The 1,153,433-nt window shown below is 38.9% G+C and overlaps 9 protein-coding genes, 3 long non-coding RNA genes and 2 pseudogenes across 31 annotated transcripts; 7 read left to right on the forward strand and 7 right to left on the reverse strand.

The window, feature by feature from the left end:
- Positions 1-51,959: 51,959 nt before the first annotated feature.
- Positions 51,960-68,590, forward strand: DHRS7 (dehydrogenase/reductase 7). 2 transcript variants are annotated; one of them, XM_082386706.1, is made up of 7 exons: positions 51,960-52,238; positions 58,717-58,869; positions 60,631-60,737; positions 61,196-61,435; positions 63,793-63,915; positions 65,166-65,381; positions 68,073-68,590. In XM_082386706.1, exons 1-7 carry the CDS (start codon positions 52,106-52,108, stop codon positions 68,118-68,120), a joined length of 1,020 nt encoding a protein of 339 aa, XP_082242832.1. In that variant the 5' UTR covers positions 51,960-52,105; the 3' UTR covers positions 68,121-68,590. The 2 variants fall into 2 exon arrangements, with proteins under 2 accessions (XP_082242832.1, XP_082242833.1); XM_082386707.1 differs by lacking the exon at positions 51,960-52,238 and having other exon boundaries at positions 58,741-58,869; positions 60,618-60,737.
- Positions 68,591-70,069: 1,479 nt separating this feature from the next.
- On the reverse strand, positions 70,070-114,759 carry PCNX4 (pecanex 4). 8 transcript variants are annotated; one of them, XM_082386465.1, is made up of 12 exons: positions 114,484-114,759; positions 113,891-114,011; positions 103,994-104,738; positions 98,218-98,397; positions 97,620-98,134; positions 97,271-97,371; positions 97,023-97,145; positions 92,221-92,581; positions 89,519-89,622; positions 85,415-86,451; positions 84,863-85,049; positions 70,070-72,703 (listed from the first exon to the last, which is right to left on the reverse strand). In XM_082386465.1, the coding sequence occupies exons 3-12, from the start codon at positions 104,680-104,682 to the stop codon at positions 72,452-72,454; spliced, it is 3,549 nt and encodes a 1,182-aa protein (XP_082242591.1). In that variant the 5' UTR covers positions 104,683-104,738; positions 113,891-114,011; positions 114,484-114,759; the 3' UTR covers positions 70,070-72,451. The 8 variants fall into 8 exon arrangements, with proteins under 8 accessions (XP_082242591.1, XP_082242589.1, XP_082242590.1 ...); XM_082386463.1 differs by lacking the exon at positions 113,891-114,011 and adding an exon at positions 107,840-107,921 and having other exon boundaries at positions 114,334-114,759; XM_082386464.1 differs by having other exon boundaries at positions 113,891-113,944; positions 114,334-114,759.
- A 128-nt stretch (positions 114,760-114,887) lies between these two features.
- LOC309626210 lies at positions 114,888-203,267 on the forward strand. 2 transcript variants are annotated; one of them, XR_014243028.1, is made up of 4 exons: positions 114,888-115,028; positions 147,019-147,085; positions 193,635-193,685; positions 202,515-203,267. It is a non-coding gene; the product is annotated as an uncharacterized lncRNA (long non-coding RNA). The 2 variants fall into 2 exon arrangements; XR_014243029.1 differs by lacking the exon at positions 202,515-203,267 and adding an exon at positions 197,004-202,503.
- On the reverse strand, positions 141,746-243,365 carry LRRC9 (leucine rich repeat containing 9). Of its 2 annotated transcripts, XM_082386427.1 has the most exons (33): positions 239,184-243,365; positions 232,585-232,913; positions 232,103-232,321; positions 231,340-231,480; positions 230,744-230,807; positions 230,388-230,458; positions 225,628-225,810; positions 222,042-222,197; positions 218,797-218,993; positions 217,764-217,895; positions 210,411-210,587; positions 209,961-210,078; positions 206,250-206,382; positions 204,005-204,127; positions 203,274-203,389; positions 196,833-197,045; positions 191,687-191,806; positions 181,964-182,155; positions 180,585-180,710; positions 178,303-178,437; positions 177,098-177,275; positions 174,797-175,017; positions 173,746-173,868; positions 169,315-169,445; positions 165,672-165,780; positions 164,833-164,972; positions 161,298-161,434; positions 157,348-157,565; positions 155,386-155,454; positions 150,912-151,052; positions 146,655-146,799; positions 145,041-145,209; positions 141,746-144,290 (listed from the first exon to the last, which is right to left on the reverse strand). In XM_082386427.1, exons 2-33 carry the CDS (start codon positions 232,630-232,632, stop codon positions 144,251-144,253), a joined length of 4,485 nt encoding a protein of 1,494 aa, XP_082242553.1. In that variant the 5' UTR covers positions 232,633-232,913; positions 239,184-243,365; the 3' UTR covers positions 141,746-144,250. The 2 variants fall into 2 exon arrangements, with proteins under 2 accessions (XP_082242553.1, XP_082242552.1); XM_082386426.1 differs by lacking the exon at positions 239,184-243,365 and having other exon boundaries at positions 232,585-236,398.
- Positions 241,062-519,546, forward strand: RTN1 (reticulon 1). 3 transcript variants are annotated; one of them, XM_082386510.1, is made up of 9 exons: positions 241,062-241,125; positions 382,841-383,611; positions 393,049-393,798; positions 501,242-501,449; positions 504,010-504,148; positions 505,573-505,642; positions 506,157-506,203; positions 506,289-506,347; positions 518,748-519,546. In XM_082386510.1, exons 2-9 carry the CDS (start codon positions 382,864-382,866, stop codon positions 518,788-518,790), a joined length of 2,064 nt encoding a protein of 687 aa, XP_082242636.1. In that variant the 5' UTR covers positions 241,062-241,125; positions 382,841-382,863; the 3' UTR covers positions 518,791-519,546. The 3 variants fall into 3 exon arrangements, with proteins under 3 accessions (XP_082242636.1, XP_082242635.1, XP_082242637.1); XM_082386509.1 differs by lacking the exon at positions 241,062-241,125 and adding an exon at positions 271,725-272,158; XM_082386511.1 differs by lacking the exons at positions 241,062-241,125; positions 382,841-383,611; positions 393,049-393,798 and adding an exon at positions 487,000-487,185.
- On the reverse strand, positions 293,234-321,561 carry LOC309626197 (non-histone chromosomal protein HMG-17 pseudogene; annotated as a pseudogene). The gene is made up of 2 exons (XR_014249422.1): positions 317,164-321,561; positions 293,234-317,111 (listed from the first exon to the last, which is right to left on the reverse strand). The product of XR_014249422.1 is annotated as a non-histone chromosomal protein HMG-17 pseudogene (transcript).
- Positions 519,547-521,472: 1,926 nt separating the features above from the next.
- CCDC175 (coiled-coil domain containing 175) lies at positions 521,473-605,815 on the forward strand. Its single transcript, XM_082386764.1, has 21 exons — positions 521,473-528,371; positions 533,649-534,447; positions 536,188-536,273; positions 538,053-538,164; positions 541,653-541,788; positions 544,433-544,661; positions 551,482-551,604; positions 555,184-555,293; positions 558,798-558,879; positions 566,780-566,916; positions 569,106-569,216; positions 570,056-570,127; positions 578,075-578,210; positions 578,769-578,900; positions 584,811-584,949; positions 590,205-590,284; positions 591,773-591,925; positions 594,795-594,897; positions 598,329-598,372; positions 599,683-599,845; positions 605,147-605,815. The coding sequence occupies exons 2-21, from the start codon at positions 534,288-534,290 to the stop codon at positions 605,233-605,235; spliced, it is 2,397 nt and encodes a 798-aa protein (XP_082242890.1). The 5' UTR covers positions 521,473-528,371; positions 533,649-534,287; the 3' UTR covers positions 605,236-605,815.
- Positions 605,816-605,954: 139 nt separating this feature from the next.
- On the reverse strand, positions 605,955-624,959 carry JKAMP (JNK1/MAPK8 associated membrane protein). 2 transcript variants are annotated; one of them, XM_082386684.1, is made up of 8 exons: positions 624,826-624,959; positions 622,757-622,848; positions 622,031-622,185; positions 616,350-616,556; positions 612,444-612,625; positions 608,859-608,935; positions 606,651-607,002; positions 605,955-606,325 (listed from the first exon to the last, which is right to left on the reverse strand). In XM_082386684.1, exons 1-7 carry the CDS (start codon positions 624,827-624,829, stop codon positions 606,784-606,786), a joined length of 936 nt encoding a protein of 311 aa, XP_082242810.1. In that variant the 5' UTR covers positions 624,830-624,959; the 3' UTR covers positions 605,955-606,325; positions 606,651-606,783. The 2 variants fall into 2 exon arrangements, with proteins under 2 accessions (XP_082242810.1, XP_082242811.1); XM_082386685.1 differs by having other exon boundaries at positions 622,757-622,830; positions 624,826-624,922.
- A 29-nt stretch (positions 624,960-624,988) lies between these two features.
- L3HYPDH (trans-L-3-hydroxyproline dehydratase) lies at positions 624,989-642,647 on the forward strand. 3 transcript variants are annotated; one of them, XR_014242978.1, is made up of 6 exons: positions 624,989-625,616; positions 628,691-628,860; positions 631,354-631,476; positions 631,566-631,703; positions 633,996-634,140; positions 636,746-636,831. XR_014242978.1 is itself a non-coding variant. In XM_082386668.1 (5 exons), exons 1-5 carry the CDS (start codon positions 625,109-625,111, stop codon positions 636,869-636,871), a joined length of 1,065 nt encoding a protein of 354 aa, XP_082242794.1. In that variant the 5' UTR covers positions 624,989-625,108; the 3' UTR covers positions 636,872-642,647. The 3 variants fall into 3 exon arrangements, 2 of the variants coding, with proteins under 2 accessions (XP_082242794.1, XP_082242795.1); XM_082386668.1 differs by lacking the exon at positions 633,996-634,140 and having other exon boundaries at positions 636,746-642,647; XM_082386669.1 differs by lacking the exons at positions 633,996-634,140; positions 636,746-636,831 and adding an exon at positions 636,081-636,115.
- Positions 642,648-642,881: 234 nt separating this feature from the next.
- On the forward strand, positions 642,882-645,194 carry GPR135 (G protein-coupled receptor 135). The gene has a single exon (XM_082386605.1). The coding sequence runs from the start codon at positions 643,107-643,109 to the stop codon at positions 644,577-644,579; it is 1,473 nt and encodes a 490-aa protein (XP_082242731.1). The 5' UTR covers positions 642,882-643,106; the 3' UTR covers positions 644,580-645,194.
- A 67,901-nt stretch (positions 645,195-713,095) lies between these two features.
- Positions 713,096-853,697, reverse strand: DAAM1 (dishevelled associated activator of morphogenesis 1). 3 transcript variants are annotated; one of them, XM_082386469.1, is made up of 26 exons: positions 846,351-853,697; positions 827,079-827,297; positions 807,656-807,745; positions 782,172-782,243; positions 776,451-776,545; positions 774,143-774,476; positions 773,067-773,177; positions 772,842-772,945; positions 771,605-771,671; positions 771,263-771,380; positions 770,703-770,841; positions 770,356-770,414; positions 766,910-767,097; positions 766,100-766,399; positions 765,688-765,795; positions 757,635-757,741; positions 748,444-748,701; positions 744,766-744,850; positions 739,652-739,758; positions 737,756-737,844; positions 736,734-736,902; positions 732,895-733,002; positions 730,556-730,616; positions 719,660-719,791; positions 716,811-716,981; positions 713,096-715,815 (listed from the first exon to the last, which is right to left on the reverse strand). In XM_082386469.1, the coding sequence occupies exons 1-26, from the start codon at positions 846,369-846,371 to the stop codon at positions 715,606-715,608; spliced, it is 3,522 nt and encodes a 1,173-aa protein (XP_082242595.1). In that variant the 5' UTR covers positions 846,372-853,697; the 3' UTR covers positions 713,096-715,605. The 3 variants fall into 3 exon arrangements, with proteins under 3 accessions (XP_082242595.1, XP_082242596.1, XP_082242597.1); XM_082386470.1 differs by lacking the exons at positions 748,444-748,701; positions 846,351-853,697 and adding an exon at positions 759,197-759,226; XM_082386471.1 differs by lacking the exons at positions 748,444-748,701; positions 846,351-853,697.
- A 64,603-nt stretch (positions 853,698-918,300) lies between these two features.
- LOC309626319 lies at positions 918,301-941,081 on the forward strand. The gene is made up of 2 exons (XR_014243115.1): positions 918,301-923,204; positions 923,281-941,081. It is a non-coding gene; the product is annotated as an uncharacterized lncRNA (long non-coding RNA).
- Positions 941,082-949,970: 8,889 nt separating this feature from the next.
- Positions 949,971-953,351, reverse strand: LOC309626923 (metalloendopeptidase OMA1, mitochondrial pseudogene; annotated as a pseudogene). The gene is made up of 2 exons: positions 953,244-953,351; positions 949,971-952,003 (listed from the first exon to the last, which is right to left on the reverse strand). The product of its transcript is annotated as a metalloendopeptidase OMA1, mitochondrial pseudogene (transcript).
- A 22,444-nt stretch (positions 953,352-975,795) lies between these two features.
- On the reverse strand, positions 975,796-987,856 carry LOC309626238. Its single transcript, XR_014243060.1, has 2 exons — positions 987,783-987,856; positions 975,796-987,722 (listed from the first exon to the last, which is right to left on the reverse strand). It is a non-coding gene; the product is annotated as an uncharacterized lncRNA (long non-coding RNA).
- Positions 987,857-1,153,433: the final 165,577 nt, after the last annotated feature.

A 1,153,433-nucleotide genomic window follows, 5' to 3' on the forward strand; every position in this document is an offset into this window, starting at 1 on the left:
TGAGGATACGGGGAGGGGGAAGGGTAAGCTGGGACAAAGTGAGACAGTGGCATGGACATATATACACTACCAAACGTAAAATAGCTAGTGGGAAGCAGCTGCATAGCACAGGGAGATCAGCTCGGTGCTTTGTGACCACCTAGAGGGGTGGGATGGGGAGGGTGGGAGGGAGGGAGATGCAAGAGGGAGGAGATATGGGGACATATGTATATGTATAGCTGATTCACTTCGTTGTGGAGCAGAAACTAACACACCATTGTGAAGCAATTATACTCCAACAAAGATGTTAAAAAACATAACAAAACAAAAAAATAACACTGGCTTATAAAAAGTTTAATACTGATGTTTTTTACCGTTTTTTTTTTTTTTTTTTTGGTCGCCCAGAGCAGCATGTGGCATCTTAGTTCCCCAACCAGAGATTAAACCTGTGCCCACTGCATTGGGAGCGCAGAGTCTTAACCACTGGACTGCCAGGGAAGTCCCAATACTGGTGTTTTTTAATACTGATATTTTTAATATAAGTTTTAAAGAGGCTAGAAGGATATACTTTAGAGTCTTAATAGTGGTTTTTTTTTAAGTGATGAAACTGAGAATTATTTTATTTTTCTTCTTTTTCCTTTTTCTTTATTTTCTATATTTTCCATAGAGAGCACCTATTTTTATTTTAGCTGAAATGTTAGTTGAGATAAGTGTATTCTCACATGCAATTATCACAACCAGGATATTGACACTGATATAATCCATGGATCTTGTGCAGATTTCTTTCGTTTTTGTTTTTTTTTTAAGTATTTTTGGTTTTTTTGTTTGTTTGTTTGTTTTGTTTTTTGTTCGCACCATGCAGCTTGTGGGATCTTGGTGCCCTGGCAGTGAAAGGGCTGAGTCCTGGACCGCCAGGGAATTCCCTGAATTTCTTACTTTATTGTACTCATTTGTGTGTGTGTGTTTAGTTCTATATAATTTTTATCACACCTGTAGGTTCATGTATCCACCATCACAAGCAAAATACAGAACAGTAAGTAAGAAGCATCCCTCCTGTTTTCTTTTATACCCACAGCTACCTCCCTAGTCTCCCACCCACCCTCCTGATCCCTAACCCTGAAAACCACTATTATGTTCTCCATTTCTAAAATGTTATATTAAATAAGTTAAATAAATGTTTAAATTTGTTAAATAATTTAAAACATGGAATGTTAAATAAACGGAATGTTAAAAGTTCAAAATGTTAAAAATATGTATTAAGTATTGGAATGTCAAATGTTAACATTTAAATGTTAAATAAATAGAATCATACTGTATGTAAACTTTTAGGACTGGTTTTTTTTTTTTTTTTTTCACTCAGCATAACTCCCTAGAAATTACTCCAAGTTGTCACATGTATCGGTTGTTTTTCTCTTTTTTTTTGCTGAGTAGTATTTCATGGTATGGCTGTGTCACAGTTTGTCAAATCATCCAACCACTGAAGGACTTTTGGAGCTATTATGGATAATGCTCCTGTGAACATTTGTGTACAGGTTTTCATTTAGACATAAATTCTCATTTCTCTGGGGTAAATACCCAAGAATAGAATTGCTACATCTTAAGGTATTTGTGTGTTTACTTCTCTGAAAAACTACTAAACTGTTTTCCAGAGGGCTGTGACATTTTACATTCTTACCAGCAGTGTAAGAGTGATTCAGCTTCTCTGCATTCCTCACCAGCATTTAGTGTTGTCACAACCTTTTATTTTCACCATTCTGATAGGTGTATAGTAATATCTCATTGTGGTTTTATTTGGAATTTCCTTAATAGCTAATGATGGTGAACATCTTTTGATGTCCTTATTTACCATCTTCAGTGAAATATCTGTTCATGACTTTGACCCATTTTCTAATTGGATATTATCGGGGGATATTTTCAGTGTTGAGTTTTTATTTTTATATATTCTAGATACAAGTCTTTGCTGGATATGTGTTTTGCAAATATTCTCTCTCAGTCTGTAGTTTGTTTAACCTATTCACATGGTCTGTCACAGAGTGAAGTTTCCTTTTTTCTTTTCCTTATGAATTTCTAATTGATTTTAAAACCTGTCCAAAGAGCATTTGAGAAACTGGGTATTTTTGACAATGCTAGTATAAGATTGCTGGGTTATATATAAAACTAGTTAATGTCCAAAAGGCCATACTATAACCTTTGGGATTATCTGTTCCACCGGACAGATATTATTTGTATCTCTACCAGATATATAAATTCACCTCCACTTCAACAGAGCTGTAAATAGTCCAGACAATAGAAAGTTGAGCTCAGCACTGTATTGCAAGAGCACTGAGTAACCTCTTTTGTTTCTTTCCAAGTTGAACAATGTGCCAGGAACACAAAACTAAACTACAGCCAGTGAGAAATTTCAGGTCTTGCACTTTATTTTATTTTTTTAAACAACTTTATTGAAGTATAATTGCTTTACAATGGTGTGTTAGTTTCTGCTATATAACAAAGTGAATCAGTTATACATATACATATATCACCCTATCTCCTCCCTCTTGCGTCTCCCTCCCACCCTCTCTATCCCACCCCTCTAGGTGGTCACAAAGAACCAAGCTGATCTCCCTGTGCTATGTGGCTGCTTCCCACTAGCTATGTATTTTACATTTGGTAGTATATATAAGTCCATGCTACTTTCTCACTTTGTCCCAGCTTACCCTTCCCCCTCTGCGTGTCCTCAAGTATATTCTATACATCTGTGTCTTTATTCCTGTCCTGCCCCTAGGTTCTTCATAAACATTTTTTTTTTTTTTAGATTCCATATGTATGTGTTAGCATCTGGCATTTGTTTTTCTCTTTCTGACTTACTTCACTCTGTATGACAGACTCTAGGTCCATCCACCTTACTACAAATAACTCAATTTCGTTTCTTTTTATGGTTGAGTAATATTCCATTGTATATATGTGCCACATCTTCTTTATCCATTCATCTGTTGATGGACACTTAGGTTGCTTCCATGTCCTGGCTATTGTAAATAGAGCTGCAATGAACATTGTGGTACATGACTCTTTTTGAATTATGGTTTTCTCAGGGTATATGCCCAGTAGTGGGATTGCTGGGTCGTATGGTAGTTCTATTTTTAGCTTTTTAAGGAACCTCCATACTGTTCTCAATAGTGGCTCTATCAATTTACATTCCCACCAACAGTTCAAGAGGGTTCCCTTTCCTCCACACCCTCTCCAGCATTTATTGTTTGTAGATTTTTTGATGGTTTCTGCCCATTTTGGGATTGGGTTGTTTGTTTTTTTGATATGGAGCTGCATGAGCTGCTTGTGTATTTTGGAGATCAATCCTTTGTCAGTTGCTTCGTTTGCAAATATTTTCTCCCATTCCGAGGGCTGTCTTTTCGTCTTGTTTATGGTTTCCTTTACTGTGCAAACGTTTTTAAATTTCATTAGGTTTATTTTTGTCTTAATTTCCATTTCTCTAGGAGGTGGGTCAAAAAGGATCTTGCTGTGATTTATATCATAGAGAGTTCTGCCTATGTTTTCCTTTAAGAGTTTTATGGTGTCTGGCCTTACATTTAGTTCTTTAATCCATTTTGAGTTTATTTTTGTGTATGGTGTTAGGGAATGTTCTAATTTCATTCTTTTACATGTAGCTGTCCAGTTTTCCCAGCACCACTTATTGAAGAGGCTGTATTTTCTCCATTGTATATTCTTGACTCCTTTATCAAAGATAAGGTGACCATATGTGCATGGGTTTATCTCTGGGCTTTCTATCCTGTTCCATTGATCTATATTTCTGTTTTTGTGTGAGTACCATACTGTCTTGGTTACTGTAGCTTTGTAATATAGTCTGAAGTCAGAGAGCCTGATTCCTCCAGCTCCGTTTTTCTTTCTCAAGATTGTTGTGGATATTCGGGGTCTTTTGTGTGTCCATACAAATTGTGAAATTTCTTGTTCTAGTTCTGTGAAAAATGCCAGTGGGTTTGATAGGGATTGCATTGAACCTGTAGATTGCTTTGGGTAGTATAGTCATTTTCACAGTGTTGATTCTTCCAGTCCAAGAACATGGTATATCTCTCCATCTGTTTGTATCATCTTTAATTTCTTTCAACAGTGTTTTATGCTTTTCTAAATACAGGTCTTTTGTCTCCTTAGGTAAGTTTATTCCTAGGTTTTTTTTTCAATTCTTTCAGATTTTTTTCATTAGTGTATAGGAATGCAAGAGATTTCTGTACATTAATTTTGTATCCTGCTACTTTACCAAATTCATTGATTAGCTCTAATAGTTTTCTGGTAGCATCTTTAGGATCCTCTATGTATAGTATCATGTCACCTGCAACCGGTGACAGTTTTACTTCTTCTTTTCCAATTTGGATTCCTTTTATTTCTTTTTCTTCTCTGACTCTCATGGCTAAAACTTCCAGAACTATGTTGAATAATAGTGGTGAGACTGGGCAACCTTGTCCTGTTCCTGATCTTAGAGGAAATGGTTTCAATTTTTCACCATTGAGAATGATGTTGGCTGTGGGTTTGTCATATATGACCCTTATTATGTTGAGGTAAGTTCCCTCTATGCCCACTTTCTGGAGAGTTTTTATCATAAGTGGGTGTTGAATTTTATCTAAAGCTTTTTCTGCATCTATTGAGATGATCATATGGTTTTTATCCTTCAATTTGTTAATGTGGTGTATCACATTGATTGATTTGCGTATATTGAAGAATCCTTGCATTCCTGGGATAAACCCCACTTGATCATGGTGCATGGTCTTTTAATGTGCTGTTGGATTCTGTTTGCTAGTGTTTTGTTGAGGATTTTTGCATCTATGTTCATCAGTGATATTGGCTTGTAGTTTTCTTTTTGTGTGACATCTTTGGTTTTGGTATCAGGGTGATGGTGGCCTCATACAATGAGTTTGGGAGTGTTCCTCCCTCTGCTATATTTTGGAAGAGTTTGAGAAGGATAAGTGTTAGCTCTTCTCTAAATATTTGATAGAATTTGCCTGTGAAGCTGGTCCTGGGCTTTTGTTTGTTGGAAGATTTTTAATCACAGTTTCAATTTCAGTGCTTGTGGTTGGTCTGCTTATATTTTCTCTTTCTTCCTGGTTCAGTCTCAGAAGGTTGTGCTTTTCTAAGCATTTGTCCATTTCTTCCAGGTTGTCCATTTTATTGGCATACAGTTGCGTGTAGTAATCCCACATGATTCTTTGTATTTCTGCCGTATCAGTTGTTACCTCTCCTTTTTCATTTCTAATTCTGTTGATTTGAGTCTTCTCCCTTTTTTTCTTGATGAGTATTGCTAATGCTTTGTCAATTTTGTTTATCTTCTCAAAGAACCAGTTTTTAGTTTTATTGATCTATTTATTATCTATTTATTGATCTATTGTGTCCTTCACTTCTTTTTCATTTATATCTGATATGATCTTTATGATTTCTTTCCTTCTGCTAACTTTGAGGTTTTTTTATCTTCTTTCTCTAATTGCTTTAGGTGTAAGGTTAGGTTGTTTATTTGAGATGTTTCTTGTTTCTTGAGGTAGGATTGTATTGCTATAAACTTCCCTCTTAGAACTGCTTTTGCTGCATCCAATAGGTTTCGGGTCATTGTGTTTTCCACATTTGTTTCTAGGTATTTTTTGATTTCCTCTTTGATTTCTTCAGTGATCTCTTTGTTATTTAGTAGTGTATCATTTTGCCTCCATGTGTTTGTATTATTTACAGAAACTTTCCTGTAATTGATATCTAGTCTCATAGCATTGTGGTCGGAAAAGATACTTGATATTATTTCAATTTTCTTAAATTTACTAAGGCTTGATTTGTGATCCATGATATGATCTATCCTGGAGAATGTTCCATGAACACTTGAGAAGAAAGTGTATTCTGTTGTTTTTGGATGGAACATCCTATAAACATCAATTAAGTCCATCTTGTTTAATGTATCATTTAAAGCTTGTGTTTCCTTATTTATTTTCATTTTGGATGATCTGTCCACTGGTGAAAGTGGGGTGTTAAAGTCCCCTACTATGATTGTGTTACTGTCGATTTCCCCTTTTATGGCTGTTAGCATTTGCCTTATGTATTGAGGTGCTCCTATGCTGGGTGCATAAACATTTACAATTGTTATACCTTCTTCTTGGATTGATCCCTTGATCATTTTGTAGTGTCCTTCTTTGTCTCTTGTAATAGTCTTTATATTAAAGTCTATTTTGTCTGATATGAGAATTGCTACTCCAGCTTTCTTTTGATTTCCATTTGCATGGAATCTCTTTTTCCATCCCCTCACTTTCAGTCTGTATGTGTCCCTAGGTCTGAAGTGGTTCTCTTGTAGACAGCATATATATGGGTCTTGTTTTTGTATCCATTCAGCCAGTCTATGTCTTTTGGTTGGAGCATTTAATCCATTTACATTTAAGGTAACTATTGATATATATGTTCCTATTACCATTTTCTTAATTGTTTTGCATTTGTTACTGTAGGGCTTTTCCTTCACTTGTGCTTCCTGCCTAGAGAAGTTCCTTCAGCATTTTTTGTAGAGCTGGTTTGGTGGTGCTGAATTCTTATAACTTTTTCTTGTCTGTAAAGGTTTTAATTTCTCCATTGAACCTGAATGAGATCTTTGCTGGGTAGAGTAATCTTGGTTGTAGGTTTTTCCCTTTCATCACTTTAAATATGTCCTGCCACTCCCTTCTGGCTTGCAGAATTTCACTGAAAGATCAGCTGTTAACCTTATGGAGATTCCCTTGTGTGTTATCTGTTGCTTTTCCCTTGCTGCTTTTAATATTTTTTCTTTGTATTTAATTTTTGGTAGTTTGATTAATATGTGTCTTGGCGTGTTTCTCCTTGGATTTATCCTGTATGGGACTCTCTGTGCTTCCTGGACTTGCTTGACTATTTCCTTTCCCATGTTAGGGACGTTTTCAACTATAATCTCTTCAAATATTTTCTCAGTCCCTTTCTTTTCCTCTTCTTCTTCTGGGACCCCTATAATTCGAATGTTGGTGTGTTTAATGTTGTCCCAGAAGTCTCTGAGATTTTCCTCAATTCTTTTCATTTTTCTTCTTTATTCTGCTCTTGGTAGTTATTTCCACTCTTTTATCTTCCAGGTCACTTATCCGTTCTTCTGCCTCAGTTATTCTGCTATTGATTCCTTCTAGAGAATTTTTAATTTCATTTATTGTGTTGTTCATCATTGTTTGTTTGCTCTTTAGTTCTTCTAGTTCCTTGCTAATTGTTTCTTTTATTTTCTCCATTCTATTTTCAAGATTTTGGATCATCTTCACTATGATTACTCTGAATTCTTTTTCAGGTAGACTGCCTATTTCTTCTTCATTTGTTAGGTCTGGTGGGTTTTTGCCTTGCTCCTTCATCTGCTGTGTGTTTCTCTGTCTTCTCATTTTGCTTAACTTACTTTGTTTGGGGTCTTTTCACAGGCTGCATGTTCGTAGTTCTCGTTTTTTTTGGTGTCTGCCCCTAGTGTGTGAGGTTGGTTCAGTGGCTTGTGTAGGCTTCCTGGTGGAGGGGACTGGTGCCTATGTTCTGGTGGGTGGGGCTGGATCTTGCCTTTCTGGTGGGCAGGGCCGCATCAGGTTGTGTGTTTTGGGGTGTCTGTAAACTTAGTATGATTTTAGGCAGCCTCTCTGCTAATCGGTGGGGTTGTGTTCCTGTCTTGCTAGTTGTTTGGCATGGGGCATCCAGCAGTGGAGCTTGTTGGCCGTTGAGTAGCTGGGTCTTAGCATTGAGATGGAGATCTCTGGGAGAGCTCTCGCCAATTGATATTATGTGGGGCCAGGAGGTGTCTGTTGGTCCAATGTCCTGAACTTGGCTCTCCCACTTCAGAGGCTCAGGCCTGACACCAGGCCGGAGCACCAAGACCCTGTCAGCCACATGGCTCAGAAGAAGAGGGAGAAAAAAGAAAGAAAAACAAAAAAAATTTTAAATAAATAAAATTAAAGAGGAGTCAAGATAGCGGTGTGAGAGGATACGGAGTTAGCATCTCCCCACATCTAGGGCACCTTCTGGCTGCTGGTGGTCGACTCAGACGCCCAAGGAGAAGAGAGGAACTCCAAAGTGAACTGGTAGGATGTAGGGGGACTGAGGGAGGAGGAGAAGTGGAGGCCAGACAGGATTGGCACCCCTGAGGCCAGGGAGATCAGGAGCGGCAGTCGGGAGGGGCACTCGGGGAGGAGCGGAAGAGGAGTGGAGGGCAATTGCCCCACCCACTCAGGCACGGGGAGCCTGCTGAGCTCCCAGGCCAATACCCTGCCCTCCAAAGTCCCCTCCGCGTGGGTCCTTGGGGGCATAGGTGGGAGGCCGGGGAGATTAGGAGAGGCAGGCGAGAGGGGCCCTCCCAGACCAGAGGAGCAGGAGAAGAGAGGAGGGCGTTTGTCCCACCCACTCGAGTCCAGGAAGCCTGCTGGCCTCCCAGGTGAGGTCCCCTGCCCTCTGAGACTAGGGGTGGGGGGGCATGCCTGGGTCCCATCTTTTCCTTGAGCCTGAGCCCCACCCCCCACATCCCCCAGGGCCTTTTCCAGCCCTGTGGGTCCTGAGCATTGGCCCCGCCCACCACCCAAACTTTGCCCTTGCTTAGGCCCTGCCCTCCACAGCCAAGGCCTTTTGCCCCCACCTTTTTTTTTTTTCTTTTCCCTCCTCCTATTTTTTACTACTGTGATACTGACGTCCCTTCTGGTTGTTGATTCATCTATATTTTAATTTTTATATTCTTCCTAACAGATCTGTTAGTTTCCTAGTCTAATTTTATTTTTCACTTTGTTATTGTTCTCTCTCTCTTTTTTTTTTGCCACCTCATGCGGCTTGCCGGATCTTGGTTCACGAGCCTGGGGTCGGGCCAAAGCTCCTGTGGTGGGAGCTCTGAGTCTGGACCACTGGACTAACAGAGAACCTCAGACCCCAGGGAATATTCAGCAGAGTGAGGCCTCACGGAGTTCCTCATCTCAGCACTAAGACCCAGCTCTACCCAATAGCCTACAAACTCCACTGTTGGAAGCCTCAGGCCAAACAACCAGTAAGACAGGAACAGACTCCCACTCATAAAAAAAAAAAAAAAGAGATGGCAAAAAATATGTCACAGATGAAGGAGCAAGGTAAAAACCTACAAGACCAAATAAATGAAGTTGAAATAGGCAATCTACCTGAAAAAGCATTCAGAGTAATTATAGTAAAGATGATCCAGAATCTCAGATATAGAATGGAGGCACGGATTGAGAAAATACAAGAAATGTTTAACAAAGATCTAGAAGAACTAAAGAACAAACAAACAGAGATGAACAACACAATAACTGAAATGAAAAATACACAAGAAGGAATCAATAACAGAATAACTGAGGAAGAAGAACGAATAAGTTAAAATGGTGGAAATAACTGCCAAGGACCAGAATAAAGAAAAAAGAATGAAAAGAATTGAGGACAGTCTCAGAGACCTCTGGGACAACAATAAATTCACCAACATTCGAATTATAGGAGTCCCAGAAGAAGAAGAGAAAATATTTGAAGAGATTATAGTTGAAAACGTCCCTAACATGGGAATGAAAATAGTCAATCAAGTCCAGGAAGCACAGAGAATCCCATACAGGATAAACCCTAGGAAAAACACACCAAGACACATATTAATTAAACTAACAAAAATTAAATTCAAAGAAAAAATATTAAAAGCTGCAAGGGAAAAACAAAAAATAACATACAAAGGAATCCCCATAGGTTATCAGCTGATTTTTCAGCAGAAACTCTGCAGGCCAGAAGGGAGTGGAAGGATATACTTAAGGTGATGAAAGAGAAAATCCTACAACCAAGATTACTCTACCCAGCAAGGATCTCATTCAGATTCGATGGAGAAGTCAAAAGCTTTTCAGACAAGCAAAAGCTAAGAGAATTCAGCACCACCAAACCAGCTCTACAACAAATGGTAAAGAAACTTCTCTAAGCGGGAAACACAAGAGAAGAAAAAGACCCACAGAAACAAACCCAAAACAATTAAGAAAATGGTAATAGGAACATACATATCGTTAATAACCTTGAATGTAAATGGATTAAATGCCCCAACCAAAAGACACTGACTGGCTGAATGGATACAAAAACAAGACCCATATATAGGCTGTCTACAAGAGACCCACTTCAGACCTAGGGACACATACAGACTGAAAGTGAAGGGATGCAAAAAGATATTCCATGCAAATGGAAATCAAAAGAAAGCTGGAGTAGCAATACTCGTATCAGATAATATAGACTTTAAAATAAAAACTGTTAGAAGAGATAAGGAGGGACACTACATAATGATCAAAGGATCAATCCAAGAAGAAGATATAATAATTATAAATGTTTAAGCACCCAATATAGGGGCACCTCAATACATAAGGCAAATGCTAACAACCATGAAAGGAGAAATTGACAGTAACACAATAATAGTAGTGGACTTTAACACCCCATTTTCACCAATGGACAGATCATCCACAGAGAAAATAAACAAGGAAACACAAGCTTTAAATTACACAATAGACCAGAAATATCTAATTGATATTTATAGAACATTCCACCCAAAAGTGGCAGAATACACTTTCTTCTCAAGTGCACATGGAACATTCTCCAGGATAGATCACATCTTGGGTCACAAATGAAGCCCCAGAAAATATAAGAAAATTGAAATCGTATCAAGCATTTTTCCGACCACAGTGCTATGATATTGGAAACTAATTACAGGAAAAAAACTGTAAAACACACAAACACACGGAGGCTAAACAGTACGCTACTAAATAACAAAGAGATCACTGAAGAAATCAAAAAAGAAATTAAAAACTACATAGAAACAAATGACAATGAAAACACGACGACCCAAAACCTATGGGATGCAGTGAAAGCAATTCTAAGAGCGAAGTTTACAGCAATACAATCTCACCTTAAGAAACAAGAAAAATCTCAAATAAACAATCTAACCCTATGCCTAAAACAACTCAAGAAAGAAGAACAAAGGAAACCCAAAGTCAGTAGAAGGAAAGAAATCATAAAGATCAGAGCAGAAATAAATGAAATAGAAATGAAGAAAACAGTAGGAAAGATCAATAAAACTAAAGCTGGCTCTTTGAGAACATAAACAAAATTGATAAAGCCTTAGCCAGACTCATCAAGAAAAAAAGGGAGAGGATGCAAATCAATACAATTAGAAATGAAAAGGGAGAAATCCCAAATGACACTGAAGAAATAAAAAGGATTATAAGAGACTACTACAAACAACTATATGCCAATAAATTGTACAACCATGAAGAAATGGACAAATTCTTGGAAAGGTACAATTTTCCAAGACAGAACCAGGAAGAATTAGAAAATATAAACAGACCTATCACAAGTAATGAAATTGAAACCGTAATTAAAAATCTTTCAGCAACAAAAGTCCAGGACCAGGTGGCTTCACAGGCGAATTCTATCAAACACATAGAGAAGAGCTAACACCCATCCTTTTCAAACTCTTCCAAAAAATTGCAGAAGGAGAAACACTCCCAAATTCATTCTACAAAGCCACCATCACTCTGATACCAAAACCAGAAAAAGATCATAAAAAAAGAAAATTATAGACAAATATCACTGATGAACATAGATGCAAAAAATCCTCAACAAAATACTAGCAAACAGAATCCAACAGCACATTAAAAGGATCATACACTATGATCAGGTGGGGTTTATGCCAGGAATGCAAGGATTCTTTAATATGCACAAATCGATCAATGTGATATGCCATATTAACAAAATGAAGGATAAAAACCATATGATCATCTCAATAGATGCAGAAAAAGCTTTTGACAAAATTCAACACCCATTTATGATAAAAACTCTCCAGAAAGTGGGCATAGAGGGAACCTACCTCAACATAATAAAGGCCATATATGACAAACCTACAGCAAGCATCATACTCAATGGTGAAAAACTGAAAGCATTTCCACTAAGATCAGAATCAAGACAAGGAGGTCCAGTCTCGCCACTCTTATTCAACATAGTTTTGGAAGTCCTAGTCACAGCAATCAGAGAAGAAGAAGAAATAAAAGGAACCCAAATTGGAAAAGAAGAAGTAAAACTGTCACTGTTTGCTGATGACATGATATTGTACATAGAAAATCCTAAACATGCCACCAGAAAACTACTAGAGCTAATCAATGAATTTGGTAAGGTTGCAGGACACAAAATTAATGCACAGAAATCTCTGGCATTCTTATACACCAACAACGAAAAATCAGAAAGAGAATTTAAGGAAACACTCCCATTTACCATTGCAACAAAAAAAATAAAATACCTAGGAATAAACCTGACTCAGGAGGCAAAATACTTCTACTCAGAAAACTATAAAACACTGATGAAAGAAATCAAAGATGACATAAACAGATGAAGAAATATACCATGTTCTTGGATTGGAAGAATCAATATTGTGAAAATGACTATACTACCCAAAGCAATCTACAGATTCAATGCAATCCCTATCAAACTACCAATGGCATTCTTCACAGAATTAGAACAAAAAATCTTACAATTCGTATGGAAACACAAAAGACCCCGAATAGACAAAGCAATCTTGAGAAAGAAAAACAGAGTTGGAGGAATCAGGCTTCCCGAGTTCAAACCATAGCACAAAGCTACAGTAATCAAGACAGTATGGTACTCACACAAAAACAGAAATATAGATCAATGGAACAGGATAGAAAGCCCAGAGATAAACCCACACACATATGGGCACCTAATTTATGACAAAGGAGGCAAGAACATACAATGTAGAAAAGACAGCCTCTTCAATAAGTGGTGCTGGGAAAACTGAACAGCTACATGTAAAAGAATGAAATTAGAACACTCCCTAACACCATACACAAAAGTAAACTCCAAATGGATTAAAGACATAAATGAAAGACCAGACACTATAAAACCCTTAGAGGAAAACATAGGAAAAACACTCTTTGACATAAACCACAGTAAGATCTTTTTTGACCCACCTCCTAGAGTAACAGAAATAAAAACAAAAATAAACAAATGGGACCTAATGAAACTTAAAAGCTTTTGCACAGCAAAGGAAATCATAAGCAAGACAAAAAGACAACCCTCAGAATGGGTGAAAATATTTGTAAATGAAACAACAGGAAAGGATTAATCTCCAAAATATACAAACAGTTCATGGAGCTCAATATCCAAAAAACAAACAATCCAGTAAAAAATGGGCAGAAGACCTAAATAGACATTTCACCAAGGAAGACATACAGCTGGCCAAGAGGCACATGAAAATATGCTCAACATCACTAATTATTAGAGAAATGCAAATCAAAACTACAATGTGGTATCACCTCACACCAGTCAGAATGGCTGTTATCAAAAAATCTAGAAACAATAAATGCTGGAAAGGGTGTGGTGAACAGGGGACCCTCTTGCACTATTGGTGGGAATGTAAATTGATACAACCACTATGGAAAACAGTATGGAGGTTCCTTTAAAAACTGAAAATAGAACTACCATATGACCCAGCAATCCAACTACTGGGCATATACCCAGAGAAAACCATAATTCAAAACGAGACATGTACCACAATGTTCAATACAGCACTATCAACAATAGCCAGGACATGGAAGCAACCTAAGTGTCCATTGACAGATGAATGGATAAAGAAGATGTGGCACATATATACAATGGAATATTACTCAGCCATAAAAAGAAATGAAATTGAGTTATTTGTAGTGAGGTGGATGGAGCCAGAGTCTGTGATACAGAGTAAAGTAAGTCAGAGAAAAACAAATACCGTATGCTAACACATATATATGGAATCTAAAAAAAAAAAAAGGTTCTCATGAACCTAGTTGCAGGGCAGGAATAAAGAGGTAGACAAAGAAAATGGACTTGAGGACATGGGGTGGGAGGGTGAAGCTGGGGTGAAGTGAGAGTAGCATCAACATATATACACTACCAAATGTGAAATAGTTGGCTGGTGGGAAGCAGCAGCATAGCAGAGGAAGATCAGCTTGGTGCTTTGTGATGACCTAGAGGGGTGGGATAGGGAGGATGGGAGGGAGGCTCAAGAGGGAGGGGATACGGGGACATGTGTATGCATATGGCTGATTCGCTTTGTTGTGCAACAGAAACTAGCACAGTATTGTGAAGCTATTATACTCCAATAAAGATTGATTAAAATTTTTTTTTTTAATTTTAAAAAAGTATTAAAATTAAAAAAAAATTTTTTTAAAGGAAAAAAGAAGAGAACAACCAAACCAATAAACAAATCCACCAATGATAACAAGTGCTAAAAACTAAACTAAGATTAACATAAAAATCAGAAACTAATCAGTCACAGACAGCAAACCCCAAATCTACCATTGCTCCCAAAGTCCACCGCCTCAATTTTGGGACGATTCATTGTCTGTTCAGGTATTCCACAGATGCAGGGTACATCAAGTTGATTGTGGGGATTTAATCCGCTGCTCCTGAGGCTGCACAGAGAAATTTCCCTTTCTCTTCTTTCTTCGCACAGCTCCTAAGGTTCAGTTTTGGTTGGCCACACCTCTGTGTGTAGGTCACCCTCAGGCATCTCTTCCCCACCCAGACAGGAGGGGCGTAAAGCCACGGCTGATTAGGGCACTCTTGCTCACTCAGGCCGGGGTCAGGGAGGGGTATGGTAGTCATAACTGGAATGCGGGGCGAGCCTGCGGCGGCAGAGGCTAGTGTGACATTGCACCAGCCTGAGTCCACCGTGTGTTCTCCCAGGGAAGTTGTCTCTGGATCATGGGACCCTGGCAGTGGCGGGCTGCACGGGCTCCCGGCAGGGGGGGTGTGTGGAGAGTGACCTGCACTTGAACACAGGATTCTTGGTGGCAGCAGCAGCATTAGCGTTTCATGCCCGTCTCTGAGGCCCGAGCTGATAGCTGCAGCTTGCGCCCGTCTCTGGAGCTTCAGGTGTTGCTCTGCCTTCTGCGGGCACAAGGGGAAGCAATCCCCTCTCCTCGCACACCCTGAAACAATGGTCTCTTGCCTCTTAGGCAGGTCCAGACTTTTTCCCGGACTCCCTCCCGGCTAGCTGTGGTGCACTAGCTCCCTTCAGGCTGTGTTCATGCAGCCAACCCCAGTCCTCTCCCTGGAATCTGACCTCCGAAGCCCGAGCCTCAGCTCCCAGCCCCCACCTGCTCAGGGCTTCCTAGTGCGTGGAAACTTTTCCTCCTTCACAGCTCCCTCCCTGAGGTGCAGTTCTTTTGTCTCTGTTTTTTCTTTTTTCTTTTGCCCTACCCAGGTACGTGGGGGATTTTCTTGCCTTTTGGGAGGTCGGAGGTCTTTTGCCAGCTTTCAGTAGGTGGTCTGTAGGAGTTGTTCCACATGTATTTTTGATGTATTTGTGGGGAGGAAGGTGATCTCTGTCTTACACCTCTGCCATCTTGAAGATCCCTCACGTCTTGCACTTCAAATGATCGATTTCAAATGCACAGGTAATCGATACAAACTTGGGGTTCTTGGCAGATTGTTTAGCTTAGGGCAGACCATCCAGTTGATGCTGACCAATCAACGAATAAATTGCTAAGTATTTGCTTTCCAAGTCAGTTTGAGGAAGGCTTAATAAGCTTCCCTTAAATCTTCCAGGGCAACAGTTTATAATGAGGGCAGTGAGTCAGGTGTCCACACTGGTCATGGCAAAATGTAGTGACAACTCCCTACTGCTTACTACTCCATCATTCTAGGTTCCATTTAAAATTGTTGGAATCCTGTCTCCAGGCTAGCAGTCCCTGAGATGTTTTCCCCTTCATCTCAGAGCACTTTCATGGGCCAGAAAGCCCTATGGGGATTGGCCAGTTAGAACACATGCCTGGGTTCATGACTCTTCATGACAGCGATGGATAACCCTAATTCAGATCCAGAAGCTGCAACCTCAACTTCTCTGTTGTCCGGAGACGGCAGTGGCATGAACTAAAAGAGGACTCCTTCTCCTGGGGCACCAACCTTCAGGACCTGCAGAGGGCTCTCATTTCCACTGTTTGGAGCCTTTCAAATGCACAATTCCTGGTGGTCTATCTAATACCTTGTTTGCGGAATTCAAAAGCTTACATTTATTCATTAAGTAGTGTTCCTGAGCCATGCTCCTGGATAACCAGATGCTGGAGGTGGCTCCATTTCATTAATCAATGTCTCGACTAACTTCTCCACCCTTCAACCTCTACTTCAATGAAATGAAAGTGGTTTCTGTTTCTAGAAGAGGTGCCTTCTCAACCTCCTCAGCCCTGACAGACACCCCTGACACACTAGAGTCTGCTCTCTTTCTTTTTTCAAAACATGAACTACTGTGTACACACAGAAAGGAGTGTAAAACAAAACATACCACTGTTTAATGTGAAATTATGGAGTGAAAATCTGCAAAACACCATTAATCAAGGAAGAACATTGCCAGCCCAGAAGCCCCAGTGTGCCCCTTTCCAAACACAACTCCTTCTCCCTCCCCAGAGGTAACTACTATCTTGACATTTGAATTCATTATTTCCTTACTTTATTTTGTAGTTTTACCAATTTTGTATGCATCCCTAGATAGCATATTTTAATTTTGCCTACTTTTAAACTTTTTATGAATGCAGTCATACCATATATCTTGCTTCTTTCATTCATCGTTATGTTTATGAGCTTTATTCATTTTGTTGAGTCTAAATGTAGTTTGTATACATTCATTGTCCCATTTTTTATTCATTCTACTCTTGATGAACATTGACTTTTTTTTTCAGTTTTTAGTGACTAGGAACATAAACTATAAAGATTCTTGCACATATTTACTGGTGCAAATGTGCCAATAGTTTCTCCAGGGTAAATACCTAGGAGTGGAATTTCTGGGTCATAGTGTAAGGATATCTCTGACTTTAGTAGATAATGCCAAAGAGGTCTGCCAATTTACTCTCCCAGCAGTCCCCATAACTCCATGTGAGCAGTTATATTTTTAGAGTTCTGATGGAAAGGCCTATGTGGCTGGTGATTTCATAGAGTAATGCTCTTTTCCTTTGCTCCCATGGATCCATGGGATCCATCAAAAGTAGCCAGGTTACCCAGAGCTCAGATCGAGTCTAACTCCACCAAAAGACAATAGGTGTCAAAGTCAACCTCACTGAGCAGGTGGCCGTACTGCCACAATATCATGGACACACTGCCAAAGAAAAGATATAATTTTGAACACTTAAGATAATTTTGCAAAGCATAAAAATATTTGTTGCATTAAATGACATTTGCAGAAAACAAGAACAAAATATTTATTGACAATTCTGCCACTCAACGAATCATACTGTCTTTCTGTGTTTCCTTCCAGACCTGGCTCAATTTACTATTATCATTTTTTTACACTACTGTAGTCACAACATAGATATAATTTTGTGCTTTGCTCTATTCCCTTCACAAGATACCATGAGCATTTTTTTCCTACCTTGTTATGTAAACTTCCTAATAATTATTTTATTCACTGTGCAATATACTGCCAATAGTGGCAGCTCTGGAGCAGACAGTTGGGGCAGGTTTTAGTGCCCCCCAATTCCATTCTTCATTCCCCACAAGAAGCCTCAAATAAATATTTAGCCCAAGTAAAAAGAGCATGCGCTCTGTTGAAATGCAGCTTTAAGCTCCCAACCACCCTCCAACAAAATTGTGTATCCCAAACTCTTATCATGCAGAAATGCTGAGATTCTACTGACTATCAAGGGTATACCATAACTGATTTAATTGTTCCCCTGTTGGTGAGCCTTCAGGTTGTTCCTAATCCCTAGAAATTTTAAATCATGCCCATTCATAGGACCATTTTCCTTCCTTTGGGCTATTTCTCTAGCATAAATTCTTAGAAGAGGGTTAATGAGTCAGAGATGAATGTTTTTTCTGCATCTTGACATATAATACTACAGCACTTTACAGAAGTGGTGTTGCAATTTATATTTGCATGGAGGATGTATGAATGTGTGTACTATATTAATCAAAGTCTTTAGTTGCAAACTAAAGAATTATTGGCCCTTCCAGAGGTCCAGAGACTATGTCTTGGAGGCTCCACAGCCATTAAGAGTGCCTCCACCACACTATGGGACAGTTCCAGAGAAGATTCTGTTGTTGTCATCAGTAGACACCACTGCAGCTCACCTGCTGAGTCTGGGTACTGGTTGATGATAGAAAGTCTGCTCTCTCCAAAGCTGGATACCTCTGCTGTCGTCTCCATCAGAAAATGAATTCTGTGCATCATCTGCTTCCTCCTGTTTCCCTCTTCTATACCAAATTCTTAATTGGAAGTATTTGTAAGTTACAAGTCTATATCCCTGTTGCAAAGGAGCTTGGGATAATGAGTTCTGTATTTTCCCTTAAGAGGTAGGACTTATAACTTGACAACTTCCTCAAATATAAAAAGATTGTTCAAAAGATGCTGGTGGCCACAGACATAATATGTGTCCGCCTCACCTTCCACAACTGCCAGCACTAGATGATTAAGTTGCTTTTGCTAACCAGTTAAAAAATAGTTCTTTTTTCATTTATCTGATTACTAATTAAATTTTCTTTCAAGTTTCTGAATACTATTTTTATATCCACTCATATAAACTATCAGTCCACCTTCTTCATCTTTTAGAAACACCTGTGAATAGATTTATTAATATATTTCTCATGGATGTAGAGGAACTTTTATATGCGATAGAGATTAACCTTACATGTCAGTGTTTTCATCTTTCAGCATCTAAATGTCACACTCATTTCTATGCAGGGTAAAGGTTAGGTAGGCTCAGCTTATTTGGCCTTTGTGCCCTTCTATTGCCAAGATATTTATTCTAATAAGCAGCTAGTCTCTTGATAAATGTCCAGAGAATTCCAAGTAACTCTAAGAAGAGAAGAAAAAAAGAATCCAAAAATCACAAATATTTGTTTTAAGCCTTTGCACATTTCATGGATCTAGTTATTCTAGGAGGCATGAGAACACTGTGAGCTTAAGTGGCTGAGACGGATTCTCATCATGCCTCAGGTGGTATTTTTTGAACCAGACAGACAGACTTGACCTTGACATTTTTCTCCCGTTTTCATTATGGATTGATGAAACAAAGGAAATAATATTTGTTCTTTATGTCTAATCTTTCACCCAAAGGATCATTAGTTTACAAACATTGACCTCAAGATGAACCCAAGCTCTAATTCTACACTCTGTAAGCGGCCATTTTACATATGGGGGAAAACAGACAAGTTATTTTATTAAGGTTATAAATACTTTATCAACAGAGTCAGGAATTGTCTGTTTCTCAATTTTGGTCGCTTACTATTATTATCTCATATGCCCCTTACACAGAATTGTACAACCGCCAAATCACATTCTCAATGGCCAGGGCATTACGCAGCATTCTTTGGGTACTCTAGGACATGATTTTCTCCTCTACCATGAAAGTACAAAAGGTGCAGCTTACCTCACAGACCACTGGACAAATGCCTAAATCTTTCTGGATTAGATCTGCCCATGTTTTCTGACACATATGGATTTGCCCTTGCTAATGCTGCCCATGATTGGGAATGTCTGTGGAAGGACTCTGATGGATGAATGGCTCTTTCCACTACTTGGTGAATTGTGTGCTGCCATGGATAATAAAATAAATCCAACCGACAAGATTGCATTTCAGAGAAGCGGTGGCAGAGGAGTGAGCAACCAATCAAAAGTATCTAAAGCACCAAATTATGCCCCAGAGGAGTAATCCTGCATATCCTTGGTTCTGTTTCCATAGTAGTAAGGATTGCTTGGGATATTCAAAGGCAATTTAAATGCATTTAGGCCACAGCTTACAAGGGGATCATCTTTGGAAAATCAGAAGTGAGTAAACATTAACTGCTAGTAAAAATAAGCAGTATTAACAACCACACTCCATCTTGCTTGCTTTTTTATTTAGTGAAAAATAAACAATTTTTTGACATCTGGAAACTTATGTTTGCTTCTAACTTGGGCTTAGGATGACTCATTTCAAGAGAGTACCCCAATTGCCATATGCTAGAATACAGAAATTTGAGGCCGCTTATTTTTTAAATTTAATTTTTAAGCTCAAAACTATTAACTTACATTACCATTCTCCCCAGGGCCAGCATCAGGAGTGTGAGACCAGGTACAGGAAGTGTACCCCCACCTGAAAATACAACTGCTCAGTGATGTGTCAGTGTTGGAGATTCGTTGCTTTAAGCTCTGGTGACTTTCTCAGCCTTTCAGAGTCTCTGGGGAATTCAAAGTTCCCTCTGAGAAGAAGCTTATCCAGGCACCTTAAAACATTACCAGTTGTGTTCTGCTAACACCCTGGTAGGAACCTGGAAAGGGGGCTAAAGATGAACATAGAAAAAGGAAGAAGGGATTGAAAGAAGGAATTGTGGGTAGGAAAGACAAAAAGCTTACTTCTGAATTTTTCCCCTAGGGCGTTGTTTGATTGCAATAATGGGACCAAAGCCTCATGTTGTTTTATTTATTTTATAATTTTGTTTAACAAATAATTTCATAGCACTCGCTAGATGTTAGACACTATTCTATGCACTTTACAAATATTAGCTCATTTGTATCTCATAACCACCTTAAGAAGTAGGCATTGTTATTATCTCAACTGGATAGATAAGGAAACACAGAGGCTGAGGTGAGGGTACCAAGGGTCCTCACAAGCCAGTAAGTGGCAGATCTAGCTCCAAACTCCCCACTTTTAACCATTCCACTCTGCTCATATACAAACTATGCATGTTTTCAACTCTCTTTGAGAGCTTTGGTGGTAGGGGATGCAGATGAGGAGAGTTCAGGTTAATGGTAACAGCTAGCTCCCAGGATTCAGCTCCCAAGTGGAGAATATATAATAATGTCTACAGAGGACTCAGGAGACATGAATCCTGGAATTTGATTCTTTCCTCTGCTTTGTGTAACCTTCAGAGAGCTACAGCAACTCACTGCCTCTGTATTCATCTTTGAATGGAGATTTTTATGTTGATCAGATAAGAATTCTAATTTTCATATAAAAGAGAGGCGGAACTCCCCCAGGGGGCAGTTGGGCATTAGCATGATGGCCTGTGAAGGAAACTTTACTTTTTGCCCCTTTGAAAGCAGAGAATAGTCGGATGGTAGAAAAAAGTAGGGAACTCAAAGTATTTTGTGGAATCTGAAACTCTTCTCTGTGGCTGAGTATCATGGGAATTCTCTTGGCCTGTGCTGTGAAGGTAGCATGACCCTCTCTCTATGAGGGATGTGAGTTATTCACTATTTCCAACCATACAATTGCTTCATTATGTCCACACCCACATTTTTCTGTTTACAGCCAAAGAAAAGGCCCATTGTTGATGCCAAATCAGCACCTGAAAACAAATGTATCATAATTCACCTAAAATGTCTTAGACTGTTCTGAGGAACAGTATATTTTATTTGAAACTGGAAAGCAATTTTCAATCATCCCTTATTTAAGAAAATGGAGTTAAATCTTTCTAGGGTATTAAAATACCTAGATCTTTAAAGGTATTCAGTCTTTAAAGGTATTGCAAATAATCTTTCACTACCCTCAAAACTGTGTTTTCCTCTTAAAAATGTTATGTGTTTTTGTGTATTCATAGTTCATCCACAGAAGCCGGGGTTTCTGGCCTTTGAGAGCTGAAGAGGACTGAAGTGGCTGTAAGCCATTGTTCAGAGACCATTGCATTCCAAAGCCTCAGTGGAGAGTGATTGGTCCCTCAGGGGACATTTCCTTGGATATAAACAGAAAACTGGCGGTGGGATGTTGTTACTGGCATCTAGTGGGTTGAAGCCAGAGATGCTGTTAAATATCCTACAATGCCCTGGACAGTTCCCTACAACAAAGAATTATCTGGTCTAAAATGTTGATAGTGCTGGGATGGAGAAACCCTGCAATAGAGATGTTCAAAACATTATTTGTAGGACTTTTTACTTAGCCCCTTCATTTTATGCTGCTTGCCTTACAAACCTCCTTTATACATAACTAGTCAGTCCATCGTGGAGCTTACCAGCTCGCAAGGGTGCCCGGCAGGACTCCTTGTTCACAGAGGATCAGAGAAGCTCTATTTCAGGGCTTAAGGTTCCAAACCACACTAAAAGCAGTTCTGTAAGCTAGTCCAAGAACCTAACCCTCATTTATGATTTAGAACAAGTATTTGCTAAGTCCTAGTCTTAGAATGAACTTTTAAAATGTACCTGTTTGAAAACTGGGTGCTGCCTTGATGGTATTTCTTGGTTCAGGTCACTGGGAAAACAGTGGTGTTTGCATTGTTCAACTTCATGCTCTTTAGCTCCTGGAACTACTAAAGAATAAGTCACGACTAGTAAGATCTCTGTCTGAAGAGGACGAAGTATCACGGGGTGGGGTAAGATGATGGGCTTTGGAGCCAGTGTCGTTGCTTTCAGATGTGTGGTCTTTGCGGCTCTAATCCTCAGTATATTCATCTGAAGACACCAATTTTTACAGACTTGTTTGAATGATATGAAATGACTTAACCAAATCATGTGCTCCAGTACCTGGCACATAATAGATGTTCACTTAATGCTAATTTTCTTCTCCCCACCTATTTTTTCTTAAGGAGAACCCTTCCTTTCCTCTCCTAGCTCATAAAAAATGAAACATCCACCGTTATGGAAGCAAGGGGAAGGGAGTTTCCGTCCTTTCTTCCATCTGTTGAATTCTTCTCCAGGGAAGGGGGAAAGACTCATCTGATTGGCGAGATTTGAGGAAAGCATATGTAGTACAGCCCCGTGAGTTCACATGGAGCTTTTGTACAAATGAGACAAGGGTCCCTCCCTGGATGGACACAGCCCTCTAAACACAGGGCTTGACAAGCAAATGGTATTTTTATTCAACACAGACTCAAACCGGTGTGCCCTGCTTGGCTAGCAGAGTGTGAGCTGGATTTCAGCGCCCTCCTGCCCCTCAGCTGGCACCCCATGCAGAGAACAACTTGCACTAAAACATGCACTAAAAACTTGCACTAAAACATGCATTCTCGAGACTTCCCTGGTGGCGCAGTGGTTAAGAATCCACCTGCCAATGCAGAGGACATGGGTTCGAGCCCTGGTCCGGGAAGATCCCACAAGCCGCGAGCAACTAAGCCCGTGCGCCACAACTACTGAGCCTGCACTCTAGAGCCTGTGAGCCACAACTACTAAGCCCGTGCGCCTAGAGTCCGTGCTCAGCAACAGGAGAAGCCATCCCAACGAGAAGCCCACACACCACAAAGAAGAGTAGCCCCCACTCGCTGCAACTAGAGAAAGCCTGCGTGTAGCAACAAAGACCCAGCACAGCCAAAAATAAAAAATTTAAAAATTAAAAATAAAAGAGCATTCTCATTTTTATAACTGGCTTCCCTGCAAAAAGCACACATTTCCCTCTGCCCTTGATTCTGTGGGTAAGCACACCTGGGTCAAGGCCCATGGACGAGCTTCCAGAGGCAGGCCTCTCTCTACTCTACATGTGACAGGCATGAGGCAGGTGGCCACTTCCCCTGTGGGATGATGGCTGCTCAGCAGATCTTGTCTGACTTCCAGGGTCTAGAAATCTAAACTTCGGGGGAGGAATAGGAAGCCTGATCCTGGCTTGTGGGTTCCGATGTCATTCTCCATCTGACTCCTAACTCTGTTGCTCCATAAAGGAAAGAGGTGAGAGTACCATTTTGGAAAATCCAAGAACATATTCATTATTCCTTACCTCTATTCATTTATTCCACAAATGTTTTGCAGTATCCTCATGTGGCAAGTACGATGTTAGAACTTGCGGGTAAAATTTTGAACAAGACAATCTGTGCTCTAAAAGTACTCACAGCCCAGTGGGAAAGTGAAACAAGTCACAACATGGTATAACCAGTTCTCTAATAGACATATCTACAGGGTGCCTTGGGAACATGGGACCAGATTGAGAACTTAACTCAGCCTGAGAGGACCAGGGAAATCTAGGTTCTTCCCAGGAGAGGAACATCTACTGAGTCGTGAAGGCAGAGGAGTTTTTTAGACACATGGAGGTAAGCAAGAGGACGGTATCTAGGGTGATGTTGAGGTGTCTGACTTGGACAACTAGGTGAATAACGGTGGCAGTAATTAGGAAAGAGGATGTAAAGGGAGAAGAATCTTAGACATGTTGCTTAGAATTGATGACCTGTGTGTCACCTGGAGTTGTCTAGTAACCAGGTAGCTATAAGAATTTGGAGGAAAGGGAAAAGAGAACACCAGAGTTTTGTTGAAAACCTAATATATGCCAGATACTAAATGATTTACATGCCTTATTTCATTGAACTTTCCTCAGACTCTGTGATTTATGTCTTATTATCTCCACCTTGCAGATAAGGGAAACAAGGTCTTTCTCAAAGCCACACAATGGCAGAGCTGGAATTTGAATCCAGGTTGTTTATGCTAAAGCCCATGATCCTTCCAGGATCTGGGAGAGATGGAGATGATGGAGGTCAGGGTTGGAGAGTCTGGTTTGGGATTTTTAACCCAGAAATGATGGTTTATTCTGAATTTGCATTTGTCTTATTATGGCTGCATCCAGGTGTTCTTGTCGGGACAATTTATGGCACATAGTGTAATTTACATTAGGTTTTCCTTTTTTTTCCCTTGCAAGTACTATTCATGTAGTAGTATCTTTTAATTACTATTTTTTTTTCTTGTAAGTCTGAATTTGGGCTAGATATCAGTTGGCTTTCATGCTGTTACTATGTTGGATACAGCAGTTTGCTGGCTGACTCTCAACCAACAACAATTCTATCAAAGCATAACTTTTTTGCAGCAGGAGAACCGATCATTATAGTTGACCAAGCTTACAGCTTAAATTTTGTCTCAAGAAGATAAAAAGTTTATCTCATGAGCTAGAATTAGCATACACATTGTAAGAACTGCAGCTGGTGATGTCACGAAGAAAGCATTTACTTGAGTTTATTTTTGAGGTTGCCAAAGTAGGAAACCAGTACCCATTTACTCTGATGAGAACTGGCTCTCCTTCTCTGGCTATCTGTCTCTGTCTCCCTGTCTCTCCCTGTTTCTTTCCCTCATCTCTACCTCTGTCTTTCTGCCTCTCTGACTCTTTCTCTTTGTTGTTAATGCATTGGAATTCAATTTTTAAACTTTCAATTCTCAAAATTAGAAAAGGAAGCCTCCTCTATTTTTTTTTTAAACATCTTTATTGGAGTATAATTGCTTTACAATGGTGTGTTAGTTTCTGCTGTATAACAAAGTGAATCAGCTATACATATACATACATCCCCATATCTCCTCCCTCTTGCATCTCCCTCCCACCCTCCCTATCCCACCCCTCTAGGTGGACACAAAGCACCGAGCTGATCTCCCTGTGCTATACGGCTGCCACTAGCTATCTAGTTTACATTTGGTAGTGTAGATATGTCCATGTTACTCTCTTACTTTGTCCCAGGGAAGCCTCCTTTTTGAGGAACATATTATTTGACCATACTAATAGGCATGGAGGAATATCCAGACAGCTCGGATGTCTTAGTTTCCATGCAGCTTTCACTGAAATTCAGAAAAAAAAAAAAATCAAAGATTCTATTTAAATCACCTTGGACACAATTGAGTAGTAAACACAGATTATCCAGTAGAGGGCGGTGCTGACTTATTCATGGATGCCTTCCATAGAAGATGCAAAATTTAGTAATGAAAGCCCCCCCACCCCCTTTTGTTTACTTTAAAGGAACTCCCTGATAGACAATAGGTAGTTTTACCTGAGATCCTTTGAATTCAGCAAAAGTGCCTTTGTTGGAAAGAAGAAGCGTGGTCATCAGCTTTAGTCTCTGAACACCTAGGGTTTGGTGCTACCTCAGCCCAAGTACCGATGAAAAGGTACATTTCTGACTGCTAAGCCTAGACTAAGGTAATGTAGACTCCACGTTCCCCCATGACTCAAGTCCCAGCCCCCATCAGTGTCCCTTCATAGACTCTGGTTGGGGACTTGTGCTGGGGAAATGATTCAGGGTATCAATGGTGCCTGCTGTCCTTAACTGGTCCACAGGCTGGTTTGCAGCTCCCATGGAGAGAAGGGTTTTATGCTGATAGGATCTGGTAGACTTATACTAGCTTTGTGAGACTGAGCACAGAGAATAGTACATAAGGCATGGGGGAGGAAGGAGATGCTTTCCTTCCTTCTTCAGGAAACCGGGGACAGTCTTGCAACCTACAGATAGAAACCTTGGAAACAGAAGCCTGGACACCAAACTTGATGTTCTTGCAATGGTGGGTGGAAGCAGTGAGGCTTCCACAATTCATTCTGCAAAATCATTTAAGGACAAGTGGGAGCAGAGGCAAAAGATGAGGGCAGATGAGTTGTGGTTGTTGCTGACACTCTGCTTGGTAGGTCCATGTGAATCTCTTTTTTGGGGACACACAACTATGGGTGAGAGACATCTTTTTTTTTGAATTAGTACTTCATCATATTTTTACAAATTGAGATATAATTGATATATAACATTACATTAGTTTCAGGTGAATAACTTAATGATTTGATATTTGTATATATTGCAAAATGATCACCACAAAAGTCTAGTTAACATCCATCACTACAGTTACAATATTTCTTCTTGTGATAAGAGCCTTAAAGATCTACTCTATAGCAACTTACAGATATACAATACAGTATTACTAACTATAGTCACCATACTGTACATTGCATCTCCGTGACTTATTTATAAGTACTTTTGACTATCTTCACTCATTTCGCCCACCCCTACCCCCTGCCTCTGGCAACCTCCAATCTGTTCTCTGTACCTATGAGTTTGTTTTTTGTTTCTTTTTATTTTACATTGCACATGTAAGTGAGATCATGCACTATTTGTCTTTCTCTATCTGACTAATTTCACTTAGCATAATGTCCTTAATTTTCTTTCATCCATGTGGTTGCAAATGGCAGGATTTCCCGTTTTTCTATAGATGAATAATGATCCATTGTATTCCACTATATATATATTTCACATTTTCTTTACCTACTCATCCATTAATGGACACTTAGATTGCTTCCATGTCTTGGCAATGCTGCAATGAAAATGGTGGTGCCATTTTCACTAACTTATTTGAGTTAATGTGGTTATTTTTAACATCTTTATTGGAGTATAATTGCTTTACAATGTTGTGTTAGTTTCTGCTGTATAACAAAGTGAATCAGCTATATATATATATATATCCTCATATCGCCTCCCTCTTTTGTCTCCCTCCTACCCTCCCTATCCCACCCCTCTAGGTGGTCACAAAGCACCAAGCTATGTAGCTGCTTCCCACTAACTATCTATTTTACATTTGGTAGTGTATATATGTCAATGCTACTCTCTCACTTCGTCCCAGCTTATCCTTCCCACTCCCCATGTCCTCAAGTCCATTCTCTATGTCTGTGTCTTTATTCCTGTCCTGCCCCTAGGTTCATCAGAACCAATTATTTTTTTTAGATTTCATACACATGCGTTAGCATACTGTATTTGTTTTTCTCTTTCTGACTTACTTCACTCTGTATGACAGACTCTAGGTCCATCCACCTCACGGCAAATAACTCACTTTCATTTCTTTTTATGGCTGACTAATATTCCATTGTATATATGTGCCACATCTTCTTTATCCATTCATCTGTCAATGGACACCTAGGTTGCTTCCATGTCCTGGCTATTGTAAATAGTGTTGCAATGAACACTGTGGTACATGACTCTTTTTGAATTATGGTTTTCTCAGGGTATAGGCCCAGCAGTGGGATTGGCGGGTCATATGGTAGTTCTATTTTCAGTTTTTTAAGGAGCCTCCAGACTGTTCTCCATAGTGGCTGTATCAATTTACATTCCCACCAACAGTGGAAGAGGGTTCTCTATCTCCACACGCTCTCCAGCATTTATGGTTTGTAGAATTTTTAATGATGGCCATTCTGACTGGTGTGAGGTGATACCTCACTGTAGTTTTGATTTGCATTTCCCTAATGATTAGTGATGTTGAGTATCCTTTCATGTCTTTCTTGGCAACCTGTATATCTTCTTTGGAGAAATGTCTATTTAGGTCTTCCACCCATTTTTGGATTGGGTTGGTTTTTTTTTGATATTGAGCTGCATGAGCTGCTTGTATATTTTGGAGATTAATCCTTTGTCTCTTGCTTCATTTGCAAATATTTTCTCCCACTCTGAGGGTTGTCTTTTCGTCTTGTTTATGGTTTCCTTTGCTGTGCAAAAGCTTTTAAGTTTCATTAGGTCCCAGTTGTTTATTTTTGCTTTTATTTCCATTACTCTAGGAAGTGGGTCAAAAAGGATCTTGCTGTGATTTATGTCATAGAGTGTTCTGCCTATGTTTTCCTATAAGACTTTTACAGTGTCTGGCCTTACATTTAGGTCTTTAATCCATTTTGAGTTTATTTTTGTGTATGGTGTTAGGGAGTGTTCTAATTTCATTCTTTTACATGTAGCTGTCCAGTTTTCCCAGCACCACTTATTGAAGAGGCTGTCTTTTCTCCATTGAATATTCTTGCCTCCTTTATCAAAGATAAGGTGACCATATGTGCATGGGTTTATCTCTGGGCTTTCTATCCTGTACCATTGATCTATATTTCTGTTTTTGTGCCAGTACCATACTGTCTTGATTATTATAGCTTTGTACTATAGCCTGAAGTCAGGGAGCCTGATTCCTCCAGCTCTGTTTTTCTTTCTCAAGATTGCTTTGGCTATTTGGGGTCTTTTGTGTTTCCATGCAAATTGTGAAATTATTTGTTCTGGTTGTGAGAAAAATGCCATTGGTAGTTTGATAGGGATTGCATTGAATCTGTAGATTGTTTGGGTAGCATAGTCATTTTCACAATGTTGATTCTTCCAATCCAAGAACATGGTATATCTCTCCATCTGTTTGTATCGTCTTTAATTTCTTTCATCAGTGCTTTATAGTGTTCTGCATACAAGTCTTTTGTCTCCTTAGGTGGGTTTATTCCTAGCTATTTTATTCTTTTTGTTGCAGTGGTAAATGGGAGTGTTTCCTTAATTTCTCTTTCAGATTTTTCATTGTTATTGTATAAGAATTCAAGAGATTTCTGTGCATTAACTTTTTATCCTGCTACTTTACCAAATTCACTGGTTAGCTCTAGTAGTTTTCTGGTAGCATCTTTAGGATTCTCCATGTATAGGATCATGTCATCTGCAAACAGTGACAGCTCTACTTATTCTTTTCTGATTTGGATTACTTTTATTTCTTTTGCCTCTCTGATTGTTGTGGCTAAAACTTCCAAAACTATGTTGACTAATAGTGGTGAGAGTGGGATCCTTGTCTTGTTCCTGATTTTAGAGGAAATGGTTTCAGTTTTTCATCATTGAGAATGATGTTGGCTGTGGGTTTGTCATATATGGCCTTTATTATGTTGAGGTAAGTTCCCTCTCTGCCTTCTTTCTGGAGAGTTTTTATCATAAATGGGTGTTGAATTTTGTCAAAAGCTTTTTCTGCATCTATTGAGATGATCATATGGTTTTTCTCCTTCAATTTGTTAATATGGTTTATCATGTTGATTGATTTGTGTATACTGAAGAATCCTTGTATTCCTGGGATAAACCTCACTTGATCATGGTGTCTGATCCTTTTAATGTGCTGTTGGATTCTGTTTGCTAGTATTTTGTTGAGGATTTTTGCATCTGTGTTCATCAGTGATATTGGCTTGTAGTTTTCTTTTTTTGTGACATCTTTGTCTGGTTTTAGTATCAGGGTGATGGTGGCCTCGTACAATGAGTTTGGGAGTGTTTCTCCCTCTGCTATATTTTGGAAGAGTTTGAGAAGAACAGGTGTTGGCTCTTCTCTAAATGTTTGATAGAATTTGCCTGTAAAGCCATCTGGTCCTGGGCTTTTGTTTGTTGGAAGAGTTTAATCACAGTTTCAATTTCAGTGCTTGTGATTGGTCTGTTTATATTTTCTATTTCTTCTTGGTTCAGTCTCAGAAGGTTGTGCTTTTCTAAGAATTCGTCCATTTCTTCCAGGTTGTCTGTTTTATTGGCATATAGTTGCTTGTAGTAATCTCTGATGATCCTTTGTATTTCTGCAGTGTCAGTGTTACTTCTCCTTTTTCATTTCTAATTCTGTTGATTTGAGTCTTCTCCCTTTTTTTCTTGATGAGTATGGCTAGTGGTTTATCAATTTTGTTTATCTTCTCAAAGAACCAGATTTCAGTTTTATTGATCTTTGCTATTGTTTCCTTCATTTCTTTTTCATTTACTTCTGATCTGATCTTTATGATTTCTTTCCTTCTGTTAACTGGGGTTTTTTGTTCTGCTTCTCTAATTGCTTTAGGTGTAAGGTTAGGTTGTTTATTTGAGATGTTTCCTGTTTCTTGAGGTAGGATTTATTGTTATAAACTTCCCTCCTAGAACTGCTTTCACTGCATCCCATAGATTTTGGGTCGTCGTGTTTTCATTGTCATTTGTTTCTAGGTATTTTTTGATTTCCTCTTTGATTTCTTCAGTGATCTCTTTGTTATTTAGTAGTGTATTGTTTAGCCTCCATTTTTTGGTATTTTTTACAGTTTTTTTTCCCTGTAATTGATATCTAGTCTCATAGCGTTGTGGTCGGAAAAGATACTTGTTATATTTCAATTTTCTTAAATTTACCAAGGCTTGATTTGTGACCCAAGATATGATCTATCCTGGAGAATGTTCATGAGCACTTGAGAAGAGAGTGTATTCTGTCGTTTTTGGATGGAATGTCCTATAAATATCAATTAAGTCCATCTTGTCTAATGTGTCATTTAAAGCTTATGTTTCCTTATTTATTTTCATTTTGGGTGATCTGCCCAATGGTGAAAGTGGGGTGTTAAAGTCCCCTACTATGATTGTGTTACTGTCGATTTCCCCTTTTATGGCTGTTAGCATTTGCCTTATATATTGAGGTGCTCCTATGTTGGGTGCATAAATATTTAAAATTGTTACATCTTCTTCTTGGATTGATTCCCTTGATCATTATGTAGTGTTCTTCCTCGTCTCTTGTAATAGTCTTTATTTTAAAGTCTATTTTGTCTGATATGAGAATTGCTACTCCAGCTTTCTTCTGATTTACATTTGATTGGAAAATCTTTTTCCATCGCCTGACTTTCAGTCTGTGTGTGTCCCTAGGTCTGAAGTGGGTCTCTTGTAGACAGCATATATACAGGTCTTGTTTTTGTATCCATTCAGCCAGTCTATGTCTTTTGGTTGGAACATTTAATCCATTTACATTTAAGGTAACTATCGATATGTATGTTCCTATTACCATTTTCTTAATTGTTTTGCGTTTGTTACTGTAGGGCTTTTTCTTCACTTGCGTTTCCTGCCTAGAGAAATTCCTTTAGCATTTGCTGTAAAGCTGGTTTGGTGGTGTTGAATTCTCTTAACTTTTGCTTGTCTGTAAAGGTTTTAATTTCTCTGTTGGATCTGAATGAGATCCTTGCTGGGTAGAGTAATCTTGGTTGTAGGTTTTTCCCTTTCATCACTATAACTATGTCCTGCCACTCCCTTCTGGCTTGCAGTTTCTACTGAAAGATCAGCTGTTAACCTTATGGGGATTCCCTTGTATGTTATTTGTTGCTTTTCCCTTGTTGCTTTTAATATTTTTTCTTTGTATTTAATTTTTGATAGTTTGATTAATATGTGTCTTGGCGTGTTTCTCCTTGGATTTATCCTGTATGGGACTTGGCTGACTATTTCCTTTCTCATGTTAGGGAAGTTTTCAACTATAATCTCTTCAAATATTTTCTCAGACCCTTTCTTTTCTCTTCTTCTTCTGGGACTCCTATAATTCGAATGTTGGTGCATTTAATGTTGTCCCAGAGGTCTCTGAGACTGTCCTCAATTCTTTTCGTTCTTTTTTGTTTATTCTGCTCTGGAGTATTTATTTCCACTATTTTATCTTCCAGGTCACTTATCCATTCTTTTGCATCAGTTATTCTGCTATTGATTCCTTCTAGAGAATTTTTAATTTCATTTATTGTGTTGTTTATCATTGTTTGTTTGCTCTTTATTTCTTCTAGTTCCTTGTTAAACATTTCTTGTATTTTCTCCATGCTATTTCCAAGATTCTGGATCATCTTTACTATCATTACTCTGAACTCTTTTTCAGGTAGACTGCCTATTTCCTCTTCATTTGTTTGGTTTTGTGGGTTTTCACCTTGCTCCTCCATCTGCTGCATATTTCTCTGTCTTCTCCTTTTCTTTAACTTAGTTTGTTTGGGGTCTTCCTCTGCAGGCTGCAGATTCGTAGCTCCCATTGTTTTTGGTGTCTGCCCCGAGTGGGTAAGGTTGGTTCAGTGGCTTGTGTAGGCTTCCTGGTGGAGGGGACTGGTGCCTCTGTTCTAGTGGGTGGGGCTGGATCTTGTGTTTCTGGTGGGCAGTGTTGCACCGGTGCTGTGTTTTGGGGTGTCTGTGAACTTAGTATGATTTTAGGCAGCCTCTCTTGTAATGGGTGGGATTGTGTTCCTGTCTTGCTAGTTGTTTGGCATGGGGCGTCCAGCACTGGAGCTTGCTGGCCGTTGGATGGATCTGCGTCTTAGCACTGAGACGGAGATCTCTGGGAGAGCTCTTTCCTATTGATATTATGTGGGGCCAGGAGGTGTCTGGTGGTCCAATGTCCTGAACTCGGCTCTCCCACCTCAGAAGCTCAGGCCTGACACCAGGCCGGAGCGTCAAGACCCTGTCAGCCACACGGATACAGCATATTTCTGAAGCTGGAAAAATTCTGAGGAGCTGAGGTGGGTTCATTTTTCCTGGTTTGTCGTGGTGGTGGCGAGGAGATCTCTTACATACCAGGTGAGAAATTCTTTATTCAGGTGTTTGGCAGAATTTATGATTCAAATTTTCCACATGGCATGTTTCGTTATAAAATACCTAAGGCTTTCAAAATATGCAATCTGTCAACATGAGACCACTGTGGATATGGGTTTGTAGTTTCAATAAAGTATTAAAGCATGCAGTGTGATGCAGGCGAAGGCTGGGCACATCTCTGAAACCAGAGCAACTGCTTTTCTGGAGAGGAACTGGGACTAGCCAGCTATCAGGATCCTTTCCAATTCACATGCTCCACTCAGTCAGAAGGCCCTCACACAGCTCGCCTTCTCCAGTGGAGTGGAGCTTCAAGAACTCTGCTCATGGCACCTCGCCCTCCCTACTTCCACCCCCTTCCACACAGTCCATTCTAACTAGTGTCTTCGAGTTAATGTTTTCATTTCTTCAGATAAATACCTAGAAGTGGAACTGCTGGATCATATGGCAATTCGTTTTTGTTTTGTTTTTGTTTCTTTTTTTTAACTGAAGTATAGTTGATTTCAGGTGATTTCAATGTTTCAGGTGTACGGCAAATTGATTCAGTTATACATATACACACACATATATATATATTCTTTTTCAGATTCTTTTCCATTATAGGTTATTACAAGATATTGAATATAGTTCCCTGTGCTATACAGTAGGTCCTTGTTGTTTATCTATTTTATATATAGTAGTGTGTATCTGTTAATCTGAAATCCCTAACTTATGGCACCCCCTCTTTCCCCTTTGGTAACCATAAGTTTGTTTTCTACGTCTGTGAATCTATTTTTGTTTTATAAACAAGTTCATTTGTATTTTTTTTTTTTTTAGATTCCACATATAAGTGATATGATACTTGTCTTTCTCCTTCTGACTTACTTCACTTAGTATGATAATCTCTAGGTCCATCTATGTTGCTGTAAATGGCATCATGTCATTCTTTTTAATGGCTGAGTAATATTGCATTGTATATATATTGTATATACCACATCTTCTTTGTCCATTCGTCTGTCAATAGACATTTAGCTTGCTTCCATGTCTTGGCTATTGTAAATAGTGCTTCTATGATCATAGGAATGCATGTATCTTTTCAAATTATAGTTTTGTCTGGGTATATGCCCAGGAGTGGAATTGCTGGATCACATGGCAACTCTATTTTTAGTTTTTTGAGGAAACTCCAAACTGTTCTCCATAATGGCTGCACCAATTTACATTCCCACCAACAGTGTAGGAGGGTTCCCTTTTCTCCACGCTCTCTCTGGCATTTATTAGTTATAGACTTCTTAATGATGGCCATTTTGACTAGTGTAGAATTATTGTAGTTTTGATTTACATTTCTCTAATTAGCAATGATGAGCATCTTTTCATGTACCTATCAGCTATCTGTATGTCTTCTTTGGAGAAATATCTATTTAGGTCTCTGCCCATTTTTCAATTGTGTTTTTTTGTTTGTTTGTTATTGAATTGTATGAGCTGTTTTATATTTTGGAAATTAAGCCCTAATTGGTCAGTAATTTAAAAACTCCCTACAAACAAAAGTCCAGGACCAGATGGCTTCACAGGTCAATTCAGCCAAACATACAAAGAAGAACTTATACTGATCCTTTTCAACTCTTCCAAAAGATTGAAGAGGAAGGAACATTCCCAAAGAGATTCTATGAAGCCACCATCACCCTGATGCCAGAATCAGACAGAGACACTATCAAAAAACAAAATTATAGGCCAATATCTTCGACGAATATAGATGCAAAAATTCCCAGTAAAATATTAGCAAACCAAATCCAACAACACATAAAAAAGATCATACACCACGACCAAGTTGGATTCATTCCAGGGTCACAAGGATGGTTCAACATATGAAAATCAATGTGATACACCACATCAGCAAAAGAAAAGACAAAAACCACATGATCCTCTCAATAGATGCAGAAAAAACATTTGACAAAATTCAATATCCGTTTATGATAAAAACTTTTACCAAAGTGGTTATAGAGGGAACATATCTCAACATAATAAAAGCCATGGAGTCAGCTCTACCCACCACCAGAGCCTCCCATCAAGCCTCTTAGATAGCCTCAACCACCAGAGGGCAGACAGCAGAAGCAAGAAAAACTACAATCCTGCAGCCTGTGGACCAAAAACCACAGTTACAGAAAGATAGACAAGATGAAAAGGCAGAGGGCTATGTGCCAGATGAAGGAACAAGAAAAAACCCCAGAAAAACAACTAAATGAAGTGGAGATAGGCAACCTTCCAGAAAAAGAATTCAGAATAATGATAGTGAAGATGATCCAGGACCTCGGAATAAGAATGGAGGCAAAGATTGAGAAGATGCAAGAAATGATTAACAAAGACCTAGAAGAATTAAAGAACAAACAAACAGAGATGACCAATACAATAACTGAAATGAAAACTACACTAGAAGGAATCAATAGCAGAATAACTGAGGCAGAAGAACGGATAAGTGACCTGGAAGACAGAATGGTGGAATTCACTGCTGTGGAACAGAATAAAGAAATTAGAATGAAAAGAAATGAAGACAGCCTGAGAGACCTCTGGGACAACATTAAACGCAACAACATTCGCATTATAGGGGTCCCAGAAGGAGAAGAGAGAGAGAAAGGACCAGAGAAAATATTTGAAGAGATTATAGTCGAAAACTTCCCTAACATGGGAAAGGAAATAGCCACCCAAGTCCAGGAAGCGCAGAGAGTCCCATACAGGATAAACCCAAGGAGAAACACGCCGAGACACATAGTAATCAAAGTGGCAAAAATTAAAGACAAAGAAAAATTATTGAAAGCAGCAAGGGAAAAACGACAAATAGCATACAAGGGAACTCCCATAAGGTTAACAGCTGATTTCTCAGCAGAAACTCTACAAGCCAGAAGGGAGTGGCATGATATACTTAAAGTGATGAAAGGGAAGAACCTACAACCAAGATTACTCTACCCGGCAAGGATCTCATTTAGATTTGATGGAGAAATCAAAAGCTTTACAGACAAGCAAAAGCTACGAGAATTCAGCACCACCAAACCAGCTCTACAACAAATGCTAAAGGAACTTCTCTAAGTGGGAAACACAAGAGAAGAAAAGGACCTACAAAAACAAACCCAAAACAATTAAGAAAATGGTCATAGGAACATACATATCGATAATTACCTTAAACGTGAATGGATTAAATGCCCCAACCAAAAGACATAGACTGGCTGAATGGATACAAAAACAAGACCCATATATATGCTGTCTACAAGAGACCCACTTTAGACCTAGGGACACATACAGACTGAAAGTGAGGGGATGGAAAAAGATATTCCATGCAAATGGAAATCAAAAGAAAGCTGGAGTAGCTATACTCATATCAGATAAAATAGACTTTAAAATAAAGAATGTTACAAGAGACAAGGAAGGACACTACATAATGATCAAGGGATCAATCCAAGAAGAAGATATAACAATTATAAATATATATGCACCCAACATAGGAGCACCTCAATACATAAGGCAACGGCTAACAGCTATAAAAGAGGAGATCGACAGTAACACAATAATAGTGGGGGACTTTAACACTTCACTTACACCAATGGACAGATCATCCAAAATGAAAATGAATAAGGAAACAGAAGCTTTAAATGACACAATAGACCAGTTAGATTTAATTGATATATATAGGACATTCCATCCAAAAACAGCAGATTACACGTTCTTCTCAAGTGCGCACGGAACATTCTCCAGGACAGATCACATCTTGGGTCACAAATCAAGCCTCAGTAAATTTAAGAAAATTGAAATCATATCAAGCATCTTTTCGGACCACAACGCTATGAGATTAGAAGTGAATTACAGGGAAAAAAACGTAAAACAGACAAACACATGGAGGCTAAAAAATACGTTACTAAATAACCAAGAGATCACTGAAGAAATCAGAGAGGAAATCAAAAAATACCTAGAGACAAATGACAATGAAAACACGACGACCCAAAACCTATGGGATGCAGCAAAAGCAGTTCTAAGAGGCAAGTTTATAGCTATACAAGCCTATCTCAAGAAACAAGAAAAATCTCAAGTAAACAATCTAACCTTACACCTAAAGAAACTAGAGAAAGAAGAACAAACAAAACCCAAAGTTAGCAGAAGGAAGGAAATCATAAAGATCAGAGCAGAAATAAATGAAATAGAAACAAAGAAAACAATAGCAAAGATCAATAAAACTAAAAGTTGGTTCTTTGAGAAGATAAACAAAATTGATAAGCCATTAGCCAGACTCATCAAGAAAAAGAGGGAGAGGACTCAAATCAATAAAATCAGAAATGAAAAAGGAGAAGTTACAACAGACACCGCAGAAATACAAAGCATCCTAAGAGACTACTACAAGCAACTTTATGCCAATAAAATGGACAACCTGGAAGAAATGGACACATTTTTAGAAAGGTATAACCTTCCAAGACTGAACCAGGAAGAAACAGAAAATATGAACAGACCAATCACAAGTAATGAAATTGAAACTGTGATTAAAAATCTTCCAACAAACAAAAGTCCAGGACCAGATGGCTTCACAGGTGAATTCTATCAAACATTTAGAGAAGAGCTAACACCTATCCTTCTCAAACTCTTCCAAAAAATTGCAGAGGAAGGAACACTCCCAAACTCATTCTATGAGGCCACCATCACCCTGATACCAAAACCAGACAAAGACACTACAAAAAAAGAAAATTACAGACCAATATCACTGATGAATATAGATGCAAAAATCCTCAACAAAATACTAGCAAACAGAATCCAACAACACATTAAAAGGATCATACACCACAATCAAGTGGGATTTATCTCAGGGATGCAAGGATTCTTCAATATACGCAAATCAATCAATGTGATACACCATATTAACAAATTGAAGAATAAAAACCATATGATCATCTCAATAGATGCAGAAAAAGCTTTTGACAAAATTCAACACCCATTTCTGATAAAAACTCTCCAGAAAGTGGGCATAGAGGGAAACTACCTCAACATAATAAAGGCCATATATGACAAACCCACAGCAAACATCATTCTCAATGGTGAAAAACTGAAAGCATTTCCTCTAAGATCAGGAACGAGACAAGGATGTCCACTCTCACCACTATTATTCAACATAGTTCTGGAAGTCCTAGCCACAGCAATCAGAGAAGAAAAAGAAATAAAAGGAATACAAATTGGAAAAGAAGAAGTAAAACTGTCACTGTTTGCGGATGACATGATACTATACATAGAGAATCCTAAAACTGCCACCAGAAAACTGCTAGAGCTAATGAATGAATATGGTAAAGTTGCAGGATACAAAATTAATGCACAGAAATCTCTTGCATTCCTATACACTAATGATGAAAAATCTGAAAGAGAAATTATGGAAACACTCCCATTTACCATTGCAACAAAAAGAATAAAATACCTAGGAATAAACCTACCTAGGGAGACAAAAGACCTGTATGCAGAAAACTATAAGACACTGATGAAAGAAATTAAAGATGATACCAACAGATGGAGAGATATACCATGTTCTTGGATTGGAAGAATCAACATTGTGAAAATGAGTATACTACCCAAAGCAATATACAGATTCAATGCAATCCCTATCAAATTACCAATGGCATTTTTTACGGAGCTAGAACAAATCATCTTAAAATTTGTATGGAGTCACAAAAGACCCCGAATAGCCAAAGCAGTCTTGAGGGAAAAAAATGGAGCTGGAGGAATCAGACTCCCTGACTTCAGACTATACTACAAAGCTACAGTAATCAAGACAATATGGTACTGGCACAAAAACAGAAACATAGATCAATGGAACAAGATAGAAAGCCCAGAGATTAACCCACGCACCTATGGTCAACTAATCTATGACAAAGGAGGCAAAGATATACAATGGAGAAAAGACAGTCTCTTCAATAAGTGGTGCTGGGAAAACTGGACAGCTACATGTAAAAGAATGAAATTAGAATACTCCCTAACACCATACACAAAAATAAACTCAAAATGGATTAGAGACCTAAATATAAGACTGGACACTATAAAACTCTTAGAGGAAAACATAGGAAGAACACTCTTTGACATAAATCACAGCAAGATCTTTTTTGATCCACCTCCTAGAGTAATGGAAATAAAAACAAAAATAAACAAATGGGACCTAATGAAACTTCAAAGCTTTTGCACAGCAAAGGAAACCATAAACAAGACGAAAAGACAACCCTCGGAATGGGAGAAAATATTTGCAAACGAATCAACGGACAAAGGATTAATCTCCAAAATATATAAACAGCTCATTCAGCTCAATATTAAAGAAACAAACACCCCAATCCAAAAATGGGCAGAAGACCTAAATAGACATTTCTCCGAAGAAGACATACAGACGGCCACGAAGCACATGAAAAGATGCTCAACATCGCTAATTATTAGAGAAATGCAAATCAAAACTACAATGAGGTATCACCTCACACCAGTTAGAATGGGCATCATCAGAAAATCTACAAACAACAAATGCTGGAGAGGGTGTGGAGAAAAGGGAACCCTCCTGCACTGTTGGTGGGAATGTAAATTGATACAGCCACTATGGAGAACAATATGGAGGTTCCTTAAAAAACTAAAAATAGAATTACCATATGACCCAGCAATCCCACTACTGAGCATATACCCAGAGAAAACCGTAATTCAAAAAGACACATGCACCTGAATGTTCATTGCAGCACTATTTACAATAGCCAGGTCATGGAAGCAACCTAAATGCCCATCAACAGACGAATGGATAAAGAAGTGGTGGTACATATATACAATGGAATATTACTTAGCCATATAAAGGAACGAAATTGAGTCATTTGTTGAGAAGTGGATGGATCTAGAGACTGTCATACAGAGTGAAGTAAGTCAGAAAGAGAAAAACAAATATCGTATATTAATGCATGTACGTGGAACCTAGAAAAATGGTACAGATGAGCCGGTTTGCAGGGCAGAAGTTGAGACACAGATGTAGAGAATGGACATATGGACACCAAGGGGGGAAAACTGCGGTGGGGTGGGGATGGTGGTGTGCTGAATTGGGCGATTGGGATTGACATGTATACACTGATGTGTATAAAATTGATGCCTAATAAGAACCTGCAGTATAAACAAACAAACAAACAAAACAACTAATACTAAACTTTCATTGGGTTATTTGTATGGAAATATGTTAATATAAATGTTTCAGACATTACATGAAATTTCTAAAAATCTTATATTTGTATTTGTATGGAAATATGTATGGAAATATGTTAATATAAATGTTTCAGACACTACATGAAATTTCTAAAAATCTTATATGTTCTGGTATAATGTTATAAGTAATAATCCTAGTTATTACTTTAAAATGTATATCTCAGAAATAACTAATTTTCTTGTCAACTGCATTATTATGAACTTTCATCAAATCTTTAACTGTGGTCATTTTTAAGTCTTTTCTCATTTACAGACAGTTCTGGGTGTACTCTGATGCTTTTGCAAATATGTTCCTATTAAAGGGTTTCATCTTCAAGAAATTCATGGAAAAAAAAAAAATAAATAAAAGCCATGTATGACAAACCCATAGCCAATATAATACTCAATGGTGAAGAGCTGAAAGCCTTTCAGCTAAAATCTGGAACAAGACAAGGATGCAGACTCTCACCACTTCTCTTCAAGATAGTATTGAAAGTCGTAGCCACAGGAATCAGACAAGAAAAAGAAATAAAATGTATTCAAATTGGTAGGAAAGAGGTAAAATTGTCATTATATGCAGATGACATGATACTATATATAGAAAACCCTAAAGACTCCACACAAAAACTACTAGAACTGATAAATGAATTAGCAAGGTAGCAGGATACAAGATTAACATACAGAAATTGGTTGCATTGGTTGCATTTCTTTACGCTAACAATGAAATATCAGAAAGGCAATGTAAACAAAAAAATCCCTTTTAAAATCGCATCAAAAAAAATACTTAGGAATAAACCTCACCAATAAGGTGAAGACTTATATGCTGAGAACTACAAAACATTGATAAGCAAATTGAAGATGATTTAAAGAAATGGAAAGATATCCCATGTTCTTTGATTGGAGGAATTAATATTGTTTTTTTTTTTTTTAATTAATTTATTTATTTATGGCTGTGTTGGGTCTTTGTTTCTGTGCGAGGGCTTTCTCCAGTTGCGGCGAGCAGGGGCCACTCTTCATCGCGGTGCGCGGGCCTCTCACTATCGCGGCCTCTCTTGTTGCGGAGCACAGGCTCCAGACGCGCAGGCTCAGTAATTGTGGCTCACGGGCCCAGCTGCTCCGCGGCATGTGGGATCTTCCCAGACCAGGGCTCGAACCCGTGTCCCCTGCATTGGCAGGCAGATTCTCAACCACTGCGCCACCAGGGAAGCCCCTTAATATTGTTTAAATGGCCACACTACCCAAAGCAATCTACAGATTTAATGTGATCCCTATCAAATTACCCATGACATTTTTTACAGAACTTGAACAAATAATCTTAAAATTTATATGGAACCATAAAGGACCCAGAATTGCCAAAGCAATCCTGAGGAAAAAGAACAAAGTGGGAGGCATAACCCTCCCAGATCACAGAGAATACTACAAAGCTAAAGTAATTAAAACAGCATGATGTTGGCACAAAAACAGACATACAGATAAATGGAACAGAATAGAGAGTCCAGAAATAAACCCACACATCTATGGACAATTAATCTTAAAGGAGGCAAGAATATACAATGGGGAAAAGACAGTCTCTTCAGTAAGTGGCACTGGGAAAGCTGGACAGCTGCATGTAAATCAATGAAGTTAGAACACACCTTCACACCACACACAAAAATAAACTCAAAATGGCTTAAAGTCAGGCTTCCCTGGTGGTGCAGTGGTTAAGAATCCGCCTGCCAATGCAGGGGACATGGGTTCAATCCCTGGTCCAGGAAGATTCCACATGCCGTGGAGCAACTAAGCCCATGTGCCACAACTACTGAGCCCATGTGCTACAACTACTGAAGCCCGTGTGCCTAGAGCCCCTGCTCCGCAACAAGAGAAGCCACTGCAATGAGAAGCCTGCACACCATAACAAAGAGTAGCCCCTGCTTGCAGCAAATAGAGAAAGCCCGCGTGCAGCAATGAAGACCCAACGCAGCCAAAAAAAAAAAAAAATCCTTAAAAAAAAAGAAAACCACCTTCCAAAAAAAAATGGCTTAAAGTCTTAAATATAAGACAATACACTGTAAAACTCCTAGAAGGGAACATAGGCAAAACATTCTCTGACATAAATCACACAAACGCTTTCCTAGGTCAGTCTCCCAAGGCAATAGAAATAAGAACAAAAATAAACAAGTGGGAGACTTCCCTGGTGGCGCAGTGGTTAAGAATCTGCCTGCCGATGCAGGGGACGTGGGTTCGAGCCCTGGTCTGGGAAGATCCCACATGTCGCTGAACAATTAAGCCCGTGCGCCACAACTACTGAGCCTGTGTTCTAGAGCCCACAGGCCACAACTACTGAGCCCATGTGCCACAGCTACTGAAGCCTGCATGTCTAGAGCCTGTGCTCTGCAACAAGAGAAGCCACTGCAATGAGAAGCCCATGCACCACAAGGAAGAGTAGCCCCTGCTCGCCGCAACTAGAGAAAGCCCGTGCATAGCAATGAAGACCCAACCCAGCCAAAAATAAATAAATAAATAAATAAGTTTATTAAAAAAATAAAATAAAATAAACAAGTGGGACCTAATCAAGCTTATAAGCTTTTGCACAGTAAAGGAAACAGAAACAAAAGAAAAGACAACCTGCAGATTGGGATAAAATATTTCAAATGATGTATAAATCTTTTTGAATTAGAGTTTTCGTCTTTTCTGGATATATGCCCAGGAGTGGGATGGCTGGATTATACAGTAACTCTATTTCTAGTTTTTTAAGGAACCTCCATACTGTTCTCCATTTTGGCTGCACCAATTTACATTCCCATGAATAGTGTAGGAGGGCTCCCTTTGCTCCACACCCTCTCCAGCATTTACTGTTTGTAGATTTTTTGATGATGACCATGCTGACTGGTGTGACGTGATACCTCATTTTAGTTTTGATTTGCATTTCTCTAATAATTAGCATTGTTGAGCATCTTTTCATGTGTCTGTTGGCCATTTGTATGTCTTCTTTTGAGAACTGTCTATTCAGGTCCTTTGCCCATTTTCTAATTGAGTTATTTGTATTTTTGCTATTGAGATGTATGAGTTCCTTATATATTTTTTATATTAACCTCTTATTAGAGATAGGGTTTGTAAATATTTTCTCCCGTTCCATAGGTTACCTTTTCATTTTTTAATTTTTTTTGATGGTTTCGTTTGCTCTGCAGAAGCTTTTTAGTTTGATGCCATCTCATTTGTCTATTTTTGCTTTTGTTGCCTGTGCTTTTGGTGTCATATCCAAAAATCCATTGTCCAGTCCATCCTTTTACTTTTAATCTATTGTATCTTTAAATTTAAAGTGAGTTTCTTTTTTAAAAAAATTAATTAATTAATTATTTTAATTTTTGGCTGCTTTGGGTCTTCTTTGCTGTGTGCGGGCTTTCTCTAGCTGTGGCAAGTGGGGGTTACTCTTTGTTGCGGTGCGCGGGCTTCTCATTGTGGTGGCTTCTCTTGTTGTGGAGCACGGGCTCTAGACATGCGGGCTTCAGCAGTTGTGGCTCGCGGGCTCTAGAGCACAGGCTCAGTAGTTGTGGTGCACGGGCTTAGTTGTTCCACGGCATGTGGGATCTTCCCGGACCAGGGCTTGAACCCGTGTCTCCTGCATTGGCAGGCGGATTCTTAAACACTGTGCCACCAGGGAAGCCCTAAAGTGAGTTTCTCATAGATAACATTTAACTGGGTCTTGTTTTTTGATCTACTCTGACAATCTGTGACTTTTAATTTTTGTTTTTAGACCACTGACATTCAAAGTGCTTATTGATATAATTGGACTAATATCCACCGTATTTGTTATTGTTTATTGCTCTATTTGTTGCCTTTGTTCTTTGTTCCTAATTTGGTCTTCCACACTCTTTCTGCCTTTTGTGGTTTTTAACTGAGTATTTTATATGAGTCTATTTTCTCTCTGTGATGGTTAATTTTATGTGGTAATTTGACTGGGCTAAAGGGATGCCCAGATAGCTGATAAAACATTATTTCTGAGTGTGTCTGTAAGGGTGTTTCTGGGAGACTGCATTTGAATAAGTAGACTGAGTAAAGAAGATCACCCTCACCAATACAGGTGGGCATCATCCAATCTGTTGAAGGACTGAATGGAACAAAAAAGCAGAGGAAGGGTGTATTTGCTCTCTGCTTGAGCTGGAACATCCATCTTCTCCAGATCTCAGATATCAGCGCTTTTGGGCATTTGGACTTGGATGGGGACTTATACCACCGGCTCTTCTGGTTTTCAGGCCCCTGGCTAAGACTGAATTACACCACTGGCTTTCATGGTTCTCCACTTGGCAGATGGCAGATCATGGGGCTTCTCGGTCTCCATGATTGCATGAACAAATTCCCATAATAAATTTCCACACACACACACACACACACACACACACACACACACACACACACACAAACACACATCTTATTGGCTCTGTTTCTCTGAAGAACTGCCTAATACACTCTCCTGTATTAGCATATAAATTATATTTCTTTTTTGTTAACTTTTTAAAGTAGTTGCCCTAGAAGTTGCAATATACATTTATAATTAATCCAAGTCTACTTTCAAATAACACTACTTTAGAGCAAGCACGTTATAACAAAATATTCCTACTTTAAAATGATTATAGATTCATAGGAAGTTGAAAAAATGAAACAGAGGTTCTGTATACCCTTTACCCCGTTTTCCCCATTATGTAAAATGGTAACATTCTATATAATTTCAGAACAATGACAGAGCCAGCAAATTGATATTGGCACAATCCACAGAACTTATTCAGATTTTGCCAGCTTTACGTGGGTGCGTGCGTGCGCTCAGGCATGCATGTGTAATTCTACACAATTTTACCACAAGTGTAGATTTGAGTAACCAGCACCACTGACTAAATGATTTACTGAGATACGTAAAAGGAAGTTTGAAATGAGGCATTCAATGAGAGAGAGAGAGAGGGAAACAGAGAGAGGGAACCATATGGTGAACTTTTCATGTTTAAGAGACTCAAGATAATCTTGAAATCAGCTAATCTAAAGAAATGCAATGATATGCAGAACAACATGTGGCCAGCAGTGCAGTGAGATGTTCCTATTGAGGAATCCCATGAGATTATCAAAGAGAAGGAAGCAACTTCTATAAGAGATGCAAGACCCTTCAGGTAAGACGTTGTCTGCCTGCAGAATATCAGGATACTAAACAGTAACCCGAATGCTTGTACATGCAGTATGGCCCAGCAGATGCACAGGGTGTGGAGGAATCCTTCCCTTAAGCAGGGGATAGACCATGAAGCCTCTCTCCACCATGGCCAGGCTGCAGTATTTCTGGACAGGCACGGTGGGCATTTTGGGCCAGACAATTCTTTATTGGGTATGTCTTTACATGCTGCCCAGATATTTAGCACACCTGGCCCTTGGCCACCAGGCACTATGAAAACAAAGCACGTCCAACAGATTTCCAAAAGTATCCAGGGGTTGTAATCATGTCTGCAAGCAAAAGCCACAAACCCCTTCTTGTTCTTGAGGGAGAATATTCTCTCTCCAGACTTCCTCAGTCTCTGTTTCCACTCACAGGGTTTTTCTTTTTTCTTCCCCCAGGTACTGCCAATCTTGGAGGATCTGGATTTTCTAAGTTATTTTTAATATATGCTTTTATTATGGAAGGTGACAATTTTCTTATACACCACTGCTTACATCTTGGCTGATCTACTTTGATTGGTCCTGAGCCCATACATCAAAAGTGACCATTACTAAAAGGAGGGATGGTGGGGTATCATTCTATCACAGCTGGAATTAAAAACTAAGGTTACAGATTATACAAAAGGCCTTGCTTGGGACTTTATTCAAAGCATTTTGATGACACTAGGAGAAGTTTGAATTATTAAATTCTAGGAACTCTCATTCTAATTTCAACTTGAGCTGAGAACTTCATGGAGGTTTAACTTTCAAAGAAAGGAGAATTTAATTCAATTTGGGGCTTACCGTTGTTTTATTTACACTAAGCTAAATATTGTAGACCCTTCAAAAGAAACATTAGCTTTGCTACTTTATCTCAAGGAGCTTAAAGTTTCATTGAAGCAATAATATATTAACCCTAAACATAATTAGAGATATCAGACATAGTTCCAATCAGAAGTAATTGTAAAAAGAGGTAAGACTAGGGAGGAGGTGATATCGCTCCAGATAGCCAGAAAAAACTTTCTAGAGAAGGATGGGAGCGGGCAGGGGTTGGTGGAGGAGGTTTGCAATGGGATTGGAAAGAGACAAAGAAGAGCCGTTTTAAAGAAATTTAATTATTGCAAGCAACATTCTTCAAAAACTTTTGAAGACGAAAGAAAAGGAAGTTTCATAACTGGAAATTAAAACATTGAGGAAGGAAGCCGCTATCTCACTTTCATGACTGTTATAAAGTTATATTTGGCTTCTGCCAAAGAACAGCCTTCGATGTCAGAGCATACAAGGTATTGCAGGAGTTAGAATGGAAGTTCTGTTGCATCAATGCCTAGAACTTTCTCCATCTGACTATATATTGTCATCAACTATGACCTCGTTTCTCTGCATGCTACCTGGGCCCCCATGAGGCTTGTGGATTGAAACACTTTTGCTTTTAAATGTTTATGAATAAGAAAGTTGCTGCTGTTGATGCTTGTCTAACATATGTAGGTGTTTAGGAGGAAGCAATTAAATGCTTTGAAGCATATTTCTAGTGGAAATTAATCAAGAATAGTATCTTAATGTTTTGTAAATTAGAGTGGTGTTTTGATTACTTTCTGTTTTCACTGCATTGTGAAATTTAGGATGTGAATCATGGCTTAGGTAGGTGATGATTTAGCACCAAACTAGGATTTATTTGCCAAAATGGATACTTTTGCTGAGAGTAAGTTTGTGTGTTTGTAGAATCATGTTGTAAGGTGCTGAAATATATTGGGTTGGCCAAAAAGTTCCTTCAGTTTTTAAGTAAAAATAAAAGACACATTTTTGATTTTCACCAGAAACTTTATTGAACAACGTATTCACTCTTTTGTTCCACTACCTTCTGCCATTTTTCAGGCAACTTCATAATTCCATCTTCCCAAAACTTTTTATCTTTCTAAGCAAAGAACTGTTCTAGGTGCCTTTTACAGTATTCCAGGGAATTGACATTTTTTCCATTAGGAGAATTCCATAAAGACTGAAATAAATGGAAATCCGAAGGTGTAATGTCTGGTGAATACGTTGGATGAATCAGAACTTCCCAGCCAAGCTCTAACGGTTTTTGCCTGGTCATCAAAGAAACATGCGGTCTTGCGTTATCCTGATGGAAGATTATGCGTTTTCTGTTGACTAATTCTGGACGCTTTTCATTGAGTGCTGCTTTCAGTTGGTCTAATTGGGAGCAGTACTTGGTTGAATCAATCATTCGGTTTTCTGGAAGGCGCTCATAATAGTGGACTCCCTTCCAATCCCACCATATACACAACATCACTTTCTTTGGATAAAGACTGGCCTTTGGTGTGGTTGGTGGTGGTTAATTCAGCCTGCCCCATGATCTCTTCCATTCCACATTATTGTACAGTATCCACTTTTCATTGTCCATCACAATTTTTTTTTAAAAAAACAGAACGTTTTCATAACGTTTAAATAGAGAATTGCATGCAGAAATACGGACAAGAAGGTTTTTTTACTTAACTTATGTGGAACCCAAACATCAAAGCGATGAATATAACCAAGCTGGTGCAAATGGTTTTCAATGCTTGATTTGGATATTTTGAGTATGTCGGCTATCTCCCGCGTGCTATAATGTTGACTGTTCTCAATTAATGTCTTGATTTGATCGCTATCAACTTCAACTGCTCTACCCGACTGTGGAGCATCAACCAGCGAGAAATCTCCAGCATGAAACTTTGCAAACCACCTTTGACATGTTTGATCAGTCACAGCACCTTCTCCATACACTGCACAATTTTTTTTTTTTGCGTTTCAGTTGCGTTTTTACCTTTCTTGAAACAATAAAGCATAATATGCTGAAAATGTTGCTTTTTTTCTTCCATCTTCAATACTAAAATGGCTACACAAAAATTCACCAATTTTGATAAGTTTTTTAAAAAATGCACACTGATATGACAGCTGTCACAATACAATCTAACAAAATTGTTTCGAATGAAGTTAAAGACAACTAAGCGATGCTAGAGCCATCTTACGGAAAAAAACCAAACAAACCTTTTGGCCAACCCAATAGTATATGGTTTCAGTCTTTTTTCTCTAATTGTGAAAGGCCCCTGTCCTAACTGAGGGACCACTGCCTTGGCTCGTGGGGACTTAAGTGATGGCCACACTCATCAGTGCTGTCCTGACCTCATAAAAATATACTGAGACTTGAGGAAAGGAGAAGCCACTGCTCTTTCCAAATGGGAATGGCATAGGGTCTGAAGTGACAACGATTCTCTCCCTGTCTCTTGGCAATTGTTTAAGTTGCTCTGTTCACAGAGGAAATAATGTACCTTATGTTTGAATAAGTTTTTTAAAAAATTAGTGGAATGTTATATTTCAGTGGTTAAAATTTGGTCAGCTCATGAATGGACTGATTCAGGAGAGGTCAGATTTCCACTGCTCTGCCTCTTATGCCCCACTGGCCTCAGAAGAGTCCCTTCATTTGTTCATCTGTCTTTCATTTGCTTTGATCACTTTGGCTCCAAGTTTTAAGGTAAATTCTGTGCAAAATGGGAAGAGGCAACCCTAATGGACACTATTTATGAAAAGAATTTGCTGAGTATCTTCACCAGAGGCAGCAGATCTGAAGCTGGATTTTTCTCACTGGTAAATAGAACAAATGAGGACATTTTATATTGCAAAGATGTTAGTTATAATAGTTATTTTTTCTGATGATAGTAACTAAATCTTTACACATATACTTGAATTCCAAAATGAATTATGCCTCTATTCAGGTAAAATAAAATTTCTGATGTGGAAATTTACACATTAATTTGCTGTTTTCATTTTCCAATGCAAGAACTGCTGGTGAGGTGAAATGACTGTGGTTTTATTATAGCTTGTGTACTAGTTAGGGTTCTCCATAGAAACAGAACCAATAGGAGATACACACACACACACACATATACCTATACCTATACATATACAGAGAGAGAGAGAGAGAGATGTATTTTAAGGAGCTGACTCACACAACTGTGGGAGCCAGCAAGTCTGAAATGTTCAGGGCAGGCCTGCAGGCTGGAGACTCAGGGAAGAGCTGACATTGCAACCCAAGTTCTAAGGCAGTCTGGAGTCAGAATTCCCTCTTCTCGGGACCTCTGTCTTTTTTTTACCTAAGGCCTTTAACTGATTGGATGAGACCCACCCACATTATGGAGGCTAGTCTGCTTTACTCAAAGTCTACTAACTTAAATATTAATCACATCTAAAAAAAATACCTTCACAGCAACATCTAGACTAGTGTTTGACCAAAAACTGGGCACCATGGCCTAGCCAAGTCAACACATAAAATTAAGCATTATAGCTTGTTAATTAATAAATGTCCATAAGTTTACAACAAGTACATACCCTGGAATGAATGAGACATTCATACTGCACCAAATCATCAGATTAAAAGACAAAAACACAGGGATAGATTGGGAGTTTGGGACTGACATGTACACACCGTTATATTTAAAATAAAATGCTTTTCCATTAAAAAAAAAAAAAGACAAAGACATATTTTTGAGACTTAGATGTTCAGAGCTCACATAGACCTCTTACTCACCAGGGATGGACAGACCAAAGATCATATTCTTTGGGCCAGTTTTTCCCAGCCCTGGGCCTGCTGTCCCAGCTCCCACTCCCATAATTGCCATCTGCAGACCTGTCCCCTTTCACACACACCCCCCACCACCACCCCCAGCTGGAGTTTGTGATGGAGCATAGAGTGTATCCATCCATGGTATGGTCTGGCTTGGGACATTAAGTCTAACTCGACCCTTTCATTTTACAGAAGGAGAAAAAGGCTCAGAGGAAACTCTTGAAAAGAATTTGTTCACTGTAGTAGTATTGAAACCAAGCAGGACCCTGCGAGGCCCTCCCCGGTACAAAATGCTTCCATGTCCCCTGTTTCTTGTTTGTAGAAAAGCTGTAGTCTCTTAGGCCTCCCCTGAGTCGCAAAAGAGCAGGCTCAAGCAGTTCATGATTAGGACAACGGAGTCACAGAATCTTTAGTTCCTCCCTGAAGAACTTAGATAACAGTGTCTGATGCACATTCCTGAGTTGTTTTGCAAAATACTAAAACCACTACCATATGGAAAAAGCTAATTGCATGATTACTAGACTATAGCCATGACATAAGCTGCTCCATCTTACACAATTTCCAAGAACTGGCCTCAAGGAAATGGAGACAAATCGACCTGGAATTGAAGATTAACTGCACTTAAAACAATCAAGATGACACTGACCAGACCACCACATGACCAGTTTCAAGATGATTGTCGGAGCTGACTGTGCTGTTCTGCACACTCCTGAAACTTCCCCGTTTTCCCCTGTAAAACCCTTTCCCTCTAACTGACAAGCGGGAAATGGTTTTGGGGTTGCTAGTCCACCATCTCCCTAGGTTGCCGGCTTCCTGAATAAAGTATCTTTCTATTTCCAGCAACCCTTGTCTCTTGGAACACTGAGCAAGAGCAGCTGAACCTGAGATCGGTTCCAGCTCCAGCTGGTAACTATTTTTAAGCACCTTATTTGAAAAGTCATTTGTCATAAGGAAAATAAAACCCATATTGTAAAGGTGACAAGGCAATAAGGGTAACTCTTGAGCAATATTATTCCAAGTTGTGATCAGGATAAACTATCAGTCAGGGTCAGGGTTTAGCTAGGTAGGGCACATCTTCCTCCAGGAACCCAGAACAATATCACAACAATTTCTGATTCAACACAGTGTAAACATTCTTATGGCTTCCAGGTGTAACGGAACTCTCTAGGTGCAGAATATAGAGTTGATAAATAAAGCCCTCGCCTTTCAGGTTGGAGTCTAAGAAATGATAATTATAATAGAAACAATAAATAATAATAATTAATTCTAATAACTACAAAAGAAAGAATGAATATAATTACTGTGTATGAGCCACTGTGCTCCTCTCACAGGCATTTTTCTCATTTAAATTACATATTCTTGGGCTTCCCTGGTGGCACAGTGGTTAAGAATCCGCCTGCCAATGCAGGGGACACGGGTTCGAGCCCTGGTCCGGGAAGATCCCACATGCACGGAGCAACTAAGCCCGTGTGCCACAACTACTGAGCCTGCATGCTACAACTACTGAAGCCCGCGCGCCTAGAGACTGTGCTCCGCAATAAGAGAAACCACCACAATGAGAAGCCGGCGCACCACAACGAAGAGTAGCCCCCGCTCACCGCAACTAGAAAAAAGCCCGCGCGCAGCAAAGAAGGCCCAACGCAGCCAAAGATAAATAAATTTGTTTAAAAAAAATTACATATTCTTTGTGGGTACAGATAAGGAAAACATTTACTCAGGGTCACTGAGGAGGGCTCAGCTACCCGGACTCCAACTGAGTTGGCTCAAGTCCCCAGTCCGTGCTCCTAGCACTAGGAGGCCCAACCTGCACTTTCTCATTCAGCAATGGGGCCAGGGTCACTTTTCAAGGTGCTTTCCAAATTTAGGTGGACACGGGGCCAGTCCTACTCAGCCACTGGGTTAATTCGGGGAAGGGGTGGGGGTGGCGTGGGGTGGAAACAAATTGACGGTTTGTTGGGTTCATCTAGTTAAAGAAAGAAAGATAAGAAGGGGGAGGAGGAGGTCGAATTCATAGGTTGGAATATTTGTGCTCTTCCTGAGCTTCGAAAACTATTTGCCCGCAAAACAACTGTAAAAGAATCGTTCTTGAGATTATAAATGCTGTGACTACCGTACCAACAGGAGTATCGCCAAGTGCTTGAGTCATCCACGCCGTCTGTTCCTACTGCAACCCCTTATTAGGAGCACAAGCAGGCAAAGCCTGGGCAGCGATCGCCGGGCGGGGCGCTGGGCCGGCATCGCCCACGCCCAACGCGCGCAGCCGAGGGGCGGCTCCCGGCCGGCGGGGAGCTGGTCTGGGTGCACCTGGCCACTCCTCCCTTCTGCCGGCTCTCTGGGCGGGCCCGGGCCGGGGGCGGGCACGGCGGCGGCGGAGGCGGCGCTGAGGCACGAGCGTTGCCGCGCAGCTTAGACTCGGTCGGTGGCTTTGTTGGTCGGTCGGTTTTCGTCCTGCGTAGCAGGGCGCGCGCGGCCGCGATGAGCTGGAACCTGCTGCTCTGGCTGCTGGCGCTCTGCGCGCTGCTCGCGCTCGTGGTGCAGCTGGTATGCTTCCTGCGGGCCGACGGCGACCTGACCCTGCTGTGGGCCGAGTGGCAGGGGCGACGCCCAGGTGAGGACCCGCAGCCGCCTTTCCGGAGTGGGAGGCCAGGCTCCGTGCGGTCCGATTTCCGCTGCCTTCGCGTCCCTCGCTAAGGGTGGCGTTGAGCTTCCGGGAAGCGAGGCTGCGTCTTTCCCCGGGGCTACGGTTCGGGGAGGAAAGGGCCGGGGCCTTTTGTCTTCTGTCCTGGTCCATATGGACTTGCCTGGTTGCCAGCGTAAGAGAGCATTGTGGGGCGCCCACAGATCTCAGAATTCTCAAGCCCGCTCCCAGGGATTCCGATGCAGCGTGGGAGGACAATACTTTGAGAAACAGTGCGTTCTTAAAGGAGACTCCTTTTGAGGCTACTTTGTGCGGTTGTTTATCTGCCATTTCTCTCTCTACTCAGAGTAACGAAATAAAATTTGAGGTAATCCAGAGGCACCCACATACCTGCTTACTCACTGGGATAAAAGTATAACCATAGAAAGAACCGGATTGGCGTTTTGCCTGGAGGAAGATCATTACTGGCATACTAAAAGGCGTTCTGCCTGTCTCACTTTTATCTGTGCCCTGCTTAATATTTGATGATCGTTTACTAAACGCATTCTATGTGCTAAGCACTGGGCTTAGGCCCTTTTCACACATGACAGGTCACCTTTACAGTGACTCTTATAAAGTAGGCATTATTAAGCTTATTTTCCAGATAGGGAACCTAATGCTCAGAGAAATTCAATAGACTGCCCAGAGCTAGGCTTTGGATCTGTAAGGGCCAGGGGGGAAGTGGGATTTCCCTGGACCTAGTTTCCTGTATGAAACTATCCAAATTATGTGAGGAGGTTTGCTTGGAAGTGATAACTAGTATGCTTTAGAAGTGGAGCCAGGCATATGCCCTGAGAAAACCATAATTCAAAAAGAGACATGTACCACAATGTTCGTTGCAGCACTATTTACAATAGCCAGGAGGACATGGAAGCAACCTAAATGTCCACTGACAGATGAATGGATAAAGATGTGGCACATATATACAATGGAATGTTACTCAGCCATAAAAAGGAACGAAACTGAGTTATTTGTAATGAGGTGGATGGACCTAGAGTCTATCATACAGGGTGAAGTAAGTCAGAAAGAAAAACAAATACCGTATGCTAACACATATATATGGAATCTAAATAAAAGGTACTGATGAACCTAGTGGCAGGGCAGGAATAGAGACGCAGATGTGGAGAACGGACTGGAGGACAGCGGGGGATGAGGAAGCTGGGACGAAGTGAGAGAGTGGCATGGACGTATATACACTACCAAATGTAAAATAGATAGCTAGTGGGAAGCAGCCGCATAGCACAGGGAGATCAGCTCAGTGCTTTGTGACCACCTAGAGTGGTGGGATAGGGAGGGTGGGAGAGAGGCTCAAGAGGGAGAGGATATGGGGATATATGTATACATATAGCTGATTCACTTTGTTGTACAGCAGAAACTAACACAACATTGTAAAGCAATTATACTCCATTAAAACTGTTATAAACAAACAAACAAAAACTGGAGCCAGGGAGGGAAGAGGAGCCATATCACTTACACAGGGATGAGAATTGGTTCTTGGGGACAGGAAAAAATCTTAGATGGTACAATGTTTTATGCCCCTCCAAAGCTCATCTCTACCCAACAAAATATTATTCCTTAGTATTTCATTTTTCTTCTTGGGTTTTTGGGGGGTATAGCATGTGTAGTGCTGACATTGAGTTCATGGAAAATACATTAACACATGTGCACGATCAGGGCTACAGAACTATGGCAAATAGATGGCTGTGATTGGTACACTTTCTCTTAGTCATATGCTCCATCTCAGCAGATGGAATGCATGTGCCTGTTGGCTGCTTTGTGGATGTTTGTGTTTGATCCTCAGTGCTTTTGTGTTAAATTGGACTTTGAGAATTACATAAAAATACCTTATATTTTATTATTCTATAAAAGTTATTCAACTGATAATGTCAAGTGCTGAAAAGGAAATACGTTGACAATATCTAGCAGCTAGTTAAATGAAAAGTTATTTTTAACATATCAAGTAAAAGTTAAGGTGGCTAAAGGTAATTTTTAAGAAATTCATTTAGTTTTTTCAGTGTCTTACTTTTGCTGGAAAAGTATCAGTTTTGAAGGTTTTTTTAATACATTTAATTACTTTGCTATTATGTAGCTGTATAATTCGCCAATTTACATATGTAATATAATACATTACAATTTAAGTAAATACATTACAAGTTATTTAGCAAAATAACTTTTGTAAGTTTACAGTTGTAAAGTTAAATGTTAATAGCTTTTAAATTTTAACTTAACTTTTTTTTTTTAATGTGAATTTCCTGTATATTTTATTTATTTATTTTTTGGCTGTGTTGGGTCTTTGTTTCTGTGCGAGGGCTTTCTCTAGTTGCAGCAAGTGAGGGCCACTCTTCATCGCGGTGCGCGGGCCTCTCACTTTCGCGGCCTCTCTTGTTGCGGAGCACAGGCTCCAGACGTGCAGGCTCAGTAGTTGTGGCTCACGGGCCTAGTGGCTCTGCGGCATGTGGGATCCTCCCAGACCAGGGCTCGAACCCATGTCCCCTGCATTGGCAGGCAGATTCTCAACCACCGCGCCACCAGGGAAGCCCTTAACTTAACTTTTAACTTAATTTTTAAATTTCACCATTCTTAAACCTGCATTGACTGAAGAGTAAACTTTATAGAACTCCTTTTATGTATAAAGCACAGATAGATATATGTAAATACATAAACAGATATACAGTATATCTGTGAAATTTAAATGTCTTGGAGGAGTTAATTAGGAAAAAATGACTAAAAAGACATTTAGGGGCTGGGGGTGGGGGTGAGGTGATAATGAAAAAACGTAAAAGGAACATGAAGATAGACTCAAGTTCCCTAAACAGCTCAGCCTGCAAAGATGGGCAGACTCTTTTAAGATTAAAATAAAATTATCCTCTTTTTCTTCTCTATAGGTTTATTACTTTCTGTCACTTTAAAAAATAGACAATATACTCACATAAGGCAAATTTTAAAAATACAAAAGGATGTATGGTGACAAGTAAAGCTCTTTTCCACCCTTGTCTCCCAGCCACCCAGTATGCCTCTTTGGAGGCAACCACCATTTCCTGCCTTTTATGTATCCTTCTGGAGATAGTCTCTGCATTTCCAAGCCTGTGTCTCACATGGTGACATTTAAGAGTGACTAATTTTAGGTATTGCATGTAGATCCAGAAAAATCCATGGCATCAGTCCAGAGTAGGAAAAGTCTCAACAGCAGCACATATGAGGAAGACTCAGATTTTAGTTGGCAGTAACCTCGGTGTGAGTCAACTGTGAAGTGCCAGAAAAGATTAGGCAATCCTGGGAGATGTTTAGTGTCTGATGGAACAAACTGCAAACAACAACAGATGTCTTCTGAATACCTGCTTGTGTTGGCCTCTGTGCTGGGCACTGGGGACACAGCAGTGACTGAGCCAGCCACTGCCTGGGCCCTCACGGAGCCTCCCTTCTGAGGGACAAGGGAAGCGAGTTAGTCATGTCACTTTGCTCTGAACTGTCCAGACCCCATGGGAGTCCTGTGTCCTGCTCTGGTCAGCTCCTTTCAGTAGGAACATTGACCAGCTGGAGCTTGTGCAGAGGGTGTAAGCAGAAGAGTGAGGAAATCGGATGCCATGCCATCTGAGGGAAGGTAGCAGAAATTGGAGGTGTTTAGCCTTAGAGAAGCAAGAGATGAAAGGACGTAGGGAGGACATAACAGCTGTCTTCAAATAGATGAGACACTGTCATGTGCAAAACAGGCTTGATTTATTCTTCCTGACACCACAAGGCAGAACTGCTGCCAACGGCTGCCTGCCGATCCATAGGAGTTAAAGTTATCAGTGTAAGAAAGAATCCCTGAACCCCTTGAATGATTAGACTTGCCTTGAAAAGGAACCAGTGCCTCAGAGATAACTAGCTTACTCTTCCTGTGAGGAAATTAAGTAGAGACTAGTCAACAGCCTGAGGGGAGAATTCTGAAACTGGGTTGGGGGTTGAACTCTAAGTGTCCTTCCAACTCCAAGAATCTGCTTTCAGAGGCTCTTTAGGGGAGGCCATTATGTATGCCAGATTCTGTTGAATTGTTAAACAAAAGTTGGTGCTGAATAAAAAAGTTTTCTTCTCCAGAGTGGGAAGAAGGGTGCCAGAACTGCAGGTGTACTAAGGTAAATGTGAGCCTGCGGGTTTTCATTGTTGCATTTAAATAATGTTTGCATATTGGTATACAAATGAAGAAATCTTTGTTAGTTCTGTGCTAGTTAGTAAATAGTTACAAATTATATTCACCTTGTAGTCTTGTGTATTGCAGAACTTTGGAACAATGAGTAGTCATTGAATGACTATCTGAATATACGTTCTGCTATTCCTGATAAAGTCCTTCAGGAAGGTTGCTCAGTTGAGCCTTTCCACAAAAGTACATCAGATGTGGGAGTTCCCTGGTGGTCTAGTGGTTAGGACTTGGAGCTTTCACTGCCGTGGCCTGGGTTAGGGAACTGAGATCCTTCAAACTGCAGCCACAAAAAAGAGAAAAAAGTACATCAAATGATAGGAAAGCATTGTAGCCCAGACACAGTATTTGGGATGTTTCTGTCCTTAGTTCAGATATTTACATGACACCTCTTTCCTGAGGACATTTTCTTGAATGGCTAAGACAGTTGGGTTCTAAGATATTGATCTTATTAAAACGTGGTCAGTGTAGGCTAGTGATCGGAGTGTGGGCTTTGGAGCTAGATATACCTGGACTCCTATCCTAGCTCTGCCAGGGTTCTTGGGTGTTTATTCAACAGTGATTTATGGAGTGCTTTCTCTATGCGAGTCTCTGTGCGATGCACTGAGGACACAGCAATGAATAAGGGAGTCAGGGTCCTAGCCTTAAGGAAATGTACAGTCTAGTGCTGTAAATTAATCTCTGTAAACCTCAGTTTCCTTTTCTATAAAATTGAGATCATTCTTGTTTCATAAGGTCCTTGTGAGGGTTTTAATAAAGTAATATGTTTAAACACATAGGAAGCAATGAAAAAATGTTAAGCCATTAAAGTTAGTAACCCCATTGCCCGTGGCTGGAGAAATTACAACATACAATGTGTTTTGCTGCCAAAAAGTCCATTTGTTAAACAATTTTAGCTACAATTACAGTTGACATTTTATTAAGCACTAAGTATGTGTCACACACTGCTCTGAGTGCTTTACATGTTTTAACTCATTTCTCTCAACAGTCCTATGAAGGAGGTTTTATTATTAATTCAGTTTTCCAGGTTTGGAAAATTAAGGCACCGAGTTCTCACATGGGAGCATTTCATTGCTGTGTGTGACACAGCTGAAACTTGAGCCCTGATAGTCTCCAGAGCTCGTACTGATTACCCGCCAGTTAGGTTTTAGAATTGTTTGACTAAAACAGTAAACTAGTTTCCTGATTTTAACTTTTCTGATCTAAAATCAGCAATGTGTATCTTAAATAAAACCTTGTTTGCTATTTTTGATAAATAACACATTTTAATAAATAAGGAACACTGCACTACAGTGACTCTCTACGAATTCAGGTGGACGGTGGCTATCGTGTGCTTCAGTGCAAATAAGTTTTTCACTGGAGAATAAACCACTCGTCATTGCTTTATTTTACATTTTTACAATCTTTAACAAGATGATACTTGGGCAAGCAGAGTACATTTCATTGCTCATATGTATTTCTTCTTGGATGAACTACTAGATTCTTCTAAGATGAAAGCTCAGGCATTTGGGGGGCACTTTTACAAAATGACCTTTAGTTGATAGGCATCAGATATGATTGACAAATGGGGAAAACATGACTTTAAAAATCCAGGGTGATTCTACCATACCCTAGAGTAGAACTTGGTATATTCAGATTTGCAAGAAATTAGAATAATAGAATTGAAAACTGGATGGGACTTTTAATGATCATCTTATCTGAATCCCTCATTTATGAATAAGGAAAGTGAGAATGTGAGTCTAGATACTTTCTATTTACTTACCCTTCCTTTTCTAGATCAAAATATACAGATAAATAGAGCCTTAGAGTCAGACCATGGAGTTATACCTTGAAGTAAAGTCTGGAAAACTCACCAAGAGTCTAGAATACACAAAATAACATGTTGATAACTGTTACTAATATGATTTGTAGCACTAGTTAGGAAGTGTTTTCTTAGGATATTTAATTAAAAAAAATTTTAAACCACTTTATTGAGGTATGATTATCATATAAGAAACTGTCCATATTTAATGTATACAACTGGATGAGTTTGGGGATAAGTATACACCTGTGAGACCACCACCACAATCAAGGCTGTAAACATAGGATATTTAAATTTTTAAGCGCCACACATTATGTCTTCTTATTCAGTGATATTGTATAAAACTACTTTTTTCCTTTGGTTAATCTTTGATTTATGGATGTAACCTGTAGCTTATTTTCTCCCCTCAATCCCCACTCCTTTTTCAATAGAATGGGAGCTGACTGATATGGTGGTGTGGGTGACTGGAGCATCAAGTGGGATTGGTGAAGAGCTGGCTTACCAGCTGTCCAAACTAGGAGTTTCTCTTGTGCTGTCAGCCAGAAGAGTGCATGAGCTGGAAAGGGTGAAAAGAAGATGCCTTGGTAAGTAAATCTAAAATAGCAGCAGTGCTTCCTAGAAGTAAATCAGAACCCAAAGTCAAAACTTGGGAATTTTAGAGGGAAGAGGGGGATCCTCCTGGGCAGTAGACTCTGTTTCCAAATGCTCTGCGTGCTTTGATCCAAGTCCTCTTCCTTTTGTCATCTCTTAGTTAGCTGGCCTGGCTTTTTCTTCTCTTTTTCTGCCACATTTCTACTTTTTTTTGACACTGGTTCTTAGCAGTAGGGAGTGACCATCAATTCTCTCAAATGCTAGTGGATTTTTAGTGACCAAATAAATGTCTTACATTTTCGTCTTAGAGAAAGAACAGTTTGGTTCTTATGTATGATATACATGTATGTAACCAGAGAAATTGAATTGACATTTTGTTAAAACATCAGATATTACAATCATATGAAATGGTATAAGATTTTTGTTACCAGGATAAAACAGGAATAGAGTTTAATTTTTTTTTTTTTTTGGGCACGCCACACATGTGGGATCTTAGTTCCCGGACCAGGGATCGTACCCATGCCCCTTTGCAGTGGAAGCACGGAGTCTTAACCACTGGACACTAGGGAAGTCTCGGAATAGAATTAAGTTTGAAAAATGCAACTTGAGGTAATATTTTTCATATATATAGGACAACAATTTTTTTGTCTGTTTGGGTTTTGGTGTAGTTATGTTCACAGTGAAAGCAGCCTCAAGTAATAAAGTTATTATTTCTCATGGGACATTTAGTATCTACACTGAAATAATTTTGAATTTTCCAGTAGACCATTTTTTTGGTCATTTACCTGTCATTCTTTAAAAATCTTTCTTTCACTTTGCTGATGGAACTAACCACCCAGAAACAGAGTTAGTTGCCACGGCCACAAGCCCTCTTTCACGATATTGCTTTCAAAGGCTTCTTGTGTTTCTGAACTGGGCCACTTCTTAAGGCAGTTGCTCCTCCAATGTTGAGACTTGCACTGGCAGAAATGAACCATAACAGCATTTCTTAGCTCGAGTAAGGGTGTTTCCCTTTTATTTGTCAGATCATTAGTGCAAACTATTTCTTTTAAAAAACAGTTAATGTTTCACAATTTACTCCTTTGCCCATAAAGCCTTTACACCTCTTGTTTTCTCTACTTACTTGTTTTTCTTATTGAAACACAACCTTGTTGTATTTCAAGGTTAGAATTCAAGGAAATTAGTTTCAGTTGCTCTTTTGATGAACAGAAATAGAAAGGGCCATTACAGCACAACATGTTTCTTGGTTGTGAATTTGATTGTATCCTTTTCCTTGTTTGCCTCCTGGAATCCTTAGCCTCTGGAAGGAAGCTTCTATGTGTCATGTGACTGGAGGACTCAATTTCTTATTGATTTTCAGCATAAAATTTTAAAAAATGTGTTTAAAAATCAAGTAGTGAACCTATCATATAACAGTTGTACAGATGTACCTCTGTACTTCTAAAGAAATTGCTCTAAAATTTTTGCTTTTTTTAGCTTGTAGTATAATCTTGATTTCTTCTAGAGTCTGTTCCAATATTAGGCTGTATATATTCAAGCTGAAGAGAGGAATTCTACTTCCTGTGTACCCAGCTTTTTGTCTGATGATATGTTGCCATATCACTACCAGTCCTCTTCTTGGTCACTGAAGAGAACCTCAACCACAGGGCCACCCAGAAATGAGTTCATTGCCAAATGTGGTTGTAGGGTGGGTGTTAAATGTTAATGTAAATAGCACATGACTTCCACATTAATTTTTAAGTGTCTTTATTTAGAGAATGGCAATTTGAAAGGAAAAGATATACTCATTTTGCCCCTTGACCTGACTAACAGAAGTTCCCATGAAATGGCTACCAAAGCGGTTCTCCAGGAGTTTGGCAAAGTAAGTAGCATTTTGAGTGCATGAATCTTGCTTTGAAGTAGCTGCAAAAGAGATTCGCATCTATGGTGCTGTCATTCAAAGGGCTTTAGGCAAATGGGTTCATGCAGTGTGATGAAGGCCCATGAGTTGGGCCTCTTAATCTCTGAGACTGTGGCTTTATGTAATTAGAACTTTTCCTCCCTTAACAAATACTAACTCCTCCATGTAGAACAAAAGAAGCTAAAAATCCACTGTGCCTATTATTTTTGTGACACATTATTTTCCATAAAAAGTCACTTAAGTTGAGAATTTAGTTCCATAGGTGAATTCTGATTTTCATTTTATCTTTTTTATTGCTGACTTCTGGAAATATACCATTGATTCATCAAGTTAACAATATAACCAGCCATCCCTGGGAATTCCAACAATACATCTACAGGTCATCCTAAAGTGCCCCTTTTCTGATTTTCTTTAATTAGATTGACATTCTGGTCAACAATGGTGGAGTATCCCAGCGTTCTTTGTGTGTGGACACCAGCCTGGACGTCTACAAGGAGCTAATAGAGGTTAACTACTTAGGGACGGTGTCCTTGACAAAGTGTGTTCTGCCTCACATGATTGAGAGGAAGCAAGGAAAAATTGTTACTGTGACTAGCCTCCTGGGTGTTGTATGTGCACCCCTTTCTGCTGGCTATTGTGCCAGCAAACACGCTCTTCAGGTAAGGCTGCCAAAACTCAACTCGGATAGAACTGACCTGAATGTGTATATGGGGCATATGGCCTTCACTGCAAGAGATCATTGGAACTGGGTAGTGATGTATGGAGACAGAGAGAGACCCAAGGAGATCTCGGGTAGAAGACTTACCCAGAAGATGCTAAAAAAGACTTGAGCCTTACATGCCTCTTCCTAATTTAGCAAACATGTATTGAGCACCTACACTGTGTCGTGCACTGCAACAGGTCCTGGGAGTATAAAGATGATAAGATATGTATGATATGATCCCTGCCCTTGAAAACTGTATAGTCTAGTTGACATGTCACCCTTTACCTTTTCCTCATTTCTAACACATCTTCATGGCAAATTTGGGGTCTACCCCTTGTTTCTTCTACTCACATTTCAGGATGTACTTGTCCTCCTCATTTCTGTGACTTCTTTTTCCTTCCCCATTGTTGTTGGTGTTTATCTTACCTGAATTTCTAAATGTACATGCATGTCAGACATAGGAACTGCCCACTGAATGACTAGCCCTGCGTTTCATATCCCTACTGGGACTAGCCTTGACTCTGTTTACTCTGATTTCATTGGAAGAAGAAAATCTAGTTAAGGCAGAGTCTTGGAGAAAGCTTAATTTGGCTTGCATAATTTATGAGATGTGAATATTAGAAACGGATGAATTTTTAATGTTGGCTTAAGAGTGGATAAGAAATGTAACTAAACTATAACATGGAGCAAATTAAATCATAAGGCCAATAGGAGAATGATTAAGAAAGACAAATGATTTATAATTAATGCTGTTGAAGGTCAGTTTAAGTAGAATGTTTCACTGTTGGAATAATGAGATGCAATAGTTGAATGGGTCATCAGTCACATGAAAATTTGAAGCTTTGGTTCCTTAGGATCCTCTTTCTGCTGTGCAGAGCAGACAGTTGCAGAGTGATGAAATGAAATACGGGAGTGATGATTTCCTCATATTTGGTAATGGGGTATCATTTACTTCCTGCAGAGCAGTTGGGCAAGTCTCAGGCAGGCAGATGAGGGAAGTTGGCCACCCCATCTGTTTCGCACTTAGTATCTCATAAGACATGCAGGATGCTTTCAGTCAAACACAATATGAGTTGTCTGGCCTGCCCTCCGAGACTCACTGTTTTATTATTGGATTTGATCATCTGATACCATGTGGCAGGTTGAGACTCTGGTTATACCAGTAGCTGAACACTGAGACCAGGAGGCTCTTTTTGAAGAGCACATTTCCTTCCCTGATACCCAGCAAGCTAGAGAGTGAACTTATTTGTCATTCAGAAGTTCACACACTATACTAGATGTGATTTCAAACAAGGAGAGGTTTTCGTGTGTGGTGTATTGGCTTTCATGGTGTCCTCTCCCCTCTTTTGCTTAGAGTGGCAGAAGGTTAAGGGTGCAGGAGTTCATTCATGAAGCCTTCTTTCCTGTCCATCTGAGTCAGGCACCGTATTAGTCTCTGACAGCGTGAACCCTCAAAGACCCTGTGTTTGTTAGGCATCAGCATTAAAGGCTGGTAACTGTTTGATGTTATTGGATCATAAATGAATGCACCCTGGGTTAGCTGCTTAGGCTTTTCAATTAATTCAGTTTATCACAATGTAGTCTTGGAATATTTCCTGATTTAGAGAGGAGGTGAAGGGGTGTAGATGTTTACTCCCTATTTGGTTTAGAAATGGGCAGTATCTTTTAAGTCTAGAGGGTCCAGCTTGTTTTTACAAAAGCCATTGAGTAAGCAATCATATTACATTTTTAACTAGCCATGTACTCTCTTACTACCCCCAAAATATAAATCTTTGCTGAAACTAATTGTCTATTCAAATAGTAATTGAAAAGGTTGAACTGTTCCGCTATGATAGTTTCGGTTTAGTACTAATCCCCGCTTGCTCCCCCTTGCCCCAACATCTGCACTTTAGGCCACTTTGAGGGAGAAAAAGAAACCCAGCCTTAGTGACGCTCGGTGGAGAACACGCAACCCTTTTGGGGTGGGGAGCTGGCGGCGACTGGGTGGGAGGGTGTATCAGACTCTCCAGGGGTAATCTCTCACTAATCCAGTGCTAAATCACTGGTGGCACGAGCTGCCACTGCCAATGCGGGGATGAACCATTCATACCTGGAAAGAGCTGAGAATGCCTCTTCTAGATTGCCTTCAGTCTTACACTTAAAAATGCCTCTTCTTGTGTAATTACATTTCCTATCCTTTACTCAGGCATTTCAGGACATATTTTCTGCTGCTGTTGGCCTTCATAAAAAGTTGAAGAAAAGTAATTCAGTGCTATTAGTAAACATGAGATATGTGTCTGTATTTAATTTTACTTGCTTTTTTTTGCCTTTTAGGGATTTTTTAATACCCTCCGAATTGAACTTGCTACATACCCAGGTATAATAGTTTCTAACATTTGCCCAGGACCTGTGCAATCAAATATTGTGAAGAATGCCCTAACTGAAGAAGTCACAAAGGTAAAAATTTCTAGTTGGGGAATAATTTGAATGCGTTAGTAGTTATACACTGGCATTATATCACTATGCCTCAGGGTTTTCATGTTAGAATTGCTTATGAACTATTTACAGAACTGAACTCAGCATTAGGAAAATTGTTAAGGTTAGCTGATAGGGCTTTGGCATCCAGTTTTAATAAAAGCTAAAGAAATTACTAAGATAACTGCTTATAAGTAATCCACTATTATGTGCACTATCAGTATTTTAAAAACCCAGTTTTAATCAGTTCACAAATTATAGCAACATTGAAAGGTTCTGTGTGGCTGAATTTTAGTACATTAAATCTTACTGGGATTTTAAAAAAGGGATTATGGTGAAGGAGCTTAGAAAAAAGCTTGTTGAGTTGTACTAATTTTAGTTTAGCCTCACCCAGGCCTGTGCTTCCCTCAGCTCATAGATTACACATAAGTGATCTATCAAATTAATAGTGAATGTCTCATGAAGAATCCAGTATCACTCACTAATACAAAAATCCCTCTAAAGGCCATGAAATTTTCCTTCTTCTCCACTAATATTTCTACTGAGATATAAATCTATATATGCTTCTATGTAAATGTTTACGTATACAGTTTACATTTTCACATTTTCTGTGGAGGCACTATGGTAAAATAGAATAAGCACTCTATTATAGGAATCAAGGGACTTGGAATATAGAACTGGCTACTACTAAATGATCTGTGTGAGCACAGATAAGTTACTGCCTTTCTGGGCCTCAGTTTATTTGTAGAATGGTAGTGGGTTAACTAGAGTAGCAGTACCAGATTTGTTCAATACCAAGAAACCGCTTTTATCTTCTTCCTCCATTTCATCCCCATGGACTCCATATTTTATAGAATTTCACTTGCTAAATGTATGTATTAATAATTTGTTTAACATTTTTTACTATTAAAGTAAACATGGAATTTTTGGACATGGAATTATCATTAAGTACTTTAAGATGGTACAATTCTAATTGAAAGCAGAGAACCTTTATCTTTTAGTTAGCCTGCACAATCTTATCTGGTTAAGTGTATGAATTCCATTAGGCTTTTTGAAATATTACAAATAGCTTATAGGCACCCATTAGTACCTGTGGGGACTCCTAAGGGGCATGAGGCCACATTAAAGGAGTCACTCAACTAGATGTCTTCTGGGTCCTTTCTAGCCTAAAAGTTCTGTGATATACCTTGGATAAATACACATTCCTCACTAATTTTTCAAAATTTTCTTAGACTACAGGCAGCGATGCAGATCAGTCCCACAAGATGACAGTCAGTCGTTGTGTGCAGCTGATGTTAATCAGCATGGCCAATGATTTGAAGGAAGTTTGGATCGCGGATCAGCCTTTTTTGTTAATGGCATATTTGTGGCAATATATGCCAACCTGGGCCTGGTGGATAACCAACAAATTAGGGAAGAAAAGGATTGAGAACTTTAAGAATGGTGTGGTAAGACCAATTTATACATTTCTGAATACATATCAATCTTGTAGGAAAGTATGACATCTTCTAGTGCTTGAAAACTTTTCTTACTAACCTTCCACTAACCTCATGATATAAATACAAAAGGTATAAAAAGTTTTCCATTCCCCCATGCATATCTGTTGGTTTACTATAAATTACTACTGGTCTTGGAGAAAGTTTTCTACAAGGTAAAATCAAATCAAGGATTGCCATTTTTTCTTCTATACTTACTGTTTGGCTAGTGTATGGGCCAAAATGCTTTTTCTCTACCATGTCTCCCCACAAACTCCAACCCATCCTACAAGTCTACATCCTACAAGTGTCACCTCCTTGGGTTGATACCTGGCCTCCCCTCCCATTTCTCCCCAGGACTTGGTGCACCTCAGCCCTGTGCCTACCTCCGTCAAAGCACTTCCACACTATTAAAAGAGATGCACTCTTACATGTAGTGCTGGTTCCTTTGACTTTGTTCCAGAAGCACTTTGCACATCTGAGATGTGTCTAGGAAAATATGCTGATCGCTCATTCTTTCAGCACTCATTCTTCCAGAAAAGTAAGGAATGTTATAAACTATTTGAGAAAATTGTGACCATCAAAAGAGTTTAATGTATAAACAGCACAGGATATGTAATGAGTTAAGCTAAAAATTATAGATCATATAGATATGATTATGCAAAGAAGCATTATTTCTGTGGATGGTTTTTACTGTTAAAGTATTTCTTTCAGTGATTACTACCTTCTTTTAGAAATGTTAGCAGGGATTGTATATAAGGAGAATTATAAAATGGGATCATACCATTTGTATCATTATATAACCTACCACTATTTAAGCAATCACAAATTGTTAGACATTTGTTCCAGCTTTTTGCAGGACAGTGAAAATGAATTAGTGAAAAAAGCAAAAAACAAAAGAAAACAAAATACTTAAAGAGACTTAAAGGTTATAAAACTTTCAATATGCACTAACATGTCTAGAGCTTGAAAAATCATGAAGGGGGCTATTCATTAACTACTAACCAGTTTGCTTTGGGCCAAAACATTTGTAAGTGTTTTGGTAACATTAAGTCCCAACACTGGGACTTGGTAGTGTGGGATGGTTCCAAAGGTAGAGCTTCATCAAATATTACATCTGAGTTTGAAATTTAGAGGACAGCAGATACAGTGGCATTGTGCCCAGTGATGGATAAGAGTTGAGAGGGAAAGGCCACCTTACTAAAGAGGTGACACAGCATCCTGGTTAAGAGCATGGAGCCTGGTGCTGGTCTACCTAGGTTGAAATCCCAGCTCTACCCCATACTCGTCCCATGACCCCAGGCAAGTTACTTCTCTATCAGTCAGTCTCCCCATCTACAAAATGGAGATTACTGATGACAATAGCACCTAGTCATAGGATTGTTATGGGGAGTAAATGAGTTAGTATGTGGAAAGCTCTTAAAATATACCCTGGAGTGTTATGATTATTAAGTATTAGCTGTTAATGCTTTTGTTTTAATGGCAGGAGGATATTCAGCAAACAGATAGTAAAGATCAAAGAGTTAAATAATATGGCAGAGAATGCATTATAGAAATAATTGTTTCAGAGGGCAAAGAAGGACTAGGGGCTAGAGTATCAGTCCCACTGTAGCAGCTGTTCTTTCAGGAATGTCCATAGGAAGGATTTTTTTTTGTTTACAGAATACCTAACTGTAAGATATAAACATCACTCAGTAAATCTAGGCACTTCATTACATCTCACATTTGCTAAAAATGATGACCTCTCTCTTCCTACCGACATCTTTAAAATATTGCTTACTACGTGGTCTTACTGCTTTATCACTTTATGATAAACTGGGCATCCTTTCATTTCCCAAAACCATTTCTGAGATATACCTTATTCTTTACACAAAACCCTAGAAACTTTTAAAAGTTGTTCATTTTTTTTTTTACTTAATTCTCTCCTCCTTGCTTCTTTCCTCCCCACCGTTATTTTGTATTGTATATATCCATCTCCTTATTGAAATTTGTTTATAAGCATCTAAGTTAAGAGAATGCCAGTATTATCCCAAACTAAATGTACTTGTTGATAATACTTGAATTTGTTTCTGTCATTTAAGCTACGAACATTATATCTGGAACTTTGTTTTGATGAATCGTTATTAATTTTAGGCATAAAGAATTGCATTGAATTTTGTGTTATAATTTATTTTTGTCTTATTTAGTGCAAATTCTTGAAAGTGGTAAATGGATATCTTCCCAAATGAAATGTCACCTCTTAGACACTGAGTTGCCTTGTTTTACTCTTTAAGCAATGTACTCTAAAGTCCACAAAAGATTTTGAAGTTGTCTGTCAAATATTTTAATTCTAAAGACACTGTTCTTTGTATTTATTAAGGCAAGTCAGTGTAGGTATGACATGCTGATCCAGAAGAGTAATAATAGAAATTTCAGCATTTATGAAATGGCATAGTCAGATGCTAACAAATGACAGGGGAATAACTATGCTAAGCCCATTAGAGATATTTTTGTGTAGATCTAGAATTTTGGCTATGATTTTTATTCTGATTTAAGCATTTGCCCAGGTTTTATAAGGATTCTCAACAGTGAATCATAATGATATAGCTCCTCAAAACAGAAGGAATTAATTGTCAAAAACCGGGGTAGAAGAGACTGATTCATGTTTCTGTCATTCTGTTATAGGATGCAGATTCCTCTTATTTTAAAATCTGGAAGACAAAATATCAATGAAGGAGTACTTGCATTTTCCAAGCCAATGGAAAGAGAAACGGAAAACATGACAACAGCAATTTTCTTATGCACTGAAGACTTACTTATTTGTGATTTTACTTCTTAATAGATACAACTTTCCTTTCAACGTGTAATAAATAAGATTGCCAGGAGTCTTGCAATAAGGGTATTAATGCATACTACATTCCTGGATTAAAGAGCATTTTAACATACTCTACCATGTATGCTTAAAATCTAGGTTAGCAGAATGCCAACCAAAGAATTACAGTAATCCATTTAGCATAAATGCATGGAATATTACATGAAGCAGAGTGCTGGGTAATGGGCAGATATAAAGAAGTGTCTGAAATGGCATGCCTCCAAGGTGCTTACACTCTCTTGGAAGAGTTGACAGGTACAAATGACTGGAATTTGAAGCCGTAGGTAGGACTCATAGCAGCCATTATTTATTAAAAATCTATTATATGTCATTTGCTGTACTGAGGTGCTTTGTAATTAGTTAATTCATTTATTTCTCATAACAGCCCTCTAAGCCCTCTGTTATTTCTCATAACAGCCCTCTAATAGATGAAGAAAGAAATGCCCAAAGCAAGTAGGTGTTACTTTCCCAAGGTCACAGAGCTCGTAAGGGGTAAAGCCTGGGTTAAACTCAGCTCAGGAAGATTCCATTGGCAACTTCTTATTTTAGTTATCATTAATTTTACTTTAATCTTTAGCACCTTATAGTAGAAAACATGCATAGGCCACAATAGAAAATCAACAAATATTCCTTGACTATTTACTGTCAAGGGAGAAGAACAGGGGAAGAAAAACATGGTTCTTATGTATAAGCAGTTCACAGTTTACCTACAGACAAGGTAACACCCATAAAATAACTGGAATAGTTGGTGGAGAAGTTGGAGACCACCCTGGTGGCTATCTTTGGGAAATGGGGAAGGTGTAAATGGTGGAGTGACACCATGAGGTATAGCAAGTAAAAGCAATGGAATAAATGCACACATGGCAAGATGGATATATCCTAGAAGCACGGTGATGAGTGAAGAAAGTAAATGATGACTATAACAATTCTGTTTGCATATACTTAAATTTATGTGCACAGAAGATAGTGCTCATTTTGTCCACAGGGGATCCCAGATAATGGAATTATTAAACACAGGCTTGAAAATTATGTTTGGTATATTGAAAGATGTAAAACACAAGATTGAGTATTTCAGCAGCAACCTAAGTGTCCATTGATGAATAAAGATGTTGTGTATATATATACAATGTAATATTACTCAGCCATTAAAAAAAGAAATCTTGCCACTTGATACAACATGGATGGATCTAGAAGGCATTATGCTAAGTGAAATATGTCAAAGAAAAACACCACATGATCTCACTCATATGTATAATTTAAAAAAAGAAAACAAAAAACAGACATACAGCCACAGAGAAAACATGGGTGATTATTGTGGGGTAGGGGGCAAAATAGGTGAAGGGGATTAAGAGGAAAAAGCCTCCAGTTATAAACCCCTGTGGGTTTGTTCCTATTGTCTGTTGTTTCTCTTGGATTTTGCTCATGTTGTCTTATCTCCTCACGTGCTTTATTTTAGATTGTCCAACATAAATATGAAAAATTATAAAAATAACTTAAAAGGTCCAGAGAAGATGTACATTTGCTCTGGGTAGTAGCTAGGTACACTACACATCCAGGGTCACCTTAATCCAGTTTTAGGGATTGAAAAGATTGAAAATGCATCTTTTTTTTTGTTCACCCTCCTTCTTTGGAGAGCCCTGGACTCCATTTTTTAACCCTCTAACTTAGTAGCAAGTCTGCCAAAAGTGTCAGTTATCTTCTCAGCCACCTCTTCCTTAATTGGCAAATGTTCCTAGAAGAAAAGCAGCTCAAATGCTGAGCTCAGGTCTCTTAAGTTTCATTTTGCCTTGGATCTTGGTTAGTGATATAATTCTTCACTGTCTTCTTGGTTCTCTGATACCTTTAAACAGACTTAAAAATATTATTTTGCCCAGCTTTCCTAATTCTCTGTGAGATGTGTCATGTGAATTACCTAGGCACTACTAAGGTAGAAGTCAGAAAAGCTGGTTTTAGGGCAAGTTCAATCAGGTCAGATATTTTGAATATATGAGATGGAGATAGTTACATATACAGGTTCAATGCTAAGAAGAGAGGTTGAGTACATGTATTTGAACATCATCAACTTATTGATGATATTTTAGGTCTTGGGAGTAAATGAGATTGTCTATGGTGACACGTAGAATAAGAAGAGGGGGCCTGAACCAGTTGTTAAGAAATTCCAAAATTTAGACGTCAGGTAGAAAAGGAGAAGCAGCAAAGGTGATTGAGAAGGAGTAGTCAGGGAGACAGGAAGAAAATGAAGATAATGTAGTGTCAGGGAAGCCCAAAAGAAAAAAATTCAAGGAGTTGTCAAATGTGTCAAATGCTACTTAGAGGACAAATAAGACGAGAATATAAAAGTAACTATAGTTGACCCTCGAATAGTGCTGGGGTTTTAATCTGCATATAATTTATAGTGGGCCCTCTGTATCCATGGCTCCTCCTTATCTGTGGATTCAATCAACTTTGTATCTTAGTATTTACTACTGAAAAACTCCATGTACAAGTGGACCTGCACAGTTCAAACCCACGTTGTTCAAGGGCCAGCTGTAGTTGGTTTGACAATATGAAAGTAAATAAGGACTTTAATAAAAACTTTATTTGGGGGGATAGTAGAGATGGAATCCAGACTGGAATGTTTTGACAAGTGAATGAAGATGAGGAAACTTGGCCATGAAAAGAAATGGAGGGACATGGCGGCAGTTTGAGAAAAATTCATGGTAAAGGGAAAGCGTGGCTTGGCACTATTATAATACTGAAAATCTTTGAACAACTTAAAATGCCCATTATTTGGGGGACAGTCTAATAATTTGTCATATCTATCAATGTTGTACAGTCATTAAAACTGATAACTAGTGTTTTTAATGATATGAGAAAATTTCCCTAGGTGACAAAAAAGGTATATATATATAAGTTTCCAGCTAATAAATCTCAGTTACATAAATCATAAGCCTGAGATCTGAACTCAGATGTAACACCAAACCCTATCTTATTAACTATACTATATTGCTTCCCCCAAAATGACTTAACACATGAATCTCGTGAATTCATTAATTGAAATTAGTCCAAAAAGCTATCCTTTAACACTGCTGTATTGAACTGTTCCACTTAATAAAGGAATAATAGTAATAAAAACCTAATTGGTACATTTCAAATAATTTCAATCATTACTAAAGAGAATGTATTACTTTACTACCTACTCAGGAGGCTACTACAGATTAAATAACGGGTACTATAGACAGAAATAAATAAGGTGTAGAGGAAATTCATGTCCCAAATGATGCAGATTCATTGTTCATCCTCCTTATAAGTACCTGTAAAAAGTTCTAAGCAGCAAAAGAGTGAAAATAAAAGCCTGATCACATGAAAAATTTTCTCCCATCTCTTTCTGCCTTTAGTTCAAACACCTTAAGACACTAATAACTGGTAGTCCTACCGGATCAGTCATTCTTCAGAAGCAGTATATTCAGTTGAAAAGAAATGCATAAGGAGCCAGATCTACAGAATGGCCTCTAACAGTCATAATCAGATTACCTTAATGTTGCTAATTCTGTGAGTATTCACATGATGAATGGGATGATCTTTTCCTTTCAAACATATCAAAAGGATACTTGGAAAAAAAAAGAAAGATTTTTTTTGGAAGAGATTTTATTGAAAATTTTTAAGGTTTCTGAATTGAAGTATATGAAAAGAAAATGAATAGATTATATGGAAACAGACCATGTTAAATATTAAAATAAAATAGCACAAAGTTTGAAAATACTATAAAATTTAATATTTCAAATAAATATATATACATTATGTAACCTTCAGTAGGATCCATTATCTTGACTTAAAAACACTGATATGTGTATCTTTTAAGCATGTAAAAATTACATAGTTGTTGACTTCTCTAAGGCAAGTCACTTATCACACATTTAAGAAAGCATTAAAAAATTCATTATATAATCTTACACAAATGTTTTATATTTACCAAAGCCTACCACACTCAATAGGGCACAAATATTGGCCAACTAATTCTAACTTTTATGTTAGACATAAACTTGTTGTTTTAAACCATTAAGATACCTAAGAGAATCAACTTTATAGAGCTTAGCTTTTCTTAGGCATCTGACTTGTGGGAGGAGAGACAGAAGTCCAGTGAAGTTATGAGGAATCATATTGTTAATTTTCTAGACATCTCATTTGCTCACAATACAAGTTAAAATGGGCTCTAAAACAAATGTATATGGAGAGGTTTTGAAGAATAAATTGGATATCCCAGGGGAGGATCAGCCGCTTGTACTGTAAGGTTTCTTAAAAGTAGTGGATGAGCTTGTATACTATAACGTTCCTCATCATCATTGGTGGCATAAAGCAATTCCCATGAAAGATTGGCCCACTGACCTCTAACAGCTTCAGCATTTAACTTCCCAACTTGGATCAATAATTCTTGAAGGGTAAGTACTCTCCCAGTGTAAACTCCCTGTAAAGAATAAACAAGGTGGGAGGGAAAGAAAAAGAAAAGAGATTATATTCAGGCCTTTATTTATAAAATTAGAGAAAAATTCCATTGTAGTTAGGCAAACTTAAACAGAAAGTAGTGTATCAAAATGTACATGAGTTGCTTGTCTTCAAAATCAAGAATCACATCTAACTGATTGCTCTCCAAATAAGTGCAAGAGAAAAAAATTTTCTGATAGCCACTGCACTCACTTCTCTTTACTTTCCTCTCTATTCCCTCATCCCATCTGGCCTCAGCAATGCGTAAGTCATAAATACTAGTCAGTGAACAATCATCCAATAGGCTCTTTTCAAAAGCAGCTTTATTGAGATATAATTCACATTCCATATAATTTACTGATGTGAAATGTATAATTCAATGACTTTTTAGTATGTTCAGATACGTACAACTATCTCCACAATTGTAGAATATTTTCATGACCTAAAAAAGAAATCTTGTACTCTTTAGCTATTATCCTCCTATCCCTTAATTTCCCCAGTCATTAGCAACCACTAATGTATTTTCTAATCTAATGTATTGATTTGCCTCGTCTTGGAAATTTTACATGAATGGAATCGTGTGGTTTTTCGTGACTGGCTTCTTTAATTCAGCATGTTTTCAAGGTTGATTCATGTTGTAGCATGTATCAAGTAATTCACTCCTTTTTATGGCCAAATAATATTCCATTGAATGAATATACCACTATTTGTTTATTCATTCATCAGTTGATGGACAGTTGGGTGTGTCCATCTTTCAGCAATTATGAATAATGCTGCTATATTTGAATTTTCATGTGGATTTATGTTTTCATTTATCTTGGGTATATAGGAGTGGAATTACTGGATCATATGGTAACTCTATGTCTAGTTGAGAAAATGCGAGAATGTTTTCCGAAGTGGTAGTACCATTTTACATTTCTGCCAGCACTGTATCAGAGTTCCAATTTCTCCATATCCTCACCAACGCTTATTATCTAACTTTTTGATTTTAGACATCCTACTATGAAGTGATGTCATTGTGGTTTTGATTTGCATTTTGCTGATGATGAATGATGAGCATCTTTTCATGTGCTTATTGTTCCATTTGTATATTTCCTTTGAAGAAATGTCTATACAATCCTTTGTTATTTTTAAATTGGGTTAAGTTATGCTATTTATGGTCTAGCCCTCTAGTATATTTTTCACTTAGTTCTTTTTTATAATTTCTATCTCTATTGATATTCTTTCTCTATTTGATGTGAGATTGTCATCATACCTTCCTTTACCTCCCTTTTTAAATTGAGATATAATTGACATATTAGTTTCAGGTGTACAACATGATTCAGTATTCGGATATATTGTGAAATAATCACAATAAGTCTAATTAACATCCATCACTTCTTGACATGACAACTTTTATTACCTACTCTCTTAGCAATATAACAATATACAATCAGTATTATTAACCATACTGTGCATTGCATCCCCAGGTCTTATTTATTTTGTAACTGGAAGTTTGTACCTTTACCAATTGCACCCACTCCCACCCTCTGGCAACCACCAATCTGTTCTCTGTGTCTGTGAGTTTGGTTTTTTTCTTTTTAATTTTTTAGATTCCACATATAAGTGAGATCAAATGATATTTATCTTTGTCTGACTTATTTCACTTAGCATAATACCCTTAAGGTTTATCCACTTTGTCACAAATGGCAAGATTGCCTTTTTTATGGCTGAATAATATTGCAGTGTGTGTGTTTTCTTTATCCATACATACATCCGTAGGTATACAGGTTATTTCCATGACTTGGCTATTAAAAATAATGCTGCAATGAGCATGGGGGTGCAGGTATGGTTCTGAATTAGTGTTTTCATTTCCTTTGAATAAACATTCAAAATTGAAATTGCTGGATAATACGGTAGTTCTATTTTTAATTTTTTGAGGAACATCCATATTGTTTTCCATAGTGGCTGCATTAATTTACATTCCCACCAAAGAAGGATCCCCTTTTCTCCACATCTTAGCCAACACTTGTTATTTCCTGTCTTTTTGATAAGAGCCATTTTAACAGGTTATGAGGTGATAGTGGTTTTGATTTGCATTTCCCTGATGACTGGCGATGTTGACAACCTTTTCATGTCCCTGTTGGCAAACTGTATATCTTCTTTGCAAAAATTCATATTCAGTCTACTCAGATCCCCTGCCCATTTTAAAATCAGATTTTTTTGTTTTTGCTATTGAGTTATATGAGTTCTTTATATATTTTAAAACATAATAACCCCTTATTAGATATATGTTTTACAAATATTTCTCCCACACTTTGTAGACTGTCTTTTTGTTTTGTTGATGATTTCCTCTGCTGTGCTGAATGAAGCTTTTTATTTTTTAATTTAATTTAATTTTTTTTTTTTGCTGAGCCACACAGCATGTGAGATCTTAGTTCCCCAACCAGGGATCGAACCTGTGCCCCTGCAGTGGAAGTGCAGAGTCTTAACCACTGGACTGCCAGGGAAGTCCCTGAATGAAGCTTTTTAGTTTGAAGTAATCCCACTTGTTTATTTTTGCTTTTGTTTTCAAATCCAAAAAATCATTACCAAGACAGATGTCAAGCAGCTACCACCTATGTTTTCCTCTAGGAGTTTTATGGTTTCAGGTCTTACATTTAAGTCTTTAATCCATTTTGAGTTAACGTTTGTGTACAGTGTTAAGACAGTGGCCCAGTTTTCATAACACCATTTATTGAAGAGACCATCTTTCACCCATTGCATATTTTTGGTTCTTTTGTCATAAATTAATTAACCATATATATGTGGGTTTATTTCTCGGCTCTCTATTCTGTTCCATTGACCTATGTGTCTTTTTTTATGCCAATACCATACTGTTTTGATTACTATGGCTTTGTAATATAGTTTGAAATCAGGAAGCATGATTCCTCCAGTTTTGCTCTTTCTCAAGATTGCTTTGGCTATTTGGGATCTTCTGTGGATCCATACAAAGTTTAGGATTGTTTGTTCTATTTCTGTGAAAAATGCCACTGGGATTTTGACAGGGATTGCACTGCATCTGTAGACTGCTTTGGGTAGTATGGACATCTTAACAATGTTAATTCTTCCAACCCATGAGCCTGGAATATCTTTCCATTTATTTGTGTCTTCAGTTTGTTTCACCGATGCCTTATAGTTTTTAGTGTCTTTCACATTCTTTTAAAAATTTACTCCTAGGTCTTCCTAACTTGCCTTTCTGAAAGTTCATTATTAGTGTGTAGAAATGCAACATATTTCTGTATATTAAGTTTGTATACTGCAACTTTACCAAATTCATGGATGAGTTCTAGTAGTTTTTTGGTGGTGTCATTAGGATTTTCTATGTATACTATCACATCACCTGCAAACAGTGACAGTTTTACTTCTACCTTTCCAATTTCGATTCCTTTAATTTCTTTCTCTTCTCTGGTTGCTGTAGCTAGGACTTCCAATACTATGTTGAATAAAAATGGTGAGAGTGGAAATCCTTGTCATGTTCCTTATCTTATAGGAAATACTTTCAGCTCTTCACCACTGAGTATGATGTTAGCTGTAGGCTTCTCATATATGGCCTTTATTATGTTGAGGTATGTTCCCTTTATACCCACTCTGTTAAAGAGGTTTTTATCATAAATGGATGTTGAATTTTGTCAAAAGCTTTTTCTGCATCTATTGAGATGATCATATGATTTTTAAAAAAAATTGAAGTATAGTTGATTTACAATGTTGTGTAAGTTTCAGGTGTACAGAAAAGTGATTCAGTTATACATATTCATAAATACATATATACAATATATTCTTTTTCAGATTCTTTTCCATTATAGGTTATTACAAGATATTGAATATAGTTCCCTGTGTGATATAGTAGTTCCTTGTTGTTTATCTATTTTACATATAGTAGTGTGTATCTGTTAACCCCAAACTCCTAATTTATCCCTCCTCCCCTTTCCTCTTTGGTAAAAATAAGTTTGTTTTCTGTGTCTGTGAGTCTATTTCTGTTTTGTAAATAAGTTCATTTGTATTATTATTTTAGATTCCACATATAAGTGATATGATACTTGTCTTTCTCTGTCTGACTTACTTCACTTAGTATGATAATCTCTAGGTCCAAACATATTGCTGCAAATGGCATTATTTCATTCTTTTTATGGTTAAGTAATATTCCACTGTGTGTATATATGTATGTATGTATATGTATGTATGTGTGTATGTATATATATGTGTGTGTGTGTAAATTGGGTTGGCCAGAAAGTTCATTTGGGTTTTCCCATAACATCTTACAGAAAAACCTGAACAAACTTTTTGGCCAACCCAATATATACTACATCTTCTTTATCCATTCATCTGTCGATGGACATTTAGGTTGCTTCCATGTCTTGGCTATTATAACAGTGCTGTTATGAACACTGGGGGTGCATGCACCTTTTTGAATTAGAGTTTTTGTATTTTCCAGATATATGCCCAGGAGTGGGATTGCTGGATGATATGGTAACTCTAGTTTTAGTTTATTAAGGAATTTCTATATTGTTCTCCATAGTAGCTGTACCAGTTTACATTCCCACCAACAGTGTAGAAGGGTTCCGTTTTCTCCACACCCTGTCCAGCATTTATTCTTTGTAGACTTTTTGATGATGACCATTTTGACTGGTGTGAGGTGACATCTCACTGTAGTTTTGATTTGCATTTCTCTAAAAATTAGCAGTGTTGAGCATCTTTTCATGTGCCAGTTGGCCATCTGTATGTCTTCTTTGGAGAAATGTCTATTTAGGTCTTCTGCCCATTTTTTGATTGGGTTGTTTGGTTTTTTGATATTGAGCTGTATGAGTTTGCATATTTTGGAAATTAATCCCTTGTCAGTCTCATTGTTTTGCAAACATTTTCTCCCAAACCATAGGTTGCCTTTTAGTTTTGTTTATGGTTTTCTTTGCGTGAAAAAGCTTTTAAGTTTAATTAGGTCCCATTTGTTTATTTTCCTTTGTTCATTTCCATTGTTCTAGGAGACAGATCCAAAAAATTTGCTGCAATTTATCTCAAAGTGTTCTGCCTATGTTTTCCTCTAGGAGTTTTATAGTAACTGGTCTTAAATTTAGGTCTTTAATCCATTTTGAGTTTATTTTTGTATACAGTGTTAGAGAATTTCTAATTTCATTTTTTTATATGCAGTTGTCCAGCTTTCCCAGCACCACTTATTGAAGAGAATATCTTTTCTCCATTGTATATTCCGGCCTCCTTTGTCGAAGATTAATTGACCATAAGTGTGTGGACTTATTTCTGAGCTTTCTATCCTGTTCCATTGATCTGTGTGTCTGTTTTTGTGCCAGTACCATACTGTTTTGATTACTGAAGCTTTATAGTATAGTCTGAAGTCAGGGAGCATAATTCCTCCAGCTTGTCCTTCTTTCTCAAGATTGTTTTGGCTATTCAGGGTCTTCTGTGTTTCTCCATACAAATTTTAAAATTATTTGTTCTAGGTCTATGAAAAATGCCATTGTTAATTTGATAGGGATTACGCTGAATCTGTAGATTGCCTTGGTTAATACAGTTATTTTAACAATACCGATTCTTCCAATCCAAGAACACGGTATATCTTTCCATCTGTGTTGTCTTCAATTTCTTTCATCAGCATCTTACGGTTTTCAGAGTACAGGTCTTTTGCCTCCTTAGGTAGCTTTATTCCTAGGTATTTTATTCTTTTTGATGCAATGGTAAATGGGATTGTTCCCTAAATTTTTCTTTCTGATATTTCAGTTTTTTGTGTATAGAAATGCAACAGATTTCTGTATATTAATTTTATATCCTGCGACTTTACCAAATTCACTAATGAGCTCTAGTAGTTTTCTGGTGGCGTCTTTAGGGTTTTCTATGTAAAGTATCATGTTATCAGCAAACAGTGATAGATTTACTTCTTCCTTTCCAATGTGGATTCTTTTTCTTTCTTTTTCTTCTCTGATTGCTGTGGCTAGGACTTCCAAACTATGTTGAATGAAAGTGGAAAGAGTGGGCATTGTCTTGCCTGCAAGTCCTCGTCTTGTTCCTGATCTTAGAGAAAATGCTTTCAGCTTTTCACCACTAAGTATGATGTTAGCTGTGGGTCTGTCATATATGGCCTTTATTATGTTGAGGTATGTTCCCTCTATGTCCCTACTTTCTGAAGAATATATTTTTTTATCATAAATGGATGTTGAATTTTGTCAAAATCTTTTTCTGTATCTATTGAGATATGTTTTTTTTACTTAATTTGTTAATGTGGTGTATCACACTGATTGATTTGCAGATATTGAAAAATCCTTGCATCCCTGGGAAAAAATCCCACTTGATCCCGGTGTATAATCCTTTTAGTGTACTGTTGGGTTCAGTTTGCTAGTATTTTGTCGAGCATTTTTGCATTTATATTCATCAGTGATACTGCCTGTAGTTTTCTTTTTTTGTGATATCTTTGTTTTTAGAATAGTTTCAGAAGAATAGGTGTTAACTCTTCTCTAAATGTTTGGTAGAATTCACCTATGAAGCTATGGTCCTGGACTTTTATTTGTTGGGAGTTTTTAAATTACTGATTCAATTTCAGTACTGGTAATTGGTCAGTTCATATTTTCTATTTCTTCCTGGTTCAGTTGTGGGAGACTGCACCTTTCTTAGAATTTGTCCATTTCTTCTAGGTTGTCCATTTTACTGGTGTATAGTTGCTCACAGCACTATCTTATGATCCTTTTTGTTTCTGTAGTGTCAGTTGTAACTTCTCTTTTTTCATTTCTGATTTTACTGATTTGGGCCCTCTCCTTTTTTTTCTTGATGAGTCTGGCAAAAGGTGTTATCGATTTTACTTATTTTTTCAAAGAACCAGCTCTTAATTTCATTGATCTTTTCTATTTTTTTAGTCTCTATTTTATTTATTTCTGCTCTGCTCTTTGTTTCTCTCTCTCTCTCTCTGTTTCTTCTAACTTTGGGTTTTGTTTGCTCTTCTTTTCCTAGTTCCTTTAGGTGTAAGGTTAAGTTGTTTGAGATTTTTCTTGTTTCCTGAGGTAGGCTTGTATTACTATAAACTTCCCTCTTAGAACTGCTTTTGCTGCGTCCCACAGATTTTGGATCATTCTATTTTCATTTTCATCTGTCTCTAGGTATTTTTAAAATTTCTTCTTTGATTTATTCAGTGATCCATTAGTTTCTCAGCAGTATATTATTTAGCCTCCAGGTGTTTGTGGATTTTTGCAGGTTTTTTCTTGTATTGATTTCTAGTCTCATATTGTTGTGGTTGTAAAAGATGCCTGATATGATTTCAGTTTTCTTAAATTTACTGTGACTTGATTTGTGGTCTAGCATGTGATCTATCCTGGAAAATGTTCCATGTGCACTTGAAAAGAATGTGTATTCTGCTGCTTTCAGATGGAATGTTCTGTATACACCTATGAAGTCAATCTGGTTTAATGTGTCGTTTAACACCAGTGTTTCCCTATTGATTTTCTGTCTGGAGAATCTGTCCATTGATGCAAGTGGGGTAAAGTCCCCTACTATTATTGTGATACTGTTAATTTCTCCCTTTATGTCTGTTAATATTTGCTTTAAGTATTTAGGTGCTTCTATGTTGGGTGCATAACATTTACAATTGTTATATCGGTTTGTTGGATTGATCCCTTGATCATTATGTAATGTCCTTCTTTGTCTCGTTACAGTCCTTGTTTTAAAGTCTCTTTTGTCTGATATAAGCATTGCTAACCCAGCTTTCTTTTGGGAAAACAACCCCATTCACAATTGCATCAAAAAGAATAAAATACCTAGGAATAAATCTAACTAAGTAGGTAAAAGACCTGTACTCATAAAACTATAAGACATTGAAGAAAGAAATAGAAGATGACACAGACGGAAAGAGATACTGTGTTCATGGATTGGAATAAATAATATTGCTAAAATGACCATACTACCCAAGGTAATCTACAGACTCAATGCAATCCCTATAAAAATACCAATGGCATTCTCCACATAACTAGAACAAATAATCTAAAATTCGTATAGAAACACAAAAGACCCCAAATAGTCAAAACAATCTTGAGAAGAAACAAAGCTGCAGGTATCACATTCTCTGAATTCAAAATATATTACAAAGCTACAGTAATCAAAAGTATGGTACTGGCAAAAAAACAGTACATAGACCAATGGAACAGAACAGAGAGCCCAGAAATGAACCCACACATATGTGGGTGATTAATCTATGACAAAGGGGACAAAAACATACAGCGGGAAAAAGACAGCCTCTTCAATAAACGGTGTTGGGAAAACTGGACAGCTACATACAAATGAATGAAACTGGAGTACTCTCTCATATCATACACAAATTCAAAATAGATTAAAGACTTAAATGTAAGACCTGAAACTATAAAACCTCTAGAAGAAAACACAGGCAGTAAGTTATTTTACATGAGACTTAGCAATACATATTTTTGATATGTCTTCTCAGGCAAAGGAAACAAAAGCAAAAATAAACAAATGGGACTACCTCAAACTAAAAAGCTTTTGCACAGTGAAGGAAACTATAAACTAAACGAAAAGGCCACTTATTGAATGGCAGAAGATATTTGCAAATAATATACCTGATAAGGCATGAATGTCCAAAATATACAAAGAACTCATACAACTCAACATCAAAAAAAGAAACAACCCGATTTAAAAATGGGCAGAGGCCTTGAATAGACATTTTTCCAAAGAAGATGTATAGATGGCCTAAAGGCACATGAAAAGATGATCAACATCACTGATCATCAGGGCAAGGCAAATCAAAACCTCAATGAGATATCACCTCACACCTCTCAGAATGGCTATTATCAAAAAAACAACGAATAACAAGTGTTGGTGAGGATGTGGAGAAAAAGGAACCCTCATGCACTGTTGGTGGGAATGTAAATTGGTGCAGCCACCATGAAAAACAGTAAGGAGATTCCTCAAAAAATTAAAAATAGACCTACCATATGATCCAGCAATTCTGCTCCTGGGTATTTATCTAATTAAAAGAAATATAGGACTTCCTTGGTGGCACAGTGGTTAAGAATCCACCTGCCAATGCAGAGGACACGGGTTCGAGCCCTGGTCTGGGAAGATCACACATGCCACGGAGCAACTTAGCCCGTGCACCACAACTACTGAGCCTGTGCTCTAGAGCCTGCGAGCCACAACTACTGAGCCTGAGTGCCACAACTACTAAAGCCTGCGTGCCTAGAGCCCATACTCTGCAACAAAGAGAAACCCCCTCAATGAGAAGCCCGCGCACCACAACAAAGAGTATCCCTCGCCCCCTGCAACTAGAGAAAGCCTGTGCACAGCAACAAAGAACCAATGGAGCCAAAAATAAAAAATAAATAAATTTAAAAAAAAAAAGGATAAGAAATATATGCACCCCTATGTTCATTGCAGCATTACTTATAATAGCCAAGATATGGAAGCAACTTAAGTGCCCATCAATAGATGAATGAATAAAGAAGATGTGGCATATATACAATGGAATATTAATCAGCCATAAAAAAGAATGAAATCTTGCCATTTGTGACAACATGGATGGACCTAGAGGCTATTATGCTAAATGCAATAAGTCAGACAGAAAAAGATAAATATGATTTTGTTTATATTTGGAATCTAAAAAACAAAACAAATGAACAAACATTAAAAAAAAACAACAACCAGAAACAGAGTTATAGACACAGGAAACAAACAAGTGGTTGCCGGAGGGGAGGGAGAAGGGGAAGGGGATGGAGAGAGGAAAGAAATAGGTGTGGGAGATTAAGAGGTACAAACTTCCAGTTACAAAAAAAATTTATTCCTAGGTATTTTATTCTTTTGATGCAATTGTAAATGGACTGTTGTCTTAATTTCTCTTTCTGATAGTTTGTTATTACAGAGTATAGGGTTTTCTATATACAATATCACATCATCTGCAAATAGTACCAGTTTTACTTCTTCCTCTCCAATTTGGATGCCTTTTATTTCTTTTTCTTAACTAAAGTGCTCTGGCTAGGACTTCCAATACTATGTTGAATACAAGTGGTGAGAGTGGGCAACCTTGTCATGTTCCTGATCTTAGAGGAAATACCTTCAGCTCTTCACCACTGAGTATGATGTTAGCTGTGGGCTTCTCATATATGGCCCTTATTATGTTGAGGTAGGTTCCCTCTATAACCACTTTGTTTCCCACTTTGTTTAGTTCTTTAATCATAATTTCCTTCAGTCCTTTGAACATATATATAAAATGGTTACTTTGATATCTTTGTTAAACCTGACATGTCATTGATCTCACAGGCCATTTCTGTCATGTCCCCCCCCTCCCACCACCCTACACATGGGTCAGACTTTCTTGTGATTTTTTTGTTCTTTTTTTTTCATATCGCCTAATTTTTGTTGAAAACTGGACATTTTAGATAATACTGTAGCAATTCTGGGTACTGATCATCCCTCTCTACTCCACACCCCAGGGCTTGTTATTATTATTTGCATATTTGCTTAGTGAATGGCTGGATGACTTTAGTGAAGTTAATCCTACCTCCCGTTCAATTGTGAAGTCTTTGATATTGCTCCTCAGGGAGTACAGCCTTGTTGAGTGCCCACAGTTATGATGGGATGGCAGTGGTTTTGGCAAGGTTCTCTTTGTTAAATGCTCACACGCAGCTGGTTGCTCTACATTTTCAACAATGACCTGGGACCTAAATTGCTCCAGTGATCCAATTAAATTTGGGCTCCTTTGAAAGAACAGTTTTGGAGGTCAGTGTTTGAGATTTGTTTTGACCCCAGGAGGGCTCTCCTCTGCTGTTTCTTTCCCTGGTTCTCTCTGTTAATCTACCTAGCCTGCAGTTCAGCTGAGACCTCTAATGATTTTACCAATTGCCTCTAGTAACTTTCACTACCACCTCCACTGTTTTTTGAGGAACATCTTAAGCTTCAGTGTGTCCACACTATGTGCAAATGAAGTCACTTCCTTTGGTAAGAGATCTAGAGCTTTTTTTTTAATGGTCTGCTTCTCCCAGTGGGCAGAATCTCTGAGCCAGAGCACTGGAACTGGGGGGTAAGACAATGGCGCACTTCTGAGTAACACCTATGCTTCAGGACATGTGTTTGGTAGAGGGGGAGCAGTAAACTCAGGTCTTCTTGGCTTGCCTCTCCCACTGTGGAACCTCCACAGACAAGGGGGATCAGGCCCTGCTATTGTCAGTGGCACCAGGCCCAGGTAAAGCCTCCATCCAACAAGTTGGGGGTGGCCAGAAGGGAGTTCCAACCTCTTGATTACACATGCCCAGAACCAAGCCTCACAATAGGCAGGTGGGAGTAAGATGAGAAATGCTGAAGTCCTTCCTCTTCTGGGAAAACAGTCCTCCAACTGGGAGCTGAGGGGAGAGGGAGCCCTGTGTTCTTGGCCATACCAGTCTGAGTGGAGTTTCTGTCTTGCTGAGCTGGGAGGGAATGGGTCTTGGTTCAAATAATGTAGTCTCTAACTGTTCTTAGGTTTTAGAAGATTTTCTTTAATAAATGTTTATTTGCTGTATGCCCTTAGGACCATTTCTAAGACTTTAAATGGTTGTTTTTTAAAAATAACTTTCATCATTTTCATTGGGAAGCACATGTGCAGTAACACCACATGTGGAACCCACAATAAGCTCATAACACTGAATCTTTCATATTGTGCACACTCAATGACATTTTAAATGCAAGAGAACAAGTACTAAATCTTAAAAAAGGCATTCCTTATTTAGAGTCTCTCTGAATTTTCACAAGTCAGACTTGCTTACAAATTACAAATTAATTTTTCTTCTAGGATTCAAATCCAAAGTAATAATTCATACACTTGAATTTGCCATATAAATACAACCCATTTAGTCAAATATGCTATAGCAAATTACATTTACTTGACTATCTTATAGCTCAGTTACTGCATAATAGCTACACAACATTCTTTATTGGCTCCTATTAGCTTTGCAAAAGTAAATAATCAGTCATTCTAGGACTGGATTATGTTGGCCATAAAGTCATGATTACAAATACCTTAATACTATAATTAATATATTTATACCTAGAATGTTATCTCTATCACTTAGGTTAAATGCTTTATAACTGATTTCTATTCTTTAAGGTTAATATACGAAAATGTTTAAGAACACATTTTTAACCTTACCATATTAGGATCATACCCCAGAGAAAACAAGTATGGTTTTTCCTGTAAAATTGCTTCCTTCCACTTTTCATCAGATACCAAACCAATGTACCAGTCACTTTCATACTCTTCAAGGCAGTTAGTCAGCTCTTTAAAGTCTTCTATTGGACCTAAACTCACTTTATCAATCATTAGTTTCAGAGTATACCTAAAAAATGGAGAAACAAAGAATTTTAGAATTTTTAAAATCAACTTTATAGATGAAATAGATTTTTAAAGACACTGAACTGAAATCATACATATTTCAGAAAAAAAGATCTGGGAGAAATGATAAGAGTTAAAGCAAAACAATCCAGTAAGCCATACAAAAAATAGGTTCTCCACATAAACAAAAAGAAAGTACAAATTTAAGTGTGCTCCCGATATAATCAGAGTACATACCAAGCATTTTTCATTTTTTGGAAAGTGAATACTTTTTAAAATTAGAAATGAAAGAGCATCTCCTTCTAGGTTATAAAAAAATCAACATTTTTTGGCCAATGTTACAACTTGTATGTAATCAAAATGCATTACCTGAAAGCTTTTAGGGCTAGTTGGAACAGTTCTGGCTTTTCTGTGAGCCAATCCAAGGCAAGAGACCAAGGGAAAACACCACTGTAGACTCTCAATATATGACCAGGACTAGGAATCATATTGTCTACTCCAAACAAACTAAAATAACAAGTCATTACTGCATGAACATAAAAGTCTTTTAAAACTCTGTCCTTTGCAATTTCTTCCACTACATCTGAGGCATTTTCTTCTGAATGAAAACATTCCAACTGCCTTAAAACAAAGTGGTACCAGTCTTCTGGAAATAATGAGCTCATCTCCTTCACTTTGGAATTAAGCAAACAATTAGATATCCACTCTTCAGGTAAGCTTAACAAGTGAGAATGAGAACAACTGAACTCCATGAGAGGGATGTATGCCATGGCTTCTTGTTTTCCTTTGTCAGTAGCAGGGTATCCCAGTGCAACTGCTTGGTAAAGACTATTTTCAGTAACTGTGCCTGCAGAATGTTTACCAACCCTCTGTGATTCCACTGATCCTGGAATAGGCAAATTTATACCTGGCAAAACTTTCAACTGATCTCTTTCTTCTTTTCCTTTTTTGATAGTTGGCTCTTCACCAAAAACATCATCAGACCAGTCATCCAAATTTTCTGAATTTAAACTATCTGTGTCTTCTGGGGATTCAGTTTGTGGTGAAGTATTCAAAGCAGGCAGGATTATTAGAGATGCTTTCCCTTTATTTTCAGTTTTGTGAACATTTTCCTGCACGTTGGACCTTCTGGAACAGTACTGAAGAAGTATCCACACAAGTACTTTAACAAGGTCACCTTTAAATTCTTTTAAGTTGTCATGGGAATCAATTATGCCAGATAGGACATTCCTGGCATCAGAATAGAGTTTCACAGGCAAAACAGTACAGGGTGTCAAGACATTTCCAAAGTGTTCATTAATGGAACACACTCTTGCATATTCTTCTTGTTCAAAGGCACCTTCAAAAACTTCGTCAACTCTTCGAGCTTCAGCAGTATGACAGGAGGTCTCTTGCAATTCTAACCCCTAAAGAGGAAATAAGAAAATACTTGAGTTTATGATCACTCATTACACAGAGAAAAGTAACTAGTTTTGTAAATGCTCATGGATTGGATTCTCAAAATAAAAATATGTAAGATGCAAAAAAAGTCTTTAACCCAAGAGCTACACCTTAATTCAAACTTAATGACACTTAATACATTTGATGTTGGATACAGATATGAAAAATAATGCTATATTTTTAAAGAGATTTTAGAAATTCCACTGGAAATTGGCAAAACAATTTTAATGAGTATGACCATAATTTTAAGACTGTACGTCAAGGTTGAATCACACTTGTTAAAAACTTTTAAAAATTATACAAATTTGGGGGGGAGCAAAATTGGAACTACACAATATGCACATTAGCTTTGTATCCTTTCCATCCTACTTTATATGAGAGCAGTATTCTACTATATGGATATGCCATAATTTATCTAACCATTCCTTTGTTCCAGTTAAAAAAATTATAATAATGTAAAAATAATACAGATTTATATATTTGATTATTGTCTATCTCTTCCAATTACAATATAAACTCCACAGGGCAGCTCTCTTTTGGTTACTACTGTATCCTCAGTGCCTAAACTAGTACCTGGCACACAGTGAGGGAAGCAACAAATATATGCTGAAAGAATGAATATTATGAATACATCCTTATATAAATTTTAAACCCATTTTAATTACTTCGCTAGAAGGAATCACTTGAAGAGGATACATTAGGTCACTGTTTACTATTATTATTATTATAATTATTGCTTATTTATTTATACATCTTTACAAAACTACCAGTGATTTTAATAAAAGGCAATGCTGTTAGGTTGTATTATGATCCAGGGAAAGAACACGGAATGTGACATCAGAATCTGCTTTTACATCATGGCTCTGCCAGATGCTAGTACACAATCTTGAGTAGGTCACTTACCCCCTGAGATTCCTTTTGCTTCTCTTTCAAAGAAAAATAACCCTGGCACATAGGGTTGTGAAGAGTAAAGCAAGTAATGAAAGTGCCTTGTCAAATTTAAAGTGTTATATAAATGTTAGTAGATGGTATAGCTAAGCAAGCTTGTGTCCGGAAAAATGAAAAAGAAAGAAAAAAAGACTGCCACCAAAAAGTATACTTTTATATCATATATTTCATGGAGCACGAAAGATCAATAAAAGGACCCACATTATTAGGTATTATAAAACTGTACCATTAAAAAAATAGAACTAAATTAAGCAATGAAAATGTCCTCCATATTCTGCATGATTTTTTGCCTTCTCCTACTTGTACATGTTAGACTAGAGCAGTAGTTCTCAAACTTTAGGTGAGTCAGAATCACTGGAAGGCTTGTTAAAACACAGACTGCTGGGCACTCCCCCAGAGTTTCTGATTCAGTAGGTCTGGGGTGAGGCCTAAGAATTTCCATTTCTAAAAAGTTCCCAGGACATGTTAAAATTACTGATCTGGAGAACTGCATTTTGAGAACCACTGGACTAAAGGAACAGTTTTTTAGTCACCAGCAATTTTATCCAATCTGCACTAAGACAAAAAAATTCATTCATTCACTACTCATTCAACAAATATTTATTAAGGGCCTACTATGTGCCAGGCACTGTTCCAGGGGCTCAGGATATATTCTCCAAATAAAAACAGAGATCCTTGCTCTTGTAACATTTATATTAGAGAGTGGAGGAACACAGGTAATCAACAATAAAATTAATAAGTAAATTACATAGTTTGCTAGAAGGTATTAAGTGTTATGAAAATAGAGAACAAGTAAAGCAAGCAAGGAGGACTGGAAGTGCAGGCAGGAATGGGAGTGGGTATTCAGTTTTAAATAGGATGCCCACAGTAGACCTCATTGGGGAGGTGACATCTGAGCAAAGCCTTAAAGGTGGTGATGGAGTTAGCTGTGTGGCTGTCTGAAGGAAGAGTGTTCCAGGCAGAGGGAACAGCCAGTATGCTGGAGTAGGGTGAGACGGTTAAAGTAGCAGATGAGACCAAATAGGGAGCCTGACCATTTAGGGCCTTGGCTTTTACTCTGAATGAAAGAAGATATCCACTGTAGGATTTTGAGTAGGTAAGTGACATGATCTGACTTAGATTTTAAAGATCATTCTGGTTGATAATAGGCTGTAGGGGGCCAGAGGCAGAAGCGGAGAGACCAATTAGGAAGCGATTGCAGCTATCCAGCAAAGAAATGAAGGTGGCTGAAAGTAGGGTGGTGAGAAGTGGTGGGATACAGGATATGACTTAAAGGCAGAGCCAACAGGATTTCTTGTTGGATTGGATGTGGGGTATAGAAGTAAACAAGGAGTCAAATATCACTGGACTAAAGCCCAAATGTTTTTGATCTGAGCAACTAGAAGGATGGAGTTGTCAGCAAGGACTGGGGCAGTGTGATATTAACAGGTCAAGGAAAAGAGAAGGAACCATCAAAGGAGACTGTCAAGGATTAATCCGTGAAACAAGTGAAGAGATGAACTCTGTCAAATTCTGCTGACAGGTCAAGAACGGGTCTGAGAATCAATCCTTGGATTTAGCAATGCCACAGCCATTGGAGACCTTGACAACAGCGGTTTTTGCTAGAGTAATAGGTAATAGGGTCAAAAACCTACAGTAAGTTGAAGAGAAAAATGGAAGAAATGAAATTGGAGACATGATTATAAGTGACTCTAATAAGGCATTTTGCTCTGAAAGGAGAAAAACAGGGTATTAGCAGGTAAGGGCAGTGGGGTCAAAAGAAGGTTTTTATATTAAGTTGAGAATGCTTATATGATATAGGAGTGAAGAAAATATTACTGAGTCACCTTTTTGAGATGCTCAACTAGATAGGGATAAAAAGAATAAGACTGGATGAAAAAGGGGCAAGTGTATTTTGTTACTATGCTCTATCATACAGTCAACACTAGTCTGTCTATCAATATGTGCATATTGAAATATACTTTAACAATCCTAAGTGTTTTCACAAGTAAAAAAATACTCTTCCAAAGTGAGCTATTAATTCTTTGATGTGTGCATAACAAAATTTTTACACATGTACTAGAGAGGTTTCAAATGCACATTGACCTTAATGTTAATACAGCAATAAGTATAGCCACATTCTAGAATCATTATCCATATTAAACGATCCTGAAAACGGCCCAAGTAATGAGACCCAGGTAAGAGGAGACCTAAAACAAATTAGAAAAAAAAAGTAAGTAATTGTTCAAGCTTGTTTTATTTTGCCACGTGAATCTTTAAAATTAATAACACACTTGGAACTAATTAATAATTCTTTCTAACCTCTTTTTACGTCAAGAATACAAACAACTATCCATTGCGTATCAGGAGGCATTAAATTAAGCTCTCTACAGGAACAGTTGGAAGAGAAAATCTACAGGTGATAATTTATAAGAATTAAGAATATATTTTCCAGAAAAACAACAAATTAGAACCTGTTATGTAAAACCCTAAATACACGTTAAATATATTAGGAAAATATATTAAATATATAAAAGCCAACTTCACATTAATGATTTAAAACATTTTGGACATTTTTATATACATGCCTATAAAAGTGTTTTGTGGTGTTAAAAATTTACATAAAGTGCTATCTACCACACTGTACAAATACTCTTTTTTTTTTTTACAAATACTCTTAAAACTTAGTTTTTCTCTCAACATTGTCTCTGAGACATTATATATTGACTACAAAGCTCCTTCACTGTAACTATACTGAGAATTCATTGTATGAATATAGCTGAATTTAAATATTCATTTCCCTGATAACAAACATTTCAGATGCTTTCCAATTTTTCACTATTATAAATAATGCTGTATAAATTATCTTTGTACAAGTCTGCTTGTACAATGTATTACGTAGAGTTAACATAGCAGAAATAACTGCTGTCTGTTAAAAGGCCTGCTTACAAAGTTGGCCCTTGGATGGAAACTGGGAACTTGTATTTCCAAAGAGCTCTCACCACCCTAACTGATAAACAGTCTCGCGTTGTGCCTAAACTGTCTGTGCAAAGAATACAGTTTATACTGAGCACTTGCTTTCCTTCTGGGAGTCTGGAATTTTGGTATTTGGTAGGCAGCGGGTGCCTCCATGACCAGCCCTCAATATAAGCCTTAGGCATTGAGTCTCAAATAAGCTTCCCCAGTAGTCAACATATCACACATACTGTCACAACAAGGTGCTGGGGAATGTAGCACATTCTGTGTAACTCCACTGGGAGAGCACGCCTGGAAGCTTTCACCCAGTCTCTCACCCCATGTGACTTTTCCTTTGCTGTATTTGTTCTGCATCCTTTTGCTATACTAAATCTTAGCTATGAGCACAACTATATGCTGTCCTATGTGTCCTCCTAGAAAATCATCAAATTTGGGAATGGTCTTGGGGACCCTCAAGACACACGTGCAAGAGTTTCTCTAGAATTGTAATCACTGGATCATGGAATCTAAAACTGGAATCCCTAGGCCATGGGATATGTACATCTTTACTACAGACTATTAAGTTTACTCTTCAAGGTAGCTGTATGAATTTACACATTCCCTTTCAACAGGGTTTGAGAGTTCCTGTTCCCCACTCCCTAGCCAATATTTGTTAATGTCAGACTTTTTTAACATTTTTGTCAATCAGGTGTGTGTGAAATGTTACCTCACTGTTTTCTGTTTTTCCCCCAGGAAATACTTTACAACACACTTACTGGCTGAATATAATTGATTTGATAATAACGTATAATTTCTACCTTATTACTAAGGTATTTATTATTTCAGATGTGAGTTTAACCTTACAGGCATTTTAAAAAGTGGCATTTCACTATATAATAAAAATTAATTGGAACTGTATGAAAGTATTAAAAGTGTAGAATATTTCCTATAAGAAAGGAAAATGATTATTCACAAAAAATTTGTATTACAAAAATAAAATTTTTCCTAAATTATCTCACTTAATAGATAATTAGAAAAGTTCAACCCAAATAAACATTTCATTAAAATTCTAATTTTAAATTGCTACTCTCTGCCAGGGGAGTCAGTCTGCTAGGAAGTCACTGGACATACCTAAAACAAGTTCAGGGGCTAAAGCATACAGTAGGAGACAACACACTATTGTCATCGGCTTGTACTTTATCTAAAACCAACCTTGAGAAGTACAATATAGCTGAATTTACAGTTAGTGTATGATGAAATTATAAAATTATCACAAAATTATAATTATAATATTAGTTCATTCTCATCAAAATTCTTGCTAATATTCGTATAGCACTTCATTTTGGGAGGTTACCGATCACTGACCAAAGCTTTTATGGTACCTTACCCTCTAACCTTGTCAGACAAGTTGCTAGACATTAACTAATAAGATACAAGCAAACTCCTTTAAGCTCTTCAATCTTATATTTATATAATGCTAGTTTTCACTCTTTATGGGCCTAAGCTGTTACATCTACTTGACATGAACTCATTAAAATTCATGAAAATTTTGGGATAAGGTGTTTTCATGTTTCATGGAGGGACTATAACTTGATTTTAGTCAAGAAAATGTTTTTTAAAAATTGTCAAATCACCTAAATGAAATTTTCACTTGGTATTTTTATTTTATAACTTTATTTCCCTCAAAATAAGGAGTAGGAGATATACTTCTTCATATTTAGTCTTTCTGCCTGCACATCAAAGTATTAGAATCTGTATAACAGTTGGATCAAAAGACTGTTTTTCTGTGTGTTCATTTTTTTGTACTTTAAATACATTTGTGAGGATTTCTTAAGCACAACCCATTTACTTACCTAAACTTCCAGCTGCCATTGCAGACTGCAGGGCAGTGTTCAAACTCGGGACCATCTGGTAGTAGTACACTGTATCTGCACACACACAGGCTGTGGTGCCCACAACTCCTGGCCAACTCTGAATAGGTCGAGGAAACCCCACCAAGAACAAAGGAAGGGTGAAGAGGGGGAGTAAGGGAGAAGAGAGTAGTGTAGAAAAAACTATGAAGACCAACATGAATGGAGAGAAGACAATGTTGAGTACACATAAAGTGGTGGCTGATTTTCTACGTTTTTTCTCTGTCCATGATGCCAAGAGTACGGTCACAGCAAACTGCAATTTAGAGATGAACTGAATCAGACGATCACGCATGATACCAACCTGCAGAGACATAAAAATGAATTTTTTATTCTTAAATACCTTTCATAAATTTTCAAGATCATATAAGAAAAACAGTATAATTTTATTACTGCTCCAATATTTTTAAGGAAATAGCCCTTATGTGAGATCCTTTGTTATAATTTTCTCCAATCTCACAATTAATAAATGAGACTACATTTTTTTTTAAATTTTTTTTTTATTTATTTATGGCTGTGTTGGGTCTTCGTTTCTGTGCGAGGGCTTCCTCTAGCTGTGGCAAGTGGGGGTCACTCTTCATCACGGTGCGCGGGCCTCTTATTATCGCGGCCTCTCTTGTTGTGGAGCACAGGCTCCAGACGCGCAGGCTCAGTAATGAGACTACATATTTAAGTTTCAGCTCTCTTAAAAAAAAAAGTAGTACTAAAGAGAACAGAGTGCTGTCTATCTTAAGGTTGATTAAGCTTTGCATTACATGCTTGTTAAGTCATGAACTAGCAGTAGTAAACAGTTAAGCAACTATCCTTAATTTATCCTTATTTTAGAAAATATTTTACAGATTAAGAAACAGACATCATGCCATAAGACAAACCTCAATAGACTGAAATCATACTAAGTGCATTCATACAAATCATGAATAGTATGTTCTTCAGTCAAAACTGAAGTAAATCAACAATAGAAAGAAATCTGGAAATTAAAAGACAAATTCCTAAATAACCAACAGGTCAAAGAAGAAATCACAAGATAAACAAGAAAACATTTTCAGATGAATGAAACACACACCAAAACTTGTGATACAGCAAACCCAGTCCTCAGAGGGAAATTTATAGTTACAAATGCCTATATTGAAAAAGCAGAAAGATCTTAAACCAATAACCTAATCTTCCACCTTAGGAAACTAGAAAACAAAGAGCAATTAAATCTCAAGTAAGCAGAGGTAAGGAAATAATAAAGATTGGAGTGGAAATTAATAAAACAGAGAATAGAAAAATAATAGAGAAAAATCAATAAAACCAAAAGCTGTTTTTTGAGATCAGCAAAACTGACAAACCTTTAGCTAGACTGACCAAGAGAAATACATAGAAGACTCAAATTACTAAAATCAGGAAGGAAAGAGATAACATTGCCAGCAACCTTACAGAACAAAATAAAAAGAATAAGAGAATATTACGAACAACGGTATGCCAATAAATTAGATCACTTAGATGAAACTGACAACTTCCTAGAAAAAGACATAAATTACTGAAACCAACTCAAGAAGAAATAGAAAATCTGAATATACCTATAACAAGTAGAGAAATTGAATTAACAATTTAAAAGCTACCCAAAGAGAAAAGCTGAGGCCCAGATGGCTTCTATACTACAAAATATTACATAGTACAGAATATTTTAAGATACATACTGAATACTACAAACATTCAAGATTATTGATATGAAATTCCCAACTTATTCTATGAGGTCACTGCTATTCTGATACCTAAACCAAAGATAAGAAAGTCACAAATATATACATCAGACAAAAATTCTCAACAAAACACTAGCCAACTGAATCCTGCAACATAAAGACAAGACTATACACCAAGACTGAGTGAGATTTATTACATGAATGCAAGATTGGTTTAACAACTGAAAATCAATATATTACACCATGTTAGTAGATTAAAGGACCAAAACCACATGACTATTTCAACAGACACAGAAAAGGCAAAATCCAGCACCTTCCATGATAAAAAAATTTAACTAGGAATAGAAGGGAACTAAAAGCAGGAATGGTAAAAGACAGACATCAACTTAATGGAGAAAGACTGAATGCTTTCCTCATAAGATATCCACTCTTACCTCTTCTATTCAACATTATACTGGAGGTTCTAGCCAGGGCAATTAGGTAAGAAAAAGAAATGAAAGACATCCAGATTGGAAAGGAAGAAGTAAAACTATCTTTACTATATCTAATTTGCGGATGACATGATCTCATATACAGAATATCCTAAGAAATCCACTAAAAATCTATTAGAAACAATAAAATATTTCAGTGAGGTTTCAGGATATAAGATTAACATTAACTAATCAATTGCAGTTTATACTTGAGCAATAAACAACTCAAAAAATTAATTAAGAAAACAATCTACTTATAATATCATCAAAAAGAATAAAATACTTAGGAATAATATTTAATAAAAGTGTAAGACTTGTACACTGAAAACTACAAAACAATGTTGAAATAAAGAAGATATAAACATGAAGACATGTCAAGTAGATGAAGGGGAAGAATTAATATTTTTAAGACAGCAACGAAGCCAAATCTAGCCTCTGTATCCTGACACTGAATTGAGTCTCGGAAACAAGAGTTTTGGGTGAAGTAGAAAAGAATAGCTTTATTGCTTTGCCAGGCAAAGGGGGCCACAACGGGTTAATGTGCTCAAAACTGTGTGTCCCAAACCCGGGGGTGGGGGTGGTGGAGGTGGGGTGAGGAGTTTTATAGTCAAGGGGAGCAGGGTTGCTGGTAAGGATCAGGGTGCCTTGCTGCATTCCTTCAATCCAAAGATCATCTGGCATCAGGTGATGACAGGCAAACTGTGACCTTCTCTGGAATGAAGAGTGCTTCATCAAGTAGTTAACACCTTCCATTTGGTGGGGGTTTTAGTTCTGCAGAAGAGCTCAAAGATATTGTTATGTGTATCCCTTGAGCAGGAACCAGGACCCTGCTCCCAAGGCTGCACTATTGTTTCTTGACTGCTCCTCACTTGTCTCTCCATCCTCTCCCTTCCCCGATTAGCAACTGTTTGAACCTGCCCTTTGGAACTCAGGGAAGGGAACACAGAAAGACTTTTGTGCCCAGGAGCCCCACAGGGTCCTGCTCGGCTTCAGCAATATTCCCAATTTTATCTACAGATCCAAGGCAATCCCTATCAAAGTCTCAGATGCCTTTTTGAAAAACTTGAAAAGCCAAAACCAATATTTCTATGGTAACACAAAGGTACCAGAATAGTCTAAACAATCTTGAAAAAGCACAACAAAGTCATAACATTCACACTTCCCAATTTTAAAACCTACTACAAAGCTACTGTGATCAAGACAGTGTAGTACTGGCATAAGGATAGACATATAGATGAATGGAAAAAAGAATAAGAGCCCAGAAATAAACCCTTACATTTGTTTGATTTCTGGCAGGGTGCCAAGAAAAGTCATTGAGGGAAGAATAGCTTTTTCAATAAATGATGTTGAAACCATTGTACATCCATATACAAAAGAATGGATTTGGAACCCTATCTCATAACATATACAAAAATTAACTCCGAGTAGATCATAGACCCAAATGTTAAGAGCTAAAACTATAAAACTCTTAGAAGAAAACACAGCAAATCTTTACGATCTTGAATAGGCAGTGTTTATTAGATATGACACCAAAAATACAAGCAACAAAAGAAAAAAATAGATTGAATTTCATCAAAATTATAACTTTTTTGCTTCAAGGGACATTATCAAGAAAGCTAAAGACAACCTACAGAATGGGAGAAAATTTTTGCTTGTCATATATCTGTCAAGGAACTTGTATCCAGAATATATAAAGAACTCTTAAACTTAACAATAAGAAGTCAAATAGCCCAGGTAAAAATGGGCAAAGAATTTGAATAGACACTTCCCCAAAAACATACACATAGGGCCAATAAACATATGTAAAGATGAATCATTAGTATTCAGAGAAATGCAGTATCAAAATCATGAAAAGACCCATGAAAATGCTATAATGAAAAAGTTAGACAACAACTGTTGGTGAGAATGTAGAGAAATTAGAATCCTCATACACTGCTGGTGAGAATGTAAAATGGTGCAATCACTTTGGAAAAATGTTTGGCAATACCTTGAAGTGTTAAGACATAAAGTTTGTGCACAACTGAAATTCCAGTCCTAGGTAAACATACCTGACAGAAATGAACTCACATGTCCATATAAAAACTTGTGCTTGAATGTTCACAGCAGCATTATTCATAATAGTCAAAAAGTGGCGACAACCTAAATATCTATCATTTAATGAATGAATCAACTAAATGTGATATATCCATACAATGGAATATTTTTCAGCAATAAAAAAGAATAAAATACTGATACATGCTACAACATGGATGAATCTTGAAAACATGTAAGAGAAAGAAGCCAGATGCAAAAGACAACATATTGTATAATCATATTCGTGTGAAATGTCCAGAATTGGCAAATCCTTAGAGACAGAAAGTAGATTAATGGTTGCTGGGGCTGGAGTAGGGAGTAGATGAGATGGAGAGCAGAACGGAAATGACTATTAATGTGTATGAGGTTTCTTTTTGGGATGTTGAAAATATTCTAAAATTAGATTGTGGTGATGGTTGCAAAGTTCTGAATATACACCGCAGAACTTTACACTTTAAGTGAATGATTGTATGGTATATGAAATACATCTCATTAAAGCTGTTAAAAATATATTTACCAGTAAGAGTCTGATTCCTGTATCCAGGTTTCGGTTCCACCATATGTCTGTATTGGAGATCAACAAGTGCACTGCTGATACAATGACTGTCTCCAATAAAGCATTTTCTGTATTCTGCCATACCTGCAGTACACAAATGTACCAATTTATTAGGCAGAATTTGATAATCTAAGTAAACTGTTAGAGTAAACAAAATCATAATTAAATTTGGGAATAAGAAAATACTATTAAGTGCATATTAGCATTACCATTCTAAAAGCTCTTGTGAATCCAATGGAGACAGACACAGAGTGGAGTCCTTGTAAGGAACTGTCCAATGAAAGAAATGCTATCATAGCAAAAGGTGACACTAAGGCAAACAAAAAAAGAGACAAATTTAATGAAGGCAAAATAACCCCTTCTACCATATTTTATTTTGGCCTATGAGTATTTTTATGAGCACATTTAAGCAATGAGTTAAAAAAACCAATAAATAAACCAAAACATAAAAGAATAAACACTTGTATGCAGTATAACATTATACAAATACAGGAATTCCATAATATTTTTATACACTTCCTAGATAAAATACAAGTTTATTAATATTTGTCTTCCTACCTAGATTTATCAAAATCCGTCTGACAACACCAATCTTCATGAGCTTTGTTTGCTTCTCTAGGAATAAAGTCACAGTCTGCGCATGCTTTGGATAGATAGGGTTCCGGAAAATTCCAAAGATATAGACACTTTGAATTTCTTTAAGTATCCATAGTATTATAAATAATATCATCAAAATATAGCCAACAATAGCCTGGGGACTGTTTTTGGAAATCTGTGAGAAACCAGCAAAGTGATGCAACAAACCAGTTTCTAAGAGAGCCAAGACTAATACAATGCTGTAGAAAAGGTATTCCTTCCAAGTAAACTGTTTTTCTGAACTGTTGGGTAAAGCCTTAGATTTGGTTCCAACTCTGTGTCCGGTCACACTGTGTTTGAAGCCAAAAACCATCTCACTTAGGTTAAGACTCAGTAAGAATCCAAGTCCAGTCATGAAAAGAACCACACCAACAGTGCTGGGAATGAAATATGATGTTACAGCTGTTCCAGTAGAAATGATGAACATTATTAACAACCTGCAGAGGGAAAAAAAGATCTGCTTGAAAAGAAAAAATGTTGAGAATAAATTACATATCATTTTAATATTTAAAATAGTTACCGTAGGTGGGTTGACATAGATGAGCCTCCAAGGCCAAACTCTAAAACCTGCTCCATTGCCCATAAGAAAAGTGCATCAGGTGGGGGTAGGGTCCCGAGTGCCCACAGAAAGGGTAAAAATATAAACAAGATGTGCAAAATCTGATTCATTTGTTCTAGAACTGGTATATTTACCATAAACCTACGATAAAAAGAAAATATTTAAATCATACAAAACAATAAATAGAAGACCTTTAAAGGAAAAACAAAACACATACACCTCCCTCTACACCCCACCTCTGCCCTGAAACAAAAGAATATTTACAGGAAGGTCCTAATCCCAAATTGCAAAAGATCAAAAACATAAATTGTGACCACTGTCCTTCCCCTATACCAGCAAGTACTCAACTGTATACAAGTGTAGTACAGGGCGAAAATATTTCTCCCTTAAATCTTTAAACTACATTGGCTGCAATTCCACCAATGATTCTATAGAGTTTAAAAATTTTAAATTTAAAATTGCAAGCAACCCTGGGAAAGCCAAAGCCTTCCTGCTGTTCATATCTTAGTAGCTAGCAAAGAGAGTAAGCTCTTCTCTTTTTCCTACTCTCTCCTGTACTGTCTTGCTCCCAGGTCCTGGAATTTGAAGTCAGTATATTTAAAATCAGAGGTCAGCAACATTAGGTTATGAACATGTCTCTGTGGGTTAGCCTGGGAATTTAACAAACATATAATATTGTTTCTATTTTGTATAAACAGTGGTATGGATTTGAGAACACAAACTTGTACAACACAGTCTCATAAATTAGTGAAGGCTTCTATCTTAAGTGGAGAAACTGGTTTTTGGTACAGCACTTACCAGTTAAACGTAACATTATCAAATTGTTTCAAATAATTTAACAAAAACTTTAAAGCACAGAGGAATAAACATTATCAATATGTTACTAAGTTTTTGGAATAAGGTTAGCCAAACACCTTGCCTGGAAACCAACAACGCTGTAGTACTTACAGAGTTCCAAACACAACTTTCAAAAGAGAAAACTAAATCTCAAAACTTATAGCATAAGAATTGTACTTGAATATCTGAGCTGCTAGGAATCAAAGTCAAGGAGAAAGGCAACTAATATTTATCCACTTAAGTGTATGTTAATAGCCGAGAAGCAAATGCATAGCAACTATGATTATAATAATGGTATAATGTGCTTCCTTACACAGATATCAGGACGATGCCAGCTAATGCACTCTGCTTCATAATGTATGTCCTTCAAATTTTTATAAGCAGAGAGAATTAACGAACACAAGGTTAACAATGTGATTCTAAATTAGAGGATAATACTTTCTGTAGTGTAGTTTTAAAATAAAAATTCATTTCATTCTGAGAAGAAAACACTCCAGTAACAAAAAAGAAAATCAAACCACACACAATAAGCCATAGGAAGGTCAAGGAAAACATGTAGATTTGTACAGTTTTTGTTTTTGTTTTTTTAAAGACAACACTTCTCTTGCTAACATATTCAAGGAAAGGATAATTTGTGTAAAAATAATGTCTACTTAGGATATATGTTACCCAAGTTCTATTTTACCCCCCAATCTCTTTTTGTTCTTAAAGTAAACAAGCAATAGTACAGAAAAGTGTTTATACACAAGGATAGCACAATATAAGAATACATAATTGAAATAATCAAACATTGTGATTACTTTCCTGTGTGTATGACTCAGGATGATCAAATAGATGATTACTGTGGTTCTTTTATAACAGAAAAATGTTTAAATCCTAAAATTTCTGATAACGTAACAGTAGTTCTCTAGAGCAAAAAAATCTAAGCCCGCAAGAAAAAACTGTTTTTCTAACAACCATAAAAATATTTCAAATTCTGTACACTCACTAAGATAAGATCCACATGCCCAGAAAAAGATGTTCCTAATATGTAGTGGCTAAGATGATATAAACATGCATCATTCATTCAAACAGTTCCTGAGAGTCTATGAACTAAGCACTGAAGGTTTCACACTTGTCTTTGATAAAAATGCATAGAAAAAGTCATTTAAAATTATTAATATACAACTGTACTAGGTAGACTAAAGAATGCAGGAAGAGAAAAGATCACTACACTGTAGGGCTTGTCTCTTCAACTTTCACATTCTCTGAAAGAATATTAAGATACAACTTGACATATCTGACAACTCTCCAAATTCGAATAGAGTACACATTTCATACAGTATTTATATGCAGTATCACACCTACTACTGCATAAAGAACATCTTGATTATTATTTTGTTAATAAGAAGATAAAATTTTTCTAAAATTGAAATGGGAGGCAATTTTTCTATATAAACTTCATATTTTCTTTAAAAATAGATTCGAGGACTGCCTCTGTCTTTTAGTTATAGTTGAAAAAATCTTTTTATAATTATTAAACTGTAAACATTACAACTGTATATTAAATCCAACTTGAACATAGTAAAAACAAAAAATTTTATGCTCTTTTATCGAGAAATGAAAAATGAGTAATGAGTCAAGGTAACCAAATTATAAATTAACTGTCTGAGATTTTTAAAAAGATTAAAAGAACCTAGGGCATCATTTAAATGCAAAGATGTTTTATAGCAGGTAATTTCCTATATCAGAAATGGCACAGTGAGATAGTAACTCAATAATTTATATTCTGAAAATAAGAATCTTATAAATAAATCTTTCAAAAGGGGTCAAATGTATACATATACATTTAAATTCAATTTTATTGCTAATTTTTCAAAATCAAGTTTTTAATTGTAATATATTTTATAGTTAGTAAATGGTAGTGGTACTAAGAAATCAATTACAATAGAATTTCCATAAATTAATTCTCCTCTTACAATATTTGATTAGGTGAAGAACTACAAGGGTATTATAGTGTTCTTTGGTCCATAAATGTAGCACAATTAGAAGAGGTTAAGAGTTAAGGAATTGCAGATATCTAAGAATCAGTCAGTTTCAGTACACAAACTGGCTATATATTTTTAAATGCCTTGTCTTTTTTGGGCTACCGTAACAAAGTACCATAGACTAGGTGGCTCAAACAATAGAAATTTATTTCTCACAATCTGAGATCAGAGTGCCATTACGATTGGGTTCTGATGAGAACTCTCTTCCTGGCTTGCAGAGAGCCAACTTCTCACTGTATCCTTACATAGTGGAGAAAGGGAGAGAGATGGAACTCTCTGGTGTCTCTTCTAAGGGCACCAATTCCATCAGGAACTAGGGCCACCCTGATGACCTAATTACCTCCCAAAGACCCTCTCAAAATATCACTACATTGGGGGTTAGGGCTTCAACAGAAGAATTTTGAAGAGACACACACATTCAGTCCGTAACATTCCACCCTGATCTCCCAAATTCATGTTCTTCTTACATGCAAAATACATTCATTCCTTCCCAATAGCCACAAAATTCTCAACTCATTCCAGCATCAACTCTAAAGTCCATCCTCAGGCAAAATCCTCTCCAGCTGTGAACCTGTGAAACCAGAAATGTTATATGCTTCCAAAACACAGTAGTGGGACGGGTAAAGGATGGACATTCCCATTCCAAAAGGGAGAAACAGGAAAGAAGGGGTGATAGGTCCCCAAAAAAGTCCAACATCTGGCAAGGCAAATTCCATTAGATTTTAAGGTTGTAGAATAATCCTCTTTGGTTTCATACTCTGCCCTCCAGGCCCCCAGGGCAGCAACGTCACCCAAAAAGTTCTAGGTGAGGGTCCCACCCCAAGAGCTCTGCAGGGTAGTACCAGCCCCAAGGCTTCCAAAAGAGGCTTTCTAGCTTGTTGAAACCTGATAATCTCTGAATCACTTTTGGGATCATTTGGTGCTTAAGAAAAGCGCCATGTTCACCATCAAATAGCTCTAATATCCCTGTCCTGTCAAATTTAATAACTTTAATAGCCTTCATCCATTACATCTTTAGTTCAAACTGGAAGTGTTTCTGCTCTTATAATCCCAGAAACTCTTCACTGAGCGACAGTCCAGTCACACCCCTGGTGTTCCCTTCAGAACATGCTTTCTCATTTTTTGCAATATGGATAGACTGAAAATTTCCCAAACCTTCAAGTTCCAGTTCCATTTTGTTTAGCAATTGCTTCTTCAATTCATCTCTCTCCTTTTATATTTTACTATAAGCAGTCAGGAGAAATCAAGCTGTTCATTCAACACTTTGCTTAGAAATCTCCTCGGCTATATATCTAAATTTATCACTCTCAAGTTCTACCTTGCATAAAATATTAGAAAATGATTCAGCTAAGTTCTTTGCCACTTTATAACTAGGATCGCCCTCTCCTCCAGTTTCCAATAACATGCTCTCATTGCTGTCTTGAGACTTCACCAGAATTACCTTTAATGTCCACATTTCTAGCACACACTTCAAAACTCTTCCAGCCTCTACCCATTACCCAGTGCCAAAGCCGCTTCTACACTTTTAGGTATTTGTTATGGGAGCACCCCATCTTCTTGGTATCAAAATCTTAGCCAGCTCATAATAAAATACCATAGTCGGGTGACTTAAACAACAGAAATTTATTTCTCACAGACCTGGAGTCTGGAAGTCTGAGATTAGAGTGCCACCATGATCAGGGTATGGTGAAAACTCTCTTTCTGGCTTCAAGACAGCTGCCTTCTCATTTCATCTTCATATGTTGAAGGGAGAAATCAGGCTCTTTAGTGTGTCTTCCTATAAGGGTACTAATCCCATCATACCAGGGCCCCACCCTCATTATCCTAATTAGCTCCCAAAGACCCCATCTCCAAATATCACCACATTGGGGGTTAGGGATTTAATATATGAATGGGGGTGGTAGAAACACTCAGTCCATAAAGTGGTGCCTGTACATTTCTACCTGTGATAGAGAAAGCTGCAATCTATAGGAACAGAGAAAGAAATGTCAGATTTAGAAAAGGCAAGCAAAAGAAGTCATCAAATAATTTTGTTTAAAATTGTTATTTTCAGGGCTTCCCTGGTGGCGCAGTGGTTGAGAATCTGCCTGCCAATGCAGGGGACATGGGTTCGAGCCCTGGTCTGGGAAGATCCCACATGCCGCGGAGCAACTAGGCCCGTGAGCCACAACTACTGAGCCTGCGCGTCTGGAGCTTGTGCTCCGCAACAAGAGAGGCCGTGACAGTGAGAGGCCCACGCACCGCGATGAAGAGTGGCCCCCGCTTGCCACAACTAGCGAAAGCCCTCGCACAGAAACGAAGACCCAACACACCCAAAAATAAATAAATATAAATAAATAAATAAATAAATTGTAAAAAAAGGAATTCCTAAAACAAAATTGTTATTTTCTATTTTTCTTCCATAGCAAATTGATTTAAAAAAAATCAATATTCCATATAATTACTATAACAAAATTAAATAAGTTATTCTATTCATCTTAAATCCACTCAATCTGTGCATTAACATTTATGTGTATAAATTTTAAATTCTCTATTTTCCCTTCACAGGAAAGTTCCATCTCATTTCACAGGTTTCACCCAGGCTATCTTACAGATTCATAGCTCCTTATTTAAAGTAAAACACAGGATTGAAATTTTGCTTATTTATCTTATCTTATAAAGGGTTTTCTTTTTACTCTTCAACAAGATTTAATTACTGCTTTAGTATGAATGTTTAACAAAGATTAGTCCTATGAGATTATTCATCAAAACAACCTATCACCCAATGGTTTGGTGACTTTTAATTCATAGATTCTTTTCTTTTAATACTAAGAAGAGTGCTCTTACTATGTATGCTTAAAAATAAAGTTATAAAGTATTTGATAGCTTATTACCTGTGTGCAAGATCTATAGAAACAAAGAAAAAAATATAAAGAGGTCTCATAAGAGGAGTGATTTCATAAGTATCTTGGGTTTGGAAAGTTGCAGTCTCTGTAGCTGTGTTTACAATTAATGAATATTCTCCTATACACAATGTCATCCATCCAAAGATAAATAGTAAAACAGTGCCTCCTGCACTGCCATACAGCAGGGTTATTCTATTCGGGAGCAAATACCATGTTCCAAGACCACACACTAAGCCAGCAAGAACAGAATGAAAAACGATATTGGCTGTATGTTTTTTGCCAGGAATTAGAAATTTGATGGTCTCAGCACCAGCACAACTTGTAAATTCATGCTCATCTTCCTCTGCTAAGATATCTGTGGTCAGCATTCTTTCCACTGTCACCGATCTGCTTCTGGCATATAAACTTGTGAATTGGATGACAAATGCAGTGAAAAGCATTAGTCCACCTGAAAGTGCTGCTGTATAGTAGTCTTCCAGGATGCCTAACTGGTACAAAAGTGTTCCTATTCCACCCAAAACCCATGGCATCAAAAAAAGGATAATCTGATTAACATATATGTAAGGAGGGGCACAATAGCCTAACTTGAGTCGAGGGCCTCCAAGAACAGTCTGTGGAAAACGCTTCAGAAAGAAGTCCTGTTTGTAATCATTCAGCAGAGGCACATCTGGACTCATCCTTCTCACTCAGGATTATTCTGAAAGTCACATCCTTTTCTGTAACACAGCGGTCTCTAAGAAAAAGAAAAAAAATCACTATTTGAAAATATCATACTTAAAACATGAGGGAGAAAAATCCCATATTTCCATTAGTTAGTTCCTTAGTGCAGGATTTGTAACTTCACTTCTTTAGCTCCTTCCCATTGCCTGACACATACTTGGCACAAAACAAATAGTTGCTAAGTACTTTTTTTTTATTTGGAAAAAAGTCATATTCACTATTAATTTATCTGCAACTTAGATAAACTTGGAATTTCTTAAGTAGCCCACATTTTCAGATTTTGAGGTCAAAGGAAAGTTCAAAAAGCCAATACTCTCAACTCAAATCTGCTAGTGGTTTAACCAATCATTCCCCTGAGTGCTTCTGTTGTTTGTTTCTTAACTTTTCTATTACAAGGGTGAGCAAAATTTTTCTATAAAGGGTCAAATAGTAAATATTTTTCTCTTACAATGACTCAACCCAGCTGTTGTTGCAGAAAAGCAGCCATAGATAAGTGGATATTAGTGGCTGTCTTCTAATATAACTTTACAGTATTTACACAAACAGGCTATGGGCCAGATTAGCCTGTGGGCCATAGTCTGCCAACCCCTGCTCTATAAAATAAGGATATTCTCTATAATTCCTTTGAATTGAAATGGAAATAGAAGTGGAAAATAGAAATACTAAGTGTTAGTCACATCACTTAACAATTATAGTAAACTTAGGCTTTTCTGATATTTTAAAAAGTCAAACCCTGCTAAAATAGTAGCATTTCAATAAAAAGCCACTGGCAGCTCAACATGCAGTAGGAAGGACAATGAACTGGAAACCAAAAGACTCCAAGAGTCAGATTACATGCCTATTATTAAGCATATTATTACTATGTTACCACATGCAAACCATTTCATGACTCAATTTTTAGTCTCTCTTTCTCTTGTCAGTTTCCAAAAAATCTACCAGAACTAGCAAAACATGAAGTAATAATAGGACCCATATATGCTTTAGTCTAGATTATTTTCATTTAAGGGCCATAAAAAACTAAGGATCAAATAAGATGGATTCTGTTCTCTTCAACTTTCCCTTTTCCTGTTTCTGAAAAACAGTTGCCTGTTAACAAGATCAGCTAGTGAAGCATTACCTCAGGGGTCATATACTAAGTTAGAAATGAAAAATTAAGTTTAAAGCCATCTTTATAAAGACAGACATATAGACCAATAGAATAGAATAAAGAGTCCAGAAATAAACCCACATATACAGTCAAATATTTGACAAGGGTGCCAAGACCATTCAATGAGGAAAGAACAGTCTGCAAAAAATGGTGCTGGGAAAACTGGGTGCCCACATGCAAAAGGATGAAGTTAGCTCCTTACCTAACACCATATACAAAAGGTAACTCAAAATGGATCAAGAGCTTTAAAGTATAAGACCTAAAACAACAACACTCTTAAAAGAAAACATAGGACAAAGCTTCTGACATTGGATTTGGCAATGACTTCTTGGGTATGACACCAAAGGTACAGGTAACAAAAGAAAAAAATAGACAAAATGGACTTCACAAAAATTAAATCACGTGCATCAAAAGACACTATCAACAGAGTGAAAAGACAATTAACAGAATGGGAGAAAAAAATAAGTTATGAATATCCAGGATATATAAAGACCTCCTAAAACTCAACAACAGAAACACAAACAATCTAATTCAAAAACTGGCAAAGAACTTGAATAGACATTTCTCTAAAGAAGATATACAAATGGCAATAAGTACATGAAAAGATGCTCAACATCACTAATCATTAGGGAAATGCAAATCAAAGTATAATGAGATATCACTTCATGTTCATTAGGATAGCTACTATCAAAAAAAAAAAAAAAACCCCAGAAAATAAGTGTTGCCAAGGATGTGGAAAAATTGGAACCCTGTGCACTGTTGGTAGGAAGGTAAAACGGTACAGTTGCTATGGAAAACAGTATGGTAGTTCCTCAAAACATTAAAAATTGAATTACCATATGATCTAAGAATTCCACTTCTTGATATATACTACAAAGAATTGAAAGCAGGGTCTCAAAGAAATGATTTGTATACTCACGTTTACAGCAGCATTATTCACAATAATTAAATGGTGGAAGCAAACCAAGTGTTCATCAAAGGATGAATAAATAAGCAAAATTTAGTATATACATACAATGGAATATTATTCACCCTTAAAAAGGAAGGAAATCCTGCAATTTGCTATATCATGGGTGAAACTTTAGGACATTATGCGTAGTGAAATAAGCCAGTCACAATAAGACAAATACTATATAAATCTACAAGGTACTTAGAGTAGTCAAAATCACAGACAGAGAGCAGAATAGTGGTTGCCATGGGCTGAGGGGAGAGGAGAATGGATAGTTACTGTTTAAATGGTATAGAGTTTTACAAGATGAAAAGAATCACAGGGAGAGACAGTGATGATGCTTGTACAACAATGTGAATGCACTGAGTATCACTGAACTGTGCACTTAGAAATGGTCAAGATGGTAAATTTTACGCTCTGCGTATTTTACCACACACAAAGAATTTAAAGCCATCTTAAAGTAACCTTTCTTCCTGTCAGTTTAAAAGAGTCTTTCTGCAAGTCACTTCTACCCAACAACATCAGCCATGGTGGGAGCTTTTGGGTATCACAAAAGGCTTTTTGGTCATCACTAAGAATTACTACCTTAGAGCACCTCTTGCTATACTTTTGGGAAATTCTTTATACTTTAAACACTTATCACCTTATATCTTCCAGCTACTGGCCTTAGCTCTATATAGAAAGTCATAGCTTTTACTCACATGACAGACAGCCCTGCAAGTACTCACAAAATAACAGAACCGCAGGGCCAAATGGAACCTTAATGGTTGATGGTTTAATCTCAGAAAATGAAAAGATTGCCTCCCTCCCCTCTGAATGAGCATATCTCCTGTACCGATGTCAGTGACGTCAGTGTACTGTACTGATATGCTTGTTCAGTACAAGCCATAGGTAAGTGAGGATATGCTCCTATGGGTGTGGGTAAAGATTCTGATTTCAATTATCTATGGATGATGCTATCAGACAGGAAATCGAGCTTGGATGGCTGGCCTGAGCATTTTGAAGAATCTAGATGTACCTGAAATTTTCCCAGGGAGTTAGGTAAAAGCTGGCCACTCCTTCTCCACTGAGGCAAGTGAGGAACAAAGTGAGATGGCTCGCTGGGGAAGGAAGACAGAAATTGAAGATATCTTATAAACTAGATTATCTAGCTGCACATTACTACCCATATTCATTAACCTTTTAGTACTTCTGAGTCTTTTGTAAATTTAGTTTAAATGTTCTTACCCATTTGATGGAATACTCTGTGATTATATTCCAAACAGTGGAATACTCTCACGATCTACTGTTGATTTGGAAACATGGAAAGATGCCCACAATATATTGCAAAGTACAATAAACACACTGATGATCCCATTTGTATTAGAAAAAAGAAGTACACACACTTGTCTGTATACATGGTTATTCGGTGTGTATAAGTGTAAAAAATTTCAGAAGTCATACTCATTAGGCTGTGTTTGTGTGTATTTTACATATAACATTTTGACACTTCTTTAAAGTATCAAATATCCTCTAGAACTCTCAACCCATGCCCTGCAAACACATCCTGTGGCCTTCTGGGTGCCTATGCTCATACCGTTTCCTTTGCCCAGGATGTCTTCTTCTTCCTTCCATAATTACTAATCTTAGTCAACTTTCAAGATTCAGTCTAATCCTTTCTGAAAATTTTGCAGAGCACTTAGACCAAACTATGCCTCTCTCTTATCTGTGTGTCAAAAACATTGCTTGTTCATAGTACTCATCTTGTAACATGTATCAACGGAGGGCAGTTCTTGTATTGTTCATCTCTTTACATGTTATCTTTTCAAATGTTTTTCTTTTCTCTACTATTAAGTTATTTGTGGGTAAGGGCCAAATCTTGAGATACTTCTGATTCTCCATAATATTTAGTAAAATACTGTACCTTGGCACAGAAAGGCATGTATTTAGTACATTACTGGCATAGCTTAGGTAAGATGATTAAAGTTGGAGAACATTAAATAGTGTTGTTAAAAGGGAAGTTGGATGTTATTTACTGTTTTTGAAAACTTCTTCCAGCATATCCTGCCCCATTCAAAACAGTAAACCCATAAACTCTTTATTCCCAGTTTTTAAATGTTTGGAAAGTATCTTCATTTATTTTTCTTATGGACTAAATAATGGCGTCTAATGATAGTACTATTGGCTCAGAGAAGATTTTGCCTAGAGCAGTATAGTATCCCAGTAATACTGGAGCAGGATGGGCCTGAGGGAGAAACATGGCTGGGTTTCTCCCATGGAGAAGGAAATGGCTAGAGGATTTTAACATGTCAGAAGTCCAATTTTAATTTGCTCCTGTCTTATGCTACACTTTAATCTCCTTCATTACCAGGAAGGAGCAGCTAGTTCTTATTGGGAGAGAAAAACAGGAAGAACGGCAGACACAAGAGGCAAAATAAGGCAGGAGCGATAATAAAGTGAGGGCAGACAAAAAAGTATGAAGGGTATAAGTTCCCTCAAGAAGCCTTAGGAGAATGGGGGAGGACACTGGGATGGCGATTTATTTTAATGGAATATAAAAAGAAAGGCTGAAGGATACAGGATTGTTTGCCCTACAGAATGTTTTTTGAAAAGGTGTCTGTGGTCAAAGAAGTTTGAGAAACTATATACCAGACTGTAATCTTGAAGAGTCACAATGGATATCAGCAGACTAAAGACTCTGAGACATCTTCAGGTTAAAAAAAATACCACTGCAAATCTGCTTAAAATATGTCATTTGAGTTTTCCAAACTTATTTGTCCTTGGAACCCATTTTTCCCTTGATATCTAATAACAGATAATGTGTGCAGTGTTTTATGGAAACTGCTTTCAGAAATATTGGCCTGGGCTTCAATCACAACCTTAAAGATTTAGCTAGGTGAAGTAGAGTTAAAAAGATATACCAGTTAAGGAGGAATGTCATGAACAAAGGTACACAAGAAAAAAAATTATGGAAATTTGATAGGTAGCAAGTACATCAGGTTGTTTTTTCTAGTATTTTAAGGATAAAAGAGGATTACATGACAGATACTGTAAATTCATTTAGGCAAAAATTATGATAAATTGGTACTGTTTGACTTAAACTTTAATTACAGATCCTGGAATACTTCAAAAATATTTTCTTTGTATGAAATGACAGTTACATGTCTATAGAGAGATCTTCTAAGTTCTAATCTGGATTAGTAGCATGAAAAAATAAAATCAGAATAATTAAAACTAACTCCCTGAATGAGAATTTGGCATATGCTCTGAAAGACTGTTAAAGACAGATTGATGCATTTATATGGCTGCTACCTCCAACATGTTAAAATGAAAAATGGCTCAAGGCTTAGGGAAAGAAATTTTAAAGCTGTGAAAAGAGAAGTTAAGGGATAAAGGTGGCATCACAACAATCATTTAGGCCATATGCTTTCTTCATATGCTACTCTGAAAGCAGGCCAACAAAATAGCCACAGAAATGTTACTTTTTTTGGAATTTGAGCCACATTTCTTACCCATTATCCAAAAGGGTAGGAAACAGAGATCAATCTAGCAATGACCTAGAAAGGAGTACTTAGTTACCAAAACTTTAACTCAGTAATCATGCAAAATATCAGCCTGAAAATCCCTTAAAACAAAGAAAGAGATAACAAAAAGTGGCAGTTTTGGGGGATTACACTGAATTTATAGTTCTCTAAATTTGGCAAAAAGAATTCCTAGAAATAGAAGTTTTAGCAATTGCCTGATTTTGGTTAGCAAAGGTTACTTTTTTTTTTTTTTTTAATCTAGCACATTGTTTTTATTGTTGGTTGATTTCATTCATTGAATCCACACATTTATTTTCTGTTCTATTACGTTAGTTTTTTTTTTTTTATGGCAAGGACACTTAACATATGATCTATCCTCTTAAATTTTCAAATGTACAATACAGTATTGTTAACTAGCAACACAATGCTGTACAGTAGATCTCTAGAACTTATTTATCTTGTATAATTAAAACTTGTTAAACAGCAACTCTCCATTTATTCCTCCCCCAAGCGCCTGGCACATCATTCTACTCCCTGTTTCTAGGACTTGGATGATTTTAGATACCTCATGTAAGTGGAATCATGCAGTATTTGTCCTTCTATGATTGTCTTATTTCATTTACCATGTGTTCAAGGCTCATCCATGTTGTCACATATGGCAGGATTTCTTTCCTTTTTAGGCTTACTAATATTCCATTTTATGTATATACTACATTTTCTTTATCCATTCATCAGCTGATGGACACTTGGTTTGCTTCCACTTTTTGGCTATTATGAATAATGTTTCAGTAAACATGAAAGTGCAAATATGTTGAAAGATCCTGCTTTCAATTCTTTTGGATAAATACCCAGAAGCAGAATTGCTGGATCACATGGCAGTTCTATTTTTAATTTTTTGAGGATTCCCCATACTGTTTTCAGTAGCACTGTGCTACTTCTGTGTGATGTGCCATTTTGTATTCCCACCAACAGTGAGAAGCTTCCAATTTCTCCACATCCTCCCCAACACTTGTTATCTTTTGTTTTTTATAACAGCTATCCTAACAGGTGTGAGAGGATATTGAATCCACACATATTTACTGAGCACTTCTGCACTGTACTTCAACTATAGTTGTGTTGTACTTTCAGGAAACTTATTATGTTTTAATATACTTGTCAAATTTTACTAAATCTGGCAAGATATGAAACAACTTAATTCTCAGTTACTCTGGATAGAAATCATCTGTCATCACCAGAACACATATGTGTACTTTTTAGATAGCCAAGTACTAACTGTTGAGGGTACTAATAGGAATCTACAGATGCAAAGATAGTTATCCCTGTAATTATGAAAATACTCTATGGGATCTGAACCAAATGCTATGCCATGGATGAACAGCTAGATTCTTGAAGAGTCTTTTGAAAGACATTTGGTGCTTAAAGATGAAAAATACATTTCGTGTTTTAGTTTATCGATTATGTAGTAAGCACACTCCTCCCTTACCAGTAAAAGGAAAATCTACCCAAGCGCCTAAAAAGAACAAGGACGTTAACATCTCTTTGGCTATACAAAATGGTAATTTTTCAAATTCCAGATTTTGAAGGGTCTTTCAATTTAAGAGTTTTCTGTAAATTCACAGGAATTGGAATGTAGGGAAAACTCTGACTGGATGGGAGGGGTGATTAGATAACTCAAAGGATCTATTTACTGCAGATTATGTACTGGCAATGCTTCCCAGGTGGAACGATGAGTTGTTGGTTCTATGATTCACACTTCCCAAATGTACACCACAAGAACATGAACTGATAGCATTCCATTACTTACAGAAAACTAAGATGGTAGGCAATAGCCAAAGGTCACATCAGAGCATCATAAATGTGCAGCACTGCCAGTAATACTTCTGCTCCTATCCCAATCTACCCTTCTCACACCTCACACATCTTAGCCATTATAAATTCAAATGGATTAATAAGCTCTTCCTTCAAAATCAAGTATCAGGCGAATGAAGTCTACCACTCACATGAATTACCAGAAATAAATCAATATATTTTACAGAAAGTAAAATTGAGAACCAGTGATATTAAGTGACTGAACCAACACATAATGTCAGTTGGAGGAAGACAGAGTTTTTCAATCACACCAAGCTATTGACATATGAAAGGGAAGTTTATTTTGTGAATTAAGAAATAGAAGGACAAATTTGGAAAAAGGGTCTTCAGAGGAAGGTGGGCCTAAGAGAAATCTACAAATGTCAAAATAGGAAGTTTTTGTTAGCTAAGTCAGCATGGCCATGGCAGGTAGGACTGCTTGATAAGACATAAACAAACACAAGGGGGGAAACTGTCTAAAAGAAAAGGTTCTCACCATGAAGAAAGAGAAAACAACTCACAGAATGGGAGAAAATTATTGCAAAAAATGTATATGTTAAGGGACTCATATCTAGAATATAGAAAAATCTCTTACAACTTAATAATGAAAAAACAAATAATTTAAAAATGGGCAAAGGATCTGAATTTCTCCAAAGGTAATATACCAATGGCTAGTATAAGCACACAAAATGATGCTCAACAACATTACTCATTGGGGAAATGCAAACCAAAACCACAGTGACATATCCGTTCAAATCCACTTGACTGGCCATCAGAAAGACGGACAATAACAAGTACTGCCGAGGTTATGGAGAAATCAAAACCCTCAAGTGATAATGTAAAATAGTGCAGTTGCTTTGGAAACAGTCTGGCAGTTCCTCAAAAGGCTAAACATAGAGTTACCATATGACCTAACAATTTCATTCCTAGGTATTTACCCAAGAGAAATGAAAACATAAGTCTACACAAAAATTTGTACATAAACATTCATAGCAGAAATATTATTAACAGCCAAACAATGGAAGCAACATAAACGGCCATCAACAGATGAAATAAAATGTAATATATCCATACAATAGAATAGTAATAGACTATAAATGACAACGAAGTACTGATGCATGATACAACATGAATGAACCCTGAAAACAGAATGCTAAGTGAAAGAAGCCAATCACAAAAGGCCACATATTGTATAATTCCATTTATGTGAAATGTCCAGGACCAGCAAATCTATAAAGACTGAAAACAGATTAGGGTATGCCTGGGCTGGTGGATACAGTGAGGACTGGGGGCAGGGAGAGTGACTGCTAAAGGGTACAGTGCTTCTTTTGGGAGTGATGAAAATGTTTTAAAATTGAATTGTATGGAATGTGAATTTTTATCTCAATAAAGTTCTTACAAAAGAAAACGAAACAGAAAAGATCCCCAACGTGGTATTTTCTGTGGCAGTTAATAACTAGCAGGCGTCTCTTTAAGTAGGAAATTTTAAAGTAATGGTCAGGTACCCAAACAGTTAAATTACTAAAATGGCAACATCTGAACTGGCTTTGGATGCTATGATAACGGTTTGGAAATTTGGCATAGGTGGTAGTAGACACCCAATAATATAAAGGATGGTCTTTGCCCTAAATGCAGGAATGAGCTAACAAAGGAAAAATCCACCTAATACTATACAGCTAAATAAGAGAGAAAATCAATTCAGAGGCCTGGTAAGTCACTTCTGATGGAGTAGACTTCATTGAAGTAAATGTTGGTCCTTGATAAACAGCGGGCTGCGGAGAAAGGATACAGATCAGTGGGGAAAGAGTTGTTCCTGTTCAGGGGTCCATGATTTGACCACTATGGGGCAAAAGGGGAGACAGAGAGAGAATGAACACAGTAGTAAGGGGCATAGTGTATAAACTTTATTGGGATAACAAAGCCATCCCTAAACTAAGACTGAAAGGGCCATTTTCCATTTCGCAAGTGTCTCTTAGAAATAAAATGCTAAAACTCTACGGGCTAACGCAGCCTTACGAAAGAAAATTAAAATCACACCAGATTGATGCCTCTAGCGACTGAGTTCATCTCACGTCTTAAAAAGTGCAATAATCACTCTGCACCGGCTTGGAAATTAAGGCTACCAAGAAGTTCCCAGGTGGGTGTCGGGGATCTAACGTACCTCGAGTCACCTGAAGGAAGAGGCGATGCGAAGGCATCCCGGGGACTGCGTTTTTGCAGGTAAACCCATATAGGGCGCTCCCGCCGGGAGGCTGCCTGCGGTCCGAACGCGGAGGCAGAAGAGCTGTGGTGGCCGGGGCAACCAGCTTACCGCGGTGGCGTCGCGACCCGCTCCCCGTTTCCATGGCTAACGTCAACTCCAGCGGGCGCCACCCGGCGCGGAACGGAGCTCGCGTGCTCTGGGGAGGGCCGGGCGCTCGGCTCGCCCCGCCCCTCAGCCTGAGGTCGCGTCTGGGCGTCCAGCCTCCGGCCCGCCAGGCGAGGCCGAGCGCAGGGAGAGGCGCTCTTCGTTCGCTCCCAGGCCTGGGCCAACGCTCGCCTGGCCGGAAACCTTGGGAGTCGCTTGGGTTCCGGCCTCGCCTTGGGCTCAGACGCGGCACCGGAGTTCACAGCGTCAGCGCTGAACTTTCACCCGCGTCGCGCCCTTACGCAAGAGCGTCGTTGCCCTGGTGACGTGACGTTCCCCTGAGGTCGTGCTCTCTGGTGGCTAGAGACGCGGCCGCCATTTTTAGAGCGTGAGGTGCCCAGTGATCTGACTGACGAGTCCGGGACGTAGTGAGACTCCTACCGCTCAGGGTCCTGCGACGTACATTAACCACAGCCGCACTTTGGCCGTCACCACCCAACACACCGACGGTAATAAATGCTTTTAAGTGATACTTCATACATATACGTGTTCGCTGTCGCCCCTTTATTGCATTTTTCCCCCCCATGATTGGATTTGTGACTGTATTTTAAATACTAGGAACCAAAATACCCATAAGTGAAACATGCCACTAAGGTATCTGTTTATTAATAAAACAAGGCAAAGTTACCGTGTTCCATCACAAACAAAACAAAACAAAAAAACTGGCAGAGTATTATTAGTGGTATTAATTTCAGGGCCGGGAATCTTTACAGGGTGCCCGCGAAGTCCCCAGTTTTGCTAGTTTAAAAATTAAACACATGCCCATCACCCACTGCCTCCATTTTCCACCAAGTTTCATTGCTTCCCCAAGTTCTGGACATCTTCCAAGTTGCCAGTTGGGAGCCCAGGAGGCGGCCCCTGAGATCTTTAAATTGGCCTCTAACGATTTAGAGGTGTGTGTACCAGAACGTTGAAGCCAATTTGTCGGTATCAAGGTACCCGAGTTTTCCCACGTGATTGATAACCTAGCAGTTCTGCATACACGAGACTTCTGATTGGCTTGAGGACCGTCTTGTTTGGATCTCCCTATCTAAAAACTATGAATGCCCCCTTTTTTGTTTCTTTTGTGGCTTTACTGAAAATGACGGCTTAGGTCTTAAGCACTTAGGTTTTCAGGCCATAATGGGGAAAACCTTTTGGTATTAATTAAAAGAAAGCCAAGGCTTATAAAAAAAGAAGATATAAATCTATCCAGAGGAAAAATGTAGTTTGTTGAAAGCATATGGAAGAAAACCCTGGGCACCATCCATGACAATGAGGTACGTATATACTTGCTTTCGAGGATACAATTTGCAGATAGGACCTTTCCTAGTTTGGTGTGAAGAGGAAGTGTGCATTTGGTCCATCCCTAATGTTTTACAGTCTTTTGGGGAACCTCAGTCATCATGGTTCGCGGTACCACATTAAGCATCTTTGACGCATCAGCTACCGCTAGGAAGTCAGTATAGAGTGATTAAGAGTCGAAGCTCTGGGGTCTGGAAGCCTGAGTTAGAACTACTGGGGCCTGGGCAGGCCACCCCAAAATATTTCTCAGTGGCATATTGATTATTTTGAATTAAAGTTACTTAAGGAATGGAGGATGCAAGAGGGTCCATTGAACCTCCTCTCAGTCTCCCTGAAACCAGGGAGCTCCCATGTGAAAGTTACCCTCCCTGTACCCGCCCTGTATTCTACATTTTTAAAAAAGTTGAAATCACAAGATTGGAAGAGAATGCCAAGATTTGGATATTAGTGGCTGCAAAGAAAAGCATCAGGAGAGAAGACGAAAGGGACTATAAAATGATTGATTTTTTACATGGCTTGTTGAAATTCATCTCATTGCTTTTATATCACAGATCGTGATATGCATGTAAATGTATACAAAGACCAAGTGAATGGGCATGTGATGGGTAGAAATTTTAGTATGTTCCAGCATATTCACAGGCACGTGAGTTGGGTGACATTGGGTTATGAGGATATAAAGACAGGGAGTGACCACTTGTTAATTGCAAAGTTTCATACTGAAACTTCCTTTATTATAGAAAAAATCTCATACCACACAAACATTCATAAGTAGAACAAATAATGTATAATATAATCGTAGGTTTGCCATTAATTGGTTTTAAGCTTTGTTATAAAAGACAATATATTTTAAATTACAGTTCTGAAAATCTTCCAGTAATTCCTGTAGGGTGAAAGGATAGAGTTTCTCAGGTATTGATTTTGATGAAGAATTTTGAATTTTATTGTGTAGCTTTTAAATTTAATTATTTCACATCAGTAACTTCATAGATTAGATTTTTAATTCTAGAGGTGTTTCAATTAATATTATTTTAGAAAGTTATCACCACTGGAACTTACTTTACATAGTCATTTAAAAAGGGAACACAGAATTATTAGTAGCCTGAAAATCACTAAATTGCAGTATTTAAAATGCTGAAGTTTCATTTTTTAAAGTTATGTTACATTTTGTAAAAGTCTATGAATATAACTTCACTGAAAGATCAAATTTTAAGCGTAACCAAACTCTGTAAATATCCCCAGGCATATTTATAATTTCACTCTTTACTAAAATTAAGTTACATGCAGATCTGAATTAATAACAATGATTCCCCTTTATTTTGGCGTATATAAATAAGAGTTGACTCTGCAGATTTCATAGTCTTTATCCCCAGTGTCCTGTATTAAGTTTGGAACATCAATTAACCTCTTCTGTTGACAGCCTTACCAAGAATAAGATGTCTTATTATTAGTAACATTAATTTCTAAATCTAGAACTGAAGTTAGTAACCTCAGATAGGTGTCCTTTACCTGGCATTTGCCTGCTAACTTCTTTGTTTATAAGTGTACCGTTTGTTTAGAATTGTGTGAACATTATTTTCACTTTCCTATAGAATGAATGTATAAGGAAATGCAGTAAACAGTTTGCCTGATAAAATTTCTGTTTGAAGTTGTAATTAAATAAGAATGTGGCGGTGGGGGAGAGTTAGGTGTAATTTGCCTAAAGGTAGAAGAAAGCTTATATACCCTCTCATAATGTCTCCAGACTCATGATACTATTGCTGTTGAATGGAAAAGTCCACACTGGTTAGAATTACTTCCTAGAGCCTGCATTGTGATGCCCTCTTCAGGTTAATATATTTAAAAACATGAAAATTGGAGATTACTCACAGGTAAATAATTTAGGGGAAATGAAACCACATTTGGCAAATAAAATTATACAAAAAATATAAATAACAACAACAGTATCAACAATAACCAGCTTTGGTGGGATGGCAGTTTAGAGGTATGTTTTGAAACTTAGCTTGGCTCTTTCTAGCAAAATTTTAAATGCAGTTCTCTTTGACAGAGAAATTTTATCTCTAGAAACATACCTTACAGATATCTTCCTTTACAGATATCTCACCTAAGTAGGTAGCAATATTTGTACAAAGATGTACTTAAAACATTTGCAATAGCAAAATGCAAAACATTCTTAAATAGGGAACAGTTTTAAATAAATTAATTTAAAAAGGATGTACACCTACATGTACTGCTATGCAAGCATGTCCAACTTATATTAAGTATGAAATTTTAAAATTACACTACAGTTTGTATAGTATGATCTTATGTAAAAACTAGATGTATGCATGAGCATGGTTTGTATAAACTTATCTTTAATGGACACATAGGAAACTGATAGAATTCAACCTCTGAACAGGTTAACGGGTTTTATAGGAAGGGGACTTTTACTTTTTACCTTTACTCTTATGCTGGTAATATATTTTTAGCAATCAATATGTATTGCTTTTATAATCTTTAAATCGTAAAATAGCCAACAAACAAAAATAAATTGACAATCAAAAACACCCCCACTACCCTTCCCCAAACTCCACCAAGCTGCTGTATAACCAGAAAACTGGCACAGTGGAATTTTGTTTTTATAATAATACTTTTAATCCAGAAAATAATTTGAAAAATATAGTTGCTAGTTTCTATGAATAAATGATTACAGTATTGATGCTTTCATAGGGAGAAAAATGCTACTTTTAGTGTTATATTACAGTTAAAAGTTACAGTAAGTCATTTGGTATACTGGTAAATTTTGAGCTCTGATCATCAGAGACTGCTTAAAATCTTGACCACTTCAGAGTTACATCAATAGGAATCCTTAAATTTAGTTCATTTTATGCTAAATGAGAACATTTACTGAATTTATGTATACATTCTCAAAATTATTATTAGGGTTTCTTTCTAATGTTGGGTATAAAATCCTAATTTTAGTATATATGTAAAATATACATAGATTAGTGTATTCATACAGATATATATGTAAAATATACATATCAAAAGTATCTGTTATATATAACATGTAAAATAAAATACATGGTAATCCTGTTTTATTGAACCAGCAATGACTACGTATTAATGGAAAAAATTTTCATACGTGGTTTGTCTTTAGCAATATAATTTTAAAGCACAACAATTTTTAATAAAATTTATGCCAGTAATTTAAAAAAATTTGCCAGAGGTGCTTTTTAGGCTCTTGGTTTAAACGAAAACCAGTGTATAGAAATGAATATCAGAACACTCATTAATCCTACTGCATTAAAAAAATTCTGTCTATGAATTTCAAGCCAAATATCAGATTCATGTTTTTACATAGAAATTTTCCTCCTAAAAGATTTTGTAATTAGTGGAAAGTGTATGTACCAGTAAAGAGCAGCGTGCAAGAAAGAGATGCATTTACTTGTAGAAATAACCATATGTTAAGAAACAATGAATCATTTTTGTTTGTGGTTTTTATGTAAAACTTGTCTGTGGATTCTTTTTTCCCTGTGAATTTTTTCCCTTATAACTTTTTCTCCTGGCAACAATAATGAATAAAATTTTAGAGACAGGCTTTATTTTAAGGGCATAAGGGCATATATGCCCTTCCTAACACATGTAATACCAAACAAATACTCATGCTCTCTACGGAAAAAATCAAATGAAACTTCCCCCCCACCCCAAAATGGCCCAGTTAGAGTAGAGTCGTACACTCTGAATTCTACAATCCAGTATCCCTGGGCAACTTGTTCCTGTATCATTGACATGCCCAAATGTACACTGGGCTAGAACATTGGGCTATGAAAACCTAAAACTTACATTTACTCTATAAAAAGACTTCCTTTGTTCATTTATGTCTCATTTCCCCACTATACATTTTCTTTAAAATTATAATACATCATAAAAATACGAACTTGAATATGATGTGGATTCTTCCAGAAATAAAATTTATTCCTTTTTCTCCTGATTCTCCTGATGCACATAGTGAATAGTGTTTGCCTTATTAGACAATGAACAGTCTTTAAGAACAATGAGGGCGCTGAGCTGATTTTCCCCTCCTTTTGATTATAGCCCCAACATCCCATCCATTACTGCCTCCTCCCAAAGAGAATGACTCCTTCTATTCAGAAATAAAAGCAGCTCTACCTGACAACATTCTGAAATACTTTGCCCTCTTTTCTTTTCATAACCTCCATTTACTAGACCGGTATTTTCCTCTCTCCTTATCAAAGCATGAACTCAATAACTGCTTTCTTCTTCCATGTTGGATAAATGGATGTGGGAACTTTATTCCAGATTAAAATAGTGGAAAATTAAGAAAACAGTGCTCTTAGTGTGAAGGGCAAGGCCAATGATTTTCATAGAACTATAGAAAGCATATTTAATCAGAAATAATGAGATCTGAATTATAATTCACTCTCTGCAAGAAACTCAATAATTTGACATTGAACAAGTCAAACTCTCTGGACTTCACTTTCCTCCTTTTAAGAGATTGGGCTACATCTCTTAAATTTCCATTTAATTCTGTATTTCTGCTTTTGTATTATTTTTGTGTTAAATGTCTCATGGTATGGGTGGAAATAAAGACAGGCTATAACATTTTTGTGTGTGCAAATTTTTTAAGGTGTATGAGTTTTATAAATAACAATCCTTTAACAAAAGATTGAGCTTTATTTATTGTCAGGCAGACCTAAACAAACATGATTATCATTGGAAAGCTAAACTCTGCTAACTTCAGTATTGACCACTTTTTCCTGGGACAGTGATTTCTGTCAATGTTAACATCGGGTAATGTGTCACCTTAATCAGAATTCATTAAGTGCCAACAGTTTACTTTCTGAGGAATCTCTGTTTAAGGTCAATTAAATAAAAGTGTCAAAGCCAGTGTTGTTAAGATTTTTGCCACATAATAGTCAAATTATTTTATGTTTAGCCTCTTTGATTAAAAGTAGTGGTCAAAAGATGTTGAAACACTCAAAGGTGATTTTGAAGATAGAGAGGTGCTGGAGCTACCCAGGCAGCAACCAGAAACAGTTAGGAAAAATGTACTAAATGCTTCATTCTTTCTCTAGGCTGCATTGCAAATTACATTTAATATTTCAGTCTTGTTGCATTTTAAAATAAAGCCTCCAACTAAGCAATTTTCAAGACAGTCAAAAGACACTGCTTAAAATTTTCCTTTTGCTATAGAAATGAAAAGAGTGATGGTCTATGTTGATTAGCTTGAAGATTGCTTTGGGAAGAATTTGACAGTTCTAGTAACATTCCCATTATAATTTACAATCTATGAAGATGACTTGAATACTACATTAAACATCAGGATAGTTTAAAGCTTCGTTTTTATCTGATAATTTTATTCTACTACTTTAACATAAAGAGGGGATCTTTGTAATGTGTATTTTTAATGCATATATACTTTATTTGTATCATGATTCTTTAAAATTATTCTCAATTAGATCAAATAGAAAATAAATATATAGCATAATAAGTATACCAGAATATTTATTGTTACCTACTATGTACAGATCCTTTTTTTGTGCTAGTCAGTTTGGCAGATGCAAAGATGAAAAGAAACATTTAAAGTCAAAGGACTCAACAGTTTAATCAGTAGAAAATTCATAAGAAAAAAGAACAAAGAAAACATAGAGCCAGTTACACTTCGGTTATGATAAGTAGAGTATGGCTGATACTATTTCATTTGCTTATACATAAATGCTAAATAGGGGCTGTATCTACCTAATACCATAAACTATGCAAGTTGGGAAAGTGGTCCCACAGTAATATTTTATGTTTAGAAAGAAAGGTTATAATTGAGTGGAATTATATTACACTTGGAAATGTATAGGAAAATGTTTAAATACCAAGTAGACCTACATACTGTCATTTTTTTATGGACCTCCTGATTTGAAGGCCAAATTTTTAACTGTGTTAAAATAAATAGTTTAAACCAGTCCAAAATGCACTGGTTCTCTTAAATTAGCAAACGAAATAAGATTCAGTGATAGTTAGGATTCAGTTAAATGGCATTCTCATTTATTCATTCATGAATTCTATTCGTAAACGTGTGTTTGCTAGGTGATAAGCAATCTGTTAGAGAATTAGTGATACGAAGAAGGATAACGGTACCTCCCATCACAGCTCCTTCTGGTGAGAGTGCTGGGGTAATACAAATCTATATGATTCCTTTGTTAAAAAAAAATTAGTGATATTTACCAAAAACTCTGTAAAAAAGTGCACATCTTTTAGCTGATTAATACCTTCCTATGGAAAGTATTCAACAGAAGAAAAAGGATTTATACGTGTATGTGTTTATTGCATATTTTTAATGGTATAAAAGTGGAAGCAATTTGAATGTTCAAAGGTATGATTAAGAAAATATTTCCCTTTAGTTGAATATAATTCAAATATTAAAATGATAATTATGTTGGGTTTCTAATATCATGGAAAATGCTTAGATTTATAATGTGGAAAAAACCAAAAATTATATAAAGTATAATTCTGTAAAAATATACAAGTGAGAAAGCATTTGGATTTTAGAAAATGATAGTTGTATTAGCATGGTGGTTTAGACAATCATTTCAATGTTTGTTTTGGAAGCACTGTATGTTATTTAAAAATAATTAATTTTTTTATGTTTAAAAGTATTCCCAAGATGGAACCCTCGTGCACTGCTGATGGGAATATGAAATGGTGCAGCTGCTGTGGAAAATGATGTGGTGGTTCCTCAAAAAAATTAAAATTGGAATTTGATTCAGAAATTCTAGTTCTGGGTATATACAAAAAGAATTGAAAACAGGGACTTGAACAGATATTTTTACACCAGTGTTCATAGCAGCATTATTCACAATAGCCAAAAGGGGGAAACAAACCTTGTCTGTCGACAGGTGAATGGATAAGCAAAATATGGTATATACTTACAATGGAATATTATTACAATGGAATATCAGTTTTGCAAGGTGAAAAGAGGTCTAGAGATAGATGGCTGTGCAACAGTGTAAGTGTACTTAATGCCACTGGACTGTACAATTAAAGATGGTTCAGATGGTAAATTTTATGTATTTTTTACCACAATTAAAAAATAAAAAAGGTTAAAATGGTAAATTTTATGTCCTATATTTTACTACAATGGTCCCAAAGTTATGGATCGATTTCTAGATACGTATCAGAAGTTGTAAAAAGGGCTAGTTAATAGATTTAAGAGTACAAGACAATGAAAAAATGAAATGCATAAAGCAGTTGGAAAAAGAATTTTAAAAATGAACATCCCCAAATTCTGTTCTCTGTTATGCTCAAATTAATATTTTGAAATCTGTCCTACTAGCGCATGTATGTTGGTAGTTTAAAAAAATGTAATTGTGAGACCAAAATGAGCTTTTAATGCTCAGTCACAATTTTAGAGGTGAAAGAGATGCTTGGGTTAAGAGGTGAGAAACCAGGGGTCCAGAGAAGTTAAGATTATATTGATACGTAATGACAGAAATGACTAGAGTGGGTCCCTGCATGTTTTTTTTTTTCATTTTTATTTTTATTTATTTATTTTTTATTTTATTTTTTTAAACATCTTTATTGGAGTATAATTGCTTTACAATGGTGTGTTAGTTTCTGCTTTATAACAGTGAATCAGCTGTACATACACATATATCCCCATATGTCCTCCCTCTTTTTTTAAAAAATTTTTTAATATAATTTTATTTTTTTATACAGCAGGTCCTTATTAGTCATCAGTTTTACACACATCAGTGTATACATGTCAATCCCAATCGCCCATCGCCCAATTCATCACACCACCACCACCCCCGCCACTTTCCCCCCTTGGTGTCCATACGTTTTTTCTCTACATCTGTGTCTCAATTTCTGCCCTGCAAACCGGTTCATCTGTACCATTTTTCTAGGTTCCACATATATGCGTTAATATACGATATTTGTTTTTCTCTTTCTGACTTACTTCACTCTGTATGACAGTCTCTAGTTCCATCCACGTCTCAACAAATGACCCAATTTCGTTCCTATTTATGGCTGAGTAATATTCCATTGTATATATGTACTACATCTTCTTTATCCATTCATCTGTCGATGGGCATTTAGGTTGCTTCCATGACCTGCCTATTGTAAATAGTGCTGCAATGAAATTGGGGTGCATGTGTCTTTTTGAATTATGGTTTTCTCTGGGTATATGCCCAGTAGTGGGATTGCTGGATCATATGGTAAGTCTATTTTTAGTTTTTTAAGGAACCTTCATACTGTTCTCCATAGTGGCTATATCAATTTACATTCCCACCAACAGTACAAGAGGGTTCCCTTTCCTCCACACCCTTTCCAGCATTTGTTGTTTGTACATTTTCTGATGATGCCCATTCTAACTGGTGTGAGGTGATACCTCATTGTAGTTTTGATTTGCATTTCTCTAATAATTAGTGATGTTGAGCAGCTTTTCATGTGCTTCTTGGCCATCTGTATGTCTTCTTTGGAGAAATGTGTATTTAGGTCTTCTGCCCATTTTTGGATTGGGTTGTTTGTTTTATTAATATTGAGCTGCATGAGCTGTTTATATATACTTTGGAGATTAATCCTTTGTCCATTGATTCATTTGCAAATATTTTCTCCCATTCTGAGGGTTGTCTTTTCATGTTGTTTACGGTTTCCTTTGCTGTGCAAAAGCTTTGAAGTTTCATTAGGTCCCATTTGTTTATTTTTGTTTTTATTTCCATTACTCTAGGAGGTGGATCAAAAAAGATCTTGCTGTGATTTATGTCAAAGAGTGTTCTTCCTATGTTTTCCTCTAAGAGTTTTATAGTGTCTGGTCTTACATTTAGGTCTGTAATCCATTTTGAGTTTATTTTTGTGTATGGTGTTAGGGAGTATTCTAATTTCATTCTTTTACATGTAGCTGTCTAGTTTTCCCAGCATCACTTATTGAAGAGACTGTCTTTTCTCCATTGTATATCCTTGCCTCCTTTGTCATAGATTAGTTGAACATAGGTGCGTGGGTTTATCTCTGGGCTTTCTATCTTGATCCATTGATCTATGTTTCTGTTTTTGTGCGAGTACCGTATTGTCTTGATTACTGTAGCTTTGTAGTATAGTCTGAAGTCAGGGAGTCTGATTCCTCCAGCTCAGTTTTTTTCCCTCAAGACTGCTTTGGTTATTCGGGGTCTTTTGTGTCTCCATACAAATTTTAAAATTTTTTGTTCTAGTTCTGTAAAAAATGCCATTGGTAATTTGATAGGGATTGCATTGAATCCGTAGATTGCTTTGGGTAGTATAGTCATTTTCACAATATTGATTCTTCCAATCCAAGAACATGGTATCTCTCTCTATCTGTTGGTATCATCTTTAATTTCTTTCATCAGTGTCTTATAGTTTTCTGCATACAGGTCTTTTGTCTCCCTAGGTAGGCTTATTCCTAGGTATTTTATTCTTTTTGTTGCAGTGGTAAATGGGAGAGTTTCCTTAATTTCTCTTTCAGATTTTTCATCATTAGTGTATAGGAATGCAAGAGATTTTTGTGCATTAATTTTGTATCCTGCAACTTTACCAAATTCATTGATTAGGTCTAGTAGTTTCCTGGTGGCATCTTTAGGATTCTCTATGTATAGTATCATGTCATCTGCAGGCAGTGACAGTTTTACTCCTTCTTTTCTGATTTGAATTCCTATTATTGCTTTTTCTTCTCTGATTGCTGTGTCTAAAACTTCCAAAACTATGTTTAATAATAGTGGTGAGAGTGGACAACCTTGTCTTGTTTCTGATCTTAGTGGAAATGGTTTCCATTTTCACCACTGAGAACAATGTTGGCTGTGGGTTTGTCATATATGGCCTTTATTATGTTGAGGTAAGTTCCCTCTATGCCTACTTTCTGGAGGGTTTTTATCATAAATGGGTGTTGAATTTTGTCAAAAGCTTTTTCTGCATCTACTGAAATAATCATATGGTTTTTCTCCTTCAATTTGTTAATGTGGTGTATCACATTGATTGATTTGCGTATATTGAAGAATCCTTGCATCCTGGGATAAACCCCACTTGATCATGGTGCATGATCCTTTTAATGTGATGTTGGATTCTGTTTGCTAGTATTTTGTTGAGTATATTTGCATCTATATTCATCAGTGATATTGGTCTATAATTTTCTTTTTTTGTAGTATCTTTGCCTGGTTTTGGTATCAGGGTGATGGTGGCCTCATAGGATGAGTTTGGGAGTGTTCCTTCCTCTGCAATTTTTTGGAAGAGTTTGAGAAGGATGGGTGTTAGCTCTTCTCTAAAGGTTTGATAGAATTCACCTGTGAAGCCATCTGGTCCTGGACTTTTGTTTGTTGGAAGATTTTTAATCATAGTTTCAATTTTATTACTTGTGATTGGTCTGTTCATATTTTCTTTTTCTTTCTGGTTCAGTCTTGGAAGGTTATACCTTTAAGAATTTGTCCATTTCTTCCAGGTTGTCCATTTTATTGGCATAGAGTTGCTTGTAGTAGTCTCTTAGGATGCTTTGTATTTCTGCAGTGTCTGTTGTAACTTCTCCCTTTCCATTTCTAATTTTGTTGATTTAAGTCCTCTCCCTCTTTTTCTTGATGAGTCTGGCTAATGGTTTATCAATTTTGTTTATCTTCTCAAAGAACCAGCTTTTTCTTTTATTGATCTTTGCTGTTGTTCTCTTTGTTTCTATTTCATTTATTTCTGCTCTCATCTTTATGATTTCTTTCCTTCTGCTAACTTTGGGTTTTGTTTGTTCTTCTTTCTCTAGTTCCTTTAGGTGTAAGGTTAGATTGTCTATTTGATATTTTTCTTGTTTCTTGAGGTAGGCTTGTATAGCTATAAAATTCCCTCTTAGAACTTCTTTTGCTGCATCCCATAGGTTTTGGATCGTCGTGTTTTCATTGTCATTTGTCTCTAGGTATTTTTTGATTTCCTCTTTGATTTCTTCCGTGATCTCTTGGTTATTTAGTAATGTATTGTTTAGCCTTCATGTGTTTTTTACGTTTTCTTCCCTGTAATTCATTTCTAATCTCATAGTGTTGTGGTCAGAAAACATGCTTGATATGATTTCAATTTTCTTAAATTTAGTGAGGGTTGATTTGTGACCCAAGATGTGATCTATCCTGGAGAATGTTCCATGCGCACTTGAGAAGAAAGTGTAATCTGCTGGTTTTGGTTGGAATGTCCTGTAAATATCAGTTAAATCTATCTGGTCTATTGTATCATTTAAAGCTTCTGTTTCCTTATTTATTTTCATTTTGGATGATCTGTCCATTGGTGTAAGTGAGGTGTTAAAGTCCCCACTATTATTGTGTTACTGTCGATTTCCTCTTTTATAGCTGTTAGCAGTTGCCTTATGTATTGTGGTGCTCCTATGTTGGGTGCATATATATTTATAATTGTTATATCTTCTTCTTGGATTGATCCCTTGATCATTATGTAGTGTCCTTCCTTGTCTCTTGTAACATTCTTTATTTTACAGTCTATTTTATCTGATATGAGTATTGCTACTCCAGCTTTCTTTTGATTTCCATTTTAATGGAATATCTTTTTCCATCCCCTCACTTTCAGTCTGTATGTGTCCCTAGGTCTGAAGTGGGTCTCTTGTACACAGCATATATATGGGTCTTGTTTTTGTGTCCATTCACCAAGCCTGTGTCTTTTGGTTGGAGCATTTAATCCATTCACGTTTAAGGTAATTATCAATATGTATGTTCGTATGACCATTTTCTTAATTGTTTTGGGTTTGTTTTTGTAGGTCCTTTTCTTCTCCTGTGTTTCCCACTTAGAGAAGTTCCTTTAGCATTTGTTGTAGAGTTGGTTTGGTGGTGCTGAATTCTCTTAGCTTTTGCTTGTCTGTAAAGCTTTTGATTTCTCCGCCAAATCTGAATAAGATCCTTGCCGGGTAGGGTAATCTTGGTTGTAGGTTCTTCCCTCTCATCACTTTAAATGTATCATGCCACTCCCTTCTGGCTTGTAGAGTTTCTGCTGAGAAATCAGCTGTTAACATTGGAGTTCCCTTGTATGTTATTTGTCATTTTTCCCTTGCTGCTTTCAATAATTTTTCTTTGTCTTTAATTTTTGCCCATTTGATTACTGTGTGTCTTGGTGTGTTATTCCTTGGGTTTATCCTGTATGGGACTCTCTGCACTTCCTGGACTTGGGTGGCTATTTCCTTTCCCATGTTAGGGAAGTTTTCGACTGTAATCTCTTCAAATATTTTCTCGGGTCCTTTCTCTCTCTCTTCTCCTTCTGGGACCCCTATAATGTGAATGTTGTTACGTTTAATGTTGTCTCAGAGGTCTCTTAGGCTGTCTTCATTTCTTTTCATTCTTTTTTCTTTATTCTCTTCTGCAGCAGTGAATTCCACCATTGTGTCTTCCAGGTCACGTATCGGTTCTTCTACCTCAGTTATTCTGCTATTGATTCCTTCTAGTGTATTTTTCATTTCAGTTATTGTATTGTTCATCTCTGTTTGTTTGTTGTTTAATTCTTCTAGGTGTTTGTTAAACATTTCTTGCATCTTCTCGATCTTTGCCTCCATTCTTTTCCTGAGGTCCTGGATCATCTTCACTATCATTATTCTGATTTCTTTTTCTGGAAGGTTGCCTATCTCTAGTTCATTTAGTTGTTTTTCTGGGGTTTTATCTTGTTCCTTCATCTGGTACATAGCCCTCTGCCTTTTCATCTTGTCTATCTTTCTGTGAATGTGGTTTTTGTTCCACAGACTGCAGGATTGTAGTTCTTCTTGCTTCTGCTGTCTGCTCTCTGGTGGATGAGGCTATCTGAGAGGCTTGTGCAAGTTTCCTGATGGGAGGGACTGGTGGTTGGTAGAGCTGACTGTTGCTCTGGTGGGCAGAGCTTAGTAAAACTTTAATCTGCTTGACTGCTGATGGGTGGGGCTGGGTTCCCTCCCTGTTGGTTGTTTCGCCTGAGGCAAGCCAACACTGGAGCCTAACTGGGCTCTTTTGTGGGGCTAATGGCGGACTCTGGGAGGGCTCACGCCAAGGGGTACTTCCCAGAACTTCTGCTGCCAGTGTCATTGTCCCCTCGGTGAGCCACAGCCACCCCCCGCCTCTGCAGGAGACCTTCCAATACTAGCACGTAGGTCTGGTTCAGTCTCCCCTGGGGTCACTGCTCCTTCCCCTGGGTCCTGATGTGCACTCTAGTTTGTGTGTGCCCTCCAAGAGTGGAGTCTCTGTTTCCCCCAGTCCTGTCGAAGTCCTGCAATGAAATCCCACTAGACTTCAAAGTCTGATTCTCTGGGAATTCCTCCTCCCATTGCCAGACCCCCAGGTGGGGAAGCCTGACGTGGGGCTCAGAACCTTCACTCCAGTGGGTGGACTTCTGTGGTATAAGTGTTCTCCAGTCTGTGAGTCACCCACCCATTAGTTATGGGATTTGATTTTACTGTGATTGCGCCCCTCCTACCATCTCACTGTGGCTTCTCCTTTGTCTTTGGATGTGGGGTATCTTCTTTGGTGAGTTCCAGTGTCTTCCTGTCGATGATTGTCCAGCAGCTAGTTGTGATTCTGGTGTTCTCGCAAGAGGGAGTGAGAGCACGTCCTTCTACACCGCCATCTTGGTTCCTCTCCCTTCACTTTTATTACAATGTTATTTAAGCTTTATACCACATCAAGCAGGCCAGATTCTTATCTTTTTAAAAAATTAATCTTATGAAACATTCAATTATTTATTTTCTACTAGGAAATTCTTACATCAAACATGAATTTCCTATGGTATAGCTTAAATCTGTGCCTTTTATTTCTGCTTTTGACTTTTTCAAGCAATTGTTAACTTCACAACTTTTGTTTTCCCAAGCCATAGTCCCTCTGATGCTAAGAAAAGATACATTTTCATTACTTTTAAAACTATTTTATGAACTTTTTTTTTTACTGCTTCATATTTTATGAACTGATGGCCAAATATCCTTCCTACCCCCAGTGTAGGAAGTGAGGGAACTGTATTTTTTCAAATTACTCTTTAATTGTAGCACTCAAAATAGAGACAATATTATCTCCTAGATCTTATGTATTATACTAAGTCAGAACACTTTTGGTTGCAAATGACAGAAATTGAACCCCCCAGAAGGATTTATTGACTTATGTAATTGAGAAGTCCAAGTGTAGATCTTAAGGAAAGACTGCATCCAGAGATTCAAATACCACTGTCAGGACTCTCTGCATCTCTTGATTTGCATTATTTTATCTTTCAAATAGATTCTCTCGTAGTGGCAGGCAAATACCTCCAGAGGCTTCAGACTCACATCCTCCTGGTTAAGAATTGCAGTAGAGGAAATAAAGAACTCTCTCCCAATGTCCGTATCTCAATTTCAGGTCCTGTGTGCCTACCCGTATGATCAGCAGCCCCAACAGTAACTCATATATTCAAGGAGGAGTTTCCCAAAGGAATCTGAAGAGAGGGGTGGGTGGGAATTATCTGGGGTGACAAAAAGAGCAACTCTCGTAGTTTACTGTACCCACTTTATAGATGTGAAGCAACTTAAAACATTTTTTAGATAAACATCAATGTTCCTGTTCAACTCCATTAAAATATTTCAAATTATTGAATGTATTGCATATTTGTCTCTTTTTGGGTGCTCAATGTTTGAATCCCATTCCTTTGCCACTGTGGGAGCCACGGTGGGAGCCTTAGTGGAAAGGCAGGCCATATCTCCCACCATGGAAGTTCAAAAATACAGATGTTTTTTAAAAACTCTCAAAGTTTTGGGAAGCAACCTACGTTTGGCCATCTTCCTGGAGCTTTCAGTGTAAAACATGAGAAGTAAAGAAGCAGGAATAGTTAGAATTCATTCTGATGGCAGCAGGACCATTCAGGGCCCAGCAGCACCCATGTAGCAGTAAGGTATTGGCACCCTAATTGAGTTGATCTATGTCATAATCAGTGTTATGCTGTGTTCTGCTCACCCATCTTCCCTTGGTAATTACTCATTCTATGAGCCTGGTTTTCCAGCCTTCCTGGTGATTGTATAAGCTATTCAATAGCCTATGAATTCCTTTTCTATTTAAATTAACCAGAGTAATTTTCTTTTCCTTGCAACTAAAGCCAATGACTAGTACAATCTGCCAAATTTTAGCTAAATAATTTTGAAGTATAATTATTTTCTCTAAGGTTCTAATCATTAAAACCTTAAGAGAATTTAAGTATGATTTCTTTTTTCATTTTTATGTATTTAATAGCTCCAAATTCTAGAGTTTATTCTTCTGTGCCCCCCCCTTATACTGATATTAAAGGACTTTGCAGTGACCTTCTAATATAACTCATTCAGAACCAGTTGCTGCCTTCATTTTACATCTTCCATTTTACACTCTTTCTTAAGATCTACATTTCTTATTTGTTGTCTTTCTCACTTATCACTGAGTTGTATTTGTCTGCTAAAATTTTAATATAAAAGTCCTTCACATCTCTTTTCTGATAATGTTCCTGTATCGGTTAGGAATGGGTTGAGCTTCATGTAACAGAGAAATCATAGCAACAGTGGTTTAACAACATACAATTTATTTCTCTGCCATATAGAGTAAGTCTGGATTTAGGTGTTCCAGGGTCAGTATGGCAGTTCTGTGGGCTGGTGGGTCCATCCATTTTATTATGCCATCATCCTTAGGGTCTTTTCCCTCCTGATCCAACTAGAGCTCCTCCGTCATATTCTACACCACAGGACGAAGGAAAGGGACACTGTTTTCCTTTTCCTTTTTAAGGAGACTTCCAGGAAGTTTCCATACAGCACTAGCCCATGTATGTCATTGACCAAAATAAATGGCCACACTTAGCTTCAAGGGAAGCACTGTGCCTAGCTAATAATCAGAGTTCTTTTACTAAAGGAGAATGACGAACAGATGCTTGGAGGTGACTAGTTGTCTCCTCCACAATTTCCACTTCTTTTAGCTATGTCACTAAGTAACTTCTCATCTTTCTAGCTAGGACATAGTTTGCGTTTTGTTCTGGGACAACTTTGTACATTTTTAGTTCAATTAATTAGTAAAAACTTGGAACAAAAAGCCAAAATAGTGCTTCTTTTGTAATAAAAAAAATTTTTTTGGACATTATAAAGTTTTTATTATATAATTATACGTATTCCAATTGCCTGAATAGAGTGGTTAAATTTCTGTACCAAAAATTCCTATTAGTTCAAACTATTTTTTTCAAACTATGATGGCTTCATTATGAGTTAAGTTCTCATAAAAGGAAGGCATATTTTAAAATAAACTATATTACTTGTTGATTCTGATATGAAAATAAAATACAGAAGATCCCTAAGACCTTCCTGAATCCCCAGTTTCCTGAAGAATGTGTGAAATACAGTGGTAATAGGGCTTACTGATAGTTTTGCTCCTACACATACGCATCAGTAAAATGACAATTTGAGTCAGGAACATTGTCCAAAATTTACATTTCAAATTCCTAATTCTTTTTTTAAAGAAATAGTTTTGAACATATAGTAAAGCTGAAAAAATAGTGCACGTCCCTTCACCCAGCTTCCCCTAATGTTAGCATTTTACATAACATTTTACATAACAGAACGATGATTGAAACCAAGCAATCAACGATAATAAATAATCTTAACTAATCTGCAGACTTTATCAGCTTTCACCAGCTTTCCCCACTAACGTCCTTTTTCTCGTCCAAGACCCAATCCAGAACCCACATATTACACTTAGTCATGTCTCCTTAGTTTCCTCCAATCTGTGACTGTTCTCCAGTTTTCATCATTCAATACCCTTGACCTTTTTGAAGAGTTATTGACCACTTATATGTAGAATGTCAGTTAGTTTGGGTTTTTCTGATATTTTCTCATGATCAGGTTGTGTATTTTTGGCAAGAATATCACAGAAATGCTGTTGTACCCTTAGTGTATCATATCAGGATATTGACATTGGTGATGGTTATGGTGATGATATTATTATGAATTATTATTATAATTATTGGTGATGTTAGCTTTGATCACTTAAAGTGGTGTTTACCAGGTTTTTCCACTATAAAGGTACTATTTTTCTATTTGTAATTAAAAAGTATCATGTGGAGAAATTCTTAGACACTGCTCAAATATCTTCTTTATACTGCCATCTACTAATTTAGGAATCCATAGATGATTTTTACCTGCAATAATTATTACTGTGGTGTTTGCATAGTCATCAGTATTCTTTACTCATTTCAATGTGGTTTTTTTTTTTTTCCACACCACCAAGCAATTCTCTCAGGAGACACTGACTAGGTGTACTATCAATACAAATTTAACTCAATTCTGACACTATCTATCTGGAGATAGTATCAGATCCCACAGGGTAAGGACTCAGTCTCACAAGACTGGCCCCACTTTAGACACCAGTTGCAAGTTCAGGTTGTTACCTGTGCTTCTGACCAACTGGCTATAAATTGGAGGTTCCCACAACCCTCTCATCAGGTTTAATTAATTTGCTAGAGTGGCTAACAGAACTCAGAGAAACATTTATGTTTACCAGTTTATTATGAAAGATATTATAAAGGATACAGATGAAGAGGTACATGGAGTGGGGTCCAGAAGGGTCCCAAGCACAGGAACTTCTGTCCCCATGGAACTGGGTGGCATCACCCTCCCACCACATGGATGTGTTTACTAACCTGTAAGCTCATCAAACTCTCATTGTTCAAGAGTTCTTGTAGATCTTTAATCTCCAGCCCCCACCCACCTTCCTCTTCCCAGAGGTTGGGGGTGGGGTTGAAAATTCCAACTCTAATTACATTAAAGATGGTCTTTCTGGTGACCAGCTTCTAGGTTACCACCCTAAGTTATCCCATTAGCATAAACTATCTAGGACCCTACTCTTAAGTAATCTCATTAGTATACACTCAGGTGTGCTCTAAAGGGGCTCCTATGAATGACAAAGGACACTCCTACCACTCAGGAAATTCCAAGGGTTTTAGGAGCTTTATGCCAGGAACCAGAGAGAAAGACCAAATATATTTCTTATTAAACCACACAGTCTATTGAATGCAGGAGAAAATTACTCTGATGAGAAACAAAGATCTGAACCTGATTGGAAATTCTTCTCATCAGTAGGTTGAAGAAATGACTGAAAGATAAAGATATCTTTCACTTTGTGAAAGATATAGGAAAAAATGTGTGCAAATGTTAAATTGTGGCGTTTTCTACTTCAGCTGAGAAAAACAGATGATTCAGTTATCTCTGTTTGGGGGGTCAGTATGATTCTTGATGGGATCCAGGAACTTCTGTGTTGACTCTTGGTTCTAATCTCACCTTTCTCATTGTGCAGAATAAAACTTCTTGGCCCGTAGCTATGTAAGAAACAAGGAATAAGAACTCCCTCGATCTTCAGCCAGCCTATACATATATATTTATGTATGGTATATATATATGTATATATATGGCATATCTTCTTTATCCATTCATTTTTTGATGGGCATTTAGGTTGCTTCCACATATTACCTATTATAAATAATGCTGCTATGAACTTTGGGGTGCATATGTCTTTTCAAATTAGTATTTTCGTTTTCTTAGGATATATACCCAGCAGTGGAATTGCTGGATCATATGGTGATTCTACTTTTAGTTTTTTGAGGAACCTCCATACTGTTTTCCATAGTGGCTACACCAATTTGCAATCCCACCAACAGTGTACTAGGATTCCATTTTCTCCATGTCCTCACCAACATTTTTTATTTGTAGACTTTTTGATAGCCATTTTGACATGTGTGAGGTGATATCTTATTGTGGTTTTGATTTTCATTTCTCTGATGATTAGCAATGTTGAGCATTTTTTCATGTGTCTTTTGGCCATCTGTATGTCTTCTTTGGAAAAATGTCTATCCAGGTCTTTGGCCCATTTTTTAATTATGTTGTTCATTTTTTTATATTGAGTTTTATGAGCTGTTTGTATATTTTGGATATTCACCCCTTATCGGTCATATCACTTGCAAATACTTTCTCTCATTCCATAGGTTGTCTTTTTGTTTTGTTGATTGTTTCCTTTGCTGTGCAAAAGCTTTTAAGTTTAATTAGGTCCCATTTATTTTTACTTTTCTTTTGCCTTAGGAAACAGATTCAAAAACATATTGCTATGATTTATGTTAGAGTGTTCCATGTATGTTCTCTTCTAGGAGTTTTATGGTTTCATGTCTTTCATTTAGGTCTATAATCTATTTTGCATTTGTTTGTTATTTTTTATATGATATGAGGAAATGTCCTAATCTCATTGTTTTACATGTAGCTGTCCAGTTTTCCCAGCACCACTTATTGAAGAGACAGTCTTTTCTCCATTGTGTATTGTTACCTCCACTGTATAGTTGTTGTAGATTAATTGACCATAAGTGTGTGGGTTTATTTCTGGGCTCTCTATTCTGTTCCATTGATCTGTGTGTCTGTTTTTATGCCACTACTGTGCTGTTTTGCTTTGGTTTTTTTTTTTAGTGATCTCTGGACCCTCATTTTCTTTCTTTTTTTTTTTTTAATTAATTAATTTTTGGCTGTGTTGGGTCTTCATTGCTGTGTATGGGCTTTCTCTAGTTGCAGGAAGCGGGGGCTACTCCTCACTACAGTGCGCGGGCTTCTCATTGCTGTGGCTTCTCTTTGTTGCGGAGCATGGGCTCTAGGTGCGTGGGCTTCAGTAGTTGTGGCACACAGGCTCAGTCGTTGTGGCTTGCAGGCTCTAGAGTGCAGGCTCAATAGTTGTGGCACACGGGCTTAGTTTCCCCGCGGCATGTAGAATCTTCCTGGACCAGGGCTCGAACCCGTGTCCCCTGCATTGGCAGGCGGATTCTTAACCATTGCGCCACCAGAGAAGTTCCTACCATGCTGTTTTGATTACTGTAGCTTTGTAGTATAGTCTGATTATTTGAGGATTTGATAAGAGACTGTACGTAGCTGATTTTTTTTTTAAGTATTTATTTATTTATTTATGGTTGCGTTGGGTCTTCGTTTCTGTGCGAAGGCTTTCTCTAGTTGTGGCAAGCGGGGACCACTCTTCATCGCGGTGCGCAGGCCTCTCACTATCACGGCCTCTCTTGTTGCGGAGCACAGGCTCCAGACGCGCAGGCTCAGTAATTGTGGCTCACGGGCCCAGCGGCTTCACGGCATGTGGGATCTTCCCAGACCAGGACTCGAACCCGCGTCCCCTGCATTGGCAGGCAGACTCGCAACCACTGCGCCACCAGGGAAGCCCTGTAGCTGATTTTTTTAACATCTTTTATAAATGTGAAAGGATAATAAAAGTATGATGTCATGAAATAGAAGTGATCCAGTATGTAGTAGGACAACTTTTTGTTTTATATCATTCTTTTTGTTAGTTATGTATCCTCTATTTTCTGCTATAACATTATTCATGTGCTTACTTCTTTAATACATAGGCCATTCAGCTACAGTAAGCTCAATCATATATCCAAATGTATAAGTGGATTTATATCAGAGGAATAGCATCAATTTTTAAAAACTTATAAGCCCATAACTTTTAAATGTTTTTACATAATCTTATACCTTCATTTAAACTAGTGAGTAGATTGACTTTATTATTTTTTAAAAATCAATTTTGTTTCCCCCACAAACATCATGAAAAGACTCATAAACATAATGAATAAAATTACAAAATTCAGTGGAAATAAAACAGTATGTAAATGTCAATAATTGATCTCAAGACAAAATAACTTAAACAGTTATGACCCAGTAAGGGAATTCAAGCTTCTTTATAACCAAATATGAATAACATTACTCTGGTTACCAATATTCTGCTTTGTTTTCATTTGATTTTCCCCATCTAGGCTCACAATTGTATTCTTTATTGGTTTTTGAATATAATTGAAAATAATTGATCAAAAAATATGCAGGATTGAATAGTAGAAACAAATACCTCACTTTTTAAAGTTGTTTTTGAGTTTCAAGAGAAAAGTGTTTCCTAACCCAAAACTAATTTCTTTCATTTTTGTTTCCTCCATGGAAATAATACTCTTTAAAAGTAAGTTTAGCTTTTATTATCTTTAATAGCTGTTCATGATGATTTCTTTTCTAAATATTGAAGTGACTGAAATACTCATGTGGTAAGTACATACATTTCTACTCTTATCTTCTTACAATGTATTGGAAAAAAGTCTGGAAATAGCACTATATTAAAACAGTTCCATGGTAATAGGAAATCTTCACTCTTTCTGAAGTCTGTTGTAGCTGTTGTTTAAATTCTTGATAATGTCAATATTAGTTAAAAGTAAGTCTTAAAAAGAATAGGTATTTAAAACTTTCAATAACGAACTATTAAAGGATGACATTATATGGCTGACGTTTTCATATTCTTTTTGAGAGTTAACAATGGCCCAACTTGTTAACATTGACAGATATTTGGGCTTTAGTTTTACTTAGTTTCTATCTATAGAGGTTTTAGATCTATTTCCATAAATATAATTAATACCTTCATTCAAAACAATAATATAGTAATGCTTAAGTTTACTATACATGAAAACTACTAGAACTTTCACCTAACTTGAAAAATTATTTAAGCATCTTAGTCATTGAAGGAACACACACAAAATGCAAGCCAGAAGACAAAAGCAAAAATCACAAATCTTGGTCATAAGCAACTTCCAAGGTTATATCGTCAATTCAGGTCACATTCTACACAGTTTTCTTAGCTATATTTCTTTAAAATTGTAAATCATGCACAACTATCACCTGAGACACTATAAATCATTGAAAATAAAATTTTATTTCATTTATTCTGCTTACTAAAACAGGAAAGTATGTCAATACATTTAATAAAAGTTTTCCCAAAATGTAGAAAACAAATGTTCTGATTGACTTCCAGCTAATTAAAAAACTTAAGCCATCTGATTATTCCAAAGTATCCTATTCTGTGAGTTGCATGTGTTATTTAGATGAGCTTTCTTTTTCAAGTTTTTAATAGTACACTTGCACCTTTGACATTAACTCTAAATTAGCCTTTTTTTGTTTTTGATTTTGGAGGATAGGAAGTTTGATATAGTGTACTGATTGCTATAGACCATAATATTAAATTGTTACAATTATATGAGACCTATATGTTGTATTTTTACTTGTATGTATCTGTGTATGTTTATGTGGTGTTAGGGCCACCCCAAAATATGCTTCAATGGCATATTGATTATTTTGAATTAAAGTTACTTAAAACACGACTGATGCAAGAGGGACATATTGACCCCTCCTCTCTGTCTCTCTGAAGGTAGGAAATAAATCCCTCATATGAAATGTGCCCTCACTGTATCTGGAGGCAGAAGGACATAGGGAATTCTGCCTGGAAGCTTGTATTAACAAAGCTTGTTACTTCTTTACTAATTTACTACCCAAGCCTAAACTTTGCGTAAATTCCTTCCTAATTAAGAACCCAAACCTGAGTTTATTTATCCTGTCAAATCCTCACAAATTTATTTTTCTTCATGTAAAAAGATATAAAAGCTGCCTGCTTTTGGTCAGTCTCTGAGCATCATTTTATGATCTTCTGTGTGCACAAAATTCAGCTGGTTTTTCTACTGTTATCTGTTGTGTGTAAATTTTATTATTATTCCAGCTATAAGAACTCAGGAGGGGTAGAGGGGGAAATTTTGCCCCCTGTCCCCGACTGATAGTTGCATGTATTCATTAAATTCACGGATGTACACTATGTTGTTGCTTAAAAACTCCAATGGTGGCAATTTAAAGACTATTTTGTTGCTAATAATGGGTTAATACCTAAAACTGAACAGAGTTGGTCACAGGTAAATTAACCAGGGAAATATGCCAATTTTGACTTCATTTCCATCCTATTGAATGACTGCATTCATTCTCTTTAGATTTAAAGCTCTTCATTCTACTGTTCCTCAACACTCTTTATAGAATTCCATCTCGCTTTTCACCTATATTTTAACAGTTTAACATAGATGGCTGGATCAAGTCCATTGTTCCAATTGTATGTAGCTTAAAAAGCTCTGCAGTATTTTACTCTTTCTATTGTATCTGGCTTCTCTGAGTGCTCTGCTCACTGCATTTTACTCCTGTTCTCTCTGTTTTCTAAACCCATTTATGCCTATTCTTTCTGAAGACACTTGTTCATCTGAGCACTCAAATTGACTTCTCCTCATTCTATTTTCTTAACTAAAAATGCACCATTAAGGTTGATTGAAATCATTTAAAGAACTGCATAAAAAAATGAAAGGCTAGAAGAAAGTAGGCGACCAGTGTTTGTAAATACCTGTTTTCAGCCAAATTGATAGAATGAAATAAGAAATAATTGGAAACTTAAAAATGTTATTGATATATTTTTTACAGATTAGTCTTTTTTGGTTGTTCTTTGAGAAACATACGTGTAAAACATTTGGGGGCAGGGAGGGAAGGGAAGGCGTTATATTGTAATTAAAGATGAAACAAACAGTCAAAGAGAGCCAAACTACTAAAATTATTTAAAACATTTTAATGTTTTACAGTAAGCAATATGTAAAACATGCAGGTCCATGATTAAAATCTACAGCTTTTAAACCACATGATCTTAATTTTTTTCTGTTTAAAATACAGATATTGTTGTTTAAAAATAAATGTAATCATAATGGTTTACAAAACTATAAACTGTAAATGATTTATTTAATATCATAACTAACCTTTTTTCCTATTTGTAATGTTTAAAAATGGAGCTCTGTTGGTATGAAATACTTTTAAGCATTTGGAAGTTCATTACCATTATAAAATTAAAAACTGGGGCTTCCCTGGTGGTGCAGTGGTTGGGAATCTGCCTGCCAGTGCAGGGGACGCGGGTTCGAGCCCTGGTCTGGGAGGATCCCACATGCTGCGGAGCAACTAAGCCCGTGAGCCACAACTGCTGAGCCTGCGCGTCTGGAGCCTGTGCTCCGCAACGGGAGAGGCTGCGACGGTGAGAGGCTCGCGCACCGCGATGAAGAGTGGCCCCCACTCGCCACAACTGGAGGAAGCCCTCGCACAGAAACGAAGACCCAACACAGCCATAAATAAATAAATAAATAAATAAATAAATAAATGAATACTATTTGTGAAAAATACTTAACATCCATTTTCATTTTATTGTTTGATCAAAATGAAATGAATTTTTAAGAGGTACCAAAATATGTTATCCCAATGAATTTTTATTCAGAGCATATGGAAATAGATACTCTTATTTTTAATGATACAATATAAGGAAAAATATTCTAATTTTAAAATTAGCATTTCAGAATCACCAATATTTTATATGGAAAATGATGTCGACGAATTTGCTTTCTGATTTACCTAAAAGAGCATATAGTTAACGTAAGGCCTAATAGATTACACGTGAATGATAAATAATTTGATTTAAGGTAATTAACACTTTCAAAGCTCCTTCTAAGTTCCTTTGAATGTATTATTCTATTTTTAGGTCACAGAATTTCATGTTTTTGCTATAAAATCATTTTACTTTAATTATAAGGAAAAATCATCACCAAAACTAAATTTGAGATAAAAAAATACATAAATTGGGCCTGAGAAATGTCTTTTCTGTAGTTTACAAAGCAGTTTTATTCATAAATTGAAGAAAAAGAGTAATAATATAATTCATATTTTTATAAGATATAGACTTGTAGAAATAAAATATTAGTAATAAAATAACTGTGTACTTTTTGCTGACCTAGTTCTAAAAGGCAACTGCAAACTAAAATTGCAATTTGGTACAGGTTTTTCTTTAAAAATACTTCAATAATGTGGATGTATGTAGAGGGTATTATGCTAAGTGAAGTAAGTCTGACAAAAACAAATACCATATAATCTCACTTATATGTGGAATCTAAAAAACAAAACAAAAAGAAAATAGATTAATAGATACAAAGAATGGGTGGTTGCTAGAGGGGAGGCAGAGAGGTGTGGAGGGTGAAACAGGTGAAGCAGATTAAGAGGTACAAACCTCTAGTTATAAAATAAATAAGCCAAGGGATGTAATATACAGCATAAGGAATATGGTCAATAATATTGTTAATAACTTTGTATGGGGACAGATGCTTACAAGACTTAGAGTGGCGATCATGTCAAATCACTAGTACATCTAAAACTAACAATATTGTACGTCAACCATATTTCAATTTAAAAAAAGAAAGAAAAAAATTTCAGTAATAAAGTATAGAGAGATGAACAAGAGAAGTAGTTAAGCACTTGGAGGTTGTCCAAAAGTTCTAAGTTTTATAGCAGAGGAATTTTAAAAAACAGCCAGTTTCTATACCAAAACAAACTGATAATAGATTCATTGAATAACCAACAGAACTCAGACATAAGTGCTTGCTTCTACTCTTATAGAACTATAAATAATTTACTTCTTTTTATGTAACATTTAATTGAAGCTAAGTGCCTATAGCATGACTAACAGTAAGATCTAATGTTTTAAAACAAACACTTCTCATAATATAGGATAGCTTATGAATAAATAATGAAATGACACGTTACTTAAACATAAGGACTATTTTAAAACTAGTCATGAGTGCCTGCAAACACACACACAGAGCCACACTAAATATTCTATGCAAAAATATGTTCACAACCATAGTTAATTTTGTGTCAATAGTAGCGAAATCAAGTAAATAATAAAGTTCTAATAAACAGTTATAGTCAATCTTCATAAATAGAAATCAGAAGATCACTTTGACATCATCTATATGCAGTTCAGCAAGGTAGGCTCCTTGTCTATAGTTAAAGTGCCCTAAATTTTAGCTTTCCAGGTTGTTTGTGGAATTGTCCTTTAATTTAAAACAAGTCATACAATTATGCATATGACTGCATGCAAAATAAATTTATCATGACATTTGCTGGGGGGCAAAGAACTAATTTTACTGCAGAAATTATACATTTTCCCTAAGTTAAATACACTGAAAGAGAATGAATAAATAGTTTACAGTTTTTTTTTTTGTTTTTTTTGTTTTTTTTTAGTTTACAGTTTTTACACACATTAGGGCTCGACAACAGCTGATTAAACAGCACATTAGGAATAATTAAATGTCAGTTCATTTGTAGTAATCAAAAAAGCAATGAATTTAGAGTTGAAAAAATCTAGGATTTGGTGTGATATCTTTTCCTTTTAAGGCCAGTTTTTTTTAATCTATAAATGGAGACAGTACATGTCACATCTACTTTATAAGTTTGTTATTAGGATAAACCATGTAAAATATGGACTAGTGGTTTATAGTAATAAGCACTACCTGCTTGTTTTGTTACAATCGGTTGTGAAATGTATTATGAATAATTTAAAATTTCACAGTTGGTGAATGATTTACTTAAAAAAAAATTTAGAGCAGATCTAAAGCAGACCCGTAAAAGTTTATCTCTCATATTCAATTACATTTTCATTTGTTGAATAGGAAGGGGATGAAGTTATAGCTACTGCTTTAAGAACTGCAGATAATCAACAGCTTAACCTGTCCAGGAGAGTATGTATCATCATCTGCTTTCATGGCAGAAAAACTTCAGAACTACTGTGCCAAATTATCTTGGTAATCATCCCCCTCATTGCTTTTATATGGAATTATTGATTGTATATTTATATTCAAAATGTTCTTAAGGTTGAGTCAATGTCTGTTTCTGTACAGCACCTAGCAATGCCTAAATATGTTTATTATTATTCTTAGTGTTTGTTACTATTAAATTAAGTATTACAAATTTACTTTCTAGAACAAATTCGAATTAAAATTTTATAATAAAAATATCTCAAAATTGAACAATGTGTTCAAAAAAATCAAGTGATCTCAAATATATTAGAAATGCATAGAAGAAAATAGAATAGAAGAAAATGCATAGAAGAAATGGCTACAAGAAAAAAATGTCAAATGTTAAGTGGATGCTGGATAATAAGTTATGTTTTTCCTGCTTTATACTTTTCTGCTCTTGTAAATTTTTCTCCAGTGAAAACCTGTTACTTTACTTTTCCCATCCAGTTTATTATTTACAAAGACACTTTTTACTATAAAAGTAGCATATATTGAGCATTTCATTTATACATAATCATAAGAGAAAGAAAAAGCAAATGATGTCAAGTTAGTAACAAATAGTGAAGAGCAGATGCTTATCACAACACCGTAATGAAAGCAGTTGTCAGAACTAAAGGGCAACAAAGACATCTTCTGGACATCTTAAGAACTGCATGGTTCCTTTTCAAACAAAGGATCTTATTTCTACCTTAGAGTAATAGTTGTTTAAAAACCACACATTAAGAAGGTAAAATCAATCTGTATTAGGTTTGAAATTTTAAATATTACATAATTAAATTACAAACATACAGTATTTAAAGAAGACACAAAATTGTTGCATACATATTGGCACTAGTTTCCAAAATATCCTTAAAACTATTTCCAGATAGATTATAAAATACAAATATTTTAGTAAAAATAATTTATTTTCATGTAAGGAACACATAAAATAATATGAAAATTACATGCAGCGTTGAACCACTACTTGAAAAATTTAAACAGAATACTTCATGAATCTTGGAGCCCATTGATATCAAAATATGATTGGCAATTTAATCATTAATTTAAAGAACTGTGTTTAATAAATAAACAAATTCAAAACCACATTTGATTTGTGATTTGTCCTAGTACTATACAATGTAATTATCAATATTTTAGAAAACTTATTTCCAGTAAAATATAATTGAGTCCAAATTTCAAATGTGTCCACTTATTTTGAACATGTGTTTATTTAGCCTAAAACTTGTTTGTAAAATTATATCACTATGGGCACATTCAATGAATTATGTATATGAAATACTATTCTTTTGTTCTTAGAGCATGAATGGCTGGTTGCACTCATAGCCACCTTCAGGAAGTACTATTGATGCCTATGATTTCCATCTCTAAACAATTCTTAGGGCGGACTCAGTTTGAGGCTATTTTTTTCGAAATATAGTCCTAAAAAACTAATCTGTAGTTCAACTAGCAAAACTCAACTTGCTTTAGTAATAGTTGTGTTTGGTAAGAAATGTGTGCTTTAGCTTTAGGTAAGCCTAAATGAACAGATATTCTACAAATGAAAGTATGCTTATTTCCCAAAATTACCTTTTCTTAGTATCTTTATATGAGAAGCCAAAATGAGATTTTACAACTAAATGCTTCCAATACCCCAGGACTAAACATTTGATTCTTTGAACTTTGTTTTATGTCACTTGTATCTTTTCAAATTGTTGTATGATATATTTCATGATTTTTCTAATATAGAAGGTCAAATGAATAATTAAGATAACCATAAAGAAAGTTTAAGAAAGATGATATTAAATAAAATTCACTAAGGGTGATAGAGATTATCTTCATATGGAACTGAAGTGCTTCAGTAACATAAGTAATGTGATTATCTTATATTTTTTATCACCCACACTGTCTGCTAGTTTTTGCACAACTACTAAACAGAAATAGGTTTCTTGGTATATATTCATTTCTCTTTAGGCAGTTACATTCGATTTGATCTTGGAAAGTGTCTGCCAGGAATTCTGTCAGAAACAAAATATGAGTCAAATAATAGTGACAATTTCTTAATGGATCAGCTCACTTAAGGTAATTCTGCAGTAAATAATTTTTGTATTTTATACGTGTACAATTTCAAAAAGACAACACAAGAGAGAAAAATATCCTATTTTTGGCTATCTATAAATCAGGTTATCATGAGGATAAACCATTGATATCAAAATATGATATCAATATATTACACTCACTAAATATATTCTCAGTGGGACATGACTGATTATAGCAGGGAAGTCAGTACAGCAAGAACCAAGCTTAAGCTAGATCTGCTGCTAGGTCACTCTAATAGATGCTCCAGAGATTGGCTACAAAGAAGCTAGTGGACAGGTATTAACTGGAAATCTGGGTGGACAGGTGTTGAGCAGCAGAGTGAATTCTTAATGAGAAGTAGCATGTTCTTAGGCCTTCAGCTGGCCTCTAGGGCTAGGATCCAAATTGGAGGAAGGGCAACTGGGAATTATAAGAAGCTTGAAGAATTTACATAATTCTCAGCCTTTGTGATTTCAGAGTTGAATTTATCTGTTGTTCAAAATATAAGTGAACTGCTTTGCATATTCAGTGATTAGAAGTGACTTGGGAGAGAATACAATTCAAAGTAGTTCCCATAATAGTAGTTCCCAATTAATAGTAGTTTCCTATTTCTATAGATGACAAGCAAATTTGGGAAGTTTTTTTTTTTTAATGATGACAAGTGATATTAAAGCACAGAATAGCTTTACCTTCCCTCATCTTGGTTGCTCTGGTATATTTGTGCACTTGGAGATGCCATATTCTGATGTGATAAAAGAGATGGAGAGAGATTTATCCCTCTGAGTTGCCGAAAAGCTATTTCTGCATGGATGCTCCGAGGATTACTTGTTAGAATCCCTACATTCTTGTCTTTTTTGTCTGAAATTAGGAATTATGAAACAATGAAAAGCATTAATAAATTAATAAGGTTTGGTTGTTCTTCAGTTGACTGTGTGCTATACATATTTCATAACATGAATTAAAAATTTTAAATAAAAATTAAAATTGGACTATATTTCTAGCACTTAATGCTGCTTAGATTTTTCTGAGCTAGTGGATCAATTTGATACCTTCTTGGTGATTTTTAAAAATACAAATATCCAGAGCTGTGTGCTATAATAAATGTATCGATAAAATGACCATACTTTTCAAAACAAAAATTGGGGCAACACAGTCAGAAAATAAGAAAGAAATAGGACTTTCCCAGAAAATCCTAAAAAAGTAGTTGCATAATGAATCTTAAAGAAAGATATCTGAGAAGAAAGTTATGGAAATGAATCCAGGATTGAACTAATGCCCCCCCCCAAAGATATTGAAGACATTCCTGAAGATGACAGTGATGACACTGTACTATTAAGGAGGCTAATAACAATTTGGTATGTCTAGTTTTACTGATAGTTCTATCTACTGGACAAAAGCATTAAATTTCTCACTATGATTAAAATCTTGAAGCCATAAGTATGTAGAAGTATGAAAAATAAGTTAAACAAAAAATAACATCTTAGAGTAAATTATGTTGGATTTCTTTTAACTGAGTTTCCTTTAAAAATAATTGCATATTCTTAGTAGGCTTTTCGATCATTTTATTATTATTGTGATGTTCAGTTTTATTATCTAACAGTAGTCTGAGGCAAAGTGGGATGTTAAAAAGAATGGAAGAGGTGAGCCCTCAGGGAAAGAGTAGCTACCCCGAATTTCACCAAAATGGTAGCCAGTGAAGATCTGGAATTAGAGAAAAGGCATGATCTAAGTCTGAATGAAAATGTATATAATAGAATGAAACATTTCCATGCCTTGTCCTTTTAATATATTCCCTTCCTTTAGAGAGCTACCTCTTGAAACACTTCCCTACTAATAGCTTCATGAATATATAAAATAATATTGTGGTTTCATGGATGAAGTTTGATCTTCTCTTTGTAAGATACCCTTTGAACCCCAAGAGTCTGTTGTTACCAATATTTTTAAACCTCTGATTTCTACTTTTAGCAGGATGTACTACAGGTTTTAGTAGTCATTTGCTATGAAATACACAAAATGTAATAAAAGCTTTGAAAAGAAATGTCAAGAACAATTGTGCAAGTATCACAAAGTTCAAATTGCAAGCAAATGTTTAGTTACAACATATTAGTAGTTGAGTAGAACCAAACAATACTACAGATTCTTTGATATCAGAATGGTCACATGAAACTTGAACAAACATTCAATTTTAGGAAATGTAAATGTAAAATATGCAATTTTAAGTAGTATTAGAAATCAAAGTGAGATTTTTGTTTCAAATGAAGTGTTTTTGTTTTTTTACATTCACTCAGAAACTGTCAAAATACCTTCAATTTCAGGAGTTAAAGTGAAGTCAGATCCCAAGTAATGGCTAAATCCACCAGGCAGAATTACATTTGTTATCTTTATGGGAGGAGCTTTCACTTGGCCAAATGATCCACCATCCACAGGAGAGTTGGTAACAGGAATAAACTACATAATAAAAGAAAAGTTAAGAAGGCCTTATCTCTAAAACTCAGATCAATCATCTTAGCCTTACCACAAGCCCCACTTGATAATCACCTTAAAATTTTTTAGGTCAGAAATTATATGCTTCCCTAAACTCAGAGTTCGTATGAGGCAAAAACTGTGAAACAGACAGATTTTTGGGCCCTCAACCCCCCTCAGAACCTTATGTTCTTTTTTTTTCAGACTGCATTGTACTCATTACAACAGTCTAGGGTGATGGCACCTCCCCATTCCAAAGAGTCTTAACAAGGTAAGTGTAGAATTAAGAAAATGAGAATTAAGCCTTTACCCCTTTGTAATATCTTTTCTTTTTTTCTGAACAGGAATTTCTAGATGGTTAAGAGTTGTATCTTCTACATCTTTGTGTTCCTCACATTACCTCACCAGGTGTCTTGCAGTTAATTAGTTTCTCAAAAACAAACAAGTAAATAAAATGGGGACTAAGAAAAGCATCTTATAACAACCACTTTTAATGAGTGTGCTAACTCTCTAAACAGTGTTTACATTTTATGTTAGTTGAGAATTAAGAGGCTTTTAAAAGAGTTTCAGGGATCAGCAAATGGAGGAGAGAAGTATTTTAGGCTGGAGACTCTTGGTTTCCCTAGAAATTTATGCCTGCTCTGTCTTCAGTAAGACTGACCTTGTTTATACTTTAAAAAATATGAATTCTGAATATATGATTCAATTTATTTAGAGATACAGGCTTTTGCCATTTGTGTAAAATTACCCATTTCCCTCATATTTCAGTAAATGTAACCAAAATGCAGCTTCGTAATGAGCACTAAGGTATCAGGCCTTTTACTAAAGCTGATCCCAAATTCCCTAACTAATTCCTTCATGGGAGTTTCTTCCCATCATTAAACTAGAATATTGTCAAATCTTCTTCTGAAACCAGAGCACCAAAATGTTCTGGTTTAAAGGACAACTTTAGATTTCATTTATTTCCTCTTTATTTGCTGTTAAAAAGAAAGAACGGCAGCAACTAAAACAAAGAAAAATACATTAGACTGAACTGATAAAACTTGAAAAGTATTCTGTTCTTGTGTCTTCTGAACAGCTAAATGAATAGCTCAATTTTTTTCTAGCCAGGAAAATAAAAATTATTATTGCATCTTAAAATAGATTTCTCTGAAATAAAGACTTCAAATACTCCCTTTATTTTACTAACCATATATAGATGAATTCTTTAAAACCCAATTTTTAAATAAAATATTTACATATAGAGTAAATGGAAAGATAATTAAATTCTTATGTACGGCACCGATTCGAATGGCAAGAATAGGTATCTAGAATCACTGAAGACAACATGGTAGTATAGAATGGGAAAAATCTTACTTCACTATATGAGAAATAGAAAAGAATAGCCAACAAGCAAAACCTTTAGTGAAATAATCATCCATCATTGACTACAATTTGAGTTTACGTATTTTTTTTCTATATGAAACTAATTTAAAAATATATATGGAAATTGGGATCTTTAAAGTTGCTCTAAGTGATTTCTTTATATGGAATTTAGTGAGTATTTATGAAGTTATATGGAATTTTTTAAATGTAGCCAACATTACCTTAAAATAGAATTTATAAAATATAATGTTACAATTTGTATAGGTCTCTCACTGGAGGCCTCACGTATGTGGTATGATAGACAGAATAATGCCCCCCCCCACAAGATGTCCACATCCTAATCTCTAAAACCTGTGAATGCTTTACATGGCAAAAAGGACTTTACAGGCATAATTAAATTAAGGATTTTGAGATCCAGGAGATTATCCTGGATTATCTAGGTGGGCCCAATCCAATCACAAGGGTCCTTATAAGAGGGATGCAGGGAGGGTCAGTGTGAGAGAAGATGTGATGATGGAAGCAGAGGTCAAAGTGATGCCATTGCTGGAAGAGGGCCATGAGCCAAGGAATGCAGGTAGCCTCTAGAAGTTTGAAAGGCAAAGAACAAATTCTCTCCTAGAGCTTCCAGAAGCTATGCAGCCCTGTCGATACTTGTGATTTTAGCTCTGTAAGACTGATTTTTCGGACTTACAACCTCCAGAATTGTAAGATAATAAATTTGTGTTGTTTCAAGACACCAAATTTGAGGTAATTTGTTACAACAGCAATAAGAGACTAAAGTTTCCTTTAGTTTTCCACGTCTGGAAGCAAGAAGTGACTTGCCCATGGAATATAAGAGAGAAAGGGAAAGGAGGCTTAAATCATTGAACTAAATTTTGATTATTCTCTTTTTAAAGACTAGAGACTGTGACAGTAATTCGGTAGATGACATTAGATGGTGCTGTCTCTTAGTTATATCATACAGATTAGTAGCTAAGATTTTTTTCACAAAGCATAGTTTTTAGAAAAACATTTGTAAATATAACCCATAAATGAACCAATTTCCTCTGCCTAATCTAGATAATCTTTATTAACATTGTACAGCTCTAAGTTTCACAGGTCTCTATAGCTATTTTGACCCATAACAGAATCCCCTTGGTTAATTTTAAAAAGTCAGGGAATGATAAGAATTAGATCTATAATTCTTTTTATAATTCTTTAAAAAAATTTTACAACATAAAAGTACATGTGCCCACCCATCTTTTGATGAAGGGCCAAGGCCTTTTCTTTAAGAAAGAGTCCCTTGACTGGTATTTTATCTGATTGATAAATCCACCCTTAAGGGTTTTACCTACAGTTTCCAGTTTTGGTTTCGTTAAAGTAGCAAGAATTCAACAACATGTGGAGAAAATTTGAATACAAGAAACTGTCTAGATTTAAAGAAATTTTCCCACATATTTGTCTGAATTTTTATAATTTTCTTCCTTATTTTGCAGGGTTTTTCCCTCCCAACCTAATTTGATATTATTTGTGTATGTGTAATCAATTATTTGTGATTTGTGTAATTGATCTTTTTCCAGACTTTACAGAGAATCCCATTTGGCTTTCATAGAAACATAGAAATAATAATTTAAAATTTGTACTTGTGTATCTGTTTATTTAAAATAAAAGTTATAAGTTTTTGAAAAAACACAGCCGACTCTTAATAAATATGTGAATCTATTGCTGAAGGCAGAAGTGAGCGTAGAGAGTAGCCTACTAGTATCAAACGTTCAATGTGCTCTGGGAACTCGCTAGTTTGTTTTGCAAAGGGAGTGGAGAGTGTTGGGTAAGCCAGTGAGATAAATGAAAGCATCTACAGTAGTCTTATCTCTTTCCTCTTCAATTTAACTTTTAAAAGTAATCTTTGTTCACTGACTACTGCCCTTGCTCTCTGGCTTTCACTGACATTAAAGGTTCATTTACATTCTCACTGCCCCACCTTAGTCCAGGTCTTCATAATCTCTCTCTTGGATTATTCTAAAAGCCTCTTAGCTGGTTTCTCTGCCTCCAGCCCCTTCTTCCTTAAACCTTGCAAAGGCACAGCTCTAATAGTATTACTTCTTTGTTCAAAAACCATAGCTTTTCTGTGTTAAATTTAGTCTTTTAAGATAGCTATGAAAAATCCTGGTGGTCAATGCTAGAATTTCCAAATGATATGCTTTTGTGGCTTCTCTCTCTAACCTCTTCCCTGTCATGCTCAGATACCGTACTAGGGTTCATAGGCAAAAGGCCCAATTATTCTGCCAATATACAAGAAAAGAGGCACACACCTCCCTTGTTAGATGAACCACACAGTCCAGAGAGTTTGAGGTCATTATTCCTTCCTTCCCTTTCTATCTCCTAAGTGGAGAGGGTTTTATTGTTAGTCACTGTTTATAAGAGTGATATGTTACAGTTTCTTACCTTCTAGCATTATCTGACATATGGAGCAAGAGGCACACAGTTTAAAATAATTTGCTCTATGTCAAAGTATTTTTTTTTTTTTTCAAAGTATGTTTTTTGAATAAGGAGCTTTCCTAGCTTCTATGTGTATGTGCTCTATTCACCAGATCAAGCTGCTTTTGACAGTAATCACCAAATACATACTAAAATTATCTAGAAAAACATCATACATCAGGTTTAAACATTTAAGTAAAAACTCATGACAGAATGTTCATCTACTAATAATTTATGTATTTTAAAAGGAAAAGTGTAAATAATAGAAGTATTACCAAATTTTTCTTTGCTTGTGGTTCAGAGAAGTGAAATTCAGCTTTTGCCCTATCATCTGAATTCACAGGGATTCCATCTAACATCTGTAAGTTAGGCAGTCGAAATATAAGCACGTGGCGATGTAGCATTTTTCTACAAATCTGAATAAAGTTAAAAATAACAATTCATTCCTTAAAAAAACTTTTTATTTCAAAGATTAACCTTTATAGAGAAGCATAGACAGCAGAGATGACAGGTAACAGCTAATTTGTAGTATTAAGTGATATAAATACGAATTCCCTTTTTGAAAGATTTCTCAATTCCCTGTTATGCCAAATGAAGATGAGAAGTTTTTTGTTTTTTTTTTTAACCAAGGCTACCACTTGGAGATTTAGTCTCTTTTTAGAGTATATGATATTGTTCATTAACTACAGGCAATCCCAACTCATGAATAGGATTATATTATAAAAGTTCACTTATAAGTAATTAGTTTGAAACTTGTATGATAATTTCCCATAGGCACTATGCAGTTTAATTCAATACACATCTATTGAACTATATGATCCATCACTTCATAGTATTAACCTACTGTAAAAATACTTGCATATGTGCGTAAGAAAGTGTGTAGAAAGTGTTAACATAGTAGGCTTGAGGCTGTTATCTTTAGAAGGATCTGTTTGCAAGGAGCTCTTGACAAGTGTTTGGTACTTCGATTTTGGAAGCTCTCTTACCATTCCTTAACTGATAAGGGTAGTTCACTATGCCTAGACTGCTTATACAAACAATAGGATTCATGTTCAACCTGCTCTCCTTCTGGGAGTCTGGAATTTTGGTATGTGATTGCCACAGGGTACCTACATGACCAGCTTCCAAAAAAACCCTTGAATGCTATTAAGTCTAATGGGATTTCCTGGGCAGAAATATAACACATTTGTTGCTACATTTTTGTTGGTGTGTGAAGAGTGCACACTGTGTGATCCCCTCATGTGAGGGAAAGAGCATAAGGAAGCCTGCACATGGATTCTTCCAGACTCTGCCCATGTGTTTTTCCTTCATCACCTGGCTGTGTATCCTCATTATGTCACAGTAATAAATCTTAGCCATGAGTATAGCTATATGCTAAGTCCCTTGACTTTTAGCAAATCTTCTAGCAAATCTCTGAATATAGGGATTATCTGGGGTACTGACAACACAGAAGAAGTATGCAGCACTGTTTGTGATAACAAAAGAAAGAAAGAAAGATTATCATCAGAAGGGAATAAACTATTTTTTAAAACTGTAGTAGATACATATACATTAATGGAGAGAGATCTCTAAGCCATAAATTGAGTTGAAAAAATGAGCACATTCAAGGCCACAAAGCCAGTTTCATAGAACCAAAGAATGTATAAATAGACTCTCTTCTGATTAAAATGTAATAACACTAGAAATAAATAATAACGAGATAACTAAAAGTACCTAATAGGTTTGAAATTAACACACATACTCCTCAATAATCCACAGATTAAAGAAGAAATCTTTTGTAAAGTAGATTATAAGATTTTTTTTTTGATGTGGACCATTTTTTTAAAAGTCTATTGAATTTGTTATAATATTGCTTCTGTTTCATGTTTTGGTTTTTTGGCTGCAAGGCATGTGGGATCCTAGCTCCCCGACCAGGGATCAAATCCACACCCACTGCACTGGAGGGCAAAATCTTAACCACTGGACCACCAGGGAAGTCCCTGTAAAGTAGATTCTAAGAAATAACAGGAAAAACACGACATATCAAAACTTTTAGGCTGTTGCTAAAGCAGTATTTTGTAACCTAAAATTTATTCATTTAGAAGAAATATTCAAAATTAATGAGCTAGGCATTCTACTCCAGAATATTTTTAAAAAGTAAATTCCAAGAAACTAAAGATAAAGGGTAGAAATTAATGAACAAAAAAGAAAAATTACACTTGATAAAACCAAAATATGGTTTTTTGAAGAGATTAATATGATAGACAAACCTTTAGTAAGACTCATCAAGAATAAAAGAGAAAAAGCAAAAAAACTCCAACAAATTTAGATTTAAAAAAGGTGACAAAACACAGATATGTAGAGATTTTTAAAATTCATGAAAGTATTATGATGGAAGTACCTTTAAAATTTAGATAAAAGGACAATTTTATTGAAAAATATAACTTCTCAATATTGACTTTTGAATAGAAATTGCTTCTCGCCTTTTTGTTAAGAACAAGTGTAGTATCTGTTCTTATCAGTTTAATAGAAAATGGCTAGATAATATATATCCATTAAAGAGTTTGAATAAGTAGTTTAAAATCTAACTTCAAAAAATATTAAGTTCACATGGTTTTAGAGACAAGATTAATTATCCTTCAAGGAACACACGAGTCTTCTTTTATATAAATTAATTCACAGACTAGAAAAAGAGGGAGAACTCCCCAATTAATTTTATGAGTCAAGAACAGCCTTGATGAACTTGAAAAGAATAGTATAATAAAGTAAAATTACAGAATAATTTTACTTATTTCCATAGAGATATGCTACATGAAATTTTAGCAAATTGAATCCAATAAAGTATAAAAGATGACCAAGTAGTATTCATCCCAGGAATTTAAGGATGGTTTAGCACCAGAAACTATTAATGTAGTTTGCATATTAACAGATTAAAGAGAAATACTGTATTACCAATTAGTTAAAATCCAGTGTCCATTCCTGATAAAAACAAGTAGTAAACTGGAATTAGAAAGGAACTGCCTTAAAATGTTGAAGGTTATCTACCCATAACCTACAGCAAACATATTTAATAGTGACAATTTAGAAGCATTCTTTTCAGGTCAGTAACTATCAGGTGTGTCTATTCAACACTGTACAAGAAGTCCTAGTCAGCACACTGAGAGAAGTAAAGGAAATAAAACCATAAGGATTGGAAAGAAAGAGTCATTATTTGTAGATACTATGATTGTCTACAGAGAAAATCCAACAAAATTTACAATCCATTAGAATTTAAAAGAGAGTTCAGCAAGCTTCCTGGATAAAGAGTAATATGAAAATCAGAATTTCTATACTTTAGCAACAAACAACTAGAAAAATATAAAAAGATATTGTTTAAAACAGCTATTAAAACAACAGAATAAATCTAACCAAAGATGATTAAAACCTTTAGGAGAAAATCACAGACCTTTATTGAAGGACATAAAATAAACACAGGGATATTTGTGTTTGTGAAAGAGAAGGCTGAATGCTGTAAATATTTAGGGGAGACTGCTTATTGTATTTCTTTCTTGGTGGAAATAGCTCTATGATGTGGCACTACTGGCTCTCTCAGTCCCTTCACTCCTTCACTCGGGGAAGTAGAGTGACTTAACTGATAAATCTGGGAAGATTTTTTTTTTAATAAATTTATTTATTTTATTTATTTGTTTTTGGCTGTGTTGGGTCTTCACTACTGCACACGGGCTTTCTCTAGTTGTGGGGAGCGGGGGCTACCCTTCGTTGCGGTGCGCGGGCTTCTCATTGCAGTGGCTTCTCTTGTTGTGGAGCACAGGCTCTAGGTGCGTGGGCTTCAGTAGTTGTGGCGCACGGGCTTAGTTGCTCTGCGGCATGTGGGATCTTCCTGGACCAGGGCTCAAAACCGTGTCCCCTGCATTGGCAGGTGGATTCTTAACCACTGCGCCACCAGGGAAGTCCCAATCTGGGAAGATTAAACTGGGTATGTTTAGCTCCTGTCTTTCCTCTTGAGAAGGAGCTTATTGCTGGGAGAATGCCTTCTGCTCCTCCAGGAGAAGCTCTCCTCCCATGTGGAAAGGCCTCAGTCAAGTATTTCCTGCTACTGGGTCATCATGACTTACTTTTGGCATCTGTTAGCAGGCCCATTTGGCTTTCTTACTAAGCTAAGCAAAATATTCTCAGCTCTCTATCTGCCACTGTCATATTTCTCAGTTCGTTCAAATGTTAGGTGAGTAAGGGTGCTACTTATTTGATCCCTTCAAAGACTCCAATGGGAAAGGTGGCAAATTTTTCCCAAAATTAATGTATAAATTCAGTGCAATTCCAATTAAAATATCAACAAGATTCTCATATAACTTGAGAAGCTGTTTCCTGAAACTCATAGGAAGTGTAAAGGGCCAAGGATAGCCAAGACAGTGAAGAAAAAAAAAGAGAAGGTGGAAGACAAGGAAAATTAGAGGTGCTTACTCTCCTGGACATCAAGACTTAATGTAAAACTTTAGTAATTAACACAGTGTAATGTTATAGGGATTGACAAATAGGCCAATGAATACAAAGTAGAACCAAGACGTAGACCCCCTTGTATATGACAATGACAGTTTATATTGTAATCAGTTGGAAGAAGACACTAGTCAATAAATTGTGCTTGGATGACTGTTTATGCATATGGAAACAGATAAAATTAAATCTTTTCTCACATATAAAAATAAATTATATACAACTATAAATTATATTTAAAATAAATTAACTAATAAATTAGAAAAATAACACACTCACTGGATTGCCATAAACTGTAAGCTCTCTGAGGGAAGAGATACCATCAAGTTTTTCCAGTTCTGCCATATCCTATTAAAAATTTAAGCAGTAAGTTATTATTTGGTTAGACCCAACATCTTTAAATGTATGCTGATTTGAAGTAATTATATGTAAGTGTTGGATTGCAACGAGTTCATGATTGAATCTTCTGAAGTGAGCTTGATTGACAATATTCTGTATTGTTGATTAAAGACAGATCTGTGTACTATTGATTCCAAATACATGACTGGGTAAAGATGACATGTTAACATGGGAAATAGGCCATACAGCAGCCCTTGCTAGGAAAGACCATATTTTTTTCAGAAGACTTATGATCTATTCTAAAACTCAGATTATATTTGGTTAATTCCCAAGAGGATTGACCTAGATGTGTAGAAAAGGAGGTGAATCTGGTCTAAACAATTTCAGAGGTGCATATCAAACACAACCTTAACCATCAAGGAGCATGTCATATTGAATGGACTTAATACTGATATATTTGGTGGGAATATATATAGTTGAAAAACTATTTCTCTAGTTGAATGACTTGCCTTTGCTACTGGATGGGATTATTTATTATTATCTATTTAACATTGGTGAAAGTTTGCAAATACATTTTAGTTTCTGCAAAGTTATTTCTAAAATGCTATTGCTGACAAAATTTAGGCAACAAGATCAGCTTAAGGTTATTGCTAGTTCATAGTAATAAAACAAAGTTATTGATATGCTCCTCTTCTTATTTGGGATGACTAGTGGGTTTAGCCAATTCATCTAGTAACTATAAAAATTTTTAGGCCTATTTTAGATCACTTGGAAGTGGAATTTGAGAAGCCACAGAAATGCCCCAGACCCTGTGTATCCTTGAAATTATTAGTAAACCTTGATACTGGGTAAGGTCTCAGATTCATGTAAGTCTGATTTGACATATCCTTTGTGTTAGCTCAGTTGCTATCACTGGAAAGAGTTCCTATAGGATAACAATTTTCCTAATTTAGATTTCTTCTGGATAAAGCTTTGGAAGAACCATTGCCAGTTCTGGCAGGCTTTTTCTCAGATGAATGTTGTTTGACCCTTGATGTGTGAGTTGTATGTAATTTCCTCTGTATATATATTTCCTAGTTGCTGTGTAGAAAGGGACACTGCTCATGATTTCCTTGTAGCCTTGAACAGGCTTTTATATCACTCCAGAAAAGGCTTCCTGAACTCCAGCAAGTAGAGCCACTAACAAATATTGGTCGTGTATCTACTATGTACCAGACGCTTTGCTATATTACTAATACAAACGTGGGCAAGAAAGACATGGTCCCTGCCCTTGCGGGGCAGAACACAGTTCAGTTTGTCTTCAAGATTGTCTTAGAGGTATGGGCAGAAATAGCAAAGTTGGTAAAAGGAGAGCTAAGCGATCATCAGCAAAACACTGAGAGAAATGTTAGGGCTGTATGTGTATACCTTCAACCCTCTTATCTGCATACTATCTCAGAAGAGAGTGTGGGCAGGCTCAGTTGGGGCAGTGGCCTAATGGAAATAGGCTGAATTATGAGCAGGTGAAACAAATGCAGGATGCTAGCTTAGGAAGCCTTGAGTGGGGAAAGATGGATTATTAAAGCCAAGTCGAAGTCCATTATCAGGAGTTGATTCAAATGTCAGGTAGACCAAGTACATATGTTAAGGTTAAAGGGGCAGAGGGAGTCTGGGATTGAGATGCACAAATAGCTTGGACCAAGAGAAGTCAGGAACAAAAAATATCTCTTAGAGCATCTGCAGGTAGATGCATGTGGGTTGGTTGGGTTTATAAGTCTAGCAGCAGGGTGAGCATTTCTGCATCCCAGAGTATTTACATGTCATATAAATGATAAATAACACACTAGGAAAATTTTCATTGGTGTGCTTGGAAGCTTTATATTCAAAGGAGTTAAGTCTTGTAAATCTCATAAATAATGTTACCTGGATTTTATTATATCCTAGGAAGAGTTTCTCTAGTTTTACCAAAGGTTGTAATTTGCTCAGCTCTCGTAGTCTGTTTTCCTCTAGGTGAAGTGCCAGCAGAGAGCTTGGTTTGGCAAAGGCACTATCATTAAAGGCTCTGATGCGGTTATGGTCCACTACCAATTCCTGAAGGACTTCTAAGTTGTCAAGCCCTTCAACTTGACTGATTTCATTCCCTGAAAAAGATAACTCATGATATGTCAAGTGAGCCCAAACTGAATAAAAGTTATCTATCTTCATTTAAATATTTTTTTATCAAATGATTCTTTAAGAAGTGAAGTATTAAAAAGAACATATTTCCAAGGAGAAACAGAAATGTAATTTACAGGAAGGTAGCATCATCATCAAATAATATTTGGCAAAATTTCTTCTTTAAGATATGATGTACAAAATGTACTGAATTGACCCAATCTGTCTGTTCAACAGTTAAGTGCTAAAATAGTTGATACTGATAAAAGTAGATGTATAAAGGTGCTGCAGAAGATATGCTTCTTAGCTCATACAGCTCAACAACAAAAAAACAACCCAATCAAAACATGGGCAGAGGACCTAAATAGACATTTCTCCAAAGAAGACATACAGATGGCTGAAGCATATGAAAAGATGCTCAACATTGCTAATTATTAGAGAAATGCAAATCAAAACTACAATGAGGTACCACCTCACGCTGGTCAGAATGGCCGTCATTAAAAAGTCTTGTCTGTAAAGGTTTTAATTTCTCCATTGAATCTGAATGAGATCCTTGCTGGGTAGAGTAATCTTGGTTGTAGGTTTTTCCCTTTCATCACTTTAAACATGTCCCTTCTGGCTTGCAGAGTTTCTGCTGAAAGATCAGCTGTTAACCTTATGGGGATTCCCTTGTATGTTATTTGTTGCTTTTCCCTTGCTGCTTTTAATATTTTTTCTTTGTATTTAATTTTTGATAGTTTGATTAATATGTGCCTTGGTGTGTTTCTCCTTGGATTTATCCTGTATGGGACTCTCTGCACTTCCTGGACTTGATTGACTATTTCCTTTCCCATGTTAGGGAAGTTGTCAACTATAATCTCTTCAGATATTTTCTCAGACCCTTTCTTTTTCTCTTCTTCTTCTGGGACCCCTATAATTAGAATGTTGGTGCGTTTAATGTTGTCCCAGAGGTCTCTGAGACTGTTCTCAATTCTTCTCATTCTTTTTTGTTTATTCTGCTTTGTGATAGTTATTTCCACTATTTTATCTTCCAGGTCACTTATCCGTTCTTCTCCATCAGTTATTCTGCTACTGATTCCTTGTATAGAATTTTTAATTTCATTTATTGTGTTGTTCATCATTGTTTGTTTGCTCTTTAGTTCTTCTAGGTCCTTGTTTAACGTTTCTTGTATTTTCTCCATTCTGTTTCCAAGATTTTGGATCATCTTTACTGTCATTACTCTGAGTTCTTTTTTAGGTAGCTGCCTATTTCCCCTTCATTTGTTTGGTCTGGTGGGTTTTTACCATGCTCCTTCATCTGCTGCATATTTCTCTGTCTTCCCATTTAGCTTAACTTACTGTGTTTGGGGTCTCCTTTTCACAGGATGCAGGTTCGTAATTCCTGTTGTTTTTGGTGTCTGCCCCCCGTGGGTAAGGTTGGTTCATTGGCTTGTGTAGGCTTCCTGGTGGAGGGGACCGGTGCCTGTGTTCTGGTGGGTAGGGCTGGATCTTGTCTTTCTGGTGGGCAGGGCTGCGTCCAGTGGTTTGTTTTTGGGGTGTCTGTGCATTTAGTATGATTTTAGGTAGACTCTCTGCTAATCCATGGGATTGTGTTCCTGTCTTGCTAGTTGTTTGGCATGGGGTGTCCAGCACTGGAACTTGCTGGCCGTTGGGTAGAGATGGGTCTTAGTATTGAGACAGAGATCTCTGGGAGAGCTCTTGCTGATTGTTATTACTTGGGGCTGGGAGGTCTCGGGTGGTCCTGAACTTGGCTCTCCCACCCCAGACGCTCAGGCCTGATATCAGGCCAGAGCATCAAGACCCTGTCAGCCACATGGCTCAGAAGAAAAGGGAGAAAAAAAGAAAGATAAAAATAAATAAATAAGTTAAATTAAATTAAATTAAAATTTTAAAAAATTTTAAAAATTATTAAAATAAAAAAATTAAAAAGTAATTAAAAAAAGAAGAGAGCAACCAAACCAATAAACAAATCCACCAATGATAACAAGCGCTAAAAACTATACTAAGATAAACATAAAAATCAGAAACAAGTCAATCGCAGACAGCAAACCTGAAGTCTACAGTTTACAGTCTCCACCAGTGAAGGGGCTTCCTATTGTGTGGAAACTTTTCCTCCTTCACAGCTCCCTCCCAGAGGTGGAGGTCCTGTCCCTATTCTTTTGTCTGTTTTTTCTTTTTTCTTTTGTTCCACCCAGGTACGTAGGGATTTCTTGCCTTTTGGGAAGTCTGAGGTCTTCTGCCAATGTTCAGTAGGTGTTCTGTAGGAGTGTTCCACATGTAGATGTATTTTTGATGTATTTGTGAGGAGGAAGGTGATCTCCACATCCTACTCCTCCGCCATCTTGTTGGTCTCCCAACTCCCACTTATTTAACTAGATAGTTACATTTTAGATAAATTTGACCCTTAATCCTTAAGATTCTAACTTGCTTCCCTACAGCCCCACCCCGCCCTTTCCCTAAAGACTGTACCTTTCCCACCATCTTGCAAATTTAACACAACATGTGAAATGTAAGTTCATTAACTCTCTGGTAGAGCATGGCATGGCCTCATCTTATCACTGCCTACATTTGTGTACTCCTCTACAACTTTTACCCTCTTTCCTCTTTAGACTGACCTTAGAATTATCTCCTCCTGTTCAGTATCTTTAACCTAACTCACCTCTTTACAAACCTTTAAATATGCTTATAATTTCACTAGCTACCATCTGATCTCTTACCTTCTTTTCAGGGACAAGTTCCTTGAGCATGCAACCTCTGACCTCTGTTTGTTGCCTTTACTGCCTATCCAACCACTACCCTCTATATTGTTTTCACTTTGGTTTTTGCTCTTCCCACACTTCCAAATCTGATTCTCTGAAGGTTACTAATGGTCTCCTTTTTTGTTGAATCCAATTGTTTACATCCAGTATTTTTTTCATAGGCCTCATTCTTTTTGTCATTTGACTTTAGGTCAGTCACCCTCTTTTCTCCTGACATTTAGAATTTGTATTTCTTGGTTTTCTTTCAAAATTTTGTGAATGTCTCCTTTGCTGGTGCTTATTCCACCCTTCTTAATATTGGGTGTGGGGTGTGGAAGGGAATTGCTGAGAGGTAGTGGGTTTGTCTCCACATCTCTTTTTGGCTTTTCATTCTTTCTCTATACTTATTTCCTAAGTAAGCACATATGCTATGACTTTACCTGTTACCTCCACTGGGATAATTCTAAAATATACATCTCCAGTTCTGACCTGTGGTGCAGTACTACAACTTGAAAAAGTTTCCATTTTAATGTCTCAAAGTTGTCACAACACTAACTAATCTTTCCCTAGCTTTAGTACCTCATTTTGACCAATCTCTTAATGAAAGCATGCAAACATCTTGAACTATTTTTCTTTCCTTGTATATCTAGTCATTATGTACTAATATTTACTTCTTTTAAACTGCATTTTGGACTCACCCTTTCCACTGACACCACTCTAGCCCCATTATGTCATTCATGCTGCATAGAAAATGCCATGTGTTTTGGTGTCAGAGCTAGAATGCAATATTCTATAGCTCTAGAATATCACATTTACATTATTTTTATAAATAACCCAAGATAAACCTATTAGTGATTACTAAAATATTTTTGTCAATGAATCTGTTCTAATGTTGATGCTTATATTTGCTTTCAAAACAGGATGATAATCAAATCAGTTTTTAATAATAAAGACTTACACATGAACAGTGTTGCTACTCACCCTGAAGAAAGAGGAATTTTAAATTTCTTAGTCTGTTAAGTTGTAGCTGAATCAGATTACAAATTCCATTGTAGCCCAAATGAAGAACTTCTAAACTGTGCATTACTGGAGGCAAATTTTCACTGCTCATTGTATCTCTGAAACACACATGTAAGTTTGAGCCCATAAACTTAACTTCAAACCAGCTGTTTGTATAAACATGAAAAGACAGTTTAGTATGTACTTACTATAAATTGAAGTTAAAAAAGAAAAAGAATGAATTTACTAATAAATCAAACTATAATATTCTGTCTTCATAATTTATATAATAATCACGTTTTCTTCTTTAAAAACAGTTTTATATGCTAAAGAACAAAGAAATACAGAAAGAGTTACTTGAAATAAAAAGCAAGAGCCAGTGCAATCAGGCAAGAAAAAGAAAAAAAAAATGTATTCAGATTGGAAAGGAATTAGTAAAACTGTCTTTATTCTCAGATGACAGGATCTTGTATTTAGAAAATCCTTAGGAATCCACCAAAAAACTATTATTGCACCAATAAATGAGTTCAGCAAGATTACAGGGTAAAAGATTAATATACAAAAATCAATTGAATTTCTATACATCTTCAATAAACTGAGAATGAAATTAAGATTTCTATTCACAATAGTATAAAAAAGGATAAAATACTTCACAAAAAATTAACAAAAGGAGTACAAAATGTATACACAGAAGACTACAAAACATTGCTGAGATAAATTAAAGATCTAAATAAATGGAGAAATATTCCATGTTCACAGATTAGAAGACTCACTATTACTACTAAGATGGTAGTTGTCCCAAAATTGATCAATAGATTCAATGCAATCCCTATCAAAAGTCCAGCAGGTTTTCTTTCTTTTTTTCTCCAGAAAATAACCGTCTCATCGTAACAGTTATAAGGAAATGCAAATAACCCAGAATATCCAAAACAATCTTTAAAAAGAACAAAGTTGGAGGGCTTACATGTCCTGATTTCAAAACTTATAAAGCTGCAGTAATCAAACCAGTCTGGAACTGGCAAAAGGACAGACACCTAGATCAATGGAATAGAATTAAGAATCCAGAAATAAACTTTTATATTTATGGTCAATTGATTTTCAACAAAGGTACCAAGGCAACTCAATGGGGGAAAGGATAGTATATTAAACAAGTGGTGCTGGGACAAATGAATATACACATGCAAAAAGATGAATTTAGCCCTCACATTTTACCTCACAACATGTACAAAAATAAACTCAAAATGGATCATAGTCCTAAATGTAAGAGGAAAAAAAATTTTTTTGAAGAAAACATATGAGAAAATCTTTGTGAACTTAGGTTAGGCGAAGAGTTCTTAGGTACAACAACAAAATCATAATCTGTAAGAGTAAAAGTTGATAAATTGGACTTTATCAAAATTAAAATTCTTTTAATTAAAAGACACTTTAAGAAAATAAAAAGACAAGCCACACATTGAGAGAAAATACTTCTAAATCATTTATTTGATAAAGGGCTTGTATCCAGAATATTTAAAGAACTCAATAATAAAAAACCAAACAACATAATTGAAAAATAAGCAAAAGATTTAAACAGTCACCAAATAAGATATAATAATGGCTGATAAGCATATGAAAAGCTGCTCAACATTAGTCATGAGGGAAATGCAAATTAAAACCACAATAAGATACTTCTTTAACTCCACTAGAATGGCTGTAATCAAAAACACAGACAACAAGTGTTGGTGTGGATGTGGGGAAATTAGAACCTTCAAAAATTTTTGGTAATGTAAAGTGGTGCAACCACTTTGGAAAACAGTGTGGCAGTTTCTTAAAAAGTTAAACATTAAATTACCATACGACTCAGGAATTTCACTCTTAGGTGTCTACTCAAGAGAAATGTGAACATGAGCACATACAAATACTTCTACACAAATCTTTATAGCATCATCATTCATACCAACCCCAAAGTGGGAACAATCCAAATGTCTATCAACTGGTGAATAGATAAACATGATGTGGCATATATCCAGACAATGGAATGCCCAACATATTCAACAATAAAAAAAGAATGAACTGCTAATAGATGCTATAACATGGATGAATCTCAAAAACATTATGCTAAGTGTAAGAAGTCAAATGCAAAAGACCACATATTATATGATTCCATTTATATAAAATGTCTAGAAAACATAACTCTATAGAAAGTAGATTAGTGGTTTCTTGGAGCTAGAGGTGCAAAAGGGAATTGACTCCAAATAGACACAAGGCATCTCTCTGTTGTGTGATGGAAATGTTCTAAAACTGTACTGCGGTAGGTAGTAGTTGCACAACTCTATAAATTTAGTAAAAATTATACACTTAAAATGAGTGAATATGGTAAGTAAATTGTACTTCAGTAAAGCTGTTAAAAAACAAATATGAGTAGTCTCCAATATAAAGGATGTGTATAAATTTTCATAGCAACTTTAATCAAAACAGCTTCAAACTGGAAACAACCCAAATGTTCATCAATGGTAAATAGATAAACAACTTGTCATATAATGGAATACTACTCAGCAATAAAATGAAATGAATTATTGACACTTGCAACAACATAGATGAATCTGAAAAGAATTCTGCTAAGTGAAAGAAGCCAGATACAAAAGACTACTTACTATATGATTTTAATCATATGAAATTCTAGAAAAAGGCAAAATGATAGTGATAGAAAGCAGATCAGTAGTTGTCACCAGGATGTGGAGGGAGGGAATTGCGAAGAGTTATAAAGGGAAGTTTTGGGATGGGAATAGTTTGTGCCTTCATTGTGGTAATGGTTATATGACTAAATACATTTGTCAAAATTCATTAAACTGTACACTTAAATTGGTGAGTTTTTTATTATATGTAAATTATACTTCAGTAAATGTGATAAAAACTCAAGGAATGCCCTTCATTGGGAAAACTGGAATGAAAGTATTTTGACTTGGAGATATATTTATATTTTCCTACCAAAAAAGTGTAGGAAGGTGGGAGGTATGTCCTCATCTTCTTCATAAGGTATCTTTTCCATTGATGTTGGGGCATTAAGTAACCAGATAAGTAATTTAGAAACAACCAAAACAAAGGTTAAAAGAAACCTAAGTCCATACTACTGGGTAAGGGGCTCTTTTGTGGGTAATAACATTTTGAGGTTAGATGGTAGTAATGGTTGCACAACCTTTTGGATATACTAAAACAATCACTGAATTGTACATAAAGGGTAAATGTTATGGTATGTGAATTGTATCTCAATTTTAAAAAACCAAGGTATTAAAATATAAGGTTTTTTTCTTTTATTTCATTTTTTACAATATAAGTATGAAATGGAGAAGGCTGGGAAAAAAACAATAAAAAGGAGTATTTTGGTATCTTTTTATTTGTGAAGTTTATTTTTGGCATGTAGCTATTAAACTAAGTATTAAAATAAGCTAAATGTATGTATTGCTGTCATTAATGTGACTAACTGCTTTTTAAATTCCCAACCAAAATTATTTATAGTTGTAAAAAAAAAGAATAATACCTGTTTATTTTTGAAGTTCCTTGCTGCCCATAGCCACTTGAAGGCACTTTCTGGTAGAGTAGTTGTCTATTGGTCAAGTGAGTCTGAGGCTTTAGTCGGGGCATGATTGATTCAATATGATTATAGTTGAGGCATAAGACCTACAGAAGGAATCCATCATTAATCAGATATTAACATATGAATGATGCTGTAAATATATCTTTGGTTTGAGATTATCACCATCCTAAAAACTATTAAAACGGTATGTATAAAACTTGGACTATACAACATAATTTAACATATTAGTGTTAAAAATGACATAAATTTTTATGTCCCAAATTGTCTGGATTTGGCTTTGAATGTGTTTTTTGTTATCTGACATGCTGAAAAATACACCATTTCAAACAAAATAATGGAGACCCTAGAAAGCTGCTCAACTTTCTCAATCTGTACTCCTGACTTCTCCAAGCCTTATTTAGATGAAATAACTCTAGTTGGAGAGATCGTTATTTCCCTAACTTTAAAAGGCATTAGTAGATGGCTCAAAGCTATAGGACAGGAGGCAATGAGGCTGCTTTCAGAACCACAGTGTCCTCCAACTTCACTCACTACAGAGGCAGCCTTCCATCCCATCTCCTACAAGAGAGGAAGATTCACTGCTTATAAGACAATCACATAAAATTGAGATCAACCGAAATAACTTTGGGAAGTAATGCTTTTTTTTCTTGGTGAAAAAATACTTTTGGAAAATTAATTTCTCTTCTTTAATGACATGAATATACATTTTAGCCCAAAGTAAAGAAGATTACAACTTGCACTGAAAACTTGAAAGAAAAAAAGAAAATTTGTGAGTGACTCACCTTCACATTAGGCAGATAGATTAATCCACTGAATGAGGTAAGATTATTGTTCTGTAGATTCACATTACACACATTTCTAAACTGGTCAACTGGAATCAAATCCACAGTTCTGAATTTAGACAAAGTAAATACAGTTATAATTTTAACAGGCAAATTATATTGGTGAATCTCTCATGTGTAACCCCAAAGGTGTTTTTAAAAAATCTCATCTGACAAATTCTATGGAAAAGAATTGCCTTAATATAAAATATATGGGTCAGGGCTTCCCTGGTGGCACAGTGGTTGAGAATCCACCTGCCATTGCTGGGGACACGGGCTTGAGCCCTGGTCCGGGAAGATCCCACATGCTGCGGAGCAACTAAGCCTGTGCACTACAACTACTGAGCCTGTGCCCAGAGCCCGCGAGCCACAACTACTGAGCCCGCGTGCCTCAACTACTGAAGCCCACGCACCTAAAGCCCTTGCCCCGCAGCAAGAGAAGCCACCACAATGAGAAGCCCACGCACCGCAGCCAAGAGTAGCCCCCGCTCGCCGCAAATAGAGAGAGCCGCGCACAGCAACGAAGAACCAAAGCAGCCAAAAATAAATAAATAAATAAATTTATTTATTTTAAAAAATAAATAAAAAGTAAAGTTAGTTTAAAAAAATAAAATATATGGGCCAAATGATCAGATAAATACACATTTTTGTTGGGTACCTGTGTAAGAAAATGACATATAATTTCATTGACTTAAAAAAACATGTCTATTATCGGGGCTTCCCTGGTGGTGCAGTGGTTGAGAATCTGCCTGCCAATGCAGGGGACACGGGTTCGAGCCCTGGTCTGGGAAGATCCCACATGCCGTGGAGCAACTAGGCCAGTGAGCCACAACTACTGAGCCTGCGCGTCTGGAGCCTATGCTCCGCAATAAGAGAGGCCGCGATAGTGAGAGGCCCGCGCACCGCGATGAAGAGTGGCCCCCGCTTGCCGCAACTAGAGAAAGCCCTCGCACAGAAACGAAGACACAACACAGCCAAAAATAAATAAATAAATAAATATTTTTAAAAAAAACCAACATGTCTATTATCACATAAATATAGAACTATCATAAAAGAAACGTTAAAAATAAACATTTCCAGTTTCTTTATAATTCCATACATGTTCGTGAAGTTGATATGGTAAACCATAAGATTTTCAGGTTGTAAACTGCAGAGGATATATATGAAATAGGTTACTTCTGAAATGCCAAGAAGGGGTTTGGGATAGGCAAGAAAAGGAGAAAGTAGGTAATGTCTTTGAAAACAGAGTTTTCTGTGGAATCTCCTGAAAACTTTTATGGCATTCCACCTTGTAAGGATGTTTTGGTAATTGGTCAGAATGCTTGATTCCTAGTCCACAGCTTTAAAAGTGTTTTACCTTCCTTTGAGCTATGAGGGAGAAGAGCATAAAGCTAAATCACCTTGTTCTAAACACTTCTTTTTTTCATATATCCCCATTTATTCATTTATATATTCTTTTAATTGAGGTATAGTTGATATACAATATTATGTAAGTTTCAGGTGTACAACATACTGATTCACAATTTTTAAAGATTATATTCCATTTATATTTGTTATAAAATATTGGCTATATTCCCTGTGTTGTACAGTATATCCTTGTAGCTTATTTATTTTATACATAGTAGTTTGTACCTCTTAATCTCCTACCCTTATCTTGTCCCACCCCCTTCCTCCTCCCCACTGGTAACCACTAGTTTGTTCTCTATATCTGTGAGTCTTTTTTGTTATATTCATAGTTTATTTTTTACATATAAGTAATATCATACAGTATTTGTCTATCTCTGTCTGATGTATTTCACTTAGCATGATACCCTCCACGTCCATCCATGTTGTTGCAAATAGCAAAAACAAAATTCCATGCTTTTTTGTGGCTGAGTACTATTCCATTTTATATGTATATACCACATCTTCTTTATTCATCTGTTTATGGTCACTTAGGTTTCTTCCATATCTTGGCAATTGTAAATAATGTTGCTATGAACATTGGGGTGCATGTATCTTTTTTGAATTAGTGTTTTCATTTTTTCCCAGGAGAGGAATTGCTGGGTCACATGGTAGTTCTATTTTTAGTTTTTTTGAGAAACCATACTGTTTTTCATAGTGGCTGTACCAATTTACATTCCTACCAACAGTATATGAGGGTTCCTTTTTCTCCACATCCTCGCCAACATTTGTTATCTGTGGTCTTTTTGATGATAGCCATTCTGACAAGTGCGAGATGATATCTCATTGTGGTTTTAATTTGCATTTCTCTGATGATAAACGATGTTGAGCATCTTTTCATGTGCCTGTTGGCTATCTGTATGTCTTCTTTGGAAAATGTCAATTCAGAGCTCTTCTGCCCATTTTTAATCAGGTTGGTTTTTTTTTTTTGATGTTGAATTGTATGGGCTGTTTATATATTTTGGATATTAACCTCTTGTTGGTCATATATTTAGTTTGCAAATTCTTTTTCACATTCAGTAGGTTGTCTTTTCATTTTGTTGATGGTTTCCTTGGCTGTGCAAAAGCCTACCACACCTTGAAATAAATCCTCAACCCTGAAATTATAATTATGGCACACTTTATACATTAAAAGTCATTTATTCTTTTGACTTGTTTTCATTAGTTATTTCCTAAGTGCAGACAGTATGTTTGGAAAGGCTACAACAAATACGAAAGTCACTGTCTGTGTCCTCAAGAAATGGGATTCAGAAAATCTATAATAAAAAAGGAAGGGCCTTCCATGTTGTACAAAGAGATTTAAAATTTTATTCTGTAGACAGTGGAAAGACACTGAACAATGTTGAGAAGGGAAGTGATCTGATAAAATTTGCATCTTAGAAGGCGGTATGGATAATAGATGGATTTGCAGGTAAGGTTATATAAGACAAAAAAACAATAGTTTCTAAATTAGTTAATTCTCCAACCTAGGACAATGGCAATGACTATGGAAAGAAGGGGGGAACTATGACACATACTTAAGACACAGACTCTATAGAATGTAGTGACTAATTAAAAATGGAGGACAAAGGAGAGAGAGAGTGGACTCTAGATTTTTGGCTTGGGTGACAACAGGTGAATGTTGTTTCCTAGATGCTATCTAGAGAGCAATCGAATATTCAAATTAGGAGCCTAGGTTTGGGGTAAATTAGGGGGTCATCGTCATAAATTAAAACTATGGCTAAAGATGTCTGCCTGTGAAGAGTGCAGAATAGAAAAAGAAAGAAGAGAAATGGATTTATTAAACAGGAGGACAATGATAACATTCATGAGAACAGCATCAGGGGAATGGTGGCAGTGGTAGCCAGATAGCATTGGATTAGAGTGATACAATGTGAGGAGCAAACCTAGTATGTTCTAATTTTAAAGGCTTGGTTGTAAAAGAAAAGGGAAATATAAGGTCTTAGAAAGAGATTGCTGACATTTTTAATCATAGTGTGTGATAATAAAAGTTATTAATGCAATTCAAAGATGGTAAAGTTAGTATGAGATTGTGAAGTAGTGTAGATGATTTTCTGAATTACTGGTTATATCTGGATAAGATGTATAAATTATAAACCTTAGAAAAATAATAATAACTATATATTATAATATCAAATAACATAGAATAAAATGATTGTACCTGATGGATGATGAAGTCCAATTTAGTTCTTGCATTTGGGTGAAGTTTGAATGTCCTTGTCGTTCAGCAATCATGTCAGAAGTAAGTCTGCCACCAAACAAATCTTTTGCACACTCAGTCTCTGGTGGTTCCTGTATATAAGGATATTTAGAAAGTGATGTTCTCTCTTACAGATGACTAAATGACATTAATTCTTTGGTTCCAGGTCAAAATGGAATAGCCTCATTTCTCCCTATTTCCTACTAAGTACAGCTAAACTCCTGGATATTATATATAAAATAAACATAGGAGACTGAAAGGTGCAGAGAAGAAGGCAGACCACCTAGGGACCTTGCGACCTGAGGAATGACACTGTGGTGAGTCCTCTGGTGTGTTACTGTAATAATAATAAGAAATCTTCATCTACTGTTCCTGGCCTGGCCATATGGTCAGGCAGGAGGGCAATGGAAACCTGACCTATTAAAAAAGGATGCCCATATGGGGCACAGCCCTATGGAAATTTGAAGGGTACATTAAAGTAGGACACATTGATGCCCATCTGAACTCTCTTCCCATTTTGGAAGGTGATTGGAATCGACAAGCAGATATGCCCATATGCTCACTTAAGGTGGCCACCTGGGTCTATAAAATAGGTGGACATTGGGGGTCTAACAGCAGTGCAGAGATGGGCTGAATCTAGACATATTCCTCTTGCACCCTCTGCGGCACTAAATGCCAATAAGAACTGTTCTGTCTGCCAGCAAAAGAGACAGAGATGGCAGATGGCTATGTGGCATATTTCCCTGTGGGAAGGCCCTGAATATAGCTGGCAAGTCAGACTGAGGCTGGTAGCCCTGGGGGGCTACAAATGGGTCTTGACAGGAATAGATACTGACTCTGGACTGGAATTTGCTTACCCAGTGTAAATGCAAATGCACATAATGCTATAAAAGAACTGGAACAGAAGATATTGCACCAATCAGGACAGTTGACTTATTTCTTCAGACCAAGGAACACACTTAACAGCCCATAATGTCTAACAGTGGGCAGAAAGATATCCTCCTCAGAGTAGTAGTTCGATAGAGAACTGGAATGGGCAATTAAAACATTGGTTGTCTAAACTGGGGGGGGAGATAAAAGCATGATGGGCTGGCTTACATACCTTCCTAAGAGTGCTCATACTCAGTGTGAACATGAATGGGGCCAAAGGAGGGTCCCCGCTGGATAGACTTCTGTTTTTCTGGTGCATCTGGGGGATGGGGCAAGGATGCTGATATGACTATGCAATCCTTGCTAAAGAAGGGTGATGCTGGTGTAACCATTATATTTTTTCTTTCCTTCTTCCTCACATCACCTCACTTTTTTTTTCTACCTGATGCAGTGGCCACAGGACCACAGCTACAACTACAAATACTGGAAACAGGGATAATTCCTAAGCGAGAAACTATGTTTTTAAGCCTTTTGTCAGGATTCCTAAAGGCCTGATTGGGGGTAGGTTTTACCTTCACCCCATCCGGCAAAACTGGGGTTAACAGTGAATGTATCTGTATTTCCTGGTGGCAAAAAATGCCCACTAGTTTTGCTCCTATATAACCTTGTCCTATCTGAAGGGGGGTGGACTGAGGGGAGGTATATGCTAGACTAGACCAGCACAGTGGCCGAACCTAATATCACTTCCAAAGGTGGAAAAGTATGGGTGTAAATGGAGAGAACAGGGAAGGGCACTTATGGGTAAAGGAATTAATAAATAGGTTATGTAATGGGGAAATCCAATATTATACTACCTCAAAAGAGGTTCAGAGCAAGAGATGATATTGTCTCAGTTCAATTATATCAGATGCCTGAAGAAAGGGTTAAGCTATGTGTTTTGAGACCACTCCTGCTTTTGGAACCTGACAAAGTCTCCAATGGAAACCTGCAAATCTGAGTGGCCTTACTGTGAGAGACATTTCTATATGATTATGGGCTGGATAATTACTGAATGGGATTACAGTAATATTCCAGTATATTTTGAATTTTCTGATCATTTTGCTGTAAAGGATCTGTGTTCAAAGGCCAGAGCATGAGCTGTGATATTGTGATTTATAATAAGAAACTTATATTTGGTCTTTGTCTACTGTTCCTGGCACATAGCTCCTAAAACCCTCGTAATTTCCTATATAAGAGCCGTAGGGGCATCTTTTATTATAATATTTGGTTTTTTGTTTTCGGTTCCTGAAATAGCTCCAGAGCCATAAAGGTGAAAGGACTGTGTTGCTATTTATAACAAGCTCCTTTCAACCAACCTGAGTTTATCTTAACAAGATGACTTTTGGAAAGTCCTTAAGAATGGGGGCTGGTTGCCAGGGGAATCAACCATGATTAGAGGGTTGGAACTTCTAGTACCACTCCCTTACTTCCTGGTATGATTATATATCCCTGGAGCCTGGGGCACAGAGTGAGGCTCAGCTGTCCATGCTTTACCATTAAAAAGTCATGTCACTTGGAATGTCATTTAAATTCTCTGGAGTTCTTTGTGCTCATTCATAAAATAAAGGATTTGGACTATGTCATTTCTAAAGTCCATGTCCATTTACCTCTCAAACACTCTAGGATTATATTGCTCTTCTACTTCCCTCTGTGTCTACTTTTGGTGGCTTCTTTTCCTCTTTACATTTCCTAAATGGAAGTATTAAAGCCTCACTTGGATTTCTTTACTTTCTTTACTCTCTTTCCTTAGTCAATGTTATATGCTTTTGGTTTTAATCATCAGCTTCCTTCGTGTGTCTAACGCTAATCATCTTATTCCTGAAACTGCTTTTCTTCCTGTAATCATATTTCTGTTACGATATCTCTTAGTGGAATAGACTCAAGTCTTGTAGACATCTTTTATTCTTCCATTTCCTTGTCCTTCAAATTTAATTGGTTGCCAAGTTCTGTCAATTCTTCCCAATATTTCTCCTACCTTTCAGCTCTCCATTTTTAAAACCACTTCCCCTTGGTTTATTTCAGTTTCTCATTACCTCACATGTAGACTACGCTAATAGCCTCCTATTGGTTTTTCATCGATCACTCTAAACACTGCTGTTAAGTTTCCTAATATATAGTTTTCAATGTTATTCCTCAACTCAAAAATCTTCCATGCCTTCCCATTACCTCTCAATTAAAGTCTAAATTGTTCAATCTAGTCTTCATGTCCCATTATTAATTCATATATTTATATTCTACCTCATTCCACAAAGAATTTGTGGCAGCTTACAGGAGGAACATATAATCAAATAGTAAAATGCAAATAATAAATAGTGAAGATCAAGACTGAGAATGATGTAAGTTAGAATAGATCAAAACTGGGGATAGGGACAGATAGACCATAAGTCCTACAGGGTTTCTGTCACTGAACCATAAATGTGGCCCTGAGCTTTTAGGTAGTCAAAGTGAAAAGGAAAATAGTTAAAAAATACTCATTGTCAGTGAGGAGAGCATAACTTTTCCTCAGAGGGAAAAGTTGTTCCTACACTGACTTCTAAAAGCACTTTCTCAGGTGGCCCTTCAAATGAGGGCACAGAGAGATAGGAAGGATAAGATACTCAACACCACCATTGGAGCACATACAGTACTAGTTTCATGAGACTGTTTTTAAAACGTCCCTCAATGAAAGCCAACACCTAAATAAAACCCAGTATACAAGATTCTAGAGAATTGTTTGTTTTTGGGGGAGAATGTTTTTGATTCTTCATTCTGAGGAGGGCCCTGAAAAAATCAGGGTTAGAATTAGTAATCTTCTCAGAGCACCTCAAAGTCCCAAATAATCATGAACTATCTCTCAATTTCCTAGAAATTTGATGAGTTTTATTGTCTGACAGGGGCTAGGCAATGTTACACAGGGAACCTTTTTATTCTTCACCCATTTGTTGTGCACTTATCCTGTTACATGGAAATCAGGAGCCCTGTATGAACTTACTAGTTATAGAATCCAAGTTTCCAAATACTGCTTTCATATTCAGTCCTATGTTCTGTGTTATTTTTTACACAGTATAAAAAGTTATTTTTTACTAGTATAGTTTACTAGTAATGTTGACATACCATTTTTTGGTTCAAATATGTTTTTCTTAAATCTTAACAACTGTATGTTTCCAGGTAACAGGAAGCTGTTTTTAGGCCCAAGAGGACAGTAGGGGTCCAGGGCAGTTTCTCCTATCCTGTCTCATAAATTGTTAGGCACTGAATTCAGTGGGTGCAAATGTAAGCAGCATCTTCCCTCCCCTACTGTCTCAATTTAAACAATTAAAAACTGGCCAGAGGAGAAACATTTAAAACCCAGATCTAAAATGTGCTTTGGAGACCTAGATTTTAATAAGCATAATAAGTTTGGGTAACATACTAGTGATAAAGCAACATTCAAAATGATTATGGCCTATGGATATATTAATATGAAGCCTGGACCAAATGCTATGAGTCAATAAAACAACTTACAATTGAGATTCCATCCAGAGCTTTCAGTTCTGGAAGATGAAATATTACAAACAACCGGTAGTTTTCTTGATTCCATACAATAATGTTTCCATACATATCTAGAATGACCATGTTGCATAAACCCTGGTAATAAAAATACATACATTTAAAGTGATATACATATATATCTCACTCTAACAAGTTTTTTTCCCCTTAAGAGTTTAATCATCCTTGAATTTTACTATTAAATTACTCTATCATTTCATAGTGATTTGAGTGCTTTTAAGTATGCTGTTTAGTGCAAGTGTTATACTTTCATACTATTAAGGTCTAATTTTGTGTAGTATTTCAGTGGTCTGTATTATATGATCAGAATCCCTTTTTGGATGCTGGTGCTAAATGTATTACCCATGATAAAGACTTGTAAAGAAATTTAGCAAAGTTTAAAACATATACTTTGTTTATGGAATAATGATCTATTAAATAGTATGTGTGTATACAGATACAACAGTGAATTGAAACAATAAAAAACACAGCCTTCTGATGAGGGATAAAACTGAAGTGCTTCTGCCTTGTAAGAGAGTAGCAGAATTCATCTTAAGGGAAAGTGTGCTTCCTTATTAGGTAAGACGTTTGTTGTGAAGGAAGGGCCCTGAGTAGATATGGATGGGAGAGGTTAAGACAAGAGGGAGTAAAACTAATCTGCATCTATAATGTAAAATGGTTTGTTTTGTTGCTGTTGTTGATTAGGTTGACTCTGCAGCTCTAGAAGTAGTTGTATTGGGGGAATACAATGAGGATAAGGCTGCAAGTAAGGAAAGATGGGAAATGGACATAAGTTTTTGGTAGGAGATAAAGCCCTAGCAATATGGTATCAGCAAAAGGAAAGAGGCCACTGCAAGTCCCAATGGTAGGAAATGGCCATCAAATACATTTTTCTTGATTTTTATTTTCTTCCTTACATTTTTCTATATTTTCCAAATTCCGTACAGTGAACATGCATTACTTTCATAGTATAAAGAAATAAGAAAATATTTAGAAAACCAAAAACATTAGTACCCCAGATAGTCACCTTTAAATTGTAGATCTCCTGATTGAGAGCAATATAGTTATTGCCTATGTATAATTCAATTAGTGTAAAAGCTTTTTGTAAACCACTCAATGAAGTGATTCTGTTGTTCTCAAGAGAAAGGGAATGAAGATGAAGCATGTTATCAAAAGTATGCTTTTCCAAACCAGTGAGGAGATTATTATTTATGCTGAGGTGGGTTAATTTAGTTAGCTTGGAAATGCCTAGAAAAATAAGCAAATTCAAGAAAAGATTCAGACAGCACTGAAAGGTTAATTTAAAAAATAACTGGCTGGTTGTTTTACTGTTTCTCTTTTTCTAAGTTCAAATGGCTTTACAGATTTTATAGTATTAACCATCATTGTTTTTCCTTTTGTTAAAGAAGAATATAATGTGTATTAAGTCCTAGATAATATATTAAACTCCAATTTTGGATTTCCAAGTAGACTCATTTTTTTTAGGTGTTAAGGGAAGGTATTGTATAGGAAATACTGAATTAAGCTTTCAAATAACCTTTAAATTATGTAATTAATTAAGGTTTTCACCATCACAATAATATAAAGCTCTGCTTTACAAAGCTCAAAATAATCACCAACCCCCATTGTAAAACATTAAGGGTAAGGAACTAGAATACAACACTCTGGAAAGTACTCCTTACTGTGCCATCATTTGTATTAAAAAGAACCTAATTCTACCTTTGTATGCTTGAAAGTACTCTCAGAACTTTAGAAAATGCTTCCTCTCACCACAATCTAACCCCCTATGTACATTATGTGCTGTAGACACTTTATAACTGTAGGTAGGACGGTGCAGTTGACAGATAAGAACTCTGGAGTCAGAGCTGGTTTCAAATGTTGGTTTCACACTAGATTTGGGACCATAGGTAAATTATGTAAAGTTATGTAACCTCTTAGCCTAATTTTCTTCATCCATGAAATGGATATACTGAAATCTACTTCTAACAGTTATGGAATTAAATGGAATGGCATTTGAAAAGTATCAGTTATAGCTTTCGGCAAATAAATAATCAGTCCTCAATAAATTTTATTCATGCACCCCTTTCACACCAGCCTTTATCATGGGACTATGAAATGCTGAAAGCAAATCAATCTAGGGCAAGTTAGGATGTACTATCAAAGCAAAAAATCCTTAAATGCATATTAAGCCTATCTATGTTTGGTAAAAAGAAGATAAATATCTGTTAAAGTTTAGTGGGGTAGCTATGTTTGAAAAGTGGGTATAGGGAAAATACAGGTTGAAGGAGTCTTCCCTTCAATGGGCTTATGGAGGGGAATAAAAAGGAAATAGGGTTCTCAATTGTTATATACATAGCAAAATTAACACCCTATTGTATGGGAATGGAGACTAGTGATAGTTGTAAACACAGATGCCTGACCTACACCCCCCCCCCACTGTTTACTTAGCTGAAATCTACAGAGGAGAGGCCTGTGGATCTATATACTCAATAAGTATCCTAAGTGATTCTTATGATCAAGCCATTTGTAGAAACTATTGTTAACAGCCATTAAAATAAAGTATAACAAATGTTATACATGCTGTTTTTAATACTTTTGCATATGTAATTTTTTAAAGTAAAATTTTCTATTTTATGAAAAAGGTAGTACACACATGCTAAAAACAATTCAAAAGCTAATAAAGTATAAATTAAGTCTCTTTCCCAGGCATGATTTTCAATTCCTACCTTCTCTCCTTGACAAGGACAGCCTTGTTACCAAAATGCACATCCAGAAATGTATTCTACCTAGATAAGTACGCATGATATGTGTGTGTGTACACTTATGCAGGCATTAGTAAAGCTGCTTAATTTGTACTTGTATGTGGATCCCAGTAAAAGGTTATATAGTATATCTGATTTTCAACCTCTAGTGAATAAAATGTTCATTTTGTTGAAAGTCTTCAAATTTCCAAATGTAACCTTAATTCCATATTTTGAAAAATGAACTGAGCTGCTTTATCTTTTTCAAAAGCATACCTCATTCTTTCATTTATTTACTCAATGGTACAGATTTTGAATACTGACTAGTTTGTAATGTGCTAAGTTTGGTAATAGATGGTAAACACTGGTTAAGAGAGGGGAGGGAAGGCAGCTAGTTGGGCTCATTATATATAGCAGCCAGTCACAGATCCCACTAAAGAGGTGTTTGGAATACTCTACTCCAAACCTTCTTGGAAATTCTCTGGAGACCTTCCTCTTCAGAAATTCTATCCTCAGTGTTATTCACTTTTTGCTTTTGTTAATTAGACATTCATATTTTAAGACTTTAGAATTCTCTAATACCTTACCTTCTATCTTTGAGATGCAGTTTCCATCTAATGTGAGCTCTTCCAAGTTAACACAAGATTCCAAGCCTTCCATTTTAGTGAGATTATTGTTGCTGAATGATGCCCACTTCAAATTTTCCAATTTTTCTAAATTTGTGATTTCAAAAAGATGTTGCCCATCTAAATTTAAGGCAGTTATCTGTAGAATAATTCACATTATATGTTGCTTCTGGATCACATCAATAACTTCAATGTTATAAGATAAAAAGGCTAATGAAATAGTTCAAATGTGGTAAGTAACATAAAAAAGTCCTCTAGGAACTAAAGATATTGCAAAGCTCTTAGTTTACAGAAAAGTAAAATTTGACAAGATTATAACTCAGAGAGGGACTTATACGGTATTATAGACACTGAGCTGTGCCAGTCAGATTCCCAGCAGTGAAGGACTTGTCCCAGTTGCTGCAAGTGCTGTTGGCAGAAAGCCTTCAACTGTCAGTCCCTTCAGGGACAGCATCAGCAGCAGAGAGCTGCCTTGCCCAAGGTCATGCTCCTTCCCAGGTTGGCCCACATCCAATGATGAAGGGAAAGGCCTGGCCATCTCAGCCCAACTTGGGACAGATTTAAAGGGCCATTCTAATTTCACAACTCCCTGTGGGGTCAGCTAAGACTATCACGGAGCTGGCATCACAACTAAATATCTATGTATATTCTGTAATAAAAAGAATGCCACTAATATCTTCCATTTTCAAGGGTCAGATTCTCTTAGCCCAGTTTCTATCTTTGGCAAGAGGTAAAAGGGTACTTCTTGAGCAAGAAGCTGCTAGTGCTCCAGAACTTTTCCCTTAGCCTTGGCTGAATTCTGACCAGTTCCCCCATTCTCTTGCCAGGATTCTTGATCCCTTTTACCTTGCCATGCAAACTTTTGGCTTGGTCTCTGGCTCTGAGCTTTAAAGTTTTCTTGCTTATTTTGATATATTATCAGAATCTACCCTTTGGTTTTGTAGTGTACCTTTATCCTAAATTTCCTGTTCTGTAGTGACCACTGCTGAGTTCTAGCCCCTGTGACATAACTACTCATGACTTGACTTCTCTTTTACTTTTAATTTGGCTCTTCCAGTTTTCTGCCCATTACCTATCTATGCCCTCGTTATGATACAAAGGCCAAAGCTGACTAAAAAATCAATTGAAATTAAATTTTTATATTAGGTTTAATAGATTGTCTTTACCTTCAAGTACCAGTTTGCACTCAGATGTGAATGTGGTCCTAACTTTGAAGTCTGTGTCAGAATTTTGGCAGAAGGCCATATACTAAGAATCCGTGATCTCTCCTCTTTAGTACTAGAATGCCGTAAGAGAGATAACTAATAAAACAAAAAACACATAAAGGAAATAGCACAGGGAGGTCCATATATAGAGAGTTAAAAGAATTGTTTCCTAGATGAGCGGCCCAATGAATACTTTTAAAATATGACATTTTCTTTGCCTTAAAATGTTTTCAGTATCTGGATATACTTTATATATCTCACTCATTTTTTTGTTTTAGCAGACATTTAACCACAAAATAATATTTATAAAACTGTGAAAGGATTATTATAAAGCAAACACCATATAATCCATCATGAAACCAGTTTAAGAGCTAGAATATTCCTACTACCCTAGAAGCTCCCTGGGTGCCCCATCCTGATCTTTTTTCTCTCCTTCTCCTTGGAAGCCATCACTCATCTCAAGTGAATCAATCCCCTAAGAAGCAATCAAATGATCTCAAATTTTGTATATACCATACTTGCTTTCTTTATAGACTTATGTTTATATCCATAAATAAAATATTAGTCTTATACATATTCAAACTTTATGTAAATTGAATAATGTTTATATTCTTCTATGACTTGCTTTTTTGCTCAGCATTATATCCATGAGATTCATCTATGCTTCTTCCTGTAGCTGTAGTTCATTCATATGTCATTGCTATATAATATTTCCTTATCAATTCTCCCATCAATGAACATTGAGCTGATTTCAGTTTTTTGCTATTATAAGCATTGCTGTCATAAATATTCTTGTGCATGACTCTTGGTATATATATGCAAGAGTTTCTTTAGAGTATATAACTTGCTAGGTTTAGGGTATGTATATATTCAGCTTTACTAGATAGGGCCAATCTGTTATCCAAAATGGTTGTACCAATTGTAACCTTTACTTCAAATCTTTGCTAAAACTTGATATTGTAAAGGGTTTTTTTTCTCCCCAATAGTGGCCATAAATTGGTAGATCATTTAAGTTTTAATGTTTATTTTCTTGAGTATTAATGTGGTAGAGCATCTTTTCCTAAGTTGTTTGGCTGTTCTGATTTCCTCTCCAGTGAAGTGTCTGTTTAAATCTTTTGCTCAGTTTTCTGTTTGACTGGTTGTCTTTTTCCTGATATATTTTGGATATATAAAGAATATTTTTTGTCAGATGTGTTTCAAATTTCTTTTCCCAGTATATAGCTTGTCTTTTCACTTTCTGCCCTTTGAGGAACAGATGTATTAATTTTAACATAGACAAATCCAATCTTTAATAGTTTATGCTCTTTGTTTCTTGCATAATAAATTCTTCCCTAATTCAAGGTTACAATGATAATCTCTGATCTTTTCTTCTAAAACATTTTTGGTTTTGCTTTTTGTAGTGAAAGCCTTAATGCACTTGTTCCAGTGCCTTTTATTGACTAGCTCCCTGATCTGTACAGGCAGCTCTGTTATTTATCAAGTTTCCAGGTATGTGTGGGTCTACACTGGGTCTTTATACTCTGTTGTATTGGTCTATTTGTCTAACTCTGCCAATTCCACATTGTCTTACAGGATTTTAGTAAGTTTTGATTTCTGGTAGGATAAATCCCCAACACTTCTTCAGGAGTTAATTATATTTTTATCAACAAAAGAGTTTCTTTCCTTCACTTTGAACAGATCCAAAATTAAACATTACATTAAGGAATTAATATTCAAATATTCCACAAAAAGTAAATAGCTAGATAACTAGAGTGGAGATATTTAGGATGTTGAAGCTACTTTGGCCAAAGTAGCGTTCTTAATCTGGATAATATAGGTATTTCCCCTTCCCCAAGTTAATAGGTTTTGTTTTTTTTCAGCCAGACACATGTAATATCAATACTAGGTAAATAATTTACTAAATGCTTTCTCAAGGCCTCGAAGCTTACCTTATCCACAGAAAGTTGCTTATTTTCATGTAGGTTCTAAAGGACTCTGGTGAGTTCAGGTTGACTAGGGAAAAAACAGTTACCCTAGAGGTATTTTTGGGGTAGTGTGCAAGGATGAGAATCCATACAACCAGTTGGTATTTAAATGGAATACATTTAAACAGAAAAACATTCAAGTGATATGATTGTTATAGACTGATTTTTTTATTAGCATGCTAAGAGAGAATATAAAATCTCAATAACAAAATAAGAGTATGGGAAATATTATTTGTATATTCTAAATAGAACAAGAAATATTAAACAGTAAAATCGAACCTGAGTAATCTTTGTCCCAGAAATAAATTTCATAGCTGCTGTTGCTTCTTCTTCAGAAATAAGGACTCCATCTAACTGAGTAAGGGTCTTTAATCTGCCAATAACACTCAGCCTTAATGTGGCTGGCTTGGGAAAAATACCAAAAGTTAATTTTTACAAAATATTACATGTGCTATGACATGGAAAGGAGTTCTTTGTTCCTTCCCACATAATTCAAATTATGCATCTCCTACTTTATTATATTTGTCTAAAAATAAAGGCTTAACTTAATTCCTTAAATAATAGTTGAAATTAAATTATATTTAAGAATTAATCTCTTTTGTTTGAAGGTGGATAGTTCTACTCTTGTGAAGAGAGGAAATCCCACAAGCTGTTGAAAAGTGACTGTGGTGAAAAGTGTTCACAGAACAACTGCAGTGCCTCCTGTTTATCTAGATCAGCATTTAGCTAGTCAGCTCCATGGGAGATCCAATACAGATCTTTAGCTCTTGACATTTAATTTGGAAACAGGGCTATAGCTGTACTGTGATCATTCAGGAAGTCTGATTTGGCAAAAGAAAAATATCCTTCAATTTTACTGAGCTAAAAAGGAGAAATACAATAGTATAAACATAGTAATATGGCCAATTTAATAGAACCAATCATGCTTTAGTCCCTTTTAAAAATGTTGAACACAGTCTATAAACATTTTTGAAAAGCAAGGAAAGGAATAGTCTTGAAATTATAAACTTGGGGCTAATTTTAAATACTTGGAGATACTCTTCAATATAATCATTGAATACTGAAATTTCTTAGCATGAATCTACATATTTTTATGATGAGAAAGAATAGCGTTCAATCAAATTTCCTTTTATAACAGAACATAAATAAGACTTTATAATTCAGGTTTATCAGGGAATGTGAGGCATAGGAACCAATAATAATAGAATACAGTGAGAGAAACATACTATTGTTAATTTAAAAGTAAACATGCTTTTGTTTATTTTTCCCCCTTTAATAGTATGTTTCTCTCACTGTATTCTATTATTCTTGGTTCCTATGCATCATTACAGTAGGGTTCTGGCATGCTGAGCTATACTGTACTATGAAAATTCTCTGAAGGTATGCAAATGGCAGTGACATCTAACACTCTTAAAACCACAATACTCTTAAACTATTAGAGATTGCAAGAAAAGTCTGATGTGAAATTAAAGACTTTTCTTATAGTAACATTTTATTCACTTGATCACTACACTAAATTCAACTTATGAAATACTTAAGGGAATTCTAGCGAGACAAAGATAGTTTGCCTATTTCTGGCTATTCTTGAATAGTAGTGAGAAAACAGCTTTGAAATAAAAATGATTGTTTGCTTTTTTATAAACATTTCTGTTTCATACCTTTTGCCATGGATTTTGTCGAATATCAAGAGTGAGAAGGCTTGTGGTGTGTTTGCTTAACATATTTATTTCATCGCCAGATTTTTTCAGTTGATTCCAGCTCAAGTCTAAGTGCTTAAGTTTCATCAGACCTCTAAATCCCTCAAGAGTTATCACATGGTTATGGCTTGCATCCAAATATTCAAGGTTATACTGCAATACATACAAATAGAAGTGATGCTAGAAGGATCACGGTTTGTATTTACATAGTTCTTTTCTCTCTGATTCTCTTATTTTACGTGCTTTTTTGGTAATCCTCACAGAAAACCTAAACAGTAGTTATACTGCAGCAATGGTATCAATGTACATATTTTCCTAGTCATTTTCTCTTAATTCTCACTTCAGCCTTTTAACATAGAGTGGCAATGTTTGTTTTCATGGAGGAGAAGGCAAAGAGAAACTGGCAAGGTAATTGTCCCCAACAAACAAAGAAGTACATTTCTTATATCTAGGCTTCTAGTTTATATTATTGAACTCATGGCTTGGTTAAAAAAGTTCCATCTTGGGCTTCCCTGGTGGCGCAGTGGTTGAGAGTCTGCCTGCCGATGCAGGGGACACGGGTTCGAGCCCTGGTCCGGGAGGATCCCACATGCCGCGGAGCAACTAAGCCCATGCGCCACAACTAGTGAGCTTGCGCATCTGGAGCCGTGCTCCGCAACGAGAGGCCGCGACAGTGAGAGGCCCGCGCACCGCGATGAAGAGTGGCTCCCGCTCGCCGCAACTGGAGAAAGCCCTCGCACAGAAATGAAGAACCAACACAGTCAAAAATAAAGAAAGAAAGAAAGAAATTTATAAAAAAACTAAAAAATTTAAAAAAAAATAAAAAAAAAAAGTTCATCTTCAGAGGCAGAAACTAAACCTATTCCATTCTATAATTTCCTTTTTTAGAAGTACGTGATTTTTAATAATAATTTTTAAAAATTATTAAAGTAACACATGTTCTTGTTGGAGATCTGAGAAATACAGTAAATAAATAAAAAGAAAAATAGAAAGCATATATAATTCTATTGCTCAGAAAGAACCACTGAAAACATTTTTTATTATATACCAATATATTTTTTCTTATATAAAACATATTTATTATTCTGTTATATAGAATTTTGTACCCTTCTAACATGTTCACACACCATTAAATATTCTTCAAAATGATTTTTCATGGAGCTTCCCTGGTGGCACAGTGGTTTAGAGTCTACCTGCCAATGTGGGGGACATGGGTTTGAGCCCTGATCTGGGAAGATACCACATACCATGGAGCAACTAAGCCCACGTGTCACAACTACTGAGCCTTCACTCTAGAGCCCACGAGCCACAACTACTGAGCCCACGTGCCACAACTACGGAAGCCCATGCACCTAGAGCCCATGCTCCACGACAAGAGAGGCCACCGCAGTGAGAAGCCCACGCACTGCAATGAAGAGTAGGCCCTGCTCGCCACAACTAGAGAAAGCCCGTGTGCAGCAACGAAGGCCCGATGCCACCAAAACTAAATAAATAAATTTATTTTTTAAAACGATTTTTCATGATTGCATAGTATTCTAATATGTGAATTATTAGTATTGTTTTAAACATTTCATTATGGACATTTATGTGGCTTCTAATTGTTGTCAACACTGCAACAAATGTCCATGGTCATAATACTTTAACCGAGATGCCAGTATTTTTTCAGAAAAGGTTTTTAGAAATAAGATTACTGGTTTTAAGGATTTCTGTATTGTTAAGACTCTTGATAAATGTTGCCAAATAGTTTTAAGGCAGTTTGTATGAGTTTTTTCTTCCAGCAATGGAATTTGAGAATGCTCATTTCCTTAAATACCCACCAACCCACCTGCCTTATTTTAATTTACATTATTATCAGTGAAGTTGCACATCTTTTCCATGTGTTTATATTAGACATTAAAAAAATTTTTTTGTTTGTTTGTTGTGTTTCTCATCTTTGGCCATTTATATATTCAGATCTTTTTTTACATATTTGTAAGAAGTCTTTAAGACTTTAATTTGTTACTTCTATTTGTTGCAAACAAAATTTTCTTTTAAAGTATATACGAACTCAGACCCAGAACAAGAAAGAGATAAAGAGTACTTGAAGAAAATATTTTGCAACATATTTTTAAAAATAAAAATAATATTACTATAAATTAAAAATAAACTTGATTTCTTTACAGTTTAAAACAAACAATTGTTTGAATTCACCATAGAATTAGTCACTGCTATATAATGCATAGTTTGTATTGTTGGAATAGCATCTATTATAGTGACTCAGGTTTCAAGAGTTGAGTGTTCAGATCATTAAAATCTAAAAAATTTCTGGAAATCAAATAGTGTTACTGACATTTTAATCTCATAAGTAAGCATAGTAAAAAAAATCCTATAATTTACTGTGATTATAATTTCTTGAACAAAAGGATATTTGGCAGTAAAAAAGTATTAAGGATATAATCTTAGAACAGTCTTTTAAATTAAATTCATTTAGATTTATAAAAATTTACTATATGGCCCATCTTCTCCCATTTTTCATCAAAAAGTGATTAAAAACTTGTCCCAAATTCTGGCACTTGCATGCAGACTAGCATTTGTGAATCATGCATCATATAAAGATAACTGCCTTCTTTCCTTGAAAACAGGGGTGGGATCTTCACTTTTTTATATTCCTAGAATATAAAACAGACTCCATACACTCCATAAATATTCAAGGAATAATATTTTCAGTTTTGTAGCAGAGTTTTGTGTTTTAACATTTCTTGTGCTTCAGTTTAAATCTTTGGTAAGTTACAGTACAATGTAGCCCAACTTACAAATATTAAAACCCACAAGACCTCTTTAAAATATTTTAGGGGTAATAGTTCAATCTCTAAATGTAGATTAGCTGTCTCAAGGCATTAGAAACACTTTAACAATAAATTTCTCATTGGAAAAGATAAGACAGAAGTACTATTTCCATAAAAAATTAGGCCCATAATCTATTAAAGTTGCAAATAGCCATACATATTTGTCTTTTCTTGGCCAACTCTGACTGTGGTGTAGCTATTTTCAGAGAAAAAAAAAATCTGTTCCTATTCCTTTTGCTTGAATACTCTCCTTTTCTGATAGTTCAGGTGAGTGAATGACAGGCATACAGCTTATGCCATTTCAATTTACCTTATGTGGATGTCTTATTTAGATTTTTTAAAACTCTATAAAAACTATATAGTATATTTCCACCATTTATGAAGCCCAGGTCTTCCATTATATAAACAGTCACAGGTTGGGTATTTTGACTCACAAGGCAAGGCCAGGGTGATGAACACATAGTGACAATATGTTTACTTTCTGCAACCTAGTAGAACTAATGCCTAGCATGCAAGATGGGTATGGAAACTCTCCATGTTAGAGACACGCTTAAGGAAGATGATAGTAAAAATGAGGGGCAAATTAAAAAACTTAGAAGACAATAGGAATAACACGTGAGTGATTAAATTAGGTTATAACCTTTTATGATGCTGAGATAAATATAATTAATATTAAACACACATACAAAGTTGATTACTGTAGAATATAGAGGCTAGGCAGCATAGGTGTTCAATCTCTCTGAATCCCCACATAAAAAGAGAGTTAAAAATAAAACCAAAATTCTATGGACAACATAACAAAGCTACGTAACAAGGTAGCCCCATAAGTCTCAAAGAAGTTGGTGGGGATAAACCACCACCAACCACAAGACCTACGTGGTGTCCAGGTCTATGTGAGAGGAAGAGGGAAGCATCAGGGCAGCATCTGATGGACCTGAGAATAAGAGAGCCCCAAAATAGCCAACCAATATTCAGTGGAAGGTATGAGGGCCAACTGAATACAGCAGTTGAAAGTGGGAGGAGTTTTGCCCTCTTTGATACCAGGCGAGTGCATGGGACCTACAGTAAAAAGGTCTGAAGGGGGTGGAGCAGTCTAGCCCCTACGAATCTTCAAACTGCCCCACCAGGGCTCCCTTACAGAACTGAATCTTTCTTGGAGAAGAAACTGCTGGGCTAAATAAAAATTAAACAGGATAAGGACAAAAAAGTCAAATAAAAGAGAAAGTTCAAACTGAAGTGGAGGAAGGGGATAGAGCCAGGAAATTTCAGAAAGTAACTGCTACAGTTTTTAAACAGTACATATAAACAGCAGAAGAGGGTGATCTGTGAAATTAGAAAAGCTTTCCCAAATCCCACTTTTGTTTTAAAAGTTAAGAACTAATTTCACTGGAAAATGAGCAGCAAAAAAGTATTAAGGTCAAATCCCAGATAAAGCTGTGTGTGTGTGTGTGTGTGTGTGTGTGTGTGTGTGTGTGTGTGTAAGACATAGAAAAATATTGCTATATTGCTGCAGGCAATAAAAGTATACCAGAAATATATGCCCAAGAAACATATCATAACAATAAACCTATTATTTCAGAACAAGCAAAAAGATTTAAGAATGATACAAGATACAAAATAACAACATAAATCTGGATTAGAAAAACTCAGAAATGAGATGAAAGAACCCAGAAAAGAATTCGAAATAAAATAATAAAAGCATTTCAGAAATGAAGATTAAACTAGTCAAAGACAAAAGAAGTAAACACAACAAATAATGCCTTAAGATAAATAGAAGGTGAAAAAGATGAAAATTTAAAAAATCAAATCAATTTAAAATCTAAATGGAGAGATAAAAAGGACTCAAGAGGGGCTTCCCTGGTGGTGCAGTGGCTGGGAATCTGCCTGCTAATGCAGGGGACACGGGTTCGAGCCCTGATCCGGGAAGATCCCACATGCCATGGGGCAACTGGGCCCGTGAGCCCCAACTACTGAAGCCTGCGCACCTACAGCCCGTTCTCCAAAATGAGAGAGGCCACCACAGTGAGAAGCCCACGCACCACAACGAAGAGTAGCTCCCTCTCACCGCAGCTAGAGAAAGACCGCATGCAGCAACAAAGACCCAGTGCAGCCAAAAATAAATAAATTTAAAAAAAAAGTTATAAGGAGTTACTTCAGACATACAAAAAGGTATAATGAAGAATATGATTTCCCTTAAAAAAAAAAAAAAAGACTCGAGAAAGTGACAAATAGTGAAGATAGATAAAGATTCAACATATGGATAATGGGAGTTCCTAAAGAAGAGAACCAAAGAAAGGAAACAGAAAAATTGCTAAAAACCTCCAGTTCAAAAACATAAAAGAAAAAATGATTTTAATCTACATTTTGGAAAAGCATACTGTGAATCCGAAATATTGACCCAGAACAACCAAGCCTGTGACTTACAAGGGAAAAAATTATACATTCTCATCAGACTTTTCTACTGCAACATTTTATGCCAGAAGAAAATGAAATAACATTTATGATGCCCAAGAAAAGAAATTGTGAGCCAAGGATTTTATATCTAACAAAACTGCCTTTCAAGTATAAAGGACATAGATAAATTATTATCAACATTCAGTAACTGAAGGGATATTGTTTCCATAAGCCCTTCCTGAGGAATCTATAATAGAATATTTTTCAGACAATCAAAATGTTTGATACCACCCTAAGAACTGGTGATAAGAATTAAATACACAATTACCAATGAACTAAAAGGGAGAGTGTACAGAGTGTAAGGGCTACATGCTCTAACAAAGTAGATATAGTGTGATAATTTTAATTTTTTTTTAAATAGAGAAGAATGAAAAGAACATACACAAAATTTTAAAAAAATCTTTCCAGTAACATGTTGATAAGAGTACTAGCGCTATCATTCTGAGACTGTTGTGTGTGTAATAGGGGATAAAACAAATGAGTGATTATTAAATATCCTAATTCTATCACCTTGTATCCCTGAGAATCAGGATTATTGGTGTGGGAAAAAAAGATAAAGATGTTAAGTAACAGAGAAAGGTTAAGTTAAATGGTTTACAGTCTTAAATTTGAATTGGAAGTATCAATATAAATTCATGAGGTTAGTTTTAGTTGCACATATACCACACACACACACACACACACACACACACACACACCCCTCCCCCACAACAAATTCTGTCCAATGGAAAGACCTAGAAACAATCACCAACCCAGATTGTGGCCCTTAAATACCACTTCTCTAAAAGAAACCAGGGCTCCTTGAAGAAATAGTTGATCCCATGTCTGCAACAGAAAAATACATAAAATGTGTATGGAACATCTTTCATACCAGGCAGCAAAGAAGCTATCACAGACTACTAGGGTCATGGCAAAACGAACTAACCTTATGATGCTTCCGCTGGCTAAGGATGGAAAATCTGAGCTTCAATCATGATAGTAATTGCAGTAAATTGAATATCATCAAATATGTTTAAGTCCTTGCATTCCTAATGATATTAAAACTAAAAAAGCATTGCTCATCTTTGGGAATTCATAAGGAACTCATTCATTATCTTCAAAGTTGGTAAATAAAGGCAAATAATCAAACATCTATTCCGCATTTTCTATATGAATGGTCCTACTGGGTATCCAAATAATAGATAAGGGGAAACATCTCTATGTAAAAGTATTCCAATTAATAAACAAAAAAGAAATGCTAGAATAAGAATGTTGCTATTTTGTAATCTCCAATGAATTAATAGATACAGGCATTAATAATGGCTCCTAGAATCAGAAAAGTGAGACAACTAGACATTATGTGTCCCTTATAGTCTCGCCAGAGGAATGGAACCTGAGTCTGATCCAATCTCTGGATCCAGTTGCCAATTTGTAGAAAATCTGGAGGGTGGAGGGCATGTAGGGTGTATCATAGGTAAGCAAATTGGCAGGGTCTGGACTGTGGGAAACTCTTTGGTTTTGAAGGTCCAAGTATTTCTACAGATAAACAGTGGGGAGCAGAAGGGGATAGAAGGGAAACTTAAAAGAGACTTAAAAAATACAGTACATTAAAAAAAAAGGGAAAACCAAATTGCTGTGCTAGGGATACACGTTTGGGTGATGGAACTATAGGGGAAAAAGAGCAGGGAGAGGATAACTATTAGTCAGGATAATGATTTCTTGAAGGAATGGGGCATATAGAAGGGGTTTATACTGTAGGTGGCAAAGTTTTATTTCTTGACCTGGACGCTAGTTAACAAGCATGTTCACCTTATAAAAATTTACTAAACCACTTGTTTGTAGTATGTAGTTTTCAGTATCTGCGTTTTATTTTACATGTACAGTATCTTCTCTCTCTGAACATCCAGAGAGCCTTACAGTCATTTTTTAGAGACATGTTTATACATTGGATTCTTAATGTCTGAGGGGTCTCTATCTAGCTACCTTTACTAGCTCTAAAATTTGAAAATACCACTTGGGCATAAAATTTGTACAGTTCCCTTATCTGTAAAATGACTGTGGTAATAGTCATCCAATAAGCAGGCTGTGAGGCTATGATGATGAAAGAAATTTTTGTATTGAAGAACAACAAAGCTACATTGCAAATACATGCTGGGGAGCTGGCTAAGCTCACTCACCTTGCATGACTTAAGAGTTTAGTCTTTAAATCTGTGCCTAAGCAAAATTATAATGCCTGTTATAACCTTTGGAACTGCTAGCAAATCATTAGAAGAAAATTAAACAAAAATGCCCAAAATTTATATATAGTCCTGGGACCTCTATTAAACTACCTTCTTTCCTCAGTTGCATACCAAACCCAAGGGGAATTCTATTAAAAAGGACTTTGGCCTTACAGTTAAGTCTTTAATCCATTTTGCATGTGGCCATCCAACTTCCCAACACCATTAAAATTCCTAGGAGAAATATAGGCAGTATGCTCTTTTACGTCAGTCTTAGCAATGTCTTTCTAGATATGTCTCCTAAACAAAAGCAAAAATAAACAAATGGGACTACACCAAACTAAAAAGCTTCTGTACAGCAAAGGAAACCATCAACAAAATGAAAAGACAACCTACTGAATTGGAGAAGATATTTGCAAATCATATATCTGATAAGGGGCTGATATCCAAAATATATTAAAAAACTCATTCAACTCAACAACAAAAAAACCCAAACAACCCAATTTTAAAAATGGGCACAGGAGCTTTTTTCAAAGAAGACATACAGATGGCCAACAGGTGCATGAAAAGATGTTCATCACTAATTATTAGGGGAACACAAATCAAAACTACAATGAGATCTCACCTCATGCCTATTAGAATAGCTATTATCAAAAAGGTAAGAATTAAAAAGAGGATGTGGAGAAAAGTAAACCCTCATGCACTGTTGGTGAGAATGTAAATTGGTGCAGCCACTATGAAAAACAGTATGGAGATTCCTCAAAAATTAAGAATAGAACCACCATATGATCCAGCTTTTCTACTTCTGTGTATTTATCTGAAGAGTACAAAAACACTAATTCAAAATATGCACCCCTATGTTCATAGCATCATTATTTACAGTTGCCAAGATATGGAAGCAACCCAATTGTCCATCAACAGATGAATGGATAAAGAAGATGTGGTACATATATACAATGGAATATTACTCAGACATAAGAAAGATGAAATCTTGCCATTTGCAACAACATGGATGGACTTGGAGGGTATTATGCTAAGTGAAATAAGTCAGACAAAGACAAATACTGTATGATATCACTTGTATGTGGAGTAAAAAAAAACAAAATAAATGAACAAACCAAACCAAATAAAAACAAACATAGATAAAAGGAACACAGTAGTGATTACCAGAGGGGAAGTAGGGTGGAGGGAGGGCAAAATGGGTAAAGGTGGTCAACTGTATGGTGATAGATAGAAACTAAACTTTTGGTGGTGAGCACACTGTAGTGTATACAGAAGTTGAAATATAATATTGTACACACAAAACTTATATAATGTCATAAACCAATGTTACCTCAATTAAAAAAAAAGGACTTTGGCTTAGTAAAAGAAAAAAGGAAGAGGGTTTAATACTAAAATCTAAGGCCAATAAGCAAAGCAGCAACTCTCACCACAGTCGCAGAAGTAGCAGTACAAGGGCCTTGACATGGTTGCAAGGAGATATAGTAGAGAATGAGCAAGAGCTGAGAATGATGATATATTCTGAAAAGGTATGTCAGTGACTTGGGACCTATGGAAACAGGGGGTGCTGGGTTGGAGTTCTGGGACCCATATGTAATTATTTTTGTTATATGACATATAACAGGGAAAACAAAAGCCAGATAAGATCCATACCTGAGTGTGCATGTGTATTACTGTATTTGTCCTTGATTTATAAGAAGGCAAACACAAATCAAATGAGATCTATGTGTGTGATGCGGGTAGAAAGGACAAGGCAGAGAGAAAGAGAACTAACCATATGGATAATGAACAGATGGGAAGACTTGACAACATTAGCTGTGAAGTGGTAAACTAGAAAGTGAGGAAGAAATAAAGACTAACAACAAGGAGAAAAAAAAGAGTGAGAAAAAAAGAGCAGAAGAAATTGGAAATGACACTTTACAAATGACATTTTAAAAACAGGTCTGGAGTAGTTTTACATTTATTTTCAAGTAGCTAGAAATCAGATATGACCACAGGTGTATATTTGGTTTGTAAACAGAATCTAAATCTAAGGCCTATTTTAGAGAAAGTAACATACTATATATATAGTTTATGTATGTTTTGTTCCTGAATTGGGCTGTATAATCTTTAATATGGTATATGTGAGGTCTAAATTACAAAAATAATTTATTCATTAAATTAATAATTTTATTTTACTTAAATAATTTCAAAAAGACAGTTCTTACCAGGTGGTATACATCATCTAAACAAGTAAATTCATTAAAGCTGATATTAAGTTTTCGTAGTCCTGTTAACTTGGAGAGATCTCTCAATTTACTCAAGCTGTTTCCATGTAGATTCAGACTCTGAAGTAAAATAAAATGTAAATAAAAAATAAGACAGATTATATCCCAATTATAGCTATTTAAATAACATTAAGAGAGAGCCAATGAGAAAAAAATATAATTTTGAAAGTATAGTCTGATTTTATAATCTGATTTTAAAAGGTATAGTTTCTAATAGCAGCATTGCATCTGGTTCTTGATTAATTTGGTCTTCCACTTGCTCTAAGTTTATCAATAATCGGCATGAAATTCTTTTTAGAAAATGGTTAAATATTTTTGTTGTGATATTCATTAGGGCAGACCTATTTCTCAGGCTAGTGAACAGTGTAGGCCCTAAAGATTTTGGGTATTGGCTAGGTTGCCTCGCAAGAGAAAGGATGGCAAGGATACACCCTGATTACAGGAAACCATATGAGGGCACTGGACTAAGGAAGAAAGGCTGAGGGTGTTAAAGTGGGAGACACAACATCAAAGAAGGAATTGGGAGAGTGTCTAAGACAGTTTCTACATCAGAATTTGGCCCAGATTTTCCCTGCCCATTTGATCCTGGGCTGTATAAAAATGAATGTTATTATATTTTTATATTTAGGGGAGACCATGATGTCTACATAATTTTTCTCTTTATACCATTGTGAATGGTATCAAATGAAGATTTATGTATAGTCTACAAAATAAATAGTGGCACAAGAAAATGTCAATATAATTGACCACACTATTCACAACAAATGGGTATCATGATAAGATCAGGTTTCTACCTCCCAACCCTCTTCACTTACCACCACCATCTTATACCCTATTATACTGTGGACATAACTAAATTCCTGGCAGGGAGAAACAATTGAATGTCAAATAGTTATCAAAACTTTGCTAAAATTAAGAAGGGCCAATTTGTGCAGACTAGTTTACAGGTCACATATGACAGATTCTACAGATACCTTACACTTAACATGTTCACAATTGAATTCATCATCTTCTCTTATCTGCTTGGCAGTCCATATTTTCAATCCTGATTAAGAGTTTCACTATCTAACATATTGTTGATCATCCGTTTCCCCTCTTTTCTATATACATTTGATTCTAGAAATGTTTCTTAAACCAGCTGCTCCATACCATCACCACTACAGTGCCTTTGTTCGGACTATTATTTGTCCTTTGGACTACTACAATAGTTTCTACTGGATTTCTATACCACCAGTCTGACCACAGTTAAATCTAACCACAAGCTATCAATGTTAGGGTCTTTAAAAACAGAGAGCCTATTCCCTAAACAAAAGAATGTAAACTTATAAATTTGCCTTCTGAAATCCATCTTAATGTGGCTATAACCTCTTATTCTTCCAGCCACAGCCTCATGTATCTTCTTTGTATTCCAACCTACACCTATACTTCCACTGTCACACACCCTATGTTCTAGTCACACTGAATTCCTCAGTGTTCCCTGAAGACACCAGGATCTTTCAAAACCATGTGCTTATAGATAAAGTATTTCCTCTGCTTGGAAGACAAAAACAATGAAATCTCTCATATCCTTCAAAAATCCACAAAAAACCCACCTCTTTCTGTGGACCTCTCCCAGCAACTCCAAACTTCCTGTATTTGTTTCCATATCTGTCTCCTCCACTGAAATAATATCCTTGGGGCAGGGAAAATAACTTATTCATTGAACCCCCAATACTTACTTCATTGCTTAAAATACAGCAAATCTCAGTAAATGCTAAATGAATAAATCAGTGCAAAAGCCAGACATAACTGACAACTCTAATTTTCAGTATTTACTTGTGCTGTAAGAGAATATAAAATTATGTTACTCTGGGTTTTTTATTTCTACATATTTTATTTATTTTTATAGATGTCCTCATAAAACTCGACCTAGTGGGGATAACTGAAAAGAAAATAAGAGGTATGTACCCTCCCCTCAGTTTCTCTTACAGTAACGGCACAAAGAATGGAGAACAAAGGGTGTGATATCTAAATATCCTTCTTCTAATATTTAGTATTCTTACTAGAAACCCTAGAAAATTTGCTGGCTTTTAAGCAATACAGGCAAATTTAAGATGAAAAAGCCCCTCCATTCTTCTGTTATGCGTGTTGACCAAATTAATACAGTCAGGTGGAGGTCACAAGCTGGCCAAGATATTCTGAAGTCTTAACTCTCCTCTCTGTTTCTTATCACAAACCAAAGATAATAAAAAAGACCTACCTTCTGGTGCTGTTTTTTTTTTTTTTTTTTTTTTACTTTTATTTAATCCCTTTAAATCTATAGGAATACATGTTCTAGAAGCTCAGTCCAATCAGAGCACATTCATTTATTAAACCTTTCATTACTGAAGCTTTATTATCAAGAATTCATTACTCAAATATGAAATCTTGACAATATAGTTCAGAAACAATTTTTCCATGCTGTCAGCTGGAAGATTGCTCCTGTAATAAGTATACTGCACACTTATGATAAAGGTGGTGACATTGCCATTATGTTATGAAGTTTTCCTTCCTCTCTAATAATAATCCTCTAAGGTAACGACAATCTCCTAGACTTGAAGATTTGGTGGATAATGCTAACACAGTTTTACCAAAGCAATCCCATAAACTTTCCTAAAAAAGTGTTTCAAATATTTTTAGAAGCAGGCTGAAAACTGTTGACCTCACTTATTATTTTAAAAAATATTTTTTGCTTTCTCTTCCTGTTTCACACAATCACTTGAGAAAAAACTGTCATCATAAACAATGGATTTAGAAATGTAACGATGGAGCAAAGTAATTGACTTTCAAGATAAAAATCATTTCTGAATTTTTATCTGTACCTTAGCTTTCAGTGCATGCATAGAAAGATAGTGTCATGTAAGAATAATTTGTCTTCTTAAGTATTCTTATCAATTTATCAGTTAATATCAATTTGTTTACTACTTCTGCAGGTTCAAGCAAACAACCCACTTTCTTTGTTAAGAACCACTCAGACATTCTGTTTTAAAACAAGTAACTAATGAGTATCTCATGTGTGCTAGGTATTGTGCTAGATAATGGCAGAGTTGATGCCAGTCCACTCAGTGTTTATGAGTAAATTAGAAAAAGGCATCCTTACCTCAAGACACCTTTATTTTCCAGCTTTTAGAAAATTGTTGCAATAGGCTGATTTTGTTAGTAAAAGAAATTTTACCAACAGTCATCAAAAAATTGTTGTAGTAAATATACTACTCTTATTTGAAAGTTGCCCCTTAGGTGTGGCCCTTTTGTTCAGTGTACACTGCACAATCTTATATTGTTGCCCTCATGCTGGGAATATAAATGACTAAGAACAGCCATAATCTCTGCCCCTGTGGAATTTATAGTTTAGGAAGGATACAAAGCATATGACAAAGGAATCTTACTTAGATTCTTATCTAGACCTAGAGGTAAGAGAAGGATTTAATGCTTAAGTATAGATCAAAAATATGTGTGGGAGTTAACTAGGAGAAACAGGGTCAGGGGAGAACATTCCATGCAGGAGTACAGTGCAGGAGTACAGTACAAGTGCAGAGGCTCTGTGTGGCTGCAAACGGTACATTAAAGAAACAAAAAGGAGGCTGAGCATACGTTGCTAAAGGGAGGGTAATATGAGAAGAGTGTGGAAAGACAGGCCAGGGACCAGGTCATGCAAAACCTTATAGGCCATATTAAGGACTCTGGTTTTATTTTTAAAACAATGGAAAATCATTTGAGCATTTCAAATAGGAGTAGTGAGGGATGACAAATCAGACTTGCATTTTGAAAAGACTCCTCTCACTTCAACATGGAGAATGGGTTGTGGCCTTAAAGCGGAAGCAGGACAAGGCCTCTTTTGCATAGCTCTAGTAGGCATGTACCTCCCCCACCCCCCAACACACAGACACACACACCTTGTATTGAGTTATGGTCAAGTTATAGAGTGAATGGCATCCAAAGAGCACATTAACAGAATATAATGTGCATGGTGCCTCCTGGAGTTGTGTAGTAGCCCTATGGAAGTAGTCTAGGTCGGAGATAAAGGGAGTTTGGACAGAATGGTAGCAGATTTGAAATGGACAGATTGAGAGTCAAGATATAGAGGGAGGCTTAATATCTCAATAGAATTTCCTTAGTGTAAAGTAAGTTGCTTCGATAAGTTACTCAAATTCTGTTGATTAATTTTGTAAAGATAAAACTCCTGTATTCTATGTTGATTGGTCCTGGAAACTGTTTTGAAACTTACTATCTTAATCAGTTAAAGAGAGTTTATTTGTTATTCAGGAATGAAATTCCTTGCAAATTACAAGGCTACCTCTAGACCTCCACTGTCCTCTATGATAGCCACTAGCCACATGGGGCTATTGAGCACTTGAACTGTGTCTGAACTGAAATGTGCTGTGAGTGTAAAATATACTCCAGGTTTCAGAGACTTAGCATGAAACTATCTGTTAATGAATCTTCATATTGCCTGTATGTTGAAATGATAATATTTGGGATATATTGAGTTAATTATAATATATTATTAAAATTGATCTTACCTTTTAATTTTAAATCTTTAAAAATGTGGCTAGGGCTTCCCTGGTGGCGCAGTGGTTGAGAATCTGCCTGCCAATGCAGGGGACACGGGTTCGAGCCCTGGTCTGGGAAGATCCCACATGCCACGGAGCAACTGGGCCCGTGAGCCACAACTACTGAGCCTGCGTGTCTGGAGCCTGTGCTCCGCAACAAGAGAGGCCGCGATAGTGAGAGGCCTGCGCACCGCGATGAAGAGTGGCCCCCGCCTGCCACAACTAGTGAAAGCCCTCACACAGAAACGAAGACCCAACACAGCCATAAAAAAAAAAAAAAAAAAAAAAAATGTGGCTAATAGAAAATTCAAAATTACATATATGGTTCATATTATATTACTACTGGACAACACTGATCTGTAGAAGAAAAGGGCTGGGCACTTTTAAGCATGCCCGGCATGGACAGCATGCTGCCTGGCATCATCAGATAGGTGGTTTAATATCTTTAGATTTCATGCGATAGATTCTGACCAAATTCAAGGTTCGTGTCCCCAAATTTTATTCCTCATAATACTCACCACAATATGACTGTAAATGCTAGTGTTGGCAAGGGAAAGTATTGTTTTATCATCCAAGCTAATAAGTTTTGGTCTGGGCTTGATCCTGGGATCCATTTTTATAACTTCATCATCAAATTTCAAATCCTGGGACAATACTGATCCTTCTGAATTTTTTTTGCTTTCTTCTAGGATAACATTGTTGAATGCAGAAAATAAAGAGTGAGCCTTGACCTAAAAAATTTATTAAAAATGTTGAAAATTTGGTTGCTGTATCTATCATTTTGAAAAAGAAACAGGCTATGTAGGAAAGATGAATTAACTTTTTTTCCTGTTATATAGTAATATCTATGATGAGTATCACATTAGGAAATCTATGATAGTAGATTAAAATTGTGTCCTCCTGCTGAAAATTCCTTAAAACTAGCAAAAGACAATTTAAAAATATTTTATAACAGTGGAGAGGGTACCAACAAAAGACTAAAAATTGTGAGATATAAATCAGAAGGGACTGAACTGATAGACAAATAGGAGCAGAAATGTAACCTGCAGCCAAAATATGTGCAGGAGATAACCACTTCAAAGAGCAGATCCCAAGAAACTTGATGTTCAGAGTGAACAAATAAAATAGCAGGAGGATGCTCTAGGTAATTATCAGGCAACTAAGTAATTATCATAAGAACTGTGGATGAATGGGCAAAAACAACATGAACAAACAGAAATGGCTCTAGAAAAAACCAAAATGGTCCCTAAGAGAATTTTTTTTTTACTTTTTCATTTTATATTTATTTATTTATTTTGGCTGCACCAGGTCCTATTTGCAGCGCGCGTGATCTTCATTGCAGCATGCGGGATCTTTAGTTGCGGCACGTGAACCCTCAGTTGCAGCATGCATGTGGGATCTAGTTCCCCAACCAGGGATCGAACCCGGGCCTCCTGTGTTGGGAGCATGGAGTCTTACTCACTGGACCACCAGGGAAGTCCCCATAAGAGAATTTTTTAAAATCTGGGAGAACAAAGCATCTATAAAAGAATAGGCTGCTGTAGAAAAGAATAGGGTAAATGCTTTGAAGTCAAAATAAAAACAATTAGAAATAGAAAATATTCAATAAACGTTCTGAGAAACCAAATGGATACGACAGCAAATCAAATTAGCAAGTGGAAGCTAATATTGAGGACATCTTCCAGAACACAGAATTTAAAAACAGAAATGTAAATACAAGAGAAAAAAAATTAAAATACATGCAGGATCAGTTCAGAATGTCCAATGTTTAACAAACGGAGGTTCCAGAGGGCTTAACAGAGAATGGAAGAGAAGAAATGATCAAGGAATTAAGAGAAAGAAACTTCCCAGAGGTGACGAAAGAACTGAATATTCCGATTAAAAGAGCTCATGAAGTGGCAAGCAGAAGGATGATGGAGCTCTTTGCCAACATCACTGAAGTCAGTCACAACAGCCAGGGACTTGGCCTCACTACTTCTTGTTATTTCAGTTATTCTGTTTTCTGTTTGTTCGGATTTCTGTGTCTTTTACTGAAAGCATATTTGACTGATACAATCCGCTTCATAACAATATAAAATATAAATGCCCAGAACTATACTTAACAAGAAATGTTTAAGACGTATATAAAGGAAAATGTGGGAGAGGACTTGAGTAAATGGAATAACTTATCATGTTCCTGGATGAGAGGCCCAATACTACAAAGTAGTCAGTTTGCCCCAAATTAAATTTAAATTCAATACAATCACAATCAAATCCTAATAGGACTTTTAAATAGAACTTAACAAACTGTTTCTAAATTTTATTTGGAAAGGAAAATGTTCAAGAATAGCCAAGAATTAAAAAAAAATATAAGTGGGGACAGGGGAAGAGAATTTGCCCTATCACATATCAAAACATATCATCAGGTTGTAATAACCAAAATAATGTGGTAGGTGTCCAAGATTAGACAGAGAGATCAATGGAATAGAAATAGAAGGATCTATAAATAGACCCCTTATATATGAAAATAATTTTAATGATAGCTAATATTTCAAAATAGAGTAAAAAAGATGATGCTTGGTCCATTTTTAAGGATAAAATTATTTGACCCCCCCCCACCTCACACAGAATAAAACAATTTCTAGATAGAATTAAAAAGCTAAAAGTTTTAGGTACTTCCCTGGTGGTCCAGTGGTAAAGGATCCGCCTTCCAATGCAGGGGACGTGGGTTTGATCCCTGGTCGGGGAACTAAGATCCCACATGCAGTGGGGCCAGCTAAGCCCATGCGCCACAACTACTGAGCCCGGGCACCTCAACTAGAGAGCCACCTGCCACAACTACAGAGCCCATGCGCCCTGGAGCCCGTGTGCCACAACTAGAGAAGAGAAAACCCGCACGCCACAACTGGAGAAGAGAAAACCTGCACGCCACAACTAGAGAAGAGAAAACCCACACGCCACAACTAGTGAGAAGCCCGCACACCGCAACGAAAGAAGAGCCCGTGCGCCGCAACAAAAGATCCCACATGCCTCAACAAAGATCCCATGTACTGCAACTAAGGCCCAATGCAGCCAAAAAAAAAAAAGCTAAAATTTTTAGAACAACCTATATTAGTATTGGAAGAAAATAAAGGAGAATATTTATATAAGCCTTATGAAATGACACATAAAATTCAGAATCCATAATGTAAAAGATGGAGAGATCTGATCTCTTAAAAATTAACTTGTAAATTACAAATGAAAATGACAAATACTTTTTTTGCTACAAATAAAATGAAAATACAAGTGACAGAAAACATTTGCAATATATATAAAAGATAAAGGATTAATATCTAGAATGCATATAAAGATTTTTCCAATCAATATGAAAAAGATTGAGTCCAACAGAAAATGGTCAAAGGATATAACAGCTGATTCATAAAACTATAAATAATCTATAAGAACATGAAAGGATAAAATATCCTTTCTTTGGCCATCAGATATAAACAAAAAGATTGATAATACCTGTGTTGGTAAAGATGTAAAGAAACAAGCACTGTCACACACTGTTGGAAATTTATAAAATGGTTCAACTTCTGTAAAGAGTACTGGCAAAATCTATCAAAATTAAAACACATATATTCATATATCCTTTGACTAGCCAATTCTTCTACAAATATGTGCTGCAGAAAAACTTCCATATTTGTATGGAAGATGCATCTGCAATGATACTCACTGAAATATTGTTTTAAATAGTAATAAAATTGGAGACAACCTATGTTTCATCAACAGGGGAACAGTCAAATAAATCACAGTTTAACTGAATAGTATGAAGTCACCAAAAGACTGAAGTATAGACCTATATGTACTGAAGTGAAATTTGTCCAAAACATATTGTTAAAGGCAAAAATTTACAGAATACTTAGAACTTGACTCTACTACGTAAAATGGTATATGTTGTTATATGTGTAAATGCACAGAAAAAAAGATTGAAAGCAAACCCACAAAGCTATTAAAAGGGGATGCCTTCATGAAAGGGAGTGGTGCTGGGATTGAGGTGAAAGCAGATTTTCGTGTTTATTCTATATTCTTCAATACAGTTTGAATCTTTTCCAGTGAGACTACAGTTATATATTACTCATGTAATATATTTGCATGATAAAATATTTAGGTGTCATAATGATTTGTTTTGAAAATTAAGTCCTTTAAAGAATAATCATTTTATACTTATATATAGGCGTACCTTGTTTTATTGTGTTTTGGTTTATTGCCATTTTTTACAAATTGAAGACATCAAGCAAGTCTATCGGTGCTATTTTTCCAACAGCATTTGCTCACTTCATGTCTCTGTGTTACATTTGGTAATTCTCATAATATTTCAAACTTTTTCATTATTATTATATTTGTTATGGTGATCTGTGATCTGTGATGTTACTATTGTAATTGTTTTGGGGTGCCACAAATCATGCTCATATAAGATGGTGAACTTAATAAATGTTGTGTGTGTTCTGACTACTCCACTGACCAGCCATTTCCCTGTCTCTCTCCCTCTCTTTGGGCCTCTCTATTACCTGAGACAAGACAGTCTTAAAATAAGGCCAGTTAATAAGCTTACAATGGCCTCTAAGTGTTCAAGTGAAAGGACGAGTCACATACCTCTCATTTTAAATCAAAAGCTAGAAATGACTAAGTTTAGTGAAGAAGGCATGCTGAACGCTGAGATGAGCTGAAAACTAGGCCTCCTGCTCCAAACAGTTAGCCAAGTTGTGAATGCAAAGGAAAAGTTCTTGAAGAAAATTAAAAGTGCTACTCCAGTGAACACATGAATGATAAGAAAGTGAAACAGTCTTATTACTGATATGGAAAAAGATTTAGTGCTCTGGATAGAAGATCAAACCAGCCACAACATTCCCTTAAGTCAAAGCCTAATCCAGAGCAAGGCCCTAACTCTCTTCAATTCTATGAAGGCTGAGAGAGGTGAGGAAACTGCAGAAGAAAAGTTTGAAACTAGCAGAGGTTGGTTCAATGCAGTTCAAGGAAAGAAGCCTTCTCCATAACATAGAAGTGGCAAGGTGAAGCAGCAAGTACTGATGTAGAAGCTGCAGCAAGTTATCCAGAAGATACAGCTAAGATCATTAATGAAGGTCGCTACACTAAAAAATAGATTTTCAATGTAGATGAAACAGCTTTATATAGAAGATGCCATCTAGGGCTTTCATAGCCAAAAAGGAGAAGTCAGTGTCTGGCTTCAGAGCTTCAAAGGACAGGCTGAGTCTCTTGTTAGGGGCTCTTTTAGTTGAAGCCAATGCTCATTTACCATTTTGAAAATCTTGGGGCCCTTAAATGCTAAATCTACTCTGCCTGTGCTCTATAAATGGGACAACAAAACGTGGATGACAGCACATTTGTTTACAACATGGTTTGCTGAATATTTTAAGCCCACTGTCTAGACCTACTGCTCAGAAAAAAAAAGATTCCTTTTAAAATACTACTGCTCATTGACAATGCACCTGGTCACCCAAGAGCTCTGATGGAGATGTACAATGAGATTTATGTTGTTTTTGTGCTTGCTAACATAATATCCTTTCTGCAGCCCATGGATTAAGGACTAATTTCAAATTTCAAGTCTTATTATTTAAGAAATACATTTCATAAGGCTATAGCTGCCATAGACAGAGATTCTTCTGATGGATCTGGGAAAAGGAAATTGAAAACTGTTTGGAAAGGATTTACCATTCTAGATGTCATTAAGAACATTCATGATTCAGAAAGAGGTCAAAATATCAACGTTAACAGGAGTTTGGAAGAAGTTGATTCCAACCCTCATGGATGACTTTGAGGGGTTCAAGACTTCAGTGGAGGAAGTATTGGCAGATATGGTGGAAATAGCAAGAGAACTAGACGTAAAGCCTGAAGATATGACTGAATTACTGCAATCTCATGAGAAAACCTTACAGATGAGGAGTTGCTTCTTGTGGATGAGCAAAGAAAGTGGTTTCTTGAGATGGAATCCACTCCTTGTGAAGATGCTGTGAAGATTGTTGAAGTGACAGCAAAGGATTTAGAATATTACATAAACTTAGTTGATAAAGCAGTGGCAGGATTTGAGAGGACTGGCTCCAATTCTGAAAGAAGTTCTGTGGGTAAAATGCTATCAAACAGCACTGCAATGCTACAGAGAAATCAATCGTGAAAGAAAAAGTCAATTGATGCGGCAAACTTCATTGTTGTCTTATTTTAAGGAATTGTCATGGCCACCCGTTACCTTCAGCAACCACCACCCTGATCAGTCAGCAGCCATCACCGTGGAGGCAAGATCCTCCACCAGCAGAAATATTATGACTCACTGAAGGCTCAGATGACGAGTAACATTTTTTAGCAATGAAGTATACTTTTTTTTTATTAAGGTATGTATATATATATTTTAGACATAATGCTGTTTCACACTTAATAGACTACAGTATAGTGTAAAAATAACTTTTATATGCACTGGGAAACCAAAAAATTAGTGTGACTAACTTTACTGCAATAGTCACTTTATTGTAGTGGTCTGGAACTGAACCCACAATATTTCCGAGGTATGCCTGTATATATATTATAAACATAACATTAAGAGGCTTCAAATTACTGTTCCGTTCTCATTTAAGGAATTCCAGTTTTTAAAATGCATTCATGGGATTTCCCTGGTGGTCCAGTGGTAAAGAATCCGCCTTCCAATGCAGGGGACATGGGTTCGATCCCTGGTCAGGGAACTGAGATCCCACATGCCTGGTGCAACTAAGCCCACGCGCCACAACTACTGAGCTCGCATGCCTCAACTAGAGACCCTGCGTGCTGCAAACTACAGAGCCCTTGTGCCCTGAAGCCCATGTGCCACACAGAGAGAAGCCTGTGTGCCACAACAAAAGATCCTGCATGCCTCAACGATGATCCCGCGTGCCGCAACTAAGACCCACTGCAGCCAAAAAAATAAAGAAAAATTTTAAAAAATGCATTCATACCACTGTAATATACTCAAATTCTACGATGTATTCAGGCAAAACAAGGTCATGATCAAAGACAAACCACTTGTACTGCCGAATGCTGCAATCACAGTTTCTTTGTCCCATGATAGAATCTAGGGTAAAATAAAAAACAAAAACAAGCAAAACAAACATTCTTCAAAATGATATATAATATACTTTTTTCACCCTTACATTGATTAATAAACAACAAACTCAGTAAGTTCTAAATATTATGTCATTGAGGTTTTTTTCTCTTATATCTTCCCACCACTGTAGACAATTTCTTAATTCTATAAATACTAGTCACCCTTTCACTACAAAGACTAGTAGGGTTTAGTTTTATTCATCTCCTTTTCCTTTTCATACTTTTTCACTTTTCTATTCAATGTTTAGCCATATAGTTTTTGACAAATATATTACTTTTTTGTTGTTAAAAGTTGGGTGGGTTCTATTTTTTGAAATACATATATTATACATATATATATATATCTGTGTATATAAAACATAAAACAAACTTTTACAAAATAAAATATCTACACGCACACATATATAAATGTCACTGAAGTAGGAAATAGAAATATAGAAGTTCATTAGTAGCTAGGAACAGGTTTTTATAAAAAAGTTTATAAGTTTTGTTAGGTAGAGGTTAAACTGTAAGCATCTGTATTAAATGAAAATATTTTGTATTCAGAAAGATGAAAAAAGATTTATCTTCATGGCAGACATACTTAGTAAATATTTTTGAGGAATGAACACTGAATTAATCATTGGGTAGTTGGCTTGACTGATGGAGTCCTGATCACGAGCCTGAACACTCTGGCCAAGGAAAACCTTTGTAATCAGGAGGATGCCTAGTATGAAAAAACAAAATGTTTTAACACTAATTCATTTGAATAATTTTCCAATATCATCTTCCTTATTGGCCCCAGACTTGACTGTATATTTTGTAAAGGTAGAGATCCTGGCTATCTTGTCTGCCACCGTAAAGCACACAGCACACTGCTTGATCCAAAATAGGAGCTCAATAAATATTTGTTGCATAAATAAAATGGTTATAAAAGAGAATTCCTGTGATTATATCAAGCAAAGCTTTACAGAGAAGGAAGAAGGAAAGAAGACAATATTTATCAATATTTTTATGAATTAATTTAAGAAAAGAAATTTGTTGTTCTTGTTAACTAGGTAAAAATTCATCTCTGTATCATCAGCACATAGCTTAGATCATAAGAGGCACTCAATATATGTCTACTGAATGGATGAACATTTCTTTTCCCTTTAGGTATTAAGGAACCTTGAAATTCACTAAATCCTAAGGATCTCTAGGAGTCACTGAATCCTATGAAACAACTTCTAATTACTATGCATAAAGTATTCAGATGACTTTTAAAAACTATGTACAAGTTATGAAATGTAAATTTGGAGAACCTAATTGTTTTAGAAAGTATATTCCAGAAGGATCAAGAAAAACATCATGGATATTTTTTTTTTTTTTAAAGATTTTTCTTGATGTGGACTATTGTTAAAGTCTTTATTGAATTTGTTACAATATTGCTTCTGTTTTATGCTTTGGTTTTTTGGCCACAAGGCATGTGGGATCTCAGCTCCCCCACCAGGGATCAAATCAGCACCCCCTGCAATGGAAGGTGAAGTATTAACAACTGGACTGCCAGGGAAGTCCCTGTCATGGATATTTCTTACATGAGAATGGAGAGGATGAGAAAAAAAGAAGCAAATGGTTTTTTCAAATAGGAGTTCTTTCTAGATTCAGTAATCTGCTTAATTTTCTGATTATTATTAACTGAATGAAAGACTGCAAAACACACATAATTTAGTTCAGCATGAATCATCTTATAACAGAGCTAGAGTCTGGAACCTAGAATATTACTTTTATAGAATTCAGTTAACCAGATTTCTGACTACCCAGTCTTCCGAAGGTTGCATAGTTGAGACCAAAGAATAGATGTCCCTTACTCCCTGACCTGATCAATTCTCTTTATTTTACATTCTTTGGTACTATGCATTATTCATAGTACAAATTCATCTTTGTAGCTCTTATTATAATTGTAATTTTACATTTATTTGGATATTATTGTTTGTAAGCACCATAGAGGAGAAACTGTCTAGTCTGTATTGACTAAATCCCTATCACCAACCAAATGCCTAATACCCAGTAAGCATTCAATAAATACTGGTGGAACTGAAGAATGAAAAGTGGAAGAGGGTGGGGCAAGAGAGGACATGATGAGCTGGTCTTTGTCCCCAGTTTGTGGGTACCTGGGAACCTCTCCCAGAAGTGTCCTACAAACTGACTCATGTACTTTTATTTACATATATTCAAGGTGCAAATAAAGTACTAATAACTGTGACTAAATTAAGATACCAAACATTTATCTTCTATAAGGCAACTTTAAAGCAATCCATACACTTCACAATTTGTCTTTAGCCAATTTTAGATTTATAACCAGGGTTTCTTATCATCTTATATTTTGATAATTAAGGACAAATAAGTCCTGCCTTCCCGAGTGCTTTATATAATGATGATCATATAAATAGGCCAAGTTCTCTTTTCTCTTTCCTATGAATTTGGGGTTTGTATGGTGATTGTGTGTGTGTGTGTGTGTGTGTGTATAACATGTACATAAATATGTTAAGTTTATTTTTAGGACACAACTTAATGAACAAAAGCAGATTATGAAAAGTGTTTATTTCATATAAGATGGATTAAATATGATTAACGAATAAGTCTCACACTATTGATGTTGCTGATAATAATCACTCAGTAAATATTTGTTGACTACCTGACTAAAGTAATAGATCAGAAAGTCATGTATCACTACACTGGTAAATACTAAATAAAATGGGTTTCAGAAAACCTCCCAGGTTGATAAAACCAAGTATCAAAAATATGAAAATAATTAATGAATTTCAATACTTAGAACTTAAAAGTTCAGAAACACTGCATACTTGTATTACCATGTCTGAAGAGCTCATGCTCAAGAGAGTTTTTCTTCTCATCCTTGTACTTTTGCTGTAGAAATTCAATTCTGGGACACTCACATATACTTAGGCTGTTAGCAAGAATAACAGCTTCTTTTCTGAGAGGCAGCTGTAAAGAAAAACAAAGTATGAGTATTTTTACAAGACTGACAATACTTCAACTTTAGTAAGATGGTTTATCATTTTATGTTTATGTGTCTGTGCAAGGAAACTGCAGGTCAGACTCACTGAAAAGAAGTAGATAACCTTCAGGTGCAACTTTATTCTATAAAACCATTTATATATTTTAAATTTATATGCAAATAGATTTATGAAAAGTAATACAGAACAACATTTGTTCCTGTAAAACCAGCCAGAGTCAAAACTGACCACTCTGTGTGGTGCAGGAGCTATAGTTTTGCACATTTTCAAGGATACTCCACTAGCAACTGTGCAAATTCCAAAAAGAAAATTCTGTGGGAAATTACACTGAAGATTCTTATTTAAATAAATAAATAGTCTAATAATTGGTCTAATAATCTACATTATTTTCCAGATACATCTCATTGTGCTAATGCATGGAAATTTTAGTTTGCATTGTGATTAGAGTTATTTCTTTAAAAGTGTTTTATCAGAAATATTCATATTACTTGCTGTGAAAGCAGCTCTAAAAAACAAACAAAAATCTCTATTTTTAGCAGTAAAAAAAAAAAACTAGACCTAAGAGAGATTATATGATCTATCCAAGGACTGAAGCAGAAATTGTCAAGGTCATGATTTGGACTCAGGTCTACTCCTCCTTTGCACTATCTTGGAGTTTTGAAATTATTACTAGCTTAATATTAGTAGCCAAATTATCTAAAATATATCTTTTATATAAATGCTGAATTGCCTATTTTCTTATTGAAACCTGTTATTGAAAGAGATTTAGAAAAATAAATACTAAAATGTGGCTCATCTGATCACAAATTCCACATTCTAGTAATTATAATCTCAGATTTTCCATGAACATCACTAAATATCCATTAGATAGAGGCTATGTGCATGGCTCTCTGCCTGGACCAGACACTGCCAAACTAAGCCAAATCCTCCTTCTCAGCTGCTTACACAGCATATCTTTTTAAATCAGATCCCATCTCTTAAATGATGCAGAACATAAATGTCAATCTTTACTCATTGTGTGCACACCATAACATAGAAATTTAGCTTATCTGATCTTTGTGCTACCCAGTGATTTTTCTAGCCAATTATGTTCCCCCATTTCTAAGATCTTAACAATGAGAGTAATTGATGGTGTGTGGAGAAATAAGGGCAGAATAGTAAACTTTAACCTTCTGGTATTTTCTTGTTTAGAGGCAAGACGGGGAAGGAAAAGGAAACAAAGATGGGACAACCAGAAAAATGTGAGGATAACAATAGTGTATGGATGCTAAAGGAGAGTTTCAAAATGGAAAGAGCAATCAAAAGTATCAAATGTTTCAGCAATAACCTGCCTCCTTAGCACAGAAGGCTGCGTGTCAGTCTCATAATCAAATGTTTCAGCAATAATGGTGAATTTAATAAAAATTTTTCTATGTGCCAGGAACTGGTCTAAGAACTTTTTTGGTAAATTTTAATAATATATTTTATTTAATCTAATATTTCCCAAATATTATCATTTTAATATGTAATCAATATAAGAAATTATGGTCTTTTTTTCTGTACTAAGTCTTCAAAAACTGGTATTATATGTCTTAAACCTTTAGCACACCTTAATTCTGACCAGTCACATTTCAAATGCTCAGTAGTCACATGTGGGTGGTGGCTACCATATTGGACAGAGCAGTGTAGAGTGCTGCTGGAAGGATTAGAGATATTGTATCTCCTTTAGGAGATGCAGGGGATAAAGTGCTAGCACAGTGTCTGGCAGGCAGAAAACACACAGAAATAGCCCCATCCTTCCTCCACCCTCTGTGCCCATGATGGTTCAGAGTTCTCTGATATGACCCTGAGCACTTCACTCGCCTTCCTCAATTCCTCACCTCCTTCCTACTTCTCTTCCAGAAAGTACAGTGAGGGCACTCTCACTATACCACCCTGCTGAAGCCACCATCATCTCTGGTCTGAGCTGCTGTAGGACCTCCCCCATATAGTGCCCCTGTCATTGCTTCTACCCTCTCCAATTTATTCTCCACCGAGAGGCTGGAAAGCTTTCTTGGTGATTTTTTTTTTTTATTGTGGTAAAAAAACCACATAAGGTAAAAGCTACCATTTTAACCATTTTAAAGTGTACAATTCATTGGCATTAAGTACATTCACGATGTTGTACAACCATCACCACTATCCATTTCCAGAACGTCATCCCAAATTGAACCTGTATACTCATTAAACAATAACTCTCCGTCCCTCTATCCTCCCCATCCCCTGGTAACCTCTATTCTACTTTCTGTCTCTACCAATTTCCCTATTCTAGATACCTTATGTAAGTGGAATCATACAGTATTTGTCCCTTTGTGTCTGGCTTCTTTTACTTAACATAATGTTTTCAAGGTTCATCCATGTTGTAGCATGTATCAGAATTTGATTTCTTCTTATAACTGAATAATATTCTATTGTATGTATATACCACATTTTATTTATCCATTCATCTGTTAATGGACATTTGGGTTGCTTCTACTTTTTGGCTATTGTGAATAATGATGCTATGAACAAGTATCCAAGAACTTTTTTGCGCATATCTCACTAAATCCTAACCATTCTGTTAAGTAGATACTATTATTATCTTCACTTTACAGAATGGATGAAACAGGCACAGAGAGGTGAAGTCACCCAGCTGGTGAGTAGGAAAGCCAGGATTCAAATGCAGCAATACTTTGATTTTATGCGTGCCATGATGAGAAAAGGATTAGGAAACACTGATCTATACCAGTGTGCTACAGCTGCCTCGTCAAATGGGTGGAGGACCGAGAAAGGTTGATTGGATATTTTGGAGCTCAGGAGTGACCAAGGATAAAGCAATATCAGTATCAAGGTGGGGAAAATGAAGTAGAGAATAAAGAAATGGTGGCAGTAAAAGTAAAGAGAAAAATAGGATGATAGAAAGCACAGCAGTGTTAACTGAATGAATTTTTTCAAGATGGAGAAGACCTTGGAGAGTTTAAAACAGATTAAAGAAGTGGATTTCAAGATCATCCACAAAAGGATCACAATATAAAATATAAGATGCCTAGAAAGATTAAATAGATAATCATGAAGATAAAGTAATTCATGATTCAACCAACTGTAGATTGAAAATATTTTAAAAAAAGAATTCTGGAAAGTTCCAAAAAGCAAAACTTGAATTTGCCCTGCTTCCACAACTATTTACATAGAATTTACATTGTACTTACAACTATTTACATAGCATTTACATTGTATTAGGTATTATAAGTAATCTAGAGGTGATTTAAAGTATACAGAAGGATGTGCATAGGTTATATGCCAATAGTATGCCATTTCATATAAGGGACTTGAGCATCCTTGGATTTCGGTATTTGTGGGAGGTCCTGGAACCAATCCCCCTTGGATACTGAGGGATTGTACTTTCCATGATAGCACTAAGCTTTTTGTGAAACAGTATAAGTTTGCTATAACATGAATGAAAGCATTGAGAATCAAACCACGCTTAATCAGTGGCAGAGCTTTATTCATTAGGAAGAAAGCATTATTCTGAATGACATTTTATGCTACCTTGCTCGTTTCACTGTCTTTGAATCCTTTTTCAAGTATGTGTAGCAGATGCTTTTTCTTCACTGTAACTTCAGGATCAAAAACATAAAAAAGGCATTCCAGCATCTGTTGACAGCTCCTTAAGAATAATTAAGACAAAAAAAGTTTTAGAATTGATTTCAGAAAAGCCTAGCTGTAGATAAGTTGACCATATGCCTTGCCCAGGATATTTCCCATTTACGCTGGATGTTCCAGTGTCATTATTAAACTTCCACTCCTCCTCAGTCTCAAAAAGAGCTCCAATGTGGATAAACTATGAGGTCATCCTAGTCAAGGAAGATGCATGAAAAGGAACTATTTACTGACAAGGATATTTTTCAATATTGTAAACTTTTAAAACAGAAAGACTTTTTTTTACAAAATAAAATCAGACTGTTGTAAAAATGTTCCTTATGGAAGTTAACTTCTTACTCTGAATCATGCATATCTTCATTGTCCAAAAACTTTTGGAATTTCTCTTCAAATTTTAGTCTCAGTATACGGTTGTTAACCTTGATGACACGTTTTACTTTCACTCCTGTAATACCATATGTTCTGAAGTCCCATGTACAAAAACGTGATAGAATTAATTCATAGCAGGAATTAAACCTATATGGGATTACAAAATATATGCAAAGAAAAGAGATTTTCCTTAAAATGTTGAGAACACAAAGTTACATATGAAAAAAGTAATAGCTAATATTTTATGTTTTTTTGCTAAAGATAAATGGTCATATAGTATGGCTCTGATTTGGTTCTTATTCAATCAGTAAAAGAGGCGCTAAACTTTGAAACGTAAAATAATAGTTCTTTTATTAATTATTATGTATTTGTTCTGACTAAAAGATATGGAGCAATCCTCCTTTATTGAAACACTTCCTTTTTTGGCTTCAGTGAAACTACATGCTTCTGGCTTTCATCTTACTGGCTGCTCTTTCATGTTTTTCTTTGCTGCTTCTCTTTCCTCTGACAGACTTCTAAATGTTGGATTGCCCCAGGAATCAGTCTTTGGCTCTCCTCTTGTTTCCATAAACTCTATCCCTAGGTGATTTCACCTGGTCCTTTGGGGATACATATTTTAAATATATTATTTATATATATATGTAAGTACATATACATATATATTTATTATACTAGTAAATTCCAACATTTTATTTTCAGGCTTTACCCTTACCCCACTTAGCTGGATATACCCACACTTGAACATCCAACTACCTGCTTGCTATGTTCACTTGTATATGTAATAGGCCTCTCAAATTTAACTCACCTGCCTTTAAACCTGCTCCTCCTGAGTGTTTTCCATCTCAGGATATGGCAACATCACCTAACTGGTAGCTTAGGTTAAAATCCCAGGAATAAACATTGCCTCCTCTCTTCCTCACCAATATCCGAGTCTTCAGCAAGTCTGCTTGACTCTACATCTAAAATACATCCTGAATACGACCCTATTTAATCATTACCACTGCTATTTTCCTAGTTAAGATCACCATCATCTCTTAGTTGGGCTATTGCAATAACTTCATAACTAGGGATATAGAAGTGAAAGAGGCAGGGTCCCTGCTCTCATGGACCCTATCTTCCAAGGGAGTTGGACAAAAAAATAAACAAGACATAAAAAAAATCTAAACTGGTAAGTGCTCTGAAGAAAGAGAGGCTTGGGGGTAAGGAATGGAGCAGGGGATACTTAAGACAGGTCTTGGGTAAGACCGTTCAAAGAAGATATTTGAGCTAAGAATTGAAGGAGAAGTAGGGGCCTGCTGTGTGAAGATCTCAGGAAAATATACACAATGCTCATTTGCTCTCTGCTGCCCTTACCTGGCCATGATCAAAGTAATAATTCTGGCCCTGTCTTAAAGTAGCACAGAATTTAGGTTAATTTGAAATTCAAGGGGGGGTGGTCAACTGTATGGTGACAGATGGAAACTAAATATTTGGTGGTGAGCACGCTGTAATGTATACAAAAGTAGAAGTATAATGTTGTACACATGAAACATATAATGTTATAAACCAATGTTACCTTAATGAAAAAAAAGTAAAAATAAAAAATAAATTTGAAAAAAATGGATCAGTTTGAAAAGGAAGTTAAGTGCTCCTATATGGGGTACATCTGCCTTTTAATGAGATGACTGGTCCTCACTGGGATAATCAACCAGGGCCTGAGCATGGGTGTGGGCTAAGATCACAAAGGTAAGCTTCCTGATGGGTTGTCTCTTCCTAAGACTAACATCTGAGCTCCTAATTTAGAGCATTCCGCCTTTCTCACTAGCGAAGACTGAACCAGTACAGCTAGGAACTGCCCAGTTACTCTTCCCCCAGAGTTGAAAAGTGAGCTGCCCAAACCAAACTAATCCCAGAGGAGCTCGCAGTCTGGTACAGGAGACAGATAGAAATAGTGCTGCAATCCAGCAGAATGCTGCTAACTAGTTCAGAGGTCCGGCTAAACAACCAGATCATCATGTGCAGTGGGAAACCTACACTGTCATATACAGAGGGATTATTTCCTGGGTGCGCCTAAATTAGTCCAAGTCACCCCTAAACAACATGTCCTGGAACCACTGAAACTCATTATTACTTGCACTCTAATTATTATTATTATCATTATTATTGTGCTCTGATAGAAACTAGTGCTATAGGCATTTTATGTAGATAAGGTTTTTGTTATAAAGTAACAAAAGGGTAATCGAGAATTGCCCTTGAGAGTAATCAAGAATAGATGGAAGTGATGAATGGACAGTTCCCAGCTTCTAGCCTGGTCTCCCAGGAATGCAAGAACCAGGAATGGTACAGGAAACTCCAAGTAGTATGATCCTTTCATAGAGCTTTTCTTTGGGAATTAAGCAGCTGATCCTTTCCTTATATGGAATTCCTAGAGCCCTGGAGATACGGAACCCTGATGCTGAGAGGACAAGGGCTCTGTGCTATCTGGGGTCACAGTAGTAAAGCAATTCATTCAATCACCTGGCCACACCATGGATGAGAAAACATCATTCAGAGGCTGCAATACTGCTGGAGGAGGGAGAACAGACCTATGCTGATAGAGAAGTACTGAGACTTACAATATTATCAGTACGTCATGGAGGATGATAAGTTCTCACACCATTGTTGAATATGTGCTACATGCAACTGGGGAGCATGTCATTACTGGTCTTTATACATATAATGTATAATCTTTATACATATAATGTATAATGTATACGGATATAATGTATATCCGTATACATTACTGATGTATACACATTTTAGTCTGAACCTGAAATAATGACTCTCTAGGACTTTGTATAAAATAATATTGAAATCTGCTACACCTTTCTTTCAAAGAGTCTGATAGATTTAAGGGCAAAATTCAAACTACCCAGCCCAGCCTGCAAGACCCTTAATGATCAGGCCCTTGTCATGTGGAACTACTGAGTTCTCCGAACACATTATACTATTTCCACACCCTTTCACATGCTGTTTCCTCTGCCTGCAAAGTCCTTCCTCTAATTCTTCGTATAGTTAACTTCTATCGGTCCTTCAAAACTCAGATCAAAGCATCTGCCTCAAGTGTCCCCACTTCCAGAATACTTTCTCTAACTCGCCACTCTGCTTTGATCTTCACACAGCTGCCCCCTCCTACATTCTCCATGTGTACCATCATCCCAGAACTTATTACTGTTTCATTACCATAGTCTTCTACACCAGATTGTAGGCTTGATTAGAGAGGGAACTATATCTTATTTGACTTTTATCACTAGCACCTAGCATAGAATGTGACTTATGGTAGAAGCTCAGTGGATGAATGCTGAGCAAGTGAACAAAGTAGAAAAGACTCAAAGATTAAAAAGATGCAGTCTCTATCTTTACCGAGTTTATAAACCAATAAAGTGAAAAAGTAATAGGACAAGTACAAGCAAAATTATAATAGAGTATAAGATAGGAGAGATAAAACTCAGTGCTATGAAGATTCAAAAAGAAGAAGAAATGACTATAGCTGATGGAGATGACAAGAAAATTCCTCACAAAGGAATGGCTTTTGATGTCATCCTTGAAGATAAAGTAAGTTTTGACAGGCAATGATAGAGCCAGGGCCTGGGATGCGAGGCATTCTGGGTGAAGGAAGTAGAACAAAGAAAACCACTTATGTGATGGTGTACCAGGTATATTCCAAGAGCAGTGAGGCATGCACAGTTCAGCTGACTCTGAAAGGGTTTGAAAAGGGGTTAGGGTAGTTTGGAGACTATACAGTGAAGGACATTGAATGTCAGGGTGAAGAGTTAGAATGTAATTTGGAAGATAACAGGTTGCTACAGGAGGCTTTTGTTTTGTTTTTAACAGAGTGCTCTTGGCATAGGAAGGGACCGGCTATATGTAGCAATAGTCTAAGAGGAAGGTCATGACGGCCCGTGTGCAGGAGATTTTGGTTACAAAGAAGGAGAGAACGAATGCGAGAGACATTATGGAGAGAACCTGTGCGTCTTAGGCTGATTGGATATGGAGATTAAGAAAGAGAATGGAGTCAAGAATGGCTTCAGTGTTTGTTGTGCCTCTATGACTAAGAGGATGGTAGTGCTACAAACAGGAATGGAGGAGTCAGAAGGAAGGGGTGGTTTGTGGGCAGGAAGAGGAAAACAAAAGCAAAAAGATTAAGAACTAAATATTTTCACATCACCTTGTCTAATCCTAACAGTAACCTTTTGTGATAGTTTTTTATTTTCTCATTTTACAGATGACATTCAGATGAGTTAAATAACCATTTTAAGACTATGCAGATAGAGTTTGAACCTAGGCTTTCTGACTCTAACCCCACTGTCTATTTTTTACTTTACAGCTGAGTTCCGTTTTAAATGTATTGAGTTTGCCTTGCCAGTTGGAATGTCTAGAAATGTCTAATAGGTAGAAATTCAGGACTGGAGTAAAGGAGAGAGATTGTAACTTTAAGTAATTTTTGAAAGTGCAGGAGTAGAAGAGACTGTCAAGGGAGAGTGTAAAAAGAAAATAGGAAATGTCTAACTACAAAAAAAAAAAGAGAGAGAGAGAGGTGAAGTTACACGGAAGGAATGGCTAACAGCAACAAGATCTGCAGAGGTTAGGAGAGTGAGGGCCCTTCATGTCACTGGGTGCCCTCACTCATTCAGTAAGAGCTGAATGTGTGAGCATCCACAGTGGTGATATACATGTTGACTAAGATATTCAGTTATACAGAGAGATGCCTACAAACGTTCATTAATATACAAATGATGCACCCATTTAGCAAATGTAGAATGCACATGGTTTTAAATGGCTGGAGCTTAATAAAATCTATTAAAATCACTTCAAAATCCTAAACAAGCATTTAATAAATACTGTTAACTGACTTGCTGACTTAAACCATATCAAAAACAAATATAAAACAGTATAAAACAAAAAGTCTGAGTTTCTGTAGCTCCCTAAAACAGTACAGCATGAAATGTTTATATATAAAAAGTTAGATTAATTACTGAAAGTTATTTTATAGACAAGAGTGAACCTACTAAGTGAGTATGTATATATTGATATGGAGATTTCAATTAGTAGTTATCTATTGAGTTATGAATCCAGCCAGCCCTATGCTAGATGTAATGACTTATAAGGCACATCCTATCTGTCCCCAAGGAGCTCACAGAGTCACTTATATATTGTTTTGTGGTACTTTGAAGTTATTTTTTTAAATTGTAAATGCCATGTATCTATAACCAGGTTAAAAAAGCTTCTCAAGCACAAGGACAGCATCTTTGATACTTTGGAGTCCCCATCTGATAAATGTTAATAAATGTTGTCTGATATCAATAGATAACTCAGTTGGCAATACAGAGGTAAATAATATGATCTATAATGAAAACGCTGTAGTGGCAACAATCTACTCAACAGGCAAGTCTCTGTAAAATCAGGACTTTTTAAACTGAAAAATAAAGCTCTTCAATTTCATAAAAGAAATGAAGCTAAAAAATATTCAACGATATACAATTAGAAATCTGCAATGCTCTTTTACTATATACATAGGCTTTTCTGATAGAAAACCTTTATGTTTTAGTTCTAGCTCTACTCCAGTACTTTTTATTTAAATGCTAAATATTGGCCTTAAAAATATTAAAGAAAAGTCAGTGTTTAAATTATAAAATGACTAGATATGTACCACACAGAGCAATTTAAAGCACTTTGTTATTTCCCAATATACGTAAAAGATCAGAGCTAAGGTAGCCAAGCTTGTAGTATGCTAAAAGTAACAAACAGTCCTTGAAATTTTGCCAACATGTATTTGATTTTCTCCTTAAAATGGATCAAGGTTATTTTTATTAAAACCAAGTAAACAATTATTAATGCTTATTAAAATCCACCAAAGCTATCTAAATTACTATCAGGCTGACACGGTTACCTAAATGGCTTTTTAGTTATTTTGCTTTTACATATTTTTTTCACTAATGTACTTGTTTTATAAAGAGCCTACTTTGCGATAAGTTAAAAAGAAACAAATAATAAAAAACAATTCTGTTTAGGGTGAGTGAATACAAATGAAAGACTGAAGAATTACGCATACATCCTGCAGAGAGACACCATTCAATTCTTACACTTGAAAAATCAAGGCCTCTACTTGTTTACATGGGAACTGGGATGAATACCTTTTATATCTTTGTGTATAAAAATCAAATATTGTGGTTAAGCAACAGAGATAACTGTTGGGCAAATGGATCTACTGATACAAAAGAAAGTATTTTAAAAGATGCCTTTGTCCCTTGGGCAGAGCGTCTTAGACTTTTCCACCAAAGTACCCCCAAGGCCCTTCAGAAGATTTACTCACAGAGGTGAGTTAGAGCCACATCTAATAGAATCAGAGGACTTGGCTTAAAGTAATGGATAACAGTCACACATTTTTCTTTCTAAAAGGTTACTGTAAGTTTTGCATTTTACTTCACAAAAATCAGTGTTTGTTTCAACACTGACTGTGAGTAAAACCATCCTCTGGGGTGATATATCAAGTCCATTCTATAGCTTTACATGGTTCCTTGTTCACGGGCTTCTCAATTTTGAGAAAGTGACTGCAGAAATATGAAAGTTATGATATTTTTGTGCCAAGACTCTCTTTTTTTAGGATCATTTTTTTGGTTGTACCATCTAGTTGAAGCAACACAACCACTTCCTTGTGTCTACCAGTAGGCCTTGATTCTGAAGTGTGGATGCCTTTTTCCTGTTTCCATTTTGGGTGGCTTTCGCCATTTTTGTCCAAATGGGCTTTTCACCCGAATTCCTGGTTTTCAAGTGTCTGCCTTGTTTTAACTCATAAAGTCTATGTGCACCCTGACTCTAGCTCTAGACAACTGGTTTCACTTTGATCATTGACCCCCAGGAAATTTACTAGGCAGTCTCCTCCAGTGTTTGCAACTTGCTGTTGCCAATCCTGCTTTGCCACTCCTTCCCTATTCTAGCTTCTCACCCAGTATTCAGAATCCAGGGCTATATTCAGTCCATAAATAAACCGTATAAACATACATAAAATTAATTCTTGACCATAAGCTTTTCTAAATTATATTCTGCTCTTGGGCTAAGGGAAATTAAGTAAAGAGCAGAGAAATACTATTAGGATGTTTTCAGGTTAGCTCATGGCAATAGTATAAACAGAGAAATGTATATATGGTAAAGTAGGTAACTGCCAATTTTCAGTGGATGAATAGTCAATATGGAAAGTGTTTTGAAATGGGACATTTTAAGATTTTTATAAGTTGATATTTTGGTTGATGATCCTAAGCACTTAAAATTAGTTTTAAAGCTATAACTAAATATCAAAAGATTTACCAGTCATCAGATCGAGTGCCTTCTTCAAAGTGGATGTTTCCCACAGTCTCCAACTCAATTAACAAAAATGGGATTAATAAACTATGACTTTTCTTCTTTTGTTTGACTTCAATACGATAAATTCCTTCAATTCTATTTAAGAAAAAAATAAAGCTATTAAAATGATCTAAAAATCACAACATTAAAATTCATGATAGTTTCTTCTAAGCTGATGTTAAAATATAAGGCTTTCATCAATGGATAAAGAAAGCTTGGTGCTAACAGTTAAACCAAGTAAAAGACATTCTGTTTTTGGCAATTAAAATCACCTGAAATTTTGTTAACCTCAGAGTAAGTGAAGGTTAGAAGACTCTCCTGGCTCCATCATTTATGATTCTCAGATCTTAGACAAGTCACAACATTTTTCTGCTGCAATTTCTCAGAAAATGACAAGATTGATAGTACCTACACCTGAATAGGCTTTTTTGAGGATTATAGGCAAAATATATGTAAAGCTCTTAGCCAAGAGCTTGGCACAGAGTAAGAACTCAATAAATATTAGTTATTATTTTGTTAGTATTTATTATTACAGGGCAAACTAACTTATCCACTTAGTGCCTTAGTAAATTAAAAAAAACATTCACAGTACTTACTAAGTCTTCTTGCTTTATGTTTCTAGTTGATACTCAACCTGAGTTTCTTTCTACATGATTCCAGACAACTTTTGTATGTGCTTTCTGCACCAGTAGCAGCTAACGTTAAAAAAACTAATGTTTTTAATTTGCAGACACTAGAGTCATGATGTGACAAGAAGCCACTCAGGGGAAGTCCAGTGTTCCTAGTAAAGTATTGCTTCTGTAAAAAACTATATGCTAACTTTGAACCAATGATGCCTACCTCTACTAAGAACTGGACTGGAAAAACATGTCGTGTTTTACTTCATACTGTAATTCTTTCCATTCCTGAAGGAGAGAATTGAGCTCGACCAGTGGCCCAGAACATTCTTTTCCCTCATGTTTCAAATTTGAACAACTAGATAATTCATTAAACATACTCATCTAGTTTTTTGTTCCAGAATGTTACCCTTTCATTCAAGGCATTTAGTTTGGTCACTATCTTCTGTTGAAGACTTGGTTCTTCTGTGACAGTTTCACAGTTCTTTGATTTTTCAAGCTCAGTTACTTTATTGTTACTGGATCTATCATTGTGCCCTTTGCCAGATCCTCTGAGTTCAGTCAGTTCCCGTTCCAACTGTTGAAATCAATGTGCCAGAGAGCAAAATCGTTTAGTGGAATCTATTAAATATTTAGTTAACTTAAATTAACAAAGTAGCAATCTAGATAATAAATAAGCCAAACTTCATAAAAACATGGCAAGCATGTGATTATAACTTTAGTACAAGTTCGGTCAACCAATTTCTCTTGACCAAGTGAAAGCCAATATTAAATACTTCAAACATGGCAGTTCTCTCAATTGAAAATAAGAAAAGCAAAGAAATAAATTTTAAAATATTATTGATGAGTTAGCTTCTAATAAAGCCAAAGTAAAATGATAAGAAATGCTGGTTTTGGAACAAAGAGAATAAACTTGAAATAATGTGACTTTCATCACTCCTACTTTTCAATTTTTCAACTACTTAGGTATTCTGGGAAACAACATATAAATACACACAAGCATGGATATAGGGGTGCACATTTTTCTCTTTGCCTCAGTCTCCTATACGGCTCAGCACAGCAATGTCTTTATTTAAAATTTTGATATTTGGGATTTTTTCTTGCTGTTCGTAATGGACTTTTTTTGCATTCATTTGTATTTTTAAAAAATATTATAATAGGGACTTCCCTGGTGGTGCATTGGTTAAGACTCCACGCTCCCAATGCAGGGGGCCTGGGTTCGATCCCTGGTCAGGGAACTAGATCCCACATGCATGCCGCAACTAAGAGTTCACATGCCACAACTAAGGAGCCCACATGCCGCAACTAAGACCGGCGCAACCAAATAAATATAAATAAATATTTTAAAATATATATTATAATAAAGTATATGATTTATCTTAATTATGGAGGTTTTAGACCTTCCCTTAAACTTTGGGCCCAGGGTGAGTGCCTCATTTGCCTTACCCTAACCCCAGCATCGTAGAATGGATTTCAAGATAAATTGTACTGTACACAGAGAAGTGCATACAAATAGAAATTTGTTAAGTATCTATACTCCCTTCTCTATAATGGCTATATACAGCTGTTAAAAAAATGAAGTAAGCGTATTTTATAAAAATACCTATAGTTTATATAATCTATAGCTATTATTTTTCACATATTAATACATCCATCTGCACATGAAAATGGCAGATATAAAATGATTTCCATATACTGGTTCGCCTGTGATTTTTTATTCAAATAAATAAATTATGTTAATGTTTTAACTTTAAGAATACCTTTCTGATTATAATATGAATTTAAACCTGTTCATTTGAGAAAGAGTACTAAATATATTTTAAAAACTTGATTTTTAATGGCTACATACCATTCAATCTTAAGAATGAGTAATTCTGCCTCTCTTTTTAAACATTTAGGTAGTTTCCAATTTTTTGTTGTTATTAATAGTACAGTGATGAATATTCTCATATAAATATTTATCCAAATCTTTAAATAGAGTGCTAGAAGTAGATTTACTGGGTCAAAGGCTATGAGCATTTTTAGGCAGTTAATAATATATATGACTCAATTACACTCTCATCAGTGGTGTAATAGTGTCACACCCATCTTCACCAGGCAGGCTATGACAAATTTATAGGTGAAAATGGTTGCTTGTTGTCTTATTTCATATTTGGAAATTAATAATCAGGTTGAGGTCCTCTTTCAAATGTTTATTAGTCTTTATTTCTTCTTTTGTAAAATGATAGTTTATGGAATTTGCTTAATTTTTCTATTTGGATATATACTTTTTTGTCTTCTTTAAAATTTTTAAATTTATTTATTTTTGGTGGCATTGGGTCTTTGTTGGTGCGCGTGGGCTTTCTCTAGTTGCGGTGAGTGGGGGCTACTCTTTGTTGTGGTGCACAGGCTTCTCATTACAGTGGCTTCTCTTGTTGCAGAGCACAGGCTCTAGGCGTGTGGGCTTCAGAGTTGTGGCAGGCGGGCTCAGTAGTTGTGGCTCGCGGGTCCTAGAGCGCAGGCTCAGTAGTTGTGGCACGTGGGCTTAGTTGCTCTGTGGCATGTGGGATCTTCCCAGACCAGGGATTGAATCCGTGTCCCCTGCATTGGCAGGCGGATTCTTAACCACTGCGCCACCAGGGAAGTCCCTACCTTTTTGTCTTGTTTTATTTATGAGTACTTTTATACTAAGGATATTATGTTTGTCCTTCATGTTTGTTGAAAACAATTTTTCAGACTGTCGTTTATTGTTTATTTTCATTAATGATGCTTTTTAGTACAAAAGCATTTTACTTTTTTTTTTTCAATCAAATCTAAATTCTGTTCCCTGTGATATCTAGTATTTTTCTTATTTGGCAGGCTGAGATCAGTTAAATATATTAATCTGTATATTCTTCTGCTTTTTTATGTTTTCATTTTTACATTTTCTTTTTTCCCCACTGTATTTACTTTTAGTAAAGTATAAACTAAGGATCCAAGTCCCCTATTCCCAAGTAGTTTGACTATTTTTGTAACACCATTTTTTGAATAAACCATTATTTTCTTATACCTTTTTTTTTAATACAATAAGTTCTTATATATACAAAGTTCTGTTTTGAGGTAAGTAATCCTTCATTTTTCAGAGTCTACTTTTAGTAAAGGAAATCCAATTTATTCTAAATAAAAAAGCACATATAACTACTAAAGCACAATCTATTAAAATATACAACATGATGGGAACTTTATAACAAGCTATACTTTAATAGTATACAACATACAATAGTAAAGGAGTATTTTAGCATTTTAGACAAGAAAATGAATTTTGAGCACAGCCTGCTGGTATCTAATTAAAATGTAGTGAAATAAGTCTAACAGATCTCTATAACTCACTGAATCATACTGAATTACACAGCATTTTTAAAATTTTATAAATTAATATGCCTATACCTTTTTTAAATTGCAGATTTCTAAGCACAGAATGAAGCTTAGTTAAGTACCTAGAATCAAAACATTTTCAGGGCAAACTTACTTGAAACTTAGCATTAATTTAAAAAGGTATGTATATGTATAAATGTATACATACATATAAAATTTAAAAGCTAATAGTATCTTATCTGCCAGTTTTCTTAAGACAAGGCTATCGAAATTTTACAATATTAAATCTTACATTTTTTTTCAAAAAGCTGAATAATTTTATTCGTTCTTCTGGCAACTTCCGTAATTTACATTTTCGATCATTCAGTTTTTCAAGGTCTTCATTAAGATGCCTCTGAACAGTTTTTATACGCATATTGTAATACATTATTTTTTTCATTGCTGTGGTCTAAAAGTTAGAAAAAAGGTTAGCTGAAACAAAAAACATTATAGGTAATTATTAGTGGTATTATATGAGTGTGGTATGTTCTATATAATTATTTTTAAGTTTTACATGCTCAGTTACTAATAATGATATTAGTTGAAATGATAATGGCTACACAGAATTCTCTATTTAAATTTAATAAGCAAAACATAAAATTTCAAAGATGTTCTTTGTGTATAATATTTTAAGTGTGAGGCATATTTACATTTACTTTCAATGACAACATAAAGAGACTATAGAAAGAGCTCAATTTACAAAATAGTGTCATTTAGCTAATGCGGCAGTACTACTAAAGCTAACATATTATTCCTATTTGATTAATTTAGAGAAAAAATAAATTTAAAAGAATAAAAGCAAATGTAACATTATTCAATTCATTTTTTAAATGCATGGCTAAGAAATAGGATTTCATGGGGTTTTTTTCCCCAAATCTATAAAAGAATGCTCTAAATGAACTTGTTTTAGATTGAGCAGATTACTAAATTGTCAATCTAATCCAGTTACCTTGAATTCCTTAATATCAATGGATCATGCAGTTACTAATGTTTATCATGATAAATTGATTAAATCCACCATTAAGAAATATACCAGGTAAATGGTGCTCATGAGTTATATTAGTCAAAAAGAACTAGCTGAGAAGAAAATAAACAAATCAGGTGCATATTACAATGTGACCTAGTTTTAACTGTTTACCTGAAATAATGAAGGCATTTCTTTTTATCGGGAAATATGTACCTCAAGTAAGTTGGAAGGCTTGTACACTGTTGTGTGATTCATTTAGTAGAGAGTGGATAGTCAGGATCCCAACAGAACTATTTGGCATAACAGAGAGAATGGAAACAAATATATGGCTTGATGAACAGACAAAAGAATTCCCTCTCTATATATATTATGAAATTCTGAAACTGAAATCACTAAATTCTTCTGCAAAAAATCAGGCATTCATAACATAGAAGAGTTAAGGGAAAAAAGCCTGTTTTAGGGTGATGATTAGCAGATAAAAATTCCTGATCAAGAAGAGCTTGTTTCTCAGGTTCAACTGAGTAGAAAAAACTGTAACTAAGGAAATGGCAGATGGTGTTTCTTGATTTTTTTTTTTTTTTTTTTTTTTTTTTGCCTACAAGTGGCAAGTAAAGTCAGAACTTACCTACCCAAGTGACACACTTCCCCATCCACAACATTCCCTTGGTGATTCATCCAGTCCTCGGCTTGGTATCATCCTTCTGCTTTCAATTCCCATATCTTTATCTCCAATCCAGGCAACTCTCTTAAATAACAGACTCATATATCCATCTTGGATATTCAAAAGATTGTTCAAACTTTATATGCTTAACATTAAGCTGTGATTCTTCCTTCTAAATGTACTCCTCCCATACTCTTCCTCATCTCATCAAATAGCAACTCCTTCCCTCCTTCAGTTGCTTGGGTTAGTTGCTTGGAATTATTCTCTACTTTTTCCTCTACACTTCAAATTCAATCTATCAGCAAATCCAGATGGGTTCTACCTTCTAACTACTGCTACAATTACTTTTGATTACTTTTTACTACCCCCTCTACAGTGTCCTGTATCAAACCATCAGCATCTCTCATCCAAGTTTCTGGAATCTAACTGGTCTCTCTGCTTTCACCTTTTCCTTTCATCCTCTATTCTTAATTCATTAACCAAAAGGATCCCTTTAAAACATAAGTCATCTTGTTTCCTCCTCCTCTCAAAATTTTCCAGTGGCCTCATATCACTCAAAGGAAAAGCCAAAGTCCTTACAACATTCTTCAGTCTCACGTGATCTGCCCCCCACCACTCCTGTATTCATCTCTTACTTCTTTCTTTCCTCTTTGCTTACTCAGCTCCAGCCATACTAGCCTCCTTCTTGTGCTTAAAATATGAGGCATGCTCCTGCTCAAGGTCTTCGTACTTGCTGATCCCTGAAAAACTTGCTCCCTTATTTCCTTCAGGTCTCTGCTCAAATGTTGCCATAGTAAATCCTTTCCCAACAGTTCTATATAAAAGAGCCTACAGCCCTTCCTCTGCCCCTACCAACAATCTTGTTTCCTTCACCCTTATTTCATTTTTCTCCATAGCATTTATCACCATCTGACATACTAGTTTTTCACTCATTTAGCTGCTTACTGTCTGTCTTCTCTCACTAAATGTAAACTCCAAGGAAACAGGGTTTTTTTTTTCTGTTTTGGTCATTCTATTTCTAGTGCCTTGAATGTAATAGGCATTAAATATTTGTTAGATAAATTAATCAGCCAAGTAATTTAGTGAAGCACATTCACCCTGCTCACCTTTTCAGAAAGTGTGTGATGAAAAACTACAGAGATGATAATGGAAATTTCAAAAATATGGTTGTCACTGCAAAGTTTTGTCATTATTTTTGACTTAACATTGTTAGAGAAGACATTCCTCCCTGACCCTCCAATGACTCTGAACATCTGCTGGTAGACAATAACTCTAGCCTTTTGCTCAATATTACAAGACAGCTCACTTCTTAGATTGGGATGGGAGAGAGGATAATCTCAGTTTTGAAAAGAAGAGAGGAGACAATGGAACTTGAGAATAAATCCTCAGGCTACCAAGAGACGAGATACAAGATAAATGGATAAAGACATTCTTTATCTATGTTGAGATGATGGATGAGCCACAAGGAAAGGATGGGAGGGCTTCATGTGGGCACATTCTAGACACTCATAAACTATTTATTGAATGGTTAACTGAATAAACAAATGGGACTCAATGGACTAGAAGGAGAGGTAGAAATATAATGTGGGAAGAATATTAAAAAACATGGTAAATTCCTATGAACTCTACTCTCAAATTATAAAGCCTTTCATACCATGGCATAGTAATCCCTTTACTGGGAGATTCACCATCAGTGACAGCCCAGGAAAAGCCCTTTTCAAGATTTTGGCAGTGTGGGTAGATTCACTTATACTTACAGAGAACCCCAAACCATCTTTAATTAGATTAAAATCTACCTAATCCTGGCATACTACCATCAACCATGGGTATCTTCTAATTTTGATATATAATACTCCAAATGAGAGGAGGTTACTTGTTTCATTTCTACTTTATTTAGGCTTTATTAATTTTTGTATATATAGCATTCGTTTAATTATTCTTAACACTGATCATTTTTCAGATTTCCTTCAAGTTTGATGTAAGTTTAAATGTTTTTCTATTATTTTACCTTCCAATACTGTCATCAAAATTGAGATTCTAGTACTAATGTTATTATTTGTATGCATCTATGTGAAATATCCAGCTCACTGGGCAAAAGTAGAATTGGTGACAACACTGACAAGATAATACTACCTACCACATGTTGACACAGCCAGAAAGAAGCAGTTAATTAAACATAATACATAGACACCTGATTAGGTATGCACTTACATCTGCCAGTTCCTTGATTTGCTTTGCTGACACATCAAACGTGTCAAGTCTTTGAAGGCAAGGCAAATGATATAACACATGTGTGGAATAATTACACAGCAGACAAACTGGATTGGTTTTATACTGAGGATCATTGAGACATAAATCCTTTAAGCGGCACAGCCTGGTTAAGTTAGTGAGGTCCTAAAACAACAGCAACAATAATGGTCAATTGATTAATCGCAAATCTCCATTTCTAAAGGAGGCATTTGAGCTCTTAAGATCACCCATAATTTAATGTAATGCATTCCAATTATGTGCTTTAATATGTTAAAGTTATTTAGATGCATAAAGTGTTATTCTCTATTGAAAGAGATGCTAAATACATGAAAAATGGATCAACAATAATTAAACAGCAGACTCTATATAACTATACATTTTAAATATAAAATGACAGAGAGTATTTACTAAATCATGTATTCCACATGAAACCTTGAAGCCCATTTATTCCTTAAGACACCATTCCCTCTCTGCACAATCCCTTTGCTAACAAGTGCCCCAGGAGTAACAAGGATGTAGGTCTCCTACCTCCTTCACCATACTCGCCACACTGACCACCCAGGAACACAGCTCGCTATTTTCCTCAGCCTCCAGGTCTGCTCTTCTCACCAAAGTCTATGGCACCTATGTTTTAATATAATTAACACTGAACTCCTGATTTTTAGGGTTTTTTGGTTTGAGGTTTTTTTTTTTGGTGGTGGTGGTGGTGTTGTTTGTTTCTATAAATGCCCTTTCTGCCTATTAAGGGCAACTGAAAGCTAGCTTTCTCCTGAGGGCCTCATTTTCCTCACAGTCTCTGGAGGGGTAGGGGTTGACGATGCACTTCCAGACCAATGTGATTCCTTAACATCTTTTATCTTGAAGTTTAAGTCACTGTTTACACCTTCCTTTATTTGGCATCTGGCCCTTGCTTAACTCTTCAGTCTTGTTTCTTCTATTTAAACTCTGACATTTCATGTTTTAGCCATACTGAACAACTTGAAGTTTCAGAATGTCCCAGACCCTTTAGACATTCACTCATGCTTCTGCCTTTGAATGGACTGAACTTCACCCCAATTTTACCTTTTAATCTGTCAAGACTCAACCTAGGTATCATCTTCTTTGAGAGCCTTGTTTCATCCCCCAGGCTTGGGGTAGATGCTCCTCCTATGAACTCTCTTAGCCACTGGGCTTACCTTTGTTATAGAATTTATCACACCCTACTGTCAATTATCCACAAGTCTATAAGCCAAGGGTCTGTATGGGCTTTGGCCCTCAGTCCACAAGCTAAGAATGGTGATTGCATTCTTAACGTGTTGGGAAAAAATAAAGAAGAATGTGTGACAGAGGCCATATATGGTCCACAAAGCCTGAAATATTTTCTTTCCGGCCTTTTAGAGAAAAAGTTTGCCAATTCCTGAGATAAACTCTTTGAGAACAGGGTTTGTGTCCTGTTAACACTGCATTCCCAGCACTCAGCATTTAGAACACAGCAGGCACTAAATAAATAATGTGAATTGAATTGAATGCTTATTACTTTCTACCAACCTCTAAGACACCCTCCCATCTTTCTCAATAATAGTATTACTAGGGTGGTGCCTGGGGTAGGAAGGTACTATGGTAGAGTTGGACTTAAATGAATGCAATGCTAGTCAGGAGACTCAGAATCAGAATTAAAGGAAATCCAAAGCAAGGACCAGGAGGCACTAATTTAGAAGATAAAGTATCAATACAAACGGAATCGGGAAGCAAGTAGTGAAATCAGGCTGCTAGAATTAAGAGTAAGACAGGGTGACGTGGATAATGTGTGTCCAAATTCTCTCTGGACAAGTGAGAACTTGGCTTACTGGCTGGACCTAAGGCTATGGCTAGGCCCATGGCATGAGTGGGACTAACTAAGTAGGGTGACTCTAAAAAGGAGATTTCTGAATAGAGTTGTGCAGAGAATTATTTGGTCAAATTCTGCAGGGCAAGGAAGGTAAACCATTGACTATGCTGAAGAGTAAAGATACTGTTTGATTTCTGGGTGGCTGTGTTGCATTTGACCATCAGTCTGGGCTATGGCAGGTGTGAACTTTGAAGTCTTACGCAGGAATCCTCCACCTACACTCAGAAGTTAGATGACACTGGAGTCTATGAAAGCACATCTCACTTTCACCAGGATAGTATCTTTTTAGGGTGACTGGAAAGGTTAGACATAAAAATTCAGAATAATAATATTTCAGGAATATTCCTAATATGTGAATAATAAAAGTTGCTGTGAGTCATGTTCAATGTTTTTATGAGAAGCCATAATTATTATAGACAGCCTTTTTAATTTTATGCCATACAATGAATCTTCACAATAATCCTATTTTTATCCCCATTCTTTTGATGAGGAGATTGAAATAGGTTAATGTAATTAAAGTGATAGCAATAATAATAAAATAGCATATCTATTGAGTGCTTACTGTGTTTAGTCATTATTCTAGGAGCTTTATATTATTATTTCACTTCAACTTCATGTTACCATTGTATTATGCTGCCTTTAGTTTGTGGCAGGGCTAGAAGTGACAGATCTTTCTGCCTATGCAGCCTCTGCTCTGTACCACAAGGCTGCCATGGCTGGCCAGGGTGAGATAAACTTCCATATGGCTTCTTGGCAGGGTGATACCTTATTCTCCCAGCCTTCTGCACTTATCTTCTTCAGCCTCAACTCATGATTCTCTCCCTCATTCCGTTCCAGGCACAGAGGATTTCTAGTTTTCTATATTTGCCACACTCTTTCCACCACTTAGGTCCTTCACACCTTTGCTTGGAATGCTCTTTCCCTAGGTAACTCCTGCTTACGTCTCATTTGTTAGCTTAAACATTACCTCCCACAGCATTCTGAATTTATCTTTCATAGCTCCCTCTGATCTCTGCTGCTGCTGTTACTCAAATAACATTGATTTCTTACCTCCACACCTTTTTGCATATTGTTCTTCTCATCTTGGAATGCCTACTTCCCACTGCGTTGTAGAAAATCCTCCCTACAATGCCTGTTGAAATTCTGTCAACCCTTCAATGTTCGCATCAGATATTTCCTCTTGAATTTGACCAATAAAATTAAATTTTATTGAAATTTCTTTTTAAGGTGTTTATAACATTCTGCCTCATTCTATAGATTTTTGGTGTCATATTCTTCTCTGAGTAAAAGAATGCCTACTTTAATATTGATCAACTCAAAATTATTTCTATAGCTAATTTGCTCACCTATCATCTAGAGGAAGTGTTTGAAAATGTACCTTCAGTCTGACACTGTCAAAATCATGAATGCCATATGTTTTCACCCACATTATATACCGTAAACATTGTCTTCTTATTTGTTTTTTCTCTCTCATTTATGTGCTTGACAAATGGTTATTGAGATTCATTACAAGTCAAGTACTGCTTTAAGTATCGTGGATATAGCAGTGAACAAAACAAGCCAAATTCCTGTACTCATGGAGCTTGTAATCTAATAAGGGTTGTGGGTAAGTGCCAATAGGAAAAATAAAACAGGGAAAAAGTAATGGAATGCTTCCGGTTGAGGAGGGTAGTAGGGGTCATTGCTATTTTACTTAAATTAGGCAGGAAAGGTGTCACTAAGAACATAACATTTGAGTAACATCCAGAAAGAAATGAGATGAGCCACGAAGATATACAGGGGAAGAATACTCCAGCAAGTGCAAAGGCCCTAAGGTGAATGTGTCCTGGATATATTTAAGGAACAGTGAGGAGACCAGAGTGGCTAGAATGATGAAAACAAAGGGGAGAGTGGTAGAAGCTGTGGTCAGAGAGACAGTGGGGAGACTAGATTATATAGAGTCTGGTGGGCCATTGTAAGAACTGACTTTTACTCTGAAAGAGATGAGAAGCCAAGGGAGGATTTTGAGCAGAAGTGATTTGATCTGACATATTTTTAAAGGAGTGGGCTTCTATGTGGAGAACAGACTGAGTGTAGTGAAAGGGTAAACACAGGGAGAACTGTTAGAAGGCTTTTTTTTTTTTTTCCAATAATGCAGGAAAGAGATGATGGTGTCTTCAACCAGGCTGATAGTGATGCAGGTGGTAAAAAATGGTCAGACTTTGGATATATTCTGAAGGTAGAGCCAACAGAATTTGCTGATGGACTGGATATGGGGTATGAATGAATAAGAGGAGTAAAAAGTAACTCAAGGATTTTGGCTTAAGTTATTAGAAGCATTGAGATGACATTTAGAGAAATGGAGAAGGCTGCAGGAGACGAAGGTTCGGTAGAGGGGAAATCAGTTTGAGTTAGGATAGGAGATGTCTATCATTTTGGGTAGTTGTTAGGGAAAGTAGAGATACCAATTTAGGAGTGATAAGTGGATAAAGGTATTTAAAGTTATAAGATGATTAGATTAGAGAATGAATGCAGATAGAAATGAGAAAAGATCTTGGACTAACTTGGGGCAATCCATTTTTTAGATGCTAGGAGACGATGAAAAACCAGAAAACCAAAGAGGTGTAGCCAGAAAGATGGGAGAAAAACTAAGAGAAAGTGGTATCCTAAGAGCCAAGGAAATAGTTATTTGTTTGGTTTTAATAGTGTCAGATCGTTAGGGCCAATTTAATCAGGTGACTCTCAAATTTCTGGGAGTACTGAGTAGTCCAAAACAAATTACTCTTTAAGTGGGGACTATTTAGTCCATTTTCTGTAAAAAGGTGGTTCATGATCCAGGTTGATAAATAAAATAAATAATTCCACTTAAACATACCTTGAAAGAACATATTTGGTTACCAGAAAGGTTTAATCTTTCTAGTTGTTCATTGGGATCAAGACATCGACCTTTAATGAAAAAAAACAAGATGAGAAAAAAGTTAAATTTCTCATTTTACCTCCTGTTCATATCTTGTCATATTTCTGAGTTGTATATGACCATCTTTTCTTGCATATAAATGAGACTAACAGTAACGCTGTATAATTAGTAACCACTGATCAATGGGTAGTATTTTCACATCCTGTAATTATAGATTTAGAAATGCTTTTCAAAGATATTATAAGACTGTACTTTTCATATTGACAAAAAATTATTGTAACATTATCTCATATTCCAAATGAAACTGTACATACCAATGCTGCTTATTAGATTTCCAGCAAGGTTGAGATCACTTAAATTCTTCAAAGTTTGCAAGCCCTAAAATTTTAGACAATATATAATTTAGAAGAAATCATTAAAATCTATGTTTATAAATCATCTGAGCAATCTGGTTAGTTCTCCAGGCGTTCCAAGCACCAGGTGCTGTTTACTTTACAAGCTTAGAAGTAAGTGGGTGCCTCAGTGAAGTCTACTTTGTTCTCTGGAACCTGGAAAGAATTTTTGAAGGAGAAGGGAACAGGGAGGGAAGTAGAGAGGAAAAGAGGAGGAGGAGTAGCAAAAAGAACACATCACCCAGAGTGTGTTTAAAATCTTAGGCAAGTTATATACAAAACTTCTCTAAACCTCCTTTTTTTTTTTTTAACCTTCAGAGAAGAAATAACACCTTACCTCCCAGACATGGTGGGAGGAGTAAAGAAAATGATGCATACGAAGTTCTCTATATGTTACAATATGCTACATACACATTAGTTCTTCTTAACTAATTAAAATAGTCATGAATATTTCTTGAACATTGTGGTTAAACTCTACAGGAGTTGACTTTAAATATGAATCACTGAAATTATCTTACCTCAATATTTTTAATTGCATTGTGGTTCAGCCAAAGAACCTCCAATCTGGATAATTTCTCTAAATTTTCTATTTTAGAAATTTTATTAAAATATAAGTACAGTTTTTCTAAATTTCTACATTCTTGAATACCTTCAATTTTCTGTTAAAAAAAAAAAAAGAGGAGCCTGAATAGTGTTAACTTGTGTTTTTTTATTAATTCTTCAATAAAGTAGATTTTAAGTACCTTTTCCTTAAAAATCACATTTTCAGAATAGATTGCAAAATCAACACCCAGCAAAATGAACTAAAATATAAAAAAATCATACAATCCCTCCGCCTAAATACTATTTTCAATTTTCATATTCTTTTTTAATCAACTTGATACCTATTTTTATATGGTTATAATCATAACCATATACACTTTGCAATATTGCTTTTCAATATAGATGTTATAATTTTCACACAACCAATAGGGTCAAAGTAAACCAATTTCACTACAAAGCAGTACTGGGTATTATTTGATCTGATTTGATTACTAAAAAGTAGAATGTGTCTATGTTTTGGCTCTTTATTTCTATTTTCTCCTTTGTATAAATCTATTTTTATATTTTGCCCATTTATCTGTTTTTGTTTTGTTTTACTGGGCAAAGGGTTTAACTGCAATTCATCATGTATGAATCTATCTGTTTTGATCCATGCCTCAAGCATATACTTCAATGAATTATTTTTCCAAAGCCAAAGAACTTAGCATAACCTTCATGTAAGGTTACGTTTAGACTTACCTCTATGCAGCATTCGGCAATCCAAAGTTCTTCAAGCCGTAAACAAGTTTCTAGTCCTGAAATTTCTTTTATATCTTGAGCAACAATTGTGAGACTTGTTAAATTAGGAAATAATGATAATCCGACTATACGAGGATACCCTGAGAAAAACATTTCCAGTTTTGAAGTATCTGATCCTTCTTGTCCAATCATCTCATAAGATAAACCATTGCATAAACACTGTTTTCAAAAAAGAAATTGGATTATTACCTGTTTAAGATAATAAAAAATTATTTTTGCCATTAGAAATTATAAACTGTCAGTTTCACTGATGTCAGTTTTCACTCACAAGAAGAAAAGTTGTGTCATATATATGATTTTTCTCTACTTCCAAAGATCATGGTGTAGAAGAAATCTCTAGATAAGCTCCAGAAAGGAGTGTAGAAATGTTCCATTTAATATTCTTACAAATGTAGTTGAAAAGAAACCTGGCTTTGACTCACCAGTTCTTTAATTATGTCTTCTTGGTTTAGGTTTTCCCATTCAATCATCTTCCATTAAAAATAAAGGTTAAAATAATATATCTGTTAAGGAAAAGGAAAAGTTGAAATAAGTACTAGAGTCATGCCGTATCATTTAAAGGAACCTTAAAGTTACTTGGGTGGAATTACTCACCTGTGGCTTGACATTTTCCAACAGTACATTACCAAGTATGTCTGGACCCCAAGACAGTCCATTCCATCTCTGAAGTTTTCTCTTAGACAGTTATTTTTTATTCTGAATTTAATTCTGTCTCTCCATAACTCCTCCCCATTCACTGTCATTTTACCTCCTGGGTTCAAATAAAACAAGCATAATTTTTCTTTCACACTATGACCCTTTAATACTTGAAGAACATAGTCATCTCTCAGCTATACCTTCACCTTGCCCTCAGTTCATGTCTTTTAGTTCTCTCACTAGAAAAAGCCCTGGTTTTCTCCCTTGAACCAGTTCCAGTTCATTCATCCTATTATACTACGGTGTTTCAAACTGAATACAGTTCTCTAAGTATAGTTAGCAAAGAAAAGAATCTTCAGGGCTTAGTGACATACCATAGGCATGGTAATAAATGTTTATTAAAATGAATTAGTCAGCTTCCTCACTTTAGATGGTATGAACTACTAAATACCTAAGTAGCTTCAATGAAGTTTAACCTAATTTTTCATACTTTTTAATATATTCATTATATTATTCCAGACATATACTATTTAAAAAATATAGGAATCCTGGTTTTAATATGAGGACATGACAAAGCAAGATGTAGAAACTGTATTTATTTGTTTATTGTGATTCTACCTTTTACGATAATAACTCCTCCACAGATATGTGTGTACATACATGTGTGTATAGACATAGAATAGAGATATGTATGTGTGTTTATGATTATGTATGCATAAGGAGAAAATATGTAAAGATACATACTAAGTTGTTAACATGAGTTACCTTGGATATAGGTGAAAGCTGGTGTGGTTATAATAGGCATGAGAGGTTGGATGGAGATGGATCTAGGTAAAATTGGAAAAAAAAAAAACCCTACACTTTAAAAAAAACATGTTTAGTATTGTATAATATGAATATATAACCATTTACTTATTCATTCTACCATTAGTAGACGTTTGGACTGTCTCCAGTTTGCAGCTGAATAGTGTTTCCCTGGACATTTTTATTATGCAGGACATAGGTACAGTTTTCTTTGGGGTTTATACCTAGGAGTAGAATGAGAAAGAAACTATTGGTGTACATAACATGAATGATTCTCACAAACACAATATTGAACAAAGGAAGACACAAACACAATGAGTACATACTGCATGACTCCATTCATATGAAATCTGGAAACTAATCTATCGTATTAGAAGTCAAGATAGTTACGACCTTTCAGGGGTGATTGACTAGGAGGAGGCAAAAGATAGGTTCTGGAGTGCTGATGAAGATAAATTTTTTGATCTAGGTGCTAAAAGAATGCATTTACTTTGAGAGAATAAAATTAGATACCTAAGATTTGTGTGGTTTCTACATATATGTTATGAAATTTTACGTAAATGTTTATTTTTTAAAGTATTTATATGCTCACTTTTAATCATTTATGCAAAATTTTATACATGTGCAGGTGTACATGTAAATTAATATTTTAAGGAAAAAAAGATGGTGACTTGAGGCCATGTATTTACCTACCTTCTCTGCTCAAATCTCGCTGGAATGACTAGGGAACTAGGAAAATAAGAAAGGAATGTGTAGTAGTGCTAGCAAAAGAGCACTGATGGCCAGAGATGTTGAGAAAGGTCTTTTGAATGAAGATAAAGCAGATGGCATCAGACTGAGAGAAAAAGCCCATCAGTACAGGCCAGCCCAAAATTCAAGGTACCAGAGAAAGAAATTTTACAAAACTATCCTAAAAAATTCCCCAAACTCAGAGCAGCAGTGATTGGGAAGAAAGTGGCTGTGGGCCATCCAAAGAGACCAAATCAAAGGATTTTGAGATCTGTATCAGGGTAATGTGCACAGCCTATATTTGTACTCAGGCTTTGTAAACTGGGGACATTGCTCCACTATGCTGAAGAAGGGATCCCAGCTCGCACCACAAAGAAAAGTACACCCAGAAAGTTATCCTCATACACTGGAATCTCTGTTCATTCACTCATTCATTCACTTATGCATTGAGGACTAGTATCTACCAGTTAGAGAATAATAGATATGGGAGAAAAGAGAAGACCTCTTTGATAATGTGGAATCTGGGCAAAGAACTGTGGGAAATGAGGCAGTACGGGCTATGAGGAATCTTGGGGAAAAGCATCAAAGCATGGGGAAAAGAAAACGCAAAAAAATTGGGTGAGAGTATACTGGACATGTTTGTAGAATAGCAAGTGAGATGATGTAGCTGGAGCACAGTGAGGGAGATGGAGACTGGTAGGATGTGGGGTCAGAGAGGTTCTGTGGGGTCAGATCATGTGCTATCTTGTAGGCTTTTATGAGGATTTTGGATTTCATTATGAGTAAGGTGGAAAGCTGTGTGAGGATTTTGAATGAAAGAATAACACAAGCTGTCTTAGGTTTCAAAAAGGATTGCCCTAGCTATTTTGTTGAAAATGGACCTTAGGGGTTGAGGGGAGAAGCAAGGAGATCAGTCAAGGGGCAGTTGTAATAATGTGAGAGAGGATGGCAGCTGGAATAGGGTGGTAGTAGTGAGGATGGTGAGCAGTGATTAGATGATGGATCTATATTAAAAGTAATATTGATCATTCCTTCCCTGCTTCCAGTTGGCAACTGTCTCTTTACCCCATTCTTGGACAACCCCCAGATATTACAGCATAGGAGTGGCCAGGCAAGGGAGCACATAGCAAAGGAACAACCTGAAGGAATTTAGATACTCCATCAGAGGCCCATACAGAGATGCAGGCCACAGTCTTCCCTCCTTAGGTTTACTTGGATGGCACCCCAAGTAAAGCAGGGCTTTGTAGCACCTCTTCTTATCAGAAGAGAAGCCCCTACATTCTGGTTTAATGTCTGTGAGCACCAAAGGAAAAGTCTGTCTGCCCACCACCACACAAGGGATAAAACCTACCTTTAACACCCCCAAAGTCAACAAACAGCCATCCAAGTTTTCTAGCCCACGTCCAAGATATCTATTACAGAAGAAATTAACTCCTCCCTTCATTATTCACTAAATTATCATGTATACTTAAGCCTAATTTTGGACTTTCTAATCTGCTTTCCCTTACCTCTACCTATTCCTACAGTATTATCCTGTATTAATTACTGTGATTTATGTTGTAAATTTCTACCTCATTTTCTTTTTTGGAAATTTCCAGTTATTCTTTCATATTTATTTTTTCCAAATAAGATTTATGATTATTTTGCATTTAGTTTTTAAAAATTCACTTGAGATTTTGACTGAGATTCGACTGTAAAGATTAATTTAGGGAGAACTTCCATCTTTACAGTATTGAGTCTTCCTCTAGAACAACATATAACTCTCCATTTATTCAAGAAGACTACTATGCATATTTGGGGTACCAACCTTTTCTTTCACTTCACCTTCCCTTCCCTTCACCAATGCCCTCACTTAGGAAAAACCTTGTTGTAATTCAATAGTTAATTAGCAAAACAAAATTTAACTTAAAACCCCCAGATTCTATAACTTGCATAACTACATCTGAATTATGTGATTGTGCATAATTAATTATGCATAATTATGGACCTTCCTGGTATTTACAAGTCTTGTATGTTTTCTCCGGTCACAAGTGGTCCCAAGGCTTCCAGTTTCTGATTCCATCAAGAGGTGAGTGTCCTGATGCCCAGCTTGTAACCACTCTCCTGCGCCTTAGGAAAGCTCTTTTCAGGGCCTGCCCATCTAAGAAACTACAGATCTTCTCTAGTTTCTCCAGGGAGCCAGGAGCCACCAGGAGCTTCTATAGCTTTCACGCTTCCAATCTCAAGCCTTGGGTTGATCTAGTCACCTCTGCTCTCTGCTTTGGAGTGCTGCTGGAAGATTTCACATAGCCGGTTGGTTATGTGAGTTGAAATCACTGCAAATGTATGGTCTCTAACTTGAGTTGAATCCAACAACAGACATTTTATATTTTCCTCTTCAACTTCCTCTCCTAGGGAGTAGGACTAGAGATACAGATCTGGGATTCACAACGTCTGGACTATTCTAAACTTTCACCACTCTTCTCAAGTTCTCTCTCTCTCAGCAGATGATCTTGTCCCCATTTTCACAGAGAACAGTGACACCATCAGATATACACTCCTTAAATTCCCATACCTCTTAAAATATACAGTTGACTCTTGAACAACGCAGGTTTGAACTGCACAGACCCACTTACATGCAGATATTTTTCCACAGTAAATACTGCAGTACTACATGGTCCATGCCTTATTGAATCCGAGGATAAGGAGGAACGAAGGATAAGAGGGCCGACTATAAGTTATACATGGACTAACCCCCAGTTAATCAGTTCAAGGGTCAACTGTATTTCTTTCACTTTCTGATTCCTGTCTTAGTAAAAGTATTCTTTCTCTTGTCCAAAATGAATCCCTTTTCCTGTGTACTCATCCCATCCTCTTCAGTCTCTTTCAGAACTTTGGTCTGTCAAATTTTCCTTCTTTTCATTTATTCCCCTCTTTCTTTCTCTAGGGTCTCTTTTCTCTCCATATATGAATGTTAGGTCATTACTATCTTTAAAAAAAAGCTCTCCTATCCTGTATTCAATGAACAGCTGATCTTAGATCCCTTTACAGGAAAACTTTTAGATATGTCATTAGTACCATATTATAGCATTTGGAAACATTACAAAATATACGTAGTCATTAGCAATACTTTAGTACCTGTATTCAGTTCTCAGTTTACTGCAGTCTCAGTGAGGACACCTCAGGCCACTGCAGTTTCTTTTTCCAGGTCAACAATAATCTAATTGCCAAAGACACTAGACATGTTTCAGCTCTCAATTTGACCCTGTCATGGAATCTGATGATGCTGATGGCTCTTTTTCTTCTTTGGGGTGACTTTTTCTCCTTGGCTTCTATTTGTTATGTAAAACCTAATTTTCTGATTAATAGTTTCCTTCTTGGTGAAGAATTACTAATTTTTATCTTCCTCTTTTCTGTGCAACACCCAACTACACACGTGGAAAGCTCCACCTGAATGTGTCTCAAACTCAGTATGTTCAAAACTGAACTCTATATTTTCCAGCCAGCCTGCTTCTCCTAATGCATGTTTTCTCTTGGTAAGTGACACCATTCTTCTAATCATCCAAGTCAGAAGCCTGGAACTTATGCTCAACCACTCTTTTATTCTTTCCCCCACTTTTGCTCACTCATTAAATCTTTCTGCATATACCTCTTAAATGTCTATCACGTTGGTGTTTTTTTTTTCCTCCCCTCTATCCAATTGCCTCTGCTTTGATTCAGGCTCTCATCACTTCAACTTAACCGATGCTTTCCCTATAGTCCCACTTCCTGCCAATCGATCCTCTACTCTACCATGACAGCAACCTCCTGAAAGGGAAATCCACTCACGCTACTCCTCTTGGAAGGTATTCATGGTCTCCAAACTCTAACTCCTGTCTACCTCTCAAGCTCATCAACCACAAACTCCTGGGAACAACACAGGCTCTGGCCACAACTATAGTTCTCTGAATGGCATGGGGTATTTCTGTTCTTTGGCACATGCTGTTTCCCCTCCCTAACTGTCCCTTGACTTTACGGCATACTCCATATACCCTTAAAGATTTAAATCAAGGGTCTTCTCTGAAGACTTTAATTCTCTCTGATAGTATTATAATCATTCTTTTCCTCGTGACTCCAATTAAAGCCAGCATATGCCCTATATACAACACCTGTTCCACTGTATTGTGATGCTTCCAGGTCTTTCCTCCTTGCCAGGTTACATGTTCACTGAAGGCAGGGACAAAGAACCTACCACAGTGCCTGACACATGCTTGGTGTTTGATAAAAATTTGTTGAATGGTTTGAATTAATTGTCATGCCACAGGGTCCTATATGGTATAACTTAAATACTTTCTGTACATGACCAATCAGAGTAGAACAATAATTAGAGTACAAAGGGCAATGTTTCTGTCTGCCATGAGAGCTGGGGAGGGTGTCATTGTGAGAAAATCAAATTTCTTTTCTACAAGCTAGAAGCCCTGTATGGTCAAGTAGTTTCCTCCCTTGGGTACAAATGGATCAGAATCCATCCATAATTACTGATGGGCCAAAAAACGCCCTTCCAGCTCTAGGTGAGCAGTATCAAGTGTGTCCAAGGAGCACTTCGTTCCCTCAGTAAAGGCTGCACAGGTGGCTGTGGGCCACCCTCCCTCTCCTCCTCCTCCTCCTCTTCAGCTTTGCTCTGGCAACCATGACGGCCTCAGATAAAGTCATGTCACTGTCTCTCATTATCATCATCGCCACTGCACCGTTACAGGGGTCTTTTGACCTCAGCGTTGCTTCTCTCTTGTCTTCCTCCCAGTGTGGCCAGAGAGAGAGGAGAGGGGAGCAAAGACTCCTGGGGCCTGCCTACAGGTGAGGTACTCCCAAAGGCCACCGGGGGATAGTCACTCACCTTATCCCAGAGAGAGGATGGATTCCGGGGCAATCCGAGACAGAACAGAGTCCACTCCCACTTCTTAATCCCTGTCTTGCAGCAGCTGGCACGACACCCTGTCTACCGTGGGGCCTGGTGTGTACACACTACCCCGCTGCGGTTGCCTAGGAAACCCGCCCTCCGCCTCCCGCGACCTCTGGGTGGGGAGGGGGTGAAAGGGGCGGGGAAAGCGGTGGCCGACTCGTTTCTGGATCACGTGGCGGCAAGCTCCAACCAATCAGTAGAGGTCGGGGTCGACCCGGAAGACCCTGCTGGTGCTCCTGGGAAAGGGTGGGGAGCTTCCCGAGCTGCGGGTCACTTGGTCCCTGCAGGTAGCTTTTCACCCACCTTCGCCGGATCCGAGGCCCGGACAGGAAGCGACGACTTATGGCGGGGAACTAGTCGTTGCCTCTTCCAGTCCCGGCTCTTTCCTACTGAAAATCTTTGACCTTCATTGGAAGCCCGGAGCCTCGCTGGACTTGAACCCCAAAGACACGACGCTGTGATGTCAAGGCGGCCAGACGGCCGGAACAGGCCCTGATGCCCCCCGCGCGCCCTTGGTCCTGCGGCCCGCCACCGCCGCCCTCCAGGAGTGTAGCTGACTACAGCCCGAAGCCGCTGAGCGCAGAGCGAGCCGAATGGAAGGACAGCGCAGGCCAACGTAACGCCCTGGTGCCCTTCAGAGAAGACATAGGACCTCCAAGGGTCTTCTTGTCGTTCGTCGACAGGCTTTTGAGGGCCGTTTAAGTATTCCAAAGTGTACAGGAGGCCAAAAAATTTTACAAAATAAAATTTAAAGAGGGAAAGGAAAGAACTTTTGAAAGAGTGGGCAGAGGGGCTGAGAAATGAATGAACTTAGGCAAATCAAAGTAACTGCAGGTCTCGTTTCATTTTCTAGATCTGCGCTGTCCCACATGGCAACCACTAGCCACAGCCACGTGAAATGTGACTAGTCCGAATTGAGTTGTGCTGTGAAACACACATGGTATTTTGAAGACCTAGCATGAAAAAAATATGTATTGATTACATGTTGAAATGATGTTTTTTGATATATTGGTTTAAATTAAAATGCCTTATTAAAATTACTGTTTCTTTTTACTTTTTAAAAGCGGCGATTAGGAAATTTTAAATTACATATGATTTCTATTATATTTCTGTTGGAGAGCACTACTATATGTTTTGAGGTTAAGTTGATTTGTGTAGAATATTTGTGACGTTCAGTTCATGCAAGTGCCCTTTTCCGTCACCAGATGGCTGCCTCATTCAATAGACTATAGTTTAAAACAGCTGTCTCATGAAAAATATGAGTGCAGATTTTTAAATATATTTTCATTTCAAATATTTTATCTGTAATATTGACTGTTTATAAACATACATAAAGAAAAAATAATTTTATGTGTACTTTTTTTATTTCACAGGAATTTCAGTTTCTGTCATTAATTAGTTAAAAATTAATTAAAATATTTATGGTTTAAGGGTTTAAAAAAAGGACCAGAAAAATCTGATTCATATTTGTACTTTTAGTATTATCTTCTCTGAAAATCTAGTTGAACAAGATGACCTGTCTGGGTAAATTTTCATCTTAGACTGTAAAAACTAGATAACAATAGTTTAGAAATTTAAACTTTTAAATTAAATTAAGAAATTGGATCAGAAATCAATTAAGTGAATTATCTACATCAAGCTTCTCATTTTGGGAGATGCAACTCTTGCATAAAAGTATAGAGATTATCTACTTTGATATTGTTAGAAATTTTTATTATGACTTTCCTAACCAGTAAAGGACTAGGAGAAAGCTAACATAGTTTTCTTTATATTATATAAATGAGTAATTTTAAGAATGTTATTTCCAGGTAAAGCTCAAGGATTTGGTCAGCAACTGAGTCAGAGTTCCTGTATAGCTGTGGACTGATAACCATTGGTGAGTTGCCAAACTAAAGCCCTTGTCCTAGTAATTCTTAAAGGAAGAATTGCCTGTTAGCGTATTCTAGATGGTATTTGGAGCAAAAGGTGATTACAGTTAAAACCAGAGAGAGCATACAGAATCAGTGACCATTCTTGTTAATCTCCTTTTCTCATTTTAAAGCTTCTTTATGATATGGTTTTATGTGTCTGTACCAGAAACAATAGAAGTAGAAGCCACTAAAAGTCAAGCAAAGTAAAACATTCTAAGTGAAATAAGACTTCATTTCATTCATCAGTCTGTTCATACTCCTAGACAAAGGCCAAAACATATAAATTTAAATCTACTTTATTTATGGATAAAGGTATCTTGAACCTGAAAACAATTGGGAAGCTATCTTACCACTGATTATGGCACACTTACCGTGTCACCACCTGAATTAAAGAGGAATTACTTAATCAAAATAGAGGTGACTATAGACCTAAATAAGAAAATCTTTCTTTGTTAAAATCTTTTGAATAGATGGCTAAATTGCTTTCCCCCAAAGCCCTATTCTTATTGGTAGAGAACAGTGGAGACATCTAATTACAGTTTGGCTTTGTAATGTCTTCAAGTTTAATTCCAGAGAACCAAAAGTCTGGAGATTTCAAATACTAATTTAATTTTTATATTCTTGTTGACATTTGATCCTTATGCAAATGAGTACTTTCCAGTTAATGATTTTATTAGATTATCTGTGAAAATTTGCTGTCACATGTTTAAATTTGATATATCATGAAAACATGAAGGCAGCACAACTTAGGGTTTACTTTGGCAGTGGAAGAGATAATTTTGTGGTGCATATAAAGTCATCAGCAGGGGCCCTTTTATTACTCATGTCTGGCAGCGAATATATATTATTCAATTAAAAAGTAGGAATTATCCTGAAATAAAACTTTAATTAGACCAACAGAATGCTATTTCTAATGTCTATCTAAAAAAGTTAAATAATCTTTATCCATGATTTGTTGACATATAATTAATGCACAAGCTTTTCTTAAAAGACAACCAGAATGGAATTGTAAAAAGATACTCCACTTAAGACAACATAACCTCCTTATTTTACCTTCCTAATTCTATTTGTATTTAGCTTTATGGTAGCAAATTGAAGGATAGTGAATTTAAGAAGGGATGGTAGTCTTAATTCGCTAGAGAGCTGACCAGTTCTTTGTGTGGGAGAATTCTTTCCTCTACCTCCTTTCTTTTGTGTCTTTTATTTATTTATTATACCTGAGGCTCAGAAAGTTGATTGTATTCCTCAGATCACAGCACATTATCATCATTTGTCTATATAAGGCCCTTGTTTTATTTTATATCCAGTTCCACCCCCATCCCAATAATAGGCATACATTTGATGTTTCTTATAAACCTTGAGTTGTGCATCTATCTTTGAAAAACAGACAGTACTGTTTTGTGTGTCTGTATTTTTTATTTATAAAAAGTTACTGTGCTATAAATTGTATTTTGATTCTCTTTCATTCAGTGCTATTTTAGGATCTGTCCTTGTTTCTGTATGTTCATGTAGTTCATTGTTTCTGTATTATGCACATTATTCCATAATATATATCTACCATGTTTTATCTTTCATTTGTTGCCCTAGTAATGGGCACCTATTTTGACTACAATAAACAATAGGGTATTGAACAGCCTTGAAATTGTTTTCTTAAGGACATTTTCTCTGGGGTATATGCCAGGAATAGAATTATTGGGCAAAAGGCAAACATATACTTCACTAGATATCATCTGATAACTTTCCAGAATGGCTGTCCCAGATTTCCCTCCCACCAGTAGTGCTTGAGAATTCTCATTCCCCTTTTTGGGGAAATATAATTAAAACCAAAATCTCCTGGCCACCCAGAAAACCTCTCCACAAAGGTAGAAGGAAAAGAAAACAGTTTTATTACTGAATAAACATTAAACCAGAATATGATTCATATCACAGGCAATCCCCTGAAGAGATGGAAGACAGAAAGAAACCTAACCCTTTTATATAGCCAAGCAGATACAACCCATCCCATACATGTTCTCAAATGATAACTAGGCCTTAAACAAGAGGACGTGACATAGAGAATGGACTTGAGGACACGGGGAGGGGGAAGGGTAAGCTGGGACAAAGTGAGAGAGTAGCATGGACATATATACACTACCAACTGTAAAATAGATAGCTAGTGGGAAGCAGCTACATAGCACAGGGAGATCAGCTCTGTGCTTTATGACCACCTAGAGGGGTGGGATAGGGAGGGTGGGAGGGAGATGCAAGAGGGAGGGGATATGGGGATATATGTATATGTATAGCTGATTCACTTTGTTATGCAGCAGAAACGAACACAGCATTGTAAAGCAATTATACTCCAATAAAGATGTTAAAAAAATAATGATACACTGCAAAGGTGGGGGAGGAGCAAAAACACAGGCCGTATTAAATAGAAGGTCAGGGGGCAGCCAGCACATTCACTAACCCCAGTTCTCATTTGTAATAGGGGAAAAATCTCCCAACCATGATATCTGATCAAATTCCTCCCTCCACACTTCCCCTCCCCCCAATACCTTACCATCCTGCCTTCCTTAATAATTCTATCAAGTTCTTTTAGCCAGAAACCCCCTTATCCTTGATGTTTCCTCTTAGCAATTTTTTTTTAATCCACTGACCCCTCTTTACCTTGCTCCTTGGCTGTAAGTCCCCACTTGTCCTTGTTGTATTCAGAATGGAGCTCTATACTCATGTTGCTCTTCCCCTATTACAATAGTTCCTGCATAAAATTTACCTTCACCACTTTAATTTCTGTCTGGCTCTGGTTTTCTTTGACACTATCTTCCTTGATGATTCCATTTCAAAAAGATGGCTCCCAGGTCCTTGAGAAAGACATTCCTGGGTTATAAAGTTGGCAAGAGGCTTAGGTTTTTAAAAGGGACAAAGAAAGAATTCGCAATTACAAGTATTCTAAAGAAATGCTCTGAAAGAAAATGAGGAGAGAAGAGTCTCTTTACCATTTTTATACCAGGGAAAATTAAAATTTTTTTCTTTTTGGATTTGTATTTACCCTTACACCTATATCTTTGCTGAATGTTTAATGTCTGCCTCCACCACTACGCTTTGAGCTCTGTGAGGGCAGGAATCACGTCTCTCTCATTTCCCGTTGTGTTTCCAGCATCTACCTTAGTGGCTGTCACATAGCAAGTGCTCAAGAAAGATTTGTGGAATGTATGAATACCAAGTAATATGCCAAGGGCCTTATATGAACAATCTCTTATTTTGATCACTTTGGTGTATTAGGCCTCTAGAACACACCCATAGAATCCTATCCCTCCTTCACTTTTGTTGGGAAAGCAAGAGTTAGCAAATAATTTTTTTTGTCTGCAAATTTACAGGAAATCCAAGTTTCCTCCACTTTATGCAAACTAAATACTATATGAAGATTGTGATTTATAAAACCCCAATTGATAATGATAGTTTACCCGAAATGTCCAGCTCCTTTCTCTGGAAGATAGTAGTGTCTCTCCAAAATTCAAGTCCATGTGGAACCTCACAATATGACCTTATTTAGATTTAGGTTCTTCACAGACGTAATTAATTAAGATGCGGTCATACTGGATTAGAGTAGCCCCTAAATCCAATGACTGTGTCCTTATAAGGATGCCATGTGAAGACACAGACACAGAGAGAAAATCATGTGAAGACAGAAGCAGAGATTGCGGGCATGCACCTGCAAGCCAAGGAATGCCAAGGATAGCTGGCAAACACCAGAACCCAGGAAGAGGCAAAGAAGGACTCTTTCTGAGAACCTTCAGAGAGAGCATGACCTTGCCCACACCTTGATTTCAGACTTCTAGCCTTCAGAGCTGTGAGAGAATAAGTTTCTGCTTTAAACCACCCAGTTTGTGGTAATTTGTTATAGCAGCTCTAGGAAATAATTGTAGGTACTGTTAGGAAGGGGAAAGTATCTTGCCCAAAGTTATACATACAGGAAGGGATCCAAAGCCGAGCTTGATCAAAGAGCCAGAAATAAGATTAGAGTTGAGGGCAGAGCCGAGTTTGAGCCAGGCAGAGACAAGAAGAGTGTAGCCAGACTTTTCTGCCCCACCTCTGGTATGAGGCAGGTTAAATCATACTAACATCCCTATATACACTTTGACCATCCCGTTGTCTTTCCTAATTCCTGCCCCAGTTGGTCCAGCTCCTCTCCTTCTCTCTATTTCTAACACTAGTGCCTTAGTTCAGGGTGTGAAATTTTTTTTTACCAATAGCCTCTAAATTATTTTCCAGCCACTAATCTTTGTCCACTAGCCAATCTTCCTCATTACCTCCACGGTTATGGTCTTAAAAAACAGATCTGGTAAAGTCATGCTTTAACAGACCCCCCATGCATCATCCTTTACATGTGTGTTCATTTGTGCATTCATTAATTCAGCAAATACTTATTGAACTTCCACTGTGAGCCAAGCACTCTTCTAGACACTAGAGATACAGTTAGTGAACAAAATAGCTTAAAATATCTATCTTTATGTAGCTTGCATTCTAATGGAGAAAAGACAAATAAATAAAATGTATAGCAGGTTAGCTAGAGATAAGTGTTAAGAAGAAAAGTAAAGAAGAGAAAGGAGATAAGAAGTGTGTGTGTGTGTTTATGCAATTTCAAATTGGATGTCCAGGGAAGGCCACTGTCAGTAGATATCTGAGTAATGACTGGAAGGAGGCGAAGCATAAGTCATGATGATGTCTGGGGAAGACTATACAGGATTGGATGTGGGGTATGAAAAAACGAGAGGATGATTCCAAGGCTTTGACCTGAGCAGTTGTAGAAAAGACATGGCATTTTCTGAAAAGGGAAAGCTGCAAATGAAACAGGTTTTAGGGGTGGGAGGATATTAAAGCATAGACTTGGATATTTTAGGTTGAAGATTCCTATTAGAAATGCAAGTAGAGAAGCTAAGTAAGAAGTTGGACTTACGAGTCTGGAGTCCAGGAGAGAGATCCAGGCTGGAAATACAAATTTCATCAGCCTGAAGATGGTATTTAAAGTCATTAGACTGGATTAAACTTCCAAAAGAGTAGGTGTGGGTAGAAAAGAGAAGAGGTTGAAAGATTAAGCTGTGGGACACTTGAATACTTAAGTTAAGAGAGATGAGAAAGAACAACCAAAGACTAAGAATCTTAGCCAAAAAAATGGGAGGAAAACCGGGAAAGTATGGTGTTCTAGAGCCAAATGAAGAAAATTGAGTAATGATAGGTCAAGGAAGATGAAGCCTGAGAATTGAGGTCTTTGATGCTACCAAAAAGGACAGTTTCTAAGGAGTGGGTTCAAGAAGAATGGAAGGAGAGAAATTGGAGAACATGAGTATTACAGAAAACTCTTTTAAGGAGTTTTGCTATAAAAGGAAGAAGAGAAATGGGGGCATAAGCTAGAGGAGAAGTAGGGTCAATGAAGATATTTTTCAAGCTGGGAGAATAACAGCATGCTTTTAGGCTAATGAGAATGATCCAGTGGGGACCAAAAAGTATCCAGGAGATAGAGGGAGAATTGTTACAGCAACATCCTTGAGGAGTTGAGAGAAGGTGGGTGCACACAGGTCACAGGGTTAGCCCTAGCTAAGAGCTTGGACAGGAGATCAGGTACAGTGGATTTGTACAGAAGCAGGTGGGTAGGTATATGTGGTGGTAGAGGTGTGTAGAAGCCTTCTTTTCATGGTTTCAGTTTTCTCAGTGAAGTAGAAAGAAGGTCATCTGAGAGTAAGAATTTGGAAAGATGTTGAGGTTTGATGAGAGATGAAAAAGTATGATGTAATGATCCAGGTTAGTGAGTGGACTAGGGCAACAGCGTATGATTGCTTAACAGCGTTACTTTCTTATGAGTTTAGTGATCAGGAGTGTAAGTGATACTTGTCAGTATGGTTGTGATTTTCCTCCATCCACAGTCAGCTCTGTGGCTGCTAGCATGGAAGATAAGAAGAGTTGAATTTGGCCAGATATATGCAGCAAAGTGAAAGAGGGCGGATAGCTTGAGAGTGTATTCACAGGAAGGTTAATAGTGTTTGACCTTGGAATTTAAGCTGGGTGTGGAAGGAAGTGACTTCATGAGGAAGGTAAGGGGATAAGAGTGGTAGGATCTATGGATTATGAATACCAGTGGGGCCACACAAGAAAATGCCCAATTTTTAGCACTTCATAAAATACAAGCTCAAATTACCTCTTGCTTCCTCAATCCCACACCCCACTTGGCAGCAATTCCTCCATCCACACCAAACATATTTCCGGAGTATTGCAAGGCCTTGCACCACATTACCCTTTTTAACCTACTAGTTCCTAGGCCTCAAATGCTTTTTTCCCCTTCCTACCTACCTTATCCTACAAATCCCTTTCAACACCTTCACTCAATACCCCAGCAGAGTAAGCTGTTCTCTCTTCCCAACTTGCACCCAGGTCTTGGTTCATGCTTCCATTACAGATATAGCACATTTATCTACGGTGAGTCTCTTCAACCAGACTGTGATCTTTATGAGTCAGGGCTACATCTCATTCATCCTTGCATTTCTGTAGATAATAACAAAGTAGAAACCTAAAAATAATGCCTGAATGAATAAATGAATGAATGAATACCACCAGGCTAAAGAACCACCACCTTAGTCTAAACCAAAATAGACTGCAAACCTATTGTTTGCAAACCTATCCAATTATTAGAATCAGTTGTAGAATGTTTTTAAGATTCTAAGGACATATCCCAGGGAATACCATTCAGTAGGTTTAGAGTAAGGTTCACAAATTATGTTTTAAAAAGTTTTCCAGATGCTGTTAGTAATCAGTCATGTCGAGATACCTTAGCTAATCATCAAGCTCTAACTAGAAGCTGATTCGATGATGAAGAAATTAGCTTCTTTATCTCTTTATTTTCCTTAGAAAAAATACAAGCATCCTTGGTAAAAATGTCCATTATCCCACTGTCCTTTCTCCAAAAAACTGGTAAAAAAATTAACACTAAGATGATAGTTAACACTAAGAATTGATAGTATAATACTTCTCCCAGGAAAAGATTCCTCTTGTGGCACAATTTTAGGTTTCTGGAAAAAAAATTCTTTTGGCAAGGGAGTTTATTAACCTGGAATCTTTTTGATGTTAAGTGAAGAAAATACAATTCAAATGTTTAAGAAAACTGAAAAAAATTGACCTTCACAAGCAACAGGTCAAGTGTCCAGGGGTAGGAATAGGTTTAGGCAAAGCTACACATCCAGGATTCATTCAAATGAAAATATCTGGACTCAGTTTCTTCATGACTCTGATCTATTTTAATCAGCTTCATTTTCAGAGAGGAGCATCTCCACATAGTGCCATCTGCCAGCTTAAGGACCCTAATGGAAAGAGGGGGCCTTTTTCCTACCAGTTTCAACACAAGTTCTGGTATTCAAGCCTGATTGGCCTAACTTGGGTCATATGCTCAACTGGAATGCTCTGATTGGCCTGGGCTGAGGGGTGGGGTCAGGTCCACCAGAATCTCAGGTGTACTGTAAGAAGAGAGTTGATACCTTGAAGGAAAATTGAGGTGTTCTTACCAGAATGTTGAATGCTGGGAAGGCAAAACCAGCAGATGTGCACTGTAGAGAGAGTGGCTGTCCCCACAACCTTTATATCACAATGTGTAGGTAAGCATTACCCCCACATACACCAAACCAGGGCTGCTTTGACTTTGTATAGATTTATCCTCATTTCTTTTCCATCTGTAGTATTTTACAGTAAAATATTTGAGAAGTTAAGAGAGCAAATGTGAGAACCCACCCCCCTTCCCCACCCCCAATCTACTGCAGGAGATTTGCTCCTGATTTCATCTGTTGGTGCCCCCAGATTAGTGGGAGGCAGCAATTTTGCCTAAGTGAATCACCTGAATAGACCCAAATTTTCCATCGAGTGCGCTCTAGCAAGATCTAGTGGGAACAGGGGATGTTAGTGAGCCTTTCTCTACAGATACACAATGATTCTCCCAATGACTTTTCCAGTATTAAAGCTGATATTTTAATCTCCAGTTATCTGTCTCATGTCTATTTCCCAGTTGGTTCCAAGCTTGGGAAGGAAAGAAAGAGGTATTATTTATTTGCTTTTTAAAGCCTAATTCTATAGTTTGGGTTAAGTGTACTTTTGTATAATCCAAATGTTTGTAATTTAAAATGAATATTGACACTGGAAAAAAAAAGAGTATTCCATTAGTCAGAATGCGGAACTCTTTTTTCATTTTGGGAAAATGAAAGTTTGCTATACTGTTACTACAGGCCTACCTCTTAGCCACATGTACACAAAGATGACAGTATCTGTAGAAATTAGAGCCAGCCTACATAGACACACTTGATTTGCTTTACAAACCATGGCTAAAGTACACATCTGTTCACTTGACAAGAGATCTTGGAAAAAGATGTAACACTGTTATTAAATACAGAGAACTCTGAGACAGTTACTAGTTGTGGCCAGCACCATTTTGCTAGCTATGCCAGAATGATCATTATATGAGCCAACCTGCAAACACAACACCTGAATAGAAGCAGAATTTTAATTGTGCAAATACAAGATGAATACCAAGCTGAACATTAGATTATAATTAACTTTAAATGACCCTCTTAAATCAGATACAGGACCTCAAAAATAAGCCATTCATGCCCTTGAAAACATTAGTAACATACGGTAAAAGTAAATACATATATAATGTTAATGTCTCATATGTATTTTCATTTGTATATATGTATTTATACATATACTGAAGAATTTTACCTAAGATAGTGGATTTTGTATCAGAGTTATCAGAGTTTAAAAATTTTTGTGCTTATGAGACCTTGGCCATTTAATTCATCTTTTGTCTTAAAACAGAGTCACATTAAAAATCGTCCCAGATACTCTTTATTTAAAAGATATGTTAGCAATCTTTCAGTTTAATTTAAAAAATCCCTATTGACAGAATGTTTACCCCTAAGCCTGACCTAAATCTGAAATGCTATAGACTCTACCTTTTTTTGTCTGTTTTCATCTTCAGTGAAGACAGCTACTGACCCCCATATTAAAAAGTTTGTATTCTAGATCAACCCTGTTCAGTAGAAATAAAATGTGGGCCATATATGTAATTTTATTTTAAAAATATTTATTGATTGATTGATTTAATGATTTACTTATTTATTATTGAAGTATAGTTGATTTACAATATTATATTAGTTTTTGCACAACATAGTGATTCAATATTTTTATAGATTATACTCCATTTAAAGTTATTACAAAATAATGGTTATATTTCCCTGTGCTGTGCAATATATCCTTTTTGCTTATCTATTTCATACATAGTACTTTGTATCTCTTAATCTCATATGCATATATGTAATTTTAAATGTTCTATTAGCCATAGTAAAAAAGTAAAACAAACAGGTAAAATTAATGTTTTTACAGTATTTAAAAAATCACATTTATTATCATCAGAAAAGTCTTTTTTTTAAATTGAGGTATAATTGACATACAACATTATATTAGTCTCAGGTGTACAATGTAATGATTTGATATTTGTATATATTGTGAAATGATCACCTCAGTAAGTCTAGTTGATATCCATCACCATACTTAGTTACAGAATTTTTTTCTTTTGATGAGAACTTTTAAGATTTACTCTTTTAGCAACTTTCAAATATGCAATACAGCATTATTAACTATAGTTGCCATGCTGCACATTACTTCCTCATGACTTATTTACTTTATAACTGGAAGTTTGTATCTTTTGATTCCATTTACCCTTTCATCACTCCTCCCCCAACCTCCACCTCTGGCAACCACCAATCTGTTCCCTGTATCTGTGAGCTTGGTTTTCTTTTATTGTTTTTTGTTTTTGATTCCATATGTAAGTGAGATCATACAGTATTTGTCTCTCTCTGTCTGACTTATTTCGCTCAGCATAATGCCTCAAGGTCAATCCATGTTGTCACAAATGGTAAGATTTTATTCTTTTTCTTGGCTGAGTTTTACATATGTATATATATATCTCACATTTTTCTTTATCCATTCATCTATCAGTGGACACGTCGGTTGTTTCCATATCTTGGCTCTTGTAAATAATGCTGCAATGAATCTGGGGGTCCATATATCTTTTCAAGCTAGTGTTTTTGTTCTCTTCAGACGAATACCCAGAAGTGGAATTGCTGGATCAAATGGTAGTTCTAGTTTTAATTTTTTGAGGAACCTCTATACTGTTTTCCACAATGGCTGCATCAATTTACATTCCCATCAACAGTGCTCAAGACTTCCCTTTTTGCCATATCCTTGACAACACATATTTCTTGTCTTTTTGATGATAGCCATTCTGATAGGTGTGAGGTGGTATCTCATTGTGGTTTTGATTTGCATTTCCCTGATGGTTAGTGACGTTAAGCATCTTTTCATGTGTCTGTTGGCCATCTCTATGTCTTCTTTGGAAAAATGTCTATTCAGATCCTCTGCCCATATTTTAATTGAATTATTTGGTTTCTTTGCTATTCAGCTGTATGAGTCCTTTATGTATTTTGAATATTAACCCCTTATCATACATATGATTTACAAATATTTTCTCCCATTTACTATGTTGCCTTTTCATTTTGTTGATGGTTCCCTTTACTGTGCAGATGAAATTAATCTTAATCATATTTTTTAACCCAACATATCAAAATATTTTCATTTCAACATCTAATCAATATAAAACATCATTAATGAGTGATTTTACATTCTTTCTTTCATATGAAGTTTTCAAAATCCAGTGTATATTTTATCCTTGCAGTATATCTAAATTCAGACTAGCCACATTTCAAGTGCTCATAGACACACCTGTGAATAGTGGCTACCATATTCAAATGTGCAATTCTAAATGATTGTTTTTAATTTTTTAATTTAGAATTTAGGTAAATATTAAACTTAGGTTTGGCTGCAGTGAAAGAAGACACAAAATAATCATGGCTTTATAAATATAGAAGTTTATTTCTCTCTTATACAAAGTTGGGAAATAGTGGTCTGGGATTAGCAAGGTGTCAGGGACCCAGCTTTTTTATCTTGTTGCTTTGCTTTGTACGGCCTCTATTAATAAGATCACCTCATGGTCTAAGATGCTTGCAGCAGAGAGGAGGAAAGAGAAGGCGGAAATTTTATATGATAGTCATATACCATCAGCCAGAACTTAGTCACAAGTCCACAGATAGCTGCAATGGGATGGATGAAAATTTTAATGTTAATTTAAGGTAGCCCTATATCCATCTTAAAATTGGAGATTTTACTACTGTAGAAGAAAAGGAAATGGATAATGAGGGGAAACCAGTAGTCTTTATTTCAAGAGGGTCTTTGAAAACTCAATAGATTTTTGAGGAGATTGTCTTGAATATACTCATCACTGTTTGGAAGTGTAACAAGACATCTTTAGGGTTATATCTACTTCAATAGAATTTACCAACAAATTTGTTAATTTTCTGGCAAATCTACTGACATTTAACATTCCAGAAGATAGAGATGCAAATGGGTTGTGTGACCTTAGAACTATAACAGTACGGTGTGTAACATTCAGAGAGGCTTCTGCTACAGTAAAAAGGTCCCCTTGGTCTTGGCTTATAACCAGATCACTTGAGATGCCTTTTCTTATTCCAGCTTCCCAATCTTATATTCATACATGCACATATTTAAATGCCTAGTTATTAAATTTGAGTTGTTACGTGTTCAAGAAATGTATTAAATTGAGAAGTTCTCTAAATGTGGAATAGTTTCTGCAGAAAAAATGGGCTAAGTGGAGGATGGACTCCATTTCTCCTTTTTTGGCAGGTTTGCTTTTTTACCATTTAATCATTTTGTTAGGTGTTTTTTTTTTCTTACTAAATATCTCTAAATATCCAGAAGGCAGGGGCCTATATTTTATTGCTTTTGTGTTTCCCAGACACATAGTAGAGTATTTGAATAAGCAGATATTTGATATTTCTAATTAAAATGCACCAGTACTCTAAGGCTATGAAATCTAGGGCAAATATCCAAGGATCAAGGTTACAGATAGTACAAAAAACTCAAAGCCATACTTTTCCTGCTCTTCTTCAAAAACAGTTTGCCTACTTTCTCAAGATATATCCTAACGGTTGAAATAAAAATTCTCTCATTCTCCATCCCTCAATCAATACTCTTAACTTCTGGTCCAACAAAAAGCATCACTGTTTCTGGAAAATTATTTAAATTGTGTGGAGACTTGAAGCCTGGTGATAAATAAATGGGTTTCCAGATAAGTTTTTATGGCACCTTAGAGTGACTTCAATAATCTAAACAGGTACAGCAAAATTCTCAAAATGAATTCACTTTTAAGTTAGTAAATGAATGCATTAGTAGACAGTTTAGGTTTGTCTGAGAAAGGGAAGGAGAGAGGAACCAACCAGGGGAAGTAAAATGTCATACAATAAAATAAATGGGAAAGAAACATCAAGTCAGCTTGAGCCTCACTGTAATTTTCTCCACTAGACTGGGCAGCTCTCAGAGGACAGGGCCCCTCTCTCAGGCTTCTCCTGCCTTCAGGCCTCAGGAGCACACTTGCCACTGAGTGGTTACTCAACACATGTGTGTCGTGAAATGACAGAACAGTTAAGACTCCTTCTTACTACAGTGGCCCCAAGAAATAACCCCTGAAATGCTGCCAATATACTTTTACTAACCAAAGTTGGTGAGTTAAAAAGATATCTGAATAAAAATGATGACTTTAAAGAGATCACATTTGCCTTTCCCACATCAAACTCTTTTTAGTAAGTGTAATCATGGTTGCTATTCTCATTTAAAACTATTTCAGCAGCCGCTTGATCGGATTCAAAGGGAAAATTCTTCACTTTTACTTCTTCCTAGTTCAACTGAAGTGATTATTGAATTCATCTGCAAACCTTGTTTTGAATGCCTCAATTCTTTAAGTTGCCGTTAAGAATTTTCCTACTGGATATCCCATTTAAAGGAAAAAAAACCAAGGCTTATTTTCTCAAGGCTTTTAAAAATATTCTTAGATTTTGTCACTAATTTTCTTCCCTTAGGTTTTATTCCTTAGTTCAATTTAAATGAATTGCTAATCATTAGGAATATTATTAAAGCCATAAATACAATGACTCAAATGAGTGCTATGCCAGACATTGATGAACAGCTGTAATGAGTGACTGACAGGCATTTCAAATCACAAGTTTATTGTGTTTCTTTTATTTTTGTAATAATAATACACTTGACTAATTTGTAAACTATCCCTATCTTTCCCCATTTTCTAGAATATCAAAGCTTATTTATACTAGAGAGAGCTTTTAATTTAGAATTTCACCACAAAAAAATCTCTTAATTAGAACAGCAATACTCAACAGTTTGGTCTCCTTTATACTGTTAAAAATTATTGAGGACCGCAAAGAACTTTTGTTTATGTGAGTTATGCCAATTGATATTTACCATTTAATTCAAAATTACAACTCAGAAATTTAAAACATGTTTATTAATTTATTTTAAAAACATTTCATGCTAACATAAACAACATATGTTTGTGAAAGATAAGTGTACCTTCTGAAAGAAAAGCTTTGGTGAGAAACAAAGCAATGTTTTACATGTTTTAAAAATTCTTTAGTGTCTGATGTAAGGGAAGATATTTGGATTCTCATACCTGCTTTTGCAGTCAATCTGTTACAGAATCTCAGATCATGTAGCTTCATGCACCCATGAGAGAATGAGAGTGAGAGGCAAATAATAACTTAATATTGTTATGAAATCAGTTTTGACCTCACAAACCCCAAGAATCACTGGCCACACATTGAGAACCACTGGTTTAGAACAATATTTGACCCATGAAGAGAAAAGGTGCAATGTCCATAATTGAAAGTAAATAAATTTAGAATTCTAAGCCTAGATTAAAATTTAAATTCTGAAAAATTCCACGTGTTTGACACTGCTGAGTGCCAGTAATATAAGGATAGATACACACATGGAGCAGAACTTTAAAAAATAGTCTTCAGAAGTTGTCATTTGTGATCTTACTGTTTCAACTAGTTACCACTGTCATATTGCCTGATAGGGTCAGATCAAGGTTTTGAATTCTAACTTCAGAACTGACTTGCTTTGTGAATGTGGGCCAGTTACTTCACTCCTCTAAGCCTCTAAGCCTTAGTGTACTCATTTGTGAAATGGGAAAAAGTGCCTGCACTGCAGAATTGTAAGGATCAGAGGGTGTGTGTGTGTGTGTGTGTGTGTGTGTGTGTGTGTGAAGCCAGAGAGCTAATAGCTGTGACTATAAGGATTAAACTTAGAGTTTGGGACAGATTTTGATGGACAGCCATGTTGAATTCCACCTGAAAACAGGTGGGGGCAGTGGTGCACTGCATGAGTTGGGAGGCTTTGGCAAACCTTAGCTACAAATGGACTGCTAAGACCCTACTGAAAGAACGTCAAGCCAAATGCAAGCAAGATGCAGCGATGGCATCAGAGGAGTGTGCACATCAGTTACAACGAGTACAGGGACACAGAAACCAGGGTGAACCCAGAGATGAAAGCCGAAGAGCAAGGTGCCATGTAACTAGAGTGGAGAGTCAGATCAAGGCCAGGAACTAAGAACAAGTAAGGACCTAGAGAATGTGCAAAGAATCTTGAGAGATAGAAGTCAGGTCCTGGTTGAGCTTAGTGAGGGATGAAACCCTTTGAGGTGATGGCCTGGGCCAGTCACACAGCCCCGGCCTGATCTGAAAGACAACCTGCCCCAGTGTTGCCGTAGAGAAGGGGGGCGAATTGGGGGCTTTTACCATGCTTCCACCCAGGCACAAGATGGATCTGGCCTGGGGGAAGTGAATATTTTCCCCTGCTTCAGCCCCTCTTCCCCCTTCATTTTGTAACAGCAGTGCTTTTTCCTGTGGAGAACTCATTCCAAATAGAAAAATAGCTGACCCACCTAGGGTGATCAATCTTCCAGGTTTGCCTGGAACTGAGGGGATTCCCTAGTACATAGGCTCTCAGCTTTAAAACTGGAAGAATTCCAGGCAAACTGGGACAAGTTGGTCATCTTGCCCTACATTATAACCAACCCTCTTTCTAAAGGACCTCACATATCACCCCAAATCAAGGTGATGGAAGTCCTCCCCAGGGCATTCTCCTCAGAGCTATCAGCAAAGATGGTTCTATTGCTCCTGGCTGGACTAAGTTAGTGGGATGGATGTTATGATCTGCCAATGGTCATTTCACCCACTACAGGGAGAATTTCTGTCCGAGAGATAAAGATGAATCCTGATCCCTGATGATCATCTCAGTCCAGCTGAGCCTGAACTTATAAAATCTCTCTTCTGCACCAGGAGAGATTTACAACAAATGAATGGACCTTTGGCTTAATCTTTGGACAATTGGATGCTGTTCTCGGTTGTAACAACCTGTTTTTGTCCTTATTGGAAACATGGCCCTCTTCCAAATAATACTTTCAGGCTTTCTGTGCTTTGGTTCTTAAGGGCTTCTTCTCCCATATCATATAATTTTGGCTCATTAGATGGGCAAGGGATAGGGAGTGGAAAATTTGTGTAATAAGTTTGTGAAAATGCTGAGTCAGGGCTGAGTTAGGAAAGATGCTTCCACAGCTGTAATTTTCAAGTTTTAGTGGATATAAGAATAATTTGAGGTGCTTATTTCCAGTGAATCTAACTCAGTAGGTCTGGGGTAGGACCCAGGAATAAGCATCTTAAGCAAGAATGTCAAGTGATTCTGATGTAGTTGGTCTCTAGAACATACTTTGAGAAATATTCCTCCATGATATGTTCAGAACAATATGCTTGGGGGGAGGAAAGACCCTGATAGTCTGGGTGTACTAGAATAGATGCAAGGTGGACTATCTTTGTGGTTTTTAAATGTCTTTTGGGCCTTTAATGATGCTTGGCTTATTTTCCTTAGGCAGTTTGGTAAGCTTGGAAGTCAGGATGAAGAAATATGGAAGAAAGTATATTTATATATCCCTCCCACATCTCTCCTGTAATCTTTCACAAACCCCAAAAGTACTACCAACTGTTGGAGCTTGGTGGCCTGCCCCAATCATGCATGTCAGGGAATGTCTTGAGGGAAGATGATTCCAGAGAATTGACCTTTACAGTCTCATATTTGGGTTGATTCAGCTCATCAAAGAGCCAGTGTTGCCAGCAGCAATTCAGGGTCATATGAGAGAATGGGCCAGAACTCCCTGGAGTTGTGAAAACAGTCATCCAGAATATGATTGAACCCCAATCCAACATGTAAAGAATGGTGTTCCTCAGCTGCGGCATTGTCACAGACTGGTTGGAAGGAAGTCCCAGAATACTTGAATCTGTATTCTCAGAGGGATGAACATACCCCATCAGAAGTGGGACTCCCAGCACCAGGGTGGTAGCTTCCATGGTACTGTAAGTGTACTGGAAGTTTTGATATTCTCTGCATATCTCAGGGACACTTTGCTTGGCTGCTGGTTTTTGGACAGAGTCCAGGAAAACCATAGACCTTGTTAGGGGAGCAAAATGCCAGCTCTCAGGCAGACCACAAATTTTGAAACCTAGGAAAAAGTGGGATATATATTACACTCAGGATTACAGTCTGTTAGAAAAACAGAGTAATTATCATGAGTAGATAGTTCTCAAGGTTGGTCTCTCACCGTTTCAACTCCAGTGGGGCAATGAAGTCTGCTGAAGTGTTTGGCTCCTGGGAATGCCATTCACATAAATTGCGATGGGCATGGAGCTCCGTGGAATTTTTAAAGTATGGTAACATTTGGGGAAATATTGGGTAGAGGTAAATGTGGTCCTTAGTTATCAGTCAAAGTGTGTAGTTCCCAAAACTTCTTACGTTGGTAGAACTTGTTGAGGAACTGTAGAATGATCGATGAAGGTGCTAGGGTTGCTCCCTGATGAAATTCATCCTTTGGTAGGGGCCTCATTGCCCAGAGCTGGATTTTTCCACTCCCTCTCTCCAGTGGGGGCTTGTAAATGGCATAGTGGCTTGCCTGCCCAAATTCAAAGAGGAAGAGAAAGCTGGAGTCAGTGTAGCCTAAGTGTATCAGTTTAAGATGGTGCCTGAGAAGGCCACCAAATTTGAAAAAACTTACAGACACATCTGAGCTGGTATTTAAGGGGCATTGAATCAGCTTCAATCAGTAGGCACAGTAATCTGGACAGAATCACAACTATATCCACTTCGGTAGCCCAAATAGACTGACTATTCAGACCTTCCTTAAACTCATTATATAGAGTGGCTTTATTCCAATCCAAACAGAGTGAGCTAATTGAAATGAGCAATTTAGGACAAAACTAAGCTATGGCTCTGCTACTGCCACTGAAGCTTCCAGACTCAGCCATCATCTTTAGGCATCCTTCAAAATCCACCCCAATTAAGCTGTGTATTCTCCATAGCAGCAGAGAAGGAGACTGTAGTTATTATCACTGGAGATTTGAATCTCTATCCCTCCTGGTGATTTATGAGGAAGCCCAAATTTCAAGGTATCTGTGCTGAAGTCTACAGGTCAAAGATTTTAGCTAAACCTAGAGCCATGCCAAGAGGTTGGACAGAATCTTCTGTTTCTTTCAAATTTATTTGGAAGGCTGAGGGAGGAAATTATAGGAGAAACAAGGGAAAAGTGCAATGGACTTCAGTCTTTGAAATATTTAGGAATGCTGTGACCTTTTACATGGCTGTGGGGTGGGGGTAGTATTCCTCTATGTGTCTTAGGGGTTAATGGGCAGAATAGGCAAGGACTGACAGAACTCAAGAGGTTAATTTTAGAGCCTGCGGGGCCACAGCTGCACAAAAGCCTCTATCCCATGGGTGACAGACATAGAGAACAGAAAGCCAAGGAGTGGGAAGCTAGTGACTCTGCTTCATCTGGGAAATGAGTGGAGACTTGCAAGGTGAAAAGAGGCTGAAGTGAAACTAGGGAAGGCTGAGTTCTCAGAAGGGAAGCCATATGTGAGGGAAAGACCAGGACAAGCAGAGATAGAAAGCTGAAGTCTCAGCTGCTTCATCTCCAGAAGGAAAATGTGCATCAAAGCCAGGACCCAGGAAATCATAGCATCTGGAGGTATCTGGTGGAGACCCTGGGTAGATATCTCAGGACTCATATGGAGTAGTGTCCCTTGGAGGTGATGGCCCTGCTTAGTCTAAAGGATCCCCAATGTCTCTTCTTCTAGTGGTACTCTTCACACTTCATTCATTTATTTAGTCCAAATGTATTAAGTATCTACTGTATGCTAGTCACTTCTATAAAATGTGCATATAAATCAATGAGCAAAAAGACATCCCCAAAACTCAATGATTCCCTGTTTAACACAACATATAGGAAGAAGTTCATTTTTACAGGACTGAAATAACTTTTGGTCAACATATATCAGTCTTTTTTTTTTTTATTACCACTGATTTTATTTATTTATTTTTTAACATCTTTATTGGAGTATAATTGCTTTACAATGGTGTGTTAGTTTCTGCTTTATAACAAAGTGAGTCAGCTATACATATACATATATCCCCATATCTCTTCCCTCTTGCGTCTCTCTCCCTCCCACCCTCCATATCCCACCCCTCTAGGTGGTCTCAAAGCACCGAGCTGACCTCCCTGTGCTATGCGGCTGCTTCCCACTAGCTATCTATTGTATATTTGGTAGTGATGTATGTCCATGCCACTCTCTCACTTTGTTCCAGCTTACCCTTCTCCCTCCCCGTGTCCTCAAGTCCATTCTCTAGTAGGTCTGCGTCTTTATTCCCATCTTGCCCCTAGGTTCTTCATGACCATTTTCTTTTTTTTTTTTTTAGATTCCATATATATGTGTTAGCATACGGTATTTGTTTTTCTCTTTCTGACTTACTTCACTCTGTATGACAGACTCTAGGTCCATCCACCTCACTACAAATAACTCAATTTTGTTTCTTTTTATGGCTGAGTAATATTCCATTGTATATATGTGCCACATCTTCTTTATCCATTCATCTGTCGATGGACACTTAGGTTGCTTCCATGTCCTGACTATTGTAAATAGAGCTGCGGTACATGACTTTTTTAAATTATGGTTTTCTCAGGGTATATGCGCAGTAGTGGGATTGCTGGGTCATATGGTAGTTCTATTTTTAGTTTTTTAAGGAACCTCCATAGTGGCTGCACCAATTTACATTCCCACGAATAGTGCAAGAGGGTTCCCTTTTCTCCACACCCTCTCCAGCATTTATGGTTTGTAGATTTTTTGATGATGGCCATTCTGACTGGTGTGAGATGATATCATAATGTAGTTTTGATTTGCATTTCTCTAATGATTAATGATGTTGAGCATTCTTTCATGTGTTTGTTGGCAATCTGTATATCTTCTTTGGAGAAATGTCTATTTAGGTCTTCTGCCCATTTTTGAATTGTGTTGTTTGTTTTCTTGATATTGAGCTGCAGTCTTTTCAATGTACTTTCACAGCAGCACTCCTGGCAGTGGGTCCAGCTGGTCAGCTCAGCACTGCTGTTTCTTAGCATTTTGTAACAAAGCAGGGCATTGTTGCCTGTGGCTCTGCATCCATTGATTTTTATGATGTTTCTTCAGCTTGCAATTATTTTGCCTTTTTGTTCACGTCGGAGCACCTACTTAATATCTTGCAGCTGTTTGTGCTTTACATGTGTCCTGCTCAGGTGCAGTGTTTAATGTACCCTTATTTCTAGGGTAATTTAGTTTTCAGAAGCCCAGCTTCCTACATTTTGTGAAAATGTATCCCATTAATGGTAGTTGGAATGCTGGCATTGTCAATTAGGCTTTAGGTAAACCAGTATTTATTACGGGATCAAAGTGTCTTGAAGAGACACTAAGAGCTTTCCCTTTAGAATAATTTAGAACCATTTATTGAGTGCTGACTATATGTCAGGCATTGTGCTAAATACAAAATAACAGATACTGTTTATTAAGAACTCACTATAGGGGCTTCCCTGGTAGCACGGTGGTTAAGAATCTGCCTGCCAATGCAGGGGACACAGATTCGAGCCCTGGTCCCGGAAGATCCCACGTGCTGCAGAGCAACTAAGCCTGTGCGCCACAACTACTGAGCCTGTGATCTGGAGCCTGCGAGCCACAATTACTGAGCCCGTGTGCCACAACTACTAAAGCCTGCACGCCTAGAGCCCGTCCTCCGCAACAAGAGAAGCCACCACAATGAGAAGCTTGCACACCACAACGAAGAGCAGCCCCGGCTCGCCGCAACTAGAGAAAGCCCGTGTGCAGCCACAAAGACCCAATGCAGCAAAAACAAAACAAAAAAAAACTCACTATACATCAGACAGTATGCTAAGTCTTTTATATTATCATGTCATTCAGTCTTCACAATAGTCCTGTGGAGGACATACTATTATTCTGATTTTCCAGATGAGGAAGCTGGGGCACAGAGAGTAGCTTACCTGAGGTCTCACAGCTAGACCATGGCAGAGCTGGTATCCAAATTCAAGCCACATGACACAGAGCTCATGCTCTTAACTCTAAATATATGACCCACCTTATACAAACTTCACAGTAGTCTTATGAGGTCTACATTATGACTGTACTTTTATTATTATTACAGATATTAGAAGCTGAGGCTTTGGGGGAGTTAAGTTATTTCCCTGAGTTGAGTAGGCTGGATAGTCACAATTTGGACCCAGGAAGTCTGATACCACAATGCCCTTTTGTTCTTTCTTGCTATACTATACTGCTAGTAAGTGATGCAATAGATGTTCAAATCCTGCCTGACTTCAGAATCCCTAATCAGTCCAATACTGTCCATCTGGAAAGTCAGTCTCAGATGGTTTTCTTTGTTTGTTTTTCTGTTTGTTTTGGATAATGATTTGTACTAAGTGGGATAACTATTGTGGCCATTTAACATTCAACTCCACTGGAGTTATTGAAGAAATTTTAGAAATAAAATACTTTAAGCATACCTTAAAATGCTTTGATGAAAGTTCAAGTTGATTATTCATTTGACAATATTATGATCTTTCCAGAGAAAGATCATATTAGAAAGCCTTTGATAAAGAGCAGTCAGAAAGCTCTTTGATAATTTTGGTATTCTCCATTTGAAGAATTAGAGTCTAGCAGATCTGAGAAAAAATGTACTGTAAAATTATAATGGAAGTCAATTGGAAAAAGCAATACAAATTACAAATATTAGGCTTACATGCAATTTTTCTTCTGCTGAAACCCTGCTGTTGCCACCTTCATGCTTTGCAGATGACTCTGCCTTACATGTAACCATCTGATGTGAATCTCCCTCATCACCACCTTGAACTTTTTCTCAGTGTTCATCTGCCTTGTATTTTCTTTCTTCTATCTCTGAAAAAGAATAAGAATTAAGTTTCCTACATTCTAAATTTAATCCTTGCCCTCAAGGGCTTGTACCAGGTGTGGGGTCCTATGGAGAGACTAGATTGGGTAGGGTTTTTTTCTAGGCTAGATGGGAGCTGTCAAAAGTCTACAAGTGATTGTGAGCTGTGGACCGAGAGGGAGGTCAATGTATCAGAGGTAAGTATCAAGCATCTGCTGCAAGGAGAGCCTTCAAGGCTCCAGGGAAGTGGTCAGGATCCAAGGAAAGCAGGAGCAGACCAGAAAGCGACGTTGTGGTGGCTCCATATGAAATGGTTTAGTACGTAGGCAAAGACAAAAAGAGGGGATGGGTACTTGCTTCTTTTGGGGTGATAGGTATGGCAGGCGAGGAGAACCAGGTGCTGATTCCATCTTAATCCATTGACTTCATCAATTATTTCCTGTCCTTGAATCTACAGTTTTCCCCTCTCCATTGTATCCTCCCCCTTAGCTTATATGTTTTCCTGTCCTTTTCTAAAAGCCCACACTTTCCTTTAATCCCTTTACTTCTTTAAGCAAGTATCACCTTTCTTCCCTGTCCCTCCTAGTGGCCAAATTCAGTGGCCAAATTCAATGGCCAATTCAGTCATCATCATCATCAGGCTCTCTGTGGGATTAAACATTGTTGAAGGTGCTCACACTTGAAACTCCTCCCTGGGGTGTGCTCCCCCCATCTCTGTGGATATTCTTTCTTCTTCTTTGAATTCAAATAAATATGTATTTCTTAAGGATGTGCTCTTGGCTGGCTTCTTAGATCTTGATATACTGTCTCCCCTGGCAGACTCATCCAACCTTATGACTTGGATTATTCTCTCTACCTAGGTGACTCCTAATCTCAATCACCAGCTTTGACCTTGACCTCCTTTTCATATTCTAGGAGCCAGCTAGATACCTTCACCTAAGTGTCTCATCTGCACATTAAATTCTGCATGGCCAAACATTAATGAGTTATTCTACAACCAGCTTCTCTTCCTGTGTTTTTAAGTTTCCATTAATGACATTTATAAATTATCTGTCCCCCAAATTCTTTGGATCAATTTTTACTCTTCCTGCATTCAGTCAGGTACCAAATTCAGTTGATTGAAATATTTCTAATATTTGTCCCCCCATTTATATTATTATTTCCTCTTTCTTAGTGCCCTTCATCAAAACAACTTTAGTAGCCTGCTAGCCGGCCTCCTTATCATTAGTTTTCTTCCCCTAAAATCCATTTTAATTGCTGCTGTCTTTTCCTGAATGACATCTATTTATGTCTCTTTAAAACTCTTATTTTAAAAACAAATCCAAACACCCTAACCTGGCTTTCTAGGTCCTTCACAATCTGAACCCAACCAATTTGTCTATTTTTATTTCCCACTTTACCTACCTTTTGCTCTAGAAAAATATACTTAGTCACTCTTCTCTGTAAGTGCCCTATAATTGCTCTCTTCCATGTCCTTGCTGTTCCTTAGATCAGAATGATCTCTATTCATCAGCTCCTCATGTACAGATCCTACAACTTCCAAAGTCTCGCTCAAATAGCTCTCTTTCCATGAAGCTTTTCTTGATATCTCCAGATGGCAGTAATTTGCCATAACACTTTATTTGAGCCTTTTTCCTAGTGCTTATCACCTTCTACTTTGGATTTTGATTATTCACAGGCACATTTTATTATCTCCATGGTTTGATTATAAACATCTTGAAAAGCTGATTCATCTTTGTATTCCCAAAGTGTCTGGTACAAATGTTTGAACAAAGTTTGTAAGACTCACCAAATATTCGATGTACTTCCTTACGTTTCCCAGTATCCTTCGCATGAGACCTGGGGCTTATGACCCGTTCTGACCAATATTCTATAAGAAGTGATATGTGAAACTTTCAGTATGAGGTATTTTGGAACAGATGAGAATTCTACACTCTTTCTTCCCTTTTCCCCTTCTATGATGACCTACAAGGCTGTGTGTCCCAAATGGTCTAATGGCAAGTTGATGGACCATTATAAACATTTTCACAATTGTAGAGATAATTTCTGCTACACTATTACAATCTGCAAGGATTGTTGAACATGTCCATAATTTGTTGAAATATATTCACCCCTGGGGAAGTTAAGCATCTTCCTCTGACTCCTAAAGCCTGCAGTTGCAATCCCACATGCTGTCCTACTTGGGCAGTGTGAAGTGCTGGCTCTTCTCTTTTTCTTACCAAAATCTAAACTCAGCTTATTAAAGTTATCTGATAATCCACTATAAGATATTAATACTGTGAATACTGAGTTACCTTATGGGGGGATGCTACCATTTACAGCAGTACTGACCTTCCAAAATTATAAAGTCAAAATGTTGAATTTCCAACACCATTGACAAGCTAGAGTAGGAGCAACATTTGGTAGTAAGATCTTTCTAAAGTCTCCAAAGTAAAGTTGCACAGGAAGCCATGATTCTGTTGAAGAATAACATTATTCCAGAGTATCATCTAGATGTTTCTGCAGAACAATTGTTTCTCTACATAAGGTGGTTGACCTATTGCTTTTAAAACAGAAACTAACCCCTTGAGTGATGGTCTATGATGCTAAGCCTGTTTCAAAGAGACAGAGCCCAATGTTCTCTTTTTTGCTTATTTATTCAAGTGAAATAAGTATTTCTCTTTATTGACTATGTGTAGGTATCCTGCACCATCTTCATGTTAAGGACTTCTGTTTGGAACCTTCTACTATCATCAGGACCTTCACTTAGGTTATTTTCCCGGTTATGATAGGCTTATCTTGATTTATCACTGCTTTACAACTGTAACCAAATAGGGATCAGTGAGATAGATGACCAACGACGGGACAGTTCATAAGGCATACAAGCCACAGAGTTTGTGTGGTCCTATCTGCTCTGTGACACCAGTGGTCAAACTTATATTATGGTGTATATGGAATTATAAATACAGCCTGGCTCTGAGCCCTTTTACCTCAGTATTCCCATTAATTCCCTTGGCACTCTCATATAAACTTAAGCTTCTGCCAAGTTCTGTTTTAGGTCCCCACTTATAGTGGATTTCCTGCTTAGTCCCTAAATTGGATGAAAAGGCATCTTGATGGATAAATTGCTGCAAGAAAGAAAAGAAAGAAAACATTTTCTCCTCAGACCAGGCTAACCCCAAAGAAGCCCCTGGAACCTAGGATTTTCTAACATATTTTTCAGGCCCAAAGATGAAGGTATGTCATCTGACAAGACTACAGACTCTTGGAAGATGGTATGACCCTCTTCGCCAAGAGAGGTTGGGATCATATTAATAAGGCCAGAACCCCTTAAATTGGAACTAACCCCGTAAAGTATGAGTCAACCACTAATCTGAGGTTGCAGTGATTACAGTCTAAAGTTAGAAGAAAACTGGTTTTTGGCTAATGCTCATACTGAGCTGTCCAGGGTTCTGACTTTGGCATGGGACATTCCAACCCTTGGGCTTGATGCTGGTGATTTTGCTTTAAATTCTGAATACTTTGGATGTAGTTTGTGATCACTAATCTTGATTACCTCTGTAGTTTACCTTGAGCTCTATTGATCTAGGCTATTGTTAATGACATACTGTGTACAAACTGTAAAATTGATTATACTGTGTCAGGACTTTTAAGTTGGAGAGCATGAGGTATAGAATCAGAAGACTTAGACTTTAATAACAGCTGCATTAGCCATGTGATTTTGAAGAAGTCTCTGAAGATTTTTCAGAACCTTGGTTTTCTCATCATCCTTGAAAATAAAATGTGAAAAATATCTGTAACATAAATGACAAAAATATAATACAAAGAGCGTTTAAAAATATATGAGAAAAAAAAACTTGGAAAAGTAAACATGGGACACAAAAGGCAATTTACAAAATAAGAAAGACAAATTGCCCACAAGATATGTAAAAATTAACTCAAAATGGATCAAACACCAAATTATAAGACCTGGAACTATAAAACTCTTAGAAAAAAACATAGCTGTAAATCTTTTGGCCTTGGATTAGGCAATTGTTTCTTAGATATGACACCAAAATCACAAGTGACAAAAGATAAAATAGATGAATTGAACTTCATAAAAATTAAACAATTTTGTCCTGCAAAGGACACCATCAAGAAAGTAAAGAGACAATCCACAGAATGAAAGAAAAATATTTGCAAATCATATATCTGTTAAAGGACTTGTATCCAGAATATTTAAAGAAATTTTACAACTCAATATTAAAAGAAAAACAACCCAATTTAAAAATGGGCATAGGATCTGAATAGACATTCCTCCAAAGAAGATATACAAATGGCCAATAAGCACATGAAAAAGATGCTGAACACCATTAGCTATCAGGGAAATGCAAATCAAAACCACAATGTGATTCTACTTCACACCCTCTAGGATGACTGTAATGAAAAGACAAATAATAACAAGTATCGGCAAGGATGTGGAGAAGTTGAAGTCCTCATAAACTGCTGATGAGATTTTTAAATGGGCCAGTTGATTTGGAAAACAGTATGACAGTTCCTCAAGTAATTAAGCAGAGTTCCCATATGACCTAGCAGTTCTAATGCTAGGTATATACCCAAGATAAAAGAAAACCTACCCCCCAAAACTTATACACAAACATTTATAGCAGCATCATTTATAATAATCAAAAAGTGGAAACAACCTAAATGTCTATCAACTGATGAATGGATGAACAAATTGTGTTATATCTATGCAATGGAGTATTATTCATCAATAAAAAGAAATGGAGTACTGATACATGCTATAATGCAGATGGACATTGAAAATCTTATGCTAAGGGAAAGAAGCCAGTCACAAAAGGGCACATATGGTATGATTCCATTCATATGAAGTATCCACAACAGGCAAATTTATGGAGTCAGAAAGTAGATTAGTGATTGCCAAGGACTGGATATGAGGTGGTAGGGATGGAGAATGACTGCTATTGGGTATGAGGTTTCTTTTTGGAGTGATGAAAATATTTTAAAATTGAGTGTGGTGATGATTGCACAACCATGTGAAGATAGTTAAAATCATTGAATTATATACTTTAAATTGTACTGTATGCAAATTATATCTCAATAAAGCTGTTATTTTAAAAAAGAAATACAAATTATCAAGAAGCACATGAAAAAACTCCAGATTCATTGGTCATCAAATAAATAAAAAATTAATAATTATAGTGAGATACCACTTTTCTTATCAAATTTTGGAAATTAAAATCATGTATATGTGCATGTATTAAATGAGATCTGTTTGTAAACTTCAAAGAACCTATTCAAAGAAAATTTACCTTTATCATGTATATATTTCGGTTTTCTTGTCAAGCTCAGAATTTTTAAAAGAGGCTTTGTGAGTCCAAAGCATGGAGAATTCAAGTTTCAGATCTCCTAATTCATGTTTTTGCCCAAAGAAATTAAAAAGTCTTTGTAGTTTTACTCAGATGTGCAAATTAGATAAGAAAAACGAAACTGGGTTCAATGAAAAGTGATCAACTCTCTTCTTTCCACCCCTACTGGAGTGGGAAGCATCTATGTTTTATGCATTAGAAGCGTCTATGTTTTATCCCCTTGGATGGCAGATTAAGTAACAGCAGCCACTCCCTATGGACAGAAGGAGCCTGGTGTGTTCCAAATGTGCTGTGCGACATTTGTGAATGATGTAGTGGTCTCCTGGAGAAAACACAGCTGTCTCGGGCACCAGCCTGTAGCCTCTATAAATTAGTTTCAATCTAAACATTCTTTCACTGCAGTAGGAATTGGAGAACACTTCCTGATCAAATTCAAGAGCTTCTACATATTGTGGAAGGGTGAAAACCATGTTGCAAAATGAGCTGGGTGCTCCATAGACAAATTAAGTCCTGAACCAACCCCACACATAATGATTTCAGAGAAATCTGAGGCTCCAGTGTGAGTCTTATCTTGAGTCAAACACTTATCTTACTAAGTCGATGGGAGTGTTTCCACAGTTGCAGTCTCTCTTAAAAAGGTTCAAAAGTAGAGCCTTGGCTTGGATGCTAAAAGTTTTTAAATAAACCAGAGAAGGCAAATACTTGGCATGTGCTGCCACGCCCCCTTCACTTGCCTGAATGTAGCTATTGCTTACCTTTCTAGACGCTCTTTTTTACTGACTCTGAATGTGATCTAAGACTCTTTCTCAACACAGTGCCCCAAGCATACATTACTAATCTATCAATGAGCTCTATTTGCCATTCCTGATATAGGAATGGCAAGTTGAAATATGTATACACGCCTATGTGTGTTTTACACAACTACTTAGAAGAACCTTTGAAGTATATTTATCTTTATGTAAGGTTTGCCTTTCAGAATATAGAAACTACTAGTAGAAACAGATCAATAGCTACTCAATATCATTCCTTATCTAATTTGCTTTGAATGCCTGAAATGGTTACTGTTGACTCTCTGGTCTTTACAAATAGAAATACGCAGGCAGAGTGCTAACCATTATAAGCCATTTTCTGGAAATAATTTGGCATGTGCAATTAAATTTTAATAACATGCGTTACCTACGTCAGCTCATTTAGTGCTCCCCCAAATCCTTTGCAGAAGGTGCTATTAAAATATCCAGATTACAAATGAGGAAACTAGGCACAGAACGATTAAATAACTTTCATACTGAGGCTGGAAAGGACTTCATCTTGGTTATAAAGTGTTACTTGTGGTACTCTTTCTCCATGTCCCCACACTTCTTTCCCCATGATATAAGCTTTGATCTAAGTTAAGAAGCTAGTGTTAAATAAATGCTCCTCACCAATTCCTTCTTTTGAAAAAGTGAACAAAACTTCTCTTCTAAAACACAATAGCTTAAGACAAAACCTGACAGTTCTTTTGTCTCAACTATCCTTGCTATGACTCCTTTAAAAGTGCCAACTCCATTTTTCTTTGTCACAAAAGCATTTTAGAACAACTTATAACTTAGAGCAACTCTGCAAGCCCAGGAATCCCATTGTTAACCGTGTGTTATGCCCATACATCTTCATATTAGTCAAGCTTTGTCAGTTCACAGGGATGCAAATGTATGTAAAATAAATGATAGTGATAGACATTGGTAATTTCAAACCATAGCATAAAGTTGAAAATTCCTTCACCCAAATAGATAATTATTTGTCCACATCCAGTAGTAGAACCTAATGAATAAAGATAGTTGTGAAAATTGCTAAAACTAAACAGTGTGAACACCTCTTTTCAGCAGAGCAAAATAGAATAATTTATCAAAGTGGAATTTCAATTAAATGGGAAATGGAAATGAAAATTTTCAATCAAAATGGAAAATTTCAATTTTCTCTAACAAGTAAAATCTAAATATACTTTAACTGGCTATTTCTTCCACACATTCTCAATTAGAGTATCGATCAGTATCTGATGAACCATGAAAAAGAATTGGAACCATATCCCAAAACTCCTTATCATTTTAGGTGTAAGGAAGTCGTGAGGCTTGCATAGTTACTCCAGTTTTTTTAAATGATGACTTTCATTAGTGTTTCTCAGAGAAACACAATAACATTCTCCATATAATTCTGTATGTAATTCCCTTACCATAACAATTCTCAAATATTCAGTACCCATCGATAAGCACTTAGTGTTATATCATTAATTTTCTGTATTCTTGGCATGTTGTCAATAATGAAACTGTGAGAAATTTCCACCTGGTATTTCTGATATTCTAAACAATGGAGTTTAAAAAACTCAGAAATGCCCCTGATTATATGAAAGGATTAAGCTTAATGGAAAGAGAGCAATGTAATAGCTTTTCACCTTAAAGATTTCTTAAACAGGCTCATTTTTCCCATGGAAAGATTTTGAAAACCATGATGGTTCAGGGTAACCAATAATTGTTAATGTTGAAGGGGGTAACTTTAAAAAATAGCTTTATTCAGGTATAATTGACATACACTAAATTGCACATATTTACAGTAAGTGATCTGATGAATTTTGACATATGTATACCCCTGTGAAGCTATCACCACAATCAAGCCAATGAAAATGTCCATCATAATTTTTGAAGATATCAATAATGTAAAATTTTGGTGATCATCATATCCCCAGGGGTATCTGGCCCTAGTAGGCCATATTTCTTGTCTATTGAGTGAACACATTTTCTCTAATTTATTGTCACTGAACAGAACAAAAGGTTGGGCAGAATTCAGGCTTTTAACTTTCAGCATTTTGAGGAGCATCTGCATGGTGCTGAAGTTGGCCTTTGAATATATAAATTGACAGGTATGAAATCCTCAGCATGTCTATGGTGGCTTAGCAATCCCACAAAGCCTCACAGTAGCTTGCTAGATGCCCCACCTTCTCTAGAGAAGGAGCAGTGGATGGGCTTATTCCTCCACCTTGTGTGTTGGACTGTGTGTTATTTTTTTCCCCAACCACATCATTTCATAGACAATTTAGGAACCAATAAAGCACAAGTCTCGTTTGAAAAGACGTATCTAAATATAGGAATAATACATTATAAGCCAAGTCACTTCCCTCCTCTGAGTTTCTGTTTATCTGTCAAATATCTTCCATCTTATCAGAGAGAGCTGTAAAGGAAAATGGGTGGGTGGGGAAGCAGCAGCAAGCTTTCTGGAATGTCCAACTTCTCAAATAAAATAGACTGCACAGCTTATAATTTGTATGGCTTTGGCTCAGCGTTTCTGAAAGGAAACATAAGTTGTTTTTGTCCTGCCTATTGCTGTCTTATTCGCTCTCAGTGCTGGTAGGAATGAAGTCTGGTAAGCTTTTCTCGGAGGCTCTCCTGATAGCTCTTTCCTATACTCCACTATTTTAGGTTGTTTTGGAAACAGTTTATGGATGCAGCATTTAACCTCGGGGTTGCAGAGTCCCTCGTCTCCATCTGTCAACAACAATTTTCACCCCTCCCCGCGAAGACCAGTCCCCTCCACAGATGATACTGGTCACCCTCAGAACTGTGGCCTTGAGGGCTCCAGCTTCCTTTCTTTGCCTCGGGTCCCAGGACACCAGTCGAGGTCTAACTTTATGAGTTGGGAGGGCAGCTTGCCTAATCAGTCACTCTTCAGCTGGGGGCTGTTTCTACCTGCTCATCCTCTCTGATTCTCCCCCAAATGAGAGGAAGATTCAAGTGGATGTGGCACATCCCCTAATGTAGGCCTGCAGAGCGGTGGCTGACGTGTACAAAGGAAGACCCGGACCAAGCAGGCCTTTTTCACCTGCGTAATGACAGGCTTGGGAGTAGCGAAGCGGCAGCGGCGGCGGCGCCGGGAATAGGAGGAGGAGCGCAGGCAGCGGCCGGGGCGGGGCCGGGAGGAAGTGGAGGGGGAGGAGGAGGAGCTGAAACGCGGAAAGCGGCAGGCAGCAGCTCGGCCGGAGTTGCAGCAGCTGCGGCGGCGGCGGCGCTGACACCGCAACCTCCCCAAGCCCTGAGTCCCGGCGGGGGCAGCAGCAGGGAGCGCCTGCCCGCCCGCCCAGTCACTGCACCTCGGCCCCGCCAAGCAGCCGTCGCTGCGCCCGGGGTACTGCCAGCTATGGCCGCGCCGCCCGATCCCAAAGAAGAGCTGCTGCCGCTGGCCAGTCCCGGGTCCCAGTGGTTCGGGGACCGGGGCGAGGGGGAGGAAGAAGCGGTGACGCCGAAAGGGGCCAAGCCCGAGCCGCAGGCGGGAGAGCCCGGACCTGGGCTGGGCTCCGGGGCCCGAGAAGCTGCGCCGCGGGAACTGGGCTCAGGCCCCGCCCGGCCGCCGCCCGTTGCCATGGAAACTGCATCCACAGGTAAGGCGGGCTGGCGCCGCTGCCCCGCAAATGGCGTCGGGGACTCGGGTCCCCCAACCGGTCCCCTTCTCTGCAGCTCGCCTATGCACCTACCTCGCGCTCTCTATCTTGAGCACCAACCTTAACCCCCCTTCGCCACAGGCCACTGTAAATATTAGCGGACTGGTAGGGACAGAAATTTTATTTTTCCAAAGGCTCGGAAGAAAACAAAATACTATTCATCCTTTTATTTCATTATCATTATTTTTCCGGCTTTCAAAGTTGTTCTCAGAGGCAAACCGCAGCATCCTGGCTGCCGCCGCGCCTGTGTACAAGTTTTTTCCTTCTTGGAAGGGGCTGGGGGCCGTAAGGCCCGCTTGGCCAGTTGGGATGATATTCTGAGGCGTGTTTGTGCGCCCGGCGCGCGCCAGCGACAGGGGACGCTGACAACAAAGCGACGGGCGGGCCTGCTGCCCCTAGACCCTGCTCGATCCAGGGCAGAGACGTGACTTTAACTCTCCCTTCCCTCCAAGAATCGCCACACCCTACTCCTAGCCCCTTTCCCTTCACCTCCTCTATCTCCCCCTCCCCCCGCACACTAAACCGAAACGCCAAGGTGTGTCTAATTGCAGAGGGACAGCGTTGCCAGAAGGGTGGGAGTTGTGGCGGCTCCCGCCCAGAGCCCTTCTTTCCCAGCTCCCCGGATGCTCCCATCTCGAAGGGAGCTGTGAAACTTGCAGCCCTTTAGAGCGGGCGCTGGCTGAGGTGTTAGAGGGCTTGAGTGGCAGTGAGTGTTCAGGCACAGTTTACCATCAGTCTGAACCTGCCTGGTCCTTTGGAAATTGCCCTGGGTTCGCCCTCCTTTCGCCTGACTTCCCCTTCAGAACTGGAGCACGTGGGTGCTTAGCGGGGACCAGGGATCCTGAAGCATTCTGTCCGAAGAATGCCTGAGGCGAGCTTTGGGGAGGGGCTGCCGGCTTGGGTAGCTCTGTGTTTCCAGGGAGTGGGGTAGAGGGTGCTGTGTTGTGTTGTTCCCGGAGAAAGCTTTGCTGTGGTGGAATGAGAATTGTGTAGTTTTGGAAATGTAGCTCTTGAAGGCTGGGTGCTGGGTGATTCTGCAGGAGGGGAAGGGGGGCGGGACTGGCATGCTTGTTCATGGCAGCTGATTTAGGGGAACCCCTTTCTTAAGCCATTGCCTCTCTTAAGGGTCGTGTGGAGTGTCTTAGGTAGTCCTTAGGTAGTCTTAATTCTTCTCTAGTACAAACGATTTGAGCTGAGGAAAGGAGGTTTAGGGAATGTGTCGAATAAAACATTATGAAGGGAAGAAAAAAAGTAAAGAAAGAAAAACGAGAGAAAGGAAAAGGAAAGAAAGACTCAAAAGCAGAAAACCCCATTTGTCATATATTAGTTATTATGTGGAGGAGGGGAGGATTTAAGACTAAGAGAGATCTCAACTTCTTCATCTAAATGGAGAGAAAACAAAACTTTTTATAATTGCAAAAGTAGATGGCAGAAGCTAATAGACAAAGGAAGGTACACATTTCATTGGTTTACCATTACCATTCTTCTTTGAGAGTAGCTCATAGTACAGAACCTTTATCCACTGTCATCAAAGTAAATCATTTATAAACATTGCCCACCTCCCACTGGTGTCCCCAAGGTTAGGTGAACTAGGGAGAGGAAGCTAAGCGCCCCCTGTTCAGTAACATACTATCCACTAAAATGGTTGCTATATACAAAATACCTAGAACAACTGTGACAAAGGAGGCATTTGAAATTTTTAATATTATTATAGAAATATTTTACTTTGTTGAATATATTAGGGGTTTCCTATTCTAGGCAACAAATACACTAATAAAATCGAACATGATGCTAACTTTGAATGGGAGGAGAATGAAGGGAGGCAGAAGGAGCACATAGTTTGCATATTTATATAGAAATTTTAAAGTTTATTATTGCTGCTTGAAGGAATTTCTCATATAGTTGTTGGTTATTTAATGTTTTAAGTTTGTATGTGTCTTTTTTAGTAGACTGTATGGGCTGTTATAAGAGTCTCAGATGCCAGAAATGATATCTAAATAAATAACTAGATCTTGAAAAATTCAAATAAAATCTGGGCCAGCTTCCTTATCTGTTGTTTTGGCAGTTCTGTTGCAATAAGCAGAGTCAGCAGGTGCATCCTCAACTTAATCAGGGACAAAATCCAGAGGAAGCCTATTAAGCACATGGCTTTCCTTTTTTTAAAAGAACGGTGCTCTTTGGGACTCAAATCAAACTAAGAAGTAACTTAGACTTTGAGTGTGATACACTGTAAACAGCTTTTGTTTCTTTCTCAAATGAAATTCTAAAATGTAAGACAGATATTGATGTTTTAAAAACTTTTTTCTGAAAAACACCACTAATCATGCCATTTGGACAGAAATTCTGTTATTTATTTTTATACATTGATGGTAATTAAAGTTCCTAAAGAAATATTTCCAAAAATATTTTTCCGTGATGTCCTGGAATGAGTATATGTTTAAACATCATTAAAGTTGCACTATAAAACTCCGTCAGTAATGTATTCTCTACCTGTACTCCATCAGTACAGATATTCTCATTGCTTCTGTCCCTTTTGTGGGATGGAAATGTCCTTAACAAAAAGTAACACTTTTTTCTAAAGCTACAGTTTTTCATGTCTAAAATTGATAATGGGCATGTGATATGATGTCTGTTGCCAAGGAAACATTTAATGCACTATATGTAGGCTACAACATGTTAGATTGTTAATCATGAAACAGTGCCATCATCTAATAACTTTATACAAAGAATGTGAAGAGCAACATTTTCGTTTTTTCATGATCAGTTATTTTATTCCTGGAAACTATTCAAAAGGAGCATACAATAACACAAGGATAGAAGAATCGCCCTTTGTTTAAAGGAAGAATTTAAAATAGAATATTTGAACAAAATGCAATGGTAAGAATTAACTCATTGGCCACTTTGGAAATTAACTCATTGACTGATTCATGCATGGAAGGCAAAATGAATAAGAGAACGGAGAATGGTCTGGAGAAGGCAGCCCAGTGTGATGATTTGCTTTAGTGATATTGACTTATAGATAGTTTGACTTAAATTTCTGGATGATTGCCAAGGGGGAGGGAAGTGAGAGAGGGAGAGAGAGGTATTTTTCCAATTTACTTGGACTACAGTGCTCATAAATTTATATTTTTCAAATGCTGAATGTGATACTCTATTGGAAAAAACTATTCTTAATCTATCATGATTTAAATACCTTTCAGAAATGCTTATATGTCCTGCATTTATTCTGTTTAATATAATAAATTGTACCATGCACATTACCAATCATCTTCTAAAATCCATGTAGAGACTGGATTAGCTGTCTTTTCTTGTGGATGTGCTTGATAGATGTGTATATTTTAAAAAATTTTTGAGTCATTCCCAGCAATCCTCTTCAGAAGGTGTAAATTTCAGTCTTCTGTTTTCTTTCATCTTTTAAGAAAGCTACAGTTCTATTGAAATGGGAAGGAACACTACACTAGCTTTTACAATATTTTACAGAACCTATAAGAAAAATAAGAGTTTCTAATGCAATTTATTTCTCTGGACATAGGCTCTGAATATAATCAATGACATTTCTGGCAGTAACTACAGTACTTATCCTTTCATATTGGAAATTCAAATTAGGTTAAATTAAAATTTAGAAACACTTACATACCCTAAAAATACATTGATAAATAAATTTTATCAGCGCTTTCAGCATAACTTCCTTTTCATGAACTCACTGTTCCAGGAAACCCATCCTACTCATTGTCCCTCAGGTACACCATAGACCTTCCTGCTCCCATCTCTTCTCTAGGCTGTTCATCTACTTCTGACTCTGAGGGTTTGGAGAAGAGTTGTGGATTATTTTGTTCATTATACTGTCTGTCTTGCATAGCCTGGGAGATAGACAAAACTTCCAAAAATTTTATGGAAAGTTTTTATTATCTGTAAAGTGAGAGACCATTGAGATTCAATTCAATTTAGTAAACATTTATTGAATGCCTCCTTTGTGTAAGGATCTGTGCTAAACACGGGTTTTGGTTTCCTAGAACATGTGCACCTTTCTGTTTCACATTAGTATTTAGTTAAACAGTTCTTTTATGTCATTTTTAATTTTCCTCATTCCCAAGTCATTGCTGGAAGATTGTTTAGAAGGGTATTATAATAATCCAACCACATGGGCACACAGTCATGAATTAGTTTTCTGAGGTCGACATAGGATAAATAAATACTAGCATAGCTTGCTCAAAGGGCATAGCTGGGGGAAAACAAAATCTATCTATCTACCTATCTATCTAGCTAATTCTTTCTTCTTCATAGAAGTAACTGTGGCTGAATAGTACTCAAAGATCCTTGTATTAGTTAGTAGTGCTTTTATTTTAAAGTTAAAGGTAGTTATCTCAGTGGTGACTAAGGGAGATTTGAAAAAAGGCACTGTAAAATATAGACGGCAGTGAAAATAAAAGACATATTTCAAGAGACTAATACATCCACACAGGAATGCTTTCCATGAAAGAATATGGTCAAAAGATGAAAGACAACCAGTTTTATTTGTTTAAATAATATTTGAGGGCAAAAAGAGCAATGAGAAGAACATGAACTAGAGGGGCTCACTGCTTGTGGAAGATGCTCTAGTGAGAGTAATGAAAAAAAGGAGAGGGAAGAGTTTCTCAGTTCACATTTAACCCATATTATTTAAAATGGACAGTGATCATTTGGAAATGTACAGAAATATTGAACCACTATGTTGTGTGACAGGAGCTAACATAGTATTGTAGGTCAGTTATACTTCCAAAACAAACAAGCAAACAAACTCATGGAAGAAGAGATCAGATTTGTGGTTACCAGAGGTGGGTGGGTGGGTGGAGGGGGAATTGGATGAAGGCAGTCAAAAGGTACAAACTTCCAGATGAGATAAATAAGTACTCAGGATGTAATGTACAACATAATTAATATAATTAACAGTGCTGCATGTTAAATATGAAAGTTGTTAAGAGAGTCTGAGTTCTCATCACAAGGAAAACATTTTTTTTCTATTTTTTTAGTCTTATATCTATATGAGATAATGGAAGTTCACGAAAGTTGATCATTTAAAAATAAATAATTAAAATGGACAGTGATTCTTAAGCTGGGCAATCTAAAACATACGGAAGGAAAGACTGGAAGCCCAGGATAAGTAAACAGCAAGTAGACTACTGTGTCACTGCTCTGATAAGATTGGCTCTTCGGAGCCAACTACTTTGTATCTCATGGTATAGAATGAGTGTGGTGAGCAGTTTTGATGTCATTCCTAGTATTTCTTGAGAATAAGACTAATTTTAGAAAAGTTGAAATGGGGAATGATTTTCAGAAAAGGGAAAACAATGGATATATAAAACTTACAAGCCAATGTATTTGTTGCTGAGTGCTGGTAGAATCTAAGAATGCATTATTATGCTGAATATTTATAAACCCTTAGAAAATAATAAACATGTTGATCACCAGCAATTCCCATTGGTTCACTAAAAAAATAATGCCCATAAAACATAATTTTCTCTTTTTCATATTCTGAATCACCAACATATGCACAGCGCTCACTATGCACAGGAACTCTAGAAAGTACTCAACTTACATTAGAAAGCACGCTCTTTAATTTTGCAAATGGCACAAAGTTTCAAAAGATGATTGATATGGTAGAGGGTAGCACTGCTGTTTAAAATTTTTGATTTTAATGTTAACTCAAAAGCAAATTCTTTTAATAAAAATAATTTTTTACTCTAATTAAAAAAATTCCTTGTTGGGGTAAGAAGCACATGCACGTGATATTAAAATTTAAAAGCTACAGAAGGGTGTACAGAGAAAAGGAAGTATTCACACTCAGTCTTTCAACCAGCCAGCTGTTATCCCTCTTCAGCAGCAACCATTGTTATCAAATTCAGCAATAGAGCATTATTTAATTCATTCATGATTATGCTATTATTTATTGAACCCCTGCTCTCTGCCAGGCATTGTTCTAAGCACTAAGGGTATGGTACAGAAAAGGACAGATAAAAGTTTATCTCCTATAAATTATATATCCTACTGTGTGTGTGTGTGTGTGTGTGTGTGTGTGTGTGTGTGTGTGTGTGTCTAGGCAGGGAAGGAGAGAAGACAGAGGGGAGACAAAGAAGAAAAAATAAATGTCAAGGTATGATAAGTCCTAAGGAGAAAGTTAAAATAGAGCAGTAGAGTGTGAGAGATAGTCAAAAAAGTCCTCTTTGATAAGGTGGCATTAAAGCAAAGACTTGAAGAAAGTGACAGAGTAAGTCATGCAGATGCAGAAGATCATTTTAGGCAGAAGGAATAGTCTGTGCAAAGGCCCTGGGTGAAAATACCCCCTGGAATGGCAGGGAGGTCACTGAAGTGGGGTGAACAAGGTGAAAATGGTAGGAGATGGGCTCAGAGTGCAGGGTGAGGGGTGATGGGCAGATTAGGTCCTATAGGCCATTTTAAGAGTTTTGGATATTACTCTGAGTTTGATGGGAGCCACTGGAGGGTTTACAGTAGGGGAGGAACATGTTTGGAGTTAAGTTTTAAATTAGGTTTAATGGATCACTCTGTACTGTGTTGAGAATCTAAAATGGGGGAGGAGGGGAGGAATATGGAGCAAGAATGACCAACTAGGAAGCTATTGTAATAATGCAAACAAGAGATGATAGTGGCTTGCACTGGGGTGATACATTGGAGGAGGTGAAAAGTGCTTGGATTCTAGATATATTCTAAGTGTAAAGCTAACAGTGTATCCCTAATGGGTTTTGTACGGGTGTGAGAGAAAAGAGTTAAGGATGACACCATTTTATGGCCTTAGCAAATGCAAGAATGGAGTTGCTATTAGCTGGGATTGGGAAGACTTTGGGAGGGGCAGGTTTTGGGGAAAAGCCAGGAGTTTGGTTTTGCAAATGCTAACTCTGAAATGCTCATTAGATAGCCAAGCAGTGATGTCAAGCAGGTAGTGTAGAGGTCAGGGGTGGGGAATGGTCTGGTCTGGGCATGTAAATTTTGGAGTTGTTGGCATAGAGTTGAGATCACCAAGAGAGAGTGAGTTTTAACAGTGAAGAGGTCAAGGAGTCCTGGAATACCCAAATACTCAGTTTCAAGCAAAGGAAACTGAGTAAAAGTGGCTTAATGATGTAGAGGGAGAACTGAAAAAGTGGGATTCCAGAAGGCAGAGAAATGTATGTTAAGAGGGATGGAATGATTGACTCTGTCAAATGCTGCTTGTAGGTTGGGTAAGATGAGGACTGAGAATCAGCCATTGGATTTGACAATGAGGAGGCCATGAATTTGATGAAGCTGTTTTATTGTGAAGTGTTGGGGGAAAACTTTGGTTGGAATGGGTTTTAGGGAAAATGAGAAAGGAGAAAATGAGAGACAATATTATAGACATAACTCTTTTGAAGGAAGAAACTAGAAAAATAGGAACGTAACTACCTGGAGGGTTGGGATCAAGAGAAGGGAAAGTTTTATTTAATTATTTTTTACTATAGGGGATATTAAAGTGTATTTGTAAGATGATACAAATGATTTAATAGGGGTGGAAAGATGGATGGTACAGGAGAGGGAGGGGGCATTTCCTGTACTATGTCCCTGAGCAGGTGAGGGGAAATGGATCAGGGCACAGTGGAGGGATGATGTTAGATAGACGTAAGGACAGTTCATGGATATAACTGGAGGAAAGACAGAGAAGGGGGCACAGGTGCAGGGGTGGGGCTGAGGATAGGTGGAAGTTCAATGAAATAGGAAGAAAGGTCAACAGCAGAGTGAAGGCAAGAGTGGAGTTGGAAGTTTGAGAGGAGGGGAGAAGGTATACAAGTTTTGTGTAGGAGATTGGGAGAGTGAAACGTGTAGGAGATTGGGAGAGTGAAACGTCTAGGGGAAATGGTAGGAATTCTGAGCATCCCCAGTGCCCACTTGGAGTTGAAGGTCATGAGCTTAAAGCGAGACCAGTTATCGTACACGTTGTCTTTTTTTCTCATCAGTGTTGATTTCAAGTAGGTGGACAGTTGGATTGGTTTTTGTCTTTTTCTGGTAAGTATGACAAGATGAGATGGGCAGTGGAGTTAAGGATGTGTGCAAGGCAGTGAGAGTACTGGCGGGTTGTGTAATCTGGGGAGGAGGAAGGAGGACGGGGGGATGAAGCACAGTGAAAAGATGATGTGAACAGTGGGTTGTGCGTACTGGCAGGGTTGAAGAAGAGCAGGAGCCGGGGTACTAGAGTAAGTGGGCTGAAAGGATAAGATTCAAGATGGAGTGTTTGATATGGAGATTATGGAGGGGGTACAGTTATTGAGGGGATTGGGAGACAGATGTAGTGGAGGACAAGGTCATCAGAGGAGTGGCGTCCAGAAGAATGGCAAGGCTGGGAGTGAGATAATTACCTACATGATTTCTGAAATTGCAAAGATTGCAGCAATTGGAGAATACAGTGAACTGGTGCTGATATCTTTAGGAAAGGACACAGTGGCCTGGGCTTCAAAGCTAGGGGATTTTAGTGGGGAGGGAAGAATAGTAGCCTGTAAAATTATGAATTTCTGACTGTAGGTTCTGCAAATTCTATTTAATATGTTCAGAATGTAGGAGACACAAGTTAAAATAGTTCATTGTGGGGGATGGGAACTTTGAGGGTTGTAATTAACTAAATATGAGCTAGTGGTATGGTGAAATTACTAAAATATCTTATATAATTTTAGGTGGTATTAGTAGAAAGTCTTGGGTACACATTATATGAGGTAATAGTTCCCCTAGATTCTGTTCTAGGCAGACAAAATTTGGAATCTTATACTAAATGATGGGTGCCATGGTTTAGAGACATTGTAGTACAGTGAAAGGTGACTAGATTGGTGTGGCTTCTAGAAAAAAAAATGCTGTTTGAGAAATGGTTGGAAAAACTAAGACTTTTTAGCCAGAATAAGAGAATGAAAGGAGATCTGAAAGTAAAATTCAAATACTAGAAGAAATCTTATGAACCAAATGAAGACTTGACCGAGGTGATTTCACAAGGCAAAATTGGGACTGGTGGGTAAATCAGAGAAACACATTTCAACTTAATGAAGGAGAAAGTTCTAATAATTAGAATTGCCCAGAAAAGAGATAGATTGCCTCTCAGTTACTGATATTTAAGCACAAGTGAGGTTGCTGTTTATTGGGGGAAACAGAACGGAAAGTGTTAAGTTATACCAAGATCTTTATTCCTTCATAAGAGAAAACAATACACCTAACCTTACCTGTGGTTGTTAGAGAAGGCATATTTCTCAAGAGTGAACAGCTCACAAATGAAACCAGAAACAGTACTCATCACAAAAACCACAGTTAACTTCAAATTGGCTCTCTAAAAAATGCACTCTCCACAGAATTGTGGCCATCTTTAAATTCTTCTCTAGTTCTCCATTGTTGAGAAAAACTCTATAATGTAACATACTTGCCTCTTGAGAACCACACAGTTTTATACAATTTGGGGTTATTAACCTAAATGTGAAACATGCTATCTGCAAGCATCTCTTTTATTTATTCTTTTTTCCTGAACTATCTTTTTCATTTTTTTTACTACAGACTCTAATTCCATAAATATTTGATATATTCTAAAATGTTTGGGGAATTCATTAACTAATTCCATATTGCTAAAAGCATCATATGATTCTGTCCTTAGTCCTCTGCCTCACTATCTGCATGTTTATTTCAGATTATTTATTGTAAAATCATGTTTGCTTAGTTGCCTAATGATTTACATTCTTAGCTGGAACTGTTCTGCGTTCCATGTCCAATCCCCAAATGGATTTTTCAATTCATCTACTGCATGAGATTGTTAGAAAACCAGTTATAGACCAAATTCTTGCTTCCTGAATGTGGGGAATTTGTTGACTATCTCTCATCCTTAAAAGTATCTAGAATTTTGTTTTATGCATAGCAAGTCTTCATTTTTTAAAAACAAGTCTTGGACAACAGAAAATTGTGTGTATTCAAGTTACTGCTGATCCGGTTGGTGAGCATAAGAATAAAAAGCAGTGTCACATCTCCCTTTGGCATGAAGTTTTCAACGGATCCCGAAATATCAGGCCTCTTAAAATGTGGTCTGTAGATGACCTGCTTCAAGATCACGTGAAGCGATTCATGGACCTCAACTCAGGGAAACAAGCCTGCCAAATGCATGTTAAAACTTTAAGAAGCACTGATTTATTGACTCTCCTCCTTATGCTCAGCATTTTGCTAGGAGCTGTGGGGAATGATGGAACATGAGCCAGGTCCTCTTTCTCCATTCCTCCAAGCTTACTGTCTAGATGGGAGATGTGACTAAACCACACAAAACAAAGGTAGTTTGTCCAGCCTGGTGCTTGGATGGGTGCTACAAGCTATAAGCACTGTACAGATTTCATAATTTTATGGGTTCCAGGGTACCTGGTGTCTTGAAAGAGGTGGAGTGTGACTTACGCCTAAAGGATAGATAGATCAGAAATAAGCAGAAGTGGCAGAAAGGCAGTTTTAGGTGAGGGGAGAGACATGGGTGATGACATAGAGATGAGCAATGACCAGGGTGTTTTAACCTGCCCATTCAGGTTCAGGGAGACAGATTCTGGGGGGTTTGAAAGCTATTCATGGGACTCTAGACTCCTTTTATATGGATTCTGGGACCTTTGAAGGTTTATACGTGAGGGAAGTAATACAGTCAGCCCTCTGTATCCTTGGGTTCCACATCCACCTTCACTGATATGAAGGGCCCACTGTACTATACCATTTTATATAAGGGACTTGAGCATCCATGGATATTGGTATTTACACAGGGTCCTGGAACCAATTCCCAGTGAATACTGAGGAATGACTGTATAAAGCTGTGTTAAGGAAGATTAGTCCAACAGTGGCATAGATGATGAACTCAACGGGGATGATCCTGAAACCTGCACTTTTGCTGAAAGAAGGCTGACTCAATAACATCAGTTTCAGAGGCTTGATTAAATAAACATGGGACTGAAGAGGAAGGTACCTGGGAAGGAAGAGGAGGAAAAATGAGCACTTCATGGGAACATTCAATAGGACTTTGTGACTGACAGGACAAGGGGGATGAAGGGAGGAATGAATCAACTCTAAGGTTCTGTTCCTATGGCTTGGAGAATGATGGTGCTATAGAGAGGTGGGAGGGGGCACTGGTCAGAGAGATGAGGATAATGCATTCATTTTTGTCATATGGGGCTCAAAATGAAGAAAAGCATTTGAGTGGAAATCTCCACTTGGCTCTGTATATTAAGGAACGGGTTTTGGAGATGAAAACAGGATTGTAGATAAAGGTTTAGAAAATTAGAAAAGGGGACTTCCCTGGTGGTGCAGTGGTTAAGAATCCACCTGTCAATATAGGGGACATAGGTTCGAACCCTGGTCTGGGAAGATCACGCATGCCACGGAACAACTAATCCTGTGCACCACAACTACTGAGCCTGTGCTCTAGAGCCCGTGAACCACAACTACTGAGCCCACATGCCACAACTACTGAAGCCCGCATGCCTAGAGCCTGTGCTCCGCAACAAGAGAAGCCACTGCAATGAGAAGCCCGCGCACTGCAATGAAGAGTAGCCCCTGCTTGCTGCAACTAGAGAAAGCCCGTGAGCAGCAATGAAGACCCAATGCAGCCAAAAATAAATAAATAAAAATTTTTAAAAAAATTAAAAGAAAATTAGAAGAGAAGCCATAGAATAGTTTTTTTGGAAGAGATTATGTAGTATGGGAGGAACAGAGGGCCAAGAACAGCAAGTACTCCTTGTGTCTTACTAACTGAGTGGCATTAGGCCAGTTATTGAACCTCCCTCAGCCTCAGATTCTGTGTATGTGGCACTAGGTCTTATAGAGTGCCTGGCAATCAGGTGGTAACTCCCCTCATTATTATAGTATCATGGAAATCAAGATGGCATGGTATAGAATTAGTCTTGACCGAGAAGACAGATTTGTCTAGTCTTGGCTTTGGCACCTAGTATGTCAATGTGGGCGAACCTGCTTTATGTCTCAGTTTCTTCATATGTAAAATGGGCATGATACCATTGTCCTGGCTACCTTACAGGGCTGTTTTGAGGATAAAATGAGATAACAAGAGGAGGTACATGCAAATTACAAATTACTCTACATCTGTAAGGAACTACTAATAGGAAGCCTGGTAGCACTGTCAGATGCAGAAGAGAGGTCTAAGAGAATAAAGATTGAGAAAAAATCATGTCACCTCGGCCCTAGGTGTTTTAATAGAAAATGCTTGCTGTGCTTAGCTGAACCTCAGCCAAATGTTAGTGGGGAATGGCAGGAGAGCGAGGAAGAGTGGGGTTGGGGAGAAGTTGGTTCTGGCAATCCACATTGGGAGACATTCTGGCTACGAAGAGTGCAGTTGGAGTGGCGACCCACCCCATTCTTCATGTCCTAAAGAGTGAACTGTGGCTGGAGCAGGGCTGAGGCGTGCCCATGGGGGCCAGGTGAGGTCTAGTCTTAATCTCCCGCTCAGTGGAAGGGCAGTAACTGTAGAAAGCTGCCCCGTGTGTGCATGGTAGTCTGGAGAGGCTGTCTCCCAGAGGGGCTATCACAGTGAAAGCCAGCCCCTGCACCTCACCCCCACCTCACCCCCCAAGCTTAAATTAATTGGCCCTGTGGGCTTGTAGGTACTTGCATGCTAGTCTTACAGCTCTATAGATTTAAAAGTCTTCCATAAATAGATTAATACTTCTGGAAAGATGGAGTAGACAGCTTTTCCTTATCCCTCTTGCTAAGTACAGCTAAAAACTCTGAACATTATATACAAGATAAGCATAAAAGACTGTGCAGTGAAAGTAGCATACTTGTAAGGCATTAACCTAGATGAAAACCTATCTGGTGAGAGAGAAAAGCTGGGTGAGGGGAACGGTAGCTAAAACTTGGAATGACAGAACTTGAGAATCCAGAGATTTTTCTTGCAGTAGGATTCTCAAACTAACTCTATGAACAGAATAGGAGGGTCACAGTGAAACTGCAACACATATAAAGAAAAAAATAGAGGTGCTTTATTTAACCATAGTTAACTCTCAGTCAATGGGGCAAGCCAGCTTCCCCCCAGGTGAGGAACTCTTAGTCTTATTAACTCAAGGTGCCCAGAACCAGGAGCTGAGAGTTGTGCTTGGCTCCGGGAGGGTTGACCGCATGCAGGGCTGGGCCAAGTCCTGAGGGTACTGAGAGCGCCGGAGCAGAGATGGTAGCAGAAACCTGGACTCTGGTTGAAAGAACTGAAGATTTACAGCCTGCACAAGAGGAGATAGGATGGATTATGACAGCCACCTAAAAATACATAAAGAACTGCCAAGTGGCATAGGGACTGGATATGTTCTACGTGACTCTGGAGGATGGAACTGTGGTTGATCATGAGTTAAGCCGTGAAATATGAAAATAGCTTGGACTACCTCATATGGTGATGAGTTTCTTGTTACTGGAGGTATGTAAGCATAGCTGGGTTGGTCGCTTATATGACAGAGGAGATATAATAGAGAGGATACATTAGATTAGTAATTCTTTATCTTTTCAGGATCACAGATCCCCATTGGAGAATCTGATGAAAGCTTTGGAATCTCTGCTCAGGAAAGTGTACTTACAAACACCATTTTGGACACAAATTCTGGCATTTTTTCGGAGGCCTTTTATGGATGGAGGAATTAAATAACTTTCTAACTCCTAGAGATCAATAATTTCGGATACTCTGATATAAATCACTGTTTATACAGCAGCAATAGTTTCATGGTTTAATAAAATCTCATTGAATCTTCCATTTATTTATTCAGCAAGTATTTATTAAGCACATACTATGTGTGTGTGTGTTTGCATACACACACACACACACACACACACACACACACACAAGGTATGTAGTTGAGTAGGTGATACCTAAATATGTAACCAGAATATAAAAATAAATGTGGTAAAATAACAACATAGGCTATTATGAAGAGTCTAAATTAAGGAAAAGTCTGCATTCCATAAATTCTATTTTGTTAGTTTCAGGAATATGTGGTATCTGAGTTTGTGGCCCTCAAAGGATTACTGAGCCATCCTCTTTCCAAACTGACCCTGGTGAAGTGGAAGAAAGAGTGTGAACTTGGAGACGCCATGCTGGTTTCCCATCTCAGCTCTTCCAATGGCCAGTAGCTAGTCTCAGCCTCTCTGGGAAGGGCTAAGTGGTGGATCTATATGAATCTGTAGTGTCTAGATAATGATGTATCATTTGTCTATTCACTGTTTCTATGTACACTGTACACTTCTGTGTACACTTTAGTCATTACTAAAGTTTTTAGAACCAGTGGTTACTTTAGGCAACATTCCTTTACTGATTATCAGGAGATGCTTGGGGTTGGAGTAGGGGAAGATATTAATTCTCCCTCTAATAATATCCCCATCAGCCATCTAAAGTCACAAATAAATAAACAAACAAACAAATAAATAGATATCCTCTGATGTGAACAATTAATGTTTTCTCAATTTTATGTAAAATATACATGCGATATTTTAAAAAATCTGTACTACTTTTATTATTTACATATGAGCACATCATCAAAGTAAAAAGGTGCTCCCTGTGCAAATCCAGCTTTAAAATACTAAGTCAACTGGCTTCTACTCCAACCAGACTGTAGCCCCTAAGCACCATCATATATAGAAATTTTGGAGTTACTACTATTGATCATACTATTAATTTATTTAGCAAACCTTTTATTATAGATAATACAAGGTAAATTAAATTGTAACCCAGCATGTTTGCATTACCAGAATTGAACTTGTGTGAGTTTATTTTTTAAATTGAATCCATGGCATTAGAGAAGTGTTCCTGTTTTATTTTACCATAAGTATGAGAAAGAATAAACACCTAGAAATTGTATAACCTTTTAAAGGCCAAGCAGTTCCTGTTTATAATTTGCATGTTTGCATATCAGAAGTCTCAGAAGAATTGGTTTCATTTCTGTGAATAAAGTGGAACAATTAAAAAATATATTTTTAAAGAGAGGTAATATACTTTCTAGAGAAATGAGTCCCAGAAGTATCCTATCTTGAAGGTAAACATGTGTTAGGAGTAGGGACAATTTGCAGTGGCCTGTCAAGGCCGTCTGTGTTACTTGTTTTTTTTTTTTTTAAGTGTAGTAATCTTCTCTGTGCTCAGTAGTTATCTAACTATTATAATAACTCCCAGGAACATTGGTTCCTAAAAGGAATCTTTACCAATCTGTTAAAAGCAAAAAAAGCTCCGCCATTCTGCCAGACGGGGGACATCAAGGTCAACCTTTAACTGTATCAGTTAACACATAATGACTATATTTGCACTGTGGTGGCTCTTGTGAAGATGTCTTTTTGATATTGAATTGATGTTGACATGCTCCACTGTATAATCACATTATTATGAATCTTGTGAAACATAATTTTCAGTTCATAAAAGGAAGGGTCGGTACATCAGTTGATCACAAGAACCTAGAACTTCTTTTTTTTTCTGTGAAGGTCCCTGTCCTTCAAGGAAAAAAAAAAATCAGCAGATGACTGTATATAAGTAAAATGGGACTTAATTTAGTTGATTTTCTTAGTGAAATGGAAATGGTCAATTCTACAGCCTTGTTTTAAAATTGTAAGAACAATAGTAAAAGAAATGTTTGCAAGAGAAAACATTTATTCATGATCTCACTTTCTCTTTTTTTAAAATCTCACCCTCTCTGTACAACTCTTAGTGCCAACTTCATATGGTGGTTTGAGGATTCAGTGAGCTAATATTTGTAGTTCTTGACACATAGTAATGACTGTTTGCTATTCTTATTATCGTTATTAATTCCCTATCAATTTTATTTATTTGCATAATAATCACCAACCTCCCTTAAGGACTTTAGAATGGATGAAACACTGATGTCCTTTATGGAGTGATCCTCATTTTACAAATGTGAGCCACATCTCTGGCTCCCGAGTCTCATGCTCTCTCTATTGTACCACAGTGCCTTTCTGCCTTTGAAATATAGTATAAGGAAGAATAACACTGTCTTACAAGACAACAAAGCCAGGACATGGAATTCAGCTTTATCTTTCAGGGAGAGAAGACAATAATAGGAGTCTTAGCTGGAGAGACTGGAAAAGAGACAGGAGGAGAGATGAAGGTGGAGAAGAGAGGGGGCAGTGGGGTTGGAGAGGGTTGGTGATGGAGGGAGGAAGCTTGACCCCTGGAATGGACACAAATAAACAAAGGGGAGGGGAGTTAAGACACGGAAAGGGAGAGTGTTAGGGAACAGAGAAATACACAGAGGGAGGGAGGCCCTTTGAGGAAGCCAAAAATATGTCTGTATTTCTATCTTTATATAAAGGAATGGATTTGTAAAAAAAAGGAAAAGAGAAGTAGGTAAGAAAGCTTTCCTAAATTCTGGAATCTGGAGTGAGACCAGGTTCTTGGCTTTACTTCCCTTTGAAATGGTAATTTGCATCCTTACAGTTGCTTAGATCCTTAAACCTCCAGTGACTTTTCTAAATGGGGTGACCCCAGCAGGCCCCTGTGGCTCAAGGGTAGGAGTTGTTCTCAAGGTGCTCTGTACAGGGCTGCCCAGAGCTATCTCACCCCCAGGCTGGATGAAATCAGACAGTGGGCTGAGTCAGGCCTGTGGGCCAAATGTTCCTTCCTCTGTCTGGGGATTTTCCAAAGGACTCACATTAACTTTGTCTAAATGGAGAAGAATTTAGCTCAGGGTTTTCCCTTAGATGTAAGAGATTATTTGTAAACTCTTCCCCTATGTACAATGAGCACTGAGGTTTGCAAATGCAATGGTCTGGATATCGATATCAAGAAGTTAATTGGTTTTTCTTTTACCATGCTCAAGTTTAAAAATGTACTTATACCTTGACTGGGGAACAAGGCTAGTTAAGGAAAAGAGAAAACAGATAAAAGTGAAGGAAGTTAACATTTATTTAGCACCTAGTGCTAGGCAGACAGGCACTGTGACAAACACTTTATATACTTTTTTAGATTAGTTTAGGATCCAGTGGCCTACTAATAGGTAGCAGAGGACTGTATTGTCATTTAGCTAATCTGAGCAGTGATGACAGATAATTTGCATAATTCTCTTTATTTGCTTCCAGCCAAGACCAAAAACTAGACACAGATAAATCTTCTAGTGAGATCCCAGGATGGGGGACCAGATGTTGGGGTTCATGTCCTAGTTGGTAACACGTGTGCATTTTCAGGAATGTTTATTTAAACCACACTTTTCCTGGGGCCTGTTGAAATAGTAAGCTAAGCATTTGGGGTCCTTCCTATCCTTGCGTCAATGATGTTTTGCATACATGTACTTGTTTGTGTTCTATCAAGTGCATGAATGTTTTTTCTTGTCTAGTCTGCAAGTCCCTTGAGGCAGGTGTTATGTTTCCAATAGTCTCCATAATCCCTAGCAGAGGGTCAAGTATATCAGTGTCAGAATTTCATTGTTTGATGATTTATTTTATTTTTTCCTTTGATTACATAAAATGCTCTTAGTACTATATTGGGATCATAGCACATTTTCATAAGCTTTCAAAGTTCACAGAATCAATGACTATTCATAGACATTAGAAGTAGGATTTGTATCTTTTGTGTATGACTCATGTGACCAATATTAAATCAATTACAGTGTAAATTCTTGCTCCTATTTCTGTGTTATAAGAATAATCAGCAAAAAATTTTCATGTCATACCGCTTTGAATTTCTTTTAAAAACTCGAGAGTGCTAACTTAAAAAATAAAAACAATTATTGACCGTTATGATTAAAACTATCTGATGGTAAATGAATTCTGTTGACATTTAAAAAAATTAATTGGATGGATGTCCTTGATAAGGTGTTCAATTATCCTGAGAATTTACATAATAAAATGCAGTAGTTTGCCTTGAGATTAGTTTGACACAATTGCCATTAAGAGCTCCTCCTTCTTAGCACCTGGCAGCTCACCTGGCAGCTCTGCCCCCAAGAAGGGGATGCTGCACTGAGATGCAGACCATTACAAGTTAAATCTTCGTTTTCTATTAGGAATAAGAATAATAATGGCGCGTTCGGTTTTTCATTAGTTTGTGGAGAGCAAGGCATTACAGTCTTTCCAATTCAATTCTAGCCTCTTAAAGTGTGAGCAGTTACTTGAGGTGAAAGAGGTTCCAATGAAGTGGAACTTAAAAGCAGGTTTGGGCCTGGTGAAAATTTTATTTCAGGAGTTCCTGGGGTAGACGGCCTGGCTAAAAGTCTTCATGTGGGATTTGTAAGTGAATTCAGGCACTGAGCCCACTTCTGACTGGTGGGCTGGGTAATCTGTGCCAGCTTCCTTCATCTCTACTTGGCCCTGCCTATGTATGTTGCTGTCTCTTCATATGGCAGGAAAAGTCTATGGTTCAAGAGTTAGAGCTGCTCAAAAGCATGAAGTAGTGTGTTCCCCATCCCTGGAAGGGTTCAAGTACAGACTGCATGATCACTTATCAGGGATGTTTAAAATAGGCTTATTTTCAATTAAGTCAGAAGTGAGAAGTTGAACTACACTACTTCAAATATTTTTTATATTCCTTTTGTCTCAGGATTCTACGATTTTACAATAAAATCAGGGAATTGTTATATACTAAGTCCTGTGAATGACTTTGTAAGACACCTATATTTTGAATGTTGGGGATTTAGACCTTTAGCCAAAACTTGTATGAACCCATATGAGCAAACCAAAACACCAACAATCTAAATTTGCAAGTAATTTTAACAAAAAATACTTTCAGCTTATTATTTTTATGGCATGCTCAGGTAAAATGTCATTGATTAATAAAATGGAAACATTGATTAATCATTATGTTCTGTAAAATACTATTGGTAGACAAAAATATTTATAATGTAGTGTTCACCGGGGACAACAGTAAAGAGATGGGAACTAATTATTCATTATTATACACTTACATGCCAGGTATTATGCTAAGTGCTGTGGATAGAGCATTAAAAAACCTCTTTCCTCAAGAAACTTATAGTCTAATGAAAGAGCTAAATAGAGCATCAATTATATTTTATTGTGAAATATGATAGAATGATGTACATGATGCGATGTCAAGCATCTTAATAGAAGGGAGGGTTAGAAGAAGACTTTTACTGGAAGGGGTTCTGGAACTGAGATTTAAAGGATGAGAAATTAGCAAGATAAGGCCTGGAGAAGACTGTTCAGAGAGAACAACCCTGCTTAAAGCCACGTTTCTCCCTTCTTGCTTTTTCAAAGAGGAATCCTTTGTTCTGAGAGTGCATATGGCTTTCAGAATTGGACAGACTGTGCATCTCAAACAGGTATGCAGACACTTGGCTAAGGATCAAGGGCACTCAGAGCCAGACTGGACAAAGTCAATTTTTTCCAGTAGCAAGCCTTTTAAAACACTATTTTTTGTTACAAAATAGATGGATGCATTGAAGAGTAAATTCACATGCAGTTTTCAAAATTGAGACTTTAAATAAACTTCCTGCATCATATACCTAGACTTCACCCACAGGCCCTTGGGATACACACTTGATTTTCTTTTTCTATTGTGCTTACTTAGTTGGAAATCTTTGAGAACTACTAGGCAGAAGGTGTTTGGGTAGGTGCTCTGGGGTGAGTACTGAGAACCTCAGGATCAAGGTAGCAGATGAGTGTTATACGAGTGGGTGTGCATGCGTGTGTGTTGTACATGTGTATGTGCATGCACTGACTCATCGATATGGTTGCTGAGATGAGAAGAATGCTGTGAAAAAGACTGCTGGGATTGGTGAGTGTTGTCTGCTATGGGTGAAAAATGGGAAGGAAGAGAAGCAAAGCTGGGCCAGGATTTATGCTTTAGATCATTCTATTTCTCCTTCCTCACAAAAGCACTAGTGAACCAGGAAGGTTAGGGGAGACATCATCGTTCTGGTCCTGGTTCTTTCCTTCCATCATCCTTATTATGCAGTATCGCTGACCTTCTGTTATGTCCCAATCTGGTTCACGGCCCATAGTGACCCATCCCTGATTGGTTACTTACTGAAATCAGGGCTGTTACTACAGAGAGTTCTTGGGGTTATTTTTGCAATTGTTCCAAGTTCAGATTTTTAAATATATAACCTTCGTCAATGGTACGTTTATAGTTCCAACTGCTGTTCCTAATCTACTATAGTGGAGTTATATATGATGCTGGAACTTAGGAGATTTTTTTCTCCTCCCCCATGTCCTCTTTAGACTTGTCCATGGCAGCTGCCTGAACTAGCTTCTTTTTCTGGGTCTTGAAGGATGTCATATGCTGGAAAATTGTGCAGGGAAGACTTCCTAGGGAGAGGGTCCGGGGAGTACAAATGAATAGAGTTGTAAAGCTGGCATGATGGGATAATGATAGGCGGTTCCAGGTGTGCCTAGACCCTCCTGGGGAAGGGAACGGAGAATGGAATGGTGGATAGGACTAGACTGTGAGAAGCTTAAAGCTGTTGGATGGCATAGTAAGAACTGTAGATTTTATTTTCTTGACAATACAGAGTCATTTGAGGTTTTATCAATGAGATAGGAGCTCTCTCAGATTGGTGTTGAGAAAGCGCTTTGGCGACGTGGAAGGTTGGAGTGGGAGCAGGCAAGGGGTGGGAGGTGAGTTGAGAGGCTTCCACAGCAGTCTCATGAGACATGGTGGGGCAGAAGCTGTGGCAGTGGAGAGCAAGAGGCATTGGGATGGAGAGATTTTGTGTGAAGTACAGATAGAACTTGGAGAGTTATTTCCGTTTCTGGCTTGGACATGTGGGTGCATGGTGATGCTCTTAAGTGAAATATGGTTACAGGAAGAGAGAAGAGAGAATCAATGTAAAACGCTTTCAAAGATAATAGCACTCCATTGCAAATGTAATGTATTAATATTGAAATAATATATCACTGAACTTATGTTTAAGGTAATGGTCATCCACAGGATTGATTATACAGATGTAGAGAAACCATTAGGAGTCACAAAGCAAGTGCTTTTATAAACACTATAAAAATGCGAACTGAAGGCTTTGAATTTTTAATTTCTAATTGATGCAGGGAATCTGCAATGTCAAGTTCATGTATAAGGTGATTACATTTTACTTTGGTTATATAGATTTTACTTTATTAGTGCTTTTTGATATGGAGAAACATTGACTAGTTCTACTGATTGAATATAACTGGATTCGCAATTGCTTTCTTATAATCTCATTATCTAGCATCCATAAAAAGTAACTGAAGTTGTTAAATCTTAGACAACAAATTAAAGTTTGACAAGTTCTGATAAGATGCAAAAGAAAGATCCTTGATTATATCTTAACCCATTTGATAATTTATTAAATAAAACATCAGGAGAATTCATTATTTATTTAATTTCCTCCTGTGATTATCTTTTTTAAAAAAATATTATTTCTAATTGTGATAAAATGCACATAATGTTTACCAACTTAACCATTTTTAAGTACAGTTCTGTGGTATTAAGTACATTCACATTACTGTGTAACCAGTGCTCCATCTCTCTCCAGAACTCCCTCTGCCCATAAAACACTAACTCCCTATTCCCTCCTCCTCCAGTCCCTGGCAACCACCATTCTACTTTCTGTCTCTATAAATTTGACTATTCTAGGAGGACTTATTACTTTTTGAGCAAAAGAAAGTAATATAGTTTTTCTGTAACCTGTTATTGATTCTCTGGGATGGCTCACATGTGACTGACTCATGATCAGAATAACCTTCAAAAGGTTTTAAAGCATCACAGTGCTTTGGGCTTGGTAAGAAAGTAGCACATTGGTGATCTTTGGACAAGTCCTTCAGATGCTGCCCAGTCCCAGTCAGAACCAGCAGTCTCCTGACAGGCAGTAGTCTGAGAGCATAGTATCTGGAGTAGCTTTGCCTGGGTTTGAATCCTGGCCTACCATTTTCTAATCATGCGATGTTGGGCAAGTCGATTGAACTCTGAGAGTCTCAGTTTCCTCTTCTGGAAATCAGTAGAACATGCCTTACAGTGTTGTTGTGAGGCTTCAATGAGTTGTTATATATAAAAGCATTTAGAACAGAGCCTGGTGCATCATAAGCATTTAATCAATATTAACTACTATCATTTCTCAGGTGAGCTCTTAATCTAAGTACCTTGTATTGTCAGTCTGAGCTGACCAGGGACATGATTGAACCACGATCATGGAATATTTTAAGACCTTGCCACAGTGTTTTTAAAATCAGCCAGAACTGGGATGTCAAATGTAGTCATGGTTGGTAAAATTTCTGGGGTTCTACTTTGGTCCCAGTGTGTTTCTCCAGTTTTGATAATGGAAATATGAAGTGTGAACATTCTTGTGGCCTTAATATGGTGACTCACAACACTGAATATACTGTGCACTATTCAAAAAATTGTAAATCAAAGCATCACATACTAGAAGGATTGCTCAGGATCCTCCATATCATAACAGAAACTGGTCAGGAGATAGATTGTGGCCCCGTGTAAGGACTTTTCCCCTTTACATTAGCTGAAACTTCCTTCCTCTTCCCCCAGGGTTTAAGTGGAAGAAATTGATTGTTCTAGTTGAAAAATCAAGAGTTCCTCCTACCCCCACTGCACCCTGTTACAATTTCTTTCCCATTCCACATTCAGAGACTAAAATAGGGCTGTTCTTTCTCCAAGAACAAAGGTTTTGACCTCTACTTACTGCCAGTATTGTCTGACTGACATGGTGAGACAAGCAAGGGTTGTATCAGCAACTCTGTATTCAGAAACCTAGGAATAACAACTCACTTGTGAATACCTGGTTCATTTTTCATGTTTGGAAACTTTATGTTCCCTGAAGTCTCACTATTATATCTCCATGGCCTAGAACAATGCTTGGCATATAAGAGTGTTCAAAACATGTATATTGAATGAAAGAATGATTGAATGAATGAATGGCTAGATTTCTTTGGTGAAGTCCTGGGGAGATTACAGGGAGACGTCTAGAAGCAAAAAAGTCTAAGCCCTAAGATTTCCAGGTACTCTATTTAGTTCTTCCCTGTTCAGAAAGTTATCATGTGCTTCTTCACTGCACCTTGCCTATTTTACTTTTGTATTTTTCCATTTTAAAACATGTTTTCCACATAATAATCACAAACTCTTCATTTTCTTCTCATATGAATAGAAAGACCACTACTACAATCTCGTTTTTATTCCCTTTCCATCCCTGAAGTTGTGTTTATTAGATCTGCGTAATTGTGCCTGCGAGAACACCCACAAGCTTTTCTTGTTCTTTTGCCCAGACAGGACTCACTCCTCCCTTGCTGAACCAGCCTGTATTCTTACAGAGGCAGGGAGTAACGGTGTCCCAGGAGGATGCTGAGATTCTCAAAGCAGCTTTTTTCATGGAGCAAATTAAGGACAAACACAAATCATTTTGGGATTTCGACCTAAATCTTAACCCATTTATTTTCTTAAAATAAATCTTTTTTCCTAGTGTCTTTAAAATGTTTGTAAAAAAGCACTATTCTCTAATTGTTGCTTTCCAGATTGAAGACTTTGAGAATAAATGACACTAGTGGCAAAACTCCAATGGCTATGTAATTTATAAACATTTAATGAAGTTTCTCTAACCATTTATAGGACACTGCTTCTACAAGTTTTGTATTTCTTCCGATGTCTTACTTTAGTGAAGCTGCACTCAAAATTTCCCTCAAATCACGCATGCCTTCCCTTTTCAATTTGTTTTAGCTTATCCTTCGAAGAGTGTGCAGTTACACTTGCTTAACAGATATTATTAACAGGTATTTAAGTTAGAATAGCAATAATAGCTATAGTTTATAAAGCATCATCCATGAGTCAGGCTGATTCTGTGATTTAACTTAATTATACCATTTAATCTTTCAAAAATACTAGATGTAATTTATATACAGAAAAGTAAACAAATGTTATTTGTACAGTTTGGTGTATACACGTCCATGTAACCATCACCCAGATCAAGAAGGAATATTTCCATCATCCAGGAAGGCTCTTTCATGCCACTTCTCTCAGTCAATCCCCCATTCCCAGAGACAACCATTATTCTGGCTTCTATCACCACAGAATAGTTTTGCCTGTCTTTGAATATTTATGAAGGGAATAATTCAGTATCTGGCTTTTTTTGCTTAATAAGATGCTTTTGAGTTCATCCATGTTATTTTCTGTATGGAGAGTTATTTTACTGTATCACTGTGTAGTAGCGTACAATATGAATATATCACAATTTTTTCATTTGATTGTTGATGGACTTGTGGGTTCTCTCCTTATTTTTTGGCTGTTATGAATAAAGCTGCTATGAACATTCTTGAAACATACCATTTTGTGGATCTGTGGAAACATTTCTCTTGAGTATGTACTTAGGAGTACTTCCTTCCAGGCATAGAGTAGGCCTATATGCCTATATTTACTTTTATTAGAAACTCCTAAACAGTTTTCCAAGGTAGTTGTATCATTTTGTACTCCTATTAGCAATATATGAGTTGTTCCACATCCTCACCAGCACTTGTTATTGTCAGATTCTTTAATTGCAGGCATTCTAGTGAATGTGTAGTGGAATCTCATTGTGGGTTTTTTTCCAGCTGAAATGTATCAAGATATAATTTACATATAATAAAATGCACTCACTTTAAGTGTATAGTTTAATGAGTATTAAAAAAAGTTTAAAACCGGGTGACCACCATCTCAATCCGTTTTTAGGTATAAATGGTCTGTGATTGCCATTTAGGTCAAGTTAATAAATAATGTGTTTCAGAAATAAGAGTCACAGATATAGAAAATAAACTTATGGTTACCAGGGTGGAAGGAGGGCGAAGGATAAATTGGGAGATTGGGATTGACACATACCCACTACTGTATATAAAATAGATAACTAATAAGGACCTACTGTATAGCACAGGGAACTCTACTCAATACTCTGTAATGACCTATATGGGAAAAGAATCTAAAAAAGAGTGGATGTATATGTATATGTATAGCTGATTCACTTTGCTGCACAGCAGAAACTAACACAACACTGTAAATCAACTATACTTCAATAAAAATTAATTGTAAAAAAAGAAAATATAGTCAGAACAAGCAAAAAAATAAATAATGTGTTTCATATCATCTCTGTCAGCTCCCTTTGTAACTGGGATTCTGCAGATAACTAAGCCCTAATGCCTTAAGGTATTCATCGTTTGGATTTAGAATGGTGCTGGTTATATACCATCTTTGGGAAAATTGAAAAAAATATATTGTCATTCAAATCATTTTTAAGTGCTTAAATTTCTTACACAATTCTAGTTTATTAGAAACTCCTAAACAGGCTGTTCTATATCCTTATTGTTTTTTGTCTACTTATTTTAACCATTCCTGAAAGAGGGATTTTAAAGTCTCCAATTATGATTGTAGATTTTTCTATTTATCCCTTCAGTTTTATCAGATTTTGCTTCATATAATTGAAGCTCTGTTATTAGATGCATACACATATATGAATGTTATGTCTTTCTGATAAACTGACCCTTGCAGAATTATAAAACTATGCTGATACTCCTTATTTTGAAGGGTACCTCGTCTACTTGTTTTCTTATGCTTATTGTTTGCGTGTATATCTTTGCTGTTCAACTTTCAATCTATCTACATCTTTATAAAGCATGTGTCTTATATACAGCATACCGTTGAATCTTACTGTTTTATCCAGTCTGACAGTCTCTTATTTCTAACTGGAGTGTTTAGATACTTTTTACATTTATATTATTGATAATGTTGGACTTAAATTTACCATATTTTTTGTTTGTTTTTTATTGGCCTCATCTGGTTTTTGTTCCTTTGTTATTTTGTTTCTGCCCTTTTTCAAGTTAATAAAAATTTTATTACTATCAATTTTACTTCTTCTATTGTCTTTTTTCCCACCAGAGGAGTTATATGACTTTTTTAAAAATTGTTTTATTGGGGTATAATTGATTTACAATGTTGTGTTAGTTTCAGGTGTACAGGAAAGTGAGTCTGTTGTACAAATACATATATCCAGTCTTTTTGTAGATTCTTTTCCCATATAGGCCATTACAGAATATTGAGTAGAGTTCCTTCTGCTGTACAGTAGGTCCTTATTAGTTATCTATTTTATATATAGTAGTGTGTATGTGTCAATCCCAATCTTCCAGTTTATCCCTCCCCTCCCCTTACCCCCCAGTAACCATAAGTTTATTTTCTACTTCTGTAACTCTATTTTGTTTTGTAGATAAGTTCATTTGTAACCTTTTCTTGGATTGCACATATAGGTGGTGTCATATGATATTTGTCTTTCTCTGTCTGACTTTTTTCACTGGGTATGAGAATCTCTAGTTCCATCCATGTTGCTGCAAATGGCATTATTTTGTTCTTTTTTATGGCTGAGTAATTTTCCATTGTATATATGTACAATATCTTCTTCATCCATTCCTCTGTTGATGGACATTTAGATTGCTTCCATGTTCTGGCTATTGTGAATAGTGCTGCAATGAACATTGAGGTGCATGTATCTTTTCCAATTATGGTTTTCTCCGGATGTATGCCCAGGAGTGGGATTGCTGGATCATATGGTAGTTCTATTTTCAGTTTTTTAAGGAACCTCCATACTCTTTTCCATAGTGACTGTACCAGTTTGCATTCCCACCAACAGTGTAGGAGGGTTCCCTTTTCTCTATACCCTCTTCAGCATTTATTGTTTGTAGATTTTTTGATAATGCCTATTCTGACCAGTGTGAGGTGATACCTCATTGTAGTTTTAATTTGCTTTTCTCTAATAATTAGTGATGTTCATTGGGTTTTTTTTTTTTTTTTTTGATATTGAGCTGCATGAGCTGTTTGTATATTTTGGAGATTAATCCTTTGTCAGTTGCTTCGTTTGCAAATATTTTCTCCCATTCTGAGGGTTGTCTTTGTCTTGTTTATGGTTTCCTTTGCTGTGCAAAAGCTTTGAAATTTCATTAGGTCCCATTTATTTATTTTTGTTTTTATTTCAAAACAAAAAGGGTGGGTCAAAAAGGATCTTGCTGTGGTTTATGTCAAAGAATGTTCTTCCTATGTTTTCCTCTAAGAGTTTTATAGTGTCTAGCCTTACATTTAGGTCTCTAATCCATTTTGAGTTTATTTTTGTGTATGGTGTTAGGAAGTGTTCTAATTTCATTCTTTTACTTATAGCTGTCCAGTTTTCCCAGCACCACTTATTGAAGAGGCTGTCTTTTCTCCATTGTATATTCTTGCCTCCTTTATCAAAGATAAGGTGACCATATGTGCGAGGGTTTATCTCTGGGCTTTCTATCCGGTTCCTTTGATCTATATTTCTGTTTTTGTTCCAGTACCATACTTTTTTGATGACTGTAGCTTTGTAGTATAGTCTGAAGTGAAGGAGCCTGATTCCTCCAGCTCCATTTTTCTTTCTCAAGATTGCTTTGGCTATTCTTCTGTTGTCTTTTTAGCTATTATTTTTAATGATACAGCTCATATCCTTAACTTATCAAATTCTAGACAGAATTGAAATTTAGCATTTCAACCATTTAATCTTCTCATTTGCTGTATGAAGTATGTATTATTATCCAGACTTTTTTGATAGATGAGGAAAGCCCCCCAAAAGGGTAATTACTAACTTGCTTAAGGTCATATATAGGAAGAGGTGGATCAAAGACACCATCTAAAGAATGCTCAATATGGTACTTATATGGCCTCAATGATAGTTCAGTGGATCTCTCCATATAGTCATTGCTTGTGCAAATTATATTTATGAATGGCATGAAACAAATATTTGTGCTAAGGACTTAGTGAAAGTTCCATGTGTTATCATCAGATGCTTCTAATAAAAGAGGTTAGCATCCAGTGGCTGCAAGATTGGCTACTTACTCATTGAAAATTTTTTTTAATCATGAGGAAATATTAATTTTACCCTAGAGAACAAGTCCATGGAAGAGGACTTACAGAGGGAAAATGGTGAGTGTTTTGAAGGTTGGACATGAAGAATATTTCAGTTTTGGATTTATTATAAGAGTGAAAGACTGAAGTGATATAAATTTAACTGTACTAATATTACAAAAATTAATTGTACTAATATTTAATTATACAAATATTATCACATTTTTTCTTTTCTTTTTTCTTTTTTCTTACTTTGTACCCTTTACTTTGAACCTCTCCCTGTTTCCCACACCCCCTAGCCCCTGGTAACCACTTTTCTACTCTCTATTTCTGTGAGTTTGACTTTTTTAGATTCTACATATAAGCGAGATCATGCAGTATTTGTCTTTCTGTGTCTGGTTTATTTCACTTAGCATAATGTTCCCTGAGTTCATTCATGTTGTCACAAATGGCAGGATTTCCTTCTTTTTTTAAGGCTGAATGATATTCCATTGTATATATATGCCACATTTTCTATATCCATTTATCTCAGAGGACCCTTAGGTTGTTTCCATATCTTGGCTGCTGTGAATAATGCTGCAGTGAACATGGGAGCACAGATATTTCTTTGAGATAGTAATTTTATTTTCTTTGCATATGAACCCAGAAGTGGGATTGCTGGATCCAAGTATTATCACATTTAACCCTTACAACTATACATGATGCTTTTTGATCTTCAATTTGCAGATGAGGAAATTGAGGCACAGAGAGGATAAGGTATGCCCAAGATCACACAGCTGGAAAAAGAAAGAGCTAGTTAGGCTGAGGAAGTCTGTGTTCTTAACCACTAAGTAAAACTAGGTGGAGAGGAGAGAATGGTTTTCATTTTACAGATCTTCTGGACTCTATTTTATGTAAGTCTCACAACAGCTTTCTGAAGTCAATAAATGCAGTTATTATTTTAATGATGGGGAAGTGGAGACAGTGGTCAGGTGAGCTCAGCAGCATCCAAGATTTCTGTCAATAAAGGTCTGCCAAGTCCAAGTCTCCTCTCAGTGATGAGGATGGATCCATCCTGGAGTGGAGTAGAGTCCGAAGCAACAGAACCATATCAAATGAAGTACAAAGCAGGCAGTGGGTTCCAAACGCTAAAATTGGAAGAGTTTGGAAATGATTCTGGATAACTACTTTGAACAGTTTGAGAGGGTAAAAAAATAAGATGGAAAGAAAGATTAAGTATAGAATACTAAGAATTCAGATAATTTTAGAACAGAGAGGACAGGTTAAGCTTACAAGGCAGGAAAAAAAAAACAATTAAAAAATTTTTTTTGTATGTTTAACACCAAAAACAGATTCTCAATTATTCTTTGGATGAATGAGAATTCTACAAAGGAAATTCATTGCCTAAAATGAATTGTATGTATTAGAGAGAAAACAAAGCTGAGTTTTCCCTATGAGTCAAACTGAATTTGTTGAATTTTTAGCCTAAATTTATGGAAAAAATTTCCAGTGTCAGAATTGGAATTAGTAAAGGTTGAGTCACTTTGGATATATTTCCATTGATTTTCTTATAAGTGTGTAGATTGATACTTTGCAAAACCATAATACATTTTGCTAATGGTCTGAACTTGTGCTTTTTTTAAGCCTGTAAGACCAAAGTAAAACAAATGTTTTAGAAGGTGCCAAAGGATAATAGCCAGTTAATCTGTGTTCTTTAGGAGAGTTGGATTTGGGTGGAGGGAGGAAGATTATCAACTCTATAGTTCTCTGGGTTGTTTGACAGGTTACAAAAAGTAAGCAGGCATTACTTTGAAAGAGCAATAATTATAGTAAGAATAAAAGGAAATCATAATTTATTTTATGAGCTGGAGCTACAGACAAACTAATGTGTGTCTTAAACATTCTTAGAGGAAGAATATGGTTCCTGTAATGAAAGTATTTTTGTAGTAATAGATACATAGAATGTTGGTTTCTAGTGTAAAACTAGTTACATCTGCATATACTTGTTAGGAAAGTGAAAAAAATGGTAGAAAGCAAGAAAACAAAAACAAAAACAAAAGCAAAAACACCCCTGAATATTATCTATTCAAGTGAATTTCCTTGATAATCTAATTCTAATTGGTCATTCTCAGTCTTTCTTTTTGATTCATAATGAGGAATTTCGATGAGAAATCTGGAAGATTTTGCCAGTAAAAAAAAAAGAGAGAGGGAGAGAGAGAGCGCTTCTTTTTATTTTTGTTGGATGCTCTTTCCTTATTAAACTTTAGTAATATACACTACACTACAAAGTCGGTGGAAAGGGCTAAATAAACAAAACTGGACCATTGTAGAGGGAAATGGCAACATTTGAGACAAGCAGAGACAGATTAATAGAAGACTTTCTAGGTCAGAAGCACAGCTGTATTTCAGTGATCTCAAAATCCTCAATCATACATGTCTGTAATGGCCAAAATACTACATGTAATTTTTTCTGTGTATGGATTCAGAATGGTTGTAAGAGTATCACTTATTTCCTGTTGTGATCACCTTGCTCACTGGGAGCTGCGGCTCACTGCCCTGCCCAACATCACGAGAGAGGATTGAACTGCACATCACTAGCCAAGGGAAAAGATCAAAATTCAAAATTTGGAGTATGGTTTCTACTGAATGTGTATCGCTTTTGCATCATTGTAAGGTCGAAAAATCGTAAGTTGAACCGTCCTAAATCAGGGACCACCTATACAAAAAAAAAGTCAGTGAAAATTTTTGATTGAAATGGGTATGTCTTTATTTATTCAAGTATTTCTTATGGTTTTTCAGAAGAATTTGACAGCTTTCCTCCTTCTGTACATTCTGTACCTTTCTATACTTCTTCACTCTTTGCTTCCCTCTTTCCCATTTAGCACATTTTGGATTAATTTGCCTAAAGTTCTCCTATGATTGTGTCATCCCTGGTTTCTTGTCTCTGTGGCCCACCTTTACCTAAGTCCAAATCCTTTCCTCTTCCAATCCTGCTTCCACCCCCCTTTCCAATTTTATCACCCCTTTTGCTCTGGATATCCTGGACTCCTTGCCTTTCCTCAATGAGGAATTCAACTTTCCTACTTCCACCCCTTTATTCACACAATTTTCTCTGTCTGGGATGTCATTTCTTCTGTTTTCATCAGTTTTTCCTAATAGCAACAGATTGTAGCACATCCATAGATGAGAACAAGAGAGTAAAACCTCTAGAAACCATGGTTTATGAAGAAGCGTTCTAAGAACTGACAAACTTAGGTGTGTTTCTTCCTGGGAAGTTTCTTAATGTCTCTAAGCCTCAGAGTCCTCATCTATACAATGGGGACAACAAGAGGACTCACCTTATAGGATTGTTGGCATGATTAAATGGGATGATGCATGTAAGGTACTTGGCAGCATGCTTGGTGCATAGTGAATGCAGTGAATGCTAAAAAAAATGTTAACTGATGTGGTAGGCAGAATAATTCCACCCATCCCCCAAAGATGTCCATGTCCTAATCCAAGCAAACTGTGAATGTTACCTTACATGGCAAAAGGGATTTTGCAGATATCCTTAATAAGGACTTTGAGAGGGAGAGATTATCCTGTATTATTCAGGTGGCCTAGTATAATTAAAAGGGTCTTTATAAGAGGTAGGTGGAAGAGTCAGAGGCCAAGAAGATGTGATTACAGAAGCAGAGGTTAGAGTGATGGAATGAAGGAATTGAGGCGAGGAAATGATTCTCTCCTAGAGCCTCCAGAAGGAACACAACCTTGATGACATCTTGATTTTAGCCCAGTGAGACCCATGTCATAATAAATTTGTATTGTTTTAAGCATGTGCTAATTTGTGACTGCATTAATAGGAAACTAATACAGTTCTATAATTAATTTTATCATCATCATTATAACAATTATTAAGCCTGGAAGAAAGCATTAGGACATGATTCAGTCTTAACACAATTAAAGAATTTTCATATGGAAGAGTGATTCTAGGTGGCCCAGGGGGCAGAAGCAAGGTCAATGGTTGGAAGTTACAAGGACATTTTGAGCCAATTATAAAAAGAAAACTTCCTGAGATACAATAAAAGTAAATTACTGATATGTAGGAGTAGTTCAAGCAGCCACTGGAAGATGTCTATTGTTTAGTTGTATATGCATCCTGCAAAGGGTGGGGCTAAATTTCAGCCTTTGAACTTTCATGCCTTCCCTTTCAGTGTGTTTTCCATTATCATGCTAGCAAAAGTAATCTCTCATGCACCGTCTATCTGCTTTATCCCCATTACTCTTGGCTGTCCCACTTCTATGATATTTGTCACATGTGACCTTATATCTTGCTTCCTGGACTCTTGAGGACCAGGGCAGTGTCTTGCACACTTAGTAACTCACACAGAGCTTGTTTATGGTTTCTTGAACTCACCAAAAATATGTTGGAAGAAGGATTAAATTCATCACCGTTCAAGTGTAGAAAATATTCAAATTATCATTTGTCTTCCTTTGAGTTGGTTCATGGGATTAGAGACTATTTCTGCAATTATTTCAATGTTGATTCAGATTTTAATTTTGATGAAGTTATGAAATCCAGGATATGTGGGCAATACTTGTTTAAAGGAATGCCTATTTCTCTGCTTCACCTTGTACTTAGAAACTGTATAATCATTTGTATTGTTTTAAAACCCTAAGTTTTTGAGCTCCCTGTTACTGAATGCTTCCCATTTATCTTTTATATGACTTGCATACAGGACTTTTGAAATCCATGTGGTCTCCTGGAAACCTGGATTCTATTTCTCATCACTGCCACCCTTAAACCCAGGCCAGAGGGAACCCTTATCTGGATCTTTCTCTTTAGAGGGCTTTGTGTATTACAAATACTGAGACACAAAGATTTAAAATCTTAAAACATTCTTTTTTCCATTTTCTAACATTTTTTTTCCAAGTTCAGAAACCAACTGAGCGAATGAGATGACTGCTTGAGCCTTGTGCTCAGGCAAGGTTGCAGAGGTGAGAAAGCAGGAGTCCAAGAGGGGGAAGGAGAAAATCATAGCCTCTGTCCTGGACACCAGAGGGTGCCTAGGCCTGATCTCGGGGGGCCACAGTCTGCGGTGGCTGGAAGCAGGACCTGGGTCCTTGTCTTCTTTGGAGAAAGAATTCAGCAAAGAGACAGTTTGTGAAGCAGTAAAGCATGTATTAGAAGCAAAGTACATGTGGAAAAACACACGGACAGACTCAGAGTGAGTTGTGCCCCAAAGGGGTGGCTTAAATCACTTATATGGGGGCAGTTTTCTGGGTTCCCTCTGGCCAGTCATCTTGCCTGTGCCCATATTTGGTCTGACTCAGGGCCCTTCCCGATATGGGCGCACATCTTTTAGCCAAGATGGATTACAGTGCGAGCATTTCCGGGAGGTTGGCAGGACATATTACAGGATGGCACCCTCTCCCTTCTCTGACCCCTGAGGATCTTTTCTGTGCATGTGTGGTCTGGGAGGTCTCCTTGACCACAAGAATGAGAAAAATGTGGTTGTCTTATCTTTTGTTCAAGCAGAGCTCTGCTCCTGTCATTAACAGGAGACTGTTTGCAGCTGCTCAGCCTGGGGCCCAGCTATCTCCTTGCTCAGGCCCACCAGGTTTTCCAGGTAACTTCACTCCTGTGCTGTGCTTTGCTCAGACAGTTTAGCTTTGGGAGGCACCTGGAAATCCTGAGTCTGGAAAGTGAGGCCTCAGGGAGGAGCTTGATCCTGTGAGTCTGATCAGGTTGAGAGAGGCCTGGCTTCTACCTAGCTGCTGCATTTTCCTGGCCTCCTTCAGGCTTGCCTGGGGCCCAGGAAGGGTAGCTCCTTAGCCTCTAGCTCTTGGGGCTGAGAGAGAATGTGGGCTAGGAAGGAGCACAGCTTGATTTATTGTTTTTGTATGTTAAATCTGTACTGTGAGCCTCTATTTGCACCCTTGTCCCAGGCTCTGCAAATGTTAGGGGAGGACCTGCTCCTCACTCTACCAGTTTCTAAACTTTTTCCTGGCCTTAAACACATCTTTTTATTTATAAAAACAGAGATAATATTTTTAGAGGGGACCACAGAAGGGATTTTTGTCTACAGTTGACCATTGAACAACGTGGGGGGTTAGGGGAGCCAACCCTCTGGGCAGTCGAATAGCCATGTATAATTTATATGGGTTCCTCTGAATCCCAGATTACTCCATATCCATGGTTCCTTAGCAGTGGATTCAACCAATCTCAGATCCATGTAGTACTGTAGTATTTACTATTGAAAAAAATCCACCTAGAAGTCAACTCGGGCAGTTCAAACCTGTGTTGCTCAAGGGTCAACTGTGGTTTATTCACTGTTGTATCCTATACCTATAATGGTGCCTGGTACAGAGTAGATGCTCAACAAATGTTAAATAAAAGAATAACATTTTTTTTCTTTTTTAAAAAGTTTGGTTGAGGTGTAATTGAAATATAATAAACTCTACATATTTAAAGGTATAATGAGTTTGACATATGCATAAACCTGTGTAACCATCACCACAATCAAAGTAAGGAACATTCCCACACCCAAAAAGTTTCCCGGGGCCCCTTTGTAATCTATCCCTTCCACTCCCACACCTGCTTTTTCTGTTACTATACTATTTTGTATTTCCTAGAACTTTATTTAAATGCAATTTTACAGAATGTACTTTTTTTTGGTCTAGCTTCTTTCACTCAGGGTAATTATAAAATTCATTCATACTGTGTGTATAAATATTTCACTCCTTTCTATTGCTGAGTCCATGTGTGGATGCACAATTTGTTTATCCATTTACATTTTGATAGCCATTTGGATTGTTTCTAGTTTTTGGCTTCTACAAACAAAGCTGCTGTGAACATTATTAGTCTTTGTATGGATGTAAGCTTTCATTTCTCTTGGGTAACTACCTGAGAGTAGACTGGCTGAATCATAAGGTAGATACAGTTTTAAGTTTGTGATAAACTGGCGAACTGTTTTTCCAATGTGACTGTACTATTTTGCATTCCCACCACCCATATATACTAACAGGTATATAGTGGTATTTCATTGTGCTTTTAACTTGAATTTTCCAAATGACTCATGACGTTGAGCATCTTTTCTGTGCTGATTTGCCACCCTTACATGTTCTTTGGTGAAATATTCAAATCTTTGCTCAAGTTATTATTAGATTTTTTTCCTTATTATTGAGTTTTGAATGTACTTTATATATTCTGCACACAGTTCCTTTATCAGATATGATTTGGTTCTCTCAGCTGTGGCTTTCTTTTCATTCTCTTAACAGTCTTTTTGAAGAGCAGAAATATTTTTTTTATCAACTCTTATCAATTTGCTCTTTCATGGATTACTGTCTTTTATGGATTTTGATGTTGTATCTAGAAATCTCTGCTTAACCCCAGGTGCCAAAGTTTTCTCGGAACTACGTTTTCTCCTGGAGTTTTATAATTTCAGGTTTTACATACAGGCTTGTGATCGATTTTGAGTTAGTTTTTGTATATGGTGTAAAGTATGGATGGACGTCCTCTCCCTTTTTTGCATGTGGATATCCAACTTTTCTGGCACCATTTGTTGAAAGACTCTCCTTTTGCCACTGAACTGCCCTTATTGAAAATAAGCTGTTCATATGTGTGTGGAATCTACTTCTGGACTCTCTGTTCTATTCCACTGATCTATCTGTCTATCTTTAAGCCAATACTACACTCTCTTGATTATTGTAGTTTTATAATGTCTTGAAATTCGGTGGCGTTTGTCCTCCAATGTGGTTCTTCTTAATGAAATGATTTTTAAACCAAAGGAAAATTCTGAAACATTGTTTAGAAGAATCTTGCAATGTTTCAGAGCTAGCATTTGCTTTGGGGATAAACATGTCTACGTGACCTTTCTTTTTGCCTGTGCTCTGAATAAATGGAAGTTACCATATTATTTACCATTATGCGTGTTCTCTAAAACTAATGTATAAATCATATCATTAACCTTTTCACTATTATTTGATGCATTCCTATAAGTAAATTTTTTATATTACTAATTTGAATATATGTTAATCACCATGAGACAATCAATATTTATTATATTCTTTTTCATTCTTTCTGTCTCTCTTAGACTTACATCTCCCATATGAATCCATGTGGATATAAATGTCTCATTTTCAGATGAATCTCTGAGTTATGAGCCATTTCTCTAGGATTGTGGATTCTGCTACTTGGAAAATATTTGTTCAAGCTTCAGTTTGGCAGCTACCCAGATGCATCTTATCATTAATTCTTCTCCTGAGGCCCTTTGTCATATTCTCTTCCAGACATGCTCTGTGTACCTCAATTATAAAGACACTTCCTGGTGTGTAATCTTTTTAGAGTACAGTCCTCATTTGTTCTGCATAGTTCCTTTCTTGACTTCCTGTGCTCTAAGAGGAGTGAGGGGGAAAAGTGAGGAAGTGGATTCAGTGACCATTTATGGGCTCTGGGAATTCATGGATAAATAAGAAAAAGTAAGATAAGTAAATTGTCTATACTTTATTGCAGATAATTATAAATAATTATAAATTATTCATAAATAAATCAAAGAGCTAATATATCTTTATAAAAGCTATCAATCTTTTTATCTTTATAAAAATATAAATTTAATTATTTATATTTGTAGATAAATATAATGACCCTTTTCAGGTCCTTACAACCCTAATTTCAGATTATAATTTAACCATCTCTGCTCTTCAGGTACTGTGACTCTCAGAAACCTGTGGTCTTGAGTCTAAGTCAGATTTACCAGGGTGTACAGAGATCATCAGTGGCAATACTGGGGAAATGTTGCCTCAAAAGGCCTCGACTTAGGGAGGCATCTTCTGTGCCCCAGTGGGTCAGGGGTGAATAAGGCAGAGTGTTGGTTAGGTTGAGGTGGCGTGACCCTTCTTTCAAGTGTAGGGGAAGAGAATTGGATTTTTTCTAGTGTCAAGAGGCTAGCAAAGTAATAATTTGACATTTTTTCTTTTGATTTAAAACCCATACCTTTAGCTTTTATCTTTAAACCGAAACTCATGGGGAAATGGATCTAAAATGTACTTGTATCTTTTTTTGTGAATTGGTCCAGCACACAGAGCTGAGAGTTCTCAGGGTTGTTTCTGTGTCTTCCATTTTGATTAGTAATAGAAATAATAATAATAACAGATAATAATTATTTAGCCCTTACTACATAGCAGGCCCTGTTCTAAGGGCCTTACGTATGTTAATTCATTTATTCATTACAACCATGCTGTGAGCTAGGTCCATTACTATCCTCATTTTACAGAAAATTGAGGCACAGAGAGGTTAAGCACTTGCTGAGGATATACTGCTAGTTAGGGACAGAGCTACTGTTCAAACACAAGTGATCTGGCTCTGAACTAGGAAGGTGCTCAGAAATGATCTGGTGCAATCCTCTGATTTTAAAGACAAAGAAAAGGAGAACTGGAAGAGGGTAAATGATTTGCTCATAGGCACAGGATCTCTAGGAGGCAGAGATGAGGTTTGTCCTCCGGCACCTGTCACCCTGTCCTGGGTTCTTGCCCATGATGCTGCCCTTGCTACCCTCTGTCACCCGACTGCAGTCACTGTCCCCTGGGCTTCACAGTCCTCACTCAGCAGTTTGCCTTATTACTGCCTGGGCCAGAGAACTCCCTGAGTTCCCTTTGCTTTGTGAGCGGACTCCGTGGGTAAGGGAATTGGGTCGGTCTCGTTGCGGCTTGCTGTTTGATCCTTTGCTTACAGTGTGCGCCTGAAGAGTCAGCACAAATCATCTTTAATGTTGGCACTGAAGATGTTGGACCACTTTAAAATTCAGACTCAGATCCGGTGTAGCCAGAATTGCTTTCCAGCCAGCATTACCCACATCGATCCAGATTCTCTCTTATGCCTTCAGGAAGGCATTGTGACAGTAGTGTGCTGCTGGCAGGCACATGGCTGAAGCAGCAGAGAGGCCTCACACTTGCTCGTTCTGTGGCTGACCAGCTTGCGTGACTGTGTTCCAGTTAAATTCCTTTCAGAATTTACTCTGTTGTTATAAGAAAATCATACTTAAGACACATGCCCCAAATACCTGTGGTTATTGTACATAGAAAACTCTTCAAAAACCAATGCCTGATGACACAGTTTGTGTTCTTGGGGACAGTAGTCATTAGTGCTATTTGCCAAATAGTTTCAGTTTTCCGCTGGGGACATCCTTGTCCCCTGGAAGCTAGATATGGCTGTGTGATGTGCTTTGGCCAATGAAACAAAAGTGCCATGTGCCTCTTCAGGGTGGAAGTTTAAAGAGCCAGGGTGTGCTTCACCACCTGTTGTTTGTCCTCCTTTCTGGAGGCACAGAGGTAGAGCCTCCTTCAGCCTGTTGGTGGGTGAGGACTGCGGAGCAAGCCAACCTGCCTGAACAAGCAGCACGAGCAAGAAATGAAATGACGTTCTGTACCCCCTCACCCACCTGTCCGTTTATTTTTGTTCATATTGCAGTAGCTTTAGATTTATAGGAAGTTACAAAAATAGTACCAAGAGGTTCCTTGTACCATTCACCCAGTTTTCCCCAATGGTTCTATCTTACATAACTATAAATTGCTGCTTTAAGTCACTGAGATTTTTGGGTTACCTCAGCATTATCTAATCTCACTGATAGAGATTTTTCTTTTTTTAAAAAAAATGCATACCTTAATTGCAAAGACATAAAACTCTTCCAAACTCACATCACATTCTGATTGCCTCTCTTTTACCAAATGGAACGTTTTTCCTTGTATTATACTCACTCATGTATATTTTTACTCTCCTTCTGCCAGATCACAAGCTCCCTAAGAGAGCACATCTGATTTATTTTTGAATCCCTCCCAAACAGTTCTGTGTGTGTAGAAGGCACTCTAAAATGTTTATTAGTGAATGAATGATGGATTGCTGTGTAGTTGCTAGCCTCCTGAGTAGAAAGGATGGGAAATAAGAAGCTCATCTGGGGACCTAAAAAAGACCAAATATCCTAAAGTTCATCATTATCCAGCTGCTTCAGTATGGAGCTATGAGATCAAACAGAGACATGATGAAAGCCTGAGAGGCTGAAAAATATAATATTTGGGGACTTCCCTGGTGGCGCAGTGGTTAAGAATCTGCCTGCCAGTGCAGGGGACACGGGTTTGAGCCCTGGTCCAGGAAGATCCCACATGCCACGGAGCAGCTAAGCCTGTGCGCCATAGCTACTGAGCCTGTACTCTACAGCCCGCAAGCCGCAACTACTGAGCCCGCGTGCCGCAACTACTGAAGCCTGCGTGCCTAGAGCCCGTGCTCTGCAACAAGAGAAGCCCGTGCACCGCAACGAAGAGTAGCCCCCGCTCGCCACAACTAGAGAAAGCCCACGCACAGCAACAAAGACCCAACGCAGCCAAAAATAAATAAAATAAAATAAACAAATTAAAAAAATATATACATAATATTTGGCAGAAGTGGGGCAGGCAGAGATAAGGCATTTACTATCCAGCTTTACTTTATTAGGCATAAGATTCTGCCTTGTACCTTTTATAGGCCACCTTGCTTCCTTATTGCTTACAGATGTTCAGTGCTTCAGAAAATTTATTTGTGACTATATGTCTCTTTAAAGCCAAGAATTTCATACTGAAATCATAATACTTCACCCTCCCTCACAATTAGATTTTCATAACCATCTACCTTTGGGCCATGGGGGTGAAAAATCACCTGTTGGTTGCAGTCGGCAGTGCATTTACCCCTGTGGTGTAGCAGCAAGCAGCTGGCTAGGTGTTTTATTATGAGGCGCCTTCTGTAGCTGCATCTGTAGTAAGCCATTGCCTGAGACTAAAGCTGGGAGATAATTAGACCACTGGCATCTGGTTTTAAGGCAGTTTGCAGTTACTCTGCTGCTGGTATGTAAATGGATGTTCTGCGGCCTTCCCTCCAGGCCACGTAATACCTGCTCATCCTCACCAATCTCTTCTTTCAGGCCTCTGTCATCTTCCCTCTGTGCTCCTATCCAATGACCTCCACAGTCCTCTTAAGGTGAGCTTTGTCCAGCCTAGAAATCAGCACAGCACTCCCGGGAGAGTCAGACTAGTCAGAACACAGTCCTTGCCTTCTGTTTAGGTATTACAGGCAGGCTCTCTCTCTCTCTTCTAATGATATACCTAACCCAATACTTCAATATTGAGAGAATGATTAGTTCTTCAGATAGACTTGATCGTGTATGTTTAATTCTTTAGCTTTCCTTTTAGAATAAAAACCAAGGACAGATATTTGAAGATCTTCAGGAAATGGTGGCAAAAATGCACAGAATGAATGTCTGTGTCAGGAGAAATGATTCTGAACTGTGGTTAAAGATGTAAGATTGCATTTGCCAAGCTACATTCCATTGCGAGGCGAACAAAAGTAAACAAGCTTCCCCTGAACTCATTTCCTGGGAAAGAAATAGGGTGGTAACTTATTTTGGTCCTGCTTGACTCATTCAACATGGAAGTATCCTGTTCATTTGCTTGTATGGGAGAACTTAAATTAAATACCACAGATGAGTGGAAATAAACTGTAAATAGGCTGCAACTTCTGGGAGTATGTCATATTTGAAATCAAAGGACTTGTCTCAAATGCAAATATATGCAGAGGGAAAGTACAGGGAAGTTTGAATACAGAGGGGTAGAGAAGAACATCATGTGGCATCAGACAGGGCTATTATGGGTCACTTGGGTTGGCTGACTGCAGCCTTTTGTTGAAAGCAAGGTAGAAACTGGTTTGAGAAGCCCGTGAAGGAGAGGCAATGACTGAAGATTTCTCTTGGGACAAGGCTGCCTGATTTATTTTCAGTTACGGCTGAATAGTACTTGGAGCTGATGTAAAGAGTTATGGAGTCTATTGTTTTCTCAATAATGTTTCCATGACTAGTTGCTAGGATTGAGTGGGCGCTGAGTGTGGGCTGATGAGCGACTTGGTGGGCAAAATAAAATGGTCTGCCCAGGTTGCTATGGCAGCCAACAGGAGGGCAAGTCCAGTGAGAAAATGAACTCAAGTGAGGCAAAGAAGAAAAATGCAATAAGAGCCACATATGTGCATGTCCTCATTGGCAGTAGACCCATTTAGTGCCCCCCAAACCTTCACTTGGCTGGATACTTCTTATCCACCAGGTACCAGCTGCAACACTACTTCCTCAGAGGGGCCCTCCCTGACCACCCACTCTAAATACCACACCCCACCTCCCATTAATCCCTATCAGTCAAATCTGTTATATTTTCTTTTTTGCACTCATCACTAGCTGATTCTGTGTTTTTGCTTATTTGTTTATTGTCATTAGAATCTAATAACTGTGAAAGCAGGGGCCTTTCCTTCCTCCATGGTATCCTCAGAGCCTGACATAGACCCCAGCACAGAGTAGGAGCTCAATAAACATTTGCTACGTGAAGAACTGTGTGCTGCTTGTGGGGGAACCTTATATTTTATTCATCTCTGTATTTTGAATTTCTGGCTTAGAAACATTTATTGAGCAAGTGTGGGCCATGATAAAGCAGGGAGATTATCCCTGTGACCTTTGTCTTCCTTGTCACTTGTTCCCAGGAGCCATTAGCCAATGCAAAGTCTGGAAGGAACTCAGGGGCTTCCAATGAGCAGCTCAGAATTATGGTTATGTGGCCAGACTGGGACTGGAAACATGGCAGACTGAATATGGAGGTGAAAAAGACACAGCTTGCTAGAAAACAGGACAAGAATTACTAAGAGTTATGAAATGCTTACTATGTGCCAGCCACTGTGCTGAACATTTTATATACACTGTGTCTTTAATCCCACAACTATACAGAGAGGTAGGTTCTATTATTATACCCATTTTACAGGTGAGGAAACTGAGGCACAGAGAGTTTAAGTAACTTACCAAAGGTCACCTGATTGTTTAGTGGTGGAGCCAATATTCAAATGTACATCATAGGATCATGTTGAGAACCAACTGAGATAATTAGTTAAAAGTATTCAGTTTGTACTCACAAATGTGTGTTCTCTCCTCCCCTCTTCCCCTCTCTCCTCTCTTCTTGTTAGTACTTTTCTGATCTCCTGATATTGTATTTTAATGCTTTTTCATCAACTTCTCTTTTTCATCTGTCTGGTGGAGAAACGTAAGTATACTATGATATGTTTAGCAGCGCAAAACATGCAGGTACAAATAGAAAAGCCAGTGCTAAATAATGAAATGTATGAACTAGGACACTGGGGATGGGTACCACAAACTGTTGGGTGCTCAATTCCACCATGCCTGGAAAGAGTGGCATGTGATGATGTTATAGGCTTTTGGTCTGAATTCAGTTGCTAAATAGCTTTGTGACGTTGGGTTTGTCATTTAGCCTCTGCAGACCTGTTTTATCTTCTCTAGAACTGAGGGTAAGATGGGGCACTGAGGCAGGAATACTCTAAAATTCTTTGTAACTCTAAGAGCGCATGATAACTTTGTTCCATGGCCTTTTGTGCTTTGTGTGCTCTCGTGGTTTGATGAATGCTGCCCTGGCTGGCCTGAGAGCAGTGGTGCTACTGGAGACCAGAAGGCCCAGATGTGACACGTCTGTATTCTTCTCACACTGTGGGCTGTATAGGAGACAGCTCCCCCTCAGGCTGATAAAACTTTGAAAAATCAGAAAACACGTTTTAACTATTTTATTATTAGTTTACAGCAACTTTCTCTGAGTTAGAGCATCTTTCTGGATACTTCAGGCTTTTGATAGTAGAGAAAGCTAGGAGGAGAACAAGAACAGTGTTTGCCTAAAACGTATTAGGGCTGGAAAGCAAGGGTCGTAAATCAGGTAGCCAGAGGTCAAGTTTAAGAGGGTTAGCTAACATTCTCAACAGGAGATGGGGGAGCAGTTTTCTCCCCAGGGAACATTTGGCAGTGTCTGGAGACATTTTTGATTGACATGACTCGGGGGAACTTTGGCATCTAGTGGGTAGAGACCAGGAATGTTGCTAAACATTCTGTAATACACAGGATGGTCCTCCATAGCAGAGAATTATCCAGCCCAGAATGTCAATAATGCTGAGATGAAGAAATCCTAAACTAAGACGGGAGAGCAGAAAAAGTGTCACATCTACAAAATCTGAGATCAGAGATCAGGAACCAAGCAGGCAAACTGAGCAACAGCAGGGCAGGCAGCCCAGGGTAGGAGGTTTGAGCTGCAGAGCTTCGGGAACCCAGCTAAGGATTAGGATTTAGGCCAGACATCTGGAAATAGGCACAGGCCACCAGCAGAATGAAACTTCTAATGTGCCATCGGCTTTCTGAAACAGAAGCCTCTTTTAATTTTTTTAAGGGGCTTCCTGATGCTGGCTTGCTTGGAATCAAATCTGACATCAAGAAATAGGCATAATTCTAGCATCTGCTCCTAACTACACCTATTTGAGATAGGCATGGTCAGTATTATTATCATTATCTCCATTTTACTGCTGGGCCCTCTGAAGCTGAGACGGGTTAAGTGATTGCCACATATTACCAGTAAGTAAGTGACAGAGTCTTCAGACTTCAAGTCTGGCACTTGTTTGACTGAGGAGAGTGTGGGTCAAAGTCGAATCACGTGGCTGGAGCAGGGGAAACATAGAGTTAAGCTGTACGTAGTTCTCCAGAGCCCTTCCCTATCAAAGCTGGAAGACGGGAAGAAAGTGCTCATGGAAAGATTGTGTGGTTTATGCTCAGATTTTAGCACATAGGAATTTGGGAGAATTTTGTTACCTGTTATTGAACAAGTCTCATTAATGAAATCAGGAATTTTATACATTATGACAATTTTTTTTTCCATGCCAAACTGTGCCCAGCTTTATTAAAGATACTTTTCATAAACAATCATGGTATTTCAGGCAGGATATGGGCAGACAATCATTAACAGTATACAACAACTTTCAAATGCCCTTTTTCAATGGACAACCAAAATCAAAAAGCCACTATAAAACCCAATGAAGTCTTCATGTGATGCTCTGAACAGGGAAAGTTTAGAGTGAGGGTTGACATTTAACATTTAGCATGTTGTTTAACAACTTTTCACAAGCTGACCCTGACTTTCAGGAAATGGAAATGAAAATGGCAGAAGTGTCAATCTGAAGATCCACAATCTAACAAAGGAACCGCTGCTCTTTTGAGGGATGCCATCTCAAAGGTGACACTGGAAAGTCCAGATTGCCTGACATACTGGTAACCAATTTTTTGGGGTCAGTTTCCAACAGGTCTCAGGGTTTAAGGGAGTCAAGTCTATGCTGAAGGTAGAGAGGGAGAAGAGGACATAAAAACTAATTTTAGTTTTTCCACGTCGCAAGGTGTTTGTGCCATGGTGGCTAATGTGTGTCAACATCAAGGAATCCCTCCTTCCTGGGAACCAAGAGGAAGTCTCTCAGAACTTGACAGGAAAGGAGGGTTTTCCCCACATCAGTCCAGCTTCGCAGACATCCTATTAGTGACATGTGACCTTCCCCCAGAAAACAACAATGAGGTGTTCTGTGTGCTAACAACGTAGCTTAAAAAAAAAGTAAAACAAAGTTCTGCATTTTTATAAAACTTGGTAAAAATAGTATTTCAAACTGTACAGTCACCAGAAGTACACAGTTATCAAAAATGCACACACCTCACTCGGCATCTCCAGCACCTTCAGCTTTCTGTGCCTGCTCTGTTTTGGCATCTGCATGTTCTGCAGGGTTATTCCCATCCTTGCCAGCATCAGCTTTCCTCTTTTTCCCTTTGGGTACCTCCTCTCCCTTCTTTGCAGGGGCCTTTTTAGGCTTGGGCTCTGGAGCAGGTTTAGCAGAGAACCTTGCGGATCTTCTCTGTGGTTTGTCCTTCATCTTGGCTTTATCTTCTTTAGTATCCCCTTCAGCCTTTCTCTTGGGCATGGTGGTGACGGTGGCGGGATGTAGGCATTGGACACAGGGATGCAGTGACGCAGGCTTTTGTCGGTCCAGGGGTCGCTCTCACCTCGTCTTCCATTTTGACAATTCTAATAATGCCTTGAAGTTGGGGATCTAGCCTTCTCAGTTGGTGAATAAAAAATTAAAAGTTAAGATGCAGTACAGTGGTTTCTTCAGCTAGTTGCTTGCCAGAACTTTTTGTTGCTGTAGTTCCTAAAACTGTATTTTGAAAAAAAAAAAAAAAAATCAGCTACCTCAGGTTAAAGGGAAGGACTTCAGCAAGGGAGCTGTCACCACATCTTCCTTCAGGTATTGTCTGGCCAACGCAAGCAAAGGGAGTATTTCCCGAACAACAGATTTCAAGAGTCACCACAAATACAAACATATGCATGGTAAATATTGATACTACACAACATCTTACTTTTCTCAAAATCACGTTTTGGGCAGTTTTAGGAAATGCTTGTGAAGTAAGGGGTGAACTCTCCACCCCCTATAAACTTAAATAATCAAAATAGGTGTCACAGAATCCAGAAAATAAAGCTGAAATGTCAGTAGAAGTCCATGGGCTCTCCTTCAAGATGTATTTATTTTACAAAGGCTTCTATACAACAAGAACAAGCAAAATTAATATAATAAACATAATGGTAGAATAGGAGAAAATATTTTCAATCATTTTGCCAGGTTTATGTTTATTACCTAAAAATACAAGTGCTTATAAATCTAAAAGAACTAAATTGATAATGAATAAATAGACACAATAGTTATCATCTGTTGAATGTTTGCTATATCCCAGATATTGGGTTTAGCATTTTAAGAACATTATTTCATTTGATTCTTAAGCAACACTGCAGAGATGAATATTGTTATTATGCCTGTTCGGCATATGAGGTACATTAAGCTTAGAGAAGGTAAATAATTGTTCAAAATGACATAAAAGAAAAAAAAAACCCCAGTAAATCAGTTTTTGAAAACTGTTTAACATCATAGTAAAGAGAGGAGAATTAAGCACTGGTTTTTATCTATTCAACTAGCAAAATTAGAGAAGACACTGAAATGTGCTGCTGACAAAGCTGTGGGTAGTTAGGTACACACTCCAGCATCAGCATTGCGGGATCCCAGCCAGCTGGATGTTCCAGGAGGCGTGGAAATGCTTATACTATTAAACCAGTACTCCCACTCTTCAGAAATTTCCTTATAGAAAAATCAAAGGAAGAATAAATGTGTAGATAGGTAGACAGATGTTTTAGTGTATTAACAATTGTCCATTAATAAGGAAGTGGTTAAGGGCGTCATGGCATATTTATTAAGAGGGCAGCATGACTGTCTTTATAAACAAGAAACATGAAGATCATCTTCTTCAGGACATCCCCTTTGTCAGGACTATGGAATGCATGGTTATTTTGACAGACAGTTGGAGGAGAGTATAGGGCACCTTTATGATTTTTTAAGAAACTGATCCGAGTACGTCTTTTTTCCTGCCTTAAAAAAAAAAAAAATGGCACCTCTCCCCACCCTGAAGCATCATCTTGTTTCCGTCATCCTTCATATAGTCTCATGGTATCTTTTATTTTTTCCTCATAGTTCTTATCACCATTTGTAATTACTTTTTCATTTTCCTTGCTACTAGTTTGTTAATGTCTGTTTAACTAGACATTAGCTAGAGGTCCCGTGAGGACAGGGACGATCACTCTTGTAACCCCCAATCTTGGTTGAGTGCTTTTCACACACAGGCACTTAGTAACGATTTCCTGAATAAGTGGGTGCATATATATTAGGACTTGAACTCTATGTTTGACTATTGCCTTCAAAGCAGAAATATTTCTTATGATGCCCCCTCCTGTTTTCTAGTAAGTTCACCACATACTGTTCATCATGCTGAGATCTGCTTTTAAAACATACATAAAATAAGCCTTACTAGTACTGAGTATTTTATAATTTAATCCTTCACAGTATTATTATTGTACCACTTCCCTTCCCCCTCCTCCAGATCTTCTGGATATTGGTCACAACTTGGTTTGAGTATTCCATCTCAAAACTCATTTCTATGTGCAACAAATATTTATTAAGCCCCTACTTTGTCTCAGGCACTATGTGAGATGCTGGAGATACAGAGCTAAATCTGATTTCATTCTGATTTCTTAGATGTACCTTGGGAATTGGAGAAGGCAGACAATGAGCTACATTACCATGTGGTCAGCTCTGTAGCTATAGAGAAGTGGACAGGATGCTATTGGAGATGCGTGAGGATAGACAGCAGCTTCCCAGGGAATGGCTATTTTGTTCTTTACAAAAAGTCTGAATCAGCATTAATTAATCATTTGAGTACCTATAGTATTCGCATGCCTGTTTATGTGTGTGTGTATTTGCACCCCCCTTAGTCTCTCAGATTATACATGTAGCATTAAAGATAATCATAAAAGAAATTGGAAACAAGGATCCTACATCAAGCATCAGGGAGAAATTGTGCTTCTGTGTATTAGCGGAGGTTGGGTAAAATAAGTGAGGTGGGGATTAATCACGGAAGTACATGGAGGTACTTCATATTTCTGTCTAAGGAAGGACAGGTGGCACAAGTGACTGCACAGTGGCAGGGACAAGGGGCCCTGCTAGCAGAAGTAGTACCCTGAGGAGAGGCACGAAGGTGGGAGTTGGTAAACAACACAGAAAATGGAGAGCAGATTACCTGGGCAGCTGGAGAAGGATGCAGATAGACAAAGGGCCTGGGGTCCTCCCAGGCCTGGGAATCAGCATTAAAGAAATCAGGAAGAAAGGGAGACTCTAAGAAGGGAGGTAGGGTACTGAACAGGCTGACCGCAAGATCGGGGCTGGGAAGGGAGGAATGGGAAATCAGTATGAGATGGGAGAAAGGCTGAGCGGTGGAAAGCTTGACGTGGAAGGAGAGCTACCATGGGGCACCTTTGTGTTCCCAGGAGGGCACAGAGATTCTAGGTGTCCGTAGATACCTTCTGCAGAATTGCCGGCTCAGTAGGCATTGGTTGATGGACCAGGAGCTGGTGGAGAGAGTGGGAGTTGAGAGGTGAAGACAGTCTAGATTACCATCTAAGAATCTTGGTCTGAAGAGAATGAAGTAGAGAGACCCTGGCAACTGCAGCGGTATGTAGGGTTCAGGAGGGGAATTTTGAAGTCAGGAGAGAGATTTAAATTTGAGAGGGAGAGGGGATGAGCAATGCAGTGCCGTCTCCAAGGAAGCAGCAGGGAGGGCTCCTGTGGGCTGGAGGGAGATTTGCAGTCTGTATTGGGGGACCCCAAAGACTCTTCTTTAGTTATTCCAGAGCTATCACCCTCAGAAGGTAAAATCCACTAGAGAAAATTCTGTTTAAAATTGTAGAATGGAGCTTTACACAGTGCAGTGTGCAGCAGGGTAAAGAATAAACATTAGGAGGGGCGTCAGTGCCTGTGGCAGTGACCTTAAAGAAGAAAGCTCTCTGAGAAGAAATCATTTTTCAGAGTAAATATGAACTGTCTTGCTCTAAGTGGTTGCATCTCAGGAGTAATTTATTACATGCCCTGTTTGGAGTAAGTGAGTAATGCACAAGACTTCTGAGTCTTGAGCAATATAAAATAGCCCGGACACACTGTTGTGAGAGATATATAATCTTGGCTTTAAATGTTACTATTTCTGCTGTTTTAACAAAGTAGCTGATTCTAACTATTACAGAGCAAAAATTTCAAAAATACTGTATATGAGAAAATCATACAGAAGACAAATCAGGATAATTTGTTCCTTTTCAGGATAAAATTATCCCAGAGAGAACTTGGCTGCCATTCTAAACCATGGACTTTCTATATTTCTTTCTTTGTTTGGGTAGCCTGTCATTAGCCTAAAATCATTGAATTTGCTTTACATGGTAAATGAATGACACCATTCATAGCATAATTTTTAGCATTTCCAATCAGGGTTTTCCCAAAGACTACTTTGAAGTAGCCCCCAGTCTGGCTTGCTAAAGCCATAGATGCACTGATGTACTATTGTTTGCAAAAATGAGTTAATGGGTTAAAAAAAATGAGATGGAGTGGGCCTTGTGAGAAGTTCATTTAGCTAGTCCTTTCCGTAGTCTTTCTCTACATTGGGCTGATGACTCTTTCCAGAGAAGTGCTGACTTTACGTCTTCAGAGCTTGTGCTTTCAGATGTAGAGCAGGTACGGGGCTGTTGCTCAGCGAGGACCCCATGCACACCTGCCCTGGCCCCATTCTAGGACAAGTGGAGCCCCTCACTGCCAATCCAATATGCAGTCAGCTAGAAATCAGGCTTTCGGCTCACTTCTCTACAGTAGCTTTGTTGATACCCAACTTTTAGCCTCTGACTCTGTTGCCTGCCCTGATGTATATATAATACAGGAAAAGCCTTAGTTGACCTCCCTAGATTTTTTTCCCTTGGGTGCCTAGCCCTGGGTTATCTGTTGAGGCCTTCAGCTAATGTGCATGTTCTATCTTTTTCCCTTCACCTTTCCCTCATCTTCCTGCCTGAGATGTGGACATGATGTGTCCACATCCCAGGGTGCAGCATGCCCCCAGGGGCATGAAGGAGCGTTCATATTTTAAACAAGACTTTGTGGAAAGACAGAAGGAGTCTGGGCCTTTCATGAGTCCCAGCCTGGAACTGTTCTACACCTAGGCTTCTTTTACTTAAGGAAATTAAACCCAAAAGTAGGATTTCTGATAACTTGTAGTTAAATGCAGTCTCAACTGCTTAATCTCCCCATCAACTTTAGAAGTGGTTGTCAAACCTTTTTGATCATGATGTCTATCAATAAAAATTTTGAACATGTATTTATATATATTAATTTGTATTTTTCATTATTTATAAACTATCTACATGTACTGATATGTTAGACATAGAGAAAAAGGGATAAGTTAAAGACAAGAAACATATTTTAAAATAATATTGTATTTTATTCTTTTTATTAACAATACAAAAATTTTTTTTAAGTTTTGATACTGAGCAACATGATTGCAATTTAATATGCTTTCGAATTTTTTGAAAATCTGAGCCTAACACCTTTTGATTGAATGATCTCAAGGTCTGTCTTCAAGGTTAGTTTAGCTCTACGCTTGGTTTTATTGTCTGTCAAGTCTGAAAAAGATACCTGACAAAGACACGTATTTCCAAAAGGAATAAGTAAATCATTGGTTGAACTTATTATATCTAGGTACTCAGTTTTCAATCCCATCCCTCAACAATGCAAAGGTTCTTTTTTTTTTTATTGAATTTGGCCAGTAAACCTCCATCTTCCCTGATGACTTTCCCTGCAAACTAACTGGAAGTGATGCTCTTTATACATTTAACAATTGGTTTCAAAACCTACTGACAGAAACTCCTCATGTCGAAGATTTTTAGACGGACTGGAAAATTCAGTTTCCAATTTAATATGTGCAGGTTTGAGAGTTTTTATATATGACACATATCATTTTCAGCAAAAAATTACCCAATAATGGAATCATTTCCAATTATTCATTTTCAGAATGCTCCCTTCAGAGCTGTTCTCTTTTGAAAAGCCATTATTTCCTCCCTTGTGGTTAAAGGGAGAGTTTTTGTGTCTACTTAGTACCGTATTACAGAAAGCATTTGTCATATCAGGAGAGGTCCAAATTTAGCTTACTTGTCTTCTTTTGTGAAATAGAAATGGATAACTCAAAAAGTTCAATAAATCTTTTATTTTCTTTACAATGAGATAACCTGCAAACCTTGATTTGATGTAAAAGATTTTCTTGGTCACTTTCCATCTCATTGCAAATTACTGAAAGATTATGCTGTATTTCATTTTGTTGTTTTTGTAATTTTAAGTAGGCAGTTCTGCTATAAAGCTTATTTGAAAATGTGAGTTTGTTCCAATGCAATTGATATTTTAGGGAATACTTTGAGTATAACACAAATTTTGTGTTTGCTTATGCACGGTTTCATCCACGAGAAACACCTGGGTGAAACACCTATGTGAATCTGGGTGAATGCAGAAAATAGCTGAATCAGGACACATACACATACACACACACACCCTCAAACATTTATTAGCTGCCTCAGTTTACCACGTTGTGTGTTATGAGTCATACTTATTCACATCTGGTGTTATAACTTTCCATCCAGTTTCAGATAACCCTCCTTCACCACTGCACAATAATCCACAAGCTGCAACACAAGCCTTCAGGCCTTTTTCAAGGGACAGGGCCATATCTATTATATATTTATGTATGTCTTAGCCATTTAACACATGTAAAACTGTGCTTCTGGTTTTATTAAAATTTTATGTCTTTTTAAAACAATCTGACACTGACAGTTTTTGAGAGTTGTGCTCATTTTCTTCATAAGCCCTGTGATTTTTATTGCGATTTTGCGTAGTGTGGTGCTGTGATTTTTAAGAATGCATGTCATGTTATAGCAGAACTGACTATACACTGATGACCTCTAGTAGCAGTTTGTGCAATCCTGGCTTTAACTTCTTTGTAGCAATGGTTTGCTTGTGAATGATTCAGCAATGGGTTTCACATTGAGATGCTATCACTGCAACCTTCCTTCCTTTTCTCTTTCCTGACAAAAGAAGTATTTATAGTAATTCCGATTTAATTGGTCTGGGAAGGGACCTGGCCATGGACATTTTTTAAAAACACACCCAGTTAATTCTAATGAGAACTTTGGGTTGAGAATCACTGCTTCATATATCACCAGAAGTAACTCTTTGTGTATGTTTTACTTGAAACAGATACTAGCAAACACCATAAGCTGAGACATGTTGAAACCCCAGTATTTTCATCCAACTGTGTAGCAAACCTCCCATATTATATAATTTGTACTAATACACATCTCTTCAAATATGCAGCAATGTTTAAAAAATTTTGTTTTGGCTGCGCTGTACGGGTTGCAGGATCTTATCTCCCCAACCAAGGATAGAACCTGGGACACCAGCAATGAAAGCCTGGAATCCTAACCACTGGACTGCCAGGGAATTCCCACAGGAATATTTTTAATGCAACTTCCAACGGCATTTTCTGGGTTGAAGCACATATAATATTAAGTAGCACTGAAAAAACTGTAATGTTTACCTCCATGTTTAGGATGCTCAGTTTTTAAATGTCTGGCAAATTGTGGTGACTTGACACCAACATTAGCTAATATCTCAAGAATTAGCAGACACTTATAATGAGGTTCGTCTTTACCAATGGTGGATATAGATCCATATTTCAATTAACAAGGAAATGAATTCTTGTGGCTAGATCTGATTAAATTGTCATTGATTTTAGCTTATAATGTGGCTGATTGAAGAGATGGACTAAATATGTCAGCCCATTTTCAGGTCATTTGTTTGTATTTGCATCATTACTGCTATTGTCAGCCTGTGGTTTCTGGAATCTTTTTAAGCCAACTGTCCGTATTGTAAGAGTTAGCTTAATAAAACAAGGTAGTATAATCTGTGCATATTCTTAACTGAGTGCTCATAGATTGTAATGTTACAACATGCTGAAAGCCCCCCAGTGATTGAGGAGCTTAGCACTGTTCCCTGGGGAATGCCCGTATTCTGTGTGACGCAGGATCATTAAAATACAGATCAAGTGGGGGAGGCAGTGTCAATCCATATATTAGATGTTAATCAAGTTAAATTATGATTTTTTCCTGTCACAGAAGACCTTTAACGGTCTCCTATTTATGGTTCTTTTGTTCATTTGTCCTGTTAGAGTTGAATAGACCGTAATAACTTATCTGACATAACAAGGAATGCCACAGGTACAACAGATTAACCTGGCGGGTGGCCCAGGAATAAGGGTGTCACAAGAGAATCACTTAACAGAAGGGCCACAGACCTGGAGACCAGTCTCAGCCACCTGTCACTCCCCACACCCAGGATCCACTCACAGTGCCAGGCTAAGCGCCGGCTCCTATTGGAAAGGAAGACGCAGCCCCCTCCCCCGGCATCTGTGGCTAGACCCTAACACTGAGCAGAGGTGCTCCAGGAAGATGGTCCATTCTACACTCATCCCCTGAGTGCTGTCAGACCTGCAGGATTCCTCCAGAGACCCTTTAAGCAGTAAATTTCCCTCGAGCAATTCTAAACGGATTCCATTCCCACATTTGTGGTCAACTGATTGTGTGGGCAACAGGCAGGTCCCTGAAGAGAGGCTGGTCCCCCACCTGCAATCCCCCAAATTCTCTTCCTACCGGCCTGCCCCTCTGCCCAGGTCCCTCACCAGGGCTGACTAAGAGGTGGGCACTTTGGGAAGACTTGGACCAGCCCTTGGCACAGAATCCTGCCTGGCCCCCACCCAGGGTATTCCAGGTGAAAATGTGAGACTCAGGGCACAGCACGCCACGTGACGTGGGAGAAATGGTGCCAAGTGCTATTCTGTGTTCAGTCCAAGTGTGCCCTTGGGAACCTGACCTCAGTTTCTCCTTGTGTAAGGTGGAGATAGTGCCAGGCTCTGCCCACCTCAAGGGATTATTGCAAGGGTCATGGGAGAGGTGGGTATGAAGGGGGGCTCACAAATTCAGGGTGCGGTCATGGCCTGCAATAAAGCCTACATATTTGTTTGTATATTCCAATATATTTTTCTAGTGCCACAATGGATTGCCTTGTGTGCCTCTCTTTGGAGACCACTGAGTACAACCAAAATTTAGGCTCCTGTGGAGAGATCCAAGGGTCTCTATCTTTTGGCCTGTACCAACCATTCCAGCTATAGTCTGGGTCAATCCCAGGTTCACAGTTGATGCTTCAGCATCAGTGAATCATTTACTTCTCTGCACACACCATGTTTTGCTGCCACAGAAACCTTTCCTGACTGTCCCTTCCTGCTGATTTTGCAGTGTACCCATAGCCATATGTCTAACACTCCACGTACACGTTATTTGAGAATATTTTTGTTGTTTTTACTTCCCCCAGTGACCTAGAGCTCCTTGATAATGAGGAATTGAATGCCAAGAACTGTGAGGAGTTGGAGGTTCTATCCTGCTTGCAAGCTAACAAGCTAGCCTGCCATAGTTTCGTGGAAGCTGACAGAGGACTGGGGACTCCTGGGTCAGAGACAGAGGACATATTTACTCACAGCACAGCAGGCAGCATGTGCTTCATGTTTGCGTCAGTTCCCTGTCCCCAAATCCCAGACCCCATGGGGGCGGTGCAGAGCAGCCCGGGTGGATGCTGCACACAGGATGGGCTTGTGTCACAGCCCAGGAACTCTGAGCTTAGGAAATCCTCCAGTCTTCTAAGGGACCGCCAGCAAACCTGTCCCACTTTTGCCCCCCACGGGAGACTTCATGTTCTGGATGGGAAACAAATCTGCCCCTGCTTGGGAGGGAGACTCTTCCTATCTTCCAAGGCTGTTTGCTACACAAACATTCTTGAAAGGGTAGTCAACAAGCCGTCAATACCTCATCATAAGACATGCGGAATTACGAAGAGACCCATGGAGATTTATATCCCAATATTAATCTTCTTTTCTCTGGCAGCTAGCACAGGGTTGGGAACGTAGTGGGTACTCAGTAAATATTTGTTGAAGAATGAGTGAAAGCAGCTGGAAATTTTTTTAAAAATCTTTGGGAGGAAGTGAAAAAGTCCCTATTTGAGAAGGTTTCCTTTTAAAATCCTTGGACAGAGGCCAATTTCTTTTAGTTTTTTTTAAAAAATTAATTAATTTATTTATTTTTGGCTGCGTTGGGTCTTCGTTTCTGCACGCAGGCTTTCTTTCGTTGCGGCGAGCGGGGGCTACTCTTCGTTGCAGTGCGCGGGCTTCTCATTGCAGTGTCTTCTCTTGTTGCGGAGCACGGGCTCTAGGCGCGCGGGCTTCAGTAGTTGTGGCACATGGGCTCAGTAGTTGTGGCTCGTGAGCTCTAGAGCACAGGCTCAGTAGTTGTGGCGCACGGGCTTAGTTGCTCCGTGGTATGTGGGATCTTCCCGGACCAGGGCTTGAACCTGTGTCCCCTGTATTGGCAGGCGGACTCCCAACCACTGCGCCACCAGGCAAGCCCCTAGTATTTTTTTTTTTAAAACCATGAAAATCAACCTGAAACTCTCTTACTACTTTATCAGGAACAGCTGGGGCCTCTGCTGTGCACTCTTCACTGAGTCAGTCCTCAGCCTTAGTTTTAGCTGCTCTGTAGGGTGGGCCCAAAGTAGGGAGACCTTCATAGGAAAACCTCTGGCCAAACTGCCAGGCAGCCTGTGAAACTCTGTTCTTTCCTGTCCATTGGATAAGTTAAAGCTAAGTACCAAATACTGATGCTCATGATAAGGAAAGACAATTAGCAGATTTACTAATTAGGCTCCTGTTTACCCTTATATCCCACTAAGCCATTAATTTGTATAATTATGGCCTTTTGCTTTGGCTCAGTGATATCGGAATAAGAAAAGTATTTGCCAAACCTTATTCCCTGCTGTAAAATGTTGGGACATTCCAACATGCTTATAGATATGAAAACACACTTTTAGTCATTGTTAGTAAGAACAATTAATAATGTGCCTTAGGGTATATTGAAGGAGCAGGGTTCATAGGCTTCGAACAAAACCTTTATTCCCTCCTTACCCCTTTCCAACCTGCTTTGTGGGACTGGTTCTTCCTTGCTTTTTTGGATGCACGCTAGAGTGATTCCATAACTTTTCTGGTCACTCTGGGAAAACAAAAGGTCCTCAGCAACCTCAAGGGGCAAACACATAGTCACATATTGCAATCAAAACGTCACGTCCTTGTAAACTTCATCCCAGTTTCTTTTAAAGTTAAAGCTTTTCCCTATCACAAATCAGAGCTATTCCGTGTGGGAGGCTGCAGTGGAAAAGAGGGGACCAGTCAGTTTTTCTGTTAATTCGGCCAGGTCCTAGCACAGCTTGTGACTTTCCAGGGTAAAAGTGGGGCTGGAGAGAGGATGGGTCAGGAAAGATTTCACTTGAATGACAATGATGTAAAAGCCTGTTGACTTCCTCTGAGTGTGGCAAGTGTTTAAAGCTTTTATGGAGTATTGTGGGTTCTTTGTAGATCACCCCCATCCCTAAAGATCTCTCATCTGCAGTTGCTTTGGATCTCTAGTGGATTTTCACATCCTGAGGATCAACTCAGGCCTCATTTTCCCAAAGTCTCCTAGTAGTTCTAGGCTGACCTCTGGGGCTGGATCCAAGACAACCTCATGTCACCTTTCCTTTGGCCATGGAAGGAGAATGCATCTACTTCCCAAACTTAGGGCTGCACTCTGCAGCCACGTACCTCCTCACTGGCCACCAGCCCACAGTGCTTCGGGCACTAGAACATGTACCAAGCTTGGACACGTTCTCCAGAAAGACCCTCTCATTTGACTTGAAATCACACCTCATTGAAATATTCCTTTCAGTTGCTAACTGTCTCAGTCTCTCCAACGTTAACACTTTTATCATGTTGAATGAGTTACGGGCAAAGAGTTACAAAGCTGGTTTTCCCATTTCCTTTGGAATATGGGAGTACTCGCTACCTATTTCGTTCTCAGCCTTTTGGAGCCTCAGCCAAATCTGAGATAAAGAATCCCATTTAAAAAATTTAGCTTTGAAAGGTAAAATATAAAAATATACTGCAATTTATGTTAGTTCAATTTTAATCTACTGGATTATAGTCAGACTTTTCAAAAATAAAAATGGTATCTCCGCAGATCAACTCTGAGGAAAAAGATGTATGATAATGAGAGAAGAAAGAAATATACTTTTATGGGCTATGATTCATACTTTTATTAAATCAAATGTATATAATTGTTTATCATTCATATCATCCATAGCAGACATCCTCTGATGTCAGTTTTATGAAACCCTCTCATAGGATTGAATTCATCAACAAAATGAAATACATTATGCATTCTTTGTGTTTGTTTTGTGCTCATTCCTTTCAGGGTCTTTGATGTCATTTGGGAAGTACCTGATAAGGTAGAATTCATAATGTCCCCTTTCATTTTAAAATTTTGGGTGTATCATCTTGGGAACCTAACTGATGAAAAACAAAGGCTTTCACGGAAGAAACTTTTTGGACAGTTTTTTAGGTCAAACTTTTGTTTTATCATAATCAGGGTTTATGACACTGTGTAGGCCTTCTAGGAAAAGACTCATTTATGGATGTGATTAATCTGAGCATCAGTGTTTAGTTCTAAGCTGTTTTATGGTCCTAAGGTTTATCCTTTGCTATAAATCAGGGCCTTGTGGTGGGGCAGGTGGGCAGCCATGGTTCAATCCCAGTCAGAATGTCCAGGGAGAGACCTGGCCACACACAGGTAGGTTCTTAGGTGCTCCACGCTGGGGACCTCCCTCTCTTCCCCTACCTTGCTTAAGTCTGTGAGCCTGTGTGCCAGAAACTATTTTGGAATTTGGGGATAGAGCAGTGAAGAAAGAAAAGTCTTTGCTATTATGGAGTTTACGTTCTAGTGGGGATGGGATAGTACAGTAAACAAACAGTGTCAGAGTATGTAAGTATCAGAAAGAAAAATGACCAGAATAAGGAGATAGAGACTAGGACTTGGGGATGCTGTTTCAGATGCGGTGATTAAGGAAGGCATCCCTGTGGAAGGGATCTTTGAATAGATGACACTATACATGAAGAGATATAACATTATTTGAAGATAGATTGTGATATATATCTAAAATACAGATGTATACATATATCTAATATCTATACTTAGATATTAGAGAAAACCCCACTATTTTCAGTTCTTCCCATGCTGTTCCAAGTAACACTCATGAGTAACACATGAAAAAATGTATCCCATAATCGAATATGCTTGGAGTTAGACAGTGCTTAGCAAACTTCTGAGGCCCATTAACGTGCTCTTCCATCTTATGCAGCATTTCCCAGGTGTATTTGAGTATGGAAACATCTCATAACTCACTTGCGTTCTAAAGAAATCGATCTGGGAAATGGTGTCTGGATATAGCACGTCATGGACAACTGAAGTTTTTGAAGCAACTGGTAAAGTTACTAATGTTGAATGAAATCTGCAAAAAAAATGAGCTATTTTTTCTCTTTGGTTCCATTTATTTACTAGTAAAAATAAAGTCGTGAAAAATTAGAGGATTGATTAATTGAAACCTTTTAAAACAGAATTGTGACTTTTTTAGAGGGAGGGGCTAGAACATTCCTAGTCAAAATGTGGACCATGGTCTAGCAGCATCAGCGTCACTCGGGAGCTTGTTTGAAATACACAATTTTGGGCCAAGCCAAAGACCTCCTGAATCCTTATCTGTACGGTGCTAGAAAAAGGCGTGGCACTAGGCTACAGTAGAATGGAATATGACTTTCTGCATGTCATTTTACATCAGGGAATGCGATTTAAATCCATTTGAATTTAAATCTATCTGACTCTGAGCTGTAAGAGCATCTGAGTTTGCATTTGCTTCAATGACTGTTACAAAACTCAATCCAAATTCTCGTTGTTAATACATACTCTTTACATATAATGTTTATATGTAGTTTCAGATGAAATAAGCATTTAGAGCTCAGTGATACATTTAGAATTTATACATTTAGCATTTAAGTTTTCCTTTAGTTACCATTTCCAGTATCCAAGCAGCCACAGCAAAGAAAGAGGCTTCTAGATTTGTCCAAAAGTTTCATCACTGGGAAGCTTCACAGGTTTTGCCCTCCCAGCATCTGACCGTAAGTAACCTAAACCAAAATCTCACTTGCTAAAATGGCAACTAATTTCAGTTGTATTAACAAATCTTTTTTCTTTATCCAGAATGATTTCGCCATCTTGCTAAGATAGATCACTTTTACAAAGAGGAAAAATGGAGTTGGGAATTTACAGGTGACATTTAATTCTCTCAGCTTTCACTCTGAAAAAAAAGAATCTACACAGCAATCCACCATCCCCTTGGTGAAACTGATAAAGATAATATGTCATTTGCTCTGGGATAAACACCCAGGCCAAACAGAAAATAGCTGTCTATCTAAGTGAAATCACGAGGACAGGATGCCTCCTGTTCTCATTTGGCTAAAAACAGCTGGAGAGAGGACACCTGTAATCAGAGTCCCCTGGAGCTGTGATTCTGGCAGCTCGCCTGCTGCCCATTGAAGGGAGAGGGGGAGTCATTTCCGTACGAGTCCCTGTGCTGTGTATGACTTGCCTCTACCCTCAAGGACTGTACCATGGAATGAATCCCTTTACAAGCTCATAGTTCAATACAGATGGGAAGTTTCCAGACCTTTCCTTTCATCCTCCAGGAAGGGAATGTGTATCTCAGGGAATGAATGGCCTATTTCCCTCAAAGGCCAGGTCTCCACAGTCAAAGCAAAGAATTAGGGCAACTATCCAGATAATTCAGGCCACCCAAATCTACTCTGGCCTGAATCATTCAAGTTAAAAAGCAACCTTCTTTGCAGGATCTGGTCCCCCACATAATTCAGAGGGGTCGAGAGCCCATAGCGTTTTCTGCCCTGGGAAATCGGCGTCATTTACTGGCCCACACAAGCGAGAAGTAAGAGTATTAATGTGACCCACTTATTTCTGTCTCCTGGTTCTTTCTGCCTGGATACATTATACTTTGCTTTCCATTCTAAACAGCACTTTCCTTTCCTGAGCTGCACTACCTGTGACCTGAGAGAGAAACAATAGTAAATAGCACAAGAGGTAGTAAGCAGGTGGGTGGTTCTGAATCTCGACCTGGAGATTCAGAAATCTGAGACCCCAGTACTCTATGCTTTGTTGTCGGTATGGGATAGAGACTCCATTTTTACACTGAGGGTTTTGTGTATTTATTTATGTATGATGACTTATTTATTTAAACGTTATTTTAGGATAGTTTTGGGTTCACAGAAAACTTGTCTTACAGGCTTCAAATTCCTCTCACTGTGGGATGCTGTTACCTTGTGCTTACTTGTGGTCATATAGTGCCAAATGGTTTTCCTCCATTTTGCTGCTTCACGCTCAGCCTGCAGCAGGCCCCGCCCATCTACTCCATGGAGGGGGTCTCTCCGTCTCTCTCCTTGCTTTTGCTTCTCCCCCCCCACCAATAGACTTCATTTGCGTATTACTTGGAGCAAAGCTTTTGGTGGTGGAGGTAGGAATTCTCCTGGTGCAGCTCTAGTTTTAAGCAGGTCCTCTGTGCTTAGAGATAAAGTAAGGCTTCCTCAGTGTTCTTGTCTCTGTCCCCCTTAGGCCATCAAACTCTGCCTCATGTCTCTGGCAGTTCCTGGGAAGTACAGGATCCTCTCCCTCAGCCACCCCCAACCCCTGCCCATGACAGAAGACCTCTGCTGTGTCTTGGTGCAGGATCCTGGTCCCCAAAGGTTTTCCTGCCCTTCTCCCAGCAGCAGAGGGCTCTTATTTCTACCTTTCTCCCAATGGCAATAGAGTTTTGCTTGAATCCTGGCAGTGGGAAGGTTTCCTATCCTCTTCCCCAGTGGTGTAAGGCATTTGCTTTGTAGGAGAGAAGATTCTCTTGAAGTGGTTGGTATTTCATGTCTGCCCCACCCTGGCAGCCAGTCACCACCTGCAAATCTGTGCCATCAAGTGGGGCTTTCATGGTCTGCCCTTTTCAGGTCTTTCTTATGAGCACTCAGTGGGGACCCATGGAGAAGAATGTCAACTCCCTACGTGTCTGGGACTCCTAGTTACTGTAAACTTACGCACTAGCCTATATTCAGCCTCCACAAATTTGCTAAAACTCTAGCTTATTTATTCTTTTATAGCGTCCATCTCTTCTTCCCATGCTCTATCAAAGGTAAAAGAGTTTGTGTGTCCTATATTTCCTTGGGGAGGACTTGTCCCTGTTGAAATTCAGCTCAGTTCATTGACTTACAACCTATGTTCTTTGATGGCCTTGAGAAAATTGATGATTTTGTAGATTATCCAAATTTTTCTCAGTGTTAGAATGGGAGTGATGTTCTCTTGAAGTTTTCTTCTTAAGAAGAAGCAGAATTTTCTTCTTCGTGGTTATTATCATGAGTGAAATTTGATGAGTGTGGCTCACCAACTTATTCTCATTCCATAGGCATTTTGTTTTTGTTCAGACTGAGTGTCCTCCTTGGCCTCGTCTATGAGTGCCACTGGGAGAGAATTTTTAATTCTTCTGTATCATCTCAGATCACGAGGTAATACCTCAAGTTGTATAAAGCAGATTATATGTTTAGAACAATAGTACATTTGTTTATGCAGTCAAGTCATAATTCACTTGACCTCATTGGAAAGAATTATTACATTTTTAGAAAATTCAGACACACCAATTGCCTTAAAAGTCTGGGAATTGTTTTTCAAGTGACCTCGCAAATCACTGGCTGTCATTGGGGAGCTAAGAATCCTTTGCTGTTATCATTTTGCATCACTTTTTAAGTCCTCAGTATTTGAAATGCTTTTTCTGTAAGTTTATTAATTTCACCACCGTTGAAGACAGAATAATGCCCCCTTCCTTCAAAGATGTCCATGTAAATATGTTAAATTTTTAACAAAAATCTAGTTCATATTTACAGGTTTACTGAAACCTGTAAATATGTTACCTTATGTAGCAAAAGGGACTTTCAGGTGTGATTAAGTTTAGGGCATTAAAATGGAGAGATTATCTAGGTGGGCCCAGTGTAATCACAAAGGTCCTGATAAGAGAGAGGCAAGAGGATCAGAGTCAGGGAAGGAGATGTGATGATGGAAGCAGGGTCATAATGAGAGAGAGAGAGATTGGAAGATGCCACACTACCAACTATGAAGATGCAGTATGCGGCCATGAGCTAAGGAAAATAGGCAGCCACCTCCTGAAGGCAGAAAGGGCAAGGAGGCTGATTCTCTCCTAGGGCCTCCAGAAAGAACCTTTCCTGCCAATATCTTGATTTTGGGACTCTGACCTTCAACATTATAAGGTAATACATTCATGTTGTTTAAGCCACTAAGTGGTAATTTGTTATACCAGTAATAGGAAACTAATAATAAATTTTGAAAAGCTAACATCCAATTTGCCTTCATTGCATAAGAAAAGGAATTACCCAGCGGATGTGACCATTTTAAAGAACATTCAGTCAAGTGAGCATTTAGTTAGTAATCTTGAAATGGGTCCTTTATAATATCATATGAACTGTAATGAATTTTGTCCTATGATAAATTAATGATAAATGATCCATTTTAACAGAAGGAGAAGAGTCATTTTAAGAGTCATGCCTTTTAGTGGCCTCTCTTCCTGGGAAAGTGGATACTAAACGCTTTATTCCAGAGATTTACTGTGATGCCCTGTTTTATCATGGATAATAATAGATGACACCCTATCTTTATAACAGGGAATATATCTTGTTTTTTTCTGGCTTAATATTTAATACATTGTCTCTTCACTTTGGATGTGATGGCCATGATGGGTTAATGCCCCCTCAGAGCTGGGCCATTACCATTTGTAGTAGCAACAATAACAACAGCAGCAGCAACAACAATAATAATAAGTGTCCATTTATTATGAGCCATGTACTATGTTAGGCACTTACACTTATCTCATAAAATCTATATAACTTTAGAAGTAAGTTTTCTTATCCATATTTTACAGGTAACTGAAGCTCAGGAACCTGATGTAACTTGTCCAAGGTCATACAACTAATCAGTGGAAGAACTAGATTTGAATTAAGAGACGTGTGCTTCTAAGTCTCATGATCCTCATCGCTATAAAACACTGCTCCTCAATCGTGCTAACAGGGATGGCACTAGGCAAAAGTAATGCAAAGGCAGAATTTTACCTTTAATATGACTCCAGTGCCTCCGCTCCCATATAAGGAAGAGGCAGACCTAATGTCTTAAAGCAAAGAAATGGCTCTAATAATGGGCGGATAGTTGGCAGCATTCAGGCGTGTTGGTGCATCTCTATTTTCATGCCACGCAGGTAGTCACCATTTTGGCTATGCTGAGGAGCATCCCTGGGTTACTCTTCTTACTAAGTAGTAGGTTCTGGTTACTCGTTGCACAATGGACTTTTGAATAGCTGAAAAGAAAGGTCTCTCTACAGCTTCACAGGAGGGAAGACTGCTGGGCTGGATGTTGCACAAACTTTTCTGAATCAGAATCCACAGGTTCCCACTTTAATGTTTTCCAGTGTTGATATTTAAATGGCACAGCAGTTTGTGTTACCAGTACAAATAGTCCATTTCAATTAGGGAACCCAAGGTGGTTGTTAGGCAAGGGGATTTTCCCCATAGTAGTATATTACTGTCATATATTCTCTGTGCTTGTAGAAGTTGCTCAGAAAATGGTGCAGAGTAGTGGTGATGAAGATTTATTTCACGTTTAGCAATAGTTTGTTACATGGAGGAATTTCAAATTTCAAAGAGTTTGTTACATAAGAATTTCAGATTGTTTCATGCACAGTAAATCTTCCAAATAATCCTCTGTGGAAGCCAAAAGCTTGTGTTATTTCAAACAATCATGGGGGGAAATGTTCAGAGAATTCAGGTGACTCCCTTGTAATGTGAAGGAGTTACTCATGGATGACAATAATTTGCACTCAGTTCATTTACAACCTTAACACATCTGATCCTTTACTCATTCACTCAACAAATTTGTGTTGAATTTTTATCTTGGACAAGCCACTATTCTAGGCACAGAAGATATGAAGATGGACAGGATAAAATCACTGCCCCCCAGGAGCCCATATTTTAGTTAGTGAAAGAGGTCAGTAAATTAACAGTGAGAAATAATGTGATGGATACAACCAGAGAGGATGATTTCTTTGGAGGGAATTAGAAGGAGTAACTAATACTGTTTGAAGAGGTTGGGGAAAACTTTCTTTATAAGGGAGGTGAAGCCTGAGCTGAATCTTGAAGAATGAGCAGTTAAACAGTGAGACCAGGCTGAGGTGGGAGTTTAAGTAAAGGCACAGAGACGTGAAACAGCATAGAATGTTCCTGCAGCTACAAGAACTGCTGTAAGGTTAGGGTGTATTGTGTTACAGGGATGCGCCAAGTAAACAAAAGACAGGACATTATTAAAGCCCCGTGTATCTTACCAAGAAGGAGGGGTATTTTCCTGTAAGCACCGGGAACACTGAAGGTTTTAAAGAACAAAAAATGATATGATCAGTGCTTTATTGATCCACAGCATTGCCTATATTACCAGACTGAACACATCACAGGGGCGTGGATGTCTTGTCTCATTCTTCTTTATCTGCCCCAGTCCCTCACATAGTATTTGGGACATAGTTGGCAATTAATACATGATTTTTGGATTGATGTAGCTTACTTTAACAATTACATTTATTATAAAGCCCCTTTCTGGTCTTTTCTGCTTCCCAAGTACATATTACATTCCTGAGTAGAGCTCATACTGGGCCATTGGGATGGCCAAAACAAACACATCTTCTGTGACATTAATCAGCAACAATTACATGTATATACAACTAAATCGTTCAGTCCAGTGCTGCATATATACCAAGTATCAGTGTCATGGTTTGGCCCTTTATCTTTCAGGGAACACCCTAATGAGTTGTTTGTTTTAAAACTCTACAAGTGAATGCAGCTTCCTAGGCACTGGGAAGTTATTCACAGTAAACTATGTAGATGAACACTAACAGATAATACAAGCAGATGGATTTTATGTACTGGAACAAGTTCCGAATTCTGGCTAAGGTTACCATTGTCCATAAGACTTAACATGAATCTAGTTATTTCTAAATGGTTCAAAAAACAAACCATTCTCTAATTAACTGGCCTTAGAGAGTAAACCCCACATTTGTTATGCTACTACTTAAAAAAAAAAACACTTAAATGTCATCAAGCGGAAACAATTTAGTCTAATTCCAGTTTGTTCTATCAAAAATTAAAATTAGTCACAGAATATTGAAATTAGCCAGAGTTTGAACTTTAGTTGCTATGCACACAAACATACACACAATATGGAATTATTTTCTTGTAGAACTCAGCAGATGGAATTGAGACTGCTAGATTGGGGTAGATATTAAATAGGTTTAAAAGAACAAAATGGAAATGATTTTGTAGATCGTAGAAGACAGATTATTGTACCCATAAGGGACAAACTGTGGTAAAGGTCAGGGTGCAGAACTGCTGGTTTTCTTCCAGTATTCATCCTTTTCTTCCCCCATAGTGGAAGACATGTTAGCTGGACATATGGCTGTCCAGACAAAGACTACGTATCTCAATCTTTGTTATAGCTCAATGTGGCTATATGACCATCTTCTGGTCAGTAGAATATGACTGCGAGTAGTATTTGGTACTGTTACCGACCCTCCCCGAGTCAGTTCCCAGCAAGAGTCCTTCTGCCCATGTCACTCGCAACAATAAAAAAAGACCCAGGTGGGTTCGGAAGCAAAGGAAAGCTTCATTCTTTGATCAGAGAATGGAGAGGTAGAAGCTTCTGCTTCCAGAGTCCACGCTGTCCCAACAGGTCATGGGCGGGGCTGCAGGAGGGGAGGGGGCGGGGTTCTTACTGGGCTGGTGCAGCTGTGCAGCTCAGGCTCCAGATCCAGGTGCCGGGCGCAGCGTCTCTGCACACGGCCCGCCACCGCCGCCATCTTGAATTGAGTGTCCCGCGCCGCGCTTCTGCACGGAGCCCTGAAGCAGAGGTGCCGTCGCACCAGACACTCTGGTCTGAAGTGCCGAGAGCAGGGCCTCTTCCCATGGCCTCCTGTGCGCCAGGGAAACTAGATGAAGCACAAAGGAAAAGTAAATTAAAAAGGTCAGTCTTTATTTTATTACCCAGATTCTATTTTTATTTCCCAGGACTTGTTAATGGACTTTGCCGGTGACACTACCTCTGAATTGTGCCCTTAAAAAAAAAAAAAGGATGCCCTTTCCTTCCTCTTTTTTCCCCTTCTTCATCTTTCATCCAGGAACATAGGCTTGGTAGTGAGTCACCTTCACCACACAGATGACACCACATTCAAGGTATGACAGTGCAACAAGGTCAGAAGAACCTGGGTCCCAACACCATGGAGCTGCCATATTGGTCCTGGACTAAGTCATTTTTATTTTGAATCTTTGTTGTAACAACGAAAACTTTACTCTAATACAGTTGGGAAGCAGGGGAAATATGCATCAGCCAAGCACCTTTGTGTTGCAAATAACAAACTCGATTGAGACCGTCATAACAATAAAGAAGTCCATTGGCTGGTGAAACTGGAAACTTGAGGTAGACAGGCTTCAGGGGTGGTTTAATACAGTGGCTTACACCACCTTCAGGGCTGTGATGCTTTTTGTCCATAATTCTTTCCATCTGTCTTCCTCTGTAAGTCAACAAGATATTGCTAGCAGCTCCTGGGACTACATGCATTCGATGTTAACATCCAGGGGATGGGGGTGGGGTGCAGTGGGATGGGGAGAGCCCTTGTGCCTACACCATTGAACAAAGAAATTGAGTTTCGTTTTGACTGGAACAATTTTAGGTCACATGTCTACGCTTGAATAAGTCACTATGGCCAAGATAATGCTATATTCTTACTGACTTATCTTTGGGTTATCAATAACTGAGGTAAAGAGGATATACCATCCTGGATAGCTGCAGTCAGTGAGCATCCGTGGGACTGGAGGAAGGGTCAGTCTGACTCAAGATTCTGGTTGCTAGTCAGTGCCGCTCTGGGGAGGCACCTAGACAGCACCCACTGCTAAAGGTGGACACACCTAAGGAAAGAGTGCGAGGCTTATGTGGCTTGGAGTGGAGTACACACGCTGTGGTGTAGGGCACTGTGTATAGAGTTGGTTGGGGCTGCTACAGAAAGTGTTTGCAAGTTATGATCAGGATTTTGTATATACAATAACTTGGGCATTTGGGCTGAGTCTAAAGCAGGACTCAAAGAAGGTGATTTCTGACAGTAGCACAACAGCAAGTATAAATCAGTATAATGGCCCTTAAGAAAGTCTAAGGGAATGTATGTCTGGGTAGATTTTTGATCTTGTTACTCTACGTGTGTGTCTGTATAATCCTGAGAAGGTAATGATATTTTTTTGAATTCCCTGCTAAAAGGTCCTGGGCAAAGGGAATGAAACATATGTGATTGAAAACATACCCGATTACTTACGTATAGTAATCAGTTTCTTACTAGATTTTTAAGGTTAGGAATTGTTGTCTTTGTTGTTATTGCTCTTGATTTGATTTTGCCTAAATTATCCAGACAGCTGACATAATCATCTGCTTTGCCTTGGCTGAACAGACCTGGAATGGAGCCCGGTGCTTCTGTACTTAAGAAAAAAAGTGTTGCATTTATAGTTTAACTCCACCTTTGATTCTAAGGGCAGCTGAAAGTAAAGGTGGAGACATAGTTTACATGTCCTGAACCATCAGACTGTGCCCAGCATAGAGCTCTGCTGTCACTTGGCAGGATGAATAAAACTGAGAAATCAAGTTTCTGTAGGAAAAAAAAATCTTAGTTCTGTTTAGAACAAAGTAAAATACTACATATTTGTTTTAAAAATGTGTGTTCTATGTTAATTAGTACTTAATAGCTCTGCTAATGCTAAGTTTGTTTCTCAGTAGAATTACTATGATGTGTGTTCTTCAGATTTTGCCAGTTTCAGTAATTTCTCCCTAGCATTGTCATGGTCTGACCTTGGGGCCAGAGTGGATCAATTGCTTAAAACAGTATTTTTAGAACCTTTTAAAAAATATCAGGCTAAAAGTGTCACATGATTTCAGGGAGGTTTTCATTGCCTTATTACTTTGTTGTTGGCACATGAAGTAATATAGTTCATTTCAATCTAGCATGACACAGAATGAAAAAGAAACTTTATTGTTCATCCTGGAGGCCACAAAAGAATATCTTTTTTTTTTTTTTTTTTTTAAATAAATTTATTTATTTATTTATTTATTTTTGGTTGTGTTGGGTCTTCGTTTCTGTGCGAGGGCTTTCTCTAGTTGCGGCGAGCGGGGGCCACTCTTCATCGCAGTGCGCGGGCCTCTCACCATCGCGGCCTCTCCTGTTGCGGAGCACAGGCTCCAGACACGCAGGCTCAGTAGTTGTGGCTCACGGGCCCAGTTGCTCCGCGGCATGTGGGATCTTCCCAGACCAGGGCTTGAACCCATGTCCCCTGCATTGGCAGGCGGATTCTCAACCACTGCACCACCAGGGAAGCCCAAGAATATCTTTTTAACAGTTCTCTTTACTCATAGAAATACATTTACTGGAACTCTCAGGAAACCAAAGTATTATTGACCATTTCTTGCTTCCTGTTAGTACTTTCTGAAGGATTCTGCATTTAAATTCTATTTTTGAGGTCATAATATTCACCCTTAAGTGTGATTGTGTTAGAAATATGTTGAGAACACATTGGTATTTTTGATGAAATGGGAATGACAGTGAATACAGAGAAAGCATGAAATGGGGGATTTTGATTCCTGTTTTCAGAATTGAGCCATAAAGAGTGTTGTTGATCCTGGTTTAAATTTCTTGGTGATACTAAGGCAGTTGTTATCTTGTCTTCTTTTGTAAATCCCTGAAGCTTACCCAGTTAAATATGTCCAGTTCTCTGTTTGGCTTTCATGTTTACTTACACTTGCACACACATCCATGCATGTTTTCTCAATAGATCTGTTACCTCAGAGCCTTTTTTTCCCCTCAGGTTGAATTGATAGCCTTTTATGTTTTCACTGTTGAAGAGTAAAACTTACTTACAGTTACTTTGGGGAGGAAAGTCCCTGATATATATAGCCTTAACTCTACTTCCAGGGGAAGATGGTGGAGTGAAGCCAATCACAGAATCTCCCTCTCCCAAAAGCCAACAGCAGGCGCAAAGATTGAATACATTAAAAACCAGCAAAAAGTATGCTGGCTGCCATCAAATAAAGGCAGAGGTACAGCTTCCTGCAGTGTTAACAGCTGGGGAAAGAAAGAAGCACAAGACTCCAGGAAACTTCATGGCTCCTAATTTCATTCCTTTACTTCCTATTCCCTTTGAGGGAATAGAATGTGAATGGACAAAGTCCTAAGAAGTCTCTTCAATACTCCTAAGTTTAGTTAGAAGCCCTTGAGAGAATTTGAAAATCCCTTTGTATGCCCTCAGTGTCTCACCAAAGAGAGAAAAAACATCAAGACTAACCTTTATGAAAATGACCAGGTGGAAGGAAAGCTGAGAGAGAATGGAGAGTGACTGTAATTACCCTGAGCAAATTATCTACAGCCTTGATAGTGATTTAGCCAACTGGAGGATGAAGGGTAAAGTAAATGGGATAAGCAGGAGCCCAGAGGGTCCAATTGTTAGACCACAGGAGATGTTAATGTGGCCAAAATGCTTTTCTTTGGCCTCTGTTGGCTGGGAAGAGAGTGGGATCCACTGTTGGGAAGAGGAGAGTGACACAGAGAAAGTAGACACTGGGCCTGTCTAAATGAAGCTTCCGTGGCTCTGCCTTTTTGGGAAACTGGGAAAATGAGTGTAATGTCTCTTGATACAGGGTGAATTAGAAAGTGTGTGCCCAGATGCCAGCTCTTTATTTATCCAGAGCAGAAATATGAAAGCAGCAGGCAGGTCGACTAGCCCTAGCTTCTCACGGTCCCAGCTGAACTCACCCCCGGATAGAACCTGAACTTCCTAACTCTCAGACTGAAAATAAAAGGAGAAGATGAAGAGGGGTCCGATAATATGGAGGAGAGCTAAGAAGCAATTATATTGTCTTGACGGAGGACTGTTCAGGTTCAACATGAGCAAGGTGAAAGCAAACACAGGGAAACTAGGCAAGAGTAAAGGAGCAAAAAGGAAAACAAAGGAGAGGAGGATAGAATACCAATAAGAGGGAAAGAATTTGTTGGGAAAGAAAACTAGCTATGAAATGGAAACATATGATCTAAATGTTGCTTTTCTGTATAAAGAACTTTAGAGAGCATGAATTCAATGAAAAGGGAAACAAAGACAAGATGATACAGCTACAGAATGAGATAAAAAGGGAAATGCCAGAGTCAAGGAAATTGAGGGCGGAAACAATGTTGTTACCCCAGGGACAAATAACTTGGAAATAGGAGGAAGAGGATAGTAATGGATAAAACCTGCAATGACATAGAAGAAAGGCTTGAGATAATCAGTAGGTGTAAAAGGGAAAGGTAGAGATTTAAACATTAGACAATAATAGTTATGGAATTCAAAGATGATATAGCAAAAGGAAAATTGGTATATCTGAGTTAGAAATAGAACAAATGGGACAGAAAAAATACTAAAAGAAATTACCATCCCCCCCACTGCCCCAATTCTGAAATAACTGATTCTCTAGATCAAAAGAACGTACTATGTTCCAGGAAAAATTGTTACAGAAGCCTCAATGCCAAGACACACATTCTCTGATTAAACTTTGAAGCTAGAGAATGAATTCTGCAAGCATCTTCCTCACACATAAAAACAAATCACCTACAAGTAGGAAAAATCAGACTCATCTCAGAATTCTCCAAGGTAACAATCAAAGCCGAAGGACAGTGGAGCAAAGTGTGCAGAGTTCTGAAGAAAGAGTGATTTGAGAATTTAATATAATTATTAGTTTAAAATTTAATTATAAACAAGCAAAAAGGAACTCAATCCCCTATTGCTACCACTCAGAAATAACTACTATTAATGTTTTTTCACATTCTTATTACTTTTTCCTAAGTGTGTGTGTATATATGTATGTGTGTGTGTGTATCAGACATAATGAATGACTACATTGTTACCATTTAAAAAGTTACACGATTACAGATAAGTTAAATGTTCCAAGACACACATCTAGACTCTTTAGTATGTGTATCATTCCAATCTTCATTTTTACACTTTTATGTATGTACCTATAAAAACCATACAACATTTTTGTGTATTTTCTTTAATGTATACAAATAGTATCACTCTGTATGCATCATTTTTCAACTTGCTTTATTTTTTAACAAAAAATTTTAGATCCATCCTCATTAACACTATTAATGTTCCTTATTCCTTTTAACTTATATATTTTATTATATTGTAGATATTTAGATTGTTTTTAATTTTGTTAGTTTTACAGATAAAGTGGCATTAGACATCCTTAGGTGTCTCCTTGTGCACAAACGTGACCTTTTCTCTAGGGTAAATATTAGAATTTCTGAGTTGGCAGGGTTGGTATATTTTTTAGTTTGTCCCAAGAATGTTATACTCAGCCAAATTGTTGTTGAAGTCTAAGGCCAACAGAGTATTTTCAAACATGCAAGATCTCCAGCATATAATTCCTAGAGAAACATCCATTTCAACCAGGCTTTCAAACTTATGTGCATAAAAGTTTGCAAAGTATTCTTATAATTCATTTTGTTTTCTTTGTTAAATTTTTTTGAAGGATAAAAACCATATGATCATTTTAACAGATGCCAAAATGTACTTGATAAAATTCAATTCTTAAAAAAAGGAACAAGTGACTTTTAGCAAAATAGGAATGACTATTTTCTTAACATTAGCTTAAAAAAAAAGTAAATCGTACATTAAAAATTTTCCCATTAAAATCGTGAACAAATGCCATTTATCCTTAATTACTTAGCATTTTCCTGCTTTGGAAAATGCATTTAGACCAAGGAAAGAAATAGACAGTGCTAGAAAGGAGGAGGCAAAATACTGTATATCAAGAAAACCAGAGAAAATCAAACAAAAAACTGCACATATTACTAGAATATGGTAAGGTCACTTATTACATAACTGTTAAAGACATAAGTAATAGAAAATTTGAAGGAAAAAGAGATGCTATTTATAATAATAACCAAATGATAAAAATATATAGGAAAAAATTAACAATATTACATAATATGCAAAAGGCTGCTGTAAAATTAACATTAAAAACCTACCAAAGGACATACAAGAAGACTTATGTAAATTTGTACCTTATTCTTGAACAGGAAAACTCTAAAAGATGCTGTTTTTCCCCTAAGTTAATTTCTAAATAAATACCAACTAGAAATCAAGATATCCATTTTGGAATTTGACAAAATTGTAATCAAGTCCATCTGGAAAAATAAGTCTGTAAGAACAGCCAGAAGATTACAGGGAGAGGAGAATGATAACCAATCAAAATATGAAAATAAATGATGGAGCTCTAATAACCAAAACTGTTTAGAGCTGAAAAAGAAATAGATAAGTGGAAATGAATACAGGTTCTAGAAGTAAACTCAAATTCATATAAACATTTGGTATTAAAAAATGAAGCATTTGAAATTAATATAATAAAAGATATTATAAATGGCCAATTAGATGACAAAGAGAAAGAAGAAAATCTTTAAAAAACAGAGAACTGGACAAAGAATATAAACAGCAATTTCATAGAAAAATAAATACAATATGAGTGAACTTGACATCTTTAGTCAAAGTGAATATTTTCAAATTCCCATATGTTTAGTATTTTGGTAGACAAAAATGTGCCATTGATTGATTTTATATTTCTTACTGTCATTATTATGAATAATAATATTTATATAGAATATACACATACACTATATGTATCTAGTCCTCAAAGAAGTGGTTGAAAAAGGGAAAGTGTTTACTATATGTTTTGTCAAATACCAGTATGAGCTCTGCCAAAATTGATAAAAATGAATATTTTTACAGCATACAAACCCCCTGAATTGATTGAAATAGTAATAGCTGATACTTGTTTGAATGCTTATTGTGTGTTAGTGTTAACCAGTATTATAATATTTTACATATGTTAAATTTATTTAATCCTCATACTAACCCTTTAAAGTATGCATTACTATCCCCTATTATAGGTGGGATGCACCAAAAAGTTAAGTAATTTCCCCAAGTTCACACAGCTGATGACTAGAACCACAGGATTTCAGTACAGAACGTCTGACTCCATATACTTTACACTGTACTGTGTTTCAAATATAGAATATAAAGATTACTATCATACAGAAGCAGATAGTTTAAATTTTTTTATGACTCAGAGTTGAGGATCATACCATTTAAACATGTACACATCATGAGGCAGTCAATTTGTGCTTATGTATTTTGTTAAAGTAATTATTGGTGGTATGTAATTTTATTTAATTCAAGGGAGTTCTTATAATATAAGACCATAAGCCAACTCATTAAAATCCTCTGAATACTACTCAATCCAGAATCAAGGGTTTAAATAGTGACCTCTGAGACACAAACAGAATTGTTATAGACACTGAAGTGTTTGAATTACTTATCATGATTATCAAGACAAACGCACATTAGGGCTGAATGAAAATATAAATCTTGTAATCCTCAGCTTATTGTTTAGTGCTTTGCAGATTGAATATCTTCTCTTTCACAGATTACTATTCGACCTCGGGCATCAGATAACTATTCAAGGTTATTTAAATGATATCTGTGCCAGCAATTTTATTTCCAAATCAATATGTACTATATTTTTTCTTTTTTTGGTTGGGGTGTAGTTGTTCTGCAGTGTTGTGTTGGTTTCTGCTGTGCAGCGGGGTTGGGTGGAGTTCCCTGTGCTGTACAGCAGGTTCTCATTAGTTGTCTGTTTTGTATGTATTGGTGTGTGTATGTCGGTCCCGGTCTCCCAGTTCATCCCGCCCCCTGTCAGTTTCCCCCCTTGGTGTCCATGCGTTTGTTCTCTGCATCTGTGTCTCTATTTCTGCCTTGCGTGCCAGTCATCTGTGCCATTCTTCTAGATTCCACATCAATATGTACTATTAATGGTAAGATTATTATATAGAGTTAACACATGCTATAATTTGAGTGTTAGAAATGCACATTTTTAAAAAGCAAACTTTATTTGTAATATGTTCACTACCTAGAGAAAAAACGTCTAAATAAACATTTTCCTCATCCCCCCCTAAAAAAAGAAAAATAAATACAAATGGCAAAGAAACATGAAAAACAAACAAATGCTGTGATTATATCCTTCATAATCAAAGAAAAGTCAAATAAAATGAGATTTTACTTTTCATGTGTCTAATGGCATGCTTGTGGCATTTGCTAGCCCTCAGTGTTGGCCAGGGTGAGTGGAAGCAGGAACTCTCATGCTGTGGGTAGGTGTGCAGATTAGTGCATTATTTTTTAAGGAAATATTTGGCAGTATTTCCCAGCAGAAAAAAAAAATGCACATACCTATTACTTTAGCAGCCCCATTGCTGGAAATTTACCTTCTGGATAAATTTGCAAAAATATGTAAATTTATGTGTACAAGGATGTTTATTGAAGGATTATTATTACAAAGTGCTGAGAAAAAAAATTAAATATCCACTGATAGGGGTCAGGTTAAAAAAATTAGAGTGCGTTCATTCAATGGAATACCTCTACATCATTATAGAGAATGAGGCAGATCTATAATTGCACATATGGAAAGAGCTCTGAGATGAATTATTTAATGAAAAAAGAAAGCAGTGAGAAGGATCACATGTAACATAATACTTCTGTGTAAATAAAGAGTAAGAGGTTTTGACACAGGTATAGGGATAAGAAAAGGAGTAGAGATTGATTTAGGCTAATAGAGGTGTATAAGAATTTCCTGAGGCGCACACAAGAATATGCAATGATGGGGTATCAGAAGGGGAGGAAGCATTTTCTTTCCATCTTATTTACGCCTTTGTCCTGTTTGCATTTTTAACCATGGGCTGGGCTCACATAAGGCTTATACAAATTACTGAGCCCACATGCGACCCCAGCCACACCCGTCCTGCCACCAGCCCCTCTCCTTTTTCTCCCCATTAGGGGAATACGTGTCTACCACATTCATGGCTTTTTCTTTAGTTCTGACTTCAGTGGCAGGTGAGAGCTGCGTAGAAGGATAGAGAGATCAGGCTTCACTTCTGTTACTAATATTAATACTAGTGGTCACTGACGTTTACTGCGTGCTGATTGTGCTGAACACTTCCCAGACATAGTCTCAGTTCCTGCTCATATGGACCCATGAGACTGGTACTATTTCCCTGTCCATTTGACCAAAGAATTCTACCATTGGGGACCACGTGGATGGACCTGGAAGACATTATGCTAAGTGAAATAAGTCAGTCACAGAAGGACAAATATTGCATGATTCCTCTTATATGAGACATCTGAAATAGTCAAAGGTATAGAAGTAGACAATAGAATGATGGTTACCAGGGGATGGGGGAAGGGAGACACGGGGAGTTGTTGTTCAATGGGTATAAAGTTACAATTATATAAGAGGAGTAGGTTCCAGAGACTGCTGTATAAAATAGTTAATAATATGCTATTGTGGACTTAAAAATTTGTTAGACGGGTAGATTTCATATTAAGTGTTCTTACCACAGAAACAAAAGCAAACGAAAAAAGAGCACAGGAAACTTGTGGATGTGATGGATATATTTATTGCCTGGATTGTGGTGATGATAACACAAGTGTATACATATGTCCAAACTCACCAAATTGTATACATTAATTATGTGCAATTTTTCTTTACCAATTATATATCAATAAAGCTGGAAAAAAACCCCAGTACTCTGAAGATTATAGACGTGCAGTTACTTGCCCGGGCCTCCACCTACCTAATAAGAGGCAGGTCAAGGGTTCAAACCCTGATGTGCTTAACCCCAGCTAGAGCTTTCAACATTATTACACTACCTCTGTTGCACTCTTCAGAGGACGGCTCAGCTCCATGGTGAGTCAAACAGTTCCCTGAGCCCACCATTTATGGCTTTTTTTTCTTGATGGGGATGTTTTTCAGGTTCCAAATACTGACCCAGATGGACTTGGGGTAATGCAACTCCTTTATAAGCAGAGGACCATCTGCACTCAATGTTCTTTTTAATAATACATGTACAGTGGGAGTTCCTTAAGTACTTTTCTGCCCCTTGATTGCTTTCCCCAAATAATTTCTGATTGCTCAGTTTTATAGCTGTCAGGACTATTTTTGGCTCTTCAAAGGTATATTTTTGGAATTACTCATTTTGCTCCAGTTCAGTTACTAAGTTCTGACACGGTAACTCTTACAGCTAAACATTGTCCCATGCAAGTCTCTATTTTTCTCTCACAATGGCTATGTTGCTCTCAGACAGCAAAGGTGAAATAATTGGCCAGAAGTTTATGCTAATGATAAGAGTTTTAGCCTACATATTCATCAGACTCTTTGAACAGAAATTAAAGGGGAATTTTTCACAGGTTATAAATTTTTGTCATTTTGTGTTCTCTCTTCTTTATCTTATACTCTTACCCTTTCTCATAACTCTTTCTGCCGTTCCCTAAAATCTAGAAGCTGAAAGGGACCTTGACAAGGCCAGTTGTAATCTTCCCTATTAATAGGAATAGTGATGATGATGATGATGATGATACCTATTGGGTGCCCATTATAGACCATACATTGTTGCAAGTACTTTATATTCAGTATCATTTATTTCTGCATAGAAGAAAGATAGAGAAGCTCAGGCCTACACTTCTGCTACTATAATCCTAATTGTAACTGCTATTTACTGAGTGCTGTGAGGTGGGTCTATTCACTCCATTTTATAGATAAGTAAAGGCTCTAAAAAGTTGCACCCAAAGTCACAATAGTAAGTAGTGTCACTGGAATTCAAACGTAGACCTCCCTGACTGCAAATGCTTTGTTCCTTCCATGAACTTCTGTTCAGGATAGGGTTTCATCTTAGACACACGGGTAGTTTTAGTAATATCTAACAAGATGCTGGTCCCTTTGTTGCCTGTAGTCCTCCCCATTGGGCCATTGACTTCTGTGGATTATTGATGGGATCTTGCAGCTTCTTTCTCTACCCTCCTTTTTGCGGATTGGAGAGGAAATTTTGGCCTTTATGGCCAACAAGAGAAAGTACAGGGAAGACTCTTGGAAGAGAGAGGAAAGGACTACTTCCATGGGTGACCCAGTGTTGGTCCATAGCTGTTGGACCTTAAGAACTCTCTCTCATACATGCTTTCCTAAAAGATACCATTAACAGCTCCAACCCTGGAGTCCCAGTCAAACAACATCAGACTGACCTTCAAGGATGAATGGAAGGGTAGAAGTGTCATGTACTGGAAAATGTAGGGAGTGCAAAGACAAGACTAGTTCAAATTCCAGTTATACCACTTGAGAAATGTATGACTTTAAGCAAGTTAATTAACTTCTTCAGACTTAGTTTCTTTATCTGTATACTAGGAATAATAATAGTTATAGCATAGAGTGTATGATGGGGACTAAAAAAGTAGGCAAAGTTTCTTCAAATAAACGTACTTGTCATTTGATATGGAAGCCAGATTAATTCTGAGAGAAATGTTAATTTACTTAAATAAGTTTCCAAACAGATGGGAAAGAAACAAATGTACTTAGGTAGAGACAAAGCACCAGATGACAAAATTTATCTTGGCACTTAAATCTTATGTGTTTAACTTTTGTTATAATTTTTCATATGGGTTTTAGCAATGTACTTGTGTCATTAGGCACTAAAATTAACTCCTATAATGCAAGATTAAGAAGAAGAAAAATGAAATTAGTGTTGCAGGAAGAATTAAGTAAAACAGCTTGAGCACTGATCAGTTTTACTGATTAGGTTAACATAATGTTTGGAAAGCACATTATTTTGTAAATGGAAAAGGTGTCCAAGGCAATACCTGCTGCATTAAGGTTGGTAAAAACTCAGACATCTAGAACATGAGCCAACATATTTACCGTTGTAAGACACAGAAACCTCTCTGTTTGAAGGAGTTACTGCAGGATTCATCCAGTAAGGTAAACTCTGGATCAAGGTTTGCAGGGTTTGTTGGATCAATGGAAGTAAGTAAAATGGGAAACAAAAAGTGACAGTTGGAAATATATTTATCAGGAGATTCAGGAAGACCTTCTGTTATTAAAATGTATCAATTAAAAATGGAACTGTAAGTCCAAGAAGCTTACCAGTTCCCAGTCCAATTTCTGTCCCATTTTTCTTGCATTATATGCCCCAGCAGTTACAGGATTAAAAGTATCACTAATTACTTACTCTTCAGCCACTAAGAGTCACTTAAATATCCCAGAAATATGAATTTGCATTTTGTATACAGTTTCTTTCTAGCAAAATATTCAAATGAAGAAAGAGGGAATAACATGTTTCACAAAAAGGAATTTTCAGTATGAAAAAGAAACACTGCTAAATTTCCTTTCCAAAGGGCTCGAGCAAAGTGTACTCCCAAAGTATACCCCAGTAATATTTTTCCCACAATATACAAAACCCAAAAGACATAATGACAAATATTCACGGATTTAACCACATATAAGCTAAAACTGCTGTATAGCCAAAGATACCATAATTCAAGTTGAAAATAGTGAGAATGGAGATTTTTGTAACATATACAAAGATGAGATCAACAATCAAAACATATTAAGAGTTTCAACAAAGTAATATAAAAAAGACAAATGACCCAATAAATGTACAAAGGATATGAAGAGTCATTGCACAGAGAAAGAAATGACAAATAGCCAATAAGCATTTGTAAAGATTCATACCCTTTCTGGAAACGAGGAAAATGCAAATTCAAACTGTGAAATATCTTTTTTCTGCCCACCAGATTGGAAAATTTTAATATTATAAGATTTTATTACCTCCTTTTTTTTCATTTATTTGTCTATACCATGCTCTTTTTATTTTTATTTATTTATTTATTTTTTATTCAACACGCTAGTATTTATTCTTCTAGCGTATAGGGACCCTCTCTGTAGGAGTGGACTTCTTCCATCACATATTTATATGATACATTCTTTTTGTTTTTATTATTAGAGGTTTATAATGCATTTTGCTAGCTGGTGGGGAAGATGCCCCTTGATTATCTCTTCCCTTGTGTGTTCCTCAAAGGAAGGAACAACATCCTTGGTGATGGCCCTCAGTGATACCCCTGTGTTATCAGGTGTCACTGGCCTCACTCCCTTCCCCCTTTTGCTACAGGGAAAACAGAAGGTTTCATCTCACTGTTTATATTGCATCTGTGATTTTGATTCTGGTGACTGTTCCTTCACTGTTCTCAAGAAGAAATCTCAATACCCAAAGCATTTTCTCAGTTTAGTTTCTTTGCTGAAAATCAGAAGGCTGTGGGGGAAGAAGCATATTCCACATCACACAGCTTTGACCACCTCACCTACTGCTCCTCTCTCCTCCTTTTCACATCCCCAGTCATCCCACCCTCCACCCCTTCCAAATTTCAGGTGTTAACATTCATCAGTACACCCAGCCTCCTGGGGAATGTAATCCAGGCACCACTCTAACTGCTCCTTCCATGGGATGTGACCCCACAGGGTCAGTTTCTTGCCTGGTTCTCTCTCTGCACCCCACTTCATCCAGAATTTCAGTGAATATATTTGTCTCCATCTTATTGCACATAGAGTAGAAATTTGGACATATTTGTGATTGACCAAAAAACACATATACATAGGCATGTAGGGTGGTCACACAGCATAGGGATCAAGAGGTAGGTCTTGATTAGGAACTCAGGCACTGTGTGTTCTTGAACAATGTTCTTTACCTCTCTCTGTCTTGCTTTCTTCATCTGCACAATCAGATTGACAGAGCTTTCTTTACGAGGTTGTTGAGGAGCATAAATGCAATGATATATGCAAAGTTGCCAAGTGCCTAGCACAGCACAGGGGGTGATGGTAATCTGGGCCACTGCAGCCATCACTGAACCGTCGCTCAACATAGCCGACAGGGTAGACTTGACTCTAACCATTTCCACCTCCCCTTTGAGGATGATGATCAAACACTCATTCTCCTCAATAAAAAAGGGAAGCTCACAGCTGAGTCAGGAAAGAAAAATTGCACCGACAAATCACTGTTGCAGTTCGACAACATTACATAACAGCCATTTGAAAAAGGTGTTGGTGAAGTGCATGCCTCTTCTTGCAGTACAAGCGCAGCTGAAAATGAAGGTCTCAACCTGAAAAACAAACCGTTATAGCCTCTTAGGAAGTCAGGATCACATATTAGTCTACCTCATCATTTGGTTACATTTTGCCTCTTTATCGGCTCTTAATGATTAATTTAGGTGAGAGATTTGGGATAAAAGGCTGACTTAACTCCTTTGCATTTCTGCAACTGCGTGCAGTGAAGTTTTATTGGTGCTTTAAGATGGTCTAGCTCTGCTAACCCAGGGGAAAATTGTGCTGTCTAAACTGACAGAGTTATTTTATCTCTTCAGGTTTAATTCTTGCTCCTGGCTACTTTTCATTGTAAAAGAAGAGTCCAAAACCAGAGGATTATAATGCAAATATACTTTCTCCTTCCCCTACATGGATTTTATTGGATAGTGTTGCCAGGTAGCTATCTTCCAAAAACAGTATCTGCATGACCCACCTTTCTGTACTGCGAATCTATATACTCTTTTATCATATCTTCATGAAATGTCTATCTTTACAGAGATGTTTCAAAAACTATGTTATTTCATTTTTAAAGTAATTCTTATCTAACCTACTCACTTCAACATTTTTGCAGTTTTAATCAAGTCAAGTATCCAAAGAACTCATTGAAGAAAAGTAAATTTTAAATGATAGGCACGTTATAAATTCTTATACTTTGTAAACACCTAAATGTCAACTAATAATAATAGGAATAGGGGGGAAAGGGTACATGAAAAGTATCCATGGTTATTTGGAAGGAAACCAAATAGTGACCAGAATGGAATATTTTATTGCCATTAAAATGACAAATGGTGTGAACCATGTCAGAAGATGAGGCTGGATTTTGAGATAACATTGAATAGGAAAAGCAGAGACTCAAAATTATATCCTGATGACAACTAAGTAAAACCAGCATATATAGTAACAATAATTGGAGCAGAACAGTAACAAGAACATAAATAGTTGATAACTGAAATTCTGGAGATTTTTGTTTCTATAAAGATATTAAAGTGTACAACAGAGTTATTTTAAAAAGAAATAAAATAGTCCAAGTGGTCTATTCTGATTTTTGCTCTGATCTGCTCTGAAAAAGTAGAAAGGAGATGGCTAAGTGATGGAGAGCCTGGGCTCTGGTATCAGTGAGAACTGGATTCAGATCCCAGCCACCCCCGCCCAATACTGTCCATGTGACCTTGGTCCAAATATTTCCATTCTCTTATCTGCATAGGGAGGCTAAGACACCAATTCCACAGGGTTGTTGGGAGACTAAATGAGATGATAGAAGTAAAAGATGCTTTGCATGTTCTGCTCATTATGATGATGTACTTTGTACTTATTATATATTATTATATTAATTCTGCCTTCCATGCAGGTGCCATGCCCTGGAGTATCATCCAGTAATGGTGCTATAAGGAAAAGGGTATGTGAAATCAGAATTTGCAAGGCTTTCACTCTACTTCTAAGGCACATGCCTCCACCTCTAACATCATATCTATTGCTGTTACAAGTTGCAAGTAAAATGAATAAATATTTGTGGAACTAATATTTTTGCAGCACCTCCCTGTATTTACCTTGCTGTCTATGATGTAATTGGATTCACTGCTACCGAAATGAGTTTATGTTGTGGTAATTCACAGTCTCCTCCGTCCTTTAATTGTTAGAAAAACTGGTAAAGTGTATCTGCACTAGACCTTGGTTCTCTACTTTCCATAGCTTCTTCATTCAGTTAAAATGGTTCTGGTCCAAATTTTCTCTTGAGTTTGATAACCACCAGCTTTGATTACCTCCTGTGTGGTTGGCACCATTAGGTAACACTTGCTTCTGTTATGGTTTTTCTTCCCCCAAACTTCCTTTTGGTTTCATGACAATTGGATGTAAATCCAAGATGGCATTATGTTTCATTAGTAGACTCTCTAATTTATTGAATTTCTTTGCTTTTATGGTTATGTACATGCTAAGAAAGTTAGGTTTCAGTACAAGCATCGCATCTCCTCTCCAGACCCGAGGATAGAATTCGGCACACTCTCGCCACCACTGATGGCACCTACAAAGACCTCTTTCACAGCACAAATCACAGTGCTTCTAACTGTCAACCGGTTCAGCCTCCTGCAACCTGGAAGCTCTTTGAGAACAGAGATCATGTGTTTTTACCTTTTATCCCTAGTACCTAAGCAGTGCATGGCAAAAGAGTGGTGAATGAAGGAACAAGGCCAGAATGTACAAGAAGTACCAATAGTGCAGGGTTATCCACAAATTCTTCTTTCAAGTCCTGCCCTGCTCTTGACTAGTGATGTAATCCTTGCTGAATCATTTAACATCTTTGCCTTAATGTTCTTCTCTGAGATTGCAGGGTGGAGGTAGGGGGAAGAAGAAAAACAGTGAGGGTGTGAGCAATCATTAAAGAAGTTAGCAATATATGGACAACTTAAATGTGTATGCACGGAGCTAGACTGAGTTCTCTGAAAGAGGTCAGGCAAATTCTCAGAATCACTAAGCAGACTGGTAAGAATGTGCCAAAACACCATGAAAATGTTCCCCAAAGGAACATAATGTATCAGGAGGAGAGTATGATTTTCCTTATGTGGTTGGAACCTTTTCCATTCTCTATTGTTTAGAATAAAATTGTGGGGAATCATTGTCTCTTTTTTTGGCTCCTGTTTTTCAGTCTACACCAAAAATGTGGGTTTGGTTCCTTGAGATTCTGTCTTCCCTCTCTGCAGCCTTCCCCATGGCCTCATTCACAACCATGGCTCCACTTACCAACATTAAGATGAGATTTCCCATATTCATTTCTCTAGCCCAGTGGGCGGCTACACTCATATGTTTTTCAGGCAGTTTAAACTCAATGGGCCTCAAAGAGAATTTATTCTCTGTCTTCCCAAGCCTCTTTCTGCCCTTTGTATGTGGGAAAGTTGTATTACGGTCCACCCAATCAGCCACACCCAAAACCCAAGGGTCACCCCAGTCTCCTCTTAGCTTGCACACCCAATGGGTATCAGATCCTGTTGATTCCTCTTCCTTTAATATCTCTTATATCTACTACCCTCCATTCCCACTGCTACTGCCCTAATTCTGGTCTTTGTTACCATTGTCCTGGGCCACTGCTGTATCCTTTATTCTGTTCCTCCAGTTTCCAGACTCACCTGCTCCTGATCTGTCTACCTCTGTCCACTTCCAGAGTGACTTTTTTGAAATCTGGTCAGATCTCTCTTGCTTAAGACCCTTCAGTGACTCCCTATAGCTACAGCATAATCTCCAAGGTCCTTATAAGGTGTATGAGGCCCTACCTGACTTGCCCTTGCCCGTTCACTCCAGCCTCATAACCTGTGTTCCTGTATCTCCAGTCTGTTTGCTGTGTCTCAGGGGGCCTCGCTCTCATGGTCTTCTGTGCCTTTGCTTCCAGGGCTCCCTCCACCCTAATGCTCTTATTACTAGTCTTTTTGGTAAGCACTTGCTAATATTTCAAGATTCACTGCTCTTCTGGTAGACCTGACCACCCTCTCCTGTATATGCCTGCTGGATGCTAGACAAACATCCTAGCCTGTGTAATATTTTATTTGACTTATTTGTTTACAAACTTCTCTTGCTCAAATAGACTAAGAGCTCCTGAAAGAATTGTGACTTATTTGTTACTTTATCCACTGTCTGGCACAGGGCAAGGCATGCAGTGGGCACTCCATAAATACTGGATGAACGCATGAATAAGTATGGTCTCAGGCTCTCCTAACTTACTGTAACTTGGACAAATCATTTACTCCAGCAAACAGTGCTTCTTTACCTTTAAAAATTTGAGTTTAAAATATCTGTAGCACAGGATTTTCTGAGAATTAAAAAAGTCACTCATTCATTAATTCAAAACATGGCTTAAACTACCATGAGCAAAAACGTACATAATCCCTGCTGTCCTGGAGCATATGATCTAGTTAGAGAGAGAGAAAATAAAATAATCACAAAAATAAATATAAAATTACAACTGTGATCCGTACTTCAAAACAGAGCCACATGGGGCTGGAGAGTCTGTGATAGAAGGAATGACCTGGTCAGAGAAGTCAGGGAAACCTTCCTGGAGGAAGCGATGAGTGAGCAGAAATCTGAAGGCTGAGGAGGAGCTGTTAGGTGAAGAGGGAGGAAAATTTTCCAGGTAGAGGACATCAGAGTATAGCATGTCCAAGGAACTGAAAGGAAGTCAGTGTGCCTGGGATGCAGAGAGCATGGGTAAACGTGGAGCAGGGAACAGAGGCAAGTGGAGGCTGCATTGTGAAGCCCTGACTTGGCACAGGAAAAGACACAAAATAAATGTTAATTTTCCTAGTCTTGACTTTCCCTCATCTTTGATTTCTAAAGCCTTAGAAAAAAGCTGGAAGAAAAAGATCATTCTCTTTTGCTGAAAATGTAGTGTTAATCTCATTAGATACCCACGCGTTCCCCATGAAAGGGAGAACGTCCTTTTGGTCCTAAGAGTACTCCTGAAAAAGGGCAAAAGTTCTGGGATTCAGAGTCCAGAATTAAAACATCCTTCAGCTGAGCAAAAAGCACCATCAATGACTTTCATTTTATTTTGGAAAGTGATAGTTTGCAAGAAATGCCACCAAGTTAATGGCCAAAGGGAAGAAAGAGCCAGTGGTAGGTACCAATCGCAATAGAAGGACATTTAGATGACAAAGCCACTGGGTTGGCACAAACTTAAAAGGGACCGAGATGGGATGTGGTCTCATTCTTGCAGCTTTAACAAGTCTAATGTGCTCTATTTCCAGCTAACGAGTACTGTAGCTCCTATTGGGAGAAGGAGAAGCATTGAGGGGTAAAAAGTCTGTGGGCCATGATGAAAAACAAACAGAAAAAGCAAGCTGATTCCCCAGGATTTTAGGGTGTGCCTCTAAACCGAGAGAAGACGGATGACCCATCATGCTCATGATGATGATGTGTAGCATGTGCTCTCCTCCAATAACCTGGCACCAGACAAAGGAGGGCGTAAGTTGGAGAGCCCACATGCTTCTCTGTGACATGGTCAGAATTCCGATGCTGAGGATCCCTTGCCCAGGGACCATGTTTGCTGCCACCTTCAGTCTTCTTAGATGAGGGGCATGTTGCCCTGAGATGAACACTGTCAGCCATGGCAGGTGGATTATTTTTAGTTTGGAAGCTATAGCTCAAATAATTTAGGATATCTGTGGGAGTTTCAGAGTGCCGATTAGTCTCATTTCTTCCCCTGAGTTCTGAACCAATCCAGTCAGATTCGAGCCTACATAGTTGCCTTATTTCTGGAAAACCTGGGTTGGAGGGCACAGCCTGGACCTGTGATTATAAATTGGGCTTCTTATTCCTTCATCCTCCTGAAATGAATTTTCCATCCGGTCCCCAGCAGAGCCTCCTACTGGATGAAGGAGAGGAGCCATGTGCAGCTCCAAAGGAATATCAGAGAGGGTAAGAGGCAGGCCCAGGGTTGGCTCTAGATTGAAGATCCTTGGCTCAGCCTCTTGTCTTGGGCAGGGCAAATGAGGCAGAGAGAAGGGCTTAAAGGGTTGTGTCTCCCTCCCCCAAACCCCACACTTCCAAGATGAAGGAAGTTCCTATTGTATGGACATGTTCAGAAACGAAGAGAAAGAACAATGACTTAGCAATGTTTTTCTTATAAGTGTTGGTGCAAAGTATTTATTTTATTTATTTATTCTCCAAGATGCAATAGGCTTTTGACTGTAAAATAAAAAGGAAAGTGACAGAAATGAGCTCAAGTTGATTATAATATGGTATCTTATTGAAGGAAATTTTACTTAATTTTTAAATTATTGGATATTATTTATACTGATTGATCTCTGCAACCCTCAATTTAAAAGTTCTTGTCCCTGGTTGTGAGAAGAACAGTTCAGACTTCAAATAGCTTCTCTTCTTTATTTCAGTTATTAGAGACAACTTGCTGTTCCATGAATGAATGGTCTTGCCTATTTGTGGGATGTATTAAAATATACATTGAAGTAGAGGACCTTGATATTTGTCATGTAAATATAGAGCACAGAGTGTGTTATTATTGGTCTGGAGATGCATCATCTGGTATTTCAGTTCAGTTTCTGTTGCTGTGTGTTCATAAGCTCACTGTACTTCATTTTTCTCATCTGTAAAATAGGAATAATGAAAAATACCTACCTCGTGGGGCTATTACACGGATTGAGTGAGTTAATAGCTGCAGAGGATTTAGAACATGGTCCCACCACCCACACCAAAAAAAAAAAAAAAAAAAGTAGAACATGGTCCCACCTAGGAAGGGAGCTGGGAAATGTAGTCCCTGGCTGGGCAACTACATCCCAGCAACACCAGTACAATGTAGAAGGGTAGCATGAGTAGGTGGACTGACAGCCATTGTTGCCATAGCTTTGAAGGAGGCTTCTGTTTATTATTGCAACATTTCCACCTGAAATGTTCATTCAGTAAAGTAACATAGAAGTAGTTACTTGGCCATCATTGCCTCTTGGAGTAATGAGAAAAAGATAGTACTCTAATTATCAGGAATACTTTTTGGAGGAGTGACTTCCGATCATGCGGTCTCCCTGTAGGGATATTTGTGAATGCTTTGTGAGTTGGCTCTTGGCTGACTGCCGTATCACTCCCCAGACTCACCTATGGTGGTGGTATAAAGTATTGTGACCAGATTTATGCACATTGGTTGCAGTGTATTCAGAAGGGAGCATTAAGAATACATATATGAATATTAGATTCCAAATGAAAATTACTTGAATTTCATTGACTTCACGTGCCTTCATTTGAGATCTTCGGGGGGGGGGGGGGAACAAAGTAACGAATTGGACTATTAGGAACTGATATTCATCAATGTAGAGAGAGACTGCCAAATAGCTTTTTTCTCAGTCATTTTTTTGCCTTGAATTATAGGCCTAATTACTTCAGCTCTCAATTTTGCCCATGTTGACACAGCTAAAACAGTAGGTGACTTAACTAAAACTGCAGAGGTTGAAAGAAACCAACCCTTCAGAGCCAAATTATAATTATCTGTACAGTGTTTTGTAGATTATAAAGCACTTTCATACACTTTTTATTGAGTTGATTCCACATTCTACCAAGTGGGATGAAGAATGCTTTGGGGGGGAATTCAGCAATTTTTCAAGTCAATTTAGTACGAAACTCACATTGTTTGTCATAGAACAATAAAGAGCTGTGCTGTCATTAACTCAGCAGTTGCATTATGTTTTAATTCTGCTACTTAAGGCAGCGGTCCCCAACCCTTTTGGCACTGGGGACAGGTTTCATGGAAGACAATTTTTCCAGACTGTGGGTGGGGTGATGGTTCAGGCGGTAATGCAGGCGATGGGGAGCGGCAGATGAAGCTTTGCTCGCTCGCCTGCCGCTCACCTCCTGCTGTGCGGCCGAGTTCCTAACAGGGTGAGGACCAGTACCAGGGGTTGGGGACCCCTGACTTAAAGCATTTAAAGCTTCCCTTTCATTTAAGTTTAACTGGCAGTTCGCTACAGATAATCTTTTACCCCTAGTGTGGATACTAGTCCAAGATTTGTAAATCTGATATTCTAGTTAGCAAACATGTATGCAGGTTAATCCCAATTGTTTAATAACAGAGAAATAAGAGTAATTCTCCCTTATTAACACAAAAGAAAGAAAGGCATAGGTGGATAAAACCATCAGATCATCTAAAATCCTTTTCTCAGTCACCATATTCCGTCGTCCTATTATGTTTTTGTTTTTGTTTTTTTTTCTGAAAGTGCCAAAAAAGAAGTACCAAAGGATGGACTGAATATTCATTTCTTTTCCTGTCTCTTGTCCTTTTCTTTCATCTTCTCTTGGGTAAGATAATGAGATAGTCATAAGCAGGGCAGGAGGAAGAAGAAAGACATTTAATGAAAAGCCAAGACAAATCAGCCCCTGAATACCTGAGAAATAACAGTGCTCCCACCTACTTTTAACTTCATGGGCTTGTCCCGTTATATCTTAGACATAGCAATATGAGTTGGCAACTCAGGTGGGGACACTGCAGTATCTTCAGGAGACTCTTCTCTTGATGGAAAAACTGCTTCTGATACTCAATTATGGAAAAAATATCTTTCATGAGATATTTGAAGTCTTAATCCAAAATGGGAATATTTATATCTGTAAATGAATATTATTATTGGCTTAAAGTGAGTTCTCATATGCTGGTTTATTTGTCAGAAATTAGCTTTTAGCATCAGAAGATGCATAATAGATATATAATAATTCCTTATTTATTGGAACAACTACAGTAAATTACACGATATAGTACTGTATTTAGTTTTTTCTTAATTAGATTTAATAAGATTGTTTTTACTATAACAAGAAATCAATCATGAGAATACTTTTTCTAATATAACTAACTAGGTATTTTAACAGTTTATAACTAATGAGATAGAATACCCATATGTCTCATAGATTTACACTTTACTGTTTGGGGGGTTCTTATCTAAGAAGCAACTTAAAACACATAAGGAAAGGATAATGCAGTTAAAGACTAATTTATGAACTCCTTTAAGGCAAGGAATTATACTCTTAATTAACAAATCTACTGCTATATTAATTTATAGCAAACCATCTGAAATGCATTGCTTTGAAATTTTACTGTAACAGTGTTCATCATCCAAGGGAGTGCAATGACTTATTCACCAAAGAGCTCCATTTACCTGGAGTTCATTCACAGGGATCCCAGAGGCATAGCCACGGCGTTTCATAAATAATACATCTTTTCATTTTTTTCTAAGCCCTAAATTTTCCATCTCTAAAATGCCAAAAGACTCCCTTATGAACAAATAAGGATATTATTAGTAGGTTGTCCACATTCTTTGAGAACTTGAGATATTAAATAATGAAGGACAAAGGGCTGTGTCTCAGTCTCGTTCATCTTGGGGGATGAGTATTTTTCATAGTCTACGAGGTCCCTAGAGGAGAAAAACAGTAACCTAAAAGATGCACAGTCACAGTTGCATGATTTAGCATCATGATAGCTAAGGAATCAGCCAGCAGCAAAGATTTCCTGTTAGTGTACTTTTTTTTTCTTAATCTTGGAGAAGGAGAGGAAGGAATTAGACTGTCATGGAACTTAATTTGGAAGGGTGTAAATTGTTATGTTCACCTTCTTTTGCTTCTTTGGTAGCACTCAAATTACCTAATGAAGTGCTGAGCACATTGAAGGCAGTTAAATGTACTTGTTGGTAAGTTGAACAATGGAATTGGCATATAACAAGCACATTTGTAAATGAAAGTGACTAAGGAGTCAAAAATCTATGAGGGATAACAACTCATGCAGATTTAAAATCATCTCAGGATCATTCTAAAAGATGTGGAAACAGCAGGTTGATTCACACAGTTTGGTTTTTTAAAAGTCAATTACATGATATAAAAGCCAACAGATTTTTTAAATGTTCTGTAGACAAAACATTAGTTGATTGACTAAAAATTTTATTTTTCCAGAATTTGTGTGTCCTCAGCCTCCACATATAAAAAGTAATTTCGGTGCTGTTGTCTTCAAATGTTCTATTTGTTCAGATTTTATGAATTTTTTTTAGTCTATGTATTCTCAGAAGTAATTACAAAAGGCAATAGCAATAAATAATGAGTAGCATACTCCAGTCTAAAATAAAATGGTTCTTCAACAATTTAAATGTAGACATTTCTTCTTACTGTGTTTCTTATTGTCTCATGCTTTTTAAAAAAAAGCACAGGGCAGTGGTTAAGAAAAAGCACTGGTGGCGCAGTGCTTAAGAATCCGCCTGCCAATGCAGGAGAGACGGGTTTGAGCCCTGGTCCGGGAAGATCCCACATGCTGCGGAGCAACTAAGCCCATGTGCCACAACTACTGAACCTGCACCCTAGAGCCCGTGAGCCACAACTACTAAGCCTGTGTGCCACAACTACTGAAGCCCATGTGCCTAGAGCCCGTGCTCCGCAACAAGAGAAGCCACCACAATGAGAGGCCCGTGCACCGCAATGAAGAGTAACCCCCGCTCGCCGCAACTAGAGAAAGCCCGCAAGCAGCAATGAAGACCCAATGCAACCAAAAATAAATAAATAAATAAATAAATAAAAATAAAAAGCACAGTGCAAAATGACATGAATCTATACATGAGTAATTCTTCTGAGAATGTCTTGTCATATCTACAAGAAGCAGAATTGGAGTTGCATATAAGCCTTTCATTTACTGATAAGGATAATTGAACAAGCACTTCAGTGAAGATTTCACCAGATGGGAGAAGTTACCCCATTCCACTGTTTATTTGAAATTTACAGTGAGAATACTCAAAGTGAAAGAATAATCTTTATGACCTCCAGCAACAGTTTCACATTTTATTATGAAGTATTTTCATGGCTGAAGATACAGCATTCTGTTGCTAAAGTGCCTTGCACATTGCCACGTGTATGCAGCATGTGGGTGTTTAATAAATACTATAAGACAATTATAAGACTATAATTGTCTTGATGATAAGACAATTTAGGCATGGCACTTTATGAATGCTTATGATTCACATACCTCTGTGGCGCTCACAGATGCACTTGGGTTTTAATTTTATAAAAGTTAAGGTGCCACTAGGCACCTTAAAAAGCAATGCCTGCACTTCTTGCACAGACTCATGGGTTTACCAGCAACTCTTACTTATTATTAGTCCACCTGCTGAAGACCCCTGTAGAGGCCTGTGGTTTTTTTGGATTCCATGACTGCAGGTGGTTCCCTGCTCCAACCCAACCATTTTGCAAATAATGGACCAAAATATCAGTTGGAGAATGAGAATGTAAATGGGTTGTCTTGCATCAGGCTATTAGAGAAATAATTCAAAATACAGATTCTGTTGATGATGGAGGACTTAGATATAGGAAGGAATTCATGTCACCACACAATTCTTAAGTAAAATATTTAAGGCTGCAAGCCTTTCGGGAAGTAAATCTGATTTGAAATTTTAAAGTGTCTATTTTCATTTCTGAATACCTGTGGTTGAGCTAATCACTATTAATTTCCATGAATTTCTAGTTTATGAAAATAAAGATATGTTTATACATACATACATATATACATAAAGCTTGACCATAACATTAAGGTTTTAGATGATAAATTCTGGGAGAGAACCATAGAAATGAGTAGAGCTCTGAAACCAATGAACTGGCCTTAATGCAAACTTGATACATTTCCAGATCCCAACCATCTAAATGAAAGGAAATCATGCATTAATCGTTGAAATTCCAAGTCCTATGTTGTTTTTGGCTTTTGGTTTGTTTATTTGTTCTATTGTGTTCCCCATATGTGGCATGCAGTACACCAGACGATCTTTTTCTTAAGACTCAGACTTTCCCATGGCTTTGCTTATTCTGTGTTCTCTGCCTGGGGAGGGTGGGACTTCTGTCTCCTTCTGTTGCCATCCTATCCATCCACCTAAACATCAACTCCTCTGGGACACTCCTTGTTGTCCCACAAGTCAGAAAGGACTGCTTTGTTCTCTGCGTTCCCACACACATTGTCCTTCCTGTATCTTCAGGTCATTACCTTTCATCACAGCTGTAGCCAATGTACTGTAAAGTCCTGGAGGGCAGCAGACTATGTCTTACCTTGGTATCATGAGACCTGCTTATTGACTCTGTCCTTTGCAGATGGGATTCCAGTGACCACATGATGAGTCAAAGTGGATCTTTTTCCCCCTCAAACCAGCTAAGAGGTGCCTACACCTTTGATGTTAGCGGAGATTGTTTAGACTGTTGTGTGATAAAGCCAAAGAGAAATAATCCTTTTTATTTTAATTCTGTTTATGTTTAATCTTAATGCAAACAAAATCTTCATGGCCTATCTTATAAGACTGCATTTCAGCCTTCTACTTTCTCAGCTTCTTGCACAATGTGACAGGTTCTGCAAGGAGCAGGGCTTGCTCCTTCAGGGTTCCCAGCAGTTCTTATAAATTATTCTGGAATTCTAGCAGCAAAACACTCATTGCTGGGGAAAGTGTCCATGAAAATTTTTTTCATTTATCATGAGGTTTAGTGGTGAATCTTTTCATATTCATGTTCATATTGTAGAGCCTCAGAAATGCTATGTATTGATACTGACTTTATTCAGGTGCCAAATCAAAAAGCATCTTTCTTAAAGTGCATATGTTAATAGTGTCTTGAAAAACACCCTAATGGAGATTGCAATGCAGAATGACATGACTTCATGTAAAAGACCTTCCGGCTATTACTGTTTCCATTTAACATTTGCTAAATACCCTACAGAGAACTTCCATTCTTTTTAGTAATTGTCTGCATCAGCTCAGGCGGCTATAACAAAATACCATAAAATGGGAGGCTTATAAACAACAGAAATTTATTCCTCACAGTTCTGGAGCCTGGAAGTCTAAGACCAGGATGACAGGTCTGGTTAGGGCCCTCTTCTGGGTTGCAGGCTTCTTGCTGTGTCCTCACATGGTGGAGAGCAGAGAGCAGCAAACTCTCTCGTGACTCTTATAAGGGCACTGATACCATTACTGAGAGCTCCACTCTCATGACCTCATTTAATCCCAATTATCTCCCCAAAGCTCTACTTCCTCATACCATCACATTGAGGGGTAGGATTTTAACATATGAATTTGGGGGGGACACAGTCTATAACAGTAATGAATACTTAAAAAATAAGCAGGATAACATCATGATCAAGAGCAATGGCTTTAGAGTCCAACTACCTACGTTCAAATTCTTCTTCAGTTATTTATAGGGTAACCAATTTGTCTTGGTTTGTCCAAGACACTCCCAGTTTTAGCACTGAAAGTCCTACATCCTGGATAACGCCTTGGGCAAGCTAAGGTGATTATGACTGTAGAAATTTGATGCCTTGTTCACGTCATGTACTTTCTCTAATTCTCAGTTTTCCCATCTATAAAATGGGGATAACAATAGTGCCTTCCTCACAGGATTGTTAAAGAGCTTAAAAGAGTTAATGTATGTATAGCTATTAGCACAGTGCTTAGCACATAAGAAAGTTAAATAAATCCGGCTATTGTCATCCTTATTATTAGCTAGTATACTTTTTTTAAACAATGAGTCACACAGAATTAAATAAAAGGAGGGGAAGAGAACCATGTTAATATGTTAGTGACAAAGCTCAAGGCCCTGAAACAGTCATTTCATGGATAAGACTCCCCTGCCCTCATCTCTGAGCCATTGACAGAGTAGAAGCTGGGGCGGGGGATGGGGGTGAGGCGATGTGTAGCCCTCTAAACACAGTCCGGGGCCCTGTAGCCTATGGGCAAAGATGACGAAAATAGACCAGATCAATAGCCATGATGCATCCACCATTCTGAGGTAGAGCCATACTTCAGTTACCTCTAGTGGTCCAGCCCTTGTGAGGACAAGACAGATGATCTAAATCCTAAAACCATGACCACATTTTTGGAAGAGCTGTCTTAAAAGATACAGTTGCTTTGAGGTCCTATTTTTGTGTTGCCAAAGAAAAGGGAATTTTTCAAACATTTGGTGAGTCCTTTGTAAACTTAGTCATTCAGTAAGAGTCATCGAACTCTTATTAAGTGCTAAGTACTGTGCTAGAGATACAGAGACAGTAGGACCATTCTTGCCTTCAAGTATCTCCCAGTCTAGTGTGACCATAAGTTAAGGTAGACAGCCATTCAATAAGGTTTGTAACTGGCTGGTTAACTGATGTATGTGGCTTTTCACATAAAATTGACAACTGTGGCACATTCAGAGAGATCAGGTACCCCAGTAATGGACCTATCCCAGGGCTTTTATACCGGTGTATAATATTTGCACTCTGGCCCATGGGCAGGAGTAAGAAGAACAAAGCAGTTGAAACATAGAGAGGAAAAATTCAAGGATTCCATTATGTTTCACCAAAAGAAAACAAAAAATTGCATATTGCCTCTTCTCATTCTTTAGGTCTCAGCTTGAATGTCACCCCCTAAGAGTGGCCTGAGCATCTTTTCTAAAGTAACCCATCTCTCCCCACTGATAAGCTTTTATTTTTTTTCTTATCCAGTTGTTTGTTTCCTTCAGAGCACTTGTTATAACTGTTAGTTATTTTACTTGTTTGCTATATTAATTAAGGTGTAGGCTAAGCTTCTGTAACAAAAAGATACAAAAACAGAGTGGCTCAAACAAGTTAGAAGTTTATTTCTCTCTTATTTGACAGTCCAGAGGCAGGTGAACGGTCAGGTGAGGGTCTGCCCCAGGGCTCCCGATTCCTTCTGTCTTCTTGCCCATTTTCTCTGTGAGTACTGCCTTCATCTGCATTGTTAAAGCTGGCTCAAAGAGACCTTGTTCATAGACTTAAGTCATGGGAAGGGCAAAGAAAGTGGAGGGCAACCAGCTTCGTTTTGAAGGATGTGATCTAGAGGCACACACCTCACTTCTGTTCATATCCTGGTAATGTGTCCACACCTAGAGGGAAGTTGGGAAGTGTATAGTCTTTAGCTGGGTGGCCATATGCTAAAATTCCTTGAGGGGGGTCTATTGCTAAAGGGAAGGGGGACAAGATAAACATTGGGGGACAATGAGCAGTTCTTGCTATGCCTGCATAGTTGTGTTTTTATTTGTTTGTTGCTTGTTGTTTGTTGTTCTGTCCTCCATGGGGCCACGGACTATGTATCTGTCTTATGCACTGTTATTTCTTCAGAAACTGGAATAAGTGCCTAGCATATAGTAGGCACTCATTATATTTGGATGAATGAAGTTAAACAACTAAACACTGAAAAATATAATTTGCTATAACATAATTGGGTTTGGCTTGTATTCATAATTCTCACGGTACTACTAAACAGTTACTGTAGAACGTTCACGTGGTTATTGATTGGCATCATCTAACATTGTGACTGGCAGGCACATAACAAGTATTCAACAAATGCTGTTTCCTTCCATTTCTTTTAGTTAGGAAGAAAAGATTCATATATAGGATATAAATATATGTTAAGAAATAGTATTGAAACAATTAATCTTGACATTTAGAGAAGAAATACGAAACATTAAGGAATTAAAGAATTTACCTTAAAGGATAGCATTTTCAAAAATCAGTTCTCTCGGGGATCATCTGGCAAACAATGACCAACAGCCAACAAGCAATTGGATAGCTCTGTTTTAACTGTTGGTTTCTTCTCAAAATATAAGTGCATCTTATTGGCGTCTGACTTACCAACTTCCAGATAAATAAAAAATATGTTGAATAATGTACATGAGTTTGGAGCAAAAATAATAAAAACAAAGGTAGAAGAGAAGATATATATTGACTCTGGCCTGTTCCTCCACAGTTAGGAAAGGGAAAGCTTGATCCCGTATTTTCTTTCCAATTGCTTTTTTCAAGAAACATTTATTTTGAAAAACACTTTGTGTTAAGGGACAGATTAAAATTTCAGCTAATTGTTAACCAAATTTTCTAAAAAAATAATAATTAAATGTGATTGACTTTTGTTTGTGGCCCAATCTGTTAATTCAGTCCTTAAATAGAACAAGTACAGTTCTTAGGAGTCATGATTAGAGGGCTTCAAACAACAGATGTGGGAGATAATGTCCTGCAGATTATTTTTAGGAGTTTTTTAAAAAAACATGAAAATTTAATGCTTATATTGAATTATTTACATAGTAATTGGTTGCTGGTTCCTCTTCCAGGACACATTTGGTTTTGGCTTCTGCTCTCATTTTATGAATCTTATAGAATGAAGAAATGCAGTATCCTCTGCAAGCTTTTATTTATTTATGGTTTTATCCAGACTGTTTTAACTGTTCATATACTAGCTTGTTTAGGGAGTCTATTTTTTTGCCCTCAAACATGACAGATTCATTTCAGACTACTTAAAAAAATGCCTGTGAGATGGTGTCCAAAATTTAGATGGGATTTGTAGAAATTCAAATAACTCTCTGAATACATTTGACTGAACATCAGAGCATCAAAGCTTCTGTCCTTGGAAATTTATTACCTATACATTGGCCTATACAAATCCTCCACATCCTTCAAGATTGAGCTCCAAACCCTTCACTTCTGTGAAACTTCCTGAGCCAGGCACTTCTGTATTAAAGAACTTTCTTCTGAACCTACCTTCTCTGGTCTCTTTGAGAGCTGTGCTCTCTGGAGCCTAGAACTCCAGGATATATATATATATATATATATATATATTTTTTTTTTTTTTTTAATAAATTTATTTATTTATTTTTGTCTGCATTCGGTCTTCGTTGCTGCGTGCAGGCTTTCTCTAGTTGCAGCGAGCGGAGGCCACTCTTCGTTGTGGTGCACGGGCTTCTCATTGCTGTGGCTTTTCTTGTTGCAGAGCACGGGCTCTAGGCACGTGGGCTTCAGTAGTTGTGGCTCGCAGGCTCTAGAATGCAGGCTTAGTAGTTGTGGCACACAGGCTTAGTTGCTCCGCGGCATGTGGGATCTTCCCGGACCAGGGATTGAATCCATGTCCCCTTCATTGGCAGGTGGATTCTTAACCACTGAGCCACCAGTAAAGTCCGCAGGCTATATTTAAAAGCAAGTCCTGCTGAATGTTCACTATTTTTTCATGGCATCTGCTGAAACCACTCTTTTTCTTAGCCTCTGTGTACTTACGTATTAAAAAAAAAATGTTATAGTGATCATGTAATATTGCTTTTATAATTAAAAAAAAATCAATTAATTTGACATGACTCCCAAACCTGTATGCTGCCATTGTGGGAGCTATTATTGGACTAATTGCTCTAAAACAATCACTGGATCCTTGTTTCCCACCATCTCTATGAAACCCTCACACTGGCTTCATAATCCCAGCCACCCCTTCTGGCCTGACTTCCCACTGCTTCCCAAGCTCTCCTGTTGGAGTTGGGATTCTTTCCTACTCATTACTTCGTCTTTACCTTTGCTATTATTTTCTGCTCCCAAAATAACTTTGTACTGCTTCCCTCTGCCTCTCTAAAACATATGTATTTTCAGATCCCCAGTGCAAGTCTCATTTTCCTCACAATAGCAATCTTTCTCCAAATTCCCCAAAACACAGTGCATTTTTATTGATCATCATGCAGGTAGCTTATACTAGAACAGTGCGATATTTCAGTTATCCCCTTCAAATATGCAGTTGATTGAAATTTTGCATTGGTGGAAGAAATTATGTGTTTTGAATTTATTGCTTATTATTTATTGTTCTTTTTCTTCTTGGAGATAAAAGGAAAGAAAATGGGAAGAAAAGGAATCTTGATGTAGTTTCCTGACTGAGCACTCAAGCCACTTGGATCAATACTCCCAAACTCTGGCACATCAATGGCTGAGTTATTGTCTTGCTTTAAACACTACCTCGGCCCATAGATCAGATAGCTCAGAGAAGCAAAATGAATGCTGTTGTTGATAAAGGGCATTAATCTTTCTTTTCTTTCTCCTTGATTAGTATAGCTACCTCTGGGCTCCATTTTCTGTACACCTTAATAGAATAAATTTTCTACATATATTTTGATTGTGACTGCATGTGATTGTTTGTATGTGTGTGTTAAAGTCAAGTGGTTTGCCTTTGAGCCTACCAAGTGATGCGTCCTGAATTCCAGTTTTATGTTAATTTGTCCCCACATGTCATTCACCTGTTTCTACTCTTACAACCTGCATTCCACATGAGATTATGTTTAAAATTAGGAATGCTCAAAATCCCAAATTAAATTTCAAATATTCCAGAACATAGGAGTTAGATTTTGAAAACTTGAGGAAGAAGGTGTACTGTATAAATGCAGAATGGTAGCTAATGTTAATCATGCTATTGATCCTTTCAGGTCCGACCACAAAAAGGGTCCTCCTGCCCAGTGTGGCTCACGCCAATAGAACAAGACTGAGTTCTTCGTTTAGGAAGGAAAGGAAAGCTTTATTCTTTAATAAAGAATGGAGAGGTGGGAGCTCCCATTTCAGAGCACATGCTCTCCCCAGCAGCCTGTGGGCGGGGCTGCTTTATAGGGATCTCATCAGAGGGGAGGGGGAGTGGGCGGAGTTTTCCCCTGGGGCGGTCGCAGAGTCTCTGCTCACAGTCTGCTGCTGCGGCCATCTTTAATTGAGTGTCGTGGGCAGCACTTCTAAACGGGACCCACCTACCTGAGGTGTCGGCACAGCCCTGTCTTGCTAGGACCTCTGATCTGAAGGGCCAGGTGCTAGGCCTCTGCCTGAGGCAACCTATGAGCAAATGAAACTAGACTAAGCATGAAGGAGAAAAAAAAAAAGGTTAGACTTTATTACCCAGATTCTATTTTTATTTCCTGGGAATTGTTAATGGGCTTTGCTGGTGACAAAATCATTCAGTCTCCTTTAATCCTCACAGCAGTTCTGAGAATAGTGCTAATAGCATCTGCTTTGGAGTCAGATTGCCCTAAATCCAAGATCTGAGTCTGTCTTTTCTGGCTGTGTTCCTCACAGTCAGTTCCTTAACCTCTCTAAGCTTCCGTTTCTTTATCAATAGTATGGGTGTGGTTTAAAAAAAAAGCCCTCAGATTGTTTAAGCTTGAAATGAGATAATCCATTTTTAGCACCTGGTAAGCATGCAATTTAAATGTTAGTTGTTGTTATCTTCCTTTTGCAAGTGAGGAAACAGATTTCCTGAGAATTTAATGACTTATTAAAGGTCAGTAACTTGATGGAGAGATGGAAGGCCAAGTCCTCTAAAGCTTGGGACTTTTCTGTCACAGAATGCCACACTCAAAGCACCCTCACACAACAAACCACAGCATGTCCTAGCGCTCCATACTGCATGCTCTGTCATGTCAGGGCACAACACAGCACAGCACACACCATTCACACCACACCACAGCATGCTGTAACATACTTTATACCATGTCATGCCACGTGACATGTCATCTTTCTAACAGAATTATCCCTCAGTCATCCTCCTTTGTCCTTCCTTATGTGCCTCTCAAAGTGTATCACTTTACATAACATTGTTTTAGATTCTAGGGATCTGTGTTCAATTCCCAACGCAGGCACAAAATCCAAGATTTTCAGCAGAGGATGCATGCCTCAGGCACTGGTCTGTATCTGCCAGATGAAGGACATCTTTTTTTTTTTTTTTTTTTGGTCAAGACACAGTATGGGCTGATGGCAGCCCTGCAAGGGTCGCCTTATGCTGTGTGGACATAGATTTCCCTTTATAAAACACATTCTAATGAGACACCCTAACTCTAGCTTTATCTTGATCTTGTGGATTATTCCAGAGTGAGGTAAATTCCCTTTCTAGGGTCTTCTTCAATCTGTTCTAAATGATAGATGCAGGTCATAGGCAATTACAAAAAATCTTTGCATCTGACTTTAATGTCTTTCAAACTTATGAGATATACCCAGTGCTGTGGCTAAAAGTGCAATTTGAAATTATACAGTTTTAAAAAAAATTTATATACCCACATGTTTTAGTTGGACAGAAATGCAACATGAGCTAATAGTACAGGGCTGAAAATATAAAGGTTTGTGAATAAAAATAGGAAGTTTAAGTCAAGGGAATCAAAACTGGGAGGGGAAATTGTCTCACTGTCCGTCTCTGGCCTCATCAGGTTGTAGTCAGGTCCAGGTCAGATTTTAGAGGGATAATGACAAACTATAGTGTATCCCCTGGTTGTAACCAGTATGATGAGTATGGAAACATAGTCATTGATTTATCCCATAAATATTTACCAAATAAAACCTATATGCCAGCAAACATGCTTAGCATGAGGGAAACAGTGAGGTACAGGTACAGTTCATGTCTCTTAGGAGCTCCCAGTGTGAGGAAAACAAATCATGTGAAAGAGAGAATGAAGAAGGCTCTAGCCTGAGCCATGAGAACCTAAGAGAGGACACATCTGCTTCAAATCTTTGAACATCTGTCATGTGGAAGAAGGAAGCTGGGCTGGGGGTTCCCATGATAGTTTGTGCAACACTATTACTATCATCCCACATTGTTCTCTTTTTCTTTATTTTTAAATGAAATTAAAAATTTAAAGAGTAATACATTCATTTGGTTGAAAGAAGAAAATAAATTTTTAAAAGAAGTACATAATGAAAAGTCTCCCTTCCACTTCTGTTACTCTATGCTGTCCCACTCCCATGGCTAATAATTAGTTTCTTGTGTATTCTCCCAGTGATTCTTTATGAAGATACAAACAAATGCAAGCATATATTCTTATTTCCTCCTTTTCTTACATGAGAGTTAGCATTCTACATATCTGTGTCTATATATCTCTATCTATATAACACATACTCTGCATCTTGCTTTTTCTCTTAACAATATCTGAAAATCTTTCCATATCAGTACGTGGAGATTGTCTTCAGTCTTTTTGTACAACTACTTAGTATTCTATGTGTAGAAGTACAGAGTTCATTTAATCAGGTCCTGATAATGAGTATTTAAGCTGATTCCAATTTTTGTTATTTCAAACTATGCTGCAGTGAATAACTTTGTTCATATTCACTTTATACACATGCAGGTATGTCTGTAGACTAATTCCTATAAGTAAGATTGTTGGTTCAAAGAATAAATGCATTTGTTGTAAGGCCAGACACTATAAAACTCTTAGAGGAAAACATAGGCAGAACACTCTGTGGCATAAATCACAGCAAGATCCTCTTTGACCCACCTCCTAGAGAAATGGAAATAAAAACAAAAATAAACAAATGGGACCTAATGAAACTTAAAAGCTTTTGCACAGCAAAGGAAACCATAAACAAGACGAAAAGACAGCCCTCAGAGTGGGAGAAAATATTTGCAAATGAAACAACTGACAAAGGATTAATCTCCAAGATTTACAAGCAGCTCATGCAGCTCAATATCAAAAAAACAAACAACCCAATCCAAAAATGGGCAGAAGACCTAAGTAGACATTTCTCCAAAGAAGATGTACAGATTGCCAACAAACAAATGAAAGAATGCTCAACATCATTAATCATTAGAGAAATGCAAATCAAAACTACAATGAGATATCATCTCACACTGGTCAGAATGGCCATCATCAAAAAATCTAGAAACAATAAATGCTGGAGAGGGTGTGGAGAAAATGAAACCCTCTTGCACTGTTGGTGGGAATGTAAATTGATACAGCCACTATGGAGAACAGTATGCAGGTTCCTTAAAAAACTAAAAATAGAACTACCATACAACCCAGCAATCCCACTACTGGGCATATATCCTGAGAAAACCGTAATTCAAAAAGAGTCATGTACCACAATGTTCATTGCAGCTCTATTTACAATAGCCAGGACATGGAAGCAACCTAAGTGTCCATCTACAGATGAATGGATAAAGAAGATGTGGCACCTATATACAATGGAATATTACTCAGCCATAAAAAGAAACGAAATTGAGTTATTTGTAGTGAGGTGGATGGACCTAGAGTCTGTCATACAGAGTGAAGTAAGTCAGAAAGAGAAAAACAAATACCATATGCTAAGACATATATATGGAATCTAAAAAAAAAAAAAAAAATTGGTCTGAAGAACCTAGGGGCAGGAGGACAGGCATAAAGATGCAGATGTAGAGAATGGACTTGAGGACATGGGAAGGAGGAAGGGTAAGGTGGGGCGAAGTGAGAGAGTAGCATTGACATGTATACACTACCAAATGTAAAATAGGTAGCTAGTGGAAAGCAGCTGCATAGCACAGGAATATCAGCTCGGTGCTTTGTGTCCACCTAGAGGGGTGGGATAGGGATGGTGGGAGGGAGATGCAAGAGGGAGGAGATATGGGGATATATGTATATGTATAGCTGATTCACTTTATTATAAAGCAGAAACTAACACACCATTGTAAAGCAGTTATACTCCAATAAAGATGTTAAGAAAAAAAAAAGAATAAATGCATTTGTAATTTGGATAGGCACTGCCAAATTGCCCTCTGTAGGAATTATATCATATTCTACTCCTACCAGACTTGTCTCAGTACGTGAGTGCCTGTTTTCCTTCAGCCTCACCAAAGAGTGTATTGCTAAACTTTTTTGAATTTTTCCCAATCTGATAAGGGAGAAATGTCATTTTAAGGTTGTTTTAATTTACATTTTTATGCTCTAAGGTCATTTATATTGCTTTTTCCATGCAGTGTTTATTCTTACCCTTTTTTCATTATCCAAAAAAATGGATCCATAGGCTTTTTCTTCTTGAATTCTAGGAACTGTTTATATATTAGGGAGATTAGCCCTTTATGTGCTGTATTGTTTTGTGATTATTTAAGTTATCTGCTTCCACTAACAGACTCTGAAGACAAACCTGGGAATAAAGGCTAGAAGCAAAAGTGAGGTGTAAAGTTCAATTCTAAAAATAATAATGAGCCCTTAATGTGTATCAGGCGTGATTCTTAGTGCTTTGATCCCACCATCTCATTTAATCTTCACAACAATTCTATGAGGTGATAATTATTATTAACAGATGAGATAGAAGCAAAAGGCATTAGAAGATCTGCCACAGAGCTAGTAAATGTTGGAGTCTGTATTAAAAGTCATGCATTTGACCCCAGGACCTAACTACAAACACTTACTAATTATAATTAATTGGTTTTCATAGCAAACAGTGTGATACTATGAACGTGAATATCCAAACTAAGGTTCAGAGACGGCCAATCCTGAATATTGTGGATGAAATCCTGGAATTGAGGGAGGATTGAATTTGGTAACTTCAAAGAACCCTTCGAATTCATCTTTATTTTTTTTTTCTGATAATGCCATGCCTGACCTGAAAGATGAATCAGGATATATGACATGTCAGGGCTCCATATAGGACCTTCCTCCTCTTATTATGATCCTCCAACATCACTGCCACTCCCCAGCATTCACTGCCACAAGCAGCCAGGGACACCCAAACTTCCAGTTACAAACAATGGCTTCATAGTGGAGTTTTGTGACACCAGATTTCTAAGCCTACATATATATGGGAATGTCCTCCACTTTGCATATAGTAAGTGTTCAACAAATCTTTTTGATTGAATTAATACATGATTAATGGTAAAGCTTATAATAAAAGTTCTTGAATGTGACTCAGTCAGATGGTAATATGGAGGTAATCATCCATTCAGTGATTACTGAGTACATACTATGTGCAAAGCACAGTGCTAGGAACTCAAAGATATGAAGAAGTATAAGACATGGTTCTCAACCAGTATAGGAAAAAAGATAACTGGTGACAAAGGCAGAAAAGCTGGTGAACCCCAAACAAATGGTCATGCCTCAGAGTGGAGATGAGGGAGAAAGCAGTGAGGAGTGGGGTGGTAGGAGGAGGCTGCTTAGAGGAGGTGTGGCATCACCAGAGGCTTTATTTGGACTTAGGGAGGAGTGAAGGGGCCTTTCAGTTGAGGAAAAGGACTTGCACAGAGGCATAGAAGTTGAAAATCTCATGTTTGTGGGTGAACAGGTGTGTTTCTTGAGCAGGCTCAGAAATAAAACCATAAAGGCAGACTGGGGTCTCATTGATGATGATCCTGAATTCTAAGCCAAAGGATGGGCAAAGATGCTCACCAAAAGCTTTGGAACAGAGAAGTGAAACGGTGAAAGTGGTGTTTTAGGGAGATGAATGTGTCAGCTGTGTGCAAGGTGGCACAAAGAAGAGGCAAGGCTGGAACCCCTAGAACACTGAGGAAACTATCACATTAATTCAAGTAGAAGGTGATAAGGGTCCAGCTGGGGAAGTAGCCATGGATGGGAAGTAAGGGAGAAAGGTCATGTAAGAAGGTTTCTGAGGATTAGCTAGATGATTCTCTGTCAGGGGAGGGAGTGAAAGAACTATTAAAGTGTAAACAGAAACATAGTACGTATTTTTTTGCTACTATCAATATATACATAGCATTAAGGAAACGACCAAGAACAATTATTTTTCTCTTTGGAAATTAGAGAGCAAAATTCTTCAACAAATAATACAAAGATTGGGATAACTTTTTTTGTTGTTCCAAAGGTAATTCTTTGCATGGTGAAGGTAACTTAGAGCTTTTTCTGTATTGAAAACATTAAGAGTGGAATATATCTAAATTAAGTGGGTGGATTAGTTAATAGTGATGGTTGCATAATTCTGTGAATATACAAAAACTGCTGAGTTGCATGCTTTAGGAGTGAATTTTATGGTTTGTGAATTATAAATCAGTAAAGCTTGTATTTAAAAAAAAGCAATGGGAAGTCTAGGTAGGGTTTTAAGGAACTTTTCTTAAAATCTAAGTAAATTATAAATAAATATTTACCCCCTCCCCCCCCAAAATTTTCCCCACCCAAGAGGGCTGCAGAATCACATTTCCATCTTTGAACACAGGCAAAAGAAGTCCCCACACTTCGACGCTCATCAGAACTTGGGCTTACTTTGCATCTCGGCACTTGGCAGCTTTATGCTTTCCAAGACCCTGCTGAGAACCGTCAGAGAAACTTAGACAGTGGTTTGCTGCTGGGCCAGGTTTTTCCCTCTAACAGAATTTTCTGCTAAAGTGAAAACTCCACAGGCAATGCAAGCCCTGGCTCTTCATAGTGGGGGAAAAACCCAAAACTTGCTGAATCATTTTTTATTAAACATTAATTTTACAATCCCGACAGCTAAATCTGTTATTCTGTCAGGCGAGCTTTAAATAAGGCAGTGAGTTGGGGAAAGAAAGAGTACTTACTCATGTTCTTAAACCCCGAGCGTGTCATCAGCATTGGCTTCAAGTCTTTTGCTAGGGAATGCAGGCTGATCTTTTCCTTTTTACTCAATTAACTAATCACATAGATAAATTTTTAAAGAATGGATGTACCTGAATTTCTCAGTGCCCATTTGTCATGTTAAATAACAGGGTACTTAATTTTAGAAGAGAATGTTTTCTAAGTGACACAGAGGCTCCTGGAGCCTCCCTGGCATATCCATCCCTCATAGATGGCTCTGTTGTCAAATGTGTCACAGCCTCCATACCGTGGGCCTGCTGATTTCTTAGCATTTAGAAAAGATGAGTGGGAGTTTCAGGGGAAAAGCCTCACTGCCTAACCTCTGTGCAGGCTACTACCATCCATCACATAGGCAGTCTAAGGGCAAATGATTCTGGGAAAAGTGAATGCAGATTCACTTTGGGTCACTGTTTCTGGCCTTTAATTCTTTTTTTTAATTTTTTAAACATTAATTAATTAATTAATTAATTTTTGGCTGTGTTAGGTCTTCGTTTCTGTGTGAGGGCTTTCTCTAGTCGCGGCAAACGGGGGCCACTCTTCATCGCGGTGCGCGGGCCTCTCACTATCGTGGCCTCTCTTGTTGCGGAGCATAGGCTCCAGACGCGCAGGCTCAGTAGTTGTGGCTCACGGGCCCAGTTGCTCCGCGGCACGTGGGATCTTCCCAGACCAGGGCTCGAACCCGTGTCCCCTGCATTAGCAGGCAGGTTCTCAACCACTGCGCCACCAGGGAAGCCCCCTGGCCTTTAATTCTTGAATTTTAACATGCATCTCTCACCCTACTCCTACTGTCATTCCAGTTTTTTATATGCTCCCCCCTTTAAAGAATATTTCTCAATTAATGGAACTATTGTCCCCTATACGTGTTAGTGTTGACTCTATTCAAACAGTAATTGGTGTTTTGTTCTTATTTTTAATCCAGATGTTTATCTAATGGAGCACATCTACCTCTGTGCTCAGAAAACCTTTTCATATAATCATTCTTTCTTTCTGGCATTCTCAATGTTTCCATTTCAGTGCAATGAGAGGGTCTTTACTGAGTTACAGAAGTATCATCTTAAACTATAGACCCCTTATCTCCACCCTGAGGAGTCAGAATGAGCTCTGTCCACAAGGGAGAAACCTCATCTGTGGGTACCGAACACTCGCCTTCCTTTTCTGTTGTCTTGGTAAATTTCAACATATCATACCAAAGTCAGTCATCACCATGTTCATGACAGGATCCATCAGTTGTATCACTAGAAAGTACTTAACACCCAACCACCTGCTCATGGAGCTGTGCAGAGAACCCTGGCCTTGTACTCCTGGGACTTCAGCATCTACAGCAGACCCCAGAGGGCAACATGAGTGTGGACTGGCTATATTTAACTCCTCTGGCCCAAACGACCCTGATCACATGTCACTAGATAGGATAAAGTACCAAATGGACAGATGGTATATATTGCAAATGCTGGTGTCCTCCCTGCAAAATAGAGGTAATCATGAAATCCACAGCTCTCATTTACTGAGTGTGTGTACTATGTGCCAGGAGTAGAGCTAAGTGCATAATCTCATTTAATCCCTATAACAGCCCAATAAGATGGGAACTATTATTGCCCCCACTTTGAAACTGAATAAACGAATCTCAGAGAGGCTACCTTGCCCAGAGTCTCACAACTGATAGTAGTAGAGCCAGAATACAAACCTAAGCTGTAGGCTAGCAATTCAATGAGCTTGATTCGGTAAGGATAAGTCAGAGTCAAGAATGAGGATTGTAGGATTGAAACTTTCTTTGAGAAAAGACAAACTGTCTTCAGCTAGTCATCATTCCTTAGTATTATGGAAGAAATTAAAAAATAAAATAAAACACCCACCACTTAGGAGACTACTGAATTTGTCTAGCTCATGATTAGCATTTCTGATGTAGGACATTGGTGAATACAAAAGCCTGATTTTATCAGCACATATGATTTAATGGCAATAGTTTTAGCTTATTTTCATTCTTCTTCCGCTTAGCTTTTGACTGGAAATAGTGACCTATGGCTCCTTCAGCTTTTATTATAAGTACTTTCCTAAAAAGTTCCTTGTAAAATGAAAATTTGAAAATCAATCCCATTTTAAATTTGCTGTGCCCTCCTGTCCGGCCACCTCCCGAGAGGGCACGTGTGAGTCCACACATTGACTCTCCATGTACATCTGCCTCCACGTGAATCAGGTTTCTGGATGGCCAAGGCAGTAGCCAGAGAGAATGAGGAAATCAGATGTTCCCAGGAATCCTTGCTTATATAAAGAAAGTAGTAATTTCTAGTCTAGACAAGGAAAGCCCTTTTATTTAGTGGATTTGTATCTAACAATGTAACAATATTGGTTCCTGCCTGGGGCAACTGGCTTATGCTGTCTGCCTCAGTCCCCACAGCTGCCAGCTCTGCAGGAAGTGCTGACAAGGATTAATTGGCTTTCCTGAGCCTTGAGGCTCAGTTCTGCTTCCCATTTTCAGTGATCCCACAGGACTCTGCTCTCACATAATTTACTGTCTACAAGGACTTCCTATTTTCAAGAGTTCTATCTAACAGGCCCTATGTAATGTATACACATTTTTAAATTCAATAACTTTGCACCTTGAGAAACTTTCAGGATATTTAGCTCAATTTAAGAAATGGGACATGACCACATTTAGAGTATTTAGATTATTTGTTGCTATTTGAGGGTTCTTACATGGTCCCATTTAAAATGTGTGATTTACACAAATGGCTTTGTTCCTCTTCCTCTACTTGGTAGTATTTGTAGAGTGTGACAAAGGAGTCCTTCCAATTTTATGCTGGGTTTTCTGAACAAGATGAAGCTAGTAAGATGAGGATTTCAGGGGTGGGAGTTCTTCCCAATAACTGACTCTATTTATAGTCTCTCAAGTAATATAGATGTAATCTAGAGTCTATTCCCTCAATTATTACCATATATCTGGCAAGCTCTGTGGCATCACCTCAGGGAAAATTATGTTGATTCCATTGTACAGGCAAAGAAGAAGTAAAGGAAGCTGTGTCCCACTATGGTGGCAGCCAATTGGTGTAAAAATCATAGAGGGGGCTTCCCTGGTGACGCAGTGGTTGAGAATCTGCCTGCCAATGCAGGGGACACGGGTTCGAGCCCTGGTCTGGGAAGATCCCACATGCCGCGGAGCAGCTGGGCCCGTGAGCCACAACTACTGAGCCTGCGCGTCTGGAGCCTGTGCTCCGCAACAAGAGAGACCGCGATAGTGAGAGGCCCGTGCACCGTGATGAAGAGTGGCCCCCGCTTGCCACAACTAGAGAAAGCCCTCACACAGAAACGAAGACCCAACACAGCCATAAATAAATAAATAAAAATAAATAAATAATTAAAAAAAAATCATAGAGAGTTGGAAGAGACTTCTGCTGTTGTCCTATCCAACTTTCTACCAAATGCTGGTTCCTGCCTAGACAGACTCTGGGCCTCTCTCTATCTGCCTGCCCACTGGGATCATAACAGTCTTGTTCCTGAGATTCAGCTCCATCCCATTGTTGGATGACTTGAATTCTGGATAGTTCTTTCACATAATAGATTAAAAACATCCTCTTTGTAACTTGCATCAATTAGTTTGTTCTGCATAGAATGTCTACTCATTGATTGATTGGTCCATTCATTCATTTATTCATTTTGTATTGGGTGCCTACTATGTACAATGTAGTGTGCAAGACATGAGCCTCAGACTCCAGGAACTGACAGGTTGGCAGGAGATGACGTAGACATATAGAAGTCGTGTGTCATGCATGTGACACAAGCAATATAATTAAGTGCTACAGGATAGGGGAGGGAGAAAAATAGGAAGGGGTCAGGTCTTGACAGGTGTGGTCAGCAAATTCATCTTGGAGTGGGTAGCATTTAAAGCTGTTTTTCTTTAATGGCTTGAAGTTAAAGGTGGAGATTTGGATGTGGAGATTGTAAGGAATAAGTGTTGGAGAAGTGATGGGTAGTTTTTATTAACCAGAGCTGAGAGTTTGAATTGGAGAGTGAAAGGGCTAGAAAGGCTGGTAGAGTGAGTGTGACATTGTGAAGGGCTTTCTATGCCTGGAGTAGAGGGTAAGTGAGAGGAGTTGTGGAGACAGGGCTGTGGCCAGGTGGCATTCACATCATTCATGTCTCTCAAATGCTAGGCTGCAGAGTTTAAGGATTATCCAGTGAGGCAAGGCAGAGCCCTGGGACCAGTTGCTGAATAGGTGACAGTTGTGTTTAGTGTGATGACTGGTGGCAGGAGACAGTGGGCTGCAGGGCTATAAGGGTCAGGAGTCCTGTGGTGGCCCCTGCAATAGAAGCATTGACTGAAAGTTGAATGATAATGACTGTGACACAGCCCTGGAAACTATCTACTGTGTCTTCTGCAGGAGAGCATCCCCTCCCCCACTCCCCAGACTATTTATATCCAGTGGCAAACCCCTCCTCACTTTCTGGTGAACCATTACTTATTAACATGTGGAAGTGGTTCCAGGTAATCGTGGTAGAGAATTCCAGGATCCAAATGTCTGTAGTGAAATATCTCTCCATTGATATCCCTGCCTCCAGTGAGTTCTACATGTAGGCTAAGCCCATATAATGAAAGAAGCTTTAAATATCCTTTAGGATAATGGTGTGTGTGCACACATGGATTTAAATTTAATAGTTTTTCTTTGGTGGTCTATGTATGGTAGGCAATAAGACCCATCATTACTACTATTCCTTTTGTTATTGAGTTTGTTTTTGTTTTTGTCTAACTTGAAAAGCGGGGCTGCCATATACAAAGGAAGTATAACTAGAAGACTAGCTGAAATGTACAGATTTAAACTGGCCTGTTGCTCACAAAATTAGGCTACTTGCTGAATAAAGTGAATGTCATTAGCAATTTAGGGGTGTGTTCCAACATGTCTTCTCACACATTGTGTTATTTATGCTTTATTCTAAACTTCAAAATTACCTTCTTTAATTTTGCAAATATCTATTGAGTACCTACCATGTGCCTGGCCCTGTTCTAGGTTTTGGGCTACATTAATGAACAAAATAGTCAAAGATTCCTGCCCTCATGGAACATACCTAGCAAGCGGGGGGGGGAGGCAATCATTAAATAAGTAATGAACAAATAAGTTAATTATATGGTATATTAGAAGGAGACAAGTGCTACAGGAAAAAGGAAAAGTAGGAAGGGACAGGGTTGCTTGGGAGTGTAGGGTGAGTTGTAGTTTGAGATAGAGTGGTCAGGGTCACCTTCCTTAAGAAGGTGACATTTGAGCGAAGACTTGGCGGTGAGTGGATTAGGTATGCAGGTAAAATGCAGGTATCTGGATGAAGAGAATTCCTAGGAAAGAAAGCAGCTCCTGCAATGGTGCTGAGACAGAAGAGTGCTAGAAGTGAAGAGGCTCTGTGCTTTTCCCTTCCCCTTAGACTAACAGTGGCTCATGTAACCAAGGAGAAAGCTAGGAAAAGAAAATAGATAAGTTTATTTGTAATAAAACTGATTCAAAATTACTTAAAAAAAAAAACTTCACAAACTGATTTAAGGAGGTACAAAGGGCACTAGGTGAGGTTTTCTGACTTCTAGACTGCTTGGGTCTGAATCCTGACTCCGCCACTTCCTGCCTGTGCGATCTTTGGTGTGTCATTCACCCCTTCTGTTCCTCAGTTTCCTCATCTGTCGAATGAGGCTAATTATAGTACCTATCTTCTAGGATTGCTTTGATGATTAAATGAGTCAATATTAATAAAAAGCTTGGTACTCTGACACATAGCAAGATTCAAATATTAGCTATTAATATTATTATGTTACTGTTACTACCTTTGTTACTTTTATGAGTTGGTGCCCTAATCTGGAATATTCTTCGAGTGTGTCTTAAGGGCTGAATGTGTTTGTATGTGTGATCTCTTGAGAGTGTGGGGCTTAATTTAAATAATTAGTTTTAAAGAATTAGGTAAAATCCTGCTGCTTAGCACATGATACGGCCTCAATGAATGTTAGTTTTCTTCCCCTCTGGCAGTATTTTACAGCACAGAAAAATACTAAAGGGTTTCCTTCTTCTGCGTGCTATTAATGAATTTTTTGGCTCATTTATGAATAAAATGAAGGCCTGGTGAAAGCATTCTATAGACTCAAACTTGGAAACTTACTTTGCCCTTAGAAACCCACCAAGAAATTCCCAGTGGGTCATTTTGAATATCACTGGAAGGCAAAGGGTGGGTAGTGGTGGGGAATTGAAAAGAAAAACAAAATGAGGGGAAAACTGAAGAAAGAGGGAAGCACTCCATTAGGGTGATACCACTTTGGGATAAGGCCACCAGAAAACTGGGAGTTTCTTTCTCTGAGGACCTTTAGCAAGAGAAGGGATGGCATCAATCCAGGTTGAGCAGGAGTCCCTGAATGAAAGGGCTGGACCAGAGAGGGTTCTTGAGCCTTCTCCCAGCTTGTTGAGTCTCCAAGAGCAACCATTCTCCCTAGTGGACTATCCTATTGTTGTATTTACACACCTGAATTTGCCTATAATTCCACCTCTGTTTGAAGAGTCATTAATACTTTAGATACAAAGGAGGCTTCTGTTGAATAATACCAAGTAAGAATCAGTCACTGTATATTTGAAGTACCAGATGTTGAGAATCAACTTTCTAGTCCTCTGGGGTCTGTCCCCGACATGTCTGGATGTGGCAGCTTATGTGGTCTGCTGGGGCTATCAGGGAGACAAGGCAAAGCAACATGAGAGTGGTCCGAAGGAACTCTGAGGTCTTGAGGAGAAAGGATGCTGTGTCTGCACGGGCCAGGGTGGGTGGTGGGTTAGGCTGGAGAGAGAACTGGAGCCAGGCGCCCCCTCACTGTCTGCTGCCGTTTTGATTCACAGGTGCAGCAGATGTATCCAGGGCCATGGATCATACCTTTTCAGCAGCAGCAAAAGATGGGGAAGGAGTGTGTTACACATCTCTGGTTTCTGACATCTGTTACCCACCTCGGGAGGATTCTACGTACTTCACTGGAATTCTTCAGAAAGAAAACAGCCACATCACCGCTTCAGAGAGCCCTGCGGAGATGCGTACCCCCGGGCCCTCCTTACCAGATGTGCCTGGGACGGAGCCTCGTGGCCTATTTAGCTCTGATTCTGGAATAGAAATGACTCCTGCAGAGTCCACTGAAGTGAACACGATCTTAGCAGACCCCCTGGACCAGATGAAAGCAGAAGCCTATAAATACATTGACATAACGAGGCCAGAGGAGGTGAAATATCAGGAGCAGCGTCACCCCAAGTTGGAAGAGAAAGACTTGGACTTGAATAAGGACACTGACATCTCAGCAAAATCCGAAGAGGCCCGTGCACCAGAGAAACCATCTCCTGTGGAGGGAAAAATCCTCAAGGACCATTTATTTGAAGAATCAACGTCGGAACCGTATGTAGACGATATCTCTGAAGAGCTGCACAGTGCTCCTCTGATCACGGCCCCTGTCAGAATCACGCTGACTGAGGTCGAGCCTTCTGTTGAAACTGCTACCCCAGAGAAGGCCCCCGAGAAGCAAGATGTCTGCCTGAAACCGAGTCCTGACACAGTCCCCACAGTCACCGTCTCAGAGCCTGAAGATGACAGCCCAGAATCCGTCACTCCTCCGTCTTCTGGAACAGGTAAGGCAACGGGTGTTCCCTGCCTTGGGAAAACCCAGCATATGGAAATCTGAACATTAAGGAGTGAAGATTTGCATTCAAAATACTTCAATCTCAATTTAACTGATTTAATTAACATATAACTTTTTCAGTCTTGTGCCCATTAGCAAAGGTTGACATCTGGGATTTTTTAGAGCCCTATCAGATTTGCTTTGTAAAATATTTCTTTCTTCATTTGAGAGGAGAGGTAAAGATGACACACTGGGGACATTCAAATCCTCCTGTGGCTTTACTCTTCAGAGCAGAGAAGGAGATGCTGCCAGCTTCTAGGTTAGCTCTCCTCCCTGACATCTGGGCATCGTGGAGAGTACCTTCTTGACTGTTCTTCCCAGACCAGCTGGGCCACCTTGGACAGAGCATTTAACATTCCTGGCCCCAACTCCAAGTCTGAACAATGAAGGGGGGTAGGGTAGAGGTTAGAGTCTTATTTTTGTGGGGGGGAATGGGCAGTGACAGGAAACCTAAACAAAGGGTACTCCTCCCCTCCCCCTTCAATCTCAGCACATCATTTTCATCTTTTTAGTTTATTGAAGTTCTGCATACAATTTTATTTTTTAAACTAAAGATCCTATTTGGTTAGAATTGTAAAAGTTCAGAATTCACTAGCCTATGATGTTTTTCAACCTGAGCCTTCTACTCTGACTCAAGGCAGGGTGTTGTTAAACCACATCGAAACCCCTCTCAAACACAAAGGGGACCTCCCATACCCTAATGAAAGGCCAGAGTGGTAGCTAGAGCTTCCCCATCCCACCCTGTGCCACCATCCTGGGTAGTAGAAGTGGAGCCTTTGTATCTCCATCGCTCTCAAACGCTCATGAGGCATCAGGATGAAGAGGATAATGAGAGATCCTTGAATTGTCCCCTGCCTCCAGTGGCTGGAATTCTGACCCCACCCAAAAGAAATTTACAAACCTTTTTGATTTACAAAAAGCAATTTTCAAAAGAATAGATATAGGTATATGTATAACTGAATCACTTTGCTGTACACCTGAAACTAACACAACACTGTTAATCAACTACACTCCAATATAAAATAAAAAGTTAAAAAAAAAACAATTTTCAGCACCTCAGGTAAAAGAGCTTCTACTGAACTCTTAAAACAGATCTAAACCCTTACAATTAGGAGTGACTGCTCTAAATCCTGATGATGCAGTAAGTCCAAGTGTTAGAACAGAGAGGATTTAATGGAAGTCCCTCCTGTCTTATTTCCCTAAAGATTTTAGCATCAATTCCTCCCCTCCCCAGCCTTACCTCAGACTCATGCAGCTGTAAACTCACTGCACCAAGTTCCTGATTTTCAAATTCATTCATTCACTCAACACACACTTTCTTTTGGTCAGGCACTCGAATAGGCACTGGTGATGCTGGAGTTGAAAAGCAAACAAAAAGCAGTCCCTGCCTTCCAGTGGGACAGATGACCAGGGAAATAGTCACACTCCAGCATGACTTATCCCACCTGACAGCAGGCGGTAGGAACATATCTGGGTCTCAAAGCCTCCTTGTGGTTTTTCTGGCAATGCATGTAAAACCCTTCGATTATCCCATGACATAAAGATACTGACACTCTGAAGATATAAACTACATTATAAGCTGTGTTTACAGAGCTCCAGGGTTGTCTGGTGGTCAGTACAGAAGAACTTTGGCCAGTCTTCAGGAAGAGTGAAATGACCCTATAGGTTTTGGTCCATTTATATGACACATGCCTCATGAGAAAACTACAGTTTACAAAGCTGATGGTAAAGACTTGATATAGGATTCATTAATTAGGAGGGAATTCTTTTTTTCTTTGGTAGTCACGACTCATTGGGGTTCTGGAGCATCTTCAAGAGAAGACAAAGTCGGATTTGGCTCTCATGATCTTGGAGTTTTATGATCTGTTGGTGGCCATTTGACAGCAAGGGGTTAGGGCAGTGGTTTTCTCTGCAATTGTTTCAAATAAACATTCTAAGTAAGGTTTATTCCAGAAAGAGAAAGTCCCCTGTCCCAGTACACAATTATCTCCCATATTCAGCTCCTCTCTCCACACACATCCCACACCATAACACCTGAGTCATATGAGAACACGTAAGAATAAAATTAATAGGAGAGATAGGAGGACTCGGTTTGTCATTGAGGCTTTTCTCCTTGTCTTTTTTATCCCAAGAGGTTACCCTAACCCCTTCCCCATCTTGTGAGCCCCTGGTACCATGTGACACTGTGCCCATAGACACTGGAGGATTTGGGCTTTATTATATCTGTTGGGTCTTGATTCACTCTGCCATTTCCTGTGCTGACAGGTAAGACAAAGAATTACATATAATCCTACATAGAGACTGAGGAAAAGGAAAGCATCCTAAAGAAAAGGAATTCAGTTTATCATTGTTTAATAAATAAGGAATTATCAACTGACTCTGGGGAATAATCCTAATTATGTGAATTATGAATCAGAAGAAGATCTAATTTAGAACAGTTTTAGCCACAGACCCTAAAGCTTAAGCAAGGAGTCTAATATACTTTTTTCAATTCCAATAGATTATTACATTTTATAACTTTCTCCAACATACTTAATTATTTTCATGATATTAAATAATATACCATGAGGTACAGAGGTAAAAATTCTTACAGCTTACATATTGAAAGTTTCTTCTAAGCAAAGATCAGTCATGAATACAAGTGAAGTATTTTAGGAAAATATAGTAAGTGCCCTGATGCACCAGACCACTGGCCCATCGGCAGCATGTTGTTTCTGACACAAACACCTAGAAGTATATTACGGTGGTCATGGATGTTCTTTGAGGTGTTATCCTCAGAAAGGACAATAATCAAGAGGCCATCATAAAACCACCCCAGCGTCCCTTAAAAAGAAATAAGCAATAAAAAATAAATCAATTTAAACTCTGAAAACTACTGTTGCTATTTCCTTGCATTGATGAGGTCTGTGATTCTCCTACCCATTTTGAAAATTTATTCTTTTATTCAAAAATACTTATTGAGTGACTTCAATGTGTCAGACATGTGCTGGGCACCAGAGACATTGCAGTAAACAGGATGTGTAAAGTCCCTGCCCTCATGGAGCTTACTTGCTAGTGGGAGAAGTCAATAAAAGGAAGCTCATAAATAAGTAGTGTAATTTCATGGAGTGTACGCACTGTGAAGAGTGATAGAATGTTGGGTGTGAGAGGGTCAAGGATGGCCTCTCTGAGGTGACATGTAATCTGAGATTTGAATGAGAAGAAGCCCACAATTCAGAGAGGGGTTAAGAGGGGCCCCAAGGTACAGAGGACAACTAATACACAGGCCCCAAGGCTGTATTATTTGGGAACTGAAAGATGGTCAAAAGGAGCAAGGGAGGAGTATGGCATAGAACAGAATTGGAGAGGTCGACAGGGCCCCAATCACTCAGGGCTTCACATGCGAGGATAAAGAATTTGAATTTTGTTCCAAATGCAGTGGGAAAGCATTGGAGGGTTTTAATCTGGGAAGTGATGCCATTCATTCATTCATCCTTCCACTTAACAAATATGTATTGACCATTTACTCCATACCAGTTATTGCTCCATCACTGCTGGGGATACAGTGGTGAAACATAACAAGGTTCCTGAATGCATGGAGTTTGCGTTCTAATTGAGAAGACTTACATACAAGTAAATAATAATGTAATATCAGGTCGTTATAATGGTTACGAAGAAAAATAAAGCAAGACAGAATGTAAGAGGGTGATGGGGTGGCCATGAGAAAATGCGTTTCCCTGCTGATGGTTTTCAGCAGAGACCTGAATGGGGTGAGAGAGCAAGCCATATAGACAGGTGAGGAAGAGGTGCCAGGCTGAGGAGACAGCCAGTGCAGAGGCCTGGAGCTGGGAATGTCTTGTGTGTTCCAGGAGCAGCTAGAAGGTCAGTGTGGCTGCGTGGGGAGAAGGAAGGGAAGAGCTGCAGCATCAGATTTGTGTTTTCAAAAGATCCTTCTGGAAGATGAGTGGAGAATGAGCCGGGAGCAAAGGGGAGGCCGGAATGGCATCATTGTTCATGGTTGTTCACTGGCATCTGCGACTTGGTAGACTGGCCCATGTTCACCTTCCATTTTATCAATCTGAATTATATCATCATAGTTATCAGCAGCAGCAAACACAGCTCCCCATGTGGGGTGGTTCTAACCTTCTCAGTTTCTATATTCTATTTAATTATTTTCAATGACTGTTTCTAGCTTTGCTGTGTCAGTCCTGACACATAACTAGTGTCTTAGCTAGAGGCCCATAAGTTTTTAACAAGGGTAGGAAAACGTCTCTTTTGTTCTAAATTTTCTCCTGATTCCTCCTAGCACTTTGTTAAACTTTTACTTCACTTTAAGAATGGAGAGCAATGTCTACACTATATACTGAATCCCCTTTCACTCATAATAAAGATGATTTTTTTTTAAGGTAGTACTTTTACTTACCCAGGATGAAACTTATCAGGCCCTTTCCTCCCACCCCACAGCTGTCTGATACCATCCTTGCTCTTGAGTAAATAAAGCAACATCCTTGAGCCTTCTTTTCTGAATGCTCTAACACAGTGGTTTTCAGCTAGAGGTAGGGTTGCCCGATAAAAATACCAGTATTTCATGGGACATACTTATACTAAAAAAATTCATTGTTTATCAGAGATTCCTATTTAACTGGGTATCCTGTATTTTTATTTGCTAAATCTGCCATCCCTAACTGGAGGTGATCTTTAGAATCACCCTTAGAGTTACAAAATGCAGATGCCTGGGCCCCATTCAGACTTACTTCTACTAAGTCAAAATTTCTGAGGGCAGTTTTGAGCCATACACCTGATTAAGAACCACTGTTCTAAAGCTCTGAGGTAGTCCTCACACGAGCTCTGCTTGTTGCGTACCTCCTGTGTGCCAGGCATTGCACGAGGTGCTGGGGATACGATAGTGAACAAACACCTTGGCTACCCTTTGCCCTCATGATGCTTTCAGTCTGGGGTCAGGGAGAGTGGGGGAGGATGAAGAGACAGATGTTAATGAAATCATCACATAGACATACAGAGCCACCCAGGGGCACCCAGCTGTGCAGAATGAGTGGGCACCACCCTGTCTCCTGAATGATGCAGCATCAGGCCGGTTTGCACACGAGGCAGGCTACCCTGCAGGGTCGCCTGTGGTCCTCTTAGCCCAAGAGCCTGCCTGCCTGCTTCGTGGTCTCCTAGGAATGTTGTACAAGTAGGAGTTTGGTCAGTCCTAGCAGTTTGTATGGTTAGACAGAGGCTGCCAGCGTGAGAAATTGGAAGGATGTGTGCTATGGAAAGGGATGAAATATCCAGGATGAGAATTTTCTTCCCCTGGCCCATCAAAACAGCTCACTGTTCTGACTTCCATGTTTCTGGGTATGGAATTCCTATTCATTCTACTCACCCAGGCTCACTGTTTCTGAGTGATCTTTGACCCCCCCCCATTTCTTTCTCACTCACCACATGAAGCAGACCCCAAGTCTATGCTTTCTCTCTCTTCAGTGTCTCTTGAATTATCCTTTCTTTTCCATCCCTATGACCACTACAACTCATTAGGTTGTCATAATTCCTCCCCTTGACTATTTCAGTATCCTCTTAATGGGTCATGCACCTTTTATTCTTTCTTTCCTAAGTTCATCCTAACCCTTCTAGGACCCACCAGTGCCTTCCTGATAGAATATTGACTTTTAAACTAGCTTCCAGGCCTTTCTGTGATCAGGGGTCTGCTTAACTTTCCAGTCATACGTGGTCTTTTGTGACTGGCTTATTTCACTTAGCATACTGTTTTCAGGGTTTAGCCATGTTGTAGCATGTATCAGTATTTCATTCCTTTTTATGGCCAAATAATATTCCAGTGTATGGGTATACCCCATTTTACTTATCCATTCATTAATTAATGGACATTGGGTTGTTTCGCTTTTTTGACAGTTATGGATAATGCTGTTATGAACACTGTGTACAAGTTTTTGTATGGACATAGGTTTTCAATTCTCTACTTATGAGTGGAATTTCTGGATCATATGGTAACTCTAAATAGTTGAACTGCCAGACTGTTTTCCAAAGCAGCTATACCATTTTTTATTCCCACCAACAGTGGATGAGAGTTTCTATTTCTCCACATCCTTTCCACCACTTGTTACTCTCTGACTTTGTTATTCTAGCAATCCTAGTGAGTGTGAAGTAGTAACTCACTGTGGTTTTGATTTGCACTTCTCTGGTGAATTATGATGTTGAGCATATTTTCATATGCTTTTTTGTCACGTGTAAATATTCTTTGGAGAAATGTCTATTCAAGCCCTTTGCCTATTTTTTAACTGGATTATTTGTCTTTTTATAACTGAGTTGTAATAATTTTTAACATATTCTAGATACAAGTCTCTTATAAGATATATGATTTGTAAAATTTTCTCCCATTCTGTAGATCGTCCTTCTACGTTCTTGATGTTGTCCTCTAAAGCACAAAAGTGTTTAATATGGATGAATTCCAAGTTGTATATTTTTATTTTGTCGTTTATGTTTTTGGTGTCATGTCTAAGAAACCACTGTCTAATCCAGGGTCATGAAGATTCATTTCTGTGTTTTCTTCTGGAGTTTCTGGTTTTAGCTCATATATTTAGGTTGGATCCATGTGGAATTAATTCTTACATATGACCTGAGGTAGGGGTCCAGCTTCATTCTTTTATACGTGGTTATGCAGCTCACTTTTCCTCTTCGTCTCATTCTCCAAAATATAATTTGCCCTATCTGAGACCCCACCCCCTTTTTGAACAGATGTAGCATGATAGAGTGAGAAACACATGGAACATAAAGACTTGAGTTCAAATTTAAGCCAAGTCATTTCTAGCCACATGGCTATATCATTCAGGGTCCTGTGAGGAAACAAAGTGACACACTCAAAGGTTGTAACTGAAGCGGGTTTAAAGAGGTAGCTATTTACAAATGTGTAAAGACAGTTAAGAGAACAAACAAAAGATGGTAAAGCACTGAAGGACTGGCAATATTAGGGATCTATTAGCATCCCTGGACCCAAAGGAGGAAGGGGAGGGAACAGCGTTCCCAAAGCCTGCCAAGACCTGGAGCTTCAGAAGCAGCAAGAGGTATAAATACCCTAACATTTCTCTACACCCCCTCCTCCTATGATTCCTATTGGCTGAAAACAACCGGAAACTAGAGGGGAAGGAATTCCAGGTAATGCCTTCTATGTAGGTCAGCCTCTCAGAACAGAGAACAAGACAGAGAAAGATGGGAATAAATCCAAGGGGGCAAAGATAGAAAAACCAGTACAGTGACCTTGGACAAGTCACTTAACCTACTGCCACTAGACTCAAAGCCCCATATGTGAAGTGCCTCTATCCCAGCAGATGCTCAACAAGTGGAGCTGTGACGATGTAGCTACTGATAGTGCTCTGGAAGTACAGGCTGTTCCTCCATTCACACTAGCCTCTACTCCCTATCTTCTTCCTCCTCCGTCTGGCCTACCATTGAGAATTAATGTAGCTTTTATACTTTTATGCTGCTTGTAATCATATCAAAGAACTATGTGCATGACTTATTAAGGAACTAACTTCTATAAAAATAGAGTTTGGGATCATGCAGTAAATCTTTTTACACATAAATTGTGTGCAAGATAATGAGGTTGTTATTAGTTATTAAGAAAAACAGCAACATAGATCATGTCACTTCTCTGCTCAAAACCCTCCAATGGCTTCTCATTTCTCTCAAAATAAAAGCCTGATGAGATCCTACATGATGACCCCCCTTCCCTGAATGCATTTGACCTCTTTTCCTATTATTCTCCCCCTTATTCACTTTGCCCCAGACATAGCTGCCTCCTTGTGATATCTATAAATCATTGCAGCTCCCACCTCCAGGCCTTTGTACTGTCTGTTCCCTCTGCTTGGCATGCTTTTCCTCTGGATATCTTCATGCACTCGCTCACCTCCTCAAGTGTTGAATATCGGTTTCCTTCTCAATAAGGCCTATCTTGACTATCCTATTTAAAATTGCAAATTTATCCCCACCCTGTCACAGCCCTCCTGATCCCGTTACCCTACTCTACTTTTTTTTTCCATAGCACTTAACATCTTCTAACATACTATATACTTTAATTATTTATTACATGTATTGTTTGTGTATTGTGTTCTCCTCCCACTAGAATATAAGCAGAGATTTTGTTTCCTGTTTCATTCACTAATACATCCCAAGTGCCTATAAGAGTGACGACACATAGTAGGTTCTCAGTAAATAACAGATGAATGAATGATACATGGATAAAGGATAAAATCAATTCAGCTTTATAGAGAATTAGACAAATCTAAAATGTTTTATCCATTGGGGTTCTCCCACAGTCCTAAATTGACAGATTACTTAGCCATAGATAGTCTACCTCTTATCCTTCCTATATCCCTCCCAGTGACCTCAAAGCTTTGGAGAAATGACAAGTGGTTCTTGCTTACAAAAGGGCCAGAAATCACTGTCTAGAATATTCTGAAATAAGGCCCTGCTGCATGGGCAAGGGGAAAACCAAGCTCCTGAAAATTGTTGTCATGGCTATCCCAGGTAATTTCAACTAAGATAGAAATATCAGTAAGATTGCTGGTGAGGTTTGGGGGCCATCTGGATAAACATCAGACAGGAGGCAGGCATTCACCCAGCGGACAGGGGTTGACTCTTGGGTTTTGTTCTTCTCAAGAGGAGGTGAAGAGATGAAAAAGAACGACAGTGGGCTCCACCATTAGAAGCCCTGTGGGGTTGTGCAGTATGGTAATCTGCACAGCCTGCTTGGTGGAATTGGCAAAAACTATCTATTATATTGCTCCACTTTGTTACACTTTTCACTAAAAAAAGAGTAGAAGTATTGATTCTTATGGGAAGTGTAAAGCTTAGGAGTCAAGTTGTGTACAAGGATCCAAATTAGCTTTCTTTGTCTTATTGAAGTAGGGAATATGAACAGAAACAGACAAGGAATAATGGATGATTTCAGATTTGTTGACATTGGTGGGCCAAATTAGAGAGTTATATACATTGCATTATCTAATGAAATCTGTGAAACTGGAAAACTTCCCTCAGAGAATGGATTAGAAATCAAAACCATGACTTCTAGAATCTTTCCCACATTGGAACAGAAAAACCAACGAGGTGCTAACGCTAAGAAATTGCTGGGTCATTTTTAAAAATAGCTAGATTAAGATAGATAGGTATATCAAACACTGATTAATTGGGCCATAACAGTAATTAGCCTTTTAGTTCAGGTGGCCTGTCTTTCCAGCATAGCCCTGGAAACAGACTATTTTTGTGCTAATGAGATATGTATTTTTTAAGCAACGAGAAAATACCTCCCCTAATGGAATTTTGTTTGATTTCTTCTTTTTCTGTCCATCTGTCTGTCCTTGTGTGTGCCTCTTTCTTCGCTCTGTGGGACGACAGAACCATCTGCCGCAGAATCCCAGGGGAAATGCAGCATCTCCGAGGATGAGCTGATCACTGCCATTAAGGAAGCAAAGGGGTTGTCCTTCGAAACAACGGAGAGTCCACGGCCAGCGGGCCAGGTGGCCGACAGGCCGGAGGCCAAGGCCAGGTCCGGGCTGCCCACCATCCCTAGCCCCCTGGACCACGAGGCCAGCAGCGCGGAGTCGGGGGACTCGGAGATCGAGTTGGTGTCCGAGGACCCGCTGGCCGCCGAGGACGCTCTGCCCTCGGGCTACGTGACCTTCGGTCATGTGGGCGGCCCGCCGCCATCGCCGGCCTCTCCGTCCATCCAGTACAGCATCCTGAGGGAGGAGCGCGAGGCTGAGCTGGACAGCGAGCTCATCATCGAGTCGTGTGATGCCTCCTCCGCCTCGGAGGAGAGTCCCAAACGGGAGCAGGACTCGCCGCCGATGAAGCCGGGCGCCCTGGACGCCATCCGGGAGGAGCCGGGCGCCCGGGCCGAGGAGCGCGCCCACAGCCGGCGCGGCCTGGCGGAGCAGGGGCCCTTCCTCAAATTCCCTTCGGCCGTCCCCCAAGTCTGCTCCGAGCTGCCCTCTGGAGACGGAGCCCCTGCGCCCGAGGGGCCCGCAGTGCCGCGGACACCTGTGGAAGCAGCGAGTTACGACCAAAGCTCCCAGGCCACAAAGGGCCCTGGGCCTCGGGGTCCAGGCGTCGCGCCCCCTCTGCTGTTTCTCAATAAGCAACAAGGTAAAGTGACAGCTTTCTTGATTAAAGTAGGTTGTCTGCTTACTGTTCTCCCCTGGGTGCTCTGAGATATTGAGCAGAGGGAGGTGGTTCTGCCTTAGCCCAGTAGTCACGTCCTAGCTGGTCAAACAATTGACCGGAGAACAATTCCGAGGGGGGTGGGGAGGAGATGAGAGGATTCAGATTCGCAGCTGGGGCTTCCATGGAAGAAACACGTGCTCCGAGCTGCGCTGGGCTGGCTGAACCAGAGCATCTCCAATAATGAGCGGTTTTGTGTACATTCCAAGATCTCCTGAATGGAGTGAATGTGTCCCTCCTTTCGTTCCAGGGCTGGGTTTCCTCTCTTGGGAAGAGATGGGGTTTTGTTATTGTCCAGTCTCATTTCCAATTTCCCACCCTCTCAGTGATGGGGTGTGGCTACAGTCCCTCTAGGTGCTGGAACCCACCATTAGCACTTGCACTTGGCCAAACTTGTTTCTTAAATGGGCCAAGAGCATCTCAGCGCCATCCTTTCTCTTACCAAAAAACAAACAAAACAACAACAACAACGACCACAAAACCAGCAAGGAATTTGGGCCTTGATAAGGTTTTTGTGTCCCAGCTAGCCAGGAAAGACAGTGACTGAAGTTAGTCCCAGGATTTCTCCTGTGCCTGAGCAAGGCCTAAGGTGACTAATTAATTTTAAAGTCACTTTTAACTTAGAATGATTTTAATCTGGCCATTATATTTTTCCTATGAGAAATCTTGAGTTGAATGAAGTCTTCAAATGCAGAAAAAATGGAAGTCATTATTTTGTCTTCCAGACACTCTTCCCCCCAAGTCATCCCCCACACCAGATTGCAGTTGTATAATGGAATTCAGGAAAGGAATGAAAGAGTCAGGTGAATAAATTAGGCCCTGCACAGTCTAGTTAATGGGCTACACTGAAGATAGACAGTCTCTCCCCAGGTGCTGGGTAGAAGAACATCCAGGTGGAACTTGAAAACAAACCCTAAAAGCACAACTCTGTTCAAGGTCCCCTCTCACCCATCTCCTCTGCTTTCTGTTTTTTTAGAAGTATTTTGCCTTTTGGGGATAAATGATTCTGAGAGTACACCCTCCATCCTGTTTATATGCTAACTTCAATGATGTTAGTAGCAATTAAAGTGCCTCGTATAAAAATAGAGGACAAAAACTTTCTCATTATAGATTGGAAGCTGGCTTCTAAATTCTTTAAAATTAGCACATTGGAAAGGGGGAAACTGGAGGAATGTAATAAAAAGATAACCCTGCTGCATGGTTGCTGGAGGCCTAGACATGTGGCATCATGTTGGGGCTGATATAATTGACTCCTGATTTCCCAAATAACTTATCCCTGAGAGTTTAAAGTGTATTTAGTGTGTGCAATAGGGAGGCTATTCTATGACAAACTTAACAGTAGGAATGTGTATTTGTTGGGTGAATATTAGAACTAATTTGGATTCTTTGCTACCACTCTGACTGTGGTGGGAAGGGGCCCTGCAGCTTTCAGGGAGCTTTGGGAAACAGCATTAGCCTGAACAACCTGCAGTTCCCTGTGGTCCTGAAGCAGGAGAGCTTGAGTCATTCGGAGTATAGTTTCATATCACCGTACTGTAACACGCATGTGTTTCCATTTTATCCCCTAACTAGTGTCCCCATAGTGAAATAGTCACCATGTGCACAGTGCTGCTCAAATATATTTATCCTCAAAAGTAAGTAAATCTGAAGGCTAATAAAGAGAAAATGGTATTGTGTAGGCCTATTTCCCTCGTTAGTATACTTGAGAGACAAGTATGACAGCTGGAACTGACCGAGTGACCAGACATCCGATGAAGAGCTAAGGTGATGGAATACTACAGCTGTCAATGCAAAGGCTTCAGAGAGTATTTTATGGCTGATTCTGGTGTCATTCTAATCTCTGTGCAAGTTGCCTCATATGGTTTGGACCCTCTGCTGCCAAGTTAGACGTTCGAAAGGAGAAAGTGGCAGTCTTTTCAAACAATTAAGGCATGGCAGGGTGAATAGCCTCTGCTCTCCTCTGCACTGAGGGATCCTTTGAAATCCAGTCTCCCACTGAAACTCAGCACTCAGCCTCATTATCTATGAAGAGTCTAAAAGGCCCTGGGGCAGCCAAGCACTGAAGGTTCTGGGCAGATGACTCAGTGCTGCCAGCAGGTTATTGGAGCCCTGAGTTCTTCAGGTCTCCCTGCTCCATCTCAGCATGTGGGAGGATCAGTGCTGACCAGCCAGCGCCAGGCTATTCTTAATCACTGTCAGTGGACAGTAGGATTGTGCTCAAGTCAAGTGTGACTCCCCTCAGCAGTGAGGTCAGGTCAGCTTCTGTGGTTTCCTGAAGCCTCCGGCAGTATAAATGCATTCAGGTTCATGCATTCACAAGTATGCTCATCTCCTTGGCTTTGGAGTTATTCTGCTGATGCTGGGCCAAGTTTTAGAAAGGTCCAGAAATATTTAGAATAAGGTTTGGCAAATATCTGACGGCATCATAGCACATACTGTCAAGGAACATCAGGCTTTACTGGTGTGCACATGCCCTAACAAGGTCTATTTTTGGACCTTTCTTACCTTTTGGAGACCTCTGCTGCTGTTTCACTGAAGACAAGATGTGGTTCATCATATTCCAGTTTCCATTCTCTGTGCACCCCCTGAGCTCCTGCTACCCTGTCATTCTGCTTCCTCATAGCCTCTAGGATGGCCTATCATGAACATGATAGGATAGATAAGTTTTCATTGTTGCAAGGTTACCCTGTTAGGAACATCTAAGTGAAAGCCAATTAAAAATTCTAAATAAAACACTAATACCCAGTGTGACTCATCAGGATGGGTGTGTGGTATATCCAGACCTATTTTATCGCAGAATCTTTTATTAGAGTGTGCTGTAGAGTTCATCTTCTAGGGCGTATTCTTTGGGAAATAGTGGTTTCTGGGTACTCACCTCCATTCCCTGCATTCTGATTACTTTTCCTTGCAATTCAAAAGCATAGTGTCAGACCAGCCATGTGGATATCATATGGGAGCCTGTTAGAAATGTCAGGGTCCTTCCCCGACCTACCTACTGAATTGGAATCTGCATTTTACCAAGGTCCCCTAGTGATTGCTATTCACATTGAAGCTTGAGAAGCAATGTTTTAGACCATGGCAGTCAGCTTTCACATTCCAGCCTGAAACTGTTCTGATGAAGGTCACCAATGACAACCTTCTTACCCCCCAAAAGACCTCTTTTCGGTCTCATCTTTCTTGTTCTCCCTGGTACTTTAATGTCATACTGCTGAACAGTCCTTAAAACAGTGAGAAAATAATGTATGTTCAAAATAATAATTTAAATTGTAAGAAATGGTGCAAAATAAAACGTTAAAGTTCCCCTACTCCAACCTCACATTCCTAAGTCTCAGAGATAACCACAGGCTTCTGTTTTGTTGTTGTTGTTGTTGTTCCTTTCAGAAATTTTCTTTATGTATCACAATTTTTTATTGCACAAGTGACATCATGTTGGACAGACTTTTGCAACTTATTTCTTTTAGCAGTAAAATCAAGGATAATACCGGCTCACATGGAGACTCTTCTCTTCTTCTCAAAACTTTCCCCCCTTATCTCCGTGATGTTTCTCCTTCCTGGTTATCCCCTCAGTCTCTGACCTCTTTCCCAATCTCTTTTGCTACCTTCCTTCCAATTCCTCTGTCTGGCCCCGAGTTCTTTCCCTGTCTTCCTTTGTCCCTCGTTTCCTTGCTCTCATCCACACAGGTTTTCAGCCACTGCCTCATGTGTAGCACCTCCCAGATCTCTGGCTTTTACACTGCTGTAACACAGATAACATAAATTTCACCCAAGGTTATGCCAGCCCCACCCAAGCAAGACCTTACCCATTCATTCATTCATCCTTCCTTTGATTCAACCAATATGGCGTACTGCCTGCCTGACACTAGCAATATAGTAATGACCAAAGCAGACATGAATCCACCCCTTGCAGGGCTTACATTTGGGTGGGTGGGGGGCTGACATTAAATAGGAAATCAACAGAGTGACGTGTTCTCTTGAGCGAGTACCTGGTGATAGTGGAACTTAGATCAGAAGGTCAGAGAAGGAGGAAGCTGAGGAATCAGCTGTGGCAAGAGATAATTTTTAAAAGTTCTGGACAATAGAAAATGCAAAAGCCACAGGCAGGAAAGTTCTGGGAACATTCTAGAAACTAAAAAAAAAAGTCTTTATAGTTAGAGTATGGTAGGCAAAGGGAAAAATGGGGTTGGAAGGTTGGCAGTGCCCTTTCATGCCCAGACCATGGTGCAGAATTTGGTCTTTATCCTACTCATCATAAGATGCCATTATAGTAGTTAAGGCACGAGATGGCAGTGTCTGGGAGAGGGAGGTAGCCATGAAGATGGAGAGGAATGGATGGGTTTAAAGTATATTTTGGAGATTGACTTAATAGCATTTACTGATACATTGGATTGGTGGTGGGGGTGACTTTATTCCCAACATCTCTCAAATTATATTTCAGTTTTTGTCACCAGAATCATTATAAATAGATGCAAAAATACTTACAATAGGAAAAATACCCCAAACTTAGCTGCTGTTTCTTTAGTCATTGAGCCCAATTTTTTATGTCTGCTATTGGAAAATCATCCATTTGGGTTATGCTGGCACTGAAGTATTCTCTCACAGGTTGAGCTGTATATCTAGTATATTTTCATGGCCAAACATCTGGGGGTATAATGGTCATTAATGTGTTTTGGTGACAGTGATATTTGAGTGGCTGAGACTGGAGCTTGGATGAGGGTCAAATATGGTACTTGTGGAGGTTAAATAAGACATATAGTGAGGTAGGCAGGGATGGTGGACAGCAAGTTGGTTTTTTAAAAAGAATTAAGTGTCAGTTTGGCTAGGGCCAGGAACTCACAAAAGCTTCAGGAGTCTAAAGTGCAGTTCCAAATATGGATCAAAATTACACTAACAGACAAAAGAAAGACAGTAGCCTGCCAGAGAGCAGAGGTTAAAGTCAGAGAAAAGGCAGTTTAAGGCAAGCACTCAAACTAGGGTCTGAAGTGAGGACAAGCATACCACTGGGTCTAGTTAACTTCAGCTCAAGCCTACAGTTGACCATTGTCTTTATCTGTGATTACTCAGTGCTTCCTGAGTTAACCCTATCTCTATAATGGTCCTTCTGGGTTTTAAATGACCTAGGCCTGAGAAAGTGGTCCTCTTCTGCCTGGTAAAGCATTGATCCAGGACTCTTCTCTCTTCTTGTGGAAACTAGGGGCATGTGACAGGGAGAATGAATTGGGGGCTCAGTGGAACCATTTGTTTTTCTAGACAGTGTTTCTCAAAGTGTGGTTGGTGAACTATTTATATCATAAGCCATTTGTTAAAATACAGATTCCTAGGCTCACCCCAGGATCTCCTAGGAAGGGGCTAAGGAATCTGCTTCATTAAGTGGCTCCCCAGTGAATCCTCGGCACACCAGAATTTGAGAATTATTGTTCTAGGTACTGTGTTGAGGCTGATCTCTCAAAGCCCTCAGAGTTATCTTTGGCAGGTTTTTCCTCTAGTGTCCCATCTTTTTCCAGGGCCTGAGCCAGAATTCTGCAAGGTGGGTTTTCTGATTGAGTTTAAATGTTAGTTAAAATGGCTTATGTGTGGGGTTTAGAATGAAATTTATACTGTTAACTCTGAGACTTCCACCTCCTCATAGGAGAAGTAGAGGGAAGGTAACGTGAGCATACCCTTGGCCTTACCAGCTCACTCTGGAGGGCGCTCCTACTATCTCCCCACCCCACAAAGCCTCTGGAACAGAGAACTTAATAGGGCTGGCAAGGACGCAGATCGATAACCATTCACGTTCCCAGTAGTTTGGGGCCTCCTGGGTTAGAGGAGTCCTCCAGGTTGCCTCTGTCCATAGCTTGGAGAATCATGGGAGAGGGAGAAGTCCTGAGGGTGGGGTTGAGCTCTACACTTCCAGTCACAAATGGGGAATAGCAAGCTTAATCTTCTTACACAAGATCAAAAATTTCACTACCACTAATAAATAATTCAGTTCAAAGCTGCATATTCTGGTAAATAACAGAATTCTGGTTTAACTCTTCCCTTCTGGCTGGACCTCATTTTCTTACAACTCTTGGCTGAACACTGAAATCTTGGGGGATTTACCTACACACAGAGCACTTGCAAAAGCAGAGTATGTTTTCCAAAACTATTTTTTTTTTTTTTTTTTTACTTCCAAACTCACTTTTGTTTATCTCCCCTAGCAACTCTAGGAGATTTGATGCTATGTCTAAAAGCACAGAGGAAATCAAGTAAAGCAGAAGAATGGCTTTCATATTGATTTTCCCCTCTCACTGTTAATGTCTGTTGCCATCCAGTGGTTGTGATGAAAATATCCAACCTCTACTTTTTAACCTCATCTCAAACCACCAGGATTTGAAACTTACAGATCTCCTGGGTTATGTCCCGTAAGTCCCATAGTTGCATAATTTTATGTTTTGCCTCTCCTTCTCTATATCTTTCTCCTTTGTACTCTCCTTTGCTGATGCTAATTGGTCTTACTGTTAGAAATACTGGTGAGGTAATTCTGAGCAAATTAGAAAATGACAATCTTGTCCTCAAGATGTTCTATTGCTACTTAGCTAAATATTGTCATATCTTTGAATGATTTTACAGTGTCCACATGGCTGGACCATTTATATGGTGATTGATGATTTAAATTATCATCCATATTTTTCTTGGAATAAGCAAAAGGACAGAGGTCCAAATAACCTGTTAGTTTTTACCAGAGTTAATTTTAAGCTAGGCCATTTGGCCTGTGCCAAAAAATATAGTATATAGGATTCATGAGCCAAAGTTTCATACTAACTGGAGTTTTTGGATCAACATCCTCCTTTTAAATTGAACTCAGGGTTTGAGGTACAGTCAGTTGTTCTAGGTGATATTGCAGGGATAGAAGAACCAGGATTTGAGATAAGATCTCCTGACTCTCATCCAGTGCCCTTTTCCAACTAAATTGCTTTCCTGATAGACTTCTTTGTAAGCAAACCTAAATGCTTTTCTGTGTGGAGTTGCTTTAGAATTTGGCGATTTAAGATTTCATATCTTAAACATATATTGCTGTAAATAGTTTTATAATGGTGCAATAAGCGCAGCTAGTTTAAGTGAAAGTATGGTCAATCAGGTGGAAATTCAGTCCAGTCACCTGGAGAGGATTTCATTTTTTTTACATTTTAGGTTAGCCAAGTGATGGTTGAATCATTTTACACAGAGTCATAGTTTTCTCAGATGTTAGACATAAATAAAATCATAAATAACTTGGTTCTAGATACTTTTGATCTAAGTAAAATGGCCTCATTGCCAATTTGTCCCTTTTATTTTCTCTATCTTCCCTTTGTTGGGGTCCTCATTTTAAAGCCCCTTTCTTATTCCTCTGAAAACAGAATCTTGAAATTTTGGGTAGATTTTATATAATCCACAAATCTATGCTCTAATTACAAAGCCAAAGATCTTGACTTTGACTTTGATTTCTAAAGCACCTGGTTCCTGTTGACCACATCTTTCCCTCAGATCCTGTTAGTATGGCTAAAAACACCAGAGACCATGCTGATGGGGAAATTCCTAGGGACTGATGGCAAAGTCCTCTTTGAAGGAGACACCTTTCAGATTTCAGCCTTACTGTTCATCTGTCAAATCCGAACTGATTTGCCTCTAAGATGACACATAAGATCATTCACTTGAACTGTAAGTTTTCTCTCTCCCATTGTATATTATATTTGTTCTTGTGATTTATATAATGCCCATTTTGTAACAGGTAAAGATGGGTCACTTTCCACCAAATTGATACTTCCTCTTCCATAGTGTAGAGTCATTGCTGGGTGTGACTGCTCAGTCAGAGACTGCATTTTCTAGCCCCCCTTGCATGTAGATGAAGCTAAACCCTGATTGTTATCAATGGAATGTAAGTGGAAGTGATGGGAGTTACATCTGGGACAAGGTGGTTAAGATGCAGTTGTGCCTTTTCTTCCTTCTAGGCTGTAAGGGATGACAAAAGGGAAGGAACCTGGGCCCCTGAATGCCTGCTTGGAGGAAAGCTGCCTGCTAATGAACACTCACATTGATCTATTAAGTTAGCCCCAAAACAAATTTCTCCCATGTTAAGCCACCGAAATTTTGGGGTTATTTGTTACCATAGCCAGCCTCATCCTAATATGATAAGTCATGATGTAAGGGTGAGGTTGAGAAAGAAGACCTACAGTTAGAATGTATGTTGGACCATATGTCCCATAGTTGCACAGTTTTATGTTTTGCCTCTCCTTCTCTATATCTTTCTCCTTTGCTGATGCTAATTGGTCCTACTGTTAGAAATACTGGTAAGGTGATTCTGAGCAAATTAGAAAATGACAGTCTTGTCCTCAAGATGTTCTATTGCTATTTACCTAAATATTGTCATAAAAACTGAACAAATCTTTAATAACCACAAGGTGAGTAGTTGATGCCTTCTGGAGTTCTGCAAAGTAAGAAACAGCCCTGGTGGTGATAATCAGGTCCACCAGAACAGAAGCACAAGAAGTTTCTGTGACATAGACCACTGGGAGAACTGGAGAAGTCCCATTGATTGGGCTAACCCCAGGCGAAATTGGGAAATAAGTACAGTATCTTGGGGTCCTCTGCCTCCCACAACTGGTGTATTCCTGTCCCTCAGCTACTCAAGATCCCCACTTTGGAGCCCAGTGCTCCTGAGCTCCCCCTGCTTCCCTTTCAAAAATGCATTTCCTGTATCCTGTTTCGTTGGGGTTCTTCATGCTCTCCATTTCTTAGAGTGCGCTATAGAGGTTTAATTTAACAAAGCAATTCTTTTTCATGTGTTAGCGAGCTAGTGTGTGATCCCTTCTATGTAACAGAAGATCTCCAGAAGGCTCTGAAGGAATGAGCCACCCTAGGTTAGAGCTGGTCCACTCTAGGGAGTAGTTTCCTTAGTCCAAGACTCCGTTCTCAGTAGTAAGTGTACTGAAACACAAATGTATCTGAATCTGGTATAAACCAGAATGCCTCTTTACAATTTACCTGGAGATGTATCAGGAGAACTCCACCCCAGTGTGGAGATCAGCTCATTGTTGCCTGAACATAGAATTGGGGCAAGAAGAGTAGATTGTTTCATTGGAAATTTCCACCACACTTTGGCGGCATGTGAACTGTTCTGTTCTCTAAGGACTTGGGTCCTCAACTAGGATCAGAGCAGCTACTCCCTGAGCCTATGCCTAAGGTGCTTCCCCTCTCGTGGCCCCTTGTCTAGAGTAACTTTCTCCAAACTCTGTATTGTTTTGACTGCATATCCCCCTCTTCACTGGGACAAGGAATCATGAGCCAGCTGGGTTTGGATCCTAGTTCTACCATTTATTACTAGCTGTGTGATTTTGGGCAGTTACCCTGTCTGCTCTTCAATTTTTTCATTTGTTCAAAGGGGAGAATAGTACCTGTATCACAGGATTCTTGTGATGATTAATTTAGATGATTTAAGTAATTATCCTCTCATTTTATTACTATTTAAATATTTATGTTAATAATAATTTTACAGTGAGATGGAGCTTTGGAAGAATCTAGTCCAGTTACTCATTTAGTACAAGAATTCTTTCATAATATTTCAGTCATCTTACGGGTTGTCTTCATATGCTACAGTTTGATTGGCTGCTTTCCAAAGATTTATACAAAGTTGACTTGATCTCACTAATTTGCTCTTTCCCAAGCATATTGTTGGACAGGTTGCCTCTGGGGAGGTTTCTTAAAGCCAATGGACCCAATTTATCATCTTCTGTGAGTAGTTTTTTTTCTCAAAATATATATGCTTAGGCCCTACTCTAAATATCCCAGAGTATACTCTTTGGGTATAACGTCATCTGTAGATTAGTACTTTTAGCATCCCTTGGGGGTGATTTAAAATGTCTGTCCAGGGTTTACAGCCACTGAGTTAACCCCATCCATGGTGTATGGGCTCCCATTTGTCCTCTCCCCCCAGGCTCTAGCATTTCATACTTTTTTGACTTAGTTTGAATTACTCAGGCCATACTGCAGTGAGAAACCCCCAAATCTCAATGGCTTAGCTCAACAAATGTTTATTTCTAGCTCACACAAAATCAGATGCTAGTTGATGGGGGGCTCTTTTTTCATCCAGTTACAAGGGATCCAAGCTCCCTCCCTCCTTTGCCACCGAATATCAACATATGGCTTCCCAGGTTGCCACGCCAGGGGAAGAGAGAGCTGGAGGGGCACGTTAGCTCTTCAAAGCCTCCTCCTGGAAATGACACATGTCACTTTTGCTTATGGTCCATTGGCCAGAATGAGTAACATGACTCTCCCCTGATGCATGGGGCATAGGAGAAATTTGATGAGCATCAAGTCTTTATCACAGACCTCTTGCAAAATTATCTCTTACTGTAGATCTTCATAGCACTTATCATTACCCAGTGTATTAAATATGCATTTTTATTTGTTTATAGCTTGTCTTTACCACTTAGACTTTAAGCTCTTTGAGATCACACACTTGCTTTCAGTGCTGTGTCTCCAGTGCCTACAATGGTGCCTGGTAAGTTTGTAGAGACTCAATAAACATTTGGTGACTAAATGAATGGTGACTCCAGACACACAGATGAAGCCACAGAAGTATATTATGGGATTTTATTGTATGTCAGTGTGTTTTATAGATTGTGCTCTTTTCCAAGAGCTCATTTAAACGTTATTGAATCCAGTGAAAGGTTAAAGAATAATAGGCGAGTTAGGAAGAGAACATTGTGTGTGTATTCCCTACTGTTACTCACAAAGAGCATCGTCCTCTTGGCTGTGCTCTTCTAGAGTGATCATCAGCCCAGGAAAGGGCATATAGCGTCAGCAGAGAAAGATGCTTTCTGAGGTTCAGCTGACAAAGCCAATAATAGATGTGAGTTGACAAAGCAGAAGGTGACATCACTGTAGGCCAGTGTTCAGCTTTTCTTTGCTGAGCCTATGGAATGTGTACAAGACCAGTCTATTGAAACTTTATAACCCCTATAAAATGGGGACACTTTCTGCAGTAAATGCTTCTTGTTTTGAATACAGCAGAACCCAATTAAAAACAAGGTTTGTTATTAAGGTTGTATTACATAGTGATTAAGGCGTGAGCTCTGAAATCAGACAGATTTGGGTTTGAACCCTCGTCTACCACTTGCCGGCCTCAAACTTCCCAGGCTTCATCTGCAAAATATGGCTAGTAATTCCTACTCCCTTGAATTGTAATGAAATTTAAATTGAATACATTGAATACTGTTTTTAAGGAGCTTAGGTTAGTAGAAGACCTGGCACATTGTAAATGGCAGCAATTATTATCACATTCCATGACTGGATCATGTTTTCTGTACTAGATAAGGCTATACACGCAGGCTACTGTCAGTAATGGTGGTTACCAAGGATATAGGAGAATGTGAGGCAGCAGGGATGGGCTTTCCTTGGTGGATCAGCCCCTTGGCCTTCCAAGGCGGGCTGTATGGCAGGCCTACAGATCACAGCCACAGCAGCCTGGTCATGCACCTGAGCTCCATCGGCAGCTTGCCCTCCTTCTGTGCACTGAGGACTCCTGTTCTCCAAAATGGGGAGGATCTGAGTGGGCTGCTTCATCACCATCAGATGCTCTCCTGTCACACCTCACCTCATCAATATTTAGGTCAAGCCCCCAGCTCTGGTTTGATCAGATTTCTCTCAACGTAGAATGACCAGTGCAGTAGCAGCTTAAGCAGAAATAACCATCAGGGCTACTTTCCTTTAACAGGGACTGAATTCATGGCAAACTTGTAATGTTGCAGATGCCTCTTCCTCATTTCCCAAAGCATGACTCTACACAAAAAAGAAGATTCACCCCTCTGATTTATTTTTATGGAAAACTACCTTCTGAACAATCAGATTCTTCAGGACTATTTGAAATAACGTTTGGGGGCAAGGTTTAACCACATTCTTACAATGATAAACATGGAATTACCCCTTTAGAGTAGATAGACAAATCCTTGAGGGTTTATTTGTTTCTTATATGAAATGCTTCAGATGACTGCTGTTTCTCTCAAAAAGCTCTTCCATTTTTGTTACATGCTTTCAGTTATCTGAAGTGGGAAGGAATCTTTGGCATGCTTCCAATTCAGGGCAGTCTCTTGTCTGCCTGGTCTCCTGCGGGTGGGCAGACTGGCAGCAGGCAGGGAGCAGGATTTATGCAGTATTTCTGTCTCCATCTAGGGAGGTTTCTTGCAACATCCTGCTTATTTGGTGCATTTTGCTTCATCTTCTTTGTCCACCATTTTCATGCTTTCAAAAATAATTGCTCATCGGCTCACTCCAAAAATCCACACAAGGTATTTCACAAGCACTGACAAAGACTTGTCATCCTTAAAATAGTATATATTTTAATCATCCTTTAAGGAAGGCAAGATTAGGGTTGACCCTTCAAATATTTAACTGTTACCTGTGATTTGAATGAGTACTCATGCTTCTATTTTTTTCAGAATATTTAAAATAGATTATTATAGAAAGTTTCACACATACATTGGAGGGAATAGTATAATGAACTTCCAAATATAGATCTACAAAACTTAACAGTCATTACCATTTTTTCACATTTGTTTCATCTAATTTGGGGGGAGAACTTGAAAATTAAGTCATAGCCATCAATATATTTCCTCTCCTAAATGCTTCATTGTACATCTCTAAAAATAGGAACATCTCTTATGTAACCACAGGACCACTGTTACATCTAATGCCCAGTTCATATTCAAATTTCTTTAAGAATCCTCTAAATTTTTTCGGTTGGTCACTTTTAATTAGCCAACGAGCAAATATCTCTCCTATTTTTCAACTATATTAACTATATTATAGTAATAAGAACATGGAACAGTGGAAAGTTCCCTTGGTTTGTGTATTATATGATGATCAGATGTGTTTCCTTTTTTCCCAATATTTTATATGAAAATCTTCAAGCATACAGAATAGTTGAAAGAATTCTTCACTGCACACCTGTTTACATGGTTCTATTTTAAATTATTTCCCTTCCTTTTTTGGGGTGACTGGGACTTGATAGTTTTTATACCTCAGGCTCAGTGAGAAAGTGAGTATTTTATGGCTTCTTTTTAGGTGGAAGCCTTAAATATTTGCAAAGCAGATGGATAAGATACTGATTACTTTGCATGGTTTATAAATCTTGAAAGTGTCTTCTCCAACTGGGTAGCCCATGCCAGCCTATAAATACTATTAAGCCTGACTTTCAGTTGTCAGTATGTCTCTGGGGCATCCCCAGAGAGCCAGGTGCTGCACTGTTGACAGCGATATCACCATTGTGGGTTAAGCGAGAAAATGACAAGCCACCCCGTCTAATAATGAAGCAATTGGAACAGGCAGTGTGTTTACACCTTACGCAATGTCAGTTGTATTTCAACATTATCCAAAATATCATGCAAAGGTACTTAGAAAAGAGAAAAACAAATCTGGTTTTTAAAATGTCTGTCTGAGGGTTGCTGCTGTTGCTATGGAGATCAGAGAAGCAGATTTTCACGGCTTTACCACACGGAGCTTGTTTTTGAACAGATTCATGAGACTGAGCTTTTTTTTCTCCTATTCTAGGTGGTTTTGGTAGACATAACCTTGCCTGAATAATATTAACATATCGCTTGTGTGAAAGCACATTAGATGCTAATGCTTGGAGTTGTTTTTAGCAGAATGGTTTAACAATACCAGATTCATTTTTCATATGCATGTTTTTAAATAGACTGACTCCCCTAATCAGCGTTAACAGAGAGCTCAGCTTGGAGCATAAGGAAATGTTAGTTTAATATTTTAGTGCCATCTGCTGTAAGTTTCATGGCATTCTACCCCATCTGGTTTATTTGCAACTATTCCTCCCCCTTTTTTTTAGTCTTAATAGAATTCAGCAAATCTCTTTCCAAATCTTTTATAATGATTGGCCCTGTTTCTTCCTACTGATCACTGGCTGAGGCTTTTGTCAGAGGAATATGTTCCCTTGGCTCTAGCTATTCATTTCCTGAAGACTTCATTTCCGCTTAGTGCGATGTGTGCGTGTGTGTGTGCATGTGTGTGTGACAATCAAGCAGTTAACACATTCCTAGACCTCTTTGCTTTATCTCAAACGACAGCCTGACTCTTGGTGAGTGAACATTTGTAAATTCAGAAACATCACTAAATAAATAATTATTGAAAGCCTGTTAATATGCCAGGCTCTTTCCTAGGCACAGTGGGGGTCGGGGGGAGAGTGGAGAACAAAGCAGATGCCCTGCTCTCATGGAGTTCAGTTAGTAGAGGAGTCTAACAATATACAAGGAAACACATATTACAGTATCACGCAGTGGTCAGTGCTGTGAATTAAAAAAATAAGGCAGGCTAAGGGGAACTATTTTAAATAAGATGGTCAAAGATAGATGATAGAATTAAAATATTGCAGTGAACACCTCTAACATTAAGGTCACTAACAAGGACAACAAATGTGCCCTCCAACCCTGTGCCTTGAGGCTCTTGTTAAAGATAGAGTCATCTTGTTAATCAGTTATCTTTCAACTGAAGCAGAAACATTATACAAATGAAAAATCTGTCCTTTGAGAGCTGTCAGACGGTTTCTGCTATTGCTGTGGAACTGGGTGGACCTTGGATTTGATTTAGGTGAGCAGCACGTGATTAGAGCTCCTATATGTGTCCAGTTCTTTGCTAGGTTCCATGGGGACACCAGAGGATTTTAAGTCAGAGCCTGCTCTCCAGAAGTTGCTTTTAAGTGACTACTCCACCAGCCTTCAACCCATCCAGGGGATAGAATAAATACAAATGGAAATTTAAATAATAACAACAGGTACCATTATGATTAACGCTCACTACAAACGCTGTCAATCTTAAATGCAATCATATTGGGTGTCAGAGGAGGGAAAAGTGTTAAGATGCCCAGTGCATTTCTCTTTACCTACCCTCTTTAAAGATCAGTTTGAGCTGAACATTGAGCTTATGGAGATTACTAACATTCCTGTCATTAGAAACAAAGGATTTTCTGAATTGTGTAATTAGAACTATGAACAACCCATGTGGATTCCAGTGTGTTTGTGTGTGTGTGTTTGCTCACATGTGTTCACCCACTTACATGTGCAAGTGCTTATTCATTCATTCAAGAATCAAGTCTCTGGCACCTACTGCAGGTGTGTGATAGGGCTGTGTCTGAGGAAGCAAAGATAAGATATAGTCCTTGCCCACAAGGCATTTGTTAAGGACAGACTTAAAAACAAATTAATGCAATAAAGTGTTGTAGGAGCAGTAAAAGCCATACCTTTCCTAGGTCTGCCTACGTTAACTGATTTACATTGCAGTGATTAAGCCATTGTATGAGTATTCTGACCTTTCTGGCCTGATTTTCCCATATCTTAACAAATCTGGGGCAGGGAGAAGTATTTGACGAATAATGATTCCTATCCCTTGAGGAGAAAGATTGAATTGTCCTGAAGTGATGACAATATTTGTTTTGTATTACTGTGAAATGAGCCACATAAATAGAATCATTGCTTTAATAGCTTGAGTACCATCATCAGATGCTGTGGTGATAGTACACCAGTGGGAGATAAGCAAATGGTAAAAAATGTATGTTCTCCCTGTTTTCCTGTTTATACAATGTACTTGGAGTCACTGGATAACTTTAGAGACTCATTAGCCCCCTGTATAATTAGATATAAATGCTCACCTCAGTAGAGGCTGATCACAGCGTAGCTGCAAAGTGAGGTGGGTGGGTGCTGTATTCACTCCTGAGTATGCACAGCTCCTCTGCCCTGTGCCTGGGAGCTTGTGGTAGCTTGCATGGAAGCAAAAGTAAAACTGAGTTTGGGAATAGGGGGAGGCTGTTGAGTGTCTTATGTATCCTCTACTCTCTGGGTGCTTTTAATAAAGTTTTTCTAGGTATAAAGGAGGGATTTAGTCCATCATATTACCCTTACTGTATATAAAATTTCCATCCAGTTGAGTACCACTTTTCAAAGCCAGGAAAGTATTTGTTGGGCTGACTAAAAGCTATAAATGCTGCTTTTTGCTGAGTGTTTATATTGATGGTCCAGCTCTCTTGATTACCCACTTCTCCTCCCTTCCCGCAATCTAATATGCTCAGTTGATATCAAAATGATATTTTTATGGTCTCTGGTGCAGCCTTTGTGAGAGGTGGATTTTCCTCCTGATCATTGTTTCAGGGAAAATCAGTAGTAGTAGCAGCAACAGCAAGTCAAACTCCAGGACCAACACTGGCTCTTCTCAGATGCTTTCACTGTATTTCCATATCTTCTCTCCTCTCCTCTCTGTCACTAGCTGGCAGTTTGATTATTTCTACAATTTCCTTTACTTCTGTACTGTCTGCACAGGACAATGCTGAATTCAAAAAAGAAAAACGTGACCATCACTTCATTCTGTTGTAGGGACATCCTGTCAGTGGAAACAAGGACTAGTGTGTAGATTCTACTGACTCTAGACCTTTGGAGTTCTAAAAGCTGACTCTTAGGTGCCAGAAGGTTTTCAAAGCTCTAACTATTTCTGTTTCTCCTTCTCCTGATGGCAGACCATATTGTACCCACTGCTCTTTCATTCCATCTTCTCAAAGGCATAAGAAGTAGTTTCCCCTTATTCCCATTGTTAAATATTGGATGGGATTCCTGAGCAATGTTGCATAATCCTCTCAGTTGATCTTTGAATCTCGCAGAGATTTGACTATTTGAGTGTTGTTCATAAAAGGATTAGAATTAATGAATTTTTATGATGGGACCATGATATGGTCTGAATATTTGTTTTTGCCTCCCAGAAACATTCATATGTTGAAATACTAATTCCCAAAGATTATGGTATTAGGAGGTGAGGCCTTTGAGAAGTGCTTAAGAAACCATTGCCTATCCAAAGTCACAAAGATTTATTCCTTTGTTTTCTTCTAAGGGTTTTGTAGTTTTGGCTCTTACATTTAGGTCTTTGATTCATTTTCAGTTAATTTTTTTATTTAGTGTGAGGTAGGAGTCCAACTTCATTCTTTTGTATGTGGATATCCAGTTGTTCTGGAATCATTTGTTAAAAAGACTGTTTTCCATGGAAGTATCTTGTTATCCTTGTCAAAAAAGCAATTGACCATAAATGTGGGGGTTTTATTTCTAGATTATCAGTTCTATCCCATTGATCTACATTTCTAGCCTTATGCTAGTACCATACCGTTTTGATTAATGTAGCTCTGTAGTAAGTGAAATCTGGAAGTGTAAGTCCTCCAGCCTTTTTCTTCTTTTTCAATATTGTTTTATCTCTTCTGGGTCCTTTGCATTCCATATAAATTTTAGAATCAACTGAAAAACAGAAACTGATAAAGATTGCTTGGACCTTGATAGGGATCCCTTGATAGGGATTGTGTAGTTTGGGGAACATTGCCATGTTAGCAGTATTAAGACTTCTAATTCATGAACACGGGCTATCTTTCAATTTAATTATTTAATTTCACCACTGTTTTGTAATTATCTTTGCATAAGTCTTGCACTTATGTTATTAAATTTATCCCTAATTACTTTATTCTTTTTGATTCTTATCATACCACCACTGGTTTTCTTTTCTTTTTTTTTTTTAGGTTGTTGTATTCCCTTTATTTTGAAAAATAACATTTACAAAATGTTGAGAAAATCACATGTTGGTTGTTAGATTTAAAATATTTAAAAGGTTTGACAAGACATACTGTTCATTTAAGAGCTTGAAAGGGCATTGAAGAATCAGTTATTTAGTAAATAGTCATGGAGAACCTCTTTGGGGCACACATTTTTTTTTTTTGAATTTTATTTTATTTTTTTATACAGCAGATTCTTATTAGTCATCAATTTTATACACATCAGTGTATGCATGTCAAGCCAAATCGCCCAATTCATCACAACCCCCAACACCCACCCCCCCAAAGCTTTCCCCCCTTGGTGTCCATACGTTTGTTCTGTACATCTGTGTCTCAATTTCTGCCCTGCAAACCAGTTCATCTGTACCATGTTTCTAGGTTCCACATATATGTGTTAATATACGATATTTGTTTTTCTCTTTCTGACTTACTTCACTCTGTATGACTGTCTCTAGATCCATCCACGTCTCAACAAATGACCCAATTTCGTTCCTTTTTATGGCTGAGTAATATTCCATTGTATATATGTACCACTTCTTCTTTATCCATTCGTCTGTCGATGGGCATTTAGGTTGTTTCCATGACCTGGCTATTGTAAATAGTGCTGCAGTGAACATTGGGGTGCCTGTGTCTTTTTGAATTATGGTTTTCTCTGGGTATATGCCCAGTAGTGGGATTTCTGGGTCATATGGTAATTCTATTTTTAGTTTTTTAAGGAAACTCCATACTGTTCTCCATAGTGGCAGTATCAATTTACATTCCCACTAACAGTGCAAGAGGGTTCCCTTTTCTCCACACCCTCTCCAGCATGTGATGTTTGTAGATTTTCTGATGATGCCCATTCTAACTGGTGTGAGGTGATACCTTATTGTAGTTTTGTTTTGCATTTCTCTAATAATTAGTGATGTTGAGCATCTTTTCATGTGCTTCGTGGCCATCTGTATGTCTTCTTTGGAGAAATGTCTATTTAGGTCTTCTGCCCATTTTTGGACTCGGTTGTTTGTTTTTTTAATATTGAGCTGCGTGAGCTGCTTATATATTTTGGAGATTAATCCTTTGTCCGTTGATTCGTTTGCAAATATTTTCTCCCATTCTGAGGGTTGTCTTTTCATCTTGTTTATGGTTTCCTTTGCTGTGCAAAAGCTTTGAAGTTTCATTAGGTCCCAATTGTTTATTTTTGTTTTTATTTCGATTACTCTAGGAGGTGGATCAGAAAAGATCTTGCTGTGATTTATGTCAAAGAGTGTTCTTCCTATGTTTTCCTCTAAGAGTTTTATAGTGTCCAGTCTTACATTTAGGTCTCAAATCCATTTTGAGTTTATTTTTGTGTATGGTGTTAGGGAGTGTTCTAATTTCATTCTTTTACATGTAGCTGTCCAGTTTTCCCAGCACCACTTATTGAAGAGACTGTCTTTTCTCCATTGTATATCTTTGCTTCCTTTGTCATAGATTAGCTGACCATAGGTGCATGGGTTTATCTCTGGGCTTTCTATCTTGTTCCATTGATCTATGTTTCTGTTTTTGTGCCAGTACCATATTGTCTTGATTACTGTAGCTTTGCAGTATAGTCTGAAGTGAGGGAGTCTGATTCCTCCAGCTCCGTTTCTTTCCCTCAAGACTGCTTTGGCTATTTGGGGTCTTTTGTGTCTCCATACAAATTTTAAGATTTTTTGTTCTAGTTCTGTAAAAAATGCCATTAGTAATTTGATAGGGATTGCATTGAATCTGTAGATTGCTTTCGGTAGTATAGTCATTTTCACAATATTGATTCTTCCAATCCAAGAACATGGTATATCTCTCCATCTGTTGGTATCATCTTTAATTTCTTTCACCAGTGTCTTATAGTTTTCTGCATACAGGTCTTTTGTCTCCCTAGGTAGGTTTATTCCTAGGTATTTTATTCTTTTTGTTGCAGTGGTAAATGGGAGTGTTTCCTTAATATATCTTTCAGATTTTTCATCATTAGTGTATAGGAATGCAAGAGATTTCTGTGCAATAATTTTGTATCCTGCAACTTTACCAAATTCATTGATTAGCTCTAGCAGTTTTCTGGTGACATCTTTAGGATTCTCTATGTATAGTATCATATCATCTGCAAACAGTGACAGTTTTACTTCTTCCTTTCCAATTTGTATTCCTTTTATTTCTTTTTCTTCTCTGATTGCTGTGGCTAGGACTTCCAAAACTATGTTGAATAATGGTGGTGAGAGTAGACATCCTTGTCTTGTTCCTGATCTTAGAGGAAATGGTTTCAGTTTTTCACCATTGAGAATGATGTTTACTGTGGATTTGTCATATATGGCCTTTATTATGTTGAGGTAGCTTCCCTCTATGCCCACTTTCTGGAGAGTTTTTATCATAAATGGATGTTGATTTTTGTCAAAAGCTTATTCTGCATCTATTGAGATGATCATATGGTTTTTATTCTTCAATGTGTTAATATGCTGTATCACATTGATTGATTTGCGTATATTGAAGAATCTTTGCATCCCTGGGATAAATCCCACTTGATCGTGGTGTATGATCCTTTTAATGTGTTGTTGGATTCTGTTTGCTCGTATTTTGTTGAGGATTTTTGCATCTATGTTCATCAGTGATATTGGTCTGTAATTTTCTTTTTTTGTAGTATCTTTGTCTGGTTTTGGTATCAGGGTGATGGTGGCCTCATAGAATGAGTTTAGGAGTGTTCCTCCCTCTGCAATTTTTTGGAAGAGTTTGAGAAGGATGGGTGTTAGCTCGTCTCTAAATGTTTGATAGAATTCACCTGTGAAGCCATCTGGTCCTGGACTTTTGTTTGTTGGAAGATTTTTGATCACAGTTTCAAGTTCATTACTTGTGATTGGTCTGTTCATATTTTCTGTTTCTTCCTGGTTCAGTCTTGGAAGGTTATACCTTTCTAAGAATTTGTCCATTTCTTCCAGGTTGTCCATTTTATTGGCATAGAGTTGCTTGTAGTAGTCTCTTAGGATGCTTTGTATTTCTGCGGCGTCTGCTGTAACTTCTCCTTTTTCATTTCTGATTTTACTGATTTCAGTCCTCTCCCTCTTTTTCTTGATGAGTCTGGCTAATGGCTTATCAATTTTGTTTATCTTCTCAAAGAACCAGCTTTTAGTTTTATTGATCTTTGCTATTGTTTTCTTTGTTTCTATTTCAGTTATTTCCGCTCTGATCTTTATGATTTCTTTCCTTCTGCTAACTTTGGGTTTTGTTTGTTCTTCTTTCTCTAGTTCCTTTAGGTGTAAGTTTAGATTGTTTACTTGAGTTTTTTCTAGTTTCTTTAGTTGGGCTTGTATAGCTATAAACTTCCCCTTTAGAACTGCTTTTACTGCATCCCACAGGTTTTGGATCGTTGTGTTTTCATTGTCATTTGTCTCTAGGTATTTTTTTATTTCCTCTTTGTTTTCTTCAGTGATCTCTTGGTTATTTAGTAACGTATTGTTTAGCCTCCATGTGTTTGTGTTTTTTTCCCTGTAAATCATTTCTAATCTCATAGCGTTGTGGTCAGAAAAGATGCTTGGTATGATTTCAGTTTTCTTAAATTTACTGAGGCTTGATTTGTGACCCAAGATGTGATCTATCCTGGAGAATGTTCCATGCGCACTTGAGAAGAAAGTGTAATCTGCTGTTTTTGGATGGAATGTCCTGTAAATATCTATTAAATCTATCTGGTCTATTGTGTCATTTAAAGCTTCTGTTACCTTATTTATTTTCATTTTGGATGATCTGTCCATTGGTGTAAGTGAGGTGTTAAAGTCCCCACTATTATTGTGTTACTGTCGATTTCCCCTTTTATAGCTGTTAGCAGTTGCCTTATGTATTGTGGTGCTCCTATGTTGGGTGCATATATATTTTTAATTGTTATATCTTCTTCTTGGATTGATCCCTTGATCATTATGTAGTGTCCTTCCTTGTCTCTTGTAACATTCTTTATTTTAAAGTCGATTTTATCTGATATGAGTATTGCTACTCCAGCTTTCTTTTGATATCCATTTGCATGGAATATCTTTTTCCGTCTCCTCACTTTCAGTGTATGTGTCCCTAGGTCTGAAATGGGTCTCTTGTAGACAGTATATATATGGGTCTTGTTTTTGTATCCATTCAGCAAGCCTGTGTCTTTTGGTTGGAGCATTTAATCCATTCACGTTTAAGGTAATTATTGATATGTATGTTCCTATGACCATTTTCTTAATTGTTTTGGGTTTGTTTTTGTAGGTCCTTTTCTTCTCTTGTGTTTCCCACTTAGAGAAGTTCCTTTAGCATTTGTTGTAGAGTTGGTTTGGTGGTGCTGAATTCTCTTAGCTTTTGCTTGTCTGTAAAGCTTTTGATTTCTCCATCGAATCTGAATGAGATCCTTGCCGGGTAGAGTAATCTTGGTTGTAGGTTCTTCCCTTTCATCACTTTAAGTATATCATGCCACTCCCTTCTGGCTTGCAGAGTTTCTGCTGAGAAATCAGCTGTTAACCTTATGGGAGTTCCCTTGTATGTTGTCGTTTTTCCCTTGCTGCTTTCAATAATTTTTCTTTATCTTTAATTTTTGCCAATTTGATTACTATGTGTCTCAGTGTGTTTCTCCTTGGATTTATTCTGTATGGGACTCTCTGCGCTTCCTGGACTTGGGTGGCTATTTCCTTTCCCATGTTAGGGAAGTTTTTGACTATAATCTCTTCAAATATTTTCTCTGGTCCTTTCTCTCTCTCTTCTCCTTCTGGGACCCCTATAATGCGAATGTTGTTGCGTTTAATGTTGTCCCAGAGGTCTCTTAGGCTGTCTTCATTTCTTTTCATTCTTTTTTCTTTAGTCTGTTCTGCAGCAGTGAATTCCACCATTCTGTTTTCCAGGTCACTTATCCATTCTTCTGCCTCAGTTATTCTGCTATTGATTCCTTCTAGTGTAGTTTTCATTTCAGTTATTGTATTGTTCATCTCTATTTGTTTGTTCTTTAATTCTTCTAAATCTCTGTTAAACATTTCTTGCATCTTCTTGATCTTTGCCTCCATTCTTATTCCGAGGTCCTGGATCATCTTCACTATCATTATTCTGAATCTTTTTCTGGAAGGTTGCCTATCTCCACTTCGTTTAGTTGTTTTTCTGGGGTTTTATCTTGTTCCTTCATCTGGTACATAACCCTCTGCCTTTTCATCTTGTCTATCTTTCTGTGAATGTGGTTTTTGTTCCACAGGCTGCAGGATTGTAGTTCTTCTTGCTTCTGCTGTCTGCCCTCTGGTGGATGAGGCTATCTAAGAGGCTTGTGCAAGTTTCCTGATGGGAGGGACTGGTGGTGGGTAGAGCTGACTTTTGCTCTGGTGGGCAGAGCTCAGTAAAACTTTAATTTGTTTGACTGCTGATGGGTGGGACTGGGTTCCTTCCCTGTTGGTTGTTTGGCCTGAGGTGAGCCACAGCCACCCCCGCCTCTGCAGCAGACCCTCCAACACTAGCAGGTAGGTCTGGTTCAGTTTCGCCTTGGGTCACTGCTCCTTCCCCTGCGTCCTGATGCACACACTACTTTGTGTGTGCCCTCCAAGAGTAGAGTCTCTGTTTCCCACAGTCCTATTGAAGTCCTGCAATCAAATCCCACTAGCCTTCAAAGTCTGATTCTCTAGGAATTCCTCCTCCCGTTGCCAGATCCCCAGGTTGGGAAGCCTGATGTGGGGCTCAGAACCTTCACTCCAGTGGGTGGACTTCTGTGGTATAAGTGTTCTCCAGTCTGTGAGTCACCCACCCAGCAGTTATGGGATTTGATTTTACTGTGATTGCGCCCCTCGTACCGTCTCATTGTGGCTTCTCCTTTGTCTTTGGATATGGGTATCTTTTTTGGTGAGTTCCAGTGTCTTCCTGTTGATGATTGTCCAGCAGCTTGTTGTGATTCTGGTGTTCTCTCAAGAGGGAGTGAGAGCACGTCCTTCTACTCCACCATCTTGGTTCCCACCTGTTATTTTTTAAATATAATTTTATTGGAACAGAGCCATGCTGATTCACTTACATATTGTCTTTGGCTTTTTTGCTACAAGGGCAGAGTGGAGTAGTTGCCACTGAGACCATGTGGCCCACAAAGCCGAAAGTATTTACTCTCTGGTCCTTTACAGAAGAAGTTTGCTAATCTTTGTCTTCGAATATAATTTATTTTTGGAAAATGCAATTCTTTTCTTTTTCTCCCTCAGAGATGCTGTGTGGTAAGATGGAAGAAGAATCAGAATTATTTTATTTAATGTTGAGAAATACGAATTATATTAGATAGGATGAGTTGTGGAGTTCGTGAGATCTAGGTCCAATCCTGGGTCATCACTTCCGGTTTGATCTCTGTGAAATTGTCTCTTCTCGTTGAAATTTTCGTTTCCTTTTCTTAAGAGGGCAGAAAGTGACTTGCTAATGTCATATGTTATAGCATATGTCAAGCACTCCGAACTTCTACCTTTTTGTCCATTTTCATTTCCACTGCTTGGAAGTTAAATCCTGACCAGGAGATATAAGCTAAAAGTTGCTTTTTCCCTACCTCCCTCACTAAATTCTTAGTATCAGCTTGTTAGATGTGCCTTTATTACTTATTTATACCATTTTCTTCTTTTTCATAAAAAGTTAAGTGCAAAAAAATATGTTGGTTACTCAGTATTAGGTGATATTGGAACAAGTTTTGTTTTTCCCGTAAGAAAAAGATGTTACCTCCGTTTCTTAGTAATGGCATTCTAGCTTGGTTCATAAACATGTAGGGCACATTTATATTAGCCACAATGAGATGGAAAGCATAGCTGTTTCAGCCACCAAAAGCATATCTCCTGCATTATCTATTTTGTTGGTATAGATGACGACAGGCTTCAAGCTGGAACAGATTCAAATTGCTTTCCTCTTGCTCCATTATTTGAAGAATGTTGACTATACCAAAATGGATCAAAATATTACTCAGCAACTCTGGTTGTACAGGTAAAATACAGACTTCCACTCACAACTGAAATTTTCAAAGTGCTTCAAAAACGTGGTTATCTGGAAACAATGATTATCTGAGAAACAAACCTTAAATCTAGTGCTTACAGAAAGATAGAGGACTTTCTCAGTCACAATATTTTTTTTAGCTTGATTCGTAATGCTTTACAAAAAATTAGGTCTTGTAATCTGTTAATAAAATGACAGGCCATTATAACTACTCATTCTTTCAGTGGGACGTAATATTAGAAATGATCACTGTTGAGATGATATTATCTTTTTCTAGAAATCAGGGAACCTCCATTTTTTTTAACTTGACTAATCAAAGAGGTCAGGATCAGAGAGTTTCTGGGTTGGAAGGAACTAAAAACTTTATGCACACTTTGAGTGACAGGGAACTCACTGCTTCCAGGCTTACTTTCCATCCTTGGTCCATTCTTAAATTTATCTCATATGTTGATGATATTTATCATGGTTGGCACTTTGGGGGGAAATACTAGACCTTGCATTTTATTGCTACTAAACTTGATCTTGTTAGGTTAATCCCATTTTTCTAGTCTGTCAAGATTTGGGAGGATTCTTTCATTGAATGCATTTGCAGTCTCTGCCAACTTTTGCATTATCTGTTATGGTATAATCACTAGCTTCCTACCTAACATGGATGAAAAGTTTGAGAGCCCACATCCTGTGATGGGCTATTAGAATCTTTTATCCAGATTTAAATTCAATTCTGTAAGCATTTATTCAGCATGTACTTGGTAACGGACAGTACTAACAGTTGAGAATTCAATGATAAACAAGCTAGGATGGTAGTCTCAAGCAAATCATCATTCTATATAGAGGGAAAGACATCTAAACAAATAACCACAGTGTACAGTAATGAGCACAATAACAAAGATATGAACAATGAACACAGAGAAGAGGCCAGTAATTACCTGGGGAGGTTAATGATGCATATCAAGTGAGATGATATTTGAACCAATCTTGAAAGAGGATGAGGTGTTTGTGAGAGGAAGGGAGGAGAGTCTGATTGCCATTCATTAATCAGCATTTATTCACAGCAAAACTAAATGTTGTTTTCCTGAGAGTTCTTTCCCTGGGGAGCAAGTAGACCAAAAAAATGAGATTCTACCACAATAGTAATGTTAGCCAACCTAACCTAAACTCGAGAGTATCCAGTGGTTACTTCACAACATTACAGCAGTCATATTCTTTGAGAATGGGCAGTTCCATTTAAAAATTTTCTAGATCTTGTATTTTCCTGCTTTTTGCCCCTTGAGTTTGATTAAGAAGCTCTTACTAATGTAATGTTCCTTAGATTTAGGGTCTAGGGGCCAAGAATAGGAAATCCTGAAAAATTGTTTCTTGATGGACTATCCTTATTGACCTGAATCTCTGCTTTGTGACTGACTCATCCATCTTGGAGGAACAGCTCTTGTCTGGATTACATCCTTTGACAGCTAGGTTATAGTAGCTTCCAGCTTCTTCAGTGAGTATTTAGGACCCCTGAGAATCACAGTGGGCTCCATACCTTTGTAGAAATTCAGAAATTTGTTGCTGGCAACATATGGATTTGTTACCAGGCCTTCCAGCCCTGGCCTCAGGATCTGTTCATGTAGCTGTAGTCAATTGCATTTTCCATTTAGCATCTCTACAAGGACAATCAATTCAGCAAGAGATTTTCTCCTTTAAAAACTGAAACAAAATTATTGGGTTGGCCCAAAAGTTCGTTCGGGTTTTTCCGTAAGATGTTATGGAAAAACCCAAATGAACTTTTGGGCCAACCCAATACAATAGCCTCTCTTCTTTCACAATAAGGCCTAAGAATACAAAAGAACTTGTCCTTTTATTAAGTTATGCTACTGACCTTTTAAGTGGTGTCTTGGTCCTGGGAATGATGAGTGACTTGGGCAGAAAGCCATCTGAAGACACCAAGGTAATTCTGCTGTGGGCCAAGTCATTCATTTAGTTGGAAGTGACCATGCATTTAGCAATGATCCTGCAGCTTTAAAAGCAAAGTCATTCTACCTGTGGCCTCAGCATAAAGGCACATGACCTTGTCCTCTGCCAGGCAGGTAAATGCAGGTATTAAATTGCTGTTGACAGTGGAGAAGTCGAGAAGTTTAAAAGTTAGCAAAATTGTTGGAAACTTAGCTGACTAGTTGCTCTGACTTCAACTTCACAAGCTAAATCTGTCTAAATCTCCAGGGAAGCCAAGAATAAAATGAGAGCCCTAAGAAGTAAAATTTTTAAAACTACATTACATTTCTGGTAGCTTGCTATTCTTTGTAGCTTTTATCATGGTTTTAAATTACAGATTTATCCCTGTATTCATTCATTAATGAGTATATCCGTGATAGAGTATAAGCTCTAGGAGGGCATGGACCATGTTTTGTTTGTCATTGTTTATATGCTCACCACCTAGCACAGTGTCTTCCTTGACCTGAAGGAACTCAGGATCCAGTAGAAGAAAAGTGACAGTTACTAGTTACTCCTTCTACCTTTACCTCTTGAGCCCATAGTCTGGCATCCTTGTTGGTTTTGCACATATCAACCTAGAGCTGAATGTTCCTGGAGAGTAGTACCCCTAGTGAAGGTTCTTAAGACAAGGTGAGCGCCAGAGAAGAATCTTCCTTGGTGATACTTTTCCTTCTTGTCAACTCCTATTCAAAGGCAAAAGTGGAAGCAGCATTTACAGACAATGTGTCTGGGATGAGAAATAGTGGATGTAACTCACATATATTTTCTCTCAACCTCTCTTTGCCTGTCATTTAAACAATCAATAAAAAATTCCATTATGCATACATTTACTCTTTCACTCATTCAATAGACATTATTAAATGCCTATTATTTGCAAGCCCTGTACTAGGTACCACATGGAAATAACAAGTAAATAAAAATATGACAAACATAAGCATTTCCTTTCGGGGTGGTTCCCTCCAAGGCTGGGGGATGGTGTATTGGTGGATATCAAACTGGAAGGTTGACCAGGGTGACTGGGAGGATTTACCTGCTTGAAAGAGGTATACATGGTGGCAACTGAGAGTACCTCTGGGTTCTATTTCACCACTAGTCTGCCACCCTTTGGCTCTTCCACATAAAGACTGCTTAAAATTACCCCCCCCACCTCATCATCTAATGTGTGGTCAATATATATAAGATTTGGGGCCAAGTCAGCATATCATTTGAATATTTTTATGGACTCGATCTGTAAAGTGCTAGAATTTTTCTGATATTGATAGGTAAGTACACAGATGGATAGATAGATTCTATACAGTTAAATTGAAACTGTGCTTAAATAATCAAAGGTAGATTTAGGAATCAATAGTTAAAGTCAGAGAAAAGAAAAGAGTTATTCTTAGTTTATATGGATAAAACAGATGCTAAGTTCTTTTGTCACCCACTAAATCAGTGAATTCTCCAGCTTTTTCTAGTTTATAACAAGTAAATCCCAGATCTCAGTAGTTTACAACAAGAAATAGTTTTTCTTCTGCACATTACATCAAGATTTGGCTCTGCTATACTTTGTTAGGCTCGGGTCTATGTGTTTTTTTGTTTTGGAACCCAGGCTAAAGGAGCAGTCCCTTTCTAGGACATGCTGTTTTCCTGGTACAAGGATGAAGCAAGATAGCCCCAGCCAAGCCACACAGTCACATGAAGTTTCTGCTCAGATGTGGAAAATGAATGTTCCCTCATATACCATTAGCTGAAGTATGCCACACATAGCCAAGCCTGAAGTTAATGGATGGGTTAGCAGGATGAAAGAAAGGAGGAGCAAATAATGTAAACAAATAATTACACAGTCTACCAGTCAGCATTAAGATTGTAGTCATACTCCTTGGACTTTCTGGCATTCAGCTACATAGCTATAAAAAAATAATGTTCTGTTTTGAAAACAACTGCAAATAAAAACATTTTAGTTCAGTGTACACTGCGGAGATTTGTGAGGCTTTAACTTACATATAGTGCTATACATGAAACCTTAAAGAAACAACATTACTGTAATCAGATCTTTGATCCACATAACGAAACTTTTGGGTTGTTTAAGTTCTTCCACAATTACTGGGATTGATAATTTTGTAACAGAGCAGAACCCTTCTGATGGGCCTTTAGGGAAAAACTAGGATGACCACCCAAGAACCATCCCAAGATGCAATATGCAATTTAAGTAGGTACCTAAGCTGGATAATGTCAGTGTTGCCCAAAATGAGTAAAAATGGAAGTGATCTGAGAAACCATTTGTGTTCTGAGCATTATTTGAATAATGTTCACGTCAGTGACTATTGTTGACATTAGGTAAAATACTTTCTTGAAATGTATAATTAAGGAATTTAATAAGTTTGTCAGCATTAATCAAAGTATCTTTCTGACCATGATGAATATTACCTAGAAAATGCAGAAATGTCCCATTTCAAACTAAACATTGATTGCAGAGAAGTCAGCTGTAGGTCATTTCAACAAATGCATCAATAATATAGTCCTTCCAAATGCAGAATTTAGTTCAAGGTTTGAGAAAATATATTGCCAATCAGACTATTCCATATTATTTAGGACATTTTTAATATGCTGTTGCTATGTCAGGTTGACCAGATTAATCCAGTCATGTCTTGAGACATGAGACACTTTGCAGTCAACAGTGATAAATGTTGCCTGAGCCTAAGGGCTTACAAAGAGCATACAAATGGATTTAATTATGTCTGTGAGAGTGAATAAGCTAAATCTTCTTTTAATCTGAAAACCTCAGTTTCTGCAGGCACATAAATAAAATGATTGGCTGCTGGTATATGGCAGTAGTTTTTTACTCATGAAAAGTGGGGGGAAGCACACTCCTTAAATACAGAGATCAAATTAATCATGTTCTTTATTATGATATGTATACTCATCAATCAGTGAAAGGCCCCTCTCTTATTGTATGTTATTTGATTTTACCCCTTTTTTCTGCTTACTCAGTTCCATTCCCCTGTCCTTCTCATCACTCACTCTAACGGGAGTGATATACATCCTTGGGTTTATGTATATAAACTAGATGTTTGGTGTAAGTGTTTTTAATTTTAAAAAGTGATACTGTGCTACAATTCTCATTCTGTTTCTTACATTTTCTACTTCAACCGTGTTATTAAGACAGTGATAATGTGCAACTAGTTCATTGCTTCCAACTACTTCATAGTATTTCATTGTGTGCATCCATCAGATTTCACTTATGCGTTCCCTGATGATGGACTTCTAGGCGGCTTCCAATCTCGCACTGCCATTCATATACAACACTGTCATAAGCATCCCACATGTGTCTTGTTATAAACCTATGGCAGAATTTCTATAGTCTATACATCGTATGACAGGATTGCTACCTCATTAGTTATTTGCATACCTAATTTAACTAAATACTGCTAGGTTTTTCTCCAGATTGCTTGAATCAGTTTATGTTCCTACCAGCCAGGCATGGAAAGGTTTTATTTCCTCTTCCTTTCCCCTTCTGTGCTTGCTAACATTTGGTATTATCTGAATTTCTAATTCTGATCAATCTGACAGGAATAAAAAGCTCTCTGTCTCTCTTTTTCTTAATTACAAGTGTGGTTGAGCATCTCTGTATATACTTGTTAGCTGTTCAGGCTTGCTTGTATGTGAATTGGCTAGTTATATTTGGTTTTCCATCTTTTTCTTGTTTATTCTCTTATTGGTTTAGACCTTCCTCTAGTTTGTCACCCATTTGTTAACTCTGTTGTGCAGTTTGTTGAACAGAAATCCTTATTTTGATGTAGTCAACTATACAAATTTTTCACTTTGTGGTTTCTCCTTTTTGGTTAAACACATTTTCAAGACACAAAGTTATTTTCTTGCATTATCTTTTACTATCTAGATTTACCTTTACATTTAATTACTTAATCCATTTGTAGTTTACCTTTGAATATACTATGAGTTAAGAATCTAGCATTCTTCATATGTAATGAGTCGATTTTCTCAGCAGAATTTATTGGACAATTTATCCTTCCCCCACAGAACTGTGGTACCACCTTTATCATATATCAGGTTTCAATCTATGGTCCTGTTCATGAACTCTTGATTCTCTTCCATTGGTTTAATTTTCTGTTCTTGTGTCAAAACATTTATTTTTATTGCTATTATAGTTTAGTTGTTTGCCTTAATATTTGCTAGGGTGAGTCTACCCTCTTTTTTCCCCCCAAATTGACTCCGTTTTGCATGGTTCTTTATTCTTACATTTAAGTTTTATAATACATTTTTTAAGTTCTAAAAAAATCATACTGGAATTTTTATTTTTATATCGCCACTTACTGAGTCCTTTGTTTGTTTATTGGATTATTCAGTGGAGTTTAAAGTTTTTCTAAATAAAGATCTTGTACCCTTTTATGTTAATTCCAGTGGTTTCCATTGCTGTTATAAATGCAGCAGTGTATTTTTTGTTGGCTATTATTGGTATAGAGGAATGCTCTGTGTGTGTGTACACATATATACATATATATTTTATATCTGACATATTTGCCAAACTCATGTATTAGTTCCATATCATGTCTGTTGAATCTTTTGGGATTTCTGTATAGATGATCATACTTGTCTTATGCCTAATCATAAAGGGAATACATTTAAACTTTCTTCATTAAGTATGATTTCTATAATTTGATTTTTACATACAGCCATAAGCAAGGAAATTTCCTTGTATTCCTACTTCTCCAATATTTTTCAGTCATAAATAGGAATTTAGGGCTTCCCCGGTGGCACAGTGATTAAGAATCCGCCTGCGAGGAGGGATTACAACTCCCAGCGTGCCCCTGTGCAGTTGTCAGGAGCAACCACGGAATGCAGACTAACAGATCCGCTGGAGTCAGGACTATCCACCGACTGACAACCAACCAACCATGGGCCAGGATTATTACTCTGTGCTCCAGATCACTCACAATTCAGAAGATGCCCAGATCAAGAATGCATGAGTGGGGGCAGGAGCGAGGCTTTTGGATTGTGCTGGGACAGGGCCCACCCTCATCTCTTCCAAACTGAGCTCTCCTGCACGGCTTAGGACAGGCAAGGTAGACCTTGTTCCTTTTCTTGCTTCTTGCACACCTACTTCCTGGCTTTGGGCTGGGTCAGGGTTCCCAATCCATCATCCTTTACCCTCTATGCCCTGTCTGCTCTCCTGGGTACCCTGGTTTTCCTAGCAATTAAATGGGAACAAAGGAGAAAAAAAAAGAATCCGCCTGCCAGTGCAGGGGACACGGGTTCGAGCCCTGGTCCAGGAAGATCCCACATGCCACGGAGCAACTAAGCCTGTGTGCCACAACTATTGAGCCTGCGCTCTAGAGCCCGCGAGCCACAGCTGTTGAGCCCATGTGCCACAACTACTGAAGCCAGCGTGCCTAGAGCCCGTGCTCTGCAACAAGAGAGGCCACCGCAATGAGAAGCCCGCGCATCGCAACGAAGACCCAACACAACCAAAAATAAATAAATAAAATAAATAAATAATAAATAAATACATAGGAATTTAACTTTAAATGCTTTATCTGTGTCTAGTAAGATAATCATGTGATTTTTGTCTTTTGGCCAATTAATGTAGTAAATTAAACTGATAGGTTTTCAAAAGTTAAACAATCTTACATTCCTGAAATAAACTCTGGTTTGATTAACTACTGTTTTATATAACATTTTAATATATGTTGGTTAGCTACTATTTATTTATAACTTTGATATTCATGTCAATATTGACAATTACTGACACTTTCAGAACATTTACTCCATACCAGACACTGGCCAAGGACTTTACATATATTGACTCATTTAATCTTCACAACTTATGACATATATACTAATATTTGTCATTCTCATTTTACTGATGAAGAGACTAAGGCACAAGGAAGTTAAGTAACATTCCCAAGGTCACACGGCTAGTCAATGGTGAAGCTGCAGAAAGCCCAGCCCTGGAATCTGTGTTCCTACATACTGTACTTTACTGTCTCTCATAAATAACTGGAGCCTGTAATCATTTTGTCTTGTAATGCCCTCATCTCATTTTGGAATCAAGATTATACTTGCAGCATAAAATGATGTGGATAGTTTTCCCTCTTTGTCTGTTTCTGGAACAACTTGAATAAAATAGGCATCATCTAGTCTTTGAAAACAACCCAGTCAAAAAGTGGGCAGAAGACCTAAATAGACATTTCTTCAGAGAAGACATACAGATGGCCAACAAACACGTGAAAAAATGCTCAACATCTCTAATTATTAGAGAAATGCAAATCAAAACTGCAATGAGATATCACCTCACACCGGTCAGAATGGCCAGCATCACAAAATCTACAAACAGTAAATGCTGGAGAGAGTGTGGAGAAAAAGGAACCCTCTTGCACTGTTGGTAGGAATGTAAATTGATACAGCCACTATGGAGAACAGTATGGAGGTTCCTTAAAAAACTAAAAATAGAACTACCACGTGACCCAGCAATCCCACTACTGGGCATATACCCAGAGAAAACCATAATTCAGAAAGACACATGCACCCCAATGTTCAGTGCAGCACTATTTACAATAGCCAGGACATGGAAACAACCTAAATGTCCATCAACAGAGGAATGGATAAAGAAGATATGGTACATACATACAATGGAATATTACTCAGCCATAAAAAGGAACGAAATTGGGTCATTTGTAGAGATGTGGATGGACCTAGAGACTGTCATACAGAGTGAAGTCAGAAAGAGAAAAACAAACATCATATATTAACGCATATATGTGGAATCTGAAAAAAATGGTATAAATGATCTTATTTACAAAGCAGAAATAGAGACAGACGTAGAGAACAAACATATGGATACCAAGGGGGAGTGGGGGGGTGGGATGAATTGGGAGATTGGGATTGACATATAAACACTATTGATACTATGTATAAAATAGATAATGAATGAGAACCTACTGTACAGCACAGGGAACTCTACTCAGTGCTCTGTGTTGATCTAAATGGGAAGGAAATCCAAAAAAGAGGGGATATATGTATATGTATAGCTGATTCACTTTGCTGTACAGTAGAAACTAGCACAACATTGTAAAGCAACTATACTCCAATAAAAAAGAAAATTACTGAAAAAAAAAAGTATGGTAGAACTAAAATGTAAAACCACCTGGAATCTATGGGTTTCTTTTATAGAAGAAGTCTTTGATTACTATTTCAATTTCTTTGAAGACTACTGTTTAGCATTAAGATTTCAACTCTTTTTTTGGTACTAATTTGTACTATATTCCCCCCAAATGTATCCATTTTATTCTAGTTTTCATATAATTGATGTATAGTTGCCCATAATATTATTTTGTAATCTCTGTTGTGTTTGTAGCTATTTCTTGTCATGTTGCATTTTGTTTATTTGTTTCTTCTTTCTCCTTTTCTTGATTTTCTTGATCAGTCCAGTCTGTCTTATTTATCTTTTCAAAAAAGCAGCTTTTGGTTTTTCATTTTCCCCCTTTTTGTTATTTTCTTCTCTATTTTATTGATTTATTTTCATACTCATATTATTTCCTTCTCTCTTATTTCTTTGGATTATTTTCTGTTGCTCTTCTAACACTTGAGTTGAAAATATAGCTCATTTATTTTTACCTTCTTATATTCTGACTAATAATTTTAAAATTCTCACAAATTTTGACATGTGTTTTTCACTGTCATTCAGATGTAAGTTTTCCCATATGACTTTTAATTTTATTACATTTTGGTTAGTCTTGAATGTCTATAATGTTGATTCTCTGGGATTCATTAAGGTTTTCATTATGTCCTGGCAAGCAGTTTATTTTTGCGAATGTTTCACGTATTCTTAAAGAAAACAGTATATATATTCTCTGTTGGATGTAAAGTTCTGTATTAGTTTGAACTAAATTATGATATTTAAATCTTAAATAACTTTGTTAATTTTTGTGTGCTTGATCTATGAGCTGCTGTGCAGGGTTTATTAAACTTTCCAGTTTCAATTTTTGCTTAATCTATTTCACCCCATAGTTTGATCAATTATGTTTTATATATTTTGAGATTCTAGCTTGGGCCCCTCATAGTAAGCCTAAGGAGTGGCAAAGAGAATGTTCTTCAAAGTAGAAGGCCTCTGCTGTTATGGTCTGGACTTGATGGTCCCTCCTGCCCCACCACCTCACTACCAACCGCCTGTACCCTGTCACTCAACCATAGCACCACCAAGTGACTTTAGCTTTCTGGTAACCTCTCTGCTTCTTCACCCTAGAGGATGGGGGAATGCTCTGGTGCCACCCTGAGAGGTGGAATTGCTGTTTTTCTGCCTCTGGTGACCTACCCAGGGCAATAAGGGGAGAAGAAAACTGGGAAGCTCCATTCCAGTCTTTCACTTGTGGTTTCCTATCCTCTCGCTCTGGACTCCTGTCTGCTGTGCATACTGGAACCCAGACACTACTCTCCTTTGAAGGATTTCTCAGTCTGTGTATGAGTTTCCAAGGTCTGTCAACCTCCTTTTTTTTCTATGGCATCTCCAGGGTTGGGTTTGGAAGATGGAACAAGTAGCTAGTATAAGTTCAGAATCTCATTAGGCTACTTTGTGTTATGTAACCAGTAATTTGCATATCTAACTATAAATTGACTCTTAATGTTGGGAGCTTGGCTGTCAATATTGAATATTGTAGAGGATATAAGAATATAACAGAAATTTTCTTTTCAACCTGAAGCTTTGAGGTTCTAAGTCACCATATGGCATTTTCTCAGTTTTGTAATTGATGTACTGTAATGTTTTTGCACCATGCAAATCTTCAGAATTATTTTCAGAAGCTTGCAATTAATGCTTCTTGAAAAAGATATTTAATTATCCTTTGTCATATGAAATATCTTGTGATGCAATTCTGATTCTCAAGAGAAGTATATACTGTGTAGAAGTTTGTACACACACACTCACATATGTTATTTCTTCCCTCCATTCTTGTGGTGTTTGCCAATCTTTTATGCCCACTGAGAGTGATTTTCTTCTCCTTCCCACCTGTCCTGAGCTATGGCTCTCCTTGTTTCCAGATAGGTAATCTACTGCATTTAAATGTTATGCTAGTATTACCTTTGTTGAGAGTTGACTATGATCGATATTTTATTGAAGTAAAAAAAAAATTTCTGATTTAAAAAACCGGCCAACTGAGGAATAAGAGCTGAGTAACAAAACAGCTGACTGAAGAAGGCAAATGCAAGGAAGGCCCTATACTGAAAGATGGTGTTTAGAATTAAAGTAAGGTTTCAGCACCAAAGGGACCATTTACTTTGGGATGCATCTCTTTTAAACCAAATTGAGGTGTGTACAAAGCTGAAGGGAAATGAAAAGTCAGTCTGGTTCTGAGCATATCCTGCGTTCATCAGAAATCATCTTTGGATGTGTCAGCATGAAGCAGACTGACTTCCTTTTTTGACTGAACTCACTTACCTGTGGTAGTATTGACTAGCCTTTGTTTGGATTTATTGCATGCATTTTTCTGTAGTAGCATTGTCTGAATGCATTATAGGCAAAAGTAAGGCACAGGTAGAAGAACAATTTGGGGCAGCATCTGTATTGAATTGGGCTACTACAATTAAAGCATACTTTGTGCAAAAGAGTCAAAACAGGAGCCATATTCAATTAAATGGACATAGAAATGTGCATTAATAGTTGAGAAAATGCTGCAGAAGGTGAATTGTGCAAAAACTGATCAAGGTTGCTCATTGTTTCTTTCTGGTCCTTTGCTTGGCTCTTGCCCCCTACAGGCGGTTCTGGCAGCTACAGAAGCATGATTCAGAGGCTGCCATCATTCATTGTCTTCCCAGTGCTCTCAGTAAAATCTGAGCTCCTTGCTGTGACTTAAAAGATCCTAGAAGATCTGATTTCTGCCTTACTCTCTGACCTTACTTCATACCACTTTCCTTCTCATACACCATTTTCCAGCCACACTGACCTTCATGTTTCTCTAGCATACCAAGTTTGTTCCTGTCTCAAGGCATTGTACTAACTGTTCTCTTTGCCCAGAATTTTCTCTGTTCCTGATTTTTCTATGGCTGTTTCTATCTTTTTATTCTGTTCTCAGCCTACATGACACCTCAGAGAGGCCTTCTGTGACCACTAAATCTAAAGTAGCCATCGGGCTAGTTGCTTGTACATTATCCTATTTTAGTTCTTAATCTAAAATAGATTTACTAAACTCTGGGCGAGCCAGCAGGGTTCTAGTTATATAATACACGTAGGTCCTCCCTCTCTATGTTAAAAAGGTATTTTATGCAGGACACCCTGATTTTCAGATTTTCAGATAGTGGCAAAATCCTATGATACTAAAGATAATTTTAGAATACTTAAATATTAATGCTGGGAAGAAATTTAGAAAATCTCTATTAGCCCTCTTCACTTTAAAAATGAGGAAAACCAACACAAAGATGTTAAGTGAGTTTCCAAATAATTATAATTGAGTTATAGCAAAGCCAGGAACAGATATGTATTAATAAAACAATGGTTACATCTTCAGAGGAAAGTTTGACAACAGAGTTAAATTGTACCAGGCTTTAGAAGATATCCAGAACGGTTTGAGGGGCTATCAGTTTAAGATGACAAAGCAAGCAGTTGTGCCCACCTCTGCTCCCTCCCATTTTCCCACTGAGATGACAGAAAATATTTTTTAAATAATACATTTATATAATCACTGGAAAATATGAACTAGTGAAATCAGTGGACAAAGAAGTTTTGAAGAGTTTCTGAAAAACAGAAAGCAGATTGGATTGGATTGGATTGGCAAAGGAATTGCAGAGGAAATCCAGACACCAGCTCTTGGTGCAGTTCATCCCAAGAAAGCCTAGAAAGGCTCCCAGTTTAACAAATACCACAGGCAAGGTGGGCTGGGGGACCTCTCTATGTGCATCGGTGTGAGACAACAGGGCTCACTCCCATCCCTATGTAGAGCTGGTGATGGAACTTGAGACCTTTGACTAAAGCTAGAGAACATTTTCTAAGGAAAGCACTCCTTCTGCTGGGGAGGGCATCTTGAAAGAGAACTCTGGTTTCAGGGAGACATAGAAAAGCTAAAGAAACTCCAGACCTCCACAACAAATATAGAGGGAGAAGAAAAGAGAGGATAGGCATTTCCTTCCAGAAACGCTAAACACTTCCAATCCCAAACTATAGCCCTCTTGCTTTGGTAGTTGGGAGCCCTGGGTCTGTGAGCCTGTTGCCTGCACACATACCTAATAGCAGTGCTTCTTAGCTGAACTGTACATTAAAATACCTGAAGAGCTCAAAAAAATACTGATGCCTAAGCCCCACTCCTGATTTAACTGGCCTAGGTCAGGGCCTGGGCAACTGCATCGTTAAAAATATCCTGATGATGCTAAGATATACTTAAGTTTTTTTTTTTTTTAACATCTTTATTGGAGAATAATTCCTTTACAATGGTGTGTTAGTTTCTGCTTTATAACAAAGTGAATCAGCTATACATATACATATATCCCCATATCTCCTCCCTCTTGCGTCTCCCTCCCACCCTCCTTATCCCACCCCTCTAGGTGGTCACAGAGCACTGAGCTGATCTCCCTGTGCTATTTGCCTGCTTCCCACTAGCTATCTATTTTACATTTACTTATAGTGTATATAAGTCCATGCCACTCTCTCACTTCATCCCAGCTTACCCTTCCCCCTCTGCGTTTCCTCAAGTCTGCGTCTTTATTCCTGTTCTGCCCCTAGGTTCTTCAGAATGTGTTTTTGTTATTTTTTTTTAGATTCCATATATATGTCTTAGCATACAGTATTTATTTTTCTCTTTCTGACTTAGTTCACTCTGTATGACAGTCTCTAGGTCCATCCACCTCACTACAGATAAATCAATTTCATTTCTTTTTATGGCTGAGTAATATTCCATTGTATATAGGTGCCACATCTTCTTTATCCATTCATCTGTCGATGGACACTTAGGATGCTTCCATGTCCTGGCTATTGTAAATAGAGCTGTAATGAACATTGTAGTACATGACTCTTTTTGAATTATGGTTTTCTCAGGGTATATGCCCAGTAGTGGGATTGCTGGGTCGTATGGTAGTTCTATTTTTAGTTTTTTAAGGAACCTCCATACTGTTCTCCATAGTGGCTGTATCAATTTACATTTCCTCCAACAGTGCAAGAGGGTTCCCTTTTCTCCACGCCCTCTCCAGCGTTTATTGTTTGTAGATTTTTTGATGATGGCCATTCTGACCGGTGTGAGGTGATACCTCATTGTAGTTTTGATTTGCATTTCTCTAATGATTAGTGATGTTGAGCATCCTTTCATGTGTTTGTTGGCAATCTGTGTATCTTCTTTGGAGAAATGTCTATTTAGGTCTTCTGCCCATTTTTGAATTGGGTTTTTTGATATTGGGCTGCATGAGCTGCTTGTAAATTTTGGAGATTAATCCTTTGTCAGTTGCTTCACTTGAAAATATTTTCTCCCATTCTGAGGGTTGTCTTTTCATCTTGTTTATGGCTTACTTTGCTGTGCATAAGCTTATAAGTTTCATTAGGTCCCATTTGTTTATTTTTGTTTTTATATCCATTTCTCTAGGAGGTGGGTCAAAAAGGATCTTGCTGTGATTTATGTCATAGAGTGTTCTGCCTATGTTTTCCTCTAAGAGTTTTATAGTGTCTGGCCTTACATTTAGGTCTTTAATCCATTTTGAGTTTATTTTTGTGTATGGTGTTAGGGAGTGTTCTAATTTCATTATTTTACTTGTAGCTGTCCAGTTTTCCCAGCACCACTTATTGAAGAGGCTGTCTTTTCTCCATTGTATATTCTTGCCTCCTTTATCAAAAATAAGGTGACCATATGTGCGTGAGTTTATCTCTGGGCTTTCTATCCTGTTCCATTGATCTATATTTCTGTTTTTCTGCCAGAACCATACTGTCTTGATTACTGTAGCTTTGTAGTATAGTCTGAAGTCCAGGAGCCTGATTCCTCCAGCTCCGTTTTTCTCTCTCAAGATTGCTTTGGCACGGGCTTCCCTGGTGGCGCAGTGGTTGAGAATCTGCCTGCTAATGCAGGGGACACGGGTTCGAGCCCTGGTCTGGGAAGATCCCACATGCCGTGGAGCAACTAGGCCCGTGAGCCACAACTACTGAGCCTGCGCGTCTGGAGCCTGTGCTCCGCAACAAGAGAGGCCACGATAGTGAGAGGCCCGCGCACCGCGATGAAGAGTGGTCCCCGCTTGCCGCAACTAGAGAAACCCCTAGCACAGAAACGAAGACCCAACATAGTAATCAATCAATCAATCAATAAATAAATCTTTAAAAAAAAAAAAGATTGCTTTGGCTATTCAGGGTCTTTTGTGTTTCCATACAAATTGAGAAATTTTTTGTTCTACTTCTGTGAAAAATGCCGTTGGTAGTTTGATAGGGATTACACTGAATCTGTAGATTGCTTTGGGTAGTATAGTCATTTTCACAATACTGATTCTTCCAATCCAAGAACATGGTGTATCTCTCCATCTGTTTGTATCATCTTTAATTTCTTTCATCGGTGTCTTATAGTTTTCTGCATACAGGTCTTTTGTCTCCTTAGGTAGGTTTAATTCTAGGTGTTTTATTCTTTTTGTTGCAATGGTAAATGGGAGTGTTTCCTTAATTTCTCTTTCAGATTTTTCATCATTAGTGTATAGGAATGCATGAGATTTCTGTGCATTAATTTTGTATCCTGCTACTTTACCAAATTCATTGATTAGCTCTAGCAGTTTTCTGGTAGCATCTTTAGGATTCTCAATATATAGTATGTCATCTGCAAACAGTGGCAGCTTTACTTCTTTTCCGATTTGGATTCCTTTTATTTCTTTTTCTTCTCTGATTGCTGTGGCTAAAATTTCCAAAACTATGTTGAATAATAGTGGTGAGAGTGGACAACCTTGTCTTGTTCCTGATCTTAGAGGAAATGGTTTCATTTTTTCACCATTGAGAATGATGTTGCCTGTGGATTTGTCATATATGACCTTTATTATGTTGAGGTAAGTTTCCTCTATGCCTACTTCCTGGAGGGTTTTTATCATAAATGGGTGTTGAATTTTGTCAAAAGCTTTTTCTGCATCTATTGAGATGATCATATGGTTTTTCTCCTTCAATTTGTTAGTATGGTTTATCACATTGATTGATTTGCATATATTGAAGAATCCTTGCGTTCCTGGGATACACCCCACTTGATCATGGTGTGTGATCCTTTTAATGTGCTGTTGGATTCTGTTTGCTAGTGTTTTGTTGAGGATTTTTGCATCTGTGTTCATCAGTGACATTGGCCTGTAGTTTTCTTTCTTTGTGACATCTTTGTCTAGTTTTGGTATCAGGGTGATGGTGGCCTTGTAGAATGAGTTTGGGAGTGTTCCTCCCTCTGCTATATATTGGAAGAGTTTGAGAAGGATAGGTTTTAGCTCTTCTCTAAATGTTTGATAGATTTCGCATGTGAAGCCATCTGGTCCTGGGCTTTTGTTTGTTGGAAGATTTTTAATCACAGTCTCAATTTCAATGCTTGTGATTGGTCTCTTTATATTTTCTATTTCTTTCTGATTGAGTCTTGGAACATTGTGCTTTTCTAAGAATTTGTTTGTTTCTTCCAGGTTGTCCATTTTATTGGCATAGTGTTGCTTGTAGTAATCTCTCATGATCCTTTGTATTTCTGCAGTGTCAGTTGTTACTTCTCCTTTTTCATTTCTAATTCTGTTGATTTGAATTTTCTCCCATTTTTTCGTGATGAGTGGCTAATGGTTTCTCAATTTTGTTTATCTTCTCAAAGAACCAGCTTTTAGTTTTATTGATCTTTGCTATCATTTCCTTTATTTCTTTTTCATTTATTTCTGATCTGATCTTTATGATTTCTTTCCTTCTGCTAACATTGGGGGTTTTTTTGTTCTTCTTTCTCTATTGCTTTAGATGTAAGGTTAGGTTGGTTATTTGAGATTTTTCTGTTTCTTGAGGTAGGATTGTATTGCTATAAACTTCCCTCTTAGAACTTCTTTTGCTGCATCCCATAGGTTTTGGGTCATCGTGTTTTCATTGTCATTTGTTTCTAGGTATTTTTTGATTTCCTCTTCGATTTCTTCACTGATCTCTTGGTTATTAAGTCGTGTATTGTTTAGCCTCCATGTGTTTGTATTTTTTACAGATTTTTTCCTGTAATTGATATCTAGTCTCATAGTGTTGTGGTCGGAAAAGATACTTGATATGATTTCAGTTTTCTTAAATTTACCAAGGCTTGATTTGTGACCCAAGATATGATCTATCCTGGAGAATGTTCCATGAGCACTTGAGAAGAAAATGTATTCTGTTGTTTTTGGATGGAATATCCTGTAAATACCAATTAAGTCCATCTTTTTCAATGTGTCATTTAAAGCTGTGTTTCCTTATTTACTTTCATTTTGGATGATCTGTCCATTGGTGAAAGTGGGGTGTTGAAGTCCCCTACTATGATTGTGTTACTGTCACTTTCCCCTTTTATGGCTGTTAGCATTTGCCTTATGTATTGAGGTGCCCCTATGTTGAGTGCATAAATCTTTACAATTGTTATATCTTCTTCTTGGATTGATCCCTTGATCATTATGTAGTGTCCTTCTTTGTCTCTTATAATGGTCTTTATTTTAAAGTCTATTTTGTCTGATATGAGATTTGCTACTCCAGCTTTCTTTTGATTTCCATTTGCATGGAATATCTTTTTCCATCCCCTCACTTTCAGTCTGTATGTGTCCCTAGGTCTGAAGTGGGTCTCTTGTAGACAGCATATATATGGGTCTTGTTTTTGTATCCTTTCAGCCAGTCTATGTCTTTTGGTGGGAGCATTTAATCCATTTACATTTAAGGTAATTATCAAAATGTATGTTCCTATTACCATTTTCTTAATTGTTTTGGGTTTGTTGTTTTAGGTCTTTTCCTTCACTTGTGTTTCCTGCCTAGAGAAGTTCCTTTAGCGTTTATTGTACATCTGGTTTGGTGGTACTGAATTTTCTTAGCTTTTGATTGTCTGTAAAGGTTTTAATTTCTCTGTCGAATCTGAATGAGATCCTTGCTGGGTAGAGTAATCTTGGTTGTAGGTTTTTCCCTGTCTTCACTTTAAGTATGTCTTGCCACTACCTTCTGGCTTGAAGAGTTTCTGCTGAAAGATCAGCTCTTAACCTTATGGGGCTTCCCTTGTATGTTATTTGTTGCTTTTCCCTTGCTGCTTTTAGTATTTTTTCTTTGTATTTAATTTTTGATAGTTTGATTAATATGTGTCTTGGCATGTTTCTCCTTGGATTTATCCTGTATGGGACTCTCTGTGCTTCCTGGACTTGATTGACTATTCCCTTTCCCATATTAGGGAAGTTTTCAACTATAATCTCTTCAAATATTTTCTCAGTCCCTTTATTTTTCTCATCTTCTTCTGGGACCCCTATAATTCGAATGTTGGTGCATTTAATGTTATCCCCGAGATCTCTAAGACTGTCCTCATTCTTTTCATTCTTTTTTCTTTATTCTGCTCTGCAGTTGTTATTTCCACTATTTTGTCTTCCAGGTCACTCATCCATTCTTCTGCCTCAGTTATTCTGCTATTGATCCCTTCTAGAGAATTTTCAATTTCATTTATTGTGTTGTTCATCATTGTTTGTTTGCTCTTTAGTTCTTCTAGGTCCTTGTTAAATGTTTCTTGTATTTTCTCCATTCTAGTTCGAAGATTTTGGATCATTGTTACTATCATTACTCTGAATTCTCTTTCAGGTAGACTGCCTATTTCCTCTTCATTTGTTTGGTCTGGTGGGTTTTTATGTTGCTCCTTCATCTGCTGTGTGTTCCTCTGTCTTCTCATTTTGCTTAACTTACTGTGTTTGGGGTCTCCTTTTCACAGGCTGCAAGTTCGTAGTTCTCGTTGTTTTTGGTGTCTGCCCCCAGTGGCTGAGGTTCGTTCAGTGAGTTGTATAGGCTTCCTGGTGAAGGGGACTGGTGCCTGTGTTCTGGTGGATGCGGCTGGATCTTGTCTTTCTGGTGGGCAGGACTGCATCCAGTGGTGTGTTCTGAGGTGTCTGTGACCTTAGACAGCCTCTCTGCTAATGGGTGTGGTTGTGTTCCTGTCTTGCTAGTTGTTTGGCATAGGGTGTCCAGCACTTTAGCTTTCTGGTTGTTGAGTGGAGGTGGGTCTTAGCATTGAGATGGAGATCTCTGGGAGAGCTTTCACCATTTGATACTACATGGAGCCGGGAGGTCTCTGGTGGACCAATGTCCTGAACTCGGCTCTCCCACCTCAGAGGCACAGGCCTGACACCCGGCCAGAGCACCAACACCCTGTCAGCCACACAGCTTGGTGTGCCCAGTGGCAGAGAATTCAGTACCTGTGTGCTCCCTCAAAGTGAAGAAAAGCAAAAGCTGGTTTAGGTTCTGAACTGAAGCTTGTTTTCTGAGATTCTTTAGAAATGCAGCAAATCTCTCCACATACCGTGAGCTGGAGTGTCCCATGATAGGTCTAGTTAGACTCCTTCCCGTTTTCCGCCACTCCATGTGTACATGCGCTCCAGGCCCTCAGTAGGATGCCAGTTGCACAGGCGCAACAGACCCCTCCTCTCAGATGTACTTAAGTTTGAGAATCACTTCCTTTCTGGGGAGGCTTGCCTATTAGAAAAACATGCGTATCAATAGCATACAAACTGCCTTCTCAATTGTGTCCTTCATTCATAAGTAAGAATCACAGTCAAGATCACCACATTTTGGTAAATATAATTTCATGTAAGTTACACCTCAATAAAGCTGTTTTTTTGTTTTTTGTTTTTTTAATAAATAAATTTATTTATTTTTGGCTGTATTGGGTCTTCATTTCTGTGAGAGGGCTTTCTCTAGTTGCGGTGAGCGGGGGCCACTCTTCATCGCAGTGCGCAGGCCTCTCACTATCTTGGCCTCTCTTGTTGCGGAGCACAGGCTCCATACATGCAGGCTCAGTAGTTGTGGCTCATGGGCGTAGTTGCTCCACGGCATGTGGGATCTTCCCAGACCAGGGCTCGAACCTGTGTCCCCTGCATTGGCAGGCAGATTCTCAACCACTGTGCCACCAGGGAAGCCCTAAAGCTGTTTTTAAGAAGATAAAAAGGAAAAGAAATCACTAGTGACAGTGTTCAGGACACACTACCCTAAAATATGGCACCTTGGCATATTGAATATTTCAAGCTGAAAAGATTTGAGAAATGGCATGTGTAGGAAGGACTTTCTGACTTTTCCCTGAAGCAGGTCATAAGACCTTCAAGTGAGTGGTACCCTATCCATACCTGGAGGTAAGGAGCATCCTTATCTCCAAAGACAAAGGGACACAGAGAGGAGTCTGAACGAATAGGCCTTGCTAAGTTTCCCCCAGTTTACACTTACCTCATACTCTTTGCCCTATCATATCTTTCCATGACTTTCTAGTCTTCATCAAACCTAATAAAAATACTCAGTTTTAACCATTTCTTCGAGTCTTCATTTCCTAATGAAGGCTTCCTGTAACATAAAACTTATATTAAATAAGTTTGTATCCTTTTCTCCTGTCTTTGTCAGCTTAATTTTCAGACCCAGCCAGAGACTCAAAAAGGGTTAGGGAAATCTTTTACCTCCCCTACACCAGATTTTGAGGAAAACTAACAACATGAAAGGAAACTGAGATGAGAAACAAACTATTTTAAAAGGACAAATGGATAATTGTCCAAAAGGAAAGAGATAAATCAAAGAAAATGGGTGGAAGGGGTGGAAGAATCTTTTAAAAGCTATAATTAGTATCCTTACAGTGATTAGAGAAAGGTATTTCAACCACAAAATGAAAACAAGCTGCTGTGAATGAGGGACAAAGGAGAATGAGTTCCTCGAAATTATAAATATGATGTTTAAAAATCCAGTGGTAGCTTGAATTGTAGAATGATAGATGAGACTAAAGACCAAGCTGGTGATCTGAATTTGGTATCAAGGAACTCTCCTTGAAGGGTAAAACAAAAGACTTAAAAGGTGAAAATCACCAAAAATGTAAAAGGCCTGGAGGCTACAATAGGAGGCCCATCATCTAATCAGAGTTTCAGAACAATGGAAAGGAGGAAGTAATAATAACCAAAATACTAATAATAACAGAAAAAGAAAATTTCCTTGAGGTTTAGAAAGACATGAATCTTCAAGCTGAAAATAACTACCAAGTATGGAGTGAATGGAAGGAGATGCATAGCTAGACATGATCTGATGAAATTTTAGAACTGTAAGGATAAAGATACTTTTTAATATTCCAGAGTGGGGAGATTGAAGGAAGAATAGAGAATGAAGAATAAAGAATGAAGGAATGAAAATCTGTCCGATATTATATTTCTTTTTTTTGTCCTTTATTTTTTTTTTCACACAGACACACTGTATTTTATTTTTACAAGAGGTAAGTAGACTGACACCAAGCATTGTACATGGATGACCACAACAAAAGCAACAATGATTGCAATTACCAAACATGAAACACACTTATACTATGTCATAATATTGACATTCAGTCCAGTAATCCTCCACTGTAACAGCTCCTTTACTTTGCAGTGAAAATTGATTTGTATATTCTTTGCCTCTGAGTCCTTGTGGGATTTTTTTTTTTAAATTCAAACAGAAAGTCACAAAAATTATAATCATCCTCATCAGTTCACTCAGTTCCATGTAATTAATTTTTTTTTATCTTGATCTTTTGTTAGCACTTTTATGAGTTCATCAGTTTTTCATTAGAGTTCTGAAAATGCTTATTCATTCAGTTCAGCAGTACAGTCAGTTACCAGAAACCTGTACTTGTCAGAGTCTTTTCCATGAATTCCTTGAAGATGAAACCCATTTATAGGAACATATTTGCAAAAGCATCAGAGTACACCCAGAACTGTCTGTAAATGACAAAAGACTTAAAAATGACCACTGTTAAAGATTTGATGAAAGTTCATAATAATGCAATTGACAAGGAAATTTAGTTATTTCTGAGATATACATTTTAAAGTAATAACTAGAATTATGACTTATAACATTATACAAGAACATATAAGATTTTTAGAAATTTCATGTAATGTCTGAAACATTTATATTAACATATTTCCATACAAATAACCCAATGAAAGTTTAGTATTAGTTGTTTTGTTTGTTTCTTTATACTGCAGGTTCTTATTAGTCATCAATTTTATACACATCAGTGTATACATGTCAATCCCAATCACCCAATTCAGCACACCACCATCCCCACCCCACCGCAGTTTTCCCCCCTTGGTGTCCATATGTCTGTTCTCTACATCTGTGTCTCAACTTCTGCCCTGCAAACCGGCTCATCTGTACCATTTTTCTAGGTTCCACATACATGTGTTAATATATGATATTTGTTTTTCTTTTTCTGACTGACTTCACTCTGTATGACAGTCTCTAGATCCATCCACGTCTCAACAAATGACTCAATTTCGTTCCTCTTTATGGCTGAGTAATATTCCATTGTATATATGTACCACATCTTCTTTATCCATTCATCTGTCGATGGGCATTTAAGTTGCTTCCATGACCTGTCTATTGTAAATAGTGCTGCAGTGAACATTGGCTTACATGTGTCTTTTTGAATTATGGTTTTCTCTGGGTATACGCCCAGTAGTGGGATTGTTGGATCATATGGTAAATCTATTTTTAGTTTTTTAAGGAACCTCCATACTGTTCTCCATAGTGGCTGTATCAATTTACATTCCCACCAACAGTGCAAGAGTGTTCCCTTTTCTCCACACCCTCTCCAGCAGGTGTTGTTTGCAAATTTTCTGATGATGCCCATTCTAACTGGTGTGAGATGATACCTCATTGTAGTTTTGATTTGCATTTCTCTAATAATTAGTGATGTTGAGCATCTTTTCATGTGCTTCGTGGCCGTCTGTATGTCTTCTTTGGAGAAATGTCTATTTAGGTCTTCTGCCCATTTTTGGATTGGGTTGTTTGTTTCTTTAATATTGAGCTGCATGAGCTGCTTATATATTTTGGAGATTAATCCTTTGTCCATTGATTTGTTTGCAAATACTTTCTCCCATTCTGAGGGTTGTCTTTTCATCTTGTTTATGGTTTCCTTTGCTGTGCAAAAGCTTTGAAGTTTCATTAGGTTCCATTTGTTTATTTTTGTTTTTATTCCCATTACTCTAGGCGGTGGATCAAAAAAGATCTTGCTGTGATTTATGTCAAAGAGTGTTCTTCCTATGTTTTCCTCTAAGAGTTTTATAGTGTCCGGTCTTACATTTAGGTCTCAAATCCATTTTGAGTTTATTTTTGTGTATGGTGTTGGGGAGTGTTCTAATTTCATTCTTTTACATGTAGCTGTCCAGTTTTCCCAGCACCACTTATTGAAGAGACTGTCTTTTCTCCATTGTATATCTTTGCCTCCTTTGTCATAGATTAGTTGACCATAGGTGCGTGGGTTTATCTCTGGGCTTTCTATCTTGATCCATTGATCTGTGTTTCTGTTATGTTTCTGTACCATATTATCTTGATTACTGTAGCTTTGCAGTATAGTCTGAAGTCAGGGAGTCTGATTCCTCCAGCTCCGTTTTTTTCCCCTCAAGACTGCTTTGGCTATTCGGGGTCTTTTTTGTCTCCATACAAATTTTAAGATGATTTGTTCTAGTTCTGTAAAAAATGCCATTGGTAATTTGATAGAGATTGCATTGAATCTGTAGATTGCTTTGGGTAGTATAGTCATTTTCACAATACTGATTCTTCCAATCCAAGAACATGGTATATCTCTCCATCTCTTGGTATCATCTTTATTTTTTTCATCAGTATCTTATAGTTTTCTGCATACAGGTCTTTTGTCTTCCTAGGTAGGTTTATATTCCTAGGTATTTTATTCTTTTTGTTGCAATGGTAAATGGGAGTGTTTCCATAATTTCTCTTTCAGGTTTTTCATCATTAGTGTATAGGAATGCAAGAGATTTCTGTGCATTAATTTTGTATCCTGCAACTTTACCAAATTCATTGATTAGCTCTAGTAGTTTTCTGGTGGCATTTTTAGGATTCTCTATGTATAGTATCATGTCATCTGCAAACAGTGACAGTTTTACTTCTTCTTTTCCGATTTGGATTCCTTTTATTTCTTTTTCTTCTCTGATTGCCGTGACTAGGACTTCCAAAACTATGTTGAATAATAGTGGGGAGACTGGACATCCTTGTCTCGTTCCTGATCTTAGAGGAAATTCTTCCAGTTTTTCACCATTGAGAATGATGTTTGCTGTGGGTTTGTCGTATGTGGCCTTTATTATGTTGAGGTAGGTTCCCTCTATGCCCACTTTCTGGAGAGATTTTATCATAAATGGGTGTTGAATTTTGTCAAAAGCTTATTCTGCATCTATTGAGATGATCATATGGTTTTTATTCTTCAATGTGTTAATATGGTGTATCACATTGATTGATTTGCGTATATTGAAGAATCCTTGCATCCCTGGGATAAATCCCACTTGATCGTGGTGTATGATCCTTTTAATGTGTTGTTGGATTCTGTTTGCTCGTATTTTGTTGAGGATTTTTGCATCTATGTTCATCAGTGATATTGGTCTGTAATTTTCTTTTTTTGTAGTATTTTTGTCTGGTTTTGGTATCAGGGTGATGGTGGCCTCGTAGAATGAGTTTTGGAGTGTTCCTCCCTCTGCAATTTTTTGGAAGAGTTTGAGAAGGATGGGTGTTAGCTCGTCTCTAAATGTTTGATAGAATTCACCTGTGAAGCCATCTGGTCCTGGACTTTTGTTTGTTGGAAGATTTTTAATCACAGTTTCAAGTTCATTACTTGTGATTGGTCTGTTCATATTTTCTGTTTCTTCCTGGTTCAGTCTTGGAAGGTTATACCTTTCTAAGAATTTGTCCATTTCTTCCAGGTTGTCCATTTTATTGGCATAGAGTTGCTTGTAGTAGTCTCTTAGGATGCTTTGTATTTCTGCGGCGTCTGCTGTAACTTCTCCTTTTTCATTTCTGATTTTACTGATTTCAGTCCTCTCCCTCTTTTTCTTGATGAGTCTGGCTAATGGCTTATCAATTTTGTTTATCTTCTCGAAGAACCAGCTTTTAGTTTTATTGATCTTTGCTATTGTTTTCTTTGTTTCTATTTCAGTTATTTCCGCTCTGATCTTTATGATTTCTTTCCTTCTGCTAACTTTGGGTTTTGTTTGTTCTTCTTTCTCTAGTTCCTTTAGGTGTAAGTTTAGATTGTTTACTTGAGTTTTTTCTAGTTTCTTTAGTTGGGCTTGTATAGCTATAAACTTCCCCTTTAGAACTGCTTTTACTGCATCCCACAGGTTTTGGATCGTTGTGTTTTCATTGTCATTTGTCTCTAGGTATTTTTTTATTTCCTCTTTGATTTCTTCAGTGATCTCTTGGTTATTTAGTAACGTATTGTTTAGCCTCCATGTGTTTCTGTTTTCTACGTTTTTTTCCCTGTAATTCATTTCTAATCTCATAGCGTTGTGGTCAGAAAAGATGCTTGATATGATTTCAGTTTTCTTAAATTTACCGAGGCTTGATTTGTGACCCAAGATGTGATCTATCCTGGAGAATGTTCCGTGCGCACTTGAGAAGAAAGTGTAATCTGCTGTTTTTGGATGGAATGTCCTATAAATATCAATTAAATCTATCTGGTCTATTGTGTCATTTAAAGCTTCTGTTTCCTTATTTATTTTCATTTTGGATGATCTGTCCATTGGTGTAAGTGAAGTGTTAAAGTCCCTCACTATTATTGTGTTACTGTTGATTTCCTCTTTTATAGCTGTTAGCCATTGCCTTATGTATTGAGGTGCTCCTATGTTGGGTGCATATATATTTTTAATTGTTATATCTTCTTCTTGGATTGATCCCTTGATCATTATGTAGTGTCCTTCCTTGTCTCTTGTAACATTCTTTATTTTAAAGTCTATTTTATCTCATATGAGTATAGCTACTCCAGCTTTCTTTTGATTTCCATTTGCATGGAATATCTTTTTCCATCCCCTCACTTTCAGTCTGTATGTGTCCCTAGGTCTGAAGTGGGTCTCTTGTAGACAGCATATATATGGGTCTTATTTTTGTATCCATTCAGCAAGCCTGTGTCTTTTGGTTGGAGCATTTAATCCATTCACATTGAAGGTAATTATCGATATGTATGTTCCTATGACCATTTTCTTAATTGTTTTGGGTTTGTTTTTGTAGATCCTTTTCTTCTCTTGTGTTTCCCACTTAGAGAAGTTCTTGCAGCATTTGTTGTAGAGCTGGTTTGGTGGTGCTGAATTCTCTTAGCTTTTGCTTGTCTGTAAAGCTTTTGATTTCTCTGTCAAATCTGAATGAGATCCTTGCCGGGTAGAGTAATCTTGGTTGTAGGTTCTTCCCTTTCATCACTTTAAGTATATCATGCCACTCCCTTCTGGCTTGCAGAGTTTCTGCTGAGAAATCAGCTGTTAACCTTATGGGAGTTCCCTTGTATGTTATTTGTCGTTTTTCCCTTGCTGCTTTCAATAATTTTTCTTTGTCTTTAATTTTTGCCAATTTGATCACTATGTGTCTCGGCGTGTTTCTCCTTGGATTTATCCTGTATGGGACTCACTGCACTTCCTGGACTTGGGTGGCTATTTCCTTTCCCATGTTAGGGAAGTTTTCAACTATAATCTCTTCAAATATTTTCTCTGGTCCTTTCTCTCTCTCTTCTCCTTCTGGGACCCCTATAATGCGAATGTTGTTGCGTTTAATGTTGTCCCAGAGGTCTCTTAGGCTGTCTTCATTTCTTTTCATTCTTTTTTCTTTAGTCTGTTCCACGGCAGTGAATTCCACCATTCTCTCTTCCAGGTCACTTATCCATTCTTCTGCCTCAGTTATTCTGCTATTGATTCCTTCTAGTGTAGTTTTCATTTCAGTTATTGTATTGTTCATCTCTGTTTTTTTGTTCTTTAATTCTTCTAGGTCTTTATTAAACATTTCTTGCATCTTCTCGATCTTTGCCTCCATTCTTATTCCGAGGTCCTGGATCATCTTCACTATCATTATTCTGAATCTTTTTCTGGAAGGTTGCCTATCTCCACTTTGTTTAGTTGTTTTTCTGGGGTTTTATCTTGTTGCTTCATCTGATATATAGCCCTCTGCCTTTTCATCTTGTCTGTCTTTCTGTGAATGTGGTTTTTGTTCCACAGGCTGCAGGACTATAGTTTTTCTTGCTTCTGCTGTCTGCCCTCTGGTGGTTGAGGCTATCTGAGAGGCTTGATGGTGGGTAGAGCTGACTGTTGCTGTGGTGGTCAGAGTTCAGTAAAACTTTAATCCACTTGACTGTTGATGGGTGTGGCTGGGTTCCCTCCCTGTTGGTTGTTTTGCCTGAGGCAACCCAATACTGGAGCCTACCTGAGATCTTTTGTGGGGCTAATGGCAGACTCTGGGAGGCCTCACGCCAAGGAGTATTTCCCAGAACTTCTGCTGCCAGTGTCCTTGTCCCCACGGTGAAACAGAGCCACCTCTGCAGGAGACCTTCCAACACTGGCAGGTAGGTCTGGTTCAGTCTACCCTGGGGTCACTGCTCCTTCCCCTGGGTCCCGATGCACACACTATTTTGTGTGTGCCCTCCAAGAGTGGGGTCTCTGTTTCCCCCAGTCCTGTCAAAGTCCTGCAATCAATTCCCAGTAGGCTTCAAAGTCTGATTCTCTATGAATTCCTCCTCCCGTTGCCGGACCCCCAGGTTGGGAAGCGTGACGTGGGGCTCAGAACCTTCACTCCAGTGGGTGGACTTCTGTGGTATAAGTGTTCTCCAGTCTGTGAGTCACCCACCCAGCAGTTATGGGATTTGATTTTACTGTGATTGCGCCCCTCCTACCGTCTCATCGTGGCTTCTCCTTTGTCTTTGGATGTGGGGTATCTTTTTTGGTGAGTTCCAGTGTCTTCCTGTCAATGATTGTCCAGCAGCTAGTTGTGATTCTGGTTTTCCCGCAATAGGGAGTGAGAGCATGTCCTTCTACTCCGCCATCTTGGTTCCTCCTGACATTATATTTCTTATCGACAGCACTATACACGAGAAGACAGAGGAACAACGATTTCAGATTTGTGTGTAGAAATGATTTTAAGCCTAGATTTCTATACTCACCAAAACTATTATTCACATAAAAGAGCAAAATCAAGATATTTTCTGTCTTGCAGACTTTGAAAGTTTTTCCACTCAAGTACCCCATATGAAAAAAAAAATTCTCAAGGACAAAACCTTAACAAAATAAAAGTAAACTCAAGGAAGAGGATGGAGCAAAATATAGGAAAGAGTGGTAGCTGAATATGACCTATAAAAGCAAAGAAAGTTGAAGTTAGTAGAAAATGTATTCTTAATGACTGAGCCTTTTTCCTGTTGATCAGTGTGGCGTTTAGTGATATAGATCACATGCCCTTTCTTTTAATCTAAACACATCACTTTTTTCTATATAAATAATATTTAAATAGTTGTAAAACAATAGCTCTGTATATACACCATAAATTTTATCACCCCCATAGAAAAGGCAGAGAAGTCTTTAATTATAGCTGTTTAAAAGAATGTAAATTTTATAAACCTTGGCTCTGAAAATAAAGTGAAAAATATGTAACTGGAAAGGAAATGAATAGTAGTGAAAGTGCACTAAATTTAAAAATTTAATGTAACAGGTACTACCTGAAATTAATAAATCAAGAAATAGTTGCAAAAAGATAATTTAAATAAATCATAGTAACCACCATAAGTAAAAATATCAGAAACTAAGTAAGAAGAATGGGTTGGAGTGAGGAAGACTTTACATTTTTAGAAAAGCCTTGTTCTAAGTAAAACTCAAAGTCTTTCTCAGTTGTATGATTATATAATTGCAAACTAAATATACACTATATATATTTTACTTGACTCATTGCGGAACTCTAAATGCAGCTTTCTGAGCCTGTGAAAGTCAATCACTAAAATTATTACTTTTGAGAAACTAACTCAAAGCACAGTACTTGATAATAAGAATGACACAAAGACTATCAAAGCGCTAGGGTACTATTCATAGTAAAGGAGTTGGCTTTGACAAGAATGGAAAACCAAAGAAGAGCAAATTAGATGGGTCATCAGTTTTCTTTCATGGCTGACAAAAGTCCAGAACACTTCTCTGACTAATAAGGTCAACTACCTGAAACCAAAAAGATTAAGGAAATAAAGAGTAATTCTAAAGCAAGAGAAGGGAGCCCTTCAAGAAACCCACTATTGAGCTAGAGTATCTAATCTTTCAGGAAATAGAAATGAATAAACAGATTTGTAACTTGGCTCACCTTGTTTGAGGAACAAAGAAAGTTTTCAAATGTTGTGGTAAAACCCATCATTTGCAACATTCAATCCTACAGTGAATGGACCTTAGGAAAGTATATCAGTATATCATAAAGTGTTCTGGGACGGGCCAGAGAGATACTCTAACCAAGCTTCTTTCAATTTTCTAAAAGAAAGTTAAAAAAAGAAGGAAGAAAGAAAGAAAGAGAGGGAGGGAGGAAGGGAGAGGTCCTAGTCTTAAATGCTTAATAAATTGACAAAGATTCATATTGAATCTACATCATTTCAAATATGCAAGATATATTTTCTATCTCAACCATATTGTAAATGTGCAGTTTTCACTTCCCCTATCCAAGGATGATTTGGAAACATTTAGATTAAAAAAAGTCATAGTGTTAACTCATGAAAATCAATACCGTCTTTGTACATTTTTAAACTGATTCAGTGAAAAAAAGCAAAAGGTGATGCCAATTAGCAATTTAGAATAGAAACAGAGATTGAGTTTGGAATAAGCCTCAGTACAAAACCCAGAGAATGCCTTAATAAGAGAGAATGGGGTTGACAGATTCATACATCAACCACAGAGTGAATGTCAACAAATATTTTGTGTTTGATTTTTAAAATATTAATCAAGAACCAAAACATTACTTCTCTAGCTATAAGTGAAATTTCTACTCCTTTCTCTTGCCTGTATCCCTAAACGCTGAATAAAACAACAAGTAAGATTTCTATCAGGCAGATTAGTGCAGCATGGATTAGAAATCACAGTTTCTAGAAGTGGACTACAATGGGACTAAATATTCCCTACTATCAGTCACTTTAATTATGGATTATGAACTCAGAAATTATCCACTCGTATCTCAAAGCATCCTTAAAGACTCCGGAACCATGTGCTCTCTGAGTACAGTTGATCTTGCTCCATGGAAATATAAAATTGTGTTTTTCTCTTATGAAGTATCAAGCACTACTCATTGGAAATTATGCGTTACTTTTACAGTTACAAAATGTCATCATTCAAAACACTGTAGTCAAAACACTGCAGTTTCAGTTGGTTCAACACACACTTATTAAGTACCTCCTTTTGCCAAGTTCTGAGAATACAAAGATGATTATGATCCAGTCCATGCCCTCTAGCAGTTCAGGGGAGACAGAGGTGTAAATAAGCCAGGGCAGTAATAGTGATGGGAGTCCCACTGCAGGGGCAGAAATGTCTAGACACCCAGCAGCAAGCACAGTGAATGGCATAATGTTGGATGCTTAGTAGATTTTGGTTGAATAAATAAAATATCATGAGAATATATACAAGACATTGTGATGCCACAGAGGAAGGGAAACAAGAGGTGCTGAACCTTAAGCTAAGGTTTGGAAAATGTGTAGCTTGCAGAGAGATGGAATAGATGAAAGGATCCCAGTTGAAGAGAAGAGTATGTGGAAAGTCCCAAAGGGAGGAAATAACATGTGGGTTCAGAGAACCAGATTAGCTCTGTTTTCCTGGATTGCTGGATGTCAGTGGTGAAGCCATGGGAGATGAAGTCGGGCAGGTGGGAGGGAGCCTGATCAGGTAGGGCATGCTAAGCAGACTTCTAGCTTCTTAAAGGGGAGTGCCGTGATCCAATGTACATTTTAGAAAGATTTCTCCATGTGAAGGATAGATTGGCAACCAAGAGGGTAGTTAGAAGCTCATAACAAAAATCCACTGAGAGGTGATGAGGGTTTAAGATGAGCAGATGAACTTGAGAGATTTGGGAAGCAGAAATCAAGGTGTGAGGGTGAGTACACAGGGGACAGTGGAAGAGAACAAAGAATCTGAGGTGATCCTTGTGTTCTGATTTTATTGACTGTGTGAACAGAAGTGCTAGTTACCAGAACACAGTCTGAGGAGAAGGTGATGCAGGAAGGATGAGTTCATAGATGCCTATGAGACAGTCAGGAAGTTATATTTAGTAAGCAGTTAGTGACTGAGTCTGGAACTCGGAGCAAGATCCAGGCTAGAGACACAGAGTTGGTAGTGCACACGTCTAGTGGTAACCATGAACGTGGGTGATATAGTCCAGGGGGAGACTATAGAATGAATATCCCAGATTCATTATTTCCCAGTGCCTATTGCAGTATATGGTCAACATTTGGGGGTGTAAAAATTTAGTATTATCAAATTATCATTTTTTAGGTTTAAAGTTTTTTTCTACTGAGGGATAGTAACTCATAGAGGAAAACAATCTATCAAGAACCAAATAATTTAAAAGCAAAGTAACTAATTTTTTTGTTAGAGAAAATATCTGTTCATATGTACAAATTAAGAATTGTTCCTTGCACGTAAAGCTCAGTTAGTATTTGATGGGTGGGTGCACATAGAATTCTAAATTGTATTCAATAAATATGGAGTTAATAAAGTAAATTTTAGTTTTATTTTATGGACACTTAGAATGAAGGGAAAGAGAGGCAGAGAAAAGAAGAATGAGAAAGATAGTGATACACAATCTTTTATTATGTCTATTAAATACTGATACTATTAATTAAGAAATGTATAAAGGACAAAAATAACTATCATCCACAATGCAACCACCTAGGGTTAACCACTGCCAATTTCAACGTATTTTCCAATATTTTTATGTACATATTTTTACATACTTTATACATATTATGCTGTATATATAATTTGGTTTGTTGCTTTTTTACTTAACATCATATGATAAACATTTTCCTCAGTTATTAAAAACTCTTCATAAACATGATTTTTTTATCCTTTAAATCATGTATTTGCTGTGCTAAATAAAAAAAAGTATTAAACACATCACTCTAAAAAAATTTTTTTTGCAGCAAAGTGATTCAGTTTATATATATATATATATATTTTTAAAGAAATTCACGTTCTTTTATTTATTTATTTATTTATTTATTTATTTATTTATTTATTTATTTATGACTGTGTTGAGTCTTCGTTTCTGTGCGAGGGCTTTCTCTAGTTGCGGCAAGTGGGGACCACTCTTCATCGCAGTGCGCGGGCCTCTCACCATCGCGGCCTCTCTTGTTGCAGAGCACAGGCTCCAGACGCGCAGGCTCAGTAATCGTGGCTCACGGGCCCAGTTGCTCCGTGGCATGTGGGATCTTCCCAGACCAGGGCTCGAACCCGTGTCCCCTGCATTGGCAGGCAGATTCTCAACCACTGCGCCACCAGGGAAGCCCCGATATATATATATATTTTCAGATTATTTTCCATTATAGGTTATTACAAGATATTGAATATAGTTCCCTGTGTTATACAGTAAATTCTTATTGCTTATCTATTTTATGTATAGTAGTTTGTATCTGTTAATCTCATACTCCTAATTTATCCCTCCCCTCTTCCCTTTCCCCTTTGGTAACTGTAATTTTGTTTTCTGTGTCTATGAGACTGTTTCTGTTTTGTATATCGATTCATTTGTATTATTTTTTAGATTCCACATATACACGATATCATATAATATTTGTCTTTCTCTATCTGACTTCCTTCACTTAGTATGGTAATCTCTAGGTCCATCCATGTTGCTACAGATGGCAATATTTCATTCTTTATTATGGCTGAGTAATATTCCATTGTATATACCACATCTTCTTAAACCAGTTGTCTGTTCATGGGCACTTGGGTTGTTTCCATATCTTAGCTATTGTAAACAGTGCTGCTATGAACATTGGGTTGTATATATCTTGTTGAATTAGAGTTTTTATGTTTTCTGGATATATGCCCAGGAGTGGGATTGCTAGATGATACAGTAGCTCTATTTTTAGTTTTTAAGGAACCTCCATACTGTTCTCCATAGTGGCTGCACCAATTTACATTCCCACCAACAGTGTATGAGGGTTCCCATTTCTCCACTCCCTCTCTAGCATTTATTATTTGTAGACTTTTTGATGATGGCCATTCTGACCAGTATGAGGTGTTACCTCATTGTAGTTTTGATTTGCGTTTCTCTAATGATTAGCAATGTTGAGCATCTTTTCATGCACCTATTGCCCATCTGTATGTCTTCTTTGCAGAAATGTCTATGTAGGTCTTCTGCCCATTTTTTGATTAGGTTGTTTAGGTTTTTGATATTGAGTTGTATGAGCGCTTTGTATATTTTTTCTATTAACCTCTTGTCGGTCGCATTGTTTGCAAATATTTTCTCCCATTCCGTAGGTTGTCTTTTCGTTTTGTTGATGTTTGCTTTGCTGTGCAGAAGCCTTTAAGTTTGATTGGGTCCCATTTGTTTATTTTTGCTTTTATTTCTTTTGCCTTGGGAGACTGATCTAAGAAAATATTGCTACAATTTATGTCCAAGAATGTTTCGCCTATGTTGTCTTCTAGGAGTTTTATGTTGTCACATCTTATATTTAGGTTTTTAAGCCATTTTTGTACCTGGTGTGAGGGAGTTTTCTAATTTCATTGATTTATATGTAGCTGTCCAGCTTTCCCAACACCGCTTGCTGAAGAGACTGTCTTTTCTCCATTGTATATTCTTGCCTCCTTTGTCATAGATTAACTTACCACAGATGTGTGGGTTTATTTCTGGGCTCCTTATTCTGTTCCATTGATCTATATGTCTGTTTTTGTGCCAATACCATGCTGCATAAACATAATTTTTAATGTCAGCACAAAGATGCCTATCACCTTCCAATTATTTGCTTACATATTCTTTCTTGTTTAACATTTAGGTTTTTTTTTTTTCTATTTTAAATACCACTCCAGTGAGCATCTTTGTTATAAGGCTTTGTATCTGTTTAAAATAATTTTCTTGGGATAGATTCCTGGAAATGGAATTACCATATTAAAAGGTGCTATGGTCTGAATGTGTCCCCTCCAAATTCATATATTGAAATCTTAATGTCGGATGTGATGGTATTATGTGGTGGGGGGCACTTGGGAGGTGCTTAGGTCATGAGGGTGAGGCTTTCAGAAGTGGGATTAATGTTCTTATAAAAGAGACCCCACAGAGATCCATCACCCCTTTTACCATGTGAGGACACAGCAAAAATGCACTGGCTATGAACCAGGAAGAGGGCCCTCAGCAGAACATGACCATGCTGGCACCTTGATCTTGGACTTAGCCTCCAGACTGTGAGAAATAAATTTCTGTTGTTTATAAGCTACCCAATTTGTGGTATATTGTTAAAGCTGCCCAAATGGACTAAGATAAAAGGTATGAACGTTTTCAGGCTGCCATTGCCAAAGAGCTCTTGAGAAAAATAACATCAGTTTACACTTCTGTCAGCTTTATATGGCAGTGCCACGAAGCTTATTATAAAGCCTGTATTTGGGGTCATTGGGAATCGGCACTACCCTTGCACTTTATTGATTCAATAAATATTCTGATCGGTTCAAATTATTATAAAATTGACCTTATTGTAAACAATCACTACATCACTACTCTCTCTTTTTAAATTTTTTTTTAGTGAAGTATAGTTGATTTACAATGTTGTATTAGTTTCAGGTGTACAGCAAAGTGATTCATATATATATATAGGGGTGTGTGTGTGTGTGTCTGTGCGTGTGTATGTGTGTTCTTTTTCAGATTCTTTTCCATTATAGGTTATTACAAGATACTGAATACAGTTCCCTGTGCTATATAGTAGTTCCTTGCTGTTTTTCCATTTCATGTATAGTAGTGTGTATCTGTTAATCCCAAGCTCCTAATTTATCCTTTCCCTTTTCTTAACCTTTATGCAAAAGAATCTTAAAATGTAGTTCAAAGCACAATACAGTCTGTACATTTTGCATGGTCTTGAAGCTTGGAAATACTTCTCTAAAGAAAGAAATAAGAAAATGTTTCTCTAACTGGTATGGAGGGGAAGAAGGTTTATTATTTTTTAGTGAAATTAAGAAGTATTTAGCAACAGTTGTTTATTTTGGAGGGGTTTTATGGCTTCTTAAAAAAAAAAAAACAAAGTATCCCATTTATCTATTCAAGAGCAAAGCTTTTAGGAAGCAGTAGCCAAAGGCTATATTACTAACTTGATTGTTCCAAGAGGAGTGCTGCTCAGCTACCATGGTGATAGGTACCATGGAAATAGACACACTTTGTCACAGTATTGTAAATGCTTTGGGGTATGAGGGCAGCAGTTGCAGCGAACATTTTATTGTTACACTGTGGAGGTTGTACAACATACCGAGGCTTATTTAGATTCTGTTGATAGGTATGACCCAGATTAAAACAAAACGTTCTGATTTTTTAAAAAATGAACAAAAACATCACCAACCTATTAGACCTAAAATGAAATGAGAGCAATTTGCAAGGCTCACAGCCATCTTTTATGAGAATAAGCAGGTCTGTGTAGAAGCTCCAGAAAAGTATATGATATTCCAAGAGCTGTGAACTTTGAAATGTCTGTGGCAGTAGATGATGGGCAGCACGTGAATAATTTAAATCCATAAATAATCCTCAGACTTTAGCTAAGCGGTTCATCTTCTCCTCATTGGTCAGTGCAATGTTAATTTTTATAAGGACAATGTAAAATTATTAACAGTGATTACTAATATTAATGTCTATTTTGTGCCCTGCTTTTTTCACTGCTCAGCCCTCTTTAACAACCCACCCTAAAAGTACAAATGACTGGTACCATAAGCCCGTGCATTCCCTAATGGGGGACATTAAGGCATAGAGAAGAAATAAAGACCTCCTGGTCTCAACTGACAGGGGTGGAGTTTGAATTGAGAAAAGTTAGAGCCCCAGCCACCAACCTTATTTACAAACATCTCCACAATGGCAGACAAAACCTAAGTCAAATGGTGTATGGGTTATCATTGTGGCTGTTTAATAGATAACGTGGTTTAGCAGCAAGCACTGTACTGCTGTTTAATTTTGGAGCACCTACACAACCCTGACACTTAAGAGGGAAATCCAGGATACTTCCCAATTCATACCCATGCCACCCTTAAAATTACACTAGCACATGTTACTCGATACAGTCAAGTGAGGGATTCTGTTGACCTTTTTCTACTAGGTTCCTACCTGTTCCCAGTCCTTCCCAAATACGATTATCCCTCACAATCCAATCTCTCACCTTCCAAATCCTAGGAAACAACAAGATCCAGATGCTGTTCTTTGCTTTTTGAATTCACTATCAGACTCAAGAACAAAATTGATTTAGATATTAAAACTTAGCACCTATGGTTATGGTTGTTGAACCTATACATTCAGAAGAATAACCTGGGGAGCATGTTAAAAGTACAGATTCCCAGCGCCCCATTCTGACTCAGGAGGCCATATTTTAGCAAGCTCTTCTGATGCTTCTGAAGCAGGTGGTCTGCATATTGCACTTTGAGACACCAAGAAGTAGCTTGTCAGTTGGTTAGAGCCTCATCCATACCCATGGTTCTAAGCTAAATGGGAGCAATGGGGAGATTATGGAGGTGGCACTAGTGAAAAGGGAGGCCTGGGAGCCCAACGAGGAGCCTTCTGCCCTCGAGTTCTCAGCATATGCTGTGGCCCAGTCTGGATCCATCTACGTGTGAAAAGAGCAACAGACCTTGGGTCTTCACAGGGGAAAAAGCATGTGGAAGAAAAACGGACGCCACACGGCAATCTGCAGTCTGAGTAATTGGTCCCTGAGTCAGTAAGAGTCAACTATAATTACCTAAGTGTTGAAATCAATTTTCTTCTCCCAGATATTGGACACCAGAACATGCATTAAACAAAGACCAGGCCCCAGCCTTGTAGAGAAATGAAAAGTTTTGTAACTTATTGGTGGCTTCTTTCTTGTTGTTAGGAAGACCTGTTCAGAGTAGCTGAAATAATGGAGCTGGGCCACTTGAGCATTAACATGCAGTCCTTGGATAAAAATTTGGAGAAAAGACCCCTTCTCTCATCCCCCCCACACTCCCACCGCAGCCCCTAAGCTTTGGCAGCCTTTCAGATCCTCTCGGAGCCCACAGCAGGACTTGTCCCCTTGGCTTGTTTTCCAGGGCTTATATGATGCCCTTGTTTCCTTCTTGGCAATTCAAGCAAAGCTCTCAATCTCTGGCCACAGCAGTGGTAGTTGTTGTAAACAGCTTGGACCAGTTTATCTTTCTAAAACGCTTAGAATAGCATTTAGATGCCAAGATACTTGGAGTGGGAAAAGAATGTTATTTTTATAAGAAATACTATTTTAGAGGATTGTTCTAACATTAAAAGACAGAAATGGGCCATATGGTTTGTTAAGAAATGTCCTTGCAAAGCTAAAATCCATGTTACTGCCTATATGAGTGGGGTAGTTAGCCACTTTCCCACTTTCTCTTAAATCAGGTCATGATTCCTGAGTTATGGCCACCTCTCAAAGCTAGAGGATGCATGAGCCTGGCCAAGTGCTTTGAATTAACTCAAGAGAAAGCCAACACAGGCCTCATTTGTTTCCATATACCTGTGGAAGCCAGGTCCATAACTTCCTTTGGCTGAGTAATTATGACCATCTGCATTATCTCCATCCACAGGGCCAGATTGTTTGATAGTTTCATTTTAGTGATTAAAAACTCCAATATTAATGTCAGTCTTTTGTTTCATTTCCTTTTACATCATATTCTAGCCACTTACTGCAGTATTTGATCCCTTGAGCTACATTTCAAACTGTAAATCTCTCCTCATGCCTCCTTAAAAAAGGTGAACTTTTTTTGGTTTCTTTATTTCCTGCTTTTATCTCCAGACTATAATCACTGTTTCCTCATTGACCAGAGTGATGAGGTACCATCAACCCTGGAAAAAAGATGTCCTGAATAACCTTCGAGGAAAATCAAATGAAGAGAGCCTTTGCCTTTTTAGACGTTCAAAGTCTGAGAAAAATCAACCTGATATTGTTTTTTAAATTCAGAGATGTAACAACTATGAATACATCACATCAACATAACTTAAATATCGGCACCTATGGGTATGTTCTTTATAGAAGGACTCAAAAGACTGGGGCTCTGGGGAAAGGGGCTAGAAAGCACAAAAGAAGAAAGAAAGAGCAAGGCCTAAAGACAACTGGGAGGTGGCAGCCAGCCCCCCACCCTCAGGGAAACGTGGGTGAGAGCAGTGGAGTGGGGAACGTGTGTAGATGTGGTGAGATCTGCCTGCCTAAATAGGGTACGATGAATATGATGAATCTGCTCTTATCATCTAAATTCATATTGCCTTTCCAATGCTCATCTTACCTCTTAGAGAAGAAGCATGTCTGAACCTCATACTTTTCTCTGCTGCGGTGATCATGTTTCATGGATTTAAGGACTAGTGGTTCACTGTTCTTTCAGTGCTTAAAAATGACCTGAGAAACCTGTTAAAAATGCAGATTCTTGGGTTTCATCCCCACCAATTCTGATTTGGTTAATCAGGGATGGATCCAGAAATTTTCAATTTTAGTGAATACACCAATTGATTTTAAAGCTGATAGTTAAGTCAACAGAGCTACACTGTCCTACCATTTGCTTCTTTTTACCGTCATCTTTCATAGTCCTTCCTCCTTTTTGGCATTCTTCCAACACACACCATATTTGTGCATGTGTCCTTTGCCCTCAAATCTCTTTTCCAATCATCAAGTAGCTAGAATTTCATTATTGTTTCTTTGCCTCAAACTCTGACTTCTCTCTTAGGCCATAAAACTACTGGTAATTAATTGAACCTGTTCCCTAATTGCTGCCACTGCAATTATAAATGATGATGATATTCTCAAGGTCATTTATATACCACAGAAAATAAACAGCATTTGCTATATACACAGAACCTTCTGAGGACCTGGTATATACAGAAGACATTGACTCATTAATCTGTACAGTCCATGTGCAAAAACTAGATAGAATTACTCCTTCCACTTTTCAGTTAAAGGCAACTGGTCATAAGTGCACATTCCAATGTCAGTTTTTTTTTAGTGGATGTTTATAGACTACCATATATCAAGCACTATGCTAGGTGATCATGATACAGTGATGATCCTGCCCTCATGAATCTTACGATCTAATTGGGAAGCAGACAAGAAGACAAAGGGACTCATGAGCACACACATGGTGGCACCTAATCCAGTATTGAATGGGAGGGGCAGGGATATCAAGGAGGCATCTTGGAAGACTGAAAGTTAAGTTGGACTAAATATGTTGACCCTAGATCGTGTCCTTGATGGTTGGTTTCATTTAAAACAAAATTCCAGAATTTATTTTCTTTTGAATTTTTAGTCTTAATTATAAAATTGCAATAGAAAATAAGTAATAAAAATAACCCAGGGTGTTGGAATTGGACACGTCTGAGTTTAAATCTGAGCTCCACCACTTACACGTGGTGTGACTCTGGACAAGTTACTTAACCTCTCCAAATCTTAGGTCCTAATGTGTAAAGCAGAATTAATCATCCCTAAATCACAGGGTTATTGTGAAAATTAAATGAGATGACATGTGAAAAGCAGCTAGAGCAGTGTCTGGAACCCAGTAAATGCTCAATAAATTTTAGTGTTATCCTCTAATTGTTGAAGGTCTCAAATAATTAAATTTTTTACTTTAATTAGCCTCTTGACTCCCAAATTAGCATTCTGGCCTCCTGCTGAGCACTCTGACTTTTGCATCCAAACTCCCTGGCCTCTAGGACTTCGCATGTGGGATTCCCATTTTCCCTTTCCTTTCTTCCCTACCCTCCGTGCCCATATGCACACACCCTCTATGTGACTCAGTGTACTTATCCTTCAAGACTCAGCTTAGACACTACTTATTCCAAGAAACCTGCCCTGACCCTCTTGTCCATATCTCGTTTAGCTACCCCTCTCATGGACACTGTAACTCACTGTTTTTCCCCATAATGGTGCCTTTCACACCTTTTGATAATTGTGTATATACTCATCTGCATACCCTACCAGCCTACATGGCCTCATGTGTGACTTGTTTACCTTTTTATGTCCAGCGCCTAGAAGAAAGCCTGGCCCATGATAGGTTTTCAATATGCATTGTTGAATGAATGAATGAATGAATAGGTGGATAGATAGATAACTTCCCCCCAATTTTAGATGAAGAATATATTTAGTGCATATACTCTAGCCTTATTGAGCTCCACGTTATAACTTTTTACAGATCACTTATCTTTTTACTCTTTGCTATTTACAGTTTTTGAAGTATTTATTTACCTCTTTTGTCACTTTTCACCTTTTTTTGCCCAAGTATCCTCTGTTGTTTGTATCCTTCAATTTAGAATTATTCACATTTAATATGAAACTATAGGAATAAAGACGCAGACGTAGAGAATGGACTTGAGGACACGGGGAGTGGGAAGGGTAAGCTGGGACGAAGTGAAAGAGTGGCACGGACTTATATATACTACCAAATGTAAAATAGATAGCTAGTGGGAAGCAGTCGCATAGCACAGGGAGATCAGCTCAGTGCTTTGTGACCACCTAGAGGGGTGGGATAGGGACGGTGGGAGGGAGACTCAAGAGGGAGGAGATATGGGGATATATGTATATGTAAAGCTGATTCACTTTGTTATAAAGCAGAAACTAACACACCATTGTAAAGCAATTCTACGCCAATAAGGATGTTAAAAAAAAAATATGAAACTATAGACTCCCTTCAGCGTAAAAAGAACTTTTTTCAGTATGAAAGATGAAAATCTTTCACTATTTTGAATACTACACATACACACATACATACTCGTACCCTTTATGTTTGGGTTTTCTTTGAATGCTATTTGTTAAATCATTTGGTAGTAATCCCCCTGTTCAGAGCATTTTTAGGGATTGGCAATTTTTAACTGTCATTAAAGTATCTCTTCATCTCTCCAACTCTGTGCTCCTTAGTCTATAACTAGAAACCAAATATTTGAAAGAAATTGTGATTGGAAGTTCACTAAACTTATTGTGGTAATCATTTCATGATGTATGTAAGTCAAATCATTATGCTGTGCACCTTAAACCTATACAGTGCAGTATGTCAATTATATCTCAAGAAAACTGGAAGGGAAAAAAGCTAAAAGTAAAAAAATAAAATAAAATAAATTTAAAAATTTAAATGAAAGTTAAAAATAAGGAAATCAAAGCCATAAAGAAAATTAGGTGAAGTAAATGTGCCATGATAAATACTAGTATTTTTTTCTCTGATTTTATATTAAATTTGGCTTTGAACTTCCTGGTTGGGCACAAAAGTCAAGGCAAAAAAAGATATGCTTTGTATTTATTCATTCAACAAATAATTATCTGTTAAATAACTTTATTATGTAATAAAATATAATTTATTTGAGAAATGTAACACACACCTTGATATTAATTTGGAAAATAATTTGTCACAAAGTGTGTCCTTTATGTGGATTATATGAAGCTCAAAGCACCATAGCAGAAAGAAAATAATTCTCCTTGGAATATAGCAACGTTTTAAAGCAACATCCTTTAGGGACTGCCCTGGCAGTCCAGTGGTTAAGACTTTGCCTTCCAATACAGGGGATATGGGTTCCATCCCTGGTCAGGGAGCTAAGATCCCACATGCCTTGTGGCCAAAAAACATAAAACAGAAGAAATATTGTTACAAATTCAATAAAGACTTTAAAAATGGTCCACATCAAAAAAATCTAATAAATAAATAAGTAAATAAATAAAATAACATCCTTTAAGGTCCTGCACTGGCTTTGTTCAAGCCGAGGCAACTTGATAGTACTTTACTTTCAACTATGGAATGGCTTTTTATGTTGAAGTGGTCTGTCCAATTTCACCCTCTTCCAAATTGACCCCTGGCTGCTGGCTACTGACCACCATAAGTGCTGTCCTATTTACATATGTGTGGTGAGGAGTAGTATCCTTTTCCTGCTGATGAAGCTGAGCTCAGGGAAGTCAAAGAATCTGAAGTAGTAAGACCAGTAAGTGGCAGAGACAGAACTCTTTCCACTGCCATTGCTGCACTTTAAGCAGACTAGATTCATATCCCGAGGCCCAGAGAGAAAGTGAGGATGACTTTAGAGACTCCGAAAATTCATGCTTCCAACTAATCAGTTCTAATCCCTGCAGCATCAGGTTGTATGGTATCCACTTCAAGGAGAAAGGCAGGAGCTAGATGTCAGAAATATAGTATCTGAGCTTTCTTGTTTTCATTCTGGGGGCAGAATGAAACATTAAACACATATTATCTTCCCCCTTCATTGAATTCTTAGCCCAAGTCCAGCTCCATAGAGCAGACACACTGGAGAGACTCAGAACTGTTCCTTACCCTTGGGATTGGCCTTTCCAGGTTCAGATACTTTAGACCTTTTGTTTGCCCAGCACCTGGCTTCTCTGGTGCAGACTGTGGGTGGTTGTTAGGAAATGTCAGTAGGCAGTACAGTCTCCTGAATCACAGCTGGAGTTCTGAAGCCGGGCTAACCTGGATCTGAACCTGACTCTGCTGCTTATGGGTTCTGGGGCTGGAGTCAAGTTCCCTAATCTGAGCCTTACTTCCCCTCTGGGTAGAATGGATGTATTAGCAGCCCTCCTTTATAAGTCTGTGGTGAGGATGAAATGAGAGAATCCATGTGAAACACTTAGCCCCACATCTGCCACTTGGTATATGTTAATAAATGTGTGCTTTTATTGGTATTGCTCTTATTCTTTTAAGTGTGGAATGTTTTTCTCTGCTCTTTGATTTATGTATGAGTCATTCCATGTTATCTGACAATTGCAAAATGAGGAATAAGGAGGACTTCTTTCACAAACTCCTGATCTTTTATCTTTAACTAATGGAGATTAAAAATGGGAAGTAAGAAACATCCTCCACAAATCTGGTAAAACTATATAAAGAATGTTTAAATAGGGAAGACTTTGACACGACATTTTCTCCTTTCCTTTTCACAAGTTTGACTCTTTGAAATGTATCTTTGCAAGACAAACATCTCCTTAAAAACTTAAATAGCAACCTTCTCTCCTCCCCATGTACACTTCCATCAACACCCAAAAAAAGACTTAGCCAGTGTGTACCTCTGTAGAGTCCACCACTTAGAAAGTGATAAGATGGAGTGGTATGTGCTTATTGTCATTGCAGTGAAGGTGCTGCTATCTGCTCTGTATGGTGGCCTCGGTTAGAAAGTCCTCAAGGAATATTGTGCAAGCATAACTTGCCCAGTTTGCCTTAATTTTCATGGGAATTGCTTAAGAAGTCCTGGTTAATAATTACATTGATACTATAGGACATTCTAAGGAAACCACTACTTGATTATAGCAAACATATTCTGAAATGACTTAAAATACACATGCAAAAATATGCTAGACATTATTTATAATTGAATAATTGAATGTCATTTACCTTTTTTATGCATAATAGCTTAGTGTGTGAACACTTATTTAGCATATACCAGCACATTTTTTAATCTTCAAGAAAATGAATAGGCTGAAAGATGGCTGTACTCCTATGGAGGTATTGAAACACATAGCTGAAGGAGATTGGGCAAAACATGCCAGAGTTCTTTTCACTTCAAGTTTAACATCAGATGTCAGTTTTGCTGAGTTATCTTTAAGCAACTGTCTCTAATCTTCAGGAATTTTAAAAACCATCAACACCTGGAATATTAGATTAAAGGAAAAATAAGAGTATAATTTGAGTGCAGCTGTATCATTATTTTATACCCAAAGAGTAAGTCTATGCTAAGAACACTGAAGCTGAATCAAGAAGCGGTCCTAACTCTGTCGTTGAGACCAGCAGACCTGGGAGCACACACGTCTGTCTGGATCTCAAGTTAACCAACGTAAAACCATTCCTACAGGGTCACTCGACAACAACTGAGTCATTCCTAAGCATCTTTTAATACTCACCTCACATGAGTTTTTAGCCTGGGACTTGCTATAGCCATTATTACAAAAGAATGAATGCCTTTCTGGTCCCTGAGACTTCTAGACTCACTGTAATGCAGATAATATCTTACACATTTTTTAAAAAGAGGTTAAATTATTGGGTTGGCCAAAAGGTTCGTTTGTTTTTTTCCGTAAGATGGCTCTAGTAGCACTTAGTTGTCTTTAACTTCATTAGAAACAATTTTGTTAGATTGTAAGTGACAGCTGTCACATCAGCGTGCATTTAAAAAAAGACTTATCAAAATTGGTGAATTTTTGTGTAGCCATTTTAATATTGAAGATGGAAGAAAAAAGCAACATTTTTGACATATTATGCTTTATTATTTAAAGAAAGGTAAAAATGCAGCTGAAACACAAAAAAAAGATTTGTGCAGTGTATGGAGAAGGTGCTGTGACTGATCGAACATGTCAAAAGTGGTTTGCAAAGTTTCAGGCTGGAGATTTCTTGCTGGACGATGCTCCGCAGTTGGGTAGACCAGTTGAAGTTGATAGTGATCAAATTGAGACATTAGTTGAGAACAATCAACGTTGTGTCACTTGGGAGATAGCCGACATACTCAAAATATCCAAATCAAGCACTGAAAATCATTTGCACCAGCCTGGTTATGTTCATCGCTTTGATGTTTGGGTTCCACATAAGTTAAGCCAAAAAACCTTCTTGACCGTATTTCCACGTGTGATTCTCTACTTAAACGTAAGGAAAACATTCCGTTTTTAAAACAAATTGTGACGGGCGATGAAAAGTGGATACTGTACAATAATGTGGCATGGAAAAGACCATGGGGCAAGTGAAATGAACCGCTGCCAACCACACCAAAGGCCGGTCTTCATCCAAAGAAGGTGATGTTGTGTATATGATGGGATTGGAAGGGAGCCCTCTATTATGAGCTCCCTGTGGAAAACCAAACGATTAATTCCAACAAGTACTGCTCCCAATTAGACCAACTGAAAGCAGCACTCAACGAAAAGCATCCAGACTTAGTCAACAGAAAACGCATAATCTTCCATCAGGATAATGCAGGACTGCATGTTTGATGACCAGGCAAAAACTGTTATAACTTGGCTGGGAAGTTCTGATTCATCTGTCGTATTCACCAGACATTGCACCTTCGGATTTCCATTTACTTCAGTCTTTACAAAATTCTTTTAATAGAAAAAATTTAATTCTCTGGAAGACTGTAAAAGGCACCTGGAACAGTTCTTTGCTCAGAAAGATAAAAAGTTTTGGGAAGATGGAATTATGAAGTTGCCTGAAAAATGGCAGAAGGTAGTGGAACAAAATGGTTAATATGTTGTTCAATAAAGTTCTTGGTGAAAATGAAAAATGTGTCTTTTATTTTTACGTAAAAACTGAAGGCACTTTTTGGCCAACCCAATATTAGGTTAGCTAAGAGTGGAGAGGTGTTCATATTCTAGGAAGCATATTCTTTCAATCTTAGTGTTTTTATTCCTTTGAGCTCCTATGGTTGTGTGCTTTAGAATTTTGCTGTGGTTTGTCCTAACACATTTCTCCACAATAACAGACTATTCTTGTCCTTTGTCTGCATACTTTTTTCCTAACACAAGGCCTCCTCTGAAATTCCAGACCTAAATAGTGAGACTGATTTTGTGGATTCAGGTTGCCTCTTGCAGAGAAAAAAAATTCAGTGCTGCTTCAGCAGCTTCCTGGACTTTCAGATTAGTTTTGTTTTTGTTTTTGTTTTTCATTTCCTTCTAGGTATGTTAGGAGTGGTTTACAGAATTGGAACTGTTTGCAAAAATTTACTGCTGTGCTGTAAATGTTTAATGAGATCATTATTTTAAATCCAGTTTCTGGTCCTTGTTCACTAACGCATGTTCAGCAGAGGAAACTTTTTTGGGGGGGCGGGGACTTTATACTGATGAGGTACTACTGCAAAATCATCAATATGTCCCTTCTATGATGATTTATTGAGAAATGTTTCCTTAACCTTGAATGTATAAGGCAAATTTTTGCAATAGAAACCCATTGATTTAGTTATTCTATTTGCTGTGGCTATCTGTAAAAGTAGTCAATGATGACCTTCAAAGAAAATGTCTAACTCATTAATGGTGAGAGGAATAAGCAGAAAATGGAAACACAATGTGGTGTTGCTCTTCACTGGTAAAAGGAATTTGTAAAATGAAGAAGGGAACCAGGAAAAAGTACAACAGTGCTAACCCTGTCAGTGAGTTTATCCATAGGAACGCTTTTGGCTGCAATGACAGAAAATCCAACTAGCATCAGTGTGAACCATAAGGACATTGACTGTTTACTTAATAAAAAGTTTAGAGGTGGGAGATTCCAGAGACCCAGGTGGTTCAACAGACCTACAACGTCAGGGCACTAGACTCTTTACAGTTATCGTTGCCTTCTCCTCATGACCTCAAGATGACTGCAGTAGTTCTAAGCATCATGTCCTCATAGAAAACTGGGGCCAACCAGAGTGACAAAAGATTTCACCCGGCTTTTCATCAAGAAAAAAATCTTCCACAGTGGCTCTCCAGCAGACTTTTCTTTTTATCTCATTGGCTAAACCTGACTCCATTGCCACCCCTATGTACAAGGCATTCTGGAAAAATTACATGTGCATGCATATAGCTATATGTTACTATATGTTTTTTATAGGCTCCATAGTAGAAGGAGAACATGAGAGAAGAGGGTTTAAAATGACTGTGGCATCTACCACAGTGGGCCACATTTTATAGTGTTCGGTACATGCAGTCTTCTCTGTCACAACCTCATCTAGCATGCTCCAGATTTCCCTTTCAGGCCTTGTCAGTTTCCTTAGAGTACATTTCACCATCATTATTTTCCTGGAAATATCAGAACATTCCTTTACAAAAACAAAATAAAGCAAAGATGTTGTTATGTTGTTAGATCATTCACCCCAGCCCTTTCTTTCCCCCTGTATGCAAGATTACCAGTTCATGTCCCAGCATAGATTCAAATTCAGCATGCCAAAACTAAAATTCATCACCAGCCTGTATTGAATTAATCAGCAGAAACAAAGAGAATAAGTTAGAACATTCCTGATAATGATGGTAATGAGATGAAGGAGGTTGTGGAAGACCCTGATTTCAGTGATCAGCAGTTTTATTTAATTTAAAAAGCAATTAATGGAACTTCTGGCATAGACCTGTTTCTCTCCATTCACTTCCACTAAGCACAATTATAAACCCTGGAAATAATGCAAGAGACAACCAAAGGAGCATACAACCAAAGGAGAATTCTGAAGGGTGGTAGAAGGTAAACTAGTTTGAACCCCAGGACTGGAGGAACAATATAGAAGTAGGAGGTCTTACATACCCCTACTCAACAGAAGACCACCCATACCTGGTGTTGTCTGATATTCAACCTAGCAACAGAAGGAAGCCCAGGTAGGTTCATTTCTCCCTCAGATCCAATGGGAATCTTTCTGACAACACCAGGCTAGCCTGGCAAAGGTGGCAAAGTAAGGTCAATCAGGAACCCTGCCAATAATAAGCATCTAGGGAAAATACTCTCCTTCCCTTCCAGGCCTGAGATTCTCCCTTTCTGTGAAGAGATACTGAGGCAGGTAGGCAGAACCGGCAAGAGGAATCCAGCTGCAGCAAGTGGCCCAGTTTTGGAAGCCTCATTGCTCTGTGGGCTTGAGATTTTCCTCCCCTGCCAGCAGATACCAGGGCAGCTGGGAAGTACCAGTGGGGAGATCCCATCATACCACTGCCCTACTGAGAGACACTGGTTGGCCCAGTCTAGTGAAATCTCCTCTGCTGCCTCTGGCAGCACCAGCAGAGACCAGTGGGGGCCCCAGTGGCAGCAGTAGAACAAAGAAGACCAAACTATTTTTCAAAGGTTTTAAAAATTAAAGAACTGCCTTTAGAACTATAGTTAACAAAACTTGGTTAAGACTCACATGCTAAACCTAAACAAGAGTGCATGCCTACTAAAATAAAAGCCTTAAATAAGAAACAGAGTCTCCTGACATAATACAGCGAATGTTTAGGATACATCATACCATACATCATACCAAGAACCAAGAAAATCACAATTTGAAAGAAAAAACAAGCAACTGATGCCAACAACAATATGAATCATATGTTGGAACTGTCTGGAAAGGATTTTAAAGCAGCTATCATAAAAATGCTTCAACAATCAATTACAAATTCTCTTGAAACAAAGGAAAAAATAGAAAATCTTAGCAAAGAAATAGAATTCATAAAAAAATAACCAAATGGAAGTGATAGAACTAAAAATATAATAGCAAATTTTTCAAAATTGCTGGATAGCTCAATACTAGAGTGGAAATGACCTAGAATAGAATCAGTGAACGTGAAGACAGAACAATAGAGTTCACCTAGTCTGAAAACAAAAAATATACTGGAATAAACTATATGAACAGAGCCTCAGGGACCAGTTGAGAAATAATGAAAGATCTATGGTTTGAATTATCAGAGTCCCAAAAGGAGAAGCAAGGGAGTGGGGCTGAAAGGACATTTGAAGAAATAATGGCTGAAAACTAACCATACTTGACAAAAGACAAGCCTCGATATTCAAGAAGCTGAGCAAGCCCCAAAAAGGATAAATCCTCCAAATCTATGTCAACACACATCATAATTAAACTCTTGAAAACTGAAGACAAAATCTTAAAAACAATTAGAGAGAAATGACATATCTATATGGGAACAGGAATTCAAATGACAGCAAATTTCTCACCTAAAATCATGGAGACCATAAGGAAGTACCACAATATTTTAAAGTGCTGAAAGAAAGCTGTGGACTATAAATTCTGTATCTAGTGAAACTATCCTTCAAGAATAAAGGAGAAATAAAGACATTCCAGATGAAGGAGAAGACCCCCCAAATTCTCTGTGCTCTGCCTATTCATCTCCCGTACCCCACCCCTGGCAACCACTGCTTATTTTGTTGTCTCTACGGTTTTGCCTTTTCTAGAATGTCATATACTTGGACTCATACAGCATGTAGCCTTTTCAGATCACCTTCTTTCACTTAGTAGTGTGCATTTGTTTCCTCTTTGTCTTTTCATGGCTTGATAGCTTTTTAGCACTGAATAACATTTTGTTTTCTGAATGTACTACAGTTTATTTATCCATTCACCTACTGAAGTTACTTGGTTACTTTCAAGTTCTGGCAATTATGAGTAAAGCTGCTATAAACGTCTGTGTGCTGGTTTTTGTGTGGGGATAAGTTTTTAATTCCTTTGGGTAAATACCAAGAAGCACAATTGCTGGATCATATGATAAGAACATGTTTCATTTTGTAAGAAACTGCCAAACTGTCTTCCAAAGTAGCTGTAGCATTTTGCATTCCCACCAGCAGTGAACAAGAGTTCCATTGTTTCACATCCCTTCCCAGCATCTGGTGTTGTCAGTGTTCTGGATTTTGGCCATTCTATTAGGTATATGATGGCATAAAATTTTAATATTCTATATTACTGGTTTCTTAATCAGGTTATTATTTCTCAAGTTACAGTCAACATAAAAATTAATGTCAGCCTCCTCAGATGCATTTAACTTTATTTTTCTGTGGTTGATTTTGTGACTTTTCATGTGTTGTTTATTATTCACAAACTTCCCTCTTTCCAACTACATGTGGACTAAGTGTCCTTTTTTGCTGTAAGCATAAAATGTTTTATGTGTGCTTGAGAAAAAAATAGAAGTGAGGGTCATGCTAATTCTTGTAAGTCAGCTACTGACTGATGGGTAGCAAGACAAGAAACAGAAAATCTAGAGTCAGATTAGAAGATAGGAACATGTGGAAAGCAAGGCTGAGGAACTAATCCCTAGTAAAGAAGAAACCCTCAAATAGAATCATGCCTGGGTTTGGTGGAAATGTGTAGACTGCAGAAACCAATTCAAGTTACGTGCTTAAAAAGTCCAGCAGGGGAAATTCTGAGAGATGTGATGGGAAGGGAGGACCAGGAGAGGGACAGCAATAGACTCAGGTTGTCAAGGAGCTCCAGGGAGCAATTTTGGCCTGAGCCAAGGAATTATACTGTGAGTAGAGACTGAGACAGAGAAAAAGGCTGACCTGGAGGGTAGGCTAAAAATCAGTCCAAGCTACCATGTAAAGTTGTCAGGCTGTGCCCTTTGCCAGGAGTGCCTGGCCACAATGGCAAATGAGGCCTGACTCCAGCTTATGCTCTGTTCACTAAGCCCCATGCCAAGGTGCAACATTACAGTGACCTGGAAGAATAATCTTATTGTAATTCTGTTCCTCCGTATTTCTGTTTTTAAATCAAGGTATAATTTACATATAAAACACCCTTCTAAAATGTACAATTCATTAGTTTTCAGCATATTCACAAAGTTTTGCAACTATCACCACTATCTAATTTCAAAACATTTTCATCACCCCAAACAAAGCCCTGTACCCATTAGTAGTCACTTCCCATTCCCTCCTTCCTTCAGCTCCTAATTGACTTCCTATCTCTATAGACTTGCCTAATCTGGACATTTCGTATAAATGGAATCATAAAACATGGGCCTTTGTATCCATCTTCTTTCCCTTAGAATAAAGTTCTCAAGGTTCATCCATGTTGTAGTGGGTATCACACTTCATTCCTTTTTATAGCTGAATAATATTCCATAGAATGGATATGCAACATCTTGTTTTTCCATTCATTAGTTGATATGTAGTTTATGGTTTCCACTTTTGAGCTGTTATGAATGGTGCTGCTATGAATATTTATGTACAAGTTTTTGTGTGGACATATGTTTTCAGTTACCTCAGATATATATTTAAGGAGTGGGATTGCTGGGTCATATTATAACTCTATGTTTAACTTTTTGAGGAACTGCCAAAATGTTTTCCAAAGTGGCTCCACCACTTTACATTCCCAACAGCAATGTACAATGGTTCCAATTTCTCAGAATCCTCACCAACACTTGGTATTTTCCATCTTTTTGATTAAATACATTGTAGTGGGTATGAAGTGACATCTCATTTTAGTTTGATTTGCCTTGACCTAATGATGGTCACATCTTTTCATATGATGATTGGTCATTTTTTTCATATGATTTTTTTCATGTGATGGTTGGTCATACTTTCTTTGGAGAAATGTCTGTTCAAATCCATTGCCCATTTTTAAATTGAGTTGTCTTTTAGTTGTTGAGTTGTAAGAATCCTTTTTATATTTTGGATACACATCCTTTGTCAGATATAAGGTTTACAATTATTCTGTCCCATTCTGTGGATTGTCTTTTTTACTTTCTTGATAGTATCCTTTGATGCACAAACATATTTTTCTTTTTTTTTTCTTTTTTTAATAAATTTGGACTTTAAATTTATTTATTTATTTATTTATTTTTGGCTGTGTTGGGTCTTCGTTTCTGTGCAAGGGCTTTCTCCAGCTGTGGCAAGCGGGGGCCACTCTTCATTGCGGTGCGCGGGCCTCTCACCATCGCGGCCCCTCTTGTTGCGGAGCACAGGCTCCAGACGCGCAGGCTCAATAGTTGTGGCTCACGGGCCCAGTTGCTCCACGGCACGTGGGATCCTCCCAGACCAGGGCTCGAACCCGTGTCCCCTGCATTGGCAGGCAGACTCTCAACCACTGCGCCACCAGGGAAGCCCACATTTTTTTCTTTTTTGAAGTGAAAAAAAGCTTCATCAAACTTGATGAAGTCCAATTTTACCTATTTTATCTTTTGTTCCTTGTGCTTTTGGTGTCATATCTAAGAAACCTCTGCCTAATCCAAGGCCATGAAGATTTATGCCTGTGTTTTCTTCTAAAAGGTTTCTAGTTTTATCTCTTTGGTCTATTTTGAGTTAAATTTTGTATATGGAGTAACGCAGGGGTCTAACTTTATTATTTTGCATATCCAGTTGTCCCAGCACCATTGTTGAAAATACTACTCTTTTCCCCATTGAATAGTCTTGGTACCCTTGTCAAAGACTAGGTTGACCATATAGGTAAGGGTTTATTTCTGGACTCTTAATTCTGTTCTGTTGATCTATATGTCTAGTCTTACAGTACCACACTGTCTTGATTACTGTAGCTTTGTAGTAAGTTTTGAAATCATGAAGTGTGTTTTTTATCACCTTTTTCTTTTTCAAGGTTGTCTTATCTATTCTGGATCCCTTGCATTTCCATATGAATTTTAGGATCAAGTTGTCAATTTCTGGAAACACACACACACACACACACACACACACACACACACACACAACCTACCTGGGATTTTGACAGGAATTGTGTTGAATATGTAGATTAATTTAGGGAATATTGCCATATTAACAATATTAAGCCATCTAATTTATAAACAAGAATGTCTTTCCATTTAACCTTTTCCTATTTAATCCAACAATTAAATTGTTTAATTTCTTTTAACAATGTTTTGTTGTTTTTAGAGTATAAGTTTTGCACTCATTTGTCAAATTTCTTCCTAGGTATTTTATTCTTTTTATGTTACTGTAAATGGAATTGCTTTCTTGATTTCATTTTTGGATTGTTCACTGCTAGTGTGTAGAAATGCAGTTGATTTTTTATACTGATCTCATATCCTGCAAACTGCTAGACTTGTCTATTACCTCTAAATATTTTTTGATTCCTTAAAATTTTATATATTCAAGATCATTTTGTCTGCAAACAGAGATAGTTTTACTTCTTTATTTCCAGTCTATATTACTTTTACTTCTTTTTCTTGCTGCATTGTCCTGGCTAGAATCTTCAGTACAATATTGAATAGATGTTGCCAGAGCAAACATCCTTGTCTTGTTCCAGATCTTAAGGGGAAAGCTTTCAGTTTTTGCCACTATGTATCATATCAGCTGTGAGTTTTTTGGTGACTCCTTTTTATCAGGTTAAAGATGTTTCCTTCTATTTTTAGTTTGTTGCGTGTTTTTTATCATGAAAAGGTGTTGGATTTCTCAAATGCTTTTTTCTGCATTAATTGAGATGATAGTATGGTTTTTGGCCCTTATTCTGCTAATATGGTGTATTATGTTCATTGGTGTATTCTATTGCTTGTTTTAACCCTGGGATAAATCCTGTTTAATCATGATGTTTCTTTTTTATATATTGCTAATTCAGTTTGTCAGTATTTTTTTTAACAATTGTTTCTTTAAATTAATTTATATATTTATTTTTCGCTGTATTGGGTCTTCGTTGCTGCACGTGGGCTTTCTCTAGTTGCAGCAAATGGGGGCTACTCTTCCTTGCAGTGCGCTGGCTTCTCATTGCGGAGGCTTCTCTTGTTGCGGAGCACGGGCTCTAGGCACGCGGACTTCAGTAGTTGTGGCACGCAGACTCGGTGGTTGTGGCTTGCGGGCTCTAGAGCGCAGGCTCAGTAGTTGTGGCACACGGGCTTAGTTGCTCTGCAGCATGTGGGATCTTTCTGGACCAGGGCTGGAACCCGTGTCCCCTGCGTTGGCAAGCAGATTCTTAACCACTGCGCCACCCGGGAAGTCCAGTTTATCAGTATTTTGTTGAGGATTTTTGCATCTATAATCATGAGGGATATGTTCTGTAGTTCTCTTTCCTCATGATGCTTTGTCTGGTTTGGCATCAAGGTGATATTGACCTCATATAGTGAGATGGAAAGTTTTCCTATACCTTCTACTTTTTGGAAAAGTTATGAAGGATTGGTGATAAGTCTTCTTTAAACGTTTGGTAGATCAGCAGTGAAACCATCTGAACCTGGGCTTTTCTTAGTGAGAAGTTTTAAAATTACTAATTCAATGCATTTTCATCTCAATCTATTAACATTTTATATTTCTCTTAGAGTCAGTTTTGGTAGCTTGTGTCTTTCTAAAAATTTGTCCACGTTATCTAGGTTATCTAATTTCTTCATCTGCAGTTGTTCATAGTATTTCTGTATAACCTTTTTAATTCTGTAAGGTTGGTGGTAATGTCTCCTCTTTCATTCCTGATTTTAGTAATTTGAGACCTCTCTTTTTTTTTCCTTTTTCTAGCTAAAGGTTTGCTAACTTTGTTGATTCTTTCAGAGAACTAACTTTTAGTTTCATTGATTTTCTGTGTTGTTTTTCTCTATTTCATTAATTTTCGGTCCAATCTCTATTACTTCTTTCATCTGCTTGCTTTGGGTTTAGTTTGTTCTACTTTTCTAGTTTCTTAAGGCAGAAGATTAAGTTATTGATATGTTCTTTTTAAATATAAAAAGGCCTTTCCAAATAAATAAAAAGCCTTTCCCTCTAATTATCTTTAGCTATACCTCTAACTTTTGGTTTTATTTTCATTCATTTCAAATTATTTCCTAATTTCCCTTGTGATTTCTTCTTTGACCCATTGCTTATTTAGAAGTGCATTGATTAAATTCTACATATTTGTGAATTTTCAAGTTTCCTTATGTTATTGATTTCTAATTTCATTGCATCATCGTTGGACAACATATATTGTATGATTTTCATCCTCTTAAAATGTATTGAGTCTGTCTTATGGCCTAATGTATGTTCTATCTTGGGGAATGTTCCATGTGCACTTATCAAGAATATGTATTTTGCTGTTGTTGTATGGTATGTTCTACAGATGTCAGTTAGCTCTAGTTAGTTTATAGTTAGTAAACTATAGTTAGTTTGTTCAATTCTTCTTTCCTTGTTGATATTCTATCTAGTTCTATCCATTGTTAAAAGTAGGGTATTGAATAATAGTTGTCCAACAACTAATATTGTTTGTTTATTTCTCTCTTCAGTTCTTTTAGTTTTTGTTTTATTTATTTTGGAGTTCTGTTGTTAGGTGCATATATATTTATAATTTTTGTCTTCTTGATAGATTGCCATCCATATATGTTATAAACTCAACAATACACTTATGATTATTGCTTCACAATCTTATGTCTTTTAAATAAATGAATAGAAAAAGAAGAAAAGAAAAATTTATATAGTTTGTTTTGTTCACCCATATATTTACTCTTTCTAGAACTCTTTCTTTCTGTGGATTTTAGTTGCTGCCTGGAGTAATTTCCTTTCTACCTGAAAGACTTTCTTTAGTATTTTTTCTAAGGCAAATCTGCTACCAATGAATTCTCTCTTTCTTCATCTAGGACTATACGTCACCTTCATTTTCAAAGGGTAATTTTGCTGGATATAAAATCCTTGGATGACAGTATGTGTTTTAGCACTTGTATGTCATTCAACTTCTTTCTCATCTCCATTGTTTCTGATGAGAAGTCAGTTATTATTAGTATTGATACTCTCCTGTATGTGATGAGTCATTTTTCACTTGCTGTTTCAAGGTTTTCTCCTTCTGTCTTTAACTGTTTGATAAAGGTATGTCTAGGTATAGATCACTTTATATTTAAACTATTTGAAGTTTGTTGATCTTAAATCTGTTGATTAATCAGGTTTTAAAATCAAATTTGGGGATTTTTCAAGGATTACATCTTAAATATTTTTCTGTCTCTCTCTCCCCTCTCTCTCTCCAAACTCCTATTATAGATATGTTGGTACACTTGATGTTGTACCATAAGTCTCTGTGGCTTTGTTCATTTTCTTTTAGATTTTTCCTCCATTCTTCAGGTTAGATCACTTCTATTCATCTGTCTTCATGCTCAGTGCTCTCTTCTGCTATATTACATCTGCTGTTGAGTTCATCTAGTGAATTTTAATTTTTAGTTATTGTAGTTTTCATCTCTAGAATTTCCAATTGGTTCCTTTTTAGAGTTTCTGTGTCTTCATCAATTTTTCCTTTTTGTGAATCATTGTCATTCTATTTTTTGCAAATTCTTTAGAGTATAATTTATTTTATTCTTTAGTTATATTCATAGCAGCTGCTTTGAAATTTTTGTCTGCTAAATCAATATTTGTTCTCACTCAGAGTCAATTTTTATTGATTGCTTTTTTCTTGATTATTGATCACAGTTTCCTGTTTCTTACATGGCTAGTAATTTTTTTTTGAAAACTAGTCATTTTGAGTCTGACTTTTTAATTGAGAGTTTGTGCCATTGTTTGGATTTTTCTTTTGGTTTTGTTTTTAGTAATTTTCATGGACTTAATCTGAGTTTTCTCTCTCCCCCATTGTATGTGGCCACTGATGTTTCTGCTCAGTATTATTTTAAGTTTTAAAAAATCCTGCATTCCTAAGTATTCCCTTTGTGTCTGCAGAGTTCAGCAGACAGCTAATGATTGGTCAGAGTCTGTGCTCTCACATCTCAAGTCATCAGTAAAGCTTTGACCTGCAACCAATGGATCTATGTACGGGCTGAGAAATACATTTAAAGTTCAGACGGTTTTCACCTCTTTTACTGAGAACACCTCTGAGTGTGGATTTTTCACCCTCCAGTCTAAATCAAGTCAAAAGAAGCTGTTCATTTTCACAGAGTCCCACCTTGGTAACAATAGGGTGGGATGGGGATAGAAGAAGTCCCAGTCGAACACACAACAAATTCCCACTGTTCTTACCCAAATATTAACAGTTTTTCATGTATAAATGCTTCTCAATTTGTTTTTGTGTTTGGCTGATTTCCAGAGCTGTGAAATGGTTGTCTTTGGCAAGTTTGTCCAATTTCATAGTTGGTTTTGGGGAAGATAATTTGCCAGCTTCTTTACTCCACTATTGCCAGAAGTTATGTTGTATATATCCTTTTTCAAGTTGAATTTTTTTACTCAACATTCTGTTTTCAGAGTGAGGTATGCTAATTCATGAAATCCTAGTTCATTCCTTTTAACCACTATATAGGCTTCCATTGCATGAATAAAGCACAGTTTACCAATTTCCCTGCTGAAAGTATTATAGACATGGCTATAGTGAACACTATTTTTGTATTTTGAACTTGTGTCCAGCAATACACCATCATGACTTAGCTCAGTTCCTGGTTGAAATGATGTGATCAACCCAACTTCTTAGCAAAGGGAGGGTGAACCCTTTTTATGGGAAAATAAAATCAGCTGTCAGTCTTCATGGTTCTTGTGCACACAATATCCATTATACTATAAAAAAATTTGCTAGACATGTAAGAGGCAAGAATATGTAACTGATAATCAAACAAAAAAGGCAATAGAAGCAGACCCACAGATGATCTGGATATTGGCATTAGATAAAGTTTTTAAGTTACTATTATAAATATATGAAACAAGATGGAGAATTTAAACAGAGAAGTGGAATTTATAAAAACAAAATCAAGTGAATTTCCTAGAACTGAAAATTAAAATTCTGAAATTAAAACTTAATTGGCTACATTTAATAAGTCTTTGGACACAGAGGAAGACAATTAGTGAACTCAGAGAACTCAATAGGAAATATTCAAAATGGTGAATGAAGGGAATAAAATATGAAAATAACAGAACAGAGTATTGAAAAGTATGCTGTATAAGAACATATAAAGATACAATAGTTTGAAAGTAAAGGATGGAAAAAGCTATATTATGCAAACACTAATCAAAAGAAAGCTGTTAAAGATATCTTCCATATTAGCTAAACTAGACTTTAAGTCAAGGAGTATTATTAGAGATAAAGGGGGAATATTTCATAGTGATAAAAGAATCAATTCCACTGTAAGACATGATAATCTTAAATTTATAAGTACCCAATAACATAGCTTCAAAATATATAAAGTAAAAGCAGACAAAATTGAAGGGAAATACACAAATCAACTTCAAAGTTGGAAGTAGTATTTCTTTTCATATTTGACAGCCACATAGACAAAAAATTAGTGGGGAGCTAGATTATTTGAATAATACTATTAACTAATATGGTCTAATTGACACTTCCCCTTGAAACTTCAACATATACGTTCAAGTCCACTAGACATATATATCAAAATACATCATGTTCCAGGCTCTCAAGCAAGTCTCAACAAATTTAAATGGATTAAAGTAATACAGAATTTGTTCTCTGACTACACAATTATTAATCTGAAAATAAACAATAAGGATAGTTAGAACAATCCTCAAAATTTTACAATTCTATATAATCAATAGATCAAAGAAAAAACTCACTTTCCAATGCCTATTGGAAAACATTTTGAACAATAATATTGACATAATGTATCAAAATTTGTAGGATGTAGCCACAGTGTTTAGAGGGCATTTTATACTTTTATTTTTTATAATATTTATTTATTGCTGCATCAGGTCTTACTTGTGGCACGCTCTTCGTTGTGGCATGCAGGATCTTTTTAGTTGCAGCATGAGGAATCTTTAGTTGCAGCATGTGGGATCTAGTTCCTGGACCAGGGATCAAACCCAGAACCCCTGCATTGAGAGCACGGAGTCTTAGCCACTGGACCACCAGGGAAGTTCCCCAAGAGGGCATTTTATACTTTTAAATGAAATATTAGAAAAGAAAAAATGTTGAATATAATCTAAGTTTCCATTTTAAGGAGCTAGTAAAAGAATAGCAAACAAAAGTTAAAAATAAATAAATAAATAAATAGAGGGAAATAGCCTATATACAAAAGAGAAAAAACAACAAAGTAAAATTTAATTCTTTAATTCATTATATTGATAAACTTCCAACAAAATGATCAAGAAAGAGGAGAGAAAACAAAACTTAAAATATCATAAATGAGAAAGGAGACATGACTATGGCTCCTCCAGATTATTAAAAAATTAAAAGATGATATGAATAATTTATGCCAATAAATTTGGCAATATATTTTAAATGGACAAATTCATTTGAAAAAAACTGACCAAAATTATCATAAGCAGAAATTAAAACTCAGAATAATCCTACACTATTAAATAAATCTGTAATTAAATATCATCTCACAAATAAAACTCCAGATCCAAATGGGTTCCCTGGTGAATTCTTGCAAACATTCCAAAAAGAAATAATATCATCTTATATAAACTCCTTCAGAAAATATTGGTGGGATTAACACTTTTCAACTCATTTTGTGTGGCCAGTATAACCCTGATGCAGAAACTTAAGAAAAATATTATAAGAAAGGAAAGGAAGAGACCATATCTCTCATGAATATAGATATAAAAATTCTACACAAAACATTAACAAATTGAATCCAAATTGAACAGCAGTATATAAAAAGGATGTCACATCAGGGCCATATAAAGTTTATTCTAGGAATGCAAGTTTGGTTTAACATTCAGAATTCAATCCATGTAATTTATATATTAACAAAATTAAGGAGAAAACCTATGTGATCATCTCACTAGCTTCAGTAAAAGCATTTGATAGAATTTAGTACCTATTCATGACGAAAAATCTCAGAAAACTGGTGCCAGAGGGAATTTGCCTTATTCTAAAGGATAAAGGATAAAGGATAAAGGATAGCTAAAAAATTCACAGCTTGCATCATATTTAATGGTGAAATTTTGAACACACTTTCCCCTTTAATTCAAGAAAAAGACAAAGGATAGTCCCTGTTACCACCTCTACTGAACAGTATACTAGAAGTCCTAGCCAAAGCAGTAAGTCAAGGTAAAGAAATGCAAGTATAAAAATTGGAAGGGAAGAAATAAAACCATCTTTATTCAGAGAAGATATGCTTATGTACATATAAAATTCAAAAGAATCTACAAATAAAATTAATAAGTTAATCTAGCAAAGTCACTATTACAAAAATTTATTAACCTGGTATAACTTTTTCCATTTCTACTTAGAACATTTCTGTATCAGTATGTTTTAGGACTTTCTTTTGAAAACATCCTTTGATTACATCTTTTTCATCCAATATGAGAGCTTTCATCATTTTTAGTTGGCATTCTTTAGATATATTTAGAAGTATTTTTAATATTTTGTGCTTTCAATTTACTAGTTATTTTCTTTGCTTCTAATTTTTCCTTTTCCTGATTTCTATTTGATTGAATTAATTACCTTGCTTGTACATTTTATTCATTTGGAAGTTACACGTTCTAGTTATTTTCTTTTAGTGGTGACCATTAAATGTTTGACACATAAATCTGACTTTTTCATAGTCTAAATATCTCTATCTTCCTCCTGAACAAATACTAGGATCTTAGAATGCTTTTACTCTTGTCACTCCTTCCTACCTGTGTTCTATTTTGTCTACTGTTTTACTTTTACCTTTCTTTTATAACTCTCCCCTCAAATTAGCCATTACTGATGCTTATGCTCAGCATTCTTTCATGCATGTCACTTCTTCCTTTTAACTGAATTTAGGTTCAGTTTTCTTCTTTCTGGAGTACTGTCTTTGATAGATTTTTCTGCAGAGTCTGCCATTAGTAAATTCTCTCATTTCTTTCATATTTGAAAATCCCTGTATTAGTCTTTCTGGGTATAGAATTCTAGATGATGGTTATTCTCCCTCACTACTTTGAGGACATTATTTCATTGTCTTCTGGCTTCTATTAATGAAAAGATGGCTGTTCATCTTACAGTTTCTCTGAAGTAATCTTTTATTTATGTCTGCTTTGAAGATTTCTCCTTAATTTTTGATGCCCTGCAGTTTCACTATGATGTGGGTCAGGGTATTGATTTCTTACTTGTCTTGCTCAGGGCTAGAATTTATGTCTTTTATCAATTCTGGAAAAATTCTCAGCCAAATTTGGATAAATTATTCAACTTCCCATGTTACTCCTCTCCTTGAAACCCTGCAGTGTCTCCCTCATCTATTGACAGTATTACTACTCAGGCCTGTCACAGTTTGGCCTCTACACATTTCTGTAATTAAGTTTCCATGTCTGTCAGCCAGGAAAGCCCATCACTCAAACTGGTGATACATTTCTTGTTCATAACTCAGTTTAATTATCACCTATTCTCTGAAGCCTTTCCTGAAACCTCTGCCACTAAACACTCTCTGTTTTTGTGTATCCACTCTTTCCTGTTCATACAATCCACTGATTGCATTTATCTATTTATGTGTAAATCTTCCCCCCTGTAGACTCAAATTCCCAGTGGGCAGTTCCCTTTGTATTTACAGAGACAGGCACTTAGTATGGGCTCTATAAACCTTTGTAGATTGAATGAATGAATGAATCAAGAAGATGAAGGTAAACACTATCTACCTCATAGGGATCTTGTAACAACCAAATACACACCATGTGAAAATAAAAAGTGCTAATCTTTTATTTGAATTGAAGACAACTTATGCATTGTTTTGGTACAGTGGGTTATGTAACAAACTGGTTGTTCCTTTAAATTTCCTTATTCCATATGGCATAGAGCAGAGTTCTTAGTGTTCTTTGATCGTAATGAAGTATTTTTTTTTTTGGTTCTGTGCCTTTTCTGCCAATTGCTATACTTCTCAGAGCCTAAAAAAATCCAAGGAGTTCTATAAGATGCTTGATATAGTTTACTGGCTATTATGATACATTCTGTCCTGAAAACTCAGTGCATCTGTGAATGCGTTTCCTCCATAGATCTTAATGGCTTTCTCCTTTATTCCATTAGGTGTCTACTCTAATTTTACCTTACGAATTAGCCCTTCACTGACTCTCATTATAAAACAGCAAATTTCCACCCCAGCCCCTTCTCTGTCCTCTTTTACTTGCTTTATTTTCCCCAATACACTTCTCCACAAGTGAAATATATATTTACCTCTTTTATTATTATCTACTCCTCCCATACACACTAGCATGTAAACTTCTTAAAGGTAGGAACTTTGCTTTATGCTTAGAGCAGTGTCTAGAATACAGTAGGTGCTCCGTAAGTATTTCTTAAATAAATGTGTCAAAGTAGGTGCCATTGAGTCTCATCAGTAAAAATCCTGATGCTTAGTAGGCAAAAACAATACAGCCACTCTGGGCATAGCAGCCTTCAACATTCATCTTGATCTGGGATGAGATTATAAAACTTGGCTATTTTGCTTTTCCTTAGTACAGACTAATGCACGATTTCATCCTGAAAACTAAAGAAATCACTTCCTTTCCTGGCAGTACCTAAACCAAGTTCTAAGCTGGCTGCATACAAAGCCCGTCTGTTCTCTCCTGGTTTAAAGACAGCGGCAGTTCCTGCCTGCTTTTAGTAAGCTTTATTTTGCTTTCTGTTTTATTTCACTGCTTAAGGACAATTTACATATCTTTTCTACCCATTCTATCATTTTGATCTTGCCAAGAGCTTTCAATTAATATTTTGTGAGCACTTGTGCAAAGAAAGCACCCATTTACAATGTCTATGGGAAATAAATTCTCATTATTTCATAGAAACAAACATCTAAAGCTGTAACTCATTTCTATATTATGAGGGAGAGGTCCAGAGATACTTATTTGCTGAAAGCCATATGACTAAAGTTTGTAACACAAGTGGGTCTAACACCCACATTCCCAGTCATTCTTCATACTCTTTTGCCTGATTTTCCTTTAATAAGGTCATTTTTGTTTCTCTTAATTACCTGTGCATTAATCGAAAGCCCCCAATTCTTATTTTACTAGTGTGTGTCTTTGTGGCGTCAGACATCTTACCTCCTCAATCTTCAACTATCAAACTGCTATGTTGATTTTTCGGGTGCCATCAAGCTTCTCTTTCCAGATTTAGCATGACTGAAAAGAATGTGGTCTTTCAGCTAAGCTGACATTCCAAGGTCAACTTTGTGGCCAGTGAAAACTCATGGCCCAAGAATTCTGACACAGCTACCCTCCACCTGAGGGAGAGTTTGCCTCTCTGCCTACTCTTCCTTGCTAGGGACGTGCTGCTCCCAGCTTGCTGCCCAGTACTGACTGTCAGAGCCACACACTGGCTCCAGTAACACTGAATACTCAACCACTGAAAATACCTGGGTTTTCATCTTGTTTGTGGTTTCCTTTGCTGTGCAAAAGATTTTAAGTTTCACTAGGTCCCATTTGTTTATTTTTGGGTTTTTTGTTTTTTAGGCATTTGAAATATGTATTTTCCATCTTTCTGTAATTGGGGATTTTCAGGTTTGTTTGTTTTTTTTATACAGCAGGTTCTTATTAGTCATCCATTTTATACACATCAGTGTATACATGTCAATCCCAATCTCCCAATTCATCATACCACCCCCCGCCCCGCCACTTTCCCTCCTTGGTGTCCATACGTTTGTTCTCTACATCTGTGTCTCAATTTCTGCCCTGCAAACCGGTTCATCTGTACCATTTCTCTAGGTTCCACATATATGCGTTAATATATGATATTGGTTTTTCTCTTCCTGACTTACTTCACTCTGTATGACAGTCTCTAGATCCATCCACGTCTCTACAAATGACCCAATTTCGTTCCTTTTTATGGTTGAGTAATATTCCATTGTATATATGGACCACATCTTCTTTATCCATTTGTCTGTCAGTGGGCATTGAGGTTGCTTCCATGACCTGGCTATTGTAAATAGTGCTGCAATGAACATTGGGGTGCACGTGTCTTTTTGAATTATGGTTTTCTCAGGGTATATGCCCACTAGTGGGATTGCTGGGTCATATGGTAATTCTATTTTTAGTTTTTTAAGGAACCTCCATACTGTTCTCCATAGTGGCTGTATCAATTTACATTCCCACCAACAGTGCAAGAGGGTTCCCTTTTCTCCACACCCTCTCCAGCATGTGTTGTTTGTAGATTTTCTGATGATGCCCATTCTAACTGGTGTGAGGTGATACCTCATTGTAGTTTTGATTTGCATTTCTCCAATAATTAGTGATGTTGAGCAGCTTTTCATGTGCTTCTTGGCCATCTGTATGTCTTCTTTGGAGAAACATCTATTTAGGTCTTCTGCCCATTTTTGGATTCGATTGTTTGTTTTTTTAATATTGAGCTGCATGAGCTGTTTATATATTTTGGAGATTAATCCTTTGTCCATTGATTCATTTGCAAATATTTTCTCCCATTCTGAGAGTTGTCTTTTCATCTTGTTTGTAGTTTCCTTTGCTTTGCAAAAGCTTTGAAGTTTCATTAGGTCCCATTTGTTTATTTTTGTTTTTATTTCCATTACCCTAGGAGGTGGATCAAAAAAGATCTTGCTGTGATTTATGTCAAAGAGTGTTCTTCCTATGTTTTCCTCTGAGAGTTTTATAGTTGACATTTAAGTCTCGAATCCATTTTGAGTTTATTTTTGTGTATGGTGTTAGGGAGTGTTCTAATTTCATTCTTTTACATGTAGCTGTCCAGTTTTCCCAGCACCACTTTTTTTTTCTTTTTTAACATCTTTATTGGAGTATAATTGCTTTACAATGGTGTGTTAGTTTCTGCTTTATAACAAAGTGAATCAGTTATACATATACATATGTTCCCATATCTCTTCCCTCTTGTGTCTCCCCCACTCCCACCCTCCCTATCCCACCCCTCTAGGTGGTCACAAACCACCGAGCTGATCTCCCTGTGCTATGCGGCTGCTTCCCACTAGCTGTCTGTTTTACGTTTGGTAGTGTATATATGTCCATGCCACTCTCTCACTTTGTCACAGCTTACCCTTCCCTCTCCCCATATCCTCAAGTCCATTCTCTAGTAGGTCTGTGTCTTTATTCCCGTCTTACCCCTAGGTTCTTCATGACCTTTTTTTTTTCTTAGATTCCATATATATATGTTAGCATACGGTATTTGTTTTTCTCTTTCTGACTTACTTCATTGTGTATGACAGACTCTAGGTCCATCCACCTCACTACAAATAACTCAATTTCATTTCTTTTTATGGCTGAGTAATATTCCATTGTATATATGTGCCACATATTCTTTATCCATTCATCCGATGATGGACACTTAGGTTGCTTCCATGTCCTGGCTATTGTAAATAGAGCTGCAATGAACACTGTGGTACATGACTCTTTTTGAATTATGGTTTTCTCAGGATATATGCCCAGTAGTGGGATTGCTGGGTCATATGGTAGTTCTATTTTTAGTTTTTTAAGGAACCTGCATACTGTTCTCCATAGTGGCTGTATCAATTTACATTCCCACCAACAGTGCAAGAGGGTTCCCTTTTCTCCATACCCTCTCCAGCATTTATTGTTTCTAGATTTTTTGATGATGGCCATTCTGACCGGTGTGAGATGATATCTCATTGTAGTTTTGATTTGCATTTCTCTAATGATTAATGATGTTGAGCATTCTTTCATTTGTTTGTTGGCAATCTATATATCTTCTTTGGAGAAATGTCTATTTAGGTCTTCTGCCCATTTTTGGATTGGGTTGTTTGTTTTTTTGTTATTGAGCTGCATGAGCTGCTTGTAAATCTTGGAGATTAATCCTTTGTCAGTTGCTTCATTTGCAAATATTTTCTCCCATTCTGAGGGTTGTCTTTTGGTCTTGCTTATGGTTTCCTTTGCTGTGCAAAAGCTTTTAAGTTTCATTAGGTCCCATTTGTTTATTTTTGTTTTTATTTCCATTTCTCTAGGAGGTGGGTCAAAAAGGATCTTGCTGTGATTTATGTCATAGAGTGTTCTGCCTATGTTTTCCTCTAAGAGTTTGATAGTGTCTGACCTTACATTTAGGTCTTTAATCCATTTTGAGTTTATTTTTGTATATGGTTTTAGGGAGTGTTCTAATTTCATACTTTTACATGTACCTGTCCAGTTTTCCCAGCACCACTTATTGAAGAGGCTGTCTTTTCTCCATTCTATATTCTTGCCTCCTTTATCAAAAATAAGGTGACCATATGTGCGTGGGTTTATCTCTGGGCTTTCTATCCTGTTCCGTTGATCTATATTTCTGTTTTTGTGCCTTTACCATACTGTCTTGATTACTGTAGCTTTGTAGTATAGTCTGAAGTCCAGGAGCCTGATTCCTCCAGCTCCATTTTTCTTTCTCAAGATTGCTTTGGTCTTTTGCAAATGAAGCAACTGACAAAGGATTAACCTCCAAAATTTACAAGCAGCTCATGCAACTCAGTATATAAAAAACAAACAACCCAATCCAAAAATGGGCAGAAGACCTAAATAGACATTTCTCCAAAGAAGATATACAGATTGCCAACAAACACATGAAAGAATGCTTAACATGACTAATCATTAGAGAAATGCAAATCAAAAGTACAATGAGGTATCACCTCACACCAGTCAGAATGGCCATCATCAAAAAGTCTACAAACAATAAATGCTGGAGAGGGTGTGGAGAAAAGGGAACCCTCTTGCACTGTTGGTGGGAATGTAAATTGATACAGCCACTATGGAGAACAGTATGGAGGTTCCTTAAAAAACTAAAAATAGAACTACCATACGACCCAACAATCCCACTACTGGGCATATACCCTGAGAAAACCATAATTCAAAGAGTCATGTACCACAATGTTCATTGCAGCTCTATTTTACAATAGCCAGCACATGGAAGCAACTTAAGTGTCCATCGATAGATGAATGGATAAAGAATGTGTGGCATATATATACAATGGAATATTACTCAGCCATAAAAAGAAATGAAATTGAGTTATTTGTAGTGAGGTGGATGGACCTAGAGTCTGTCATACAGAGTGAAGTAAGTCAGAAAGAGAAAAAAAAAAATACCATATGCTAACACATATATATGGAATCTAAAAAAAAAAAAAGTGGTTCTGAAGAAACTAGGGGCAGGACAAGAATAAAGACGCAGATGTAGAGAATGGACTTGAGGACATGGGGAGGGGGAAGGGTAAGCTGGGACGAAATGAGAGAGTGGCATGGACATATATACACTACCAAATCTAAAATAGACAGCTAGTGGGAAGCAGCCTCATAGCACTGGTAGATCAGCACAGTGCTTTGTGACCACCTAGAGGGGTGGGATAGGGAGGGTGGGAGAGAGATGCAAGAGGGAGGATATATGGGGATATATGTATATGTATAGCTGATTCACTTTTTTACAAAGCAGAAACTAACACACCATTGTGAAGCAATTATACTCCAATAAAGATGTTAAAAAAAAAAAAAAGAAAATACCTGGGGCACCTTCTGTACTGAGGCTGATGTCTGCGGCTATCATTGGACTGTCAGTGCCTCCTAGGGGCCAAGGCTCCAAAGGATTCCAACTGAAAAGTGGCCAGGACAGGAACAACCCACCTGGCAGCCATTTCTCTCTCCTTCTGAGTCTTGTCCCCACCTATTTGCAGTTTGTCCCAGCCCCACATCATGCAGTGAGAATTCATCATCACGTACCAGTCATTTCATCATTTTGCTGACTGAATTCCCAAACATGACCATGATGATGAAAAAATTGGGAGGCGGGGGGAGGGAGAGGGAGGAGGGGGGAGGGAATATAAATATAACAAAAGTCACTAGCACCTCTAGAGCAGGTCAGTTTGAAAAGTGCTGTGTAATATTTTGGTCACTGTTCTTCCTTCCCATCAGCCCCTGGGAGCTCCAACAAGCCCACTCTTATAGGAGACTTCAGATGCCCAGAAGTGCCAAATCATCCTTCTGAAATCATTCTTTATTAAGCTTCCTTAAGAATAATTTCAGATGTGTTACAAAGATATGCAGAGGCTTAGCTGGTTTCTCTGGAGGCTTTTATTCTAGAAAGAACATGCATGATCATAAAAATCATATTTTAAAGTGTATATGGTTCATAAAATGAAAGATAAATCATGTCCACAAGCATAACCTTGAGATTACTGTCGTTAGGCTCTTGCTGGCACAGGATGTACAGATGTAGATTTGGGTATGGGAAGGAATGCCTCTGTAAACTGCAGAGGAATTGTGGAGGCTCCACTTGTCCATGAGGGAGAGAGAAATTCTGTGTAACAGATAAGGCCATGCTACAACAAATGAAGTGCGAACTCTTCCTTCTATATACCCCTTTGGTCCCCAAGGCATCCTTTGTCCTCATGCTATGTCTTATCTCCTCAAGGGTCCCCTCCACCAGGACTTTCTTTCCCTAGAAAATGCCTATATTCCAGTCCTTTCTCTGTGCTATTTCTACCTTTTCCTTATCAAAACATACCTATCCCGTCCATTCTCTCAACTCCCTTGGAATATAATCTGATAAAATATTTCATGCTAAGATTTGAATAGTAGCTTACTACCTATTTTTCTGGTCCTCCCATTAACATTTGCATTGTAACTGGGGACACCCGAAGCCCTTGACTCACAGGGCTTGGAAACCAACTTTATCTCCCAAATTATACACACCACCCATGCCCATCACCCCCCAGCACTCAATCTCAAATATGATGTTGTTGAGGAAGAATGCCCTTTGCTTCCCTGAGTTCTGTTTGGGTGTCCCCACAACTGACCACTCTTGGAGGGTCACTGCAGTGGCTAATAACACCGTGTGTCAGAGTCCAAAGGCTTTGATCTGGAGCCTACTGGCACCACATTCTGATATTATTTATTCATTCAACCCACAAACAGAGCTGGAGAAGAGGGGTTAACAGGAGAGGACACAAGCCCTCAGGGTTTCTTTGCAGTGATTGCGGCTTGCCAAGGAAGGTTGTGGATAGCCGTGGACTATTCCAAAAGAGGGAAAGAATCTGGCAGTTGTTTGGAAGATGTCAAGCAATTAAAGTGTGACCACAATGTAAAAAATTGGGGGCGGGTGGAGGGGGGAAGGTGAATGAGCGCTGCGGCAATTAGGGGACATGATGCTGAAAGCCTGAGATTTGTACTGCCATCAACTATGTCTTATCCAACAAGTTTCATGGGTTCCTAAGTCATTTCTAGAAAAAGCACCATGCCATGCCGGGCAGGAAGTCCCAGAAACAGCCCAAGTGTTGTACTCTCATCCCTACCCTTGGCCCTGTCTCCTCTTTCTCCCAGACTTCCCACCCCCGTCAGCTTTTGTGCCTTCCGGGTAAGAACCAGCTTCACCATCTCTCGGGCAGCGAGCTTACGCTCTCGCCTCTAGCGGCGCCCGCATCCCCGAGCGCGCAGGCCGACCCGGCACCGCGCCGCGCTGATTCGCTGCCTCGGAGACTGCGGTGCCCGCGACGCGCCCGCCCCTCGCGGCGCACGCCGGCTGGTTCAGCCTCAGTCTGTCTGCAGCCGCGGCCACTGCGAGCAGCGCTGCAGCCGGGGCACCGACGCCTCAGTGCTCGCTCGGCGCCCCCGAGGACAGCAACGGCGAGCCCCTAAAGCGCGCACGATGCAGGCCAGCGCCGATTCCACGAAGATGGACTGTGTTTGGAGCAACTGGAAAAGTCAGGGTATTCTCTTTATTTCAGTTGTGCATGCCTGCGGCGCACGGGAACGCCGGCACCCAGACTCGGCCATTGTGCATCATTTCACCTGTGGGACCTATGCATGCTTTATACCCAAGAGCTTTCTGATGGGGGGAGTAAACTTGTTCTGTCAAAAATCAAAGTGAATGGTGTTTGATTTTTGTGGGTTTTTTTCCCCTTGTCCTGTCTTTTAAAAAAAAATTCCCCCACCCCCACCCCTTTGTTTTCTTGTTGTCACGCTAGTATTTTAAATAATGCGTCTTTTGCCTCCTCCTGGAGCTCTTTTGGGATTCAGTACTTGTTTAATCTCTTCTCATTCCCGGAGTTAAAATGCTTTCTTATTGTTCCGTGCATCCCAGTGCATTTAATTTATGCCCAAAGGTTGAAATCTCCTGGTAGAACCATTAGCTGAGAAGGCTGTAGTGCATCCTTTTAAGAGGGACACACCCATTTCAGGCTTATTATTTGTGGTCACACAAAGGAAACTGGAAATGCAGAATAGCTCTCGAAATCCTGAAAATATGATGGCGTAGACACATATTAGGATGATTCACTTTGAAATATTTCAGGGTTTTTTTGTCTTTCATTGGGGTAACCTGTAACTACTGTTTATTAATAATGGGTATATGTGGAACAAATGGAAGGAAGTTAAAAAACAGTGCCATTTGCCCTCTGGTATAACAGATTTATTTTGAAACAGTCCATATTAGCACTGGGTGTGGCCACCCTCCAGCCTCGCTTGGATTGCTTTTCAGCCATTTTTATTCAGCCTCATACTTCACACATCTCCATCTCTCCTTTGTTACATTAAGATTCTGTCCTTCATCTTGCTCAGTGTGAGATTACTAGGAGAAAGAGAGACTTTGAAAGAAAGAATTACATGTTGTAAACGTGGATGTTTGTAATATGAAGTGTCTTCTAATATTTAACGAATATCGTTCTGAAGAAGGTGCGTTTGACTTAACCTGCAGGGTTGCAGCATCCCTCAGGGGGCCAAGAATACACTGGAGCAGAAGCTGATTTTTTTTTTTTAAAAACCTGGCATCTTCCTCTTGTAATGTTATATCATAGAAAGAATGGGATGTCTTTTCACCTTTAATGCCCCAAGGAGTTTTTCTTTGGTAAATCTTTTAAGCACAGAAAAAGTAAACATGAACCTCAGAATTAAGAACATATTTTCTCAGTCTCTTATTTGTTGGTTGGGTGGCTAAGACATAAAATACAATAGTCTAGTTCAAATTATGTGGGCCTATTGGAAATACAACTGTCAAAAGTAAATAAATGGACCTAATAAATTTAAATGCCAGGAAATAAGAAATGTACGGCCATTCAGGGGGCATAATTTTAGAGAATGATGTCAACTACATGAACTAGCATATGTTTTATACAGGAGGCAGCTGTGAAAATTCTTGGTAACATTTCATTCTTGTTATGTGTTTAGACTCAGCCAGTTTATTCCGTATACACACTCAACATACATCTATGGCTTGAAATAATACCAAGTTTAGTTGGACATAACAAAGTTGGTTTTTAGACTATGCTTATGGATTTCCTCTATTCTTAGCAAAAGTAAGTACCAAAAGTGGCAGATTTTCTGCCTTATTTGTATAAGATATAAGACACTATTTCATTACAATCCTATGTGTTTTGCCTCAGTTGACATTCTCACTGGGGGGGGGGGGTTAAAAAATGTGGACATTTATAATCAGAAAATAACACAGAATGCCATAATTTGTCCATTGAAGACAATCGTTTTCATTTCCACTGTACAGCTGCTTACGAAGATTAACGCAGGATCGTTGAGGGTCTTTCATACTCTGTGACCTTTGATAGTGTTCAGTACCATTGATTTCCTTTTGTCAGATAGAACACAGCCATTATCCTGAAAATTAACTAATAACTGGGTGGGTGGGTTTATAGGCATAAAAGAGAAATAATAAGTATTCCCGTTTCTCCCCACTAGGAGAACTTTCACCTAAACTAAAATCTACAGTAAGATTCTTGTTTAGCATTTTCAGTGTATGTTCTTCATTTTAGTTCCCTCATTATCAAAAACAGTTGTTCTTAACACTGGCTGCATATTAGTATCACCTGGGAAACTTTAAAAACCACGAGGGATGCCTAGGCCCCACCCCTAGAGGTTCTGATTCAGTTGAGCCAAGCATCAGTATGTTTCAGAAGCTCCTCAAGTGAATTTAATACATAATCAGGGTTGAAGCCACTCATGTGTAATAATTCTTAGGCCAATCCATAGACCAGCAGAGCAAAGTCTAGTGTACAAATGATGAAATGGGTGTGATCAAGGAACAGCTGTGAACGCAGTTAAAAGAAGTAAGTATTAACTTTGTTGATAATGTCCTCTGAAGGTATTAAGAAGTGAAAGTTTTGCTTGGAAAAGGGAATAAAAGTGAGTTTCTGTTTCCTCCATGTTAAACAATTCCATGGAGAAATTTGCAGCCCATTGGATATGTCATGAAGACTGTACCGAAACTAATACAATGCGTCCTAAAGACTGTAGTATACATGCAAAAGGAACCTTATATTTATTTTACTAATATATATGATTTTAGCTGTAGACAAGAATGTTTAAAGAGAGACTAAAGTCCACATTATACTACATTGCACACATTCTGTTTCCGGTTTAAAAAAATGATACTCATACCCAATTGGTTAATAAACCAAAGCTCAGTCTACTCAGTGAAGATGAAATAAGACAATAACCTAATAAAACATGGCAATCTTCAGATTACTAAGTATTATTATTATTAAATATTAACATTTATTGGGCACTTTTACTGAGTGCTTTACTCGCATCATTGCATTTAATCTTCATGAATCCTATGATGTGTGAGTTGTTTTATTATCCCGTTTTACAGGTGATGAACTGAGGCTTCTGCCAAGGCACACAGCTGGTGATGCCAGAGGCTGGATTCAAGCCTAGGGCTGTCTGACCCCAGAGCCCCTTGATTCTTGATGTTCTACCATCTGCCTCCGAAGTAGATGGCTTCTTCCTCAATGGTTTTTCTAAAAATGTGAATTATCTAGGTAATGGGGGGTGTTAATAACCCGTCACATTTACATAGTTTTCATTTTGCCAAACATCTTCTCATTTGAACTTTTCAGTTTACTCTTGAACAACATGAGGCTCAAAGAGGTTAAGTGACTTGCCCAAAGTTTTTCGATAAGTGGCAAGTTGAGTAATGAAAAGGTGACTCTGGCCGCGAATCCAGAACTCTTCCCATCAACGCTCACTGCTTCTTTCACTAATGCTGAGTTACAGAAAGTGAACTCTCCTTTACACCTTCAAAGATATTTTCACACAGGTTACCTCTTTAAAGACAAAGCAAAACTGAGCAGTTGAGGCAGTGATCTTGACCAGTTTATGCCATTGTTGTCATCACCCCCATCATCAACTCATCATTAAAAATTCTCCATCAATATTATCCATGTGTTGGTCATTGTCCTAAACTCTCGTTACATATCTTAATCTCATATCTTCCTGAGACTAGTGTGTTACTCTCATTTTATAGAGGACGAAACTGAGGATTTTAAGGCTGAGATGGCCAGTAATTTGCCCTAAGACTTAGGTGGGTCCCAAACGCAGAGCAGTCTGATCCCCAAACCTACACTTTTAACCACTCTACTATACTACCTGAATCCAAATGGTACTGAGGCGGGGGAACAAAGTTTGACCAGAACCACTTATCCATATCATTTCACTTGTGCTGCAAAGATTGCTGTTTTCCAGATATCACTGTACATGACAAGTTCATGGGCAGGACACTTGGCAATGTGGGGGGCTGAGGCTAGTGGTCAGCTCCCACTTTACTGCACATGGCAGCATTTTGTACTTACAGGTTCCCCTGCCTGTAAAATAGTGAAGGGTGAAACACTTTCCAGAGACTATAATCTTACATGTTTCTGATTTTGTTAGAAAATAAAATATTTTGAAATTTTTATGCTGGCCTACAGTTCTCTGTGGAAACACTCTTGAGGGTAGTCTGTTCTCAAAGGTGCTAGTTCAAAACGGCCAAGCCTCCCCAAATACACAGAAGAAATGTCTGTTGTAGCCACAGGAATTGAAAGAAATGCTTGTATTTTGAAAATGGCATTTAGTAAAGACAATTTTACACACAGACATAAAGGCAGACCAATCCCACCTTTTATCAAAAACAGCATTTTATTTGGATTCAGTATTATTAGAATACTTGTGCAAACATTACAGCATAAATAATTTCATTTACAAACTCCCTCTCTGCAGATTCTAATGCGGTCTAATGGGAAAACTGGCTTAGCTGAGGATCTAGGGATTTTTTTTTAATGAAAAAACTCTCATTGTACAGATAATATACCAAACGTAGGTAGTTATTACTCCGTTGAAAAATAAAATTCTCCTTTTTCACAATGTATTATCATTTTCAAGAGAATCTTTATAAGGGAATATTTCAAAATTTGGGGGTAGAATAATGGCCTTATTGGTTTTCTAAAAATAATACATGCACATTATGAAAATTTCCATTTCTACAAAGAGTTTCAAATGAAAGCCACAAATCATCCAGAGTCCTACCACCTAGAGTTAATTAATGTTAGTATTTGCTGAATATCTTCCAATATCTGTATACCATGTAAAATGAATCTATAGAACTAGGTAGGGAACAAAAACAGCTTTTATTAAACAAGATTGTACATATCTCAAAAAGTATTTAAAATAATTTAATGGGAGAAACTGGCATGAAAGAATTGCTGAACTTCAAATATATGTTTCTTTACATTATGAGCTATTCCTTACTAAAATTAAGAAGAAGACTATGATAAACATCAATAGGTTAGAATCATTTTTTATTACATGTTTTGGTTTTAGACTGTACAGATGGACTCTCTGCAGTGTCTTGTTTTTTTTTTTTTAAAGGAAGAGCCACCATGGATGAGAAAGATTGACAGAAATGCCATGCTAAATCCACATCTTCAAATCTATGGTTTTTCTCATATTTCCATGAATTAATATTTCTTTCATTAAAAACAATAATATTCCTGATATGCCATCACGAAAGCGTTAATTATGATTACCATACATCAATAGGGGTTGTGGATGAAATCTTCTGTCATATTCAGCAGGCCCTTCCTTCTTCATCATTTTTAAAATGATGCCTTACCTCCCTCCCACTTTCTTCTTATAGTATTTGAAATTATATTCTTTACTCAATTGTTTTTCCTCTTTAGAATAATTAATACATTCGGGAACAGAATCTGTGAATTGATCTATTTTAAGTTCACTTAAAATAGAATTCTAAAATCTAATGAAAGCTAATTAAATTTACATCACCACCAAATTTCCCATCCTTCTCAACCTGATGTCCTAAGTTGTGTGCATATTTGACCATGTATTAATATTTACATATTGTCACCTTTTCAGTTCTTATGAAAGTACACACAGCCATTAAAAGAAACATGACTACCTTATAATTAAGCTCACAATTTGAGTGCTAAGAATTTGACATTAATAATTCTTTAAAAACCATCTTCTGCCTATGTGATAGATAATAACTACATTAAAACCTTGATCATTATAATTGTATTCTAAATTTATAGCATATATTTCAAATAAGAAAATAAAATTGTTAGGAGTTTTAGAACTTAGAAGTATAGAGTTCTATTTCCCCCAAGTATGTTTGAGCTATAAACTTAAATCTGAGCAATTATCTTACTGTTTCACAAGATAAAATCCTTAAATTCTTCCTTATTTCTTGTGTTGCCAAAGGGGGAAAATAATTCAAGCATTACTTATAAGTTCTTTGCCCAAACTGGTGTTAATGTTGAACAAATGAAAAGTAGAGAATGGACTTGAGGACACGGGGAGGGGGAAGGGTAAGCTGGGACGAAGTGAGAGAGTAGCATTGATATATATACGCTACCAAATATAAAATAGACAGCTAGTGGGAAGCAGCTGCATAGCACAGGGAGATCAGCTCGGTGCTTTGTGACCACCTAGAGGGGTGGGATAGGGAGGGTGGGAGGGAGAGCAAGAAGGAGGGGATATGGGGATATATGTACACATACAGCTGATACATTCCCTTTGTTATACAGCAGAAACTAACACAACATTGTGAAGCAATTATACTCCAATAAAGAAGTTTTAAAAAAAACAGACAAAAATAAAGAAAAAAATCAAAAGAAAAAAAGAAAAAGTACAAATGTAATAGGTTTTAATGTTTAGAATTTATTGCAGTTATACCCATTTCACAATGGGCATACTTCACATGTAGTCATATTTTATCTCCTGCCTTCAGAATCATTTCACCAAACTGCAGATCAAATCTAGCGATAATAGGGGTCAGGAAGGACATAATATTTTATTGAACAGAACGAAGGTACAGTGAGAGATCATTCCTTTTCCTCGTCTTATATCTTTTTACTTCAAGAAATATTTTAGCCATTATGGTCTTTGTCAAAATTTTTAAATATATTCTTTAAAAAAGAGAGAACCAACAGCAGTCTACCCTCTATTCCAATACAGTGATGGATTTTAAGAAGGTATGGCCCAGACTTAAGATTTTGTGGCTAATTATGACTGATACAAACCAACCAATGAACAGTTTTGTATTTTGATCCAGTCAGAAAGCTTATTCAAGAAAGAAAAAGCACACAAAGACATTCATTATTCAATACCTTGAAAATCTTTCTGTGTGCCTCCCTCAACTACCATGTGCCCAAAGCCTGTCTTTCTCTCCATATGGCCGTGTCTTCCTTTAATCCTAAATGAGCCTATTTGCTGGAGGTTTAGCAGGAGAAGCTGACCACCCAGTCTTAAATACTGGGCCCTACTGGTTCATTTCCTGGCCAGGCCTACTCTACCAAGGTGACAATGGCTTAAGCATCATTGTGTTAATTTCACAGCATGGAATATGGTCCTAGTAGTTAGAACTAGCAAACAGGAATCACATTCAGCTGTTAAACCCAGGAAAATGGTAAATCCTTCATGAGTATAAAGGTAGTTTATGCCATCAGTCTAATCTGAAGGGTAGTCATTAGAAGAACGTGTTTGCTTTTGTCTCCCATGGAATAAAAGTCCCAGAGATTGTTGCTAGCCGTGGCTTTGGCAATAAAATCCTTCATTTCTCATTGTTCTGCCAAAGCTGATTAGAGTAGAAGATCATCTGTGTGGGTTAAATGCTGTGCTCTTTTACTATCTACACGGAGCACCAGGCTTAACATATATTCCCTTTCAAAACATCCACAGAATTACTTAACCATCTAGAAAATAATGTTGGCATTTTTCTCTTGACGGTCAGATTGGCTGCATTTAAAAGATGTGAAGGAAGGACCTAGAAAATGGAATCACTGCAAGAGTCTTATCTGCAAAAGTGTCTTCTAGCAATTTCCTCTCTGGGCTCAGGGCTCCTGGATTACCTTTTAACTTTTTACCTTATGTAGGAGACTGTTTCATGGCAAATGAAACTCATGGATTAGATGACCAGAAGATGTCATCTTTGAAGGTCTCTTTGTATGTTTAAAGTATTTTATTACATCTATTTCCATTATGTTTCTCTAGTTTGATGGCAAAATGAGGGAATAAAGTAGAAAAAGTTACTACTGTTATTGTTAACTTTTTGTGCTGATATTTTATTTGCCTAACAAAAATCAGAGTAATGGGCTTTTCTATCACTGCTTTAGACACTGAGTTGTAAAGAACTGAGGGTTTTCTAGCTTTGTAATCCTTTTCACAAGGTAGTAAATTATTGGAGACGCTGAAAAGTAAATATAAAAGTCAAAGCATATCATTTTCAACACTTCTTTTGATGAAATGCTGATATCATTTGCGAACAGGAATTTCACATATTCTCTGACCTGGCCTTTGAAAAAGTAGCATTAATTTGTCACATAGCAAGTGGTGCAATGCTCCCTGAAATCTTTTTTGGACCAAGATGAAATATAAATAAATACATTTAAGAAAATGGTGCAGTAATGTAGATAATTGTGCACAATTTATTGCCATTTTATATATTATCCACATTTTGCCTTATAAATAAAATATGAATAGCTGCACCACTGTCTTTTCAGTTCATACATTTTTGATATACTTTCTGAATGCTAGAGTCACTATTGGATCATTTAATTCAATACATTTAAAATAATGTCCCAATCCAAAAAACTTTAGACTGCAGCAAAGGGCTTTCTTTCTAGAAATTTGACATTGAATTTTATTTCCATTTAGGTATTAATTCAAACCTTGGATCACTTCTTCTATTTTATTGTTCTATTCTTGCCTGGATTGTGGAAATGAGAGTAGCACTGATTTCAGCATTTGAGATTAGGATTCTTCAAATCTGCCAAATCAGCGAGCCCACCCTTGTAAGTCAGCCCCAGGCAGGCTGCAGTGTATGCTCCCACGTGTGGTTTGGGGACAAGGATGAGCTCACCAAGCCCAGCCTATTTCTTAGATTGGTAGAACACACTGATCTCCCAGTTCATTGCATTGCTCCTTGGTTTTTAGCAAAGTAATTTAATTTTTATAATTGGCAACACAATACAGTAATTTACCTGTCCCAGTGAGTATGCTTAGTGAATGTGTACTCAGCTGTTTAAACTCTCACCTAGCCTTCCTGTATTAGGAGGATATTGAAAGAGACAAGCTATCTACTGCTGTATCCAAAGGCTACTAGTGATAATTTGCTGCAGTTAACAGAGATACTTATGTTTTTCTTACTTGGATTCTAAGGAAGCTTTATTCAAATACCCATTTTTCTGGACCAGAGACTATAAAGCTTCCTACACAAGTTTACATCACTCTAAGCAAAATTAAAATGTAAAAAATCAGCATTTATACAGCAGCTTGGGGGACACAGAAACTCTCTTCTGTGATCACACTTCATCACTTCCTACCCTTCCCACTGAATCATCAGGGCTTCAGGCTGTTTGCCGGCACTCTGGCCACACACAGCCCTTGCCATTCTCCCAGCGCATCAGTTCCCAAAGGTCTTCACTGCTTGTCATTCCCAGCCTGAGCCCAAGGTTGTTCATTTCAATTCTGTCCTTTTGGATCTTTGACTCCTCTAACTATGCCAGTTCACAAACCTGGACCAGCCCCACAATCCACAGATCAGAACACCCAACCTCTAGCCCTGTTGACTGGATCCACAGAGATCCTTGACTTTAACCAAACCCTCTTTACTTCCTGGAAGCCCTTTTATTAATTTCTTTTTGAGTCCTACTGTATTTTTCTAGATCAGCACTGTCCAATAGAAATATAATGTGAACCACATATATAATTAAAAATTTTCTAGTGGTCACATTAAAAAGTAAAAAGAGGGCTTCCCTGGTGGCACAGTGGTTAAGAATTCGCCTGCCAACGCAGGAGACATGGGTTCGAGCCCTGGTCCGGGAAGATCCCACATGCCGCGGAGCAACTAAGCCTGTGTGCCACAACTACTGAGCCTGTGCTCTAGAGCCCAAGAGCCACAACTACTGAGCCCACGTGCCACAACTACTGAAGCCCATGTAGAGCCCGTGCTCCGCAACAAGAGAAGCCAGCGCAACAAGCAGCCCAAGCACCGCAACAAAGAGTAGCCCCCACTCTCTGCAACTAGAGAAAAGCCCACGCACAGCAACAAAGACCCAATGCAGCCAAAAATAAATAAATTTATAAAAAAAAAAAAAAAGAAGTAAAAAGAAACAGGTAAAATTACTTTTGATAATATACTGTATTTAATCCAGCATATCTAGAGTATTAGCCTTTCAACAACAGAAAATCAATATAAAAAGCATTAATGAGATACTTTTTACATCCTTTTTGTAGTAAGTCTGAAATCTGACATGTACTTTACACTTGCAATATGTTTTAATTGAGACTAGCCACATTTCAAGTGCTCAGTAGCTACTGTGACTTATCACTACTATATTGAACAACGCAGGTCTGGACCTCTCCTAATCTCTTCAAGCCCTACCCCTATTCTCCTCAGTCTCAGGAGGACCTCATGACTCATTTTCCAGGGAAAACTTGAATAAATCTACCCCGAGCCACTTGATATTATTCCCTATCCACCTCAACATATATCTGTAGCCACACCAATACTTTGACAAAATGTTCTTCCATCCTTACCCACCCTGTCATTCTTCCTTCTTTGAAAAGAAAGAGCTGTGACTGATCACATCCATTCCCCGCCTTCTCTGAGACTTTGCTCAAACAAATATCTTCTCTTTCCGGGGATCTTCACGCCTCCCTTTTCACTAACATTCCCAGGTTTGCTCAACCTTAAGATTTGCTTGTTACTACTCCCAAAACTACCATTTTCTTTACCATCTTCTTTATTACTTTGAACTTCCCACCACTGACCCGACCCAAACCTTTACAATAGGGCTTCCATCCTCACTAGCACCTAACACCACTCTCCCCCCAGTTATGAGTGACTCCCCAGTCTTCAAAACCAGTGGTCCTTTCTCATTTCTCATTTCCCTCATTGCACCTACCGCATTCCACACTGTAGCCTACCCCTTCTGAAAGTTTCCTTCTTCTTTACTGCCAACCCCTTTCTTCTGGAAGTTTCCTTCTTTTTTTTTTTTAAAGCATTATTCATTTTAATTAATTTATTTATTTATTTATTTTTGGCTGTGTTGGGTCTTCATTTCTGTGCGAGGGCTTTCTCTAGTTGTGGCAAGCGGGGGCCACTCACTATCGCGGCCTCTCTTGTTGCGGAGCACAGGCTCCAGATGCACAGGCTCAGTAGTTGTGGCTCACGGGCCTAGTTGCTCCGCGGCATGTGGGATCCTCCCAGACCAGGGCTCGAACCCGTGTCCCCTGCATTGGCAGGCAGATTCTCAACCACTGTGCCACCAGGGAAGCCCAGTTTCCTTCTTCTTGACTGCCCTAACCCAACACTCTTGTGGGACCCTTTTCTAATACCCAAACAGGACTCCTTTTACAGCTTTACTCAATCCTTTGAATCCTTAACTATGGTTCATCCCTTATTACATCCATTAGTTTCTCCTCTCTTGGAGGTTTCCTCTACTTTCACGGCTTCAATCATCATTTCTACTCAGAATACACCCAAATGTGAATGTTCAACCCTCTTAGCTAAATGCCAGTCCTGCACTTCCAAACCTCTACTGTACATATCCATCTGAATATCACATGGATATTACTGTCCATTTTAACTCAGGGCTACTGTGACAAAGCCTATAAAAAGAAATCATTTTATTTCCAAGCCTCTAAAAAATTAATAAGTATTGTGTGTAATTGTCAGTTACATCTCATTTGTGATCCCTGTCCCATCTCTGCCCCAGGCTGTGTCAAAATGCCCTGCTTGATGTCATCACAGCAGAACCTGGAGGTATAAAAACAAGTGTTAGCTTTTTCCCAAACCAGTTCTCCCTCAGATTTCCTATTTTTGTCAGTGATACTAATCACTTTGTCACCCAGCTTTGAAATGTTGCTTTCGCCCTTAATTAGTTCTTCATCCTTTCTCCCACAGCTAATTGATCACCATTCTTGTCAACTAATCCTTCATAATATTTCCCTTTATCCACCCCATCTCCTTAACAAATTGTTCTCCACATTCTCAAACCATCCCACAACCTCTTTCATCAATTCCAGTACTGTCCCTTCCTTGAACTCAACTTTTGCCACCTCTGACAACACAAGGTATATTGGCATTGATGCAGCATTTAAAAAAAAAAAAATGAATGTTCCATCTTCCCATCTAGATCTTAAGTTACATAAAAGCAGGAACAAAATGTTATGATCTCTTCATTCCTGTGCTTACTAAATAAACAGATGACCAATAACTGTTTACTGTTATTTACATTTCAAGTGAGTGCCGCCACCAGACCAGATAATGACTTGATTGCCCTTACAAAAAAAAATTCACTATAAATGTCTAGCTCTGGAAGCAGATTGAAATATAATCAAGTTGCCCCAAATTAATTTTGCATACTTTGGGGGACAGTTAACATTCAACCACATAACATGAGAGAGGCAACTGTTTTTTGAAAAAAGCATCAAACTTAGGGTTTGATCTTGTTTCTCCTATTAAATAGTCAGTATGCGAGTTTCTTAACTTCTAGTTTCCTTGCCTGTTGTACACCTGTATAATGGAGTTTATTGTGAGGTTTAAATGAACTAATATCTGAAAGTGCTTTGAGCATTTCAGAATCTGTGTAAATAGAGAATCATGTCACAAAGTACCCAGAATCAACATCCATTGATGTTTTAAGAAAAAACTTTTGTTGACCTCCCAATTAGAAACCTCTGGCAATTTTATCAAGTTGATTGAAAGACCTGTTGTGTAATTACCCTACACCAAACTAACGTTACTTAGTGCACAGTTAATGTTCTCTGCCCACAGCTTCTTCTAGTGAAGCCCCTACCTGGTGCCTGCCATTCTTGGGCTGTTTGAACAGGGGTCCAGAGATTCAGAAGGTTTTTTCTAGAGGCCACATCATTTTTAACAGGTGTTATGCAATTTGTTAAGTGGGGATTCACTTGAAAATAGCAAATTCTGTCTCCTCTTTGCCTGAAAACTACTTGCAGTGTCTCCATGCCCCTTTACATCATCTCAGCGATGGGTAAGCCTACCATCCCTAGCACTGTGTACCCCCATAGCACAGATCATGCTGTCTTATAATGTGTTTATTTCTAAACGTGTCTGCCATGGGAATCTGTGGGCATCATAAAACAGAAGATTACAGTTTATTTACATATAAGTTTTCTTTTTTAAACAATTCATTTATTTTGATATACCTGGCACTTAGCGCAAAGCATGGCACTTAGTACTTGCTCAATAAATACTGAATAAATGAGCAAACGTGGAAGAGGTAACACTGCAGGTAATGGTGATGTTTTAGTCTCCTTTTTATTCTCCTTCCCCACTCCCCTACACTTAACAGAGTAAATACTAAGAGGCTCCTAGCCCCCAGGAGCCTTTAGGCCTACTGGTCTAGACTTAGGCCTAGGCTTACCTCAATTTGTTGTCTCCAGAGCCACTCACACCCAGGGAGGAGCCAGGCTTCTGTGGAGATCCCTTCTTCTCCCACTTCTGTCATCTACCCTCAGGGGCCCAGGGGTTTCTTGTGTCATGTCTTCCCAAAGATTCCTCTTCTCTGCCTGAAAAGAAAGAAACCATTTGTTACTTGCCTAATTGAAGAATAAATTTGCGTACATTCTCCAGCAAGTCTTCTATGCTTTTTTCATAATCCAGTGACTGGAATATTTAAAATATTTCCATTTTGTATCATATTTGAAGCACCATGGCTTTATTCTTTTGAATTTAATTTTTTGTTTCTGAGTTGAAAGAGGCAAATAACTGAATGATAGGTGTGATGTAGATTTTAAAGCTTGTATTTTTTAAGTCACAAGAATGTAAGTGAACAAATCATATGATTACAAAATGATTTAATCCAAATTCCAGGGATTCTTGAGACAGCTACTAACCCTTCAGTTTTGCTCATTTTGGAGGCAGACCATATCTCTATTCAGAAGCCTTTGGCATTAGCTGGGGTCTCCCAGACCTGCTGCCGTGCTTCTGAAGGTTCCACTTCTCCAGAACCTCTGTTTTCCTTGTTGCTGCCCCTTCTCAGCAGCAGGGCCATGTGTATGACTGATGTGCTCATCTACGGGCCACCATTGAGACACTGAATTGTAAGCAGGGCATCAAGATGCGTAAATCAATGCCATCCAAAAGAAGAGAACAGGAACTTCACAGAGTCCTCTGAATTTTCAATCTTGTTTCAAAGTCACATAATTTAGGCCACTGTACAGATGTAGCCCACTGAGATTCACTCACAGAGATATTGTCACTGGAGGTTCAACAGCCTATTCTTATCTGTGAATTTACTGATTGACCTCAGGGATAGAAAAGATTCTTCCAAAGCAAAATGGGATGACAGTAAGTGCCCTGGGAATAGCGCTGTGTCTATTCACCTGTGTTTAGGAATCCAAAAGCTGGTGAGAACCTGTAGCAACTGCGGCTTTGCGGAAGGGGCTGCAACAGCTCCCACGGTGGCACTGCCAGTGCTAACTGGTGTGTGTATGTGTGTCTCCTCCCGACAGCTATTGACCTGCTGTACTGGAGGGACATCAAGCAGACGGGGGTAGTGTTTGGGAGCTTCCTGCTGCTACTCTTCTCCCTGACCCAGTTCAGCGTTGTGAGTGTCGTGGCCTACCTGGCCCTTGCTGCGCTCTCAGCCACCATCAGTTTCCGCATCTACAAGTCTGTTTTACAAGCTGTGCAGAAAACCGACGAGGGTCACCCTTTCAAGTGAGTGCCGCCACCAGACCAGCCCTTGCCCCACCTCTCATGTGGCTCTTTCGTCTGCCTCTATTTCAGCTCCTGTGCACTATGGGTTGTGCTTCTCTGACACCTAACAGGCCTCGTAGAGTCTCCTTTAATGCTCTCTCTTTTAATACCTAATATTTCTGTTAAATTTCTAAAACAAACTCATTTATCTCTGTTCTAACCCTTACTGCTTTATTGAGCTTTTAAAACTTTATTACTACTAATTAAATATTAAATATGTATCTTTAATATTAATTTATATAATTTATATAATATAAATTCTTTTCTTGTGTGTGAATTTATGAAATGTGAAAACATTCAATTTATATTTAATATTAATTTTATATTTATTATTACTAATAGTAATCATAATTCATTATATGTATACAATGTTTTATAGTTTAAAGTGTTTCAACAATTATTCCTCCCAACTCTCTGAAGAAGGCAGAACATTATAATCCCTATTCACAGATGGAAAAACTGAGGTTCTAAGAAGTAAAATGACTTACCCAAAGTCACATGGCAGTAAATAGCACAGAGCCGGGACTAGAGTGTTTGGATTTTTATTTCTCTGCTCTTTCCAGAAGTTTAATATCAAAGGGCCAAACTTCTGAGGGATGCAAGGTTCATGAACAGTATTATACACCCTCTTCCGTATTTTTATACAGGGCAAATCTAACTAGAATGAACACTGAAGAGGAGGATTTTTTTACGGCAGTGTATTAAGAGGATATATGAAATGTGGCAGAGGGAGATATTAGCACTTCCAGATGCATGCTCCCCAACTCCACCCCAATTTAGTTGTGAGTCTAGCTTGTAAGCCCCAGGTATTTTAGCACTGACTGTCAGAGTCACCCCCTCACCTGGTGCTGGCCCCAGAGTGCAGGCCCCACTACAGGTGTCCTCACCTCCTGGAACTGAGGAATATTTCTGCATCCCGAATGAGACCTGTAGATACTGCTGCATGATGGCTTCTGAGCCAGCCCCAGTAGTTCACTGGAGATGCCTCTGAATCCTTCCTGGCTCACCCTCACCAGTCAGCTGAATCAAGGCCTCAGGGCACCAGGCTCTTAAAAGAGGGTAAAGACGCCTGTGTTATGGGGCCTTGTTGACGGAAGGGAAAATGCCATGTTTCAGACTTCTCTTCCCAGCCTCTGGTTCCTGGACTCAGTGTCAAACACAGTTACAGTCTGATCATTCTCGCCCTTGGGATGTATTTGGCCTTCTTCTAATGCAGAGTTAATGGGTTTTCTGGGCCATAACTTGGTTACACATGTTCCCATCCCAAAAGTGGGAAGAATGGAGAAGTGGAGTGTCATTTTACCAGGCTGAATACTATGCCTACTTCAGTGACCCTAGCCTGTGACCAGTATCCACACTGTCTAATTAGAGTCCTGCCCTGCCCCAGCCCCTGTCCTTAGCCATCTGAGAGAGGCTGGTTTCTGCCACGTTCTTGGTTCCAAGCCTGTCAAGTTACACTGAGGACTCATCTCTCACTTGGCTTATTTCTTCTGTAACTACCCAGTTGTAGGATCAAGAGTCTAACTGTAATTAGCTCAACTACTTTATCTTCCATTAGGAGACATTTAAAATGTAAAACACTCCTTTGGCTGAATTGTCTTTATCAGCAAAAGGAATATATAACTCAGAGTACATTTTGAATCAAAACATTTTATCTAGACAAATCAGTTTTTCTTTTTTTCTAAAAAGCCAAGCATATAAACATAAATTCTCTAAAACTCAAGCCAAATTCTGTTTTACTCTTTTCCTCTCAATCCTCAGAGTTAGGTGAGCACTTTAAAAACTCTGGAAATATCCTCAAAATAGACAACATCACAGAGTGGGGGAAGGAGAGAGAGAGGATGGGCCTGGGGAAGGGGGGAAACGGCCAAAACAGGAGGATGGATTGATCCTTATATACTTGAAGAGTTTATCTACCCAAGAGTTCAAATTAACCATTTGAACAAATGGAAAATGCAATTACTAAAATACCACTCTTACTAGAACCAGTGAGCATTTTAATATGGTGCAGTTCACTTGCATTTTCAGAGTTCTCTAGATAAAGCCTGAAAGTACTTTCCGGAATTTCAATATGAAGTCTTAGAGTTTTGATGACAAATAATAATTGGCAGCTAGAATTTTTGGATATCTCAGTTATTTAAAAAGACAATTCATCTTCATGCAGCCAAGAAGAAAGGAGGACTTTCACAATTGCCTGGTGGGCCAGAGATATACAGAGAATTCAGCAAATGAGCTGGTTTGGATTGACTTTTCTCTGTTCCCAGCCAGTTGCTCTGAATTATCAGCTCACACTGTAATGTTGCCTATGGGAGACAGAAGCAGTCCCAGTGCCCCACTAAGTGCCGTGATTCCCGTGTTCCCCAATGCACTGGCTGTGGGTGTGTGTGGTGCCCTGTCGCCTTCTGGCTGGCATGAATCCTTCAGGATGACCTGGCTGTTGTCCTCAGGGTTGGAAAAGGAAAACTTCGCTGTTTCAGGATTCCCTTTGATGGAGTTCTCTGTGGGGGTCCTTTGTTGACAGGGCCTACTTGGAGCTTGAGATCACGCTGTCTCAGGAGCAGATTCAGAAGTACACAGACTGCCTGCAATTCTATGTGAACAACACGCTTAAAGAACTGAGGAGGCTCTTCCTTGTCCAGGACCTGGTGGATTCCTTAAAAGTACGATTGCTTAAGGCGTTCCGTTTGACGGTCTTGAGTTTTATTTTCCCTAACGGTGTAACGTTATAAACTGCGACACGATGGAGAATAAAATAACAAGTGCTAATTATATTCTAGAGTCAGAAAATCTCCAACTGTCCAGTACCATGGAGCTCATCCAGTCTAATCCCCTCATTTTACAGATGCTGGAACTATGGTTCAGAGAGGTTAAGACACTTGCCTGAGGTTGCCAAGTGAGTCACTGATAGAGCTGGGATCAAACCCAGGTCACACAGCTTCTAGTTCTGTACTTTTTACAATATCCCAGGTTGCTTCTCCTTACCATTTTCAATTCCTCAATTTCCTAAAATTATTTTAAAAATAAAAATCTAGTTTAGGGAATATAAAAAATATATATGCTTTTTCTTTGAAATGCTCGACTCTGCTAATAAGACATGTGGGCTGTGAGACTGAACCCCTGAGGGGAGAGGACCTTGGGCACTTGGGTGTTATTCCTGGTGCCATCATTGAACTCACCAGGTTTCTTTGAACAAGCTGCTATGACCACCCCGTGGCTTACATGCAAAACCAAAGTCAATCAATCATGATTCAACAGGGCAAGGATGTTGTGAGTTCCCCGTTCCCCCAGAGCACTTTGTACACACCAGGGAGGGGTCTCCCATGGGCTGCTCCATAGCTGAGGAAGAAAGAGCAGAAGGAAAGTGAGTGATGAGGCCTTAACCCTCAAGGTGCTTTACTGGAATAATGTCTTGGCAGGTAACGACTAAAAAAAAGAGATAGCAGGGAGATTATAATTACTTACCGTAGGGCTTTTAAGGTGACATTTCTCTTGACATTTGTAATGTAAGAATTGTGGGCTAGAATGGGGATCAGCAAACCTGATCTATAAAGGACGATATAGTGAATATTTAAGGCTTTGCAGGCTACACAGTCTTTGTTGCAGCTACTCAACTTTGCCATTATAGCAGGAAAGCAGCCAAAGACAATATGTAAATGAATGACTGTGGCTGTGTGCTAATAAAACATTGTTTATGAATACTGAAAATTGAATTTCATATCATTTTCACATATCACAAAATGTTATTCCTGTTTTGATTTTCTTTGACTATTGCAAAATGTAAAATCCATTCTTAACTTGTGGGCCCATACAAAAACAGGCCAATGGCCAGTTTGCTGACCCCTGCCCTAGATTATTATTTTGTTGAGTCCTTCAAATCTTACAACAAAGAGATCCAAAGGGTTCGGAGAGAAGTAAAAACAGGATCCTCTTTCAGTAATTCTGTGATGAGCTTTAAATGCTCTTACATTTTCTATTGAAACCATGATGTAGTTTGCCTCAAGTTTTAATCTAAAGAAGTCAATGAAATGAGACTCTTATCTGTCACGATGGTTTTAGAAGCTCTGATCATCATTTCATTCTTCAGTTTGCAGTCCTGATGTGGCTCCTGACTTACGTTGGCGCTCTCTTCAATGGCCTGACCCTGCTGCTCATGGGTAAGGACAGACAAGCGTGTTATGTCTCCCCTCACACGTTCTGTGAGCATAAAGCTCCCTAGGCTGTTAGCTGTTAGCTTGCTTGGATGGATTCCTAGCAACAAATGCCAGATTCTCTGAGTCCAGAGCATTTCCCTGACCATCATAGTTCAATTAAAGAGTATAATATATATTACATAGTAATAATGAATTTCTTAATCTGAAGTTTTTTTTTCTTCAACCATAACTGGTTTTATTTGGCTTCAAATATATATCTGCTTCAATGGCATTTATGTGTAGAAGTTCATTTTCTTCTTAGGAGGTCATTCCCTCATTCCAGGAATAATGACTTAATATCCGTGAAGGCCTCAGCATATTTTTGTTTTCCTTATGAACTAGTCCTGCCATCTTTTAGCTAGAATGCTGGCTACTGCAAATAATGTCATAATATCATGTGACTATATAAAAATGTATCTATAAGCTTATTCTTACTGACAACTCTCAATTTTAATACTATATTTGTTTTTCATCCCAGCTGTGGTTTCAATGTTTACTCTACCTGTAGTGTATGTTAAGCACCAGGTAAGTTCTATGTAGTGTCAAACATTCATGTTAAGTTTTGACCTTGTGAACCTTGGATGTGCTCATGATTTCTTCCTCTTTGTAGGCACAGATTGACCAATACCTGGGACTTGTGAGGACTCACATAAATGCTGTTGTGGCAAAGTAAGTTACATAGTGCAATTCATAAAAAGGAGAGACCGCCTTAGGCAGGCGTTTGACTGGATTAGATAGGAGTAATAAAAGGATAAGAAAATAATAGGTTGATTTATGATCATTCACTTATTTGAGGCTTATATTCACACCCTTCCCAATTATATTATTTCATAAATTAAGTATGAATTTTAAAACTTCCAATTAAACAAAACTTTCAGTGGTTTATTGCAGGTATAATGAAGTGAATTTTTATGAATGAATGATATTAAGCTCTATCTGTGGACTGGCTCATGTCCAAGAATAAAATGGGTTGGAGGAAAGAAAGAAGCCTGAGTCAGGAAAGTGAAATTAATTTATAACAGTTTAATCGAAATAAAAACAATTAAGTTAAACATTTTCAATTTTTAAACAATAAATATCACTAACTTTTTAAACCATTGAAATTATTTTTAAAACTTAAAACTTTTTTTAATCTTTAGAACTTTTGTTACATTTTAAATTACACCATTTTAACTCAGCAAGTGTGTGTGTTTGCTTATTTTATTAACAGCATTGCTTTTCAAACCTGAGTCTTAAATAGACTGTACTTTATGGCTACTTTATATATTAGGAGATAAAGATTCCAGTTATAAGTACCTACAGTTAATATGGTCATTAACTTAGTAGTTTTCCTTAATTCTTAAATTAGTGTTTTTAGATATGTCTTCATCTAAAATGATAGTTTTTATGTTGTCCTTATTACTCAAGATTTTGTTTTAATCAAAAGCTGACCTAGGCTTCAACTACAAATACATGTCTCAAAAAACTGGACTTTCTCTCTAGTAATCTTAGAATCATGTGGCTAGACCTAGGTGATGGTCAGAATTCAAGGGAAGTATTTTACATAGTAAAAGATGTATAAAACAAAACAAACAAATAAGAAAAAAACAAGCACTTTAAAGTTCCTCTGCTATTTGATTTACATATCATCAGTTACAGTTCTCTTTTGAAGTATATAAAGATTTTTGTTTTTTACTGTATATTGTTTATATTCTTCCTCTTAAATTCATGGCGAATTTGAATCTGTATCAGATCTGTAGCACATTTCAAAATGCCTGAAATTATCAGCTTGGACACAAATGCAACTAATACCTAATGAAAATCAACAAATTGAGGATATTCGTTACTTTGTACTAAGAAATGGCAGCATGGTATAATATGAAACTTGGTGTTTACCAAACCTGGGGAAGCTGTTAAAAATATGACTTCCCAGACTGTACAACAGACTTATGGAAATAGAATTCCTAGAATAAGGGACCTGTAATCTATATTTTAATGAACTCCCTAGGTGCCTTTTTGGCAGTTAGAACTGTGTTTAGGAACTACAGCAAAGAACACCAGAATAGGAGCTTGGAAACTGGAAGATAGAAGTCTTAGTGCTCAGTCGTCCAATACTTAGTTTGAGGATCTTGAACAAATCACATCTCTTAATTTTTTATTTGACTGATTAGTTGCTTGCTTCCAAAAAAAGACATACTTATTATTTTACGGGAACTGCATGTAACAGGCACAGAGAGTATAAAGAGGAATGAGATGATCCTATCCTAGCAGAGCTCTCAGCCTATAGGTGCAGACAAAACTGTAAAGAAATAACTATAAGACAGTATAAGAATGACAATAGAGTTGCATAAAATATTAAAGTGAGAGAGATAAGGAAACTACTGGTCTTACCTGGAGGGGATTATGGAGAGCTACTAAAATGAGGGCCCTTGCCAGCATGGTCAGGTTCTGCTGCAGACTTCTCTCTGTGTCCTCACATGGCAGAAGTGGAAGGAAGCTCTCTGGGTTCTCTCTTATAGGGCACTAATTGCATCCATGAGGGCTCCGTTCTCATGAACTAATCACCTCCCAAAGGCCCCACCACCTAATACCAACACACTGGGGGTTAGGTTTCAACATGTGAATTTTGTGGGGGCAGGGTGAGGGGTGGAGCGAGGCATAAACATTCAGTCTATAGCAGCCTTGAAAGATGGGTAAACACTCATCAGGTGGATGATGAGGGGAAAGACATTGCAAGAAGAAATAATACAGGTAGAGGCAGAAACATGAAAATGTAGGCCAAGTTCAGGGAGCAGTGAGTCAACCAGTGTATCTGAAGTTTAAATGAATGGAAAGATGAACTGGAAAGGGTCTAGAAAGAGAGGCAGAGGACAAGTATTGAACACTCTAAGGAGTTATGACTCTGACTCAGCAAGAAATAGCCTGCCCTTGATGTTCCTATGCTGGAGATTGATGTAATCAGACTTGTATTTTGCACAGATTACTATGATAGTCTAGTGGGAGGAGAATTGGAGAGGAAAGTGGAGATGTGGTGATTAGCTGGGAGGCTATTAGAATTCAAACAAAAGTGATAAGGGTATAGGCCTGTTAAAATGGAGGGAAAGGAGAGATGGCAGAGAAGTAAAATGTATGAATGTAGGTATACAATATAGTTGGTTAAATTAAAATTGGAAATCAAGGATCTGAAAAGGAATAGAAAGGAAGCTAAGAACAAAAAGAGAAACTGGGGAAGTTACGTAGTTCTTGTTATCAGAAAGGAGGAAACAGCAGTTCTTCAAAAGAATCTGTTTTGCCTGACACTAAATTTTGAAGGAGATTTCTTGGTGGGATCTTACCTCTAAGGCTCCTTCAACCTCTGAAATTCTGATTCCATGCTAGAATAACTCCACCAGAAGAACTCACACCCTTTTAGTGAAACAGTTAAGAACATGATCTTTGGAATCAGACTAGTTTGAGTCCATTTCTGGCATTTTTTAGCTATATAAATTCATTATGCATGTTATTTGACTCCCTGAGCTTGTTTCCTTATCTATACATTGAAAAGATAACGTCTATAAACTACTCTTACTTGGACATAGGAAGCACTCAATAAATATTCAGTGATCATGATCATGATCATCCTTCTACTGCTTAGAGATCAGTTCACAAGGGGTGTGGAGGACAGTCCCAGACTGGGTCAGGAGACCTTGGTGCCCCTCCCTTCTCTATACTGAGTGGATGATGAACCTGTCCAGGTCAGTTAACCTTCCTGTGTCTCAGTTTTCCAGCTCTAAAGGCTGACAAATTTGAAAAGGTAAAATAAATATTTTAGAGGAAATTAAAGCTTTAAATAACTGAAAACCTAATAAGAAATCTGCCTCAAGTGAATACAACTCTCCATGTCCAGGTGAGTTATATTCTAGGATGGTAAAATAGTCTGAAATTGGGCAGGAACTGTCCTGATTTTCAAATGAGAAAAACAGATTCTAGAAATTACCTTTTGATGAATCGAATGCCTACTTTCAAGCAAAGTTCCAGAATGAATTAGTAAAAATGTAGGTAAATACTCAGATCATTCTGTGGTCGCTAAACTGAGGGATCATACAGCCTGCTCTAGCCAGCAAGAATTTGGATTTCAGTGGAGGTACTAGAAAAGTCTTCCTGGTGTCCTTGAGGAGAAAATGGAGATGTACGGTCCAGGTGATAACACAACTGGTAGAGTTCTAGAAGGTTGAAATAGTAGACCCTAGAGATGTTCATTAATCCATCAAATTTCCATCTGGGGCAAGGTGTAGTAATGTGACAGAGGGCTCTGCCCTTGACTCCGTGACTTTCCGTCTCAGTATTTCACATGACTATGTGAAGACAAATCAAATATACTCATCAGAGTTCTAGGTGACACATAGCTTAGAGCAAAAGCACATTCAGAAGACAGCAAAACTCAATATTCAAAATGAATCAAGTGATCTTGACTAGTGTAGAACTGTGAACTGAAATTAATAGAATGAAACTGACAGGGAAAGCAAAGTTCTATATTTAGGAAAGTCAACTTTGCAAATATAGAATGGGAAGACGGGCAGATGAGATAGGGTACAACAGTAGCTGTGTAAAAAATACCCGAGGGGGTTTAATTGATGAATTGACCACAGCCAAATATGAGTCAATAATGTACTGAGACATATTTTTTAAAATCTATGCAAGTTTAGATGTTATTAACAGAAGTATAAATCAAAATCAAAAGAGGCCATAGTTGCTTCATATTCCATATTGTCATTCCATATCTGTGTTAAATTTCAGAGTTGGACATATTAACAGCTGCAGTTATATACTGGAGTAATGTCAGAAAGATGACCGGGTATTGAAGTATTGGAAATCTGACAGTAATGGCGAGTGACAGCCCAGCTTCACTGGGGATGATTACTCTGGAAAAGAGATAACTTTAAAAGAACACAATAGCTATCCTCAAATATTTGGAGGTCTAACATTGTGAAAGAAGTAGTCTTCCTTATTTTCTCTAACAAGCTGTGAATGGAAAGTCCAGAAGTTCTGAGATTTGAATGAAACGTGAGGGAAAACAGTACCAATTAGAGTTGTTCAACAATGAAACCATTCGCCCCATGAAACAGTGAGCTCACTGACACTCATTCAAGTAGTCACATAAAAGTTAGTTGACCACTGTTACAAATGTAGTAAAAAGGACTTCCACGATGGGAGAAGAGTAGAATTAGTTAACACCTAGTCTACTGTGGTATTCTAAAGCATTTCAAAACTAAAACATATATCTTAAACTTTTTTTTTAATTTTTGAATTTTATTTATTTATTTTTTATACAGCAGGTTCTTATTAGTTATCTATTTTATAAATATTAGTGTATACATGTCAATCCCAATCTCCCAGTTCATACCACCACCACCACCCCCCCTGCCACTTTCCCCCCTTGGTGTCCATACGTTTGTTCTCTACATCTGTGTCTCTACTTCTGCCCTGCAAACCGGTTCATCTGTACCATTTTTCTAGGTTCCACATATATGCATTAATATGCGATATTTGTTTTTCTCTTTCTGACTTACTTCACTCTGTATGACAGTCTCTAGATCCATCCACATCTCTACAAATGACCCAATTTCGTTCCTTTTTATGGCTGAGTAATATTCCATTGTATATATGTACCACATCTTCTTTATCCATTCGTTTGTCGATGGGCATTTAGGTTGCTTCCATGACCTGGCTATTGTAAATAGTGCTGCAATGAACATTGGGGTGCATGTGTCTTTTTGAATTATAGTTTTCTCTGGGTATATGCCCAGTAGTGGGATTACTGGGTCATATGGTAATTCTATTTTTAGTTTTTTAAGGAACCTCCATACTGTTTTCCATACTGGCTGTATCAATTTACATTCCCAACAACAGAGCAAGAGGGTTCCCTTTTCTCCACACCCCTCTCCAGCGTTTGTTGCTTGTAGATTTTCCGACGATGCCCATTCTAACTGGTGTGAGGTGATACCTCATAGTAGTTTGATTTGCATTTCTCTAATAATTAGTGATGTTGAGCATCTTTTCGTGTGCTTCTTGGCCATCTGTATGTCTTCTTTGGAGAAATGTCTATTTAGGTCTTCTGCCCATTTTTGGATTCAGTGGTTTGTTTTTTTGACATTGAGTTGTTTATATATTTTGGAGATTAATCCTTTGTCCATTGATTCATTTGCAAATATTTTCTCCCATTCTGAGGGTTGTCTTTTCATCTTATTTATGGTTTCCTTTGCTGTGCAAAAGCTTTGAAGTTTCATTAGGTCCCATTTGTTTATTTTTGTTTTTATTTCCATTACTCTAGGAGGTGGATCAAAAAAGATCTTGCTGTGATTTATGTCAAAGAGTGTTCTACCTATGTTTTCCTCTAAGAGTTTTATAGTGTCCGGTCTTACATTTAGGTCTCGAATCCATTTTGAGTTTATTTTTGTGTATGGTGTTAGGGAGTGTTCTAATTTTATTCTTTTACATGTAGCTGTCCAGTTTTCCCAGCACCTCTTATTGAAGAGACTGTCTTTTCTCCATTGTATATCCTTGCCTCCTTTGTCGTAGATTAGTTGACCATAGGTGCGTGGGTTTCTCTCTGGGCTTTCTATCCTGTTCCATTGATCTATGTTTCTGTTTTTGTGCCAGTACCATATTGTCTTGATTACTGTAGCTTTGTAGTATAGTCTGAAGTCAGGGAGTCTGATTCCTCCAGCTCCATTTTTTTTCCTCACGACTGCTTTGGGTATTCAGGGTCTTTTGTGTCTCCATACAAATATTAAGATTTTTTGTTCTAGTTCTGTAAAAAATGCCACTGGTAATTTGATAGGGATTGCACTGAATCTGTAGATTGCTTTGGGTAGTATAGTCATTTTCACAATATTGATTCTTCCAATCCAAGAACGTGGTATATCTCTCCATCTGTTTCTGTCATCTTTGATTTCTTTCATCAGTGTCTTATAGTTTTCTGAGTACAGGTCTTTTACCTCCTTTGGTAAGTTTATTCCTAGGTATTTTATTCTTTTTGTTGCAATGGTGAATGGGATCATTTCCTTAATTTCTCTTTCTGATCTTTTGTTGTTAGTATATAGGGATGCAAGAGATTTCTGTGCATTAATTTTGTATCCTGCAGCTTTACCAAATTCATTGATTAGCTCTAGTAGTTTTCTCATGGCATCTTTAGGATTATCTATGTAGAGTATCATGTCATCTGCACACAGTGACAGTTTTACTTCTTCTTTCCAATTTGTATTCCTTTTATTTCTTTTTCCTCTCTGATTGCCGGGGCTAGGACTTCCAAAACCATGTTGAATAATAGTGGAGAGAATGGACATCCTTGTCTTGTTCCTGATCTTAGAGGAAATACTTTCAGTTTTTCACCATTGAGAATGATGTTTGCTGTGGGTTTGTCATAGATGACCTTTATTATGTTGAGGTAGGTTCCCTCTATGCCCACTTTCTGGAGAGTTTTTATCATAAATCAGTGTTGAATTTTGTCAAAAGCTTTTTCTGCATCTATTGAGATGATCATATGGTTTTTATTCTTCAATTTGCTAATATGGTTTATCACATTGATTGATTTACGTATATTGAAGAATCCTTGCATCCCTGGGATAATTCCCACTTGACCATGGTGTGTGATCCTTTTAATGTGTTGTTGGATTCTGTTTGAGAGTATTTTGTTGAGGATTTTTGCATTTATATACATCAGTGATATTGGTCTGTAATTTTCGGTTTTTGTAGTATCTTTGTCTGGTTTTGGTATCAGGGTGATGGTGGCCTTGTAGAATGAGTTTGGGAGTGTTCCTTCCTCTGCAGTTTTTTGGAAGAGTTTGAGAAGGATGGGTGTTAGCTCTTCTCTAAATGCTTTATAGAATTCACCTGTGAAGCCATCTGGTCCTAGATGGCTGTTTCTTGGAAGATTTTTAATCACAGTTTCAATTTCATTACTTGGTCTGTTCATATGTTCTATTTCTTCCTGGTTCAGTCTTGGAAGGTTATACCTTTCTAAGCATTTCTTCCAGGTTGTCCATTTTATTGGCATAGAGTTGCTTGTAGTAGTTTCTTAGGATGCTTTGTATTTCTGCGGTGTCCATTGTAACTTCTCCTTTTTCATTTCTAATTGTATTGACTTGAGTCCTCTCCCTACTTTTCTTGGTGAGTCTGGCTAAAGATTTATCAATTTTGTTTATCTTCTCAAAGAACCAGCTTTTAGTTTTATTGATTTTTGCTATTGTTTTCTTTGTTTCTATGTCATTTATTTCTGCTCTGATCTTTACGATTTCTTTCCTTCTACTAACTTTGGGTTTTGTTTGTTCTGCATTCTCTAGTTCCTTTAGGTGTACGGTTAGTTTGTTTATTTAAGATGTTTCTTGTTTCTTGAGGTAGGATTGTATTGCTATAAACTTCCCTCTTAGAACTGCTTTTGCTGCATCTCATAGGTTTTGGATCATCGTGTTTTCGTTGTCATTTGTCCCTAGGTATTTTTTGATTTCCTCTTTGATTTCTTCAGTGATCTCTTGGTTATTTAGTAATGTATTGTTTAGCCTCCATGTGTTTGTGTTTTTTACGTTTTTTCTCCTGTAATTGATTTTTAATCTCATAGCGCTGTGGTCAGAAAAGATGCTTGATATGATTTCAGTTTTCTTAAATATACTGAGGCTTGATTTGTGACCCAAGATGTGATCTATCCTGGAGAATGTTCTGTGTGCACTTGAGAAGAAAGTGTAATCTGCTGTTTTTGGGTGGAATGTCCTATAAATATCAATTAAATCTCTCTGGTCTATTGTGTCATTTAAAGCTTCTGTTACCTTATTTATTTTCATTTTGGATGATCTGTCCATTGGTGTAAGTGAGGTGTTAAAGTCCCCACTATTATTGTGTTACTGTCGATTTCCCCTTTTATAGCTGTTAGCAGTTGCCTTATGTATTGTGGTGCTCCTATGTTGGGTGCATATATATTTTTAATTGTTATATCTTCTTCTTGGATTGATCCCTTGATCATTATGTAGTGTCCTTCCTTGTCTCTTGTAACATTCTTTATTTTAAAGTCGATTTTATCTGATATGAGTATTGCTACTCCAGCTTTCTTTTGATTTCCATTTGCATGGAATATCTTTTTCCATCCCCTCACTTTCAGTCTGTATGTGTCCCTAGGTCTGAAGTGGGTCTCTTGTAGACAGCATATATATGGGTCTTATTTTTGTATCCATTCAGTGAGCCTGTGTCTTTTGGTTGGAACATTTAATCCATTCACGTTTAAGGTAATTATCGATATGTATTTTCCTATTACCATTTTCTTAATTGTTTTGAGTTTGTTTTTGTAGGTCCTTTTCTTCTCTTGTGTTTCCCACTTAGAGAAGTTCCTTTAGCATTTGTTGTAGAGCTGGTTTGGTGGTGCTGAATTCTCTTAGCTTTTGCTTGTCTGTAAAGCTTTCGATTTCTCTACTGAATGTGAATGTGATCCTTGCCGGGTAGAGTAATCTTGGTTGTACGTTCTTCCCTTTCATCACTTTAAATATATCATGCCACTCCCTTCTGGCTTGTAGAGTTTCTGCTGAGAAATCAGCTGTTAACCTTATGAGACTTCCCTTGTATGTTATTTGTCCTTTTTCCCTTGTTGCTTTCAATAATTTTTCTTTGTCTTTAATTTTTGTCAATTTGATTACTATGTGTCTTGGTGCATTTCTCCTTGGGTTTATCCTGTATGGGACTCTCTGCACTTCCTGGACTTGGGCGGCTATTTCCTTTCCCATGTTGGGAAAGTTTTCGACTATAATCTCTTCAAATATTTTCTCTGGTCCTTTCTCTCTCTCTTCTCCTTCTGGGACCCCTATAATGCGAATGTTGTTGCATTTAATTTTGTCCCAGAGGTCTCTTAGGCTGTCTTCATTTCCTTTCATTCTTTTTTCTTTATTCTGTTCTGCAGCAGTGAATTTCACCATTCTGTCTTCCAGGTCACTTATTCGTTCTTCTGCCCCAGTTATTCTGCTATTGATTCCTTCTAGTGTATTTTTCATTTCAGTTATTGTATTGTTCATCTCTGTTTGTTTGTTCTTTAATTCTTCTAGGTGTTTGTTCTTTAATTCTTCTAGGTCTTTATTAAGCATTTCTTGCATCCTCTCGATCTTTGCCTCCATTCTTTTTCTGAGATCCTATATCATCTTCACTATCATTATTCTGAATTCTTTTTCTGGAAGGTTGCCTATCTCCATTTCATTTAGTTGTTTTTCTGGGGTTTTATCTTGTTCCTTCATCTGGTAAAAACTCCTGCCTTTTCATTTTGTCTATCTTTCTGTGAATGTGGTTTTCTTTCCACAGGCTGCAGAATTGTAGTTCTTCTTGCTTCTGCTGTCTACCCTCTGGTGGATGAGGCTATCTAAGAAGCTTGTGCAAGCTTCCTGATGGGAGGGACTGGTGGTGGGTAGAGCTCTAGATCTTAAACTTTTGAGAAGACAGACCTAAGGTGTCTCTATTGGAATGTTTCGTACTCTAAGCTGCATTATCAGTTTCTGCCTCTACGTGCTTATATCCACAATCATAATTTCTCCAGTCTTATGTCCTTGCTATCTCTTTCATCTCTCCCCACCTCACTTCAATTAGGCCTTCACCCTGAGCACTGAAGTTGCTCTCTGTCAGAGACCCAGTGACTTCCATATTGCCATATCTTGCAGTCATCACTCCATCCTCATCCCTCTCAACCTCTCAGATACTCTTCATCACTACTGCTATCTTTGTTAAACACTCGTCTTGACTAGTGACACTGCTCAAGCCTCAGCTGCTTTCTCCCAGTGTCTTCTCTTGGCTCCTCCTTCTCTGGTTCACCTTTCATCCAGTCCTGTGGCCTCAAAGGTTATCTCTGTGTCAAGGGCTCCAAAACATGTATCTCTACAAGTTTAGGTTTTTAAAAAGTCAGCTTTACAAATATAGAATGGGAGGAGAGGGAGGTGAAGATGAGATAGGGTACAACAGTACTATGTATAAAAAAGATACCTGGAGGGTTTTAATTGGTTAACTGGTCATAGCTAAATATGAGTCAGTGATGTGCTTGAGGCATTTTTTTAAAAATCAGTGCAAGTCTAGATGTTATGAATAGATGTATAAAGTCTAAATCAAAAGGTTTACTGAGGGACTTCCCTGGGTGTCCAGTGGTAAAGAACCCCGCCTTACAATGCAGGGGTTACGGGTTTGATCCCTGGTCAGGGAACTAAGATCCTACATGCCACAAGGCAACTAAGCCCACGCGCCTCAACTGGAGAGCCTGCGTGCCACAAACTACAGAGCCCCATGTGCCCTGGAGCCTACATGCCACAACTAGAGAGAAGCGTGCGCGCTGCAAGAAAAGATCCTGCATGCCTTAACGAAGATCCCGCGTGCTGCAACTAAGACCTGATGCAGCCAAAAATAAATAAAAATAAATAAATAAATAATAAAAATAAATCTAAAAAGGAAAGGTTTACTGAGAGCCAGTTCTATTCATCTGCTTATCTGATGTTTTCTCTTGAATGTCCCAAAGATGTTTCAAATTCAAGTGGCCAAACAGATCTTGTAATTTCAGCCCAGAATTTATTTTTCCTTCAGTCGTCACTGTCTTGGTAAATGGCATTATCATTCACCTGGTTGCTCAGGCCAAAAATCAAAGAATCTTCCTTGATTACTCTCTTGTCTTTCCCTTGCCTGCACATTCAATCCATCAACATGACAGGTGGGTCCTGTCAGCTCCATCTCCACACTAGATCCCCAGAGTGTTCACTTCAATCCATTTCCAAGGCTCCAGTTTCATAACACCCAGGCCACTGCCATCTGGCACCTGGATTGCTATAGTTTTCCCCCATCCGTTATTGCTCTCACCTCTGTTTCCCCAGTTTTTTCACATAACCACCATTATGATCTTCTTTGATCACATCATTCCTCTGCCTAAAATTCATCAATGGCTTCCCATCCACAGAATAGAATCTAAATTCCTTACCACTGCCCACAAGTTCCAACACCGTCGGGTTACTACCTGCCTCTCAGACCTCCCCTCCTCGCTCCCCAAGCACACTGGTCTCTACTCTCCTTGCTTCCTAATCTTGTCCTCACTTTATGGCCTCTGCACTCCCTGCTTCCTCTTCCTGAATCACTTCAAACCCAGGTATTTGCCTGGTGGCCTCTTTGGGCATCTGTTTCTCACATCAGTGGATTTAAAGTAGGCATCTCCCACCTTATCACTGCTGCCCCCTCACTGCCTATCATTCCATCTTGTTTGGGCTTTTTTTTTTTTTATAGCATTTATCACCATATGTACTTCTCTTGTTTATCTACTTGTTTATTTATGGTTCCTCAACCCCTAGGAGAATGAAAGCTGCATGAAAGCAGGACCTTCTCCCTTCTGTTCACTGAATTCCAACATGTAGAAGGGTGCCTAGGACAGAGGAAGGTCTCAGTCAGACTCTGCATGGGGAGCTCATAAAGCTTTGATTTAATGAAACAAAATGCTTCCAGTATAAACCTACCCTAAAATAATACTGCCATACTGTGAGAATCACAGAATTTTAGGGGCATTGGAGATATCTAATTTGCACCCAATAAATGCTCTAGGACGAGGAAAGCTCATTAGCTGGCCTATGTCACACAGCTAATTAGTAGAGAGCTGAAACTAGGATTCAGGTTTCTTAATTCTAGCTCTGGGCAGTTTATGCTGAGGGTGACCATATGTTTCTTTACCTGGAACCATCCATGTTTATGCTTGTTGTCCTAGCATAGTTAGTAACAGCACCCTCTTTCTCTTTCAGAAGTGTCCCAGACTGAGTGATAAATGGTCATCTGACTATATCACAGTGTCTATAATTCTGAGATAAATTGACCTCTTTGTCTACCTAAAAAGTTATAATTTAAGGAATATGGCTTCCTTGGGTCATTCATTATCTAATTTATACTTTCTTCTTATTGCTGCATAGAAATGTGTTTATAGACACTCATACATAAAAATTATAATATCTTTTGAAATATTAAGCTATTTGGTCACTTAGCTAATTAAAGCAACAACACATAATGATGTCATAAAACGATTTCATTAATAACACTTGTGATTTACCATCTTCTGATATTGTTTTTTTAGGATTCAGGCTAAAATCCCAGGCGCTAAAAGGCACGCTGAGTAAATCAGTACCCCACCAGGGACTGGACACCAAGAGGAATGTCTGAAGTGGTAACAGCTCTGTCTTATATGTTACTATAAATTGATTGTTTCTCCCCCCCAGTATCATAATCTTAGAGACAAACTTTAAAACAGCTGTTTTTAGGCTGTTTCTGTACTGTTAGAATATTTGAGTCACTTGTGTCAAGCACTAAAGCATAGAGAAAAGTGTATTAGATGTGGTTTTTAATTTTGTGTTGCTAAAAAAAAGTGCATGATGGTGAGAACCCAAGTTATCTTTCCTTCGTCGGTGTTCTTCTCTCTGCAGTGCTTCTGTAGCTTCTCATGTTCCCTGTGGCTAGGCCTTTCCTGCCCAGTGCACTGATGCAATAGTGGAAATCGCTTATATGTCCTTGGGTTGTTGCTTGGATTAATCTTTAATAACAATATATATAGACTTGTAGATCGATGTTTAAGTGTTTTTCCAACACACACAACATAAAAATAAAAACAAGTCGACCGTACTTAGGGTAATCAGTTTTGTATAACTTAAAATAATTAAATAAACAAATAAACCCAAAACAAACATGCAGTACTTTTGTTGTGTGAGACTGACGGGCTGATTTACATGTATGGTAACTAAAAAGTACCAGCATGTTAACTTTATTACAATTTGTATTACTTTCTCTGTAGTTCCTAATGGACTTAATTATGGACTCTGGATATTTGCACTTATGTACTTGATACTGAATGCATAAATAAATGTTACTAAATGTAGAAACTTCTCCCTCTCTTCTCATGATCTCACCAGAAAATGCAAAAGCTCTAAGAAATAAAATCTCCTGTGAACGTGCTGGGAAGGCTGAGGCCAAGTGCTCACTTTACTCCTGTGTCCAGGACCACATAGTCCAACTCCAACATAGTATATGGCTCCTTTGGGTTATTAATAGAAATCACTGGAGACTGGTAAAACTGGAAAACACCCTTAATATTGTACTCTGTGAGGTTTATGCAGATAATTTAAATAGTTTTTTAAAAACTTGAAAGTTATATAAATCCTTTCATAAACTTCTTATAATAATATGCAACACAATACTGTCATAAAACAATTATAATTGCTATGAACTCACTGTTTTGGTAATTATTTGTGGAGCACCTACTGTGTGCCAAGCACTCAGAACAGGGCTGTGAATAAGAGAGATAGTCATTCCTGCCCTCACCAAGCTAAGTCTTCTAAGGATTGTTCACTACTTTTTGCAGAAGTCCAATTGCCTATGTTATTTCACTGTTAAAGTCAAATGTCAAAGATGATGAGGTAGAAGTGGATGAAAGTAATAGCAAAAGGAGAAATAAAAATTAGAGAAAAAAGGATAGTTACTTTAAAAAAGCTGCCTTTGACCAGTTTTGGACTTGGGTTCAATAAGTACTCATGGAGTTACCCTTCTGTGCAAAGTATTGTGATGACAACACAGCTAACTAGCTGGACACTGTGCCAACAGCCAAGACTGGGGGTGATGGGAGATGGCTATGTGGAAATGCTCACTAAGTAAAAGGCAGCATGAAATAAGAGCTGCAATGTAAGACTAGAGCAACAGAGAAGGATACTCAGAGGTGGACTTTGGGGCTGGGTTCTGATTTGGCTTTTTCCAGAGGGAGAAGGTTCATCCCAGTATGAAGAAAGAACATGGACTAAGGTGCTATGACATGGAGGCGCATGGCATATGCAGAGAACAGTGAGTAATATGCTGAATTGTGCTGTAAAGTGCTTGGGTGGGAATGTAGTGCCAGGCAAGGCTGAAAGGGTGGGTTGAACTACACTAAAAAGAAACTTGAATGTTAAGGATTTTGTGCTCTATTTTTTAGATCTCAGAGAGTCGCACAGACACAATGAGGATGTATGATACTGGAGATTAGAAGAATATAGGAGATAATTGTGACATAACTAACAGCAGACAGGTGACAAATGAATGACAAGGCTTCTACTAAGGTAGCTGAGAATACAAAGGATATATTCACCTGTCCCTGATCCTCTATATCAACCCAACATGCCTAGCACCCACTGTGCACAGAGGAGCCGCTAAGAGAGATGACATGGAGGGGGATGGGACTGGAGTTGGTGATTGACTACATGTGGGAGTTCCAAGACCAAGGCTGACCCTGAGAGTGAGTGCCTCCTTAAATTCTGCACCCGAGGCAGCTTGCTTACCTCACCCTAACCCCAGCTCTGTCAAAGACTAGCTGATCAGGAGAGTGCAGTACCATTTTTCAGGTTAGAAAGCCCAGAAGAGCTTGTCTGGGGAAGGAAGATAATAAGCTTGGTTTGGTGCTTGCTATTTTTTATGGTTACTAGATATAGAAGAGGAGTGTGTGTGTGTGTGTGTGTGTGTGTGTGTGTGTGTGTTTCAGTGTACAACCTTTGAGATAAAGTTTCTTCTAAATGGCTTTATTGTGTCAAATTAACCTCCTTCAAGGTCTGCATGTGCAGCATTTGCCTCCCTCCGGAGAGCCCAGAATTCCTTTCATAAGCAGCTGCTCATTCAGAGGATCTAATGAGGAATTCTGTTTGCTAGCAGTGGTGAAGAAAGTTTCCTGAGGAAACTCCAGCCTGACAAAATGATAGGTATGGATGCAGAATTTTAACAGATGGAACACGGGGCACATATGATCCTGCTTTTACAGGAAGCATCAGTCAGAATGATATTTGAGATGATGGAAATAATGTGAGGACCCAATGCCCAGGTAAGAAGCAGACCAAGGATAGAGCCCTCAGGGACACAGAGTGAGTGAGGTTATCCTGAAGGTAGTGAACAGTAGAAGATTCTTATAGCCTACACATGAGTTAAGCAAGCAGGGGGTGAGTAGGTGAAGAAGCTGTGGTATGTTTTATGGATCATTTCAGGAAAAAGGGAGTAGGATAGTTGTATATTCTCTGCTCTTTCCCCACCTATATCAGTTTCCTTGTATTGCCCTAACAAAGTACCAAACACTGGATGACTTAAAATGACAGATAATGAGGGTGGGAGAGAGACGCAAGAGGGAGGGGATATGGGGATATATGTATACGTATAGCTGATTCACTTTGTTAAACAACAGAAACTAACACAACATTGTAAAGCAATTATACTCCAATAAAGATGTTGAAAAATATATATTAAAAAAAAAAGTTTTAAAAAAAATGACAGAAATTTATTCTGGCACAGTTCTGGTGGTTAAAAGTCCAAAACCAAGGTGTTGGCAGGGCCGTGCTCTCTCTGATAGCTCTAGGGGAGGATTCTTCCTTGCCTCTTCTAGCTTCTGGTGGTTGCCAGCAGTCCATGGCATTCCTTGGCTTGTAGATGCATCACTCCAGCACAAGGCCATCTTCTCACTGTGTGTCTTCACATCATCTTCCCTCTGTGTACAAATTTTCCCTTTTCATAAGGACACCAGTCATATGGATTAGGGCCCCCAATGACCTCATTTTAACTTGATTGGTCTGTAAAGATCCTGTTTCCAAATAAGCTCACATTCTGGGGTTTGGGACTTCAACATATCTTTTACTGGGGACACAGTTCAACTCATAGAACCCCCTGAGCCTCATGCTGGCCCTTACACCACTGTGAAGATTTTTCCGTCTGTGCAGAGCCCAGCTCTGTTTCCCCAGTTGTTTCTCACTGTAAGGAATTACTGCTGAGAAGTAATGGGACAGCTCCTCCTTTACCAAAGTGTACTTGAGTGTAGCCGAGTGTTGGGCCTTGCTTCACTATTATGGGGTTCCAGCAACTGCCACTTTGTCATTGAATAGGGCAGCTTCAGGCGTCTGAACTTTAGCACTCTCTTCTGAGTGTAGGGAGTGGGTGGGACATACAGTAGACCCCACTGCGGTTTGGCATCAGCCAGTGTGGTTGTGGTTAAGGAGCAATAACCAAACTCTGTAGATCTGGGCAAAGGACTTTTTTCTCTTCACACTCCAACCTTCTTCTCTAGTGCTTTATATTGGCACCAATCTCAAGCTCCTCACTATGATTTTTTTCTTTAAGTTTTTTCTTTAGTTCAATACATTCAATATTACAGAATTAATTTGGCTGGCCACATTTTCTTTGATGAGTAAATTGAAATGAATTATTTTGTATCCTGTGTCCCAGTTGCCTTTTAAAAGAATCCTACTGGAATTAGTTCTCTCTGGTTGCTCCCCAATATGCTAAAGTGAGTTTTGCAAGTAGAAATGAAAGGACACTAAATGGCAACACGAGAATATAAAGTATGAAGTTTGTTGGTAAAGTAGACTTTAAGTCAAAACTGTGTTTGGGGGACTTCCCTGGTGTTGCAGTGGTTAAGAATCCACCTGCCAATGCAGGGGATACGGGTTTGATCCCTGGTCCAGGAAGATCCCACATGCTGCGGAGCAACTGAGCCCATGTGCCACAACTACTGAGCCTGCACTCTAGAGCCCATGAACTACAACTACTGAGCCTGCGTGCCACAACTACTGAAGCCCGCATGCCTAGAGCCTGCACTCCACAACAAGAGAAGCCCCTGCAATGAGAAGCCTGCACACCACAATGAAGAGTAGCCCCCGCTCGCCACAACTAGAGAAAGCCCGCGTGCAGCAACAAAGACCCAACGCAGCCAAAAATAAAAATTAAATAAATAAATAAATTGATTTTTTTTAAAAACTGTGTTTGGAGACAAAGAATGTATTACATAATGATAAAAGGGTCAATTCAACAGGAAGATATAACGATTGTAAATATATACGCATCCAACTTTAGAACACCTAAGTATATAAAACAAATATTGACAAATCTGAATGAAGAAATTTACAACAATACAATACAATAATAGGAGGAGACTTCAACACCTCACATTCAATAATGGATAGACATCCAGACAGAAAGACTGATAAAGAAACAGTGGACTTGAACAACACTAGAGGTCAACTGGACCTAACAGACATATACAACTTTTACCCAACAGCAGAGGAATACACATTCTTCTCAAGTGCACATGGAATATTCTCCATGATAGATCACATGTTAGGTCACAAAACAACTCTTAACAAATTTAATAAAATAGAAATTATATCATGTATCTTTTGGACCACAATGGAATGAAGCTAGAAATCAGTAACAGAAAGAAAATGTGGAAAATTCATAAACACATGGAAATTAAATAATACACTCTTGAACAACCACTGGATCAAAAGGGAATTTAAAAAATTTCTCATGAAAAATGAAAACAAAAACACAAATTACCAAAACTTATGGGATGCAGCAAAGGCAGTACTAAGGAAAGTTTATGGTGATAAACACCTACATTAAAAAAGAAGATGTCAAATAAACGATGTAACTTTACACCCCAAGGAACTAAAAAAGAACAAACTAAATCTAAAGTTAGAAGAAGGAAGGAAATAAAGATTGGAGCAGAAATAAGTCAAATAGAGAATAGAAAAACAATTTTTAAAAATCAACAAAACTAAGTTTGTTTTTCAAAAAATAAACAAAATTGACAAACAGCTACATAAAAAAGAGAAAAGACATGAAATCAGAAACAAAAGAGACATTACAATAGAAGCTTCAGAAATAAAAAGGATCATAAGAGACTATTATGAACAATTATATGCACACCAATTGGATAACAAAGGAGAAATGGATAAATTTCTAGAAACACACAACCTACCAAGACTTTATCAAGAAGAAATAGAATGCCTAAACAGACCAATAACAAATAAGGAGATTGATGTAGTAATCAAAAACCCCCTAATAAAGAAAAGCACAGGACCAGATGGCTTCATAGCTAAATTCTACTAAACACCCAAAGAAGAATGAATACCAATCCTTCTTAAACTCTTCCAAAAACTAGAAGTAGAGAGAATACTTTCAGACTCATTTTATGAGGCCAGCATTGCCCTGATACAAAAGCCAAATAAAGACACAAGAAAAGAAAACTACAAGCCAATATCTCTGATGAACATAGATGCAGAAATCCTCAATAAAATACTAGCAAACTGAATTCAACAGCATCATCAAAAAGATTATACACCATGGCCAAGTAGGATTTATCCCTGGGATACGAGTTTAGTTCAACATATGCAAATCAATCAATGTGATACCCCACATTAACAGAATAAAAGATAAAAATCACATGAGCTTCTCAGATGCAGAGAAAGCATTTGACAAAGATCAACATCCATTCATGATAAAAATTCTCAACAAAATAGGTATAAAAGGAAATTTCTTCAACATAATAAAGGCCATTTATGAAAAGCCCACAGCTAACATCATAATCAATGGCAAAAACTGAAACCTCTTCCTCTAAGATCTGATGCCCACTCTTACCACTTATATTTAACCTAGTACTGGAAGTACTAGCAAGAGCAATCACACAAGGAAAAGAAATAAAAGGCATCCAAAGCAGAATAGAAGAAGTAAAATTATCTCTATTTGCAGATGACATGATCCTGTATGTAGAAAACCCTAAAGATTACACACACACACACACACACACACACACACACACACATTGTTAGAACTAAAAAACAAATACAGTAAAGTTGCAGGATACAAAGTCAACATCCAAAAATTAATTGTATTTCTTTACATCAACATTGATCTATCCAAAAAGGAAATCAAGAAAACAATCCCATTTACAGTAGCATCAAAAAGAATAAAATACCTAGGAATAAATTTAACTAAGGAGGTGAAAGGTCTGTGCACGGAATACTATAAGACATTGATGAAAGAAATTGATGAAGACCCAAATAAATGGATACTCATGTTCATGGATTGGAAGAATTGATATTGTTAAAATGTACATAATACCCAAAGTGATATACAAATTTAGTGCAATCCCTATCAAAAGTCCAGTGGCATTTTTCACAGAAATAGAAAATGCAATGGAATCACAAACCCTGAATAGCTTAAGCAATCTTGAGAAGGAAGAACAGAGTTGGAGGTATCATGCTCCCTGATTTCAAACTATACTAGAAATCTGTGGTAATTAGAACAGTATGATACTGGCATAAAAATAGACATATAGGGCTTCCCTGGTGGCGCAGTGGTTAAGAATCCGCCTGCCAATGCAGGGGACACGGGTTCAAGCCCTGGTTCGGGAAGATCCCACATGCTGCAGAGCAATTAAGCCCGTGTGCCGCAACTACTGAAGCCCGCGCGCCTAGAACCCCTGTTCCACAACAAGAGAAGCCACTGCAATGAGGAGCCCGCGCACCGCAACGAAGAGTAGCCCCCGCTCACCGCAACTAGAGAAAGCCCATACACAGCAACAAAGACCCAACACAGCCAAACATAAATAAATAAATAAATAAATAAAATAAATTTAAAAAAAAATAGACATATAGACCAATGGAAGAGAATAGAGAGCCCAGAAATAAATCCATGCGTATATGGTCAACCAATTTGCAACAATAGAATCTAGCTCATGTCTTTGCTTCCTCTAAGTGGGAGACAACAGCCAGATGTTTGCTACAAAAAAATGTATTTCCAACAGAATAAGTGGAACTTTCTTCAGGGACTCTATTATATTCTTTTAGGTTACCCACATGAACTCATTTGGGTACCCAGTTCATGGTAGAATTTTTAATCTCCATTGGGAAGAATAGTGCTAAACCAAGAGCAATTCTTTCCTGGCCTTTATAGAGTTTCTTCTTAACAAGTAAAGTGCATTTATTTATTTTCTTTTTTATAAAAATTTACCCTATTTAAATTTTATTCTTTAATTCCTAAATTGGTTATTATATTAAATGTATTTAGCCAATTAACTAATTATTTTATAATTTAGCTGCATGATTTATTAGTCAATAAGGTTACTTTGAAGCTATTAAAATGAAACTTGTTAACAATAATATAGCACCATTGAACCAGACACTGTGCCTGGTGGGCTCTTTACAAACATGACTTCTAATCCTCCGAATTTCAAAATCCTGCATGATTAATATTTTTATTTTTATTGTCCAAATGAGGAAACTGAATGTCAAGATGTTTAAATAATTGGCACAAGTTTACATAACTAGTAAGTGATGAAACAAGGACTTGGATCACTATTTGTCTGATTTTGAGGCCTGGGCTCTTTCCACTGAGAAAGAACATCGCCTTTCCTGTGTTTCTCTGCCCCCTCACTACAATCTCTAACTCAGGAGCAATGCTGCCTCAGCAAGACTATTTGATTGCTAGTAATAAAAACTCAAGTGAAGTATATTAATTATAAACAGGCATAACACAATGGAGTCCAAGGACTTAACTACAGGAGGTTGAGTATTTTTCCAAACATACAATTTTGCTGCTTTGACCTTTGTAGTTAAAGACAAAAGTGCTTAAATCCAGGTATTACCTAACAACCCTGCCGTGAATAGAGGCAGTAAAGAAGAGTGCACAAATCTTCAAGATATCATGGCTTAATTTTATATACAAATTCATCCTGAACCAGAATGAATTCACAGTGGAACAGGAAAAAAAAAAAAAAAAAAACTGTTATGTTGGAGCCACGGTGACAATTCATTCTTCAACTCCAGAAGCTCACTGATCTTGCAGAGCTGGGAATCCAAAGTTCTCATTAACTGAAATCATGGTTAAATAAGAGTTATCATTTAAAACTAATTATTAAGGAATAATTCTGATGTAATAAAATTCACTTAGAAGCAAACGTTATGTGCAACTTAATCTGGTGGTTCACAATGTTCTTCAGGGTCTTGTAATGGTAATGATCAGTAAGACTTTTATGAATGTCAGTTCTTGCTATACCAGCCTACATATAAAAGGGGTGTGAGACCCTGAGGAAGTTGCCTTTTTCTCCAGTATTTTTCTTTTTTCTACTAAAACCTAAACTGCAGGAGATTTTGAGCTCTAGATTTAAAAAACTTCTGAGCACATGAATCTCTCCTGTTATCCATTTCAACAATATCTGAAGCATCTATTATGTGAAAATTGCTATGCTAAGTGCTACAGGAGATTAAAAAATGAGTAAAACACAGTTCCCACTTTTAAGGAGTTCATAGTATAACGATGACAACAATAAATATATGGAGTTGTTTGTTTTGTTCCAGGCATTGTTTTAAACACTTTGAAGTGTTTATTAATTTATTTAATTCTCAAGACTACCCTAAATTAAGGCCTCATTTACAGATGAGAAAACTGAGGTGTAAATGCTACACAGCTATTTAGTAATAAGACTATCACACAGAAAACTATTAGACCACTCAGCCTACAATTACTAACCATAAAAAAATTTGAATAAAGTGCTCTGGAAGCACTGAGATTATTGGGATCAAGAAAAAAATTTGTGGATGATACAGCGTTTCAGATGGGCTGACAATACAAGTATGTTTTCAATAGGCAGAAAAACCACCTGCAGTGCAGATTTTGATTCTGAACTGGTTGAATTTGACATGCTGGCAGCATAGGCTGATGAGAATGTTTAGTCTAGTCTACAAGATTAATTCTTAGAGGAGAGGTCGGGCAGGAGATACAACCTGAGAGTTATTTGTGTAGATTCAACTCTATTCAAGGGAAGGGTTAAGAGAGCCTGAAGAGAAGACCAAGGATGGAACCCAGGCAGCATGCCCAAGGAAGCCAGCAAAAGAATGAAGAAGAAAAAGCAAGAACCAATTAGGAGGTGAGTTTCTAAAGAAGGGTTGGTGAGAGCTGGGTAATTGTGTCAAATACTGCAGGAAAGGGGATGTGTGGGATTGGGGCTTGAGAAAAGGCCATTAGAAGATGAGGAGGAGGTAATTTAGAATTCAGGGTGAAGGAATGCATTATAGCCAAGATGTAGACCACACTTTCAAGAAGTTTGGTAATTGAGAGGTAGGGTGGCTGAAGGGTTGAGGAAAGGCATGAATTTAGGAAGAGATAACTGGGCATGAGGTCGGAGGAAGACACAGATGAGGGAGGAGCTAATTGAGGAAGGTCCTTGAGGAGGTGGGAAGGAATGGGATTCAGAATTGCCATGGCTTGTATTTTTACTTTCCCAAATAAGCCCTGGAAATTCTCCACTGCAACCATATATGCAGGAAATGGTCAGCCAGCATTAATCTGACATTTTCTAAATTTGTTAAAGGAAAAAAAAAAGAAAGATTTTTAAATCAAATGGAGAGTACTTACTCCAATTATCTTTACCAACTCGTCTTCATATGAATTACCTTATCTATTCTTCAAAAATGAGTTAACTAAAATGAGAAAAAATAAGGAAAATAAGAATACTGCTCCTGAAAGATCGTGAATGTTAGAAAAGTCTATAAAAATGCTAAGTAAGCATTAACAATCATCCCCTGCTACCTTTCTAAAAGAGGATACCATTCGAAACGTCAGTGACTTAAGTTAATAATAGTAAAATAATAAGACATTCTTGCTAAATATGGCATGGGTTGTTTCAGGCCCAATTTAGTTTCTGATTACTCTGCAGATGCTCACTTGAAAAAATCAGAATGCCGTTATTGATAATGATATTCTGTCCTGTGATAAAATGTTACCTTAGGCAAAAATAAACTGAATTACCGTGCAGCTGCCAGCAGGGAGCAGCTTCATCTCTGCTCTCAGCAGCATTGCCCGCAGCATAAAACCCAAACTCCTGAGCTTGGAATTCAAGGATCTTTGTAGTGAAATCACAACCTAAATTTCTGATTGGGCTCCTGCTTTTCCTCTCCATTCACCCCATGCCCATTGGCACACCTCCATGGCTCTGCTGACGTCCTGTGTAGTCCAGAGCACTCCTTACCCCAGCCCCAATCCCCTGCCCTGGTTACAAAGCCACAATGCAGCTCTAGCATAGCAGACAGTGCCCCAGTCCTGGAGTCAGAAGGACTGCTCTGCCATTGTCCAACTTTAAGGGCCTGACCCGAGGTTATCCCCAAGGTCATTGAAGTTCTCATCTTGGGGTGATTTTCTGAAAAATAGGGTAATCATAATAATTCACCCCAGAGAGTTATGATAAAGATTAAGTAAGGCATGGAAACAGTTACAAAATGTACATTTTCTAAAACCACAAACTGCTTTGCAGGTGTGCTTCAAAACCTACCCTTCTTTTTCACCTTCAAGGCCATTTTCTTGAAAACAGGGGTCAAATCTTGTCCATGTGTTTAGTCAAAGCACTGATAAGAGTGTCTGGGGCTTCCCTGGTGGCGCATTGGTTGAGAATCTGCCTGCCAATGCAGGGGACACGGGTTCGACCCCTGGTCCGGGAAGATCCCACATGCCGCGGAGCGGCTGGGCCCGTGAGCCGCAATTACTGAGCCTGCGCATCTGGAGCCTGTGCTCCGCAACAAGAGAGGCCGCAACAGTGAGAGGCCCGCGCACCGCGATGAAGAGTGGCCCCCGCTTGCCATGACTGGAAGAAGCCCTCCCACAGAAACGAAGACCCAACACAGCCTAAATAAAAATAAATAAATGAATAATTTAAAAAAAAAAAAAAAAAGAGTGTCTGGTATGTAATAAAGCTCAATACATGCTGAGTGGATTCATCAGAGAAAGTGAACTTTTAGGGGAAACAAGAGGAAAGGAGGCTCTCATGAGAGTAGACAGCTGACTTCTCCAGATTCTTACCCCTTCTTATCTCCCCTTCCTCCTCTTATTTCTCTTTCCTCTTTTTGCCTTGTCTCTCTGACCTCTTTCTCTCCTCCACTAAGAGAATAATAAAAGAAGGCTGACTCCTTCTCACCGCTATGTCTCCCTTCCTCAGAGAGGCCTTCTCTGGTGCCACCTATGGGTCTCTTTTTTATAAGCTCAGTGCCCAGCACAATACCCAGCACACAGAAGGCACAACCCAAACACGTAAACCAGTGAGCCCAATGCCAACACACGTGAGGCCGTGCCTTTCTCTGGTAACCTGGCGGGCATCTTTCTCTGCAGAGACTCGGCCTCGGAACCTCCCTAACTGAGCACTCCAAGCAGTCGCTGCTATCCAGCAGCAATAACATGGAAAGAAAACCAATTTCCCATCTCTGGGACAGCAACTGTTGATTTAATTGGAGTAATTGTCACTACGGGTTGAATGACCAAGAGGTTTAAGGAAGGCAAGGGATGCAGAAAGGACATTAACATCTGTATTTCAGAAGAAATGTTTCTTATTTTCCATTTAATAGAAATAAAAGATGGGAAATAGCACGTACTCTATGGTAAGCACATCATTATTCTACGTAAGCTTCATAATCCCAGGATGTAAAATCCAATTTTACGGATGAAGAATGGAGATTGAGGTTAACTACCTGAGCCAATCAAAAACCACCAGCAAATGATGCAATGGGCATTTGACTCAAATCTGTTTAGCCCCAAGCAATTGCTGATTACAGATAAAAACTAGTCAAGAGACAGAGTTGAAAAGGAGGCTCCTTATCAGGTGTTATTACAAACAGTGACATGGTCTGCCCGTTTTTGGAGACACCGCCCTATCCTTGTTTGGCATAACTCCATCAGGGACACTAATCCATCTGTTTGCTTCTCTAACCATCTGGCATTACCTAGAGGACATGCTGTTCCTGCCATTCTACCACAAATGACTGTGTGATGGAGTCGCAGGAACTAAGAATCTCAGCCTGATCACAAGACAGGTACTTCAGAAGCTGTGAGAAGCCCAAGGGGTATGGAATCTTTGTCTGATGTATAACCATCTTGCAGACATAGGCATAAAGCCAGTATGAAGGCTTAAAAGGTACCCAATGGGCAAGGATCAAGAATGCCTTTCTATTTAATGCTAAAAGCGTCACTGATTCCTTTACCACCCCTAGGAAAGGCCCAGCCAGCCAGCTGGTTTAGACCTAATGTTAGGGCTGACAAATATTAGTTCAGAGAATGAATGTGTGTCTGACATTCCATGGGTAACCGTCCAACTGTTCTGAAGCCTCTTCTCTCCTGCCACCCCCACAGAAGCTGGAAATGCGGATACCCCTTGGCCTAACCTCCCTTTCATGGGTGACCTTGTGATCTAGTCCTAGCCATTGAGACATAAAAGGAAGTGTGTAGGACTCTGGACAGATTTCCTTCCCTGATGAAAGGGAGGAGGGGCTTCTACAGGTGGACCCTTTCCACTCCTTTCCACTTTGTACAAGGGCATGAGGTCTGGGGCTACAGTAGCCATTTGTGACCATGAAGCAACAAGCCTGAAGGTGAAACACAATCTGCAAAAGATGGCAAGGCATTAAGATAAGAAAATCCTACTGACCAACCATGATGGGGAGGCAGGGTCGTGTGCCCATATTAGGCCCTTTACTTGGTACTGGTAGGGTCAGAGTGAGGAAGACAGAGACTCTATTTTCTTGAATTCTTACTTCTCAGGAGGATTTGAGCATGGTCCAATACTGAACCATCAGAGATGCCGAAATGCTGAGCACAAAGCACTGAAACATGCAACTACTTCCTATATGTGAGATGTTTAACACATCACAGAGACTGGGACCTTGGCTTGGTCTAACCCAGGGTCTAGAAATACAACCAAGAAGTTGAGGCTTTCTCTAGAGGTACTAGATTTATGCAGAGGCAGGAACAAGAGCAATGTCATCGTCAAATACCACATAAACCTCAAATACTGTAGAAACTGCAAATACGCCTGAATACAGTGTTGTATACGTTCCTTTGCAAGTAGGGGTCAAACTCATGCAGCAGTTGGGTTCTCCTGGCCCTGTCAGCAGCAGGGGAAACAGAAGCAAACTTGCTTACCGTAACTTAAAAATCAGTGTCAGCATGGGACTTGGGTATTCTAATATGCTGTTCTGCTACTGAGCAAAAGTCTGCCTGAAAAATATTGACTGGAAGAGAAAAGTATCTGTTCTGTTACCAGAGTAAAAAGGAAACATGAGAGAAGTAGGACATGACTTTTGGCCCAGTGAACACCATCTATGGCTACTGAAGGATCAGAAAGCTTTTTTTATACTCTCAACTATTTTGTTTGTCTATCTTCTGTATCTTTTTAAAGTTTTTTTTTTAATTAAAAAAAAAAAAGCTTTACTTTCTTTTCTGATTACAAAGGTATACATGCAATGTCCTCTCAGGGATTGGCCTCACTCAGACAGTGGAGAGCAACGTGATCCAGATGAGGTGATGAGTAGGAATAATATTCTGGTGGCAGCAGAAAGGTTGGCTTAGGGCAGTCCAGTCCAGGTAGTTCAAGAAGAGAGGAATTTATCACAGGAAATATGCTACAAGGGCTATAGAAACCAAAGGGAAGTTACATAAAGAAGATCCCAGACACCAGAAAGCTGCCACAAACCTGTACAGTGCCCACATGCCTGCACTCACTGATAAGCAGCTGGAGACAGCTGGAGGCACCAATTCCCACTCCTGCCACCCCTGGAGCCACCCAAACTGCTGGGATGCAGTCAACTGTGGTGGCCTGAAACTGCCATTCCAGGAGACGAACAGAATGGCTTCTTTGCCAGCTAATCTCCCACCAGTGTCTCCAACCAGCTGACAAGTGTGTTTGAGGAATGTGGTTTCTAGGTATCCTCCCCCTGCCTCACAGAGAAAAGCACGGAAGGGCAGGGATGGATCTGAATGCCAAATCTTGCAAAAGAGGGGACCCAGGAGAGTGTTAAAAGCCAGGATATGGTTCTCCCTGGAGGAAGGAGGCTGTTGATGTACTGTGTCCTCTCCAAGGCAGTATAGCATAGTGATTCAGGGCATAAACTCTGTGTCCTCATATGCAAAGTGGGAAATAACACCTACCTCAAAGGATTGTTATGAAGGTTAAATAGGTTACTGTAGGTAAAGTATTTAGGACAGTGCCTGGAGTATAGTTCCATTCAATAAAGGATAGCTATTGTCATGTTACTTTCACTCTGATTTCAATTTTGCCATCTGTAAAGAAAACTTAAGAAGGAGGGGGTTAAATCATCTTCGCTGCTCTCTAACCAACCAGAGGAACGGGGAAATAATAGTTACACTCAATCTGATCCTGATGCAGGGCTGGATTTTGGAGACGCAGAGAAAAATAATATCCCTGCCTTCAAAGAGCTCACTGTTTGATGAGAAGGCAGAAGAAAATCACTGATTCAAGGTAAAATGTGTACAGTGCTAGAATGTATATAGGGAAAGGTCTAGAAGAGTACAGAGATGGGTATTGTAGCATAATGGAAAGATTTATACAGACTCCACTTTAAACCCAAAATTATTCTCTTGTAACCCTGGGCAATTCACTTAGTCATCCCTGCCTCAGTTTCCCTGTCTGTAAAAGTGGAGATAATGAAAGAACTTCCCTCACTAAGCCATTATGAACATTAAGGGAGCTGTACAGACAGCTGTAGTACCCAGCACAGAAATGCGTTCAAAAGTGATCATTATTATGATTCCCACGGTCCACGAGAAGAGTACAAGTGTTCAGGCACAAGTCCTGAACTAAAGAAATGGAAATGGAAGGAGGAAAGGACGGCTAAAGAGGGACTCATCCTTATAGGATCGCTTAATTATTGTGTATAAAGTTAGCGAAACTGGCGAGGCACCCACCCCAGGTGGCGCGCTGGCGCTCTGCCTCGGCGTCCTCGTTGCCCGTGGCAACCGGCAGTCCCTAACTCTGGCCTGGTAGGCGCTGCGCAGGGGCAGCAAGATGGATGTGAGCTCCTGGTCCCCACAGCTGGGGTTCGGCAGCGAGAAGGCGCTGCAGGCGGCCGCTGTCTCCACTGGCCCCTCCCTGGAATTATGCACCTTCCCCTCCACCCTGGGCTCCTCGGTCGCGGCTGCCGCCCTGGAGCAGCTCTTTGTTGTCGGTGAGAGGCCCGTGGGCTCCCGGAGGGACGTCATCTCGGAGGTGGCGCCTAGGCGGCATTAAGCGGGAACCTTCGTGGGGAACCGCCTCCCAGAACTCAGGGCATCCCTGGTAGGGCAGAACCTTCTCTAGCTCCTTGGGGGAGAGGGGGGCGAAGGAGTGGGACCCAGGGCTCAGCTCTGTGACTTGGCCCAACTCACACTAGTAGCTGGTGACAAATCGCGGACAAATCCTTGGACTCCCAGGCCACTGACATTTGCCTGTGATTGGAGTGCCCACCTGCATTTAGATTATGTATTTAATTTCATCTTGTCCCTTCTTGCCTTTTCTTTGCAAGTTAATTTCCTCCAACACTTTGGCATGGCAAACTGGAGGATTTAACAGGTAAATAAGAAAGGAAGAAACTCCTGTTGCATTAGGCAAGCAATTGTGCATTAGGCACAAATACTTTTTCTGCTAATAATTTCTTGACGCTCAGAAAGTTTGTCATAGGAAAAAAATTCATTATACTTTCTTGCCCTGAGTGTGAGTTATAAAGTACGTAGCTCTCCAGCCGATTTGCAAGTGGGAGTACGCTTGTGCTTATTCATTCCATAGAAAAAAGGAAAAGAGACAGCAGGCAATACCTGTCCCTCCCTAACACACACTTGCTTGGAAACTCAGTAACTGATTTTTCACTTGGTTTGAGAGCTTAGTTCATTAAGAGAATCCAAGTTTTCAGGAACTGAGGGCAGAAATTGCTATTTACTCTTCTGAGAGTTGAGGATGGCCACTCAGGGCATGGACTCGAGTCACACCACTTGTGTTTGAATCCAGACTCTATAAGTGATGGGCTCTGTGACCTTGCGCACGTGACATGACCTCAAAAGTCTTAGATTTCTCACCTCTGAGATGGGAATCATCATGAAGTTATAAGAATCAACTTAGATTATACATACATGTGAAACATTAAACACATCAAACTCATCCCACACATGTGGATACAGGCCTGGAATCCATTTAGACAGAATCTGTATAATGGAATGGTGACAGGGCCAAGGTGAGTAGAGCTTCCTCTGTTCTCTCTCTTCTTCCTTTTATATTTTCTTTTTCCTTCCTTCTTCCCATTCTGCATGTATCTTGCTTCCTTTGCCAACATTTTCCAAGCCTCTCTTCCCATGTGATTTCAACTTACAGTGTGTGAGAGAAAAGGCGCTATCTTTCATATATCAATGAACGAAAAGGGTTAGAAACTCTATCTACCTCACACCTACCAGTTTTACAAATATTTACTCTCATCCCATGATTAAAATATTGGCATGGAAGTGAAAATGACATAATGGATTTTTAAAGAATTAAATAAGTGTTGTAAAATATTACGTTTAGGATATACATATACAAATTTATATATATATGAAGACATTCTTAAACCTACACTATGGGAGTGTTATATTTATCCCTTTTATAAATATATATGGAATTTTTTTGTCTTATCCTATACAGATTCCTTCTTTCTACCATGAGTGATACAAAAATAGAATCTTAAGAGGAGTTTGTCCTCAAGAAACAAAGTATATACCTAAATTAGTACACTGTAAAATAAGAAATAACAAGTACAAAAGAGATTCATATGATGTACTATAGAAATTCAAAGATAGAAGATATAGTTTTCAGCTGAGTAAGCATTTGAGCTAGATCTTAAAGGGTTAAACAGGATTTGGATAGATAAATAAGAGATCTTAATTTTCTAATTTTTTTTTAGAACAATCACTGCAAAGTGACTACTTTAAATGCAATGAAGAAGCTAAGACCTTTCTTAAGGACGTTGCAATCGCTGTTAAGAAATTGGTATTGTATTATCTATAAGAGCTACTTTTTCAATCTTTCACTTATTTCTTCATCAAACTTTAATTTAGCACCAGCTCTGTTCAACGTACTTCAGTAGATGAATAGGGAAAATATTTGCCCTGAATGAAAATTTCTCTCAGTTTCGTAAGCACTTGCACCAGTATGGATCCGTAGTGGATTGCTGCCTGATTTCCCATGCAGAGCACCTAATTAAGGACCTGTGCTATGGCTGAGGGCAAGACAGCTCGAGAGAAGAGTCCCTGCTGATAACAGAGCTCAGTTAAGGGGTGGGCCACATGGGCAAATGCTTGTGACATCAGTATGTGAGCATTGCTTAAAACCAGCAAACAACCTCTGGGATAAACTGCATGCATAGTGCCAATTTTCTCAGGTCTCTAAGCAATTCCTCACAAAACTGGTGAAAGATTATTTGGCACCTACTCCATTGACACAGTGCTTTTCAGTGAAAAGAAGCAGGTTCTCTTTCAGTTATACTAACTTGGCCCCATCAAAGAAATATTTAAAGAATTTCCTTTTGAAGTGTCACAAACGTGTCTGTTTGGCCCTGGTCCTGAGTGATGTTTCAGAACGGCAGTGTCTCCTCATTTGATTTAAAAATATTGAATAAGAATCTACTACCTATCAAATATCTAAAAATGTAGAAATATGGCTATAAAGTTAATGAGCTTGAGTCTACAGACTGCTGAGAAAAGTTAATCTTATTACTTTATAATTATATTTTTATGTAATTATATATAGTTCTGTAGGTATACTACAGAATTATAGTTTATAAGCCCAGTTAAGTACGTATATGTAAACACTGAGAGTTTGTGTGTGTTGTACTGCACTGTGGTCCTGTGGAAACCCTTTCCTCTATTTCGTTCTTTTAGTTATGTCTTTCTCCAGGATTTGAAGTGTTCAGAGTAATTATTGTGGCTTATTAAAGTATCTAGTATGTCTCCATTTAATATCTGAGCTGTGAAATCTCTTAAATAGAGATAAATCCTCCCATTTTTTAAAGTAACACATTTTCAGTGTTATAGAAGCATTGCGTGTTTATTCTGGAAAAATTAGAAAAAAATAGACAAGCAAAAGGAAGAATGTAAAAACCACCATGATCCCACCCTAAAACAATCATGATTAACTCTTTGTTGAATGTCTTGACTACTTTCAGGATATATATATACATATCCAAACAAATCCAAACAAATAGGTGGGGAGATATTTTTAGGTAGGTATAAGCAAACCACTGTTCTTTTTATACCTAAGCATACTTTTATAGGCATTTTCCATTTTTTAATTAAGTAGCTTCCTTTCCTTCTCTCTCTTTTTTTTTTTTTTGGCCTCTTGGCACGTGGGATCTTAGTTCCCTGACCGGGGATCAAACCCTCACCCCCTGCAGTGGATGCACAGTATCTTAACCACTGGATCACCAGGGAAGTCCCAAGAAGCTTCCTTTCTCAATGTCATCCTTTTGTTGGAGTCTTTCCTTTTAAATTTATTGAAACTGCATACAAGGAACACACATACATAGCAAAAGATAATTTCTGAGTAGAAGAAAATCAGCAGAAATTAAAAGATAAATTAACAATGACACATTAAAAACTCATTGAAGAACAGTTATTTTTCCCACTTTCTATTCCAAATAAAAATAATGGCAAAAGTTACTTACTGCAAAGCAAATTTTGATCTCTGAAAACATTTACAAGGCCTTGTTTAGGAAATCAATCTTATTATTTTAATGTCTTAACTTTTTAACTATGTAATTTACATTTTCAGGAAGAAATGAGAAAATCCACAATTGATCTTCTGGAAATTGAAAGCATGGAACTCAGCAGACTATATTTTCTACTGGAAACTCTTCCCACTAGTGTTAGCAGAGAATTGAAAGGTACTGTGAGGTTATCAACTGTAGAAATTTAGTTTATCTTATAAGAGAATAGAGCCTAGTACTTGTAACAAGATGAGTTTAATAGTTATTTCATATCAAAAAATAGCCAGAAAGAGTATACAACACAAATATAGTGAGATCCATAATAAGTTTCCCTTACTTTTTAAGTGGAAATAATATATATGACTTGAATTTATATAATTATTATAAATAGACTAAAGACAATATTTATCCTTTTGTGACTGGCTTATTTCACCTGGCATGTCTTTGGGGTTAATCCATGTTGCAGCATGTGCCAGAATTTCCTTTCCTTTTAAGGCTGAACAATATTCCATTGTATGTATATACCATGTTTTGTTTATCCATTCATCCATCAATGGACCCTTGCATTGTTTCCACCTTTTGGCTGTTGTAAATAATGCTGTTACAAAATAATAATAATAACAATGAAATAATAACTAATAATGCTATTACAAACATGGGTGTGGAAATATCTATTCAAGGCTCTGCTTCCAATTCTTTTGGGTATAAATGCAGAAGGGAATTGCTGGATTGTATGGTAATATAGTAATTTTATGTTTAAATTTTTGAGAAGCTCCCATACTGTTTTCCACAGTGGCTGCACCATTTTACCGTCCCTTGCACAATGCACAAGCATTCCAATTTCTCTACATTCTTGCCAGCACTTGCTATTTTCTGTTTTTGTTTTGTTTTAAATAACAGCCATCCTAATGGATAAGAATTGATATCTCATTGTTTGATTGAATTGAATTGATATCTCATTGTTTGCACTTCCCTAATAATTAGTGATGTTGAGCATTTTTCATGTGCTTATTGGCCATTGGTATATCTTCTCTGGAGAAATGTCTGTTCAGGCCCTTTGCCCATCTTTTAATCAGGTTGTTTGTTTCATTGTGGGAATTCTTTATATATTCTGGATGTTAACCCCTTATCAGATATATGATTTGCAAGCATTTTTTCCCATTCCATGGGTTACCTTATCACTCTTGTTAATAATGACTTTTGTTGCACAGAAGTTTTTAATTTTGACATAGTCCAGTTTATCTATATTTTCATTTGTTGTCTGTGCTTTTTGTGTCATATCCAAGAAATCATGGCTAAATCCAACATTATGAAGATGTCCCCTATGTTTTCTTCTAAGAGTTTTATAGTTTTAGCTCTGACATTTAGGTCTTTGATCCATTTTGAGTTAAATTTTGTATTTGGTGTAAGGTCAGGCTCCAACTTTATTTTTCCAGCTGCCAGGAGTGTTGGCTGAGGCTCACAGCTCAGTTCCTCTACAGGAATTGCCCTAGACAAAGAGAAAAGCTTCACTTCAGGTCAGACTCCCTCCCCAACTGCTGCCCACATTCAGTGATTGGTCACCAAGACAGTACAAGGTCTGCTTCCCTCGCTCCATGTGGAATAACTCTGAAGTGCCATCACAGCTCCAAAGCTCATCATCATTTAAACGCTCCACCCTTGCCCAACCCTTATGTCCTCAGAGGAGATGTTCCTCAGAGCTCTACACACAAATTTTAAGATTTGTTTCCCAGGGAGCCCAACCTAAAACAGTTGTCTAAATTAAAAAAAAAAAAAAAGATTTTTAAAGTAGATGTTCCCTTGCAGCTCCAAGTCTACGTTCATTGTCTGCTCTGTCATAAGGGAGCTGGGACGCTGTAAATTTCCGCTTTTGCCAGCTGGCGCAATGTTAAGCTTTGTCAGTACAGAGCACTGAAGGGTTACTGGAGGAAAAAGGGGTTGTCTTCCTGTTCCAGTGTGCTCAGCTTGGCCGACTCTTGCAGTGCAGGTGGCTTCTGCCAGCGGCGTGCAACAGTCCTTGGTGCCCAGAAGCCCCCTCCAGTATCCCCTGAGTGGCTTCATGGTAGATTGCTACCAGTGAGGCACCTCCCTGTGAACAGGTACCCTGGCACCGTTTAGGTGGTTTTGCAGTGAGTTCTGAAGTACAGCAATTCCCTGTGGACCAGTCCCCCCAGTGCCCCCAGAAGCCATATTTCTGGTAAGTTCTGCCAGCGGAACATTTCACGAACTTCTTTGCCATCCAGTGAGCCACAGACCTCTTCAGTGAGGTCTAGATCTCAGGTCTGGAGGTGCTGCTTCCTGCAGGGCTGTTCCTTGTGCCTAGTATTCCTAAAGTCTTTAGAGTTCTCTGTACTTTCTTAGTATTCGTTCCCTCATTACTCTAATTCTCTGCTACAGTTAATAATTCTTTATATTAAAATTTCCCTATTCAATATAAGATTTCTATCTCCCGATTAGACCCCGAGGGACATAGTTATAAAACAATTTGCACAGTGTTATTCTAGTTTGGCAGGGAAAATACAACAAACTCCTACATACAGATAAAAAATAAGACTTAATCTGTGCTCAAGGCAGAATTAAGAATGTTTTTGTTTTATTTTCTTTGGTTGCCTTTTTTTTTTTTTACTGTCCAGATTGGGTTACTTTTATAAGCAGGAAAAATATTTTAGAAGGAAAAAGAAATCCCATGCTAGCTTGTAAGGTCCTTGATACACATGGAATACTTAGCCAAGTGAATTTAATTGGCCTTGTGTTTTAAAGCTTTTCAACTTGAAGGATGGTCCTTGGGTCAGTAGCATCAGCATCACCTGCGAGCTTGTTACAAAATGCAGAATCTCTAGGTCCACCTCTGACCTACTACATCAAAATCTGTGTTTCAACAATATCCCCAGGTGATACATATGCATATTCGAGACATAAAGTTTGAAAAGCCCTGCTACAATGAGCAATTTAACTTGTAGCCTACAAAAAAATAATCTAACTCTCTCAGGGGAGCTACCAGCCAGTTTCTAGGGAATTTGTTGCATAGAAATGGATGGCCCAGTATCCATTTCTAAACAGCAGTGTTCAAAAATCCATGTATTTTAGCCATCTATCTATCAAGCGCTGAGGTAATCCTTTGAAGTTTCATGTGATTACACTGATTTGTTATTTATTAATGAGTAATTAGTTCTTTAACACACTGGGTTCCCTTGAAAGCACAGCCAGAAGCAATGGCTTTTGCAGTATTATTTTATTAGGACATACAATCCAAAGAGGAGGAGGGTGGGATAAGGAACCAAAGCAGGGAGAAGGGAGAGCTAATATGGCATGCAGTATGATTGATGTTGACTGCCACTGACAGCAACTAGTTGAGTATGAGAATACACCCTCCAGACACAGTGTTACCTCTTCTCAGGAACACCTAGGCAGTGGCTCCTGTCTGAAATTGTGCAGAGCTCATAGGAAGCTGGTCACCGACCATAGCAGCAGCTGAAATAAGGGAAATAATTGATAGGTAAGATTGAGAGGGTCCAAAGAGGTGATTAAGAGGTGTCTGATCTAGGAACATAATTAGAAGAATATTTCAAAGAAAGACATAATTTGTTTATTATTTGAAAAGTCAGTATCTACAGTTGTGCAGTTTCTCAAATAACTGAGTAACATTTCTTCCACTTACTTTTAAGAATGTGTAGGGGATGCCCGAAGATTAAATCTTGTTGAGATAAATCAATTACACATGAAAATTACGAGGATAAATGATGAAATAGAGTTTCTGAAGAAGAAAATACTTGATCTGAAAAAAATTAATAAAGCTCTGGGGTAGGTTTTTTTTAGTTTTTTTTGTTTTTTGTTTTTTTAGTATTTGAGGGAGTCAGGGGCTGGGGCTAAAGTGGGAAATCTTTCCTAAGGGATTTGTCCTCTGGTCTGAACTGGTGCAGGGCAAGTTAAGAGGTCAGATCACTTATAGAAGATGACTGGGCTGATGAGGGGTGTGTGATGGCTGCGGAGAGCTGGGAAGAGAGCAGAAACTCTTCTACCACCACAGCCAGGAGACCTGTAAAATTTCAGAGGGAATTCAGCTTCCCAGCAGCAACTACTGTGTGTCAATCACACACTGCCTCGCACCCCACCTCCAAAGGTAGAAACACACAGTGGTTTTCATTTCATTTTTAGTAAAATTAAGTTTACAAACCTCAACCACCGAAGCAAGAAATCTTGCTGGGTAATGTGTTGCAAATATAATATCAAACCAGATATATTGTAGCTAGCTTAGTTCCTTAAAGACATTCAGTTATATTCTACTGGAGGGTTGAAAATGGGATTGGCTCTAGATTTTATCTTCAATTAAATGCGAGCTGACACCTGTTAGTTTCTTTTCTTTATTCCTCAGCTGTGTTGTTAGCACTTCCCCCTCTGTGGGCCTCGTTTTCTCCATCTGTAAAATGGGGACTACAAATCTTGACTTACCCAGCCCACGGAGGAAGAGATATTCTGAAAGAAAAAAACAATAAAACCCTGAAGAATAACTCAGTTCTACAAGTAAATTCTCAAAAGTAATATATAAATGTCAGACTTTCAGTTTGTTGGAGTAAGAAATACTCAAAGAGCCCTCATTATAGTGAAAAAATCTTCTTGGGAAGCTAAAAGAATCAGAAGGTTGCTTGGTGCACAATGTATCAAAGCATCAGGAATTAGGTGGGGACCTCAAGGCCCAGGGACAGGTTCCCAAAAGTAGGCCCTCAGAACACCTATTCTGGGAGATGCTCCATGAAAAAGAAAGTTCGTGATCACGTAAGTTTGAGAAAGACTGCGTACTCTAACTCCTCTTAGGGATTCACAGTGCAGATTTGTGCATGGTGCATGCTAGCCACAATCACCAGAGACCACTATCAAAACCAGACTATCAATTTCTAAACTAATAACAAGGAAGATAATATCCAGGCTGGAATACTCATATCAACTGACCAGCACCATCACACCCCTATAGACCAGTGATTCTTAAACTTGAGTGTACATCAGAATCACCTGGAATGCTTGTTAAATTCCTGGGACCTCCACACCAGATTTCTGATTTAGTAGGTCTGGGGAATGGGGGTAAGAATTTGCATTTCTAACAAGTTCCTAGATGCTGCTGGTCCTGACCACACTTTGAGAATCACTGCTCTAGAGAAATCTTTATGGAAAGTCAAATTACAAATGAACATAACGTGGGTTGCCTGATGAGCTAGCATCATCAAGCTACAATCACTTATTGTATCCATTTTTCAAAGAAAGATGTATATCAAGGTGCCCACACTCTCTGACAAGTGATCCTCTCCTGGACACTCCTCAAAAACTGGACACAGTCCTCAGAAACTGGGGAGGGGGATTTCCTTGGGTCCTACATTCCGTTTCTGAGAGCTCTCCCAATCCAGCACAATACACCTAGTCAGGTGTATTGATTTGACTTGTTTTGTTTTGCTTTGCTTCCTTAAGTCTACTCAATCCTTAGTTTGCTTCATTCTTAGAAGGCTTCCTCCGCTAAACCTACAAAGCACCCATTATCTGGCCCCATCTAGCCTGAGCTTCTCTTAATTGCCTTTCTGTGGTAGAGCTGACTTATGGAAAATAAACTTACCAACAACCTGTTTCCATTTTCCTGAGCCTTTCACACAATCCGCCTGAACTAGGGTGTTTAGCCTTGGAGATTAGAAAAAGGAAAAAGGAATTACATTGCAGGAGCTTTGAAAAAAGGAAAATAGAGAAATGTCACCAATTGTCCTTCCTCCAAATCTTTTATTGTTAGCCTTGGGGTAGATGTTTCTCACAGTCTTAAGGTGGGTGTGGCCAGCAATGGATATGTGAGGTTAATGTCTCCTGTTGAACTTAGATTTGGCTACAGCTGTGAGAAGATAAGTGGGTTCAAATTAGATTTCAAGCACCCTCTGAGCAGTGAAGACAGACTCAGATCCCTCCTCCCCAACTCCTTTCCATCAGAGGAGGATTAGCTTTCTTCTCCTGGGCCTTCTCTGCAGGGCAATGGCATCAGAAGGTGGCTGGAAGAGTGGTGGGATGTTTATCTTTCCTTGGCTTAAACTACATATCTCAGGATAATACGGTAGCTATGGCAATGCTACATATCAAACCATTTGTCCGGCCAGATTCCATTCACCTGTTCAAAACTGTTTTTGAATCATTGTATGTTTTAAACCAAAATATCCCATAGTTACTACCTGGTGTGTGAGAATGGGTGGGGTGAGGCAGGACCACAAGACACTTTTGCAGTGATAAAGATTTGCGAGGTTGACACTTGTGTTTCCTTCTGTCCTTCATCTCAACCAACTTTAGACAATCACAAATTCAACTCTAAAATAAGTATTCGTTAAATTTCCCTCTATATGGTGGTTCATCTCATCAAACAGACTTTAAATTTCTTCCTGGAAAGCCATCCTTTTCATGCCAAGAACGATTCTTTTTCTCCTAGTGAACAGCAAGAGGAACTAGCGAGACATTATGAAAATGTTGTCCTGTCACTCAACCATGTGATGAAAGAAAAAGCCACTACCACTGTTTACATCAATGAGACTTATACCAAAATTAACTCAGAGAAGAAAGAACTAGAATTGCAAAAAAGATATATTCAAGAAGTAGAGGAGCAAATGGAAAGAGAAAAAGCAGAATATTTGGGAAAAAAACAAAGCTTGAGTCAAGAGGTAAGTGGCATGATTTATTTTTTTTAAAAATACAGAAATGTACAGAATTGAGGGCAGGAAATGAGAAATAACTTATTTGTCCTTGAAGCTAGCAAGCATTCCCATGGTATCTTCTGCAGGAACAGAGCAGAGGCTCAAGGACACTGGAGCCTGTGGGGAAGATGTTTGATTGTGTAGCAGCATCTGAGTTCATGGGAAAGAATACGAATGACAGGAGTGGTAACACTGGGGTGGCCCCTTGCTTATATGCAGCAATGCAGGGACTAGGAATTTGCTTCTGTGTCACTTGGTTGTCTCTGCAGACAGGATCAGCGAGTTCAGCTCTGCCGGAACTGATGCCCAAACCCGACCTCTGTGCACTGTCACCACGTTGAGTCTCAGAGACAGAGTTTTGGGTGAAGTAGAAAAGAATAGCTTTATTGCTTTGCCGAGAAAGGGGGGCCACAGCGGGTTAATGCCCTCAAAACTGTGTGTCCCCAGCCTGGGTGGGTGGGTGGGTTGTGAGGGGAAGGGTTGCTGATAAGGATCAGAGCGCGTGTGGGGCCTGCATCCCTTCAACCCAGAGATCATCTGCAGTCTGGTGGTCTGGTGATGGCTTCTGCGGTTCTCAAGGTTCTCGAACTGTGACCTTCTCTCCGGAATGAAGAATGCTTCAACAGGTAGTTAGCATCTTGCATTTGGTGCGGGTTTTAGTGCTATAGAAGAGCTTAGGATATTGTTGTGTGTATCCCTTGAGGAGGAACCGGGACCCTGCCCCAAGGCTGCACTATTGTTTCCTCACTGCTCCTCCCTTGTCTCTGGATCCCCTCCCTTCCCTGATTAGCAACTGTTTACACCTGCTCTTTGGAACGCAGGGAAGGTCATGGAGGCTGATTAAAGCATATTTCCTACAAACAAGAAACAGGGGACAAGGAAAGACTTTTGTGCCCAGGAGCCCCAGAGTGTACTGCTTGGTTTCAGAACTTGTGCCTCTTACTGAATGAATCCAAGAGGAGAGGCCTGCAGAGGGTCTAGGGAGAGCCAAGGGCCCTGTCGACTGGAAAAAGAAAAAAGCGCAACCTAGAAGTTGTGAATTATGTTGTCTTTGAGGACCTTACTGAGGACTGTAGCCTGGGAAGGCAGCCTCGCAGATAGTTTTGAGGAAGTGTTCCAAAGAGGTAATGGAGGAGCCAGGATATGTAGAAATTTTTGCTGGGAAAAACCAGATAGTCCAACATCAAAAGATTATTGCTAATCACAAAAAGACAGACATCTCAAGGTAATGATTTTAGTGCTTTTCTATGTATGGGAAGATGCAAGAGCCTGGGCTCATTGAAATCATTCCTTTGATATGCATCTTAACTACCTAGGGTCAGTATCCTGTTTTTCTCCATCCTGAAGCCCCTCAGGGCACACCATCAGGCTGAGGCTGCACAGTGGCTGATGGCTTGATGGCGAGCAGCATTCGTTGTTTACTGAAATGGCAGGCCACATTTTTTTGTCCACAGCCCCAACAGAGAAGGGTATTTTGAGACCAGCAATTTTGTGAGGGTCAGTGGAGATAGCTACTGCATCCTGAATTCTAAATAATTCACCCTCAGGATGGCTTCTGACTGATTCCTCTTTGCTCTGCTTCCGGTTGCCCCGGGGGAAGCAGGGCTGTCTCCGTGCTAGGTGTTCCTAGCGGCAGCTTTTCCTCCATGCAGTGAGGGCCTAGCCCAGGATGGAACTTGCTGTTGAGCTCCTGGTGCTGCCCTCTGCATCATGGCAACTGGCCTAACTATAATGCAGGAAATTGGACCTGGGCTTGCAACCCTGCTATATTAAATATGCATAAAGATATATATATATATGTATAAAGAAAGAAAGAAAGAAAAGAACATTTATTAAATTGCATTTCTTGAGTCTTAATTAAAATTTAGTAGAATACAATCAGGCAGTGATCAACATTTTGATGCAAGAGAGAGAAATATCACTCCCTGGGAAGTGCAAGCCCCTAGGACAGACTGCCAAGTGAGGGTGCTTGGCTTCGCAAAGGAAGGAATTCAAGAGTGAGACAAAGTAAAGAGAAAGCAAGTTTATTTAGCGAGATACACATTCCTTAGGCAGAATGCCGACCTGTCTCAGAAAGCAAGAGTGGCCTCAGGGTGTGCGAGTGGTTAGTCTTTACGGGCTGCGTAATTTTATACGATAACAAGTGGGAGGAATATTCTATTGCAGTATTTTGGGGAAGGGGGTGAGGATTTCCAGGAATTGGGTCACTGCCCTCTTTCTGGCCTTTTATGGTCAGCCTGGGAACTGTCACGGTGCCTGTGGGTATGTCATTTAGCATATGTTAATGTATTACAATGAGTGTATAATGAGGCTTAAGGTCTGCTGGAAGTCGAATCTTCCACCATCCTGGGCCTATTTGATTCTAACCAGTTTTTTTTTTAATGTTTGGCTTCATTGGGTCTTCGTTGCTATGCTCGGGCTTTCTCTAGTTGTGGCAAGCAGGGGCTACTCTTCGTTGCGGTGCGTGTGCTTCTCATTGTGGTAGCTTCTCTTGTTGTGGAGCACGGGCTCTAAGCGCTCGGGCTTCAGTAGTGATGGCACGTGGGCTCAGTAGTTGTGGTGCATGGGTTTAGTTGCTCCGTGGCATGTGGGATCTTCCCGGACCAAGGCTTGAACTGGTGTCCCCTGTATTGGCAGGCAGACTCTTAACCACTGTGCCACCAGGGAAGCCCCTAACCAGTTTTTAGAGTATCCTGTTTTTCTCCAAAGGCTTTGTCCCCTTCCTCATTCTTTTAATCGTTTTGCCCTGCCCTCTTCCTTCGTCTCAATTTGGCTCTTGGGATGATTGGTTTCATGATAAGACTATTCATAAGTTCCAGTCAGGTCTGAGAGTCTCTATCCTTTAAAGTCCCCTGTCTTCAGAAACAGTTTTACACTAAAACCATGGATTATTTTTCTTAAGTATAGACAGCTCAGCCCTAGTCATCCTCAGAACAGGCGCTTTGTGAAGTCGCTGGCAAAGAGTCCCTTGGGCAGTCTGCAGCCACTAAACAAAATTTGTAAAAGCCGAGTTCCCTGGACCTTTTCTGGGGATGAAGCCAGCTGTTAGCCTGCACTGCAGTAGTGGAGTCAACTGAAATTCCTGACTCCTATCATTGGACTAGACCTTGCCTGGATTTTTTGTTATTGCAATGAAATAGAGGCAGGACAACAAGGATCAAAAGGGGTTTTCCTGTTTTCATTCTCTACCCACAACAATGATGAGAGGACTTCATTTCACCCACTGTTTCCAGCCCTTTGCTGGACTTTCTCTCTGAGCAGTCTGGAAGCCCCACTCTGGAGGGGTTCACTGAAGTTATAGGAGCAAAAAGTGGGATGTGTCTGCATGGACACAGGGGAGGGACGATGTGCAGGGCAGTGTAGGTTAGGAGTGGGGAAAGCCTTGTCCCTTTTCTTTACTTCCCCAGGGGCTGAAACAATGGTCAGTAGTGGCATGGGATCTGAGCTTTGCCCACCAAAAGGAAGGCTCCACCAGGCAGGGATTTTGTCTGGTTTTTTTCATTGCTAAATTCTAGCATCAGGATCAGTGCCTCTCGCATGTTGTAGGCACTCTATAATATTACTGTATTGAATGATTGAGTTTCTAACTTCATTTTAAGCCCTAAAGGGAAGTTTCTACCCTCCCCGACCCCTTCCTATTCTTTAATATAAATGTTAAAAGGAAGGAAGCCCAGAGGGGCTTCAAATTGGGAATTTGAGAACATGATAGGTTCTCCTTCCTTTTGTGAATAGTGTTTCTCAGGGATCCACAAACTTTTTCTGAAAGGGGCCAGAGAGTAATAGGGCTTTGTGGACCATATACAGTCTCTGTCACAACTACCCAACTCTGCCATTTTAGCACAGAGAAGCCAAAATCACTAACTAAATAAATGAATGTGGCTTCACAAAAACAGGTAGAGGCTGGATTTGGCCCACAGGTAGTAGTTTGCCTACCCCTGGTCTATCTCCCTGGAAAAGGGTTAGGATACTTTCAGATGCAAATAGCAGAAGCCCTGACTCAAACTGACTTAAATATTAAGGACATTTATTATCTTACACAGTAGGAATTCCCAAGGTAGGGCAGACTGCAGGACTAGCTAATTCAGTGGCTCATCCCTCCTCCATCTTTCATCTTAAGGCTGGTTTCCCTCTTCATCACAAGATGGCTGCCAGTGACAACTGGACTATGTTTCCTTACTCAAGTAGAAAGAAGAAAACCTTTCCCAACCAAGGACATAAGTTTCTTGCTATGTCTGATCCGGCCAGGTTAAGACAGTGCCCACCCCAGAACAATAGTGGATCCTAAGGGAATATGTGTACTAGTGGGCTAGACCAACTGGGGGTGGATATTAAGGACTCAACCACCAATGCTCACTAAATGCACATCATATGCCATAGTAACAGCCTGTTAATTCCCTTTATTTCCATTGAGAAAGGAAAAGCTGTTTACAGCTGTCAGAGTCATCAAACCTGTAAGTTCTCTTCTAACACAAAAGAGTTTTTGCTAATATTATTTCTATAATTGCAAGACCCAAGACCTTGGGAGAAGGCTTAGGCCAAAGTATGAGCACAGAATTTCAATTTTCAACAAAATTTATTATCACCAAGTTTCATTTTAATGCACCTGTGCCCTAGTGCAGAGATAACTGATAATGATCACATTCATTCAGAGTAACCACTTTGGGTGAATTGGCTGGTGGCTTTGATGGAAAGCCACACAAACATATGTTTTCATAACTCTTTAATACAGAGTTAAATATACTTTCTCGGGCCTTACTATTCAGTTACCTTGTTCTTGATAATTCATTTTGCCAGACAAATCCATGATGTGTCTGATTTTGATAAGAAGGTGACTCATTTCAATAGGATCTGACAGGTAATCACAATATGTTTAGTCTTAGTAAAACTGTTATTTATCCTGTTAGTGAACAGAATCAATAAACAATCTGTAATAAGAATAGAAAAGAGTTTTTTATTTGAGCCAAACTAAGGACTAGCTCAGAAGCCATCTTCCCAGATTACTCTGAGAAGCTGCTCCGGAGAACAGGGTTTTCAGTATAGTTTTATATCTTGTCAGAACAAAGAACATTAAACAAGTCAGGGTTACATTTCTTCAATGTTTCGAAAAAAAAGAACAGACCAGCATGTACACATTGAGTCAGTATGGCCTTGGCACCTGGGAAGGGAGTCTTATCATCAAAGGAGTACCAGCATTAGCGTCCCAGGAAGAGGAACATTTAATCTTTATTTTTAACATGGACATTCTTTACTTCTGGTCAATGTGCCCTTTTCTTTTTTCTTTTTTTTTTTTTAAAGAAATTCACGTTCTTTTATTTATTTATTTATTTATTTATTTATGACCGTGTTGAGTCTTCGTTTCTGTGCGAGGGCTTTCTCTAGTTGCGGCAAGTGGGGACCACTCTTCATCGCGGTGCGCGGGCCTCTCACCATCGCGGCCTCTCTTGTTGTGGAGCACAGGCTCCAGACGCGCAGGCTCAGTAATTGTGGCTCACGGGCCCAGTTGCTCCGTGGCATGTGGGATCTTCCCAGACCAGGGCTCGAACCCGTGTCCCCTGCATTGGCAGGCAGATTCTCAACCACTGTGCCACCAGGGAAGCCCTGTGCCCTTTTCTTAAATAATTAAAGCCAACGTACAATGTATGCATGATAGGCCACGAACAGGCTATTTTAGTTAGCATAAAATTCAAGTTAACTCATGTATAAGCCAGAATAACTTCCCTATATCTCAATATGTGAAAATTTCTTTTATCAATCCCCAACAGGTCAGTGACCCCCTCAGTGGGTCCTTTGCCCAGTGTTGCAAATGCCAATCAAACGAAACCGGGTTCGAGATCAGAAACTCGAGTCATTGACAAGGGAGTGGAGAAGGGAGAGCTTGTGCTCTAAAAGCACCATCTCCCTGAAGGGAGGGGAACAAGGGAATTTTAAGGAGTAGGAGGCGGTGGTCATCAGGGCTCTAGGAAAGGGGCAGAGATTTACAGAGGCAGCCAGAGCAGCTGGGGCGTGCACAGTCTTCCATGCTTCCTTACACAGGGCATGAATTGTGCCTAGCAGAGTACAAATGCCCCCTTTGGGCAGAGGTCTTAACGTGGTAATGAAGCAAAGGTAACTTTCTGACACCTCTAGGCCTCATCTGCGCAGGCAGAGCACTCCTGTGGTCAAGTCACAGTCAGTTCAGGGCATTTGACCACTGAATATCTCTTAAGACACAGCTGCAAAACATTTCTACCGAATACTTGGTGCTTTTGAAACAAGCACAGATAAATGGAGATAAGGATCCTTTAGCTCTCAGGGGCTGGTATGGGTGACAAAATGGTAAGTTGTTTAGGATTGTGAGCTGCCCTATCTTCAATGATTTTGTTTTTGGTCTGTTTTACTTCTCATGAAATAATGTGAATTTAGATTTCCAAACAATTCTTAATTCCTTCCTTTGACTCTCCTGATGTGCTTAGCGCACAGTAAATTTGGTAACAATTGCTATGATGTTTTACTAGTAAATTTTACAATGGCAGTTGCTTTTATAATTTGCTGTTAATGATCGTTGTTTCATTGTTCCTCTAAATTTACTAGTTCAACATTTTATAATTACACTTTGGTCCTTGTGATTTATTATTTTTCCTCTGATGCTTCAAACTAAGCAAACCTGTTTTTTTTTTTAATTTGGTAATATACTTGATTGAATATGGTATACTTAAATATGAATTAGGTTGACAAAATTAAAAAAAAGATTTCCTAAACTGTGTTGTCCTCAAGCTTTCTGATTTGTTTGTTACGTTTGTCACTACAGATTGATGAATATAAAAAACTCTGTGAACTTAAGAGAAAGGAGACTTACAAAAAGAAGAAAGAATTGGATAGATTAAGGCTTAAAATGACAAAAATTAGAGAAACCGTTACTACCAGCAGAGTGGTAAGAAAGAATAAACTATGTTTCTTCAAGCCCGACCCCAAGCACCTCAATATACACTGCCTTGAGTACAACTAATAGCAGGTGGTTTAAAAAATGAGCTGATTTTAATTAATCTTCATGCCATTTGGGGGAGAATGTTTTTGGCATGTTAATGTTTTCTGACATTTAAAGTGTTATAGGGCAATTGTGTTTTCTTCTTTAGGAATATGACGGAAAGAAGGAAGTTTGGAATGCTTAGGTACACATTGCATTTGATGGGCCAAAATACTGTAAAAATGTTTTTAAAAAATTACATACAGAACCGACCAAATGGATATAGAATCATATGTAATGTTTGTGTGAGATTGCTTTATTTTACATAACAAAGTGAATAAACATGGGCAGATTCCTTAATTCTGAATGTGTGATAATAAAACAGAATTTAGGCTCTCCATTTATATTGAGTACACTAATATGGAAAGGAGACTATTTGTCTCTTCGAGTTAGAAAATACTTCAGAGCTCTGCACTTCTATTTTTTTTTTTTTAATTAATTAATTTATTTATTTTTGGCTGTGTTGGGTCTTCGTTTCTGTGCGAGGGCTTTCCCTAGTTGTGGCGAGCGGGGGCCACTCTTCATCACGGTGCGCAGGCCTCTCACTGTCGCGGCCTCTCTTGTTGCGGAGCACAGGCTCCAGAAACGCAGGCTCAGTAGTTGTGGCTCACGGGACCAGTTGCTCCGTGGCATGTGGGATCTTCCCAGACCAGAGCTCGAACCCGTGTCCCCTGCATTGGCAGGCAGATTCTCAACCACTGTGCCACCAGGGAAGACCTGCACTTCTATTTTTAAAAATTAATAACATCGATTGAAAGCCAGTATTGTGATAAATATTTTGTGAGGATTATCCTCATTTTAAAGATAAGAAAACTGAAGCTTATGCAGTGACTATATTTGAAGAGGTTAATGTTAATACTACTTCTGTTAATTAAAACAGAAACACCTGTTAATCTATCACAGTTGAATTAATGAATCTTTAGTGTATTTCTTCTATTTGTGTTGAGAATTACATGTAAAACTATATGGGGCAGGGCTTCCCTGGTGGCGCAGTGGTTGAGAGTCCGCCTGCCAATGCAGGGGACACGGGTTCGAGCCCTGGTCTGGGAAGATCCCACATGCCGCGCAGCAACTGGGCCCATGAGCCATAATTACTGAGCCTGAGCGTCTGGAGCCTGTGCTCCGCAGCAACAGAGGCCGCGATAGTGAGAGGCCCGCGCACCGCGATGAGGAGGGGCCCCCGCTTGCCACAACTAGAGAAAGCCCTCGCACAGAAACGAAGACCCAACACAGCCATAAATAAATAAATTAAAAAAAAAAAACTATATGGGGCAACAGTAATACTAAAACATCGCATTTCTTATCAGAGTCTTCAGTTAATTCCATTATATCAATACTATTTATAGTGTGATTCTGACCATTATAGTTACAATATATCTATTATGACATCCAATTACAAAACATTAGTAAAATCAAAAATTTCCCCAAAATATGTGTGTTTAAAAAGATGATTATCTGTTTTTGCATATATCAACATAGTAAGGAAGCATGAGTCAGGCTAGGCTCAAAGGAGAACACAGGGAGTGTATGAAACAGATCTTATCTGCACGCCTAAGCTCATATCCCCAGTTGGGGCCTCATAAATTATGTCAAGCGCACCACCTACTTTGGAAAAATGAAGTATATGTTCCTTAACCTGTTCTTCAAAGATCTCTAAAGACAAATAAGTCAAGGCTTGAGGTGGCAGGGGTAAACTCAGCTCCAGTGTCATTCTCTACCTCCCCCCAATCCAGCGCCCCACCCCACCTTACCAGTGGAGAATTGTGTTTAAAGCACAACCTTCAGTATCACAGAGACCTGGGTTCGAATCTTGGCTTTACCAACCCGAAGTTTCCTCACCTATAATATGGGGGTAATAATACTGCCTATTTCAAAGGGCTTTTGTGGAGATGGAATGAGGTCATGCCCATAAGGCTTTTAGCTGAGTGTTTTGTATTTGGTAAAGTTTGTTGTTGTCGTTATTGCCTGAGATTAGAAAACAACATTTTGGCTATGGACTTGAGACTACAGGGAATTTCAGGTTCATCTTCATGCGGTGCTTTTAGTTTAGAAAACTCTGCAGCCAGGTCAAGCTGGTGTGATGCTGGCAGAAAAGAATAACGATGTGTGATTCTCAAGGTGCCCTACATGTCCAGGGTGGGAAGGACCGAGGGCTAGAGGTTACGGATGTCAGGCAGGACGGGCCTTCAGCGTATCGTCACTAATCCTGATTATTGGTCAGAGTTCTTTGGACATTCTGCTAATTTTTGATGGCATATCTAGGATTTCAGACTCCTGTTAACTCTGGAACTACTTATAGCCCACAAGTTCAGTCATATGAATGCTTTGGAGGAAAAAAAATAGTTTGGGGAGCTTTCACCCACCTGTCTCACCTGGCATGACTGAGAGCACCTCTATACCCCCGACAGGTGTTTTTCTGACCCCACGCTGATGTGCAGGGTTAGGTGGCTCTAAATAATCTGTCCATGGTAGCTCTATGCCAGAGAGCAAAGGAATTTGTTTGATCAGCCTTTCTCTCAGCTCCACTTTCCCTCACCAGCTGAAATGCAGACCCAAGAACTGATAAGTTTGCTTTCCCTTTTCTTTATTCCAAAACTGTGTTGTAAAAATATGTTCACTATGAATTTTCTCCATCCATATTTCCTTTTTAATCATGCTAACATTTTTTCATAGTACCCAACTTTTCCATTTCCAAATTACTGATTAAGTATTAAGAAAAAAATCTTTGCAACATGGACATAGCTATCAACTAAGGCGAAAGACCCAATTTTTTTTTTTAACATCTTTATTGGAGTATAATTGCTTTACAATGCTGTGTTCGTTTCTGCTTTATAACAAAGTGAATCAGTTATACATATACATATGTTCCCATATCTCTTCCCTCTTGCATCTCCCTCCCTCCCACCCTCCCTATCCCACCCCTCTAGGTGGTCACAAAGCACAGAGCTGATCTCCCTGTGCTATGCGGTTGCCTCCCACTAGCTATCTATTTTACGTTTGGTAGTGTATATATGTCCATGCCACGCTCTCACTTTGTCACAGCTTACCCTTTCCCCTCCCCATATCCTCAAGTCCATTCTCCAGTAGGTCTGTGTCTTTACCCAATTTGTTTTGGCTTTTCTTTTTATAATACTCATTCTAGTATCCTGGAATAACATTTTGAAAATAATTATGAAAATGTATATTTAATTTTTTTAAATGGTAGTCAAGATGAATTCATGTCTTGAAAGCTGTTTTTATAGTTTTCACATTTCTATTGCTATAATTGGTTTCTCTCCCTCCCAAATTTTGTTTTCTTTCTGATGATTTCAGGATTATTTCTATCTCAGTTTGTTTTATAAAGAAACAAGCAGTATAATGATTGCTTAAAGGACACCCCCAGTTTAAAAGTTGAATGGATGATACATGAATATTTAGTAAATTGGACTTCTGTCATGAATCATTTGGTGATGATTGAATGCCCCAATTTTATTGAATTTTCAACAGGTTCTTAGTGATCACAATTTAGAGATATCACGACTACAAGAATCAGTAAGACATTGGGAACAACAGGTTGAAGACATGAAGAAATCCTGTAAGATCCTGGAGGATAAAATGTAAGTATAATACTTTATCTTTATGGAAGAATTTCTAGATGTTATGTTCCTTTCATCTAAAAAATTTTTTTATTTAATATTAGATGAAAATTATTCTCTTATTTTACTAAAATTTGTGTGATTGTCAGCTTTATAGAATCACCTCTTCATTTTGAAATTAACCAGTCTTTCAGATGATCAAGAGAAAAAATTGAGGATGATGTGGTTAGTTTAGGAAAAGGGAGGGAATTTTGGGTGTGTACTATCCTTATTTCAGTTCCTTACTCCCTACAAATACGCTCCTGGAGGAAGGCACTGCCATAGGGCTGCACCTCACCTAACCATGCTGCTACAGTTGTTGTTCTTAGTCAAGGGGGACTTGCAGAACTTATTGAGAAAATACAGGGATGCCTCAAGGCAAAAACTTTTACCATGGAACTGAAACCAGAAACATAAGGAAATATTCCATCTGTCTCAAGGCCCAGCGTTCGCTTCCTTCTGCGATTCTCTCTTTATCTACATGCTGTGTTCTCTTCCTGGTGAGTCCCTGGCTAAGCATGGCCATTCCAAACGCTCCGAGTTTACCTGTCACAGATCCATCTATCTTTAGAGATTGACCAACAGGTTCTCTCCCAGGAGAATTCCCAGATTTCCAATCAAAAGCTGTTTGGCTCAGCTCTGGACAGGAAGGTGGGGTCTTTTAATATAAATATGGCTTCTGGGCTTACCCGCAGGGTTTACTGACAGTTTAAAAGACAAATTGTGGTCTGAGCAGATTCCCCAAAAGACAAGTAATTTCACATGTGGGATCCTGTTACAATATGGCTCATTTCTACATAGATTTGAATGTATTGTGATTAAAATTATGTCTTCTAAAATAACAACTGCACAGCACAATTCTACTCTACCATCAACAGTCCATAAAATATGCAATAATCCTTATACTCAGTACCAGATTTAAAATTGGAAAGCTCAAGTAATACAACAATTAAAAATCAGAATAAAAAATCTTTTTCTTTGAAAGTGATTCGATAATTTTAGTTGATATCTATTTTTTAAAAACTAGGCAAAGAATCATAGTGGAAAATACAGATTAGCTCTTATCTCTAGGAATTATGATTAAAAGCCTTGCAACACTGATAAAGTTTTATTTATAAGCAGTCTTCATGTTAGCTAACTGGTTTTACATGTATGCTCAAGATAAAAATGGGGATTCACTGATCTTTCATTTTGAATGGCTCATCTTTTTTTTTTCAATCCCAGCTTTTCAAGAGTTTTCATGTGGAATCTCACTGAGGAAAAGTGCTTTTGATTAATTTGGTGATTGAGGATATAAGTTTCCCCCCCACTTTTTATTAATAAAAATTTACTTTTTCCTCTTTATAACTTGGCAAATTAAAAGAAAATTCTCTGCATTTTTATTTTCTCACTTAGTTCCTTTTCTCTATCTTTGGAGGTAGGGAGAGGCAGCTCAGTTCTTGTTTGGTGGATTTGAAGAATCAGTGTTGTTTTATAATATTCTATAAGATTCTTTAAGAATAAATTATACAAGAAACTAAAATAATTTATATAACTCATCTTCCTATTAATCTATTAGTCTTAATTTCCCCCTTCCCACCCACCATGAAATTGTTAACTTGCAAGCTCATTATCTATTTTGAGGTCAAAATATTGAGGGAAAACAAAAATTACTCAACTCCAAGTTTAAATTCTATATGTGGACAGTTAAGGGTACCTCAAATTCTTCATAGGTCCACAGGAGGCATTGCTAGTTTAATCCTTCTTCTTTGCTATTATTGATATCCAGCATGATGTATTTGCATAATAAAGGCAAATCAGTGCCTATCTTTCTAAATTGCTATGACATTTTTTGTCATTCAGCTGATTATCAACACATGGGAAGTGGGGAATTGGAAGCTAAATATTGTATATAAATGACATCCAATTTGTGACCCAAAGTATATACTTGCCATTATAGTGCAAGAGGCTATAAAAATTATAGATGCTTTTTTAAAAGGGCTGACATGGTTTCAAAATTGTCAAGGTTGCCAATGACTTTCATCCTGCCAAATTTTAGTGATCTGATCTATTCCTCAAAGTTTTTTTAATTCTTAATAGAATTTGACACAGATGCTCACTTCCATCTTCTTGATATACTTTCTTCACTTGGCTTCCCAAACATCACATTCTCTTCTTTCATTTACTTCTTCTAAGGATGCTTTACTTGTTCCAGTTCTTCTTTCTGTCTTTAAATTTTGGAGTTCTCAGCCCTTCACTGTTCTCTATTCTCTACTTGTACTCTCCATATGTGATTTCATTCAGTCTCATACTTTCTGTACCCCAGTGACTTCCATATTTATATATCCAGCCCTGACCTCTAACTGCATATAGTCTACAGCTTATTTGACCTTTCCACTTGGAGGATATCTCAAATATACATGTCCTAAACAGAATTCTTAATTTCCCATCTCCTTAAAATAGCTCTTTCTTTAGTCTTCCATATCACTATTTACCTAGTTACTCCAGCCAAAAAACTAGGAGTCATCCACCATTCCTGTTTTCCTCACTACCTAACCCTAACCCAGCTAACCAACTAACCTAACCCTAACCCAACTCTAACTCCAGCCAAAGCCAAAGCATGTCCTGTTGCCTTTATCTTTAAAATATATCCTGAGTCCAGCTATTTCTCACCAGCTCCACCACTACAACCTTAATGTGAGCCACCATTATCTCTTCTAGACCACTGCCATAGACTTCTACATAGTCTATCTTCCTATACTATTGTCTTTCTCCACTAAGTAGCCAGAGTCATTTTTACAAGATGTGAATCAGTTCATGTCACTCCTTTCCTTAAAAAATCCTCCCCTGGTTCCCTTCAAAATAAAATCTGAACTTCTACCTTGTCCTCAAGACCCTACATGATCTGGGCTGTGTCTAACTTTCCAGCCTTCTCACATTCCTGTCTTCATCAAATATTCAATACACCAAGCTTGTTCCTATCTCAGGATATTATCACCTGCTGTTCCTTCTATATGAAAAGCTGTTCCTTAAGATCTTCACATATCTGGCTCCTTCTCATCCTTCAGGTCTTTCACAAGTTATCCCAAGAGGTGTTCCCTAATCACCTGTCTACAGTACCATCCTCACTCTCAGGATTTCTCTGTCCTTTACCCTACTTTGTGATCTTTGGAGCATTTAACACTATCTGAAATATATGTATATTTTTTGATAACTTTCTTATTTTCTGTCTACTCCACTAGAGTGTAATTTCCATGAGGGTAGAGACTTTGTGCTGTATCTCCCAGAGTGTAGGTGTTCAAAAATTCCTTCTTAAATTAATATATAAATAAATGAAGTATTAATACATCAATTCAAAAGAGTAAAAATTTTGTTTATTTTAATGAATTGTAAATAAATATATTGCATAGGGAGATGGGGACTGGAAGTTTCTGATGTCATTAGTAAATGTGGCTTTGCTGGAAAACATGTCCTAATAGGAATTTATTTGGCTTCTTTTGTTCATAGGCTTTTCTTTAGGAATAACAAGGAAAAACTGGATGATGCATCTAATCTTGAAAAAAATGAATTATTGCTGAAGATAAAACAGGTAGGAAGACAGAAGTGATGGCTTTAAGATTATAATTAATTTTTAGTTAACATTTTAAGTATATGTGAAAAATGTGAAATTTTCCAAAAGTAGTATTTTCATTAACTGATAATAATCATGATCATTCACAGTAATTGATTTAAAGATTTGATCAGAAAACTGGAAGAGAATAGTGAAAATCACCTAAGCTGAGCAGAAAAAAGAAAAAAGAATTTTTAAAAAATGAGGATAGTTTAAGAGACCTCTGGGACAACATCAGTGTATTAATATTCACATTATAGGGGTCCCAGAAAGAAGAGAGAGAGAAAGGGGCAGAGAACATAATTGAAGAAATAGTAGCTGAAAACTTCCCTAACCTGAGAAAGAAAACAAGTATCTAAGTCCAAGAAGCATAGAGATTCCCAAACAAGATGAACCCAAAGAGGACCACACCAAGACACATTGTAATTAAAATGGCAAAAATTAAAGATAAAGAACCTTAAAAGCAGCAAAGGAAAGGTGACTGGCTGTGTACAAGGGAACTCCAATAAAACTATCAGCTGACTTTTTAGCAGAAACTTTTTGGGTCAGAAAAAAGTGGCGTGATATATTTAAAGTGATGAAAAGGAAAAAACCTACAACCAATACTCTACCTGGCAAGGCTATCATTCAGCTTTCAATGAGAGATAAAGAGTTTTACAGACAAGCAAAAGCTAAAAGAGTTCAGTAGCACTAAACCTACTTTACAAGAAACATGAAAGGGACTTCTCTAAATGGAAAAGAAAAGACCACAACTAGAAATATGAAAATTATGAAAGGACAAATCTCATTGGTAAAGGCAAACATAGAGTAAAGGTCAACCACTTATAAAAGCTAGTGGGAATGTCAAAAGACAAAAGTAGTAAAATCATCTATATTCACAATAAGTAGTTAAGGGATACAAAAAACAAAAAGATGGACAATATGATGTCAAAAACATTAAATGTGGTGGGGGCGCATAAAAATGCAGGGTTGTTAGAATGTGTTCAAACTTAAGATCATCACCTTAATCACATATATATAAAAGTTGTTATATATATACTTCATGGTAACCACAGACCAAAAATTTATAATAGATGCACACAAATAAGAGAGAAATGAATCCAAACATAACAGTAGTAAGATAGTAATCAAAGATAGTAATCAAATCACAGAGGAGGAGAACAAAAGAAGAAGAAATGAACAAAAAAGAACTACCAAAACAACCAGAAAACAGCCAACAAAATGTTAATAAGTACATATCTATTAATAATTGCTTTAAATGTAAATGGACTAAATACTCCAATCAAAAGACATAGAGTGGCTGACAGATTAAAAAAAAACAAAAAACTCTCTCTATATGCTGTCTATAAGAGACTAGCTTCAGATCTAAGACACACACAGACTGAAAGTGAGGGCATGAAACAGGTGTTCAGTGCAAATGGAAACAAAAAGAAAGCTGAGGTAGCAATACTTATATCAGACAAATAGACTTTAGAGCAAAGACTGTAACGAGAGACGAGGATATTATAGACTGATAAATGGATCAATCCAACAAGAAATAACAATTGTAAACATATATGCACCCAACATAGAAGCACCTAAATACATAAAGCAAATATTAACAAACATAAAGGGTGAAATTAACAGTAACATAATAATTGTAGGGGATTTTAACACCTCACTTACATCAATGGACATATCATCCAGACAGAATATCAATAAGGAAACAATGGCTTTAAGTGACACCAATGTCACTTAACAATGGCTTTAAGTGAGACCAATGGCTTTAAGTGACACCAATGTCACTTAACAATGGCTTTAAGTGAGACCAATGGAATCAACAGATATATATAGAGAGAGCATTCCTTCTGAAAGCAGCAGAATACACATTCTTTTCAAGTGCACATGGAGCATTCTCTAAGATAGATCATATACTAGGACACAAAAAAGAGTCTACAAGTTTAAGAAATTGAAATCATCTCAAACATCTTTTCTGACCACAGTGTATAAGACTAGAAATCAACTACCAAAACCAAAAGCAAAACAAAACCCTGCAAAAAACACAAACACGTGGAAGCTAAACAATATTCTACTAAACAACCAATGGGTCACTGAAGAAATCAGAGAGGAAATTAAAAAATACCTGGAGACAAATGAAAATGGAAACACAATGATTCAAAATCTATGGGACACAGCAAAAACAGTTCTAAGAGGGAAGTTTATAGTGATACAGGCCTACTTCAGAAAGAAGGAAGATCTCAAGCAAACAACCTAACCTTACATCTAAAGGAACTAGAAAAATAAGAACAAACAAAACAAAGTAAGAGGAAAAAAATAATAAGGACCAGAGCAGAAATAAATGAAATAGAGACTTAAAAATAAGACAATAGAAAAGATCAATGAAACCAAGAGATGGTTCTTTGAAAAGAGAAGCAAAATTGATAAACTTTTAGTTAGACTAATCAAGAAAGAAAGAGAGAGGGCCCAAATCAATAAAATCAGAAGTGAAGAGAAGTTCCAACCTACACCACAGGAATACAAAGGATCATAAGAGATTACTACAAACAATAATATGTCAATAAAATGGAAAACCTAGAAGAAGTGAATAAATTCCTAGAAATGTACAATTTCCCAAGACTGAATCAGGAAGAAATAGAAAATATGAACAGACCAATTACCAGTAATGAAAATCAGAAAAAAAAAAAAAAATTTCAATGAAAAAAGTCCAGGATTGGACAGGCTCACAGGTAAATTCTACCAAACATTTAAAGAAGAGTTAATGCCTATCCTTCTTAAACTCTCCCCTCAAAATTTAAGAACCCATTTTATGAGACCAGCATCACCCTGATACCAAAACCGGACAAAAACACCACAAAAAAGAGAATATTACAGGCCAAAATTACTGATGAGCATAGTTGCAAAAATCCTCAACAGATATTAGCACACTGAATTCAATAATACATTAACAGGATCATACACTATGCTCAAGCGAGATTTATCCCAGGGATGCAAGGATAGTTCAGTATCTGCAAATCAATCAATGTGATATACCACTTTAATAAATTGAAAATAAAAATCATATGATTGGGACTTCCCGGGTGGTGCAGTGGTTAAGAATCCGCCTGCCAGTGCAGGGGACATGGGTTCCAGGTCTGGTCTGGGAAAATCCCACATGCCACGGAGCAACTAAGCCCATGCTCCACAACTACTGAGCCTGCGCTCTAGAGCCCGCGAGCCACAACTACTAAGCCCATGTGCCACAACTACTGAAGCCTGAGTGCCTAGAGCCTGTGCTCCACAACAAGAGAAGCCAGTGCAATGAGAAGCCTGTGCACTGCAATGAAGAGTAGCCCCCGCTCGCCACAACTAGAGAAAGCCCACGCACAGCAACAAAGACCCAATGCAGCCAAAAATAAATAAATAAACAATAAATAAACAAAAAAAATTTTTTTAACCATATGATTATTTTGATAGATCAGAAAAAGCTTTTGACAAAATTCAGCACCCATTTATGAAAAAAAACTCAATAAAATGGGTGTAGAGGGACCATACCTCAACATAATAAAGGCCATATACAACAAGCTCATAGCTAAAATCATACTCAAAGGTCAAAAGTTGAAAGTATTTCTTCTACAATCAAGAACAGGATACGGCTGCCCACTGTCACCCCTTTTATTCAACATAGTATTAGAAATCTTAGCCACATTTTTTTTCAGACAAGAAAAAGTATCCAAGTGGAAAAGGAAGAAGTAAAACTGTCAATGTTTACAGATGACATGATACTATACATAGAAAATCCCAAAGCCACCACCAAAAAAAAAAACCACTAGAGCTCATCAGTGAATTCAGTAAAGTTGCAGGATACAAAATTAATATACAGAAATCTGTTGCATTTCTATACACTAATGGCAAACTATCTGAAAGAGAAATTAAGGAAACAATTCCATTTATAATTGATTCAAAAGAATAAAATATCTAAGAATAAATCTAACTAAGGAGGTAAAAGACCTGTACTTGGAAAACTATAAGACATTAATGAAAAAATTGAATATGACACAAACAAATGGAAAGATATATATTTTACCATTGGGAGAATTAAAATTGTTAAAATAACCATACTCCCCAAGACAATCTACAGATTCAATCCAATCCCTATTAAAATTCCAGTGATATTTTTCACAAAATTGGAACAAATAATTCTAAAATTTTTACGGAAACACAAAAGACCCTGAATAGCCAAAACAATCTTGAGGAAGAAGAACAAAGCTGGAGGTATTACACTTTCTGATTTCAAACTATACTACAAAGCTACAGTAATCAAAATGGTATGGTACTGGCACAGAAACAGACACATAGATCATGGAACAGAATAGAGAGCACAGAACTAAACCTGCATATATAGTTTATTAATCTATGACAAAGAAGGCAAGAATATACAATGGGGAAAAGATAGCCTTTCTAATAAATAATGTTGGGAAAACTGGATAGCTACATGCAAAAGAATCAAATTGGACTACTTCCTCACATCATATACAAAAATCAACTCAAAATGGGTTAAAGACTTAGGTGTAAAACCTGAAATCATAAAACTCCTAGAAGAAAACATAGGCAGTACACTCTTTGACAACAGTCTTAGTGATTTTTATTGGGTATGTCTCCTCAGGCAATGGAAACAAAAGCAAAAATAAACAAATGGGACTACATCAAACTAAAAGCCTTTTGCACAGCAAAGAAAACTATTAACAAAACGAAAAGACAGCCTACTGAATGGGAGAAGATATTGGCAAACAATATATCTGACATGGGGTTAATATTCAAAATATGCAAAGAACTCATGCAACTCAACATCTAAAAAACAACCTGATTAAACAATGGGCAGAGGATCTGAATACACATATTTCCAAAGACATACAGATGGCAAACAAACACATGAAAAGATGCTCAACATCAACAATCATCAAGGAAATGCAAATCAAAACCACAATGAGATATCACCTCACATCTGTCAGAATGGCTATCGTCGAAAAGACCACAAATAAGTGTTGGATAAAAACTGAACTCTTCCTGACATCCAGTCTTAATTCTCATGAGTTATAGGAGGCAAGTTCAACAATGACACAAAATTCTATTCTAACTTTAACTTTTATTATGAAATATTACACATATACAGAACAGAATATTTACTGTAAGTGTACAGTCTTCATGTATATATGTATCTTTTGATAAATGTAGTTTATTAATTTTAATGAAGTATAGTTTATCAATCTTTTCCTTTTTGACTTATGCTTTTCGTGTCCTATGTCTTGAGGATATTCTCCTACATGATCTTGTAGAAGCTTTAGTGTTTGCTTTTTCACGTTAAGGACTGCAAGCGTCTGGAATGTGTGTGTGTGTGTGTGTTCTGTGAAATGGTAGTCCAGATTCATACTTTGACATAAGATGTCCAATTAACTAGCACTGTTAAATGAAAAGATAGTACTTTCCTCCACTATATTTCAGTGGCATTTTTGTCATAAATCAACTGTGGATCATAAATATGTCATAAATATGTGTGTGAATCTGTAGCATCTATTTTATTCATTTGAACTTAATCTCTTCTCACATTAAAACCATACACTCTTAATTAGTAGCTTTAAAATAAGCCTTTATAGTTAGTAGTAAAAATCCTTCAACTTTGTTCTTCTACAAGATTGCTTCCATTATTCTTGGCCCTTTGAATTTCAGTCTGTTAAGTCCTGCCCAAAAGCCTGTTTGGATTTTGATTGGGGTTGAATTAAATCTATAGATCAATTTGGGGAGGATTCTGTGTTTTAACAATATTGAAGTTTCCAATCCATGAACACAGCATGTCTTTCATTTATCTTAGGTCTTTTTTGTTCCCTTTGACCTAGTTATTCAATTTCACTATGACATGTCCAAGTTTTTCTTTTTATTTATCCTGCTTGGGATTTATTGGGCATCTTAAATCTGTGAGTTGCTGTATTTTGTAAGTTCTGCAAAATTCTTAGCCATTATCTGTTCACATATTTCTTTTGTCCCATGCTTTTTCCTCTTTTTCTGAGACTCCAATTATATGAACACAATTATGTGTGCTAATAAAATATCCTGTCTGTATCTTACTCACTCTTCTCTATTTTCTACTTTTTGTCTATCCCTGCTGCATTCTGGGCAGAATGGTCTTATTTCAATTCTTAATTTTGGTTATTGTATTTTTCAACTGGTAATTTTCAAATCTGCTTTGTTGCTCTTTATTGTTTCCAATTCCTTGCCATATTTTTCAAGCATGACTAGTATTCTTTGATCATAATAAATACAGTATTTTTATATTTCAGTGTCTATTTCCAATACCAGGTTTTTGTTGTTGTTGTTGTTTTACCAGGTATTTTTGTAGGACTGGTTCTGTCATCTATTGTTTCTGCCAATTTTTGTTCATGCTGTCTTGTTACCTTCTGCTGGAAAACTGTACACTGGACATTGTACTTCAAAAAACGTGTTTGTAGAAACAATTTGGGGTCTAGGATGACAGTGTATTTCTCAGGAACAGATTTCATTCACTTCTGTCAGATACCTGGGATGTTAACAGTCCCAAACCTCCTTAATCCACCTTTAGGTTCCCTGGTGATCTAAGTCAGGCTGGACCATGGCTTGTTAGCTTCTAATTCACTCTTCTTCAGAGAGTGAAGCTTTTTGGAATCCCAGACTAATGTGGCAGGAGGTTTATCAGGCGTAACACCTGGATGAGCTCTAAGTGTTGACTTTTGTCCCCCTTGTCATGTAAAAGAACCAAATCTCAGATTCCAAGTGGCTTCTTCTATATCAGTAAATGTCCTCAGAGTAAAAGGAGTTTTCAGTGCTAGGTTTACCAGTCTGGATTCTTGCTTTCTTGTAGAATTAGGCTTACTAGTTCCTCATTATCTTGTTAGTTCTGCAACACTTTTTTTTTAAATAAATTTATTTATCTTATTTATTTATTTTTGGCTACATTGGGTCTTTGTTGCTATGCACGGACTTTCTCTAGTTGTGGTGAGCGGAGGCTACTCTTTGTTGTGGTGTGCGGGCTTCTCATTGCAGTGGCTTCTCTTGTTGCGGAGCACGGGCTCTAGGCACATGGGCTTCAGTAGTTGTGGCAGGTGGGCTCAGTAGTTGTGGCTCGCAGGCTCTAGAGTGCAGGCTCAGTAGTTGTGGCGCAAGGGCTTAGTTGTTCTGCGGCGTGTGGGATCTTCCCAGACCAGGGCTCAAACCCATGTCCCCTGCATTGGCAGGCGGATTGTTAACCACTGCGCCAGGGAAGCCCCTCTGCAACACTTTTAAGAACTCTTTTCATCCATCTATTTTAGTGATTCTTAGCCCACCATTCCTACCTAACCTAACTTTCTTACCTCATTTGAAGCAATTCAGTAGAGACATCCAAGCACAAAGTTCTTACCTCATTCCGAACACTAATGGGTACTATCTTTTGTCCTTGAATAGAAATATTTAACAAAAGTTAAGCATGATATCCAGTCAAAGAGGTTTTGATCAAGAGTTCCTATGGATGTTACATTTTCTTTTCCCTGGTGTAGTTTATCTTCTGGGAAAAGGACATACAGATCTTGTTGAATGATCCTAGTTTATTAATCCCAATTCTTATTTCAATATCAATTATTACTTTATGGTTTACTACTTTACTATGGTTTATTACTTTACTTTATGGCATCAGTGTTTACTAACTTTCTACACATTTGTCATAATTTATAGAAGAGGCCCCAGAATGTACAATTACATATTTGATATAGAATTAGATCACTCAACATTTAAGGCATAGTCATTGTATGTTAAGTAGTATACCCAGTGCTCTAGAGAGTTGCCCACCAAAAGAGCCGTGAAACAAATCCTCTACTTCAATTCCTTTTTTTTCTAGATGGCTGAAAAGCTACACAAATGTCATTTCAAGAACAAAGATCTACGAGAGAAACTGCATACTGTTACGAGACAATATAAGATTGTCTTAAATGAGGAGGATAAAGTTTTTATGCAGAAACAGAAAATTTATTCTGAGTATGTTTCTATCCATAATCCATACATGACTCAACATGCTTTAGTTATGGGTTGCTTCTCCACTTAAGCTTATCCTAGTTTAAAATCTATTGATAACAATGAAATGTTCTTTACCCAATTGTAAATACACTCCTAATGCGCCTCTATATATACTGAATAATGCTTTCCTCATATTGGTCAGATCAAATCCATAAACTCCAAATCTATTATTTTTACTTCTAAATCAGATTCTTGAAAGAATAATCATGCTTTTACCCCATGAGACTGCCTAGAGAAACTATGAGATCTACCTTCATCAGAAACTGGCTTTGTACCTACATTTCCTTTCTCAGAAAAAGGTTTTGTCATTGACACAATCCCCTAACCCAGAGACTGGGAAATTATTCAAGGAAACCCCTATCTTTTACTAGGACTCCATTCAAGCACCAAGGCTTATAAATTCCACCTCCCAACTATTTCTCAAATATATCCTATCCTCCTCTCCAACTCCACTCTTTTCACCCCTTTTAGCTTCTTTGGTTTGGCTTGCCTCTCATAAGTTCTTCCCACTTTCTGTTTTACCACCCCTAACTTATCCACCTCCCTCTCACCACAATGATCCTTCTGGAACATCCCTCTGAGGTCATTCCTTTTTATCAGTCACTGCATTGTTGTCAACTGGGTACAAATCCCTTTGTCCCACTGAACTATGAACAGATCAGAGCAGTTGCTCTGTCTTACTCACCACTGTATCTTCAGGATCTTGTCCATTGCTTAGCAGGTAGTAGGCTTTCACCAGTGTTTTCCTAATGAGTATTACAGAATAACATCTTGCAAGTATGAGTTATGTAAGTAGTAATACATTACTACATTCAAAGTTAAATCACATGGAAGTGTAATTATGGTGTCCAGGCCCACTTATGTGAAGCTGAATTTATGGTCACTGTTGTAGCATTTAGGATGCAGAGAGTTATTGCAATCATTTTGTCTCATCCAATTGAATAGCCTACTAATAGTATTCTTCAGGCAAAAACTTTCCTCAGATCCATACTAAGTTATCAGTTTGAGTCACAAAATGTGCTGATGGCAAATAATTGTAACAATAAAACATTTACTACTGTTGTTGGTTTTTGTCTTCTTCAGCTTGGGCTACCATAACAAATTACCATAGACCGGGAGGTTTAAACAACAGAAATTGATTTCTCATAGTTCTGGAGGCTGGACATCTGAGATCAGGGTGCCAGCATGGTCAGGTTCTGGTGAGAGCTCTCTTCCTGACTTGCAGATGGCCAACCACCTTCTTGCTGTGTCCTCACAGAGGGGAAAGGGAGAGAGAGAGAGAGAGAGAGAGAGAGAGAGCTGTCTGGTGTCTCTGCTTATGAGGGCACTAATCTCACCATGAAGCCTTCATCCTCGTGACCTCATATAAATCTAATCACCTCCTGAAGGCCCCATCTTCAAATACTATCTCACTGGGGCCTAGGGCTTCAACATATGAATTTGTGGGGGGACACAATTCAGTCCATAGCAGTTTTGAAGAAGATGAGACACTTAGATAAAGTACTTCCTGTTACAGGCACATTCCTATCAATGTCTAGAAATTTGAACAAAATTGTAAACTTCCCATTATTCTCTCTGTAAGTTAGAGACGAAAAATAACCACTCTTTACAAAATGCCTCATGGGTGCCACCCACTGGCTTTGGCACTTTACATCTCGGTTAATCCTTAAAACCAATGAGATAGGTATTGTGATCCCCACTTTACGGATGGGGAAACTGAGGCTCATCCACAGGTGAAGTCTCTTTTCAAGGTCACACTACGAGGAAGAGGTAGACCACTATCCAAAGTCGGTCTGATTGATTCCTTCACCTTTTACAAAATAACATCACAGAACTGATAAATTCATTAAAAGAGACACACCCACTCAGCAGGATAAAGTACTATGGAATTGTTCTTGTGGTTTTATGGTTACTATTGCAGTTAATGTTCCTTTCATAGCTTAGAGATTTTCATAAATTTATATTTAGCCACCACTAGCAAGAAGATTTTGTTTCTATTTTTACTAATTTATTTGATAAACAGTTCATGAACTGAACTTTCCAAACTACTTTTTAAATTCTTGTTTGTGGTTGCATATTTTCTTACGCTAAGGAGTTAAAAATGATTATTTCAACCTTAAATATATGATTACTCTGTTTTTTCATGGTAGAAATCAGAAACAACTGGCATTTATAGCTCAGAAAGAAAACTTCCTATCAAAAAGAAAAGTAGACATCAAAAATATGGAAGAAGGACTTATCACACTCAATGAGCTTCATCGGTATGTTTGTTGCCTTTGAAAATTTTAATCTTCATTCCTCTACATTTATTTTTTAATAAATGGTAACAACAATTCTATGCCAGTTTCTAATATACTATAGAAAATGAGATTCATAATTGACTCTCTCTCTTTTACAGTCCAGAAAAGTCATGATCATCAAATCTTTGACTGAAAGGATAGACAGGCACTGAGTTTTACATAAGCTGCGTCTAATACCTCTGTTACAGCCTTCACATTCCCCTCCATCCCAGATTCACAAGCACATCTTCCATCCTTAATTACCACTTATCCCAAATTCAAGAATCTTTATTGGCTTTCTAAATTATACATGGCAGCAAATCAGAACTCAGTCTAGAACCCAGAGTTCCTCACCAATTTGTTGACCTTAACCCTTCCTATGTCACGGTGTTATTTCCCTTCATGTCCTCTGTATGCAGCAAGTTTGCCTTAGTCACAAGAGTCCTGACTTGCTGCTCCTTTCCTCTGTTTCTTTGCAGATGATGATGTCCTTTCCTTGGTGAGATTGCACCTCCATTCTGGCAATCCATGTTCCTCCCTCTATTAAACATTATCCTCTAATAACCTTTCCTCAACTGCCTCGCCAAAATCCGTTCTTCCCTATCCTTGGCTTCAATACTTGCAAAATCAGTTTGCACTTGCAAAAATTGTAATTGTCTTTCCATTAGTCTGCCACTAAAATCTTTAGTTGTTTCACAAGGTTTGTTTTGTCTCCCAATTAGATGGTAGCCTTATTGTGCATGTGAATTATACGTAAAGTCTACTATACATTTTAACAGCTCCCACAAATGCGAAATCCAATATATTTTTCTTGTTTTTAGAGCAACAAAGGAAGTATATCGGAAACAAATAAAAGTCCTGAACGATAACCTGGAAAGAAAAAATCAGAGATGGTAAAAAAAAAAAAAACCTCATTTATATTATAAGTAGTATATGTTATCTTTTTAAAATTTGATATTATTTATTTATTTTTTATACAGCAGGTTCTTATTAGTTATCTATTTTATACATATTAGTGTATGTATTTCAATCCCAATCTCCCAATTCATCGCCCCCCCCACGCCCCCTCAGCTTTCCCCCCTTGGTGTCCATACGTTTGTTCTTTACATTTGTGTCTCTATTTCTGCCTTGCAAACCAGTTCATCTGTACCATTTTTCTAGATTTCACATATATATGTTAATATTCAATATTTGTTTTTCTCTTTCTGACTTACTTCACTCTGTATGACAGTCTCTAGGTCCATCCACATCTCTACAAATGACCCAGTTTCATTCCTTTTTATGGCTGAGTAATGTTCCATTGTATATATGTACCACATCTTCTTTATCCATTTGACTGTCCATTGTATATATGTACCACATCTTCTTTATCCATTCGTCTGTCGATGGGCATTTAGGTTGCTTCCATGACCTGGCTATTGTAAATAGTGCTGCAATGAACATTGGGGTACATGTGTCTTTTTAAATTATGGTTTTCTGTCAGTATATGCCAAGTAGTGGGATTGCTGGGTCATATGGTAATTCTATTTTCAGTTTTTTAAGGAACCTGCATACTATTCTCCATAGTGGCTGTATCAATTTACATTCCCACCAACAGTGCAAGAGGGTTACCTTTTCTCCACACCCTCTCCAGCATTTATTGTTTGTAGATTGTTTGTTGATGCGCATTCTAACTGGTGTGAGGTGATACCTCATTGTAGTTTTGATTTGCATTTCTATAATAATTAATGATGTTGAGCATCTTTTCATGTGTTTCTTGGCCATCTGTATGTCTTCTTTGGAGAAATGTCTGTTTAGGTCTTCTGCCCATTTTTGGATTCGGTTGTTTGTTTCTTTAATATTGAGCTGCATGAGCTGTTTATATAGTTTGGAGATTAATCTTTTGTCCATTGATTCATTTGCAAATATTTTCTCCCATTCTGAGAGTTGTCTTTTTGTCTTGTTTATAGTTTCCTTTGCTGTGCAAAAGCTTTTAAGTTTCATTAGGTCCCATTTGTTTATTTTTGTTTTTATTTCCATTACTCTAGGAGGTGGGTCAAAAAAGATTTTGCTGTGATTTATGTCAAAGAGTGTTCTTCCTATGTTTTCCTCTAAGAGTTTTATAGTGTCCGGTCTTCCATTTAGGTCTTTAAGCCATTTTGAGTTTATTATTGTGTATGGTGTTAGGGAGTGTTATAATTTCATTCTTTCACATGTAGCTGTCCAGTTTTCCCAGCACCACTTATTTAAAAGACTGTCTTTTCTCCATTGTATATCCTTGCCTTCTTTGTCATAGATTAGTTGACGAGGTATTTGGGTTTATCTCTGGGTTTTCTATCCTGTTCCATTGATCTGTATTTCTGTTTTTGTGCCAGTACCATACTGTCTTGATTACTGTAGCTTTGTAGTATAGTCTGAAGACAGGGAGTCTGGTTCCTCCAGCTCCGTTTTTTTCCCTCAAGATCACTTTGTCTATTCAGGGTCTTTTGTGTCGCCATACAAATTTTAAGATTTTTTGTTCTAGTTATGTAAAAAAATGCCATTGCTAATTTGATAGGGATTGCATTGAATCTTTAGATTGCTTTGGGTAGTATAGTCATTTTCACAATATTGATTCTTCCAATCCAAGAACGCGGTGTATCTCTCCTTCTGTTTGTGTCATCTTTGATTTCTTTCCTCAGTATCTTATAGTTTTCTGAGTACAGGTATTTTACTTCCTTAGGTAGGTTCATTCCTAAGTATTTTATTCTTTTTGTTGCAATGGTGAATGGTATTGTTTCCTTACTTTCTCTTTCTGATACTTTGTTGTTAGCATATAGGAATGCAAGAGATTTCTGTGCATTAATTCTGTGTCCTGCAACTTTACCAAATTCATTGATTAGCTCTAGTAGTTTTCTCGTGGCATCTTTAGGATTCTCTATGTATAGTACCATGTCATCTGCAAACAGTGACAGTTTTACTTCTTCTTTTCCAATTTGTATTCCTTTGATTTCTTTTTGTTCTCTGATTGCCGTGGCTAGGACTTCCAAAACTATGTTGAATAATAGTGACGAGAGGGACATCCTTGTCTTGTCCCTGATCTTAGAGGAAATGTTTTCAGTTTTTCACCCTTAAGAATGATGTTTGCTACGAATCAAAAGACAAAGGATTAATCTCCAAAATATATAAATAGCTCATGCAGCTCAATATTAAAAAACAAACAACCCAATCAAAAAATGGGCAGAAGACCTAAATAGACATTTTTCCAAAGAAGACATACAGATGGCCAAGAGGCACATGAAAGGCTGCTCAACATCACTAATTACTAGAGAAATGCAAATCAAAACTACAGTGAGGTATCACCTCACAGCAGTTAGAATGGGCATCATCAGAAAATCTACAAACAACAAATGCTGGAGAGGGTGTGGAGAAAAGGGAAGTCTCTTGCATTGTTGGTGGGAATGTAGATTGATACAGCCACTATGGAGAACAGTATGGAGATTCCTTAAAAAACTAAAAATAGAATTACCATATGACCCAGCAATCCCACTGCAGGGCATATACTCAGAGAAAACCATAATTCAAAAAGACACATGAACCCCAATGTTCACTGCGGCACTATTTACAATAGCCAGATCATGGAAGCAACCTAACTGTCCATCGACAGACGAATGGATAAAGAAGATGTGGTACATATATACAATGGAATATTACTCAGCCATAAAAAGGAATGAAATCGGGTCTTTTGTAGATTCGTGGATGGACCTAGAGACTGTCATACAGAGTGAAGTAAGTCAGAAAGAGATAAACAAATATCATATATTAACACATATATGTGTAATTTAGAAAAATGGTACAAATGAACTGGTTTGCAAGGCAGAAATAGAAACACAGATGTAGAGAACAAACGTATGGACACCAAGGGGGGAAAGTTGGGGGGGGGATGAACTGGGAGATTGGGATTGACATGTATACACTGATGTGTATAAAATAGATAACGAATAAGAACCTGCTGTATAAAAAAATAATATAAAATAAAATTAAAAAAAAAAAAAGAATGATGTTTGCTGTGGGTTTGTTGTATATGGCCTTTATTATGTTGAGGTAGGTTCCCTCTATGCCCACTTTCTGGGGAGTTCTTATCATAAATGGGTGATGAATTTTGTCAGAAGTTTTTTCTGCATCTATTGAGATGATCATATGGTTTTTATTCTTCAATTTGCTAATATGGTGTATCACATTGATTGATTTATGTATATTGAAGAATCCTTGCATCCCTGGGATAATTCCCACTTGATCATGGTGTATGATCCTTTTAATGTGTTGTTGGATTCTGTTTGAGAGTATTTTGTTGAGGATTTTTGCATCTATATTCATCAGTGATATTGGTCTGTAATTTTCTTTTTTTGTAGTATCTTTGTCTGGTTTTGGTATCAAGGTGATAGTGGCCTTGTAGAATGAGTTTGGGAGTGTTCCTTCCTCTGCAGTTTTTTGGAAGAGTTTGAGAAGGATGGGTGTTAGCTCTTCTCTAAATGCTTTATAGAATTCACCTGTGAAGCCATCTGGTCCTGGGCTTTTGTTTGTTGGAAGATTTTAGATCACAGTTTCAATTTCATTACTTGGTCTGTTCATATGTTCTATTTCTTCCTGGTTCAGTCTTGGAAGGTTATACCTTTCTAAGCATTTCTTCCAGGTCGTCCATTTTATTGGCATAGAGTTGCTTGTAGTAGTCTCTTAGGATGCTTTGTATTTCTGCGATGTCCATTGTAACTTCTCCTTTTTCATTTCTAATTTTATTGATTTGAGTCCTCTCCTTCTTTTTCTTGATGAGTCTGGCTAAAGGTTTATCAATTTTGTTTATCTTCTCACATAACCAGCTTTTAGTTTCATTGATCTGTGCTATTGTTTTCTTTGTTTCTATTTCATTTATTTCTGCTCTGATCTTTATGATTTCTTTCCTTCTACTAACTTTGAGTTTTGTTTGTTTTGCATTCTCTAGTTCCTTTAGGTGTAAGGTTAGTTTATTTGAGATGTTTCTTGTTTCTTGAGGTAGGATTGTATTGCTATAAACTTCCCTCTTAGAACTGCTTTTGCTGCATCTCATAGGTTTTGGATCATCGTGTTTCGTTGTCATTTATCTCTAGGTATTTTTTGATTTCCTCTTTGATTTCTTCAGTGATCTCTTGGTTATTTAGCAGTGTATTGTTTAGCCTCCATGTGTTTGTGTTTTTTACGTTTTTTTCCCTGTAATTGATTTTTAATCTCATAGCGTTGTGGTCAGAAAAGATGCTTGATATGATTTCAGTTTTATTAAATTTACCGAGGCTTGATTTGTGACCCAAGATGTGATCTTTCCTGGAGAATGTTCTGTGTGCACTTGAGAAGAAAGTGCAATCTGCTGTTTTTGGATGGAATGTCCTATAAATATCAATGAAATCTCTCTGGTCTATTGTGTCATTTAAAGCTTGTGTTTCCTTATTAATTTTCTGTCTGGATGATCTGTCCATTGGTGTAAGTGAGGTGTTAAAGTCCCCCACTATTACTGTGTTATTGTCAATTTCCTCTTTTATAGCTGTTAGCATTTGCCTTATGTATTGAGGTGCTTCTATGTTGGTGCATATTTATTTATAATTGTTATATTTTCTTCTTGGATTGATCCCTTGATCATTATGTAGTGTCCTTTCTTGTCTCTTGTAACATTCTTTATTTTAAAGTCTACTTTATCTGATATGAGTATTGTTTCTCCAGCTTTCTTTTGATTTCCATTTGCATGGAATATCTTTTTCCATCCCCTCACTTTCAGTCTTTATGTGTCCCTAGGTCTGAAGTGGGCTTCTTGTAGACAGCATGTATATGGGCCTTGTTTTTGTATCTATTCAGCAAGCCTGTGTCTTTTGGTTGGAGCATTTAATCCATTCACATTTAAGGTAATTATTGATATGTATGTTCCTATTACCATTTTCTTAATTGTTTTTGGTTTGTTTTTGTAGGTCTTTTTCTTCTCCCACTTAGAGAAGTTCCTTTAGCATTTGTTGTAGATCTGGATTGGTGGTGCTGAATTCTCTTAGCTTTTGCTTGTCTGTAAAGCTTTTGATTTCTTTATTGAATCTGAATGTGATCCTTACCAAGTAGATTAATCTTGGTTGTACATTCTTCCCTTTCATCACTTTAAATATATCATGCCACTCCCTTCTGGCTTGTAGAGTTCCTGCTGAGAAATCAGCTGTTAACCTTATGGGACTTCCCTTGTATGTTATTTGTCCTTTTTCCCTTGTTGCTTTTAATAGTTTTTCTTTGTCTTTAATTTCTGTCAGTTTGATTACTATGTGTCTCAGTGTGTTTCTCCTTGCGTTTTTCCTGCCTGGGACTCTGTGCTTCTGGACTTGGGTGACTATTTCCTTTCCCACGTTAGGGAAGTTTTCGACTATAATCTCCTGAAGCATTTTTTTGGGTCCTTTCTGTCTGTCTTCTCTTTCTGGGACCCCTATAATGTGAATGTTGCATTTAATGTTGTCCCAGAGGTCTCTTAGGCTGTCTTTATTTCTTTTCATTCTTTTTTCTCTATTCTGTTCCGTGGCAGTGAATTCCACCATTCTGTCGTCCAGGTCACTTATCTGTTCTTCTGCCTCAGTTATTCTGCTATTGATTCCTTTTAGTGTATTTTTCATTTCAGTTATTGTATTGTTCATCTCTGTTTGTTTGTTCTTTAATTCTTCTAGGTGTTTGTTGTTTAATTCTTCTAAGTCTTTGTTAAACATTTCTTGTATCTTCTCTATCTTTGCCTCCATTCTTTTTCCGAGGTTCTGGATCATCTTCACTATCATTATTCTGAATTCTTTTTCTGGAAGGTTGCCTATCTCCACTTTGTTTAGTTGTTTTTCTGGGGTTTTATCTTGTTCCTTCAACTGGTGCATAGTCCTTTGCCTTTTCATTTTGTCTGTCTTTCTGTGAATGTGGTTTTTGTTCCACAGGCTTCAGGACTGTAGTTCTTCTTGTTTCTGCTGTCTGTCCTCTGGTGGATGAGGCTTTCTAAGAGGCTTGTGCAAACTTCCTGATGGGAGGGACTGGTTGTGGGTAGAGCTGGTTGTTGCTCTGATGGGCAGAGCTCAGAAAAACTTTAATTCCCTTGTCTGCTGATGGGTGGGGCTGAGTTCCCTCCCTGTTGGTTGTTTGGCCTGAGGTGACTCAGCACGTGAGCCTGCAGGCTCTTTGGTTGGGCTAATGGCGGACTCTGGGAGGGTTCACACCAAGGAGTACTTCCTAGAACTTCTGCTGCCATTGTCCTTGTCCCTGCAGTGAGCCACATCCCCCCACCCCACCTCTGGAGGAGACCCTCCAACACTAGCAGGTGGGTCTGGTTCAGTCTCCTGTGGGGTCACTGCTCCTTTCCCCTGAGTCCTGATGTGCACACTTCTTTGTGTGTGCCCTTCAACAGTGGAGTCTCTGTTTCCTCCAGTCCTGTTGAAGTCCTGCAATCAAATCCCGCTAGCCTTCAAAGTCGGATTCTCTGGAAATTCCTCCTCCCATTGCCGTATCCCCAGGTTGGGAAGCCTGATGTGGGGCTCAGAACCTTCACTCCAGTGGGTGGACTTTTGTAGTATAATTGTTCTCCAGTTTGTGAGTCACCCACCCAATGGTTATGGGATTTGATTTTATTTGATTACGCCCCTCCTACCGTCTCATTGTGGCTTCTCCTTTGTCTTTGATGTGGGGTATCTTTTTTGGTGAGTTCCGGTGTCTTCCTGTTGATGATTGTTCAGCAGTTAATTGTGATTCCGGTGCTCTCACAAGAGGGAGTGAGTGCATGTCCTTCTACTCTGCCATCTTGAACCAATCTCAGTATATGTTATCTTAATTAACAGTGCCCCAAAGTTGGAAGGATGTCAGAGTGCTTGTTGCTTGCTAGAGTCCAAGGAAATTATTTCCCCAAATTAAATTGTGTGAGTTTTCTTGGATCTAGATGTGTTTGTTAGTTTGATTTTTTTGGCATTGAACAGAAACAAAGTTTTTCATTCCAATTATGTGAAGTCACCAAAGAGTAAAATTGCCAAGATATGCAATGCCTCTTTGCTCATCCATGCTCCTATGTGTACCAGTAAGGAAGGTGATGTGCAGGGACAGAGGAGAGTGGTTAAGTACTCTACAGATGGACTACTTTGTTTGCTCTACAGATGGACTACTTTATTTGCTCTGCCTCTTATCAGCTCTGTGACCGGGGCTAAGTTATTTAATAATCTCTCCGCTCCCATCCCTATAAAGTGAGGAATGATAGTAGCACCCGCTTTGTAAGGTTGCTGTGAATGGTAAATGAGATGATCGATGTACAGTATGTAGCTCAGTGCCTGGCACCTAGAAAGCACTTGCAGAAACATAGCTATATTTTATTATTGTTGTCTTTATTATAATATTATTTTTAAGACTCCAATTGCACATTTTTACTCTTCTCTAGTTATATAGCTTTTTTACGTTGTAATGGAGAGAAAAATTTGAGAACCTAGAAGCTTGAAATTTCTTACTAGCACTTTGAGTAGTTTAGGTAATTCTTTTACTATTTCTGTCTGGGACTCTTCTTTTTCAAACACCCCTGAGCCTTCCCCATTTCTCTCCTTTACCTAGAGGAGGCAAGCTCTAGGTAAAGTGTGGTTTGTCCACTGTCCTGTTGGATGTACTGACACAACTTAATGTGAAGCAACTTGCAGAGATGGCATTGAGGCAGTTAATGTTTTGTCTTATTTTTTCAGCTAACATGTCTAGTCTACATCATCAATGGCACAAACAATTTTATATAATCATAGTAGGATTTGTTTTGTTTTGAATTCCTTCATCTTTTCAGTAAACTGTGATGTCAATTTGATGATAATTCTTTTTGTTCTAATCTCTAGTATTATAACTCAGTGGAAAATAGCTTGTTTGCTAAAAAAACATGCACGTTGGACCAACATGATAAGGGCTGAAATACAAGAAATTATAGATAAAATTCAGGATGCTGAACTTAGACGCAGTGAATTATTACAAGAGGTAAAGGAACTCAAGGAACTTAGTATTTACTCCCTATATTGCATGTCAGTAATTCTTCAGTATTTCATTAAACCTTACCTTATTAAAAGGTATTTTGCTTTCTGCTGATTTCATGTTTAGAGTGAATTATGTAACTTTCTTGAGAAATGTAGCCAATTGCTGTGTATTAACTATAGGAATTTAGCAAAGTAGCAATTCTCTCCAGAATATGCTCTTGAAGCATGTAACTGAAACTTGAAGATAGTGTTTAGGGAAACTATCTAAAAGTAAGGAGACTAAACATCATTTATTTAGCTCCTATATTTATCCTCTGCCTACCCTCCATCCCCTACTACTCCCATTCCCCATTTCCTCATGTCATTTATAGCTATTGTTTGGTGAAGAAATTAATCTCTGGAGGGAAAATAAGATCCCCCTCAGTGGTTACTGAGAAATAATATAACCTGAAGTCAGAGCCAAGTCTCATGCACAGAAATATTAATTTACCTGGCTGTTTGAAAATGTAATACTGACTGCTGCAAAACAAATGATAAATCCTCATTTATTTCCCCTAATTAGACCAGTTTCAGAGAAAATGAGATCAATGAGTTTTTGGCACAGATTGAACAACTTACATTAGAATTAAAACAAGAGGAAGAGGAATTTGTTGCCAAAGAAAAAAAGTTAATTCGAGAGTTGAGCAAGTATGAGGTAAATTTTATTTTACGTCTAAGAATAATTTTAGATGGTGATATGCAGGGGAGGGTGTATTTCATGCTATTTTAATCAGTTAGAAGTAAAGTAAATCTTCTAGTATAAACAAGACTACAATTAAATTCTGAATCTTTCTTCTTTTTCTAAAAACGAAATAGAACAAAAAGAAATATGTTTTCAGTTAAAAAAAAAAAATCACACACTCCAAGTTTTGTGGAAGTGCTGGCAAAATCCATGGAGACAGGTGGAGTGTTGGGTAAAACCATGCAGAGCCGGAACAGGAGAGGCTGGAGAGAGTAATGAAGGGTGAGGGAGACCAAGAAGGCCAATCTCAGAAGTCCTCCTTAAAGACAGGGCATGGCACTGACCTGGGAACTGCCAAGGGCTGACCTGAGGTAGAATAGAGCATGAATGATGGGGGAAGTGGAGAGAAAAGTCACTGCAAGGACCCAGGAGGCCCAGAGTGGCTAGGTCTCTGGAAACACAGCAGAAAACAAACCTTTTCAAGGTGATGGTGTTACCTTGGTAGACAAGGGCATGTTTCTTGGAGACCACCATTGGAAGAGTAGCTGGGGAGAAAAGAGATGGTAGCAGAAGGCTTCCTGAACTTGATTCAGTTTGAAGAGGGAAAAAAAAGGCCTGACTACCCCAAAGAGAAGCTTTATTTGAAGGCAAGGGAGTAGGGAGCCTTACATTTCAAAGTTTAGATCTTACCCTGGTCCAAGCCCACTCTTCCTCCCACCACACACACCCTGCCACGTCCTGCAGAAACCCTCTGCAGATAACTGGTCCCATAAAAAGCCAATTCTTTCTAATGTAAATAGCAAAAAAGAAGCAGATATGTCTTACACACAAAAATACTATGAGAAAAACAAGTGAAGGGGCAATGAAACTTTCCATCAAATGAAGAACGCTCAGAAAAATGGTGCTGGAACAGATGAAAACTGTGACTCAACATCCCTCCATGAATTCAGAAAAAAATAATTTCATAGAAGTGCCAAGGAAGATTAGCAATATGGAAATATAGGAACTCAGGGAAGAGACGTCAGAAGGGGATGGCCAGAAATAGGAAGAGGGGAAATGGGAACTGGCACAACTCAGGGAACAAACCAGGGAAAGAAAGCATTGCACAAACCTATACAAAATTAGAAGGAACAGAAGGAAGAAGCAAGGCGGAAAGCATTTCTCCATTGGTTGTAGCATGTGTGGGTACCCAGTATTTTTCTAGATGCTGAAAAATTTTTTAAAAGGGGGGAAGAAACAGAAGCCTTATGAAGCTTACATTCCAGTGGGGTTGGGGAGATTGAAAATAACAAGATAAACAGTAGAACATGTAATATATTCAGTGGTGATAAATGCTCTAGAGAAAATAAAACGGGGAAGTGGGATAGGGTGAGTGTATGTAATGCGGTCTGTGTGCCATTTTAAACAGGGAATCAGAGAAGGGTACAGCCCCAAAGGCTATGAGGAAGTGTGATATGCAGATATCTGGAGAAGGTGGCTGCAGGCAGAGGACACGCTGAACATGCAGGTTCTGAGGCAGGACTGTCCTATTTGAGGAATGACAAGGAGGCAGTGTGATTGCAGCAGAGATGGGGGAGAGTGCTGGAGGTTCTAGGGACTCATCTTCCAGAAGCAGATGCTGACATGGAATTAGGAGTGCAAAGGTTTATTAGGGTGTAATGCCTATGAAAGGACTGGGCAGGGGCCATTATGTAAACTGCAAACTCTCCAGGGAACTCCAGAGCAAGGATCGTCCATTAGAAGAGGCCCGCCTTGGGCAGAAAGGGCTCTACCCTTGTACCATCTCTTTGCTCACATAGTTAGTTGGAGGCCGCCCCTCAAAGAGCATGGTCTTGGCTAGATAGCCAAGGCCACTCTGAAGGAGCCAACCACACTGGAGGCTGTCAGCTAACCACACTCCTTGCCACAGGACAGTGAATTCTTCCTTGAGGGTAGATCTAAAAGGGGCATCCCCAGGCTTGCCACACCTTGTAAGAACTTTGTCTTTCACTCTGCATGGGCTGGGAAGCCAATAGAAGGTTCTGAGTGAAGATTATTTATTCTGAAATAATCTGATTTTCATTTAAATAGGATCACTCTAGCTGCTATGTTGAGCAGAATTTAGGAAAGCACTGGTGGATGCAGAAAGACCAATTAGCAAGCTAGAGCAGTACGCCAAGTGGTTCAAGTAGCTTGAACCAGAACGATAACTGAGGAGGCGGTTGGAAGTAGTCAGCATCTCAGACGTTTTTTGAAATAGAGCTGACGGAGTTTACCAGTCATACTTCATGGTAAACGAATGAGGGCAATCCTCTTAGAGTCAGGAATAAGACAAGGACACCATTTAACATTGCATTCAAGCCTGTACAATGAAATTAGGCAAAATAAGTAAATTAAAAGTATAAGACTGCAGATGAGAAAATTTCTGCAAACAGTCTGCCTGCCAGGCTGTGTGCTCCCTGCAAGACTCCGTCCACCTGTGCCTCATTTACACAAAGTCACGGACAGATGGCAGCCTGTGCGACATTATTATAAATCCCTTTTCCCCTTGAAAATCATCATCAACAACCCTGGGCACATTGGAATCCCATTTCTACCTTTAGTTCAGTGGCATGAGGAGCCCAAAATGGAGAGGAAACACCCTCAGATTTTGGTTTATGGAACCAGTATTGTACCCTTGATAGAATCATTCTTCTCACCAGTAGTAAGATCTCCGGACTGACAGAGCCCAAATTCACAGGGAGGGAAAGCAAAATCATTAGGTTTAATAGTGAGAAAGCCCACTGCTACTTGGGCCCCTGACCCAAAATTCCCAGGGAAAACAGCCCTGAATATTAGTCACTGGTTCAGAATGTAAACTTCCAAATCTTGAGAGGTGTTTTCTTCTAGGCGGTGCTGTGACTAAGTCTTCTATAGACTTGGCTCTGATACCCAGGGGCCTCCGCTACAATGTTCCTATCAGAGCTTGAAAAGCCTTCTGCATCACTCGGATCTAGCACTGACACATTGATCACAGTTGGATCTGCTGGGTCCTTCAGCCCCGTATCTGGCAAGGTTCAGTCAGAGAAACAGAGCTACCAGGAAAGGGGTTTATTAGAGGATTTGACGTTCTGCCATTGTGGGAGCTCGTTATGTAGTCTAGTGAGTCTTTCAGCTTTACATCTGGAGCCGGGGCCCAAAGGCAGCAGGGTAGGCAGTTGGGAAGGAAAGATGGGCAGGAAGTGGAGAAAGCAAGGTCAAACTGGAAGTCGCAGGATGAGCGGAACTCGTGAGCTTGGACTGGTACCTGCATTGGCCTCTCTCCTTTCCAAGGCTTCAACCCCCAGAAATTGCAGCAGAAGCCGGAGCCTTTCATCACTGGGCTATGTATGCACGTGGCTCAGGACTCAGGGAAGCTGAGGGAAGATTTGAATGATCTGAGGAAGCTGTGGGCCTGACAGGTCACCCAACTCCAAGAAGCTGAGCCAGCAAACACCACCTTGCCTGAGCTGCAGCAGCATCTGATACCCAAACCCTCACTCCAAGCATAAAACAAGAGCGTTGTTTCTTGTCAGGGTGGTGCTGGCAGCCTCAGCCTTGTGCAGGCAATGGGAATGAATGAATGCATTCACATGCCTCCTTATCCCCCCAGGCCATTCTTTTTTTTTTTTTTTTTTTTTACAGAATATAGTATAGATATGGGTTTCTTAATACTGCAGTCTGGAGAATTTACTCCTGATTCTGCATAGTAATATTTTTATATTACGGTGTTTTATGTATGTTTTTGTCTTTCTGTATTATTCATAAGGGTTCTAATGGTAATTTGGAATGGAACAGCATATCACTGTATTAATTAGGGTGCGAGCAAGGTGCTCTATCAAAGAGATGCCAAAATGCAGTGAACATAAGCAAGATGTGTACTAAAGGGTTAACAATCCTCTATCTTTTACTGGGAAATTGACCTTGGCGTAACTTTCTGGCTCTTCCCCTAGTAGCCTGATAAGGGTGGATTATCAGTTGTATTATCAAGCAACATTGCTTATATAGAACAACCCTTTATTAGTATGCTGCATCTTGACCAGGAGAATAACTAGCGGGAAACCAGAGCATTGGGCTTTCCTGGATTCGGTGCCTCTTTTAAATGGGCACGTCCCTTGTATGGACCTAGAAGGTATGCCCAAGAGATGTTGGTTCCAATTTAAACATGGGGCTTCTAGGCCAGGGAGTCCTTCACATCTACCGCTGTGGATCTCCTTCTCTTGCACTAAGTTACCGCTTTGGTGGGGTCAATGGAAACTAGCCTCTGGTAGGCTATGTTGTGAGGGCATCTCCCGCTGGGGAAGCATGTCTGGCATTGCTCTGCTGGCCCTCAGGGTTTCCTTTAAATTATGTGTGTATGCAACTTAGATAAAAATAAAAAATAAAAATAAAAGTTTTTAAGAGTAAACTGGGTCAATTATGGCCAGTTTAAATCTTTGAGTCTGAGTATCTATTTAAGACAGATACTCAGATACTTCTGACATGGTCATTACAGAAGAGAGATGTTGATTTCTCTTTCCCGGTATAGGCTGAAGGGAAGGGGTGGAGGGCTGGAAGGGTAGCTCTGCCACCCTCAGCATGAGACTAACATCTGTGGGTCCAAGTGGCAGCTTCCATTCTCATCCTCTTCCAGCCAGGGGAAGGAGGAAGGACCCAGGGGGCACATACCCCTTCCTGTTGCAGGGTCAGGACCCAGAAATGGCACACCCCACTTTCACTCACAAACTCATTGGTCACACCCACCTGCAAGGGAAGCTGAGAAATCACTCTAGTTGGCAGCCATATGCTCAGCTAAAACTCAAAGAGTCCTGATATCGAAGGACAGGGGAGTGGATAGTAAATGTCAGTTGGCTGTCTTTGCCTTAGTCACTATTTTAAATCCACCCTGACTTTCCAAGAGAGATTCAACTATATTCCACTTGAAACTAAATAAAACCTGAGTTTGAATAAATAAGCAGGCATTTTCATGTTTTGCTTTCGGCACTTTTAACCCATTTATTGTAGTATCATATCCATTTATTTCTACCCCCTTCCCATTTCTTACTTACATCCACATTTCTTAGAGCTGGTGTATATTTTATTTTGCTGACTGGTTTTGTTTTGTTTTTTTCATAAAATATCAATCAAGAGAAAGTTTCTCAAATATGTTTTTGGGGTACACATTAGGTAGCAGTAATAGAACCATAGCAGTACAGCTATAGAACTGAAAGGATCTTTGGAGAGCCCAGTGAATTTAATCTCCTAACAGTATAGATTGCCAGAGAGTCAGTGAGTGAGCCAACAAATATTTATTAAATATCTAGTATGTGCCAGATACCTTTCTTTTTTTTTTTTTTTTTAAATAAACCCTGTGTTTGAAACATCTGGCCAGTCTTTGTTTCCCTGTAATATGCAGCGATTAGTAACTTTTTTTTTTTTTAACTTTTGGGTTTGTTTGTTTGTTTGTTTGTTTGTTTGTTTATTTATTTATTTATTTATTTATGGCTGTGTTGGGTCTTCGTTTCTGTGCGAGGGCTTTCTCTAGTTGCGGCAAGTTGGGGCCACTCTCCATCACGGTGCGCGGGCCTCTCATTATCGCGGCCTCTCTTGTTGCGGAGCACAGGCTCCAAACGCGCAGGCTCAGTAATTGTGGCTCACGGGCCTAGTTGCTCCGCGGCACGTGGGATCTTCCCAGACCAGGGCTCGAACCCGTGTCCCCTGCATTGGCAGGCAGATTCTCAATCACTGCACCACCAGGGAAGCCCCAGATACCTTGCTATGCACCTTAGGATAAGAGGAGTCCAAGACAGACAGAACTTTCCCCACCAAAGAACTTACCCTCTACTCTAGAATGCTGTGTGAATTCTCCAAAATCGTACCTCACAATCAGCTTTACTGTCTTTAAAGCAAAGATTCGCTGAGGAAACACAAATTAACAAAGAAAAGGAAGGTGAACTAGTCGAGTGTCTTCCACAGCTTCAGGTGGCAGAAGAAGAATACATGGACAAAAACAGACAATTTGAAAATCTCGTTGATATTCTTACAGGTACATATGAAGCACTTAGTAATTGAACTCCAGCCCAGGTAAGGATTTCACTGTTGTCTGCTAACACAAAGTGGATCATTCATCACAAGCCAATGGTGAAATTCTCCCAACTTCTCCCATCACCTTTAACTCTCTATTCTCTAGTTTTTGCCTCTTCTACTACTTTCCTCTTCTCTGCACCACAGTCTTACTGTTAACTCTTGTCAAATTTCTCCTTTTCTCTTTTAAAACTGTTTAACATTAAGAATTAGTAGCAACTATATTATATCATTTCTCTCTGTGCTTGGCAAAGGTAGAACCAACTCCTTTATCTCCTGCCATGTGAAAAATTTTTTGTTTCTTAACATGAATTTACAGCTTGACTTTAATCATTTTCCAGCTATGACTTTAATCATTTATAAGGTATGTACTCCTTAGACTTTTTTCACTAATCTGCCCCTAAGGCAGGGATAGATAACAGCTTGTCTCAGACCTGGGGGCTTCATAGAGAAGATGAAATGTGTCTGAAAGTATGCATATTTTGTGTTTTATTACATGGCATACCATGTGTGTGTTTAATATAAAAAATAATTATTTTCTCCACAAAAATTGGATGTGGTCATCTAACCCTGAACCCCAAATTTCACAGATCCAGATCCATCCCTAGAGGTGTGAGTCTTGTTTTGAATTTGGGGAGTAAAGGATCATTATCCAAGGATTTAGGTTATTAAGCAGGACAACTTCTAGAACTTCTGTGTTCTAGATGATGGAAGAAGTGCCATTGGAATCAGGCCAGGACCAAAATTACAGAAAATGTGCACATTTTTTACTGGAATGGGAGTAAAAAATGTGCACTGTGGTGGGACTGACCAGCTGGTAAAGATGAATATGGGGATAGGAATTAAAGCAGTGTGTCAAAACAGGGTAGTCATATGGAAACCCAATATGGTCAAATGTGAAATAAACAGATAATAAATATTCAAAGTGAATAGTGATAATTTTCAAGGAAGGTGGATTTTTAAGAATATAAGAATATTATAAGAAAAAGTACCTGGGTCTGGTTCCCATTCCTCAGTTGATTTTCCACTTTTGCCACATTTTCATTTAGTCAACTCAGTTAGGTTTTCTTGTTTTTTTACCACTTTTATCAAGACTTGCAACATATATGTACTCCGTTCCCAGTTTTTCCTTCCTTCATCCCTTCTTGCACTGGGTGGAGGATATAAGAAACACTATGAGTATAAAAATAAGAAATATATTGCAGTATATTGCAGTATATTGCAAGAACTGATTCTCTTAAGTCAAAGAAAAGGGATAAAATACTGAAGAAAGTAGAGAAAAGAGAGGAAGGCACGAGAAAAGAAGGAAAGGGGACATAAGAGCAATGCACTTCAGAGAGTAGGAAAATATACTTCACCTGCCAGGAGTGAGACTTACAGAGGGTAGAATATAAAGGCTCAGTACACATAAAGAATAATGTTGTGACTTGTGATTAAATATGATGGATAAAACACATGCATCTATCTTTGCTCCCTAATAGAACTTCATAAAATATGTGCAAAAGATTTATTTAAAGATATAAACCCACAAGTACAAAGAGACTGGCAGAGAAGACATCAACAGATAATAAATAACAGCAAATTGTTGGAAGGTGTAATTGGATAGAGGTATTAGCAGAAGATGAAGTTTAACTAGCAAGTGCTCACAGAGAAGCATAGCATGAGGACAAGAAGTTCTCTCCTCAGGACCAGGGAAGTCTTGGACATTGGAGGACAGGGATACTGTGAAGCCTGAGATGAGTCATGGGGCTGAAGATTAGCTGAAAGTCTTTATAGTGAGCAGTTGGACCCCCAGGTCAAATGTCCTCTTCTATGCCACTGACTGACTACTCCTCCACAATGCCAGAAGAGAAATTGAGCAAGAGGGTTCTAAACTTCATGATATCAGCTATGGCTGAGGGCAGAAGACAGGTGCTGTTCTGAGACCCCCTTCTACTGCTCAGCTTGATGAAGGCTGCCAGCCAGTTGTGTTATAACTCTTCTGTGATCCCTTCCCCACCCTGAAGATGGTTGGATTCTTCCCCAAGGACACTGAACAGTTTCAAAGAGCTCCACAGAATCTAATATTTGAGAGCCCCCCAACAAAATGGGTGATCACTTCCTGATCACTGTACAGTGAAGTCCACCGAGGAACCAAACCTTTTAGTCCCTCACCCTTAAGTAGGATTAGATAGTCAAAGATCACCAGACATCTCAGGAAAAACTCCAGCATGAATGACATAAACTAAAGCAGATAGAAAAACAGAACTTGGTGGAAACATAAACACAAATAACATAAGAATACTTTTAAAGATAAATTCTCAGGGAGTATATATTCTCTCTATATTATTATATATAATACGTATATATTCTCTGTATATTGTTCAGAATATATGTTCTCTCTAGTATAGAGAATATATCTTAAAGTATATTCTTTTTTTTTTTTTTAAACTCTCAAGTACATTTTATATGCCAGGCATTGTGGGAGACACAAGGAAGACAAAGGAAATTACTGTAAAGCAATTCCTACTCTCTAGGAGCTCCCAGCTTAATGATGTGGGTGAGGACAGACATATCATAGATCACTAGACAGAGAGATAGTGCAGGCTTGCACAGGGCATTGTGGAAATTCTGAGGAGGGGCTCCTGACCCATCCTTGGGGGAGGGGGTGTATTATGAGGGGCTTCCAGGAGGGAGAGACACCTGGGCTGAGCCCTAAAGCACTGGCTCTCAATTCTGACTGCACACTGCAGTCACTTGAGAAGTTTCACAAATGTGAAGGCCTATGTCCCATGGACCACCAGACCCTGGGGCTTAACTGGTCTGGGGGTGGCTTGGTTTAGGAAGTTGCACAAAATATCCAGGTGAGTGCAACATGTAGCCAATTTTGAGAACCTCTGTCCTAAGGCACTGATTCTCTGCACATCGAAATCACCTGTAGCATTTTAATAAACTCCAATGTCTGGTTCTACCCACTAAAGATTTGATTTAATTGGTCTGGGTGTGGCCAGAATTTTTTTAATGCTCCCCAAGTGATTGTTGTATGCAGACAAGTTCAAGAACCACTAGCTTGTAAGAATGCATCTCAAAATTGAATGTGCAGACGAGATCAGGTGCATTCAGGGTGGTATGGCCGTAGAATTTTAAAGTATATTCTTAGAGAAATAAAATAAGATATTGCATTTATGAAAAAAGAACAAGATGCTTAAAAGAAAGAACAAAGAACAAAAAAGAGCTCTTAAAAATAAAAAATATAGCAACTAAAATTTTAGAATTCAGTAAGAGGATTATAAGAAAAGTTAAGGAAACCTCTCCAAAAATAGAACAAAAAATAAGGAGATAACAGGATAAAATGGTAAGGAAATTATAAAACTGTTCTGAGGTGTCAAATATCTGACTAACAGGAAGGCCAGAAAAAGAGACCAGAAAAAAAATGGGAAGTATAAAGTTATCAATGAAATATTACAAACATATTTCTCAGAACTGGAGAATATGAACTTCCTATTTTAAAGGGCCTGAAAGGGCCTTAAAGGGCCTGTCAATCCCCAGTACAATATATGAAAGAAAAGACATTAAGCTACATCACTGATGGATTTCAGGAGAAAAAAAAAAGAGAAGATCCTAAAAGCTTCTAGAGAGAAAAAGCAGATCTCACACAAAAGATTAGTATCAGAATGGTTTCAGACTTCTTTTTTTTTTTATAATGAAAGAGCTTTATTCAATAGAGAAATCAATAATAGCCACAAATATAAGAAAACCATGAAAAACCTTAAAAAGAAATCTGTAAACTCTATATGAAGAGAGGTTTGCTAAGAAATATATAAGAAGACTTGAATAAATTTAGAGACATCTCCTATTCCTAAATGAGAAAACTGAATTAAAAGAAAGTCAGTTTTTCACAATTAATTGATAAGTTTGGCACTATTCCAATTAAATTTGCTGCAGGTTGAGTTCTCCAGAGAAAGAGATTGAGATGGAATTTAGAGTATAAGACATTTATTAGGAATTGACATGTGGGAAAAGGAGGGGGAAAGTAGCAGAATTGCTCAGCAAGTATTGTTAGGATGAATCACTCTATGAGTAGGTTATTATGGCCATTCTCATAAAGATGTTGGCCCATCTCATAATAACTAATAGAATTATTAATAGAAGGAGAAGTAGACTGAGATGTAGATGCAAAAAGCCTCAGCTAACCAACTGGGAATTTGTTGCCCCAGGTCTCAGACTTCTTAACATCAATATCATAATAGAATTTAGAAGACATTGCCCTCAAAATTTTGAGAGAAAATAATTTCCAACATTAGATACCCATCCAAACTACCAGTCAAGTATAGATTTAGAATAGAGATATATTTAGATATACAAGATCTCATTTACTCTGTCTCAGGAAGCTACATAAAATTTGCTTCAACAAACAGAGGAAATAAATCAAGAGAAAGAAGAAGGTATGAGATTCAGAAAGCAGGAGGTCCAACATGAGAGAGATGCAGAGGGAAGTCCCAGGAGGTCAGCTTTGCGGCAGGACTAAAGAAAAATGTACAGAAGGTAGTGGGAGAGGGCAGAGAAAGGGAACTGATGGATTACCTAACGTGTTTGACCACGTGGGAAGTAATGTTCAGAAAGATTTTACAATTCTGTTATAGATTTTGATATGAATTAATGACATGTACATGGAAAACTAAGCAATTTTTTTAAAAAGTGAGGTAATTTTTACCTCCAGGAAAAACAAGAAACTATATAAGAAAGGAAGTGTAATCATACTACACTGGTTGTCTCATCAGTGAATAATATTTACATTGTCATAATGATCCAAACAAAATTCATTTAAATAAAATCCACAACTTCACGAGGAGGTTGAGGGAGGGGACATGGAGGCTGTGGGTGTGGGCGGGAGGTGTAGGGATGGGGGTAAGTGGGCTGTGTCCTCCTCTACTATGTTAGGAAGCGAGCAGAAGAAGTTAAGAAAGAAAATTAGAAAGTTTCTTAAAAAATTTTAAGAAAAAATTTTTAAGAAAATGTAAGAGGAAAAAGTTAAGATGAGTTAAAGATGGTTGATTCTGAGGAGTCAAACATAGGGGTGGATGCAGTATTGGGGAGCACCTGACTTCCAGTTTTTGTTTTAAGCCTTATAATAGTGTTTGGCTTCTAAAACCAGGCATGTCTTATTTTGATTATTGTCTTTTAATTAAAGAACATTATAGGTGGTTATTTATTTTTCTCTCTCTCTCTCTTTTATAGCACAAAAGCAGGAGCAGAATTTACTGAATGATCACATTTCTCAATTGTCAAGAGACTTTTTAAGATACCTTAACAACACGGTAAAGAGTCAATGTATTCATTCTTTTTTCTTTTATTAGAATATTGGTATATACAGACAGTGATACTTACCGAGCACATTAGAGTTTTCAAGAAATTCACATTTTTTAAACTTACCCTGTTAATATCAATGTTTTGAAATTTTTAATCACAACATACACATATGTATATAGATATATATATACACACACATATATATACGTCTGTGTGTGTGTGCGTGTGTATGTGTGTGTATGTAGAGAGAGAGCAACTTCAGAAGCAATGAACATGTAACCTGGGACTTCCCCGGTAGTCCAGTGGTTAAGAATCCACCTTCCAATGCCAGGGGTGCAGGTTTGACCCCTGGTCAGGGAATAAGATCCCAAATGCCGTGCCACGTGGCCAAAATTTAAAAAAACAAAACAAAACAAAAAACTCGAAAATCACTGGGGAGGATTCAGTTTCCTTATTTAAAAGGTAGAGATTGGAGTATGCTTCCTAAGGTTCTTTTCAGATCTGTTATTCTGGTAAATTCCTATGAAGACAAGGATAAGTGGGCCAAAGTTGTGGGTGTGGAGGGGGTGAATGAAATGGGAGCAGGTGAATAGATGCTTAATACCTTTTCAAATTTTATAATCAATACTTAATGATAAACATATGTATGTAGAGTTGGTTAATTAAAAATAAAACATATTCTTTGAGAGTCACTGACCTCAAAAATAACTTTCAGTGCATTATGGAAATAGAAACATATGAAGGGGAAAATTCCAAGTAAGTATATTATATATATAATTCCATATTCTTTATAAGATGCTGCTAGGGATGATTATACAATGTACAAAGATTATGTGATTTATAGCAGTATAATAATAGAAAACTGCCTAGAGAATTCAGTAGAGAAAAGTGTAGAGAACTCTGAAAAATCCATAAAGTAATATTCTTCTTCTTTTGAGAAATATTAAGTCCTCACTGAAAGAGCCTCAATAAATTCCACTCCCTGCTTCCCCATTTTTGCCAGGTAGTTGTTCATATGTCAAAGTATATTCTATTTTGTGAAATTGTCTCAACAACTTAACTTTGGCTCTTAACTTGGGATCCATAGACTCATTTCCCAGAGTCCATTAGCTTTGGAGTCTATATAAAGTTTTTCAAGGGAAGGTGTCCATAACCTCTGCTGATGGTCAAGGAGTTACAGTTGACACTTTTAACAACATAGGTTTGAATTCTGTGGGTCCATTTATATGCGGATTTTTTTTCAATGAATGAGTACTACAGTACTAGGCAGTCTGTGGTTGGTTCAATCAGCGGATGTGAAACTGGGGATACAGAGGACCAACTGTAAAGTTACACGCAGATTTTTGAGTGGAGGGGGTTTGTGCCCCTCACCCCTGCATTGTTCAAGGGTCAGTTGTAATTAGAACCCCTCTCTGAATGTGGTCCAGGCAAACTAATACACTGGGGCCCTGCTAGTTGAACTCTATGCAATAATTGTGGGTTTTATGTTTGAGCAGAATAAAGAGAAGCAAGAATTAAAACAATTAAGAGATCATGAAAGCCATAAAATCAAAGCTCATTTTGAAGTTCTAAAGCACTTAGAAAATGAAACCTATGTACATGATCTAAAAACAGATGATTTGCTCCTGGAAAATAAAAGATTAAAAGAGGTAAGTTCAAGCGCACTTCGCTTTGTACAATGGTCTTAGTTGATTGTCTACACCTGCACTAGTTACGAGAGGAAAAACTCTTAAAACTTTTTAAGTGAAACTTAAAGTACACAGAAAAGTGCCCAAATCATAAGTGCACAGCTTAATGAATACACTGGGTAACCAACACTTAGATCAAGAAACAAAGCATCAACAGAATCCAGATATCTTCTATTGTGCCTTCCTGCCACTAACCTCCTAACAAGGGTAATGCTATACTGACTTCTAATACCATAGACGAGTTTTGCCTGTTTTTGAACATTATATGTATGAAATGATACAATATGCCCTCTTTTGCCCAACATTATGTTTTTGAGGTTCATTCTTATTACTGAGTGAAGGTGTGATTCATTCATTCCTTAGTTCTGTATTGTATTGTATTGTATGTATGTATTGTATTCCATTGTATGACTATACTACAGTTTATTTATACAGTCTACTGTTGATGGGGGTTTAGAGAGTTTCTAATTTGGACTATTACAAAGAGTGTTGCTATGAACATTCTACTACATGTTTTTTAGTGAATAAAATTGCATATTTCTTTTGGGTAAACATCTCAAGTGTAATTCTGGAGCCATAGGGAGGCATATGGTCCACTTTAGTGCTCAGTGCCAGTCTCCCAAAGACGTTGCACTAACTGCCACTCCCCCAGTAGTGTATGAGAGCACAGTTGTTCCTCATTCTCTATGAAACTCGGCCTTCAATTTAATCATTCTGGAGGGTGTATAGAGGTGTCCCTTGGTGGTTTTAATTTGCATTTTCCTGATGATTAATGAAGCACCTATTCATAGGTTGTTGGCCACTTGGATACCCTCTCTGTGAGGTACCTGTCCAGGTCTTGTGCCCATTTAAAAAGTTAGGTTGTCTGTTTCATATTGATTGCAGCTTTTTTTTAAAGCAAAGGAATTTGTTCATCCAACCCCTAAAATTAAGGTCTCAATCTCAAATGATTATATTTTACTTATTTATACTTGAGTTACTTATTTGAATCTGTCACTCACTAGTAACCCTGTGTGACTTTGGGCAGATCACTTAACTGTGAGCTTCATTTTTCTCCCCTTAAAGTGGGAATAACTCCTAAATTCATAGCGTGAAGGTGACTTCTTTGTAAACTGAAAGTGCAAAAGAAATGCAATTTAAAAAATATTTTTTTCTGGTAAACCTTATTGACCTCAAAGGTCAGGATCTGTATCAATGTGTTTCAAGAGTTTTGCACGATGCCTCACATGTAAGAGGAGTTCAGTCCCATTCGATGCTTACAATAACCTGGATAATATATGTGGATATTACATTATGTCCCTTTTATAGATTAGGAAACTGAGTCTCTTTGGGTTTTTTTTTTTTGAATTTTTAATAACTGGAAAAATAAAAACAGTCCTACAGCAGTAAGACTCTAAGTAAGGGGAAAATCTCTTTGACTGACTATGTTAAAGACTGATTCTAAAAGTTCTGTTTTTGGATTCAAGGTCCACCTACTAGCCCCTGGATGACCCTATGCGTTTATCTTATTCACTTACCACTCTTTGTTTTAATGATCGCATCCCTTCATTCAACAAACATTTTAAGCATCAGTGAGTCCCAAACTCTAGGGAAGGCACAGTGAATACAAATATGAGTAAGACGCTGTCCCAAGCCCTTAGGAAGCTCACAGTCTAACTGGGGAGATGGGTATACAAATGGATAATTACAATTTGGTTGTTAAGTGTGACAATCTACCCATGGCACATATACAGAGTCACCCAGAGCAAGAGCACCTAATCACACCATGTGAGGAGCTCCAAGGAAAAGTCTGACAGGGTGTCATTAGCATAGAGGTAGGATTTACACCTGGGAGATGGTGAAATTCCTCAGGGATTGTGAATGAGAACAGTGAGGTGTGAACAGAGTTCTGGAGAAAGAAACTTTTAAAGAGTAAACAGAAGAGGAGACCAAAAAGGGGGACTAAGAGAGGAAAGTTGGAGAGTTACGAGAGGCCAGCTGAACTAGGCAAGTCTACAAACAGTGATCCGTGTTCAAAGAGAGCAAGAATGATGACTTGGACTTGGCTTAAGGTGACTTTAACTTTGGTTTACTGCAAAACCTGCCAGCAAGCCATACAAAGACTGCCACAAGATCAAGGCTGCGTGAGAGACCCTCTAACACATGCTTATAAACAGTCCTGTGGAACAGTTCCATGTCTACTTCTCCTATGGTACCAGACACTATTTCTAAGATTTTTATCAGTAGTTTCTAGTATTTGACTATTTCTCTCTTGAAACTGGGCCAGTGCCAACATTATATCCCAAAGCCCATACTTTCAGAGTTCCCAGAGACTTTAGAGGTCCTGAGCATTGGGTGGTCAGAACAGAAAGCCATGACTTTAACACCCAAACCACTGCTACCACTGCCACCCAACGCAATGAAACATCTGACTAGAGTGAGCAATTCCATAGGCTCTCCTGGCTTGATCTCTGTGAGGTCTTATGAACGCCTCCAGTGAGGCATCAGTGCTGCCTTGTAACATGTACTGAACACACATTTTGCAAAAAAAAAAATTTTTTTTCCTGTGAAGACAGTGTGTTTAGGCAGAATACCTTTTAATTCATTTTTGTGGCAAATTCAGAATACCGTGTTTACTTGGGTGTTGAAATGCTTACTAGGAAGTAATGTCCTTTACCTCCCTCACCAGAATGTAAGCTTAACAAGGGCTATGCTCACCACTGTTACCCTTGCACCTAGAATGGTAGGTCGCACAGAGGAGGAATCAATAAATGTTTGCTAAGTTACTGCACGGATAATTAACCTTCTGTAACTAAACGGCTTAAAGCAAGCACATGCCTTTGATTTCCAGTATATTGCATACATAAAGAACAGAACAGAGCAACACAAAAAGGGAGGAGAAGACCTCATGTGCACCTCAAGTGACCTGTCGTCTCAGCTGACAGCTCTTCAGAGTAAGTAATGTGTCATGAATGACCTTTACATATAAAAAATAAAGTTTTGTTTAAATCAATTTTACTGGTTTGTATATAATAAAATGCACCCATCTTAAGTTCAATGTGTTTTGACAAATGTACATACCACTAGAACCACTAGTACCACAAGAAAGATATAGAACATTTTCATCATTGAAAAACGTCCCTTGTGTCCCTTTGTGGTTGATTTCCCACCCTACCTCCAGTCCCTAGAAACCATTGATGTGCCTTCTGTCCCTAAGGATTAGATATAAATGGAATAATCCTTAGATATAAGGATTAGAGTGTAGAGCATACACTCTTTTGTACCTGGCTCCTTTCAGTCAGCAAACTGTTTTTTAAGATCCATCCATGTTGTTGCATATATCATCATTGGCTCTTTTTTACAGCTGTATAGTAGTGTTCCATTAAATGGATATACCATATTTTGTTTATCCATTTGCTAGATGAAGGACATTTGGATTGTTTCCAGTTTGGGGTTGCTATTTGTTTATAAGTGTTTTTGAGAATATTTGTTTTCATTTCTCTTGGGTAAATACAAAGGAGGGGAATCGCTGGGTTACACCGTTAGTGTAACATGTTTAACTTTATAAGAAATGGCCAGTTTGCCAAAGTAGTTGTACAAATTTATCATCCCACTCTCAATGGGATACTCCACATCCTCACCAATGATTAAAATTGTCGAAACACTTAAAATTGTTAACATTTTAGCCATTTACTAGGCATGTAATGGTATTTCCTCTTGACTAAGTCTTCCTGTTGACTGAGGTTGTTAAGTATCTTTTCATATGCTTTTTGGCCACTTATATATCATTTTTCGTGAAGTGTCATGAACAAATTATCTATTACAGCATGACGTTACAAATTACTTTGCTCACAAATTGTCAATTTGTTAGAACTTAGTGGAGGCAACTCCTGTCTGTTCTACATGACATCGGTTGGGGCAACTTGATGGCTGGGGGGTAATTCAGCAGCTGGGGACTGGAATCATCTGAAGACCCACTCACTCACACTTCTGGTGTCGATGCTGGCTCTCAGATGAATTCAGGGGAGACTGTTAACCAGAACACCTCCACGTGGCCACTCCATGCATGTAGCTGCTTGGCCTGCTGTGTTCCAAAAGTTACCATCCCAAGAAAACAAAGTGGAAGTTCACGGCATTGTTGTGACTTGACCTTGGTAGTCAGAGTGCCACTTCCACAATGTCCTAATGGTTGAGGCAGTCACCAGGCAAAAGGCGAGGGGACAGAGACATCACTACTAATGGGAAGAGTGTCAGCATCATGTTGCGGGAAGAGCATGGGAGATGAAATATATTGTGGAGCCATCTCTGGAAAATACAATCTGCCACATGTCTGTCCAAATCTTTTGCACATTGCTTTGTGTTCTTTGTGTTTCTTTTTTTTTAAGGTCTTTTATTTATTTATTTTTGGCTGCGTTGGGTCTTCGTTGCTGCGCACGGGCTTTCTCTAGTTACGGCGAGTGGGGGCTACCCTTCGTTGCGGTGCGCGGGCTTCTCATTGCGGTGGCTTCTCTTGTTGCGGAGCACAGGCTCTAGGTACGTGGGCTTCAGTAGTTGTGGCACGTGGGCTCAGTAGTTGTGGCTCGTGGGCTCTAGAGCGCAGGCTCAGTAGTTGTGGCGCACGGGCTTAGTTGCTCCGCGGCATGTGGGATCTTCCCAGACCAGGGCTCGAACCCGTGTCCCCTGCATTGACAGGCGGATTCTTAACCACTGCACCACCAGGGAAGTCCCTCTTTGTGTTTCTTATTGAGTTAAAATCGTTATACAGTCTGGAAATGAGTCCTTTTTCAGTCTGAGGCTTGATTTTTCATTTTCTTAATGGTGTCTTAGAAAAGAAGTTAAAAATTTTCTTTTGAACAAAGACTGCTTTATCTAGTTTGCCTTTTAGGGTTAGTATTTTCTGTGTCCTGTCTAATACATTTTTGCCTAAGCCAAGTTCTCGAAGATTTTTTCCTATGTTATCTCTACGAGTTTTTAGTTTAGCTTTTATGTCTAGATCCCTGATTCATTTCAAGTTAACTTCTTCGTATGGTATGAGGTAAGGGTTGAAATGTCATGGTTTTCTCTTATGCATATTCAGTTGTGTCAGCACAATTTTTGAAAAGACTCCTTTTAGTACTGTATTACTTAAACGACGTTTTCAAAAAATCAGTTTATGAGTCTGTTCCTTTATTCTAAATATCTAACTTTACACCAGTGTTGCACTGTCCTGGTTACTATAGCTTCATATTCAGTCTGGAAATCATGTAATGCAAGTTCTCCACATTTGTGCTTCTCTGTTAGAATTATTTTGGCTATTTTAGATCTTTTGATTTCCATATAAGTTTTAGAATCAGCTTATTAATCTATACACACCACACACACATACCCCTGCTGGGATCTTAATTGGGTTTGTGTTGAATCTGTAAATCAATTTGGGGAGAATTGACATCTTAACAAAATGAAGACTGCCAATCCAAGAACACAGTATATATTTCCATTTATTTAGAACTTCTTTAATTTTTCTCAGCAAGATTTTGCAGCTCTTCGTATTGTTTTAGAGGTCCTCAGGACTGTCCCCATTCTTGATGATTAGCTGGAAGGATTCACAGGACTCAGAAGTTGTTATACCTTATGGTTATTGTCTATTACAGTGAAGGGTACTGAGTAAAATCAGCAAAGGGCAAAAGGGCTTGGAGGAAACCAGGTGCAAGCTTGCAGGCACCCTCTCCCAGTGGAGTTGCAAAGATGCACTTAATTCCCCAGCAATGACGTGTGACACATGCAAGGTGGTGGTAGGCAGGGGAGCTCACAGGGGCTTGGATGTCCAGGGTGTTTATTGGAGGGAGTCAGTCACGTAGGCATGCAGTGCCTGTGTGAACGACCTCAGTGACTCAAGCAGCTACCGAGATGCTCAGGTGGTATTTCTCCTTTACGACGTTAGGATGGGAAATTGCATTGATTGATTTTGGAATGTCAAACCAATCTTCCCCTCCAGGGATAAAACCCACTTGTTAAAAGCTATTATTGTTTTCATGTATTGCTGGATTTGATTTGCTAATCTTTGAGCAGATTTCTGTATCTGTGTGAGACTGCCTTGCTCTGCTCGCACCCCCAGCAGAGAGCCCAGTGATCATAGGGCCCACACTTCTCTCCCTTCTTTCAGGTGTCACAGTTCTGTGCTGCGCACTCTCCAGTACCTGAAAACTGGATATTGAAACAAATATACTTGTTTATATGTTTAGTCCCATTTTCTCCTTGTTTAAAGTGGGAAGGCAAGTGTTGTTCTGACATTTTGGAAGTAGGAATTTTTAGATAAAAATAATTTTTGAAAAACAAATAGCGTTACTTGAATACAAATGTTCAAATTATTTCAGTAACTTTTGCATTTTAAAAATCTTTAATTTAGCACAATATTCGGATTTGTGGACTGAATTTTGGACTACACTTAAGGTGAGCTCTTTTTGTGTTGCCTCCATAAGTATATTTCTAGGATACTCACCTACCTAATAAGTGTGTGTATAAGGAAAGAGGTCAGGATTTGCGGGGAGTGACAGAGCTGGTGTGATCATCATATCTAAAATGTATCCTTTGTGCTGTTAAAAAACAAATTTCAACTGAGTAAATTTTAGAGATCTTATTGGCTTTATTCAACACTTCATGAATCAGGCATCATTTAAGCTAGCAGACGGGAAGGAGCTCTGAGGAGCTGTACAAATGAAAGACTTTTGTAGTCAGAAGGGAGCAAGAACAAGGAAGTTATTCCAGGCAAAAAAGGCAGGTTGGCTGTTGCAAGGTCACTTTCCTCTCAGGGATGGCAGGGGTCTACTAGGCAAATTACCTGACTAGTAACTGATCAGGTAGATTCCTGATTGACTGGTTTAAGATTCCATTTCTGAGAGAGCTGAAACTGTAATTAAGTCTCGCAGTTTGGTGACATGGGGTTTAGTGTAAGTGACTCCATTTTGGGCCTGTTGTCTTATTTTTAAGAGTACCAAACATCACTATGAAATCTTAATCCTTTGGGAAGCTGTCTTCCCACTCTACCACTTCAGTTAAAGTGGGAATGGGGGAATGACATTTTTTTTTTTCAAGCGCAAACTGAACACAGATCATTTTAGGACAAAGTTGTCAATTCTGAACTCCATCTCTCCTCCATGTTTTACCAGCAATTCACCATCTCCAACCCTTCCCCCCTTTAGAGGGAGGTAGGCTGTAGTTTAAAATCCTGGTTCTGCTACTTTCTAAGTATTTAAAGTTTACATGTGATCCTTGTTTAACCCTTAAAACAGTGGACAAGGGAAGTGTTAGTAGTGCCTTTTTTAGATGAAGCTGCTGAGGCTCAGAGAGTTAAGTGACTTGCCTGAGACCGAACACTTGATGAACTTGTGGGGATTTAAAGCTCAGATCCAGCCTGATTCCAAAGTTCTTTCTCTTAAGCTTTAAGCCATGCTGAATCTCCTCTGCAATTCTGTGCCGCTCTTAACATGGGCTGGCTTTTTTATACCACCACCACTACCCTACCCAGTTAAAATTTGGAGTTCAGTGAGTACTCCACTAAATCTTCTCATTTGCTAATCCACTTTTCTGAGATCCTTTAGAGAACCTTGTGAATTTGCTGTCTACAGACACTTATTTTACATGACTAGTACCAATTTTGCCTATGTATTTTTGTCTTGTACATGACTCACTCATACAAAATATGTTTTTATTTATTTTGTTGCAATTTATATTCACATACCCCCAAATGCTACTTTTTAAAGGAATTGGTAGAGAGTGGTAATGAGACCTTGCAAGAAATAAAAAATCTGATAGAGAAGCTGTATGAAAGAGATGAAAAAATTGAGCAAATCAGTATTTGGCTTCAAGAGGACATTGAAGAGATGCGTTTTCTTATGGAACAAGAATCGCAGACAGACCTTCTCAGTAAGTAACACCTCAAGAGCTTTGGGTAACAAAGACCTTTCTGCTATTTTACTGTAGCTGGTGACATCTAAAATAGCAAAAAAAAAAAAAGAATGCCAACCAATAATTTAGTTATCCCCAATAATCCATTCTCAATAATGTCACATATGTTCAGTGAATGTTGATTCTCACTTGTGGGGTTGAATATGGTAATGCAGCAGTGTTGGGCAAGACTCCCTTCCATCTGAGTGAATCTCCTAAATAACTGAATCTCAACTTCTTTCTGACTTTTTAAAACATTTTCCTCCCAAAATCTTTTAAAACTCTTTTACATACTTCCTTGTCTTCTTAAACAGAAGATATTGAACATCGTTTTCCCTTTTCTTCCTGAGCTGAGTTTAGCATTAAAAACAGCAACAGCATTAAAGACAGCAATAGTTGCTGTTTTCTAGTGATGCCTTCTGGGGCTTCTGAGATGATAACACATCCTATGCCACACGATTGACTCATGAGCAAGCAACCTGGGCTCTCCAGAGGAATATCAACCTTCATCCTCAATCCCTACTGTAGTGTCATGTTAGAAACAAGGGCTACAGAACTCCTTCCAGATCAGGGCTGCAGCTAGAAGTGAAGGTGAATCCTCGCACAGTACAGCCCAGAGGTCCCAGGGCTGGAATCCCTTGGGAAGGTGGGATGGTGGAGGTAGAAGGGGCTGGTGAGAAGGAAGGAGAATAGAGCGTAGGGGAGAGATGGAGTGGTGAAATGAAAATAATGTCATCTGACAAGTGTACAGATCTATTATTAGAGGTTATTAAGGTTTAAGAGCATCATCATTAGATAAGCAATATTAAAGGTGGGTTGTAGAAGTATAAAAATAAGATGAAATAAAAGTAAAATGAGAGAAAGTGGTACAATTAAAAACATCTCAATATTTGGTAAAAACCAATATTCTGAGGGTATTGCTTGACAAAAGAAATAGTGTTTTAGCAGCCAATAAGGAATTTTGTGGGTGAACCTTCTTATCAACCTAAAAGCTGTCTTGGTGGTCCTGCTCCAGGTTGGTGATACTTATTATGTCTTAGTGCATAAGGGTCCCTGGTGAATCTTGCTTAACTCTGCATTTTCTTTGCTAGGTCAGGCCATCCCTAGCAACTGTAGAGCAAGCAGAATTTTAAGAGCTAAATCATCTCTAGGTGTCAATTGCACTGTTTTCACACGAGCAAATCTTCCAGTTTTGTCTGAAACCTGATGGAATCTTTGCATTAGAGCAAAAAAATAGACTATATTGAAAAGCTAAACCCACGGAATAACTAATACCATATTCCCTTTTTCATGTATTTTGAGTACTGTCTTATTGATAGCCTACGGAAAGTGGAGGATTGCAGCATGGAAAAAATTGCAGGCCACCCAAACGAGAACAAGCTGAGGCATAAAGCTTGGTAGAACAAGGGAGTCAGAGTCACCATCACTTGTTTTTGCCAGAGATTCAGAGGCAGGTGCGGGAGTGAGAGAGGTTTAGTGTGGAAAAAAAAAGGAAGGCTTCAGGTGTGTTCTGATTGGAGGTTGTTAGCGTGGGGAGGCTGGTAACAGGCTGACTTAGAAGGAGGACAGCCTATGTGATTGATTAGTAAGCATACTTGGCTTTTCTCTGGTTGGTCCCAAGTTAGAAGAAGGGTCATAAAAGAGGGAAGTTGGTGGTCATTGATCAAGTTACGAGTGTTCTGGGCTCATTACATATATGGTCATTGCATGGGTCTATTGCCATGTATGGTGTGGCCATTGTTGGTTTGTGTATTCAGTCTCAGCATGGATCTTAATTTTTACTTCCATTTTCAACTTAAAGTATCATGTTCAGAAAAGAGTAATAGTTGCTTTGAGTGAAAACCAACCCAAATAAAATATAAAAAATAGGCCAATTCAGCATGTGCCATTCATTTTTATTTCATCCAAATGGTACAATCATTTAATTAAAATTTAAGTTCATTTGATAGGCAATCAGTATATATGACTCTTAATTAAACCATTCTTATTCTAGACAACTGGAACAAGTTCCAGTTAATATTTATTATGAAATATTGCAAGTATGAAAAGTATTGAGTTGGCCAAAAATTTCGTTCGGGTTTTTCTGTAAAGCTGCCCCCTCCTGTTTTTATAGGGCTCAGAGCTAAGAATGGTTTTTATATTTTCAAATAGTTGGAAAAAAATCAAAAGGATAATATTTCCTGGTGCCAGGAAATTATATGAAATTCAAATTCCTATATTTGTAGATAAAGTTTTATTGAACCCCAGCCATGCTCATACAGTCACACATTACATATGGCTGCTTTTGTGCTACGATGGCAGACACTGACAGGGACCATGTGGCTCGCCACACCGAAATTATCTATTATGGAAAAGGTTTGCCAAACCCTGATCTAGGGTATTGCATCTTCCCCTTTGATCACTCATGGAGTGGGTGAGATTTTTTTTGGCAACATGGCAAACCCTAAGGATCACATAGGCTGAGACAAATAAGAGAAGAAGGGATGATTTCTTTGTTCTAGGCCATGCAATGACGAACATGCTCTGTTACACAGTGACCAATTCCGGAAAAAATTAAAATATTCTCTTTTTGTTGTTGGAAATGAAAAGAATATCACTTAATTTTATAAGAAAAAACACATATTTCTACTGAAAATATTTTCAGTCAATAGATTACTGATTGGAGGAATTTCAATTTAAAAAGTCAGTACTGTTTGCACCCACTGAAATGTTCCTAATTGGGCATACTGATACTTGAAATTCCTCCTGTTTTTAAGGTTTCATCCATGTTTCACTATTAACACTAAACTGAATTCCACAAGTATTTACTGAATGCCTAGTCTGTGCCAAGTACCATGTTAGGCTCTGGGGTTACAGTGGTGAATGAAAACAGATATAATCCCTGCCCAAATGGAATTCACAGTCTAGTACAGAAGCCGGCAAATGTTAAAGGGCCATAATATTTTTTGGCTTTGTCACCCATAAGGTCTCTGTAGCAACTACTCAGGTCTGCCATTGTAGCAGAATTGCCCCTGTAGTTTGCCCACCCCTGACAGTGGGAGAACCAAGTATTACGCAAATGTATGTAAAACCTCTTGTCATAGGAATTTTACAGGTGGGGCATGAGAGCTATGAGAGAACCTAAGAGGGAGAGAGACTTGAGCTAGTGAAGGAACCGGGAGAGGTCTCTGGAGAACTGGAAATGGAGCTGAGATGTAAGGGAGGATTTCTGGATTCCCTTACTCCACTTGTTTCTGCTCCTGGAGCACTGGCACCACATGGGCTTTGGAGGAAGGTGGACCTGGGATCAAATCTCAGCTCTGCTTCTTACATGTTATTTAACTTCCACTCTTCTGTTGCCCTGGTTAAATATGAATGCTAACTAACAGGAATAATAAATAATGCCTCAGACACAAATTAGGCACTGAGATCCCTGAAATTTTCTGCCTTCCTGAGGAGATAATAGTCACCCTGGCCCCTTGAATTACTTGAACATCTCTGAGGCACCTCTCAGCTCTTGGATATTTCCCGTTGAAAGTCTTCTGTTACTGACGGACTTCTAGAGAAGCCCTTGATCTCTTCCAGCTTAACAGCCCTCTCCTGCCCTCTTGTGGACACAATGTGTCACTGTGGCCCTGCAGGTCCTGGTGCTCTCCTTCAGGGTCACTGCACTAGCTGTATTAGCATATTGAATACCTTTGAGCCCGGTACTAGAGCACATGACCAGTTACTGAGTCGAACAAGACCAGTCCCTGAAACTGGTCATACACTGTGAGAAGCAGACAAGTGAAGAGATGATTAGAATATGGTGGATTCCTTCTAGTGAGTGGCTATGGAGGGTAAAGAGGCACCTCTCAATCTTGTGGGGTGTTGGGAATATATAGGGATGTCTTCCTGAAGGAGGAGCTGACATAAGCTGGCCAGGAACAGTAATAGCGTTGCTGAGTGGAGATCTGCTGGGGGTACCAGTTGGCAAGAGTGGGGGATAGGCTTGGCCGAATGTGAAATGCCGGACTTCATCCTGAAAACTAAAATTGTTACTTTTTGCTTTAACATTCTTTCTTGTAAATTAAAGGTAAATAAGTTAATTCTTGGTGTATACCTAAACCAAATAGTAACTGTGTACAGATTATTTTTAAACAAGTATTAAAAATAATTTTGTTTTAAAATTCCAAAAATCCCTATTATACCATGTATTATAACTTAGGTTACAGATAATTTGTGTGCTAATCAAATATTTTAACTTGATATGTGCTCTACAGAAGACTTTTTTAGGCCAAGAGATATTTTTAGAGAAAGATCAAAAAATTCGTGTAACACTCTTTTAAAGCTATCTTTTTGTTATTGTGATGAAAAGGACTTGATATAATTTATTTTGATCATTTCATTCTGGAAAAGAACCTAGTTATTGAAGCAGAATCAAAATTTCCGTAAGAAATACTTTAAAAAATCATTCGCTCAGAAAATTTCAAAAGATCTCTTCGAAAAATTAAGATCTGAACTAGGAAGAGAGTTTAGACCACGGTTTTCAAACATTAGAGTCACCTGGAGGAAGTTTTAAAAATACCTCTGCTCAGCCCGACCAATTCACCCTGAATCTCTGGGGGTGAGACCCTGGTGTGTTTTTAGAACTCTCTCCAGCTGGCTCCATTGTGCAGCCAAGTCTTGAAAACTAGCTGTTTTAGACAAATACATAACAATGTAATTGTTATATTTATCAATTGACCCAAATTAAGAAAATATTTTAACTTTTATATTACCTATCCAGTGCTAGTTAGCAAAGTAATTACTATAAACTGTAGCAGCCAGAGTAGTAATACAGTACAAGGATCTAAGACAAAACAAAGCTGAGCTAGAAAAAGCGTTGTTTTTGTGTATTTTTAATGACCATTTTAACAAATTATTTAGTAACATTAGCAACCACAGTTGCTATGAATTGTTCTAGTCTTGTTCTTAAGGAAGCAAATTAAAAATGCAAATATGTATTAAGTATTCCTGAAATTCCTTGCATTTGAGGCCTTGTAATCATATTACTTGCACGATTTCTCCTTTTGCATACACATTTTTCTGCTAGAAGAGGACATTGGAGGGGAAAATAATTATTAAAATGACTCCAAATGTACTGCAACAAAAAGACAGTCCTGGTAATCAGATGCATGATCCCTCAGCACCATCCCCCCGCCACGCCCCCGCCCATTATACAATCGTCCAGTTGAGGATTCTTGGGGCAATTTAAAATTGTAACTACATAAACCTATATAAGATACATATAGAATTTTTACATTTTATTTATTCCTACAGAAAATAAGAAGAAACAGAGTCCTATCAAAAGAATCCGTCTCCCAGTGGTTGAATGCACTATGAAAAAAACATCAGCGAAGAAAAACTAACAAAATAAAGGATACAACTGCTGTGAATTTAAAAGGTACAAAACTACAGAAAAAGTGAGTGCATTTTCTTTTATATTTTGCAACTGTCAATGGAAGCCTTAAAAGTTTGAGATTTAACAAACTCATGCAACCCTCACCAATGAGCAGAAAAGGGAAATAACCTTCTAAAAATACAAATGGATAAACAGGGTCAGATTATTAAGTGCAAAAATCTTATTTTGCTCCCAATAATGAGTCTCCTGAAGACTTTGGAGCATAAAAATCACAGCACAAGTATTAACAACCAACCACAGGAAAACTTTATATACTGTATATATTCTGTATTTTGTTAAATCTAAGAAGCCATCAATTGAGATATCACAATATGACAAAAATTGTCTCAGGATTCATAAAATATGGCACATGCATATATCCTCAAAAATGAGATATGGGGGAGGGAAGTATATTTATTCATTTGGGAAAGAGACACTAATCTTACTACTTAACATTTTGAATTATTTCCACAATTAGTGTGGCAAATACAATTAAATGCCAGATATTTGAGATTTTTTTGTAGTTAAGCGTTTTATTATCATTTTTCTTTACAGGAACAGGAATAACCTGAAGATGTCTTCAACCAAACTACCTAAAACAAAAGACCTGTTATATAAATTATGCTCTATTTTTGTAATAGATCAAAATACTGTATTGGTGAAAATAAATAGATAACAAAAAACAACATACTTGATTTCCATGTTTGCTATCAGACCCCACAAATACATTTGACTTTATAATTCAGTATACTGGAAAAACAAACTGAAACACAACAGGCATGCACAATTATGCCAATGCTAAGGATTTCAGATTATACTTGTTACAGTTTTTCTTAATAAAAATGGGAACAACACATTGCTAGGTACACAGAAACATGATTTTGCACAAAAGAATAGCTAAATTGTTGCAAGAGGCAAGTGCTTCCTAATAGGCTTCTAGTGTAATACAACCGTGTGCTTTAAGTGTATGGTGTGTTATACTACGTAATGGAGAATTATGGTATTTTGTATTTTCCATCAAACCACAAAATCTGTTAAGTCAAAAAAAGAAAACAGGGCTTCCCTGGTGGCGCAGTGGTTGGGAGTCTGCCTGCGGATGCGGGGGACACGGGTTCGAGCCCTGGTCTGGGAGGATCCCGCATGCCGCGGAGCGGCTGGGCCCGTGGGCCACAGCTGCTGAGCCTGCGCGTCTGGAGCCTGTGCTCCGCAACGAGAGAGGCCGCGATACTGGGAGGCCCGCGCACCGCGATGAAGAGTGGCCCCCGCTTGCCGCAGCTAGAGAGGGCCCTGGCATGGAAACGAAGACCCAACATAGCAACCAATCAATCAATTAAATAAATAAATCTTTAAAAAAAAAAAAAAAAAAAAAAAAAGAAAACAAACAACAAACCCCCCATAACATTAGGTGTACTGACAATCATATTGCCATGTATGACAGAAGAGTACTAATACATTTTTTAATTTCTTTACTTCTTTTTATTAAGAACACTTCTTAGGTTTTTTTGGAATTTTGCATTCAGTGTCCATTGGCTCCTTCTGAGAGTATCCGTGAAGGTTCGGTAAATTTTGCGGTGAACAAGTAAAAAAGGGCCGGTGTGGGTACCAATGCCAGAAGGGGTAAATCTTGCTCGAGTTTATCCACTCTGGAAATGGAGATTATTCCATAGGCATGAAGTAACCAGTGGCTGAAGAGAACAATGAGTCTTTTCTTTCTGACCAGAAGATCATAGCAGTTCTACATAATTTTATAAAAGAAAGAAAAGAGAAACACAGATTATTGGGCTGAATTGGCTAGATAATTTATTACATTTTACTTTAAAACATATTATTGTCACACAAAATCATAACCTCAGAATCATAGGGACCTAAGAAATCACCCAGTCTTGCTACTACACTTCACAGATGAGGAAACTGAGGCTTCCTACAGTCAGCACTCAGCGGCAGCACCAAGACGGGAGCCCACGTCTCTCAGTTCTGGTCTACGCCACCATTCGACCCTGGAAACACTACAGCTTCTTCTGAAAGATCGGAACTGGAAGGGGAACGCCGCATTATGTGCCTTCTTCCTGCCCTGATCCACAGCAGCTGAGTCTACCGGTGGGAAGGAGGAGGTACATACACCCAGCTTCCTTACCTCTAGCATTCCTAGAGTCTGCTGCCTGGATACTTAGAAGGGAGCAGAAATGACATGTGACTACTCTGATTTCCCTTTTATCTTTAATACTGCTCTACAATATACAGAAATTGGAAGGACCAAATTATCATAAAAGTAATATCTAAATGTGCTAATGAACACGCTAAAATGTAATTTGCAACTGGTTACTTAACAACTTTCCCTCATTAAATGGCTCATCAGCTCACCTAGAGCTTGACTGTCTTTTCCTGACTTGAATCCCTATTTCTGATTCATGTATAGAGTGCTAATTGAAGTACATGAATGTTTTATATATGGGGGATTCCCAGCAGCAGAGAAACAAATATGATTCAAGCTAATCGAACTTTCCATAGTAACTATGGATAATAAACAAAAATTCAAAAACTTCGTTTTATTCAAATATCCAATCATTTCCCCCCGACATTTCCCTAGTTGAAAGTGCCAAAACTAATTTGCTTACCTTTAATCATACTGCAAAGCTGATTAAAGACTACCAAGGAGAAATGGGAGTAAAATACAAACGGAAGCATCTGAAAAATCACCATAAAAATACTATCTAGTTCCTCCACTGCTAGTCTACCTAGAAGTCACTATGATTTCTAGGTGGTTTGTTCCCCGCTCTCATTCTTTCACTAATGTAATAGAAAACAGGAGCTTCAAGAGCAACCACTCCAAAATAGTTAACAACTTTCTCTGGGGTGAACTTTTTTATGTTAAGAATTATAAGGAAGCACGTATCGACTGTAGTGGGTGGTTGAAAACAGTGCATAGGCATTAGATTAGCAAGCATAGGATGGAAGAGTACTAAGACATGTTACACTTTTATTCCTTTAGAGTTCACTCTCTAAGAGTTCTAACAGTGGCCTTCCACGCACAAAAAGGATATCTCAAGATAGGAACAGCATCGGAACTAATGTAAGTGTTAATGATATTTCCAAATCACCAAAGTATTACAGATATTAGAGGGCAAAAGTATACATCCGTAATCAAGAAATTAAAATTAGGGACAAAACATAGAAGGGTATGGAATGTACACTGTAATTATTGATGACTGTTAGTGTTCACTGCAAAAAAAAAAGCCTAGAATTAGTTCTATATAAAATAAAGCATTTTTATGTTTCCTTCAAAATAGTGTTAATAAGGTTCAACATTTCAATAATTATACATTTTCTATGTGGATAAATGATGTGAAATGAGTTTTTTCTCTAACATGCTGGAGTTAAGCCTGACTACTTCACTAATTTCCCAGGCAAATATTGTCTATTATACAACTTTTCATTAACTAATGAGCCAAAAGCTACTGAGTGGCATCGTTTAGCCAAGGATTACTAAAACAATAAGTTGTAACATATCATATCATATGCACTATTCTCCTATTCAGTTGTCAAATCTATAAAAAAAAAAAAGTCTTTAACAAAGGAAAAAAGATGTCCTACCTCTATTTCAGAAGCCGACATGTACACAGCCAGAGTAACCAAAGATAATACTAATATAATGTATGGGAAGGCATAGTCTGAAAGACAAACATTGGTATTATGCTGAAAATTAAATTTTCTGAATAAACCATCAAAAAAATTCAAACAGTATAATTCTTTCCATAGACAAAAACCTTCTCAACCAGTCTTGGGAGAGAGTGAAGCCCTAATGCTCTAAGGCAGGGGTCAGCAAACTTTTTCTGTAAAGGGCCAGATAGTGAATACTTCTGGCTTCGTGGGCCACGCAGTTTATGTCTCAGTCACCTAAGTCCGCAGTTGTAGTGGGAAAGCAGCCAGATCGTACAGAAAATGGATGTGTCTGTGTTCCAGTAAAACTTACTTTATAAGTTTGTAAGTTATAACTTATTTATAAGTTATTCAGACAATAAAATTCAAATTTCATATAATTGTCACATGTCAAGAAATACTACTCTTCTTTTGATTTTTTTCCCCAACAGTTAAAAAATGTAAAACTATCATTGGCCCAGCTTTGAAGACCCCTGCCTGAAGGCTTCCACTGCTGTAAAGAATTAACTTCTCTCCTATGCATCTGGCATGATACTAGTTATGTATCAAACTTGGGAGAATTGGGAAAACAATTACTCAATTTTCTGTGTTTTGTGGTCCAGATGGGGAACTTCAGTTGAGAAAGGCTATATATAAGAGTAATTCAGCTTTAATTAAAAGGTCATATACCAATAAACCTCAAAGGCTAAATGGATCATTCAGTCTCTTAATGTCAAATTTCTAGACAGTTCTACTTCAAATACAGTACAGTAAAATAATACTTTAAGTGAAATTTTTTCTTAAAAATACCACCTCTTAAAATGTTTTAAATTTATAGCTCACTAAAACAAATGGACAAATTGAGAAAGATACCTTGAATTATTTTTTATACAATTATCTTAAAACAATTAACTTCAGTTACTAAAACTATTAATCATTCTACAATACAATGCAGTGGAACCCATCTGGAACATTTTCAAATGTTAATTAAGGATATGGCAGCCAGAATCTCTGAATTATCTATACAGGCCTGATTCCAATTACTAAATAACTGACAATGATTAGGTCCTAACCAGCCATTCAAAAGAATCCCAATTAACTTATAAATAGCTAAACAATGTTGCTAATGATAGTAAGAACTGGTAGAGAAAGAGCTGGTAGTAAAAAGGAGAAACAGGAAATTTCCAACAAGCCCCAAACTTGTGGGGAGTAGAGGGAGGTTCTGGGCTCAAAGCAGGATTTAGAGTGGTTCTTACTCTAGGGTCTAAAACAATGTAATATTTTGAGCAACTAGGTCTGGGGGTAGTGCCTGGAAATCTTCATTTTAGTTCTGCTGGTGGTTCAGAGGAAGATCACACTTAAAAACTGGCTTCAGTAATACTTCCAAGCAAGTAAAAGTTTGTCATTGACATCTTCCTAATTACCCCAGTGTCTCTCTCCCTAGACCCTGGTATCTTGAGCTACCAGAAGCCTCTTGGTGCTCTACTTTGCTCAGACTTGCTATATTCCCTTGTCATGGACTAAATGTTTGCGACCCCACCCCCCCAAATTCTTATGTTGAAATCCTAACCCCCAATGTGATGCTATTAGTAGGTGGGGGGGGGGCCTTTGGGGTGATTAGGTCATGAGGGTGGAGCCCTCATGAATGGGATTCGTGCCCTTATAAAAGAGACCTCAAAGACCTCTTCCCTCTTCTGCTATGTGAGGACACTGAAAGAAGACAGCCATCAATGAACCAAGACACGAGTCCTCACCAGACTCCAAATCTGCTGGTGCCTTTTTTCAACACCATAAAATTATGAGTTGGTATGATACCCTCTGTGACTAATCTCAGCAGATTGCACAAGTTTATACTTAATGCAAATAAAAAATAACTCCTTGATCCTCCTATGAATGTGCTTTGAGTGGAGGCTTGTTAACAAAATGATCCAAAGACGTTCAGTGTGGGAAAAGGCATTTTCCATATAGGCAGCTACAACATAGGAAGCAATGCTGTCTGGCAGTCTCCTTAGGTTAACTTTCCAAACCTTTCCCTGCTTTCCACAGCTTTTCCCTTTTCTCCATTTCATAACCAAGAGGTTCTATATAATAGCACCAGCGGCGGTCTAGGACACAGGGATTTGAGGGCTGGCAATTCTTAAATCTTTAAGCCTAGTCAGCTCTCCCAAGCTTGTCTAGGATAAATGACTACCTGTGCTCTTTTGAATATTCCATGAATACCTAAAACTGAATTCACTTCTCACCAACCTATTTGCTTATTCTAACATTCATTATTCATACATTCACTAGTTACTAAGTCAGAAAGCTCCTTTATCGTATTCTCCTCCCATTTCCTCAACCCCTATATTTAATTAGTTACCTAGCTTAGTTAACTCTGTCTTTGAAATAGTTCTTCTTTCCCAATGTTTCTCTGCTTTAGGTCAGACAGTCAGGCCCGGCTTACAGCAGTCATCTCTTAACTGATCCCCCAGGTTCTCTTCCCTGCCAATCCATCTTCCACACTGCTACCAAGTTATCTTTCTAAAATGCAAATCTAGTCATGTCACTCTTCCTCCTGACATCCTTTTAAGAGCAGGTCTCTAGTCCCTGGAGCAAGAATAGCAACCTCAAATGCCTACAGAGGTCATCCAGGAGAATGACTGAAGTGGGCCAAATAGGCCCACAGAAAATAGGAAATGGTAGGAGCTAGGAAAAACTATAGATTTTCAAACACTATGCAGGCCAAAAGAAACAATACATCTGTAAAACCAGAATATGAGGGATAACAGACCCCTGACTAGTCTCCAATTTCTTCTTCCCGTGGCCTTATCCTCAGCTCCACCCTCCTAACTTTGAATCAAATTCATTACTAAGCTACATTATTTGCACAGTGATGCCATCTTGCCCAGTTCCTTCAGGCCAGAAGCTTGCCCTCTGTACCCAGGCAGGCTCCATATAAAGATGGTATCCAACATCCTTGCAATGTTCAACGTCACGCGTTCAAAAAGTCCCTCACTATGTTCTCTCAGCTACTTATAGCTTTCCTAGTAGTATATGAGCTCTTTAACACCAACTTTCTCTCATTCTTCTTTCGAGTCACAGATCAGTCTAAATGATTGCTGAATAAATGAATGGATATATTAAAAAAATATATTGAGGATTTTTTACTATACCTAAAAGTCTTTCATAAAGGAATTTAGAAAACTAAGACTTAATGGTAAACAGTATATATTATCACGAGTAATTTCCATCTATTATATGTAAAAACCATCTATTATATCAAGAGTAATTTCCATCTATTCCATGTTTTTTAATTTATACTCAGGTTTTAAAAATCTTCCTATTGATGTTGTGAGCTTCAAATACAAAGTATTCTCTAAACAGAAATCAGTTTTGATAAAGAATGATGATATGTTTTAGCAAATATATATACTATGGTTTATTTTCAAGAATAAAAAACAAAAACCAAACTACAGAAAAAGGTCCAAAATTATACTCAGAGAAAATATTGTTTATCACATATAGTAAATATATTTCATTGACTTTACCCAACAAACTTACATAAAAGGCCTCCACCAACTGCCTGAAGCACGGTTAAAATTGGGAAGAAGTAAAGTGCAGCATAAATACTTTTAAATCGATCAGATTTCCCTAACCCGCAGGCAATCTTCTTTACCAGAAGAGGTCGGAGCAGCATCATTAATACCAAGCAGAATGCATAGTAGATAAATACAATGGTGTATCTGGAAAATAAAATAAAAAATTATAACATCAAAAATATGTTTTAAAATGTATTTTTATCATTGATCATTTTAAAATCAAAGATCCTGAAAAAGGTTTAAAAAGTCTATCCATCAAATATTCAGATTGGTGGTGGGTTCACCAAAAAGACTCTCATAATACCACTGCAAAGTGGATGCTGAGTCCTTTCCGGTAGGCAGTTTGGAAATGTGTATCAAAAATCCTAAAATGTTTATATCCTTTAATTCAAAATTTTAACTTGTAGAAATTTATCAAAGGGAAACAATCGGGTATACACAAAAAACCTGATGAACAAGCATTTTTATTGAATCACACAATAAAGAAAACTCAGGAAGAAAATAAATACTCAACAATAGGAAGTTGGTTAAATTTTAGAGTATATTTATGCTGGAATACTATGCAGACATTAAAAATCCAGTTATGAAAGAAATGTTAACAACAAAAGCAACTGTGCCTCATACATTAAGTGACAAGAACAGGCTACAAAATGGCATGTGCATAGAATAACCTTAATATTCTTTAAAAAAGAATAAAACTTAAAAATAATAAAAATAAAATAAAAATAAAAAGTACAGCTGGAAAGACATTTTTAGCAGTGATCATCTTAAGAAATGGAATTACAGATTATTTTATTTGGGGTATGCCTTTTCTGTTTTCCAAATATTCTATAATGTAATTTTTACAATCAGAAAAAAAGTTGCAAAAAGATCTCTGTATCAGCAGACTACAGTTTCTAGCTCCTTATTTTGAATAATTACATTTCTATGCACATAGTTCTAACTTCCTTTTCATGAGGATTTTCAAATTATTTTTTACTATCTTATACGCAAACCCTCTCGCTTGCAGGGGAGAGTCAAGGGAAGCACGGGAGTTGTTTCAAATAACTGACCACATGCCTCTTCTCCACACAGCTTAATGATACCGGGTCGCTGTGCTCTCATGATGCTTTTAGGTCCAGCCCTGTACCACACTGCATTATTTCAAGCCTCACTTCTTGGATGATGAGTTTTGTCTTCTTAGGCTACCTCTTACCAATATCAAAACAAAATAATAGCTGTCTATTTCTTCAGCTTGTAGTTCCTTAAGAGCTCCAAAAAGACTATTATTTTAATCAGAAGGAAACCATCATGTGCTACCTGTCCTAAAGACCTGGGAAACTAGCTTTTGGAAGCAGATACCTGTTTCCCGCCCCTGCTCTCCACCAGAAGACCTCATCCTCTACCTCCCCCCACCATCCATGCCCCTCATATGCACAAAGGATAAATCTGACAAGCTAAAGCTAAGTTTTGTTACAACAGTAATTACTGCTCATTGTCAATAACTCAAAGTTTTAGTAAACATTACCTTTTGCAGTAAGTTTCCAATGATAGAAGCTTGCATGTTTTTCCATATCTTATCTAATTAATTTCCCCTCAAAACTATAATTGTCGGGGCTTCCCTGGTGGCGCAGTGGTTGAGAGTCTGCCTGCCAGTGCAGGGGACACGGGTTCCAGCCCTGGTCTGGGAGGATCCCACATGCCGCGGAGCGACTGGGCCCGTGAGCCACGGCTACTGAACCTGCGCGTCTGGAGCCTGTGCTCCGCAATGGGAGGGGCCGCGATAGTGAGAGGCCCGCGCACCGCGATGAAGAGGGGCCCCCGCTCGCCACAACTAGAGAAAGCCCTTGCACAGAAACGAAGACCCAACACAGCCGAGAATGAATAAATAAATAAATAAATAGTAAAAATAAAGGAATTCCTTTAAAAAAAAAAAGAGTAAGGGCTTGGACCCCAAATGCCTGGCCCAACTCCCAGCCCTGCCATTTACTGGCTTACACCTCTGTTTAAAAAAAAAAAAAACTAATTATCAGTAAAAGTATTCTGATATTTTTCAATTTGTAAGGAATTTATATATACCAGTGGAGAAGATATCCTCCACTAGTCAATGTAATAGTGTTCCAAAGGTTTCTGTTAATACTGCGCCATTACTTTTTGTTGACTTACAAAAGAAAAAAATCATTATGACTTTGGTAGTCCTACAGCTTGCAGAAATGTTTAGCCCCAGTCTAGCCATATATGTAAGTTTAAATGGTTATGTAAAGTAACATGTATGAATTCAAATGCTAGTATTATAAAATCTTCTCATACTTTTAATAAAACATTGTTTTGTATAATTAATAAAACAAGGCAGACAGTCCATTCCACAGTGACTATTGGTGAAGCTGCTAAGAAAAAAAAAAAATACCTACTTAATTCAAAGATGGTGAACAGATGGAAAATGTCCTAATCAATGAAGTTGTGTGATGAGTCTGAGTGCTGTGACAAGGCTCTGAGGCCATACCCAACTCAGCAGGACAAGTGCTGTGATAAATTAGAAGTGGCTGTTATGACTGCAGAATGAGGGCTGTGAGTACCTATTTGCCATCTCTGTTCTCATATTTTTTGACTCTCCTACTACAGGATTTACAGATATTATAAAAAACACTATAGATGTGAATAGCAGTAAATGAGTCTGATTTTGTTTTAAATAACATGGTTATATATCTTATTTAAATATAATATCTGATTCAGTAATTAACTTCTCTAAATAGGACCAGGTTAAGTTCTGCAAGTCCCCAGGACAGTATGTGACAAGAGAATAATCAAAGCTGAGGGTTATAGCTCTATGAAATCAACAAAGAAGATAGTATCAGTCTTTTAGATACAATTTATATATATAAATATGTCTGGTTGTCTCTGTATATATATATAAATAATTTGCAGGACTTAAAAGGTAGGCAGGTGGAAAAGATTTTTATAGCTCTATATCTGGATCTCGTTTTTTGTTTTGTTGTTGCTTTTTTTTTCTACTTTTTTTTTGGATCTCGTTTTTTGCAAAGTATCTTTTTACATACATGCATGTTTGTTTTTGACACTTAGTACTATTAAGAAATGCACAAAAAGTACTATTTTGTTGAGCATATTACATAATGGTAACTTGCTACAACTATGAGAATATAAATACCAGACTCTTCTATTATACATTTACTGAGAAAAACACATCAGAATGAACACTAATTCACAGAAATTCTAAAAATGTAGGCCTGGGTAATATCATACAGAATCTTATGAATTTGATATTTTTAAAACAAAACATCCTGGTGAAAATCACAAACATTTATTTGGAAAAAACAAAAACAAAAAGAAAGAACATTAAGCCAAGCCCTCTAATAATAATGCCAGCTACTTGTAAGTGCTTCCTGTATGTAAGGCATTTATTTAAGTCACCTTATAAGGTATCATTATTCCCATTTTTACCAACAGGAAAGCCAAGGTTATAAGAGGCTCTTAACATGTTCAAGTTAACAGCTGACAGACCCGGGATTGAAACTCAAGCCTGTTTTTAGCTCCAAAGCCTATACTACTTCCTGTATGTCAGATATTGCTTCTCTGTTGTATAAGAAAAAGGTTTTCCTTATAATTCCCTTTTTAAGAAACAGATATAGCTTATTTTAGAAGTGCTCAGACATACGTCAACATCAACACAAAAATACTTTCACTTCTATTATACTAAGATGTATTTCTATTTCCTCTTCTCAGACTATGTATCACTTAAAAGAAGAAAATCATTTCTGTATATCTCCCCCAGTGCCTAGGAGCCATTTCACAAGGCTCAATCTGCTTAAATGAATGAAATCTATAATCATCATTTTTTAAAAAATGATCTTACGTCTAAATAAATACTTACAGTGGGTAGACAGCTTCATGAGTACAGTGCACTGTGGTAACATAATCTGGACTTGGATTGTAAAGCATGGTGTACCAATCAGAAAGCATCAATACTCGACATGAATGGATATAAAGCACACCGACTGGATCGCTCACAAGTAAGGTGATGATAGCTGCCATAGTGCATTCAAATAATGCAGTGATGTGTTGGAAAAGGGCACTGGAACTAGTAAAACAAAGGAGGCACAATCACCAGAAAATTCTCAGCATGTTAAGTGGCTTTTAATAAAACCTGTGTATGCTTCAAAATATGTATTCTAAAAAGGAGTTTTAACTGATAAATCCTGAAACAAAAAAATCTTCTAAATAGGTAAGAAAAGCCAAGCACATATGAAAACTACTTGAGAAGGATTTAACCTTGTTTACTAAAAAGAGATAAATAATCATCCCAGATAACACTGTGCCAATATTGTCTAAATGTGTAGAAGAGCAGAAATTAGATCTACCTTTATCTTCAGTTACTCGCCAAATTATTAAAAATGTCTTAAAGTTATCTATGCATCATTTTAAATTATCTTAAACATTAAAAGTACATAAAAGATTATATGTAATACATATTAGTTATAAAATATAATAAACATTGTAAGCTCACCACCTAACCCAATAACTAAAACATTAACAACTTACATCTACCTGTTCCTCCCCATTCCACATTCCTGTCTCTCCCCTAGAAATAACCATTATACTAAATGTTCTTTATCAGTTTTTCTAAACAGTTTTTATTCCAACTGTATTTGTATTCCAACTTCAAAACCACTATTTACTTTTGCTTATTTTTCAACATGATAAAGTGAGGTAAGCTTTCTGAGATTTTTCTTTCCACTCAAAATTACATTTCCAAGATTCATTCATGGTTTTGCTTATACCTGAAGTTCAGTCGTTTTCACTGCTGTATAATATTCCATTGTGTGATCTTTCCATTATTTATCCATTCTGCTTTGTTAGTAAAATGTGTTGCAAATGTCTTCCTCTCAGTTTGTGGGTTGAATTTTCATTTTCTTTCTGATGTCTTTTTATAAACAGATGTTCTAAATTTTAATATAGTTGCCTTTATCAATTTTTAAATTTCTGGTTAGCAGATTCTCACTCTAAGAAAAATATTATCCTGTATTTTCTTCTAAAAGTTTTAAGGTTTTGCTTTTCATGTTTCAATCTTTAACTCAGAAGAGATTTCTGTGGCTAAGTTAGGATATAACTTTAGCTTTTCCCATTTGGATATCCAACTGTCCCAGCAGCAGCATTTTATTGAATAGTTACTCTGTTCTCCCCACTAAGCTGCCATGCCACTTCTGCCATATAAAGTCTCCTATATAACCAGCCTGTTTCTAGGTTCTCTATTTTGTTCCTGGGGTCCATTTATCTATCCCTGAGACAACAGACTATGACAATAATTCTTGATATTACATACATTCTTTTACTTTTTCAGTGGTCTTGGTCATTCTTGGGCCTTAGAACTTCCATATAAATTAGAGAATTAGCTTGTCAAGTTCCACAGTATAAATCCAACGTAGCTTAGCTACCTTGGTCTTGGCTACCTCACAGTACTGTGATTCTGTAAATGAAATATAGGGAGGTAATTGATTTTATATACTTAGCTTACAGCCAGCCTCTTCACTAAACTCTCATTATTTATGATTGCTTCTCTATAGATGCTTTTGAGTTTTCTATTTGAACAATGTTTCAGTTACCTATCACTGCACAGCAAACTACCCTAAAACTCAGTGGCTTGAAACAACCACCACTGATTATTTCTCACTGTTCTGTGGTTTGACTGGGCTCATCTGAAAGAATGAAAAACAAATTCACAGAATTGCTTCCTAGGAAGCAAAACACATCCCAAGCAGAATAAATAAAAAGAAATTCACATTATAATTAAGCTGCAGAATACCAAAGATAAAAGAGCAGCTAGTCAGCAGCCCCCGTGTGCTCACAGCTGACAGCCAGCACCTACTCCAGCATATGAGTTACTCATTTTGAACACCACAGCCCAGTCCAGCCTCTAGATGGGTGCATCCCAACTCAACATCACGTGGAACAGAAAGGACTACCCAGTTGCTATCGGCAGTTAACCTCCGGCTACCCTCCCAACCCTACTGCCTGGTTTGTCACTCTGGCCCCAGCTCAGGGTGGGTTTGCTTGTTTTCTGAAAAAGAAGAGTTCTCGGAGATCCCCCCTTATTCCTGTGAGACCAGCAATGTCTTAAACAGTATGTCTCTTCCAGACTTTAGTTATTTCATGCAGGAGGGTGACCTGGAGCTCCTGATTAGCCCATGGTGTTGGAAGCAGAACTCCTGTGCCATTTTACACAGCTGAAGACACTAAATATGTAAGTAAACGTGTACACTTTCATATTATATAATCCAATCTTTTGCTTCCTTACAGAATTCATATTTTTAGAGGCAAAATCCCCACCTCATTATTTCTTGCCATGACTTTCGCAACCTTCTTACTGGCTTCCTCTTCTCATCATGCTCGCTTTCAATCCATCTGCAGTCAACTATGTAATCTTTACAAAATGGAGTCTGCTTTTAAAACTCCCCTTATTAAACGACTTCAGTGGATCCCATCTGCCTTTCAGGAAAAATACTTCCTACCAGCCTTATCTCCCACACCTCCTGCCCTTACGAAATTACTTTGTTTCCTCGCTGCTCCCTTCATCCCATCATGCTTCATGCGCCACCTCAAAACACGTCACCTATCTGGCAAATGGTGTATCCTTCAAGATCGGCTCTGGGGTTGTCCCCAGGTCTTAGGAGTATTTCCTAAGACTCCCCCAGCCCCAAACCTCTTTATATCTTGGTCTCATTTAGTCCCTATTTCTCATGGCACCCTCAGCTCTCATTTCTTGGTTATGCTGTGCTCTTCCTTGGCTCTAGACTTCTGCACATCTTTTTCCTACTGTCTGACTCTTTCTTCAATTCCTCTCTCAAAAACTACTCATTTTTCAAAGTTCAACTTAAAGTCAGTTTTTTCTCCTGTGACACCACCCTATTTTGAGAGGACAGAATTGACTTCTTCCCTCTTTAAGCTAGCCTGAAAACTCTGTGCATACCTCTACTACCGCCCCTCACATACACTGTGATGGTCTGTCTGCCTCATCCACCGCGACTGTGAGCATCCACGTTTTCATCACCTCTGAATCCCACAACCTAGCAGAGCACCTGGCACATTGCAAACGTCCCTAAAGATTGTTGCATGAGTACATTGGGAAAGCTATAAATTACATAAAAACAAATTACGGAAGAGGCACAGCTTCTGGCTTCATTACATAAAAACATGCAATTTCTGCCTATCTCTGCCCTGGCCTCAAAGAAAAACAAATTTAATACTAAACTTTGGGGAAAGCAAGCAGGCCAGAAAGGGAAGTTTTGATTAGTGTCTAGCCCATGCATTCTCAATGGGCACCAGCACTCCCAAGGGGACAAGAATGGATCCTTGGGTATAAAATAATATTACACTTTTTATATATAAAGCACATGTATACATACACTATATAAACCAATAAACGATATATCTGCGATATTAAAATTTTACGGGGTAGGTGGAATTGGGGGGAAAAAGGTATCTAAAAAGCTTCTTTAAGGAGGAAAGAATGAAAAAAACGTCGAGAAACATGAGTCTAGCCTCAGACAGCTAGGCCCCTGCTTCCTTGATTTTAAGTGCAATGTCTCAGGAAAATGCAAGAGATAGTCCTTGTCTTTCTTGCTACCAATTTCCTAGGCAAAGCAAAGATATGCAACCTCCTTTTTAAGCCTACCTCCTTTCCTGCCTAAGCACTGATCACACCTCTGCTTTACCCCCAAACCAAGGCTCTACCCTCTGCTCTAAAATTCTGCCTCAAAACATATCTGATGTTTTAGTTCAAATGCATTTGGTGAGGTACATCCATTAAACCCACCTCTTCTCCACTCTGGGCTGAGAAGTTCCAAATGAGCAATTATTCTATTTTAGCTCTGTTAATCACATCTCTTTTCTAGCCCTCACCTCTCATCATTCTATAACAGAAATTAAAAGCAGGATGAGAGCTGCTTTAAAAAAAATTTTCAAATAGAGTCTTCTGAAAAATAATGAATGCTCTTCCAATGTAAATAATCACTGTGGACTTATTAGGTAGATCCAGAAAAGTACTGATTCTACTTCCACCTGACCTTCTTTTCACTTCCGTTCCTACCACTGGCCATCACTATTTCTTGGACAACAGCTTTCTAATATGTCTCACCACTAATCTGCCCTCCACAGAAGTTATCTTCCTAAAACATACATCCAAGATGCTGTTTCTCTAAACCAAAACCTTCACCAATAAATCATTCACTCGGCAAATACTAAGTGAGTATCTACCATGCGCCAGCGGCTGTGCTGGTCTCTGGAGATTTCATAGAGAACACCAGCGATGGCCACTGCCCTCATGGAGCCTATGGTCAGGGGTGGGAAAGAACATTAAATGAGGAGGCAAACATAACTACAAATTATGTTGACTGCTAAATACAAAGCAAAAACAACAACAAAATGAGAGTGCTATTAAAAAAGAAAATTAACGGGGACAGACCTACATTAGATTGGGTCAGGGGAGGCCCCTCCGAGTAGGTGTAATTTAACCTGAGATCTGAAGGAAGAAAAGGCAGCTAGGTAAAAAGTTGCAGGGAGAAGAGAGTATTTCAGGCAGAGAAGAGTTTGGGGAAAGGGACAGGACTTAAAGCAGGAAAGATGCTGAGATGTCAGAGGAAGCAACAGCCAGGATGGCTGAAATGTACTACAGTAGAATCTGGTTCCTCATTCCCAGTGGGATAAGGTTCATATCATCACCAAGAACTTTCACATTCTGGCCTCAACCCCCTTTCCCACCCTCCTTTTTACTACCTTTCTCTCATATGCAATCCACACTTTGAACACCCAACTACTTCCATTCCCACCCACAAGAGATCACGTTTCATACCTCCCCGCCAGTGTTCACGCTGTTGCCTCTGCCTAAAATGTTCCTTTTTTGAAGTGTTTCAGGTCCCACCAGGCACAATTTATCTCTTCCATTCTTTGTGATTCCAGAGCATTTTGTTTATAAAGCTTTTATATACTTTTTGTTTATATACTTTTAAGACTGATTTGTATTATAATTAGTTATGTATACATTTGTCTTCTCTACAAGAGTGTAACTATAAACCACATCAGTTATTTTTGTATCTCCTTCCCTGATCTTTTCAACGTAAAACACAATGCTCAGTAAATTTTTTGGATTTGTTTTAGTATGAGTTTTCATAATTAGGTTGCAGCTATAACATTTTAACTACATTATGCTAGATTACTAGTATTAAGTTGCAAAGTATTTGTTTTAGAACAATAAACAGTTTGTAATCATAGCCAAGTCTTTGTAGAAAACCAATAAAGATAATTAAGAAATAAAAATATAAATAAAATACTCCCTCAGCATCACTCAGAGTAAAACAGACAAAGGATATTTCCCTTAATATTTACTGAGGCATGCCCTAGAATTAAGTTTCCTTGCCACAGTCAAAAGTAATCAGAAGATAAAGGAAAAACAGGTTTGCCACTTTTACAAAAACAGAAGTATAATTACTTGATAAGGTCTTCTAAATGATAGCTGTTCCAACATCAGTCCACCCAGGTACATTCATAGAAAGTACTAACCTCTTTTTCCCTGAGTACCATTCAATGAAGAACCAATGTAAAACAAGAGGAAGCATAGCCATAAATCCAAGATAGAGCCAATCATAAAGTTCTGGAGACTCTGTGCAAGGCTGACAATATTTCTGTGCATTTGTTCTCTGTCCTCTTGGACACACCTATGATATATAAGAACAGTATTTTATGTACATATATTATCCTAGAACATTAACAACCCCAAAAAATCATTCACTAAAACATCACATTTCAGTTTAAACATCTGTTTACATGTGCATCTTTTAAAAATAAAAGAGAAAGCATAAGTAAAATAAAAAGCAATCTACATTGTATTTGCTATACCTGCATAATGTTATTAAAGGACTCTTTATTAAGTTACTAAAATAGTTGACTAATATTACATGAAAAACCTAGTTATTAACACCATATAAAAATTGCAGAGAAATGCTCTGGAGTTGTAATGCTAAATTATTGTCCAAGTCACTTTTCTATATTAATAAAAAGTAATTAGAAAGTATTATAAAACTATCAAATTAAAAAACTTAATAACTGACCGTCAAGATGTATTATAGGTATATAATCAATATGACAACACAAATAAGGATTTTATTAATGCCTCCATATTCTTTTACAAGTTGAATACATTGAAGAAAAAAGTTATTCTACATGTGACAATATTTCAGAAGCAAAAAGATTTTACAAATGAAATAACATACAAATGTTAAGACTTACCCCACATTCTCCATATATTTCAGTTGAGCCATTTTTAAATAACAGGGTCTTCCCACAATAAAGTCCAAGGCATGCTGGTTGAATATCGACAGCTTTTTAAAAACAAATGCCAGTATAGTAACATCTTTTGTGATTATAGAAAATAAGGTAATAAGAGCTGAAACATTTGGCAGAAATATCTCAACACACTTTCAATTAAAAAATATGTATTAGACAAAAGTCTTGATGCATTTATTTAAAGTTTTCCTTTTACACTGTGACACTACTGAAGGTTACATGGAACCTTATTGCTAATACTGTTCCTTAAGATTAAGGTCCTCAACCAGCAGAGCGGACTTTATGCCCACAACTCAAAGCCTAACTTGGTACATCTCCAATGGCTCCAGCCAGCCATTCCCCTTGATTAGATGGTCTAGACTTTTGAATTTCCTTTTTTTTTTTTTTAACTAGAGGACTAAAAGAGGATCGATACTTTTTATTTTGCCCAGTCAGGACATTAAGTGCGAGCATACACACGAAATCTATTATCACCTTCCTTCATGACAGAACACCCTTTAATACCAGAAAAGCAGAAAGGACATAAGTTCAGAATAAAGGGAAGGCCTTTAAAGTAAATACATTCACCTTACAAGAAGCTTGTAAAATTATCCTAACTTTGGTCATTTTTGTAGAGGAAAAGTGAAGATTTCATCAAGGCTGTCACTGGGCCTCTGACCAATACTTAGGAACCACTGCATTAGAATCAACCCTCTGATCTCAAGGTTTGGACAACATAAAAAGCAGCTCTGTTTAACCAAAAAACTCAGGGCCTACAGATTGTCTTTGACCTCATCTACAGGGAGAAACTATCGAAGGAGTTTTTTTCATCAGTGACAGCTGATTCCCTTCAATCATTGATTCATTCATTCAGTAAACATGCATTAAGTGTCTGATTCCACTGGTGAAGGGCCCCTAAAGATCCACAGAGGAACATGACAGCGTCCCTACCCTCAAAGAACCTACAGCCTAGTGTGGAATAAATCCAAAACAACTGTGGTCAGATGTGAATTAACTTGGGAAATTATGCATTTTATGGCTATTCTTGAACAATCATTTCCCAAATTCTTCATGAATTCACAATCTAGAGACTGCCTGATCCACAATACTTTCTTCTTTCAAATTTAAGTAGACTTTTTTTCTTTCTCCTTGTGCTGAAGAGAAAAATAGAAATGGCGCTGACTAAAATGCCTCAAGTTTAATATGTTCACTTTTATAAAATTTCTGACTTTTAAAAAAACCCATGGGCTTCTTTACCTTACTTGGCACTTATTTTTAAACCAGTTGTAATCACAATGTTCTAAACTAAGAGACGGAAACGAGTTGTTTCAGATTTTTTGAGAAGGCAGAAGGTAAAGAATTGGAAACCTTCTATACCGGTTTTGCATCTAGCAGATGCATAATAAATACATTTGAGTGTAAATAATCTAAAATTTCTCAAAATCCAAGGCCTGAAAACCGGTATGATAAACTGAACGCAACAGCTTACCGTCGACCAAAATAACCCTAGCTCCCACTGTACGCTCACTTTCCCCTTTCATTTCCTTTAGTAAAGGAGGTCTAGATTTTTTACTTTTTTGCAACCGTCATGCCCCTTTGTGAAGGGCCCCCCAAACTTAACGTTTGATGCTGAAGCAGGACACAACAGTTAAGCTGCAATTAGTTTCTGCTTCCTTTCCTGTTTTCCTGCACTTACGCCCGCGCTTTAAATTGTCAAGTCAACCCTCAGGAATGTTAAACAAAGGGACCGAAGCAAAGGGACTGAGGTGACATTTTGAACAAACAGCAAAGGCCTGGCCTTTTCCCCCAGTACGCAGCCGGCGTCCCCTCTGCAGTCGGTCTCCCCGCTGCAGCTTGTCTGGAGCAGAGACTATCCCTATCCCACCTCGGCCCGGCCAAGAGCGGCTGGGAGCAAGGGACAAGGATTCGCCGCTATCCGGAGGCCACCCGCTGTGGCCGAGCCCAGAGCTGGGAGCGTAGGGAAGAAGCAGAGACTAGGATAAATGCTTCCCGGGACCTCGGCAACCACTCACCCATCGGCAGCTTGTAGGTTTCCTTGGAGAGGTTCGTGGATCAGCCGACCCGGTCGCAGCGCCCGGACATCCGGGCCAAAGCCGCCTCGACGGCTCCGCCTCCTGGTAACCCGGGCAACCGCTCCGAAGCCCCGCCCCGCCTCGCGCTTCCCGGTCTCGGCTCGAAGGCCCCGCCCTTGAGGTGGCGCTGCGGCCTGGCCCTCTGGCGCGGAGGAGGCGGGTGGACAGGCGGCTGGAAGCGCTAGCGGCCGTGCGGTGGTCGATTCCCATCTGGACGCAGACGATGGCGAGCCCGCCGGCTGTGCCCCAGCTGCCTCCGCACGACCCGAGGACGCCGGCTCTGTCGGTGGTGGACATGCACACGGGCGGCGAGCCCCTGCGCATCGTGCTGGCGGGGTGTCCGGAGGTGGTCGGCCCCACGCTGCTGGCCAAGCGGCGCTACATGCGCCAGCACCTCGACCACGTGCGGCGACGGCTCATGTTCGAGCCCCGGGGGCACCGGGACATGTACGGGGCTGTGCTGGTGCCGAGCGAGCTGCCTGACGCGCACCTGGGCGTCCTGTTCCTGCACAACGAGGGCTACAGTTCCATGTGCGGCCACGCGGTGCTGGCTCTGGGCCGGTTCGCGCTCGACTTCGGGCTGGTGCCAGCGCCCCCCGCCGGCGCCCGCGAGGCCCTGGTCAACATCCACTGCCCGTGCGGGCTGGTGGCCGCCTTCGTGGAGTGCGAGGGCGGCCGCAGTGGCGGCCCGGTGCGCTTCCACAGCGTCCCGGCCTTCGCGCTGGCCACAGGTAACCGGCGGGACCCTTCCGGCCCTGCAGCCCAGGACCCAACTAATTACACTGTCCCTCTGGGCTGGAACCCACGCAGCGCAACTAACCCACCCCACAAAGCCTTTACAATCAGTAAAAACGTAATTCTAAATAACTGCAAGTGTGTGTCAGCACCTTGCCCTTGCGAATTTGTTCAGTGTATGCAATTTGATTACCCCGCAGATCTATCTGTTTGTGGTTTGGGGAGAGTCTTGAGGGGTACAGAATTCCGTGTTTCCCTTACTCAGCGCCTCGTTCTCCACTCGTCAGGCATTCCTAGAGATTTCACAGTTGGATAAGGCAAGGTCCACTAGGGTCAAGGAAAGTGCAAAGAACCGGAGCTCCAGGCTGGCTCAGAATATGATTGCTGGACACATTATTAGTAAACACGTTACTAAAAGTCATCTGTAAAAATTGCCTTCCCCACTTCTTGGGGGAAGAATTAAATATTTTCGAGAAGATACAGATGTTACTGGTCTAATTCTTTAAGAACAGGTACAGACATTGCCTGGGTCCAAATCCTGACACCCCCTTACAGCTATGGAAACTTAGTCAAACTACTGACGCCCTCCGTGTCCATTGTATCTTAATTTGTTATCTCATTGAGGTTTTTCTTGAGGATTTAATGAGAGTATGCAAGGTATTAGAGTTAAAAAAAAAATCTTCCTAGATATAGAAAGACTGCAGAATATATAGGGTTGCTAGTTATAGTTCTCTAGGTGTGCAGAGCCTTTAAAAAGCTTTGGTGGGTTCTCTAGTACAGAGCCTGTATGTCATGTAAAACAGAGTGTCTGTAACTATTCATCCTTGCAAAGAGGGAGATTGCTACAAATTCTATCAGCGGAGGCTGAATTCTATCAGGATGCTTTAGTAGTCTGACTGGAAGTGAGCTGGGAGCTAATTTAGTCAATCCAACAATAGGGTTAATCACTCCTTTTCTTCAAAGTCTTCAAGCCGTGCAAATCATTCTGTTAATTTGATCTTGATCCTCCTCGTGGATTTGGGTTCCAGTTTAGCCTGATTATAAATGTTATGAATGATGCAGTAATAGCCCAGGTGTTTAAGAGTCTTAGAATACCTCAGGCAGCTGAAACACACAAGTTGATAAAGAATGCCACTGGGCAGACTGATGCCACTTTCCCAGAAAGAATGGTGTCACGTCCGGATTGGAAGGGAACTTGAGGGAGACAGGAATTTATGTTAGGATTGCATCTTTAAAAACCTCAGCAGTTAACTAGCTTGGCTACCTGATTTCCCGTTAGGCCACCCCAGCAGCAGATTAGAAGCACTCTAGATTTTGTGGGAAATGACAGCTGGCAGCAGGATCACCAACTACGTACATCATGGTTTGGGGTTGGTTAGGGCAGGGGCAGCCACAGGATGAGCCACAACTACTGTGTAGGACGAGCACAGTAGTTCCTGAAAACATCACTGTGTGACCATAATATAATCAGTGGGCATTAATGGTCACTTTGAGCCATTAAGAAAACGAAATCCTTAAATTCTCTACTTTGAAAATTGCATAAAAGGCAGATGGATAGTGTCCAAGATCACGGCTCTGCCCCTCCCCATCTCTGTGACCTTGTGGAAGGGATTCCATGCCTCAATGTCATCTATAAAATGAGGATGACAACAGTCCCTACCTCAGGATTGCTGAGTTCACCTCCACTCCACCCAGCTAAAATGAAGACTGTTTAGTTTTATTCACTGTATTTAAGTGCTGGAACAGTACACAGTCAATGAATATTTGTTGTGTAAATAAATGAAATTCAGAGAAGAATATGCTGATTGGCAGATGTAAATATCTGTCCTCTTAAGAGCCCTATTCCAGTTGGAAGTTAAACTTTTGGCTTTAATGTTAACATTTATTGTATTCCTAATCTGTGCCCACCGTTCCCCACACATTACCACATGGAATTCTCAAAACAATCCCTTTAGGAGGGAAACAGCAATTCCATTTTACGCATGAGGACTTCAAAGCCACACTTAGCTTTCCCCATTCTGGCAGTCCCACATTTCCATCTATTTCCTGAGTCTCCTTTCATTAAACCTGCTTTTCATGTTGCATCAGCATCAAGATAAAGACATTTTTGATTCACTTTTGCTCTTAAGTTGCACAGGTATGTTTTATTCTTTTGATTATAAACTTGCTCTGTTTTGACACATCATGTGTTAAAAGGGTCCTGTGGTTCTACTCTAACTGGTAGCCCCCTGGTATCTTTGTATGACTCAGTGTGCAAACTCAGGAATACAAGAACTATTTTATTTTTCACAACTTAATTTCTGAATTTGAGACCCCTCTCTGCCCTGTTGGTTGACTTAGCCTCATCCTTCCACGGGCTGGCCCCTTTTCTGATATCTGCATGAGAGGCACCTACATTTTCCTTCATAGTTTTCACACATTCATGTCCCAGAATTTCCTCTCTCTCTGCCTCTATGATGTTTTCTAGAAAAGGTCTTCAGAATAGTTAACAAAATATGTATGTATGATTTAGGAAAAACATGGCATTCATGTTCTAAATTATTTATTTATTTATTTATTTATTTTTGGCTGCATTGGGTCTTTGTTGCTGCGCGCAGGCTTTCTCTAGTTGCGGCAAGCAGGGGCTACTCTTCGTTTTGGTGCGCAGGCTTCTCATTGCGGTGGCTTCTCTTGTTACGGAGCACGGGCTCTAGGTGAGCAGGCTCAGTAGTTGTGGCGCACGGGCTTAGTTGCTCCGTGGCATGTGGGATCTTCCCGGACTGGGGCACGAACCCATGTCCCCTGCCTTGGCAGGCAGATTCTTAACCTCTGTGCCACCAGGGAAGTCCCCATGTTCTAAAACTTATGCAAACCTCATTAACTTAAAAATAGAAAGATGTACTGAGGTAAAGGTCTATTATTAATTACGTGATGCATACTCATTTTGAAAATGGATTTTTGCTCCATTCCTTTTTATGATAGGAAAAAATACCCCCATCCCAAACCCCAGAAATACACATATATTTAAAATGCTGTGAATTTTATTGCTGAAATACTAAAACAAACTTATTTTCAAACATATCTTTTTTAGATCTCCTAGTGGATGTTCCCGGTCATGGAGAGGTGATGGTGGACATTGCATATGGTGGCGCGTTTTATGCGTTTGTTAGTGCTGAAAAGTTAGGACTTGATGTTTGTTCCACAAAGACAAGGGACCTCATGGATGCAGCAAGTGCAGTGACAGAAGCAGTGAAAGCTCAGGTCAGTACAGATGCTGCTATCATAGCAGATACCCTCCTCTGTGACATGGAGGGAATATAAATGACATGTCTATACAGAAAATTAAATATCTCTGAGTTCAAATTATCAGTAGTACTAAGAATAGGGTACTGGTTATAATCTTAGACTCTAGAGCAAGACTACCTGAGAGTTGTAGTTTTGCTACTTGTAGCTTTTATAACCTTGAACAAGTTACATAACTTCCATGTGCCTCAGTTTTCCTAGCTGTAAATGGAAATTATGAAATACCTGCTTCATAGGGAGTTGTAAGCATAAGTCAATATGTGTAAAGGACTTAGAATAGTGCCTAGCCATAGTAAATGTTCAATAAATGATAACTATTATTAACTTTAATAATACATAATAATAATATAATTTGTGGTTACTTAAACATAGAAAATGTATTATATAATATTCCACTAATTTGAAATGCTTTGATGTATGTGGTCATTCTGCAAAACTTGAAAATAATGAATGTAAAATATAGCTTACAAAATAGATTTCATTAAATCTGATCAGACTTTCTCTTATTTCACAGAGAACATTAATTCCTAGTTAGTGAATTTTTCCTATATTGCTAAGAAGTTACTTAAATAAACCGTCAAGTAACTCTAGTTTGGCTTGGGAAAACTATTGTTATAAAATCAGTTTAGATAATAAATAATTCCAGAATATTGTTTCCTTTCTAACACAAGTGTGCCTTTTTACCTAATTGGGACCTATATATAAAACTCAATTTTATCTAATTGGGATCTATATATAAAACTCATATACATATTTAAATGTTTTAGCGTATGAGAATTTATCATTCTAAGTAAAAAATAACTGAGGAAAGATAGAATCTAATATAATTCTAATTATTCATGGGCCTATTTAACATATCTGAGGCTTTATTTTAACATGATAACTTATAACTTTATAACTTAAATAACAAAATGAATATATACCATATCCCTGTTCTAAATTATCATTTTTCCAGGACTATCAATACCAATAGGTAGAATTATTTTATCATAGTAACTTCTGAAACTCTGAATTTATATCCATTTTCTGTTCTAGTAAGCAGACAGCTAATAGTTTGAGTTAACAATTTGACACAAAATAATTTGACCTTATTTTTAATAAAATCAAGAGAAAAAGGCATTGTTTTCTTAATAAAAGGAGTAATTTTGAAGTTCTCAAAGCTAGAACTTCTCACCAAGGTGGCAAGGGGTGGACTTTGAGGGAGGAAAGATTCTGAAAAAAATATGAGTAGTTCTGTCAGTGATGAAGCAGGCAGTAGGACTACTTTGTGAATTGCTGATTATTCATACTGCAAATGCAGATTTAGGCAAAGACCATTTGCCGGGGGGAGGGAGCTAAAGTAAATATAAAATAAATTCATCTTTGTCCTTTTAGCAAACATTTACCAAGGGCTTATTGTATGCTGGACACCATGCTAGATGCTGGAGACCCAGAGGAAGAACCCCACGACCTTCAAGGAGCTCAGTCTAGTGGGGGAAGCATCCCTGTGGGCAGTGTGATGTACTGGTGCTATTGTGGAGGTGGGGCATAGGGGCTTTAAGAGGTCAGAGAACAAAGATGCAATATATGAGCCTCTTTAACTGGGTTATAGATGGACTCTTTGGATTTTAAGAATCCAAATCTCTTCAGCTGCTTTAAATGACAGGTAAGTGGTAGTGGAAGATACTAACTGTAAGGGTACAATGGAAGTAAGGTTATAGTAATCTCAGCCAAGCTACCAGGCATTACAGGAATCCAGAAGTTAAACAACCAGACCTCCCAAGTCCAGGAAGCATTGCACATTTGGACCTGACCAAGCTTTACCACTGACGTGACCTAGCTACCCTGCCAGTGCCTGCTTCTCTCTGTGTGTACCTGCTGCTTTTTATGATACTGACCTCATCCTTTATGTCTTTTTTTACCCATCCAATTGTTTCTCTTACCTAATAGCTTCTGCATCCTTATACTTTTTGCTTGCTCATGGCCTCTGACAGTTCTTGTATCTATCAGTGGTATTAATTTCAGCTCTAGATACTCATTGCTTGATTTTTCTACATTATCCCCTTCAAGTTCCTGAGGGTGAGAGTAGGATTGCCTTAGCTCCTCCTGCTTGAGCAGCCATGGCTGGCCTGTGAATTGACCACCCTGGGGTCAATGCTGGGGTCAGTGCTTCAAAGAGTATGTGTTTTGGGAGGTATGTGTATAAAATAGGACTGTTCCTTTAGTAGAGGCTATGTGCAGGCCGACTTCCTTAGAAAGGGCTCAAAGTATAAGAATCATAACTTCCAACAAAACTATCTTTATTCATCTAGAGAAAGATAGAATTTCTAGTATTTAGTGCTGTGACCCAAAAAATGTTTTTTAAATGATAAAGATGGAAAAATTATGTCTAAGAGTACCCCATATATGTTATTTAAAAGATAAGTTTGAATGAAAATATTTATGTGTGGTTGATAATTATTTTATTTACAGTTTAAAATTAATCATCCTGACAGCGAAGACCTTGCCTGTCTATATGGAACTATATTAACAGATGGAAAAGACGCTTATAGTGAGGAACCAACCACCAACATCTGTGTGTTTGCAGATGAACAGGTATTAAAACTGGGATTTTTAGGCGCACAGCCAGGTAATATGGAACTAGAACACTGTGAGCACTCTCATCTTCATTTATTCTGCAACAGGTTGACAGAAGTCCTACCGGCTCAGGAGTGACAGCCCGAATTGCCTTACAGTATCACAAAGGGCTTCTAGAACTGAACCAGACCAGAGCCTTTAAAAGCAGTGCAACTGGCTCAGCATTCACAGGGAAGGCTGTGAGGGTGAGTGGCACCCTTAGCTTCTCATTTGTAAGCATGTTACTTTTGAGACTGTGGAGACCTAAATTGGGTGTTAGATAAGTTCCTTCACTTAGCTCTTAGAAGAGAATTTTAAGACAGGCCTTAAAAAACTTCTGTTCAGCTAGGATATTGGTTTTCAAAGTGTGGAAAGGACCTTGGGGTCCTATCCATGGGTCCACAAAGTCAAAGTTATATTCATAATAATACTGAGATGTTGCTTCCTTTTCACTTTCATTCTCTCACAAATGTACAGTGGAGTTCTCCAGGAGCTACATGATGGGTGATATCCCAACTGATTGAATTCAGAAACAAATACGAGAATCTAGCTGCCTTTTGTTAAGCCAGACATTAAAGAGATTTGCAAAAATGTAAAAAATGCCATATTTCTCATTAATTTTTTTTTGTTTTGGCAGATACAGTTATTTTCACAAAAATTTGTTGTTTATGACAAAATGTAATCGGTTTATTATTTTTAAATGCATTAATGAACAAATTTTTTTTTTGAATTTTAGAATTTTATTTACTTTTTAAAAAAATTTTTATTTATTTATTTATTTATTTATGGCTGTGTTGGGTCTTCATTTCTGTGCGAGGGCTTTCTTCTAGTTGTGGCAAGCGGGGGCCACTCTTCATCGTGGTGCGCGGGCCTCTCACTATCGCGGCCTCTCTTGTTGCGGAGCACAGGCTCCAGACGCGCAGGCTCAGTAATTGTGGCTCACGGGCCCAGTTGCTCCGCGGCATGTGGGATCTTCCCAGACCAGGGCTCGAACCCGTGTGCCCTGCATTGGCAGGCAGATTCTCAACCACTGCGCCACCAGGGAAGCCCTATTTACTATTTTTATACAGCAGGTGCTTAACAAATATCTTTAATTCCCAATATAGCAAATATTAATTGATATAACTGAAATAAACAAAAACTCTTTGAGGTCCTAAAATCTTTTTAAATTGAAGTATAGTTGATTTACAATATTGTGTTAGTTTCAGGTATACAACATAGTGATTCAATATTTTTGCAGATTATATTCCATGGTAGGTTATTATGAGATGTTGGGTATAATTCCCTGTGCTATACAGTATATCCTTGTTGCTTATCTATTTTATAGGTAGTAGTTTGTATCTGTTAATCCATACCCCTAATTTGTCCCTACCCTCTTTCCTTTCCCCTTGGTAAGCACAAGTTTGTTTTCTATATCTGTGAGTATGTTTCTGTTTCGCATATACATTTATTTGTATTATTTTTTAGATTCTACAAATAAGTGATATCATATAGTATTTGTGTTTCTCTGTCTGACTTTCACTAAGCACAATATTCTCTCCATCCACGTTAATAATAATAATGGCATCCATAATAATGGCATTATTTCACTGTTTTTTATGGCTGAATAATATTCCATTGTGTGTGTGTGTGTACCACATATTTTTAATCCAGTCATCTGTTGATGGACACTTGGGTTGCTTTCCCATCTTGGCTCTTGTAAAAATAGTGCTGCTATGAACATTGGGGTGCATGCATGTTTTTGCATTAGTGTTTTCATTTTTTCCAGATATATACCCAGAAGTAGAATTGCTGGATCATACGGTAGTTCTATTTTTAATTTTTTGAGGAACCTCCATATCGTCTTCCATAGTGTCTGCACCAATTTACATACCTACCAACAGTATAAGAGGATTCCCTTTTCTCCACATCCTCACCAACATTTGTTATTTGTAGACTTTTTGATGATAGCCATTTTGATTGGTGTGAGGTGGTACCTCATTGTGGTTTAGATTTGCATTTCTCTAACAATTTCATGTGCCTGTTAGCCATTTGTATGTCTTCTTTGGAAAAATGTCTATTCAAGTCTTCTGCCCATTTTTTTTTAAAGATTTTTTGATGTGGATCATTTTTTAAGTCTTTATTGAGTTTGTTACAATATTGCTTCTGTTTTATGTTTTGGTTTTTTGGCCCTGAGGCATGTGGGATCTTAGCTCCCCAACCAGGGATCAAACCCACACCCCCTGCATTGGAAAGCAAAGTCTTAACCACTGGATGACCAGGGAAGTCCCTTCTGCCCATTTTTTGATTGGATTGTTTGGTTTTCTTGATATTGAATTATATGAGCTATTTGTACATTTTGGAAATTAAGCCCTTGTTGGTCACATCATTTGCAAGTATTTTCTCCCATTCCATAGGTTGTCTATTTGTTTTATTGACGGTTTCCTTTGCTGTGCAAAAGCCTTTAAGTTTAATTAGGCCCCATTTGTTTATTTTTGCTTTTATTTCTTTTGCCTTAGGAGACAGATCCAAGAAAATATTGCTACTACTTATGTCAAAGAGTGCCTATGTTCTCTTCTTCCAGATTTCACAGCACTACTTATTGAAGAGACTGTCTTTTCTCCATTATATATTCTTGCCTCCTTTGTCGTGTATTGACTATAGGTGCGTGGCTTTGTTTCTGGGCTCTCTATTCTGTTCCATTGATTTATTTGTCTGTTTTTGTGCCAATACCATGCTGTTTTGATTACTATAGCTTTGTAGTATAGTCCAAAGTCTGGGAGGGTTATACCTCCAGCTTCATTCTTTTTTCTCAGGATTGCTTTGGCAATTTGGGGGCCTTTATGGTTCCATATATATTTTAGGATTCTTTGTTCTGGTTCTGTGAAAAATGGCCTGGGTATTTTGATAGAGGTTGCATTAAATCTGTAGATTGCTTTGGGTAGTGTGGCCATTTTAATAATATTATTTCTTCCAATCCAAGAGCATGGAATATCTTTTCATTTGTTTAAATCATCTTCAGTTTCCTTCATCAGTGTTTTATAGTTTTTAGCATATAGGTCTTTCACCTCCTTGGTTAAGTTTATTCCTAGGTATTATTTTTTTGACCTGATTTTGAATGGGATTGTTTTTTACTTTCTGATATTTCATTATTGGTGTATAGAAGCGTGACCAATTTTTGTATATTAATCTTGTATCCTGCAACCTTGGTGAATTTATTTATTAGTTCTGATAGTTTTAGAGTGGAGACTTTAGGGTTCACTATATAGAGTATCATGTCATCTGCAAATAGTGACAGTTTTACCTCTTCCTTTCCAATATGGATAACTTTTATTTCTTTTTCTTGTCTGATTGCTATGGCTAGGATTTCCAATACTAGGTTAAATAGAAGTGGTGAAAGTGGGCATCCTTGTCTAGTTCCTGAATTTAGTGGGAAGGCTTTCAGCTTTTCACCATTGAGTATTATACTAGCTGTGGGTTTGTCATAAATGGCCCTTATTATGTTGAGATATGTTCTCGCTATACCCACTTTGATGAGAGTTTTTAGTCATGAATGGATGTTGAATTTTGTTGAATGCTTTTTCTGCATCTGTTGAGATGATTATGTGGTTTTTGTCTTTCCTTTTGTTAATGTAGTATATCACATTGATCAATTTGTATATGTTGAACCATCCTTGTGACCCTGGTATAAATCCAGCTTGATCATGGTGTATGATCCTTTTAATGTATTCTTGGATTTGGTTTGGTAATATTTTGTTGAGGATTTTTGCATCTATATTCATCAAAGATATTGGCCTGTAATTTTCTTTTTTAAGTGTCTTTGTCTGGTTTTGCTATCAGGGTAATGGTGGGTGAGGTCCTCAAATCTTAGGGTATAAAGGGATCCTGAGACCAAAATGTTTGAGAACCATTAAATTAGGGTTTGGATTTTTTTTGTTTTTATTCTATAGGAATGTTCCATTTTATATAATAAGATGTGAAAGTCCTGAAAAGTTGTGGAAAGTATTATTTTTGTAACAGAATCAAATTATAAGTGAGCTAACAGCTAATTAATGAATTTACTCATAGTAGTAAGTAAAATCTACTGTAGTATGATTAAATTGCATCTAATAAATGAATCTACTCACAAAGAGTCCTTTAATATAGCAGATAACTTATCCTAATAAAGACTTTTATATCCTAATGTAGCTGTTTTTAAAGTTTGTTCTTTTCTGAATATGGAATTTGCTTTAAGTTAGGGATTCGTGTATAATACACTGATCTTATGGGATACCAAACCATTTATGTTATATGCAAAAACTTGTAATACGTTATCTTCAAGTCTGAGACTCAAGACAAAATAATAATCGACAACATTTATTGGGTGCTTCACTATGTGTCAATTTCCAAGCTAAGCGCTTCACATATACCATCTCTTTTAATTCTCCCAAGAATCCTCTGAGGTCAGTAATGTTATCATCCTTTTTTCACAAGTGATAAAATGGAGAATTAGAGTTTAGATAACTTGCCAGAGGTCAAACAGACAGGTAACAGAGCCAGGCTATGCATGTGGGTCCCTCTGAGCAGAGCCTGTACTGTTAACCACCATATTTTCTTGCTCTTAGGCAAACGTTTGATGCAGATGGGCAGTTTCACCCACGTGAGAGTGAAGTCAACTCTCAACCACCCACTAATGATGACTCCCAAAGCTTCATCCCTATCATGCTTACCTGTGCCTCTCTCCTGAGTCTGACACTGTCCACTAAACTCATCTCAAGATGATTGTCCCAGAGATATCTCAAACTCAACTTGTTTACAAGTTCTTCCTTCCTAAGTGTGTTCTTCCTGTCTCATTCCCCATCTCAGTTAATGGTGGCGCCAGCTTCACTACCAAGCTAGAAACTATGATCATATTTAACTCATCTCTATTCCTCACCTCCTACGTACATCAGTCCCCAGGTCTATCAATTCTGCCTCCAAAGTATCTCTATATTTTGTTCTCCATTCTCTGAAAACTGCCCTCCTGTCTCTAGATTTAATTGATGAATTAAGGTTACCTCTTAACAGATTGCTGGGTTTCTAGTCTCTCTCCTCTCCAATTTGTTCCCCACTTTACAGCTAAACTAAATCAAAAACACAAATCCAGTCACTTACCTTAAAAACCTCCCATTGCCTATATGATTAGCTCTTGGGTTCTCTTTAAAATGATAAAAATTGAGAATACAACTTTTAGGCTAGATAAACTATGAGGGCAGTATCTTGATATTCTCCTTTCACCTTCTTTTTTCAGGAAGTAAAATGTGGTGATTTTAAAGCTGTTATAGTGGAAGTATCTGGACAAGCCCATTACACAGGTACAGCAAGCTTTATAGTAGAAGATGATGACCCACTGAGGGATGGATTTCTTCTCAAATGACTTATATGACTTTTAAGGGCTTTCTTTAAATTGTTATCATAAGTAATTTTTCTCTGAATTACGTGGAAAACTGTATCCAAATTGTACATGTAAGCCAACTAACATTCTTCTTAAAATAATACACTGTGGTTAAATATAAAGTCATTATTCCTCATATTTATACATGTGTATTGGTATAAATATTGCTTATAGAATACAAAATGCAGAATACTTTTCTAATTATTAACATATCAGGTAAAATTAAAACCTTAGTTCTTGTTACTTTTAAATATTCCTCTGTGGTAATTACTATAATATTCTGTTTTAAATGCTCTTTGAATAATAGCTTCAATTGTAGCCCTCACAGCAATGAGTCTTACAAGTTCATTATTTTTGTCTTCCAGTTTTTGAGTAAAATAATGCCCTCTCTCTAAGCAGCATGCAAGGGAGACAGCTTATTATAAAGTCCTCAACACTTAGCAGTCATAAACTGGGAAGGAATGGGGTGGTCAGCTTCTTTGGGTGAGAGTTGTTATAGCTGCTGCAGGGATGTCCTCTGTGCTGCAGAGCCCAGCTCCTATACCCGTAAACTCGTGAGAGATGATCAAGAAGCAGGCTTTTGATATATCTTTAAGGCTCTTATAAAAGGGGTTGTTTATTGCATTACTGAAGTATAGGTCCACAGTAGGAGTCAATCAATAAATCCCTACAGCGGGGCAAGTCTCATCCTCTGCCAACTACATGCCAGGTAATTTAAAACATGAAGGAAATGTTAACTATTGGCATTCTTGCTAGTTAATTGTGAACCTGTTAAAAAATAAAATTTGATCATTATCAGTCATTATAAAATGAAGTATTAAAAATTATTCACCATGTGATTTTCTCAATATTCAGTAGACTTTTTTTTCTGGTGGGTGGGGGGTATTTTCTCAGTTTATTTTAGATTCATTGTTTTGACCTTAATTTGTGCTCTGAACTCTGTCAGCCTTGAATCAGTAGACTCTTTTTTGAGGTAAGTAATAGTATTTCTTTTTTTGAGCATACAATGAAGTAATTAATTCATTTCAACTGGCTGTGTCATCCAGCAAGTCTGTGTAGACCCAGTTATTAGGTCTCTGATTGAATTACCTGACCAAAAGGAAGGCTATAAAGTTAATGTTCTTGATTTCCCTATTAAATACACAAAAACTACTGTTTTCCATTCATTATCTCTTAAAATCTGTGGTAAAAAATTCACTTACTTCCAAAAAATAACACTAAATATTACCAAGAAATTTTCTACAGATCAGGGAGATTTGCTGTACTTTATTTTAATAGAAATAGAACCACTATTTGCTCTCTAAATTTCACAAGTCACATTAATTTGAAGAAAAAAAGACACATACATTGTTTAGAAGTTTATAGCATTTTGTAATGTGCACACACATCTCCCCTGATCTAACAAGGTACACTGTGAAATTTATTATTCTATGGCTACCGTGGGTGGGGAGTATTTTATCACTGACTTTCTTTAGAATTGTTAGCACGTGGTGATAACAAAAATGCGGACTGACATTTAGTCAGTTTTATTATTGTTTCAAAATTCTCTACAGACAGTGCACCCCCTGATCAACTGCACCCAGGCCGCCACTCCCTCCGCCCACCCATGGTATGCCACTGCTTTTATCTCATTCATGAATTTGAGAGAAATGCAAGCCAGAAATGTCAACTAACTCCCTCAGGTCACATTTAAGGCTGTCAGTCTAGGGCTTCTGACCCCAAGTCCAGTATTTTCCTGCTACACTTCCTCTGCCTCTAAGACAGGACAGCCAGAACTTGTTCTATGATAATACTTTAACAAAAATGTATGTTTCTTGAACATTGAAAAATAAATACTACCTAAATCTTCCTAAATTCTAATCCAAACCAGAGCCAAACCCTTGCAATAATATTCATTCCTTCTGTATTTCACCATGTCTCCTGCAGAGTCAAAACCACTAGGGAAATCAACTGCTGTTCCTCTCACCTCCAAGTGTCTAATCAGTCACAAAGCCCTGTTGATTCTACCTTCTGAATACTGCTCACATCTATCCCTTCCCGTCCTTGCTAAGGGTCTTGTCTCATCACTAACCTCTTGCAAACAACCTCCTTCCCCTCACTGGTTCCTTCCTCTAAGGTCTTATCGAGTGTCATCATAAACAAAATGAAACAACCACCCCTTGTCCACCTTCCCTCTTCAGCCTGCTGTCTGTCACCCCTATTTCCTTCCCTTTGCAGTCAAGCTCCTAGATTCCTTACTCTCTTCTCATTGGGTACATTTTCTCATCTTCCATTTGCTACTCAACTATTGCAATCTGCTTTCGACCTCATTACTCATTGGAAACTATGCTTGATCTAACAGCCAGATTTAATGGTCACCCAGGGGTTTATTCAATCCATGGTGGATGCTGCTTCTTGCTTCTTGCAGGCAAGTGTGGTACATTTTAGAGCAACCTCTACTCCCTTGGTGCAGAGCTCGGACACAGAGCCATCCACTGAGGTTCTCAAGACCATAGGTTAGTACTCAGGCCCCATTAGTACCCATCGGGTGCTGCAGTTGTGTGGGCCCAGGTCCATCTCCTCTTCACCATGCACTTGCAAATCCTTTTTGCTCCAGATCCTCTAGACTCCGTAAGAGTTGGGGCACCCTCCTCTTGGTCCCTCAAATTCCACAATTTCCATACCATCCGTCCTTAGGACAATGCCTCTCATACTTCAATGTAGGTGTGGATTACCCAGGGATCTTAGAATGCAGATTCTCATTTCCTAGGCGTGGGGTGGGGCATTTCTGACAAGCTCCCAGCTGATGCTGATGCTGCTGGTAGGAGGACTGCAGTTTTAACCAATCGATTTTAATTCCGTATTTGGGCCCAGGCTTTACAGATGAGCTTCCCCTACCTGGAAACTTCTCCTCTTAGCTCTGAAATACATAAGAAGCCTGCTACCTCCCTACCTGGAGGTAAAGAATAGAGCTGACCTCATCATCACAGCAACTTTTCTGAGAAGAGGCTGAGAAACTTACATTCTCCTCTTTTCTGAAAAGCAAAAGTAAAACAAAGCACCCCGAGACACAAGACGGCTGATTTCTCAGTTGGCCAAATATGCCTCATTAAATACATCACTCACCTGCTTAGCTTTTCTCCCTTTACCTGCTTCTTAATTTTTCCTACTCCCTAGCATTCCACCCATGGTTCCTTTCTCTCTTCACTCAATACTCTGTTCCTAAGTCATCATATTCATGCCCGCGTTTTTCTCTCTTGTAGAGAGGCTGACATCTCCCAAGTCTCTAAATCCTAAGCTCCAGAGCCATACTGCAGATTCACTACTTGGTGGACAAACCAGATTCATCTGCCCCTAGAATGTGCCCCTCCTCCCGTATTCCCTAACTTGATCAATGGTACCACAGTCCATCGAGCCAGGAACTTGGGATCTATCCATGGCTCCTTTTTCATGCCCTTTTGTCCTGCCTGTTGATGCTCTGAGGTGGATGTCTGTGGATTTGGCCGGCATCATCCCTTTCCCCTTCTTTTATCAACAAAACTCTCCTTTTCCTTTGGGAAACCATCCATCCCCTGCACATAGCGTTGATGGGGCTGCCAGACAAGGGGTACTCCAATCAGACTCTCTCCTCTAAGACCTGGGATCTTGAGAGAAATGACATAAGGTCTGAAAAATGGTTGAAGCAGACTTATTCCTATAGAGCCCTAAAGAGATCACCTTCAGTTCCTTTCTGCTATCTCTACCTGTAGAGCTGCCCTGACTTCTCTTGTTCTTGGGGTTGGCTGTTAGACTATCCTTTTGAACTCCCCCTATCCTTCCAGTAAATTCTGCTTTTGCTTAAATGAGACAGTGCCCTCAATGTACTGTTTATATCCAAAGTCTCTAATCCATATACTGCCTCCTTCTTCACTGTATGTAAATGCCTTAGTTCAGACTCTTTCATTTCTGCCCTGGGCTATTACAATGCCTTTTTTTTTTTTTTCCAAATCAATTTATTCATTTATTTTTATTCATCTATTTTTGGCTGTGTTGGGTCTTCACCGCTGCACGTGGGCTTTCTTTAACTGCGAGGAGGGGGGCCACTCTTCATTGTGGTGCGCAGGCTTCTCATTGCGGTGGCTTCTCGTTGCAGAGCACGGCCTCTAGGTGCACGGGCCTCAGCAGTTGTGACACGTGGGCTCAGCAGCTGTGGCTCGCGGGCTCCAGAGCACAGGCTCAGTAGTTGTGGTACACGGGCTTAGTTGCTCCACAGCATGTGGGATCCTCCCGGACGAGGGCTCGAACCCGTGTCCCCTGCATTGGCAGGCGGACTCCCAACCACTGCGCCACCAGGGAAGTCCCACAATGCCTTTTCTTAACTGGTCTCCCAGTTGCCAGATTCTCTTCCTACAGTCCTTATATTTTTAAACAACATTTATGACATTGTAATATATTTGTGTTTGCCTCAAACTGTAAGGTCTTTGGGCTAGGATCCTTATTTGTTGTTTCTGAAAACCTAAATAAACTAATCTGTTATATATTTTTGGCTTAGTTCAGTGGTTTTCAGCTGAGGTTGGCTCCCCTCTCCCCCTGAATATTTGGCAATGTCTGAAGACATTTTTTAGTTGTCACTACTGCCATCTCGTGGGTAGAGGCTAGGGTTACTGTTAAACATCCTACAGTGCCTAGGATAGCCTCCACAACAAAGAATTATCTGGCTCAAAATGTCAATAATGCTGAGACCAAGAAACCCAGTCTTATGTTACCACCTTAAATGAACTTTACTTATACTGTAAGTTTCCAGTCGGATATTTTTCCTCACTAAAATAAGTGCCCAAAACACTACTATTGTTGATTCTAAGACCTGAAAGTATACTAGTCATTCTTGAGATCAGTGTTTCTCAAACGAGCATCAGAATCACTTGCAGGGCTCGTAGCTGGGCTCCATCCCCAGAGTTTCAGATTCAGTAGATTTGGGGTGCGGCCTGAGAATCTGCATTTCTAACAAGTTCCCAGGTCATGCTCATGCTGCTGGTCCAGGGTCCACACTTTGCAGACCACTGCTTTAGAGAACCTAAGGGTTTATCACACTTTCCCTCATTAGAGGCCATGCCCAGAAACTTGAGATGCAGCTTCCCTGGGCAGGCAGGCCCTTCCTGTTCCTGTATCTTCCCGCCAGATACCTGGAGCTGCATCTGTGGCAACTGCTTGGCTGGCAGCACCTTAAACTCAAAACATACCACATTCCAGAGAACTGATGAAGGCTGCCAGCAGGGCAAGGAACCAGTGACTCTCCCCTCTTCCCTGACACGTGTGAGAGAGTAATGGTCCTGAGGTCCAGGTCCTTGAAAACAAGGTGACATCCTGCCTCCAGGATCCATATCCTAGCTCCTCAAAGCACCTGTATCAGAATCACCTTTGGGGTTTAGATTCATGGGCCCATCCTCAGTACTCCTGGGAGTTAGCCAGCCAATGTGCATTTTAATAAGCTTACTACATCAGTGGTTCTCAAAGTGTGGTCCTTGGACCAGCAATATCATCACCACCCAGCAACTTGTTAGAAATGCAGATTCTCGGACAAGACCCCAGATCTACTGAATCTGAACATCTGGGGTTGGGCCCAGTCAACTGTGTTTTAACAAGCCCTAGGTGATTCTGTTGCATGCTCAAGTTTGAGAACACCTGGTTTAAGTTTTTCTGCTCCCTCAGGTTTAAGATTTCCGAATTTAGATTGTTTTCCACTTCAGGTTCTAGATTCCTTTCCTACCTGTAGATGCCAGAAACACCCACAGGAAGCAAAGCAACCCCCCCGCCTAGTCCCCCCCGCCTCTCTGTAGGACATGTGTATCCAACAAGAGAGCTTGAGAGTGAACCCTTGTTGAATTTGGCCGTCTGTGTGAGGACCAGTCCCGCTTTGTCTGATCTGGCTGGGCAGTGGTCCCTGAGGAGGTCGACCTGGCTGGCACTCTCTGAAGCCCACCTCCCTGGCTGCATAACCTCGGGGAGAGGTGATGTCCTGGACCGGCTCTTCTGAGGGTACTCGGCCGGCGTCCCGCCCCGCGCTCCTGCGTAAACACGCGGTTCCCTTGGCAACGCCTGGAACGCAAGTCAAAGGCTCCGCGGGTCCCGGGCGACGGTCAACCCTGCGGCCGAGCGCAACTCCCGGCAGAGGCCCCTGACCCCAGCCCCAAGCCACCTCGGGCTTGCGGCCGCCTCCCCCGGTGCGGGATGAGCAGACCCGCGGCCGCCGCGGGGCCCCATGGAGAAGCAGCCGCCGCCGCCGGTGCGCCCGCCAGTGAACACAGCCTTGTCGGGCAGCCCACACCCCGGCGCCCCCTCCGCGGCCGGCACGCCTGGCGGGACTTCCTCTGCGGCGGCGGCGGCGGCGGCGGCCGTGCTCTCCTTCAGCACCGCGTCGGCCGCGGCGCTGGGGAACCAGAGCGGCGGGAGCGGGGGCGACAGCACTGGCGCCTCGGCTGGCGGCGGGCGCGGCGCGGCGGGGAGGCCACCGCCGGGCCCCGCGGCGGCGCCGCTGCTATCTCAGGGGACGGCGGTGGCGGCCCAGGCGCTCGTCCTCCTGCTCATCTTCCTGTTGTCTAGCCTGGGCAACTGCGCGGTGATGGGGGTGATCGTGAAGCACCGGCAGCTCCGCACCGTCACCAACGCGTTCCTCCTGTCCCTGTCTCTGTCGGATCTGCTCACGGCGCTGCTCTGCCTGCCAGCCGCCTTCCTGGACCTCTTCACGCCGCCCGAGGGCCCGGCGCCCGCCGCCGCCGCGGGGCCCTGGCGCGGCTTTTGCGCCGCCAGCCGCTTCTTCAGCTTGTGCTTCGGCATCGTGTCCACGCTCAGCGTGGCCCTCATCTCACTGGACCGCTACTGCGCTATCGTGCGGCCGCCGCGGGAGAAGATCGGGCGCCGCCGCGCGCTGCAGCTGCTGGCCGGCGCCTGGCTGGCGGCGCTGGGCTTCTCCTTGCCCTGGGAGCTGCTCCGTGCTACCTGGGAGTCCCCGGCGGCGCAGAGCTTCCACGGCTACCTGTACCGGACGTCCCCGGACCCCACGCAACTGGGCGCGGCCTACAGCGTGGGGTTGGTGGTGGCCTGCTACCTGCTGCCCTTCCTGATCATGTGCTTCTGCCACTACCACGTCTGCAGGACCGTGCGCCTGTCGGACTTGCGCGTGCGGCCCCTGACCACCTACGCGCGCGTGCTGCGCTTCTTCAGCGGCGTGCGCACGGCCACCGCAGTGCTCATCATGCTTGTCTTCGCCATCTGCTGCTGGGGGCCCTACTGCTTCCTGGTGCTGCTGACCGCGGCCCGGCAGGCCCAAGCCACGCAGGCTCCCTCGCTCCTCAACGTGGTGGCCGTCCGGCTGACCTGGGCCAATGGGGTCATCAACCCTGTCATCTATGCCATTCGCAACCCAAACATTTCGATGCTCCTAGGGCGCAACCGGGAAGAGGGCTACCGGACTAGGAATATGGACGTTTTCCTGCCCAAACAGGGCCCAGCTCTGCCGGCTAGAAGCCGCAATCCCCTTCGAAACCGCTATAGCAACCGCCTGGGGGCCTGCAGCAGGATGTCCTCTTCCAACCCGACCAGCGTGGTGGGAGGGGACGTGGCCATGTGGGCTCGCAAAAATCCAGTTGTGCTTTTCGGCCCGGAGGGGCCACCAGATCCTGTGACAGCAGCAGCTAAACAGCCTAAATCCGAAGCCGGGGATACCAGCCTCTAAGAAGGGTTGGGATGCACAGCTTGTGAAGGCAAATTTTCACCCGCTTCGATGAACAATACAGGATTCCGGGGAGAATCGTGTGTTTCATAAAGCCAAACATTTACAAAAGAGACAGAGGGGGAGGCTTACCACTTCCCCCAAACAACATACAAGAAAATGTCCTTTCCTTCAGAAGTGCTGAAAGGAATGTAAAGTGCAAAAATTAAAACGATGTTTAACCACACAACCAAGCATTGTGAACTGTAAGTGCCAAAAATGACAAAAATAAAATTCACAATTACTGAAAAGCTCATATTACAGGAATCACACTGTGACACAAACAAAAAAATTCATTGAATGCAACTGGTTCATATACATAGACTTTCAGGAAAGAATGAAGACCTTAAGAATTGCTCGAAGGCCCCTCTAAATCACCAGCATTCAGCAGAACTTCAGATTTCTAGAACTTGCACCTCTGACACTTGCCTTGGGTGCTTAGGTTAGGAGTCGAAAATTTTTATCCTTACACACTTTGGTGCATTTCCTCCCCACCACCACCCCCATAATCTTTGTGGGAAATTTTAAATTCATATCCCATTTAAAACCATTTTAGGATTTTGAAAAAATGGTTTATTACTAAAAGTGGTTTATTACTATAAAATCCAACCATTTGAGGGGCAAAGAGAAGTATGAACATAAAGAAATGTGGCTATTTTTTAAAGTATTTCAAGATTATACTTAGAAATTAATGTCCCCCATCTAACCCCCAAAATTATCTGCCTTGGAAGCTTTGAGACTTAAACCTTACTCTAACCTGCTCCTTTTGTTTCTAATGATTTAGGGGTGCCGCTCTCAGAAACCTTTCACATTCTTAAAAAATAATTTTCATAGTAGAAAATCTTTGCATTTGAGGTAAATTTGATTTTTGGATGCAGCGAAAAATGTAATTTGAAGTCAAGTTGATTGAATTTTGTGAGTAATGCATATATACATATATGAGAGCTCTAGAAAAGTAATAAGCTTGGCTATCCTAGGTAGCTTTCATCTAACCGAAGGTGATTCCAAAGAGGAATTCAAACAATATTTTGAGAAGTGGATGCGTTCTTGGAATAAGCATAAAGCTCTCCAGGAAAATCATGTTCTTCTGCATTTGGAAGTTTGAGTACATTTGTTTAAAAAAAATAGTTGCTTAATAGACATGACATCTAAAATAATGTGGTCTTTATTTGAGAGGAGAATGGCTGTGGGATTATTATATGTAATAGAGTACTCATAACTTAGGGGTAAAGTCAGAGAGGTACTTTAATCAAGCCGGAAATACCTTGAGAAAGGTGCAAAACAAAGATGCTGTTTAAAAATATTCGAAAGCACAGTTCGGGATTTGTGTGGGTGAAATTTCTCGCATTAAATGCCACTGTACATAGAATCATTTCCTCAGAATTTTACAAGATGTTTTTGTGTTTTCTCCTTCTTTCTTTCCTTTCTTCCATCTTGCCCCTCTTTTCTTCAGTATTTCACAACCTTAATTGAATAAGTACTTTAAACTAGATATGAAACCTCCGCTCTCATATAAAGATTTTAATGTGAAATGGCCACCTTTTTTTCTTGTGAAGTATTTAAAGATCTTCATTAGTATTTAATATTTTGTGTGTGACAGAAGGGTGTATGTCATTATTTTGTAATCAAAGATGGAAATATATGATTCTTTTTTTTTTTTATACTGCAGGTTCTTACTAGTCATCCATTTTATACACATCAGTGTATACATGTCAATCCCAATCTCCCAATTCATCACACCACCGTCCCCACCCCCGCTTTCCCCGCTTTGGTGTCCATACATTTGTTCTCTACATCTGTGTCTCAATTTCTGCCCTGCAAACCAGTCTATGTGTACCATTTTTCTAGGTTCCACATATATGTGTTAATATACGATATTTGTTTTTCTCTTTCTGACTTACTTCACTCTGTATGACAGACTCTAGGTCCATCCACCTCACTACAAATGACCCAGTTTTGTTCCTTTTTATGGCTGAGTAATATTCCATTGTATATATGTACCACTTCTTCTTTATCCATTCGTCTGTCGATGGGCATTTAGGTTGCTTCCATGTCCTGGCTATTGTAAATAGTGCTGCAATGAACATTGGGGTGCATGTGTCTTTTTGAATTATGGTTTTCTCTGGGTATATGCCTAGTAGTGGGATTGCTGGGGCATATGGTAGTTCTATTTTTAGTTTTTAAAGGAACCTCTATACTGTTCTCCATAGTGGCTGTATCAACTTACATTCTCACCAACAGTGCAAGAGGGTTCCCTTTTCTCCACACCCTCTCCAGCATGTGTTGTTTGTAGATTTTCTGATGATGCCCATTCTAACTGGTGTGAGGTGATACCTCATTGTAGTTTTGATTTGCATTTCTCTAATAATTAGTGATGTTGAGCAGCTTTTCATGTGCTTCTTGGCCATCTGTATATATATGATTCTTGTCAGAGCCAAAGATGTTTTAATTTTTTCCCTTTCTCAAGGCATCACACAATCAGAAGTTTATGAATTATCTTTATATATCTTCCTACACTGAGTGTAGTACAGAGTAGATGAGATCATCTCTCCTCTTTAGCACTTATTATAAAACATTTACAGACAGTGCAGCTGAACTCACGTTGAACAGATATCCTGTTAAAGGCAAAAAAGTTGTGTATTTTTCACATTGTGAGAAAATGGAAGTCATGTCTGATATTTAGGGGAAAATGATAAAGTCTTCCAATTGTGAAAGGTATCATAGCACAGAAATTCAGCAACTGTGAATAGAGGCAGAAAAAGAGTTAGAGATCTTAGGGGAAGGAGGCAAGCATGTTGCAAAATAGGGTATTGCCTGAGAAGAAGAATTGAAGGAAGACATTTAAAAATAAACGTAACATGAAATAAAACTGCTTCATGAATGAGGGGGAAATCCATGAGATTGGGAGTGACAAGGTGGTGGCATGAAGGACTGTAGGCAGAAAAATGTATCCCCACCCTGACTCTTGGTAGGCAGGCATAGGAAGTTTTAGGAAGGGGGTGGCTTGGGAAGGAGATTGTTCTGTTAGTGGTTCTAAGAGTAATGGTGGGTAAGAATGTGAGGGGAGAGAGAGAAAGTAGCTAATAAGTTACTGAACAATTTACAGTGTTGTGTTTGTCTTTAAATCTGAGGCTATACAACCGGCCAGTGATAGAACTAGGACTTGAACTTCAGAGCCCCATATTCCCTTCTCTACCCTCTGTTGCCCCCATAAAGATCAATGGATAGAGAAACTAAGGATGAGAAGTTGTGGTACTATCATCATCATCATCACCACCACCATCAACATCATCACCATCTACTGGTTTTATTTCATACTTTATGTAGAACAACTTCCTGGGTGCTAAGGCTACTAACGGGTAGAAATCATATTACCTGCCTTAAGAGGGCATACAGACTAATCGAAGACTTTGTGCTTTATAAAAATGGGCCATAATCAGGACTCTTTAGTTTACCTGTAAGGAAGAAAAGGTGCAGCATTTTCAGAAGTGGTTAGCAAAGAAGAGATGGATTTGGAAGCAAAAGACATGCAGATAAAGGCCAGGAACCAATCTGGTCCAGTTGTAAATACATAGAGACAAAAATTAGCGCCTTGAATAAAAGATGTGAAAGAATGACTCAAATAAATATAAGACTTAGACCTTTCCTCATGACTTTCTGGGAAAAAGAGAAAGAGAAGCTGTGCAATATTGGGATGTATTAAATATTGCTTAGACATAAAGGCCAGAATGTAATCCTTCATATCTCATTCTGCTCCCAGCTTGAGTATTTCATTTAAATTACAATAACAAGTCATACTCAGCATAGGACATACATTAGCTCATTTAATCCTCAAAGCAACCCTCTAAGTAGTGGGTGGGTGGGGGGAATGCTATTATTATCACACCACCCATTTTACAGATGAAAAAACTGAAGCCACACGGGGACAATGTGATTTGTCTAAGATCACACAGGGTGTAAGGTCTAGATGTAAGATTTGTCCCTAGCAGACTGGTGCCAGAAGTCTCATCTTAACCACTGCACGGTACTGCTCCTCTAATTTGTGAAAGATAATGAGAAACCTGGACAAGAGCCTGGGAAGATAAAAACAACTATCAAAGGGATGGGAAATAGACATCATAAAATTTAAAAGAAAGGATCTGTTTAATTTGGAGAACATCTATATAAGATGTGTGTTTTAAAAATATATGAAGAGATTTTGAGCAGTTATTTTCTCATATAAATCCCAGCCCTGGGTGACTCCAATCATTGGCCTTCTCCGTTCCTGCTCCAGGGTGGCCGAGCACAGCCGGAGAAAATGAGAGTCAGATCAGTTAGTAGCCTCTACACCTGGAATCCGTAGCCTCGCGCTACCCTTCCACCCTGCCTGGCAGTCTGAACCTCTTGTCAGCTCACTCTTTCTGCCCATTTTAGTGAGCCTTCAAACTTTCTCTGCTCAAACTTTTAACCAATTCTCCCCTTTTGGAAGATCACTTTTGCTCCTACTTCACAAAGAAAATAGAAGCCATCAGATACATATACCCTCATATTTTAGCCATCAAATGTAACAAACTAAACTGAATTTACACCAGTTCTCAGCTCTGTCTTTTCAATAGTAAAGAAGGTGGTCCCCTCACCAGCCTCAGGACCCTCATGCTATCAATTATCTCCTTCCTGTGGTATCCTTAGCCTTTCCTGCTGAACCAAATCCTTCCCATGAGCTCTTAAGCATTCTTACTTAAAAGGAGAAAACAAAACCTCTCAGATTTATTCATCCCTTTTCTCTCCCTGAGCTCCCGCCCTTCCACTAAACTTGTCAAAAGAATTGCCTACACTTTATCAGATCTAGATCCTGGTCCATAATGTTCATGGTGCAAGAAAGTCACTTATGCAACTCAATTTTTCCCCAATCCCCTATTCTGCCAGATGGCAGAAACTTAAGATGGGCTTAAATAAGCCCAGGCTCTATGGGCTTATTTAGCTCCAAGGCCCAGGTAAGCATCAATCTTCAGTGGTCATCTGTCTGTACTGAGGCACCCATCACTCTGTCTCTGGTCACATCCACAGCGGGCTGTATGAATTATCCCCACTCAGTCTGAGAGGACCCAGGTCTAACTTAGACAGCGTTAGAGCCCTTCTTTGGACACAGAAAGATTATTACTCCATCTCAGCACCAATGGAGGGCTGTGGCAACCCTTATAATGCTGTCTCAGGCTGTTTTTTAAAATTAGTTTTTAATATTTTTGATTACTTGAAAATTTTTAGTATTGTTGGGTCAGTAAATCAAAATAATACATAAAGTATATGTTGGGGGTTCTACTTATGGAATGGCAGTGAGGAGCTCTGTGACCTGCTCCCCAGTGAAACAAGTGTAGCTGGTGAAAATTATTTAAAAAGCAACCATTTGAAGTGTCTGGAAATTGTAAGAGTAAAACCATGCATAGTGGTTGGTCAAATTCATTTCATCTGTCTTCACTAATCAAGGTCATCTTAAGACTTACAGTTCCTCCAAGCAGCACATGGCCTAAACGATAAGATGTCTGCCTGAGTTATTTTCCAAGAACTTGGAGTCAGCTGCATCTAGTTTGAGCTGGGCTGATTAAGACTGGATAGGATCGCCAGCCCTCCAACCAGGCAGGCATGAATGTCCTCTCTGTGACCTTTTGACGTCAGAGGGCTGAAAACTCCACCCTCAGATGGTGCTAAGCGCCTCCACGTTTGAACTGCAGAGGCCTGTAGTTAGTTACACCTGCGCAGAAGGACAATTACGGCACCTTTTTCCAATCACCTTTCCCTACACTCCCCACGCCTCAGACCGCCCTGCTTCTTTATTCGTTATCCCATAAATACCCGTGCCCTTGCCTTTGGGGAGGCGGGTTTGAGATTTGTTCTTCCGTATCCTTACTTGACTGCCATGCGAATAAACCTCTGCTACGGAGCTCAGTGTCTCAGCGTTTCGCTTGCTGTGCGCTGGGCAAGATGAACCTGGTTCAGTAACAAGAGCATACAGCAAATGAAGAAATACGCAAGAAAGTCTGCTATAACTCAGTAAGAACAGCAAGAATGTGTAGAATCTGAATTATAACCAGCTCCTTCTCCCAGCTCATTGTGACAGAAACTCCACTTCAGGTGAGTACAGCCAAGAACCCAGGGCTCCCTCTTTCCCCAGTTCCCAGTCCAGCACTGTGGTGCTTCTTGGGAGGAACAGGTACCGAGAACTTCTCATCTTTCGAGCTACAAGTTGCAGAGACTAAACCCCAGGCGATTGCGGCCATAGAGATTGGGAGTTCTCTTCTTCCGCCTGGTCCCCATTCACAGGGTGGGTGCTTAACCTCGGTGCAGCATGCTGGGAATACTGGGACTGTGATTGCCCTCACCCAGCTTGTTGTAGGGCAGAGGCTCCGTGCTAGGAAAGACTAAGAAGCTGAGAAGATTAGAGGCTACTGTCCCCACCACCGCCTTGCTCCTAAAGCGGGGTATTACTCCAACAGAGGCAGGCACCCCAAAGAAGAAGACCACTCTCTTCCCCCAGCTTCAGAGCAGTGGTCAGGTGTTTTGATCAGTGGTGTGGACAGGCCTTTAAACAGAGAGTCCTGAAGGTTCTCCCTAAGGAACTAACTATATTTGAAACAGAGTGTGGGGAGGGCATTCTTAGAAACAGTACATTTTTGTGTAAACAAAATTTGGGGGCCTGATATCTTCTTGAGAGATACAAACTAAACCGTAGGTCAGCTAGTTTACCAGAGAGAATCAAGGAAAGACATGTAAAAAATATATCATTTGTTGAGCAATTTCACTTCTTCCAAACTAGTTTATAAAAATATTCACAAATATGGGCAGAGATTTAGAGATGATTATCACTGTGTTATCACTGAGAATAATCAAAACACCCAATGATAAATGGTTAAATAAATGAAACGTTTATACAAAGAAATTTTATGTAGTCATTGTGAATTGCTTTGTACACATTTTAATAAGTTGGGAAAATCCTCATAATTTTAACTTAAGCAAAATTCTGAACTGAATGTTCAGTGTAACACCTCCTTTTTAAATGAATGCACACACATAGAAAAAGACTAGACAGAAATATATCAGTGTTAACAGTGGTGATATCATTGTTCCATATTTCTGGTTATACTTGTACTAGTTTCATAGGGATGCCATTAAACAAAGTACCACAAGCTAGGTGGCTTAAAACAACAGAGACTTATTGTCTCCTAGTTCCTGGAAGCTAGAAGCCTGAAATCAAGGTGTTGGCAGGGCTGTGTGCCCTCTGACACCTGTAGAGGAACAATCCCTTGCCTCTTTCTAGCTTCTGGTGGTTTGCTGGCACTCTGGCATTCTTTGGCTTGCAGCTGCATCACTCTAATCCTATTTGCAAATGGCATTCTACTTGTATGTCTGATATAACATCATCTTCCCACCGTGTTTATCTATGTGCTCAAGCTACCCTCTTCAAAGAACACCAATCGTATTGCATTAGTGCCCACCCAAATGACCTAATCTTAACATGATTACATCTGAAAAGACTATTTCCAAATAAGGTGATGTTTACACGTACCAAGGGTTAGGTCTTCAACACATCTTTTTAGGGGGACACAATTCAACCCATAACAGTACTGTACTACATTTTCCGAATCTCCTGCAATAATTACATACTCATTATCAGGAGTGGCTAAGGGATCCAGCTTAGGGGTCATACTAACCTGATGTAAAGCTAACCTCCACCACTTAACAGCTGTTTGACAGTGAGCAAGTTAACCTCACAATATTTCCGTTTCCCCATGTGTAAAAGAAGGGGAATAATAATACCTACCTTAGAGGATAGTATATGTGATGCACTTAACATTGTGCCTCATCCTTAGCCAGGCATTTACTGTGAATATTTACTATTATGGCTGAGAGAAAAATAATAGACAAATGCTACACAGAGAGAAACAGAATGAGGATTGAAATGAAGCAATTAGAAGGTAATCAGTGGCTGTAATGAGTTGTTTTAGGAGCCAGCCTGTAACAGACACCAGATACCTTAGTGGTTAGGAAGTGAGAAATTGAAGGTAGCAAATAGAGGCCAGTCTCTTACGGACTTGGGCTGTAGAGAGCAGAGGAAGACAACTAGAGGAAACAATGGAATTAAGTTTGTTTTATATTACTAGGGATAACTAGCACGTATTTAAAAATAAAGGGAAGTATTGGGGTTGGCCAAAAAGTTCGTTTGTCTTTTTTCCGTAGATGGCTCTAGTAGCCTTAGTTGTCTTTAACTTCATTCAAAACAGTTTTGTTAGATTGTGTTGTGACAGCTGTCATATCGTGTGCATTTAAAAAAACTTACCAAAATTGGTGAATTTTTGTGTAGCTGTTTTAATATTGAAGATGGAAGAAAAGCAACATTTTCGGCACATTATGCTTTATTATTTCAAGAGAGGTTAAAAATGCAACTGAAATGCAAAAAAAGATTTGTGCAATGTATGGAGAAGGTGCTGACTGATCGAATGTGTCAAAAGTGGTTTGCCAAATTTCGTGCTGGAGATTTCTTGCTGGATAATGCTCCACGGTCGGGTAGAGCAGTTGAAGTTGATAGTGATCAAATCGAGACATTAATTGAGAACAATCAACGTTATACCACACAGGAGACAGCAGACATACTCAAAATATCCAAATCAAGCATTGAAAATCATTTGCACCAGCTTGGTTATGTTCATCGCTTTGATGTTTGGGTTCCACATAAGTTAAGTGAAAAAAAACCTTGACCGTATTTCCGCATGCGATTCTCTACTGAAACGTAATGAAAATGTCCCGTTTTTAAAACAAATCGCGATGGGCGATGAAAAGTGGATACTGTACAATAATGTGGAATGGAAGAGATCGTGGGGCAAGCGACATGAACCACCACCAACCATTCCAAAGGCTGGTCTTTATCCAAAGAAAGTGATGTTGTGTATATGGTGGGATTGGAAGGAAATCCTCTATTATGATCTCCTTCCAGAAAACCAAATGATTAATTCCAACAAATACTGCTCCCAGTTAGACCAACTGAAAGCAGCACTTGATGAAAAGTGTCCAGAATTAGTCAACAGAAAACGCATAATCTTCCATCAAGAGAACGCAAGACCGCATGTTTCTTTGATGACCAGGCAAAAGCTGTTACAGCTTGGCTGGGAAGTTCCGACTCATCCACCGTATTCACCAGACATTGCACCTTTGGATTTCCATTTATTTTGGTCTTTACAAAATTCTCTTAATGGAAAAAATTTAATTCCCTGGAAGACTGTAAAAGGTACCTGGAACAGTTCTTTTCTCAAAAAGATAAAAAGTTTTGGGAAGATGGAATTATGATGAAGTTGCCTGAAAAATGGCAGAAGGTAGTGGAACAAAATGGTGAATACTTTATTGAACAAAGTTAAAGATGTCTTTTATTTTTACTTGAAAACCGAAGGCACTTTGTGGCCAACCCAATATATGGATAAAGAGAAAATGAAGATAAAATAGCAGTGAAAGTTGAAGTTAGGCATTGAGAGGGGTAGGTAGTCAATCTTCTGGAAAATATAAGTATTTAATATACTATCCAGAAATTTGAGTATCTATTAAGGATTTTTAAGGCGTATTTTTGTCTTATCATTTTTTAAACTCTTTGAAAGCTTACCACCCTTAAAAAAAAAACGATTTAACTATTTTAGAGCAGTTTTATGTTCACAGTAAAATTGAGAGACAGGTAGAGAGATTTCCTGTATACCCCTTATCGCCACATGTTTGGAGCCTCCTCCGTTATCTGTCTGTATCCTCCACCAGATTTGTTACAATCGATGAACCTACATTCATACATCATAGTCATTCAAAGTCCACAGTTTATGTTAGGGTTCACTCTTGGTGTTGTACATTCTGTGGGTTTGGACAAGTATATTTTGACATGTATTCATCATTATAGTATCCTACAGAGTAGCTTCACTGCCCTAAAAATCCTGTGCTCCACCTATTCATCCCCCAACCACCAACCTCTGGCAAGCAGTGCCTTTTTACTGTCCCTGTGCTTTTGTCTTTTCAAGAACGTCATATAGTTGGAATCATACAGTATGTAGCTTTTTCAGATTAACTTCTTTCACTTAGCAATATGGATTTAGGGTTCCTCCACGTCTCTTCATGGCTTTATACGCTCATTTATTTTTTGCACTGAATAATATTCCATTGTTTGGATGTACCATGGTTTATTTTTCCATTCACCTACTGGAAGACATTTTGGTTGCTTCTATATTTTGTAAATAATGTATAAAGCTGCTATAAACATCCATGAGCAGTTTTTTTATGTGCACATACGTTTCCAACTCATTTGGGTAAATACCAAGGAGCATGACTGCTGAATTGTATGGTTAGAATACATTTAGTTTAGTGAGAAACTGCCAAACTCTCTTCCAAAAAGGATGTTTCATTTTGTATTCCCACCAGCAATGAATGAGAGTTCCTGTTGCTCCACATCCTCGTCAGCGTCAGCATTTGGTGTTGTCAGTGTTTGGGGTTTTGGCCGTTCTAATAGGTATGTACTTATATCTCATTGTTTTAATTTGCTTTTCCCTGATGACCAATGATGTATAGTATCTTTTTATATGCTTATTTGCTGTCTGGATATCTCCTTTTTGTCTGTTCAGGTCTTTGACCCATTTTCTGAAATGGGTTGTTCATTTTCTTATTGACTTTTAAAAGTTCTTTGTATATTTTGGATAACAGTCTTTAATCAGATGTGTCTTTGCAAATATTTTCTCCTAGTTTGTGGCTCGTCTCTTGATCTTTTCAACATTTTAAAAATGCATTAATCTAACAGTTTTAAGGCTATGATGAAAAGACAGAGTTGCTATTATCATTAGGAATATTACCCTTCCCTAAGCGACATTTTGGAAATTGTGGGGGGGGGGATTTTTGGTGTCATAATGTCACTGGCATTTATTGAGTGGTATCTAAGAATGCTAAATGTCCTACAAAACATATGAGAATACTGCCTGAAGCAGAGTTGTCCCACATCCCATACAATTATCAAATATCCCACCAAACATTGAAATAGCTGACATCTATGAATCATTATGGAATTTTAGAACTTTAATCCATTCTTCATAGAAATAGTTTTTAAACATGGTTTTATATACCCTGAAACGTTTATTTAAATACAACTCTTTTATAAATTAAAAAAAATGTGTATTTGTTTTAGATTTTTATTAAGCAGTATTCACCATTTTGAAAAGTTTCATCACAATTTGCTACATTTCTTGAGATAATGGGTCATGAAGAAAGCACTCTTGTATCTGTCTACACTTGTAGCTATTGTAATCACTGATTCTACATTTAGGTGTAAACATCTAACTACTTCACTGTTTACTTTGCAATAAACTACTTGCCACACAATAATAGATGAATGCTTGACAATTTGCCAAGAGAAAAATCTGGTACAAAAGGGTACATACTATGTGACCCCATATGAAGTTCTAAAATAGGAAAAATATATAGTAGAAAGAAATAGAATTTCTAGTTCTGAGAGTTCCCACATGTTCATTCACTATGTCCACCTTTTCCTTTAAGCCCTGAATCATATTTATAACAGGTGTTTTTAAAGTTCTTATCTGGTATTTCAAACATCTGGGTTATACAAAGTACTGCTTCTCCTGGATTATGGTTGGTATTTCCTTTTTTTTTTTCCTGGTCTAATTATCTTAGATTATATATTTTACATTGAGATAGTGCATTGTAGACAATGGATTTTGTGTTTTCCTTTAAAGGACATTGTACTTAAATTACCAGTGGGTCCTTTAGATCCTTTCAGACTTGGTTTTTAATCTTTGAGCCACTCTACTTTAGTTTTGGCCTTAGTCCCAGGATATGACTCTTGTTTGGGGGCATGATTTTCATTGCCAAGTTATAGTCTCTCTATTGTCTTAAATGAATGCCCAATGTTCTCCATGAAGTCTCTCCACTCTGGTTGAACTATAAGTCCATCACCCAGTCCAGTATGATTTCAGGTATCTGTATTCATTCATCTCCCAGTTTTACCATAGTCACCCTCTCCTAGGGCTCATGGCAATTTTTTTTCTATATATTTACACCCCAGTTCTGTAACAAAGATCTACGGGAGAACCCCCAGGCAGATTTCTGTCTCCCTCCATCACATAACTCCTTTTTCTCTAGTTCTCTGGCCTGCAAATTCCAGTTTGTTCAGCTGCCTTGAAATCTGATCCCTACATTCTCAGCTTGGGAAGACCACCATTCTCTACCTGGGCTCCATGTCCCAGTGCTAAAGTCTGAAAAATAGCCCTAGGCAGAAAGATTGAATACTTTATTTTATTTATTTATTTTTTTAAATCAGTCATCAATTTTATGCACATCACTGAATACATGTCAATCCCAATCGCCCAATTCAGCACACCACCATCCCCACCCCACCGCAGATTTCCCCCCTTGGTGTCCATACGTTTGTTCTCTACATCTGTGTCTCAACGTCTGCCCTGCAACCCGGTTCATCTGTACCATTTTTCTAGGTTCCACATACATGCGTTAATATATGATATTTGTTTTTCTCTTTCTGACTTACTTCACTCTGTATGACAGTCTCTAGATCCATCCACGTCTCAACAAATGACTCAATTTCGTTCCTTTTTATGGCTGAGTAATATTCCATTGTATATATATACCACAACTTCTTTATCCATTCGTCTGTTGATGGACATTTAGGTTGCTTCCATGTCCTGGCTATTGTAAATAGTGCTGCAGTGAACATTGGGGTGCATGTGTCTTTTTGAATTACGGTTTTCTCTGGGTATATGCCCAGTAGTGGGATTGCTGGGTCATATGGTAATTCTATTTTTAGTTTTTTAAAGAACCTCTATACTGTTCTCCATAGTGGCTGTATCAACTTACATTCTCACCAACAGTGCAAGAGGGTTCCCTTTTCTCCACACCCTCTCCAGCATGTGTTGTTTGTAGATTTTCTGATGATGCCCATTCTAACTGGTGTGAGGTGATACCTCATTGTAGTTTTGATTTGCATTTCTCTAATAATTAGTGATGTTGAGCATCTTTTCATGTGCTTTGTGGCCGTCTATATGTCTTCTTTAGAGAAATGTCTATTTAGGTCTTCTGCCCATTTTTGGATTGGGGTGTTTGTTTCTTTAATATTGAGCTGAATGAGCTGTTTATATATTTTGGAGATTAATCCTTTGTCCGTTGATTCGTTTGCAAATATTTTCTCCCATTCTGAGGGTTGTCTTTTCGTCTTGTTTATGGTTTCCTTTGCTGTGCAAAAGCTTTGAAGTTTCATTAGGTCCCATTTGTTTATTTTTTATTTCCATTACTCTAGGAGGTGGATCAAAAAAGATCTTGCTGTGATTTATGTCAAAGAGTGTTCTTCCTACGTTTTCCTCTAAGAGTTTTATAGTGTCCAGGCTTACATTTAGGTCTCTAATCCATTTTGAGTTTATTTTTGTGTATGGTGTTAGGGAGTATTCTAATTTCATTCTTTTACATGTAGCTGTCCAGTTTTCCCAGCACCACTTATTGAAGAGACTGTCTTTTCTCCATTGTATATCTTTGCCTCCTTTGTCATAGATTAGTTGACCGTAGGTGCGTGGGTTTATCTCTGGGCTTTCTATCTTGTTCCATTGATCTATGTTTCTGTTTTTGTGCCAGTACCATATTGTCTTGATTACTGTAGCTTTGTTGTATAGTCAGGGAGTCTGATTCCTCCAGCTCCGTTTTTTTCCCTCAAGACTGCTTTGGCTATTTGGGCTCTTTTGTGTCTCCATACAAATTTTAAGATGATTTGTTCTAGTTCTGTAAAAAATGCCATTGGTAATTTGATAGGGATTGCATTGAATCTGTAGATTGCTTTGGGTAGTATAGTCATTTTCACAATATTGATTCTTCCAATCCAAGAACATGGCATATCTCTCCATCTGTTGGTATCATCTTTAATTTCTTTCATCAGTGTCTTATAGTTTTCTGCATACAGGTCTTTTGTCTCTCTAGGTAGGTTTATTCCTAGGTATTTTATTCTTTTTGTTGCAATGGTAAATGAGAGTGTTTCCATAATTTCTCTTTCAGATTTTTCATCATTAGTGTATAGGAATGCAAGAGATTTCTGTGCATTAATTTTGTATCCTGCAACTTTACCAAATTCATTAATTAGCTCTAGTAGTTTTCTGGTGGCAGTTTCAGGATTCTCTATGTATAGTATCATGTCATCTGCAAACAGTGACAGTTTTACTTCTTCTTTTCCAATTTGTATTCCTTTGATTTCTTTTTCTTCTCTGATTGCCGTGGCTAGGACTTCCAAAACTATGTTGAATAATAGTGGTGAGAGTGGACATCCTTGTCTCGTTCCTGATCTTAGAGGAAATGCTTCCAGTTTTTCACCATTGAGAATGATGTTTGCTGTGGGTTTGTCATATATGGCCTTTATTATGTTGAGGTAGGTTCCCTCTATGCCCACTTTCTGGAGAGTTTTTATCATAAATGGGTGTTGAACTTTGTCAAAAGCTTTTTCTGCATCTATTGAGATGATCATATGGGTTTTATTCTTCAGTTTGTTAATATGATGTATCCCATTGATTGATTTGCGTATATTGAAGAATCCTTGCATCCCTGGGATAAATCCTACTTGATCGTGGTGTATGATCCTTTTAATGTGTTGTTGGATTCTGTTTGCTAGTATTTTGTTGAGGATTTTTGCATCTATATTCATCAGTGATATTGGCCTGTAATTTTCTTTTTTTGTAGTATCTTTGTCTGGTTTTGGTATCAGGGTGATGGTGGCCTCATAGAATGAGTTTGGGAGTGGTCCTTCCCCTGCAATTTTTTGGAAGAGTTTGAGAAGGATGGGTGTTAGCTCGTCTCTAAATGTTTGATAGAATTCACCTGTGAAGCCATCTGGTCCTGGACTTTTGTTTGTTGGAAGATTTTTAATCACAGTTTCAAGTTCATTACTTGTGATTGGTCTGTTCATATTTTCTGTTTCTTCCTGGTTCAGTCTTGGAAGGTATACCTTTCTAAGAATTTGTCCATTTCTTCCAGGTTGTCCATTTTATTGGCATAGAGTTGCTTGTAGTAGTCTCTTAGGATGCTTTGTATTTCTGCGGTGTCTGTTGTAACTTCTCCTTTTTCATTTCTGATTTTATTGATTTGAGTCCTCTCCCTCTTTTTCTTGATGAGTCTGGCTAATGGCTTATCAATTTTGTTTATCTTCTCAAAGAACCAGCTTTTAGTTTCATTGATCTGTGCTATTGTTTTCTTTGTTTCTATTTCATTTATTTCTGCTCTGATCTTTATGATTTCTTTCCTTCTGCTAACTTTGGGTTTTGTTTGTTCTTCTTTCTCTAGTTGCTTTAGGTGTAAGGTTAGATTGTTTACTTGATATTTTTCTTGTTTCTTTAGGTAGGCTTGTATAGCTATAAACTTCCCTCTTAGAACTGCCTTTGCTGCATCCCATAGGTTTTGGATTGTCGTGTTTTCATTGTCATTTGTTTCTAGGTATTTTTTGATTTCCTCTTTGATTTCTTCAGTGATCTCTTGGTTATTTAGTAACGTATTGTTTAGCCTCCATGTGTTTGTGTTTTTTACGTTTTTTTTCCCCTGGAATTGATTTCTAATCTCATAGCATTGTGGTCAGAAAAGATGCTTGATATGATTTCAATTTTCTTAAATTTACTGAGGCTTGATTTGTGACCCAAGATGTGATCTATCCTGGAGAATGTTCCGTGCGCACTTGAGAAGAAAGTGTAATCTGCTGTTTTTGGATGGAATGTCCTATAAATATCAGTTAAATCCATCTGGTCTATTGTGTCATTTAAAGCTTCTGTTTCCTTATTTATTTTCTGTCTGGATGATCTGTCCATTGGTGTAAGTGAGGTGTTAAAGTCCCCCACTATTATTGTGTTACTGTCGATTTCCTCTTTTATAGCTGTTAGCATTTGCCTTATGTATTGAGGTGCTCCTATGTTGGGTGCATATATATTTATAATTGTTATATCTTCTTCTTGGATTGATCCCTTGATCATTATGTAGTGTCCTTCCTTGTCTCTTGTAACATTCTTTATTTTAAAGTCTATTTTATCTGATATGAGTATTGTTTCTCCAGCTTTCTTTTGATTTCCATTTGCATGGAATATCTTTTTCCATCCCCTCACTTTCAGTCTGTATGTGTCACTAGGTCTAAAGTGGGTCTCTTGTAGACAGCATATAGATGGGTCTTGTTTTTGTATCCATTCAGCAAGCCTGTGTCTTTTGGTCATTTAATCCATTCACGTTTAAGGTAATTATCAATATGTATGTTCCTATGACCATTTTCTTAATTGTTTTGGGTTTGTTTTTGTAGGTCCTTTTCTTCTCTTGTGTTTCCCACTTAGAGAAGTTCCTTTAGCATTTGTTGTAGAGCTGGTTTGGTGGTGCTGAATTCTTTTAGCTTTTGCTTGTCTGTTAAGCTTTTGATTTCTCCATTAAATCTAAATGAGATCCTTGCCGGGTAGAGTAATCTTGGTTGTAGGTTCTTCCCTTTCATCACTTTAAGTATATCATGCCACTCCCTTCTGGCTTGTAGAGTTTCTGCTGAGAAATCAGCTGTTAACCTTATGGGAGTTCCCTTGTATATTATTTGTCATTTTTCCCTTGCTGCTTTCAATAATTTTTCTTTGTCTTTAATTTTTGCCAATTTGATTACTATGTGTCTCGGCGTGTTTCTCCTTGGGTTTATCCTGTATGGGACTCTCTGCACTTCCTGGACTTGGGTGGCTATTTCCTTTCCCGTGTTAGGGAAGTTTTTGACTATAATCTCTTCAAATATTTTCTCGGGTCCCTTCTCTCTCTCTTCTCCTTCTGGGACCCCTATAATGTGAATGTTGTTACGTTTAATGTTGTCTCAGAGGTCTATTAGGCTGTCTTCATTTCTTTTCATTCTTTTTTCTTTATTCTGTTCTGCAGCAGTGAATTCCACCATTCTGTCTTCCAGGTCACTTATCCGTTCTACTGCCTCAGTTATTCTGCTATTGATTCCTTCTAGTGTAGTTTTCATTTCAGTTATTGTATTGGTCATCTCTGTTTGTTTGTTCTTTAATTCTTCTAGGTCTTTGTTAATCATTTCTTGCATCTTCTTGATCTTTGCCTCCATTCTTATTCCGAGGTCCTGGATCATCTTCACTATCATTCTGAATTCTTTTTCTGGAAGGTTGCCTAGCTCCACTTCATTTCGTTGTTTTTCTGGGGTTTTTTCTTGTTCCTTCATCTGGTATATAGCCCTCTCCCTTTTCATCTTGTCTATCTTTCTGTGAATGTGGTTTTTGTTCCACAGGCTGCAGGATTGTAGTTTTTCTTGCTTCTGCTGTCTGCCCTCTGGTGGTTGAGGCTATCTAAGAGGCTTGATGGGAGGCTCTGGTGGTGGGTAGAGCTGACTGTTGCTCTGAATACTTTATATAATACCTATGCATATAGGGCACTTAGCATGATGCCTGCCCAGAGAAAACGGTTAATAAATGCTATTTTTATTATGAAATCTATATTTAGTAAAATATAGCTACAAATTTCATTTTAGAAAAAATCTGTTATTAAAATATTTTGAGTGCTTCCTTGGTGGTGCAGTGGTTGAGAATCTGCCTGCCAGTGCAAGAGCCACGGGTTCGATCACTGATCTGCGAAGATCCTGCATGCTGCAGAGCAGCTAAGCCTGTACGCCACAACTACTGAGCCTACGAGCCACAACTACGGATCCCACGTGCCACAACTACTGAAGCCCACGTGCCTAGAGCCCATGCTCTGCAACAAGAGAAGCCACCACAATGAGAAGCCCGCATACCGCAATGAAGAGTAGCCCCCACTAGCCACAACCAGAGAAAAGCCTGCATGCAGCAACGAAGACCCAACGCAGCCAGAAACAATAAATAAATAAATAAATAAAAAATAAATAATACTTCAAGTGATCTCATTTTTTTTAAATTAATTAATTTATTTATATTTATTTTTGGCTGTGTTGGGTCTTCGTTTCTGTGCAAGGGCTCTCTCCAGTTGCGACAAGTGGGGGCCACTCCTCATCGCGGTGCGCAGGCCTCCCACCGTCGCGGCCCCTCCCGTTGCTGAGCACAGGCCCAGCAGTCGTGGCTCACGGGCTCAGTCGCTCCGTGGCATGTGGGATCCTCCCAGACCAGGGCTTGAACCCGCATCTCCTTCACTGGCAGGCAGACTCTCAACCACTGCGCCACCAGGGAAGCCCAAGTGATCTCATTTTTGGAAAACGAACTTGCATTGTTAGCTGAAAAAATATTTATTAAATAATACTACTAAAATTTTTTTACCAAACTATGATTATAGTGGTCTTCAGGTAAAGACATAATGGGATAAATTATTATAATGTATTTTTAAAATAAATGATTAAAAAAAACACAAAAGAGCACTGTTACTTGTCTGTGAAGAGAGGGGGCAGATCCCTCCACTTGGCCTTGGACGGAGTAAAATCATTTACCTATTTTTCATTGCAGTGGACCCTTGGGTTTTTGGGACTATTGGCTGGAAGTACTGTCTTCTTTGCCCAGTAGCCTCTGAGTGAGGCCTGAGTTACTGGCCTGGGCTCCTGAAAATATACCACCATAGGAGTACTTTTAAATTGTGTGTTTGAGTAGTTTAACTGAATTTTTCCCAGTTTTTTTTTTTTAAACTGTAAGGCAGTCTTATCTTTTAATCATACTGTTAGTACTCACTTGGATTCAGCTAATTTTTTTATATCAATACCCTGTTTTATCCTCTCCACATGAGTAAAGGAATAGAGGATAATCGTATATCTTTACACCCTTGTCCCTGGGTGTTCCTCCTTCAGCTGGATCTCCCTGTATCATTGGTCAAGAAAGCACAAGCCACCAGAATCTAACAATTGTTATCATGTTTATTCACGAAGTTTAGCTGGCTGATCTAGGTGGCTAGCATCTCTCTCCCAAAGCATTGGGCTTTGTTAAATAAGGCTGCCTTTCCTCTCAGAGGAATATGCTGTCTAGTCAAAAGCAGAGAAATAGCTCTACTAGATTAAGGCAAAGCACACACCTGACTAATCTAATATGTTCTCAAGGATTCCACTATGTGGGCTAGTTTAAAAGTCAACAATTGTCAGTCACCTTATTGTTTTCTCTCCAAAGAACGTAACAATCAATTTAACTAAAAAAAAAATTCTGTTAACCCTGCTTTACCTTTAGCTACAAGGACAATAGACAAACCAAAGGAGAGATGGTAGAGTTCACCATTCCCTAGTAGTCATTCAGTGCCTGCGGATCTCTGCATGTCAGGGGTTCACAGGCAAATGCATATTTTCTTGGGAGCACTACTGTATATGCTTCCACTACGAGTGAGGAAAAAATTAAAATAGCATTTTACCTGTGATTTGAAAGACTGAAGTACTATTAACTCCCCACAAGGAGGCTCCATTGTTAAGTACAACAATTTTCAAAGAGGAAAATATCAACCATTTTAAAAGCGGCACATCACAGTGCATTTAAATGCTTTAACATTCTTGTTGATTATGGTTTGGTTCTCATAAAAATAATGTATCATCTTGGTGCTATGCAAATTTAAGGCAAATGTATCATGTGTTAGATCCATAATTTAAATTGAGGTGAGTGAATAGAATTAGACAGTCTTTTTGTGGGACAGAGAAAGTTAAAGGGTGGTAATAATAAAAAATTTAAAAACAATTTCCTCATGCTTCAGTTATTATATTTCATCCAGCAGTTGTCACAAAGGTTCAGCTTTCTCTTTCTAAGTCAAATAAGAAAGATTATTAACCTTTGGCTAAAATTCTTTCCCTTTATATTACCTGTTTGGTAGCACCTAGGGCCATGATGTTATTTTTATTTATTTATTTATTTCTAAAAGGTTTTGTTTTTTTAACATCTTTATGGAGTATAATTGCTTTACATTGTTGTGTTAGTTGCTGCTGTATAACAAAGTGATCAGCTATACGTATACATATATCCCCATATCTCTTCCCTCTGCGTCTCCCTCCCACCTCCCTCCCTATCCCACCCCTCTGGGTGGTCACAAAGCACAGAACTGATCTCCCTGTGCTATGCAGCTGCTTCCCACTAGCTATCTATTTTACATTCTGTAGTGTATATATGTCAATGCCACTCTCACTTCGTCTCAGCTTACCCTTCCCTCTCCCTGTGTCTTCAAGTCCATTCTCTACGTCTGCATCTTTATTCCTGTCCTGCCCCTAGGTTCTTCAGAACCATTTTTTTTTTTTTTGGATTCCATATCTATGTGTTAGCATACGGTATTTGTTTTTCTCTTTCTGACTTACTTCACTCTGTATGACAGACTCTAGGTCCATCCACCTCACTACAAATAACTCAATTTCGTTTCTTTTTATGGCTGAGTAATATTCCATTGTATATATGTGCCACATCTTCTTTATCCATTCATCTGTCGATGGACACTTAAGTTGCTTCCATGTCCTGGCTATTGTAAATAGTGCTGCAATGAACATTGTGGTACGTGACTCTTTTTGAATTATTGTTTTCTCAGGGTATATGCCCAGTAGTGGGATTGCTGTGGCATATGGTAGTTCTATTTTTAGTTTTTTAAGGAACCTCTATACTGTTCTCCATAGTGGCTGTATCAATTTACATTCCCACCAACAGTGCAAGAGGATTCCCTTTTCTCCACACCCTCTCCAGCATTTATTGTTTGTAGATTATTTTTGATGATGGCCATTCTGACCAGTGTGAGGTGATACCTCATTGTAGTTTTGATTTGCATTTCTCTAATGATTAGTGTTGTTGAGCTTCCTTTCATGTGTTTGTTAGCAATCTGTATATCTTCTTTGGAGAAATGTCTCTTTAGGTCTTGTACCCATTTTTGGACTGGGTTGTTTGTTTTTTGGATACTGAGCTGCATAAGCTGCTTGTAAATTTTGGAGAATAATCCTTTGTCAGTTGCTTCATTTGCAAATATTTTCTCCCATTCTGAGGGTTGTCTTTTGGTCTTCTTCATGGTTTCCTTTGCTGTGCAAAAGCTTTTAAGCTTCATTAGGTCCCATTTGTTTATTTTTGTTTTTATTTCCATTTCTCTAAGAGGTGGATCAAAAAGGATCTTGCTGTGATTTATGTCATAGAGTGTTCTGCCTATGTTTTCCTCTAAGAGTTTTACAGTGTCTAACCTTATATTTAGGTCTTTAATCCATTTTGAGTTTATTTTTGTGTATGGTGTTAGGGAGTGTTCTAATTTCATTCTTTTACATGTAGCTGTCCAGTTTTCCCAGCACCACTTATTGAAGAGGCTGTCTTTTCTCCATTGTATATTCTTGCCTCCTTAATCAAAGATAAGGTGACCATATGTGTGTGGGTTTATCTCTGGGCTTTCTATCCTGTTCCATTGATCTATATTTCTGTCTTTGTGCCAGTACCATATTGTGTTGATTACTATAGCTTTATAGTATAGTCTGAAGTCAGGGTGCCTGATTCCCCCAGCTCTGTTTTTCTTTCTCAAGATTGCTTTGGCTATTAGGGGTCTTTTGTGTTTCCATACAAATTGTGAAATTTTTTGTTCTAATTCTGTGAAAAATGCCATTGGTATTTTGATAGGGATTGTACTGAATATGTAGATTGCTTTGGGTAGTAGAGTCATTTTCACAATGTTGATTCTTCCAATCCAAGAGCATGGTATATCTCTCCATCTGTTTGTATCATCTTTAATTCTTTCATCAGTGTCTTATAGTTTTCTGCATACAGGTCTTTTGTCTCCTTAGGTAGGTTTATTCCAAGGTATTTTATTCTTTTTGTGGCAATGGTAAATGGGAGTGTTTCCTTAATTTCTCTTTCAGTTTTTTCATCATTAGTGTATAGGAATGCAAGAGATTTCTGTGCATTAATTTTGTATCCCACTACTCTACCAAATTCATTGATTAGCTCTAGTAGTCTTCTGGTAACATCTTTAGGATTCTCTATATATAGGATCATGTCATCTGCAAACAGTGACAGCTTTACTTCTTCTTTTCCAATTTGGATTCCTTTTATTTCTTTTTCTTCTCTGATTGCTGTGGCTAGAATTTCCAAAACTATGTTGACTAACAGTAGTGAGAATGGACAACCTTGTCTTGTTCCTGATGCTAGAGGAAATGGTTTCATTTTTTCACCATTGAGAACAATGTCATATATGGGCTTTAGTATGTTGAGGTAAGTTCCCTCTATGCCTACTTTCTGGAGGGTTTTTTATCATAAATCAGTGTTGAATTTCGTCGAAAGCTTTTTCTGCATCTTTTGAGATGATCACATGGTTTTTATCCTTCAATTTGTTAATTTGGTGTATCACATTGATTGATTTACATATATTGAAGAATCCTTGCATTCCTGGGATAAACCCCATTTGATCATGGTGTATGATCCTTTTAATGTGCTGTTGGATTCTGTTTGCTAGTGTTTTGTTGAGGATTTTTGCATCCGTGTTCGTCAGTGATATCGGCCTGTAGTTTTCTTTCTTTGTGACATCTTTGTCTGGTTTTGGTATCAGGGTGATGGTGGCCTTGTAGAATGAGTTTGGGAGTGTTCCTCCCTCTGCTATATTTTGGAAGAGTTAGAGAAGGATAGGTGTTAGCTCTACTGTAAATGTTTGATAGAATTCGCCTGTGAATCCATCTGGTCCTGGGATTTTGTTTGTTGGAAGATTTTTAATTACAGTGTCATTTTCAGTGCTTGTGATTGGTCTCTTAATATTTTCTATTTCTTCCTGGTTCAGTCTTGGAAGGTTATGCTTTTCTAAGAATTTGTCCATTTCTTCCAGGCTGTCCATATTATTGGCATATAGTTGCTTATAGTAATCTCTCATGAACCTTTGTATTTCTTCAGTGTCAGTTGTTACTTCTCCTTTTTCATTTCTAATTCTATTGATTAGAGTCTTCTCCCTTTTTTTCTTGATGAGTCTGGCTTATGGTGTATCAATTTTGTTTATCATCTCAAAGAACCAGATTTTAGTTTTATTGATCTTTGGTATCGTTTCCTTCATTTCTTTTTCATTTATTTCTGATCTTATCTTTATGATTTCTTTCCTTCTGCTAACTTTGGGGTTGTTTTGTTCTTTCTCTATTTGCTTTAGATGTAAGGTTAGGTTGTTTATTTGAGATGTTTCTTGTTTCTCGAGGTAGGATTGTATTGCTATAAACTTCCCTCTTAGAACTGCTTTTGCTGCATCCCATAGGTTTTGTGTCATCGTGTTTTCATTGTCATTTGTTTCTAGGTATTTTTTTATTTCCTCTTTGATTTCTTCAGTGATCTCTTGGTTATTTAGTAACGTATTGTTTAGCCTTCATGTGTTTGTAGTTTTTGCAAGAAAAAAACTGTAAAAACTACAAACACATGAAGGCTATTTTTCCTGTAATTGATATCTAGTCTCATAGTGTTGTGGTCGGAAAAGATACTTGATATGATTTCAATTTCGTTAAATTACCAAGGCTTGATTTGTGACCCAAGATATGATCTATCCTGGAGAATGTTCCATGAGCACTTGAGAAGAAAGTATATTCTGTTGTTTTTGGACAGAATGTCCTATAAATATCAATTAAGTCCCTCTTGTTTAATGTATCATTTAAAGCTTGTGTTTCCTTATTTATTTTCATTTTGGATGATCTGTCCATTGGTGAAAGTGGGGTGTTGAAGTCCCCTACTATGATTGTGTTACTGTCGATTTCCCCTTTTATGGCAGCTAGCATTTTCCTTATGTATTGAGGTGCTCCTATGTTGGGTGCATAAATATTTATAATTGTTATATCTTCTTCTTGGATTGATCCCTTGATCATTATGTAGTGTCCTTCTTTGTCTCTTGTAATAGTCTTTATTTTAAAGTCTATTTTGTCTGATATGAGAATTGCTACTCCAGCTTTCTTCTGATTTCCATTTGCATGGAATATCTTTTTCCATCCCCTCACTTTCAGTCCATATGTATCCCTAGGTCTGAAATGGGTCTCTTGTAGACAGCATATATACGGGTCTTGTTTTTGTATCCATTCAGCCAGTCTATGTCTCTTGGTTAGATCATTTAATCCATTTACATTTAAGGTAGTTATCTATATGTATGTTCCTATTCCCATTTTCTTAAATGTTTTGGGTTTGTTATTGTAGGTGTTTTCCTTCTCTTGTGTTTCTTGCCTAGAGAAGTTCCTTTAGCATTTCTTGTTAAGCTGATTTGATGGTGCTGAATTCTCTTAGCTTTTGCTTGCCTGTAAAGGTTTTAATTTCTCTGTTGAATCTGAATGAGATCCTTGCTGGGTAGAGTAATCTTGGTTGTAGGTTCTTCCATTTCATCACTTTAAATATGTCCTGCCACTCTCTTCTGGCTTGCTGAGTTTCTGCTGAAAGATCAGCTGTTAACCTTACGGGGGTTCCCTTGCATGTTATTTGTTGCTTTTCCCTTGCTGCTTTTAATATTTTTTCTTTTTATTTAATTTGTGAACGTTTGATTAATATGTGTCTTGGCATGTTTCTCCTTGGATTTATCCTGTATGGGACTCTGTGCTTCCTGGACTTGATTGACTATTTCCTTTCCCATATTAGGGAAGTTTTCAACTATAATCTCTTCAAATATTTTCTCAGTCCCTTTCTTTTTCTCTTCTTCTTCTGGGACCCCTATAATTCTAGAATGTTGGTGCGTTTAATGTTGTCCCAGAGGTTTCTGAGACTGTCCTCAATTCTTTTCATTCTTTTTTCTTTATTCTGCTCTGCAGTAATTATTTCCACTATTTTATCTTCCAGGTCACTTATCTGTTCTTCTGCCTCAGTTATTCTGCTATTGATTCCTGCTGAGAATTTTTAATTTCATTTATTGTGTTGTTCATCATTGTTTGTTTGCTCTTTCATTCTTCTAGGTCCTTGTTAAACGTTTCTTGTATTTTCTCCATTCTAGTTCCAAGATTTTGGATCATCTTTACTATCATTACTCTGAATTCCTTTTCAGGTAGACTGCCTATTTCCTCTTCATTTGTTTGGTCTGGTAGGTTTTTACCTTGCTCCTGCATCTGCTATGTATTTTTCTGTCTTCTCATTTTGCTCTACTTACTGTGTTTGGGGTCTCCTTTTCACAGGCTGCAGGTTCGTAGCTCCCATTGTTTTTGGTGTGTGCCCCCAGTGGCTAAGGTTGGTTCAGTGGGTTGTGTAGGCTTCCTGGTGGAGGGGACTAGTGCCTGTGTTCTGGTGGATGATGCTGGATCTTGTCTCTCTGGTAGGCAGGGCCGTGTCTAGTGGTGTGTTTTGGGATGTCTGTAAACTTATTATGATTTTAGGCAGCCTCTCTGCTAATGGGTGGGGTTGTGTTCCTGTCTTGCTAGTTGTTTGGCATGAGGTGTCCAGCACTGGAGCTTGCTGGTCATTGAGTGGAGCTGGGTCTTAGCGTTGAGGTGGAGATCTCTGAGAGAGCTCTCACTGATTGATATTACATGGGGCCAGGGAGGTGTCTGGTGATCCAATGTCCTGAACTTAGCTCTCCCACCTCAGAGGCTCAGGCCTGACACCCAGCTGGAACACCAAGACCCTGTCAGCTACATGGATTTTGGGAAGTCTGAGGTCTTCTGCCAGCATTCGGTAGGTGTTCTGTAGGAGTTGTTCCACATGTAGATGTACTTTTGATGTATTTGTGGGGAGAAAGGTGATCTCCACATCTTACTCCTCTGCCATCTTTGAAGGTCCTCCCTCTAAAATGTTTTTGTCTAGCTAGGCTGCCCTTTTCCAGACCTTTGGTTAAAGAAAGCAGGCTTTTGTTGGGGCTCGTTTTACCTACACCCATTGGTCATTTCGGGTTGCCAGTCTCTTCAGTAGCCAGTCTTTTTAGATTGGAAAATGCAGTTTCTGCCTAGCTCCAGCTTGAGTTCACTTATGAAGGACATAGTCTGCTATGAGGCAGTAGTGGGAAGCCTGATGGGAGAACCCAGATCACAATGCTGCATGGCAGAGGCCTTCAAACCCAGGTCTGACTGCATCTCATGCTCCTTGTACCTTTCAAGGCTTTCCTTCAAGCCTCTGTCCTGAGAGTGCCAGGCGGGGACTGTCCAGGCCTCCTCATTTTCCCATGGATGCTCTTGGAGGTGGTGTATGGCTGCCCTAGAATCCCTGAACTTTGTTTTCCTCTCTGATGTGGTTAAATTACTGAACACACTTCAGGCATCCACGGCAGGAGTGCCGCCTGGGAAGTCTATAGTGTTATTTTAATATCACTCTTTAAAACGGAAGCAGTGAATACTTCTTATTGGATGATGTAAGGTCTTAAAATATTGGTAATAACATTTCTAAATAGCCAAAAATTTAGTTGAAATATTTAATAGGAAATACAGACTAAATACATAATTATTTATATAATTAAGATCTTTATCAACATGATGTTAAAACTAAATATATGATTTAACATCATACAGTGTTGCAACTTTCTTTTGCCTCCTAATTCTCTGAAAAAAGAACTTAGAATAAATATGACTAGTGCTATGAGAGTTAATCATTTATTTAATAAATGATTAAAGCATTTATTTCATAACATGTGTTGATAAAATGTCAGGGCAACTGAGAGACAAATTTCTTTAGATGGAAAATAGAATGAGTCTTATAACTTGGGAGTTTTAGTCTTCTAAGACCTTACCCTCTAGAGGGGGATGTTGGATTTAGCTAGCATTACTGAGTGCCTCCATTAGGTCCTTTGCTTACATCGCTTATTTCATATCTGTGGGCCAGATATTACTATTCCCATTCCACAGATGAGGAGACTGAGATTCAAAGAAACAAATTATTCAGGATCACATAGGCAGCTAAACAACAACTAGAATTGGAGGTTCTGGTATTGGAACCCCAGCAGGGGTCGGGGGTGGGTAGGGATGCGGTTTGGGAGTCTGTGAGTACAGAGGAGGCAGGTTGATGTGAAATGAGCATAGAGTCTGATCATCTGTGTGCTCTCAAATGTGTGATTTATCTCAGTTATCATGCCTCCCTTGTCCTCCTCCGGCTCTCTGCTGCCAGATGGAGCTTGAATTTTTTTTTCAGTTTGAATTTCAACATCAATATTATATTTGAAATGTAAGAGTAGAATTGACTTCTGTGATAACTTCTGAAATGATGCCTGGGTGCCCAGGCAACCAGCTCCTGAACGTCAGGTCCCTGTTCCTAAAGGTCAGGACTGTGCCTGGCTGGCTCTGATAATAAAGTGAACCTAGTGGCTATGTCTCAGGGCAGCCTGAGCCAAGTGGTCAGGAGCTAACAGACCCATGGGTGCCCCCTGTGTACCTGGAGGAACCTGGTTTCCTTGGAGATGCTCAGGCTGCGTGATTAACTCCACCCCTTCCCTCCGCGAGCAGGCCACCCAGCCTGCCGCCTATAGTGGTGTAAACCTTTGTGGCTGGGGAGCCCCTCTGGTCTTCCCCACAGGAAGGACAGGAGGCTGCAATAAAGCTCGCTTCTATTGCTTTTAACTTGTAGGCAGACCCACCTCTTTAGAGGAAAGAGAAGATTCCCCTAGTTCTTTGGAAATGGAAAGTGAGTCTTACAGTCTTATGTTACGGCTAAAACAGATTATCCTCAGATTATCCACACAGACTGCCTCTGGGAACTGGGATCAGTCAGATTCTCTTAGTGATCATGCACAATCAGACAAGGGCTGGATGGGAATGCTTTTCGATTGTGGATTCTTTCTCTTAATTACATGAGACCCACAACAGGACAACACCTCCCTTAAACATTAAAAAAAAAATTAAATAAAATTGTGTCAATTCAGGCCTTCCTGAATTTGGTGAAAATGTAACACAGGAGAGGAAGAATAGAAAATGTGGTCACGTGTGAAGGCTCTATTCTCTTGTTGTTACTGAACATTCTGAGTGTCTCCTAAACTTTTTCCTGTGACATACTTTGAAGGGAGAAGAAGGGAAGGGAGGGGAAGAAATCTCTTCCTAAAAGAGAGATAAAGAGAAGAAAGAAGAGGAGGCTGAGGAGGGAGGGAAGGGGATAACAAGTTCTTTAAAAAGGAAAGAGGGAAAGAGAAGTTGGCTGCAATTATAGGGTGTCAGATGAGCAACAAAAACATTAGTTTGAAATATTTACTGAGCATCTACTATGTGCCAGGCTCTCAGACCCTGGTTGAAAGCAGGGGAACAGACAGTTGATTTGTCTTACAGAGCACGTAGATTGAAGGAAGCACAAAATCTATTAAAGTAAATTAGGTTGCTAATAAGTTCTTAGTTCATTCTATTTTACCCTATTTCCTTTCATCTGCCATAAGTTTATCCATAAACCTAAGTAAATAGAAATGAACTACTCTGGACTATTAAAATATAACATTGCCTTAAAATTTTTTTCCAAGTTAACTTTTTCTTTTTGCTTTCCTAATTGGGGTAATGTTTTTGTATTACTGCATGTCTACATATTTTAAAGGAGCTGATAAAAATATATTCATTCCCATGTAGTCTACTTGATCAGCCTATTTGCCAAAATTTTCCTGAGGAATGTGTAGAGGGAAAAAAGAGTCAAGAGTAGATTTTGTTTCAAATCAATAATTGGAATAGATGTGAGACAAAAATAATCTGAAATTAAGCACAGTGTTGGATTTAGCTTGAAGTAGATAGCAGTCTATCAAAAAAAAAGAAGAAATCAGGGACTTCCCTGGTGGCACAGTGGTTAAGAATCCGCCTGCCAATGCAGGGGACACAGGTTTGACCCTTGGTCCGGGAAGATCCCACATGCCGTGGAGACTAAACCAGTGAGCCGCAACTACTGAGCCTGCCCTCTAGGGCCCATGTGCCGCAACTACTGAGTCCACGTGCCTAGAACCCGTGCTCTGCAACAAGAGAAGCCACCGCAATGAGAAGCCCACGCACCGCAATGAAGAGTAGCCCGCACCTGCAGCAACTAGAGAGAAAGCCCGCGCACAGCAACGAGGACCCAACGCAGCCAAAAATAAATTAATAAATTTATTAAAAAAAAGAAAAAGAAATCAAATACTCTTGTGTACCACAGCATTTAAGTCAATAACAGAGGTAAACTTGAGGTCAATGCAGTTATAAGTTCTATATAGAGTCCAGACTGGTTCTTTGCTTTGGTGCCAAAGAGACTGATCAACTTTGTATCTACAACTTACCTTTTAAATGATCAAACTGTAGGTGAGATAGACAAATATTTAACAACCAGTATGGCATGGACACAAATACTGGCTATACACCTTAAAATCTACTTTTGGGTGCATCCTGGCAGAATAAATATCCACCCTAATTATGGGGAAACTGATAGGTAGTTCACATGGAATGAAATTCCCTTCTTGGTCCATTTAAAAATTAAGCTACTCCTTTGGAAGAAAGCTACTATGACCGATTTTGTCCTCAAACAGCATAACTAACATGGGAAAAGAAAAGGTGTTCCTCCTGAAGATATTCTCCATTTTTGGAGAACTTCTCAACCTTTCTAAAATAATGTTGGCATTCTGGTTGTCAACACTATGTAGCAAAGATATAGAGGATGCAATTTGAAAGCACATGTCTGTTTAGTATACATTGAAACGTCAATAGCCATACTGTGAGACACGTGTAGAAAGGAATCAAAGGGTGGAGACTTTTTAAGTGCTGGCTTCCCGGATGGACGAACCTACCTATGCTTTTCAACTAAGTTGTAGGCGCCACAGGTCCAGCAGGAGGCAGCACTGCTGTTACACAACGGGGAAGGAAAGATAAACTTTGTTTCACGTGGTCTCCTGGGCATCATTTAGTATCCTCCTGCCTAACTTGGCAGTAAACAAGTGTCTGGAGGAGAGCATAGTGAACACGGGTTTGGATCACACAGTAATGAGGGTCTGCGTCACCTGAGCAGGTAAGCCACCTAGACTAGCAGAAGTTCTAGCCAAGGGTGAGGGGAATTTGGGATGTGTAGTAGAGAAGGGAGATGCTGAAAATTCATTGCAGCTCTGAGATCAACTGCTGTAGTGGGATCATCCCACTAACGTTTATCCGGTAAGTTTCCCAAGGGAAAGAGACCAACCAGAATCCCAAGGACGCTGTACCCCTATGGAACAAATGCTTTATACAAAGCAACTGAATCCAGGCAGTGGTAGGGGTGAACTCTGGTGGATGCTGTGATACCCTATCCAGATAGCCCCTTCTGGACCAAGTCACTCGTTTTCTGAGCTGGCAGACGTATTACCTGTTGATGGCTCATAGCTAATCCCTCCCCAAGATGAAAGGAATTCCTTCACTCAAGGATATGCCCACTCCCAGGGGCAGCCCATATCCAATGACTGGTCAATGTCAGGGTACAAAAATCCAGGCCTCTTATCTTAATTTGGGACAGCTCTGAAGGACCATGCCAGCTCTCAAGCTCCTATGGGTTCTGCTAAGGACTTTCTTGAAATTTCCCCACAGTTCAACTTCTTTCATCCATACTGCTGCCTTAACGCCTCACAATTTTTATTCCTGAGAATAAAAATACACTCTATACTATACAGTAAACTTCCTGTATACAAATTTCTTTCCTGGGAAATATGATGTAAGCATTTCCTATTAACTGATTTATTTATTTATTGTTCCTATTTTGTACCCCTTTCCCATTGTGGGTTTTCCCTTATTTGTAATAAACACTTATTCTGAATTTGGATTTGACTTCTGTGCTTGCCATCCTTTGCCAAGGATACCATCTGTTCACTTACTGAATGTCTAGTCATCATCAGGTTAAACCAAACAATATTACTTCTAAGAAAACGCAATTTGCAATGAAACAAGTAAGGCAGTTGGTTGATGATATTCATGGGATTTGCTAGTCTTGTGCCCCCAATACAATTGGCCTTATGGAATATTGGAATTATTTTCTTGCTGTTAATATTTTTTTTTGAAGTATAGTTGGTTTGCAATGTTGTGTTAATTTCAGGTGTAGAGCAAAGTGATTCAGTTATACATGTATATATATCTATTCTTTTTCAGATTCTTTTCCCTTATAGGTTATTACAAAATATTAGTATAGTTCCCTGCGCTATGCAGTAGGTCCTTGTTGGTTATCTATTTTATATATAGCAGTGTGTATATGTTAATCCCAAACTCCTAATTTATCACCCTTCCTTTCCTCTTTGGTAACCGTAAGTTTGTTTCTATGTCTGTGGGTCTATTTCTGTTGTATAAATAAGTTCATTTGTATCTTTTTTTTAGATTCCACATATAAGCAATATCATATTTGTCTTTCTCTGCCTGGCTTACTTCACTTAGTATGATAATCTCTAGCTCTATCCATGTTGCTGCAAATGGCATCATTTTATTCTTTTTTATGGCTGAGTAATATTCCATTGTATATATGTACCACATCTTTATTCATCTGTTACTGGACATTTAGGTTGTTTTCATGTCTTGGCTATTGTAAATAGTGCTGCAATGATTCTATTAACTATTTTAAAGATATGTGGAAAAGTATGTTTGTGACACATTTTATCAAAAATATGCTAGATATATGCTATGCTTGAGTTCGTTAACTAATTTAGCAAACCTCAGTAAAACAAACGTAAAGATTTAGCAAAAGAACAATATTTGGTAATTAGTTCTAAATCACTAGACAGGCATTCTAAACATGCTATTTTAAGGCTGTGTTTTAATAAGTCATTAATATATGGTTAGCCAAATCAAATAAACTGCTTTAGTTCTTTTTATAACATTTGAGGCTAATGAAATAAACACCAATATGATAATGCTTTCACTTTTCCATGTTGTCAATTTATCAAAAATTTTAACTAAGCTTCATAGTCATGAAACACATTTTTAGGCCTAAGGTTTATTACTTTTCAACCTCATGCTTTCAATAGTTTGGTTTAATTTGTCTAATATGACAAGTTTCAAAATTCCTTAAAAATTATTTTGTTGAAATTTCATTTCTCTAAATGGGAGATTCTACGTTTGATGTCTTAAAGTTCATTTCACAAGCACGTTGAAATTAATGAGGGCTGAGAGATAGTACATAATAAAGCAACATCGTAAAAGCTGTTCAGCACCTTTGTTTTAACAGCTTTGATATATCATTTATATACCATTTGATTCACCCTTTAACGTATACAATTTAGCAGGTTATGGTATATTCACAGACTTGGGCAACAATTACCACTATCTGACTTTAGAAATTTTTCATCACCTTAAAAAGAAAGCCCACACTCATTAGCAGGCAGTCCTCATTTCTCTTTCCTTCCAGCCTCTGGCAACCACTAACCTACGTTGTCTATGGATTGGCCTATTGTGGACATTCCATATTAATGAAATCATACAACATGGGTTATGTTGTTGTTTTTGGTGACTGGATTTTTTCACTTAGCATATCTTTTAAAAATTTATTGAAGTACAGTTGATTTATAATGTGTTAATTTCTACTATATAGCAAAGTGATTCAGTTATACATATATACACATTCTTTTTCATATTCTTTTCCATTATGGTTTATCACAGGATATTGAATCTAATTCCCTGTGCTATACAGTAGGACCTTGTTGTTTATCCATTCTACATATAATTTGCATCTGCTAATCCCAAACTCCCATTCCATCCCTCCCCAACCACCCCCTGCTTTGGCAACCACAAGTCTGTTCTATCTGTGAGTCTGTTTCTGTTTCATAGATAAGTTCATTTGTGTCATATTTTAGATTCCACATATAAGTGATATCATATGGTATTTGTCTTTCTCTGTCTGACTTAACTTCACTTAGTCTGATAATCTCTAGGTCCATCCATGTTGCCGCAAAAGGCATTATTTCATTCTTTTTTATGGCTGAGCAATATTCCATTGTGTATATACACCACATCTTCTTTATCCATTCATCTGTTGATGGACATTTAGGTTGGTTCCATGTCCTGACTATTGTAAACAGTGCTGCAGTGAACATTGGAGTGCATGTGTCTTTTTGAATTATGGTTTTCTCCAGATATATGCCCAGGAGTGGGATTGCTGGATCATATGGTAGCTAGCTCTATTTTCAGTTTTTTAAGGAACCTCCACACTGTTCTCCATAGTGGCTGCACCAATTTACATTCCCACAGCAGTGTAGGAGGGTTCCCTTTTCCCTACATCCTCTCTGGCATTTGTTATTTGTAGACTTTTTTTTAATGATGGTCATTCTGACCTGTGTGAGGTGGTAGCTCTTTGTAGTTTTGATTTGCATTTCTCTAATAATTAGCAATGTTGAGCATCTTTTCACGTGCCTGTTGGCCATCTGTATGTCTTCTTTGGAGAAATGTCTGTTTAGGTCTGCTGCCCATTTTTTGATTGGGTTTTTTCTTGTTGTTGTTGAGTTGTGTGAGCTGTTTGTATATTTTGGTAATTAAGCCCTTGTTGGTCGCATCATTTGCAAATATTTTCTCCCAGTCCATAGGTTGTCTCTTCATTTTGTTTGTGGTTTCCTTTGCTGTACAAAATCTTGTATTTCACTTAGCATATTAACCTTATTTTCAAGCTTTATCCATGTTGTAGCATGTCAGTACTTCATTCCTTTTATTGCTTTACCCTTTTATTGCTGAATAATATTCCATTGTATGGATATACCACATTTTGTTCATTCATCAGTTAATGAATGGGTTGTTTTGGGGGGTTGTTCCCACTTTTTACCTACTGTGAATAATGCTGTTATTAACATTATGAGTTTTATATGGACATATATTTTAGTTTCTCTTGGGTATATTCCTTGGAGTGAAACATAGGGTTATATGGTATCTCTCTGTTTAACATTTTGAAGAACTGCTAAACTTTTCCAAAGTGGCTGCACCATTTTCTATTTTTATCAGCAGTGTATGAGGGTTCCAATTTCTTCACATTCTCCTCTACACTTTTTATAGATTATTGTTTTGTTTTGAATATTAGCCATGCTAGTAGGTATGAAGTGGTACCTCAGTGTGGTTTTTATTTGCATTTCCCTGGTGACTAATAACTGTCCTGTGAAGGATAGTGAAGAACAAAATGGATGTTTAACTTGGAAAAAGGAAGATTTTGGCAGGAGGGCCTGATAGTTGTCTTTAAGTATTGAGAATAGGGGCAGAATTTTATTTAATTGCAGATGTACAGAGAGGTGATGTGAAAGAGTGGAATTTAGCTCTGTGTAAATGGAATGTCTAATGAAATAGATTGAACAGGGAAACAGGAGGTCCCCATTCCCTAGGGATGTTCAAGCAGATGGTGTAGAAGGATTCTGTGGTGCTACTCTAATATGCTATGGTTTGTAAACCTGTGTGGCAAATTTACAAAGTATATCGTGTTAGGTAGGTACATGCCACACCAACCAACCAGACAACCAATCATCTCTTGCTGATATTATTTATCTCTTGCTTACTTTCACTGTCTTATCACCTAAATACTTACCCAGTTAAGAGAAGATGTGAACTTTAAAAACAGGAGGTTCATTTCCAGCACTGAATCCTCTGTTGATTGATGATATCTGCTCAAGTAAAGTGCCTTTGACTCAATTGGAAAGGAGCAAAATTGAGCTTAACCTGGTGCCTGGCATTTGCCTGAGAGACATCGTGACCACTTCCTGAGTGATATGTGGATTAGTTCTGACCTGGGTAAAACCACTGGCAAGTGACATCCAAGTCAAAACTGCGGAGTTGCTCAGAATCATAGATAACAATATTTAGAGAGATCAACTTTTTTGATAGTTTTAAAAATATTATTAAACTCTTTATTCTAAGAAAACTGTAGATCCCCATGCAGTTCTAGGAAATAAGAGAGCCTGTGTGCCTTTTATCCAGTTTTCCCCAATAGTAACATTTTACAAAACAGTATTACAACCAGCATATTGATGCTGATACAGACAAGATAGGAGACATTTTCATCACCCTCAGAATCCTTCCTGTTGCCCTTTTGTTGCCACAGCTGTTTCCCTCCCACATCCTTAATCCCTGGCAAACACTAATATGTTCTCCATTTCTATAAGTCTGTCATTTTAAGAGTGTTACACAAATAGAATCATACGGAATGTAACCTTTTGGGATTGGCTTTCTTCACACAGCGTAATTCTCATAATTGATCCAGGTTGTTCCATATATTAAAAATTGGATCCTTTTGATTGCTGAGGAGTATTCTGTAGTATGAATGTACCACAGTTTGGCTTTTGTTAGCCATTCATTGACATCTTGGTTGTTTCCATTTGGGGGCTATTACGAATAGAGCTCATGTGAACACTTGTGTACAGGCTTGTGTGTAAATTTAAGTTGTCACTTCATGGGGTAAATGCCCAGGAGTGCAATTGTTGGGTTGTATAGTAGGTGCTTGTTTAGTTTTTTAAGAAACTGCCAAGTTATTTTCCAGAGTAGTTGCACCATTTTTTATTCCCACCAGGAGGGTATGAGTGATCTTGTTTCTTCCTATACTTGCCAGTATTTGGTGTTCTGATAGGTGTGCAGTGAGACTTCATGGTTTTCGTTTGAATTTCCTTAATGGCTAGTGATGGTGAGCATCTTTGCATGTGCTCATTTGCTTATTTCAACTGCTGTCTCCAGAGCGTGCTTGGTGTCACCATGAGGTGGACATGGCAGCCAGGAGAGCTAGGCTCAGGGGCCCCCCTCTGCTTCTGCCAAAGCTGCTCTGTTTCTTTGAAAAACCTGTTTTACTTATTGGGCTTTTTAGCAAGATTTCATTTATTTTTTAAATTTTTATTTTTTAAAATAAATTTATTTATTTATCTGTTTTTATTTTTGGCTGTGTTGGGTCTTCGTTGCGGTGCGTGGGTTTTTCATTATCATGGCTTCTCTTGTTGCAGAACACGGGCTCTAGGCGCATGAGCTTCAGTAGTTGTGGCATGTGGGCTCAGTAGTTGTGGCTCGCGGGCCCTAGAGCACAGGCTCAGTAGTTGTGGTGCATGGGCTTAGTTGCTCTGCAGCATGTGGGATCTTCCCGGGCCAGGGATCAAACCCGTGTCCCCTGCATTGGCAGGCGGATTCCTAACCATTGCGCCACCAGGGAAGCCCCAAGATTTCATTTAAACAAGGTTTCCTTTGCTAAAGAGAAAAAAGTGTGAAATCAACTTACTTCACCTATTTTACTGATTATTTTGTAGGAAATGACTTAATTTCCCACTATCCTAGACAAAAATTAAGTTCAGAATTAGAAATAAATGCATTCAAATATATTATATAAAAATATATTCAAAAGCCAATTGCTTAAGCCAATATGTGCTCTTTTTATACTTTTCAGTGAATGATTGCAAGCTGACTCTAATTTTTAAAAATGAAAATTGTATCTCTCACTAATTTTAAAAAGGCTAAAACATCTCTCATTAATAATCTGGAAGACAGTTTCCTTTCCCACAGGACCAGCACATTAATTATCTTTCTACGTGTCAGGCAGGAAGGGCACTAGTGTAGAGGAATAAAACGTGAAGGCTCTCATAATTTGGTTGTAATATCCTAGATATAATATACTTATAATACCTAACATTGATGGCAAATACATGCAAAATACTTGCATACCATCTGATTTTGTGATTCTACAGATTAGGTTTTAGAAAATAAAACACTCCCAGGGAGTGTGAGTCATGCTCACTGAAATCTTGTAAGGAAAGCTTCTCTGGAGACGCTATATTTTAGCCTTTCTTCCCATATTCAGGTTCTCTTGCTTTTTCCTCAGGGAGAGATCTTTTTGAGCAAGGCCAAAAAACTTGTCACGTTAAAACAAACAAAAAAGGCAACAACAGCAGCGCTCTCCCTGCTATGCTTTTCCTAGTAGTTTCACAGCCCAGTGACGGGAGTGTCAGAGTCGGCATTCTTGGAGGGAGGTACAAGAGGGCATTATGTAGCCGGGCTGATGCTAGCTTGGCAGGATCTCAGATGGCCTCCGTGGGGCCGTGTGAGCCGACAGGCTGCAGCTGGACAGGAGCCAGTGTGAGCCACATCCTCCCGGAGGACTGAGAGGCAAAGGCCGCTCCATCCTAGTTCCTGGGGAGCAGCACGACCTCCCCAGCCACTGCGGGAGGCAACTGAGTCTCCCGGCTTCCCGGCCACGTGCACACAAACAGCGCTCTGGAGGAACAGGAACTGGCCACAGTGGAACATTTTTCTCCCATGTCATCATCCACCCTGATCCTTCTGCTGGGAAATCTGTGAAAAGTCAAGGATAGGCCTGGTGAAAAGAAAATGGAAACAAAACACATTCGTGCGTCTTCCTTCTGCACACGTACCTTCCGCAAATACTGAGGTCCCCATGGCTATATTTGAGGGCTTCGTACATGGTGGTCAGAAGGCTCTCTGGAGAAGTTCCATGCTGTTGGCTTGTGCGTGGTTTTCTTTTTCTCTGTGTGTGGTAGAAGGAATTAGTGGGGGGGGGAGGGGTGGATAATCTCTTTTGGAACAATGTTTTACGATCCCATTGGACCTTGGGTTCTCTAGCGCAAGTAAATGTTGAGAAGGAGTGTTTACATCAAGGTAGAACAGAGGCCTGCTGTCTGACTACACCTTGGGGAAGAACTTCTGCAACCTCAGCTCATGCTTCATTGGATTTCCCTGCCCGGGCCCAGTCAGAACCCCAGCAAAACCGGAAGGTGGAAACAGGGCGCTGGCCAATTCCATCTTTCCCACGAATAAGTTAATGGCATTCCCACCAAACTCACTTTAGCACCAGCCAGAGGGTCCAGGACTGGCAAAGCATTCACTCTTTTTCCTTGTGGAAGTAAAGGCCCTAGTGCCTAAGAAAATGTGAGACTTGAGCCCATCCCCAAATAATTAGGGAATCAAGGCAATTACAGTGTCCTTCTGGTCCTGGCCCTTCCAAAGTAAATGTGGTTGTGAGTTTTAGCAGAAGAGCATTGTTCTAAAGTAGTACACTATCAGTTTCTGTCCTGGCTTCAAAATAATCTACATGTATCAACAGTCAGGGAAGTGAGACACTTTGAAAAGAATGATTAAAAACTGGGATTGGGATTTTATAAATATTATCTCATTTAATCTTCATAACCACCTGTCAGGAAGGTACTATTACAAGTTCCAGTTTACGCACGTGGAAACCGAGGGCTGGTAAGCTTGGATATCTTTCCCAGAGTCACAGACAGCAAGATGAAGTGCTGGAAATTGAGCATGGAGTTGGGCTCCAGAGTGCTCATGCTTAACCATTCAATGACACCACCAAGAAGACCTGCCACGAAGGGCTGGTTATGAGGGCTCATGGGAGAGACACCAACAGACTGGGGGTGAGCGCGGCGGCTGAGACTGGGAGAATTCTCCCAGGACTCAGAACCTTGCTCAGTCCTGACGGATGGAAAGGAGTTAGAAAGGGAAGAAGGGTGAGAGGTGGGAAATGTGAAGATTAACCCAGAAAGGGGAATGGGATGTACAAACACTCAAAGGCGAGCGGGAACATGGCAAGGGGAGGAAAGCTAAGTGGTGCGGTGAGCTCGGATCAGTGAATCTCGGTTGAACTGAACAAGGGGGTGGGGTAGGGAGCAGAAGTCGAAGTGAGAATTAAAACTGGAGATGTTTCTAACTCACGCCAAACAGAATTTAATTTTGAAGGTTAAGGGTAGCCAGTAAAGGATTTTAAGCAGAGATCAGGGTGGTAGGTTTTGCATTGCAGAAAGATCACTGTTTGTTTAGGGAGTCTCTGCAGGAAATGAGGGCTCAGGGTGTGGCAGCAGAGTGAAATGTGAGACAGCAAGACTAGTTAGGAGACAATGCCTCATCCATTAAGAAACAAGGGTACAGACTAAGAGCGGCAGTGCGGGTGGAGAGGAGGGAATGGATCTGAGAGCTACTGCGGGGAGTGGAAGGACTCTGATGACTGAATGAGTGGGAAGAGCGAAGGACAGGGAGTGTTCATGGTGAAACAACATTTACACATTTCATAATACACGATGCTGGTATTCATTCAGCAGGGGGAAAAGGGGCAGGGCTGGGAAGGAGATGGGAAGGGTAATGAGAGCAACTTACAACATAATTGAGTTTGAAGTAACAATGGGGCATCAAAATAAATATTCTGAGGGGGTGGGTTGTTGGCTAAATGAGCCTACGGCTCAAGAGAGAGGCTTGGGCTGGGGAAATAGGTTTTTTAATCCTCCTGTGGCATTTGAGACTATAGGGCTGTGTCAGTTTTTCTCTCTTGATGCAAGTTCACTCTCTGCTCGTTTTTCAGATGCTGGAGCTGGGACTCCGCAGACCATGTTTCTGCTTTGCCAGTTGCCTCTTCCGCAGGCTTTGCCACCAGAGGGCAGCTGCAGAGCTGGAGGAGGGAGAGCGGGGCGGGTCCCCTCCAGCTCCCTTCTTCACTCCGGTAGGGGCTGCTGGGGCCAGTGTGCAGTTTTTCTAACACTTGAAGAACCAGCTTCCTCTTGCCCCCATTTGAGGCATTCCAGCCCCCAGCTATGCCCCCTCCCCCAAGGTCTGGGTCCCACCTCATGGGGCCTCTTCTCTAAATGCTAGTTTTAATAATCCCAACCTCTTCCTTTTGTACTTTCAGTCCTAGAGGTAGAATTGCTTCCAGTAGGAGCTACCTGCCATACCTTAGGGTTCTCTTTTCACCCTTTCAGTTACCTAGTTAACAACTTTATGCCTAGTCGACAGACAATTCTGTATATTAATTTATCTCAGTTAAAATAACTGATGCGGTTCTGTCTCCTCACTGGCCCCTGACTTTGTAGGGTGAATATGGGGACACCCAAGGAAAGTGTGGAGGGTAATGAAGAAGAGAGCTTTGCAAAGGACCCTGGGGCAGCCTATGTTTAAGGGCTGTCAGTCCTTAAGGCATGGACCAGGGAGATAGATGCTGGAGAATCCAGAAGATTCTGTGTCTAAAGGGAAAAAAATCAACCAAGGAGAGAGAGAGCATTCAGACTAGAGACATCATTATTAACGGGACAACGTTCCTAAGAAGGTGGAGAGAGTAGCCTTGTTCCTGGAAAAGAAAGGAAAGGAATGGAGGTGGGTGAGGAGTAGATGGGGAGGTCATCAACTGAGAGTGCAGGATGTGGAGAGTAGGTTTGCAATAGCCTCTGAAGAGGATGGAAGAGAGAGCTGGCTGGGGGTTTGCTGGGGGTTTGCTGGGGGACAGCGCTGAGGGTCAGAGGGGCAGTCAGGGAACAGGAAATTGACATGACTCTAATCAAGTGACTGGGTCTGTGTGTGTGTGTGTTTTATACTGTTAGAACACAGCAGCCTTTTGTGGGGCATTGACAGTGGGATTAACTCAAAGGAAGGAGTTTGTCAGGTGCTCAAGAGATGCCGGTATGAGCAAGAGAGGGATTACATGAAGGACCTTGGGCCAAGGTTGGCTAGAAAATGAAGTGAAGCTCGTGGGGCTGATGTACAAAACCACACGACTCTATGTGAGCTCACGAGGGTGTGCATAGGGTTGAACTCTCTTTAAAGCCATAGAAGGAAAAGTTTCCAAATATGCTCTAGCCAGGCGGAAGAAAATCTCCCACAGAGATGGGACACTAATTTTAATAAAACATGGTAGTTCATTTTTAGTTCCAACCTAATTTACAAGTTACCCAAGTCAAACAGCTTATAAATCTGTATATTTAAAGTCCTTATTTATTTAGTAAAGGAACTGTTTTTGAGAAGCAGTGTAATAAAGAGCTTAGAAAACTTTAGAACACCTCAAATATGAAGAATCAGGGATGTAGGGATGTCGTTGTAATGAATACTACTATTTTTTTTTTTTTTTTTACTGCTTAAACTTTCTTATGGCTGAGATCAAGTCTGATAAGCACTTTAAGTTAGGCAAATAAAGACGGTAATAAAATACTATGCCCTTGCAAAGTATACTAAATGCCCAGGCTTCCGAACTTTTCCAATTATTTTCTTGTAAATGCATTTGTATGGGGATAGTTTCCCCCTAGGGCAGACTATAATTTAAAAAACTTGAATTCACCGTAGCCCTATAAATTACTGTTTCCCCTTAATGTTGGCAAGTAGTGATTTATTTTAGTCAAATTGCAGACCTCACTAGGCATGTTTTACTGTATAAGTACTTCCCTAGGGCAAGGAAGACTTTTTAGTGTATTATTTGGGGGAAGCGTAAAAGCTATTAAATTCATAAATTAATTTACACTTGAAATCTTAGTTTACTCTGATTTGTCACATATTTTGTACAAAATCGCTGTTATATGTGGCATTATCCATAAGCAACTAAAATATACAACTATTAGTAATTCTTACATTTTTAGAATAGAGCTTTAATGTTGCTAAATATTTTCAAATGTATCTTTTTCACTTTTTTGCAATCCTGATTATGAAAAGGCATTTATATAATTTATATCTGAGGCTCATTTGACATGAAAATCTATTTTGCTTTCATTGACATGAAATCTATTTTGCTTCTCTCATCACAGGTTTATCTAAAAAGGGCATAGGAAAAATAGTTAAGCCGAAATAGGAGTGCTTTTCTTTAATTCAGTTATAGAGGCATTTGAAAATAAAATGTATCCAGAAAAATACATGGAAAGGTGAATGTAGTATAAAATGATGGAACACTAAATGGTTTGGGGCAGGGGTGGTATGGGGATCCAATGCCATGAAGTGCAGCTATGCCATCACCTAAAGAGTCTGAGTCCTGCTGCATCAGGGACCATGGTGGTGAACATTGTAGGGATCTTCACACACCTGACAGAAAAGAAATTACTTAGTAGAAAAACCACTGGAGTTAGACAAATATATGTTCAACTTATAGCTCAGCCACTTACTAGCTTTTGACCTTGGTCAGCTTTAACTTTTCTTAGTCACCACTTGCTCGTCTGAAAATTGAAGATAAAGTAATTACCTCTCAGGGTCCTTGTGAGAAACCACTGTGACTACAGGTGTTGAGTGCTAGCACCTGGAAAGCTTGGGGCACCGTGGCCTCCTGCCCTTATGGGCCCTACATTCCTCAAGCCTCAGGTTCTGACCTCCCAAATGACCATCTGGGGAGACATCAAGTAAGATTTTGCTAGAACTTTAAGGGCAGATGCCACCAACAGACCACCATCCTTTGACTGACTGCAGACTTTAAAATGTGGAACTGTTTATACTTTGAAGACCTAATGTAAAATGTGTGATGAAGAAAACAAATTTGTTCTAGAAGTTGTCTCCTTCAAAGAAGGGACGGTGGACGGCACCATTGATTCCTCCACCAATGCCTTGTCATAGAAGCCCCCAAGTATCATTACTTAATTTGGAAACATGACTGAAAATGGAGACTCAAAAAGCAGTTGGAATAATCAAGAAAGTTGGAATGATCAACCTGGTTATTTGAGGCATAGAGGAGAAAATCTCTTGTCGAAAATAGCTTGGCTTAATGATTCCTTTGCTATCACATCCTATCCAAAGAATAGCAGTGTGATTATTTCATTTGACTGTTTCTCAAAACCATCAAAAAATCAATCCCAGTTGTACTGTTGGTTGACCTTCTCAACAGCAGCTGTTCATTCTTCTGTTTCTCATCAATTTGAGTCTTTGCAGGGCTTGACAGCTTGTAAAGGATTTTCCTGTGGTAACCTCCTTAGGCATGCAAGACAGGTTTCATCGATCTTTCCTCAGTTCTTGTTTCTTTTTTTTTATGGCAGTTTCAACTCTCCTGTGAAGATCTGTCACCCACTCCCTCACTTCTACCAATAGTTCTTGGCAGGTACCTCCAGAATCTCTAGCCTGGACACTTCCATGATTTAGCCCCCTTTTCTAGTTGTCTGCTGGACACCTTCACACTCGTGTCTCCCAGGTACCTCGATCTCCTCCAAGCCAAAGCTGAACTTCTCTTTCCTCTTAACTCATTCTTCCTGGTTAATGACATCACTATTCCCTTGGATACAGGCTCAAAAGCTTTGGCTTCTCTTTTGCCTCCAAAATTTAAGCAGTCTCTGTGTTCTATATAGTCTGCCTTTATTAAAAGCCTTTCAAATGGACTCCTCATAAAATTTTTATACTTTCTGCTTCATCACAGATCCTTATTACCTCCCCCCAGGACTACTGCAATAGCCTTCTAAAGAGTAGCCCAACTTTACCCCATTCTGCGTGCTCTTGCCAAAGCTCAGCTCTAATGCTGGTGCTCCCCTACTCCAGCATCTTTGCGATTCCTTACTGCTTAGGGATCTAAGATCCAACTTCTCATCCCACATGAAGGCTCTCTGCATTACGAGTCCAACTTACTTTCTGCTCCCTTATATCTACTTGTATTCCAACCAAACCGATTGAAACCAAATTTTTATCGATCACTTACTATGTTTTAGACATAATGATAAACATTTAAAATATATCATTTAATCCATATAGCATATGATGATATTATTTTGCCCGTATTACAAATGAGGAAATTGAGATTCGGTGAATTCAGGTAAATTGCCCAAAGTGTTATGGTTAGTAAGTGGCATTGAGAAAATTTAAATCTGAACTCCCCAAATAGACCCTATGCTTTCTTGCTCATCTGCCTTTATTCATGTGATTTCCTCCATGTGCAATTGTGTAATGTCTTCTCTCCATACATTTTTTTTAAAAATTTATTTAATTATTTATTTATGGTTGGGTTGGGTCTTCGTTTCTGTGCGAGGGCTTTTTCTAGTTGCGGCAAGCAGGGGCCACTCTTCATTGCGGTGCGCAGGCCTCTCACTATCGTGGCCTCCCTTGTTGCGGAGCACAGGCTCCAGACGCGCAGGCTCAGTAGTTGTGGCTCACGGGCCTAGCTGCTCTGCGGCATGTGGGATCTTCCCAGACCAGGGCTCGAACCCGTGTCCCCTGCACTGGCAGGCAGATTCTCAACCACTGCGCCACCAGGGAAGCCCTCTCCATACATTTTTACCTCAAAATCTTACTCATCCTTCAAGACACGTATCAAGGACCACTTCTTCCTTGGGATCTGTCCTGATGTCTCCAACTAGTGGTGCTTGTCCTCCATCTGAACGGCCACACATTGATACCTGCCTGGCGTTAGTGAATGGTGAGCTTGTCCGCTCTCATCTTCATCACTGGGGCTGGTGGCTTTGTGAGGACAGTGGCCACGTCTGGGTCGTATTTTTACCCCTGCACTGAACACAAATCCTGGTGTGTTCCAGATGCTCAGTGTTGAAATGAATTGTCCTATAAATAAACAAAGAAGATGCAACACTAGTGTTGGCAAAATAACGGCAAGAATTTCCTACTTTACAGTCCCTGTGCCTTACCTGGAAATCATGGTGCTCTGTCTAGCAACTAAGCAATTAAATATGACACAGAGGAGGAAAGGGTGCCTTACTGAAAGGTTGGCTTCTGACATTCAATACTTGGTTCGTACATATGAACAAACATAGACACTTTCTTAGATAATTAGCGGGCATATTTGCTGATCAACTGACTCTTTTTTTTTAATAAGTCAGAGGTGAGTGATTACCCAGTTCTTGTTTTGGTCAGAGAATTATGTAGTGATATTGGTAACAAAATGGACTCTTTTTTATGTCCATGGGTGCAACATTAACGAATACCTTCCCCTCTGTTCATCAGTTATGAAATCTGGGGGTGTTCAACATTGAAAGGCACTCAAACTGATAGCACCTAGCAATTCGGCTCCATAGAAAATGTATGAAAACACATGTTCACACAAAACCTTGTGCAGCATTATTCATAACAGCCAAAACGTGGAAACAACTCAATGTCCATCAACTGATGAATGGACAAACAAAATAGATATATAACTATCTATACAATTGAGTATTACTCAGGAATAAAAAGGAATGAAATCCTGATGCATACTACAACATGGATGAACTCTGAAAACATGCTAGGTAAGAGAAGCCAGTCACAAAAGACCGTATATTGTAAAATACCATTTATATGAAATGTCAAGAATAGGCAAATCCGAAGACAGAGAGTTGATTAGTGGTTGCCTAGGGCTGGAGGAGAGAGGAATGAGGGGAAATAGGGAGTGACTGTTAAATGGCGTGGAGTTTCTTTTTGGAGTAATGAAAATATTCTAAAATTGATTGTGGTGATGGTTACACAATTTTGTGAATATACTAAAAGCCATTGAATTGTACATTTCAAGTGAGTGAATTATGTTGTGTGAATTATATTTCAATAAAGCTGTTATTTTAAAAAGCTGCCAACATGATATCAAGGATTATTGTGGGATGAAGAGATATGCTAGTCAATTGTTACATAAGCTGTTAAAAATTCTGTATGAAAAAGAAATTCAACATTTGAGTAGGCATCTACCAAACTTTCTTCTTCTCAAAACAGATTATAAGGAAGCAGAAGAGATGAAAGGGAAAAGGTATTTGGTTCTTTGCACAGCACCCTGGGATATTTTACTTGGAGCAAAGATTATGCTTTGGTTTAGATCAGTCAGGAAATACTTTTTCAAAAATACTTTCTACTCTTCTATGTCTTGAAAAGGCAAAAATGAATATTTTATCATTTGGATAATGAGGAACTTTTATTTTTAGCTTTGGTATTTTAATTTTAAAAGGCACTTAACACTAATGAACATTTTTACCCAGCTAGATATATGTATTTTAACACAGTTTTAAACTTATCTAAGAGCATTTAACAACTGAGCTATACATGGAAACTATTAAAAAAAAAAAAAAAAAAGCAGCTGTGGTGTTAATGACTATTGCATACTCCCAGCCAGCTGAGACTTGACAGAACATTGGACTCCAGAAACCCTATAAGTGAATAACATGGGAAATAGTCTATAAATAGGAAGAGTATCAGTTATTCGCCAAAACACACAGATTCTGGTGTGACCACACAGAAAGGAGTAGGAAAGGCATCAGGATTTCTGACAAGCTGAATGAAACTTGGACATACAGACAGCAATAAAGATATTATGTTCTCCTGAGCAGATGTTAGGGGCTATGGCTCAGACCTCATCTCTTGGTTCCTTTCCAGCTCTCCAGAAGCGAAAGCTGAGCCTGGGAAGATGAAATGCGTGAGAGTGAAATCGGGGACTTTGGCTCTGATGCTGGGCTCCCTGTGCTCTTAAAAGCCAGTGCACAAGAATTGGGTTGGCAGGGACCGTCCACTTGTTTCAGAGATGCTGAAAGAGTTTGGGGAGTCTGGAGGGCTCCTGACCAGTGTGCCTGTGGCTGCGTGAGTTTCTCCCAAGAGACTTATACTCCAGCTCCACTGAGGTTCTCATCATTTCCAAACACACTTGGTCTGATACTGCTGTGTCTGCGCACATACCATTCCCTTTAGTCAGAATTTCCCTTTTCTTCATCTGGAAACCTCCTACTCATCCTTTCAAACTCACCTTTTCTGTGGCGGCTCCTCAGCTCCCTCAAGCAAAATTCGTTATCTCCACCTCTGTCCTCCCAAAGCTCTCTCCATCACAGCCCTTAAACCAGGCATCAGTCTCCCTCCGCAGACAGTGTCTCAAATACAAGGATTACATCTGTGTTTTAAAATCTTTATCACTTAGCTTGTCTGGCATATAGTTTGTACTTAATAAATGTTTGTTGAATTCCACTAGATTGAGATTCTGATATGCAGTCTGAGAATAGAGATGAGTAAACCAGCTGCCGGGCTCAGAAGGAGCTACGTGTGTGTGTGTGTGTGTGTGTGTGTGTGTGTGTGTGTGTGTGTGTGTGTGGTGTTAAGAGATTATTAAACTGAAGAGCCAAAGCCAAAGGACTGACTGCCTCTCATGGGACTATTCCAGGCGTCAAGGGGAGAGAGTTGTTCAAATCATGTTACAGTGAGCATGTTAGTTTGCTGGGGCTGCCATAACCAAGTACTACAGACTACAGTCATTTAAACAACAGAACTGTATTTTTTCTTCTGATTCTGGAGGCTTGGAATCTCAGATCCTAGCATCCGCAGGGTGGGTTTCATCCTGAGGCCTCTTCTAGGCAGTTGTCTTCTCTCTCCGTCTTCACAGGGCCTTTCCCCTGTGTGCATGTGTGTCCTAATCTCCTCTTCTTACCAATCATATCAGATTAGGGCCCACCCTAGTGTCCTCATTTAACCTTAATTACCTCTTAAAGATCGTATCTCCAAATACAGTCACATTCTGAGGTGCTAGGGGTGGGGACTTCCACATATAAATTTTGAAGGGATGCAATTCAGCCCATAGAAGTGGGTAACCACCCACTTTGCCTGAGGTTGAGGCATGCCTTGTACATCAGTTCTGCAAACTCTTTTCTTTAATCTCCCTTCAACTTGAATTCAGATCTAAGCGATGTTGACAGAGACCCTTCAAGCGCACATTTAGATGGTAATTGGAACTGGCAAATGGGAAGCCTGGATGTTAGCGCAGATTTTCTTTTCATTCTTCTCAGCGCTGCCTGGGCTGGGGAGACCTAGCCTTGGGTCTCTTTCATGGGATGTCAGGAGGTACCTGGTCTCCAACTCTATTACAGCCTTTATTTCACAGGCTGCTTTTATGCCACAGAAGAATGTGCCATCACAAGTCTCTGCCAGCATTTTCTCTCATCGCTTTCTGGTGAACACTACTCGGCACCAAACCATCTTAGTGCTCGTGCATGAGGCTGGAGCGGGAGAGATGACCAGCTAAGGTCTCTGTACCATCCTGACGAACTACAATTGTGAACACTTAAAGACATCCACCCCGGTGCTGGACCGAAAGCTAGGCAGGTCGGAGCAGCACATCATTCAAGTGTAGGTGTCCCTTTTAAAATAGAGCAAAATAATCATTATAATATAGTGAAACTGCTCAGAGTGGATTCCTCTTGGAAAGAGCAATACTGGAGTACTTTCCTGAGATAAGATAAGCTTGGGTTTATAGGGTTGGCCCTCCAGAGATGCTCTTCCCCTGCTTTAGTTAACTATTTCCCCAAGTGAGGTCCTAGGCCACTGATGGTGGACTCACATGGGGTTCTTTTGTTTTTTAATTAATTTATTTATTTTTGGTTGCACTGGGTCTTGGTTGCTGTGCGTGGGCTTCTCATTGTGGTGGCTTCTCTTGTGGCAGAGCACGGGCTCTAGGCACGTGGGCTTCGGTAGTTGTGGCTCGCTGGCTTCAGTAGTTGTGCCTCACAGGCTCTAGAGCGCAGGCTCAGTAGTTGTGGCTCACGGGCTTAGTTGCTCCGCGGCATGTGGGATTTTCCCAGACCAGGGATGGAACCCGTGTCCCCTGCACTGGCAGGGGGATTCTTAACCACTGCACCACCAGGGAAGCCCTCACGTAGGGTTCTTAACTAAGCTCTTCTGCACCTCGTGATGACTGAATTGGGATCTCTGGGTGAACATAGGAAAAGGATTTTAATTTTGCCTGTGTTATTCTTACCCAAACATGTGCAAACCACTGATTAACTGCGTGGAAATGTAGGAGAGGCACTGCAGGTGAGTGATTTCTGCTTGGACGGTGGCCTCGTGATCCCCTCAGCCTTTCTATGGGTGTGGTTCACGGAGACTCAGACTGACAGTCACAATGACCAGGTACCAAGGACCCAGCTCTTGACTCACACTCCAGGGCTCTGCCCACAACTCCAATTGCTCTGTCTTCCTTATCCCTTTATTCTTTGAAGTCACAGCTTGGATCGTCCCTAATTTAAAAAAGAAAAGTACTTGAAAGTTTCCTAATCCTGAAATGACTCAGTGTTGATGGTGATGCAGTCAGTAGAAGGGAAATATCACACCCAGCTCCTGGGAATGTAAACTGGTACGATCACTTCCAGAGGGCATTTTAGCAATGTGTAGTGAGAAACTATGAATTCTATTTCCAGAAATGAACCCAAGGGCAAACTGATTCTGTCTAAGACTATACACAAGAATATTGATCAGAGCCTTGTTTGTAATAGTGACAAATGTTCAACAGATAGGAAACTTGTCAAAAAACTTGTCATAAAATTAAAATATTAAGTAGTCACTTAAAATTCTGTTGTCACAAAATACCTAACACGTGGGGAAATACATTTTATTAAGTTAAAAAAAGTAGGGTAAAAATCTCTCTATGAATATAATAATTCCAATTCTCCCTCCCCCTGCCATACACACACACAAATTTCTCTGTTTCTATCTGAAGAGAAATATACATAGTTGTTAAGGATGATTATGTTTAGGTCAGGGGCTTCCACAGGGAGTTAAAAGGGCAGAACCCTGAGGATGGCGTCACCCAAGTATTCCGTGAACTCGCATTAATCCATTGCCTTCATCTTCACTTGAGCTGAGATCAGCAAGCTTGAGTGAACAGAAACTTGGATTTGGAGTGGAAGAGGAAGTAGGCAATTAGAAACCGAAACGGTTAGTGCAGTGGCTCTCAAACCTCACTGTGTAAAAGGATCACCTGGGGAGCTGGGTTAAAATGCATATTCCTTCTAGAAAGTCACCACTTACAGAAATTTCTATGTAAGAGATGGGGCTTAGTCATCTTCATTTTAATAAGCCCCTGATGTCATTTTGCTGCAGGTGACTTGAGGGTAGTAGTACCTGGAGGACGAATAAGCCAGAGAGAGAACCCCAGAGGAGGCCTAGGGAAGCAAAGCGTGCTGGGAAGCTAGGGTGAGGGGCAAAGAAAGAGGCATCAGGTTTTAACATGCTCCTTTCAGTTCCATATAAACCAGGACTGTTTACTGTAGTGCCAGGGCTATTAGAACAGTCTGAAAGCCCTTTGTAGGCTAACCTTGAGGACGTGGTTATCATTTTAAACATGATTTCTAATGGAAAATGTGTTTCAAGTTTTCTAACTCCCATCTGAGCTTTTGGAATTCAATTTGTTCCGTTTCCTGAGGACTCTCTGTTGTAACCACCATTGCCATAAGCCTCCCAACCCCGATGTAACTCTTTAGATGCCCTTCCATTTTTCACATTGATTTTAGCTCATTTATCAAAACAGAAAAAAGGATAAATCTATTTTTGACAAAAAAAAAAACCCTCAGATATTCACTGTTAAATATAAGATTACATTCAATCCCAAGCCAAAAAACTGTGAGTTAGATTTGAGCCTCTATTTTTCCCTTTTGCAAAGAGCCTTAGATTTTTGCCTTTTTGGAAAGAGATAGTATGAGGAATAGGGAGGAATGTAGCTTAAAAATTCTGATCAGCTTCTTTAGATTTAGTCTTGAATTTGGAATCGTCCCTTAAAATTTTATAAATTTCAGATTCAATAACTCTAAAGAATAAATTATTGAACAAATCCCTTTTGACAGACATGCAGTAGGAAATAATAAAAACTGCCAACGCTGAATGTGTACACAAAGAATGTGCTGTTGTACAATTTGGTGGTAATAACAAGTTGTTTAAAGGAAAGTTCAGATGTGATTTGGAAACAGGTTTGAAGGTGCTGGCAATGGGGTGAGTTAGGATGGCAGTTGTTCCCACGTCTGTCTTGATTGTGTACAAATGGTGGTGAGATTAAAGAGGCTCCTAAGGTGCCACCCTCTCCTCACGTTTTAATTCATTTGCAGAATAAATGAGTATAAAAATCAAAATTGTAGGCTCCAAGAGCAGAACTAGATGGTCACAGTTTGAACTAGCAAGGACAAAGGGAGCTTAGATGAGATTTATGATGCTTCAAACTTTAAAAACACAAAACCCTTGGTTCAAACAACCCTTTGCTGAAGCAGAAGCGGAGTCCTGGCCCCTCAGTCCTTTGAACACCCCCAATTAGACATTTGCATCAGGATTCTTCAGTTCCAAGCAACAGAATCTGACTCTGGCCAGTTTTCAGAATTGCTGGGAAAGCTGAAGAGCTAAGCTTCAGAAAGGACTGGACCCAGGGTAGCTCCTGAGTTCTGGGAAGCAAGGGCTAATGGCAGTGTCTTCAGGGATCGTCACTGGAACCAGGCTTGGTGTTCCTCAGCTCTGATTTGCCTTGCTTGGGTCACATGACCATCCCTTGATCTAGGGGTATGGGAACATTCTGATTGACCTTCTGGTGGAAGAGGATGGTTAGCAGAAGAAAGGGGAGTTGATAGTAAGAAACTAAAATGTGTGTCCACTACAATAGTCCTTTGAGGTCTCCTCCAGTCACAGGATTCTAGGACTACTGTTCCATTATCAGAAAATTCCACTTGCAACAGTGAGCCAAAATGACCCCAGGGAGCTAGCTGCAGGCTCTGTTATAATTTCAGTTTTTAATCTCAGAGAACAGCATCACCAACATAGGAAAAAAAAATTAGGTGGATAATAGCAGTGTCTTGCAAATTTTTTAAATGGAATATTTGTTAAGGTCTCAGACTTTTTGGTCAGATTATAGTTGAATTTTGTGTAACCTTGGGTAAATTTCTTTTCCTGAGCCTAGATTTCCTCCTCTGTAAAATATATGAGTCATTGGGTTTTTATTGGGTTGTTTTTATGACAAATGCTTATTACAGGGCCTAGCCTTAATAAATGGTATTTATTATTATTCTAAAATGAATTTCCTCTCAAATGTTAATCATGAAAATTTATACAGTCATATTTTAATGAGTTCATTTTCATAAATTCATTAAAGCTTAGAGACATGGTAAACAGATATTCTTGATTCTCAACAACCAAGCCCAAGGGGACTAATGAAATGAATGGTAGCAATTCACTGATTCACTAAAGCTGCAGATTTGTTTTCCATGAACACAGACATGTCATAGGGATTGTGTCCAGGTATGTAGATGGTATTTATATTTGACAGCAACTCGGGCAACATGGTATAAATATTATAAATATTACAAATCCTCACTCCGGGCTTCGACATAATGGCATGGAGACCACATTTCTATAGAATTTTGATATAAAATCAAAATCCTGTCTATCCTCTGTCCTATGGCAAATGGGAGAGGTTGCTGTGACTCTTTGGTACGTCACTGTGATGACTAAAGCACAGATGCTTTTCAAGCCAACCATGTGTCCTGGGAGTTATGAAACCACATACTTCCGGAAACAGCTCTCTAAGAAGGATTTTAAAACAAAGAGGTGCTGAAGTCTGGGGAGAGAATTCCACTCACTTAGTTCATCACAAGCACCTTATTAGGAATGGGAAATGGGGAAAGGAACTGTTTCTAATGCAGATTTACAAATTATCCTGGTGTGACTAGAATTATGTCTGAGAGAGAGATTCCTGCACCTCCACTGAACACACTTCCTTCCTCTGGAGAGTGTGGGTTGGAAAGTTTACCCTTCCCTCCCAGAAACAAATGCCAGTGTTCAAAAGCTCAGCATTAACCCTCCAGAATTGCCCCATCCTATTATTTCTAAAACCAATGAACCAAAAGCATTTGTTGGCCATGTACCTACCTATCTTTTTATGTATCACCTTGCTGCCCACTTGAGCGCTCAGAAGAAAAGGGTGATTGAACACTTCTAGTCTCCTTGGGAAGACATGGAAACACATGAAATGGTAAGACCAAGCAAAAATTAGTATAAAATAAAACCTCATCTCTGCAGCTCGCAGGCCCGGTGGGGCTAGACAGCTTTGTGAATTTTGCTGCACGCGTGGCCAAACCCCTTGCTCAGCTGGAGGAGATTTCAATCAGCAAGCTTATCTGTGCCTAACGGAACAGTGTCCAAATTTGTCACCAGGCCGTGCTCAAAGGAACAGGCAATTTGTTGAAGTCATTTCGGATGCAGGAAATCCTGTGTTTACTACCTAGGAAATACTACACAAAGGTTGGGATTTTTTTCCCCTTGTAATGCTCTTTCGAATTGACATTTGGCAACAGAGACGCTGCTGATAAGGAGAACGTTGCTCAGGAAATGACAATACGGTGACAGCTGATCATACACAATAGGCCTTACTTCTTTGTCCTGGTTCTCAAAGTTAGTTGATAGAATCGTTTCCTTCAGGGTGTCCAGTCACTCACACGTTCATGTTTTGAGTGCTGATGCCTTCAGGGAGGCACTGTCATCTCCCTAATCGTGTCTAAAAGGATGTAGGAGAGAAATGCCTTGAAAATACTGGACTCCTCTGCAAAGTTGATGGAGAATGTATAAGAGGGACAGTGAGAATCACTAGGTCTCAGTTAATCCAATTAAATCAACTAAATGGACATGAAGTAGGCCCTTTCTAAAGTCACCAGCTTATGCAATAACGTCTCTACTTGTGACTGAAGAGCTTCCTCTAGTCAGAACATCAGAGGCTGCAGACAAAATCTGACAGACGTTACACAGCATGACAAAGATGTGTGGTAGTATATTTAAAGGAAAAAGACATCAACAGAAGCCAGAGATAGGGCACCCAGAAAAGGGGTGAGTAGATGTAGAGTCATTAGAGTGTATCCAGCACTACCCAGGAATTAAAGGTCTTGAAGATTATAGTCCCACCAGCAAGGCTGTAACTAGAGTGGGCAAGGGTTCCTCCTTTAATTAACTTAGCTGTGAGGCATCCCTTTAGATTACTAATTTTGTTTTCTTTCGGTTTATTTTGTTGTTTTCTCATTTTTAAGTTAAACTTTTAGTTCAATTTTAGTCATTTCTGTTGTTAAGAAATGAAGGCATGGGACTTCCCTGGCGGTCCAGTGGTTAAGACTTTGCCTTCCAGTGCAGGGGGTGTGGGTTCGATCCCTGGTGGTGGAGCTAGGATCCCACATGCCTCATGGCCAAAAAAACCAAAATGTAAAACAGAAGCAATATTGTAACAAATTCAATAAAGACAAAAAAAAAGTCTACATCAAAAAAATCTTAAAAAAGAAATGAAGGCATCAACAGACATAACTTTGCCTTTGAGTACAGTTTGGGCTGTATTCCGTGTGTAGTAGCTATAGTTTTATATGTAGCAATGTTATCTTCATTATTTTATAGAGTTGCCACATTTAGCTAGTAAAATATTAATATCCCCAGTTAAATTTCGATTTCAGATAAACAGATAAATTTTTGGTATGTGTCTCAAATATTGCATGGGACATACTTATACTAAAAAATGATTATTATCTGAAATTATAATTTAACTGGGTATCCTGTATTTTATCTGGCAGCCCTATTATAAACAGATCTTAGATGTAGTTTTGGTTAACTTTTGACCCAGTATTTCTTGGAAGATTTTCTCCCCAAATGATTGTGATATTTTTTGTTTTAACTTTTATTATTAAATTCTGCTCTTTTTGTGTATGTATGGCTTAATTTTAGGAATGTAACCATAGATGAGTGGGTCTCCACTGGGAGAGATTTTACTCCCCAGGGGACCCTTAGCAATGTCTGGAGACATTTTTGGTTGTCACAACTTGGGAAGGTGTGCTAATAGGTAGAGGCCGGGGGTGATGCTAAATATACTACAATGCACACAACGGTCCCTACGACGAAGAATTATTTGGCACAAAATGTAATAGTTGCTATTGAGAAACACTGTCAATCGTTTGAAAAGAGGATTTATCTTTTCAAATATATCTTTGTTTAAAATATATCAATTAAATCATCCTCATCAATTGCATTATTCATGTCATCTCTATTTTTTGCATATTCAATCTATCAAAGAGAGTGGTATATTGAAGTCATTCATTCAATTTAAAATACATCACTGAGACCCTCTAGTATGTCAGAACTTGTTCCAGATGCTGGGAATCCTCAGTGAGCAAAACAGAGTAACATCTCTGACTTCATGGAGCTTTTATTCCAATGGGTGGGGTCGGATCAGGAGACATAATAAACAAATAGTATATAAAATATATGATGATAAGTGTTATGAAGGAGAGCAGAGAATAGGGATGGGTGCTGGGATAGGCATAGGTTGCAGTCATAAATTGGGTGGCAAGAAAGTTACATTAGAAGAAAGACCTCAAGAAGATGACAGAGAAAGTGATGTGATATCTTAGGAAAGAGTGTTTTAGGCTGTTTTAGGCAAAGGAAACAGAAGCGCAAAGACTCGGATGTAGGTCAGCGCTTGGTATGATCAAGGAAGAAGAGGAAGCAAAGGGAGGAATAAGGAAAGTAATGGTGATGGATGAGGTCAGAGGGGTGATGGTGCTGGGCTGGCGTCCAGACCATTTAGGGCCAAAGATGCCATTGTGAGAACTGTTGCATTTATTTCTAAGTGAGATAGGAAGTCAGAGCTTCGGTAGACTTGCTAGAATTTTACATACATTTTGAAAGCATCACTTCGGCTGTTGTGTTGAGAATAGGTTATGGGGTGAAAATGCTGAAGCAAAGAGACTAGTTAGGAGGCCACTGCCATAATCCACGAGAGAGATGAAGGTGTTTGTTGGGGGGGGGGGAGCGGGGGAGAGGGGTGGGTAACAGTGAAGATTGTGAGAACTGATTGAATCCATTAGGCACACCTACACGCAGCTGGAGAGAATGCAAAATGGTACAACCCCTATGAGGGGAATTTAACAGTCTTTAATAAAGTGACCTAGGTGTCTACTCTTCAACCCAGTGATACCACTTCTAGGAATTTATACTGGAAATATACCTCCAACAGTAATTAATAGAGATGCGTAAGGTTATTTATTGCAATGTTATATGTAACTGGAAGGTATTGGAGATTGGTTGAATAAACTATGTTTATTCAGTACACACAATGAATGCTATGCAGCTGTAAAAAAACAATGCGGCTGAAAATCTGTATGAATCAATATGGAGTAATTTCCAGCAGATATTAAGTGTAAAAGGCTCACTGCAAAAGAGCATATGTAGTTTGCTACCTTTTGTGCAAAAAAGAAGGAAAAATACATTTATCATTATAAAAGGAAATGTTAAAGTTGGGTACCTACAAGATAGCATGGGGTGAAAGGGACACAGGGAAGAGTGACACTTCCAAGTGTACCTTTTCGTAGAGTTTTGACTTTGAAAGTATGTGAGTGACTACATATTCAAAAAATAAAATTAAATCAAGAAGAATGGGAAGGGGACAAAACCTAACTAAAACTGAAAGAAAATGGAAGCAAATGAATCTAAGTGTATTTCAAATGATTACTATAACTATACCGAAGGGGTAGAAAAAGCCAATCCAAGTTATTTATGAACACAGTTTTTGATTATCTTTCTCAGTCTGGAACAGAGTAGGATGTGGGGAGGGGAAGTAGAAGAGAGAAGTATATACAAATTCTGTACTCTTTAGTAGGTTTGTTTTTGGTAGTGTTATGTAAGAAGCAATTTTGAAGCTCTTTTATATTCAATATAGGATTGAGTAAATGTGTTGGTATGGTTGGGAGTTAAGGTTCACACTGTGGAAGGAGGGACATAGAAATACAGAACAGGAGGCAAGGAGGACCCTGTGGGGATGGAGTAGAACTTGAGGTATTGGTGTGAAGTCATCATTTCTAAAACATCTTATGTATATACTTGTTTTTGTGCACATGTATATTTGTGTATATGTGTGTTATATGGATATATACATGTATACATTTCCTCACCCTGTCTGTGGAAAGGGTCAAGAAGCAAAATAAATCTTGGTCTCTAATACTATTCCCAGTAAAAGGCACCAGAGTTCCTTGGAGAAATGTCTCACTCCAAGGCTGGGGCAGGGTAGGTAGAAGATAAACCTGGAAACTTTGGTTTTGTTAGAAAATTAAGAAATGTTTTTTTAAAATAGGGTATATTACAAGGACACAGGAGCAAGCTTGAGGGGGCTCCCCTTGGTCAAATCTAGAACAATTTGAGCATACAAAATTATAAACCACCAGGCAAAATAGGACTTTATGAGTCCACATTGATCACAGAAAATTAACAACGGAGGAGGTGGGAGGGATCTTGCTTACAGTAGAATACTGAGGCCAACTGGTAAATGTGGAAAGAGTATTGGAGCTGAACTATATAATCATTTTGCAATTATCATAGTAAAGATTGGTTCAGCCAAAAATCATTGAAGAATGCTAAACCTATGGGGATATTTTGATGAGGAGCAGACTGCTTATTAATTGCAAGAGAGAACAAAACCCTGCAATTACACAGAGAAGAAACTGGGCGACACGTTGGCTGGGTGATCAAAATTTATGTCACTTATGAGGGATGGACAAACATTGTATGCCTCCAGATGTGATTTCTTGATACCACCTATGGTATATTCCAGCTGAGAATGTATAACTTCATTCTAAAAAAAAAAAAAATCAGTCAAACACAAAAAAGGGAAAACTATAGTTAAAAAAAGTAGGTGGGGGAACGTGTATTCCTTGGCTGGTGGCCCCCTTCCATCTTCAAAGACAGAAGTCACATAACTCTAACCTCAGCTTCTGTCCTCACATCTTCTCCGATCCTCCTGCATCTTTCTTATGACCCTTGTGATTACATTGTCCCCACCTGGATGACCCAGGATAAACTTCCTATCTCAAGATCCTTAATCACATCTGCAAAGCCCTCTTTGCCATGTAAGGTAACATATTCATAGGTTCTGGGGACTAGAACATGGCCATCTTTGTGGCAGCCATTATTCTGCCATCCACAGGACTATTGTTCCAAAACATCAATGTCATAAAAGACAAAGGCTGAAGAGAATAAGAGGCTAAAGAGATATGACAACTACATGCAATACATGAATCTTGGACTAGATCATTTTCCGGAGGTGGGTAATGCTATAAAGGACATTCATTATTATGTCAGCTGACAAAACTGGAACACGGATGGTTGATTAGATACAAGTATCAGTATAAATTTATAAAGTTGACAAATGTAGTGAAGTAATGTAAGAATATATCTCTATTCTTAGGAAATGCACACTTGAGTATTTAAGAATTAAGGGCCATGATACACCCTCTTCAAATATTTGAGGCCAGCTGTTGTATCTCCTTCATAATTTGTTTTGCGAGCTAAAAGCTTCTTGTCAGTGGATGCTTCTGAGCCAGTTTTTAAACCTCCTTACCAGGATGTGTTTTTGTTGCATGTATGTATGTATGTATGTATTTATTTTTGGCTGTGTTGGGTCTTCGTTTCTGTGCGAGGGCTTTCTCTAGTTGCGGCGAGTGGTGGCCACTCTTCATTGCGGTGCGCGGGCCTCTCACTGTCGTGGCCTCTCTTGTTGCGGAGCACAGGCTCCAGACGCGCAGGCTCAGTAGTTGTGGCTCACGGGCCCAGTTGCTCCGCGGCATGTGGGATCTTCCCAGACCAGGGCTCGAACCCGTGTCCCCTGCATTGGCAGGCAGATTCTCAACCACTGCACCACCAGGGAAGCCCCTTTGTTGCATTTAAAATGCAGTGTCTGGGCAAACACGGCACTCCAGCTGTGGCCACTCCCGTGAAGAGAGCAGTGGGCCCATCCAGTGAGTTTGATTTGTTCCTTCCTCCTCTTCCACTTCACTCTTCCTAGATCACCGAAACCTATACAGGGAAAAACCACGTCAATGGTATACACTGACTTCATGACTAAATCAATGCATGTGGTTTTGGTGTAGCCCCGATGGGGCTCTGAGGATCCGCATTACCATGGTTGCCTGTAAAACAAAAGAAAACCCTGGAATGAGCCTTTTTGCTACTGAAACGTAATCTGCTCTGAGCAATTGCGTGACTGCTGGACGGTGCAATCAGGACAGTGTGTTTAATTCTAGTTAGTAAGTCGGTGGCACTGAATCCCCGGCACGCAGGGACAAGGATCTCTGAGGCAGGACCACGCGTCCCGCTATGGGAAGTTGTAGAACTTCTCTGCCTAGCTCCCGAAAAGGGAAGTGAAGGCGTTGAGGAGGTTCATGAGGCTCCTAGCTCATGGACGCTGGCAACGGACAACTCAGAGTGATCAGGTTCCAGAGTGTCGCTTAGAAATCGGGGCAAGGAAGCTTGGGAGCAGCCTTCTGTGGGGCGTACTTTAATGTTTACATTTTAACTGTCGCAGGAACGATCAGGGTCACCTGCGCCACATGCTAGTGCGGGCAAGTCAACGCCAGGTGCCCTCGAAGCATCATTTCTCCAGATCGTGTGGTAGAGGCTTCTCTTCCCTGTTGCATTCATCCTTTAGCAGCGACCCAGTGAGACCGGGCCAGCCTGACCCCTCCTAGCTGTGCCTCTAGCCATAGAACTCACCAGCCATAAAAATGTCAGGTCACTAAACAGCTGCTGCATTTCAGGGTCAAATATCTCACATTCAAGGCGATAGGAGAGGAGTGTTTTCTGCAAAAGGCTTTTAAGAGAATTCCAAATAATGAGGCCTTTATGGTGGTGGAGTGACTAACGAAACTGGTTTGAGGGAAGGAAGAAAGGGAGCGAGGCAGGGCAGGCTCTTCCTGTGAGCCTTCTAATGACAGTCAACCTGCAGAAACGGTCTTAATCTGCAAATCCTAAGTTTATGGTCTAAACTGCCTAAGCGTGACTAGTTCACTAGTGACCAGCCCTTCCTTTTGTTTCTTCCCCCCTCCACCCCTGGCTTCTAAGGAGCTGAGACATGTTCAGCAAGGTCCTATTGGTCTAAGAGTTAATCCCGAGCTTTTAGAGACTGGGCTGAAGTCTCAAAAGGTGTTTTTTTGGAGATACACCCAGACGTGAATAAACTGGGGAAGTCAGAGGGCACCATAAGTTAACCAAGGGAGTTTAGCTGAGGGGGTGTGTTCAAGGGAGGAGGGCAGCCTCAGCCGGTTTGGTAGGGAAATGTGTGGCCAGGCATACAGGGGCTTTTCTCTTTTTAAGCAGTTGGTAGAGACACCTCCTCCTCTCCCCTGTCCTGTCTTCCTGAGTCATTGCTCGGCATCACAATCGCCGAGTCTCCAGGCACCCCTCCCATCCCTGGAGAGTCAGGGTCGCCCCCCAATCTCATTAGACTTAGGAAGGTTTCTTTACGCTGCAGGCAGAGTGGGAGGTTGGGGACAAGGACACTAAGAGATGCTCACCACTAGGGGATTGCCGCTTCCTTTGCCACAGAAATGTCCCCACATGACCATAATGGGTGTAAATGAAATGGGAGATGGTACTGAAGGTCAGTATAGAACCATTGCCTTTTTTCCACCTCCCAGTGAAAGGAACCACAGGCAGAGAAGCAGAGAGAACACATGCTTTATTTAAGTGACATGGGAAAATTATACTTTGGAATCTTTCTCTTTCCCATGGAAAACAAAAACATATCAAGGTTTGATTAAAATAATGATCTCCATTGTCAAAACGCCCTAGTGTGCAATCTTGTGTTCATGTTGTTTGTTTGATACCATGGAAACACACAGTTGATTGCAGTGGACAAAAAGCATGTCAGGGAAGAGGCCAAAAGGTTAGATCTGATGTTTTCCGGACCAGTTGAATGAAAAGTAATTGACTGGTCTTCGCTATGGAAAACATGAAATCGTTATAAATTTCCTTCCTCCAGGGGTTCCAAGCTTTCTCCAAGATAAAGAATTTATAGATTTTAAGCCATTTCTTAATAATGGACTCAAAAGTTTTTAGACTTCAGTAGAGTTCCTATTAATAGGGGGAACAGGGATATAGAGATATAAGCCAATATACAGACCACATGGAGAAAATGAGCACCTAACTCAACATAGTGATGGTCCATGAATGACCCCAATGCAAAAAGAACCCTGACTTTAAATCTCTCCATACAAAGTTCAATGGTTCTAGAAGCTAGTGCTTATGGAAATGAATGGTATCAAGTAGCTGTTAAACCTTGGGAGGTCTTTTTTTTTTTAACATCTTTATTGGAGTATAATTGCTTTACAATGGTGTGTTAGTTTCTGCTTTATAACAAAGTGAATCAGCTATACATATACATATATCCCCATATCTCCTCCCTCTTGCATCTCCCTGCCTCCCATGCTCCCTATCCCACCCCTCTAGGTAGTCACAAAGCACCGAGCTGATATCCCTGTGCTATGCAGCTGCTTCCCACTAGCTATCAGTTTTATATTTGGTAGTGTATATATGTCCATGCCACTCTCTCACTTTGTCACAGCTTACCCTTCCCCCTCCCTGTGTCCTCAAGTCCATTCTCTAGTAGGGCTGTGTCTTTATTCCCGTCCTGCCCCTAGGTTCTTCATGACCACTTTTTTTTCCTTTAGATTCCATACATATGTGTTAGCATATGGTATTTGTTTTTCTGACTTACTTCAATCTGTATGACAGACTCTAGGTCCATCCACCTCACTACAAATAACTCAATTTTGTTTCTTTTTATGGCTGAGTAATATTCCATCTTATATATGTGCCACATCTTCGTTATCCATTCGTCTGTTGATGGACACTTAGGTTGCTTCCATGTCCCGGCTATTGTAAATAGTGCTGCAATGAACATTGTGGTACATGACACTTTTTGAATTATGGATTTCTCAGGGTATATGCCCAGTAGTGGGATTGCTGGGTCGTATAGTAGTTCTGCTTTTAGTTTTTTAAGGAACCTCCATACTGTTCTCCATAGTGGCTGTATCAATTTGCATTCCCACCAGCAGTGCAAGAGGGTTCCCTTTTCTCCACACCCTCTCTAGCATTTATTGTTTGTAGATTTTTTGATGATGGCCATTCTGACCAGTGTGAGATGATATCTCATTGTAGTTTTGATTTGCATTTCTCTAATGATTAATGATGTTGAACATTCTTTCATGTGTTTGTTGGGAATCTGTATATCTTCTTTGGAGAAATGTCTATTTAGATCTTGTGCCCATTTTTGGATTGGGTTGTTTGTTTCTTTGATATTGAGCTGCATAAGCTGCTTATAAATTTTGGATATTAATCCTTTGTCAGTTGCTTCATTTGCAAATATTTTCTCCCATTCTGAGGGTTGTCTTTCGGTCTTGTTTATGGTTTCCTTTGCTGTGCAAAAGCTTTTAAGTTTCATTAGGTCCCATTTGTTTATTTCCATTTCTCTAGGAGGTGGGTCAAAAAGAATCTTACTGTGATTTATGTCATTGAGTGTTCTGCCTAAGTTTTCCTCTAAGAGTTTTATAGTGTCTGGCCTTACGTTTAGGACTTTAATCCATTTTGAGTTTATTTTTGTGTATGGTGTTAGGGAGTGTTCAAATTGCATTCTTTTACATGTAGCTGACCAGTTTTCCCAGCACCACTTATTGAAGAGGCTGTCTTTTCTCCATTGTATACTCTTGCCTCCTTTATCAAAGATAAGTTGACCATATGTGCGGGGGTTTATCTCTGGGCTTTCTATCCTGTTCCATTGATCTATATTTCTGTTTTTGTGCCAGTATCATACTGTCTTGATTACTGTAACTTTGTAGTATAGTCTGAAGTCAGGGAGCCTGATTCCTCCAGCTCCGTTTTTCTTTCTCAAGATTGCTTTGGCTATTCAGGGTCTTTTGTGTTTCCATACACATTGTGAAATTTTTTGTTCTAGTTCTGTGAAAAATGCCAGTGGTAGTTTGATAGAGATTACATTGAATCTGTAGATTGCTTTGGGTATTAGAGTCATTTTCACAATGTTGAATTTTCCAATCCAAGAACATGGTATATCTCTCCATCTGTTTGTATCATGTTTAATTCCTTTCATCAGTGTCTTATAGTTTTCTGCATACAGGTCCCTTGTCTCCTTAGGTAGGTTTATTCCTAGATATTTTATTCTTTTTGTTGCAATGGTAAATGGGAGTGTTTCCTTAATTTCAATTTCAGATTTTTCATCATTAGTGTATAGGAATGCTAGAGATTTCTGTGCATTAATTTTGTATCCTGCTACTTTACCAAATTCATTGATTAGCTTTAGTAGTTTTCTGGTGGCATCTTTAGGATTCTCTATGTATAGTATCATGTCATCTGCAAACAGTGACAGCTTTACTTCTTTTCCGATTTGGATTCCTTTTATTTCATTTTCTTCTCTGATTGCTGTGGTTAAAACTTCCAAAACAATGTTGAATAATAGTGGTGAGAGTGGGCAACCTTGTCTTGTTCCTGATCTTAGTGGAAATGGTTTCAGTTTTTCACCATTGAGGACGATGTTGGCTGTGTGTTTTTCACATATGGCGTTTATTATGTTAAGTTCCCTCTATGCCTACTTTCTGGAGGGTTTTTATCATAAATGGGTGTTGAATTTCATCAAAAGCTTATTCTGCATCTATTGAGATGATCATATGGTTTTTCTCCTTCAATTTGTTAATATGGTGTATCACATTGATTGATTTGCGTATATTGAAGAATCCTTGCATTCCTGGGATAAACCCCACTTGATCATGGTGTATGATCCTTTTAATGTGCTGTTGGATTCTGTTTGCTAGTATTTTGTTGAGGATTTTGGTATCCATGTTCATCAGTGATATTGGCCTGTAGTTTTCTTTCTTTGTGACATCTTTGTCTGGTTTTGGTATCAGGGTGATGGTGGCCTTGTAGAATGAGTTTGGGAGTGTTCCTCCCTCTGCTATATTTTGGAAGAGTTAGAGAAGGATAGGTGTTAGCTCTTCTCTAAATGTTTGGTAGAATTCGCCTGTGAAACCATCTTGTCCTGGGCTTTTGTTTGTTGGAAGATTTTTAATCACAGTTTCAATTTCAGTGCTTGTGATTGGTCTGTTTATATTTTCTATTTCTTTCTGGTTCAGTCTCAGAAGGTTGTGCTTTTCTAAGAATTTGTGCATTTGTTCCAGGTTGTCTATTTTGTTGGCATATAGTTGCTTGTAGTAATCTCTCATGATCCTTTGTATTTCTGCAGTGCCAGTTGTTACTTCTCCTTTTTCATTTCTAATTCTATTGATTAGTCTTCTCCCTTTTTTTTTTGATGAGTCTGGCTAATGGTGTATCAATTTTGTTTATCATCTCAAAGAACCAGCTTTTAGTTTTATTGATCTTTGGTATCGTTTCCTTCATTTCTCTTTCATTTATTTCTGATCTGATCTTTATGATTTCTTTCCTTCTGCTAACTTTGGGGTTTTTTGGTTCTTCTTTCTCTAATTGCTTTAGGTGTAAGTTTAGGTTGTTTATTTGAGATGTTTCTTGTTTCTTAAGGTAGGACTGTATTGCTATAAACTTCCTTCTTAGAACTGCTTTTGCTACATCCCTTAGTTTTGGGTCATCGTGTTTTCATTGTCATTTGTTCCTACGTATTTTTTGATTTCTTCAGTGATCTCTTGCTTATTAAGTAGTGTATTGTTTAGCCTCCATGTGTTTGTATTTTTTACAGATGTTTTTCTGTAATTGATATCTAGTCTCATAGCGTTGTGGTCAGAAAAGATACTTGATACGATTTCAATTTTCTGAAATTTACCAAGGCTTGATTTGTGACCCTAGATGTGATCTATTCTGGAGAATATTCCATGAGCACTTGAGAAGAAAGTGTATTCTGTTGTTTTGGGATGGAATGTCCTATAAATATCAATTAAGTCCATCTTGTTTAATGTATCATTTAAAGCTTGTGTTTCCTTATTTATTTTCATTTTGGATGATCTTTCCACTGGTGAAAGTGGGGTGTTGAAGTCCCCTACTATGATTGTGTTACTGTCGATTTCCCCTTCTATGGCAGTTAACGTTTACCTTATGTATTGAGGTGCTCCTATGTTGGGTGCATAAATATTTACAATTGTTATATCTTCTTCTTGGATTGATCCCTTGATCATTTTGTAGTATCCTTCTTTGTTTCTTGTAATAGTCTTTGTTTTAAAGTCTATTTTGTTTGATATGATAATTGCTACTCCAGCTTTCTTTTGACTTCCATTTGCATGGAATATCTTTTTCCATTCCCTCACTTTCAGTCTGTATGTGTCCCTAGGTCTGAAGTGGGCCTCTTGTAGACTGCATATATATGGGTCTTGTTTTTGTATCCATTCAGCCAGTCCATGTCTTTTGGTTGGAGCATTTAAACCATTTACCTTTACGGTAATTATCGATATGTATATTCCTATTACCATTTTCTTAATTGTTTTGGGTTTGTTATTGTAGGTCTTTTCCTTCTCTTGTGTTTCCTGCCTGGAGAAGTTCCTTTAGCATTTGTTGTAAAGCTGGTTTGGTGGTGCTGAATTCTCTTAGCATTTGCTTCTCTGTAAAGGTTTTAATTTCTCTGTGGAATCTGAATGAGATCCTTGCTGGGTAATCTTGGTTGTAGGTGTTTCCCTTTCTTCACTGTAAATATGTCCTGCCACTCCCTTTTGGCTTGCAGAGTTTCTGCTGAAAGATCAGCTCTTAACCTTATGGTGCTTCCCTTGTATGTTATTTGTTGTTTTTCCCTTGCTGCTTTTAATATTTTTTCTTTGTATTTAATTTTTGATAGTTTGATTAATATGTGGCTTGGCGTGTGTGTTCTTGGATTTATCCTGTATGGGGCTCTCTGTGCTTCCTGGGCTTGATTAACTATTTCCTTTCCCATATTAGGGAAGTTTTCAACTATAATCTCTTCAAATATTTTCTCAGTCCCTTTCTTTTTCTCTTCTTCTGGGACCCCTATAATTTGAATGTTGGTGTGTTTAATGTTTTCCCAGAGGTCTCTGAGACTGTCCTCAATTCTTTTCATTCTTTTTTCTTTATTCTGCTCTGCTGTAGTTATTTCCACTATTTTATCTTCCAGGTCACTTATCCGTTCTTCTGCACAAGTTATTCTGCTATTGATCCCTTCTAGAGAATTTTTAATTTCATTTATTGTGTTGTTCATCATTGTTTGTTTGCTCTTTAGTTCTTCTAGGTCCTTGTTAAACGTTTCTTGTATTTTCTCCTTTCTAGTTCCAAGATTTTGGATCATCTTTACTATCATTATTCTGAATTCTTTTTCAGGTAGACTGCCTATTTCCTCTTCATTTGTTAGGTCTGGTGGGTTTTTACCTTGCTCCTTCATCTGCTGCATGTTTCTCTGTCTTCTCATTTTGCTTAACTTACTGTGTTTGGGCTCTCCTTTTCGCAGGCTGCAGGTTCATAGTTCCCGTTGTTTTTGGTGTCTTCCCCCAGTGGTTAAGGTTGGTTCAGTGGGTTGTGTAGGCTTCCTGGTGGAGGGGACTAGTGCCTGTGTTCTGGTGGATAAGGCTGGATCTTTTCTCTCTGGTGGGCAGGGCCGAGTCCAGTGGTGTGTTTTGGGATGTCTGTAAACTTATTATGATTTTAGGCAGCCTCTCTGCTAATGGGTGGGGTTGTGTTCCTGTCTTGCTAGTTGTTTGGCATAGGGTGTCCAGCACTGTAGCTTGCTGGTCGTTGAGTGGAGCTGGGTCTTGGCGTTGAGATGGAGATCTCTGGGAGATTTTTGCTGTCTGATGTTGCGTGGAGCTGGGAGGTCTCTGGTGGACCAATGTCCTGAACTCGACTCTCCCACCTCAGAGGCACAGGCCTGACGCCCAGCTGGAGCACCAAGACCCTGTCATCCACATGGCTCAGAATAAAAGGGAGGAAAAAAAGAAAGAAAAAGAAATAGAATACAGTTATTAAAATAAAAAGTAATTATTAAAAATAAAAATTTTTTTTAAAGTAATAAAAAAAAAGAAAGAAGAGAGCAACCAAACAAAAAAAGAAATCCACCAATGATAACAAGCGATAAAAACTATACTAAAAAACAAAAAGCAAAAAAACTGACAGAACCCTAGGACAAATGGTAAAAGCAAAGCTATACAGACAAAATCATACACGGAAGCATACACATACACACTCACAAAAAGAGAAAAAGGAAAAAAATATATATATATATCTTTGATCCCAAAGTCCACTGCCTCAATTTAGGGATGACTTGTTGTCTATTCAAGTATTCCACAGATGCAGGGTACATCAAGTTGATTGTGGGGATTTAATCTGCTGCTCCTGAAGCTGCTGGAAGAGATTTCCCTTTCTCTTCTTTGTTCGCAGAGCTCCTGGGGTTCAGCTTTGGATTTGGACCCGCCTCTGCGTGTAGGTTGCCTGAGGGCGTCTTTTCTTCGCTCAGACAGGACGGGGTTAAAGGAGCAGCTGATTTGGGGGCTCTGGCTCACTCAGGCCGGGGGGAGGGAGGGGTACAGAATGTGGGGTGAGCCTGCGGCGGCAGAGGCTGGCATGACGTTGCAACAGCCTGAGGCGTGCCGTGTGTTCTCCCAGGGAAGTTGTCCCTGGATCACGGGACCCTGGCAGTGGCAGGCTGCACAGGCTCCCAGGAGGGGAGGTGTGGATAGTGACCTGTGCTTGCACACAGGCTTCTTGGTGGCGGCAGCAGCAGCCTTAGCGTCTTGCGCCCGTCTCTGGGGTCTGCGCTGATAGCCGCAGCTCGCGCCCGTCTCTGGAGCTCGTTTAGGCGGTGCTCTTAATCCCTCTCCTTGCACACCCCGAAACAAAGAGGCATGAAAAAGTCTCTTGCCTCTTCGGCAGCTCCAGACTTTTTCCCCGACTCCCTCCTGGCTAGCTGTGGTGCACTAGCCCCCTTCAGGCAGTGTCCACGCCACCAACCCCAGTCCTCTCCCTGCGATCCGACCGAAGCCCGAGCCTCAGCTCCCAGCCCCGCCCGCCCCGGCGGGTGAGCAGACAAGCCTCTCAGGCTGGTGAGTGCTGCTCAGCGCCGAGCCTCTGTGCGGGACTCTCTCCTCTTTGCCCTCTGCACCCCTGTTGCTGCACTCCCCTCCATGGCTCCGAAGCTCCCCCCTCCGCCACCCGCAGTCTCCACCCGTGAAGGGGCTTCTAGTTTGTGGAAACCTTTCCTCCTTCATAGCTCCCTCCCAGAGGTGCAGGTCCCGTCCCTATTCTTTCGTCTCTGTTTTTTCTTTTTACTTTTGCCCTACCCAGGTACGTGGGGAGTTTCTTGCCTTTTGGGGTGTCTCAGGTCTTCTGCCAGCGTTCAGTAGGTGTTCTGTAGGAGTCGTTCCACATGTGGATGTATTTCTGATGTATTTGTGGGGAGGAAGGTGATCTCCACGTCTTACTCTTCCGCCATCTTGAAGCTCCTCCAAACCGTGGGGGGGCGATGTCTTAAGTTAGGTTTTCTATATGATTAGGAAACAGGTGGTGTTTGTTGTTTAAAAAAAAGTCACAGAAAATTCCCCCTTTCAGAGCTTGACCTTTTAAAGAATTGTGTCCAAACTAGTTTATTAAAGATTATCCTTTTCCCTGACAAACCCGTGTTAAGCGTAGGAAAGGGGCAGAATCCTGGAGGGTTTGAACAGCTTTACTGCCTGACAGAAGCACATTTTGCCCAGTGATGATTTTCTGGGGAAAAGTGAAGATGTACAAATAAGCATAATGATCTGCAAGTTTCAGGTTTTACCCTGTTTCTATCAATACACCAAGGGCTGCTGAGGGTCTAGATGGTTCTGTATGTAGGTCCCCATGTTTGTAGGGAGGAATATAAAATTTGCTGACCATGCAGCAGGATCTCTCCCGTCTGGATGCCAGTGTAAAAGAACAAAGTAGCCTTTGGATACTATGTAGTATCCAGGGACTAGATAGAAAAAAACAAGATGGTTAGCAATTGTAAGAACATTATGAGTCCACTCTCAAGATCAGAAGTGCTTGGATTCTCAAGCAACCACTAGGATAATTTGTTTTCAGCTTGACTTCGAATTGGGTAGAGGATGGCCAGGAAACTGAAGTGATGTGGGGCTGAGAGTCCCAATTTTCAGAGAACAGAATATGCACTCCTTCTTCCATATGGTGACGCTTCCCATATTGACCTATATCATAAATTAATTTTTTTAAAAGGAAATGCTTCAAAATGAAACAGATTTTGATTGTAGAGATTAGAGATTCTTTTCTATATCCCCAGTTGAATAATTTCACCAGTAGCTCCACCATGAAACTGTTCAATGCATACAGAGTTATAACAAAAACATGTTACAGAAGGAGGTAGTATATGGTAGTCTGTGGACATGCTGAACACTGCCATAGCAGAAAACTATACTTCTCTAGGCCCAGTACGTACAGGTTTAAAAAATGTATCATTTCTGATTTAGTAAACAACTTGCAATATTTCAATTTAATGGTGGAAAGTGCAAAGAAGTTTGATAATGCTGTTTTAATAACTCATAGAAAGCATATACATAACACCTAATGAATTCATCTCTTTATTGCATGTTGCTATTTAAAAAAAATTTACAGTCTCATAACACAACATTTTTTCTTGGTACTATAACAACAGTCTCGCACCTAAAGACTAAGTGGTTCCAACTACTAAGCTAATAAGATACAAGACATACAATTAAGTTTACAAATTATAATGCTTTTTCTTTTTGGCATTAATTTAAAAAAACAAACAAACAAAAAACTTTTAAAATACACATCCAAGAGAGGAAAAAGTGGCTACTTACACCAGCACCAATCTAAAAAGTAGGGGTTTTTTTTCAACAATGGCACATGGAATTACCTGCACACAGCTTTCGGGGAAAGAAACGAAAAATGGAAATGGCAAAGAAGGCCTACCAGGATGGCCATATCAAAATGAGGATGATGAAAAAGGGCGAGAGGAACATGCTACACAAACTTGCTCCTTTATGTGACTCTCCCTCCACTTGTCCATTCCTTAAACTGTAAAACAAAGCCATTTTCAAAAGACAGTTCCAAACTTGAGCCAGATCAAATTTCCCCTGCTCTAAATAGAAAGGAATATATATAGAGGCACTTTAGTTAAGGAATAGACAAACCCACTAGCACATCCCACTCCTCCTCACCGCCAAGCTTTTTTGAGCAAAGTCTCGTCTGCACCTTTAATGTGGTGTACTTGCAGACCTTGGTACATAGGAGCTGGGGGAGCGCGACGTCTGCTGTGTATTTGTGACTGTTTTATTTGCTAGAGTCATCCATATAATGTGTAGAAAGTTGCTAAGTTTGCAGTGAGGGGGGGAAGAAACGTAAAACCATGGCTCTTGCCAACTCTTAGAGCACTATTTCACAGCTTTCATGTAGCGCAGAGACCTTGCCATCTGCGCTAGGCATTATAGTTTATACAAATTATTTTTAAATAGCACGATTCCTGTACAGCGCACGCATCGGTATTCTGTTTGCCCCTTAACTGTCCCCATTAAAGCATAAGCTCCTTGGGGGCAGGGGCTCTGTCTTGCTTACCACTGTAGCCCTACTATGCCTGGCACATAGTAGGTGTTTCAATAAATATTTGTTAATTGACTGAAAAACTCAATTTAGTGAGTAAATAACGTTCTAGTGCAATAGGACAAACTACTCTCTCCACAGGAAACCCAACCACAACAGGATCGATGGAAAGAAAACAGAGAACCTTAGCTCCCCTCCCCAACTACTAATAAATAAAGCAAAGCAAAAAAAAAAAAAGTAACAGTCCTCTTTATATATCATATAATTTAAGGATATTAAGAGTTGGTAGGTTAATGGTAAGCATCTATATTTTATTTTCTAATGTTCATTGTTTTTATTCATTTCTCCCTGAGAGCTTTATCTTTTGGACTGAAATTTTACAGGTAGCGTTACTGACACACAATTTAAAATGACAACATATAAACAGCAAACCACATCAAACATACTTAGAGATAAATAGCTCTTGGCATCTCTGTTGGTGGTGTTGACATTTTGTGCATTCACTAAATGTCCTTTAGTCCAGACCTATATTTACAGAAGATGCAGCTTGTCCTACAAAACAGAAAATACCAAAAAAAAAAAAAAAAATGCACCCCATAAAATTTTTTTAAAAATAATTTTTATCCCTTCAGAGAATTCCTCCTTGTAGGTCTTGGGTGGGAAATTTTATTTTTAAAGTTTATAGGTCTATATTGTTAGGAAAACAAGCACATTATGGTAATTTTGTTCTTTAACAAGAGCATGGATTGCATTTAGATAGTGTTCTTTCCAAAAGCAATGTAAAGAAATCATCAAGAGTGCTTGGCAGAGAACTCGATGAAATTAGGGGGGGAAAAAAATTGATGTCCAAGTTTTAAACGTATAAAAGAACTCTGATTGACATTTTACATAATTCAGATTGTGCCAGATGTTCTCAATAAACATTTACAGACTGCATCCCCACACCAATGTCAGAAATTCTAAGCTGGTCCTATCAACTACTGATGCGATGCGCCAGCATCATACTGTCAACTATCAAAAACCATTTTAAATCTATATATTTTTTTCCAACGCCAGTTTCACCAGTGAAAATAATTTCAAAGTATATCAAGCTTGGAAACCATAAAATATTTCTCAAGCTTTATTTTTTTTCTTTTGTTTTTCTTTTTACTCTAGGGAATGTCTCTGTATCTCTTTGAGGAGATACTATTGTGCTTCTGAACAGTCATGGTGTTCAGGGGAAGAAGATGAGCCACACTCAATATGAATGCATACACAAATGGGTTCTGAGCACATACATAAACATAGATTTTTTTTTTTTTAACCAAACATATAGGTCTCCAGACAACGCTCAGATTTCTATATACATTTCTTCATATATACACACACATACATTTACATACACACACATTCACGCATTCACTCACAGATGAAAGGAGAAATTGCCACTGTTTGGATTGCAAGGCAGTGTAATGAAAAGTTCTAGTCACTTCAAAGGGCCGCTAATGAGCTTTCTAAAAAAGTATTCAAGGGAAATTAGAAATTAAGTTTTGTGACCGGTCTCTCCCGGCTGCTGTCCGTCATCTGGTTGGTAATGCGCTTGCGATTCCGTTTCAGTTTAGAAAGGTCTTTGTCAAACACTTCTCCTGACCGCAAAGCGGAAACCAGGTCATCAAACTCTCCGCCTTCTTCACTGTTCTCTTTCGCTTTCCTCATTTTCCGTTCCCTTTCACGTTGTTCCTTGAGCTGCAAATGGAAAGTGACCTCTTAGAGAAGTGTCAAAATAATATTGTATTTTGTATTGAGTGGAGATGAATTCTGTGGAACATGATGGTGCGTCAGTCACACTGAGCCACGTTTGTTGACAGCTGCCAGCCCCCTTGGATGTCACGAGAGAGCATGACTGGGACGTGAGGGCTCATCAGAGAAGCAAGGAACAATGAAAAAAATGACCACCGCTTTGTGATTAGACTCTTGCCGTCTAGAATCTGGGTAAACCCCATGATATTCTAGTTAAAAAGAGAGCAATTAAGGCTACTCATATTTCTATGATGGAATAAGAAAGTTATCACTATTAAATAGACCCCAAATATTGGTTTCTTTGATGATATAGAGACACTAAAGCAAAATGCTCATTAGGCCACGTTCCTGACATCAAAGGCTAAGCCTGTATCTACTGTGGATGCCTGGAACCTGCTATGCAAAAGTTACTATTATTAAGAGCCAAATAATACACACACATTATAGAAAATTTAGATATCCTTAAAGAATTAAGGATAATTTTTCCCCTTTTGTTTATCAAGAGATAACCATTATTATCTAAGCTTTCTCATATCATTAAATATTCTTTAAAGACATGACTTTTAAGGACTGCATAAACAGTCCACTATGTAGCTATTACATCATTTAGAACTAATGCCCAGTTGGTAAACGTTTAGGTTGTTCCAGGTTAGGGCTTATCATAAAGACTGCTGCTCTCTTTGTGCGCATGTATGATTATTTCTTTAGAATGATTTCTAAGAAGTGGAACTCCAGATCAAAGGAAGGGGATATATTTTTTTAGGCTTTGGATATAGACTGCCACATTGCCCAAGAGAAACTTTCTACCGATTGAAACTCCCAGCAGCCTTCTAGAGAGGACTTTGATGCCCTCCTTCTTGCCAGCATGGCAGAGCGCTTCCTAAAAACCAAGGAGATGCAGCAGCAGAACTTTCCGGGGGTGGAACTGGCCACCCACTTACCTGAGCCTCCATTCGAGCTCGGCGCTCTTCTTCCTCCTTCTTCTTTCTCATGTTTTCATTCTCTTGTTTGGCTTCTGACACAGCCTGAAGAAACTGATCAAAAATGCCAAAGAACTCATCTGGCTGTATTTTGCCAGCCTCTTCCCCAAAGTGTTTCACTGCTTTAGTAAACTGGAAAAAAGAAGGTTTTAAGAAGTTCAGTCTTCCAAGAGAACGCCATGATCACATAAATATCAATCTCTCTCAAGGGGCTAAAGGTCAAATTGAGTCAAATATAACTCGCTGGATTTATCTTTGGCTGCTGAACATGTCTATCAATCGCTTCTAAAGGAAAAAATGTAATACTCCACGACTTGTGAAACCATTTATCCTTGTCCACCTCATTTCAGCTTAACATCTATGATTACATCCTATGACTCCTTATTAACTAAACAGTGGTAAAAACAAGAAAGCAGAATATCACAGGGCAGAGCACTCAGGACATAAAACTAAGAGCAAACTCAGCAGGGGTAAGGAAACTTGTAATTTTAACTTTTCTTTGAAGTAGTTTAGTATCATTTATTGGTGCCATGTGGTTAGTATCAAAAGCAAATAGGATACAGTGTTTCTTAGCTGCTTTTACTAATCATAAATAATATTGGTATTACTGTACTTCCTGGGCCTCGATTAGCAAACACTCACTGATTATGGAATCATTAAGGCAACCCAAAATTCATAACTGAGAATACAATTTTATTCTAAATCCTTTGTTTTAGAACCCCTTTCAAGCCAAATCTTTTAAAAACAGATAAAATGCAAAATATTAAGGGCGAATTTTTAAAAATTAAATTAAAAAATATATAGGGTAACAAAATAGCACAGCCAGTCTTTTTAGTTTAACATTTCTGTTTTTAGTTCTTCTGGTTGTTATCTTCACAACTCGAGATAGTATGCTTTCAAGTGTCTTAGCATTATTATGACCATCCAAATACTGTTCAATGCCAGTCAAGTTGTTTTTTTAGAACTATATCTCCTTCTGTAAGGATCTAATGCTCTTACGTCTAAGCTACAACGGACGGTGTTTCTAACTTCAAGGTCAAACAAATTCTTACTCCCTATGCCTAATCAACTACTTCAAAATTTCCAGGTCTTTCGTTTTCTTCACAGTTTTAAACTCTTAGGTTGGGGAGGACGGCATAAATACTTCATGGTCTAATTGCTTTTATCTTTCTTGCACTACTTGTCTTTAGTATATTGTTAAGTTTTCCTGACATTTTGGTAATCCCATCTCTGTAAAGGAAATATTTTCAACATTTATTCTTAAATAAGACAATTTTCAATTGTTTTACATATATATTTCATATCTTTAAATTTATAATAATGCTTTTTTACCATTTTTCTCTTCATCGAGGCGTTCTCCATCTTTTACTTATTTGGAAATATTTTATTAGAAACTAAGCTCTTTAGGGAAAAATACGACATTCTTCATACACCACATGCAGCGCTTCAGTTGCTCCATGGTTTTATAAGCTAATTTCTAAAAGTTCTGGTATGAACAAAACAGCAACAGCTAGCCTACAATTGAGTTTCTAAAACATTCAAGTTCAGGCACTTCAAAGCCATCCTGAATGATCTTTTTATCTAGGAATTCTAGTGATGATGAAGTCATGTATATTTTAGTCTTAGAAATCTGAACAAAACTAGTCCCAGACTAAAGTTCCCACACTAAAATTGAAAAAAAAAAAAAAAAAAGTAGAGTGTGTATAAATCAAAAATTAACTATTCAGTTGATTCTTAGAAAAATGTTTGAGCCCGTGATGAAGTAGGTACTGTATTGCCTGGATTGAGGTGGCGGCCATCACAGGGGAGGCTGCTGACATCAGTTCACTGATTTCAATCAGGGGTACCAGGGGCTGGACCTCTCCCAGCGGTCATTCAAACATATCTTGTCTTCCATTTATTTAATAACATTGGAGGTGGGGTTTCATGTTGAGATTAGCTAGTGTACCTTAACACAGTCCACTTCTGAACTTTGAGTATGTGTGTACACTTACATATACAATCATCCATATCTACAACTGAACAGGGGACCACAGAGAAATGAGATTCACTACTCAAGTTTCAAAGGAAAGATTCAAGTTAAAGCAAAAGAGTGTTGTCACAACTGAGAGATGGGCAGTGTGGAGGAACTCAGTAGGGTGGATAGCAGCTTAATGACATCTGTTACAATGAGAAGGGGATAAGAGAATGTGCACGTGTATATGAATGTGTATGAATTTTGGAAGAGGAAATAACCAGAGAGAGACACAGAGAGATGGGGCAGGGGGATTTTAAGGTATTTGTTCGTTATTTGCCAATGAAAACTCTTCCCTTACAGGAAAACAAGATTTTGTAATAGCAAAATTCATTTTTAAAGTCTTATTAAAAATATGCCTTTTGCAATGAGGCTCTGAATTAAAGTGCCTATCATTTAGTAAGTTCTTCTAGAGATTTAAAGAGGGAATATCCTGCCCTCCTAAGTCTCTATCTCAGGTGAGCACCTTACAAGTTTCTGAAGCACAAGGCCTCAGTCATACCTTGATCTCACATTTCATCCTGCCCTTGGTTTTTCATAATCTACTCTTTTCTGTTTCCCAGAGATAATTACTTTGATCCAATAGCAATCAAGAGAAAAACTATCGAAGTATTTAAAACTGTCAAAGTATTTACTTGTTTTACACCATTCAGATACTTCAAGGTCTTACTAACCTAAAGGCCAGTTAGAGAGCATGTGTTTCAACTGATCACAGCCCTAGAAATGAAAGTATACTTGTAACATCTGAAAGTACCAGCTCTGTCAAGCAACATTCAGTGCGCAAGGGGAAATTTACCAGGTCTTTAGCTTCTGCTAGAAGATCTTCAACGTCAGAGAAGCTGAAGCTGGCTACCGTGATGAACTGGCTGACAACAGACACAAACTTATCTCCAGGCCGTGAGGGCTGAGACTTCTGATATTCCAGCTCCTTAAACACAGGAAATGGATAATGTCAATGTAGGCTTCAAACACAGACACCCCTTTGTCTCATTTTCCTTATGCCTCAAATTTAATAAGTCAGAATGGCAAACCCATCAAAATTAGTGTGAAACATTTTATGATAGTCCAGTTCCCCCTGCCCTTCCACCAACCCTGCCAGAGCCAAGTCCATGTGCCCACACACAGTTGCAAAATGCAATTTAACCAGTCATCTGAGTACTTTATTGGTGTGATTTTGTATACTGGCTTTAGAATGTAAGGAGATTAGCATTTGGATAAAATTAAGAGAAGTTAAACAAATAATGGAGAGCAAATTGGATTCAAAAGGTGTGTGACTGAAAGCAAGAGAATTTGATTGTTGATATTCTGTGCTCAGATCTCTGGTACTTTTGATTTTTTCCTTCTCTCCATCTCTGCCAAGTCTACTTATTTCCTAAACTGTGATATCTAGGTCAGAAGAATTTCAACTGCAGCGTTTGGCACCATAACGCCATTTTTCTTCTCATCCATACCATTTGGATGTTGTGAGCAGACAGGTAGGAGTATTAGTGTCTCATTAATCATCCATATTCTCCATTACCATGGTGATGAACACAGATTATTCAAATCAATTTCAGTAATAATTTCAACCATTGCCAGATGCATTTTCTTATTTCATCCCACAAAGCCTCTATGAGTGAGGCATTATTATCCCAATTGTACAGACACATAAATTGAGGTTCAGAGGGATTAAATTCTTTGCTCAAAGTCAAGTAGCTGATAAGTGATAGAACCAAAATTTGAACTCACATCTGCCTGACTCCAGGGTCTCAGTGACAACTATTCTGTGTACCTACTGACCTAATCTGGATCTCTATTTTCTTCCATACCTGCTTTGGCAGAGATTCTAACAAGCAGGGCGGTAGAGGTCACAGGCTAGGGGTTCTGATTCATTTCTACCACTGATTTGGTACTTATCCATGGCAAGTAGCCTGGGCCTTAGTTTCTTCACTCATAAAAGGAGGGCAGGGAGCTTCAAGATGGCTGAAGAGTAAGACGCAGAGATCACCTTCCTCCCCACAAATACATGAGAAATACATCTACACGTGGAACAGCTCCTACAGAACACCTACTGAACGCTGGCAGAAGACCTCAGACCTCCCAAAAGGCAAGAAACTCCCCACATACCTGGGTAGGGCAAAAGAAAAAAGAAAAAAACAGACAAAAGAATAGGGACGGGACCTGCACCTCTGGGAGGGAGCTGTGAAGGAGGAAAGGTTTCCACACACTAGGAAGCCCCTTCACGGGCAGAGACGGGGGGCCGAAGCTTCAGAGCCACGGAGGAAAGCGCAGCCACAGGGGTGCGCAGGGCAAAGTGGAGAGATTCCTGCACAGAGGATTGGTGCCGAGCAGCACTCACCAGCCCGAGAGGCTTGTCTGCACACCCGCCGGGGTGGGCGGGGGCTGGGAGCTGAGGCTTCGGCTTCGGTCGGATCCCAGGGAGAGGACTGGGGTTGGCGGCGTGAACACAGCCTGAAGGGGTTAGCGCACCACAGCTAGCCGGGAGGGAGTCCGGGAAAAAGTCTGGAGCTGCCAAAGAGGCAAGAGACTTTTTCTTCCCTCTTTGTTTCGGGGTGCGCGAGGAGAGGGGATTAAGAGCGCCGCTTAAAGGAGCTCCAGACACGGGCGTGAGCCACGGCTATCAGCGCGGACCCCAGAGACGGGCATGAGACGCTAAGGCTGCTGCTGCCACCACCAAGAAGCCTGTGTGCGAGCACAGGTCACTGTCCACACCTCCCCTCCTGGGAGACTGTGCAGCCCACCACTGCCAGGGTCCTGCGATCCAGGGACAACTTCCCCAGGAGAACACACGGTGCGCCTCAGGCTGGTGCAACGTCACGTGGGCCTCTGCCGCCGGAGGCTTGCCCCGCATCCGTACCCCTCCCTCCCCCCAGCCTGAGTGAGTCAGAGCCCCCAAATCAGCTGCTCCTTTAACCCCGTCCTTTCTGAGCAAAGAACAGACGCCCTCAGGTGACCTACACGCAGAGGCGGGTCCAAATCCAAAGCTGAACCCAGGAGCTGTGCAAACAAAGAAGAGAAAGGAAAATTTCTCCCAGCAGCCTCAGGAGCAGCGGATTAAATCTTCACAATCAACTTAATGTACCCTGCATCTGTGGAATACCTGAATAGACAACGAATCATCCCAAATTGAAGAGGTGGGCTTTGCGAGCAAAAGATATATTTTTTTCCACCTTTTTCTCTTTTTGTGAGTGTGTATGTGTATGCTTCTGTGTGTGATTTTGTCTGTATAGCTTTGCTTTTACCATTTGTCCTAGGGTTCTGTCCATCCGTTTTTTTTTTAACTTTAAAAAATTTATTTCTTAATAATTATTTTTTATTTTAATTACTTTTTTAAATTTTAGTTTATCTCCTTCCTTCCTTCCCTCCTTCCTTCCTTTCTTTCTTCCCTCCTTCCTCTCTTTCTCTCTTTCCTTCCTTCCTTATTCCTTTCTTCCTTTCTTTTTCTTTCTCTCTTTCTACTTTCTCCCTTTTATTCTGAGCCATGTGGATGAAAGGCTCTTGGTGCTCCAGCCAGGTGTCACAGCTGTGCCTCTGAGGTGGGAGAGCCAACTTCAGAACACTGGTCCACAGAGACCTCCCAGCTCCACGTAATATCAAACAGGAAAAATCTCCCAGAGGGCTTCCCTGGTGGCGCAGTGGTTGGGAGTCTGCCTGCCAGTGCAGGGGACGCGGGTTTGAGCCCTGGTCTGGGAGGATCCCACATGCCGCGAAGCGACCGGGCCCGTGAGCCACAACTACTGAGCCTGCGCGTCTGGAGCCTGCGCGTCTGAAGCTTGTGCTCCGCAACGAGAGAGGCCACGACACTGAGAGACCCGCGCACCGCGATGAAGAGTGGCCCCCGCACGCCAAAGCTGGAGGAAGCCCTTGCACAGAAACGAAGACCCAGTGCAGCCAAAAATTAATTAATTAATTAATTAAAAAGAAAAAAAAATTAAAAAAAAAAAATCTCCCAGAGATCTCGATCTCAATGCCAAGACCCAGCTTCACTCAACGACCAGCAAGCTACAGTGCTGGACAACCTATGCCAAACAACTAGCAAGACAGGAACACAGCCCCGTCCATTAGCAGAGAGGCTGCCTAAAATCATAATAAGGCCAGACACCTCAAAACACACTACCAGATGTGGACGTGCCCACCAGAGAGAAAAGATCCAGCCTCATCCACCAGAACACAGGCACTAGTGCCCTCCACCAGGAAGCCTACACAACCCACTGAACCAACCTTAACCACTGGGGGAAGACACCAAAAACAACGGGAACTATGAACCTGCAGCCTGTGAAAAGGAGACCCCAAACACAGTAAGCTAAGCAAAATGAGAAGAAAAACATGCAGCAGATGAAGGCGCAAGGTAAAAACCCACCAGACCTAACAAATGAAGAGGAAATAGGCAATACCTGAAAAAGAATTCAGAATAATGATAGTAAAGATGATCCAAAATCTTGGAAATAGAGTAAATACAAGAAACGTTTAACAAGGAGTTAGAACAACTAAAGAGCAAACAAACAATGATGAACAACACAATAAATGGAATTAAAAATTCTCTACAAGGGGTGAATAGCAGAATAACTGAGGCAGAAGAACAGATAACTGGGCTGGAAGATAAAATAGTGGAAATAACTACTGCAGAGCAGAATAAAGAAAAAAGAATGAAAAGAACTGAGGACAGCCTCAGAGACCTCTGGGACAACATTAAATGCAACAACATTTGGATTATAGGGGTCCCAGAAGAAGAAGAGAAAAAGAAAGGGTCTGAGAAAATATTTGAAGAGATTATAGTTGAAAACTTCCCTAATATGGGAAAGGAAATAGTTAATCAAACCCAGGAAGCACAGAGAATCCCATACAAGATTAATCCAAGGAGAAACATGCCAAGACACATATTAATCAAACTATCAAAAATTAAATACAAAGAAAAAATAATAAAAGCAGCAGGGGAAAAACAACAAATAACACATAAGGGAATCCCCATAAGTTTAACAGCTGATCTTTCAGCAGAAACTCTGCAAGCCAGAAGGGAGTGGCAGGACATATTTAAAGTGATGAAGGAGAAAAACCTACAACCAAGATTACTCTACCCAGCAAGGATCTCATTCAGATTTGAAGGAGAAATTAAAACCTTTAAGACAAGCAATAGCTAAGAGAATTCAGCACCACCAAACCAGCTTTACAACAAATGCTAAAGGAAATTCTCTAGGCAGGAAACACAACAGAAGGAAAAGACCTACAATAACAAACCCAAAACATTTAAGAAAATGGGAATAGGAACATACATATCGATAATTACCTTAAATGTAAATGGATTAAATGTTCCAACCAAAAGACACAGACTGGCTGAATGGATACAAAAATAATACCTGTATATATGCTGTCTACAAGACACCCACTTCAGACCTAGGGACACATACAGACTGAAAGTGAGGGGATGGAAAAAGATACTCCGTGCAAATGGAAATCAAAAGAAAGCTGGAGTAGTAATTCTCATATCAGACAAAATAGACTTTAAAATAAAGACTATTACAAGAGACAAAGAAGGACACTACATAATGATCAAGGGATCAATCCAAGAAGAAGATATAACAATTGTAAATCTTTATGCACCCAACATAGGAGCACCTCAATACCCAAGGCAAATACTAACAGACATAAAAGGGGAAATCAACAGTAACACAATCATAGTAGGGGACTTTAACACCCCACTTTCACCAACGGACAGATCATCCAAAATGAAAATAAATAAGGAAACACAAGCTTTAAATGATACATTAAAGAAGATGGACTTAATTGATATTTATAGGACATTCCATCCAAAAACAACAGAATACACATTCTCCTCAAGTGCTCATGGAACATTCTCCAGGATAGATCATATCTTGGGTCACAAATCAAGCCTTGGTAAATTTCAGAAAATTGAAATCGTATCAAGTATCCTGACCACAACACTATGAGACTAGGTATCGATTACAGGAAAAAATCTGTAAAAAATACAAGCACATGGAGGCTAAACAATGCACTACTTAATAACCAAGAGATCACTGAAGAAATCAAAGAGGAAATCAAAAAATACCTAGAAACAAATGACAATGAAAACACGATGACCCAAAACCTACGGGACACAGCAAAAGCAGTTCTAAGAGGGAAGTTTATAGCCATACAATTCTACCTTAAGAAACAAGAAACATCTCAAATAAACAACCTAACCTTACACCTAAAGCAATTAGAGAAAGAAGAACAAAAAACCCCCAAAGTTAGCAGAAGGAAAGAAATCATAAAGATCAGATCAGAAATAAATGAAAAAGAAATGAAGGAAACGATACCAAAGATCAATAAAACTAAAAGCTGGTTCTTTGAGAAGATAAACAAAATTGATAAACCATTAGCCAGACTCATCAAGAAAAAAAAGGAGAAGACTCTAATCAATAGAATTAGAAATGAAAAAGGAGAAGTAACAACTGACACTGCAGAAATACAAAGGATCATGAGAGATTACTACAAGCAAGTATATGCCAATAAAATGGACAACCTGGAAGAAATGGGCAAATTCTTAGAAAAGCACAGCCTTCTGAGACTGAACCAGGAAGAAATAGAAAATATGAACAGACCAATCACAAGCACTGAAACTGCAACTGTGATTAAAAATCTTGCAACAAACAAAAGCCCAGGACCAGATGGCTTCACAGGTGAATTCTATCAAACACTTAGAGACGAGCTAACAACTATCCTTCTCAAACTCTTCCAAAATATAGCAGAGGGAGGAACACTCCCAAACTCATTCTATGAGGCCACCATCACCCTGATACCAAAACCAGACAAAGATGCCACAAAAAAAAAAACTACAGGCCAATATCACTGATGAACATAGATACAAAAATCCTCAACAAAATACTAGCAAACAGAATCCAACAGCACAGTAAAAGGATCAAACACCATGATCAAGTGGGGTTTATCCCAGGAATGCAAGGATTCTTCAATATATGCAAAACAATCAATGTGATACAGCATACTAACAAAATGAAGAATAAAAACCATATGATCATCGATTCAGAAAAGCTTTCGACAAAATTCAACACCCATTTATGATAAAAACTCTGCAGAAAGTAGGCATAGAGGGAACTTTCCTCAACATAATAAAGGCCATATATGACAAACCCACAGCCAACATCGTCCTCAGTGGTGAAAAACTGAAACCATTTCCACTAAGATCAGGAACAAGACAAGGTTGCCCACTCTCACCACTATTATTCAACATTGTTTTGGAAGTTTTAGCCACAGCAATCAGAGAAGAAAAAGAAATAAAAGGAATCCAAATGGGAAAAGAAGAAGTAAAGCTGTCACTGTTTGCAGATGACATGATACTATACATAGAGAATCCTAAAGATGCCACCAGAAAACTACTAGAGCTAATCAATGATTTTGGTAGAGTAGCGGGATATAAAATTAATGCACAGAAATCTCTAGCATTCCTATACACTAATGATGAAAAATCTGAAAGTGAAATTAAGAAAACACTCCCATTTACCATTGCAACAAAAAATAAAATATCTAGGAATAAACCTGCCTAAGGAGACAAAAGACCTGTATGCAGAAAATTATAAGACACTGATGAAAGAAATTAAAGATGATACAAATAGGTGGAGAGATATACCATGTTCTTGGATTGGAAGAATCAACATTGTGAAAATGACTCTACTACCCAAAGCAATCTACAGAGTCAATGCAATCCCTATCAAACTACCACTGGCATTTTTCACAGAACTAGAACAAAAAATTTCACAATTTGTATGGAAACGCAAAAGACCCCGAATAGCCAAAGCAATCTTGAGGAAAAAAACGGAGCTGGAGGAATCAGGCACCCTGACTTCAGACTATACTACAAAGATACAGTAATGAAGACAGTATGGCACTGGCACAAAACAGAAATATAGATCAATGGAACAGGATAGAAAGCCCAGAGATAAACCCACGCACATATGGTCACCTTATCTTTGATAAAGGAGGCAAGAATATACAGTTGAGAAAGACAGCCTCTTCAATAAGTGGTGCTGGGAAAACTGGACAGGTACATGTAAAAGTATGAAATTAGAACACTCCCTAACACCATACACAAAAATAAACTCAAAATGGATTAAAGACCTAAATGTAAGTCCAGACACTATCAAACTCTTAGAGGAAAACATAGGCAGAACATTGTATGACATAAATCACAGCAAGATCCTTTTTGACCCACCTCCTAGAGAAATGGAAATAAAAACAAAAATAAACAAATGGGACCTAATGAAACTTAAAAGCTTTTGCACAGCAAAGGAAACCATAAACAAGACCAAAAGACAACCCTCAGAATGGGAAAAAATATTTGCAAATGAAGCAACTGACAAAGGATTAATCTCCAAAATTTACAAGCAGCTCATGCAGCTCAATAACAAAAAAACAAACAACCCAATCCAAAAATGGGCAGAAGACCTAAATAGACATTTCTCCAAAGAAGATGTACAGATTGTCAGGAAACACATGAAAGAATGCTCAACATCACTAATCATTAGTGAAAGGCAAATCAAAACTACAATGAGATATCATCTCACACCAGTCAGAATGGCCATCATCAAAAAATCTACAAACAATAAATGCTGGAGAGGGTGTGGAGAAAAGGGAACCCTCCTGCACTGTTGGTGGGAATGTAAATTGATACAGCCACTATGGAGAACAGTATGGAGGTTCCTTAAAAAACTAAAAATAGAACTACCATACGACCCAGGAATCCCACTACTGGGCGTATACCCTGAGAAAAACCATAATTCAAAAAGAGTCAAGTACCACAATGTTCATTGCAGCTCTATTTACAATAGCCGGGACATGGAAGCAACCTAAGTGTCCATCGACAGATGAATGGATAAAGAAGATGTGGCACATATATACAATGGAATATTACTCGCCATAAAAAGAAACGAAATTGAGTTATTTGTAGTGAGGTGGATGGACCTAGAGTCTGTCACACAGAGTGAAGTAAGTCAGAAAGAGAAAAACAATTACTGTATGCTAACACATAGATATGGAATCTAAGGGGAAAAAAATAAAAAGGTCATGAAGGACCTAGGGGCAAGACAGGAATAAAGACACAGACTTACTAGAGAATGGACTTGAGGATATGGGGATGGGGAAGGGTAAGCTGTGACAAAGTGAGAGAGTGGCATGGACATATATACACTACCCAACGTAAAATAGATAGCTAGTGGGAAGCTGCCGCATAGCACAGGGAGATCAGCTCAGTGCTTTGTGACCACCTAGAGGGGTGGGATAGGGAGAGTGGGAGGGAGGGAGACGCAAGAGGGAAGAGATATGGGAACATATGTATATGTATAACTGATTCACTTTTTTATAAAACAGAAACTAACACACCATTGTAAAGCAATTATACTCCAATAAAGATGTTTAAAAATAAATAAATAAATAAATAAATAAATAAATAAATATATAAATAAATATAGGAGGGTAATATACACATCATCATGGGAATCAAATGAAAGAAAAGAAGTGGAAACTCTTATAAATCATGAGACTTGCTCTGATTAAAAGAAATTGCCACAATCCTAGTTCTCTGACCTGGAAAGGGAGTGTATGTATGTGTGTGAGGTACAGAGATGTGAAAGCAATTTTAAAGTGTTTCATGAATGTATAATTCCATAAGAATTCTGTCTTTGATACCTTCAAGCAATGTAATCGATTTGTGCAAAGCACAACTGGGACACACGAATGTTTGGATGGATTCAAGTCTGCCTCCCAATATTTCCTTCCTCTTAACATTTAAGCTGCCAGAGGGAGGGGGAGGCCTCTGTAGCCCCTTTCCTGTGAAGAGTGTGTTACGTTGTACGTGACCCAGGGGCTGGAGAGATTTCAGCAACACAACCTTTAATAAACCCCCCAAACACATAACTTCCTTGGGACCCCTCTCTCATGCCTTGCTCTGAACTAGCTCAGATGCAGGGGTTAGAGCCTCCATTGTCAGGCTTTAGGACTGTCAGTCACTGCCATGCTAGTCTCAAGAAAGCTTTCCACTGGGAGGCAATGGCCTCAGAGTGAAGGCTGTAACACAAGCCTCGTCCCAAACTGCCCTTATCCAGTTTGGCCTCTGAAAGCCGAGGACCGTCCTCCACGCGCACTCACAGTCTCTCAGCACACGGGGGCTGGAAAAAAGAATATCTCTTGCTCTTTTTAAACAGCGACCCACCCCTACCCCCCTCCCCCAAAATAAGGAAAAAAAGAAAACCTTACATGCTCCTTAATTTATTAAAAATAGAAAAGGTTAGACACTGTGACTCTAATTTTTATTAGAGCTATTTCTTTAATGAAGTCAACTACTTTCTATGGCACAGTTTTACGATTATAAGAAGGAGGAGGTGGGACCTCCCTGGAGGCACAGTGGTTAAGAATCCTCCTGCCAATGCAGGGGTCACGGGTTTGAGCCCTGGTCCGGGAAGATCCCACATGCTGTGGAGCAACTAAGCCCACGAGCCACAACTACTGAAGCCCGCGTGCCGCAACCACTGAAGCCCGGGTGCCACAACTACTGAAGCCCGCGCACTTAGAGCCCGTGCTCCGCAACAAGATAAGCCACCGCACTGAGAAGCCTGCGCACCTCAACTAGAGAAAGCCGGCAAGTGGCAACGAAGACCCAATGCAAACAAAATAAAAAATAAATAGATAAATTTATTTTAAAAAAAGGAGGAGGGTCCTCCTGGCGTTACTAATAAATGATCTGTGGGGCACCTTCCCGACCTGCCTGCAGACCAGCCTCCTTCACCAAGTGCCAGGCCAGAGTTCTGCTCTCCCGAGCGAGGCTTCTCCCCCTGACCCGCCCCCGTCCTGTCAGCAGCCCTCATGCAGTACCCACGGGGCACTGCGCCCTCACAGTCTGCGTTAGTTCCACCGGCTCCTCTGCCTCCGGCACCCTGACCTGCTTTCCTTCCATGGAGCCCGGGCCCAGGTCATCTCGTATAGCTGGGACAGCCTCCGTCCTCTGCACCTAAGTTCACCCTACCCTCCTTCTAAGCCACAGCTCAAAGTTCATCTCGTCCAGAGGAGAAGCTTCCTCTCACACACGCCAGCCATTCCCAAAGCCTCGGGCTAACCTAAATCCCCGATCCTCCTCAAGGCACCTTTGTCATCACTTAGGAGGTGAACTGGACTGACTGCTCCTGGCCACTGTAACACCTGGAGGGTAAGGATTCTGAGTCATCGTGATCCCCTCGCCTGGAGAATGGACTGTACCCCCAACGTGCTCAAAAACTACTCCCCAAGCGACTGACTCAAAGACAACAGAGAAGTTCCATTGCTCTGAGAATAAACGTCATTTATAAAGAGAACAGAAACACCGAGAAGACCTTGAAGACTCTCTAGCCAATCCACTTTCATGAGTCCTGCCTCACAGGTAGGAAAGTGGTGGAACTCTGGGTCCAATTTCCCAGTTCCTGCTCCCGTGATGCCCCCATGACATCCTGCTGCCTGCCACTGCATTGCCAGGCTAAACACAGCCTGCCTTTGCTTCTTCGTTGTTGCATTTTTTTTTTCTTTTTTTTAAACAATAAATGTTTATCCTGAGCATATGAGCATGCCAAGGCAACCAGCAACTCCTCCGCTGGACGCCATCACCAGCACCAGAGAGAGTGAAGGGACCGGGAATTAGAACAGGAAACATACTCACCATCTCTACTGCTTTCAGGCCACTTCTCAAGGTGCTTATTTCTTTGTCCAGCTCAGTCATGCTGTTGTAAATGGCAACATTTTAGTAACCAACGTGGGACTTACACTTATTGTATTAAATATATGATGAGTTTAAATATTTCATGCTTGGAAGTCCACACTACTTCATTTTAAATGTTTAAAATTCCCTTCAGTGTTCAGATCTCACAGAAAGACAGCAACATTTTAAACTTATGAAATTTAGGTATGGAATTATGTTTTTTTTTGTTTTCCACAGCCAGCAGGTATAATATTTATAGGTTAAAAAGGGCAGAATAGAAATATGTCATGTTTCAATCTCACAAAAATCTCACTTAAGCAAATTACGGTATGTGGAAATGAATTTCTTGCCACGTGTAGCTCCCTTTGGACAAGGAAAAGAAACAGCTGATCCACAATCGTGTGTGTTGTGCTCTTCATTATTATTATACTGCTTTTCATGAATGCTCTGGTAGTGTGAATACTACAAGGTGATGGCCTACATTTCAATCAACAATGATTGTTCTTAAAGTTTTACTAATTAGTTTTCATTTTCATTGACTTTTTTTTTTTTAAACAGAGAAAGTTTCCTGGGCTTCTCCCATAATGCTTTTTGTCTGACAGCTTTTAAACATTAGAGATTACAACTTAATTCTCGCAGAGAATTCACATGTAAACAAATTCACTGACACTTCATTTACGTCAACATTTTAATTTCATGTCTTACATGGTACATTTCTACCAAACTCTACAGAGGGAAAAAATTAGCCTGCTCGTCAGGCTTTTTAAAATCACTGCAAAAAGATGCAGTTTAAATATGTTTTTAAAAAAGGGGAGGGGGGTATTTCCCTGGTGGCACAGTGGTTAAGAATCCGCCTGCCAATGCAGGGGACACGGGTTCGAGCCCTGGTTGGGGAAGATCCCACATGCTGTGGAGCAACTAAGCCCGTGCGCCACAACTACTGAGCCTGTGCTCTAGAGCCCGCGAGCCACAACTACTGAGCCCACGCACCTGGAACCCGTGCTCCACCACCGCAATGAGAAGCCTGCACACCGCAACGAAGGGTAGTCCCCTATCGCCACAACTAGAGAAAGCCTGTGCGGGACAACCAAGACCCAACGCAGCCAAAAATAAATAAATAAATAAATTTAAAAAAAAGGCCAGGTGGGGGCAAAAGGAAGCAGGAAGAACAGCAAGGAAAAGTGCCTGCCCCTCATGAGGTCTCTGAAAAGTGGTGTGAAGTTTGTGGGGAAAGTTTAGTGACTTTCCACTTTATTTTTAGTTCCTTCATTTGCATAAAGACTGCTTTCTATTAAAAGGTTGCTTGGTTTCTGGGAGTGTGTACACATGGGAAAATTACTAGCAACACCCTGAACTGCAGGACTTCCATTTGCTTAACAACGTATCCTCATATCCTCATTTAACTAAGGGTGCTCCCACCTGTATTTTAAGAGAACCACCCTTTCCAACTACTAGTGAAACCACACTGCTTCCCTAGACTTGTCGTAACTCAGAAAATTAGGTTTTGCAGAAGTTAGAAACTGCATCCAGGAATATTCTGAATCAGCTAGAACAAGTAAGTATACGGTGACCCTTGAACAACACAGGTGTGAACTGTGCGGGTCCACTTATACGCAGATTTTTTCTCAATAATTATGTACTACATGATCTGTGGTTGACTGAATCCTCAGATGTGGGACCACGGGTATTGAGGAACCCTGCACAGGAAGGGTCAGCTAGGAAGTTATATGTTGGATTTTCAGCTGTGCAGTGGGGATTCGGGGGGTGTCGGCACCCTTAACTCCCCCGTTCAACAGTCAACCGTGGGCTTCCCTGGTGGCGCAGTGGTTGAGAATCTGCCTGCCAATGCAGGGGACACGGGTTCGAGCCCTGGTCTGGGAAGATCCCACATGCCACGGAGCAACTAGGCCCGTGAGCCACAATTACTGAGCCTGCGCGTCTGGAGCCTGTGCTCCGCAACAAGAGAGGCCGCGATAATGAGAGGCCTGCGCACCGCAATGAAGAGTGGCCCCCACTTGCCACAACTAGAGAAAGCCCTCACACAGAAACGAAGACCCAACACAGCCATAAATAAATAAAAATAAATAAAAATTAAAACTTTAAAAAAAAAAAAAAACAGTCAACCGTATATTCAAACTCATGTAACACATCTGAGTGACTTGGATACGATTCAAACTTTACTTCATACACTGTTCAGGGGAAAGCAAACAGAAGGATCCTCTTCATGCAACGCTATCTCAACGGCTAAACCACAGTCCAACGGATTAAAAAAACTGAAACAATTCACTCTAAGTACTTACTTTACTTTTGCTGCTTGAGGAATGTCCTGCAGCTCCTCATTTAGATTGAGAACCTTGGGGTATTTATTTTCCACAATAGTTATGAGATAGTGCAAAAGTGTAATGTTCCTATAATTACAGAAGGAGAGAGTATTAAACATGGTTAATATCTGCATATGATTTGTATATTCAAGTGATTCCTTCCACAAGAATGCTATATCCCTGCATTACTTTCAAAATGTGTAGGTTCCTGAAAGGCAGGCATTCTTAAGAGAAAGGGAGAAGAGGAGAGCCTTCATGGGATTTACAAAAATATATGTCAAAAGAAGCACACATCTTCTGAAAGGGAAGGGCAGGGGATAAGAATTACGTTTTTGGCCCATAATGGGTATCCTTCAAAATTTGTGTAATGCGATGGGTGATGGAAATGAGTGTGAACCATTGACAAAGGGGACATCCCTTCACAGTGCATCCACCCAAAGATGAGGCCTTCCCTGCAAGTTCCTAACAAGCAGGGTGGGGTGGGGAGTGAGGGATGTTTAATCCACTACAGAGGACAGCTAATTTTCAAGTCTGAAAGTATAGAGCAGCAACTCACTGATGAAAATTACTGACAATTCTCATTTAAGGGTTTCTTTCGACTGGGTGATAACATTTTTCCCTTCTGACTCATTTGTTTTGCTGTGGCAGCAAAGGATGGCTGGAAAGTTAGAATGCCCCCTATTTCAGGGCAGGGCCTGGAAATGGGCCAGGACTGTGCCATCATGGATATGATACCCTCGCAGCCTAATTTTAGCAACACTTCAGCTCCTAACTGCACAACCAGCTCCCTCTTTGGTGGTGACAGGGCTGAACCCTGACTGACCTGGGTTGAAAACATGGGCATCTGATAACACTATCTATGAGGCCACGCTGCGGTAGTCTGGTCCCCTGGTCCCCTGGTCCCCGACTCTGATACACATTACAATCACTTGGACCCCAGATGCCTGGGCCAACCTGAGATCAGTCATTGGAATGAGGTGGGACCAGGTGTGGGTATTTTTTAAAACTCCCCACTGAGACTAACAGCCAAGATCAAGAACCACTTACGCTACTGAAAGTTAGCATCATCAGGAGGACACAAATGCATTTCTTTAAAAACATTTCCATAATTTTTAGGCAGTTTGCTAATTCACAAGGCTAAGTACCCACCCTCCCAACAAAAGTAAAGCAGAGCTGCCAAACAATTTTTTCCCCATAGCAATGCAAACCATTTCTGGTTACCCTTGCAGCTTCCTAGAAGTCAATGCAATCCTATTCCTCTGAGCCAAGTGGCCCACACGGAAAAAAATTTCCCCTTATTTTTCTTGCATTAATAATTAGAAAACCATTGCTCAGCAAAGTAAAACACTGGCTAATAGTTCTGGCCACTTATTTTGCAGGTGTTCAGCTGTATTGTTCCACTTCAATTTTGCCTTTCACAGAATCTATGTGTCTGCCATGTGCCGGCTGCATGAGAGGCAAAATCCCAGCGACCATCGCGAGAAAGAGTAATGCCATTTTCCTTCATTATTTCAGAGAAATGCTTTGTTAGTCAGAGAAATTTATTTAATTAACCATATATGCCTTTTTTAGTGTAGAAAGACTTAAAACCAGATCACATTTGGATAGCAAACCACATTTGTTTGCTATCCAAATAACACCTCATATGAGTGAATATAAATTCCTGAATAATAAAAACAACTAAACAGCCTCACATTTGACTACTCTCTGGTCATTACCAGAAACAAGCCTTTAATGCAGAGTGAAAAGGGAAAAGAAGAAGATCAGAAATTTTTTAATTTATTGTTTTGAAAAGGCTTATTGTGTATTGGAAAAATTTTATATCATTAACTAGCCGATAATCATGTAGTAAGTGCCAGATTATCAGTAAGTTGGAAGGTGGGGGGCAAATGTGTGTGTGTGAGTGTGTGTGAGTGAGTGAGGGGGGGGAGGGAGAGAGAGAGAGAGAGAAAGAGAATAGGACTGACTGGTGGCGAGGATTTCCTTCCTCCCCAACCTGCAAGCCCAGTTGAAGAAAATACCCTTCCTTAAAAGATGGCTGCTCTTTATACGCAAGTAAGATGCTGCAGTTACCTACTGCAACCTCCAAATAAAATCAGTCTGTTGGTAGAGGAGAGCTGTGGGCAGACCACTAGAACAACTGTCAAATACCTGTAAGGCCAAACACCTTGCTGGTTGTGACCTCAGACAAGCTAAATGAGCCACCTGACCCTGCCTCAGTTTCTTTATCTGACAACAGGCGATACAACACTTGGCCTGGGGACTTCACAGGTTGTTGTGACAATCAAATGTGAACGGGCTCTGAAAGCATCAAGTGCTTACATTAAAAATAAGGTGGTGTTCAGAGAAAACCATAATTCAAAAAGACACATGCACCCCAATGTTCACTGCAGCACTATTTACAATAGCCAGGTCATGGAAGCAACCTAAATGCCCATCGACAGACGAATGGATAAAGAAGATGTGGTATGCATATACAATGGAATATTACTCAGCCATAAAACGGAACGAAATTGGGTCATTTGTAGAGATGCAGATGGACCTAGAGACTGTCATACAGAGTGAAGTAAGAAAGAGAAAAACAAATATCATATATTAACACATATATGTGGAATCTAGAAAAATGGTACAGGTGAACCGGTTTGCAGGGCAGAAAGTGAGACACAGATGTAGAGAACAAACGTATGGACACCAAGGGGGGAAAGTGGGGGGGGGGGTGGTGTGATGAATTGGGCGATTGGAATTGACATATATACACTGATGTGTATAAAATAGATAACTAATAAGAACCTGCTGTATAAAAAATAATAAAATTCAAAAAAAAATAAGGTGGTGTTGATAGAATGTATCAGCTGTGCTTTGTTAATCTATTTCTACACAATGCAAAAATAAGGTTTAGCCCCACAACTGAACACACTGCTTGTTTCTTATACGATGGATTCAGGGTTGCCATAATGCTATGCTTCACTAACCCTATAGAAAATATAGAGTAAAAAGTCTCACTGGTTGGGAATAATTAGGGTGAATAGCCTATACTTCTAAAAATAATTCGGGTTACAGAGAAGTTTACCTTAGAAACAAATTCCTTCCAAGTCAGGGGGAAACACAGCTCTCAGGGAAGCTAGAGTTAATATGCCTAATGCCCTTACCTGGAAATGACACTAGCACATTTTCACCGTCTGGTGTCTCTAACAGGAATCTCTTCACCTAAAACACACTTTCTAGGAAGCATTTTAATGAGTCTTGGGATGAGCAGCTGAATGCCAACAGCCAAAATGCATTTATACACTGTCATTTTTTCATATAGCTGCTAGCTTCCAGGTACCAAGGAAACCATAACCTAAAAAGCCAACACACTTCACATTCTATCATCAGCTGTCAGTTTTTTATCTCTGTGGAGGAGCAGCAATTAGGTGAGGTCGTGAGGAGGCTACTAGGATGTTGGTAAGGTTCTGTTTCTTGAACTGGGCACTAGTTATACAGATGTGTTCAATTTGTGAAAAGTCATCAAGCTGTACCTTTACGGTGAGTGAACTTGTCTTTCGTGTATTACACTGTAATAAGTTTACCCGAGAAAACCCCAAACACAAAAAACTTGGACTAGATGATATCTTTGTGGAATGAAAATGAAGGATAACTGGCCCAGTGGGAACTTGGGGATACGTGTGGTCATGAGACAGGAAGGGGGGAGTCAATGGAGAAGGAAAGAGCGGGAGAAGGAGAAGTGCAGACCAGACACTTCGGGATGAGGATGCCCAGGAGGACCAGAGGGTACAAAGTCGAGCCCCGACCTAAGCGCCCAGATCTTCCATACTTACTTATCAATACTGGATTTTGTGTCAGCAATCTTATTTAGGCTGGATATCTTGAATCCATATGCATTGCCTCTTTGGCCTTTATTCATGTAATTTCCAAATGCCAAAACCACTTCTAGCAACTGCTTCAGGGCACTGCTCCTAAACACCTCTTCTGAACCAGAACGAATGGCTTCAAAACAAAATACATAAGACTATTACAACAAGACTTTTCAATGATACCCATCCTAAATCCACACACCTGATAACAGATACTGAAGATGTAAGATAGGGCTGTTAGACTACCAGGGAGCACTTTCCGAACACCTTTACCAGAAGCCAAGAGCAAGGGGGCAAGGAGAGCCAGCTCAAGTTGTTCAAGAGACCCAGAGATAGGTGCACAATCCTAGCTTTTCTCAGTCTTTCTCTTGGCTGACTCACCGACCATAAGCAGTTAGGAATATATAGAGCAGCAACTGCATTTTCCACATTCCTTTGCAAACCCTTTCTTGCCTGTTGTGAGTCACATCACAGGACAATTGATCAATTCCACTGATAGAAAAACTGGGCAAACGTGTGACATGTCACAGCTGGCAGGTGTCATCAGGATCCCAAAGTCAGCCTGCACTCTGTGGCTGTGCTCTTCAGTTGCCCACATTTCAAACACCTAAAAGTTTAGCAGCCTCAAAATCAAACCATATATCAGCCTCAAATCTTCTCTCAGAAAAATCCAGTAAGGCTCCGTTACGAGAAAGCTAACTGTAGGTTTAATGCCAGTAGTGATCAAATAAATTCCTCACCAACACCCAGATAGCAAAAGCCCAGTTCTGCAGAGGAGTCCAGGGAGTGTGCTGTGAGTTCCAGAACCCAGGCTAGGCCATCAAGCCAAGGACAGACCTTAAGTAATTATCTGCCAGAATTCCAACAGATTTCAAGCAAAAAAAAAAATCACCAAAGGGATCCAGTTTACTATATGCACTTGCATTGCACTTGTAAATGGGCACTTGAGATGAACATCATTGCCAGTCTGGGCAGCTTGACTTTACCTTCTACTTTGGGTTTCACTTCTGCCACACGCTCTGCAAACTTCTTTTTGAAGTACAGCGACTGCAATCTTTGCTGATAATGATTAATTCTGTAAGAGCAAGCATCAACTAATGAACATGTACTTAATACACCTACGTTCACTCAATGAATATGGAGGTGATGGTACCTTAGAGCACTCCCACCCCAACACGCACACGCACGCAGAGTTCCTCTCCTGGACAGGAGCACAGGGCCTGAGGCCAACTGCACCTGGAGAGCCCGTTTCCCGGTGCCCTACAGGGAGTGTTCGGGCAAGTGCAGCAGGGCCTCAGCTCCAATCAGCGTATGCAATTGCTAAAAGAAAGTGAGATCTAACTGCCGTTGACTAAAGCCCCCTTCACTTCCTCAGAGTCCTAGTAGCTCTTGAGAACAGAAAAGCGATAAAAAGGAAAATGTAAAGACTCCCCGCTTCTGCTGCAAATGAAGGGCAGTTGCCTGCACTCCTGCCGTGGTACTTCACTTGCCACAGAGTCTGCCTTGCAGAACTGTAGGGTAAAACTTGTCTCCAGCATTCTCTCCTCACACCACCCTCTCCCCACTCACATCTCCAAACCTTCCTCTTTCTTCACAGTTAGGTCCCTAGCTGCACCCCTCAGGGCTGGAAAGCTCTGCCTTCCAGGATAGCGACTAGTGACTAGAGATAACAGGGAACTGGCCTGTGATCACCACCAAGACAGGCTGCTTGGTGTTTCTGAGCGGGTGAGGGTGGGCATATCTGCCCAGGCCTTCTGAAATCGCTGCCTAACCTGCTCTCTGGTGGAAACTTCAGTCCAGTAGGACTAGCGATCAGCCTTCATCCAAAACTATACCATATGATCAGACAGATGCAGGCCAGGTTCTGCTCTTATTAGGTGACCTTGGGCAGGAACCTTAACTCCTCCAGTTGCTGGCAGAGAATACCTCCCTGCCTGACAGCCCTCCTGGCAGGGCTGACAGCAGGATTAAGATGCATGCAAAGATCTAGACAGTTACTAAGGGGCAGTTATTGCAGGTGGTCATGTATTTGTCCACACGAAGGGTTGCTGGGCACACGTGTCAAAATTTCAAAACCATCCTTTGTTCTATAGTAGTATACAAAATGGCAAGTTGAGGTGAAACAACAAAAATAAGTCCAGATGTGGCAGAAATGTAGAGTGGCATGTTCACCTTGGTCACCATGTAGGTCATTGGCACTCAGGGGAGGAGCTCTGCCCTGGGGTTGACTGAGAGTTTCAGGATCACTGGTCCTTGTCTAATGCAGAATCAATTCGCTAGGCCTGGGATGGCAAAGCAACTCAGCTCACATGCCAAACTCAATTACAGAGCGGCAGCTGCTGCGGGGCTTTCTGGAGAAGGGTTGAGAAAGTTTGACAAGGTTCCGTGGAAGAGTGCCACGATTGATTAGTGATGTCTGCGTGTGTGTTGATTTGACATCCAGACCCTGGCTATTTCGTTATGTGGGCTCTACGTTGATACCTCTGAGTCTGCCCAATTTTTTCTATTTTACAACAACCTTGAGATGTTGAGGTATAAGGAGGAGTGAGCTAGAATCCCAAGGGATCAAAGTGCTGACGAGAATGACACTGACTGGAACCCAGAAAAGTTACGACTTGATTAGGTCAAAGTACATGAGCCAAAGAGGCCCAGAAATAGAGATAACTGCGAAGAAACTCTGACCCTGGCTCACCCATGGGCGAGAACTCACATGAACAAAACAATCAGGTTCCACACAACTCAGACTTGAGGAGATTTGGGGATTTAAAAAGGCTTCAAGTTAAGGCAGGTTAACTGGCCCAGATAATTCAATAGGAATCAAAAGATTCACTTCCTTAGAAAGGCCAGGGGCATCTTTGCTCTTTAAACATTTTCAAACTCACCTGCTCATCTCGAAAAGGAATCTGTCAGCCTTGGCCATCCGATCCAGTTCATGTTTATGTTCCTCCAACAGATCAATGTCACCTTTTTCAGGAACAAATTTCAAGAGCTAAAAAGTACATGCAAATATTAAAACTGAGGTTTATAATTTAAATTCTTGCCCTCATTTTTCACGCTTTCAGTTAAATTTCTCCCAAGATGAAATTTTAACTTTTAATTTATAAGCTCTCCTCACAGGTGACTGTTCAGATACAATGAAGTGATTAAATCTTTCCATTTAGGTGGCCAAAAGGTACAAACTTCCAGTTACAAGATAAATCGGTAACGGGGATGTAGTGTACAACATCATGGTTATAATTAACACTGCTGCTTGATATATATGAAAGTTATGAAGACAGTAAATCCTAAGAGTTCTCATCAGAAAGGAAAAAAAAGGTTGTTTTGGTTTTTTGCCTTTAAAAAACTTTTATCTGTATGAGATGACGGGTGCTAACTTAAACTTATTGTGGAAATCATTTCACATTTTTAAGTCAAACCATTCTGCCACACACCTTAAGTTTATAGTGATGTATGTCAATTATATTTCAATAAAATGGGAAAAAAACCTTTCTATTTTTACTTGAAAGTAGTTAAACTGGTGTAAGATTCATTTCTGGTACCTATGTGTTCTATACTGCCCCTCAAATCAGAATTGGGAAGTTCTTTACTAGGACCCACTTTAAATAGACCGTTAGAGAGGCCTTGGAGATTCAACCTTCTCATGAGAAGATGCTACAGCTGAGGTCCAGAGAGATTAGGTCACTCACCCAGGATTATAAAGCAAGTGTGTGTGATCTTCAGAAATAGAACCTGGGTCTCGACTTCCAGCTCTATGTTTTTTTCCTATTACATCATGCTGAAATGAGTACTTTTATGTGTATTTTCTAATCAATTTGCTTATTTCTTTGGTGTATCTAATTCCATCTCATTTTTTGCTCCATGTAGAGTTAGGTGAGAGGAACACAATGGGATGTGAAGTTTTTGATTCCATATTTTATTTTGGAGGAAGAAATGAGCATGGAATGTGGAAGAGATAGCAATAATACTTAAAGTAGAAAAAGCACTTCTGTATGTGTCTAATTTTCTTTAAAGGCACAAACGTGTATGTGTATGCCCAGGGCTGTGCTTGTGTGCAATTTTCTAGATCAAATATTCTTGGACTTCTTAAAAAAAAATTACACTGAGCCTCTGGACCCTGAGATCATCCCCATAAACTTGATGCTGGCATTGGGTGGTCCATTTAGTAGGTTTTCAAATGTTTGTTGGATTTAATTAAGGGACCTCAGAAAAGGTAGTCAGTCTGGGTACCACCAGCAGAGAAAGAGAATTGGAACTACAGGGAAGATGAATGGTTTGAGGTTGGAAATATATTCCAGGCAGAGTGCTTATCATGCTGGGTTCTGGAAGGGGCAGTGCAGCACTTACACAGGAGGAAGAGCGGCCATCACAGCAGTGGGGGAGGGCAGCAGTGGGCAAGGCCAGGGAGGAGCAAGGGCCTTGTAAAAAATTCAGTCTTTATTTTGAGGGCATGGGATGTAACTTAAAATCTCAAGTAGGGGAATGAGTTTGCACTTTAAAAAGATCACTCTGCCTGCAGAATGGAGAAAGACTTAGAAAGGATCAAAAGTATTGGGGGTTGTGATTAGATTGTTGATACAGTAATCCAGGTGAGAGACGGTGGTGGCCTGGAACGGGTAGTGGACAGGTTCTAGAGCTATTTATGGGGTTTGAACTGGCCTGACTTGTCAACTGTTGTAGATGAGGGTCAAAAGGATGAGGTCCAGGCTTCCGGCTTAGGCAATGATGTATGCAGAGTGTAACAGGGAACCCAGGAGGAGAAAGTTGGAGGAGGGTGGGTGAGGAGAAGGTGAATTTAGTGTTTGAAATACTGGCAAGAGAACCAAGTCGTGATTTCTAGTAGGCAGGTGGACAAATGGGTCTGAAATCCCAAAGAAATCTGGAAGACAAAGCTTTGGTGTGGGTTACAACATGCATGGATGTGAGTAAGGTAACCAGGGGGCCCGTCAAGAGAAAAAAGCAGGGCTGGAGAGAAGCTGGCATTGATGGGATGAGAACAAGAAGAGGAACCTTCCTAGAAGGCAGCGGAGGGGCCTATGTGGAATCACAGGGCCAAGGGAAGAGGTGTTTCACCATGGGGCAAGCGGCCATCGGTGTCACATGCCACCAATACGTCAAGGAAGATAAGGACTGCAGAGTACTCCCTGGCTTTGTCAACAAGAAAGTTCGTACCCTTAGTGAGAACAGCTTAAGGGAGGTGAGGAGGACGGATTGCAGTGAGGTGAGGAAGAGTGAACAAACTTTCAATAACTGGCTGTGTCAAAAAAGAGAGAGGACAGCAGCACATGGGGATGTGTGGTCTTAAGAGGTGTGTGTGGGAAGGGCTGGGACCTGAACAAGTTACATGTCGAGAGGGCAAGGTGGAAGACCTTGAGGAGAGGGGCAGGGCCCTCTGGGCGAGGTCCCTGAGCACAAGGAAAGGATGGGCCAGAGCAGAGAAGCCCGGGACACCCCTCTCTCCTAATGGGGTGGAAGGCGGAAAGACGGAAGTAGATGCCAGGGGATTCACAGGTCTGGTGGCCTGAGAACTTCTAGGCATGGATGTTCCCATGTTCAAATGGTAACACTGGACAAGTGTCTTCTTGTTTGTCCTCAGTGCTGGAGGGAAGGTAGTAGGGCAAGGGAAGGAAGGAGGAGGAGAGAGGACAAGGCTTATTTTTTCCCCCGAGTTTGGATTTTTACCTTCTGGACAAGGAAATTCAGTTCTAGTTTCAGGGGTCCCCCCATACCTGCCCTGCTGAGCCTACAGGCCCCTGTTCAGGATAACACAGACACCATCTGTCTCTCGTTACTCACAAGAGCACAGTGAGAGGCACAGGCTAAAGGCTCAGGCCGTCTCAAGTCAGAGTCAAGAACAGACTGTGTTTGGACAGTTTTGAGAGGAATGAAGAGCCAGACAAACACCTGGAGATAAGGAGAAAGGTGTGCAGCCCAAGAAAGAGGAGTGTATGGATCTCATCTGAGATCTGATCTCAGTGGCTAAAAGCAGCAGGAGAGATGGGGTGGAATGTGGCTCAAATGCAGATCATAACGAGTAGTAAAGGACGCTGTGTGAAGGCACAGGAAGCAGAGGAAGGGGGGTAGAATAAGGAGGAAAAGAAAGAGCCTGGGAGATGAGCAGAGAGCAAGACACTCAGAACTATGGGGAGAGGCCAGGTCGGAAGTATCCCACTCGGCCAGATTCTGCTTCAGTAGACTGATTTTCATACTTGTATTTACTTGAAGTGCGTTCTATGTGCACTACAAGCCCTTTTGGCAAGATTCTGAAATCCTTTCCCTCAAGGAGGAATTTTGCTGGTTGCAATTTCACAGTAAACAGATCTTGTGGAATTTTAAGCATACGACCTTATCGATAGAGGCTGAAGACCTAAGGACTAAAGCAGCTTTCTGCTTAGTTCTTCACTCTGGGTGAAGCAATTTTTGATGCAGGCATTTGGAGCGCAGGGTCACCTGGGGGCCAGGGAGGGACAGAGGGCAGCTGGGCTCCGCTCTCTTGGGGCAGAGGCTCTGTTTTGACTGGTATTCAGCGAGGGAGGGAAGAGCGGGCAGAGGAGCTAAAAATGCTCGAAAAAAGGAATACGTTTACACTATTTATACACAGAGCATCCTAACAGACTTGGAAACATAGTCATTAGCTATTTTGGGAACTAAATCAAAACTTAAAAGGACAGCAAGAAAAGTTTCTCCACTGCTAAGTGTGACGGTTTTCACCCGGGATGACTGCAGCTGCAGAGGTTTCAGGGAGGGGCGGGTCCGTGGAGGTGTGGTGATACCACACACATCACTCCTCCCTGCCCGGTATCTGAGGCCTTCTGGGAAATCAGTGAGAACCGTGGAAAATGCACACACACATACAGGCACTCCACTGGGATCCTGTTAGCGGAGCAAAATATCCATTTCTTCTTCTCCTGGGAGCTGAGCATGCCTACAGGTGATACCTCAAGTTCAGCCTGGAATCATGATCACCTGTGTCCACTGTTGACCTTAAGTGGTCCTGGCTCTAACAAATGGAGGCCTCTTGACCAAAATCTCTCAAAATATGATTCTGTTGCAGGGACAAGGAGACAGAACAGGCTTAGAGCATTCAGAGACTGTCCCCACAATGCACAGAAAAATTTAGGGCCAGACTGAGAGATAGGTAACGATCCCTGGGGCATCTGCTAGTACAGTATCATCAACAGTATCATCTGGGAGATAACTGAACCAAGCTGCTGACAACACACAACACAGCTGGCGTGGCTGCACGGAGCATGTTATGGAAACACTGCATGACGAGAGGCTAGGGCACCACATCCAACTTGTTGCCTGGGCATAAAAAATACAAATTATCTTCAAATACCACGGACAAGGATGTATACTGATCGTGTATAAATCTACGCCATACTTACGATCCCCAGCATTTGAATTTCCTGCCATTTACAATGCAAGAAGAGTGCCATACAACTTACGGAGACAAGGCCCAGCCCCAAGAAGTTTACACCCCACCTTATGACACATACGAGTGTTTTGATGAAGATGACAGTGCTAGGGGGTTAACAGTGGCTTTTGTGGTTGTGGGAACAGTGAGCCAAGACCAAGACACAAATTGTGTCAGGGATTAAGCAATGACTCAGTTTATGCAGTGCAGCCTGTGACCTCACAGTGCTGAGATTCTCAATATTCCAGTGAAACAGACATTTTCTACTAAAGCTAGTAGATTTCTATGACCGGCTAAGGAGTAACAACTTGATGGCAGGCAGCATGAGAGACAGATTCCAGCATCGAGGGTCCCAGGCATTTGACAAATTCTGGGCCGTCCTTCTCGCCCATCATTTTGGAAACAAGGGAAGAATAAAGTCCTAGAGGCTTCTGACAGAGCTGTGTGGAAGCTTGGTTCAACCTTCTCAATTCAGAGATGAGGAAGTCATCTACCAGCAACAACCAGATTTCTTTCCTCAGTACCCGCTCCCTGCTGAGAGTCCGGTGTCACCTGCGCTCTGAGCGTTGCCCGGCAGCTCACCTGTTCCAACATGTCCTTGGGCAGGTCCTCCTGCTCATCCATGGTTAGAATTGCCCGTTTGATTTCATCGTTGGATAATTTCAACCTGGAGGAAGAATATTTTACTTGTTGTTAACGATATTGGCTTGAGCCGTAAAAATTTAATACAAGGTAACTCATTTTGCTATCCCAGCTGCTGATCTTCAAGTGCCGTTTTTCTCCAAATCTCTCAGTGAAAGCTTATTTCCTGACAATGTTGCACCTAAAAATAGTATTTTGAAAGGGCTTTAACATTCTTCCAGGGCTTTCTAATGCTCTGCTGACACAGAGAACAAAGCTGTTATGTTCTACCATTTAGTTTCCTTAAACAAGGGATTGGAAGATGAGAAATAGGGAAAACACCCACACACACCTGTTTTCTTTAATATACAGTATCCACAAATTGAAGGTGAAAGGGGAAAACTAACTTTTTTTTAAAAATTTTTTTAAATTTTTTTTAAAACTAACTTTTTGACTTATGTGTCAGGAGTGTTTAAAGTTCGCTCTCATATTAAAAATGGATTTTGAGAAGGTTAGCAGGATCTATGTTATTGTTAAAAAACGGAATAGTTGATATACAAAATAAAATGTATAGCTGAGGAGTTTTCATGTGTATTATTTCATTTGGCATTCAAATTAACTGTGATGATTTTTTTTTTTTAATTGAGGGAGAAACTGAGGCTCAGAATGGCTAAGTGATTTGCCCAAGGTCAAACATATACAAAGGGGCAGTATCTAACACAAACCCAAGACTTTTGATTGCTAATCCCAAATTCTTTTTACAAATAATGCTTATCTAGTTAATATCTCATAGGGAAGGATTTAAGCAAAAACCCAAATCTGTTTTCTGTTTTTCTATCTACCATTAATTCATATGATTTACTAATTTATATTAAGGATTTATGTCTTGATTCTGGCAGGACAACAAAGTACTGACTGTGAAAAGAGTTGAAATTAAAACATACTTGTAAAAATATGTTTTTATTACATACAACCGAAAGTCTTAACCAGGGCAAAAAATCTTAATCAGATTATTAGCTGTAACAATAGGGTCATTCTTTTGTTCTACTTGTAAGCATCAGACCCAGACTTATTTAAAAAATCTTACTTCCTTATAGGCTACCACTAACGTGTTATAGTACAATTATTCGATCTGTTCTTCTAGTTTATGATCTTCAAGAAGAATGACATTTAGGACTGGGAATAAAGACATGAACACACAAATATAGAGCAAGGCATACAGCCTTCATGTGTAACATTTGAAGGAAGGGACTTTGGCATCAGACAGGCTGTGCCTGGCTCTGACACTTCTTGGTCAGTGTCAGAAAAATTGGAAAAATTTTTTTCTTCAGCCTCAGTTTCTTCATCTGTAAGATAGAGATAATGACAACCTATGTAAAAAAAAAGGATTTTTGTACGTGTATAAAGTGAAATAATGCATGAGACATGTTTAGCATAGTGTCTGGCCATAGAAAGGGCTCAATAAACTATATGTATACTCTGCAAGGCAGACTTTTCCACCCAGAAAAAAAAAAGCAGCAGTACTTATGTAACATTAATATTCAAGGGCAGCTACTTGATAAATAAACAGCGCTAAGTAGGGTTATCACGAAACTTCCCAAAGTGCTCTCATACCCATTGTTTCATCAGAGTTTCCTCTCTGTATAGAGCACCCATTAGACCTGGGAGAATTAAAAAATAATTAGAAGACATGGTGCTTATTTTAAAGGTGGTTATAATGTTTGAGAGACTCTAATGATAAGTTGAAACACTCCACACAAGCATACATGAAGCATACATGGTCAGCTGTGCTCTCCCAGGTAAACGAGGGGGTTGGATGAGTGCAGGGGTGGCCATAAAGCCCATGAAGGAGGGAAGAACCCACTCTGGACACCTCTGGCTTGTCCTATTTCTCCAGATTTTGACACGATCTTGTTAAAACCATCCATCCTGCTATTGAAACTGAATGTTGTTTCATGTACCAATAAGTAGGCCAGGGAAGGAACAGATTTGGGAATCCTATTGTACAAATATCATTCTCTTCTATTTCATGCTTTCAAACCCAAATAGAGCACCTAGGCAACATGCCAAATTGTCCATGTTCTAGAATAAGACCCATTATCTTCCCTAGTCCAAGCTGTAGCACCATAATAACTCCTGGGCTGTGGAGAGCGACTCTGGATCTGGGCAGACGTCTCTAGATTGATTTAGTCATTCTGGAGTCAGTCATTTCCCATGAATATGTTCACTGGAACATCATAACGGAAAACTCCCAAACTTAAATGGAACAATTTAGCCAAGTTGGCATGGGTAAAAACATATGACGGGAAAAACTGTATCCCGGCATCAAGGTCTCTACCATATGGGCCCTGGGTAGCCCTAGATTCCAGGACACTAAAGGCTCTTGAGTCAAGTAAGGGCAAACACCATGGTGTAGCCATGCAAGGCCAAAGAAGTGGGACATTAAGTAAGGTTGAAACTGCCACTGATGAAAACCAGCTGGCTGTGGAAATGTCTAGTTACCACGAGAAAAGCTCCACGTATTTAAAAAAAAAAAAAAAAAAGATTAGTTCTGTGTCCTTTTCACATGGAGTTGAAGAAACCACTTTATGGTGTCTTTCTGCTGAGTCCTTCTGTTTTGCATTTAAGAGAAAAGGAGTTGAACATCAGAGTGAGAACAATACTTGAAGTATCAGATTTGCATTTCATTAGCTCCCCATATGGAGTGCAGAACTTCTTGCTTTTGAAATTGTATATATTTATGCTGCTCAATCCCCAGAGGCTGTCTGGACCAAACACTAGCTCTAATTCATAACAATTTTGGTTTCTCTTCATGTGGCCCACAAAGAGACTTGAGACTTTAATGGCTAGTACTTAAGAAAATCTACCTGTCAACATCCCGCCTTGCACGTGGTCTGTGGGAGCAGACAAAAAAGCTGTACCTTTGGGGAAAGAGGAGAAGGGTACACGGCCCTCTGGGAGGCTTCTATAGGTTGCCAAAGAGTTCTTAGTATCATCTGTCATCCACAGATTGAGTCACTAATCTCTGTAATTTAAGGACCCTACCAATCCTAACCTTTTAATTGCTTTTAAAGCTTGGCAGTGTTCTGGTGTGCAGGAGGGTGGCAACTTGTGAGACATCCACTTCGACTTTCTTTGCAAGGCAGGAAACAAACCAGCCATTTAAAACCAGTATTTAACTCCACCTTGTTCTACTCAGGTATTTCAAAAATTTGCCCAGAGAACTGGAACATCCAGGCGTAATTAAACTAAGTTAAGGATGGATGGCTAGATCAGCTTTAGCTCTGCTTCAGTGTATTTAAGCCAAATCCCTCTCCTTTAAAGTAGCCTTTTGTGGTTTACTACACCCCGGCTGTCATGTTAAGTGAGCATCTGGAAAAAAAGAATGGCAGAACACTTCATAAAAGTGTATTTTAGGTGGGTTCATTTTGCAATATAAGCCAGCTTCCAAATATCTTTCTTTCTTTCTTTTTTTTTTTTTTAACAGAAGGGAGAGGTCTGTTTTAGGGAATAAAGCAGAGTGAATCTTAAGTTGCCCCATGTAGCCTACATACACACAGCAGAGAAGTTGTTGCTGGCTCTTCCAGGGGCCTGACGAACGGGTCTCATTCTCGGGTACCTTGTGTCCATTCTACTCACTTCTCAAGTCTGTAAAAGGCAGGGTCCCTGGTGGCTTGGAGCGTCACACCTTCCAGACAGCCTCTTTCTGGGCGCTGTGAGGGACGCTGGCCTCTTATGCTGTGAGCACATGAAAAGGGCCTGTACTTCCTCCCCTGCTCGGCCCCTGGGTTGAGAAGGCCTTTCCTTCCGGCTGCCTTCTCGGCTCCAGGCAAGGCTGTGGCAGGTGCCCCTGGCCAAAGGGTCTGCGAACTTTCGCGGTATGGGGGTAAGAAAGAGCTTTTAAAGATAACCAAGCGCTGCAGACACGTGTGCATCACAATACCGCCCATGGAACATGCCACGGGCTTTCACCGGGGTGGAATCTGGTGTAATGACTGCGTGGCTGGTAATTAAATTCCTAGTCAGCAAGGTAAGACACAGAGAGGGTCGCCAGTCTTTGGGAATGAAATAAGCAGAAAAGAAGAAAGACACTAAGTGTGGAAAGGTAGGAAATCTTGACTTCAACTTGGAAACATTCCTACTCATTGTCCCCAGGCAGAAAATCAGTCTCCAAATGCTAGTGACAGGTTTTGTCTCTCTCCAGTCTGTCCCTCATCAGGTCTGAGCTGAGCAATAGAAAGAGCTCCCTATCTGCGAGCAGCCTGTGCCTCCAGCTCTGACCCCTCCAGCCTATCCTGCGAACCCCTCAGAGATCAAACTCAAAACCTCATTAAGACAGTACTGTTCTCTGGAACAAACGGCACCAATTCCGGATCCCCCCCGGGTACACAAATGGGCCATTAACTGAGCAGCTGCCACATACAGGCACTCTGTCAGTGCTTCTCACACGCTGGGTCTCATTCTTACAAGCCCACTGCTTTCATTACTTCCATTTTATAGACTGACCCTGGGCTGACTCGGGCCCTGACAAAGGCACCAGGCCTGGATCTCAGGCCCTCCTGCCTGGTCTCATTTAATCCAAGTGATAATCGTCTGCTGCAATTACAGGGCTCTCTCTATAGCCCCGCCTGTACCCACTCCGGTGCCTTTGCTCCTGCTGCACGCTTGGAACTGCCTCCGCTCCCCTGCCTGTGTAACTGTTAATGGCCCTCGAGGCCCACTTTCTCAGGGACACCCTGCTGCTGCCCCCTCGCCCCCTTGGCTGGGCTCCCCATCCCCTTCCATCCAGACCAGTCTAAGGCCTGAATTGTTCACAGGTCATCTCGCCTGTGTCACTGTTCTCCAATTAGCCATGCGCTGCTAAAGGCAACAGTGCTACCTTAAGTCTTGGGACATCCTATGGCACCCAGCACAGTGCCAGGCAAACAAACACTCCAAAGCGATAACTCTAAGCAAAAAGTATCAAAGCAAAGTATCACAGCTCTCCCCTCCTTTAAGCCCCTGGCTCCTTTTGTGTGTACTCATGCACTGCCAACGAAAAGGGGAGAGTGAAAGCAAGGTAAACCAACCGCTGACTGGTTAAACAACTAAATAAAAACAAATTAGTTCTGCTTAATTTCTTTTACCTTTAGCCCTGTGCTTTCCTGATGAGAGAGTAAAACCATTGACCACTGAGCAGACAAGCATGTGGTACTGAATCCTCTGTGGCAGAGAAGGTTTTAGACCCTGATCAATAAGGCCCAATTACCATAAGGTTAACTGCATCTCAAAATCACCTTGTTATACATAATACATTTTAAAATTATGCTCATTGTAATACTTATCCATTAAATTGGATATTAATAGATAATTTAACAGATACGAGGCAAATTCTTAAAATTATCTTCTAGAGAGTTTGGACACATTCACATTCTAAGTCACCTTAGCCTTTGACACTTTTGATGTAATGAGGGAATGATATACCACAATATGAAACAATTCCTCCAATAATGGGATGGGAAATTTGCCAGAAGAAGTTGTAACCTTATCTATAACTAGTGTAATTACCCTTGGTGGCATCTTGTACTGAGAATAATCTGTCTATGAGAAACTGGGTCACAGCTAGAGCACTTAAATTACTATAGAAATTCAGAGTGATAGCTCCCTTTGCCAAGTTGTTTTTAAAGTGCTCCTCTAGACTGCAAAAGTGCAAAATAGAGGGGGAAATTCTAGGGTTTTAAAAGAAAAACTGCCCAAATTTTCATTTAATTTTGCTATTAAGTAAAAACATTATTTGTAAAAAGAAGTTTTAACAAAACAATTTGTATAGACTATAGAAAAAAAATATGTAGCCCTTCAAAACTATTTTCAGTGGTGTCTTCTTGAACAAAAGTGGGGATAAACACAGGGCCTGGCCACTTACACAGCTTCCAGCCAGAGGCAGAAATTAAATGCTAACAGGATGGTTCATGTTACCTTACTAAGTTGTATTAAAATTCAGGGGTCTTACCAAATTTCAATTTCTCTTTCACTAAAAGAAACATGTGCTCCATAAAGTAATATATGTCTGGCTATCAATCAAACTTCTATGCTGCAAACCAAGCAGCAGTGCTGTGTGTTAAACTCTAAGACCATGTGAAAAATAAGAACTACTACAACTACTACTTTCCGTCTTTACTCTCCCTGAAAGTCACCTTATGCCAGCCTTGATACATATATAACATTCTTTCCAGAATGCAACCAATGTGACTTATACATAATGCCTCAAAATTCAGAATTCTTTATATTTTCCTTCCCTTCATCAGCACGAGGTATCTCTGTCTAATGTGAAAGTCCCTTTTAGAGAAAGAAGAAACTAGATTCAGAAAAACTACTTGAAATGCCCAGGATGACCTGACACATTGCCTGAAGCTATAATCAGATTCCAGGTTCCCGAATTTTCTTTCTTCTTTTCAAGCTCCAAGGCCATGATGGTTCACTAATTATGAGAAATACTTCTGAAAGGGCTGGACTGGATGAATTAGCATTTCACTGAGGTTTGAGTTTTACATATTTTTTAGTCATAAAAATGTTCACAAACAGCATGAAATAATATAATCTTGAAGTATAAAAAGGTGACTTTGGAAAGCAAAATGAAACAAAGAGCCTTCATGCCTTCAGCGTGGATGCTGATTCTGTGACAGTGTTACTTCAATGGCTAAAGAATCTCTAAAGCTGAGAGGTATAAATAACAGTAAAGTCCATTTTATAGGCTCTCTGGAAAAACAAAACAAAACATTGATTTGAGATGTTCTGCTCTTTATGATTTAGGAGTCTGTGGAAATTAAACTGCAAGAAATAGGCATCCAGCTGTGACATATTCCACGAGGGAAAGGAGGCACTAACGGTCCTTTTCACGTCAGACAGACGAAACTCGGAGAACTGACCCTCAGCAGAGTCCAGGTAAAAGGACGAGTCCAAACATGTGGTTTGGAGCCACATGATAGAAAAGTTGGTCCTGATAGCCTCATCCATCAGAGGGCAGACAGCAGAAGCAAGAAGAACTACAATTCTGCAGCCTGTGGGATGAAAACCATGTTCACAGAAAGACAGACAAAATGAAAAGGCAGAGGGCTATGTACCAGATGAAGGAACAAGATGAAACCCCAGAAAAACAATTAAATGAAGTGGAGATAGGCAACCTTCCAGAAAGAGAATTCAGAATAATGATAGTGAAGATGATCCAGGACCTCGGAAAAAGAACGGAGGCAAAGATTGAGAAGATGCAAGAAATGTTTAAAAAAGACCTAGAAGAATTAAAGAACAAACAAACAGAGATGAACAATACAATAACTGAAATGAAAAAATACACTAGAAGGAATCAGTCGCAGAATAACTGAGGTGGAAGAACAGATAAGTGACCTGGAAGACAGAATGGTGGAATTCACTGCTACGGAATAGAATAAAGAAAAAAGAATGAAAAGAAATGAAGACAGCCTAAGAGACCTCTGAGACAACATTAAATGCAACAACATTCGCATTATAGGGGTGCCAGAAGGAGAAGAGAGAAAGGACCTGAGAAAATATGTGAAGCGATTACAGTCAAAAACTTCCCTAACGTGGGAAAGGAAATAGCTACCCAAGTCCAGGAAGTGCAGAGAGTCCCAGGCAGAATAAGCCCAAGGAGAAACATGCCGAGACACATAGTAATCAAATTGACTTTAGTAGTCAAAAGACAAAGAAAAATTAGTAATCAAAAGACAAAGAAAAATTACTAAAAGCAACAAGGGAAAAATGACAAATGACATACAAGGGAACTCCTATAACATTAACAGCTTATTTCTCAGCAGAAACTCTACAAGCTAGAAGGGAGTGGCACGATATATTTAAAGTGATGAAAGGGAAGAACCTACAACCAAGATTACTCTACCTGGCAAGGATCTCATTCAGATTTGACAGAGAAATCAAAAGCTTTACAGACAAGCAAAAGCTAAGAGAATTCAGCACCACCAAACCAGCTCTACAACAAATGGTAAAGGAACTTCTTTAGGCAGGAAACACAAGAGAAGAAAAGGACCTACAAAAACAAACCCAAAACAATTAAGGAAATGGTAATAGGGGGTTTTCCTGGTGGCGCAGTGGATAGGAATCTGCCTGCCAATGCAGGGGACACGGGTTTGATCCCTGGTCCGGAAGGATCCCACATGCCGTGGAGCAACTACTGAGCCTGTGCTCTGGAGCCACAACTACTGAAGCCCATGCATCTAGAGCCCGTGCTCCACAGCAAGAGAGGCCACTGCAGTGAGAAGCCCGTGCACAGCAACAAAGAGTGGCCCCTGCTTGCTGCAATTAGAGAAAGCCCATGTGCAGCAACAAAGACCCAACATAGCCAAAAATAAATAAAATAAAAATAAAAATAAATTTTTTAAGAAAATAGTAATAGGAACATACATATCAATAATTACCTTAAATGTGAATGGATTAAATGCTCCAACCAAAAGACACAGGCTTGCTGAATGGATATAAAAACAAGACCCATATATATACTGCCTACAAGAGACCCACTTCAGACCTAGGGACACATACAGACTGAAAGTGAGGGGATGGAAAAAGATATTCCATGCAAATGGAAATCCAAAGAAAGCTGGAGTAGCTATACTCATATCAGACAAAATAGACTTTAAAATAAAGAATGTTATAAGAGACAAGGAAGGACACTACATAATGATCAAGGGATCAATCCAAGAAGAAGATATAACAATTATAAATATATATGCACCCAACATAGGAGCACCTCAATACATAAGGCAAATGCTAACAGCTATAAAAGAGTAAATCAACAGTAATGCAATAATAGTGGGGGACTTTAACACCTCACTTACACTAATGGACAGATCATCCAAAATGAAAATAAATAAGGAAACAGGAGCTTTAAATGACACAATAGACCAGAGAGATTTAATTGATATTAATAGGACATTCCATCCGAAAACAGCAGATTACACTTTCTTCTCAAGTGCACATGGAACATTCTCCAGGATAGATCACATCTAGGGTCACAAATCAAGCCTCAGTAAATTTAAGAAAATTGAAATCATATCAAGCATCCTTTCCGATCACAGTGCTATGAGATCAGAAATCAATTACAGGGAAGAAAACGTAAAAAACACAAACACATGGAGGCTAAACAATACGTTACTAAATAACCAAGAGATCACTGAAGAAATCAAAGAGGAAATAAAAAAATACCTAGAGACAAATGACAACGAAAACACGACGACCCAAAACCTATGGGACGCAGCAAAAGCAGTTCTAAGAGGGAAGTTTATATCAATACAATCCCACCTCAAGAAACAAGAAAAATCTCAAATAAACATTCTAACCTTACACCTAAAGGAACTAGAGAAAGAAAAACAAACAAAATGCAAAGTTAGTAGAAGGAAAGAAATCATAAAGATCAGAGCAGAAATAAATGAAATAGAAATGAAGACAACAATAGCAAAGATCAATAAAACTAAAAGCTGGTTCTTTGAGAAGATAAACAAAATTGATAAACCTTTAGCCAGACTCATCGAGAAAAATAGGGAGAGGACTCAAATCAATAAAATTAGATATGAAAAAGGAGAAGTTATAACAGACACTGCAGAAATACAAAGCATCCTAAGAGACTACTACAAACAACTCTATGCCAATAAAATGGACAACCTGGAATAAATGGACAAATTCTTAGAAAAGCACAACCTTCCAAGACTGAACCAGGAAGAAATAGAACACATGAACAGACGAATCACAAGTAATGAGATTGAAACTGTGATTTAAAATCTTCCAACAAACAAAAGTTCAGGACCAGATGGCTTCACAGGTGAATTTTATCAAACATTTAAAGAAAAGCTAACACCCATCCTTCTCAAACTCTTCCAAAAAATATCAGAGGAAGGAACGCTCCCAAACTCATTCTACGAGGCCACCATTACCCTGATACCAAAACCAGAGAAAGATACTACAAGAAAAGAAAATTACAGACCAATATTACTGATGAAAATAGATGCAAAAATCCTCAACAAAATCCTGGCAAACAGAATCCAACAACGCATTAAAAGGATCATACACCATGATCAAGTGGGATTTAACCCAGGGATGCAAGGATTCTTCAATATAGGCAAATCAATCAATGTGATACATGATAATAACAAATTGAAGGATAAAAACCAAATGATCATTTCAATAGATGCAGAAAAAGCTTTTGCCAAAATTCAACACCCATTTATGATAAAAACCTCCAGAAAGTGAGCATAGAGGGAATCTACCTCAACATAATAAAGGCCATATACAACAAACCCCACAGCAAACCTCATTCTCAATGGTGAAAAACTGAAAGCATTTCCTCTAAGATCAGGAACAAGACAAGGATGTCCACTCTCGCCACTATTATTCAACATAGTTTTGAAGGTCCTAGCCACAGCAATCAGAGAAGAAAAAGAAATCAAAGGAATACAAATTGGAAAAAAAGAAGTAAAACTGTCACTGTTTGCAGATTACTGTACATAGATAATCCTAAAGATGCCACTGGAAAACTACTAGAGCTAATCAATGAATTTGGTAAAGTTGCAGGATACAAAATTAATGCACAGACATCTCTTGCATTCCTATACACTAACAATGAAAGATCAGAAAGAGAAATTAAGGAAACAGTCCCATTCACCATTGCAACAAAAAGAATAAAATACCTAGGAATAGACCTACCTAAAGAGACAAAAGACCTGTACCCAGAAAACTATAAGACAACTGATGAAAGAAATCAAAGATGACACAAACAGATGGAGAGATATACCATGTTCTTGGATTGGAAGAATCAATATTGTGAAAATGGCTATACTACCCAAAGCAAACTACAGATTCAATGCAATCCCTATCAAATTACCAATGGCATTTTTCACACAACTAGAACAAAAAAATCTTAAAATTTGTATGGAGACACGAAAGACCCCAAATAGCTAAAGCAATCTTGAGGGAAAAAAACGGAGCTGGAGGAATCAGGCTCCCCGACTTCAGACTATACTACAAAGCTACAGTAAACAAGACAATATGATACTGGCACAAAAACAGAAATATAGATTAATGGAACAGGATAGAAAGTGCAGAGATAAACCCACACACCTATGGTCAACTAATCTATGACAAAGGAGGCAAGGATATGCAATGGAGAAAAGACAGTCTCTTCAATAAGTGGTGCTGGGAAAACTGGACAGCTACATGTAAAAGAATGAAATTAGAACACTCCCTAGCACCATACACAAAAATAAACTCAAAATGAATTTGAGACCTAAATGTAAGACTGGACACTATAAAACTCTTAGAGGAAAACAGGAAGAACATGCTTTGGCATAAATCACAGCAAGATCTTTTTTGACCCACCTCCTAGAGTAATGGAAATAAAAACAAAAATAAACAAGTGGGACCTAATGAAACTTAAAAGCTTTTGCACAGTAAAGGAAACTATAAACAGGATGAAAGGACAACCCTCAGAATGGGAGAAAATATTTGCAAATGAATCAATGGACAAAGGATTAATCTCCAAAATATATAAACAGCTCATGAAGCTCAATATTAAAGAAACAAACAACCCAATCAAAAAATGGGCAGAAGACCTAAATAGACATTTCTCCGAAGAAGACATACAGATGGCCAAGAAGCACATGAAAAGCTGCTCAACATCACTAATTATTAGAGAAATGCAAATCAAAACTACAATGAGGTGTCACCTCACACCAGTTAGAATGGGCTTCATCAGAAAATCTACAAACAACAAATGCTGGAGAGGGTGTGGAGAAAAGGGAACCCTCTTGCACTGTTGGTGGGAATGTAAACTGATACAGCCACTACGGAGAACAGTATGGAGGTTCCTTAAAAAACTAAGAATAGAATTACCATATGATCCAGCAATCCTACTACTGGGCATATATCCTGAGAAAACCATAATTCAAAAAGACACACGCAGGACTTCCCTGGTGGTGCAGTGGTTAAGAATCCACCTGCCAATACAGGGGACACAGGTTCACGCCCCGGTCTGGGAAGATCCCACATGCCGCAGAGCAACTAAGCCCGTGCGCCACAACTACTGAGCCTGCACTCTAGAGCCCACGAGCCACAACTACTGAAGCCCGTGTGCGTAGAGCCTGTGCTCTGCAACAAGAAAAGCCACCGCAATGAGAAACCCATGCACCACAACGAAGAGTAGCCCCCGCTTGCCACAACTAGAGAAAGCCCACGTGCAGCAGCGAAGACCCAACACAGCCAAAAATAAAAAATATAAATAAATAAAATTTATAAAAAAAAAAAAACACACAAAAAGACACATGCACTCCAATGTTCATTGCAGCACTATTTACAATAGCCAGGCCATGGAAGCAACCTCAATATCCATCAACAGATGAATGGATAAAGAAGATGTGGTACATATATACAATGGAATATTACTCAGCCATAGAAAGGAACAAAACTGGGTCATTTGTAGAGATGCGGATGGACCTAGAAACTTCACTTATACAGAGTGAAGTAAGTCAGAAAGAGAAAAACAAATATCATATATTAACGCATATATGTGGAATCTAGAAAAATGGTACAGATGAACTGGTTTGCAAGGCAGAAATAGAGACACAGATGTAGAGAACAAACGTATAGACACCAAGGGGGGAAAGCAGGGGCGAGGGGTGGTGAGATGAATTGGCAGATTGGGATTGACATATATACACTAATATGTTTAAAACAGATAACTAATAAGAACCTGCTGTATGAAAATATAAAATTAAATTAAAAAAAAAAAAAAAGGAAAGTTGGTCCTAGCAGAAATGTTTAGACAACATCAACAATACCTCGATAGAAGGATGTTGCAGTTCTGAGCTCTCCGACCATCAATCACCGAAAGCTCTCTGACTTTAAGTTTGGAGCCCAGTGTGTCATCAATGGCATCTGCTTCTTTCTATAAAGAGCATGAAAGAAATCCATCAAAGTCAAACAAGGACATTCTGACTTCGGATACACAGTTTTCCTTTATATTTGCTGTACACACACACACACACACACACACACACACACACACACACACACAGATGCAAAGCCGAGGCAGTAATAAGCAGGGGAATGTATGGAGGTGGTGGAATTGAAACAAAGGCTAAAATCTAGTTGACAAAGGAAAATAAGAAAAGCTGACCACCCACATTTGAAAAAGCATTATCTGGAAGAACAAAGTGCTTCTAAGTTGAAGATGCATAAATTATCAATGAACGGTACCCTCCTTTTGTCCCCCAAATCCCGATGGAGAGCAGACAGAAGGACTGTCACTATGAATCAAGCTCAGCTGAAACGTGCCACTGCTGGTCCAGCCATTTACAGGGCCCATTCACCCCAGAACCATTTGCATCCTGAACACTCAGAAAGCTGAACAATAAAACCTCCCAAACGTCTTCATGTGCAACAGGAAGCTCCCAAGCCCAGATGGTACCTTTCATTACCCTGGAGCCTGATGGACAACGGGGAGGGCGCAGTTCAAGGCACTGGTTCGATTTACCTCAATTAACAATAAAACACTACTTGCACACTCTACTGCTGTACAGAGAGCTGTAAGCAATGAGGGCCAGTCATAATTTATGGAGGAAGAGGCATAAAACAATCATACATAAAATACTGTTTGAGTAAACTGGGCATCAAGGTGAAAACATAGATTGACTTGATAAATAGCAAGCTTGATTTTGTTAAAGGTCAGGATCAATTTAAAAAACAGATCATGCCATTTAAAAAATGAAAGAAGGGAAAGCAGACGTAGAGAATGGACGTGCAAGATTGGGACTGACATATGTGCACTGCCATGTGTAAAACAGATAGCTAGTGGGAACCTGCTGTATAGCGCAGGGAGCTCAGCTCGGTGCCCTGTGGTGACCTAGATGGGCAGGATGGGATCGCAGGGGCGGGGTAGGGGGGTGGTGGAAGGCAGGTCCAAGGTGGGGGGATATGGGGATATATGTATATGTATAGCTAATTCACTTCGTTATACAGCAGAAACTAACACAACATTGTAAAGCAACTATACCCCAATTTAAAAAATAAAAAAGATTAAAAAATAGGGAACTCTGGCCAAAAAAAAAAAAAAGTAAGGAAACCAAAGAGTTCTAGAACTGGATAACAGTTTAGGAAACAAAGACAACATGGAGTTTATAATAAGAGGCACCGTGTGACCAAACTTTAACTGTTTCGTATTATGCTGAGATTTCAGACATACCTCTCAATATTCAGTTAAGAGTTGAAACCCAATGTGAAATTAAGTAGGCATTGCATTACACTATCAGAAAAAAAAAAACCCCAGGAAAACCAAGACATTTTGAGCTTATAGTAAGCCAAGGAGTTACATTAAGCAAGGTGTGGGTTTTAGCTCGCTTACCTGCTTGGAGTTACTGTTCACAAAGAAATCCTACAGCCATGGCAGAGGCATGGAAAAGGCAAATCAGATACATGCAGTTCAGAAATCACAGCAACCAACAGGGGAAGGTCAAGGAGATCAGTGACACAGGGTAAGAGATGATTTATGCTCCCAGGAGCAGCAATGAGAGTTGATGAACATGAGAGTCTGGCTGAAGATACACTGAAGAGTAGGGTACTAAGCGTTCAGGGTAGAGAGAGAAGATGGCATGTGCTGTACACAATTTTCAATGGTGGCAAATCAAATTCAGAAACGAAAGGGCTTAAAACACCCCCGAAAGACTCAAAGTGGTGAAGGAACAAACCCTCTTTGAAAGGACCACTGGGCTCCACGTATTCAACATGAAACAGATTTCACGGTTTTCCCTTGAAGCAGAAAATATCAATCAACTCTACTAACTTGAGGGAACTACTCCCATTGTCATGTGCTACCAGCAAAATATGCTTTTTTGAGGGGATGGAATAATCTCCTATCTTCTTGTGTCATTAGGAAGGATTAAGAAAAGAAAAATGACAAGTTCAACAATATAGGTCAGTAAAACCAACACTCAGTACTCCCCGAGAGTCCAAACAATGTCTGTGGGCGCTCTGGGTAGGTATGAGGAAAAACAACTTGCAATTAAGAGACAATAAGTGATTCATGTGCTGTGCAGCCATTGGTGGTCCTGTCCCCACTGCCCTGGGGCTGTTCATGCGTACAAGTTCAACAGCCTCTGTTGAAAATAGCTCATAGAAAAGACCTGGAGTGAGGAAGGGAAAGAGGAAGCAGTAATTGACATGTTATGAGAAAGTCACAGCTTTCTTTGCATATTTTTGCCGTGATGGCAGGAATAAAGCTTCGGTGTGCAAAACACACCCCAGCTTTTGGGCCAACTACTTACACAATCAGCGTTTACTTAGCAGATTCCTTAAGGCCTCACTGGTCCCGGCAGCACTGCCAAGGCCAAGTTTACACAGATGAGCTGTTTCACATCATTCTTCGAATGGGAAACAAAACGTATCCTCCCCTTGCTCCACCCATACAAGGGGGGATTACTTTTCTGGAATGGCTTTTAAAAAATAAAGTGATAACCACATGAAACTTTTCTTTCCTCTGATGTCACAGTTTTCTTTTGTCCCTGTTGTAACTGTCAATTTTTTTACCCTGAAACTCCTTAGCACTCTTCCCCTGTAAAAGCAGTTTCTCCTTTCAAGGGTAGAAAAAACTTTGGTGAAGTGAACTCCGTGAGGTCATCTTACCCTACTTTTCTCTCTTAAAGAGACAAGTTGCAAGTTGAATTTAGACCCTGCTCTCCCTGTCTGGCCTTCAAGGAAGAAACTTGTACGAAGGTGTCTGGCAACTCATTCTCCCTAAGTTCCCACTGTGTGGAAATTAATCTCTACTGTAGTGGTCTATGGGACCAGGCCACAAGCATTTACTAGGGATGCGACTTGGGGCTCAGTTTCACTATCTGTAAAATGAAGTAAACAACCAGATTTTTATTGTGAGTATTAAATGTGATATGCATGTAAAGCATTTTGTACAGTACCTGTCACATATTTATGAGCTCCATACTTGGAAGCTATCACACATTACAATCATTGTATCTTTCAAGCCAATGATCAAGTCCATTTTTTTGCCTATTGCCCTGCTTTTCAGTTGAGTTGAAGCACAGCTGGTCAAGATCTCCCATTTGTAACCAGCAGCAGCACTAAGTGTAACAGTTAATAGCTAAGTAATGTGTCTTATCTTTTGAGAGGTGAGGATGAGGAATGCCATGTGAGAGTTAGGTTAATTGGAGATCTTGAGATTCCCCTATTTTAAGAGTCCTTTAATCACCACATTTTAAATAAAATCACAAAGCTTATTAGATGGGGAATGTTAAAAATATTGATGCTTCCAGGTCTATTTCAAATAAGTTAACATTCTTTTTGAAACTTTATATTATTCACTAATTGGCTTGGGCCAAACATGATAGAATTGCCTACATCTGGCTCCACCTAACAGGATGTCTGATTTTTCCAGATGATTTTTGGTGTAGGGCTTAGGGTTTGGAAAATAAATAGGAAGTTGGGGCTTGCATTTTCAGGAGCCAGGGCTGATAAATTTCTATAGATAGGGTTTCACCATGAAATAATGACTCAACATTTCATAGACAATGACAACCTTTATATGGACGGTTCTTAATCTTTTTGAGGTTGAGATCCCATTGTAAATCTGATAAAAGCTGGAGATCCCTCTCCAGAGAAATGCACGCACTAATATTTATATAAAACCCTGTATTTGATTAACTATTACCATGTTGTCCAGCTATATAGAACCTGTACGTTATACTTTGGTACTAAGAAAAACCACTATTTACAATTTTTATCTCCTGTCTTCATATGCCATGACGAAGGACAAAGCTTACTGAAATCAATGTCCTAAATCACATAATTGTTCAATGTAAAAACTAGATATACAGAATAACAAAAAACATAAAAAGAATAAAAAAAGAAATTTCTTTGGCCATTCATTAAAATTCAGAAGAGACCATTGACTATTCCAAATGGGACCCCAAGAATGACTTGTATATGACATGTTAGCAGAGAGTTGGATTCTGGAGCCTAGGATAGTTATCCTTTGTAACTATTTCAAAGCAGAGAGGCTTTGAAATGTTCTATCACGTGCTGATAATAGGACCTAAAAAGAAGGGGTGTCCCCAGGCAAAGAGTGGGGAAGAGGAATGGAGATAACCAGCTGTTCATTTGTTGCTACAGAGATATGTGTGCCTTTAGGTAAATGTAGTACCTTTAGTTCATTTTCTCTCTGTCCAAATTGCATGTGTAGGGAGAATGAATTTATAACATCTTGAAATGAAAATTTCCCACAAAACAAATATGAATGTTGTTTAATTGTAACTGAGATAGTACTACTATGCAACGTGCTACATTATGTATTAAAATAAGTCTCTTGTGGCTGGCCTAGAGATCAGGTATAGTACAGTTTCAGTGAGGAAAAGAGGTTCTGAGATTCAAAACACTGACTTTCAAATGAACTTTTGTAATGTGTGCAGGGGAATAACTGTATGCTATTAAATTCCATTTCTTGTGGCACATAAGCTTACATAATCCGCTCTGCACACCTTTGATATCCACACTGGAAAAAAAAAAAGAATCCCGAATAGAAATGATCTTGTTCTTAAAACTGGAGTTAAAGAAAATCCTTTACAAAGTCTAACCTTCATAATCAATAAAGCCATCAATAAGAACAAAGTGAAACTGAGAATTATGCCACTTGTACATCTGTCTGGACACTGAATACATACTGAGCCATATTTTTATTATCTGTGACATAGGAATACTACTCACCTCAAAGAGTTGGTGTGAAGATTAAATGAACAAATAAGTATCAGTTCCTTGAGAACTAAAAATTAGGGTTGATGAGATTGGGGCTGTATATATTATATTCAGCACCAAAAATGTAATGGATACTTAATATTGATTATCATCTTTTAGTCTATATTCTGGTTATTTGCAGATTTTCCTCATCTCTGCTTTAATACTATAAGCTGCATTATAGACCTGTGCAATAGTTGAACACATTTGTGTCCTTTGACATACTTTATATGCAAAGCAGACAGTAAAAATATCTGTTGTTTTTAATGATTCGGTATTTCTCATATCAACAGGGCACATCTTGTGTGTGTGTACATTTACTTATATCAAATCTCTCCTACATGTCATTAATCAGTGTTCACCTAAATTATACTAATCTGAAGCTTGAAATTTTTTTCAAAATCTTACTCTGTGTAGTGTTCCTGTTGCATGCACACAGACAATGGTATTCATGGGTTCTTTGCCTCTCTGAGAAATTTACTTGGCCACACAACTGGCTGAAATCCAGAGAGTTTGACCAGGGTTTTGTAACTCTGGAGGGAAGAAAGAGGAGAAATCATTGAAATAAAGGGTTCCCGGTATTCATTTGGGAGTAGAAAAGAGAGCAATTCAAGTGTAACAATAATTATATAGAGCATTGCCAAGACTAAACTGAAAATGCATAGGTCTTGATGATGCCATTAGTTACGAGACTAGGGGACACAATGACAGGCACCCCGTTTCCTTTAGTCTATCCTATATGTTCCTACTAGTCTGTCTTCATCTTTCGATTTTCTGTCTCTCAACACTCAATAAATTCAATGGAATGGCTCAAATTACCTTCATTTGGGAAACACCATTATGGTTTAAAAATTCTCATCTCACGTTCTTACACCAAGAGGGGAGACATACTTGAGTCAAGCTGAGCGGGTGTGCTGAAATTTTTCCCCGGGAAGTACTACTGCAAATGTCACAAATGATTCTACTTACCAGTCTACTACTTAGTGTTAAGTGCGACTGAAATGTTCTGGTTTATCCTGACTGGCATGACTACTGATTACTTAAACAGCAATTGGTTGCTAGGAGACAATTACCCAGTTGCTAGGCTTTCTGCAACCCTGTCTCCTGGAGCTCTTGAGAACTGTCCACATGTTTGTCCCAGAGCATTTTGGCAGCATCCTTCTGCACCTTCTACTGAAAGCCAGTTAATTATGAGTCTTGTAAACCTGGGTCTTTCAACCATCTGCCTTCATAATAAATGTAACCCACAAGCTCAGACTTGAATAGCATCATTTGGAATAACTGCTGTTTTCTCTTCCTTTTATTTACTTCTCTAAGTTCCCAAACCTTCATCTTAGGCAACTAGAATGGACCAGTATTAGTGACTGAAACTGAAGTAGGAAATCAGCAGGACGTGTAATTAGGTCAGAAGATTATTTGAATCTACCAGGAAACTGGCTAAAATGTCCTACTTCATGTTAAGGCCCAGAGGAAACTTTCGTGGGACAGGAGAGAGAGGAGGCCTGTTGTGGCCATTCAGGAATGAATCTGGTCCAAGTACTTGCCATACAAGAGCTCTCAACACATCTTTTGTTTGTCCTTTGAAAGATAAGGTATCTTGCTTTCAACTGGACAACGTTCTATCTTCTTTTTCTTCATTTTCCTTTATTTGGTATTTATGACATTGTACAAGTTTGCCGTCATACTTTTGGGGGGGGGGGTCCCAGCTGAGTGCTCCTATCTTACAGTCATTCTGCCATGGCAGGCAACCACCTGCATTTTTGTACTTTATTAAAATAGCGTTAAGGGCACTGCAGAGAAATATTCTCTCACTTAAGGGAAAATATTCTGGCTAAAAGATGTACTACTTTTTCTTTCCAATTTTAGTTGCATCAAAGGCCATTTTGAAAAAGAAAACCCTCAGCTGTTTTTTCTCCCCAGCCTCAGTCCATCTTCTCCCTTGGTGCCTGGCAGTTCTGTTCTGAGACACTCTTTCTTGGGAACCAAGCCAAGCCTAAGCAGACTAGGAAGTCTGCTGCTTGTCTGAGGATGCTCCACCCTGGGAATGATTCACACGGGAGTTAAGGGCCTCCCAGCAAAACCCAAGGAAAGCCCCTACGCAGATGCCTGGCATCTGCCTGTTCCTGTTCCTTAAGACACACTCTGCTCTCATCATTTCTCCCCCTCAGTCACCCTTTGAACTTTTCTCCTTACTCTCTGAGACTCACTTTTTCCCTCCCAGACCTCCGATTGACTGTTGAAGACCCCACTCCACCTCTTCCTTGTTCTTCTGAGACCCTCTGTACCAAGCCAATTTGCTGTGAACTCTACTAAGATGCCCTCTCGAGGGGTGAGAGGTACCGCACCGATGTGATCAAGCTCACAAAGTGACGCTGACTGCTTGGCCAGGTTAGCAAGCACCAAATCAAACTGCATGTTCTCATACTATCATGTTGCTCACTTTTCAGAAGCTCCTCGGGTCCTATTTGTTCCACTGCCATCCCCACACTTGCCCAGCCTTCACAGCCCTACTTCTGAGTCGATCATGTTCAGGACAGAGCAAAAACTTCTTTCTAGGTTCTATCTAGCTGCCAGCTTATAGTAATTTACCAACCCCCATACTTCAAAAGGTTCCATTTACTTCAAATAAGCAGTCCACGTCTGATAATAACCATCTGAGATATAAATATTATAACTAAAATAGCTTCAGAAACAAACACTGTGGGGTGACAGAACAAGTTAGGTAACTCTCCTACTATTTTCCCCTGGTGGCCCCTTTGACTAAGAACAAGTGACAATAAGATACAGAGCTCCTTCCACCAACAGAGACGGTGTTGTGGAAAGACACCAGAGCATGAAGCTCCCTAACAAGGAGCTTGTACACCTTCAACATGTACACACACACGCGTGCGCGTGCACACACACACACAACTGACAGGAACCTAAACGCACATGCAGACCCACACGCCATGCTGTTTGCAGGAACATAATAGGCTAGACCAAACAGCCTAGAATTAAGATGCCTATCATATCATGGTTATGGCAGATGGCCCAGGGATCCTGCACAAGAACATGACTCCTTAATTATTTTAGCATCTGGAGGGCACATGCTCTTACCTGCTGTCTTTGGTAAGCAGAGAAAGTTCTTTCCAGGTCTTCAAGATCTAGAACTTTGAAGACTTTTGTATCATCAATTTCGGTCCACACTGTTCCTTCCAGTTTGTTCTGCAAACATCAAGTTAAGAAGCGCTGGGGTTTATAGTTAGACACAAAAAGCACAGATGTAGTTATTTTTTACAAAGTGCTGCTATCCCAAATTTTTCACTCTACCAGATGCTCAGAATGAGCTGGCTTCAAAAATCGGGCGCCTTGTTTCAGAAGCTTTATCACTTGAATATCTGAGCTAGTGAGAATCCTGAGTCCACACTAGAAAATGAAATCACTGGACAGCCAGGGCGGCCCGGTCAGAGACAACACAGTGGGCTGCTAATGCTATCCGTTACAGGGAAAGTTGGAACAAATGGCTCACCTCAGGCAGCTTAGACCAATTGAAGGATTTCAGGGCGTTCGTGGGCTGAGGAATGTTCTTCTTCTTGAGTGCCAGACCCAGGGGGGCACCAGGAGGTGGCATGACTCCTCCCAAGGGAGGAGGCCCTGGGGGAGGGGGGGGCCCCCCCGGGGGGAGGGGAGGGGGTGGAGGAGGAAGCGCTCCACCAGGCAGAGGCGGGGGCGGTGGGGGAGGGAGGAGGGGCCCGGGCACAGAGGAAGGAAAGGGCCCCCCGGGGGCTCCAGGCGAGGCTCCACCGGGGAGTGAAGAGCAGATGGCCCTCTGAAAAATAAAAATAGGAAAAGAGGAGATGAACGGAAGAAGTAAATGCACTGGATGATTTTTAGGGTCTGAAACTTTGCCTAACATGTGTATTATGGAGAAATTCACACATCTGAGAATGTGGGCTTAAAGGCGCAGTAAGTTGAGTGGCCTCGTGTGTGGCACTCTAGTGCTCGTTTGCAAAGGGCTCACGTGTCTCTCACTTCTGCTACCATCCTCCAGTTTGGTTTTCATGAAATCAGTTTTCATATTAAGAAGCTAATGTGACTTCCTTGCTCTTGTGAGAGGATCTGCATTGGAGAACAAACACACACCTCCAACCACCCGTGCTAACGTGCACGGCAAGCAGAGGGAACAGGTCGCACGCACAACCACCGTGATGGGTCAGGAGACGGTTCAGGCTCTACTGCCCCCAGCAGAGCTGTCTACTTAAGGATGGGGGCTCCGGGATAAGGAGGCCTCGGCAGCTGCCCAGCAATGGGAGACCCAGCCCGGGGCCCGTGAGCTCACCCTGCTGAGCTCGTGGAGCTGGGCCGTGAGGTCCGCCACCTGCTGCTTCACTTGCTTGTGCTCAGTGGTCTCCTTTTCAAGTTTCTCTTTCATTTTATTCAAGGTCTGCATCATCTCTTCCTTCTCCTGGGTCTTGGCATCGCATTCTCGCTCTTTCTTTTCCAATTTCTGTTGTAACTCATTGTGCTCTACACAGGAAAACAACTGGACATGAAAACGGTGAACTCTTCAAAGCTGAAGCATTTTCTCTAAACAGAAGATTGACTGAGGGTGATTGTGAGGCTCTTTATTAGGTAAATATCATTCCTCTTCTCCATCAAAGGGAGCAACTCATGGGCTCAACGGTGCTCGTGCTTGGAAGGGGCTTCAGATGAACAACTTTATCAACTACATTCTGTAAAAGGCTGAAGAGGCCCTCCAGTCACAGTTCCAAAGCTGGAACACAGGCGTGAGCAACTATTTGTGGAGGTGAATGGTGCCTGCTTGGTATGTAATTCAGAATCCTGTCCTAGAAATGGCCCTTTAGCCACACTAGGGAAAATGACTATTAACAGGGCCTCTTTTCACAACTTAGAAATGAGAACTAGGCAAGTCCAGCGTTCATTAGCTGGGTTTGCTGGCTCAGGTCCCACTAGCAGAGGGGCTGAAAGGGAGGACCCTGCCCTGGGAGGAAGTGCTGCTGCTGGACCCAGGGTTTGTCCCAGTGTGGAGCCATTGCTCCCACTCCCCTCAGAGGGCCCCTTGGACTTGAAGTGTTTTATGCGCTGGCAAACAATTATTAAAACTTGTGAAAGCAAATGTTATTATCTCAGCATTAAACACCTTAAGGGCAGTAGTACCTGCCGAGCATGAGAATCACGATAATACGAGGAGAAAAATATTAGCTCTCAGCTGTAGTTGCACTCACTCCCCCAATCCCGCTATCACGGAACAAGGCATCTCATTTAGCATAATGCTTACTTATGTTGCCAACACACCTGCTGACTCTAGCACTTACAGGAGTAATACTCTTTGGAAAAGAGGACTAATGAAGTTTAGCCTGCAGATTTTCATTTCAAATACTTGGCCCCAATCCCTAGTCTTTTTATACCAATAAACCCACTAGAGATAGAACCTACTGGGGCAGAGCTATACAGAGTTGGTCTCTATTTCTGAATTTGATAACATTTAAATTCTAGCTTTCTCTGTCTTTTACTTTCTCTCTTCTGAGTTCTCCAAAATCAGAGTTTGCAGAGAAGGGTTCAAGTCACTAAAATCCTTGGATTTTACCAGCCTTGGAGTTAAGACAACCGTCAACCCACTTCTACCACTCTGTGGATGCTTCCCTGACTTCTTCAGCGACATCTAAAAACTACCCCACTGCCTCCCACTTTCTTTCTTCTATCTCCATTTCATTCCTCTTTGACAATGTAAGACCTGACTTCCTATTATCATCAGTCATTAGACTTTGACAAATCTGGCCAAGCCTCAGAACCACCTGAGAGATTCTGACATTCCAGGACTCACAGACCACATTGCAGGGAGTCTGTCCTATAGATCAGGGGCAGGGCTCAGGAACCTGTGGTTTTCAAATGCTCCTTAGAGGATTCTGATAAAGTGCCCAGTATGGGAAGCTCCAGCCTAAAGGGTTATCTCCACAAATGGTCTCCATGTGCTAAGCTTTTATTCAGTACTTACTGGGTATGCGACACTAGAGAGAATTCTCCCCAGATATTCTCCACTTTTCAGGTCCATAGTACTTCCTGTCTCCTAACAGCCTCCACCCTCTGAGAAATTCATCAACAGGTACCCTATTTCATAGAACTTTGTTACCTGACACTTCCAGAGAAGAATTAATTTTACCGACAATATCTCCTTTTTTGCACTCTATGCATGACCTCACTTTAAACCATCCTATTCCTCCAGCTGATCTCGGCCATTTCCTCTTATACCACCTCAACTGCCTAAATGCTACAAAACTTTCTACCATTTACTAGGCAGCTAATAAATGCCAGGTACTATGCTAAAGTCCTAATATTTGTCATCTACTCTTCACAACAACCCTGTGAGTTAGATGTAATCTTCACTTTGCAGAGGCAAAGACTGGAGGGGTAAAGGACATGACTTAGCCTACCCACACAGTCAGTCAGGGGCAGAGCTGAGACCCAGACCCAGGCCCAGCACCGTGCCTGCCCCATGCAGCCATTCAGTACATACCCACTGCATGAAGGACTGAAATGACCACCAAAGCTTATGTCCTAAGTACTCTCTTCAACTTGCACACCTGAGTCTCCATGCTCTAGGTTATATCCCTAAAGTACCACTCATTGACCATCTTCTTGGGTATAATTCTCTCTTTACCCTAACTTGTTGTCAGTGTCTCTATTCTTTCTATAGCAGTTTCTGGAATTAATTTATAAAAATGTATGTGCAACCTCACTTATTTGAGACCTATCTGAATTCATACGAGGAACCCATAATATAACAGAACTTCATATTCGGTATTTTCCGGTATCAGTGGTGAGCCTGCTTTTCTGCTCAATGGACAAAATGTGATGAGAGGAAAGGAAATGCTTCAGCATCTCTTGGACCATCTTTTCAACACACTGAATACTATAGTGAGTGCTACTGTATGTCACTGGCTGTGACTGAGTCACTTGGACAGGGAAAAGGAAGTCAGTTAACCAGCATAGTGAAAGAGTAGTGGCCGGGAGTATGACTGTTTTCTCAAAGGGTCCAACTTTAATTTGCTAATATTTTGAAGGAGGGGAAGAGTTATACTTATTCTGTGAGTGGTTTGGCACGGTGACAGGCACAAATGACCCCCCCCAAGTCATTTGATGCTGAGTGTTGATATCAAAGACATACTGAGATACTCACCAATGGCTGGTCTGTTAATGTTTTATAACATGTACATCTCCAATGGTCAGTGATTTTCTGCATGATTTCTCTTTTTATAACTGGTGCCAAATTAAGGTCACGTGGAGAATTGGGCTGCTGAAGCCAAGTTGCTTGTGCTTCTCTTTTAAAATTCTGGGTAATCCCTGGTGTCCCTGATTATAGTTCTTAAAATCTAGTGTGCTTTAAAGAGCACTTATGGGGAAGGCTGGGATGAACGGTAATTAAGAAAATTTGAATTAATGAATATTGAACAGCAAATGCTTCAAAAATGCTTCAAAAAATGAACAGTGGTTTAGAAAATTTGAATTAATGAACATTGAACAGCAAATGCTTCAAAAAATGATTATAATGAAAGGATAAAATATTTGGGAATCAACATGACAACTAAGATAGTCTGATTCAAGAAAAACCAGGCAAAATGCCCTGAAAACATGGGGGAGGGGAAAGGCTGTTTATACACCAAAGTCAATGAGAAGCATCAATGCAAATTTCTAAAATATACAGTAAGGAGAGTTGTCCAATAACAGTAACATGACCTCTTCTCTTGTCAGGACCTCATCATTTACCTTTTCTCATTTTTTCTGCTTGTTCTTTCCACTGCTTAACTTCATTTTCATTAACCAACCTGTATAATAGTTAAAGGAGTATTCATTACAAAAAGTGTAAAAGACCCACTGCTAAATGCATGCTCTCTAGGTAGAAAAATTGTTTAATGCAGACAAAGTCCTCAGCATGCTTGAAACCCATTTTAAACCCAGATGTTACATACATATATTACATGTATACATATAGGAACTCATATCTGACCTCTAGAACATTTCAGTTATCCCAGCTGCTACTTTGAAGTAGGATAACACAAATGTCTTATATTGGTGCTATTATCTCAAGGGTAGCAAAATAAGAAGAAACTTACATCCGTACGACATTTTTAATATTAAAGTTTTCCAAGGGCGTGGAGTCAGGGTCCTGACCTTTGTCATTCTGAATAACTATTTGCTGTATAATTCTATCTAGGAGTAGCCAGTACTGAACGGTGTTGCCACTTCTCTTGTCTAAAAAAGAAAAGAACAGTGGAGATACTTCAACTGGTTTCAAAACTTGAACGAATATTTTTGAACAGTGCTCACCCGCCAGAGCCACAAAACCAGACAGATGTTTACAACCCTTCCCAACGTTTCTGGAATTCTGACACACGATGATCATTTACGTGACTGACAGGCACTTTCTACCCCCTTCTAAATGTGTTGTAAGGCATATATTTATTTTTAAAATCAAAGCGAGTTATAATTCATTTCATTTTGAGAACTTCACAACACCCCTTAAGCTGTGCAGAGACACACTGGGCTGTCACAAAACTAAGGTTTGGAATCCCTGGTGTGCACCCAACCTAAGCCACACTGTTCAGAAGAGAGAGCCCTTTGGATGATGTCCAAACATTCACAAACACACGCGTTAAGTCACAAACACACTCACAAGGCATTTGGAGGCAGTGGTGCAGGATGGACATGAAGTGAGGGTAAGCTTCACTGTGGGTCAGCCTCTTCCTGGTCAGCTCAAACATCTGAGTAGCACTTTTTGTGTCTATGTGAACCTGTTTCATATGAAAAAGAAATCTAAGTCAAACATCCAAGTTCTTCAATTCTTGCAAGGTAAGGTAAGCAATTCCAAGGCAAATAGAAGCTAACCCTGCCACTTAGATAGCAAAACAGAAATCTGACTTTGCTCTTAGGTTACATGTCATCTCTATGACACACATTACAACAGGGACACTCGTGAGCTGCTGAGTCAAATTAGAATAATTGTAAGCACACGTACCAGTTCAAATCTTTTGGCAAATTCTAGTTCATCTTCATTTCGGAGCATTTCAAAAAAATCTAAATGCCTGGAAGACAATTTAAGAAAAGCTATTAAAAGTTGAACATCCTACAAACACAGGCACATAGAATCAGGACATAAATTCTAAGGCCTTTCCTAAAATTTCAGAGATATCTCTAAAAGAAGTACGACAACAAAATTTGAATGCCTTCTCTTAACTATGTTCTAAGGAAAAAAGACATCATCTGACTGAAATGACATCACTACAAGAGACATATCTGAAAGCCTAGGATGCGCAGCACATAGAAGACAATTCATGAAAGTTTATCAAATCCAAACACAACCAAATCCAGATTCTACTCATGGAATCTCTTTATAGAAAAACAAGCCCATATAACTAACTTGACTGACCACTGAATTAAAGATTACAAAAGAAATGTTCATGCCTTTCACTTATTCATTCAAATACTTATTGAGCCCCCATTATTGACTGGGGAATGGTAAGTTCTGTGAAGACAAATCCAACTGCATAAAGGGGATAGAGAATGATGGGAGGTGAGGTGAGGTGAAGAGTATGAACACAGTGGCTGGAAAAGGTCTCTGCATGGGAAAAAGGGAACAAGCGATTTGGACATCTGTGGGAAGATCTTTTAACGCTGAGGAAATAGCAGGTGCAAAGGCCCTGAGGCAAGTGTATTTTGACATGTTCATAGACTATCAAGGAGAAAAGCATGGTGGAGTGTGTGAATGAGGGAGAAGCGTGGTAGAAGGAAAGATCTGAAAGCTGGTAGGATATGTTAGAAATCGTAAAATGACTGCAGACACGAGCAAATGAACAGGAAAGTGGAAATTAACATTCATAGAATGTCTATCAAAGGTGTCATGTGATTCCACATGTTTTATAGTCAGCTTTCATAACAGCCCTGCAGAATAGTGTTATCATCGTCATCACTATTTCTTTACGTATAAAAACAGTAAGGTTAAGAAAAATTGAGTAACTTGACCAGAACACATAGCAGGTAAGCGGCAGGACTAGGATATGGATTCAAGTCTAATGCCAAAACCTACACTAAGTTCTCTACACAAGTGCTGCTTCTTTCATCGAGAAAGTCTTACTATAAAAACATCATTACCTGGTCTAACATTTTGGTACAAGTTCCTTAGATCACAAGTAGTTCATAGACTGGCACTATACACATGGAAAACACATGAACTATCTCATAATAGTGTGACTTACCTATCTAATGTTGAATTTTCATGCTCCCTTAATTTATCTATTACAGGTTGAATTCCCAACATCAGAAATTCATAGCGAAGATGAAGTCTAAAGTCCAAACTTTCCTAAAAGTAAAAGGGTGATGGAATACATTTTTAAGCTCTTTAGACTACACAGTTGGTAATCTTTTAAAAAAATTATTCTTTAATAATATATGTTTTAAATTGTGGTACAGAAGGCTCTTACCACTCCTGCGCCTTGGCTTAGCACTGCATTGATGAAGGACATGATGGCAGTCTTGAGACTCACTTCATCTCGATACCGCCCCGTGCTTTTATCCAAGTCATTAATTAATGTCTACCAAGGATACAGATGTAAAAACAAAGGACTGAATAGTTACTAACCTTACACTCATTTTATTAATTTTTTAATACTCAGAGTTAATTTTTAAAAGCTTGTGTTTAGTCAGAATTACATTGATCCATAGAAAGCTACCTTTTTTTCCTTAAGATTAGTCCTAAAAACTCTACTTTCAAAATTCTTACATCATACATGTTTACATACACATGTATACAAAGTACAAAAGACTGTGCTTCGTTAACTCTGCTTACTTTTTATATTTGAGAAAAACAATGTGGTGACATAATCTCACTGTTCATATTGATCCTAAATCAAGACTGGCAATCTATAAAATTTTCAGGGACCACCCATTTAGTGGATCGAAAAGTGTTTTATATAATGTGTATGAAGCAGGGCTACATTTTTAAGTTCAGTACAATAGTCTCCCCTTATTCACAGGGGATATGTTCCAACGTCCCCAGTGGATGCCTGAGACCATGGATAGTACTGAATCCTATATATACTCCTATGTAGACTATATTTTTCCTACATTAATGGCTGGGTGTTGTATACAGTGTGGGTATCTAGAGAAAGGGATGATTCACATCCTGGGAGGTACTGAGCAGGATGGCACGAGATTTCATCATGTTACTCAGAACAGCTGCACAATTTAAAGCTTATGAATTGTTTATTTCTGGAATTTTCCATTTAATATTTTTTAACCCCAGTTGACCTCGGGTAATTAGCACTGTAGAAAGCAAAACTGCAGTTAAGGGGGGGGGGGGCACTACTGTACATCCACAACCCCAGATTGATCAACTACAGAAAGAACATTCTACTCTCTACCTAAGAAGAAGGAAATGCTTGAAGTCCCACCGTGAATGCTCACCACAGGGGGAAATCTCAAGTTAACATTCCCCTTCGGGGCCAGGAAAGGCACTGGTCTGAAGGCAGGAATGAAGAAGTGGCGAGGAAGCACCCACCTGAAAGCGGGTTCTCTCGCTGGCATACTTCTGGTAGTGCAGCATGGCCTGCAGAACCTTCTTGTGGCCCCCGGGAACCAGGCACACAGCGCCCAAGATTTCCAGCACAGCCACCTTCGTCTTAATGTTCTCTGTGCTCAGACTCTGAGCAATTACATTAATACTCTCAGAATGAGCCAGGACGTGAGCCCGACCTTGAGAGTTGTTCATTAGCGCCTTTATACATCCAATGAGAGAGGTATGTATTCGAGACTCCGAAGTCTCGTAGTCCATGGTCTTTAGAAAGTTGAGAATACATGACAGGCCGTCCAAGTCAATGAATCGGGTTACAAACCTGTCACGAGGAGAAGGTTAAAACGTATCAGACTTAAGTCTTTTTGGAATATTTTAATAGCCCCTAACAGAAAAGTTTAGGGAGCTGGTGGGCAGGAGAAAGTAAGAAGACGTAGTTCCTAAAGTACCCAAAGGCTTACATGAAGTCTTCTTAATTGGGGGCCTCCTCCTTGGCCCAGACCCAACAGTCAGGTCTAACCAGAAGTGTGAAAAAAATCTCCATTTGAGTTAAAAAGATCTTAACTGATATGAATAACCAATTAACAGATCTTATAACCACAGAAAACCAGGAACAAGAAGAAGTTCAGAATATCCACCTTAGGTTAAAGTCATCTGCTGATCCTGTGTTATGATAGCATCCAGTCCCCATGCATGTTTAAGTGTTGACCACTGACCCAGGCATGCCCCAAACCAATGAAAGTCAAAGAGCATCCTTAAACTCCAGGATATTTACTTGCCAAACAAATGATAATCTATCTCCTTAGTTTTATAGCAAAAACCTTCTTTTGTATGGCATGCTATATGGAATCCCAATATATAAAACAAATAAAAGCAATACTTTATTACTGTACATTAATTTTTTGGATATTTATAGCACTTATTTACTGTAAAGTCAATCAATGAGAATAATTCACAATACATATCTGTAGGTTAAGACTCTGAAAAGTTCAGAAGTAACATAACCTGTTGATGTGACTACTCCAGAATTTTCCAAACTTATTTAGCCTTGGATAACCATTAACATCTGAGAATGCAGAACACACATACAGAGGGAAACAGTGATCTCGTTAGGATAGACTAGAAAACTTCTGATATACAACTGTATATGATTTTTGAGGAATCAGTACATTTTTTCCTAGCATTTTATAGTCAAATATAGGGAATTTTATTTCCCAGCTATTTCATCCAACCACATCACCCAGATCTAGCCAAGCTTCATTCATAGCACTAGTGCTGATGAAATGCACCTGTAAGCACCCCCATATCCCACCAAACCTTAGAGGATTAATGGAAAATGAAGGTGTGGGAGGCACACAGTAGAAACTGATTGCTCATCCATTTCTTTTACAACAGTTTTATTGAGATATAACTCACATGCCATAAAATTCATACTTTCAAATGTGTAATTCAGTGATTTTTAATATATTCACAGAGTTGTGCAACCATGGTCACTATCTGATTTTAGAACACTTTAATTATCCCCAAAAGACCATTTTCCTCTCTCCCTAACCCCAGGCAACCACTTATCTTTCTGTTTCTATGGATTGGCCTTTTCTGGATATTTCATATAAATGGAATCATACAATACATGGTCCCCTGTGTCTGGCTTCTTTCGCTCTGCATAAATATTTTCAAGGCTCATCCATGTTGTAGCACGTATCAGTACTCCATTCCTTTTTAGGGTTGAAAAATATTCTGTTTTATAGATATGTCACATTTTATTTATCAATTCATCAGTTGATAGAATTTGGGTGTTTCCTGTTTCTGGCTATTATAAATAATGCTAATATTCGCACACAAGGTTTTAGGGACATGTTTTCATTTCCCTTGGGCTATATATCGAGAAGTAGAATTGTTGGGTCATATGGCAACACTGTGTTTAATATTCTGTGGAAATGTCCAACTGTTTTCCAAAATGGTTACACCATTTTACATTCCCCCCAGCAATGAATGAGGGTTACAATCTCTCCACATCTGCACCAACACTTATTAGTTTCTGCCTTTTTGTATTTTAGCCACCTTCATGGATGTCCGCATATCTTTTAACTGAAGAAAAACAATTTATTGAATGTTCAATGATTAAAGTATTTCATCCTCGGTTCAATTACATGTTTTTAATTTAAGACTTCCTCAAGAGTTTGGCTATTGCAGAAAAATAAAGAAGAAAGGAAGGGAAAAGAGAAGGGAAGAAGAAAGTAGAAAAGAAGAAAAAGAAAAGAGACAAGTAGTACACGCTTCCCAGTATAAAAATTACCTCATTGGTTTCGTCCTTAGTGCTGTCTTCAAACTCTCTATAGTTTTACTTCTCTCTTCTTCCTCTTCCTTCTCTAAAGCCAGCAGAGATTTTCTCTATGCAAAGAAAACTAAAGTTACTTCTTCAATTTTTGTTTTAATTAGAGTACAAGCAAGACAAGCCCACAGATTCCATGCTATCACTTTTAATACAAATAATCAATAACATTATGACCAAGATTTACTACAAGCCAAAATGTAGACCAAAAGCACCAAGAATTCCACAAATTCATTCTCTGTACTACAAGTTAGTTCTTTTGAATTTAAATAAAGTTTTAAGAAAATGTTGAGAAATCTTAGTAGAGATTAAGTGGTCCAAACACTTGTGTAACTACTCTATAACTACACTCTGATGAAGATATTACTATTTATATTTGATAGAAAGAAGATTAGACCTATAGTTAAATACAACAATCTGACAATTAACGTTAACATTATCACACTATCAAAGAGAGGCAGGCAGCAATCTTCCCATGCTATCTCTTCCATTTCTCAGTCAAAAAGTGTAATCTTAAAAAAAAAAAGTGTAATTTTTTACATTTTTTGTTACATCAAATTATTTTTTAAGAGGAACGATTAAATTGGACCTGATACAAAGATAGACAATTCCTTTGGAGTAAATGCTTAAGTTTTAGAAATGATTCAATGTCATTTGGAAATCAGGATATGGAATGTATGGGTATGTGTGTGTGTGTGTGTGCGTGTGTGTGTAAGTGCCCGTGTGTGCTTTCCCTACCCAGGGATCTACTAGAGCAGTGCTTCTCAAACTTTAATGTGGATACGAATCGCCTGGGGATCTTGTTAAAATTCAGGTCCTGATTTGGCATGTCTGCGGTGAAGCCTAAGAGCCTAAGATGATGTGCTTCTGATGGGTTTCCACGTGACGCTGATGCCGCAGTCTGTGGACCTCACTTCAAAGAGCAAGGCCCTAAGGAAGCAGATCTCGGTTGATATCATAAAGTTATGAATGCTAGTAAGGTTCACAGACTTGTTCAAAAGTCTTTTCCATTCCTTTTATGCCATGATCACCTAAATGTACTAAAAGTATCGCCAAGTCTTATGGCCCCAGGTGCTTCCACCCACGGAACCACAGGTCCCTTGCCTTCCTCTTACTCTTAACATGTGCTTGTCCAGTCTCAGTCTTTTTACTTGTTACCCATTCTGATAAAATGCATGGTTGGGAAACAGATTGGGGTACAGAAAAAAACATTTGGCTCTTATCCACGTGTCTCAATGGTCCAGTCTCTCCCTTTCTTTCAGGTCCACACATCATCAAGGGGTGACTTTATTTAATTTTTTTCAAGTTAACAGTACAAGCATTAAGTAACTAAATGCTAACTAAAACCTAAATTTGACTTCACACTTAGGAGGGTAAAGCCCAAAGCAAACATATATCAGTCTCATTTATGGCAAGTGAAATAAAAATCAGTAAAGTCTTGTTTTGTAAACTTGAATTGTTTCTGCTAAAGCTGCCCTCTTGCTGGTGATGCGCCCGGACAGCTGTCACCAGAGGATGGTAGGGGAAGAGGCTGCGTGCAGAAATAGCCAATGAATTTCTTCACAGCTCCGTGAGACCCATATCCTGGAAAATTTAGCACAAATCCAGCCAAGTACATTTAATCTCCTGTGGCACAGCTGAACTTGTTCAGACTCTTAAGCAATCACTTTGAATCTGCAGCCCAGAATCAAGACTTTTATGAACATCATTTCTTGTTCCTAAGCTTAGTCACCCAAACCTCCCAAATTAAAACTACACACGTTTCTTATTGTGGTTCATTAATACTAAATAAAGATGCACATATTTATCCTTTTAACAATCTTGGAGAGGGTGTAACCTCCAAATAAAGGCAGACTACATTAAGATTCTCCCTAGCAGAGTTAGGAGATTTATGAAAAGTCAAGAAATTTAAATTGGAATTTCCTTCCCCAATATAAGGACTATTACTTTCCTCTCAAAACAGAAGACAGTATACTCTTTTCTGTGTGTAGTACAATGAGAATTGAATCTAAGATTGTTTATTGTATTGAGAAAATCGAGGTTATGGAGATGAACCTGACATTCTAATGTGACTTTTCGAAATAAAATAATTTATGTGGAGTCTCAAGTTTTCAAGCTTCACATTTATGGAGAAGTCTAAATTTGCAGCTTTTCGACAGAAAAGGGGATCTGCCTACATTTCTGAAGATGGCTGCTAGGCCAAACATCCAGTATGCACCTTGCCATACACTGGACTGGCTTGTGGCGGCCTCCTTGGGTGCTCTATGCACTTACTAAATCCCTGCTCACATGAGGAGTGGGCAAAGGACAAAGTGCATCCTGGCAGAGGATCTTCCAGTCAAAGCTGCTAAGGTTTACACTGGAACATGCAGGGCCGAGAGAGATGCGCAAACCAGGCACAGAAATCATTCCTGGTATGGAGTCTGGAACTAAGCTCCTGTTTGAAATATCTCATTGGTGTGAAATCAATAAGCCAACCCGCTAAGCACACTGAACTTCACCTCACATCCTTGCTCCCTGAGACTGCATGCAGAAGCCACACACCAAGAAAGCCCAGGTCCCTCTGGAACACGCACTCTTTTATTATATTGTTTTCCACTCTTTAAAAGCCAGCAGATCACTCAGGGGTCCTTTAAAGAACAAAGCATTCTTGTTACGAAGCTTCCGTAAAGTAACTGAACTTGTTCCACAAAGGGCTTCACAGACCAGTAAGCACTGCGGTTCTCAACCTGGACTGCTTATCAGACTCTCCAGATGCCTGTCCCACCTCAGAAAAGCTGGGGGTGGAGGCATGGGTGGGATTACCAGGCCTCTTTCACGTGCCAAAGGATTTAAAAAACTGAGTTAGTGAGAGGCAAACTGGAAAGGAGTCTTTGAGCTTAGACTGATAGGTTTAAATTCCAGCTCTACCACTTCCAAATGAGATGACCTTGGGCAAGGTAACCTTTCTCTGAGTCTCAGACTCCTTATCTATAAATAGCACTTAGAGCATAGGGTGCTTGTAAGGATTTAAAACAGCATGTAGAGTGCCTGTTACATGAGGCACACTCAACAGCAGTAGCCGCTGCTGATGCTGAAGACAGTAGATGATGACAATGTGGATAAACGCCCCTTCGACAATTCCCAAAGCAGACAGCCAGAGAGCTTAGCTGCCAGGCCAGGAAAGGATCTGGAGGAATCATGTGCCTTTCCAGTCCCCAGGGATAATGTCTTAGGATTTCCGCTGTGTGCTGTCAGGAATTCTCCAGAGAGATTGGCTAGAACTATGGGGAGGATGTGGTGGCCACAGATAGGGTGAAAAAACCAGAAAACTCAGCATAGGGTTTCTGGTCTCATCAGGCCTCCTTGTTCCTTTACAGATGCAGGAGTGGTGAGGCCTCATTATTTCATCACCTGTTGTAATGCCTTCTACCCTTAACCCTGGAAAGATGCTGGCTCTGTCCTTCAAGGAGCATTAGAAAGCTCTGTGAGGTGTTTAACCCATAAAGAAGAGCAAAGTGACAATGTAAGAGCCTGGAAATGATACTCTTAGAGAGGGCTTTCGATTAGGAAGCAAATATAATTAAAATGTAGATGACTCATGAATGTAGCAAAACGTTGTCCAAGGAGCTAGATGAAGGAGAAAGGGAGGCTCTTGAAGAAGTGCCACATACCAGCACATCACACACCCTCTAGTGCAGGAAACAAGTCAGGCTGACTCCGGAAAAGGCATGGAGTAAGTCACTAAAGGACAAATTAACCTAACTGTCCCAAAATTTGAAGACAGGAAAAATCCATATTATTTAGTACTTCTCCATTGATAGAAGTGAATTCATTAACAAAGGAGCAACTTCCCTTGTTAGACATCAAATAAGGCTGAGTTAATTAGAAAGAGAGACAGCCTGCCTGATAGCTTGTTTTTTCCCTAACAGCCAAGAACAAGAATTTAGAAAATAGGGACTTCCCCAGTGGCACAGTGGTTAAGAATCCGCCTGCCAATGCAGGGGACATGGGTTTGATCCCTGGTCTGGGAAGATCCCACGTGCCGCGGAGTAACTAAGCCTGTGCGCCACAACTATTGAGCCTGCGCTCTGAAGCCCGCGCTCCACAACTGCTGAAGCCCGCACGCCTAGAGCCCGTGCTCTGCAACAAGAGAAGCCACTGCAATGAGAAGCCCACGCACCACAACGAAGAGTAGCCCCCGCTCACCACAACTAGAGAAAGCCGGCGCGCAGCAATGAATACTCAACACAGCCAAAAATAAGTAAATTAAAAAAAAAAAATTCAGAAAATAAACTTTATGTGCAGGAATTGTAAATGACTCTATATTATAATTACTTAGGCGGATGTAGAAAAATCCCTGATGGTTATCACAAGCCTCATGTTCTGATAACATATTCATACAAATGCTGAGATCACCCTTTTCTCATCTTTGCTGTTGTGTAGAATGCCTGGTATAAGGATTTGGTGGTTATTTTCTGTTCTTTTCTGCTGTGCTTTTAGAGAAACCCTTGGGGCAAAAGCTTATGCAGTTTCTTCTATAATTTATACAGCCCTGTTTACCACGGTGCTTATTATTCATCATGTGACAGCAGAAGAAGCATCTTCAAAGAAAAAGCTAGAAAAGAGGAAGTTACTAAAAGTCAAGGCCTCTGAAAATTTAGCAAAAGTGTGAATGCTTCACATATAGTAGTCAGTTTTTAACTGTTGCAGCAGCAGCAGCAAAATATTAGACAATCTAGAATGTTTGTTCTAAGTGATAAGAAACGAATTCTCCACAAGGGCTCTGTGGATGGTAGGAAAGGGAGAGGTAGAGAAAGTATCATGGAAGCTATCATCTGCTTGAATATAATAAACTCAAAGTTGAGCCTAACAGATTAACTCTTAAAATCGTGTGTCCACGGAGGCAAAGACTGCTCTCCTGTGAGCAGCCTCCAATTTTTATCAATGTGAACAAGATTTAGGCTATTAAGGCTCAAATGTTGATGACATGTTTTCTGCTGTGCATTTTTGCTGGATCGACAGATGCCCCTCAAGCAGCTCAAAACTCTGACATCACACAGACATCCAAGTGATCAGAATGCATTATTTTAGACATTGAGCATGCATTTTCATCAATTACTGAACCAAAAATCCACATACTGAAGATTTCCCAAGGATATCTCAGCATTATCATTATTACGCCTTTCCATTAAACCACGTATTCCATGAAATTTTTTCTTATTTGTACGAGTAAAAGAGTACCTTCGTACCCTGTAAGATCAAGAACCCAGGAACTAAGTCCTCCGTTTAAAAAAAAAAAAAAAGGATGAGAACAGTGAAGGGATAGTTTCATTGTACTATTCTTAAATGGTATTAACTTTTAGAATGGTGCTGTCCTATCAAAGTTCCAAATGATTGGTAGGAACAATTGCAAGTTAAAGTTGAACAGAGGCCAGATTTATGATTACATTTCCTCTAATAACATTAAACTCACTTATATTTTAGTATGTGCTGATTTTATTTAAAACATACTGGAAAAAAATCATTTTGCCAAATACCACTCCTGCCTCCCCTTTCTCCCCAACACTGAGCATTTGGAATGGAGTTTGGAAAGATAATGACATTTGGTAGTTCTTACTCAAGTGAATATTTATTGTGCAACTGTGTGCTTTCTACTAAACTTGCATTTTAAACTGTGAGCTGAAGAACAGAAAAGATACCTACAGCAGCCATGGAATTGAGCTGATCAATGTAGAATTCAGGCCAACTTGTTGCTCCCTTGTTTTCTTCCTGGTCCTAAAGAGAAAGGAAAAAAAAAAAGTGATATACCACCAGATGTATATACACAACAGTCACAAGCACATCTGACTTCCAGAGCCTCTAGACGATGGGCCACACAAAACATTAGAAGACACTGAGATACAAGATATTTGTCTTTTAATGTTAGCTTTAAATCATCAGACTGTCCCCTTGATCAGGGTGGTCTTCCTGATCCAATTTCCACAGAGAGTGCTGAAGTCAGAATTAGGTGTGACAAAGGGGATATTTTCTGAACCAGCGTTCAAGGGGAGTTGACATGGGAACTTAGCCACACATGGTATGATGCTGTTTTCCTTCAGGGGCGCAATAACATTGGGAAGGGCTCTGTGTTTGTTGCAAGGACAAAGGATCTCTAGGTCCTGTGTCGCACTGAGGACGGTACTGCTGCACTACACGTCTGGATGAAGTCCATAAAAGAGGGAAAGCTGCCTTTAACCATGACCACAGGGGGCTTCCCTGGCAGCGCAGTGGTTAAGAATCCGCCCGCCAATGCAGGGGACACGGGTTCGAGCCTTGGTCCGGGAAGATCCCACATGCTGCGGAGCAACTAAGCCCGTGCGCCACAACTACTGAGCCTGCACTCTAGAGCCCGCGAGCCACAACTACTGAGCCAGCATGCTATAACTACTGAAGCCCACGCGCCTAGAGCCTGTGCTCTGCAACAAGAGAAGCCACCACAATGAGAAGCCTGCGCACCACAACGAAGAGTTGCCCCCGCTCGCCGCAACTAGAGAAAGCCCATGCACAGCAACGAAGACCCAATGCAGCCAAAAATAAATAAATAAAATAAATAAATTTAAAAATGACCACTGGACTTGGCCAATTGTTAACTGGACTTTTTTCCGTTAGTTTGTTCAGACTCCAGCAGACAGTAAAAATTTTGAAGGTCTCATTTGATGTTACCAAAAGTAGATGATACTGCTTCAGATGAGGAGGTAAAATAAAGCCTGACATTGGATGGAAGGTAACAAAATGAACACACATTAGTCCCAGGTCCAGCCCTCATGCCATGACAGCTTGTAAGTTTGAGAAAATGTAATATATCTGAACTGAAGAGAACTGAAACCCAAGGAATTCAGGAACCCATTCCTAAACCGCTCCAGTCAGTTCTGCATCTTACAAACCAGGGTGACTTGAAGCCAGCACCAGAGCCCCCAGGGCTTCTGTGGATGGGCGCTCTGTGCCAGCCTGAGCTCACACCTCCCCCCAAAATCAGGTGGCTCTGGCCTCTGCTCCACTGGAGCACTGAGTCCACTTGAAGATGGCATTGTGGTGGGAGATTTCCATGCATGTTTGCAAACCTGTGTGGCTCCAAGTCATTTGTGTGACCAAACAAACTTGAAGGGGAAAATTTCAGCTCTTCTCTAGCTTCACATTCAGAGAACACCTTAGTATAATCGGCATCTCCTGTCCCCTTGGAGAAGAGCTGGGCCAGGTACACGGAGCTGCTACCGGACAATGAAGTAGTTACTACCTATTTACTGTGTCAGGATCCCCATCCTTGGGATAACGGCTTCAAGGTAGGGCTATTAATTTCAGTCCTACACTTTACTTAAAAGAAAAGAAACAAACTTTCTCTAAACAAATCTTTCTAGGCAGGTCTACTCTGGTGAGATAAAAGAAACAATTTCAAAACTATTCTTTAAGTAGTCACGAAAAGGGGGCAAAGTAACTGTTGCTTACTGTGCCTTGAAAGCTGGCAGTAACTGATACCTGAACTCAGGGAGTTGCATGAATTTCATCTGGAGACTGAACATCCCAGATGATGGGGACAAAGGCTACAGCAGCAGCTTTGAAGTTGGACTGGATTACACTTCCGTGGCTTTAAAAAGCTTAGGAAATCTGATGAGTTTTTAGAACAGCCCCTGATTATTATTTAACATGTTAATAAAATAGCTACAATGGCAGTGTAAATGTTGAACACTTCTCTCCTATTAAAATGGAGTATTAAAGTTAGCAAAACCCCACTGTTACCAATGTTTTCAGCAAGCCAAAACCCACAGTGATATTCAATGGTATTTGAACCTATAAAATGAAACAGAAGGTGCTAGATCTTTCTAGTCCCTCAATCTAGGGCAAATTTCCAAAATTACGACAAAATCACATCCCATGTCTGGGGTCCCATGAGAGCCTGATGTAAGCTATTAAGTCCTGGTTACTGGAAAGAGATCATTTTAGAAGCTTAAGATTAGTATACAGAGAGAAATCTCTACACTCTGAAAATGCTTTTAAAATAATGTAAACAGATTAAGAGTAGATCTAGATACTGCCTTCAAAATAAGGGGAAGAAAGCTTCATTTTTATTTTACATGCCCCCAGTGCTGAGAAAATCAAATGAGCTAACATATGTGAAAGCTTCTCGTAAAAATACTAAGTGTTATCACTACATCCCTGAGGGGGGGAGGTGGTCCTCAGAGTTCTTCATTTTAGCAGTGCATTCCCCTGGTCCTTCCATACAGATGTGTGCTACAGTAGCCAAGAGAAGCTCATCCCTGTGAACCAAATCTCCCCCTCCTTTGTGTGGCTTCTGGAGTCTGCAGTGATACACAGACACAGGCCAGAAGGATCTTAACGCAATTGTTCTCCGAGGTCCCTGAAAGAGCACCAGACACAGAGACTTGCCAAGGGGGAGACTTTCTCCTAAAAAGTCCATGAACGAGGTGGCTGATGGAAGGGTAACATGTATAATATTCCTGGAAGGTTGGGTCCTCCGTATTACTAACCTCAAACACGTATTATTCTTTGAGTCATCTGTCTTGGTTCTATTTACTTGTTCTAGAGAAACAAGTGGAAAAATACACAAGCTTGTATAAACTGTATTACTGTAGGTGTAATAGAAGCAACTGTAATATCCAGCACATACAGAGCTTACCACGCGTCAAACGCTGTTCTAATCACTGCGCTCTTCATTTAATCTACCCTGTGAGGTAGGTGCTGTCATTATACTCATTTTACCGAAGAGGAAACAGAGGTAAAGGGAGGACAGATGTGTTGCTAAAGGTCATCCTTCTGGAAATTCAGAGGCAGTGGGAAAGAATCATGACAACCTCTTTCCTAAGATTAGACCTCAGGTTAACCACAAGCAATACACATTGAGTGCAAAGCTGGCTTTTCACTCTTCACCACTTCACTATAAGAGACTCAAACATGGTTAGCGGCCAAAAATGAGTTCACCTCTCCCTAAACCCTTAGTGCTACTTTTGCTACATTCAACATTTCTGAATATTATTCTAAGGCCTGATGTCTTACCCGGGCTACCTCTGAACCCTCTCTCTAGACTTTCTGTGGGAACTCTTCTGCCCCACTAACACCTCATCTATCTTTGTAATGTATGCATGCAGACAGCACTTAAGAAGCTTTTCCCTAACCTGTTCTCCCGTTCTGTTATACACCTCATGTTATCGGCTGTCTTCATGGGGATTTCTCAAGAGCCCCTGAAGATGAGCCCATAGCACTGACCAGCTGTGGACACTGAAATTGTAAACAAAACCCTCCCTAAACCATACACATCTAACCCTACTTTTGGCTACCTATTTCAGTGATTCCGTTAGAACTTTTCTCTGATAAGCAAGAATATTGCCTTCATTCTGTTCTTTTAAAAAGTTGCTTTTCCCCTCTCTTTTAAAACAGATTGTAGGTAAGCCTTAAAGACACCTAGAGGAGGTTGTCCTATGGGAATACAAGTTCTAGCAATCACATTAAATGCTCTTTTCGTTCTACCTACAGAATGGATAATTCATATTAATATCTAGTTTTGTTTCTTCTTGAAATGTAATAAGCATTTAAGATATATGCCTATCTTTACAGGGTCTATTAGATTAATTAGAATTGAATTGATATAAACATTTTATGTTATTAAATTCTCCACTGATAACTGGTTTTTGAGAATATGTGTAAACATCACTTATATTCAGAGAGACGGTATGATGGAAAAATGACCAGATAGGCCAGGCAAAGATGAGGTTCCAGAACTTACTTGTTGGTTTATTCAATCAGCATCTCTTGCTAAGCTTGAATATCTTTGGGCCTTGTTTTTCTTCTGTTCAAAATAAGAGGTGAGACTAGACCATTTCTAAAGTCCCTACAAGCTCTAAGAGTCTACATGCCTCTAATAGTGAGATGCCATGGAAAACACAGTTTGTTACTATATTTAGTTTGAGGGCCCAATTTCTAAAATCAGTAATTAAAAAAAAAAGTTATGTTGTTCAGTGACTAAGTTACAAAACCCTTAACTTTCAACAGCTAATTCCTTTACAAGGTAATTAGAGGGGGAAAAAAACTCCTCAACATTAATTATTTTATTATTTCTCTAATCCAACTCATCCTGTTTTCTTAGTAGCTTGATAGTCATCAATAAGAGAGTATTCATGGACAAAATTTCCTGCTGGATGGGCACTTTGACACTGCCTTTGTTTTCAACCTGCACTGACTACAGCTTTAACCTCTTTTCTTGGTTTTCCACTTTGCTCCTACAATCTCAAACTCTGAAAAAACAAAACAACAAAACAAAAAAACTCTTTGCTAGTAAGGGAACTTGTACAGTGCAAGGGACCTTCAAGAATGTTGATTTTTTTTTGTTTGTTTTTGTTTTTTTAAATCAGGCTCTAATCAACCAACTCATTTAGAAGGTAAAGAAATACATAGTCTATTTCTAACCTCACTTCATTTCCGACTGACACATTATTCACTCCATATCTCTGGTCAGTGGCTACTAAAAAAAAAATCCAAGAGATCCTCCCCCATTCTCTTTAAATGTTCGACAGTACATTTGTTTTTCTCAGCATCAGTTTGCCCATAAGAATAAATTTTGCATTATTCATTTGTTTGCACTCTTTCTGAAGTAAGCATTCACAGCTCTATCCCAGACTTCTGTCTCTCGCTTCACTATCCTCTCTCTTTCAATCCAAGCTGACTGTATTCCACTTCTTCTACCACCATCAACAGACAGGCATTTGAATCCTCAGCTACTCACTACCTTAAGTGACTTCTAGGCAGGCAAGGTAAGAAACCTCTGCATGTGACTCAGTTTTAGTTTCCTTTTCTGTAAAAGGGGTGCCTACCTCATAGGGTCATTGTGAGGATTTAATAAGTTAATACAAGTAAATAAAGCTCTGGGAACACTACACACAGAAGTGCTCAATAAATGTTAGCTAGGATGATAATGATACCCTTTAAGGATCTCCAGCTATGGCTATGCTAAGTCCTTGTTACTAGGACTGAAAAAATTGGAGCAGTTTGGAGGTAAATTTTGTCAGTAATTGTTCACATTTAAAACACACACAGCCTTTGTCAGTCTACTTTCAGGAATTTAGCCCATGATTACACTTGCACAGATACATATTACAAAGATTTGTTTCACTGCAGTGCTGTTTGAATTAGCATATAATAAAGTTAACAAGTATATGGAAAGGGGAATGGTTGAATAAACTACTTTGTAGCAGTAGCAAAGAATGAAGTAGAGTTGTGTAATGATATTAAAAATGACCAAGTATATTATGAAGGGAAAAAAATGCTTCAAAATATTATTTTCCATCTATAGAAAAAATATGTACACTACAGACAAACATTTCTGGAAACAGACATAATAAAATTTAACAGTGGCTACCCCCTGGGTAGCAGTAGGAAAAGTCTTTTACTTATAAACTTCTGTATGATTCAAACTGTCATTGTACTAAGAATATGCACTATTTTCACAATTAAAATAGAAGTAAGTTTGAAAGCATTACGTGTTCTGTTAGGACAAGAGCTTTGCTTTTTCTAATGTTCTGTGTGACATGAACAACATCAGGTCGAGACTCTGCAACATTTGCGGTGTTTCTGTTCTCTATCCCTGGGGCACCCCTCTGCTCCCTACAGCAAATTATTTTAAAACATTTCTCTAATTATCTTCTCTTACTGGATTTTCTATTTCTAAAACAGACTATTAACCCTAATATCAGCTGTTTATGCAGAGAAAGAAATTGAATGATCTGGGCTAATATTTATGTACCCAAAGCAGGCTAACATTTTCTAAAATTTCCACACTTACATATTTGTGTTGCAAACAATTTCTTGGTAGCAGCTGAAGTCTTTCAGTGACATAAGTGGGTCTCAAAGTGCAGTTTAAACATTAAGTCTTTTTTTAAAAAATTAATTAATTAATTAATTTTTAAATTTATGGCTGTGTTGGGTCTTCGTCTCTGTGCGAGGGCTTTCTCTAGTTGTGGCAAGCGGGGGCCACTCTTCATCGTGGTGCGCGGGCCTCTCACTATCGCGGCCTCTCCTGTTGCGGAGCACAGGCTCCAGACGCACAGGCTCAGTAATTGTGGCTCACGGGCCCAGCTGCTCCGTGGCATGTGGGATCTTCCCAGACCAGGGCTCGAACCCGTGTCCCCTGCATTGGCAGGCAGATTCTCAACCACTGCGCCACCAGGGAAGCCCCTAAACATTAAGTCTTAATGTAAAGAATACTTCTTTTGAAATTACCACAGGGAAAATTTCCAGTAGGATCAAGTAATAATATGTAAGACCTGGTACAGTTTTTCTTTAGTTTAAGATGCTCTTAGAAGGCCCAAAATAGGCTGTGCAAAGGTCAATCAATTGTAAAGGACACGTTCTGTGGTTGTTCACTAGACCACAAATCACAGGCAGAAGCAACATGCACTTGGCCAACAAAGGCCATAAATATCCATTCTGTTACAAACCCATGAGGTTCTTAGATAATACTTGTTAGGAAATAAAGACACACTATTTAACCGTCTAGATTGGCTAAAAATCTTCTATAGCGATATATAATAGTACCATTAACTCAAAAACAGTAGAGACAAACTAAAGTTTAACTAAATGAATTTCAACAGCAGAAAGGTACTATTTCAGTATGATACAAAGTAAACTTCATTCTGATAATGTTCATTACAGGACAAAGGCAGCTAAACACTAATAAAAACCTGTTCCGTTTTTAAAGAAGATTCTCTTAGAAAACATGTTAACAATGATCATATAGGCTCAAGAAATGCTACACCTTGTTAATGATCAAAATAGTCACCTGTCGCATTAAACTGTTATTCATATTCTGGATTTATTGGGTTCAGCCCCATATACTAATGAACACAACAGATGTTAAATAAATTCACTCTATACCTAGAATTTTTATAGAATACTAGGCAGAAAGGGCCAGACAGGTTAAAATATTTTATTCTATTAGGTATGTCTCCATGATGTGTGTGGCATCTAATAAACTCAAGTGAATGATAGGAAACGGATGACAATGTGGGTGAGACCAGGTCCAAGGAACAGGGAAGGAAGAGCAGGTAGGATGGAAGATGGAAAAATATTTTGCAGAAGGCCTTGCTAATGACTTCTGCTAACTTTCCCTTCTAGCTCAATAGTAGTATAATTAGCATCTTCTTGAAAGATGGCCATGATGAAGTATGGTACAGCCAGCTTCTTCTGTAAAGGGCCTGATCATACATATTTTAGGCTTTGTAGACCACAGTCTGTTGCAACTACTCAGTTCAACTCTGCCCTTGTACAGCGTGAAAGCAGCTATAGATAACACTTAAAGAGTGAGCCCTGCCATGTTTCAGTAACACTTTATTTACAAAAACAGGTTATTGGCCAGATTTGACCCACGAGCCATAGTTTGCCAAACCCTGTGCTATATTAAGCTTGGCTCTCAAGAGAGCGGGAGTACATCAAAATTCTTACTTGATCACCAAATATTTTCCATGCTTTCTCCTCTCCTCGAAGCCACTCTATGTCCAATAGCCCCAGTTAAAAGTTAGGATGAGCACATAAGTGTGTGGAACTTGCCCAGTAATGTGCACTTTTGCAAGAGAAGGAGCAGGACCTGCCATGCCTGAAAAGTCTACCTTCTTACCAAGCTCGCTGCTTCCTGAAATCTCATTTTTAAAAACAGCACAGAATCATTAGGTCCTTTAAATCCTCATATTTGCCTCCAACTCTTTCCCTCTTGTTCTTCTTTCATCGGGAAGAGAAAACCCTGTAGGGTCCACAAACCTGAATTCCTGAGACAGTAGTTTTACTCAGTCCTTCCAGCACTTACGTCTGACCCCTAGCAGTGGGCTGAAACCATATCCTATAACCGAAGTTTGCCAAAGGCAGGCAGTTGGTTTCAAAAAATACTTCCTATGTTGTCACATTTCAAGATAGTCATGTGGTTCCTGGGACTGCCAAGCCTGGTTACATTTTTTGGCCACTGCCACAATTACACATCAAATGCATCTGCTGCCCAAATCCGGTTGGGCCCACACAAGGACTGATTACAGAACAGCAGTTTCTGCGTCTGCCAGGAAATCCAATACCTCCTCCTAAGCCTAGAATGTCAGTCATTTTCTGGAAAGACTGGAGGGTGACTCGAAATAACAATGGCTTTCACATTTAGCATTTAGAATCACAGAAGAAGAGCAAACTTCCTTCCCCATTTTTCCTAATGCTACAAAACATCTGTATGTTTTTAAGGCAAGCCATCACGGAATTATATAGCTAGGTCTTTGACCCTAGAGACACCCTAGTTTGAGTTTCTCCTCACAGGGATCCCTTATAGAAGGTCACTGGCAGGTGATCGATCATATGTTCTCTGAAAGAAGGCTTCAAGGGTACACAATTGTTTGGAACCAGCACTCTCATCGACTGTCAGAAAATTCACCTCATAACTGAATTGACAGATGTCTTCTTGTAACTTCAAGCACTTGTTGGCCTTAGTTTTGCCCCTGGGAACTACATGGAATAAGTCTAATTTCTCCTATGAACAATAACCCAGCAAATATAGAAATGATTTGAATAAAGCTATGATGTCCTCCCAAAGTCATCTCCTAACCAGGCCAAAAATTCTCCACTGACTGAATAGCAAATGTTTATCTTCCTCAATTCATAAATAAGTCTCAAATTTTCCATAAGGTCATCACACCCTCATGTCTACTACTTGAAAAAATAACCCCAATACATCCATCTGAATTCCTATGAAAGGGCTCTTCTCACATGCTTGTCGGTGATGTTCAACTCTACATGGTCTCTACTGAGAGGGCACTGGGAAGATATCCGACCAGAATGTCTCTCCAAGGGCAAACAGAACAAGTTCTTGCTTTCCTGATGGTCCACAAAAAATAACATTTTTGATTTAGAATAAAAGATACATGAAACAGAGGTCAACACGGATAGTCCTTGTTTTATCAAGCATACATATTTTAACAAAGTTAGACATAAACTCAATAGTAAAATTGGGTTTCTTACTCTAAGATTGAGGACACTATCACTAAAACATAAATATAAGTTAACAGAAATGAAATAGAACCTAGGCTCACTAGCCGCCAAGAAACTTTAGGGAAGCTTAGGCTCCTTTAGGGCACTGTTTTTCAGGTCTCTGGATTATACATCTGCTGTCCCTGTTTCCCTGCCTGTACGTGCATCCCTTCAACATCATAGGAGCTTCTTCCACGTATGAAGCCTGACACCTCTTCTGACCTCCTGAGCTCTGCTTCTTCCCCTTCTTTGGTGGATGCAGATACAAAGTTCAGTAAAACTGATATACAATGCATGTTTTCTCATAGAGGGCTTCCCACTATCATACGATGTACTCGTTTAAAATTTGATTAAAGATCTCAGATTACTTAAAATAAGGTAGCCCCTCTATCAGTTCTCCCTGAGTTAAAATTCTGTACTGATAAAGGATAATTTTTTTTAAAGGTAAAATCATGGCATGAACTCAGGTCAAAGATTTTGTTGAACTCATTAATAAATGAGAGAGAACCAGTAAGATGTTACAACAGGTTCAAAAGAAAATTCAAAGAGCAAAGATATGTATGAACATTGGTTTACAAATAGATGCAAAACTGGTCAATACGGCAATAATCAATTGCATCAGACACAAGTCACTTCAATGGACAAGAATCATTTGCGTTGCTATCAGTTTTTTTTAAACAATTTGCAGATTTGTTAAATAGCTCAAAGATAGTGAAAAGTGGAGATCACTCTGAAGAGTGCTATAGACAGAACATTCAGCATTTTTTTCTGGCATTTCAATATAACTACAGTTTAGCAAAATAAAATATGTATGACTAGTACTGCCTGGTTGAAGAGGACGCAGTCTACAAAGGTGTTAAGGTGGAAGCCAAGCTGTATGACTAACACCTTGCACCAGACTCTCACACCTAAATTACACAAATGCTCAGGCTTGCCCAAAGCTCTTGCTGAAGAACACCTACCCCATCCTGACCACTTCACCTCAATTCTACCTGTTTCCGTTGCCTTGTCTAGTCTGTGTGGCATGGTTTCTATTTGTGCATCCCTGAGTCTCTGACTTGAAACCACGGAGACTATTCTACTCTATCCCCCTTATACCCACAGATGCACCTGGTCTTCTATCCTCTCCAGAAATTTGCTGGGCAAATAGCTGGAGTACTTCTAAGAGACTTCTTGTACTGCTCACCAAAAAAAGCAGTGAACTCAGTGAGTTTAGACCCTCTCCCCACCTCCCCTAACCCCACCCCCAGCCAGAAAGAAAACTACACTTGACCACTGTTCCCTTAAAAAAAAAAAAAAATCAGGCTTGTGCTACTTCTCAGCCAGCTATCATTTTTGTTCTCCCCAAAATCACCTACACCAGAAAAGCAAGAAAAGAGTGCCACTTTAAAGACATCTAGTCTCTCTGTGGGAACCCCAGCAGTGAAACAAAGAGTAACAATGTGACTCTGAGAGTAAAGAAGCCAGCTGCATTTCTTAAACAGCTCAGAGGCCCAGCCTGTTTCAACACCCTCTTCTTTCCTGAAAAAGCCTTGGCTGACTTTACAGAATTGAAATCTTAAAAGTCGTATGCTACAGGATCCTGGGGGAAAATGCATTTCATGTGCTAATATAGTTAAGAAAATAGCCACAATCCTTACCTAGAACTAAAAGCTGAGACTTTACAGTCCACTTTCCAAACTACGAGACATTTATTTTATTTATTTTAATAAGTCACTTCTTTGGCAAAGCACTTCACGCACGGAATATGACTGGAGCCTAAACATCTCAATCAGTGTAACTCCAACATCTGAAGCCAATTTTAGATGACAATTTCCCTTCATTTTCACGGCAAAGAAAAAGAAACAGGCTCCAATTATTGTTTTCAGAAATGATACAAGTCCACATCCCCCTGTTGCCTATGACACAAAGGTGTGTAATGACATAAAACAAATTACTTCTATGTAGCTTGTTAAGAGTCAAGTCTTTGACCCATGTGTCATCTGGGAGTGCTACAGACCCAGGTACAATTTAGTCCAGCTGGTTGGTAAATTAACATGTTTGGACACACACCACTAAACCCTCACGCAGTGTGGAAATCCAATCAGTGGTGTCAATGGCCTTTGTTGCCTCACATCTTGCTACCAGATTTGCTACCAGACCAGCCTTTCAGAATGTTGTAAAGCGGGTTTTGATGTTCTGTAACCTGCTCTTGGGAAAACAATCAAAGTGTGTTTATGATTTGCAATATAATGCTTAACACGAGGCCATAAAGAGAGGACTTTGGAAAATAGTAATTAAACTATGAAGAGAATCAGGGGAAACAGTGAGCCTGTAAAAGCATATTCCATTCAGGGAAGCATTCTCAGGATGCCTGTGAAAAATGCTACGGCAGGGTTAACTGTCCCCTAGAAGGAGAGTCATAACCATATTTCTGATTTTAAGCCATCATTGGCTCTACAGAATACTACTGAATTAATGACAGCATTTTTTGGCAAAAGAAAGAAAAAAGAAAAGCATCAGTTGGAAGATGTCACTGTCTCAGAAATGTCTAAATGTGAGAACGTGGGGGAGTACATCTTAGAAACTGAGGAGACATAAACTGCTTTTCCTGACATACGGGGACAGATGAAAGGATGCCATCTTAAGACTGCTCCAGTCAAATGCTGTTCCATAGTTCACTGAAGAATAACAAGAGAATTTAAGACACTAATTTAAAGTTGGTATTCTTTGGTAGACTTTGTACTGTAACCCGTTTCTAGTTCCACACATTACTTGGTTCCCGGAGTGTAAGGAATCTGGAGAACTCTGCATAGAAGCTATTAGTGGCACATTCTAACTTACACTGGAAGCTCAAAGCTTCTTCCTACTTCCCAAAAGGGAGAGGCTCTGAAATGCACCAACCGTAATGTGGATTCAATAACATTAGGTGTGCCAGAGCTATTAGTGAAAAGAATGAAATGAATATATATAGAAAAAACTCAGGAAAAGTGGCTTTTTTCCTTCTTTGATCTCTCTTACAAAGTGGATACTTCCTTCTACTGATGTCTTTCATAAACCTATCTCCTGGAGACGGTGAAGTCAGGCAGGCTTTGGGTGGTCTTTTTATGAAAGTAAGTGCCATAGCATCTAGAGAATCTGAGAGAACCAGGGAGAGACGCAAAGGCAAGAAGCATGGAATGTGATACTTATGTACAACCATAATCTAGGCACAAGAGTAGCCTTCAAGGGCAAAGGAGGGTACATATCTGCTACAAATGCCACATTCTCCCACCATGTGTCAGGGCAGACAGTGCTATTCAATTACCACACTATCTGTACTGAGATCCTTCATAACCTCCAAATGCTTCTCACAGTGCTCCAGGCTTCAACCCCTACTTGTTTAGAGTTAGTAATCAACATAAATCTTTTTGCCATCTCTGCTTGGAGTTATTCATAGTGCACTCAGTTAACCAGGGAAGGAAGCCACAGTCCAAAGGAAAACTGAAACAAAGGATGTGCGTTGGTCTGGAGTGTCTCATGAGCTACATGTCCCTGGGCTGGTGATAACTGGAACAGGCAGCCAGTCCTGAATTCTCATATGTGAGCCACAGTGATACCCCTTTCCAGAGATATAGTGATAGCTGAGAACACTCATTTAATGTGCAATTCTACACCTGCAGACTGCAGAATTTTGGAAATGCAATGGAGCTGTGCCTATGGGCTTCGACACACAGGCAAGGGGCTCAAAGGGCCTCACATAGTTGCATTTGGAACCTTGGTCCACAATAGCACTGCTGACAAGTACTCTATGGCAAAGACTGAGAGCTCCGAGATTGTCATGTACTCCAAACTCTGCAATCAACACCTGATGGAATCTGTCCTGTAGCCGAGCTGTCAAAAGGAATCTGCTTAAGAATTAAGATTTGGAAGCCAAAGATAGCCGCTCTGGGGTAGCTGAGAACGACTGCCCTCCCAGGGCCTCCATTCAAACCCACAGCTCCAAGTCTCTTCCAGTGACTGGAGCCGAAGCAGGAGTGTTCTCCCCACAGTGGGGCACCGATGCAGGCATGAGTGACAAGTACAGAGTGAAAGCTGTGGTGTGTGCTTCTCTAGCCCCCATTCCAGAGGGGAAAGTAGAGCTCCACGGGACACACAACCCCCATTCTCCCCATGACTCCATATTAATTGGTTTGTCCAACTAAGATAACTTACTTTGTCTCAGCTATATTTTGCTTATTTATTTTTATTGTTCTTTGAAAGACTATAAGTGAACGTAAAACACAGGGTCATTCTCTTCCACCCTCTTCCATCCTGGTGTTCCCTAATTAGAGGGAAAGCAAGGCCTTGGCTAAAGGGTGCTACTCACTGAAGAAATGCAAGTATGAGGAAGCACAAAAAGAGAGGTGGCATCCACAAAGCAGATGCATGGAGGATGGACAGACAGTGAGTTACCCATCTCAGTTACTCAATATCTGAAGGAACCAAGGAGTACAAGAAAGGGGAGAGGCTTTCATAATTTGTATAAAGAGATGACTGAGATAAAGGTGCTCTGGTTAGAGGAGAAGAAAGAGACCAATTGTGTGCTTTCCCAGCCACCGCCAACATGCCTGTTTGTGCAGACGTGCTGATTCTGCACCTGCACTTTAGTCACCCACCAGGGAGGTGGCGGATACCTCAGAGGAACTTCCTGTGTTTGGTGATGGCATATATCAGTCAAAAGCTGGCTAAAGATGGAAACACAGTTTGCCTGGGTCTGGACCTGAGGGTGCAAAGAGGTCTAGAGGAGAGGAAGAGTGAACCACACACAGAGCAGTTTCCTTTGTAGACAAACCAAATAAACATAATGCTGAGTGAATTGTCCATTTTTAGGTACTTGTAACATTTTGTACTTTGGTCCGGCTTTAAAGATATTTGAATGGAATGCTTTCATTTTCTAAACCTTGGGTTTTTCTTTTTTAAATGAAATGTTTACTTCCTATTCCAGGAATTTTTACTTTAATTTGATTGGCTAAGGTATATGGGAGAAAACTGAAGAACTTTAATGACAGTGTCCTGTACCTGAAACATTCAAACTTACATAAAATGATTGATCAGGGCAACCAGACACTAGTTCCATCCCCTCAGACAATCCCAAGCCCTCAGATGGTTGGCAACTAATTCATTGCAGGTATAAACTATTACAATGACTTTGGAGAGCAATTAAAGGTAAAAATGTTCAAACCAAATGACACAGTAATTACATGTCTAGGTGCCTATCCTAGAGAAATTCTTGAACACATACACAAGGATGTTCACTGCAATTTTTTTTAAATAATGAAAACTTGGAAATAGAGATTATCCAAAGGGGGGATAAAAATAATTAAACTGTGGCATGCTCATATAATGGAACATTATATCGTAGTTAAAATGAAGAGATACCATATATTGTCTATGAATATACACATTCAGAGTAAGATAATATATATAGGCAAAGAAAAAAAATATATATCACCTTCAGAATAGAGGTCACCTTTCGGCTTCAACTATATTTATAATGTTTTATTTCTTTCTTAAAAATCCATGGTGAGTATGATAAAATGTTAGCATTTGTTAAATGTGGGCGTTTCTTACATTCTGTACTTTTTTGTGTACATAAAAACTTCACACACAGAAAAAATAATCAACCAGGAAGTACTAGTTTATTGCATGATTGAGTAGAAAGTTATCAGAAGTTTGTTAGTTTTCTTTTTTAGAAATTTTAGAGAATGCCAATTTATTGGAACCCAGAATGTCCGCTCTGGTAATTAGGTTTAAGACTCCTAACAATAGCAGCCACTGTGAAAAACAGCATGGAGGCTTCTCAAAAAACTAAAAAGAGAACTACCATATGACCCACTCCTGGCTATATATCCAAAAGAACCAAAAACACTAATTTGAAAAGATACATGCACCCCAATGTTCATAGCCACATTATTTACAATTGCTAAGATATGGAAGCAACCCAAGTGTCCATCGACAGATGAATGGATAAAGAAGATGTGGTACATATACACAATGGAATACTACTCAGCCATAAAAAAGAATGAAATTTTGCCATTTGCAGCAACATGGATGGACTTGGAGGGCATTATGCTAAGTGAAATAAGTCAGACAGAGAAGACAAATACTGTATGATATCACTTATACATGGAATCTAAAAAATACAACAAACTAGTGAATATAACAAAAAAGCAGCAGACTCACAGATAAAGAGAACAAATTAGTGGTTACCAGTGGGGAGAGGGGCCAGGTGGGGTAGGGGAGTAAGAGATACAAACTACTAGGTATAAAATAAGCTACAAGGATATATTGTACAACACAGGGAATATAGCCAATATTTTATAATAACTATAAATGGAGTATAATCTTTAAAAATTTTGAATCACTATATTGTACACCTGTAACTTCTGTAGTATCGTACATCAACTATACTTCAATAAAAAGACTCCTAACAATAACAGTATCTTCAACTGTGTTGAAACGTTCTTTTATTATTTCCTCAACACTGACATTTTGTTTTTTTAGCTTAATTTCAGAAATCATACAGCTAGAATGCACTATTGGATTACAATGCTGCAACTCTGAACAAGTTTTGTTGCTGAGAAGAGAACCTGTAAACCCGGTTCATTTTGCCCTAGTAAGTTACTCATTTGTGAAAATTGACTTGTTTAATGGAACCTCTTGGTGTTGTGTCCTACAAAGGGACTTTCCCCCATTGCAAAAATAGCAGTTGCAATGTTTTCATCTAAAAATATTCTTTCATTGTCTTATTTTGAAAACTGAAGATATTTATCAACCACTTACCTTTCCTAGGCCACAAAGAAGGAATTTTAATGTTGTTTGCAAACCCAATGAAGTGAGCGTCTCCACGGGCTGCCGTGGGAAGCAGGGACTGAGTGCTGCGGTGGCACGTGGGTGAAAGGAAGAAAGAAGGGGACTGGAGTCTGACTTCCTCTTGGCCTCCATCGTCCAAGATGTAAATTAAGGGTGCTCCTGAAATCAGATTCAGAGCTCTACCCAGAAGTTAAGGGACTGCCCGTTGACTACCATTGCCCTAGAACTGTTGAATTAAATGGGGCCCCTTTTTTCTGATGCTCACAATAAAGACTTTCTTGGTTTCTTCCCTTATTTTACACAATGTATCCTCCCATCTTACTATTTCCACCTCTGAAATGTCCTGTGAACAACTAAGGGAGAGGTGCTTTTGAAATCCTCACTACTGTTCTGAGAAAACCAGGTATCATTATTTACCAATATGGAGCTGAATCCCAGGCTAGCATGAACGTGAACAAGCAGAAACTCAGTCCATACCACTGTTCCAATTATTGTCACCATCACTGACATTGCCAGTGATCACAGCTAACACTGACATGTCCCAAGTTCTCTGACAACTTCGAAATCATATTTTCTCAGTTTTCACAACAAGCTTACGAAACTGACCTCACTGTACAGACGAGAAGAGAGAAATGAGAGGGGTTAAGAAATACGTCCCAGGTCACACAGCTAGAGAATCAATGGGGTATCCTGCCTTCTCAGCTTACCCTTTGGATGGCCTTTGACTATGCAAAGTCTTTCTCATAGCTATTACTCGGCTTCTATTTATCTTAGAAAAAATAGTGTCAGACACATTATGCTACAGTTTAGAACAACTGTGAGGGATAAACATAATTTAGGAAACCTGCAGGCAGATCCATTAATGGAAGGACATTTGGAGACAATCCACCCCAAGGGGAGGTTCTCTCACTGGCAGTATCTCAAGCCTGAAAAACAGAGAACTCTACAGAACCAGAGTATAACATCCCAACAGAAGAATCCAGAAGATGTCCGCTCACTTCACCAAGCACCAAAGAAGAAAGGTAGATATGTTTTGGTTCATTCTATGGGCAAGTTTGCTCACTGCTTCTTCATTAATGAAGCTGAGTCAACATTAATGAAAACACAAACTGTGAGTTCAGGACCACCTGGACACTCCATGGCAGGGGTGGCAGTAGGCACAGCTGGAATGATAGAATTGGTAACACTGGGAGGAAAAAATGCCCCCAAACTGGTATTATTAAACAAAGGGATTATAGGAAGAGGAGACAAATAAATATTCATGAACCAACTGCCCCCTTTTTTAAAAAAAATAAATTTATTTTACTTATTTATTTTTGGCTGCATTGGGTCTTCGTTGTTGCGCGCGGGCTTTCTCTAGTTGCGGCGAGCGGGGGCTACTCTTTGTTGCAGTGCGTGGGCTTCTTATTGCAGTGGCTTCTCTTGTTGTGGAACACGGGCTCTAGAGTGCAGTAGTTGTGGCTCACGGGCTTAGCTGCTCTGCGGCATGTGGGGTCTTCCCGGACCAGGGCTCGAACCCGTGACCCCTGCATTGGCAGGCAGATTCTTAACCACTGCGCCACCAGGGAAGCCCCCAACTGCCCTTTATTGGGGTACAACTTTGGTTTAAGGGCTGCCAGAGGCAGAGAATCCTCGAATTTTGTACTCCAATTCTAAAATCTGGTGCTCATTTTGATAGTACTGGCTTTTGTAACAAAAAGAAAATAAAGACAGAAAATGGGTCACTGGCTATTAGATCATGCTACTTAGCAGGGAAAGGGCCATGAGAAACATGCCTTTAGTGGATTTCTGGGCAGAAAGCTGAGGCCATCTCATCAGGTCCAAGAATCACCAAGTTTTCACAGTTACTGCCTAAAGAGATCAATGGTATTGAAAAACTCTGGGTGGTTTACAGATTCACCTTTGTTTTAATCCTCCCAGGGAAGAGTAAATAGAGAAAGTAAAGGGCCCCTGAGCTAAAGAAAAAAAAAAAAAAATGCTAGGGTTGTCTCTACAGCACAAGCACTGGTTGCATTTTAAATAATATTTATTTTTCCCCCTTATTTCAAAGAGCAATATGTGGTGGCTTTGTAATGTTCAAGTTAGCTAGGCTGAACCAACTTGCCTACATCCTTTCTTGTATCTTTCTGCATAGGGTGAGCCACAAGAGACACTCAAGGGAGACGCGGAGGGTGGCAATGAAGCAGCAGCCATTTTGTAGTCCAGAGGCATTGTTCTTTATCTGCTGGCTCACCTCACTGGTGTGGAACAGCAGGCAGGTTTGCGACCGCTCCACCTTCCCCTGGATCCTCCTCCAGCTTCTCCTGGGCCAGGGGTGTGTGTGTGTGTGTTTGTGTGTGTGTGTGTGTGTGTTTGTGTGTGTGTGTGTGTGTGTATTGAGCTCCATGACTAATGGCTCAGGCTTCTGCAGGACACCCACTCCAGGTTCAGGCAGTGAGAACTACCACAGGCTCCAGCCTGTCCCTGTGGGTTCCAGGCTGTCCTTGTTCCATCCCCACTTTACATCCACCCTCCTACCCAACTGCCTACTCCAGGGACATGAAGCAAAGACAGCAGCTTTAGGGGGAGTGCTTAGCTAGCTTGCATGATTATATAAGGGTTAATCTCTTTGCTTTGTGTGTGTGTTTCCCCCAGTAGTCCTGCTTTTCTGACTGAAACTGACAGATATAAAATATACTCTACACATTTTTTTTAAAAGAGCAGTTTTATTTTTATAATCAGAAAAAAACAAAACAACCTTATCCCAAGGTAGGATGGAGAACAATGCACTGTGGAAAATTTGGGAAATATTTGTATAAAGAAAAAATATAAACCACCCACAATCCCACCAAACAATGGTTTCTGTCTGCCTACTTCTATATCTACTCTTTGCAAACTCTTGATCGTACTGATTATACAGTTTTATATCTTTTTCTAAACCTTATCATTACATGCTGAGCAGTTTCCCATGTCATCAAAATTTCTTTGAAAGCATGACTTTTCAGTGGGAGCAAGATACTGTTATGGTTGTGTACGATAATACAACCATCCCCCTTTAAATTGTTTACCATCACTGGCTTTCAGAGACAACATTGCAAAGAACACCTCACACATAGTTCTTTGCCTGCATCTTTTATCATTTCCATGGGATCGACTCCTGGAAGACACATGTTTCAGGCTCTGGGTACGTATTATCAAATGGTTTTGGCCACCATCTTTAGGTCCATCAGCATCTCATACTTAGGCCAATGTTCAAAATATTTATCAACAGTGTAACACAGGCATCAATGAATCAGAACTAATGATGCAATATGGGAACAGCGTCCTGGTGTCCCCTGCTTGTCATGCCAGGAGTTAACCCTTGAGTCCTTGAATCATGAAGGAAGACTGGTGGGCCCTTGGGGGAAAGGTCAGATTGTCAGGGCAGTTTTTATTGGGAGGGCTTGAGGCAGCTGCTCTTTACCACTGGAATTGGCAATATTTTGACAGATACCACAGTTTCACTGGGGTATGCACACCCAGTGAACATACTGAGTTGGTGTTTTCACCTGACTTCTCTTCTCTGGGCTGAACAAACCTCAGTTATTTCAGTCTTCCCCTCAGTGTCTTCATGTTTCAAAAGTTTAAGCCTCTCTATAGATTTCCTAACAAGCCCTAGAAATTGTGTTTAGTAAAGATCAGATTACCCAACAGTCTAAACTTGACCTTTTAAGCACTGGCAAAAAGGAAAAAGAACAAAGTACAAATCAAGAGGGAAAGTGTACAGCACATGTGAACATAGCTCAGCTGCTGGAAAAGGAGCCCATTTCTAGATGATGGGATGAAAGCATGATGACAACAACAGGTCCCTCCCTGACATAACCCCGGGAGGGGTCAAAGTGGTGAAGGAACGAACTGCTGTCTCAAACACACACACACACACACCCCAAAGCTTGGAGGCTCCTTCCTCTGTGCCCCAGAGCCTGTCTGCTTACCCTAGTATGGAGCTCATGGAAAGACTTGTCAGTTATTTGATTTTATCTGCTTCCTCTACCTGGACCATCCACTCCAGGAAATTTGACTTACTTGTTTAATCATCCTCAGAATCTAGCCAATAGTCTGCCCCAGAGAAGGTACTCAGTACACGTCGGGGTGAATCATACACCAACTAGTCCTTTACCAACTGCATTGCTTCACTGACTGAAGCACCAGATCCGTAAAGCTTGTTGTTTTTCTACTGCTTCAATCTGGGATTAAACACACATCCTCATCTCTCACAGCCAGGGAACATGCAGACAAGGCAGCGAGTTTCAGAGCCTGGAGATACCCATTATCCTCCAGCTGTGCTTCCCTCATCTGTTCTTCAGAGAAGTAGAAGGGGAAAGACAGCCCGATCTCATTTCTAATCTTTTTTATGTCTGCCACATTCTGTAACCCCTTAGCACTCAGGAGCACAAAGGCCAACTGGAATCCATTATCAGGGTGAAAACTCAATGACAGGAGACCAAACCAGGTACTTCTAAAGAAGTCTAGAAATATAGTTACGGATATCTAGTTTTCTAGATATCTAGAAATATAGTTACGGATATCTAGTTTTCTCCCTTTTACTGGCTCCCTCTCCCAAATCTCAACATCTAGCAAAGTGGGCACCTGAAAACCTAACGCTCACTCTATTGCATATTCAAGCAACTACAGTAACGAAGGAAGAGGAGACCTAACTTCTCTTCCCTCTTCCCTTCCCATTAGGAGACTCTGAACAATCAGAGGATTAATGTATCAACATCCCACTTCCTTGTTGTTCAGATGGTTTGTTTGACAGTCGTGTAGAAGACCGATGGTTCCTTTTGTCTCTAATTCCACTACTTTAGCATATGTTCCTTTAAATCCCTGTTTTGATCAAACCACTTCCTCCCCATGCTCCAAACACAGGAGGGCCTCGACTCTCCAGGATCTAAAAGATCCTGATGACCATTCACCATACATCTTTTTGTGTTTGTGGTGAAGGAGAATTCCTTCTTGTGGAGAGGAGTGGGGAGGTGATCCAATTAGGATATGCGAACCAAATAAAGGGAGTGAATGAAAGGTATCAGGAGAATTTTCAGCCACTTTTCCTAGATGTCTTCGGAACATGCCTATCACCAGATCAGCACTTCCCACAAAGCTTAACAGCTCAACTGCAGCCAGGTTAGACAAGATTCTAGAGTGATTTAATTAAACTAGAGTCAAACTCAGCAGCAGAGTAAAAACTCACCTTCTCCAAAGTAGACCTTAAAAGATACAGAAATGGGGACTTCCCTGGTGGTACAGTGGTTAAGACTCCGTGCTCCCAATGCAGGGGGCCTGGGTTCGATCGCTGGTCTGGGAACTAGATCCCACATGTATGCTGCAACTAAGAGTTCGCAGGCCACAACTAAGGAGCCCGCCTGCCGCAACTAAGGAGCCTGCGAGCCACAACTAGACCTGATGCAACCAAATAAATAAATAAATAAATAAATAAATAAATATATATATATATAAAAGATACAGAAATGTAATATGGAGAATCTAGAGCCATTTACTTAAGCCTTGGCTTAGGGATCAGAAATGGAAGGAGGAAAAATTAGGTGCAGTCATCAAATTCTGATCTTTGCCTCAAATATCTGATGTTATTACAGCTAACAGCTTCTAACCCCATTCACTGACTTTGTGAACTCTGAAGCTCATGGATGGGGAACAAGTATTTTCTGGACACTTACAAGGACTGGTTAAGTGACACAACTATTGCAACTGCTCCTGTGAAGAAGTGTGATTAAAGAAGCTTTCTGCCTGTGCTGATAAGATTACTGTTGCCGTAATATAGCTCGTATGCTATCTTAGTTTCTCCTCTCTGAAGACCTACTCCTTACTTTTCCCAGGGTTTAAAAATCTTGTTAACAATAAGCAAATACAGCATGGCCAGATGCCTTTCGTGGTCAGATGGTTCATTGTTTAAAAGGCTTCAGTTTAAAATCCAAAAGATTGTTAACAGATGCAGTTTCTGGCTGAAGACTGGGAAAAACCTCACTTAAACAAAAGAGCATGTTGTGATTGGAACTAAAAAGGGAATTACCTTTAAAGATAAGAACCACAAACATTTCCTATTTGAAAATACCCCCAGCCCCACCAACAGAACCTTTTTTTGGACCTTTCGTAAAAGTTGAAAAAATTGACAGCGGATGGCGGCATAGGACGAACCACGGCTGACCAACCAGCTCAGTCATTTTTACAGATTTGTTTGGACTTTCAAGGCTGCGACATCCATCTCCTGCTCTCCCCCGGATTACTCAATTAGGCAAAATTCCAATTAATTTCTTTCCAATTCTTTTAGCCCCAGAAATACTTTTGCAGTTTTCATTTTGGCTCTGGAAATGGGTTTTCAACCAGAGGACTCAGATAGAGCCGTTTGAGAAATGAACACAGAGCTTGATAAGCAGATAGCCACTGCTGGGACTCAAGTCTCTATTGGATGGAAAAGAGCCACTTGGCCAAGGAAGGCCTGGCCCCATCTTCAGTTCCCAGTCCCATTTGTCTCCACCACTGCTGTGCACTTTTACACAGAAAGCCTGCTTTTCACCAACTCTGTTTCTGTTGGCGTTCGTGGGCCCTTACTCTATGGCTTCACTATGTGTGAGAACATCTACGATGCCCTGGGTTCTAATCTTGAAAGATGGAAAGTCTGAAGGAGCCATAGGGGTGTAGCTTTCCCTCGGCCTGAGAAATAGATGTGGTCAGGCTTGCTGGTGACATGTCTGATTTGAAAAGGTTACTCAAGAGATGGTCCAAGGAAAACAGTCTGTTCTCAGTGTTAAGGACGGTCACCATGGGTTTCCTTCAGAGAATGGGCAACCTGTCCCGAAGGAGATCACCTTCTCGGAAGAAACGCAAACATCGTGCCCTTTTCGTGCTTAGGGTTTTGTGTTCTCTTATTCATTGTGCTATTTCCCGATTTATTACGGGGCCCCAAAAGGTCAGTTTCAGACCAAAGGCACAGCATAGTTTTAACAGGCTGAGAAGCTCTAATCAAGAAAATCCTTAGTCAAGCCATTTTAATGTGAGGCAGATCTATAAACCCATGGGATTCCCCAAAGAGTTAAGACGGCTTTCCCACTCAGCCACACCACTGCTAAGTCATAAAAGGAATCCAAGCTGCTGGAATGAAGCTAGCAGGAGAACTGCATTTCCAAAGATCTGTGCAATCCGGCCAGGTACTCGCAGGAAGAGCCCATCTGTCAGGAAATGGGATTTTGAGGCCAGTGGCCACAACCATATCCATCCTCCTACAAAAAGCCAACCTGCCACGCACACAGGAGACAAGGTTTGCAAGGGGATTTGATAGGCCTGGAAATTGAAAAATGAGCAGCAGCTGTGAGCCTGAGGTCATTACTATCCTCCAGGGTTTGCCTTTTCTAATCTAAGGGGCAGTAGTTTCCATGATTAACTTTCAATTGCCGTCAAGGGTGTAATAAAATCTGGGAAAGAAGAAAACTTTCCCTTCGGTAAGCTGCTCCCATTTTCCTGCCCTTTCCTTTCCTCTAGTGCATATTCTCAATCTCCGCTTCACGTTGTTTCCTAATTTTGAGAAAAAAATCTGCGCTCGGATGAGCCAAAATAGACAATGTCCTGTGTGTACTCAGGCACTTAAGGACTTTTCTTTCTCAGTTCTAGGGGCCAGGTCTTGAAGACAGCTGCAGGAGAAGTTCTCTTGTTTTCAAGACCATACACTACCATCACTTTCAGAACAGGACATGACACATTTTTATTTTCATTTTAACATTCTTTCATTTTAAAATCTGTTTCCTGAGCCACTGACCATCAGTTCCACAGAAGAGAGGTTTTCTAGGTGGTAAGATGTGCACAGAGAGAAAGAGGAGAAGAGGATATACTCATTCACAAACACATCTTACTGGTTACCACGGGGTTAGGAACCCTTAATGCTCCAACTTGATCTGATCTGATATTGGCTCAGAAATCATCTTGAAAGGCTACAGCTGGACACGTCTCTCAGCAAAGGCCCCCGGAACCAAACCCCACACATGGTTTTATCAGTTACAATGGCTCAGGTGGAAAATTAAATGTGCTTTAGATTGTTTGAGAGTTAAGTATAACACTCATGACAACTCAGTGGTTCATTCATCCTACCTTTGCTTCCAAGTATCAGATGCTGGCGTTACAAAGGTTATAAAGCCTGGCGGGAAAGGGGCACACGCAGGCTCACTGCTGGAGAGATGCCCCCAGGCGGGGGGCATGCCAATTACACAAGGCGGCAAAGGGTGGGGGGCAGCCATGGGGGTAAATGGAGGTCCCCAAATGCATCCTAGTCCCCTAAGAAAAGGTTTCCCTGGCTGACGCCGTGTCTTGACAAGATACTGGATTGTTATATTTTGTTCCTGTTTCCCTGCTTCCAGAGGTTAGTAATTGAGTGCCCACTCCTGTTGGAGAGGTAACATTTTTCTTAGGTGCTAGCCCTGCCCTTCCCACTTCCCCGTCTTGATTTAAGTCTCTCCTAGAACAGAAGGAAAAGTGGCAAAAGGTGGCCATGAACAGAACTGGTTCCAAAAATGGGTGAGAGGACAGTCTAAGAATTTGCCACAGGGGTTTAAAAGATGGCAGAGTGCGCTTTACCGAAGGAGATACAGTCCATAGGGTGATGCCTAGTGCCAGGCCAGGGGTTAGGGGTTTTTGCTGCCCCCGATACCCTTTCTCTCCTCCAAAGGTCCTAGAACCCCCAGCTTTTATGCGTGGATGACTGCCCAGAATAAGGCTGCATTCCTGGCAGGGGAGTGTGGCCGTGTAGCTAACAGTGCGACGTGACGGGAATTCAGGTCTGTAACTCCCGGATGTGGCCCTGAGAGTGGGGGCGTGGGGAGCCTGTGCCTCCCCCCCTTTCCTCCACCCCTAGTCTGGAATGTGAAATGGCTGGAGAGCCACCCCACAGCACGAGGACGGGCCACACCTTAGAGACGGCGAAATGGAAAGTTGTTAAAAGGGAGTCACAGAGGGCTGTAAAGACTACAACTGTGAAACCACAGTGTTAGTTCTCACCTACCTACACACTAACTTTCACGTAAAGGACAAGGGACAAACGCTTCAATCTTCTGTAAGCTGATGTTATTTTGGGTCTCATTTACACAGCGTTATGAATAATGGTGTGAGGTGCGGGGTGCAATGAAGTGTTGATAAAAAACAACATCCAAGGAGCTGGCCCTTTACTGCATGTAGCACCGAGGCCACAACAGGACACATTCAATCTGGTTTTTACCTTATAAAGAGCTGCCTGAATTCTGGTGGTGAAATGGGAGAGCAAAGGGCATCCAAAATGATCATTTTCCAGTTAACCATAATCATAATGAATAGCTTACCTTTTTCTTGCTACAGTATATTTGCCATTTTTTCTCTGCTGGAAGTGCAAACATGGCTTCCCTGTGTTTGTCTGTGAGGTCAAGTTCATCCTGAGAAGAAAAATAATAATAATTATTTCACAGATTAAATGTTATTCCTATAAGGGAAGTTATCAGCACTATCAGGGTGAGAAAACAACACCAACACATATTTAAATGAACTTGGGAAAAACCAAGAAGCTAAGCATAGGTGTATGTTACCAGCACTAAGAAAGCAGGTCCTTGGCCTGGGGCTAGGCACCAAGCACAGTAAGAGGGACAGGCACAGCCCTACATTTACCGAAGGGTGGGGAAAGGGGGCTGAACACGGGCAGAACTGTTCTGGGCCACCTTGTACCGCTGCAGAGGGTCCATCGAGCATTAAAGGCCTTTAAAGCTCCAGAGGGTCCATCGAACATTAAAGGCCTTTAAAGCTCCAGAGCTTGGAAGGATTTAATCATATTGCAGAGGAGGGTTTGGTAAGGATGGCTCCACAAACACTGAATAGCGGGATGGGCCCTGAGGGACATGATGAGAGGGCTGGAGGAACAGAACCAAAGGCTGGGATATGGTAATGGATTGGAGTGTTTGCGGGGGACACTGATCAGCTTAGCTGAAGCACTGGGTTTATGCAAAGAATCATCAGATGAAAGGTTTGAGAGGTAAGGAGTGACTTGTTTGTGGAAAATCTTAAATGCCAGATTAAGGAGCTTATTTTCTTGACCGAGAAGAGCCACTGAAGGTTCTGAGCAAGGGAGTGACATCCGCATGCCCATAAGCATCACCAAAAGCATCATCAATATTTATTAAGTACTTTAAGTGTCAAGCCTTGTGCAGGCATTTTCTCATTTAGCTCTCACAGCAACCCTAAGAGTTCCACTCATGATTACATCCTCGTTGTAATAATAATACCTGTTGTAATACAGCTGGGGGAAATTATGGAAGAAGGTTGGGTAAGTAACCGCCTCAAAGACCACACACTTGGTAAATGATGGGGCTGGGGTTTCGGCCTGGAGCCATCTGACTCCAGAGCCCAGACTCAGCCTCTCAGATCAGTGTCTGGAACATTAATATTATAGTGGTGTGCAGCTTAGATTGGACACTAACAGAAAGCAATTTATGAGCATCCATAACTAATGAACAACAATGGGATAATCACTATAAAGTGCATAGAGAATAGTTCTTGGCATTTGATAACTCAATCCATGGTCAACATTATTATTTGTACTGAGCGTCTGGTACATTTTTATTCCTATAGGGAAAGTTAAATCTAGTTAAGGGCAGCAGATTGATGTGTGTGAGACATATTTTAAATTGCTATAAATTAAGGCACAATAATAAGGTTCAACTATCTGAGGCGTATAATGCCTTTGGGGTGTATCTGCAGCTCTGCCACTCGTGAACAACGGCCTCCCATCTTATACTCCTACCTTCACTGGGTCATCAAGTCCTATCATTTCTTCCTTGAAAAATGTCACAATTTTCCCTTTGTTTTGTTTCCAATGAAACTACCCAAACTTATGCCCTAATCACCTCTCCTTTGGCTCTGGCACCAGCCTTCCCACTGTTCCTCCTTGCCCTTCCCATCCATCCTTCCTACAGCATGGCCACAGATACATTACAGCAGCGGTTCTCAGACTTGAGTGAGCAACAGAATCACCTGGAAGGCTCCTTACATCACTGATCGCCCAGCGCTGAGGACTGAGCAGGTGGGAGGAAGTGCGAAATGTCATTAGTTCCACACTGCCTGCAAAATTAATTATACATCCCTCAGCCTGTCTTTTGAGGTCTTCTATTTATAACCCCAACTTAATTTACCAGGCTTGCTTCTGGTTATCCCCTTATGCCCTATCCTGTTAACACCTGCACCTCCAGGGCCTAGCCACGCAAGGTCTGACACATGCTGGCTGCCAGGGGAAATTCTTCATCTCATTAAGCCTCTGCTTCCTCACCTCCAGGATGGGCGTGTCATTTCTCTGGCAGGGCCGGGTGAAGATTGGCAACATCAAATTACTACCTACTCAGCAGGTAGTAATGCCTGGCACAGGCAGGGGCAACCGTACTGCAGTTAGTTCTCTCATCATTTAAATACAAATCAGGGGCTATTTTCTTTTAAGAGCAAGGTAAACAGTTAAGTCACTAAAACACACACCCACACACTATTACACCCTAACCACAAGAAATTAGTTAAGAATTTCAACAATAGAAAACCAGGGAAGGAATGAAAAATATTTACAGAAAATTGCATTATAAGGGAATATGTTAAAAATGTTAAAATTTTGGTGTGCAACCGTTATATATGTGAAGTAATTATTTTTCTTCCTTTCTTCCTTTTTTAATTTCCTGTAAGTTACACCTGCTCTCACGTATTAATGAATGGGGGGAAAATGGTGACATAAATCACTTCCCAACAATTAGGGTTTTCTGGGGGTGGGGGTCAGGTCAGTTATTCAAAGAGCTTGATGATATGGTGCTTAATCTGGGGGAAAGGATTGTGATTGGTGAGAGAGAACAGTGCTATTAATACTGCGTCCTTTACTACACTTCAGCACCGTGTTTTTCCTAACTGAACAGAGGTGTGAAGAAATGTGTAAATCCTAAAAACCTAGAAATTCACAGCAAAGAGGATTAATATTACCATATTTTGCTGTTAGAAACCTTCTGCTTCTGCTGAGACACAGAAATGACCAAGTTTGAATTGAGAGGACTCAGTTGAACTAGGACTTAAGGGCAGATGGTTCCATGCAAGGAGAGAATTTCCATAAAATAAAAAAATTAAAAACTGCTGTAGGTCCTCTGGATATAATTTGGGATTACAGTAAGAAAATGGGAAGGAATACATGGGCAGTGATAATAGTAATAGCTAACAATTTTTGAGCACTTTCTGTGTGCTTAATAGTAGCATTTTATATGGATTAATCTAGTTTATCCTCACAATAATCCTATAAAGTGGGTAATATTACCCCACTTTCCAGGAAGCTGAATGAGAGAGATTAAATAGCCTGCTCAAGGTAACAAAGCTAGTAAATGGTGGAGGAGGAACTTGAGGCTAGACTGTCTGGGTCCAGAGCCATGTTCTTAACCACTCGCCTATTATTCTATTGATCATTCAACAGGTGGGCAGAACCATGACACTGATGCTAATAGGAAAATGCATCCGTGAGCTGCACTCACGGCCTGCTGGGCCTGCTGACTGTTTGCACGAAGAGGAGGATTTTGTTGTCAGACATCCCTCAGTTCCAGGTCTGGCTCTTATAGATTATGTAACCTTCAACAAGTGACTTAACCTCTGAACTTCAATTTCTTCACCTCAAAAATGAGAATAATATATATCTGATAGCCTTCTCTCAAGCAACCAAATTCATGCAACCAAAACATTTTTTTGAGTGTCTACTAAATGTTAGGCATTGTAGATGCAGGGGGTAGAAAGGTATCACAGAGCTCATGTGCTCGAGGCGGCAGAAGGGAAATCAAATAATCACACAGTCCGAGGGACGATCACACAGAGATGAGCTGTGAGAACCCACTTACTGAGGGGAGAGGTGGGGCAGTGAAGGCTGTGAGTGAACTGAAGGGAGATCTGAGAAATGAATAGGAATTAAACAGGTAAAAAGCACTGCAGACAGTGAGTGAACAGCAGCCTTGCAGGCCACTGTGAGCTTTGGTCTTTATCTTGAGAGCAATCAGAGGTCACTGGTAGATCTGAGTAAGGAGAGTGACACAGATTAAATAATAATTGGGAGTGCCTAGGCACAATGCCCAGAGTGTAATGAGACCCCCATCCCTCCATTCCAAAAGTATCTCTGCTCTGACTCATTCCGTTTTAATAATATGGCTGAAACAAGCATGCAAGATTCTAAGAGACTATCACACAGCCTTAGAGATCAATCAACACCTACTCGATGTCCTACCCATTCCAGGACCATGGCCAGACATTACAAAGGATGCAAAGATGAATAACAGACCTGGATCTCATGGAATTCAGATTCTAGTTAGGAAGACAAGATGACAGAAGGCTTCAACAGCTCCTCTTCTTAGGATAAAGTCCAAATTCCTTAGCTGGTAGGTAGGGCCCTTCATGGTATGGCCTTTGCTGATTTGCCCCACCTTGCCACCCTGGCTGCCACCTCCTCCTCCTCCTCCCCCTCCCCTCCCCTCCCCTCCTCCACCACCAGCAGCCACCTTTCAGCACGTGGGATCACAAGTTGCCCATTTCTGAATCTTTTGCACATGCTGTTCCCTTTTCCCAGAGAGCCCTTCTCACCATGTCTAAGAATCAATCCTGTTTATCTAAGCTTTTTCAAGGGATCTGCTATTCCCCCCAGGCAGCCTACCCTGACTTTCCTGGGGTGGGCAGCCCCTCTCTGCTCTCCTAACCTTATGGCATTTATCACATTGCTGCAGTTATGTTATCAGCATGTATGACTCCCTTTCTAGACGCATCCCCAGGGGGCAGGAATGAAATTTGTTCCGTTCATTTTTGCATTAATTGCCAGTCCCCAAAACAATATCTGACATAGCTGGATTGCCAAAAAAAAAAAAAAAAAAAAAAAAAAAAAGTAAGGTGAGGGAAGCTGGGGCAGCTGGGAAGGAGGGAAAGGGGATTATTGTGGGACATAGTGAAGATCAATGAGTTTCGATGATTAAAACCCATTCTTTTCTCTTTTTTGCAGTAAGATGTACATACAGTAAATGTACACTCTTAAGTATACAATTTTCAAGTTTGGCAAAGGTATACACTGAAGTGGTTTTTGCACTTTATGCGTCAGAAACTGGTTGTACCATTGTACTCTCCCACCAGCAATATATGGCAGTTCCAGTTACTCCACATTCGCACAAACATTTGGTGCTGCATCTTTTTAATTTTAGCCATCCTAGTTTATATGAAGTGGTATCTCAATGCAGTTTTAATTTGCATTTTCCTGATGACAACTGATGTTGACTATACCTTTTCACAAGTTCACATGCCATTCATACGTATTCTTTTATGAGGTATCTACTCAAATCTTTTGCCCATTTCTGAGTTGTCGGTCTTATTGTTGCAAAACATGTCCTTTGTCAGAGGTATGTACTGAGAGTATTTTGCCTCACCTGTGTCTTTTCATTTTGTTAACAGTCTATTTTGATCACTGTGTTTTTTTATGAAATATAACTTATTAATATTATTTCTTTTAGAGTTAGTGCTTTTTGTCTTCTGCAAGAAATCTTTGCAAGTTGCAGATCAAAAAAAACATTCTATGGTTTCTTATGGAAGCTGCTAGCTTTAGTTTTACCTTCTGTGTTTGAAGCTACACCCCGTCTCACAGACACCACTCTTGGGGTCATTCTCTGGTTATAAAATGGATGGATTGCTTTTGCCTTCTTTCTTTTCCAGCTACTTGCACTCATTTAGATACATTGCTGGGCAAGTTGTGGAATGAAAGCACAATTAATGCAAGGAGGAAAAATAACAGAGTACAAACTAATTTGAAATCATCTCACACATTAGTTTCTTCAAAGCTATGAAATTACTTCAACGTAATATTACAAGAGAATTTTTCATTTTGATAATTAATTCAAATACTGAAAGAGGCAATCATGGAAAACAAAACAATTAGGATCACTGTACCTCAGATGGTATCTCTTTACATGAATTTTTTGAGAAAAAAAAGTCAATCTGTAGAGGCAGAAAGCAGATCAGTGGTTGCTTGGGGCTACAGGCAGGAGCAGAGACAGACTGCAAATGGACACAAGAGGAGATAAGGTGATGGAATTGTTCTAGAACTGGATTGTGGTGATGGTTGCAAAACTGTATAAATTTATAAAAATGCACTGAATCGTACACTTACAATGGGTCCATTCTATGGCTTGTAAATTATATCTCAATAAAGTTCTAAAAAAAAAAAATCAAGCCTGGTTGTTGGAGCCCCAGGAAAACAAAGAATTCAGAGTAGAGAAAATAGAGCCTTGTGTACACAGTAAGGAAAGAAAATTCTGGTTGAACATTAGATAAACCGAGGAATTGCTTTAGAAGAGAAACTGATTGAAAACAAATGTATGAAGAGGAGGGAAAGGGAAAAAGCGGAGCTCTTTAGTGTAAGTAGTTCAATCTGGGAAGTGTGACAACTTCAGATACAATTTTTGTTTGAAACCGTGATCACTTCCATGAAATATTCCTGTCCTTTCCTTGGAAATTACATAGATTCTATTAGTATGCATTCCATTTAGGCCAAGAGATAGGCAATGTTTCCCCCAATGTCCCTTAACATTAAATTAGGTGATAGGTTAATATTAATGACTGAAGTCCTGAAGAACATTTTCAGTGTTTTTTGTTTTTCCTGAGTGGTGGACTAGAGAAGAGTATTGGCTCCTCTGCGGGTTAATAGCCAAGTTTTTCACTAAGATTAACAAACAAATGTAGTTAGCCCAACCTCAATCCTGGTTGCTTCTAGATCACCTTACTTTTACTTTTTACCTCTCACTTTACTTTTTTTTTTTTTTTTTTCCTTTTTGCAATCCAGCTATGTCAGATACTGTTTTGGGGATTGGCAATTAATGCAAAGATGAATAGAATAAATAAATTTAGTTCCTGCTACTATACCTCAGACTGGGATGGCCTAGCTCCTTTCATCGGCCAAAGAATTTTGTTTTTTTTCATATTATTCTTTCTTGGACAAAGTTTTAAAAGGAAAATGATTTAGCAAATGAAAAAAAAAGAAACATCTGCACCAAGCATCACTCCTCTCCACGAAAAGCTCAAGTTTCTTAAAAACTGAAAGCAACGAACAAAACCCTAAAGGCTTTTCTTCTTGGGGAAGATATCAATTATCTTTTTCATAACTTTGTAAAATATTTATTTCATATAGTTATAATATCTTGGAGAAAAGGTAATAATTAGACACTTTTTTATTAAGAAGAAAAGAACTCTGAAGGAAGCCCACCTGCAGGAACTAAAGTTCTAGGTTTCATCCCTAACAAAGCATATTATCAAGCCCCACTTCTAAAAGATTCTGTACAAAGAAACCCCACCAGTCCTACACTCTAGAGTAAGCAGGCAGCTCTATAGAGAAATCTATTTAAATCAGAAAACAATTGGCACAGTACAAATCTAAGGAAATGGATTGATTTGCTAAATAAAGCAAGGGAAGGAATTTTGAGATAATATACAATAAGGGTCTTGAATGAGTTGAAAAGCTCTTGTCAGAGATGTGAGCTAAACTGCAATATGGGATTATTTATGACACCTTCAGTCCAATATTTAAAGCATTTATTCTTTGAAAATCTACCAAGTCAATAGATTTCAGTGAGCCAACAACAAGTGAGTTTCCAACTAACAAGAGAAATCTCTAATAAAGGAATTCAGGATTTCTATTTCTAATGAGTTAAGCTAACTCTATATTCACACAGAAGTAGGAAGACATATGATGAACGCTGGGAGAAATGGAGATTAAAAAAATGAGGAGAGGGAGAAGCTAAGACAGGTCCTTGGGGTCACCCTGCCAATCAACCCATTGTTTTGTATGTGTTTCTGTTTTGGGTTGTTTGGGTGTTTTGTTTTGGCTTTGTTTGTTTGGTTTTGGTTTTGGTTTTCAAACAGTCCCTGACAAGGTAATCGTCCATCTGACTCACTGTATAGAGCTCACAGAATTTTCAACATTTTATTATTCACACAAGGCTAACTTTTCTCCTTCAAATTAAATACACCAGGTATTTACCCACAGCAAACGGGCCCAAGTCACCCATCCTAACCCCACCCACCAAAGGTTTCCCACATGCCCAGCAAGCAGCAACCCCCTGGTTCACCTCACACACACCCAACATCAGCAGTGCCTTCCCTGGATTTAGCCCTCTCCCTCGTCCACCCTCGCCTCCCATCCCACAACTCAACACCACCAGATATAAGTCAAACCCTCTCAGAGGGACAAGTGAACAGACCTGAAGTCACAAGACATGGTGATAAGTACCACATCACGGGGAAAAGGCCAGACAAAGCAGTGGAGGGCTGAAGGGTGACACTGTGGCAACAAAAAAATTACCCTTTTATAAACGGATGGAGAAAATGTACTATTCAGCTGTAATAAATCATTAAATTTATGAACATCCAGCCTTCCCACAGCAAACGACCATCGCATCAAGGAGTCATGAACTGCCATCACACCTCTTAAAATTTAACCACGATGACCCTGAGAACAGTATTTTATTTTCACAGAGGTGGTTTGGAAACCTGAAAGTTAGATACGACTTTTGTTTGTTTAAATAGAGGTGCATTCAGTGAATTATTACCTGTTCCTAACCAGTCAGGAAAGACATAAATGGAAAACAACGGAGAGTGCTAAGTCCCAAAAGGGATGTGTACACACAGAGAACAAACCTTGAAGGTTTTCAGCTTGTACGATTTCTGCCAACGTTCTTAGTCATTACACAAAATACCACAATGTGACTCACCACCACCTACACAGCAATGTTCTCTGTGACTGATAGACGTGTTTTCATTCAATATACAAAAAAAAGAAGTGAGAAATCCCACAAGCAAAGGGTGACTAATAAAAATAATTTTTAGTACCTCACTACCCATGGTTAATCGTTTTATACTATTTCTTTTCCTACTTTTAATAGTAGGCAGTGCAAACTATCCAGTTTGCTAGACAAAGTCTGCTGCTAAACCTGTAGGCTTCTTGTTTGGCTTCCTTGTGTTATTTCAACTAGAAACTCATTAGAGTAACTTTAACTTTTTTATTTTATTTTTGGCTGTGTTGGGTCTTCGTTTCTGTGCGAGGGCTTTCTCTAGTTGTGGCAAGTGGGGGCCACTCTTCATTGCGGTGCGCGGGCCTCACTATCGCGGCCTCTCTTGTTGCGGAGCACAGGCTCCAGACGCGCAGGCTCAGTAGTTGTGGTTCGCGGGCCCAGTTGCTCCGTGGCATGTGGGATCTTCCCAGACCAGGGCTCGAACCCGTGTCCCCTGCATTGGCAGGCGGACTCTCAACCACTGCACCACCAGGGAAGCCCTAACTTTTAATTAGTCTGCATCACCAGCAGTTTTCCAGTAATCTAAAATAAATAACTCTGTTCTAAACATATGTTAAAATCATCTCCCAATACCCATCCAGCCACCCAAATTTCCAATTTTTATATTTATAATCTAATACAACTTCTGCTGACAAGGCTTAATTGAGAGAATTTCTAAGCAATGTTTTCCTAAGTGAATGGAGGGACTTTGTCTCCTGACACACAGAATCAGCTTATAGAGTGACAGATGAGAGAGGCACCCTAAGGCCCTGTGGGCAACTGTGAAGCCAAGTTCCATACATGTCCCCCTCCCTCAGTGACACCAGCACTGCTACCGCCCAGACTCCTCCCCACCAGCTCAGCATGTCCTCCAGAGACTTGTTGGGCAGCTCAGCTGACCCTTTTAAGTTTTAATTGGGTCAAAAGATATCTAGCACAATGAGTCTCTTCCCACACTGCAGCTATTTATTTATTTTACCATGTAATATAGGGTAGAGAGACTGTTAAGGACAGAAAATATTTCTTAGACATTATCACCCTTAGCCTTTTAATCTGCTATCCTTCATGACAACCACTCTGGTGCTCACACAGTAACTGACAACCAAATGAAGAAGATGAGCAAACAGAATGACAATGGGTGGGCAGGGATGCAGGAAGAGTGCAGGAATCAGCCCAAATCTATCACGACTACTTCAAGAATAATTCAAAATAGGAACCCAACTGCTGGATGATTCAGCCGTCATTAATTCCTGCACACACACACACACACGCATACATTCACTCAAATACATCCTGAGCATCTCATGTGTAATCCTTCAGTAGTAAGTTACTCATCCAGGCCACAAGCATTTACTGAGCATTGATTCTGGGCCAGATACTGCTCCGGGGATCCTGAGAGTGAAAAAGCCAGATAGGATGCCTGTACCATTCTGCTCTCTGAACGCAAAGATACATGTTCACAGTGGATTTAACATAATGAGTGTCCATATGTGAATAAACTCAAACCAATTGTTTAAAAGATGGCAAAGGACTTGCTTTTTCTTCTATATCCGAGAAATACCCATCTTTCCTGAAAACAACCCATGCATATATTCTAAGTGAGCTTCCAGTCATTTGGTTTAGTTTAGTTCTTAAATATTATATTGTGTAATGAAATAAACATCTAGCAGCTGTAGGATGTTTCCAGTAGATTCATTTAAAATTGGACAAGAGGGGGAAAATTCCAACTTTTTTAGGAATCTGGTTTTTAAAAATATATATTATATATTATATATATTACATATATATTTTTTTTTTCCTTCATCCATGAGCCAGAAAATTATAACTAAAAGATGTAGCTGGTACTGAGCTCCTACAACGTGAATCAAGAAACAGTTTGAAATGCCAGAGGAATTCTGGGAATTGAAGGTGGAGGATAGGGGATTCCAATCACAGCGGATAAAAGAAGAGTTGAGGACAGTTTAGAACTGAAATACACGATCCATGTATTGGGCATTCACCTCCCGCAGGCCATGTGACATATGTTTTGTGAGAGCAAATGGTGTTTAAATGATTCCCAGTGCATCAATAGATATTCTCAAGTGCAGTTATTTGTACAAACTAGCCATTACTGAAACACATTTTCAAAATTACACTTGAAAGCTTACCTAAACCACACTATTTATGGAGATCAAATTATCCTCCCAGTCTTTAAAACCTATATTGGTTTGTATGGGGACACGTAAAGAGTTGGCAAGTAGTGCAGTTTGCTGACTTTGTGTAATTCACACATGGTAGCCTGAGGATTAAGTTAAACAATCAGATATTAAGTTGTAGCCAAAAGCTAAGTAGATACATACCGCTCAGCGTCTCTTTAGGACTCCTAATAATGAAAATCATCAAGGCCAAGGGGACTCATAACCATTTTCTCAATAACGTTATCAGTTCAGAGATGGTTTTGCAGTATTTGTATTAAAAAAATAAAGGTTTCATGTTTCTTTCCTCCATCTCTCCCTGCGTCCCCACCCCCATTTCAGTCCCTAATCTAAATTAAGAAGCACCCAGAAATAAACGGACTGATAAACTATCTAACATGAAGTAAAAAATGTAAGTGGAGAAAAGGACATTTGGAATGGTCTTGATGAGATAAGATATAAATTTAGGACTAGAAGGAGTAAAATGGTTTTGTGGTTTTATCTTAAGCTTTCCTGGATTTGTTTTTGTGAATCAGAAGGTATGAAGAAAATTTTGAAAACCATCTTGACCATCTTACTGTCTCTAAGCAGACAGGACCTCAACCAGTACAAAGAGGTGTATACTGTCCATTGGGATGAAGATCTACTGCCAAACCTACTTGATTCCTGGATGTATTACAAAGTTCTGTTCAAAAGTACAATAGAGGGGCTTCCCTGGCGGTGCAGTGGTTAAGAATCCGCCTGGCAATGCAGGGGACACAGGTTCGAGCCCTGGTCTGGGAAGATCCCACATGCCACGGAGCAACAAAGCCCGTGAGCCACAACTACTGAGCCTGTGCTCTACAGCCTGCGAGCCACAACTACTGAGCCCACGTGCCACAACTACTGAAGCCCGCCCGCCTAGAGCCTGTGCTCCGCAACAAGAGAAGCCACCGCAATGAGAAGCCCATGCACCACAACGAAGAGTAGCCCCTGCTCGCTGCAACTAGAGAAAGCCCGCACACAGCAATGAAGACCCAAAGCAGGCAAAAAATAAATAAAATAAAATAAAATAATTAAAAAAAAAAAAAGTACAATAGAGAAAAGCAAGCAAAACCACCTATATCCACATCCCCTGTATCACAAATCATCAGGTGTTCTCAGGGCCTAAATAATTTGTTTATAAAGTTCTGGGTTTAGGATTGTTTATGGGTCACCTTTAAATTGACTGTATATTGGCAGTAGTTCACATCTACCCCATAGGAATTTTAGCACTGAACACATTTAAGCCCATATCTACACTCCCACTTCCCTTTGTGATGTACTACATGTTTTCATGCTGTTCCAAACATTTTTCTATGAACCCATCAAGTTGATTTATCCAAAAATGCCACAGTGTCAAGGGAATATCTACTCAATATTTTTTTTCTTCCCTGTCAACTAACCATGTGCTTTAGATAAACAGGATTTTCTCTTTTGACTTTTATAGGTTTGTCAATTGGACAAAAAAAAATTAACCTCATGGAAATTGAACAATTTTGATACCAATTCCTTCATTAGACTACGATTTTTGGCTTCCAGACAACTGAACACTTTGAGACTATTCTAGATATATCTTTGAAGTCTTTATATAGTCTGATTTCCTCTGCTTAACTACCAAGCAATCCTTTACACTCCAATTAAGAACAACAGATTAAAACTATGACTTCTTACAAGCAGTTTTTTGGTACTTCCATCAGGTTAATATCAAATGTTCCTGCTACCCAATTTTTTCATCTTTCTTGGAGACAAGGAACTGAATAGCTCCTGCAAGAAACTTTCTATTCTTAGTCATGGTCTTCGTATAAAAGGCAAGTTTTAAAAATAAACGGATAAAAAGTGTTGAAACTTTTCATCAATTCTGGTGATAATGGAAGAATTTTATTATTAAAGAGGGCTTAAAATAGCCCTAGTAATAAAAGAAATTATGTTGATAGTCTGAGAAGATGGGTACCAGTTCACATGGCTAGTAAAAGAACAAAATCTGTACACTGGTAAACCATAAGACTAACTTTGATTCCTGTAGCTCCTTTCATACCAAAGTGACTTCAGAACATAATGAAAAATGAAGAGATTACTGATGTACGTTCCCAAGGGAATTCATCTGGCACAGCTTACCTTGACTATGAATTCATCTAACTCTGATACATCACCTAAATCCTCTCATTCCTACTTTCTTCATTTCTCAAAGTCTATGCTGGTTACTAATGTTGAGAGTGTCCTCAGGACTTAATAAAGATAAAACTGACCCATACTAAGTTATTATATTTATGAACATACAAATCTTCTCATTATCCACCAACACTATCTTCCCCATTGAGACATTAACTTTTGTTGACAGTCCTCAATTGCATAAAAGGTGATCATTAATAAATTTCTCAATAAGTTTCTTTAAAATATTTTATGTTTCCTGGAAGGCACAGCACTGTATAACAAATTATCCCAGAACATTAGACCCATTGGCCAAATAAATGGTAGACTAAACACTGAATTTGAAAGAAGGCAGATTAATCAGGAAACAGTATAAATGGAATTGGTAACATTTCAGGCTTAGGAAAACTTGGGTCCATACTGTCTATTATTCCCAACTAGCTATAAATTCACAGTGATGTACTATATTAGAAAGGAAAGTTTTCCTCTGGTCCATCTGTGAAACTGATTCCAAGTACAATTCTAAAATAATGACCATACTTGTCATAAACCTGGTTTCGCACCTAAAACCTCACCCAGGCAAAGCAGTTGTACGTTCTGATGTTTCACAAGGCAAGAGAACTGAGGGAACCTGTGAGGAGATACCAGTTCCAATGTGGCTGTTCCTGTGAAATATTCTGCAGGATACCCTTAGCCCACCAACTCTTGGCATATTCAAGAGTCTACGTATTTGGATAGAAAATTGGAAGGGAGCTCTTAGTAAATTCCCTTTCCTTTCCATTTCAAAATTAAAGTAGCCAGAGGAGGTAAGCATTGAAACAACGCATCTCACCTCAACAACTGGACTCAATGGAAAACATACTCAGAATCTACCCAAGGAGACATGACACTTTTTGCTAAAACTTACTGATACCTCACAGAGACTGCAATAAGCAAGGGTTATTTTTGTAAATATAACCAGACAGCAAAATATTTTTACATACTTTGGTATATTTAGTTCATTGAGAGAACCTGTAAGAAAGCAGAGGTACTGTCCTTTGGTTCAAATAAGAATCTGAGATATATAATTAAATCAACACAACCATCCCCATCCTCTTTTCCTGGCTCTCAGAACCCCAATCTGCTCAGGCTCCTATTTCACACTCCATCTACACTGAACTTTCAGTTCCTTGAGCCTTCCACATTCTGTCTCTTACCTCCCAGTCCCATACATGCTGTTTCACTGTCTGTAACACTCTTTCCTCTCCTCTTCGCCTGGATAAGTCTTTCTAGTTTTTCACGTCTTACATTAAATATCGTTTCCTCCAGGAAGGCTTCCAAGATCCTTCCACACTAGGTACCTGTGAGGCTTGGGGGTAGGTGTAAGCAGCATCCTCCTTCCCCAACAAGAATGGAATTAAATGACAGCTAGGTTAAGAAATCAAGCAAATGGAGATCAAAATACCTTCCTTTTCACTCCTGAAAGCTGGGTTGGAGAACCCAACTTTCATCTGTAGACAAGTGGGCTTGTTGAGATTTCAGTGCTGAATTAAGACACTTAGCCACTCATCATGGAGACAGCTGGACAATTGCAGAACTCCCCAAGGGGGTTCAAACCTATGAAGTTTATAGCACCAAGGGTCACAGAATGTATGCTTTCTGAAGGCAGGTTGATTTGCAGAGAATTACAGAAAGGGAGAGAGACTAAACTATGCATATTCCAAAGAGGAGTTGGAAGAGAAGCTGAGAATATTACTTCCCGGCAAGAGAGCTAAGAGTGATGGAAATAGAACCTGTGAATCAACTCTTACCTTGTGAAAAAAGAGGGGAATAAAGGTTCTTCCCCAAGAAAATGTACTGCTGGAGCAGCCCCTCTCATAGCCCTCGGTCACAGTGGATAAGAAAGAGTGCCTGTTTTGTTGCCTGTTTCCCCTGCTAGACCTTCTGCCCCACAAAGTCATTAAGGACCAGCTGCCTCAGGGCCTGGCACAGAGCAGGCACTTAACACACACACATACATCAAAAGAATCGATCTGTCAATTAATAACACATTCTTCTGTTTATCCCCAAGGAAATCTTCCACTGCTAACGTTAAGATGGAAGAAGTTACTTGAACAAGGACAGTGCACAGAGCTATCATCCCCAGCACTCTTCAAATATGTTGGTGGGGATAATCTAAGACCTAAAAACCCTGCAGGAAAGACAAGACTTTAGCTGAATCTTATTTTCAGGGAAAAATGCTGAATCTCAGATGGGTTACATTCTTGATTTGTGGCTGAGGCAAAGGACAAAGCAGAAGTGGAGAGGGGAGGAGGAGGCGGTAATACAGAAAAAGGACTGATGCTCAAAGGCATAAAATATATGCAGACATCACACTAATGCTCAATATTTTATTTTTAAATATCCCAAATCATTTTAAAATTGTGGGCAAGAAGACTTTATTTCTATTTGGCAATTTTCTCTCTCTCTCACACACACACACACACACACACACACACACACACACACACACCGCACATTCCCAAGTTATACATCCTCAGTTCTCCAGGAGGTATAGAACCGCTTTAAACGCAGCTGGTCGACTGGTAGGGAGTGGAAACTAACAAGAGTTGGCAAAGATGCGAAAAAATTGGAACTCTCATACACTGCTGGTGGAAATGTAAGCGCAGCCACTTTGGAAAACAGTCTGGAAGTTCCTCAAAAGTTATATACAGTGTTATATATGACCCAGAAATCCCGCTCTCAGGTATATACCCATGAGAACTGAAACTATATTTCCACACGAAAAAACTTGTATATGAACGTTTAGAGCAGCAAAACTCATAATAGCTAAAGACTGGCAACAACCCAAATGTCCATCAGCAATGAGCGGATAAACAAAATGTGGTATGTCCATACAACGGAATTTATTCAACAATAACAAGAAATGAAGTACTGATACATACTACAACTTGGAAAAACCTTGAAAAGATTATGCTAACTGAAAGGAGGCAGTTACAAAGGACCACATATTATCTGATTCTATTTATATGAAATGACCAGAATAGGCAAACTCACAAAAACAGAGACTAGATTAGTGGCTGCCTGGGGATGGTAGGGTTGAGGAGAAGTGGCAAGTGGTGGCTAATGGGTAAGGGAGTTGCTTTTGGGGGTGATGAAAATGTTCTCAAATGTATTGTAGTGATGGGGGCACTACTCTGTGAATATACCAAAAACCAGTGAACTGTACACTTTACACAGGTGAATTATAGGGTATGCGAATTGTACCTCTACAAAGCTGTTACTAAAAACAAAGCGGGGGGTGGGGGGTGGTATGGGGCAGAGTGTGGGTCTGGGACCTCCAGAAATCACTACATCCTGAGGTTGGACTGCTCCGGACTGCCCCGCCTGTGGCAGGGAGACTGTTAGAGTATGAGGCGCTGCTCAGGACCCGCATTCTTTAAAGATTCACAAGGCCGACCTCCCACCCACGCCTGCTTTATTTATGAGATGATAAGGGTGCAGTAAGTAATTCTGAAACCAACCTATTTGGTATCACTTTTAAATACATCAAAATGAGTGACTCATCAGATGAGACAAAGGAAACTAGTTTATAACAACCGGCTCTAATGAGATGCTTTCCACCAGATAGAGACAGAATGGTCTGCAAGTTAGGACCCACACTGGCGTGCTCACAGCAGCCAGATCAGCTTTCAAGAAAAGGAAAAGCCTGAGATATTTGCCTGGGGTGTTGTGTCCAGAAAATACCTGAACTATCTCCTATCCTTCTCGTTGTACTAGGATGTGGGGTATAAAGCACCCATGACTAGATGCCAGCCTTTTAAAAGAAGCTGTCTTCTTTAATCTTCACACCAACCTTAGCAGAGAGATGGCATTATCCCCATTTTGTAGGTGAGGAAATAAACTCAAATTCCAATAGAAACCATTTCAGAGGAAGTTACCCTAGGTTGCAGCGTGCTCTGACTCCAGAGGGCACGTGGCCTCCCTCTCCTAAGCGTGGGCACAGGCAGAACTGCTCCCGCGACTAGTCAAGAGAGCCCAGGGCAGAGGTTCCCAGTGGCTTTGAGCCCACCTCCTTTGTCCCAGGATACCCTTGGCAGTTGGATGGATCCGTGGTCTAAGTCCCTGAAGTCAAGAGTAGACAAAAATCCATCCATCACTCACCAGGACAGATACAAACCTCAAGATAATTTGTTTTCCAATGGTTTTGGCTTAAAGTTCTGGTTTGGCATTGGCTTTTTAGCAACTAACAGCTGTAGGCAATTTTCACACAGAATAAAGACATCAATAAGGCAGAGAGTGGAATTTTCTCCTTTATGAATACAGAACAATGAGCTGTCTTCAAGATGTACGTGGAGCTGCCACCACAAAGGCTCTGGCTTGGGTCTCATTTTGGGAGGCTGACAGAATACAATTGAAAGGACACTGGAGGTGGATGCTTTGAGTGGTACTCGCTCTGCCCACCAGCTCCACTACCACTGAGGAGGCCTTCATCTATCAGCAATATCTGTCTCCTTAGGTTGACTTTTGGTTTTAAAATACTTTAACTGGGCAATAACACCAAGCACATCAGTGCATCATTACTGTTCTTCTTGATAGCCATCCTGATACACGATTCTCTGCCCACCCCTGGGAAAGGACTGTGTCCTCCACCCATCCCAATGACCTCAGGCTTGACCATGTGACTTGTGGTGCCAGTCTCTACAGAAGGATGATATGTCCTTACCCTGCGTGATTTGCATTGGCCAAAGAAATGTGGGCTAAAGTGACACGTGTCATTTCCAAGCATAAGCTTAGAGCCTGCTAGCAGTTCACCATGTCTCTCTTTCCTATTCCATCAGGCCTGGGTCTTGGTCTTGAGCAGAATATGGCACAGAGCAGAACCACAGCTGACTCACACTAGACATGCAGCATTAGCAAGAGATAAGCCTCTGCTGTTGTAACCACTGAGATTTTGCTATCACAGGATACACTAGCTGCAGATGACCGAGACGGCCGTTAACAATGATCCCCTCCACTTCTCTTCTCACTTTCTATCCCTCCTCACAACTCACCTCCTCCAGAAAGCCTTCCCTGACCACCCTCCTCATCATTGTGTCCTACACCCCAAAACACATTTACACAGAGGTGTGTGTGCTTCTTCCTTTGGTGGCATCATACCTCTTGTTATACTGCTGAAACTGTCAGCTCTTTGGGAGCAGGTTCTAGTTTTCCATTTTGAACCACCTCACTAACATCTAGAACAGAGTTCTGCATGCAGTGGAAATGGGAGAGGGTAGAGAGAGATTCCTGAAACGCTGAAAATATTCAACGTCATCAAGTGTAAACATGCTGCCGGGAGTCATCTCTTTTCCCCACCAATTCTGGTTGGTAATCAGCCCATTAATCCACTCAGGAGGCCAGAACTCAAACATCAGCTTCATAGTACTCTCTCTTCTTGGCTTATCTCGTAAGAGAAGCTTATAGGTGAATCCTGGTCCATCAAAGCTGGAGTGACAATCAGTTCAGTTATTAGCCCTTGAGGGCAGTAACATAGCCTACGTTACTTTTTTGACCTAAGATTCATGTAAAATGATAGCAGTCTCTAGTATCTGTTGAATAATATAAATGGTCTGATTAGAACTAACTCCATTACAAAATGCCAGTGGTGATCAAGGGAGGATAGAGTCCTCGTGTAACATCTATTGAACCCCTAAGAAGGGGCAGGCTTTGGGCCATTCCCACTCTGCATTATTCTCATTTAAACATTACATCAAACCTAGGAGAAGGTGTTTTTTTTTTTTTCCTTCCGCTTTCCGGAATGTAGACTCGGAAAAGTCATATGCTTTTTCCATACTGATACAGATAATAAAGTCAGAGCAGTAATTTGAACCAAGGTCTTCCTAATGCCCGTGCCAGTGCCCTTGACTGTGCCATAATACCCTCCGGAACACGGAATGGAAAGAAACACTACTTCGCAGGTGCTTGACAAACTAAGTTGAAGACAGCGCCTGCATCTCTTGATGAATGGGTCCTACACTAGATACATCCCTCACTTCAGTATAGTGGATTCTAAAATATGATAGTATCTATAAAAAGCTTCCCACAACAGTTATTATTGCAGTCCTATCATTAGGCTAAATTATACTCTACTTAAGTAATAATGTCTTTCATCCAAGGATCAAGGACAGGAGGGACAGTATGACTAATGACTCATTTTTTAAAAGACACTATTACTACACACTGGGAGTGGCGGGAAGTATGGCAGTAATCCCAGCAGGTGCGAAGCAGATGAAGGAAATATTTGCGCACACAAGCATCTCAGGTTGGGATGGGGAGGAATTAGAAAGGGCAACTTAGGAAGCAGTCGTGCCACATATCTGAAGACCTAAAGGTCTAAATCCCTCCACTTAAAGCACCAGCAAAGCCCTCTGATGCTACCCTTTTCTTTCTCCTTCTCCACAGGCTCAGTGCTGACAGTTGGGGGTGCAGATCGAAGGGACGGATGGGGGCCATTTCACTGAAGAAAGGCAAGCCTGTGTCTGACCAAACTGTCCACATCCTCTCCCCTCCCTCTTGGATAGCCCCGACTACCCCTGGGATGGAAGTCTGAGACTCACCACAAGTTCACTGAACATGACGTCCAGCTCCTCCACAGGGGGCATGGGTAACGCTGGCTCCATGGTCTGAAGCGCAAAGTTGCTATCATTTCGCAGCCGATACGTGATTTCTGGGTGATCATTATTTCGGAAACAGCAGAAGATGAAGGAAATCCCCCGTCCACCTCTCTTCCTCGGGGCCATAGCTGAATTCTGTTCTATTTCTTGACCGATTAAACTCTGCGAAAAGAGGACATGGCATGTTAAGAATACAAAAATGGATAAGATATATATAGTTTTCAAGTCAGACCAATTCAAGAAAGAGCCCGGGAAGCCAGAGGCAGTGTCAGTGGAGCCAACACCTGGAGGCAACGTCTGCAGGGCATAGGGGACAAGCCCGAGAGGCTGGGGTCCACCAGGGCAGAGAGCACATGCCCGTCTAGGCACTTGTTCAGTGTTTCCTACGACCCACTGCTGAGCAAGCAGTAACACTCCAGCCACCGCACGCCACGGCATACGCTCCAATCCCATTGGGCTCCTGGCCATTCTCTGCGCATCGTGTGCTCTTTCTTGCCAACCCATATTGTTCTTGTTACTCCCCTGCAAGAATGACCTTCTCTTCCTTGCCACCTAGAGGATCTCTTACTTATCCTCTAGGGTTTGACTGCAATTTCTCCTTTGCTTTCCCCAAGCAGAATTAATAATATATATGCTAAGACATATCTATCCATTCCAGCTCATGTCACAGTCGAAGTTCCTTAGAAAGTGTCTTCCTATTAGACTGGGATAACTCAAAGCAGGGGGAAGGGGCTGTGTATCAAGCAACTTGGTGGCCCTAGTGCCCCGCACAGCACCAGGAAGTCAGAAGACACTCAGTTAATGTTTATTGTGTTGAATAAATTCATAACAAAGGAGGAGTGACTTAACACGAGCTAGAAGGGTCCGAGATTTTCAAACAGAAAAGATCAAATGAATTCACTGATACAGAGATGGTTAAATAAATGATAGTATATTCACATAATGGAACATTACACACTCACTAAAAAGAACGAGGCATCTGTGCATGTAGATATGGAAAAATGTTCAAGATACTATGTGATATGTATACTATATACTACAGGATTACATGTTTTAAAGCATTTATGAATATATGTCAGGAAGTGTTATCGGCAGTAACCTCCAAAAAGAGGAGATGGGAGAACTACTCCTTTTCACTTTATACCCTTTTGAATTTGAATTTTTACCATAAAAATACATTTTTAATGACTGCATGGTTTTTTTTAAGTTACAACTGCATGTATTGTCTTAGAAAAATTTCTAAGTTATACTGTCAAGTGAAAAAAGCAACTCAAAGAATAATGTGTATAACATGTGCCATAATGTCTTTTAAAAACAATCTTACACAAAAACCTAAATAGTTTACGTGGGACTGCATAGCAAAAGGCCTAGAAAGATACACAGCAATTTCCCAACTCTGAGAGGGGAAGGGGTTAGGGAAAAGGCAAGAAAGGAAACACACTTTTTATGATATATATATATATATTATGATGAGAGCATATTCCTGTATAACTTCTGTAGATTGTCAATTTTTAAAAAGAGATGGGATTGAAAGGAAAAAGAGAGGTGGATTATGAATTGGCCCTTGGTGAGCTGGAAGGGCAGAGGAGGAGAGCCACATCTGTGCCAGGAAGATGGCAGGAACAAGGGCATGAATTCCAGGGAGGAGCCAGGGGGAGTCAGCGTAGAGAGGAGGGCTGGTGTGAAGAAGCTGCAACCCAGGCTGAGGAGTCTGGATTTATCCCACAGAAACTGGCAGTCACACTTAAAAGCCTCCCCTACACTTCTCTCTTTAAAAAAAAAAAAAAAAATCAGAGAAAGCAGATGTGGTTGGGTCTTGACTACTCTTATCCTTTAGAGCTGTGGGCACATGACTTTGATGGAGAAGCTACAGTGACCGCTGAGCACCACAGAGAGTGCACAACAGATGATCAGACAATGTATTAATGTCCTCGTCCTGACAAACACAGCACGTGCTGAGACACAGGGCTAACACTACAGCAGGCACTTCCTGAGACAGAAGAGAAGACTGAGGGGGAGGCAGAGGCCCGCAATTACCCTCGAACTGATTTCTATGGGCGACTCCATAGAAACAGGGTCAGAGCTGTGTCACCCCCCAGGATGAATTTAAAACCAATTGGTAGGGCTTCCCTGGTAGTGCAGTGGTTAAGGATCCGCCTGCCAATGCAGGAGACACGGGTTCAAGCCCTGGTCAGGGAAGATCCCAGATGCCGCGGAGCAACTAAGCCCGTGCGCCACAACTACTGAGCCTGCACTCTACAGCCCGCAAGCCACAACTACTGAGCCCACGTGCCACTACTGAAGCCCGTGCGCCCAGAGCCCGTGCTCCGCAACAAGAGAAGCCACCGCAATGAGAAGCCCATGCACCTCAACGAAGAGTAGCCTCCACTCTCTGCAGCTAGAGAAAGCCCGCATGCAGCAACGAAGACCAATGCAGCCATAAATTAAATAAATAAATTTATTAAAAAACAAAACAATGGGTAGAAGCTGTAAGGAGACATAAGGAAGAATTTTCTAATGTCTATGATTGGGATAGGATGCAGGTGAGGAGTCCCTGGCTTCACTGTCTTCAGACTAAAGTTAGCTGTTAGAAATGCCTAAGGTGTGTAAGGTACCCCAGCTCTTAGATGGGAGATGGGAGAGAGATTAGAGATTTTCAGCAAGTGCTGACTTGAGCTTTTCACTCCAGCTTCAATTCCAGCAGCTCTGCTTTTATCCTTTTTTGGATATTGACATATTAGGTATCAATCTTATTTTATAAAAATGTCCTGAGGCTACTCACTGCAATTATAAGAACACGCAAAGGCCACGCAACAGCCTCCAAGGGCATCACAATCTGGCTCCTGCCTGCCTCCCCACCTCACCCTGTAGCTTTCTTCGTATGGGTCACTGCACTTCAACTACACTGGCCATGCTGGGTCCTGCCTCAGGGCCTTTGCATCAGCCATATCCTTGACTGGCATGTTCTGGCCACATCTGTGCACGGCTGGTTCTTTTCATCATTAAGGCCTCAGCACGAATTTCACTTTCTCAGGAAGCCATCCCCAACCACTGTATCTGCCCCAGTCCTGTTCCATGCTCCAGTCACTCTCTATCCCTTTACCCTGTCTGAAGTTCTTCAGGGCAAGTACCACTATTTCAAATTATCCACTGTGATTATTTCATGGGGGCAGGGGCCTTGCATATATTGCTCATTGCTGTGCCCCCAGCACATGATAGTACATGGGACACATGTACATGGGATACTCACATATTTAATAGCAGACTTTTACATAAAGTCTCATTTAAACAAAGGACTTTACTTCAAAAAAATTTTAGACTATGGGGCATGGGGATGAAAGTCAAGGGGTCTTTAAGCTTCATCTGTACGATTTAAATTTTTAAAGAACAATGTATCCATACATCATTTATGCATTTAAAAATAAAAGTATACACACAGAAGAGAGACCAGAAGCAAGTGTGTCAACATTTAACAATGGTTAATTATGCATAGTGAGGAAATGCATGTCTTCGTTGAACTTTGTTCTTAAGTTTTTTTATAAGTAAAATCCAACTTATGGACTTTCAGCATCTCTTCCAAATCAGAGAATCCAATTCCAAAATCTGTCACCAGTTTCTTGATTGTGTAATGACGCAAACTCGGGTAAAAATTCTCATAAACAACTATGTTTTGCAAACACTTCTAGAGACAAGCTCTCCACTCACTTTAAGGGATAGTGGCCTCCAAAAGCCAGCAACTGGAAGTCCTGAGTTGGGAAGGGAGAAAAGAGGTTAAGGGCAAGGTATCGGTCATGGAACCCTCTGTGATGACCTAACTGACTCTGGGATAAAGACTTAGCCGAGATACCAATATCCCATTCTGTTGAAGCATACATCTCCAGACCTAGGGAGTACTTATGCAAGGTCATATGAGACATATGCAGTACCTGGGATTCCTTTGGTAAATGTGTATTAATATCTACTATATGCCAGGCATGATAGTAGATACCTAAGGATACAGAAAGGAGTGGGTCACTAGGAGCTTATAATCTGGGGGGAGAGAGTAGTGCACCAAATAATTATTACAAAAGTAATATGACACGTTATACAGTTAAGTGCTATGTAATCAAGCAGGAACTATGAAGGGAAGAATCTGGTCCCTGATGCTTGTGTGGAATTTTGACAGATGTTAGAAAGCAGGGCACTTAGGCAGAGGGACCAGTGCAAACAAAGGCATGAGCTGGGAAGGGGCATGGAGTACACGGGGAGTGAGGGGTGGTACGGTACAGGTGGTGCTGTATCACATCTCCCCGTAGCTGAGCCCTGGAGGGTCTCATCTCCCTACTTAAAACCTACCAGTGGCTCCCCAACACCATTCTAAATTGGCTTTCAGTGTGCCATCAAATCCAATTCCAGCTCACTGTTTCTGTCTTTTCTATTTCCTTAAAAGTATCCTACACTTAGCCAACAGACCGTTTTCCATGCCCCCTAAATATCTTGCACTCCCATCATCTTCCATCCAGGTGGTCCACTCATTTCTTCTGCCCTTATCTTTGTCAACAGTGTCCCCACCCTGACAGTACCAATCCTGAGAGTACACAATGCAGTAAGCCTCATCTGCTGGTGGTAGATGAAATTTGGTTCAACATTTCTGAAGGGCAATTTATTAAGGCCTTAAAATAGTCACAATTTTGACCTAGAATTTCAACTTCTGGAAATATATTCCACGGATATATTCAGAGACACTATCAAAGGTGTTTTTATAAAAATTTTCAAAGCTATAAGAGCTTTGAAACAAGGGGATGCAAGAACAAAGCTATCAGAGCAAATAAACAAGGGCATAAAATACGTGTTAGTAATAGAGAACTATATGAAAAGGGTAAATAAATTATGGTACAACTAGATGATAGACCACCATGCAATCCTTTGAAAAAGAATATTTAATACAAGGATATATCGTACAGCACAGGGAATATAGCCAGTATTTTATAAAAACTATAAATGGAATATAATCTGCAAAAATTTTGAATCATTATGTTATACACCTGAAACTAATATAATATGGTAAATCAACTATAACTTAATAAAAAAATTAAAAAGAATATTTAATGACATGCAAATACTTATGATATATGAAATAAAAAATAGGTACACAATGTCCCATTTATGTACAAAAAAATGTATATATTGATACATGGGCAGAAAAGAAGGACAAGAGAAATACACTAAAATATGAGCAGCATTTAGCTCATGTCAGCTGTATGGATTACTTTAAAAAACCCCAAAACTCTTGTACTTTCCAAGTTGTTCTCACGATACTTTCACAATTAATAAAATGATAAGATTTAAAAAAAACACTTTATATGATTATTTGTTTATGTGACAGAGGAGGGGGAAATGTGTACGCAAAACTGTTCCTACCAAAAACTTCGAAGTTATGGTGATCTACACACCAGCTTCTCAAACTATCTGTGGTGAAGGACAGTTTTCCCACCAATCTGTTACAAACGTATTTTTGTAAAATACAGTACAAATATCTCAGTAATGTCAAATTGCTATAAGGCTTTCTCTAAGTGTACAATTCTTGCACTTTGTTAACCAGCAGGTAGGCAGCAATGGCACTGATGTACACCAGGAGATAGGAGATAAGACTTATCTCATTAAACTATAACTGTTCATGTTTGTCTCCGGTGTGTGTCCTCAGGGCAGGAACCACCTCCCACTCAAGTGTCCCACATACCCTACCACTGCTGGTCCGTCAACTGAAGAGAGACTGTTCAGAGCCTACTGTCAAGGTCCGACTGCACGTGCATGTGTGTGGAAGGGGTCAGGGGAGGCAGAGTTCAGGCTGCTCGGAGATGAGGTCAAGGAAACAAAGCAGGCGAAGGCCAGCTCATGGAGGGTCCATGCTCAGCCTTCAAGTTCATTGGCAGACAGTCTTGCTAACCTACCCACCCATCTGAACATGATCTGGGCCTGTTAGCATTTTGAGACCCCCTACAATGCACAGCCAACAGGTACGGTAATCTGTGGTCTGGGTCTTTCTTCCCCCACTGAAGAGTCAACTCCATAGGGAAAAGTGCCCACGGCTAGTGTTGCACAGTGCCTCACAAATATAGGAGGGCAATCAATGTATTTGAGAAACTAATAAAGAGAGTAATTACTTTACTTTTGCATTTTACAAGTTGTTTCGCTTAAACGCGAGTTACACTACGTTCTGGCGGTATTGAAGAAGGGCGCAGAGGAGACATTAAGATCTAAGAAAAATCAGTCCAAAGCATTTTTCAAGTCTTAAAAATATGCCAACAGTTCTATAAACAGAAGAATACTAAGGGGTCTTGGCTAATTTCTAAGATGGGTAATAAGATATAGAGCCTATTACATTTAAGGACCTAATTGAAATCATTTTAATAAGGACAAATACTGCCTTTGATAGGTGATTTGTGTTTAAAAGCCTCAGTAAATCCCAAAGACCAAGTTTTTATTCTGGCTCCTCTGTGGAACCCCAAATACAAGGTCCTCCACTAAGCCCATCCTTAAACTGCAGATGATGGCAAAACTTTGAGATTTCCAACAAGCAACCATTTTTAATGTACTTACTTGGAGCTCCACTGTTCACAGCCTAGTTTCCTAGATATAGACCAAAACAGGAAGCAAAAGTAATCATCCCACTTGACCCCTTAGTGGCAGCAGGCACTTCTGGCCAGCTCTCTTAACTGCTTTAGTACTTCACTAATGAGTGATCCCAACAACTGCCTGTGTACAAGATTCTAGAAGCACATTCACACCCATCACTTCTTTCCATCATCCCCATTTGACACATGAGATTTAAGAGGAGACTTGGCAGGGAGTGGGGCAATTAGGAGGAGTAATTTGAGAGAGACTTGATTTGCTGGTGAAGGCAAAGAGATGTTTATTCAGAACAGCCTAATTGTTGGGAGTGGGGTTTGCAGAGGTCACAGAGGGAGGCTTGCAGAGGTCAGAGAACCTGCTTGCTTAGTTCAGCCTCCTCTCATCTCTCATGTGAATGACTACAACAGCTTCTTAACTCCTCTTCCTGACCCCAGTCTAGGGGTTGACAAAGCTTTTCTGAAAAGGGCCAGATAGTAAATATCTCAGGCTCTGTAGGCCATTAAGCCTCTATCACAACTGCTCAAGCCTGCCACATCATGAAAGCAACCACAGACATCTGTGAACAAGGGTGTGTGCCTGTGTGCCAATAAAACTTTATTTGTGGACACTAAAATTGAATTTTATATAACTTTCTCATGTCACAAATATTTATTTTAAACCATTTAAAAATGTGGAAACCATTCTTAGCTCATGCAACATACAAGAATAGGTGGCGTGCCCACGTGGGCCCGTGGGCTGAAGGCTGCCAACAGCTGCCCTAGTCCATCACATTTATCCATTTAATTCATTGCGTTCAATGTTTATCAAGTATCAATTAGGTGCCAAACACTGTGCTAGGTACTAAAGAAAAAAGGCTGAAAATAAGAGAATGTGTCTTTAGGGAGCTTATTTGATTTGAAGAAGGCAGGTAAAAGAATCAAGTAAACTACAACATAAGTACTGATTTTAGTTAGTGTTACAGGGGACGCAAGAAGAAAATGAAAGAAAATGGTGGTGATGGTGGTGGTGGGAGGGGACAGCTACTTTAGATAGCGTGATCTGAGAGGGGGCATTTAAAGTGAGGACTGATGCATAAATGGGACCAGCTGTGCAGAGCGTCAGGGAAGAGGACTCCAGGCGGCAGGAGTGTGTGCAGGAGCCCAGGGCAGGTGGGGACCTCAGCACGTTTGAGTCGGGGAGGAAGACCAGTGGGGCTGGAGCACAGCGAGTGACGGGAGTGATGTTAAGAGAGATGAGGTTGCAGGGGGCAGGGGCCCAGACCCCAGGGCCTTGGACACCGGAGTGAGGAATCTGGGGTTTATTCTCAGCACGTCATAAATCCGACTGTGTCACTCGGCTCTGCAGTGTCTCTTGGATATGGTCCAACTTCCCAGCCTGGACCAAATAAAGACCCTCCTTTATTTTCTACCCTCTTCTCTCACACCCTAAATGCTGTGCACCCCTGTGCCCACCCCATACACACATGCCCGCAGCAGTAGTGGCACCTCTGAGCCCATCCCTCTGCAGTCCCCTCAGCCTAGGTGCTCCTTTCCATCTTTACCTGACTGTCTTCCACTTACCAGTCAAGACCCCCCTCCAATACTGCTGCTTTTATGACCCTTAAATGTCCCAGAGATGGTCACACATTTCTTTCCACACTCCTGGCACCATATACATAGTTGAGTCTTTTTCTGGCTTTGGGGTTTTTTTAAATTCATGTCTGTTTCCCCTACTAAACTATGAGATCCTAAAGGCAGGGACCAAGTTTCATTCAGTGCCTGGCACACAGTATATTTGCAATAAATGTTTGTTGAATGCAAAAGCACAAATGCCTAAGTGAACAGATGGTCTCATCTCTGAACTTCAGGGTGGTGCGACTCGGTGTTCTTCCCACAGTTACCTGTAGATCTGTTTTTCACAACTGCCAAAACATTTGAAGGCAATCAGATCGCCAAGTGCTCTTTAGCCACTTGTCAAGATTTCTGATGCTGACAGTAGCCTCACAAACAGACTTCATCCTGGGGGTATCTGCAGCTTCCCTACGGTGAGAAATTTCTCTCTGGCCAAACTGGCTGGTACTTGGTTTTTCCACCCATCCTCAAGTAAACTCCATTGGAAACAAATCCGTTGATAGAATCTTTTAGACATTTTCCCCACTCCTTACATTCAGTGAACACTTCGCCCAAGATGTATTCACTTACTCAGCTATCATACCTGAGCCTCCTCAATAGGCCAGACTCAGTGCTAGGTGCTAGAGAAATAGATGAAGAAAACTCACAGATTAGGGATGTCACACCTAGTGGGGACATTTAGGGAGCAGTGAAGTTGGTCCTTTTGGCCACTGAAGAGGAAATGTGTAGTTACTGAAACCAGCGGCCAATGTTTCTACATCTCGGCCCCCTTTTCAATCAGATCGGCCTGAGGGAAAGGACTAATTCCACCAGGACAGCTGGGCCCTCAACCAGAACACATCTCCTCATCTCAGCTTCTGGCCCTGCTGCAGAGGGGAGAAGGTGCTTCTGGGACACCCAAACTGCAATCCACCTATAGCATTATGGATGACTATTGCTATGCCGTGCACAAGGAAGCAATTAAAAAGCTACTTAAGATTCTGGAGCAGGTGCATTTTGCTTAGCAAAGAATCAGAAATTTAATCCATCTGTGGCCTAGCTCTAAGTCAGAGTCATTGTATTGCTCTTTACCAAAACAAACAAGAGTCTCAATGTGATAACAGTCACAAAATGAGGACCAAATTTGCGGGAATGTTGTTTACGATTATGATGAGTAAAAAAAAAAAAAACAAAACTAGAGAACAAAAACGGTCCACAAGAAAACCCCCTTTAATACTTTTCCTTTGATAAAGCCAAGTCACAATACATACGTAATATGGAAAGTCTGCTTTCCACAAAGCTACACATGAGCAGTACCTAACATATGGGGGAAACTGGAAGGTCGTGTTGACAAAATAGATTTGCACTGATACATACATCAGTCTCACTGGCTCATCAGGGACTTATGGTACACATTTATAAGATGGCTGAGGGATACACTCACTGGCTAAGTTACCAAGGTCTTCCTCTAACCAAAGTGGTTACAGGGGAAACAACAGCTTACATGCTGAAAGAAGGGAAAGAAGGAGACGGTGAATCCCTTCCTGCCACCAACTTGGTTAAACAGTTGAGAATTTCTGCATTGACACACAAAACAGTGGGCACCATGTATGTCGAGCCCCACGTCTATTATTTTAATCAAGATAGTATTTCGCATTATATTCTCCAATTATCATTTTACCACTAAAATATCGTCATTGTTTATTATAAATGGTCTCTGGAATTTCTGAAACAATGTCACAGACACAAGAAGAAGGGCAAGGAAAAAAATATTATGACACAAGCGCAATTTTAAAGAGAAAGGTTAAGAGAACCCTCAGTTTTAATTATCGAACCTATTGTTTTCAGAGCTGCAGTTTACCTCACATTTTGCAGAGGGCCCTGACATACGACTTGGGTTTCAACATGTTAATGTTAACCCAAATTCTCTTATCAAGAAGAATGTGAAAGGAAAAAATTGCTTTGCTTCTTTCCTTGGCCATCTCTCTCCCATCTCACATTCCTCATGTCTGGTTTCATTTCAAGAACACCAGATGCCAAATACTATTTGGAGCTTTAAAAAATGATGGGTTGCAGTCTAAAGGTTGTAGGAGAAACGTCTGAAACGGAATGTGTTTTCCCCGTAAGTTTCAACATCCTCTCCATCAGGAAACGGAAAGGGCGTTTCTCAGTAAGTGAGTCCAGTGGAGGGACAGCCCTTCCCACACACTTGGTCCCAAAAGGATGTTCTAATAGGGCACTTCTTGGAGTGGCTCCTGGAAATTCACTCAGCAGTCAATCCTCTCAACCCAGTTACTTTTCTGAGACAAGAGGAAAACAATGAGGGCCCCCCACCATGGATGGGGAAACCAAAATCCAAACATTCAAATAAGCCTCTGGCACCCTGAAAACACTTCCTGCTCCACTGTGTATGCAGCATAGCAAAAGTAAAGCACACTCCCTCCTCTGGGTCCGCCTGCATCAGTGTAGGCGGGGGGGCGTGCAAAGTGGAAGCCAGAACCAGTCCCCTTCCTTCCCTACTTCCTCCCGAGATAAGGGAGGAAGGAACCCAAATGAAGTGCATGCACACCCTCAAGCCAGACCAAGCCTCAACCAGCACATAATCAACAGTCTTGTTCCAGGCCCAAGCCATGGACTCCTGCCAGAAAACAGCCCCTCCTCACATAAAGAGCAAAGGAAGGGACCTCCAGGTCTTTACCCTGAAAAGCTGGCAACGACTATTCTGTCATGACTCAATACTTTAACCGTGGGTTTAGGGCATAAATCCCTAAAGCCAATATAACACAGATCTCGAGTTAGGAAGTTTGTGCTGTTCACGTGACAGAAACCAGTCTGGAAGCCAGGACATCTAGTCTAGATCATCTGGGAGAAGAGCCAAACCAAGTGTCATTGGAGCTCCCCACCAAACAAAGCGCAACCTCGCCAGAGGGCCTGTTACTAGTCTGTGAGGGAAGTCAATAAACAAATTTAAACCCACGCTGAAAGAAATGCAAATCATTTTCCCCCTTTGAGTTTTCTACCTCCCTGACTCTAAGGGACCCACTCAGAGTCTATAAAGACAAATTGAGACAAACTCCCTATAACTGGGGGTTATACAAACATAAGAAGCTACACCACTCAAACAGCCAGTTTTGTCACATCGAAGCTCTCACTCTTCCAAGAGGCCAAGTTTTGTTCTTCAACGAATATGTAAAAGAATGCAACTTTCCTGAATCACCTAATAGCCCTTTTCAGAAAGGGTAAGACAGTAAGATAGCACAGCCACCAGAAAAGAGTACTTGTACATTTTAGGACACCAGCAATCACCTGTAGTCTATATGCTCTGGTCCTCTGCTGATCCAACTGAAATAACCCCTAAAGGTCAGAGTCTTCACCACTTCAGGTCAACGTGCTGCGTCTTAAAATGTCTCCCCACCGAAATGACCACACTTGGGGTACTTAAGGTTTCAGACCTTCCCAAACAAGCAGCCAACCCTCTGGTGCCATCCACAGAGAATATGCAAATGACATTAAAAAGACATTGTCTAGGGGCTTCGCTGGTGGTGCAGTGGTTGAGAGTCTGCCTGCTAGTGTAGGGGACATGGGTTCGATCCCTGGTCTGGGAAGATCCCACATGCCGCGGAGCAACTAGGCCCGTGAGCCACAACTACTGAGCCTGCGCATCTGGAGCCTGTGCTCCGCAACAAGAGAGGCCGCGATAGTGAGAGGCCCGCGCACTGCGATGAAGAATGGCCCCCGCTTGCCGCAACTGGAGAAAGCCCTCGCGCAGAAACGAAGACCCAACACAGCCAAAAATAATTAATTAATTAATTAATTAATTAATTAATTTTAAAAAAAGCCATTGTCTAAAAAGAAACATAGTATTAGGCATTTTTTGGAACCTCCTAACTGAAATGATTCTGGCAAATTCTGAGAGAAAAGAGGGTGAGCAGATAAATACAGTTGACCCTTGAACAACAAGGGGGTTAAGGGCTCTGATCCTCCACGCAGTAGAAAATCTGAGTGTAATTTACAGTTGGCCCACTGCATACTCGGTTCCTCCCGTATCCACGGTTCTGCAAACGAGGATTCGACCAAGTGCGGATCATGTAGCACTGTAGTATTTACTGTTGAGAAAACTCCAGGTACAAGTGGACCATCACAGTTCAAACCCGTGTTGTTCGAGGGTCAACTGTACTTGGTTTGAACAACTATGTTTTCCAAATCTTCAAGCAAAGTTTAGTGTGATTTAGAAAAGATAAACTGGGGGGTACTCTAGGCCGAGGACTCACGACGCATCCTCCCAGTAATATTATCAGCAGAGGACCAGAGCATATAGACTACAGGTGATTGCTGGTGTCCTAAAATGTACAAGTACTCTTTTCTTATCTCCCCAGTAAGGCCATAAGACGGGGTCCCCTGGAAAAGTGAGTACTGCTGCTGACCCTCACAGCCCCAAACCAGACACTGTTCAATCTTACTCCTTCTCAAATAATATAATTACATTTTATCAAGGCCAAGTAGGTATAATTTCTATTTCTACACAAGCCTCCATGGAAAATAACGTCTCCGTCTCCTGGTATCGTAGGGAAACTACTGGTCTCTGGACTGAAAATAAAAACTTGCCTAGAGGATTTATATGTTTTCATGTTTACTGAAAGCAAATTTTAAAACTCACTGATTACCTTCGTCTTTTCATGTTCTTCTAACTACTTTTATGCCAAGATTACTTTATTACAATTGCAACAGGAGAAAATAAAATAAAATACCATGTAGAACAAAAGTTCTTGGTTAAAATCAGCCTCACTCTCTGATAACTGTTAAGAAACTCCCATCTTTCTCATGGCAAATGTAGCTTTTCAGTTAGGGAAAAACGGATGAGCAGATATAATATGACAGGCAGCCGTGGAGTCGTGACCTGGGTTCAAATACCAGCTCAAACACTTTTTTTTGGTGAGTGACTTTAAAAAAGACTTCAGCATCCTGAAGTCCTCTATAAGTGTTTGATAGATTTTAAGTGGACGTTACAAAGGGAAGTGAGAACTACATAAAAAAGTTGGAAGGGGGATTTATATTTGTTAGCTACTGTTTGGTGGAAATATGTTAACCAGATTCCTTTCCCTGACATTCCTGTGTGTATCAGCAGAACAAATTCCTGGAATGAGGCTGGTTTAATCTCTATAGGGCAGTTGTCACCACTAAATCAAGGGCTCTGCAGGTTAGTCAGCTTATCTGCAAATTGTGGGAAATTCTCTGAGGGTTTTGGGGCAGTGTGGAAAAGCCATTAAAAAAGAAACTTAGCCTTCCTGTATATTTTGAAGCATTCAACAGGTTTAATATTTCGATCCAACCACTTACACGAAAACTACCACAGAGCACACCCACTGCAACGACGCTGACATTTGCAACACTGACCTGATTCCCCTTCACATTTTCCTCAGTGATCTCATCTGTTTATTATTCTCCTTGCGACATCTGAAGGCATCTTGTCTGCCCAGGAAAGTAATTGTGAATTGGTCACCAAGGTAGAAAACCTACTGCAAGGTTTTACCAACTGGCTTTCCCAGTTTTGCCTCAGAAAGAGCAGTCTGAACAAGTGTGAACACAGCCATGGTTTGCCATTGTAGATGTGAAAAATGTTTATGGAAAGCTAAGTACATGGTGATCCTGGGTTCCAAATTACAGTGTGGTGAACTGTTTACTAGATAGATGCTGAGTCTCTCCACACCCCTGCTGCTCTGAGGGGCTCATCTGGGGCAAGGCCAGCACCACACCTACGCTCGGGCTGTTCCTAATGAGTCCTGCTTAAGAGGCGGAGAGAGCAGCCACCCAGAAACAACTAGGACCAGACGATGGAGTCACATTATGAAAGCTGAAACTCCCTTCGGAAGAGGCACCCTACCCTTCATAAAAATTCTACCTATAAATTTTACATAATAATTTTTCAAGAGAGGCTTATGGAAAGATGATAGTAAAAGCTTCCGCTGAAGGCAAGTTCAGCTGTAGAAAGAAGGCAGTAAAGAGGCACTCTGGCCTCCACCTGTTCAGGTCTCGTGTGGCTCTGGGAGCTGCTGCTTTTAAATCAGAACCACCCAGCCCTGCAAGAGATGCACATTCCTCTAATGATTAGAAGTGAAGCCAGGACTGTCCTGTCAGCTTATGAAACTAATTTCCAAAGACACAGTACTAAAAACACCTAGAGAAATAAAGCTTTGACATGAGATTTCCCCAATCTCCCTTCATGCTGGGAACCTCCATAAGCACTCAGATGTACAACCCTCCAAAATCTGAACAAACTTTTTTATAACTGGGGTGGGAACAAGGCAGGCAGGGGAGAAGACCAGTTTAAAAAAAAAAAAAAAAAGGCACCAAAAATCCTCTGCCCCGCAATGGGCCATCTAATAACCAGTGGATGGGAGTCAATTGTATCGCAATCTGGCAGTATCTATTGTTGTTTATAATGCACTGGTCCATTGACCCACATCTAAGAATTCCTAGATTCCATATCTAGGAATTAACCTACCGACATACTTATACGTGAACACAGAGATATATTAACAAGAATGTGCACTACAACATTGTAATAGAAAGAAAACAGGATTCATTATTTGTAATAGAGAATATCTAAGTGTCCTTCAAAAGGGGACTCTTTTAAAAACTGTTGGGGCACCCATAGTATAAAACCCTGGTTCTCATACTCTGACACCCAGGCTTTACACCACACCAATCATATAAGACTCTCTAGTACTGAGGGCCCAGGCTTGGGTAATTTTCCAAATTCCACAGGTGATTCCAATGTGGAGGCAAGTTTGAGAACTAGTGCTATAGAATCCTATGCCTGGTTTCAAAGAATGTGCTAGGTCCATGGATACTGACAGGGAAAGATCTAACACATTCAGAGTGGAAAAAGAAAAGAAAAAAAGAAATCAAGTTGCGTGATAATACATATCTATCACCATTTATGTTAAAACTCAAACAAAACCGTATTTGTAGCTACACACAAGTGCACACACACGCACACACACTTACACCCCTATATGTGTGAATGCATAGAAATGCTTCCAGAATTGGAAGTATTAACTGTAAAGTTGCTAAAGTATTTAGCCAAATGCTTGGCACATGGAAGATTCTCAATAACTGGTGGCTATTACTTCCATGTGTGTCCAAGTTTGGGGGAGCCTATTGGAATAGTTTCACGTAGATGATGAGCTCTCATAAGTGCATGATGCAGATGCAAGTTTTCTATTGAAACTAGAAATTTTGCAAGACTTCTCAATAAAACTCCATCAAAGCTCTAAGTATATACCTGAATAACTCGTTAATCATTATACTGATTCTTTTATTTAAAATTACAGCTTGCTTTCTTCATACTTGAATCCCACGCCCCAAAATGCAGACAGCTTCACTGTCAATATTATACTGATTAGTAGATCCACCAAAATGACCCATTTAAAAGTTGTTGTATGTCAGCCAACAAATCTAAAAGCTTCAATTGTAATGCTAGACACAACCTTGATGAACACATAGAGGAAGAATATTCCCAAGGCTGCAAGTACCAGCTACAGGGATAACAACATGACAAACTTTAAAAAAATGTTTTGTTGTTATAAATTCTGCATGTTTCAAGAGGCAATTATTGGAGAATTTCTGGTTCACTAAAGCCATTATGTTGGAAGTTCTTCAGATGGCCACAGGGCTGCTTAGATGAGAGGCTGGGCAGTTCTATTATTTTTTCCTTTTATTTGGCTCTGTTTCAATTATACTTCTATTGTGGATCAGAAATCATAAGGGCATCACAAATATAACCAGAACAGGAGATTTCAGGATGCTCTTACATGAAGAAAATTTAGTACTTGGTATGTTTTTAAGATGCAATCAAATATACTTTAAAATTGTGTTTATATAAAGGTAAATTCAGTACAATTTTCAAAATTCTTCTCTACCTTTAGGTACTTTGAAAAAAGGTATGCATAATCCATATTTACTTGGATGCCAAATGTTTGGCTACAACAACTTTAAAGTTGTTTTCTAGCAATTTTCTCTCAAGTACATGTTCCTGAGGTTCCATCTTTAAAAGGTGAAATGTTTGGGCTCCTCCTTATCAATCAATAAAAATGTAATCACACTGCTTGTAGAACCAAATGAAAACATGGTGATTGTATGAATTTATGAGGCAAGAGATGGTCTTTCCAGGACCACATTGAGATTTTATCAAGGAATTTTATGAAATTGAGGTCTGAATGCTGACAACAGTCCTATGAGACAAGATTCTAATTATTTCCTGGCCATACCTCCCAAAAGTTTATGCCATTGAAACCTGATTCCTTCAAATATCACTAAATATTCATTGCAAACAGCTGGGAAGAAAGTCAATGATTCTAAGAACGGCAAAATGATCACCAGTATACTTGTATCAGTCCCAATGAAACAAAGCTACCATTACTTTGGAAGCCAATGCCTATTGTAAATGGGAGAGTAAAATGGATTTTTCTGAGATCGTTAGAAGACACTAGAACATAAGCATGCACAGCTCACAGACAATGATGACAGGGTCTGAACAAATCAGCATCAGTCAATGAGACATGCCTATCAAGCTTTGGGAAAATATGGAAGACACCAGAAACTTATCTGTTAATAAGCTCCTCTGGAAATTGAGTTCCAAGCCACTTCCAGAAATCCCAGCTGGCCTGGGGAGAACTGGATAATGACGCCATTTCTGGGTGCTCAGAACTCATACAAAAGTAGAGCCTTGAAGAAGTACAAAGATGAAGCACGTGCTCTCAAGAAAACAGAGTGTTTTCCTTTTAATACGCACTTCAAAACTGCCTAACCTGTACAAGATCAAAGCAATGAATAGACCTTGAGGATGGGGGAAAAGGTAAAGTTGTGAGAGCTAAGTGGGCACACACCAAGGACAAAAGAGCACGTGCGTTGAGTGGGTGAACTGATAAACATATATCATCTCTTTTCATTAAACAAAGCTAACAGTCAACCCAAATAGAAACTACCAGCAGCTACAATAAAGAGTGTGTTTTCTCATTGGTGATTTCTCTCCATGTGATAAGTATCCTTGGGAAGTGATTCACATAGCCTTATAAACAATTCTGAAACTGCAGGAGCCAAACAAATAGTGAGGAAGGATCCTTACTAAATTTTCATCATTAATTACTATACATGGATTACCATACTCTTGATTTAAAGCCAGGCCAAAAAAAAAGTCCTTTCACCATCATCAAAAGGAAAGTGTGAAGGAAGCTGATACTATCCAATATGCCCACTCCACCCAACTCTGTAATTTTCTATATAATTGGGTGAGAGCAGTAATTGCCTTATTGGGTAATTCAAGAAGACTAGACACTAAAGAGACTGCCTGTCTTGCAAAATCTGTTCTAAATGAGATAAGAAAAGCTCTGTTTTAAATTGCTACTTTGACTCACTGACCACGCCTGGAGTAGTTGGACTAGGGTTAATATTTGGACTTCATATTCTGAGGAATACTGCTAAACAGCCAAAAGATATCATGTGGCTAAATATGGGAAGCTATCAATACAAGACTGGTTAAATGATTTAGGGTACTTCTGTGTAATGAAATACCATACAGCCATTAAAAAGAATGAGCCATCTTTTCTGATGTTCAGAGGTCTAAAGTATATTAAATAAAAAGTCCAATTTGCATAATAACCATGGTACACCATAAACGAAAGAAGGATATACTTATTTAAATATGCAAAGAAATTGTTGAGCATATGACAAAATAGCAGATACAAAAGCCCAGGAAGAGTGGCTCCTTCTGGAGAATAAAATGGAGATTGGAGAAGGAAGGGATCTTGCTTGCATTTAGTTCCTTCTATTGTATTTTTTCTTTTTTTTTTAAGTATGGGCTTGGACTACATTTTTTCACCTTAATTATCAAGCTGTTTCTGAAAGTTTAGAAAGGTTTGGCAATATTTGTTTGTAAACTCATCTTTTTAAAAATTAAATAACTCTCTGTTATCAATCTTCTTTAACATGCCAGGCACTTTCAATTCCCTTTACATCCATTCATTATCTTGGTTAATCAAAGAGATAAGCCATGAGTCCTTAAGTGTCTCTTCTCGTCCTTTTGGGACTGCAGCCCACTGTCAATGAATATCTATGCTCTGGCTCTGGTTCACAGAATGCTTTCATTTCTGCACTTTTCCATTTCACCACACCCACCCCTACAATTGTTAGTTCTCAAAATGAAAACAATCTGTTCAACTGTAAAACACCAATATGAGCAATGACTTTTTTCCTTTAAACTTATAATTAATTTAGAATGGTGGGGGGAGTGAAGGGGAAACTACCAAAGACAAGGCTGTATATCACTGCAGTTGCATCTAATCACCATAGCAACAGAATGCATAGCTGTTCACTTTCACCAAAATTGTACAATTCAGAATCTTCTTAAACCCACTATATTTTTTGCTACAGAAGTAAATATTGCTACCTTTATCTTTAGAACATATACTCTCCAGAAGGCAGGTCCAGGAACATTACATAAGAAACTAGAAGTGTCTAATTAAGGAATTTTTTGTTAGGTATTTATTGGCAAATTTGATCCAAAAGGAAAGAATTTGCTTAGTAATCCAAAACCCTACCTCCTAACGCCCAGTTCTAAAGCTATTGAAAGAGCAGTACAGTGTATCCTGTTACATTCATGGCTTCTAACCAACCTTAAATAAGCAAGCGAATACAGTAATGGAAAGAATAAATTACAAAAGGGCACCCATGGAAGCATAACAGCCGATCCCTAAAAGATGAAGGCAAATATTGGTAACTACTTTTTAAAGAAGGATGAGAAAATTAATGCCAAAACAAGAGGCAGTATAACATTAAAAGAGATCTCAAAGTAGTCCAGAAAGTTAGGCTTTGCATTTCAAGGGATCATTCAATCCACTTGAAGACATGACAGAAAAATGCTTAACCCTTACTTATTCATGATTGCTACATACATACCATCACCTTTCCCCTGCACCCTACGTCTCTTTTTTTTCCTCCTAAAATCAGCGTTTACCTTACAGGTATCACTCTCCATTCCATGAAAGTAATCAACCAAGACAGTCTGTTTTTGTTAGATCTCCCTCCTATTCATCAGCGGTAACCAGAGCCGTGGTCAGCGTTCTTGCTAAGCTGGCTACTGGCTCCTCCGTGGTTACTCCCCCCCCAACCGTCCCACCTCACTGGGTAGTGGCAAGTGTAAGGTAACAGGCAGCTCCTTTGTGGAAAGACATGCTGGTTAACAACCATACTTGCTCATACTGGAAAAGCCACCAGCACAGAGATGCCCACAGATAATCAACCTACACACACACACAGACACACACACACACACGTCAAACTGGTTTTTCCACATAGACAATTCACAGGTAGTCAGAACCACCCCTCCCCACACAGGTACACACCAATCCCAAATTCACAATTCTGCGTGTGTGATCATTTATACATTTTTATTCATTGATTCATGGACCTAGAGTGTGCCCACTCCCCTGTTCTGTGTTGGGATACAAGCATGAACAAAGCAGATGTGCACCTTGCCCTTGCAGAGCTAGTTCACAGGCACACCTGAGCCCTGGCTGCTCAAGCCATTGCAACATTCCAGGCTCTGGCTCAGAGAAGACAGATGGTGAGCGAGTGGAGGGAGTGGTCAATTTGTCAGCCCATCTTCGAGAGGCAAGAACAAATATCTTGCTTGCTTCAAATAGCAATTCGTTTTTACTAGTAACTTCCATGTTCCCTGGAATATGGAGCACCCAGGAGAGGAAGGAAAAGGAAGGAGAGGGTGACGTGTGTGTTCTTGAGAAACAGGGGATGTAGAGTTACCCCTGAGAGGTTAACATTCGGAACTTCAAACAAGACACTGGACTCCCACTTCTGTCCATGAAGGATTAACTGCTATGGGAATTGCACTACAGATAACTACAAAAATGGACAAAATACATGCAACTGAGAGAAGGAAACTCCAGGTGAGGTGAGCCCTACTGTCTCCCCACCTTACTCCAGGCAGTAGTGCGAGAAGAGGAAACCCAAGCCAAGTTCAGGGGTCTTGCTGAGATGCAGAGTCAGAGATAAAGTTCAGGGAGGCTGAGGCAGCCAGTGTTCTGGAAATCTGCAGAGGGGTCCCCTCAAATCTTCAGCTGAGTACTGCTTTGCACATGGACCTAGGATCCACACAGGGCCGGGAATGATTTGCATTCCCACCAGCCTGATGAGAAAGAGATCAGACTACATAAAATATCAGGAAGAGTCTCCAAATGGGTCGGTCCTAGACTCAGGCTGCTCTGGAAAAAGCTTAAAAGCAACCTCAAAAGGATCTCAGTGATCCCAAGGAACTTAACTGTGTGCCAGAACAAAGGCCAACGCTCTTCAAAGGAAGTCCTTCAGGCAGAAAGAAATTGATACCAGATAGAAATGTGGATCCACACAGAGCAATGCAGAATGCTGGAAATGGCCAACCTTGGGGTAAAAAGAAAACCAGACGCTACCTCAGAGTTTCCCGAGCCACTGACCTGTAGGATGTGCTTTTGTAGAAATCCACCGATGACAACAACAGGGTCAGAAGGTCAGGATCAAAGCATTTCCCAAGTCTACTACTAACTATCCCCCTAACCTCAGTCAGGCTCCTTACGCTGTCCGGGCTACTATTCCCTCAGAATGATACTCTCCCTTGAACTGTCATCACATTATATAATGACTACGAAAGTGCTTTGGAAATTTTGAGGATTCAGCAAGTATTTACTGAGTGCTTTCTATGCATGTTTCTAAGCCCTATATGTCTGGGCCTCAGTTTGCTCATCTGAAAAATAAAAATAATAATAGTAGCCAGCCCGCAGGGTTGATGTTCGGATTAAATAAGTAAATATATGTAAAGTACAAAGAATAATGTCTGGCCATAGTAAGCTCTTATAGATGTATTTTTTAGTATCATTATTATTACTATTATTATACTACTACTGCTACTACTAATTAATGTTACTACCAGGCATATGATGATAAAAAGGACCAATTTGGTTCTTGCCCTCCAAGTTCATATTTGAGCTGTGTCATAAGGAAAACAATGCTCTGGAGATAATTTGTTACAATTTTGCCTGAGAAAACTGTGAGGATACCTGGGGGGGAAAAAAGATACTAGTCTGAGGGGAGACCTAGACTTAATCCAGCTCTGCCCCTTAAGTTGCTCTGTGACCCTGGTTATTTAGCCTGTTGGAGCCTTAGTTCATCCTTAAAGAGGTAGGATGAGAATCTTTAAGATCACTTCCAGTTCTAACATCCGATGAAGTGAACCAGAGGATCCATTTTAGACGCATATTTTTCCTGTCTTTTGAGCAATTTAATCCTCAGAGTGTCAAATCCCCATATAGAAAACAATTAATTTTGAGGAAGGGAAGTTTATGATTTAAGAAAGCCGGAAGAAATAAGCTCTAGATCTAGGATTAATATAAACGTCTACACATAAAGAACCCAAATCAAGAACCAGGACTACCTGATTTATCCCTCTAAAAATGGGAAGAAGCGCAATAGCCCCACTGTTTCCACCCATTGCTGGGTAAGCCATTGTTTTGATCTTTGAGAAGCTAAAGAATATAATTAGAGGAAGTAGGGAACTCTTCCTTCTGGTTCCAATTTTTGAATTGGTTCCAATAAAACAGAGAAGTCTCTCTCCTGTCTATGATTCTATAACTGAGAAGAAACATGGTAGTACACTGTAGAAGTTCCTTATGCCTGAGAAACAAGAAGAAATCCGTAAACAGCTAACTTCTTCTACCCACTGTTTATACCAGCATGCACCACAATTGGTAAGCTATCAACTACAAACATAAAAGCTCTCACAAAATTAACTGGTTCTAAACCTTACAAAGCACAGATAATTTTAGCAAAGTCTCAGAAATCAATGTCGTCGTTTTTGGTAAATGTCATACAAGATAAAGGTTCCACTGGAAGCAATAGGAAATGGCAGAACCCTAAGAGAATGAATCTATGGCTGATCTTTCAAAAATACTTGTGAAAGGACCTTCCCTAAAGTTTTCCCAACATTTTGCAGAGGACAAGCCAGAGATTTTGCAGAGTCTTTAAAGTAAAACACCCCTATTAACTTTATTGGAGAGAACATGTGCAACAGTAAAAAATTTTCTTTGTTCATATACACAAAATGCTGTACATGATTTCAGGCAGGAACCAGATCCCCTGTAGCTCACCACATGGGCCTCAGCCCAAGAACTCTAGTTTAAAGTAACACACAACCAAAACACACTGAAGGAGTCCTTAAAGCACATGCACGTGCATGCACACACAGGTACAGAGTAAAATTTGAGTACACTGTGTCTGTCTTTGGGACATCTACTCGATCACTACCCCTAATGGGCATGTCTCTAACCTATCTGTCTACCTCGCACATCTTTGGGAACTTCTTCATCTCCTTCTCATATGATTCTAATGGAGTAATCAACCAAGTGGTCCTGCCTCTCTATCTGTAGAGGTGGGCACGTGGCACTGTCTTGGCCAATCAAGGCACTCCACCCCCTGGACTGAGTGACTGATCTAGGATGGGCACATAACACAAAGAAAACCAGAGGTTTTTACGTGGATGGATGCTGCAGATGAGAGGGTTGCTCTCTTTTTCCTGGAATCACGAGATATAAGGACCATTTACCCCTGGAATTTACAATAGCTGCTTTTTCCACCATGTGTTGGAAACTGCCCAAGAATGAAGCCAGCATAGACAAAAGCAGAAATGAGAGATGGGACAAGGGGGCTAGGGAGACAAGGAGGCTTTCATGACATCATTTAACTACTAGATCCAGCTGAGCTTCAACTCAAATATCCTTTGAACTTCCCATTGCATGATTCAATGAAGGGTTTTTTTTTTCCCCCCTTAGGCCATTTTAACTGGGATTTCTGTCCCTAAACAATGCAAAGAACACTGATTCATGCTCCACTTGACTAAATGAGATGGAAACAGCCACTTACTGAGTGCCTCCCAAGTGTCAGAGATCATGTGGGACATCAATGTGCATCATTTCAGCTCATTTTTATAGTCATGTTGGGAAGCAGGTATCACAGTTTTATAATAAAGAAAGATACGAACAGCATCCATAGAACTAGGAGATGTCAGCCAGCGTTTAAACCCTGCCTGTCTCGCGTCAAAGCCCATTCTCTTTCTACATACCACACCCCCTCAAACGACAAACTCTTTCAAGCTACTATTATTATTTTCCAAGAATCAACCTAATAGTCAACCTAACAATCAAGCCACAAATCCAAACACAAATGTCTCGTTTTAGAGAAGGCTCTAAAGATTTTGCTGCTCACAAATCAATAGGACTAATGTAACACCTCTTTTCTCAAAGGATTCCTATTTTGGAAACAAATTTTACAAGGCTGACTTTCCAGGAATCTTAAATAAGCCTATGGGGGACTTGCTCCTTGAAGCTGGGAAGTAACAGAAGTTTTGGTATATACAGTGCTAAAAAGACAGAGTTACTAGAATGTAAAAGTCATCATCATTGCTAGACAGGGAGCATTCAGAAATCACCACCAGTCTTTCTCTTTCTGAAAGACAGGCCACAATCCAAGATTTTAGGCATTCATCTCTAACTCTGTTCCCAGCAGTAGAGTTTGAGAGAGAAGCTGTGTGGCAGAGAAGGAATATAACAAGGGCAGGGAGGGAAAAAAAGCATACAACGAGGCAAAATTTAAGAAAAGTGTCAAGAATCTGAAAAGTCTACCATTGAGCCTGCAAAAGAAAGTGTCACAGGGAAAGGTATCAAACCCGTTGGGAGCGATGAGAAAGAGACTGGAGAAACTGGAAAAGGCAAGAGGTGGTGAGTAAAATTTAGTGTTCTGCACTGGGCATAAAATTCAGTAGCTATCTCTCTCTCTCTTTTTCTACCTAGAAAAAGAACTAGCAAGGCAATAAGGAAACTGTGTTTAACTAATTGGGTATTACCATCCTTTTTGCAGGACTTGGGTGTAACAGGTAGAACTTGAGGACCCTATAGCCAACTGTCCTAATTATAGGTTGGATTACTTATTTCATAGAATCACAAAAAATCTAAGTGTTAAAACCATAGGGTGTAACCCTCCTTTACAATATGTAAGAGTATAGTCCCTTCGTAAATTAATTTATGGTTTTCTAAGTACTTGTGTATGCGCTGTATCATTTGATTTTCCCAACAAATTTTTCCTGAGAGAGGAAGAGAGAGGCACAGGCAATCAGATACTGTCTTTATTTCTACTTCACAGATGGGAAACCTCTTTGAGCACTAACGTGACCGCCACAAGGTCAAAATACTCCTAAGCAGCAAAGCAGGGACTTGAATTCACTAGATATAAATGCCACAAAAGAGGTATTAAGTACTACAGGGATTCAGAGGACATAAACTGCACTTCCACATTAGGATGACCTCAGAAATGTTTGAAACAGATGAAATATGAATGGGCCTTCAGAAAACTGCTACATCTTAGCAGAACAGAAGGAAGGGGCTACAAACACCAGCTGCCTGCTCCCTGTAGAGAGACGTCCTGAGAAACTCTGGCTTCCATATGGGTCTGTCACAGCCATCTAGCTGAGGACAGGGGTCCTGCTGGACCCCTCTGAGCTTTCTCTCAGTCACAAGGTCATAAAGGCATCTCATAAAACAGACAGACAAAACTGATAAAAGACAACCAAGACACTCACCTTACTAGGACCTGAGCCATTATGCTAAGAATATGAATTATTTGTACTTCCAATACTTCTCTCTAAATAGCCTTCGTGTCCACGGATGGAAAGATCACAGCGTAAAGAACAAATATCCTACTCTGCAAAATTGTCAATTATATCCTCACAAGTCATTCCAAACAGACCATTTCGTTTTAAAGGAGAAGAAAGTTGTGAATGTATCATCTAAAAGCATGCTAATAGCTTCAAAGGGATATATGGGCTTCACTAATTTTCCCAGTTCCAGCAAAACTGGAGCTAGCATATGTGCTCAACTAAAAATCACCCCAGATTATACAAGAGGCTTGAGAGATCATCTTCATTTTATAGATACTGAGGCTTTGGGAGATTAAAAAACTTCCTCAAGGCCACACACTAATTTAAGACACAGCAATTAAGTAAGACTCAAGGAGTGATTCTAAATAGATTCTTGATTACCAGACAGCCTGACCTAGCAAATGAATCTCAAAATCCTGTATGACTGTGTTTTTTAACAAAATTAAAAACAAACTAACAAATGAACAAAAAACCTGTATGAATGTTTCTGGTTTATAATGATGCTGTTTTAAACATTGTTTGAAATTTTATCAAGCTTTGTACACTCTACTCAGTAGAATGAGTCAACTTTGATTGCATTCTTTTAAACACTTTCAGTCAAAGAAAACTAGAAACCAGCTCCACAGGCAAATTATGTGGCATATCACTTGTGAATCTGTGATCCTTCAAATAACTGAATGAGCCAGTTCAGAGACACTTCCCACTGACCAGCTGGTTCCTGCCTTGGGGAGCAGTGTGGGAAGGAGGGAGAAAGTCCAGGGACTAAGAGTCTCCTCAGCTTCTAGGAGCGCTCAGCCATGTGGTAGTGTCTTATTAGAGACAACAGGGCCTGTGTCAATCCTGGTACAAAACGTTTTATAGATTCAAGTTTTCTAAAGTATGCTTGATGGCATTTAGGTATCCTTGAGTTTATTCCTCCTTCAGAAGAAAAGTACATCAAGTGCTCCTTAATTTCCGATCAATCCATTTCCTAAATTTGCTGCATTAGCCTCAACTAAATCCTATATTGGCTTAGGTGAGCCAGAGGTGGTCAAAATAAACTTTTTCAACTTCTAATTCTTATAAATATTTCTCCTGGTATTTCCACCGCAATGCTAGATCAGTAGTTAACTTTTCTGTCACAACACTCTCTAATGTGTATTCCACCACATACATACGGGATATCACTCTTTTGGAATGTTCCTATCATGCCACAGATAATTTTCACTACACGTTCCCTTCTAACGTAACAGGAATAGATGTTCACACTTTCCTAGTTGTAAACCAGCTGAACTGAGCCTCTGATTAAGACAGCTATTCTTCAAATCCCACACTCTTTCACATACATTCCAGAATGTGTAGGTTAAAACTGATGGACCCTACATGAGGGATGGACCCAGAGGTCAAATGCGGCGCCCCTCCCCTCCCCAACAGTTTTTGTAAAGTTTTATTGGATCACAGCGACACCCATGTCTACAGACTGGCTATGGTTGCTTCCTGAGTAGTTGCCAGGGAGGTATTTTGGGCCCCAAAACCTAGAACATTTACTAACACCTTACAGAAAAAGTTTGCTGACCTCTGGTATATACTAATCACATGAAACAAAAGAATTTGGGGGAGGTTTTCAAAAACACTTATATTAAAAATAAATTCATTCATTTAACAAGCATATACTGAGCACCTTTGGAGACTGTTCTAGGCGCTGGAGACCCATCAATGAACCAGAAAGATGTGGCCCTCATCTTCATGGAGATCATATTCTAGTGAGAGGAGACAAACATAAGTACTCTAATTTCAGATAGATAAAACAGGATATTTAGAGAGAGTGGCCAAGGATTCTGAAGAGGCAGTGATTCCTTAGAAGATGCAAAGTCATGAAGATGACAGCTGAGAATATGCCTTTGGAACTGATATTTGAACGATGAGAAGAAGCCAGCCATGCAAAAATCTAAAGAAAGACTGTCCCAGGCAGGGAGAACAGCAAAGGCTGAAGGGGAGGAAACGCGAAGCCGCTTGACAAACAAAAAGGTGGCTGATGTGCCTGCAGCACGGCGGACAAGAGGAAGAGGCACAAGGCGAGGACAGAGGGCTCGGCAGGGACCAGACCATGTGTGATCAGTAATGAGCCATGATTCGAAGAAAGCTCCATCTTCAGGTCCTTAGCTACTGAAAAACACGACTAGATAGAAAACTAATCATAGTGAAAGCACACTTTGGCAATTCCATTTTGCTGCAGCTTCTTTCTTTCGATCTGCTGAAAGTTACCTGAAGCTTCAAATGCCTAGAAGCTCAAGAAAGAATACTTTGTTAGAGAGTTTCTGCTAAGGAAATGATTACCCACTCCCTGCAAAAAAACTGACTGCCTTCCTCCTTGTAAAGACCATTTTATGTCATTTCAAATGGGACTTTTTTTTTTTAAGAAAGGGAATTTCCCACTATTAAGCATAATTAAGCCTATTTTCCTAAGTCTACCAGGCTATTCATTGGAAGAAGTGAGTTCTGCTTCCTTGTCACCTCTGCATACCAGCTGTGCACATGTCCCAACAGAAATCTTTCAAAGCAGTTAGCTGGTTTGGACAAAATGCAGTATTCCTCGAAAGCCTGTAAAGATGTACCATATGGCTTGGTCTACCATCTCCAAACTAAATGGGGGGCTGTTTCAAGGGTAGAGAGCTTCAATATGCTGGTGAACAGCTACCAAATCAGTCTCCTTTGTCAATGCCCGTCTCCCTCCAATTTTTCAGACAATTTCCGAATCTGAAAAGACAACTTTCTCCTTTTAGATACAAGCATAAAAGAAATCAAGAGCATTCAGAAGAAAGGCCGAGTCAGAGGTGCTCTGATAAAACCATGACTCTGAGCGAACAATGTAAATTTATGAAGAATGAGTAGCTATGGAATATTCTAGCGATATGACATCCAACTGGCTTTCCTAAGACGTGACAATGCGCAGATCTGCAGAACAAGCTTTCCTCGTGCTGAACGCTGTGAGCTGACAAGTATGGATGTTCATGAGCACGGCTGAACAGGCTACGGAAGAACAATGGGAAAAAGTATGCAGGAGCGTGAACCTTCCAGAAGCACTGCTGGAGAAAAGCCAGTGCACAACTTCCCAAAGGAATTAACTTGCAGTCAGTTTCCTTCCCTGTAAAGTGGGGATAAAACAATACAAACCCTCAGGCTGGTGGAGACTTTACCAAGTGCTCAATAAATAGTATCTTTATCAAACGCGCCAATCACTTCACATGCCTTACCTCAATGAACCCTCATTAAGCCCGGAAGTTGGTACTACTGTGCCACACTTACAACTGATTAAAAACAAAGGCTCAGAAGGGTCACATAAGTTGCCCAAAGATACTCAGCTAGTACATGGTAGCACCTAGATTCAAAGCTGGCTGGCTCCAAAGTCTGTGCTCTTAAACACAAGTTGCATATTGGTGGTTCATTTAAACACTTTCGTAGACCCACTCAGTGTTGACTAATAATATAGTAGCTGCTGGTGTTTCTTAAGCACTTAACTACCATATACAGGTCAGGCACTGAGTTCTTCTAATGGACTTTCTCATCAAGTTCTAACCATAAGCCTATAACGAGGTTTTTATTATTGGCATTGTTTTTCAGTGAGGATCTGGGGCTCAAGGATTAAGTATAACTGTCCAAGGTCACACAGCTAATAAATGGCACAGCTGAGATTTGAACCCTGGCTATCTGGCTCCAGAGCCAAACTCTTAATCATTAGACCAAACAGCCTCCTTAAAAAATAATGTTTTTAAATGTAGTTTGGGGCTTCCCTGGTGGCGCAGGTGTTAAGAATCCGCCTGCCAATGCAGGGGACACGGGTTCGAGCCCTGGTCAGGGAAGATCCCACATGCTGCGGAGCAACTAAGCCCATGCACCACAACTACTGAGCCTGCGCTCTAGAGCCCGAGAGCCACAACTACTGAAGCCTGCATGCCTAGAGCCCGTGCTCTGCAACAAGAGAAGCCACCGCAATGAGAAGCCCGCGCACCACAACGAAGAGTAGCCCCCGCTCGCCACAACCAGAGAAAAGCTCGCGCCCAGCAACGAAGACCCAATGCAGCCAAAAATCAAATAAATTAAATAACTTTATCTTAAAAACTGTGGTTTTATTAATTGTCAAATAGTTGGGCATTCTATTAACATAGGACTTTCATTCCCAAGCAGAAGCAATTTGATGCACAAGTTTGCCAAGGTCCCACCACTCCCTACTCTTTCTCCAACACCAAGGCCAGGAGTCAGTTGCCATTTTTCATCATTATCACTTGCACTTAATTGGGAGGATGGTAAAATAATTCCTGCACTTGCATTTCTATCAAAAGTGGGAAAACAGACGACAGTGTGCCACATGTCCGAAGAAAAATGGGAGATGAGTGGAAATGAATATTCTTGTGTGTTTAATAGGCAAAATGAATAACTGCTTTCCTTCCCATGCTGAGTTACATTACCCACCTGCTGAAACATTGGAATTTAATCCGTCTTAACCTTTACATCACTGTAAGCAGCAAAAGACATGCTGACAGCACGTATACAGTTGTTCAACAGAGAAAGCTTTTAATTCTGACGACAGGATGATGAAGGGAGTCCCACGTGCCATGGAACAATGTTTCTTAAATTCAAATGGTCAATTTAATTAATAACTTTTGTGTTTTTTAAGTGTTTAATTTGCTTGGATAGAAGGAGACTCAGGCCCAGGAAGAGGCCCGATGGTGTCCTGTGGAACACTACTGCCTCCCTGGGTAAGGGGACCCCTGTTTGTAAGAAAATGCCTCTGAGTGTCCCTGTCCACCAAACCACCACCATCACCACCATCACCACCATCGCCATTGCCCTGCTTGCTCAGCTGCAATGTCTGCTTCCCGTTACACCAGTCTCTGTGCTACCCTAGTCACACTTCCAGTTGGCGAGGGCTCCGTGAGTCAAGTTCCACTACGGCCACCTGTGGGGACCTATTTGTAAGGAAACGGCAAAAGGCTCACCCAGATACCCACTGTTTCATAGAGAAACAATGGACTTGTCATGTGGTTTGCTTCACAGCTGAAATTCCATTTGTAAGGGAAAGAGAGCTAATGACAGGCCTTGAATTTAAAATCAACTAAGGTCTACACCGGTAAGTTGACAGTGCTATCACTGTTCCATTATTTCAAACATTCTACTCTTAAAACAGGTTTTGTGGGGAGAAACTTATTTGGCATTCATTGCAACCCAGTGAACTATTTATAGGTAGGAAAATAGCCCTGGCCACCCATCAGGATGGAAACACCATCCAGAGCCATGGCTTCCCCGAAGAGCCTCTGAGAGCTTGCTAAGAACAGAAGCCGATCCACAGGGTGGGGGAAGCCTCCTTCGTTTGAATTTCAACTAAGAAGTATATCAAGCAGGTTTTATACCACCTATTTACTTTTACCAAGTTGTTAGAACTTAGGACTACACTGTTGACCATCTGTTACACAGTAAATGAATGGAGAAATATTTCAACTGTATTTACTTCAAAATTGAGAGCAGAATGAATATACAAAGGGCCAGGATAAATTACAAGTAAATCTGGTTCTTCCTTTTAATCTTATTTGTATATTTTAAATCTTGGTTTTATCTCTCTTTAAGAACCATGTGAAGTGAATTTCTAAATCAAACTCAATGAAAAAAAAACAAACAAACGCTAAATGATACACTGGTGTCAGGAAGATCTCCTCCAAACATAATGGAAACCAAACTACAAAAAGCATCCCCTGCTCAGTGAAAACTAGGAGTGTCTTTGGCAAACATGCTAAATCAATACCCTCCACTGCTGATGTGTAACGTTGTGCAAAATGACACACACAGAGGAAACACCCACAGAGGACATTTTCCAAATCAGCCCACTAAACTAAGCTTCTTAGTTTCAATACTTGCTGGCTAATCAGAGCTACAAATATTCAGTCAAATCCTCATAAAAAAGGAATTCATTAGACTACTTCTCTAACATTTTCTAAATATCATATAACTTAAAAAAAATCAATTGAAAGTTAAGGTGTTTGAGAACTCAGGGGGAAAAAAAATGGAGAGCATTTGTTCTACCAAGGGAGGGTCACTGGAGAAATAAATTACTTGAAACCAGAGGTAAATCTGAAACAAGTAACCTTTTGATCTGCAACACTTGGGGGAAGGGTGGAAGGAAGAGGTAGGCAAGGAAGACACACGGCTTATTCAGATTACAGACTGACGTGTACAGTGCGTGCTGGCTTCCAGGTGGTTCTGGGCAAAGTGAAGAATAAGGAAAAGCCATCAAGCACAGTACACATAAATATGACCCCAGCCCTGGGGGAAAAATTTTGAGTAATGAAGCCCAAATATAGGAGTGCAATCTAAAAATAACCCTTCTGCTTCTACAGAGTTATTTCCCTTTTAGCATCCGTTCAAAATGTGTGGGAAGACAAAACAGTTTAAGTGAATTTCCAGATATCATCAAATCAAGTGATGCTCTAAACCACTTTCAACCAATAGTAAAAATGCAATTTCTCCTTCCTTTAGTTTTCTCTTCTAAGTGGGGGGAAGGGGAGGGGGACAAAGAATGATGCTGGGCAAGAATGTCATTTCTAAATTCTATGAGAGGCTGATATTATCTCTAGGTAAAATATCTTAATATCCAACTTATGTCATGGGAAACCATTAGCTCCTTGGAATTGTGTCAGTGAGAACCACTGTAATTATTTTTTTTCCATAAAGAATGATGAATAGAGGATGACAGAATGTCGACACTGTAATTACATTTTCCTATCATGCCACAAATTTAAAAGATTTCAGTATCACTGGTAGGGTGTTTTCTGTCCCTTAAGATTAAAAAAAGAAAGAAGAAGAAGAAGAAGAATATGGTAAGAAAGGCCAAAATATGTTGTAATTCCAGCACTTCTTCAAAAAATATTTAAAGGGTATCTACTAGAAGAACCAGGTTCTATGCTCCGTGCTGCCCCCAGTTGAGGTAACAGCCTTACTTCTTTTCTCCCCACTATTTAAAATTATATAACTACAATGGTAAAGCAAAAAAGAAAAAGAAAATAATGGAGTTCCAAAGGATCCCACTGCACTATATAAGAGTGCCTGCCTTTGGAGAGTTAAGGACCACCCATTCCATAGCTCTGGGTGTGCACTGTGGTGCCCAGCAGTGAAGATCCTTCCCTCTTTAATCTTTCTCAACTTCTACTTCTCTTGTTAATAAAAGGGGAAGGGAGGTTTAACCCAGGCTGGCAGATACATGGAGAGAGCATGTTAAGTTGCCCCCTAATTTCAGAGAACTGAGAACTTGCTGAAATCTACTGTTATTTTTGCCTGTCTAGCATACCGATTTTATAGGGAATGACCCACCCTTGCTCCTTACACTCTTGGTGTCTCGTCCCCACCCCTCCAATCCTGCCAAAAATGTGCCAATGCTGAGCAAAGACCTAAAATAGGCCAAGTAGACTTTCTCCCTGGAATTCTAAATCTCCAGAGCCGCCTGTGCTTTCCAGCTTTCATTAGGGCTACCCCATATTCTTCTGGCAAATTTTTTTTTTTGGCTTAAGCTTAATTTCTTTTGCTTGCAATCAGAATAATTCTGATGCATCAACTAAAAGGAAAAGAACAGAGAAATAGCCACTTTGGTGCTACTTGGTGCCTTCTCTATGATATTACAGAGGTACAAACCAAGTCAGCCCAGAAAACAGCACACAAGAAAGTAGACATCAGTTCAATCCCCCTCTACTTAGTTGAATGTTCCAGGGAACAGTCCACCACCAAATGGATTCCACAGGAAAATGTCCTGCACTCCATTCTCAAACTACTTGAAAATAATAAGAGGTACCAAGTTGACCTTTCAAATGCAAAAAAAAAAAAGAATCATCCTCAGGCAACAAAAATATATTTTGCGCATATATTCCATTAGATTCCTTGCAGTTGTTCTTAGTTGCCCCAACGTCATAAGGCTTGAGTTCCTTGACACATAAATAAGAGGGTTCAATGAGTATAAATATCAATGCACAGATACACATGAGTAATGTATTACTCTTTTAGTAGCAAGATCTTACATTTTATAGTACTGTGCAAAATGATTCCATGTACTCTTTCTCCTTTGATCTTCACAAGCCCCCTCTAAGTAGACAGGGAAGCCAGGCATCATAATACTCATTTTATCAAAAGGGAAATTAGAGCAAAACTCCCCAGACTCAGAGCTAGTAGTGGCAAAGCTGACCCAAGGATAGGCTCAGATCAAGATATCTGCCCAACACACCCAGCATTCTACTGCATCCAGAATCCTAGAGCCATATTCTATTTAGTTCCAGGCGTCCTCACTGCCTAATGGAATAAATGGGGCTATACAAATTTGTGGAATAAGGTGCAGGGAGGAAGCAAAGGCAAAGAACGAAGCCCAAGTCCTATTCTGTGTTAGAGGAAAAAACATTGTTTCATCAGTGTTGCCTCACTAACCACATTCATTTTTTGGCTTCATCAAGAGAGCTATTAATTATCACTAACAGATTCATAGTAAGTATTGTTGGAAGCAATAATGAGTGTGGTTCAAGAGGAAACCATGTAATAAACTAGTTCATTGTTCAAAACTAGGCAAGCTTATTTTCAATAGAGAATATTCCATTTTAGCACCTTTAAATGTTAACAAAAATTAAAACAAACAAAAAACCACATTGAGCACGTCTTCTCTAGAGTTAATCAATCAGCCAATTACAGTTTAAGTTCTACAGGTTAAGTACTTCAGGTTAAATATAGGTGATAAAGTAAAATATATTGCTTTTGCCTTTCAAGAGCTTAGAATTTAGTTATGTTCCATAACATTTAAAGGAGAGAGACACCTCCATTAATCTCTTCCTCAGATCATTCTACCTCCTGCCAGAAGCTTCTGGTAAAACAAAATCTCAGGAGGAGAGGCCTTGAAACTTTGGTCAAATGCTTAAAATCAAGAAATTAAGTGAAGACAATACTTTTCCTTGTGGTTCAGTGATTGACAATGGATGCCATTCTGGAAAATCCATAGCAGGAACCACTCTTGGGTCCAAACACAATCTATGGCTAACACCCAGACAAGGTAAGTGTACACATTTGGAGCAAGATGTTAGACCATAGCTAAGAATGAATAAAGGCATGGCTAAATGCAGTACCACAGTCCCTGAGGCAAAGGAGTGGGCACCAAAGGAATACTAGAAAGGCAGGATCCTGAGAACAAGAAGCCAGAGTAAGTAAGGACAGGATGAATCAGAATGCATTCCAGCCAAGTTCATGGTCAAACCAAACCTTATATGTTTATATGTTCACAAACATATAAAAGACATTGGCACTAAGTCTTAGGTAGATCTAAGATCCAGTTCTGGCAAGCAGAAATTCCAATTTCCTAGACTTTAGTCTGAGTTTTACTCTTGGAGGAAAGAGTATTATATAATAGTCTGCATACAAACTTACTGTGGACTAAAAAGAAGCCAACAGCCAACCTTCTGTGACAATGGATATGTTCTATCTCTGCAGTGGCCAACAGAGCAGTCACTAGCCACATGTGGCTACCAAGGGTCTGAAATGTGGCTACTGTAACTGTGTTCTTTTTAATGTTGGCATTTGGTAGCGATGGTGCATACATCAAAATTACAACTAAATTCCTCTCCAAACTTAGGCCAAGTGTGTAATGCTGAAGAGGAACTTAACACACTACGCTAGCGCACCCCTATCACCAGCCTATCTTCAGAAACTTTGTAGGTGAGGCTGTGGGAGTTTGGTGTTTTGTTTTGTTTTGTTTTCGGTTGTTTTTTCTTTTAAATGATCTTTTCTGCAGGCTGGAAAAACTTACTCCATAGCACTTAAGACAGTTCGTGGCATTAAGCCCCTGGGGAGACCGCTGGCATGCTGTGGGAGAGTCCTGGTCCTTGTTCTCTGCTGTCTTCTGGGACAAGCAAGAACACTTTCAGTTCTTCTTACAGCACTTCAAGAAGTGGCTTTACATTTTCTCCTTCGTGAAGGATCACTCGTTCTTTGTTCTTTCGTTATGTTTCACACCTGCTTATCAATAGCCACATACAGCTGATCACTACTTTACTGGACAGCACAGGACATGTTTATTTAGAAGAATCGGATCTCAGACTTCCACTCATAACTAAAGTTATAAGCCACGCTGATACAGTCAGAAGCCCATCAAAGGTGCAAATGTCACAAAGAGATAAAAGGACGATGTTCCGTGGGTAAGCTGTAATGCAGATAAATCCACTCGCACTACTGAAGATGAAGGTAGCTGTATGAAGTGCTATGGTGACTGATGGTTGATCAATCCCTACTGCCTTAGAAATCGGTCAAACACATTCACAGGGAGCTGGTCCTGAGGCCTGGCATGTCACACAGGCTGCCTCTCTGGGTCCACTGTGGTCAGTAACAAAAAAGGCACATATACAGATTAGGAAGAGCCAGTTTTCCTCCCCCTACTTGCATGAGAGGCAGCCTTTTTTTAGACACTTCTCTTTCTCCCAAGACCAAGTCAAACACAATGTCAGATGAACTAATGTATATCAAAGATCTGTTTTAAAAAAATTTTAACTGCTGGAAACTCCTATCTGGGGGAGTTTGGGAAGGCATCATAAACTCTGAATCCAGTCAAAGCATTGGCTGGGCCAAAAACAAGTCAAAAGAATATATATGTATTGTATATAAACTCAATTTTTTATAGCTCCAATTGAAGTCATTAAGCCAGATACATTAATTACTACAGAAATTACACAATGGGCTAGCCAACAGAAAATACATCAACTGTTACTCTAACATTAAAGTATTCTAATGCTTCATGGAGATGTGAAATTGACCCCTGAAATGGATGTACTTAAAAAATTTTTTTTGCCTAATCTATGACATATAGGCTTAATGAAATGGGTAGACATTTGCATGGGTGTAATAAATAGACAGCTGTCCAAAAACCACATACCCACACTTACACATATACATTCATACCCCCAACATCATTTTAATGGAAGCAAGATATTGATTCGACAGAGGTAATACAGGATGTTGGAAGAATGTGCTGAGATGGACAGTTTTTAATGGGAAGGAGAAAGGAACATGGGGTCCTCTCCTGATCTGGGCAAGGCATTTCAGGGAGGGACTCTGGGAAGTCAAAGGAGGTATGGCTCGAGAGTGCTCAAGGAGGAGATTGCCAGCTAAAACAGGCCTGGAGAGGCCCTAGGGACAAACACTCACCTTCTAGACACTACCTGTGTGTAGTGAGCCCCACCCAAAAGGAGAGTGACAGAGGCACACAATGAGTGTGTTAATGAAAATCTGTAGGGAATCTACCCTTGCAACCATCATTCATAAAGTTCTGCTCTGCAAGAAGATAAATGGCAGGGGAGGGGGGGGAGCCATTATTTGTCCCAGCCTGGGGCCCCCCTCTAGTTTCTAGTTTTGCAGTTACTTGAATTAAAAAAATATATCCTCTTCTGGAAAAATAAAAATAGGGGGAACCTGAGAAAGGTGGTCGTAAGAGGCTAGTCTTTGTTACAGTTTGGTTTCAGCAGGCAAAATAATCTGATTGCTTACTGTCAATATATGACCAAAAGTAACCAAGATAGTGGGAGTTCTCAGATCTACATACCAGAACTAAGAAACGACATTTCTTGTTGTTCCCTTCCCTGCCTACTCCTGAAGTCGGCCAGACAGGGCAAAGGAGCTGGGATCTTGTCTTTGGCTGGTGTCCTGGGCCATTTTCAAGATCTCTGGACTTGCCTGCTCACTGCCCTGGTGGATTATGAAAGGCCTTGTTACCCTTAGCTCGGACAGGGCAAATGCAAACACCACTGCCTGGTGCAGGCCTGTAACAACTGAGAGGCTGCAGCCTGCAGAAATCCCGGTCCGGGGTAGGCCTGCCAACAGCTCGAGCCAGCTGACCAGCATCCAGTCATCGCTTCTTTTCCAAATACCAACTCAACAAACCTTGATTCAGCCCTGTGTTACACTCCGGTGGAGAACAGCACAGAGGAAGCACCAAGAGAATGATTTTCGAGAAACTAGTCTGGGCATAGACCAAGTACATGTTCCCATGGAATTGTTAATAACTCAGGGGTCCTTTATGTTTGTTTGAACCTTCCATGTCTAGCTGAGGAAAAGACATATTTCTTTTCTCTCTTCAGGGAGAATAAAAGCCGGACAGTAAAATTCCTGGTAATGTCATATCCAGTCAAACAGGAAGGTTTATAGGCTAGGGGCTGAAAGGCTTCCAGAACTACATTCAGCCTATCTGAAAATAATTTATTTCACTTTCATTTGTTTCATTTCCTCCAAAGTTACCATTCAGTTCCCTACTCTTACACCCACCAAGACAAGAGGAAACATTTAGTAAACACAACAAAAACAAAGTGTTTAAGAAACACCTGAGCTGTGGAAAACTGGAAGCTTCATTCACTGCTGGTAGGAATATAAAATGGTACAGCCCCTTTGGAAAACTGTTTGGCAGTTCCTCAAAATGTTAAGCATAGAGTCTCCGTATGACCTAGCAATTTCATATTTAGGTATTTACCCAAGAGAACTGAAAACATATGTTCACACAAAAACTTATACATTAATGCTGACAGAAGCATTGTTCATAATAACCACAGAATGGAAATAGCCTAAATGTACATGAATATACAAATGTGGTGTATCCATAAAATGGAATATTATTTGGCAATAAAAAAGAATTAAGTCCTGATATATGCTATGACATGGATGAAGTCTTGAAAACATTATACTAAATGAAAGAAGCCAGTCACACAAGACCACATATTTTATGACCCCATTTATATTAAGCGTCCAGAAGAGGCCAATCCATACAGACAGAAAGCAGATTAATGGTTGCCTGGGATGAAGATGGGGGTGGGGGAAGGAAAGGTACACAGATGACTGCTAATGCCTATGGAGTTCCTTTCTGGAGAGTTGAAAATGTTCTAGGATTAGATTGTGGTGATGGTTACACAACTCTGTGGATAAACAATGAACTGTGAAAAAAACCAATTAACTGTACTCTAAAATAGGTGATTTATATATGTGAAATATATCCCAGTAAAGCTGAGGAAAGAAGGAGGGAGGAAGGGAAGGAGGGAAGGAAGGAAGGAGGGAGGGAGGAAGGGAGGGAAGAAGGAAGGAATGAAAGATAACAGATCTGAAGTGAAGTGTCTCACCTGGAATGGTAATTCTTCTCAGGGTATTTTTCTTTTAACTTTTCAATCTTGTCATAACCTTAGACGCATAAGAAATTGGAAGCAAAAAAGAAGAGAAGAAGGAGAGGAAAGTCCCCAGCTTCCCCCATTGGTAATATCTTACATAACTATGATACATTATCAAACCCAGGAAATTGATATTGACACATTACAGTTAGCTAGACTACAGATTTACTCAGATTTCTAGGGATGCCTTTAAGAAAAAGTTTCTGGATAATAATCCTTCAGGTTACATTCCTACTCTTTGTACCTGAAACAGCAGTCACTCTAGATGTGATTACAGCAAACTAATCAATAATTCCAGTGACACAGATATGAACGGTGGACATTTTAACACCTCCGAGATCCCAATTTGCCTTGAGAAGAAAATGAAGTTACAATTAATGAACCATTTCCACCAAAGCACATTAACTTTGTATATACTTTGAGGGCCCTTCAAACTCATCATGTTACTCACCACGCTCTCCCCGACCCCCCACAAGGAAATCTGGTGAGCCTCTAGTGCATTGGTGATGAGCTATGATAACTAAAGCTCTCATACAGTCTTCCCTTAGGTGGGCAATGAACTTGCAGTAAGCCATCCTAACTTATTCTGAAAGAAAACAGACTTGTTAAAGGGCTGACGGATGAGAGGGAAATATCTCCTGTTAAAGACAACAGATAGGGCTTCCCTGGTGGTGCAGTGGTTAAGAATCCGCCTGCCAATGCAGGAGACACGGGTTCAAGCCCTGGTCAGGGAAGATCCCACATGCCGCGGAGCAACTAAGCCCGTGCGCCACGACTACTGAGCCTGCACTCTACAGCCCGCAAGCCACAACTACTGAGCCCGCATGCCACAACTACTGAAGCCCATGTGCCTAGAGCCCGTGCTCTGCAACAAGAGAAGCCGCCACAATGAGAAGCCCGCGCACCGCAACTAGAGAAAAGCCCACGTGCAGCAATGAAGACCCAATGCAGCCAAAAATTAATTAATCAATTAATTTTAAAAAATCAGAGCAGAAACCAAAATTTAAAAAAAACAGAAGACAACAGATAGTTTCAGTTTTCCAACGTAAGACTCTCTAACAGTTTTTTTTCTTTCTTCCTTTTATTTCCTAATTCTGGACACTTCCACTTTAAGTAAAAAGTGAACTGGTCCAGAGAAAGTCACTTCAGTTTCTCAGCATCAGGCCTGTTAAAACATATGGGAAAGGAGCAGGTTGAAACTGTTGACTGAAGTGAAATGGCTGGCTTTGCCACAGTTACCAGAAAAGCACCTCTGCTCGGGAGATGACCTTCCCAAGGAAGGCAAGGAAGCAAGCAGTCTGTCAAGGGTCTGTGGGAGCAGCCAACCCAGAAGAATCTGAACAGAAACACTTAACACCCCACACCCAGGCATGGTGCTGGGATCAACACAGCACCCTCTGCAAACTGTCACCAGACACTTATTCCAGCTATTCTCGATCACCTACAGCCTCAAATGTGTAAGGTAAGCTGAGGTAAGCAAGTAAGCAAGTCCTAAAATCATACTGAGCTTTAGAGGGACATTCAGCTTCAGACTAACATCCCAGGCAAAAAAAAAAAAAAAAAGGTAGCCCAGACCAGGCATGTTAAGTATCATATTTGGCTGATATCTTGATGGCATGTTGATTTAATAATGATAATAGGTGACCAATGCAGAGAAATGAGCCCCGAGGTTGTCCTCTGATAGACAGCAAAACCTAGGAAAGAGACCAGAGATTCTGCTTAGACAATGGTTAAAATCAGGACAAGGTAAAGCATGCCACAAACACAGAGTGGGGATGAAGGCACAGCACAGCACAGGAAGAAGAGAAAGGAAACTGTCTACTGCCCAAAGCATCACTCGTTACTGTTTTAAAATAAAATTAAGTTAAAAAAAAAAAGCCTCACCATCCCTCCACCCATCCCAAACAGTAAAAGAAGCCCACACCCAAACAAGACAAATATTTACAAATATGTACACCATATAACCTTTTATTCAAGGGTGGAAATAGATTTGAGTTCCCTGGTATTACAATGTGAACAATTTTTCTTTCCATATAAGTATCTGTTGAACTCAGAGCTGGTGGTGGTGTCAGCTTACATCCTCCACTGTCCTATGAATAGCAGCTCGGGTAAGGGGATGAAGAGTGGCCTGCAAGTTGCACAATAGTGGTCCTTATCTTGGCTCCAGTGTTAACTAATAGGGTAACCTCGAAACACTGTGTAAAAAATGGGCAGGTAGGATTATCGGTGGTTTTCAACTTTAAAAATCTGTGAAACCCTTTATCTAAATGAAAGCTCACGGAGAACCGCAGAATATAGAAGAGTTTGAAGTAGACAGGCTGGTTAAAGCTGGAAGGGCTGTGGAACGGGGGGGTGGGGGGGTGGGGGGGTGGGGGGGGGGTTCCCCTTGAGGCACCTCCTGGAATTGGGACTCCACAGCACACAGAATGGAAACCACTGATGAGGTCCCTTAAAACAAAAATTCGATCCTACTTAAACTAAAACCAAGAAAAAAAAGACAAAGTAATATAGAATAATGATTTCTATCTAATACCTGACTCTTGGTGGCTGGGGATTGGGGATGGGGTGGGGGAGGGGGGAGGGGGCTGGAAGTATTACAAGTCTTTCATTCATAAGCATGTAAATGTTTCATATGTATGTATGCCCACTTCTCCAAATGAATTTATATACTGTGATTAATAAAACTGAAATTCATTGAAAGTGTTACTGAATTCACGGTCATTATAATACGGAATCTATAATTTTTTTTTAATTAAAAAGGAACCATCACGTTGGGAACCACTGCTAAAAAGAAGGCAACAATATTCCACTTGAATTAAACAATATAAGTAAACTTCCTTAAAAAAAACTTAGAGTGGCCTTTTATATTTTAATGACTCTACTATACCCACAATGTCAAACTAGTTAGAATTCCTTGTCTGTTAGCTGTGGCTACTAGAATGTTGCTTTGAGATGGATTCTGAAGCCATGTCCAGGCTGGGTAGGAAAGAAATGTCACATTAGATAAGCATTAGATAAACACTGTCTGCCATGACTGTGGGGAAGGGGAAGGGACATGTGTATCTGATGTCCAGGGCTGTGTCAGATAATCATCTAGGATGTGATGGCAGTGGAGACCCAAGTTATAACTCCGATTCTGTCATTACACTAAACTTATTACTAGGCAAATTACTCGTTCCAGTAATTTTGCCAGATCTAAAAAGGAGTCATCCTGACTTCTGATGCAGAGCTCTTAGGGTCAACTCAGACAGTGAATGCTACACCCCTTTAAAAGCCACTAGAGACAAAACTGTCACAGAACTGGTGAGCTAATCCAAACCTCACATTTTACATGTGAGGAAATTGAAACCCAAGAAACTGTGGGCCAAAATGACACAGTAGATAGCAGGCTAAAGAATCCGCATTTCCCCGCTGGAGAGTTTTCTACAATGTGAGCCATAATATACGGTTTGAAACTTTGACTTAATTACTTGTATTAGTTCTCCTTGGGACAATTGATAATTTAAAGGCTTTCTGTCTGATATTACTTTTAAAAATTCTCACTTCAAAAAAGTTCACGCCTCTCAACTAGATGATTGTACTAAATAAACTATAGCATTATTGCTATAATATGGACATATACTTTGTCACTTTTAAGCCTAGGTATTAAAACTGTTTCTTCAAAAGAACAAAACAAGATAAATAATACATTTGAAAATCTCAGTAAACACAAATCAAATAACAGTTGAGAATTAATGATGTTATATCTTACAAACTGTCAAAGCTTTACCCACTTAGGACCAGCCCCTTTAAAAAATAAAACCTACATAAAGAAAGTTACAAAATGTGAGTCCATCAATCATATAGTCCACCCAAAACTTTTATACGAAGAATTAACAGGGAATGGCTGAATCAGAAAATGACAGAGCAGTCTTTTATATGTATATTTTTTAATAAATTTATTTATTTATTTATTTTGGCTGTGTTGGGTCTTTGTTGCTGCACGTGGGCTTTTCTCTAGTTGCAGCGAGTGGGGGCTACTCTTCGTTGACGTGCACGGGCTTCTCATTGGGTGGCTTGTCTTGTTGCAGAGCACGGGCTCTAGGCGCGCGGGCTTCAGTAGTTGTAGCACTCGGGCTCAGTAGTTGTGGCTTGCGGGCTCTAGAGCGCAGGCTCAGTAGTTGTGGCGCACGGGCTTAGTTGCTCCGTGGCATGTGGGATCTTCCCGGACCAGGGCTTGAACCCGTGTCTCCTGCATTGGCAAGCGGATTCTTAACCACTGCACCACCACGGAAGCCCTATACTTTTAAACATTAACTATTGATAGAAAAGTATGTTTGAATAATTTTAGCCTAGGATTTTATCAGCCACAGAATAAAAGATTTTATAAACTCTACTCTGTTTCATATTAAAGATATTTCACAAGATTTTGCCATTGCAAATCAATAAAACATGATAGAAAATTAAGACAAAACATCTCATAGTCCATTTTACATTAGAGGTGTCATTTGTCCACAGAATGTGCAAATGAAGTGTCTCATTCTTTACTTAGAAAGGCTTTGGTACTCTTGGAAATTCTGTTCCATCGGTCAATTTATAATGAATCAAACCACTTGTGATCTGAATGGTGCCTAGGAACTAACTAATGAGCTGGGGATAAATATCTTTTTCTAGGCTAGGAAGTCATGAATTGATGTTTCAAGGAGGAGAATGCAAAAGTGACCTTCTCCCCTAGATCTTGGTCCTTACTCCAGAGAATCCTTTCATAATAACCTCTACACCACTGGGTCAAACCATGTTTCCCAAACAAACACACAGGGACTACCTGCCAACACTTGCCTTACCAGAAAGCTCCACAGAATGTGCTGTGCATTTTGTTTGCTTGTTACTTCTTGAACAAAGATGGACAGCCACAGTGCCTCAAAGCAGAGTTCCAGAAAAACTACGTCAACAGAACCATGATAATTCTGAATAGGTGGTCTTCTCTAAAATGTGCTGGGATGTGCTGGGAAACACAGCGCTATATTCTATCACAGGTTACCATAACTATCTAAAATTAGTTTCAAAACACGAACATTTCTCTCAATGCTTGGAAGAGATTTTTTTTTTTCTGTTTAAATTAAAACAAACCTAAAGTACTTAAATGTAGGAGAAAAGCCCTTTCCCACAATTCTGATTTATGATATATCGACATCAAGACAATCAGACTGTGATAAGTATAGCATTATTGTAATATTAGGTGCTGTATAGGCAATGCCTTAAATATTTTAGCTAAGCAGCTGAGTATCTGTTTTGCGACACCATATATAAACAAAAAGAACCGGGTATAACATTTCTTTAATCACGTAAACCATTCTAATGTAAACTTCTGCCTCCCTCCTCATAATATTTGGATTATTTCATTGTTCTACCTCCTATTCTTCCAAACATCTTCAGTCCAATGGAAAAACTACACATCATCTCCCTTGTTCTCTCTGCCTTCAGAAAAGCCTTCTGTATTAGTCTCACTATCAGCAGAAAAACCACTTACAGTAAGAAACCACTGAGCCAAACTCCAGGAAATGCAAATTGGCCACAAAATGGCAGGAGTTGACCTAAGGTTTCCCTTCAGATAATGACGAAAGGGCTTGTTAACATAATTAATTATGCAAATCTGTAGCCAGAGACAGTTAATCACAGAGAAATACTTCAGGTCACTTTAAAATGCGCCTAGAGATCTCGTAAGTTTTTTGCTAAGGGGTTCCATGATTATTTATACATTTGTGAAAAGTCCTGGTGGCTTCATATTTGCATTGCTAATTAATCTCTTTTATGATCTCTTTAAAACACTGGGATTTAAATAGATAAATGGGCAAATAGACCATTTGAGAAAGGAAAAATACAAATAGCCCAGAGAAAAAAGTTCTGTTTAACGAATTTTTAAAAATGCAAATTAAAATACAATGTGATAGCATCTGTCAGTTGCTGAATCACAGATAATTGTAAGATAATGATATTCACAGCATAGACATGAAATGAACGACACTTTAATATCCTGATTCAGTGTCAACCGGCAAAACCTTTCTTGAGGACAATTTGGCAGTACTTAATAAAAAACTTTAAAATTATATACATTTTGACCCATTTATTTCATTTCTAAGAAATATATCCTAAGAAAATAATCTGAAAAAGAAAAAAAATGTTCATAATAGTTTTTAATGGGAAAACATTAGGAAAATGATTACCCTATACTCCACATAAAATGGAAATAAATGCTGTCATCTAAGAAGTTTATTGAAAATTTTAATAACCTCACACCCATTAGGATGGCGATTCAAAAAAAAAAAAAAAAACAGAAAATAAATATTGCAAGGATGTGCACTTTTGTTGGTGGGAATGTAAAATGGTAGAGCTGCTAGGGAAGAGAGTTAGAACTACCATATGATTCAGGCCCTGGGTATATCCCATCTCTGGGTATATATCCAAAAAAATGGAAACATGGTCTCAAAGTGATATTTGCACACCCATGTTCATAGCAGCATTATTAACAATAGCCAAAAGTTGGAAGCAATAAATAAATAAAGTGTTTCAATTCTGATTTCCAATATAATTTGTATATTAAACAAATTTCGTTGGAGTCTTCAATATTTAATAGGGTCAAAATGTCCTGAAATGGAAAAGTTTGAGAATATGCTGGGCCAGACTATTTCACAACTCTGTAGGGGTAGGAATTAACTTGTAAAAAACACACAGCAATGTAATGGCTTTTATCTATAAGGAAGCAAATGGATTTTGTCTGGCAGAGATAAAATTGATTTACGTAAATGTATAAAAGAAAACATTACATTGTATAGCCCTTTAGGATATTAATCAGTTTTGTATCCACTAGCAAATTTATTCCAGCATTTCTGATTGTGGCTGTTTGGATGGATTGATAGACAGACAGACAGACATATATATGCTCTTCAAATTCTCCTTTGAACTGGTCTTGACAGCTTACTGATTCCTTCACTAATTAATAAGTTAAATAAAAATTGTTGACATGTTTATTTTATAATTGTGAGAATCTTACTTTTTAAACTCTTTGAAAATTAGTCTTTTAACATCAACTATCTACAAACAGATCAGTTTCTGCATTACAGGCCATAAGACTAACCAAACCAGAGAGTTTAATAATTAATAACCTTCTAAAACAGAAAGCACCAGGCCCAGATGGGTTCACTGGTAAATTCTACCAAATATTTAAGGAAAAAATTACACCAATTCTCTACAATCTCTTTCAGAGGATATAAGCAGAGGGAATACTTCCTAACTCTTTTTATGAGACCAGCATTACACTAATAGCAAAACCAAAGATAATAAAAAAAAGATAACTACAGACCAATATTGCTCATAAATGCAAAAATCCTCAACAAAATATTAGCAGACTGAATCCAACATGTATAAAGAATTATACACCAAAAGGAAGTGGGATTTATCCCAGGTAAGCAAATCACATGATAATATCAATAGATGCAGGAAAAGTATTTGACAAAATTCAACACTCATTCATGATAAAAACTTGCAGTGAACGAGGGATAGAGGAGAACTTTCTCAACTTGATAAAAACTATCTACAAAAAAACAGTCTGCAAGCTATAAGGTTAATAATAAAAGTAAATTGCTTTCCTATATACCAACAATGAATGAGTAGAAAGTGAAATTAAAAACAACACTATTTACATTAGTATCCCCAAAATGAAATACTTAGGTATTCATGTACAAAAAATGTACAAGATCTATATGGGGAAACTACAAAACTCTAGTGAATGAAATGAGAGAAGAATTAAATAAATGGAGAGATACTCCATGTTCATGGATAAGACTCAATATTGGCAAGATGTCAGTTCTTCCCAACTTGCCACACCCATTTGTTTACATATTGTCTATCCTGATGGAAAGTAGTTGGCAGCAGAAACGAAAGATTAGTCACGAACTGATAACTGGTGAAGCTTTGGGTATATGGAGGATTCTCATATTAGCTATATTAGTCATTCTTTGTGTTTGTGTGTAGGAACTTTTAATAACAAAACTTTTTTTTAATCTTCATTTTCACTCTACTTGAAATAAGAAAAGCAGGAATGGAAAGCAATAAATCTGAGGGGGAGGTATCTTAAAAAGACAGAGGGGGTCCTGAAGCATACTTGTGAAGTGTCATCCATTTTGGGATTTTGGATTTTCCACCTTAACAATCATCAGCAGTATATTAGCATAATTTCTGTTATCTGGTATGAAAGGCAGAACTTTAAATGATGCCCCATAACCTTTTGAGGGTGAGTGGAACCTATGAATATGATGAGCTATCACTCTTGTGATTATGTTACATTATATGGTCAAAGGGAGATTATCTTGGGTGGGCCTGACCAAATCAGGTGAGACCTTAAAATCAACCACTTCTCTAGCTGATTGAAGAAGACACCTAGAAGAAGAAACCAAACATCCTAGAAGAAACCAAACATCCTTGTGTGAACTTCCAGTGTAGGCCATGTGGCATAAAATGTAGGTTGCCCCTTGGAGCTAAAAGCAGTCTCTGGCCAACAGCTAGGAGTATTCAGTCCTATAGTCACAAGGAAATAAATTCTGCCAACAACCAGAGAGCTTGGAGGAATCCTCTGAACCCCAGATGAGAACTGCAGCCTTGGCTGACCCGTGAGTTTTACCCTGGCGAGACCCTGAGCAGAGAACCTAGCCACAGCATGCCTAGACTTCTGACCTGGTGGTGTTTTAAGCCGCTAAATTTGTGGTAATTCATTATGCAGCAATAAAACTAATATGTCTGGAAAAGCACCTTATACCCGAATAGTACCTCAAAGTCTACCTCTACACGAGTTTATGATCCCAGTGGCACCAAGTGAATACCTAAACATTCAGCAACTTAACATTTAATGCAGTGTTTCTCAAAGGATCATGAATCCAAATTTGAGAAACCTTGAGCTACATAATCCCTTATAAATGAAATATTCTTTGTCCAACACACACGGTTAGCTTTACAGGCAAGATTATATACCTGAGTGCTTTTTACAGTGTGAAGGCTTCTACAGCAGAAAAATCCTGCAAAATAATCAAATGGAGCAAGTTTAAAGCAAATTGTGACTAAGCCAAACATATCACCAAAACCTTAGCTTATCATCACAGCAGGTATAAAACAGTGCAAAGCTTTCTATCCTTTAATGCCCTAGCTCACAATTAGGAGGTATGAGAAGAATATGAGTCAGATTCCATTACAACAAAATTTCATTATAACAAAGTTTCCCATGGCTCAGGTGGTCCTGAGGAATTATCACAACTATTCTTTGTCCATGTTATACATCTATTTATTTAAAGAAAACATTGAGATGTACATGAAGAAATAGAAAAGTAAGTCAAAGATATTATCCCCCAGGTCTAAAATTCTGTTTCCAAGGTTTTACTTAGTCCAATTCTTTTTAGCCTTTTTTTGTTTTTGGAATAACAGCTTTGTTTCAACATAATTCACACACCATAAAATTCATTCATTTAAAATGTATAGTTTAGGGGGTTTTAGTATATTTACAAACTGGTAACCATTACTAGTAATTTTAGAACATTTTCATCATCCTTAAAAAAAAAAACAACCCTATATTCTGCTTTTTTTTTTTTTAACTGTCATTCTTTAACACCATGTCATGCTAACAAATTTTTCTCTAGTACTAGAAAACACTGGCCATCTGAGACTCAAAATCAGCATTTAGGGGAGAAAAGAGCTGAGGGTAAAAGATTTGATCTGCAGGAATAACAGATACTGGAACAACTGATTTGGGATTGTAGAGCATTGCTTCCTATAAGTGACGCTGGGAACATTCCTTTGAAAACGTGGACATGATCCAAATAAGCAAAACATGAAATTACTTGCCAGTGAAAAGCAAAGAATCTTTCACTGGGGAGAGTCTTCACCTATTGCACAATGTAATTTGTTTATTTCAGAAGCTGAAGACAGAGGATAATCTGAGCTTTATTTAGTAAAACAAGAGTTCTGTATTCCAAAGGGAAAAATCTGGGATTTAAAACAGCATTCTGATATGCTCACACCCAGTGTAAAAACATTCTTTACCTGCCAAGTGAATAAACAAATGATGCTTTAAGGTGTCACTTCCATAGCTTATGAGATAGTCCATAAAATGCTCAATATAATATTTTCCCCTTAACTTAGTTATTCACTTACCTCTGCTATGCTTGATAGGAATTTGGATCTAATCTGATTATTCTAAGTGAAATCCAAGTAAAAGGAGCCATTTTACTGTGTTTCCCACCTTTGGTAGTTATAACTCAAGACTCTGAAATCCTCCATGATGGCCCATGGCATAGGCCAAGTTAGGAAACTTGTAACAAACAAATCTGCCTCATGTTTATGAAGCCAGAGATGAGTCTGATCGGAAGCTCACTCTGAGTGACAAGGCAAGTTTGAGTGCTGCCAAAGCCCAAGTTTTTGAGTCAAGTTTCACAGACATTCTTTTTTGAGGGAGAGAAAAAAAGGCGGACATCAGTCTGCTGCGAATCCTTTACAGAGTTCTTCCCTCACTGCTGATTTGAGATAAACTGTCATTTTTAAAGGTAAATGACTTTTTCTTTTTTTTAAGCATTTTGGCGTTTGATAATAACAACAGAGATGATCTTTTCTTTCCCCAAAGCCTCATCTTCTTTATCCACAGATAACTTTACTGACCTACCAACACAGGCTATGGGCTTCAAAGTTGTTTTCCCGCTAGCGCTGGTGGGCTCGCCCTGATCCAGCGTCAGTATCTCACAGAGTCCCCTGCTGTGACCAAGGACATGTCCTTAAACTATGCCTGGCCTCCCAGGCAGTGGTCATGGAAAAATGGAGAAGTGACCCTGAAGAGTCTAATCCACTGACCTTCACTTTGCTCTAACCAACTACCCAAATAAATAAAAACAGCAGGATAGCTTGGTCTCCCAGATGAATTCCAATTTACCCCTAAATATCCAAGCCTGGTCCAATGTTTAAAATTTCCAGGCCATCCAAAATCTGTCAACTGGCTTTCAAGGGCCCAATTTTGCTCCCCAGGGGACATTTGGCAATGTCTGGAGACATTTTGGTTGTCACAGCTGGGGGAAAGTTTGCTACTAGCATCTAGAGGGTAGAGGCCCAGGATGCTAACGAACATCATACATGCACAGCACAGACCCCAACAACAAACAGAGAACCATCCCGCCTAAAATGCCTAAAATGCTGAGATTGAGAAACCCTGGATTGGGTCATTTGCCAGCCCAGAGCTGGATAAACGTTTGAAGAGACTCTTATTGCAATTTAATTTAGTTTAAAACGGGGATTGAAAACTCAAATGCCTTAAGGGCCAAGGAGGTAAAGAAATATCACATAAACAAAGTGGCTGTGTATGAGGCACTAGGGTGTTGTGAGGTCAGTGACAAATCAGAGTGTAAATGCTCACTAAAACCATTCCTTTTTTAAAAATAACACTGTGTTGGCCAAATAAAACATGACTGTTGGCTACATCCATCCTGTGTGGCAGTGGTGGTAATCAAATTCTGGTTTAAAGAGATGATCAATTTAAAGAGAACTGGATGGTCACTCAAAGACACCATCTAGCCTCATCCCTTACTTATATCCTACAGAATTTCCTAAGCCCCAGGACTGGAGAACGTGACTAGAAGCTGTTTAGTTAAGGAGATTAGAGATCAGATCTTGAGGGTTTAGCTCCAGCCAAGAGCAGGGTCTCAGAAACCTTGTGCAGAGACCAATGTTGGAAATTCTGAAGGTGAAAAAATAGAATTCCCCCTCACTGATCTCCATTCTAGGGAAATTCAGTGGACATTACATCAACGTTACACGGCGCCATATAAGTGAGGTCATTATGTTAAGATGAAACCATTCTCATAAAATTTTAGAATTTCCACAGTTTCACAGATGAGGAAACAGAGGCCCAGGAAAGTTTAAAGGAACCTTCAAGATTACCCAAATCTAAACCTAAAATCAAATGGTGTTTCTTTTTCCTCTGTGCAATTGCCAAGCAGCAACCAAAAGGTGAAGGGATTTTATTCAAGGTGTCAAATATTCGTGTCTAAACTCTCGACCAACATAAAGAAGTTATACGTAGATGTTAAACTTACTCAGCATCATCCCCTTTCCCTGTCAGAAAAATCATTAATCCATTTGCCCCAAGTCGTTGTTTTAGGATCTCTTTTTCACATAACAGAAAAATTTAAAGCAGGTTAAATATTTCCAGCCCTCCTTTCAGATTAAGCTGGAGAGAGGAAAGCCAAGTCAGCAATTGGAGCACAAGGAGAAGGAAGCCCCAATCTGAACATCCCCGTGTGGATGCATGCTTTCTGTTGGAGGAATTCCTGGCCTGTATAAACAAAGGCAATCCAGAGGGAAACAAATGATAAGATAAGTGAAACCCAATAACTCCCTCTGTCCTCCCTTCCACCTACTTCCCCCAACTTGTTCCATCAGAAAAACAATCTGAGCTCGGGAGAATTAAAATGTAAGCCATCCCCTCTCTGCTGCCACACAGCTCCCTATTCTAAGTAGGAGGTTGGGGGGAAGACCATTTGTAAGGTCGGTGAGTGTGGCTCCCTTGGTATGGAACCTGGCCACAGGGGACCACGGTCTCCCTTTGCCCACAGAGAGGTTCCTGGCAACGAAGTAGGTCACTGGTCCTTCAGACTCAAATTACAATCCAAGGAGTATAGTAAGAAAAGGTGAGGTATGGAAGAAAGGTACCTTCCATCACAGGAAAAGAAAAGAAATTCGGTCAAACTAAAAATTTTATATACTTAAAAAAAAAATTTTTTTTAATCACTTCCTTAGCATAAAATATGAAGCAAGGCAGTCTCTTGCCATGGTTCCTGGAACTGTAGTTGTGTCACCTACTCATTGAGTGTCAAGCCCTAAATGGGTCACAGAAGTTTTCTAGTCCAATCTAATCTCTATTCTTGATTTTAAAAATACAAAAATATAATAACATGCCTTTCATTTAACCTTCTGAGGACATAATGAAGTCTCAGTTATCAGCTTCAATTCCAGCAAGATTCATTCCACACCCTCTCTGACTTTTAGTCTGAATGACCATTGAGCGCTGAGCAGGGAGGGGGGTGTGGGGAGGAGAACCTCTAATGCAAACAAGATTGCCACACACAAACAGAGTGGGAAACAAACAGAAATGTTATTGTTGTTTCTTTTGCCACCATCATCCTAACTCAAATAGCCACCGCTAATATGGGGTAACTGTGGCAGCATTTTTTTTTTAAATTCCTAAATCATTTACCTTGGCCAAAACCATATGACATTTTCTATATTCAAAATTTCACCAACTTTCAAGAGTAGAGAATGCAGCAAGGACCTTTAAATGGTCTGATTTGTCCATTTCATTTCCTTTAACTTTTTACAATAAGTTTTGTAGTAAATTCTCAGGATTTAGAAGGGTCCCTAGTCTAACCCTCTTGTCACAGAACTGTAGTGTCTAACTTAACTCGTGTCTAGACATTTCACTGCTCAGTTTTACCAAATCTCTATGAATCAAATACAAATTTAAGCCTAGACACATGTGAATAACCTAACTCACCTGGTGAATGATGTTGGGCACGATCCTTCACTCTTCTTCCAGTGTGCAAATCTGCAGAATTTTATGGGAGAAGGAAGAGTGAAGCCTAGAATGGGCACCAAAACACACACTAATGACTGTGGTCACACCCCCAAGAAAGGGAAGGAAAAGACCAAGGCTATGTTTCAGGAAGCTGACCCTGGTCCTGACCCACACTCTTCACAGGAGGACACCTGTCAGAAGCATAAACATAGTTCCTAGGCAAACTGCTGGTGAAGCCCTACCTCTAACTTATGGGGTCTGAAAAAACTAAGACCCTCATCAGTTCATCTTATAATATGGCACCATCTTTTGCCCTTAGTGATGATGGCTATGCACTGATATATCCACAGGGTCTATCCTCCACTGTCTAGTGTCCTTTGTGACCAAGAGCATGATGAGTTAAAAAAAAAAAAAGTTACTAGGATTACAGGTGCAGTTGGTGACTCCAAGACAAGGCAAAGCTAATCCATGCCCTTGACCTGGTTTGTACGTCACTAACAAACTGAGCCTAGCCATTAAGCCAGAATATAAGAACTCATCTCAAAAAACAAAAGATGGGCATCTGTATTGCCCAGACAATGCCCAAAGCTCGGATCTAGGCTATCTACACTTGGAAGTCTAAATTCAGACAGTCCATCAGATGGGCAATGTCTGCCAGTCGTACAGAAGGTATTTTTTTCAGAAATGAAGAGGACAAAGACCAGTTTAATACGTGTCCCTAATTGTGTGCCTGGCAGAAATACAGGGAACCTTCAACTCCGATCCTGGTGCAATTTATAGAACAGAATGAGCTCGGGTTATTACTAAAGGTGAATGACATACTTAGGAAATGAAACAAGCTGAATTTAAAAAAGCTTCTGAAACTAATGTCTGTTAAATGAATATTATGTTTGAGCAGCCTAAGGTCTAAGAAGTCTTTTGTTTTCATTTTCCCTTCCTGGCAATATGCTGTTAGGGCATAACTTTCCTATTATTTCTCTAAATGACACAGTTTGTGTTTTATTCAATTGTCTTCATTAAATATTGTCAAAGTGGCACAATATCCAGTGTTAAGCCAAAAGTAAAAGATCTATTGTAAGTCAGGAAATCACACCAACTACACTGGAAATTGAACTTGCTTGCCTAGTTTTCCACATTTAATTCACAATAGTGGCTATGGTTTAAAAGAATTGCAATTGTATATTTGGTGCCAAATTTGCTCCACTGTAAAAGTAAGTCTCTTTTCTAAGGTGAGGGGGGAAAAAGCTTATTTTAATACGTAAGGATACCCAGTATTAGATTATGTGTTTGACTACTACTCAAGTTTTCATTTTCTTTTCAAAAGAGCTTTCACAATTTATGTTAAAAGACAACAGAGAGTTGGGAAGCTAAGAAGTTATGGAAGTCTTAACTCTCAAGACAGGCTTCTGTGGCCCTGTTCTGGGTGAGAAGGGCTTTCTTCAGGTAAGGGATTCAACCTACTGAAAAGTTATCTCAGTTAACAAGAGGGTCTAATGCTGGACAAACTCCACATAGATTCAGAGATGACATTTAAGAACATTTCCTTTTTCGAATAATTTGCCTATCGTTCACAAAGCAAAAGGGAGGGAGTTCAAAACTTCTTAACATTCAAATAAACAAATGCAACATTTTAAATCTCATACAACATTTTCTGTTCCAGAAAATCACACTCTAAGAAACCATTAAGTGAAGAAGCAGTTTTACTCTTAAATCAACTCAGCATTTGTTGACCCAGCACTGTTTCAGAATCAAGAGACACAAAGGAAGTTGTGATTCCCCCAACTCAATGGAGAGAAAAGAATAACATATAGGAAAACCAGAGGCAAGGCAATAGTGGGGGAGTGTAAAGAACTAGAAGCCTGGGTCCCTAACAGGGTCTGCCAGTTACTAGCTGTGTGACCTGAGCTCGGTGAGTTCCTTAAGTTCTTCATGCCTCAGTTTCCTCAGCTGTAAAATGGTGATAACAGTACCTATCTCATGCAGCTGTGGAGGAGTCCATGGTTAAGCTCATGTAAAGTATAAGGAAAGGCCTGACCCAAGCTTAGCACCTCACATCCCTTGACTGTTGGCATCACATTAGGTATGAGTGTTTGGTTGTGTGGTCAGGCTGAGGGCGCTAAGGAGCAAGGACCCGGGCGGGGTGGTGAAAGCGGAGGGATAGGCAGGGAAGGCTTCCCAGAAGCTATGGCGCTCAAGCTGGATCTGAGAGCACAAGGAGAATTCAGATGCTCAGAAGAGTGCTCATTCCAGATGAGGGGAGCCATTACTGCAGAAAGTCACAGACAGGGGTAAAAACCAGGTGTGCTTAAACATCAGCAGGGAAAATAAGCTCACCAAGGTTGAGGGTATATTTGGTAACCTCAGATTAATGGATTAATGGGCAGGGGAGGGGGGGTGCTCAGGCTCTGTGTGCTTGTTGCTATGCTCCTAGGACTTAACATTTAAATCATTTTTAGATATGTGTACTATGAATGCAAACTCACTCTGAAATGCTCATTTCTCTGTTTTTGGAACAGTGGAAAGGATGCCAGAAGATACAAAGGTAAATTTTTTTTTGCTGTGGAAATAGTCTGCTGGAGTGGAATGTAGGTCACCAAAATCAACTTGCATCTCATCTTCATCTGTCCCTCTTTCAGTGGAGGCAATAAGTGGTAGCCTGAAGGAAGGGGGAGGAGAGGCACTTCAGATCCATCCTTCAATTCCAATCTCTATCAGCCACTCAGCCACTCCAAGCACAACCCTCAATAGAGGTATCCTAGGACATCCCCAGCCTGCCCCCCCAGCCCTGCCAATCTACAGAAAAAGCCCTCCTTACCAAGTTCTGAAATATTACCTGTGCTAGCAGTTGCCTCTAAACCGAGCTCTCAGGGAAACCACTATCATCTGATGCGGTAAGTGTTTAAGACATACATTCACTTAAAAGATTCCTTCCATTACCAAGTTAGAAATTATGGTGCCAAAATAAGTGACAGTAGTCCACATTCCTTGTCCAAAGAAGAAAAATCACAAAACAGAAGAATTTTCATTTTGACTGGTGCCCCCTCTAGAGATTCAACAAGTTTGCTAAACTAAGTTGGCAAAGTTGCTTTGTTTCCTGAAATGTAAGGATAGACTTAACACTTGGAAATACCAGGAGCATGACACGAAGCCAGGGAGGGCCCCACAGAAGTTACAGGCTCTGTGATTATTTCCTGAACCAAACACCTAAGGCTCTCAGTGGTACCAAACTCTGTTGGAAAAGCTTGTTTCCCCTGATCCAACAGCTGTAAGTTTTTAAGTAATTTCACAGAAGACCTCAAGATTCTCAAGCCAAAGCCACTCTTTATACTATCCCCCAAATATTTACAAAATGAAACACTTTCAGTCTTAACTATGTTTTGTTTGTAAACACCTTATTTGTTCTGATGACCACAGTCTCAACACTAAAAGCAGCCTTTTAAACAAAGTAGCTCAAATAAAACCACACGCAGACACACACGAATTCTTAACACCCAGAGGCGTGTCCACAAAGCAAGAAAGCCAGGGTTCAAATTCCTTGGCACCTCTTCACTGAGCTCCTGTAAGCACCACCCAAGGACATGACCCACTGCACCCTCTTTACTATCACACCTCCTCACTAATTTACACTTTGGAAAACGCACAGAATGCAACTTACTGGATGATAACTGAATGCTACAAATATTGGACAAATGTCTTTTACACTGTTCCCCTCTCACATCAGCCAGCCTGAACAACTTACCCCTGTTTATAGAACAACCCCACCCCAAATGAGAGAGCTATTGCCCACTCTTCTACCCACATGGTGCCTCTGGGGCCATTGGCAGCCTGGCAAAAGTCTCTAGGTATCTTTGCCTTGGTCTCTCTCCCTGTTCCCCTGCCATATACCTCCTGGGAAAGTTATCTGGGCCAAGGACAGTACAACAGAGAGAAATCTAGAAACGTCTGGTTTGGGGTAATAAGAATTGTATTAAGAATTAATTGTAGGGGGAAAAAGTCTCTGTGAGTGAATATATTCCAAAAGCAAATAGTTACAATTCAACGATTTCAAACACATGGAAGGCCGTTTATACCTCGTCACATGCTACACAGGAGTTTTGGTTTATGCTGAGATGAAACTGCTTGACAGAAAACTAAGAGGAATATTACAACTGATGACAAAACTATCAGTGGAAAGAATACAGATCTTGGATCTCCAATCATGGTTCTACTAGTCAGTAGTGATTTAACAAATATTTATAAAATACCTACCAATGGCCAAACACTGCTTTAAATGCTGGATAGACAGGGATAGACAAGACAAAGACCCTGCTCTCAAAGACCTTCACGGAGTGGGAAAAACCCACACACATTGGAATTGTTATCAGAATTATAGGGAGTCAGAAGTACGGAGATAACTGAAGGAGATTTCAGTCAGTGCTAACTTCTACGACAAAAATAGTGAGTGAAATTTCTGATCCTTTTTCCTCGTGGGGATGTTACCACCTACTTAAAACAAGATGATGAATGTCAACCGCCTGGCACACAGCAACCCCAAGCATTTACCTGCACACGTATGTACATGCATAGATGCTAGCACATATACACCTTCCCCCCTTAACTGCAATGTCTGTGATAATCCACTTTGGTATGAAATGAAAGCAGAAGGTAGGCAAAATGTTTGCATAATTCAATTACTCTTAATGCAGTTAAATTACAAATAACTGCCTTCGACAAGAATCTATAAAAAGGCAAAATCTAAACAATTCTACGATAAAAGGATAAATAGAAGTCCAGATACTAGGATAATAGTAGTAGTAGTCGTAGTAGAACCAATATTATAAATACTAATATAGCTGCCTTGCCCACTTTGAGGGATTACCATGAAAAGTCGGGCTATTTTGCCATACAAGTAAGGCTCAGAGATATTAACCCAATGTCACAGTGTCAGAAGCTGGGCTTAAACTCTCATCTTCAGATTTCTTTGAGAAAAATAAAAGACAATGAACAACTCCTTCTTGGAGTCACAAGATTTTATACCGAAAATCAACTTTAGGAAAACCACTGTGCCCCTCTTCCCACATCACCAATGACTGAGGTTCCCAGAGGCAGAGGGTTCACCCCAGAATGGGGAAGCCAGTAATGACAGAGCCAGAGAAGGACCCAGGCTTCCTAGATCCCAACCCTCTCAAGGATCTGCATCCTCTAGACAGGTCTTCAGATTTCATGAGAACCACAAGGGATAGCCGTGGCTTCCAGAATTCAATTTCAGTTATTACTTGTCCCTAAAAACTTCCAGTGAATTGCACCTAGGGCAAATTGAGGATCTTTACTGGTGGCCAGGGAGCTCTCTTCACGCATAACAGAGAACTCCCTCCTGGAGAAAGCTGCCTACAGCACTATAACATACGTTATTAGGAAAATGTATGTTTTCATTTTCTTGAAATGAGAGATCAGCCTGAAAGGAGAGAGATCTTTTGATTGTAATTTTCAGAGTTTGCCTCAGGACAAAGGCTCCTAACAGCTTTTTCTGGGGAGGGAGGTGGAGAGACCAGGTATGGGGACGCGAGAGGGAAGGGGATCTAAAAATTGTGTCCAAGCTATTTACAAGAGAATGGAGAGAGCCCAGGGCTGTGAAACCGGTGACTAGGAGAGAACAGCTGGGCCCAGGGAGAGCATCTGACCACACCTACTGGCCACGCCCTCCCAGCTGCCCGCAGAGCCACACTGAATTGAAACAGCAGTGGGAGCAGTTAAGATTCCGACGGCAGGAGTCGCCATGGCAACGGGATTCATCTTGCAGGCAAACCCCGCTTCAATTCACTAGGTCCTTCTCGAGCCTCAAGAAACTACCAACTCAAGAGGAGCAAAACGGTCACGGGTGGCATTTACTCTTGATGCTCTCCTGCGGGTGAAGATGGGAGGCGGGGTGGGGAACGGGGGTTGGAGTGTATTCTATTCCTTGGTCCCCTAAAATATTTTATGGGCGCAAGAGACAGAACACCCCAATCGCAGGCTGCGAGCAACTTGAGAACAGAGCCTTTAGCAAGGGTTTGATGAACAAGTAAGAGAAAGGATAAGAGTGCTAGGGAAAGGAAATCCAGAGGACTTTATAGAGTTCTCGGGCGCCGCGCACGTCTCCAAGCGGATCACAAGCAGTTGGATTTTCACCACCAGCTGGGAAAAGCGATTACCCAGCCCTCCTGCCCCACTGCGAGTCGTATCGTTAGATTATTCGACACTCCCTACCGCTTTACCACCTCCCAGCCCAGCGCTCCGGGCAGACGCTTTGTCCCAGCTCAGGTGCTCTTTGTCGAGGGAGCCATCAGTGCAAGGGGCACCAAGATGCGCCCTACCCAGAGGGACGGGAGGCGGGAGCGCTCTTTGGAGCCTCGAACCCGGTCCGCAGGCTGCGCAGCCGCCCCTCGCTGCTGTCCGCCAACACCCCTCGCTCCTTCCGCAACGCGGGTTTCCCTCCTCTTTCTGGTTTGAGACCTTTAGCTTTCAACTTTGCCTAAATTACAGTCACCCCATCCCTTTAGAATGAGTCTTGAGGTGAGGGTGCCCGAGATGGTGGGGGTTCTGCTGGGACGCGAACGAGTAAACGAGTCCCTCCTCTTCGGTCCACACCTCCGAGTCTACCAAGCCTGCCTCGGGATTGTCCCTCCCGGAGCCTCCCGGACCAGCAGCTCCCGACAGCAGCAGTGCCCACAGCACTCAGCCAAGGCCACGACCCCCAGCGCCCCAGCCCCGAGGTGGCAGCAGCAAGGCGGCGAGTGGTACCCTGCCGGCTCTCTTGGCATCCGAGCACCTCCGAAAGGAAGAAGGGAGGCACCCCCGTCCTCGGGGGCGCCTTCTCCCGGTCTCGCCTTGCTTTGCACCGCGCTTGCAGCCATTTTCCCAAACCCTACTTGGCAGCCGGGAGCTGTCTAGGTCCTGTTCCCACCCAGACCCAACCTGAAGGACGGGTTTAATATTTACCTACTGGCCCGGGAGCTCCGGGGAAGCAGCGGGAGGGCGCGCCGCTAACCCAGCACCGGGCCCGAAGAAGCACGCCCACCCCCGCGCCACCTCGCGGTGCCACTTAATGAAGGAGTGCGGCGGGCGACGCGGCACGTCCCCCTTACCTGAGCAGCCCCCGCATGCTGAAAAGGCGGCTCTGCGCTCCGGGTACAATGGGATCCGGTTAAACAGTTTCCTTCACAGCCGCTCGTAGGTTACCAACTCGCAGGTGACATCACCCTCTCCTCGCCTGATAGGATACAATGCGGCGCCCACTGCGCATGTACTCCCGGGCAGGGCCCGTACTCTCCTGGGAGTTGTAGTTCACATTCCACAAGCAGAGCCTGAGTAGCTACGCTACTGAGGATGTTGAAACTACACTTCCCGACGCATTCCTGGGGCACTTCTTCCCCGCCCCCAGCCCCGCCCCCGCCGCGACCCGCCCCCTCCCCGCCCTCCAGCCTTGCAGTGTTAGTGTTGGTCTTTCAAAAACCGAGCTGCGGACTCAGCGGGCGAGAGTGGGGGCTGGCACCCTTCGGTCATGCCCTTTGACTTGACCTCCACTCGGTCCCATGCGGGCTCTGAGGGACCAGAGGGGTCCGGGGCTAGTGTACACCAGCCAGGCAGCTCTGACCAACCGGGCTCTGCTGGCCCCAGCTGGAAAGAGAAGATGAAGCCTTTCACTGCCTTCCCTACGCGTAGCAACTAATTAATAGGATGCATTGGTTTTATTGGTTAAATAAGGTCCTGGAATTCCCCCACGGCCCGGAGGATGAGGGACGCCGACTCCGAAGGAGAGAAATCCCCCTTTGCCCCACTTGGTACAAATTACCCTTCTGTCTTCTCTTTCCTTCTCCCATTTAATGGAGTCAGGGTGACCAGCCAGAGCTCGGAGAATAGCTTAGTCGGCTGAGCTGACCGAATAACGGAGGGTGTCACTAATAAAAATGCAGTGTAACAGACTAGATAGTTGCCTCAACCCTCCGTCCGGGAGCCAGCTGCTGCTGCAGAGATAATACTATCGCGCAGCCATGCTTTTGTTCTTCCCTGCAGCAGACTTCCCGCTCTCATGGCTCTCAACTCCCAGGAAGACAACATCCTTGCCTAAAGTTTTAATAAATGACGTATATGTATACATGTACTTTTAAATCCACAACACTCTCCTCTCAACTTACATACCTCACTCTTCAAGTTTTTTAAATGACCTAAACCAAAAAACACTGTGCTGTTCAAGAAGTGCTGTGATAGTAATACACCTAAATGTTTAAAGATAAGCAAAAGGTGTGTAGCAGAATTCTGAACCTTCAGGACAATTTTATTTTTAATATGTAAGATTTTTGCGTGGCACTTTTCATTACTCAATGAGTACCAAATATTATGAAGAATTAACATTGAGAGCAAATCTCTAGGTGTCTTTTTAAACGAAAAAAAAAAAATCAATACATCTAGTTATTCCAGTTGTAAAGGTAGAGTAAATTATAATGGCATTCGAGGTCTTAATCACATATAAGGATCAGTTCACACCCCCATTTCCACTAGCAAAATCTAAGAAGACTACATCTTGTGAAAAGAAGTTCACAATTAAAATTTCAAACAACTCTCCACCTAACTGTTGGTGACAGTCTTATCACTCTTATTTTCTCATGTGTTTGTGCAACAATAACTTGGGTTCAAGAGAAAAATATTCATGGAACTAGAGGATCTCAGGGGAGAGGGAAATGCTTTGTTTTGCTGAGAGAGGGATTGTAGTACTGAATTCTGCTTTTCTTTTGTCAAACCAATTCCTTATAGCCCAAACATATTTTTCTCTACTGAAGGAAGATAACTTTGAATGTTGCTCTCCTGTTTTGAGCCATTCTGTCCATTCCAAATATTGTCTTAAATGGAACCTAGACAATACAAATGTTCCACTGGCCAACAGATCAAGAGTACAATCAGTGATATTCTAGCTAATGGGTAGACAATGTATTGCAGTTCACTGTGAGAAAATATTCAGAAAGAAACTTGACCTGGGATGATTCTAAAAGCTCTCCCAGTTTTGTAACTGTGTAAAGCTTTTAGATGGAAATATAATCAGTGAGCTCAAATTTTATTGAGTCAAATTGGATGTGGAGATTCTTTATAAGGCAGGACTTAGCCTTACAGATAAAAGTATATTACAATATTGAGGTACACTCTGAGGAGTAACTCTATAGGATAAATCACCCTACAGCAAGTTCTCTTGGGTCTTCGGTAATGAAGGAGAGGATGAAACCTGCCTGAAGAAGAAATTCCATTCTCTATAGCAATTAATATTATAGGGATGTGCCATGTTACATAGCTCATTTTTATATGTAAAGGACATCATACACACTAGATTATAAGCACAGAAATGTGTGGATGTACGCATGTGAGCTGCCCTTCCTATTAAATAGATATAAATTTAGATAATAAATATTGAAAGCAAGGCATTGTGTTTGGAAGCATTTTGTTATGCATGATGGATCTGAACTGATCCCTGCACACTATTTCATTGGTAACCAAGGGAAACAAAGATGGCTCTTCAGCATCAGAAACGCAGTGCATGGACCTGGGACCAGAGAAAACTTAACAACTTCTATGGAGACAGAAAGAAACTCTCTCTCTCTCTCTCTCTCTCACACACACACACACACACACACACACACACACACATTCACGTACACTCATTGTGTGTGTTTGTATTTCTTTCTAGGTGACTAAGTAGTCTCATGCGCCATCAAAAACACCCATTCTGTCTAGCTTAATTTATGTTCTCAGTCAAAGGATTTTGTTACTTTTTTTCTTTTCTTTTTAAAGGACTGCTGCTGTTCTAGAATGATCTTAAGAAAGGCCTTGTCTTTTCCCATAATCATTGCCTGTTAATTAGGAACCCACAGAACCACTGAGGATAGATTTAACTGACCATCTACAGGTGAAGGAGGAGGAAAGGCACCATGGGATATTTTGCTGATCTTTCAAAATAATCTCTCTCAGTTCTGGTTACAAGGTTTTACTCTAGACGTTGGGTTTTAGATAAGGAAGGAAGTGAGATATCAACAGAGAAAGAATTTTAAGTTTGTAGCCCTGCATGTGTTTTCACACTATTGCTTGGTGTTTCGCAACAATTAAGGTTGTGTGCTGAGCCCAGGTTTGGGATCATGACATTTTCCCACTTCCAAGCAATGTGACTTTGCTTATTTCGTGTTGCTTATTTTCTCTGAGCTTCAGTTTCCTTATTTTTCAAATGGAGCTAACCATAAACCTACTTCATAAGGTTTTTTAGGATTAAATTAGGTGAGACATATAAAAACCCTTTTCAAATTTAAAAGAACTATACAAGTGCCAGTTCTTGTTATTATTTGCAATTTTCCCCTGAAGATTATCTCAGAAATGTCAGCCCTAATTATGGAACAAGTTAATAAAAACCTAGTTAAATAAAAAATCTTATTCTTAAGAAATTATACAGTGCACATATTATCTCAGTAATTTGTAAGTTGGCAAAATGTTCTTTGAGGAAAAGAAATGAGAAATCCAAATTAAATAGTGCTGGTCCTCAGCTTGTTTTCTTATCCATGCCTTGTTCTTCCACAGCCCCAAGCTGTCCTCAGTATCCCAGGTCATCTTCCCCAAGCTTCACAGCCTGGCAAGGCACTGCTGGGAGATTGGAGGTAGGAGGAAGGGAGAAGCCAGGGTGTTTCTTTACCTCCACAGAATTGCACTGGGAGGTGTTTCCGGCAGCAGCAGCATTTTCCCCGTTGAACTGGTTCTTCGTGGTTCCAGCTTCTTCCAGGTCACCCTGGCCTCTGTCAATGCCATCTTCTCTGACTGTCCCTCCAGCCTACAGGTGGAGGTAGCTTCCTGCTGTTGCTAATCTTTTGTTGCATGTTTGTTTTCTCAGACCTTCTATCACCTGTGTGACCAATTCCCTGTCCTATATTATATCTGTTTTAAATACTTAGAATGGTTTTTGTTTTTGTGGTGGAACACTTAACTAATATACTCACGTCTTAGTTCAAGTTCTTTTAGGGGCAAGCAGCAGAAACTTTCTGTGGCCAGTTTATGCAAAATAATGAAAGTATTAAGATTTATTCAAAGGATTGAACAACCAAGGCTCCACCTAAGAGCAGGAGGCAGACCAGCCCTGGGAACCCAAACAGTGGTAGGTTTTGGACCTTCTCTCTAGAGCATTGCTCTAATAGCCTTCAGTTTCTGTGTCTCTTTGTTCCAAATTTCAAATTCCTGAGAGAAACTGATTACCCCATCTCAGAGCGACTATCTGTAACATTTATCTACAGCAGTGATTCTTTTTTTAATTAATTTATTTATATTTTATTTTTGGCTGTGTTGGGTCTTCGTTGCTGTGCTCAGGCTTTCTCTAGTTGTGGTGTGCAGGCTTCTCATTGCAGTGTCTTCTCTTGTTGCGGAGCACGGGCTCTAGGTGCGCAGGCTTCAGTAGTTGTGGCACGTGGGCTCAGTAGTTGTGGCTTGCGGGCTCTAGAGCTCAGGCTCAGTAGGTGTGGCGCACGGGCTTAGTTGCTCCGCGGCATGTGGGATCTTCCTGGACCAGGGCTCAAACCCGTGTCCCCTGCATCGGCAGGTGGATTCTTAACCACTGCGCTGCCAGGGAAGCCCTACAGGAGTGATTCTTAAAGTATGGGCCCCAGATCAGCAGCATTAATGTCACCTGAGCACTTATTAGAAATGCAAATGCTGGGGCCCCACCCACAGACCTACTGGAAAAGAAACTTTAGGGCTGGGACCCACAGTCTTGTTTTGACAAGTCCTCAAGCTTATTCTGACACTCATGAAAGTTTTTGAACCACTTGTCTATAGCAGAGATTACAATATCGTGTGGCTCAGATATGATCACTCAGGACCTATCCCTGTGTGTCTGGGAGTCTTCCCAGAGAGGAAGAAGTGCTGTGAACTTGGCAGCCACCCCTAAGAGGTGCCAGGTAAAGCTGGTAAATCTGTCAGGATCTTAATGGTAAAATTTGGTTCTTCCTGAGGGAGAAGACTTTGTAGCATTCTGAACCAACTAAATCAATTTAGTCACTGCAAAGGCATCTGGAAAAGATTCATTTCACTGTATTTAATTGAGAACACAGAAAAGCTGAAAAACCAGCATTGGGGCAGGACAAGGGAGATGGAATCTTATAGAAAACTAAGAACAGTAACAATACTGTCAGGCCACAGTAACAGAGGATGTGAAAATAGCTCCAGCCACTCAGACTCTCTCCAGACCAGTCTCATCTGAACAGCTTCTGGGAATTTAGAAACAGAAATTCTTCTTTGACTATCTTAGCTAGAATCCCTGTATCAGCCTATTTATAACTGGCTTACCCTTAGCCTGTCTATGAGACCTGCACATTTTTTTTTTTTTAATAAATTTATTTATTTATTTATTTTTGGCTGCATTGGGTCTTCGTTGCTGCGCGCGGGCTTCTTTTGTTGCGGAGCATGAGCTCTAGGCGCGCGGGCTTCAGTAGTTGTGGCTCACGGGGCTCTAGAGCGCAGGCTCAGTAGTTGTGGTGCACGGGCTTAGTTGCTCTGCAGCATGTGGGATCTTCCGGGACCAGGGCTCAAGCCCATGTCCCCCGCATTGGCAGGCGGATTCTTAACCACTGCACCACCAGGGAAGTCCTGAGACCTGCACTTTTCAATCCTGTACCGATGGCCCCATGTGGCTGTTTAAGTTTAAATTAATTAAAATTAAATAAAATGTAAACGCGCAGTTCCTCAGTTACAATAGCCACATTTCAAGCAATGAAGCCACACAAGGCTAATGGATATCGTATTGGACATCTCAGAAATAGAGTATTCTCATCATTTCAGAAAGTTTTATTGGACACTGCTGCCCTAGACTTTTACCTCATGAATTTTCATCCCACCATGCTGAAACCTACCCTTCCCCCCCCACCCCCCGCCATCTTTTCCAGGTCAAATTCCAGGGAGAAAGAAAGAATGAAAGAGAGAAAGAGAGAGAGGGGAAAAAAATCTGATTGTTCCAGTTCACCATTTTAAGGCAATTCATACTATAAATCACCAGCCACCATGAAAAAATACATATAGCCAAACCAAAAAATGGCCAAAAATCTTGAATAGGCACCACACACAACCGGGCCACCCCCAACATCCAAATGGTCAATGAACATATGAAAAGATACTCAAATGAATTAGTCTTCAGGGAAATATAAATAAAGGCCACAACGGGATGCTACTATACACTCATCAGATTGGTTAAAATTAAAAGGACTAACTATATTAAGGATTGGCAAAATGAGAAGCAACTTAAATCCTACACTGCCAGTGAAAGTATAAGTTTGTGTAACTGCTTTGGAAAACTCTTTGTTAGTATCCACTAAGAGTGAACATTCACATACTTTATATAGCCCAGCAATCCACTCCTAGAAATATACCCAACAGAATTGTGTATATACATACGTTCACCAAAAGACAAATATTTGAATGTTCGCAGCTATGCTATTCAGCCCATGGTTGCCATGCAATATTTGGGATATACTTATATTAAAAATATTCTTTGTTGTTTGTCTGAAATTCAAATTTAACTGAGAGTTCTGTATTTTTATTTGCTAAATCTGGCAACCCTATTATACTCTCAAACTAGAAACAACACAATTGTTCATCAAAAGTAGAATGCATAAATCGATTGTGGCATAGACACATAATTAATACTATATAATCAGAGTCAGCAAACTTTTTCTGTAAAGGGCTACATAGTAAATACTTCAGGCTTTGTGGGCCATATGATCTCTGTTACAACTACTCAACTCTGCCACTGTAGCATGAAAGCAGCCATTGATGTAAATGAATGAGCAGGCTATGTTTCAATAAAACTTTCTTTACAAAAACAGTCAGCTGGACTGTAGGAAATAGTTTTACAGGCTATCCAGCAATGATAATATATGAGTCGTATCTACATGTAAGAATATGAATGAACCTCACAAAATAACATTGAGTGAAAGAGTGTATACGGTGTGATTACATAAAATTCAGAAACAGGTGCAACTAATGGTGGTGTTAGAGACAAAATAGTACCTTCAGGGGATAGTAATAGGAAAGAGCATGAAGAAAGTCTCTGGGGTGCTGGTATTGTTCAAATTTTTTATCTGAGTTATACAGGTATTTCACTTTGTGAAAATTCATCATGCTGTACACAATGATTTGTGTGATTTTATGTATGTACATTATATGAAAATAAAATATTTATATAAATTAAAAACTAGGTCAAATTATCTCAACATCATGCCCATAAGAAATTATTTTATGAATTCTGGTACCCAAGTTTTTTCCTTTTCCTAATTATAACAGGAATTCATGTTCTTTGTAGAGAATTTAGAAAATCTTGCTACTTAACGTGATAAAATCTTGCATAAGTCCATAAACCAGTGAGAAAGATTAACATTTCTTTCTCCTGCCCTCCTTCTCTTTCAAACTCAGGATCATTTTATGGCTTATTTTATTTAAAAATATACCTTGGGAATTTTCTATGTCATTGATTTTTTTTTTAACATTTTTTTACATTTAATGGCTGCATGATGTTTTATCATGTGAAGGTAATCATTTTTTATTTAATCAATCATCTATTATAGAATAAGTCATTTCCAATTTTTTGATATTATCAATAACTGATGTACATCCTAGTTCAGTTGTGCCCATTCATGATTATATCTTTAGGAGTATAAATATAGCATAGGAGAACATAAAGGTTTTTAATGCTTTTGATACAGATTGCCAAATTGACCAGATACTTGTTTTCATTATATGTTGATATTCTGGTTGATGTTTCCTGTGAGCCCACGTAGATCTAGTAACCTCTCTGAGAGAATTGAATCACGTCCTGAAAGCAACTTAAACTGTTTGAGACAAAGTCTAATCATGCTAATGGGGTGGTTGAGGGAACTACCATAAGAATGAATGTCCAAGGGAAAGGGAAGTACTCCTGCTGTCCATAGTTATCTGGCCTCTAGGATACGCTCGGTGTATTCATTTGTAAGGGATACATAACAGGGTACCACAGACTGGGTGGCTTAAACAACAAAAATTCATTATCTCACAGTTCTAAAGGCTGGAAGTTAAAAATCAAGGTGTGGGCAGGTTTGGTTCCTTCAGAGAGTTGTGAGGGAAGGATCCACTCCAGGCCTCTCTCCTTGGCTTGTAGATGGCCATCTTCTCCCCATGTTTCTTCGTTTCATTCTCCCTCTATGTGTGTCTGTCCCTGTGTCCAAATTTCCCCTTTTTATAAAGACACCAGTCATATTGGATTATGAGGTCACTTTAATGACATCTCTTTAGCTTGATTACCTCTGTAAAGACCCTATTTCCAAATAAGGCTACATTCTAAGGTACTGGGGGTTAGGATCTCAACGCAAGAATTTTTTGTGCTCGGGGAGGGGAGAACACAATTCAACCCTTAACACTAGGTAAACCCAAATAAGAGAAAACGCTTTCTTGCTCTCAGCACCAGTGTTATACACCAGCATGCTATAGTCACATAAATTTTAAAGCAGTTGAACATCTGATTAGAAGATATAGACAGGATCAAAAATCTGAAGACAGCAAACTGAAACTTCTCAAGAATAACAGAAACAGAAATACGGAGTGCTTCCTGCATTATATGTGAAAGCCTTGATTCTGACTCTTTCTAGTTTTGAAGGCTGACATCTTGCCTCCAGGTACACAGTCCTGTCACTCTTGATCAAGAATTCTCAGATGAAGACTCCACAGACTTTCCATTGGTAAAAATTCTCTGGCCATACATACATTTTAGACAAACCATCCCAAGTTAGCTTTCAAAATATCCCCTACTGAGTGTGTCATACAATTTTCATTTTCTTTTTCTCTTTAAACATCAAATCTCTGCATGGGCTCTTAAACACTCAAATGGGTAGTTCACGTGTGGCAAAACCTAGTCTATAAGTAAAAGATGGGTTGGGTGTTCCTCGGAGAGAAAGAATTCTGTTTACTTTTTTCGGTTTTGTAACTTTCCTCGTTGGGAATTATCCTGGCAGATATATTCTCCTTTGTAGCTGAAATATTACAGCTTGTAGGATTTATGTAAGAGCCTTGTATCACAGCAGGTTGTGCTAGCACTTAGGCACTGGATTTGGAGATTAGGGATGACTTTAGTCCTGTATTACATGAGAACCTCGTGATGTGGAATTTCTCATGGAAAGCCACACTTCAGTACAATATGTCATGGCACATTATCTTTGTGAGAATATTTTCTCTTCACCAAACTGTGATTGTAACCTTTTCTCTTGGGTTGTCTGTGCCCTCTCCCTGTGTCTCAAGCTCCTAAGATAATATTTTGGGTTGTCAGAAGACTAGCCACCCAGTTAAAGGGGAAAAGGAGATATTGGAATGCTTTATTCTGGCTTTGCTTTCCTGCAAGTGACAGGTTTTCTTCTCTGGGGTTTATGTTATTGTTTTAGAAAATTATATTCATTTAAATCTAAACATAGTTAAAGCAAGTAAAATATGACCCTGTTACTTTTCAGTCATGTAACAGTAATTCTGAATAACAGTATAATCTTCCTCATATGCATGTTAAGTTAACTATATTGGAAATTCACCTCTGACTACAAACCCACTAGATTTTGCAAGTTGACTAGCTTTGAGTAAGGTCAATGCTAGGATGGGAACTTCTAAAGAAAACCCAGATGTCTCAGAGATGAATACAGGATTTAAAGTAAGTTTCATTGTATCCCTAATACTAGATGCAGATCTCCACAATCATCATTTCAGGAAGCCTTTTCACTATGCATATCCCTTCTTAAAATGTGCAGGGGAAGCGTCCCCTGCTCAAGGCGGCTCTACATTGGAGCCCATGACATTGCCTCACAAAAACCCATTGTGAAATTTCAGGAATTTTATTAGCCAGTTGTTAAACACAGTTAATATTAAAAATTAAAGTATGTAAATTACAAATAAATTATATTAAAAACAAAGGCGATAAATACTCAGAACTCATCACTTAGTAATTGCTACATTTTACTATTATCCGATCTTGAGGTTCCACCTGAATCTGAATGGCAGAAATACTACATCATGGTTTACTGCTGCACTTCTCTTCCCAAATCCACGTTCAGTGACATCACATTGGTAGCTTGAAATCAGTCATGGTGGAGTAGTTACATCATGGAAACCTGCAAATGCTACAAAGTAGGGCTTTCCCCACCGATCCAGTTGTTGAAGGGTTACTGGCATCTTCCTCCCCCTGCATTTGTTGCAGAAGAGAAGAACCCTCCTCTAACTGCTATGCAATGTTCTGTATTTTCCTCTCCTGACTTCTCTCTGCTGTTGGGTCCTAGAAGTGGAGTACATGTGTCATCACACTCAACTTGGGCAGAAGTGTGGTGTCAGATCCTGAGCTGAGAAGAGCCCAGTTCCTGACTGGGTTCAGGGAGCTGAGCATTTTTGCTCCAACAGGAAAGAGGAACTTGGTGATAGGTTTAGTAGGGGGGTAGTTGTTTTGAACCCAGAAGAGAAGGAAGTCAACCTGGGGCTATTGTAGGTATCAGAGAGAATGCAGAGAGAATTCTAGAATAACGGCACCAGCACTGAGGCTGCATGACTACACAGCAGCTTAGAACAGAGTCCCACATGTTGTCTTTAAAAACATTTTCACAAGTCTACAAAATAGTGATAAAAATAATCTTAAAAAGAATGTGTAGAGTTTTTATGAAATGAAATTTTTTTCATACAAGGACTGTTCTTTATTCAGGGATCATAGGTTAACATCTCAAGAGTAGTAAAGACAATTTTATTAGAAGCATGAAACTATTATCCAAAATATATACATAAGTAGTTTATATCTTATGAATTATTTTTGTCCCCAAAGTCCATTTTGTACCCATTTTCCCTGCTTGCACTAGAGAATACTCGTTTTTTCTTAAGAAAATTTAATATTATAAATGGTGATCAGGTTTCCAGGCTAGACCAAAAAAAGCAAATACATCCCAGTATTCTGGGAGTTGAGTCATACCATTCATCTTGTTAGCCTGAAGTCTGAATGGCAGGGAAAGAGGTAGTCTTCGCAGCAATAAGAGGTAGTCTTCTCTTCGCACAGGAAGTGCAGAAGAGAAGAAAAAAGCATAGCTTTTCCTTCTCCTGAGCCAATGGATGGTGAACTAGGAAAATCTGAACCAGTAAAGTTTGTTCTCATCCACACCCTCACCTCACTTTATGCCTTGCTCTCCTAGTATCTGATATCCCTTCTCACCAGGCTCCCATTCCCTCACGACACTCTGTATTCTCCACCACAGTACCTTCAAAGGTCTGTCTGAATTGCTAAAGTGCTCCAAGTTCCAAAACTTACTTGCTCTCTCCTACCCTCAGTCATAGCCCATCCATCCATTTTTCCAGCACAGCTGGTCTCAAGTGTCATTGGACAAGTTTACACATATGTGTGAATGGCTGATAGTCCCGAATTTTCCAGAGCCATTTGAATTTTTAAGAACAGATTTTGCAAACATAAATTATTTCTAATTGGCAGTATATTGTGAAATATAAAAAACAAACAAAAATTACAAAAACCAAGAGAATAGGAGTTGGGGAAGAGTGTTGGAACAGGAAGGAACAGGGCACAGAGCACACTGCAAACTAGCTGCTTAATCCTTTAAAATGTGTTTGTGATTTTCACAAACTCTTCCCTTTGACCTACAGATTTTCCTGAACTGGCTAAACTTGGATTTGAACTAATCCTTGTTTTGCTAATTACCCACTGGTACAAGCAGAATAACAAATGTTTCAAGATTAAACATTACAATTCTCTACATTTTTTCACCTTTATACTTGAAAAACTGACACATTTCTCACGAGGGTTTTTTTAATGGGAACTGTGATGTTTCCAGCCATAGAAGGGGGATGGTGTGTGCGTGTGTGTGCATGTGTGTGTGTGTGTGCACGTGCACTCACATGTGTGCTGGAGTAGGTTGCAGATGTATGGATGCATACACAAGCTATTTATCATTTTGCAAGAAGAGCTCAATATATAATTAAACACGCAACAGATTCTAGCCTTGCCCAGTTTAGGAGACGTCTTAATCAGCTCTAAAATCCAAACTCGCATCTATAATTCCTTCTGTCCAGCTATTCCCATCTCAGACCAAGGTCCTCCTGCTGTGGTTACTGTGCAAATTCTATTTACAATTATAATCTCATTGCTGCTTTTTTCCTAGTTAAAAGTATACTTACTCCCCTATGCTTTGCAAAAAACAGGTGTCCTCTGGTGCTTAAATTGCCTTTTGATCTATTGTTCAGAGTTAACCAGAACTCTCCATTCTCATCTCTCAGTCAGCTTTACTCATTAACAATAAATGCTCATCAATTAGCTATAGTTATTCATCTATAAACCTAAACATTAATGAACAACTGCAAATGTTGATAAACAACTACCAGGTGTAAACAATAGAAGGGAGCTTGCACAGATGGTGATCATTGTGGGTCAAATCTTTGTCTTGCATTTATAGTGGGTGAGGAGCCATGCAAAACACAAAGCAACATGGCCTCTGGCCTTGAGGAACTGAGAAATAAAAAAAATAAGAGTGCATCTCTCATTTCACCACATGGAACTTCACCAGAGAAAGGGGGAAAACCTCAGCAATTTGAGCCAATGTCAGAGAGAAGTGTTTTTGAAATGGAAATTGTGCTTCTCTTTGGACTGAGCTGAAAGGCAAGAGAGTAACTACTTGTCACTTACATTTTCGGCTAGGACACACCTGCCTACTTTTTTGTCCTAGAGCACCACTGTCTGATAGAAATATTACATGAGCCACATATGTACTTCAAGATGTTCTAGTACCCACATTAAAAAAGTACAAAGAAATACTGAATTTTAATAATATATATTTAACCAAATACATTCAAAATATCTTTTCAACGTGTAATCAAATAAAAATTATTAATTGGATAGTTTACATCCTTGTTTTCCACACTAAGCCTTCAAAATCAGTGTGTATTTTACATGGGCAGCACACCCCAATTCAGACTAGCCACATTTCAAGGGCTCAATAGCCACACGTGACCAGTGGCTACCTACCGGCCAGCGCAGGGCTGGAACATTCCACTCCAGAGAGCGCTCCATGTGAACTAAAGCTCATATTTAGTGAGGAAGGGACACTTCACTTTCTCATTCTGTCTCCATTTCCTACAGTCAGAAATTGGTTGGAGGGAGGAAAGGACTAGGGCAAATCATTTTTTTTTTTAAATTTTATTTATTTATTTATTTATTATTATTATTATTTTTTTTTTGGCTGCGTTGGGTCTTCGTTTCTGTGCGAGGGCTTTCTCTAGTTGCGGCGAGCAGGGGCCACTCTTCATCGCGGTGCGCGGGCCTCTCACTGTCGTGGCCTCTCTTGTTGCGGAGCACAGGCTCCAGATGCCCAGGCTCAGTAGTTGTGGTTCACGGGCCCAGTTGCTCCGCGGCATGTGGGATCTTCCCAGACCGGGGCTCGAACCCGTGTCCCCTGCATTGGCAGGCGGATTCTCAACCACTGTGCCACCAGGGAAGCCCGCAAATCATTTTTAAAGTTTTCCAAGGAGCAGTTTAGCAATACTTGTTATCATCCCGAGGTACTTAGGGACTGAAAAGCGTCCTTGGGCAAAAGCAGACTTTCCTTGTGATGAATCAGAAGAATTCCCTGCATTCTCGGGAGTCTGATTTATGTCCCTGCACGCTCACCACCCATAGGCCTGGCGCTGGCTTTTTGCGCAGTCTGCCCTGTGGTTTGGGTTGAGAGGAATTCCCTGATCCATACTATCTTTCCTATCTGGGACTATCCAAAGATAATTCACCCTGGAAGCATTTCCTTCTGTCTCTGGTCCTCTTTAAAATGCCAAGGCTCTGTCTCCAAGGGAGTGTAACTGATATCAATAGCTCCCACCTCTCTGGTGTTTGGATCTTTCAAAGCAATCTCAAGGGTGCTATGGTGTTTTATCCTCATGTACCTTTGTTAGGATTGGCACTTTGATAAAGAACCCACATTTCTGAAAAAAATCCCAGTGACTTCATGATTAATCTCTGGCAAAGGTTTTCAAATTTTAGTGTGCATAGGAAGCTTTGAGGATGTTTGTTACTGTTGATGCCAGGGCTCTTTGACCTGAGGGTCAGGTCTGTGCAGAGCTCCATTTTTAAGAAGCACTGCAAGTAATTCTGAGTCATGTGGCTTGGTGCTCTACAGTTTAGAAATACTAGTGGGTATTCGAACCCAGGTTCCTATACATGGAAGTCATTGCTTTGTGTCCTCAGCTGTACCATATCAGGTGGCAACACAGTAAATCACTTGCATTTTCATATGAAATTATGTTGCAAATCCTTTTTGCTCATCAGAAGGTTTCCCTGGCATCATAAAATTCTGTGTCCTTTTGGGAAAAGGAGCTGCCCGACAGCTGTAGTTGTTTTTTTTCCCAGATAATGAAAGGGATGTATAGAAGCTGAATAAAAATCGAATATCACTTAGGGTGATACTAGGTTTGACACTGACTTATTTTTCTTCCCTATCCTTGTTAGGCTTTTTTTTTTTTTCTTTAATCAATTTAATTACTTAATTAGTAAGGCTCTCTTTAGATAAGTGTCAATATACAGATAAAATGAAAAGAAAGTTACCCACAGATCCATCATTCAAAAATGTTTGCTTCTTTTTTACAAAATGGATTCCTAAATAAACATAAATTCTGTTGTATCTGCCTTTTTTCCCTCCATTTTAACCTTATAATTCATTTTATGTTTAAAAATGTCTTCGTCCATATTACTATTGTTTCTAATGTTAGTTTCTACTCCAGTATACCATAATTTCATCAACCCTCTATGTTGGAACTTTTACTTTTTTTTTTTTTTTTAATAGACCTTATTTTTTTAAGAACAGTTTTAGGTTCATAGCTAAATTCAGAGGAAGGAACAGAGACTTCCCATATGCTCCCTGCCCTCACACACGCAAAGCCTGCCCGATTAGCAACATTCCTCCCAGTGGTACATTTGTTACAACTGATGAACCTACACTGACACATAATAATCACCCAAAGTGTATAGTTTACATTAAGTTCACACTTGCAGTTGTATATTCTATAGGTTTGAGCAAATGTATAATACTATTACAGTATCATACAGAGTGGTTTCACTGCCCTAAAAATCCTCTATGCTCTCGTATTCATCCCTCCCTCCCCCAGTCCTTAGCAATCACTGATTTTTTTTTTTTACTGTCTCCAGAGTTTTGATTTTTCCAGAATGTCATATAATTGGAATCATACACTATGTAGCCTTTCAGATTTCTTTTTTCTTTTCTTCTTCTACTTCTCCTTCTTCTTCTTCTTTTTCTTCCCCTTTTCTCTTTTAACAAAGCTAAGGTAAAGATTCTTTATATACTTCTTTTTGGGAGAAGGGCTTAATTTTTAATAAATGAAAACATACAAAGCAGAAACTAACACCCATTTTCCACCTCCCAGAATTAACCACTATTAATGTTTCAATACATTATTTCCCAGCCTTTCCACGTGTATAAATATCTGAAAAGTATGCAAATATTCTTCTTTTAAAAAAAGATGAGACAGTTTCAAGTAAAATGAAAATTCCCTTTGGCTGTAATCTAATCTTGTCCCCTTCATCCTCTACAGATGAAATAACAGTGATGAGTTTGGTGCATATTGTAATCCATTTTTATACATAACATATATATCTAAAAGCATCTAGTAACATCTTGTTGTGCTTTTTTACATAAATAACATTGTTCCACATATATCGTTCTGCAGTTGGCTTTTCTCATGCAGCAATATGTTTTTGACATCTGTTCCCATGTAGTTATACATAAATCTAATTCAGTCCTTCATATTATGACTTCACCATCTCTTATTTATCTTTTCCCTATGTATGGAAATTTAGGCTCTTCCCCCCTCTTTCTTTTTTTTGTCTATTATGAAGAGTTTGTGAACATGTCCTTATGTGTTTCTCTTTTTGGATGTGTATCTTTTTCTCTAGATTAGATACCAAAAATTAGAATCATTGGGTCACGGAGTAAACACACAGTAGTATTTTTTTAAATAGACAGTGTCAAATTTGTCTTCCAAAGTGGGTATGCCAAGTTAGTTTCCTATCAGCAGTACGTATCTGTATTTTCAGAAACTTGACAATGTTTAACATTAGAAAAATTAAAAATTTTTCAGTATCATGGATGAAAAATAGCATATTGTTTTGAGTTTCTCAGATAAGTAGTAAGGTTAAGCATCTTTTCAATGTTTATTAGCTAAACATATACTTATGTACAACTATTTTATTATATTCCCAGGAAAAATTCCTGTCTGGTCTAAGACTGTATTTTAAGGCTTTCAAAACATATTTTGAAATTTCCATCTAAAATTTTTGTAAATATTTATATTCTTGGCAAAACCACGATAAAATATCTATTTTCCACACTCTCACAAAACTCGATTATTCATTTGAATCTTTGCCAATCAGATAAACAAAAAGTGTACCTTGTTTTAATTTTTCATTTCTTTGATTACTGGCAATGTTAAATATTTTTTCTTTTTAAAAAATACATCCATATTTCTTTTATAGACCACATTTTATGACTTTAGCCAACTTTTATATTGGGCATTCTTTTTTTTATTAACCCATTGTCATATACTTTGCAAATATCTTCCCAGTTAGACATCTCTTTTAACTTTGTTTATAGTAATTTAGTTATATGCACATATTTTTAAAATTTTAAGTATTTGAACATTAACATATTTTCACTATATTTTCTGCTTTCTCTTTTAAGTAATAGCTTTAACTTCTTATCTCAAAATGCATGTTCATTATGAGAAATTGTTAAAGTGCAAATACATTAAAGGAAGAAAGTAAAACCCATGTAATTTTACCACCTAGAGATAAGAATTACTAATATTTTGAAGTATATCCTTCCAAATTATTTCTATGCATATAAAATGTTCATATAATTTTAAAAAACAATCATTTAGAACATAGCATTGTAATTAAAAAATTTAAATGACATTAAATGTTCTTAAGAATTATAAATTATAATGCTATAAAGTATTACATTTGAGGATATACACTCATTTATTTAGCCAATCTTCTATTTTTAAATATTTAGATTGTTTCCAAATATGATTACTTTCAAAAGAGAATCTGTCTGATTCCTTCATAGGATAAGCAATCTTTCATACAGTCTCCTTCCAAGGGGAGAAATCACACTCTTTCCACAAGCATCAGTTTATTCTAGGACTGAAGATTTACATTATCCTGTTACATAGGATTATTACACTTCCTTCCCTAATGGTCCAATGGAGGAAAAAATAACCAGAACTCAGAGAGAGCTGCAGCTGTAGGAAAGAACCCTGTCGGTCTGAGCAAATGTAGGCTCAGGCTTACTTCTGGAAATCCTAATCAGTAAGGTAAATGTGTGGGATGTCTTACTTCCTCCACCTCTCCAAGTCCTCAGCGGGGTCCCAGCCATCTACCTGAATGGTGGCTCTAGAAATGTGCACTGCCAACCAACCTGCACAGTCATAAGTGGTGGCCCTGCTTAGGTGTGGCTTGGCCATTGGACCATTAGGCCTAGGGATCAAAACAGGTGGGATTTGCACCTTTCCGGTAAACCTGCTGAGCATGTGATTCAGGGATAACGTTCTAGGCCCCTGGTTCTCCAACTTCAGCACACATCAGAATCGCCTGAAGGCGCTTGTTAAAATACAGGCGGCTGGACCCTATTCCCACAATTTCTGATTCAGTAGGTCTGTGAGGAGACCTGAGAAGTTGCATTTCTGACAAGTTCCCAGGTGATGTGGAATGCTGCTGTTCTGGAGACCACACTTTGAGAAGCAGTCTTAGGCTCTCTCTCTCCAAACCATCACATGGCAGTCACTTCCCTACTTAAACCCCTTTTATGGTTTCCTTCTGTCTGCAGGACAAAGTCCAGACTGCTTGGCAAGGCACGCATCTTTTTTTTTTTTTTTTAATTTGTGTTTTGTTTAATTAAGTAATTTATTTTTGGCTGCGATGGGTCTTTGTTGCTGCGCGTGGGCTTTCTCTAGTTGTGACGAGCGGGGGCTACTCTTCATCACGGTGCGCAGGCTTCTCATTGCGGTGGCTTCTCTTGTGGCGGAGCACGGGCTCTAGGCATGTGGGCTTCAGTAGTTGTGGCACGCGGGCTCAGTAGTTGTGGCACCTGGGCTTAGTTGCTCTGCAGCATGTGGGATCTTCCAGGACCAGGGCTTGAACCCGTGTCCCATGCATTGGCAGGCGGATTCTTAACCACTGCGCCACCAGGGAAGTCCCAAGGCACACGAATATTTTGTGATCTGGCCCTGAGCTGCTGCTTCTCCAGACTCACTCTTCACCCTTGGCCCAGCTCTCTGCCCCAGGGAGCTGACCTGTGTGGACTATACCAATAGGTTTTGTGCTCTCTACCTTCTGTGTCAGCAGACAGGAGACTGGAGGGTGGGAAGAGAAAGTCACAATATTTTCCCCCTGGGCTTCTTTTCTCCAAGGTTTGGCAGTGGCTGCATTCCTCTACTTAAAGTCCAAACTGACTGGGTTCTTTCCTACAGCTGCAGCTCTCACTGAGTTCTCGTTATTTTTTCCTCCATTGGACCATTAGGCCCAGGGATCATAATGACCTCCTACTATAGTTGGCCCCAGGGAAGTTTCACCTTCCCTTTTGGGTTCCTTTAACTTTGCACACACTTCTAGGGACAATCTCTTCGTCACATTCTCCATAACTACCCCCTTTTGATCGTTCTTTCTCTTTCCTGCGGAGACTCTGGCTAATTCAGACCCTCCTTTTACTTTCCAGTCTCCTTTCCCACTAACCTCTTTCTAGGCATGCGCTGACCACACATTTACCAAATACCATGTAGTTCACAATTCCTTGCTTGTCCCTCTGGCTGAAAAGTCCTTTTACCTTTCTTTATGTGGAAAACTACTCTTCATCCTTTAATCCATAAATATTCATAAAGCTTTTCCCTTCTCATTCAAACTTACTCCATGTTTCTGAGACTTTAAAAAAATATACAGGTATACTGAGAGATAAACTTTACATACCATAAAATTCACTCATTTAAAGTGTATAATTCAGCGGCTTTTAGGATTTTCCCAGAGTTATGCAACCATTGCCACAACCTGATTTTAGAACATTTCAACACCCCTGAAAGAAACCATGTGCCTGCCCATTAGCAGTCACTCCCCATTCCTCTCAGCCCACTAATCTACTTTCTTTCTCTATGGTTTTTCTTATTTTGGACATTTCACGTAAATGGAATCATACAATAAGTGATCTTGGGTGGTTACCAAAGGGGAGAGGGAAAAGGGGAGGAACAAATTAGGGGTATGGAATGAACAGATACAAACTACTATATATAAAATATATAAGCAGTGCAGATATACTGTATGGCACAGGGAATTATACCCACTATCTTGTAATAACCTATAAGGAGTATAATCTGCAAAAATACTGAATCGCTATGCTATACACCTGAAACTACCATAGTATTGTAAATCAGCTATACTTCAATAAAATAAATTTAAAAATAAACGTAGAAAATAACACAAAAAGAGCCATATCTCTATCATAAATTAGGAACATTTTTTGGCCCTGAATAATAAAGGATATAATAAAGTCAACACGAAGCACAAAAATTTTTCTGGTAAGGCACAGGATTTTTATTATCTAGGCAGATTACACTTAAAGAATGACCATGTTGTAGGCAAAGGCATTAATCAGTTTAAAAATAACGACAGCAAGGCCATCAAAACTGAGCAATTATTACTAAGATTTTAAACACACTTCATAGCTTTTTTTAGACTCAGGTATTAAAAACTAAGGCAAATAAAATACAGTTTCTAAGTGTTGTCCTTCAGATTCATTCCAGCTTTCATTTTCTCGCTATAAATGTGTGGTACTTTGAGTTCTCTTCTGTACCAATTATAATATCTTACTGGTTCCCTCATTATTAGTGAGTTAAATAAAATTTTTCATATGTGTTTATTTTATATTTGTATGAGAGTCATTATTTTATTTTTTTTTATTTTTTTAAAATTTATTTATTTATTTATTTTTGGATGTGTTGGGTCTTCGTTTCTGTGCAAGGGCTTTCTCCAGTTGCGGAGAGCGGGGGCCACTCTTCATCGCGGTGCACGGGCCTCTCACTGTCGTGGCCCCTCCCGCTGAGGAGCACAGGCTCCAGACGCGCAGACTCAGTAGTTGTGGATCACGGGCCTAGCCGCTCCGCAGCATGTGGGATCTTCCCGGACCAGGGCACGAACCCGTGTCCCCTGCATTGACAGGCGGACTCCCAACCACTGCACCACCAGGGAAGCCCGAGAGTCGTTATTTTATTCTCTTATAAACATAATTCTTTAACAGATGAGACACTAAGAACAGAGTCTCACCACTTTTTGCCATGTGATTGTGTGACCAACAGCTCTCACAGGATGGGAGACAGCAATTTTCCTCTCTAGACTGAAGAATAGGAATTAAATCTTTTCATTCTTCTCGGTGCCCCCCTCACACTTAGCCTATCATCAGCTATCTCAGAGTCAGCTGTTTTGGGTATTAGAAACAATTCTAGTATAGACTTTCATGGAGGAAATGAAAATCTGTGACATAGTAACAGGCTTCTGCTTCGTCCATCTTAAAAGTCAGGTTATTTTATTTTTTTCTCTTTTTAGTTTTTTCTCTACATCTCAATTACCTTGATCTTGCTTTCAAGATTTTCATTTCCAAGAGCTTTTTTTTTTTTTTTTTGGTCCTTTAATTTTTTATAGTATTTTGTTCTTGTTTTATGGGTACAATATCTTCCCTAATCTAGATGATGATATTAATACTAATTTTTTAAAAAAGAGTTCTCCTTGCCTTATTTTTATTTCCTCAAAGCATTGCCTTTTTTTTTTTTTTTATTTCGGGGTTCAGTCTTTCATTTTCATGTTAGGAGCTTTCACCAGAGAGTGGCATTCCCCGGCTGCTCAGGTCTGAGGGTAGGAACCTGAAAAATGCCCTGGAAGCTCTAGGTGTGCTGTATTTACCTGGCACTTCTTCCCTCTGCATTCCCCGCTTTCTAACACACCCTCTCTACTCTCCCCTGTTCCCAGTCTGGCTGCCTCCCTCTTTCAAGATTTGATTCAAGCATTACCTTCTTTTGGAAGTGGTTTTGTGTCCCATTCTGCCCCAATACTTTCCCATACTCCTAGACCACCCCACCCAGATGGGGAACAATCTGGCTCCCGTGCCTGGTGCAGTCACACACGGCAAGCACTGGTGAAAAGAATGAACATATGAATCCCACCTCCAACATGCACTTTATATGCGTTACTTCTTTTTATCCTCATGATAACTTTGTGCCATTCTGCTTTTTTCGTGGTTCTTTTCAATTGTGGAAAAATCAGAAGACTGACAACAGATAAGATGTTGAGCAAATGAACATATCTGCAAGCAAAAGAACAGCCTTCCTATTGCCATGTAGGTTTAAAGCAGAGAAGTAAATGGCGAGGGAATGAGATTGACAAGGAAGAGGGAAGGCCTAATATGTACCTGGCACTGTGCTGAGTAAGCATTTGTATACTTTAAATTATTTCTCAAAACAATTCATTGATTTATAGACCAGAAGTTGAGGCTCAGAGAGACTAAATAATTTGCCCAAGATCACACATCTATTATTTAAAATCATGTCCCTCAGGTCCCTCTAAGCCTAGCTCCAGGGTGTCTCTAGGGGAATCCAGACAGGTAGGGTGTTGGCTTTGGTGGGACTTTTGGTACATTGATTGATGAGCCCTGTCCCAGCCCACTCAACTCCCTGTGCCTGTCCTTAGTGCCCCTGTATACTCTTTATTTAGAAGGTTGCTGTGCTTTTGGACTGAGGCTTTCAAAAGAGCCAGGCAAGCAGCCTTACTAAGTCACTTGTAACTGAAACCCTTGGTTTCCTGTGTCCAGCCCAGTGAATGTCTGAACTGCTCAGGGCAAAATGCCTTATATATGTCAACTTTGTATTTATCAGCACAGTTCTTAGTTATAGCAATCAATAAGACATACCTTTCTTTTGCTAATGGCTGCATTAAATGGCATCTCTCCCTTTGCATTAAGAAATCACGTTATACTGGTCTGCCAATTGACTGAAATGAAAACAGCATTTCCAACAGCTGTACCTTTTTAACTGCTGCTGCTTTTCTTTTGGGCTTAGCACTAAAAAGGCAGATGAAATGAACAGAATGGGACTCCTAGTTTCCTCGCCTTGCCCACCCCTTACATGGGCACTGACCATGAAACTAAACTAATAAATGAGCTTTTCAGGCTTACCTGTCATATGCAGCACTTAAGACACACAGGAAAGTTCTAGAACTCTTTTCCACAAGCCATTTCTCCACTTAGTAGTGTCAGAGAACTCACCCAACAGATGTGACTGAGCCCAGCACGCTGAGGAAATGGAGCATTTGTATTATGGGTCATCATTTTTTATATTTTTTTATTTCCAGATCATTGGATTTAGGTCCAACCTAATTTGGGTAGGTCCAAGGCCGGATGACACAGTGATAATCTTCATTAGCAAAGCAATATTGTGTATTTTTCCCACATCTGATTAATGGATTATTTCCTTATATATATTGTAACTTTCTCTATGTTTTTCAAGCCATTAATCATTTAATCTTTCCCTCAGGCATGCAACCAGGCCTTATTTTTGTGCTTTTTAAGAGTATTCTTTCAACAGAGTAAGTCATAAAAGCTAAAATGTATTCATTCTCTTCTCAATTTGTGGATCTGAGCCACCATAAAGCATTCTGACTACATAAAGAAAGGAACTGTGTAAAAAGCAAGTATTATTAATGTATTACTTCCCCTGGGCACATTTGCCAACCAAAATATTAAGCTCCCTTTAAAGAAATGCTTGGGAATTATTAGTTTATCACTCAGTTAAAGGTTTATGTGTCTAAAAATATTCCAACCAAGCTTAATGTGCCTGGTAATGTAATGTCATGTGTAGTCTTCCAAAAGGGATTATTTTGGGGTCTGCAATTTCTCCTGTTTGGGTTGTGATCTAATTTTTCTTAATTACTGGAATGCCAGAAAAGTGGGTTTTAGCGTATAGGACAGTCTTGGATATAATTGTCAGTGTCCCTTTATGTTGAAATTATAAATGCCCAAATGGAAGAGTTTCTGTTTACCACTTTTCTGTTTAAACATGTTGCCCATGTCTGCTACAAAAATAGATGAAATAAACCAAAATGTTCATTTAAATCCAAATAAAAATCACTGGCCCAATTTGTTTACCATAAATGATCAGAGGATTAATTCTAGCTTAGCTTCCTTCTTCCATACTGATCCCTTCCTCTTTGCTTTGAACTCAACACTTGAAAAATCATCTGTTCATTTTTGGTGTAGAATTGGAAGCCACGCTCCCACCCCACCCCCTGCCCAAGCAAGATTACGGTGAGTTTGTGGACGGGCAACGCACGGCCTGACCCCATCTGTGCCCCTGGAGGGGCTGGACAAACACCGCTCACAACAATGCAACAGCTGTCGCAGACCAGCCTCTTTTTTTCCCAGTAGAGCAAGCAGGGGGCTGAGTCTCTCTAACTGCACTGGACATCTACTTTTTTTTTCTCTGAAAGGGCAGGTGGCCCTAAGGCAGCCTGTCTCCAGCCTACCCTTTCCCCCCTAGCTTGCCCATCCACAAGCAGTAAGTTAGTCAGTTGAGGCTTTGGAGGTGAAATATGATGCAAGAGCAGACAGGGAAATCTTAGACATGGAACAAAGCCATTTGAGAACGGTCGCATCAGCCTAGCACTTTGATTTTGTGTGTTTGCCTCTTAAATGCTAGTTACTATAGCGACCACGAGCAACAGATAGGAAGGAGATAATGGAAACAGTCAGTGGCTTTTCAGGAGGAACGTGTATCACATTTTTTTTTGAGCTTTACTTGCACTGACTGTTCAGTCAAGGATACCTACTTTAATAAATGGTTAAATTGGAATAGAAAATGAATCGTAATTAGCCACCTGACACTGATCATCTGAAACCTCAGAGTAAGATTTCCAGTATTCCAGGTTTCTGCCAGCTGTAGAAGTATGCATGTTAGAGAGCTAATCAGGAAAAGAGTCTCAGAAACCCACTTTAAGGCTTATTAATGTCGTTCTTTATTCTGATATAAATGCCCAATGCCAGATTTATCCTGGTAAGTTTAAATTGTAGAAACAATTGATAGCAATTCCCCTTCTCTCTGCTCTTCTTAAATGATTAGATGAGCATTTCCCCATATCATTAGACATTGCAAAGATTCAAGCATATGAACCACAGAGTCTCACACACAAGTAATAAAGACGCTATAAAAGCTGAAGACCAACCTGCACAACTTTATGGTATTTCTCTGTCTTATAATCTATTTTCTCTTCAGTGGGCTGCATGTTGTCTAAACAGCCATTGCAAATTCTTACCTTCCCTTGCACCGAATTACCAGCTTTATAGTCAGAGGTGAAATTCTGCTTTGGTAAAGCCTGCACTGCAAAACCAAACAATACAGAGACTTACAAAAGATCTCCTCGAACTTAACAGAAAAGCAAAAAGTAAAACCGCTTCTCTGCTCCTGATGGAAGTGATTATCAATTCAAGATTGCCCACAGAGAAGCCTCTCTCCATGATGCATGGAAAAGTTTCCAGAACATAATCTAATAAAAGCAAAATAAATAGAAATACTAAATAAATAGACCGACAAACCCACAGCTCACATCACTAATGGAAATCCAGAGTGCTAACAGTATGCGGGTTTTTCCTGTGACCCAGAGCATGTAAGGGGTATGCACCCAACCTAGGTGATATCATATCGAGGTGTGGAATGTCATTGTGCTTTTCCATGTGGAAAAAGTGATGTACAGAAAAGGGATATGGCTCGCCTAAGGTTATGTTGCACAGAGGTGAGCTTATTATGGACTCAAGCATCCTACTGTTCAGCTGAGGCTTGGTCTTCTAATTCATTGCCTTTTCTAGCACCTAAGCTCTCTTTTCACCATGAAGCCTTATACTTTCCTTACATCTCATGGAGCCTAGTGTGGTGATCAGAAAATAATTACTTTAACAATAACTTTTAAAATGTATGCAAGTGATGCATGTTCATTCATTATGGAAATACTGAAACTAACTATAGTCAAGAGAAAAGAAGGAAATAAAATCAACTGTAATTCTATCCCTTGCATTTTAGACACTTGCATATTACCCTTTTAGACATTTTCCTTAGCATATTCATAGTATACACATAATACATACAATAAATATCTAGTCTTATTTTCAGTAGGATTGTATAGTACATAATTTTATAATTTTGTTACACATGGAGGTTGCTAACATATAAATATGTTAAGAAATATTCTTCTACCACTTCATTTTCAATGGCTAAATAGTGTTCTATTATATAGAACTCCATAATTGTGAACTTTATGGGTTGGGCATTTAGTTTTTTTCCCACTTTTAAATGAAAAATTTTATTAAGTAGAAACACTGAAAAATATGGGGGTGAATATTTTTATAATTAATATTTGTACACATCCTTAATTACAAATACATAATTATTCCGTGATTAGTATTACTCTAATGATGTTTTCAAGTCCAGCAAGTTATAGATCATGTGCACCATAAAAGAATATTCCTTCTGAAGGATCCATATCCTACCTCCCTAGGGTACCACACAAATAGTTATCTGTTGAAAGTGACCTTGAACTTTACAGTCATTGCTACCCTGACAATATAGGCAGGCAGGATTTTAGCACTGGGGAAAGAGGAGAGATGATGAAGAGTTGAAAGTTCTGATTAAATAAAGAGATTCTTCGTTAGTGGAAGAGTTCAGTGCCATCCCATATGGCAAATTCTGAATAGAAATAGTCTTTGAACGCCAAAGGGATAGAAAATACTATCCATGCAAAGGGACAAATTGTGGGGAATAAACTGTGAAGGTCAGATTATTTTCTAAGAAGCCACATGGAGAAAGAAAACTCCTGATGACAGAATCCCATCAACCAGCAGGCCAGCCTTGAAATATGAACTTTCATGGGATATCATGATCCTTCTAGGAACTGCAAATCTCCTTGATCTTTCTGCCTGCAGTGTTTTGGAGATGTTTACAAGTAAAACTGTAATCTAAGACTTGCCTTTCAGGAAAAGAATAACTGGTAATCTGATCCTAGAAAGCTTTCTGCACTGGGTTTTTTAAATAGTCAGCGAATGGAAGGATTTCCCTCCCACCATGCCCACAAAGGGAAATGGGATGGGACCCAACACGTACTCAGTCGCTTCTGAGCTGGGTGCTACAGTAAATACGTGCATCATCTCATTGCTTCCTCCCAACAGCCTCAATAATGACTCATTATTTTTCCATTTTACATGAGAGGGAAACTGAGATTCAGAGAGATTAAAAAATTTACTCCCAGTCATACAGTTGGTTAGTGGCAAAGACTAAATTTGAACATAGTTCTGCTAAACTGCAAATCACATGTTTTTTCTACCACACTGATGTATTTAAAAAGTCTTTACCACGTCTCACCCAGATCTTGGTCCTTTTTGCTGTAAAGCTCAGTCAGTTCGATGGGTGCGGTCTTGGAGGTTACAGTCTCACTGGAACCAGTGTCCTGGACATTTGCTTAGATCTCCTCTGTATAGGCTCAGATATACTGAAAAATAGGACTTAACCCAACGTGTCCCATTGGAAAAGAAATAAGATGTGTGTGTAAAGAACACCAGTTCACAATTTCAAAATTTATAAAATCTGCAACTACTAAAAAAAAAAAAAATCCCCCTACCTTGGCCTTTTAAAACTCAACTTTATGTTTGTCCCAACGAGTTCCTCTATAGATGCACATTAAAAACAAATGCTAACAACACACTCTGGGGCTGGTTTTGAATTGTGTTCAACGAAAAGCTGACACACATTTTCAAAGCTGGCCTCTGCTTTCCAAAAAGTCTTTTAAGGAAGTAGTTTAATTTATGTATAACTGAAACTTAGAGAAGGGTGTGGTTATTTACATAGATTGGGATTCCCAAATTACCAACAATATCTAAAAACAGAAAAATTATTTTCTGTAAAGAGAAGACAAAATGAAGTAAAAATCAAAGCTTTCTTCTTATATTCTGTTTGGGTTTCTGAGGGTGGTAGGGGAAAGAGTAATTCTTTCTGAGGTCTACATAAGCTCATCAAAGCACAGTCATATTTATATTTGAAAAGCTAAGACTAACCACTCAGAGAAAAGTGGATTGGAAGGTATAGAGTAAATAGGAAGATGGAGACATCCTTTCAAAGATGGAGTACCCAGGTGTTCCTCCTGGTCACCTGCACAGAGAAGTAGACAGCCATGGAGAAGGCCACTGAGAACCCTATTTCATTCTCTGTCTTTCCACATTTAATCTAACATGTTCCTCTTTTACAATTTAATGTAGTTACATTTTCTTAATTCCTAGCTAAGGAAGAATTTTGAAATGGAGTGAAGAAAATAAGAATGGCAGTATTTTATATCTTTTATTTTACAGGGTGCTTGGTGATGGTGCTGGGTTGTGAAACCTAAGAGGGATTTTAATAAGAGTTTGCAGAGGACAACAGAGGACAACTTGGGGAGGCTCAGGGTTGAGGGTGCTGTGAAGATGGCAGGCCCAGGGTTGAAAAGGAGGCAAAAAGGCAGCAAAGACAAGCTTCCTCTTACTCAAGTAAGATTTGCTAGGTCTCTAGTATTGGAGGTTCGACAATCCCCCGCTTTGTCTGTACTATAAAACACCTTCACCCTTAGCATCAGCTCTTTACAGAACATACCTGTAAAAAGGTGGAAAGAAATAATCATGAAAAGTGTTTGTTTTTTGAATTATGAAAGCAAGATTAAAGACAGATGAACAAGACATAGCAAATGTTGGTTACATACAGGTTGGCTGTTGTTGATGGTAGAAATACAAGGTTACTGCATTTTAAAAAATTAAATGGAAGTATTTTTTCCTTTAAGTGTAAATATGTAAATATTTAGTGTAAATATGGTGGGTTCATTTTTATAAAATGAGCAAATGGAGTGAATAACATCCTAATTTGAATGAAATATCCAGGAAATATAATTGAGGTCCAAATCAGTTTATTTAGACTTAATCTATTTAAATAATTACTTTAATTCTTCCTCTACTTTAATTGTTAGATCAGTCCCATGCATTATTTTGGAGTTTCTTAACCCTATTATGCATATGAAGGTTTTACTTACAAATACCTGGTAGGCATCTGTGCTTAGAAAACTCCTCTATCATTATAACATACAACATTATTAACAGGTAAAAATCTGATATTAGTTCTACTTACAAATAGGACCGAACCACTTGAGGGATGATCATCTATTCCTCTCTTGGTGACAATCTCTCAGCCTTGGGCAAGAATGTGATCAACATCATCAAATATTTCTTTGGTACATGCAGGAGTGCTGTTTCTGCACTGGGCTCCATGCCTGCTCTCTTCTGGTGGTTAAATAGAGTTGAAACTTCAACCCCTCAAAGAAAGTTCTAAGAATTCACTTGTGAACTGAGCCCTAAAAATTAGTATTTTTATATGCTTACATCTACTGTATAACTCACTTACACTGGAGCCAAATCACAAAAGTCTAAAAGTCTAAATCCTTAAAAGCACCAAGAAGAAGGTAGACTTGCTCTTTTAAACTAAATATCAGGTGATTGAGAGCTTTCAGACTATGAGTTTTTTTTTTGAGTAGAACAGGGATGAGTATTTGGGCTTAAGGGAAGCAATCAGGGCTCTGAATAGCCTATCTCTACTTTCAATTATAAATATATATATATATATATATGTATATATATGTACATTTTATACATACATAAATATATACAATCTATTTAACATTTATATTATTCTGTTGTAGTTACTTTATCTATCAGGATTTTAATTTGGGGGGCATCCTTAGAATCCTTCAAAAAATAGTTTTATTCTCATATTATCTTCATCAGTAGTATGTAATTACACATCTTCACTAGGCTAAGTGAAATCCCGATACTTGGGTCTTTTCTTTATAAGAATAGTTTATTTCAGTATGTTCATCTCCCTCTGGTTGTGAGATAAAAATTGGTGGCTTGGAATGGTTGTTTAACCATGATAGCATGGGGCTAACTGGAAAGGGAGGAGGACCTAGAAGGAGATCCATCTCCAGAAATAGTGCCAGCACTGAGAGGTAAACCTTGCAGCAGGGGCTGGCAGGAAATCCAGGCAAGCAGAATGCATAGTCTAGTGGTCTTCAAACATGAGTGTTTGTGAAAACCACTAGGAGAGCTTGTTATAAACATGGAATTTTGGACCCCCACAGCTAGAGGTTCTGATTCAGTGGGGTAGGGTGGGTCAAAATAAATGATATTTTAAAACAATACTCCTGAGTGATTCTGCTTCAGGTGATCTGTGGACCACACTTTGAGAAACACTGCTCTAGGGGGTTGCAAAATGGGTAACAGGTGAGAGTCAGGGATAGTAATTGGCAACAGGAATATTGCATCCTGGGAGTGGGCTGTCATGGAAGATGAATAGAGCCTTGGCTGAGGAATTCAGATGCAGAAAATATTCTGAGAGCTGAACTGGCAAGCAGTGGTAGTAGGAAAGTCCCAAAGATTCCATTTCCCAACTGAGACCAGTCTCTAGCCTTTGGAAGGAGGACTATTAAGAATAAGGCAGTGCTCTATCCTGGAGGACAGGGGCTCAGACAAAGGGAACTAGGCACCCATCTGACCCAGGGCATAAGGAGGAGACTGGGGCTTAGGAAAAATCTCTGTAATGAGTTGAATTGGGCCCCTCAAAAAAGATATGTTGAAGTCCAAATCCCCAGTACCTCAGAATGTGACCTTTCTTGGAAATAGGGTCTTCACAGAAGTAATCATGTTAAAATGAGGTCATTAGGATGGCTTTAATCCAACATAACTGGTATTATAAAAAGGGAAAATTTGGACAGAGAGATAGAAACTCACAGAGGGAGGAAGTTGTGATGATGTGACTGGGACAGTGCATTTGCAAGCCGGGATTGCTGGCAAATGCCAGAAGTTACAAGAATCAGGGAGGATTCTCTGCTAGAGGTGTCTGAAGAGGCAAGGCCCTGCCAACACCCAGATTTCAAACTTCTAGCACCCCCCGCCAAACTGTGAGAGAATAAATATCTGTTGTTTTAAGCCAGCCAGTTTATGGTACTTTGTTACGGCAGCCCTGGAAAGTTAATACAACCTTATACTTCTTCCCATCCCCATCGCCCCTCCCCTGGCTCCAGCCACATGACCATCTGTTGCCTGGATGCCTCCAGCAGCTTCCTGATGCAGCCCTCCTCTCCAAATTCGCTTCTCTCCCCTCCATTCTCAACTCTTGGCCAGAGCAATGTTTCTAAACACAAACCTATCAGTTCACTTGCTTGCTTCAAATGCATTGGCTTTTCCTTTCTTTTAGGATAGAGTGCTAACCTCACGTCATGGCTTATAGCCTTCTTCCATCTGGCCCTGCCCACTTCCCCATCCTCATATCTTGTTAGTTACTCTGTTTCTCTTATCCTTCGCCCACTCTACCCTCAAAACTAATGCTTAGTTCTGAGAATATGTCGTCTTTTCTTTCCTTTTAGGCATTGTAGATACTGAATCCTCTGTTTAGGACTCTTTCCCCTGACTCTTTTGCTAAGTCACAACCATGCTTGAAGTCATATCTTGGATGTCATTCCTGTGACACTTGGGTTTGATGTCCTTCTTGGTAGCCACAGCACCAATTAGTGCCCCCATCAGAGCACTTATGGTACTTGGATGTCACTGACTTCTTACTTGTTGGTGTTTGATCCGCTAAATGTAAGTTCCATGAGGGCAGGGACCAGACCAGTGGTGGCTTCAGAATTTCCATTATGAAAGGATTTGAGTGGCAATCTGGTTATAAGAAGGGTTAGGAATTTATTTGGGGTGGGGTGGGGGGCTAACGGAGAATATGGGGTATCTAAAGTCTCCCCAAACTATTTGTTGTATTGCCTTTGGCAGGCATCATGCTTATCTTGTTCAGTACTGTGCTTGGCACATAATAGGTACTCAAACATGTTGACTAAGTGAATGAATGACTGAATATGTGGGAAGATCCATGATTATTTCTTGTGCTCAAGGTCAGAGCCAGATGTACTGAATCTCAAATGGAACTAGAACATCTTAAAATCCTTCCTGCCTAAGATCAGGATTGGTTGTCAGGGGCTCAAGCTGTTGGAAGAGGAGAGATGCAGAGACTGGGAACCAGGCTAAGCTCCATTCTGGGAAAGGCTGACTAGTCATTCCATCCTCACTTCCTCTGGACTGGTCCTTCCTGCTGCTCATCAAAAGTGAAGCTCTCATTATCAGCTCCTCACCAGCTGCTTCCTTCTTTTGCAGCAAAATAAAAGGGTAACATTTCTCCAAGATGGATGGTCTACATAAGAATGATTTTACTGACTTCTAAAGACACCACAAAGCAGCCACCCTCTTATATTTTTATTGAATGGACATGGCCATTCAGGATCCCATAACATTATGTCAATTTAGGGAATGGTAAGAGCTGCATTAAAAAGGGACATTTACCAAAAAAAAAGGGACATTAAAATAGAAAGTGATAACACAAAAACTACTGTAATTGATAAACAAATTCAGCAAGGTAGCAGGATACAAGATTAACATATAGAAATTAGTTGCGTTTCTTTACACTAACAATGAAATATCAGAAAGGGAATGTAAAAAAACAATCCTTTTAAGAATTACATCAAAAAAATACTTAGGAATAAACCTGACCAAGGAGGTGAAAGACTTATATGCTGAGAACTATAAAACATTAATAAAGGAAATTGAAGATGATTTCAAAGAAATGGAAAGATATCCCATGCTCTTGAATTGGAAGAATTAATATTGTTAAAAAGGCAATACTATCCAGAGCAATCTACAGACTTAATGTGGTCTCTATCAAATTACCCATGACATTTTTCACAGAACTAGAACAAATAATCTTAAAATTTATGTGGAACCATAAACGACCCAGAATTGCCAAAGCAATCCTGAGAAAAAGAGCAAAGCAGGCGGCATAACCCTCCCAGACTTCAGACAATACTACAAAGCTACAGTAATCAAAACAGCATGGAACAGACATATGGCTCAGTGGAACAGAATAGAGAGCCCAGAAATAAACCCACACACCTATGACCAATTAATCTTCGACAAAGGAAGCAAGAATATACAATGGAGAAAAGACAGTCTCTTCAGCAAGTGGTGTTGAGAAAGCTGGACAGCCACATGTAAATAAATGAAGTTTGAACACATTCTCACACCACACACAAAAATAAACTCAAAATGGCTTAAAAACTTAAACATAAAATATAAATAAATGGCTTAAAACTTAAATATAAATGGCTTAAAAACTTAAATATAAAAACTTAAATATAAAACTTAAATATAAGACTCCTCTAGGAGTCATAAAACTCCTAGAGGAGAACATAAGCAAAACATTCTCTGACATAAAGCATACAAATGTTTTCTTAGGTCAGTCTCCCAAGGCAATAGAAATAAAAGCAAAATAAACAAATGGGACCTAATCAAACTTATAAGCTTTTGTACAGCAAAGGAAACCATAAACAAAATGAAAAGACAACCTATGGACTAGGAGAAAATATTTGCAAACAGTGCGACTGACAAGGGCTTAATTTCCAAAATATACAAACAGCTCATACAACTCAATAACAAAAAACCAAACAACCCAATTGAAAAATGGGCAGAACACCTAGACATTTCTCCAAAGAAGACATACAGATAGCCAATAGGCACATGAAAAGATGTTCAAAATCACTAATTATTAGAGAAATGCAAATCAAAACTACAATGAGGTACCACCTCACACCAGTCAGAATGGCCGTTATTAAAAACTCTACAAATAACATGCTGGAGAGGGTGTGGAGAAATGGGAACCCTCCTACACTCTTGGTGGCAATGTAAAGGGGCAATGCAGCCACTATGGAAAATAGTATGGAGGTTCCTCAAAAAACTAAAAATAAAGTTGCCATATGATCCAGCAATCCCACTCCTGGGCATATATCCAGACAAAACTATAATTCCAAAAGACACATGTACCCATATGTTCATAGCAGCACTATTCACAATAGCTAAGGCATGGAAACAACCTAAATGTCCACCAACAGATACATGGATAAAGAAGATGTGGTACATATATACAATTAAATATTACTCAGCCATAAAAAAGAATGAAATAATGCCATTTGCAGCAACATGGGTGGACCTAGAGATTATCATACTAAGTGAAGTGAGTCAGAAAGAGAAAGACAAATACCATATGATATCACTTATATGTGGAATCTAAAATATGACACAGATGAACTTATCTACGGAACAAAAACAGACTCACAGACATAGAGAACAGACTTGTGGTTGCCAAGGAGGAGAGGGGGTGGGGAGGGATGGGTTGGGAGTTTGGGATTAGTAGATGCAAACTATTATATATAGAATGGGTAAACAACAAGGTCCTACTGTATAGCACAGGGAACTATACTTAATATCCTGTAATAAACCATGATGGAAAAGAATATGAAAAAGAATGTATATGTGTATGTATAACTGAATCACTTTTCTGTATAGCAGAAATTAACACAACATTGTAAATCAACTATAGTTCAATAAAATAAATTTTAGAAAATAGGAAGAGATAGGGAGAAGAAACATAACTGAATGTTGGGCAGTGAAGGCAAACTTTGGAGGACGAATATATACTGAGGTTGAAGAGACCATGGAAGAATCCTGATAATCACATTGTTAGACAGCCAACAGCTATTTATTGAGTACCTTCAAGGAGTGCTGTTCTAGAACTAAAGAGGACATGGAAAAGGGGCCATAACTTCCACAAGTACGTTGTATGCATTAATGGAGTATGTACAATAGAACGTTTGTGTGTAGCTAACACTGCATTTCCATGATACATATTTGCAAGAGGACTAGAGCAGAGGAAGAATCCAGCAGCCATGTAACATTGTAGGTTCCCCACCTTTATCTTTTCTAATGTAATTGTAAGCTACACTCCGAGCCAAAAAGGCAAAGTGCTTTCATTTCAAGCACAAACCAAGAGGGAATAACTCAGAATGAGAACAGCTGGGGTTGAGAAGAATTCTGAGAGTATCTAGATTCAATGAGAAGAGTGCCATGATCAGTTAGGGGTGTCTGCCAATTAATGGGGTTGGAGGGAGAACAAAGGCATCATATATTTGCATAAATTTTCCATCCCTGTTCTATCAATAGGTCATTGGCAGATATCTGAGTATCCTCGGGGGCTTTCAGTTTCAACTTCCTTCCTAACTGTAAGCTGGAAGTTTGCACTTCTAGACATTCTTTTAATGAGATGGTAGATTTTGTCTTCTAGGTTGAAAAATAAGAGATTCAATTAAAAATGCACAGATACTTAACCTACTTCAATAAGATGGCTCATTAATAATCAAAGAAATTAAAACAAGTAAAATACTCTTTTAAAAACCTATTAAACAGTAAAGATGAAAGAAAAAAGAAAATTCAGGAAATTGTACACTCTCATATAATACTGAACAGAGTGCAATTTGTTGTAACCTTTCTGGAAAGTCATTACAGAATATATAATCAAGAGCCCAAATGTTCATATTCCTTTACTCAGTGATTCTAATGCCCCAAATTTATCTTAATCATATCATCAATTAGCTACAAGTTTGAGTTTAAAGATATTTAATGCAGCATGTTTTTAAACAGCAAAAAGTTAAAAATAACCTAAATATCTAACAAGATGGGATTGATTAAATAAATAATGTTAAGTGCATTAAATAGAATAATATGGGAGCCACCCAAAATCCTCACAGACTACTAAAAATAAATTATCTATTCAGTGAAAAATGCAGGCTACAAAGCACTATATGTAGTATGATTGTAATTTACTGAAAACATTTTTTCCTCTTTAATAGTGTGTACTAATTATATTAAGAGTGTGTCATAAGCACACATACACAAGACTAAAAGGTAATACACCAAATGTCAACAGCGATGATTTCTGGATTTATGGGTGAATTTCAATTATTTTTATTTTTCTTCTCTTTCCAATATTTTTCACACTGAAATGTAAAACAGAGAAAGAAGATAATTGCTTGTTAAAAATTTACCCATGCTCTAAGTTACCTCTGGTTGGTCGTGGTCTAGCCAATCTACTCATCTCCAGCTAGAACTGAACAGAATTCTCTATCATAGTTTGTTACTTTGGCATGTATCGTACGAAGCATACTACAAGTGACACTTTCTATAGGCAAAGAGATTGAAAACATTGGAGTGAAAGAGGGGACATAAATAATTAGGGTAAAGTCAGGCTGCAAGTCATTGGCAAGACCTTAAAGAAAATTAGACTCCCATTTCCTAGACCCACACTTAAATCCCTCCACCACACTCTGTCCCATTGTTCAGACCCATTTGCCTGTCATGTGCCTGCTAATCAGTTAGAATTCAGTCTTTGCTGAATTGGATTATGAATAAAAAGTTTTTTTTTTTTTCTTTTGTCTCAACTGCTGTTGAAGTCTTCTCTGAGGCCTTCAGACTAAATGTCTTTCCAACCTCAAAGAGCCCTTCCTATTTTTGTGACTATAGGATGTTTGCAGCTGGAGGTATTTTATGGAGCCATTCTTTCCCAGGCAACATCAATGTTAACTTTATTAACATGTTAATATTGACCTATTGTATATTATTTATCATTGGTATTTGTAATTTTGAGGTAACAGATACTTCTAGATATTGTAAGATTGTTATCTCACTAGTTACTACAAATGAAAATGACAAAACCAGGGATTTTTTCTTTTAAATCCAAACAACACAATTGATTCCATCAGATTGGTAGAACTGGGTAAGGGGTATAGAAGCAGCCTATTTGTGATGTAACAAAGAAGGAAAGAATAGGCCTAGAAGCACAGAAATCTGTCCATTCTTTGTCTGACTTAATCTCCAACTTGCTCATAACTCAAACTGTTTTTTTCACTTTCTCAGAGACCCAGAGTCTCAGCTGTAAAACAGAATAATTTATGCCCGTCACATAAAACACAGGGTTGGGGGAGGCGGCCCACTCAAAGTGGAGATTAGTTCAAAGTGATACAAATACCTTACAAGCTCCATCAGCTTCTTAAAGAAGTATTTCAAATAGTAAGATATTATTAAACTACTTTAATACTTGATTAAAGGTAATACTAATATACCTTACACTTGTATAGAACTTTTTAATGAAGTAATATGGTAAAGTAAAAATATATTCTCAGTTAAATGTGTCACATATTAACTTCTAAAAAGCCCTTTTAGGTATTTAATATATAAAGTAACATTATTTAATATAAACATTGTGAGTGTATTTTGTGTGAATTTGAATTATCTGCATTTAAATAGCACAATATAAATATAAAAATAAAGTTTTCTTTAATGCACAGAACTTGAGATGAGAGTCCCCAAATTAAAAATGTATCACAAATCATGTGACTTCAAAAGTGGTGGGCCCAGTGGATTATTGATACTGTTGCCTGGAACGTGAGAGCTTCATTTTAACCATTTAGGGAAACAGAAATACATGCTTTCTCTCAACAGGACTCATCCTGAATAACATAGGTCTTGAAATAATTGTGAGCCCTGAATTAATCAAGTCTCTGGGCATCTATCCTTCGTAAAACACGGCCTTGTTCCTCACATAAAAACAATTATGGGATATCAGCATTTATTACCTTGAATGCCTCTCATTTTGATTTTGAATTTAGATAAAAAATTAGATCAAATAATGTCAGCATTTTGAATCCAGTTAAACATGCCATCTGTATTTGCAGGAACACCAAATAGCTGGCCTATAATCTTCAAAGCCATAGTTAAGACTCCTACAACTTCCATCAGGAAAGTAGTTTATTCCTAATCCCAAACCAGCTCTGATGACTCAAAATGACAATGACTTCCCTGCTCAATTTCCACTGTGCTAATGGCTTTTTAATGGCTAAATCCATAGATCTATATTTGGACCTCTTTTGCTTGGCTTCCCTGTATTATTTGCTTCTTGAAACCCTTCCCTTTGCTTCCTGAATATGACTCTCTACAGTTCTCTTACCACTCAGCACTCTGCTTCTGTCTTCTGCTTGTTCCTCCTTTTCTGCCCATAAATGCTGGTGTTTCACAGGCTTCCAGCTATTCGTTTTTTTCTCTTCTAACTCTATATAAACTCTCCCTAAGTGATGTCACCTGTTCCCTTGACTTTAGCCTCCATATATACAGTCATGACTCCTACTATGACTATTTTTAGCTCTGCACATCTAATTGAATAGCCTCAGGCACCCAAATTGAATGCATTATCTCCACGGTCCTCATCAACTTCTTTTTTTTTTTTTTTTTTTTTTTTTAGTATTAGTTGTTTTGTTTGTTTTTTTATATTGCAGGTTCTCATCAACTTCTTTTTGGCCTTTTTATCTTCCTATATTCCATCTTTCATCAAGGTCATCACTCAGGCTCCAAGCTAGAAGACAAAGCCATCCCCAATCACTCCTTCTCCCTCACCTCTTACTATCCAGTTTCTCATCCATCGTTAATAATTCTATTATAAAACAATATTTTAAATTTGATTCCTCTTCTCCATTTCCACTGCTACTACATTAAGCAGGCTTCCTCGTGTCCTGCTCAGCCTACTGCAATAGCATCCTAAACTGTATCCCTGCCACTAGCCTCTTCCTCCACATAGCTCACTGCCTACGCCACTGCCAGAGTGAGCTTCCTAAAAAACAAGGCTGCTCATGCTTTAAAATTTCCATTGGCTCTCGGATCAACAGAAGTGTTTGAATAAATGAACAATGGATTTCTTTAATAGAAAGTTAATATTGCATAATGATTAAGAGGCCAGATTCAGGAGTCAGGCATAGTTTGATTCAGGAGTTTATTATCTGAGTGACCTTGGGCAATATCTCTAAGCTTTAGTTTCGGCACTGCCTAACCAGAGGAGTTGCAGAGGTGAAAGACGATTTCCAAATGAATGAAATTAATTGAAAGATGCAATAATTCTGCTTTCATGAGTACTCGCTCTGTCTTTCCAGTCACAATATGTACTCACTTCCAAAAGGTTGATCAAGATTAGAAATGTTCACATATTTGGTTATAACCTTTACAAGGGCTTAGCTATTTCTCAGAGGATTGCAAGCACTTATTGAGACTCTAGCTCATCTTTCTTTACTCCACTTCCAAAAAAATTTCTTGCACATAGTTCTGTAGTCATAAATCATCTCGAGTATCCTAGGCCTGGACTCTCCAGAACTGTAGATCATCATCTGAACATAATTCTCAAATCTCTGGGTGCCAGTCTGCATATTCCAGCCCTGCATTACTTTGGCCTCTTCTTTGATGTTCAGAAGTTGGTGTCTTCACATGTACATTCTCAATGATCCCTTGTTTTCATTTTTGGAGAGAGATTTCTTAGTGTAGACCAATAGCATTTCTTTTTCAGTACTTTTTATTCATAAGATATTCTGAGGCATCCACAGTTCTGGCGTAATCTTTCAATGAACTTAAATTAGAATCATAAAATAGCAGAGCTAGAAGGGGTCTTAAGAGACCATCAGATCTAGCCCTTTGCCCTTTAGCAGTTGTCATAGCCTTTTCTCTTCGGGGCAAATTGGATGATTTATTTGTTTTTGTCACACCTGAGCAGCATGAGTTTAGTGTAAAAAGGGTTTAAACTAGTTTAAGATGAGATGGGTTTGGTCAAAGAAAAGGCCATACTCTTTATGTCAGAGGAAATGGATGTTGGGAGTAGGTGAGCATATATCACAGAGTCTGAACAACAAGTTTCCCCAGGGTGGACAGGAATTCCAGTGGTTCATGATCCTGTCAAAATCAAGTGGTGGAGAGAAATGGGCTCCAGATTTCCTCCACCGCAGCTGAACTTTACAGATGCTAGTCAGTGCTAAAATGAGAAATATCAGGACCTTTATTTTCTCTCATATAAATTATTTATACAGGAAGGAAAATAAAGATTATTGATCATTGGGTTACAACTTCAAAAGGAACAAGCGTTCTGTGGAGAAATCAGTTTGGTTTTGTGTGGAAAAACAGACCATCCTGGGAGCAATGGTGATTATACCTGTTAAGCCACATGGTAAAAGAAAGCAAATTTGTTAGCCATATGGGATCAGTCAAGGGAATCTGATTGTTTTGTAAAGGTCTTGGTGTCAGTCCAGGACTATTTGATAGGGGCTCTGGTACCTGAAGCTGAGGTCTTTTATGTGTTTCTTGCACATTTACCATCTGCTTGAGCCTGTGTGTTTAGAGTTAATTTACTTCACATGTTATCAGACCTGGAAGAAACCTTACAGATCATCTGGCTTCTTGGTGGCCAATTCACGTGCACTCACGGGCCAGGTACTAAGGTAAGTGTGTGTGCTGCTGGCCATAGGTGAGAGAGAGTGGTGGGGACTAGGTTGGACTGGGGAGTGGAATAAACACTACCACCTCCCCCCCCCACACACACAAACACTATGCCTGTCAAAGGATATCTGGGGCTAGAATTGACACATGGGCCACAACTTTGCAACTGCTATGTCTCTAACCCCCTTATTTTGTAGAGGAAGAAACTGAGGCCCCCTGTATGACTGATGGCAAAGCTATGAATAGAATCTGGGTCTCTGTTTCTTAACCCGACGGCTTGGGGAAATGTGTCCCCAGATGTGCAAGAAATGCCATATCACTAAGAAATGCCATCACTTGGTGTGGCTGGAGTGCGGGCTTCAGAGAGAGAGGGTGGAAAGTGATAGGAGATGGGGGCCGGACCATGAAGAGCATCCTCTGCCACTCCAATGAAATGAGACCCAATCTTGCAAAAATAGAAAACAAACCCAAAACTTGGGGAGCCGCTAAGTTACAACAACTTATTGAGAGCACGTTGTACGGAGGGATCGCGTCTTCACTGCGGGAGAACCCCAGAGAGTGTGTCAGGCCAAGTCACACGAGGCCAGGCCAGGAGGCCAGTATTTGGGGGTGTTCTCTGCTCTTCACAGACTTTGCTCAGCCCCCAGGCCAGTGCACAGCTCAGTTCCAGCCTGTGGCAGTTGAGTCAGATATGGAACCCATCCCACAAATAATCTCCCTTGTTGATAGAGTTGGGCAGAAGTGTTGCTGGGGGATGAGAATATCAGTGATCATATTCTTGAAATTAGAAGCAGACAACTTTAAAGATTCATTGGTCTTAAAGAGATGATCTGTATAAATAATTTATGGATCAGGGATAATAATTCTCCTAAATTCATTTCCTAAGGCCCTTATTATCCAAAGTCTTCTTTCTGCCTCCATCCTAAAATAATGTTCTCTTTTTAGCAATCACTTTATCTACTCTAAAAAAAATTATAAAATGGAAACACATGAATTGCATAAGAAAGTCACAACTTTTCCTCTTAGTGTTCCTGTCTTACAGTATGGAAGGCAAGAAACCGTGAAGGTTCACAGTGAAATGACTGAAGGGCCTCAGCAGGTCCAGTCGTCAGTATAGGGACAGCCTTCTCATCATCCTCTTTCAATGCTTAAAATGTGTTGTCTCTTTGTTCTTCATCTCCTGTGGGAAGACATCTGTGAGGAATGGGGGGAGATGCTTATAACCCCTATGGGCAGCATCATGTGACATAATCCATCTTTGGAAACTTCAGTGTTTAATTAGCATCAAAGAAATGATGAGCATTTCTGGACATTTCTGAGCGTTTCACTTACAAAAAATGCAGCTTTCTGGGAGATTACAAGTTATTTTTTTCTCCTCTACAGAAAGTTAGGGTGGGAATGAAAATGTACTCTAAATTTGCTAAATTCGAACGTGCTATCAGCACTCTTCTACATAGGACATGTTATTTGACTTTTTTGGGACCTCCTATATATTGATCTCTCTACAGACAGTCCTCAACTTATGATGGTTCAACTTGTGATTTTTCAGTTTTATGATAGTGCAAAAGCAATACGCATTCAGTAGAAACTGTCCTTCAAATTTTCAATTTTGATCTTTTCCCAGGCTAGTGATATGCAGTACGATTCTCTCTCCTGATGCTGAGCAGAGGCAACTCTCAGGCAGCCACGCAATCACGGGGGTAAACAACCCATATACCTACAACCATTCTGTGTTTCACTTTCACTACAGTATTCAATACATTACACAAGGTATTCAACACTTTATAGTAGGCTTTGTGTCAGATGATTTTGCTCAACTGTAGACTAATTCAAGTGTTCTGAGCACGTTTAAGGTGGGCGAGGCTGCGCTATGATGCTCAGTAGGTTAGATATATTATAAAGGCATTTTCCACTTATTCTATTTTCAACTTACTATGGGCTTATTGGGACATAACCTCTTCGTAATTTGAGGAAGATCCATATTATCCCTATCTGTGAGACTCTGTGTCTTTACTTCTTTCTCTAATCTGGTTTAGATTTTACTGCCCATCATTTTCACCCCTCTCTTGTTAACTCCCTGGCCAGTTTGTCTGTAGTTGCACCAAGTAGATGACTGTTCGCTAACTGGGGGATACACATCACTGAAGACTTCCTATAAACTAGAGGGATGTACAGACCAACCATCAGGATTATACAGCCAGAACTCTGAGATATAGTCTATGCATGTACGTGAGTGCTTCTAAAAAATTTCAGTGTGATTCTGACACAAACTCTAATTAAGAACCACTGCTCCTACCAAAACCCCATGCTGGCTAATCTAGCTATCTGTCTTTTCTGTACATTCCTCTGTGCATCCCTCTTTTCATCAGGCAGCTGAAAAGTGCTAGGGAAATATCACATAACATGCTGATCATTATCACTACAATTTCATGATCACCGCCTCAACTGGGCACTCAACCCTGCCCATGCATCCTGCCAAGTTGTCCTTGACTGACCCACCTACTCTCCATGGTTACCATTTCAAAGCTTCCACACTCTTTGGCTTCTCTTCTCTTCTTCTCTCAGTTTTAGCAGATTATTTTGCCTCTGATGTAGGAAATTCACAATTTATTTGCAATAAAATTTACAAACCTACCTATATCTGCACCCATTCTCATTTTCTCCGTCCTGTTGCAGAGGAGGAAGAATCTCTTCTCCTACCCAAAGCTAATCCTTTCACATGTCCTCTGGATCTCATCCCTTCCCAAATAGGCAGGAGGCGGAATTCAATTGACATAGTTTTTCCTAGTTACCTTGACTTCTTGGAGTGTCCTTCTTGAGCTTCTCTTTCCCTTAGCTTTTGTGATACTACATACTTTCTTGGTTTCTTCTCTACCTCGCTGCCTCTTCCTGAAATCGTCTTTACTGGTTTCTCCTATCTAATTTTAAATATTGAAGGTCCTCAGGGATATACCCTACCATTTTGTGTTCCACTCACCATTTTCTTCAAGTCTCCATCTTTGTATTGTAGTGTGTGTGTGTGTCCGTTCAGTCATAGAAACTCAGGTGTGCAAAAATATAACTTTTCAAAAACATTTCTCATGTTTTTATTTCTGTTGATGGGGGTAACTTGGTCACTTTGGCTCAGGGTTTCTCACCCTCAATACTACTCATTTGGGGCAGGATAATTCTTTGCTGGGAGAGCTGTTCTTTGTATTGTAGGATGTTTAGCAGTATCACTGGCCTCAGACAACTGGATGCCAGTAGGTACGTCCCCTCCCCCTCTGTACCAACCAAAAAACATCTCCAGACGTTTTCAAATGTCTCTCACGGAACAAAATTAACTCCTGGTTGAGAACCATGGCATTTAGGGGTACCTAATCATTTCCTATTTCATCTCCTCTCCCTTCTCCTTCCGCTCTCCCCAGGAGCAGTCAGAGGCTCTGGGGAATTTATGTATAATCTTGGCATTGAGAGAGAAACCTTGGCTGCAATCACTTTTCTGCTGGCATCCACTGTTGATGTAACTCAAAGACTGTTATCTCAGCAGGCTTACCTCAGGGCAATTGCTCTGCTGGGTTCAGCCTTCTACCCTGTTGACAGGGCTCCAGACTCAGCTCTGGCTGGGGTCCGTTGAGCTTCTGAAACTCAGCATCATTTTCCATTTCATCTCTGACTCTGGCTGCCCATCCCCAGCCTCTGCTGTGAGAGTCCCTCTCCCTCCTCTGCAATCCTATACTTTAGTTCTCTCTGTGCTCACTCAAGTCCCTCCTTCAGGCACTGCAGGTACAAACGGAGACTTAAGGTGCCATATGTGTGATGTGGGTCTTCCTGACTTCCTTTTCCTCCTGCACTTGCCTTGTTCTTCCCCTTCTACTGTGGCTTCTCCACTTTGGTGTGGGGTACCCAGGAAGGCCCTTTCCTCCCACCATTCCAGACAGGACACAGGGCACAAGTCCCCTCCTGTCTTGTCTTCCCACATCTTTCCGGGGGTTTCCATCACCCTTTCCCTCCTGGGGATTTGGACCCAGAGGCAACAGCATTAAGAGGCCCTTTTACAAAGGCCTTCAACACTCACTCCCTTTAAGTCTTTTCACTCTCCCACATCTCTCTAGCTCTCTCCCTCAAGTGTTCTTATTTCTTCTTTGTGTTTCAGGAAAACAACACAGGACTTTATCATATAAACACCATGTTCTGAGCACTTCATGTTCTTTTCCTTCTGGAGCTCAAGAAAACATTTTTTTTTTTTTTGTTTTCCCCCTTTGAATCTGCCTCTGTCATAGGTTGAAGAACCTATTTTGAAATTCAATACAGGTGTTTGAGCCTACGGACTTGATTCTTTTGTTCTTCCTGGGGTTTTTGGTGCTTTCTCTTCACTGGGGCAATAAGCCTCAGCATTAATGTTCAGTATAAATGATATAAGGAGTGGAGAATAAAAAGACGTTACCAAGAAGAAGAGATAAAAAACATTATTCCCACTACATATGTCTGATTTTTTAACTTTTACACTTCACTTTGTAAAAGCATTTTGCAGTCATCTTCTTGGAGGAGGAGGATGACGTTACCAGTTGCTGGCCTTGAATGGGACACATGGGGTTACAAAGAGCTGACCACTATCCCCTTTCTCCAAACTCTGGAGTGGATCAGCCATAAAATAGTTTGAGTCATCAGGGATCAGCTTTGAGAGGTATCACTGGTATAGAACCTTCATTCTACATGGACATAACCAATAAAAAATTTGAAAGGAGTGTAAAGTGTGTATATATGTGCTTCAAAAGTTATTGGCAATGCCTGGTTGTTTTGCTGCCAGTAATGGTCATTCATTCTTTTTCCCCCATAATTCTATTCAGCTTCATTCTGGACTCATTCGAATAGAAAGCCGACACAATGTCTACCAAAAATCATTTTAATCTCCAACTTCCATAAAACAATATAAGACACTCGTATAACTCATTTTCCTGGAATGAAGGTTGTAGCAACTAAAGTGCTTCCAATTTTATTTTTAGTAACTGGTTCATGCATTTTACATCGAATTCAGTCTCGTTCCTTTCTGTGACAGTTGGGGAGTTGTTTTAAATCGCAGCCAGTGGGTAAAGGACAATTTGTTTCTGATTTAGATTTTTGCTTTGAAGAGACCATCAGCTCTATTAGTAAAACAAATGCTGTTTTTGTTTCCTTGAGAAGCCACAACCTATATAGTCTCTGCCGACAATCTGAGACAAAATGAATTGTGATCAAATAGATTTTATGTTCCAATGAGTCAACCTGACACGGAGCTAAGGGACTGGTCCTGAAGAGTGACAATCACATTTACTGCACTGCAGAGCCAAAAATGCTTCGTGACCCCTGCCCGCAAGTGCTTCTTCATGGAATTCCCAAGCCCTTGCAGATCCATATGCAACCTTTCAAGATAATCTATACCTCAGCTGGTTCCTAAACCTCAAAATTACTGCCCACAGACAAAAGCATAATTTAGAAAAAAACTTTCATAAAAATACACAGATGAAATATGGGTTGAGAATTGTGTATAATTACTGGTACGTTACTGATCATTACTGATGCATTAGGAGTTTGCTCTGATTAAACAGATAATAAATCTTCGAGGAATTAAATAATTTCTAAAAGGCAAAGTGACAGTTAATGATGGATTTCTATGTCCCACTAGGAAAAACTAAAAAGTACATTTATGTGGGAGGTAACTTTTTTAGTTTCTCAAAAGACAGGATAAACACTGACTATCATTTTTGGTTCGAATGTAGAGATTGAATAACAAGTAAATCTTTGGTAAACCCCTTGCAGTCTGGAACTGGCTCAGAAAAAACAGACAGGAGAATTCAGAAAAGCCACGAGGATGAGAGCCGTTGGCTGATAGATGACAACCCCCCCAGCATAACTGCTGAAGAGGTTTATGTGCAAACCTCAAACCACTTGTATTAACTGATCGGCCCTCAGCATATGTTACCGATCGATCATTTGTATCCTGCCTAGCGACTTCTTTTAAAATTAATATTGTTTTTAGGTTTATATTTATTATTTTCCCCAACTTTTTATTTGAAAACTTCAAATAATGTTGAAATGAATAGTAGGATATCATTCACCTAGATTCACTAATTGGTAACACTTTACCACATTTGTGATAAATTTGTGCACTCTTTGTATACATCTCCCCCAGCTATTTGCAAGTAAGTTGCAGCCCTATATCCCTCCTCAGAGCAAGGACATTCTTCCACATAAACAACCACAACACCATGATCACACCAGGAAATTTAACATGGTTATAAAAATATTATCTGATTACACAGAACATACTCACATTTTCCAAATTGTTTCCAAAATGTCCTTTATAGCATTTTTTTTCTGACATAGGTCCAATCAAGAATAATGTATTATATTTGGTGGTCTGATGTCCTTTGTCTCCTTAAATCTAGAACAAGGGTCAGCATTTTCTGTAAAAGATCGTATATAAGTACAAATATTTATGTATAAGTAATATATGATAATAATAATATAATATATATTATATATAATATAAAATATAAATAATATATAATGTATTATATATATTATATATATGATATATATAATATAATAATTATATAATAATATAAATATAAATATTTTAGGCTTTGCAGGTCACACTGTTTCTTTCCCAGCTAGTCAACTCATTGTAGCACCAAAACAGCCATAGGCAATATGTAAAGGAAAGGATGTGGCTATTTCCATAAAACCTTATTTATGGACACCGAAATTTGAAATTCATGTAAAACCCACATACACAAAATATTATTTTTTTTGTTCTTTTTCAACCATTTAAAAATATACAAGCCATTCATAGCTCATAGGTCGTAAAAAAACAGTAGGTGGCAGGATTTTGTCCAGGGACCATAATTTGCTGACCCCATATCCAGAACAATCCTCCGCCTTTTTTTTTTAAGCAAACATTTTATTGAAGTATGTGGAAATATATACAATTTTAGGTGGACTGCTTCGTGATTTTTCACATAGTGAACACACTCAATAAAACTCAGAATAAGAAATACCTGTGACTTTATTTTATTTTAAAACACACTTATTGGGCTCACATAGGTTGACCCACTGGTGGTTAGTACCGAGGCTATGTGCCCAACTATAGATTCCTCCTAGAAATGTATTTGCCTGTTATCAGAGTCCTTAGATTCTGTCTAGGGATCTGCAGTGATCCAAATGTTTCAGTCTTGACAATTAGCTGGCCTCTTGGGCCAGCCTAGCTAATCCTCACATTTGGAGCCATTTCAGCAGGCGTGATAGCTCCTCTAATTTCCATTAACCGCTTCATCCTCTCTTCCCTGGCTCTCTTCCAGCTCTAGGTATCACCTCAGAGGGCGCCCAGGCAGGAAGGTACTATTTTAAGAATGAGCTCAACAAAAGGTAGAGATCAGCATGACCCATAGTCTGCCAGGTCTGGGCTAAGTGAAGTTCACCTTTATCAGCAAACCTGCTGTGAAAATTTAGAACCATGTCATAATCTGGCTGGAGTGAAACCATCATTCCTGACCGTTAACAGGCTGATGAAACCACTTAAGGCAGTTATTGTGTCCTGTTTGCTACATTTTATTTACCATGGGGTGCAAAGATCTCTTGGCTTCATAAAAACAGAACTTGAAAAGGCTCCTTTAGACATGGGAATGGTCATGGGTGATTCTCGGGATCTCCTCCTGAAACAGAAATAAGCTGCCTCACAAGTTCCCTCTGGTGGGTCCCAGCTTTCCTATTTACTTCGGGCATTTTAAGTCTGTTTACAATATTTCCAGGGATTATTCTGAGTGTGAAATGGGGATTAATGCATTCTTTCAGGACACAGAACCTAGCGTCAGTCTCAGCTTCTCTGAAGATGCTAGAATTGTGTGGATGGCTGTTTAGGAAACATGTCTAAATTTGAGAGATATACATATATATGATGGTCCAGCCTTGAGCCTCAGCACCTAGGCTCAGTTACTCAGTTTTACAGTAGCAAATCTGTTTGCAGAAGCTTAATCCCAGGGCTACATCCACTGCAGAACTTTAATCATCTCCCAGGGAATCTCACACTCACATTCCAAAGTAAAGACTGCATTTGAGAGGCCCGGCATCAACCCTTAAAGAATTGAACAGACTAGGGGGCCAGTTTCACTCCTGAGGTTCTCAAGTCCTTCCTTTTTTTCTACTCTCAGACCTAATTTTATGTTACTCTCCTTCATCCCCCTCCCAGCCACCCCCAGCTATTTTCATTTGGCTGAAGTTATTTAATTATTAAGCTCTTCAATGTTATTAAAACTTTTTTCTATGTTCACATTCTAAATAATAACATGGCACAATTAAACTAAATAACATGGCAGAGAATCCCTAATAGAGAAAAATAAACCAATCAGATATTACGTATTAGGGAATTCCACGTTGGGAAGAAAAAATAGATGTGATGAATCCTGGTAGCTTTTTCTTCTTAGGTTTATTTATCATGATGCAACTTGAAGAGATGATGGGCTTTCTTCTTTTTATTTATGTTAGGACAGAGTTGTGGTTGTTAAGTAAATCCCATTTTCTGACTTTCCCACTTAGCTCATGTTTCCAGCTCAAAGCATCATAAATAACCAATGAAGAAAAATACTGCCTAAACATTGAGACGATTTCTATAAACGTTCACATTAAAAATGCATGATTGGTATGAAGACTTAATTTTAGCCAAAGTGCAGTTTCTGTGTTTTGCCGTGGTCATATTTTTCTTTGCATTGTCTGTCTTAGCTATTAAACTCTGAAGCCCACTAAAGATGAAAAATGGGCATTTATGGAGCAGGCGCATATGGCTTTAGCAGTTCAGTTGCTGACCTGGCATTTCCCCCTCCGTAGCATCAGCCACTGCATTCTCAGCAATGAGCTTTAACTAGCAAAACAATCTCAAACCTGAGAGGTGGTGGAGAGAAGAGGGAGCAGTAGATGTTCAGTGATGGTATAGAAGTTGACTATATTATTTCTTTTGCCTGTAAATAAACTAACACACAGCTCATTGTTCCTTCTACCCCACCTATGGGAATTCTAGAGCTGTGCAGTTTTGCCAGAGACACTCACTGAGATTAATGAGCTTTCTGAGTCAGAGCCTAGTAACACAGATGCAGTGCCCATACAGTGATTTTCATTTCATTGAAGCCAAATAAGAGTCTTAGCATGATACACAGAAGGACCTAGGACAGGCTATTAATTACTATTATGGACACTGTTCTTTAAGCAAGCTGAGGAGCTTCGGGTTCATTATTATTCTTTGTCATAACATGCTAGTAAATATCCTGAAATGCAGATTGTGAAATGGTTAAATTTGGGAATATAAGCAATATAAGTCCTTTTTTTAAAAAAAAATTCTTGACTACTAAACTTTTGTTAAGTGTGGGTAGGCTGCTGAGGTTTCTGTGGGAAATATCATGTTGGCCTTGGGAGGATTGCAAGGCTCAAGTTGGGCATAATCCAGGATCTTAGAGTTTGGAGCTGTTTGCCTGTCTGGGAAGAAGGGGTGAGAAAAGTCCCCCTTACTTCCACTGGTAAGGGGCCATGCCAAGACTTATTTTCTTTGCCTTTCAGCACCAAAAATGTAAGGGGCTGAGATATTTCAAGTCAAACAAGTAAAAGTGGTGAAGAAAACATGGCCATGATAGGCTAAGGATAAAGAAAGACCCTACGGTTAGACAGGAATCAGTAAGTTTAGTGTCTCTGAGGAGAAAAGATCCAGGAGCATCTAGTTAGATTGGGGCCAGAATTTTAAAAGAGAAATTCTGATGATTTTATGAATAAAGTTCTTCCAAAGTATATTCCAAACTTCTTAAGGGTTAAGGTCCTTTGCTTTTCTGTGTCTTCCACATAGAACTTTCAGCAGGGAACCTGCCACATTGTAATGGTTCAATACATGTCTGTGGACTCATATGCTACTTAAAAAAATATCCTAGGACTTTCCTGGTGGCACAGTGGTTAAGAATCCACCTGCCAATGCAGGGGACACGGGTTCGAGCCCTGGTCCAGGAAGATCCCACATGCCGTGGAGCAACTAAGCCCGTGCGCCACAACTACTGAGCCTGCGCTCTAGAGCCCGTGAGCCACAACTACTGAGCCCACGTGCCACAACTACTGAAGCCCGCGCACCTAGAGCCCATGCTCCACAACAAGAAGCCACCGCAATGAGAAGCCTGCGCACCGCAATGAAGAGTAGCCCCCACTCGCTGCAACTACAGAAAGCCCACGTGCAGCAATGAAGACCCAACGCAGCCAAAAATAAAAAATAAACTAATTAATTAATTAAAAAAATATCCTTATTGTGTTTTGCCTCTGTGTATATTTTGAATATTATGGTGACGGTGAACTTTGAAGTAGAGCTAAGTCGCATTCTGTTCTGTAAAGGATGCCTCTGAATTAAATGTAAAGTGAGTCAAGAAACAGCCACACCCAGCTTCTGTCCTTCCATTCAAGAGCCTTTCTGATCTGAGATGTTAGGAGAGTCAACACTGCCACCTTCTGGTAGATATGTGTCAGCTTTCTTTCAGCCCACTGATGGCACTCCCGCCCATTCATAGTTTGTGTTTATGTCAGTAAAGATTTAATTTGCTTTGAAGTTTTGCAAACTTTAAATCAAGTGTAAATAATATCTTAGATAAGACGGATGAATATTAAAGGCCTGGAAATAAGGCCCTTGACTTGGAGAGGGACACGAGTTTTATATCAAAGAAAATTTTACCCCAGGCTCACTGTGATGTCAGTTTTAAGACCCACTACTTTACTGGGGGTATTCTAATAGACCTTTAACATGACCAAGAATGTTCTGGCACTAGGGTTGGGGATGATGAGAGTGGATGAAGGGAGAGTATGGTGAAAAAAATTCACAGACAAGTTGTAGAGGCATGAAAAAAATGGATGCGTAAGGTGGTCAGACAGTGTGCCTAAGTGGAGAGCAGGTGAACAGGATTTTCCACACCGTGTTTCTAGACTTGCAGCTCACCTTACTCGCGGTTAAATATTTTCAGTTACAGGAGTAACTGTGACTGTAACTTCCAGGGCTTAGTTCCCTGGAACCTCACCTGGACCCACAGCTTCCCTAGAGCGGGACATATAGTAGGTATCGACAAGAATTAGTTGCTTGAATGAATGAATGTGAAAATGTCTTTGCTTTTATAATTCATCTCTGAAATACTCTGCTGGTTCTGATGCTGAAGAGTAATAGTTAATTTTCCTAATCTTTCTTGCTGATTCTCCAATCCAAGCCCAATGGCACCTCATAAGGGAAGGAAAGTACTCATGGATCAATCCTATTCATTTTTATTCCACTTGATCCACATAAGGAAACACTGGAGACATTGGAATAAGCACACAAGATTAATATCTTTTCAAGGGAATGCTATAACCACTGGGGATTATTTGCCTATAGGAATATATGCACCTTTGTCTTTGACTAGGCTGTTTTATAATTCTGCAGAGATTAAAGTTAACTTGCAGAAAACTGAGAGCAATGCAAATATGTCAATAAACATACAGATAAATTCTGTCCAGTAGAGAGTTGATTGACTTTCTTCCCCTCTCCCAGCAAAAAGCACCAGTTTTTTTGTTTGTTTGTTTTTGTTTCCATTTGCAAATTCTTTTCAATATTCCTGACTTATAAATGTCTCTACTTTTTGGCTTCTCCTTGGAACTGGTTGTTGTTGGAGCTGTACTCTCTCAACCACCAAGCAATTGTACTCTATCTATTTAATGGGATTCCCTGTTGAGTTGTTTGAGGCCTCATTTTACCAGTTCCCTCATTTAATTAATGAGTCAAATGAAAGCTTTGACATATTTGTTTTGTATTTGTATGAGAGTCATGACTGTGCTTTTTTTTTTTTAAGTTCCTTTAACACTCAATATTAAGAAACAAATGGAGCAGTAGTCTGGGGCTCTTCCCGCTTACCTGTGGAGGTGCACCACAGGTAATCCAAAGTTTAGCTCCCTTGCCCTCCTTGGAGTAGGGGGTGCGACTGCAAGTGACCGAGACTATATGAAAACAAAGGTAAGAGACTGTCTCCATCTCGATGTGTTCCCCCTGTTGGGTGGCTCCATGCTCTTCCTAGTGATCCTGCCTCTGTGTAAACCACTTCTGAAGCTCCTCTGCTGGAAGTACTTGCAGAGCCAGTTGCATATTCTTTCGACTGTCCTTGGGTTTGCAGCATTGGGTGAATTTCACTAGTTATCTGGCTTTGGTATTGGTCAGATCTGCTTCATAGTCTAGCTCTCCCATGCACCATCCGAGGGATCTTGTGGAAGTTACTACAGATCTTCCTATACTTACAGTGGGGTTATGTACTGATAAACCTATCATAAGTTGAAAATATCATAAGTCAAGAGTGCATTTACTACTCCTAGCCTAACTTGAATGTGCTCAGAACACTTAACATTAGCCTACAGTTGGGCAAATTCATCTAATACAAAGTCTATTTTATAATGAAGTGTTGAATACCTCATGTAATTTATTGAATACTGTGCTGAAAGTGAAAAACAGAATGGCTGTGTGGGTGCAGAATGGCTGTAAGCGTAGGGGTTGTTTACTCTCCTGACCGTGTGGCTGACTGGGAGCTGAGGCTCAGCATTGCTGCTGCCCAGCGTCACGGGAGAGGATCGTACTGCCCATCGCTAGCCTGGGAAATTCACAATTCAAAGTATGGTTTCTACTGAATGGGTATCGCTTTCACATCATCATAAAGTCAAAATATCATGTCGAATCGTCATAAGTCAGGAACCATCTGTAGATGTTTCTGGTTTACTCATCTGTAAAATAAGGCTGTTGTAAAGAGTGAATGAAATAATGCATAGTGTGCCTGGCATATAAGTGCTCCCTAAATCTTAACCTATTTTCGCTACGTAGAGAGAAAAGTATAGCCCCGCTTTCTTCCTTGACCCTGCTGAATTGTAGTTGTGCAATATCATTATGGGAGTGATGTTGGGAGGTCATAGTTAAGTCAGACAGGACTGCACCCAAGTGGGCCTGCAAAGGGCCTGAAGGCTCCAGATGGTTGGGTGGACTGGATCAGGCAATCTCCTGGAATGTGTAGACAAGGTCTAGACCTTTCAATTACTTGATTTTGGGGAAGTCCAAGGAGTCCCAGGGTAGGGCCCAGAGGTCAGAATACAGTGAGTGGCATGTGGTAGCCAAGGACAGTGTCTGTGTACCAACTGTTATGGAATACTTCAATATTTAATAACTAGTATGGCTCTGTTGAGTAAAATTCAGCTCTTGGGAGAGAGTGGATGAGCTGAATTGAGGTTGGGGGATATCTTCCCAGACACCCCCAAGGTATTCTGTAGGGATGGTCATAGGCGACCGGATGATCAAGTAAAGTACTGCTGTGCCCTCCTTCTGATGGATTCTAATTGTGCGATGGAGCAACTAATATGGAGAAGCTCTTCAGTCATGGGCTTGTTCTACCATGCTGCCCTTCTAATACAAGCTTCAACTGTCAGTAGATATTACTGTTGAACCAGGACCGCAATAAAATAGAGGCTTCCTAAATATCACAATGGTACAGTCACTCTAGAGATGCCTCAAAGGTGGCAGTGATAGAAACCTTACATCTATTCACTCCCTTCCCCTCAACCAATAATTTTTATGCAGTAGGAAAAGCTGATGCTGAAATTTGCATTTTAGGCACAGAAAAAGGAATTCTGACATTCATGAACCAATGTAGCTGAATTTTAATTTTAAAACGCTATAAAAGAAGGTTTTGATGATCATGTGTATTATTATTTTGGTTACCTTCCAGTGTTATCGATGTTTAACTTCCAATATCCAGTAGAGGGCATGAAAGGAATTGTTTGGCTTATTATTAGAAGACAGGATTTGAAGAGCGAAATGGAAAAGCACATGGATTATATATTGCAATTTTCAGACAGGGAACAATAAATAATCTTTAAACATCAACCTGAAATACATCGCAACTTCTACTTTTTCTTATTTCCTATCTATGTCCTTCATTTAATATAAAATACTTGTCTCATTTCTCTAAAATTAGATCTCCTATTATATTTATAAAGCACATATGAAATCATTAAATAAAATATCAATGATTTAGGATGGATAAACAACAAGGTCCTACTGTATAGCACAGGGAACTATATTTAATATCCTGTGATAAACCATAATGGAAAAGAATATGAAAAAGAATATATATATGTATAACTGAATCACTTTGCTGTACAGCAGAAATTAACACATTGTAAATCAACTATACTTCAATAAAATTAAAAAATATATACCAGTGATTTGTATTCAGATCTGTCAGAGACATACCAGAAAAGTACACAAAATTTTAGTCCATGATGATGTGGTATCCACAACAAGCAAAGTTTCACCTTCTGGCAGAAACTGTTCTTTAGAATACTGCATTACTCCCAGGGTCCATAAACTCAGGACCCCTGTCCTGAAATCCAATCAGTGGTACACAGGCTTCCTTCTGGGCCCATCTGCATCATACCTGTGCAACCTGGGAGCAAGGACAACTGATGCAAATGTGCAGATGCTCATGCTGCTTGCTAGGTCATGATAATAAAGTCCTTGGTCTCTGATCCAGGAATCTCATGGTTTGTTTTTTTTTTTTACCAGCATCCACAAAATTATGGCAGACTAACTTGTTATATTTTAAGTAAGCTACAATCTCAGACCCTTCACAGTTCTTGACACTATTAAAAGCACCTTTATCACAGGTTCAGTACTTTTTTTTCCTTAGCCCAAGTGCTTGCCTGGTGAATTCAACAATGACAATTGAAAGAAGTAGGCAACTTGGCCAGGATCACAGAGCTAGTTTCAAGCTGAGTCTAGAACCCTGGATTCAGGACTTCTAGCCCTCTGCTCTTTTCTTTAGGCTTTGGCACTTGGCTAAACATCCCAGGCAAAGAATATGCAAAGAGAACATCATTTTAACGGGATAGTTAGACAATCTATCTTGCAAAAGAAATGCTTTCTATTGGGCTATTGGGACTTGACCCAAGTAAGTCATCCTTAGGCCATCTCCTCTAGTAGTTTCTCCATGTAAAGATTCACGGGCTGTGCTTCCTCAGCAGCATTTTCATAGACAATTTGAGTTTATGGATTGTCCGATGATGTGCAGCATGTATGAAGGAAAGCAGAGTAGAAACTACATCACCAACAAGCCTTGGGATAGATGGATGTGCTGAGCTGGTGCATAGGTGAGGAATTCTGCACAGGAATTTAAAGTGATGGAATTCACAGGTAGCTATTGGATGGACCGTGTGAGAGAGGCTAGATTATGTTTGCGGCAGATGGTGGCAGGGGAGCAAAATTGGGAGGGAAATAGGAGAAGTAATTCCATTCAAAATACTATTTCCTTATAAGCTGTTCAGTGCCTTTTGGTCAGTGAAAGGAAAATTTAAAATCTTGGAAGTGAAAACAGCTGCAGAGCATTAAGCAATCATCAAGAGTTAGACAGAGGGAGCAAGAGGTTGGGATAGATTCTCAAAAACAGAGAACACTTGATTTAAAGTCCTGTTAGGAAACTTGGCTTTGTTTTGGACATTGCTCCTACTTAGGCATCAGAGTTGTAGTCAATAAAATACATGCATATTCTTTACTTTGGCTTAGAGTATTCCTGTGCCAGTAACGTCTCTGGGAGGACACAGAGAGTCCTTTTTTAGTTAAGTTTAGTATAGTTAGTTCATCAGGCAACTTTAGGGTCAAGCCTGAGCAGACACAGAGAGGACAAATGGTGCAAAGTGTCTCTGTCCTTAAATAGCTTACAATCCTGTAGGGGAGACAGATACATAAACAAATAATCACAGTGGAGTGAGATATGTGTGATAATATAAATATGCAGGAGAAGGTCATAGGAGCATGAATTCTATCCTGATGTAGAGCGTAATGAAAAGGTTCACAGAAGAGATGACATCTATGTCACTGGTAGACTCTTTGGTTCATTCTTTTAATATGATCTAAAATGGTCTGGTTTTCCCTGTATGTCCTCCTCAAAAAATTTAAACGGGTGGTTTCTTTCTTCACCCCACCCCAAGGAGAATTAATTTAAAGGCCATAATAAGTTGTCTGCCTCTTTGAAATGTTTTTCAACTACAGAGGTATAGATCAGATCCTTTATGCAGACGGTGTCAGAATTAGTGAATGATGGTGCAATAAGAGATTACTGATTTTGTCACAACTATGCTGAGGACCAGTTCACTTACTTCAGGTATGTGTTGAGCTTAACAGACTAGCCACTGAAGACTTGGTGACAGTGAAGAAGTTGCAACGTCTTTCAGCCCTAAAGGCTCATGTCGTGAGCACCTCTGATCCCGATGAGAAATGCTAATTTGGAGCATTAACACAGGAACGTAGTAGTTGCTAGCTTTTCTTGCCATTTTAGTCATCCCAGTTTCATCTACTAGGTTCTGTGTGACAGTGTTTAGTATTGTCTTGGTAATCTTCCCCTTGCTTTTAGGAGTGTCCTGTGGGCAAAACGCTCAGACACTTGGACTTCATGTCTTCCAAGTTCTTTTACTTTTTCCTAAGGACTTTAAACATAGCAGGAACTTTTTTTCCTCTTCAACTTCCTTCATCATTCTTTCCGGAAGAGAGGGTTTGTCCATTTAGTGTTTAAAGGTTGACTGGTTCTCCTGGGAGTTTAAGGCCACCAGGGGTGGCTGGGAAAGGCATTCCAAGTGGAGGAAACAGGATGCACATAAATATAGGAGTTTTCAAAGAATAAGGCATTCAACATCACAGGAGAACAATGGGCAAGGGCAGGAGAAAAGAGTGGGAAATGTGCAAGAGAGGGAGGAAGGGATCAGCTATGAGACCAGGGAGGGGAGAGTGAATTTGAAAGCTATTTAAAAAGGGAAAGTAGAAATAATTTCATAAGAGGATTGGTTTAAGGGGTAAATAATGGGCAGGTACAAAGGATGACTATGAGGTTTCTGATTTCGGTGAGCAGTTAAGTGGGGAAAACATAAGAATGAAGGAACACGGAAGGGGGTGCAGGGTTGTGAGACCAGTGTAAGCCTGACATCAATGAGGAATGTCTAGTTGAAGATATTCAGAGGAATGGAAATTCAGATCAGAAATCGGGACTAGAACTTTGATAATATATAGTCAGTGGAAAACAGCAGTAGAGAACATGGGAGGAGATGCTCTCAGCCAATGAGCTAGATATCAGTAAGTATCTTTTCCCTCCCATACTCCCTGCCTTAGGCAGCTGTGTGTCTACCATTAGCTCAACATTCACTTGACAAACACTTTCTGAGTCCCCATTGTCTTTGACATTGTGCCAAGCATGAGTGATTATATGGTGAATAGGACACACAAGGTCTCTGTCTCATGGAGCTCCCATTCTAGTCATGAATGGGCAGCGGGAGGAGCATATACAGTAGCGCTTAGGCAGGAAAAAACCCCTGATGTGGTTTACATCCTGAAATGAAGTTAGAGAGGCAGGCAAGGCCAGATCATGTGGGGCCTTGTAGGTTATGGTGAAGAGAACAGAGTTCTTTCTAAGCCTCTGTGGATTTATAAACAGGGGGTTATCAACATCTGATTTATCATGTTCCACTCCCAGCCACAGTGGGTTGGATTGGGAGTGGGGTCCATTCTGAGGCTGAGAAAGCTTAGTGCAAAAAGATTAGCTGGACCAATCACGATTCTTTCCTTCAGGACATGGTGTTGACAAACATGGAGGAAATGTGGGCATGAGTGATGCGGCAGAGGAAAACAGAGCACATCCTGTTGTTTCTTTCCATTCAGAAACCTTTGTCCTTTATTGCCCCATGTGTGTAATCATAATAACTCTCCCCTGTTTGAATCTGCTTGTGTGAACCTCTCTCTCTTATAATGAAAGGGTCCAACTAAGACACCCAGAAGAGCAGGGAAAGAGAGAAGACGACAAGGTTCACTAGTCTCTCCTCTGAGGCCCTGTGGGGGAGTCATTTGTATACATCTTTATTGTAGCACTTAAGTAAAGATTAGGTTATACTTGTTTGTTTATATGCCTCTCTCATGATTTGCACGTCTTAGTCATCTTTGCATGTACAGCATTGATCATTATGCATAGTACATTAGTTGGTACTCAGAAACCCTTGTTGAATTGAACTGAGGATGGAACCTTGAAAAATATTTGAAGGTTGAACTCAGTTGGGGCGGGGGGTTGGGGGGTGGGCAGGGAATAAGTCCACAGAGCAGATTTAGAAAAAGGAACTACAGCAGTAGATGGGGAACCAGAAAGATGTGGTGTCTGGAAGGACAGTGGAGATACATAAGAAGGAGTGAACAAGGGACCCAAGGCTTTACAGAGTTTAATAATATGAGGGTACAAATAGGTACCAAATGGGTTTACCAACAGTTTTATCACAGAGGTGGAAGAAAAGGTCATATTGCTATCCACTGAGGAGGCAGAGTCCGCATGGGTGGATGGTGTTCAATACATTATCACAGCATATACTGATCTTACTGATTTCCCGCAATCAGATGTTACAAACTTCCAGTCATATATCACTATGAACCAAAGGATAATTCCTTGGTCATTGAAAAGAGATGAGTAATGCTTTCTATCATAAACAAATAAAACATTAAAGCTTTAATACACTCTAGTTGATATATATACTCATAATTTTTTAAAAAACAATAATAATAATTTGGTCTCTCACTTCATAAAATGGAAATCTGAAATTTCTCCTGCTAGTATGAAGACATCAGTCTGTAAGTGCAGAGTGTTACACATAAAGTTTCATTTAGAGAGGTGTGTAACTGACACGCCATAAGTGAATTCGTGAAATATACAAATCAATGTATTAATCATGCATGTTTCAAATAGAAGGCAGCCTCAGGTTTTCATATCAAGTAGAGTTTGCATTATTTTTCATGTTCTTATAGATTAATATTACATATAACATACTTGGATTAAATTTATACTTTATAATTCTGAAGTTAAAAAGAAGCAAATGATAGTTGCTTAAAACTGTTTTTCCAGGTAACAATTTTCATTGGAAGAGATTAAACACCTAGGAGATTAGTCTGCTAGTTAATTCTAGTCACTTAGTCATATGTGTTTTAAATGTCACAGTGACTGTCTCCTAATCCTGGCAACCCCTCTGCTCCCAGGGAACTATGTGATGATAGCCCTATTAGAGCACACAGGTTTGCTTTCTCTTTTTTCCCCTGTTTTTTCCCCCCTTCTCTTCTCCTTTCCTTTCTGTGCTATCTGAATCCCCACTCATTTGGTTTCCTTTTTAATTATTCATAATTTCCTTCTGAATGCCATCAGAGAGTTCTGGGGGGAGAAAGTTCTGGACACGAACAGTCTATGGGCAGAAGATTGGACATTGAAAATCTGACTTTCTGTGTGTTTTCTGCAGACTTCCATCCCAAAATTAAGCAGGGTGTCGCTGTGTCAGAATGCGGGAGGAGCCCTGTGGCTCTGACCTCACTCCAGAGTCACCGTCTGTAACGAGTCTCTTCTCTTGGACCTTATTGGAGTCTGACTTTTCAGCTTTTCATTGTTTGCTTGCTTTTTTTCCCTCCTTCACCGTCAGCCACAAGGAACGCTACATCCTCTGTAGAACTGCAGTTTTGGCGCCCTTTCTTCTCTTTTATTGTTTTGCTATCTTTGGGGGCTTTGCATCCAAAACACAGCTCTGTTGAATTTTTCTTTTTCTAATGTTAAAATGCTCAAGCACTTGGGTTCCTGTTAAGGACACCCTGAAATCTTGGCAGGTGCTATTTTCCCCTGAAGGCTGTGCTGTGAGAGAAATGGCCCTCAGCCATCAACGTCCTTTGCAGAAGGTTCAGGTCGGTCGTCAGGTGACTCTAGCCTTACTTGTGTTCTGCTTGGCCTTTAACATTTTTTCTCCATTGCTCTATCTCCCATCAGGTGGATAAGCAGAAGTGGTCTATCTCACCTCACTTGGATAAGAGGTAGTGACCTCCCGTGGCTACTTTTTGTAACTAGATAAATAAGGCTGCCCAACTTCACACCTTCAGAAAGTTTTCCTCTGCCTTTTTACGACAAGAAGTGGCCTTTTGTCCTTCCCAGCTTTTTTTTCCTCTCTCTTCATAAGCCAGGCTAAAAGATAAAGAATCTTCCACCATTTCAGTGGACCCCCATAGCCTGGTATAGGAGTGGGAGTTGAATGACAGAGGTGACCTTTGCAGCCAAGTTCCTTCTCCTGTCCCCAAGGACAAATCTGACACCATCGTCCACAGCCATCAGCATTTCAGCAAGTTTAGCTGTGAGCAGTTGCCAGAGTGGGTGCAGGGTTAAGGGAGAATATTACAATGAGGAAGATTTGAACTTATCTGCAAACTGAAAGAATCCAGTAGAGAGGGAGAAGCTGAAGACAGTAGAGTCCTATCAAAAGGGTCACTTTTGAATCCTCCTACACTGTTGGTGGGAATGTAAATTGGTGCAGCCACTATGGAGAACAGTATGGAGTTTCCTTAAAAAAACTAAAAATAGAACTACCATATGACTCAGCAATCCCACTCCTGGGCATATACTCAGAGAAAACCATGATTCGAAAAGATACATGCACCCCGATGTTCATTGCAACACTATTTACAATAGCCAGGACATGGAAGCAACCTAAATGTCCATCAACAGAGGAATGGACAAAGAAGATGTGGTACATATATACAATGGAATATTACTCAGCCATAAAAAAGAACAAAGTAATGCCATTTACAACAACATGGATGGACCCAGAGATGGTCATACTGAGTGGAGTAAGTCAGACACAGAAAGACAAATATATGATATTGCTTGTACGTGGAATCATAAAAAAAGGGTACAGATGAACTTATTTACAAAACAGAAGTAGAGTCACAGATGTATCAATAGAAAACAAACTTATGGTTACCAGGGGATAAGGGTGGGGATAAATTGGGAGAGTGGGATTGATATATACACACTACTATAAATAAAATAGATAACTAATAAGAGCCTGGTATATAGCACAGGGAACTCTACTCAATACTCTTTAATGGCCTATGTGGGAAAAGAATCTAAAAAAGAGTGGATATATGTACATGTATAACTGATTCACTTTGCTGTACACCTGAAACTAACACAACATTGTAAATCAACTATACTCCAATAAACATTTTTTAAAAAAGGGTCCCTTCCCCAGGCATCAACCTGATCTAGCAGTTGACACCTAACTTCCTGCCCCACCACAGAACAAATGATCTCTTGCCCATATTGATATTTTTGCTACCATGACTACTACTACTATTTGGGTGACTTTGGGAGGTTTGATGGAGATTATGGGGTGGGAAATAAAATCTCTCCAGCCACTCCTTGGTACCATGATTGAAACTTTTAATCATCTGCTGAAGACTCTGGCACCCATCCCCTCTTTGACTGGGTGTCTGCAATCATCATTGTTCATATGGATGCCCATACAACTCCTTGATGTCTTCGTTCCTTGGTACCCTCATCTCCAGTGACCTCTTTCACTCTCCCCAGCCACCCCACTCATGCACTTGCCTACAAGACTCTGATGGGGTGATCTAGCTCTTGAATACCTCCTCATCTGCATCTTGCACCTCTCTCCCCGTCACTCTCCGTGCTCCTGTCTTGAACATCTTTCAGTTCTTCTAAGCCTTGTTGCTTCCCGGCTCAAGGCAATACTTGAGAGAACACATACATTCTCTCCTCCTGAAACAGTTTCTTCCCCCAAGCTGGATCCTAGCTATTTACCTAGCTTCTGCTTACTCATCCATTAAGTTTTAGCTTAAGCAATGCTTTCTTTCTCAGGAAAGACTTCACTGACACAAATGACAGAGCGAGGTCTCCCTGTTTTACATTTTGAAGGCATTGGACATTTTTCCATTGTAACATATCTCACAACTTTGATGAATTAGTTTGACCACATAGTGGCTGGCATACAGTATACTCAGCAAATAGCTGCTGAATGAACAAATGAATCAATGAATGAATGAAAACTCTGAAATAAAGAGGGAATTCAACTGGTTTTTTCAAAAACATTAATACCGTCTATCAACTTTATTCAAATCTCACTAGTTTTACATGCACTTGTTTGTGTGTGTGTGTGTGTTTAGTTCTATTCAATTTTATCACATGCTTAGATTTGTGTGGCCACTGCTGACACAGAACGGTTTCATCACGAGGATCCCTCAGGCCGTCTTTCATGGCCAAAGTCATCTTCCTTGCTCCCTTACTCCTTTTTAACCCCTGGTAACCACTAATCTGTTCTCTCGTTATTTCAAGGATGCTATATTAATGGAATATAAAATGCAAACTTTTGAGATTGGCTTTATTCACACAGCATAATTCTCTTGCAATCCATACAAGTTGTTATGTTTATCAATAGGTTTTTTTAATTGGTAAGTAGTATTCTGTGGTATAGATGTGCCACAGTTTGTTTAATTATTTACCTGTTGGAGGCATATAGTTTGTTTCTGGGTTTTGGCTATTACAAATAAAGTTGCAGTGAACATTAATGTACAGGTTTGGTGTAAGCCTAACTTTTCATTTATCTGGGATAATTGCCTAAAAGTGAAATTGCCAAATCAGATGGTAAGCACATATTTAGTTTTTTTTAAGAAACTGCTTAATCACAGATACACGTATAGTTGATATTTTGCTTAATCTTGCTAGCATTTGTGTCCTATAAAAATAAAATTGTACCATATGCAGTCTTCTGAGACTTACTTTCTTTTACTCAGCATTAGATTACCAAGGTTTCTCCGTGTTGTTGCACGTAGCCATAATTCATTCATTTTCATTGCTGTATAAATATTTCCCTTTGAGACTGTATCACATTGTCTAATCAATTGTGGAACATGTTGCACCATATTGTGAACAAAATGCATCATTTTATGAATAAGGTGTTCATGTGAAAAATTTCTTTGGGCATATTCCTAGAAATGGGGTTGCTGAGTGTTAAGGAATTTGAATATTTACCTTTTAGATGAAAAACTATATTAGTTTCCTAGGGCTGCTTTAACAAGTAATCACAAACTTACTAGCTTAAAACAACCATGTGTGAGGTCTGGCCTCTCACATTTTGGAGGCCAGAAGTCTAAAATCAAGGTGTCTGCAGTGGTAGTTTCTTCTAGAGGATCGGACAGAAAAATCTGTTTCATGCCTCTCTCCCAGCTTCTGGTTGTTGCCAGCAATCAGTCTTCCTTGGCTGGTGAGACACATCACTCCAATCTCTGTTTCCATCTTTACATGGCATTCTCCTTTGTGTGTGTCGGGAATTCTTTATGGAACAAAAACCTAGTGGAGGTGGAAAGGAGATGACCTAGAAACAGGTAAGTGGGGATGGAGGACACAGTGCACAGTGTGCCATGGTTTACAAAATGTTCACATTACCTCAAATGATCCTCAAATCAACCCTGTGCAATATACATTAATTTTATTCCTATGATTAAAAGCTGGAAATTTTCCAGAGCTGGGGTTGGAACCTAGGTTGTCAGAGCCTAAATCTGAGCTTTTTCCAAGTTGGATAACTTCCATGTACATGAAACTTAGACCAGTCCTGCTGAATTGCCATCTGGATATTTGGATGTGTGAAATATCTGGTAATATTAACTGTTTAAAATATATTTTGCCCATTTCCTCCCCCTGGGTTAGAAACCTAACAGTCCTTTGACTCTGTTTGCTGATAATCATGAAAGCAATGGCAGTATGCACACTTTAAATTAAAAATGGCAGAGACTTGAAACCAAGATCATACCAGGGAGACTGTAGAGCTTTAGAGAGCTGAGCCTTCCTGCTGGGAGGCCTTGTTTTTCTCAGATTTTCCATGGATGGTACTTCTAAATTTTCTCACCCAGGACTTGATTTATCTCACAGCTTTTGCCAAATGTGTGATTCATCTTGTACTTCCTGAATTTTGTTGCCAGGTAGGTGAGGAGCAAAAGCAATTGCCAACCTTGAAGAACTTCTCAAGTTTCCTCCAAAACAACACCAGTCTTTAAATGATCAGGTTTCATTGATTCAGTGAATTTCTGCCACTGTTACTTAAAATACATCATTTTAAACATATTTTGCAAAATATTGTAGATTGCAGTATATAATTTCAAATTGTCAAATGAAGCTAACAAAATATTCAAACACTTCTGAAGTCTTTATAGGAAATACCTCTGGTTTCTTCTACTGGGTGAAAATGGGTGAAGATGGGTGACAAACTAGTGTCATGATGCAACACAACAGTAGTAGAAGGAGCACAGGTTAGTTGTTTCGTATCTGGCTTGAGATTTAGCATTTATTGCTTTAAAAAGATGGAATCATTGAAAAGGACACTCTGTTCACATATTTACTTTCACTTTACAGAAAGCAGAGAAACTTCCATTAATAGAGTTTATAGGATATTTTCTTAGGAACAACTGAAATTTTTATATGGTTAACCATGGCCTGAATTCCAAGGACAGGGTCTTGCCCTCCCTCTTTGTTTCCCTGCTATCTTGTTACGATTTTCTTCAGCTTAGCACTTCTATATTTTTTTCTTCACTGGGACTTTGAAGGCACAGAAAGCCAAAGCTTTGCTCACTTAATATTAAACCTGATGTTTATCTTAAAAATTTTAAAGATAACATATTTACACTTTTATTTCTAGTCCCATCGATTTAGCCAGTATTTCAAGCCTCTCTGTATAAATGGGACATTAACTACCCTTACCATCCTTGATCTTCCCTCCCCACTTCCCCCTTCCACCTGCTGGAAGTGATGCCTTTATATTGATAATATATAGGCTTAAAAATTTTATGTTACAAGTCTCCACAGATGTTCACATCATTTGGAAAGGAAAAATAAAGAAGCAAATGATTGGTGAAATGAAAAGAGACTAGATTGCTTGTCAGGTACCTTGGGCTGGGTTTTTTTTTTTTTTTTCCCTCACTTGTTTCTACTTGCTGTTTCTTTCTCCTATTGCCTGGCTATTTTCTACTCATCTTTCTGGTCTGAGCTGATCTGCATTTCTTCAAGATGGCCATTTCTAACACCATATCTTTTTTTTTTTTTTTTTAACATCTTTATTGGAGTATACTTGCTTTACTATGGTGTGTTAGTTTCTGCTTTATAACAAAGTGAATCAGTTATACATATACATATATCCCCATATCTCTTCCCTCTTGCGTCTCCCTCCCTCCCACCCTCCCTCTCCCACCCCCCCCCCACCCCTCTAGATGGTCACAAAGCACCGAGCTGATCTCCCTGTGCTATGCGGCTGCTTCCCACTAGCTATCTATTTTACATTTGGTAGCTAACACCATATCTTAATTTTGACCGCTACTCTTATACTAATTGTTCTCCCTTAGAGCACCCACCATGCATTGTCATTACATGTTTGCTTGGGTTCAGTTTCTTCTATCCTTTCCCCTAAACTGTAAGCTCCACAGGACAGGGATCCTGTCTATTCTGCTCACCATTGTAAACCTAGTGCCTAGCTTAATGTCTAGCAACCAAAAAATATGCATTGAATGAATTAATTTTTAGTCTCAGTTTAAAACTGAGACTTGAAATATTAATGGTACTTAGCTGGTTTAGGGTTGATATTGAGAACATTACAGCTGATGCAACAATGTCTACTCCATCCCCTTGGTCACCGTGTCACAGCAATACAGTTTGGGAAATTGGCCTCTGCTTCCAGGATACATACTAATTGGTCTAAGCCACATTAGTAATCCCATACCCCTTGTCACAGATGACATGATTCTAGTGCCAATTACTTGTTCAGCAGTAGAGAGCCCATGGCCTAAGTTGGCCTCAGTTTTGAAGGGGAAGAAATGTTGTTCCATAGTTGGGTAAAAACAGTTACTCTCTCTTCAGCCAGATGTGAAAGAGGAAGCATGTTGCCATATCTTATACCTATGAAAGTTTATAGAATTTAAAAAACATCATATAATACAAATTTATTCTATGGCATTTTCCTCATTGAAGGTATTTTAAATAGGTTAAAATACATCAATATTTTATGAAAAATAAACACCTAATAGAAGAATTTAGATAATAGCAGTAATATACATGATTTGATGCTGAATATTCATTCTTTTTCATTTCAAACATCATTTTTAAAAAAGTAACCTAAAAAAGATAAGGATTGCTGCATTCTTCATATATCCTGTGTCTTACAAATTTTAAATCAACTTGTTCTTTTCTCAACTATACATGGTAGCAGTATTTGCTCCTGGTTTCTTGAATGAGAATAGTATCAATTTTCTGTTTCTTAACAGTGATATTTAGGTCTTCTTTCTCTGATTCTTCAAGAAAATCCTTCATGCTGAGTTTGAATAGTAATCGAGGGTCTGGTCCGGAAAGTGGTGGGCAATTACAGATCTCTCTAATTTTGAAAGCCTGAGGGATAAGTCTATGGAAGTGTTCAGCTTGATTTCCATGAGAAGGGTGTGTGGATGGATAATGACCATGGAGGCTATCTGCAAATTCCACCTGCTGTCAAACACTGAACTGGCTCTCAGGTCCACACAAGCCTTTGCAGCAAGCTGTGGTCCAATTTTGTCAGCTTCAGCCTCTAATGTTGTACTATACAGTCTATCAAAAATATACTCCTGCAATTTAAACTATATCCACTGGCCCCAAAGTGTCAAACTATCCCAAGGACAAATGACCCAAATCATTGTGAGAAAAAGCAGACCTAAGAAATCCCATAAGTGAACCAAACAGCCTTTTCTACTGCTTGCCTAAATACTGCACGTGCTAGTTCATGGCCCAGAAGGATGAGACAGAGGCTGTGGATGTCACAGCAGAGAGCACAAAGAACCTGGGTCTTTGATGATATCTATGAGACACCACATCAGCAAGTTCTGATACCTGGCCTGTTTCAGAGAAGGGAGAGACTATTCCAGACATAGGGAACTGGTGAGGAAGGGCCACATATTTGAGAGACAGGAAGAGACAGTTATGACTGGATTATTAAGCTGTGAAGAGTTTCCTGAGATGAAGCTAGAATGGTGAGGAGGGACCAAGTCATACAGAGGCTTGTAGTCATACTAAGTACCAGTTAAGAACTCAACCACTGGAACTGAGCAAATTCCAACTCTCCTATTTCCAGCCGGGTGACCTTGGGAAAGCTACTTAATCTCCTCTCTGAACCTCAGTTTCTTCCCTTGTAAATGAATGGCAACATATAAGCTTCTCCACAGTGTTCTTGGGAAGAGTAAATGAAATATTGCAAAGAACTTAGGAGTTTGATAAATGAGCCAAATAAATGAAATAAAAAGCAATAACAGTTATTATTGTTTTGGGGAAGAATTTATGAGAGATTATGATATTAACTATAATGATTTTGGGCACTAAGTTTAAGCAGAGAACATCATGATAAATTTCCATTTTACAAAGTTCCTTCAGCCTGCAAAGTGGGTACACTAGAGAGTGGCAGGTGTAGAGGTGGGAGACCAGATAGGAGAGGTTATTGCATATTTCAGGCAAAGATATCGGAGGTTTAGACTAAGATGGAGAAAAATAGGTTAGAAATACTCAGGCGTAGAACTGGCAGAATGTGAAAATTGATTGAATATGAGGGGTGAGGTAGAGGGAAGAGATATAGCTGACTCAAAAGTTTCAGACTTGGTGCATTTATTAAGCCAAGGAACCCTGTAGGAGGAATGGGTTGTATGTGAGTGCCTGGGTGAGGGGAGGAGTAGATAAGTTTAGTTTTGGACTTGATGAGTGTAAGCTACCTATGAGCCATGCAGAGGGAGATACTTAGTCAGCAGTTGAATATATATAGCTAGCCTTTAGAGGACAGGTCTGGTCTAGAGATATAATTTTGATTGTCAACATATAAATGGTTACTGGCGCCATGGGGATGGATGAAAATTGGGAAGAGAAAAAACGACCAGATACTAGAGGAAATCCAAAGATTAAAGGCCAGTCAGTGAGTCAGAAATGAGTTTGGTTGCAAATATTAGACCAACCCAGACTGGCTTGAACAATAGAGGGTTATGACATAAGAACAACCAGTGGCAACGTGGGCTTTAATTAGATTCAGCAGTTTAATTGCGTCACCAAGTTCTCACTTTTCTCCCACTTCTGGGTGCTGCCTCATGTGGTGTTAGCTTCCTTCTAAGGCTGAGTCCTTCTGCAGTCTCAGGATGGCTGCCTATAATTTCGAAGGCTACATGCATCTTTTTCCACACTGAAAAAGGAGAGTGGGTCTGCTACTTTCTCAGAGAAGGAGGAGGCTTCCCCCTCTGAAGTCCCTAGGGAAAGCTCTCCTTTCATTGGCTAGAGTTGGGTCACACGCCTATCTCTGAGCCAAAATTTGGTAAACTTGAGAATGGGATTATGGTGATTAATTTGAACCCTGTACAACCCAAACAAACGTTGAGAGTGAAGTTAGGTTCTCTACTGCTCATTGGTTGTGAGCCTGAGGCTTGCCTATCTGGACAACACTGGTTCAGTTATCAAAATAAAGGAGCCTGGATATTAAGGAGGTAATCATAGTGCCCACCAGAATCAAGGAGTGAAACAGACTGAGAGACAGATGGCTTGGGGATTCTGAAGGAAATGAGGAGAGGACAACGTCATCTTCATGTTTTAGGATGGAAGGGATGGTCTTCTGGGATGGATACTGCTGAGACACCAAGTAAGGTGAAAAGAGAAAGGGAACTTTCTCTGGTGAGCTTAGTAAGGGGTGGTTATAGGGGCAGGTGGGGAGACAAATAGATGAGAGTTAAGGAGTGAAGGGAGGTGAGGAAATGGAAGGAGAAAGTGCAGACATCCTTTTGAGAAGATAAGGTAGTAGAGGCATAAAGAAGAATGGAGGGAGCATTTCTGTCCAATGCTCATACATTTTCTTGTTTTGAAGATGATAGAGTCTCCAGCATATTTAAGTGCTTACTGAAATAATCTATCACAGAGGGATAGGCTTTATATGAGTGGGATGGCACACTTTAAATATGTGCTAGAATACTTCAGGTTGCTGGACCAGTATCCCTTGATATTTTTTCTGACAAATTCTGCAATGACTGTGAGGGTCCTTAGTCATAGCAAAGATACATTTGTCTGACAGGTGTGTGAAGAGTCCAAGAATCTCATGTGTGCTCTGGCACACTGGGAGAGAAACACCTGTGTAGGGTATTCAGGAGGTGAGAGAGAGGGGCTCCTAGCATGGGTGAAGGAATTGACTTTGGGAAGGAGGCATGCCTCCTCCTTTGTGATGGGAAGAGAAGAAAATGAGTTTGATCATGCAAAGTTGAGGAGTTCTCACCTGGTGATTTATATTTTATCTAAACAAGGAGGCAACTGCTGTTGAGAGATGAGGGAGAAAGGGACTCAGAGGTTTGAGGAACATGGACAAGGTTTGAGAATATGAGGATGAGATGACTGGAGAAACAGAGTAAGATTCTTGGGCTATGGTACCTTCACATGAGAAGTTAGAGACCTTGAATTTATAACATGACAGATTTTCCTGGCTGTGTGATTTTCTTCAGCAATATTCATTTGCCTGTGTTCAGGAATGGGGAAGTTGAAAAGTTAGATTCATCCCAGGTTGTTTGGTTAGGGTCTAGTGAAAGGATGAAGGGTCAGTAGGATTAGGGGAATAAATAAGAAGAGTGATGGAAATGAAGGGCCCTGGAATCTAAGCTTGATATTGAGAAAGTGAAAACAAGGAGGAGAAACTAGAGAGTCAATTGATGGAGGTCTCAGTGTAGTTAAAACATAGTTGCAATGGCAGTGATTTATGAGCAAGCAGGAAGGATGGGCAAGAGGATAAGAAGAAAATAAAAGTACTTAAATTCATGATTTTGGTGGTAGAGAAACTTCAGCTATTGACAGTATTCTGTGTATGACTCTTATAGCGATTGGCTCAAGCAAGGTGGTGACAAAGGTTCATTGGAGACGAGGAATGTCAGAAAAGACCTGGTTGTTAAAGGGCCATCTTTGGATGTTGAAGTCCCCCAAGAAGTTGGCACGGAGACAGACACAAATATTTCAAGTGCTCATGACCAAGGCTGGCCCTGAATAACATAACAGTAATGGAACGATCACTGAATCCAAAGTCCAGAGAACTGAGTTTTCATCCCATCATGGTCGCTGACTACCTAAGTAATTTTGGGCAAGGAGCTTAATGCCCCCAGGTCTTCATTTCCTCACAGAACATGAAGGAATTATGATCTCTAAGATTACTTCCGGGGGTAAATATACTACTATTCTATGATTTCATTATATTAAACTGCTGGGCTTGAGTGATTCACTCTTCTCTCAAGTTCTGGGCAGACTGAGAAATAGATGTAGGAATAAGAAACCTATTAAAATAACAGCATGATTACTGGTAAGGCCGGACTGGAGAGTGTAGCTTGGACTAGGATCCAAGAGTTCCTTCTATTGCCTTGAATTACATCTACCCACCTGGTCCTGGTGAAGCAGCTGGCCAAGCATTGGCCTTTAGCTGCAGGGACAGGTCCTTCCCCAGTGGGCTCACAACGTGGAAGGGAGGTGGGCACCAGCAGTGGCAGAGAGAACAAGAGGCCACAGGTGGGCAATGGTTGCTGCCTAACAGAGCGCAGGTCTGCTTATTAGTTTTGGTCACTTTCCTCCCTAGAAAGAATGAATAGATGAAATGAGGGTGAAAGCTTTCTTTGATTTAGTGGAATTGTCTCTTTTATCATCTGAGGCATGAACTTGGGAAAAACAAGAAAATGTTTCCTCCTTTATGACACATGGATTAACAACCAAAATTATAGTTTTAAGTTACATCTATGCAGTTGCCCTATGTATAGGAGATATGCAGAGTTAACATGGAAAAAATTTTCTCGAATGATGCTAGAGTTCCAAGAATAATTTTCCACAGTTTTCCAAATGTTCCATTTGTAACTTGGAGTCAAGTCAGAATTATGAGGTTTCTAAGCAACATAACCAGAGACAGTAAACAGGGTTTGAGTCACTTTAAAATAAATTAAAACAAACAGCTCTCCTTCTGTCCTAGCTTTACCCAGGTCAGCTGAGGTGTGGATTTAATTTCTGTGACCCGCTTTGGTGACGTTAACAACTGCAACAAGCATGATAAAAAGTGGGCTGCAAGCCAGTGAGAAAAATGCAATGAGTGTTCAATCACAGTTCCCTGGCCACCAAATCTCTTTTTTTTTTCACTTTTTGTTTTATATTGGAGTACAGTTGATTGACAATGTTGTGTTAGTTTCAGGTGTACAACAAAGTGATTCAGTTATACATATACATGTATCTCTTGTTTTTCAAATTCTTTTCTCAGTTAGGTTGTTACAGGCCACCAGCTCTCTTACATGGTATTCTGTTAAGCTGACATCCTTGCTACTCCTGGTTCTGAGACTTTAGTAGGGGGACCCTGGAAAGCAACTAGCCAAATGGACCATAAATCCTAGAACAGCAGCTACCTCTGTACAATGGGGGATACCACACGGGCCCTGCCTCTGTCGTAGAAGTAGGCAGGCACTTTAAGGGTGACAACAGAGGGATGTCAGGAAAGTTCTATTTTTTCTTCAAACTTCTTCCCTATTGGTATTTCTAAAAGTCCACCATCAGATGCTTATATGGGGATGATGAAGGGAGGTTAAAACACTGTTTGAGGAATGCTAGTTTAAATTTGAGTTTGTTCTAAAAATAGAACTACCATATGACCCAGCAATCCCACTACTGGGCATTTACTCTGAGAAAACCATAATTCAAAAAGAGTCATGTACCACAATGTTCACTGCAGCACTATTTACAATAGCCAGGACATGGAAGCAACTTAAATGTCCATCGACAGATGAACGGATAAAGAAGATGTGGCACATATATACAATGGAATATTACTCAGCCATAAAAAGAAATGAAATTGAGTTATTTGTAATGAGGTGGATGGACCTAGAGTCTGTCATACAGAGTGAAGTAAGTCAGAAAGAGAAAAACAAATACCGTATGCTAATGCACATATATGGAATCTAGAAAAACAATACTGATGAATCTAGGGGCAGGGCAGGAATAAAGATGCAGACGTAGAGAACGGACTTCAGGACACGAAGGGGAACGGGAAGCTGGGATGAAGTGAGAGTAGCATTGACATATATACACTACCAAATGTAAAATGGATGGCTAGTGGGAAGCTGCTGCATAGCACAGGGAGATCAGCTTGATGATCTAGACGGGTGGAATAGGGAGTGTGGGAGGGAAGCTCAAGAGAGAGGGGATATGGGGATATAGGTATACATATAGCAGATTCACTTTGTTGTACAGCAGAAACTAACACAACATTGTAAAGCAATTATACTCCAATAAAGATATGAAAAATTTTGAGTTTGCTACTTAGGAGAATTTACATATTAAGTTGTTAATCTCTAAAATCTTAGTGTGAATTAGCCTTGGCAAATCCCATCCCACAGGATAACTAGCTGAGAGCAGGCTCCCTAAGAAAGGGGCAGGACAACATGCATTTTGAACTGCTGGGGCACGGGAATGGCTGAGGGGGATGAGGAGCAAGGTTTAGGAATGACAGCCCTGAGGGAGGAAGCACCACAGGGAAACCAGGAGATGGGTACTAACCAAATAAGCGAAATGCTGCTGCTTGAGCAGCGAGGAGGACATCAGTGATCGCCTCCACTTTTCTCAACCTCTGCGTAAAGTCAGCTTAGCTCCCTGCAAACGCCCAGAAGAGCACCATGCCCACCCATGTTAGAGATGGACAAGAGAGGTGGAAACTCTGCTCTGCCTTCCAGCAGCCTCCACCCCTATAGCAGTGCTGGCCTCAGTACTGTTCAGAGACACACACACACACACACACTTGCAAAGCAACAACCATGAGAACAAGTGAAATAGAAATAACAATGACCCCGATTTAAGTATTAATATAAAATGGAAGCTCCCTAGAATACCAAGTGGCAAATATGCCCCTCGATCATCATTGATTGAGTGATTTCAGAACCAAAGTACGAATTATTCTTTTTCACTAAAATCAGTGCATGCCCCCTCCTGGTACTCCCTTCTGACCACAACTTGGGGAAGCTGCCCTTTTTGTCTCGTTCTACAAAGTGCTGCCAGTGGAGAGAACAGAGAGGGCTGGGAAACTGGAAAACCCCAGCTAACTGGAGCTCAAGTAATTAGAGCTTCCATGTAAATGGATACTTTTTTCAGTAGTTTTCAAAAAAATACAAAAGAGCCATGATACATGGATTTGAGCATTTCAAAAAAACATTCCCAGGGCAAGTAAAAAACTGGTGTGAATGAGTAGATGACTGTGCAACGTATTTTCTGTGGAGTTGGAGGCATGAATCCCCTTCTTCATCAACACTCCTCTCCAGACGATATTCTGGGCTCTGCTGAGGGATAGTGGAAGCAGCAGGGTGAGACTAGCTCCCTTAGTGCACTGAAACGTGACTCAGAGGCCATGTAAGTTTTAGAATTATTGTTACTTAAATTATTTAACTATATTAAGTTCCTTGACATATTATATATACATATATAATATTAAACTCCTTATAATTTAAAAGGGATTTTTAAAATTCACCATGCCCTGCTTACCGAGGCAGGAAAGTGGGCTCACTGAGTCTAATAATTTTTTTTTTATAAATTTATTTATTCATTTATTTATTTTTGACTGCACTGAGTCTTCGTTGCCGTGTGCAGGCTTTCTCTAGTTGTGGCGAGCAGGGGCTACTCTTCGTTGTGGTGTGCAGGCTTCTCATTGCAGTGGCTTCTCTTGTTGCGGAGCACAGGCTCTAGGCACATGGGCTTCAGAAGTTGTGGCACGAGGGCTCCAGTAGTTGTGGCACGAGGGCTCAGTAGTTGTGGCTCATGGGCTCTAGAGCGCTGGCTCAGTAGTTGTGGTGCACGGGCTTAGTTGCTCCGCGACATGTGGGATCTTCCCAGACCAGGGCTCGAACCCGTGTCCCCTGCATTGGCAGGCGGATTCTTAACCACTGCGCCACCAGGGAAGTCCGAGTCTAATGATATTATAAAGTGTTCTCCATCTTTTTACATAAAGTCATGAGAGAGAGACAGAGAGAGAGAGGGGGAATTCGCCAGCATTTTCTAAAGCATCCTTTACCTAACCCTGAGGTAACCACGATATTCTATTCTCCAAGCACTTCAGCTAATTGTGGTTTTATTGTACAAATCAAACAAAATATTTCTTTTATTCAACTTAGCACAGCTGCCGCACATGCATGATGTATTCATTTCTAGGACACTGGGAACTCTCAGGAGACTAAACTGGCAGGCTGCAGAGAGAAAAATTAGTGGTGCTGAATTTCGATGTCACTAAATTTTCTGAGTTATTAAATCTCATCTCTCAAATAGGCAAATCATCACTCTCTTTGGATGACTCATGCAGGAAATCAAACCTCTTTGCTTCAGGTCAGTTTGTATTTTCCTCAATTTAATTATCTTAGTCACATGTAGTCCTATTCCCAGACCAGCCCCTGTTGTAGTATTTAATTAACATGGTCATCGACAAGAAAGGTCCTGGCTGTGCTGGAGGTTTTCTGTTAGATTCTAAGTTCCCCAGAGAATGGGTTTGAGCCAAGCATGCAGGGTTGATTTCCATCTTTTTATTATTTTGACAACTTACTTTGTACTTTTATTTATATATACTTAAAGTGTGTTAAGGAAGTAGGAAGAGGACCTACAGCTACCGGCAGAAATTGTGGAAGCCTTAATTAGTTGTAATATTTATTTATGTTTTCCCCCTGAACTGTTCTTTCTCCAAGATTTGTTAATATTACTCGGAGCTACTGGAAGTCCAGCCCAGGAATCTTTGTGGTGTGGAAAGCACAAGCCCCAGAAGCTTTCCCTATCTTTCACAAAACTTCAAGCCCATTGGTAAGGTGATGCTGGGTGTCCAGAAAGAGAGAATGTTCTTGAGAGGTCATGTGGAGACACACAGGAGGGATTACTGGGGATTGGGAAGGGGTGACGCACTGGGAATCCTGCACATCCCTCTCTGCCCATCTGTGGAGTCACAAGGGGACTGGTATGTGGCTTCCAAGACGGGGTCCAGGGAAGTGGCCACCACGGGGAAGGCTGCATGGTGCATGCAGGGAGGCAGGCCCCAGATGGTGGACCCAGACTTAAACACCTTGCCCTGTCGAGACAGGTTGTGGAGAACGTAAAGAGAGAGGGGCTCTCCCTGCCGGTCCCCTCTTACTCCTGGCCCTGGCTCTTGTCCCCTGCCCCACCGGACTCTATGGAGAGCCTGCTACTTACAGGAACCTTACTCTGCCCTCATGGTCAGTTCAAGCCTTATCTCCTCTGCTAAGTCTGTTCCGTCCACTCTAGTCCACTTACTCAGCTCATCCTTAGAACTGCTCCCACGTTTACAGATAGCCCCACACATCCGAGAAGCATTTGATGACCGATTGTCCTGCAGTCTTCTCTCACTCCTTCATGGCGCAGATACTGCAGTCCTGCTGGGTGTGCCGTGGTCTGTTCTAGGGGATGAGACAGAACGACAGCTCTTGCTCTCTAATGTGTGTCAGGCTCTTGCCCCAGTCTATTGATAAGTCATGAGGAGGAAAGACTCACAGACACTTAGGCGGGCACAGCTCTCAGACCACTCTTCAAGGAGAAGTGGTACATTGCAAACCCCCCAGAACACACCGGAATATCTGGGTAATTAAGGAAGGATGGTCCACAGATGTCAGGCAGGATTCTATAAACCGCTAATCTCGGGCATAGTGAGACCTCAGGCTTTTTTCTATCTTAAAATTTGTACTTTGTTATAATTGCTAAAGACACATGCATGTAAATATTGACTTTTGATGTGTTTCCTTTGACCTTAGAGTTGAGTTTAGAATTCTCCTACAGCTCAGTAAAAAGGCTGGTAGTAATTTCTGAGGTGCTTATAGAACAGATGACCCTTCGTGTACAAGGAGTGTTCTTTCTTGCTCCAACCTGAATGTATCCAGCGGTTAAAGGAACTTTTTTATACTCAGGAGACAGGAGTTGGCATATCCATTAAGGCTAAATATCTTCCCAGGCCTAAATGAGATATTGGTTTGAAGATCTGGCTTTCCTGCCAATAGAAAGATAAAGCATAGAAGTAAATTAAGAGTGGGTGGTCTTTTTAAAATTACTTGCATTGTCAAAAAATTTTTCCCCACAATATTGAAAGCCAAACATGTCCCTGGAGAGAGGGGTCTTGGATCCACAAGGAATAGTGAAGAGAGAACAGTAGATTGATGGTTTCTAAGAAAAGCAATTATCTTACATTTGGTATTAGAATCACTAGTTCAGACCAATACTTATGAACCACTCTTCCTGTTGATTATCATTTTGTGAGGCAGAGATCACAACCATGGAATTAGGAATTGTCTTATTTATTTTTCTTACAATGGTGTGCCAATAGTAAAGTCTGGAAGAAGCAGGGTATTGGGAAAGAGATATTTGTAATAATTTACATGGTAAAGAAATAATTATGGGTCTCAGATAGACCTTAGAGGGATACCAGATGTTACTAGTAATTGAGAGGAAACCTGACTGGGTATGTATGTGAAATAGGATCTCTCCTTGCCAATGCCACCCTTGGCAACTGAGGATTCAAAGAGAAAACTTAGGGCTTTCAAAGCTTCATCTGCAAGTTGGCATGTAGTATTTTGTTTAAAAAAAAGGGAGAGGGAACTAAAGTATAAAAAGACTCTCTCTTCCACTGTGCCTGCATTTTATATGGCAGAAAGTTTCATACTAAGGAAATAAAGCTAGGATTGACATCCCATTCCAAAAAACAAAAAGTCAATTGCTTAAGGCTATATGCAAAAAAAAAAGAGATTTTTGTCCTTTCTTGGAAAGCTGACCCAAGACAAACTGCATCCTTCATTGACAGACACCAGATGAAAGGACCCTAGAAGAATGGCAAGGATGATTGTATTATGCCAATTTTATTCTAACTTTACAAAGTAAGTGATATTTTATAGCCACATTTTGGGGTCCTTGTGCTTCCTTTGGTTCTATGTAAATTAAACCACATTAGAGAATTCATGGGACCCTCATTTTTAGAGTGTTATCCTGTCACGTGTTTTTAGTTTTTCTCCATGACATGAGAATTTGACTTGAAGAGGTACACTTTTCAGAATTTTGTTTCTCAAGTTATATATATCCTTGAAGATTTTGTTCCTTGATAGGGACAGAAATGGAGGTATTCTGGGTTTCCCTTTAAGCAGGATGAATGATAGGGCTGACACAGTGGATGCAGCGGAGTCAGGGAAATGCCAGCCCTTCTGGAATGTGCCATTCCTGTCCTGGCATAATAACGCTAGGTTTTCTCGTGAGATCTTGTCACATTTCTATCTCTGTTGGGTGGCATGATGATGTCTTAATCTTTGTAGATTTCCCACAGATGCTCCTCTTGTTTCAGCCAAAAGCCATTATTTAAGTTTAGTATGTTAATGACTGAGAACTAACTTCCAAAAATTGAACTAGACAATAATAAAAATTAGCACAAGACCAGATGATATTAATAAAAACAGTATGAGTCACAGAGTACAGAGGTAAATTAAGTTTTGTGAATTTGGAGACCCCAAATAGAAAACAAACACACTTCATTTGCTTGGGGAAAAAGAGGAGGAAAGAGAAAATTTTGCATTGTTGTAATTATTTGTTACTATGAAATAGTGGATTTCAACCATCATGGGATTGCTAACATCCCACACATAAGGCAAATTCCAAGACAGTCTGGTTAGGGACTGAAGACTTGCTGTCTTCAAAACATATTACAAACCATTTATTTCTATATGCTGCCCAATGCATGTTCACAACAGCTAATAATATAACCAGCTGGCCAAACAATAAAATACTTGTGTGCTACATAGTGCTCTCTAGGGACCTGTTTGGTCATTTGAGGTTTGTCCTTACCTGACATTGCTAACAAGTCTTCTATCCCCACATTGTGTCTTTGTGTACCAAGGTGGATTCTTACCTGGTTATTAATGTGCTAACAAGTCTTCTATCCCCACATTGTGTCTTTGTGTACCAAGGTGGATTCTTACCTGGTTATTAATGATGAGTCTCACTATGGTCTATACTACATTATGAAATTATATTTTATTTTTAATCTTTCCTTCAAATCAATATTTGTAACCAATATGAGAAAATCTGTGATTTTTTTTCCTCCATTTCAAATCTTGCTTTTAAGTAGCTGGTCAAAGGTAAACTATATACATTTATAAAACCATCAGATTCATTCAGCTCAATATTAAAGAAACAAACAACCCAATCCAAAAATGGGCAGAAGACTTAAATACACATTTCTCCAAAGAAGACATACAGATGGCCAAGAAGCACATGAAAAGATGCTCAACATCACTAATTATTAGAGAAATGCAAATCAAAACTACAATGAGGTATCACCTCACACCAGTTAGAATGGGCATCATCAGAAAATCTACAAACAACAAATGCTGGAGAGGGTGTGGAGAAAAGGGAACCCTCTTGCATTGTTGGTGGGAATGTAAATTGATACAGCCACTATGGAGAACAATGTGGAGGTTCCTTTAAAAACTAAAAATAGAATTACCATATGATCCAGCAATCCCAATACTGGGCATATATCCAGAGAAAACCGTAATTCAAAAAGACACATGCACCCCAATGTTCATTGCAGCACTATTTACAATAGCCAGGTCATGGAAGCAACCTAAATGCCCATCGATAGACAAATGGATAAAGAAGTGGTGGTACATATATACGATGGAATATTACTCAGCCATAAAAAGGAACGAAATTGAGTCATTTGTTGAGACGTGGATGGATCTAGAGACTGTCATACAGAGTGAAGTAAGTCAGAAAGAGAAAAACAAATATCGTATATTAACGCATGTATGTGGAACCTAGAAAAATGGTACAGATGAACCGGTGTGCAGGGCAGAAGTTGAGACACAGATACGTAGAGAACAAACGTATGGACACCAAGGGGGTAAAACCGCGATGGGGTGGGGATGGTGGTGTGCTGAATTGGGCGATTGGTATTGACATGTATACACTGATGTGTATAAAATTGATGACTGATTAAAAATAAATAAATAAATAAATAAATAAAATAAAATTATAAGTAAAACCATCAGATTATTCTTTCTCTTTCTATCATTTGTGGTCTTTTTGAAGTCTTGCTTTTATGAACAGTTGGTGAAACAGGCACAGAGCAGACTCCATGAACCTGGTTCTGTTGTTCATTATATACTACAAGCAGGGCTAGAAGACATGCCAAAATTAAATAAATAAAATGACGATCACCCCCAAACCAGTGGGCAAGGCATTAACTTAGGGAACCTATACAATAAGTTTCACTGTCCTCGAAATAATTCAGGTGAGATTGCCTGTCTCCTTCTATACCTCCTGGTTACCATTTTTTATCTTAAAATCCATTTTATCCTGTCTGCATGATCATGTTGCAGGACTAAACTGGTGGGCCTAAAGTCCGAGCCCGTGAAGGGAAGCTGTGCCTGGGAAACTGACCTTTCCTTCCCTTGTCTCACAGTAAACATTCAGAAATGTGCTGGGGTTGTTTTGTGTCTGTTCCTTCACCTGGTGAACAGGTTGTGCTCAGAGCAGTTGGCAGCAGGTGGGAAAGAATGGTGGGAGTGAGGGTGGGCAGAGGAATGAAGAGAAGCTTCCTCTGCCTGGTGGAATCCTCACTCAGTGCTGATGATAATCCTTGTGGGAATCTGGGAGCTGAACTTTTGTTTGAGAGCATGCTGGCTTGTCTCTGGCTTTGTGTAACCACCTGCATACATTTCTGTCCGCTTTGCCATTAAAACGCTTTACATGTTTTAACTGGGTCTGTTGGAATTTTCAGTTGGATGACAAGGGCATAGGTACTATCCTGGTACCCAAGGAAAAATCCCAAAGCATTACAGTTTGTATGAGATAATCTACTTAGTTGTATATTAGCCTGTGCTTCTGTATCCTGTCGTTTGACCCTAAGTTCTAAAGTACAATTGAATTGACTTATACCTGTATGTACCATATTAATAAATATAGGTGATGTGCCTTGTTACAAATGTTGATAAAAACAAGACCATAATGTAGCACCATATGAGGCCTGAAAGTCTCTGCATGATTAGAATAATGTTAACAAACAAGAACGAACAATTTCACACCTAAAAGACCTTGCTCTATTACCGTTTCTTTCCAGAAGAAGTATGGAACAAGGCAGGTGACCCTGTAAGTCACTGCACACTGGGTAAATATTGTTGCCTTTCAGGATAACCTATCTCTGTCTGAATTCTAGACTACCACAAGTGTAAAGCACACATTTATTTTAGTATTCTTCTGTATTCCAAATAAAGCTACTACAATCTGACTTACTCATGGCAATGGGTCAGGACAGAGCCATTCTCTAACACTCAGAACATGATAAGATCTGCCCATAGAATGTGCTCAATGAAATAAAGTCTGAGCTGAACTAGATGCAAGCATATGCAAAGTAAAATGTTATTGGCTTCATTATTAGCTTCAGCTAAGTGAATGGAACAAACTGAAGTTTTTAAAAATTTTTTTTTAAAAATTTATTTATTTATTTATTTACTTTTAATTTATTTTTGGCTGTGTTGGGTCTTCGTTGCTGCACGCGGGCTTCCTATAGTTGCGGTGAGCGGGGGCTACTCTTCGTTGTGGTGCGCGGGCTTCTCATTGCGGTGGCTTCTGTTGTTGCCGAGCATGGGCTCCAGGCGTGTGGGCTTCAGGAGTTGTGGCACGTGGGCTCAGCAGTTGTGGCTCGCGGGCTTTAGAGCACAGGCTCGGTAGTTGTGGTGCACAGGCTTAGTTGCTCCGCTGCATGTGGGATCTTCCCGGACCAGGGCTCAAACCCGTGTTCCCTGCATTGGCAGGCGGATGCTTAACCACTGCGCCACCAGGGAAGTCCCCAAATTGAAGTTTTAAGACGTTTTTTTTTTTTTTAAAGCTTGCGAGTGCTTCAGGTATACTTGGATGGCTGCTTTCAGTTCCTTTTTCAGTGAACCAAATTTTTGTTTGATATAAACTTGTGGTTTGTTTATTTTTTTACCTCTTGTTTTTAAGCTTACAGGTTTTCTGAAATTATTTGGGGGCTACTTCATTTGGGAGTAGGGATGAATAGAATTTTAGGGGTGAACCCCCTACCTGGTTCTAACCAGAACAGCTTTGATCTTTCTCGTTTACTGAAGTTCCATGTAATGCTTTCCTGTTGGGGAGAGGGAGATTTTCACTGCTTAAAAGTGTTCTTGAAAAGAGTTTGTAGAGAGCATTGTGCTAAAAAAAAAACCCCAAAACCTGTGTAGTTAAAGTAAACCATCATACAATGCATTTTCATAAAGGGAGTTCATACTTCTTAAGGCCCATGGAGATGAACCAAAGTTAGTGAGGTGTATAACCAAGGGGCACAAAGCTGAGAGGACCCGAATGATGAAGGCAGCGAAGGTGTTAGGGAAGGCAGCTCACAGGTGGGGAAACCTGCTGCTGTCATGTGTGGAAAGTCCACAGGGAGGTCTGAACACTGGCAATGATGATCTTGATTGACTGTCATCTCTAAAGACATGACTGCGTGATTTCACTTGAAATCAGTCAAAATGTGATATAGAACCTGAAGCACTCCTTAAGTCCACCATTAGGTTTATGCCAGAATCTGATTTATTTGACCTGTAGATTACAATTCAAGGATTGCTGCTTTGGGGGAGGGTCTTTGTGTTAATGACAGAAAATATCAATTTGCATGCTTTATTCTCAGATTTAAAGGGAGTAAATTTGGGGTTGAAAAATACACTTTAAGAATGGATTTCTAGCTACTAATGACTATCCTAGGGCAAACTGTTAGGCCACATATTTTTTTTAAAAGTCAAAACCAAAGGAACATCTTTGTTTATTGGATGATAAAGTGGTACACTCCCCTTTTATCTGTTCTTACAAGGAAGGCTATTAAATTGTTTTACAAATAGACTTGCCCAGCAGATTCCTATATGGGAACACACACTAAGAAATATTTAAATCATCACATGGAGAGAAAGAGGTAGCATGAAATGATTGCCAAGGAGGACTGATGTGTTGGGTCTAGTGGAGTGAAGACAGGAACCCATCCTGCCCCACAAGATAGCTTCCAGCTCTGGCCTGATGCCTTAGACCAAAAACAGGGTCCCAGGGACATATGGTGTCATCATCAAGGGGTCACTCTGCTAAGGGAAGATGTAGACTCAAACCATTTAGTTGAAACCTTAAAAGGAGATGTGAACTTATTTTGTACTTCCAAGCTGGTAAAATGGGACCTAACAGTTGTCATTTCTTTTTTTTTTTTTTTACAAATAAGGGGACAAAATTAGCTAAGTACACATACAAAGAAGATGATGAGATAAAGTGTTATAAAATGAGATGAAGTGGTGTAATAAAAGTCAAGAATGATTAAGATTAGGAAAAAACCCTCAGTAATTATAAAAATAAAACAACCAGATTAAAAATATGGAGATTGTATGAATAGCAATAAAAATAATTAGTTTAAGGAATATTCCAGATAGTTAGTATTTCATTATATATCCTTCTAGATTCTCCATAAAAATGGTATAACACCACACATAGTTGTTTGCAAGTTGTTTAACTTAAAATTTTACCAGATGTATATTTTAACATCAACAAATATAGATCTACGTCATCTCTTTTAAAGGCTGTATAGGATTCCATTGTATGCTGTAGTGACAGATTTCACATCCTGATTGTAGGGATCTAATTTGGGGGCTGGGGCTATGATGGTGAACAGGAGTCTGTCTGTAAGTGGGAATTTTCCTCTACAGATGCTTTTCCTCTTGCTGTAAAAAAACAGTAACCAAGACCATACACATATTCAGAGTTAAGATCATGAGAACTCTCATGAATTAAAAGATAGTTTTGTGAAGGTCAGCAGGACCCAGGCAGAAGAATATTCTAATTTATTAGACTTGTCTCCCTATGTTAGATAAAACAGTTGAGCCAATGTTGACCTACTCCTCTCTTCCTGAGTCTTAAAGTGAAATATATACCAAAGAGAATTAATGCCCCTGTTCCTTCTGATGTAATAGCTTTGAACTGGGATAAAAAGCTATCAATTCTGGTGGACAGAAATCTGGGGAGTCACTATAAATGCTGCAAGCTCTGGATACACTGGGGCTGTGGCAGTCAGTATTATCTTTATCCTACTTGGATGAAACCCTGCTCAAACTTTTCCTTCTAGATCATTCTAAGTTGAAAATCTTGTGAACTTTCGTAGATGACCTATGACCCAGGAGGAGAAAAACACATTAATTCTGAAGGGGAATATATCTGAATCCATGAAAGTCTTTCACTAAAATAAAAGTGAGAGGGTTGGGAGGGGTGGGGAATGTCACTGGCAATAGTTGTAGCTTTCATTTTGTTCTAAAAAGAAGAAAATTAGAATTATTTTTCTTTTTAAATGTCTGATGGTAAAAAGACCTTAAAACAGTTGAATTATTCAGTGGGTCTAAAGAAAATTAAAACAGGCTGGATGTGTCATAATTCATTTAGCCAATTCTTTATAAATAGACTTTTAGTTTATTTCTGGCTCTTTTTAGTTTCTAGGCCTGCAAGCACCTTTGTACATATATCTTGTCATATTTATTTGATTACACCCTTATGGTAATTGTCTTAAAAACGCAGTTGCTGAGTAACAGTTTATAAAACTTTAAGGTTTTTTGTTACATATTGTTAAGTTGCCTGCCAAAAAGATAATAATTTATACCTCCACAAAAGTATATGACAATAGTTGTTTTCTTAATATTGTCACCATTACTACCTATTACCATTATATTAAAAATAATTTTAAAAAACTTGTCTAATCTGAAATGTGAAAAATGGTATATCATTTTTTTTAAGATTACTCCTCAGAACATTGATTGTGATCATCATTATGCTAGCATTTATTTAGGACTTACTGTGTGGCCAACCACTGTGATAATCAAGCATCTTATTTTCTTCTCAGAATAGTGCAATGAGGTAGGTGCTATTAATTCATATATTCACTGACCAGCTATAATTTTTCTCACTGAATCTCTGTGTCTTTTGCCTATTTTGGGGGGGGAGGGGTGTAGAAATGTACCTTAAACACCAAGGAAATCAACCTTTTCCATATAATCTCCTTTTCTGGGGGATATGTTTTCACTGGTATTTCTATTGGTCAAAAATAATTGATAACTCAGAAAGCATGGGAAAAACCCTGACATTGAATACAAACAGAAACAAATGAACCTCAACATGTATCAAAACAATAACATAACTGCACAGAGCAAAAATAATTAATCGAAGTGACTTTTGAATATAGTGCTTTGATGTACACCCTTAGTGGAATATATTCCAAGGACAAAAAGGACTTAAAGAAATATTAAACATTACTTAATAGTAGTAGAGATATTGATGTAGTCATTCTCAAATTATTTGTGCATATTTTAGAACTGAGCAAATGAGGATGGATGGATAGATAGATAGATACTTATATTGCTATTGATGGGAAGCAGGTTCTTACTGAAAGATTAAGGTGGTACAAACATAACGTGGGACAAGGAGATGAAGAATCTTGTAGTGTTTGATTGGAACTGGAAGTATGAGTATGAACTTATGATTCATATGTAGTAGTCTTGCTTCTCTAAGCCACCACCAAACTTGTAAACATGCTCCAACAGGAAGCAGGCTGCACAAACAAGCTGTTTGTTCCCCGAGAAACTTTTACTCTCCAGTGCCCTTCAGACGTGGCTGCAGGGGCCAGTGGGCAAGGAATTACCTCCCAGAACTAGGAGTCTTAGACACTAGGGGGCTCCTCTCAGAGCTAAATCAGGGACTTGCTCCATCACCAGGACAGGGATCCTCATGACTGGTGAACAGAAGGACTTGATTACTGCTATGGAAATGGTGACTGTGCTGTGTTTCCTCCTTTTCCCTTTTCTGTTCCAAATCTATCACTGTTGGTAGGAATAGAACTTTTCTTAGACTGTAGGCAATCAGACCAAGAGGAGCCACATAATGGAGAGAAATGCTCATCGCCAAGAGATCTGGACTATGAACTTGATGATATCTTGGATGGGACCTTGGGAGTATCTTCTGTGGGAAAAAGGAAAGTAAGTCATGTGCACTTGGATATTTGGGTGGCTAAAGGGGTAGTCTGTGGAAGAGACTGCTTTCTAGCTGTCCCTAATACCAATTCTCTTCTTCCTCTATAAGAGAGATCTTGAATTTTCTCAAAGTCCCAGCATCCCTTGCCCTAGATACGGCCATGAGACTAAGTTCTGGGCAATGGTATATAAATGGTGGTGGTGTGTGTAAATTTAGGCTTGTGCCTTTAAAGTGGAGGAGGTATGCTCTACTCTGCCCTTTTTTTTCTACCTTGCTCCAACTGTGGATAAGGTGGTAAGCCATCATGGGCCATGAGAATAAGTGGAGCATCCTAGAGGTGGTACAAACATGTAGAAGGAGTCTGGGTCCCTGAATGACCTCATGGAGTAAATCTGTTAAGCCAGTATTGCACCATTTACTTCCAGTCTGGTGAACAAGAGAAAAATTAACTTCTAACTAACTTATTCAAGGTACTGTTATTTTGGATCTCTGTTATGTACAGCTGAACCTATATTCCAATTTACATATGTAAGATTATATATTAGTGATTTTGCCATGCTACAGTTCTGAAATGTATAGAAATAAAACTATTTTTTTGTATAAATTTTTTGTTGAGAAGCAAAAGTATTAGTTAAAACACAGTTTCTCAGCTCACAAGTTAATCACCCTAGTCACTAAAAAAAAAAAAAAACCCACAGTTTAATTTATAATAACATCTTAGATGAACTGATTAGGAATTCATCTCGAAATGAGAAACATATATATCTTTTCATTTTTCATGCAAAAACAGTTATGCATATTCTTTCAAACAGAAGTTTGAAAAAATGTTTGTTTGTACTCCTTTTATAAATGGAAGCTTTATATTCTCAAGTATTTTAATTGGTGACTTGGAAGGTATCTTTTCCAAACAGAAACATTTTTTGAAGCCTAGAGACATTCAAACACCTTCTAAAAACCCAAATGGTTTACATTGAAGCCACAAATTCAGAGTTACAAGTTTAGAGTTCTTTTAGAAAGCTCAAGAACTTACTTTTAAAAGGAAACAAACAACATAACATACACATAGAAAATATAAATTATTAAACATGATAGCATACATATAACTAATGAAGACATGGAACTTTTCCCCCTTAATCGTGAGATTTAAAAATCAACCTTTTCTGTCATATCTTGAACAAACTGACATTCTTCTAATTGTATATATAAAGCAGCTCTTTGGCATCAGGTTGGGACAGCTTCACTTTTTTGCCAAGGAACTTTGGACAATCTTTTAGATTCAACTGAGAATCCCTACAATTTCTCAGCTGAGATTTTTTTTAAGGGCTTTGTTATTTTCTCATACAGCAAAAATAAGAAATCCATTGGATTTCAGTTAATGTACTCCCTTGGATCTCAAGTTCATGCCTAAAAATGAACAACCAAAATTATTACTGGAATACCAATTTTTATTTTTGAGGATCCATAATATTTACAGTCACATCAAATAGGTTAGAGTATGGATGTGTACTTCCTATTCACAAAGGAGTAGAAAAACACAGTCAGACAGATGACTCAAACTAAACATTAAGCTTTCTTGGCCAGGGGTGGGGTACATTGGGTGTGTGTGTGTGTGTGTGTGTGTGTGTGTGTGTGTGTGTGTGTGTGTGTGTGTGTATGTGTGTGTGATCAATTCAAACACAGAAAGAAGACAATCAAAATGGGGGCTTTGTCAAGGATTTCACTGTATACAGACCAAGTCCCTACCTAAGGTTTCATTTCTAGTCAGTAGGTCCACTTGAGTGTGTGTATGTGTGTGATCAATTCAAACACAGAAAGAAGACAATCAAAATGGGAGCTTTGTCAAGGATTTCACCGTGTACAGACCAAGTCCCTACCTAAGGTTTCATTTCTAGTCACTAGGTCCACTTGAGAAGGTGACTCAGGGCTGGCAGACAGGTACACAGGTCTAGAGAATTCAGAAATTGGGCATCAGTTATTGTGCAGATATGATCCTAATTCCCAGCTGACTTCACAGAGCACGACTGGCTATATCTCATTTCACATGGTAAGATACACTCAACACTGTGCATTTATATTTAATCTTTACCCTATTCATCTTTTTTTCCTGGGGCTGTGTCTCGCAGGTTTAGTTATACAAACATGGGCAGCATGATCCTGGACCTGAGTTAGACAGATGGCAGGCAGCTTCACTGAAAGCCTACATAAAGCTTTCAAAGGGCCTCTTATCTTGGAGTTCGGCATCAGGAGATGTAGCAATGAGAATTCTGTCCTAGGGCTCATATTTGTCACAGTCCTTTTGAGTCAATACCAAAACATACAGATGCATTTAAATACAAATGTAAATAAAAAATAAGCACAATTTTATACTCTTCCATTTCTACTTTACACATCCATATACCTTTCCACGTCTTATATAGATTTACCACATTTTTAAAAGTCTGCTAGATTCCATTTACTAACCAACATTATCGATTAGGCTGTTTCAATTTCTCACTATTATTAACAATGTTCCTGGTAAGAGCACCCCTTCCCAAGCTTTAACTATTTTACCAAAACATGAGAGATAGCCACAGATAAGGACTTTCTATATAGATGCAAATGTGGCACGGCACAACTCCAAGGGTTGCCGTTAACACTGGAGTCTCTGTAGATGGTGGGCTCTGGAGTCGAGTCATGCACAGTCTCCCAGGCTGTATGTGATGGCCTTGGCTACAGAATTCTATATCCTCTTAGGAAGATAACCTCTCCCCCAGCTCCTGGGGCAATGTCCCCATGCCCACTTCTCCAACATTCTTCCTTTGACTCTTCCAAGATTCCTGATAGACTAATATCAAGGAGGACACCAAAATTAAATTGATTTTCCACCTTCCCTAAGACTAAGGAAGACTAAGATGATTAAGAGACCAAGAAATCACTAGGATGAATTCCATCATCTGTCAATTCCCTAAATCTCTGTTCCCCTCCAACTCTGACTCTGCGAGAAGCTCAACCCTCTGAGTTCGTTTCTCATCACTCTGACCCTTGCCTAGCAGAATGCCTTATTAAGACCTAGGAATGACACCAGCTAGAGGCAATACTTGGTGGGGTTACAGTTGCTGTTCATATGTTGGGGTGATGCCATGAAATTGAGCGTAAGTAATTAAGTTGGGAAGTGAACATGGGAAATACTGGTAAGGAAGTGGAAAATTGAGATTGAGAATTGAAGGAAGACTGTCAAGGACACATTTTCAAGCATGTGGGCAACTGAGGCTCAATCCCACTGAGGAACTTGGGAGACCATACAGGCCATGTGTAAGGGTCATCCTCTCTGAGGGGTGAGGAAGCTGGAGGTTTTATTCACCAGCTCCCCATGTATCACTGTTTTGTTGTTGCTTTCAGGGACATTCACTCTTTGAGACTTCTGCCTTGCCATGCTTGATGGCTGGGCCTGTTCCCAAAGCCAGACAAAAGTCCTCAGAATTTTACTACAGAGAGATACGTGTTTGGACAAGTCCCAATGTCTGCCCCGTGGGTCATCCATGACTAGATTTTTCAGATATGTGAGCTAATACATTTATTTTTGTTTGAGAAAATTTGAGTTGGGCCTTTATCACTTTTAACCAAATGAATCCTGACTAATCAATCCATATAGCACACATATACTGCATACCTATATATAATATACACAGTGATATATAATCACTAAGTATCACTGTAAAATTATTGTGAGAAATATCAGATGAATAAGATTCAGGACCCATATCAAACATAATAATTCTGTGATTAATAATAGTTACCATTTATTAATAGTTACAGTTTGAATTTAGTGGTCATCTACAATATATCAGTCCCTATCTACGGTTTTGATATGCATTTCTCTGATGATGATGATGATGATGATGTTGAGTATCTTTTCATGTGCTTTTTTAGCCATTTGTGTATCTTCTTTAGAGAAACGTCTAATCAAGTCTGTTGCCCATATTTGAATTGGGGTTTTTGTTTTTTGGTTGTTGACCACTGGTCTTTTATTGTGTCCATTGTTTTGCCTTTTCCGCAACATCATGTAGCTCGAATCATATAGTATGTGGTCTTTTCAGATTGGCTTCTTTCACTTAGCAATATATATTTCCCTTATGTCTTAAATGGCTTGATAGCTCATTTCTTTGAAATGTTGAATAATATTCCATTGTATAAATTTATCACAGTTTGACTATATTCACCTATTGAAGAGTATATTGGTTGCTTCTAAGTTTTGGCAATTATGAATAAAGATGTAATAAACATTTATGTGCAGGTTTTTGTATAGACATAAGTCTTTAATTAATCTGGGTAAATAGGAAGGGACATAACTGCTGGATCATATGGTAAGAGTCTGTTTAGATTTGTAGAAAACTGCCAGACTGTATTCCAGAGTGGTGATGCATTTTGCACTCCCACCAGTAATGTATGAGAGCTCCTGTTGCCCCACATCCCTACCAGCATTTGGTGTTGGCAGTGACCACACTAATAGGTGTAATGGCATCTCATAATTGTTTTAATTTTCAGTTCTCTAAAGACATAGCTGAACTTGAGACAGGGAGATTACTCTGGATGATGAGAATAGTCACAATTTCACAAGGGTCCTTACATGTGAAAGAGGGAGGCAGTGAAGTTAGCATCAGAGGGAAATTTGAGATACTGTACTGCTGACTTTGAAGATGGAGGGCAAGGCATGAGCCAAGGAAAGCAGACAGCCTCCATAAATTGGAAAGACAAGGAAACAGATTTTCCCCTAGTGCCTCCAGAGGGTGCAGTCCTGCCAACACCTTGACTTTAGCTCATGAGACCCAGTTTGAATTTATGACCTCCAAAATTGTAATCATAAATTTGTGCTCTTTAAGTCACTGAGGTTATGGTAAATTGTTACAGCAATCATGGGAAACTAGTACATTGTAACTAAGTGGAGGGGGACTGTTTACAGAACTAGCTCCTCCCAAGATTCCAGAAAGAATTATGATGTTGACATGAGATTACTCAAAGTGTTCTAAATCACCACTCAGATGCTGAAGGAGTATTACCTAAGCACACCATGAAAAATGAAGATAAAGAAAAATCTTCTTTTAAATGTAGGACTGCTTTAAGATGTTCTATTTTAGTGGAAGCTGAGCCTGATGAGCTCTAGCCTAGTCTTGGGTGAAGACTTCCCTGGGGGTTGTTTTCTCCTAATAGTATAATAAGTGTTTCTTGACAAATCATTGGATGCATTTTCATTTTTCATACTCTCATGGTGAATCTTAGAATTAATTTTTTACCTTATTTATAAATTAAAATATAAATAAAAATGAATTTGATAGATCCTACTTAACTCAGGTCTCTTTCTTTTGAAATCTAATATTATTCTTTAGTTTAAACACAGACTGGAAAACAATACTATCATACCAAAATCTGGAAGAAAATTAAAGTACCCACTTTTATTCTTTTTACATAAATTGAACTATTTGTATATAGAGATTAAATTTATTGTCCTTTGAAGAATATCTGTTTATTTATCTACCTATGTATCTATCATCTATCTATCTATCTGTTTCTATACTAGTACACTTGGTATTTTAAAGTATTTACTCCAATTGGTGTATTGACTTCAATATTTAATACTTGAGGAAGCGTTTTTAATTGTTAGGACTACGACATTTCCATAATATAAGGCTATTTTTTAGTTTGTAAATCAAATAGTAACAAAGTTATCCCACAGTCCCAGGGGCTTATACTATTGAGATCTGATTCAGTTTCCGATGGAAGAGATTGGTAGGGAGGTAGGTTTGATCTGATGGGACCACTATATAAAAATCAAGGATATTTACAAAGAATTTCTCTGAGAATCAAGACAATCACTTGGCTGCCTTGTCTTTAATATTAAGAGTCAGATCTCATCAAGATAATGGTATCTTTCTACTCAATGGGTAGTTTTTATTCCTTCATACTGAGCAGCACAGAGAGGAACAGGAAATGAGGATTAGAAAAAGAGACCTCTGGGTAAATAATCCATCCAAATTCATCTGGATTTGGCGAACTAAGTAACAGTACATATTTTTGAACCTACAATAATTATTTCCCTAAGAATAGCTGTATTGGACTCATCTGCCTCTAAATGCCAGCATGTGAGTGATTAAATAGAGGTATTTGACGAAGTCCCCTCCTCAACTTTTAAGTTAACTAACATCCCCAGAAACAGAATTTTTTCCCCCTAAGTTTTCACGTATTTCATGTCAGGATACAACTGGAGGTCAAATTTCATTTTGCCATGAATATTTTGGGATTGTTTACTTTTGTATATTTGTTTAAATATAAGATTGCTCTTTTTCTTTATGGGGAAGAGACCTTTTAAATTTTGTTTTGTTTTGGTTTTGTTTGGGGGGAGGAGACATTTTATATTAAAGCAATCTGACCTCCTTTGTCATTGCACTGGTCTTTAGCTTTTTAACAGAGTCGTTTGCTTCCTTAAGTCTCTAGGTACATACTGTTGATTGCTTTTATGTGCTACTACTTGATAGGAGCAAAGATATTTCAAGCTTTGGAGACAGACATTCAGGAAGAGTTGAAAAATTCCTTTCTGGATGCTGAAACAGCCTTAATGCAGAACTATGTCAACATAACTTCAGAAGAACTTGAAATCTTTTTGCAGGTAAGAGATAAAGGGGTTTCGTTTGGAGAGTTATAAATTTGCCAATCGTGTGAAAGAGAGCTGTAGATAGAAGACTTTATAGAATGCCTTCCTGTGTGTTTTTACCTAAATAGCACTAATTTCCTGTCATCTGAAGAGTGATGGAAAAAAAAGACAAGGTCTTATAGTAATAGGAAACATAAAGACAACAGTAAAAGAATGTAAAGGGGTAAGACTGATACAGATAAGAGGAAAAATTACAGAGCAGACATCACAAGGGTATAGGAACTACATAAGATATCCTGAGGGTCAGGGGAGAAAAAATAGCATTGGACTAAGTGTACCAATGATAACAATTATAAAACAAAACACTTATTACAAAGAGAATGGAAAACAGAGCAGGGTAAGCTAAGGAGGCAGAACCCAAAAGGGGATGACCATTTAAAGAAAGCACATAAATACACTACCATGTGTAAAACAGATAGCTAGTGGGAACCTGCTGTAAGGCACAGGGAGCTCAGCTCAGTGCCCTGTGATGACCTAGATGGGTGGGATGGTGGGGGGTGGGGGTGGGAGAGAGGTCCAAGAGGGAGGGGATATAGGTACACATACAGCTGATTCACTTCATTGTACAACAGAAACTAACACAACATTGTAAAGCAATTATACTCCAATAAAAAAAATTAAAAAAATATTAAATTACATTAAAAATATAATAAAAATAAAAAAGAAAGAAAGCATGTGAGTTGAGTTTCGAATTTACTTGTCCTTTCCTCTGTGAGCACTATCCCATTAACCCAGCTTGGTGAGGGGAAAATGAGCCCTAGCAGAAAGCAGCAATTTTACTGGGCTGAAGCATCAGGAAGTCAGAACCTGGGGACTCTAACAGTGATTGGAATTTGAGAAGAAAATCACAAAGAGGAGAAATCTTCAGAGTGAGAAAGTCCCCAAATTCTAAATCTGCTATGAATTCCTCTCAAGCTTTTGGTCCACTCCTAAATTGTGCATGTGTAAAGCAAGACCTCAGAAAAACAAAAACAAATGAAAGCAGCATCTGTGATTGTAAAGAATTATGCAGAGACTTCAGCAGCAGTCTGGTGCTGGGGAGACAGAAATCAGAATTTAAGGCTCAACAAGTTAGAGGGATTTGGTAAACACTCTAGGCCTTCTATTGGGATCCCAGAAACAACACACCTTATAAGTAAAACTGAAAATAGAGCAAGCCCTAACAAAGTATAAAATTAACTCTCAACAGATCAAGGGTGATCTGCTGGTATTCCATCTGCCTGCGAAATAAAACCCAAAACCATCTTTTAAGGAACATAGCAACATTCAGAGTTTCTACAAGTTTTCATGTACAGTGGCCAACATCCAATTAAAAATTAGGAAGTATGGGCTTCCTTGATGGCGCAGTGGTTGGGCGTCTGCCTGCCAATGCAGGGGACATGGGTTCGAGCCCTGGTCTGGGAAGATCCCACATGCTGTGGAGCAACTAGGCCCGTGAGCCACAACTACTGAGCCTGCACGTCTGGAGCTTGTGTTCCGTAACAAGAGAGGCCACGATAGTGAGAGGCCCGCGCACGGCGATGAAGAGTGGCCCCCGCTTGCCTCAACTAGAGAAAGCCCTTGCACAGAAACGAAGACCCAATACAGCTAAAAATAAATAAATAAATAAATAATAAAAATGATAAAAATAAAGGAATTCCTTAAAAATTAGGAAGTATGATTAAAAGTAGAAACAATTGACTGGAAACTAAGTGAAACTACAGACATTAGAAAGAGACTCACCAAAAATTTGATATGAAGGTACTATCTAAAGACTTTAAAATAGGGGGCGCCTTCAAGATGGCAGAGGAATAAGACGTGGAGATCACCTTCCTCCCCACAAATACATCAAAATTACATCTACATGTGGAACAGCTCCTACAAACACCTACTGAACGCTGGCAGAAGACTTCAGACTTTCCAAAAGGCAAGAAACTCCCCACGTACCGGGATAGGGCAAAAGAAAAAGAAAAATCAGAGACAAAAGAATAGGGACAGGACCTGCACCTCGGGGAGAGAGCCGTGAAGGAGGAAAAGTTTCCAAACACTAGGAAGCCCCTTCACTGGCAGGGACAGGGGGATGGGTGGTGGGGGAAGCTTCGGAGCCACGGAGGAGAGCGCAGCAACAGGGGTGCAGAGGGCAAAGTGGAGAGATTCCCGCACAGAGGATCGGTGCCGACCAGCACTCACCAGCCCGAGAGGCTTGTCTGCTCACCCACCGGGGCGGGCGGGGGCTGGGAGCTGAGGCTTGGGCTTCGGAGTTCACATCCCAGGGAGAGGACTGCGGTTGACTGCGTGAACACCACCTGAAGGGGGCTAGTGCACCACAGCTAGCCAGGAGGGAGTCCAGGAAAAACTCTGGAACTGCCTAAGAGGCAAGAGACCATTGTTTCAGGGTGAGAGAGGAGAGGGGATTCAGAGCACCGCCTAAACAAGCTCCAGAGATGGGTGTGAACCGTGGCTATCAGTGCAGACACCAGAGACGGGCATGAAATGCTAAGGCTGCTGCTACAGCCACCAAGAAGCCTGTGTGCAAGCACAGGTCACTATCCACACCTCCCTTCCTGGGAGCCTGTGCAGCCTGCCACTGCCAGGGTCCCATGATCCAGGGACACCTTCCCCAGGAGAACGCATGGTGCACCTCAGGCTGGTGCAACGTCTTGCTGGCCTCTGCCACCGCAGGCTTGCCCCACATTCTGTACCCCTCCCTCCCCCCGGCCTGAGTGAGCCAGAGCCCCCTAATCAGCTGCTACTTTAACCCCATCCTGTCTGAGCAAAGAACAGATGCCCTCAGGTGACCTACAGGCAGAGATGGGGTCAAATCCAAAGCTGAACCCCAGGAGCTGTGCAAACAAAGAAGAGAAATGGAAATCTCTCCCAGAAGCCTCAGGAGCAGCGGATTAAATCCCCACAGTCAACTTGTTGTACACTCCATCTCTGATATATCTGAATAGATAACGAATCATCCCAAAATTGAAGCGGTGGACTTTGGGAGCAACTGTAGACTTGGAGTTCGCTTTCTGCATCCAAATTGTTTCTGGTTTTATGTTTATCTTAGTTTAGTATTTAGAGCTTATTATCATTGGTAGATTTGTTTACTGATTTGGTTGCTCTCTTCCTTTTTTTATTTTATATACATATATATTTTTTCTTTCCTTTTTCTCTTTTTATGAGTGTATGTGTATGCTTCGTTGTGTGATTTTGCCTGTATAGCTTTGTTTTGCCATTTGTCCTGGGGTTCTAACTGTCCGTTTATGTTTTGTTTTTTTTTCTTAGTATACTTTTTAGGGCTTGTTATCATTGGTGGATTTGTTTTTTGCTTTGGTTGCTCTCTTCTTTCTTTCTCTCTCTTTTTTTTTTATTACTTCTTAATTTTTTTATTTCTAATAATTTTTTTCTATTTTAGTAACTTTATTTTTTAATTTTCTCTCTCTCTCTCCTTTTCTTTCTTGCTTTCTTTTTCTCTCTTTTCTTCTGAGACACTTGGCTGACAGGGTCTTGGTACTCTGGCCGGCTGTCAGGCCTGAGCCTCTGAGGTGGGAGAGCCGAGTGTAGGACATTGGCCAAACAGAGACCTCTCAGCCCCATGTAATAGCAAAAGGCAAAAGCTCTCCCAGAGACCTCCATCTCAACACTAAGACCCAGCTCCACTCAACGATCAGCAAGCTCCAGTGCTGGACACCCTATGCCAAACAACTGGCAAGACAGGAACATAAACCCACCCACTAGCACAGAGGCTGCCTAAAATCACAATAAGTTCAGGCACCCCAAAACACACCACTAGACCTGGTCCTGCCCACCAGAAAGACAAGATCCAGCCTCATCCACCAGAACACAGGCACCAGTCCCCTCCACCAGGAAGCCTACCCAACCCACTGAACCAACCTCACCCACTGGGGGCAGACATCAAAAACAATGGGAACTATTAACCTGCAGCCTGCAAAATGGAGACCCCAAAAACAGTAAGTTAAGCAAAATGAGAAAACAGAGAAATACACAGCAGATGAAGGAGCAAGGTAAAAACCCACCAGACCAAACTAATGAAGAGGAAATAGGCAGTCTACCTGAAAAGAATTCAGAGTAGTGATAGTAAAGATGATCCAAAATCTTGGAAATAGAATGGAGAAAATAAAAGAAACGTTTAACAAGGACCTAGAAGAACTAAAGAGCAAACAAACAACAATGAACAACACAATAAATGAAATTAAAAATTCTCTAGAAGGAATCAATAGCAGAATAACTGAGGCAGAAGAATGGATAAGTGATCTGGAAGACAAAATAGTGGAAATAACTACCAAGAGCAGAATAAAGAAAAAAGAATGAAAAGAATTGAGGACAATCTCAGAGACCTTTGGGACAACATTAAACACAACAACATTCGAATTTTAGGGGTCCCAGAAGGAGAAGAGAAAGAAAAAAGGGACTGAGAAAATATTTGAAGTGATTATAGTTGAAAATTTCCCTAATATGGGTAAGGAAATAGTCAATCAAGTCCAGGAAGCACAGAGAGTCCCATACAGGAAAAATCCAAGAAGAAACATGCCAAGACACATATTAATCAAACTATCAAAAATTAAATATAAAGAAGAAATATTAAAAGCAGCAAGGGAAAAGCAACAATTAACATACAAGGGAATCCCCATAAGGTTAACAGCTGATCTTTCAGCAGAAATTCTGCAAGCCAGAAGGGAGTGGCAGGACGTATTTGAAGTGATGAAAGGGAAAAACCTACAACCAAGATTACTCTGCCCAGCAAGGATCTCATTCAGATTCGACAGAGAAAGTAAAACCTTTACAGACAAGCAAAAGCTAAGTGAATTCAGCACCACCAAACCAGCTCTACAACAAATGCTAAAAGAAATTCTCTGGACAGGAAACACAAGAGAAGGAAAAGATTTACAATAAAAAAACCCAAAACAATTAAGAAGATTGTAATAGGAACATACATATCGATAACTACCTTAAATGTAAATGGAATAAATGCTCCAACCAAAAGACACAGACTGGCTGAATGGATACAAAAACAAGACCCATACATATGCTCTCTACAAGAGACCCACTTCAGACCTAGGGACACATACAGACTGAAAGTGAGGGGATGGAAAAAGATATTCCATGCAAATGGAAATCAAAAGAAAGCTGGGGTAGCAATTCTCATATCACACAAAATAGACTTTAAAATAAAGACTATTACAAGAGACAAAAAAGGACACCACATAATGTCAAGGCATCAACCAAGAAGAAGATATAACAACTGTAAATATTTATGCACCCAACATAGGAGACCCTCAATACATTAGGCAAATGCTAACAGCCATAAAAGGGGAAATCGACAGTAACACAATCATAGTAGGAGACTTTAACACCCCACTTTCACCAATGGACAGATCATCCAAAATGAAAATAAATAAGGAAACACAAGCTTTAAATGATACATTAAACAAGATGGACTAAATTGATATTTATAGGACATTCCACCCAAAAACAGCAGATTACACTTTCTTCTCAAGTGCTCATGGAACATTCTCCAGGATAGATCATATCTTGGGTCACAAATCAAGCCTTGGTAAATTTAAGAATATTGAAATCGTATCAAGTAACAACACTATGAGACTAGATATCAATTACAGGAAAAAACCTGTAAAAAATACAAACACATGGAGGCTAAACAATACACTACTTAATAACCAAGAGATCACTGAAGAAATCAAAGAGGAAATCAAAAAATACCTAGAAACAAATGACAATGAAAACACGATGACCCAAAACCTATGGGACACAGTGAAAGCAGTTCTAAGAGGGAAGTTTGTAGCAATACAATCCTACCTCAAGAAACAAGAAACATCTCAAATAAACAACCTAATCTTACCTAAAGCAATTAGAGAAAGAAGAACAAAAAATCCCCAAGGTTAGCAGAAGGAAAGAAATCATAAAGACCACATCAGAAATAAATGAAAAAGAAATGAAGGAAACAATAGCAAAGATCAATAAAACTAAAAGTTGGTTCTTTCAGAATATAAGCAAAGTTGATAACCCATTAGCCAGACTCATCAAGAAAAAAAGGGAGAAGACTCAAATCAATAGAATTAGAAATGAAAAAGGAGAACTAACAACTGACACTGCAGAAATACAAAAGGATCATCAGAGATTACTACAAGCAACTATATGCCAATAAAACGGACAACCTGGAAGAAATGGACAAATTCTTAGAAAAGCACAACCTTCTGAGACTGAACCAGAAAGAAATAGAAAATATAAACAGACCAATCACAAGCACTGAAATTGAAACTGTGATTAAAAATCTTCCAACAAACAAAAGCCCAGGACCAGATGGCTTCACAGGAGAATTCTATCAAACATTTAGAGATGAGCTAACACCTATCCTTCTCAAACTCTTCCAAAAAATTGCAGAGGGAGGAACACTCCCAAACTCATTCTACGAAGCCAGTATCACCCTGATACCGAAACCAGACAAAGATGCCATAAAAAAGAAAACTACAGGCCAATATCACTGATGAACAAAGATACAAAAATCCTCAACAAAATACTAGCAAACAGAATCCAGCAGTAAAAAGGATCATACACCATGATCAAGTGGGGTTTATCCCAGGAATGCAAGGATTCCTCAATATACGCAAATCAATCAACATGATACACCATATTAACAATATGAAGGAGAAAAACCATATGATCATGTCAATAGATGCAGAAAAAGCTTTTGACAAAATTCAACACCCATTTATGATAAAAAACCTCCAGAAAGTAGGCATAGAGGGAACTTACCTCAACATAATAAAGGCCATATATGACAAACCCACAGCCAACATCATCCTCAATGGTGAAAAAGTGAAACCATTTCTACTAAGATCAGGAATAAGACAACGTTGCCCACTCTCACCACTATTATTCAACATAGTTTTGGAAGTTTTAGCCACAGCAATCAGAGAAGAAAAACAAATAAAAGGAATCCAAATCGGAGAAGAAGAAGTAAAACTGTCACTGTTGCAGATGACATGATACTATACATAGAGAATCCTAAAGATGCTACCAGAAAACTACTAGAGCTAATCAGTGAATTTGGTAAAGTAGCAGGACACAAAATTAATGCACAGAAATCTCTTGCATTCCTATACACTAAATGATGAAAACTCTGAAAGAAAAATTAAGGAAACACTCCCATTTACCATTGCAACAAAAAGAATAAAATACCTAGGAATAAACCCACCTAAGGAGACAAAAGACCTGTATGCAGAAAACTATAAGACACTGATGAAAGAAATTAAAGATGATACAAACAGATGGAGAGATATACCATGTTCTTGGATTGGAAGAATCAACATTGTGAAAATGACTATACTACCCAAAGCAATCTACAGATTCAATACAATCCCTATCAAACTACCACTTGCATTTTTCACAGAACTAGAACAAAAAATTTCACAATTTGTATGGAAACACAAAAGACCCTGAATAGCCAAAGCAATCTTGAGAAAGAAAAACAGAGCTGGAGGAATCAGGCTCCCTGACTTCAGACTATACTACAAAGCTACAGTAATCAAGACAGTATGGTACTGGCACAAAAACAGAAATATAGAACAATGGACCAGGATAGAAAGTCCAGAAATAAACCCAAGCACATATGGTCACCTTATCTTTGATAAAGGAGGCAAGAATATACAATGGAGAAAAGACAGCCTCTTCAATAAGTGGTGCTAGGAAAACTGGACAGCTACATGTAAAAGAATGCAATTAGAACACTCCCTAACACCATACACAAAAATAAACTCAAAATGGATTAAAGACCTAAATGTAAGTCCAGACACTATCAAACTCTTAGAGGAAAACACAGGCAGAACACTCCATGACATAAATCACAGCAAGATCCTTTATGACCCACCTCCTAGAGAAATGGAAATAAAAACACAAATAAACAAATGGGACCTAATGAAACTTAAAAGCTTTTGCACAGCAAAAGAAACCATAAACAAGATGAAAAGACAACCCTCAGAATGGGAGAAAATATTTGCAAATGAAGCAACTGACAAAGGATTAATCTCCAGAATTTACAAGCAGCTCATGCAGCTCAGTATCAAAAAAACAAACAACTCAATCCAAAAATGGGCAGAAGACCTAAATAGACATTTCTCCAAAGAAGATATACAGATTGCCAACAAATACATGAAAGGATGCTCAGCATCACTAAGAGAAATGCAAATCAAAACTACAATGAGGTATCACCTCACATCAGTCAGAATGGCCACCATCAAAAAATCTACAAACAATAAATGCTGGAGTGGGTGTGGAGAAAAGGGGACACTCTTGCCCTGTTGGTGGGAATGTAAATTGATACAGCCACTATGGAGAACAGTATGGAGTTTCCTCAAAAAACTAAAAATAGAACTACCATACGACCCAGCAATCCCACTACTGGACATATACCCTGAGAAAACCATAATTCAAAAAGGGTCATGTACCACAATATTCATTGCAGCTCCATTTACAGTAGCCAGGACGTGGAAGCGACCGAAGTGTCCATTGACAGATGAATGGATAAAGAAGATGTGGCACATATATACAATGGGATATTACTCAGCCATAAAAAGAAACGAAATTGAGTTCTTTGAAATGAGGTGGATAGACCGAGAGTCTGTCATACAAAGTGAAGTAAGTCAGAAAGAGAAAAACAAATACCGTATGCTAACACATGTATATGGAATCTAAAAAAAAAAAAAAAGGTCATGAAGAACCTAGGGGCAGGACAGGAATAAAGACACAGACCTACTAGAGAAAGGACTTGAGGACATGGGGAGGGGGCGGAGGGTAAGCTGGGACGAAGTGAGAGTGTCATGGACATATATACACTACCAAATGTAAAATAGACAGCTGGTGGGAAGCAGCCACAGAGCACAGGGAGATCAGCTCGGTGCTTTGTGTCCACCTAGAGGGGCGGGATAGGGTGGGTGGGAGGGAGACGCAAGAGGGAGGAGATATGGGGATGTATGTATATGTATAGCTGATTCACTTTGTTATAAAGCAGAAACTAACACAACATTGTAAAGCAATTATACTCCAATAAAGATGTTAAAAAAATATAGACTTTAAAATAAGTGTGGTTAATAGTTTAAGAAACTCTAGGAAAGGATAGAGAATTATAGGAAATGTCTGGAATTCTAAAAGAGCATTAGACCAATATTATGGAGATGCAAAACAGATTAGTGGTTACCAGAATTTAGGGATAGAGGATGGTGGTGGTAGATGTGACTGAAAAGGGTAGCATGAGGGAGATCTTTGTGTTTTGTTGATAGAATAGCCCTGTATCTTGATTGTGGTGGTGGTGACATAAATCATTATGTTTTTTAAAAATAACAACTTTATTGAAATCTTATACAATTCAGTTATTTAAAGTTTACAATTCAATGGTTTTTAGTATATTCAGAGTTGTGCAAGTATTGTTTTATGCTATTTTTGTTATTTTTGCTGTCAGAGTTTTGCAAATCTTACAAAGAGCATTGGGAAGAAAATCAACCTTTCTCCCCTCCCCTCCTCTCCTCTCCCTGTTTCCTTCCTTCTTTCTTTCCTTCCTTCTTTCCTTCCTTCCTTCCTCCCTTCCTCCCCTTCCCCATCCTGACTCCCTCCTTTCCTTCCTTTCTTCCTTTAATAACTATTACGTGTATCTATCTGGCTCATGTTTAATGAATGATGCTGAGTTTGACGTACCTTTGGGATTTTTATGTGAAAGGCGACATTCATCCCCATGCAGATTGCCCCGATTTTTCTTTTGAGTTTTGAGTATATATATATTCTTTTTCAGATTCTTCTCCTTAATAGGTTATTACAAAATATTGGGTATAGCTTCCTGTGCTATACTGTTTCTTTAGCAATCGATATCATTTATGTCTTTCAGAAATTCTTCACAAATCAGATTTACCTGTGCTTCTTGCTTTTCAATATTGTGTTTCATTATTTTGTATAATTTTAGTGTTATTTTAATGGAACTTTAGGTGAGCAGGCAAGAAGAAAAGCGTCCATTCCGCTACTTTAAATCATGGGTAGCCCTAATGAGGTCTTTATGCCTTTCTTTGTATACTGTGTACAAATTTAGGTGCCCGCCATTTCAATCAGAAATCCACACACTCCTTCCTATAGATTTACTCAAAGACTTGGCCGTAATTAAAACTTACTAATCTGTCCTCACCTAACGTAACGATTTGCCACAGTTGATTTCTCTCTCCCTCTTGATAACCTTCTTCACATGGCTCCCAAGACCTCACACTCTAATTCTGATTTTCCTCCTATATTACCAGTTGTTCCTTCTTAGTTCTCTTTGCTGGTCCCATTCTTCTCAATAATTCCTTACTGTTGAATGACTCCTGGGCTCAGCCCTCAGACCTTTCCTGTTTTCTATTTAAACTCATTTCCTTTGTGGTTCATCTATCCCATGGCCTTATATACCATGTACACGCCAGTAACTCCCATATTTATATTTTCAGCTGAGGCCTTTCTCACAAATTCCAGATTGCATATCCACTTGCCTATTGGAAATCTCCACTTGAACATCCAGCAGGCTACTCAGACTCATCATTTCCAAAAATGGACACCTGCATTTTTCCTTTCAGAAGGAAAATCTGTCACCACCCCCAACCACTTCAGCCTTCCTCACCCTTGGTTGATGGCAGCTCCATCGGGTGAGAAGACTGAGAGTCATCCATGACTCTGCTCTTTCTAGACTCAGTGTTAATCTCTGAGTGTTAAATCCTGCTGGCTGGGGCTTCAGAAACATGCTCCGCATCACCATCACTGCTGCCATCTGGTCTCACTGAGCCAGCACCTGGTTGGTCTCTTCTGGAGCATCCAGAGTTCTGCAATATTCTTCTCACTGAGCCAGCACCTGGTTGGTCTCTTCTGGAGCATCCAGAGTTCTGCAATATTCTCCTAACAGATCTGGCTTCAACTTTGCTCTCTATATTCCCTTTTAAATACAGCAGCCAAAGTAATCCTTTTGGTATCTTTCTGGTATGTGAGTCACTTTCTCTGCTCATTACCTTCCAGTGACCCTTCCCGTTTCATTCAGATTTATATTTTTGAATTTTATTTATTTTTTATACAGCAGGTTCTTATTACTTATCTATTATATATCTATATATTAGTGTATATACGTCAATCCCAATGCAGATTGAAAGCTCCAGTTCTTTGATCTTACATTATCTGGTTCTCCTCCTCTGCTTCCTCTCTTACTTCCTCTCCCTCTTCTATTATTCTGCCCTCAACCTTCCTCTAGTCACGCTGCTTGCGGTTTCTAGACTATTCCAGGGTCTTACTTAAGGCTCTTACCTTTGATCTGGTTATTTCCTCTGCTAGGAATGCTCTTTCCTCAAATACTTGTTTGGCTAAATTTCTCACTGCCTTCAAGTCTTGTTCCGTTTTCTATTCTCAGTGACGCTTTCCCTGACTATCTCCCTCTCCAACACTTCCATTCCACTTTGTTCTCCTTAACTCTTATCCCTTCTTAACATATTATATAACTGTGTTTATTTCCCCTTGCTAGAATCTAAATTCCACAAAGGTGGATTTTTTTTTCTACATTGTTTTAAGGGAAAGGTCGCACATTTCATCAAATTAACGCTTACCTTTTTTGTTTGAACTTGTAGATGCTGAGTTTTTCTATAAAACATGGAATAATCCCCTTAAGAACTGGAGCTGTTTATTTTAGTTGGGATTTTAGGAACTCTTTTTCATTTGTGGCATCTACATTAAGCACAATAGGTGAGTAAGGTGCTTTATTTTTAGTTTTAGTTTTATTTTTTATTTAGGATGCCAACCATTTAAATTTTTTATCATAGCATGGAACTTTGTCTACATGAACCATAACCCTTCAACCTGCAAATTCAGAACATGCTTTTATTTTTAAGATGACGTTGCATCAGTACACGTAGCTTCCCCTTTACTTCGTATTTTTAAATCATTTGTCTCTTCCATAACAAGTTCTATGTGCCTATTCTCTTCAGTGGGTGGTCTTGGCAATGGCATTTCTACCTAGTCTTCCAACATACTGGTGAGATAAGAAGCAAAGCTGGAACCAGCCAGATTTTCCACGATTTTTGATAAACTACGATGTCTAAAAGTTTCTCTGGAATTCAGCTATATTTTAGATAAAGAATTGTGTGACTTAAAAACCAAAAGTTACCATAGGTTTCTGCTAAACTTCAGACAATTCTACGATAGTTTATTATCAACCAAGAGCCAGTAGGATTTACAAAAAGAGTAAGCATAGCTTAAGATAGCTGTAGCCAAAGACTCTCAGAAGATTCCTGGGAAATACCAGTTTAGACTACCCGAGACCTCTGGCACTGCCATGGAATTTTCCTTCTCACGGGAATAGAGAAGATTAATAAGTGACGACTGTTATTCTCAGGTATGGCATACTGAGATCTATTTTCCCTTATTAAAAATAGGATGCGTATTTGCACTTATGGAGGATAAGTTGCAAGTTGCAACTTATGCCTGCAAATTTCCAGCAAAATGATCATATTTGTTTTGAAACCATTCTTGCTTGCATATTATATTTCAATAAAACAATTGGGAGGATCTTGCATTTCAGGGGTCCACATGAGGTCAGAGTGTTGGGATTGGATGTCACCATGACCCGTGGTTTCTGTCTTGAGGGGAAAATCCACACTTCTCACTTTTCTGGTCATTTCCTTAGGGGAAATTCCTGGATGTAAAATAACTGCATAATATGTTTTCTCTTAAAACCTGTGTGTGCTGCTGGGACTCTCTCTCATAAGAAAACATCAACAACAACAAAACATCAAAAGTGCATGTTCCAAGGATTACTAGTATTGAGCAGATTTAAATTTGTTTCTTATCATCCATCATGTTGTGGGTCAATTGCGCCCAGAACTCCTATGGGTCAGATATTCTGTGTCTTCTATGCTTTACTGGGGATCCCTCTAACGATCATATTCCTGAAATTTGTGAGTAATGCAATATTACGACCACTTTCAGGATTTGAGAAAGACCTTCAGAATATGGAAATGAAAGAGGTAATGTTTACTAAATGATTTTTTTTACATATGCTTAGATTCATAACCTTAAGTAGAATAAGTACACAACACTTACCACATTCTTGTTAAACACATGCTAAAAGAATCTATATATATGTGTAGGTATATATGTACATATGTGAGTGTGTGTCCTTGCTCTATTTTTTATGGAACTCCTAGATCAAGAAAAGGGTATTCAGACCAATATAACTATACAGTGTTTTATCTCTCCTCTTCAGAAAACAGGACTAATATTTCAAAAAGTACTTGTAAATAATATAGTATAAGTGCAATTTCACAACCATGATTTTATTTGATTCCCTGAACTACCCCCTGAGGTAAGTACAGTAAAATCTAACATCTCGATTTTCTAGAGGTAGTTATCAACTTAAATTCTTCTGATCCTAGGTTCTGAGCTGTTTTCTCTCACAATGTATTTGTCAACACTGCTAAGGGCAAGACTTTATTTAAGGCTATGATTTTATATATATATATATAATTAGAGGAAGCTGTTTGGAAAACTGTTAGTCAAATTTGTGTTGAGTTGGGGAAAAGTGAGATAAAGAGAGATGACATGGATGGATAGTCCATTCCTGATAGTCCAGGTGTTCCAGAAAGAGAGATGCTGAGAGGACAAGGACGGGTAAATTGTTTGCTCTTATTGCCTTGAGGAATTCCTGTGAACCAGGCTGCACTTTAGCGATGATCCCTTACACCTAACTAATTCAGTTTAAGGAGACAACTGAGGCAGCATGCTCCTTTTCCTTCCTGTCTGTATTCATATCCACTGGCTTAAGAGTGATAATTAAAAGGCCCCCTTGTTGTCTAAACAGGCCTGGTCTAAGCCAGCTGCCCCAGGCCTTCTTAGGAAAGAGCAGTGCTGAGTAAGAGTAGGTCCTGGCTGGTGTTTCTTCCCCAGTCTCAATGAAGTGGAGTCCAGAGAAAGAAACTCCTGGGAAATTATTTGACCACCTACCCTACAGTGGTAGTCAGTGAATTCTCTTGAACTTGACTCCTTCCTACAGGTAATTCTCTCTTGGAGGTGGATTCTGGGAGGAATGGACAAAAAGGAAAGAGCTTTGAGCATTCCTTAGGGACCAAAGAATCCTATGTGAAATAGTTCAACCAGAGAAGCTGCTTTCCCCTTCAAGGAAGACGATCAGACAGCATCTGCAAAGATTTTGCCCATCTTTTCCTAGAGCCATGTTATCAATCCTTGTAATTATGTCTGAGATCAAAGTTTTGGCCATTTCAGAGACTCAAGATCTCTTGAATGTTGCCTTTCAAAACCTACACAAAGCCAAAGTTGGGCCTTATTACATGTTTACAGACATGTCTAAACAAACTCATCAGACAGTCACTCAAGGGCACCAAATAATAGTATAACCCAGATAAAATTATATCAGTGATATAGAATGCTCTGAGCTTGTCACCATCATACAAAGTTAAACAAAAGGAGCTATTAACAGTAATTCCACAGAAAATGAAGTCCTCAATATCAATCTCCCCTTTTTCCCAAAGCTCTTTAAACAGTTCCAAAATACATATTAAAAGACAGCTATCTGTTTCTTCCATTTTCCTCTAATTCTGATCTATTCTGCTATGGGTATCTTATATAGGTTGGAGTATCTCCAAAGTTGATAACGAGTGTCTTTTTCCAAATTTGTGGAGAAAGAAGACATGTAAGAATTTTATAATATCAGTTCCATATCCCACCAAATTTAGACAGTACTGCAAATCCCACAATACAATGTAATCATTGCACTAAGCATATAATATGTGTTAAAATTTAAGGAAATATTTACGAGATGTCCCTTTACCGTAATAAATCAAAAAAAAAAAAAATAGGCATAGCTCTTTGCATAGTTTCTGTCCCATATGAGGTACTCTATAAGTAAAAGTTTAAAATATGTTATATCGAATATTGTTTTACTTGTCTGTCTCTCCCCTTATTCCTTCCAAAACTATAATCTCTGTGTGTACAAACTGTCTTATTTTTACATTGTATCTTGAGTATCGCCCATGGTGCTAACTAATAGGAAACACTCAATGAAGGCTTGTTGAATGAATTTTAATTATACCATAAAAAGCATTTAATCAATTAATATGATATAGAATTATAAATGGATTATCCAGTTTTTTAGGTGGGAAAATACATTTATTTTCTATTATAATTTGAGGTATTGCAATGTCTCTTAACAGAATATGATTATTTTATTTACTTCAAAAAGTTAATGTCCTGAACTTCCAGATGGTGATTGTCCATCCTACGCTTTTGCATAGTCACCCAGAGCTGGAGGTGAGAGTAAGAAGTTTACAAAGCAAAGAAACATTTTAGTATGAGACCTAGGGAGGGCAGCAAGAAAGGGATTGTTTTACATTAAAACAATGTAAAGTACAATGCATGAAGAGAGAAAACACAAATTAAGGGTTAGAAACAAAGACTCACAACAAAGATGATGATTCGGTTGATAGAGCTGGGGTATACTCCTAGATGCAAAGGAAACCTGCAAGTCAGAGTATGGTAGGATACACCAAGCAAGTCCTTGGTCAGGAAAGGATTTGTAAGGGGAAAATAGTGGTTGAGTCGACAATAGTTCTCTGATTGCTGCTGGGTTGATATTACCTTCCTACCTTCCCACCTTCCCACCTTCCCTCCTTCCCCTCTTTCCTTCCTCCCTCCATCCCTCCTCTCCCTTCCAGCCCTCCCCTCTCTTTCCTTCTTTCTTACTTTTGTTTTTCTTCTTTACTTTAGAGACAAATTAGAACTTACACGCTCCTCTTTTTCTTGGTAACTGGACTTTCCATTTTCATCCTGCTACCACCATTACTTTTCATGCATACAGAGGGCTGGACTTATAAGGAAGGATTATATTTTGCATTCATTTCCTTAAGTACCATTGGTTTTGGTGACTATGTAATAGGTATGTCAACTGATTTTAATCTTAGAATTGTATAGGTACTCACAGCCACAGAATCAATAGGATTTGAAGTAAACGTATAACCAGAAAAATAGCATTTATCTTATAGGAGTTAGGGTAGAGGTCAAAAAAATTCTAAAAACTTCCATCATCTGACAATCCACAAAAGAATCCAAAATAATTCCTTTCCATCCAACTTTCTCCTTTGTTTAGGCCACAGAGTACACTAATTATGGGCAAATGGAACAGAAGAATTTCTTTCAAAATATGTCACCACTTGTTCACACAAGCATTCAAAGTTCATGTGTAATGGAAACAGTAGGTACAAAGGATGAATCCCATGCAACATGTGTTTAGTGTCTTTTCCAGTAGATAAGTCCACTTTCACATTGCATGAGGAGGAAATAAAGACTCTCCCAGACTTTAAGTATTCATGTACATACCTAAAATTCAACCATAAAATACCCAAGCAGTCTTCTGTGTAAAGGATTATGTCTATATGGCCTTTTTGTGTTTATAAATTCCTTAAAGGAACAAAGCAAATCTCCAGGCTATATATTTTGGGAAACTTTTCCATTGTTCTTGGCTCACCTCTGCCTCAAAATAGCATCATCGTATCAGGCATTATTTTTACTATTAACATATTTTTTAAAAATTAGCCCAAAGAACACAGGTATGGCACACCACCATGCATACATGTACCTGCCTCACATCTGCATAAAAGAAGCAATTCTCTGCCACAATAAGCACAGAGCCAAGAAGCAGAACATTGATGTCTCCTCTGCCATAATCTATCTGGGTCAAACTGAACAAGCTATTTGACCCACAGAACTCAATTCAATCGAATATAAAATAGCTGGAGTAAGGGAAACTTGAACTAGTTGATTTCTTTCTGTCAGTCAACTAGTCACTCAACCAACCTAGCAATCAGTATTTCTTGAGCCTTTCTTACTATAAGAAAGTCTTAAGTGATGTGTGCTGGGGAATCAACCATGGCTAAAACTTGGCCCTGTCTCTAAGGAGCACACATTGAAGTAGGGAAGATTTAGACATATAAATAGATAATTATAATCCAGGCCACAATAAGCCATAATTGAGTTAAATATGCATAGTGTTATGATGGTCCCAAGGAAGAAGAAAATGTTCTTGACCATGAGGATCTACTAAGGCTTACCAGATGCGTCAGGTATGGCTAAATGTGAGTCTTCAAAGAGAGGTATAAATTTAGCAATCAGGGAGTGAAAAATAACTAATACTTCAGGAAGAATACTTATAAAACTTTTCAGCTCTAATGTTTACCTATATCTGATTAAGTTACCAAAAAGGACATGTATAGACATTTGGGGTTTTGTTTTTTAATCACGAAGTCACAGAAATGGAATAATCTGTATTAGTCCCTTTATTTAGAAAGGTAATACTGAAAAGAGCATGGTATATGTGGTATATATGCTATTGGGTTGGCAATAAAGGCAATCACACTGAAGAATGCCTTGTGTTAGCCCTCCACCAATGCCAATATTTTGGCAAAATTTGGAATGGTGGGGAGTGGGAGAATTATTTGGCTGAATGATCTTTTTTGAGGGGTTGGCACATCTGAATTCCAATCCATCCTGTAAGTCCACGCTGTCATTTAAGGAATGAATAATTTTACTTTGTGTTTGCAATTCCCCACAATCTCTGGCAGGTCTGCTTTGTCCATACACACCCGGCTCAGGTATGGAAGCTGCCACATCTCTTCTGCTTATTTATGAAGAACTCATTCCTCTCTAAAATTTAGTTAATCAAGGTTTCTTGCATCCATTGCTTTTTTCTGGGACCATTAAAAATGATTTTCATTTTGTCTGTTTTCTCTTTTGCTTTCTTTTACTATGGAAGAGAAAACCTTTTTATCCTCTTATTATCTAGCTAGAGCTGGATGTTTTATTATAAATTTGGAGGAATTTTATTTATGTTTTATTATAAATTTGGAGGAAGCTGGTTAAGGAACTCCAATTAATATGTCATTTTAAACTGAAAAACAAAGCCTTTTCAACTTTCTTCTCAGTGAAATTATGCTGTCTTTCATAAAGTTAAGTTTGTTAATGTATGCCACAGACTGACATTTTATTCTCCTTCCCCTTGTCCTAAAATAATTTCAAATGCAGTTAAAATGTGTTCTTTTGCTCAAAAGCCATATTTTATCCTGTGCTCCTTGGCAATCTTTATTGAAGGACATGCTCTCTTCATTAGCAAAACCCAGAATGCCACCAAAGTTCATATGATTATTTACATTTTGATATAAAGTATCAGTTTCAAGGATATTTGAGGCAAAAAAATAGCATAGAGATTGGGGGAATGGAGCTAATGTTTACTGAGGCTCAATAAAGTGTGAGATGTTTGTTGGGATTGTGTATATTCTTTCTTTGTGTTTCTAATTATTAGTTCAAATTGATTTTTACAAAAGTTATAAAATATCTGGCATGTTTGTAGCCATACAGAATGAACCAATGGCAGAGAAGGAATATATATTTGTGGATGATCACATTACTTTTCAAACAAAATTTGAGTTTCTTCTAAAAGTTTTTTTTATATCTTATGTTTATTTTAAGAAATTTCCAACAGCCATGAAAGAAAAGAAATGATCAAATTAACATACGTCCCAAAGTTTTATGACATCTGTATTCTAATCCATCCTGTGAGATGTTCAGAATTCAGCTCAATATATTTGCGTAGATACTTTTCAAACCATACATAGAAGTAGAGCTTTTTTACCTTCATGTAATAGATATGTTACAAAAATATTTAATGTAAATTAAAATGTGTAACTATAATTCCATATTCTTATTGAATATGATATTCATTTCAGAAGTGCTACTTTTTAGTTTCCATTCTAATCACTGGTCTTTAATAACCAGTGATTAGAATTTAAAAGTCGACTTTTTATGGGTTTACACTAATGTGATATAGTTTACAAGGAGAAGAGAAGATCAGAAGCAAAAGTTATCTTCCAATAATCTAAATTCGATTTACTTTTTTTCCTTTAGGTATAAATCCTTCTCAGAATTATTCACAAATTTACATGGCAATAATAATACTTTGGTGTACGTTTGGTCTTACTTGGATTGCTCTTCTGTTCGATTTATCTTCAAAAAAATTGGAAAAAACTAAAATAAAGCTTACTTGCAATATGTTATGTCAAACAGAAAGAAAGTCATCTGGGAAAAGTTCTTCGTATTTCTGGTCTTCTTTGCATGAATAATCAAAAAGAGTATCTCAAACTTTTTTTTTTTTTGAAATAGTGGGACAAGGTGATGCAAAAGAGAATAAACATTTTTTTTCATTAACCTGCCATATGGGTGACATCCACAGTGAAGTTTTGTAATTCATATTTTATTTTGAATTATATTAAATAACTAATAGAAAATACAAAATCTTAACTGTCATTATTGAACCGTTCATTTTCAAAGGCTTTCATAATGTAACATTTGATATATACAAAATGACATGCAATCATGTAACTTAAAAAGTGTAATAAATTCCCATGAATCCACCAAACAACTTGTGAAGTAGAGTTAATGACAATACAATTGAAGCTACCTGTGTGAAACTCCCCAATACCATCCTCCTGGCTCCCCAGAGGCAACAATTATTTCAACCCATGTTAGTTCATAGTTACCAAGTTATTTTTTAAAGTAGTCACTCAATTTAGGCTCACACCAGAAGTGCATTTGAGTTTCCATTATTAATGAGTAATAATTCATTATTAATAATTATTAGAATTATAATAATTCATAATTATAATTATAATAATAATTCATTATTCCATATTTTCACTTTAATTTGATATTGTCAGATTTAAACTTTTTACCCATACAATGCGTATAGAATGCGATCCTGTAGTTTTGATTTGCTTATTCATGATTACTACAGAGGGTGAGTACTTTGTATTTCTGGCCATTGTTGTTTTTTCTTTTGTGAATTGCCTCTTCATGAATTTTGCTCACTTTTTCTACTGGGTTGTTTGTCTTCTAATTAGTAAGTTTTAGGAGTTATTTTCTTTTTAATAAATTCTGAATACTAATCTATTTTCAGTTATATTTATTGTAGATATCATATTAAGTTTGTGATTCATCTTTCCACTCTTTATGGTATATTTTGATAAACAGAAGCTCTTAATTATAATGTAGTTTACCTTTTCTTTTATAATCACTGTTTTTCCCATCTTGTTTGAAGATATTTTCTGATTAATGTATTTAATCAAATTAACTGAGAACCTAACCAACGTAAATGACTGCCCTAAGCACTGTAAAGAATATGAAATAAATAAATATATGTCTTAATGATAATTAAATATCAACTAATATAAGGTACAGAATAATGAATGCCTGTTGTGTGCCATTCACTGTGGTAAATATTTTGAATAACTAAAACATATTGAGAATTTATATGCAAAATGTTTTACATTCATTTTATCTAATCCTAATAAAAACCTTAGACATGGGTAAGTAATACCATTTTACAGATGAAGCAATAGCTCTATGAGAATTTACCAAAGTCACTCAGCAAGGAAGATGCTGAACATTGTTCATTCAAGCATTGTAATGTCCCCAAGTCATCTTTCATATATTGTAAGAAAAACATAAAATTATCCAAATTTAGCATTTACATTTTGAAGACTTGTTAAGTACAGAGCATTGATTTATGTCTTCTGGTGTTCACACATTATTTATATAGATAAATGAGTACCATAATTAGGGTCAAAATACTTTGAGATCAAAGAGGGAAAAGCCTAGGTTATGACTGAGAAGAATCAGAACCAGCATCCACAAGAAGGTAGCAGTGACCTGAGACTGGATGGTCAAAGACTCTAGCAGGTGGAGCAGGCTGGGAAGGTTGGAGTAAAGGCACAGGACTTGACAGTGCCCAGAAAATGGCAGACTGAAAAGAGACTAGTAGGGCAAGAGATGAGGTTGAGGACACAAGGAGTTTTGATGTCTACAGAATGGAGCTGCATTGTGGGTGGAAGGAAGATACATGTGGGACTTAAAAAGAGTGTGGATGGGTAAGACTGAACTGAAAGAGATTAGGAGAGAAGAGAAACTCTGAAGGCTTTGTGATGCTCAGAGTCTGTTAATCACAAGGACAAAGTTTCTTGGTGTTGGCCAACGGATGGATGTGGTAATAATGGGGAGCAGGAACTCATCATTTAGACAGGCTCAAAATGTTTACTCTGGTGTGAAAGTCTTAAAAGATGAATGAGGGGCTTCCCTGGTGGCGCAGTGGTTGAGAATCTGCCTGCTAATGCAGGGGGCACGGGTTCGAGCCCTGGTCTGGGAGGATCCCACATGCCGCGGAGCAGCTGGGCCCGTGAGCCACGATTGCTGAGCCTGCGTGTCTGGAGCCTGTGCTCCGCAACGAGAAAGGCCGCGATGGTGAGAGGCCCGCGCACAGCGATGAAGAGTGGCCCCCACTTGCCACAACTAGAGAAAGCCCTCGCACAGAAACGAAGACCCAACACAGCCATAAATTAAAAATAAATAAATAAGTAAATAAAAATTTAAAAAAAAAAAAAAAAAGATGAATGAGTCACTGCCCAGTATTGTGCTAGAGAAGAAGCCAAGGCCTTAATCGTTTGGTATAACTGCTTGAGTGAGGGATCTGGCCAGAAAAGATCTACCATGGTTTTGGGGCTTCTCCCCCTTGGGTAGGGGGCAGCTTTGGCATGGTATCATAAATACTTTAGGAAGTCCTCACACAGTCTGTGAAGATTGGGAGTAGTGGCTGTCTTGTCTAACGTGCAGATACCAACACAAAAAGTCAAGGAAAGTAAAAAAAAAAAAAAAACAGGGAAATATTTACCAAACAAAATTACAAGATCAATATCCAGAAACTGACTCTAATGAAATGAAGATACATGACTTACTTGATAGAGAATTCAAAATAACTATTACAAAGATGTTCTACAAGATCAGGAGAACAAATCAACAAAGTGAAAGCTTCAACAGAAACAGAAATATAAACAAGTACCAAACAGAAATATGGAACTCAATATGGAATGGAACTCAATAGAATAACAGAAATGAAAAATTCACTAGAGGAGTTCAAAACAGACTAAAACAGGCAGAATTAAGGACCAGAAAATTTGAAGACCACTCATTGGAACTTACCAGTCAAAGGAACAAAAAGAAAAAAAGAATGAAAAATACTGTAGAAACCTTAAGGAGAATATGGGACACTACCAAGCAGATCAATACATACACTATGGGAGTTTTGGAGACAGAAGAGAGAAAAAGAGGCAGAAATCTTAATCAAAGAAATAATGGCTGAAAACTTCCTAAAACTGGGGAAGGAAATGGACATCCAGATCCATGAAGCCGAAAATAGTCTAAATATGGTGAATCCTGAGGGAAAGAGGCCTTGGAATATAGTTAATGTAGCTTAAAAATTTATAAGAAACAAGAATAGTTTCTAAGTGTGTTGTATCTTTCATCGCTCTAGTAGCCTTGTTGCTATAAACGAAAACTAAAAATTATTGTTATGTATTCCTCTGGATGGCCCATGTCTGCATTTTGCATTATTTTATCAAACAAGTGACATTCTTTATCATTGTTAGGTGGCTTCTATTCTCAAGAAAAAAAGTGCCAGCTGACAGCCTGTAAAGTATTTTATTTTTCTGCTAACAAATGTATTTTTAACAAGGCTAACCTACCTGTCCCTCCCTTGCAACACTGGAGAACAGAAGTGAACCCATGCCATTTGATGATAAACAAAATGTGTAGAACCCAACATAATGCAATATATTAGCCAGGAATTTCCATTATAAATGACAGAGACCCAAATTGGTTTAAGAAAAGAAAAAGAATTGTGGCTTATATAAGAATTATAAGCCATAATGAAACTAAAGTAAGTTCAAGAGAAATTTAGGTACAGCTAGATCCAAGAATCTATCTTTATTTGTATCCCCTTCCTGCTGTTTTCTGTGTTGGCTTCATTCTGAAGCAGGTTATTCCAAGGAACATTGGTCTTACATTCTCCCAGCCTTGCAAATGTGACAGATTATAAAGGGTATGCAGCACTAGCAAAAGCCCTATGTCTGATGCACTAGGCTGATATGGGGCACGTGCATGTTTTTGAAATAGTCCCTTTGGCAAAGGAGATGCAGAGCTCTGATTGGCTTGGTCATGTGCCTATCCCTGGAGCCCAGGGGCAAGGTCAGTCCCACCTCAATGACATGAACTGAAAGTTGGAGGAAAGTGGCCCCTAAAGGCAAATCAAGGTACTGTTACTAGAAAAGAGGAAAAGGAATGTTGGTCAGACAAAAACAGCTGAAAGTCTGCACAGGCACAAACGGGAAAATGCTTCCTTCATCTTGATGCTGGGGGTAAAATAAATGTCCAAGGCACAGTGTGAAAACTCACTGTGGTAGGATGAATAATAAAACTTTTAGGGACTTCCCTGGTGGTGCAGTGGTTAAGAATCCACCTGCCAATGCAGGGGACAAGGGTTCGAGCCCTGGTCCTGGAAGATCCCACATGCCGCGGAGCAACTAAGCCTGTGAGCCACAACTACTGAGCCCACGTGCCACAATCACTGAAACCCGTGCGCCTAGAGCCCGTGCTCCACAACAAGAGAAGCCACAGCGCTAAGGAGCCTGTGCACCACAACAAAGAGTAGCCCCTGCTCGCCACAACTAGAGAAAGCCCGCGCGCAGCAACGAAGACCCAACGCAGACAAAAATAAATAAATAAATAAATTTATTTAAAAAAAAAACTTTTAGACTAAATAATCGACAGTGATTAAGAAAAGCTTTTTCTTAGTCATTTCATCATTCAAAATAGAGAAGGAGAAAAATGGGAGCCTGGAATTAGCACTCATTGTTTGACTGTTCCAAGGCCTTGAATAGTTACCTCATATGCAACAAGAAATGAAACACGTGGCGCGAGAAGGACCTTTTCCACCCTGCTCTGTACTTTGGGAGGCTGACCCTACAGACCACATCAACTTCCTCAACCTCTGGCTTCCATTTGCTTCCAGCTGGGGGAGATTGTAGGGTGGGAGGAAAGTGAAGCTGAGTACTTATTCCCTAGACTGCTTCCCTTCAAAACCATAGCTTTTGCCTGGGAGCTCTCTCACAGCTACCGCTACCCCTGGCTCTGCTGGGTTCTGGTAAGCACTCTTTCCCCTTGACCTTCAGATCTAGAGGTGGTAACGGCTTCCTGCTGTTGCTTGTTCTGGGTTGTTTCTCCATCTCTTAAGGTTCTCTTTAACCCTGCTTACACCTTTGCAAATAGTCTCTTTATTAAATTTTCCTCAATTTAAAAAGAAAAAAATACGGTGAATCCAAAGAAATCCATACCTAGACACATTATAATCGAATTGTCAAAATTCAAAGACAAAAAATTCTTTGTTTTTTTTTTAGGCAATTATTTAATAAAGACATTGCCACTGATGTACGTCTTAGAAATGTGTGAAAGAAACTGATGAATGCTGTTTGGAAGGATGGGCAAGAGAGATTCAAGAACAGGACTCTATATAAAGAAAAGTGTATTCCAACTTATTCTATTCTTTTGAATTTAGAAAAAGTCATCCTTAATAGGTACATAATCATTTTTTTGTATGTAATGAGAATGCCTAAGACCTACCCTCAAAGAGAGAATTTTAGAAGCAGCAAGAGAAAAGCAACTTGTCACATACAAGGGAGCCCCCATGAGATCATCAGCAAATTTCTCCACAGAGACATTACAGGCCAGAAGGGAGTGAGATGATATATTCAAAGTGCTGAAAGAAAACTGTCAATCAAGAATACTATACCGGGGCAAAACTGTCCTTCAAAAATGAAAGAGAGATAAAATCTTTCCCAGACAAACAAAAGCTGAGGGAGTTCATCCACACTAGATCTGCTTCAACTTGATAACAATTTAAAAACACCCTATTTTTAAAAATGGGCAAAGGACTTGAATAGATATTTCTCTAAAGAAGACATACAAATTGCCAACAGGTAAATGAAATGATGCTCAAAATTACTAAATGCAAGTCAAAAATCCACAATGAGATACCACCTCACACCTGTTAGGATGGTTATTATAAAAAAATAATAATGTTAGCAAAGATGTGGAGAAATTGGAACCTCTCTACACTATTGGTGGGAAAGTGAAATATTGTAGCCTCTATAAAAAATAGTATAAAGTTTCCTCAAAAAATTGAAAATATAAACACCATATGATTCAGCAATTCCACTTCTGGATATTTATCCAAAAGAGTTGAAATCAGGATCTCAAAGAGATAAGAGATATTTTTACTCCAAAGTTCACTGCAGCATTATTCACAGCAGCCAAGCTTTGGAAATAACCTAAATGGCAATGATGGATGAATAGATAAAGAAAATGTGATATGTATAATAGAATATTTTTCAGCCTTAAAAAGAAGGAAATTCTGCCATATGTAACAACATGGACGAACCTTGAGGACATCATGCTAAGTGAAATAAGCCAGTTACAGGAGGACAAATACTGCATGATTCCACTTATATAAGATATCTAAAGTAGTCAAAGACATGGAAGCAGAGTATAATGGTGGTTGCCTGAGGCTGGAGGGAACCCACTGAGTTGCTATTCAATGGGTATATAAAGTTTCAGTTATGTAACACGATTAAATTCTAGAGATCTGCTGGACAACATTGTGCCGTTTGTTAACAATACTGTATTTCACACTTAAACTTCTGTTGAGAGTAGGTCTCTTATTAAGTATTTTTACCACTATAAAAGATAGTCCTCACAGGTTTTTATTGATAGTATATAATTTAATCCCAACAGAGTAATACAGTGATTCCCTAACTAAACTAGATATATCATTAGATGCATTTATTTGGGAACCAGAAACTACATAAAGCAGCAAAGTATAGTTAAAAATCAAGCAAACTTTCCAGAATTAAAAAATGGAATAATTAAAATTCAGAATAAATGAAAGCCAGCAAGGTTGAAGGAGACAATATCAATAAATAAAAATCAGTTGAAAAAAAAAAAAAAAAAAAAAAAAAAAAAAATCAGTTGTATTTCTATACACCAGCAATGAAAAATCTCAGAATGAAATTAAGAAAACCATTCCCTTTACAAATGCAGCAACAAGAATAAAATACTTAGGACTAAATTTAACTAAGAAAGTTCAAGATTTGCACACTGAAAGCTACAAAACATTTTTGAAAAAGAGACCTAAATAAGTGGAAAGATTTATGTTTATATATTGGAAGACAATGTAAGATAAGAATATTCTTTTAAGAGTATTTTAAGAGTACTGTTACAGATTCAGTGTATGAGTTTTCCTATGAAAATTTCAACTGTTTTTTTTTTTTTTTTTACAAAAATTAACCAGCTAATTGTAAATTTTATGTGGAAATTCAAGGAACTCACAGTAGTAAAAACAATCTTGAAAAAGACAGAGTTTAAGGACTCACACTTCCTGGATTAAAAAATTACAAAGCTACAGCAATAAAAACAGTGTGGTACTCACACAAGGATAGATATATGGACCAACAGAATAGAAGTGAGAGTGGAGAAATAAATTGACCATAGATGTATGGGTTTATTTTTTTAAAGTTTTAATACACTTTTTTTTTTTTAACAAGTTTTAGGTTTACAGAAAAATTGGGCAGAGAATACAGAGTACAGAGAGTTTCCAGATACCTCCTATCTCACTGCACAGTTTTCCCTATTATTAACATCTTGCATTAGTGTGGTACAATTGTTACGATTGAGGAATCTACATTGATATTTATTATTAACTAAAGTCCATGGTGTACATTAGGGTTCATTCTTTGTGTTGGACACTCTGTGGTGGTCAATTTTAAGTGATATGATACTTTCTATATATTCTAAACATTTTACTTTATTATTTTTATAGTCTAATACCAAAGACGATTTCCAAGTTAGTATAAAATGATTTAGGATATCTGAAGTATATATTCCAAAATGGTGACTTTGAAAAACTATGACTGCCAAATTAAGTTTGCAAACAAAAATTTTGAGCAGTTTCTAGTGAATTATCTTGCTCGCACCCAGGCAGATTCCTTAATTAATATACAAAGTCAAACTCTTTCAATTGGTTTCATAACTTCTTCACCTCTTTCAATAAACAGGCAAAAATTAATGTTCTACATGTCTTTCATCTGGCATAAGATCTAATAAATTATAATGCCTAGAAACATTAATTCATTTGAAATTACTCATTAACTATAAACATTTCATAATATTTTACACAATTTACTGTAGCTTCTAGCTTGGTTTATGTATTAGAGCTCTCCAGAGAAACAGAATACATATAGAGAATCTATATATGTATGTATATCTATATATATATAAAGAGGTTGTTATTATTATAAGGAATTGGCTTACATGACTATGGAGCCTGACAAGTCCCATGATCTGCTGTTTGCAAGCTGGAGACCTAGGAGAGCCAACTACCCACACTATCATGTATGATTCTCACTAAGTAATAATGATAACAGCAGATCGCATTTGCACAGGATAGGAGACATAAAGGGTTTTGAAGTAAGTGTCTTTTATTGGTTCGCAGAAACTATATATAGTGCCATTGAGAAGTGGACAATCTTGGTCCTAACAGATCTTCCTTTCTCTCCCAAGCTGGTAGACAGATAACTGGCTCTTGCCAGACTGCTATCATCAACATACTGAGTTGATGAGTTTGTAACAGAGGAAAGTATGAGAGGGATCAGCGTCAGAAGTACTTCCCTGCTTTATGATCTCTGTGCATATGGCTAGGAACAGGAGGAGAGGAAACACTGAGCCTACTAATATTTACCAGTCCTACAATGAATTCTGATTGAAAAATTTATTGACTTTCTCTCTTTTGAGATGTTCATTAATTGTTACCACCTTAATATAACAAAAAAAAAAAAGTCCTTCTCTTTCTAAAAAAAGCATAACCTCATTATTGGGAGTATAAAATCACTGAGAGACACTGATGTGAGCTAAGTCCCTTTAGCCAAGTACAAGAACCTCACACTGGCCAAGATGCTCTGGATAAAGTTCATTACTTAATCAACCAGTTTACAAAAGCAAACACCTCCCTCTAGTTTCTTAGACTTTATCTTCAACCACACCTTTAGCTTTTGAGTATTTTGACTTACCAGGGAAGGCCTGCCAATACCTTAGAGAAAGTACTAGAAGGGGAGGCTGAGTTTGGGAAGAGCATCCTTAAATCAAAGTTTAGGAGTTTCTTGGCTAAATGTTCCAATGCATTTTAAATTCAGCTGTAGAATTGTACAGCTGTGCATCTAGGTCATTTAAAAGGGCAATAGAGACATGGGCCCCTTCTATCTTTGGAGGCTCTTAATTTATTAAAACATTTTAAATGTCAAAATAGTTAAAATACTTGAAGATTAACATGTCTACACTTAATAACAATACTTTTAATACAGAAATACAGTAAAACATAATTATGCTATTTAGAAGATAATTACATTTGCAAAAGTTATATATTCATAATACATGATGGGGTTAGACTGTCATTTAATGGGATACAAGCATGAAAATGTAGGATGAAAGTCATTGTCTTTCAATGTGTTCAGTGTATCCCATTTGGAGACTGACATTTGAGGCCCTTCACAAATATGGACCTCAAATAAATGGTCTGAGATCCCCATTAGGATAGAGCTGGGCCCAACTCACTTGACCCAAGAATGTACTTCACAAGTAGACCTCAGACTTAGTTGGCAAGTGATGATATTATTTCTGAGACACTCCTGTCCCCTCCCATCAATTATCCTCCTAAGAAACATTTTTTAATGGCATATTTTCAGTGTTTATGACTTAGGAAGTTGTATAACTCAGCTCCTTGTGGGAATGACTCAGAGAGCTTTATTTTTCACAGGAATTTCTTTTGATTCCATAACACAGTCCCAGCTGCAAAACCTCTGCAACAGTGTCAACTGGGTTCTGGAGTCACACAGATGTGGGGACAAGTTCTGCTCCACCACGACTAGTTAAGTGACCTCGAGAAATTGCCAACCTCTCTGAGCCTGTATCTCAACTGTAAAATGGCAATAATAATAGTCCTTATTTCGTAGGGTGGTCTGAAATGAAATGACTTGTTGCAAGTAAAGCACACTGCCTAACATCTAACCGGTACTCAAGAAATGTTAGCCACAGGTACTGGTATTCTTTTCCCAAGTAACAGAGCTCTGTGTAGAAGACACGAAAAACATTCAAATCAAACTCTTTTTTTCCACTACTTTTTGATATTTTAAATATTTCAGATGTTTTACTTATTTTTTAAATTTTATTTTAATATTTTATATCCATTATCACTTTGTGACTGTAAATGTATCTCCAAAATTAATTAACTAACTAATTAATTAATTAAACTTATTTTAAAGAGGATTAGAGACACTGAAGAAATATGTAATGTTGGTACTTCTCATGTAGTACCAAACCCGGCCTCCAGATGTCAGTATGAACTCAACTGATTGAGGCAGTTACCCAAATAAGATGGTTACGCGCTACTCTACTCTTATGCATTAAATAGCATTGCAGATATACAATAACCATTCTTCAATTATAGAAATGTAATAAACAGACCAGCTTCTTTGAATTCAGAAGACATTGTATTATAAAACTAGTAATGAAAAATATGCATCACGTGCATGAATCTGGAAGTACCATTACAAGAAGTTTGGACACATTTAACCAAAATATGAAAAGAGGGTTATATTTAACACTTGCTCTTGGAAAAAAAAATTATTATTTACATGATTGTGATATGTAGTCTATGGGTCTTCAAAAATTATTCAAGATAATCAGTGGCCACATCTAACATTTTCTACATTCTACTCTTGTGCCGTAGACATTTAGGGCCATTCCACTAGAAAGGTAAATCAGATAAAACATTGTTTCATGCCCATGAAAACCAAGTAAAAGTAAATAAGTTTATAAAGCGATGCAGATTTATTATGGGTGTTGCTACAGAAGCTTCAAAACGTTTGCTTTTAGAGGGCACTATTACCCATTTTATTCATTCAATAAATATTTATTGAGTATCTACTATGTTTCAAGCAACTTTTTAGATGTTGGGAACAGAGCTGTGAACAAAGCAAACAAAATCCCTGCCCTCATGGGGTTTTCAGTTCAGGAAAGAAAGAAAGATGGGCAATAAATGTAATAAATAAATAAACAACAAAGTGAAATAGTATATTAAAAAATAATAATTTCTACAGATCAAAAAAAAAAGGGAAACATTTAAAATGTAGTGGTTAATGTGGGCCACACTGTAAAAGTGATGTGTAAGCAAAAACTTAAAGAGAGTGGGGGAGCAAGCCAGAGGTATATCTGGGGGAAGAACACACCAGCCAGAGGCACTCCCAAAGGCAAAAGCTCCAGGGAACCTCCATACTGTTCCCCATAGTGGCTGTATTAATTTACATTCCAACCAACAGTGCAAGAGGGTTCCCTTTTCTCCACACCCTCTCCAGCATTTGTTGTTTGTAGATTTTTTTGATGATGGCCATTCTGACCAGTGTGAGGTGATACCTCATTGTGGTTTTGATTTGCATTTCTCTAATGGTTAGTGATGTTGAGCATCCTTTCATATGTTTGTTGGAAATCTGTGTATCTTCTTTGGAGAAATGTCTATTTAGGTCTTCTGCCCATTTTTGGATTGGGCTGTTTGTTTTTTTGATATTGAGATGCATGAGGTTCCTTAAAAAACTAAAAATAGAACTATCATAGAACCCAGCAATTCCACTACTGGGCATATACCCTGAGAAAACCATAATTCAAAAAAGAGTCATGTACCACAATGTTCATTGCAGCACTATTTACAATAGCCAGGACATGGAAGCAACCTAGGTGTCCATCGACAGATGAATGGATAAAGAAGATGTGGCACATATATACAATGGAATATTACTCAGCCATAAAAAGAAACAAAATTGAGTTATTTGTAGTGAGTGGATGGACCTAGAGACTGTCATACAGAATGAAGTAAGTCAGAAAGAGAAAAACAAATACCGTACGCTAACCCATGTATATGGAATCTAAAAAAAAAAAAAGGTTATGAAGAACCTAGGGGCAGGACAGGAATAAAGATGCAGACATAGAGAATGGACTTGAGGACACAGGGAGGGGGAAGGGTAAGCTGGGACGAAGTGAGAGAGTGGCATGGACATATATACACTACCAAATGTAAAATAGATAGCTAGTGGGAAGCAGCCGCATAGCACAGGGAGATCAGCTCAGCGCTATGTGACCACCTAGAGGGGTGGGATGGGGGGGTGGGGGGGAGACGCAAGAGTGAGGAGATATGGGGATATATGTATATGTATAGCTGATTCACTTTTTCATACAGCAGAAACTAACACAGCATTGTAAAGCAAATATACTCCAATAAAAAGATGTTAAAAAAAAAAAAAAAAAGGAATAGACTGAAATTGTGGAAAGGGCAGAGACCAGTCAGGAAGCTTATGTATTACTCTAAGTTAGAGACTATGGTGGTTTGGAGGAAGACATTGGTGGAGTATCTCAAGGTTGATATTCAAGCAAAGATCTCTGGATGCTTCTGGTGCTTGGAAAGGTCTGCTAGGTTAAGGATGAAATGTTTTAAAGTCCACTCCAGACACCAACCAGCCAACCAACCAACCAACCAACCAACCAACGAGTCCCCATAATCCTTTTATGCTAAAGGATTGCTTCTTGGGAGCAGTTATAGTTGAAGTTACAAGAAAATAACCTTTTATTTCACAATAGTGCAAAAAGAAGGGTCAGAAAAAAAAATGTCAGCACGAAGTATACATACTGCACAGCGGTTTTTATGGGAGATAAAATGCAAGGTTTCTTCTGACCCTGGCAAATATTGGGACCAGATTTCACTCATAAAATAAAGAATTTTCTATTTTCTCTGGAATCCTAGGTTTTTTTTAAAATACCACATTTATCTCAGAAATACTAATTCAGTGCTTTTTAAATTAATAAACTTATAAAAAAGGGGTTTTAGGTTTACAGAAAAATGGAGCAGAAATACAGAGAATTCCCACATGCCTCCTCTTTCTCTCCTCCCCAGAGCAGTTTCCTCTATTACTAACATCTTGCATTAGCATGGTACCTTTGTTACAATGCATGAACAAATATTGATACATTATTATTAACTACAGTCCTCTAGTTTACATTAAGGGTCATTCCTTGTGTTGTACAGTTCTGTGGGGTTTGATAATGCATAATATAATGTATCCACCGTTATAGTATCATACAGAATAGTTTCACTGCTCTAAAAATCCCCTGTGATTTACCTATTCATCCCATTCTCTTTCCCTGAACCCCTTGCAACCACTGCTCCTTACTGTCTCTATAAGTTTTGCCTTTTCCAGAATATCATATAGTTGGAATCACTCAATACATACGTAATCTTTTCAGACTGGCCTCTTTCATTTAGCAATATGCATTTAATGTTCCTCTTTGTCTTTTCACGGCTTAATGGCTCATTTAATTTTATTGCTGAGTAATATTCCATGTGTGGATATACTTGTTTCTTTATCTGTTCACCTATTTGGCAATTTTGAAAAAGCTGCTATAAACATTTGTGTGCAGGTTTTTGTGTGGACATACATTTTCAACTCAGCTGGGTAAATACCAAGGAGCTTAAGTGCTGGACTGTATGGTAAGACTATGTTTACCTTTGTAAGAAACTGCCAGACTGTCTTCCAAAGTGACTACTGTTTTGCATTCCCATCATGAATAAATGAGTTCCTGTCGCTCCACAACCTTACCAGCATTTGATGTTGGCAGTGCTTTGGATTTTAGCCATCCTAACAAATGTGTAGTTTTATCTAAATATTGTTTTATAGTTCCCTTATAACATTTAATGTTGAGCATCTTTTCTTAAGCTTATTTGTCATCTGTATATCTTCTCTGATGAGATGTGTGCTTACATCTTTTGCCCAACTTTTTTTTTTTTTTTTTAATGATGTTACCTGAAGAGAGCTTTATACTTTTTTTTTTGAAGGTACTTTTCAGTCCATTATCTCTCTTAAGTCTTTTTTTTTTTTTTTAAACTTTGGGTTTATTTATTTATTTATTTATCTATCCATGGCTGTATTGGGTCCTCGCTTCTGCGCGAGGGCCTTCTCCAGTTGCGGCAAGCGGGGGCCACTCCTCATCGCGGTGCGCGGGCCTCTCATTATCGCGGCCTCTCTTGTTGCGGAGCACAGGCTCCAGACGCGCAGGCTCAGTAATTGTGGCTCACGGGCCCAGTTGCTCCGCGGCATGCGGGATCCTCCCAGACCAGGGCTCAAACCCATGTCCCCTGCATTAGCAGGCAGGTTCTCAACCACTGCGCCACCAGGGAAACCCCCAATTTTTTTTTTTTTATAATTTCTAGTTTTTGCCTTTATTCCTGGAGGATATTATTATCAGGGGTCCCAAGTGAACACTTGAAGTCTTTTTTTTTTTTTTTTAAATTTTTATTTATTTATTTATTTATTTATGGCTGTGGTGGGTCTTCGTTTCTGTGCAAGGGCTTTCTCTAGTTGCGGCAAGTGGGGGCCACTCCTCATCGCGGTGCGCGGGCCTCTCACCATCGCGGCCTCTCTTGTTGCGGAGCACAGGCTCCAGACGCGCAGGCTCAGTAGTTGTGGCTCACGGGCCCAGTTGCTCCGCGGCATGCGGGATCCTCCCAGACCAGGGCTCGAACCCATGTGCCCTGCATTAGCAGGCAGGTTCTCAACCACTGCGCCACCAGGGAAGCCCCCAATTTTTTTAATGTTAAGTTTTATGACTTTTTGTACATTTTAGATACCAGTCCTTTATTAGATATGTGCTTTGCAAATATTTTCTCCCAGTCCGTGGCTTGTCTTTTTACTCTTAGCATGGTCTTTGCCAGAGCAGAAGTTTTTAATTTTAATGAAGTCCAACTTATCAAATATTTTCTTTCATGGATTGCACTTTTGATGTTGTGTATACAAAAACTCATCACTGAACACAAGGTCACCTAGATTTTCTCCTATGCTATCATCTAGAAATTTTTTCCAGAAATTTGTTGAAATCGCTTGTCTCCTAATGATGTCCCTCCCCTTTTCTTCACCAATCTGGTTTATCCAAACAGAGTATTGAAAAAGACAGGAGATTAACATTTTTTATGATTGCACTACTTTTTAAAAATCATTTTTGGTATGCAAAAAATATTAGATTTTATATATTTATTTTTATTCTCCCATGGCATTCTTATGATTGATTCCTACTTGATTTAAAGTTTTAGTTGAGATAGTTTCTTAGTTGTTTTCTTGGTTGACATAGTTTCTTAGTTGTTTTCTTAGATTTTCTAGGGAAACAGTAATAATTGACATCCTTTCTAGAATTTGTTAGTCCTTCTTTATCTTATGCATCAAATATCTTCAGAATAATGTTTAAGTGGTAATTAAAGGCAACTGAATTTTTTTCAAACTTAGATGGGACTCTCTCTGGTATATCTCTGATTCTGAAAGATACTGTGTATCAAGCAAAGGGACTTTCCATCTCTTTCTAGATTATGAAGTGTTCTCTTAGATGCTGAATTTTAGCAGAAGGCATTTGGTAGGGGATCATTTTTCAAAATGATAATTGAGTTTTTTCTTCTTTAAAAGTATCTTTTTTGACGTCTGTATTTGCCATTTTAATTCTATATTTCTTTTTTTTTCCCTCTGAATTCTGGATAAATTTTTCTTGATATTGTTCTAATTTACATTTTCAGTGGTGTCCATTCTAGTATTCATCTCTATTGAGTATTTAATACTGCTAGGCCTTTTATTTTTAATATTTTGAGTAACAGGTTTTTTCTGTTTTTTGTTCTTTTGCGTTTTTGCCTGACCTCATTTTATACTTTCAAACTAAAGGATGAGTTTGAATCATTAAGACACTTTTCTGTTTCCTCAATCAGTTCTGCTTCAGTGGTGGCCATTTGTATGCTAGCTTTGCCACTTGTTTTTAACTTTTAAAAATGTTAATGAGAATTGTTTATAGTCTGCTATACATAAAAATTTATAACTAAGAAAAAAAAGATATGCAGAGGGTACAGATATCAGTGTCAAAATCTTCTTCCCCATAGAACTGACAAATAATTCATAACCAGTGAGCTTAAAAAGAAGTTTCTGAATTATAGATTTTAATCATACATCTCATAATTTTTCATGTTCTGCTTATAGTTATAAGTGGAAGTCTTATTTATACACTATTGGTAGTGATATGAACAATGTAAGTATTTATTTATTCATTCATTTAGCTTTAAGTTCCTGTTACGTTCCATATACTGTACTTGTGTGTTTCTAACCTTTTCCATCCTCAGTCCCAAACAGTTAACTAAGCTGGCAGGGAGGCAAGTAGGTACAATCCTGCCTTTGCATAAACATAGTGAACCATCTTCAACCTTGTGAACGAGGAAAACATTTTAAGAGATGGCAGAGCAACAAGCTAGGAGCCCAGAAACTGCTATATCGTCCCTGGTTTATACTGTTGAGACTATCATGTGAGAAATATTGTGGTTTTTTTGTCTTATTGTAGAGTCAATTTCTTGACTGACTTACACATAAAAACTTTTGTCTTATACTTTGCAAACATTTTGTAAGTTGTTCTCTGAGCTTGTGAAAATTTTCAGCTCTTCAAATTTCACCAGCTCACACAAAATTTAAGGGAGCACCAAAACTCTCATTAAGATACTCATATGCTAGTGCAATATTTTGTAAAATAAAAAAGGTATGCAAAAAATCTATGAAGAACAAAATATCAAACTTTAAAATAAAGGCAGGATCAGTATGACTGATTTTTCCCTATTGCTTCAGACTTCAACATGGCTCAGAATGGTACTGTTACTGTCTTTATTTAAAATTTTGATACTTCTAATCTTTCTGACCCTTCTTGTTGAAGTTTTTGACACATGCCCCTTAAATTTTGTCCGCAAGGTGACGAATGACTGCCTCACCTAAATTATCCTAGTCCTGGCTGTCCTCTTTTACTACAGTATGTACAACACACTGATTTTCAGAATCATGTTTTCTACCTTGGCCCAGATTCATAGACAGATCAGATTTTCCCAGGCACTTCCAACACACTCACCAAGTTCACTTTTCTTTGACTTTAAGACAATACTCTATTCAGGCAAACCAGGCTGATGAAGAAAAGGTGAGTGAGGACATCAGCAGACAAGAGATTTTAACAAATTTCTGGAAGACAGGAAGGAATTAGAAGAGTGACATCTGGTGGAGCAGCAAGAGGAAGCCAGAGCCTAGTACAACTAGATAGTCATGGTGTCAGCCTCAAAGAGGCTCAAGGCTTGGAAACTCCAGGGTGACAGCTTGATGTGGAGTGAAAAACACAGGCATTAATTAAAAATCTATATGCAGAACCGTTAATACCCCCATGCCTTCTCCAATCCAACACCTCACAGTTGCTATATTCCCACATCCCAAACTCGAGGCTATTTCTCTAAAGAAATTCAGTGGCCCAGAAGCAAAGACGTCTACATTCTGGCATTTAGAGGCCTCCTAGCATAATAGCCAGATCTCCTTCTGGTGATCTAAAAGTAAAACTCACCAGTCAGTACAACTCTATGCCTGTGCATTCTCTAATATCAATGAGCATCTTAAGGCCACAGCACTACTGAGGTAGTCCCCAAAATGAGAGAACAAAATAAACAAGCAGGAAACAAATGGGTCTGAATGAAATAGAGATGGCACACAGAACAGAAGAGAGTCTGATTAGTCTCCTCAGAGATCTTATGAAAATATTTCATCCTGAAAACAAGAACTGGATGACAGGAAATCCAAATAATCAGCACACTTTAAAAGCCTTTGGATGTAAAAATTATAATGTCCAAACCAAATAACTTAATGGAGGGTTGGAAGATAAAGGCAAAAAATATTTCATAAAGCAGAGCAAAAAGACTAAGACTCACATTTTTTAAGAGAACATGTGAGATCTAGGGGATTGATCTAGGAAGCCTATCACTCTAGTGATGGTAGTTCCAATATGAAAAAAATAGCAGAGCAGTGTTTCCCAGAGGTGAATGTAACTGCTCTTCATACTGACACCAAGGGGCTGACACAGTGAATAAATCAAAGTCCCATACGTTAGATGAAATTTCAGAAAAAAAAAAAAAAGAAATCTGAAAACTGGAGACAGAAATAGAGTGAGACACAGAGAGAGAGAGAGAGAGAGAGAGAGACAGAGAGAGAGACAGAGACAGAGACAGAGACAGAGACAGAGACAGAGAATGAGAGAGAGAAGATTAAACAATGAGAATCAAACCATGAAAACCTGAGAATCACACCAGTACTGGATTTCTTATCACCAAAACTGGATGCTAGAAGAATATGCAACAATATCATTACGGCTGTGAGGAAAAAAACATATTCAACCTCAACCCAAACATTCAAGTACTGATCATCTATGGCCTGCCCAGTGAGAGAACCCTGAGCAGATTTATGGGTATTTACAAAGTAGAAGCAGCCACCTCTGACAGTGTTAAGGAGAGAATGACCAAGGAACATTGTCAAGTCCACAATTCTAAGTGAGCTTGTGGGGCACTATTCCTTCCTTCATTAAAAGGATGGGCACAAAGGGAAAAACACTCCAGAGTAACATTAGCAACTGCTTTAGAAGTATTCATTTCTAAAGCCAGTGCTTCAGAGACACATTTGTTTTTTTAGTTATGTTGACATTTAAGTAGCTCTTGGTAGGACAAATGGTACTACTCTAAGTGTTGGCTTTGTAGACCAACCAGCTAGGATCTCACTGGGCATGGGAAAATGAAAGCCCAGGGGCTTCCCTGGTGACGCAGTGGTTAAGAATCCACCTGCCAATGCAGTGGACATGGGTTCAAGCCCTGGTTCTGGAAGATCCCACATGCTGCAGAGCAACTAAGCCCATGCGCCACAACTACTGAGTCTGCACTCTAGAGCCCGCGAGCCACTGCTGAAGCCCTCGTGCCTAGGGCCCATGCTCCGCAACAAGAGAAGCCACCGCAAAGAGAAGCCCGCACACCACAACAAAGAGTAGTAGCCCCCCCCCCCGCTGCAACTAGAGAAAGCCCGCGTGCAGCAACAAAGACCCAATGCAGCCAAAAATAAATAAAAATAAAATAAACTTATTAAAAAAAGAATAGGCCAGACACTATAAAACTCTTAGAGGAAAACATAGGCAGAACCCTCTATGACATAAATCACAGCAAGATCCTTTTTGACCCACTTCTTAGAGAAATGGAAATAAAAACAAAAATAAACAAACGGGATCTAATGAAACGTACAAGCTTTTGCACAGCAAAAGAAACCATAAACAAGACGAAAAGACAACCCTCAGAATGGGAGAAAATATTTGCAAATGAAGCAACTGACAAAGGATTAATCTCCAAAATATACAAGCAGCTCATGCAGCTCAATATCAAGAAAACAAATAACCCAATCCAAAAATGGGCAGAAGACCTAAATAGACATTTTTCCAAAGAAAGTAGCCCCCTCTCGTTGCAACTAGAGAAAGCCCGTGTGCAGCAATGAAGACCCAATGCAGCCAAAAGTAAATAAATAAAATAAATAAATTTATTAAAAAAAAAAAAGCCCAGATTTACACATGATGCAGTTAACTGGAAATTCTTTTAGCAAAATGAAATAGCATATTAAAAAAATTAAAATAACAAGCCCCAAACATACATCTCCCCAAACATATTGCTTGATAAAGAATTGGGCATTGGTTTTATATACCATCTGGGGCCAAAAAGAAAAGGTGGCTGGAAAGGGCTTTGAAGGTGACAGTTTCTGAAAAGTTACAGTACGCCTGGAGACCCCACCTTCAGTGTGAGCCTGGGAGCCTGTGCCAGTGAAAGGCTGCCTTGGGCAAACCATGAAACAGGGTGTCTGCAAAGCTTTGGTAGCTGACACACTCAAAGGAACCCATTTGCTCCTGTGGTGGGTGGTGTTTGGGAGCTGGGGTGGGAGTGGGGAGGGAGACAAGTCCCAGCATCTGTACTTCAGCTCTTTATTTCTTTTTGTATTTGTTTTTTCTTTTTTCTTTTTAATTCAAGTATAGTTGATGTACAATATTATATGAGTTACAAGTGTACAATATAGTGGTTCACAAATATTAAAAGTTATACTCCATTTATAGTTATTATAAAATATTGGCTGTATTCCCTGTGCTGTGGAATACATCCTTGTAGGTTATTTTATACAAAATAGTTTGTACCTCTTAACACCCTACGCTTATATTGCCCGTCCCCCTTTGCTTTCCCCACTGGTAACCACTAGTTTGTTTTCTATATTTGTGAGACTGCTTCTTTTTTGTTATATTCACTAGTTTGTTGTATTTTTTAGATTCCACATATGTGATATCATACAGTACTTGTCTTTCTCTGTCTGACTTATTTCACTTAGCATAATGCCCTCCAAGTCCATCCCTGTTGCTGCAAACGCAAAATTTCTCTTTATGGCTGAGTAGTATTCCATTGTATATATATACCACATTTTCTTTGTCCATTCATCTGTTGATAGACACTTAGGTTGCTTCCGTATCTTGGCAATTTTAAATAATGCTGCTCTGAACACTGGGGTGCGTGTATCTTTTTGAATTCGTGTTTTTGGTTTTGGGGGGATATATACCTAGGAGTAGAATCGCTGGGTCATATGGTAGTTCTATTTTTATTTATTTTGAGAAACCTCCATACTGTTATCCACAGTGACTGCACCAATTTACATTCTCACCAACAGTGTACAAGGGTTCCCTTTTCTTCATATTTTCACCATCATTTGTTATTTGTGGTCTTTTTGATGATAGCCATTCTGACAGGTGTGAGGTGATACTGTGGTTTTGATTTGAATTTTCCTGATGATTAGCGACAGTGAGTATTTTTTCATGTGCCTGTTGGCCACCTACATGTCCCCTTTGGAAATATGTCTGTTCAGGTCTTCTGCACATATTTTAATTGGGTTGTTTGTTTTTTTGTTGTTGAGTTGTATGAGCTGTTATTTTGGATATTAAACCCTTATTGGTCATATCATTTGCAAATATTTTCTCCCATTCAGTAGGTTGTCTTTTCATTTTGTCAATGGTTTCCTTTGCCTTGCAAAACGTTTTAAGTTTAGTTAGGTTCCATTTGATATTTTTCCTTTTGTTTCCTTTGTTTTAGGAGATAGATCCCCCAAAAATATTGCTACCTTTATGTCAAAGTGTGTTCTGCCTATGTTTTCCTCTAGGAGTTTTATGGTTTCTGGTCTTACATTTAGGTCTTTAATCCATTTTGATTTTATTTTTCTACATGGTGTTAGAGAATGTTCTAATTTCATTCTTTCACATGTAGCTGTCCAGTTTTCCCAGCACCCCTTTTTGAAGAGACTGCCTTTTGTCCATTGTATATTCTTGCCTCCTTTATCAAAGATAAGGTGACCACACGTGCACGGGTTTATCTCTGCGCTTTCTATCCTGTTCCACTGATCTATTTTTCTGTTTTTGTGCTAGTACTTTACTGTCATGATTACTGTAGCTTTGTAGTATAGTCTGAAGTCAGGGAGCCTGATTCCTCCAGCTCTGTTTTTCTTTCTCAAGATTGCTTTGGCTATTCAGGGTCTTTTGTGTTTCCATATAAGTTGTAAAACTTTTTGCTCTAGTTCTGTAAAAAAAAAAAAAAAAAATGTCACTGGCAATTTGATAGGGATTGCATTGAATATGTATATTGCCTTGGGTAGTATAGTCATTTTGACAATATAGTGTCTGCTAAATCATGAACATGGTATATCTTTCCATCTGTTTGTGTCATCTTCGATTTCTTTCATCAACGTCTTCCAGTTTTCAGAATACAGGTCTTTTGCCTGCGTACATCGGTTTATTTCTAGGTATTTTATTTTTTTTTTTTATTTATTAATTTAACATCTTTATTGGAGTATAATTGCTTTACAATGTTGTGTCAGTTTCTGCCATATTACAAAGTGAATCAGCTATATATATACACACATATAACCCCATATCCCCTCCCTCTTGCATCTCCCTCCAACCCCCTTATCACACCCCTCTAGGTGGTCACAAAGTACTGAGCTGATCTCCCTGTGCTATGCAGCTGCTTCCCACTAGCTATCTATTTTACACTTGGTAGTGTATATATGTCCATGCTATTCTCTCACTTCATCCCAGCTTACCCTTCCACTCCCCATGTCCTCAAGTCCATTCTGTACGTCTGCATCTTTATTCCTGTCCTGCCCCTAGGTTCATCAGAACCTTTTTTTTTTAATTCCATATTTATATGTAAGCATATGGTATTTATTTTTCTCTTTCTGACTTACTTCACTCTGTATGACAGACTCTAGGTCCATCCACGTCACTACAAAAAACTCAATTTTGTTTCTTTTTATGGCTGAGTAATATTGCATTGTATATATGTGCCACATCTTCTTTATCTATTCATCTGTCGACAGACACTTAGGTTACTTCCATGTCCTGGCTATTATAAATAGAGCTGCAATGAACATTGTGGTACATTACTCTTCTTGAATTATGGTCTTCTCAGGATATATGCACAGTAGTGGGATTGCTGGGTCATATGGTAGTTCTATTTTGAGTTTTTTAAGGAACCTCCAGACTGTTCTCCATAGTGGCTGTATCAATTGACATTCCCACCAACAGTGCAAGAGTGTTCCCTTTTCTCCACACCCTCTCCAGCATTTATTGTTTGTAGATTTTTTGATGATGGCCATTCTGACTGGTGTGAGGTGATACCTCTTTGTAGTTTTGAATTGCATTTCTCTAATGATTAGTGATGTTGAGCATCCTTTCATGTTTTTGTTGGCAATCTCTGTATCTTCTTGGGAGAAATGTCTATTTAGGTCTTCTGCCCATTTTTGGATTGGGTTGTTTCTTTTTTTGATATTGAGCTGCATGAGCTGCTTGTAAATTCTGGAGATTAATCCTTGTCAGTTGCTTCATTTGCAAATATTTTCTCCCATTCTGAGGGTCGTCTTTTGGTCTTGTTTATGGTTTCCTTTGCTGTGCAAAAGCTTTTAAGTTTCATTAGGTCCCATTTGTTTTTGTTTTTATTTCCATTTCTCTAGGAGGTGGGTCAAAAAGGATCTTCTGTGATTTATGTCATACACTGTTCTGCCTATGTTTTCCTCTAAGAGTTTTATAGTGTCTGGCCTTACATTTAGGCCTTTAATCCATTTTGAGTTCATTTTTTTGCATGGTGTTAGGGAGTGTTCTAATTTCATTCTTTCACATGTAGCTGTCCAGTTTTCCCAGCACCACTTATTGAAGAGGCTGTCTTTTGTCCATTGCATATTCTTGCCTCCTTTACCTTAGATAAGGTGACCATATGTGTGTGGGCTTATCTCTGGGCTTTCTATGCTGTTCCATTGATCTATATTTCTGTTTTTGTGCCAGTACCATACTGTCTTGATTACTGTAGCTTTGTAGTATATTCTGAAGACAGGGAGCCTGATTCCTCCAGCTCCGTTTTTCTTTCTCAAGATTGCTTTGGCTATTAGGGGTCTTTTGTGTTTCCATACAAATTGTGAAATTCTTTCTTCTAGTTTAGGGGAAAATGCCATTGGTAGTTTGCTAGGGATTGCATTGAATCTGTAGATTGCTTTGGGTAGTAGAGTCATTTTCACAATGTTGATTCTTCCAATCCAAGAACATGGTATATCTCTCCATCTGTTTGTATCATCTTTAATTACTTTCATCAGTGTCTTATAGTTTTCTGCATACAGGTCTTTTGTCTCCTTAGGTGGGCTTATTCCCAGGTATTTTATTCTTCTTGTTGCAATGGTAAATGGGAGTGTTTCCTTAATTTCTCTTTCAGATTTTTCATCATTAGTGTATAGGAATGCATGAGATTTCTGTGCATTAATTTTGTGTCCTGCTACTTTACCAAATTCATTGATTAGCTCTAGGAGTTTTCTGGTAGCATCTTTAGGATTCTCTATGTATAGTATCATGTCATCTGCAAACAGTGACAGTTCTACTTCTTCTTTTCTGATTGGATTCCTTTTATTTCTTTTTCTTCTCTGATAGCTGTGGCTAAAACTTCCAAAACTACGTTGAATAATAGTGGTGCGAGTGGGCAACCTTGTCTTGGTCCTGATCTTAGTGGAAATGGTTTCAGTTTTTCACCATTGAGGACGATGTTGGCTGTGGGTTTATCATATATGGCCTTTATTATGTTGAGGTTAAGTTCCCTCTATGCCTACTTTCTGGAGGGTTTTTATCATAAATGGGTGTTGAATTTTGTCAAAAGCTTTTTCTGCATCTACTGAGATGATCATATGGTTTTTCTCCTTCAATTTGTTAATATGGTGTATCACATTGATTGATTTGTGTATATTGAAGCATCCTTGCATTCCTGGGATAAACTCCACTTGATCATGGTGTATGATCCTTTTAATATGTTGCTGGATTTTTATTTGCTAGTATTTTGTTGAGGATTATTGCATCTATGTTCATCAGTGATACTGGCCTGTAGTTTTCTTTCTTTGTGACATCTTTGTCTGGTTTTGGTATCAGGGTGACAGTGGCCTCATAGAATGAGTTTGGGAGTGTTCCTCCTTCTGCTATATTTTGGAAGAGTTTGAGATGGATAGGTATTAGCTCTTCTCTATATGTTTAATAGAATTCTGCTGTGAAGCCATCTGGTCCTGGGCTTTTGTTTGTTGCAAGATTTTTAATCACAGGTTCAATTTCAATGCTTATGATTGGCCTGTTTATATTTTCTATTTCTTCCTGGTTCAGTCTCAGAAGGTTGTGTTTTTCTAAGAATATGTCAATTTCTTCCAGGCTGACCATTTTATTGGCATAAATAAATGCTTGTATTAATCTCTCATGATCCTTTGTATTTGTGCAGTGAGAGTCTTCTCCTTTTTCATTTCTAATTCTATTGATTTGAGTCTTCTCCTTTTTTATCTTGATGAGTCTGGCTAATGGTTTATCACTTTTGTTTATCTTCTCAAAGAACCAGCTTTTAGTTTTATTGATCTTTGCCATAGTTTCCTTCATTTCTTTTTCATTTATTTCTGATCTGATCTTTATGATTCCTTTCCTTCTTCTAACTTTAGGAGGTTTTTTTTGTTTTTCTCTCTCTAATTGCTTTAGGTGTAAGGTTAGGTTGTTTCTTTGGATTTTTCTTGTTTCTTGAGGTAGGATTGTATTGCTATAAACTTCCCTCTTAGAATTGCTTTTGCTGAATCCCATAGATTTGGGGTCGTCGTGTTTTCATTGTCATTTTTTTCTAGGTATTTTTTAATTTCCTCTTTGATTTCTTCAGTGATCTCTTGGTTATTTAGTAGCGTATTATTTAGCCTCCATGTGTTTGTATTTTTTACAGTTCTTTTCCTGTAATTGGTATCTAGTCTCATAGCGTTGTTGTCGGAAAAGATACTTGATATGATTTCAATTTTCTTAAATTTGCCAATACTTGATTTGTGACTCAAGATATGATCTATCCTGGCGAGTGTTCCATGACCTCTTGAGAAGAATGTGTATTCTGTTTTTTGTGGATGGAATGTCCTATAAATATCAATTAAGTCCATCGTGTTTAATGTGTCATTTAAAGCTTGTGTTTCCTTATTTATTTTCATTTTGTATGATTTGTCCATTGGTGAAAGTGGGGTGTTAAAGTCCCCTATTATGATTGTTTTACTGTGGATTTCCCCTTTTATGGCAGTTAGCATTTGCCTTATGTATTGAGGTGTTCCTATGTTGGGTGCATAAATATTTACAATTGTTATATCTTCTTCTTGGATTGATCCCTTGATCATTATGTAGTGTCCTTCTTTGTCTCTTGTAGTAGTCTTTAACGTCTATTTTGTCTGATATGAGAATTGCTACTCCAGCTTTCTTCTGATTTCCATTTGTATGGAATATCTTTTTCCATCCCCTCACTTTCACTCTGTATGTGTCCCTAGGTCTGAAGTGGGTCTCTTGTAGACAGCATATATACGGGTCTTGTTTTTGTTTCCATCCAGCCAGTCCATGTCTTTTGGTTGGAGCATTTAATCCATTTACATTTAAGGTAGCTATTAGTATGTATGCTCCTATTACCATTTTCTTAATTGTTTTGGGTTTGTTATTGTAGGACTTTTCCTTGTCTTGAGTTTCCTGCCTAGAAAATTCCTTTAGCATTTGCTGTAAAGCTAATTTGGTGGTGTTGAATTCTCTTAGCTTTTACTTGTCTGTAACGGTTTTAATTTCTCCATTGAATCTGAATGAGATCTTTGCTGGGTCAAGTAATCTTGGTTGTAGGTTTTTCCCTTTCATCACTTTAAATATGTCCTACCACTGCCTTCTGGCTTACAGAGTTTCTGCTCAAAGATCACCTGTTAACCTTATGGGGATTCCCTTGTAGGTTATTTGTTGCTTTTCCCTTGCTGCTTTTAATGTTTTTTCTCTGTATTTAATTTTTGGTAGTTTGATTAATATGTATCTTGGCATGTATCTCCTTGGATTTATCCTGTATGGGACTCTCTGTGCTTCCTGGACTTGATTGACTATTTTCTTTCCCATATTAGGGAAGTTTTCAACTATAATCTCTTCAAATATTTTCTCAGTCCCTTTTTTATTCTGTTCTTTTTTGGGACCCCCAGAATTCGAATGTTGGTGTGTTTAATGTTGTCCCAGAGGTCTCTGAGACTGTCCTCAATTCTTTTCATTCTTTTTTTTTATTCTGCTCTGCAGTAGTTATTTCCACTATTTTATCTTCCAGGTCACTTATCCGTTCTTCTGCCTTAGTTATTCTGCTATTGATTCCTTCTAGAGAATTTTAAATTTCATTTATTGCATTGTTCATCCTTGTTTGTTTGCTCTTTAGTTCTTCTAGGTCCTTGTTAAACATTCCTTGTATTTTCTCCATTCGATTTCCAAGATTTTGGATCATCCTTACTATCTTTGCTCTGAATTCTTTTTCAGGTAGACTGCCTATTTCCTCTTCATTTGTTGGGACTAGTGGGTTTTTATCTTGCTCCTTCATCTGCTGTGTATTTCTCTGTCTTCTCATTTTGCTTAACTTACTGTGTTTGGGGTCTCCTTTTCACAGGCTGCAGGATTGTAATTCCCACTCTTTTTGGTGTCTGCCCCCAGTGGAAAAGGTTGGTTCAGTGGGTTGTTTAGGCTTCCTGGTGGAGGGGACTAGTGCCTGTGTTTTGGTGCATGACGCTGGATCTTTTCTTTCTGGTGGGAGGACGGTGTCTGTTGGTGTGTTTTGGGGTGTCTGTGAACTTATTATGATTTTAGCAACCTCTCTGCTAATGGGTGAGGTTGTGTTCCTGTCTTGCTAGTTGTTTGGCATAGGGATGTCCAGCACTGTAGCTTGCTGGTTGTTGAGTGGATCTGGTTCTTAGCATTTTGATGCAGATCTCTGGGATAGCTTTTGCTGTTTGATATTACATGGAGCCAGGAGGTCTCTGGTGGGCCAATGTCCTGAACTCTGCTCTCCCACCTCAGAAGCTCAGGCCTGACACCAGGCTGGAGAACCAAGACCCTGTCAGCCACACAGCTCAGAAGAAAAGAGAGAAAAAAAAAAAAGAAAGAAAGAGAAAAATAAAATTAAAATAAAACAGTTATTAAAATAAAAAAATTATTAAGAATAAAATAATTAAAAAGTAATAAAAAACAAGAAAGAAAGGAAGAAGAGAGCAACCAAACTAAAAAACAAATCCACCAATGATAACAAGTGCTAAAAACTATACTAAAAATCAAAAAACGGACAGAGAGAACCCTAGGAGAAATGGTAAAAGGAAAGCTATACAGACAAAATCACTCAAAGAAGCATACACACACACACTCACAAAAAGAGAAAACGGAAATACATATATATATATATAATAGGAAGAGAGCAACCAAATCAATAATCTACCAATGATAATAAGCTCCTAATACTAAACTAAGATAAACATAAAACCAGAAACAAAAATTAGATGCAGAAAGCAAACCCCAAGTCTACAGTTGCTCCCAAAGTCCACCACCTCAATTTTGGGATGATTTGTTGTCTATTCTGGTATTCCAGAGATACAGGGTACATCAAGTTGATTATGGAGATTTAATCCGCTGCTCCTGAGGCTGCTTGGAGAAATTTCCCTTTCTGTTCTTTGTTCGCGCAGCTCCTGTGGTTCACGTTTGGATTTGGCCCCACCCCTGCATGTAGGTTGTCTGAGGGCATCTGTTCCCTGCCCTGAGAGTACGGGGTTAAGCAGCTGATTCAGGCCTGGGGGTGGGGGGGGTGGGGGGGTGGAGGGGGAGGGAGGGGTATGGAATGTAGGGAGAGCCTGTTGTCGCAGAGGCTGGCGTGACATTGCAACAGCCTGAGGTGTGCCATGTGTTCTCCTTGGGGAAGTTGTCCCTGGATCAAAGGACCCTGGCAGTGGTGGGCTGCACAGGCTTCTGGGAGGGGAGGTGTGGATAGTGACCTGTGCTTGCACACAGGCTTCTTGGTGGCTGTAGCAGCAGCCTTAGCATTTCATGCCCTTCTCTGGGTTCTGTGTTGATAGCCGCGGCCTGTGCCCATCTCTGGAGCTTGTTTAGGCAGTGCTCTGAATCCCCTCTCCTCATCCACCCCGAAACAATGGTCTCTTGCCTCTTAGGCAGTTCCAGAGCTTTCCCTGGACTCCCTCCTGGCCAGCTGTGGCACACTAACCCCCTTCAGGCTATGTTCACGCAGCTAACCCGAGTCCTCTCCCTGGGATCTGACCTCTGAAACCCAAGCCTCAGCTCCCAGCCCGTACCCATCCCGGCACGTGAGCAGACAAGCCTCTCAGGCTGGTGAATGCTGGTCGGCACCGATCCTCTGTGCGGGAATCTCTCTGCTTTGCCCTCTGCACCACTGTTGCTGCGCTCTCCTCCGTGGCTCCAAAGCTTCCCTCAGCCCATCTCCCACCTCCACCAGTGAAGGGGCTTCCTAGTGTGTGGAAAATTTTCCTCTTTCACAGCTCCCTCCCAGAGATGCAGGTCCCTTCCCTATTCTTTTATCTCTGTTTTTTTCTTTTTCTTTTGCCCTACCCAGGTATGTGGGGAGTTTCTTGCCTTTGGGGAAGTCTGAGGTCTTCTGCCAGCATTCAGTAGGTGTTCTGTAGGAGTTGTTCCACATGTAGATGTATTTCTGATGTATCTGTGGGGAGGAAGGTGATCTCCATGTCTTAATCCTCCACCATCTTGAAGTTCCCCTCGTTCTTTATATTTTCTAACTCTGTTAAAAAGTAACTTCTTGCTCTGTGCATCCATTCTTCTCCTAAGTTCTTTGATCATCTTTACAATCATTACCCTGAACTCCTTCTTGGGTAGATTGCCTATCTCCACTTCTCTTAGTTCTTCTTCTGGGGTTTTATCTTGTACCTTCATTTGGAACATGTTCCTCTGTCGCCTTATTTTGCCTAAGTTGCTGTTTGTATTTTTATATATCTGGTTGGTTAGTTATGTTTCCCAACCTTGGAGAAGTGCTCTTCTATAGGAGATGTCCCATGTGTCCTAGCAGTGCACTCTCCCATCATCACCCAAGCTTTATGCTCTAGGGTTCCCCCTATGAGGGCTGCATGGGTCCTTCTCTTGTGGCATGCTGACTATGTGGGTGGTTTGGTAGATTTGGTTGGTCCCTAGTCCAGTTGGTTGCCAGGCTCTGCCTTGTGCAGAAGCTACTGGCTCCTGATTGGCAGGGCCTGGTCATGAGGTGGATGCCTGCTGAACCCCAGAGGGCCCTGAGGCTAGTACTGGCTCACTGGTCATGGAGTCAGGGTCCAGAAGACTCTGAGATTGTTGCCCACACACTGGTGGGTGAAGCCATGTCCTGGGGTTAGTGCTAGACTACTGGCACGCAGATCCAGGTCCTAGAGTCTGGATGCAGGGCTCAGGGATCCCAGAGCTGGTGTCAGATTGCTGGTGGGAGGGGGCCAGTTCCTGACACAGTTTGGTATGGGGTCTGGGATGTCCCAAAACTTGTACTGGCCCAGGTCCCGCTGGTCCCAGGGCAGTGTCTGGTCTGCTGTGGACAGGCTGAGGGATTGTGGTTTTCTTGTGTCTGGTGTCTGCCCCCTAGTGGGTAAGTCTGATCCAGAGGCTAGAGCACACTTCCTGGAGGGCAGCGCTGGTGCCTGCTCACTGGTGGGTGGAGCTGGGTCCTGGCCCTCTGGTGGGCAGGGCTGTGTCTAGAGGCATGTCTAGAGGTGGGTGTGGGCTCAGGAAGTCTTTAGGCAGCCTGTCTGTTGATGGGTGGGGCTGTGTCCCCACCCAGTTAGTTGCTTGGTCTGAGGCTTCCCAGAATTGGTGCCTATAGGTTATTGGGTGGGGCCAGGTCTTGGCACTAATTAGCTAGAGGGAGGATCCCACAATGGTACCTGCCAACACCAGTGTCCAGTCCACATGGTAGAAGGAGCTCCCAGGAATGGCTGCCATCAGTGTCTATGTCCCCAGGGTGAGCTTCAACACCCGCTCTCCCAGCCTCTCCAGGAGCCACTTCAAGACCAGCCAGTAGGTCTGTCCCAGGCTCCTATCAAATTATTGCTTTTGCCCTGGGTGGTGGAGCATGTGAGATTTTGTGTGCACCCTGTAAGAGTCTACTCCCCAGTCCTGTGGGACTCCTGAAATTAAGCCCCTCTGGCCTTCAAAGACAAATGCTCTGGGGGGCTTGTCTTCCCTGTGTAGAACCCCTAGGCTGGGGGGGGCCCATCATGGGGCTCAGAACTCTCACTCCTGTAGCAGAACCTCTACAATATAATTATTCTCTAGTTTGTGGGTCACCACCTGGGGGTATGGAATTTGACTACATTGTGAATCCGCCCCTCCTATCCATCTTATTGTGGTTCTTTATGTCTTTAGTTGTAGAAGATCTTTTACTATAAGTTCTGGTCTTTTTCATCGATGGTTGTTTTGCAAATAGTTGTCATTTTGGTGTTCTCATGAGAGGAGGTGAGCTCAGCGTCTTTCTATTCCACTATCTTATCTGATCCCTCTCAGCTCTTTTCAAAATTGCTTATTAGCACAGCCTTGACCTCTTTTGTCTTTTATATTTTCTATTTCTCTTCTGGTTTTAATTATTTTATTTTCCCTATTATACTTATTTATTCTTAGTTTTATTATGTCATTTTATATGGTGTTTTTTCACATGTACCTGGACTTTTCAAGTTGAAGTATATTCTCTTAGCTATTTTAGTGTGTAGTTTTATAACCTGTATGTCCTATTTACCACTGGAAAGTACAAAGTAACTTCTCTTCTGCCAATATTTTGGTCAAACCGCTAGAGGCCCTATCTTAGTAGTCATTAAAATTGCCTCCTTTCCTTCCTGGGGTTGCTCTTCTACAGATAATCCCCAGAAGTCTTTGTGAAGCATTTCCTGTGCAAAGGACTAATCTTGGTTCTTCTTGCTTTGCCCCCAGAACTGGAACTCAGACATATCCCCTTAAGGCTGTAGGACATCTCACCCCCCACTAGAAAACATATACCAAAGATACACTCAGGAAAGTACCTTTGTGGCCATGGCTGAAGCACTTGTCCCCAGTTGTGTCCAAAGTGACCCCTTTGGTCACTTTGAACTTGCTCTGTTCCCTGCCACAGGCTCCTGTGTGGATTCCTGCCTGAGTTGCAGTGCATATTCAAAGCTTGGCAGCAAATCAGCCTCATACCTTCCACTTCCACATACTCAGGACTATGAAGTGATCCAGGGTGAATCTGGCCTGAGCTCTAATATTACATCTCTTTGTGTTCACTTATCCAGATTATTTCTCTCAGTAAAATGGCATCAGGACAAGATCCTGTTTAATGTGGTGGGAAAAGATAAAGGAGGGAATGATCTAGGTGATATTTCGTCATGTCTGGTGACTTGACCTCTTCTGCTCAGCACTAATTCCTTCCCAGAAAGAAATCCAGTGGGGAATACCAAATGGTACAGGACCTCAGGGCAGTCAATGAAGCCACCGAGGATACACATCCTGTAGTCCCTAATCCACTGTCCACCAGGACCTGGCATTCTGCATTAGATTTAAAAGATGCCTTCTTCCATTAGCCCTGGAGTCACAAGAAATTTTGCTGTTGAGTGCCAAGACCCAAACATGAAACAAAAACAGCAATACTGCTGGGAAGTCCTGTCCCAAGGTTTTGAAAAGTTCCCCACCATCTTTGGGGAAACTTTAACTAAAGACCTAAAAGATCTAAATCTGGAGGAGGGAACTCTTCTCCAATAAGTAGACAACACTCTGATTGCTGGCCCTACTAAGGAGGCCTCTGACAAAAATACTGTAACCACTCTGAACCACCCAGCCAATAAAGGATATAAGGTGTCCAAGAAAAAGTCTCAAATATCACAAACTAGGGTGACCTACTTAGGCTTCTTTCTCACAGAAGGTTGGAGAAACCTACCCCAGGAGAGGAAAGGAGGCATTTGAAGCCTCTCTCCTCCTAAAACTAGAAGACAGTTTAGAGGTTTCCTGGGGGTGGCTGGGTTTTGCCACATGTGATCGCTAACTATGGTCTAAGAGCTAAGCCTCTATATGAAAAGTTGAAGGGAAAGGATGTTGATCTTTTTGGATGGAATTCAGAACATAAAGGGGCCTTTCAAGAATCAAAAAAGCAATTACTTCAGGCCCCTGCCATGGCCCTCCCAGATTTAGCTAAACACTTTGACCTTTACATTTATGAGAGAAGTGAAATCACCTTTGGGGTATTAGCTCAAAAACTGGGACCCCTTACTCAGCTGGTTGCTTATTTCTCTAAACAATTAGATCAAATCACTAAGGAATGGCCTCCTTGCCTACAGGCAGTAGCAGCTACTACAACCCTAAAGGAAGCTGAAGAGTTAATGTTTGGTGAGCCAGTCACTATATGGACTTCACACCAGGTTCAGGCTTTAGTAATTTCTAAGGGAACAGAATGGCTATCCCCTGGAATCCACCCATTCCCCTGATTCAAGTTCAAGCTATGCTTTTAGATAACCCAGTGGCTACCAAAAAACCTGTCACATACTAAATCCTGCCACACTGCTACCCACAGAAATGGGGTCCCTGGCGCATGATGGTACAGAAACCATAGACGTGATCTATTCCAATCACCTTGACATGGGAAGTGAGCTTCTCCCTAATGCCGAAGAGGAATGGTTCACAGGCAGGAGTAGTTTTAACAGAGAGGGGAAAAGGCTGGCGGGATACACAGCAACCTCCCAGACCCAAGTCTTAGAAGCAAGAAGCCTACCCCCAGGGATTTCTGCCCAAAGGGCAAAGATGATAGCCTTCACCTGAGCCTTAGAGCTCAGGACAGTGAAGCTCTTAAGTGTTTACATACACTCCCAGTAGGCATATGCCATCCTACATGCACATGGGGCTATTTGGAAGAAAAGAGGTATGCTTATTGCAGAGACTAAACAGATGAAACATGGTTTAAGCATACTGAAGCTCTTAGAAGCAGTACAGTTTCAAAAACAGGTGGCAGTGATTCATTGTAGGAGACACCAAAAGGTGGGTGCAGAGATAAAAAAAAGAAAAACAAGGTGGCTGCAACTGCCAAAAGGGAAGCCCTAGAACCAGTAAAGTAACTTGGCCACTACCCCTCATACCTCCAAGGCCAGATCCATCCAATTATTCCCCAATCCACACAAGGAAGAATTAGATAAAACCCAAAAATGGGGCTTCAACAGAGATCTAGGAGGTCATGTGTGGCTAGTTAATGAACATGGGCAATACTTCTTTCCCCAGACTGCAGCTTGTCAAGCCATCAGGGAGGCTCATCAAGGAACTCACTATGGGAGGGAAGCCTTATGTAATTGGTTAGTTGAGGTCATGGTAACTCCTGGCATGAAAAGTATAATCAGTCAGATAGTTGAGACCTGCGTCATCTGCACAGTGAACAGCCCCAGCACCAGACCCCCCAGAGACCCTAGATTAGGCCCATTCAGACCAGAGGGACATATCCCAGGGAAGACTGGCAGACTGATTTCACATGCCGAGAGTACGGGCAACTTCAGTTATCTCTCGGTGCTAGTAGACACATGTTCTGAGTGGATAGAAGCATTCCCTGCTACAACTGAAATGGCAGCTGAAGTGGCTAAGGCATTATTAAGAGAAATACCCCTCAGTTTGGGGCTCCCAGGATCCCTACAAAGTGGTAATGGTCCAACATTTGTGTCTCAAGTGAAAAGGGGATAGTGAGTGCCCTGGGCTAAAATGGACCTTGCACTCAGCCTGGAGGCCCCCAGTCATTGGGGGAAAGTAGAGAGATCAAATCAGACCTTGAAACAGGCATTAGCCAAGCAATGTCAGGAGACTCAAGAAAGTTGGATTAAGTTGCTTCCCATTGCCCTGCTCCGCACGCGGTTAGCCCCAAGGGATAAGTTTAGTGCATTTGACTCATGTATGGTAGACCCATTCCCCAAGCCCGAGAGGAGGGACACTTTAACCCCCTTGAAACAGAACAACTCAAGTATGCCCTCCAGGTAGGAGCAACCACGAAAGCCCTCACGAATATGGTAACCAGGTGCTGCCTGCACCCACCAACCTGGCCCTACACCCGTTCCAGCCAGGAGACTGGGTGAACCTAAAAACCTGGAAAACCGGCAGCCCGCAAAATCAGCTCACTCTTACGCCGCAAATGGACCCCACTTGCTGGTCCCAATCGCCTGTTCGGCCCTGAAGCTGGAGGGGTCAGTCCAGGGGTACATCACACGCGAAGAAGAGGTCCCAGAGCTCTAACCTCCAGAACGACAACCTGGGGCAATGGACCCCCCAACTGCTGGTGTGAACCTCTCTCTCACATGAAGCTTCTCTTCCGAAAAAAAACAAAAGTATGACCAGGGATATTCAGGCCAGGGCAGTGAGCCTCAACAGCAGGGCACACTTGTGCCTTCAGGCAAAAGAACTAGATACTTTCATGTTTAGGAAAAATTTGACTTGTGACCATTATTCTCTTGCTAGTGTATGAGGCAAGCACCTGAAATTGTCTGCTGTCCTTTGTCTCCGAAAGGTTAACGAATGCTGGTCGCTCAGGGATAGAACAGTTTGGATTGAGGCCAGGAGACAATCACACGCATCTAAAGGCGGCTGGGGAGAAGTTCCGCTCCTCCACCCGGGGTTACGACGATGCCCAGACTCAGCACGAAGCATTTACAGAAGATGAACCTGTGCCCCTCAGCGCCCTCAAGAATGAGGAGGAGGACAAAAGGCAGAGGAGGGATTCGTCACTGACAAAGCCCAGTAACAATTCCCAGGAAATAAAGATAGAATCTGGGAAATAAAGTCTAACCTTTTTTTTTCTTTTCCTCAGTGCCTCTTCTAGTTTCCTTCGCTCATGGGGTGCTGTGTGCGGAGGCCTGGGCACCCGGCCCTTCAGACCAGCGTTCTTGGTGGGAACTGGCCGTGACACCTCAGCCCGGCGGGCCGCGCGCGGAAGCACTGCGCCCAGCGCCGCGAGCTGAAGCGTGAGCAGGGCAGCTGCGCATGTCCCGTGGGAACTCCTCCCCCTCCGCATGCGGACAAGACCCCTATGAAGCATCCCCGCCCACAGCCAGGAAGAGCGCGTGCGCTAGGGCGGGAGCTAACTCTTCTCCATTCTCTGATCCAGGAATAAAACTTTCCTTTGCTTCTGAACTGAACTGCCAAAAGAGGAATGCTGGGCTGGGCATCACTAAACAGTCACAGATCTGTAAATATAGGTAGGTCTGGGGACTCCTACGCACCACTGCTCTCCATTTTGAGAGGCTGAATATACAAACAGACAATGGCCAGACCACATATGACAACAGAACTCTGACCCACAACCTCTGCAGCAACCAGCCCAGAGTGGTCAGGCTTTGACCAATGACTGCTAACTTCCCTAGTTTTTTTTTTTTAATTAATTAATTTTATTTTATTTTAGTTTAGTTTTGGCTGCGTTGGGTCTTTGTTACTATGTTCAGGCTTTTCTCTAGTTGCGGCGAGCGGTGGCTACTCTTTGTTGTGGTGCACGGGCTTCTCATTGCAGTGGCTTCTCTTGCTGCGGAGCACAGACTCTAGGCACGCGGGCTTCAGTAGTTGTGGCTCGCCGGCTCTAGAGCGCAGGCTCAGCAGTTGTGGCGCACGGGCTTAGTTGCTCTGCGGCATGTGGGATCTTCCTGGGCCAGGGCTCCAACCCGTCTCCCCTGCACTGGCAGGCAGATTCTTAGCCACTGCACCAGCAGGGAAGCCCCCTTCCCTAGTTTTCATCCCTGCTTTCACCTCAGGACCAATCAAAGTAAGCCAAACATGATTCCCCCAAAGCTATCACATGAGATGCCTTGCTTCTATTGCAGGCACCTCCCATGCCTACAATCTTTAATCAGAGCACACCTGAAGTCTTCACTTCTTTTCACTATAAAGCTTCTCCATTTCCCTTGCCTGCCTTTGAGTCTCTGCCAAACACAAGTAATGGTGGATGAGTCCCTTGCTCTAGCAAACTCTGAATAAACAACTCTTGTTTGCTCTCAGTAGAGTGGTGTCCATTTATTTCCACAATTCTTATTGGTTAGGCAGAAGATTCATTTTATTAGTAGAAACAAACAAATGTGTTTAGGTTCCAGGCATTCTGGTCTTACATGCAGCCATTTAGGGAGCTGTCTGGGAACCACAGCTGCCTAGTACCTGGAGATGTTGTGGAAAGTTGCAGCCCCTTCTGAAGATGGGGTCTAGGGATAGGAGAGGGAAGCTCTGGTAGAAGGGGAGACCCCCTATTCCCTGTCGTCTTAGTATCCATGCTACCTGGGCATAAGTTCCCAGGGTCACTGTTGGACAAATTTGCTTGTTATACCATAGTTGCATTCTTGTTATAACGAAGTAGGCAGGGGGAAAATTAGGGCTTTATAAACATTTCTGAAACCAGAAGACAGAAATTCGTTGCTTCTGTTCCCTCTATATCTTACCTGTAAATACCTGCCAAAGCAAAAAGGAGAGGGCTGCAGGGTTCCTCCGTGTTGCATCACCTGATCCTAGGAATCCGCTTGGGCAAAGAGGCCTCCCCGTTGGCATTCTGGTCAGACAGGTGTGTTTCAGTCCACTCGGCTGCTACAACAAAATATCACAGACTGGGTGGCTTATAAACGTCGGAAATTTATTTCTCACATTTCTGGAGGCTGGAAGGCTGAGCTCAGGGTGGCAGCATGGTCAGGTGAGGGCCCTCTTCCTGGTTCATAGCTGGCACCTTCTTGCTGTGTCCTCACAAGGTCGAAGTGTTCCCGACCTTTTCAAGCTGGTCCCTAACAAGGGTTCTCCTGACCAGTGTTACTTGAGCCATAGAATAAGACCGAATTTTGTTCAGAAGCAAAGGAAAGCGCTATTCTTGGATCAAAAGAATGGAGAGGTGCCACGTTGCTTTAGAGCACACACCCTCCCAGAGAGGCCATGGGCAGGGCTGCTTTATAGGGAGCTCATCAGCGGGGAGGGGGAAAGGATGCGGTTCTGGAGGGGTCGGTGCAGCTGCGCTGCTCAGGCTCCAGCTTGAAGTGCTGGGCGCAGCATCTCTGCACAGGGCCTTCCGAGCTGAGGTGTCAGTGCAGCCATTTCGTACTAGGAACTCTGGTCTGAAGTGCCAGGTGCAAGGCCTCTGCATGCAGCACCCTATAGGCAAGTGAAACTAGACGAAGCACAAAAGAAGTGGTTTGACCTTATCATCTAGATTCCATCTTACTTTTCCCAGGGATCCCAGTGGGCTTTGCCTGTGACAGAAGGGGCTGGGGTCCTCTATGAGTTCTCTTTTACAAGAGCACTTGTAAATGAATCGCCCAAACCAATCACATCCCAAAGGCCTCCCCTACTAATAACATCACCCTTGGGGGTTTGGAGTTCACCATATGAATCTGGGGGAGGGCACAAACATTCAGACCACAGCACCATGATTATAAAAGTCACCTTTGAGGGTGGTTATTAAACAAGGCCAACAATTATGGTTGTGCATCTGCACCAAGCCCGGAATAGGAGTAGGCAAAATGCAGGCCAAGAAACCCAAATAAAATTCTACTGGGCTTTGAAGTTTAGAAGGCCAAGGAATGTTTGGGATGCTTACTGCCTCTTTCAGCATCAATGATCTCTTTGGGGCAGCAGAGGTGGACTGAACCCGAGCCTAAGTTCTCCTCTGGGCCAAAGGAACCCAGATGCCAGTAGTGGGGCTTCTGAGACCTGTATCAGAACCAGCCTTGCAGGCAGCACAGGAGTCCTTGGGGATTTTCTTTAAGCAATTTTGAAATGTGGTTTCCAATCATTCTCTGAGTTTTTGACTCAGAGGATTTAGAGACTCTGGGCCCTAGGGACTAGACGGATAGCCCTAGTCTCTAAAGGTGATTGAATTTCCTTCTCCCAGGACCTCTTGTCCAATGTCTTTCGGGTGGCTTTCTCTTCCTCTTTGGATGATTTCTAAATGTTTTCTATCCCTGAACTTGCTCTGGCTCTTCTATCTTTCAAGAATTTTTATAGGTCCAACCCTGATCTTTACATTAAGTGTTTTTATGTCTCTGACTCACAAAGGCACTGGTAGATGTCCTGGAAAATATGGCCCATAGCCAGAAACTCATTTTCCGAGAGCTCCTGTGTTCTTTGCAGAGCAGGCTGTCTGCAAGCAGCTACACTCTCACTATGGTTACCAGCGGGGAGAGGGAAGGGAGGAGGAGCCAGGTGTGGGTAAGGGATTAGGAGGTACAAACTGTTACGTATAAACTAAATAAGCTACAAGGATATATTTTACAACACAGGGAATAGAGCCAATATTTTATAATAGCCATAAATGGAATATAACCTTTAAAATTGTGAATCACTATGTTGTACACCTGAAACTTATATAATACTGTACATCAACTATACCTCAAAACAAAACAAAACCTAATGCTGGTCTTTCCTCCGCAGACTAAAGACTGGGATCTAAGGGATGGTGGTGGCATTTCTCAAAATTATGTGGAAGGATCCACCCAGAAATTTTTTGCTTCTCATCTCTATCACCCTGGCTGTACTGGATGCAGATTTTATTACCCAAGGGAGAAATTCTTCCTCTAGAGGACACCTACTTCCCTTAATGTCTTCATTCCTTCCTCTACCTTCTCCTACCATTTTTTAGCTAATTCAAGCATTTTTCCCTTTTTCACGCAGTGCTTGCCATCTGTGTATGTTTATATCGATATCTATATTCATATCTATGTCTTTATAGAGATAATTCATACTTTGGTTTTTAAAAAAGGTCATAATAAGCAATATTTTATAAAGTCAAAGGCTAAATTTCTTTGATTTCCATAAAAAGATATTGCTATAATATACAGATGATACCTTTGAAAAAAACAAATCTCTCAAGCCATTCTTTTGGGTTAATGTACTTTTTGTTTGATAGGGCTAAAAATGCATAAAATATTAAGAAGCACTGGATTGATAATTAGAAATAATGTGTACAAGAATCAGAACCCAATGAAATTAGCTCTATATACATGGACATTTTGTACATGCACACTTCTTTTATTGAAATACATGGTAGAAAAAAAAAAGGGAAACACAGCTTTCAGAATAAGCTTCTACTGTATACAAATGCCAGCATGAAACCAAACATGGGATGAGACTGGTGTGGGGAAGGATAAGTGAAGTTGAGATTTGCATTATATTTTAAAATTATTTTTTAACGACAATACAAAATTAAAATAAATAAATTTCAATATGGAAATGGAACTCACACAAGAGATTTATGGAGAAACACCTGATTGTTCTTCTTTTCCTCCTTCCTATTCTGACACTTTTAAAAGGGCTCTGTGGAAACTCTCTGCAGTTCGGGTGGAGGAAACCTACTAAAAGTATTGCTATTCAGAGCTTGACTCCTTTTCTTCTTCAGCTTCTGTTTCAGATGTGTATTTAGTTAGCTTTGATTCCATTTCTTGAAAAAAGCTCCTATCAAATTAAATAGAAGAGCAATCCAGGCAAGACCATGAGATTCCAAATTAATAATAAGATTGAGTAAGTGATGTCCTGATTGTCTTTCATAGGATTTGAAACTAAAGACAGGAAGCAAATAACATGCAAATAATTAAATGGTGACTTTTCCCCGTAACATATTCTTTCATTCATTAATACCTAGAAAAATGCCTCCTTTTAGAATCTGATCCTGAGAACATATTAGAAATTAAAATAAAGCATATCTAAAATTATCACTGCTTTTAAGGAAAGAATATAATTTAAATTATAAATATTCAGATTCTATTCACTTTTAGAGCACATCTGGAGGTTGAAAAATTCTCTTCCCCTTTGAACATTATCCTTTTTTAATATCACAGTAAGTATAATATTTTGCAATGAGGTAATATTTTTTATCATTGCTACAGCTAGGAAACCTTTAAAACAAGAGAAGAAAAAGATAAATATATAGCACAAAATCATTTAAGATGGGATTCAGATTTTGTTAACAAAGATACAATGTGTTTCATTGTATCAGGTCTCTGTATTTCTATGTTTAAAATTCTATGAATTCATTACCTTTGTCTTTAGAAATCTTGAGAGAACTCTTTGCAGAAGGAAAAGAAAATCACTCATAATTAAAGCATCCTAATACTGTAATACTATAACTTTTACACTCCCTTCAGGTCTTGTCATTTATATTTCATGATTGTAGTCTACTTGTATAAGGAAGTGTAGCTGAAAGTGCATGAACTTTGAAGTCAAAGAGAAGTAACCGGAGACAAATAACACAATAAACATGTTGTGATTTATCACAAGAATACAATTTAACTGTGCTTATTAGAGCATGAAATAACAAGAAATATTTTAAATTATCAGACATGAAATGATTTGATATTTATCTATAATTTGATAAATTAACCAACATTTATGAAGCAAAATGATCAGAGAATAAATTGAATAAGTATAACTGGAGGGTTACACTTACTTTGGATTTAAGATGACACTTGGTTAACTGTCTCTGATGCAGCTTCTTCCAAACACTGCCTCTCAAAACACATGTGTGCAAACACACACACATACACACACACACCAATAAAAGCAAAATCCTAAGCTGAGATTCTATTGACACAATCTGAGTGTGTATTTTACTAACTAAAAAGCGAAGTATGGACCTTCTGTTTTAGTATGTAAAAAACCAGAAGAGATGGTCATACCCACACTAACACAGAGAAAAAACTGGATACACTACAAAATCATAGTTTTATCACAAAACAAAGTCAGAGAGCCGAGGACATGAAAAAGAATCCTAAATGAACTAAATTTTAGAAAGTGACAAGTCCTTCCTAGGAGAGATGATGTTCATGGCTGCTTGCTTACCTAGAGAATGATACCCACTGTGGGTACCCCAAGTGCAAGCGAGGTTGTCCACTGAAGTCTGGAGGCGGGGCAGGGCCACTGAATGAATCTGCCTGCTGCACACTGGGTCTTCACTGCGTGAAGGCAGCAGCTGGCAAAGGGGAGAAGCTGGGGGCTGGAGAGCAAAGAGAATACCCAGGAACCCAAATAGCTATACCCAGGCTGTAAACTAGAGATCTCCCGTGATTGTTTAGATCCTCACTGGTACTCAGCTCCCAAGCCTTGCTGAAGGATATATCTGACCTCAAAATAGTCCAAGCCAGTGATGGACCGAATCTAACTAAAGCTGCAACAAAGCAGAGACCCAGATCATCTAAAGAGTCAATAGCCTCACCCCACCCCTGACACTACCAGCCCATACTAGTAGCCTGGAAAACTCAAGCGATTTCATATCCAGTTGTTTCAATAATAGCTCAAATAAGCAGAGTTTTAGCCACTTAGAGCCTGCCTGCTCTGCACATCCTATGAAATTGTGTCTAACATCTGGGAGCCATAGATAAGATGAACACTATGGCTGTAAAAGACTCCAAGCCACTGCTGTTCTTTGGAGCTCTCTGACCCAGAGACTCCCTGTCAGGTTGCTGAGTGATACTACCTAGACCCATAAGCCCCTCTGATTGTCCTCTGCCTCCCAAAGTTCCCTAACCCTCCTCTCCTTCTGGTAGCTTCCCCCATGCTATAACCTCTGCATGGCCTCATGCTGTGAGGGATTTACCGCACGTACAAACCTGTCAAAGTGTAACCCAAATAAAGCTCATGCATGCTACTGCAACCTCATGGTCGTATCCTTTTCCTTGATCAGCTCTGAGATCTCCTGAACTCACTACGGGAATTGACTGTAAAGGATCATAAAGGTACTTTTGAGGTGGTGGCATGTAATAAAGTCTGATTTTATTTTTGGTATTTGACTGCTGACAGTTTCCAAGCCTCATCCCTCCTTCTTTCCCTCATCTGGGCAAACAAGCTCACACACTCCCTCAGTGACTGTGGGAAATTCAACCATGCAAGCTCTGGTCCAAACATGGGAGCTCTCATGGCTTTCCCACACTCTAATCACATAAAAGGCAAAACCAGTCACTCCTCTTGCTCTCTCAAGAAAGTTTCAGACCTGCTTCAAAGTCACCCTGCTCTGCTCAGAAAGCCTCATTATGTGAGTAATAAATCTCTTTTTACCACTACTACACAAAACTCTACATACCATACTACACCACTACTACACACATACATTCTTGGGGTGTGTGTGTGTGTGTGTGTGTGCGCATGACCATCTCAACATCCAAACCAATTTTGGTTGCAAGGTCTATCCTGCCTCTGTAGAATGATCACAACATGGACATATTCTGTTTTCTCAGTGCTTGCCCTGAGGCATGTTAATCAAATCTCATCAAACTGAATACTTATGATCTGTGTATTCCACCCTAAGTACAGTAAATCTCAGTTTCAAAAGAGAGCATATTTTAAAAATCCCATTTATGGTGTTGGCAGTCAAGGATATTTGGGCAAATTATCCTTGCAAAAAACGAAAAAGTATATTTGATTACATGTTTGAAAATTATGTTAAAGTCATCAGAAAACATAAATGTTTGGGAAAATACTAGACCACATTATAAGCACAAGAGTACCTAAGCCACTTTTTCCTTAAAGGTATTTTCCTATTCTAAAACACTAGGGCATTGGCTTTGGTAGCCTCCTGTGGTGTGGTGAAAGCAACATAAATCAGTCTCCAATATGAAACACCCCTCACATTAAACTGGGATCCCAATGGGCAATAACTTTGGGGAATATTTGAATCAGAAATAGTCTCACCAGGCATGCAAAGAAATTTTAGAAAGCATGGCTAGGTGTAAATACACAGGAGAAAAATTATAATATGATCTTAGTAGTTTCTGTTATCATGTTATCTGAATTCTATGCCTTTTAAAAAATATTCACCTACTTGACATCATTAGTATATATTATTTGGTAGCCTTTAATGTAGCTTTATATTATCAGGCTTTCCCTAAGTCATTAAAAGCTCTTCATAAATTGAAATGTCATGCTTTCTAAAATTTCTTCAGTGAGCACTGGAAATGTTTATTTCTTTAAAAGTATTTTCACTTTAAATTATCATTCTTTTTACTAATAAGAGAATGTAATTTTTAAAGAGATGAGTAGTGAGCTTCATAATATAAGATGAAATTTTCTGTTGTAAAATTAGAAGCAGATTTCTATGAGAAGGCCAAGGAAGTACTATCTCTACTCTGGGAATCCAGAAAAATGTAACAGAGACTCTTCTGAGTGATATTTAAAAATAGTTCTTAGATTTTTAGGTATGTGTCCTCAAAATATGTTTATTTATATAAAATTATCAATCTATATATTAAATATTAATTATTTAATTATTAGTTCTATTTAGATTAAAAATAAATATAATAGGGGCACTTTCATTTCTGGGTAGGATGCAGTGGTTTGTGATGGAACAATGTTCCAGCTGAGAACAACCAGAAAAGTCAGATTAATTAAAAGCAAAATAAAACACAATCATGTTTAAAGGCACTAGAGAGCTACTAAAGCAATCGAGACTAGAAGGCTAATGTTCCAGGTAGGAGAGATAGGCAGAAAGTCTGAAACTGCTTTTCCCCTTGGGTTTTGGTTTTTTTTTTTTCAGAGTCTGGGCATAGGCAAAAGTCTGTGGATCTGGGCTAAGCAGAAGAGCACTATAAGGAAGATAGAAAGTGGCAGAGCTTCTGGTAGTCCTTCCGGGTTGTATTGACACATTGGAGATCTGAAGGATTTCAAACCTATGGCTTGTTTTCCCCTCCAATACATTGCCAAATTCTGAAGCCACATGAGGTTGAAGGCTAAAAAAGGTAAGCTAAAAACCTTTTAAAAAGCAGAGCAGAGTTTCCAGTAGATTCAAGTGCAAGAAAACAAAGAATTGACTTCAAGAACAAACTAGGAGAGTGGTTTTGTGAACATATCAGGCTTTCATCATTTGAAGTTTGTAAAGAACTATGATTTAGGAACAGGAAGAACCAAAGGGAAACTAAGGCTTTACCAAATCTGCAATCTAGTCTCAAATCATAACATTTCCTGACTGGATTAGGTGTTTAGTTACCCTCTGTACTCCTGTATCTCTATTTGCCTAGCAGAGGAAAGAGTAAAACCTCTCTGGATGAAGATAACATTACCTGAAGCATCTATAATTTTTAAAATATACAACATCCAGCATGCAACCCCAAATTATCAGGCATGTCAAGAGACAGAACTATATGACTAAAAATCAAAAGGAAGAAAAAAGACTATAAAATAGACCCACAGGTGTTCCAGATATGGAAATAAGTAAATAAGAACTTTAAAATAACTAGGAATATTATGTTTTTAAAAATATAATATGGAAAAAGAGATGAAAAGATGAAGGCTTTCACCAGAGAACTGGAATCTACAAAAAAAAGTGGGGGGGGGGATTAAGTGGACATTTTATAATTTAAAAAATATGATATTAACATTAAAAACTCATTAAATGAATCTGAAAGCACATCACATACAGCAGAAGTTACAATTAGTAAACTGGAAGACAGGTTAATAGAAAATATCCTAAGTGAAGTCAGAGAAAAAAAATGGAAAATACAGAAAGTCATTAGAACATGCAAAACCCAGTGAGGAAGTCTTACATTAGAAGTAGGAGAGAGAAAACAAGGAATAATCTGTATTTGAATAGATAGTAGCTGAGAATTTTTCAAACATATGAAAGATTTCAATTCCTCACTTCAATAATTTCTGTGGTCCCCAAGCAGAATCAATACAAAGCAAGCCACACTGAAGTAGGTAATAGTTAAACTGCTGAAAACCAAAGACAAAAATAAAAGTTTAAAAGCAGGTGGAGTGGGGATTGGGGGGAATGCAAGGGGTAGGCTCCTTACCTCAAAGGATCAACAACTAAACTAACAGCTGACTTGTCATCAGAAATGAAGGAAGCCAGAGACAATGGAATGGCATCTTTAAAATACTGTAAGAAAATAACTTCCAATTTAGAACTCTATACCCCCAATAATTTAGGAATTATTTTAACTTGATTCACAGGTGTTTATGAAAAAAAACCCTAATGTCTATAATTCTATCCCTCTCCTTTCTCCATCTTTATTTTAGGGAGGAATTTGAAATACATTCGGAAAAGTTATATATAAGGTATGGGATATAGGGTTCATCACTTAAGTCTAGTGTTTTGATTGTATATGCCTTTTGCTTACCATGTGTGATCAAGCAGAGATATTTAGTTTAAGAGGAATTACTCTGTGTCTTATTCCCATAGTCAGTGATCACTGTAGGGTGAGGAGAGAGGGAGGTGATGGTGTTGGGTTTATTTATACAGTGAGTTTTTATTTAAAAGGGCTTGAACTTTATCTTATCTCTCAAAGAAATCTGTTAACATTTCCATTTGATTCTTTATTTTATATCCTGCTTCAATCTGTTGCTCTGATAGCGAATCTTACTTCAGGATTATTAAGACTCACCTACTGTATAGTCTCCAAAACCAATAGCACTTATGGTGTTGAATGAATAATAAATTCCTTCAATATAACTCCAATTCTCTAATGACATGAAAACAAATGGTGGTAATACCAGAAAAAAAAGTGATCCAATTATGACGAAAAATAAGTTCTTCCAGAGATAAACATTTTTCTAAAATATATTAGAAAAAGAGATATAATGTTAGCAGTTATATCATAAACGAGCAACATTAAGAAGTACTATTTGTTTACTCCACTAGTTCAGTGTTCTTATCTACTTCTTCATTGCTCAAAGGCTTGAAGCCCTATAAAGGGATCCTTCTTATGAATAATCCTGCCCCTGGGAGTATGTCCAGGCTCTACAGCTCTACCTCCTGTTGTCCTTTGTCCTGCCATCTTCTGTTTTCTCTCCTGTTCATTCTTTCCTATTATCTGCATCTAGACTTTGATTTAAGATTAATTTCCATGTGACACTTTACCCCCAATGCCTTCTAAGATTACCCTTGCCAAGATATCAGGCTACAGTTCCTCATTGTTTTGGGCTCTGCCCACATACCCCAGGCTTAGCTCGGACTCCCGATCTGGACACAGCCCCAAGCTTTCTGGTCTGCTTGCATAATAAGGTAAGTTAGATAACTGTTGCCGGAAGATCAGAGCACTACTTGGCCTCGAAAAAATACCATTTACTGTATAGAGAGCCCCACAGAACAAAATCAAGACACATTTATATTTATAAATATAGTTTCAAACAAAATTAAGACATTCATCTTATAATTAATTTCTTATTTATCAATTTCTTTTTATCATATAATTCAAGTCTCTACTCATTTATTATAAAGTCATCATTTGTCATTTATCCAGCATCATTTGCCCTTACTACTGGCCAGCACTGTATGAGATATAAAGCAAAGGGAAAAGACATATTTTATGCCTTCATCAAGCTTTGATAAGTAAATAAACATTTAGAAAATTTGTTCATTATTTATATATGTAAGTATTATTTACTTATATTTACATATAATTTACTTCACAACACCAGGGACTGTAAATTCTAAGTACCACAATATCAGAGATGAACTTTTAAAAATGCTATTGCATAAGGACATTTATATTTTGATGGTAATTTGTTGTAGTGGTCACATTAGAGCCTGGAGTGTACTGTATTTTCTTTTGTGGCAGTAGAATATTCTAATCTAACCTTGTACATTATCCTGAATACTGAAAAGGGGGATACATGAGGAACCTGACTTTGGAATCAATCAATATTGGAGGGGCCCTGACTTGGAATCCCCCAAAAAACCCTCCTGGATGAGACTGAGAAAAATTAGAAGAAAAGGGCAGTGACAGACATTTGGTATACTTTTTGTGAATTTTATTTTCCGTGGAATCAAGGCAGAATTGTGTTAAAGCATTCATTTCTCCATGAGCATAATGAGAATGTTCTGATTTTATTAAACAAAATCACATTCAGACAGAAGTTGAGCATTTAAAATGGTTGGGAATGTCTGGTCTCTCTATTCTATTTTATTGATCTATGTGTCTGTTTTTGTGCCAGTACCATACTGTTTTGATGACTGTAGCTTTGTATTATAGTCTGAAGTCAGGGAGTGTGATTCCTCCAACTCTGTTCTTCTTTTTCAAAATTGTTTTGGCTATTTGGGGTCTTTTGTGTGTCCATAGAAATTTAAAAATTATTCATTCTAGTTCTGTGAAAAATACCATTGGTATTTTGATAGAGATCGCACTGAATCTGTAGATTTCCTTGGGTACTATGGCCATTTTAATAATACTAATTCTGCCAATCCAAGAACATGGTAAATCTTTCCGTCTGTTTGTGTTGTCTTCAATTTCTTTCATCAGTGTTTTATAGTTTTCGGAGTACAGGTTTTTTACCTCCTTAGGTAGGTTTATTCCTAGGTATTTTACTCTTTTTGATGTGATGGTAAATGGGATTCTTTCCTTAATTTCTCTCTCTGACAGTTTGTTGTTAGTGTATAGAAATGCAACAGATTTCTGTATATTAATTTTGTATCCTCCAACTTTACGAAATTCATTGATGAGCTCTAGTAGTTTTCTGGTAGCATCTTTAGGATTTTCTATGTATAGTATCATGTCATCTGCAAGCAGTGACAGTTTTACTTCTCCCTTTCCAATTTGGATTCTTTTTATTTCTTTTTGTTGTCTGATTGCTGTGGCTAGAACTTCCAGGACTATGTTGAATAAGAGTGGCAAGAATGGGGCATCTTTGTCTTGTTCCTGATCTTAGAGGAAATGCTTTCAGCTTTTCACTGTTGAGTATGATGTTAGCTGTGGGTTTGTCATAGATGCTTTATAATGTTGAACTATGTTGCCTTTATGCCTAATTTCTGGAGAGTATTTTTTATCATAAATGGGTGTTGAATTTTGTCAAAAGCTTTTCCTGTATCTACTAAGATGATCATATGGTTTTATTCTTTAACTTCTTAATGTGGTATATCACATTGATTGATTTGCAGATATCAAAAAATTTTTGTATCCCTGGGATAAATCCCACTTGATCATGGTATAAGATCATTTTAATATATTGTTTGATTTGGTTTGCTAATATTTTATTAAGGATTTTTGCATCTATATTCATCACTGATATTGGCCTGTAATTTTCTTTTTTTGTGGCATCTTTGTCTGGTTTTGGCATCAGCGTGATGCAGGGTGAAAAGAGAACACAGAAATAGACCCACACACACTTATGGTCAATTAATCTATGGCAAAGGAGACAAGAATATACAATGAAGAAAAGACAGTCTCTTCAATAAGTGGTGCTGGGAAAACTGGACAGCTACAGGTAAAAGAATGAAATCAGATCATTCTCTAACAGCATTTACAAAAATAAATTCAAAATGGATTATAGAGGAAAGCTCCTAGAGGAAAACATAAGTGGAACACTCTTTGACATAAATCATAACTATATTTTTTGGATCTGTTTCCTAAAGCAAAGGAAATAAAAGCAAAAATAAATGGGACCTGATTAAACTCAAAAACTTTTGTGTAGCAAAGGAAACCACCAACAAAATGAAAAGACAACCTATGGATGAGAGAAAATATTTGCAAATGATATGATCGATAAGTGATTAATATCCAAAATATATAAACAGCTCATACAACTCAACATCAAAAAAACAAACAACTCTATGAAAAAATGGGAAGAAGACCTGAATAGATATATTTCCAAAGAGGACATGTAGATGGCCAACAGGCACATGAAAAGATGCTCAACATCGCTAATCATCAGAAAAATGCAAATCAAAACCACAATGAGATATCACCTCACACCTGTCAGAATGGCTATCATCAAAAAGACCACAAATAACAAATGTTGGTGAAGATATGGAGAAAAGGGAACTCTCATACACTGTTGGTGGGAATGTAAATTGGTGCAACCACTGTGGAAAACAGTATGGAGGTTTCTCAAAATAAATAAAAATAGAACTACTGTATGACCCAGCAATTCCACTCCTAGGTATATATCCCCAAAGGACCAAAAACACGAATTCAAAAAGATACACACACCCCAGTGTTCAGAGCAGCATTATTTAAAATTGCCAAGATACGGAAGCAACCTAAGTGTCTATCAACAGATGAACGGACAAAGAAAATGTGGTATATATATATACAATGGAATACTACTCAGCCATAAAGAGAAATTTTGCTGTTTGCAGCAACATGGATGGATTTGGAGGGCATTATGCTAAGTGAAATAAGTCAGACAGAGAAAGACAAGTACTGTATGATATCACACATGTGAAATCTAAAATACACAACAAACTAGTGAATATAACAAAAAAGAAGCAGACTCACAGATATAGAAAACAAACTAGTGGTTACTAGTGGGGAGAGGGAAGGGGGAGAGTCAATATAAGGGTAGGAGATTAAGAGGTACAAACTATTATGTGTAAAATAAGCTACAAGGATATATTGAACAGCACAGGGAATATAGCCAATATTTTACAATAACAATAAATGGAGTATAAAATTGTGAATTACTATATTGTACACCTGTAACATATAATATTATACATCAATTATACTTCAATTAAAAAATGATGAAATAAAATTCTAAAATACATTTAACTATAATAAAATAAAATAAATAAAATAAAATGGTTGGGAATGTCTTATTTGAATTCTGCTAGTATCTAGTATAGCTTTTTTTAAATTTTTATTTATTTATTTTTTTTTAATTTTTGCCTGCGTTGGGTCTTTGTTGCTGTGCACAGGCTTCCTTTAGTTGTGGTGAGCAGGGGCTATTCTTTGTTATGGTGTGCGGGCTTCTCACTGCAGTGGCTTCTCTTGTTGCGGAGCACAGGATCTAGGCACACAGGCTTCAGTAGTTGTGACGTGTGGGCTCAGTAATTGTGGCTTGCAGGCTCTAGAGGGCAGGCTCAGTAGTTGTGGCGCACGGGCTTAGATGTTCCACGGCATGTGGGAACTTCCCAGCCCAGGGATTGAAGCTGTGTCTCCTGCATTGGCAGGCAGATTCTTAACCACTGCGCCACCAGGGAAGTCCTCTAGTATAGCTTTTATAAGCTTTTCTTGAATGGGCAAGATTGCTGAGCTTTACTTGAGAGGGAAAATAGAATGAGTTGAATTTGACCCCGTTGTGATGTAGTCTTGTCATTGATTATTGACCTTGTTCTGTTTCCAAGGACCACATCATTGAGGTTTTGAGCATCTGCCCATCTCTGTTACAGCGTGGATTTGTGGGAGAAGGGAGCAAGGTGGGTGAAGAGGTCCCTCAAAGGCATGGGTAGATTTCCCTGATAGGCACAGCAGCATCCCCAGTTGACCACAACCTCTGCCTTTGTGTCCTTTGGGTTAACAAAAGAAACAAAAAGGCTGAGAAAATCTGGCTCCTAGTTAGGGCTAGGTGCTCTTCCCACTCCACTTCTTCTCTACCATCGAGTCAAGTTCAGGAATATTCCTGGGCCAAGCACTAGGTGTTTGGTCTGTGTTTCTACCTCTCAGGAGTTTCTCTCTCTTTGGACTCCATTATGGACTGAATTGTGTCCCCTCAAAATCCATGTGTTGAAGCCCTAACCCCCAGTACCTCAGATACTTTAAAGTATCTGAATTCTTTAAAGATGGGGCCTTTAAGAGGTAATTAAGTTAAAGTGAGGCTGATAGAGTGGGCCCTAATCCAATAACACTGGTTCCTTATAAGAAGAGGAGATTTGGACACTCAGAGAGACCCCAGGGGCCCACACGCCCAGTAGAATAACCATGTGAAAAGGCAGCAAGAGGGCAGCCATCTGCAAACCAAGGAGAGAGGCCTCAGGAGAAACCAAACCTGCTGACACCTTGATCTTGGACTCCCAACCTCCAGCACTGTAAGAAAATGAATTTCTGTCGTTTAAGCCACCAAGCCTGTGGTATTTTGTTATGGCATCCTGAGCAAACTAATGCAGATTCTTTTCTTCCACAAGTTGAAAGATTTTGTATCAACCTGAAGGCTACCTTGCTTCAAGGAGTCTTAACTCTCTACTCATATTTGGGCAAACACTCTTCTTTTTGGGGGCTTGCTATTCCCTAATAGACATTCGTCTATACTTGCCTTTCTCTTTCATCAGAGTTATACATGGATATGGGTCCAAGGGAGAGGAGAAGAAAGAAGTCATTTAATTTTGACTAAAGTTCTTTTTATGGTCCAACCTGAGTCACCACAGGACCATATCCATTTAGTCCAAATACCTCAAAGTATATAAAACACACACATTCCTGCTCCTTCCGCATCTGCATAAATCATATCAGAGCCATAATAGAGTGGTGGTTTTAGCAAAAATGGATAAGATTCTGCAGGCCTGCTTATTTTATCCAAAATTTTAATTGTGTATCTTACCCTAAGCTCAACACAGTTTATGTAGCACTTTTTCATTCTATAGACATGAGAAATATTACTGTATCTGAAAGTCTTAAACAGTCTACTGTACAGAGTAGTGCGATGGAGAGAACCGTGTGATTTGGATTTAGATACTAATGTTAGAAATCCCAACTCCGTCACCGTCCCTTTCTATTGAGTTTTAGTTAGTAATAGCTTCCCTACCTTCTTTGTGGGTTTGTCATGAGGACCAAATGATAATGTTGTAAAACTAAACTACATACTATAAATCCCCAAACAAATATTTACTCATATATATGACTTTTAAAAGAAACTATTCAGATACACTCTTCACTAAAATAAAGACAAAGTCCTGTAGTTTTCTGCTGAGAGCTTATCACTTGACCCCAAGTGTTTCAAGATTTTTAGACTTAGTTTCTTGATCTCATTGCCTCCCTATTTCTCCATTTATGAAAGAAGATTACAGTAGATCAGCTTTTACATGTTTGACTTTTACAATGAATAAAGTAGTGTTCTGTAGGCCAGGGAGTTATTATAATTGGGGATGGGGCAGTAAAAAAATGTATATGACAAAAAATCTCTGGCCTCTTGCTGGGAAATAAAACTCCTTTATACAATAATGTATAAGCAGAATTAAAAGACCAAAAACTGTTAAAAGCTATAGACAATAAAAATTCACATGCATCCCTAATAACATTAAAGATTTGCTAGATGTTTAAAAGGGATAAAATGATTAGAAGTTATATGTAATATATATATTCTTTTTCTTTTTAAAATGTTTCATTATCAACAAATCCATTTTTTTTCTTTAATTTATTTATTTTATTTATTTTTGGCTGCGTTGGGTCCTTGTTGGTGCGTGTGGGCCTTCTCCAGTTGCGGAGAGTGTGGACCCCTCTTCGTTGCGGTGCGCATGCCTACCGCGGTGGCTTCCCTTGTTGAGGAGCACGGGCTCCAGGCTCACGGACCCCAGTAGCCGTGGCACGCAGACCCAGCAGTCGTGGCACACGGGCTCAGTAGCTCCGCGGCACGCGGGATCCCCCCAGACCAGGGCTCGAACCCGCATCCCCCGCACCGGCAGGCAGACCCTCAACCACTGCGCCACCAGGGAAGCCCCAACAAATCCATTTTAACCACTATTATAGTTCTGCTTAAAAGTTTGTTAATTTTTTATTTAAATTATTAATATAAATATAAATTAATATGATATATATGAGACTGTATCACAATAATTTAAACATAACAAGTAAATTGTGAAAAATATAATGGAATACAACTGTCATTAGATTTAATTAGGCAACTCTTCAAAATACTATCACAGAGAGGTGTCCATAATAATTTGGAAGCTAAAGAGATAATATGATCTAATTTTTATTTTAAAAAATCCTGTGTAGGGAGTGAAGTCAGCATCATGGTAGCATAAGACATCCCTCAATTTTTTCACTCCCAACAACAAAAAGTTGGCATCCATCTTGGACAAAAGTGCCTTTGAGGAAGCTGTAGGATCTGGCACCATATGCCAAGGGACCTGAGAGGAGTCTCGCCCAACTCTGTGTCAGGTAATAGACAGACAGACCTTGGTCCCAGCTGTTGACCCTGCAGTGGCCTATGAAACATCACTGGCCTCTCTTGGCTGTGGTCCAGGAGTCTTTAAAGAACATTGACTCAGACAATCACTCACAGATAGAGAGCCTTTGTGGAAGTCTACGTTTCCAGAGAAGTTTCAGCACTCCATTGAAAGAAAAAACCAAACCAAAACAAAAAAACCCAAACAAGTTTGGAGACATTGGAGAGGGAAAGAGGAGTTTTGACTTTGGCTTCATCAGCCCTTCCCCAGGGTAGCACAACTTCACAACCTGGGGCCAAGAAAGATCTTCCTCAGCCTGTGATTTATCCCATGGGGGAAAGGGAGCTTGTGTGAATGAGCGCTCGGGTTTCCCAGCTGTGTGGGATGCTCTAAAGGGGCTCATTTCTCTCTCTCCTCATTCAGAGTACTGAATTGGGAGCTACATGACTGGGGGATGTGGGTAGAGGCAGGAAGAGTGGCAGATAGAATTCTTCAAGAACATTAAAGGGACGTAGATCCTATCTATGCCACAGATGCCATCAAGAAGACCACCGATGAGCCACTGGGAACACGTCATCATTAGGTCACCCCAACTGGTCCACAGTCACTTCCAGCACTATGTGTGTCTCAGCCACACACCCGCTTCCCTGTGGCCAGCTGTCCTGCTGCACTGCTGACAGCAGCTGATAGGCTGGCTACTGATCAAGTGTAGAAAGTTGCCCAAATCTGCAGGGCCAGAGAGAGACCACAAACTCACGCTTTGGTGCCACCTTCGGGAAAACAAAAGAGACCTGTCACACTCGGCCTGCTGCGTTGAAAATCAAGAGAAGGCATAGAGTACAAGCTTAAGAGTTCTGCCACAAGAGCAGACAAGAAGCGTGGAACAGGTCTGAGATAGCCTTAGAATCTCTAGAAGGGCTGACAGAGTAACTCTATCATGAAGACAGTTAGTAAAGATTAGAGGGAGGTGACTGCTACTTCAAATGTGAAGACAGAATGCAAAATATCAAAGAACATGAAAAATTAAGGTAACATGACACTACTAAAGGGTCACAATAATTTCCTGCTAGCCGAAGATAAAGAGAACTATACTTAACCAGATTAAAAAAAAAAAAAGACAAGAGAAAACAAATGCTGGCAAGGATGTGGAGGAAAAGATCACTTGTGCACTGTTGGTGGGAATGTAAACTGGTCCAGCTACTATGGAAAACAGTATGGCGGTTCCTCAAAAAACTAAATATAGAACTAGCACATGAGCCAGCAATCCCACTTTTGGGTATATATCCAAAGGAAATTAAAACAGAATCTTGAAGCCATATCTGTACTCCCATGTTCATTGCAGCATTATTCACAGTAGCCAAGACATGGAAACAAACTAAATGTCTATTGACAGGTAAATGGATAAAGATGTGATATATGTATATAATGGAATATTTTTCTGCCATAAGAAAGAAGGAAATCCTGCCATTTGCAACAGTATGGATGAACCTTGAGGGTATTATGCTACGTGAAATAAGTCGGACAGATAAGACAAATACTGTATGATAAAACTTATATGTGGAATCTAAAAAAGCTAGACTTGTAGACACAGAGAGTAGAATAGTGGTTACCAGGGACTGGGGGTGGGGGAAATGGGGAGATGTTATTCAAAGGGTATAAACTTCTAGTTATAAAATGAGTAAGTTCTGGGAATTGAATGTACAGCATGGTTATTGTGACTAATAATACTGTATTATATACTTGGAATTGCTAAGAGAGTAAATCTTAAATTATCTCACCACAAAAAGGAAATGGTAACTATTGACATGGTGGAGGTGTCGGCTAAAGCTGTGGTGGTAATCACTTTGCAATTTTGCTATGGTGGTATCAAATCAACATGGGGTACACCTTCAAAATCCACAATATTGCATGTCAATTATATCTCAATAAAGCTGGGAAAGAATCCTGTATACATATATGTTTGTATGTACATAGAGAAAATTTTGGAAGGATATATAATGAACTTTTTTAGCTTAGCAATTTATTATAAGGTATTAATATAAGCCAGAATCACATGAATATGTCCCATTCCTTCCTTTTCCCAAAAGTAACCACTACACTGCTTTACATAAAGATCATTTTCTTGAATTTCTTTATGGCACTGGTTCTTTTTTGAATTTATTTTATTGAAGTATAGTTGATTTACAATGTTGTGTTAATTCTGCTGTACAGCAAAGTGATTCAGTTATACATATACATATATATACAATTTTTTTAATATTCTTTTCCATTATGGTTTATCACAGGATATTGAGTAGTTTCCTGTGCTATACAGTAGGACCTTGTTGTTTATCCAGTCTGTGTATAATAGTTTGCATCTGCTAATCCCGAACTCCCAATCCATCCCTCCCCCACTCCCCTCCTCCTTGGCAACCACAAGTCTGTCCTCTATGTCTGTGAGTCTGTTTCACAGATAGGTTCATTTGTGTCATATTTTATATTCCACATATAAGTGATATCGTATGGTATTTGTCTTTCTCTTTCTAATTTACTTCACTTAGTAGGTAATCTCTAGGTCCATCCATGTTGCTTCAAATGTCATTACTTCATTCTTTTCATGGCTGAGTAGTATTCCATTGTATATATACCACATTTCCTTTATCCATTCATCTGCTGATGGACATTTAGTTTGTTTCCATGTCTTAGCTATTGTGAGTAGTGCTGCTATAAACATAGGGGTGCATGTATCTTTTTGAATTTTAGTTTTGTCTGGATATATGCCCAGGAGTGGGATTGCTGGATCATATGGCAACTCTATTTTTAGTTTTTTGAGGAACCTCCATACTGTTTTTCATAGTGGCTGCACCTCTTTACATTCCCACCAACAGTGTAGGCGGGTTCCTTTTTATTCACACCCTCTCCAGCATTTGTTATTTGTAGATTTTTTAAATGATGGCCACTCTGACTGGTGTGAAATGGTACTTCATTGTAGTTTTGATTTGCATTTCTTTAATAATTAGCAATATTGAGCATCTTTACATGTGCCTGTTGGCCATCTGTCTGTCTTCTTTGGAGAAATGTCTATTTAGGTCTTCTGTCCATTTTTTGATTGGGTTGGGTTTTTTTTTTTTCTGTTTGTTTTTGTTATTGAGTTGTATGAGATGTTTGTATGTTTTGGAAATTAAGCCCTTGTCGGTCACATCATTTGCAAATCTCCCAATCTGTACATTGTCTTTTTGCTTTGTTTATGGTTTCCTTTGCTGTACAAAAGCTTGTAAGTTGATTAGGTCCCATTTGTTTATTTTTGCTTTTATTTCTATTGCCTTGGGAAACTGACCTAAGAAAACATTGGTATAACTTACGTCTGAGAATGTTTTGCTTTTGTTCTCTTCTAGGAGTTTTATGGTGTCAGATCTTATATTTAAATCTTTAAGCCATTTTGAGTTTATTTTTGTGTATGGTGTGAGGGTATGTTCTAGCTTCATTGATTTACATGTGGCTGTCCAGCTTTCCCAGACCCACTTGCTGAGGAGATTCTCTTTTTTCCATTGTATATTCTTGTCTCCTTTGTTGAAGATTAATTGATCATAGGTGTGTGGGTTTATTTCTGAGCTCTCTATTCTGTTCCATTGAGCCATGTGTCTGTTCCATGCTGTTTTGATTACTGTAGCTTTGTAGTATTGTCCGAGGTCTGGGAGGGTTATGCCGCCTGCTTTGCTCTTTTTCTCAGGATTGCTTTGGCAATTCTGGGTCTTTTATGGTTCCATATAAATTCTAGGATTATTTGTTCTAGTTCTGTGAAAAAATGTCATGGGTAATTTGATAGGGACCACATTAAATCTGTAGATTGCTCTGGGTAATATTGCCATTTTAACAATATTAATTCTTCCAATCCAAGAGCATGGGATATCTTTCCACTTCTTTGAATCATCTTCAGTTTCATGTATTAATATTTTATAGTTCTCAGCGTATAAGTCTTTCATCTCCTTGGTCAGGTTTATTCCTAGTATTTTATTTTATTTTATTTTTTGATGTGAGTTTAAAAGAGATTTGTTGGGGGGGGTTACATTTCCTTTCTGATATTTCATTGTTAGTGTAAAGAAATGCAACAGATTTCTGTATGTTAACCCTGTGTCCTATGGCAGTGGTTCTTTTTTTTTTTTTTTTTTAATTTATTTAATTTATTTATTTATTTGGCTGTGTTGGGTCTTCATTTCTGTGCGAGGGCTTTCTCTAGTTGCAGCGAGCGGGGGCCACTGTTCATCGCGGTGCGCGGGCCTCTCACTGTCGCGGCCTCTCTTGTTGGGGAGCACAGGCTCCAGACGCTCAGGCTCAGTAGTTGTGGTTCACGGGCCCAGCTGCTCCACGGCATGTGGGATCCTCCCAGACCAGGGCTCGAACCCGTGTGCCCCGCGCTGGCAGGCAGATTCTCAACCACTGCGCCACCAGGGAAGCCCCTGGCAGTGGTTCTTATAGTGTGGTCTGCAACTCCCAGACCCCCAACACCTTTCTGGTCATCTACAAGGTCAAATCTATTCTCATAATAATACTAAGACATAATTTGCCTTTTTACTGTGTTGACATTTGCATTGACAATGCAAAAGATATAGTGGGTACAACTGCTGGCACATTTACAAAAATCAAGGCAGTAGCAGCTGACTATACTAGCAGTCATTACATTCTTGAACACCATGCACTCAGTTAAAATAAAGGCAACTTCACTTAAGAATGTCCTAAGTAGTTAAAAAAATAACTACATTAAATCTTGAGGCTTCAGTACATGAATTTTTAGTATTCTACAAAATTAATTAATTAAAATTTTCTATATATTAATTTAATGTTCTGAAAAAAAATGGGAAAGTATGCTTAAAGCATTTCTGCTGCTTACTGAGGAATTGTGATTTTCTTAAAGAAGAGTAAATAAACAAAAGCCCTTTGGGGTTCTCAAAAATTTTTAAGAGTGGAAAGAGGTCCCAAGGCCAAAAAGTTTGAGAACCACTGCCTTATGATTATACTACCATATATGGATCCCTGGACGCATTAGTCTTTTCCATTTATTTTAACTTGTTATGCTTTTTAAGCTTCTCTTCTCCCCTTTAAAAAAGAGGTACAACTGACATAAATAAACCGGACAACTTCATAAGTTTTTACACCTGGGAAACCATTATCACAAGATAGTGAATTTATCCATCAACCCTAAAAGTTTCCTCATGCCCCTGATGACCCCTCTTACCCAGCCTTCTGCATGCTATTCTCATCTCAGACCTCAGGCACTAACAGGTCTGCTTTCTGTCACTATACATTAATTGCATTTCCTTAAATTTTTTATAAATGCAATCATGCAGTATATGTTCTTTTTTTGGGTTTCTTTCAGTCAGAATAATTATTTTGAGATTCACCCATGTTGTGAAGTATATCAGCAGTTCATTCCTATTATTGATAAGCAATATTCCAATACTATATAAATATATCACAGCTATTTATTCATTCACCTGTTGATAGACATTTGGGTTGTTCTCAGCTTTGAGCTATTCCAAATAAAGCTGCAATAAACATTCATGTACTAGTCTTTGTAAGAACATATGCTTTCATTTCTTTTGAGTAAATACCTAATAGTGAAATAACTGAATCATAAATTTGATGTATGTTTAGTTTTTTAAGAAATTGCCAAAAATTGTTTCTCAAGGTGACTGTACCATTTTAAATTCTCATTGGCAGTGAATGAGAGTTCCAGCTCCTCCATATTCTCACCAACAGTTGGTGTGGTCAGTCTTTTTATTTTGAGCCATTATGTTAGGTTTATTAGTTTCTCATTGTGGTATTACCTTGCATCCTCCTAATAACTAATACCTAGTAAATTTTAATCTTCTTGCTTGCCTTGTATATATCTTTATTGGTAAAGGGTGTGCTTAAACTTTTTGCCCATTAAAAATATTGGGTTATTTTTGAGTTTTAAGAGTTCTTCAGTATTCTGGATGCAAATCCTTTTATAGGGTATATAATTAGCACATATTTTCTTGCAATCTGTAGCTCATCTTTACACTCTTTTAACAGTTTCTTTTCAAGAGCAGAACTTTAGTTTTTTCTTGGTGGAGTATTAATTAGGCTTTAGGTCAGTGTTTCTCAAACTTTAGCATACAGCATAATCTCTTGCAGGGCTTGTTAAAATAGATCGATGGGCCCCATCTCCAGAGTTCCTGATTCAGTACTCAGGGATTTGGGCTGAGAACTTGTATTCCTAACAATTCCCAGGTGACAGTGATGCTGCTATTCCTGGAACCATACTTTGAGAACTCCTGGTCTAGATCAATTTCTCAACCTTCATACTGACATTTTGGACCCAGTAATTCTTTGTTATGAATGCCTGTCTTATGCATTGTAGGATGTTTAGGAGCATCCCTGGCCTCTACCCATTAGATGCCAGTAGCGCTTTCCTCCTGAGATGTGTACAACCTAATATGCTTCTAGACATTGCCAAGTGTCCCCTTCGAAGGCAAAATCACTCCAGTTGAGAAACATTGGTCTAGATCCATGGTTCTCAACCTTTTTGCACATTGGAATCACTTAGGGAGTTTTAAAAACCATTGAGAGGGACTTCCTTTGTGGTCCAGTGGTAAAGAATCCACCTTACACTGCAGGGGACGCAGGTTCAATCCCTGGTCAGGGAAATAAGATCCCACATGCCGTGGGGCAACTAAACCTACGTGCCACAACTACTGAGCTCTTGTGCACCTCATCTAGAGCCCAAGTGCCGCAAACTACAGAGCCCACATGCTCTGAAACCCACGTGCCACAACTACAGAGCCCACGTGCCCTGGAGCCTGCGTGACACAACTAGAGAAGAGAAAAAGCACACACGCAACAACTAGAGAGAAGCCCGTGCACCACAACGAAGAGCCCCCGCGTCTCAACGAAAGATCCCGAGTGCCGCAACTAAGACCTGATGCAGCCAAAAATAAATAAATAAATAATAAATAAATCTAAAAAAAACCCAAAAAAACATTGAGAGTTCCATCCTCAAAGATTTGGATCAAACTGATCTGGAGTGGGGTCTAGGCACCAGGATTTTTAAAAGCTTCTCCAAGTTGTTCTAATGTGCACCTGAGGTTGATTACCACCAGACTAAATTCTAATTAGAACAGAAGAACAGATCTTAACATAACCATAGACCTCCAAAAAGGACACAAAGAAATAACAAAGAATGTGGTGCCAATTGTGACAGGCTCTGCCCCAGAGCAAGGACTTTGATTACATCAACCACTAATGGGATTCTCTCTCGCCTGGCCCACCTGCTCTCACGGGCTTCCTGAAGGGACCCCTTCTTTATATTCCTTTATAGAAAAGAAAAATATCTTCTTGAAGAATGTCTACAACTCAATTTAGTAATAAATTTGCAATAATTTTAATAAAGAACTGTCTTTCTAATTTTTAAAAAAAGGTAAAACATGTGCTAATTACTCAATCGACCACACATGATTCAACATGGTATTTGGACAAAGCCTTGGTCCAAACGCCTCTAGGGGTAGTGGCAGCACTGCTACTAATACTCTGGGTAATCTTGGGCAAGTCACATAGCCTTTAAGAAATATTTTTCCAGTTCTGTAAAATAAGGTTTTGGCCAACTGACGTAACAGAACACAGACCTATGAGAATTGTTTATGCACAACTCACCATTGCTCATCGTCTTTATTTTTTGTTTGTTTTAACATCTTTATTGGAGTATAATTGCTTTACAATGGTGTTACTTCTGCTGTATAACAAAGTGAATCAGCTATACATATACACATATCCCCATATCTCCTCCCTCTTGCGTCTCCCTCCCACCCTCCCTATCGCACCGCTCTAGGTGGTCACAAAGTACCAAGCTGATCTCCCTGTGCTATGCAGCTGCTTCCCACTAGCTATCTATTTTACATTTGGTAGTGTATATAAGTCCATGACACTCCCTCACTTCGTCCAAGCTTACCCTTCCCCCTCCCCATGCCCTCAAGTCCATTCTCTACGTCTGCGTCTTTATTATTCTCTTGCCCCTAGGTTCTTCAGAACCTTTTTTTTTTTTTTTTTTTTTTTACATTCCATATATATGTGTTAGCATACAGTATTTGTTTTTCTCTTTCTGACTTACTTCACTCTGTATGACAGTCTCTAGGTCCATCCACCTCACTACAAATAACTCACTTTCGTTTCTTTTTATGGCTGAGTAATATTCCATTGTATATATGTGCCACATCTTCTTTATCCATTCATCTGTTGATGGACACTTAGGTTGCTTCCATGTCCTGGCTATTGTAAATAGTGCTGCAATGAACATTGTGGTACATGACTCTTTTTGAATTATGGTTTTCTCAGGGTATATGCCCAGTAGTGGGATTGCTGGGTTGAATGGTATTTCTATTTTTAGTGTTTTGAGGAACTTCCATACTGTTCTCCATAGTGGCTGTATCAATTTACATTCCCACCAACAGTGCAAGAGTGTCCCCTTTTCTCCACACCATCTCCAGCAGTTATTTGTAGATTTTTTGATGATGGTCATTCTGACCAGTGTGAGGTGATACCTCATTGTAGTTTTGATTTGTATTTCTCTAATGATTAGTGATGTTGAGCATCCTTTCATGTGTTTGTTGACAATCTGTATATCTTCTTTGGAGAAATGTCTATTTAGGCCTTCTGCCCATTTTTGGATTGGCTTGTTTGTTTTTTTGATATTGAGCTGCATGAGCTGCTTGTAAATTTTGGAGATTAATCCTTTGTCAGTTGCTTCATTTGCAAATATTTTCTCCCATTCTGAGGGTTGTCTTTTGGTCTTGTTTACGGTTTATTTTGCTGTGCAAAAGCTTGTAAGTTTCATTAGGTCCCATTTGTTTATTTTTGTTTTTATTTCCATTTCTCTAGGAGGTGGGTCAAGAAGGATCTTGCTATGATTTATGTCATAGAGTGTTCTGCCTATGTTTTCCTCTAAGAGTTTTATAGTGTCAGGCCTTACATTTAGGTCTTTAATCCATTTTGAGTTTATTTTTGTGTATGGTATTAGGGAGTGTTCTAATTTCATTCTTTTATATGTTGCTATCCAATTTTCCCAGCACCACTTATTGAAGAGGCTGTCTTTCGTACATTGTTTATTCTTGCCTCCTTTATCAAAGATAAGGTGACCATATGTGTGTGGGTTTATCTCTGGGCTTTCTATGCTGTTCCATTGATCTATATTTCTGTTTTTGTGCCAGTACCATACTGTCTTGATTACTGTAGCTTTGTAGAATAGTCTGAAGACAGGGAGCCTGATTCCTCCAGCTGTTTTTTTTTCTCAAGATTGCTTTGGCTATTTGGGGTCTTCTGTGTTTCCATACAAATTGTGAAATTTTTTGTTCTAGTTCTGTGAAAAATACCATTGGTAGTTTGATAGGGATTGCATTGAATCTGTAGATTGCATTGGGTAGTATAGTCAGTTTCACAATGTTGATTCGTCCCATCCAAGAACATGGTATATCTCTCCATCTGTTTGTATCATCTTTAATTTCTTTCACCAGTGTCTTATACTTTTCTGCATAGAGGTCTTTTGCCTCCTTAGGTAGGTTAATTCCTAGGTATTTTATTCTTTTTGTTGCAATGGTAAATGAGAGTGTTTCCTTCATTTCACTTTCAGATTTTTCATCGTTAGTGTATAGGAATGTAAGAGATTTCTGTGCATTAATTTTGTATCCTACTACTTTACCAAATTCATTGATTAGCTCTAGTAGTTTTCTGGTAGCATCTTTAGGATTCTCTTTGTATAGTCTCATGTCATCTGCAAACAGTGACAGTTTCATTTTTTCTTTTCCAATTTGGATTCCTTTTATTTCTTTTTCTTCTCTGACTGCGGTGGCTAAAACTTCCAAAACTATGTTGAATAATAGTGGTGAGAGTGGGCAACCTTGAATTGTTACTGATCTTAGAGGAAATGGTTTCAGTTTTTCACCATTGAGAACGATGTTGGCTGTGGGTTTGTCATATATGGCCTTTATTATGTTGAGGTAGGTTCACTCTGTGCCTACTTTATGGAGAGTTTTTATCATAAATCGGTGTTGAATTCTGTCAAAAGCTTTTTCTGCATCTATTGAGATGATCATATGGTTTTTCTCCTTCAATTTGTTAATACGGTTTATCACATTGATTGATTTGCATATATTGAAGAATCCTTGCATTCCTGGGATAAACCCTACTTGATCATGGTGTATGATCCTTTTAATGTGCTGCTGGATTCTGTTTGCTAGTATTTTGTTGAGGATTACTGCATCTATGTTCATCAGTGATATTGGCCTGTAGTTTTCTTTTTTGGTGACATCTTTGTCTAGTTTTGGTATCAGGGTGATGGTGGCCTTGTAGAATGAGTTTGGGAGTGTTCCTCCCTCTGCTATATTTTGGAAGAGTTTGAGAAGGATAGGTGTTAGCTCTTCTTTAAATGTTTGGTAGAATTCGCCTGTGAATACATCTGGTCCTGGGCTTTTGTTTGTTGGAAGATTTTTAATCACGGTTTCAATTTCAGTGCTTATGATTGGTCTGTTTATATTTTCTATTTCTTCCTGGTTCAGTCTCAGAAGGTTGTGTTTTTCTAGGAATTTGTCCATTTCTTCCAGGTTGTCCGTTTTATTGGCATATAATTGCTTGTAGTGATCTCTCATGATCCTTTGCATTTCTGCAGTGTCAGTGGTTACTTCTCCTTTTTCATTTCTAATTCTATTGATTTGAGTCTTCTCCCTTTTTTCTTGATGAGTCTGGTTAATGGTTTATCAATTTTGTTTATCTTCTCAAAGAATCAGGTTTTACTTTTATTGATTTTTGCTATTGTTTCCTTCATTTCTTTTTCATTTACTTCTGATCTGATCTTTATGATTTGTTTCCTTCTGCTAACTTTGGGGGTTTTTTGTTCTTCTCTCTGTAATTGCTTTAGATGTAATGTTAGGTTGTTTAGTTGAGATGTTTCTTGTTTCTTGAGGTAGGATTGTATTGCTAAAAACTTCCCTCTTAGAACTGCTTTTGCTGCATCCCATAGGTTTTGGGTCATCGTGTTTTCATTGTCATTTGTTTGTAGGTGTTTTTTGATTTCCCCTTTGATTTCTTCAGTGATCTCTTGGTTATTTAGTAGTGTATTGTTTAGTATCCATGTGTTTATATTTTTTACTGATTTTTTCCTGTAATTGATATCTAGTCTCATAGCATTGTGGTCAGGAAAGATACTTGATAAAATTTCAATATTCTTAAATTTACCAGGGCTTGATTTGTGACCCAAGATATGATGTATCCTTCTCAAGTACCATGAACACTTGAGAAGAAGTGTATTTTGTTGTTTTTGGATGGAATGTCCTATAAATATCAATTAAGTCCCTCTTGTTTAATGTATCATTTAAAGCTTGTGTTTCCTTACTTATTTTCATTTTGGATGATCTGTCCATTCGTGAAAGTGGGGTGTTAAAATCCTCTATTATTATTTTGTTACTGTCGATTTCCCCTTTTATGGCTGTTAGCATTTGCCTTATGTATTTAGGTGCTCCTATGTTGGGTGCATATGTATTTACAATTGTTATATCTTCTTGGATTGATCCGTTGATCATTATGTAGTGTCCTTCCTTGTCTCTTGTAATAGTCTTTATTTTTAAGTCTATTTTGTCTGATATGAGAGTTGCTCTTCTAGCTTTCTTTTGATTTACATTTGCATGGAATATCTTTTTCCATCCTCTCACTTGCAGTCTGTATGTGTCCCTAGGTCTGAAGTGGGTCTCTTGTAGACAGCATATATATGGGTCTTGTTTTTGTATCCATTCAGCCAGTCTATGTCTCTTGGCTGGAGCATGTAGTACATTTACATTTAAGGTATTTATCGATATTTATGTTCCTATTACCATTTTCTTAATTGTTTTGAGGTTGTTTTTGTAGGTCTTTTCCTTCTCTTGTGTCTCCTGCCTAGAGAAGTTCCTTTAGCATTTGTTGTAAAGACGGTTTGATGGTGCTGAATTCTCTTAGTTTTTGTTTCTCTGTAAAGGTTTTAATTTCTCTGTCGAATCTGAATGAGATCCTTGCTGGGTAGAGTAATCTTGGTTGTAGGTTTTTCCCTTTCATCACTTTAGATATGTCCTGCCACTCCCTTCTGCCTTGCAGAGTTTCTGCTGAAAGATCAGCTGTTAACCTTATGGGGATTCTCTTTTACCTTAATTTTTGCTTTTTCCTTGCTGCTTTTAATATTTTTTGTTTGTATTTAATTTTTCATAGTTTGATTAATATGTGTCTTGGCGTGTTTCTCTTTGGATTTATCCTGTATGGGAGTCTCTGCACTTCCTGGACTTGATTGACTACTTCCTTTCCCATTTTAGGGAAGTTTTCAACTATAATCTCTACAAATATTTTCTCAGTCCCTTTTTTTTTTCTCTTCTTCTTCTGGGACCCCTATAATTCGAATATTAGTGTGCTTAGTATTGTCCCAGAGGTCTCTGAGACTGACTGTCCTCAAATCTTTTCTCTCTTTTTTCTTTATTCTGCTCTGCAGTAGTTATTTCCACTATTTTATCTTCCAGGTCACTTATCCGTTCTTCTGCCTCAGTTTTTCTGCTATGGATTCCTTCTAGAGAATTTTTAATTTCAGTTACTATGTTGTTCATCATTGTTTGTTTGCTGTTTAGTTCTTCTAGGTCCTTGTAAAATGTTTCTTGTATTTTCTCCATTCTATTTCCAAGATTTTTGATCATCTTTATTATCATTACTCTGAATTCTTTTTCAGGTAGACTGCCTATTTCCTCTTCATTAGTTTGGTCTGGTGGGTTTTTACCTTGCTCCTTCATCTGCTGTGTATTTCTTTGTCTTCTCATTTTGCTTAACATTATGTTTGGGGTCTCCTTTTCGCAGGCTGCAGTTCATAGTTCCCGTTCTTTTCGGTGTCTGCCCCCAGTGGGTAATGTTGGTTCAGTGGGTTGTGTAGGCTTCCTGGTGGAGGGGACTGGTGCCTGTGTTCTGGTGCATGAGGCTGGATCTTGCCTTTCTGGTGGTTAGGACCGCATCCAGTGGTGTGTTTTGGGGTGTCTGTAAACTTATTATGATTTTAGGTAGCCTCTCTGCTAATGGGTGGGTTTGTGTTCCTGTCTTGCTAGTTGTTTGGCATAGGGTGTCCAGCACTCTAGCTTTCTGTCATTGAGTGGAGCTGGGTCTTAGCGTTGAGACGGAGATCTCTGGGAGACCTTTTGCTGTTTGATATTACATGGGGCTGGGAGGTCTCTGGTGGTACAGTGTCCTGAACTCGGCTTTCCCACCTCAGAGGCTCAGGCCTGACACATCTGTGTGTAGGTTGCCTGAGGGCATCTGTCCCCTGCCCATACAGGATGGGGTTAAAGGAGCAGCTGATTAGGGGCTCTGGCTCACTCAGGCCGGTGGGGAGGGAGGGGTATGGAATGCGTGGCAAGCTTGCAACCCCAGAGGCCAGTGTGACTTTACAACAGCCTGAGGCACGCTGTGTGTTCTCCCGGGGAAGTTGTCCCTGGGTCACGGGACCCTGGCAGTGGCGGGCCGCACAGGCTCCCGGGAAGGTAGGTGTGGAGAGTGACCTGTGCTTGCACACAGGCTTCTTGGTGGCTGCAGCAGCAGCCTTAGCGTTTCATGCCCGTCTCTGGGGTCCGCGCTGATAGCCGCGGCTCGTGCCCGTCTCTGGAGCTCGTTTAGGAAGTACTCTCAATCCCCTCTCCTTGCGCACCCCGAAACGATGGTCTCTTGCCTCTTAGGCAGTTCCAGGTTTTTTCCCGGACTCCCTCCTGGCCAGCTGTGGTGCACTACCCCCCTTCAGGCTGTGTTCACGCCGCCGACCCCAGTCCTCTCCCTGGGATCTGACCTCCAAAGCCAGAGCCTCAGCTCCCAGCCCCCACCTGCCCGGGCTGGTGAGTGCTGGTCAGCACCGATCCTCCGTGCAGGAGTCTCTCCGCTTTGCCCTCCGCACCCCTGTGGCTGTGCTCTCCTCTGTGGCTCTGAAGCTCCCCCACTGCTCCCACCTTGTCTCCACCAGTGAAGGGGTTTCCTAGTGTGTGGAAACTTTCCCTCCTTCACAGCTCCCTCCCAGAGGTGCAGGTCTGGTCCCTATTCTTTTGTCTCTGTTTTTTCTTTTTTCTTTTGCTCTACCCAGGTACGTTGGGAGTTTCTTGCCTTTTGGGAAGGCTGAGGTCTTCTGCCAGTGTTCAGTAGGTGTTCTGTAGGAGTTGTTCCACATGTAGATGTATTTTTGTTGTATTTGTGGGAAGGAAGGTGATCTCCATGTCTCACTCCTCCACCATCTTGAAGATCGCCCCCACTGCTCATCTTCTGAATTAAATGATTAGAGGCAAATACCTAAGAGGAAATAGACGGTCTCTCGAACAATGGATTTTCTCATGTCTGCATTATAACAGACGATTTGCTTGATCTACTCATACAAATTTCATTCAACATGAATTCAGTAAGTATTTATAAAGTGTTGTATGTCTAGTCAACCTAAGGTTGTGAATCCACATAATTAAAAAAAAAAAAAACAGAATGTCTCTACCAAATGCGTGTGTGTGTGTGTGAGACTGTGTGGAGAGAGAGAGATAGAGAATTTACCTCATATATTCCCTTATGTTGAAGGTATCTTCCAAATTTTTCAAATGGCAGATAAACTAATGTACCAACATATTTAAATATTATAATAGTTAGAGGTATTCCAATTGCAGCAAAGACAACACAAAACATCTGTCCACCAGAAGTTTTAGGAAAAATTGTTCCATTACCTGATAAGAGGAAAAAAAAGAAAATTGCAATGCCCTTCAATACAGCAACTTGGTACAATTTTCACATTTGACTTTGGTCTTTGAGGGCAAATTTTCAGTCATTGGTTTTCTAAGAGCCGTAGCACACATAGTACCTACTTAAAAAGAAATAAACAAAATACAATGAGCCAGCTGATCTTATCCTAAAAAAATTATCAAGAAATGTAAGTTAAAAAGGGTTTTTCACAGTATCACTATTTCAAATTTTGAAAGATTGGAAACAGCTTAAATGTTCAATTAAGGAGACTGGTCATGCACAATATGGTATATACTGTAATGAAATACTGTGATATCATGAAGAATTACAGTGAAGTATGTATGACATAGAAAATAATAATGACATACTGCCCTGACAAAGCAGCCTAAAAGTATATACTGATATATATATCTATCTATATATATCTATATATCTATCTATCTCAAGAACTTTCTATGACTAAAAGTTAAACAGTTATTGTGGGTGGAGCAGTGAGATGTTAATTGGTTAAAAATCATGTTTTTCAGGTTTTCTACATTTAGCACATTCTACTCCTGCAATTAAACAAGTTAAGAGCATTTACTTTGGAATCAACTAATTTTAAGAAAGCATGCTGTAATTTATGCTCGTGAGCCCTCATGCAGATTCCCTTGACCCTTCTGGTAACCCACCTCCAGGCGTCATGAGTATTAGCTGTTAAGTCAGTTGCCTCCTTCTCTTGAGAACTGCTCTTAGCCCAGGGGAGCTACCACAACTGGGAGGTTTGCCCACACCTCAGCTTGGAAGGTGCTAGTACCAACAGCTGACTAACACAGGAACGTAAAAGGCCAAACTCCAAATCTAGGGTGAGACCAATTTTGTGGTAGAATTTCTGCTTCAGAGCTACACTGTTGGATTAGACTGATGTATGTGGTTATATATTCATTTGTTGACTTATCAATTTTAGATCATATTTTGGATATGAAAGATAGGGATTCAACTCCTATAACCACCTTCTTCCTCCTCTTCTCCATGTTTGACATTTATATTGCTACTTTTTATTCTCCTATATTTGCCTTTGTACTTTTAAACAATATTCCTAAACCTCTGTTTAAATATTTATAAATTCTTGTTTCCTGATACTGTATGGTAAGAGTGTTATACCCCTTATTATTTTCTTCCTCTGTCCTGTGCCTCTTCATCATTCTACATTTTGGTTTCTTTTTTATATCATCTATATGATAACATTTACACTCTGTTCTGCAACTACAAGCTACCACTTTTGAGAGCTTCTTATTCTAAGAAATTTTTTTCCTCACTCATGGACTCTCTATTGCCCAAGAGCTGGTAATGCAGATTTTCAGGAAGTGGGAGAAGAGAATAAGTCTCATTTGACTTATTTGGGAACATTTTTCTATATTTGGAACACTTTTTGTTGAAATTCAGTAGTGGGGGACAGCTTTTCTTATGCTCCATACTTCCTAGTTTACAGACAATAGTCTCAAGCCAAGATTTTAATGGATCCAAAGTGCAGGGAAAAAGAAAAATTGTCCTTTTCACAGAGAGCCAAGAATATTGCCAGCTTCCTTCCCTTATCTTAGTAGACCTTGTTATGGATGGGCTACTGCCCCTTAAACTAACCACTTTATTTCATTAAATCTAAGATATCATATAAAGGTGTGGACAGTACCTCATGCAAAACATCTATAAAATATTTAGCATCCTAAGTGGAAAAAAAAAAGCACAAACCTACCTATTGTGGATAAGATGATTATACAAGTTATAAAAGAGTTTGTAAAAGTCCAAAAGAAAACATTAGTCTTATTTCCTGTGGGAGGTATTCCTGATAATATGAGAGGAGTCATCATCTACAAATTAAAACAAGAGAAAAAAAAAAAAACAAAATTTGGGTTGTAAAATTTATATTTCTTCAAGTAAAACACTAAATAAAATTAATTCCATTTAGCTGGATTAAAACCAAACCTATATCTAATTGGGTCAAATTGGAAATTTTCCTTAGGATCAAGTGAAATAGAAATGCTTATGATAATAACTTATAATGGAGAACCTTATTTGTTTTAGTTGTGTCAACCCTTTTGGAAGTTGTATATGGGTTGGACATGTGACTACAACAATATTTTTTTAAGGAAATTTGTGACAGTAATGTGTACAGATTTAGCACAATGATTAAAACATTAAGCGAGCTCAATCATTTTCAAATAATTAGCAATTATGAGCTGAAGATAGCTGCAGAGAGACTTCTCATTGAGGCAAATGGAAATCATGAGAGATATGAGGAAAAAGATGTAAGAACACAGTAATTTTATCACATCATTAGAACATAAGAAAGAAGTTAATGAGAGGGGCTTCAATTTCTGGGAAGTCTAAAATACATAGAATTCTTCTGATGAAAGAACCTCGGCCAAAAACTTCACAATCTACGCAGCAATAGTAATGATCTGCTCAAGATATTGATGTCTTTATTTCCTAAACAACCCCCTCCCCCAAGAAACTTCAAATACAGAGTCAGAAGGAAAAGAAGATGGGAGTGGAAAGTAGCACAATGAGCAGAATAATTAAAAGATTTTTTTCTATGCTTCTTGATTATTTATAGAATTCTGGAATGAATCTGATACTAATATGTCAAAACCAGACATGAATAGCACAGGGTTAAGGAAGGAAGGAAGAAAGGAAAGAAGGGAGGGAGGGTGGGAGGGAGGGAATTATAGAATGCCTATAAATATAGAATCCCCAATTATAAATAAAATATCAAATCTAGCAGAGTTATAAAAGAATACATTATGACTAAAGGAATGCATTGTTAGTAGGAAATCACAAAAAAATAAAGATGAAAACTCATATATTGAGCACTTCAATAAGTACAAAAATAGATAAAATGAAATAATTTTAGGGAAATATTTTATAAGTTAGAAATAGGAAAAAAATGTTTTAATTTGATATAGAGTAACCATAATAAACCCCAGCAGCTTCAAGCTTAATAGTGAAACATTAGAGGCATTCTAATTAAAGTCAAAAGCAAGATAGGAATGTCACTATGAGAGTCACAGAAAAATCTTATAGCAGAATTAAAATCCTAAAGACTTCAAATATTGAGTAATTGGACACAGAATATAAAATATGTTTAAAATGTTCATGAACCACACACATTTTAAAAGGATAAAGAGAACTTTTAAAGGATAAGGAAAGGATAAGAGATAGAAAGGATAAAGGATAAGAGAAAGAGAAAATAAAACCTTTGAAATTAAAAATTCAAAACTCAGATAAAATTGGGCCAAAGAGAAAATAAGTAAATGAAAGCTATGTCTTAATGTATTACTCAAAATATACCAAAAAGGGTAAAATAGTGGAGAGTATAAAAAAGAAGTGTTAAGAGATACAGAAGATAAAAATAATAGGTCAACCGTATTGGTCATTTTTAAGGAATTAATAGCCCAGAATTTCCTAGAATTGATATGAGAAATAAATACAAAGATTCAGGAAGAAAACCCCAAGCAAAATAAAAACAAAAATCACATCTAGACTGTTGAATTAAATAGTAAAACAACAGAGATGAAGAGAAGATCATAGAATCAGAGAAAGCCTCAGATACCAGAGAGAAAAGATCAATTATTTACAGAGGAGAGGCAATTAGATTGACAGAAAACTTCTTAGAAGCAGCTGAAGGAAGCTACAAAACAGTGGACTAATGTCTCCCATGTTCTAAAAGAAAACAATTCTCAACCTAGCGTTGCATACTCTGCTAACATATCTTTCAAGAAAGAAGATGAACATATTTTTAGATTAAAACAAAACAAAACAAAAAAGGGAGAGTGTTTTCAGAAGCAGACTGTCATGAGATAAATTTATTACAGATATATTTTGCAAGAAGGAAAATTATCTCTGAGAGAAACTCTGAGATGAAGAAAGAAAGAATAAAGAAGTCAATAAAATGTGGATAGATAAAAACAAAAGCTAAACACACAGTAATATATATGGGAGTTTTAAAAATGAGATTGAACAGAAACACTCTTGGATGACATGTTAAATGAGGACAGGGGTGATGGTAATTAAAAGTAAAATATTTCAAGAGACAGACTGCTGCTTCCAGTCACGATGGAGTAACACAGTCCAAAATTATCCTCCCACAGTAAACAACTAGAAAACTGGACAAAATATGAGAAACAACTGTTTCTAGACAGCAGACAAGAGAAAATGCAGAACTGTAATTACTGAGAGAAGGAAAGCAAATGAGGTGAGTACTACCATTGCCCAGACTGGCAATTTCTGGCAATTTCTAGATGGTTGCATAGGAAGAGGGACCCCCAAAGAGAGCATGGTGATTTTGCTGAGCTGAGGAAACAGAGATTGGATTTCAGTAAAACTGAGGTGGCTACAATTTGTGGGCAGAGTTCCACAGAGGACAAAGCTACCCAGAGAAAGAACTATAGAAATCTACATAGCGGTATCTTTGAATCTTGGGCTCAATGACATTCTGCACATGAAAAGAATAAAACTTTATGAGACTGGTCAAAAACAATTTCCTGAGCATGGCAGACAGTCTCTCAAAGTGGCCCCTATGGTCTGGAGTTCATGCCCTTGTGCGACTCCCTCTCTCTCTGAGTGTGGGTGGGGCCTGTGACTTATCTCTAGCAACATATGTGGCTATGAATATATCAAAGGTGATAGGATGTACATGACTCCATGTATGTGATTAGGTTAAATAAGACTGTAGTGGTGACCTTGCTAGAGTCGCTTTCTCCGTTGCTGGCTTTGAAGAAGGAGGCTACCATGTTATGATATGCTTATGGAAAGGGCCACGTGGCAGGAACCTGAATGTAGTCTCTGGGCAACAGCCAGTGTGAAACTGGGGTCCTTGGTCTGACAGCCTTAAGGAACCAAATGCTGCTAAAAGCCACATGAGTTTGCAGGCAGATTTTCCCTCAGTTGAGCCTCAGATGAGACCACAGCCCTGTTTGACACCTTGACTGCAGTCTTGCAGAAGACCCAGCTAAGCTGTGCTCAGACTCCTAACCTACAGAAACTGATATAATAAATGTTTTAAGCTACTAAGTTTGTGGAATGTTGTTAGGTAGCAACAACTAACTAATATATTGGGAGAAAAATAATAACTATGGCCTGTAAGATGAACAATTTCTACAGCTCACACGAGCTTAAAAACCATTTGAGTTTCTGGCTAGAGTGCAGAAGCCCTATTATATGTTCATGACATTCAGTGGAGAATGACCATAACCGAGAAGTGCAGCAAAATTAACCCTAGGAAAAAAGGCTACTTTAAGCCTGGAAGGTGTTTAAAACAAATCTTGAAATGGTTAAAGTAATGTTTAAGTAACTTACTTAATTGCCTGTCAGAGAAGGTCCAAGCATCCCCAAATAATTCATAATGTCCATTATCCAATTAAAAAAAATTAACAGACATACAAAGAATCAAGAAAATGTAACCCATTACCAGGAGACAAATCAGTCAAAAGAAACAAACTCATAAATAACAATTCCATTAAAATGATGGAGTTAGCAGAAAAGGATCTTAAAAGGGCTATTATAAATATGCTCAAAGAGGTAAGGAAGCATTAACATAATGAGGAGAGAAATGGAATATGTAAGATATAAGCAAGTGGAAATTCTAGAAATGAAAAATATAATATCCAAAAAGGAATAGACAAGATTATCAACAGAAGAAAAGAATAAACTTAAAGGTACAGTAGTAGATTATATCCAAACTGAAGCACACAGAGGAAAAAAATTGAAAAAAAAATCAGATATCAAGTATGTGTGTTGGGAGAAAGAAGCCAAAGGAGGGGCAGAATAATGACTGAAAATTTTCAAATTTGATGAAAATGAGACACACAGAGTTACAAGAAGCTCAGTGAATCATAAGCAGGATAAACACATATACACATGAAACATATACATCATAATCACATTACTAAAAACTAGTGATCTAAAGTGTAACCAGAGGAAAAAAAAGACACAGTATGTAAAGAGTAACAAATCTAAGAATAACATCAGGCTTCCCATCCTAAGCAATGCAAACCAGAAGCTTGTGGAACAATGTTTTTAAAGTGCCAGACTAGAATTATATATCCAATGAAAATGTCCTTTTAAAAAAGGCAAAACAAACTTTTTCAGACAAAATCTGAGAGGATTCATCATCAGATTTTTGTGGTTCTTCATATGCTGAGTCCTTTTGGACTGTATCCTCTACATTTTGAATACTAACTCATCTACAAGACTCTGAGTCTTATTTAAATCCCATGGATAATGTTATTTTCAGTTTAGCAGGCAATTTGTCTGTTTGCATTCAGACTGCAAGTTCCAACTCACATTCTGCGGGATGGGGTTCTGGTATCGGTTCAGCTCTCACAGCCTCTGCAGTATCATCTGGACCTATTCCACATGTCCATCACTCAGAGGTCAGTCTGAGACCTAGATTCAGGTCTACCCACTAGTTCAGTTCTCAAAGTCTTTGTTGTGAAAATTAGGATCAGATCCATGCATCTGCAAGTCAGAGGTGAACCCAGGAGATCTTAAGCAATTTTATAGGGTGACTTCCCAAACAGCTCCCTCTCTGTGATCTCCTCATTACTTTCTTTTTCCCGGGGGCTCCCCTATTTAGTCTTTTAGCCAGAAAACCACTACTTCCGTGACTGTGCCATATCTAGGGCTAAGTGGTAGGAGCAGAGAAAGAAGGAAAAAAAACTATAAGGGTTTTGGCCCTAGCTTTGAAACTACTGCTTCAGGGAACAGAGGATGAGTTCCTTCTCTCTCAGAATTGTGTGGGTTCCTATTGCTTCCACTGTTGCTGCTGACACTGCTGCCACCACCACAGGATTGCTTGGGAACTGAGGTGCAAGACAACGAAGAAAAGGAATAAAAGGAAGGATTTCCACACTCTCTCTGAGCATTATAAGTTCCCTTTCCTACTTCTGGAGCCAGAACTAGAGTATGTCTCCTAGGGCTCTCTGACTGTGTTATGTCTGAGTTTCCAGCTACATTAAGACCAGGCTCGGGGGGCTTCCCTGGTGGCGCAGTGGTTAAGAATCTGCCTGCCAATGCAGGGGACACGGGTTCGAGCCCTGGTCCGGGAAGATCCCACATGCCGCGGAGCAACTAAGGCCACACACCACAACTACTGAGTCTGTGCTCTAGAGTAGCGAGCCACAACTACTGAGCCCACGTGCCACAACTACTGAAGCCTGTGCGCCTAGAGCCCGTGCTCTGCAACAAGAGAAGCCACCGCAATGAGAAGCCCACACACCGCAACGAAGAGTAGCCCCCGCTCGCCACAACTAGAGAAAGCCCGCACGCAGCAAAGAAGACCCAATGCAGCCAAAAATAAATAAATAAGTAAAATCAAAAAAAAAAAAAAAAAAAAGATCAGGCCGGGAGATACCAGAGAAGTACAAGAGTGCGTAACTCACCACCACTTCAGTACTTCAAATCGTGAAGTTCTTCCTTATATTGCTGCTATTTATTTTTCAGATTCCTCAAATACCTGATCCATATATTCTTTCCAGGTTTTATAGTTACATTCAATGGGAGAGAAAGAGTGGAGTGTGCTTACCCTCCCTTACCCATAACTGGAGCCTGGTCAATTGGCTTTGGACAAAGTTGAAATGGTATTTCCATGAAAAAATGATAGTCTTTTCAACAAATGATTCTGATGTAACAGGAGATCTGTATTAAAAGTAACAACAACAAATCTTGATGCTTACCTCTCACAATTCATCAAAATTAACTTGAAATGTATCAAATAAATAAATATAAAAGCTAAACTAGAAAACTTCTAGAAATCTTTGTGACTTTGGTTTAGCAGAGGATTTCTTAGAACACAAAAAGCACAATCCATAAAAATTTATAGACTAGAATGTATAGAAAACAAAATTCTCTTCAAGAGAAACCATGAATAAAATGAAAATCAACCCACCATCAAGGAGAAGATATTGGCAACACATATGCGTGACAAAGTACTTTTCTCTGGAATATATAAAAAATACTTATAACTCTGCATTAAGTAGACAAATGAAAAAAACAGGCAAAAGATTGAACAGATAATTCACAAGAGATAATATAAAAATGGTCAATAAGCTCATAAAAATGCTCAACATGATTAGTCATCAGGAAAATACAAATTAAAATCACAATGAGATATCATTAAATTGGCTAAAATAAAAACACCTTACGACATCCAATTTTGGCAGGGATGTAGAGCAGCTAGAGCTCTGAGACAGTGTTGAAGGGTGTGTAAAATGATATAACCACTCTGGAGAACTCTGTTGGGCAGTTTCTTGCAGAGTTATACATACTTACTATTTCACATAGCAATTCCACTTCCAGGCATTTACCAAAAGAAATAAAAACATGTTTCCCAACAAAGAAAATATTTGTAGCAATTTCATTTATGATGGACATAAACCTGAAGACAACTCAAAGCTCATCAATGTGAATGGATAAGGAAATTTTTGTGTAGATATACCATAGACTACTACTCAGTAATAAAAAGAAACGACATACTGACAAATGCAACAATACAGCTGAACGTCAAAAACATCATGCTAAGCGGAAGGAGCCACTCACAAAAGACTATGTATTATATGACTTGAACTAACTGATTCCATTTTGTGTTTAAGAATGCTCAATATCATGACATAAAAATTCTTCCCAAATTCAAAGAAATTTCCATCAAAACCCCAGCAGAGTATATTATGAAATATGATAATCTGATCTCAAAATTCATACAAAAGGATAGGAAAGTTCATTCCAGGACTTATTGCAAGGCTATTTTAATTCAAACAGAATGGAACAGAATCAAAAGCCCAGAAACAAATTTATGGACATAAGAGAACCTGGAATATGATAAAGATAACACTAAAAATTAATGGGGAAATAATAATGAATGAATCAACAAACTGTTTTGGAACAATGGGCTCTCTACATGGAAAAATACATAAAATTAGAACCTACTTTACATGGACACATACGTACACACACACACACACACACACACACACACACACGTAATCCAGGATGGATTAATTATTTAAATGTAAAAAAGCAAAATTTAAAAACTTCTAGAAGAAAGTTTAAGAAATGTTTCTATGACCTCAAAGTTGGAAAAGACTAGCATAAGTTGTACAAACCCTAAAGGAAAAGAATAACAAGAATAACTACATTAAAATTAACTTTTCTCAAGTATGAAAGATATTACAAGAGAATATTTAAGGACAACATGTCCAGAGTTTAGAGCATGACAACATCTGGAAAAAGTGGAAGGGAAATAATCCATATTTCCTACCAGATTCTTATCTCCTTTGCAGATAAGAAGATATTTCTGAACTTCATATGGAATAATGAAAAGGATCACTTCAATCAGAACATTTTTAGTTTTTAATACTCATCTAGTGATTGGGTTGTAATTTGTCCCTTCTCTGCCTTTTACCTCCTTCCATCTTGTTATCCTCTGCTGCCTTCCTTTTTCTTCCCAGTCTGCATGATTTCCTTATTTTCCTCCTGCTAACCTGAAATATCTTGCTTAGGTAAACTATATTTAGTCTCAATGAAGCAAATTATTTCATAGAATTTTCACACTAAACGGCTTCTCTGCATAGATAGCAGTATTATAACCCTGAAAATACCCACTTCTTCATCTCTTACCTGCACAAACCTTTGGACATCTTCCCTAGTCATATTAGAACGATTTTTCAGAAAATCAGTTTTCGCCTTAACCGCCAAACATCACTGCTGTACCTCAAAGTCTCTCTCCAAGGTTCCAAATATCACCGCCCCAAGCACGATGTATGATATGTAGGTAAGCAATAGGAAGCCCTTCTGGACTTTGGTGCCTGTCTTATCTTTATCTAGTGGAACGAAGTTCAGAGAAATCAAATCACTGTAATGCAAAATGTAGTGTTCTCTCAAAAGAAACCCAATGTATTTGCTTTGTTGTAACAAAGCAGAACAAAATTCCCAGATACAGAAAGTGAACTCTCTCTTATTTCTTAACCTACCTTTAACAACTATACAAAAGAGACCAATTCCTAAATAGTCAGGGAAGCAGAAAAATAACTCTATTTCACTCCTGACTATAAACTTCCTTATTTTTTTAAAAAAAATAATGAATTGTACTATTTGGGGAGACAGGGAAATATTGCAAGGTCAAAGTTAGCCAAATGATTCAGTCACTCATGCAATTTCCTTAGCGGAGATTTTATTACGGAGTTACACCTTGGCATACGTTCAGTGAATATTTTTAGAAGAGTACAATGTTAACGTTTTAACCAGAGGATAAAATGGATTAATTAGACCATTTACACTCTCCAGTTACTAACAGTGTGAATTTAGGCCAGTCAGGTATCTGGCTGTGTTTCAGATTCTTCATCGACATTTTATAAAATGAAGTTAATAATAGCTACTTGATAAGGTTGTTGTAAATATTAAATGAATGATATATTTAAATTCTTAGGAAGAGGCCTAGCAAATAGGCAATACCCAACAAATCCTAGCCAGTAGTCCAAGAAGCAGTAGGGTGTGTAGTAGCAGTAGTAATAGCAGTAGTAGTATTAGGGGGAGGAGGAGGAACAACTCTCTCTCTCAATTTCTCTACGCCTCTGTCCTGCAAGCGTGGGGCAGAAACAAACAGCATGGCTGCTGACACGATGAAAGAGACTCTTATCTTGATGAGGTCAGATTCTGATACTAAGAAAGGTAAAGCCCCGCGTGTTTCCCGGGACTCTGGGATGATGCTTTGAGGAAGGCACTTAACTGAAGTAGCAGTGCTCTCCACTTGAATCTGCCCCCTCACAGCCTCTTCCACTTTAGAGAACAGGGCAAATCTCAGTACCCATGATGCTCATCACTTGGGTGAACTTTCCCGATGGGATTTTAAAAATGAAAGCACATGGCTATAGGTATTATATGTGACATTCAAAACTGCAAGAAATAGTTGCCCAAGAACAAACATGTTTTATAGCCAATAGGGTTAAAGTATCTAAAATCCACCTGAATAAAACATTATCCAATTAAATATGTCATAGGCACAGTTATTAATGTACATTTCCAGTGTTAAATAATAAATTTAATCATACTACATGTAAATAATTCAGAATAGCCATAAAACAGTACAGTCTCACCTAAGGAGCCTTTTTACTTTGAATTTCTACCAGGATAATAATATGCTTTTATTATCTTCTATTTCTATGTTTAAACTAACAATAAATACTAACTAAACAAAAAAAGATATCTGAGTTAAACCTCCATAGAATCTTTCTTAGGTTTCCCTGGCTTCAGTAAAACCCTGAATAGGGAGCAATCAAATCATTATGTTGTATACCTAAAAATAATACAATGTTCTATGTCAATTATATCTTAATTAAGAAGAAAAAGAAAAAAATACTTTCAGGAGCCATTCGTTAGTTGAGCATTAAAAACAAATGCATCTGATTTAGCCACATTTTGCGAAAGGGTCTTCATTGATATTTTGGGGTAAGATGTTAACACTAGGAAGATTTAAAATTTTTTCACTAACACTCCAGCATTTGGGGGTACATTCTCCAGTCACACCACTAAGCCAAGACTGTTCCTCACCATCACGGTCACCAAAGACCATACCCCACTCTACTGAAGCCTTTTCAAAGTAATCTTACCTCTTAAACATAAGCTTTGGCAATCAAAACTATAGGATAGTTGGCTGGAAAGGGACATTTTGAGGCTGTCTGAGTGATCTTATTACCACTCCAAGTTCCATCTGGAACCTTGGGGACGGCTAGTTCTACACACAGTCATCTCCGCATTATTACCACATCCCTCCAGCATGTATGATTCAGTCATTCTGCACCCAAACCCCTCCAACCTGCTACATTTTTGCTGTGATCTCCTTCAGCTCCACCTTCCTGTCTTGTCAGTCCCCCACGGATTCCGGCAATGATGTGACTCCCAGTCTGTAGTCAGCGAACCTCTTCATGTTTGCCCCTTCAGGCTACTTGCTGCTTCAGCTCTTGTCCCTTTAGACTCATGCTCAGTACTACGTGAGGCCTCTGAAACTTAGCTATGCTCTTCACATTGCCTCTCCACTGCCTCGGTACCTGACATCAACTGTGAGCCCCTCTCTGATCCTCTCTAATCAGAAATACAGCTGACAGCAAAGCATTTTTCTAACCAAATCTTAAAGGAAGAGGAGTCTCTGATGTTAATTCAATTATAGCATTTATTTGTACTATATTCGAGCACAACCCCCTAGGGAAGATATAGATAGACTCTATCTTATCTGAGTTGTTATACCTTCTTTGAACACCTAACAGGGTTTTACATTCTCAATAAATGCTTCTTGGATGCAACTGAGTAATTTCCACACAACTTGTATTATTGACAGACTTTATATTTTCCACTCTAGATTATAATATCCAGAGATAATATATAATCTTGCAAAAATAGTAGGTTTCAGAGCTCTGCAGCACTGGGTTTGAGTCCTGGATCAGTCACTATCTAGTTTGTGGCCTTGGATAGCTAATCTCGGTGAATTTCTGTTTTTTTATTTGTAATGTAAATTTCATCATCTCCTTGCACTGTTATCATTTTGGATTTGAGTTCCTGTGTAGATTGCCTGACACCAGATAAATTCTCAATAAACAGCTATTATGACTTTTATAGCTAGTTGTAATAACTGTCTTTAGGCTGAACGAATCTTCATGGCACATTTTATGGTGGCTTCCCTCTAGTGTTTATCTTTTTAAGTGTTTGTTGCATGAATGGAAAACACGGCAATGAACGAACAGAGTCTTGGCCAGAAGAAGTTCCTGGGAGTTAGTCTGTGAGAAGTATGAATGAGTCATTTCCTCTTCTCTTGAATCCCAAGGAACCATATGGGATTCTTCCTTCACTCTAATGTAATCCTTGGCCACTATGAACTAAGAATGAGATAGCTGTTTTGAGTATGCACCAAGAGTATGGCTCCCAAATACTGAGGGAAACATTGTAGCTGTTCCAGATTCCAGGTTTTTGTGAACATGAGTGACTCTATACTTGGACCACTCCCTAGGGCTGTCCCAAACAGTGTAGAAGTAGGCTACAATGTCTCTGTATTCAAACAATTGCCCTAGTGCCTCATGACCCTGGTAGAGCAAAGCAGTGCAGTGCTGGTTGAGTTGGAGTGTAACCTGCATTGTAATGCTAGGACACATGGGCTGCTGAGTCAGCTTGTTGCACATGGAGGCTCCAGGATGCTTTGTGTGCTAAGCAGCAAGTTGGAACGCTAAGAAAGAAAAATACCAAGCTATGCTTTTTACTTCAAAATAGCAATGAGAGAGAAGAAAGAAATGGAGGAAGGGGAAGGGGAGGGGAGGGAGGAAGAAAAGGAAGCGTTGTTAAGTGCTTCTTATGTATCAGGTACTGTTCTAAACACTTGACCATGACAGAACCTCTCTGAGTCATAACACTCTACAAAGCAATTACTTTTTAATTAAAAAAAAATTTTAAACATCTTTATTGGAGTATAACTGCTTTACAATGGTGTGTTAGTTTCTGCTTTATAACAAAGTGAATCAGCTATACATATACATATATCCCCATATCTCCTCCCTCTTGCGTCTCCCTCCCACCCTCCCTATCCCACCCCTCTAGGTGGACACAAACCACCAGCTGATCTCCCTGTGCTATGCAACTGCTTCCCACTAGCTATCTATTTTACATTTGGTAGTGTATATATGTCCATGCCACTCTCTCACTTCGTTCCAGCTTACCCTTTCCCCTCCCTGTGTCCTCAAGTCCATTCTGTACGTCTGCGTCTTTATTCCTGTCCTGCCCCTAGGTTCCTCATTTTTTCTTTTTCTAGATTCCAAGAAACATTTTTTTTTCTAGATTCCATATATATGTGTTAGCATACGGTATTTATTTTTCTCTCTCTGACTTACTTCACTCTGTATGACAGTCTCCAGGTCCATTCACCTCACTACAAATAACTCAATTTCCTTTCTTTTTATGGCTGAGTAATATTCCATTGTATATATGTGCCACATCTTCTTTATCCATTCATCTGTCGATGGACACTTACGTTGCTTCCATGTCCTGGCTATTGTAAATAGTGCTGCAATGAACATTGTGGTACATGACTCTTTTTGAATTATGGTTTTCTCAGGGTATATGCCCAGTAGTGGGATTGCTGGGTCGTATGGTAGTTCTATTTTTAGTTTTTTAAGGAACCTCAATACTGTTCTCCATAGTGGCTGTATCAATTGACATTCCCACCAACAGTGCAAGAGTGTTCCCTTTTCTCCACACCCTCTCCAGCATTTATTGTTTGTAGATTTTTTTCATGATGGTCATTCTGACCGGTGTGAGGTGATACCTCATTGTAGTTTTGATTTGCATTTCTCTAATGGTTAGTGATGTTGAGCATCCTTTCATGTGTTTGTTGACAATCTGTACATCTTCTTTGAGAAATGTCTAGGTCTTCTGCCCATTTTTGGAGTGGGTTGTTTGTTTTTTTGATACTGAGCTGCATGAGCTGCTTGTAAATTCTGGAGATTAATCCTTTGTCAGTTGCTTCATTTGCAAATATTTTCTCCCATTCTGAGGGTTGTCTTTTCGTCTTGTTTATGGTTTCCTTTGTTGTGCAAAAGCTTTTAAGTTTCATTAGGTCCCATTTGTTTATTTTTGTTTTTATTTCCATTTCTCTAGGAGGTGGGTCAAAAAGGATCTCTCTGTGATTTATGTCATGGAGTGTTCTGCCTGTGTTTTCCTCTAAGAGTTTTATAGTGTCTGGCATTACATTTAGGTCTCTAATCCATTTTGAGTTTATTTTTGTGTATGGTGTTAGGGAGTGTTCTAATTTCATTCTTTTACATGTAGCTGTCCAGTTTTCCCAGCACCACTTACTGAAGAGGCTGTCTTTTCTCCATTGTATATTCTTGCCTCCTTTATCAAAAATAAGGTGACCATATGTGCATGGGTTTATCTCTGGGTTTTCTATCCTGTTCCACTGAAAGCAATTACTTTTAATTCCTCTCTTCTACAGATGAAGAAACTCAAGCCTAGATAAATTTAAAAAATTGTCCAAGATCACACAGCTATTGTGACCTTAATAAGGTGAGATTCAAACTAGTGTCTAATTAGCTCCAAACTTATTTGTGCCCTTCACTGCTGTTCATTAAGTAAATATTAATTGAGCACTTATTTATTATATGTTAATAACTGATCTAGCACTGAGGACATAACAGTGGACAAAACAGACAAAAATTCCTGCTCTCATGGAGCTTACATCCTAGTGGGGGATTCAAATAATAAACAAATGGGTGAGATGTAGAATGTCAGGTGGTGGAGAGTGTCCTGGAAGAGAGTAGAAGCAAGAAGGGAGATGGGACTGGGGGCTGCCATTTTAAATGGAGTGATTAGGGAATACCTCACTGACAAGATAAAAGTTGGGCCAAGACCTATGGGATTAAGGGAGGGAGCTATGAGAATCCAGGGATAAGCTTTCCAGGCAGAGGCAATGGCAAGTGCAAAGGCCCTGAAGCTGGAATACTTTTAATTCATTTTAACCTGTGTGAGGAACAACAGGGAAGCCAGAGTAGCTGGAGCAGATTTAGTGGTGGAAGAGTGGGACTCCTAAAAAGCAGGGTGTGGTTGCAAAGGAGAGACAGCATGGATGCTATGGATGGAAAACATCATGTGATGCAAGTAGGGTCTGCGGAGGAAATTCATAAGAGAAATAAACGCACAAGGAATGTGTGCTATTTACCTCCAAAGAGTTGAAGTGGGGGTAGAAAGAAAGGACAGGATGGAACTTACACTTTTCATTTAATACACTTCTCTACTTATTTTTAAACAAAGCACGTATTTCAATTTTAAAATCTAATTAAGGGAATTAATGTTCTATAAATGTGCCTAAGTACATGCACAAGAATGTTTATTGCTTTACTGTTCATAATAACAACCAGTAGGGACCTGCTTTTAAATATTGGACTATCTATACAAGGAAATATAAAGATACTCAAAAAGCAGATCTACATATTGACTTAGAAAGAGGTCTATGATCTAGGACTCAAACCACTGGAGTATGAAGTGTACCTTATGGATATAATTGAATACATGTGCGCATTTATTTATGTGCTATTATACAAAGTTCCTTCAAAAAGCTGTTTATACAATTATAGCAAAAAACAATAGAAACCATCTGTTTACAATTATGGAACTGAAAAATATTATGGAGCATTCAAATGCTAAACTATTAGTCATTAAAAATTACTGCATACATCTATATTTAGCATGAAAATATATATATAAAATTGTATATTTAAAATTGTATAAATGTATATTTAAAATTGATAAAAAGCAGTCTTTTAAATTATAGGTGTGGAATGATCTCTTTTTTTGGTAAAAGATACTAGAACATAACTCCACGAAAGGAGGGACTTATTTTCTTCAGTGCTATATTCCCTGAAAAACACCTGGTTCCTAGGGCATGGCCCGCACACAATAAATATCTGTTGAACATTTAAGCAATGAATAAAAGTGTATATCCACACACAAAAACACAAAACCCAAAGGGCCAATCACAATATGTTAACAGAATTTATCTTTAGGCAATAACATTTAAATGTTTTTATTTTTCTTCATACTTACCTGTATTTCCATCTTTTAAAATGAACATATATCATGTAACAAAAATAATACTTTCACTTAATGCTTATTTAAAGAGTTATAAGTTTCAGTACATTTCAAGGCTAAGAGTTTAGAAAATATCTATTATCAGGGATAACTATAATTTATCATTACCTAGCTCAGGACTAAGTGTTGAAGTGCCGTCGGCAGGGCCATCAGCTTTTACTAGGTAGAAATGGTAGTTCTTGTGGGAGGCTGATAAGGAGAGACTGAACAAATGAAAGTTACCAAGGGAGAGTTTTAAGCCTGTAGAGCTTACAGAGGGCTGCTGTATCCTCAAAGGCACATGGGGAGCAGAGAGTCCGAATCATTTGGGAATTTGAATCATGCCTACTCGTGATTTATTTTTGGATGCTGCACTTGCAAATTGGGTAGCTGCCCTTTGAGGACTACACAGTTAGGATTCCCCAGGCGTGGGTGTGATTTGCACATGATTCAGTCAGTTATGCATTTTCTCTGGAAAATGATGCCTTCATTAAAAGGGAGAACAAAATGTGGACTTGTAGGTCTGCCTGAGCAGGAATAAGGCAGAAGCTTTGCATTTCCACTGGGGCTGGGAAGAAGAACAGTTGGAACTGGCCCAAAGCTAGTTGGCAGTTTCTTTACCACAAGGTTAAAAGAAAAAGTCGGGAGATACCTACCTTTAGCATAAGGCTATAGAGACACCCTTTCTTACATTTTAGAAGTATGCAAGAAATTTAAGATATTTGCTGGCCTGCTATAACTATCACAACCTGAAGAGCTGTAAACTAAAGTCATATAAACCCAAGCTTTCTGAAGCTGTTTCTTCTACTTTTTTTTTTTAATTTTTTTCTTTTTTTAAAAAATTAATTAATTTATTTTATTTATTTTTGGCTGTGTTGGGTCTTCGTTTCTGTGTGAGGGCTTTCTTTAGTTGCGGCAAGCGGGGGCCACTCTTCATCACAGTGCGTGGGCCTCTCACCATTGTGGCCTCTCTTGTTGCGGAGCACAGGCTCCACATGCACAGGCTCCACATGCACAGGCTCAGTAGTTGTGGCTCACGGGCCTAGTTGCTCCGCGGCATGTGGGATCCTCCCAGACCAGGGCTCGAACCCGTGTCCCCTGCATTGGCAGGCAGACTCCCAACCACTGCGCCACCAGGGAAGCCCTCTTCTACTTTTTTTCATCTTGTTTTAAGTATGTTCACTTAATTGAATTTGTTATATCACTATCTTTGATCTTTTTGTTCTTCTGTTATTTCCTTTTATTCCTTACTCATGTACCTGCTGGTATCGTTTATTTTCTTCCTCTATCTTGCAGCTTTTATTGTCTTATTTATGTACTATATTTATTCTTTATATTATCTTATTTAAAAACTATTATATCTTACCATATCACCTTGGATAATTTTATCCTTCTACTTTGTAAAAAGTAATCACCACATCCCATTTTCTCAGCATGATGTATGGTCACATTTCTTTTAAATATTCCTATTAAATCACTTGAATCCCACCTGGGCTTTCTCTCCAGTGATACCCACAAGTGTTGGAAATGCTTTGTCTCATCCAGGAGGTCAATCCCCGACCCTCACCCTGACTCATTGCTATGTTCATCCCAGGTACTCCACATCAAATCTACCTGGGACTCCCAATTTACAATGTTGCAGCTCTTTGAACACACAACTGTGCCATCCAAAGGACCAGGTCAAGTTCTACTATTTACTACATCACCCAGAAGCACTTGTGCAGACAGTATTCTTTGCCTAACAACGGCCACTCCCCTTGCCCTACTCTCCTGCTGCTATGCATGCCTGACCAATAAGGATGAGTGGGAAGTATATCAAGAGTAAGAAGAAATGTATAGAGGAAAAACAACTTTTCATATATGTTGAATGTTATTATGTCTACATGTGATGCCTGGAACTACTGCAGACCTCATGAGACAATGAGGGGAGATACTGTCAACAAACTGAGGATGGTGAGGGGAAAAATAGGAAAGTACCGGAGTTCATCACTGCATTGGGTTATTGAACCAAACCTGGAACCACTTTGCCTCTGGACTTCTTCTTGTGGGAGATAATAAGTACCCTTATTGCTTAAGTCAATTTTAGTTGGGTATTGTGCCACTCCTTGTCAAAAGCATCCTAACTGGGACATACTGTCCCTGTGTGAAGGTCCACAACAGGCAGGAGTCACCACACTGACTTCATCTCTTTTCTACTCTCATGGTGACTGTCTTTTATAGACCTCCATTACATTTCATTGCTACTTAATTAAAGCCCCACAATTCTCCCCAACAGTGTCAGTAACTATGAATCACTGATAGAAGGAGTCAGATTCTTCTTCACCTCCCACCAAATGTTTGGGCTGCCTATGCAAATTTGCCTACAAAGTCCTAAGCAATTGTCAAATTCATTATACCAGATTTTCTTACAGAATAAAATTGTGAAGTCTTCACTATATACCTGCTATATTATAACTTTCTTCATAATTATAGAAGCAAAGTATGTTCATGTAAAGAACTGGAAAATGCCAGAAAATTGCAAAAAAAAAAGAAAATTTCAATCTGCTATCCAGAAATATGTTAACATTTTGGCATATTTCCTTTGAATCTTATACAACTGAGGTCATACTGCATGTATAATTTGGTATCCTGGCTTATTCACTTAACATATTGTTTCTAATCTTGCATGACTATTCTTTAAAAGCATGATGTTTAAAGGTTGGAAAATATCCTATCATGAGGATGTACCAAAATGTATTTAATCATTTCATTATAGAGAAAGAAGCTATATAACATAATGTTAAAGCTATGGATTCTGAAGCAAAAATCTCAACTCCACTTTTCATTAGATGTGTGGTCTTGGGCAAGTTGATTAACCTCTTGTAGCCTTGATTTCCTCATATGTAAAAGAGGTATAATAATAACACCGATCTCCTAAGCTTGTTGTGAGAAACAATATGAAGGCTTAAAACAGAATCTGGCACAAAGTTAATACTCAATAAAGGCTTATTATTGTTATGAAAATATTGGGGTTTTTTCATTTTCTCAAATATAAAGAACTCATGTCTTAAAACATCACTGAACATAAATTAGTTTTTGCACCTTTGATTATTTTGGGGAATCATTTCCTAGGAAGGGAATTCCTGGTTAATGCCTATTAGTTTCTGATATTTTATCAGAGTTTTATAAAAATGAAAAAGCAGGGAATTCAGGCCTCAAGAGACGATAGTAAGAGGAATACATTCCCTGAACAAAATAAGTATTTTCCATTTTAGTTAGTTTTCCAGTAACCCTCCCAACATCATAAGATAGATTCACCCATTTCCTCCAAAGTTTAGCTTTTTGTCCTTAAATTGAGGCAATCCAGTCCATTCACAGGTCACTCACATAACAACACGTCTATTCCGGGGACCACTCAGATGACCTAGTAGGAGGGTATCATCTTTTACAGTTATGAATTCTCATTTTCCTTTTTGAAGAGAAATGGGATTTAAATAAAAATCTAGGCGTTTTCCACCATACAATTTTTGAAAACTCATGGGAGTACAAAGAATGAGTAAGGAATCCTTTCTGAAGGGAGTCTCATTGTAGCCCTCAGGTATAATTTTAATTAAGTAGTTTAATTAACTACTTAATTAGGCAATTAAGTAGTTTCATCAACCAACTGTCAATTTCCTCAGATACACTTTCATTCATCCTATGTTCTTATTGAAGATGTTAGTATACCTTTAGCTGCCTACTTGCCACCATTTCAAAGAAAGGCCATAGCATCTGTCCTGATTTCTTAGTTATTAGTCTTAGAATTCTCTATCCATCATGGCAGACAAAGAGACAATAATGAAAGGAAGAAGGCATCTTCTGTTTTTACCGCACTCAGAAAATCCTTTCACCAGAATCACTTCTCCTACTTATTCTTTGAATCTTTAAATTGAATATAAAAGTTCCTTTGGATTAAATTACATGAGTCATTAAGTGTCAGTCGATTTATCTCTTGTAAAAATAAAATACAGTGTGTGTGTGTGAAAAAAAAAAAAAGAAATATTTTGCTGACTCCCAGCAGTTTTGAGTCCGGATTCTGTGACAGATTCGTATCTTTAAAAACTTGTGGTTCTTTAAGGGACGCTCGGGAGTTACATGTGTGATGTTTTTGCTGCCCTCCAGTGGCCATCCCGGATCCTAACAACTTGTACCGCCTTTTGTCCAGATTCCTGGTCTCACTCTTCGTCTTCTGCTTTCTCTGCTCGTTAGCCTCCTCTTACTCTCATCTATAATATCTGAAGGAATTCAGCCCCTCAGTGACTCATCCAGATTCATGACTCCATTTTGACCCCAAGACCGCAATATTATCCTCTGCTAGACTCTTATCTCCCTTCCGGCATCGGTTCTCCCATGTGTGACTAAATGCTCCCTTCCTCTTTGATGGGGAGTGTACATTCTTAGAAATGGTGCATTCAGTTAAGTGATCATTTGTTTAAAAGTTGTATTCTCAATCCTTGCTTGTTATATGGCCCTTCATCAGCCAGATGATCAGGCTGGGCACATCTGTTAGCAAAGCTTGGCTTGTTCACTGAGCGTTTTATGGGCATTTCTGGGTCTACTCATTCTAGGGGGCCCTTTTTCCTATATTTCTGTCTCTCCTGACCATCCAGTCAAATATGCCTTTTCCTTGTTCAGAAAGCCTCACAAAGGTCTTATCTCCAGTGCAAGGAAGATTTCTAATGCAGAGTCATTTGCCAAAATGAAATGCCTGATGAGCTTTACGCAAAATTAATCATTCAGCTTTTCCTGGCACTTTCTCAAGTTTTTGGAAATGATTTCCTCTCTTCTCTCAGTGGAAACAGCCTTTAAAAATTAAAATTTAAAAATATTTATGACTGAAGATGCCAAATTTCATTAAAAGGTAAAACCAACATTAGGGACTTCCCTGGTGGCACAATGGTTAAGAATCCACTTGCCAATGCAGGGGACACGGGTTCGATCCCCGGTCCACAAAGATCCCACATGCCACAGAGCAACTAAGCCCACAACTACTGAGCCTGCGCTCTAGAGCCCGCGAGCTACAACTACTGAAGCCCACGCACCCTAGAGCCGGCGTACCACAACTACTGACCCTACATGCCACAACTACTGAAGCCTGTGTGCTCTAGGCCCCATGTTCTGCAATAAGAGAAGCCACCACAATGAGAAGCCCGTGCACTGCAATGAAGAGTAGCCCCCGCTCGCTGCAGCTAGAGAAAGCCTGCACACAGCAACGAAGACCCAACGCAGCCAAAAAAACCCCACAAACAAACAAACATTAAAAGTGAGCTAATAAATGGGGTGACATCAAGATCTCGGGTTAAGAACAGTTACTTAACTCATTGTCTCTTAACTAAACACACCAGTACCAAAAATGCAGGTGAACAATGCAAGGTACTGGATATATGACACTGTATAGTGATTTAGTGATTAAAATGAGTATTCTCTAGTATTCTCTACCTCTGTGAGCAGTTCACTTAACTCATCACTGCCTCAGTTTACTCATTTTTAAAATGGAGGTAATAATACATACTTTTCTGGGCTGTTATAACAAACAGATGTGATATTTTTACAAAATTTAAATCAAGATGCAAATATAAACTATTATTATTTACACTTTATCTTTTTTAGAATAAAATTAAAAGGAAAACAACATTAAAACAGCCAACCAAGAAAGATGCTTTTCTGATGGGTCCTTTATAAAAATTAAGCATCTAGGAGCTGATAATTCATAAAAATAAATTTTATTCTAAAGATAGTTTCCCCTATTTATCTATCATAAATATGAGAACATTTTAAATAAATAAATAGCAACAACAATAATAAAAGTTATCATTTGCTGAGCAGTTCTAAGCATTGAGCTACAAATTGCTAAAACCCATGAATTTCAAACCAGAATTTTAAATGTGGATTTACACTGAATGATGATCTTTAACAAACAACGTGAACATATTCTTCATCATCTGGTGATCCAGTCCTAACACTGAGTATTGCTACTTCATTTTAGTGTTCAAGCTTGCATTAATGCCTGCCATTGTGAAAGCCAAATAATTCCATGGCGTCCCACAGCAAGAGAGGTTTCTGGCAGTTCAAATATAAAAATGTAATGAGAGATCTGTGTTCACAGGGCACATAGCGGTTTGAGAAATCTGCTCAATAAATGCTTGTGGTTGATTGAATACTTAGTTTTGAAAATAATATTTAACTTTTCTTCCAGAATACCAGTTTAGCAGGAAATGTTATCGTAAATATAAAGAAATTGTTTCCATTCCCAGAAATAAATGGATTAAGTTCCCATTTTATGCAGATTTTAATCCCTAAAAATACTAACCTTAGTGCTAATCTTTAGCAATTAATTAAAATTGGCATGTAAGAATTTCTTGCTGGAAGAATTTTGATAAATTATGTGACTAACCTGAACTATCAAACAAATCCTTGGAGCTTCAAATTGCATTTTGTACAGCATATTTATGCTAGTAAACCTTTTTTGCATTGGAAACAGTGAAGCCAAAATGCTGAAAATTATGGAGGCTGACATGAAGCCTCATCGTATTAATATTAAATACAACATCAGTGATTTATTGTCACAAACAACATTATCTGTCATGTTAAACAAATGCTGTTAACTTATACTATGTTTTTATCTGATTTGTGTGTCCATTTTGATTTTTAAATATTTATTGTTGAATAAGGCCTGCAAGTGTGAACAACTTATTTCTAAATTTAGGTTTATATGTTTGAATAATATTATAATAAAATTTTAAATCCATATTGTGGAGGTCTACGAGTATATATTTCCTTTAAAGGGGATCTATGTATTACTCAAGTCTGAGAAACACTGGTCCAGATTAGCACTGATTAATTTAACAGTATCCTTCAGAAACATTTTTGCCACTTAATTATCCAATTTCTTGAGCTTATTTCCAAAGACCATGACAAAGACTGTCAAATACCTTGATGAAATCAATACATTTTTGGTGCCTTTTTGACATTTTGGGTACATTTTTGGCATTCCTGTGGTCCATTCATTTAGTGATGCTATTAAAAAAATAATGAATTTTGGAATAAAGTTTCAGGGTCACTTCATCTATCTGGAGACTCAGCAAAATCCCTATTTGTTCCATCTGATCCACTCTGAAGCCCATTCTTCACTGTAGAGAAAACAGAAGCCAAAATGAGATTTAAGTAGCTTTAGTATTACGTGGCGAGCTTGGGGACTATAGGAGGGCTGCACTCCACTTTGGATCAGAAAGGACTGGAAGGGAGAGAGAAGATCCCAACACTGGGGTGGTTTCCATCTCTCACTCTCCTCTTTTTGGTGGAAAGAGTGATGTTGCTTCTGCTGTAGCCCAAGGTCTGTCTGCATCTCACTCACCAACTACAAGTAGCTGTGGTGTCCTGCCTCGTTCTGGAAAGTGGTCACACCTATCCATCTAGGTCCTGAGACTGGGATTTTATTGCAGATTCAGACTCTAGTCTCTGCCAGTCTCTGGACACAGGCCACAAGGACATGAGGTATCACCTCTGTTTCCTGCTCTCCTTTTGAAGATATAGGTTCCCATCCAAGCAGTCACCCACGGCTGCATATTCTAACTGGCTCATTGACCCTAATTCTGCCCAGCTCCAATCTCAGCCTGTGCCACCTTGTGCCACTCTAAACTTTAGAACTAACAAGTCTCACACAATTTTATCTCAACTAGCTGTTAAGGCCTGTGAGGGCAAGAAACTTGTTTCTTTTGTTCATCTTTCTGTTTTGAGCATCTAGCTTGGTACTCTGCATATAGTTTACTTTCAAAAACTATTTAGTAAATGAATGCATGAGTAAATGAGTGCAAGCCTTGAAACACACCCTATTCTACCGGTTAAATAGACATGTGAAGCATTTCCTCTCAATTCAGAAACACAAGTGATTTTTTTTTTTTAATCCCAGGTTATTTCATTTGTGTGGTCTCCAGATCTAGCACCTCACTCCTTGTGGTCATTCTAGCTTTTAAAGGCCTCAAACAGAAGGCTCTCCTCACACCTTTCTCAATCTTGGAGCGGGAGGAAATGCAAGATTCCCAGGGGCTGGCAGTTGGCAGCCCTTCTCTTCCAGGAGGTTAAGGAGAGAGGGTTCCAGCTGTCCAAACAGTGGAGTCAGAGACCTCTCCTTTACCTCAAGAACTAGAAGAATTTTTCTTTGCTCTGCTCAGAAGCCTAGAAGTTCAACGTGAACACAAAATAGGATTTTAAAAAATCAGTTTCTGGGGCTTCCCTGGTGGCGCAGTGGTTGAGAATCTGCCTGCCGATGCAGGCGACATGGGTTCGAGCCCTGGTCTGGGAAGATCCCACATGCCGCGGAGCAACTAGGCCCGTGAACCACAACTACTGAGCCTGCGCGTCTGGAGCCTGTGATCCGCAACAAGAGAGGCCGTGACAGTGAGAGGCCCGCGCACCGTGATGAAGAGTGGCCCCCGCTCGCCGGAACTAGAGAAAGCCCTTGCACAGAAACGAAGACCCAACACAGCCAAAAATAAATAAATAAATAAATTAATTAATTAATTAATAAAAAAGAAAAGTAGGTAAACATATATATTAAAAAAAAAATCAGTTTCTGGGAAAATTTCTGTAGTTGCAGTCATTATACTGCTCACTTTCACTCTCTGCTTCAACAGAAATACTCCTAGGTTACATCTGAGCAAAATGTATCCATCTATGCAAGTATCTTATTTTTGCCTTTGCTTAAAAATGTATCAATAATATTGCTCATTTTAGTTCCCATTTCAAATAAATTTTCCAGAATGAAAGGCTGTGATTATAATCAAACTCTCAAATTTCTATAGAATTTCAGATTATTCTCCAGGAATCAAGGACCTTCTCACACCAGAAAGAACTTATTTCTTGCTACAAAAGGCCACGCTAATCAAATAATGACATATTTGAGGAGAGGTAGCATAACTAGAAATAGAATGATTAATAACACCTAGCCAACATCTAATCTTAAAATAAAAATTGTCAAATTTTCAGTATCCCATCATGTGCCCATTTGGCAGGCTGTACTTTTTAAAAAGGCTACAGCAACATTCATGGTCCCACATGTCGCTCATCATCAAGCAGTAGAGTCTATTTTTCCTCCCCTTGAAATTGAGTTGACCTTTGTGACTATTTGCCTAAACAAATAGAATATGGTGGAAGAAACACTGCACACTTCCAATGCAAGGTGATAAGAGTTCCACCCAGCTTTCTCTCGTGGAATGTCTACTCTGGGAACCTAAAGATGACGTTATGAGGAAGCCCAGGTCACATGGAGAGGCCACATGTAGGTGTTCTGGTCCCCAGAGAAAATCTCAACTGTCAGCCTATGAGTCAGCAAGCCTTCAGGTAATTCCAGGCCCCGTCTTCAAGGCACCCCAGATGAAGTTGTGTGGAGCAGGAATAACTCTTCCCACCATGACCTGCCCGAACTGTAGCTTGGTGAGCAAGATAATTGTTGTGGTTACTTTAGGCCACTAGGTTTTGGGTTGTTTGTCATGCAGCAATAGACAACCAATAACCAAATACTGTTATCTCATTCAATCCTCTGAAAGGTAGCTATGATTAACTTCGTGATGCTGATGAACAAACAGGCACTGTGCTGAGCCGTGGAAATACAGGGCAGACATGGTCCCTGCCCTTCAGCAAGCTTTAGGGCAGAGTGACTGTCTTCCTTCCCTTTAGAACCATAACGCATAAGCCATCCGAGGCACTGCTGACCCTTCACTATACATATGAGAACGAAAATCATGTCTTTCCCTAGACATCATCTTAGTCCGTAATATTCTCCAGCAGGAATAAATCAATCATGTGTTTCTTTTGGCTTCACATGTAGTGTGTGTGTGTGTGTGTGTGTGTGTGTGTGTGTGCGCACGTGTGACAACTGGTCCTGTTCTTGCATTAGAATGTTATAGACTGGGCCTTAAGCTATGATGGTTGGCTTTCTTTCATTTGATTCTTTTAAATATTTTTTCTGAACTTTCTTATTATTCAATTAATATGTGTTTAATGGAGGGAAATTAGAAAATATAATTAATAAAATGTAAAATTACCCCAAAACATCAATATAGACAGATACCTCTACTAAATATTTTAATAAATAGGCTTCCTGGAATTTGCTATGCCTATATATGCACATCTCCTTTTGTTCCTACTCTGGCTGCTCCACCCTTAAATTTGAGTCGCTGCATCATTTCCATGCTACTGTGCTTCCTTTAAGCAATCACACTCACAATGCTCCAGGCCTCACATCAAAGCAAGCCTCACTGCATAATTAATTAAACATACTAGCTCCTAAATCAGCTAACTCTGCTAACATCTTGCGTCCTGTCCTGCTTTCCGGGATGGGTATTTTCTGGATAATAATGCTGTTAATTTCTCCATCTCACCTCTGTTTTAATGTATGCCTTTCAATTTTCTAGTTATGGCCTCGGCTCCTACCTACTGCCTCTATCCTTGCAATCCACGCATAACCAGCCCTATCGGCTTGACCTGATCTGAGACACATTCCACCCGGAGAGTGCACCTACCTAACACATCCCTGCCCTGCAGGGACAATCCAGGCATCAGGTTCATTCAACCAACCTTCAGCACTAAGGAAGAGGTTAAGTAAAGTAACACATCCTAATCAGATGGCAGAATTTTGCTGAGGGCACACTAGGCTAAACTTTTATAATTTCTTACAAAAACACCAATTCTAAAAGATTAATGGACCCCTATGTTTACTGCTGCATTATTTATAATAACCAAGATATGGAAGCAACCTAAGTATCCACTGATAGATGAATGGATAAAGAAGAATGGAATATTACTCAGCCATAAAATAATGAAATCTTGCCATTTTTGACAACGTGGATGGACCTAGAGGGTATTATGCTAAGTGAAATAAGTCAGACAGAGAAAGACAAACACCATATGATTTCACTTACATGTGGAATCTAAAAAAAAAAAAAAAAATCAAATGAACTAACATAACCAAATAGAAACAGACTCATACATACAGACAGCAAACAGGTGGTTGCCAGAAAGGGGGTGTAGGGGGAGGAGTGAAATAGGTGAGGGAGATTAAGAGGTACAAACTTCCAGTTACAAAATAAATGAGTCATGGGAATGAATGTACAATGTGGGAAATATAGTCAATAATATTGTGATAACTTTGTATGGTGATCATTTTGTAATGTTTAGAAAGATCAAACCACTATGTCTTACACCTGTAATTAACATAGTGTTGTAGGTAAGTTATACTTCAACAGAAAATTTTTTCAAATAAAAATTTTTTTAAACTTTTATAATTTCTTACATTTTAAGCTTATTCGCATTGGTACTAGAAGTGAAATGATCACTTACTACGCTTTTCAAAACCAAGCTGATTTTACTTAAAATCAATGTGAGTAAAATCAACTTGGCTTTGAAAAGCATGATGAGCTTAGAGAGGACTCCCTTCAAAAAATTTTTTATATTCTTTCACTTTAGGAAAGTAAGATCATTTAACAAAATGTAGAGTAACTTTAATGTTTAAGGACTCCTCAATCTTTGGGCTCACATATGTTCCTGTGTATTTACAATTATCTCAGATATGGGGGTCATTAACACATTGGCTGTGACTTTGAAGCCTTGGCTATGAAGTTGTACTTCTCCCATTAGCAACATCTCACATTCTTGAATGGCTACCTCTGAATCCTGGTTTTAGCTGATTGTGGCAATCTGGGTTTCATTACTTAAGAGAGATAAGATGATATATTGGGCTGGTTCCCACTATCTCAGAATAGCAGTCTTAAGCATTTGGAAAATGTGAACACAAAAGTATTTAGGGATTTGAAGAGTGTAGGTTATTTGCTGACTGGGAGAGAAAGAGCAGATTATCACCCAAATGATTTTGATATTGGGTTTTATCTTCCTGCAACAAGCAGACTATAGTCTTTTGCCATTTATCACAAAACTGTGGACTTACTCATATCTCTAGTATCTCTCATTTATTTTTAGCCTCATGTTTAGTTAGCAACAGTGGAATCTGTGTGCCAGCATGTTTTTAGCAAATATTGTCCAGATCTGCCTGTGATTTTAGCTGCTCATGGCCATGTAGCAATACAAAGCAGGAAAAGTGATGAAGAGAAAAGGAGCTTTCAATGAGGGAATGTTCAGAAAGGTTTCATAGGTTAGAGTTCAGCTGCATCTACGAATTTCAGTTTATTGCACCTTTTCTTTTATCTCTTACAGTACTCATGTCTGAAGAAATGATCCTGGAAAAGAAGTCATTTTGGATTGTCTTATTCATCACATGGAGAGATATTCTTAATAGCCAAAGGGCTCATATTTTACAATCTTTATTTCTAAAAAGACAGACTTCTATTTGCAGCTACCAAACACTGCTCGGCTCCTAAGAGACAGTCTTCCCTCAGTAGTGACTAGAGCTCACACACATCATAACTTAGCAGATGCTATAGTGAAGGTCAGTATTCAGGAAGCCTGGATAAGCTGTGTTTCCCAGGTGAGAGTTTTCTGAGCAATTAAAACTGCATTACTGAATGTAGCTTTCACTTGAGGTACCCGTTCTGGCCATCCCCCATATGATATTCTACATTTAAATCAGACCACCCAAATGGAATAGAAATGTGACCAGCAGTTATTGGCATAGTTGAAAATGTAAAGCCAGAATTGAATGGCCCAAGAGATATTGGCTGTTTATACTGTCTGCTTCCTCATGTGCATAAATAAAAGTACCAAAGAAAGGAACAGAAGGCCAGATAGAACAGCTGGAAAACTGTATGACAAATCTACAGTCCATTCACCTTCTAATTTCATTCCAGTTCTTTGCACCAACCAATTCCAGTTCTATTGCACTACACAGGCTTACGGAAGACAGTCATTATCTTGCTCTGTAACACTAACTCACATTGGGGTGAAATAGGCAGTGCGATTGCAGGAGGTTACAACAGTTGAACAAAGGGAAGCCAGTCCAGTATATTTTTTTCTTATCTGAATGGGCATTTTAATGTCACTGAGAACAAAAGAAATATCTTCCTCTTTCCTTTTCTTACCTCTGACCATCAAGGAAGGCTTAGAAATGCTATTGTAATTATGGCTTACATTTCATCATTTCTTGACACTCTGGAGAATATAGAAAATGAAAAGATAATGTTTTACCTTGAAAGACTGAAATGGAAAAAGCTTCTGTTTATGGGATTTCTCTGGAATGTAGTGATTTGTGTGACTCCAATCACAGAATCAGCTAAAATAGCATACGAATTCTCCAATGTCTTCTTTCTGTCAAAAGGAACATTTCCATAAAACTACCTTTATAGACTGGAATGGCTGTCTGCTTTCCAAAAAGAGCTCTAAATAGCTATTAAGCAACCAGTAACTTTACCTAAATGTAGAGCAATTAGAACCATTTTCAAAGTTTTGAAAGATTATTCTAACCTCCCCCCTTCCTTTACCAAGATTAGATGGAATCAAGAAAATAAGTGGCTTGGAGATGAATGAGACCGAACCATTTGGTGGAAGTTTCCTTTGAGACATAAAGAAGTCAGCTTTATGTTTGAAAGTGAAATGCATCTTTACCTTCAGAGCAATTTTTGACTTTTTAATAATTATGATTAAATGGGGGGAATGGGGTGCCATAATCACAGAATACCTCCCTATTTAAAAACAAAAACAAAAACACCTCTCAGGTGCAGAGTTGAACTAACCCTATTTGTCTATGCAGAGCACATCATTATGCATCCATGCAAGGCTCATCATTTTTTAATTATTTTTCTCTACTTAATTCCTTATTCCCACTCCCATTCTCTACACTATAGCCCCCTTCTCCAAAGTGCCTGATATGTGTCCCTGTGTATGAATAGATACTTATAAATCTACACTGTGTGTGTGTGCTAACTCACATAATGGCATTGTTGTATAGATATTGTTTTGTTTCTTACTTTTGGGACAACACTATGCTTTTAAGATCTACTCCTCTTGCTCTATGAGCATCAAATGCATTGTTTCTGACTACTGCATAGTCCAGGGTGTGCATTTGTCACTTTTTCTTTATCATTCCCCAGTATGGACACTTAAGTGACCTATAACTCCCCAACCCAATAAGCAACACTGTAATAAATACCCTTGTACTGTCCTTCATGGATCTATAAGAGTGTTTCCCTAGGATATGGATCCAGGAGTAGGATTTCATGGTCACATATGCGTACCTAATTTTCCTAAGTCCTCTAGGACCTACTCTAGTTCTCTAGGATGGCCAGGACAGTTTACTCTTCCATCAGCAGAGCATGGGACTTTTTGTCTCTCTATATTCTCATTAATATTTGATGGTATCTTTCTAATTTTGATAATTTAATGGGTATAAAGTAGTATCTTATTGTTTTAACAATGTTGAGATATTGGCATAGCCTTTTGGGGCAGGTTGAGTACATTTCGTTTGTATGAGGGTAGTTATATTAGGTAGGAGCCTGTGGTTGCTTCAAAATTTGAGAATGGGGAAGAGCATGTACAGATGCTGAGCTGAGGGGTATTGGAGGTAGACGTAGATGCTCAGCTTAGTCTGTTTTGTCAGCCCTCCCAATGATTCTGTGAACTATACATACCATTTAATAAAACCCTCTTCTGTTCAAAATAGAGAGGGTGCTGTTGCCCGCAACGAAGGAGGCTGATCTGTGCAGTAATTGGTACCATCAGTGGTTAACAACCCTCAAGGAATAAAATGGGAAATTAGGATTGGCTATTCACATAGATTAAGTTTGAAAACAGTGAGAATCTGGTTCCCATTATAAGACAGGTCACTGCAGGATTTTATCTGCAGACTTTTAGTTTTCCATATACATTTTGGAATAGATTTGATGAGAGCCTCAAAAATACTCTAGGATTTTTATTAAAATCATATTGAGTTTATTGAATGATTTTGAGATAATTGATATCATTATAATATTGTTGTGCCTCGGTGAACATGGTATGGTTCTCTAGTATTTCCTTATTTTATGCCCTATAATAGTATTTTAAAACTTTCTCCATAAAAATTTTGTAAGTTCTTGTTTGATTATTTGCACTTCTGGGGGATATTCATTTCTCCTCTAGTTCAATAACAATCCTGCCTTGATATCCAGGAAATTATGAACTATACTGTAATGTTAGCCATTATAACCACATTATACAACCACTATAAAATACAAAGGGAATGGTGGAAGAAAAATAATAAAATTGTTTATTATGTATAAACATACACTTTCCCGGTTTTTAAATGCCCTTGCGGATGATGCCTGTATTTCTAATGTATGTTCTGGTTGGTTGTTCTGGTATAAAGAAACAGTATGGGTGAAGGAAACTTGCTACACTCTCTTATTAGTTCTCAGTTTCTCAGCTGATTCAGCTTTTTTTAAAAAAAAATGTAGATAATCTTATCATTTTCAAATGATGACTGTTAGTTGCTCCCCTTTCAATCTTTAAACTGTTACTTATTTCATTGCCATATTTTGCTGATCAGGACTCCAACACTATGTTGAGCATAATCAACGTTAGAGAAAGTCTATTCTTGCCCCAGTCTTGAAGGGGATGCATAAAAGGAGAAAGTTGAAAGACTTAGCAGTCTGGCTTCCCAATTTGCCACCAATCCCCTCCCTGCCACCTGCCCATCCCTGTACTCCACAATTCTCCTTTTCTGAGAGCTGTTTCCCTCAGTTGCAACTAATAGTTCTTGGGGTGTGCAATGGGAGAGAGGTTGGGGAGGTGGAAAAACACAGGGCCTGCTTAATTGTCTGTATTTTATTCCTCCCTATCTTCCCTGGGCTCAAAGATTATGGTTGTGTTACTCACACTAATCTGGGCTTCTCTTTTCCTGCCTCAAGTTGCGACAGAGGAAGCAAGACCCATTCAGGGCTCTCCTTTACACCCATGCTATCTTCCATCTGTGGCTCCTTGCCCCTTCCCTTCCTAGGCTGTCATTTCAGGGGGAACCTGGAACCCAGCTAACTTCTGTCTCTCCAGAGACTTCTCAGTCTTCTCAGTATTCAAAGAAATCCATCATTTTCTCCCTCACTTCTGTGGCATCTTTAGGATTGGATTTAGCATAGAGATCCAGAAATTCTTTCAAGTAACATCTTACATTTTTCTACCTGGGACTGTTGTCTACAAATGAAAACAACAGAGATGAAACTGATTGACAATGTAATTAGGATGTACTCACACGGCCTCCTATGGCCTCCTGTATGACCAACTGTGAAGCATTATCTATGAAATACTGCAGAAGCCAAAGACTAGAAAGGAAGCTGAACACTAGCCCATAACTCTGCATACCTTGAACTAAAAATAGATTTCTCCAAAAGCTGGTGTCATAATCCTGAAAGGCATATCCCAATCCTTCTTAGAGGGAGAATAACAGGGGAGCTGGTTGCAGCTGAAGAGGAAGAGGTCCTCATAGTCTATTCCCACGTGACTAAGATCTAACTTTTAGTCTATGGAGCTAGAGGTTGTGAAATTGGGTAAAAGAAGAAGAGAAGGTGGCAACGGACAGATCATAGCGCAGAAAAACGGTGGCCAGACATCTTTGCTTTTGAACACCAAAAGCTGAGAGAGACATACTCCCAAGGCAAAGAAAACAAATCGATGAGATGGCACTTAAACCTCAAGCAAAGCTCTGGCCTGCCCATCTCATGCCTCTTGGTTCATCTTCACATTATTCTCTAATAGGAAATTAGTACTTCTCAAAGATAAGCAATGATCTGAAAAGTGCTGACATTGGACTTGTGCACAGATATCAGATATAAGTGGACAGGAGGAGGGGAACATAAACAAAAGATTAAAAAACTAACCTCAGAAACAGGAACTTTTAAAAATGAAGACATAATTGAGGGAATAGTTCATTATCTCGAAGCAGTTACAAATAATGGGCCATTCCTCACAGACTTTTGCCTTTGGAGTCCCTCATTTTATGGGACTCCAGGTCATCTTTCTCTTGCTGGATCCACATTTGCTCCAGGGGGAATACCCTCCTTGCCCAGCTCTTGGTGGGAGCCTTGTTACCTCCCATTCTCAGGCTTTCTGCCCCTTCCTGGGTGTGAACCAGCCACTGGTCCAGTGTGTCTGCCAGCTGCAGGGCACATATCAGACCCTTGAAAAGTCCAAATGATGTTGACCTCCCACCTCTCCCATCAAATTCTCTTTTGGAAGTAGAAGAGTTACCAAATAAATATTTTGTATGAAAAGAAAAGGTTACATGTAAAATTTGACGTTATGTAAGCAAAATACAACCACAATTGTATGAATTAAAAAACCAGAAGGATTCTTATTTATCTATAGGCAAATAGATTTTTTCCATAGCATTTACCTTTCTTTTTTAAAATTGTGGTAAAATATACATACCATAAATTTTACCATTTTAACCATTTTTAACTGTATAGTTCAGTGGCATTAGGTACATTCCCATTGTTGTGCTACCATCAGCACTGACCATCTCCAGAACTTTTTCTTCTTTCCAAAATTCTATCCATTAAACAATAACTCTCAATATCCCTTTCCCTCCAACCCCTGAAAACCATTATTCTATCTTCTATCTTAATGAACTTGAGTACTTTAAGCACCTCATATAATCAGCCTTCAACATTCTTTTAGCATTCATTTAACATTCTTAAAATCAAATAAATCACATTTTATAGGGGTCTTATACTTGTCTCTACTTTGCACATTCTTATTTTCCAAGCTGATTCAAGCAAGATTCATTTTAAGCCGTAACTTGTTTGGATGTAACCATGTTACATTGTTTTTGTTTTTTGTTTTTCCTGGGATGAATAAGGAATATCTCTAAACTTTCATGCTAGTAAAAAAAAATATTCTATATAGAGAAATAACACTGAAGGAGAAAGTGAGAAAACAGAGTTACACACAGAGAAAAGGATCCCAGAAAAGATCCAGCTGACAGAATTCAGTGACTCAGTGGGTTGTGTAAGTTTAATTCAATCAATAAGTAAGTGTACCAGTTGGTTTGAAACCATAGGGCTGAACATATATGTCCTGGACTGAAATAGAAGGCAAGGTGTTTGGCTTTGGTTCACCACATAAGCACATTCATTATTCAGAAAAAGAAAATATAGTCAGACATTTGTTCTGATTCTTGGTTTGGAAACTTTCAAATGCTGAAATTGTTAAGAGCCAGTAAGATAATATTCCTGAAATTTAAAATTGATTCACTGGCTCTTTATAACAGATAATGACTTCATATTTATTATTCCAGGGTTGCATTTTGTAATTGAACTTTGCTTAGATAAAATTCTGAAAGACATCATTCACTAATCATCAGTCCTTTAATGAATCTCTACCATGTTTCAGGTGCTGTTGGGCACTGGGGAATAAAAGATACTACATTCAAATTGTTCATGAGGGAATAGAAGACAGATAGGTAGATAGGTAAGTAACTAGTTAGATAGCTAGCTAGCGATAAGGGGGAGGAAAAGAGGGAGAGCCATAGGAAGAAAGAGAGAGAATGAAAAAATAATGTGGCAAATTAAGAAATTTAGGTAAAGGGTAAATAGGAGTCCTTTGTACTATTCTTACAACTTTTATATAAGCACAAAGTAATTTTTTAAAGGTGTCGCAAAAAGAATAAGAAAATAGAATATATAAGTGACCCTAACTGTTCATTTAGAAAGTTGTGTCATGAAAGGGTCTTCCAATCTTATTTTTTAAAGGAATGATTCCTCATCATGTTAATGGGTATTTTGAGAAAAATGGTGTTCCGTGGTAGTCAGTTTGCAAAATATGTACTATTCACCTCTCCTAGATAGTCTAGTGTATATTTTAGCATATTCAAGGATCAGAGAAGTCCCTTAGGAAAGAAAGCCAACTACTTTATTCTGTTTAACACAGGATATCCCAATGTATTTGACCATAGAATTCTTCTTTTTTTAGAGTAACACATTAAAATAGAGATTTCAGAAATACCATTGTAGGATAAGGAACATTATCTTAGTTTGGATGCATTCAAATTCACATGCAAGGAAGCTACTTGTAATGCTATACGTGTTGCTGGGTTTATGCAGATACAGTTCCAGTTGGTTCTCAGATACTTTGTGCACAGGTATAGACATGTGGTGCCCCTTTAATTAGAAACTCTTACCCTTAATGTGGTATTTATTGAATCTCATGCTGAGATAAATAGTTTTTGTTTACACAATTTCCCAGGGCTAACTGTCGAGTTTTTAGAACAGCCTTTCACTAAGCTTTAATGAGTACAATTAAATGAACCACTAAGATAAAACAAATCATCAATTCAGCCACCTATCGTGAATCAGTTGATCTTGGAGTACATGATGTAAATGTAAGATCATTGGCTTCTTGCCTGAGATTGCTAAAGGCAAGATTACCAAATAATTTCTTCTTGTTCCCTTTCCTCAAAATTCCTCAAGAGTAGAGGATGACTTTGGAAATGTAACATCAGGTTTTTCTCTTCAGCAATAATGAAACCCTGGTTACACATACTCTCACTCTATGTTTCTTTGGTAGAAAAAGGTTGCATTTAATACTTTGAAAAGTTCTAAGAAGCAATTAAAAATAATTTTTCTTTCATTGAAAAAAATTTCAATAAAAATCTTGAGTAAGATGTCTTATTTCTTAAGTGACAAAAAGACTTCGTGGAAGTGAAATTAGAGAATGCTAATTTTTTTAAGTGCCTAAATTAAATGTGCGTTCAGGTGTTATTGATTAACTCCAACATTCTGCTTCCTTCTGTATGTACATTTAGGACAAATGGCCAACACTGTAACAAATTGGAAAATACTAATTCAGATTTATAAGGAATATAATGAATTGTCTCCACAATACTATGTAATTGCTAATAATTGTAAAAATATTTCCTAACTAAAGTAGGTTTTCTTCATAATTATACTTGTAATTTCAAAGAACAGAATATAGTGATTCTTAACGAGCAGGTATCATCTAATAGTGCACCAATTCTTAGTTAATTAATTGACTACGTTGCTAAAAAAGTAAGTGCATTAATGTAAAACATTAAATAGATAAAAGTAGGAGAAAGATGATGCCAAATAGACAAAGCTTCAAAATGTCAAGCTGTCATTTTTCATGATATTCCTAACGGGCATATTTCTTCATTGTTCTTTACACCCATGCTCAGCACACCATGTAGATTGTCATTTAACCATGTTAATTAATTATCTTGATTTCTTTGACTAAGTACCTTGTGCCTTAGATTATATGAAATAATAAAAAGTAAGAAAAGAAAGACAGGGCTTCCCTGGTGGCGCAGTGGTTGAGAATCTGCCTGCCAATGCAGGGGACACGGGTTCGAGCCCTGGTCTGGGAGGATCCCACATGCCGCGGAGCAACTGGGCCCGTGAACCACAACTACTGAGCCTGCGTGTCTGGAGCCTGTGCTCCGCAACAAGAGAGGCCGCGACAGTGAGAGGCCCGCGAACCGCGATGAAGAGTGGCCCCCGCTCGCCGCAACTGCAGAAAGCCCTCGCACAGCAACGAAGACCCAACACAGCCAAAAATAAATAAATAAAATTAAAAAAAAAAAAAAAAAAGAAAGACTTCTGTCTTTCTAAGTGAAGATAGACAAAGAAGAACCCAACATCCCCGGCTGACCCAAGAGGCAGTTTTGTATTAAAATATAAAAGGACATAATTTTTATTTCTGATGATCGGTTGTTATGTGGAAAACGCTTAGTACTTTTTCTTGGTTAGACCAAAGGCAGAGAAAATAAGTTTAAATTATTTACAAAAGAACTACAGGTTAGAGTTTAGTTCAATTCATTAAAACATTTCCTAATCACCTATCATTCATTCATTCACTCATTCATTTAATCCTGGAATTTGTAAACTACAGCCCCTGGCCAGCCACCAGGTTTTATAAATAAACTTTTACTGGAACGAAGCCTATGCCTATTCCTTATATTTTCTCCGGCTGCTTTCACACTAAAACAGCAGAGTTGAGTAGGTATAACAGAGACTTTATGGTCCACAAAGCCTAAAATATTTACTACCTGGCTGTTTACAGAAAACGTTTTCTGACTCCTGACTTAATCAGGCATTTAGTCATTTGTTATCATTTAATAAGTGTTTTGCAGAATCTTACAGTCATTGGTCTCAGTGGTAAGAATAAATCAAAGAACATTCAGCGGTAGTCTGTGCACCCATGAAGTTTATAGTCTAGTGGAGGAAACGATTAAACAGCAATGACATCAATAGTGTGATCCAGTCTAGAAAAGGGAAAGTAAAGCAAATTATGGGAACAAAGATCAAAGGCATCAAACCCTAGAATGGAGAGGGGTAAAGGAAGGATGTTCCTGGAAGGAAATGATGTCTAAACTTAAATCTGAAGGATGAATAGGAGTCAGTCAGAAAAATAAGACCTGGGCTGGGAGGAGAAGGAAAGAGTCCGAGGTGGCTTGTGAGTGTTACAAGGAGAAAGTCACATGCTGTGTGTAGAGATAAAAGAAAGTGTGGCACGGGTGATATCCAGTCTGGTCAGAGCAAAGACTTCTAGGGAAAAGAGGGAAAATGAAAGCTAGAAAAGCAAGAAGGACACAGATTATGCTGAGTCTTATAAGGAGTTTATTCTAAGGAAAATGGAAAGCCATGGAAGGCTTTAAATTATGGGAAAGATATGACCATATTAGTGTCTTAGAATGATAACTTAGATTTCATCACGGAGCTTGGAGGGAGCTATTGTAGAGATAGAATCCCTGGCTGTGGCCAAGTGAGGACACTGGCAAATCCTTTCCCTGAAAAGCAACTATAAAGATGGACAAAATAGCCTGAAAAAAAAGAAAAATCCTTTTTCAACCGTCTGGAAATGAACAAGAGCAGGTAACAATCTGAAAAGCATTTTTACTTAAAAATCTGCTTAACCTCCTAGGTAGAAACACTGGGAATCTGTGATGCTCTGGCCCCGGGGCTGCTCTCCCCGCCCCCCCCTCGCCCCCCAGCCCAGTTGACAAGGAGATTTTCCAGAGCAGGGCAGGTCTTAAAGACCAGCAGCTTCTCTCTGACTGGCGAAGGGGCTCCCTCAATTTGGTGTGGTGGGAAAAGCCCACACCCAGCAGTGTGGTCAGTGGAAGTGATAATCACAATGGTGGTTTGAGTAGGGAAGGCCCACACCTCTAGTAGTCTGAGGTTGCAGTCATCGTTGGAGAAGGCGTATTTCTTGCTAGACTGTGTGAATGTGCAGCAGACACTGGAGAAAACCCAAACTAGTGACAGATGCCTGGCCAACCCCGGAGCAGAACACATGTGCAGAGGAGACACAAAAGGGCCCAGCAGAAAGTAAAAGTCTGGTCATACTTGAAAATGGCATGAACTTTGAATGCCACCTCCCTTATCCACATACATATCTATCAGCAGAGAACAGAAGCCTTACTGGTTTGAAGTGGTTGAGCACAACCTCTGTCCAACCTAGATCTGACTGAAGCAATGCAAACACAGGGGTGACGTCAAGGAATAAACACAAGACTATTTTAAAAAACAAAAGACCATAAGCAGAGACATCAGCAATCACAAACCACAGAGGAGACAGATTTCACAGACCTAGCCAGGTAGATTCCTAACAGAGAAATAAATAAATTAACAAAACTGCAACAACAACAATCTTCAGGGGGAAGAAAAATCAGAATCCAGAACTGCTTTAATATATTACCTATAAAGTCCAGGTTTCAACAAAAACTACTAGACACAAGAAGAAACAGGAAAATGTGACCAATACTCAGGAAACAAAGTAGTCAATAAAAATTTGTCACACGTCACTGAGGTACGAGTTTTGGCAGTTCACAAGGTCCAAGAAGCAGACCAAGTTGAGATCAGACATGCCAAGAGATTCACTGGGAGAAATGCTTGAGAAGGATGAAGGGAGAAGGGAGCCTTCAGACCGCAGTGCAGATCTGCAACCTATGAAATGAGGGAGGGAAAGGAGGGACTGGGTAGGAAGATGCTTAACTGCAGTGCAGTTCTGAGATAGTCTCGGCGATACCAAAAAGTCTCTGAGCAAAGAGTGCCTAACAGAGGAGGCCAGCATTGGGCTGGCTCAACTCTGGTACCCACACTACATACACTTAGTTATTGGCTGGGAACAACCCGAGCGAAGTGTGGCCTCAGTGTGAATAGAGAGATCTGAAGATGCAGCAGCTCAAACATAAAATCTTCCATCTTCCCGTAATACATCCACTCCTGCACACTCACCTCCATCAGCCTCTTCATTCTGTTTTGTTCTCCTCTTTGGCTTGCCAGAATAACTCAGGCCTTTACACTTTACTTAGCATCAGCCATCACTTTCTCTAGCCTTCTAAGACCCACCTGACAGTGAGTTTGCCTGATCTTCTGGGGCCTCACCAGAGTATTAAATGATGTGTCATAAGAGAGAGCCCCAAAGTTAATGAATTCTTGCTTAACCATTCTTTTGTTCCAGCCCTCTTGATCAAGCACTCTCAAAATCCTGGGCTTCCCTGGTGGCACAGCGGTTGAGAGTCTGCCTGCCGATGCAGGGGACACGGGTTCGAGCCCTGGTCTGGGAGGATCCCACATGCCATGGAGCGGCTAGGCCCGTGAGCCACAACTGCTGAGCCTGCGCGTCTGGAGCCTGTGCTCCGCAACAAGAGAGGCCGCGATGGTGAGAGGCCCGCGCACCGCGATGAAGAGTGGCCCCCGCTTGCCGCAACTAGAGAAAGCCCTCGCACAGAAACGAAGACCCAACACAGCCAAAAATAAATAAATATTTAAAATGTTAAAAAAAAAAAAAGTCCAATTCTAGGGGTAGTCCTCTCATTCTTCATGGTACATGCTAGCTTCTTCTTAAAACTCTTACAGATTGTAATTTCTTCCATTCCTTATCAGCCCCAGCACATCCCCAGCCAGGTCCTGTGGAGATTTAACCCTAGTTATCGCTCCAGCAGCCAGGAAAGGAAGTAGGAGCAGCTCCTGAAGGGAGCACCTGTTGCCTTGCTTGCAGCAAGGAGTGACAGCTCCCTCTCAAGGAAGGGTGGGCCACCTCTGCAAGCCCTGAGCATTCAGGGTCCCAGGTTTTTCCAACCGTGGCCCTGGCTTGAGCATTTAAACATCGCCAGAGCTCTTGCCTCTATCATAGACTCTCTGCTGCTCAGCTGTTTTTACTCTTCCATTTCAGAAGATAAAGATCCCTTCTCAATTTGTCAAAGAGCCCCTCTGGCTCTCACAATTAGCCTTTAATAGCCTGTTAACGGCTCTCAATTTCTCATTATCCCATCATAGGACGTCAATATAGCTTGTTAATAATAAGGCAACTCCACTCTTCCTAGGCATTAGTCCCCAGTATCTTTCACATGCCAGAATCACTGCACTGTCGAGAGCATTTCTCACCACTGGGACATTTTTCAGGGTCACCGCTGGGGAAATCTTCAGTGGGCTCTCACCTTGTGCCAGAGACTTATCATGCCTTCCCCACTCCACTCATGAATCAGTTCTTTGTGTTGGCCAGACAGTGAGTGAGCCAGACCCAAGCCCAATCTTACTGTCAGCTTTCTCAGTCCCCACTCTTGATACCACCTGTCTCCATTTAGGACCTCCAAGAAACAGACACTAAGGTGTATTACACATTCGAGATTTACTGGGGCAAGGATAAAGGGATGGGAACAGGAGCAGGTATTGGGAACCTTCAGGCTGCAATGCAGGTGCAGGTGTGACTCTTGCAAAAGGAGAGAGGAAAGGAAGGATTGGGTAGGAAGAGGCTCAGATCTCAGGGCAGTTCACAGAAAGTCTTGGCAAGACTGATGGAGCCCCACTAGTGTGGGGCTGCCCTGAGCCATAGGTCAGGGGCAAGGGGTGGTGACCTTTGAGCACAAGTGAGAAAAGATTACCATTAGAAGTGTCCCGCATCAGGCAGGCATGGCCCAGTTCAAGCACCCATACCACGTTCTGTCATTGGCTCAGTCAGTGGCTGGGAGCAGCCAGGGAAGCACGGGTTGGGTGTGATTGCCATGTGGCTCTAAGCTGTAAGTCAACCGCGACCCATAGCAGTTCCTGTTGAATGATGATGTGGGCAGTGCAATTCCATCACTGCTACCTGTGTCCCTCCCCTGGATTTCTGAGGACCCCTGGACTAGAGTGTTTGTGTTCAAAGGTCTCCTTTTGTTTTGAATTCCTGCTTCTAGTTAAGTACTCTATCTCCTTCAGTGATCTCACTACCACTTCTGGCTTCCTCAATGCCCTCTTGGCATCTATGCCCCAAATTTGAAGACCTCCATTCCACAAAGTAGCCCTATCACAGTGCTATGATAGGTATCTGACATATGAAAGATTTGGTGATAATGGGGAAGATTCCAAGAGAGAGAAAGGAAGAACTTAAATTTTAATTTTAGATGTCATCATGTTTAAAGTCCACTGGCCCTTCTCTGCCACAAGGAATTTCTTATTTTTTTTCCCATTCATTTCTTACCTTGGTCTCAATTCTCAAAATTCCCTTTCTCCTGGGTTGTCAGGAAGGAAAAAAAATCACCATTCCTCTCTTTTGCATCCCTATAAGTAGTGTGTGGCCAATCTCTCTTTTATCTCTACTGTTATCTAAGACGAGGTTCTGGTGTCTAATCGGGCATAACCAAAAATGGGTTAATTAGGGTGTTTATAGTAAATATTGTAGTCAATCCTGGATTTATGGTACTTTCTCATATCTTAGTTTTGGCTACTTCTGACTATATTTTTATTTGTTAACAAATTATTAAAAACTCAATCTTAGATTAAACAGAAGGTTATGAAAAACCTAATGCAAAAATATAAGAAAACAAATAACGATAACCCACAGCCTTTTCTATGCAATTCCTTATCTCAAGTTCATTTTCCAATCTACTGATATTTTTATCTTTGAAAATGTTCAGTAATGTCAAATGTACATAAAAAAAGACTACGTATCAATTTACGAACAGATGTAGGCATGTAGCCAACATGTATAAAAGGAAAACGGTTTAAGGAGCTGATTCTTTGATGTGAAGTTTCTTTTATAAGAATTTTTCTTTATCTCTCCCTTAATAAAAAAAAAAAGTAAGAGCCTAGTTCAAAGCACAATCAGTCTTTCATGGTAAGGACAATGGATGGAAGCAATTTGAAGCAAATGCCCTTTGATTAAATAGATGACTATTTGACTTCTTAATAAATAATCAACATCAAAATGAAAGTCTAGAAATTTTCAAGTTCACATGGTTATGGTTTATTTTAGCAGAATTGAAATGGTATACGCACTTTGAACTCTATAGCTTAAATATTTTAAAAAGACTCCTTGGAAATAATTTTAAAATAACCCAACTACATTCATTCACTAAAACATGGAAAATTGAAAGCAAATTAAGATCCCAAGAATATATATTTGCCTTTCAGCATCACGTTGTACCTGTACTTTTGATTCCAAAACTGCCCTGGCATGTGTTTGTTTTGAAGTCAATTTTGATGGGAGAGGCATGTGCTGCAGTACACAGATAAGCAGGAAATGAACCATGGAAGAAAAATCTATTAGTTTCAGAACTCAAAGAGAGTAACTGCCCCAGCACTGCATGTTTTTCCTTTTTCCAGTTTAAAATTTTCTCTATTCCAAATAATGCCATATACAATTGCCCCAGTTTTGAACCAGCTTATTCGGCACTTGTAGTAGTTGGTTGGTACAAATAATTTTTTTTTCTTACCTACAAGTTCCAAAGAAAAACTATCATTTTTCACAGGTGTTCTCTGCTGGGATGCCCCGGCAATGGCAGCTCTGGTCCTGCAGCAGGAAGACCGGTTGCTCTTCTATTGACAATGCCTGCTGGCCCTTCCTTCCATCCTGGTTGTCCCTTTAAAAGTCAGAGTTGTGTTTTCTTCGCCAGGGTCAGGACAAGGTGTCCTTCTCAGTGAGTTGGAGATCCTTTCTCCTTAAACACACACAAAGCATAAAAATACAAAACAATAGTTCTGCCACACCCAAGTTTAATTCTCATTAAGTAGTTCTCTAAATAGGCGTTAGCAGATTAAAAAAAAAAAAAAAGACTCTCTGTGCAGTACATCTGCTCACAATCTACTTGTCCTTTGCTTTTGGCAAAGAAGAGAGATTTCTTAAGTGATGCAAATTATTGCAATAAACTATTCACATCCACCCGGAACCTCAGAATATGATCCTATACGGAATAGGGACTTTGCAGATGTGATTAAGGTAAGGAGCTTGAGATGACATCATCCTGGAAAAGAGGGAGCCCTAAATTCAATGATGAGTTCCCTTATAAGAGACAGAAAAGAAGACACAGACATACAGACAGAAAGCCATGTGAAGACAGGGCAGAAACGAGAATAATGTATCTATAAGCCAAGGAACACTAAAGATTGTCTGCAGCCGCCAGAACCTGACAAAAGGCATGGAACAGATTCTCCCTCAGAGCCTCTGGAGGGAACCAATCCTGCTGACACCTTGATCTCAGATTTCTGGCCTCCAGAAGAGTAAGAGAATAAATTTCTGTTGATTTAAGCCACCAAGTTTATGCTAATTTGCTATGGCAGCCCTAGGGAACAGATACGGTACATAATTATTTATACACACACACACACAAACACACTATTAATATCTTGGAAAGTTTCCCTAAGGATCAGCGGCTCTCACTGAAGGCCGTACTGCCCATATGGAAATATATGATGGTGGTGGTTTGGGTTTCAGGTGATTGGAGGATGTTACAGGCATTGAGTGGGCAGCATTCATACTGGTCCCACACAGTGAAACACTGTTCAGCCTTTTGCACGACCTTTCAATATTCTCACCAGTCATTTATGTAGGTGGAAAACTGATTCATAATTATTTGAGGCAAGAACCTAATGTTGGTGAACACAAAGTATTTTTTGCATAGTTTCAATATACACGCATTTCCTGAAGTTTTCAGGAAATACAATTACTGTAAAGTGAGGGAAGTTTGCATTTTCTTTTGTTTGAATCATACTGATGCAGCTGTGTTGGTCTGCGTTTGTAGATTCTGCCTCAAAGCATTGACAGTACTATCTTACCTGCTAATTTCATTGTGCCTGAAGATTTACATAATTAAATAGATATTGTATTAATCAGGCTTCTCCTGAATAATATGAAGAGATTTATGATAAGGGATTGAGCTGCATGATTATGGAAGCTGAAGAGTCCCAAGATCTGCAGGGTCAGTTGGCAAGCAGGAGACCAAGAAGAGCCAATGGTGCAGTTTCAATCTGAAGACCAGGAAGAGCTGATGTTTCAGTTCCAGTTTGAAGCAGGAACAAAACCATGGCCTAGTTTAAAGGCAGCCAAGCAGGAAGAAATTGCTTCTTACTCAGAAGGAGGTCAGCCTTTTTGAGCTATTCAAGCTTTCAACTGATTGGATGAGGCCCACCCACATTAGAGAGCACAATTTTGTCACTCAGTCTACTGATTTATATGTTAATCTCATTAAAAACCACACTCACAGACACATCCAGAGTAATGTTTGACCAAATACTTGGGCACCTTCTGGCCCAGTCAAAATGACTCATAACATAAATCATCATAGATATTAATATATAAGTTGTTTACTATTTCTACCTCACATTTTAATTAAAACAGTATATTGGTTTCTAAAAATACAAGTGTATAAGAAGGTTATGTTATTTATGAATTTCGTTTTCAATAGTAAAGAGGTCGTTAAAAAATATTCATTACAAAGAGGAGTCACTGGCTATTACAGGGCTGAGCAAAACTAACCTAGGTGTGCTGCATTCTGTTGTGATGGCTTAATAGTTCTCCATATATGGACACACAATGATACATTGAATTAATGAACACTTGGGTTGTTTTTTTTTTTACTATTACTAAAAATCTCATGGAGAACACCCTCATACATGTATCTTTGCACATTTTACAATATTTCTGTATAATAGATTCCTCAAGAAAGAATTCCTCGGAAGAGTATGCACATTTAAAATGTTGATAGACACTTTAGCAGTGGGTTTCAAGACAAGAACTCTTTCTTCAAGGGAAATTATATACTGTGGATGAAAACTGTTGCCTGCCATATCGGTAAACAAAGAATGTTGCAGCCATCAAGCCATCAGCCATTGTAGCCACCCCCAACTGTGCATCCTGAGGGGATTCAGGATGGAGAAAAGCAGGCTACTGGCCCTAGAGAGTTAAGGTGCATATCAAAGGAATGATTTCAGTGAGCCCAGACTCTTGCCTCCTATGCATAGAAAAGCTCGCTAGAATCATTTACTTGAGATGTCTAGTTTTCTTTCATTAACAGTAATCTTTTGATGGTCCCACTACCTGGTTTTTGTTATAAAACTCCTATATATACCAGTTCCTCCCTTACCTCTTCAGGGCAGTCCCTCAGAGCTGTCTGACAGGCTGTCTTCTGGGCTTAAGTCCTCAGTCTTGCCTGCCAGATAAAACATAATTCTCAACTTTTAGGTTCTGCATTTTTTTTTTCAGTTGACAATACCAAAGACTATAAAACAGACATAAGTAGAGCTGCTTTTGAAAAAGGATAGAAATCCAGAAGCCCTGCCCATTCCTTTCTTGGCCAAGGCAGTCCCTGGGCATCTCCACAGAGCTCCTCAGGCTTCAGGAGCATAGCTTGAAAACACTGGCCTGAGATGCAATTTATCCCTTTCTTGGTGGCTTAGGCTTTGTAAGGCTGGCCCTCCCTATGAGACTCCTTGATAGCTTCTCCTCACTCTCCCTGACATCTAGGTTGTTATCATGAGGTTAAGTGTTGGCTCATTTATCAGCTGTATAAGGCCAACCAACTAGAATCCCCATGCTGCCTTCATTATTATTATTTACTTTTATGAAATGTTTTAAATACATGTGCTGAAAAGTCCATAAAAGGTAAACATGCAGCTTAATAAAACAGCATAATGCATATACCGACATAGCCATTACCCCAATAAAGAAATAAAATAGCACCCCAGACACAACCACCACACTCCTCACCAAAGCTAATCACCGTACTGACATTTATAGTTATCATTCCCTTGTTTTTCTTTGTCCTTTTACTCTAGCATATACTGTATATGAGTAAATACACTATAGTTTCTTTTTCGCCTGTTTGGAAACTCCATATCAAAGGAATAATATAGTATGTATTTTCTGTTCTTTGGTGCAATACTATTTTTGTGAAATCTGTACATGCTGGTGCATATGGCTGTAGTTTTTTAAAATTTTTATTCCTATGTTGCATTTAATTCTATGAATATACCACAATTTATTTATCCATTCCATTGTTGATGAGCGTTTGGTTGTTTTTCAGTTTAAGGCTATTATAAATAATGCTGCTAAGAACTTTCTTATACATATCTTCTGATTCCCATAGTCTTACATTTCCATTTCACATATTACTGGAGATAAAATTGCTGGGACATATGATATGAACCTGAGCTTTCCATTCTAGGTTGTTTTACTTATATAAACAAACAACTCTACTGCTTGGTTTTAAAAAGTATTTGTTCTGTAGATTACCCGATAACCATGTGTAACTGCAATCATCATTGTCTCAGGTATCTTCCACAATATTTTATAAAATGTAAGATTGTATGGGGTTTCTTTTGGGGGTGATGAAAATATTTTAAAATTAAATAGTGGTTATGGTTGCACAACTCTAAATACACTAAACCCCTCTGAATTGTACACTTTGAAGGGATGGATTTTGTGGCATGGGGATTATACTTCAATTAGGTTGTTATAAATAAACAAGTTAAAAAAACCAAATGACAATAAAAATTCAGGGTTGTCGCTGGCAGAAGCAGTGTAATGGGGGACTCTCTCTCCCTCCAACCATCCTACCAGGAATTATGTGTGAAGGGAGGGGACAGGCAAGGAGCAGGAGAATGGGATGGGGACGTAACGAAGGAGAGAGGACAGTATGAAAGTGGTGGGTTTAGACGGTGGCTTAGGAAATATTATGGTGGCCTGATGTATTATTTGATTATGGGAAATGAGGAAAAGGAAATGGAATAGAGTTGACGGAGTACTTTAAGAAATGACTATGTTTAGGGGCTTCCCTGGTGGCGCAGTGGTTGAGAATCTGCCTGCCGATGCAGGGGACACGGGTTCGAGCCCTGGTCTGGGAAGATTCCACATGCCGCGGAGCGACTGGGCCCGTGAGCCACAACTACTGAGCCTGCGCGTCTGGAGCCTGTGCTCCGCAACAAGAGAGGCCGCGATAGTGAGAGGCCCGCGCACCGCGATGAAGAGTGGCCCCCGCTTGCCACAACTAGAGAAAGCCCTCGCACAAAGACCCAACACAGCCAAAAATAAATTAATTAATTAAAAAAGAAAAAGAAGAAATGACTATGTTTAAATACACATGATTTTCTGATCTGCACGTATCAGCTCTCCACATGCCAAAAAGTGTTAATATGTTCATGGAATACATGAGGGAAAGTGAGTTGCAGGGATGGAACTCAGGGTCACAGGGCTAATATATAGAGATAACAATAATAGTAACATCCTAGCTAACACTAGTATTTCATATTTATTTTGTATTTATTATAAGGTTTCAAATCCTGGCTATACCACTTACTATCCGTGTAACACTGAGCAAGTTACTTAGCTTTTCTTGACCTTACTTTCTTCATCCAATAAGCTACCATTGTGCATTTCAGTTCCAGAAACGGTGTCACGGGAATTGCCTTTGTCTCTCCACTTTAAAGGAGGACGCACAGTGGCAGATATGCCAGTTAGAAGGCGTGCACACTTGCCCCACTGCCCACACACACCCCTGACACAACCACATTAATGAGGTAAGACTGTTGGCACCAGACAGGAACATCCCGTGTGTCAAGAGAACACAGAAAACTGCCTTTCTGCTTGAAACTAGAGAAAAGGGGAAAATAATGTCTCAACAAATCATCCTGTCACACAAGCATCCTACTAACTGAAGAATTTTAAGCAGTATAACTACAAAAGCCCTTGCTCAAATTGTGTGGTATTCTGTGCCTCTTAAGTTATGGAGTGAGAAACAATTTTTTAAAATCTACAAATGATTCTTTGAAATAACATCTTTTTATTTACACGTAGGTATTTTTGGATAACGTGGGGAATAGCTCGTTTGGGTTAACAAATACGTAACACAACTTATACATCCGTTTTGTTCATTGAGAAGGTTTGGGGACATGTAAAGAGCCCAGAAAATTCCAACAGGCTGTTGTTATCAAATGAATCAGTACGGCTTCTTCAGCAGTTGAATATCACTCTCTATAACACTTTTCTTCTATAAATGAAGGCCTTGTTTTATAACTGGTCTGGATGCTTCTGATTTTATTGGAACTATACTAAGAAGTTGGTTTGCTGTGAATTCCTTCCTTGTGGCTAAATGTGCATGAATTCAATACAGCATCTGAGCCGACACTAGGTCTCACACCACCCACGTCCCAGGTGGAATTAAATGTCCTCGAGTAGGCTGCTTTGAAATTCTAGTTTTTAAAGCACGCTTTTCAGAGCAGCAAAGCACAAATGACTGTGTGTATATTTACTGCACTTTATGCATCCTGTGTATAAAAGCTGTATTGAACATTTATGAGGGTTCTCCTCTGAAAAATTGCAGATCATAATAGAAAGTATGTTTTTGCATTTTTATCAGAACCTCAGACTCCAATAGTCTGAGGACTTGATGGAGCCAAGAAATAAAAAGAGGGAGCTGCTTACCACAACATATAGTGTTCCTGGCACAAACAGATCTGTTTCATTCACTCAGGCCTTGAGGCACGGGAACAAAAGAACCTGAGCAGTTCCAGCACCCTTTGCCCACATCTGCCCATGCCCTGCCGTTTTTCTCCACAGAGAGCAAGGGAAGGGAAGAAGTGAGGCAGGCAGTGCCCATGAGTTCTGAAAAACAGGGTAAAGGGAGATGCTGGGAGCCCTTTTCATCTTTTCCCATGAAATATCTAGTACATTTTCCTTGACTTTCAAATTTTAAAATGGCCGTACATCATTCAAACAGCAGAGGTCTAATGATAATGGCCTCCAAATGTTTGCATTAAGTAAGTTGATTTATTTCCAAGGTAATCTAGAAACAAACATTGGCTGTGTTCATTGTTTGAAAAGTGTTTAACTATGCCTGATTTCCTCCCAACTGCCTACATGTAGCAGTCAGGGGCCAACAAGGAAACCACTTTACCATTTTTTAATAAAGAGATATCAATGCAGGGAATTGGGTACAAGGGTGACAGAAGAGCTGGAAGCCAAACAGGAGGTAGCATGGCAACCGGAGATGAACAATGGCAGAGAGAGCCAAAGGCTGTTGTGGGGTTTTCAGAGCCCAGAGCCAAGGTCACAGGACAGTAGCTGGCACCTCAATGGACCTGTCCGGGGAGGGGTGGGGGGAATGAGCCACAGGGGATATGCAGCCGTGCTAGAGAAACACCCAAAGCAGAGAGCAGTCCTGTGTGCTCCCTTCCTCCTGCAACCCCCAGCCTCTCACCAGTTCTCACGTTGCCCAAAGCCAGAAGCCAGCGGACACAGGAGGCTGGGAATCAGCCTGTAGGCAGGGGTCAGCCCCACTGCTATAGAGAGCAGAGCAAGGGAAGAGAAATGAATCTGAGGGCACACTGAGATCACATCTTCCTTGGTCATTTCTCTGACTTCCCAAACTAAAGAAAAAAATATATCTGAAATGAAATCTCTAGCTTATTGGACAATGGGAAAGATGAGGTGCTGAAGGCTGCAGCAACCGAAGAAACTCCGCCTTACCCTGACCTATGAGCTCAATACCACCCACCTATGGTAGCATCAGTCTCTACGTTGCTTCCAGCCGAGGCTCTAGACAATGGGACCCACTGCACACTCATACAGGGGAACAGTTGCCTTTGTCTTGATTTTCTTGACATTGTTTCTGTATTTTCTCATACATATTCACACAGAAATGATTATGCAGCATTTTATGAGCTGTCACAAGGGAAAATGGCTGTGGCATGAGTCCACGGCTGACAGGGTGCTCTTGCCACCTGTCATCCAGAGCTTTGAAGTGCAGGGAGAAAAAAGGAGAGAAAATAAAATGTGAATGGGTGGTGAGTTACATCTCCTGACTTTTGGGGAAGTAACTAGAGTCGAGTCACCCTTGCCTTTCTTATTCTTTTCTTCTCCTTTTTAAGAAGAAATAAATATATCTAAGAGAAACATTCTGGCTATCTAAGGGTGGGGAACAAGAGCAGTTAGAAGAAAACAGCTGGAATGTATCCGCAAAAGGAATGGACAAAAACGCTCTTTCTGTGCCATCAGTGAATCGCTGCTGTGAGAAAGCCAAAATAGCAACTTCTTTACCGCCAAAACAATTCTCCCTGAGGCCAGTTCCCAGCTTCCCACGCATACCCAGGACACTTCCCAGCTGTTTGGCAGTGCTGAGTGCTTCTTGACTGACCAGAGCCTCAGATCACAATGGAAGCTGCCATGTCTAAGGGACCTTCACATCACATGCAATGGAGGGGTACAGGGGGTCTGGACAAGTCCCATGGAGACAGGACACTACACGGGTCAGTGTGAATAAAGAGAGGAAACTATTGTCTTTAATATAAGTGGCATTACTGGCACCTATTGAGCACTTTGTATATGTCAGGCTCTCTGTTACCTTGCTGAATCTTCGCAAGAGCCCTCTGCGGTCACCATTCTGATTTTCCCCATTTCACAGATGAGGATCCTGAGGCTTGGAGGTTGGGTTATTTGTCCAGTGTCACACAGCTAGTAAATGGAGATTTGAGACTCAAATCTAGGTCTGTCTCTCTCCTCAGACCCGAAGCTCTTCATCACCATGCTATTCTGTATATCAACTCTAACGGAAACTCCGTGGACAGTTTGTATGTTCAGTGCAAACAGGCACTGACCTCTTCACCCATGATTTATGGAAGAGATAGTAAAACAGAATTGTTACTTGTTTGTTCTCTCTGTGTAGTTTCTGAATGCAAATAGTCAGTGAATTCTTGCTATCTATTTAGTCTAAATGACTGAGTCATATGATATCTGCTGCTGTTCTAGAAGCTTGTATGTTCCAAATCTCTCCAGCTACCCAAACCCTAGAGAAGAAATGCTCTATTCCCACAACTTTCTTCCCACACCTTCTCAGCTGAAATCACCAAAGACTGGAATCTTTAGGCTCAGATCCTGGCCAGTTCTGGAGTGACTCCTAATTTCATCTTTAGGGAGAGTCACATATTGTAACAGTGTTTTGCCCTGGATCCATCATACCTGTGATGAGTACTATTCATTTGGGTGCCCACCCAGCCCTCCTCTTTTCCAGCCCATATACGTAGAGTTTGCTTTCATCTCTGTTGCATTGCTGGAGTCCAGCTAGCTCATCCCTACTGTGTAGACCCTTCTCCCTGGAAGTTGACCCTGTCCCTTGGATTCTTACAACATTTATAGAAGTAAAACAGCATGGGATGACAAACACATCGCACATATGCTGCCCATTTCCTTTCCTGCACCCACAGAGTTAGGGTGATCATTTGTTACCTAAACCAGGACCCTTTGGGAGTGAAAAGGAGGACTAAATTACATGAAGACAACAGGTATGAGCCCGGGCAGTCCCATAGGAGCATTGCTCATTGATCCTATGCTTCTCACCAGTGATCCTGGCAGCCCCTCAAAGATGAAAACTAATTGGCACTTTAGGACACTTACTTCTCATGTTTATGTGCATGCTACTTATTTCATTTTTTTCTGCATAAAGTGGAGTGTTTACTCTGCAAATTTCCAGGCAAGGAGCAATTTACTCTTTAAAGAAAAGGAAGCCATTATCTCTGCTCACCAACAGATTATAATCTAGTTTTGAAGAAAAGGCATCATAAAATAAATAAACAAATGTATAAAATGTATAAATGTGTAAAATAAATGCACTTTATGAATGCAAGTATTCTGTCCCATAAATGAATTTCCCAGGGTGAGTGAGAAGACCAGGTAGCAATTTGCAAAGCAACTTAGGCTGGAATGTAAACATTCCGTTGTTTCACTAGGAGTTGACATAGAATATAGCCCAGATTTTAGATTCAAAAAGTCCTGGATTCGGGACTTCCCTGGTGGTGCAGTGGTTAAGAATCTGCCTGCCAATGCAGGGAACACGGGTTCGATCCCTGCTCTGGGAAGATCCCACATGCCGTGGAGCAACTAAGCCCGTGAACCACAACTACTGAAGCCCGAGTACCTAGAGCCCGTGCTCCGCAACAAGAGAAGCCACTGCAATGAGAAGCCCACACGCCACAACGAAGACCAAACGCAGCCAAAAATAAATAAATTAAAAATTTTAAAAAGTCCTGGATTTGAGTCCTGAAACTGCATTTTCTAGCTGTGTGAAAATAGTGGAGAATAGAAAATAAGTGGAGGGAGGGATAGTCTTATAGGACTGAGCCCTTAACCTGTGGAATATGGTGCTCTCTCTGCTCCAGGCTCTCCACAGGTGGAGAGTAGTAGAACTGAGCTGAATTGCAGGACACCCAACTGTGTCAGAGGATTGCTTGATGGTGTGGGGAAACCAACCCCCAAGCCCCCCCAGCCCCGTACACACTGGAATTTGGGTGGCCAAATCATTGGCAGTTGAACCTCACCAAGTACCCCAATCAGGAGAATGGGAATTTGACAGGACTGTTTCCTAGAAAGAGATTCCAGGTGGCCCTTAAAGGACAAGGTGGATTTTAAAGGGCAGAACAAAGTCCTCAGGGGAGGACTAAATTTCTCCAGATACTCTGCAACACATAACTCTATATAAAGCAGGTATTCTGTGAAAAGTAACTAGTTTAGCAAGATTCCTCTAAGCGTCACATTAGTACCTGGAGGCCAGTTTAATGTGAATTAAATTGCAATGAATATTTTCAAGCCAGACAAACCATCTGCAAGATTATTGAGGACCCACAGAGTGCCATAATGACCCAGAAGCAGAGGCCCAGAGGTACTGGTAAGGAGCTTGTGTAGAGCTGGTCTCTCAGGAAGATTCAGATGCAGGGTTAAAATTTTATGAAGAATTATGATTCTCAGTGATGAATCAAGAAAGCTAAAGCAAAAGTACTCAGCCAAAAATGAAAAAGGGTCTTAAAGACTTGACAACAGTGGCAATTCTGCCTGCCAATGCTGTGGAATAATTTATGAACCACACAGCAATTGAGTGGTTTAACAACAATTACCAGATAATGAAATGCATACTTGGAAATGTTACTATTTCTGCAATAATAAAATGATATCAAATTAACAAATTCTACTTTACTCCTATTTCTGAGGGTTTGAGGAGACAATTAAATATGCATAGGTATAACCCCTACTTGTTGAAGATATCAATGATCCATAAAGACTTTATGAGTAAGAACCTTCTATATTTAGAAAAATGTAGACTCTACACGACTCAAGGATGGATTGGTCTGGTTTTTATATTTACCTAGTGTGGTAGGAAGAATAATGGCCCCCCAAAGATGTCCAGGTCCAAATCCCCAGGACCTGTAAATATGTTACCTTACATGGTTAAAGGGATGTTGCAGACTTAATTAAAGACCTTGTGATGGGGAGATTATCTTGGATTATCTCAGTGGGCCCAATGTAATCACAAGAGTCCTTTATAAGAGAGTCAGAGTCAGAGAAGGAGATGTGATGGCAACAGAAGCAGAGGTTGGAGTGATTTGAATAAGGGACCAAGAGCCAAGGAATGCAGATGGTTTTAGAAGTTGGAAAAAGGCAAGGAAATGGATTTTCCCCTAGAGTCTCAAGTAGGAACTCAATTCTGCCAACTTCTTGATTTCATCCCAGAGAAACCCATTTTGGACTTTTGACCTCTAGAATTTACTAAAATAAATGTTTTAAGACACTAAAGCTGTGGTAATTTGTTACAGCAGCAATGGAAAACTAAGACACCTAATATCTTTCATTATTCTTTTCTTCATTTCTTTGCCTCATAAATTCAGAATCCAATAAGCCAAGTCCAATACTGAAGGAAAACTCAACAAAGCCAATTTAATGAAGAATGAGAAAGGTATCACATATATCTAAATAAAAGCAAGAGAAATATGGGATAATACTGTAAGCTTTATGCCATATTAGCCTAGAACCATCTTTTGTTAGTTGGTAATTCAATTTATTTAAATATTTTCAATGTCTCTTACAGATTATATTAAATCTACCACAGCCCCCTAGCAAGGCTCTTTTCACAGAAATCTCTTCCACATATTTCATGGAAATCTGAATATTTTAAAGGCAATAAATTTTAAATGTTAGGTTTTCAAAAACTTATATTTAGATGTTGTGATAGATCCTTTTGGGGATTCTCCTCTAATTTCCCTGATAATTTCCACCTCTTTGGGAATTGCCCCTGATCCACAGGGCCTAAATTTAATCCTCCCTTCTAGCCAATGTGAATTGGAACAAGGAGGGGCCAAGAGGAACTCCTGGCCCAAGCTAGGCCAATTATTTCCCCTGGGAATCTAGAATTTGAACTATGAGATTCAGAATCTGGGAATTGGAAAAAGAGTTACTTTAATGTCAAAAATTTAGAGAGAATGTCTGAGTTCCACAGCTGAATGTTAAGCCTCCCTAGGCCTTGTTGTTAAACTCGTCCTTGGATTCCGTAAGATACACGTGGAAAAACGACTTGTGTAAATAGCAGCAATTCTCACCCCTCTCTGGACCCACCCTCTTCCCAGTGTGATTTGTAGTTCCTCCAGTGATGGAATATGTTTCCCTATCCTTTGAATCTGGGATGACCTTCTGACCTGCACTGAACAATGGAATGTGGTCAAAATGATGTACAAGTTTCTACGCTTCTTCTGTCTGTCTGTCTCTCTCTCTGTCTCTCTTTCCTCTTCTCTGCTTCCTACGAGAACAAGTTCAACAAGTTCAGTGTAGCCTTTAGGATAATCAGAGACATGTTACCCACTCACTGCCTTAGTCCCAGTGAAGAACCAGTCAATCACCAGACATGTGAGTGAGGCATTGAGGCTATTCCGATCCTGTCAGCCCCTATTTGACCTGGCAGCCGATCACAAATTTCTGAGCAAACCTAGCCAAGATCAGCCAAGCCTGGCCCAGATCAGTAGACACATCCATCTGACTCCTAGGTGCACAAGCAATAATACTTTCATGTTTTAAGTCAGAGTTTAGAGTAATTTTTCATGAAGTAATGTCTAATTGATATATCCTAATTTGTTTTGGTTTGGTTTGGTTTTTTTGCCTGTTCTCTTATTTATTTTAAGAAATATTCATTGAGTATCTAATAAATACCAGATAAGTCCTTATGCTAAGAATATGAGATTACTGTGCTATTACTGTAAAACCAAGTCCCCACTCTCATTAAGCTAGCGCTCTAGTGAGCATTGCGCGGGAGGTGAGGAGAGGGACAATAAACAAGTCAGAGAGTAAAACTACAGCACGGTAAATGGAAAAGAATAAAACAGGATTAGGAAAACAGGGAGTGTGGTATAAGGAGAAGAAACTGGTATCTTATAAAGAATGCAAAGGGAAGGCATCACTCCAAGATGACATTTGAGCAGAGACCTGGGTGTAGTGAGTAAGTAAGCCATGCAAATATCTGGAAAAAAAAAAAAAGGACTCCAGGTAGAGGGAACAGCAAATGCAAAGGCCCTGAGGAGGAGAGAGAAACAGGAGATTTGTGTTTCTGGAGCAGTGAGGTGAGGGAGAGAAGAGTCAGAGGAGAGGTCGGGGTGGTGGCCAAGGGTGAGGCCATGGGAAGCTTGAGTGTAATGATAGGGACTTCGGCTTTTACTCTCAGCAAGATAGGAAACAATAAAGAGCTCTGATCCCAGTAGTTAAGTGAAAGGAATCACATTTTAGAATGTTCACTATATATATATATGTTGACTATAGTGTGAATCAACTCTAGAGGGCTAAGTAGGGAGCCAGCTGCCTGATAACTAGAGGGACAGGCAATGGAAATGGGGGGAAAGGGGAGGATTTAGAGAAATCAGGACTTTGGTTTTGGACATGCTAAGTTCGATCGTGTTTTTCGATAGCCTTAAGGATAACATCAAGTAGACAGCTGGCTGTATGAATATGGAGCTGCAGTCAGAGACATGAATTTAGAAGTCACTTGAGTATAGTTGGACTTGAAAGACTGTGAGCCTGAGAGAAATCCTTCAGGGAGCACAGATAGAAAGGAGAAGCAGCCCTGGGGCTCCCCAGTGATTATATCCAGGGAGATAGGAACAACCAGCAAAAGCTGAGAAGGGAGGCCAGCCAGGTACAAAGAGAACCAAGTGGGGTTTCTGCCAATAAGTTCCTTTCTTTTCTCTTCAACCTATAGCTTAAGCTGGCTTCTGCTTTTTATGTAATGGGATAATATATGGAGATTTTAGATGGAGGTTTTCCTTTCTGAAAATTATCTCTGTTGTCCCTCATCTCTCCATGCACCGGATACATGGCATTCGGGGCTGCATGGGGAGGGCAGAAACAGGGAAAAAGGCTTCCACTGACTTGCTGATTTTTTTTTTTTTTAAGTCATGGCAGGCATAAAACCAAAGCATTTTTTATTTGTGAAAGCTAAGAGTATGAGAGAGAAGTGGTTTTGTTTTGATTTCTAAAAGGGCCAGAGCCTGGGGTAGAGCACAGAGCCATGCAGGATAGGGATGAACTTCAGTTTCTTGCCCCACAGGAGGGAGATCAGATCACTTCCTGGGCAGCAGGGAAGCTGGAGAGAGAAATCAGGAGCGTCTAGATGCTTGTGAGAAGCCTTTCCGGCCTGCTGTTCGACTGCATCTCTACACGCACCCCCTCAACCAGGGTGGAAAGCCCTGCTGGGCGCAGGGCAGACCAAGACCCCAAGCAGGTTTGAAAATCCTCTGCTAAAGGGCTTTGCTCCCCACTTCCCATCCTGAGTGCTAAGAGGACTAACTCACAATGCATCTCACACTAATTCAGGAGAGTGACAGCCGAGTGGTTCTGAATATTTAGGCAGAGAGAGCCTGGGCCAGTAGACACCTCCCATGGTCCCCTCTGAATTCTGCAAAGCCAGCACAAGGCACAGATAAGATTCAAATATTTTCTCATGCCCCAAGAGGGGATGTAGAAGGCGGCTGCAAGTTGAATGCCTGCAGTCCTTCCAAGGAGCCGCCAAGGCCATGGGCAAGGTCCCAAAGGTCTGCGGTGGAAAGCTCAAAAGCCTGAGCCAGATGGAAGCCTCAGCTGAGGCTCAGAGAAGCAGCAGTGGCAGTGAGAACCACAGGAGGCCACTGTGCATTGACCCTGTGGGTTACAGAGAAAGTCAGTTATAGCTGAGCTGTGGCGATAAATTTTAAAGTGGTTACACTTTTAGTGGAAATATCTCTGCTTAATCTAGACATCAGACTTAGAGTTGAACATGCTGCCTTGCTTAGGCAACAATTCTGTAAATTCTATTGGAAATATTTTGGTGACAGTTCTGTCACTAGTAATATGGGCAGTCCCCAACTGGTGGTTTGAAATTTACTCTACCATATAAATGGTGTTATAGATAGTGGTTAGTTTCACATATGAGCTCACTAAGTGTAGGTAATCCATAATATAATTGAGTTATGACAGTCTAGCTGGTGCCAGAGTAGTACAGTGAAAAGAGTGTTTTAAATCCTTAGCACCACCTACTCACAGTGGATCCTTAACTACATACTTAGCTTTTCTGGGTCTCAGTTTCCTTATATGTAAAATGAGGATAACAATACCTTTCCTTGTAGGTTTGTTGTAAGAATTGGTAACAATTTCCACAAGACACCCAAATCTTCAGTGTAACTGATCTTGGCTAGGCGTTAGAAAAAAACAATCTGATTAAACAAATCTACTCTAAGCTATGGATGGTTCATGTTCCCTTAATTCTCACAGAAATATTTGTACTTTGAAGTGAGAAAGATTTCTAATCTAATTAAATATCTAAATAAAGGGATTTTCAGTCATTCTTTTGATAACAAAATCAACTAAAATTTCCAGTACCATAAGGGAAAATGTTTGAAATGGGATGATTATCCTTTAAGCAAGGTGGATCTGCCTGTCCAAGCCAGCTGAGTGTCCTCTCTCTTAGGATTAGTTTGGGCTGCATATACTAGAAAATCCCTAAAATGCTTAAATGAGATAGACCTTAATCTGTCTTATACATGTAAAAGGAATCTGGAAGTTAGCAATCCAGTACTAGTATAGTTACTTCACAAAATCATCAAAGTCCACAATTCATTTGTCATCCTTGAGAGTGGTTCTTGTCCTCATGGCCCAATATAACTGATATAGCACCAGCCATCACATCTACATTCTGGGAAGCATGATGAAAGACAGGGCAAAAAAAACCAAAAAAACAACCAAAAACCCCCAAAACCCAAAACAAAAACAAAAACTTCCTGGAAGCACCACATAATAATTTCACTCACATTTATTAGCTAAAATATAGTCACATGACCATATCTAGCTGCAAGGAAGGCTGAGACACATCCTTTAACTGAGTCTTGCCTCCCAAATAAATTTAGGGTTCTATTACTAAGAATGAAAGGAAGAACAGATGTTAAAAATAAGCAACCAGCAGTCTTTGCCACAGCACTAATGAGCCAATTACTTAGCGCTTGCCTCTCAGTTGCAATTTCTCCCTTTTATACTCTGCTTTGTGCTGCTGGAAATGGGACTTTGCAAACTATATGCTGCTTTGCCAGGGGATTCTGGAGGGAGACTAGAAAACTGAGGAGGAAGGATGCTGCTCCTGTTCATGTTACTCAGCTTTGCTTCTCCCCCCGGCGCTGGCAGTTCTTTCCAGGAGCAGCCGTTGATCCCAGTTTGCAGCTTTTTTCAGCACTCATAGACCAGCCTCACTTCTCCTCACTTCAGACGTACCAACACCAGGCCAGCTGTCATCCCTGCTGTGGACTGAACTGTGTGCCTTCAAAAAATCATAGGTTGGGCTTCCCTGGTGGCGCAGTGGTTGAGAATCTGCCTGCTAATGCAGGGGACACGGGTTCGAGCCCTGGTCTGGGAAGATCCCACATGCCGCAGAGCAACTGGGCCCGTGAGCCACAATTGCTGAGCCTGCGCGTCTGGAGCCTGTGCCCCGCAACAAGAGAGGCCGCGATAGTGAGAGGCCCACGCACCACTATGAAGAGTGGCCCCCGCTCGCCACAACTAGAGGAAGCCTTCGCACAGAAACGAAGACCCAACACAGCCAAAAATAAATAAATAAATAAAATTAAATTAAAAAAAAAATCATAGGTTGATGCCATAACCCCTAATGTGACTGTATTTGGACTTTGGGTTTTTAGGAGATAATTAAGGTTAAATGCGATCATAAAGGTGGGGCCTTAATTTGAATCTCTCTCTCTCTCTCTCTCTCTCCAGTAGCACCCACCCCAGAAAAGGCCATGTGAGCACACGGCAAGAAGGTGGCTATCTGCAAGCCAGGAAGAGAGCTCTCATCAGAAAGCGACCACGCTGTCCCCTTGATCTTGAACTCCTGCCTGCCGAACATCATGTTCAAGTCACTGGTATTTTTTCATGACAGCCCGAGCGGACTAACGCAACTCCCTCCTCAGAGGTCTGAGTTTTCAATCCCACAGGGCCCCTTCTCCCACCCCTTCGTTTAGCTCCTCCAGACTCAGGAGCAGTAGCTGTTTTCACCAGTTGCAAATTTTTGATAATTTATGTTCTACTTTTACCTTTTCAGTTCCTCAATATCTAGTCAATTCTTCATACTAAGGTTTTTTGTTTGGTTGGTTGGTTTTGGCTTTTTTGTTTTGTTTCTGTTAAATAAGTGATGGTGGTTTCTGACTGTTGACTAGACCTTCACTGGTACAATACACACAGCTCTGGGATACTCCCAGTTGTGGCTACAGACACTTTAACAGAAGTGTCCATTGGTAGCACATTTCCTACCTTTCCTCTACCCCCAACCACTCTACCAAACTCTACCTGCCTCTTCATACGTCTGCTCATTCCTGGTCTCCATTTTCACCTCCCAATGGTCCTGTATCTAGATTCTTCCTCCCTCTTCACCCAGCTGTATGATGTACCTGGGTTTTTGTTCCCTTCTCCATAGAACACAAATTCTCACAGCCTTGCCTTAGAATTGGGCTGCACTGCTTTCCTAAATCTGGGCCCAGCATTCCATGGTTTTCTGGATGGGATAAGGACCATAATCTAAAACCAACTCCCTTAATCAAGCTATTATTTTTTCAAAGTTTTAGAACTTTCACTTTTATAGCCTACAAGTTCTCGAAATAGTTCCAGTTTGTTCTCCTGATGGCAGCCAAGGGAATCCCACAGAGTAGGTGGGGCACTTATGGGAGAAAAATAATTACTTTGTTAGTGAGGCAGGCATTTTAGGTTGGGGGCAACCAGAAAAAACTTTGTACTTAGCTGTGCATTTAAAGAATAAATAAATTTCCAAGCAGTACCTCATCTTCACACATTTTCAGGTTGCTTTTGCATACTCAAGATTTGTTCATCCTTTTAATGCTATATTTGAGTTGTTTATGTGTTTTCATTTATTGGATGCACTGGAACAATAAAAACTTTTTGGAGAGTTTATCTTTCCTTTCACAGCAGTATTCTTCTTTCTATTATCTCTGTTTCTCTCCTTAAGCTATCTGGTTTAGTTTAATAGACTTTCCTTTACCTATCATCATAAATCCCACAATCACTAAAAAATGCTAGGGAACAAATATGAAGCACTCTCTTAAAGTGCCCCCTTATCAAGTTATCTTGTAGAAGATAATAACATTTTTAGGCCCTATTCATGTCAAGAATCTTGTTTGCCTGAAGAATACTTCTTGTAAACATGTTTTTATAGCCTTAGGCATGGGTGAGGAGGGAAGCTGGAGAACCATTCACTGATATAAATTCCCTTGCTTTCTCTGTGACTGAAGAAAACGAAAATCTTCACCTATGTTCTCACATGAAAAGCTAAGTTGCAATAAGCAGACATTTTCAAAATACCTAGGAAGCCTCAGGACAAATAATGATCACATTGATTCAACACAGTGATCACTGCAGCCTCTGCCAGTTTCTGTGTTTCCATGCTCCTCGGGAAACCTGGCATTTACACCCATGGGGGCAGTACTTTTTTAAACCAAAGAACAAAACATACTATCAAATCAGTATAAATTTCCTCATATACACATCTGAGGACAATAGGGAAATAACAATAGACAGGCTGTCCCAGGAAATTGTAGTATGGCTGCCCTATCGACACCAGATGTGCAGAACATACCAGCCAAACCAACAGAGAATTTGTGGAAGCTTTGTCCTGTTTTAAATGCACAAGTGTTGGCACACTTCTTCTGTAAGGGGCTAGAGAGCAAATATCTTAGCCTTTGAGGGCCACATGGTCTCTCTTTCAACTACTGAACTCAGTTGTACCATAAAACCAGTCATAGACAGTGTATAAATGAACCAGCCTGACTGTGGCCGATACTGCCTTTTTTTTTTTTTTTTTACAAAAGAGGCAGAGGGCCATTTTGGCCCATGGATCATAGTTTGCCAACCCTTGTTCTAGGGTGTCCGGCGATACTCTTTTCTATAAAAAGAAACACATCACCAAAAAAACTCTACTTTCCTAGTATTCCACATAATAACCTACACATTATACCTGTAAAAACATATGCAAAAATGTTGTCCTTTTTCTTTCAACTTCCTGAAGTGAGGCAATGAATTTTTACTCCCATAGAAAAAAGGCATTTAGTGCCATTCTGTCATTTCCTGTTTGCTAGGGTTGTATATCAAGGCAAGACATTGTAATTATCAGGATCATTTATGAGCAAGGCCTGGGTTCTAACTTAACCTCTTCCAAAAGGATAAGTGTAAGTACATTCCAGGCCATTACAAACCAAATAACCCAGCTAGGACAGGTGAAGGCTAATGCCTTTAATGGTACTCTGGAAAATCAATCAGCCAAGACAAACAGAGAAGGCTGTCAATGATATGTTGACTAACTGGTGGGTGGTGTATTAGAAAGAAAGGAAGTGGGTGAGGGGAATATGGAATGATATATATATGGGGAATGTGGGTGAGAGCAATAGAGGATGAAATTCCTTCCAGACCCTTGAGGCAAATGTTCAAGTTCAGGGTTGAGGTTAATGGGGTTCATGGAAAAGAGGCTTCATCTACTAGAGTCTAATGATCCAGTTCTTATGGGATTCTTCTTCTTCTTCTTCTTTTTTTTTTTTGATAAATCAACAAAGTTTTAAAAACCCAACCTTAAAAGAATTGTGCTTGAAGTCCTCAGAGTGGGGAAAAAAATATTAATAGCTAATATCTGAGTGTTTACTGTGTTCCAGGTTTATATATTACCATATGTATTTATTATTATTATACCCAATTTATAGGTGAGGAAACAGGCTCAAAATGGTTCAGCAACTGCCCAAAGACACAAATATTAAGAGGCAGGGTCAGGGTTTGTTAGTGGGTCTGACTTGGAAGCCCACATTCTCAATTTTTACATTATACTAAGCTATTTTCTCTCCCCACTTCTTGTTGATAGTTAAATCTTCAGGTCATAAAGGATTTTGAAAGTAATTTTTGAATAGATGGTAACTCTCATGTTTCAAAGACACCCAAGATCAAATTTTCCTCCCACTGAGTGGCTTGAAGTTCTCTTACTGAGAAGATGATGTATTAAATTTGGAAATTTTTACCCTGTGTCAGAAAAAGAAAAGATAGGAAAGAAATGGTAAGAGAAAGAATTTAGTAAGTTTAATATTTAGTTAATTTTTATTAAAATTTTATTTAATTAATATGTTTCTGTGAAGGTTTAGACAAAATATTTTAGGGCCAGCACATTGATGAAATTAAAATAGAAAATGCCAGTTTACATAAGGTGCATGATGTTGGAGAGGAAATTTCACTCAGTCAGATGCAAATAATGAACAATCTAAAAAGTAAATATGTGTGTGTGTGTGTATATATATGTATTCACGAATTTTTAAAGAGCATTCCCATCATTATACCCAGCTAGTCTCTTGAAGGAGCATTCATCTTCTTAATCAGGCATTATTCCTTCCTTTCTGCTACCTAATGCACCTTGCAAATTTAAGAAATTCTGCCATTAATATGGAGGTTATATCAACTCATTCTTTGAGGTGGTTTTCATCTCTGACAGATATGTCCTGCTTCTTCCTTTTTATCATAGAATTTGACATATTTATGTAACACTAAACCTGAAGCCCACTATTTTTTTCCCTAATTTGGTCTTTATTACTTTATCCTGTGGGTTTGGTCAGTGGACGCTCCCCTTTTCTTTCTGCCCTCCCTCCCTCTCACTACGACATTACAAAGCTTGAGAGCAGGGAGAGGAGAGCCTCAGGAAGATGGTTTCTTACATACTAGTTACAACATGTAGGCTTTGTTCTTTCTTTCTTTCTTTATTTAAATACTTTTTTTGGCTGAAGAAAGTCAAGTAAAGGAAGTCTGAGGAAAAACATCTCCCTCTGGGACCTCAGCCTCAGCTGTTTCTCCTTGTTTTAATGAAATCATTTTTGATTCTGAATTTTGTGCCTCCAGAAAACCTTCCAGAACCAAGCTGATTTTGAAATGTTAGGCATATTCCAGGACCCAAGACCCCAAGGAGTTAAACCGTCCGCCGATTATTCAGACCACCCGCCTGTAGTAGATGCATGGTCTGTCCAAACTCCACCAAAATGCAAAAGCCCGCCTCTGACTATCTCTCCAAATAGTGCCCAGGAGGTTTGTTCCTCTTTAGAACTGCTGAGTTAGACAGGAATTTTATTCCTCTGGCCCAGTGTCCCTTGCAGGTGGAGGGAAAGGGAAATTAAGACACAAATTCCATTGCTAGTGAATAAATGTTGGACCTAGGAGACCAGTTTATCTAAAACTGGGGAAGGAAATTTTAGGCTTCACATACTTATGCATTGTGCTTCCATTCAAATGTTTCTTCTCCTTTTTTCTCAACACATAGGTTCCTATGAAAAGCATTCCCTTTTCAGTAGCATAATCAAATATGAAATAAGAAACTTCCCATGTTGAAATTACTTTCAGGTCTTCTTTATGGGTCATGCAAGCAAAACACTCATATTACTTTATATTCAAATCCATTTTTTAAATAAAAACTTGATGCCCCATCTTATTCACTAAATGACTTTTGGCTGTGTCCAAAAGAGCAGATCCACTCTTAAACGTTGGCACTACTGGTGGCATTTAAAAGAATGAAGACTGTGAAACTGTGGTAGGCGGAATTCTAAGAATGGCCCCTAAAGACCCTCACCTTTGTATAATTCCCTCCCCTGTGAATATGATGGGATATCACTCCTGTGATTACGTCACATTGCATGGCAAAAGGGCTTTTGCAGTTGTAATTGTGTAACCTTAAAATAAAGGTCACTTGGTGGACTAGGTCTAATTACATGATGCCTTTAAAGGCAGAGAATTTTCTCTGGCTGGTGGCAGAAGAGGAAGTTAGAGAGGTTCCCAGCATAAGAGCGACTGGATGTACCATCGCCCATGTGGAAATGGAGGGGCCACGTGATGAGGAATGGGTGCAGCCTCTAGAATATGAGAGTGGCCCCCAGCTGGCAGCCAGCAATGAACTAGATTCTCCAACAGCCCAAATGGCTTAGGAGCCGATTCTTCCCCCACAGCCTCCAGATAAGAACCCAGCCAACCCACAGGACTTCTAACCTACAAAACAGTGAGCTAATAAACTGGTGTTGCTTTTAGGTCACTAAGTTTGTGGTAATTTATTTTGCAACAGGAGAAAACTGACATAGAAGGAGAGGAAGGGGATCTTGAAGGGGATGAAGAGCCCCAAAGGCATTCAGAGTCATAATGGAATCCCTGGAACAAGCATCCTCCTTACAAGGAGGGGAGACGCCTATAGCTGGGAATAATGTTTGGGCAGATGTATAAGTTCTGAGGTAATTCTTAATACGTTATTTTATAGCCATGTTCCTCTGCTGTTTTGGAATCTGCTCCTCGGAATCCACTCCTCCTCTCCAAACCCACCCCAGGAGCAGGACAAGGAGACTGGCGAGCCTCCCCGACCAAACCAGCATCACACAGTGGCAGCACATTGGGTGCATTTGTCCCTTCCTGTCCCATGAGTGTCCCTCCACCTTTCAGGAAGTGAGGGCTGTGAGACTGCACTCTCCTGGACACCTGCTCTTGCCACACCATTAGTCAGTGCTGACTGGCTCCCTCAGCCCCATTAAACATGCTGCCCAACCACCTGGTAGTCAATGGACCCATTTTTCTCCTCTGCCCAAAGAGGAGGAAAGCAGGGTGGTACAGAGAGGTCCTTACTAGACAACTGGCAGGTACTCCCAGGGGACGCTGAGATTTATGACCAGGGTTCCAAACAGAAAAACAGCAGAAGTAGCCAAAAAGTAGGAGTTAGCAAAATAAACAACTACAGGAGATGTTGGGAGAAAAGTAAATATATAGACTGGTCCAACTTCATTTTGTTGGGAAGAATCAGACTGGCTTGGGACTTCCCTGGTGGTCCAGGGGTAAAGAATCCGCCTTACAATGCAGGGGACTCTGGTTTGATCCCTGGTCAGGGAACTAAGATCCCACATGCCGTGGGGCAACTAAGCCCGTGTGCCACAACTACTGAGCTCGTGTGCCTCAACTAGAGACCCTGCGTGCTGCAAACTACAGAGTCCATGCGCCACAACTAGAGAGAGAAAACCCACACTCCACAATTGGATAGAAGCCCGCGCCCCGCAATGAAAGGTCCCACATGTCGCGGCTAAGACCCGACACAGCCAAAAGTAAAAAAATAAAATAAAAATAAATAAATAAAAAGAGTCATACTGGCTTGAGTCATTCTAAGAAATTAGATACATACCTATTGGACCTGGCACTTTGATCCCATTTATCACTTTGAAATCTCATCCATTTGAATGTCAGTCTTTTCAGTCTGTGTTGATTTCTTTGCAGTGCTGTCGCTGTCTCCTAACTTTTTTTTTTTTTAACATCTTTATTGGAGTATAATTGCTTTACAATGGTGTGTTAGTTTCTGCTTTATAACAAAGTAAATCAGTTATACATATACATATATCCCCATATCTCCTCCCTCTTGCGTCTCCCTCCCACCCTCCCCATCCCACCCCTCTAGGTGGTCACAAAGCACTGAGCTGATCTCCCTGTGCTATGCAGCTGCTTCCCACTAGCTATCTATTTTACATTTGGTAGTGTATATATGTCCATACCACTCTCTCACTTTGTCCCAGCTTACCCTTCCCCCTTCCCGTATCCTCAAGTCCATTCTCTAGTAGGTCTGCATCTTTATTCCCATATTTGCCCCTAGGTTCTTCATGACCATTTCTTTTTTTTTTTTTTTTTTTTGATTCCGTATATATGTGTTAGCATACTGTATTTGTTTTTTTCTTTCTGACTTAACTTCACTCTGTATGACAGACTCTAGGTCCATCCACCTCACTACAAATAACTCAATTTTGTTTCTTTTTATGGCTGAGTAATATTCCACTGTATATATGTGCCACATCTTCTTTATCCATTCGTCTGTCAATGGACACTTAGGTTGCTTCCATGTCCTGGCTATTGTAAATAGAGCTGCAATGAACATTGTGGTACTTGACTCTTTTTGAATTATGGTTTTCTCAGGGTATATGCCCAGTAGTGGGATTCCTGGATCGTATGGTAGTTCTATTTTTAGTTTTTTAAGGAACCTCCATACTGTTCTCCATAGTGGCTGTATCAATTTACATTCCCACCAACAGTGCAAGAGGGTTCCCTTTTCTCCACATCCTCTCCAGCATTTATTGTTTCTAGATTTTTTGATGATGGCCATTCTGACTGGTGTGAGATGATATCTCGTTGTAGTTTTGATTTGCATTTCTCTAATGATTAATGATGCTGAGCATTCTTTCATGTGTTTGTTGGCAATCTTGTATATCTTCTTTGGAGAAATGTCTATTTACGGCTTCTGCCCATATTTGGATTGGGTTTTTCGTTTTTTTGATATTGAGCTGCATGAGCTCCTTGTAAATTTTGGAGATTAATCCTTTGTCAGTTGCTTCATTTGCAAATAATTTCTCCCATTCTGAGGGTGGTCTTTTCATCTTGTTTATGGTTTCCTTTGCTGTGCAAAAGCTTTTAAGTTTCATTAGGTCCCATTTCTTTATTTTTGTTTTTATTTCCATTACCCTAGGAGGTGGATCAAAGGAGATCTTGCTGTGATTTATGTCATGGAGTGTTCTGCCTATGTTTTCCTCTAAGAGTTTAAGAGTGTCTGGCCTTACATTTAGGTCTTTAATCAATTTTGAGTTTATTCTTCTGTCTGGTGTTAGGGGGTGTTCTAATTTCATTCATTACATGTAGCTGCCTAGTTTTCCCAGCACCACTTATTGAAGAGCCTGTCTTTTCTCCACTGTATATTCTTGCCTCCTTTAATCAAAGATAAGGAGACCATATGTGTGTGGGTTTATCTCTGGGCTTTCTATCCTGTTCCATTGATGTATATTTCTGTTTTTGTGCCAGTACCATAGTGTCTTGATTACTGTAGCTTTGTATTATAGTCTGAAGTCAGGGAGCCTGATTCCTCCAGCTCCGTTTTTCTTTCTCAAGATTGCTTTGGCTATTCGGGGTCTTTTGTGTTTCCATACAAATTGTGAAATTTTTTGTTCTAGTTCTGTGAAAAATGCAAGTGGTAGTTTGATAGGGATTGCATTGACTCTGTAGATTGCTTTGGGTAGTATAGTCATTTTCACAATGTTGATTCGTCCAATCAAAGAACATGGTATATCTCTCCATCTATTTGTACCATCTTTAATTTCTTTCAGCAGTGTCTTACAATTTTCAGCATACAGGTGTTTTGTCTCCTTAGGTAGGTTTATTCCTAGATATTTTATTCTTTTTGTTGCAATGGTAAATGGGAGTGTTTTCTTAATTTCACTTTCAGATTTTTCATCATTAGTGTATAGGAATGCTAGAGATTTCTGTGCATTAACTTTGTGTCCTGCTACTTTACCAAATTCATTGATTAGCTCTAGTAGTTTTCTGGTAGCATCTTTAGGATTCTCTATGTATAGTATCATGTCATCTGCAAACAGTGACAGCTTTACTTCTTCTTTTCCAATTTGGATTCCTTTTTTTTTCTTTTTCTTCTCTGATTGCTGTGGCTAAAACTTCCAAAACTTTGTTGAGTAATAGTGGTGAGAGTGAGCAACCTTGTCTTGTTCCTGATCTTAGTGGAAATGGTTTCAATTTTTCACCATTGAGGATGATGTTGGCTGTGGGTTTGTCATATATGGCCTTTATTATGTTGAGGTAAGTTCCCTCTATGCCTACTTTCTGGAGGGTTTTTATCATAAATGGGTGTTGAATTTTGTCAAAAGCTTTCTCTGCATCTATTGAGGTGATCATATGGTTTTTCTCCTTCAGTTTGTTAATATGCTGTATCACATTGATTGATTTGCATATATTGAAGCATCCTTGCATTCCTGGGATAAACCCCACTTGATCATGGTGTATGATCCTTTTAGTGTGCTGCTGGATTCTGTTTGCTAGTATTTTGTTGAGGATTTTTGCATCTATGGTCATCAGTGATATTGGCCTGCAGTTTTCTTTCTTTGTGACCTCTTTGTCTGGTTTTGGTATCAGGGTGATGGTGGCCTCGTAGAATGAGTTTGGGAGTGTTCCTGCCTCTGCTATATTTTGGAAGAGTTTGAGAAGGATAGGTGTTAGCTCTTCTCTAAATAGAGCTAGAATTTGCCTGTGAAGCCATCTGGTCCTGGGCTTTTGTTTGTTGGAAGATTTTTAATCACAGTTTCAATTTCAGAGCTTATGATTGGTCTGTTCATATTTTCTATTTCTTCCTGGTTCAGTCTAGGAAGATTGTGCTTTTCTAAGAATTTGTCCATTTCTTCCATGTTGTCCATTTTATTGGCATATAGTTGCTTGTAGTAATCTCTCATGATCCTTTGTATTTCTGCAGTGTCAGTTGTTACTTCTCCTTTTTCATTTCTAATTCTATTGATTTGAGTCTTCTCCCTTTTTTTCTTGATGAGTCTGGCTAATGGTTTATCAATTTTGTTTATCTTCTCAAAGAACCAGCTTTTACTTTTATTGATCTTTGCTATCATTTCCTTCATTTCTTTTTCATTTATTTCTGATCTGATCTTTATGATTTCTTTCCTTCTGCTAACTTTGGGTTTTTTTGTTCTTCTTTCTCTAATTGCTTTAGGTGTAATGTTAGGTTGTTTATTTGAGATGTTTCTTGTTTCTTGAGGTAGGATTGTATTTCTAAAAACTTCCCTCTTAGAAGTGCTTTTGCTGCATCCCATAGGTATTGGGTCATCGTGTTTTCATTGTCATTTGTTTCTAGGTATTTTTTGATTTCTTCTTTGATTTCTTTGGTGATCTCTTGGTTATTAAGTAGTGCATTGTTTAGCCTCCGTGTGTTTGTATTTTTTACAGATTTTTTCCTATAATTGTTATCTAGTCTCATAGTGTTGTGGTTGGAAAAGATACTTGATATGATTTAAATTTTCTTAAATTTACCAAGACTTGATTTGTGACCCAAGATATCATCTGTCCTTCTCCTAACTTCTTGAAACTTCTCTCTTAGCTTTCCTGATACCAGCCTCTCCTGCTTTTCCTACTATATCTCTGGTTTCTTCTTCTCCTTCTCTCTTTAAATCATGTGCCTCCACTCACCCTTAAAATTGGTGTGTCCCAATGACCCATCCTTGACCAGCTTCTCACTCTCTCCATTCATCCTAGGTTATTTCATTCTCTCCTATGGCTTAGTTTCAACACCCACATAAGCTGATGATTTCTAAATGTCTATCTCTAATCCATTCCTATGTCTTGAGCTCTAGAGACATAGGATGTACATACAACTATCTCCTGGACACTGCAATTTGGATGTTCCATTGGTACCTCTAACTCAACATGCCTGTTCCCCAAATCATGTTCTTCCTCCTTGATCACTTATCTGGTTTAATAATAACGTCATGCACCAAATGTTAACTATAAATCTACCTATTGTAGATATCAAATTCTCATTCTCATGCCCTGAGACCCAAGTTACTTAGGTTAATAATAGTTAACATTTAATGAGGAACAATCAACCAATTAGTCCTTAGCTTTAAGCAAAAGAAAATAAAGATAGCGAGAAAAGGAAAGACCAGTTTCAGGACATCATTAGTTGGTAGGGATGTAAGTGAACAGTGTTTCCTTGATCAAGTCTGTATCAAGTCTGTTTCCTTGATCAAGCCTGTATATAGAAACAGAGCTTTAATGGGAAAACCTGCTTTAGATGAGGCATAGTGTGGCATTGACAGGATAATCCTCTTCTAAAAATTATCTCAACCTAGTCATAGGAGCTCATGCTTCTCCCTTAACTACAAAAGCTTAGTCCTTTGATGATTCAAAGCCAGGATCCTGACAGTTTTCTTACTTGAATGAGTAACTCCCCAATAGCTTTAGCTTCCTAGTGAGGTGCTAGCATTTTCTGGAACAAACAGCCCGTAGAGAGTGCTTCCTCCACTGCTTCAGATCCACTTGTGCTTATTTCTATCTTTCACACAAGCCAGGAAGATAATTTACACATACCTCTTGTTACTATTCCATTTAATTACAATATAATCCTACATATGCAAACGTGAAAACAGCAATCATGTTTTATTCCAAGTTCTAATTGCATGTAGCAATCATGTGCTTTCACTAAATTATTTCCATCAAGCATACATAGTGCCATTATTTCCAGCATGCCAAAAGACCCACCTGCAGCCTCCCACTCCCATCAGAAAAGCCAATTCAGGTTTCATACACTTGCTTTGCAGTTTCATACAGTGATCCTCCCCCATAAACACACACACACACACAGACATACACATACACAGACACACACACTTCTACATCCCAAATCTGTGTCAGTTCAGCTCCTCTGTTGTGCTTTCCTTACCCACCAGCATCACAGACTTTGAGATGCTAAGTGTGCTTCCACCTCTCCCCTTCTTTCATTTGTGCATGGGGACATTCTCAGTTGGTCATTCTCCTTAACTACTTCCTGTTCCTCTGACTCTAACATGGTCAATTTCTGTTCCTCATCGGTACAGCCTTTATTCATCTCTTTTCGTCTTCAGTTAATACCTTAAACTAGTCTTATCAGCATCAACCAACAGTTAATCTTTCTTACTTTTTAAACAACAACAAAAATACAGAATAAAAATGGGAAAAAGAATGTTCATTTCCCTGTGCTCATGCTGAAATTCATTTCTCACTCTAGGAATTGTGCATTCTTTGCCTTATTCCCTCTGAGCTCCCTTTCTACATCACATCATTGGAAACAAGCCTAGAAGTTAGTTAAGTCATGTATATAAAAATGAAAACTAGAGAAAGAAAACACGGGCTAGTGAGCTGGTGAATTACTAAGGGCTGGTGACAGCAAACGTTTGAATTTTTGCTTCTGATCTTCAAAGTTTTGTGCTATTGGGGACATTCCAAGCTAGGCCTCAAGCCATTACCAGAACAGTCATTTCAATAGGTTTTTCTTTTACTTTTTTCCAAAGATGTTATCAATCAAGCTTTCCCAAAGGCTCACGGGCTATTCGCAAAGCCAAAGGGAGCCTCAGTGTCTCAGATGCAGGATTACCATCTGCTGCAGGAAGCGGGAACAAAACCAAGAGCATTCGGCCTTGCACTGGGTCTCTGTGCTTGAGAAAAAGCCTGAGAGAGCTCTGAGGACTTGAAAACAACCAGCATGACTTCATTTAAAAAAGAAATCCTGGAGCGTTCCAGAAACACAAAGACAAGCTCAGTACTGTGCAGCCAGAGGAGGCCACTCCTCTGGGACTAGTTCGTGGAATTGAGAGAAATGACTTTTGAGAAGTGGCTGTCTGAGTGAGAACAGTCAGGGACTTTCTTTTTTTTTTTTAGAGCTGAGCTGCATGTTCACTAGTCTTGAATGCAAAGGTTGCATTTCATGTAAAATGCAAAGGTTGCATTTCATTTCATATAAAATGCAAAGGTTGCATTTTATATAAAATGAAACAGAAAAAAATAAGCATGTTTTCCAACTGTCTCCGTGTGACCAGCTGCCAATCTGCCTAGCCTGGGTGATGATTCTTGCCCTAAAGTTAGCAGAGAGATGGACTGTGTGTTTGTTGCATTTTTATTGGTGTTGCATTTTAGCCATTTTAGTTGTAAAAGGCTTTGAAGTTTAACAGCAAGGGCAACAAATTGTGGTCAGAGTTTGGGATTATAAACTCACTTCTACTATTCAACAGATGCACAAAGGCACACAGTCTCTCTTAGCCTCAGTTTCCTGATTTATAAAGTAAAAAATAACGATTCTGCTTCAAGGCCGATTCCTTACTGTTACTGAAGCCCTGGTTTAAATGTCACCTCCTCAGAGAGATATCCCATCGCAAGTGTCTCCTCCAACCACATAGCCACTTTCTGTCGCATCACCTGGCTCCAATTCCTTCCCCAAACTCTGCTTTTTGTTTGTTGCCTGTCTCCTCCAAATAGAATATAAGGACTCTGAGAGTAAGGACATTTGTCTTTGTTGATTCATTCAACAAGTATTGCTTAGTGGCTTCTGGGTGCCAGATACTGTTCACTGGGCTGGGGATGCATCAGTCAAGTAAGGAGAGAAAGAGCCCATTTTCTGACAGAGAAGTCAGGCCTTGACAAATAAGTAAAAACATGCATTGTGTTCAGTGGTAACAGAGGCTTTGAAGAAGGATAAAGTAGGGTAAAGGAATAAAATGTATCATTAGGGTGGTGCAGTTTATATAGAGTCATCAGAGAAGGCCCCTCTCAGTAGATCACATTTTAAGAGAGACTTGGAGGAACTAAATGAGCAAGACCTGCAGATATCTGGTGTATTCCAGAAAGTGGAGTTCTTAGAGCAGAGGCCCCGCTTGGTTCCAAGAACAGCAAGGGCTGTGTGCCAGGAGCATTAAGCAAGGGGCACAGAGGGAGGAGATGGAAAGGGAGCCCAGCTCATGGCAGAACATGCCATTCATGGTAAGGACTTTTGATTTTATTTTAAGTGAGATGCAAAATGGGCTGGTTTTGCGTGAAGGAGTGACTTTGGTTTTCTGAGGCTCCCTATGCAGCTGCTTGGAGAGCAGATTGAAGAAGGGTTTGACTGGGAGCAATGTGAATGTGGAGGTTCTAGCAATGATCCAAAGAAGAAATAAAGGTGCCTTGAATGGGTGGTACCAATGGGTGGTAAATGGTGGTAGTGAGAAGGGCTTCAATTCCAGATATATATTTTAAGGTAGAGGTCACAGGATTTCCTGACAAATTAAATATGGAGATGGCAGGGATGGAGGAGAAGAGAGAGAAATCAAGCATGTCTCCCAGGTTTCGACCTAAACAACTGGAAATGAGATGGGGAGCTTACTGGAGGAGAAGGTTAACATGAGAAGGAGGGAGGCGAGGCTGAGGAGTTTGGCTTTAGGCATACTAATTAATTTTGAGATACCTATTAGTGATCCAAGAGGAAATGTTGAATAAGTTAGATATACTGACTCCGAAGTTCAAGGGAAGGTATAGAGGCTGGAGATATAAATTTGGGCAACATCAACAAACAGATAAAATTTAAAACCATCTCTTTCACCATTGTATCTTTGGTGCCCAACACGATATGGACACTCAATAAGTATTTGTTGACTGAATGAATGAATGGTATGAGGATCAAACAAGATAATGGGTATGAAAGTGCTTTTCAAACTATAAATCCCTCTGCAAAGAAAAGGTCCTATGCAATATTATAGTACAATTATCTTACAAACAGAAAACCTTTGAATGAGCAATAAAGACTTAGCGAAATTACAACTAGAAATCTTGCCTCTAACAGAAACAAACTCCAGATGGCTTCTTTCCTCCTCCCCGTTTTGATATTTAAAGTTGATACTGTCTCATACTGTAATTAAGGGCAGTAAAGAACCATAAAAAACTGAATGCTAGTGAAATATAGCAATATTTTTTCCAAATAATGGCTCTTCAAATTGTCAAAAAGATTTTCACAATTTTTCAAGCTGTTTCAGAAGGAGTACGTTTCAAAATGTAACTCTAAAACTATGTGAGTTTTATATGGACTTTCCGCACCAGATCACTCCGTAACTCTAAATTCAATTGTCGTTATTTTTACACTAAATAAAAATAGGCTTGACTTCCTTACATCACAGCCTGATATTTTCATTTTTTAAAAAAGTTGCTAAATGAATCTTATTGGGCAAAATATTGCTTTGGGGCTTAAGCAACCACCCTAACAAAATTCTCTGCACTTTTTAAAAAACACATGATAGAAGTTAAAAGTTGTAAGTTATATTTCCTCTATTGCTTATGGAAATATAACAAGGTTAAGGGTTTTCTGTCTATAAAAGCTGAGTGTTGTGATATGAAGACAAAGTTTTTCCTGGAGCAAGAGAGAGAACAGGTAGGTAGATGAATGGATATGTGGATGGGTGAACTTATTTACAAATGAACTTATTTACAAAACAAAAATAGAGTCACAGATGTAGAAAACAAACTTTCGGTTACGGGGGCGGGGAGGGATAAGTTGGGAGATTGGGATTGACATATACATACTACTATATATAAAATAGATAACTAATAAGAACCTACTGCATAGCACAGGGAACTCTACTCAATGCTCTGTAATAACCTATATGAGAAAAGAATCTAAAAAAGAGTGGATATATGTATATGTATAACTGGTTCACTTTGCTGTACAGCAGAAACCAACACAACATTGTAAATCAACTCTACTCCAATACAAATTAATTTTAAAAAATAAAAAAATGAAAGTTGCAAGTTATATTTCCTCTATTGCTTATGGAAATACAACAAGGTTAAGGGTTTTCTACCTATGAAAGCTGAGTGCTGTGATATGAAGACTTAAAAGTTTTTCTTGGAGCAAGAGAGAATAGGTAGGTAGAGAAATGGATGAATGGATGGGTGGTTGGATGGGTATTGGATGGAGAGAAGTGAGGGTTGGGAGAAACAGAGGCAGGCAGATACGAAAGAGTGAAGAGGAAAATGAGATATTCTGACTTTTGACAAGGGGCCAAAATAATTCAATAGGGTAAAGATAGCCTTTTTAACAACTGACTGGTACAACTGATATCCCTATTGGAAAAACTAAATGTTAATGCTTACCTCACATGATACACAAAAATTAACTTGAAATGGATCATAGATGTAAGTGTACTAACTAAATCTATAAACTGTCTAGAAGAAAACATAGGAAAAAACTTTGACTTAGGCAAAGAGCTTTTAGGACACAAATAGCATGAACCATAAAAAGAAAAAAATTATATATTAAATTTCATCAAATTTAAAATATTTTTCTCTTTGAAAATCACTAGTAAGAAATTGAAAAGTCACACTGAAGACTCGGAGAAAATATTTGCAAAACATATACCTCATAAAAGGTCTTCTGTTTAGAATACATAAAGAAATCTTACAACTCAAGAATTTTAAAAATAAGCAAAAGATTTGAACACATATTTCAGCAAAGATAATATAAGAATGACCCCCCCCCCAAAAAGTATATGAGAAGATGTTCAACATCATTAATCATCAAGCAAATGCAAATTAAAACCACAATGAAATTCTACTACATGCCCAATAAAATAGCTCAACGTTTTAAAAACCTGACAGTGACCTCTACTCTCTAGCTATGAGGAAGTAATAGGGACCAAACTGGAAACCAAATATCCATCAACTAGTGAATGGATAAACTGTGGCATGTTCATACACATATACCTACGTATTACTCAGCTGTAACAACTGACAAGACGCCAGAACGCAGATGAATTCTGAAAGCATTATGCTAAGTGAGAGAAGCCAAACACGAAAACTCTTTTTTGCTTAATTCCACTTATACGATATTACTTATTTTTAAGGCAAAACTGTAGTGACATAAACAGGGCAATAGTTATCAGGAGTGGAGGGTATAGGAGGGAATTGATTGCAAAAGGGCAAGAGAGAAAATTTGGGGTGATAGAAATGTTCTATATCCTCAATGTGATGATGTTGTCTGTATATATTTGTCAAAACTCATAGAATTATACACTTAAAATTGGCAAATTTTATTGTATGTTAATTATATCTCTATAAAACTGATGGGATTAAATATATTCATTTGATGCGGTTTAAAAATATTAGGCCTCAACAAGAAAGATTTAGTAAATTAGAAGGCAAATCAATAGAATTTATCTGAAGCACAAAGAGAATAAAGTTTTAAGAAACGAATAGAACCTCAATGACTTATGTGCCAATATCAAGCTATTTGACACAGATGTACTTAAAGCCTCAGAAGGAAAGAGTGAATACAGCAGATAAAAATATTTGAACAAATATTGGTCAAAAATATTCCAAATAGAATTAAAAACATTAATCAACAGATCTAATCAGCTTAGTGAACCTCAAACAGATAAATACAAAGAAAACCAAAACAAGGCACACATAATCAAACCGCTGAAGCCCAAAGAAAACAGCAGCCAGAGAAAAAAGGCGCATTTTATACAGAGGAACAATATTAAGAATCAGAGACACAACATAGGTCCCAAAAATAAAACTTTCAAGTGCTAAAAACAAACAACAAAAATCCTGTCAAGCTAGATTTATTTATCCAATGGAAATATTCTTCAGAAATGAAGGCAAAATGAAGACATTTCCAGATAAATGAAAGCTGAGAGAATATGCTGAGCCAACCCACACTATAAGGAATGCTAAAAAAAGTTATTCTGAGTGAACAGAAATCACACCACCCTTATAGGAAGGCATATAACACACCAAAGACAGTAAATATGTGACTAGGTATAAAGACCATTTTCTTTAAAAGATAATTGTGTAAAGCAAAATAACAACAATGTAACACATGTAGAAGTTAAATATACAAAATCAATAGTACAAAGATGTTAGGGAAGGTAAATAGAATAGGTGAATATTGTAATTGCTAGAGCAACCACTAAAAAACTAAGAATACAAAAGTTGTAGTTAAAAATCCAATAAAGGAGATACAATGCAATACTGAGTAATACTTTATTAATCCAAAATAAGGCTGGAAAGAAAGAATAAAGAATAGAGCAGATAAAAACCAAATAGATTTATGCCCAACTGTATCAATGATTATATTAGATGTAAATAGACTAAGCACTCCCAATTAAAAACAGAGCTTATCTTACTGGATAAAAGACCCCCAAATACATGCTGTTTATAAATAATGCACTTTAAATATAGAGACAAAGAAAAACCCCAGAACACACAAATTTTGGATATCAGGATGATAAAAGCGACATCTCTACAGAGCCTGCTGATATTAAAATGACTATGTTGGGACGTTCATATTGAAACCTTACAATCTAACATCATGTCCCACCTGGCTAAATGTTCATTCAGAATAATGACCAATAGTTACCATAAACTGTGGTTTGTGCTAAACAGTACAAGCGCATGCTTTTGGTCCTCCCACAACCCTGTAGTGTAGATATATTTTTGTTCGTATTTTGTAGATGAGGAAATCAAGACTTACAGAGAGTAATTGACTTGGCCAAGGTCACACGGCTTGTTAGTAGCAGAACCACTTACTTACTGGATTCACATCTTGGGAATATTCCTAGTCTCATAACTGTCTCATTAGAATGAATCTAAATGAATATATTATATTTTAAAGGAAGAACAGTGTTTTTTTTTCCTTCCTGAAACAATTTTATAGCCTGAAGGTCACGAAGGAAGAATGGAAAACCTACTCACTGAATCGCTGCCACTGTTGCCATGGAAACCTGAGAAGAGATTACATACACATCAGTTTTACAACTCCATCTTTTAATAGGTGCAGAATGTAACCACAGGCTGATGATTCCTCATGGAAAACTCCCTGAAAAATTCATTTAATCAAAAACCTTCAGCTTTTTTTCTAATACAAAAGTCCCAATTCACACAGTAAGCTGAACTTTGCCAGATGAGGTGGATAATGATTCTCTTTTTCTGAACTGCTGCCCATCTTCTGCCTGTTGAGAAGTGAACCAAGACAAAAAATATTTTAAAAATACTGAAAAGCAAGAACAAGAGACTACAATGCATAGGATGCGTCTGTCTTAAGAGCCAGATCAAGAGGTGCTGAGAGGGAGATGTGGGCAGTGATTTGAAGGAGTGGTAAATATCACTGAGATAAATAGGCAAACACATTAGTCTCTCCCTGACGGTGGACGCAGCATCCTTCACCGGAAGCAAAATAAAGCACTCTTCGGCAGCACAGACCCACCCCTGTTGAGTATTTCTGTGATGCTGAGGTATAGACACTGTCAACTAAAAGTCAGCTGTTGCAGTAAGATGAAATTCTGAAATTGCATAAGACGTCAAGTCTGTTTTAAAGAGTGATGTCCTTGCTTATCTAAATTTAGGCCCTTTAATATGCCTCTCTGCAAACTGATCTAAAAAGTCACAAAAGAAAACCAAAGCAAGAACAGTAGGTACAGAAAAGTAAGACATGATTTACCGCTTTTTTTTTTTTTTTTCATGATATCTGACTCAGGCTCAGCCAGTAGAAATGATTTAGTAAATACCTTATTTAGGATTTGGTTTGGTTGCAAATGGCAGAAACCCCAAAGTAACAATGGCTTGAAAACATAGAATATTATTTCTCTCTCATTTAAAAGTCTTCAGAGATCATCTAGGGCTGCTACAGCAGCTCCACAATCATCAGAGACCCAGGTTCCCTGCAGTTTGTCCTCCCACCATACTCAGCATGTGACTTCCAACTCATGCTCCAAGATAGCTGTTCCTACTGCAGCCCACATATTCACAACAGAGCCCACAGAAAGGAGAAAAGAATGAAGAGGGGAATTCCCTTCCCCTTTAAGGACACTGCTCTCTAGTTTCATACACTTCCTATTTACGTTCCATTGACCATGTCCCACGTGACTTGGTCTACCCCTGTGTGCCACACAGACAAGCAGGACCTCACAAACCACCTAAGACGAAGGGGACAGTTGTTCTCTGCATAGGCCAGGGAACCACAGGAGTCAGGTTTGATTGATTCATTCATTTGTTCATATATTCATTCAAGACACAATTGTCAGTCATATGGTCTGTGTCAGGCTTTGTGTTAGATTCTAGACATAGGAAAGACAATATGACACATAAGTAAATAAATCATTTCAACACAATGTGTCAGAAATCTCATAGACGTAAAAAGTAGCAAACTTCATTGCATTCCAAGGAGAGTTTTTTTAATTTTATTTTATTTCATTTTTTATAGTTATCTATTTTTTACATATTAGTGTGTATATGTCAATCCCAACCTCCCAATTCAGGCCACCACTACTCCCCCACCCCCCATTTCCCCGCCTTGGTGTCCATACATTTGTTCTCTACATCTGTGTCTCTATTTCTGCCCTGGAAACTGGTTCATCTGTACCATTTTTCTAGATTCCACATATATGCATTAATATATGATATTTGTTTTTCTCTTTCTGACTTACTTCACTTGTATGACAGTCTCTAGATCCACCCACGTCTCTACAAATGACCCAATTTCATTCCTTTTTATGGCTGAGTAATATTCCACTGTATATATGTACCGCATCTTCTTTATTCATTTGTCTGTCGATGGGCATTTAGATTGCTTCCATGACCTGGCTATTGTAAATAGTGCTGCCATGAACATTGGGGTATATGTGTCTTTTTCAATTATGGTTTTCTCTGAGTATACACCCAGTAGTGGGATTGCTGGGTTGTATGGTAGTTCTATTTTTTGTTCTTTAAGGAACCTCCATACTGTCCTCCATAGTGGCTGTATCAGTTTACATTCCCACCAACAGTGCGAGACGGTTCCGTTTTCTCCACAGCCTCTCCAGCATTTGTTGTTTGTAGATTTTCTGATGATGCCCATTATGACCAGTGTGAGGTGATACCTCATTGTAGTTTTGATTTGCATTTCTTTAATAATTAGTGATGTTGAGCAGCTTCTCATGTGCCTCTTGCCCATCTGTATGTCTTCTTTGGAGAAATGTCTATTTAGGTGTTCTGCCCATTTTTTGATTACTTTGTTTGTTTTTTTAATATTGAGCTGCATGAGCTGTTTATATATTTTGGAGAGTAATCCTTTGTCCGTTGATTCGTTTGTAAATATTTTCTCCCATTCTGAGTGCTGTCTTTTCATCTTGTTTATAGTTTCCTTTGCTGTGCAAAAGCTTTTAAGTTTCATTAGGTCCATTTGTTTATTTTTGTTTGTATTTCCATTACTCTAGGAGGTGGGTCAAAAAAGATCTTGCTGTGATTTATGTCAAAGAGTGTTCTTCTTATTTTTTCCTCTAAAAGTTTTATAGTGTCCGTTCTTACATTTAGATCTTTCTGCTGTTTTCCGATGGAATGTCCTATAAATATCAATTAAATCTATCTGGTCTATTATGTCATTTAAAGCTTGTGTTTCCTTATTAATTTTCTTTTGGGTGATCTGTCCATTGGTGTAAGTGAGGTGTTAAAGTCCCCCACTATTATTGTGTTACTGTCGATTTCCTGTTTTATAGCTGTTAGCATTTGCTTTAGGTACTGAGGTGCTCCTATGTTGGGTGCATATATATTTATAATTGTTATATCTTCTTCTTGGCTTGATCCCTTGATCATTATGTAGTGTCCTTCCTTGTCTCTTGTAACATTTTTTATTTTAAAGTCTATTTTATCTGAGTATTGCTACTCCAGCTTTCTTTTGATTTCCATTTTCCTGGAATATCTTTTCCCATCCCCTCACTTTCAGTCTGTATGTGTCCTTAGGTCTGAAGTGGGTCTCTTGTAGACAGCATATACACGGTCTTGTTTTTGTATCCATTCAGCGAGCTTGTGTCTTTTGGTTGGAGCATTTAATCCATTCACATTTAAGGTAATTATCGATATGTATGTTCCTATGACCATTTTCTTAATTGTTTTGGGTTTGTTTTTGCAGGTCCTTTTCTTCTCTTGCATTTCCCAATTAGAGAAGTTCTTTTAGAATTTGTTGTAGAGCTGGTTTGGTGGTGCTGAATTCTCTTAGCTTTGGCTTGTCTGTAAAGCTTTTGATTTCTCCATCTAATCTGAATGAGATCCTTGCCAGGTAGAGTAATCTTGGTTGTAGGTTCTTCCCTTTCATCACTTTAAATATATCATGCCACTCCCTTCTGGCTTGTAGAGTTTCTGCTGAGAAATCAGCTGTTAACCTTATAGGAGTTCCCTTGTATGTTATTTGTCGTTTTTCCCTTGTTGCTTTTAATAATTTTTCTTTGTCTTTAATTTTTGTCAATTTGATTACTATGTGACTCGGCGTGTTTCTCCTTGGATTTATCCTGCCTGGGACTCTCTGTACTTCCTGGACTTAGGTGGCTATTTCCTTTCCCATGTTAGGGAAGTTTTCGACTACAATTTCTTCAAATATTTTCTCAGGCCCTTTCTCTCCCAAGGAGAGTTTTTAAGAAAACTTTCACAGAGCAAATACCATGTAAGGTTAGTCTTCAAAAACATATGACTTTGCCAACTATACTGGTGGAAAAGATTGGGGAGGGGGCTAGGAAGGCAGGCGTCGTTAGAGAGTGTTGTAAAGTAGAAGAGGCATTCCAGGCAAGAGGAACACATGTAAATGTGACAAAATATGGGAAAGTATGGCTTGCTAGGGAGCTCTGTGCAGTTCCACAGGACTTGGAATGGGGATGGGGAGTAGGAAGGGAGCCAGGGAGGAGTGGTAGATGACACTGAAATGTAGACAGGTTGGAGAGCTTGCACATCATTCTGTTCTCAGTAGGAAGCCATGGGAGAGGTCTAGGAATGGGAGGATCACAGTGAGTTTGTGTTTTGAACGATTAGTCTGGAGGCTGTGTGGAAATGTGGAAGACGAATGAACATAACTGAAAGCAGGAAAACTGTTCATTTATCAAGCATTTGCTGAGCATCAAGTCTGCGCCAGACCCTATGGCAAATGCTAAGGATACCACATGGAGTGCATCAGAAACAGGAATCTTCAAGGATCCACAGCAGAGGGAGAGACATGAACCAGTATTTTAACAGTACTCTGCAACTTGTGGGACCATAGGAAGGCAGAGGATGCCTAACCCTACTGGGATGGACAGAAAGCTGCAGAAGAAGTGAACTTTAGGTTTGTGAAAGCTGAATAGAAGTTTGACAGGTGGTCAAGGGCTGCAAAGAGCATTCTTGGCAGAGCATGTGGCGCCTACAAATATAAAGAGTCAGGAAGAAAAACTATAAGTATTTCAATGGAGGGGTTTCAGGATACAAGTGTGAGGGTAGTGGAAAATTAAGCCCATATTTATTAGGACAGAGACACTATGCCCATGATGAGACCTGGTAAGAGGTTACTTTACAGTAAATGTCTAGGTAGGAGGAGATGAGAGTCTTATTTAGAGTGGGTGGAAGGGGAGGCAGTCACTGATTTCCCATTTGCTCTCCAATCCACCCAGCACCCTTCTCCAGTCTGCTTGTTGCCCAGGAGGCTGAATTGCATGGTTGACATCAACTGATTCTCTTGTAGTTGGGTTTGGCCAATAAGGAACAACAGAAGGAGATTAATGGTGAAGAGGACTTGAGAGAGTAAGGTCAATTCCTTACTGAGTAGGAATTTATTCTCTCAGTTCCCTGTCTGTGGAGCTACCCAGGGTTGTCTGATCTCTACAGAGGCCTCGTGCTTTTCTTCTCCCTCCTAATGCTCTCACTTTCTCTTCTTTTCCTCGTTTCCAGAACCACTTCCTGCCCTTCCCCATTTGGGCATGAGAGTAGTAACAACAACCCACTACCTACAGGGTATTAGACTATCCCTGTTGTTTCCCTACACTATGCCTTTGTAAATAGTCCCTTTATTAAATTCTCAAATTATACAGTAGGTGAGCCAACTGTTTCCTGCCAGGAATCTGACTAATATAATTACCACCCTCATTTAAACTCCATTTCTTCCCAACTCTGGTGACTTTTCTTGTAATCTGTAGCTCCCAGTTTTCCAGGAGGAATGATCAAACCCCCATGGTTCATAGCTCTCACAGCTCTTGGTTAGTAGGTCAAAGTTCACAATCTGGTGTGCTCAGGTGAATTCAGATGAATAAAACTAAAATTTCTTGCTACTAACAAGTTCACAAATTAGTGGGCGAGATAAACTTGTACATAATTAACAGTAAAACCCACCTAACTAATCTTTGGCATACTTCCTGGGCATGGCATAGTTTAAGCAAATAGTCTAGATTGAATTAAAATCATCATTTCCATGAGGAGATATTGGTCAAATGGTACAAACTTCCAGTTATAAGATTAACAAGTTCTGGGGATCTAATGTACAGCGTGGTGATTATGGCTAATAATATCGTATTACATACTTGAACATTGCTAAAAGAATATATCTTAAATGTCCTCACTATAAAAAAGAAATGGTAATCATATTATAGGATAGAGATGTTACCTAATGCTATGGTGGTAATCATTTTGCAATATATAAATGTATCAAATAAACACTTGTACATCTTAAATTTACACAATGTTATATGTCAATTATATCTCAATAAAACCAGGGAGAAAAGAGTGCCAAAAAAAAAATTTTTGTTTAAAATAAGGAAATGAAGACTCAGGGAAGCACTAGAACTTGTGCAAGTTCACACAGCTGGTCCACGTAGGAGGCAGAATTTGAGTTCAGTTCTAGATGTGTTGCCTTCCACTACCTGTTTTTTGAGAGCTATTCAAGAACAATAGCAAATTCCTGTTTGTTCCACCCCATCTCTCTCCCATGCTAGAATTTTGTACTGCTCAATAAACATCTGTTAAATAATTTTTAAAACAACATCATTTCCAATTCCCAATTCCAGGGAGAGAGAATCTGATTGTGTATCTGAAGCAAGTGTTCAGTTCTAATCCAGTCAGGGTGGCTCACAGTACCAACATGGGTGCCTGCGATTCAGCACTCTGGAGGGAGAGGATGCTTCCAGAGAAAGTGTACTGGTATAGGATGGGCAGACATCCTTAAAAGCATCTATCACAGCAGATAGTAGACCCTATTAGTCTTTCTTTAAATGGATCATTTCCATAAGGCAGATTGTGATGTGCCAAGAAAGACTGATTTAAAGTCTATTTTGTCATAAGATATTTTAGTGTTCTTTTTTTTTTTTTTGAAGAGAAGGGATAATAACATATTTACAACTCAATTATATTTCTATTATTCTAGTTCTAGTCAAATTAGGTATTCCTTAGTTCCACAGTGATTTTTCACAGGGAGGGGTGTTGTCACACCTGCTACACAGCTGCGTAGAAGGACTGCCTGCCTGCATGCTCCCAGTATGCTCTGGGGTTAGTTTCCATGCCAACCAGCCTAGGAGTGTTTCCACCCTATCTACCCGCTCCAGGACAGACATTAATAGAACAGACATATACGAGGAAGAGTAAGAGACAGGCTGAATAAGTGTATGCAATTATTTTTAAAGCACTGAGGCCCTAAATTATTCCTTATGCTAGTCCCCTTTATAACACAAGATAATAGGAGACAGATTATGATGTCTTTCATGCTAAGTGCTCAGAGCTCTTTCAAATATGCTATCACATTATCCTCAGAGCATCCCTAAGAGATAAGAAAGGTCTTATTATGCAGGTTGGAAAACTAAGGCACAGAATGGTGAAATGCCCGTCTTACACACACAGGATGAGGCAATTCTAGCATTAGAATAAAATCTAAGAATCCTACCTGTAAAATCTGCATTTTCACTTACTTTTCTGCTCCCGTGTCTCCATCAGTTTTAAGCTCCAGAGCAAATCGATTCAATACAATTTTGATTAAATATCATATTCATATTTTGTGTTAACGGTAAAAATAGCCAAGACAGTGGGGGTGGTTACTGGGGAGGAAAACTGGACAAACTATTAAAGAAAAAAGCAGGTGAATACAAAGATTGGGTAACAGCAAAGCAAATATAAATGTTTAACTTAAGTCAAAATATTTCACCTAAATTTTCTTTCAAGGAAAAGAAATGACTCCGCTTTGATGAGGCATATATGTGACTCAGAGAAACAATAATATGACATCAAATATGGCCAACATTATCAAGAGATACCTCAGAGAGTGAGAGGGAAACTCAGGAAGATGTATCGAAAAAAAGAAACTGAAAATGTTTTCAGCCCCTGTTTCATCTTTCCTAGAGATTCTGTTTGGCCTCAACAGCCTTAGGGAGAGGAGACCAGGAGAGCAACTTGGGAAGAGATAAAATCATGCCTCATGCCTTCGTGAGATGGAGGCTGAGGACACATTAAACCCTATTAAAGTGCTGACTCACCTCACCTCCCTACTCCACGCAAAAAGCTACAACCAAAAAAGACGGCATTCTAACCAGTGAATGCAGAAATGCCAGAATGTAATTTTATGCCCCTGATGTTTGTCCAAAGCAATAACCAATCACTTGAAAAGCACTCCAACTGTTAACAGCCAGTGACATGCTTGTGTCGGTACTTTCTGCACCCAGATATTTGGGTACCCAGAATACTTATTCTGGACTCATATACACCCATACACGTATATACACATTTATATTTGTTTTTTCCCTCTTATTCCCTTATCATACAACATAAGATGTATCAAATTTATATCCTAGCATTTCAGTATTAATTTTACATCATGGTATTTCAGTTACAGGATATCAAGGAGAAGAGTAACCATGGCTCAAGGATTTACCTCATCTTCTAGGGGAGGGATTATTGCATTTTCAGTTTGCAGGAGAGCTGTATTATGTTAGGTGGAATTATGACCATGTTCTTGTCTTTATTTGGAGATTAAGTATGGTTTACAGAGATGTGTATGAGTGCCAAGTTGACAAGGGATGGACTTGTGATGATTAATTTTATGTGTTAAGATAACTGGGCCACCAAATGCCCAGATATCTGGTTAAATATTTCTGGTTGTGTTGGTGAGGGTATTTCTGGAAGAGACTAGCATTTGAATTGGCGGACTGAGTAATGCAGATTGCCCTCCTCAATGTGGGTGGGCCTCATCCAGCCCACTGAGGGCCAGTGTGGAGGAGTGTTGGTCTCCCCTGACTTCTCAGGCTCCGCAAGCGCAACCTCACTCACATGACTACACCCTATGTCCTGAAGCTTCCTGGCCTAGAACTCAGGAGATCCCACAGGAAACCTCTTTGCCCCTTTCCTGAGCACCACCTCTGTATTTCCATTGCCTATTTGCCTTGTGGCAACAAGCCCAGAGGACTCCCCACCCCATTCCATCCCCAGGGAGGGAAGCAGGGCTCTGGAGTGAGGCTTAAGAAGTTCAAATCCGGGCCCACAGCGAGCATTTCACTGACCAATAACACTTAGAATGAGTGAACGTAGGCAGTGTTATTTCTCTCTGACCTTCAGTGTTCCTATCCATGAACTATGAATATTAACAATACCAACTTCATAGGGCTATTGTGAGCATTAATAAGACAATCCACACCAAGTTTTGGTTCAGTGCCTAGAACATAGCTAGCACTCAATAACTGTTAGCTATTTATTAAAACAACTCCGGAGAAGTCTCTCTCCGAGGAACTGTGCCTTTGCTCATCAGACAGGCTTTTCTATCACACTCAAAGAGGGTAAACACAGAGGAGGGCAAGAAAAAACTAAAACTGGAAATGGTGAGGCTATGAAAGTGGCCATTCAGGAGGGGCCAATTAAATAGTTGCCCAAAGCACCTATTAAGTGTCTCCCCGGACAGAATGGAGTATAGTGTGCATAAAAGAGTTGAATGGGCACTGTTTAAGCTTCTTAGGGTGACTCGTATTAAGCATATTCATAAATATAGACAGACTTTGGAAAATATGCTTAATTAAATGGAAGATATTTGCACTGAAAACTAGTCTTTTCCCAAGCTCATTAGAGTGGAAAGTCAATGATCCCTTAGCAAATTTAGAGTGTTGCTTTTAGGGTGGAAGATTAGGAGACCGAAACAACTCAATACCTTCAGCAAATCTATGCCATGTCCAGATCTCAAGCAGAGCTAATGCTTTTCAGGTGATGAAAAAGTAGATTCTGAAGGAGAATTCAAGAGACACTAGTGACATATTTAGAGTATTCCAAATGTATTTGCCAAAAAATGATTTATTCTTTGCTGCTTTCAGTATATTGCTCGGAGCAAGAATAATCTCTTAGTCTCTGGTTCACTCTGCTTTTCCTTTTAAACATGCTGCCCTTCATTTGCCGCACAAAGATATTTCTAATGTGCCATAAACACAGACACTCCTCATGTAGTATAATGATAAACTAGCTGTTACAAAGAGCTTAGAAGCCAGACAGAGTGTTCCTACGTATCTAACCCAAGTTATTTTCTGTGGCTTAACATATTTTCAATAGCAGTTCAGCCACATGCTTAACTCTAACATAGGATTCCTTTCACCAGCTATGGAAAAAAATAATCAAAGAAACTATTGCTTCTGTAGCAGTTCTTGTACATGACTCCAGGGGAATCATTCTTTCCCTCATTCCAACATGCTTTATGAGGTTGCCCCAACCTGGCTGCCCTAAACCCCTGAAATGTACAACTCTGTGTGCACACAGTCATGGAGGTTGGAAGAGTCCCAAGAGCCTGGGAAAGACAAGAAAAATGCTTTAAAGCCCCAAGACCATTAATTATCCTGCAGAACAACCAAACAAGTGAAGGAGTTCCCTTCACGGTCTGCATTATCCCAGTCTCATTCAAAGTACCATTTCCCAAAACTGACAGTCATCATTCATGAGACCCTCTGAATATCCTCTGCCCTTCCACCTGGATCAGCAAGCTTCTGAACAAGGAGACAGTGTGGCAAAACGCCAGCAGGGCCTGGACACAGGAAATGGCGTGCGTTCACTTCTGGCTCAGCCTACTGCTGCCTCATTATGTGATTAAGAGTGGATTTAAGGCAGAATGAACTAGGTTTGAATTCCGGCTCCACCTATTATTAACTCTGAGAACTTGGACGAGCTATTTAACTTTTCTGAGCCTCAATTCTTCATCTATCAATTGAGGATAATAATACACTGGTCTTTGAGTTTGGAGAAAATGAAATAATTTATGTAAAGAATTCAATAAGCGGTCAAAACACATTAGCTGTTGTCATAGACTGCTACTTTGGAGATATGGTCTGACCTTCTCCCTCCAGAGCCTTCCTTCATTCATTAAATGATTACTGATACATCTCAGGAAAGGAAGCCATCCACAGGGCCCCATCAGCCACTTGTGTGAGAGCCCTGAAGTGCAAACCACATACAACTTTCCAGATTTGAGGAAACTAGTGCAATTAAAGACACCCATCTCCTTCTATTCCCAGATTATTTTTTCTTGACCCCTAAGAATTATTCCACCAGACTGTTGGGCTCAGTCACATGAAAACCCAGCAAGAAAGTCAATCAGTAATTTATATAAGAGGATAGATTACCAATAAACACGTTAAAAAGTTTAACCTCACTATTGATTAAAAGAATTAAAATTAACTCATGGTAACATTATACCTATCCAAAATGTAAACAGTTTTCAATGATAATATTCAACGTCGTCAGCAGCAGTATGAGATATGCTGATGAGAATGTAAGCTTCTGGAGAGTATTTTATTGATATGTATCAAGACTCCCCCCAAAAGTTTATATATTTTTGACCCAGTAATTCAACTTCTGCAAATTTACCCTAAGGAAATACTCAGAATGCAAACAAAAATGTATATATATAGGAATGTTCAAGGAAGTATTATTTTAACAGAAAAAAACATTTAAAAAGCATAAGTGCTCAATAATAAGTAATTACATAAATTACAATAGCTCAATACAATAAAATACCATACATCCATTAAAAACCATGTTTTCAAAGAATATTCAGTGACATGGGAAAGCCCTTGCAATATAATGATATGTTTAAAAATTGGGTATAAAACTTCTAAACATGTAGAGAAAATTACTAAAAGGAAATACGGTAAAAATGTTAACAGTAAATATCTGTAATGAAGGAAGGAAGGAAAATATTTTCTTTTGTACAATTTTTGTAGTCCAAATTTTCTGTTATAAGCATGCATTCCTTTTACAATCAGATTTTTGTTTGTGTGTGTCTGTGTGTGCCCTGGTTTCTCAAAGATTTGATTTCTGTGAATTTATTTATGTGTAAAGGGAGCCTTCCAAAGAAACAAATCCTCAATCCCAAAGAATAACCTTACTCTAAAACCATAGCACTAATGCTCTCTGGCA

This window comes from Balaenoptera borealis, assembly GCF_965194805.1.
Source record: "Balaenoptera borealis genome assembly, chromosome: 3".
Lineage (NCBI taxonomy): Eukaryota > Metazoa > Chordata > Mammalia > Artiodactyla > Balaenopteridae > Balaenoptera > Balaenoptera borealis.

What these genes read in the sequence shown, in the direction of transcription:
- GPR135 (XM_082386605.1), top strand. Translation starts at nt 643,107, where the DNA reads ATGGAGAAGCAGCCGCCGCCGCCGGTGCGCCCGCCAGTGAACACAGCC.
- L3HYPDH (XM_082386668.1), top strand. Translation starts at nt 625,109, where the DNA reads ATGGCGAGCCCGCCGGCTGTGCCCCAGCTGCCTCCGCACGACCCGAGG. An exon ending in GGCCTTCGCGCTGGCCACAG is followed by an intron (nt 625,617 to 628,690) that starts GTAACCGGCGGG and finishes TATCTTTTTTAG; the next exon opens with ATCTCCTAGTGGATGTTCCC. An exon ending in TCACAGGGAAGGCTGTGAGG is followed by an intron (nt 631,704 to 636,745) that starts GTGAGTGGCACC and finishes TTCTTTTTTCAG; the next exon opens with GAAGTAAAATGTGGTGATTT.
- LRRC9 (XM_082386427.1), bottom strand. Translation starts at nt 232,632, where the DNA reads ATGATTGAATGGGAAAACCTAAACCAAGAAGACATAATTAAAGAACTG. An exon ending in AGGAGATCTACAATTTAAAG is followed by an intron (nt 173,869 to 174,796) that starts GTGACTATCTGG and finishes TTTTATTACCAG; the next exon opens with GGTTTATGCAACATGGTCAT. An exon ending in TTACAGTTTATGGCAATCCA is followed by an intron (nt 151,053 to 155,385) that starts GTGAGTGTGTTA and finishes AACTTTATTCAG; the next exon opens with ATTTGTAGAAAAATGCTACA.
- RTN1 (XM_082386509.1), top strand. Translation starts at nt 271,918, where the DNA reads ATGGCCGCGCCGCCCGATCCCAAAGAAGAGCTGCTGCCGCTGGCCAGT. An exon ending in GACGAGGGTCACCCTTTCAA is followed by an intron (nt 501,450 to 504,009) that starts GTGAGTGCCGCC and finishes CTTTGTTGACAG; the next exon opens with GGCCTACTTGGAGCTTGAGA. An exon ending in ATAAATGCTGTTGTGGCAAA is followed by an intron (nt 506,348 to 518,747) that starts GTAAGTTACATA and finishes TTGTTTTTTTAG; the next exon opens with GATTCAGGCTAAAATCCCAG.
- JKAMP (XM_082386684.1), bottom strand. An exon ending in TGGTACTCAGGGAAAAAGAG is followed by an intron (nt 616,557 to 622,030) that starts GTTAGTACTTTC and finishes TTGTTTTACTAG; the next exon opens with TTCCAGTGCCCTTTTCCAAC. An exon ending in CATGAAGCTGTCTACCCACT is followed by an intron (nt 612,626 to 616,349) that starts GTAAGTATTTAT and finishes TTTATTTTCCAG; the next exon opens with ATACACCATTGTATTTATCT.
- PCNX4 (XM_082386465.1), bottom strand. Translation starts at nt 104,682, where the DNA reads ATGAGTCCAGATGTGCCTCTGCTGAATGATTACAAACAGGACTTCTTT. An exon ending in TCTATAGATCTTGCACACAG is followed by an intron (nt 98,398 to 103,993) that starts GTAATAAGCTAT and finishes TTTTTATCGTAG; the next exon opens with GTTTATGGTAAATATACCAG. An exon ending in TGGGGTATGATCCTAATATG is followed by an intron (nt 72,704 to 84,862) that starts GTAAGGTTAAAA and finishes TATTCTTTACAG; the next exon opens with GGAGTTTACACTGGGAGAGT.
- DHRS7 (XM_082386706.1), top strand. Translation starts at nt 52,106, where the DNA reads ATGAGCTGGAACCTGCTGCTCTGGCTGCTGGCGCTCTGCGCGCTGCTC. An exon ending in TTCTCCAGGAGTTTGGCAAA is followed by an intron (nt 60,738 to 61,195) that starts GTAAGTAGCATT and finishes TTCTTTAATTAG; the next exon opens with ATTGACATTCTGGTCAACAA. An exon ending in CCAGCAAACACGCTCTTCAG is followed by an intron (nt 61,436 to 63,792) that starts GTAAGGCTGCCA and finishes TTTGCCTTTTAG; the next exon opens with GGATTTTTTAATACCCTCCG.
- DAAM1 (XM_082386469.1), bottom strand. Translation starts at nt 846,371, where the DNA reads ATGGAGAGTGATACCTGTAAG. An exon ending in TTGCCAAAAGATTTGAACTG is followed by an intron (nt 771,381 to 771,604) that starts GTACGTGTGCTT and finishes CATATGAAACAG; the next exon opens with GTTCACATAGACACAAAAAG. An exon ending in ATTAAAAATGTCGTACGGAT is followed by an intron (nt 770,415 to 770,702) that starts GTAAGTTTCTTC and finishes ACTATTATACAG; the next exon opens with GTTGGTTAATGAAAATGAAG.
- CCDC175 (XM_082386764.1), top strand. Translation starts at nt 534,288, where the DNA reads ATGGATGTGAGCTCCTGGTCCCCACAGCTGGGGTTCGGCAGCGAGAAG. An exon ending in TAAGATACCTTAACAACACG is followed by an intron (nt 590,285 to 591,772) that starts GTAAAGAGTCAA and finishes ATGTTTGAGCAG; the next exon opens with AATAAAGAGAAGCAAGAATT. An exon ending in AATTTTGGACTACACTTAAG is followed by an intron (nt 598,373 to 599,682) that starts GTGAGCTCTTTT and finishes TACTTTTTAAAG; the next exon opens with GAATTGGTAGAGAGTGGTAA.